This window comes from Schistocerca serialis, chromosome 8 (assembly GCF_023864345.2).
Source record: "Schistocerca serialis cubense isolate TAMUIC-IGC-003099 chromosome 8, iqSchSeri2.2, whole genome shotgun sequence".
NCBI lineage: Eukaryota > Metazoa > Arthropoda > Insecta > Orthoptera > Acrididae > Schistocerca > Schistocerca serialis.
The window spans coordinates 323,138,458-324,267,490 of NC_064645.1; the positions used below are offsets into that span (position 1 = coordinate 323,138,458).

The following is a 1,129,033-nucleotide window of genomic DNA, read 5'->3' on the forward strand; positions in this document are numbered from 1 at the left end:
GATCCGAGAAATTAGAGCAAATACGGAGACTTACAAGCAGTCGTTCTTCCCACGCACAATTCGTGAATGGAACAGGGAAGGGGGGATCAGATAGTGGTACAATAAGTACCCTCCGCCACACACCGTAAGGTGGCTCGCGGAGTATAGATGTAGATGTAGATGTATCACGCTCTGAGACAGGACGGTCAATGTCTTCACGGAAAAATGTTTACGGTTCCCTACGGAACCGCGATTGCACACAGTCGGGCACTCTTCATCCGGAGCAAATCGACAGGCTGGAGTATCTTTCACCAGGGCTGCAAAAATGTAGGAATCGCACGAGATCAGGACTGTATGAAGGATGTGTAAAGGCCTACCAGTGAAACTCCTGCAGCGTAGTCTGAACAAGCTTGGCTGGATGGAGGTAGAGCACGAACCCGGTCGGTGGGTACGGGAAGGAAATCGGCCACGCCCTTTCAAAGGAACCATCCTGGAATTCGCTTTAAGCAATTTAAGGATCCCACGCAAATGTAAATCTGGGTAATCGGACGAGGATTTGAACCGTTGTCCTTCCGTATAGGTGTCCGGTGTCTTATCACCGCCCCTCCTCGCTCGGCAGAACTGCCTGCCATGTGTTTCTCACGGAATCGCTGCACAACCAATTCAATCCTGACGGCAGCTGGAGTATTTATGCATGATGAACTGATAAAACGCTCCGGCTAGGGCAGCAGAAATATATCATACCAGTGATCTAATTTGATACTAGTGGGTATTACATTTATTTTTAATCTGCCAGGAAGTTTCATAACAGCGCACACTCCGCTGCAGAGTGAAAATCTCATTCTGGAAACATCCCCCAGGCTGTGGCTAAGCCACGTCTCCGCAATATCCTTTCTTCCAGGAGTGCCAGTTCTCTTAGGTTCGCAGGAGAGTTTCTGTGAAGTTTGGAAGGTAGGGGACGAGGTACTGGCAGGAGTAAAGCTGTGAGGACGGGGCGTGAGTCGTGCTTGGGTAGCTCAGATGGTAGAGAAAGGTCCCGAGTTCGACTCTCGGTCCGGCACACAGTTTTAATCTGCCAGGAAGTTTCAAAATTATTCTTTCTTTGCTACTGATTTCAGTCGCAGCTACAGTTTTCACAAGAGAAACATAAGCTGTATGTTAGATGACTTGTTTTCTTCCTTTGGAGATGGACGCTACTACCGGATCCGTGAACAATAACGAATAAATTTGTACAGCTGATAACAAACATGCAATTCATAAAAGCACAAGCTGTATCAAGTCACCTCATTAAAGTACATATTTAAATGCTGGGAACGCATCTCTGAAGGTCTTATTTCTGTACTGTTGCGTTGTATGAATCCAATGAACTGCTAAGATATAAAGAAAATGTAGTGCTACAGAAGAATGTTGGAAATTAGATAAGTAATTAATTTTTCCACATTTATGGAATTGTTTGAGATCTGCGAATGTATTTTTGAACATATCAAAATGAAGCAGTCAAAATTATTTCATAAAATTAAATGAGTAGCTTGAGTAACTAATGAGGAGCTACTGAGCGAATTGGGGTTGAAAAAAGAAATTTGTGGCACAAACTGTCTAAAAGAATGGAACGATTGATATGACAGAGCTGTGGCATTAAGGAACTGTCAGTTTTGTAAGGAAGATAAGTATGAGAGGTAAATGTCTTAGAGGAAAACAAAAACTCGAGGTGGATGTAGGTTGTGATAGTTACGCAGAAATGTAGAGACTTGTGCAGGATATAAGAACTGTATCAAACTAATCTTCTAACTGAAGACAACAACAACAACGTTTTCATAAAATCATTTTTAGGGGTGAGTCACTTTTTACAGTTTGGTACCTCAATCGATAAAAACCGTACCCTTATAGGATCACTATTTCATCCGTCTGTCTGTTCGTTAATACCCCTTTTTCTTAGGAATGATTAGAGGTAACAAGCTGAAACGTATGTCAGATGCTAAGGTCTACGGTGTCTTGGCAGTGTGAAAAATTTAAGGTTATAAGGCAATGGAGTCAAAAGATACGGCCATTCAAGTGACATATTTTGATACTCGCAAAATCTTTTACTGAATAATTAGCTCAGTTATCGTAATGATGTCAGTTATACAATGTTATTATTATACTATTATATGCCTCTTACAAGACATTGCTTTCAGACGCACATTTTACTTTACTACAATGTTTTGCAAGACAGCGTCATCTAGGCTTTGTTTTCCTTGTGGTACACTCATCGAATGCTCTTTGTTGATAGTAACCACATGGTGCCAACATTGAAATTAGTCTTGTTAACAACTTTTCCCTCTGAATTTACCGTCTGTATTACAGATCTTCTTATGGTTTTACTCTGTGATGTTAGGCTGTCATTGGGTTTACTTAGGCCTGAATGGCACTCGCATGTTAATTGTCAATAGTAGTGATTTTGAAGTTATAACCAAACTATCGTTATTTTGCATTCCGCAGTTTGCTATCGTTACATTTGTCATGCTACCGTGTCTTCTATGACAAACATGCATTTTTGATTCAACAGATGATATACGATGCTGATGTTTAGAAGTGCAATTATATTTCGAACTTTCCATCTGTGTATGCTACATATATTTTTTCTGTTTGTTTAGTCTCCCTGTGATGATGGCTGAAAAAACCAAAACCGGTGAAGACTAGATTTAAGTGTATATAGCTGATCGTAAAAAAGTGCTTTTCTTTAAATATCTTACAGCTGTAGCTAGTTACCTACACAAATTGATAATCCTTCATCAAAACTTAAAGATGAACTATCTAAATAAATGTGCTCTAGCATTTGCCTGGTAACTGAGTCCGATAACAGATTTTTGAAACTTCACTTTAAGCTAATCTTCACCTTTCTACGATGTGAGTGGCTGCCAGAAACAACACGTGGTTCGGATTCCACGTTAAACTGTAGTTTCACTTTACGCGATAGGATAGCTGCGGTAGATTAGGAACACGCAAGTCGGCAAAGTGGCGTCCAAAAGAAACGTACGAGGCCACTGAGCCCCACAAAATTATTATTATTTTCTGTATACATAACTAGCGAACCCGGCAGTGCTTTGCAGGTGCTAAATTTGTATGGGAGTTCGATATATATCCTAAGGTCCTCCCCCCTCCCCCTCCCTCTCTGCCCCTCCCCTTCTCTTTGTCTGCCTCCTCCTCCTCCCCCCTCTCTCTCTCGTGCATCACCTCCCTCTCCCATCTCTCCCTCCAACTCGCCCTCCCCCCTCTATGTTCATTTACTGCCCTCCCCTCTGTCCACTTAATCATCTATCTGACCCTGAGACTTGTTTACTGTTACTGCAAACAAAACCCTCATTCCGTGATGAAATCGCTAAAGGTGAATGAATAAATCAGTTGGGTTCAAAAAATGGTTCAAATGGCTCTCAGCACTATGGGACTTAACTGTTGACGTCATCAGTCCCCTAGAACTACTTAAACCTAACCAACCTAAGGACATCACACACATCCATGCCCAAGGCAGGATTCGAAGCTGCGACCGTAGCGGTTCCAAACTGTAGCGCCTAGAACCGCTCGGCCACTCCGGCCGGCAAATCAGTAGGGGTCTATGGTATACGGCGTATGAGAGAGGCCTCTCCGTCTGCTGAATCGATGAATATAGTAGCTTAGAAAGCAATATTTAATGTTGTTAATCCGCGAATGGGTGAAAAGTTTCGGACGACTCAAATTCTGTAATACTGTTCTAATCATAAGCCCATAATCCATAAATACACCTTTTCTGTTTTCTGTAAAGCTGACAACAAGGAAGAATACAAAACAGCACATTGTTGTGTTATCAGAAACAATTCGTCCAATTTGACTTTCTCTCGTAGCTAAAATTGACTGCAAGAAATAAAACGAAACGGCACATTTTCACAGCACTACACAACATTTTCTTTCTCGCTGTCGCGCTTAGGAAACCTGTATATTGTCCATGTAAAAAACATATAGGCGATGTCTGTCTGAATTACAGAACACAGCAATCAGTGACAACCCCACTGGTATTCTTGCAAGAATGATAAAAAACCAATGGAACTGCGAGTGACTGCTGTGTTATCCTTCCTCAAAATAATATGCAGTCGCTGCGTACAACGGTTAGGTATTGGAGTCGAAGTTGGTTGTATGAGTAGTTATAAGTGTATCACGTAAGAATGTATAGTAAAAGTGTCAACATAATTTCGAGTCATTTGGTAACATTTTCCATTTATATATTGAGTATGTGTTTATATAATACACAGATTTAAGCCCTATAGTCTATGTCTGCCCAAATGTTCATTATAGTATAATATAAAATTTGCAGTAAATTGGTCAAGAACGCCCCCAGATATTTTCCAACAATTTACCCCATTTTTATGGTACATAGATATTTATATACAATATATATTACAAAACATGTAGTCTATGTCTGCCCGAATGTTTATTAGACTTTTGTGTAAAAATTTGAGTGTGATTGAGCGGTTCTAGGCGCTTCAGTCTGAGACCGCGCGACCGCTACGATCGTAGGTTCGAATCCTGCCTCAGGCATGGATGTGTGTGATGTCCTTAGGTTAGTTAGGTTTAAGTAGTTCTACGTTCTATGGGACTGATGACCTTGGATGTTTAGTCCCATAGTGCTCAGAGCCATTTGAACCATTTGTAAAAATTTGAAATGAATCAGTGAGGAACATTTCGAGTTTTTTGCTAACCTTTGTTTCGCTTCATACACTATACATATTTATGTGCCATATATATTTAAAACTATAAAGCCTATGTCTGTCTGTACATTTATGAGTGATTGAGCAAAAATTTCAAGAAAATTGGTCACGAACTTTTCGAGATTCTTGCCAACAACGCTCCTCCTTTACATACACTATATATAAATATATTCCATATCTATTTATTAGTGTATCGTTAAATAATCTGGAGTAAATAAGTGAAGATTTTTTCAGACTTTTGTAACAACGTTAAACTGCAACTTGCCTTTATATAATAGTACAGACTAAGTTTGTACGGAAACGCCGGCCGGAGTTGCCGTGCGGTTCTAGGCACTACAGTCTGGAACCGAGCGATCGCTACGGTCGCAGGTTCGAATCCTGCCTCGGGCATGGCTGTGTGTGATGTCCTTAGGTCAGTTAGGTTTAATTAGTTCTAAGTTATAGGCGACTGTTGACCTCAGAAGTTAAGTCGCATAGTGCTCAGAGCCATTTGAACCATTTGTACGGAACCCTCAGAGTGCTACTTGCACTTGCCATGTTTTTATAATATTTGTTACCACGGTGCTACCCGGCAGCATGCTAATAAATGCTTGCAAAAGTGACTGAATCAAAAAATCATTTTATAAATTATGTAGTACAATCGCTGACCTCAGAAAATGCCATATAACATGCGACAGATTTAAGTGAAACAACGTACTGCAGCGAGCATGTGATCAGCAACGCGATGGACACAAAATGGCGACCAGCGGTAAGTTGGCCATAGTTTCCTCATACAGAGCGTTACGTTCTAGCGGCGTCACGGTGGCGGTTCTGTGCGCAGTGTGAGTGAGTGTGCGGGCACTGTGGAAGAGAAGCGCACGCCACGGCAGCAGAAGTAAGACTGCGCCCGCCCCCTGGCGCGCAGCGTGGCGTGACGGCGTTCCCGCGCCGGCCACTTCGCGGTTGGCCAGAGGCGCAGGGGGCGTGGCCGTGGCCGGCTGCTCAGCTGTTTGTTGTGGCGTCCGCTTCCTGGCCTGCATGGCAGCCGCCGAGGGGAATCCCCGCCCGGCGCCGATAGTAATCCCCCTCCCCCCAATAACGCTATACTTCACCCTTGGCTGCAGCCTGTCGCCCCTCCCTATTTTGCTTCCACTTTGAAACACCGCCATAAGCAAATATCCCCCTCCCCCCTCCCGCGTTTTGAATCATGATGCATAAAGACAGACTGCGACTACTACAGGGTGTTTCCAAAAGATCTATCCGAATATCTCCTGCGTATATGAACATAGACACGCGGGATAAATTTTAAGTTACCTAGTGTAAAGGAAGGTGCCCAAAAGCGAACCCTCATTTTGTTTCTGATTAAAAACAGAATTTTTATTATCATTATTATTTTGAACTTTTCCTCATTACAGAGGCTTATCTCCAACATAATAATTTACTAGGAAATTACAATACAAACAATAAACGTTCTTAGACTATATTTTCAAAATATTCCTTCAGGTGTTCCGCTCTAGTATGTCCTCTTCCTCTCCGCCTATTCTCCTCCTTGTGTACTGTACATTCTGGAGCCAGGTTGTCATAGGCCGTCCTCTTCTTCTTCTCCCCTCCGATTCCCACTCCAGTATCAATTTTGGTATTCCGGCTTCCTCCATTCGTCGTACATGCCCGTAACACTGTAATTTCTTCCGATCCATTACGTCATATTTTCTTTCTTTTATTTCCATTCTCCTTATTATTTCGGTGTTCCTTATCTTTTCTTTCCTGGAGATTCTTGCCGATCTTCCCCAGAAGTCCATCTCTAGAGCTTGTAATTCTTGATGTGCTTCATGTTAATTGTCCAGGTCTCCCTTCCATGCAGAACCACACTCTCTAATATGGATTTGTATATTAATTTTTTAGTTCTGCTCATTACATTCCTGCTCCATAAGACTGAGTTAAGCATCCCAATGACCCTCCGTCCGCTACTAATTCTTTTATTGATTTCTGACTCTGATTTTCCCTCGATTCCTAAGATGGATCCCAAATAACAGAAAGTGTTTATCTTTTTGATTTTCTTTCCTTCAATTTACAGCTCATCTGAATCATTAGTCAAGTGTTCTGTTTTTTGGTAATTAATCTTCAAACCCCAAGTTTTGTATGCTACTGTTAGTTGATTGCACATATAGTTAGCATCCTCCCCATCTTCTGCTACGACTACTTGATCATCAGCAAACAATAAATGATGTAGGTAAACTCCATCTCTTATTTCTAATCCCATACTGTTACATTTACGTGACCATGTTCTAAGGCTAATACCTATATAGATTTTAAATAATAATGGTGACATGGGACAGTCCTGTAAAAGGCCTTTGCTTGTTGTAAATTTCAGTGAAAGTTTGGTATCAACTTTCACTTGGCAAATGTTATCTTTATACATCTGTTGTATTATTTTATTCAAGGAAGGGTTTGTGTTTGCCATATGTAGTGCTCTCCAAAGTAATTTTCTTGGAACAATATCATACGCTTCCTCTAGATCTATGAAAATTAATCCTATATTTTTTTTATTTTTCCCTATGTTTCTCCAAAATCTGTCGTAATGTGAAAATATGGTCTACACATGGTCTCCCAGCCGTGAATGCACATTGTTCTTCTTGAGTTCTAAAATTTTTTTTCCAGTTTGTTTTTAATTACTTACGCAAAAATTCTCATTAATGTGTTTGTAATATAAATTCCTCGATAGTTTGAACAAATTTTGCGATCCCCTTTCTTAAATATTGTATTAATGTAACCTAGCTTCATTTCGTTGGGTATTGAATCTCCATGTATCATTTTGTTGAAGAGCTGTGTTATCAGTTTCACAATTTTGTCACCACCATATTTCAGACACTCCAGACTGATATTGCCTGGTCCCGGTGATTTACCATTCTTTCCTGTTCTCTACGCCTGAAGTACTTCACTTTCTAAAATCTGGAACTCATCATCTTCATGTCCTTTTTCTTCCACTGTTCCTTCTTCTAGATATTCTTCTCTGTCCTCATTTAATAATTTTTGGAAATACTCTTCCCATTCCTTTTGTGTTATCAGTTGGAGATTAGTTTTGCTTTTTGTATCCTGTCGAAGCCCTTTTAATACTGACCATGCTTCTTTTTCTCTCCCAAGTCCTAATTTGCTATTAACCTTGGCACATGTTCTTTCCCATGCTTCATTTTTTGTCATCCTTATTTTTTTCATTACTTCATTCTTCTTTTTCTTGTATATTGATCTTGTTTCTTCTGGTTTATCATTCAACCACTGAAGGAACGCATTTCGTTTTTCTCTAACGAGGACCTCTAGTTCCTCTGACCACCACTCAGCTGTACGGTTGTGGTTGCTATCTTTTTTACCCAACGCCTCTGTTGCTATGATTTTCAGATTAGTTTTTATATAGTCACATATTTCCTCTGTACTTCCTTCAAATGATTCAACCAGTTTCCTTTCCATCCTGGCCGCAAAGAGTGTTCTGATACCTTCATCTTGTAGGCTGTCAATATTAAAAGGTAAATTTTCATCTTTCCCAGTCCGGTTCGTTTTATTTATGTTACTTGTACCATTCCTTGCATTTTTCAATGGCCAGAAAGACTTCATTTTTACTAGATAGTGGTCTGATATAGTACAAAACAGAAAACAGTAAAAAATTAAGGCTCGAAGCAGGCAAGGGCGACTTCCGGAGCACCGCGGGCTTGATTCTCATACTCAAGCTCACGAGCCGCTTCTTCACGTGACGCGACAACACTGCACTTAGTGCATGAAGTCAGAACTACAACATCAGTGTCTGTAGAGTAACACACTTATACGAATGGCACTTCTTCCTCGACACGCCATGTCAACAAAGTATGTCTGAAAACAAAACAATCATTTTTTGTTCTTCAGACGTTTGCATTTATTTACGCGTCGATTTTCTTCCGCAGACCGGATTCAAATCAATCGCGGGCCGGGTCCGGCCCAGGGGCCATCGATTGCCCGATCGTGTTTTAAAGCATGTAAATAGGGCTTTGTTCTAAATAGAGCTTCGTGCCTTAAATGGTAGAGACGGATGACGTTGGTATCCGTCGGTATGTCCGACTGTTCAGATCCTTTTTCTCATGAACGGGTAGATTTATGTTACATACTAAAGTGTATGGTCCCTTGGCGAAGTAAAAATTTAACCTGCCTTGTCAATGCAATAACACGATAGACCATTTATGTCAGATAATTTGATACTCGCGAAGTCACTCACAAAAACGTATAGGGTACTAAATGGTTCAAATGGTTCTGAGCACTATGGCACTTAACTTCTGAGGTCATCAGTCCCCTAAAACTCAAAACTACTTAAACCTAACTAACCTAAGGACATCACACACATCCATGCCCGAGGCAGGATTCGAACCTGCGACCGTAGCGGTCGCGCGGATCCTGTCTGTAGCGCCTAGAACCGCTCGGTCACTCCGGCCGGCCGTATAGGGTACTCCCTCTTGACCTACAATCATGAAATTCGGTAAGAAGCAACTTTTTACAGTAAAAATTAAGAAAAAATCCGAAAATTATTAATCTGTAATTACATTACATGAAAAAATAATTTTTTGTCAAATTATCCGATTGTCTGTCTGTCTGTCCGTCTGTTGAGACCCCTTTTTATCAGGAGTGGGTAGACTTATAAAGTCTAAATTTATGTCACATACTAAAGTCTCTATTCTCTTGGTGATTTGGAAAATTTAAGCTTCTACGTCAATGCAATCAAAAGATGTAAACATTTATATCACATGTTTTGATACCTTGCCAGTATCAATAACAATAACAGGCAAAAATGGTCGAAATTCCCGATTCCAGGGATGGATGAGCTACCCATATAGATAAGTTTGCAGGGAACTGTTCGTTCGCGAGTCCTACTCGCATTTATCCAGATTTTTATGTACTTTACAATTCTATATAGTATTTATATTTTACTCTTACAGCATGTAATGAAAAATTATTATGAAAAAATTATTTTCAAAAACCTTAAACTTAGTGAGTCAGAAGAATGGTTACCAAAATCGAATTCCTTATGAAAATAATCAGAATAACGCTAAACAAACTTAGAAAAATGCATTAAACCAGACGAAACGATGCTCCTATAGGCTTTTTTCTGACAATTATGGGTTGTGGCATTTATGAAAAGGTGTAACCCACTTTTTTCAAGGAATTTCGTCTTTGAAATGGTGTTTAGTGTTATTGCTCTTTGCCAGTTCCACGGCAACTCATTAAGTGTAAATCCAAAGAAAGAACCCTCCATAGCAAGACAACACTAAACATCTCTTCTGTAAGATGTTTGCCCGAAATTTTATATGAACCTGTTTTTGTCTTTGCTTCTTCCTTAGGTTGTACGTCATATGGACAATTCCGTAAGTGTTGTCTGGCTTTCTTCCAATTCACCATCTTAACTACATCAATACCTTTAGTCAGTTTATGAAGACTCCACTTTCTTTGATCATCCTTCACCATTATCCTCTTGTAGTCTGCAAGAGAATTCCAAGACAATAACAGTGTGTACTAATAGAAGCAAACTTTGAACGTGAGAAAGAAAGCGGTCCGTTTCAGGCAGCTGAAGGGGGTGCAAGTTGTGGAGTAGACCTGCATTTTGTTAACAATAAATTTTCAACCAAACGCGCATTTGAAACGATTTGAACATCAACATCAACGTTAACCCCTCCTATCCAAGAACACATATAGGTTGAAAGGCTTACCTACCAATATCTAGGAGAAATATTGAAAAATTTAGCACAATGTAAAACCTTTTTCCACAGCCAAAACAAGCGAAAAAACAAGTGAAGCCGAATATCTGTGCATCCCGCTGCAGTGTGGATGAAGCCTTAGTCCCGCAACGTTCATGAGGATACAGACCCAAGAGACCTGGGATATGAATTTGGGGGGGGGGGGGAGGGGGAGGAGAGGAGAAGTCCAGCTTGGAGGACTTTCCTCTACCATAAAGCCTTCAACCATCCTACAGTATAAGGTTGTGTCTCTTGCATGCATATATACACAATCTTCGAGTACATTTTACAATTATGTTTAGGATCAAAGATTCTAACTAACCTTTAGCAAAAGTCCAAGGTGTGTGGACGCACGACAATAATCCAAATGGTTCAAATGGCTCTGAGCACTATGGGACTTAACTGCTGAGGTCAACAGTCCCCTAGGACTTAGAACTACTAGAAACCTAACTAACCTAAGGCCATCACACACATCCATGCCAGAGGCAGGATTCGAACCTGCGACCGTAGCGGTCGCGCGGTTGCAGACTGTAGCGCCCAGAACCGCTCGGCACCTCCGGCCGGCACAATAATCCAGACGACTGTCAAAAGTCGTCCCTTACCTTTGTGAGCAAGTCTGCTGTTGCTCTATAGTGTCGCAGTTCACCAAACGTAATTGGAAGAAGAGGCACATAGATCGAGTCTTTCACGAATCCACCCCAAGAAATGTTACATACCATCATATGAGGTGAACTTGGTGGTTAATGGTGCACTGCAATATCATTACACCCCTTAAATCCAATGCATCGCTAAACCAGATCATTGTTAAGAAATGTTCTTATATGCACATGTCAGTGCAGTGGGGTGCTGTCCAGGAATGAAATTTTTGGCATGTCCTCACAGCTGTGGGGAAAACCAAATATCCAAAGCCTTTCTTGTAAGCGAGCGAGCTAACAATAGCTAAATAGAGAGCTGCCAACGTCATTACGTCGGGCTTGTTTCGTCCAAACTACAGCTGAATGTACAAATGGGCGATGGCGGAGTACAAAATATGCTGTAATACTTGTCTCACTGAAACAAAAACACGAGACTTTTTTGCGAAAAATTCGATAGTGAATGTTTTTTAAATTATTTGGTCGTTGCTAGACTAATAACGTATCTCCATTGTGCTGTTTACATTTACAGGACAAGTAGTTCATATAGTGAATATAAAAACAATTTAAGCACCTATTTCTGATTTGAAGCTTGCTCAGCAGACGAATATCGCTGCACTAAGAAGAACAGAGACTACAAATGTAGGTGTTTAAGACTTGTTTTCCGTTTCAAACATTACACACACATTACAACAGATGAGATAAAATCGTAAGCAATCTTCAGTTCTGACGGTCAACAAGTGTTTTAAGACGTAACAAAAACTAACCACATAATGTTTTTGCAGAACGATTCCTGGATTCAACACGAATGCCTTTCATAGGTAGCTTTACGAGTAACAAGCCATTCTGAAATCCCATAACGCTAAATTATACTGTAATAGCGAAATTAGAGAATAAAATATAACAATACATCTGTTTCTACATCACAATAAACATTTATATCTTAATTAAGAGACTAAATCTATGGGGGTGGTTCGTTTGTGCGATTTGTTCAGTAATAACTCTTCAATTGGTGGCTTATCTACAGTGAAGAGAACTACAGCAACTAACAACCACCTATCAAAACAATGCGCAAACAATTTACCCACAACACCAGTCAGCGATAACAGCCAAACCTAGAGTAGATCGTGGTAAAACAGAGACTGAAACTTGACGTTACTGGCAGGGACTGGCGTATAAGGGCTTCATAATGCCTGGTGGTCGTATGCACGAAATTTTGAAGAACTGCAGTGCATCAAACAGTCAGGACATTGAAATATTTGGTGGCGCGATCCATATGTACGAGAACAAACTAACAATGTCAACTTAAACTCAGTCAGTAGAGTAAAGAAGCAAACAATTATCAAGTCAGGCGTCATTGTCAGAAGTCATCTAATAGATCTTTATTGTTTAAAAGAGATTCAAAACGCAGCACACTATCTACAAGAAGACCTGTTGGTCAAATTCCAGTGCGTTTTTTCAGTGGTTTTGTATCTCCTCCGTTTTCTGTAAATTCCCACTGATTTATTCTTCGTCCATTCCGTCGAAATACGAGCCGACGAAACACACTTTCGCTCCTGCTTGCACACCAGACAGCAGTCCGCCTCCGGTAGTTGAGTGGTCAGTGTGACAGAAAGTCAACTCTTAGGGCCCGGGTTCGATTCCCGACTGAGGCGGAGATTTTCTCCGCTCAGGGACTGGGTGTTGTGTTATTCTAATCATCATCATCATTTCATCCCCATCGACGCGCAAGTCGCCGAAGTGGCGTCAAATCTAAAGACTTACACCCGGCGAATGGTCTACCACACGGGAGGCCCTAGTCACACGGCCAGACAGCAGCACAACACGGTATTCTTTCTGTCTGCAGAATGAATGACAGATGGTCAAATATACACTGCACAAGTGGTATGTGTTTACTTCAAAATCTTATTGGTTTCATGACAAAGCTTTTTTATATAAACTTCGGAAAGACACTTCTCACAAGTTAAAATCTTATACACTCTAAGACAAAAAAAAAGATGCACCATGAAGAAATTATTCGAATGAGATGGAAATCGGGAGACGTGATGCACAAGTGCAGACAAATAAATGATTACAATTTCAGAACAATTGGATGACTTATTCAAGAGAAAGAGCTTTAAGAATTGAGCAGGTCAGTAAAGCGATGGTCCATATCTGGTCCTTATGGAAACAGTTGTCAGCTTGGCATTGACTGAGAGACTCGTTGGATGTCCTCCTGAGAGGTATTATGCCAAATTCTTTCAAATTGGCGCAATGGTTGGAGGGCCCTGCCCGTAAACTTTAGACTCAATTTGGGAGAGATCCGGCGGCCTTGCTGGCCAGGGTAGGGTTTGGCAAGCACGAAGACAATAAGTGTGCGGGCGGGCATTATCTTGCTGAAACGTAAGCCCAAGATTGCTTGCCATGAAGGGCAACAAAACGGCGCTTAGAATATCGCCGACGTACCGCTGTGCTGCAAGGGTGCCGTGGACGAGAACAAAGGGGTCCTGTTATGATATTATGAAAAGAAATGGCGCCCTACATCTTCACTACTGGTAGCCGGGCCATACGGCGGACGACAGTCATGTTGGCATCCCACGGCAGTCCGGGCGTCTCCAGACACATTTAAGACCTGTAATGTCATTGACTGAATTAGAACTGTCTTCACTGATGAGTCCTGCTTCGATCTGGGCCCCGATGACCAGTGGGGACATGTCTGGAAACGCCTCAGAGGGCCGCGGGTACAAGCCTGAATGTCGCCGGCTATATGGGCCGACAGCCAAGAGTGATGGTCAGGAGTACCATTTCATTTCATAACAGGACCCCTTCCGTTGTCATCCTCGGCACCCTTACAGTACGGCGATACGTCGACGACATTTTACGCCCCATTTTGTTACCTTCATGACAAGCCATCTTGGGCTTAGATTTCAAGAAGCTAATGCCCGCCCGCACATGGCGAGAGTTTCTAACGCTTGTATTCGTGGTTGCCAACTCGACCTTGACCAGCGAGATCGCCGGATATTTCCCCAGCTGAGAACGTTTGGAGCATTATGGGCAAGGCCCTCCAATCAGCTCGGAATCTTGACGACCTTGAAAGAGGTATGTGCTGCCTGCGATATGTAAGCTATAAGAGAATCTGAGACCAAAGAGCAGTGTTGACTGCAGTACGAACTGTTTAGTAGTAGCAGTAAGTTGTTGCTAGCGAGCAGTCGCCTGTCTGCGCTTGTCAGTCCTGTCTGGTGTATCGTGTTGGCTGGGCTGGTCGCGGTGCAGCGATGCCGGAGCCTGAGTATTATTGTTTAAGGTAAAAAAGCAGCCTCGCGCATATCTAGTAATATTATGTAAACTCAAATGTAAATCTTTTAAAAATGTCCTAATAATAATCTTTATCTAATTTCTAACAAGCATTCATTTCAATTTAAAGAATTTAATTTTTTTTTAATGCATGATCATTCCGATTGTTGAAAAACAAAAATCATTTGCTTCCTTTCATAAATAACAAATGTATAGGCCAGCATTGCACAGAGCTGTGCCGGAAAAGAGCTATTGTAAGAGCAGATAGTTGCCGACTTTATCGAGGTGAGAATTTTTGCTTTTTATTCAGAATGATCTTACAGGGCCATGACGCAGCACTGCTGTCGTCCAAATTTTACCAGGTTACTGAATTTATTTTTTATTACGAGGTTTAGGAATTTTTCTGTTTCGAGCTTATATTAAATGAGAAAAGAATTTTGTGGGTACATTAAGTGGGAACCAATTTTGTTCAGAGGTTACACAAAAAATAGAATCATATTATTATTATTATTAATTAAGTTTTTTTGTGAGGTTACACAAAAATTAGAATCATTAACCAAATAATATTTAAAATATTTCGTGTGGGGAGGTTACAACCTAATGTCCAGTTTTAGAGTATTTGGTACGATATCCCTGAGGAGGACACCCAACAAATCTGGTAATGAATGAAAACCAAGTAATTGCTTTCATATGGGCCAGAGGTGGACCAACGAGTTATTAACCTGCTCTCTTGAATAAATCATCCAATTTTTCTGAAAGAGTAATTATCTGTTTGTCTGTACATGTACATCGTATCTATCGATTTCCGTCCCATTCGGATAGTTTCTCCGCGGTTTGTCTTTTTTTTTGTATGCCTTAGTGTGTATTAGCCTTAAAGGACGAAAAACCTATAATACTTTCTCTCTGACCAAAATGCAAACTGTAATAAATCGCCAACCAGTATGGCCGAGTGGTTCTAGGCGCTTCAGTCTGGAACCGCGCGACCGCTACGGTCACAGGCTCGAATCCTGATTCGGACATGGATGTGTGTGATGTCTTCAGGCTAATTAGGTTCAAGTAGTTCTAAGTTCTAGGGGACTGATGACCTCAGATGTTAAGTCCCATAGTGCTCAGAGCCATTTGAACCTTTTTTTTTTTTTTTGTAATGAATCAATCTTTTGTGATAAGTCAGAGATCCAATTATACCTTGTACCTCATTCACTGTTTAAAGCCATCACTGTAATTTCGTTCTTCAACTTAAAAAATAACTGAGGCGCGGATAACCTCCTCCTAACGCCTTTCTTCTTCCGTCCTTCTTCATGTAAGAATCCGTTTCTTTGTTACCTATAATTTTAAGAAGAAAAATGATAATACTGTCATTCGTTTTCACTTTTATTTCATAGTAATCCATTATAAACGCTTTTACTTATTCTGTGTTCAGAATTTGGGTCTGTTCCAGTTTTTAATAACGTCTTATTGTTTCTTGACATAACACGTTTCGGAGGTATTTTCATCATAAAAAAATGGTTCAAATGGCTCTGAGCACTATGGAACTTAACATCTGAGGTCATCAGTCCCCTAGAACTTAGAACTACTTTAACTAACCTAAGGACATCACACACAACCATGCCCGAGGCAGGATTCGAACTGCGACCGTAGCGGTCGCGCAGTTCCAGACTGAAGCGCCTAGAACCGCTCGGCCACAACGGCCGGCTTTTCATCATCAAATGGCTGCATTGTATTTACAGAGCAAACTGTTGATCAGCTATTGAATGACACAGTGCCAGTGAATGTGTCCTTAGTTGCTTTGAAGATTCGCACATTTTCTTTTCGTGTAATACGAAATATTGAATTGAATAGAGTTGTCACTATCACTACGTAGCGTGTTTTTTTAATCAAAATCAAGAATGCATAGAATTAAATGTGCATGGATCGTCGTTCACACTTATAAAGTGAGTAACCTGATTTTACATTAACATGACGTGTTCTGCATGTACTGATAGCAAGCGAAGCCACTACGAACGCGTGATGTTAATGTACTATCGTGTTGCTCACTGTGTAAGAGAAAATGTTGATTCATTTTTAACTTTGTGCATTCGTGATCGTGATTGAAAAAAAAACGCGACATAGTGACACCGGTATGTTTACCTAATACAATATTTCGCACTACACGAAAAAATTGTAAATCTTATAGCAACAAGGATATCTTCGCTGGTACCGTGGCATTCAACAGCTGAACAACAGTTCGTCCTGATAATACAATGCGACTATCCGATGATGAAAAAAAAGGTTACAAACCTGAAAAGGTATCAAACAGTAAAATATGTTAAGGAAAAATGTTATCAGATTAATGACTGGTAGCTGCCTTTACAAGATATGTTCATAACAATGTTGTACGGGCTATACTGAGTTGCTAAAGTTCCCAGCAGCACGTATCTGATTGCGTTGATTTTCCGCTGTAACGCCTATTTATCAACAAAACCAAACACTGGAACAATACTCTAGAATTGGTCGCTCTAGCGTCTTATATGCGTTCTTTACAGATGCATTGTACTTTCCCAGAATGCATCGAACACATCCAAGTTTTTCATTTGCCTTAGGTGCTGCACAGTTTACGTGTTTGTCCTATTTAATGGCTCTGAGCACTATGGGACTTAACAGCTGAGGTCATCAGTCCCCTAGAACTTAGAACTACTTAAACCTAACTAACCTAAGGACATCACACACATCCATACCTGAGGCAGGATTCGAACCTGCGACCGTAGCGTTTGTCCCATTTAATATCGCGTATTAGTATTACCTCTAAATGTTTAATCAATGTGACGTGTGAAACATGTCTTCTCCTAGTATATAGAATATTTTTAACAGCCTGCTGTCGAGTCAGGAGGTCAGTGGGCGCCGAGGTTAGACAGGTGAGGTTGTGACGTTACAAAGTGTCGGAGGCCGGTGAGTGTTTCAGTCTCACGCCCGAAGGTGCCAGCAAAACAGCGGTATCTGTAACAACATTTTATTAACATGATTACTTCAATTAATTATTGTCATTAATTTTTATTTAACCATCTTGATCGCAAAGTGTTTTGAATAAGAGTACCAATTTCGGCTACGCAATAGAATCTACAACAGGAATAAGATAAGAAAGCATTACCGTCTACTACATTAAGAGGTTAAAAAACAAAGGAAAAATCATAACAAAGTATTAATTTTAGCTTGATTTCTGTATTTAAATTTTATTTTCGGAACATTCCATAAAATTGAGAATATTTTAACTTTACCTCCAAACAAATCTTCTTTTAATTATTTTGTAGAATTGTACGTTATGTATGCATCTGCGACCTCTAGGATTGCATTTGCATCCTATGTAAACTGGCTGACATTTTTGACTCGTGTTGCATCGGTGAGGAATACTACAAGCAACTACAAGCAACTTCCGCAGCTTGCGGCGTGTCAGGCACACCGCCTGATTGCGGTGCGGCGCGGGGTGCAATAGCGGGGCCCGGCGAGGCAGCCCGAAGACGCGCCCCTGTCAGCACAATGGCCTCAGCGCTCTCGGACACGGACGCGAGCTTAGCCTGTAGCAACAGCATCTTCCGGCCGGAAGGCTGAGCCCAGGGCTCCCTCAACACACACAGCGTACCGCTAGGAAGGCGTTACACGTACATCCTGGAAAGTGGCATTCTGGTGCTCAACCAGCACGCAGAAGGTGGCAGCTCGTAGTCAATGACTTTTGGTCCTTCACCAGAGGAAGACCCCGGCGTATACGCAGGGCTGGGTCCCTGCTTCACCTATTCTGACACGACGTTTTTACCCTGCGGGTTGCCGCTCCTCTCTCCCGCGGGCGCTCCTCCATAGGAGATAAACAATTATGAGCCCCCCCAGTACTTCCTGTGTTTGTTTTCGTTGCTGATTGTTAACATTCCGTTTACAGGCTCAACGCCAACAGGCGTCACAAGAGACCACCATACACAGGAAGCGTGCGCAGCAAATACAGTGGTGCTGCTGTCACGAACCATCTTACGTCCACGAATCCCGTGATCAAGTGTCCGCGGATATTCCTCCGCCTCGGCATGCTTAAGCCGTGGCGCACGCTCCAAAGGCCCGTTGCAGTCGCACCTTCGCTCCAGGTCACTCGAGCCGATTGCCAGTGCTGTCCCGTTCTATTGAAACACAGCCGATTCTGCACCACACCGCATCGCTCCGCTACGCCGCACAGAAGCCATCAGCACCCTCCCTGATGGCCAGTGCTACGGTGTAAATACGCAACAGTGATTACGTCACGACCTGCGTCACGGCCCAGATCACGACAAACTCTTGTCTTGCTACGTTGACGTTGATCAAGGACTATGATTGCTGTTACCATTCTCTTATGCGGAAATTTTACTTTTCGGCAGTGAGAATGCAATAAATATTGGCTGTCAAACCAACTGCAGAATCGTCAATCATTGCGTGCAGTGCAGACTGCCGTCCAACCTACGAACATAAAAGGTCCAGTACGCCCGCATCTTCTGTTTGTCACGGTTGTGACCCGTCAATAGCGCCATCATCGAGTGATGTCCACCCACAGCTGGGCTGCAGGCATGTAACTGAAGTCTCCAAATAGGCGGCTAGCAGCACATCACGGTTCGCCAGCAGTTTTAACCTGTAACTAGCGAAACTGTCATTTCGTCGGAACTGGGGATGCAGACCTTAAGACGAGACACTGACGATATGTCCGACACAGGTGTATTTAAAGCCAGAGATCACGTCATTGTGTACTCTCTACATCATACGGATAAACCTAATGTAAACAAATACAAACAAGATGATTGTCAGAAGCCGTACACTGGTGCTTTTACGCTCTTGAAATTAGGTCCTACTTATGTATTAAATATCTTATTACTAAGTTACGATAATCGAAACTTTAAGATATTCTAATGTGTTAACAGGCATCAACGCTTTCCTTAATCACGCTTTAGCTGTGTACTTTTGTTCCAAAAATCATGTACAGTCACAGTCTCTGTACTATTATACTCTGATCGTCGGGCTGTTAACGCGCAGCCGACCGGGTGGCCGAGCGGTTCTAGGCGCTATAGCCTGTAACCGCGCGACCGCTACGGTCGCACGGTCGCAGGTTCGAATCCTGCCTCGGGCATGGATGTTTGTGTTAGTTAGGTTTAAGTAGTTCTAAGTTCTAGGGGACTGATGACCTTAGAAGTTAAGTCCCATCGCGCAGAGCCATTTGAACCGTTCTTTTGTTAACGCGGAGTATGAAAATGGCTGAGTCTTCTTCCTGCTCCGTAGTGAACCTTGCATGTGGAACAACGTCAAAAAGTGCCGAGAAATGAGTTGTTCTTAATGTTTTTCATATATTTACAGAAAAAAAAATCGGCTTTGAAGTTTTCCGAGGGACTGTATTTGATTTAGTTGAGGTAAAATGCGCAATCAATATATAGCGGAATCGGTAGCGTTGTAGACAGGTGTAGTTCGTGAACAGCTGGTTGAAGTCTCGCCTTGCTCGTGATCTTTTTTCGTTCAATTTGAAATACCTATATCTCGAACTGTAAAATTCATCATCATTTTTCGTGAATAATGCACGTCTTCTTGTTTATAATTACATACTGCACGCGAAATTCCTGTTTTCATTTCAAATATAAATTCTTAATTATCGATATATTCTGAAAGATTGTTAATAAAGGTTGTTTAAGTTAAGAAAATAGAACAATTTAATTTTTCAGGACAAAAATGAAAAACCAAATACTCTTTTTTTGGACTATGTCCATTGTTTACCACAGATGTAGTGTCACACGAACTAGAGTGATGAGTGTCGTAGAAGCATGAAAAACAATCATTTTCAAAGCATGGAGCACACCATACAAATGCTGCCTTTTTACATTTGCCACCGCACCATTACAATGCGAACCGAACTGATCTGGAGCCAAGTTAAGAAGGGACCTGTCGCGAGAAATAAAACAATTGTTAAGCTGCCAGACGTACACAGAAATGGAAGTAAAGTCGTTTTCATTGGTCAGCTTTTAAAGAAACCTTTTGCATGTCTGGAAGTGAATTGTTTCGCACCAGTGTATCTACAAGATTCCAGGCTTGTTTTGTGTGTACGCTCCCCTAACAGTCCCATGGGTTAAAATCAGCTATGATTCTTGCCACGTTCAGGTCCATTACATTCCGTTAGGGACTTACGTCACCAGTGGGGCTAGCAACTTGCTTTGCAAATAATTTCGATGGGACCATTTGGGGAATATACACAAAAAAACAGGTTTGGAATCTAGTACATGAAACTATTCGCGTCCATAACGCGCAAAAGACTTCTTTAAAAACTAACCATTGAAAACGATTGTATTTCCATTTCTGTGTTCGTGATTGCAAACGTTTGTAGAAGACCCACTGTAATTGCTGTATGACGATTAGGACGCCAGGTACCGTAACACACAGACTACATTTAGCAAATAATAACAAATACGCCACAATCTAGAATCGAACCCTCGACCTGTTGCATGCTAACTCAAAACGCTATCCACTGCACCAACTGCATAGCATTACTGCTATCTGCTGTCAGTGTCGCACATGTGATTACAGTGTTGCCAGTATGCCAGTCTTGAACGTCCATTTACTATCAGAAATAAGCGCAGGACGAAATTTTCTGACCGGCAGTTTTGTATTGCTAGTGTGTGAGGAATCGCTTTGCAGAAGTCCGAGTGCCCGAGTTTTTCTCCATCCTGAGTATTTAGACAGACATTTATTTATTTCCATTTCTTTCACATGGCAATATTAGGGCCTTTAAGCCTTCTCTTACATCAAACCAAGCTACACATAGTTCGTCTGTACATAAGGAAATGACCGGTATAGAAATGAATTTGTGTGACTTAAGAAATGCCGGCTTTACTAACATTAAGCACGTTCCTCATTACAGTCTTCTCGAATTTGATTAGAGGCATCTAACAAAATAAGCAAGACGATAGTACAAAATGAATCAATCTGGAGAAGAAGCTGACTGTTCAGAGGAAGGAAGAAAGATAAAAGTTTAACGTCTCGTTGACATCGAGGTCATTATAGGCGTTGCATAAGCTCGGATTAGGAACGAACAGGGAACGAAACTGGCAGTTTCCTTTCGAAGGAACCATCCCGGTATATGCCCTAAGCGATTTAGGGAAATCTCGGAAAACCTAAATGCGGATGGCCGGATGGGAATTTGAACTGTCGTCCTTGCGTATGAGAGTCCAGTGTGTCGATTACTGCGCCACCTCGCTCGGTGGTAAGAGGAAGAGCAAAAAATTAATCAATAGTAGGCATAAAATTAGCAGATAAGGTGGAAACAGAAATGTGACAGATATTGGTGCCCTGTTCAACAGTGGAAGACTCTGCAGGAGAGACGCTCAGTAGCTCGGTACGGGCTTTTGTCAAAGTTTCGAGAACATACCTTCACCGAAGAGTCAAGCAGTATATTGCTCCCTCCTACGTATATCTCGCGAAGAGACCATGAGGATAAAATCAGAGAGATTAGAGCCCACACAGAGGCATACCGACAATCCTTCTTTCCACGAATAATACGAGAATGGAATAGAAGGGAGAACCGATAGAGGTACTCAAGGTACCCTCCGCCACACACCGTCAGGTGGCTTGCGGAGTATGGATGTAGATGTAGATGTAGATGAAAGAAAACAGCTTCTTTCACTACTGGCAATGACGGATCCATAAGTAATCATTTCAATAAAAATGAATTTGTAATATACCACGAAGTATGAAATAATTTATCATAGCCCCATACAGATTTCTAACTCCATGTCAACAGTCCTGAAAATGTGCGATTTGGAACTTTTTATAGCTATGAAAATGTTTGTAAGATTTAGTAAGATTTAAAATGAAAAACATGGGGCGTTTGCAATACGTAATTGTTGAATGAATAGTTCACCTCCTAATTGTTATCTACTGCATACTCGTACATCCCACATCTTTAATTTTAAGTCTTACAAGTAGTTCCATTGTATAATAATTCACAATCACAAATTTTCGGTACTATCTGTATACGATTCGCAATCTGTATGCTGCTATGAAAAGTTATTTCATACTTTTTAGTCCGATTTAAAAACGTAGTATATTACGTTACATTGCGAAGTTTAGTCTTGTGTTGGTGAATTTTTCAATAGATTTCAAAACATTTTGAAGAAATAACAACGGAGACATGTGGCAAATTTCAAGTTTATTTCAGTTTCTCTTCAACTGTTTACACCAATATATTGCTTCCTCCTGCGTATATCTCGTGAAAAGATCGTGAAAGTAAAAATTAGAGGGTTTCGAGCACACATGGAGGCTCCCCATCAACCGCCCTCTCCGCGAACCATTCGCGACTGCTGCAGGGAAAGGGGGAAATAGCAGTGGTACACAAGTACCCTCTGTCACACACCAGACACGAAAACGAGTTTATATTACATTGTCATCCCGTTCTGAGCTATGCGCAAAATTTGAAGTCTCTAGCTCACCAGGAAATTAGTTTAAAATCAATTGAAAAATTTGCGACGAACAGGTAGACAAGGAAGCGACGTAGTGAAAACGTAGTAAAATACGGAGTTGTACCAAATTGAACTATCGGTCCTTTTATAACTGGCTGGATAAGTCTGTTCAAATATCGTACGAACGCAGACTATACCACCTCCAATAGCATCATTCCTAGTAAAGCACTGCCGTGTACAAACTAATCGTAGATAGAGAAAAGCAGCTTTCGGAATTATAGACGAAGAGCCAGAGTCAACTAACTGCACAATAAATTTAAAACGAGAGCCAAAACACACCTCATTAATAATACATAGTTAAGGATTATTTAGAGAACACAAAGTAGGAACTGGAAAAAACTAACATAAATTAATAGTAAATAGCTTCATTATTATACAGTATACCGTCAAAACGCAGTGCATCTTATTGTAAAATCTTAAGCCCAAAATCTGTGACGGGTAATGTGCTAACCTCCTTCTATTTTTCTGAGTTCAAAATCTGAATCACATACGGAGTGACGATAATAGTTTTCCAGACAGACATGGGGAAACACGACGTAAGTAAGTGTATAGTGCAAGTAATATGTACAGTTTGCCGTCTTGCGTGTGTGTGTGTGTGTGTGTGTGTGTGTGTGTGTGTGTGTGTGTTTATCTGTAGTGCAAACATCAGGCACGACTGATGCAATATGAACATAAGTCCTTCGCCAGCTAAATATGTCTGCAACAGTGTACCTGTAAGAATGAATGAATTAAATTTTTGTTCTTCTCTTTTTTTAGTAGGATGAGATGTATAGTATCATGAAAATGGAGTGTGGATGAGTTAAATAACTAACTAACTGTGTGTAAGATACATTATAAACAAGCCTTCGGAATAAATAGACCAGTTTTCATGACAGAAAAAATTACTTGAGACGGATTTGTTGTAGATGAAAGAGCACGAAATTTTGTGTTGTTCGTCCACGTGAATGTGAAGGTATGTAAGAGATGTGACAGTCAAATTTGATATCTTTTTTAAGGGCTTTTTACCTCGGTCAGTGAGAACGGAATCCTGTTAGAGTCATTTCTCTGTCTGCCTGTCTGTTCTACTATTAAGGTCCCTTTTTCTTAGTCACGAGTAGAGATATCGTTGAAATTTGTCACATACTAAGGTACTCGATCCCTTGGCGGTGTAAAAATGTTTAACATATAAGCCAATGCAATCAAAAGATACTGCAATTTTTGTTACTTGCAAACTCATTCATCGAAATCTATAGGGCAATTCCTGTTGACCTAGAATCATGAAATTCGGCAAGAAGCAAGGTTTCACAGCACAAGTATAAAAAATTCAGAAAATGGTTGTTTTATAGTTATACCACATAAAAAACTTTTTTCTGCCATTCGTAATCTGTCAAAATTTTCTGGAACTATTGTAGGGATTTTGACTTAGTTCTCAGTAATGGGTAGAATGATTCACGAGGAACGTTTTTGTATTCAATTTATAAATACTTCGTGCTAATTGGCTGATCTAAGATGCAATGAAGTCCCATGCCGCTGTGAAAACGATGCAGGCATAAGGCAGCCCCACTGCCACGCTGACAGTCTATGCCTGCGATACGTACGGCATCAAAGTAGTAGTGGTAACTGATGCACGACTGTACTTCCACTGTATGGGATGACGTTCCGTTATCCCATAAAATATCCAATGACCATCTTCAGATTCTAAAACAATACAAAAGAAAATTTATGTTAAAACCTAAAAATAAGTGCAATATTTAACCACCCTTATTAGTAATATAACTGAATTTATGCGAAATACATATAGTTCATACCTAAAGGCGGCATACACTGAACACAGGTTCATGCGTTGACAAACTAGCTATGAAATGTAAAACAAATGTAACAAAATTTTTATGTCTATATAAGTCCGGTGTTTTACATTTCATAGCTAGTTTGACAACACATAAACCTGAGTTCAGTGTATGCCGTCTTTAGGTATGAACTATACGTATTTCGCAAAAAATCCAGTTAGATTACTAATAAGCGTGGTTAAATATTGCACTTATTTTTAGGCTTTAATATAAATTTTCTTTTGTATTGATTTAGAATCTGGAGATGGTCATTGAATGGCCGAAACCACTTATGACTGTGTCATAAACATGTGATTGCGTCTATAAATAAACAAGAAAAAAATTTACAAAAGAATCAATCACGCACTCCATAGACAAAATGTTTTTTTCCAAAATTTATTGGTATAATCGTTATCAATTCGCAGGTTATTTTTCGGTGGAAAATTACTTTCATATATGAAGAATCTCATTATTTTACCTATGATGACTTGAGAACACAGAGGCTGTTGGTCGAATTATCAGTAAGGAAGAAAACTGCAATCATCCATACTATTTTTGAAATAATTTATGTCTCCGTAAGTAGTTTTGGGCCCAGGGCCATCATCATTCTTCGCACAATTTCAAAATTTTATCCTGAAAATCTTTTACTTTGTGTTTTACGAATTGGAGGTCTGGTTCATTGACGTGTGTCATGAAGACTGAAGCTGCCCATCTTTACATATACCTTCCGTATCGCCGAAATAATTCCACAAATACGTAATTTGCGATAATAGACCTAATACCACAGAATAAATATTACACAATTATTGTAAGGTAAACCTGACATCAACCTGAAAGTTGTTTTGGACACCACAGTACTTTCCTAAGCCCCGTATTATTGGAAGAGGTACGCCTTTGCCATCGTCAGATCTTTGAACTGACTTGTCCACACAGATACAGGGAGACCTACTGTGTAACCTAGTCTCCAAACTGCGGTGTAATTCGGCATTTTTAAAATTAACGACCACTGCCAGAGGTGGAAGATGTGATAAGTGACAGTGAAGCCCATCATTCCCAGGGGGCGAGGTGGCCGTCTTAATGTCGCTTATCAATTTTTTAAATTAAAAGCTTTTAATGCCTAGACCGCAGTTTTCCTATCACAAATGGAGTTCGTTTTGACGTGTCTCGTCAGACTGCTGAGGGTGCAGCGTTCTCACATTATCCTTCAATATATACATATTTGATAAAGATGACTCTACGTTATAAGCTACGCAGGATTACTCTTGTGTAACGGAGGCTACGGAACAGCTGACAGATTTTGAAACCGTCACATGTACTGGTCTCACGATAATTCCTGTTATACTATTGAAAGGAATTAGATTTTTTCCAGCTTCTAATCATGCAACTGGACAATTTCGTATACGATCGTCAACCTGCAAAATTACCGTCTACAACCTGGCTTCCTCGCGGTGACGTTTCCAACTACGTACTGCTATTGTTTTGGTACTTACGACTGCATGTTGGTGCATGACTACAGCTAACGATGCTTTCCAACGCTTATTCACCAGCTTTTCATGTATTGAACGATCTGAAGATGGTCACATATAGCAACGGAAACTAGTTATCGAACTTTAATTACGACAGGAAAATTGCGTTCTAGGCATTAAAAGTTTTCACTTCTTAAATTTTTTTATTTAATGCGTAACACATACAAATTATAAGAAATATGCTAACCTAGGTTATAGCTTACATCGTCAGCCTAGCTTCGGGTAATATCATAACATACTTACCTTACGGTGCACAAGTTTAGTGTGCTAACACATTCAAAAATGATTCAAGTGGTTCTGAGCACTACGGGACTTAACATCTGAGATCATCAGTCCCCTAGAACTTAGAACTACTTAAACCTAACTAAGGACATCACACACACCCATGCCCGAGGCACGATTCGAAACTGCGATCGTAGCGGTCGCGTGGTTCCAGGCTCAAGCGCCTAGAACCACTCGGCCACAACGGCCGGCTCGCTAGCACATTCAACACAATATCACTGGTTGGTATTCTCATGTCTTTGCGTAATATATGTGTACAAGCATTAAAAATGGCAACTGACAGCAGAAAATCATAAGAAAAGCAATGATGGATATGTGTAATAAAGCAGTCTGTTACAAGAAATGTAAGCAGACCTTGTCAAGTAGTTTGGTAACATTTTGGTCATTTTCCTATACTTTTTGATTGGAGCGTGTTCCTATTTTTTCTCTTTTTTCGCCTTGTTAGTAAATTCCGTCACCTTTAAATTAGCTATATATTGCCCCTCTTCAGCTAACAAGGGGTTCACACGAACTTTCCCTCATTGATTTCATTCATGTTGACAGGGTATGTGGGGCGTGACTAGTACTTCAACATTAAACAGGAAGACTCAGCTCTCAAGTGCTTTCGATAAAATCGAAAATTTTAGCCGTGCTTATATACTTTGCTGGGCTGCTAACATGCAAAGAGTCCGTAGCCAAGTTAGGGTGTGACAACAATCTCGACTCCCGTGATTTTCGCCAATACACGGTGCACGCTCATTGGGAATGGCAGAGGCTTCCATGTTGTCGTGCTTTATTTGCAAGTATTTTGCAACTTGTCTTTAATCGTCAAGGTATTGGATAGTTTCCGTCGGTCCCCCCTTCCCCCCCCCCCCCCCCCCTGTTCTGAGGCCTTATCTCATTGTGTTCCTCCTAGAGACAAAATCTGCTTTTTTTTTAGTCCAGAACTTGTGTAAATTATATCTATGAAGTTATATTTTCACAAAAAATGAAAAATTGAATACACAAAAAATAAAAAAAGGCCAGTACCTTGCGATGAACCAGCAAAGTGACAGGCCTCGGGATTCAACCCCTGCGTATCTTGCCTCCACCCAGCCTCAAGCTATGTCCGTTCTTTCCTGTAATGTAACATAAAAAACTGAGTTGACAAGAACAGCGCCCTTGGTTTTAAGAAAAGGAAAGACATAAAAAAAGATTTGTGATTACTTGTCCACGAAATGAAAGGTCCCGCGTTCGAGGCATGCTCCGACACACAGTTTTAATTTGCTAGGAAGTTTATTTAATAATACCATTATTTTTTCTTTATCGTAAAACAGTTTTATAGCTTTCCTTTTTAAGGGACCGAATGCTGTCACTAACAGATAGGTTCGCTGAGTGCAGGCAGCGTGCATTATGTAATATGTATTGAAAAAAGTTATCCCGAGGTATCTTAACAACATGAGTATTAACTTTGTATGGTACTAGATTTTCGATAGCGTATCACTGACTAAGAATTCAGGAATACAAACTAGTAATACAAGGGCACTAATAATTGATGAACAAGCACATTTACTACAAGAGAAGGAAGGATACCCTAGAACCCCTCTGGAGAAAATAGAGACCGGCTGAATAATATGGTTAAATCACCAGCCTATCGCAGTAGAGATGTTTTTGATTCCGAAGCGGCTTAAAGATTAATTGAAAAAAAAACCTAGTAAGCGCTTAGTTCATAGGCGCGAGGATTGTGGATCGAATCTCACTGCCTTTTGTGATCTGTCGGCACCAATATTCTGTGACATGCCTCGGTACACGTGGTACGCCGCGAAACTGGGTTACCTCCAAGGACCCTGTATGAATGTGAACCTAGCTCGTTTTGCAATAGACACACTGAAAAAACCGTGCACATGCAAAAATTAGGCGTACATTATATTTGCTGTAAGGCACAATAATTGTTTTCTATGGTTCTCCCATATTTATCATCCTTATTTGTGCAATGTTATTATACTTTTCACAAATGTAGATAAAATAACATTAACAAAATAATTGTACTAACTTCATTGACAGTTCTCGTGTTTTCTTTATTCATTTCCAGTCTCTTTAACTAAAATCTTTTTCTATATTTTTCTGGATAAATATTAGCAAAACAATAAGCGAATGTTTAAATATTGCACGGCCATAATAAATCTGCTGTTAGCATTGCGTGGGAACGAAAAACACGCCTATTGATAGCGAGATTCGATCCAGAGACCTCGCGCTTCTGAAACTAAGCGCTTACCCGCTCGGTTGCGAATATCTTAAATACTAGCGGCCCTACAAAGTATATAAGCATGCCTACAATTTTCAGACACGACTTTCTGGAAAACGGTCAAGAGTTCCGCCTTTCTGTTTAAACCTGTTAAAGTTCTAGTAATGTAGTGCCCAAAGTATTAAATCAGTATGAATCAATTCGGTGGTGGGAATTTCGTACGTGAGAACATTTATAAAATGCAAAGTTAGGCGCTGGTAAATTGAAGATTTAAGCAAAATGTACCTGTCTTTCTTTTTTTTTTTACTGTAGTGTCTTCATAAAATAAAACGCCACATTTTGTTGAAATTACGAAAGATACGCAGTATGTGAGGAGAGTTCTTCGAGAAAGAGTGTTTTGGAGATGATGTGAGACGGGAGAGTGGGAGAAGTACCGTCATTCAAGTGGGAATGTAGTAACGTGGGAGGGGAGTGGGTGAACAGGAGCCCAAACATACTCATTTTCTCTTTCTTTTCCTTATTGTTATTTTATTCCCTTCGCCCCTTACGGACTGCGGCTGGGGTGTGATAAGCACAATTACCGGCTGTTCAGTGAAAAGACATGTGGTATACACAAAAACGAAAATAAAACAATAAATTAAAAGGCGAGATATTTATTCGTGATGTTAAAAATTGGCCATATGAATTTGATGAAGGTTTTATACAGAGCTGAAAGAAATTTTAGTTTCGTTGTCATTAATTTAAAGCAGGAATACTCAAAAGTAAAAAGAAAACAATAGGAACACTTTTAGAATACGATATAGAAAAATATGATCTTAAAAATGAAGCGCTACACTCTCGTTAAAAGTTGAAGAACCTGCTCTTGGAAAAACCGTCTCTTTGAGGAGATGCTAAGGTCAGACTTTCATTATTATTTTCGTTTTATGGTTCATTTCATTACCATTTCGTTGCTTTTTGGTATGCTGGTAAATGCATTTGAATGGATACATAACAACATCTTTGTTACATTGTTTTTAGCAGTATGACAGTTTATTGTGTGCGATATGGCTGAGAAGGCAGAGTTAACACATCTGTTTTCCTCGAGATTAATGGCATTTCCTGCTGCTTGCTATGAAAACGATGGGAGACACGCTGCGAGAGTGAATCGTTATTCCTAGATTTACCACTAGAGCTAATTTCTCTGTCATAGTCACACACTTTAATTGTAATATTTTAGAGAACAAAACTGACGCACATTGTATTGAAAGGCGGCAGCCACTCTTATCTATAATAACAGTGTAGCACTTTATACGTAAACGAAGTGTCTTACGTTACTCATTTCTTCCTTAGTGTAATTGACAAAATCTGGTTCGCTGCTTTTGTATACGCCGTTTCATGTAATTATGGTGCGATCGAACTTAGAGATAAAGTTGTTTAGAGTCAAGAATTCATTCTAATATTTTTTGATAAGAGAATAACGCATTGGTTAGTGGTTTTGAGTGCTCTGTTGCGATTGTGTGTAGACCTAAATGCGACAGTCGATTTTAAACAAGATTTTGACTTACCTAAACCAAACGCAAAAATCTGGAACAATTTTTTGTGTTTGTTAAAAGCGTAGATAAATGTTCACAGTTATGAATTGCATTTTTACTGGCAGAATTGTTTAAAATATACCCTTAACTGTTTTATTTTAATTCCTTTGCAATATTTCGCGCTTGGGCTAGCCTACTCCTGATGTCCTCCTTGCTCCCTCAGTCATACGTTAGATACTGTGATTAAAGATTGTCACTAAGACTCATCATCCAACAAATTCTGCTGTATAATTTCTTGCATGGAAAACAGCTTGCCATAATTCTCTTATGTTAACAGTAGCATAAGGCATTATGGTGAAGAATGACTGAGTAAATTATGGAAAGACGTGAAGCTGTGCTCATCCAGTGCTGACTGAGTCATTTCAGCTGTAGATTCACTGCTGTATTGCAAGCGCCGGCCTACTGACGAACGGGCAGTAAAAAAAAAAAAAAAAAAAAAAAAAGGTAAACTGAACACTGTTTTCGTCATTCTTGTACTGTCCATAAAACTATTCTCAAATCCTAGAACAACTCTCGGATTAAAATGCAGTAGGAGTGTGTATGTGCGTATGCTAAAACACGCACGAGAATGTTTATGGTGCAACATGAAAGTGTAAAACAATGGAACACTAGAAAAAAATTACTATTTCATTTTAAAGCGGATAGGCGCGCCGGTCCCGGTTTGAACGCGCCAGGTGGATTAGCGGCGGGGGCCGATGTGTCGGCCAGCCTGGACGTTGTTTTCGCGGTTTCCCTCATCCAAACAGGTAAACATCGGGTTAGAACCCCAGACTCCTTCAGATATAGGCTACACAAACATTTTGAATACTTTCTCACACTTGAACATGAGATTACTCTAGACCAGGAAAGGTCAGACTTTGTAAATCTACTTACTGTTTTCTCCAAATAAATGATTAATATGACCATGATGTACCATAAAACTAATCTTAGAGCTACATTTTGATACTGCATATTACTTGTTTTTCTTACTTATTTTGTGCATGAATTCTTACATATTTTAAGATTGATTGTGCATACACATTTACGCTATACAAATTAATGGAAAAAACTAAATACTTCCAAATTAATATTCTTATTGGCAAATAGAAATATGCCTTTCAAACAACAATCATAAAATAAATTTTTTATTTATCTAAATGAACGAAAAATTAATGTGATGTCTACTGTTCCAAACTCGATGTCACATAATTTATAGTAGGCACATACTTTGTAGCTTTTGTCAGAATACGAGATGAACTCGCGTCTTCTGACAAACGGTTTCTTAGCGAGACTTCAATGTTATTTATTTTAGGAAATAATGATTCACCGGCAACTATTTCCATGATAGCAAACGCCAGCTTGTTTAGACAGCTATACGTGCCTGGAATTGAATTCCATGTTTCCATAATTTTAATGTTGGAAATATTGCTCATACTGCCTGATACTCTTTCTAATTCGTTCACTTCCAGTTTTTTCCTTGTTTCGATAAATGTTTGTATCCATAAAGAACTACATTGGAAATAAGTCAGCTTCATTTCAGTTTCTTCAGTTTCCAACCAATCAAATTTATAGAAGTTCAGTTTATGCAGTAAAGTCACAGCAGGATACATAATAAATTTTAGTGTTACCGATAACTCTTTGAATTGAGAAAATGTCGATGAAAATCCTTCGATTGAAGAACGCATTACCATAAAAAAATCCTCAGTGATATTTTATTGGTCTGACCTTTCATGTAAATTCAAATAGATGGTAATTTTTTTTTAATTTGGGAAATATTTATAGTTTTTGGAAACAGTATTACTAAAAACTTGCAGTTTAGCTTCAAAAGTGCGAATAAGAACTTTCATAACAATAACTTTTTTGTTGGTGCCTACATGTTTTGCTTTCAAATCACTTAAATTCTGGTACGTATCCGCAAAAACCACCAATTTTGTAAACTACGCAACAGGCATTAACTCTGAATATTGCACAGATTTAGCCTCACTTTGTCAAAACAGCCTCATTTCTTCCAAACAATCCACAAACATTTGAAGTACGTTGTCATGGCTCAGCTAGCGGACGTTGTTACGCATCAGTAAAGCCATAGTTCACTGAATTTACTTCTCCTAACAACGCTTCGAACTTTCTTTTTATTAGAAGCTTGCGATTATAGAAATTTTTGTGATTATGACCATTATATTATAAAGGGAAGCGAAACCACCCTTTGCACAAAAAACTTGTTAACGCATGATACAGTGGAATTCAAGAATAAATATCCAATATGTGCTTGGAATAAACTTATAAAACTATTTTTTGAGGGCCCCTTCCCCCCATATTAGTTCTCGTCGACACAAATTCCGCTTAAATCTACTTCTTTTTCAGTAAGCGAATTTTTAACGGCCTTACAAATAAATGTTTGTGTCCTTAGTTGCTGCTGACAACGATACTATCGCAATCAATTCTTCTTTGGTGTCATTTACAACACATTAGCGAGCAAAGACAGCTCAATGGAATATAACACAGTGAAATATAAGAAAATAACTTGAAGTCATTTTTGTTGTCATTTTAAATTTTCTACCAGTTTTAGGATTCTTCCTTTCATTGTGTTTATACATAAGGAATAGCTCTGGGCCGGCTGGGATGGCCTTAGGTTCTAGCCGCTACAGTCTGGAACCGCGCGACCGCTACGGTAGCAGGTTCGAATCCTGCCTCGGGTATGGATGTGTGTGATGTCCATAGGTTATTTATGTTTAAGTAGTTCTAAGTTCTCGGGGACTGATGACCTTAGAAGTTAAGTCCCATTGTGCTCAAAGCAATTTGAACCATTTGAATATCTCTGATGCACTCAATTATTTTACCTTTATTTTCAAAATCTTCAAGAAGTGGTGGGACATGCTAACATGGCTTCCTTCAAATTCGCCTTCGCCAAAAGGTTCACTATGCTGGGCCAGGACATTTAAAGCTGACTAACTTGCGGCGCTGGTTGACTATCGTTGCTAACATATTTAATCATAGATGTCGACTGTCTAATCCAGTCTTTAATAGCGCATGCAATAAATTGCTTTTGTCCTGGTTCGCCTTTCTGACAAATTGACATCTCTTTTGTTTCATAGTGTCGTTTTGCAGACGATGTTTTACACACCTGTGTCCGTACACCGTACCTGCTTCCGCTAAAACTGGAAATACCGAGGCCTAAGTGAGAGAGCACAGGAGTTCTCTTATCAGTTCCTCTCTACAGCTAAAACTACAAGTTATGTGAATGTTTATTTGAGTTAGAGTATTACGTTGCACTTTAGAATAAAGTCTGACAGCTGGAATTTTCAAAAAGTTTTAACTATCACCTAGGAAAAATAAAGTTCCGTATTTAATTTTTTGTTTATTTGCAGATAAATTCGTGTAGTCCTAGTAGTACCTACACAATGAAATCCCCTCGTGACAGCACCGGGTTGAACGGCTGTAGATTGGGGTGACCAAACGTCCCGGGAAATCTAAGTTGTCTCCGCTTTTCATCATAACATAAGGTGTCCAGAAAAATTGTTTCGGGACGTTGAGAACTCCCGAAATTTAGTTTTTAAATATATTTTACGAAATTCTACAAGTTTTTAGAGATTTCGTTCGATTGAAAGGAATAAGAGATGATAAATTAATAAATTGTAGTTTATTTCTGTAACTTCCATAGTCCCACAGTAATCACAGTGTCATTGTTGATAAGTTGAAACAATACTTTATTTTGAGCAGCACTGTGGATGGAGAGCATTTTTATTGTTGTAAGAGTTCCAGGTGTTGCAATTCGAGAACACTGACGAAAACTGTCCGATTCTCGCGTCACTTGCCACCGTCATTGTCTGAACAATGCAGTTGTTTGTTTTGTTTTGTTTTAGGGTGCTAAAACAACTAAGGTCATACGCACTCATGTCAGAACCTTAGAACACTAACACGAGAAAGGAGTTAAAGGCGACTACACGTTCAGCCCGATCGACGGAAGGAAATACAGCTAAAAACAAGTACTTCCTCTTGGAGATAGGTTCACAATACATCGCAGACACTATGGAGGTCCTGAACTAAAGACTCGACGTCATTTGCCATATTGCTATTACAGATAAAAATAAAACGAGGTCAACAGCCGGCGCATCGTTCGCTAAAATGACCGATAACTCAGACTGCAAACACACAGCAGAATGGAAGTGGTAATAAAAAGGACATTTGGTGAGGAAATGGTGAACCACCAAAGGTTGATGACAATGAGCACAAAGTGGTGGAGGATCATCACTTAACAAATGGGGATACAAACATTGCCCAATACGCAACCTATGATCCTAGCGAAAGTCGACCAAGCATCTGGGAGAGATTTAACTCTCCGGAGCTTGTGCTTACGAAGGGAAGACCAGTGGTGATGCCAAAATGACACCAGCTGCTGACACTTGGTGACGTTACGTCCGCTGTATTGTACCAGTGGCTCCTCGTGTTTCTTGCCATTCAGTTGCAAAACGCAATGCCGAAACGTGCCTGCAAATTCAGTGGCAGTTATTGTACGAAGTGAAATTTTGCCGCGAGATGTCTACTTGATTACGAAGCAGAGCGCTTTTTACGTTACTATGTTACTGTTATCAGTGGTGGCGTGCGTTCTGACATAGTTGATTACATTAAGTTAAAGAAGGACATTAACAGATTTAGCGCACCGGGCTACTATAAAACTCTACAAAATTATTTTGTAAAACCACAAAAGTTAGAGCATCCGAACTTACACTAGCCTACTACACAGTAAAACATCGCCAAAACTTTAAATCTAATGATTGTACTCATAAGCTTAAAAGCGTTATGTTTGATGATTCTTCAATTGCAAAAATGTTTAGATCGGCAAGAAATAAAGTATGAAGCTTACTAAAAGGAGCATTGCTCCACAGAGTTTAAAGGAAAGCCTTGAGAACATCAAAAACTCTTCTTCCTACCGAATATCCACTGATGCCAGGAATCATAAAGCTGCTAAAATATTTCGAGATTAATGAATGCACTCAGTCCAAACTTTTGAAGATGAGTTCCCTACGTAAGGCGTAAGGAAACATATGAGAAATTTCAACATTTTGTTTGAATTCTATTGAAAAGTTTGATCTTGAAAACAATAAATATGCAGTCTTTTATGGAGACAAGGCAAATGAAAAGTATTTGCGAAACTCAAGACAAACATTGAAAGGACAGACTGCCCGGCACGTGTTTTACACAACTACGTGCAGACATCTGCTGATAGTTTGAGCTGTGACGTTGAAACTATAATTGTGAAGGTATTCTCGTACTTTTTTACATACACCGTTAGAAGAGAGAGACCTAAGTAGTTCTGCAATCGTATATGTTTGAATACATGAATGTAATATGTCACTCGAAAACCACTGGTTATCACTGATTCCAGTAGCCGAACGAGTCATGCAGCGATCTGAACCCTTAAAAACGTTTTTCCTAAACAAAGATAAAGGCCACAAAATTCTGGTTCTATTTTTCAGCAATCCTTTAAGTGAAGCCTACTTATGGATCATTAAGAGCCAGCTTGGCACTTGCCGGAGCGAAATAAAAGATGTTGAGGGGAGCACAAAATGCGTAATAGATGTAAAAGATGTCCGGAAAAATAGTCTTGAAACTGCTACTAAGAGAAAAGAGCAGCAGTTCATTTCTTTTAATGTTAAATCAGTTTTTAAAGGAGCAGAAGTAATACAATCAGCAGAAAATGACTTTGAAGAAGAAGTTGACAAATTTTGTGACGTTTGTACAGAATATCTGAGTAAGTGGAGCACCTCGGCATTTGTTTGGATGTTACTGAAGAGAGTACCATTATGGGGAAGCGTTGAAGAGGCAGTGTATTTGACGGGGAAGAAAATTAAAATAGAAGACACTATTCTCTTTGATCAGTTCGGGAGACCGACAAATTTCGGTGAAGAAATGCTTCATAAGTGGAGTGATGAAAACGAAGCACTATTTGAGTGTCATGAGAAGTGGGTGAGTTCTTTAAAAGTTGTGACCGTTTTCAGTAGTACTCTGACATAGCAGTAATTGCAAGATATTTTTTCGTAATAACAGCCCATTATGGCAACTCAAAAAGAAAATCTTACTTCGAGAATACCCAGTGAACTAATGAAAGGAACAGAATGGGGGTGAACCCTCTAGAAACAGTCCTATACACCTCGTACAGCTAAAAGATTGGCAGTGTAAATTTTATCACTATGTCTCAAAGAACAAAGACATGGTGAAGAAGGTGGAAGCAGTGAAAATTACCCATTTCTTCAAGGGAAATCAGCCCCAGCTACAAGTATTCAGCAATACGTAAATCTTACGTTTATTTTATTTTATTACAGATTTTATAACTATGATGTTTTGAAAAACCATAATAAATTTCCAGAATGAAATTTCTCATATGTGTCCTTACGCCTTGTATAGGGAAAGATCTTCAAAAGTTTGGACTGAATGCCTTCATTAATATCGAAAAGTAGAACAAGCAACTGAAATCTTTTATCAGCTCTATGATTGCTGGCATCAGTGGAAATTCCGTAGGAAGAAGACGTTTTGATGTTCTCAAGGCTTTCCTTTAAACTCGCGGGATCAGAGAAATTTTATAATATATAATGGTTCAAATGGCTCTGAGCACTATGGGACTTAACTTCTGAGGTCATCAATGCCCAAGAATTTAGAAGTACTTAAACCAAACTATTTTAAGGACATCACATACATCCATGCCCGAGGCAGGATTCGAACCTGCGACTGTAGCGGTCGCGCGGTCCCAGAGAGTAGCGCCTAGAACCGCTCGGCCACTCCGGCCGGGTATTAGATATATTGAATATCGTTAACTAAATATATACTGTGGAAATAAATTACGGTAAATTTGTTATTTCCTTTACTAATAGTAAATAGGCTATCAAAGGGTTGACAAAATATATTAACACAAAATTAAAAAATCCTGGATACATTTGGGAGGGAGGGGTTCCGTTGGGACCAAGCTGTCTGTGTCCCAAAATGATTTGGTCAACGAGCTCTACATCAGACACTCGAGTTCGTTTCGGCAGGAGTAGAAATGCTGCAGCTGTGTCAAGCCAAACCAGAGGGTTAAAGAGGTCATTTAGGTGCCTTCACACAGCTGCCACGCCCCCTCTGCTGCCAAAAATGAAATACCGCTCAATACTACACTTCGTGAACGGGCTACGTCAATTCGTTTTCCTCCTTCTAGTGGCGTGCTGCAGTGTTGTGCACGGGAATTTCAGTGTGTATGAAGACGAAGACATGTACGTGGAGCGAACGATAAACTGATGACATAACTTTATTTTCTCGAGGTGATAATTAAAACTACATGACTATATCGTACTTACGAATTTTCTCATATTTTAGAAAGGCATTTCAATTTTGTGCAAGTATCATGCCACTCCTCGGCGAGTGTGAAGAGCTGCTAACTCAGGGACCCTTTTAGAGCGTGGAAAAACGAAGAAGTTGGACAGGTAAAGCAAAACCTGTACGAGGGCGCATTCGTGATCAGCAGTTGTTATCTATCCTGTACCCGTTACCGTAATTAGCCGTAGAAGCAACTCGGCGACAAGCAAATTGCCCCTGGAGATGTACGCGATGTTGACCGAATTCTGTACCGGCTGACTGAGTAATGAAGGGGAGGTGGAGGGAGAATATGTGGTGGGAGGGTGAGGAGTGGGGCAGGGGAGAGGTTGGGGAGGGAGTATGCTCTTTCCTTCGCAAGTGCAGGTGCGCCGCCAGCTTGTCGCTCTCTTCCCGGCCGCAGGATGTAATTTGTCACAGCCAAGAAAATCTCACTGTCGTTATTTGTCTTCTCGCTTCAGCTGAATAATGAACGGCTTGCGCCAGCTGTAAACTATACTAGAAGGGAAGAAAGGAAATTACAGATTTAATGTCCAGTGTGTTAACTACTAAATCAACTTCACTCTTGACCTCAATTTACCGCAGTCCCCTTGAGCAGAGACATGCTTTCCGCGATTGTAATAGAGCACAGGTCACACATTACGAAAAAGGGCAGTACAACTGATGCTTATATACCGGTCATTTATGCGAGGCTGATTAGTAATTAAATTTAGCTACTCACAGAGGTCCAGTGCGAGAACTATACTTGTGTGGCAACGACGCTTGGTAGGTATTTTAATCCGGTAGTGCGGAACCGGTTTACCGGTCAGAAAAAGTTTAGTTCCCGTTTGGTCACCAGGTGCAAATCTGGCCCTGCGAATGCAAGAAAGACATGTAGAAATACAGAGTGTACATTGAGTACGGGAACACTTTCAATTATTTATCGCACAAGAAATAAATATTCTACAGATGTCATACATATTACATTTTGAAGAGAACCTCTGAAAGTTTATTATTATTATTTTTTTTTGTTGTTACAAACATTCTATATGCGAACCATGAGTGTCCCACCAGACGTCAATATGGTAATCGAATTCTTGCCATACCCACCCCAGCATGGATTCGTCGACTGTGGCAGACGCTTCCCCAGAGCTCTGCTACATCACGTGACAGAGACGGTACATACACCAGATCTTTAATGTGTCCCCACAGAAGAAAGCCACACGGAGTGAGATCTGGTGATCGGATAGGCCAACTCATGAAACAGCTGTCCCCTTCTGTAGCACGGCCGCCATGTTTGCGACTAGCGCTGACTATCGGCAAATTATCAAACTACGCTGTGGCGGTGTACATGAAAAAAAAAAAAAAAACTTTCAGTTTTTCACTTCAAAATGATATATGTATGATATCTGTACAATGTTTGGTTCTCGTGCAATAAATAATTGAAAGTGTTCCCGGATTTTATGTACACCCTGTACCTCCATACGTAATAGATTAGGAACGGGACGTGGGTAGAAAAGGCCAGACAAGTGGCAAAGGCATAATGCTGATTTTTTATTAGCTGCCACTTACACAGTTTGATGAGGTCCAGGTGCTATATCTGTGAAACGACGTGATCGACAGTTGCTCGCACCAGTTTCGGCGGAATTTGAGAAACGTGTCTCCGTACGGGGGTCTTCTGATCAGGTAACGACCGAACCTGGTAAACGCCTTCTTTTAGATATCCACAGAGCCAAAAGTCACATGGATTTAGATCAGGTGATTTTGCATCTGGAAAACCTCTGGAGATAACACGTTCATGGAAATCTGCATTAAGCAGATCTTTCACTGAGCGAGTGAAGTAGGTGTTGCACCATCTTGCATGAAAACAGTGGTTTCCATACAGTTATTCTGTTCCAAAACAAGAATCACATACTACAAGGAGGTCTCGATAACATACAGACGTCGCGGTACACCTGACGGACCCTCTGCCTCTGGATGTATTATCTTCAAAGAAGAACGGGCGGAGAATAAAGGTTATTGTGAATCCACACCACACAGCCAAATACGGCGAGTGCAGTGGTTCTTCGTGCTCAACAGCACTTGAACAGTACCCCAAATTCGGCAGTTGCATGTATTCAATGCGCCCTGCCCGGCCACAAACCGCAGAGGAGACTCGGAACTTTGCTGCGGATCATGAGGTTTAACTTACTGCACCGTCTGAATTTTGTAAGAGTACCTTTGCAATACTGACCGCAAAAATTTCCTTACTTTTGATAATGGGATGGACAATTCTCGTGACACTGCACGAGCGCTAGCGCTACCCAGGGCACGTGCTGCATGGTTAGTTACCTCGTCAACAACTTCCACTGGTATAAGATGCCTATGGGCCCTTGTCCACGAAAAGAATATCCGCTGGCTGCCAGTCCGGCAGATTCGCCGAGTTTGTAGTGACACATTGTTCCTTATGAGGGCTCTGAGTACTATGGGACCTAACAGCTATGGTCATCAGTCCCCTAGAACTTAGAACTACTTAAACCTAACTAACCTAAGGACAGCACACAACACCCAGTCATCACGAGGCAGAGAAAATCCCTGACCCCGCCGGGAATCGAACCCGGGAACCCGGGCGTGGTAAGCGAGAGTTCCTTATGAGGGTTCGTCCACGGGACGACACGGCAAAACGACCGGCCCGGCTGTCGGGTGCACCTCCGGTTGCCCACTGCAAAGCCGGCAGCCGGACGGTGAACTGGGTTCTCAGTTGGACATGTTGGAGCACGTCTGCGTGTCCACGAGCCGGCAGCTCGCCGGGTGCCGGGAGAGTTTAGTCGCGCCTGGAGCCGTCATATGTGCTACCTGTTGAGTTTCAAGATGAATGCTGAACTGAATACTGATTGTGAAGTTTTGATTGCGTTGGTGGAGGAACGACCAGTCCTGTGGGATAAGACAACCGAAAGATATAAGGATAGACGACTGACTTTGGAAGCGTGGAAGGATGTGTGTGCACAATTTAAAGAAGATTTCAAAACTCTTGGAGGTAAGGAAAGTAAGGATATAGGTATGTAGTTAAACTTCATCTCAAATTTATTGTTTCATTTTCATTAGACATCACATTCCTTCTCTCGGTACTATTGTTTGTTTCACTTAAAATATGAATACATTAGGCGAACTTATCTTGCCACGGAATTTTCTCATTTTCAGAAACAAAGTAATTAGTGAACTGATTTCTGCGCCGTTCACGTAAAAAATTTCTCTAACACTGCAACAATGCAACTCTATTCTCGATGGCCATACTGCTCACTCGCGTTATGGCTTCTCAGATGACAGTGTGGATGTCATGCGTAGTACGAACAGTGCACAGCGCCACATTTGCACCTGGTGGCCACAACTGGACTAATTTGTTTTCCAGCGTAAGTGTGGTCAGCATTAACGCACTACCATATCTAGCAAGTTTCGCTGCCGTATGATAGTTACAGCCCACACTGGACATGTGCTCACCCGGTGTACGACGCTGTTTCGCAGCATAGTCACCCAGTCTCTGTAAATAACGCTCGGAATGTTCTACCAGTCACTCAGTTCCTCGACTTCAGAGGACATGGAGTTATTCGAAAACCACTGTGTGACATAGTTGGAAGACTCACATCAGATGTTCTTTCAGCTTTCAGAAAAGCTTCCCGATCGGCGTCACCCACGTCTTGGATAAATTGTTGCCACCATTTCACTACGTCTGGAGACGCGACACAGCGTTTCCTCCACGCATCGCTAGTATTTCACGGTGGATCTGCGTGAAATTTAAACGTTCTGCCCACAGTAATCGTACCGTCCCCGTACAGCTTTGTAGCACATTTCCAGTTGCTGCCCCATTTAATTCCTATACTGTCGCTGCTTGAGGCAGCGCAGACGAAAAACTATTTACCATATGGATACCCATCGTCTCAGGAATGATTTACGCTTGTGCACTGCAGGATTTGCGTTTCTAACAGTGTCATGACTTGGCTTTAGGAGCCTTGACTGTTACAGCAATGTAGGTTTGAAACGCAAGCGTCAGTACGCATTACAGGTGCAGAAAGTCACCACGTTATAAAAACAAGAGCAATAGTACTGCTGTTCGCGAGTATCGACGCATTAAAGGAGTACGGATAGGTCCTCTTTCCGCACACGGGTTGAAGAAAGTGATGCGGAAGTTCGAATTAACTGGTGATTTGGGAACTGTGTACCCACCGAGATCACCAAATTTGAACGCGTGTGATTTCTGCCTGCAGGGTTACCAGAACAACGAGCTTTATCAACGGGACACTAATAACGTTGGAGGTTGAAGTTGAGCACAGTAAAGAGGGCAACTCTCATCCCACCTGTTTCGCGCTGCAGTACAGCAATCTCCAGTGCCGTTCCAGGCTGTCGTGGATGTAGATGGTCTTGACACTGAGCAACGTTTGTAACCTGGAACGCAAACATGGCATGCAATTAACAAGTGTTACACTCTCATGTGGAAATTAAAATGTGTTTCTTTCAATGGTTTATTCGTTATTTCTCTTCCGCATATCCTTACAAATGTTTGACAGAGTTCCGTTGTTCTACGATCACTCATTTTTCATGGAAGCCTGTCAAGAAGCGAGAGCTAATTATAACCCTCGTGCAAATTTGACCGATATCTGCAATGTCCGTCCACTGAAAAAGAACAGAGTCCCTTAATTCGCCAGACCACTGCCAAAATTTTTCGATTGTTAAAAACTGCATTCCTAGACGACATATCGTTTTGGTTATGGGGTAACACTGAGGATGTCTAAATACACCAGGAGCCAGAGCTTCACGCTCTTGTGAGCAATAGTTCGGCAGTTATTAGTTTTTTCTCGAAATTTGATTGAAACTGAGAGTGGCTCTAGAGCAAAAGCTGGTTAGTGCCGTTTTCTGACCAGAATAGTAGTTTTGAAGTTACTCGTGTTTGTTTCCGTCTTTGTTCGCACCACTATACTCGTAGTATCAGTTTTGGTTGACGGAATTGTGTAAGACAGTTCAAATGAGGAATCTGAGCCACGTCTGAGGTTCCCCAGACTGATAACTCAGGGTGCAGGAATTTTTGAAGTATATTGTCTAAGTCGTCAAAATAAAATATTGCCGTTTAAAAAAATTTTTGCGTTCACAGTTCTATAGATAGGAAGATACATTTTTGGACTAAGGAGAAGGCAAGTGATCTTCTTTTAAAGCAAAATTTAAGGAGTTGGCCGATGCCCGAATTTGGCAGCGGGAAGCGATACCTCATCACACGAATGCTTGACCATAACAAAGTCTGTGCGAGTGGCAAAATCAGTAAGCATTTGCATGCGCACCGCTCCCGTCATATGCACGGGAATTTGAGTATGAGAGTTGGTCGACAGCGAAGCTAAGTAAAAGCTAATCGATCGATTCTCTGATCCGCAGAGGATTACAGTGTTACAGACTTTATTTTCAGCCATGCTGAAATGTTGTAAAGAAATTGAAAATTTTACGGTCAGCTTCAGACTCTTTCTGGAGAGACCCACCGAATATTCCCTTAGATTAATTCAGTGGTGTGAACTATGCCAACGAACTTTTAACTTTCACAGGTGCGCTGGTCTTTGATTTTGAATAGTTACATCGAATCGGAACTTTAAATAATTTTGATTAGACATATTCAGGTGTGGAACTCAGAACATTTTCGAATGCAATCGAGGTAGAGATGGAAAGAGAGAGCTGACGAGCATATGGCCAGAGGGAAGTAGGAGGAAGGTATGGTCAGAGGGAGGGAGTGAAGAGAATGGACAAAGAGAGGGGGAGAAAGAGACGAAGAGGCAAACAGGGTGGGGAGGAGCAGACAGACAGAGGTGTGAGGATGAGGTGGACAGACAACACAGTGAGGAAAGGTGGACGGGGGGGAGGGGGGGGAGGGGTAGGCATGTTAAGTATATGTGTTTAACATATACATGGGAGAAGCCACAGAGAAATAGCTAATGTAACATAACAGTGATAATGACAATGATAACATGACTATAAATAGAAAAAAGACAGTTTTACATTAGAGACCAAATGTTCAATACAGTTTAATTAATCTATGCTTGGCTTTTGTCACTGTCGTTTAGTACTATTATACAAGGACCATTCAACAAAAAATGCAAACACATATTTGTCTCAAAGTTTTTCGTTCAGTTCTATGGCCTTATGCAACCTTAATGTGCGAGCTTTTATGATACCATGGTACCTCTCTACTGGTCTGCATCTCAGCTAAGTTCTTGCTGCATCAGTAACTTCCCCAACATTGCTGTAGTGCTTCCTGTGGAGTCCATCCTTCAGAGACCCAGAGAGATGGAAGTCAAAGGTATGAGATCCGTTGGGAGAGGAAGAACAGTTCACCAAAGTCTTGCAATTGTAAGGTGTCAAACAAAGAACGCACCTTACACCGAATTCCTGAAACAGTTCCAGTTAAATCGATATGTCACACGACATAGTCACGTGAAATTGTACGAATTTTATTGATATGCAGATCGAATAAACAAACCAGCATTTCATGAATGTAAACCACTAACACTCATACTTGTTGTTTTAATTTAATCGTATGGCTATGACACCCCAGTCGGGCAGACCGTTCGCCGGGTGACGGTCTTTCAATTTGACGCCACTTCGGCGACCTGCAGTCGATGAGGATGATAGGATGACGATGAGGACAGCACAACACCCAGTCCCTGGGCGGAGAAAATTCCCCGAGCCAGCCGGGAATCGAACCCGGGCACAGAGGATTGGCAATCCGTCACGCTGACCATTCAGCTACCGCGGGCGGACGTCTCACACTACTAATTGCATGCAAGTAAATTCCCAGACCCGAGCTATGACACGTAGTATGAAGGAGAATTTTACAACTGTATGCCCGTACCTCGTTCGGCTAAGAACTTCACAGCGGGACATCTAGCAGACACAATGAGACACTGGAGCACCTGTGTAGGCCGCCGGCAAAAGCGTTTCTTGTCCCTGCTTTTAACTATGACCCTTCAGATATCCTTTCTACAGGAATGTGGCCGAAGATGGCAGATAAATGTCCGAAGAAACCCAAATCGAAACACTGGTAACTGACGTGGGTTAAAACTCGCATGAAAGAGAAAGCTGTATACCTCAGTATTATATAAGAGAAGTTACACTCTGTCCTACGAAAGAAATGACGCCTTTGATAGGCTACAAAACTTCAGTGGGAGGAGTTATAAGAAGTACAAATGCTCTCAAATGGTTCAAATGGCTCTGAGCACTATGGGACAACATCTGTGGTCATCAGTCCCCTAGAACTTAGAACTACTTAAACCTAACTAACCTAAGGACATCACACACATCCATGCCCGAGGCCGAATTCGAACCTGCGACCGTAGCGGTCGCGTGGTTCCAGTCTGAAGCGCCTAGAACCGTACGGCCACACCGGCCGGCGTACAAATGCTCTGATGGACCAGAAAGAAAACACGTGGCCACCAGCTTTGATACAGGCAAATGTAGGAAAAAGAATTCGCTCCTTCTCTTGCAGCAAATCGTCGAGTGTTCGAGCAAGGTGACTCGCGCCATGCTGAGACAATTGCGAGAGTCATTATGTGAACAGTTGTTCACTGGCTCATCTTAACTCGTAAGGAGTTAACCTGCAAAGTTTCTTAGTATGGAGAATCGCACTGAGCACTGACAGTTAACGCTTGTGACTGATTTGACGGCAACGACATAAGTGCTATTCCAGCCTAATAACGTGTACCACGCCAATTAACGTAGTTAGGGAACAACTAGGAGTCTCGACGTCACCAAAGACATAGGAAATGTGTCAGACTGCGGTTTAACAGTCGAAAGAAATTTAGAATAGATTCTCAGGTTCACAGAACGCACCGACAGCCACCACTGTCGCCGCCGACGGAAGGTAAAAACGTGCACTCGTGCTATGCCAGCAAGTGATATTCAATTGACACTCAGAACTGCGGACATCTCTGTCTCTCCTTCATTTTTACATACAATCAACCATGACCTGTAGTTAAAAATATTCAAGATTGTTGGGCGTAATTGAAGCAGAAATGCGAGATATCCAATCTAACAAAAGGAAATGATCAGCCACCCATACACCTCTAAAGTTGGTGAAATGTTTTAATTGTGTACTTCTTTCGGATTGCTCTTTACTGACCCCCATCCACTAACTAGTTATTTTAATTATGTACTTTTTCTTAATTTATATCTTTGGCCCCAACTGTATTTAATTTGTTTGTTCTTTATCGACCCCCAGTCATGCTCATCAACCATCTTACTATTAAAGAACCTTAGAATAGTTAGGAATTTCGTTTCACAGTTGTGAACAACCCATATCAATATTTTACCATCCTGTACATATTATAATATGTCATGAAGTCACACGTAGATTAAAAATAAACCTTAATAACGAAAATCTAAGATTTACATTTATTGCTTACATTTAGTTACACCTGAACTCGTACACTAATTTCTGTTAGCGATGACGTTTCCATTACAGGGAGAGTAGTTCAAAATGGTTCAAATGGCTCTGATCACTATGGGACTTAACTGCTGTGGTCATTTGTCCCCTAGAACTTAGAACCACTTAAACCTAACTAACCTAAGGACATCACACACATCCATGCCCGAGGCAAGATTCGAACCTGCGACCGCAGCGGTCGCGCGGTTCCAGGCTGTAGCGCCTAGAACCGCTCGGCCACTACGGACGGCCGGAGTGTAGTGGAACCAACATTGAGATCATTGTCTGATTACATCACTGTCCATACTGCTGCATTTTTCTGAACTCTGCATGCGTGAGATGGCCTCTTCCTACCTTGCAGGCCATAGGTTCAACACCAGATCCCCTAAACACTCACAGAGCATTCCTGCGCAACTGTGTTAGAAAGATAGATCAGAACCAGTCTCACACACGTTAGACAATCTGCTCTCAGGTGCACAGACCTGTGGGTAGTCTTTTGTTACTGTGGATAAGCAGAAGTGCATTGACATTTTTATGGCCACAAACATGCTGTAATCCAGTTTTGAATTTTCTAAGAGTCTCACTATAATCTTTGGAGTTGAATGTCTCATCATATAGATGATACTACCAGATTGACGCCTTCAGCAGGCTATAGTCATGCCTTTCGAGGGTACTGATTTGAATTCTTCTTGGAAAGAGGTTGTGTGGTAGCTCTCCCATAGATTATCATTTTGTTTCAGATGGCAGTTAAGTAAATCATTTACTAGAAAACAGAGCAATGACTTTCAGATGGTGAAACGTCCCATTTGAACAATTGTACACGTGACTGGGCTTAAACTGACACACAATGTTTTTAGCGCAACGCAATCTGACTTTCAATAATCCCTACAAAAGAATGGCCCTGACTAACATTAACCTATAACTTTCACAAATCACTTACCTCACAAAAATCTTCGTTACTCGAACTACTGCAATATAGTGAGCGCCACTACTGCCAGCTAAATAAAAGATTCTAACTACTGAAGGCACTAACTACTGATAGGCATAGTTAGCAAATGAAACATTTTGATAGAGAAAAAATGATGTATTTACCTTAATAGTCATAATATATATAGCAGTTCATGACATCCAGTCTTACAAATTTCAAAACTCCGCCATCTCTCTCCCCACATCCACCACTGCTGGCGGCTCACCTCCAACTGCCGAACGCTATGCGCTGTTAAAATCCAGCTGCCCAACACTACAATGGCAGACAACAATGCAAACTAGCCACAGACTGCACGCAGCACAGCCAGTGATTTTCATACAGAGCGCAATGTGGCGTTACCAATAAGAAAACCTAAACAGCCTACTTACAATGGCAGTCACATACTTCATTTACAAGAAAACAACATAGTGATTTATTTCTTCATCAACATATACACTCTGCAAGTCAGTTCAAGATTCTTCGTATCAATTTTAGCAATTTCCTATCCTTTTGCATGAAGGCAATTTAGTGACTGAAAAGATACTATGAACCTTTCTGCCTGCCTTAATCTATTTTATCTTATTTTTATAATACGTATGAGCGGTATACAGGATGGGAAAAATAAATTCGCACCCAGGGAAGATGATGGGACTTGGGCGGGCTGTCTCAAAGGGCATCAAATATTTTCAGGGCGACTTTTATGTTGCCCATCCTGCAAGTTGATGGTAGCTCATAATGGTCACACGGTTCTTTAAATTTTCCCAAGTGTTTGTTGCAGCACTGTCGTCTTATTCTCAAAATTCACGAATATCTCTGTTAGACTTTTGAAAAAGCTGTTATGATTAGTAACGATCCTAGAAGTCAGCCTCCGAATTCGTTTGACCTTTGCTGTCATTCCTACATGATAAAGACTCCAAAAGCTAGAGCAGTACTAAAGAATTATTTGCACTTGCGTCTGGCATGCTCATTCCGTTACAGGTGTACTGACCTTTCACAGTTGTTTCATTCAATATTACTGTTGTTAATCACCCTTAATATTTAAACGATTTGACATACTGTAGAAGTTCTCTACTGATACTGTAATCGGATAGTGTCATGGTTTTTCTTTCTGTTATCGGAACATCAAGGGAAAATTTTGTCCGAGTCTTTGTGCATGTCCTTACGACCGCTCAAAGACGATACGTTGCAATAGACAGCAGAATTGTCATCAAACAGTCTGACAGTGACGCTGTCCCTATTTGATAAATGTTTCATGTACAGACTGTGTGACAAAATATGTGAAGCAGTCAAAGATATGGTTGGATACCAATGCAACTCCTTGCGCGAACTTACCATTAGTGGGTTTATACAGAGTTGCACTTCTCCATGACAGGTAGAACGGCCATCGGACTGCCCTACTATTGTTCATGTTTAGCGCTGTTTTCATGGCTGCTAGGGCATATAAGGGGCGTGAATAGCGTCAGATGGTGAGTGATCACTGAAGGGCACATAAATGGGGGGGGGGGGGGTACTTGTAATACAACGTTACCAGCACCTGACAGTTTGAAAGGGCCCCCATTGTGGATCTCCATTTGATCAGCTAATCGAATGGTGTAATATCCAGATCTGTGGGGCATGCAGGTGTGATAGAGGCCCAGTGTTGGACGGCATGGGAATATGAGGCTAGGCATTCTCATCATCAGTGCCCTAGTCGACCACATCTGATATCCATAAGGGAGGATCGGCGTCTTGTGCACCAAGCACATCATAACCCATTTACACCTGCACCTGCAATCCGAGATCACTTAGTGGACTCCTTGCATCATTCTGCATCATCTTGCAGTATTGGATGGAAACAGCAATAGCTGGGCTAGAGAATTACCATTCCATGCATTGGCTGCCATTAACACCTCAGTGCAAACGACTGCATTTGGGTTTGCTACGACAAGGAAGCATGAGCTGTTCATGAACCGCATCGCACTGAGTTCAGCAATGAATTGTAGTTCTGCACAACCTGGGATTACCATCGTCTGTGAGTGCTGTGATGACCTGGGGAGAGGTCCAATACTTCCAATTTCTGGAGAGGTACAACAACGATGTTACTCCAGCGTCACTGTGCGGGGATTCATTGGGTATGGTCACGGTTGGTGTTGACTGCGGGAACCCTGACGGTGTAACGGTACGTCATGGACGTCCTATATCCTCAAGTTGTCTCTCGTGTGACAGTGTCATGGTGCCTGTTATCAACAGGACAATGCTCGCCCATATATGGCACATGTTTCTATGAACTGTCTTTATGATACTATGGTACTCGTGTGGCCAGAAAAAACACCACATCAGTCCCTGAAAGAACGTCTGGGACCAGCTGGGACGTCAGCTCTGTCCCAGTGCCAGCATCCAGGATATCTGGGACCGGATTGACAGCTTCCTTCAGGGGCTGATACGACAACTTTATGACACTCTCCCCAACCGATTCAGTCTATGAATCCACGCCAGGGCGAGTGCAATGTCATGCTGATAAATAGGCTCATACTCTCACGTTTTTCGTAAATTTACCTCGATTTTGTAGACGCTCAAATACCGTCACATACCTTACAAGCCGTGAGGTTTCATTTCGTTCCCTCCTCACCTTCTAGGGGCTTCACCTTCCTTGTCAGGCCGCTTGTAACGAAAATTAGGGAAACTATTACGCTTCCTTCGGCATGCCCCCTATTACATGTATTTCTATTGAACATTTGCTTTCCGGTATAATGTTTTGGGTTTTAGTAGCAAAACATTCGTTAGTGAATATTAGTCGACTTTATTATACAAGATCGAAGGCCTTTTAATAACATACGTAGACATAATCTGCCTATTCACTCGCATCTACAGTTTGCAAAATATCATGTTTGAATAACCTAATTTGTGTATTCTCCTTACCTTTGAAGTAAGATTTATGCACAAACCAAAAACAAAATTAATTATTGTATCCAACGTTGGAAGTGCTCCGGGCCGCTGACAGAGCTCGATCGTCCAGCTCTGCCCGCGTTCCCAAAGTGAAAAGCACAGTTCACACAGCGAAACTGCAGCTCATTCTTCTCAGAATTACCTGACGAAAATTCGTAGTTTCCCGTTGTGATTTCACGTTGTCTCGCTTTTGCCACCCTCCTTTGTGACGGAACATAAAATCTCAAACTCATTGTGCAAGCCATAATAAAGTAGGCAGTGCCAGTGGTCGTTGTAACTTGACGTGTGTTAGTCACGGGGGACGCTAGTAAACGTGGCGACTCTCATTAGCGCTCGTTAACACCTCGCGGTGACACACACACACACACACAAACACACAACACACGTAGTTTACGTCCACTCACGTACACAGGTGTGAGTCACAAAAAAGGGCTATCTGCGATTGGTATCTCGTGACAGGTGTTCCACCAGCAAACGAGCTGGGCCATAGGCTTTGCCTTAGGGTGGCTCTTATAAGGCACTTTTTTTCAATTTTTCGTAGTTTTCCTTGGGCTACCCGCTAGTTTGGTTGCATCTAATATATAAAAAGGATTTTTTATTTATCCGTCTTCTACGAGTATCTATGCCATTCATCCAATTACAGTGAAACTTTGATGAGTTGTTGTCCACACGCCTACGAAGGTTTGTGCACTGTACGAATCATCTACCATGTGTAGAGATGAGGATGAAACAGGTTGAGATAGGAGCTTAACACATAAGCGTCCAGAGCAATTTCAGTCAAATGTTGCACACATATGGCTCATTAAGTGTATAATTACTTCTATACAAATATTGTGGGGATAACATACTTGACAAGTAAAACTACACTAAGTGATCAAAAGTATCCGGAAACTCACAAAAACATACTTTTTTCATATTAGGTGCACTGTGCTGGCACCTACTGCCAGGTACTCCAAATCAGCCATCTCAGTAGTCATTAGACATCGTGAGAGAGGAGAATGGGGCGCTCCGCGGAACTCACGGACTTCGAACGAGGTCAGGTGATTGGGTGTCACTTGTGTCATACGTTAGTAAGCGAGATTTCCACACTCCTAAACATCCCTAGCTCCACGGTTTTCAGTGTGATAGTAAAGTAGAAAAGTGAAGGGACACGTGTAGCACAAAAGCGTACAGGCCGACCTCGTCTGTTGACTGACAGAGACCGCCGACAGTTGAAGAGGGTCATAATGTGTAATAGGCAGACATCTATCCAGATCATCACACAGCAGTTCCAAGCAGCATCAGGATCCACTGAAAGTACTATGACAGTTTGGCGGGAGGTGAGAAAATTTGGATTTCATTGTCGAGCGGCTGGTCATAAGCCACATATCACGCCAGTAAATGCCAAACGATGCCTCGCTTGGTGTAAGGAGCGTAAACATTGGACGACTGAACAGCGGAAAAACGTTGTGTGGAGTGACGAATCACGATTCACAGTGTGGCGTTTCGATGACAGGGTGTGGGTATGGCGAATGCCCAGTGAACGTCATCTACCAGCGTGTGTAGTGCCAACAGTTAAATTCGGAGACAGTGGTGTTATGGTGTGGTCATGTTTTTCATGGAGGGGGCTTGCACCACTTGTTGTTTTACGTGGCACTATCACAGCACAGGCCTACACTGATGCTTTAAACACCTTCTTGCTTCCCACTGCTCGATTCTGGGATGGCGATTGCGTCTTTCAACATGATCGACCACCTGTCCATAATGCACGGCCTGTGGCGGAGTGGTTAGACGACAGTAGCATCCCTGTCTGGCCTGCACGCGTCCTGACCTCAATCCTATACAACACCTTTGGGATTGTTTGGAATGCAGACTTCGTGCCAGGCCTCACCGATCGACATCGATACCTCTCCCCAGTGCAGCACTCCGTTAATAATGGGCTGCCATTCCCCAGGAAACCTTGCAGCACCTGACTGGACGTATGCCTGCGAGACTGGAAGCTGTCATCACGGCTAAGGGTGGGCCAACACTGTATTGAATTCCAGCATTACTGATGGAGGGCGCCACGAACTTGTAAGTCATTTTCAGCCAGATATCCGGATACTTTTGATCACATAGTGTATTCGATAGCGACCGATATTCAGATCCGTAGGTTTGCGATTTCTAGACTTATTGGTGACTCCAGGGTGAAGTTTCACTCCTAGGTTTGGGGGTGGGGGGAGGAGGGGCTGCAAAGACAGTGACATAGCAGCATATCTATGTAATACATTTTGCTGACCAGAACCCAAACGTGCCTAGAGTTGAATGGTGATCACTTTTAACATCTGTTGTAGTCAGGATAGTACTGTATTTCCTTTCCTCTGCTGTGTTTCTTTGTGAACTGGGACTCTGTTCTTCGCGCCACTTTTATTTACCCCAACCTGTATAGGTAGGGTTCAGAGCCTGAGAATATCTTTCAGCACAATCGTAGCAATACCAATGCATTTTCTGTGTATGTACAAAGAGAGCAGGGGCACTTTATGACCACCACAAAAAAATTTAAGGAATACAGATTTTATTAATTGTCGTTGAGTTTCATTCACTTCACAGCTACATTTTAAAGATATATGCATGTGTAACAAGGGTACTGAATTTGAAAATATAAATATGACATTTGTAGCGAAGTCACTTTCACTACTAAAACTTAAATTTTTTGATTACATTTCACTGAAAAATCCAAAATAATTGTGGAGTCTGATATAAGAAATCTTTGAAAATATTAAATTTTTTTAAAAAAATTTTAAAGTATTAAGTACGTGACTAGATCACATTATTTTCAGAAGGTGCCTGCGAGGGTTAATCACAGCCTCTCTAATGTGTATCTTGCCTTCTGATTAGCTAGTATTGAGTGCATCAGATATTTGCTTCATTTTCGTATGTTGGTCGTATTACTCTAATGATTGATTGTCCTTTCACCGTTACTGCAATAAATTTCATAACGAGATATTCTTAAAAGTGAGTGGTACAATGTACTCTGCGTCGCAAGGCACGAGAATTTCTCTGGCGGTTGAGTACCTCTGACTTCTCGCCTATGCTGCACTCTGACGGCTACCAGTAGATGGCGCTGATTACTTACTTCTGTCTTTTGTTTCATCCATTTGGCTTCTTTCCTTGGTTTTTTATCAGTTTTATATTAATCTGTAAGCTCCGTAACCTTGTTATTGCGTATGTTATTATTTTCACTGGAAGTAACTACAAGAGCATATCAGAATCACATACTGTCATGTAACCATTTCATCTTAACAATTTTAAATTTAGCTTTATGTGTGTTTTAATTTATTACATTTTATGACTGTAATTACATATTCGCTTGGTAAGCCCACTGTAGACTTTACTTACTGTATTCTTCATTTTATTGCATTCTGTAGAATTTTATAATTGATGAATATGTGTATACGTACAGTACCGACGTCTAACATATTTTGGGCTACGGTGACACATTAGGGGTGGTAACGGCACTACTCCGCCGGCATTGTGGCCTAGTTTACACCATATTTTTAATATGTGCGACGATGCTAAGATCACTTTGAGAGGCTTCGCTATGATTGGACGTTTTAAAGCACATTTCCCTCGTCACGTTTAAAGCTCATATTTTTCACCTGTGTGGAAGTAATGTTTTTCATTGCGGCCTATTTTATTGTTTTAAGATGTAAACAGTACCCTTGTTTTACTTGGTTGCCCTATGTTTTGCTGCAGATCTGAAGATGGTCGTCGTTGACCGAAATCGGTTGTCTAAAGACCAAACTATTTGCTGATTATAGGCGGAAATAAAAGAATTTTATTCTATGATTTATCATAATTTATTGCATGACAGGAGTACAACTCTACAATGCTAAATGTATGATTGCAGGAGTTTCAAAGGACACATGCAGTGCGGTAATGGCCACACCTGGCCCAGCCGCCCGAGACGAATTATCTGGCTGCTCAACACAACATAACGTCGTTTAACTTGCTCGGAGCTCCAACATTCAATGCGTGCAAAATTCAGTAGGAACCAGCATTTTCCATTTTCTAAGATTAAGCGACTGCCAGAAAGCTAGCCAGGGATTGACCATTTATTTACTAACGGCATACAATCTCAGTTTGCAAAACTTCATTAAAATGTTTTTAATTTTGAATCGGTCACCTGGACAGGCGAAACAGCAACAATGTATTGGCAAGGTGACGCTTCCTCAATAAAATCCAAATGTGAGACACAATAGCGAGTAATTTAAACTCAGTCACATCGAACAGATCGACGTGTACGTGTATGGAGACAATCTCATGAACCCATGGATCCTGCTCATCAGCAGGGGACTCTTCAACGTTGTGGAGGCTCTCTAATGGTGTGGGGCGTTTACAGTTGGAGTGATATGCGACCCCTGACACGTCTAGATACGCCTCTGATAGGTGACACGTACCTAAGCATCCTGTCTGATCACCTATATCCATTCACGTCCGTTGTGCATTCCGAAGAACTTGGTCAATTCCAGCAAGACAATACGTAATCCCAAACGTCCAGAATTGCTACAGACCTCTTCTGAGTTTAAAAACATCCGCTGGCCATCAAAGTCCCCAGACATGAACATTATGGAGCATATCTGGGATGACTCGTAACGTGCTGTTCAGAAGAGACCTCCACCCCCTTCGTACTGATACGGATTTATGGAGAGCCCTGCAGGATTCGTGGTATCAGTTCCCTCCAACACTACTTCAGATATTGGTCGAGTCTACATCACGTCGTGTTGCTGGACTTCTGCGTCTCGCGGGGGACCTACACGATATTAGGCAGGTGTACCAATTTCTTTGGCTCTTCAGTGTATATGCCTATGAGAAACTGAAATGCAACATGTCACTCAATACGCACTTCATTCGCTGTAAATCGACATTTTCCCTGAAGACTGTGGGGCGTTTAGGAATGAACATGGTGAGAGCGTTCATTAACAGATCTCTGTAATGGAACATCGTTACCAAGGAAGGTTTAGTGTTTCCATGTTGGAAGATTTGTTTAGTGCTTCGATGTTGGAAGATTTCTGATGGACTTTGCAGAAAGATTCTCATCTTACCTGTAATCGCAAGGTGAAGAGAAAACGCGTATTGTAAACAAGGTAGATGTCAGAAGTGTAGGTTTAATTGAGATACATTGGCTGTTGCTTTTAATTTACTTAGTCTAAATCACTTTTATTTTTCCACATGATTTGTGAATACGTTAGACGTAAGATTTTGTATTGGTCATATATTTCAGTGATGTTGCGTAACAAATGTGTAGGAATCTATGGCCTATCTGATAAAAATGGTATGATATATGGATCTAGTACCCGTCACATTGCATAAATCCATTTAGATATCCTTGAATCACTAAAAATTTCGAATAGAATGTGAAAAATATATGTCAGCATTTCAATAAAACTAAAAACTTCAACACGCTGTATCTAAAACACTAGAGTCATTCTACAAAAACTGACTCGATATTTTTCATCAGTGCATTAAATTCTCCCCAAAACCACCGCCAAATGTTTGGTAAGTAAACGCGTTTCACAGTGCTACGGTTGTTAGACTATGGACCATTATAATATGTGAAGAACATAAAAGTGTCAATAACTTCCAAACCTTAGCTAATCTAGAGTTTTAATTATCGTTCAGAACTTCTTCGCAATCAAATCCATATGATTGTCTAGTGTAATCAGTAATTTGTTCTACCGACCAATGGTTTAGATTGGTAGTGCCGGCTTGAAATGTACTGTAATAAGATTAATGATCTTATACCTACATGCACCAGACGCAGGTACGCTTAAGGTTATCAATAGTTATACAACTCTCCAGGGTCATTTCTAGCCAACCACATACATTACACATGCGTGCTGCTAGAGAACTTCTGATTCCCAGCTTGGTTTTTCATGAAATAGCTCTAGGACAAGGTAAAAGTGTTCTGGCCAATGCCTTTGTGACGTCACTAGACGTGGCAATTTGAAGGGTCGCGAATAGAGCCGACGGTGCACCGGCTAGAGTGAGCGGCGCTACACTAGAGCCTTTCGAAGCCAATGTGGGAGGTCGCTGTGTACCACAGACGGAACGTCGAGTACCACTGGAAGAAAAACACTGGCGACTAGACGGTAGAGCGGTCATGGATGCATGTCCGAAAGAAAGTTGGATCGTACTTGTTAATAAGACAGGCACTGCTATTTCGTATTCATTCGCCAACACCAGACTCTCGACTCTCAATAAGTATATCCTTCATGGACGTGAATATACGTAACGTACGAGTGCAGGTTGTGACACATAGACATACGGAATTTCGGGTCTGGCCGTTATTCGTGCACGCATAAAACTAATCCTGTAAAATGGGAAATCCGGTTTAGATTCCCGTTCTGGCGCAAATTTTCGTCGTCGTTATCTAAGAATACAGGTGACGATGGTTCATACTCGCAATTGCGAATACATTTCCTGTACGTCCGGTGTGGCTACAGTAAAGCAATCTGTGAAGCGTTAACAGAAGTGTTAACACGGAGGGTTAGACTTGGGCATTGTATGAGGACCTCTTTTGTATGCAGTTCTCTCCAGGTTCCGGCGCATGTTGTAGGTCTGCCTGTCGTAATTTCTTTTCCATTGTTGTCAATTTATTGCCCTAGCCCCATATGGGCGGGGGCTGCGCTGTCAGTGGATGCAAGTCGCCGCTCTTCGGCCATGTTGTTGTTGTTGTGGTCTTCAGTCCTGAGACTGGTTTGATGCAGCTCTCCACGTTACTCTATCCTGTGCAAGCTTCTTCATCTCCCAGTACCTACTGCAGCCTACATACTAGTGAATCTGCTTAGTGTATTAATCTCTTGGTCTCCCTCTACGATTTTTACCCTCCACGCTGCCCTGCAGTACTAAACTGGTGATCCCTTGATGCCTCAGAACATGTCCTACCAACCGATCCCTTCTTCTAGTGAAGTTGTATCACAAACTCCTCTTCCCCCCAATTCTATTCAATACCTCCTCATTAGTTACGTAATCTACCCATCTAATCTTCAACATTCTTCTGTAGCACCACATTTCGAAAGCTTCTATTCTCTTCTTGTCTAAACTATTTATCGTCCACGTTTCACTCTCATACATGGCTACACTCCATACAAATACTTTCAGAAACGACTTCCTGACATTTAAATCTATACTCGATGTTAACAAATTTCTCTTCTTCAGAAATGCTTTCCTTGGCATTGCCAGTATACATTTTATATCCTCTCTACTTCGACCAACATCATTTATTTTGCTCCCCAAATAGCAAAACTCCTTTACTACTTTAAGTGTCTCATTTCCTAATCTAATTCCCTCAGCATCACCCGACTTAATTCGACTACATTCCATTATCCTCGTTTTGCTTTTGTTGATGTTCATCTTATATCCTCGTTTCAAGACACTGTCCATTCCATTCAACTGCTCTTCCAAGTACTTTGCTGTCTCTGACAGAATTACTATGTCATCGGCGAACCTCAAAGTTTTTATTTATTCTCCATGGATTTTAATACCTACTTCGAACTTTTCTTTTGTTTCCTTTACTGCTTGCTCAATATACAGATTGAATATCATCGGTGAGAGGCTACAACCCTGACTCACTCCCTTCCCAACTTCTGCTTCCCTTTCATGCTCCTCGACTCTTATAACTGCCACTTGCTTTCTGTACAAATTGTAAATAGCCTTTCACTCCCTGTATTTTACCACTGCCACCTTCAGAATTTGAAAGAGAGTATTCCAACATTGTCAAAAGCTTTCTCTAAGTCTACAAATGCTAGAAATGTAGGTTTGCCTTTCCTTAATCTTTCTTCTAAGATAAGTCTTAGGGTCAGTATTGCCTTAGGTGTTCCAACATTTCTATAGAATCCAAACTGATCTTCCCCGAGGTCGGCTTCTACCAGTTTTTCCATTCGTCTGTAAAGAATTCGAGTTAGTATTTTGCATCTGTGACTTATTAAACTGATAGTTCGGTAATTTTCACATCTGTCAACACCTGCTTTCTTTGGGAATGGAATTATTGTCTTCTTGAAGTCTGAGGGAACTTCGCCTGTCTCATACATCTTGCTCAAGAGATGGTAGACTTAGTTGCATAATTTAAAATATATGAAAGGTGTAGTCGTTGACTAAGTAAAAGATTGACACAAATGAAATGACAAGTGAATGTTTCACGAAAGTTAAATTACAGTTAACATTAGTTAAAAAGTAAAAAGCTAGTGTGTTGACTGATTAACATAGAGACATACATGAGTGAAATGACAAATGGATCTAGACCCCCAGGAAGAGGGGTATAATGGCACATAACAGTTAGGGTAGTGTGTATTAGAGTGATTGCATGGGTGGGTGATTGAAGGCGGAATGCGTGAGAGTGAAGAGGGATGGCACACAGGTCCAATGGTTAGGATGTGGGTGGAGAGGAGTGGAGAGGAAAGGAAGGGAGCCCTGCCTGGGGAGGTGGGGTGTATTCTGTTTAGATGTGGCAGGATGTGTATGTAAGGGCGGATTTCATGATCTGGTAAGGTAAGGGGATTAAAATTTCGTTGGTACAGGATGTGCACAGTGTGAAGATGTAGCGCTGGGTGAACGTCATGGTAGAGGTGCGACAGAGTATTAGGAGCAGTGAGGAGGGGGAAACTATGGGGTGGGTGGTGTCGAGTGTGCGGGTAATGTAGGATATTCGGAGGTGTTCAAGATGGAAGAGGAATTGGATGGGGTGGTCAAACACATTCGAAAAGCTAGAAGGAGTGCGTCGCGTTCGGGGATCTGTAGGGCGTGATAAAAGGAGGGAGGAGTGCATGCCCATGCCACATTTGCGTAGCAGAGGAGGGCCGGATCAGGGATTTATAGGTGTTGAGGGTTGTGGAAGGGTGCAATCCCCATCTTCCGCCGGCTAGTAGTTTCAGTAAGTTTAGTCTATCGTGCCTGTGGTACAGACAGTGCTGTATTTGCAGGAGATAGGAGCGAGCACCGTATAGTGGATGTATATGCAATTGCTCTGTGTGATTTTGACTACATCCACAATGCTGCTCAATATTTATGGGACTGATTTTGAGCAGAAGCTTCAAGTTGGATTGTAGATTTATGTAACGGTGATCAGTGAATTAAACTGGCTTTGTCTTACTATTGCGTACGTATCTGAGTAATAGACTGTTCGACATATATCAGGCATTGTGGTAATTGTGATTAATTAGCAGTGTATAATTGATTATGGCCTAGGGCTCTACTAATAGGTACTGAACTTCCTGTGTTGTCTATTGGCTAATTTTATCCGGTTGTATTCTTTCATTTGCATTTACTGTGGTAGTATAAATTTATTTTCTGTTTTTAATATTTGCATTATTACTGTCTCATGTTTTGTATAGTGGAATTCTGTCTGGATTACTTTTTTGTAAATTGTGCTAATTTATTATCTGACTTTAATATTTTTGATTATTATTGCTTTCGCTCTCTGAGTTTGCGCAGTGACTGAGTTTAAACTACTCGCTATAGTCTCTCGCATTTGGATTTTATTCAGGAAGCGTCACCTCCCCAGTACATTGTTGCTGTAATGGGATACCTCTTAATATCGTGTAAGCAACTCGACATAGCATGGACTCAACAGCCGTCCATATTTGCGGAAATGTCGCCGGTGCAGGATTTTGGGCGCAAACTGACACCTCGATTATATCTCGTAAATATTCGATGATATTCATGTCGGGCGATCTGGGTGGCCAAATCATTCTCTCGAACTGCCCAGAATGTTCTTCAAATCGGTCACGAACAATTGCGGCCAGGTGACATCGTGCATTGTCATCCATACAAAATCGATCGTTGTTTGGGAACATGAAGCCCATGAATTGCTGCGAGTAGCCGAAAATAACCATTTCCAGTCAATGATTGGTTCAGTTCTGCTAGAAGACCCACTCCACTCCATGCAAACGTAGCCCACTTTGTAATGTACATCGACCGTTTTAGCGAACGACGCGCGGGCTGTCGACCGTGTTTTATTTTTTATCCATCGTAGCAGTATCGTGAAAGACAGTTAGTTTTTAGTTCAGAAACTCCGTTTCTCTATGGCGTATTTGGTGGACCCTTCTCCACGTCCCTTTGTTTAGCTGTCGCAGGTTCGAATCCTGCCGCGGGCATGTGTGTGTGTGATGTCCTTAGTTAGGTTTAAGTAGTTCTAAGTTCTAGGGGACGGATGACCTCAGATGTTAAGTCCCATAGTGCTCAGAGCCATTTGAACCAGCTTCCGAGGATTGGGTTTAACGTCTCTTCGCTTTTAACTCCTTCTTTGTCTTCAGTTCTGCATTGCTGGCATGGGCGCGAATAACCCTAGTCATTTTTGCGCCCTACAACAAAACAAAACAAACCTACAGCTTCCACAGTGCTTTGTTGACAACTTGAGTCCACGGCTTCGTGGAGTCTGCGCCATACTCGAACCCTACTATCAGCTCTTACAAACTGAAATCGGGCCTCATCTGACCAGGCCACGGTTTTCCAGTCGTCTAGGGTCGAACCGATATCGTCAGGAATCCAGGAGAGGTAATGCAGACGATGTCGTGATGTTAGGGAAGGAACCCACGTCGGTCGTCTCCTGGTTCAAATGGCTCTGAGCACTATGGGACTTAACATCTGAGGTCATCAGTCCCCTAGAACTTAGAACTACTTAAACCTAACTAACCTAAGGACATCACACACACCCATGCCCGAGGCAGGATTCTAACCTGCGACCGTAGCAGCAACGCGGTTCCGGACTGAAGTGCCAAGAACCGCTCGGTCACAGCGGACGGCGGGTCGTCTCCTGCCATGGCCCATTAACATCGCATTTCGGCGCACTGTCCTTGCGGATACATTAGTCAATACGTCCCATATTGCTTTCTACGGTCATTTCCCACAGCCTACTAGTACTGACAGCTCTACGCAAAAGCCGTAGCTCTCGGTAGTTAAGCGGAAGCCGTCACCGCGTTGTCCGTGATGAAAGGTAATGCCTGAAATTTGGTATTCTCGCCACACTCTTGACACTGTGGATCTCGAAATATTGTATTCCCTGACGATGGAATGTCCCATGCGTCTACTGGCCATTAAAATTGCTACACCACGAAAATGACATGCTACAGACGCGAAATTTAACCGACAGGAAGAAGATGTTGTGTTATGCAAATTATTAGCTTTTCAGAGCATTCACACAAGGTTGGCGCCGGTGGCGACACCTACAACGTGCTGGCATGAGGAAAGTTTCCAACCGATTTCTCATACACTAACACCAGTTGACTGGCGTTACCTGGTGAAACGTTGTTGTGATGCCTCGTGTAAGAAGGAGAAATGCGTACCATCACGTTTCCGACTTTCATAAAGGTCGGATTGTAGCATATCGCGATTGTAGTTTCTCGTATCGCGACATTGCTACTCGCGTTGGTCGAGATCCAATGACTGTTAGCACAATATAGAATCGGTGGGTTCAGGCAGGTAATACGGAACGCCGCCCTGGAGCCCAACGGCCTCGAATCACTAGCAGTCGAGATGACAGGCATCTTATCCGCATGGCTGTAACGGATCGTGCAGTCACGTCTCGATCCCTGAGTCAACAGATGGGGACGTTTGCAAGATAACAACCACCTGCACGAACAGTTCGACGACGTTTGCAGCAGCATGGACTATCAGCTCGGAGACCATGGCTGCGGTTACCCTTGACGCTGCATACAGACAGGAGCGCCAGCGATGGTGTACTCAACGACAAACCTGGGTGCACTAATAACAAAACGTCACGTTTTCGGATGAATCCAGGTTCTGTTTACAGCATCATCATGGTCGCTTCCGTGTTTGGCGACATCGCGATGAACGCACATTGGAAGCGTGTATTTGTCATCGCCATACTGGCGTATCACCCGCCGTGATGGTATGGGGTGCCATTGGTTACATGTCTCGATCACCTCTTGTTCGCATTGATGGCACTTTGAACAGTGGACGTTACATTTCAGATGTGTTACGACCCGTGGCTCTACCCTTCATTCGATCCCTGCGAAACCCTACATTTCAGCAGGATAATGCACGACCGCATGTTGCAGGTCCTGTACGGGCCTTTCTGGATACAGAAAATGTTCAACTGCTGCCCTGGCCAGCACATTATCCAGATCTCTCAGCAATTGAAAACGTCTAGTCAATGGTGGCCGAACAACTGGCTCGTCACAATACGCCAGTCACCACTCTTGATGAACTGTGGTATCGTGTTGAAGCTGCATGGGCAGCTCTACCTGTACATGCCATCCAAGCTCTGTTTGACTCAATGCCCAGGCGTATCGAGGCCGTTATTACGGCCAGAGGTGGTTGTTCTGGGTACTGATTTCTCAGGATCTATGCACCCAAATTGCGTGAAAATGTAATCACATTTCAGTTCTAGTATAATATATTTGTCTAATGAATACCCGGTTATCATCTGCAATTCTTCTTGGTGTAGCAATTTTAATGGCCAGTAGTGTATCATTCGGCGTTCAATGTACAATGGTTGGAACTTAAATAGAGGCAACTATTTATTCGCAACCGATACAAAAGAGTTACATGTTTGTACCTGTTATTTGCGCCTGTTACTGTCCTTCAAAGTAGTCACCAGCGTTGTATAGAACCCGTTGCCAGCTATGTGGAAGGCGTAGTATACCGTTAGCAGTGCCTGTTTTGTTGATGGTGCGAACGGAGCGGTCTACTGCCTGTCGAATCTCTGGAACAGTTCTGAAGCGAATGCCACGAAGGGGTTCCTTCATCTTCGGAATCAAGTCAAAGTCACAGGGACTTAAGTCGTATTACTGTTCGTTTTTGGAGCACCAACGGTTACCAGCTTTGCGAAAGAACCGGCGACACTTTCTGCGCAACCCACCCATCATTTTGCACGACAATGCGCGGGTGCATACAGTGCAAGCTGTGGCTGCTCTGTTCGGTCGATGGAACTGGGAAGTACCGTACCATTCGCCGTACTCCCCGGACTTAACTCCTTGTGACTTTGATTTGATTCCGAATATGAAAGAACCACGTCGTGGCATTCGCTTCAGAACTGTTCCAGAGATTCGACAGGCAGTAGACAGCTCCATTTGCACCATCAGCAGAACAGGCTCTGCCAGCTGTATACTACGCCTTCGACATCGCTGGCAACGGGTTCTACACAACGCTGGTGACTACTTTGAACGACAATAACAGGTGCAAACATGTAACTCTTTTGCATCGGTTGTGAATAAGTAGTTGCCACTATTTAACTTCCAACCCTCGTATGTTAAATCCCGTCTTGTGGCCATGATAACGTCGGAAACCTTTGCACATCAATCACCTGAATACGATTGACATCTCCCCAACGCTTATACATCTTGTGCACGCGATACTACCTCTATCTGCATGATGTGCATCTCGCTATCCCGTGACTTTTGTCGGTAAATGATATGAAAAAAAAATCTGTTTGCAAAGAAATAAATCAGTATAAATAAGCCACTGTGTGGCAGATGTAGCATTCTAAGCTTACAGCCAAAATAGCTGTTCACCTGGATAACCTTTCTCAAATAATTTGTCTTTTCTTGAATGCGCATCGTTTGTTTCATTAATTATACTGTATTCTTATTACGTTTGGCGCCCGACTCTTCAGATGTGCGTTTCATGTGAGAAATGTTTTGTTAGTAATAACAGTATTTTAATTCAAGTATGATTAAAGAAATTAATGTAAGACACTATTTCCTTCATTACATGAGAGATGATCACTTCATGTTTTTAAAATTCTTGCTCATATAAAAAGCTGGGACCGCGTTGTTTAGTGGTTAAAAGGATCGTGCACCAGTCGCGCACTATCGATAAACGTTTTTTTGTTTATCACAAAGAATCTGCTTTCATACGAAACGATATTAGATTATGCACTGAGGTGACAAGAGTCAAGGGTCAGTGATATGCACATACAAGGTGTTTCATATGGTCGATATTCAGGAATGTGACAGTAATGATCATTCAGAACAAAAAAGTTAAATAAACATGGGCTCTGAAACGCGTACCTTAAGAGCTATGAGCAATTCTTGAACTTGAAGACTGTGAAACAAATCTCTTCTACTGCAAGCTCTTTGCTTTCCATATTTTGCGAAGTGGTAGTATGGACCAAAACAAGAAAAAAATGTCCAGTAAACATGTACTGTAAAATGCATACCTTAAGAGCTATGAGCACTTGTTCATCTTCGCTACTTCAAAACCCAACTCTTTTAATGAGTAAGTGCTCATAACATTTAAGGCATGCGTTTTGGAGCCCATGTTTATTTAATTTTTTGTTCTAAATGAACAAAAGCATCTTGCTTTTGAAAAGCATCTTGCTTTTGAACAACACAGGCACTGCAACATTGTACTTATAGATACGATAACTTTACGTACATTTAGTGTTCTTTACAGTCACCTCCTTTACAGATAAAATCTAAGGTTACTATAAATTATAGACGAGAAGATACGCTTCAGAACCCATGTAAAAATGTATTAATTTTTTTTTTAGAAATCTTTCTCAGTTACTTGACATGATGTCACAAACCGCAAGAATGTGTCTAATTTTTTTAATAGTATTTGTAAATTAGGAGAGTTTGATATGGAGGCCCTGTACTTACTATTCTTCCTGAAACGCCTCAGTATTATGTAGCCATGCGATTAGAGTTCCTATAGTACACCCTGCCACCTTTCTTACCCAAACACACAAGCGTAGGTGGCACACGTAGCTGCACCGAGCCCGTTTGCACCTGGAAGAGGATAAAGCAGTGCTGGAGTGGGAGTTATAGCGGTGCAGATGCAGCGGGAGGGCCGTACACCTGCTGCCTACACCTGCTATGGCGCGTGCCGGACAGGGCAGCTGCTGCGCTGGGCAGATGCGGGCAGCCGCCAGCTGCCACGCACGCACACCCACGTACAGGCGGACGCAGTGATTTGCCACGCGCTGTCAGCCAGCTTAGGCAGTTGCTCGTTTGTCATCGTCGCTGCTGGTTGGCAGCGTAGCAGACACTGCGACGATATACTCTGAATCGGTACATGAGCGAGCAATTAATGTGAAAGCCGGTCGAAAAGTAATGCCTCTTCATTTATTTTTATTTTCCCCACTATGACGTACTGCCGTAGTGTAGGACGCTGTCTTGCTGTCGACACGGTGTATTCGATTTCATTCCTAGATCTAGGATTGATTAACCGCAGCCTTTAACAGAAATGGTCCTCAACCCATTAGACCATCTCACTCTGGGAGGCAGTACTACAAACAGTGGAAAGATGCAATGCCCTAATTAGACTCAATTACCAACGACTTATATTTTCTGTGGTACCACGCACAGAGGACAGAAACTTTACAAACTTAATTGGCGCGAAAAGTGCGGATAAAGTGCCAGTAAAATTATAAATACACTACTGGCCATTAAAAATGCTACACCACGAACATGACATGCTACAGACGCGAAATTTAACCGACAGCAAGAAGATGCTGTGATATGCAAATGATTAGCTTTTCAGAGCAGTCACACAAGGTTGGCACCGGTGGCGACACCTACAACGTGCTGACATGAGGAAAGTTTCCAACCGATTTCTCATACACAAACAGCAGTTGACCGGCGTTGCTTGGTGAAACGTTGTTGTGATGCCTCGTGTAAGGAGGAGAAATGCGTACCATCACGTTTCCGACTTTGATAAAGGTCGGATTGTAGCCTATCGCGATTGCGGTTTATCGTATCGCGACATTGCTGCTCGCGTTGGTCGAGATCCAAAGACTGTTAGCAGAATATGGAATCGGTGGGTTTAGGAGGGTAATATGGAACGCCGTGCAGGATACTAACGGCCTCGTATCACTAGCAGTCGAGATGACAGGCATCTTATCTGCATGACTGTAACGGATCGTGCAGCCACGTATCGATCCCCGAGTCAACAGATGGGGACGATTGCAAAACAACAACCATCTGCACGAACAGTTCGACGACGTTTGCAGCAGCATGGACTATCAGCTCGGAGACCGTGGCTGCGGTTACCCTTGACGCTTCATCACAGACAGGAGCGCCTGCGATGGTGTACTCAACGACGAACCTTGGTGCACGAATGGCAAAACGTCATTTTTTCGGATGAATCCAGTTTCTGTTTACAGCATCATCATGGTCGCATCCGTGTTTGGCGACATCGCGGTGAACGGACATTGGAAGCGTGTATTCGTCATCGCCATACTGGCGTATCACCCAGCGTGATGGTATGGGGTGCCATTGGTTACACGTCTCGGTCACCTCTTGTTCGCATTGATGGCACTCTGAACAGTGGAGCGACGTTTCAGATGTGTTACGACCCGTGGTTCAACCCTTCATTCGATCCCTGGGAAACCCTACATTTCAGGAGGATAATGCACGACCGCATGTTGCAGGTCCTGTACGGGCCTTTTTGGATACAGTAAATGTTCGACTGCTGCCCTCGACAGCACGTTCTCCAGATCTCTCACCAATTGAAAACATCTGGTCAATGGTGGCCGAGCGACTGGCTCGTTACAATACGGCAGTCACTACTCTTGATGAACTGTGGTATCGTGTTGAAGCTGCATGAGCAGCTGTATCTGTACACGCCATCCAAGCTCTGTTTGACTCAATGCCCAGGCGTATCAAGGCCGTTATTACGGCCAGAGGTGGTTGTTCTGGGTACTGATTCTCAGGATCTGTGCACCCAAATTGCTTGAAAATGTAATCACATGTCAGTTCTAGAATAATATATTTGTCCAATGAATACCCGGTTATCATCTGCATTTCTTCTTGGTGTGGCAATTTTACTGGCCAGTAGTGTATCATAGCAAAACAGCAATACCCGAAATACCCTGTCGTTGGTGTGCAAGATCAGGACTCAGTAATGATCAAAGAAGGGAAACAATATGTACGTCATAACGAAGCGAGATGCCCAACAAATTGAACTAAGCTACACTGTTCACTTGTCAAAAGTCCGAATAACCACGTTTTATAGACACGCATGAAGAGAGTCAATGAGTTTCTCGAAGGTACCGACAAGGCTATGGAGCCATGCCGGCTACAGTGCTGTGGCCAGCTCTGCTAGGTCTCTCGGTTGAGGATCATTGGCGCGAACTGTCAGATCGAGGTGGACACACAGATTCTCTATTGGGCTTAAATCCGGGGAATCTGATGGCCAACGACTGTCTGACCAAAGAAGCATAAAACGCCAGTCATCTGAAAGGCCACCTATCGCCACTCAGTGGACGTCCAATTGTGGTGTTGCCAATGCCGGTGAACAGCTGTCAGCATGGGTGCATGGTCCAGGTACCTGCTGCAGGAGCCCATACGCAGCAACGTTCACTGAACGGTCGTTGAGGTGTCAATGCTGGTAGCCCCTTGGTTCATCTGGGCAGTCAATTCCTCAACAGTTCCACGTCGTTTCGCCCGCACACACCTTCGCAGCCGTCACCTATTGGCCTTGGTTGACCACAGTTGCCTCAATGCTGGTTCTGGATAGCGCCATTCTGCCATGCATGGTATACTGAAAGGGTCCTGTAGTTCCCTTTCATTATCATTTTATTTGCTTTCCAATGATACAGAACTCCCTATCATGCGTGAGTGAATGAACGTGGGTGTGTTTCATTTTGCTAGACAGTGGTTTTGGCTGCTGTAGAGAATCAGCGGTAGTCGTACAGAATGGCCAAACCTTGTAGTTCTCAGGTAGGCAAAGAGGTTTGCTCCCCTTGTGTAAAAGTTACCGGTGTTAGGTTGGTGGCGGAAGCCTCATCTCTGAGTTTTCCTGGTCACCGGATCGCGTAGGAGACGTTGGAGCGTGTGAGACGGTCAGTCTGCTTCCAGCTAGCCGAGGGTCTGCAGCCGAAGTCTCTTCGAAGAAGGGTGAGTTGATTTAACCGCGTGGTGCGTTGTCTCATAGCAAGGGGGGAGCGTTTAGCGTTTGGTCTCGCGTTTCATCTTATAAAGATTGATTTGCTAGGTGGCAGCAAGGAATGCAAGGCTTTTGCAGACTTTCAGTTTGATTCCTAATGCAGACGTGACTTTGATCCGTAAGAAGAACATAGCACAAATGTGTTGCATATGTTGATGCGCCCTCGGTTTCGGTGAATGTTTGTGCGCCTACAACTGCGTGAGTAGGCATTCTAATCTTTTATGAATCTTGGTAATTTTTGGTTCTTTGTGAATGTTCTTTGTCTCATCACTTTATGTCCTGTGGAAACCATCCACATGGGTTAACATTAGAGGTTAGCATTAGAGTTTGTTGGCCCTCTGCCATTATCCTTTATTCAAATGTGCCCTCTGTAAAATGTTAATTCTTCGCGACTGCGTGGTTTGATGTTACTAAAATTTGGACACGGTACGTAGAAATTGTGTCTCCACGAACCACGTGGGCACACGAGTCTGTTGTGAAACATATAGCGTTTCACAATCAATTGTGGCAACAGCAGTTCTATAGATGCATTACATCAATGTTTTAAGGAATAAATATTTTTGCCTCCAATTTTATCCAGTGTACCGATGTTACGTCTCCGTTACCTACGCCATTTACCTTGTAGTTTTCCTTGTTAGTCCATCCATAGAGTTTCCGTGTGCACAGGTCCAATAATTTGTGTCCCTTTTTTATTTAAGACAAATGCTTTGGAACAGATCTTGTTTTCAGGAATGTTGCTGCAAGCTTCACTTATGCGCAGTGTTCACGCACTCTTTACATTATTCAATATTTGATTCACGTGAATAATACCTGGATCATATTAATAATTACATCCCATTCTTTATCAGTGAGTTTACAATGAATCTTCTTTTGTGAGCTTTTCTTATGAATAAGTAATTTTGCGACTCAGCGCAACCTCTTATTTGTCGTGAGGCTAGAGTTGGTGGCGACCCAATCTGTTACATTGGCTTCAATGTCAGATAGCATCTTCTTATTCAAAGTGCGCGTTGCTCTTTTAGCCATCAGGATACATTCAAAGTGCGCTTCACTCTTCCCACAGATAGCGAATTTTTAATCACGCTACTTACAATACTTTAATCACAGCGAACAGTTTACAAACTTAACCGTTTCGGAAATGCTTTCACCCTTGGTCCGAAAGCCAATCATCATGGCCTTTTGGACGTCAGATAAAGCGCTCTGTTTCCACGTTGCAATAACTGCACTGTTTTCCGCGTCCCCTCCGGCAGGTTTTATATACCCTCCACTGGTAGTGAGGCCACCTGCCGTCTGTGAGTGGTTATTGCATGTTGACGTCCAACACAGGTGGTGATCACGTTAATCTGACCGCACCGTGTGACTGCACAGTTAAGACGCTTTGGCGAGGTTACCGGGCTTTGTGTTGAAGCTATACGCGAAACATTTGCGTTGTGGAGTTCCTTGAACATCTAAAGCCCCGTATACACTCGAGCGAATGGAAGCTAACACAGGCGGACACGCGTTCTCAGACAATTCGCCAGTGTTTACCACCATTAGCTTGTACCTCTGAACAATCATTTGCCGGCCGGTGTGTCGGAGCGGTTCTACACGCTTCAGTCTGGAACCGCGAGACCGCTACGGTCGCAGGTACGAATCCCGCCTCGGACATGGATGTGTGTGACGTCCTTAGGTTAGTTAGGTTTGAGTAGTTCTAAGTTCTAGGGGACTGATGACCTCAGATGTTAGGTCCCATAGTGCTCAGAGCCATTTGAACCATTTGAACAATCATTTACACTAGTTGGAGCGGATGAGAACACGAGATAACAAATATAGCCAATGAACGCTGCGTTATTGCTTTTTGCCCCTAATAATCGGCACACTGTATACGACACTATATAGTTTGAACAACACTGCAAGACTGATATTCAGAGAGTATTATTTTGCATGGCGAGCGCACTGTTTTTAACGAAGCAAGCAAACGGGCTTAGTAAAAGAAGAATTTAGATGCCTGAATTTCTACACAAACGTGAAATGCTTGTACCTACTGCACTTAACACTGAATAGCAGGGCCACCTGTTGTTAGCTTTATTCCAAAACTTTGCACGAATGTCGGTTGATGCTTTTCGCTGATTTCTCATTACAGTTGAGGAGCAAAATTAAAAGCATTTCACTAACAAGCGAAAAAATGCTCCTGTCGAAGCACAAAAACGAATATATTCCCCTTAAAAGGACTGTGAAAGAAAAGTGGGGAAACAGTTGCCTCATTCCCCATTCCGCCTTCCTCACCAAAAATTTTATCATAAGAACATATTGGCGCTCTTTTAACTCAGAACGCTCTAAATCCTTTTACCCAGTTTCTCTCTGTAGTTAAGCCTTCTCAGCGTCTCCCTTTCACTGCCACTGCCTATACATGTCTCTCTCCCATTGTCTACTTTTTCTCCCCTTGAGTTACGGTGTATCCCACTGCCTCTGTCTCCTCTCCCATTTAAACTGTTTCCTTCTGTCTTTTTTCCCTCTATCACTGTCTCCACCACACCTCAGCAACTCAAAAATTCAGGGGGTAGAACTTACGTTTTCCCCTGTATCCACGTCTTTAAAAATTCTATCCAAAAGGGGTACTCCCCTATACCTACGTGTTAAAGTTCGATAGTCTGGGAGGGTTTGGACCCTAGCCCTCCCCATGAAGCCTATATGGCCTCCACTCATCAGTGTTTTTCATTTCTGCAGTCGCCTCTCTCTTTTGCTCCCACTGTTATTACCTTCATCCATCTCCCTTTCTCCTTCACTGCCACCTTCTCTCTCCCACCATCTATTTATCCTCTCTCCTTCTCTGTCACTGTCACGGTCTGCTCTCTCTTCAACCGTCACGGTCCCTCTGCTACTCTCTTTCAGCACAAAGAGTGCGAATATCAAAAATCTTTGGTGAGGAAAGCGGAATGACGACTGGGGCAGATGGTTCCCGATTTTTGTGTCAGTCTTTAAAAGGGGAAAATATTTGCCCGTTTTGTGTCCTTGCAGGAGCACTTTCTCACTGGTTTTCATCATTTCCCTGACACAATGAGGGGTGTTGCTCGTATGGAACGAATTCTATAGGTTAGTAAAGCTTTTACAGTTTATTTATATTCTTCGACACATTTATATATTCTGACACAAATATAAACTTCAAATAAGTACGCATAATGATAGGTTAACACAAAATCGCTACATTTTTTTTGGATACTTTGCTCATCGATCGCAATTATTCATCCCCCGATTATGATTTGTATCTTATAAAAGTGTTATTAGAAATATTTTACTGAATTTAAATTCTTTTGAGATTTACATAATTTTTTACAGTCATTTTAATTTATTTTGAGAGATGTTAAGAACCTAGTCAGTTTTTTGTCACTGCAATTTCACTTTGAACATATTTGTATAGATGTGAATTGCCTATTATCCCGAGACAGTGAAAGTTTCATTGGTGAAAGAATACTGACTGAAAACATATGAGAGGTGTTCAATAAGTAATGGAATACATTTTTTTCAAAGCAGTTTGATTTTATTTAGGATTCCCCAGTACACATACTATTCCCTACTCCCTCTTTCAGCTACAAAATCGTATTTTTCAACATAATCTCCGTTGGATGCTACGGGCTTGTATGCCTGCATGGTACCACTCCACTGGTCGGCGTAGGAGCCAACGTCTTACTGGATTAATAACCCTCCCCCATCGTCCACATACTGCTTCCGCGGAGTGCACCCTTTCTTAGCCAAACAGATGGAAGTCAGAAGATGTGAGATCGGAGCTGTAGGTGAATAAACAACAACACTCCAATGAAGTCAATGAAGCTTTGTGAGCTTCTCTCTGATGCACAGACTTGTGGAAGGCCTTGCGTTGTCATGTAGGAGGAAAAGTTGGTTTGAATTTTTGTAGTGACGAACTCGCTGAAGACGTTTCTTCAGTTTCCTGTGCATAGCACAGTACACTTCAGAGTGTATTGTTGCACCATGAGGAGGACATCTAACAGAATAACCCCTTAAGAATCCCGGAAGACTGTCGCCATGACTTTAACGACTGAAGGTGCGACTTTGAACTTGTTCTTCGGAGGGGAGGAGGTGTGGCGCCACACCATGAATTGCCGTTTTGTTTCCGGTTCGAAGCTATGCCTGCACACCCACTGTCGTCGCGACTGCACAGATATCACGTCGCCGTTTGCTCCCCGGCAGCGGAGCTGATCTCAAAGGTTTGTGTATATATTGTCCCGGCTAAGAACAATTCCCTGCCGTGTGGTACGGGCATAAAACATCTCTGAATCACGTTGTGAATCTAGTCTTGTGAACTAGCAGTTGAAAATTGATCACGTTTTTCCAGAGATATTTCATACACTTTCTTCCACGACGGATCCAAAGACAGTTTTTTCTTTCTTTTTTGTTACTCTGGAGTAAGATATCAGTTGAGTTCTAGTCTATTTTTACTAATTTGTTTCCCTGAGTAATTTGATTTAGTTACTTTAGCAGTCTGTATGCATTCGTTGAATCCTATTAAATCTGCTTGTAAAAAGATTTATCAACTTCCATCAATAACCCTTGAATGTTCACAGATATTATTGTCTATGTACTAGCTGATTATGAATTTGGTAAACACTGGGAATGTCTCGTATATTTCTGTTTTATTGACTCAATTAAGTTCTTAAATTAATGAGAGATTATGGGGGATCAATGAAAGGAGAGTTGATACTAGTGTGTATTGTTTCGGTATGATAACAGTCAGTCAATACTACATTTCTTCGTGTACCTATTACCAAAGATAAATTATAAATATTTTTCAGGGCATTACAATGTATAAGCTTCTCAATTCTCACGACGCGATATTAATTATGGATTCGAATCCTTTCAGTGCCTCTTCAGCAAAAGTTTAGTCCTTAAACGGGCACTATTGTTCACTTCTCGTTTATTAGCGGAATCACCTTGACAACGAGCGGCAAATATACTAGTGTGATAAGGTCCAAACTATTTTCGGTCCCAATACTCTTTAATAATTCGCATACAGTGAATAAAGTTCTAATTCAACATAAAAGTTTCAGTATTGTCAATAAATCTCTTCACAATCGTAAACATACGATCGTAGCTTTTCGTTTAACACGGACAATCAACATTCACTCGAATAACAATGTTCATACACCCAGTCACCTCTAATTGACTCCGTCTCTGAACTTATCCCAAAATAATCTATTCTCCACCACTCCAATGTCTAATCCAGTTCTAAGAATGCAATTTAATTAGGCTTCTAATCCCAATATTCCGACTACCACGGAAGAACTGCGAACACACTCGCCACCGCTGAAAACAAAAACTCAAGACATCTAAAAATGCTGCGCATTGGTTTATTTATTACATTCAAAACAAAACTCAGCTCTGTTCTGTCTTCCTTGGATTACCTTTGTACTACTTTGCGTTACTCAATTTCAAATATTTACTCATTGTAAAATTTTAACTAACTATCACTTCGAAATACTACTACCGTTTTTTGCCTCTTAGGTCATGTCGTACTACAGAATTTAATCTAATACTCGTTTCTGTATAACCACTGTCTAAGAGCGGTTACAAAGCGAGCGGCAAAAAGTTGTCACGATCAAGCTCGAAACGCGCAAGTAATTCGCACAGAGTGTCCTTCGTTGCTCTCTATGATCTTCTGTTACGCGTTGAGAAACCTAGTGGGCACACACCATTGAGTGCCCCAACTGGTGGATAAGTGTGTCAGCACTACCAACAGAGATGTCCAGTTGAGCAGAGAGATGTTTCAATGTGATCCGTCGATCACCTCGAATGAGTGTGTCCGCACGTGTTGTGTGCGGCCGACCGCCACGCTGGTGATCGGACAGGTTTTCACGACCTTGTTGCGATGATGACAGACGCCTCGCCCAACGAGTCACCGTGCTTTTGTTCGCTGCAGGCGCCTATGAATATCTACGATGGTCTGGTTTTCCGCCGAAAGATACTTAATGACAGCTCTCTGCTTTATGCGGTTTTTTTGCGTAAGTACGGTAACTTTGAACCTCTGGATCTCGGATACGCTTAATGATATCGAAAAAAAATTCTTAAGTTCCCCGAGAATATCACCTTAAGAACATATGGCAAAAATTTCTATGATCTGCCATCCCATGAATAGAATTTATAGAAGTCGTAACCCGCAGAACTGATATGTTCCGTACCGGTACTCAAAAGTCATGGTTTTTCGGGTTTTTCTCAGGGATCGCCCGCGAACGAATGATGCTTTTATAAGTTGCCTAAGATCCACCCTAGCCTACACCTGATGGAAAAGAATCAACTGATTTTCTTCATTTGTCTGGGTTGGAGGAAGTGCGTAGTTAAATTTTGAAGTTGTAGGATAGCTACAGTATTCCCGTCCTTCCGATAGGTATATAAATAGTCGCTAGGACAGGGGGTAAACAAAGCACTTGCCCCCTTATCTCTGTGAGATATGTGTCTACTGCAGGAACCTTGTTTTTACTTAGGACACTGGTAATTACCAAGCATAAGCTCAACTCCATAAAAAGTAATTGCTAGACGGTACTGACTTTGCAAAAACTGCAAAGCATCCTCAAGTTACTACTCACTGATTTAACTGCCCACCAAACGTTTTATTTGACTGGTCTATATATGCACGAGCAAGAAGGTTGCTCACAAAGGGAATTCCTCACCTTAACGCCACCTTAACGAAAATATTATCGCCCTTTCCCGGAAATATAGCTCAAATCCAATTATGCCGGAAATTAGCCGAGTGTTTAAGGGGAGGTAATTCTATTGCTTGTCGCTTCATTAGAGAACATAGAAGAAAAATATTATGTTCTGAAACAAGTTAAATATTAAAATAATCTCAAATTTCCGTATGGCACAGTGATTCTTATGATATCTCACGCACTGATACATTGTAACCTGATGTGAGTGACATTTTTTTATGAACATAATTTGCAATCCAGGCGTCTTTTCCAGTACTTTGTTGCTCAGAAGACTGACTTAGTATTCGTCATTTGCAATTTTATTCTTTACTAGATAATCAAACAGAAAAATTGCACACGTGTCACCGATAAGACTGGGTATAGCCTTTGTACCAAAGGGAGCAAAATCTGCCCTTTGTGGTAAATGGCAGTCGGTTTCAGCCAACAGTTGTTATTATTCTTTGGTGTCTACAGCGAAACGATGGAGCCACAGTTCATTTAGAGTCATGAATCGTCGCATATTTTTTAACTGTTCAAAAAGTAACACACGCGTTATAAAATAAAACCAAGTTTACGTCTATTTATTTTAGTGATTAAACGTAAAAAAACTAAGCGGTTTTTGAAGGCAAGGTATTGCAATTTATCTATTGGGATGAAAGGCCCATGGCTGCATTGAAAGAAAGAGATGCCACATATTCACTAAATCAAGTCAACATCTGACGTAAGTTATAAGCAACGTGTACGAACAAAAGCAAAGTTTTCGTTAATATAAGCGCCACGTCAATACCCGTCCGAACACCTATCACCTTCCTTTCTATGCAGACTCAACTACAGTAAAAAAATGAAACTACTGCTTAACTAACTCTCAATTATCAACAAAATCTCAAGTTTTTCCACGAGCTGCGGTCAATACTTCCAGCGATGTTTCCCGAGTGGCTAACTTTTCACTTTTTACTACTTTAGAACACCCAGAATATATCTCCGCAACTTTTTCTTTCGTGCCTTAGTAGTAAAGTGACAGACTATGAATTCAGAGGTCTTGGGTTCGATCCCCCATCAGTGCTAAGATTTTTATCTCATATCTTGGACTTCTACTACTTCTGGAAATGTTTGTTGCGGTGAAAAATGACGATCGGCGCTGTGGTTCGGAATTCACGTTAAACTGTGCGTCTAGCTATCACTGACTGAGCGTGTCAGTTCAAAAGTCAGAGACAGCAAACACCATACCTTCTCCGATAGCGCCATGTCTAATAAAGCGATTTGATGTTTAAACCAACATTCGGGTTAGGTGCTTTACATTACTCAAATAAAAGCATGAAAATTTTACGCATCTGTATTATTACACTGTGTACTACTATCAACACCGCCGCTACACACACTGAAGCACTTATCCCAACTGTGAACCATTTTATGCAAGCCCTCTCCCAAACGCTCCCTGCCCTCCTTTCAAGGAGCAGCACTGACGCCTGAAAGGCAGGCAACCACGCGTACTCGAATGCATGCAAGAACGCCAGCCCCTCAACACCGTTAGCCGGCGAGAATAAGCGCCTTTAAAAGTTACGCGATCGATCACGCGTCGAACATTTTGCTCACACTCAACAAGCAGGCTGAAATGTACCTCATATGCGTAAATTAGAATGTTTTTCGTTACTTTCACAATAAAACACTCATATTTTACTATTTAAAATATTTATTTGCAGAACGAAACAGTAAATGCATGTGTATTGTTGGTAATAATCCTAGGACAATTAAAAGCGCGTCTTCTAAGACACTTATTATAAACTGAGAAAAACAAGTACTTCTTGTTATTTAACTTTCGTGACTTAATCTTCGTCATATATCTGAGCTTCACGTACATCACTCCACTTGTTGTCTGAAACTTATGTTTAGTTGACAAATCGTTTTATAATTTTCTCTAGAGGTTAAGACGGCCTTTGCATTGAACTCCTAAGTATAATTTGTGATTGAGTTAGCTGCAGGACCAGCGTTTTGAGGTACTGTCTCCTACTAATTATCAGATTTGTATTTTCTTTATACTGTATTTCGCTGTTTATGCCAGTATAATTTAAAATCGATAAATATAATCTCAGTGGCCACCTACAGGCGCCTAGAGCCACGGAATATTTTTTTTCCGACGATGCACTACACAGACAGCTCCATTTGTCCGATTACAGTACGTAATGATTTCCAATTTTGTGTGTTCCACAGCAGTTGGATCAATCTGGTCATTATCACAGAGTGTACTAATCATAAGTGCAACTTCGTTCTTTTTTTATTTGGAGATAGGAAAGCAGAAACTTGTTCACACGAAAACCAAATGTACTACTGGGTTTTGTTCCTATTTTACACTACTGGCCATTAAAATTGCTCCACCAAGAAGAAACGCAGATATAAACGGGTAGTCATTGGACACATATATTATACTAGAATTGATACGTGATTACATTTTTACGCAATTTGGGTGCTTGGATCCTGAGGTATCAGTACCCAGAACAACCACCTCTGGCCGTAATAACGGCCTTGATACGCCTGGGCATTGAGTCAAACAGAGCTTGGATGGTGTGTACAAGTACAGCTACCCATGCAGCTTCAACACGACACCACAGTTCATCAAGAGTAGTGGCTGGCGTATTGTAACGAGCCAGTTGCTCGGCCACCATTGACAAGGTATTTTTAATTGGTGAGAGGAGAATGTGCTGGCCAGGGCAGCAGTCGAACATTTTCTGTATCCAGAAAGGCCCGTACAGGACCTGCAACATGCGGTCGTGCATTATCCTGCTGAAATGTAGGGTTTCGCAGGGATGGAATGAAGGGTAGAGCCACGGGTCGTAACACATCTGAAATGTAACGTCCACTGTTCAAAGTGCCGTCATTGCGAACAAGAGGTGATCGAGACGTGTAACCAATGGCACCGCATACCATCACGCCGGGTGATACGCCAGTATGGCGATGACGAATACACGCTTCCAATGTGCGTTCACCGCCATGTCGCCAAACACGGCCATAATGATGCTGTAAACAGAACCTGGATTCATCCGAAAAAGCGACGTTTTGCCATTCGTGCACCCAGGTTCGTCGTTGAGTAAACCATCGCAGGCGCTCCTGTCTGTGATGAAGCGTCAAGGGTAACCCCAGCCAGGGTCTCCGAGCTGATAGTCCATGCTGTTGCAAACGTCGTCGAACTGTTCGTGCAGATGGTTGTTGTCTTGCAAACGTCCCCATCTGTTGACTCAGGGATCGAGACGTGCCTGCAAGATCCGTTACAGCCATGCGGATAAGATGCCTGTCATCTCGACTGCTAGTGATACTAGGCCGTTGGGATCCAGCACGGCGTTCCGTATTGCCCTCCTGAACCCACTGATTCCATATTCTGCTAACAGTCATTGGATATCGACCAACGCGAGCAGCAATGTCGCGATACGATAAACCGTAATCGCTATAGGCTACAATCCGACTTTTATCGAAGTCGGAAACGTGGTAGTACGCATTTCTGCTTCTTATAGGAGGCATCACAACAACGTTTCTCCAGGCAACGCCGGTCAACTGCTGTTTGTGTATCAGAAATCGGTTGGAAACTTTCCTCATGTCAGCAAGTTGTAGGTGTCACCACCGGCGCCAACCCTGTGTGACTGCTCTGAAAAGCTAATCATTTGCATATCACAGCATCTTCTTCCTGTCGGTTAAATTTCGCGTCTGTAGCACGTCATGTTCGTGGTGTAGCATTTTTAATGGCCAGTGGTGTAGTATCTAGGAACAACGAAGGGATTTGTTTTTTATTCTTCGTTAGACTAGCAACTTGAGTTCTTCATATAGCCAGCGCATTCGAGGTGAAACAATTATCAGCGGTTATATTTGCGTCTGTATGTATCTTTATCTTGCGATAAACGATTCACGACACAGATACAGCGTTATCTAATTTGTATGAGCCATGTGCCTGCTTGCACGAGTAAATTTCTCCATTACTTGTGTAAAAAGAATTTGAATCATGTAAAGCAACACCTTGATTCCATACGTGACCTGTATATCTGCAATGTACAAATGCAGTTTACAGCGACCTCGAAATGCTTCCAACATTTCATAGATTGTTACATTTTCTCCAACCTGATAATTGGATCGACACATTGTGACAAAAGAATCAAATATTTCACGAATCGGGGTCAGACTTAGACGTCTTTGAGTGGATCTGAATGTCATCAAACCACATATTTCTCATCAACTCATAACGGCTTTGACCCGCATTTCCTGCACATTCAAATGATACTTTTTTATATCAGCCAGGTATAAAATGCCTTAAACACTTTCACTTCTATAATATTAGTCTCCTTACAATCTCTCTCTCTCTCTCTCTCTCTCTCTCTCTCTCTCTCTCTCTCTCTCTCTCTCCCTCTCTCGAAAATCAATCCTTTATTTTTTTAATGTGAATACGCCTGTATGTAACTATGTCTGTCAGCATTTCTTCACTTACAAAAATAAGAAAACAGTCCTCAATATCTCTGGCATCTTTTGCCACAGCTTTTACCCCTTGTCTACTAATAACAATATTATGAGAAGCTGTTCTCCGTTGGAACGACCTAGACTGTAACTCCACTTCGTTTGTTAGTCTTTAACGAAGTAAAATAAGTTATCTCGAGCTTTGATGGGAGACATCTCACCTTCGTCTTCTTCTGATGACTGTTCACGGCATAGCGGTCGCTGTTTTCACTGTCAATGTCACTTTCAACGTTGTCGGCTCCAACAGATGCTACTAAAATGTCTTTTATGTCATCTTCTTCCAGCCACACACAAAGTATCTCTTCTTGTCTGTCCCTTTATAAAAATACAAAGCAATGTTAGTTTACTCATTTCATATATACTTAAAAACGAAACTTCCTCCGAACAGATGTTGGAAGACCCAACGGTAAGTGTCATCCTCAGCTTATAAGCGTCAGTAAATGCGGATATGGAGGGGCGTGAGATCAGCACACCACTCTTCCGGCCGTTGTCAGTTATCGTGACCAGAGCCGCTACTTCTCCATCAAGTAGCTCCACAGTTTGCCTCACAAGGTCTGAGTGCACCCCGCATGCCAACAGCGCTCGGCAGACCGGAAAGTTACCCATCCAACTGCTAGTGTAGTGCTTAACTTTGGTGTTCTGACGGGAACCGGTGTTACCACTGCAGCAAGGCTGTTGGCTCATACGCTGACGAGGCAAAGAAACTGGTACACCTGCCTGATATCGTGTAGGGCCCCGTGAGCACGCAGAAGTACCGCAACACGACGTGCCAGGACTCGACCAATGCCTGAAGTAGTGCTGGGGGGAATTCACACCATAAATCGTGCAGGGCTGTCCATAAATCCGTTACAGTACGAGGGGGTGGAGGTCTCTTCTGAATAGCACGTTGCAAGGCATCTAAGATATGCTCAGTCATGTTCATGTCTGGGGATATAGGTGGCCAGCGGAAATGTTTAAACCCAGGAGAGTGTTCCTGTAGCCAATCTGTAGCAATTCTGAACTTGTGGGGTGTCGCATTGTTCTGCTGGAATTTCCCACGTCCGTCGGAATGCACAATGGACATGAATGGATGACCGTGATCAGACAGGATGCTTACGTACATGTCACCTGTCAGAGACGTACTTAGACGTATCAGGGGACCTATATCACTCCAACTGCACACGCCCCACACCATTACAGAGCCTCTATTAGCTTGAAAAGTCCCCTGAGTACATGTAGGGTCCATGGATTCATGAGGTTATCTCCAAATCCGTACACGTCCATCTTCTCAATACAAATTGAAACGAGACTCGTCTGACAAGGGAAACTCCCCATCGCACCCCCCTCAGATTTAGTTATAAGTTGGAACAGTGGATAGGCCTTGAAAAACTGAACACAGATCAATCGAGAAAACAGGAAGAAGTTGTGTGGAACTATGAAAAAAATAAGCAAAATATACAAACTGAGTAGTCCACGCGCAACATAGGCAACATCAAGGACGGTGTGAGCTCAGGAGCGCCGTGGTCCCGTGGTTAGCGTGAGCAGCTCCGAAACGAGAGGTCCTTGGTTCAAGTCTTCCGTCGACTGAAAAGTTTAATTTTTTATTTTCAGACAATTATTATCTGTCCGTCAGTCCGTCCGTCCGTCCGACAATCGTTCGATCCCTTAAGGAATTTTCCGATTCCTTACAATTCGGAAAATATTCATTGACCTTGTTATTGAAGTCGTGATCTGTATTTGCTGGATTCATATTACCCACGGAATACATCTCACGTATTTAATGCACTCTCGTCCAAAGTAGCGAAGAGTCAACTGCCAGCCAGGGAGCCTCGTTAGCAGGAATACTCTCTCTTCCGTGCGCTGTAGTCGACTGACGTCGTGTGTTTCGATGTTTGTTAGGTGCAGCGTCCCCATACTACAGCGCAGTTACCTCGCATCGGACAGACGGGCGGACAGATAATAATTATCTGAAAATAAAAAATTAAACTTTTCACTCGACGAAAGACTTGAACCCAGGACATCTCGTTTCGCAGCTGCTCACGCTAACCACGGGACCATGGCGCTCCTGAGCTGATACTCTCCATGATGTTGCCCATCTTGCGCATGGACCACTCAGTTTGTGTATTTTCCTTATTTTTTTCATAGTTCCACACAACTTCTTCCTGTTGTCTCGATTGATCTATGTTCAGTTTTTCAAGGCATATCCACTGTTCCAATTTATAACTAAATCTGAGGGGGGTGCGATGGGGAGGTTCCCTTGTGAGCAGGCAACAAGTTTCCAGTCCCTTTTCGGTGTAGACGAGCCCAGGCGAGGCGTAAAGCTTTGTGACGTGCAGTCATCAAGGGTACACGAGTGGGCCTTCGGCTCCGAAAGCCCATATCGATTATGTTTCGTTGAATGGTTCGCACGCTGACACTTTTTGGCGGCCCAGCATTGAAATCTGCTGCAATTTGCGGAAGGGTTGCAATTCCGTCACGTTGAACGATTCTCTTCAGTCGTCGTTGGTCCCGTTCTTGCAGGATATTTTACCGGCCACAGCGACGTCGGAGATTTGATGTTTTGGCGGATTCCTGATACGCACGGTACACTCGTGAAATGGTCGTCCGGGAAAATCCCCACATCATCGCTACCTCAGAGATGCTGTGTCCCATCGCTCATGCGCCGCCTATAACACCACGTTCAAACTCACCTAAATCTTGATAACCTGCAATTGCAGCTGCAGTAACCGATTTAACAACTGCTACTGCGCCAGAAACTTGTTGTCTTATATAAGCGTTGCCGATCGTACAGTCGTATTCTGCCTATTTACATTATCTCTGTATTTGAATGCTCATGTCCATACCAGTTTCTTTGGTGCTTCAATGTATATGCTTTGCTATCGTAATTAATACAAAAACCCAATAAACCAAGAACAAAATGTATAAAATGACATTCTAAAAAATACGAATAGCGAAATATACATTTACGTCGAGACTCGCACCATGAGATAAATTCCACACTGCCATGATCAACCCAGCTGACCGACCTCAGCGAGCGATACCCTCGAACTCACACAACAACAGTTTCCTAGTCTGGGGACGAGTAAAAGAAAGCTGCTGAGTGAATTAGGACCCTGTAAGCTTTGTTGACAAAATGCCGAGTGTTTTAAAATTTCTGTGAGCTAAGTGCTCATACCTTGAGTTCTGGCGGGGTAAATGCTGCCATGCTGATTAACAACACTGTAATAATCTTGTAAGCCGTCTGTGGATGCCGGTGAATGCATAGTTATGTGTCCATCTCTAACGCATCAGCTGTCCAACACCCGATCGCCAGCAATGTTGCAGTGGTCACTGCACTGAATTTCTCAATGTGCCTTCTATTCCTGCCCCACTCGCTAGTGCTCCTTCAAATAGGTGCGGGAAAACGAGTGTCAGTATTTGTCAATAGTTTGTATTCTCTAAGTAAAGAGCATAATGTCACCCAGTCATTTAGGTATATCTTTTATAACACAAGGAACAAGAGCGTAGACCTTCCGTTAAATAACGTGACACCGACGCACAATAGAACTGACGACGAAAGCACTGCACGACTCCATCCTGTTGTTCCGAAGTGTTGGCAGTCGCCTGTCAAGCTGCACACTTAAAGCATTCTCGTTGCAACCTCTTTATTGCATGGCATTATACGGCAGTCTTGGCGAACTGCATGCGCACTATGTTACGAAAATTATGTGGACATCCCTATGTAATGCACTATTAACCAGTAGATATCACGATCAGCGAATCCGCCAGAATAAAAGAAGGCGGGGAGAAGTATGTTGTGAGTACAGATCTTGCAGGCTGAGAGGTTTCCTCTGAAACAGGACAGGCGACGGCATATGGCTGAACGGCGGCGTCAGCCACAGACAGCACCTGCAACCTGTTTGTCAGACTAAATGGGGAGGCCTTACGCGCCGTCCCCTGGGAAGTCTTTCGTTGCCTACTACGCCCTTGGGCGACCTCCCACTCGAACACAGGTGAGAGGTCAGCCGCAGAGCGAACAGTAACTGGGCTGGCCACCGGTGAGGACCGATCAGAGGACTTGGATGTGCTGGACGTCCGTTGGATCCCCACGACTTACCCACAACAGCGATGACCATCCACTGCAGTTTCAAGTTGTGTAACTGAAGCCATCACAGCCTGGAGATGCGAGCGAAGTGTGGGCTAACGACTAATGGCGCTGTACTGCGTTCAGCGATGAATCATGGTTCTGCACTACCCACGTGACCATCCTCAGCGAGTACAGCAGCGACCTGGGGAGAGGTCTCAATCTTCCAACATTTTGTAGAGTCGCAGCAATGTTACTCCTGGGGTCATGGTGTGGGGAGCCATCAGGTATGATGGCATTCGGTCTATTCTGGACTGGTAGTGATTGAGAGAACTCTAACAGCACTACAGCAATTTGGGTTTCGATTAGGCTTTCACTTGTTGTGCATCTTCATATTTTCGCGGCGTAAATACTGATGCATAAAATTTCGGGCGTGCAGCCGCATAAATTTGACTTCTTCTTCTTCTTGTAATATTTAGGCTGAATACCGTCCAGCCATCTTCAGAGTGAGCCGAGGTGGCTGACGCTACAGCATTTGCTCCCTCCTTTTAAAGCCGTGGACCGCGCCACTGCGCATGCGGCCACAGATACACAAGGCGCCAGAGACGTTAATCGGCGGGAAAGACGTATGGCATATCCATGGAAATAGATCCATGGCTGCGCAGTCGATCCACACGGCGATATCGATGTATCACTGCAAGCTGCACCGTCGCGAGATTTTATTACAGAAATTGCCCGATTCCAAGATTTGTCCAAGCTTAAGCCGCTGTCTCTATTAATTAAATTCGTCGCCATGCTCTTACAAGCTAATAAATCTGCAGTGGCCGAGCACCGTATTGACACTGGGCACTCTATGGTGAACGATAACGTCGAAATTTTAGCTTCGACTTTATCCTTCTGGGGCTCAATAGTGAAGCAAGCAATTGAAATTCACTTGGCTACTAATTTTATTAATAGAGATAGCGGCTTCAGCTTGGACGAATCTTGGAATCCGGCAATTTCTGTAATAAAATCACAAAGACGTCGTGACGGTGCAGCTTTCAGTGAAACATCGATATCACCGTGTGGATCGACTGCGCAGCCATAGATCTATTTCCATGCATATGCCGGTCGGGGTGGCCGAGCGGTTCTAGGCGCTACAGTCTGGAACCGCGCGACCGCTACGGTCGCAGGTTCGAATCCTGCCTCGGGCATGTATGTGTGTGATGTCCTTAGGTTAGTTAGGTTTAAGTAGTTCTAAGTTTTAGGGGACTGATGACCTCAGAAGTTAAGTCCCATAGTGCTCAGAGCCATTTGAACCATTTTCCATGCATATGCCATACGTCTTTGCCGCCGATTAACCTCTCTGGCTCCTAGTGTATCTGTGGCCGTATGCGCAGTGGTGCAGTCCACGGCTTTAAAAGGACGGAGCAAGTGCTGGAGCGTCTGTCACCTCGGCTCACTCTGAAGATGGCTGGACGGTATTTGGCCGAAATATTAGAAGAAGTCAAATTTATGCGGCTGCACGCCAGAAATTTTATGGATCAGGCTTTCACTTGTACGACAGCATATCCGGACACGGTCACTGACGGGGCATAATAAGAAACGTGATTCATTCAAGCAGACGCCACTGCATTGATCCATGATCCAATTTCAATGGTCTTGTGCCCACTGCAATCGTCGATGTCACTGGGTCAGTATGGGAAAACGAAGGGGTCATCCGTTGTGCAGCCCAACATGCGCCGAATACTGTGTTCCAAAACACTCATGCCTGCACCAGCAGGTTTTACAGAGCGTTCTTTGATGAGGCGTGGATATCTAACACCTTGACACCTAATCGTTGCACCGTCCTTCAATCACCTTTCATAGATGCTCTACATGAACAGCCGTTCAGCTTCGCTGTTTCCGAGATTCTCGTTCCCAGCCTCTAGGCCGTTGCAATCCACTCTCTGTAAGAGTCGCTTATATCACTGCGGTACCCCATTTGTGGCCCATACAGTGGCTAGCATTATATACGTCTCGTCACAGTTACACTCTCAACTTTCCTTACCGTACCACTCACCCGCAAAGCCACCAGGTGGCATTTAATTTCGCGGCCGGCAGTATATAAAAAACATAAACTAAACATTTCTCAACCTGACTCGGTATTTGCTGCAGAATTCATGCTACCAACACCGCGCTTCTGTCCCATCCCGTGGTCATTAAGAGAGTGCCCTGGTCGCTGCTAACAAGTTGTCAATTCGCTGTTTACATTATTGTTCCTTGTTTCTTCTCTGCAATATCTATCGTACAACTGTTATCAACTGGACACTCTCCACTTTCCTCTGACTTTTGCGTCTTCCTTAATCTCCTGCTAACTCCGTTCATGTTTAGTATCATCCAGCTTTCCAAGTCGTCTCTGTCTTCTTCTTCTTCTTTTCTTCACCATCGTCTTATGTTTCCTGCAACCTTCCCTTCGATGACTCTTTGTTGCGAATAATTTCTTCACAACAAATCTTTCAACCAATACGTTTTCCCCATTCTTATCATTTGCATTATTGTACTTTCCTCTCCTATTCTAAGAAGTACCTCTCCATTACTTATTTCCTCTGTCCATTTCACTTTAAGCGTTTGGCTCCATGACAACATTTTCACTTCTCCATCAGTAATGCATTAGGCCTTGCTCGTCCTGTTGCAGCTACTTCTGTCCCTTTCATCTTTTTTCTGGTCTTTCAATGCATCTTTGATCTTACGGAATATACTGCCATAAAAATAGTGGTAACCTTGACTCCTCCATTTACATTAAATGGAATATCTATTCTTGCCTATTTTCTTCTACATTTCCATTTGTATAAAATATTACTAATTCCTTCCTAATACATTCTTTCATAACCTAAGTTTGTGTGTTCTGCTATGTTTATGAGGAACTTCATTTCATTGGCCTATAATCTTATTTTACCTTTTTTTTCACCACTCAAGTTTTACATACACACAGTGCTATTATGACGGCCAAGGTGGCCGAGCGGTTGTAGGCGCTACAGTCTGGAACCGCGCGACCGCTACAGTCGCAGGTTCGAATCCTGCCTCGGGCATGGATGTGTGTGATGTCCTTAGGTTAGTTAGGTTTAAGTAGTTCTAAGTTCTAGGGGACTGATGACCTTAGAAAGTTAAGTCCCATAGTGCTCAGAGCCATTTCACAGCGCTATTATTACAGATACAACTTTATGATATTCACGCAGTCCTTAATTTATTTTGAGGAAATCTTCTAATGGTTTCGTATAGGTAAGTGAACCTCTTAGTTTTGTCTTTCTGATCTACATCAGCTCTTTACGTTAGCATGGTTCCTAAAAATTTAAATCTATTTGCTCTGTCATCTTGTATTCTGTTACTATTTTTCCCACATACAGCCTTGACTTTTGTTTTTTGAATTGATATTGTCATATTTTGTGCAGTTCATTGGCATCTCTCTCTAGTCCATCTTCACTGCCAGAAATTAAAACTTTAACATCTGGAAACAGCATCGTCATTATAAAGGCTGTATGCCGGCCGGAGTGGCCGAGCGGTTAAAGGCGCTACAGTCTGGAACCGCACGACCACTACGGTCGCAGGTTCGAATCCTGCCTCGGGCATGGAAGTGTGTGATGTCCTTAGGTTAGTTAGGTTTAAGTAGTTCTAAGTTCTAGGGGACTTATGACCACAGCAGTTGAGTCTCATAGTGCTCAGAGCCATAAAGGCTGTATAACAAAGGAGTTTACGACTTTGTAAGTTCATATTGGCTTATTCAGTTAACTTACAGGCATAACGAAATACATCAAGTTTTTTTATCTTGTACCTAAATAGGTGCAATTTGACATACATTGGTTATGCGGCACATATCCCATCTGAAGTAGACTTCTTGCCAAACTCGTCACAGCATACCAGGTGTGACTTGTTTAGTTGTGATTTAGATTCTAGCTCTGAGCTCTGGCAGAGAAAAGGTAAGGGTTAAACAAACACGGTATTCTTCATGAATCTCGAAAGGAAAAGGTCAAGAGGTGTCAGGTTCAGTAAGGAAGGGGCCTCGCAGTCGGCACACTTTGGATTACCGACTTACCTGGAAAGAAGACATTTAGGAAATCCAAGATGTTGGAGAGGTGATGTGGTGATGCGCCATCTTGCATAAACTGCACGCTGCGTTTTTGGTCACCACCATCATTCTGGGGTATTAATAAGTTATGCATGTCTCAGCATGCTCGGGACCAGTACAGCCATCCATCTTTGCTACAACTACCACTAACGCTTGGGGTGGAGTGATTCTGTACCAGCGTACCACGTGAGCCAAAACCTAATATATTTTACTTCAAGATGACACCAAGACTAAGTCTGTAAGTCATATGAATAATTTTGTACGAATTTTCAAAGTTATAAAATACTCTTTGATGCACACTTTATATTCTTGTTAACAATATTCGTGTGTGTAATGCTGTAGTTTTATTTATAATTAGCATATAATTTCGTCACTATACATATCTTAAAGAGCAGTGGCGAAAGACTGCTACCTTCTCGATCTCTTAAATAAGTATCCTCTGGTTTTTTTCTCGTTATTCATTATTATTTGTATTCTTGTATTATTATAGATCTTCTGAATTACCCATTTAAGACATATTGGTATGCCTCTTCTTCATATCTCCCACAATAACTATCTATTTACTTTGTCTTATTTATTACAATTAATGAAAAGCGTGTGCATTTCTCTATTGTACGGTATTCCTTGTGTGTCTCTGTAATTTGTTGTAGTATCAATGTACAGTCTGCAAAACTTCTTCCTTTCCTGAAATCATTTTGTTCCTCTGAGATAATGCAATGCATTTGGGCTTCAGACTTCTGGTTATTATTTTAGAACATATCTTATACAACCACATTTCGCAACTTCATTTTTGATTTACTCGCTGCCACATATACATTTGGCCAACTTCTTACTTAATTCTATCGGATCCTTTTTTGCTGTCAATAAAGCACTCTTCTTTTCCAAAGTTCTTCTAGCCATAGATATTCTGCTTCCGCCACACATGCATTTTCTGTAACCAGGCTTCCTAACTACCTAAAGATTTTATTTGTCCCAGGGCCTTTCCTTCCAATGATATTTTGATGGAAACTTCACGTTTTCTGATTCTCATCACACTACATTTGCCGTCATTCCATATTCTTTTCTCATTTTTAAGACACTCTTCCCCATAAGTCGTTTTTCCTCCTCCGATTCGACCAACATCGCTAGATCACTGCATACTTAGGTGTCTTTATCCTTTTCCTCCTATTATTACACTTATTACTTTTTCCACTTCTTTGTAATGCACCTGACTAATATTATATTTCGAGAATTCAAAACAGTCTTCTATAGTAAAAGCGTTTTTTTCCCAACTAAACGTCCATCATCAGATGCGTCTAGAAAAGAATGTACGAGATTTTCAATGAAAGTATCTCAGGTTATGTACGTAAATGCTGGTACTAATACTGTTGTATGCTATCGCAAAGCGCTCATTGGTAAGTTTTCACATCCTATTATGTCCATAAGGAAGAAATTTTGCGATGAAAGATTGTTTTGAAAAGAACAAATTTTAATCATTGGGTAGCTATATACTTTTGTGATGTTACAGTGTTGTGTAGCACGGGACCTCTTAATTGACTAACTTCAACAACATTACTCAAAAGTCAACCAGAAATTACTACTATAATATACTCGTAAACTGAAAGATCGACCATGGGATTCTCACACATAGTTCCTGAAACGTTTAGATTTCTCTGACGAACGAACACGATACATGGTTCACTAACAGATGGCACTAAATGTTATCTGGCTCCATTACATAATGTAGCGCGGTGTTAATCCGTCTATAATGAGCATGTTCTTGGCGGTGGACTCTCAAATCTCACGCAAGCAGAAGAAGAACGAGAAGAAAAAAACGTTAAGGTCATTCATTCGGATAGCAGTCGGCTTGTGGAAGCGCCAGCTGGTGCTAGAACGATAACGATCAGACCCCACAGCACCGGTGCCTTTTTTACCTCAGGAGAAGGTATGGGGGAGGAAAATTCTCGTAGCAGATGTGTGAGCCATGAATCCATTTGTGTACCGGCTCAACCTTAACTACGGCCGCGTACTGACGCTTTCCTATTTTTCGAAATTTGAGTTTACTGTTATCATTAAGAAATTTTCTTTCTTCTGTGTTGCAGATTAATGATGGGCTAGTGAGACTGTAAGTGACAATAATGAGGACTTTCCAACGATATCAGCACAAGTCAACGTAAAAACTTGATGTTCCCCCTCCCCCCCCCCAAAAAAAATGTGAAAAAAGACTCCATAATATTGTGAAAGATCTGAAGCATTTACACCCAACAGTTAATGACAACGAGTAGGACAAAGGTTCTTTCGATATATTTGGTATTAGTGTTGCCAACAAGTTAAAAAACGCTCTCACTTACAGCACAAGATACGAGGGCGTGCTGAAAAGTCATGTCTCCACATTTTTTATGTGAAAATCTTAAAGCTTTTTAAGTTGTTGATACCGTCATTGTACGAGGTGCATTCAAGTTCTAAGGCCTCCGATTTTTTTTCTCCGGACTGGAAAGAGATAGAAACATCCGCATTGTTTTAAAATGAGGTCGCGTTCATTGTCAATACGTCCCAGAGATGGCAGCACCGTATGGTCGATGGAATTTTACCGCCAGCGGCGAGAATGAGAACTGTTTTAAATACTTAAAATGGCGACGTTTTCCTTACTTGAACAGCGTGCAATCATTCGTTTTCTGAATTTGCGTGGTGTGAAACCAATTGAAATTCATCGACGGTTGAAGGAGACATGTGGTGATGGAGTTATGGATGTGTCGAAAGTGCGTTCGTGGGTGCGACAGTTTAATGTAGGCAGAACATCGTGTGACAACAAACCAAAACAACCTAGGGCTCGCACAAGCCGGTCTGACGACATGATCGAGAAAGTGGAGAGAATTGTTTTGGGGGATCGCCGAATGACTGTTGAACAGATCGCCTCCAGAGTTGGCATTTCTGTGGGTTCTGTGCACACAATCCTGCATGACGACATGAAAATGCGAAAAGTGTCATCCAGGTGGGTGCCACAAATGCTGACGGACGACCACATGGTTGCCCGTGTGGCATGTTGCCAAGCAATGTTGACGCACGACGACAGCATGAATGGGACTTTCTTTTCGTCGGTTGTGACACTGGATGAGACGTGGATGCCACTTTTCAATCCAGAAAAAAAGCGCCAGTCAGTTCAATGGAAGCACACAGATTCACCGCCACCAAAAAATTTTCGGGTAACCGCCAGTGCTGAAAAAATGATGGTGTCCATGTTCTGCGACAGCGAGGGCATAATCCTTACCCATTGCGTTCCAAAGGGCACTACGGTAACAGGTGCATCCTACGAAAATGTTTTGAAGAACAAATTCCTTCCTGCACTGCAACAAAAACGTCCGGGAAGGGCTGTGCGTGTGCTGTTTCACCAAGACAACGCACCCGCACATCGAGCTAACGTTACGCAACAGTTTCTTCGTGATAACAACTTTGAAGTGATTCCTCATGCTCCCTACTCACCTGACCTGGCTCCTAGTGACTTTTGGCTTTTTTCAACAATGAAAGACACTCTCCGTGGCCACACATTCACCAGCCGTGCTGCTATTGCCTCAGCGATTTTCCAGTGGTCAAAACAGAGTCCTAAAGAAGCCTTCGCCGCTGCCATGGAATCATGGCGTCAGCGTCGTGAAAAATGTGTGCGTCTGCAGGGCGATTACGTCGAGAAGTAACGCCAGTTTCATCGATTTTGGGTGAATAGTTAATTAGAAAAAATATCGGAGGCCTTAGAACTTGAATGCACCACGCAGAATGATTGACTTTTTTGACGGAGCCACATCATCACCTCTGTCTCCCGATTCATCACTGTTAAAGTGAAGTCCTCTAAGGATGAAAATCGGAAGGGGCCAAGGCGTGACTTATGGAGGATGACCGATGACAGTAAACCCAGGGCGTGGATTGTTGCAGATGTCGCAGCGTTCGTGTGTGGCCTGGAATTATCATGCTGAAGGAAAGGGTGCTCCTCGTGTGGACGAACTGGACGATCTCTTCTAATTGGCGAAACTCGCTTACAGCACGCTGTTTCCCACGCACCGTCTTAGTTGCGTTACACGACGCCGTGTAACACGCTACAGTTCGGCGTCCTGTAGCGGCAGAGGGCTGTAAATACACAGACATGAAGAATAAGTATGTTGAACGTTAATAACGTCTTTTAATTTAAAAAGTTTAAAACAAAAAATTCGTAGACATTACTTTTCAGCATGCCCTCGTACAATTCGGAATCTTATGACGGAAATGATCTTCAGTATTTTCGTGAAAAAAAAAGTATCGTTCACATTCAAGACTGGTCTTCGATACTTGTCATCGTTCATCAAGTAAACCCCTCCTATCACCGTACTGTGTATCTTCATCATCACCAATCCTTAGCCCTCAATACCAGTTTCCACCACAGTCAAGTACTTTCACAGTTATTCTTCCACTTTCCTACGCACACTTCGCACACTATGCCACGTATGCGCCATGCATTACCACAGTTAGACAATATTAAAAATGCATTCGGTTCTTCAGATTGTTCTGAAAAACTAGCCTCACTGACTTCTGCTCCTTTCAGTCAGCGTTTTTCATCTACGTACTTATTACAAATTACCCTTACAAATAATAAAATACTTTAAATGTTTACAACAAATGTCTACTTAAATGTAAGTACTTGTTTTAAGTTACTACCTAACCTGAAACTAAACCTCTAGGTGTCCGTAAATAGCATCCATACACCTAGGATGAACTTGCTTGTGCTGACTAGAGCACTGGGGAAATGGTGGAGTAAGCGGAAATCTGTTCCAGTTACACGAAAACCCAAGGCACATGGAAGTTAACTTTTCCTGGAATATCTATTCGCAAAACAATACCTTTTTTTAGAATTTATGGCGTCAAGTAAAGAATGAAGTTCCAGTCTCAGAAAAATCTGTATTCCTTGATATTTTCAGTTTGTAATTCTCTAATGTACTTCCGCGCCTGGTATCTTTTCCTAGTAGCCACGGTCTTGTGAATAATCGTTGACTATTACGGTGTGACGCCTCTAATTAGGGTGGTAAAAGTAATTACAGTGAAATACGATTTAAAAAATGGTTCAAATGGCTCTGAGCACTATAGAACTTAACTTCTGAGGTCATCAGTCCCCTAGAACTTAGAACTACTTAAACCTAACTAACCCAAGGACATCACACACATCCATGCCCGAGGCAGGATTCGAACCTGCGACCGTAGCGGTCGCACGGCTCCAGACTGTAGCGCCTAGAACCGCTCGGTCACCGCGGCCGGCAAATACGATAAACAACAAATATTTATCAGAATTAGTCTACTGAAACGTTACATTTCTGGTGACACATAAAGATTACACGAACTACTATATAAGGGAAAGACGCCATGTTATCTCCCTCTTATCGCTTGTCTTTTTGATCTTGTTGCTAAGCCCTTGTCTTGTGTTGCGCTCGTAGCTCTGTATGCCATTCGATGTATTGAACCTTGCTACCTGTTCATGTAGGTTGAATTACAGTTAAATAATAATTATCAGTGTGAATTTTAAATATATGTTCTTGCTTTGAAACGGAACCCTCTTCCTCTCCCTATCATTTACATAAATGTGGCAAGTGCTTTGTAGGGGTGGAAGCTCGTGTGGTGTTTTAGTTCCAGAATTAGGTTAAAATTAGTTTTCTTTCATTTCTTGCGCTCTGCATTCTGAACAACCTGCATTTTAAAGTTATTTACGAAGTCTGATTTTCAGTTAACACAGCATGGTTATTTTTGATTGTTGAAAATGTAATTTTACTTAAAGCCACTCTGGCAGAAGCTTTCATTAACTCTGGCTTGAGCCTAACGAAATAATTTATCAGAATTAAAAGAATTTTCAAAGTATTTCGAGTCAGAAAGAAAAATATTTAATATCCAATAACTCTTAAAATAATTGCCGAAATAATTTCTTAATCTTGCTAACGTCCTAGCGAAGGCATCGATGATGTCTTCTCAGATGGAACCAATGGCGTATTGAGGGGGCGAGGGGGGGGGGGCGTGTTCCAGAATTAATCCCCCCTCCTCCTCCCAAAATGTGAAATTGTAGACCAACGACGGTGGTCGACTTGAAATTCTTTCCTCAACAGCTAAATCTACTGGAGCAGTTGCCTCGAAACGCAATGGCAACTTTGCCTGCAACCGTTAGGTCTACCCTAATTTGTTTCTGTTTCTACATCTCTTGGCAACCCTACCAGTGGCAACGGCCGCGAATGAGGGTAGTTTCCCCATCCTTAAGAGAATCAAGACGCACCAAATAAATAAAACTAGCGAGACACGTCTGAATGGGCTCGCCATGATGGCAATTCATTGAGAAAAAAGGACTGATGTTCAAACTGTGATAAATGATATGGCAAAACAAAGAGACCGCCGTTTTCCTTCTGTTTATGTGCATTAAAGTATCAGACAAAAGCAGATTTTATACACTTCAGAGAATATTCTATTAGCAGCTTGATCACATTTTATTAAAATTATTCAGACTTCATAACTTTATAAAGTTTAATTTCATAATGTAATTCATAGCATCAATAAATCGTTTTCGTAAAGTCATTAGTGTTCTAATTAAACAAACGTAAACCAAAGATACACTTTATTTTCATAATTTTGAACATTAAATTAGTACAGATCATTAAAATTAACTTTCAGTTTGAGCTACTGAAAACTAAAAGTCTAAGCACACCTCCTCCCTCCCCCCCCCCCCCCCCCCAAAAAAATTATAAATACGCCACTGGACGGAGCCACGATGTTTTCTAGATCCAGAATAGCAGTTCTCAGGGAGATACCTTTAGCAATATAACTATCAGCCTTCTCTACGTTATATTCGAAATATTCAATCAAATTGTTACGAATGGCGTGAAATTAACAATAGATTTGAATTAAATGAATAATAAACTGACTTTAGAATTGGATGTACCACAACTGAACTGCTTGCAAATCTTGATTAACATTACGGAATGCAGTAATGAGTAAGAATTTCTACTTTGCCTAGGATCCGCACATTTTGAGAAGTTTTTGATAAAATTTCAATGGCACTACAGAAATGAAGCACTGATTTAATTTATGTTGCCAGGGCCTCGTGGGCCTTCGGGGTCATTAAGCAGAAAAAGACGCGGCTAAGACTGCCTGTGTGACAAATACGGTTTCTGATGTGCTGCCCCCGTACATGCAGTTACCTCGCTATTGAGGCAGAGGATCACGGGAGACAGAATGGTTAGGTTGAAGAACAACAAGATGAGACCGGATGTTCCTCCTTCCGGTCACTGTGGCCGGAGGAGGTACATCTAACTCGCTTCCGGATAGAGCACATTCCTCAGAAGCATGGATTCGTCCTCCAGTAGAAGGATTCACCAGTATGCAGTGTTTGTTGTATACAGGTATTTGTGCACTACATTTTAACAGGATTTGTTTCAGACCAAGCCACGAGGGCTGCAACTGATTTATAGGTGATCTGCCTTCTATTTTAGAAGATGATGATTCAAAATTAATGTCGTCCGTGTTTCGAGATTCAGTGTGATGTATGGTCTTCTCAATGCTATCTTGGGTAGGAGATTTTAATGTGTTTCCAGGTTGGTTGCTTCAACTTTTATCTAACGATTGCTCAAGAAGGCACAGTTCACTGTTCCACTGTTTGAGATGTTGTGTAGTTAGTCTGTCTGTTTTAACCGTAAACTACCTTCAGGTATACACTTTTTGGCAAAGAGCGATCAGATTGAAGCAAACTGATCAACTCTCCGCCATGATTTTGGAAGTCAAAACAAAGAGGCATGGCACATGATAGTTCGTAATGAAATTACGAAACGTAGCCTAAAATAATAAAGTCACATATTCACTTAAAGTTAAACACATGAAACTTCTTTCTGTGCTGGTGTATAACACAAATGAACAAAACGACAACGGATAAATCTTTTAAACAGTACGCACATGAAACGAGGTATATTAGTAGTTTTACTATTTTTCAGCGTGCATTTATACACTGCCCAAATTTCGAAAAGGAATTCGGCAACTGTATATCTTACAAGTTCGCACACGTACTATATCGCTTTTAAAACAACCACAGAATGACGAGTGAGTATAATGAGGAAGCCGCAACCGCTTTCGACTGGCGTTCGTCTGAAATTGGAAAACGATCCGTGACATCTCACGCTCGTCAATTTTGAGAGGATTCATCGTATTTTGTTGTTTCCGTATAACTTGCGCGTTATGACACTACGCTGTGTCAGGGCAACGGCGCATTGAAGATTTATCACAAACACATAACTCTAAGTACGATTTGCTAGAATTAAATGTCGGTTAAGGAGACATAACTGTAAAGGTCCTTAGAAGATTCTAAGACGAACGATAATAATTTTCGAAACTTTAATCGATCGCTGCGTTCATGTCGTTAAAGATATGCAGTAGGGGAGTTTAAGGCACCCTTTTTTTTTTTTTTTTTTTTTTTAATCTTCGCGTTAGTAACACAGTCTGGGACTTTCTTATTCATATAACGGAATTATACTCTACAATGTTCGATGTTATTATTTGCTCATAAGATTAAGTTCTATCAGGAATGAGTTTCTTCACTTTCGTTATTTCATTCGAATTAAAAAACAAAAGATGACGCTGCTGCGAGTGAAACAATATTCTTTCTTGTCACAAAAATTTGATCTTTCTTTCAGAATATTTCGCGATTTCAAAGTCTAGTCTAGTTGCTGCGACTGAAATGAGCAGCAATGATATTTGTCTTCTTGCATGTCACAAATACTTAGCTGTTTATCTCCGAATATGTTGCGATTTCCGAGAGAGACAATAGGAAGGAACCTAAGAGCACAGCTTTAGAGAAGAATGAAAAATTGGTAGAAGCTGATCTCGAAGAAGATCAGTTTGGATTCCGGAGAAATGCAAGAACACCCGAGGCAATACTGATCTTGTGACTGCTCATAGAAGATGGGTTAAGGAAAGGCAAAATTACTTTTACAGCATTTGTAGACGTAGAGAAAGCTTTCGACAGTGTTGACTGGGCTACTCTCTTTCATATTATGAAGCTGGCAGGGAGCGAAAGGCTATTTACGATTTGTACAGAAACCAGACGGCAGTTATAAGAGGGGCACGAAAGGGAAGAACTGGTTGAGAAGGGAGTGAGACATGGTTGTAGCCTATCCTCGATATTATTCACTCTATATATTGAGCAAGCAGTAAAGGAAACAAAAGAAAAATTTGGAGCAGGAATTAAAGTCCAGGGGTTATAAATAAAAACTTTGAGGTTTGCCGATGACATTGTAACTCTGTGAGAGACAGCAGAGGACCTGGAAGAGCAGCTGAACGGAACGGACAGTGTCTTGAAAGGAGGATATAAAATGAACATCAACAAAAGCAAAACAAGGATAATGGAATGTAGTTGAATTAAATCAAGTGATGATGAGGGAATTAGATTAGGCGGCGACAGACTTATAGCAATAGATGATTTTTACTGTTTGGGAAGCAAAATAACTGATGATGGTCGAAGTAGGGAGGATATAAAAAGTAGACTGGAAATGGCAAGAAAAGCGTTTCAGAAGAAGAGAAATTTGTTAACATCGAATACAGATTTAAGTGTCAGGAAGTTCCTTCTGAAAGTATTTGTATGGTGTGTAGGCATTTATGGAAGTGAAACATGGAAGATAAACAGTTTACACAAGAAGAGAATAAAAGCTTTCGAAATGTGGTGTTATAGAAGAATGCTGAAAATTATATGGGTAGATGACGTAACTAATAAGGAGGTACTGAATAAAATTGTGGAGAAGAAAACTTTGTGGCACAAACTGACTACAAGAAGGGATCGGTTCGCAGGACACATTCTGAGGCATCAAGGGATCAGCAATTTAGCACTGGAGGGAAGCGTGGGAGGTAAAAATCGTAGAGCGTGACCAAGAGATGAATACAGCAAGAAAGATTCGATGTAGGTTGCAGGAATTACCCGGAGACGAAAAGACTTGTAGAGAATACAGTAGCATGGAGAGCTGCATCAAACCAGTCGACTGGAGACCACAACGACAACAACAACAATAACAATAACAACAACCTCCACCATACTGTGTCACACGTTAATGCTAGTATTTAAAAATGTAATTATTAGTAACTCATGATATCAATATTAAACTCTTACGAAATAGTGATACTAGTAACGACATTTTAAATTTAATTCTGTTTCGTCACAGAAACACAATGGAACTCTATTCCTTTCATCTCTCAACGAGTTTCATTTTATCCATCAGGCGGTTGTTAGTTACAGCTTGGGAGCGACTGGTTAGGTGGTGGAGTCGCTTCCAGTGTGGTCAAACGAGTCTGAATGACGAAGAACGAAGCGACGGACTATCTTTCTGCGAAGAAACTGGTATCGTAATAGAGATGGGGAGACTGGACCAAAGTATCGCAATCGAGGGTATAGTGGAAAAGTGAAATCAGTCATGCATCAGTTTTCAACATCGTGCACATTTTGAAGATGGCAAAAGATCGCTCCCAACCCGTTGAGCTCCGTGACCACTCACAGCATTTACATACACACACACACACACACACACACACACACACAAAAATAGTACCAAAGCTAGCAGCAGAAACATGCATATTCACCAGCTCCGAGGAAGGTACAGACCCAACCATCATCAGGCAAGATGATTGCGAGTGTATTTTGGAGTTGCCGTGGTGTAGTCGTAAGAGTTATGCTTGTATACTTCCAAAATCTCCTGACGACATTACGGGAGGCTGTACCTACGAAGAGTCAGGGGAAATTGTCCGAGAGGTGTTTTTTCTCCACGACAATGCTCCAGTTCATTCTTCTTAGGACATATCTCACATGCTGCTTCTTTGGTCTATATAACTCTGCCTCATCCCCCGTATTCTACTGAAACAGAACCGAGTGACTTCTTTCTCTTTCCTCGGTAGAAGAGACGATTCCATAGGAGGCATTTCCAGAATGGCGGTAAGGTGCTTTTGAGATGAAACCTTTCCTGGACAGCCGAAAAGCACTCTTCTACAACCATAGTCGCCAACAAAGTATCCACCATTGGGAAAATTTTTTCGCGTTATCTGGAGAAGGACTAACATCATCACCATTTTTCACGGTCATAGCTCGATTTTTTTCAAGGAGATAACTAAAAATTTTTGACTAAACGTCGTATGTTCATCAATGCGACAGATTTCATTAGACAGCTTCTGAATAGTGATACGAATTAAAAACTGAAAAGGACACTTAAAAATCGACATTCCACGCCATTGTTTTGTCAGTTGGCAGTACTGTTACCAATTGTCTAAGTAATGCCCTACAGGCAGCAGCATACTACAGACAATCGAAACGCGGCCACAATATCACTTCAAAATGGCTGCCTCGCTTGTGACATGCACCAGGGGAGAACGGTATTAACTCTATTGAGATCCATGGCCGAACGAAGAGTCGGTAAAGTGATGAATGTCTATTACTACAGAAAGTGTATGAAAGGAGTAAAAAGCTCGGAAATGTGGTGAAGCTTGTGACAGACGCTCAGCACCCGGGTCAGGAACACCGCGTTGTGACACCAAAGTCCGCTGCAGAAGTTGAAGCTATTGTGTCAATAAACGGCCATGTGACGGTGGAAGAAATAATCGCAGATATGAACATTAGTAATGGCTAAGCACGCCACATCATTCATGAAGCCACGCAAAGTGTCTACAAGATGAGTGCCACGGGAGCTCACTCCATTATATTCTGCATCATCTGCCATCTCACCATACCTTGAACCGAGTATTACCACATGCTTGGACCACTCAAATAGGCGATGAGAGGAAAGAAATTACGTGCTGACAGAGATGTGCAACAGTGTTCCGCGAGTGGCTGCGCACAAGACCAAAAAAAATTTTAGAGGAATTCTTAAACTTCCTACATGCTGGACAAAGTGTGTTGGAAGTCTATGTAGAAAAATGATACACATGTGCCCCACTTTTGTTCAGTAATAAAAATTTAAAAAGTAAGGTTTGCATTTGACTCCCCCTAGTATGTCCTAAATTAAAAGAGGGGTCAGACAGTGAGATTCTGTACCAGAAAGTCAGATCTCAGAAGAACTATATGATGTTTCAGATCCTTAATCTGAGAAAACAAGGATGGAATACGTTTTAATGGAATACATCCAATACACGTCCATTTTGCTACGACAGTCTGATGGAAAAATCCACAACAAAGGATTTCTATGTCCCCGTAGCCCAGCATTGCTTCATCGCAGGGATATGTGGATACAAATCAGCTGCAAGGCATAAACATTTAGACAGGGTTCGTCGTTTAAAAAAAGTGTGACATCGGCACTTCTGTGTGACGGTATGAGTGAGCTCAGAGGGAAAACGTAGGACAAGCATACACCAGACTGCCTTTGTTTCCTTCGTAACATTAAGTAAGATGCCCCAGATAGGACACAACAACACCTACTCGGGACCTGACGGAACAGTTACAATACTGAAACAAACCCGTTAAGCAAATTTAGCAGGATTGCATATCGCTGACCACTCGTAATAAACTGGACCGATTCGGTCACTATGAATGATGACTCACAGCAAAGCCTCCCCTTAGTCCAGTATAAGTACCCCAACCAGCTAGCTCAGAGGTAGTCGACCAGCAAGTTGGATGGCATACATGTCATTCGCTCTCGATTCTCTGATTATTGTATTGTAACGTCTTGTGTGAGATTGTTCCAGTACTGTCACTCTGTGCCAGGCATACTCTCACTGCTTGGTGCAATGATAGCAGTTCTCAACTACAGGTAACTGACGCTGGAGTCCAGGACCGAAGTTGCCGCCGATGGGTAGTCCATGAGTCCATCAACACCACTCAAGATAGGCTGCTCTGATACTTAGGCTTCGTGCAGATTAGATGGCCTACCTAACAGGCTTGGCAGGGTCAGTGTACATCATGACATCAGACTTCACGGCACCCGACAACACGGTCCAGTTGATGGGAGAGCGCAGGCGGTGACCAGAAAGGGATACAGCACTCTTAGGGCAGCGTGTAAATCAACCATACACGCACCGCTTTCACGCCTCCTTTGGAGTGGATTTGCTGCACGGGAAGCGCCTACAATTCAATGTACAGGCAACCCGCCACACTAGGAGTTGCCGGCCTAAGCTTCGGCTGACGTAACGACCTCTGGCAGCCGTGAGTCTGCCACTGATGACGACAGATTCCACTACAGCCCACATAGCTACTGCCAGTTGCTGAGGCCAGAGCTACGAGATGTATACTGAACAATAAATTGAGTAATAACTAATATTGTTTCATTAGCATCAAACGACGTCTTTCATTCGACTACATTGCAATAAGTTGTACGACATACTACCTGTGGTGTGATGCCTCGATCAACCAAATTTACGCCAAGAGGATGACTGTTACTCGATATGTTGTGTATTACACTCCGGCAGATTTAAATGAACGACACCAGATGTTCTTTGCTTTGTTACTTTGTTGAAATGTTTGTGATTCGGTAATATTGATCAGATGTATGAAGATTTTCATCAAAATGCGTCATAAGCAAGAACCGCATGAGAATATTTCCACGAAAATGTTGTTTTATGTGTCCCATTTTCATCAATACTGACAAAAGAATCTGGAAGTTGAAATTTTGTGCTTCTAGGTAAGAATGTTATCAATGTAGCGGTAGAAACAGCATTTGTTGCACCTGCTGCTTCATACAATGGCTGATTGGAATCTCTCAATGAAATATTGTGTAAATTCTTCTCATCCTATCCTACACCAACAGTCACACGGTAGTAATTTTGAGCATCGTCACGATATTGTCAGTAGGTTGTCCCAGAAGGCAATTATTTGGAAATTTGTGGTAAGGTCTTATTGGACCATACTGCTAAAGTCATCGATCCCTAAGCTTACACATTATTTAATCTAACTTAGACTAACTTACGCTAAGGACGACACACACACCCATGCCCGGGGGAGGACTCGAACCTCCGAAGGGGAGAGCCGCGCGATCAATTATTTTAAGAAGTACAAACTCTAAAATAATGTAAATTCTGGAAAGGAATTCTGTCGTACGACACTCTTGTGGAGAACATCTCAACAGGAATTTAGTCAGATCTGTAATGTAAAAAAATTTCAGGTGCCTCATTTTGTGGAGATTATGGAGAAGAATTTTGATACGCCACATTTTGTGGAGAATATACGGCAGAATAATATCAGCATCGTTCACAAGAAACTTGATCCACGTAAGCAGTGATTTCACTGCATTTCATTCCAACTTCATGACCGAGCGGGGTGGCGCAGTGGTTAGACACTGGACTCGCATTCGAGAGGACGACGGTTCAATCCCGCGTCCGGCCATCCTGATTTAGGTTTTCCGTGATTTCCCTAAATCACTCCGGGCAAATGCCGGGATGGTTCCTCTGAAAGGGCACGGCCGACTTCCTTCCCCATCCTTCCCTAATCCGATGAGACCGATGACCACGCTGTCTGGTCTCCTTCCCCAAACCAACCAACCAACCATTCCAACTTCATGACTGTGAACACGTTATAGATCAAACATATTTTTCTTTATCGAGGCTAATGGCAATAACATAGTCACAAACGTCCCAGTAAAATGTCTCTCAATTGTATTTACAGAAGAATCACAAAGTTTAATGCATTTGTAGCTTGTAGTTTTAAGAAACAGGAAAGGACGCAAGGAAAAGTAGGGCTTAACGTACACTCGTTGATATCATTATAGATGAATCACAATCTCAGTCAGTCGTGTCCTTTCCAAAAGGAACCATGCCAGCAATCCCCCCAACCCACCAACCTAACTACCCAATGTGTCTTTTCTCACTCATGTAGCCCCATCTCCTTATTTATTAAATACCATCTCCTTATTTATTAAATATATTCCGGGGTATCACGCCTCAATCTGATGAAATTCTTGTTGAAACCCAACGATATCTTCAAGGGGATGAGGGTTGTAGGATTTTCGAAGATCCGATGCACGTTTGAAGAAACTACAACCACCCTTGTAGACGTCCTCCGCAGGTGTTGACGAAACGCCATGCCACCGCAGCATAACAGCCCGTATTATTTTAAAAAGGAGTGCCGTTTCCGGCCGTGAAGGTTTACAATTAGCCCCACCTTCTGTGCAGTTGCCACACAAACAGTTGTCTGTTCTGCACAGATGACAACTGTTCAACTGTGTGTGAATTCCTAAGTGACCAAACAGCTGAGGTCATCAGTCCCTAGACTTACACACTACTTAAACTAACTTAACGCTAAAGACAACACTCACACCCATGCCACAGATGATACAAATGGTTTGCAGAGTGACTGTTTATATATGGTTTACTTTTGTCTAGTTTAACTAATTTCATCTTCTGTGGATTATATTTGCGACACGTCAGTGTGATCTGGAACGCGTATGTAGGTTTATAAATATTATACATTTTCTCGAGAAAAACGAGGTTACATGCTAATCTTCTCCATAACTGTCTTTTTGCTTTTACCTTGATCTGCAATGAAATTTAATAAACGGTGTCCAAGACACACAGATATTATGTATGCCAAAATTCATCAGATTCGTCTATGGAGCAGGAGAAATTGTCACACAGAAGATACTTCAGTTTGTTTCTAAAATTATAATCTTTGCTTGCCAGCACCTTCAATCCACAGGGAAGGTGGAGAGGTATTCTTATGGTTCAGTGCTCTGTGCCTTTCTGTACGAGAGTACTGGTAGCGTGTAACATAGCGGTGTGTAATTTGACTACGCTACTGCAAGTGAAACAGCCTGCTGTAATTGAGTTTCGCGAAATCAAAGAGTACGTCCTCACATGGAGCGGCCTCTTCTTCAGTACATGTGAGTTCTGCGACGTTTGCAACAATCCGTCGCCTTGGATTCACTGTCACCGATCGTCCTCCAACAGACCCGACTTGGCTCCATCCCATTTTCCTCTGTTTCCAAAGCTTAGAAAACACCCCCTAGGATCTCACTTTGATAGTAGTGAAGCGGTGGAAACAGAGCTCAGATTGTGGCTCCATCACCAAAGTCGAACATCCTACGTGATGGCATCAACAAACTGGTGTCTAGTTGGGAGTAATGTGTTCGTCACCAGGGTGACAATGCCTAATATCGTGTAGGGCCTCAGTGAGTACGCAGAAATGCCGCAACACGACGTGCCGTGGACTCGACTAATGTCTGCATCCTGCAGGGCTGTCCATAAATTCTACGAGGTGGGTGGAGATCTCATCTGAATAGCACGGTGCAAGGCATTCCAGATATGCTGAATAATGTTCTCGTCTGGGGAGTTCGGTGGCCAGCGGAAGTGGTTCAGAAGAGTATCCCTGGAGCCAATCTGTAGCAATTCTGGCCGTGTGGGGTGTCGCATTGTCCTTCTGGAATTTCCCAAGTCCGTCGGAATGCACAATGTACGAGGGCAGTTCAATAAGTAATGCAACACATTTTTTTTCTCGGCCAATTTTGGTTGAAAAAACCGGAAATTTCTTGTGGAATATTTTCAAACATTCCCGCTTCGTCTCGTATAGTTTCATTGTCTTCCGACAGGTGGCAGCGCTGTACGGAGCTGTTAAAATGGCGTCTGTAACGGATGTGCGTTGCAAACAACGAGCAGTGATCGAGTTTCTTTTGGCGGAAAACCAGGGCATCTCAGATATTCATAGGCGCTTGCAGAATGTCTATGGTGATCTGGCAGTGGACAAAAGCACGGTGAGTCGTTGGGCAAAGCGTGTGTCATCATCGCCGCAAGGTCAAGCAAGACTGTCTGATCTCCCGCGTGCGGGCCGGCCGTGCACAGCTGTGACTCCTGCAATGGCGGAGCGTGCGAACACACTCGTTCGAGATGATCGACGGATCACCATCAAACAACTCAGTGCTCAACTTGACATATCTGTTAGTAGTGCTGTCACAATTGTTCACCAGTTGGGATATTCAAAGGTTTGTTCCCGCTGGGTCCCTCGTTGTTTAACCGAACACCATAAAGAGCAAAGGAGAACCATCTGTGCGGAATTGCTTGCTCGTCATGTGGCTGAGGGTGACAATTTCTTGTCAAAGATTGTTACAGGCGATGAAACATGGGTTCATCACTTCGAACCTGAAACACAACGGCAATCAATGGACTGGCGCCACACCCACTCCCCTACCAAGAAAAAGTTTAAAGCCATACCCTCAGCCGGTAAAGTCATGGTTACAGTCTTCTGGGACGCTGAAGGGGTTATTCTGTTCGATGTCCTTCCCCATGGTCAAACGATCAACTCTGAAGTGTATTGTGCTACTCTTCAGAAATTGAAGAAACGACTTCAGCGTGTTCGTAGGCACAAAAATCTGAACGAACTTCTCCTTCTTCATGACAACGCAAGACCTCACACAACTCTTCGCACCCGAGAGGAGCTCACAAAACTTCAGTGGACTGTTCTTCCTCATGCACCCTACAGCTCCGATCTCGCACCGTCGGATTTCCATATGTTTGGCCCAATGAAGGACGCAATCCGTGGGAGGCACTACGCGGATGATGAAGAAGTTATTAATGCAGTACGACGTTGGCTCCGACATCGACCAGTGGAATGGTACCGTGCAGGCATACAGGCCCTCATTTCAAGGTGGCGTAAGGCCGTAGCATTGAATGGAGATTACGTTGAAAAATAGTGTTGTGTAGCTAAAAGATTGGGGAATAACCTGGTGTATTTCAATGCTGAATAAAACAACCCCTGTTTCAGAAAAAAAAATTTGTTGCATTACTTATTGAACTGCCCTCGTACATGAATGGATGCAGGTAATCAGATAGGACGTGTCACCTGTACGAGTCGTATCTAGACGTATCAGGGGTCGCTTATCATACCAACGGCACACGCCCCATAACATTTCAGAGCCTCCACCACCTTGAGCAATCCTCTGCAGGGTCCATGGATTCATGAGGTTGTGTCCATATCCGTACACGACCATCCACTCGATACAATTTGAAACGTGGCTCGTCCGACCAGGCAACATGTTTCACCAACAACCCTATGTCGGTGTTGACGGGCCCAGGAGAGGTGTAAAGCTTTGTGACGTGCAGTTATCAAGGGTACACGAGTGGGCCTTCGGCTCCGAAAGCCCATATCGATTATGTTTCGTTGAATGGTTCGCACGCTGACACTTTTTGGCGGCCCAGCATTGAGATCTGCAGCAATTTGCGGAAGAGTTGCACTTCCGTCACGTTGGCGATTCTCTTCAGCCGTCGATGGTCCCGTTCTTGCGGGATATTTTTCCGGCCGAAGCGATGTCGAAGATTTGATGTTTTGCCGCATTCCTGATATTCACGGTACACTCGTGAAATGGTCGAACGGGAAAATCCCCATTTCATCGCTACCTCGGAGATGCTGTGTCCATCGCTCGTGCGCCGACTATAACACCACGTTCAAACCCACTTGAATCTTTATAACCTACCGTTGTAGCAGCAGTAACCGATCTAATAACTGCCCCAGACACTTGTCTTATATTAGGCGTTGCCGACCGCAGCGCCGTATTCTCTGTATTTGAATACGCATGCCTATGTCAGTTTCTTTGGCGCTTCAGTGTAAATATGTAATGAATGAAGAGATAGACTGTTACTTCTTTTATTTAAAAAGCTTTAAGAGTCTTCGCACAAAGCATTCGGTGGCATTACTGTTCAGCACGCTCTCATAGATCACTAGCTATTACCCGCAGCTCCGCTCGCATATCAGTAGTTTTGTTATGACTATTGCGAATACATAGAAAGAAGGATCCTTTATTGTATGATTATGTGATAGCGGAACAAACACTGGTAGCAGTTACTTCTGTAAAATATCTGGGAGTATGCGTGCGGAACGATTTGAAGTGGAATGATCATATAAAATTAATTGTTGGTAAGGCGGGTACCAGGTTGAGATTCATTGGGAGAGTGCTTAGAAAATGTAGTCCATCAACAGGTGGCTTACAAAACACTCGTTCGACCTATACTTGAGTATTGCTCATCAGTGTGGGATCCGTACCAGATCGGGTTGACGGAGGAAGTAGAGAAGATCCAAAGAAGAGCGGCGCGTTTCGTCACAGGGTTATTTGGTAACCGTGATAGCGTTACGGAGATGTTTAGAAAACTCAAGTGCCAGACTCTGCAAGAGAGGCGCTCTGCATCGCGGTGTAGCTTGCTCGCCAGGTTTCAAGAGAGTGCGATTCTGGATGAGGTATCGAATATATTTCTTCCCCCTACTTATACCTCCCGAGGAGATCTTGAATGTAAAATTAGAGAGATTCGAGCGCGCACGGAGGCTTTCAGACAGTCGTTCTTCCCGCGAACCATACGCGACTGGAACAGAAAAGGGAGGTAATGACAGTGGCACGTAAAGTGCCCTCCGCAACACACCGTTGGGTGGCTTGCGGAGTATAAATGTAGATGTAGATGTAGATGATGTGTAATAAGGTATTGTATGGGCAATAACATCAATTGTCTTCATATGTCAGCCAGTTGGGATAAGCATAGAACTGCATGTGCGCCCCTCCCCCCCGCCTCCCTCTAAATTCTATGCCCTCCTTACTGCCCTACGTAGAGGGGCGTGGGCTGGAGTGCACACCTATGCATCATGCTATTGAAGTTGCTACACTTTACACTCTGTGCACATTCTGCAAGAAATTTAATAATTTTTATCGTGGTTTATTTTCACTAATGTAAAAAAGATGTTTCCTTCCTGTAACCCCTCATTACATAGAGGTAGGGGTGTAAATGTGGAAACCCAATTTGTTTTTGCTGTATAAAGGAAATGTTTACTTCTCTTTCAGCTTCAAAAATTAGCCAAAACTAATTCATAATGTTTTATCAATGAATGTAATATTATGAAATACAAAAACTAAATACGTTAAAAACTAAAAAACATTTTCTGCTTGCACAACATCTCATTAATGTTTCAAGAAGTGCGGGTAATGTGGAAACGCCTTAAAATTGTGGGAAAGTGACTACTTCAAACGAAAACTATCAAAAAAAGGTTAGAAACTATTTTATTTTATGTTAAATAAAATTACACAAAAATGTTTTTAAACGCAACTGTAATAGAAAAATGCCTCATAAGCGAAATTCACTTGCAAAAATCGCATATGTAAGTACCTCCATTTCCGGCACACAAAGAGTGACTCCACTCCTCATACACTACACACTTAATCCACAATTTTCCACGAACGTCTTTGGAAAATGCGCCTCCACAAAAATACAAATGGCATCTTCTTCAGTAGGTTTTTCTTCCCCAACTGGGAGATCCAAATCTGACTCGCCTGAAGAAACAGTTGGTGCATTGGGCTCTTCATCTGAATCCTCAGATAACTTAAGCCGTTTTTTGCATGGTTTTCTCGGAGGAGCTTCACGTTTTTTTCTTGCTTTTGGCAAGTGCCTTTACCCTTCAGTAAGGAGTCTTCAAGGCGTGTTTTATAAGGCGAAGATGTCAAAACAGCTGATGAACCTGGATTACGACCTCTGTTGGAAACCATCCTCTTTAGACGATGGATTGGCATGATATCTTGAGGAGACACACACGTGTTTGATGAGGTATTTGACAATGATGTTGACCTTCTGCTTTCTCTTTGGCCATCTTCACTTCGGCTGTCAGTTGTCACAGGTCTGAATGCGTTCTGAGCGTCTTCTTGTCTGTGGTCATTACTTCCACCTGGAGATACTGGATTCTGGTAGGTTCCTCTCAGACTTCTGGCCTCATCTAAAGCCGACATGGCAGCTATAAAGTCGATTTCTGCAAAAACAGTCCTATCATATGGGAAAATTCCGGTCTCCAAAAATCCTTTTGCAGCAATAGAGCCAGTCTGGCACTTTAGGTAGGCTTTCCCAAACAACTCAGATATGTCATATTGTCCTAAGGGCTGGCTGCTGTGCCGCAACCATTGGTGAACATACTCAGCGTAACAGGTTTATAGAGTGCCCATAAAGGTCTTATGAAGTGGCTGAGTTTTATGAGAGGTATGAGGCGGGATGCTCACGATTGTAACATGGTTCTCCCTTGAACGTTCTATAACTTGAAGGTTTCTGGCACGACTGTTATGCGCATCAAGAATTAACTACACAGGAGATTCTTTTGAGGGATGTGCCTTAGAAATGAAGTGGTCAAACCACTCGGAGAAGAGCTCAGTTTGAATCCAGCCCGAAAGATGAGATTTACCAATTGCTCCAGTTGGTGCTCCTTTCAGTAGAGTATCAGTCAAGTTCTTCCTGGGAAGAATATCATTGGTGATATGAAAGTACGGCCAGCACTCATACAGCATATGACAGTCACCAGCGATCCTCGCTCTGCTGATGTGAGGGCACCTACTTGACGTTCACCTTTCAGTCCAATTACATGTGGTATTCTGCTCTGGACGACAGACACCCCAGTCTCGTCCACATTGTACACACGATCAGCACTATAGGAGTGTTTACTGTACTCAGCTTCCAAAATGTCATAAAACTTGTCTACAGCTTCTTTGTTGAACCCGTTTGCTCTCAAGAATGAGGTCCCCATAGGTTTGTGGATTGTCAGTTTATTTCTGTGTCGTCTAAGAAAATGTCAAACCAAGCTAAGTAAAAGGATGATTAATATTACTTCTTTCCTTGGAAGGAGAGACAGCATTGGTCGTATTTTTTTGTTTTATTAACCGCAAAATTCTATTTTCGGTCACTTAGTGACCATCTGCAGTGCTGTAATATATAATTTAAATTGGTAGGCACTGGTGTCAACAAGCTTACAGCGATCACATAAACTCTTTCCGCTAGCTGATATGCCATTCTCTTGACATGTAATCTGGTAAGGACATAGAAGCGATTATCCATTTCAATGAGATACTGTACCAACTGTTTCTCAATAGCATCAGGTAGTACAGGCTTACGTCCAGGTCTCAAAGAAACACATTCTTCAGATTTCATATCACTGTGTACAAACCTTTGAAGTGTCGTCTGAGGTACACTGAAAGCTTTTACTGCTCTTCTTAACCCCATCTGCTTTTCCCTTAAGGCCATTATAGCCTTAATCATGTTTTCAGCATCCCACTTCTTCTCAATAGCTCTTGGTTTCCGATCATTTAGCTTTCGTGGTATCTAGAAACCGACGCAAAACGTATTAGAAGTAATGTATTTAATGTTGGTATTGTGGGAACGTTTCGACAATGCCATCGTATGTATGCTTCCACATTACCTGCACAATGGTCATTTTAATTTTCGGTAGATTACATAGAGCAACTATCCATTTAAGGTTGACAAAGGACTGCTAAAACCTTCTATGCACCTCCCTTTATAAGCTATCAGACGTAAAGAAAGATAACTACAAAGTATGTAGGTAAATATAATACCACAACTTACCCCGAAAAAGGTTTAGAAAATGCGCGAACGTAAATTGCGTCACTGTCACGACGTCTGTTGCTCAACTGATTGCTAACCCTCTATCCTGACAAACAGGAATTATTGCAACAAATTCTGCCTGCCCCGCTAGAATGCATCACTCTGCAAGCCAGATACTAGACGTTTCCGTATTACCCACACGCTTCCACATTTACACCCCTACCTCTACCTGATCTTTTTTGAAACTAAAATTTGTTCGAACTGGCCATGAAGAATTCCAATTTTTCATATAAATCACGAATTCCCATTTTAAAGTCGAGAAAATTAAATAAAATAATAAGAAGGCCCAATGGAACAGAGTATTATATGCAAAGTAGCAAGCGGCTTGATTCAAAGACATTCTAACAAACGTCCCTTTTATTTCACAACTACTATATAAAACGAACGCACGCATTGTTAACGTCTTTGGCGTCTGGGAGTCTTTACTGTTTGGGACTTTCTAGCATCTAGGAGTCTTTGTGTTCGTGATTTTAGAATCTGAGTACTGAGTATTGGCGTCTCTTTAAGTTCATGCGCCACTGCTTGAAGTAGTTAATTTCATTGGAAGCTGGGCTAATTAAAAGTAAGCTGCTGTTCGTTTAATTTACTGTAAAAAGTACGAAAACTTACAGAACTGAGGTAACGCTAACATCCAGCGAACATCTCAGTCGATAAAAGATCGATATCATTAATTCCAATTTAAGAACTTTAGTTGTTACCGAAGCTACTATTCAAATATCGCGTCGCAACTTGACGTTCGATTATGGACCCTGTTCAGACATTTACTATCGAGCTAAAGTGTGACCATTCACAGCAGTGAATCATATTAAAAAAACTGTGTTACTAAAAACCGAGTTAAGAAAAAACTATAGTGTCCTACGATTTCGAAACAAGTATCACGAGAAGTGAGCCGTGTACTGGATTATCTCTGAACAATAATAATAATAACAGTTTATTCAACGTTAATATTAAAGGGAATAATTTTCAACAGACAAAACATCGTACTGTGTTAAATGAACCCTGTAACTTTTGAAGGAGTTAATTCGCGAATCGGTCGCCTGGTAACTATTAATAAAGATCTTTGGCCGCAGCCGCTAAACAACGCAGCTTTCCGACAGTAATAATTTGAATCTAAACTTTTTAACGAACGAATCTGACTCAAATTAGTGCAAAGAGAGGGTATAACCAACAAATTAACAGATAGTGCTGCATCGCCTCTCTTTCCCGTATCTAGATGAGGTGAAGAATACTGGCTGGTCATAGAAAAAGGACATTACAATTTCACTGATGGTGGAAGAGCCAATTGGCAGCAAAAGGGGGCGTCACATTCGCTATTCCACCCACTTACGGGTGGATTTGCTTTTTAGCCCTTGTTCTTAATCATGGACCATACCAAATGTCATCGGAACTGTTTCAGCGGTTTAGTCGTGGAAACGTAACAGACAGAGAGCTTTCGCACTTACATTATCATATTATGTTATACACAGTTCAATGAGAATATTGTGACCTGTCAAAAGCCTGAATAACAAACTTCTGAGCTGCGGACATGCAACATGAGAGTTATTAAGGTTCTTGGTGGTACCGACATGGTTGTGGAGCTTTGATGACACCCGTGCAGTGACCACTACACTAGGCTTCTTGCTTGAGAATCCATGGCGCGTACAGCCCGATGGAGGTGGTCCCACAGATTATCGACTGAGTTTGAATCTGGAGAGTTTGTTGAACAAGGTAGTAAGGTAAACTCATCCTGGTGCTGTTTCAACCATTGACGTACATTGTGAGTGACACGTTTCGTTGTCCTGCTGGTAGATGTCATCATGCCGAGGAAAAAACAAAATACATGTAGCAGTGGACATAGTCCCCAAGAAACTTCCATTGCTCCAGTGTGCCTTCCAGAATGACTACCGAGCGAGGTGGTGCAGTGGTTAGCACACTGGACTCGCATTCGGGAGGACGATGGTTCAATCCCGTCTCCGGCTATCCCGATTTAGGTTTTCCGTGATTTCCCTAAATCGTTTCAGGCAAATGCCGGGATGGTTCCTTTGAAAGGGCACGGCCGATTTCCTTCCCAATCCTTCCCTAATCCGAGCTTGCGCTCCGTCTCTAATGACCTCGTTGTCGACGGGACGTTAAACACTAACCACCACCACCACCACCAGAATGACTAGACTACTCAGAGAATGCCACGAAAACATTCCCCACACCATGATACTCCCTCTTCCGGCTTGGATTCTTACGGCAATTCCTGCAGAAATGTACACCCCAATGCCCAACTGTCCGATGGGACAAACAGGTGATTCATCTGAAATGCCACCTGTCGCCACTCAGTGTACGTCTAATTGTAGACTTTGCGGCAACTTGCAGCCTTTGTCACCCATGAACAGCAATCAGTGTTGGTGCGTGATCTACACGCCAGCCGCAGGAACTCATACACAGCAGCATTCGCTGACCGCTCATTGGGGAGACGCTGTTGGTGGCCCCTAGGTTCACCAGGATGGTATATCTCTCAACAGTTGCACGCCTGTTCGCTCGTACACATCTCCGCAACCGTCTTTCACCGTCATCACCAACGGTCCGTCGTGCACCACAGTTACCTTGGCGCCGGTTTTGGACAGCGCTATTTTGACATCCAAGGTACACTTTAACCGTGGCGGTACGCAAACAGTTTACAAACTTTGACAGTTTACAAACTTTGCTGTTACGTAAATCCTGCCATCCTTGACCCGAATGGCAGTGATCTTGTACTTTCTTTGTACGTCAGAGAAATCGCTCCGTTCTCGCATTACGACAACGACTGTATTGTTTCCTCCGTGCGCCGTTCACGTTTTATGACCTTCCAGTGCTAGTGCTGCCATCTACTGTCTCTGTGTGGCTATTGCACGTTGACGTCGAACGTAGCTGGCGTCACATTAACATGACTAGACTGTGTAGTGTGGAAGTATGGATTAAACATATCGAGGACTGTATAAGCAATGTACTCATTACGTTGAATCGTTTTATGTGCAACATATCAACCAGTCAAAGCATTTCCACAAATATCATAAAGTTCAAAAGTCAACGATAAAATACACTCCTGGAAATTGAAATAAGAACACCGTGAATTCATTGTCCCAGGAAGGGGAAACTTTATTGACACATTCCTGGGGTCAGATACATCACATGATCACACTGACAGAACCACAGGCACATAGACACAGGCAACAGAGCATGCACAATGTCGGCACTAGTACAGTGTATATCCACCTTTCACAGTAATGCAGGCTTTCTCCCATGGAGACGATCGTAGAGATGCTGGATGTAGTCCTGTGGAACGGCTTGCCATAACATTTCCACCTGGCGCCTCAGTTGGACCAGCGTTCGTGCTGGACGTGCAGACCGCGTGAGACGACGCTTCATCCAGTCCCAAACATGCTCAATGGGGGACAGATCCGGAGATCTTGCTGGCCAGGGTAGTTGACTTACACCTTCTAGAGCACGTTGGGTGGCACGGGATACATGCGGACGCGCATTGTCCTGTTGGAACAGCAAGTTCCCTTGCCGGTCTAGGAATGGTAGAACGATGGGTTCGATGACGGTTTGGATGTACCGTGCACTATTCAGTGTCCCCTCGACGATCACCAGTGGTGTACGGCCAGTGTAGGAGATCGCTCCCCACACCATGATGCCGGGTGTTGGCCCTGTGTGCCTCGGTCGTATGCAGTCCTGATTGTGGCGCTCACCTGCACGGCGCCATACACGCACACGACCATCATTGGCACCAAGGCAGAAGCGACTCTCATCGCTGAAGACGACACGTCTCCATTCGTCCCTCCATTCACGCCTGTCGCGACACCACTGGAGGCGGGCTGCACGATGTTGGGGCGTGAGCGGAAGACGGCCTAACGGTGTGCGGGACCGTAGCCCAGCTTCATGGAGACGGTTGCGAATGGTCCTCGCCGATACCCCAGGAGCAACAGTGTCCCTAATTTGCTGGGAAGTGGCGGTGCGGTCCCCTACGGCACTGCGTAGGATCCTACGGTCTTGGCGTGCATCCGTGCGTCGCTGCGGTCCGGTCCCAGGTCGACGGGCACGTGCACCTTCCGCCGACCACTGGTGACAACATCGATGTACTGTGGAGACCTCACGCCCCACGTGTTGAGCAATTCGGCGGTACGTCCACCCGGCCTCCCGCATGCCCACTATACGCCCTCGCTCAAAGTCCGTCAACTGCACATACGGTTCATGTCCACGCTGTCGCGGCATGCTACCAGTGTTAAAGACTGCGATGGAGCTCCGTATGCCACGGCAAACTGGCTGACACTGACGGCGGCGGTGCACAAATACAGCGCAGCTAGCGCCATTCGACGGCCAACACCGCGGTTCCTGGTGTGTCCGCTGTGCCGTGCGTGTGATCATTGCTTGTACAGCCCTCTCGCAGTGTGTGGAGCAAGTATGGTGGGTCTGACACACCGGTGTCAATGTGTTCTTTTTTCCATTTCCAGGAGTGTAGCTTTTTCAAAGACCAAATGTTTTTCCGTAATTCGCTTAATGTTCTGCAAATGAATTCAGTAAATATGTTGTATTATACACTTTCTAATGTAGCCTGTGTTCTTCCCCAGCGTTCAAGCTGTCTCCACACTAATATTCATCAGTATCGGTTCAGCGGTTTAGTGGTTAAAAGTTACAAAGACACTTTCTCATTTAGAAGATTAGCATAGATTGTCGTACAAGTAGTGTGACACTATTTTGGGTCAACTTCAGGTAACTGTTCATACAGTGTGTCTCAGGAAGAATGGTCAGGGAATTCGAATCAAAATAGTGAACATGGGCTCTGAAATGCATGCCTTATGAGATACGAGAACTTCTGCGCCTAGGTCTTGTGAAACAAATCTCTTCTACTGCATCCGTTGTGCTTTTAATATTTTGAGAGTGGTTAATGTGAGGGCGATACAGGGACATCTGGTAACACAATCTTGGTTCGTTGTAAGCCCACTTGGAGCGCTGCAAGTTTAACAGTCCATCATCTCGTTTTCTTATTGGGTGATTTATGTTTTGTTCAAAACAGAAGCTGGTTTCACTGCTATGTGTTCCTGATTACGGCTTCCTGTGTGTACTGCACACTTTGAATTGTATTGTTAATACGTTGCTGATATTCTGCTTGGTATTTTCTCGCATCCGTAATATTGAACAGAGATAGTCATTCTTTGTTTTTTGTTTCGTATCACATGGAAGCTGATTTCTTCGCATGATTTTCTGTGGACTTATGTATATTTGTTACTGCTTGCGAATCTGTGTGTTAATTGTTTGAACTAAATGGATTGTAAGTATTTTTTTTATTTCATTTTTAATTTATTTTATTTTGACTTGCATCTGTTTTCTGTACTATCTTGCATTTAACAGAAAACTCCATGTTAGGGTCGTTTGAAATAACTGAAATTTAACTTTATTATATCCTGTCACGAAAAGAGTATGTAATTCTGCTTTGACTGGTGTTGCTTCTTGCTACTGAGTGCCATGCATTTCCGAATGGTTTGCAAAGTATGGATGTAGATAAGTATGTTTTGTAGTCTTATTGACTGGAGCTCGAAATGCAACAGTAATTACGCTGATATGTTCGCACGTTATTAGCATGTACTACAAACAATACATTTTAACAGAAATCACTCTTCTAGAATCATTCTACCCGCCAGGGTAGCCGAGAGCGCTAACGCGCTGCTTCCTGGACTCGGGTAGGCGCGCCGGCCCCGGATCGAATCCGCCCGGCGGATTAACGACGAGGGCCGGTATGCCAGCCAGCCTGGATGTGGTTTTAAGGCGGTTTTCCACATCCCGCACAGGTGAATACCGGACTGGTCCCCACGTTCCGTCTCAGTAACACGACCGACAGACATTGGAACTCGTTCGCACTATTTCATAGGCTACACTAGACGCCGACAGCTGGGGTACAATACTTACATCCAGGGGGGTCCGGAGTGGCGGAAGGAAGAGCATCCGGCAACCCCCTCCAACTAACACTGCCAAATCCGTAATAACAAGGCCTACCTCGCGTTGGCGCGGGACAAGGCCCAAAGAAACAAGGAAAAAAAACTACTAGAATCATTTTCAGCAACAAAAATATCGAATGCTTCCTTCAAATGCGAGAAAGTGCGAAAAACGTATGCGAACAAAAATAACGTAGAATACGATAAATATATTTACAATGCATCTGAATCGAGCAGTTCACACAAGGGTACGTAATCAGTAACAAATAGACATGAGTCCACAGAGTAAAATGTTACGAAACCAGCTTCTGTTCTATTTGAAACAAAAACAAGTATGCAGTGGCGGATTTGCATGCAGGCCCACTGGGCACGGGCCTAGGGGCGGCACATTGAGGGGGGGCGGCATTTTTTGCTCTGTACTCATTTTAACCTTTTACGTTGTAAAATAACTGCGCTTACAAACGACAAAATTTGTAATATTGTTAAACAACTTGCTAGTTTCAATAAGCCTTAAGATTGAAATTCGACAATACAAGCTTGGAAATATACATAGTTTACTTGGTGACTGAATGGAAATTTAACATTGGGTTTCTGTCTGGGTCACCTTCAAGATTGTTCAGAATATTTTGAAGTAAGCTGTCAGGACGGCAATCTACTATACAATGTTTGGAACGTTATTATTCCGAGAATGTTGTCGGCTTCTACTTGGCCCTACCATATTTTCTCTGTGAAAATACCGAGACCCCTGAAAATCTGTGATAAACTAATCAGCCGTTTCTTAAATACTGTACACGTGTGGGCCTCAGCATGTAAAGCCCGACTCTACTTAAATATCTTGTAGAAATTACGGGGGAAGTATCAGTTAACCCTCTATTACTGTAATTAATGTCAAAACTCTGTGGTCTTCAATATCTGAGCTTTGATTTAATGACACACGTTTAACAAAACATGTTGATGCTGGGAATGTTTTACATTTTTAAACACATGTTTATACGAAAATAACATAAGCGGAATATCTAATAATGTGAGAATACACTTCACAACAGTTCAAAAATTTTATTTATTTACTTAGTTACTTTTTTGGTAAAAAAAGAATAAGAAACCCACTTTCCCTTGTCTCATTTATTGTGCTGCAGCCTGCACGATATCAAAGCTCCCACTCTGTGCAATCGAGCAGTACGTGGCATTCTACATCTACATCTACGTGATTACTCTGCTGTTCACAATTAAGGGCCTGGCAGAGGGGTCAATGAACCACCTTCAAGCTGTCAGTCTACCATTCCACTCTCAAACGGCACGGGGGAAAAACGAGCACTTAATTTTTTCTGTGCGAGCCCTGATTTCTCTTATTTTATCGTGATGATCATTTCTCCCTATGTAGGTGGGTGGCAACAGAATGTTTTCGCAATCGGAGGAGAAAGCTGGTGATGGAAATTTCATGAGAAGATCCCGTCGCATCGAAAAACGCCTTTATTTCAATTATTACCACTCCAATTCACGTATCATGTCCCCCTATTTCGCGATAATACAAAACGAGCTGCCCTTCTTTGTACTTTTTCGATGTCATCCGTCAGTCCCACCTGATGCGGATCCCACACCGCACAGCAATACTTCAGAGTATGGCGGACAAGCGTGGCGTAAGCAGTCTCTTTGGTAGACCTGTTGCACCTTCTAAGTGTTCTGCCAATGAATCGCAGTCTTTGGTTTGCTCTACCCACAATATTATCTATATGATCGTTCCAATTTAGTTTATTTGTAATTGTAATCCCTAAGTATTTAGTTGAATTTACAGCCCTCGGATTTGTGGGACTTACCGCGTAATCGAAATTCAGCTGATTTCTTTTAGTACTCATGTGAATAACTTCACACTTTTCCTTATTCAGGGTCAATTGCCACTTTTCGCACCATACAGATCTCTTATCTAAATCATTTTGCAAGTCGTTTTGTTCATCTGATGACTTTACAAGACGGTACATGACAGCATCATCTTCAATCTATCGAAGACGGCTACTCAGATTGTCTTGTATGTCGTTAATATAGATCAGGAACAATACAGGGCCTAAACACTCCCTTGGGGAACGCCGGATATTACTTCTGTCTTACTCGATGATTTTCCGTCTATTACTACGAATTGTGACCTTTCTGACAGGAAATCACGAATCCAGTCGCACAACTGAGGTGATATTCCGTAGGCACGGCGTTTGGTTAGAAGACGCTTGTGAGGAACGGTGTCGAAATCCTTCTGGAAATCTAAAAATATGGAATCAATTTGACATTCCCTGTCGATAGCACTTATTACTTCATGAGTATAAAGAGGTAGTTGTGTTTCACAAGAACGATATTTTCTGAAACCGAGCTGACTATGCGTCAATAAATCGTTTTCTTCGAGGTACTTCATAATGTTCGAATATAGTATATGTTCCAAAGTCCTACTGCAAATCGACGTTAGTGATATAGGCCTGTAATTCAGCGCATTACTCCTACTTCCATTTTTGGGTATTAGTGTGACTTGAACTATTTTCTAGTCTTTAGGTACGGATCTTTCTGTGAGCGAGTGGTTTTATATAATTGCTAATTATGGAGCTATTTTATCAGCATACTCTGAGAGGAACCTGACTGGTATACAATCTGGACCTCGAGGCCTTGCCTTTATTAAGTGATTTAAGGTGCTTCGTTACACCGAGGATATCTGTTTCTACGTTTCTCATCTTGGCAGTTGTTCCTGATTGGAATTCAGGAATACTTACTTCGTCTTCTTTGGTGAAGGAGTTTCGGAAAACAGTGTTTAATAACTCTGCTTTAGTGGCACAGTGACACTGTGACTTCACCGTTGTTATCGCACAATGAAGGTATTGATTGCGTGTTGCCACTGGTGTGCTTTATGTATGACCAGAATCTCTTTGGGTTTTCTGCCAGATTTCGAGACAGAATTTCGTTGTGGAAATTATTAAAATCATCTCGCATTGAAGTACGCGCCATATTTCGAACTTCTGTAAAACTATGCCAATCTTGGGGATTTTCCGTTCTTTTAAATTTGGCATGCTTTTTTCGTTGCTTCTGCAACTATGATCTGACCCGTTTTTTGTATGGTATTGATGGTACCATCACTTATTAATTTATGTGGTATATATCTGTCAATTGCTGTCGATACTGTCTCTTTAAAAACATTCCACAACTTTTCTACACTTACATGATCAGATCGGAAGGAGTAAAGACTGTCTCTTAAAAAGGCGTTAAGAGCATTTTTATCAGCTTTTTAAACAGATATACTTCGCGTTTCTTTTTGATGATTGTAGGTGTTACGGTATTCAGCCTAGAAGCAACTACCTTGTGGTCGCTAATCCCTGTATTTGTCACAATACTCACTATTTGTACAGGATTATTTGTTGCTAAAAGGTCAAGTATGCTTTCGCGACCATTTACGCTTCGAGTGGGCTCATGAACTAACTGTTGAAAATAATTTTCTGAGAAAGCATTCAGTACAATTTCGGACGACGTTTTATGCCTTCCGCCGGCTTTAAACGTATAATTTTTCCAGCATATCGAGGGTAGATTGAAGTCACCACCGACTATAATTGCATGAGCGGGGTGCTTATTTGAAATGAGACCCAAGTTTTCAATGAACTATATCTTCTTAGTCGGGGGTGGGGGGGGGGGGGGGGGGTGTCAGTAAAACCATCCAATTAATAGTTTAGTCCGATTGTCAGGTATAACCTCTACCCATACTATTTCACACGAACTATCTACTTCAATTTCGCTACAAGGCAGACTACCTCTGACAGCAATACTACTACCTTACTGTGTTTTACCTGCCCACTTTTAGACGGACGTCCCTTCTGTGGTTCCCTGAGACTCTCTAACCTAAAAAACCGCCCAGTCCCTTCCACACTGCACCCGCTAGCCGCCTCCTGTGTGTAGTGGACTCCTGACCTATTAAGCGGAACCTGGAAACCCACCACCCGATGGCGCAAGTCAAGGAATCTGCAGCCTTCACGGTCACAGAACCGCCTGAGCCTCTGATTCAGACCCTCCACTCGGCTCTGCACCGAAGGACCACAGTCGGTTCTATCGACGATGCTGCAGATGGTAAGCTTCCCTTAATCTCGGAAGCAAGACTGGCAGTCTTTATCATTTCCGCTAGCCACCCGAAACCATACAGAATCTGCTCCGATCCAAAGCTACACACGTCATTGGTACCAACATTAGCCACCACCTGCAGTTGGCTGCACCCTGTACTCTTCATGGCGTCTGGAAGCACCCTTTCCACATCCAGAATGACTCCCCCCTGGAATGCACACGAAGTGCACACTGGCTTCCTTCCCCTCTTTGGCAGCCATCACGCCCCTAAAGTTGGAGCTCCCAACTATCAGCAAAATCACCCTCTGTGAATGCCCAGACCTTGAGGGCTGAGAAGCTTCCTCTGGAACAGGGTGGACGACTGCATCCGGCTCAGATACACCGTCATCCACAGATAACGCCCGAAACCTATTCGTCAAACAAACCGAGAACGCCCTACGATCGGCCCCTTAGAAAGTTTTTCGCTGCCTGCCAGACTTTGAAATGATCTCCCACTCGTCCAGGAGTGAGGAGTCAACCTCAGTGTAAGCAGTACTCGTGGCTGCCACAGCAGTGGACCGATCGAAGGACACGTGGGACCTGCTCAACGTCCCTCGCATCCCCGCGTTCGATCTCCCACAGTGACGCCGCTTGGCAGTAGCCTCAAGCTGTGTGACGGAAGCCAAAGCAGCCTGGAGTTGTGAGGGAAGGGTTGCCGACTCAGCTCGTATCTGTACACAACAATCACAGTTCCTATCCATTACTGCAGTCGCTCCTGTTTGAAGCTCTTAAAAATATGCAACAAACGAACGATGTACTCGCCTTATTAGCAGTGGGAAATCGAAGTGATCTCTCACTGGCAGACTAACTGACATGAGCTGTTCTAACCAAACAAACAAAAGCCTGTACGATACGAGGGTCGATAGCAACGGCGGTACTGTACACTACACTGTTATTGAAATAAAAGGTTGTGCCTAGTAAGCACTCAAACACGCAAGAAATTACAAAAATAAACTAGTAACTACCCAGATAACTGAAAATAAGTCGCTCCTGTTTGAAGCTCGTAAAAATATGTAACAAGCAAATGGTGTACTCGCCTTATTAGTAGCAGGAACTAGCGGTGTGCTCTCGCTGACGGTCTAACCGACATTCATTGCAAATTTTATGTTAAACTTCTTAACTAAGCTTTTTTTCTTCGAGGAAAGGTTATTTTTATTTTATGTTGTAACGAAAGATTCATTCGCGTGTAGACATAACAGCAGTGTTCGCACAAATGACAACACACCTCATCAACTGCCAACAAGAGTACTTAAACTTTGTAGTCTGTCTTCTCTGCCACAGAAACCGCTAAAATGTTATAACTGGGATAAGAGTCGATCCAACACACCTTGCTGCAAGAAACTGCCAACATTATTTGCTTTTTAAATTAGAAAGACAGTTTCAAGAATATTCAGCGCACACTCCGCTGCAGAGTGAAAATTTCATTTTGTGAACATCCCCCATACTGTGGCAAAGCCACGTCTCCGCAATATCCTTTCTTCCAGGAGTGCTAGTTCTGCAAGTTTCGCAGGAAAGCTTCTGTGAAGTTTGGAAGGTAGGAGACGAGGTACTGGTAGAAGTGAAGCTGTGGGGACGGGGCGTGGGTCGTGCTTGGGTAGCTCAGATGGTAGAGCACTTGCCCGCGAAAGGCAAAGTTCCCGAGTTCGCGTCTCGGCCCGGCACACAGTTTTAATCTGCCAGGAGGTTTCATATTCAGAACATATTTGCATCCCAGCTAAAATTCCGGTGACGCGGGAAACAGAAGCCAAAAAAAGGGACTGTCCCGTTTTCTTTACGAGGCGAATTCCGGCCGGCAGGTGTGCTTCTAATATTCACTGACAACAGAGAAGCAGGCGATAATGAAATTAAATTATTCTGCATTGTCGTTCTTTCATATCACAGTTACGTCGAGTAATCCGAGTTGGTCAGTTCATCGCGCCGTGTTTAAAGGAAAAATCTTTGTGCTCCTGTGCCGTGTTTAAAGTAAAAAGCTTTGTGCTCATGTGCGGTGCAGTACGCTTGGAACTGATTACAGTCTTTCTTTCTTTCCTTTTACAATTTTTTTCTTTTGTTTTGACTGTTGGTTGACAATTTTGTAAGTGCCTTAATATGAATAACAGTGAAAAAATCAAACGTGCAAAATTAAGTGGGCGGCATTTCGGAAGTAATCGAAGGAAAGGCGAGAACGAGAAGCCAATGCTCTAAAAACACTTGGCAGAGTACACAAATTTTTTGCAAAAAATGTTGCTGGTTCGACTTAGAGTTCAAGTACTACGGGTGATATTTCTGGCACTGCAGCTGTTCTAAAAGAAGTAAATACAGACGAATCAAAATTTATAAATGAAGAAAAGCAAATTGTTCCTGATTTAGAGTTTCACGAAAAAGTAAGTGTCGAGTCAGACATTACAAAAAGAAATGACCTCGTTAGTGATGATCCTGCAGAATGGTGTGTCAATGAATCAGTCGCCATTCTGTTACAGCTTATCATTAATCAAAATTGTAACGGTGATTTATCTAATTCAAGAAGATCAATAGGCGATAAAATCATATATTTGAACAAAAATATATTTAACCGTAAACTTTTAAATGGTGAATCAACTTTGCGAGATCTTCTAGTATACTCCTGTAGCACCGGTGCTGTTTTGTAAATTGATCGGGGGTAAGGCAGCGATTGCTACTAATGGTACTGCAGATTGGAAAAATATATCTAATATTTTATCTCATGATGAGAATTCACTTAGACACAAAAATTCTGGGTTATCACTCTTAACTAGAAAAAAGTCACTTGGAACAACAGATAACCATTTCGAGTCATATGTTGAGACAGAAAAAATGTTTTGGCGCAGTGTGTTGAAAAGGGTGTTTGCAATAGTGAAGAAGCTAACGAGTCGTGGACTGCCCCCACGTGGACACGTTGAAAGATTCTATTCATTACATAATGGTCAATTTATGATGTCTCTTGAACTTACAGCTGAGTTTGATCCTTTTCTCGAGGAGTACATTGAACGATATGGAAATCCAGAGCTGGGACATACAAGGTATCTTTCTTCAACAATCTGTGATGAAATAATAGAGCTTCTTTCTGAACTAATAAAAGAACTATCATAAGTAAATAAAACAGGCCAAATATTTCTTTATAATAGTAGATTCTACTGCAGACATTTCACATATCGATCAATTACCTTTCATAGTAAGATATGTGAACGAGAATGGTGCACCTGTTGAACGTTTCCTTCTGTTTTTACCAAACCCGGGACACAAGTCCGTAAACTTAGCAGAGGACTTGCTAAAAGTCCAGTCTACAAATTCCATTGATATTACTGACTGTATAGGCAAGTCATATGACAACGCAAGCAATATGTCAGGAACCTACACTGGTTTGCAGGCACGCATTTAAGAACGAAATCCGAAAGCGCCTTATGTGCCTTGTGTGCAGCATATTCTTTGAATTTAGTCGGCACTAGTGCTGCAAGCTGTTGTCGGGAAGCATATTCATCTTTCAATTTATTGCAAAACCTTTATAATTTTGTTCTGCTTCTATACAGCGCTTGGATAAATTTCTTCTTTCATGAAACCAGGAAGCAAAGCGGTAAAAAGTTTATCAAAAACACGTTGGCCAGCAAGAGAGGAAGCGTGTTGTAAGTCTATGTGAAAACTGGGAGACGCGTTCAATGCCCTCACTCATATTGCCACTAATACGTTTGAAATACCACTTGTGCGAAATGAGGCTTCAGCTTTATTGAAGCAACTCAGCAGACTAGAAACAGTATTCATTATGACAGTTTGAAAGGACATACTCCAGAGATTTAATAGTGTAAAACTGAAATTGCAAAGTATAAATGCTGATACTAAAATAGTGCATGAATTATATGAATTAGTTGTAGGATTTACTGCATCTATTCGTGGCATGTTCTACTATTATGAAAATAAATTCATGGAGATTTTGACTGATATAGACTATGAATGCATCCATAAAAGATCACGAAAACGCAAACTTCATGATGACGAAGAAACACTCTGAAGAAGTTTCTCTGACTGAAAGGGAAAAATTTAGAGCCGAAACATTTCTCCCTTTTCTCGACAGCTTGTACGGCGAATTAGTGAGTGGGATGGTGGTGGTGGTGGTGGTGGTGTGTTGGGGCTTATGGGCGCTCAACATCGAGGTCATCAGCGCCCTGACACACATTAAAAGGAACGAATGTGGACAGACCTAAGAAAACTAAAGCACACACTCAAACAAAGCAGGAAAAGAAGGAAAATGCTACCTAAGAAAGTAAAACCCAAGGAAAGGGGAAACATAGCAACAAGAATGTCACAGGAAATTGTTATTGGCTGGCCACTTACATAAAATATGGGCGAGCTTGTCACACAGTGAGCAAATTAAAATCCTCTTCCTAAAATCTTTGTAAAAACATTTGACAGGGCACAGAACTTTAAAACTTTAGCCACATTCGTCCGAGTGTTGCCTAAAAGAGATGGCAGGTCCGCTGGCAAGTCAGCCGCGACCCGCTGGTCAGAAAATAAAACGCAATCCAATAAAACGTGGCACACAGTGACCTGGACGCCGCAAGCACCACACATTGGAGGGTCCTCTCGCCGGAGCAGGAAGCCATGCGTCATAGGGCTGTGGCCTATTCGAAGCCGAGTGAGGAGAACCTCGTCCCGTCGATGGGGCTGAAAGGAAGTACACCACACACGCGTTGTGGGCTTGACTATACGGAGCTTATTGTCAGTCACTTCCAGCCACTCATCCTCCCACCGACGCATGACCCGTGAGCTCAACAGCGAGGTGAGTGCGTGCAAGGGGATAGCACACTGAGATACTTGTGGGGCGAGACACGCCTCCTTGGCTGCGAGATCTGCCCTTTCATTCCCAGCAATGCCAACATGCCCCGGACCCCAGCAGAAAGCTACAACTTTCCCCAGTCGCTGTAGTCGGAGGAGGGCATCCTGGATGGTCGGGACAATTTTGTCTGCCGCATACAAACGTTGCAATGAGTGAAGGGCACTGAGTGAATCGGAACAGACAAGAAATTTAGGAGAGGAAGAATGTCTGATGTGCTTCAGTGCCCGCAAGATCGCAAACAATTCTGCATCAAAGACAGTAAAAGTCTGAGGCAGTCGGACCTTGAGGACACGATATGGAAAAATAACTGAGCAACCAAGAGAATCCCCTTGTTTCGACCCATCCGTAAAAACAGCTACATAGTCGTGGTGCTCAGATGAAATGGCAGAAAATGCTGCATTAAAAACGGTGGCAGGAGTGCAATCTCTCTTGTACTGCAATAAATCTAAAATCACTCCGGGCTTCTTCAGTAACCAGGGTGGCAGGCGGTTAAAACCTTGGATTTGGGGTTGTACAGACTCCACACCAAGGGACTCTAGTAAACGTTGCACACGGATCCCAAACGGCAACGTAGCCCGGGGACGGCGGGAAAAAAGGCGGTCCTGAGGTGGATGGGCAACAAGATGGTGAGCAGGCGATCTGGGAGCTGCAAGAAACTTACAAGCCTGGCGCACCAGCAGGAGCTGCCGCCGGATGGTAAGTGGCGGTTCGCCAGACTCAGCACAGAGACTGGGTACGGGACTGGCCGGATAAGCACCAGTGGCCAGTAGGATCCCAGCATGGTGAACAGCGTCAAGGATCCGCAAATAAGATGGCCTCGCTGACCCATATACTGTGCACCCATAGTCCAGCCGTGAACGCACAAAAGCTCCATAAAACTGTAGGAGACGCGCCCTGTCCGCGCCCCAAGACCTGTGGCTGAGGCACTTGAGGATGTTCAGTGCCTTCAGCGTTCTGGCTTTCAAGTGTGGCAGCCATGACAACCTGGAGTCAAAAATTAGGCCCAGAAACCGCACTGTGTCTCTAGAACGTAGGACAGTATCCCCCATATGCAAGGCAGGCAAAGTAAAAGGATGACGAGAACGATTAAAATGAACACAAACACACTTTTCGGCAGAAAACCGAAAACCCGTCTTTGCAGCCCACTCCTCTAACCGCCGCACTGTTAGCTGCAACTGACGGCTCAGGGTTGCAACACTGGAGGAGGTGCAGAAAACAGCAAAGTCGTCCACAAATAAGGAGCACTGTACTGGACTCCTCACTGTAGACGTTATACTGCTGATGGCTATGGCAAAGAGGGTAACGCTTAAAACACTGCCCTGGGGGACACCGTTCTCTTGCTCAAAGCGATCAGACAGTGTGTTACCAACGCGGGTCCGAAAAAACCGCTGAGACAGGAAAGACCGAATGAAAATGGGGAGGCGGCCACGAAAGACCCATTGATGCATTTGTGCAAGTTTACAGTGTCTCCAAGTAGTATCATATGCCTTACTGATATCAAAGAAGATACCGATACAGTGATGCTGACGGAGAAAAGCCTGGTGAATAGCCGCCTCTAGGAGGGTCAGGTTGTCGACCGTGGACCGAAATTTTCGGAATCCACACTGAAAGCGGCTAAGGAGCTGTCTGGTCTCTAACAGCCAGACCAGACGCCGGTTAACCATCCGTTCCAGGGCCTTTCCGACACAGCTTGTCAAAGCGATACTACGATAACTACCGGGACACGTGCGGTCCTTTCCTGGTTTGAGGAGAGGGATGAGAATTGCCTCCCTCCACGAGGTGGGGAACACTCCTGTCTGCCATATGAGATTAAAACATTCGAGGAGGATTTCCTTTGACGCCGCTGGCAGATGTCGAAGCATGGAGTACCGGATGCGGTCGTAACCTGGTGCAGTGTCAGAAGTCTCAGTAAGTGCCGATTCAAGTTCCCACATGGAGAAAGGGGAATTGTAGGCCTCAGAACTGTTCGACCGAAAGTCCAAGGTCGTTCGTTCGACAGTCGCACGGTAGCGACGAAACGCTGGATCCTGATTTGCAGTGGCAGTACTTTGTGCAAAATGCTCTGCCAGCGTCTGAGCAATGGCTCTGGGTGTCGTTTGGAGGCATCCCTGGTTCAGGACAGCAGCTATTGGTAAACGGCTATGTTTACCGGAAATCCTCCGGATGGCTTCCCATACTCTTGTGGAACAAGTGGAACGGTTGATGGAGTCCAGGAACTCCTGCCATGACCTTTTCTTGCTCTCTTTAATGACATGGCGTACCCTGGCTCTCGCGATTCGAAAGGCGGTAAGATTGACCGCTGTTGGGCAGCATTTAAATCGGCGAAGAGCCGCACGCCTGTCCCGGATGGCAGAACGGCACTCTTCCGTCCACCAAGGCACGAGGCGTCGCTTAGGAGGGCCAGAAGACTGTGATATGGACAGGTCAGCAGCATGATGGACCACAAGCGTGATGTGATCCACCCATTCCTGTACGTTATTGTGGCGGTCAAAGACAGCCAACCGAGTGAACAGTGGCCAGTTAGCCCTGCCAATCATCCACGATGGTGGCCGCGGCTCCAGCAATACACCATCCAGGAGATGAATGCGGATAGGGAAGTGATAGCTGGAATGAAGGTCGTCAATGACCTCCCAGTGAACAGAGTCGGTGAGGGTTGGACAGCAGAAAGATAGGTCAATGGCTGAGAATGACCCTGTAGCAGTAGAGAAATGAGTCGGAGTACCTGTGTTGAGGATGCACAACACTTGAGATGTTAGGAGGCTCTCCAAAATTCGACCTCGAGCGCAAAGAGAAGTGGAGCCCCACAGGACATGATGGGCATTGAAGTCTCCCAGGAGAAGAAATGGGCCGGGGAGTTGGTCGATAAGATCTGTGAGAGCGTCTAAGGCCATTGCATCCAGAGGGGGTAAATAAAGGGAGCAAACGGTAAGCCTCCGAGGTGAATGAATTTCAACTGCCACTGCTTGCAGGTCAGTATCCAGGGGGAGGGCAGAGGAGTGGTGGTCATTATTGACAAACACAGCGACTCCGCCTTTGGCCCTTTCTCCAGTCAGGTCATCTTTGCGATATGACGTATAGCCCCTTAGTACAGGAGCATCAGATGGTTTTAAATGCGTTTCCTGTAAACACAAGCACAGGGGGCGTGGCCGTGCTAGGAGGCTCAGTTCCTCCACATGTGCCCGGAATCCATTCATGTTCCACTGTATAATGGGAGCCATCTATCAGGGTGGGAGTACCTTCATTCTCACTTTCTGTTGGGGAGGAGAGCCCACAACAGGTGGAGGCTCAGTTTTGGGGCGAGATGATTGCCCCAGTCTGACATCAACCTCCATCGCCTCAGAAGAGGAGTCGAGAGAGACGTCAGAGAGAATGACATCCACATCAGGAGACTGTATAACTGCAGTCTCCTTTAGTGGGCGAGTCTTCACCTTTGTCTTTGGCTTCGATGTTCTGGCCTGAGGTGGCATTGGAGCCAAAACCTCAGAAGCAGTAGGGGGTGTAGCAGTGCTGGGCAGTGCACAAGACTGGACCCGGGAAGGGGCAGGAAGTTCCATGATGTCAGCTACCACGGCCTGGTCAGAAGGCCGGGGGGGGAGCAGCAGGCTTCACAGGAACGGCAGCAGCACACGTACATTGACAAGCGCAGGTGCTAGTGCTGACAGTAGCAACCACCGTTTGTGTAGCGGCATCGGTTTTCAAGACTGGTTGTTTGAGAACGGAAGAAAAGGAAGCAGCGAACGTGGGCGGCTGCATGGACTTGTAGATTTTCTTCGCCTCACCATACGGGATGCGTTTTGTAGTTTTTAGTTCCTGGATCTTCCGTTCCTCAAGGAAAAATCTGCATTCCCTACTCCACACAGGGTGATCCCCAGAGCAGTTGACACACTTGGGAGGAGAGGAGCAACCAACTCCCTCATGGGCGGCTTTACCACAATTCCCGCAAGTGGCTTCCCCTCTACAGCCGAGAGTAGTGTGTCCAAAGTGTTGGCATTTAAAACACCGCATGGGGTTGGGGTAATAAGGCCGTACACTGAGACGTAGGAAACCTGCCTTCACATGCTCTGGCAATTTGGTGGTGTTAAATGTAAGGATAAATGAGTCAGTCTTTATGAGAGCACCATCCACCCGTTTCATAATGTGTTGCACGTCGACAATTCCTTCCCGGGACCATTCAGCCTTCAGTTCGTCTTGGGGAATGTCAACGAGATCTCTGCAAGTCACAACACCCTTGCTGTAGTTCAGGGTGTTGTGAAATTCAGTCTCTGTCGCAAACTCCCCAAGAAATTGTGCCTTCTGAAGGTTCTGGACTTGCTGGAAGCTAGATGTTTCAACCAACAAGGTGCCATTTCGCAAGCGCTTTACAGATTTTAATGTGCCAGCAATACCTTCTAAGCCCTTCTGTATATAAAATGGCGAAACTTTTTCAAAACTCCCATTTTTTCTTTTAATTATGAAAAACACATTCTGCGAAGCAGCATGCGTTCTGTTACTACTACCTGAATCAGGAGGACTGGCTACACGAGCCCTCTTGTTGGATTGGGTGTTAGAACCCACCAGCGGTCCACCCTTTCCGCTGGCAGGAGAAGAATAAAAGTTCGAGGGTTCCATCTCGGTCCAACGAGCAGCTAGGGAAATAGAAGTCCACCTAGACAGAGCCCCGCGTGCCTAGGTAAGCCTTATACAACTGGGGCGACGCAGGTGCCCCAGAGGTTGCCCGCTTGCGACTGTTCCACCCCAACAGCCATGCATCTTATAGGCGCGCAGCACACCGTAAGATTGAGGGGTTTTTATAGAGGTTTACCTTCCTCGCAATCCAGGCGGTCAAGCCAAGATTACCATTCCCCGCAGCACACAACATTCCACCGCCGCGCCATGCGGTGGTCGCTGAAGCATGTCCGGGGGTTACGGTGACAGGAGACTGGCGGCGCTGACCAGTCCCCAGCTCAGGACCCCGGGGTCGCCAAGCCCGTACTCAGCAAATGAATGCTGAGCCCCTGGGGGCAGTGAGTAGGAAGGAAACTATAGAACACTGTTGGCCTCCTTCACAATTTTCAGTAACCTTAAGAACAGTTCACCTGACGATATTGCTGAAAGTGCAGCAAAACTCCAAACGTCATATGACACAGATTTAGAGCCTACCTTCCCTAGTGAATGTGTACATTTCACGGAACTTTTGAAATCTTCTGAGATTAGTGATATATCAGTCGAAATGAGTAAATTTTTACGAAAAGAGTGGTTACAGTCCGTGTTTCCGAATGTTGACATTGCTCTTAGAATATTTCTATATATGGCACTTACAAATTGTTCATCAGAACGCTCGTTTTTGGCTCTTAAAAGACTGGAATCGTACGTACGTTCTACGTTGTCTGGGGAGAGATTGAACGCCTTGACCATTCTTAACATCGAAGCCGACCTCCTAACTGATAACCGTCTGAACTATGAAGATACGATCAACGAGTTTTCTGTCGTCAAAGCCAGACGCAAACTTTGCAGACTGGTGAGTTTGTTTATTTGTTTATATTAGTTTTAAAAATTTAAGATTATAATGTGATTTTTATTATAATTTAAAGCACATTCATTGGATTTACAAACTACGTATTACCTGTTTATTTTACAATTGCCGATGGCAGAACGCGGAACTAAACCTCGTTTACGTGGAGACGTGACCGAAGGCGCCCGACAATACTAAACAATACCCGAATGACGCAGACTGCTCGGCGCTGCACATTCAAGTCATACTAATACTGTAGTATATTACAATTGATGCATATTCTTGGTGTCTGCTGAATTGTATAGTTATCGCGGAAATATACGATATCGGACAGTACGTTTCGATGAAAAAGTGTTAATAAATAACGTAGTTCAGTTCTGTCGATAAATATGTAAAAGCTTTGCTAATACCGTTAGAAAGAGCTATGGTGAGAGCAGTAGCTGCAGTACAAAACTGTTCAGCCCTTACATGGATTAAAGGTTTTGTATGCACTTACTTTGCAGTATCTATCTACGCAGACCCTAATGCTTTGCCCATTAACTATTAGATTATAAAACAAATCTGATTTTACGGCACCAGTCTTTAAAATTATGTAACAGCAAATCCAGTTCTCTGTTTGTTCGTCTGTATTTAGTTATAGTTCGTGCATCGAAATCTCTATTTCATTTTCATTTCTTACGCTTTCCTATAGATTCACGTATTGACAATGAACGTGTTTTTTATCTGCTACACATTCAAGTTATTAGATCGTAAAACGACAGTTTAATTTTAATTTTGAACGCATCTCTGTAAAAGAACGTATTAACTTCTAACGTATGACACGTTCGCCTCAATTTTTAGATCATAACACAGCTTTTCTATTTTCATTTTCAACGGTTTCGTGTAAAAGAACACATTAAAAGCGAATGAATAACAAAAATCCTTTGTCTCCTACAAGCTCTGCTGAATTTTTAGGCCATAAGAGAAAAGTTATTTTCCTTTGTTTCTGTTGCCTTTCGACAGAAGAATGTGTTAACACAATGCAGTTTTAAGTTTGTTTTATCCGCTGCCGAGCACAAAGTACAGTTCAGGAACCATATTACATTTTGATCGAACGCGACGAGACCGCTGCGCGTCCTTCAGAACAACGAATAGCAGAGTACGGAAACAGCTCACAGCGCTCCCACCCAAAACGGCAATTGTGATCAGATAATAGTTATTATTTAAGATATGTTTTTTTTTGGGGGGGGGGCATATAATATGGTATGCCTAGGGGCGCAAAATTTTTAAATCCGCCTTTGCAAGTATGGAATCATTTATCCCAACCAATACTAAGGACGGGAGCAGAAATTAATCAGAACACGAGCATCACATTTACAACGCAATTCAAAGAGCGTAATATAACAAGAAGGTCGTAATAAAGAACACAATACGATGAAACCAGCTTCTGTGTCCTGTAATGTCAGATGATTTTCAGGCTTTGACATAAGCTAAAGTCCAATTATGCCCGTTTCATAATGACCACAAAGTCAAAACTGTATTATTGTGATTTACAAAGAAATAATTTTACAGCCAAAAAGGCAATCGCAACGTCAGCTACAGAATTTTACATGACTGTGAAACCCAGTTAGGAGAACTTAGTTTTCGTTTGAAATATCTCGAATATATCACTCTGCAAGGTAACAGGAACGTTCCCAGATAGCGTATTTCCTTTTCCGTGTTCAGCAAGAGACAATAGTACCTTAAAATAAGCACAGGTTTGTTATGTTCATTCTCTCTCTTAACCCATATTCACTTCAAGGCGTGCGACTCCAATGTTGCAGGGATTTGAAATGCATATAGTTCTTCCAAACGCGTGAGTAAGACGATGAATAGAACACAGGCATGAAGTTCACACGCTTATTTCTCCGTCAGTCACGTTTGTTTTTCAACTTGTAGCGTTTGAGGTTATGTTTTCAGCGTGTGCTGTCGGCCAATAAGGAACTTCTGAAGGGCATCTTGCTTGCATTGTTGACAACTTTCAAACAGTAAAATATAATGAAGACGATAATAGTTACCTATGTCAAAATCGGCGGTCTTATCTTGTGAAGGTGATTACGACACAAAGTGTGGTTATTTCATGAAAAAATTTTAAGAGTCAGCTCAAAATAATTGGATTATGATGTGACGTTATTCGAATCAGTTACAATATGATTTTAGAAAAGTATGTAATTGTCATCTTTCCGAATGAAACTAAAACAAAGACAAAACGAAAGGCGCGACTAGAAACTTTAATTGTAAAGCAAATATAGAAAACAAGTTTTTAAAAGTAACTAAGTGTACCTTACAAAATTACCATTAATGAGGCGGGGATTGAATGTCCTAATATGGATTAAGTACAATGTACAATCATTCCCATCGACTCAAAGTCGCCCAGACACTGAGCCTGCTTTGTTGTTCTTAAGACGCTATAAACCAATCTGTTATATTTTGAAGGTCGCATGACATAGATGTAGCAGCTAAATATTATAATGAAATGGCTGTCATTGAGGAATGCGATGATAACGCTTACATTACGTTGTGCAAAGCGCAAAAAAATTCACTTGATCGTCAAGTTACATATTTTTATGGGACGCGAGGCTTCAGTTACGTTATCGACGTTTCAAAGCAAACGAAGATTGAGTTATCCAGCAGAAGAACAAACTGTGTTCGTTATAATAGCACTTATTATGCAAAGAGTGTTTAAACCTGATTTGTCTGATGAAATTGTGTTTATTGACACAATTGGAGCCTGTGATCAAACAAATTTCTCTTACATTTACATTTGCTACAGTGAAACTTGGTGCTTGGCTGTTGTTGTCATTTTGCACACTCTCCTGTCCTGTTCAGTTGTAGCGGGTGGTTATAATTAGAGTGCAGCTACTTAGGTAGGTCCAGTATGAGCTGTAATTATCCTATGGCAGCGAAACTTGGTAGATATTCTAATGCACTGAAGCGGAATCGATTTACGCTGGTAAAAAAGTTAGTTCCAATTTTGGCCACCAAGTGCAAATCTGGAGCTGTGAATGCAAGAAAGACTTAGCCTATGTCAATGTTTCCATATGTAATGGATTAGGAAAGGGATGTTGGCAGAAAAGGTCAAACGTGTGAGAAGGGCAAATGCTGATTTCATTATTAACCGCGGCCTCCCCAATTTGTACAACACGAGCATGAGAGTCGTCGACGAGATGCTGCTTCTGTAAAACGACGTGATCAGCAGTTGCTCGTAGCAGCTCTGGCGGAATCGAAGGAAGGTGTTCCTTACTGGGCTTCACATCAGGTGCAGACCAAACATATCCCAGGCAAACGCTTTCTTCTCAGGTTCTTTTGGGTCCAGGACGTCTGGAGACAACACTTTCGTGGAAGGTTCCATTAAGCAGATCATTAACTGGGGGAACGACATGAGGTGTTGCCCCATCTTGCATGAGGCAGTGGTTACGGCAAGGTTGCGCTCTTCCGAAGCAGGAATCACGTGCTGTACAAGGAGCTGTCGATAACGTGCATACGTCACACCACATCTGACAGGCCTCTATTCTGCACAAATCCCGTTCCTGGTCCATTACATATGGAAACATTTATGTGTGTCTTCTTGCACCTGATGGCCGACATTGTAACTACGAGTAATTATTTTCCAGCGTAAATCGGCCCTGCATCGACGCATTAGCGTACCTACCAAGTTTCGCTGGCATACGATAATTACAGCTCCGTGAGTAGCTGCACTTTAATATGTGCACTCGGTACATGCTCGAAAACAATTTCAACTTGACTGTTTCTGGTGAAGGCGTACTGGAAAACAAGTTTGACCTATCTCTTTTTTTTTTAAACATCTGCATAAGAATTTCGGCATTTCTAGTTTTGTGAAGAATGTAATAGGAAAAAAATTAAGCTTGCCTTAACTTATGGAAAATATGAATACGAATTTTGGTATGCTTCATGTTGTGGAGGACAAACTATAAGAATTTCAGCATGACTCAGATGAAATTTGATACACAGAAACAGTGGTTTCGCTGTATTTCATTCAAATCTCATGATAGTGACCATGCAATCGATCAACAATGTCTTACTTTGTCGAGGCTTAATCGTACTGAATGTGTTACAAACATTTCAGTGAAACGTCTCTCAATTTTACAATGCCTCATAAAAAAGTAAAGCAAACAGAAAAAGTGGTGGGATGTCAATGGAACCTGGTGCAGGCACACACGATCGGCGAGTATGTAAATAATATAGTTGAAATTTTCGGTGAGAGGTAGAACATTCACTGGAGTGCATTAGTGCTGGTTGTTTTGCTACCAGGCCTGATAGGATATACACTCATGCTCATAGATTAAGGATAATTGCAGTGGTGCCACACAACGTGGCACTACACAAAACTGGCGCTAATAGCATAGGCACATAGGGAACACACACGACACAGATCTGTAAGTCCACGGTATTGGTGATAAGTTGAGAAAACCGTCTCGAAACACATGTGCTACAAAATGTCACTGTTTCCTGCGCATGTACCCCGACATCAATATGGGATATGATCACCATGCACACGTACACAGGCCGCACAACGGGTTGGCATACTCTGCATCAAGTGGTCGAGTAGCTGCTGGGGTATAGCCTCCCATTCTTGCACCAGTGCCTGTCGGAGCTCCTGAAGTTTCGTAGGGGTTTGAAGAAGTGCAGCGATACATCGACCGAGAGCATCCCAGACGTGTTCGATGGGGTTTAGGTCTGGAGAACAGACAGGCCACTCCATTCGCCTGACATCTTCTGTTTTAAGGTACTCCTCCACGATTGCAGCTCGGTGGGGCCGTGCGTTATCATCCATCAAGAGGAAGGTGAGACCCACTGCACCCCTGTAAAGGCGGACATACTGGTGCAAAATGGCGTCCCGATACTCCTGACCTGTTACAGTTCCTCTGTCAAAGACATGCAGGGGTGTACGTGCACCAATCATAACCCCACCCCACACCATCAAACCACAACGTCCAAACAGGGCCCTTCCAAGGACATTAAAGGGCTGGTACCTGGTTCCTGGTTCACGGAAGATGAAAAACCGGCGAGAATCACTGTTCAGACTATACCTGGACTCGTCTGTGAACATAACCTGGTACCACTGTTCCAATGACCATATACTATGTTCTTGACACCAGGCTTTACAGGCTCTCCTGTGACCAGGGGTCAGTGGAATGCACCTTGCCGGTCTCTGGGCGAATAAACCATGTCTGTTCAGTCGTCTGTAGACTATGTGTCTGGAGACAACTGTTCCATTGGATGCGGTAAGGTCCCGAGCAAGGCTACCTGCAGTACTCTGTGGCCATCTGCGGGCACTGATGGTGAGATATCGGTCTTCTCGTGGTGCTGTACACTGCGGACGTCCCGTACTGTAGCGCCTGGACACTTGGACTTGTTGCCATAATCTTGAAACCACACTTTGTGGCACACGGACCCGTGCTACGACCTACTGTGTTTAACATGCCTCCAGTCGTTCTAGTATTCTACCCCTCATAACGTCATCAATATGTGTTCTTTGAGCCATTTTCAACACAGAGTCACCATTATCACGTCTGAAAACGTCTTCACACTTACTCGCCACAGCGTACTCTGACATGCACCAACACACCTCTGCTTATGTGGACTGCTGCCAGTGCCAACGTGAGACGACCGCAGGTCAAATGCACCGCATGGTCATACCCTGCAAACTACCTACCAGAGTGTTGTTTCACCATGTATCAGCATTATCCTTAATTTATGAGCAAGAGTGTAGATGAGTTGTTTACAGCGTCAACCGCTGATGAATTACTGTGCATGGCACGGAGATACTGTGTACTTGAGTGAGACAGCGTTATCAGCACATGATAGAGACTGAAGGGGACAGCATCGTGAGCCTCCATTTGGTTGACTGGCAGAACCGTGTAATATCCATATTTGTAGGATGCTCAGATGTGACAGTGACCAAACATTAGACGGCATGGGAACATGAGGACCGGCTTTGTGGTGAGCGCACTGCAAGACCTTCAGTACACACACCATCAGATTATTTGACTTGTCGCTCTAACGAAGTAGGCGAGTGTCAGCAATATGTCTTGTGGTCTTATCGTGGCGTGTTTATCTTCTGCCATTAGGTCAGACAATAGAAATGCCACTTAAATGCTTAGAGTAGCAGATTGACGGTGAAGAGAACTTGATTAATATTCACACACATTTACTAAAATAATAACAAGCATAAAAATTACTTAACTTGGTTCTGGATGCTATTTACTATTGACAATCTGAAGTTCCTTTGGTATTGGTACGTTAATCTTATTCTCACATATATCTCTGATACTTGATAAAAGTGTCTATACATTTATCTTCATGGCTATGTACAGGAATATGGTAATCTTATTGGGCGCAGACTGAAACTTGACTATAGACTGATACAGACAAATGTCTGTGCAGACTGTACAGACTGTTGCAGACAAATGCAGACTGACTAATCGGAGATCTGTACACTCGTTATAATACCTCGCACATTCATGTATCACTGCGCGAATGTGATCCGCGAGGAGAAAAGGTTCTACATTAGCAGCAATCTCATTGGCTGTGTTAAATATTAATACACGGATCGGCGGAAGCTGAATTTGGTCTGTCTCTATGGCAGCGCCATCTCATAGTCCGGAGACGGACGAGCGCTGCGCCTGCGCTGTTGTGCTTAGCGGGGCACGCTCTAGTGGGAAAGTTGTGTATGCGCTGACTACGCGGAACTATGTACACAATAGGCATACTCGTCGTTAAGGTTCCAGTCGACCATGTTGGATTACCAACAAGCGCAGTGTAACCACTTCACTTCTGTGCCAGCTGTCAGAGAACAACTAATGGACTCCCTTCAACATTCTGTATCATCCTGCACGATTCGCCAGAGGCTAGCAACATATGTTGCCATCCCAGGCGTATGTGTTATTAAACTACAACACCAACAGCTGCATTTTGAGTGATGCTGCCACTGGAAAACATGGACTGCTGATGAATGTCATCGCACTGTGCTCAGCGATGAATCACTGTTCTGCACCTGGATGACCACTGTCAGCGAGTATGGTGGTGACCTGGGCAGAGGGCCAATTCTTTCCATGTTCCGGAGAGTCAAAATGGTGTTACCATGGTGTGGGGAGCCATCTGCTGTGGCTTCACGACGCAGGTGGTAGCGACTGTGAGAACTCTGGCAGCACAGTGGTACATATAGGTATCTTTCATGCTCGTGTATTACCTTTCAGGGCAATATCATGGAGGCATTTTTCAAACAGGACAGTGCTTGTTGTTGCATGACATGTGTGCCTATGAACTTTCTGTGTGACGGTGAGCCATTACCATGGCCAAAAGAAATCCAAATCTGTCCTCTATGGAACTTCTGTGAGATCAGCTCAGACGTCAACACAGTCCCAGAGCCATTATCCAGGGCATCATGGACTAGTTCAACAGCTGTGGGCCAGCTAGCTTCAGGAGGGGATGCATAATATTTACGCCATTCTTCCCGACTGAATAACTGCAAGCATCCAGGTCAGAGGGGTTGCAACGTCATATGGTAAGTACATTCACAGTTCCAAGTTATTTGTAAATTTGTAATCACTGAAATAACCCACAGATCCTCTCAAACTGTAAAGTTTCATTTTGTTTCTTCCTCCCATTCTGCGTGCTTCACTTTTTTTTTTGTCTGGTAATGTATTCACAGAAGAAATAAGAATTCCAAATTTTTATCAGTTGTAGCCTGTAACTCGATGAAACAGAAGAGGAAGTAAGGAAAATTAGGGCATTATGTACAGTTGTCGAGATAGAATAAGAATAGGAAACCAAACTAGCCATGTCCTTTTCAAAGGAACATCCCAACATTCCCACAAACCCACTTTAACAAATGTAGTACATGGTTTGTGAAATGACAGATGGAGTATTTAGTGAACAGGCACTCTTGAATCCAGATTATGTCTTTGGTACTGCTATATCATAGCACAATGCTCAGATTTACTGACAACTGTTATATATTTCCACGACTTATTGCGGTTGCTTGAATCTGCTTTCATTTAGGGAAACTATCATTCTTTCATTAAATAACACTCACTCTCCGTACAGTAAAAACACAAGCTTTATTTAAACTTTGTGCATAATAACAAAAATAAATACATGTCCATTAGGAATAACAGACATGTGTTACATGTAAGAAAATCAACGTGAAAAACAAGTCTAATTACCAGCCCCTATTTAAAAAAAAGTAGCCAGAATAACTGCAATTAAAACGTAACAACATTGTCTTTAATACGTTAATTATATTTTCGAATGGCACACACTAGGTTTAATTACGTAAAACAGAATTAAGCTATTCACATTTACATCGGGAACTATGATAGACACAAGAAAAAGTTTCACTGATTGACTTCATCATTTAAATTACTATTTGGTTTTTGAGTAATGTCAGCAACTATCTGAACAGGACTTGCGGTAATAGGCGAAGGTGAAATGGGTGGCAGCGGCTCAGATTTGAAAGACAACATTCTCATTTCTTTCCGCAGAGCCTCCATTTCCAATTCTTGAGTTCTTAACACATCGTTTAATGCGTCACAGTCTTTTGAATATTTTGTTAACTTCGCCGCAGTTAATCCGCCCTGTAAGAGAGGTAAAAATACAGAAGATATGATTAGTATTTACTTAACTTCAAGTGGTGTCCACTGCTAAGACAAAACATATGACCATCTGCTTTTGATCATGTTGTTCAACATTCGCAATGTAACACAGTACCGATACTGCATGGCACGAATCCGACAGGTGCTTGGTAGATTTCCGGATGCATGTGGTGCCAGAAGTCCAAGCATTGGTTACAATTACCGTACATTACAATCACAGGATTGTGGGTTGGAAGGTGGTACCAGATAGTGTCCCGGATGAGCCCCACTGGGTTCAGGTCAGGCGATTTTGGTGGCCAAGACATCAACGTGAGTCCTCTGTCAAGCTCCACAAAACACGGTAACACCATTCTGGCCTTGTGACTCATACAATTATCCTGTTGGAAGAGGCCATCGCCGTTGGGAGAGACATCAAACATGAAGGGATGCTGCTGGTCCCTAACAAAGTTCAAATAGTTCAGTGAAGTCACGGTACTTTCCATTGCTACCATGGGCCGCGTGAAACCCCAGCTTCATGTCCTCCATTACGTAATACTGCCCCACCAGCCTGCGTCTGTAGCACGTTGCAAGTTTTGAGCAGTTGTTTATCTAGATGATGGCTTGACTGGACAAGATCAGCGACCTGGTGTAACAAGAAACGTGTTTCATCCAACCATCCAGCACGTTTTGATTGATTTATCGCCCAATCTCTATGATTTGATGCCCAGTGCAATGGTAATTGACGATTTCGTTGGATCAACATGGGAACCCGTAGCGGTTCTCTGCTGTGCGGCCCAATGTTCAATAATCTGCACTGGACGGTGTGCCCCACAACATCTGCACCTCCACCAGCATTGTAATCTGTCATTAGGTCTGCCGCAGATCGCCACCTATCGTGCTTAACAGAGCAACCAAGTCTCCAACCACCGTGGTGAGACATGGATGCCCAATGCCTTGCCGCAGTCTCGTAATTCCATCATCCTTCAACCACTTTCCATAGACGCTCACGACAGAAGCATGCAAACAGCCGATCAGCTTGGCCATTCAGAGATGTTCGTTCCCATGAGTGGGGCCATAAAAATCTCTGCTTTGTCAAAGTCACCAAATGGCGGCATTCAATCTCGTAGTGGGTAGTGGTAATATTGTTTTTGCTCATCCGTGTAAGTGTCATCATAGTGACTCACGAACCACTATTCACAAACTGAGATAAGGGACCTATTCCAAATAAATTCATCATAAATCTGCATATAATTTCCCTAAAATTAAACTGGAATTAACTTCAAGCACATTTTACATTTGCAAAACAATATATTACCTCCGGAATTTTATTGAAATTGTTATCCTGATAATGTACTGTAAAGTCCATAAATGCTGAATGGGCTACTACATATCTGCATTCCAGGCACCTTGGTGTCAGTACTGGCATAACAGAACTGCCTCACCGTCTATTTTATAAATTTTTCTCGCTAGACTGTGAATATGACAATGAGACTTTAACTGACCCCATCCCCCAACCCCATCGGCCAACTGCAGGCTTCCTTCCTATTGGCTGAGGCATTCAGTTTCCTTTTCCTTATTGGTATGCCTTATTAGCCAATGAGGACTACCCTTTCCTTTGTCGTTGATACACTGCATAACACAACTGGAGGATCACTTTTTCCAAACCTTGTAACTGTTCCTCACTCGATGTAAAAGTTTGAAATTTAGCTCAAAGGTGTCCAACTTTGCTCTGTAATGGTGCAAAAGCGTGGGCTTGGGGTCGGCGCTGTTTCAGACAGCAAGGTGTCGGCACATGCGAAAAAAAGAGGAAAAAGTGGCCAGATCTCAGAAGTTCGCGTGAGGTGTAACATGGATTACTAATGTCACAGTGGCACTAAATTTCACCACAGTTCTATCCAACGCAATCGTGGACCTGTTACACGACGGGAACGTCATCGCACCCTCTCTTACCAACCTTTCACTCCTTCTTTTGAAGCCCCTGCAATGGTCAGGACAGCGACGTCCAGTGCGGGAATTACGTGGTGTTCACACTGGTGGCCGAGGAAAACATTTCTGGCACTCCAATGCTCAGAATCGACACAAAAATACCTCAGCGGGTGACATAAAGGATGTCAATGAGACCACGCTATTCCTTGGGGCGTTGATTCCCACATATTTATGTAAAACGACAGTTCGCAGTGTGATGAACAACACAATGATGTTCTTGACAATCTTTGACACTGCCGCTGTCGATTTAACCCTTCTCTAGAGACATCGTGGGCCCGCAACACTACTGAACCTGATCATACCCTTTGGAGAGCAGTGCGACCAAAATGTTTGCTCCGGTCTCCGGTGCGGAACCACAAGGGACCGTTCAGTACCATACGGCGACATTTGAGCACGATGCAAATCCGGAAAATGTGATTATACTTTTTCAGCCCTCCTGTTTTGAGCATTCCTGAGGCATTATCATGGAGAGGTGTAACATAGACACCTACGTGACTAAAACAGCAAAGAGTCCCTCCAAGTCTCCCATTTTGACTACGCTCTCGTTGCCATCTGTTCACTTTTGTTGAGCCCTTTACAAATGTAGCAGTACAGAGAAAACCTATGTAAAAAATCCTACGCTCCTGCAGGCAGGCATGCTGTTGCTCTTGCAGCTGCTAGAAGACATGTGGTACTTGAAGAATGTGAAGGGGTTGCCCGTCACCAAGGGCCTAGGGCTCCATCACGGATTTTCTCTGTAGTGTACTGACCATATTTGGCCATAGATGCACGACGTTGGAAGTAAAGTGCAGCAGTGTCATCGCAAGTGTTACACTTTACGATATATAACACAATCATTGTACTGCTGCAAGGCGAGCTAGCTTGGCAGGATGTGGAAATAGTTGACACAGCAATACCCAAGTGGCCGATGCCATAAACCTTTCCACATCTGCGGCTGCTAAAATGTGAAAATACAGTTTTCATTCTGCATGTATGAAAGTTTTAAAGAGTGTAGATACCTCCTTCCCGCTTGTTTCCAAACTTAGTTCAACCTGTTCCCGTGAGTGGCGCCGTCACAGCATGTCTTCAAGATGGCTGCTACACTTGACGTTCGTCAGAAGCAACGTACTGTCATAGAATTCCTGTGCTGTGAAAACAAGACAGTGGAAACGTCCACAAGAGGTTGAAAAAGGTGTATGGAGATGCAGCTGTCGATCGCAGTACAGTTAGTCGGTGGGCAAGCAGGTTACGTGATGAAAGCGGACACGGCAATATTGAGGATTGTCCATGCAGTGGCAGGCCTCGTACTGCACACACTCCAGACAAAGTGCAGAGAGTTAACGAATTGGTGACTGATGACAGACGCATCACAGTGAACGAATTGTCACGCTACGTTGGGACAGGGGAAGGAAGTGTTTGCAGAATACCTAAAGTGTTGGTGTTAAAAAAGGTCTGTGCCAGGTGGGTTCCCAGGATGTTGACAGTGGCTCACAAAGAAACAAGAAAAACGTTAGGTAGCGAACTTTTGGAACAGTACGAGAATGGTGGAGATGAATTTCTTGGAAGAATTGTGACAGGTGATGAAACATGGCGCCATCATTTTTTACCAGAGATGAAGAGGCAATCAGTGGAGAGGCATCATGCAAATTCACCCAAGGAAAAAAAATTCAAAACCACAGCTTCTGCTGGAAAGGTTATGGCTACGGTGTTTTCCGATTCCGAAGGACTCTTGCTTGTGGACATCGTGCCAAGTGGAACCACCATAAATTCTGATGTATATGTGACAACACTGAAGAAACTTCAAGCTCGACTGAGTCGTGTTCGACCACATCGGCAAAAGCAGGATGTTTTGATGTTGCACAACAATGCACGGCCACCATGGAAGCAATCACAAAACTCGGATGGACACCACTGAAACACCCGCCTTACAGTCCTGACCTGACTCCATGTGACTATCATCTCTTTGGGAAACTGAAAGACTCTCTTCGTGGAACAAGGTTTGAAGATGATGACTCCCTTGTGCACGATGCCAAACAGTGACTCCAACAGGTTGGTCCAGAATTTGCCCGTGCGGGTATACAGGCGCTGGTTCCAAGATGGCGTACGGCAGTTGAGAGCGATGGAAATTACGTGGAGAAATGAAAATATTGTTCCTAAAGGATGTCTTCCCCCGTGAACCATGGACCTTGCCGTTGGTGGGGAGGCTTGCGTGCCTCAGCACTACAGATAGCCGTACTGTAGGTGCAACCACAACGGAGGGGTATCTGTTGAGAGGACAGACAAACGCGTGGTGCCTGAAGAGGGGCAGCAGCCTTTTCAGTAATTGCAGGGGCAACAGTCTGGATGATTGACTGATCTGGCCTTGTAACACTAACCAAATCGGCCTTGCTGTGCTGGTACTGCGAACGGCTGAAAGCAAGGGGAAACTACGGCCGTAATTTTTCCCGAAGGCATGCAGCTTTACTGTATCGTTAAATGATGATGGCGTCCTCTTGGGTAAAATATTCCAGAGGTAAAATAGTCCCCCATTCGGATCCCCGGGCGGGGACTACTCAAGAGGACGTCCTCATCAGGAGAAAGAAAACTGGCGTTCTACGGATTGGAGCATGGAATGTCAGATCCGTTAATCGGGCAGGTAGGTTAGAAAATTTAAAAAGGGAAATGGATAGGTTAAACTTAGGTATAGTGGGAATTCGTGAAGTTCGGTGCAGGAGGAACAAGACTTTCGGTCAGGCGAATACAGGATTATAAATACAGAATCAAATAGGAGTAATGCAGGAGTAGGTTTAATAATGAATAAAAAAATAGGAGTGCGGGTAAGCTACTATGAACAGCATAGTGAACGCAATATTGTGGCCAAGATAGACACGAAACCCACGCCTACTACAGTAGTACAAGTTTATATGCCAACTAGCTCTGCAGATGACGAAGAAATTGAAGAAATGTATGATGAAAGCAAAGAAATTATTCAGATAGTGAAGGGAGACGAAAATTTAATAGTCATGGGTGACTGGAATTCGGTAGTAGGAGAAGGGAGAGAAGGAAACATAGTAGGTGAATATGGATTGGGGCTAAGAAATGAAAGAGGAAACCGCCTGGTAGAATTTTGCAAAGAGCACAACTTAATCATAGCTAACACTTGGTTCAAGAATCATAAAAGATGATTGTATACATGGAAGAAGCCTGGAGATACTGACAGGTTTCAGATAGATTATATAATGGTAAGACGGAGATTTAGGAACCAGGTTTTAAATTGTAGGACATTTCCAGGGGCAGATGTGGACTCTGACCACAATCTGTTGGTTATGAACTGTAGACTAAAACTGAAGAAACTGCAAAAATGTAGGAACTCAAGGAGATGGGACCTGTATAAACTGAAAGAACCAGAGGTTGTACAGAGTTTCAGGGAGTGCATAAGGGAACAATGGACAAGAATGGGGGAAAGAAATACAGTAGAAGAAGAATGGGTAGCTTTGAGGGATGAAATAGTGAAGGCAGCAGAGGATCAAGTAGGTAAAAAGACGAGGACTAGTAGAAATCATTGGGTAACAGAAGAAATACTGAATTTAATTGATGAAAGGAGAAAATATAAAAATGCAATAAATGAAGCAGGCAAAAAGGAATACAAACGTCTCGAAAATGAAATCGACAGGAAGTGCAAAATGGCTAAGCAGGGATGGTTAGAGGACAAATGTAAGGATGTAGAGGCTTATCTCACTAGGGGTAAGATAGATACAGCCTACAGGAAAATTAAAGAGACCTTTGGAGAAAAGAGAACCACTTGTATGAATACCAAGAGCTCAGATGGAAACCCAGTTCTAAGCAAAGAAGGGTAAGCAGAATGGTGGAAGGAGTATATAGAGGGTCTATACAAGGGCGATGTACTTGAGGACAATATCATGGAAATGGAAGAGGATGTAGATGAAGATGAAATGGGAGATATGATACTGCGTGAAGAGTTTGACAGAGCACTGAAAGACCTGAGTTGAAACAAGGCCCTGGGAGTAGACAACATTCCATTAGAACTACTGACGGCCTTGGGAGAGCCAGTCCTGACAGAACTCTACCATCTGGTGAGCAAGATGTATGAGACAGACGAAATACCCTCAGACTTCAAGAAGAATATAATAATTCCAATCCCAAAGAAAGCAGGTGTTGACAGATGTGAAAATTACCGAACTATCAGTTTAATGAGTCACAGCGGCAAAATACTAACGCGAATTCTTTACAAACGAATGGAAAAACTGGTAGAAGCTGACCTCGGGGAAGATCAGTTTGGATTCCGTAGAAATATTGGAACACGTGAGGCAATACTGACCGTTCGACTTATCTTAGAAGAAAGATTGAGAAAAGGCAAACCTACGTTTCTAGCATTTGTAGACTTAGAGAAAGCTTTTGACAATGTTGACTGGAATACTCTTTCAAATTCTAAAGGTGGCAGGGGTAAAATACAGGGAGCGAAAGGCTATTTGCAATTTGTACAGAAACCAGATGGCAGTTATAAGAGTCGAGGGACATGAAAGGGATGCAGTGGTTGAGAAGGGAGTGAGACAGGGTTGTAGCCTGCCCCCGATGTTATTCAATCTGTATATTGAGCAACCAGTAAAGGAAACAAAAGAAAAATTTGGAGTAGGTATTAAAATCCAGGGAGAAGAAATAAAAACTTTGAGGTTCGCCGATGACATTGTAATTCTGTCAGAGACAGCAAAGGACCTGGAAGAGCAGTTGAACGGAATGGACAGTGTCTTGAAAGGAGGGTATAAGATGAACATCAACAAAAGCAAAACGAGGATAATGGAATGTAGTCGAATTAAGTCGGGTGATGCTGAGGGAATTAGATTAGGAAATGAGACACTTAAAGTAGTAAAGGAGTTTTGCTATTTGGGGAGCAAAATAACTGATGATGGTCGAAGTAGAGAGGATATAAAATGTAGACTGGCAATGGCAAGGAAAGCGTTTCTGAAGAAGATAAATTTGCTAACATCGAGTATAGATTTAAGTGTCAGGAAGTCATTTCTGAAAGTATTTGTATGGAGTATGGCCATGTATGGAAGTGAAACATGGACGATAAATAGTTTGGACAAGAAGAGAATAGAAGCTTTCGAAATGTGGTGCTACAGAAGAACGCTGAAGATTAGATGGGTAGATCACATAACTAATGAGGAGGTACTGAATAGGATTGGGGAGAAGAGAAGTTAGTGGCACAACTTGACTAGAAGAAGGGATCGGTTGGTAGGACATGTTCTGAGGCATCAAGGGATCACCCATTTAGTATTGGAGGGCAGCGTGGAGGGTAAAAGTCGTAGAGGTAGACCAAGAGATGAATACACTCAGCAGATTCAGAAGGATGTAGGTTGCAGTAGGTACGGGGAGATGAAGAAGCTTGCACAGGATAGAGTAGTATGGAGAGCAGCATCAAACCAGTCTCAGGACTGAAGACTACAACAACAACAACAACAACAACAAAGGATGTATCTACACACTGTAAAACATGTAAAATAAAAGGTGGATTTTTTAAAATATAGTGTGCATTTCTTTTGAAATATATGCTGTAACCAAACAAGCGCAGTTCGAAAGCGTATAAATAACCATGTATATTAAAATCACATATGTTAATATCCCAGCTCTATCACCATGTGACTGTGTCTCTTGGTCGCCGTCTGAAAAGCTGATGGTGGACCACTGTTAGCCTCTGTGTCAGGGCAGTCAGGCCTGAGACTGGACCAGGAGCTGGCGCCACAGCCCATTACGTCACCGGCTGCTGCCTCCTGGACAGTGCCGGGTCTGCGAGCCATGCCAGAATGCATGCAGTCACAGCTAGCTGAGGCTGCCTAGAGTTGTAGTCGCCGCTAGCGGAGGCAGTTGCGTCGCAGGCCACTGCCTGTCCAACACTGCACTCTGCCTGCAATGCAGGGTAACAACACATAGGAGGCTACAGAATGCTGCTACCAAGCTGCCACTTCCTGTACTGGGCTGTACTACCGCAATTAAGCATTTGGAATTAGAGGATGTTCAGTTGATGCTGCATGGCGTCCCAGCCCATCTCTACCTCTCGCCGCACTTCGTAGCCGCGTGGTCTTAAGCGCCTTGTCACGGTTCGCGCAGCTCCCCCGTGAGAGGTTCGAGCCCTCCCTCGGGCCTGGGTGTGTGTGTTGTCCTTAGCGTAAGATAGTTTAAGTTAGATTAAGTAGTGTGTAAGCTTAGGGACCGAAGACTAAGCAGTTTGGTCCCATAAGCTTTTACAACAAATCTCCAAAATTTTACCCTAACTCTCAACAACATCTCTGAACAGGTACCTTTTTAAGGTGCTCAACAAACGCGGGTGGGTGGCACTGTGGGTGTTGCCAAACTGTGGGATCTTAGAGGGATCCTTTGCCGTTTTATTCGCGCATGTGACCCTTCTGTAATCGCGCTACAGGGGTGCAATGATTTTTAAATGGGGTTGCTGACTCGCTACGTCCATAGTGAAGGTTGAATCGTCCCTCTGGTGTCAGTAGTGTCAAACGTTGTCAAGAATGTCGTTCTGTTGCTCACCGCATTGCGAACTGTCGTTTCCGACCGCGAAATGTGCGGGAATCAACGGTTTAAAGGAACGGGTAGTTCCTTTGACGCCCTTTCTGCCACCCCCCTGAGACATTTCGTGCGCATTCTGAGCGGCGGTCTGTCAGAAATGTGTGAGAACCAACCACCCCCCTCCCTCCAAGGGGAGGGGGTTTTACTGACGCCATTTATGCCACCCATTGATGCCTTTTCGTGTGTCAGAAATGTCTTTCTCGGTCACTCATAAGAAAACCACGTGATTTCAAAGCTGAGCCTCACTGTTCTGACCTCCATTATGGAGGCTTCAAAAGAAGGGGGGGATTTTTTTGGTAAGATGGGGCCCGATTGCTTCCCATCATGTGACACGTCCACGGTAGCGCTGGGCGGAACTGTGGGGAAATTTGATGACAATGTGAGATCATTAACCCACCATACATCTCACATGAACTTCTGAGCTGTGACCTTTTTTCGCATGCGTCGATACCTTGCTGTTTGAAGCGTCTCCGAGCCTGGGTGTGACGTCGCAGGGCGCCACGGTTTTGCACCATTATAGAGGAAGACTGAAGGCATCTTTGAGCCAAATTTCAAACTCCTACATCACACTGGGAAACAATTATTGGATTTGCAGAAGTGGTCCTGTAATTGTGTTGTGCAGTGTATTTATTACCCTTCTTGTCTAGCTTAAGATAACTTATGTTTTCCTTTTTTTTAAATATCTTTTCCTTAGTGCTATAACTTATTATCCTTATCGCTGTTATTACCGAATAAGCACAATTTATGAGACAAGTTGGCAACCCATGATGGTAGAACTGTGACGTCATATCGAACATGGGTACCTCCATGAAATGTGGTATGAACCTGCCCCTATAACGTTACAGCGGCCATAGCCCAGCGTAAAAACGGCGATAAATTTAAAAAAATTTAAGTAAGATAGCTTCCATGCTGCATAGTCTATTCATTTAGAAACGGTTCTGTGTCTCTCTATACATGTTTGTGGCGGTATTATGTTAAAAACATGCTACTGGCACACATACAGGATATCACCAGTGTTGTGCTATGTGTAAAATACATGAAATTCAAAATAATGTAAGACAATTTGCTTTTGAAACAATTATTGATATGTTATAACTTTTTAACGTTGCTCGACATGAAAGAGATACTTCATATTTACATAAAAATGTAGCCACGGCAAAGGAACTTGTGCTAACCATGGCAGAAAGTCACCAAATAACATTCACAAGACACGTGTCTATAACACTATCTAGACAAGATGCCTATCAGACATCTGGTCTTAAGGTCACAGAATGTAAACAGTCGTTGAAAAACACATAGCAGACATGTATTCAATTATAAAGACTAGACAAGTTGCCCTTCAGAGACTTGGAGGTCATAGAATCTAGGCAGTCATCACTGGTTGCTAGGTGTACCCCCACCCCCCGCCCCTTAAGGTCCATTCTCCAATTGGATGGCAAACTGGTAGGCTGTTCTCGAATGGGCTAGTCTCCTATTGATCAGGAACACAGAAGACTGTCATTCTATTGGCCATATGCATGGTATTTACTCCTGCCCACCAGGCAGATGGGTACAATCATCCTCCCACCCATCCCCTCACCCCCTCCTTGATTGTACGAGGTTTGGAGCTTTAATAGTGGCAGCTATATTCTTACAACTTACAGAAAATAGATACATATTTCAAAGTTTTACTGTCTTTCACAATAGTGACAAGTATTGCGTATAACTCGCTGGCAGCGATGTGAAGGTAGTAGGATACCGTTAGCAGTAACAGTTGTGTTGATAGACCGAGTGGAACAGTCTATTGCCCAATGAATCTCAATAAGAGTTCCGAAATAAATGCCATGAAGTGCTTTCTTCAATTTAGGAATCAAGTTGAAGTCGCAAGGATTTAAGTTGGGTAGTGTGGTGACTGGTACAGTATTTCTCAGCCCCATTGATCGAACATATTGCTCTCAACTTGTGCCATACCTGCCCGAGCATTGTTTGAAGTGTCGTCCTCCTGAATGTATGTCTAAGTGTAGTGACTGCGACGTGTATAGTGTAGCATCAGGTTTGTGTTATATGATGACAGAAGGAAAAGAGTAAAACCCAGTCCCAGAATACTGACTAATTCCCTCGAATAGCAGCAAGAAGGCCACCGAGATCAATGTCCCCATCCGACAGCGCCACAGGCTTCACTCCATGAGACACTGAGAAGGGGTTAGGAATTTAATCCAGGACACTGGCATAAAGTTAGTATGTCAGGAACTTTACGCCAAGACGTTTCCTTCCCTTGCTAGCAAAACACTTGGAGAGAAAATTTCTGCCACTGACAGGATTCGAACCAGCTACATTCAGAATCGCAGTGGCGTGCCTTAGCAACCTCAGCTACAAAGGTGGATACAATGCCAAGAAACGCTTCTTTATGTATAAAAGCTATTGCCATAAGTTGGAGAGTTTTCAGATCACTGCAAATCACTGGTAGCAGGGCTGGTTGGGCACAATTTTTCCACACACGCGACACATGATTTGGCAGCATCCCCTTTCCAGCCCCCCCCCCCCCCTTCATTCAGACATTAGTCGCATTTCCTTGGACATGTATTTATTTTACTCGTGTGATGAATACAACAATCCTCCTCCGTCGCTGTACGGTAGTGTTCACGCTTTTCACATGGTATATCTAGGTTCGATTACTGGTGATAATTGCCTTCAGATAAAAGTGTTTGCATCGAACTGTGAGCCACGCCATATTTATTAATTATTTATCTATAAACATTAGAATAAAATGTTGTATTTCTTACATATACATGATGAACCAGAATTAACAGTTAAATGACACATATGAAAGTATACGACAATAAAATAAAAAACATTCCACTAAACATTGGTCCGCAAACGAGCTGTATTCGAGATAACTGCAAATGTGTCTTACGTGTCGCCACTGACTTCAGTGCAACATGTTAAGTACAAAATGTTAGTTTCAATGCATTTGAAACGAAAACTTTTCAATTAAGCTCCCATCGAAGTGGGGTCAAACGTCACCCATAGCCTACTCTACTTTGCACAACGTTGAAGAATGTGGTAGATGCACAATGCACCAATGGACATTTTTTCTGCCGATACGAGACATCTAAATTACCAATGTGGTCCAAGATGGACAGGTAGAGCAGAGTACCTTGGCCTCCGAAGTCACTTGGCATCAGCCCTCATGGGTTTTTTTTCCGCCTGGGTTCATTTCTATAGTGCAGCCTACAGCACTGTCGTTGGTACAGTTGGAGAACTGGAGCAGCAAACTGGACAGTCTTGTCAAAATTTACGAGATGATCCAGGGGGGTGTGTCAAAGAATTCGTAACTCACTGCAGGGCCGAGGATGGCGTTGACTCCAAATGGCAAGACTACATATGAAACATCCTCCATTAACAGGTACTGGCACGGATACTAGATAACCTGTTGTAACTACGTTTTAGAGCGAAAACAAAATTGTTTACGGCAGTATGAAATTTTATTAGTGACTGGCGATTTAATTTAGAGTGATGTAATAATTATGAATGTCCTGAGGGATATTTTTAAGAGTAAGTTTTTAAGTGAAAAATGATTATTTGCGTCGCGATCGCCAGTTGAACTAACCACAGCAGACAACTAAGTAAGTTACGAAATAAGTTTCGTATGTTTCTTAAAAACAATGAGACGAAACGAAGAGGGATAAATGCATGCCGCGCGGGATTAGCCGAGCGGTCTGGGCGCTGCAGTCATGGACTGTGCGGCTGATCCCGGCAGACGTTCGAGTCCTCCCTCGGGCATGGGTGTGTGTGTTTGTCCTTAGGATAATTTAGGTTAAATAGTGTGTAAGCTTAGGGACTGATGACCTTATCAGTTAAGTCCCATAAGATTTCACACACATTGGAACATTTTTGATGAATGCATGTACATGTGTAGAATGGTTTTCAGTTGAAAATGCTCCCGTCTGCTCAGTACATTTTACTTATTCGTATTATGAAAGGGAGTGCTTAATATTCCTTCGAAACTCAAGTTCAAAACTGATGCAGTTCCAATTTCAAATCTACCATCCTCTGGTGTTGATTCAGGGCGTAGTACTGAGCCTAATAGTGACAGAAATATATGGGCACAAAAACGAAGCCATTGCAAAGATGCAGGTGATACTTTACAGGTAAACATACACTGAAGCACCAAAGAAGCTGGTATAGGCATGCTTATTCAAATCCAGAGATATGTAAACAGGCAGAATACGGCGCTGCGGTCGGCAACGCCTATATAAGTGTCTGGCGCACTTGTTAGATCGGTTACTGCTGCTACAATGATAGGTCAGCAAAATTTAAGTGAGTTTGAACGTGGTTATAGTCGGTGCACGAGCGATGGACACAGCATCTCAGAGGTAGCAATGAAGTGCGGATTTTCCCGTACGATCATTTCACGAGTGTACTATAAATATCTGAAATCCGGTAAAACATCAGATCTCAGACATCGCTGCGGCCGGAAAAACATCCTGCAGAACGGGACCAACGACGACTGAGAACTGTTCAACGTGACAAAGCGCAACCCTTCCCCAAATTGCAGCAGATTTCAATGCTGAGCCAATAAGAAGTGTCAACGTGCAAACCATTCAACGAAACATCATCGATACGGACTTTCGAAACCGAAGGCCCACTGGTGTACCCTTAATGACAGCACGAAACAAAGTTTTACGCTTCACCTGGGCCCGTCATCACCCACATTGACTGCTGATTACTGGAAACATGTTGCCTGGTCGGAAGATTCTCGTTTCAAATTATGTCGAGCGAATGGACGTTTAATGGTATGGAGACAACCTCATGAATCAATGGACACTGCACGTCAGCAGGGGCTTCTCAAGTTGGTGGAAGCTCTGTAATAGTGCGGGGCGTGTGCAGTTGAGTGATATGGGACTCCTGATGCGTACGCATACTGTCTGATCACCTGCATCCATTCACGTCCGTTGTGCATTCCGAAAGACTTGGGCAGTTTCAGCAGGACAATGCGATACTCCACAAGTCTAGCATTGCTACAGAGTGGCTCCAGGAACACTTCTCTGAGTTTAAACACTTTCGCTGGCCACCAAACTCCCCAGACATGAACATGGGATGCCTTATAATATGCTGTTCAGAAGAGATCTCCATCCCTTACGGATTTATGGACAGCCTTGCAGGATTCATCGTTTCAATTCCCCCCAGCACTACCAGACATTAGTCGAGACCATGCCGCGTCGTGTTCCGGCACTTCTGCGTGATCACGGGAGCCGTAGACGATGTTAGGCAGGTATACCAGTCAGTATCTTTGGTTCTTCGGTGTATTATCAACTAATGGAAAAGTTACTACTAGACAAAACATTAGCCGCGAAAATAAACACTGTTCTAAATGCGACAATGCATGCTTACACTAACCATTAGAAATTATGGAAACAGAAATAAAAGACTTTAGGTAAAAGAATGCAGATAGACTGCAGCGATACTAAGTTAAGGGCATGCCCACTGGGGTTAGCTCAGTGGGCCTGGCCAACACCCAGTAGGTTTATAGTAGCACTGGCACACCTGTAACGCTGCAGGTAGCATGTAGTTTCCTTGTAGATTAAGTAGCTTAGAACCACATAGCGGTAAGATTAGAGTAATAATAATAACAAAATTACCTGTAGTAGAATAGAAAGCTACATTTTCTTTGTATCATCATTAGGACCCACTAATGTAGTCAGGTAGTGGGTTAATATGTATAATGCAATGAATTGAATAAGGATTTTTTTAAAAAATGCAGATTTACAGGATCGTTTCTCTGTTGAAGTAGCGATGAGTTACACGAAATTGAAACTTGTTCAAAATGTGATTCAGAGCTCTTTTTCTGACTATCAGCAACAAGTAGTTATGAAAGGACGATGTACTAATTGGTCATCTGAAAATACTGCAAAGGTTGCGACGTTACGTTGTCTATCTTTTCTCAGAGACATACCGAAACATCCTCTTCCTAGCGAAGTCACTATTAACAAGACGACTCAGGGAATTTATCGTTCTGCCACATTTTATTGATTTAAGCCTTAGTGTTTTGAAAACTGAAAGTTATTAACAAAATTTGAAAAAGACATAGTTCGGACGCTACATTACCATTTAACCAACCATAGAAAAAAAAAATAGTATGACTAACATAAAGCTTAACAATACTAATACACTAAAATCTGCAAAATCTCGATTAAATTCCTACCTTCTTATGAGTTGTGTGCGGTGTGTGCCTATAAGCTGTAAGGCAGTATGGCGAGGCGCAAGGATCCACGGTGACGTCACAGCGCATAGTCCGCTGGTGCGTTATACCTAACGCGTATTCTACACTCATGCTCATAAATTAAGGATAATGCTGATACATAGTGCAACAACGCTCTGATGACCATGCGGTGCATTTGACCTGCAGTCGTCGCACGGTGGCGCCGGCAGCTGTCCACATACGCAGAGGTGTGTTGGTGCATGTCAGAGTACGGTGCAGCGTGTAAGTATGCAGACGTTTTCAGACGTGCTAATGGTGCCTGTGTGTTGAAAATGGCTCAAAGAATACATATTGATGACGTTATGAGGGGTAGAATACTAGGGCGACTGGAGGCTGGTCAAACACAGCAGGTCATAGGATGGGCCCTCTGTATGCCACAAAGTGTGACCTCAAGATTATGGCAACGATTTCAGCAGACAGGAGACGTGTCCAGGCGCTACAGTACGGGACGTCCACAGTGTACAACTCCACAAGAAGACCGATATCTCACCATCAGTGCCCGCTGACGGCCACGGAGTACTGCAGGTAACCTTGCTCGGGACCTTACTGTAGTCACTGGAACAGTTGTCTCCAGACACACAAGCCTACAGACGACTGAACAGACATGGTTTATTCGCCCGGAGACCTTCAAGGTGCATTCCACTGACCCCTGGTCACAGAAGAGCCCATAAAGCCTGGTGTCAAGAACACAGTACATGGTCGTTGGAACAGTGGTCCCAGGTTATGTTCACGGACGAGTCCAGGTATAGTCTGAACAGTGATTCTCGCCGGGTTTTCATCTGACGTGAACCAGGAACCAGATAACAACCCCTTAATGACCTTGAAAGGGACCTGTTTTGAGGTCGTGGTCTGATGGTGTGGGGTGGAATTATTATTGGTGCACGTGCTCCCCTGCATGTCTTTGACAAAGGAACTGTAACACGTCGGGTGTATTGGGACGTCATCTTGCATCAGAATGTCCACCTTTTCAGGGGTGCAGTGGGTCCCACTTTCCTCCTGATGGATGATAATGCAAAGCTCCACCGAGCTGCCATTGTGGAGGAGTACCTTTAAACAGAAGATATCAGGCGAATGGAGTGGCCTGCCTGTTCTCCAGACCTAAACCCCATCAGGCACATCTGCGACGCTCTCAGTTGACGTATCGCTGCACGTCTTCAAACCCCTAGGACACTTCAGGAGCTCCGACAGGCACTGGTGCAGGAATGGGAGGCTATACCCCAGCAGCTGCTAGACCACTTGATCCAGAGTATGCCAACCCATTGTGCTGCCTGTCAAGGTGTGCATGGTGATCATATCCCATATTGATGTCGGGGTACATGCGCAGGAAACAGTGGTGTTTGTAGCACAGGTGTTTAGGAACGGTTTTCTCAACTTATCACCAATACTGTGGACTTACATATCTGTGGTCGTGTGTGTTCCCTATGTGCCTATGCTTTTAGTGCCAGTTTTGTGTAGTTCTACGTTGTGTGGCACTACATTCTGCAATTATCCTTCATTTATGAGCATGAGTGTAGTATCAGTGGGTACTGGTGTGCAGTAAACTGTAACATGTGACTTGGTGAAGTGATATTGTATTCCTTGTGAACGTAGGCCATGGGTGAAATTTATTCCAAATTAGATGACAGATTAATCGAAAGATTTACATTACAAGTACATTTATATGAACTAGGACGATCTTTGATACTGAAGTCAGTGAGGGCTCGTGACCACTCACTGACTGTTATCTCGCAAATGGTTCGTTTGGGGATCCATATTTACTGGAATTTCTATGCTTCTGTTATCATATACTTTCAACCGTGTCAGTTTTCGGAACAAATTATGATACACACTGTATGCAAATTTTGCACAAAGCTGCTTGAGTCGCTTGGACCTTAAACAGTCGCCTACCTGCAGTATAAATGCTTTCGTTGATTATGGCAGTAGACCATTCCAAAAGTTTCAGTTGTTTCATGCCTACACTAACTGATAATTCACCAATGCTGATAAGCGTTTCAATAGCTGCATTTTATTTTCTATTCACTGCAACGAGAATTTCTACTTCGTTTCTCTCTCCACTTGCAAGGGCATTTTTGACCCGGGGTGTTCAAAAAGTCTCTCCGCAGTGCCGTATGATTGTTAGCCGCGCGTGCCGCCTGCCGCAGTGAATATACCGAAATGAAACTCGGTGAAATACAAGTTATTAATTTATTGAATATTCATTTTTACCTACAAATTTTCACATTAAACGTTGAAAGTGTCTCCCCCTGTTGTTGAATACACAATTGACATTTCTTCTATAACAGAAGCAGTGAAAGTGGATATTGCAGTTTTCAATTCATCGATGGATTTTGGACGGTTTTTATAGACAGTTGCTTTCGCTGCACCCCAGAAGAAAAGGTCAGGTGTTGTTATTTCAGGCGATCGTGGAGGCCAAAGTCCCTGTGGAATTACGCGATCACCAAAAACATCAGCAAGCAGTGACATTGAAACGCGAGCTGTATGCGCAGTTGCACGATCACGTTGAAAATAACCGTTCAGTATTTTACTTAACACAACTTCTCCTATTAATGGGTACAGAATATCACTGCAGTATCGTTGTGCGTTTATTGTTTCGTTGAAAAATATGGGACGCACAATCCGACGTCAAGAAATTGCAATCCAAACTCTTGTTTTCACAGAATGAAGTGGTTCCTCATGAATACACAATGGATTTGCAGTACTCCACACTGGATAATTTTTCGAGTTCATTTACCCGAATAAATGAAACCACGCCTCACAGCAAAAAACGTTTCATTAAGAATATCCCTTCCATTTTGTTGAACGAAATTTTTTGCCTCATTGACAATAATGCAGTCTCTTACCATGATCAATAGTTTAGACAAGAAGAGAATAGAAGCTTTCGAAATGTGGTGCTACAGAAGAATGCTGAAGATTAGATGGGTAGATCACATAACTAATGAGGTGGTGTTGAAGAGGATTGGGGAGAAGAGAAGTTTGTGGCACAACTTGACTAGAAGAAGGGATCGGTTGGTAGGACATGTTCTGAGGCGTCAAGGGATCACCCATTTAGTATTGGAGGGCAGCGTGGAGGGTAAAAATCGTAGAGGGAGACCAAGAGATGAATACACCAAGCAGATTCAGAAGGATGTAGGTTGCAGTAGGTACTGGGAGATGAAGAAGCTTGCACTGGATAGAGTAGCATGGAGAGCTGCATCAAACCAGTCTCAGGACTGAAGACCACAACAACAACAACACCCTGATCAATATTTTTCTGTTCTTGCACTATGGGAAAAGTTCTAATTTTTTCCTTAAAGCTATGTGGGCCGTTCCGACACTACATCGATTTCCCGGGCGAGTTTTCTTACTTAGTGTTCGGACTCATGGACATTTTATCGGAAATATCGAGAGTTTATCCTCAGACAAAACTCTAGGACGACCACTTCTCGGTGCATCTGTCACTGAACCCGTACTTCGAAATTTGTTAATCAAATCTCGCACAGTATCGCGATGTGGGAGCGTTGTCTCCGGGAAACCTGGATTAAGTATTTGACAAACTGAAACTATGTATTTACCGCCAGCTTTGAACACTTGTTCGACTAAAAACACACGTTCTTCAATGGTTAGCATTTTAACAGTGACAAAAACGAAACAAACGAACAGAGGAACTAAACTTAAACGTTCACGTCAACACGTAACGTCACACACTACTAACACTGGCTGAGATAAACGAAATAGTGGAATGTTGGGAGAGTCCACTTGAAGGGAAGTAACCCTATCAGTCGAACAACTATACGGCACGCGCGGCTAACAATCATACGGCACTGCATATAGACTTTCTGAACACCTCTCACATCTGCATTCCGCATGCCACATTACGATATGCGGCGGTGCATACTTTGTACGCACCATTATTCTCTCTATTTCCTGACCTACATGCAATTGATGCACGGGTAGAATAGCTGTCACTACCCAAAATTTCTCTGATTTTACTGTCATAGTCATTTCGTAAGATGCACATATAACAGAAAGTAATATGTTGCCCGACTCTTTACGCAACGTATTTTCTCGGAATTTCTACAGTAAATCGCGCTTTGATGCACAACGCCTCTCTTGTAGCGTCTGTCATGGAGCTTTCCAATCATCCCTGAATCGCTTGTGCACCAACAGAACGATCCTGTGGCGAAACTCGGTGCTCTTTGTTGGACCCTGTCTATCTCTTCTAATCATCCGACTTGGTAACACCTCATTAGGTGTGGTCGCTAACGCATGCCTGTGTGGTGGCGCTGATGTGGAGAAAAAAATGTTCAAATGTGTGTGAAATCTTATGGGACTTAACTGCTAAGGTCATCAGTCCCTAAGCTTACACATTACTTAACCGAAATTGTCCTAAGGACAAACACACAAACCCATGCCCGAGGGAGGATTCGAACCTCCGCCGGGACCAGCCGCACAGTCCATGACTGCAGCGCCCCAGACCGCTCGGCTAATCCCGCGCGGCTGATGTGGAGAAAAGCTGGTTCAAATCCTACTGGTGCAACACTCTCACCACCAGTATTTGGCTGGCAAAGGAGAGAGATGGTGTCGTAAAGTTCCAGATCTTTGTGCCAATCTCCTGGATTAAGCTCCAAAGCTCTCTGCAGTGTCTCATGAAGTCAGTGATTGTGACACTGTTGATGGCGATCTGACCATCAGCAGACCCTACGCTTTCGGAGCATTAGGCTGCGTGCCAACATAGGATGTCATCCTCTTGTTTCTGTCATCATTCATATAACACAAACATTGCACTACACTATACATACATCCACTACTCTCACCTACAATCTAAAAATACACATACCACACAAAACTCTTGTATTAGCAACGAGAAAGAACGTATCATAACCGCGGACGAAGAACATCCTTTCCGACAGGTGGGTGAAACCGCCCTGTGGGATATCCCAGCCAACAGTGCCACAGGACATTTAGACCTACATTATTTGTACATCATAACTGGTAAGGATTCCAGACCGGTGAGTAATACACAAGAATCGCTCGAACAAGTCTTTCGTAAGCCACCTTTTAGTGGATGAATTAATTTGCTCAATATCCATCCTATGAATCTCGTTCTAGCATCTGCTTTTCTTACAATTTGTTTCAAGTAGTCATTCCACTTTAGGCTACAAGTGGTACTCCTTGTTATTTTCTATAGTTACTGCTTCTAGTGATTTGTCACCAATAGTGTAACTGTACAGTAGTGGATTTCTTTTTTTGTACATGCGCAGTATGTTATATTTATTTACGTCTACGGTCAACTGCCAGAGCCTGCATCATTCATCAGTCCTCTGCAGGCCTTCCTACATTTCATCACAATCTTCTAACATTGCTATCTTCGTACAGACAATCACATCATCTGCAAACAACCTCACATATCTTCCGACGTAATCCACTAGATCATCAGATACAGGAGGGTTGGTAATATTGAGGGATATGACAGGAACACTCATTTGAAGCAAAAAACTTCCTATGGACATATATTCTATTCCTAATAGTTTCCGATATAGAACATATTTTTTCAGATTTGTTTTTGGGCTAGCAGCGCGCACGTGTGTCTTACCTACCCAGACTCTTTGACGTTTTATTCTAGTCCAACCAACCTCGATTTTTCAAACTTTTTTCTCGGTATGTCTTTCTGCCATAGGAATAAGAGTGGACAGTGAGGGTTAAGTGGTGGCCCTGCCCCAAGCGCTGATCTATCTCGGAAACTGTTCGGAACAGGGAATATGTCCATACGAAGTTTTTTGCTTCAAATGAGTGTTCTTGTCATATCCACGAATACTGATCATTCCTCCTAGGACAACCTGCGTACTGTAATCAGTAAAGGTCCTCTCACACTTCCTTAGGGTACTCCTGAAATTATTTTTCGATCTGTCGATTTTGTTCCATTAAGAACAAAGTGTAGGAAGTCTTGAACACAGTCACAAACCTGGTTCAATACTCGGTAATCTCGTATTTGGTTCACTAAACGATAGAACAAGCAGATGCCCATCTGAAGTCAAGGGACACGGCGTCAACCTTGGCGTTGATTTCTATGTCGCTCTGGAGAGGAGGAGGAGGGAAAAGCGATTGCAAATAATCTGTGATTAAAAAGAGGAGATTGCAGATAATCTGTGATTAAAAACAGGACAAAGTCTGCTTATGCAAAATCACATTTGTTTAAGTGACGGTCAACTGGTGTCCCTGCCTCAAGTGCTGATCCTGTAGGTGTCACTTGCATCGGTACCATCTGCGAACAGCCCACGGGGCTTCCGATGTTAACCATCAAATCATTTCTGCAAACAGTAAGGCTGCCACGATCCTTTTTTTGGAACACATCTGATAAGTTAGGCTTATTTCACAACTTGCTACTTCTCACTGTTCGCTAGTTGGCTAGTAAATATTCACTCTAGTTACATAACTGATCTGATATTCTGCAAGTTTACATTTTGAACATTAGGCGACACCACGACATAAATCTAGATGCCGCTATCTCGAGACCAGAGAGAGAGTTCTTTGCAGAATACAGGCTGACTACTATAGAGGAGATTTTTCAGTTTCCAAAAAGATCATAATATTCGGGGCACAAAATTATTTCACAAATCTGCAATAGATCGTCTTCTGTCTAGGCCTACAGCTACGCGAGTATGTTGGACGACTCTTCTTGACAATGACTGAATTTTTCAAAACACATATTTCTTTCAAATTACATCAAGGTATGAGGTTAGTGTCTTTTATCTCAACATATGAATTTTCACAAGTAAATTACTACTGCTATTACGATTTCAAATATATTTAAATTAAAACAATCATAGTTCTGAGTGCATATACACCTACCTGCTTCGTCTTTTGTTTATTTAAGAGTTTCCATAGTTTAGTTTTCTCTGCTTCCAACACGATCAGTAGATTTTTCTTTTCAGTATTCTGTTGAATAATTCGAGACAGAGCTTCCAGTCTCTCTTGCACTTCAGTCTGCAACAGTATTATAAATAATAATTAAGGACATGTCCAAGAGAACTAAATAAATATTGTAGATGAAGAAAATGATTGCGATATTTAAAGACGACAAACCTGCATTTTAAAAACTTTTCTGTCGTACTCTTGCCTTAATTTGTTCACAGAGGATCGCATCTCCGAAATATGCTTCTTAAGAATTGCTTCCGCTAAATGCTTTAAGTTCAGTTTCCGCCCAAATTTCTGTAGCATTGCTTCCCCTATCTCGATTTTTAGAGATTCAGCATCAAGCGCCATTTGCCGGCAGTCAGACGACATTCGCTTGTGATGTTCCTTATCCTTCCTGCAAAAAGGAAATAAACATTCACTCCTCCCTCCAAAAGGCACATTTTTCTCCTCCTCTCCGTCCGAACAGGCCTCGGAAGGACCATTGCACCGACCGACCGCCGTGTCATCCTCAGCTGATAGGCGTCACTGGATGCGGATATGGAGGGGCATGTGGTCAGCACGCCGCTCTCCCAGCAGTTGTCAGGTAACATGACTGAAGCCGCTACTTCTCATTCAAATAGCTCCTCAGTTGGCCTCACAAGGACTGAGCGAACCTCGTTTGCCAACAGCCCTCGCCAGACACGGACGGTCATCCATCCAAGGCCGACAGCGCTCAACTTCGGTGATCTGACGGGAGCCGATGTTACCACTGTGGCAAGGTCGTTAGCTAAAAGGCAGATTTTACTTAGAGGAAAGAAAGAACACTAGAAACAGATATCATAAAGTGTTCATAAATAATTCTTGCACCAGCAGAAGATCGGCTAATGTGTGCGGACTCAGATTCAAGGGGATCAGGGAATGAAAGGATGAAACTAAAATAAAACGTTACTGTGAAATAAAATTAAAAACACAGTAATAAAAAAGGCAGCCTACTCACAGCGCACATCTTTGTATATCTGTGCAAATAGAAGTCTGCTGCTGGGCAACATTCAGTACCATGTTTCTTCAGCTTGTGCATTGCAGTACGCTTAGATACCTTTTGGCATGCTGTCAGAAGGTGGTTGAGACATTGCTACTCGAGCCTGCCCCACTTTTGAGGTCATCTAGTGTGTTAGGAGAGTTCCTGTGACAAAGCACTGCAACATGTTCCAAGCATGCTCCATTGTACATGACACTAAAATATACTCTCTTTCAAATTCTAAAGGTGGCAGGGGTAAAATACAGGGAGCGAAAGGCTATTTACAATTTGTACAGAAACCAGATGGCAGTTATAAGAGTCGAGGGGCATGAAAGGGAAGCAGGGGTTGGGAAGGATGTGAGACAGGGTTGCAGCATCTCCCCAGTGTTATTCAATCTGTATATTGAGCAAGCAGTAAAGGAAACAAAAGAAAAGTTCGGAGTAGGTATTAAAATCCATGGAGAAGAAACAAAAACTTGGAGGTTCACCGATGACATTGTAATTCTGTCAGAGACAGCAAAGGACCTGGAAGAGCAGTTGAACGGAATGGACAGTGTCTTGAAAGGAGGGTATAAGATGAACATTAACAAAAGCAAAACGAGGATAATGGAATGTAGTCGAATTAAGTTGGGTGATGCTGAGGGAATTAGATTAGGAAATGAGACACTTAAAGTAGTAAAGGAGTTTTGCTATTTGGGGAGCAAAATAACTGATGATGTTCAAAGTAGAGACGATATAAAACGTAGACTGGCAATGGCAAGGAAAGCGTTTCTGAAGAAGAGAAATTTGTTAACATCGAGTGTAGATTTAAGTGTCAGGAAGTCGTTTCTGAAAGTATTTGTATGGAGTGTAGCCCTGTATGGAAGTGAAACATGGACAATAAATAGTTTGAACAGGAAGAGAATAGAAGCTTTCGAAATGTGGTGCTACAGAAGAATGCTGAAGATTAGATGGGTAGATCACATAACTAATGAGGAGGTGTTGAAGAGGATTGGGGAGAAGAGGAGTTTGTGGCACAACTTGACGAGAAGAAGGGACCGGTTGGTAGGACATGTTCTGAGGCATCAAGGGATCACAAATTTAGCATTGGAGGGCAGTGTGGAGGGTAAAAGTCGTAGAGGGAGACCAATAGATTAACACACTAAGCAGATTCAGAAGGATGTAGGTTGCAGTAGGCACTGGGAGATGAAGAAACATGCACAGGATAGGGTAGCATGGAGAGCTGCATTAAACCAGTCTCAGGACAGAAGACCGCAACAACAACAACTAAAATACGACTGCCACTCTTCCCTGGCCAACCTGGAGAAGTCCATCAGTACATGGCTGCCTTCAAGCTCCTCTAAGATATTCATCAGGTTTCAGGCAAATCCTGTACTCGACTGTGAAAAGAAACCAATGCACACATCTGGATCCCATTCCAGACTTTCCATTCCCCACCTTACTCAAGCACCACAGTACAGGTAGGGAGAGAGGGAGGGAAGAGTGCAAATTGATCAAGTGCAAATGGTTCTGTAATGTCTGCGCATCCAGTCACCTCCAGAAAGCAGCATACATTCTTCTCGGGGTACCTATGAACTAAAATTTGCAGTTATCAGTTATCAGCTCGTGTTAATGATGGTGAAATATTCTTATGTGGCATATCTTCAGTGTTTTGGGGCCTGTGATAGCAGCTGAAAATTCGAATGACGATGCTGTGCCACACACTAATTCAGTGGGTAGCTATCCATCCTGGCAACCCTTCTTGCTGCGAAATGGTGATGTGTTCACAGTATATGGTTGAAATACTGGGTTACTGAACAGTGAACAGAGGCCGCATTGTCTCATTCATGATTGGTGATGCAGCATGTTCTACTGAATTCGACTGACAATGAAAGCTGACTTTTACCGTCTCTACACAGGTGGAATTTGCTGTGGTCAAAATATTGTTCAGAAAGTGGCTTCCAATAATAAAAACATCGACTATGAAAGTACGAGGGTATGTTGAAAAGCAATGTCTCTGATTTAGTTGTGTGAGAACTCTTAAAGCTTTTTAAATAAAACGAAGTTTACTAACATTCTATGTCTTTGTTCTTCACGTCTGCATATTTATTTCTCTACACAGTCACCCTGGCGGTGAACACATTTCTCTCAACGAGACCAGTTTGTTGATACTGGGGTCTTTTAGCTGCTTACCTGGTGGGCTACAATCAAGGAAGATGAGTATTCACGGGCCTCACATAATATACTTAACATTAACAGCAACCGCTGAGTAAAAAAAAAGTTGGGACAGTAGGAATATACGCTGACCGAAAAAAGATCACAACACCAAACAGGAATTTACGACGCAAAAGACAGTTGGTAGGTGTGTTTGTACATCTGAAAGAGGATTTATATTTAGATTTCAAGCTAGTCACATAAAAGTGGTGCTAGTAGCTCCAATATGAGGATGCACATCAAGTTTGCCTTAAATACAGACTGTAACGGTCATGAGCATAATTAGCTCTGAGATTGGACCTGGCTGATGTCAAGAACTTAAGAATGCCTTTAAGGTGACAAAAATGCCATTATCAACATCTCACTGACTTTGACCAAAGTCATGTAGTGGAGCTACAAGAAGCTATATTTTCCTTCAGCGATATCGTGGAAAGACTTGGCAGCAATGTAGCCACTGTACATGGCTACTGAGAGCGTTGGTCACGAGCATGTACGGTCACAAGATGGCCATGCTCAGGACAACCACGACACTACCGAGACGGAAGATCATCATGTTTGGCATGTGGCTCTGCCATATCATATTGCATCTCCAGCAGCAATTTGAGCAGCAGTTGGCACCGCAGTGACATAACAAAATTTTACAAATCGGTTACTTCAAAAACAGCTCCAAGCCAGACACCCTGCAGCATGCAGTCCAATGACCCCAAAAAACCGCCATAAGCGACTTCAGTGGCACGTGAGCTCACTGGAGGGCAGTGTGGAGGTCTGTTGTGTTTTCTATTTATTTTATTTATTTCTTTTATTATCCATCTTTAGGCATTAAAAATGCAATTGATGTCGTCATTCGTGTACATATACAGTTTACATAACTAACAGAAATGGTGTAATATATTGTAGATCATTATTGTCTAATAAGATACAAAAATTTGTCCTTGATGCTGCACAAGGTATTTGCATTATATTTACATGTATAAGTTTAATCTAAGTGAAACTATATTAGTACCAGTACTTAAGATCATCTTTAGAGCACATTATAAACTCTTCTATTGTATAAAAAGCTTTTTCTCTTAGTCATTTCTTTGTGACACTTTTAAAGTCATTCAGTGACACATTATGTGCCTCTATTGGCAACATGTTAAATAGTTTTACTCCCATTTACCATCTTGAGTTTTCTTTAGTCTAGCAATTGGAATGTCAATTTGCTGTTTTATATGTGTGTCATGGTGATGGATATATTGTCGTAGTTTGTGACTATGTTGGTTTTCTTTTGTGTGTATCAGACAACTTAGTATGAAGAGGACTGCAACTGTTAGTATTTTTAGATTTTTGAAATATGGTCTACAAGACTCATTATTTCTGACTCCGTGGATGCATCTGACTGCCTTCTTTTGCCAAATGAAATCTTGTTTTGCTCCGGTGAGTTTCCCCACAACAAAGTGGCATATGTTAAATGGGTGTGGAAAAAGGCATAGTATGCTTTGAGTAATAACTTACCACTAACACATGACCTTAGTTTACCCAATAAAATATGTCACACGTGCTAACTTAGCGCAAATGTAATCAGTATGACTCTTCCATGTTAATTTTGAGTCAAGATGGATCCCAAGTAGTTTAGCTGAGACACAATCAATCTTATCACTCTTAACACACAAGCTAAAGAGAATATTTACAGTTTTATCATGATTTATATGCAAGTCGTTGAGTTGGAACCACTTGACGGCTGCTCTGAGATGAGCCTCACTTTCCTCGTTTAATTTTCGTAAATCTTTCCCTGCTGTAACAAAAGTTGTATCATCTGCATAGAGTGTGGATTTACATAACATGGTGCTGGGCAAGTTATTTACATATATTATAAAAAGTAAAGGTCCAAACACAGAGCCTTGTGGTACACCCTGCATGATATCCAAGACATTTGACCTCATATTGTTAAAATGCACTATTTGTTTTCTGTCACTCAGATAGGATCTGATCAGAGATTGTTCTGAGCCTCTAATACCATAGCAGTACAGTTTTTCTAGTTGTATCCTGTGACTGACAGAGTCAAATGCCTTGCTGAGGTCCACAAGAGTGGCATTAACTGATAATCCTGATTCAGATGATGACAATACATATGAAACAACATCTTCAACTGCTTTTACTGTTGACAGGCCGGACCTGAAGCCATACTGAGAGTTACTAAGAATATTATTCACAGACAGATGTTGACTGATTTGGAGCTGTATGCAATATTCCACTACTTTTGATATGATGGGTACAAGGGAGACTGGCTGGTAATTATTAGGACAAGACTTGTCACCTTTCTTGTGCAGTGGAGTAATGACTGCCATTTTTAAGGATGAAGGGAAACAGCCACTGACAAACATTCAGTTCGTAAGAGAAAAGAGTGGATGTGCTATTACATCTGCTATTTTTTCATTACAAAATTGGAGAGACCGTAAGTGTCTTATGATTCTGAGTAACTTAATTTTGCTATTGCAGTTTTAATATCTGTTACTTTTACTTTTTTCCATTTAAACACAGGAACCATATCCTCAAAATTTTGTAGACATGAATTTCTATTATTTGAGATATGGTTGTTGTCACATTTATGGATATGTTCATTTTCAGTACTGTTATTCATACTGGCAGCATTAATGAAGTAGGTGTTGAAATCATCTGGTGTGATACAAGCATCACATGAATTATTTTTGTTAACATCTTTATTTCTACCCAGATGAGTCTTGATAACAGTCCAGGCTGCTTTGCATTTATTTAGGGACTTATTAATATAATTATCATTTGACTTGCACTTGCTTTACCTAATTTCCGTCTTGTATTCGTTCCTCAAACTAATGTAGTTTGCTTTTTCGGCTTCACTATTTTTTGATTTGTCCTAGGAAATCATTAACAGAGTTCTGAGCCTTTGTAGGTCAGGTGTGAACCAGTTATGCACTGATGTGAGACCATGTTTCCTCATAGTTCCTTTATTTTTTCTTGTTACTTTAGGGCAGCAAGTTTTAAATGTATCTGACAATGCACTAATGAATAATGAAAATGCTTCCAGAATGAGATTTTCACTCTGCAGCGGAGTGTGCGCTGATATGAAACTTCCTGGCAGATTAAAACTGTGTGCCCGACCGAGACTCGAACTCGGGACCTTTGCCTTTCACGGGCAAGTGCTCTACCAACTGAGCTACCGAAGCACGACTCACGCCCGGTACTCACAGCTTTACTTCTGCCAGTATCTCGTCTCCTACCTTCCAAACTTTACAGAAGCTCTCCTGGTTCGCAGGAGAGCTTCTGTAAAGTTTGGAAGGTAGGAGACGAGATACTGGCAGAAGTAAAGCTGTGAGTACCGGGCGTGAGTCGTGCTTCGGTAGCTCAGTTGGTAGAGCACTTGCCCGCGAAAGGCAAAGGTCCCGAGTTCGAGTCTCGGTCGGGCACACAGTTTTAATCTGCCAGGAAGTTTCAATGAAAATGCTTTTTCAATATGATTACTTTCCAGCAGAATGTAATTCTAATTTGTTATCTTTATTTGCGATCTGTAGTTATCAATGTTCTCTTCATTCAAAAGCCTAATGTACTTAATTTTATTGGAGACAGATGTGGGCTCTTTTGTTATCAATTTTAACCAAATACCTTCATGGTCTGATAAAAAATGAGTATTGAATAGCCCTAGTTCATACCGATTTGACTCAACATTTGTGATTACATTATCAAGGCAGGCAGACTGTCTTGTTGGGTTTTCATTAATGCAGTGCAGGTCTTGTGAGCTTAGCATATTCAGAAGATTAAGTTGTTTAGGTGTGTTCTGCCTTATATCAATATTTATGTCACCAAAAATTAAAATCCTATATTTAGGCCACTTATTGAGGTGTAGTATCAGTTTCTGTAAGGCCTGTGCAAATACTTCAACATCATTATCAGGTGTGAAACAAATACTAACAAAGAGATAGAGCGGCTGGCCAGTACTTACCTCAGCTCAGTACAGCCAATAGATACACATAAAACAGAACCGAAAATTTACGTTCCTAGCTTTCGGAACAAATGTTCCTTCATCGGGGAGGAGAGAGGGGAAAGAAAGGGAAGAAGGGAAAGGAGATTCAGTTACTCACAACCCAGGTTATGAAGCAACAGGGAAAGGAAAATAGGGAGGGTAGCAAGGATGGAGGCATGGTTGTCAGAGGGAAGCCAAAGATATATAAGAATATCTTTTTCCCTCTGACAACCATGCCTCCATCCTTGCTACCCTCCCTATTTTCCTTTCCCTGTTGCTTCATAACCTGGGTTGTGAGTAACTGAAGAATATCTTTTTCCCTCTGACAACCATGCCTCCATCCTTGCTACCCTCCCTATTTTCCTTTCCCTGTTGCTTCATAACCTGGGTTGTGAGTAACTGAATCTCCTTTCCCTTCTTCCCTTTCTTTCCCCTCTCTCCTCCCCGATGAAGGAACATTTGTTCCGAAAGCTAGGAACGTAAATTTTCGGTTCTGTTTTATGTGTATCTATCGGCTGTACTGAGCTGAGGTAAGTACTGGCCAGCCCCTCTATCTCTTTGTTAGTATTTGTTTCACATCTTTATATGAGATTTTCCATTAATCATTATCAGGTGTGCGGTATACAGACACAATTATGAGTTTTAACATGGGCAGTAACATTGCTGCTATTTCCAATACATTTTCTATACAGTAATCATTAACACTAAGGGTGCTGTAATCCGAGTCTATACCACTACTAACATATACAGAGGCTCCCCCATAGTTGTGTGTTGGTGTACAATAACCTGTTATTAAATCAAAGCCTGGGGGTACATATAACTGCAGTTGGTCTTCACTTTGTTCATTGATACATAATATAATATTCTTGTTCATTCCTAACAAAAAACTCAGGTCATCAGTTTTGTTTCTTAATGACCTGTTATATATATATGTACAAATAATAATGAGTCATCCTCACAAAGGGGTAGTGCTGGATTCCTCTGTAGCAGTATATCAGTTTGTTCACTTTGCTTGTACATTCTTCTGTCACTTGTTGATTGTGTACTTACAACTCTGGCTAGTTTCTTGATCGTGTTGGATCCAGATGATGATGAGATGATTTGCCTGGTGCCATCCATAAAAAAAATCACTGCTCCTCTGTGGAACTTTTATCACTCTGTGCAAATACTTCAACATCATACAGTAGCTTGTTTGTTTTCACTCATGTCTTGCGTACTTGCTTTTCTCACTTTTACAGCTTGATTGCTTACATTCACTGGCTGAACACTTACATTTAAATCATCTGTTCTTTGAATGTTCTTATTCACTGACTGAGAACTTGCTTTTAACTGACCCACTTGACCTGGAAATGACAACATGACATTTATATGTGTAGATGATGTGCTGACAGTTCCTGGAGACTTTCTTCTTTGCTGGGAAGTGGACCGGATAATGATTTCACTTATGTTTATATTTGTAGTTGGTGCGCTGACAGGTTCTGGTGACTTTCTTCTCTGCTAAGAAGTGGACTGGATAACAGTGTCACTTCTGTTTATCATATGAACACCCTGTCCCAAAACTGGTGTCATCATATGACTGCAGTTTACTGAGGAGGTAGCTACCTTTGTCAATGTTGCCCTCCATGTGCACCTAGCAGAAGTAGCGATAGTTCTGCATACTTTCTGTTTTCCTTTTGCGTTGAGATGCATCCCATGTTTTGTGTAGTCTTCTCTATGTAGAAGTTGGTTCAAATCGATTACAGTGACGTTTGTACATGGAGATGCCAGGTCTATTATAATACAGTTAAGATTGTACAGCATATAGTTGTTTTCCGGCTTATCATATCTGTATGGGATTGTACACAGTAGCAGCTTAGTATGACGCATTCTTGAAATTAATCTTTGTACACTCGTTTTAAAAACTGCTGTGCTTCTGTTACTGTCATTAAAATCTCCAGTAACTACCACTAAGTCGTCCAAAGTGAAGCCCCTGGAGAGTTCGACTGCTTCCCTGACAATGATGAAAGCTTCTGATGAAAGCTGGCTCTGTCTCTGTGCCAGCGATGGCCGTGTGCTGATTAGAAGGAGGCCAGTTGAGGTCCTGCAACAACCTGTCTGTGTGCTAGACACACTGGACCTGTACCTGGAATTATGGTCTGGGGTGTGATGTGATACGACAGCAGGAGCACTCTTGTTGTTATTCCACACACCCTGAATGTTAATTTGTATGTCAGTCTGGTGATTCGACCTGTTATGCTTCCAGTCATGTACATCATACCACTGGGTGTTTTCCAACAGGATAACGCTCGCCCACATACCACTGTTGCAATCTAACATGCTGTACAGAGTGTCGTCATGTTGCCTTGGCCTGCTTGATCACCAATTCTGTGTCCAGTGACACCAATTCTGTGTCCAGTGAAGTGCATACGGGAGATCATCAGACAACAACTCCAGTGTCATCCACACCAGCATTAACCAATCCTGTATTGACCAACCAAGTGCAACAGACAAGGAACTAAACCACGCAAACTGACATCCAGTACCTGTACAACACAAAGCACACAGGTATGCATGCCGGCATGCAACATTCTGGCAGTTACACTGATCATTTCACATTTGCAATGACTTACCTCGTGCCTACATTAGCCTGTGATCTTGCAATGCTTATCACTTAAATATGTTACACAGAAAATGTATTCCTGAAATTTCATTATTCTACATCAATAATTTTTTCTTTATTATGATTTTTTCTGTCAGTTTGGTTAAAACATTTAAATAATTTAGAATTTGTTAATTTATTATGTTTTATTCCAAAAAGGCAAGCTGGAATTAATATGACATTTTATGTATAAAATTTCATTAAAAATGTTTATATAAGTAATTACAATTGTTAATATATATAAGTAATTACAATTGATGTGACATTTGACTTAGAATTTGGGAAACTAATGTATCAGTATCATTTTTGATCAAAGTGGTTGCAATTCTCAAAGTGTTCTCAAGGTGTTATCTGAGATTTTTGTTTCTATTTTTAGTCTTTATGTGGCTTACTCTTGACAATAACTGTTTACAAATGTATGTGCTTCCGAAAAAAGACATATAATGCATGATTATGCAGCAAGGGATGTTTATCTCTAGGGAAGTATGATTTGTAAAAGTCCAGGAAAGATACAGGATGAAATTTTTATTTTAGTTGGGTGTCAGACTGCAAAACTCCATCCATTCCACCTGAAAATATACTGGCAACATATCTATTTTTTTTTTTTTTTTTTTTTTTTTTTTTGTAAAAAGTGTCGAATAAATACAAATGTTCTGACTATTTTTCAAAAATCGTAAAATTTATTTACAATTCTTGCATCAGATCGGAAAGTATGGCTGCATATTTCATCCCATCTTTATGTTCCAGATTATTGTCACTTTACATAAACAAAATTCTAAGGATTTTTTTTAACTGATTATGAGGCAGATGCTGACTTCGTGGGCCCCACTGACACATGTTTTGGGCTGCATATGGCCTGCACTGCAGGTTGGACACCCCTGTCATAGATTATCTAACTTTGTTGACAGAACCACAACCTCACCTCTGCTTGCACTGTTCCATCCTCAAAGACATTCTTTAAGTTTTGGAAAAATGTGAAAATCAGATGTGACCAAGTAGGGATTGTAATGAGCATGATTGTTGATAGTGAATCCCAGGTGTTAGACTGTTGCAGCACTTGTGTGTGGTCTGGCACTGTCGTGCTGATGGAGAGGGTGCTCCATGTGTGGAGAAGTCTTCAAATTCATGGTTTCAGTTTTCTGTGTATCTCATAATGCACTGACCTAGTTATTTACACACTGCTGTGTTACATCCTAAAGATTGGAGCCCTTTAGCAGCAGAGTGTTGCAGCTTATACCAGCAAAGCAGGAAAGTCAACCGGGTAACATGCATTATACATAACACCTCCCCTATCTTGAGAAGAGAACACAAAGTTCAGAGACAGCACTTTTCAGCACACCCTCAAAATGCATGTGATGCAAAACACATGGTCAGTATATGGCAGTGTTGATAACAATAGGGTCCCAAGAGCAGAGAAAGGCTTCAGCAGTAACCATTTCACATGCATACATTATTTCTGCTGTTTCTTACAAGATTTGACAGTCTGTGTCACTCAGTGATATTTGAATATTATCTTGGCCTTCATAATTTATCAGTGTGTTCAGTCAATAACAGGCACAGTATTGTTCTAGTTGCATGCATGATGGGAGAGCGTGGATCACTTTCATACATAAAGCCAGCGTCCAGTGTTGTGTGTTCTGGATAACAGCAAAAGTCAGACATCAAAGGCTTGGATGTTGTCTACACCAGATGATGCTGTGATGTTTATGTTTAGTAAATACAGTATTCCTCAATTTCTTTTAATGAGGTAATTTTGACCTTCTTTTAATTAATGTTGAAAAGTGTTTTGGTGAGTCAATTGCTGTCTGTTCTTCAATGTGGCCACAGATTTCAAGTGTATCTCATAGTTTTAGTGAACTTATCTGTTTGCATATAGGACTCTGATGTTTTCCTCTTCATCCTGATTCCATTTCCTTATATAGGGCCAAAAAAGTTTACTACAAATTTTTTGCTCCTGTTACTGAATTTCTGAAGTATAGAGCACTCTTCAACAGTTATGGTCTCTGGTGCATATAGTGCTTCTGGTAGAAGACTTTATTGTAATGCCACAGATTCATATTGAGCAATGTTAGTTTTTTGTTATAGTGATGCCATGTAATTATGAATGCCTTTTGAAGTTTCATGGCTCTTCCTAGGTTTTAATTGCAAACCAGCTGTAATAGAAGTGTGATCTTCCCAAGCTATATGAAGGAGTATACCTATAAATTCATCCTGCATTCCATCTTTAGTACAACTTTCCTGATATTTTGATATAGATTTTCCACATAACAGCTTCTGTCATAAGATATCTGGAAGCCTGCTTTTGTTGCTATCTTGTATAGTTTTTCGAGGGCATATTTAGTTTCTGCTGTAGTCTTACTGATCCCTGCTAAATCATCATCAAAGGTAAAACATTTAACATTGATTTTGCATCCAGTTTTTGATGTTCATATCTTTGTTGTCTTTATCCCATTCTCTCATAACTTTGACGTGAACTAAGTTAAACAGTAGGGAAGAGAGACAGTCTCCTTTTCCAAAAGATTTTATTTCATTTTCTTTATGTGACAGTACCCAACCCCACCATGATAAGAGACAGTGATCAGTGTCTGTTACTGTTTGCAGCAGTCAGATTATGGCTGCATAGGATTTGTTACCACTAGTGGTTGAAAGTTTACAAGCATTTCATCACAAAATTCTCACATGCATGATGCTGAGGTTAAGAAAATGTGTCTCATCTGGTCTTGCAACTGCCTTTGGGCTCATGCGGCATCAGGCAGTGCTTCATTTTTTTTCATGATTGCATACAGTGGGAATACAGGTACGACCCCAGAGACACAAATAAACATGTGGCAGTGTGATATCCAACTGCACATGAGGTGTCTGTTCTGGAAATATGTACAAGAACAGACACTACACATGTTATGGTATAGATACACTATTCAATCAAAAGTATCCAGACACCTGGCTGAAAATGACTTAAAAGTTCGTGGTGATCTCCATCAGTGATTCTGGAATTCAATAGGGAATTGGCCCACCCTTAGTCTTGATGACAGCTTCCACTCTCAAGGGAATATGTTCAATCAGGTGCTGGAAGGTTTCCCGGCAGCCCATTCTTCATGCACTAAGGAGAGGTATCGATGTCGGTTGGTGAGACCTGGCACAAAGTCGGCATTCCAAAACATCCCAGCAGTGGTCTATAGGATTCAGGTCAGGACTCTGTGCAGAAAAGTCCATTACAGGGAAATTATTGTCATGTAACCACTTCACCACAGGCCGTGCATTATGAACAGGTGCTCGATCATGTTTAAAAAATACAGTCGCAATCCCCGGAGTGGGAAGCAAGAAGGTGCATAAAACATCAATGTAGGTCTGTGCTATGATAGTGCCATGCAAAACAACAAGGGGTACAAGCCCCTTCCATGAAAAACATGACCACACCATAACACCACTGCCTCCAAATTTTACTGTTGACACTACACATGCTGACAGATGACGTTCACCAGGCATTCACCATACCCACACCCTGCCATCAGATTGCCGTATTGTGTACCATGATTCGTCACTCCACACAACATTTTTCCACTGTTGGTCGTCCAATGTTTCCACTCCTTACACCAAGCAAGCCATCGTTTGGCATTTACCGGCATGATGAGTGGCTTATGAGCAGCCGTTCAACCATGAAATCCAAGTTTTCTCACCTCCTGCCTAACTACCATAGTACTTGCAGTGGATCCTCATGCAGTTTGGAATTCCCATGTGATAGTTTGGATAGATGTCTGCCTATTACACATTACGACCCTCTTCAACTGCCAGGGGGTCTCTGTCAGTCAACAGACGAGGTCGACCTGTACACTTCTGTGCTGTACATGTCCCTTCATGTTTCCACTTCACTATCACATCAGAAACAGATGACCTAGGGATGTTTAGGAGGATGGAAATCTCATGTACAGATGTATGATACAAGTGACACCCAGTCACCTGACCACATTTGAAGTCCATGACTTCCATGAAGTGCCCCATTCTGCTCTCTCAAGATGTCTAATGACTACTGAGGTCATTGATATGGAATATCTGGCAGTACATGGCAGCACAATGCACCTGATATGAAAAACTTATTTGATCACATAATGTACCTCTCAAAAAGCATATGACTATTTCGGTATGGATTCATGCCATTATTCATCCCCTCGTGGGAAACCAATGATGCTGTGAACAACAAAGAATATGACTTGGATTACATCAGTGGTGAGCAGCACCTTGGAACTTGAGTTGGATGGGAGGCATTTCCGAGTGTCCGCAGCAGTTAAGGAAACTGTCGTAGAGAAGCAGAGGTTCTGGGTTCGTTTCCTGGTCCGGTCACAAATTTTCAAGTGCAGCTTTTGAATTATTTTAACATCCAAAGGAGCTACATCACATAGACTTCCCTTTAGTTATTGGGCTATCCACTGACATATTTTATAATATACATTTTCTTCCACCTTCACTAATTTTGTATAATACTATTTAAAAACAATAAAAAATGTTTTGTATCAGCACAGTTTTACAGAACGTATTTTGACCAGAGTTCTTGCTCTAAGGCACTGTACTACCTTAAATTGATTAACTTTTGTAATATTAATCAAACATTAATTGGATGATTTGATGTTATGAAATGAACCAAACTATCGAAATTTGTTCACAAATACACAAACAAACAATATTTCCCTACATAAATAAGAAAGCTTCTGGTCCACTAACACTGCCCTATTTTAATATACAAATAATTTGAATACAATACCCAGTTGTTCCCTACAAAGTCTACTACCAGTAGCATATTACAGATTTGCTTCTCAAATACATGTTAGCAACATTGTCCAAAATTTCCTCTTTGGGAGTTAAAACATATAATTTTTATTGATCAGATAACATACCTTTACAAGCGAAACATAGATTGCAATATATGGTTTTGAAGATAATTTTATTTAGATGAAGTATTTCATACCCATGGTAGTATTTATTCATGATTTTAATTATTGTATATAATTGTATAATTATTTCCATCACAATCTTGTTTGAAAAACAGCATAAGTTTCTACTATTTGAGCACTTCTTTTTTATTAACATCAAGTGTGAGAACACAATATAACTGATTAACTGTAAATAATTAATTAATAAATTAACAACATTACAAATTACATCATCAGACACTACCAGCCAACTTGGATTCAGCACAAATAAACCAGAGTTCTACAACGTGTTGCCCTGCCTTTTGGTGAGGCAATTACTAAAAATAAAAATATACCTGCTGGTGAGCTAAGCTCATTTTCCTTGCATGTTAATATTAGTTAATTTTTTTGTTACAGACCAATAATACCAAAGTCCATAGAAAGAAAGGACACTAGCATTCATCTTATAAATCATCTGAAGGAATAGGCCCACAAATGTGTGTGGAGACTGCCAAATTTTTTGGGGTGATGACAAGAATCACACTTGTGTAGAAAAGATTTTGCAGTTGGACAAAAACAGTGTTCATAGAGAGATCTTTTGTACATGCACCATGAACAATGACTTTACTGCTCTACATTGATAGGTCTAAAAGATGAAATAAATCTCAATAATGCACTGCTTCAGATCTGCCATGAGATTTAAATTTTTCCCATTTTAATTCAACAGCCACCAGTTCTAGTTTCCAGGCAGTGCTTTATTGAAATCCAGCATCACTGTTGATAAAGACAGTCTGTTATACTACTGTGTATGGACTCCTTAATAACACAATCGCAGGACAGTGAGGATAAGGTTTTAGGTGTTTCCACAAAATATGTGATACCATTTATTTAGACAATGGTCCATTATTCCCAATCTGTCAGGTTGCCCTGGCATGATCCTGTGTCCCATATAGCAGCTTATCATTTTTGTTTGTCATGGTCAGAAACCTACATACCACAAAACTACTTACACAGAATCATATTTGCGGGCCAAAAGTTATCATTAACCCCACACAATGAGGTAGTGTCTTATGCTCCATGTATATAGAACATATTTGGTCTCAGATCCAACAGTCTGCAGGTGAGTAGCAACATTTAAGAGCAGTGTTCTGATAGAATATTATTCTGAAACACAAAAACATAATGTATTTCCATCAAAGGCAAATAAAGATACAGAGGCAACTACTACAATGGTCTTTCTGTATTTCAGCAGCATGTCTTCATGAATCAAAAGGATCCTCAAAACATAAACATTTAGTACATTTTTTATCCACTATTAAAACTGAGAGTTATATTAAGTTTTGTCCAAGGTACTCTTGGCTTTATGAAATGCAGAGTACACAAGTTTCATGCCAGTGTGGCAAGTCTTATATTGGGCAGACTTATCACAATGAACAAGAATGCTATGTTGGTCACTGTTACAAACAGACCTAGGACAAACTGACGAATCAGCAGTAGTGGAGCATTTTAATAAACATAGTCTTATATTGGGCAGACTTATCACAATGAACAAGAATGCTATGTTAGTCACTGTTACAAACAGACCTAGGACAAACTGACGAATCAGCAGTAGTGGAGCATTTTAATAAACATGCAGCATCATATGTTTTATTGAAACACTGAATTTTTGTGCTCAGCATCAACATTCTGCAATTGTGTTTCTAACACAGTCAGTCATATGCATCCATACGGCAAACAATCTCATCAACAATGATGTGGGATTTCCATTGAATACTGTCTGGATCCCAGTGATGTCTGCTGTTTACAAAAAAGAGGAGATTCAACAACTGATAACAGACACAACACAGGACATCACAGCAATTTAATTCAGCTTTTAACCATAGCAACATCAGGCAGCACAGTCATTGTGTATGGCACATGCTCGGAAGGCCTCTATTAAACAGAGTTCACAATGAGCACCATTTTCATCCATAGAGCTTTTCTGTGTATGCATGTTTCCTGCTCATGGACATGTTGCTGTGCAAATATTATTAGTCATGTCTTGCAGCTGTAACTACTGTAGCCACCTGACAATACCGGGTGACAGACACAAGAAATGTGTTTTGCACGAAAAAGTTGATTTATCAAAATGTATTTGCTACACTTTCATTATTTTTCAGTGTATCGCCCTACACACATCCACTATATGAACACAGATGATTGAATACAATGAAATTACATAAAATTATAATCACTGTATCACTGTAATAAATTCTACTGCTACGTTATAACATTAATGTATATTAAATTTGAACAGTTAATTAACAATCTGTGGATTTACTATGATGTGTGTTTACTTCTAATCACAAACAATCTTCATCATTCACACCAAATCCCTGCTGTGTTCAATAGGCCATTTCACAGCAGCAAAATCCAATGTGATGAGCACAGGTTTTGAGGTACAATATTGGGGGTGAGGTGGGGTGGGGGCAGCCAGGGGAGAGAGTGTGGCACTTAAAGTTACTTTGGTACATTCATTTGGAACTGCAACTTTACCACTGATAACTGTTAAAAGCCTTGCAGCAAGATTCACACAACCACATTACTTATCATAGAGCGAAAGTAAAATCATCAGACAATTTTACAGAATGATTAGTGTGTCTACGAGAGTATTTTAATTGAGTTGTCAAATAATTTATGGGTCTTTTCAGAAGAAAGTACAACTTTGGTGTTGCAGCAACCAAGATTAGTTGGTGTGGCACCAGAATAACCAGTAGAGAGAAAAACTTTTGCAGGTAGAAAAAGGTAACAATTTGCAAATCAGATTATGAGAATGTTTGGTAGGGCAATTATGTAGAGATGAAGAAACAATAGCAAAAGATGAAGGACAACATCAAACCAGTCCCAAAAACATGATAATGACAGGAAAGATGCACACACATAGCTCTAGTTGCTTTTGCTCAGTTTGAATCCTGTAATGTGCCAAGCACTAGTTGTCACACAAAATGGCTTTTGAATGAAGTCCTGAGATGAATGAAGTACTCAGGTGGGCATGGCAGCCATGCCTACAATAGAAGTAAAGGAGAAACACATATGTGCGCATGCTGCAGAAAAACTGGACTTGCTGCTGCAACCAGTCACCACTGACTGAGTGCAGTAGAGGGCCACACACAGCAGTGCCTGGCGCTAACACATAGATTCTGACTGACCACTTTATGATGAATAGATGACTATGACCCTGATACCCAACTGCATCATACCTGCTATTAACATAATGTACCCTTGCTTGATCTGTCACTAACAGCAAGCAATCTGCTACTGCTATTACTACCTATCCATATTTTTTTCTTTTCCATTGGTGCTTGCTAAGGAAGTTTTATCATTCTGTCCTTAAACCTGCTCTTCTTCAATGGTCCTGTGTTACTGGGTAATCGTAACCAATGCAGAAGTGACAGTAGATGTTTTGTGACGATCACCAAGCTAGTGTGATGTGGAGGGAGTCCACTCATACTTTGGAGGGAATCCACTCTTACTTTGTTTTACATACTTAGAATGTAGGTAATTTTAGGCCAGGGCTGGGTCTTTTCCATGGAAGGGGGCAGTGTAGTGTCGCTATCCAGTCTTGTAGTAAAAAGTGGTGAGACAACCACTGTGTAGTATTTTGTTAGCAGCCACAGGCTGGTAATGTGAATCAGAATAACATACATGTAAGGGGATTGCAAGGCAAAGCTAGCTACACTCTGAGGAAAACTGCACCATCTCTTACTTTGGGAGATTTGACTAGGTGCAGGTTTTAGTGAAATAAATGCACCTCTGAGTGATATAAATATGTCTAAATTTTGAGGAAGAAGCATTCTTGTCACTGAAGTGCAGCAACACCACTATAATGCCACAGCCACACTGTGGTGATACAACTGGTCACCACCAGCAGCAGCTATGATAACGAAAACATGCTGCACCTGTTGCTGCCAGCACTAAGTTTCTCACGGTACTTGGTGCCTCAGCACTGCCAACCTGTCATCTGCACTTGCAGCTGCCAGTACTGAGTTCCCTCCCTGGAGTTTAGTACCATAGCACCAGCTGCCATCTGACACCCGCAAGGGAGCATTGGGTTGAAACCCATGACAGCTGCCTCCACATACTGCCACAGTGGCTGCATGTAGAGCCAATGTGCTGTCACAGACGCCAATGCTGATGGAGCTGTAGCGCACCTCTCACATCACAACCATGGCCTACAGAAGCTACCAATCATCCATGGGCCTGCAGTCAGCATTGCGCAGCACCTATGCAGCATCCTCTCACCAGGGCGGAAGCCGACACCCATACAACAGCAGCAGCCAGAGTCAACAGTGTGTTGCGTGTCTTGCCACACAAAGCACATCCGCAGGTTGAATAAAAACCTTCTTTATTGTTAGTAATGTTCCCACTGAGCCCTCCAGCCTGTCACTACAAATACTAACCCCACACAGTGGAACTCTGCTCTTCAGAATAATAAATTTCAAGGCACAAGTGCAAACCTATGCCATTCCACACCAAGAGGACTTTCTTACAAAGCATGTCAGTGGTGATAATTTTTGTAAGATAGATTTTGTTGATGCTTATTTTCAGATACCACTGGATGAGGCCCCCAAAACTTACATGATGTGCAGACTTTTTGGGGAAAGGTGAATTATTATTCTCAATTTGTCCAACAAGTGGCCAACACTCAAACCAACTGTTGAAGAAGGATGTTCAGTACAGGTGGATGGCTGTCTGTAAGCACACTTCCACACAGATGAAGTGTCTGCTGTGCTCAGCATCTTGACTAATGTCACTTTCTCCATCACATTCCCTGGTTTTGGATACTGATGTTCCTCCGTGTGACATAGGTACGGTGCTGGTGCATAGGAATGATGACGGTACTAAGCAACCAATTGTCTATGCATCAAAGGCACTGATGCCCACTCAATAGAAGTACTCGCAGATCGAAAAAGAAGCTTTGGTGAATATCTATGCCATTAAGAAATTCCACGTTTACCTATTCAGGGCAAAGTTTATGCTCATTACCAATCACAAACTACTGGTAGCACTCTTATGGGCACACTCCCAGCTACCAGAGAGGATAGCACAACAGCTCCACCATTGGCATTTTTCCACAGCTCTTACATTTATACCATTAAATACAAGCCCACGTCACAACACTCAAATGCAGATGCGCTCTCTCTTTTACCCTCAGGACCCAACCTAGCATTTGACCAACAGGAAATCTCCTGTTTCCATCTTGACATGGAATGGCAGCACACTCTGGGTGGGTTTCCCATTACAGCTACTCACATCAATGCAGACACATGCGACCCTGTCTTATGGTGTGTCATACACTACATGCTCCATGGGTGGCCCAGTTATTTTTCGAAGTCCACCAATCCAGGGCTCTGGCCTTGGGCTCACCTCTCCCAACATTTGTCAGTTGTCTGCAATGTTCTGCTTGACACAGAGATGGATATTCCCCTTCCCATGATACTGTTGACCCTATGTCCTCATGTTTTGCAACACCTACATCCTGGGCATTGGGGTATCAGATGAATGTGCTCCCAAGGTGGCATACCTACTGGCCTGGACTGATGATGCACAGTTGTTCTGCTTGTATGTGGCACCACCATTTTCCTCCTACATTTTTCATTCCCTGCCCCTCCCCCCCCCCCCCCCCCCCCCCCCCCATTGTCCCTGGGACTGTATTCATCTTTGCTGGCCCCTTTCTGGGCTCTGTGTGGCTCATTGTCATGGGCGAATGTGATCAGCATGTTGACCACCACCACCACTGATGCCACCCTCAATGCAGTCATTCATATTTTTTCCATCAAAGGACTTCCTCTCACTATTGTACCAGACAATGGTATCTGACACACAGCAATTGCTTTTGAACCATTCTGCACTTCCAGTGGTATACAGTGGTATAAAGCACCTGTTTAGTCCGAAATTTCACAAATCCTCCAATGGCAGAGCGAAATGTATGGTGTGCACGTTTAAATAACAAACAATTGAAAACATAGAACTGACTACATCTGCCGCAGACAAGAAGAGGAATACCATGAAGAACATTGCTGCTAATGCCCTCGTCGACGGCCCCTGTGTATTTGTTGGATGTAGAATTAATTTTAGCATAGACCTTAATGATACATTCAGTCATGGTAATGGTTGGCTTGCTGTAGCTATTGTACAAATCTTTCTGACCACCTACAGAACCACCACTGTCCATGACCACAGCCTGCTAGAACTCCTCCGTGAAAACCACAGAATACATTGCAACATCAATTACAGTAGTGGGAACCCCAAAATTGGGGAAATGATGCTAGCAGCAGACACAATGCTGCTTTGCAGTGCCACTTGTACAAATGCTTCATTGCAGACCTTCATTCTCTTGGCTTGCATGCCAGGATGCATCTCCAGCTATTGCTGTGTCCTGGAGGTGGGCTTTACATTAAAGCATACACATCAAAACAAACATAATGGTTCAGTGGCAGCTCTTGGTGACATCTCAGGCAACATCAGATCCCGGCAGCTTCCTCTTCATAAAAGCAAATCTCGCATCTTTCATTTGTTGATTGATGAATCACGTGGCAGTGTCGGACAGCAACATGATATAGGTCAACAAGGTGGTGCCAGGTCATTGTATCCATGATGCGGTCTTGTGCAGAGTCGGAAGAGGCTATAGGACAGGACATTGGTCTCATGCAGCTATAGCAGTGGTAGCGGCTCCAGGTAGACTAGGGCAGGCTGCCCAGACTGAATGAACAAAGCACTCATCTGATACTTCACAGCATGCAGCCAGACAGCCCCCACGACAGTTTAACACATCTACTCATGGCTTAGTAATTTTTATGCAGCACCTGAAAGCCAAAAATGTTAAATTCAGCATTCCTTTTCTGACATTAGATTGTACACCCCCTTTTAGATGTAATCAGGATCAGAAAGTGGTGTGGGCTTGTAATTGATATCCAGTATGCAGGTGTATAAAAAGAAACCATATTGGTTTATTTGCTCATGGCAATTACATCGTAAATATCACTTCAGGGGTGAGAGAAGGTAAGTACAGTGGCATCACATCCATCTTGAAGAAGAAGGGACCTAATCCATTAAGTGTCTGCTCTACGCAGCTGATCAGAACAGAAGTGAAAGACATTACTCAGTAGCATGTCCAGGAGCCCTCAGCCTCACAAGTCACATGATCCTATGAAATGATTTGATTGGCAAGGTGGCTTTGCTGATGATGATTCTTTCTATTTTGGCGTGAACTGGTTGATTGTTGTCACATCAGCTAAAAGGAAACGAATGATAAAGACAGCCTCTTTGAAATATTTAAACAGTACACATTACTCGCATTTGGAGCCTGAGGGGCGCCTTATACACAAGTATTAATAAAGAGGAAGTAATTCTGGTGGAAGTGAACTACATTACAGAGTCCCAATATTCTCAAATTAAGTGACTGACCATTCGTCATTATATCAAAACAAATTAAAAAATGATGCCCATTAGAATTCACAGAGCTTGCTCAAATGCAAGTGTGCCATTACCAGTGGTACAAAGGACACATACGAAAGATCACTCACATACGAGTTAAAGTTTTATAAACAACACAACACAGTTAATCTCTGTCAGGAAGATGCAACTAATGCTCTTTGCCACTCACAACTTCTCACACCTCACCATGATAGATAGGAAAGCTGTAAAAAAACATTTTGATATGCCCCAAGTCAACAAATCCCACAAACTGCTAATCACGACAAAAAAGGTCATCGGTGACAGCAATACCACAACACTTGAGTAGTGCTTGCCAGTATGCTGCAATCAACCTATCTTCAAAAGCAGGGGTGACACATTGCACATGGCACAAGCCCTGCTCATTAACTACCAGCATCTAGACCTCAGCAGTTTGTCAGCAGCAGAAATATACAGTACTTCAATCACATTCTTATATTTTAGCAATATTTGGTCGAAAGCTTATATTGTGACAATCTTTATGTTGTGCCTATCTGTGACTCAGCATCTACACTATATGGTGAGTAGCAACTTTCATTTTCATAATATTGTTACATTCCATCCTGGATTTTCCACTGTTTGCACCAGCACAGCAGATGCAATAGCAAAGCTTACTGTGCAATCAAGGCAGAGCAACCCTGGGCACACATCCACACAGTTCAACCACTGAGCCACATCTGTCTAATAAAGGTATGTCACTACACTGCTCAAAATTGTTGGTGCCAGTGACATCAGGCAGCACAGTTTACTAAATGTTCACTCTCCTTGCAATTACATCATTCTCTGTGATTTATATACATGGAGACAAGTTCTAAACATTACTTGAAAATATGTGACAAATTCTTTATGTTCCGCCAAAATCATATGTAATAATATGAATTAATAGAGGGAAACATTCCACATGGGAAAAATATATCTAAAAACCAAGATGATGTGACTTACCAAACGAAAGCGCTGGCACGTCGATAGACACACAAACACAAACATACACACAAAATTCAAGCTTTCGCAACAAACTGTTGCCTCATCAGGAAAGAGGGAAGGAGAGGGAAAGACGAAAGGATGTGGGTTTTAAAGGAGAGGGTAAGGAGTCTTTCCATTCCCGGGAGCGGAAAGACTTATCTTAGGGGGAAAAAAGGACGGGTACACACTCGCACACGCACACACACATATCCATCCACACATATACAGACACAAGCAGACATATACAGAGGCAAAGAGTTTGGGCAGAGATGTCAGTCGAGGCGGAAGTGCAGAGGCAAAGATGTTGTTGAATGACAGGTGAGGTATGAGTGGCGGCAACTTGAAATTAGCGGAGATTGAGGCCTGGTGGATAACGGGAAGAGAGGATATATTGTAGAGCAAGTTCCCATCTCCGGAGTTCGGATAAGTTGGTGTTAGTGGGAAGTATCCAGATAACCCGGACGGTGTAACACTGTGCCAAGATGTGCTGGCCATGCACCAAGGCATGTTTAGCCACAGGGTGATCATCATTACCAACAAACACTGTCTGCCTGTGTCCATTCATGCGAATGGACAGTTTGTTGCTGGTCATTCCCACATAGAATGCATCACAGTGTAGGCAGGTCAGTTGGTAAATCACGTGGGTGCTTTCACACGTGGCTCTGCCTTTGATCGTGTACACCTTCTGGCTTACAGGACTGGAGTAGGTGGTGGTGGGAGGGTGCATGGGACAGGTTTTACGCCGGGGGCCGTTACAAGGGTAGGAGCCAGAGGGTAGGGAAGGTGGTTTGGGGATTTCATAGGGATGAACTAAGAAGTTACGAAGGTTAGGTGGACGGTGGAAAGACACTCTTGGTGGAGTGGGGAGGATTTCATGAAGGATGGACCTCATTTCAGGGCAGGATTTGAGGAAGTGGTATCCCTGCTGGAGGGCCACATTCAGAGTCTGATCCAGTCCCGGAAAGTATCCTGTCACAAGTGGGGCACTTTTGTGTTTCTTCTGTGGGAGGTTCTGGGTTTGAGAGGATGAGGAAGTGGCTCTGGTTATTTGCTTCTGTACCAGATCGGGAGGGTAGTTGCGGGATGCGAAAGCTGTTGTCAGGTTGTTGGTGTAATGGTGCAGGGATTCCGGACTGGAGCAGATTCGTTTGCCACGAAGACCTAGGCTGTAGGGAAGGGACCGTTTGATGTGGAATGGGTGGCAGCTGTCATAATGGAGGTACTGTTGCTTGTTGGTGGGTTTGATGTGGATGGACGTGTGAAACTGGCCATTGGAAAGGTGGAGGTCAACATCAAGGAAAGTGGCATGGGATTTGGAGTAGGACCAGATGAATCTGATGGAACCAAAGGAGTTGAGGTTGGAGAGGAAATTCTGGAGTTCTTCTTCACTGTGAGTCCAGATCATTAAGATGTCATCAATAAATCTGTACCAAACTTTGGGTTGGCAGGCTTGGGTAACCAAGAAGGCTTCCTCTAAGCGACCCATGAATAGGTTGGCGTACGAGGGGGCCATCCTGGTACCCATGGCTGTTCCCTTTAATTGTTGGTAAGTCTGGCCTTCAAAAGTGAAGAAGTTGTGGGTCAGGATGAAGCTGGCTAAGGTAATGAGGAAAGAGGTTTTAGGTAGGGTGGCAGGTGATCGGCGTGAAAGGAAGTGCTCCATCGCAGCGAGGCCCTGGACGTGCGGGATATTTGTGTATAAGGAAGTGGCATCAATGGTTACAAGGATGGTTTCCGGGGGTAACGGATTGGGTAAGGATTCCGGGCATTTGAGAAAGTGGTTGGTGTCTTTCATGAAGGATGGGAGACTGCATGTAATGGGTTGAAGGTGTTGATCTACGTAGGCAGAGATACGTTCTGTGGGGGCTTGGTAACCAGCTACAATGGGGCGGCCGGGATGATTGGGTTGGTTCAAATGGCTCTGAGCACTATGGGACTCAACTGCTGAGGTCATTAGTCCCCTAGAACTTAGAACTAGTTAAACCTAACTAACCTAAGGACATCACAAACATCCAAGCCCGAGGCAGGATTCGAACCTGCGGTCTTGCGGTTCCAGACTGCAGCGCCTTTAACCGCACGGCCACTTCGGCCGGCTGGATGATTGGGTTTGTGAATTTTAGGAAGAAGGTAGAAGGTAGGGGTGCGGGGTGTCGGTGGGTTCAGGAGGTTGATGGAGTCAGGTGAAAGGTTTTGTACGGGGCCTAAGGTTCTGAGGATTCCTTGAAGCTCCGCCTGGGCATCAGGAACGGGATTATCTTGGCAAACTTTGTATGTGGTGTTGTCTGAAAGCTGACGCAGTCCCTCAGCCACATACTCCCGACGATCAAGTACCACGGTCGTGGAACCCTTGTCCGCCGGAAGGATGACGATGGACCGGTCAGCCTTCAGATCACGGATAGCCTGGGATTCAGCAGTGGTGATGTTGGGAGTAGGATTAAGGTTTTTTAAGAAGGATTGAGAGGCAAGGCTGGAACTTAGAAATTCCTGGAAGGTTTGGAGAGGGTGATTTTGAGGAAGAGGAGGTGGGTCCCGCTGTGACGGAGGACGGAACTGTTCCAGGCAGGGTTCAACTTGGATAGTGTCTTGGGGAGTTGGATCATTAGGAGTAGGATTAGGATCATTTTTCTTCGTGGCAAAGTGATACTTCCAGCAGAGAGTACGAGTGTAGGACAGTAAATCTTTGACGAGGGCTGTTTGGTTGAATCTGGGAGTGGGGCTGAAGGTGAGGCCTTTGGATAGGACAGAGGTTTCGGATTGGTAGAGAGGTTTGGGACAGATTTATTGATGACATCTTCATGATCTGGACTCACAGTGAAGAAGAACTCCAGAATTTCCTCTCCAACCTCAACTCCTTTGGTTCCATCAGATTCACCTGGTCCTACTCCCAATCCCATGCCACTTTCCTTGATGTTGACCTCCCCCTTTCCAATGGCCAGCTTCACATGTCCATCCACATCAAACCCACCAACAAGCAACAGTACCTCCATTATGACAGCTGCCACCCATTCCACATCAAACGGTCCCTTCCCTACAGCCTAGGTCTTCATGGCAAACGAATCTGCTCCAGTCCGGAATCCCTGAACCATTACACCAACAACCTGACAACAGCTTTCGCATCCCGCAACTACCCTCCCGATCTGGTACAGAAGCAAATAACCAGAGCCACTTCCTCATCCTCTCAAACCCAGAACCTCCCACAGAAGAAACACAAAAGTGCCCCACTTGTGACAGGATACTTTCCGGGACTGGATCAGACTCTGAATGTGGCCCTCCAGCAGGGATACGACTTCCTCAAATCCTGCCCTGAAATGAGATCCTTCCTTCATGAAATCCTCCCCACTCCACCAAGAGTGTCTTTCCACCGTCCACCTAACCTTCGTAACCTCTTAGTTCATCTCTACGAAATCCCCAAACCACCTTCCCTACCCTCTGGCTCCTACCCTTGTAACGGCCCCCGGTATAAAACCTGTCCCATGCACCCTCCCACCACCACCTACTCCAGTCCTGTAACCCGGAAGGTGTACACGATCAAAGGCAGAGCCACGTGTGAAAGCACCCATGTGATTTACCAACTGACCTGCCTACACTGTGACGCATTCTATGTGGGAATGACGAGCAACAAACTGTCCATTCGCATGAATGGACACAGGCAGACAGTGTTTGTTGGTAATGAGGATCACCCTGTGGCTAAACATGCCTTGGTGCACGGCCAGCACAATTTAGCACAGTGTTACACCGTCCGGGTTATCTGGATACTTCCCACTAACACCAACCTATCCGAACTCCGGAGATGGGAACTTGCTCTACAATATATCCTCTCTTCCCGTTATCCACCAGGCCTCAATCTCCGCTAATTTCAAGTTGCCGCCACTCATACCTCACCTGTCATTCAACAACATCTTTGCCTCTGCACTTCCGCCTCGACTGACATCTCTGCCCAAACTCTTTGCCTCTGTATATGTCTGCTTGTGTCTGTATATGTGTGGATGGATATATGTGTGTGTGTGTGTGTGTGTGTGTGTGTGTGTGTGTGTGCGAGTGTATACCCATCCTTTTTTCCCCCTAAGGTATGTCTTTCCGCTCCTGGGATTGGAATGACTCCTTACCCTCTCCCTTAAAACCCACATCCTTTCGTCTTTCCCTCTCCTTCCCTCTTTCCTGATGAGGCAACAGTTTGTTGCGAAAGCTTGAATTTTGTGTGTATGTTTGTGTTTGTTTGTGTGTCCATCGACATAAAATAATATGTAAGATGGACTATTTTTCCTTTCACCTGGGTACACTGATGAACTCACCCAAAGGGGCCTAATGAATGGATGTCCTCAAGAATTGCATCTTAAATTTTTCCATCCTTTCTCTGTGTCCCTGTGCCTACTCCTAACCTTTCTAGGCCCTGCTGGCTTTGCCCACCATGCTGACCTGTGATATTGGGGGCCACTGTCCACACGCTGCCCCCAAAATGTGCTATCTGGTCTTCCCATGAACACGCCACCTCTGGTTCCGATAGCCTCACTTACTTAAATCTCTCCACTCTATATACTCTGGTTGTTATGCTGTTCCTGCCATTCTTATTGTAATAAAATTCTGCAGCATTTAACAGGTTTTCCAACTAATTGCATTTCTTTATCATTATCCTTTAATTGTTTAATTTGTTGATCATCAGCCTGAGAGTGAAGCAGAAAGGTTATGATCACCGGTTTGTGAGGTAACGGGTGAGCTGTGGTGCCCTGGAAATATTCTAAGTTCGGAGTTGGCATGGCCGCATGGGCTCTCGGCAAGCCGCAGCCCAGCAGCAAACACGTGGTGTCGAATGTTAGGCGGGGTCCAGGAACTGCGTGGCTGGGGATTTCATGGTGATGCTGTGTCGATGAAAGAGACTTGTATGCCAAGAGTGCCAAAGGTGGTGGACTTTGTGAAACCATCATGGCAGACATTTCACTGTTCATATAGAAATTAATAGTAGCCAAACGAATCATGATACCTCAAAAAGAAACATATACATTACCATTATTTGCACGATGATTTTGATGGTGTAATGTGATTTTTAATATCTTTATTAGTTTAAAGTTTAGTATCTGACAATAAATTATACAAATAACACCCAGCAACAAATTTCCAAAATCCAAATGGTTCATCCGATTTTGTCGATCGATGTGTGTTTAGAAAGCTATTAGTGTAAACCTAAATTTGTATAAATTACAGGCATTTAGCTTGAATACTACATGAGTTATTGGAGGTCTAAGTGGCCGATTACTATTGATCACACCAGGCCATAAGTACTCCACAGTGACACAAAAAAATGGTAGCAGCATGCTTATAAATATATTTAGTCATCTATGTTTTTGTCTATATCTGATATAAACTATTCATGAAGAAATTGGTTAAATATTTAGTGTGTTTCAGAAAGCACAGAGACATTGGGCTACTGGCCTACCTTTTGTTCTATTCCTTTGATATATGTTTGTTTAATTTGTTTATGTATCTAATAATGTGTGTTAGAGCGTGTTTATGGTCCAGCCGTAGGAATATTTATTTAATTTCAAGTTATTTAAATGTAAATCCAGTATTTTGAATGTGTTTCATCATGTTTGTGTGGGTGCGTAGGCTTGAAGATATGGCGCAAGCACTCTAGCCAATCACAGCCCTTGTGAATTGGGAGACTGGATGGAAGTGCAAGAAGAGTTCTGAGTACGGCACACGACACTGGAAGTGCTGGACGTGATGGTGTGATGGACGTACAGTTGCAGGAAAGACTTGGAGAGTGTGGAGCGGCTTGTGCGTGATTGCGGGAGATGGAAATACTTCGGAGTGCCTACTTGTGAACATGTGAGATTTCCATGCTTTCTGTGGAGAAGACATAGTATGCATTCAGAAGTGAATATCTCATGGGCTATGTTGTCATTCATAACTAATTACGTGAAGTAGGAATCTATTGTTTCCCTGTTATTCAATTTATATTTTATTTAACTGCTGGACCATCGAACCAATAAGTGTTTTGAAGAAATATACCGCATTCTGAAAAGTACTTCTACTATCATACCCATCATTTAAAGTCGTTAAAATAGTACGTTTAGAATTTATTTAATTGCAATCTTTCATTTATAGATGACTATGTTGCATTAAAAATTCACAATTGCCAAGTGATAGGAATCTTCCACCATTCAATTCATGTGTATATTCATGTTGTATACAGTAGACTCAGCAGTATTTGCCTTGTAATGTGGCAACTATATATCACAGCCACCAGACAACGAAACCAGCTAAAACTTTTAATATTTCAACTCTGAGTCAGTGGGTACGTAGTTGATGACCACCGCACTACCATCATCGCATTTTTTATTTGAAAGCCTGCAAGTTACAAGTTATATGTTACTGGTGTAGTGAACCAACTTTATTGCCACACTCATGCACTGTGCTCTCTGTAGGTACTGGTGATGGTGATTGACAAGTAACATGCCTGTACACTGATACATTTATTCGTCATAAAGAGATGCACTGCCACTTAACAATATTTTCTAGTAGTGAAAGTCTGCACAATAACTCTCCTTGAACAATGTTCCCAGAGGGTGTTCACTCAGCAGTGATTGAGCATGTTGTCAGATCCCATAACCACATGAACATAATGGACACATAAGCAAATGAAACTGATGATAGTCTTCCTGTCCCATGGGCCACCATTTACATTGCAGTCATGATGAAATGAGATGGATGAATGGACAGCACTGACTAAATAATCCTGTACGCATAGTGGGAAGCCCATGTTGAGCTAGACTCATGTGACCCACAGCCAGCAGAGACACCTTGAGAGATTTTTACACCATTCCATTGCTCAGTTCACGCTAGCCTCTGGTTTATGTCCTGCACACCCATGTGTATTGCATCTTGGCCTAAATTTGGTTAATGGTAAATCCATGGTCATTTCAGTGAATGCCAGGCACTGCTAACTTGTGCTGCCTTTAATTATGGCTCTGGCATTCATGCATATCTCAGATAGCTTCCACACAGATCACCCCCCCCCCCTCCCTCTCCCTTTCCCCATTGAGAGTAGAGCTCGGGAGCTCTGGGAGATGCCAGTGACCAACTTGCCACTAGCATATTTGGAGCCCATGTGCTTTGCAGTGACATCAGCATAAGTGAGATGGTACGGGCCAGTCCACAGTGATTGGGTGGCAGCCAGTAATGTCTGCACTTGGGTTGTGGGGTACACAGTGAACATTTCTGTGCCCTGCTGGCTCTTGACAGCAGAGGCTAGCTGTGCAGAGTCCACAGCCATAATCTCTGAGGACACCAACACTCAAGCAAAGTATGGTTGGCAGTTAATACACTCTAACAAGGGGAGGCCGACAATTGTGAAATTCAGATTCGATTCATACTGCGCGTAATAAAAGCTCATGGCCAGAGGTGTAATGTGGCAAAGCACCAAGATGCACTTCTCAGTCGTTGTCGAGAAAATCGACAGTTAAAAGAAACCGTTGTGGTGAAATACTCTCTACGATTAATAATTTTCTACAGCGTTGTGGCGCAGTGGTAAGCACTCGGGTTCATAATCTGATGGTCGCCGGATCGAATCTCGCACCATGCAACATTTTTTTTTATTATTTGTTTCTTGTAATTCAAAACAAAGACGATGTGACTTACCAAACGAAAGCGCTGGCAGGTCGATAGACAAACAAACACAAACATACACACAAAATTCAAGCTTTTGCAACCAATGGTTGCTTTATCAGGAAAGAGGGAAGGAGATGGAAAAAAGACGAAAGGATGTGGGTTTTAAGGGAGAGGGTAAGGAGTCATTCCAATCCCGGGAGCGGAAAGACTTACCTTAGGGGGAAAAAAGGACAGGTATACACTCGCACACACACCCATATCCAACTGCACATACACAGACACAAGCAGACATTTGTAAAGGCAAAGAGTTGTACTTCCGCCTCGACTGACATCTCTGCCGAAACTCTTTGCCTTTACAAATGTCTGCTTGTGTCTGTGTATATGCAGTTGGATATGGGTGTGTGTGCGAGTGTATACCTGTCCTTTTTTCCCCCTAAGGTAAGTGTCTTTCCGTTCCCAGGATTGGAATGACTCCTTACCCTCTCCCTTAAAACCCACTTCCTTTCGTCTTTCCTTCTCCTTCCCTCTTTCCTGATGAAGCAACCGTTGGTTGCGAAAGATTGAATTTTGTGTGTATGTTTGTGTTTGTTTGTGTGTCTATCGACCTGCCAGCGCTTTCGTTTGGTAAGTCACATCATCTTTGTTGAAAGTCGTTTGTCGTGGAAAAATAATACTTGAAATAAAACACAATATCACAAATAATATTCGAGTGGATACAATTTATTGAAAAGTTCAGTATACACTCGCACATAATTAACAATTAGTGACCAGAAGTAGCTGGAGTATCGCACGAACCATAGTGATAGTTATCACAGAAACATGGAAAGCAGAAAACAGCACGACATCAAGCACATCTGATAAACGATGCGTTTTTACTAGAACAATTGTGTTTTAAATTATCTGTTGGGAAACACACCTGATTGACATTCTGAAAAATTGTTCTATCGTTTGTCAGGTTTGATGCATACCACGCGTATCGTATCATATCGGCAAAAATCGGAGAAGACAATTGGTGGTGGACGGTGGATTGGATTTTTATACAGTCATCTCAGGAGTTGATGCCACAGTTTCGCTCGATTAAAAAAGCACAATTTTGACAGCACTTGATCAAATTTTTTACCTGCCGGTAAAAATATACGTCACACGGTTGGACGAGAGGACTGCACTTTGGAGGAATGGCTTTTATAGTGCACGTTGGTAACTTCTTATCGTCCTGGAACATCTCATCGTATAATGCCGGGTTCGTTTGCCCACCCCAAGAGTCAATCAGAAGAAGAAATTCTTTCTTTTGTACGTATGGTTGCAAAGCATTACGCAAGAAGTCCATGAGCAAACCCGTTGTTAGTTTACTGGATTTGGAGGATGTAAAAAACGTTGGTATACTTCTTGGTGTACTCGTCAACTGTCTTCTGTACTCTGGGTCTAAATGTACCTATGGACTCTTCGAGGCATACGAAAACAAGAGGCAAGACTCGTCCAGACATCGTGATTGAATATTGTGCCATGTACGAATGCGTCACTTTGTTCATGTCATGTCGGGTTACCAGGACAGCCTTTGACCATTTTTAGGCGAGAGTTCTGTTGAACATGGACTGGTACTGGCACCCTGACAAACAAAATGTAAAAATATCGTTTATATAAGAAATATACGAAATCTGTGTTGTCTATCATATTCTATCATCATGTCATATGACATTTGTGAACAGCTCTTTACGTACCTGTTTGATCAGTATTAATTATGAAGTTAGTTATCAACATTCACGTCTGGATCCGAAATGTGTCCGCTGCAGCCAAAATTTCGTCTTGGGTAGCCGTCTCTTTCCGGGAAACAAATTTTTTGATTTTCCGTTGCTGAATCCCACGCTTCTTTTTAAATTCAGTGACCCATGTTTTTGAAGCTTTGAAGTTGAAATCTGGGAACTGACTTGCAGCGCCCAAGGCCCACTGCTGCAGGTTTCTGGTAGTAACTTGCTGGAAGTTTTGTTGAGCTTCTACGAAGCGATCATGCACCCATGAATCAATGGTACAATATTTATCAAATTTGCTACTGCCACGTTTGATTTGCTCTTCCCACCTGGATAAATAGCCCATATTTGTCAAACGAGAGCACCCCTCTTTTTGTAGAGTTTTGAGACTCCAGCCTGGATGTTCTTTGGCCAGATTGACAGCTCTAATTTTGTAATCCAGAGAAATATAGTCGTATCCTTTTTTTTCTTCTCGTCCAGCTCGTATTCGTTGGCAATGGGACTCATTTCATTGTCTTCGTAGGCATTATTATCATCGATTTCATTAATGTCTATCAGTTCATCATCATGAACGAGGGTGTTTTCGGCGAGCATTTGCAGCATATTCTGGAACATTTCTTCCCCAATTACCATGGATTCTTCGTTGATTGATGATGACGGTTCTGCTGCGATGCGATTACTGTTACGAAGGAGGCTTTCAAAATACACCAATGCATCTTTCAATTCTTGTTTCGCCACTTCACTGTGTATAGAATCATCTTCGATCACATCACTTTCATGCGAAGGGCCCAGATCGCTCGCCAATTGTACCACCTCCATTTTTCCGTTTGTTTAACAGGGTGTACCAAAGCTCTCACGTATGCACTGATTTTCGACGATGTTATAAGTTGCGCTAGGGACCGCGCCTACCTTCTTTCGACATTAGCAGCCAACTACGCTGTTATGCGGCAGCTCGTTTCGGCCCATTCAGCATCTGTCCTTCAAGTGTAACGAGCGAGTAACGGAGTTTATATTTCATACCTGCCACAGCAAATTTGTGTTCGTGGGGTCTCTATTCTAATTCGAACGTTTGGCTTACACAATACGTATTTGATTCGGAATATTGTTTCTACATCTTTTGTTAACTATACGTGGTAAACATTATGGAGACAACTAATAACATTTGTGAAATACAACTTTGTTTGCGGAAAACATAATGATGTTCGAAGTCGCCAGTTTTTCCACGACCATCGACTTTCAACAACTTATTATATGCATAATTGTTGCAACTGATTGCCGGGAATTATATATGTGTGTGTGTATACATTTTAATTACAAAAAACAAATACTATAAAAAATGTTGCATGGCGCGAGATTCGATCCGACGACCTTCGGATTACAAACCCGAGTGCTTACCGCTGCGCCACGGCACTGTAGAAAAGTATTAATCGTAGAGAGTATTTCACTGCAACGGTTTCTTGTAACTGTCAATTTTCTTGACAATGGCTGAGAAGCGCATCTTGGTGCTTTGCCACATTACACCCCTGGCCATGAGCTTTTATTATTCGCAGTATGAATCGAATCTGAATTTCGCAATTAGCGGCCTCCCCTTGTAAGACAAAAAACGAAAGATACACCACAAAGGTATTATCTGAATTGGACAGAAATCAGTAAATGTGATGTACATATACAGACAAACAAATTATTGCAATTTCAGAAAAACTGGATGTTGGCAGTTGCAACTACACTCCTGGTTGTTGAGCTATATGGCGAGTGGCAATCAGGATGGTATCTTACCACTGTCCAAAGCATTTCCAGATACATTTTCACTGGTCATCAGGACTCATTTTGAAATTAGATTCATCCCTGAAAGCAAATCTATTCCTTCAATCAGATTCCAGGCTCAAGATGTGTCAGGAGATGCGCCAGACAGCAGTGGGATACCAACGCTACTGTCGCCCACCATACGGCCTGACGGTCCTGAGTGATGGTTTTGGTTGTCATTTCTTTTCATAGCAGGACCTGTTTGGTTGTCATCCAAGGCACCTTTACAGCACAGAGGTATGTCGTCGATATAACGAAACAAAGCATTCATGAGTTGCACAGTTAACACAAGATAATGAAATAAAGAGTTCACAAAGTAACATTTTTCACAGTTCAATGCCTTGATGCTCAAAACAATGAAAGCAAGAGAACTGCATGAAGCGTCTTAACTTGTATGAGCGTAGTGGTCCCAGAACTGCTACAGACAAGGCTGTGGCCCTGCACACAAAGTGCCGAGTTCAATGGCAATGCAAACACAGAAACTAACATGGCAGATGATCCAGCTTCAACGCCCAATGCAGTGGAGACACAGGGATGTGAAAACAGGTCCAGGGGCTGTGACAGACAAGCTGCATGTGAGAAAGGAGGTAATGACTGGAGCTTGACTAGAGGACATTTGATGACACAGCCTGCTGGGGACAGGGTCTCTGCAGGAAATGGCAGCTGTGGCAACTGCACTGAGAAATGCGTGAACACCTGAGCTGTAGTTACAGCCAGCATAAGTTAGTGGTACCCAGCATTCGCTGGTGTGCCCACAGATTTACCATTAGGCCAAACTTTGCCAATGGGAAATGCATATGGTTGTGCAGGAGACAAAATAGAGGCCAGCGCGAGTTGAGCAATGGAGCAGTGTAAACACATCTCCAGGAGGCTGATTTTGCTTGCCAGAAGCCACATGGATTGAGCATAAAACAAGAACCCCACAACACAAATGAGATTGTTTAGCTAGCACCAACCATTTGGCCTCATTTCTTCACAATTGTGACATGCATGCTGCCCCATGGGTTTAGAAGACAGTTTTCAGTTTCATTCATTCATGTGTCCATCATTTTCCTGCAGTTATGTGATCAAACAATTTGTTCGATCACTAAGGAATGTGTGCCCTCCAGGAACAGTGTTCAAGCAGAACTATTGTGCAGTGGCCATCAGTGCAGTCACACGATTGCGAGAGTACAGAGTTTTGCTGCTAGAAAATATTGTTAGGTGATAATGTACTCCTTTATGATAAGTAAATGTATCAGTGAGTGGGCATGTTCCTTGTCAATTACTGTCACCACAACCTACACCCTGAGCACACTGCATGGTTGTGCATCACTAACTTGTATGTGGTTGTCCTACACATTTCTGTTTTTCACTCACATCAACAAATTAAACAATTAAAAATAATAACTAAGAAACATACTTGGTTGTAAAACCTGTTAAATGGTGCAGGATTTTATTATAATAAGAATGGTAAAAACAGCATAACAATCAGAATACATAGAATGGAGATATTTAAGTTTTAACTAAGCAAGTCTACCAGAATTGACTCAGAGTTGGCTGGAGTACAGGAAAGCTGGGTAGCACATCCAGGGGGCAGAAGGATGTCCTCCTCAGGTAACTGTGCTTAACTTTAAATTTGGATTTTTTCTCTGTATCCCTGTGCCTGCTCCTACCCTTTTCAGGCCTTGCTGACTTTGCCTGCCATGCTGGCTTATGATACTGAGGGCCACCATTCGTGCCTTCCCCAAGAATGTGCATGCACCCTCCCTGCACTCCAGCCACCAAGTGCCAATTCTGAAAGGCTTGCTTAATTGAAACTTAAATATCCCCATTCTATATACTCTAATTTTCATGGTGTTTCTACTATTCTTATTGTAATTAAATCCTACATCATTTAGCAGATTTTCCAACTAAATATGTTTCTTAGTAATTATCCTTCAATTATTTAATTTATTGATTATAAGCTTCAGCATGCACATTGTTATGACAGTGCACTACCACACCTCATGGTCACTATACCAATGACAGGGTTCTTGGAAGATCTTATTACATCAAAATATAGCAGAAGTGACATAACAGCATCTAGAATCAAAATAATAGTGATACATTGGTAGGGCAAGACAGCCAGCCAGAGAAGATGCTGAATACTTCCAGCTGATCTTGCTCATTTCAGTGCAATACTTAGGAATTCTGCTGCTAGATGACACAAAATGGAAGACATTGAATACTACTGAAATCTTGGTTCTGAATAGCTAGAATGGTTTGGATTGCTATTCCATATGATGACAAGGATGTTAGACTGGAAATAATGAAGTTAAGGGGAATAATTATGGCAAAAGTGTTGCATTAGTCAGAAGACCAAATTGTTTTATATCTGACAACATTAATAAATGAATGTCTTCTGCAGGGACAGGTACATGGAATATTGTTACACCAGAGAGCCAAAATCTTACAGGCCAATTTACTTTGGAAATTCTCTACCTAAAATAAAGAGAAGCACCTATGCATCTGTCTGAGAAATTACAGACAGATATGTGGCATAAGTTCTGTACAGTATGATTTCAGAAATGGAAAATCCACCATGAATTCAGTGATCATGAATCATGCACTGCATATTGTTGACAACTCAAAAACAAATATACCATCATTGTAATGATTGATATAATTGAGGTATTTGATAATTTATTATCACCTGATTTGATGAAGATACTAAATAAAATGGACTCACACTAGTGTCCCCATTACACCCTCTGGTGATACTGCAAGACAGATGGACAAAAGATGAGGCTGGAAGGTGCCAGTGGGAATAAAGTGAAGAGTGTTGTCTAACAGATGCTCACAGGATTTTGTATGTGGCCCAGTTTTTGGATATTGGCAGAAACCCACGATGGAGCCAGCTACATGACAAAAGAAACACTGCAGTTCGGGCAATGTAAAAACTCCTTGACAACTTGTAGTACTGTTACCGGCTTTCAAGTGTGAAGCTATAACAGGTGCAGGCGAGAACAGAAGCCATCAACAGAGCTGTGGTAAGGTTGAGGTACTATCATAGAGATGTTTACAAAATTGTGTTACATTATTGGTTGAGGCAGGCCCATGAAGCTGCTGCAGCCAGCCCACTGCAAGTGACAGGGACCAACTTATGCTGATTCAACTACAGTGACTACCTTTGAGTGTAATAAAAGCATATTGCAATGGAATCCTCATCACCATTATATGCCATCAGATGAGTGTCTGTGCACATAAAGCCATAAAAGTAAAGGCAGCCAGGCCCTTTGGTAAGCACAACCACACATCACAGGTGCCCACAGGACTGCACCTAATTGAAAATAAAACATTAGAAAACTGAGACTTCTGCTGCTATGTATGAGAGTGTGCTGAAGTGATGTGTCCAAATTTTTTATTCCATTCTCAGTATCAGTTGAAGTATTGCATATCATGAATATTATTCAGCTGATTTTCATACTTTGCTGTCACAAGTTGCAACCCTCCACCAATAGAAGGCTCTGAACCATAGCATATAACAAGGCAGTGTGTAATTTAACTATATTGGTGTGTGAGAAACAGTATGATGTAATCAAATTTATAGCCACAGAAAACATTGTCCACATATGGCATACTCTCTCCTTCAGCATGAGAAGGCCAGACCACACATGGACACTGCAATGTCTGCAACAATCCGATGGCTTGGGTTTGTCATTGATCACCCTTATTACAATCCCAACCTGGCCCCATCTGATTCTCAGCTATTTCCGAAAATTAAAATATATCTTGGAGGACTTCACTTTATAGTGATAAGGCAGTTCAACCAGAGATGTGTTTGTGGCTCTGTCAATGAAGCTAAACATTCTACATGACATTATCAACAAATTCGTTTCTTGCTGGGAGAAATGTGCCCATCGCCAGGATGTCTACATTGAGAAATAAGTATGCAGACATGAAGAATGAAAATGTAGAATGTTGATAACATCTGCATCATTTAAAAACCTTTACGAGTTTTCAAATAAAAAGTTTGGAGGCATTACTTTTAGCATTCCTGTGTACATAAATTGCATATTGTCAAATTTATAGTCCTTACAGTTACCCTAAAAAAAACAATTTTCATAGATTTTTAGTTAATTGTTATTCTACAAAGTATATTAATTGATGATGGCCATTAGAAAGATCTTTTCACACCAAATTTCACCACATTAAAAATATTACTTATCTTTAGATACCACTGAAATATTGTTTCTGTTACATACCTGTGCCTTTCCTTTTGCTCAAGAGTCTCCATTCGTAGTTCTCCAACACGGTTATAGAGCTTTTTTAATGTTAAATTCAGGAATAGCAATTTATCATCAAGCTTTTGGAATGGAGCTCTCAAATCATTGAAATACTGCAACTGGTTTAGTCGAAGGATCACTGTAGCCTCCACTTCATTCAGTCTTCTTTGTTTCTCACGCTAATATTGACAGAAAAGCACATATGTAAAGCCTCTTTGTTAAGCGCCAATAGGAAACATAATTCTATATAAACAGGACTTAACATAATAATCACAGTACAACTTTTTCTAGTTGGCCTTGATCTTATTTACTTTCCAACATTAAACATTTCCTGAAATGTCTGAAATCATTGTTCCCTCTATGCTAGTTATCACTGAAGTGCATTGCTCTCCTTTAACATTTGTTATGTAAATAGCTTGCTGGCTTCTTATCATTTACTTCAGCAGTACTCTTCTGGTACAAAGCTATAAACTGATTTTTCTTCACTTTGTCTTCTGCAAGCAAAGGGATAAGAGATATGGCCTTGGGAAGCAGAACAGTTCCTTGCTATATCAAAATTTTCATGGATCATATTGAGAACACTTTCTTGAAAACAAGGGACTGGAGCCTAATTTGTTTCTCATAAACTGATACTTCCAATGTTTGTATGATTATTGAAGCTAAATTACAAAATTCCTTCAGGTAGGTTCTACTTACGTTTGTGTCAAATCTCTTGGGACTATTCCTCTGTACATCTTTGATCATCACATTGTATTTTGGAGAGTATTAGCCATTCTTAGATAACAGACTGCAGCTACCACTCTCTCGCATTACCAAAGCAGTTTGTGAACTGATTGTGAATACATCTAGGAATTCAATCAGTCTTGTCCTCCCTCTAGACATGTCATATTTCATTTCTGGTGGACCTCATAAAGCTGTATATCAGAAACTTGTGGTAGGTACAGTAAGCAAAAGCAAAGCTCCATGTTCTGGCCCAGATGGGCCACTCAAGACTGACCAAATGCCATGTCATTCTCTACTAATGGCATCATTCAGTATGGAGAGGCATGGGGTTCGCACACCACTCTCCTGTTCAGTGTGAGCTTTAATGATCTTGGAGCCACTACTTCTCACTCAAGCAGCTCCTCATTTGTCGGAGGCCAAGTGCACCCCACTCCAGTCCTCCTGCCAAGAAACAAGGAAAAATCCCTGGCAGTACCGGCAATCAGACCTAGGTCCTTTGCAAGGCAGTCAGCCTACTTAAAAGAGTATTGATCCATGTCTGGAAAGCAATTCAGAAGTGATTCTGCATGCCATGGATTCAACAGATACTTGGTAGGTTTCCAGAGATCAGATGCCTAGGCACAGGTCACACACTTCCTTTAATTTATGGGCAGTTGGCTTGTGGGCACAGAGCTGGCACCCGATAGCATCCCACTTGTGTTTCATTGGATCCAGATAAGCTGAATTTGATGGCTAGGATATCAAGGTGAGTTCACTATCATCCTCCTCAAACCTTTGCAACATGATTCTGGCCTTTTGACATGGACAGTAATCCTGCTGCATGATATCATCACTGTTGAGGAACACATCAAGCATAAAGGGTTACAGGCGGTCCCTAATAATGTTCACATAGTTCACATTTGTCATGGTGCCTTCAATTACTACCACAGGTCCTATGGAAGGCCAGGTAAATGTCCCCACAACATAATACTGCTCCCTTCAGCCTGTGTAAGTGGCGCGCTGCACATTTTGAGTAGCCATTCACCTGGATGGCAACTTATCTGGACATGACCATTGACCTGGTTTCACAATAAACTGGATTCATTTAACCAAGTAACATGATTCCATTGATCTGCAGTCCAATCTTGATTACCTTGAACCCACTGTAATCGTAATTGATGATGTTGTTGGATCACCATAGTAATGTGCAGGGGTCCTCTGTTGTGGAACACCATGTTCAACATTGACCACTGAACGGTGTGGTCCAATACACTGGTGCCTCCACCAGCACTGTACCCTGTCATCACATCTGCTGCAGATCACTGCCTGTCCTGCTTTACAGAGCAGGCAAGCCTCTGGCCCCCAGTTCTGTGATGAGATGTGGATGTCCGACTTCTTGTCACCTACTCATGCTTTCAGCATTCTTCAACAACTTTCCACAGGTGCTCATGACAGTAGCACACAAACAGCCAACTAGCTTCACATTTTCTGAGATGCTCACTCCCAGGCACTGGAATCTGGCTTTTGTCATAGTCGCTCGTACTTACCCTCAGTTGATAACTAGATACTGGGGAAATCCAGTATGACTCCAGCCAATGGGAGTATTAACAAGTTTATCAAAATCATATCCAGCAAGTAAATGAGAGATTCACAGGTCCTTAGCAGCAGTTTGCTGTTACATTAAGATGAGAATCATTATATAAGAAATGGTAGTCATAAGGGAATTATAATACAACATCTTCTGCTGAGGAAAATGTGGGGAGCTGCAACTGTCTGTACATAAGCAATGAGTTCTTATCAAGCAAAAATATGTGAATATCAAGCAAGTATTTCTTATAACTTTTTCTAGAAAACATATTGTGTTAACACAAATACTGCAGCATTTTTCTAACCCAGATAATTAGAGACTTTTCAGTGCTTCATAATGTAAACCATGAAATACTGCCATTTCTTTTGTTCAATCATAGTTGAAGAGTTTCTTCACAGATGGCTTACCACATATATGCAGACAATGACCCAGCTGTCATGGGATTATACCCATATTGTCTTGAGTAGTAGGTTGTCATTCTCATAATGATAGAAGGTATCAGCATCCATTGCAATAATTATTTCTTCCATACATTTAGCCCTACTAGAATTGGTAAAATAGGATATGTCTGTAAGTAACTGTATTGGAAATCATAGGTGCTACCACATGCCACATGGACTGGAGATTCAACCAAATGGAGTCTTTGGTTTCATAACTTGACAGTGATATGATGCTCATAGCTATTTTTGCACGACTGAGAGCACTTCCAGTGTGAGACTCTAGATGACGCCACAAGTATTGCTTCTGTCATGTCTTGTGGACAACTTCTCTGGCTGTGGTCTGTGAATAAAAGGGCCAGATTAGTAGTGTACAGCCAGTTCTGTATTTACCATTGCTGGATCTACACCTCCTTGTTACATCAATTATCTCATTATTACTGTATTTGTTCTCTCTTCAACTGCACTATAGCTGTTTGTTCCTAATGTTGCAAAACACTTACTTTTTGCTTTTTTACATTACAGTTATCATTTTCCATGGATCCCTTGGAGAGGAGTCTCTCATCTAATCTATCCTGCTGACACATGTCAAATTTGTCAGCTTGGTGTTGGCCCTTGCTCTACAGACTGGGTTTGCTTAGAGTATTCGTACATCAGATTTTTCTGTAGTCTATAATGACAGTGCTTGCATTGTTTGTGTCTCATTCACTCCTCTAGAGATTCTACTGTGCAACTGTAATAAGCTTGTGTTAGTACAAGAACAAAACTGGTGAAGAGACACACTTACTAAAGATGAAATTTGTGCCTGTTTCAGATGGTAAACTTAAAAGCCCAGACTGGATTCAACAATTATTGAACTCTTGAAACAGCAGCAGCAACTGATGATGCTGTTGTGCTGCACCATGCAGGATATGACAGGAATCACTAACAGATGACTCTCCATGATGCATAATGCCTCTCTTGTAGCATCTGCCACTGAAGTTTGTTGAGCATCACTGTAATGCCTTCATGCCGACTAAACAATCTCTTGAGAAAACATGCTACTCTTCAATGGATCAAACCCACTAATGGTCTCAAGTTGGCAAGCAATACCCAAGAACTGGTTGAACAAAGTGTTTTGTAAGCATTTCTTTCATGTATGAATTACATTTCCTGAAGGAACTCGAAACTTTATTTATGCTGATGATTGCGCTATCACTACTCAGGCTGACTGTTTGAGACTGTAGAAGATACGCTATCAAAATCTTTGGAAGAATTCACTGTTTACTATCATGGGAATTACTTGAAACCTAATCCTGCCAAGACTCAGACCTGCACTTTCCACCTGAAGAATAAATAGGCAAATATATCCTTAAATATATCCTGGGGAGGCATCATACTCAAACATAATCATACTCCCAGATATCTTGGAGTAACTCTGGATCGCACACTAACATATAAGAATCATTGCCTAAACACCAAACAGAAAGTGGCAGCCAGAAATAACATAGTGCAAAAATTGACAGGTACGTCATGGAGTGCTAATCCAAGCACCGCGCACTCAAAAAGCGAACTTGCTCTATGTTATTCCTCTGCTGAATATACATGTTTGGTATGGTACAAGTCCAGGAACATAGATGTGGCTCTAAATGAGTCTTGCTGGATTATCACAGGTTGCTTAAGACCTACTCCTGTGGACAAACTCCATTGCCTCGCTGGCATAGCTCCTCCTGAAATCAGACGTGAGGTAGCTGCGAGATACGAGAAAAGTCAGGCCACAATGAAGGAAGCCCATCCACTACATAGCCCGCACATCCTAGACTAAAATCAACAAAGAGCTTCTTGACAACTACTGTGGCTCTCATCGAGAATCCACATGCAGCAAGGATCTCGTGATGGTGGGAGAAATGTCAGTATATGGGAGAATGGATGGCTCCAAAGGAAGAACTTCCCCTGGACATTTGCAGAAGTGGTCAATATGGAAGTCTCTCAATAGATTACGATCAAACACAACAAGATGCACGACCAATCTGCAGACTTGGGGTTTCTCTGTGGACTCAGTTCTTTGCCAGTGTGATGTTAAGCAGACTAACAGTCATTTCCTTCAGTGTTCCTCATCATCAACCACCTGAACCATGCAAGTTGAGTCTATCTCTTGTTGTATGTTCATGGACATATCTGTTTGTGCAGTAATTACCAATGTTATTTTTGATGTGTATAACTGACTGGTAAATGTATTCACATCGAGCAGTTAAAATCCCCAGTGTTTTTAACAGGGGATTATATATATATTCTGTACTAAATAAAATAAATTTCCTTAAACTTCTTCCTATGAATGCCACTGTGGTACTGCTTTCCTACTATTTGGTTTATGCAGTCATTCAACTTAAGATCAGTCCTGATGGTTACTCCTAGATGTTTTACAGAAGCCTGTTAAAAACACTGGGGATTTTAACTGCTCCATGTGAATAGATTTATCAGGCAGTTGGTAATTACTGCACAAACAGCTCTGTCCATGACCATGCAAGAAGAGATAGACTCAATTTACATTTACCAAGAAAAAATAAACATAAAACTCAAAACAGCATTTTCTACCAAGGAATAAAACTGTCCAATAAATTACAAAACTAGATTAAAGAAATTGCAAAAATACACTTATTTAAAAAGGCAGCTAAAAAGTACCTCTTATGAAATACATTTTATATGTTGAGGAATTACTTAGATAAAACAGAGAAGGGTTTGATAAAAAATGTTATACAAATAAATAATAGTAATAATGATTATAAAACATATAACATTACTGCTCTTCTCGTTATACTGACATGCAATTTACCTGGTGATGACAAGGTTCATTTTTGTCACAAGGCAGCCATGTATAACACTACTGCGGTAGTAAATTTGCCAAATATGGTCTAAACTTGCAGTAAATGTTACCCTCTGAGAGGAATTTAAATGACTGAGTTTACCTAATGGAAAATTGGAATTGAACCTCAATTTTGAAAGAACAGCTGTAGGTAGATGACAGAAAGATACAATTTTGCAAGGAGTAACAGTAACTGATAACTGTTAAATGAAATAGTTATACGGTCGCCAGCCTAATAGGCATAATAATGTAAAAGCATTATTCATCAAGAATCTGTTTTTACTGCTTCAATGCGAACTTTCATTAAATACTGTTCTATGAAGTGCAATGAACACACCCAAATGGACAAATTACACATTGGGTAGCAGAAGTTGTCACTAGATTTGCGAATGAGCCCTTCTCTTGTTTACTTTAATCATTACTTCTGTCTTTAGCTAAAATTGCTTAAACCTGCCCTTCATTAACCACACAAGACCAGACAGCACATAATAATAGTCAATACAATTAATACAAGGGGGAGTCAAATGAAAACCTTAAATATTTTTCTAAATATTATTTATTGTGCAGAAGTGGTACAAAGCTGTATTCTGACTCATTTTCTTCCTCGCGGCCACTATCCATTAATTGTGCAAGTTTATTGTCAATTTCTACTTCATTTATACTTTAGACGATCTCATCCTCTGACCTATTTTTATTTATACTAGTCATTTCATTACTCTTCCTTTCCTTATCACCAATAACGGCAACTCGCTTGTCTTCCGTGGTGCCTTCATTTTCAACATTTCCCTCTTTAATATTTGCTGCACGTGTACTTTGCATGGCACTTCCTATTTTCACCTTCCCTCTATCTACAATTTCTGCCCCTACTTCTACTACTTCCCCCTTTATAATATCATAGGCTGTATAAATATTCTCAATTTTACTTATTTTGTTCTGCTCACCTTCGTCCTTTGATAACTTTTTCTTGCACAACAACTCTTTCTTATTATTGCCATTAATTGATACACTCAAATTTTGTTTGATTTCGGGGTCATTAACCACCGAAACTTGTCTACTGAAGTGTCTGATTCCATGCGCACTTCTGCTGCAGCTAAGTCGGCCGCACAATGGCGAGCTGCTTGCCTATCTGATTTCATTGTGCTCTGCCACTCAGAGCACGAGCACCTGCCTGTTAACTTTTTGCATCAGTGTGACTCATATGCGCTGCCATCTGTTATTCTACTCATGTCACCCAGCGACGTGTTCTTATAGTTGCCTCTATGTTTGCTTTCATTACATCGATAATTTCAGTATGATTTACTATGTTTGGGCCTCACATCATTGTCCATGCAGATCTGGCCCGTAATACACACAGGCACTAGTTTACTGCATCATTTCTGTTTTGATAATTTCTTGGCGTAAACACTCTGCCTCGGAATGCAACACTCCCACGTCCTCTACCTCTTCCTCACTGTACTACATTTACGTGATATCTCTCATTTTCATTTTGCTCACTTTGATCAGGGTTTTCTCTCATTCTATTACTATTGATCCAACGGTGGCCACGATTTCCCTTCCAATGGTCTTTGTCTTCGACCCTCTCTGAGAAAGCTGAGAAGCTTTTATGATTGCTTCCCATGTACCTCTTTGAATCTTCCAGTAGCTTTTTCCACAATTCTCATACAATTTCTGATTCTGTCCGTCTAGTTCTTAAATGAATCAGCTTTTGGTACCAGGTCTCACAGAATTCTTTCATTGAATGCCTACCTCTAACATCGTACATCCTGGAAATTATAAATTCATGCCACAGATAGTCTTGCTTCTTTTCCGGCCAATATTCTTCAACAAATTTCTGTTTAAATTCTTTATCCTATCCGTTTCTGAGTTGAGTCCCCAACTCTTTGCACCACCTGCTAAGGCACCAATCATTACATTAATCTTTTCCTGAGCTGTCAAGTATTCAGGAAAGTTCCTTTCGCAGTTCTTAGGAAATCAGGAGGATGCCATCCATTGTGTCTTTTCGCAGGGTCAAACCTTTCTTCACCCTCTAATAGTTTGCTACTAATCATTCTTTTGGTTACATGGGTGGGCATTTCCTTTATTTTTCTTTCCAAGTCACACACTTTGCCTAGGATTTGAGAAGTGTGGTGCTCGCACTTCTTTCCACATGAAGTTATTTGTTTACATAGTTGTTTTTCAGTTTCTATCACCAATTGTCTCACTTGAGCAAACTCGCTGTTGCATTAGATTAATATTTCGGATTTAAGACCAAATACCTTCTTGTCAACTTTGGTTATTATTAAAGGCTCTACTTGGTCTTGAAGCTTCATTATCTCAGTGTTAAATCTTTCACTAATGTCATTTATTTGCCCGTGCATAGTGGCAACATTACCATTGATAGTATCAACTTCAAATTTTAGGTCTTTAATTGTGTTACTCACAACTCCTACCCTTGAATTTACCTCTTCAATTTGTTTACTAAGTTTGTACCCTTGCATTTCAATTTGGCAACTCTGCATTTTTTCAAGTGATTTAATCTGACAGTTAATGTTACTACTGTGAGCCACAACCTGTCTTTCAATTTGGTTGTTTATTTTTTGACCTTGTGCTGAGATTTGAGCAGTCAACATTTTGAACAAGTCTGTCTTATCTAACGTTTTTTAGCTTTCCTTTCCTGATGCATTTTCGCGTTCAAATTTTTCCTCTCATGATTCACTTACTTCTTTTTTGACCTTTGGCAAATCAAACATATCCGTTGATTCATCAATACATCCACTATCTTTACTCACATCCTCCTCCCTACTTTGTTTTGTCTCTGATACGTTCATTATACTGATTTGTTCATTTACACATGCATGATATTCTGTGTAGTCTTGCTGGTGTCTTGTGGGGACATCTATTGTTAGATCTAGTGAACTACTGCCACCTAATGCATTCTGTGCTGCCCCGTTCCATTTGTCTTGACGTGTCTTCATCCTATTATCCATCTTTGATATTCTGTTGCATATTGGTATCTTTAGCTCTCTGTTCTAGGAAAATTTCTACCTACACTTTCTTCTAATATTCTGCAAATTCGTGTCGCTGGATGTTTCTTACTCATTTTACTTTTGTATTTTCTTCAATATTTCTGTTTTGTACCATCTCTCATAGTAAAACGAACATGGTACCAAATTATGACACTTATACCCCAACAGAACAAATAGCCTTGTCATGGGAAAAGCCAAATATAACACCACTGCTCCAATCATTATACTGACGTGCAATTTACCTAGTGACAACCAGGTTTATTTTTGTCACAAGGCAGCTATGTATAACACTACTAGAGTAGTAAATTTGCCACATATGGCCTAAACTTGCAGTAAATGTTACACTCTGAGAGGGATTTAGAAATTTGAGCGAGTTTACCTAATGAAAAATTGGAATTGAACCTCAATTTTGTAAGAATCGCTGTAGGTAGATGACAGAAAGAAATAATTTTGCAAAGAGTAACAGTAACTAGGTTACAGTACTGTTAAATAAAATAGTTATATGGTCACCAGCCTGATTAGGCATAATAATGTAAAACCATTATTCATCAAGAACCTGTTTTTACTACTTCAAAGCGAACTTTCATTAAATACAGTTCTAAGAAGTGCAATGAACACAACCAAATGGACAAATTACACAGTGGGTAGCAGTAGTTGTCACTTTAGTAGTTAAGTAGTCGCTAGATTTGTGAATGAGCCTTTCTCTTGTTTACTTTAATCTTTACTTCTATCTTTAACTAATATTGCTTAAACCTGCCCTTCACTGACCACACAAGACCAGGTAGCACATAATAATAGTCAAGTACAATTAATACATGGGTGAGTCAAATGAAAAGTTTAAACATTATTTATTGTGCAGAAGTGGTACAAAGCTGTATCACTTTTCAACATAATCTCTCCCATGCCCAATGCAAGTCCTCCAGCACTTACAAAGTGCATAAAGTCATTCAGAAAAAATTCTTTTGGTATTCCGCGCAACCATTCATGCACCGTGTGGCGTTCCTCTTCATCAGAATGGAACTTCTTTCCTCCCATTGCATCTTTGTGTGGTCCAAACATATGGAAATCACTTGAGGCAAGGCCTGGTGAGTATGGTGGATGAAGAAGACACTCAAAATGCAGGTCTGTGATTGTTGCAACCATTGTACAGGCAGTGTGGGGCATTGCATTGTCATGTTGCAAAAGGACACCTGTTGACAGCAGTCCACGTCACTTTGATTTGATTGCAGACCGCAGATGATTTTTCAGGAGATCTATGTATGATGCACTGGTGACAGTGGTCCCTCTAGGCACATAATGCTCCAAAATGATGCCTTTTTCATCCCAAAAGAGAGTCAGCATAACCTTCCCTGCTTTGTTGATGAGGAATGGTGCCATTCCTTGCTCACTCTCTTGGTTTCTGGTTGGTGGAAATGAACCCAGGTTTTGTCCCCAGTAATGATTTTTGCAAGGAATCCATCACCTTCTCGTTCAAAGTGCTGAAGAAGTTCTTCACAAGCACCAACAAGTCGTTCTCTCATTTCAGGCGTAGCTGCCATGGCCCCCATCTTGCAGACACTTTGTGAAACTGGAGCACATCATGCACAATGTGTTGTGGTGATCCATGACTAATATGTAAACATGCTGCAATGTCATTCAGTGTGACTCAGTGGTTTTCCTTCACTATGGCTTCAACTGCTGCAATGTTCTGTGGAGTCACAACTCTTTGTGCCTGACCTGGACGAGGAGCATCTTCCACTGAAGTCACACCATTTGCAAACTACCTACTCCATTCGTAGACTTGCTGTTGTGACAAACTTGTGTCACTGTACTGAACCTTCATTCATCGATGAATTTCAATAGGTTTCACACCTTCACTACGCGAAAACTGAATAACAGCACGCTGTTCTTTCCTGGTGCAAGTCACAAGTGTGGCAGCCATCTTTATAATGATACTGCGACGGTATCTGTGCATTTCCACTATGCTGCCACCTACAGGCCATTCTGCATGCTGTTTATAGCATGCTTACCAACTTACAGGATAATGGCACAAAATTTCAATTTGTTATTACAAATTTAAGGTTTTCATTTGACTCACCCTCATACAAACATTCACTATACAGAAGTGAATAGGACACACAGTATACCAACCTTCTATCTTTGTTTCTCAGTGATTACTTCAATAATAATCATTAGCTAGAAACCTACTAAGAAATGTGATCCCACAAACTAGCCATCTCATTGTAACAACAAAATTCTATACACTTCCAAATTTATGTATCATTAAGGTAGGATTGGATTACTCTTTCAATTTGAGATCATTAAGTTTGTACTATTTTAACACTCTTTACCCAAACAATAACCTCTACACAACAGAGAGAATTTCCAGTAAAATTTAACTTCAAACAACCTCTAGACAAAATTTTTATAGTACCACTTTGGAAACAAGTAAGTTTTGAAAATAATTTTAAATCAGTAAACATTAGTACTCTCTTTTCCAAGTAATACTTTTTCCTAAACTGATTTTTAAGTTTATTTTCTAGTTAAGTTTCAAAACATTCAAGCATGGACAGTCACTGTTATAACAAGTAATTCTTGCCCAGCAGATTAATTGTACTGGCATAAAACTTTGCCACACTTAAAAAAAAATGCACCATAGAATTGTTAATGCTTTTTATGCAAAGGACATTCTTGGATTTCATTACTTAACAGAGAGGGTCCTACTTGGAAAAGTGCACAGGATGGACACTTTGTTCAAATACATTTTTGAACATTAGGATTATATTTCCATAGAACCAAACACAACATTACTGGTTCACACATTAATACATTTCTGACTTTTTGTGAGTGTGATGAAGTGGTTGCACAATCAAGGTGGTGAGTAGGTGGCGGCTAGGTGGTCTTTCCATTGGCAGTAATAAGCTCTATTTACCTCTTCTTGGCATTGTAAATAATAATTTTAGACCTTTTTCCAAATCGAGAACACCATTTTACAGCCACATACTAAATCCAAGGCCATTCCATTCCACTTGTAATACTATAAGCCTCACTCAGCATCTGCACTGTTTGCTCGTCAGTTACTTGCTGTCGACTGCCTACTGTGCTCTCTCGTTTGGTGACCAGATGAGCACCACATCCACCTTTTCCTAGTGCATCAACTCGCTTCCATTGCAGAGGGGAACTACATTGGCTTTTTCTTTATATAATGTTTATTCCCTATATATGAACCAATTACAATGTAGTTACCAACAAACATATTTTTAAAAAATCTCATCATTTAAGCATATTAAGAAGGCAACACAATTAAACATAATTAAATGATACTCTCCTCCAAATAATACAAAGAACTTGACTTGCAAAGAGTAAACATGTCATAAAGCCTTTAAATTTCTTTAAAGTAGATCAAAGACATTACATATTAAAGAATATATGCTTTACATTACTCATAATAAATCAATACAAATTATTTACAGTATTAAACTGTGGTGTTACAAATACACAATATTCCGCGTAACACCTTCACTTTGTGTTTTTTCCCCTTCTTTTTTCCTTTCTAGGAATACTTACCCACAAACTATGCGTAGGACAATACTAACACCTCTTCCTGTTCCTGAGCTCAACATCTCACTCGTTATGGAGGGATGCTGACTGAGGATAGCAAACGGGAAGTTGCAGTACAGAAAATGTCCCAGAGATCATCAGTGTGTGTGTGTGTGTGTGTGTGTGTGTGTGTGTGTGTGTGTGTGTGTGTGTGTGTGTATATATATAGTGAGTGAGTGAAGTGTTACGAAACGATGTGTGATTGTATACCACGAGTAAATCTAATGATTTTGTCTAACTAGAAGTCTGTAAATACATGTGTATACTAATTAGCTTATTTTAAATTGGTCTAAACTTGTAAGTACCGGGTGATCAAAAAGTCAGTATAAATTTGAAAAATGAATAAATCACGGAATAATGTAGACAGAGAGGTACAAATTGACACACATACTTGGAATGACATGGGGTTTTATTAGAACTAAAAAAATACAAAAGTTCAAAAAATGTCCGACAGATGGCACTTCATCTGATCGGAACAGCAGTGCTAACAGACAAGCAACACTGCATGATTATAACTGCAGAAATCAATGTGAGACTTATGAAGAACATATCCATAGGAAAGTATGATGAAATCTGCTGTTAATGGGCTACGGCAGCAGATGATCGACGTGAGTGCCTTTGGTAACAGCATGACATTGCCTGCAGCACCTCTCTTGGGCTCATGACCATATCAGTTGGACCCTACTGACTAGAAAACTGTGGCCTAGTCAGATGAGTCCTGATTGCAATTGATAAGAGCTGATGGTTAGGTTTGAGTGTGGCATATACCCCACTAAGCCATGGACTCAAGTTGTCAACAATGCACTGTAAAAGCTGGTGGTACGTTCACATTGATGTGGGCTGTGATAATTATTATTAATATTGAATCCCATCAAACATTTGTGTCCTCACTTCATGCACAAAATCCTGCAACAGCAATACTTTCACCAATTTGTATGGCTGTACAGGCAGTATGGCTCAATACTTCTGCTTGGGGCTCCCAATGACTTATTGGGTCCATGCCATGTCACATTGCTGCACTACACTGGGAAAAAGAAGGTCTGATATGATATGAGGAGGTATCTCATGAATTTTGTCACCTCAGTGTACCTTCATGGTCAATTGCCAGTCCCTGCACCATCCCACTAAACCTCTGCAGATCTTCCTGCAGATCCCTACACTCTTCTTGTGTTGCTACCTTCTTACAGACAATCACATCATCTGTGAACAGACTTATGGAGCTCCTGACATCATCTACTAGATCATTTATATACATTGTAAACAGTAACAGTCCTATCACATTTCGCTGTGGTTCTCCTTAAATCATCTTCACATCTGTCGATTTTGTTCCTTTAAAACTGAGTTGTTGAGTTATAACTGCAAGGAAATCTTTAATCCAGTCACAAATCTGGTCAGATGCTTGGTAATGTCGTACTTTTCACAAAATGACAGTGAGGAACTGTATCAAATGCCTTCCTTAAGTAAGGAACATAGTACCAAACATGAATGCCAGTGTCTATAGGGCTGTAACGCCTGGGGATCACACTATGTTGGGTGGCAGTTGAGGACAAGTCAAGGTCAGGATACTGTAAACCACCACCCCAGGATGTGTGACATCCAGTGGGCATTAGTAAAACAACATCAAAGAACCAAACGTTTACTGTTCAGTAATAAAAAGATTATGTGATGGCACCCCAGGTAACCTGCAGCAGCAGGGCAGAGGCAACATTCACTTGGCTAGAATGTGCTGACTCCAGTGCACAGTCCATGTGGATGCTGCTGTGATGACAGTGGTGGTACAAGGCTTCTGAGGTGGCAAGACAACTCTGGATGCCACCAATGCTCCATCGGCCACTGACAGCCTTGCATGTAGAGTGTGGTGTTGTGCTGAGTCACAGTGTGGCCTGTGGACAGCGGTGACCCACAGATCTAAGGCACCGAATGGCCCACAGATCTAAGGCACCTAAGTCCTTCCCATCAGACACAGTATGGATGGTGGTGCTGTGTGACATATTGTTCCTTAGAAGCATGTAGACAGCTAGATGAGCAGCTGGTACCCTAATACAGGTCCCTCCTTCAGTATGATCGGCTACAGACTTAGACAATCTCCACCAAAAAATGGGAAATATTTACACAGGGTTGGTCTGTGCTTGTTATTCCACCATTCACTCCATTCACCCCAACTTGTAACATCACTGCGCAGCCTGAGCATAGGTAAATCAGGCAGTCCAAGTCATAGCTGCTCCTTCTTCCCACGTCCAAGTCATAGCTGCTCCTTCTTTCCACTGTGTCCATAATTTGGCACCCAAACTGCCATGCTTGGCTGTGGAGTGAGGTAACTAGCTTGTTGTGCACTCATAATACTTGCAATATCAGTAGACTCCCCTTTTCAAAATTCTGCCTGGCTGTTACAGCCGGACTTGCTTTGCCCTACTTTTTGGAACACCAAGGAGGTTTCCCTTGGTTGCAGCAGGTATATTATTTTATGGTGTATTTCTCCCCCTCCTTCAAAATATTTGCACTGGATTTTGCTCAAGATGTCTCTGGAAAATGTGTTTACATCCATATGCAATCCTAAAACATTATTTTCTCCTTTCAGTCCACTGAACTCGTATTCTCACAGAAACTTACTTCCTCAAAGCCTGACATATACACTCGTACCATCATTTTTCCACTACCATAAACAATTCACAAATCGCAAGGAACCTGCAACACAAATGGATTTTTTTAACAACAATGTTTTTAAGTGCTCAATGTGAATGATGAATGCTCAACATCACAAAAATGTGTTACAGGTATGCAGGAGAAAATTAACTTCAATGGTAAGTGCTTCATCAATGTAAAGAATTATAAAAGAGGTTGGTTCCTGATATGTTAAGAAGAGAGTTTTTAGTTCAAAGAAGTGACATAGGTCCAGCACAAACTATGTACCGTATAAAGATTCATGATACAAGAGAAGGAGGTAGTCCAACAGTGTATTACCTTGATGAAAGATGGGTCAATTAGAATCATTCCAGGAAGATTTGCTGGAAAATGAGTGATGGTACTGTGGCTTTACAGTTTTCTTAGGAATTGGTTCTTGGATAGTTATTCTGCATGCTGACTCTTCTTCTTGTTTTGTTCCTGAGTAAACTCGTATTTAAGAGTAAGAAAAACAGCAGTGATTACCATTCACAAATGATCGTGTCAGTTTCATGATGTGATTCACAATTCTAGTCATACCTTGTTTCACAGTCAGTCATTCCCAGTTATAATTCAACTGTTACAGAGAAAACACTAAGTATAAACACCAGAAAAGTGGATTTTTTCCCTAGCTTAAAAATAAAAATATAAAGCACAGTATACATCAGACTCATGGCGATCTCCTGCAGCTTGTTAATTTACACAAGTCACCTGACAGAACATACAAACTTGAATTTCTTGCACATGAATTGTGTCACACAGTTTTGCATTTACTCATGTCACTGTCAGTGTAGCCCTATTCAATTAATATGCACAAAGTATATGGCTATATGGGAGAAAAAAAATTCAAGATAACATTCACCACATCACTTGTGCATGAGGCAATACGCAACATCCCACCCGTAACATGGGCACAGTCTGTGCAGCATGCTAAAAAGCTTCAGAAAGAATAATTTGACAGTGAAGTGAGGATTAATAAAAGCTTTGAAACTATCATCACAAATTTACAATCAGATTGTTCGGAAACAGATTCAAATAGAAGTGACAGTGGTATTGCAGTGTAGACTTTGGAACAAAGTAACAAAATTTCTTAATTTTAAAGACTCATGGTTTAAAAAATGCGTTTGTCAGCATATCAATTGCATACATAACCTAGCCTTTTTGATTAGGACTATGTAGCCTTTGAATTAGGCAGACTATAACGTTCAACATATTGCCCAAGGAGAAGTTAAACTCCTCCCATCATGTTGTGTGCTCTAATAACATGGGAGAATGCTGCTGGATAAATTCATCAAATGTCTGATATTTCCACATGTAAACCACTGTCATTCTCAAAGCACGAACTGGAAGGCCCTAAAAATGCAGCAACTGTTACTTGTCAAGATATTGGTGGTTTTCAATATTATCGGTCATCATTCCCTGGAGTTATTTGCAGATGATGGTTAGTTGTTTGCTTTTTCTATGGATTATAAATGTGGTCTCTCACTGTAATGTCGAATAAGTTATTTTAGACTCATAATGCCCATTAACAGCGAAAAATATGACAACTTCCTGACCATTTTTATGATAGCCTTTTCATTGGTCTTTTCTACCACTAATTCTGTTTATACACAGTGATTACACTTAACTACAGTCAAACACATCAACACACACATCTTACATATATTTTTAAAAGTTCTATTGAGTAGAAGCAGTTGTCAAGCGAATATAATGACTATTGTTTGGCCTTGAAGTTGATTTTGTTGTGTATTAAGTTTTCATTTATAGTGCAGTTCAAATCACAATAAATGATAATTATTGCAAGCAGTTTCAATGATCTTGTCATTAGATAATTGTCATTTTGAGAAAAATTGTACTTTATGTCTTCACAAAGCTGTGTCAGCTGTTTGTGCTTCCCGATGCCATGCAGAGTAAATCTGTGGAGCAGTGGATGCTACGTCATCAAAGCATAAATTAATATTTCTCTCATGACGACTGATCAAAATTGGTTTTAACATTTACTACTCCCCTCATAGATTTGAATGTACAATATGATGTACTGAAGACAAATGAGCCTGACTGTTGTCCGCAGCACCGCAGTTCGGCAATGTGGACTTTGTTTGCTTGATCCCTGCTGCCAAGCATGCACAGTTCTCAATCCGTCCACTGCTCTACCTCTATACGCTTAAATGCCATCTTACATGATGTGAGATTTAAGTGATTATAGTTGCCTTTCTATTCCATAATCACTTATTCAGTATCTGCTATTTTGTCACCGTATGATGTTGAAATGAGAGACCATGTTATGATCTTCCATGGTATCGATAATTTGGAAGATTGAATTCAATAGTTCAGGTTTCTCTCTGTTTTCTTCTGTTTCTGTGCCAGTACGGTCATTCAATGACTGAACAGGTCATTTTCAACCACTTATCAATTTTACATGACACTAAAACTTCTCATGGTTTTTAGTCAGATCATTAAGCAAAGTTTTATTTCCACTGATTGAACATTTATCTCATTACTCTTCTTATTCTCATTTTCTTTTTGTTCTGCTTTTGTTTATCAGTGAGGTTTTGACTTCTCTTAAATCGGTGATGAAGCTTTCTTTGTTGACACAGCAGTTTTCTAACACGGCTATTGAACCACAAATTCAAACTTGCATTCACCAACAATGTGATTTATTGTTTGCAGAGCAGCTCCACATCACAACCTGGAGATGTTGCACAACCCATTTGTGCTTTAGATATCCACAGTTCCCTTGGCCTGTTCAGATGCAATTGATGGTTCTCCACTGGCATCCAGGGAGTGTGAAACCTGGAACTCACATGCAAGACTTTTCAACCAGATGACCGTTGAACACTGCCAATTCTTCCCACTGACTTCTCCTTACTTCATTGATGTTAAAGTCGGAGGCTTCAAGATATTGTGCAGTTCACCACGGTGGTTTTCTTGACTTCAGACGCTGATGTTCTGGTATTAATATATTGCTGTGTATGGGTAGCTGGGGGTTCTCCTGAATGTTTCTGCAGATCTTCAGGAGAGCATCTGATCTTCGTAGAGCTGGAGATTGGATGTTACTTAAAACTGGTAACCCCTTGCAGTTTGAGTGCATGTATGCAGCCTGTGAGAAGTCGCATTGTCTGGTTAAGTTGCACATCTATCTTTCCACAGTGAGCACTGTTCATCCAAGTTGGACAACAGTATTCAGCAACAGAATATGATAGTTTGCCAAAGCAGTTGATCTTAGGGTTTGAGCACAGCAACCCCAGGAGGTACCAGCAAGCTTCTGAATGATATTATTACAGGTATTCACTTTTGCGACCATGTTGGAGAGATGTTATCGGAAAGTTAGGGACCTATCGAGTTTTATTCCAAGGTTCTTCAGTGTGCTGCAGTACTGTAGGGTTTGTCCTCAGAGTTTAACTTCTGATTTACAGTCAGAGTGTCTGTTCTGTAGGTGGAATGCTGAAGTAATAGTTTTCTGATGGTTTAGGTGGAGCCACCATTTCCAGAAGTATGTGTCCAGGATTTCCATGTCGGCAGCTAATGTGCTTTCAGCACTGGTGAAACTGGAGCTCTGCGTTACCAAACAAATGTCATCAGTTGAAAAGGAGAGGGACCAATACAGATCCTTGAGGTAGTCCATCATTTAATTTGAAGACTCTGCTTCTGTCGTTACCAGAGTAAATCTGGAAAAGTCTGTTGCTTAGCATGTTGCTAAGCAGGTTTGTGAGTTTCCAACATTGAATCATGCTCACAAATTTTAAGAGAAGGCCTTCTCACCATACAGTGTCATAAGCAGCAGACAGATCCAAGAAAGCAGCTATGCTTACACATTCTTTCTCATACCCATTTTGAGCATGGGTTGTTAATGCAAACACATGGTCATTACAGCTTCTACGAGGCCTGAATCCAGCTGTCCTTAAACAATGCCCCTCTCCACATTTCAAGTTTAATCCCTAGTAGAAACCATGGACCTTGCCGTTGGTGGGGAGGCTTGCGTGCCTCAGCGATACAGATGGCCGTACTGTACGTGCAACCACAACGGAGGAGTATCTGTTGAGAGGCCAGACAAACGTATGGTTCCTGAAGAGCGACAGCAGCCTTTTCAGTAGTTGCAGGGGCAACAGTCTGGATGATTGACTGATCTGGTCTTGTAACACTAACCGAAACAGCCTTGCTATGCTGGTACTCCGAACACATGAAAGCAAGGGGAAACTACAGCCGTAATTTTTTCCCAAGGGCATGCAGCTCTACTGTATGATTAAATGATGATGGCGTCCTCTTGGGTAAAATATTCCGGAGGTAAAATAGTCCCCCATTTGGATCTCCAGGCAGGGATTACTCAGGAGGACGTCGTTATCAGGATAAAGAAAACTGGTGTTCTACGGATCGGAGCGTGGAATGTCAGATCCCTTAATCGGGCAGGTAGGTTAGAAAATTTAAAAAGGGAAATGGATAGGTTAAAGTTAGATATAGTGGGAATTAGAGAAGTTCGGTGGCAGGAGGAATGAGACTTTTGGTCAGGTGAATACAGGGTTATAAATACAAAATCAAATAGGGGTAATGCAGAAGTAGGTTTAATAATGAATAAAAAAAATAGGAGTACAGGTAAGCTACTACAAACAGCATAGTGAACGCATTATTGTGGCCAAGATAGACACGAAGCCCATGCCTACTACAGTAGTACAAGTTTATATGACAACTATCTCTGCAGATGAAGAAGGAATTGATGAAATGTATGATGAGATAAAAGAAATTATTTAGGTAGTGAAGGGAGACGAAAATTTAATAGTCATGGGTGACTGGAATTCGAGAGTAGGGGAAGGGAGAGAAGGAAACATAGTAGGTGAATATGGATTGGGGGTAAGAAATGAAAGACGAAGCCGTCTGGTAGAATTTTGCACAGAGCATAACTTAATCATAGCTAATACTTGGTTTAAGAAACATGAAAGAAGGTTGTATACATGGAAGAACCCTGGAGATTCTAAAAGGTATCGGATAGATTATATAATGGTAGGACAAAGCTTTAGGAACCAGGTTTTAAATTGTAAGACATTTCCAGGGGCAGATGTGGACGCTGACCACAATCTATTGGTTATGAACTGTAGATTAAAACTAAAGAAACTGCAAAAAGGTGGGAATTTAAGGAGATGGTACCTGGATAAACTGACAAAACCAGAGGTTGTACAGAGTTTCAGGGAGAGCATAAGGGAACAATTGACAGGAATGGGGGAAAGAAATACAGTAGAAGAATAATGGGTAGCATTGAGGGATGAAGTAGTGAAGGCAGCAGAGGATCAAGTAGGTAAAAGGACAAGGGCTAATAGAAATCATTGGGTAACAGAAGAAATAATGAATTTAATTGATGAAAGTACAAAATATAAAAATGCAGTAATGAAGCAGGCAAAAAGGAATACAAACGTCTCAAAAATGAGATCGTCAGGAAGTGCAAAATGGCTAGGCAGGGATGGCTAGAGGACAAATGTAAGGCTGTAGAGGCTTATCTCACTAGGGGTAAGATAGATACTGCCTACAGGAAAATTAAAGAGACCTTTGGAGAAAAGAGAACCACTTGTATGAACATTAAGAGCTCAGATGGAAACCCAGTTCTAAGCAAAGAAGGGAAAGCAGAAAGGTGGAAGGAGTATATAGAGGGTCTATACAAGGGCGATGTACTTGAGGACAATATTATGGAAATGGAAGAGGATGTAGATGAAGATGAAATAGGAGATACGATTCTGCATGAAGAGTTTGACAGAGCACTGAAAGACCTGAGCCGAAACAAGGCCACGGGAGTAGACAACATTCCATTAGAACTACTGACGGTCTTGGGAGAGCCATTCCTGACAAAACTCTACCATCTGGGAGCATGATATATGAGACAGCTGAAATACTGGACTATCAGTTTAATAAGTCATAGCTGCAAAATACTAACACGAATTATTTACAGACAAATGGAAAAACTGGTAGAAGCTGACCTTGGGAAGATCAGTTTGGATTCTGTAGAAATATTGGAACTCGTGAGGCAATACTGACCTTACGACTTATCTTAGAAGAAAGATTAAGGAAAGGCAAACCTACGTTTCTAGCATTTGTAGACTTAGAGAAATCTTTTGACAATGTTGATTGGAATATTCTCTTTCAAATTCTAAAGGTAGCAGGGGTAAAATACAATTTGTACAGAAACCAGATGGCAGTTATAAGAGTCGAGGGGCATGAAAGGGAAGCAGTGGATGGGAAGGGAGTGAGACAGGGTTGTAGCCTCTCCCCGATGTTATTCAATCTGTATATTGAGCAACCAGTAAAGGAAACAAAAGAAAAATTTGGAGTAGGTACTAAAATCCATGGAGAAGAAACAAAAACTTTGAGGTTCACCGATGACATTGTAATTTTGTCAGAGATAGCAAAGGACTTGGAAGAGCAGTCGAACGGAATGGACAGTATCTTGAAAGGAGGGTATAAGATGAACATCAACAAAAGCAAAACAAGGGTAATGGAATGTAGTCAAATTAAGTCGGGTGATGCTGAAGGAATTAGATTAGGAAATGAGACACTTGAAGTAGTAAAGGAGTTTTGCTATTTGGGGAGCAAAATAACTGACGATGGTCGAAGTAGAGAAGATATAAAATGTTGACTGGCAATGGCAAGGAAAGCGTTTCTGAAGAAGAGAAATTTGTTAACATCGAGTATAGATTTAACTGTCAGGAAGTCGTTTCTGAAAGTATTTGTATGGAGTGTACCCATGTATGGAAGTGAAACATGGACAATGAATAGTTTGAACAAGAAGAGAATAGAAGCTTTCAAGATGTGGTGCTACAGAAGAATGCTGAAGATTAGATGGGTAGATCACATAACTAATGAGGAGGTATTGAATAGAATTGGGGAGAAGAGGAGTTTGTGGCACAACTGGACAAGAGGAAGGGACCAGATGGTAGGACATGTTCTGAGGCATCAGGGGATCACAAATTTGGCATTGGAGGGCAGTGTGGAGGGTAAAAATCTTAGAGGGAGACTAAGAGATGAATACACTAAGCAGATTCAGAAGGATGTAGGTTGCAGTAAGTACTGGGAGATGAAGATGCTTGCACAGGATAGAGTAGCATGGAGAGCTGTATCAAACCAGTCTCAGGACTGAAGAGCACAACAACAACAACAGGTTGGGTTGGGTGATGATGAGTCAGAGAGTGAGTCAGTCAGTCATGACACTGCCTTTTATACACTCTGAGGCGATAAAAGTTGTGGGATAGTCATATGCACATATACAGATGGTATATCATGTACAGACAGTATAAAAACAAAAGTGCATTGGTGGAGCTGTCATTTGTACTCATGCAATTAATGTAAAAAGGTTTCCAATGTTATTATGGCCACACAATGAGAATTAACAGACTTTGAACATGGAATAGTAGTTGGAACTACACTCCTGGAAATGGAAAAAAGAACACATTGACACCGGTGTGTCAGACCCACCATACTTGCTCCGGACACTGCGAGAGGGCTGTACAAGCAATGATCACACGCACGGCACAGCGGACACACCAGGAACCGCGGTGTTGGTCGTCGAATGGCGCTAGCTGCGCAGCATTTGTGCACCGCCGCCGTCAGTGTCAGCCAGTTTGCCGTGGCATACGGAGCTCCATCGCAGTCTTTAACACTGGTAGCATGCCGCGGCAGCGTGGACGTGAACCGTATGTGCAGTTGACGGACTTTGAGCGAGGGCGTATAGTGGGCATGCGGGAGGCTGGGTGGACGTACCGCCGAATTGCTCAACACGTGGGGCGTGAGGTCTCCACAGTACATCGATGTTGTCGCCAGTGGTCGGCGGAAGGTGCACGTGCCCGTCGACCTGGGACCGGACCGCAGCAACGCACGGATGCACGCCAAGACCGTAGGATCCTACGCAGTGCCGTAGGGGACCGCACCGCCACTTCCCAGCAAATTAGGGACACTGTTGCTCCTGGGGTATCAGCGAGGACCATTCGCAACCGTCTCCATGAAGCTGGGCTACGGTCCCGCACACCATTAGGGCGTCTTCCGCTCACGCCCCAACATCGTGCAGCCCGCCTCCAGTGGTGTCGCGACAGGCGTGAATGGAGGGACGAATGGAGACGTGTCGTCTTCAGCGATAAGAGTCGCTTCTGCCTTGGTGCCAATGATGGTCGTATGCGTGTTTGGCGCCGTGCAGGTGAGCGCCACAATCAGGACTACATACGACCGAGGCACACAGGGCCAACACCCGGCATCGTGGTGTGGGGAGCGATCTCCTACACTGGCCGTACACCACTGGTGATCGTCGAGGGGACACTGAATAGTGCACGGTACATCCAAACCGTCATCGAACCCATCGTTGTACCATTCCTAGACCGGCAAGGGAACGTGCTGTTCCAACAGGACAATGCACGTCTGCATGTATCCCATGCCACCCAACGTGCTCTAGAAGGTGTAAGTCAACTACCCTGGCCAGCAAGATCTCCGGATCTGTCCCCCATTGAGCATGTTTGGGACTGGATGAAGCGTCGTCTCACGCGGTCTGCACGTCCAGCACGAATGCTGGTCCAACTGAGGCGCCAGGTGGAAATGGCATGGCAAGCCGTTCCACAGGACTACATCCAGCATCTCTACGATCGTCTCCATGGGAGAATAGCAGCCTGCATTGCTGCGAAAGGTGGATATACACTGTACTAGTGCCGACATTGTGCATGCTCTGTTGCCTGTGTCTATGTGCCTGTGGTTCTGTCAGTGTGATCATGTGATGTATCTGACCCCAGGAATGTGTCAATAAAGTTTCCCCTTCCTGGGACAATGAATTCACGGTGTTCTTATTTCAATTTCCAGGAGTGTAGATGCATGGGACATTTCATTTCAGAAATATTCACTGTGTCAAGAATACCAATTTCAGGCCAGACAACAGAGTGGTCAATAGCCTTCACTTAACGACCAAGAGCAGCAACTTCGCATAAATTTGTCAGTGGTAACAGACAAGCAACACTGCATGAAATAACCACAGAAATCAATGCAGAATATACGACAAATGTATCCGCTAGGACAGAGCAGCAAAATTGGACATTAATGGCCATGACAGCAGGTGAATGACACAAGTGGCTTTACTAAAATCATGATACTGCCTGCCATGCCTCTCCTGGACTTGTGAGCATATTGGTTGGACTCTGGACCATAGGGAAACCATGGCATGGTCAGACAAGACCTGATTTCAGTTGATAAGATCATATTAGGATGTATCCCCGGGTTTTTGTAAATTGTGTTTTATTCATATCATGATGTACATTTCCAATTCATTTGCTTTGCATACAGGACACATGTCAAAAATTTATAATACAGCTACAATGATTTTTACATTAATAAATAATAGCACAACAATAAATAATAACACTATAAGAATATTTATTGGAATATGTAACACATTGTATCCAGCTCAAATTTCCAGTTTGTCCTGCATGAATTCATCCACTGAGTAATAACACTTCAGTGTCAGTATCTCATATAGCTTTCTTTTAAGTGAACCTACATTCATCTGCATCAATTTGTTCCCCTTTAATTTATTACTTCTTGTGTGTCCATGTCAGTTACAGTTGATAATGTTTGCACTGCAAATGCAAAGTTGCTCAGTTTGTTTGCCAGGTATTCAATGTGTGCCTGCCAGCTCAAATTTTTATCTACATTTAAACCTAAGAATTTGACTGAGTCAACTTCTTCTATATGTTGGTTGTTGTCTTAAAGTGCTCACATTTTGACTGTTTGGTTTTGAACTGGACCATGTGAGTCTTTGATATGTTTAGATTCAACCCATTTAGCCGAAACCAAGTTTCTAAGGTATTGAGGGTACTGATCACAAATTTGGCAATTTTTTCCAAATCCTGATCTTCAACTAAGACAGATGTATCATCGGCGAACAAAATTGATGGGGAGCTGATATTTAATGGTAAATCATTAACGCAGAGGAGAAATAGGACTGGGCCTAATATGGAGCCTCGTGCGACACCCTGAGATTTTTATTTTTTTTTTTTTTTATTTTATTTTTTTTTTTTTTCCAGTCAGAAAAATAATATGCGTTATTTGAAGAGATGCTAACTCTTTGCTTTTTGTTGGATAAGCAGGATTTAAGTCATTGTAGGGTACTGCCACTAATGCCATACTTTTCAAGTTTGGAAACAAGCAATGCATGGTTTATAGAATCAAACGCCTTTGTGAGGTTGCAGAAAATACCTGCCACCTTATTCCTCTTGTCTAATGATGTACTTTTTTCTCAGTAAAACTATTTACTGCATCTATGGTGTTTTTCTCCCGCTGAAAACCAAATTGATTGTTTAGAATAACTGAATATTTTGCAATGAAGTTTTGGATTTGTGCAAAAGCAAGTTTTTCAAATATTTTAGATAGGACTGGGCGAATCAAGATAGGACAATAATTTCCCATGATCTCTCTTGATCCCTTCTTGAAGAGTGGTTTGACTTCAGGATATTTCAGTACCTCTAGGAAACAGCCATCTTCAAAACATTGATTTATTATTTGAGCTAGTGGGTTTGCAATTCTGTTGTGTACCACTTTAATAACTTTGGTGGATATTCCACCTCAACCCACAGATTTTTTGTTGCTTAATGTTAGAATAGCATTTTCTACATCCTCCACAGAAACTTTTAAGAATTTTGTAAAGTTTCCTGAGTTTTCACCTACGCCAAAGGGATTTACTTTGTTGTGATAATCTATTACATTTACATCAGACTTTGATATATTTATAAAGAATTCATTAAAGTACTCTGGTATTTGAATTGGATTTGCAATAGTATTTCCTTCAATGTCAGTTTTTGAAATTTCTTGGTTACAGGCTTTAACAACTAACTCAGATTTAATGGTTGACCATACACCCTTTGTCTTATTTGTATGATTTAAAATTAGCCTGTTATTTACGAGTTGTTTTGCTGGCCCGACAACTCTTTTAAATATGGTGTCATAGAGTCTAACATATTTAATGAAATCAGTATTTTTATTATATTTCAGTTCTCTGTGCAGTTGCCTTTTTCTTACACTGGAAATTTTTATGCCCTGGGTAATCCACTTGACTTTATTTGTTATTTTACTGCTGCAGAGTCTAGGTGGAAACGTTTCATCAAAGACACCAAGAAAACTATTTAGAAATTTCTCAAAGTTGTCGTCACTTGAGTTACAATGATCAAAAGGCCATGTTTTCTCTTTTAGCTTCTCACTATATGTTAGCAAGTTTTCATTGCTGAAGTTCCTGCTCATATGGGTTCTCATATGTGAAATGTTCCTGTCTGTCTGTGGCAGCTCAATGAACAATGCACAATGATCTGAAATACCTAGATCTAGACAAAATTTGTACACATCTACATATACATAATTAGTTAGAACATTGTCAATACATGTTGCTGATTGCCCATTGTCTCTGGTACATTAAAAGAAATTCAGTTTGAAATCATATTTCTTCACTAAGTCAGTGAATCTTGAAGTGTGGTTACTATCACACTTGATATCAATATTAAAATCAGCAGCTATGGCACTTTTTTTTTCTTTTTTTGTCTACAAAGGTCTTCTAGCATAATCTGAAGCTTACATGAGACTCACGCCCCTCATTCTGGAAACATCCCCCATCTCCGCAATATCCTTTCTTTCAGGAGAGCTAGTTCTGCAAGGTTCGCAGGAGAGCTTCTGTAAAGTTTGGAAGGTAGGAGATGAGGTACTGGCAGAAGTAAGGCTGTGAGGATGGGGCGTGAGTCATGCTTGGGTAGCTCAGTTGGTAGAGCACTTGCCCACAAAAGGCAAAGGTCCCGAGTTCAAGTCTCAGCCTGGCACACAGTTTTAATCTGCCAGGAAGTTTCAGTCTTCTGGCCGTTTGGATGAGGTTCTTTGTGTGGTTTACAATTGCTTCCTCGCTGTTGTTTCCAAGCGAATTTGTTCCCACATGGATAAAAACACCTTCTGGATTTCTGCTATGCTTATCTGCTGCATTCTCTCTTGAGTTTGAGACGTTGTTTATGTGTGTATGCAACTGACGTGTCCTGATTCCAGGCCAAATGTTGATTTCAGAATTTGGAACAACTATGTATTTCAACAATGAGTCATCTATAATAAAGAATTCACTTTCTGTCTCATTATAATGCTTCTCTCTGCCTTTGTTGTACATTATGCCGGTCCACTTATATTTGTTTGGTTCTTCCATATCTTCAGTTTCTTTTTCTTTTATAAAGGCAGCTGAAATTTTTCGTGGTTAGTCAGTTGTATCACTCCGCGTGTTTGCCAAAGTAGGTCCAACAAATACTGGAGTTTTCTCACATACACAACACTTTTCACGTTTCAATGCAAAATTTTCTGCTTTAGTAATGTCAGTCCCGCTTTCAGACGAATAATTTTGTCCTTAGAACTTAGTGCAGATGTTAATTGCACATTTTCGTCACCTATACAGTTGAGGCATGTCCACTGAATATCATCATTTACTAATTTCAGACACACATTTGTGCATTTCTCGTGTAACCAAAAGTTGCACTTAAAGCACCGAATTCTTTTGACTACATATTTTTTATACTCTCTGCACAAAGAACCATTTAATTTCAACTGATTTTTGAGCATTCTATCACCACACAATCCTATCAGTGCCTACATCGCCTCAGTGTATAGAGATTTATTATTAGTGGTTTCATGAGATCTGCCATGATTTCTTCTCCTGTGCCAATCTCATCATCTCATAGTACGAAGTGTCCTCAATCATTTGTTAAATTTATTCCAGTCTCCACATTAACCGATAATTTTTTTTCCTCAATGACTGCCTCTTGTGCCAGGGAAGTTATTCCCACATGTCTTCACAAATGTTTTGTCATCCTATCCCTTCTTCCAGTTATTGTTTTCCACTTGTGATGTCCCCTCATTTCTTGCCCTATCAGTCAACTTCATTTTCAGCAACTTCTGCAGTTCTACAGGTCTGGCACTTCAATTCCCTTCCCTTCCAGTTTTTCCACAGTCCATGAGTCACTTTCATACAATTTTGTAAACTCTCAAAAAGTTTTTTCTCAAATGAAAGCCTATGTTTGGTATTAGTAGACTTCTGCTGGTAATGAATACTTTCTTTGTCTCTGCTGGTCTGCTTCTTAACTCCTTATTTTCTTCCCCAAGTGTTATATTGTTCCCAAGGTAGCTCAATTCATTCACTTCATGTATGTTGGATGTTAACGTGTTTACTACTCTCATTTCTGCTACTGCTACCCTTGTTTTCCTCACTCTCAGTTGACACTCAATGCTCAACAGAGTGTTCATATCGTCAACAGATCCTGTAATTATTTCTGACTTTCACTGAGCAAATCTTATCATTGAATTGACAACATTTCACTCTGAATGCTAAACTCACTTGTGAAACTTCCTTTTATTTTCTTCATTGCTTCTTTGGCATACGGATTGAACAGCACAGGAAAAAGACTACACACCTTGATTTTGCATTCTTATTGCACCCTCTTAGTTCTTTAAGTATTTCTAAAACCTTGGACCACTTTACTTTATCGAATGATATATTTACCTTTCTGTATGCTAAACTGATTGTCCTCAACTTTCTTTCCTAGTTTTCTGTACATTATTCTAGCCAGCAACCTGAAAGCATTTATAATAGCTCATTTTCTATTCTCCCCCCCACCCCCCTTTCTTTTTATTTCTCTGTCTCCCACCTTTCCTATTCTTATTCCTCCCACCCCCCTCCCTCCCTCTCTCTCTCTCTCTCTCTCTCTCTCTCTCTCTCTCTCTCTCTTTCTCGTGCTGCTGCGTCATTCTCTTTCTTGTTGAGCTCACAAATGAAGCAAGGGAAAAGATAACTGCATATATGTTTCTGTACAATTCCTGAATTCTCTTTCTTATCTTTGTAAGCCTCACATGAAATGTATGTTGGTGGCAGTGAGATTGTTCTACAGTCTGTTGCAATGCCATTTCTCTTAACTTTCTCAATAGTGTTTCCCCAAAAAGCACTTCTTCTTACCTCTAGGGATTCCCATTTGAGCCCACGGAGCATTTTCATGATACTTGCATGTTGATAGAGCCAACAGGTAACAAATTTAGCTGCACACCATTGAATTACTTCAATGACTTCATTTACTCTGACATGGTGGGGAACCCAAACACTCAAGCAGCACTCAAGAATGGATCATACAATTCTCTGTATGCGGCTCCTTTATTGATATGCCGCACTTTACTAGTATTTGCCCCATAAATTGAAGTTGATATTTAACTTTCCTAAAACTGACCTTACATGCTTGTTCCATTTCATGTTGCTTTACAGAATTGTGCCTTGATATTTAATTCAAGTGACTGAGTCAGGCAGCACAAAACTATTACTATATTCAAACATTACAGTATTATTTGTACCTACCACATAGAGGAGGCACTGAGTTGCAGTCAGGCACAATGAAAGGACTACTAAACATTTCAGCTTTCAGCCTTTAGTCCTTTTCAGAAATAAGAAGCACACACATTCTCACAAGCACAACTAACACAAACATGCCATTGTCTCCAGACGCTATGGCTGACTACAGACTGCAACTGCATCTGACTTGAGTAGAAATCTCAGGTGAGTGGTGGGGCTAAGGAGGTGGCATGGGGCAGGGAGGGAGAATGGGAGACACAGGGAAGGTGTTATACTGCCTGTGAACCATAAAAGCAAGCAGGGACACGGTGGAAACAGGACAGGGGAGCTACATGCAGAGAGTCAAGATACTATGCTGCTTGGAGAGAGGGGGGGGGGGGAAGCTAGTGAGCAGAGAAGGCCAAGGGGAGAGGAAAGAAGTAGAGACTGGGGAAAAGACTAGTGGGCACATTCATAGAATGAAGCCACGCAAAATATTGGGGAGGGAGCAAGGTAGAGAATAAATAGGTGGATGACTGGGACTAGCAAAGGTTGAGGTTAGGGAAATTATGGGAATGAAGCATATATTATAGGGACGGTTCCCACTTGTGCAATTCAGAACAGTTTGTGTTGGGAGGAATGTTCCAGATAGTGCTGTCTGTGTAGCAGTCATTGAAGTAATGCAGCATGTTCAGCAACTAAGTATTCCAGCTGTGTCTTGGTCACAGTTTGGCAAAGACCATTCCTGTGAACAGACGACTTGTTAGTGTGGTGTGATGGATGCAGTAGTTTTTTTCACTGGGGGGACTGCAGTGGTGTGGGTGTTGGGAAAGTGGATCAGGCTCATCAGTGGTTATGTAGGATTTGCAGCAGAGATAGGAAGATAGTGGAACAGGAGGGGAAAATTGCTGCCCTTCAGGCTGAGCTAGATCAGGCTAGGGAAGATCTGGACAGGTTAAGAAGGGAGAAGGGCAAAGAGAGGTGGGAAGTGGCAACAGGTAGCAGAAGGAACAGGCCTAGAACTAAGTCTGACAGTTTTGTGGTGAATGTCAAAAATAAGTTTGACCTGTTGCTTCAGTTAGAAACTGATGAGCCTCAAGCAGAGGTAGGTGTAGACAGGACACAACAAACTTTCAATAGGAAATTGAAAAAGAATGTAGGAAAGTCATCGAAAAGGAAGAAAGTTTTGTTGTTAGGCAGTTCTCATGCCAGAGGTGTAGGCCAACTTCTGCAGGAGGAATTAGGACCAGAATACCAGGTCACAAATTTTTTCAAACCAAGTGCTAGTCTGGATCAGGTGACAGAGGATTTAGGTTCACTCTGTAAAGGATTTACCAGGGAAGACACCGTGGTTATTGTGGGAGGGCCAGGGAACAGCATCGACAGAGATCCTGGGTACAGTATAGAGTGTGACCTGGTAAAGATTGCGTCGGCATCGAGACACACCAATGTTGAATTTGTATCTGTCCTGAGACGCCATGACCGGCCTCATTTGAACTCTTCTGTTGGGAGAGTTAATTTGGAGTTGGAACGGCTGCTTGTGTCGGGTGCGGGGGCTCATATTGGTGTGGTTCCTGTTGATTATCTCAGTAGGTGGGACTATACCAGGCACGGCCTACATCTCAACAGGAAAGGGAAGGGGAAACTGGCTGGGGTAATAGCAGGAAATTTAAGGGGGGGTCGGCACTGCCATGAATGGTAAAATACCAGTGGTTACAGGTGTTGGAGCAGCACCTTTTTTAGGATAGGTAAGACAGAAAGATGTCAAGTTCTACGAGAGGTCAGGATTGAAACAAATCTTCAGTTTAGGAAAGAAATTCAACAGCACAATTCTAGCACATTGGATCACCAATCACAGCTATCAATTATAAATTTTCACCAATCACCAGAAATTTTATCTCCACCAAGTTGTATCTCAGTCCTAGGTAATTGCATTGATGAACTAAAGTCACCCAACCCAATTGACATAATCTGCCTCTCTGAACACCATGTGACCACTGGTACAGGAACTAGGCCTAAGCACAATGAGAAACTCAGACAGGAGAGTACTGCAAATGTTAGAATAAGGAAAGGTTCTCATAAAAGTATAATTAAAAATAATGTAAGTATATTTCATCAAAATATTGGGAGTTTAAAGAATAAAGTAGATGAGCTTCTGGTTTGTTTGGAAGATTTAGAAGCTGAGAATGAAATAGATATACTATGCCTGTCTGAGCATCACATTGTTACTGATATGGATAAGGTAAATGTAAGTGGTTATAAGCTCTCTGCACATGTAATGAGAGAAAATATGGAGAAAGGAGGAGTTGCCATATATGTCAAAAGTTATCATTGTGCAAAAAGTATAGAAACAAAAAAGTTTTGTGTAGAGAAACATATAGAAGCATGTGCCTGTGAGCTTAAATTAAATAAAGGCACATTTATAATTGTAACTGTATATAGGTCCCCATCAGGAAATTTTCATCTATTTCTGAAAAATTTGGACTCCTTGTTGTGCTATCTGTCAGACAGGGGGAAGCAAATTATTATTTGTGGGGACTTCAATGTAGATTCTCTGAAAGAGGGTAATAGGAAAAATGACCTTGAAGTATTACTCGGTTCTTTCAATTTGACACCCGTTATTGATTTTCCTACTCGGGTGGTAAAGGATAGCAGCTCACTGATAGATAACTTCTTTATAGACCAAGATAAGTTTAACCAGATAAATGCTCAGCCTGTTGAGAATGGTCTTTCTGATCATGGTGCACAGCTAGTTACAATATATGACATAGCTCCATTCAGCAATACTAAACAGTCCTCCAAAGTAGTACGTTCAGTCAACAATTTAACAATTGCAAATTTCAGGGAAAGCTTACAGCAGTTAGACTGGGATGAGGTGTACCGTGAACCTGATGCCAATTTAAAATATAATTTATTTCATGACATTTTTGTAAATGCATTTGAAAACTGCTTCCCCAAGAAAATAGTTAAATATACTCGTAAGAAACCTTGTAACAAACCATGGCTTACTAAGGGTATAAAAATATCTTGTAACCGGAAAAGGGAAATGTATCTGACAGCAAGAAAGAGTAGTGACCCAGAAACTATCAAAAATTATAAAAACTACTGTGTTATATTGAGAAAAGTTATTAAAAAATCCAGGAGTATGTGTATCATGTCTGAAATCAGCAACTCTGATAATAAAATTAAAACAATTTGGAATATTATTAAAAGAGAAACAGGTCAACCGAGAGCAGAGGAAGACAGTATTACCATCAAATTGAATGAAAACTTTACGAACAAAAAGTCAGAAGTTGAAAATATTTTTAATAATCATTTTCTAAATGTTGTGGATATAGTAGGATCCAGGTGTTCATTAGAAGATGCTAGGCTGTTAATGGAAGAGGCCATACCTATGCAATTTGATACAATTGAAATCTCACCCACTTCTCCCTCTGAAATTAGGAAAATAATAAACTTGCTTAAAAGCAAAAACTCACATGGAATTGATGGCATTTCCAGCAAAATACTAAAAGCTTGTTCTCAACAGATAAGTAAGATTCTCAGCCACCTGTGTAATAGCTCTCTGGAACAGGGCATTTTCCCTGATAGACTGAAATATGCTATTGTTATACCTTTGCATAAAAAGGGGGATAGATCTGATGCCAACAATTACCGTCCAATCTCCCTTCTAACAGCTTTATCCAAAATTTTTGAGAAAGTAATGTATTCAAGAGTAGCTTCACATATCTGTAAAAATGAAGTACTAACAAAATGTCAGTTTGGTTTCCAGAAAGGTTTTTCAACAGAAAATGCCATATATGCTTTCACCAGTCAAATTTTGAATGATCTGAATAACCGAACACCACCCATTGGGATTTTTTGTGATCTCTCAAAGGCTTTTGATTGTGTAAATCATGAAATTCTGCTAGAGAAGCTCAAGTATTGTGGCATGAGTGGGACAGTGCACAAATGGTTTAATTCGTACCTAACTGGAAGAGTGCAGAAAGTTGAAATAAGTAGTTCTCGTAACATGCAAAGATCAGCACATTCCTCAAACTGGGGAACTATCAAGAATGGGGTTCCACAAGGGTCAGTCTTGGGTCCTTTGTTGTTCTTATTATATATTAATGACTTGCCATTCTATATTCATGAAGAGGCAAAGTTAGTTCTCTTCGCTGATGATACAAGTATAGTAATCACACCTGAGAAACAAGAATTAACTGATGAAATTGTCAATACTGTCTTTCAGAAAATTACTAAGTGGTTCCTTGTAAACGGACTCTCACTGAATTTTGATAAGACACAGTACATACAGTTCCGTACAGTGAATGGTATGACGCCATTTATAAATATAGACCTTAATCAGAAGCATATAGCTAAGGTAGAATATTCCAAATTTCTAGGTATGTCCATTGATGAGAGATTAAATTGGAAGAAACACATTGATGATCTGCTGAAACGTTTGAGTTCAGCTACTTATGCAATAAGGGTCATTGCAAATTTTGGTGATAAACATCTTAGTAAATTAGCTTACTACGCCTATTTTCACTCATTGCTTTCATATGGCATCATATTTTGGGGTAATTCATCACTGAGGAATAAAGTATTTATTGCACAAAAGCGTGTAATCAGAATAATAGCTGGAGTCCACCCAAGATCATCCTGCAGACATTTATTTAAGGATCTAGGGATATTCACAGTAGCTTCTCAGTATATATACTCTCTTATGAAATTTGTTATTAACAACCAAACCCAATTCAAAAGTAATAGCAGTGTGCATAACTACAATACTAGGAGAAAGGACGATCTTCACTATTCAAGATTAAATCTAACTTTGGCACAGAAAGGGGTGAATTATACTGGCACTAAAGTCTTTGGTCACTTACCAAATAGTATCAAAAGTCTGACAGATAACCAACAAGTATTTAAGAAGAAATTAAAAGAATTTCTGAATGACAACTCCTTCTACTCCATAGAGGAATTTTTAGATATAAATTAAGAAAAAAAGAAAAAAAACAAAAATATTAAAAAAATAAAAAATAAAGAAAAACAAAAAAACACAAAAAATAAAGTTGTTATATTAACTTAAGTATGTTGTTAAATTAACTTAATTATGTCATGTATTGGAAAATTCGACTCGTTCCACATCATTACGAAATATCGTATTCATGATCCATGGAACTAGTATTAATCTAATCTAATCTAATCTAATCTAGTTGTCGTGCCCACATAGAAAGCACCACAGTAGTTGCAGCTTAGTTTGTAGAATACATGGCTGCCTTCACAGGCAGCTCTGCATTTGATGGGGTAGAAGGTGCAAATCTGGCACTGTACACTGTTTGTATAACAGTATGACATCCATGCTATTATATGACAAGCCATAACATGAGTGGACAGTATGGCTATTGACAAGAAAGTCTATGCACTGCTAGTGAAACTGTTTTATGTGAACGGAAGCAATTTAAGAGTTGCATTGAGACAGTATGACTGACTGTAAGGTTTGAGGAGAGGCCCAATGTCATTAAATGGTTTAAAGAAGAAGATAATGAAATCTGAAAACATGGGTCAGCTTGGTGCAGCACCTGGAAGAGGAAGGTGTCATATCCACTGGAAGTTATTGATGAAGTTGCTGTTGTTGTAACTGACCATGCACAGCATGCGTCCCAGATAATGGTAATGTTTGTGCAGTGTCATGAGAATTGTCCATTCTGCAGTCAACACTATGGAAAGTTTTGCAGTCTATTTTACACTGGTACATATACATGATACAGATGGTGTAGCAACTGAAACCTCATGACCCGCAGCAACATTCTGAATTTGTTCTTTGGTCTCTGGCATGGTTTGAAGTTGAAGACACGTGGCAGGACAAGGACAATATTCTATGGAGTGACAAGGATGAAGTGAATATAAAGAACTACCAAGTTTAGGCACTGTTGATCCACGTGTTGTACACGAAGAGCCAGTGCACTCACCATATGTGACTGTGTGGTGTGGATTCACAAGCACCTTTATTCACAGTCCATTCTTGTACAGTATGTGATTCCTCCTTTGGAAGAGCACAACTGTGTGGAAACCACTGTTTTCTGACAAGATGGAGCAACATCTCATGTTGCTCACTGAGTGAAAGATCTGCTTAATGCTGCCTTCCACAAATGTGTTAAGTTCTAGAGATTTTCTAGATGCATGGCCAGCAAGATCACCTGTTCTGAATCCATGTGGTTTTTTGCTCTGGGGATATCTAAAGAACATGTTTACCAGGGACACATTCAGTCTCTACCTGATCTGAAGGCCAGTTTACAGGAACACCTTGCTCATACTGAACCAGAACTGCTGTCATCAACTGTTGATCATATCATTTTATGGATGCAGCATCTCATCGACATCTGCGGTGCTCATATTGAACAAATTGTGTAAGTGACAGTTACTAATAAAATCAATATTATGCCTCTCTCACTTGTCTGACCTTTCCCCTTGTAGGAACTGAATGCTTTTTTAACACCAGGCATGAGGAGGAGGAAACCACCACAATAAGTAGAACCAAATGTTTAACTGTACGTATACACTCTAGTATAAATAAGAAACCAGGAACGAGTCAGTGTAAAAATCTTCAAAAAGAATGCTAATTTTGAAACTTTAGACAGAAATACCAGCATTTTCTTAATGCACTTGAACATAAATGGATTAGGTACAACCAATCATAATGGTAGAGTGAATAAAATTGATGAACTGCAGATTTTACTCTCAGAATACAAAAGTATTAAAATGATTTGTTTAAATGAACATTGGCTTACAAAAGATTGTGTCACAATTTTTGATACGCTAAACAGTTCCAGTGTAGCCTCAAGTTTCTGTAGAACAAATAGTACCCATGGAGGCTCATGCATACTTGTAAGTAACTCCTTAGAATACAAAGTGAAAGATGATTTCAGTTTTCTAAATGAAGAAGGTGTATTTGAAAGGTGCTCAGTTGCATTATAAAAACAAACTATTGTCATATCAATACACAGAATTCCAGGTGTAGCAGTAACAAAATTATTTTTACCAACGTCAATGGGTCTTTTACAGAAAGTCAGTAATGACTAAATGATAAGGGTTTTAATAGCCACTGATTTCAATACAAATTTATCAAATGAATTCAGTGACTCAATACAGTTTATGGACCTAATCCAAAAATTTGGGTTAAACTTCACGGAAAAAAAAGGAGTGGCAATACAAAAACCTGTCTCGATAATATTCTAACAAATTATAAATTTGATGATGCAAGGAATCTATGTGTAGATTTAAGACTTTCAGACCATTCCACATTGTTTATGGAAATGATTAATACAAATGAACAAAATACTAGAAAAACTTACAGCAAAAGACATTATACTGTTGAAAACTTAAAATTGTTCTGCTCTAAATTAGAAGAGATGGAGTGGCAAGTCCAAGATGAGATTCAAATCTCTATACATTTTAACATATTTTTTTAAATTTTTGTATGAATTTAATGAAATATTTCCACTTCCAGTGGGCTAGACAAAAGTGTCTAATAAGCTAAATTGGACCACTGCTGGAATAAAAATATTCAGTGAAAAAAAAGAGAACTGCACAAGGAACTGAAATACAACAAAAACTCTGTTTTCATCAACTATGCTAAACAGTATAAAAGCATATTTAAAAGGGTAGTGAAAGTAGCCAAAGAAATAGTTGGAAACAAATCAAAGGCAGTATGGTCCACCATAAAATCAGAACTGGGGATTAGAACTGACAGCAAAGATATTACCAAAATTAAGGTGGGGAGTAAAATAGTAACAAACGTGTTTCAAATGTCAGAGTCATTCAACACTTTTTTAACAAATGTATCTTAATCAGATGTAAATGTATATGTTTATGCAGAAAAAGTAAATTTAAGACACAAGGCAGAAGAATACTTTAACACATTTGAGAAAATTTCAGTTAAAGATGTAGAGAAAACTATATTACAGCTCATAAACATGACCTCATGTATCATGCGTGAGTGAATAAAGAAATCCACAAAACCAACACTGGAATAAAACAATTATATGCTACTTACAGAAAATGTGATGTAGTAGATATTAACAGACTGGTGAAAAATCTGCACACTGAACATGATGAGCATCTGAATTACCAGGGTAAAAAATTTCTCTGTCACGAGATAAGCAAAATTATAAATGAAATTCAAGAACACAACTGTCTAGTTTTAAAAGACAATATTTCTGGGGACACTTATGGACCTCCTTTTTTAGGCAATACAACGTTACAGGGGAAGGAAGGGTAGAAGCCATGTTAAGTGAAAACTGCAGCAAAGTAATCAATTCAGATAACTGTGTTGTTTTAGATCAATCAGTGAAAATAAATGAACATGCAAGACCTTGTGACATCAAAATACCTTTCTGTGCAGATAACAATGTTCTCCTTCTACATATAAATGTACAATCACTTTGTGGTCAAATCAATGAACTGCAGTCCTGGCTTGATAAAATTAACTGCAGTATATTGTGTATCAATGAACAGTGGATGAAAGAGTCTGAAATAGACTTGTGTGTTCCTCTGGGACATTTGCTAGTTACTAGCTATTGCAGAAGAAGCATTTCACATAGTGGAGTCTCAAACTACATTAAAAGCAAATTAGATTTAGATTATACAGTAGTAGACCTTAGCAAAATGTGCCTTGAAGGCATATTTGAAGTAGCTGGTATGGTAACACACACACAAAAAATTGTAATTGTGCCAGTGTATCAAACACAAAGATCTGATGAAATAATATTTACAGAAAAAATTAACACACTAATTTTCCAGTTGTCCAAATATAAACAACATAAAATTATAATTGCAGATGATACTAACATAGATATAAGGGCAAAGAAGAAAAATGTTATCTATATGGTTAATTCTTTGAAGTCTTTGAACTATTATTGTCTTAATGAAAAGCCCACCAGACAGAATGCATGTCTTGATAACGTAATTAGTAATGTATATAAAGATACTCTTGGATGTGACGTAACAGAAATAGGAATATCAGATCATGCAGGACTATGACTTCAAATAGAAAATTCAAAACTCAACACTAAAGAAAGACAAGTGACATATAGACTTCTAGGAGAATCCAATGTAAACAACATGATTAATGAGTTACAGAAAATTGATCAGTCTCATAAAATTAATAATAATAAGGCAACTGATGAATGCTTTACTATTTTCCTCACAGAAATTAAGCACATTGTAGAAAAGACGTGCCCCACTGTAACCAAAATTCAAGATCCTAATAATACACATAAGCAATGTCCTACCAACAAGTGGTACACTCCAATACTTAACAAACCTAGGATACTACTTCTAATTCTGAAGGATAAGTCTAATAAAAGTGATCAAGACAAGGCAAATTACATAAATAGAAAACTTTACAAATCAGAAATAAAAGGGGCTAAGTGCAATGCAAATGATAAATACATTTTGAATTCAAAAAAATAAATGTAAAGCAGCCTGGAATGTCATAAAACAGGAAATTAATAACATCAATAAAGAAAACAACATACCTGTAGACTGTGATACACTCAATGATTATTTTGTAAATAGTGCCACTACCACTCCACTTAGTAATTCTACCATAGATGTAGAAGCATTACTCATCCATACAAAACACACTAGTGAGAACTTTACTTGGACCCCTATCACCCCAAATGACATTTGCAAATCAATAAACAAACTAAGTAATTCCAAAACAGTAATGGACTCAGTAATTTCATCATAAATCATACAGCAAAGGAAATCAAAATGCCACTTTTCTCACTGTCAAACAGAGTACTAGATGAAGGAATTTTTACAGAATGTCTTAAGTGCACAGTTACACTACCTATGCATAAAAAAGGTGATAAAAACCTCCCAAACAACTACAGACCCATATCAATAGTACCAATCACATCCAAAATAATAGAAAATTGCATGCATATGCATCTATACAACTATTTTGGAAGCAAAAAACTATTAAATGAACAGCAATTCAGATTCAGGTCTCACCTATCAACTGTAAAAGCAATTGAAGCTTTGGTGAACAATGTATATGAAGCATATGACAAGAGGCTGCATATATCTGGAACACTTATTGATTTAAGCAAAGCATTTAATTCAGTGTCTCATGACATAATCATTAAAAAGTTAGAATACTATGGCATCGAAGATATACCACTCACCTTATTCAAATCTTATTTAAGCAATAGATCACAGCTTGTATATGCAAATAAAAAGAGATCAGCAATAATCCCTATAAAAAGAGGAATACCCCAAGACTCAGTTCTTGGCTATATTAACAATTTCTCAGATTATATACCATGTAAGAATATACTGTATGCTGATGATATAACACTAATAACCTCAGGTGACAATTTACAAACTGTGCTGGATAGCAACAGAGAAATAATGCAAATGACTAGTCACTGGTCTCAGGCCAGTCAACTGTGCATAAACAATATAAAAACAAAAGAAATAATTTTTAATCTAAAAGCTACAAAAAGTAAAAATAAAGCAGTGAAACTACTTGGATTGCACATAGACCAAAAACTCTCCTGGGAGGAACACACCAATCACCTGTGCAGCAAACTAGCCCATGTAATTTTTTTACTGTACAAATTGAGAAACAAACATCTGTTGCTCCACTCATATTTTGCTTTCTTCCAATCCCATCTGAGGTATGGAATTTTGCTCTGGGGTAATTCCTCAGGGGCTAAATGTATTTTCAGATGGCAAAAGAAGGCCATGAGATGCATATTAGGATTAGCACCCAGAGATTCCTGCAGAAACCACTTTAAATATCTCAGTGTAATGACAGTACCTAGCATGTACATATATAACTGTTTAATGTATGCTAAAGAAAATCTGGACAAATTCAGCACGAGATGTATAAAATTTTTCAATAAATTACCATACTCAGCTCGTACAGCCCCATTTAATAAATTCAAGAGTGTATTGCAAAATTGGTTAAAATGCAGCGCATTCTATACAATTGAAGAATTCCTAGGAAATACTCATTATAATATTAGCTTTTAATAAGTGATGAAGAAATGTTTTCAATTCCTAAATAAGCTAAATAATTCTGTGTATGTAAGTGTTTATTGTGCTTAACTGTACTCCATTGTAAGCTTTGACGAAGCCAATTGTATGAAAAATACTGAAAGTTAAATAAAAATATTCTATTCTAAAAAATTCTATTCTATTCTATTCTATTCTAAGAAACAAAAATGCTGCTGGGTGGGATATCTACCAAAGTAGTTAAAGCAGCTGCCAGGGTAATAGCTCACCATCTTTGCTGAATAATTAACAAATCACTTGAAGAAAGCCACTTTCCAGATGTCTTAAAGTATGTGGAGGTAAGACCTTTGTTTACAAAAGGCTCAAGAGAAGATATGGGGAACTGCCACCCAATCTCTATTCTCCCAATTTTTTTCAAAGATATTTGAAAAAGTGGTGGTAACACAAATTTAAAAAAATTATACAGAAATCAAACATAATTTCAGATAGTCAATATGACTTTCAAAAAGGCAAGGGTACAATAGAGGTCACTAATGAGTTAAAGGCTCAATTCTAGGTCCAAATCTGTTTTTGCTTTAGTTGCCCAATCTCCATGCTGAGGATTTGTTTCTTTTTTAGAATGTTGTGAATTTCCATGCCCATGTATTCTGCGGTTTGTGCTAACAGCTTTAATATATGAGCAGAAAGCATGAAATTCTCCTTGTTCCTAGTACTGTACTGAAGTTATTGTCTATGAATAACTTGGGGTTACCGTGTTCAAAAATGATCAATTCATAAATGTACAAACATGGAGCACTTAATATTTTTAAGTTTCGTAAGAGTGGGCAACAGGATACTCTCAGTTTTGCATTAGACATATATCTAAAAATTGATTTTTGTAATTTTAAAATTCTAGTCCCCAAAAAATAATGCTGTACCTTATAACTGATTTGAAGTAGCTGTGGTAAACTATTTTTCTTGTCTCCATGCTAGCTGAATATGACAGAATCTTCACTGCAAATGTTAGGCTGTTTAATTTACTTGCTAAATACTTTATGTTTGAAGACTAGGATAGATTTTGGTGAAAATGCATGTCTAAAAATTTTAACACAGTACGTGTCTTTCAATTCTTGGTTTATATGAGTAATGTGGAATTCTTTTACCTTAGTTTTACAGAAATGTTATTGTTCCTTAGAAGAATTTCTTAATGATAATATGACAATCTGAGCAAGAATGCAAGTGGCTGAAATGTTTTGTTAATTAAGCTTAGAAGTTTTATGTCTAATAAATGATTGCAATAATGATTCTCACTTTGTAAAGTAATACTGTTATTGGGCTACACACAGTCCATGTAAATTATAAATTAATAATTATTGTTTCTGTAATATACATAAATTTTAATTGCAGTATTGACGAGACCCCTGTATATTAAATCTTGTGATTTAACTCTGTACATTACGTGAGAATAAAAATTCTGATTCTCTTACATATGGAAACATTTCTGGACATGGTGCTTTCAATTATGGAATATATTTTTCTTATTGAACATGTGTTTTGTCAAGGTAATAAATACACAGATTTAGTTCAGGAGCCATTTGTCAACAAATTTGCAGAAATAGATGCACCTCAACATAATGCAGTTTGTTGACTTATTGAAAAATTTTAAGAGACAGGGTCAGATTCTGAACAAACTGGATAACCAACTAAACTAAGTGATTAGAAGTTGTTGGATGTTTCTGACTTTATGCAGTACAGCTCGACAAAACCATTGTGCAAGATATCACTAGAAACATAGAGTTGGCATGAAACCAAGCATGAAGCATTTAAGCAGACATTGAAAGTGTTCCTGTATAAAGTGACAGCAGTGCAAGAGTTGAAAGATGGGGATCATGAAAAGTATATCCACTACCAGAAATATTTCACATCTTTTATTGAGAGAAATTCTTAATAGCACCTTCTATGCAGATGAGGGCTGGTGCCAACTCCCATTGTCATGTTAAGACAAGTAAACACATTTATGGTCAATGGTGAGTCCTCATGCTGCATGATCAGAAAATTGGTGTTTGGGTAGCAATATTCCAGGCAGTGCTTTAATGGACCTTCATTTTTTGAAGAAATCGTGAGCAGTGAACATTATTGTTTAATGACCAATGATTTCATTGGCCAGCTAAAGGTAGATAAAATCAATTACTCATGGTTTCAGTTTTCTGTAAGAGTTTTTTGGGGAAACATGTTATCTCTTAAAACCTATGGCCCCCTCTCTCACCAGACCTTACTCTACTAGACTGTTTTCTGTGGGGAGCAGCAAAATCTGTAGTCTATCACAATTGCTCAAGCACATTGTGTGACTTAAAAACTGAAATAACTGCACATGTGAGACTCATACCACAATCAGATTTGCAGAAAGTGTTTTCCAATCAAATTACATGGTTTCAGATGTGTGAATAGCCAACAAAGGGCATCATTTTCAACATTTTGTAACTGCACAGCATCTTTTTGAACAGTGTATTTGCATCACATAGAAAATTCACATGCAAGAACTAAGAAATAATTTTAGCCAGTGCTACTGGCAAGTACTCACCTACAAGAGAAGATTTGTATAGTACTGATTATTGATGCATCAAAGTACACACACCAAAATCTCCCTTTGTCAACCACCAGGAAAGGACTAACTGTTCTGAAAGCTAGAATAGCATATATGCTTTTCGATGTGTTTAGTGGCAGTAGTATAAATTTAACCTCAAGAAATGTATTTTATTAACAGAAAATATGTCTCTTATAAAACCGATTATCATTTTATGTTTCAGCACAATCACATCCATTGTTAAAGTAATATATCCAAGAGCTCAGAATTCTTGTATTGTAGTCCACTGCCACCAGTCCATTAACCCTATCACCTTAAGACAGCTTCAAAATATTTCCTGCACAGACTTCAAAAGGTGCATTGGAAAATTTTATTCTTCATTTGATTCTTCAAATTATCTACATGTTTGTTGTCCTGTAATACTTGATCTAAAAAGCATTTTAGGTATTCATTTCCGAAAAGCTTGTTTTTCTTTTTTTCCATTTCAAGTTTGCTGACACTCAGCAAATAAGCGATCCATTTAGTGAAATGAAAGTGTGAAGTACAGCACCTACAAAAGCTGGGCCTTTGTTTCCTGGATGAACTTGTCCCAAACTAGAGAACTGTGGCTGTGTTTGAAGCATCAATGTACACTGTGCTGATTACTTTACAGACTCATCACATCACTGTGTTCTCTTGATGTTTATATATTTTTTACTGCCACATGTTAAAACTTTTCAGTGTACTCAGTTCATAAATTACATAACTAGTGATATTTGCCAGGATGAGCTGCACACTATAATTCAAGGTCTATGTCCTCAGCATGTTTAATTGTTTGTTACCACAAGACTTAAAAACTCAAAGAATGTAACAAAGATCTGCATCCCAGAATCAATGCCTTTAGTTAAACTACAGTAAAAATTGAATGATTGGATTTAATGTCTCATCAATAACAAGACAATATAGATGGTAAATGAAAGTCATGATTAGAGTCACAAACTGAAACATTTATCTAATCCCAATATAAATGACAGATGTATTCAATACAGTATTTATGTATGGGGACTGGTAAATGTGAACACTGAGAATTGTTACCGTTAGTAACCAATATACAACATAGAAGTAGATTTTGCACATTTTGCTATGATATGTTATGATCTCTGCCCCATCCCAGTAGTTGTACCTCACGTTCCCAATTCTGTGCAAGCCAAATAAAAAACAAGTGCTCCCAAATTTGACTACCAAAATGCTACTGCCCTCTCCCATTCAACAAAAGGGCAAGTCCCATTCCCACAATCACATACCAGAAAGCATAAATGTGCATGGGAACAGTCTTGCAGACTGTTGTTCCAGGTGGAATGGAAGGAAGGAAGGAACTACCATGAATCTCTGTGGAGACATAGTCTCCATGTGATGAGAACCTCAGAGAGACAGAGAGAGAGAGAGAGAGAGAGAGAGAGAACTGAGAAGCAAGAGCAGTTTTCTGAGCTGTTATGTGTGACTGTGTGCAAACTATCAATCATCTGCAGGTGAGTATAATGTTTCCTGATTTTGAATTTAAGGTGCATTGATTGTAAGTCAGCAGCTTATTAGTAAGATTCTATTCCTACCTGAAACTTCTCTAGCTCTATTTGGACTTCCTTCAACATGGCTTCATCGGCCTTCAGTTTCTTCTGACTAGACTCAGTCTCTTTCCTTAAGAGCTCAATCATCTTCTTTTCTTCTGCTACATCTTGCTCAATTGCATACCTACAATTTTTTATTTATTAATGAGGTATGAGTGAAAAGATTACAATAGACAAATTAGTAAATATGAATGGGCGTAATAGTGATAGATACAACTTTAGGAATACTAATAGAAATCACACTTTAATCATTGATATATATATGTCTATCTCAAGTTCTGAAATAGAATGGATTGTAAACCAAAAATAGTTTCACAAAATTAATAACTTTTGTTTATCACTCTCAACAGCAACGAAATCAGTATTGTAAAATCTTCATTAAGTGACTCTTTAGATAAAATAAATTACTCTTACAAATAATGCCAACATAATATTTTGTAAATAAATTTTTCAGTTATCTTTGGTAAATAAAGTTATCTTTCAAGAATAATTTTTATTTTCTCCTCATTTAAATGTAATAAAGTGTAGTATAGTTTCTAGTCGCTGCCTGGGTCTATTTGGGACACAGACCTCTCCATCACCTTCTGTCTTCCCACCATCTATCCCTCACCACCCTGATCCAGTATTCTCCTCTCTTCCATACATTGTCCTTTGCCCCTTTCAGCCACCATTCACATTGTCGTCTTTCTCTTGGTCTTTTTTTTCCTTCCCTTTCATCTTGTGTGTCTTTCTGAGTAGCTTCTTATCCTCCACTTGCTCCTCCACTTGCTTACCGTGTAGTACTTAAGATCAAAAGCTATGTTTAAATTATATAACACAATTGCCACTAAATAATTTTCATCACCAAAAATATTATCAAAAACTTAAGTTTAGGGATCCTTTTGGTCTTATCTTTCTTTGAACAAAGCTTTTTGACCAAATACTTTGACCGTCACAATGGAAAGAAAACAAACTGCTGTCAAACCACCAGGAATGGCAATCAGTGTGAGGAATGTAAGAATTATTTTCATGTGGGAAGTTAAAACATAACAAATATGAAGAATGATGCTCATAATTGTTACTACCACTACACATTACTGGAAAAAGGGGAGCTTATCTCGAAACTTCAAGCTGATTTGCTAGTAGCACAAGAAGTATTAGTAGCTTTGTGAGCTGCAGTTTTCAGAAGTAACGTCAGAGCTAGACCAGAAGACTGGATTACATTCAAGCTTTCCAAATCACTGAAAAGATCCAGGAGCCACTGCAAGTCTATTACCTTCTGTCTGGCTGACTACAATAGCTCAGTACTTTTGAGACTGAAGAAAAACACATTCAGACAATCCAAGAAGTTCAGTGTAACCTGATGTTGCAGTGCATAAGGTGGAAGCTCAGTGTGGGGGGGAAAAGTTGTAATGAGACTGAGAGGATCTTATTGCTGGGTATTGGCCACAGGAGGGGCATGTCAGACATGGCATATATTTTCCCAAACATTATATATTTTCCCAAACATTTGATTATCAGGTAACTAGCATATTTAAGTCACGTGCAGGGCTCAACAATGTCACCTCTGATATAGACTCTTTGGACTAGAATCTTGGTAAAGAAGAGCTTACAATAATACTCAGGACTGCAGCTAACAGCTTCAATCATAACATTAATGCAGAAGAAATATAGTTACAGTACAAATAGCTACTGGAGAAACAAATTACTACACCTTGTACAAAGACAGTAAAGGAAATGCAGTTAGTGTTTCCCAACAAAACATCAGAACAAAAGGTGGACTTCTCATATCCATAAAAGAAATGAAGGGACAGATGGAATATCAGCAGACTTGGTGTGCATATCACATCACACAAAAATAACTGAAAGTGAATAGACTCATCTTGAGGAATACAAGGTGATATTGTATTACTCTAAGTCCAATAAGTAGAGAAGGCAAGTGGATATCTACGTGAAAAATGAAGTCAAGCCCCAGGCTTGTAGCTTGAAGAGCATTACATTGAACAGGTTTTTGAATGCTGTGTCATAGTAGTGGATACACAAGTTTTGTAAAATTGACAGTTTACAAGCCTACAGCAGAGAGTATCTTCAGCATCATAAAACACCCATAAAAAGTTTTAATGAGGATATGCAGACTTCATTGGAGAATCATTGTTTGTGGAGAATTTAATGTTTTTCTCTCAGACAGAACTAAGGCTTGTAGCTTGAAGAGCATTACATTGAACAGGTTTTTGAATGCTGTGTCATAGTAGTGGACACACAAGTTTTGTAAAATTGACAGTTTACAAGCCTACAGCAGAGAGTATCTTCAGCATCATAAAACACCCATAAAAAGTTTTAATGAGGATATGCAGACTTCATTGGAGAATCATTGTTTGTGGAGAATTTAATGTTTTTCTCTCAGACAGAACTAATCAACAACGACTAGTGGATTATTGTCCACAGTGAAATTCTCTGTGACTGTTGAAGAATGTAGCACAATGGCCCATGACAATTAGTTTTGGATCCAACAATGTGTAGTCATTTAGCCATAAAAAACCAAACCCCAATGGTTTATCTGATCATGATGATCAAATGCTAACAATATCATACACTGACCAGTTAGGTACAGATCACATAAGAAAAATATTACATCATAATATCACAAACAGTGACTAGACCAGCGTTTAGAGAGAAACTACAAGAAGAACAATGGGGAAGACTATTTAACTCTTTCTGAAACATACTCCAACAGTATTTTTGAGTCTTAGTTTCTGAAAATGCTTCAATAAGATATTGTTATTCCAGCAGCCAGAGAACACTTCAAATTTTCTAATGCAAGTTTCCTAAGCAAGGTTTTGTCTTAGTCTTAGAACAACAATGACAGAAAGAATAAAAATAACACTTGAAGATTGTAAAGTTAATCAGTTACAAGGTTGGTTAATTTGTGTAACTAAAGATACACTCAAGATCAACTAAAACGAATAGAAAAGTTAGGAAATCCAAGCACAAGCATGAAAGCTAATACTGTACAATAAGTATCAAAAGACTGATTATATGTTAATATAAAGCAATAAAACTGCGGAGGTGCGAAATAAAGCACCCAAAGGAGATTATCAAGTTGTATTATAGGAAAAGTAGTTAGAGATAGTCTGTTTCACACACTGACCATTTGTTTCATACGTACTAGTTACACACTGTGTTGGCTGCTCTCTGAAGAAGGAACATTTCCAACTTTCTTTCAGCACAATGTTGCCCCATATTATTATGGGCTAGCTGTCAGAACACACCTGGATGTCCAGTTTCCCCAGAGATGGATAGGTCATGTAAGTCCAATGGAGTGACCATGACACTCCTTAGATATAAGTCCACTAAACTGCTATCTGTGGTAACTGTGTATGCACTCTAGTTTAGAAACATTGCACACACCAAGCAGCTGGTTGCTAATGCTTGTGCTTGCATTCCATCATGACAGGTGTTCGTTAAAGACCATGAGGAATGGGTCAAGCAGATAAAAACTACCTTACAACATGCTGGACGACACGTCAAACACATCCTGTAGCCTTTATGTGTTATCATCATTTGTCTTTTTTTGTACAAAAAGCAACAAAAATTGAGAAAGAATAAAGCTATGTTCAAATGAAAGCCATCATTGTTTTCCTCACATAATTCTCTGTCTGTTTGATATGTCACATGCCCCTTTTCGATTTGAGAATTATGAGCTGCACCCAAGATGGGACTTGTTTCAAGTTTGTTCCCTTATTATATCTAGGCTTCCACAGCCAGTGTCAAAATGATTAAAATTCTTCTGGGTGTTGTACCACATCATAGTATCAAATATAGAACACTATACAATGACATGATACTTCACTCAGAAGAATATTAATCATCTTTTTCCCTGATGCTGGCACATTTAATTGGAAATTACATCTGTAAGAGAAGGTGGTGCAATTTTAGTTCAGGATACACAGTGTCTTGCTATATGCTGGAATTTTTCAGAGAACCATTTGAGTTTCAGTTTCTTGGATTTTATCATTAGAGTCATTTTGTGATATGTATCTAGGAAGGAGTGCAAGTAATATGTTATTTGACCCTTCTTGGAATATGTACTATTACTATTTAAAAGTAAACCTATACTCAATGAACATTACTTCTCATTTAGCACTTGCCTATAGACTTGGATTATCTCCTTCATGATGCTCTTGATCTGCTTCTTCACCTTGAAATCAATTTCGACAGACTCTCCTGAACATTTTGTCAAATAGGGAGACAAGTTATCTGTTATATTAAGGTATATGCATAAAAAATTATAGGTCGAAATTGCGAAAATATCTTTACCGACAACTAGTTTCAGCTCATTGATGAGCCACCTTCAGATCAACATGAAATTATTATTTTGTTCAATGTGGCTTATACATGATGAACAAAATAGTAATTTCATATTGATCTGAAGATGGTTTATCAATGAGCTGAAATTTTATCAATAAAGATATTTTTATGATCCTGACCTAGAATTTTTAATCCACAACTCCTATCAAGTTTTGATTCTGACTGTTTCTGGTGATTAGTTGCCAATTGTATAGTCAAACAGTAATGTATTCTTCTTGCCAAATTACACTGATGAATTATTCTCTAGATGTTACCAGTAAACTGGTCAAGTGTATCAACATTTCAGAATAGCAAGTGTTTTACTCTACAACCTGCAAAAAAATATTGAGGTCCTGTACAATTTCAACATTTATATGTTCCAGTTTCCTATGTTTCATGTGCTGGAGTTGGGTGAGGTGGACCAACTGCATGCATTTGCAAGTGAGCATACTAGGCAGTGGAGGAAGTGGAGGTAAATGGGGTGGTGGTGTATTGAGTCCCATCACATTCATTTGACCTTGTCCATTGATGGCTTCTCATCCCAGGGAGGGCCGAATTCAAAGCAACTGTTGTGGTGTACAAGGTTTTCAAGCAGTCTTATTTAAATAATTGTACATACATACTGCTATGCATATCAAGTGGCTGTATGGGAAGGAACACCTACAAAAATTATTACCACACTAAATTGAAATCATGGGTACATAAAGTTGTAATCAGAAGAAAATGGTTGCTTACTTTTCCTGGACACTCTAATTAAGAAGAAAGTGAACAAAATAATTTGGCACTCAGTGCATCATAAGGAAAATATCCCAAGAAGATCCACATTGACCTCTACTTGTATGCCAAAAGCTACCATCATTAATCATAGGATCTCACTGTGCTTACCACTTTTGTGCAGCTAATCACAAACACAAACAAAACAAGCCCTCTGTTCTAGAAAGACAGAAGACAAAGCAGCAGCCTGGCATTTCTACCACATGTGATACCAGCCCATGCCAAAATTGCCAGGATACTGAGCAAGCCCTGTGTGGAGACGATTTTTCATCCTTCCTGCAAAACTAGTGAAATGCCAGTCTCTTTAAAAGAGCAGATGTAGCTACAAATAATCTGGCTTGTAAAACATTGTGTGGAGCTTGGAAGACTGTACATAGGTCAAACACAACACTACAGTTTGTGGTGATTCATGGAGTATGTGAGACATGTGCATCAAGAATACCCAGGAAAATTGGCACCAGTGAAGCACAGATTCAAAGAGTTCATACATTCATGTTTGCAGATATGAAGATGGTTTGTCACACCGGAGGACTCAGTCACCAATGAGGTAATATAAATGTATGTGTATGTGTATGTGTGTGTGTGTGTGTGTGTGTGTGTGTGTGTGTGTGTGTGTGAAGACCCAGTTTTTTAATTAATGTCGTGTGACTAGGGCCTCCCGTAAGGTAGGCCGTTCACCGGGTGCAAGTCTTTCGATTTGACGCCACGTCGGCGACCTGCACGTCTATGGGGATGAAATGATGATGATTAGGACAACACAACACCCAGTCCCTGAGTGGAGAAAATCTCTGCCCCAGCCGAGAATGGAACCTGGGCCCTTAGGATGGACATTCTGTCGCACTGACCACTCAGCTACCAGGGGCGGACTGAAGACCCAGTAAACCACAACAATGACTTCCAACTCACCTCTGCCTAGTATGAGATGACTGCACGAATCCAACTGCAATGCTCAAGAACACCAGCAAGGGGCAGAGCTGAAGAACTGCCACTGGACTCCTTCTCACCTCATATGCCAGTCTACACAACACTATCTGTCGGCTATAACCATGCGAATCACTGCTGAAGTACTGGTTATACTTTGTCTTATGCTGTCCTTTTAGTACATATTACAGTGTCAGGATGTCACTTTTGCCCCAGAATGGAATGTGTTGGGTGGTTGGATGCATTCAACCAGCGCCACGTTGCATGCAGTATCAGGAGGGTTCAGTTAATAACGAGATTGTTTATTTTGCAAGACTCTTGTACAGAGGTTGTTTACGGTGCCTAGGTGGCATGTGTTGTCATCGACGCAGTGGTTGCTACCACAGTGCCCCTGTGGCATGCTTGGCACACAACAGTGAATGTGTACACAAGGAAATGGTGCTGCCTCAGCAGAAGGACAAGGCTGGTATGGCAGCCATACTGATGTAAGGTAGGCACTTCAGGCAGCCCCTGCGGTTATATGCATTGGCCATGACTAGTAGGATCAGGGCGCATATGTCCTATGTTAAAACCAGGACCCTTAGAGTCATTTGGAATGCTGGTTGAAGTTAATATGGAGATCTCCCCTTGGTAGCAGAGTTTCTAGACCCACAACTGCTGGGTCTAGCAGCAGCTTCTAGACCAGTGGCTTGGTTGATGACGTTATAATGTATATTTGAAGCTGCTTGGCTCCTATGGGACTGTCAGTTCACATGGAGACTGTTATGACATCTGCTGGACTCAGGAGTCCTAGAACCATCTTAGTATGAATACAAGTGCTGCCAAGGGCTGAGATTTGAGTATGTATGAGGTGTAATCAAAAAGTAATGTGAATTTTTTTAATTTTGCAGGCTTTATACATTTGATTTTCAATTTTTTTATCTTGTTGGTACACATGTTCCTGATATATGCATTTTCAGCTGTTTTAAATACTTAGTTTATTGTTGACAGCAAAAAGTTCATGCACAGTTTTGATTGCTCAGGAAATTTTTACTATCAAAAAAGATGGAGCAAAGAATTTGCATTGAATTTTGTTTAAAAAATTGAATAAAGTGTAGCGCTGAATTCAAAATATTGACTGTGTCTTTTGGCAAATCTACTATGAGTAAAAAGAGTTTCTGTGTCGAATAAACATTTCAAAGAGCGTCAAGAAGACATTGAAGACAACAACTGCTCTGGATGCCCTACCATGTCAATTACTGATGGCAATGTGGAATTAGTAAAGGAAATGGTTCTGTAAAGTCACCAAATACCCATCAGTGAGATTGTTGATGATGTCAGTATATCCTGTGGCTCATGTCAAGCAAATTTTTTTAGATGTTTTGTGCATGAAACATTTAACAGTAAAGTTAGTTCCAAAATTGCTGAATTTCAACCAAAAATGATGTCGCTGAATGAAGTAAACAATGATTCAGAACTTCTGAAATAGGTTATAAAAGCTGATTAAACATAGGTATATGTACATGACATCAAAACCAAGCCCCATTCATCCCAAAGGCAACTGCCTGAAGAGCCAAGACCAAAAAAAGTTCGACAACTTCAATCACATGTAAAAGTTCTTCTCACTGTTTTCTTTGATTACAATGGGATAGCACATCATGAGTTCCTGTCTTGTGGTCATACGGTCTGCAAGGAATGTTACCTGGAAGTTATGTGGCATTTGTGTGAAGCAGTCCAAAGAAGACAGCCAGAATTGAGTAAAAGCCACTAGTGGAAATTGCATCACTATAATGCTCCCACTCAGACCTTAATGCCTGTTCATGATCTTTTTGGCAAAGAGAAAACCATTATATTGCCTTAGCAACTTTATATGCCAAATATGGCCCACTGTGACATCTAACTATCCTCAAAGCTGAAGAGAACCATGAAAGCACATCGTTTTGCACTGCTGAGGAGATAGAAACAGTATAACAAAAGGAGCTGAGCACCATAACGAAAAGTGAGTTCCAGAAGCGCTTCCAAGAGTGGAAGAAGTGCTGGCCCAAATGTATTATCTCTGAAGGAAATTGCTTTGAAAGGACAAAAGTGATTTTGATCAATAAATAAAGATTCTTGAAGAAAAACGAAAATTCCCATTACTTTTTAATCATACCTAGTAAAGTCACTCTTCCCACGTATGTTGTGACAGGTGTCTATTCCCCAGTTACGTAGGTGACAATTGAAGTGCAGTGTTGTGCTACAGCATGTGGAAATCTGTGCCATTGCTACAGCAGACTTGCTGTGTTACAGGGTGTTGTGCCAATATTATTTTAGCTCACGGCAGCAGGATTTGACGGCTCAGCTGTAGGCCTCTCAGTGGATTTTGAAGTCTGTACTGTGGTTACTTCTGTGAAACTCTTGACTCCATAGGAAGATTTGATCTTCTGAATGGTAGATTGTTGCTAAACCTTTGAATCACTTAAAATAATACATAGTATTATTGTATTTATATTCTATAACACACATTTACAAAACAAAACAAAAAAAAATACTGAACAAAAAAATTACAATAACTCAAAATTCAAAATTTTCAACAAGAGGTCCCTTTACACTTTCTGCCTCACATATAATATCTGAGCCAAAGCTTTCATCTTTTCAAATCATTTTTTGTGTCCATTTTCTAGGCAATGTTCAGCCATGACCAAGTTCTCAAGTTCCTTTTGTTTAATATGCCATGAGTACTCGGCACAATGCTCAGTAACAGAGAAACCAGTTTGACCTATGTAAATGCTACCACATTTACATGGGGCACCGTACATGCCAGGAACTCAAAGACTTCCATTAACCTTGTGTAACGTATCTCTTTTCTTGGAGGTGAGGCTGGAACACGGGCCTCAGTCCATGTCTCTTCAGCACACATCGTATTTTACTAGTAATTGCTCCACGGTGTGGAAGGAATGCAGCCAGCTTGGCCTCTTCTGTCTTTCACTGATCTTCCCTGAAAGCTTTTGCAATTTCTCCATTGCTGTAACAATTTTCTCTGAACACACACTTCAAATGCTGAAATTCAGACTCCAGGTGGTTGTCATCAGCAACAATCTTTGCCCTGTGTGCTAAGTTCTAACACAGTGAGCACTGCTTTGTTGTGTACAGGGTGGTGAAAACTATTGGCGTTCAGGTACTGGACAGTACACTTAGATTACCTGTACACTGAATGACCATCCCAGCCTTCTGCCTTCCACTCAGCTAAAATGTTCAAAACTGGAAGTTTGCTATTGCTCTCCAATTTGTCAATAAATTTAATCTTGAGATAAGGTGTCATCAGTGTACCATAGGAAGCAAAACAGATGCTACCTCACAGAGTTCTGAGCTTGCTCCTCAAAGTGCTCTATGAAAAAGTTTATGACAGCTGGAGACAGTGGAGACCCCATGGATGTACCATCCGTTATCTCATAATATTCATTCCAGTACAGGAAATACATTGATACTAAGTCATGGCAGAAGGTTTAACAATCTCAGGTAAAAACTGTTGGGCAAAAACATCCAGAGTGTATTGTACCAGAACCCCTTTTCTGATGTTGACATTGCGTCTAAATAATCAGAACACACTGCCAGCCCTAGTAGTCAGTGATTTTAACTCATAGTGATGATGGTGGAGACAACTATCGAAAGCTCAAGTGTCTTACTGAAAAGTCAAATGGCTTGTAAGCTGAAAAGATTTTATTGAAGCATGCCACAGTGAAAGTCTCAGATGGCACAAGTGTAACAACCACAATTGCGGGCCATTATTTGTATTTCCTTTCAGATTATGCTTTCCACTGTGCAGCGAATAACAACTATCACCATAGTACAGGTCAGTATTTTGTTTGGATTATTTATCTGCACAATCATGTGGGTATTAATTCTGTGATTCACCAAGAACACAGGGTGTAGCACTGGTCCAGAAAGGGAAAAATATATGTATATATTAAGCACCATGCCCCTCTGTCATGTGCAGAGTTAACATGTGAATGTGTGGAGTGGACATCTGTGATCATCTTAGGATCTACATCATTTACACACACATGCCATCCTGACATAGGTTTCATAGGTTTTCTGTGATTCCCCTAAATTGCTTCAGGCAAATGTCAGGATGGTTCCTTTGAAAGGGCATGGCTGATTTCCTTTCCCACCCTCCCCTAATCTGAGCTTGTGCACCATCTCTAATGACCTCATTGTCAACGGGACATTAAATAAATGGTGGCACAGAAAAATGGGAGCATTTCCACAATCCAATAAAACTAGAAGTTATGAAGGAAAGAAATTGCATTTGTATTAATTGAAACCTTACAACTTTGCCATTTATGAAACATTGATGGCATTTATCATTTTTTTTAAATTACATCCTTTAGATGGCATCCTACTGTATGATTATATTAATGAAATCTGCTGTTGAGGTTCCTCATTGATCACTGCAACATCTCATCTGGCCTCTGTGAATTGCATCCCAAATTCCCTGTTTCAACTCATCCAGGGTTCTTGGTTGAGTCATCTAGACTTTGTTCTTGAGGTAGCCCCACAAGAAAAAATCACAAACGGATAAATCTGGTGATCTAGTTGTCAAGCCAATGTTACTGAATCATGAGATCACATGGTTGCCAAACGATTGTCAAACATATGCCATTGATTGCCATGCAGTGCGTGATGTTACTCCATCCTGTTGGAACCAGGCTTTTTGAACATTTTGAAAGTTATTCAATGCAGGTGTAATGAAAGTTCATAACATTGCCATGTAACAATTGGCATTGACAGTTATTGTGTTTCCCCATTCATTTGCAAAAAATCTGGTCTGATAGTCCCATGTGATGAAACACCACACCATACTGTCACTTTACTAGCATGTAAAGGGTGCTCATGAACAACACTAGGATTTGTGTTTGCCCAGTACGGGATTTCTGTTTATTCAGATAACCTGTGAGATGAAAATGTGCCTCATCTGACATCCACAACTTGTTTAGAAATTCATCATCATTGTTTATTTTTGTCATCACTTGTTGACAGAGGCCTAATCATAACCAGCAATTGTTGTCCTTCAATTATTGCACCCTGTGTAGTTTGTACAGATGAAATTTTAAATCAAGATGAAAAATTCTGCAAATGCTCTCCCATGACATTCCAATCACTGCTGCTTGCTTACAAACTGAACGCTGTGGGTACTGTAAGACAGACTCGCGTACAACATCAATGTTCGCTGGAGAATGCAAACTTCTTGGCCATCCTGTTGTTTTCTTCTTGAGGGCAGATCCAGTCTCTTCAAAGTTATTAATCCAACATTTTATCACATGTTTAGACAGAGGGGCATCATCATGTCCTAAATTGTAAAAACATCAAAATTCCTTCTGCACTGCTAACAAACTATCATTGTTTTTATGAAACATTTTTATGGGTAACGCATGCTGTTGTCCATTCCACTGATCCATGATTACTGAAATGGTGGACTATTTACTCACTAACTATCATGAACCTGCAGCACTGCCACCTGCCCATGGCTGCCACTACTCATTTCAAACATTCCAGTTATTCTGTGTCACCCTGTCCTAATCTCCACCTCCCTCCTCCATTCACACACACACACACACACACACACACACACACACACACACACACACACACACACAAACAGTGTACAGCAATGGTCCAGGAGAGTACATTGTTTGCTTGTTTATTATATTACAAACTTTTAATTAAAAGCTTATTACTTATTTAGTTTTGCTTTTGCAGTTACATTCTTAAATTTCTTGCATGTTTGTGTAGCAAAGATTTCTGCTGTCTCTAATATGGATAGGGACTGTGAATGCTGTTTTCAGATGTGGGTCGAGTTGGTGACCCCTTACCCACAGCTCCAGGCAATACTGACTTTGGTCACACATCTTAGGCTGTTGCCAATGGACATCACTGTAGGGGGCCAAATGTGGCTATCCAACTGAATGTGGGTATCCAAGAAACATCCAGCACATCCACCAATTAGTCCACTACAGTGATTGGTCCAGTAATTATCCACATTGAGATTCACCCCTCACACATGATCGAGTAGGGGGTCATTTCAAGGTGCGGATGGCAGCAAAAGTTAATCTGTGGGACAGATTGAAAATCCTACCCAGTTCATCTGAAAAACTCGTTTAGGGAACTTTCTATGGCTGATAGAGCTCCTGAGCCAGATGCAGTTGCTTGCCCTGTTTCATAGGAACATATCAGTATGTGTAGAGGTTTCAACCAACAACCAGCATAAACAAATAATTGGTTCCATTTACCAGTCCTTCTGTCTCAGATGATATACTCACTGGAAGTTCAAGGAAAATTTGGATTTTGTTTTGTTTCAAACAGGTACTTAACTCATACTGTGGCAGCCGTGCTGCAAAAATGCATGAACAGACCAGAACCACACACGGCTGTCCCAAATTAGCTGTGTCAGAAATCTGTCGAAATCCATACCTGCCGACAGGCAAAATTTTGGCAACATGTGGCGCACACAGGCACACATCGGCAAAAAAGGCGACAACAGTGTGATCCGAGCTGCTGTACAGTACAGACATGTTTTTCGAGAGTCTGTAACCTCAATCCACAGACCACATGGGTTGAGCTTAACACAAGCTCCCCACAGACACGTAACGGAATTTGTTTGATGCTCTCTGTTCATTTCTACCTTCGTTTCATCACTTCCATTAAATACACCGTGCCCTGCAGTCATGAGAAAAAGTTTGTTTCATTCTGGACTTGTGTCCACTGTTCTCCTGTGCTCACACACTTGGACGACATGCTTGTCACTGAGGAGTGTACACCCTCCGAGGTCAGCATTAAAGTGGAACTGTTACACAAACACAATTATTACAATCACTGGTTAATGGTCATTGTGATTTGATTTCATTTTTGGTACTTGTTCATTTACTCGTTTGTCAGAATAAATACATTTTTGGCAAGTGTTAAAGATTACTTCAATCTATGTTTGGTATGTTGGTGAAAATACATATTTAAAGTCAGTGGTAGACCTAAAACATCATCTGAAATTCTGCTAAATGCCTTCACCAAAAATTATTATGAATAATTAGTTCAGGAGGCCACACAAAGCATAAACAGTTTCAATAACACTCTTGGCAACATGCTAGAGCTCACAGCAACAAACAACCCTTAGCAAACAGAGAGCATTGTGATGGATACAGGAATCAGTGATCACAAGGTCATTGTTGTGAGACTGGATACCATAACACACAAACCCACCAAATGCAAACACAAAATATATCTATTAAAAAAGCAAAAAAATGGCTTGTGGGTTCCTAAGAGATAGTCTCCATTCCTCATTCCTAAGAGATAGTCTCCATTCCTTCCAAACTAACTATGTAAGTGTAGGCCAGATGTGACTTGTGGGTTCATAAAAGGTAGTCTCCATTCCTTCCAACTAACTATGTAAGTGTAGACCAGATGTGGCTTAAATGCAAGGAAATAGTACTGATGACAACTGAGAGATTCATACCAAGTAAGATGATAGGAGATGGAACAGATCCCCAATGGTATACAGAAGTGGCCAGGACAATTTGCAGAAGCAACAAAAAAACATGCGAGATTTAAAAGAATGCAAAATCTCTGACTGGTAATGTTTTACAGAAGGTTAAAATTTAGCATGGACTTCAATGAAAGATGCTTTTTATAGATTCTTCAATTAAACTCTGTCCCAAAATCTGGCAAAAAATCCAAAGAGATTCTGGTTGTATGTGAAGTAAGCCAATGCCAATACACACTCCATACCTTCACTGTATGACAGCAATAATATTACTGAGGACAGTTCCACTACATCAGAGTTATTATTTGTGGTTTTCTGAAATTCTTTCATCAAAGAAAATGCCATAAAGTTCTAGAATTCAAGTCAGTAACAGTTGCCAAAATGAGTATCTTAGAAGTAGTTACCCTCAGCACAGCAAGGCAACTTAAGTAACTTAATAAAGGCAAGTCTTCTATCCCAGACTCTTTATCAATTTGGCTCTTTTTGGAGTACACTCACATATTAGCTCTATATTTAACAATCATATAGAACCACTTGTTCAATGAAAATTTATACTTAAGGACTGGAAAGTCACACAGGTCACATCAATAAGGAAGAAAGGAAATACAAGTAAGCCACTTCATGATAGACTGTTATCATTGACATCAATTTTCAGTAAGATTTTGGAACCTATGCTGTGTTTGAACATTGTGAAATATCTTAAAGAAAATTATCTATTGACACATAGCATGGATTCACAAAATATAATTCTTGTAAAAACAACAGGGGATTCCAAGTTCAATCCTTATTTCTAGATTTTGAGAAGGATTTTGACAGATGGTTCTTCACAAGCAGCTTCCAATCAAATTGCATGCCTATTGAGTAGCATCTCAGTTATTTGACTAGGTTTAAGATATCATGTCATAAAGGACACAATTTGTAGTAGTTGGTGTATTCTGTGAAACAGAAGTGAAATCTGGTGTTTCCCAAAGAAATATTATAGGCCCTTTGCTGTTTCTAAAGTATGTAAATGGTACAGGAGACAATGTGAATAGACCCCTTAGGTTGTTTGTAGATAATGCTGCCATTTACCACCCGGTGAGGTCATAAAAGGATTAATATGAATTACAAAAAGATTTAAACACAATACCTACAATGTAGGAAAAGACGAATTGCTACTTACTCAGTAAAGAGAGACACACCATTCACACACATAGGCAAGCAGACCTCATGTGCACATGACCTCCAACTCCAGCATTCTGGCCTGAGATGCTGGAGTTGGTGGTCATGTGTGCATGAAGTGTGCCTGCTCAAGTGTGTGAATTGTGTGTGTCTCTCTCAGTTGATGAAGGTGGTGGCTGAAAGCTGTATGTAAGTCTCTTTTAATTGTGCCTGTCTGCAAGTTAACATGTCCTCCTTATGGTAAGTAGCAAATCTGTCTTTTCCTACATTGCTGATATTCCTACCTGGAGTTTCCATTGTTAGACACAATATATGTATGCTGCAAAAAGTGGCAATTGACTCTAAACAATAAAAAGTATGGGATCCCCCACATTGTTGTTGTGGTCTTCAGTCCTGAGACTGGTTTGATGCAGCTCTCCATGCTACTCTATCCTGTGCAAGCTGCTTCATCTCCCAGTACCTACTGCAACCTACATCCTTCTGAATCTGCTTAGTGTATTCATCTCTCGGTCTCCCTCTACGATTTTTACCCTCCACGCTGCCCTCCAATACTAAATTGGTGATCCCTTGATGCCTCAGAACATGTCCTACCAACTGATCCCTTCTTCTGGTCAAGTTGTGCCACAAACTTCTCTTCTCCACAATCCTATTCAATACTTCCTCATTAGTTACGTGATTTACCCATCTAATCTTCAGCATTCTTCTGTAGCACCACATTTTGAAAGCTTCTATTCTCTTCTTGTCCAAACTATTTATCGTCCATGTTTCACTTCCATACATGGCTACACTCCATACAAATACTTTCAGAAACGACTTCCTGATACTTAAATCTATACTCGATGTTAACAAATTTCTCTTCTTCAGAAACGATTTCCTTGCCATTGTCAGTCTACATTTTATATCCTCTCTACTTTGACCAACATCAGTTATTTTGCTCCCCAAATAGCAAAACTCCTTTACTACTTTAAGTGTCTCATTTCCTAATCTAATTCCCTCAGCATCACCCGACTTAATTCGACAACATTCCATCCACATGAGTACTAAAAAGAAACAATTAAATTTTGGTTACACAATAAATAAAAAAATTTTAAGGTTGTTGCTTCAGCTCCATACCTAGGGATTATGGTTATGAACAACTTAAACTGGAACCATCATGTAGAAAATCTTGTTGGGAAGGAGAACCAGGGACTGTGTTTTATTGGTAGAACATGCAGGAGATTCACCAGATCTGCTAAAGAGACTGCCTACACCACACTTGTCCCTGTTCTGCTAAAGTATTGCTGCATTTTATGGGATCCTTACCAAATAGGACTGATGGAGGACATTGAAAAAGTTCAAGCAAGGGTAGCTTGTATTACCATAAACAGAGAAGAGAGCATCACAGATATGATGAGTGAGTTGGGGCGGTAATCATTAAAGCAAACATATTTTTCAGTAAGCGAGATGTTTTCACAAAATTCCAGTCATCAGCTTCCTCCTCTGAGTGCAAAAATGCCTACATGTGGAGAAATGTACATCATAACAAAATAAGGAAATAAGAGCTTGCATGGAAAGATCTAGGTTTTCGCTTTTCCGTCACACTGTTCAAGAGTGGAACGGTCACGGAAAGAAGACACTTAAAGAAGACCCTCTACAAAGCACTTGGATGAGAATTGCAGAGTAGTGATGTAGATGTAGAAGTCTTCATTCACAAGTCCAATCTGATATTTTATAAGCTCATATTTATCTACTAAGCAACAGTGTCGAACAGTATCACAAGTCCCCATGGAATATGGTATTAACTTGGGTGCAGCTATCTATTGCCTTCTGGGTCTCATGGATAGAGTGAGCTGCATAACACAATGAATAAATAAGTTTCACCATTTTTTCAATCAATGTTGTAAAGGAGATTTTCACTAATCAAAAATTTCTATAACATGTGAAATAATTTGTGTCAGCATTATAGGACTACAGTAATGTACATTTGACCAACAACTCTTCTAGATGACCAGAATGACCTGTGATATTACCAACATTTTGAGAGACATCACTGCTCCAGTAACCTGTGATAAAATATTGCTACATGGGAAGTTTCCTTTTTTTAAAAAAAAAAAAAAAGAAAAAGAAAAAAAAGAAAAAAAAGCAACACTTTTTGACTCCACAGGTCAAAGAGAGAAAATATACATGTTTTCTGATGATTTATGCCTTACATTTAAGTACAGAAAGTTCAGTTAAATTTGATATCCTACCTCTTTGCACGAAGCTGAAATGCCAGGTCATAATTATTTCTGTTACATCCTTCAGGACAAATTGTTTCATCAAGTTTTATAGGTCCTATTTCTCCTGATTCTATACTTCCGAGGTCTTCATCCTCATCTTCAGAGCTTTCTTCTGAAGTTGATGACTCTTCATCAGATTCTGTGAAATATTGGGTGTTTTCATTACTGGTATGGTTTTACATTAAAAAATAATATAATATAATATTATAATAATATAATATAATATATAAAATAATATATTAAAAAATAAAAAATAAGTATTGGACTACAATGTGCTTATTATGTAGTCTACTTATTATTTGTTGTACACACACACACACACACACACACACACACACACACACACACACACACACACCAGTGATGCAGTCTATTTCATTGTAAAATGATCGATATCTGATAAAGATACTTTATATTTTGGTACATATTTGACAGATAAAAAACACATTAAAGCATCATGACAGTATTTGATAAATTGCTCAGTTATACACTTATCACTGAAGAGTAATGCCTTCCAGTAATAACTAATGCAATAGCCTGACAAATATTGTCTTAAAATTTAGTTTAGTTCTGCTACAACTGTAAGCACTCATAGTTGCTATCTGTCGCTAAGAAAGAGCATCTCAGTTCATTAATTTATGTATGACTCATCCCACATATCCAAAATCGTGATCCCATTTTCACAGCGCTCAGGATCAAAATTATACACATGGCAGGGGACTTAAACTAATTACTTTCTGACAAGGAACTAATGGTTGAAAATAAATATTTATGTTTTTACTGGCATAAAAACTAACATCTTTTACCAAAATCTTAGATTCACAGCTATTGCTCAAATCTGCTCAATTTCATCTATCTGCGACTTGGAAACAATCAAAGCTGCATACCTTGGATATTTCCATTCACTCATAAAATACTTCACCATGTTCTCAGAAAACCAGTCCTGAGCAAATAAAGACTTCATTGCACAGAAGAGAGTCAAAGAACATTCAAACAGGTGCTGGAAGGTTTCTTGGGGAATGTCAGCTGATTCTTCATGGAGTGCTGCACTGAGGAGAGGTATCGATGTCAGTCAGCGAGGCCTGACATGAAGCTGGTGTTCCAAAACATCCCACAGGTGTTCTACAGGATTCAGGTCAGGACTCTGTGCAGGCCAGTCCATTAGAGGGATGTTATTGTCGTGTAACCACTCTGCCACAGGCCATCCACTATGTACACACTCTGCCAGACGATGTTCCCCGGGCATTCGTTACACTCACACCCTGCCGTCACATTGTGTACCATGATTGCCACCCCACACAATTTTTCCACTGTACAGTCATCCAATGTTTACACTCCTTACACCAAGTGAGGCATCATTTGGCATTTACTGGCTTGATGTGTGGCTTATGAGCAGCTGCTCGACCATGAAATCCAAGTTTTCTCACCTCCTGCCTAAGTGTTATACTACTTGCAGTGGATCCTGATGCAATTTGGAATTTGTGCGTGATGGTCTGGATAGATGTCTGCCTGTTTGCCTATTACACATTACAACCCTCTTCAACTGTCAGCGGTCTCTGTCAGTCAACAGAGGAGGTTGGCCTGTACGCTTTTGTACTGTACATGCCCCTTCATGTTTCCACTTCACTATCACATCAGAAACAATGCACCTAGGGATGTTTAGGAGTGTGGAAACTCACGTACAGACGTATGACACAAGTGACACACAATCACCTGACCACATTCAAAGTCCATGAGTTCTGCACACCCCCATTCTGATCTCTCACAATGTCTAACGACTATTAAGGTCGCTGATATGGAGTACCTGGCATTAGGTGGCGGCACAATGCACCTAATATGAAAAACTTATGTTTTGGGGGGTGTCCGGATACTTTTGATCTCATAGAATATTTGACCATAAAAGTGTTACATAAACATTGGATAAGCCACTAAACTTTTTCTGGTTAAAATCAATATAAGTAAGTCACAACATGTTCTCCTTATCTGACACACATCAATGAAGAACTATGGTACACTACAGTTACAGATACAATGAAGAGTGGGAACATAAGGCAAAAACTGCCTCACACAAATCTATTTGCATAAAATTTGAAATTAAAATGAATTTGTACTGTTGTTGTTGTGGTCTTCAGTCCTGAGACTGGTTTGATGCAGCTCTCCATGCTACTCTATCCTGTGCAAGATTCTTCATCTCCCAGTACCTACTGCAACCTACATCCTTCTGAATCTGCTTAGTGTATTCATCTCTTGGTCTCCCTCTACGATTTCTACCCTCCACGCTGCCCTCCAATACTAAATTGGTGATCCCTCGATGTCTCAGAACATGTCCTACCAACCGGTTCCTTCTTCTAGTCAAGTTGTGCCACAAGCTCCTCTTCTCCCCAATTCTATTCAATACCTCCTCATTAGTTATGTGATCTACCCATCCAATCTTCAGCATTCTTCTGTAGCACCACATTTCGAAAGCTTCTATTCTCTTCTTGTCCAAACTATTTATCGTCCATGTTTCACTTCCATACATGGCTACACTCCATACAAATACTTTCAGAAACGACTTCCTGACATTTAAATCTGTACTCGATGTTAACAAATTTCTCTTCTTCAGAAACGCTTTCCTTGCCACTGCCAATCTACATTTTATATCCTCTCTACTTCGACCATCATCAGTTATTTTGTTCCCCAAATAGCAAAACTCCTTTACTACTTTCAGTGTCTCATTTCCTAATCTAATTCCTTCAGCATCACCTGACTTAATTCGACTACATTCCATTATCCCTGTTTTGCTTTTGTTGATGTTCATTTTATACCCTACTTCCAAGTCCTTTGCTGTCTCTGACAGAATTACAATGTCATCGGTGAACCTCAAAGTTTTTATTTCTTCTCCATGGATTTTAATACCTACTCTGAACTTTTCTTTTGTTTCCTTTATTGCTTGTTCAATATACAGATTGAATAACATCGGGGATAGGCTACAACCCTGTCTCACTCCCTTCCCAACCACTGCTTCCCTTTCATACCCCTCGACTCTAATAACTGCCATCTGATTTCTGTACAAATTGTAAATAGCCTTTCGCTACCTGTATTTTACCCCTGCCACCTTCAGAATTAGAAAGAGAGTATTCCAATCAACATTGTCAAAAGCTTTCTCTAAGTCTACAAATGCTAGAAACGTAGGTTTGCCTTTCCTTAATCTTCCTTCTAAGATAAGTTGTAGGGTCAGTATTGCCTCACGTGTTCCAACATTTCTACGGAATCCAAACTGATCTTCCCCGAGGTCGGCTTCTATCAGTTTTTCCATTCATCTGTAAAGAATTTGCGTTAGTATTTTGCAGCTGTGACTTATTAAACTGATAGTTCGGTAATTTTCACATCTGTCAACACCTGCTTTTTTGGGATTGGAATTATTATATTCTTCTTGAAGTCTGTCTCATAAATCTTGCTCACCAGATGGTACAGTTTTGTCAGGACTGGCTCTCCCAAGGCCGTCAGTAGTTCTAATGGAATGTTGTCTACTCCGGGGGCCTTGTTTCGACTCAGGTCCTTCAGAGCTCTGTGAAACTCTTCACGCAGTATCATATCTCCCATTTCATCTTCATCTACATCCTCTTCCATTTCCATAATATTGTCCTCAAGTACATCGCCCTTGTATAGACCCTCTATATACTCCTTCCACCTTTCTGCTATCCCTTCTTTGTACTATATTTTTGTACTATATTTATGATATTCACCTGGTTATTTAGCATTTATGTAGGCAGTATAAAAATGCAATTTAAATCTAATAATATCATTGGCAAAAGAGAAAAGAACTGTCTTACTTCACTCAAATATTTCTGACAGATAATTCGTAACAGATACTGTAAACGTCAATCAACCATGCTCGTTGATGAACTATGGTTAGCCAACAGGACATAGGGAAAGGAACCTACCATAGACAACATGCATTTATAGGCTGCACACTCGTTATCAAATTTTCACATCCTATATGCTCCATTCAAAAGAACACACACTGATGTTAATTTATAATTCTAAACAATACTCTGCCTGGAGGCTGGATGAAGCTGCTTCAAAGTAGAAGTCTTTTTCTTCTCATCATCCATGCAGCCTCTTTCCACATGCTGCTCACTCATAGCACTTTTGACTGGATTTAGGTTCTTCTTTGTGGTTCACTATCTGCTAACTTGCTACAGAGCCTTGAGTGTCATCCTTACATCCTTTTGACAGACAAATAACAAGCATCTAAGGTTATTTGGTCCAACTATAAGCACTAGTCTGAGATATGTTCATATATCTTGCTTCCACCTAGCCTCTTTCTAATTGCATGCAGTTCTAAATTAGCATGTACATTACTCATGACGTCTGCCTTCTTCTTTAGCACTTAAACACCTTTCTACCACAAAGGGCCTCCCCGCCACATATTTTTCAGACTCCGCTTTACATAAGATTCACTATCTATTATCCTTCTCACCATGTATCAGTTAAACTATCTTGCAAAGTAAGTAACATAAATATGTCTGCAGTAAGTAATTCTACCCTATTTGTGGCCATTTAATTCAACTCAGTTTGAAATTTTATAAATTACAAACAGTACCTCTTCCAATGTCTGCTATAAACTATACTGAAATAGTATGCTTTATTGTACAGATAAGAAAATTTCATCTTCTGGAGTTGAATTTATTTGTAGACTTATTAACTAAATGGAATACGTTTTTAGCTTTGATTTACAAACTTAGTTATAGCTGTATGACTTAGGTTTCACGTTATAAGTGCATTTTCTGGTACATATCTGTTCCCAAAGATGAGAATCAAGCAAAGGTAAACATGTCAACTTTTGAAAATATTGATTCTTGTCTTATACTGTAAAATTTATCTCTGGTCACAATTTTGACAAAACTGCATATGGATTTACAATGTTTACTAGGACAGAATTACAATAACTATGACTAAAATGTAATGGAGTGGATCTACACATAGGAATGGAATTTTGGTACATGAAAGAAGGTTTTTTTCTGTGTAGGGGTTGCAGTATTGTCTAAGAGGAGCAAATAATAGAAATGAGTTTGTCCATTCAGTAATAAATGTAGGGATACACAAATCTGTTTCTTAATTTCTATAATTTCTAACTGAGTGAGCTTTCTTCCTTTTCCCCCTATATGTAGGACTTCTATATCTATGAAGCATTTGCAGTTTTCATTTATGCAATATTTGGCAAAGGACAAACCTGGCTTCTTTAACCGCCAACTTCTATGGTGTTCTATGAGCCTAGTGCAGATTGGCCTCCAAGTCTGTCCAATATAGCAACATTGACTGCAGATTATCTTATAAAACCCACTGCTAGTACTTTATCTTTTGAATTGAAGAGACATGACATCAGTGGTCTGGTATATTAACTTGCGCCCGCACTAGGTAAAGAACTTCATAAAATTTTTCAAATTGATGCCCCACTATGTGATTTAGAAGAACACCTCCTCCACAAAATTTTTGTGGAAGTGGGAAGTAATGAAAGGTGCCACAACCCTTCACCTTGGCTCTTTTCATTTCTTCTTCTTTAATTATGCGATTGGATGGGAGCTGAATTAGTTTAACAGAAGTCATGAGATCACAGCGATTGTAAGAGCTGAGTTCTTGTCTCTTCTTAACCTTCTGTAATCTAACATGGTACTGGGTATATCAATTTGTTTTCTGTGTAAGCTTCAGAATAGAGGATTGCTGTGCAGGTATATGAAAGTCACCATGTTGGTGAGAGGGGGCTGGGGGGGGGGGGGGGGGGGGGGGGGGGGTGAAAGGTACTTTGCCAAATGGTGAGCAGCTGGACAAGCTATCGTCTAGTTTATAGCATGGTCTGCAGAATGACCAAGATAAAAGCCTTTATTTCAGGAGACAGAACTCTGTCAGCAGAAACAATTATGCCATCAGTTGGTGTAACTTTTGAGGGGATTGGTCAATGGGTTTTGTTGATGAGAAGGGAGGAGCAAGCCGTCTTTTAGAGACAGAAAATATCAGATGTGGACATGTCGCACTCAGGAGACGCTGGGAAGAGTTGCGGCTGTGCTTTCAAGTAGCAAAGTCATCTGGAATCCAATATTTGAAAACCCAGCTGCTTGATCACAACACTGAACTTCCAACCAGAGAGCCATGGTGTCTCCAATCTGCTCACATTACATTTAAGATTATGGTAAGCATCACTTACAGCTCTGGCATATTAGGACAAACCAGAGATTTTATTTTAAATTCATGATAGGTTTTACTGTCACATATTTTTAGTGCTTCCTCAGAGCTTTGGGATTCTTAGGTTCTGTTTCAGACAAACAATCACTGTGATTGTCATAGTCAGGTTACAATCATTTCACAGTGTCATGTGCAAGATTATTAACCAACTCCACCTCACCTGGTAACTTTGACAACTCAGAGTTTTAGTTTGCAGCTCTCATCAGAAGGTACATCACAGCAAAGTTCATATTCACATAATTGTCTTACTGCTTTGTAATTCCAAATGTATTTTGTAATAAACCATAGAGTACACTTAACTTTGAGTTTATTATCACAATCAGTCCTTTCTGTGACAAATATTATGTCAATTCCTCCACCTTCAGATTCAGTGCTAGAGCCTAAATAACTGATATTGTTAATAAATCTGCTGGACACATTAAATTCAGCAATGAATCTCAGGATGGGCCTGATTCTTGATTAATGCAGATTCAGTTAAATTTCGCTTACACAAAAATGGTGTTTTTCAGTTGGAATCACAGTTCTCATTAAATGCCACTATACAAGTGGTTTCTGTAGCTGTTCCACGAGTTGCTGGAGCATGGCGTCTATGGGCCATTGAAAACCTTTTACCTCATCACCAATTATAGGTAAAGGATTCTGACAGGACTGGAAACAACTCAAGAACCAACAGAACAGTCAAGAGCATCAATAGTGAGTCGCTTGAGTAAACAGGTGAACAGCAACAAGAAAAGCACACGCAAGAGAGACAGCACTGCAGACTAACAAGTCCATTGAATAAATTAAGATCAAAAATAGAAGATGGAAAGAATCTACAGCTGGAACAATGATATGGTGGAAGGTCAGTGCCAGAGGGCAGTGAAATCATGACTGGCTGACAGCTGCTGCACTACTTGTCTAAAGGGTAACCATGAGCAATGGAAAATGGAAATGAGCGTTTGGCGTCATTGGCCGGGAGGCCCCTTACAGAACAGGTCCACCCACCTTAGTGCAGGTGTTATTACATTCAACGCCACATTAGGTGACCTGCATGCCAGATGCAGATGAAATGATGATGAAGACAACACAACACCCAGACCCTGAGCGGAGAAAATCTCCGACCCAGCCAGGAATCTAACCCGGGCCCATAGGGCGGCAATCCATCATGCTGACCACTCAGCTATTGGGGCGGACACCTTGAGCAATGATAGGTCAGCAGAGTGACTGTGGCTCCATATCAAGTGCTGCAGCAGTGACAGCATTGCTCACAGATTACAGCAGTGCAGTCTAGTGGCTGTCATTGAGGTCCAAGTCCATGCCTTCTGGTAGGTGTTACTGTGTCAGGATACCAGATTAAGGACTGGTCAATGGGATATAGATGTTGTGTATTTGTTGGAGTAAACAGAAAACTGAAATCCACTGAGGCAGATATTGCATCTGCATGCATAATTGTTTGGACAAGGCTAAATATCACTGGTAGGCATAAACTTATGACTCAATCTTCCTACTGACCACCAGACTCACACCAAGATAAAACCAAAAACTTGTGTTAAAATACAGTTCACTAATATGTTGGTTCACCAATCACACTGTGATTATTGAAAAACACTTTAATCATCCAAGAATTAACTAGAATAATTACAGTCCCATAAGTAGTGGGTGTGGCAAGTCGGGTGATGCTGCGGGAATTAGATTAGGAAATGTGACACTTGAAGTAGTAAAGGAGTTTTGCTATTTGGGAAGCAAAATAACTGATGATGGTCGAAGTAGAGAGGATATAAAATGTAGACTGGCAATGGCAAGGAAAGCGTTTCTGAAGAAGAGAAATTTGTTAACATCGAGTACAGATTTAAATGTCAGGAAGTTGTTTCTGAAAGTATTTGTATGGAGTGTAGCCATGTATGGAAGTGAAACATGGACGATAAATAGTTTGGACAAGAAGAGAATAGAAGCTTTCAAAATGTGGTGCTACAGAAGAATGCTGAAGATTAGGTGGGTAGATCATATAACTAATGAGGAGGTATTGAATAGAATTGGGGAGAAGAGGAGTTTGTGGCACAACTTAACTAGAAGAAGGGATCGGTTGGTAGGACATGTTCTGAGGCATCAAGGGATCACCAATTTAGTACTGGAGGGCAGCGTGGAGGGTAAAAATCATAGAGGGAGACCAGACCAAGAGAAGAATACACTAAGCAGATTCGGAAGGATGTAGGTTGCAGTAGGTACTGGGAGATGAAGAAGCTTGCACAGGATAGAGTAGCATGGAGAGCTGCATCAAACCAGTCTCAGGACTGAAGACCACAACAACAACAACAACAACTTGAAACATTTAGTTCTGGGCAGGAGTATGTGCAGGAACTGTCACTTAAACTTAGCAAAATAGTTGACTAGGCATCAGTGGCAAATACAGAAAAACCTCAAGGAGGGGGCGCGAAATATATCTTGAGCTACCTTTACTTTTATTGTAATAAAAAGTGATCAACTCACATGAAAAGTTTAAGAAAGTTATATTTAAACTGATTATACATACTGGTGAATTGGTTAATTACATCATCAACAGGACAATCAATGTCAGGGTGAGTATTCAACAGAGTTAAGCCATTAAGTCGATTCTCCTTCACTGTTGACCTCAGTCATGTCTTTGTATGCCGCAATGTTGAAAAATTTCTTTCCACTGTAACAGGAGATGCAGGCAGACAAGCAAATATTTTGTACAGCATGTGCAAAGTAAGACAGTAAGATCTATAACAGACAGACAACACTTGCATAACAGAATTATGATCATTACAGGTGTTTATGTTCGTTTGCTTGTATTGAAGAATCTCTCCCATTAGTCTCTTTTTAATCACAAAGAGCGATTCTTCTTCAAAGAACAGTAGTTCAGTTAAGCACTAATTCAATTTAAGTGCCAGATCATTACTGTCATGTTTCAGTAGTTGTGAGGGCATAAGTATGTTGAATTTTAAATGATAAATATTTTCTTCAGCAAAACATTCTCTCATACCAGTTGTAACATGGTCCAGTGTTGGAATAAAAACTGTTTTTTCCAATATGTCATAGTATCATCATTATGAATGCAGTTTTCCCTGTGTCTCTGTCTACCTGAAAGATGAGGAACACACATCTCCATGTCTAACTCTTCCATAACTGCCTTCACCTCCTCAACAATATGAGCAAAGTGGCTATCAGCATTAGCTCTCATGCCGCCGTACACCTTGAGTATCAAATCTAATTTTGCTTTTACCATCGTGACATCCGGCTAGGGTCTAGTAAGATTTTGCTGACTGGAAATGTTATGCTCATAATGTCAATCCATGTAAACACAGTGATGATAAACTCTCAAGGAAGGAAGGAAGATATTGGCTTTGGTAGCCGTTGTTCTACGCTTCCAACACAGAATTTCTTTGAGAACTTTGCAAACTGTTCTGAGATCAGCTGTGAATTGAATAATAGCATCATGGCGCTCAACCCATCTCATCTGATAATGTGACTACTCCATAACTCGATTCAGTCAAGTCGAAAGAAACAAACAAATACCATGCGGGCTGACTGGTGGGGGTGGCACGGGTGGCAATGCGGGCACTCCTTCAAGGTGGCGCATGCACCCCACATGTCCTCCATATGTATCTGCCACTCCTAGGCACTGGATAGATATGTACGTAGTAGATAGTTTCAGATCAGAGGGACCCTCCATGGTAAAAAAAACAATGCAAAGATACTTCAAAAGAAACAACAAGTGTTAAACAAAGTTTAGGACTATATAGTTGCTAAATGAAATACAGTCAAAAGTGTGATAAGTGAAGCTGTCAATGACTATTAGAGTAAAATCTTATTAGCAGTATCGTGTCTGCAACAGACACCGTGTAAATTCTGTAGCTGTGATACATATTATGTAAAGTTACAGCATCATCAGTGTGGTTTTAATTTCTTTCTTTGTTTCTTTCTTTGAGGGTTCCTGCATTGAAAAAGGAAAAAAAAAGAAAAACACTCATAATACTGTTACTTCAGTCAAACTTGTCTAGGTGAAAGAGAAGAAAAAATTGTGTTTGCTCAAGACAGAACCAGAAACTATTCAAAAACAAATTTATTGAATTCAGCATTTATGATTTTGCTTTGCTACCCTCAACTTCAATTCCTGTGTCACCCATGAGTATCTAGGCACTAACTTTAATGCCACTGAAAGCCTTTCCATATGACCAAAACTTATTTGGGTTCCGTGGGAGGTAATCCAATAAGATTTTATTATGTAAATTCAGGGTGGAAGGGGAGAAAGGAAAGGAATAGGGAAGGAAATAATGTTATCAGCTGCATCACGGTTTTATGCAGAATCAGCAGTGCTGAATGAAAGTGTGTCCCAGACCAGGACTCAAACCTGGGATCTCCTGCAAACTAGGCAATGCATTGATCACTGCACCATCTGGACACAGTGATTATCACAAATGTGTGGACTATCTTGGCTCACTCCCTGCTCCAGGCTGCCTCGAATCCCCACCTAGTGCCACCTGTCTACAGTCTCTGTCAGTGTCTTCCATGCTTGCTAATTTTAGAATCACACAAGACGTTGAACAAAAGCTACATACGCACAGAAGAGTGTGGATTCATTGCCCATCAAGGCAAATCAATTACAGGAATGCATGGTGAAACAACAGACACCATGCGAAATTCACAGCTGTGATACATACACTCCTGGAAATGGAAAAAAGAACACATTGACAACGGTGTGTCAGACCCACCATACTTGCTCCGGACACTGCGAGAGGGCTGTACAAGCAATGATCACACGCACGGCACAGCGGACACACCAGGAACCGCGGTGTTGGCCGTCGAATGGCGCTAGCTGTGCAGCATCTGTGCACCGCCGCCGTCAGTGTCAGCCAGTTTGCCGTGGCATACGGAGCTCCATCGCAGTCTTTAACACTGGTAGCATGCCGCGACAGCGTGGACGTGAACCGTATGTGCAGTTGACGGACTTTGAGCGAGGGCGTATAGTGGGCATGCGGGAGGCCGGGTGGACGTACCACCGAATTGCTCAACACATGGGGCGTGAGGTCTCCACAGTACATCGATGTTGTCGCCAGTGGTCGGCGGAAGGTGCACGTGCCCGTCGACCTGGGACCGGTCCGCAGCAACGCACGGATGCACGCCCTACGCAGTGCCGTAGGGGACCGCACCGCCACTTCCCAGAAAATTAGGGACACTGTTGCTCCTGGGGTATCGGCGAGGACCATTCCCAACTGTCTCCATGAAGCTGGGCTACGGTCCCGCACACCGTTAGGCCGTCTTCCGCTCACACCCCAACATCGTGCAGCCCGCCTCCAGTGGTGTCACGACAGGCGTGAATGGAGGGACGAATGGAGACGTGTCGTCTTCAGCGATGAGAGTCGCTTCTGCCTTGGTGCCATTGATGGTCGTATGCGTGTTTGGCACCGTGCAGGTGAGCGCCACAATCAGGACTGCATACGACCGAGGCACACAGGGCCAACACCCGGCATCATGGTGTGGGGAGCGATCTCCTACACTGGCTGTACACCACTGGTGATCGTCGAGGGGACACTGAATAGTGCACGGTACATCCAAACCGTCATCGAACCCATCGTTCTACCATTCCTAGACCGGCAAGGGAACTTGCTGTTCCAACAGGACAATGCACGTCCGCATGTATCCCGTGCCACCCAACGTGCTCTAGAAGGTGTAAGTCAACTACCCTGGCCAGCAAGATCTCCGGATCTGTCCCCCATTGAGCATGTTTGGGACTGGATGAAGCGTCGTCTCACGCGGTCTGCACGTCCAGCACGAATGCTGGTCCAACTGAGGCGCCAGGTGGAAATGGTATGGCAAGCCGTTCCACAGGACTACATCCAGCTTCTCTACGATCGTCTCCATGGGAGAATAGCAGCCTGCATTGCTGCGAAAGGTGGATATACACTGTACTAGTGCCGACATTGTGCATGCTCTGTTGCCTGTGTCTATGTGCCTGTGGTTCTGTCAGTGTGATCATGTGATGTATCTGACCCCAGGAATGTGTCAATAAAGTTTCCCTTTCCTGGGACAATGAATTCACGGTGTTCTTATTTCAATTTCCAGGAGTGTATTTTGTAAAACGATATCAGCTGCGTTGTGCCTTTATGCAGAATCAGTGGCACTAAGTGACAATGTATGCCAGACTGGGACCCAAACCCAGGATTTACTGCTTACTTACTTATTTTTGTAGTGGAAAGTTTTTCCCTTTCTATCACGTTTTACTCAGCTTCCTTGTACTAATGAACATGACAGGTAATAGTTGTTTAGCAGCAGGTATGGTCAGACTCTGAATGAGCACCTTTAGTTAGCTGGAATGTTTTCCATACGCAGCCTATATGCCAGTTCATCTCTCAGTGATGAAGCTAAAAAGTGGAATTTCTTGCCAAATTTTGATACCCTTAGTTATCATGCTTCATCACCCAATTTGGGATTTAATATATATTAAAATAAAAGTGGTTTTAGTATATTATTCGTTTGAAGATGTCATGGCTCCGATTACCCTCCCCTTGGATCTGCACATGCCTCTACATACCATCCCCAGTGAGACAGCAAAGACAAGATGAAACTACCATTACAGTGCACTCTGATGCATTTAAGCAGTCATTCATCCCACACTCCATATGCAGATAGTATGGGAAGACATCTAAATGCGTGGTATAACAAAGAGAGAGGAGAGAGGGTAGAAGTAATTCCCACAATTATCTGTATAAATAGATTAGCTCTAGTTGTAATTGGTTGTTAACACACTTTACAGAAGTAGTTTGAAGAGGTTGTTTCTGCCTGTTACCATACGACTTGATAAATTCCACATCAATGAAGGCTTTTTTTTTCAGGCTTATGTATGAATGAATGCCATGTTCTTCGTGATGAATGGAATGGATAAATGAATGTCATTTTCCACTTTGATCTTGAGGAAAATGTTTCTATTTACAACAAATGCAACAATTTTATGGTGGATAATTCAGTAAATAACTTACTATGATCATGCTATGTTCATACTGACAACTATATTAAAGCAGAGCATGGAGAACGTGCTAACTAATGGGTTATATGATAGCACATAACGTCAGCTACACAGACCAATTTTAAACTCATTCTTCTTTGTTCTTTAACCTGACACTAAATTCATGCAGTTTCACAAGTTTTAAAATGAGAAAGACTAGTGAAACAATCCTACACAAAAACATTGGCATTTCTTGTATCATAACTGTTACATGTAAATTGACAAGAGAAACAAGAAATGAAACATACACGCAATAACTCAGCTACTGATGTCAAGAATGCATCTAACTGAAATCCTCAAAGTTAGTACAATGCACACCAGGTAAGATTTGTAGAGCTAATCAGCATTTTTTAAACTTAATGATGATGTATTTAAAATAAAAACCCAAAATGCTTTATGATAGAGGAAATTGAATAACTCACCATCATCTTCTTTGACCTTTGGTGCTTTGTATTTCTTCTTGTATATCTTTCTAAGGAAATCTGCAAATGGTTCATCAACTAGTGCCTCATTGAGAGTGGACAATAATTGAGCCTCTTTTTCCATTAAGTTATCGATCTCCTTCTTCCGAAAATCAATATTTGTTTGTAGCTGTTGTATCTGGGGATATGATGAAGGTAATATATGAATTCCTTTCCAGCTTATGTATACTTTTCAGAAATAGAAATTATTTACAAAGTTACATTTATGTTTAGAATAATTAGAATTTTAGCTTCAATAGAGGATGGGGAAAGATACTTCTCAAAACTAATCTGCCACACACTAAAACCCTGCACAAAACTGAGATAATATTTACAAACAATTAATGTGTGATAACTTTAAACTGAATGTTTTTATCACCTTGGTATTGTGTCATATACCTCCTGAACAGCAAATCCTTACTTGCAAAGTAACACATAATTCACTGTAGCTCAATACTGTTAAGTAATATGGAAATCTAGGGTTATGTTTTTAATGTTACAGTCAAGACAATATTACACCACACTATTCCAAGGAGCAGTGACTGAGCAATGGAGAATTGGAGTATTCAACATTGTGTTGCCTCAGTGGGTAATTACTATGAAGTTAAATGTGTGATGTTGGTCGACATGGTTAGGTACTGTCTCACTGTCTCAGAACGCCATACAGGCCAGGGTGAAGCAGTCTGAAGACAATGGTGGTGCATGACGTGAAGCATGGAGCTCCGAGAGCAGTGTGCACACCTGAAAACTTGCAGAGAGTGAAAGAAGCTTTGAAAATATAGTTCTCACTCTCAGTGCATCAGTAGTTTCACATTTCAGGAGTGAGTCAAAGAAGTTAATGACGAATGCTTAAGGACATCACATTTCATCCTTACAAACTGAAAATTGCTCAGAAACTTACCCCAAGAGACAAGGAAGCATGAATTACAGTCTGCACTGCCATGTTTAATTTGCAGTGAACCCCTTGATTTCTTGAATAATTTGCTCATAACTGACAAAGCCCATATTCATCTCTCGGGTTTCGTCAACAGACAGAACAAACAGTACTGGTCTCCAGCATAACAAAAGAGCTACATAAAAAGCTGTTGCACTCTCCCAAGTTGACAGTTTGATTTGGATTCAGCGTTTTTGAGACTGTAGGCCCATGTTTTTTCAGAATGAATATGGAGAAACGTTGGCTGTTAATGCAAAATATTGTCACTATGTTACAAAACTTTGCTAAATTTTGCTAACAATTGCTTTACATTGAGCCAAAGGTGCTTTACCTCCAGCAAGATGGTGTATCCACGCTGTGTGAGACAGCATGGCCATTGTTAGTGGAATGTTCAGAAGTTATCTCTTATTTTGGAGACATTACTTGGCCTCCTCAGTTATCCAGTCTTACTGTACTAGATTTTTTTTCCTGTGAGGCTTTTGAAAGACCATGTGTTTTGGAGACATATCATGAACATTCAAGAACTCAGACAAGCCATTGCTGATGAAGCTACAATTATTGAAGGTGACCATGGGGGCAGATGTATGACAATTTCTTGAACCGCTTTACAACAATGCACTGATTGAAATGGAAGCCATACTTCTCAAACAATTTTCAAGAAATAGTCTTGTAAACTTTGGATAACAAATGACATATCTCAGTGTATTTATAGACTATTCCACTTTATCTTTCCTGTCTCATTTTCATAATCTCATCTGAAATATATCAGCCAGATCAATGCTGCCCTGTACAAACATTTGTTAACTGTGAGTGTGAATGAAAGAGCTTTGTCTCAGCCCATAGTTTTTTTATGATGTTAGATGTCTAGTGCAGAAGAGGGTCATTTAAAAAGAGATATATCATTCTGTCCTGCAAACTAATCCTGCATCACTGCTGATGTGTGTAATAAAGACCAGTCTTACAGTAAGCAGATTACCGCCATATATTATAGCTGTCACACTGATGAGAACAGGATTAATGACTATCAGGCAGAGCATTTCAAGTCTATAGAAATTCATCCCACACTGAAATAGATGCATGGCCCCTGGGAGAAGACTCATGGGTCTATTGGTGTTCAAATGAATGCCTTGCAGACTGTGCACTCAAACTGGACCATCATTTGCTGTAGCAAAAACTGATTTGTCAGAAAACATAAATTTCCTTCATTATTAATTAATATTGTTCTTGGGAAATATGAGCTAGTGTAGTAAACTTCCTTCTTGGAATTGCCTAAACAGCAACATGTCTGCTTTGTTGCCTGGCACACTAAACCCAGAGCCAAGTTATATCTCCTGACCCATCAATTATACTGAATTTAAAAATATATTTTGCAATGATGTGATAAAATTTCAGTGCCTTAGGTCACTGTTGTAAGTCTAGTTCACATATGTCTGAATTTAAAAATATATTTTGCAATGATGTGATAAAATTTCAGTGCCTTAGGTCAATGTTGTAAGTCTAGTTGACATGTGTGAATATGTGATATGGCAGTTTCCTGATACCATTCTGTAAATTGTTACACACTGTACTTATTAATCCCATAGCATGTCCCTGTCTTTGATGTGAATAAATTTCCTTTTTCCACAAAGTCAATAATGTTGTAATGGGTTGCCTGTTAACATTGTTGCATGGTGCATAATTGAGTGGATGGATCAAAGTGATGTAATGCAGATATCTGAACTTGAATCATGCACTTGGCTACCACAGAAGTAAAATAATGTGCTTACACATGTACATAGCTCACCACATTAGATCACCAGAAAATAGTCATCATAAAAAAGTCTAATATGGTACACTATTGTGGAAGAAAACCACTAACATATTATATTTCAGTTACAGTGAGGTGACCATACAAAAGTTACACACACGTGTGTCTCTGGATTTATCCAAACAAAGCTTCATCACAACAACAGCATTTTTGAAGACAGTAAGCTGACACATTCAGAACTACTGTGCAGTAACACTGACATCAATTTTTTGTAGAATCTGTGACATATTCTGAGCTCAAATATAATGAGGTATCCGTAACAAAGTGACTTTCCTCCATGCCAACAAGCATGGATTCCAAAAACATCATTGATGTGAAACTCGACTCACACTTCTTTCAAATGATGTACTTAAAGCTTTGGATCAAAGTAGTCAGGTAAATGCAGTATTCCTTGATTTATGAAAACATTTGATCCTATACGACATCTATATTTATTGTAAAAAATGTGATCATGTGGGATGTCAAGAAATATTTGTGACTCAATTGGTGATTTTTTAGTAGGGAGGAGAGGCACATTATGTTGGATGGAGAGTCAGCATCAGATGTACAATAGAAGTAATTTTGCGTATACCCCATAAAAGTGTGTTGGGACCCTTGATCTTCATGTTCTATATTAATGATCTTGTGGACAATATTAATAGTAACCTCACACTTTTTGCAGATGATGGATTTACCTGTAGTAAAGTACTGTATGAAAGAAGCTGCATACTTATTCAGTCTGATCTTGATAAGATTTTAAAGTGGTGCAAAGATTGGGACCTTGCTTTAAATGTTCAGAAGTGTAAAATTGTGCACTTCACAAAATGAAAAAATGTATTATACTATGATCTTTCTTTTTCTTTTTTTACATAGAGTCAACAAAGATGACTTTTGCAGATGTCAGTGTTGTTTTACATTGATATAAATTAACAAAACTGCAACATAGGCACACAAAAGAGAATATAAAGCCACAAAAGTAGGTATACAATTAAAATATTTCTCATTTCTAATAAAAACTGTAAGATCCTGTTTCTAGCTGAAAAGATACCAATGAGCCACAGCTGGAGATGGATAACTCCTACAAATATCTGTGTGTAGCACTTTGTATGGATATGAAATTGACCAGGCATGGACATATCAGATGGTAGACTTTGGTTTATTGGTAAAATAGTGGGAAAATGCAGTCACAAGAATGCCTGCAAATCACTCATGTGACCCAGTCTGAACTATTGCTCAAGTGTGTGGGACCCGTACCAAATAGACTAACAGAGGATGTTGAGTGTATAGAGAGAAGAACAGTATGAATGGTAATGGGTATGTTTGACCCATGGGAAAGTGTAACAGAGAAGCTGAAGAAACTCCACTGGCAGACTCTTGACATAAGCTATCTCAAGAAAGCCTACTTACAAGGTTTCAGGAAATGGCTTTAACTGATTATTCTGGGAATATGCTGCAAACCTCCTAACACCCAGAGGTATTCAAACAACCATCCTTCCCTCATTCAATACGTGAATAGAACAGAAAGAAACCCCAATAACTGGTACAGTGGAATGTATCCACTGCCATATACTTCACAGTGATTTGCAGAGTGCAAATGTAGGTGTAGATGTGTGGATCCATTCATGAACATTTTCTTTATTTTTTCATTGACAATTTTAAGTTTGTCCCATAGTAACTCTATTTCGTACATTATGAATGACACTACTGCCACTTTGAATATTGTCATCGCTGTGCTTTTTGATAGACTGGTTCGGAATATTGTGTTAGGTTTTGGTGGCTGCTGCTACTCTTTCCTGAATGCATATACCAAAAACTGTTCTTGGTGTCTATAATGTATTTCCCTACTATTTGCAGTGGTTCATTGTAGAGAGCTGTACTGTCTTTGGGTGATGTTTTTTCTCCCTTCCTGAATGTCATTTGAACTGCCTTCCTTTGGCTTATTTTTCAGTCATTTTCCTTTTCCTCAGTTTCCAGTCTTCATACTGCCTTCTGCATGTCCTCTCTCACTGTTAACCCTATCATCATGTCTTCTGTGTACATAATCATTTATGCTTGTGAATCTTCTGCTATTATGTTTGTCATATCTGCTGCACATATGCTGAGCAGCATTGGACTCATAGAGTCCCCTTAAAGAACTCCATTCATCTGTATAATTTTCACCGAGAGTTCAACACTGTCATTTATATGAATCAAATTTTGTTGAAGGCATGCCTTGATTGTTGTTATTAGTAGGTCTCACTCTCTGGTCATCCTTTTCAGTCTCACCATTAGTTTTTCTCTATTTACCGAATCAAAACATTATCCTGAGATCTACAAAGACTTCATAGTCCTTTCCCTTTTGGGGTCTCAGTGTGTCTTCTATCATGACTGTCAGTATTTTAACTGCCTGTACTGTGCTCCTGCCCCTCTTAAAGTGAAACTGGCATCACAAGATGTTTCCCTTGACTGTGCTGAGTAGTCTTTTGTTGAGTATTTGAGTAAATATTTTGAAAGATACCTTTTCTAGTGCCACTCCTCTTAACAAATCCAGAGATGTTCTGTCTCCTTTCCCTTTGTACAGGATCTTTAGTGTTGCTTTTCCCAGCTTCTAGTGATTTTTCCTGTCTGTAGGCACTCGTTCATCAGGTCTTTCCATATTTTCTCCATGCTGTCAATCGAATCTTTGAGGAGCTACATGTACATGTTGTCTGGACTAGTCACTTACTTGCTTCTTCCTTCATTTATTGCTTTTCTGATTTCAGTATTTGTTATTAATTAAAAGATATGTGTGGTTCCCATTGCTTCCATTTTATATGCATTGTCTTTTTTCTGTTTATTCAATATTTCTGAGAAATGTGTTTCCCATTTCTTCATGTGGATTTTCCCTGTGCATCCATCCTTAGTTTTCTTGCCTCCTTCTTCATTTATTCTGCTGTTTTCCTTTTAGTGGTAGATTTATATTTCCCTCTTTTTTCTTCATATGTAGGTAAATGTCTGTTGTCTGTGAAAACACAGTAATGCGACCATTTTATAATAGCTGCCTTCTACCTACTGTAAACTTAACTGAGATAGTGTAGTTTGTATGAGATTTAAACATATCATTTTGTTGTCAAGGCAGTGAAGTTCATATACAGCAAAAACTATCTATACTCACATTGTTACATCATTTGAAACTGGATGATAACATGAGAAGAAGCATGTATAACCCAGGGATCCTTACTTACATACATACTCTGCAAACCACTGTGGTGTGCATGGCAGCATCTGACATTTTTAGCTAGCTGGAAAATAGCAATAAACAGCAAAATACAGGGTGTCCCACTTTCAATATGCTGTAGAAGGAGAGTCAATGCTCAGAATGACATCATCTTTGAACAGCATTGATTGACGCAGGAGGAATCATCATGTAACAACAAAATTAATGAAAATTGACCAATTGATGGCACTGTACATGTCAGAATATACATACTAACAGACAAACGGCACATGGCTGTTCCTCAGTTTGCATCTGAGATGCCCAACATTACTGTCTCCATGAAGGATGGCACGCTGCTGCTAAAGATCTTTTACAAGAGGGGTGACTGTGAGCCAATAGCCCTGCAGAAGTTCTGGACACTCAAGAGTAAGAAGAAAGGCATTGGTCTGATGTCTACTAAAGATCTAGTGAAAATGATTACAAAATTTGAAAAGACTTTTTTTAAAGTGCTATGTGGTAGAAGTAGGAAAGCAGTTGATCTGACATCTGTTGAAGCTGTGGCCACGAGCACTGCATGAGAGGTTGAGCTGTGGTGTGTAACCATGCAGTGCACAGGTAACTGCCTGAACATTGGACATGCCTGCAACCACAGTGCATAAAAACCTATGAAACATCCTGCATTGCTATCTATACACAATCACACATGTTCAGGAGCTGTTTCCTGCTGAAAAAAAAAAGAGAAACTTTCACACTGGGCTTACTTGCTCACACGGAGGTGGACAACACATGGAACACTCTATGGACAGACGAATCCCATTTCCATCTCCACTGACATGTCAATATGCAAAACTGAAGAATACAAGCAATAAAAATCTCTACGCACATCAACCAGTACCACTTCATTGTGCAAAGGTGATTGTGGGATGCGGCGTGATGGCAGTATTTATCATATTGTTGTTGTTGTTGTTGTGGTCTTCAGTCCTGAGACTGGTTTGATGCAGCTCCCCATGCTACTCTATCCTGTGCAAACTGCTTCATCTCCCAGTACGTACTGCAGCCTACATCCTTCTGAATCTGCTTAGTGTATTCATCTCTTGGTCTCCCTCTACGATTTTTACCCTCCACACTGCCCTCCAATACTAAATTGGTGATCCCTTGATGCCTCAGAACATGTCCTACCAACTGATCCATTCTTCTAGTCAAGTTGTGCCACAAACTCCTCTTCTCCCCAATTCTATTCAATATCTCCTCATTAGTTATGTGATCTACCCATCTAATCTTCACCATTCTTCTGTAACACCACATTTCTAAAGCTTCTATTCTCTTCCTGTCAAAACTACTAATCGTCCATGTTTCACTTCCATACATGGCTACACTCCATACAAGTACTTTCAGAAACGACTTCCTGACACTTAAATCAATACTCGATGTAAACAAATTTCTCTTCTTCAGAAACGCTTTCCTTGCCATTGCCAGTCTACATTTTATATCCTCTCTACTTCGACCATCATCAGTTATTTTGTGCCCCAAATAGCAAAACGCCTTTACTACTTTAAGTGTCTCATTTCCTAATCTAATTCCCTCAGCATCACCTAAGTTAACTCGACCAAATTCCATTATCCTCATTTTGCTTTTGTTGATGTTCATCTTATATCCTCCTTTCAAGACACTGTATGTAATGTTCAACTGCTCTTCCAAGTCCTTTGCTGTCTCTGACAGAATTACAATGACATTGGTGAACCTTAAAGTTTTTATTTCTTCTCCATGGATTTTAATACCTACTCCAAATGTTTCTTTTGTTTCTTTTACTGCTTGCTCAATATACAGATTGAATAACATCGGGGAGAGGCTAGAACCCTGTCTCACTCCCTTCCCAACCACTGCTTCTCTTTCATGCCCCTCGGCTCTTATAATTGCCATCTGGTTTCTGTACAAATTGCAAATAGCCTTTCACTCCCTGTATTTTACCCCTGCCACCTTCACAATTTGAAAGAGAGTATTCCAGTCTACATTGTCAAAAGCTTTCTCTAAGTCTACAAATGCTAGAAACGTACGTTTGCCTTTTCTTAATCTAGCTTCTAAGATAAGCCTTAGGGTCAGTATTGTTTCACGTGTTCCAACATTTCTACGGAATCCAAACTGATCTTCCCCGAGGTTGGCTTCTACCAGTTTTTCCATTTGTCTGTAAAGAATCCACATTAGTATTTTGCAGCCGTGACTTATTAAACTGATAGTTCGGTAGTTTTCACATCTGTCAACACCTGCTTTCTTTGGGATTGGAATTATTATATTCTTCTGGAAGTCTGAGGGGATTTCACCTGTCTCATGCATCTTGCTCACCAGATGGTAGAGTTTTGTCAGGACTGGCACTCCCAAGGCCGTCAGTAGTTCCAATGGAATGTTGTCTACTCCCAGGGCCTTGTTTCGACTCAAGTCTTTCAGTGCGCTGTCAAACTCTTCACACAGTATCGTATCTCCCATTTCATCTTCATCTATATCCTATTCCATTTCCATAATACTGTCCTCAAGTACATCGCCCTTGTATAGACCCTCTATATACTCCTTCCACCTTTCTGCTTTCCCTTCTTTGGTTAGGACTGGGTTTCCATCTGAGCTCTTGATATTCATACAAGTGGTTCTCTTTTCTCCAAAGGTCTCTTTAATTTTCCTGTAGGCAGTACCTATCTTACCCCTAGTGAGATAAGCCTTTACATCCTTACATTTGTCCTCTAGCCATCCCTGCTTAGCCATTTTGCATTTCCTGTCGATCTCATTTTTAAGACATTTGTATTCCTTTTTGCTGCTTCATTTGCTGCATCTTTATATTTTCTCCTTTCATCAATTAAATTCAATATTTCTTCTGTTACCCAAGGATTTCTACTAGCCCTCATCTTTATACCTACTTGATCCTCTGCTCCCTTCACTACTTCATCCCTCAAAGCTATCCATTCTTCTTCTATATATTTATCTATATAAATTTATCATAGCTTTTTTTTTTCAAGGAGATGTGTCCTGAAAGTCCAGTTACCTGTCCTATTATGTAAACGCCATCATCATTCCAACCTTTCAACAGAATGGATGTACTGTGTCACATTCCTGCACATTTTCCCTACACCAACTTTTTTTTTTCTTTTGGCTTTGGTGTTGTCTGTCTTTGCAGTTGGGAAGTTAATGATAATATGGATTTAGTTAGCTTATTTGTCAACCTTTATAGTGGAGATGAGGGGGAGGAAATCTTCTTGGATAGGATGAGTATTTGGTTAGAACACGTTGGCAATTTTCATGGAATTGGCAGGATTGTTCTTAACATAATGTCAAATGCTTTCAATAATCACTAGGAAGGACTGCCACTTGGTTTGCTAACTACTGCCCACTTGACCTAAATAATAAATCATGAACATTTTGAAATAATACAGTGTCAGTCAGGGTCTACTTTCCCTGTGGTACAAGAGACAAGTACCAATCAGTAACTTGTTCCTGCTATCCACTGAAAGTCCTCTAACTTAGTGCTTAGAGAAAGAGATAGGCAGTCTCTGCTCAACGCTATTCCAACGAATACTGGAAACTGCTACTTAGCTTGCAGTGTCCATATGTGCACCAGAGTCTATCATCATCTTCTCATAGTTGAAGTGTCTATTGCTCCATCAGATGCTGCTGGGGAGCATCACTGCACTGTAACTGATTGGGCTACTTGCTGAATCTCTCTTCTTTGCTACTGCTGTTAGTCCATAGTCACTACTCTTTAATCTGCCACTCACTGATCTAATATTTTGTTTTTCATTGATTCTGCATGCACATGGCCCTCTGTGATATCTGGATAAAATCTTCTCAGGTTTCAAGCCACGCCATTTCCAATAATCCAATAAAATCCTCAAGCTTCTGGTGGCTAGCTCTGCCATTGTTGCCAGGAGTAAAACTACTGACTGCTGGGACCAGCACTATTTCCCACTTATATACCTATGATTACAGCCACTGGCATCAATCAGAGAGGGCTGAACTGATGCATGTATAGAAGGCGAGTTGGGCAGCTGATAGTAGATCTGGGGGGACCAAGTGATGTCAGATGGTGTGGGGGGCCCACGCCATTTTCTGAAACTGCCACTCCTGCCTTCCTACAAGCATTAAGCATCTGCTGTTGCTTCCTTTTGACATACAATGCCCACCCCAGGCCCTACTTAGTGTGTAGTCCTTGTCTCTGTTGAAGATGTTGCTGTTCGTTCTAATCTCCGCTGCCTCTTTTACAACTGAGTCCCAGTATGTTGACACATGAGCTGAGACTCATGTGTTCTCAAACTGTATTATTTGTCCATTTTTGACGCAATGCTCAGCTATGGCCAACTTGTCGAGCTCCCTTTGCTTAATATGTCTCTTGTGCTCAATACAATACTCTGAAACTGTGCAAATTGTCTGGCCTATATAATGCTGCTGCACTCACGTGGGACACCATACACACTGGACATGCAAAGAGCTACATCATCTTTAACTGGGTGCAACGTATTTTGTATCTTGGGGGCAGGCCAGAACACTGGTCTCAATACATGTCTCACTGAGCGAGGTGGCGCAGTGGTTAGACACTGGACTTGCATTCAGGAGGACGATGGTTCAATCCCGCGTCCAGCCATCCTGATTTAGGTTTTCCGTGATTTCCCTAAATCTCTTCAGGCAAATGCCGGGATGGTTCCTTTCAAAGGGCACGGCCGACTTCCTTCCCCGTCCTTCCCTAATCCGATGGGACCGATGACCTAGCTGTCTGGTCTCCTTCCCCAAACAACCAAACCAAACCATCAATACATGTCTCTGCACTAAACATCCTAACTTCCTGCTTTTTCCCCACAGTATGGCAGGAAAGCTGCCAGCTTTACTTCTTCTGCTGATTCACAAGGCAGCCTTCTTCATTGACACCTGAAAGTGTTTGCAATTTCTCTTCTGCTGTAGCCATTCTCCCTGAATACATGCCTCAAGAGCTGCAACCCAGACTGTATGTGGTTGTCATCAGAAAAAGCTTTGTCTCTGTGTATTAACAAGTTCAGGGCTGCTTTCTTGTGCACAGGATGGTGAAAACTACCAGTTTTCAAATATCGATCAGTGTGCGTCAGTTTCGTGTACACTAACTCATTTTGAATTAGCTCTAAATACTTGACAATTTGTACTGGATTTACAGTGTGAAGGGCAAGAAAACCCTTTTAATCATGAGTTATCACACTTACTAATTGCTCATATTCCCTACACACTTCATTAAACAAAACCTGTAATTGCAAAAGTTGTTCACTGATGGTCATGAATGTGGCTGTTCTCCTGAGACCATAGTCTGTGAGCCTCAAAGAATATGTTGTGGCAGAACTGCCAGAAAATATTAATATCTTTGCTTTTTGTACTTCTTTTTACTTACTTTGGTTGTTGACTAGTTGGTGTGAGACATTCGTCATGACTGTTACCGTGATTGTCGAAAACTATTTCTTTGTGTTTTGATTTATCTTGTGCCAATAAAAATATTGCATAGTGAAAGTAAATGGTGTTTTCTGTGTTATAAGTATAACATACGCCATACTGGTGTCCTCCGACATGCAGCATACGTCCTATTCGACAATGTGGCCGTTTACTTCGATATCTCCACATCGCTCACCTTCCGCTCCTTTCGGACTACAACATGATACTAATGGTGCCTCTACACTGTCTTTCCACAGTTTCCTACGCACAACACCACCAACAACTGGGATAAAATTGGAAGATAAGTACAATGCCGTGGAGTTTTCTCTGTCATCAACAATGCCGTTGTGGACTCTTTCAACATCGTCAGTGATGTCACCTGCTATGAAGTTTTTTTCTACGTTAGTCTATAACAAACCAATCATGAGTGCTGTGCCTAAATTTGTGACTCACAGTGCATCGTATGTGCAACCTCCTGTGACATGTAGTGTGCAACAGTGCCCCAACACTATGAACCTCACAGACTTTTTGAGCCCACAGATCACTTGGAGCTCCCCATATATTGCTGATAAATCGGTTTTGGACACATTCTCACTACAAAAACAGATGGGTACAAATTTCAGTGACAACAATTACTGGTTGGACAGTCATCCCGCCCTGATTGTTTCTGCAGCCCTGGCTGCGCCTGCCGCACTTCCCGTGCCAGCTGTGTTTAAACCAGCTGCCGCGAACACCACGAGTGACAGCTTCATAAACACTCCGCCACTCCCGTCCGCTGTGCTATAAAATCTGTTACATCCACAACACAAGAGTGAGAAAATTCCTAAATTAGCAAGGTTCACGATGGACAATCCGCATACGTGGTTTATTTTGGCAGAGACTATATTCACCGCCCTACACATTGATTCAGACAGTGCTAAATTTATTGCGCTTATTAATGCCCTAGAGGACCACGCTGAGTGAGTACAGGACTTAGTGCTCTTGGTGGCCCCCGCAAATCGTTACGCATTGGCAAAACAACAGATCTGCGAATGTCTAGCTAAGACTACGCAAGAGTGTTTTATACATACTGCGAGATGTACATCTCAAAGACTCGACTCCTTCACAACTGTGGCGATGTATCAGAGCAGTCTTCGATAGCAAAACTATGCCAGATGAAGCTTTACTTTCTTTCTGGGTTGCAAAGCTGCCGCAAGCTATCCAACTGCAGCTCCTATCACATGACCAGGAAGCTCTACAAGTGAAATTATTGCTGGCCGCCGCCGCATATAAGATAATCAACAGAAGAAAGTTATCTACGTGTGTCCCCCTCGATATTACACTTCCCCCGCATGGCAGAGGCCGATCTTTCCAAAACAACAGACAGAGTACACTGGCTGACCACCAGATTACGCACCGCCCTTCAACATCCCATACCACAGCTTCAAGTGACGTCCTTCACCCGGTAACAACACAGGATCAGCAAGTTTATCCTCTCTGCTGGTATCACTCCGTTTTCGGTAATACAGCCAGGAATTGCCGCTCACCCTGTGAAATGTGCCCAAACACGCACGGCGGGCCATTATAGGCGCACCGGTCTGCACTGTGACGTCCAGTCACCTAACAGATCACAGGCTAGTACTTCCGAATTATTCTCTCGGACATTTGTATATCCAGGATATAGCTTCTCAGAAATGGTTTTTAGTGGACACTGGTGCCGATGTGAGCATCATTCCACGTTCAATGGTCACTTCTATAATCAAGCAATAGCCTCACCAAATCAGAGCAGCCAACAATTCCTCATTAAAGGTTTATGGTGTAACGCAACTTCGCATTTACTTCAATGATACACATAATTATGAATGGACATTTTCGGTAGTAGAAATCAACGAGCCAGTATTAGGATTGGACTTCTTAACTGCTCATAACTTTTCTTTGGACTTAATTACACCTGCCCTCTGCTCAGTGGATTTTAAACAAAAATTTTCGGCGAGATTTTCCCCATCCATGCCGACAGAATGCAGCTCAAATACGTCCTGTCAACATGACAAAGAGACAGTTTCTATTCTATCTGAGGAGGTCAAAGCTGCCGTAGTGAACTTAGTTACGCAACGCCTTGAAATCGACCAATTGTCTGAAGACAATGCAAGGCTACTCCAACGTTGTGATGCCCTGACAGATGAATTGCGCGGGTTTAGAGAGGAGATCAAGATTAAAAGTAATAACACGCACGAAATTACACGGGACCTGCATACCACACAGCCACAGCAGCACCTGCCATGACCCGGACAGTGAAGGCGGCAACCCACCCAGCAACCCCCCACCATGCACTTCACCATCCGCCTTTCATCAAAACACAGAGGCGACAGCTGTTACAGGCGATGCTGCGCATGCACACGCAACAATTCCTTCGTGCAGTAACACCATAGTCAATGGAACCCCGCCGGCTGTTGCACAGCACAGCTCCGCAGACAACACTGCAGCTTTCACTGAACTACCGTTCAATGATAACGTGTCTCAGGTTAGTTCCCTTTCATACTTACCATGCACCGACGATAACGTCACTCCTTCCTGTGTCCCTCCACGTATTTCGGCCACACCTATTCACAAAATCAAGGCCATTACTACGGGTGTCTGCCACCGGCTTAACACATCTGAGGGACCGCCTGTCTGTTCTCGCCCCCAACGCCTCAATGCAAAAAAAACTTACCGCTGCCAAAGAATGTATTAATGAACTTTTACACTTGAGTATAGTCCACCCCTCAAACAGTGCGTGGTCTTCCCAAGTACATGTCGTGACCAAAAAGGACAATTCCTTTCGACTCTGTGGAGACTATAGGTGTTTGAACACCAGAACAATACTTGATAACTACCCTGTCCCACACCTCCACGACTTTTCACAATCCACGTTCGGTGCCAATTTTTTCGCTGTGTTAGACTGCAAAACGGCATACCATCAGATTCCGATGCACCCAGAAGATATCCCCAAAACCGCTATCATCACCCCATTTGGACTATATGAATATTTGTTTATGCCTTATGGATTGAAGAATGCCGCTCAGACCTGGCAAAGATTCATTGACACCATTCTACGTGGCCTTAATTTTTGCTATGCCTACCTAGATGACATTATTATTTTCTCCACAACTGCAGAGGAACACAAACAACACCTCCAACAGGTTTTTGATAGATTGGCACGACACGGAGTTGAGATTAATCATGACAAATCCCAACTGGAGAAGCCAGAGGTTATTTTCCTGGGACATTTGGTCAATAATGAGGGCATTCATCCCACCTCAGATAGAGTACAACAAATTCTTGACCTTCCCCTCCCTCAAACCTATAAAGAGTTACATAGATACCTCAGAATGGTAAATTTTTTTAGACTCCACATTCCACATGCAGCATCTCTTCAAGCCCCTCTCACTGAGGCCTTAAAGGGAAAGAATACCACAGGCGACAGACACATAGAATGGGATCAGATCATGCAGCGAGCCTTCGACTCGCTTAAGTACGCCTTGGTGAACGCTATTACCCTGTCTCACCCTCACCCTGATGCCTCCCTGACAATAACCACAGACGCTAGTGATAATGCCATTGGTGCAGTTTTGCAACAGACCCTACCAACAGGTACTACACCCCCGCATTTCTTTTCAAAAAAGCTCACCGAAACACAAAGGAAGTGGTCCGCATTTGATCGTGAACTTTACGCCATTTATGAGGCCGTAAAGTACTTTCATACAGATATTGAAGCCCGACTTGTGACAGTTTACACAGATCACAAGCCCCTTGTCGAGGCTCTCCGCAAACCAGCATTAGATGTACTACCCAGAAGGTTCCGCCATATGGATTTGGTATTACAATATGTTTCAGACTTTCAATATATCAGGGGTAATGACAATGTTGCAGCAGACTACCTGTCATGCCTGTCCTACCTGAAGGCAGCTATTGATCCTCACCGCTTAACACGAGCTCCAGCTATCCGACCCAGAGATACAGCACCTTCTCTCTGACTCTGATACTTCCTTACAAATTGCTCTACTTCCCTTCCCTAATGATGATTGCTCTTTGTATTGTGACATTAAAACAGGTCATCCTAGTCCCTAAAGCTCTTAGGAAAGACGTTTTCGACACAATCCACAATCTCGCTCACCCGAGCATTCGCGCGACTACGTGCCTCATTACAGAGAGATACATTTGGCCTAATGTAAAAAGAGATTGTAATCGGTGGGCGAGAGCATGCATACCTTGCCAGAGAGCCAAAATACACATTTAGGCAAATTTACTGTGCCCTCAGGTAGATTCTGTCATGTCCATTTGGACATTGTCGGTCCGTTACCGATATCTAACAATTTCCGTTACTTACTGACCATGATAGATCGTACCACATGTTGGGATGAGGCTATCCCCATCATGGACATTACGGCCGACACTGTAGCTAACGCTTTTGTCTGCCATTAGCTTTCTCGTTTTGGTTGCCCTACTTCACTTACCACAAACCACGGGAAACAATTTGAATCTAATCTGTTTAATCGCCTCTGTCCACTGTGCGGTGTCAACAAATTCAGAACTACAGCCTATCACCTGCAATCTAACAGCCTAATAGAATGATGGCACCGTACCCTGAAGGTCGCTCTCTTATGTCATTCTTCCTCTTGGACTGAGGCACTCCCCTGGGTCTTTTAGGTTTGAGGACGGTTTTCAAAGAAGACCTTAAAGCGTCAGTTGCTGATATGGTATACGGAGAAAACCTTGCACTTCCGGCGGATTTTCTTGATGATCCTACTCTACTTTCCGAGAATCAACTTCCCAAGTTGGTACGACAGGTTCGACAGCATATCACCAAGTTACGTTTTCCGCAACCTCGATCGCATGCTACCCCTCCGGTTTTATTCACCCACACCTCAGTTCTTGTAACTACGTGATGCTTAGAGAAGATGCCATGCATCCACCCCTTGCTCCACCCTACATTGGCCCATACCAGGTCCTGTCACGCTCTGAAAATACTTATACAATCCTCTTTAAGAACAAACCATCTGTCATGTCCATTGAGCGATTGAAACCAGCATGGTTCCTTAACGACACCAACATACACGATAATGAATTTGTTTTGCAAGAAACTTCAGAGGCCTGTCCTAACCCTTCTCCACAAGCTAATCAAACACTCTCTGCAAGTCAAGGCCCCCCTCTTCTGTACTTCATGCGTCCGAGTGCCAGCAGTAATGAACTAGTGTTTCAAGTAAACTTGAGTGACTATGATGTGGACTCTATAAAAATACAACTTGTGGACACTTTTCTTCTTTTATTTGAAATTCAAAACAATTCTGTGCTATCTGACAAGAAAGACATTAAGCTATTACAGTGCTTCAATGTGGCTCCTGGTACTTCACAAAATGACATTTCAGCCTATGTAGACTCCAATAATGTTTTATTTATAAGAGTAACCCCCTCCTCTCCTTCGTCTTCCCCGAATCCTCCTACCCCTATTGCCATCACCCGTGCTGGCCGCACCATACGGCCACTTCTCAGACTTCAAGATTACGTCATGCCTTAAAGGTCTATCTTCCCTTTATCACTTACTCCTCATCACTCCTCCTATGCGCTCCGCGCTCCGCGCTCCTCGCAGGGGGGAGGGGGGGGGGGGGGGGGGCGCCTCTGTGGCAGGACTGCCAGAAAATATTAATATCTTTGCTTTTTTGTACTTCGTTTTACTTACTTTGGTTGTTGACTAGTTGGTGTAAGACATTTGTCATGACTGTTACCATGATTGTTGAAAACTATTTCTTTGTGTTTCGATTCATCTTGTGCCAATAAAAATATTGCATAGTGAAAGTAAATGGTGTTTTCTGTGTTATAAATATAACACACGCCATAATGTAATAAACTGTTCTAAATTATTCATTCCATTTTTGAGCAATTGCTCATTGGTCATGACTGAATCTTAAGTTTTATTTAAATTTGACAATAAGGCTCTGGCTACAGTCACTTGTTCTTTGAACAATTTAAGAAACTGTTCTATCTCGACTCCATACTATCAATGTGTGTTTTGTAATAAGCAGCATCTGCCTTGTCCAAGGTTATGAATAAAATTTTACTAATATCCCCTACAGAATTAATAATTACTCTCTCTTGTCCCCTTACTGTTTTTGTTAACTGATTTATGAGAGATTTGGTCTCTTGCTATCATTCTACATTGTGCATAAACCCATTAACTAGGATATTAAATGCCACTTGGCTAATTTTTAGTTGCTCCAGTCTCTCTTTACATTAATGAATCATTTTTAATCCTACCTGTCGAACAGTGTGAAATTTGTCATCCAGTGCTCTCAAACTCACATAGGTCACCAATCTCCAATTCATACAGGTTACATCAACATTGCCTTTATGATGGTAGTGTATCCCTGGCCGTGTCTTTATCATGTGAATCTCCACAATACCATACATCTCTTCATACCTATGACAACTGTAGGTCCACCATCCACCAGAGATCTTCAGAATCCACATCACTACTGTTGACGGCATCATGATGGGTCTATAAGTGAAATGCTAATCTTACATTTCTAACTTCATTTTAGTAATAAGGTTTCAATCTATTACTGTGTACTTTCCATTCTTGTCTCCTGTTTGCCATGATTACTACATTAGGCTATTTGACTTCTATTATTTCATGTGAGCCTCTGAAGTGGGAATCCAACTTTTTTTATCTTCCATGTATTAGTGTCTCATCATACAGAAACACTCTGTCTTCTACCTGAAATATTCTCTTATGCTCAATCTTGTCATAATGAACCTTGTTTGCTTCTTTGGCCTCTTTTATCTCTAACTACTTGATGTGTTTCTTGCATCCTAGCTTTGAACTGATATACATAATTCTCATAATCATATCCTGTTTTGGCTGTCTCTTTTTTTTTAAATTCTGGGTAAATTGTTCTTTCAAACCTTAATCCAAAAGGGGCATATCCTGTGTTGTGATGTGGTGTAGTATTGAAAACAAAAATAACTATAGGGGCCCCATTTGTCCCAAATGGTATGACATTCAATTATAAAATGCTTCAAATACTTCACTAACAGCCAATGTGTCCTTTCCAATGTTCCATTCAGTTGTAGGTGGAAAGTGGCTGTCTGTATATTCTTTGTTCTCAATAATCTGTGTACTCTCCTGAAAATTTGACATAGAAAATTTGAACCTTGATCTGTCAACGCTACTGAAGGAATACCACACTTTAATACAATTTCTTCAATGAATTTTTCTGCTATTGTGTCTCTCTATCAAAACTGCTACAGTAAACTTGCTCATATCATCCTGAAAAGTTAAAATATATCTGTTGCAATCGGTGGTTACATCTAATGAATCAACTATTTCCATATAACATATATCAAACATTTTTTTGCTGTGTCCTTAATAATTAGTGGCATCTTCATCTTACTTTGAGTAATTTTTTTTTCATTGACATTTATCATATTTTCTAATGTATTCCTCGACACCCCCTTTCCTTCCCTTCCATGAACCATATCTCTTTAGACAACCAAAGGTTCTTTGAAGCTCTTGCTGCCCTCCCAATAGATTGTCATGTACTTCCTTTCTAATTCTGGCCTCTGTTCCTTCCTCAACTATTCTTCATTTAACTCAGTAATCTCAGTTATCCTTCTAATGGGCTCTCTGTTTCCCATGACCTGTGCCTCTTCATTACTTTGTTGCATTCTACTTAATGGCATTCAGTAATCCTGGCTTATATATAATCTCGTATGAATATTCTTCTAGTTTCAGTCTCCATTTTAAATGTGATGATGGGCATTTCACAGCAAAAATCCACATTAATGGCTTGTGGTCTGTTACTATTTTTAATTTCCTTTTATACATATATGGTGAAATTACTTTGTTGTTCATACTAATGCTAAACACTCCAGCTCAGTTGCTGAGTAGTTTTTCTCTGCTCTATTTAATGACCTGGAAGCATATGCTATTGGTAAGTCACTTCCAACTTTACCTTATGATAACATTGTGCCAAGTGCTGTTTCATTTGTGTCCATCTTAATAATGAAAGGTTTCTCAAAGTCAGGGTACTGTAGTATGGGGGGACTGAATAAGTTTGCTCTTAATCCATTGACTGCTTCCTGCTGTTCGTTTTCTTTTAGCAACTTATGTACAGAAGCTGCAGTTCTACTGAAATCTTTTACATATTTTTGATGGATCCTGCTAGACCTAGATATCCTTTCAATTCTTTCTTTGTCTTTAGCACTTCTCTATGTTCGACTTGTTTGACTGTACTCCTGTATCAGTTATCTTATATCTCAAAAATATCACTTCCTTCTGTAAAAATTCACACTTGTCTGGCTGCAACATCAGCCTATACACCCTTAGTCTGTCAAAAATCTCTCTTAATTTCTCACTATGTTCTCCTAAAGAACATCTGTAACAGGTAATATTGCCCGAACATTTTGTTCATTGTAAACCTGACAGTGCAATATTCATTAATTTCTGATATTTTTTTCCATGCCCTTTTCACATCCATAGACATCCTCTTGTACTTATAGTGCCGGCCGGGGTGGCCGTGCGGTTCTAGGCGCTACAGTCTGGAACCGCGCGACCACTACGGTCGCAGGTTCGAATCCTGCCTCAGGCATGGATGTGTGTGATGTCCTTAGGTTAGTTAGGTTTAAGTAGTTCTAAGTTCTAGGGGACTGATGACCACTATGGGTAGTGCTCAGAGCCATTTGAACCATTTGTACTCATAGTAAGCATTAAATGCTGTTTTCTCGCTGTCGTGGGGTTCCTTCAATATCTGATGATATCCACTGGCTAAATCCAACATGGAAAATTACTTAGCTTTCCCAACTGATCCAGATTATCAGTCACCAAACTATATTTTTGTTTTCCACTGGCATTGACTGTTTCGAGAATTTATAATAGTGGTGCATTCCATTGGCTTTGACTTTCTACACTAATATCATCCACTAACATTTTCTCTACATGTTCATATAATATCTCCTTCTGGAAACTTGGTATCTGATATAGTCTGATCCTGGCTTTGTGCTTGGGCAGTATCAGAAGTCTATGTTCTACTCTCTGTAAATGACAAATGGTCCCCTTTTAAATGAAGCACATCACCAATAGCTCAATTCATGGAATCAATACTAGAAATAGGAATAATCTTCACAAGGATTTAAAGTCACTTAGTCTTGTACAAAATGGTGTGCATTATACAGGAACACACATTTTCAACAACTTGCCAGCAGCCATAAAAAGTAGTTCTAAGTTCTAGGGGACTGATGACCTCAGAAGTTAAGTCCCATAGTGCTCAGAGCCATTTGAACCATTTGTACTCATAGTAAGCATAAACCAATGAAATTCAGTTTAAGAGAAGCCTAAAGGATTTATTGGTGGCCAACTCCTTCTACTCCACTGATGAATTTCTCAGTAGAACCAACTGATTTGTGTGTGTATATACAGGGTGTTACAAAAAGGTACGGCCAAACTTTCAGGAAACATTCCCCACACACAAATTAAGAAAAGATGTTATGCGGACATGTGTACGGAAACGCTTAATTTCCATCTTAGAGCTCATTTTAGTTTCGTCAGTATGTACTGTACTTCCTCGATTCACCGCCAGTTGGCCCAATTGAAGGAAGGTAATGTTGACTTCGGTGCTTGTGTCTACATGCGACTCATTGCTCTACAGTACTAGCATCAAGCACATCAGTAAGTAGCATCAACAGGTTAGTGTTCATCACGAACGTGGTTTTGCAGTCAGTGCAATGTTTACAAATGCGGAGTTGGCAGATGCCCATTTGATATATGGATTAGCACAGGGCAATAGCCGTGGCACAGTACGTTTGTATTGAGACAGATTTCCAGAACGAAGGTGTCCCGACAGGAAGACGTTTGAAGCAATTGATCGGCGTCTTAGGGAGCACGGAACATTCCAGCCTATGACTCGTGACTGGGGAAGACCTAGAATAACGAGGACACCTGCAATGGACGAGGCAATTCTTCATGCAGTTGACAATAACCCTAATGTCAGTGTCAGAGAAGTTGCTGCTGTACAAGGTAACGTTGACCATGTCACTGTATGGAGAGTGCTATGGGAAAACCAGTTGTTTCTGTACCATGTACAGCATGTGCAGGCACTATCAGCAGCTGATTGGCCTCCACGGGTACACTTCTGCGAATAGTTCATCCAACAATGTGTCAATCCTCATTTCAGTGCAAATGTTCTCTTTACGGATGAGGCTTCATTCCAACGTGATCAAATTGTAAATTTTCACAATCAACATGTGTGGGCTGACAAGAATCCGCACGCAGTTGTGCAATCACGTCATCAACACAGATTTTCTGTGAACGTTTGGGCAGGCATTGTTGGTGATGTCTTGATTGTGCCACATGTTCTTCCACCTAGGCTCAATGGAGCATGTTATCATGATTTCATACGGGATACTCTACCTGTGCTGCTAGAACATGTGCCTTTACAAGTACGACACAACATGTGGTTCATGCACGATGGAGCTCCTGCACATTTCAGTCGAAGTGTTCGTACGCTTCTCAACAACAGATTCGGTGACCGATGGATTGGGAGAGGTGGACCAATTCCATGGCCTCCACGCTCTCCTGACCTCAAGCCTCTTGATTTTCATTTATGGGGTCATTTGAAAGCTCTTGTCTACGCAACCCCGGTACCAAATGTAGAGAATCTTCATGCTCGTATTGTGGACGGCTGTGATACAATACGCCATTCTCCAGCCCTGCATCAGCGCATCAGGGATTCCATGCGACGGAGGGTGGATGCATGTATCCTCGCTAATGGAGGACATTTTGAACATTTCTTGTAACAAAGTGTTTGAAGTCATGCTGGTACGTTCTGTTGCTGTGTGTTTCCATTCCATGATTAATGTAATTTGAAGAGAAGTAATAAAATGAGCTCTAACATGGAAAGTAAGTGTTTCCGGACACATGTCCACATAACATATTTTCTTTCTTTGTGTGTGAGGAATGTTTCCTGAAAATCTGGCCATACCTTTTTGTAACACCCTGTATAAGTACAGTATAACTTCTGCACAATTTCAGTGCAGTATTGTGTTCATTGTAAATAAGTGTGTGTGTGTGTGTGTGTGTGTGTGTGTGTGTGTGAGTACAATCTAACTTCTGCACCAGTTCAGTGCAGTAATGTGTTCATTGTAAATAAGTATTTAGTAGTTGTATTACACGTTTATTACCCTTTAAATAAATAAATAACTTTTATTTTAAATTCAATGTATTAGTATTTGTACAATGATTCTTTCATATAGCGTTCATTAAAAAATGACAAACATGCCACTTGGGACCTGTGGAATGGTACATTATCTTATTTGTTTGTGTTGTAAATATTTGTCATGTATTGTTGCTTTTCTGACATGTTCTACATCCTGGAGGACCTCCTCACTACGGATCAATTGGAATGAAAGTAAATCTAATGTAATCTAATCTAACAAGATTCACAAACCTATTTTTCTACTTCATGTTTCTCTTCCTCATTCAAGTGCTCCATTTGTAAGAGACCACTGACCTGTGCTATATGATTCTTGTAATACATGCCTGTTCCAGTATTTCTCTTGCCCTTCTTACTGTTGCTTCATTGTATATGGGCACCATAATTACGCACACTGAATTTACATCACACTCCACCTCATTAGTGAACAACCATACTAATCATGAATTAACCTTGAGTACTTTGTAGTAGAGCTTCTGGAAAGTAAACACACTGAAGTAGTTCTTGTTTCAGCACTATTATCTCTTGACCTTCCAGAATCATTTCCTGTTGGATCCTCATGCTATTTTCTTCTTGGGGTCCTATCATTGCCATTGTTCATAACTTTTCCTTTCCTTTCACAGGTGTCATTCTAAATGACCCTCCTTACTGGACCTTTACTTTATTCTATTACCTCCCTTGGAACACCACTGTCCTAACTTCTTAACCCACTGTTCCCCCTCATGGAACTCATATAACTTACTCTCATCTTTCAGATCTCATTTTGAAGATTCCTTTTGTATCTTACAGTTTTGAGGTTGCCTTTATCCTGACAATGCCTCCTCTTCTGGTACTGTCAATAACAGAATTTCATACCTTGTCACTGTTGTTTGTCTCCAGTTACAAGCACAAATCAGAAAGACTTTGCCCTTACTTTTTACAAGCTGAAGAAAGATACTTACAGGAAATGACAAATATACATACTATTCTACATACCTTACACTATTTTTTTACATAGTCCCAACACTGATTCACACGTTTCTCACATCGCAGCACTAAATTTGAGATGTCGCTGCCACAGAATTCTGCCAGCTGACTATGGAACCAATGTCAGACTGCTGTTGGCTTCATCATTACTTGTGAATCACTGTCCTGCCAGAAACTTCTTCGGTGGTTCTAAAGCATGGCAATCACTATGGACGATGTCTGGACCATATGGTGCATGGTCCAGAATCTCCCAGTGAAATGCCTAGAGCTTTTTGACGGTTCTGATTGCCACATGTAGTCTTTCACTGTCATGGAGCAAAATCATGTAGTCCACATCAAGAACACCTCGGCGCAGGTGTGGAACAATAACTGTCAGCATTGGTGGTCACACCTTGTAGCATGAAATCCAGCAGGAGCAGTCCATGGCTACCCCAGAAAGCCATTAACATCATTTTGCCAACAAATGGCTCTGAATGGAATTTTTTTGTCACAGGTGAACCTGAATGTTTCCATGCCACACTCTGCTGCTTGGTTTCCAGCGTGAAATGCAGTATCAACATTTCATTGAGAGTAACAACGTGATCCAGGGAACCTTCACCCTCCTTTGAGTACCGTTCCAGATGATTCAGTGAAGATATTATTCACTTGCCTTTCATCATGTCATCCAACTGCTTAAGCTCTCACTGACATGAAACCTTCTGGTACCCTAAGAGCCCCTGAATGATGACATAAGCGCTCCCAAATGATATGCCAAGCTCCTGGGAAATGTTCATGATGTGCACATATCAATATGCTTTCACTATTGCATCCACATGGGAAATGTTGTCATCAGTCAGCGACGAATGCGGCCTCTCCAACTGCCCATTGTTATGTAAGACTTTACAGCCTTTGTTGAACTCGCAACACCACCACCCACCACCTCACAGTTCTCAAAGCAAGACAGTTTTCCACATATGTGGGCTGCATTTCCCTGCAGATCTCAATAGGTGTTCATCCTTTGCTCCATAGAAAATGAATCACACTTCATTGCTCTAATGCCGTGGACGTGTGAAGAACAATCACCATCTTTAACAACTGACTGCAAACGCCATGCAGCGGAGCTACCAGCAGCAGATAAGGCTGGCATGAAACAAGAAAGGTTGAATGCTGGGAACAGATATATTGACTTTGCATTTACAGCTGTAATTTGGCTAGAAAAAAATTAGAAGCAAAGATTTCTGATTTGCCCTTCTGTAAGCAATGATGACTCTTTGCTGTTGTAAGAATTTTCTACCCACCAGAGCATTATAGGGGACATCTGTTCCTTTCCTTAACATATGAGAAGTATACTTGACTAACACCTTTGCTATTGCTATTCTTAAATTCAGTTTTGCTGTACTCGGCGTATTCATTGTATCATGTGCTACCCCTTTTAACCTCTATACTTCTTGATGATTTACTGGTATTTTAGTGGTTGTTTTTCCTCCTTGAATAAACTTACATGTGCACCTGCATTTGTCAAAAATTTCGATTCTCTACTGAATTCCTTGCAATATGTAATCATTACATTGTTTTCTGCCTCGTAGCCTATTACTCTCCCCTTGGGCCATTTGACAGTGGCTACTGTGACTGCTGTCCATGCCACCTGTTTTGCTTTCTATTCTTTTCTTTGGAATCTTTCTGATTTATCTCTACAATGTGGTGCTGTATGCTCATATTTTGTACATCTATAACATTTGGGAGTTCAGTGGTCCATCTCCATGTGGCTCCGCCTTTGGCATTTTTCACGTGTAGTAATCCCGACACATTTTGCATCTGTATATCCTGGCTTGACACAATGATAACAACAATTTTGGAACTTCTGTGCTTTTTCTGTCCTGTTACATATCTGTACCCATCTTACATAGGTATAGTGAAGACAATGTTTGGCTACATGCCGCGTTTTACCACACATGTTATGTCTTACCTGTCTTGGCTGTTTCTTACTATTATTAAGCCAACTTATTCCCCTTGAAATCTGATTATTGTCTCTCATTAGTATAATCATGCTCTCTTCTTGTTGGACTACTTCAATGGCCTAACCTACAATTCGTGTTTTTGCATCAGCTGCACTCAATCACCTGTATTCTCTTCTTGGATAACCCTTGAATAAAACATAAATGGCCTAGTGCATAAGTTAATTCTACAGCACCTTTCGGTTGTTTCCTATCCATTACTCTTGTGACAGCAACAGTGAATAATTTGACAAGACATCTGCTGGAGAGGGATACGACTTTCTCAAATCCTGCCCTGAAATGAGATCCATCCTTCATGAAATCCTCCCCACTCCACCAAGAGTGTCTTTCCGCCGTCCACCTAACCCTCGTAACCTCTTAGTTCATCCCTATGAAATCCCCAAACCACCTTCCCTACCCTCTCGCTCCTACCCTTGTAACCGCCCCTGGTGTAAAACCTGTCCCATGCACCCTCCCACCACCACCTACTCCAGTCCTGTAACCCGGAAGGTGCACACGATCAAAGGCAGAGCCACGTGTGAAAGCACCCACGTGATTTACCAACTGACCTGCCTACACTGTGACGCATTCTATGTGGGAATGACCAGCAACAAACTGTCCATTCGCATGAATGGACACAGGCAGACAGCGTTTGTTGGTAATGAGGATCACCCTGTGGCTAAACATGCCTTGGTGCACGGCCAGCACATCTTGGCACAGTGTTACACCGTCCGGGTTATCTGGATACTTGCCACTGACACCAACCTGTCAGAACTCCGGAGATGGGAACTTGCCCTTCAGTATATCCTCTCTTCTTGTTATCCGCCAAGCCTCAACCTCCACTAATTTAAAGTTGCCGCCGCTCATACCTCACCTGTCTTTCAAGAACATCTTTGCCTCTGTACTTCCGCCTCGACTGACATCTCTGCCAAAACTCTTTGCCTTTACAAATGTCTGCTTGTGTCTGTGTATGTGCGGATGGATATGTGTGTGTGTGTGTGTGTGAGTGTATACCTGTCCTTTTTTCCCCCTAAGGTAAGTCTCTCCACTCCCGGGATTGAAATGACTCCTTACCCTCTCCCTTAAAACCCACATCCTTTCGTCTTTCCCTCTCCTTCCCTCTTTTCTGATGAAGCAACCGTTGGTTGCGAAAGCTTGAATTTTGTGTGTATGTTTGTGTTTGTTTGTGTGTGTATCGACCTGCCAGCGCTTTCGTTTGGTAAGTCACATCATCTTTGTTTTAAGATATATTTTTCCCACGTGGAATGTATCCCTCTATTTTTTTTTTTTTTTTTCAGATCACGGATAGCCTGGGCTTCAGCAGTGGTGATGTTGGGAGTAGGATTAAGGTTTTTTAAGAAGGATTGAGAGGCGAGGCTGGAAGTCAGAAATTCCTGGAAGGTTTGGAGAGCGATCTGAAGGCTGACTGATCCATCGTCACTCTTCTGGCGGACAAGGGTTCCACGACCGTGGTACCTGATCGTCGGGAGTATGTGGCTGAGGGACTGCGTCAGCTTTCAGACAACACCACATACAAAGTTTGCCAAGATAATCCCATTCCTGATGTCCAGGCGGAGCTTCAAGGAATCCTCAGAACCTTAGGCCCCCTACAAAACCTTTCACCTGACTCCATAAACCTCCTGACCCCACCGACACCCCGCACCCCTACCTTCTACCTTCTCCCTAAAATTCACAAACCCAATCATCCCGGCCGCCCCATTGTAGCTGGTTACCAAGCCCCCACAGAACGTATCTCTGCCTACGTAGATCAACACCTTCAACCCATTACATGCAGTCTCCCATCCTTCATCAAAGACACCAATCACTTTCTCGAACACCTGGAATTCTTACCCAATCTGTTACCCCCGGAAACCATCCTTGTAACCATTGATGCCACTTCCTAATACACAAATATTCCGCACGTCCAGGGCCTCGCTGCGATGGAGCACTTCCTTTCACGCCGATCACCTGCCACCCTACCTAAAACCTCTTTTCTCATTACCTTAGTCAGTTTCATCCTGATCCACAACTTCTTCACTTTTGAAGGCCAGACATACCAACAATTAAAGGGAGCAGCCATGGGTACTAGGATGGCCCCCTTGTAAGCCAACCTATTCATGGGTTGCTTAGAGGAAGCCTTCTTGGTTACCCAGGCCTGCCAACCCAAAGTTTGGTACAGATTTATTGATGACATCTGCATGATCTGGACTCACAATGAAGAAGAACTCCAGAATTTCCTCTCCAACCTCAACTCCTTTGGTACCATCAGATTCACCTGGTCCTACTCTAAATCCCATGCCACTTTCCTTGACGTTGACCTCCACCTGTCCAATGGCCAGCTTCACACGGCCGTCCACATCAAACCCACCAACAAGCAACAGTACCTCCATTATGACAGCTGCCACCCATTCCACATCAAACGGTCCCTTCCCTACAGTCTAGGTCTTCGTGGCACACAAATCTGCTCCAGTCCGAAATCCCTGAACCATTACACCAACAACCTGAAAACAGCTTTTGCATCCTGCAACTACCCTCCCAACCTGGTACAGATGCAAATAACCAGAGCCACTTCCTCACCCCCTCAAACCCAGAACCTCCCACAGAAGAACCACAAAAGTGCCCACTTGTGACAGGATACTTTCCGGGACTGGATCAGACTCTGAATGTGACTCTCCAGTAGGGATACGACTTCCTCAAATCCTGCCCTGAAATGAGATCCATCCTTCATGAAATCCTCCCCACTCCACCAAGAGTGTCTTTCCGCCGTCCACCTAACCTTCGTAATATCTTAGTTCATCCCTATGAAATCCTCAAACCACCTTCCCTACCCTCTGGCTCCTACCCTTGTAACCGCCCCCGGTGTAAAACCTGTCCCATGCACCCTCCCACCACCACCTACTCCAGTCCTGTAACCCAGAAGGTGTACACGATCAAAGGCAGAGCCACGTGTGAAAGCACCCACATGATTTACCAACTGACCTGCCTACACTGTGACGCATTCTATGTGGGAATGACCAGCAACAAACTGCCCATTCACATGAATGGACACAGGCAGACAGTGTTTGTTGGTAATGAGGATCACCCTGTGGCTAAACATGCCTTGGTGCACGGCCAGCACATCTTGGCACAGTGTTACACCGTCCGGGTTATCTGGATACTTGCCACTGACACCAACCTGTCAGAACTCCGGAGATGGGAACTTGCCCTTCAATATATCCTCTTTTCTCGTTATCCACCAGGCCTCAACCTCCGTTAATTTAAAGTTGCCGCCGCTCATACCTCATCTGTCTTTCAACAACATCTTTGCCTCTGTACTTCCGCCTCGACTGACATCTCTGCCCAAACTCCTTGCATTTGAATATGTCTGCTTGTGTCTGTATATGTGTGGATGGATATGTGTGTGTGTGCAAGTGTATACCTGTCCTTTTTTCCCCCTAAGGTAAGTCTTTCCGCTCCCGGGATTGGAATCCTTCCCTCTTTCCTGACGAAGCAGCCGTTGGTTGTGAAAGCTAGAATTTTGTGTGTATGTTTGTGTTTGTTTGTGTGTCTATCGACCTGCCAGCGCTTTTGTTTGGTAAGTCACATCATCATATATATACACTCCTGGAAATTGAAATAAGAACACCGTGAATTCATTGTCCCAGGAAGGGGAAACTTTATTGACACATTCCTGGGGTCAGATACATCACATGATCACACTGACAGAACCACAGGCACATAGACACAGGCAACAGAGCATGCACAATGTCGGCACTAGTACAGTGTATATCCACCTTTCGCAGCAATGCAGGCTGCTATTATCCCATGGAGACGTTCGTAGAGATGCTGGATGTAGTCCTGTGGAACGGCTTGCCATGCCATTTCCACCTGGCGCCTCAGTTGGACCAGCGTTCGTGCTGGACGTGCAGACCGCGTGAGACGACGCTTCATCCAGTCCCAAACATGCTCAATGGGGGACAGATCCGGAGATCTTGCTGGCCAGGGTAGTTGACTTACACCTTCTAGAGCACGTTGGGTGGCACGGGATACATGCGGACGTGCATTGTCCTGTTGGAACAGCAAGTTCCATTGCCGGTCTAGGAATGGTAGAACGATGGGTTCGATGACGGTTTGGATGTACCGTGCACTATTCAGTGTCCCCTCGACGATCACCAGTGGTGTACGGCCAGTGTAGGAGATCGCTCCCCACACCATGATGCCGGGTGTTGGCCCTGTGTGCCTCGGTCGTATGCAGTCCTGATTGTGGCGCTCACCTGCACGGCGCCAAACACGCATACGACCATCATTGGCACCAAGGCAGAAGCGACTCTCATCGCTGAAGACGACACGTCTCCATTCGTCCCTCCATTCACGCCTGTCGCGACACCACTGGAGGCGGGCTACACGATGTTGGGGCGTGAGCGGAAGACGACCTAACGGTGTGCGGGACCGTAGCCCAGCTTCATGGAGACGGTTGCGAATGGTCCTCGCCAATACCCCAGGAGCAACAGTGTCCCTAATTTGCTGGGAAGTGGCGGTGCGGTCCCCTACGGCACTGCGTAGGATCCTACGGTCTTGGCGTGCATCCGTGCGTCGCTGCGGTCCGGTCCCAGGTCGACGGGCACATGCACCTTCCGCCGACCACTGGCGACAACATCGATGTACTGTGGAGACCTCACACCCCACGTGTTGAGCAATTCGGCGGTACGTCCACCCGGCCTCCCGCATGCCCACTATACGCCCTCGCTCAAAGTCCGTCAACTGCACATACGGTTCACGTCCACGCTGTCGCGGCATGCTACCAGTGTTAAAGACTGCGATGGAGCTCCATATGCCACGGCAAACTGGCTGACACTGACGGCGGCGGTGCACAAACGCTGCGCAGCAACAAACTGTTGCCTCATCAGGAAAGAGGGAAGGAGAGGGAAAGACGAAAGGATGTGGGTTTTAAAGGAGAGGGTAAGGAGTCATTCCAATCCCAGGAGCAGAAAGACTTACCTTAGGGGGAAAAAAGGACAGGTATACACTCGCACACACACACATATCCATCCGCACATATACAGACACAGGCAGAAATATGTAAATGCAAAGAGTTTGGGCAGAGATGTCAGTCGAGGCGGAAGTACAGAGGCAAAGATGTTGTTGAATGACAGGTGAGGCACGAGCAACTTGAAATTAGCGGAGGTTGAGGCATGGTGGGTAATGGGAAGAGAGAATATATTGAAGGGCAAGTTCCCATCTCCGGAGTTCTATCTTCTTCCACAGACTGTCAACTGATGAAAAACCAGTACACTACCTTTGCCCTCCTGGACTTGATTCATGGTGCAATTACCACAGTGCCCAGTACCAAAACAGTTCATATAGCCATAAACATTCCATCCCAGCAGCAGTCTTGGATATCATAAAACCTATTTACAGAGACTTTACAGAGATCTGGCAAATCCTGAATTTCTGAAGAAGTGTCTGCAGGGTCAGACTCGAAATCCCAGTGAGTCGTTCAATAATCTCTGTTTTTGTTGGAATGAAGACACTAAAGTGGGGGGTCAGTGATGCTGTTATTGCTTTTAATGATGGCAACATTGGTAGGGTGAAAGTGCTGCAGCATATGGGAATTAATCTTGGAGCAAACTGCATCAGAGAACGTGAACGGATGGACAAGGTTCGTATTGATAAAGCAGAGTATGAAGCACAATTGGCCACTAAGGAGTCCAGAAAGAAGAAAAGCAGAAAAAACTTGGAAAAAGGTCAGGAAGATGATATACAGTATGGTGCAGGGTGAGTAACTAAAAATAAAAAATTAAGCATATATTAAATGAGTTACAGTCTTTTGAAACTTTAGAAGCCATTCCTGAAAATTTGCATTTTCTGTTGCATTTTTCCCTAAATCTCAGAAACCACTCTGAGTAAAGTATTCAAATTTTCAGGGAGTAATAACATACATATCCTGGGTCTATTGGACTGAAAGAAGAACATAATGTTATGTATAATTAAAATTATTTAGGATAACGTACAAAAAGTACACAAATTTTTACCGTGTAGTTAAAAAATTGTATTTCCAAAAGCAGTGACTGAAATGCAATTTTTGTAGTTCAGTAGACTCAGAACATACAGTTTAATGTCCTGTAAAAGTTTCATGTCAATGGCTACAGTGGTTCCTGAAATACAGGGAATCCAAGTCACTAAATTTAACATTTTTGGGATAGGGGGTTCCAACACCCTTAAGAGTATATCAAAAGGACAGGCAAATGAGAAATGGAGGTGGTGTATTTGTTGCAGTAGACAAAAAACTAAAATCCACCAAGGCAGAAATTTAAGCTGCATGTGAGATTGTTTGGCAGGACTCAGTATCATGGATGGGCAAAAAATGATAATTGGATCATTCTATTGGCCACCAGGATCGTCTCCTGATGTCACTGAAAACTTTACAGAAAGCTTCTGTTCACTTATAAATAAGTTCCCCAATCATACTGTGCTCATTATGGATACTTTAATCTCCAACAATTAATTGGGAAAATTACACTGTTGTTAGTGATGGGCATGATAAAGACATCCTGTGAAACTTTACTAATTGCCTTCCCTGAAAAGTATGTAGAAACGTAGAACAGATAGTTAGGAACCCCACTCATGATGGAAACATATTTGAACTAATGGCAACAAATACACCTGATGTCCTTGAGGATGTCCACACAGAAACTAGTATCAGTGACCCTGATGCTGTCGTGGCAACAAGGATAACCAAAGTACAAAGGACAACTAAAATAAGCAGAAAGATATATATGTTCAGTAAACTAGATAAAAAAATCAGTAGTGTCATATCTGAATAAGGAACTTGAAACTTTCAGCATAGGTCAGCAGCTTGCATAGGAACACTGGCTTGAGTTTAAAAGAATAATTGACCACGCACTAGACAGATGTGTACCCAGTAGGACAGTTTATAATGGAGGGAACCTCCATGATACGCAGTCACTGTAAATAAACTACAAAGGAAACAGTGATTATGGGATGATAGATGAAAAACAAAGTGCAGGGCTATTGATAGAGAAATGCTGAATGAAACAAGCGTGTTTGGTTGTCAAGAGAGCAATGCATGATTTCTTCAATGACTACTGTAGCAGAATATTGTCAAATGACATTTTACAAAATCCAAAGAAATTGTAGTCATATTTAAGGGCTGTTAGTGGCACCCCAAAGATAGTGTCCAGTCCCTAGTGAATGAGACAGGAACTGAAATTGAGGGTAGCACAGCAAAAGCTGATATGCTTAACTCCGTTTTCAAATTTTCCTTTACAAAGGAAAACCCAGGAGAACTGCGCAAATTTAATCCTCGTACCAACGAGAAGATGAATAAAATAAGTTTTAGTGTCAGTGGTGTAAAGAAACAGCTGAAATTTTTGAAACTGAACATAGCTCCAGGACCCAATGGAATCGCTGGGAGATTCTGTACTGTGTCTCAGTTAGCCCCTCTTCTAACTATAATCTTCATAGATCCTTGAACAAAAGCCTGTTCCCATTTCTTGAAAAAAGTCACAGGTCACACCCCTCTAAAAGAAAGGTAGTAGAAGTGATCCACGACACTACTGTCCAGTATCCCTGACACTGATTTGTTGTAGAATCTTAGAACATATTCTGAGCTCAGACATAATGAGGTATCTTGAACAGAATGACCTCCTCAATGCCAACCAGCATGGATTTCGAAAACATTGATCATATGAAACCCAACTCTCACTTTTCTCACATGACATACTGAAAGCTTTGCAGCAAAGCAACCAGGTAGATGCACTGTTTCTTGATTTACAAAAAAGCATTTGACTAGTACCGTACCTACTCTTAATGTCAAAAGTATAATCACATGAGGTATGTTGCAAAATTTGTGACTGAAGGAGGACTCTTTGGTGGGGAGGACACAGCATGTTATCTTGGATGAAGAGTCATTTTCAGATGTAGAAGTAACATTGGGTGTGCCACTGGGAAGTGTGTTGGAACCCTTGCTGTTCATGTTGTATGTTAATGACCTTACAGATAATATTAACTGCAAAATCAAGCTTTTTGCAGATGACGTAGTTATCTACAATAAAGAATATCTGAGAGAAGCCGCATAAATATTCAGTCAAAACTTGATAAGATTTCAACATGGTGGAGAGATTGGCAACTTTCTCTAAATGTTCAGAAGTGTAAAAATTTGTACCTTACAAAACAAAGAAAGTAGTTTACTATGACTATACTATCAATGAGTCACTGTTGGAATCAGCCAACTATACAAATACCCGACTGTGACAATTTGTAGGGATATGAAATGGAATGATCACATAGGTTCAGTCACGGGCAAAGCAGGTGGTAGACTTCAGTTTATTGGTAGAATATCGGAAAAGTGCAAACAGTCCACAAAAGAGATTGCTTACAAATCACTCGTGCGACCCATCCTAGAACTTCGGATAGGACTAACAGGCGATATTGAATATTTACAGAGAAGGACAGCATGAATGCTCACAGGTTTGTTCAGTCTGTGGGAATGTGTCACAGATATACTGAGAACTGAAGCCAGACTCTTGAAGATGACCATAAACTATTCTGAGAAAATCTATTAACAAAGTTTCAAAATCCTTCTTTAAATGATTAATCTAGGGATTTACTACAACCCCGTATGTACCACTCCCACAGGGATTGTGAGGATAAGATTAGAATAATTACTGCATGCATAGAGGCACTCAAAAAATTATTCTTACCACACTCCATACATGAATGGAACAGGAAGAAACCCTAATAACTAGTGCAATGGGACACACCCTTTGCCATACACCTCACAGTGATTTGCAGGGTATAGATGTAGATGTACACGTAGAAGTGCTTTCACTGCCACTCTGTCTGCTAACTGCTTTCAATAATCACTAGGAAGGACCTTTATCAGAGATGACTGCTTTCTCTGCCACTTGATTTGCAAACTTTGCCTAAATAGTAAATTATCAACACTTTAAAAAAATTCAGTATCAGTCAAGGATCACTTGCCCCAAAGCTCAAGAGGCAAGTACCAACCAATAACTTGTTGTTGCTATCAACTGAAATTTCTCTAACTTAGTTCTCTGAGACAGAGACAGACAGTTTTTGTTCAATGCTATTCCAATGAATAGTGAGAATTGCTACTTAGTTTGCAGTTGCTGTGTGACCACCAGAGTCTATCATTGTCTTCTCATAGCTGAGGTGTATTGACCCATCAGGTAGTGCTGGAGCATCACTGCACTCCAGCTGATAGGGTAACTTGCTGAACCTCTCCTCTCTTCTACTACTGTTACTCCTGCTGTCACTACTCTTTAATTAGCCCCTCTCTCAGCTCTTCTTTTGTTCTGCATTAATTTTGGGTGCACATGACCCTCTGCAATACCTGTTGGGAATATTCTCTTGGAAGCTTTCCTCGACATGTGATCACCTTAATGTTTGACTATCACTCTAAATAGTACTCATGGTTCTTTCATTATGTGTATTGTAAAGTTCCCTATCATTCTGTTGACCTAGACCCTCAGTGCTGAGTGACCTCTATGAAGCAGATTGTGTCAATCTGTTTTGAGATACATTATTTGCTCCAAATATCCTGTTTAACTGGCCTCTGTCACACATGTCGGCCATCTTGCATATGAAACCTGACTCACTTCTTATGTTATGATCTGACATGTAATTTAAATTATTAATGTTTTCTGATCTGCCATGAAATTAAAAGAATTATTTTCTATGGTCACGATGGTGGGTACGGTCATTTTTATGCGAGATGACACTCCTCCACACATTGCAGCCAGTGTAGCAGCTGCTGAAGAGGTATTTTGGAAGCACTAGAATTGTCAGCCATCATTTCTCAACAGCCTGGCCATCCAGATCATTTGATCTTAATCTAATTCACTTCTGGCTGTGGGGTCTCAGTACTCCAATTATGAAAGTAGCTGAACAGAAGACACATCTCCTCCCACCTTTATCTCCCTCTGCCTCTCTGTCTACCTCATCCTCCCACTCCTATCTGTCCACCTTCTCCCCATCTCTCTGTTCATCCTTTCCGGCCCTGATCTCTACATCCATTTCTTCCTGTCTTGTTCTCTCTGTCAGCTTCAACCTGTCTCCCTCACGATAACCTCCTCCTCACCCTCTATTCATTTCTTCTTGCTCCCCTCTCCCTCCCCACCTTCACCTGCTCCCTCGCCATTAATCTCCTCCTTCTTCCTATATACTGCCTCCTCCTGTCTTGAAAATTGTTTTTTTCCTCTAGATGTGTGGGCTGTCCTGCAAATTTGGTCAATAAGGCAGGCCAATATTAAGCCAACACAACATGCCTGTCTTGCAGGACAATCTACTTGTTGGGGGATTGAAAAGTGTTGTTGCTCTTGATGTGTAGGTTGTCCTGCAAAGCAGCTTGATAAGGCATTCTGATACGATTCCCACACAAAAGGTCTATGGTTCATGGCAGCGTAAATGCAGTGACTGAAAAATCTTTTTTTTTTTTTCTTGTCTCCACTCTTATGAGAGCTAGGAGGTCCTAACCCCCACGAAGCTGATATTTGTGTAGCGTACTGTACCAGATTTGGTTGACCATGTTTTATTCCTGAACACATTTCCCTCCTCCTCCTTCTTCCCACTATCTCTCTGTCCACCTCATCCTCCCACATCTGTCTATCAATCTTTTCCTTCCATCTCTCTGTTTCTCCATTTCTTCCCACTCATCTTTCTAAGATCATCTCCTCTGCCCCCTTCTTGTATTGATCTTTTTACAAAAGCACTTCTCTCAACTAACTGTTACCTGTCATTACCTATTATTATTTGCACAGACTCTTTTGAACCAAGAGTGCAACTGTCTTTGCTTCCTCAGCATTTTCTGAAACTTTACACATAATTCCTCTACACCCTTCATATTGGAACTACATTATATCAGTTAATTCTCTAAGTATGATGCTAACATTTGCTTATCTAGAAAACATATTCTCCTAGCCTTCTTGATAACTTTAGTAACCATCATTGCTATAATCTCAGGATCACTGACATTGCTATAATCTCATGATCACTGATGTAATCCCTGTATCTTTACTTACACCATCGATAATGTCAGGCCTGTTTGTAGCTACAATGTCTCAAATATTTCCACTGCATGTGGGCTGTTGTATAGTTTCTTGAGTCATTTTTGGAAAACATGTTCAGAAGTACTTTACAAGAATGTGTGTCTGTAGCCTCTGCATTCAATGTGTAGAAAACCCAGTCTACATTCAGTGTGTTACAGTCACCTTCAACTAATATTGCATGAGATGGGTATTTCCATGCTACTGACTGTACACTTTATTTGACTGTTCTAACACTGTCACAGCAGAATCAGTTGGCTGGTAAAAACATCCAATAATTATCTTGATTTCACATAGACCTTTTATACACATCCAGATAATTTCACTTTCAACTCGATAGAAGCAATATTTTTGTCACCTGTGACAATACTCCCTCTACTATGATTTTTAATCTGCCTTTTTGATATACATTCATTGAATCGCTAAATATCTCAGAGTTTTCTACTTCAGATTTCAGCCAGTTATCAGTTCCTACAATAATTTTAGTATGAGAAATTTCCTGCAGGGCATTCTGTACATGGAGTGATTTCACTATATGTGTATCAGCTGTTGAGTGTTCATCAGCATACCTCAAACTACTGCCTAGGCTAAAAAATCCCATATTCACTCTACAAGTACTTCTCTAGCCAAGTAGCTACTTCCTTTACGTAATGCACTCCTGACCCATCAAGGGGAGTGCTACAACTCTCCACCTCATACTGCAAGACCAGAAATCTGCAGCCAAGATTGTCACGGAATCAACAGTGCTTTCAGTTGCAATCCTCCATTTGGCTCCAAACCAAAGGACCCCAATCAACTCTTTGCCCATTTCCTTCTCCCCCTCTCTCTCTATCCATATTCTCCTGCCCCTCTCTCTGTCCATCTCCTCATATTCCCCTCTCTCTACCTATCTTCTCCTGCCCCCCTCTACCTGTCCACTCACTCCTCTATCCATCTCAACCTTTCATTACTCATGCCGATCCACACCTGTAACCCCCACAAAACAGGTCAATAAAGCAGGCTGATACTACCGCAACACAACAGACCAGTCATACAGTAAAACCTACACATCTTTGCATTGAAAACTGTTTCTTGCCTCTGACATCTAGGCTGCCCTGTGAAGCAGGTTGATAAGGCACGCTCATATATTGCCACACAAGACAGAAGCTGCACAACAGATTAAAATAACACATTCTTGGCATATCTGCATGCCTATTTGAGTTGTACAGTTATAAATTTCACAGTCTCGATACTCATGAAGTTTGCGATTGTGCGCCACATTTGGCGGGAAGCAATCCAGAGGTCTGGGAGGAGATCTGGGACATACTTACAGCTTACTTTGTATATGTACTAGCGTTTCTCCCACGGCTTTGCCTGTGTACATGTATGTCAAATGTTATGCTCACATCTCTCATCCCATCACCTCCTCTCCCCTCTCTGCCCACAAACTCCTTGCCTACCTGTCCGCTCATCTCCTCCTCCAACATCTCAGCTCATCTCCTCTTCCCTCCACTCTCTCTGGCAATCTCCTTCCCCCCTTCTGTCATCCTTCCCTACCCCTTTCTCTATGTACATCCCTTGATATTCCTTCTCTCCCTATCCATCTCCTTCTCCCCCCCCCCCCCTTTCTCCCTGTCAATCCCACCTGGCCCCTCCCTCTCTCCATCTCCAACCTTCCCTCAGGCAGAACCATCCACATGTGTAGCCCCTGCAAGAGACACCAACAAAGTTGGCTGGTACTACTACCACAAAATGCCTCTCATGCAGCACATCCTATATGCCAAGTGCTTGGGAAAATTTTTCCCATGATGTGTAGGCTGCCTTGCAAAGCAGGCCAATAAAGCAGGCTGATACTATTCCAATACGCCCACCTACTGTGCTGAGCACTCTACACACTGGGGGCTCGAAAACCATTTCTGGCTCCTGACATACAGACTGCACTGTAAAGTTGGTCAGTAAAGCAGGTTGATACTATTTCCATACAACACATCTGTTGCACGGGGCAGTCCATATGGCAGGGGATTAAAGACATGCACTTTTGTATCTCCATAACTATTATATAAATATTGTAGCAAGAGGCCTGCCCTCTCAGGACAGGCATCTGTGTTTCAAACTTGGTCCACTTCATTCCCAGACACACATATATATTCTATGATTTATGTATATTAAGACAAATGCTATCTTGGAACTATTTGATCTGACTCAAAGAACTAACATATGTGCATATAATAAGATGGTACAGAAACATGCTTAAGTTAAGATAGGGTAACTAATGGAGAGGTATTGAACTGATCATGCAGAAAAGAAATTTATGGCACAATTTGACTATACAAAGAGACTGATTGATAGGAAACATCCAGAGGAATCAAGAAATGGTCAGTTTGGTTGTGGAGGGGTAAAAATTGTGGAGAGAGACCAAGGCTTAATTGTAGTAAGAAGATTCAAGTGGATTTAGGTTCCAACAGTGATTCAGAGATGGAGATGCTTGTGCAGGATAGACTAGTGTGGAGAGCTGCATGAATCCAGTCTTTAGACTGAAGGCAATTACAACACATGATTGATACAATGAAATTAGAAAAGCTTGAATAAGAAATGTGCTTGTTTTCTTTTAAATGAAGTGCAATTTTTGTGAATGTTTTTCATGAAGTGAAGCAAGATGACTTTTGATCAAAAAGAGAATTCAAAAATGGTACCAAATCTATAAGAGGCGGTGGAAAAAAAAAAAAAGACAGACAGGAAAAAATGGTTGTACCCAGGCAAGCAGCTCCTTGTTTAGAGACTGTGTCTCTTCGTGTCCTGGCAAAATTTCTGCAGCATACTTGAAACAATCTTTGTAGCATGTGGATGTACAGCATGTTAGATTTGTTAAAACTATTATGGATATTCAATTTCTTTAGAGACAAGCAGCATGGAAGATCTGTGTCAGCTTGAGAAGGCTGATGATAGCGATATGAACTCTTCGACTACTTAAATGACCTTATTGTCACTGTCTTGAGCCTGGAACCATTATTTCCTAATCCATCTACTTGTACTGAGTGCCTTGACTTTGGGCCACTACAAAATGCTGAGTTATTAATGTGCTTAATATTTCTGGAGAGTTGATAGAGCTGACTCTAGTTGCTTGAGTTTCATCACTGTCAAGACTAACAAAATGCAGTAACAGTTTAAATTATTCATATAAATAATACCATTTCATCTGATTTTTTAACTTCTCTACATATTCATTACTGTAATAGCAAATCTACTATGATGGATAGTTGGGTCGGGGATTTTCTCTGCCCAGGGGCTGGATGTTTGTGTTGTCTTCATCATTACATCATCACTCAGGTAAGTGGCAAGACTGGACAGTGAAAAGATTGGGAATCTGTATGGGCACTGATAACCATTCAATTGAGTGCCCCACAAACCAAATATCACCATCATCAACAACTACTACTATGTTGGAATTTTGTTTTCATTAGGAATTACACGTTTATCAACAATTTTCTATGTGATTTTTCTATGGCTATTCTAATAAGTCATTTCAGGATCATTTCATTTATTCACTATTTCTTTCTTGCTACCTGATAATAACACGTTATTCTGCATGTTATCATCACTGTGTTAACTCAAGAAATAATTAAATGTGTTAATAGGTATACACAATTTTTGGATCAGTTGTCACGGGCTATTGTTTGACAGAGCACAAATATGCTGTTTTCTATGCAGTGTGTGAGGGATGTGACCCATCAAATATATAGTGGTGAAGACCACTTGTGATATCACTCAATGAACTTTGCACTCATTGTTATCTACAGAAATAACTTTCTCTCTCCATTCTTCCTGAATGAAACCTGTTTTATAGTGACATACATGATTTGTTCTATAGACTGTAGCAGAATGAGCATTACTTCACAGGAAAACCAACTTCTTGTGCATCACTCATGATGATTGGCTGCATCTGAGTTATCCAAGCAGGTTGTCTCACCTTGCAATGATTATTTGAAGAACACTGGTTGTGATGATTAATTTTTATAGTTCTAAGTAACTGTCAAAATAAATGCTGTATAATAGGTAGGTACAATCTTTCCTTTTTGTCTACTAGTGCAATAATTTATCTACAGGTATTCTTAAAAGCCAAGACATTTATGAGTCAGATAAGTAATTTGAAACACATTAAACTGCATTAAAACAAAAAAGTTTATATTTTTTTGCTGTAAATACAATTCCACATCAGGACTAGATGATTACTTATAGATTTTATGTCCAGTCTGTCAGTAGCATAATTCATCTAAAGAGAAAGTTGAAGACAACAGTAAGTTTTCCAATGTGGTCCATACACTACACATGTACTTCCCTCTCTCATTTCCTTAAGGGTTGCACACTGACATTTGCAAAGCTGCAAGTCTATTAGAAATTTGTTTTTATTTTTAAAATTATATTTTGTAAATATAAGTAGAGGTATGTTACCATTTCCATACTGCTAATTATTCCTAATTTTTCTTTGTATAGAAAGGCACAAAAAAGGATACAGAATCATGGTATGTTGCATTGGTTTTTGGCACACTTTATGTTTCAACTGAACTGAATACACGATATCATCACACTTTTGTTTTAGTCTTTCCTTATAAAATCATCTGCAAATTTAAGAATTCTCCTCATTAGAGTACTACCACCTTTTCTCCATTCCACTGCACAAGTGTCTGTAAATTCTCTTAACAGAAAGACATGAAACTCTATTATTTTGCTTCTGTACTTTTCCAGTATAACACACTCATCTCGCTGAGATAAGTAATGAACACCTCATGGATACAGCTGTACTGTACTCGAGTTTTAATCATCAAACTACAACAGTTTCATTTTTATCTGTCTTCCTGCTTCACACATTGACTGTCAGACAATGTATCAGTTGATATAAGCTAGATTTCTTCTGCATTTTTATATGTTGCACTCGTTCCTAAAAACATACCACATATGGTGATTCCACATATGTGAAGCCAGAACAACATGTTCAAGCTTGAATACCAATTTGTAGAAAAATCAATTTTGATTTAATGGAGTGCATTTTTAAAAAAGATAATACCCTTTCAGCTACAAGATACTTTAACCAAAGAACAGCTTTTAATGTGGATAAAATTCATTGTCAGATGCCTTAAAACTGTTTTGAATGAATGTTCTGCTCCAATACTGGCAAAGGTGAACCAAAGCAATCTCAAAAATACCACAAAGTACAGTTAGAAAAAATTTCATAAAAAAGTGGAGTGTTCAAATGAACATCTAACTTTTCACCTAAGCTAAAAATGACAAATATCAATACAACAATGAAGTTGGTTAAACTCTATATCTTTCCTCTTTAGCAACTGAATTCGCTTAGCCTTGCATGTTGACCTTGTTATATGAATTGAATCAGTTGGTTTCCTTTTATTATAAAAATTCTCAGACCTTATAATCAACACAGTTTGCATCTGATACATTTTTACATATTTTTTTTAATATTTTGTCCAAGCAAAAATATCTGTTTTCATGCAGCTTCAAAATTTCAGCTGTGAGTAAAACAAGATATGTCTCCGGGAAAAATTACAGCTGTAGTATCCCCCTGCTTTCAGCTGTTCGCAATACCAGCACAGCAAGGCCGTTTTGGTTAATGTTACAAGGACAGATCAGTCAATAATCCAGACTGTTGCCCCTGCAACTATTGAAAAGACTCCCAAACATTTAAAAAGCTCAAATGGAAGCTGTCTTGAAATGGCCTTGAAGGAGTTTCTTATGAATAAATCTTGTTATAGAATTAAGGAAATCCTTTCAGAGGAGTAGAATACTTTCATTAGTACAAATAGTGTTTACATATACCAGTAATCAAGCTACACAACTTTTTATCTTTATTACATTACTTGTAACTGTCCAGACAGTTATGAGAGGAAGTGTAAAATATTTACATAACCCACAGAAATCCTTATATTTTGTTTAAGGAGAATAAATAAATAAATAAATAAGAGAGGGTTGGTCTTTGTTTAATAGAACAGTTGAAATAATCTAATCCATGAAGGGAGAGGAAGAAGAAGATGATGAAGAAGAACTTCACTAATTGTTCCACCATCTAAGGACAATAAAATTTCCCTTTTATGAAAGTTCCCTGTGAGAAATTGTTTGCATTCCACTTAGTTGTAGTTAAGCATTAATTTGTTCTCAGAAAGTCATACTTATGTTTCTAGTTACTCTATTAGCTAGACCACTTACACTATCTTCAGTGTGTTTCACAATAACATTTGTATTCTCTGCAAAGGGAAAAATTTTGAATCATCTTTCTGGGAAAGAGCTGTAACAGAAAAAGATAAACGTTTGGAGGAATAGTTTTATATTCGTTCGTGATGTTGTCTGTACTGTAGATTTCTTGTGAAGTTTGTTCTTCAAGATTGGCTTTAAATATTTGCATATTAGTGGATTTATTGCTCTAAATCTTTTGTTTACAACTGTGAGATATGTTTTTTCCATGATTCTTTACTATTTGTGCATTGTGATATGGCAGTCCCACATACTTTTCTTGGACTATGTCCATAAGTTAAATAACAATCTGTGAAGACATTGTCCATGGCTGAGTTGCCATTTTCCTGAACTCTAGTTGGAAATTTTACCATCTACATCAGGTTCCAGGATTCAAGGAAATTTATTAATGTTCTTTTCGCTAGAGAGTAAGTAGTGCCTCTCTCTCATTCTGAAGTCTAAGTGACTTCCCCTTCCTTTCTAAGCTCCCCAACCTATTGCTGTCTCCTCCCCAAAGAAGAAAGTAATAATTCCAAATGATGTGATAGTGTCATGTACCTTTTAATGTGTTTATTTCCTGTGCTAAGTATTTTACTTCCTAATGGTTATTAATGGCCAACAATTCTGTCTTCTAATTCTATAGTTTTCTTGAAGACCTGGTTAGTAATACAATGATAACCATATGAAGCCAAATCCTGGAAAAACACAAGTTTTTTGCATCTCATCTAAGAAATCAGAAAGCTAAAAGAAAACTGAACATCACTTAGACAGAAGAACAACTTATCCATTGCAATACTCCCAATCACCTTGCAGTAATCTTGGAACATTCCCTTACATTTAATGCCCACAGTAAAGAGATAAAGATGAAAGTATCTGCACAGAAACATCATCCATAAACTTACAAGAACCACCTGGAATGCTCAACCAAAACTCCTTCAAACATCCACCCTTGTACTATGTTTCTCTGGAGTGGAATATTCTGCCCAATCTTGAAAAATTCTGTAAATGGCAAACAGTTGATATAACTTTAAATGAGACTGGACATGTTGTAACACACTGTCTACAAACAACTTCTGTTTGTAAACAGTATCAAATTATGGTGATAGCATCATCACATATTTGCAGTAAAACTGCTTCAGAAGTGAGGAAGAAAAAGAAAACTGATCCCTGACATCCCTCATTTGGGCAAGAGCCTCAATCACCAAGACTCACATCAAGAAAGAGTTTCATGCAGACAACTACAACAATTCTTTCATCACCTGGAAGTCAATCAATGGAATTTTGGTGAGGTTCTTTGATTGAGTCCTGATCCTACTATCTCTAGGATTTCTTCCTCTCCACAAAAATGGTGATGTTTCACTTTTTATCACAATGATAATGAAGAAATAATACTAAAATGGCAAAACAAAATAAAAGCCATGAGTGGCTGAAAATATCTAGAAGAGACCTCAACAATAAACATCTGCAAATACTCCAACTAAAGAGCGTGAGGTTTGAAGAGTTACTGAATGAATGGGGCAGAAATATGTTTGTGTATGTTAAGATGTCCATTGCAATCTGAAGACAATTGTGTAGTGCAAGGGATCTGAGAAAGACACAGACAACTGTATGCTAAAATGCCCACATAATCCACATCTACATCCATACCTGGGGATATGTATAATTATGTAACTACCGGTATCGGAGCAGTCACAAACAGTTTTAGAACCTGCAATGACAAATCCTATATGGACTTTACTATTAACCACAATGGCATACTCATAAAAGACCAACTGAAAATTGTAAATATTTTTAATGAATATTTTTCTTCCGTAGGGGAAGCCATAAATGACAAACATAAAAACATGCACTGCAGTTTTAAAGGTAATGCATGTGACCATAGTATATATCTAGCCCTCACAAACTGTACAGAAATAATGAACATCATTAGCTCTCTAAAACCCTCTAATTCAACTGGGAATGATGGCCAAAATATTAATGTTTTAAAAGCCTGTAGCCAAAATGTCTCTGTACCTCTGTCTGTAGCAGTAAACAGTATAACAGAATCAGGCACCTTTCCAGACAGACTAAAAATAGCACAGGTAACACCCATTTTTAGAAAAGGTGACAATAACAAAATAGAAAACTACAGACCAATCAATCTTTCCTGTCTATTCCAAACTAGTCAAGAAAGTTATATACAACACGATTATAAACTTTCTTAACAGACACAACCTGATTTTTGAAAATTAAAATGGATTCCTATAAGGTAAATCAACTAGCACTGCAGCTGCTCAACTAATTGGAGAGGTGTTAGGGGGTATCGAAAGCAATGTACATGCTGTGGGTGTATACCTAGACCTGGAAAAAGCCTTTGATTGTGTGAATTGCCAGGCTATGGAACATGGGCAATAGAGGTGCTGCTTATGACCTAATAAATTGTTATATCAGCAATAGAAAACAGTTTGTTCTGCTTAAAACAGAAAGTGGTGTCTAAAAATCAGAGATCACTTACATAAGATATGGCGTGCCCCAGGGCTCCGTGTTGGGTCCCCTTCTGTTCATGATCTATGTAACTGATATTAAATACTGTACTATAAATTCCAAAAATTGTTCTGTATGCCGATCATACATCCATTGTGTGTAAAAAGGAATCATGTAATGAACTAGAGGCCGAGTGTAATAATGTGACAAAAGAAATTGTTCTGTTTTTTAATGAAATCCAATTAAATGTAAGCACCAGTGAAACATGTTTGATGGAGTTTAACAAAAGTAGTTTGAATAATGAAATTAAATTATACATTGGCAACAAATTGGTAAAGAAGGAGTCTAGTGTAAAATTCCTTGGCCTAAAAATCCAAAGCAACCTGAAATGGGACACACATATTGACGGGAGTCAAAAAGTAGGCCTGTATTTGCAATCTGCAAGTTCTGTAATGACACTGTAGTCCTAAAGACTGCATACCATGCTCTTTTCTCCTCTCACTTGAACTACAGTTTTTAAATTTGGGGAGGCAACAACCAAAGCTAATTTAGATAAGCTACTCATTCTTCAAAAAAGGGGAGTGAGAATAATCTGTGGAGCAAAATATAGGGAGGGAATCTTGTCGTAACTTGTTTCCAAAAACAGAGGTGTTAACTATTATAAACACATATAGTCTAAAAGCCATATTGATTGTGAAAAGACTGCACCCAAACACTTATTCGGGTTTCCACTAGAACAATACTAGAAATAAAGATAGATTTTACATCGGCAGCCACAGAGCAACACTTTATGAAAAGGGGCCTCAGTGTGCAGGTATAAAATTAGCTAATGCACTGCCTAGTGCAGTCATGGCTCTTCCTACAATTAAACTGAAATATCAGCTTAAGAAATTTTTAGTAAAACACCCTTTCTACACATTAGAAGTGTACCATACTTATATGAAGAACAACAAATGCTTTGTGAAATTATGTAACTAGAAATCGGTAAACAATTTATTGTAATTTTGTGGTAAATTAATGATGTATTCAGAAGAATGTATCTTGTGTATTGTACAAATAACTGTAATCATTACTGCTTCTTCGTACATGAGCAGTGTGCCATTCGATGTTGAATAAAGCTATTATTATTATTATTATTATTACTCTTTTGATGTCCACACTAGTCAGAAAGTGAATGAAAATTATATTTATAGTATGAGTGAATCAGTTGTGTTATCATATGGTCCACTCTCATGTTAAAGTAGCCAATATTATGATAATAATATTATGTCAAATGATAAATTTGTTATCAGTTTTTGCATGGAATCATTCGTATTTTATAATGCACAAAGAGTGTGAAATATAATACTTTGAATTAAAAATATGTATTTTTTTCTTGGCCTACATGAAAGTTTCTCTCTTTTCTTAAATTATAAAATGAATAAAATCATCGCAGATGTTACTTTCACTACCCTACACAACAGTTTCTTTGAACCATCCATAAAATGGTAATGTGTACTACTCTGAAACTAAAAACTACATTCTACTTTAATGATCAAAATTAATTTAAAGTGTAATGATTTCTTACTACTTCCTTTATTTCATATCAGATGTCACCCATTGAGAAACAGTTTTAATTTTCATTAGGCTACTCACTTTATTTTGAGCTTCAATATTTTCTGCATGCTTTGCTGAAACCTTGTTTGAAAGGGCATCTTCTGTAGCTTCAAATTTTTTTATTATTATTAACTCATGGTGCAGAGTTAATACATGCAACTCCATCAATTTTGCATCAACTTCCACATTTATCTTTTCTTCTTGTAGTTTTCTGACAGATTCATCAAATTCATTTAAGGAATCATAAATGCCTTTAATTATTTGATCTTGCTCAAAGACCTTCCTGACAACAAAAAGAATATTTCATTTAAATAAACATAAATTACATCTTCTCTGTATTGTCTTGTATCCTTAAGATGTAGCACAAATTTGTAGTATCTGAAAATATATATAAATCATAACTGCTGTAACCATGTACATCATATCTGGTTATGCACTGTGGCACCAGGCCACTGGTGCGCTACACTCAAATACTCAGCCAACAGCATCTGTGCAGTCCAGCCACCAGAGGCCCCCTGTGACTTGTGCATAGGGCATGGAACCCGCCATGCTGTCCACCGGAGCTCTCCTCTACATAAGCACAGTGCAGCAGGTGCCCATCCTCAGATTGTGTTCTACTGCTTATTGTACTGTTTCTACATTGTTTACTTGAATGTAAATAAATAAACTTTTGTTCTTTGTGGTCATACTGTTATTTGTGTCTAGCATTATGACAATAACATTTTTGTGTCATTTTGGCACATTGCTCGAGATACATAAATTCCACAAAATAATGAACAAAATCTCAAATTATATCACAGTAGATGGATGGACACTCAGCATACATGCTGGTACTTGATTTGGCATCAAAGTGAAGTGAGTATAACCTTTCTGTGTACATATAGCATATTTTAAAGAGGAATGTGCCTGTCTCCTTACGAGTTGTAAGTGAGTATAAATTAGTCTCCCCAATGCCTCTGCTATCACATCAAGTTCATAAAATGCCGAGAAACCATTGATATGAGAGTGAAGAAGAGTGGCACACTCTAGTAAGGATATGGCTGTTATTCTGTAACTTTAATGAAGCTCATGGTCTGCAGTACTGTCCCTGTCACCATCATCAACTGTTTCAGGAAAGTTTAAACAACTTAAATCACTATTTTGTATTTATTCTTTGATTAGGCAGCTTTCCATCAAGTCCACATAATGATTATTAGAGTTGGGGGCCATGGAAGGAAGCAGTAGTTGAAGAGGGAGTGAGACAATGTTGTAGCATATTCCCAGTGTTATTCAATGTGTACATTGCTCGCAATAAAGGAAACCAAAGAAAAATTTGGAGAAGGATTTCCTGAAGCATTAGTGTAAGATTCAAGGAAATGCCCCCCCCGCCCCCCCTCTGCCCCCACAGAGATTGAACTATTAAAATCAATTGCCAAAGCGTAAGCATAAGCCATAGTTTGATGCGCTCTTAATAATGTGGAACTCACTTAACATTGTGTACAGAAAGCTGCTAGCATCTGAAGCTGACAGCAGTGATATTGTTTTGGTAAATGTAAAGGACAGGATAGTGAAATATCAACAATGTACAAAAGATAGATTGCCACTTGCCACAAAGATGACACATTAAGTTGCAGACACATATAATTACAAGACACCTACAAATAAGCTTTGAGCCACAGCATTTGTCAGAAAAAAGAGAGAAACACACACCATTCATTCACACAAACAATCACACCTACCCACACATGACCCCCAACTCTAGCAGCTTGGATCAGAATGCAAGGCCTTCACCACTGACAACCACTATCCCCCCAGACAAAGTCCACAAACAGATTTTTCATGCCATTTCCCCCCACACACCTAACCCTCTCACCCCCCCCCCCCCCCCCCAAAGAACCAGCCACAAAGGAGTGCCCTCTGTGTCACCCAATATCGCCCCACACTGGAACAATTTAATCACATCCTTCACCAGGGCTTTGATTACCTATCACCATGCCCTGAAATCAGTACCATCATTCCCAAGATCCTTTCCACCCCTCCTGAAGCGGTGTTCCATTGCCCACCAAGCCTCCCCAACATTCTAGTCCATCCCTATGCCACTCTCAATCTCAAACCCTTACCCCAAGGATCATGTCTCTGTGGAAGATACAGGTGCAAGACCTGCCCAATCCACCCACCCAGCACTTTCTATTCCAGTCCAGTCACAGGTGTATCATCCCCATCAGGTGTCAGGCCACCTGTGAAAGCAGCCATGTCATTTACCACTTCTGCTGCAATCATTTTACTGCTTTTTATATAAATATGACTATCAACCATCTGCCTTTTTTGGCACAACATGCAGCTAAACATAACGTGCTTGATTTCATTGGCTGCTTTGCTACCCGAGCCATCTTGATCCTTCCCTCCACCACCAGCTTTTCTGAACTGTGCTAATGGGAGTTATCCTTGCAACACATTCTCTACTCCCATAATTATCCTGCCCTCAACCTACAGTAACATACTATCCCCACACCCTCCACCCAACAGTTTCCACACACTCTGTCCTATCACCTCCTCCTCCCCTTTCTTGTCTCCCATCCTCTTTGTTTGTTACCATCTGCCAATGCATCCACCCATCTTTCCCCACTCCTCATCTTGTCACTCCGTTTTTCACACCTCACTGCTCCACAGCTTCCTGACACTGTGCTTCTCAGCATTCTAGTCCCCACACACTTTGCCAGACAGCACTCCTCTCTCCTCCCACCTAAAAAATTCTATCCTTTTCACTTCCTCCCTCCCCCCAGAGTGCTGCTTCCATGCCACATAATAGTTGCATCCTGGTCCAAGCTGGCGGAGTTAGTGGTCATGTGTGTATGAGGTGTGATTGCTTGTGTGAGTGAATGGTGTGTGTTTGTTTTTCTTTTTCTGTGACAAAGAGTTTATGTGTAAGCGTCTTTTAATTGTGCCTGTCTGCAACCTAATGTGTCATCTTTATAGTAAACAGCAATCTATCTTTTCCTACGTTGTTGATATTCCAACCTGGAGATTCAATTGCTTTACAGGCTAATAAGAGACAAGGGTAGTGTATTTGTCATAGCAGACACAAAAATTCTAATCTTTGACAAACAAACTGAAGCTGCATGCATGATTCTTTGGGCAAGATTCAGTATCACTAGCAGGTATAAACTTCTAACTTGTCTTTCTACTAGTCCCCCCCCCCTCCCCCCCCCCCCCCCCCCCAATGGAACCAAAAATTTAGAGAAAGCATCTGCTCGCAAGTACATGTTCACCAATCTCCTTATAGGAGGAGACTTAAATCATCTATCATTGGACTAGGATAATTACAATAAGTGTGTTCGTGTGACAAGACAACTGAGAAACAATAGCAAATGCATTCTCTGAAAACAACTCAAAACAGTTTTTTTGGAAACATACCAATGATTGAAATATTTGACTTCTTTGACAATGTTGTGGTTGATACTGGTATAAGTGGCAATGAGATGGTACAGGGCTATACAAATTCAAGTTGAATGCACTTGGCTGTCAACAGGGCAATGCATGAAGCCAGCAATGACTACTTCTCGAAACATCACCCACAAAACCCAAAGAAATTCTGGTCATGTTTAAATGTTATATTTTCATATCTTTCTTTTTAAAGGAAAATCTAGGGTTATTGTCCTAATTTAATTCTCCCAGTGCAAAAATGAGAGATACGGGTATTACTGGCTGTGGTGTTAGGAAATAGCTGAAATCACTAAATTTCAACAAAACACCAATGGCTAATGGAATATCTGTAAGTGCTAAACAGAAGTTGCTACTGAATTAACCCCACATTAATCAACAACAAAATATGCCTTGCAGTTGGAAGTAAGCACAATTAACAATCATTTACAAGAAGAGTTGTGGAAGTGGTCCACAAAACTACTGACCAATATTTTTGTTATCAATCTGTAATAGAATCTTGGAACAAATCTTTAGCTGAAATTTAATGAGGTATCTCCAACAGAAAGCCCCCATCCTTGCAAACTAGCATGGATTCCAAAAACACCGAACATGCAAAACCTCACGACCCCCTAAAACTTATGTATCGAGGTAGCCAGGTAGATGCAGCACTTCTTGACTTTCGTTAAGAGTTAGACTCTGTACCGCAGTGATGCAAAAATTAATGTAAGTACAGAGGCAAGAGTTACCAGTGAGATTTCTGACTGGGCAGAGGATTTCATGAATGGAAAGTCAACCACAGATATAGAAGTCATCTCAGGGAAGTGTGTTGAGATCCTTGCTGTAAATGTTGCATATTAATTACCTAGCAGATGATATTAATAGTAACATACATTTTTTTAGATGATGCAGTTATATACAATAAAAGACTATCTAAAAAAGCTGCACAAATATTCATTCAGGTCTTGGTAAGATTTCAGAATGGTACAAAGATTGGCAGCTTGTTTCACACAGTTAGAAATATAATATTGTGCACTTCACAAAATGAAAAAAAAGTACTGTCCTATAACTACAATATCTATAAATCACAACTGGAAACTTTCAACTTTTAAAAATATCTTGAAGTAACAGTTTATAGGGATATGAAATAACCTGCAAACCACTGTGAATTTCATGACAGGGGTATTTCTTCTATTACCATGTATTACAGTTCTTTGGATTCCATTTGTGTATGGTTTGAGGAAAGGACAACTCCTTAAATGCCTGTGTGCATGGTGCAATTAGTCCAATCTTCTCTTTGCAGTCTTTACAGGAACAATACATAGGAGCTGTAGTATATTCCTAGATTACTTGCTTAATTGTTGTTCTTGGAACTTTGAAAATAGTCTTTTATGGGATAGTTTGCATCTATCTTGAAGCATTTGCCAGTTCAGTTATTTCAGTCTTCCATGAGACATTTCTGTTGGTCAAACAACTAGTGGCCAGTCATGTTGCCCTATTTTGTAATCAGTTACTTCCATGTTCCATGGACAATTTGCAAAATAACTTGTAATGATGTGGAATGAATCATTTTACATAGAAATCACAAATGTATTTGTAAATATGGCTACATGCTAACCATTTATAAGCTACTTCAAAAATAAAATATAAATATGAGAGTTAATAATTCCTACCCACCACCATTTACACTTTATAATAATACAAATTCTTGTAGAGAACAGAAACAGTTATCAAAGAGAAACTTTTTCAGTTTGTTTTCAAATTCTACTTTGCTGTTTGTCAGACATTTTATATCTTGTAACTGGAAAAGGGAAATGTATCTGAAAGCAAGAAAGAGTAGTGACCCAGAAACTATCAAACATTATAAAAACTACTGCGCTATATTAAGAAAAGGTATTAAAAAATCCAGAAGTATGTGTATCATGTCTGAAATCAGCAACTCTGATAGTAAAATTAAAACTATTTGGAATATTATTAAAAGAGAAACAGGTCAACCAAGAGCACAGGAAGACAGTATTACCATCAAATTGAATGAAAACTTTACGAACAAAAAGCCAGAAGTTGAAAATATTTTTAATAATCATTTTCTAAATGTTGTGGATATAGTAGTATCCAGGTGTTCATTAGAAGATGCTAGGCTGTTAATGGAACAGGCCATACCTATGCAATTTGATACAATTGAAATCTCACCCACTTCGCCCTCTGAAATTAGGAAAATAATAAACTTGCTTAAAAGCAAAAACTCACATGGAATTGATGGCATTTCCAGCAAAATATTAAAAGCTTGTTCTCAACAGCCACCTGTGTAATAGCTCTCTGGAACAGGGTACTTTCCCTGATAGACTGAAATATGCTATTGTTATACCTTTGCATAAAAAAGGGGATAGATCTGATGTCAACAATTACCATCCAATCTCCCTTCTAACAGCTTTATCCAAAATTTTTGAGAAAGTAATGTATTCAAGAGTAGCTTCACATATCTGTAAAAATGAAGTACTAAAAAAATGTCAGTTTGGTTTCCACAAAGGTTTTTCAACAGAAAATGCCATATATGCTTTTACCAATCAAATTTTGAATGATCTGAATAACCGAACACCACCCATTGCGATTTTTTTGTGATCTCTCAAAGGCTTTTGATTGTGTAAATCATGAAATTCTGCTAAACAAGCTCAAGTATTGTGGCATGAGTGGGACAGTGCACAAATGGTTTAATTCGTACCTAACTGGAAGAGTGCAGAGAGTTGAAATAAGCAGTTCTCATAATATGCAAAGATCAGTACATTCCTCAAACTGGGGAACTATCAAGAATGGGGTTCCATAAGGGTCGGTCTTGGGTCCTTTGTTGTTCTTAATATATATTAATGACTTGCCATTCTATATTCATGAAGAGACAAAGTTAGTTCTCTTTGCTGATGATACAAGTATAGTAATCACACCTGACAAACAAGAATTAACTGATGAAATTGTCAATAATGTCTTTCAGAAAATTACTAAGTGGTTCCTTGTAAACAGACTCTCACTGAATTTTGATAAGACACAGTACATACAGTTCCGTACAGTAAATGGTATGATGCCATTAATAAATATAGACCTTAATCAGAAGCATATAGCTAAGGTAGAATATTCAAAATTTTTAGGTGTGTCCACTGATGAGAGATTAAATTGGAAGAAACACATTGATGATCTGCTGAAACGTTTGAGTTCAGCTACTCATGCAATAAGGGTCATTGCAAATTTTGGTGATAAACATCTTAGTAAATTAGCTCACTACACCTATTTTCACTCATTGCTTGCATATGGCATCATATTTTGGGGTAATTCATCACTGAGGAATAAAGTATTTATTGCACAAAGCGTGTAATCAGAATAATAGCTAGAGTCCACCCAAGATCATCCTGCAGACATTTATTTAAGGATCTAGGGATATTCACAGTAGCTTCTCAGTATATATACTCTCTTATGAAATTTGTTATTAACAACCAAACCCAATTCAAAAATAATAGCAGTGTGCATAACTACAATACTAGGAGAAAGGATGATCTTCACTATTCAAGATTAAATCCAACTTTGGCATAGAAAGGGGTGAATTATACTGCCACTAAAGTCTTTGGTCACTTACCAAATAGTATCAAAAGTCTGACAGATAACCAACAAGTATTTAAGAAGAAATTAAAAGAATTTCTGAATGGCAACTCCTTCTACTCCACAGAGGAATTTTTAGATATAAATTAAGGAAAAAAAAGAAAAAAAAACAAACAAACAAAAAAATTGTAAAAAAAATTTAAAAAATAAAAAAGTTGTTATATTAACTTAATTATGTTGTTAAATTAACTTAATTATGTCATGTAATGGAAAATTTGACTTGTTCCACATCATTACGAAATATCGTATTCATGATCCATGGAACTAATATTAATCTAATCTAATCTACTGGGTAAGTGATTAAAAAATTTTGCAGCATTGTGCACACCTTTCTGTGCTAAAGACAACCATGATGTGGAGTAATGCATATCTGCCTTGCATGTTGTAATTATGTAAATTATTGCTTCTTTTGAACTGCAATTGGTTATTTTCAACAAACTTTATGAGGGAGTAAAGATACCGTGAAGCATCAGTTAAAATGTCTCACTCCTTAAGCAGATGTCTACAAGATGATTGTGGGTGAGCACAAGATATTATTTCTATAGCACTTTTTTGAGCAATTAAGACTTTCTTTCTCAGAGATGAGTCACGCTAGAGCATTACTGTATATGACGTTACTGAATGAAAATATGCAAAATATGTCAACTAACTGATTCAGCCTGGAATCTCATTGACTGGAGTACAATTGTCTTCAGAAATCAGTCCCACTTCAATTTGACTCCTGATGACCATTGAAGATGTGTCTGGAGAAGCCCCTACGGAGCACTGGGATACCACCTTTCTGTTCCCTGTCCTACAGCAGAACAACCTCTTCGGTCATCATCCACAGCACCCTAACGGCAGAGCAGTACGTCGACGATATTCTACACCCCATTTAGTTGCCCTTCATGGCAATCCAACCTCAGTTTACATTTCAGCTACATAATGCACATGGCTAAAGTTTTTCCTGCTTATCTACGTGCTTGCCAAATCCTACCTCGCCTCACCAAATCTCTCCCCAGTTGAGAAACTTTGGAGCATTACAGGCAGGACCCTCCAGCCAGCTCGGTATTTTATGATCTAACATGCCAATTGAACAGAATAATTTATCAACTAGGCACAAACAAATAATGTATAACCATTTTAACAATTGTTAAGCACTCAATTCTCTGGAACCTTAGAGAAATTTTTATATATTTTTTCTTTATATTATTTTTTAAAAGCATTAATGACTGTATACCAATAATATTGTAATAATGAGAAGGTTTTATGTTGGATTTAGAAGCATCCAACCCACCTTACATTTCAAGGCGGTGGTTTACTCTGTACTGATAAGGAAATAAATAAATAATTGAACAGAATTTGGCATGATATCCCTTAGGAGGACGTCCAATAACTCTGTCAATCAATGTCTATCTGAATCAAGTACAACAGTGGATCTAACATTGAGCCTTGGGGAACTCAATGCATGATTTGAAAACTGCTGAAAATACCTGACAAAGGGAAGGCAACTGTGCCCAATGTGATACCATCTCATTTGAATGATTTATTTATAAGAAGGATGTGGAACAAGTCAGTTTAGAGCACATATAATGAATCATTTAAACATACAATGCCTACTGTAAGCTGCCTCCCCCCACCCCCTCCCATGCCATGCACCCCATGAACCATGGACCTTGCTGTTGGTGGAGAAGCTTTGCATACCTTAGAAATACAGATAACCGTACCATAGGTGCAACCACAATGAAGAATACCTGTTGAGTGTTTCCTGATGATGGGCAGCAGCCTTTTCAGTAGTTGTAGGGGCAATAGGCTGGATGATTGACTGATCTGGCCTTGTAATATCAATCAAAATGGCCTTGCTGTGCTGGTACTGTAAATGGCTGAAAGCAAAGGGAAACTACAGCAATCATTTTCCCTGAGGGCATGGAGCTCTACAGTATGCTTAAATGATGAAGGGTAAAATATTCCGGAGGTAAAATACTCCCCCATTTGGATCTCCAGGCAGAGACTACTCAGGAGAATGTCATTATCAGGAGAAACAAAACTGGCATTCTACGGATCGGTGCGTGGAATGTCAGATCCCTTAAGCAGGCAGGTAGATTAGAAAAATTAAAAAGGGAAATGAATATGTTAAAGCTAGATATAGTGGTAATTAGTGAAGTTCAGTGGCTGGACTTCTGGTCAGGTGAGTACAGAGCTATAAATACATAATAAAATAGGGGTAATGCAGGAGTTGGTTTAATAATGAATAACAAAACTGGAACACAGGCAAACTTCAATGAATAGCATAGTGAATGCATTATTGTATCCAAGTCAGCAATGAAGCCCATACCCCACCACAGTAGTACAAGTTTATACACCAACTACCTCTGGAGATGAGGAAGAGATTGAGGAAATCTGTGATGAGATAGAAGAAATTATCCAGATAGTTGAGGGAGATGAAAATTTAATAGTCATGAGGAACTGGGAATCTGATAGTAGAAAAAGGAAGAGAGGGAAAAGTAGTAGGTTAATATGGACTGGAGGAAAGTAATGAAAGAGGAAGCCATCTGGTAGAATTTTCCACAGAGCATAAATTAATCAAAGCTGAGACTTTAATTTTATCCATATTTTGCAGCTTCAAACGTGACTGTACTCAATACACTCGAGGTATGAATTAAAAAACGCCTTCAGTCACAATTTTTCGTGTTTTATTCAGTACACGATGCATTTCAGACCCTGTGTGTCCATCTTCAGGTGTAATTCATCTTAATGCATGATTTATTTGCTCTCTTGAATGAGATGAAACGCACATTCGCAAGGCTTGCGAATGTGCCTCTTGAATGAAGTGAGATGCTTAAAAACGATGGAAAAAAAAACTTATATTGTTACTAAAATGTTGAAAACACTTTTCTTGGATTATTTGGAAAACGCATTTCATCTCATTCAAGAGAACAAATAAATCATGTATTAAGATGAATTACACCTGAAGATGTAATGCATCATGTACTGAATAAAACTAACACTTGTTTTAAGAGTCATGAAAGAAGATTCTATACATGGAAGAGACTTGGAGACACAGGAGGGCTTTGGATTGATTATGTGTAATGGTAAGACAGAGATTTCAGAAACAGATTTTAAATTGTATGACATTTTCTGGGGCAGATGTGGACTCTGACCACAATTTACTAGTTATAAACTGAAGATTAAAACTGAAGAAACTGCAAAAAGGCAGGAATTTAAGGAGATGGAACCTGGTTAAACTGAAAGAACTGCTGGTTGTAGAGAGTTTCAGAGGGAGTGTTAGTGAATGACTGACAAGAACAGGGGAAAGGAATACCATAGAAGAAGAATGGGTACCTTTGAGAGATGAAACAATGAAGACAGCAGACGACCAAGTAGGTAAAAATATGAGATTTAGTAGAAATCCTTGAGTAATACAAGAGGTGTTGAATTTAATCAGTGAAAGGAGAAAATATAAAAATGCAGTAAATGACGTAGGTGAAAGGAAGTACAAATGTCTCAAAAATGAGATCGATAGGAAATGCAAAATGGCCAAGCATGAATGGCTAGAGGACAAATATAAGGACATAGAAGCATACTACACTAGTAACAAGATAGATGTTGCATACAGAAAAATTAAAGACACCTTTGGAGAAACAAGAACCACCTGTATGAATATCAAGAGTTCAGATGGAAAACCTGTCCTAAGCAAAGGAGGGAAAGCAGAACGGTGGAAGGAGTATATAGGGAGGTCTATACAAGGGAGATGTACTTCACAGCAACATTATGGAAACTGAAGAGGACGTAGATGAAGATGAGAAGGGAGATATATGATACTGCATGAAGAATTTCACAATGCACTATAAGACTTCAGTCGAAACAAGGCGCCTGGAGTAGACAACATTCCGTTAGAGCTACTGATAGCCTTTGGAGAGCCAGCCATTACAAAATTCTTCCATCTGGTGAGTAAGATGTATAAGACATGTGAAATACCCACAGACTTCAAGAAGAATATGGTAATTTTCATTACAAAGAAAGCAGGTGCTGACAGGTGTGAATATTGCCGAACTATCAGTTTTAATAAGTCATGGTTGCAAAAGACTAACACAGCAAGCTGATATGATTCCCACACAACACACATGTTCTGCACGGCAGTCTTTATGGTAGGAGCAAAGAAACACGTGTTTGCCTGCATGAACCCCACAGTGATGATACTCATGAAACTTGCTAATTCTGTGCTGAATTTGGCTGTAATCGACCCAGAGGTTCGGAAGGAAATGCCACACACACACACACACACACACACATATGCTGCTTCATATATAAAGGGTGTCGCTCCTAAGAGTCATCAGGTATATTCTACCTGGTGCTTCAGCAGAAATTTGCTATTTTATTTTGGCAATGTGCAGCTGGAGTCAGTTCAAACAAATGCTGCTCATCCTGTCTTTAATCCATCTCCCAGTGTTAACAGAAAGTGTCAGTTTGTTTCACGTTACAGACATAATGATTTGTAATGTAAAATTTAATGTTCCCATTGGGTAGTGTGCTCCCAAATTAGTCTAGTATGACATTCATTTTATCAATATCTATTAAAAGGAACATCAAAACACAATAAATAATTAACACTCCAGCAGCAACTTGTGTGGCACTCTGGCTCATGGTTACTGCTACTGCCAGTCAATTCTGGAGTACTGGTTATTCTTTAGGTTTTATTGTCCATGTTCATACATATCACTACAACAAATATTGCACTAGACTAATTTGGGGCACTCTATTGAACTGAAACATAAAATTCCACTTTAAAATGTAATTTTGTTTGTAATGGAAAACAAACCATTGCTTCACATCAACACTGCATGTCTCGTGAAGGACATGATAAGCAATATTTATTTAGGCTGACTTCAGCTACAAATTGCAAAAACAAAATTGAAACATATCTCTTGAAACACCAAAGAAAAACTGCCAGGCAACACTTAGGACAGATACCCAGTATATAGATTACCTTATAAATTACCTGGTAGGTAACGTTCTTACCTCTCCAATGCTATTCACGGATCACAAACTTATACACCTGGAGATCATGTCAGTAGAATACTGTCATGAAATGCAGGAAGACAGAAGATGATAAAGGCTCTAATAAATCATTGGTACCTCCAGCAACATCTATTTTTTTTATTACTTTGATTTATTTTTGTGCTTAGTCATCATATGATGACTTTTGTAAATGTCATATTGTTTAAAAATGTATAATACATATCATATTAGTGTAGAAATGTTTAATACTTAACTGATTTATCTACAAATGGTAATACATAATAGATATAGCTATGAGTTCTCTCAATGAATACACATATTTCCAGAATGAGATTTTCACCCTGCAGCGGAGTGTGCGCTGATATGAAACTTCCTGGCAGATTAAAACTGTGTGCCCATCCGACACTCGAACTCGGAACCTTTGCCTTTCGCGGGCAAGTGCTCTACCATCTGAGCTACCCAAGCACGACTCACGCCCGGTCCTCACAGCTTTACTTCTGCCAGTACTTTGTGAGTCGTGCTTGGGTAGCTCAGATGGTAGAGCACTTGCCTGCGAAAGGCAGAGGTCCCGAGTTCGAGTCTCGGTCGGGCACACAGTTTTAATCTGACAGGAAGTTTCATATCAGCGCACACTCCACTGCAGGGTGAAAATCTCATTCTGGAAACATCCCCCAGGCTGTGGCTAAGCCATGTCTCCACAATATCCTTTCTTTCAGGAGTGCTAGTTCTGCATGGTTCGCAGGAGAGCATCTGTAAAGTTTGGAAGGTAGGAGACGAGGTACTGGCAGAAGTAAAGCTGTGAGGCCCGGGCATGAGTCGTGCTTGGGTAGCTCAGATGGTAGAGCACTTGCCCGCGAAAGGCAAAGGTCCCGAGTTCGAGTCTCGGTCGGGCACACAGTTTTAATCTGCCAGGAAGGTTCATATCAGCGCACACTCTGCTGCAGGGTGAAAATCTCATTCTGGAAACATCCCCCAGGCTGTGGCTAAGCCATGTCTCCGCAATATCCTTTCTTTCAGGAGTGCTAGTTCTGCATGGTTCGCAGGAGAGCTTCTGTAAAGTTTGGAAGGTAGGAGACGAGGTACTGGCAGAAGTAAAGCTGTGAGGCCCGGGCGTGAGTCGTGCTTGGGTAGCTCAGATGGTAGAGCACTTGCCCGTGGAAGGCAAAGGTCCCGAGTTCAAGTCTCGGTCGGGCACACAGTTTTAATCTGCCAGGAAGTTTCAATACACATATTTATTTACAAGAAAAGATTTTAAGTTTGTTTCCAATGGACTCCCAGTATCTAATCTTATGGGTTTGGCAATTTGTTGTACTACAATGAGGCATTGATATATAGACCGTAGTCTCATACTTTTTGTTCTTTGTCTAAAATAACTGTGCTTATTACTTGTGTAGTGGTTCTCCACATCATAGCATTTTTGTGAGTTGCTCTGATGTCTTACAAAGAGTGTGATAGCTCTACATATACACAGCGAGTATACAGCAAGATATTTATTTTTGATAAGAGACTCATGATATGTCTCCCTATAACCCAGACCATGAGTTAACAAAACAGATCTCTCCTGTTTAGACTTGGTCTGCACCTAGACAGGAGGGGTAAACCTAGGTTGACAGAGCTTCTTGCAGATAACATATGAGGAACATGGTGAGATGTGGGGAATAGGGTACTATCACTCAAAACAAGAATTCTGTGGTTACTGACATCAGAGGGGCACTTTTTTTAGTTTAGACTCAGGGTTTAGGCACCATGTTTTGAAAGAAGTTAGAATAACAGAAGAGCCTGACAAAAAGGTTAGCTTATTTCATCAAAATATTTGAGGAAGGAGTAATAATGATTTGTTTTTGGAGAGGGTCCAACTTGAGCAAAACACAGTTTTACCTACCTCCTTTTTTACAGACATGTTTCACAGAGGTTCCAGCATTACCAGTGAGTTTTTATTTTCCTTCTATTAACAAGAAAAACACTCTTAACTACTTGTTCACATATAAATTTGAGTTTTTATGAGAGTACAGTATAACCCCGCTTTTACGTTCCCAGAATTAACATTTTCCCGCCGTTTATGACATTTATTATCGGTCCCGTGAAATTTCGTATGCCCACAATGTTAATTTGCAACTGATTTTACGTCAATATATTTATAATTTTCCTGCAATTTACGCATTACAAAAAAATGTTTGTGGAGAAAATATGATGCTGGCATAATGTTGACAGTTCAGAAGTGTTCACAAATATTAAATAGTTAAGTTTATTGACACCAAGGCACTCTATTCAGAGGATTTGAATGGATAAAAGAGTAAAAGTTGTAACAAATCGTGTCGTATCTCCCATCACTTCCAAGCTCTACATGGTGTTGAGGCTGATGGGAGTAATTAGATTCATTTGAAAGAAGAGATCATGACCACTCACAACGATTTCCAAACTGTATCTACTGTGCAAATGCAGTTTCGTGATTGTTGTGATCATTGTGACACCTTTTTTGAACCATATTTAGTGTGAGTCTTCAGTTTCTCGAAGTGTATTTGTTGCTCGAACAGTCCACGGGTATACTGCCGGTTATTAGTGTGCAATGGGCACAATATTTCGGCGATCAGACATGTCGCCATCGTCAGGTGCACTGACGAACTAAGCTCCTGAGGGCAGGCAGCCGATTTAAATCCCCTTCCCCCGTGGGCCGCTCACTCCAGCATCCGCACCCGCGTGTCGGCGGTCGCGAAGGCATGGGTGTCAGAGTCTGTCATAGCATCGATGTGCTCACTACGTCTGCCCTGGTCATCAGTTCGTACTTCTTGCTGAGAGTCTTCTTAATTACATTCAATGCCGGGTCCCAAGCCTTGCTGAGATTGTAGCTGCAATCTTGGTTGATAAGATCTTCCCTGGTGCGAATTTCGATAGCCTCCCTTATAATGCTGTCCCAATAATTAGAGGTCTGAGCCAGGATCTTGGTATGCTCATAATCCATCTCGTGTTTCTTGGAGAAACAGTGCTCTGCTACCGCCAACTTATTTGGATATTTCAGTCGTGTGTGCCTTTGATGTTCTCAGCAACGATCTTCGATGGTGCGTACTGTCTGTCCGATATAAGTCTTCCCACACTCACAGGGAATTTGACATATGAATGCCTTCCTCAAACTGAAGTAATCTTTCACATTTCCCAGTAATGCCCGTGTTTTATTGGGTGGGCAAAAGATGGTTTTAACTCGGTGTTTCTTTAATATACGGCTGATTTTCCCTGATAGTGCGCCTTTGTACAGAATAAAGGCAGTGGCTACATCTTCTTCCATGACTTCATCCGTCTCGACAAGTTGTGCTGTGGTGGTGGGACGGAGAGCATGTCTAATCTGCCATTCCGAGTACCCTTTTTTTTAGAACACGGTTTTTAGGTGTTCCAATTCCTGGGGCAGATTCTCTGTGTCTGAGATGCTGTGCACCCTGTGTACTAGTGTTTTAGTACTCCATTCCTCTGAGAAGGATGATGGCAGCATGCAGGTACAGGTCAGTGTGTGTTTTCTTCCTCTACACACCGTGGTTCAGGGTACCATCAGCTCTTCTCTTGGCCATGACGTCCAGGAATGGTAATCTTCCTTCTGCTTCAGTCTCCATAGTGAATCTGATGTTTGGATGTATGGATTTTAGGTGTGTAAGGAAACCCAGGAGCTTGTCCCTACCATGGGACCAGATGACGAACGTGTCATCAACATAATGGAAGAAACAAGTAGGTTTCCAATTGGATGACACCAAGGCTTCCTCCTCGAAGTACTCCGTGTACAAATTCATGACCACCGGCGAAAGTGGGATGCCCATTGCAACTCCCTCCATTTGCTCATAGTATTCCCCATTAAACAGAAAATGCGTTGCACTCAAGACATGCCTAAAGAGTTCAGTGGTCTTCTCATCAAATTTCTGCCCAATAAGCTCGACTGACTCTCGTAGAGGCACCCTGGTGAATGGTGAAACCACTTCGAAGCTCACTAGGATATCAGTGTATTTCAGTCTGAAGGTGTCGAGATGTTTCACGAAATCCACAGAATCACGGATATGAAGAGGGCATTTACCTACATAGGGGCTACATAATTCAGTCAGATATTTTGCCAGCAAGTACGTAGGTGCCCTAATGTTGTTGACAATCGGGCGCATAGGTATCCCCTCTTTGTGAACGTTAGGGAGTCCTTAAAGTTTTGGTGGTACAGGTCCTTGTGGTGACAATTTCTTGGCGTCCCCCTCTGGTAGATCCGTGTCCTTGAGTAGAGCAGTGGTCTTGTTCTCCACCTTCTTCATCGGGTCAGCGTTGATCTTCCTATAGGAGTCATCATCTAGAAGGCACTGCATCTTCTCGATGTAGTCCTTATGGGAAAGAACAACAGTGGCATTGCCTTTGTCAGCAGGTCAGATAACAATCTCAGAGCACTCTCTTAGGTCCTGAATGGCCAGCCTCTCTCTACTGGTAATGTTAGTCTTCGGAGGTTTAGTTCTGGTCAGAGCCCGGCAGGTTTCCCATCGCACTTATTCTGCTGCTTCAGGTGGTAATCGCGCTGCAACCTGTTCCACTGCACTGATAATGTCCGTGACCAGCGTGAACCTAGGGGTTGGAGCAAAGTTGAGTCCCTTCTCCAGAACCGAAACCACCTCATGAATCAGCTCCATGTCAGTGAGATTGATGATCGTCTTGAATGGTGCCTCCAGCGATGGTTTATCCATTCGGGAATCATTACTGTTGTCAGAAAGTCCTCAGGCCATTCACCACTGTCATATATTTTATTACATAATCTCAATATTTCTCTTATTCCATCTTAGTTCAAGAATTTTAATATTTCTTCCGGTATCGTATCTATACCTACCGCTTTGCCATTTTTCATTGCAGCTATGGCAGACTTTACTTCTTCCATTATGATGGTTGGGCCTTTCTCGCCATCACTTACACTGTTGTGTGATTCAAGTTCCAGAGTTTCTGGTTTGCTATTTGTGTCATATAGCTTCTTACTAAAAATTCCATAGTAGCATTTCCTGCTCTGTTTCGTTTCCATGTCATAGTCTTTACTCTGTTGTATAGTAGGTCGTATCTTCCCTTCCTGTCCAGTTCTTCAATTTCATCACATTCCTCTTTTAGCTATTTTTTCCTGGCCTGCTCTGTTTCTCTTTGCAGTTCATTATTTAACCTTCGGTATGTCTTTCTTGCATCTTCAGTGCTCTTGTTTTTCAATTTTCTTCTCTCCTCCATCTTGGAAATCATTTCTTGTGTGACCCATGGTTTTTTTTACCTTTTCCCTTTTACATATCCTATATTTTGCTGTCCTGGATTAATGATTCCTTCTTTCAGCATATTCCAGTACTCATTGGCATTATCAGGTCATTCTTTGTCTCGTAATGTGTTGAGAAACTCCTGTGACAGCATTTCTGTAATTTGTTCTTTGTTGGATCTTATCTTCTCTAGATCCCACTTCTTCACCATGGTGGCCTTCTTGAGTTTTTTCATTCTTAATTCTATTTCTGCCATAAGTAAGTTGTGGTCACTATTAATATCTGCACCTGGTAATGTGCGTTGATTCCATTCCTGTATCTCTCTTCTACCAGTATAAAATTGGTTTCTGTATTTATCCCCTGGTGATTTCCAAGTGTAGAGCCTCCTCTTGTGGTTCTTGAACCATGTGTTTGCCGCTATCAGCTGCCTTTCCCTGCAGAAGACAATTAGCCATTCACCTCTATCATTTCTCTTTCCAAGACCATGACTGACTATTATATTTCCCTCTTTCCCTTTTCCCACAATGGCCTTCCAGTCTCCCATTACTATTTTGCAGCATTTTTTATTTTTGTCCATTATTCTCTCGATTACGTTAGACGTTTCCTCTACAATCTGGTCATCATATTCTGAAGTCGGCATATACACCTGGACAATCAGTAAATCTTTTTGTGCTCCTTTCAGCCTTACACCAATAACCCGGTCATTTGCATAGTCTACATATTCCACACATTTAGCCAATTCTTTTGTCATAATCATTCCTACTCCATTCATTCCTTTTACTTCTCCTCCTGAGTAGTACAACACATATTCATCTGATTGCAACTCTCCATGTCCATTCCATCTTACCTCAGCAACTCCTACGAGGTCCATATGATTCTTTTCCATCTCTCTTTTAAGGTTTTCTAGTTTTCCTGCTTGTAGCAGAGTTCTAACATTCCAGGTACCAATTCTTGTTTTGATTTTTTGCCTCCTTTCAAGTTGTATACCCTGGAGACCCGAATGGGGGACTATTTTACCTCCGGACACTGATTTAACATGAGAGGAAGCCATTTTTGTGCGTAGACATAGTAGAACCATAGTTGATTATGTTTCCTTTGGTGAGGGTCAATACAAGAAAATAAATGTTTATCCAGTAACAAAGTCTCTCTCTGATTGTGACGCATGATTATTTAGGATAAATAACAGAGTACCTCACATTATGGATGCTCCTCAGTGGAAGTCAGTTCGAATAATTAATGACTCCAGCACTAAAGTTTTTAAGAATGGTTTCCTGGCAGGAAATTTGAATAGGACCAAATGCTAACAGAAAATGTAATCTATTCCATGATAAATTCATATCATTATTTGAAAACAGCTTTCTGCATAAGCTGATCAGACACAACATTAAACAGGCAAGTAAAAAACCATGGGTCTCTAGAGAGATTCAGGCATATTGTAAAAGGAAAAGGGGACTGTATCTGTTGGCAAGAACAAATACAGATCCTGCAATAATTGCAAACTACAAAAACTGCCCAAAATTAGTAAGAAAGGCCATCAAAAATCAAGGAAATTCACATAATGCCAAAAACAACAGACTTAAGGCTATATGAAATATAGTGAAACAAGGGACAAGACAACCAGCCATAGAACAGGATAACATCTCTACTGAATTGAATGGAAGAGCTATAAATGACGAGTCACAGGTAGCAAATACTTCTGATAACCATTTCTCAAATATAGCAAAAAATACAGGCATAAACAGTTGAAGAGCAGATTCGCAACAGTTTGTTGAAGAAGTAACACTCATGAAATTCAATCATATAAGTGTATCACAACTTCTCCTTCTGAAATTAAGAAAATTATTCATTCTCAAAAAAAAAAAAGGAAAAGAAAAAAAGAGAGAGGGAATGCTTATCTGCTTTTGATGTCATAAAAGTATTAAAGATTTGTTTCCACATGATAAGCCCTTTTTTATCTAAAATATGTAATTTATCACTAAATCAAGGCATTTTTCCAGAGAGACTGAAGTATACCACTGTTGACCCCTCTTTAAGAGAGGTGATATGAGAGATGTCAATAACTACCTACCTGTTTTACTGCTCACACCAGTTTTCAAAATTTTTGAGAAGGTGATGTATTCTAGAATAGTATCACACCTTAGCAACAATAATATCATCAACAACTCATAGTTTTTGTTTCAGGTGAGTTGCTGTACCGAGAATTCCATTTACATATTAACTCACCATATTTTACAAGTTTTAAATAATAAAACAACACCAACTGGTATTTTCTGTGACCTGTCTAAGACATAAACTGTGTTAATCAAATATTCTTCTAGATAAATTGAAGTTTTATGGGACTGATGGTACAGCCAACCAATGGACAATGCCATATTTATCTACAAGAAAGCAGAAGGTTGTACTTAGTAACTCAACCAATATAGTCTGGAGGTGTCATTGTGATGGGGGAGGAATCATGTATGGGGGCTCTCCCAAGATTCAGTCAGTTTTTCATACAACAAGCAGAAATAGTTCTTTTCGCAGGTGATCCTAGTATTATAATCAGTCTAAGCATACGTAAGGAAACAGAAGAAATGGTGAACAATGTTCTTAAATGAATCATTCATTGTCTAGTTTTTTGTGAATGGCCTCACACTCAATTTGGAAAAGACACAATATTTACAGGTCTGCATATACAGGGGTACTACACCAATGATAAAAGTAACACATGGTGAGGAAATAATAAATAGGTTGGAAAGAAACTTACTGGCAGATGAAAACTGGGTGCCAGACCGAGACTCGAAATCGGGACCTTTGCCTTTCATGGGCAAGTGCTCTACCGTCTGAGCTACCCAAGCATGACTCACGCCCCATCCTCACAGTTTCAATTCTGCCAGTACCTCATCTCCTACCTTCCAAACTTCACAGAAGCTCTCCTGCGTACCTTGCAGAACTAGCACTCCTGCAAGTTTGGAAGGTAGGAGATGAGGTACTGGCAGAATTGAAACTGTGAGTTGTGCTTGGGTAGCTCAGACAGTAGAGCACTTGCCCGCGAGGGGAAAAGGTCCCGAGTTCGAGTCTCAGTCTGCCACACAGTTCTAATCTCCCAGGAAGTTTCATATCAGCACACACTCCACTGCAAAGTGAAAATCTCATTCTGGAATAGGTTGGAAAGTTCAAAATTCTTGGGCGTCCATATTGATGACAATTTAAACTGGAAAAAGCACATTCTGGAACTCCTAAAACAACTTAGTTCAGCCACATTTGCACTTAGAGTCATCACAAACCTTTGAGAGAGAAATCAGAAAGTTGACATGTTTTGCACATTTTGAATCAATAATGTCACATGGGATAATGTTTTGGGGTAACTCATTTTTAAGATAGATTGCTCAAAAACATGCTGTAAGAGTAATATGTGGTACTCACCCATGATCGTCTTGCACGTATCTAGTTAAGGAGTTGGCCATTTGGCTACTGCTTCAGAGTATATTTATTCCCTCCTGAAGTTTGTTGTAAATAGTCCACTATATTTCAAAATGAACAATACTGTACATAATTACAATACCAGAAGAAAAAATGATATTCATTACTCCACAGAAAGGTTGTCTTTAACACAAAAAGGGGTGCAGAATGCTGCAGCAAAAACTTTTGATTACTTACCAGCAATATACAATGTCTAACAGACAGCAAAGTAAAATTTGAAATAAAACCAAAATAGTTTCTCCTTGATAACTCCTTCTATTCTGTAGAAGAATTCATATTACTGTAATGTGTAGTAGGTGGTGGGTAGAAATTAATAACTCATATCTGTAAATATTTTTGAAAATTAAGGAAGAAAAAAAAAAATCCAAAAACTTATAAATATTCAGCATGTAGCCATATTCACAAATTAATTTGTAATGTAATGTAAAATGACTCATACTATGGCATTATGATTTATCATGCATGACACAGAAAATTAGCATGGTTTTACCACTGGAGATTGCCATCCAAGACCAGTTGCGGAAACCTAAGAATTAACAATTTTCTTTGTAGATATATGAAATTCCACAATATTTCCTACACATTTGTGACATCTGTGGTATGAGTTGTCTGCTTTAAACTCCAGTAACTGTGATTTGGCATTATTGACTTTTAGCTCCTGATTATTACAACATCTAGTCCCTTCTGGTGTTCCATGTGTTAAAAAATGTGTTAAAACACGTGTTATATCCTCTTTGTTGTCACCATAATACACCAGAAAGGTGTCATCGGTGTATTGAAGTGATTATATCAGAATTAGGAAGATGTACAATATCATTTACATATTCAAGAAAATGATCCAAGTATTGACTCCTGTGGCACATCCTGTATTACTATTACAGTCATGGATTGAACGTCGATTTTTTTCACTGTATTTTTATAATTTGTATTGGTGTATTGCTTATGGCATTTTAGCTATGTAGACAGCAGTTCCCCCCCCCCCCCCCCCCCACCCTCCCCCACCCCCATTTGAACCATGGACCTTGCCATTGGTGGGGAGGCTTCCGTGCCTCAACGATACAGATAGCCGTACCATAGGTGCAACCACAACGGAGGGGTATCTGTTGAGAGGCCAGACAAACGTGTGGTTCCTGAAGAGGGGCAGCAACCTTTTCAGCAGTTGCAGGGGCAACAGTCTGGATGATTGACTGCTCTGGCCTTGTAACACTAACCAAAATGCCTTTGCTGTTCTGGTGCTGCGAACGGGTGAAAGCAAGGGGAAACTACAGCCGTAATTTTTCCCGAGGGCATGCAGCTTTACTGTATGATTAAATGATGATAGCGTCCTCTTGGGTAAAATATTCCGGAGGTAAAATAGTCCCCCATTCGGATCTCCAGGTGGGGACTACTCAAGAGGACGTTGTTATCAGGAGAAAGAAAACTTGCATTCTACGGATTGGAGTGTGGAATGTCAGATCCCTTAATCGGGCAGGTAGGTTAGAAAATTTAAAAAGGGAAATGGATAGGTTAAAGTTAGATATAGTGGGAATTAGTGAAGTTCGGTGGCAGGAGAAACAAGACTTCTGGTCAGGTGAATACAGGGTTATAAATACAAAATCAAATATGGGTAATGCAGGAGTAGGTTTAATAATGAATAAAAAAATAGGTGTACGGGTAAGCTACTACAAACAGCATAGTGAACGCATTCTTGTGGCCAAGATAGACACGAAGCCCATGCCTGCTACAGTAGTACAAGTTTATATGCCAACTATCTCTGCAGATGACCAAGAAATTGATGAAATGTATGATGAGACAAAAGAAATTACTCAGGTAGTGAAGAGAGACGAAAATTTGATAGTCATGGGTGACTGGAATTCGTCAGTAGGAAAAGGGAGAGAAGGAAACATAGTAGGTGAATATGGATTGGGGCTAAGAAATGAAAGAGGAAGCCACCTGGTAGAATTTTGCGCAGAGCATAACTTAATCATAGCTAATACTTGGCTTAAGAATCATGAAAGAAGGTTGTATACATGGAAGAACCCTGGAGATTCTAAAAGGTATCAGATAGATTATATAATGGTAAGACAGAGATTTAGGAACCAGGTTTTAAATTGTAAAACATTTCCAGGGACAGATGTGGACTCTGACCACAATCTATTGATTACGAACTGTAGATTAAAACTGAAGAAACTGCAAAAAGGTGGGAATTTAAGGAGATAGGACCTGGATAAACTGAAAGAACCAGAGATTGTACAGAGTTTCAGGGAGAGCATAAGGGAACAATTGACAGGATTGGGGGAAAGAAATACAGTAGAAGAAGAATGGGTAGCCTTGAGGGATGAAATAGTGAAGGCAGCAGAGGATCAACTAGGTAAAAATACGAGGGCTAGTATAAACCCTTGGCTAACACAAGAAATATTAAATTTAATTGATGAAAGGAGAAAATATAAAAATGCAGTAAATGAAGCAGCAAAAAGGAATACAAAGGTCTCAAAAATGAGATCGACAGGAAATGCAAAATGGCTAACCAGGGATGGCTAGAGGACAAATGTAAGGCTGTAGAGGCTTATCTCACTAGGGGTAAGATAGATACTGCCTACAGGAAAATTAAAGAGACCTTTGGAGAAAGGAGAACCACTTGCATGAATATCAAGAGCTTTGATGGAAACCCAGTTCCAAGCAAAGAAGGGAAAGCAGAAAGGTGGAAGGAGTATATAGAGGGCCTATACAAGGGTGATGTACTTGAGGACAATGTTATGGAAATGGAAGAGGATGTAGATGAAGATGAAATGGGATATATGATATTGCGTGAAGAGTTTGACAGAGCACTGAAAGACCTGAGTCGAAACAAGGCCCCTGGAGTAGACAACATTTCATTAGAACTACTGACAGCCTTGGGAGAGCCAGTCCTGACAAAACTCTACCATCTGGTGAGCAAGATGTATGAGACAGGCGAAATACCCTCAGACTTCAAGAAGAATATAATAATCCCAATCCCAAAGAAAGCAGGTGTTGAGAGATGTAAAAATTACTGAACTATCAGTTTAATAAGTCACAGCTGCAAAATACTAACACGAATTTTTTACAGACAAAAGGAAAAACTGATAGAAGCCGACCTCAGGGAAGATCAGTTTGGATTCCGTAGAAATGTTGGAACACGTGAGGCAATACTGACCCTACGACTTATCTTAGAAGAAAGATTAATTAAGGAAAGGCAAACCTACGTTTCTAGCATTTGTAGACTTAGAGAAAGCTTTTGACAATGTTGATTGGAAAACTCTCTTTCAAATTCTGAAGGTGGCAGGGGTAAAATACAGAGAGCAAAAGGCTATTTACAATTTGTACAGAAAGCAGATGGCAGTTATTAGAGTCGAGGGGTATGAAAGGGAAGCAGTGGTTGGGAAGGGAGTGAGACAGGGTTGTAGCCTATCCCCGACGTTATTCAATCTGTATATTGAGCAAGCAATAAAGGAAACAAAAGAAAAGTTCGGAGTAGGTATTAAAATCCATGGAGAAGAAATAAAAACTTTGAGATTTGCCGATGACATTGTAATTCTGTCAGAAACAGCAAAAGACTTGGAAGTAGGGTATAAAATGAACATCAACAAAAGCAAAACAAGGATAATGGAATGTAGTCGAATTAAGTCGGGTGATGCTGAGGGAAATAGATTAGGAAATGACATACTTAATGTAGTAAAGGAGTTTTGCTATTTGGGGAGCAAAATAACTGATGATGGTCGAAGTAGAGAGGATATAAAATGTAGACTGGCAATGGCAAGGAAAGCGTTTCTGAAGAAGAGAAATTTGTTAACATCGAGTATTAATGTAAGTGTCAGGAAGTCATTTCTGAAAGTATTTGTATGGAGTGTAGCCATGTATGGAAGTGAAACGTGGACAATAAATAGCTTAGACAAGAAGAGAATAGAAGCTTTCGAAATGTGGTGCTACAGAAGAATGCTGAAGATTAGATGGGTTGATCACATAACTAATGAGGAGGTATTGAACAGGATTGGGGAGAAGAGGAGCTTGTGGAACAACTTGACTAGAAGAAGGGATCGGTTGGTAGTACATGTTCTGAGACATCGAGGGATCACCAATTTAGTATTTGAGGGCAGCGTGGAGGGTAAAAATCGTAGAGGGAGACCAAGAGATGAATACACTAAGCAGATTCAGAAGGATGTAGGTTGCAGTAGGTACTGGGAGATGAAGAAGCTTGCACTGGATAGAGTAGCATGGAGAGCTGCATCAAACCAGTCTCAGGACTGAAGACCTCTACAACAACAGACAGCAGTTCAACTGGTATGTGTGTGATACTGCCTGCCCTCAGTTTCTGCAAGAGAAATGCATGGTTGACCAGATTGAAAGCCTTTGCTAGATGTAACAAAATGCCCACAGTGCTCTTTTCTTCATCTATATAGTTATAGCTGTTGTGCATGAATTGTGTGATAGCTGTTGTGATGTGATCTTTTTGAAATCCACGTTGTGTTTCTGCAAGATTATTTTATGTGAAATAAGGCACTCATATGTGCCAGCATCAAAGAGTCAAAAATGATCCTAAATCTAGGTAACAGTGATATTGGTCTGTTGTTTGTTGCTTCCTTCTTTGATCCTTTTTATGTATGCTCTTGCATTGCTCCTTTTCAGTGCATTGGTAAACATACCTCCTTTGACGATACAATGGATGAGACATGGAACTGGTTAAACCACCACATTTGAGCGTTTTTAAATTACTGTGCAGGAAAGACCATCCCAACCACTTGAGTGTTTGCTTTTTAACTGTAGAGTTATTTTGTTTATTCCTTGTTCTACTACGTCCTCAAATTCAAAGCCCTTATGTGTTGTGTAGTAGTGTACTGAGTTGTTGAGAGGATCTGTGTCTGGAATTATGGTGCCAATTGGGGAGATAAAATGCTTGCTAAGAATGTTACGAACAGATTTTTGATCTTGCATCTGTGGATCACGTGTGATATTTATTGCCTTCCAATACATGTTCATTCATGTTTTACAGCATTTATTAATGAGGTTCCAGCAGGCATGGATTTCATTTGCTGACTGTACCACAGATTCAGGGTGAGCTCATTTTCTAAAAATTAGCAGTTCTGATATGAAACTTTGCTTGGCATTTGCATATTTTTGTTTGAAAATGTGCAGCCCAGATGATATGTACACTATACAGAGGGTATGGATATTTTGTCTGAGCTTGATTAATCTAGCTGGTAATTTTAACTTAATTCTTTTTTCCCCTGATAGGGAATTGTTCTTATTTTAGTTGGTCAACAAGAGTCAGATTGCCTCAACAGAATAGAACTGAATTATTCCCGTTTATTATTTGATTCTTCTAACAAGTAGACTCTCTCCCAACTCTCCCTTGTTAGTGTATTTTTCTATGTGATTGTGTTTGTAGTGGTTAGGCTTCACTTCTGTTGAAATATTTTTGCATTTATGAAGGATCCACATTTAGGTAATCAATTTCCTGGCAATGACATCAGGAAGTGGAATTCTATAAATGTAATATAGTGTACTTATGTAGCAATATTGTCTAAGTACAGTACATATCAAACAGTCACTGGAACCTCTCGCAAGAATAAAATATCTAGGAACGTCTTTTCAGGGTGATTTATAATGGACTGAGCATCCAAATTTAGCCAAAGATAAGGCAGAGGGCCAGACTGCGATACAGAAAAAAATCATAAAGAAATGCTTTCCCTACACAGAACACCACTGCTGAAACATTTGTTTGACCAGTTCTTCCTCATTATTATTCAGCCTGTGACATATATCACATTTTGCTAATGGATGAGGAGGAGAAGTTTGAGGGAAGAACTGCACACATCATCACGAGTTTTTTTAGTCTGTACCAGAGCACCACAATAATGATCAAAAATTCTAATAAAAGAAGTTCAAGAGAAACCCACTGTCCACTGCAGAGTGCCTTACCCTCAAAATCTGAGAGCCTACATGCCAGTATACATCATCATAACCTATTACTTCTTAAAACATATATCATGTAATTAGCACAAAAAACATTAAAACATTTGAGGCAAATACAGCTCTTTGGGTGTGTGTATGCATGTGTGTGTGTGTGTGTGTGTGTGTGTGCAGTGGTGGCAGAGGGAACTGGTTGGTGGTGAAAGGGAGAGGAATGGGGGAAAGATACCAATGATCTCTCTCCCGACTCACCATCCATAAATGGAGACGCAATGGAGGGTAAAGGTTTCTGGCACAATTCACGACCCATTTTGTACCGCTTGACAGAAGACAGATGCACAAGGAAATGTAGATATAAATGCCACATTGAATGCTAACTTCTTATTACCTAATCAGGATACCAGTGCTAAGTGCATTGTGGTCTGGCTGCCACATCATGTTGAGTTACCAACACAGCACTTCTCTTTCTGAGCTCAGTATTTCTGATTGTTGGAAGTGATGAGTCCTGTTATTCTAGTAAACAGTGCAGATGCAAAAATTATTTGATTGCTTTTGTAACTTTCAAACTTTTCTGTAGATGAATTACTTTTTTAACTTTTGTTATTCTGTATATGAATTATTGCACAAATTGCTATTGCGACAAGAAATTATACCTTCTAGTAGTTTCTGACAGAAATTTGGCTATTTGTTAATCAACAGTGCCATCTTTGTTAGAATTATTATTTTCTTAACATAAGTATAATCAAGTAAATATCAGTGAAACTGATGGTAAACCAGGGATTATTACTTTACTGTAGAACTCCGAAAAACTGTCCTAATTAATGGTAAAATAGTCAAACACCGAATGTCTGGCTCATCTATTTGATACACTGGGATGGAGTGTAATTCTGTTCCTCAGTCCTGTCACAGAACTGAGTCGAAATGGAGTGTTAATTTATTTATTTTGGGTTTATTCCATCATTATGGAATATATTGCCCATGGTCATCTATTTTATAAAATTAACTACTCTCCAAACCTACTAGTAAAATACAGACAATAGTGCTTCTGCTCTTGCTAGCACACTACTTCTCCATCACAATATCTTCAGTGCTAGAGGCTTGCAGAAAGCTGGAATCCTTCTTGATTTTACATATTGACCAACTTCAGTTCTCCTTTCAAGACCAATCTATTTAAGCTTCTTCACACACTGAGTTCATCATTGTTAAATATGTACGTCACAATCATATCACAAATGTTTGGATACAAATATCTTGGACAAGAAGGATCATTTTTGACAATCAAAATGACCAAGAATGTAGGACACAATGACAATTTTAAAACTTCTTTTGTTCTTGCTTCTACGATGTTTATATTTTTATTATGAGCACCATTCTTCCATAACTGTAACACTCCTCCAAATTGCAACATCTAAGAACAACATAACTATAACACACTTCTAAGCCGCAACATCTAAGAGAAAGTGGACTTGCTAAACTTGTCGTCCCGTGTGTTTTCTCCTATGGGTTATCTAATTATTTATAACTAATTAAATGGCACTCAATGTATTTCTTGTAGCTACCCTAAGTACTTTTATAGTATTTAGGATCAAGAAATTCTGGTGTGAATTTCTCCTGTGTACTACGCAACCTTTTTTTGGTTTTTTTTAATTTTTTTTTTTTTTTTTTATTGGGTTCATGGAAATCTCCCAAGATTTAAACTCTTCTGAATGAGCAGTTCCCCATTTCATCACATCACCCTCCATGTAACTAAGTGCAAAATCTATTTCCTTAGAATTTTCCCACCTCTTTGATAATTATCTAGTGAACACTCATAAAAATTAGGTTAGATGTACTTCACTATTTGGTTAGTAAACTATTTTGATAAATTCATCCCATTCCCTAGCTGAAGTCCTTCTATTAAATCTCCGGAGAATCCATTATTATATTTAACATGCCTTTTGCTTGCTACTTCTTTTGTTTTTTCCAGTTCTGGCAGAATTTTTTAAATTCCTTTTCATTTTTAACTAAATGTTCTGCAGAATTAGGGGTACTTACAGTTTAGTCAATTCTCTAGAGTAGAGTAGAGTTTCATTGGTCCTGGTAATCATACAGTACACAAATAGTACATTCTGATGTAGGAAAAGTCAATGTATAACAAAATATAATGGTAAATATGTATTAATTTAATTATTTCTGCATTATTTATTTTATTTATGGATTTATTTAACCTGGCAAGATTAGGGCCATCAGGCCCTCTCTTACATCTAACCAGGCACTCTACTTATTTTACTTTCATATGTTTTATTAGGCATGTTAAACTACATCTAGAGTTTATATTCATAGATGATAAGTATTGCTATAATTAGACATTATGATACAGAGATTTTAGATAGGAGGGCTAGCAGCATGGGGTATGAGGGAGACTGATGGTGAAAGGAGGAGAAGAATAGGAACATTATGAAACATCATCAAGGAAATAAAGGAAAAGAAGATTGTGTGGCTAATGGAGATAGATGAAGAGGAAGAAGAGAAAGAAGCAAATAGACACTAGCTTTGCTATTTGACAGAGGGGAGGACTAGCCTCGTACATTAATTATTTGGAAAACATTATGAGGATGATAGTAGGAAATGCTTCAATTTCTTCTTAAAAGCAGCAGGGGATTGAATTTTGCACAAGGTAAGGGGCAGTTTGTTCCAGAGGCAGACAGCGACAACTGAGAAGGAGTTTGAAAAAGTTTTATTTTTGTGAGTGGGCACAGTTAGGAAACCAAATAATAGTGACCTTGTGTTTCAGTTATGATGGCATGAAAGGTGTCTAATCTCTGAAGCAAGGTACTGGGGTGCTTGCGCAATGAGGAGCCAGTGAAGTAGACATAGAGTGTGGTAGTCATGCAGTTTGTCTGGTCGCAGCCACCCTAGCTGGGAGTATGAAGCACTAACATGATCATACTGGCGAATGTTGCAGGTGTAATGCACACAGACATTCATGGTTAGTTCTAACCGCCTTTGTTTTCACAAGTCATGCATTGTTGAATTACGCCACAATAGTGGAAGTTTGGTAGAATGAGTGCCTGCATGAGCTGGCATTTCACGTCCTGTGGAAATATGTTCCAAAACTTTTTGAGAGCACAGAGACAAGTGGACATCTTGTGGCATACTGCGACCGTATTCTCTGCCCAGTTGAGATGCTCATCACACCCAAGTTCTTAACTGTTTTCTGATATGGTATTGTAATAACATCGAGCAGAATAGGTGGCAGCCATTAGCGGAAGTCTGAACTTATTTATTTCTGATGAGCTATTAAGATTACCTGTGTCTTTTTTGCATTTAGTTTTGCACATGTCACCACTGAAGACAGATCATCATTCATCTGAGCAATTCCAGTGTTTGTATCTTCAGGTCTGATGCTTAGGTAGAGCTGGATGTTATTGGCATAGAAATGATATTTACAGGAGGACAGAACCAATAAAATATCATTGACATATAAGGAAAACAAAAGTGATCCTAAGACTGATCCTTGTGGTGCTCCTGAGAAGACATGTTTCCTGGAAGACTTTTCATTTACACAGACAACACATTACTGTCTATCTTTTAAGTAGCTTTCAAACCATCTCATTGCACTATCTGAGAAATTAAGCTGTTGCATTTTTTCTGACCAATATGTCAAAGTTAACAGTGTCAAAAGCTTTGCTGAAGTCTAGTAGTGTCAATATTGTTGCCTTTTGACTGTCTATGGCATATTTCAGGTCATCAGTTACTTTAATTAGAGCAGTGTTTGTGCTGTGGTGTTTATGGAAACCAGATTGAAATTTATCATATAGGTTGCATTCATGCAGGTGTTCAGTGATTTGATCATGAACAATATATTCAAGTGCTTTGGAAACAGAGAGCAGTATGCTAATTGGTCAGTATTCATTAGGCAGTCGTGGGTTTTCAATCTTGGGGATGGGTCAAATTATGCTTCTTTTCCACGCAGTAGGGTATATTCCATTCACGAGGGAAAGATTAAATATGTCAGTTAAGACAGGTACTAAGATGTTGGCAACATTCTTAATCATTGTTATACTGATACTGTCATTGCCTACTGCATCAGAAGAGATTCTCATTATTGTGTTTTTTGCCGTATTTACTGTTACATGTTTTAGACGTAAAGTATCATGGTTAGTTATCCAGTTAGGGGATTCTTGTGGACGGTAATTATCAGCCATATGGGTATTCAGAGGTGCAGAGAAGTATTCACTTAATTCATTAGTTTAGACATGAAAAGCAGTTTCCAATTTTGCCTTTCCGACCCCCAAGCTACGGAGATTTGTCCATAGAGTCGTGGGCTTCAGATCACTACATACAAGGGAGCAAGCATGCCCGATTTTAGCATTGCAAATGCATTGTTTCACTCTGTTCTGTAGCTTTCTACATTCTTCGAAACGCTTATGTTTTGGATCTGCCTTGAAACGCCTGTGGGCAGAATCCCTATTATTCATAATTTGATGTAATTCAGTTGTCAGCCATGGAGCAGGAGATTTTCTTACACAGATTGTGCATACAGGCGCATGTTTGACGTAGAGGGCCGTGAGTTTATCAGGAAGTTCATTAATTTTGCCGTCGATTATAGGTTCTCTGATTATTTGATGCCATGAGATTTCTGAGCATTTGGCTGTTAGAGCGTCAAGATCAATACGTTTCATGTTCCTACAAGTTATGTAACACAATTTGATCTTTGGGGGCTGCACAGAGTAGGCCTGGAATATTACATCATGTGCTGAGAGGCCTGGGGCCAAGGTTTGACCAACATCTCTTAATTTGTCAGTCTGTTTTGTTGCAATTATGTCTAAGAGTATGACTGTGTCCTGCATGGTGTGTAGGTTGTAATAGAAGAATGTTCATAAGAATGTTCATGCTATTGCAACTAAACAATCTTCTTGGGTTTATTGTGGAGGGAGTGTCTCTTAGCAGGTCTACGTTCATGTCTCCCATTATGATGACATATTTTTATTGACACTGAAGTGAATGTAATTCTGACTGAAAGGAACCCATTGGGCTTATTTTTGGTGGCTTGTACATGACACCAGTCAAGCACTCCCAACTTTGTATATTTATTTCAGTAAACATGAATTCAGCCTCTTTTTCTTCATCAGGGTTTGACATACATAAGACTTTCGCTTTCAGATCTGTTCGTATATATGCTATGACCCCGACATCTCACTTTTTTTATCTGTCTGCCCTAGGAATGTGTACCCTGGGAGATGCAGAGGATACGTGTGGTTTTAACCACATTTCGGATAAGAGGATTATGTGGTAGTTTAGTTGGTTGAAGAGGAGGCTAAGTTCTTGGTAATGTGGTGATAACGACTTGATGTTGCAGTACGCTACTGAAAGCTCTGACACATTCCACTGAGCAGCCTGGAGTAGGGTAGTAGACTGGTTTGTCCCTTTGTTAGGCACTACCTGCCACGAGGGGCACTTGCCGCTGCTTCCGCGAAGTGACATTCCACAGGGGTGTCCAAAATTTTGCATCCCCTGTTTACAGCTCCGCGAGTGCAGAAAGAAAGGCAATAGCAAGAGATCTCCTCAGGTTGCAGGTGCAAGGAGAATATGACCAAAACAGTGACGACTGTGTGTCACCGTGTATCCTTTATCGTAAGAGATGAAATGTAATTAGTGTATTTGAAACAGCTTAGGGTGGAAAGAAGGAAAAGGGGAGTGATTTAAAAGGTCGATGCTGCCAGCAGAGAGTAGAAAGCGTAATAACTAATAGAGAATCATAGAAAGCTAGAATTAAATTGAAATTTACTAAAGTGATACTGATAGTGATTTTTGTTATGAACAATTTAAACCAAAGAGATGGGTAATTAATTAACTAACGGAGAGACTAATAACTGCAGTGGTACTATTACACAATGGAAGAGAATAAACTGCGCAAATAAAAATAGTATCAGCAGCAACTAAAATTAAGTAAATGTTAGAGCTACAGGTGCAAAAGAAATACAAAGTTAATAGAATTACAAAAACAATTAGTTGAAGGTATAAATATGGGGATAATTAAAAAGTTAATACAATTACAAGACAGTATATCTGAGTATAGGGGATGTTACAATTTGCAAATGGTGTTACGTTTGCACTTTTGGCCCGAGTAGTTTCACTTAATATTATTCAGTTCTGTCATGTTTGTAACTGTCTTCTTTCCAGCTGCTGTCTTCATGATTACTCTGTCATCCTGAGTCTGAAGACCAAAATGGGTATGGCACTGTTTAAAATCTTTAGCCATTCTCATGTCAGATCTTCCCTTGTTGTAAGCCCTGTCCTTGCTAATCTCTTCTGCTGGGTAAAGATATCTGCCTTTTTTCAGTATGAGAGAAATTTAACTATTATTGGATGAGTTTTGGTAGCATCTGGTAGTTTTCTTCCCGCCTGATGGCTCCTGTCAATGTCTGCCTTAGTCACTTCAACACCTAATTTTTCACATGCAGCCCGTTTAAGCAGTTTGTCTGCGTCTTCTTCCTTATTTTCTGTTACACCAGACAGTCATAGACTATTTCGCCTTTGGTACTGTTCTAGTTTGTCTGTTGTGCCAGATAGTTTTACTTCCAAATCTCATGCCTTTTTCTCATGCTCATACACAGATTTTTTAATGCTGTAATTTCAGCAGTATTGGCCTCAACACTTTCATGCAATTTGGCCAATACTGTTGCCGTTACTGTATCTGATATAGTGCCTGCTATCAGATCGAGATTGTTTTTACGGTGAAGTGCAGCGTTTACCTCAGAGCAGACCAGCTCCGCTATACTGGGACCACACCTTCTGCCAAGAGCAGGCCCGCCACAACTGTTGCTTCCCTGCTGCTGCATGCACTGCTGTTGAGTCTACTGTTTACCATTTTTCCAGCATAGATATTGGTGGAGCACAGAAATAATAGCACTGCTGCAAGGAACACAGTAGTTTATACAATTTCCACTGGCACTAGACAACACTACCTGCAAGAGCACCTTCGAATTCAACTAAATTTCACGAGCCAAACTTAACACATGTTACACTGCAGCTGCCGTCCTATTCATATATTCAAATGATCACTGAGTTACAATATACAGAGCAAATATTGTACAAAAATAAAGAGTAGATATTTTAAAGCAGAAAGAGCTTGTACTGTAATGGCAGATTAATATTTGTATTACAGCAACATTTACATGGGAAATCATTAAAGTTCTAGTAACATTTTATGATACATCACTAAGGGAAAGACACATATCATTAGTGAGCTTCCTGAAGGAACTCGTAGAGGCTATAGAAGCAGTGATGAGTCGAATATGCCTCAGCAGTTGGCTTGAAATTTGCCAGGTTATTTACTGATTTAATTTGTGGGGGAAGTTTATTATAAATAACTTTCCCATAATACAGGGTTCATTTTTTATTCAGGGTGGTGTTGGTGGCCTCTAAATGAACGTTTCATTTTTGCCTGGTGTTATAGCACTGGATATTTTCATTTTTATGGAAGAGAGTGGGAGAGTGGGATTTTCCATTGAATATTTTTTCAGAGACGCTGTTATCTCTTACACATATATACATGGAAATGGGAGGATTTCTAGCTTTTTAAAAAGTGGTCTACAGGTTTTGTTTCATTTTATACCTTCCATTATTCTTATAATTCTTTTTTGTAGTCTAAATAGCTTTTGGCCAAGAGAAGAATTACCCCAGAAAATAATTCCATATTTCCGTTGTGAGTACATACAGTCATAATAGACAGTTTTCAGAGAATCAATGAGGCAACAACCCTCTAATATTCTCATTAAGTAGCATGTAGTGCTTAATTTCTAACAAACTTTTCAATATGCATCCTCCATTTTAGATTTTCTTGGAGCCATACTCCCAAGAGCTTAATGTTGTCGACATACTGAAGGTCTTTGTCAGATAATTGAATATGAATAGTTTTCTCACCTTTTTTCACATTATAGAACGTTAGTGCTACTGTCCTACTTGCATTTATTACCAATTTGTTGTGACTTAACCAGTTTTCACTGTTGTTCAATGTCTCTGTTGGAGACTTCTGAAGCATTTCCATTTATTTTCCACCCACTAGCACACTTGTATCACCAGCAAACTGGATGATATTCTCACGGAATTTATTTAGGTCATTCACATATAACAGAAATAGAAGAGGTCCCATAACTGAACCTTGTTGCACTCCATATTTAATGGTTTCATAGTTTGAATAGTGGTGCGTGAGTTTGATGAAATTTTGATGTTGCACATCAACCACTGTTTTCGACTGCTTAGGTATGACTTTATCCAGTCGTTAGATGACCCTCTAATCCCCATGTTGTCAAGCTTAGGCAATAGTTTTGTGTGATCTATGATACCAGAAACCTTAGAGAGATCTAGACATATTCCAGTGACATTTTTGCCATTATCTAGTTTCTAAAGTACTTCACTTAATAGTTCAAAAATTGCTGTATCAGTTGATCGACCTTTCCTGAAACAATGTTGTGCTGTGGATAGTATTTTTTGCTCTTCCAAAAAATCTACTGCTCTTCTTAGAAAAAATTTTTCTATGAGTTTTGAGAATACATACCGGGCCTGCAGTTAGCCACCTCATCCTTTTTAACTCTTTTGAATAGTGATTTGAGCTTAGCTCTTTTTGGCATGATGGGAAAATTGCGGTTTGAAGGGAACTATTATAAAGGTGAGCTAATGGTTCAATAATGAGGTCTCCACATTTTTTATAAGGCTGTCTGGGATGCCACTTATTCCAGAGGAATGATTCACTTTTAAAGTTCTGACAGGACTTCTTTCTGGGTTTTTGGAAAGAGAAACAGTGAAGTAGGATTTATGTTGGTATTTACAGATGATACTGGGCAGTTTGCATTGCAAGGTTTGACTTCAGTGATTAAATGCTCACTTGTATTGCTAAAATAAGTATTGAACACATTTGCTATTTCTTTAGGACCATTAATTTCTTTGCCATTACAATTCAATTTAATCTTGGAATTTTGAGGAGAAACATTGTCAGTTTGCTGTTCCACTATACTCCATACAGCCTTAATTTTGTTATTCGAGTTATTTATATAACAGTCATTTGCCATTACTTTAGCTTCTTTGATCACTTTTCTAAGTATAATTTTATAATTCTTTAAATGTGCAAGGATTCATTGGATACCATCGAAGACTTGGAGGTCTCATATAATCTTTGTTTTTCAGAAAATGACTTTTTTATACCTGTTGTCAACCAGCAATTTTTGCTGTTGAGCCAACTACACTTAATTTTCTGATTTTTAACTGGAAATGACATGTTAAAATAATGTGTAAATATATCCATAAGTATGTTGAACTTCTCATCTGTGTTTTCGTATCTGTACATGTCAGTCCATGTCTCCTTCTTCAGTAAATTCCTCAAGTATTCAATGGTTGAAGGTTATTCCTATTTTTATTGTTTCTGTTTGTTTAGTTAAGTTCAGCATTGAAGATAGTTCAAGAATCTGTGCATAGTGGTCACTGAAACCTGTGTTGAAGTTTCTAGCTGCATATTAATGGCTTTCTTTGTTTATCAGTATAATATCAATAGTGGTGCTGGATACACTTGTAACTCTGGTAGGGGAATTTATAATTGGGAGCAGGTTGTATGTTGCACAAATAGCCATAAGGTCATCTCTATCTTTTGAAACTTTGAAGGTCATCTCTATCTTTTGAAACTTTGTTAAAGTCAATGTTTAAGTCTCCGCATATTATAACTGTTTTGTTTAGGTCCCTGATACTGTCAAGACTACCTTCATGTTGGTTAAAGAATATTTTTATGTTTGAGTTTGGACTTCTTTACAGGCAAATGATGATTGTTTTTATTGAGGTTACTTCTACAGTAAAAATTTCAAAATCACCTTCTTTTCCTAACTTTTCAAGAGATTTTAGGCAGCAATAGCTGATACTGTTTTTCACAAATATACATGTTCCTCCATCTGTAGATATTTTTCTACAGAAATGAGATGTCATAATATAACCCTGTATACTTATGACTGCTAACATCTCAGCAGCTAGCCAATGTTCACTAAAACACATTACAGATACTTATTTTAATTGATCTGACAGTAATACTTCTAGCTCTTTAATTTTATCTCACAATGACTGCACATTTTAATGGACAATTATACACTTGGGGTTTCTGCTTGGCATATCTGATTCATCACTTCCCTTGATTTCTTTCTGCATTCCTTTCGTTTTAATCTGAAGAACACTTCTGGGATGAACTATGGAGTTGCTGTCTTCATCTACGGCCAGTTCATCTTGTATCTTCTGCTTGACTGTGTCATATATTCATTCCTCCAAACTAGCAAAAGTAGGCTGGGGACTAAGGGAAACAATCGAATCCCTAGACTGCTCTAATATGTTCAACCTTATCTAGGTGTCTGAGGTTTGCTCACTAATATTATTAAACTCCCACTTCATAAATTCTTTCATTTGTTTCTAGTCATTATTTAATTCACAAAATTGCTCATTGATCTAATTTCATACTAAATCACATTCATTGTTCACCTCTGTATATAACTCCCTTTTTTAAGTATTTATAGCTGTCTACAATTCTGAATTATTGGTATTACTATTAGTTATCATATTGCTTTAATTATTTTTTAATTCATCACTAGAGGTTTTAAAATCATTTCTTAATTAATTTTTAATTCATTACTAGAGGTTTTTAAGTTGTTTCTTAATTCTTAGTTAATTCTTGCAGAACTCTTCTTCTTTAAATACTTTTAGTAAATTGCTCTCCACAATATGAGTAACCACAGGCATACAATAAATTCAACAATAAACTATGAAGAAGAACTAAATCATGAACTTGTACTACTAAAGAAATAAAATCACTCATCATTAAACAGCACAATGATGAGTTACGATCACACAACCACAATCAAAATAATAGAAAAACAAATAGTTTATCTCAGATACAGCTCATCAAAGCTGTGCTGAACTGATGGTGAGAAGGTAATGAATTGCTGATTCCATCTTGTCAGCTGACTCAAATGTATTGCTAAGTTGGAACAGCAGTGGATTGTGGTGAGGCAGCACATTAGGGTGTTGCCCTTGTGTCATACTGAAGCTGTGGTGACAGTCAGAGATGGTACAAACTGCTATCGTCGCTATTTCAACTCATAGATTGATCAAACTTCTTCCAAGTTGGAATCCACCATAGCCAAAAATAAATGTCAATTGGTTGACTACATACACTTTCCTCTCTTTATTCACAGGCAGTGCTTCTTTTAATAGTGCTTACACTGCAAATTACTGGTGGCTGTTGACACTCATTGTCAAAGACAATGGCATATTTCTCCAATTTCTTCTTGATAAATTTCTCAAAATAATTCTTTTTTTTTTTTTTTTTTTTTTTTTTTTTTTTTTTTTTTTTTTTCTTCCTAACACCATTATATTTGCGTCCATCACTAGGGCACAAAAATTAAGTGTAAATTTTTACTCAGTCCTGTTGAAGAACAGAGCCAAATTGGAGCGTTAATTTATTTATTTTGGGTTTATTCCATCTCACTATGTGATATATTCTCCGTGGTCACCTATCTCATAAAGTTAACTACTACCCAGACCCACAAGTTAAATCTGGACAATTGTGCTTCTGCTCTTGCTAGCAGATTTCTTCTCCTTTACAGAGTCCCCAGTGCTAGAGGCTGGAAGAAAGCTGAGTCCTTCTCAGTTTTACACATTGATCTGCAATATGTCTTCTTACAACAACAATATATTTAAGCTTCCTTATACAATGAGCTAATTGTTATCAGATATGTTTATTACAATTTATCACAAATCTTTGGATGCAAATATCTTGAACAACGAGAATATTTTTTGACAACCAAAATGACCAGCACCATTATAGATGTTGTGTATGCCTTTGTTCCATGGCCACAACATCCCCTTAAGCCATGGTGTCTAAGAACAAGCAAACAACAGCAGGTGGACATGCTGAACTCATCATCCTGTCTTGCAGATATGTTGCACCTATGTACCCCAAATTAACTGCATATGCAATGGAACTTTGATTTTACATTCTCCAATTTTACGTTGTTCTATGCCTTAAATTTGTGTCCCTTGAGAGGGGGGGAACGGATTTCGATGTGTTAGATACTGATGCTTTTCACCGTACTTCGCAGTTTTCAGTTTAAATCACCACTTTCATCAATTTTTCCTTTTTTCTGGGTGAGCACAAAGGAAAAAATCCCTCACAAATGTACGCTTTGAGATATCATTTGTTGTCGTAGTATATCAGAAAATAGCTCGATTACCTTGTACCCAGACACCAGTTTCAATTTTTCAACGAGTTTTTACTTGCTGTTACACATCTGTGATTTTTTAAGAACTGATGAAATTCATTAGCACAAATTATTACATAAACATTGTATTGTACATTTAATTTCCTTCACTTATATAGATTTTATACAATGTACGGTTGGAGGTTTTAATATCTTCCTTGTTCTGCATTTTCAACAATTTTGTGTTTTTTAAGTGTGGATTGCATGAAACTTAAAAAAATAGGAGTTTCACTTTTAATGAACTATTTCTCTGACAATATGCTATCCAAAACCTAACTGCTAATAAAAACATTAATTAAATGCCATGATCACCCTTCATCATTTAGAAGGACCGAGAGTGTGATCCATCATTTTCTTCAACGTGATGTGTTACGTCTCACAGGATAGCTCACTGTACTACACAATGTATACCCTCTTGATGTTCCCTTCACAGAAATATCTGAAGCTTCATTTATCTATTTATTCTGTTGAAAGTATTCTTTGTAACATCTGATGAAGAACAAATTTCTTGTAGTTGGTGGACACATTGGTGCCCACATAAGCCTTGCAGTGACAGCAACTTCACACTCCTTGAAGCTCATATTCTGCAATTCTGGCATTCAGTAGAGCCATACCAAGAAAATGTAATATTATGTGAAGCTATCATTTTAGTTTCATTTGCATTATCTGAGGTTAGTCACTTCTGAATAACTGGTAATTCACTGAGTAACTGATATAGCATGTCAAGAATCAAGCAACAACAGCACATAAAACTAAACTCCCACAAGAAACTACTTACAAACAACAGAGCACGTGAGAAGCATGAGTTATAACAGTAATTTCAAACCCAGACAAATGGGAAAAGTGTGGTACTGAACACCAAGCTCTGGAGATGGCCTCTAGAGGTCTTTAACTACTGATAAACATCAAGGTAAGCTACATAGTCAACCTAAAAATGTGATTTCATACAGAAATCCCCAGTAAACACAGGGTTAATAATCAGTAACGATCTTTTGATACATGTCAGTAGTATAGTGTTGTTTCTTTGTTGATGGTCCACAACACCTGCTGTTCTGCATTCATTTCTTAATGTAGTGACTCAGGAGAAGAATAAATCTGGTATCAGTTAAGTTCATACTTTGGGGCCATTCACCATGAGTCATTATTTCATGCAGTGCAATTAATCTCCATTTCACTATATGTGAGAGATGGTGATATGTGAAAGACAGGAGGTATCCATGCCATGGCTTATTTCATGGTGTTTTTGTAATCCAGAGCATTCTATTACATTGTATACATGTGATGGAGATTCATTTATCAATTATGATACACTTATGTATTTGTGTTCATTGTGACCCAAAGTTAGCCACTGATAAGCTAACAGAATGCTGGTAAATGTGTCATAGCCATACAGTGACAATTTATAATGAAGCAATCTGACCTTCTCATGGAATTAAATACTGTTTTCTATGGTCGACAGTGGGTTCAACAGCAGTGAGGAAAAAAAAATATGTATGTGGATCTCCCCTACACAATACAGCACTGTGTGTGTGTGTGTGTGTGTGTGTGTGTGTGTGTTTGAATGCTGACTGTGTCTGTCTTATTTATTCCATTACATGATTAGCAGACTACATTGCTTTGAAACCTCTAATGCTTAGAAGCTAATTAAAATCTCATCGTTTCACATTAATATATAAGAGTAAGCACCAATACTAAAACAACTAGCATTTTTTCAGCCTGAAAAAATTTCTGTTTGCAAATCAGTTTTATTACTGTTTGTTTGATTCAGTTTTTAAAATTTCATCGTTTCACGTTAATACATAAAAGTAAGCAGCAATACTAAAAAAACTAGCATTTTTCCAGCCCGAAAAATTTCTATGTTTCCAAATCAGTTTTATTACAGTTTGTTGATATTTAGTTTTATGATATAACTGGACTCGAAACACCCAAAAACTCAAAATTTTACCTGGATTCTCTGAAAGACTTGAATTCCTCTTCCACAGAAGTTGACTGTTTGTCATCATCCTGTAACTCTGTCACCTTTGCTATGTCATATTGTGTACTCATTGTGTAACAACGTGACATTAAATTTGCTAGAGATGAACTGCTAGATTCAGTTCTTGCAGCTTCATTATCTTCAGTTAACAGTATTTCAAAGGTGACATCTAGTACTTCGTTTGTAGTAGATGTTGCATTTACTTCATCAACAACTTGTGTTTCTTGGGGTACAGTATGGGTTTCAGACTCTCCTTCTTTCAACTGCCAAATCATGAAGAAATAATACTCTATAAGCATATGAATTTATGGACAGTGAAATTATTGTTCATATACTAAGCTATGTACCAGATATATTTTTGGTTCAAACAAATACTGCTCATCACATATTTTATTCATTGCCCTACATGAACGGAAAGCATCAGCTTGTTTTCTGTTGTAAACAAAATTATTTTTAAAGCAGAACTTTACATGCCCATTCAATAGAGCAGTCTGTATTACTCTAGCAGGGTATTTGGTTTATTGGTGTGTATAGCTAAGGACAGTAAACAAACACGAATAACTAATACTCCAACAACAACTAGTGTACTGCCCTGGCCCAAATGAGTCTAGCAGGATATTTGGCTGAGTGGTGTGTATGAATAGGAACAGCAAACAATGAAGAAAATCCAGTACTCCAGCAGTAACTAGCGTGCTGCACTGGCCCACCACGACTGCTGCCACCACGCAGCAGGACAATTAAGTCACTGCTGCATCACTGGTTATTCATCATGTTTTACTAGCACCCGCCCCGATAGCTGAATGGTCAGCATGACGGACTGCTGTCCTGAGGGGACCAGGTTCAATTCCCGGCTGGGTCAGAGATTTTTCTCCATTCAGGGACTGGGTGCTGTGTTGTCCTTATCATCATTTCATCCCCATGCAGCATGCAGGTTGCCCAATGTGGCGTCGAATGTAATAAGACCTGCACCAACGTGGCCGGTCCTGCCCCGTAAGGGGCCTCCTGGTCATTGATACAAACGCTCATTTCCAATTCCATGTTTTACTGGCCCTCTTAACATATGTAGTTAAACTGAATATCACACTAAACTAACTTCAGATTACTCTATCAAATGGGTAGATAAAATTCTGCGTTAAAAATAATTTTGTTTGTAACAGAAAAAGCTGATGCTTTCCATTGGCACTGCACATATCATGAAAGATGTAATGAGCAGCATTTGTACAGGCTGACTCCAGCTACACATTGCAAAAATGCAATTTCAAATATCTTCTGAAACACCAGAGAAAATGCATCTGGTTATTCTTAGGAGACAGACCCAGTATATACTTCTGGGGAGGAGAAGATGGTCACAGGGAGGGTGGAGGAAGAGATGGACAGAGTGCGGGGGTAGGAGATGGACAGAGAGTGTGAGGCGGAGATAAACAGGGGGCGTGGGGGAGGGGGGTTGGGAGATGGACAGAGATAGGGGAGATGAGGAGATGGATAGAGAGAGGGGGCAGGAGATGGACAGTGGGGATAAAGCCACGGGTAAAAGACTAGTGTTATATATAGTTTTGGGCATCATGACTACCAGTGTCGTATGTAGATTTAAAATTACATTATGGCTGAACATGAGACCAGATTGATAGCATCAAAAGAGAAGGAGAAGGACAGGAAGAAATAATTACTATAATGGGTAAATAAAAGAATTCAGGATTATCTGGAAACAATACTGAGGAGATGAGCACCCATTTCACCTTCAGAGAGATGCCAGGGAGCGAACATAGTTCCCATAGAATTATTGCACACTGTTAGAGGCTAGAGTTAATAATGAGCAAGAAATGTAAGAATGAAGATGAATATGGGAAGAAAACCATAAATTGTATCAACAGAAAAGGGAAAAGGAATGACAATTTTCTTAAATTAATATGTATCCCAATTTAATATAACTCATACATGGAAGTAAAAAGCTTTTTAACATAAAAATACTACAAAAGAAATGTTATGTGCCTAAAGAAAGAAATATATTAACAAAAAAGCAATGTACTTATCAGACCAATGATCTAGAAGAATAGATGACTATGAATGAGTGGAAATGCTTGGAGAAACAAGGGGAGCAATAACAAAAGTCCAAAGCTGAAGAATCTAGTCCAATGAATTGAGGTCATTTGATACATTGTTACAGTAGGAGTGTCAAGTATCAAGTTTTACCTAAGGTAAAGCATAAAGTGCAGGCATAATTGGTTGCAGAACTACACTGTATCTTCCACACAACTCTAATGTTTTTACTAAAGAGATCTTGACTTTACCAGTGTATAGACGGAATTGGATCATTAGACAGGCCAACTGCCTTTGCATCAAAACTCCTGAACAAAGTTCAGTGCAACTACTCATGTACTGAGAAGGAGGCTCTGCTATCATATATGGGGTGACCAGATTCTACCAATATCAAAATGGCTGAAAATTATACCTTGTGACACATCACAGGCCTCTCACCTCAATGTTCAACCCTTCCATGTCAGTCACTCCATGCATAGTGCAAAAGCCGTAGTGTTGGTCTGTGCTCCTTTACAATTACCAGTACAAAATTATTTGCAGGTCAATGGCTAAGCATTTGAACATAGATACTCTTTTCTCCTACTAGTTGGCATTGATTTGGTGATCAGCATCTGAGAGAACTCATGCTTCCACATTGATGCTTAAAACAATATATCACTTGACAGTTTTTCAACCGACCACCATCAGATTGCTCAGGCAAATGCTGCAGGCCACAGTCTCAATATTCCATAGCAACACCTCATCAACAGTTAGCTGCAGTCCATTAGACAGATTAGTGATCCAGTTGTATGCAAATATTTTGCGCTTTGGCACACCTTATCAGCCCAGCAGGGTGTTATCCTATTACTTACAATGATCAATCTCCGTGGTAGTGTCACATTTGCTTCAGAAGGGAATTCTTTGCCTTTTCCATCAAGGAAACTGGGGCATTGTATGCACCAAGCAGCTTGCCCAATTCCACTGCACATGGTTCTGCATGGACATCCAAATCAAACAATTGGATTCACAATGTCCAACATGTGCAGAACACCATGCTGCTCCACCAAAGAAACTTTTTGATTGGCCCAGGCCCAGAGCCCTTGATAGCATTTGCATATTGGCTTAGCTGGTCCCTACTGCAATTCTCGTTAGCTTGTTGTGGTAGATGCCTTTAGCAAGTTTCCATTTGTAGTGTCACCATCACCCTCACTGCAGCCACAGCCTGTGGCCCACCTCCACACTGCCACCTTCCAGTGGTACACCCTGAATCCTCCAGGTGCTATTGGGATTTACCAATGGAAGATGTTCCATTTCTGAGCATGGGTGTGCACCCTATGGCTGGTTTTCTGACTGATGTTTCTGGCCGTTCCCAAGACAGATGTCGGGGTGCAGACAGGGGCTCAGCAGCAGTTTCGGCTCTTGCCTCCTTACTGGCACCTGCACCCATGCCTACCCCCTCCCCCCCAATTGTTTCTGCCAGTACTAATATATGACAACAGATATGAGTTTTGAGTTTTGTGTGTGTGGACGGTGGGGACTATGGTGTCGTCTAATATTGGTAACATACCAGACATACATGCATAATGCATCCTGAGATTTGCAATAAACCATGTGACAGCCTCACCAATCCATGGCCATCTTGAAGCTACACATCCAGCTGTATGCACACGTAACTCTAGCATTGAGCTGACGTACAAAGACACTGCAATCAGGTCAGACCAATCGACTAGTGGTCTACAAGTGCAGTCAGTTGAAGTCTCAGCAGTTTATAATAGTTATCTGTGATTGTGCTCATTTTTAACAACTTTGTCAGTGAATGCACTCCCTTGCATCTGCTGTACAAAGAGTAAGTGAACACCTGTGTCCCTCAGATCAAGCATGCTTCTAATCATTTCTGCTTTCTGTCTAAGCACCCACTTATTCCTCAGCATCCTCCTCTAGCAGATCCAACACTATTATTACAGAGAATTTATGCAGTGATTTTAGAAACACTTCCTTCTCCTCATTCGAGGAATAAATCATATATTGTATATGGCAGTGCGATTATTTAGAAAATATTTCAAGACAGTAAATGTAGGGGAACAGCAGTATCCGTTAGATTTTTTCTACAAAATAAGTCACAATGTATGGAAATATGCTTCAGTATACAACATAAAACTGTGTTAACTGGTAAGATGCAGACCTCAAACTCTCTTTCAGGAAATTCTATATCTTCATGGATAGCTGGAACAGGTGGTGGGAATTTAATCATATCATCAGGAATTTCTGTATGTATGTTCTTAATATATTTGTGCAAATGCTTAATTCTGTTGATAAGCTCCACTTTGTTGTTCCTTAGTCCATACAATTTGTCATTGTAATCTTTCTTGATATAATAAAGCTGAAAATAAAATTTAAATTAGAGTGACTAGTAGAATATTAGTTACATTCTATTAATTGTACAAATATACATTACAAACTAAAAATAATGGCATTTGGCTAAAGAAAAATAAAATAAAACAAATACTATTTGTAAACAGGTGCAACAACAAGCAGCTGGTATCAAGTTTTTGAAGACCAAACTCACTTATAACTCAACCCTTCCTGGATTAGTCTCTACAGGGCTCAGCTCTTGCATCAAGGGTGCGGCTTTGATCATTTCCATCATATCAGATCAAGACTAGTAACATCTTTCCCAAATGTCCATAACAAAATGCCATCATTCAAAACCCCCACCAAATATGAACTAGATACAAAAACATCCCTAATCATGTTTCATTCTTCCCATTTCAAGTTCATGGAGGATCAGGTACTTTCAGCACATAAAATATTATACCAAAGGTAGAAGACTTCACTTGAGGCCATAGAAAATGAAGTTCTTCTTCAATTCAGATATACCTGTGTAATGAGATGCACAACCTGAATGATTATGACTGTAGGTTATATAGTTTTTGGAGTACACAGAGAGCTATAGGAAGGAAACAGAAAAGATATTGTCTTGAAGATGTCAATAGATATGGCAAGAGTATGCTCGGATAAGAGCGGAGGGCTGGATGTGGAGACACAATGGTGGGTGGGGGCGGGGAGGGAAGGGAGGGGAGATTTCTTAAATCAAACTAGCAGTTTTCAGATGTCAGTCAAACGTCACAGATATTTACTTATAGCAAGTGTGCCGAGAGCCATTTGTTATGAAATATCAGAACTACTCTGCAGTCCACAGTTATCTTCTTTGCAAATAAATGCCAGTGTATTTGTGTTTTATGAGCTTGCAGGGGTGCTGCACAAATGTGGCTGTGAGGATCATGCAATAGTCGCATGCAGTTCTTGAATCACAGTACGCCATATATTGCACAAAACAGTAATTTAGCCATTCTAGTTAAATCGATAGACTGGTATTCTCATTAACGAATTACTTTATTTTCAACAAAGTGGGAAAAGACAGACTGCTGCTTACCATAAAGAGACGCATCAAGTTGCAGATAGGCACAGTTAAAAGACACTTACATAAAGATTTCACCCACAGCCTTCATCAGTGAAAGAGAGAGTCATGCCATTCACACACAGAAGCAAGCACATCTCATGCACACATGACTGCCAACTCGAGCATCCTGGGCCATAAGGCAGCTATCCTGTGGGTGCAAGCAGTAGTCTGCAAGGGACAGGGAAGGGATAGTAGTGTATGGGTGGGGAGAGAGATGAATGCGGACTAGAGGAATGTGCGGAGACTAGACTGCCAGCAGGCACAGTGTCAGGAGGTAGTGGTGCAGGAAGGAAATCATTCAGCTTATTATATTCATATGAGAACAAACCAGCTGTCCACCAGCATGAACAGCCACTGCCAAACTGTGGTCAAGAGCAGAGTAGACCACTCTGTGGTACAACATACAGTTGAATATAACACATTTGATTTCAATGGCTGCTCCATTACCCAACCCATTTGGATACTTTCCTCCATCACCAGATTTTCTGAAGTGCGCAGTGAGAGTTGTCTTTACCACACATTCTCCGCTCCTGTCTATCCTGGTCTCAACCTATGGTAACATACTGTCCCAATACCTTCCACCCAACAGTTGCCGCCTCCTCTGTCCATCATCTCCTCCCATTCACATCTCTGACCCCGTTTATTTGCAGCCTTCTGCCAACACGTCTGCCTTTCATTTCCCACTCCTCTCCTTTTTTGCTCATTTTTTCCCACCTCTCTGCGGCACAACCTCCTGATGCTGCACCTGTAGCCAGTCTAGTCCTTGCACAGTCCACTGGGCAGTGTTTTTTCCCTCTTCCCACCCGTACACTACTACTCCTTCCCCTTCCCTGCCACCTACGGATTGCTGCTTGCATTCCACATGATAGTTGCATTCCAGCTTGAGATGCTGGAGTCCAGCCTGAGATGCCTGTGACTGGACTGAAGTAGGAGTCAGGGACAGTTCTTGCACCTGAGTCGACCACAAGGGAATGACCAATGAGGTACAGGATTGGTAGCTGGATCAGGGTAGAGATGGACAAGGATATTCTGTAGGTTGGATGGTCAGCGGACACTATTTCGGGTGGTAGAGCACATATCACATTGATAGACAGGGGATACCAAGGGAGGGGAGAAAAGGAGAGGAAGGCAGAGATGAAGAGGTAGACAGGGATGGGAGAGGGAAATGGGAGAAAGGGGGGAGGGACGGGGGCAAGAGAGACAGAGGGGAGATGCCATTCCTCACCCTTATCATAGGTAGATGCGCACAAACAGAAGCATTTTGTTCACCATCAGCATCATCCTCAAGAAAACTCAGGCTTATTCAATATTTTCCTCCCTGTCATTGTCAATGGACCCCAAAAACATTCATGCATAAAATCATATTCAAATTTCAGCCCACAGCATCAACACTGTCACTGCCCCTTCCTTGACATTATCTGTTTTACATATCGCAAGCCAGGGTATCCTGCAAGTGTCTGTCTAGGTCAGTGTGCATCAACAACTTCTGCTATCAGCACACTGCTAACTATCTTGCTGAAGCCCAGGGAAGCAAAGGGTGAGATGCAACATCACATGTTGCAACTGTACATTCATGGGTTGATGGTAGATTTCCAGGTGGACACAGGCACAGCCACTTCTCTGATTAATGAGGATACATACTGAAACATTGGATTCTCACAGCTGCAATCTCCTCAGTGCAAAGAGGTGACATACAGTGGCCAGTCAATTCCATATCAGGGACAGATTATGGTCCAAGGTAAGTATAAAAACATTACTTGGCAACTAACCTTACCCATAGTCAACTCTTGGGTAACACATAACATTTTTGGTTTATACAATTTTGCACCTACTGGTTTTCAAATTCAGGACTTGGTTAATTTGATTTCATCTGTGACCCCATTCACAGAACTTGATGTATTGTGTGCACAAATTAAGCAGGTGTTTGAACATGTATTACGTTGTGCAGCTGGGTTCCAGGCACACATTTGCTTAAAGTGATCAACAGTGTCTAAGTTTTTTAGAGCTCATCGGGGGGCTTTTATCATGCTTGAGCAAGGTAAAGCAGACCTAGGTAGGTTGCAAATGTGTATGTTCTATCTCTAGCATTGTCTAACTGCTGGGCTATGTCCATGGCCTTGTTTCAGATACCTAATGGATTTTAAGTTTACTGTTCAAGCTGAAGCAAATGTCAATTCATATCCACTTCATTGACAGGAGGAATTGTTGACTAAATTGGCTACAGGTCAATATTTTTTCAGAGAAAGGTCTTACTGATTTCTACTTTCAATTGCCTTTAGGTGAAGAGACAAAGCAGTTTTTAGTGCTTAATACACCATTTGGCATGTATCATTACAGCAGGTTGCCATTTAGAGTTGTAAGTGTTCCCGTGATATTTCAGAGGTACCTTGAGCACTCATACAAGGTATCCCCCCAGCTTTCTTAATTATTTAGACAATTTTTTTGTTACCAGAGCCACATGGGAGCAGCACCTGCACACTCTCCAGATGTTGTTTGACTGGCTCCAAGCCAACTGTCTGCACTGTCACCTTGACAACTCTAGCTTCTTCACGTTGATTATCAAGTACTTGCCTCATATGTAAAGTGAGATGGGGCCACCCAATGCAGGATCATGTGGCCACAACTGTTGAGTTACCAGCTCCTAAGAAACTCAAAGAACTACAGTTGTTCCTAAGCAAAGTAAATTATTATGCCAAGTTTATTCCAAATGTGACCTACATTTCCCATAAACTCAATAAATTGTGTAAAAGTGGTGTTAAATTTGTGTGTTGTGTGATCAGAGGTGTCAGAAGGCTTTCATGCAACTAAAAAAGTGCCTTTTGTTGGCCCCTTGTTCAGCTGCATTCCACCCTGGCAAGTGTTTCATGCTTGCCGCTGATGCACCAGATTGTGGCATTGATGTTGTGCTGTCCCAAAAATACACAGATGGCACCAAAGGCTCACTGCATTTGCATCTAAAACATGAGATGTGGCACAGAGAAATTATTCACAAATCAAGCAGGAAGTGCTGACTATCATGTATGGCATCCTAAAGTTCTATGTGTTCCTCTACAGTGCAAAGTTTCAGCTGTTTGCCAATTACAGGTCTGTTATTCCACTGCTCAGCACCCATTCAAAACTTCACAATACAGTGGCATAGTGGATGCAATATTAGGCATAAGTCAGTATTTGTTCTATGAGGTCCATTATCAGCCCACCATGCAGCACTCCAACATGGACATGCTTTCCCAGTTGCAGTGTGTCACAGATGCCAAATTGGATAGTCATGAGGAACTGTGTTTTGCTTTAGACACAAAACAATCAATTAGAGCAGATATGGCCCATGATCCACACCTGGGCAAGGTGTCGTCTGCTGTATGGCAGGGGACCAAAGCTGTTGTATGAGGACATTGACCCAGAATGGTGCACCTATTTTTCCTTATGGCACAGGCTTATCAAAATGGAAGGAGTCATTTTCCTGGTGAAGGAGTCATTTTCCTAGCTACAGATGATAAGTGTCAGGTGATAGTTCCTTCCATGCTCTGCCCTGTATACTGTGCAACACTTCCACACTGCACATTTGGGAATGTACAGAATGAAGGCAACAGCATGCCCGGGGTTCATGTCACCACTGAACACTATCTAGAACTGCACCTATGACCATTCAGCCCCAGTGCAGTGGTTCAACCCTTAGCCATGCCCCTGACCAGCCTTGCAAAGTGTATATGTCGATTTCTTGGATCCATTCCAGGTAGCAATGTGGCTGCTTGTTGTCAGTGCTCTCTCTAACTTTCCATATGTAGCATGTATAGCTACAACTACCAATGCAACAACTTAGCACTCTCTGTGCATCATACTTGTGATAGAGGGTGCCCCTTCCACCTAGTTCCCCACAATGGCCCTTAGTTCACAATATCAGCATTTCAGGATTTTTTGTCAGCATCCAATCCAGGAAACCAACAGGAGGGTCAGGACATTTAAAACAGAAATGTGCAAACTGCTAACAACAGCCAATTCCAGCAAAGCACTCATCAGTTTCCTGACCTCCAACTGGTCCAGTCCCATGAAGGGACATAGTCTGGTTGCAATTTTTCATGTGCATGGACCCCGAACCCTGCTCAATCTTCTGCACCCAACCTTGCAAGCCCACTGGCCATGCACACAAGTTCATCACCAAGTGGACACCCCTGTCTGTGCTTATACTTTCAGCCAGAACCTTGGCTAGGTCTAAGGCAGTGTCACCAACCACAGGTGGAGTCAGATGTCTGAGGCTAATGGTGGCCAGAAGAAGCTGGCCCTGTGCCGCAATTAGCTCCATCTGTAATGTGGCATACCACCACCCTATTTCCTGCCACTGCCAGCTAGCCATGCCATCTGTGATCGCCCCACACTCTGGCCAGCCCACCAGCCTGCCTCTTATTACAAAAACCTCTGCCCTCATGTTAGGTGTTGGCAAGAAATAAACCATGACTAGCATTGGGAGGCAATGCAAATTGAACCCTTTCCTCCCCCTAAACCACTTCCAGCTCCCACTTCCACCACTGGTGGCACACTTCCCCCACCATCAGTGAGTGAGGTGGATCGTTATTGGACTGTGCTGCCTACAGAGACCAATCCGTTCGTCCCAGCTCTGTCTCTTCCAATGCCCAGTCCACTGACGGCAATGCCAGCTGTGCCCCTGACTCTGTTGATCAGTGAAGACTCTCACAGATGGCATTTCCTCTCACCTCCACTGATCATAATAGGAACCCTCCACAGGCACCTTCTTGGGCTTTCCTACATTCCTCTCTTCCTTTCCTCATTAAAATTGCAACAGCTGGTTAACTTTCAGCCCTACATGCCAATTAAAGAAGGATTTAGTACCTGAGGGCGATATGATTTCTCCATCTAGCCTAAGTATCATTAGAAAGAACACATCAGGGCTCCAAATGACAGACACACCTCATGCCCACATGACACTCAGCCACCACAGCAAGCCATGAGGTTGGGTCACCCTGTGATGAGTATTTATCAATAAACTACAGCCTGGCAATTGTGGCCAGTCTCTCACTGTTCTTGGAAGTCCTACACACATGACACTGAATGGCAGAGTATTTTGACTTTGCCTGACTAACACTTTGTGATATGGACTTATCCCTGGATTGTAGTGTATGTTTCAACGATTGGGCAACACTCTGGACTTCTGTTGGTTCAAAATTCATGTTGTGATTGATGATCTCCACTGCCAGTCACCACCAGAATCCATTGCGTCTTTCTGCCGGTCTCCTTGTTGCCACCAGTGTGAGTCATCATAAACTGCATTTTTTACGTACAAAGAGTACGATAGGACACTTACCAGAATCTTTATTGACAGACAATATCCTCTCCAGCTCATCCATAAACAGATCTTCTGTGCATTTCCTCCTCTCACACCAGTAAATCTGTTAACCAACCAGCCACCAACCAGCACTCCCCTGGTCCCCCAATATAACCTTGGTCTTCAAAACCTCAACCACATCCTTCACCAGGGCTCTGATTACCTCTCATCATGCCCTGAGATGAGGGATATCCTACCCAAAATCCTACCTGCATCACTCAAAATTGTGTTCCACTGCCCATCCAACCAACAGAATACCCTTGTTCATCCTTACTCCAGTCCTTTACCTCGAGGGTCATTAATATGTGGTTGACGCAGGTGCAAGACATGTCCCATACAACCAGCCCCACCTCCCACTGCAGTCCAGTCACATCCATCTCATACCCAATGAAATACAGGCACACATACAAAAGCAACCAAGAAATTAAAAACTTAGGCTGGTATTACACTATCATATTTCTTTGACAAGAAAGATGATCAAATATCCATCAAATTTATTTGACAAAGATCTTTGACATGGTGCTAGAAACAGATATTTCACTGTTGTGATATTTTCCACTAAATTTAAAGATGTTGGACAACAACAACTTGTTATTAGGCACTGCAGCTGCTTGTACCACAATTTTATTGCATTGAGTGTGCATTTGGAAGAAAAGCGGTAGAAGAAAAGGAAACATACTTGGCTGAAGCCATGGGTATTACTTTGAGACAGTAAAAGCATCCAACAAAATTTGTTATGAGAGCTGCAAGTGGAGGATGTCAAGTTTTTACATAAATTACTTAGAATGAATGAGAGTGCATTAAAGTGTTTGCTCAGCAGAGTGGCTTCTCATACTACAAACGAGACTACTCACTTGAACAATGCTATATGTGCAGAAGACAGGCTCACTGTGACACTTATGATTTCTTGATACAGGAGAGAGCTACTCCAGTTTACAGTACAGCACTCGAATACCACAATGCACATTAACCAAAATAATTCCAGAAATGTCTGAAGCACTTATTAAAGTAGTTAAGGGGGAATATCCAAAGATAAATAAATGTTTGGTACACGATATGGGGAATAAGAACAATTTTTATTTTTGAATAATTTAATTAATAGAATTAGTGTTCCAATAACCACAAAATTAATAACAAGTACAAAAGAGATGAAGTGCTATTTAACTTCTGCCATCCAGAGTTCAAAAATATACAAAGTAGAATGGAAAGTTAAGATCTTCTTTTATTTTAGAGAGTGACCACCACCTCTATCCTGGCTTTCTGGAAAGCTGGCTGAATGTTTCCAGATGTAGAGGTGGATGGCTGTAACTGTGATTGTGGATATGAAGTCGCCCGCAGTATATTCCACCTGCCCATTGGGACACGATTAATTGCATGCATTGTGCCCTTTGCTGACCCCCTCCCCACTCCCTCCCAGTTGAAGCAAGGTTTATTATCAAGAGTTGAAGGAACACACCAACTAAATTTCTTTGACATAAATATTTGATGTATCAACTGTAACAAAGAAATAAGATAGTGTAATACTGGCCTTAAAAACTTCCAACAATGCAAATACAGGACAGATGTAACAATATTATGAAAAGGATAGTTGCTATTCACCATACAGCAGACATACCGAGTCACAGACAGGCACAGTGAAAAGACTGTCAGAAAGTGAGCTTTCAGCCAACAAGGATTTCATCGGACACAGTCAACACACACGCGCGCGCGCGCACGCACACACACACACACACACACACACACACACACACACACACACACACACACACATGCGTTTGCGTGAGTGTGTGTGTGGGTGGGTAGGTGTGTGTGTGTGTGAGAGAGAGAGAGTGTGTGTGTTGTCTATTTCTCCATAGGCCTCCTTTGCAGAAAGCTTACTTTTTGACGGTCTTTTTGTTGTCCCTATCTGTACTCAACATCTCCACTATATGATGAGTAGCAACTATCCTTTTCATAATAAACTTACAAACTTCTTTTATTACACTGCTGATTTTCAAATTTATAGTGTAAGCCAAAATTTATAGTGTAAGCCAGAGATACAAAGCTTCATAATTATACGAAGCTGGTTGTTTTCATTTTTCAAACTGACAATTTGAGGCTTTCTAATCAATTCAGAAACATCTGTCTTTATTTCACTGATTTTATATTCCATTCCCTGAAACATTGGTTACCACAGATCTAGTCTTCAGTGGAACCAAGCTTTTGTCTCTCCTCCCCCCCCCCCACCCCCCCCCCCCCCCTCCTCCTCTTGTGACTCAATATTAAGCAATCATTATGACTCTATATGTAGTTCACTGCATTTCATGTTTCTCATACTTTATTTATTGTAATTCCAAAGGGAAGTGGTAACACACAGTTTTTAAACTGATCTCCACTCTTTTTTTTTTTTTTTTTATTAAGAAAGGCGATTTATGTTTAGTCCATTTTATCTAAATCCAAGCAAAACTTTCTCCAGTTTGGTTTTCCCCAACTCTTGTTTATATTTCATAAGACTGACCTATGACAGTGAAATGCATGGCGGAGGATAGTATCTAGTATAGGGCCACATCTCAGGATTTCTTCCTGTTTCAACTATATATGAAGCACAGGAAGAATGTCTGATTAAACATCTCTGTGACTACTGCAGTTAATCTTGTCTTGACAGTCCCTAAGTGAGTGGTATGTAGAGGGATGAAAAATACCTCTAAATTTTCAGTGAACAGTGGTTTTTTAATTATGAAAGTTGGCTTTCACAGAATAATTGCTTTCAATATTTAGTTCATGTTTTCAACATCTCCATGACACTCTACTGTGGATCAAGCAAGCCTGAGTCCATTCATGCCACTCTTCCCTGTACATGTTCAGTATCCCAGTTAGTGCCATTTGCTATGGGTCTCACTGTAATACGACAACCCTTTTCGGAATCCTGTATCCTTTTCCAGTCTCATCCCCACTCTCTTGAAGAGGGCATATGTATAATATCAGTAATTTACAGCAGTTTAACCTGCTACTTTCATTTTTTATTTTCTGGTTATCTGGATTCGAATACACTTTTGCAGCAAATTAGTAATTTGCACTAATTTAAGCTATTGTATTGACATTGTTTACGTTGGGATCTCACCAATATGCAGAATGAAGGAAACATGTTGGAGTAAAAGCTGACATGCCATCACAATTTGTACATTATAAAAACTTCAGGCACATGGTAGGAATAATTCCACTATTGCAATTATGGAATAATTAATGATTAATGTTCCGATAATTCTGATCATCAAAATACAGCTACTTTTTACGTATTCAAGCTAAAACCTAATTGTATTCCTGACAGAAATATGACATGATAACTTTTTCAGTCAGAATTAAGCATACTTATGTTTTAATCCCCCCCCCCCCCCGCTCCCCCCCCCCCCCCCCCCCCCCATGAACCATGGACCTTGCCGTTGGTGGGGAGGCCTGCGTGCCTCAGCGATACAGATAGCCGTACCGTAGGTGCAACCACAACACAGGGATATCTGTTGAGAGGCCAGACAAACATGTGGTTCCTGAAGAGGGGCAGCAGCCTATTCAGTAGCTGCAAGGGCAACAGTCTGGATGATTGACTGATCTGGCCTTGTAACACTAATCAAAACAGCCTTGCTGTGCTGGTACTGCGAACGGCTGAAAGCAAGGGGAAACTACAGACGTAATTTTTCCTGAGGACATGCAGCTTTACTGTATGGTTAAATGATGATGGCATCCTGTTGGGTAAAATATTCTAGAGGTAAAATAGTCCCTCATTCGGATCTCCGGGCGGGGACTACTCAAGAGGATGTCGTTATCAGGAGAAAGAAAACTGGCGTTCTACGGATCGGAGCGTGGAATGTCAGATCCCTTAATCGGGCAGGTAGGTTAGAAAATTTAAAAAGGAAAATGGATAGGTTAAAGTTAGATATAGTGGTAATTACTGAAGTTCGGTGGCAGGAGAAACAAGACTTCTGGTCAGGTGACTACAGGGTTATAAACACAAAATCAAATAGGGGTAATGCAGGAGTAGGTTTAATAATGAATAGGAAAATAGGAAAGCGAGTAAGCTACTACAAACAGCATAGTGAACGCATTACTGTGGCAAAGGTAGATACGAAGCCCACGCCTACTACAATAGCACAAGTTTATATGCCAACTAGCTCTGCAGATGATGAAGAAATTGATGAAATGTATGATGAAATAAAAGAAATTATTCAGATAGTGAAGGGTGACGAAAATTTAATAGTCATGGGTGACTGGAATTCAGTAGTAGGAAAAGGGAGAGAAGGAAACGTAGTAGGTGAATATGGATTGGGGCTAAGAAATTAAAGAGGAAGCCGCCTGGTAGAATTTTGCACAGAGCACAACTTAATCATAGCTACCACTTGGTTCAAGAATCACAAAAAAAGGCGTATACATGGAAGAAGCCTGGAGATACTGACAGGTTTCAAATAGATTATATAATGTAAGACAGAGATTTAGGAACCAGGTTTTAAATTGTAAGACATTACCAGGGGCAGATGTGGACTCTAGCCACAATCTATTGGTTATGATCTGTAGATTAAAACTGAAGAAACTACAAAAAGGTGGGAATTTAAGGAGATGGGACCTGGATAAACTGACTAAACCAGAGGTTGTACAGAGTTTCAGGGAGAGCATAAGAGAACAATTGACAGGAATGGGGGAAAGAAATACAGTAGAAGAAGAATGGGTAGCTCTGAGGGATGAAGTAGTGAAGGCAGCAGACGATCAAGTAGGTAAAAAGATGAGGGCTAGTAGAAATCCTGGGGTAACAGAAGATATATTGAATTTAATTGATGAAAGGAGAAACTATAAAAATGCAGTAAATGAAGCAGGCAAAAAGGCATACAAAGGTCTCAAAAATGAGATCGACAGGAAGTGCAAAATGGCTAAGCAGGGATGGCTAGAGGACAAATGTAAGGATGTAGAGGCTTATCTCACTAGGGGTAAGATAGATACTGCCTACAGGAAAATTAAAGAGACCTTTGGAGAAAAGAGAACCACTTGTATGAACATCAAGAGCTCAGATGGAAACCCAGTTCTAAGCAAAGAAGGGAAAGCAGAAAAGTGGAAGGAGTATATAGAGGGTCTATACAAGGGCGATGTACTTGAGGACAATATTCTGGAAATGGAAGAGGATGTAGATGAAGATGAAATGGGAGATACGATACTGCGTGAAGAGTTTGACAGAGCACTCACAGACCTGAGTCGAAACAAGGCCCCCGAAGTGGACAACATTCCATTAGAACTACTGACGGCCTTGGGAGAGCCAGTCATGACAAAACTCTACCATCTGGTGAGCAAGATGTATGAGACAGGCGAAATACCCTCAGACTTCAAGAAGAATATAATAATTCCAATCCCAAAGAAAGCAGGTGTTGACAGCTGTGAAAATTACCAAACTATCAGTTTAATAAGTCACAGCTGCAAAATACTAACGCAAAAGTCTTTACAGATGAATGGAAAAACTAGTAGAAGCCAACCTCGGGAAAGATTAGTTTGGATTCCGTAGAAATGTTGGAACACGTGAAGCAATACTGACCCTAAGGCTTATCTTAGAAAGGAGAAAATATAAAAATGCAGTAAATGAAGCAGGCAAAAAGGAATACAAAGGTCTCAAAAGTGAGATCGACAGGAAGTGCAAAATGGCTAAGCAGGGATGGCTAGAGGACAAATGTTAGGATGTAGAGGCTTATCTCACTAGGGGTAAGATAGATACTGCCTACAGGAAAATTAAAGAGACCTTTGGAGAAAAGAGAACCACTTGTATGAACATCAAGAGCTCAGATGGAAACCCAGTTCTAAGCAAAGAAGGGAAAGCAGAAAGGTGGAAGGAGTATATAGAGGGTCTATACAAGGGCGATGTAGATTAAGGAAGGGCAAATCTACGTTTCTAGCATTTGTAGGCTTAGAGAAAGCTTTTGACAATGTTGAGTGGAAAACCCTCTTTCAAATTCTGAAGGTGGCAGGGGTAAAATACGGAGAGCGAAAGGCTATTTACAATTTGTACAGAAACCAGATGGCAGTTATAAGAGTCGAGGGACATGAAAGGGAAGCAGTGGTGGGGAAGGGAGTGAGACATGGTTGTAGTCTCTCCCCGACGTTATTCAAACTGTATATTGAGCAAGCAGTGAAGGAAACAAAAGAAAAATTTGGAGTAGGTATTAAAATCCATGGAGAAGAAATAAAAACTTTGAGGTTCGCCGATGACATTGTAATTCTGTCAGAGACAGCAAAGGACTTGGAAGAGCAGTTGAATGGAATGGACAGTGTCTTGAAAGGAGGATATAAGATGAACATCAACAAAAGCAAAACGATGATAATGGAATGTAGTCGAATTAAGTCAGGTGATGCTGAAGGAATTAGATTAGGAAATGAGACACTTGAAGTAGTAAAGGAGTTTTGCTATTTGGGGAGCAAAATAACTGATGATGGTCGAAGTAGAGAAGATATAAAATGTAGACTGGCAATGGCAAGGAAAGCGTTTCTGAAGAAGAGAAATTTGTCAACATCGAGTATTGATTTAAGTGTCAGGAAGTCGTTTCTGAAAGTATTTGTATGGAGTGTAGCCATGCTAATGAGGAAGTATTGAATAGGATTGGGGAGATCAGAAGTTTGTGGCACAACTTGATTAGAAGAAGGGATTGGTTGGTAGGACATGTTCTGAGGCATCAAGCGATCACCAATTTAGTATTGGAGGGCAGTGTGGATGGTAAAAATCATAGAGGGAGACCAAGAGATGAATACACTAAGCAGATTCAGAAGGATAATCATAGAGGGAGACCAAGAGATGAATACACTAAGCAGATTCAGAAGGATGTAGGTTGCGGTAGATACTGGGAGATGAAGAAGCTTGCACAGGATAGAGCAGCATGGAGAGCTGCATCAAACCAGTCTCAGGACTGAAGACCACAACAACAACAACATGTTTTAATTGGTGTTGGTTAATGGAAATGTAATTACAACTACACAGAAATGTAAAATTATTACTCATACAAAATTTAATTAACTGAACCAAGGCCTTTTGTTCAATAAAACTAATCCCTCTGTTCACCTGAAAATGATAGGGTGATTATCCTTTAAGTAAGAAACTTGAGTAAGAACATGAGACACACAAATTAATGAAATATATTGTTGCAATGATAAAACATGTAATTTGTAGTCTTAATAGAAACAGATTCTTTCCTGTTTTTGTACGAAATTATTCACTTTTAATTCATGTAAATTTCTATGCAATTTGGAAAGACAAATGTAAAAATTTTAACTGTATAAATCTAAAAATTTAATATGTAACAATTTCAGTAACTGTTTAAAATCATATAAATACAGGTGATTTGTACACCACCATAGGTCAGTCCAAAGTTAGTCTTACATCAGTTATGAGACAGTGTTAAGTCAATTTTACGCATGTAGTTTGCCACCAAACATCTAGCATGGGATATAAAACTCTTTGTGAACATGAATTCCTGGAGCTTATTTCTACCATTTCATGACCCCCATGTGGCGATTCAGTAACATCAAGGTGAACCTACAGCAGCATTATGAAGCAGCATCCCAGATTACACAAGATATGTATTATTTATTTGGTGGAGGGTGTCTGTAATATGATGTGGTATTCTGTTTTTCTTGTGCTAAGCAATGACAAACATCCAAAATTTCACCACGCAAAAACATTTTCGCCACATTATATTATAATGTGGTGAAAGGAGCTGGGATGTGTATAAAACTGCATTATATGCTAATGCTTATTAAGTAAATGGAAACAAGGACATATATGGAAAAAGTGGATGTGTGAGTCAATGGACCAACAGCCAGCAGCCAGCAGCTTGGATTGTCAGATGAGTACCAAAGCATTATTTATGTGACAGAGTTGTGAAACAGTGAACTGTTAGGAAGTGAAATTGCTTGCTTAAGTCAGGCAAAAATTATTGCATGTGACATACTTCGAAAATATTATAGGAAAGATTTTTTTAATTTTTTATTTTTTTTATTATTATTTTTTTAATCATCTCATCAAAGTTGTGCAAAAATCAGTTAAAATGAGTAGAAGCAATATATTTTTTGTATGTGACCAAGACGGAATCACAACAAGTTCGGGTCAGTGGCTGCATGAATCAACACCAAATCTAAATACTCAAAGGAAATTGGAAATTTGTGGTAATATCTTATGGGACCAAACTGCTGAGGTCAGCAGTCCCTAATCTTACACACTACTTAATCTAACTTAAACTAACTTATGCTAAGGACAACACACACACCCATGCCCAAGGGAGGACTAGAACCTCTGACAGAGGGAGCTGCGCAGACCATGACGAGGCACCACAGACGCATGGCTTCCCCTCTTGGCAATTACTCAAAGCCACGAGAACCCATCAAGTAGTTTAACTTTACCTTTCCATGGATTTCAACAATCAGAAAATTTGTTAGCTCAACTTTCAAGATTACTAGATAGTAAACTGTCCAAAATCAATTGTAGAAAAATAGACAATACTATCATAAAAATGGACCAGAAACTATAAGCAATTAGGGAAGATGTTAATAAGGCAAATAGACAAATAAAAAGTGTAAATGAAAGAGTAGAGAATGTAGTATCTGAAGTGGACTGTTTGAAGAAATTTGCTGTTACTGAATTACAGCTAGTTAAGAAACATGTTGACATAATTGAGAAATGAGTAAAAAGAACAGAAAACATCGTCATTGACAAACTCGACAGATGAAAATCAGAGTTGGATAACATACAAATTTATACTGAAACTGAAAATAATTTAATTGATGAGAAACTAAAATTTAGTTCCATATTGGTTACAGAGCAAATTTCTTCAGTAAACAGCAAAGTGGATTACGAATCAAATAATCTTCAGTCAACTCTAAAGTTGTAAATTTTTAGTTGTATATGTTTAGTATTATATATAGTGGAAATAACATGTTTCAAAACAATTGCTATAACGTTATTATGAAAATTTTTCTGGGTGATTTTAAACTACACCCTGTCGATTATTTGTGCCAGTGCAAGGACAGCTTTGCACCGGGCATGCCAGAACATATGAAAGTGAAATTTGCTAAACAATATTTAGATGGAGAGGCATTATATTGGGCTAACCAACATGCTAACCCAGAAATGACATTTTCAGAGTTTGAAAAATTATTTTTAAACAAATTTTGGTCAGAAAATATGCAGGTCGAAATAAAACCAGAATTTTTTAATGGGTGTAGATTTCATGAAGAGAGATGAGAATGCGAGAATTTTGTGAAAAGCAGCTTACAACATTAGCACACTTAGATAAACCACTTGACAATTAATCCAAACTGACATACTGAAGTGGGGTTTACCGTGGTTTTGAACCTTGTTTACGGACCAGATGACACTACTGAGGAATTTCTGAAGTACATAGTAGAACGTGCTTGGGAGAACAGTTTTCAGAATTGGGGGTCATCACAACACCACCAGAATAACAACAACAGGAACAATAGTAACAGATATGATGGTAATAGAAGTAATAATAATTTTGGTAACATCTGTCACAACCAGAGTAATAATAACAATAATAATAATAATAATAACAGAAAAGAGTAGGGTGGAGGTAATCAGAGGAGAAATGGTAACATATCTTAAGAAAATAATAATCAGGAAAACAGGTAAACACCTCACTGTGAGCCTGTCAGTTGGCGGTGAAGAACAGTTACAGAAATCAGGCTAGAAGTAGGAGAGGAAGGCGAAGTTCACGTCACAGGCACCACAATAGACACAATAATTACCAGATAAACAGAGTTGATTATGATAAGGCATTTTGGGACTTTATGCTGCTGAAAATGGGTGAAGATACTAGGAAAGTAGAAAATAACTTTAATCTTAGTACAGATGATTTGACTAACTTATTTGATGAGAACGGTGTGTTTAGCAATAGTAAAATTTATGATGATGATGATGATGAGTATGTTTAGTTAGCTTATTTTGTGATGATGAATTTTCAATATTGTCTGAAAAAGATGTGGAAGAAACAAGGATCATATACCTACATTGAATTATGTTTATATGCCCGTTGACAAAAGTTCTGCTACTTTTGATAGTGATCATGATGTGGAGACGTGTAGTTGAAGTTGAGATTTATGCAGGTGCAGATGATGTTGCTAATGAGTATTTTGAGGCTATTGTTGCTGATGCTGATGTTGTATTTTATGATGTATTAGATGGCATGGTTTATTTGGAAGTATTAGACAATGATATGAGTAACGAAATGATAGAATATGATGATTTGGAGTTGGAAAAACAGGTACATGAAAATCAGTTGATACTCATTGAGGTCAGTGAGATATTACATGATTGTTACAGTAAGGAGGATTGAGATAAGCTAATCAGTGATAAGATAATGAAAGTATTGGAAGAGAATGAGGAGTCTGAAGGAAAAGGTGATTATTGTGATAGTGTTAAGCGCACACACACTAGTTGTAAGCTACCTGTAAGTACTTTACAACCTAAGATAGGAAATGAAATTCAAGTAAATGCTGATTTAAAATGTAGGGATATTGAAGATGATTTATTGGCAGAAGAGGATGGAAGTAATAACCAGGTGGTTAGTGAAGACTTTTCTCAGTTAGTACTGGACAAACTTAACTCGGCAGACAATTTAAGTAGAGATGAAAAAAGTGATTTGGGAGGGATTCCTGTGGGAATATAATAGCGTTTACAGTGATAAGCCAGGCAGGGTGGAAGATTACATGTGTAAATTAAAACTGAGACCACATGAAACATTTTTCATTAAGTCACGTGGAGTACCTATTTGTAAGAGGAAGGTTGTTGAAAAGGAGTTGGAAAAATTGCAGAATTGGGGGATAATAGAAAGGACTAGCAGTCAGTACAACAATCCTATGGTTGTAGCAGAAAGATGATGGGGTTAGAATAGTACTTGACTATTGACATTTAAACAAATTTTCAGAAAAGGAAACTGACTACCCAGAATCAATGGAGTAATTGTTATACAAATTTCATAATGCAAATTATTTTACATGTTTGGATCTGACATCAGAATTTCATCAAATTACTTTAGAACCCAATTCTAGGCAATATACTGCATTTTTTATAATGGATAAAGTTTTCAATACTGTGTAGTACCTTTTAGATTAAACTTATCAGTTGCTGAATTTATCAGGGATTTGGATTTTGTTTTAGGAGGTGAGTTACTGTTAAAATTAATCATTTATGTGGATGACATTCTGGTAGTCAGTAAAACTCGGGATGAACATATGGAAATTCTAAAAACAATTGCAATAAAATTTATTTGGAGTGGGTAAGACATTAAAATTGGAAAAATGTAAATTTGGAGTAAAAGAGGTGAAATTTCTTGGGCACACTATTAATAAGGAAGGAATTCTGCCTGATGAAGACAAACTGTTGGCCATTGCAGATTTACACAAACCAAGGTGAAATGACTGAGTTTCCAACTTGTACAGAGTTAACTGCAGATGAGAGGGAAGAGGTGGTGAAGAAAAATATGGAGGCATCTCATAGTAAGAGGAAGAAGAAGCATGACAAAAATCTTGATGTTACACATTTTAAAGTAGGAGACCTCATGTTGCCTAAAAGATACGAAAAATCAAAAGCAATCAACAAAGAAACAATAAAATTCTTCGATATATACATAGGACCATTCAAGATCTTAGAGATACCACACCCAAATGCATTCAGGTTAATTTCAGATTAATTCATCCAAAGTCATGTAACCTATTTGGTTTAAGAAACATCACACAACTGAAGCCATATGTTTGAATATGATCAACCCTCTCTGTGTGTACTATGTGTCTGGCAAGCACAATGGTCCCAGGTAATGTAGTAGCTGCTTGAACACCTTTATATTTCTGTACTACATTCCTTATTTATATTTAGTTTCTTGTCACATGTTCAAAGCAATCCTGGGCATATGAAGTGCTTTCACTGATTTGAAAATAGCTTCTTATCTCATTTATACTGACAGGAGCTGACAACAATATGAATTTTGAAGAGAAGTATAGCCAACTGGATAATACACATGCTTTTGTCTACTTAACATAGTAGTTGGTCAGCAGGAACTATGGTATAATCTTGGTCACTTGTATAACATTTGGTATTATTTCACATCTCTATGGTTATACAATTCTTCAATTATATGTAAATCTGAAATACTACATACATGTATGATTGAATGTTCACTATTATAGAGTTCAGTGACAATCAACATAAATTACTTTGCATGCACTTAGCCTGCTATTTGAATTTTATACATGATACTTCAATGATATTATGTATTATTTACTTTATTTTATATCTAAAAACAAAGATGATGTAACTTACCAAATGAAAGTGCTGGCGTGTTGATAGACACAAAAAAAAACACAAGCATACACACAAAATTCAAGCTTTTGCAACCAACGGTTGCTTCATCAGGAAAGAGGGAAGGAGAGGGAAAGATGAAAGGATGTGGGTTTTAAGGGAGATGGTAAGGAGTCATTCCAATCCCGGGAGCGGAAAGACTTACCTTAGGGGGAAAAAAGGACAGGTATACACTCGCACACACACACACACATATCCATCCGCACGTACAAAGACACACGCAGACAAATGTCTGTGTGTGTGTGTGAGTGTATACCTGTCCTTTTTTCCCCCTAAGGTAAGTCTTTCTGCTCCCGGGATTGGAATGACTCCTTACGCTCTCCCATAAAACCCACATCCTTTCATCTTTCCCTCTCCTTCTCTCTTTCCTGATGAAGCAACCATTGGTTGCGAAAGCTTGAATTTTGTGTGTATGATTGTGTTTGTTTGTGTGTCTATCAACATGCCAGCGCTTTCATTTGGTAAGTTTTATCATCTTTGTTTTTAGATATATTTTTCCCACGTGGAATGTTTCCCTCTATTATATTCATATCATTACTTTATTTTACTTTATCTTGACCATAACAAATCCCATTCCCCTGCAGTAAATCTGGTGTTGTCTTTGAAAGCTTTTGATTAATATGATTTTGGAGTATTTTGCTCGCTATTGTCCAAGGGAGATGATAGAACACCAATTATCCATGGACTTTAAGCTATGTTTCAGTATGTCAAGTGCATTACTCATATCTGCATTATGATTTGTGCTTTTACCTATATTTGATTCTGTAGTTGTGTTCGTGTCATGTTTTCTATATTGGTTGGTAGCATTCATCATACATGTTCTTTGGTACTTTGATGCTCAACACTGTCATGGGGTATAATGATGCTCTTTTTAATCATTTATATTTTCTGCTTATGACCATCTGACCAACATGTTCCCATTACATAGAATTTCCTACATATAACTTATTACATATACAAAAAACAAAGATGATGTCACTTACCAAACGAAAGCATTGGCATGTTGATAGACACACAAACAAACACAAACACACACACAAAACTCAAGCTTTCGCAACCCAAGGTTGCTTCATCAGAAAAGAAGGAAGGAGAGGGAAAGATGAAAGGCTCCATCCACACATACCATTTTTTAATTTTTTAATATATTTTTCCCGTGTCGATTGTTTATATATATTACAGAGGGAAACATTCCACGTGAGAAAAATATATCTAAAAACAAAGACGATGTGACTTACCAAACGAAAGTGCTGGCATGTCGATAGACACACAAACAAACACAAACATGCACACAAAATTCAAGCTTTCACAACCAACAGTTGCTTCATCAGGAAAGAGGGAAGGAGAGGGAAAGACGAAAGGATGTGGGTTTTAAGGAAGAGGGTAAGGAGTCATTCCAATCCCGGGAGGGGAAAGACTTACCTTAGGGGGAAAAAAGGACAGGTATACACTCACACACACACAGACATTTGTCTGCTCCAGACTGAATGCTGAAAGGCATAATCAGTCTTAGATGATGATGATGATGATGATGATGTACATATGAATAAATTACTGATGATCTTGTGCTGATATAAATTTGAAATAAACTAAGAAAGAAGTTGGAACAATGTGATGTGCAGTGGAGTATGGTAAACCACTGCACTTTATACTGATATACAGTTTACTCACAGAGGTGAGAGACACTGAAGTTGCAATGACAAAGGGATTATTCTGAGATGCTTTTAATGTTGTTTACCAATGTACTTTCACATTTATCTGAGAACACTGTTATATATATGTGATCATTCTGACCATTAAATTAGGAAGATGATATATTTTCTTCTATCTGTTTGAAATTTTGACAACAAAATTGGTTTGATACAGCATCTATCTAATCTCTGAAAAAAAATAAAAACCAATCCCACTAACAATTTTTTTACAGATAAGACACATTTTTTTGGTTATAATATATAATCTATTGAACATAGTAATAAGAAATCTTATAAAACATTCAATGGAGTGCATCAAAAGGACACGAAGAGGATGAAACTGAAATTTTATACACTTGTATCTTTCTTATATTTCACCTTGTATATGAGAAAGTTGATTGACTACTACACTTTATACATAACATGCATTTTCACACACACTAATCGCCAAACTGTTTGTCTGTTTCACTAGGCATGATTATATTCCCTTCAGTTTAGCCAGAGATTTAGAAGACATTTGTCTCTCTGCGATAGTCAGACCTCTTCAGGGGGTATTGTAATACCGCAACCCTTTTTGGGAGCCTGTATCCTTTTACAGCCTCATCCCCACTCTCCCGCCGAGGGCATATGTGTAATATCAGTAATTTACATCAATTTAAATTGCTACTTTGATTTTGTCTTTTCTGGTTATCTGGATTCCAATACACTGAAGATTTTCTCTTGCAGCAAATTAGTAATTTGCACTAGCTTAAGCTATTGTTTTGACATTGTTTACATTGGGCCTCACCAATATGGAGAATGAAGGGAACATGTTGAAGTAAAAGCTGATGTGCCATCACAATTTGTACATTATACAAACTTCAGGCACATGGTAGGAATAATTCTGCTATTGTAATTATGGTGTAATTAATGATTAAAGTCCCAATATTTCTAGTCATCGAAAGGCAGCTATTTTTATGTATTCAAGCTAAAAACAAATTGTACCCCTAATGGAAATGCCATGTGGCTAAGGTCTCCCGTCGGGTAGACAGTTCACCTGGCGCATGTCGATGGGGATCAAATGATGATCATAAGAACAACACCACACCCAGTCCCTGAGCGGAGAAAATCTCTGACTCAACCAGGAATCAAACCTGGGCCGGTAGGTATGACACTCCGTCGCGCTGACAACTCAGCTATCAGTGGTGGACATATCTCTAATAGAAATATGAGATGATAACTTTTTTAGTTATATGGTAGAGCTTATGGTAGGCACAGATGGATATTTTTCTTGTCTTACAAAATTTCCTACCATAGATAAAATAAACTCAATGTAAAAACGTTGCACAAAGATAATTTGCTTCTAATGGGGACTATGTTGGGAAAAAGTGCATCTCTTACTTGACTAATGCAGATTTTCAGTGCCAGATATCAGCCTTCCATAACTATTTTAGATGATTTCTGAAATATGTACTATTTTTTTGAAAACAACATAAAGCATTAAATAGTCTTTCCCATACTGACATATCAACTGTTGTACATTTACTCTGAAATCCTTTATTTGAATGAAATGTGCCATTCTAGGAAGTTCAAATGGAGCATACCCGAAATTTGATTTGTGATTGTAGTCATCTATGACAAAGACTGCAGGCTCCATATGAATATAAAGATTTGTAAAATAACAACATATGACTAATGAACAAATACCTTTTCCCTGCATGAAAGTAGCTCATCATACTTTTTCACAGTAGTCACCCTCAAATGCTTTGGTACAATGTAATCAACAGCACTTTTTAATTTAAAATCGCCGATTGTTTGTTCAGCAATCTCAATAGCTGCAACGTCATCTGGATGATTCTGTGTAGGATCTGGTTTCTTCTTGTTATGTAGTATCCACTGTAGAGAAACAACATTTTTTTAAAAAAAAAAAGTTTCTTTAAATTTGTAATAGTTTTCACATATGTAACTGTGTGATAAGTATGCTTGTCCTCCAAGTTAGTACATGTAAAAGTCATTTTCAAAGAAAAAATATTGGCATCTGAATGATAAGTAGCAATATATGAACGATAAGTAGCAATATAGACATCCAATAAATATTAGATTGCTGAAACATACATTACAGTATCAGTGAATGAGTCAACTGAACATGAATCAAAAAACCTAATGAGATTGATTACACTTAAAGTAAAATAGTAAAAGCCTTTTCTGCTCAGTTGTGCTCAGTAGTGTCTATAATACATCATCTTGACAAGGTCTTTTTTCATATGGCAAATACACTACTGTTAGACTTTCTTCTAAGAATGGTACCTCGACTTCCAGACTAAAATGGTAGTGTATTTTCATAACTTAACTACCTACTATTTCATGGTGTGGACACTGGCACAATACACCAAGGACCAATAAAGTATTTATTCTGCAAAAATGGGCAATAAGAATATTAACATTGTAATGGAATATAAATAATGGTAGGAGTAATGGTGACAGGTGAAGTGTTGAGTGGTCACAGGCATATAAACATATGCTTTCAGATGAATCCTTCTTGAAAGCTTACAGAATACACATGCATCTGTGTGGCTACATTGCCCTGGATGACTTCACTGCACCAGCCCAGTTGAGCTGCAGTGTGTGCAGTGTCGCCAACCAGGACAATGTAATCATGCAGGTGTATTCATACATGTATACGTATTCTGTTAGTTCTGAAGAAGGACTTGTCAAAAAGGATAGCAATGTTTTCCATACCATTTATGCTTATACAAACCACTTGTTGCAATAGTAATATTTACTGTACTTATTTTATTATATAGAGTTGGTTGACAAATGCAGTTGAGAGGCTTTGAACCATCTACATACGTCAGCAGACATAAAAGTTAATGTCACATGTAGCAGGTAATAAAAGCCCACATTGAGTATACATGAAAATAATATCTATGCGACCTCTGTAAGCCAATATAATTTACAAGATGGAGTTCTTCATTATGAGTTAAACACTTTTTCTCATTGCTTAGATATTTTAACATATATGACTGACTCTAGCAAATTATAACTTAATTCATAGAGTAAGATTTTATGAGTAAGGACTAAATAGTGTGCCCACTTCTCTTTGATACCAAAATTACTTTCCATTGACAGTTGTGTTTTTGTTGATTCTATAGTGTGAGTCAGGAGGAAAGGTACACGCTTTAAGGGTACCTAGATTATTGACATGAGAAATGAAAACCCTGAGGAAGAATGTGTGTGAGAGTCTCAGAAGACCTTTACGGAAGAGTGGAAATGGGAATTTGATGGCATCATTACCCAGGATGAAAAATGGTGGTTTTTGTACAAATCTGAGGACAAAACCCAATCCATGCAGTGGTGTCATCCTAGTTCCCCTTGGAAGGAGAAACCAAGACTTTCACAAATAGCAGGCCTCCTTCTTCTGGGATCAGTGTGGTGTCATTTTCATCGAATTTTTGGAACCCGCCTCCACAACTAACCAGGACCATTACTGTTTATCACTGGACAAGCTGCGACGTGCGATCAAGACCAACAGAGCATGGCTTCAGGTTCAGCTCATCAGATTGCACAAAATAAGAAATTAGGAATGACTGTGCAAAACTTTTTGAATGCCCTTTCTACAATAAAATACCATAACAAGACCTTAGACGGTTACGCACAATACATATGAGTGAAGTGTCTACCAATGCTCAATATCATCAACAGGTGTTGCCTAGTGCACTGAAGCGTCAGGGGACTGCTCTTTGTTTTATACATGCCGACATGCATACATATCAGTTAGTGTAAACACAAGATCAGTCCCCTCTGATACTTCAGGGCATTACAGAGTACCTGCTGGTCCAAAGACGGCACAACAATCCAGCAGCATCCCCACGACAACACTGTAGATCATCAGTGCTGGCAAAACATGAAATATTTTGTCTGTCTAAGGTTACTTACTACAAACATAAAATACAGTTCTCTAGGTAAGGCCTCATTACATACAGGATCAGTACATGACTATAGATGCACTTCATTCCTTTGTCAGAGAATCTGACAGGTTGGTGAATTTTTAGCCTTTTGAGCAATGTTTTACTCACTAATAATCATTTTAGATTGGTTTTGTTACTAGTATTTGTTATAAACCATAGACACCAATGCCACATATTAATCCTATGGAATGCCTGACCATATTAAACTTAATTATGTGCATTATATTTGGTATACCTCCTTGGTTTTGAATTGATTATTGACATTACCTAGACACATGTATATTACATTTCTAGAAAGTAACATTAGTTAGACACTTTACTGATATACATACAGGGTGACAATTCTTGAAAAAAAATTACAATCCATGGCATGCATGCAATTTATTCAACATTTAAATGTCACTACAGATATTTGATTTAGATTATAACATGTTTGATATGCCTGCCATCATATGTGATGATGTAGCACAGACAAATAGTGAAATTCTACATGACCTGCTGAAGTTTCGGAACATCGATGTTGTCAATGACCTTCTGAATGGCTGTTTTCATTTCAGAAATGGTTTTGGAGTAATTGCTGTACACATGGTCTTTAATATAGCCCCACAAAAAGAAGTTGCATGTGCTTAGATCTGGAGAATATGGTGGCCAATCAAGGCCCATGCCAGTGGCCTCTGGATACCCCAGAACCATAATGTGGACCCCACAGTGCTCCTCCAGGACACCAAACACTCTCCTGCTTCGACAAGGTTGAGCTCTGTCTTGCATGAACCACATCTTGTCAAAATCAGGGTCACTTTGGATAATGGGGATGAAATCATCTTCCAAAACCTTCAAGTACCGTCCAGCAGTCATCGTGCAACCAAGGAATATCACACTGATTATTCCGTTACTGGACATTGCACACCACACAGTCACCCGTTGAGGGTAAAAGACTTCTTTATCATGAAATGCTGATTCTCAGTCCCCCAAATGCACCAATTTTGCTTATTGACAAACCCATCCAAGCAAAAGTGGACTTTATCACTAAACCAAGCCTTACTAATTCCCATCATGCCTCATGCAGTTTGAATGTTCTAACACAAACCGTTCAGAAGTTACAGCGATTTTATTTCATACTGTTCAATAACTGCCACCCTGCACATGTGTAACCTGTTTAAGGCCTTCAAACACAATTTTATTGTTTCCAAACTTTATTGTATTGCAGGCCTGATGATGCAGAACAGTGACAACAAAATTGATGACATTTGTGTACACAGGCATCAAGAGCACAGCAGTTGGTGAGACATAAATATTATTTATAAAGAGAAGTCTATAATTTTATCCCATTATGTAAGTGATGCACCCTACAAGAAGAGAGATGTGCCCACAACACATAGAATATGTCCTAATGTTAGGTTCTGAGTTGCTCCTCAAGAAAGCAACTGAAAGGTCATCCTGATATGATGAGAAATTGAACCACTTAATAATAATTCTTGGGTACAGTTTGAGTAGACAGGCTGACATAGTATGGGAACACAACCATAGGCACAGCCTGTATCTGTTACACTATTGATGTCTGGGTTCCAACTGGTGAGCAATGCACTCTGATGAACAGTGATCGCAGAACATCGATGTCGAACTCGCAAACTGGAAATGGAACTAGGACACTCAAGGACTGCCTGGCAAGCTGCTGGGTGGCATCTTATAAAACCAGCCAGCAGAGATGTTGTTCTTGTATTGCATGGCTCATGCAGGCAAGCTAGACCTGGCAATAGTGGTGGTAAGGTGTCCCCAGGCACCACAGCAACTGTTGCAGATGGGATGAGCTGTGACTGAGTTGTGCAGAACTTGAAGGGTGGTAACCTACGGCTCACTGCTTGTGGTTGGTGGCTGGATCATAAGGTGTCAGCCACAGATATTACATCCCTCTATCCCACACAGGAGATGGCAAAGTCCCCTTGCTGTGTAGTTGGCCACTATGTTGTATGCAGTGGCTGAGATGCAGCAACTAATATGACACCTAAGCAGCTCAAATTCATCTGCCAATGTATTCCCATTCTCTGCCATAAATACAGTGTGGGTGAACAAAACTGTCTTTAAAGAATTTGGGTCCCCCTCTCAGAGACAATGTTGAACAATATGGTGGAGCAACTGCAGAATTTTCAGAGTCTATGGAAGTCATCAAATTCTCTTTCTAAGCAGGTTGCAGGTTATGCTCATTGTGTTCATACTGATTTTTCCATATTACAGTATACTCAGACTTCAAAGACACACAAAAGATAAAGTTTTAAAACTGACACACATCTATTGTGTGTTACTTCCCCAAAAGACTGGAAGATTGAAGTGGGTCTGAAATTACAGCTTATTTCAGTTTTTGTTTATGCATATTACTTTATCTAAAATATGCATATTATATGAGTGATTAAGCAATTACAAAGCTCCAATGAGTTCTATTAATGCAACACACATATTTAATACTCTGTTAGAAACTATGTAGTAGTCATAGATTTATCACATTTTAAAAAGATCATGGTTTCTGCAGTCTGTTTATATTTATAAATTAATGTCTTTTTATGGTGTACATAGTATTTTTCAGAGTAAATCTAAATATACTTCATTATCTTTTACTTGTTGCCATTACTATGAAGTATTCATTGAATTTGGTACCCAACATTTTTATGATTTTATTGTTCAAGTTATCTTTTCTGACACAACTATTATCTGATGCAAATAATGGAAATAATAAAGCTAAAATTTTACCATATAGTTGAGGTACTGAAAGTCTACAGGTGTATAACACTTTTAAGAATAATGTCCTTACCTTATTTGAAAGCTGTTTTCCCTTGAAATTAAACCCAGTTTGACCACAGCCATGGATTACTCAGGTATTTTATATGTCAAAAAGGAAACTCTACCTAATAGTTAAAAACAGCTCTGATGTGCCCATTACAAGGTAGACTGTAAAACACTAAAGCTAGTAACACAGATGTCAAAATAAATGCATTGTAAGCAGAAGATCGTCACATCAGGTAATACAATAAAGATAATACAAGATATACATAATGAAAGAGGAGACTGGTAGATCAGATATGAATAGGAGCAAATAGCATTAAGAGTAAATGATACATTGGTGACAGTTGTGTGCAGTGTTGTGAAAATATTTAACAAGTATTTCTTATCTAAAACTTTTATCCACTGTGGTTTGTAACACTGGAATTGTGATGAATAATTCCTGAAATTGCATACTATAAATATCTACCATCTGATGATGACTCGCTAGGTGACTCGAAACCACTAATTGAAAATAAAAATTGAAGAATAAAACAAAAGGTGACTGGCTGCAGTGATTTCTGTAAACCTTCATTTCTTGTCTGTTACTGAAAACTTGGTGTTGTCAGGTTCAGTGTATACTGGATTGGAATATCTCAAACTAGACATCACACACAACTTGAGTAATATGAACACAACCCTCACTACACCAGTAGAAGTAATTTCCACCATAAACTCTTTATAATAAAAATTCTAATGGTTATGATAAAATGCAACAAAGTTAATTAAACTGTAAACTTCTGTGTTTAGTAAAATATCAAGCTATTTGTGTAACCAGTCATTCCCCACTGGAACGTTTCCTGTCTGGTTGACTTGCTGAAATGAAGCTTCTGTATAAGAAACAGACAAAGAAATACCAGGCAGAGCCAAGTTTTTCAGCCCTTGCTGTACACGCTGCCCTGCATGACATGCTTCTTGTGCGGGAATAGTGTCAGCATGCCTTATCGAACCGCTTTGAAGTGCAGCCTTAATGTCAGGGGCAAGAAACAGTTATCAAACCCAGACACAAACATTGCCCTATAAGACAGGTGTCTTGTGTTGGGAATAGTATGGGCATTCTTTATCGACATAATTTACAGGAGCCCCATGTGTGGATTGGCACTGCTGGAGGAAGGTTGAGGATGACAGAGGCAAGAAGGGACTGTGGGAGAGGCGGCAGGAGTGGATGGATAGGGGACAGGAGGGAGGGCAGGAGTAGATGGACAGAGAGAGGGAAAGGAGGAAATGGACACAGGGAAAGAGAGAGAAGCAGATGGAAGGGCATGATGGGCAGTGAGGGGTGAGGAGGAGACAGACCAAGAAGTGTGCACTTTATATGTGACATACAAGTATGCAGGTGAATTTGCAGGGAAAAGGCTAGTATATATAAAGCTTAATGTAAGTGTATATGTTTCAGAACTAGTCCCAGGCTCCTGGACTAAAGTGGACCAAATCTAATACACAAAATCCTAGCCCTGAGAAGACCAACATAGAGAAGGCTGTACTGTTCTAGCTCTAATAGTTACAGACAAACAGACACGCATGCCATTTAAGTCTCTGCCACACAGGCCGCCCAGCACAACAGGTCTTTTGTGCTGGATTATTTCAGCTTGATTTGCATGGTAGCCACACATCATGGGGAAAATTGGTTCGTTGGTTGGTTGGTTTGTGGAAGGAGACCAGACAGCGTGGTCATCGGTCTCATCGGATTAGGGAAGGATTGGGAAGGAAGTCGGCCGTGCCCTTTCAGAGGAACCATCCCGGCATTTGCCTGGAGTGATTTAGGGAAATCACGGAAAACCTAAATCAGGATGGCCGGACGCGGGAAAATTGGATTTCCAGGAAATTATCATATAGGCTGTGCTGCACAAGGGGCATATTGTGGGACATTACCAGTCAGCTTTATTGCCCTATTTGACAGAGGCTACACATGTGCATAGGCATGCCTTGGGGAAAGGTTGAAATAGATAGAGGAGGGAATGGAGAGAGAGTGCCAGGGGGTAGGGCAGGAGGGGAAGGATAGGCAGAGAGGGGGGAAAGGAAATGATGGGTAGGGAGAGACTGGGCCGGGAGAGGATGTAAAGACAGAAAGGGAGGGCAGGAGGTGACTGACAGAGAGAGGGGTGGAGAAGATGGACCAAAAGAGGGAGGGAAGAGGAGATAAGCTGAAAGGTGGAATTAGAAGATGGACAAACAAGGAGGCAATGAAGTAATGGGCAGAGTGGGGGTACAAGGACATGGACCAAGAGGAGTGCACATTATGTGACAGCCAGAGCGAGAGCACCAGCAGCAGCGAGTACTGTTTGTATAAAGCGTTTTTGTACTTATTTGCTGCGCTTAGCTTTTAAATAGTTTTTCTGGGAAAACCTAGCGTAGTTTTCGCGTCTCGTATTTCAGTGAGTGTTTCTTGATTATCAGAGTAGCTCATCAGAAGATTATCTTGGGAATTTGTCACCGTATAGAGTAGGGTAAACATAGTCATGTGTAGGGACCGTGGTTGTTGTGAGCGGACGCAAGGAGAATTGGCCACTCTTCGGGAGCAGGTGGAGGCTTTGTCTGTTGGGATCATCAAGCTCGAGGCGCAGGCGTCGGCTCGTAGTGGCGTTGGGGCAACTGTGGTGAGACCTATGCCTACTTCGGTGGCCTTGGAATCACATGGAACCCCTGATGTCGCTGCGTCTTCCGGCAGTGAGCATCTTACCGGTCAGCCATCACTCCAGGGTGAATGGCGGACAGTGGTGGGCTCGCGCGTGCCTGGCCGAAAGGCGAAGGTGGGATCTGGCTGCGTGGCAGCTGCCTTACCCCTTTCCAACAGGTACGGGGTGCTTCCTAGTGGTGATGACATCGTTTCCGAGCCACCACAGGATGCCTCGCCTGTTGGGCCAGTGGCCGATTCTCCGGCAAGGTCCCGACAGTCACAGAGGGCGGGCCTATTAGTTATAGGGAGCTCCAACGTTAGGCGGGTTATGGAGCCCCTCAGGAAAATAGCGGGTAGGTCGGGGAAGAATGCCAGTGTGCACTCGGTGTGCTTGCCGGGGGGTCTCGTCAGTAATGTGGAGGAGGCCCTTCCGGCAGCTATTGAACGCACTGGGTGTGACCAGCTGCAGATAGTAGCACATGTCGGAACGAATGACGCCTGCCGCTTGGGTTCTGAGGCCATCCTTGGTTCCTTCCGGCGGCTGGCTGATTTGGTGAAGACAACCAGCATCGCACGCGGAGTGCAAGCTGAGCTTAATATCTGCAGCATAGTGCCCAGAGTCGATCGCGGTCCTCTGGTTTGGAGCCGTGTGGAGGGTCTAAACCAGAGGCTCAGACGACTCTGCGACTATAATGGTTGCAAATTCATCGACCTCCGTTATTGGGTGGAGAACTGTAGGGCCCCCTAGACAGGTCAGGCGTGCACTACACACCAGAAGCAGCTACTAGGGTAGCAGAGTACGTGTGGCGTGCACACGGGGGTTTTTTAGGTTAGAGGGACCCCCCCTTGAGCGAAACGATAAAATACCTGACGGCTTACCAGAGAGGACATTATCATCGTTGATAAAGAACGTCCGTCCTCAGAGACCAAAAACAGGAAAAGTTAACGTAATATTGGTAAACTGCAGGAGTATCCAGGGCAAGGTTCCTGAATTAGTATCTCTTATTGAAGGAAATAGTGCGCATATAGTATTAGGAACGGAAAGTTGGTTAAAACCGGAAGTGAACAGTAACGAAATCCTAGACACAGAATGGAATATATACCGCAAGGATAGGATAAACGCCAATGGTGGAGGAGTATTTATAGCAGTAAAGAATTCAATAATATCCAGTGAAGTTATTAGCGAATGCGAATGTGAAATAATCTGGGTTAAGTTAAGTATCAAAGGTGGGTCAGATATGATAGTCGGATGCTTCTATAGACCACCTGCATCAGCAACCGTAGTAGTTGAGCGCCTCAGAGAGAACCTGCAGAACGTTGTGAAGAAGTTTCGTGATCATACTATTGTAACAGGGGGAGACTTCAATCTACCAGGTATAGAATGGGATAGTCACACAATCAGAACTGGAGCCAGGGACAGAGACTCTTGTGACATTATCCTGACTGCCTTGTCCGAGAATTACTTCGAGCAGATAGTTAGAGAACCAACTCGTGAAGCTAACGTTTTAGACCTCATAGCAACAAATAGACCGGAACTTTTCGACTCCGTGAATGTAGAAGAGGGTATCAGTGATCATAAGTCAGTGGTTGCATCAATGACTACAAGTGTAATAAGAAATGCCAAGAAAGGAAGGAAAATATATTTGCTTAACAAGAGTGATAGGGCACAAATCGCAGAATATCTGAGTGACCACCATCAAACGTTCATTTCTGAGGAAGAGGATGTGGAACAAAAATGGAAAAAATTCAGAAACATCGTCCAGTACGCCTTAGATAAGTTCGTACCGACTAAGGTCCAAAGCGAGGGGAAAGATCCACCGTGGTATAACAATCATGTACGAAAGGTACTACGGAAACAAAGAAAGCTTCATCATAGGTTTAAGAGTAGTCGAATCATAGCTGATAAGGAAAAGCTGAACGAAGCGAAAAAGAGCGTAAAGAGAGCAATGAGAGAAGCATTCAACGAATTCGAACATAAAACATTGGCAAACAACCTAAACAAGAACCCTAAAAAGTTTTGGTCATATGTAAAATCGGTAAGCGGATCTAAATCCCCTATTCAGTCACTCGTTGACCACGATGGCACCGAAACAGAGGACGACCGAAGAAAGGCAGAAATACTGAATTCAGTGTTCCGAAACTGTTTCACTGCGGAAAATCGTAACACGGTCCCTGACTTCAGCCGTCGCACGGACGCCAAAATGGAAAATATTGAAATAAACGATATCGGAATTGAAAGACAACTGCTATCACTTAGTAGCGGAAAAGCATCCGGACCAGACGAGATACCCTTAAGATTCTACAGTGATTATGCTAAAGAACTTGCCCCCTTTCTATCAGCAATTTATCGTAGATCGCTGGAAGAACGTAAAGTACCTAGCGACTGGAAGAAAGCGCAGGTCGTTCCCATTTTCAAGAAGGGTCATAAATCAGATGCGAATAATTATAGGCCTATTTCGCTTACGTCAATCTGTTGTAGAATAATGGAACATGTTTTGTGTTCTTGTATATGACGTTCTTAGATAATACAAATCTCCTTCATCATAACCAACATGGATTCCGCAAACAGAGATCATGTGAAACTCAGCTCGCCCTATTTGCCCAAGAAATTCACATTGCCGTAGACACTGGCGAGCAGATTGATGCCGTATTCCTGGACTTCAGGAAGGCATTTGATACGGTTCCGCACTTACGTTTAGTGAAAAAAATACGAGCTTACAGAATATCGGACCAGGTTTGTGATTGGATTCAGGATTTCCTAGAAGAAAGAACACAACATGTCATTCTTAACGGTTCAAAATCTGCAGATGTAGAGGTAATTTCGGGAGTACCGCAGGGAAGCGTGATAGGACCTTTATTGTTTACAATATACATAAATGACTTAGTTGACAACATCGGTAGCTCCGTGAGGCTATTTGCAGATGACACGGTTGTCTACAAGAAAGTAGCAACATCAGAAGACTCGTACGTACTCCAGGAGGACCTGCAGAGGATTAATGCATGGTGCGACAGCTGGCAGCTTTCCCTAAACGTAGATAAATGTAATATAATGCGCATACATAGGGGCAGAAATCCATTCCAGTACGATTATGCCATAGGTGGTAAATCATTGGAAGCGGTAACGACCGTAAAATACTTAGGAGTTACTATCCGGAGCGATCTGAAGTGGAATGATCACATAAAACAAATAGTGGGAAAAGCTGGCGCCAGGTTGAGATTCATAGGAAGAATTCTAAGAAAATGTGACTCATCGACGAAAGAAGTAGCTTACAAAACGCTTGTTCGTCCGATTCTTGAGTATTGCTCATCAGTATGGGACCCTTACCAGGTTGGATTAATAGAAGAGATAGACATGATCCAGCGAAAAGCAGCGCCATTCGTCATGGGGACATTTAGTCAGCGCGAGAGCGTTACGGAGATGCTGAACAAGCTCCAGTGGCGGACACTTCAAGAAAGGCGTTACGCAATACGGAGAGGTTTATTATCGAAATTACGAGAGAGCACATTCCGGGAAGAGATGGGCAACATATTACTACCGCCCACATATATCTCGCGTAATGATCACAACGAAAAGATCCGAGAAATTAGAGCAAATACGGAGACTTACAAGCAGTCGTTCTTCCCACGCACAATTCGTGAATGGAACAGGGAAGGGGGGATCAGATAGTGGTACAATAAGTACCCTCCGCCACACACCGTAAGGTGGCTCGCGGAGTATAGATGTAGATGTACATGTACATGTATACAGGGAAACTGTGGGGAACAGATTAGCCTCAATATATATGAAGTAACACATAAAGAGGACCAACATGGGGGGATTTATAATGCTCTACTTCCAACATTCATGAAGATACTGACAGGTGACATTATTTAATTCCCTGCCGTATAGGTTGTCCTGCATGACAGGTGTGTTGTGCGATGACACTATTGATCTGCTCTGCAGGTCAGCCTACCACCACCACCTAAAGAGAAGGCCACGGTGCACTCGGTGTGGCATCACCCAGAGCTGAGCAGGTTTGGTGAGCCACTCCACTGACAGAATCATGGCCCATGCCCTGCAATCTTTCTCAAGCAATTTCACAGAATCTATTCAGTACACAAACTTGAGTCTTATGCTACCTGTAGCTTTATATGTCATTTGTTAAGTCTCACAATTATTGTGATATTTCCTACATAAATGACAAATTCAAAAACATTGCAATGAAAAATAGGTGACATTATAATTTTGCATTTGGTACGTATTGTGACATACGTTTCTGTAAATGAAATTTAGACAAGATATTGACTTTTTCTTCAGGCTTGGGAAGAGGTATCTATCTGTTTCCAATCTCAAGAAAATGGATTTTAAGTATCATGTTTACTTCAGATGGCATGATCGCAGGAATGAAACATTCATAGTATCCCTCATATATTGTAAACTGTTTGAGATATCAAAACAAGATTTTGTTCAATGATAGCAAGCAAATTGGAGTGTTTTGCCATATGGTTAACATATGGAACTTTGTCTATGGCAATATAGTAGAAGCTACAATTTTCATTTTATTTATTTATGTTATTTTTAATCAGTACCATCATTTTTTAAAAGTCATAGACATGTAGTGGAAAGAGAATTTGCCTAGTATGAAGAACATGAAGTTTCTTCTCTTTTGTTTCTGTAAACTAACAAAATTAAAGTTACCAAAGGATTTTCTTTCTACACATCAGTTATCTTTGACATATACTGCAGATACTGAACCATATTTCTGTTCCTATGCCTGTACGGAGTAATGAAGTGAAACTTCATAAATCAAATATCTCTTTAGTAAAGTCTTTAGTAAAAGTGTCTTCAATGAATAGCTGGCAAGGTTTTGCAAGTCGTTAGTTTTTTTCATAGCCTCGGAGTTACAAAAGAGTTTTACTAAATCAGTTCTAGTCACAGCAAAAATCCAGAATTGTTCTATTGGAAATAACATATTTGATGCCTGGTCATCTGTGGTTAATAAGGTTATGAAAATAAGACATTCATTACTTTATGAACTGTTTGAGACAATCCATTTAGGTGAAAATAGATTACAAACATATATAATTTATCTTTAACACATCAAAAGATGATTAAAGTGAAGACGTTCACCCCTCGCCCTAATTGGTTGTCGAAATGAAAAGACAATGTCCTATTTGCTGTGAATTATTTCCATATTACTCAAATGAAGAACAGGAAGAAAATCACTTCATAACTTTCAGTCACATCTGTTCACTATTGAAAATATAATGGGTTACAAAATTCTACCAAAATTGCAACAGAATTAGTGTTTTATTTGTGTCTGACAAGTTAAGCTTTTCTTTTTTTAAAAAAAATGATTTCAGTTATGAGAAACAGCTTCATTTCTTTTGTTGAGATGTTTAATTTTGCTTATTTTGCCAAAACACAGTATAATTGGCATAAAATCACCTTGCAGTAGCTGCTGGAACCTATTGGTGAACAGAGAGGCCAACAGCTTATGGAAAATATATTGTGTTGATTTGCAGTGACATAAGAGAAGTAATTTCATGTTTTTCATATTATCAAATTCTCTTTTCACTAGCCGTTCATGACTCCAAAAATTATAGTACTGGTATTAAAAAATAAATAAAATAAAAACTGTAACATCTGCTACATCACCATATCCAAAAGTTCCGTAGGTTAACCATATGGCAAAACATTCTCCTCTTCGTGTGTTATCAAATAAAATATAACCTGTAGCTTCTGCTATATCATCATAGATAAAGTTCCATATGTTAACAATATGGCAAAACACTCTTCTCTTTGCATGCTATCCTTGGCCAAAATGTCATTTTGGTATCTCAAATGGTTTACGAGATATGAGAGATGTTATGAATATTTTATTCCCGTGTTAGTGCAATCAGAAGGGAACATGCAACTTAAAATCCATTTTCTTTATATTGGAGACAGATAGAAACCTTCTCCCAAGCCTAAAGAAAAATTCAATATCTTAGCTAAATTTCATTCACAGTGACAATTGGTCTAATATGGACCAAATGCAAAATTATGGTAATTCTGTAAAACTGTTTGAGAAAGACTGCAGGCCATTCGCATTGATTCTGTAAGTGCAGCAACTTGCCAAATTTGTCTTGATCAAGTGACGTCACCCCAATCATGCCATGGCCATCTCTTTAGGTGGTGGTGAGCCTACACATTATGCCCCTAATAATCACTTGAATATACACCCGCCATACATGGGTGTACTCTCCACTCCCCCCCACTCCAGCATATGAACATCAATTCCCTTCCTTCCACAGACAACAATGTGTCATTTCCAAAGTGGTGACCATCATTACATCATAGCAATTGTGCTACATGTACTGCAATTACACACCAGAAGTGTGACCCACATGCCCCTGTAGTCATCTACCATATTTACTCGAATCTAAGCCGCACTCAAATCTAAGCAGCACCTGAAAAATGACACACGAAATGAAGGAAAAAAATTTTCCCGAATCTAAGCTGCACCTGAAATTTGAGACTCGAAATTCAAGGGGAGAGAAAAGTTTTAGGCCGCACCTCCAAATCAACGAAGTTGGTCCATTGTGACATGAGACACAATTTAGGTTGAATGAATGATGATACAGCTACAGTAGTTTGGTTCAAGTCGTAAGCTTAGCAGTTAAGCTTTACCAGGTAGCCATTGCTATGCGTCATGCGCTCCATCCGTATTTATACGGGTACCCTTCGTTTTTCACGTGCTTCGTCTGGTTTGAATTGATTGCTTATTTTTCTTTGATCTTTTAAGTGCTGTTCTCTTTGTTATACGTGTTTACGGCACTCTAAGCTGTGTCATGCATTGTTTGTCGCATTCTGATAATGAGTGTTTACGACCTGTCCCGCTCGCGGCATGGCTAGCTTTTGCGCGCGCTACCACCGCTTACAAAAAAAAAAAAGAAAGGTGTTGTCTCATTAGCGAAACAATGGAAAGAGACTGCTATTTGTTGTTACTTACACTGCTGCTTTCTTTGATAATGATCAACAAGAACCAAATAATAGACTGCGAATGATAGAAGATGTTCTGAACGAGAGTTTAGCGAAAATTGTTCTCCGTTTGAAAATCTTTGTAGACGCCTCTTTAGTGCATTACATACTGCACAGAACTTAAGAGTCATCTTAGATTTAAAAATCTAGGGAATGTTCTTCATTTCTGACTGTATCACTATTAGGCATAAGAATAATATGAATATAAACATGACATGATATGTATATTCTTCCGCGTTTGCTGTTGTCTAACTCAAGTTTCGTAGTCTATTAGGCAGACAGGATTTAAATGAGATAGCAGCAAACATGAAAGAATACAAGGCAAAATGTTTATATTTGTATTATTCTTACAGTGAAGAGAATACTGCATGTGATTCACAATTCATAAAAGTTCCTATTAGCAACCTTCTCTTCTCACAGGTAGGAAAAAATTCAGAACGTAGAGTTGGCCATATTGACAAACATCCCAAACAGTCTTGCCAATCAGATTTTTGTAGTACATTGAAATGCTGCTACATTCGTAGATGAACAATGTGGAATTTGTAATGACTTCGTTGGATAATGTGTGAAAATGCAGTGGTCGAAACTCGGAGAAAAAAGCTCGTCCTCCACCTTTTTTTTTAATTTATTTACTGACGCAGAGGTTTTGGGGCCAGTATTTATCTTTGTGCCTGCAAAGCATGCCTGTGTAGCGCCGCATATATTCGACTGCAGAAGTTAGTTGTGGCGGCACCTACCAACATTTTTCAGGACTTCCGCTTAGTTTGCACTCGATTCTAAGTCGTAGACGGTTTTTTTGGATTACAAAAACCGGAGAAAAAGTGTGGCTTAGATTTGAGTAAATACGGTAATGTGAAATACCTAGATGTTTTCATTACCTGGCAAGGACGATGTAGTACACTGCTCAACATAGCTGAACAGCACTTACATGTCCAACAACAGACCTAAATGTCCTTCAGAACTTCTTTACTCAAAACACACACACACACACACACACACACACACACACACACACACACAATGTTGACAGAAGCAACACGCTAAGACTAAATCACATGCCTGTAAGTCAAATGTGGCCCTGTGCCAAATGCAAAACAAAAATGTTATTTGCACAGGAATGTCCTGAGGACATGGAATAATATCAAGCGCAGATACGATCAATTGCGGCAACACACAGAACACTGGAATCTGAAGATGACCATGCTGCATGAATTCAACAGCTAAAACACTATGTCTCACGAGACACCACTACAGTGTGAGACATCCCTCGAAAACATGAAACATTGTCAGACAGAGGCACATCCACACCTCTCCATGCTGACCTATCATTATGCACCTCACAAGACTTATGCAGATACTAGATGTTAGTGTGGGTGAAATGTCAGCATCATTTTCACTTTGCAGTGCAAATCTATTTTTTCTCAAAACACCTAGCATGTGTTTTAGAAATGGCATGGTTAAATGGAATTCCTTGGTCCACAACCAGTCACAGCGTTCCAGATGACATTGTTCACCACAACAATACCATGTACACAAATCAAAGTAGGTCCCATGTTCAAGATCCAGGGGCAGAAATGTCAATGGGTAGGGTCCATGTTGCCACCTGAAGGCAATGAACCCAAATACATACAACTGCATTTCTTAGGTAACAAGGTCCTTAAGGCAAAATGCAAATTCAACCACAGCAAACACCCCAAGATCATGATTACATTACAAAAAATGCTGCACATATGCATACACCACACACGCACGCACGCACACACACACACACACACACACACACACACACACACACACACACACACACACACACACACACAAACAGACGAATTGCACAAATTAAAACAGACGAATTGCACAAATTAAAACAGTCTTAGAACATATGCCACATGGTGAGAAAAAATTACTTATAGGATTCAATAAATGACCGTCAGTGGAGCACGACTGTCCTTTCAATCTGCCCCAATCACCTGAGACTGCAGTGATCAGAGATGGACAGAGGATGAGATGGGAATAGAGGTGGGAGGAAGAGATGGACAGGTAGGGAGGTGAGGAATTGATGGGTACAGAGGGTGGAGGGTACACATACATATAAAGCAGATTATCTGCACGTATTTCTGGGATCTCCACCCAAACTGCTGGAATGATTTCACTGAATTTTGGCACACAAACAGCAACCTTCCTGAGCACCAGTACATCGTACTACCTCAAATAGGAGTGGAAGTACAGGTCATAACATGTGTTTTCAGCCCCTCCAATATAGGGTGCCCTGCATGACAGACGTGTTACGTGGACACAGTACTGTCCTCCATTACCGATCTGCTTTGCAGGGCAGCCTACATGTCAGGTGGAAAAAAATAATAATAAAAACAAAAAAATGGAACGGTTTTCATACCACTGACATGTAGAGCTGTCTGGCACGAACGGTGTGTTGTGGCAGTATCAGCCTGCTTAATCAACTAGCTTTTCAGGGGCTTTATGTCCAGATGGTCTTAGATGGGGACAGTCTGAGATGGACAGAGAAGACTCAGTTATGGTAGGAGAACATAAATAGGGGGAGAGGGTGGCTGAGGAGGATGAACATGGAGAGTGGGGGCAGGAGTGGATGGAGATGGCAGTGAGAGTAGAAGGAAGAAGAGATGGAAAGGAAGAGAGGGAGGCGGAAATGGACAGAGAGAGAGATACAAAGAGGAAATTGACAGACAGATAGGGGAGGAGTACTGGATGGTCAAAGAAGGAAGGGAAGAGGAGATGGACAGAAGGAGAGGTGGCAGAAGAAGATTGACAGAAAGAGGGGTAGGAGAGGTTGGGCAGAGAGGTGGGTAGGAAGAGCTAGGCAGAGGGAGGTGGAGGAGGCCATGGACACAGTGGGAGAGGAGAAAATGGACAAAGAGTGGGGGAGAATGAGATGTGTGCAACATATGTGTTGAACACATACACAGGCGAAGCCATGGGGAAATGGCTAGTTATATATAAAGCAGAGTGTATGTATGTGTATGAACTCCTCCCAGGCCACTGGACCAAAGTCGGTAAAACTTGACACCAAAGCCCTTGCCCCAAGACGACAAACACAGGGGAGTTTATTACACACTACTCCTAATATATAGGTTGGAACTTAAATAGTGGCAACACTGCTGTGGAGACACTATGGAATGGAATCTACTATTGTCGCTGAAAGCACACACTGTTGACATACCTGCCTTACCTCTGAGCAATTGGACTCACCTGTCCCACGTCACCAGCGTGCGCACAATCGAGGGAAACACAGTCACTTGTGAGTGAGCCGTCTAACGTAACGGAGTCACTATGCTTTCGAAACAGGAACAACGGAGTTGGATCAAGACTGAAAGAACCAGAGGTCGTACAGCACGACAGTGTTATCAATGTCTTCAAGAGGCATGCAGGGAATCGGCATTGCCGTACAGAACAGGGGCACATAGGGGTAAAAGCCTTCAACAAAGCTCGGCAAACTGTGGCAGACATGCATCGGGCAGGTTGTCCTAGCATCTCTGAAGAAGAAGTGCATGCTGTTGCGACCAGCTTTATGAAAGAAGCGGTGACACTTTGTGCACAGCCCACACATCATTTTGCACAAAAATGCGAGGGCGCATACAGGACAAGCTGTGGCTGCTCTGTTCAGTCGATGGGACTGGGAAGTACTGTACCATCCATCATACTCCCTGGACTTAAGTATTTGTGACTTTGATTTCATTCTGAAGATGAAGAAACCACTTTGTGGCATTTGCTTCACAACTGTTCCAGAGATTTGACAGGCAGTAGACTGTTCCATTCGCATCATCAACAGAACAGGCTCTGCTAACGGTATACTACGCCTCCCACATCACTGGCAACGGGTTCTACACAAAACTGGTGACTACTTTGAAGGACAGTAACAGGTGCAAACATGTAACTCTTTTGTATCAGCTGTAAATAAATAGTTGCCACTATTTAAGTTCCAACCCTCATATTTATGGAGATACAGACATACACACTTTCTAAGCCCCTGCTGCATAGGCTGCCATACATGATAGGTGTTTTGTGTTGGAGTTGGAGTAGTGTCAGCCTGCTTTGCATTTCATATACAGGAGTCCCATTTGTCTTGCTCATCCAAAGTAACTTTTTTCTCAAGCATAAAATGAAAAATTGTTGCAACCAATGCTTTTTAATGTCATTGGATGATTCTAGCTGGGGTACACATTTTAGGAGTCCCCACAGATGTAGGAGGTTTGGAATCATGTACGAGGGTTGTTTTTTAAGTAAGGGCCGTTCGCACGTATAGTCCCGTAGTTCGCGCGGACGCCGCAACAAGCCACCGCGCCACTTGCCGGCATCCTTCCTGTTCACACTGATGCAAGTTGCAGCTCTGTAGCTGACGTGTACGCATCGCTGTGCTACTTTATAATGTTTACGATTATTGAATCGCCCACCGCATGAGAGATACGGTCAGTGATACGTTTTTTGACCGCGAGAAGCCTATCAGCTGCAGAAATTCATCGTCAGTTAACAGAAGTTTATGGCTTGAATGCAATGAGTGAAGGTAAAGTGTGTCAATAGGTTAGAGAGTTTAAAAATGACCGTCAAAACATCCATGACGAAGAACGCTCAGGCCGGCCCTCTGTGATCACTGATTATTTGGTGGCTGCAGTCGAAACAAAGATTCGTGAGGACAGAAGATTCACAATTTCCACTCTTTCTTTGGAATTTCCACAAGTTTCAAGATCGGTTTTGTACAAAATTGTGTCTGAAAACCTAAACTTTAAGAAACTGTGTTCTCGGTGGGTACCCAGACTCCTCACAGAGGACCACAAAGGGAAGAGATTTGCCACTTCATTGGACTTTGTGATTCGTTACGAGGAAGAAGGGGATGACATGTTGAGTCAAATTGTCACTGGAGATGAAACATGAGTATCCCATATCACTCCTGAAAGCAAGGGACAATCGATGGAATGGCGACACACAACCTCACCCGTCAAGGTCAAAGCCAAACAGATGCTGTCAAAGCGCAAGATTATGGCAACTGTGTTCTGGGACCAGTGTGGTGTTTTGTTAGTGGACTTTATGCCACAAGGAACGACAATCAACTCAGATGCCTACTGTGCAACTCTAAAGAAGCTCCGCAGAGCAATTCAAAACAAAAGACACGGCATGCTGACAAAAGGAGTTTTGCTCCTGCACGATAACGCTAGGCCTCACACCTCTCAAAAGACTTGGGATTTCATTGATTCTTTTGGCTGGGAAGTTTTGGACCATGCACCATACAGCCCCGACCTTGCTCCTAGCGATTTTCACCTTTTCCAGTACCTGAAACACCATCTTGGCGGGCAGCGCTTCAATGACGACGATGAAGTGAAAGCGGCCGTGAACTCTTGGCTGTCGGAGCAGGCAGCTGAATTCTTTGAAGAGGGAATTAAAAACTTAGTTGTACGGTATGACAAGTGCTTAAATAAACAAGGCAACTATGTAGAAAAATAGGTAAAGTGTGTAGAATCAGAAAATAAGTTTTTTTTAGAAAAGTATTTGTATCTTTTTTTAAAATAAAAATGGCCCTTGCTTAAAAAACAACCCTCGTACATTTTATTGAAGAATACACTTACCCTCTCCATGAGCTATTCAAAAATATATCACATTGTACCATTTTTGTCAACAAAACATAGTTGTACAAACAATAAAGGGTGCACATGTTGTGAAGAAACCCAGGTGTTTACTGCCTTCGTTGCATACATTATGTACCCAGTGTAGTGCTGTCGAAGAGGTGTGGGTATTGTTTATGATTTCTGACTCATGTAAACACAGCTACTTCCTCCACTTCCCCCTCCCCCTACATGCTTCAGTTGTTGTTGCTTTAGTATACAGTACACTGCATACCAGTGTGGTCATGAAACAGAGTAACTTAGTAACTGCATGGTGGTAGTACACATCGTAAATACAATTTTTGCTGTGTAAAGGTGTATGATGTACACACATGACAATAAGGCAGAAATGCTGCTGATCTATTGAAAAAGTATGATGACAGGACATAATTTATTAACTTGCATTTTTATGTTCAGTACTGTTAGAGAACGTCATGATTATTATGTTATTATGTCAATTTTGTACTGTACCTATCCGTACTGTAATTTGCTGCTGGTGGGTGAAACGCTGTTCAGTACAACTACTGTACAGCACACGATTCCCTGGCAAGCCATTGCCTTCTCGCTGGATGTTTGGTCATCTCATATCTCACCTACATGATACGGGAAGTTTAAATGCAAGATATCGAAATTGTTGTAGAAGACGAGCAGACGGGGCTGCTGAGGTCACTGTGCTCATTGCTGTAGCTGTGTATCCTCAAGTCAGCACATGATGAATTCACCACAAAGTTGGTGTCTCCAAAACAATGCACAACACATTCTGAAATGTCATAAACTCCATCATTACCACGTTCATTTACACCAAGAACTTCATGGAAATGACTTCAACAACAGGGTTCAGTTTCCTGAGTGGGCTCAGCAATCTGTTCAGACTAATCTTAATTCCTTCTCAGATGTTCTTTTTACTGAAGAGGCATCATTCTTCAACAAAGGAATTGTCAGTATGAGAAATATGTGTTATTGGTCCATCAAGAATCCACAGTGACTCTGACAGGTAGAGCATCAAAGTCTGTAGAACATTAATGTTTGGTGAGGAATTATTGGAGATGCCACCATTGGACCTTCCTTTCTAAATGGCAACCAAAATGGCAGACAATATGCCTGATTTTTAAGACACATTCTTCCTGTTCTCTTGGGCACTGTACCTCTGAATCATTGGATGGCCATGTGATTGATGACTACCAAAATGTTGGTGCAACACCAGAGGCCATGCAGCAATGATTATTGATGCTTCTACAGCCATCACACAGGAAGTAGTAGTATGATGTAGGACACCCTGTTCTACAAAAAAAACCTTTTTTTCTATTTCTGATAAAAAATATTGTGATCCTAGTTGTATTTTGAGTGCTGAACTGAAAACTATTTTTGGTTTTTTTGTGTCAGGGATAGTTTATGAGTAATCGCAATTTTATTTCTCTTTTCAGTTTCTGATATAGTGCAGCAAACGTGAGGTGAAATTCGACAAACAAATGCACATCTTTATGATGTTATAAGTTCATCACATTAATGGAGGGTGGTATCTAACATATAACACAGTAACCTTTGTGTATACACTTTCAAGCATTTATTTGACATGAGAAATTACAGAAAATTAACAAACAATGAGCCACTGCCTTGTAATGCACATCACTTTTTTCTCTTGTATTGTGAATCTTTCTTCTCTAGAATGATATTCCAGCAATAATCTGCTAACATAGAAGGTACCCACTTCCCTTCATAGCGCCTTTCTATGGTAGAAATGTCTTTATGGAATCTTTCCGCATGTTCATCCGATACGTCACTACAACTCTCTGTGAAGTAGTCCAGATGAGAGTCCATCATATGTACCTTCAAAGACATATTGCACCCCAAATCCTGATATGCTTTGATCATATCCTTCACCACTGCTTTGTAGTTAGTAGCTCTTCATCTTCCAAGGAAGTTTTCCGACACCATCTTGAAACAGTCCCATGCGGTTTCTTCTTTATCAGTTAAACATGCTTCAAAATTTGCGTCTTTCTGCAACTCCCTGATTTGTGGGCCCACAAATACACCTTCCTTTATTTTTGCAGCTGAAAGACGGGGGAATTTGGTAGCTAAATATGCAAACCCACAGCCTGTTGGATCCATGGCCTGCACGAATTGTTTCATAAGGCCAAGTTTGATGTGAAGCAGTGGAAGTAGTATATATTCAGGAGCTACCAGACTTTCACGTTGTACATTCTTTTTGCCAACTTTCCATCTTCGCCTAGGCCATTTCTTTTTCACGCAGTGAGAATTTCGGTCTCGACTATCCCACTCGCAAAGAAAACAGGCATAATTTGTGTAGTCTTGTTGCATTCCCAGTACCATAGCAATTACCTTGAAATCTGCACATACTTTCCATTCTCGATGAAGGCAGATCTGGGTAAACAATGTGCCTCTTCGACTTTTTGTTTGTAAAACCCTGAATTTTTGTTAGACAGAAATAACAATCAGTAACATGGTCCTTAGGCTCCCTCCACACCATGGGAGCAGCAAACAACGCCACATTCTCTTTACCTTTCCACCACTGAATTAGTTTGCAGTAACATGTAGCACAACAGAAATGTGGTGCCCATTCTTTATATTGGTCTCCTACCTCTACTCCAAAAAAATGTTTGTATGCTTTCTTTATGACTAAGAAATTTTCTTCCTGTTTCTGGCAAAAGTGAACTTCCCACAGATGTAGCATAAGTTGTCTGGCTTATATCGACATCCACGATGACGCGGCATTTCTGCAAATTTAAAAATACCACTTTGGTAATACACCTGTATTAAATTAATAGTAGGGAACTAGAGGAACGCTGATGTGTAAAGACAAGCAGTCATTTTACCTTCAGCACCAGGCTGAATCAGTTTACACACACGAACTAAAAAATTCAACCATGCTCGGAAATATGACAGACAGTTACTTGTCAGCCAAAACGCCCACTCGTTAAGACTGACAAAAATTGCGGCTAACACCACTGTTGTAAACTCGATGCACATGCCCCTAGGAGGCGTGAAGCTTTACTGCCGAGGCAGCGACCGGTTGTCACCGTTCGAGTTAATAAGATGTTTCAGGGGGTCTTAATGACATAGGTGTAGCGGGGGATAACCTAATGATGTCTGATTCTTCCCACCTGCTGTTGCACAAGAAATTATCACGTTCTATCACTACTGGATGCGGCAACATACCCGTATTTCTGTATAAGGTCTCTGTGTTTGCCATGAATTGTGAATATACATATATATACATATTACATAAAAAGTATCCCTGACAACGATATTTTGTTTACATATTTGAATTTCCCACTGTAAAATGGTCTAGAAGCACATACTTTAATATCAGAAATAGAACCCATGTCGAACAGTGACATCCTTCATCCACAGAGTGACCCTATGTATGAATCCCGATGTCACCATTTTGAGCATGTGACTTAAATGCTCTGTTTTTATGTAGTGGTAGTATCACAGTAAAAGTAATATGGTACTGTACAACAACAGGGTCCAATTAGTGTACAGTGCAGTACTGTTGCATTCAGTGTTCATTGGTAATTTGTAAAATGTTGAAAAATGCCTTGGAATGGTTAAGTGATTTAGTTAATGAACTGCAATGAAGTTATACTTCAATTATAGAAGTTTTGTATTATTTTTCATACTAATTTCTTGGATAAAATGGTACAGTGTGACTTTTAATAGTTCTTGGAGGGGGTGAGTGTATTCTTAAGTAAAATCTATATCATTCCATTCAAAAAATTTAGCCTCTACCCAGTATCTCCTACATCTGTGGGGATACATAAAATGTATACCTGTATACCCCAACAGGAACTACCCAATGATGTTAAAAACACTGGTTGAAACAATTTTTCATTTAACACAACAGGAAATATATACACTACTGGCCATTAAAATTGCTACACAATGAAGATGACGTGCTACAGATGCGAAATTTAACTGAAAGAAAGAAGATGCTGTGATACGCAAATGATTAGCTTTTCAGAGCATTCACACAAGGCTGGCGCTGGTTGGCGACACCTACAACATGCTGACATGAGGAAAGTTTCCAACCAATTTCTCATACACAAACAGCAGTTGATCGGCTTAGCCTGGTGAAACATTGTTGTGATGCCTCGTGTAAGGAGGAGAAATGCATACCATCACATTTCCAACTTTGATAAAAGTCAGATTGTAGCCTATTTCGATTGCAGTTTATTGTATCGCGACATTGCAGCTCACATTGGTCGAGATCCAATGACTGTTTGCAGAATACGGAATCGGTGGGCTCAAAAGGCTATTACAGAATGCCGTGCTAGATCCCAATGGCCTCATATCACCAGCAGTCAAGACGACAGACATCTTACCCGCATGGCTGTAACGGATCATGCAGCCACGTCTCGATCCCTTAGTCAACAGATGGGGACGTTTGCAAGACAACAATCATCTGCACGAACAGTTTGATGACGTTTGCAGCAGCTCGGAGACCATGGCTGCAGTTACCCTTGACGCTGCATCACAGAAAGGAGTGCCTGCGATGGTGTACTCAACAACGAACCTGGGTGCACGAATGGCAAAACGTCATTTTTTCGGATGAATCCAGGTTCTGTTTACAGCATCATGATGGTCGCATCCATGTTTGGCGACATGGCGGTGAACACACATTGGAAGCGTGTATTCACCATTGCCATACTGGCGTATCACCCGGCGTGATGGTATGAGGTGCCATTGGTTACACGTCTCGGTCACCTCTTGTTCGCATTCACGGCACTTTGAACAGTGGACGTTAGATTTCAGATGTGTTACGAACTGTGGCTCTACCCTTCATTCGATCCCTGCAAAACCCTACATTTCAGCAGGATAATGCATGACCGCATCTTGCAGATCCTGTACGGGCCTTTCTGGATACCAAAAATGTCCGACTGCTGCCATGGCCAGCGCATTCTCCAGATCTCTCTCCAATTGAAAACATTTGGTCAATGGTGGCCGAGCAACTGGCTCATCACAATACACCAGTCACTACTCTTGATGAACTGTGGTATAGTGTTGAAGCTGCATGGGCATCTGTACCTGTACGTGCCATCCAAGCTCTGTTTGACTCAATGCCCTGGTGTATCAAGGCCATTATTACGGCCAGAGGTGGTTGTTCTGGGTACTGATTTCTCAGGATCTATGCACCCAAATTGCGTGAAAATGCAATCACATGTCAATTCTAGTATAATATATTTGTCCAATGAATACCCGTTTATCATCTGCATTTATTCTTGGTGTAGCAATTTTAATAGCCAGTAGTGTATGCACTTGGCATATGGGCTGTGTTGCATGAAACTCATGTTGTGGGAGTAGTACCAGCCTCCTTTATTGGCCTCTTTTGCAGGGGCTACATGTGCAGATGGGTATATGTGGAGGAAGGCTGAGATGGACGAAGGAGGAGCTGGAGAGTGGGAGAGATGGAGCAGCAGGAATGGATAGGGAGGGAGGAGAATGAGATGGCAGAAAGTGGAATGAGGAGGAGTTGGACATACAGAGAGTGGAGGTGGATAAGTGTATAAAGAGGAAGGGACAGAGAAGATTGACAGAGAGAGGGATGAGGAGCAGACAGTCAGAGAGGGTGGTCGAGAAGATGGACACAAAAGGAGCAAGATGGGGTGATGCAGGAGGTATTTGGGAGGTGTAGAGCGGATGTGGGGAAGGAAGGGGGGATGGAGGAGACAGAAACAGAGAGGGGGAGAAGGCGGGCACAGAGGGGGAAGAGTATGAGAACAAATGGAGGTGAAAGGAAAGTATGGTTGGAGAAAAGGAGCGGAGGAGTCAAAGTGAGGGAGTAGGAGATGGAGCAACAGAGAGAGTAAGGAGGAGGAGATGGATGGACAGAGGTTTGGAGATGAGGTGACCAGAGAGAGGGAAAGGAATATGTGGGTACAGAAAGGAGAAGAAGGTATGTTCGCATATGCAAGTGAAGCTGCGGAAGAGAGGCAGGTGTGTGTGTGTGTGTGTGTGTGTGTGTGTGTGTGTGTGTGTGTGTATAACGCAGAGTGTATAAATGTCTGGGATCTCCTCAAAGACCTCTGCTTTGATTTCAACCAAATTTTATACATAAACAGTGCACTTCACAAGCATCAGTGCTATATTGTTTACAACTTCCTAGCTCCAACAAGAGTTGAGATATGAGAAAAATATTTTCAGTCAACCCCTGCCACATAGGCTGCCCTGCACAACAGGTATGTTGGAGTAGTAACAGCCTGTTGCATCAACCTGTTGTTCAGGGACCACATATTGGAATGGGCATGCCTGGGTGAATGTCGAGATGGATACAGGAGATAATGTACAGAGACTGAGCTGGAAGGGATGGACAGAGAGTGGTGGCAGGAGGGGATGAATAGTGAGAAAGGGGAGCAGGAGGGGTAGGAAGAGAGAGAGGAGAGCAGGGACAACATAAGAAGTCTGTTCAAAAACTTCCAGAACATTTGTGTTGGAGTGAAATGGGGTGGAATCCCTGCATGTGCCTGTGCTTAATGTGTAACTGCTGAAATTTCAATGTTGTGTAGCAGTTAGTTATTGTTCAGTCCTGTATTGAGTAGAATATTGTGTCACACAGTTTGCAAATTTTGAGATGGCAGAGTTTGATGAGCAACACGTCCACATTAAATTTTGCATGAAACAAAAAAACCTTTACAGAGACACCCACATATTGCAGGAAACCTACAGTGATGAGTGCTTAGGCAATATCTGGTGTCCAACCAGTTCGCATACTTTAAAAATGCCCAGATGGAAGTTAAAAATGACTCTCATTCAGGACTCCCTTCAACATTCACTGACAACGCTCGTGTCAGGAACGCCAATGAAATTGTGCATGCCAATCAAAGGTTGAGTGTCTGAGAGACTGCAGAAGAACATAACATTTCAGTTGCATCATGTCACAAAATCCTGACACAGCATCTTCGAATGCATTGTGTTGCCACCAAGTTTGTCCCACAGTTCAAGAGTCAAGACCAGAAAGACTTGCAATCTGTGAAGAGCTTTTGGAATGAGCTAATGAGACTGAGATGTTCCTTAAGAGAATCATAACTGGTGACGAGATATGAGTCTATGATTATCATGTTGAGACCAAGGTTTAGTGTTCCCAATGGGTTGGGAAAGGTTCTCCAAGACCAAAAAAAGCTCATCAGGTCAGGTCAAATGTCAAAGCCATGCTGACAGATTTGTTTTCACTTTGAAGGATTAGTTCATCATGAATTCATGCCACAGGGACAAACTGTTTATCGATGGTACTATCAGGACACATTGCAATGTGTAGGAGAAAATGTGATAAGGAAATAGTCTGAAATGTTCCAAGATAATTCACGGCTCTTGTATCATGATAATGCTCCTGCACAGTGTAATGTAACGGACCACTTAAACTACCAATACCACCGGCTGGCAAGGTGTGTGGTGCTGTCAATCAACTTGAAGGAGCAAGTGAACTTTAACTACATAAACATAAAGTGAAATATTATTATTTTGTTACAAAACTGTTAATATGAAGATAATAATGAGATATATTACCACAGAACTATACAGGGTGATTCAAAAAGAATACCACAACTTTAGGAATTTAAAACTCTGCAACGACAAAAGGCAGAGCTAAGCACTATCTGTCGGCGAATTAAGGGAGCTATAAAGTTTCATTTAGTTGTACATTTGTTCGCTTGAGGCGCTGTTGACTGGGCGTCAGCGTCAGCTGATGCTAAGATGGTGCTACTGTAAGTGGATTACAGTATCTGGAGACGTTAGAGAATTGGCTGTTCCCTCAGCTCGAACAAGAAGCACAACAATTCATATTTCAGCAGGATGGAGCGCCACCACATTGGCACTTATCTGTCCGTAACTACCTGAACGTCAACTACCCGAGGCGATGGATCGGCCGCCAGGCAGCCCGTGACAGAGCACTTCATCACTGGCCTCCAAGAAGCCCTGATCTTACCCCCTGCGATTTTTTCTTATGGGGGTATGTTAAGGATATGGTGTTTCGGCCACCTCTCCCAGCCACCATTGATGATTTGAAACGAGAAATAACAGCAGCTATCCAAACTGTTACGCCTGATATGCTACAGTGAGTGTGGAACGAGTTGGAGTATCGGGTTGATATTGCTCGAGTGTCTGGAGGGGGCCATATTGAACATCTCAGAACTTGTTTTTGAGTGAAAAAAAAACCCTTTTTAAATACTCTTTGTAATGATGTATAACAGAAGGTTATATTATGTTTCTTTCATTAAATACACATTTTTAAAGTTGTGGTATTCTTTTTGAATCACCCTGTATTATAAACACTTTTCATTTTTCATATATATATATATATATATATATATATATATATATATACGTGTGATGTGTAAAATATCGATATACAACCAAGGTTGGCAGTAGTGCACAGTTTGTAAGCTCAGTGAACAGGAGCCGGTTGCTGGTGGGGGTAGAGACAATGGGCAGTTGGTGTTGAGACGTCTTGTAATACGCATGCTTTGAGAAGATCAAGGATAGAGAGAACGAAATGATGTATTGTAAAAGCTGTTACATTGAAAATTATTGAATATTGTCATGATCAGCATTTATAAAATAAAAGTTGGAAGTTTAACTAGGTGTCAGTTCTTACGCAGCAAAATACACACCCTGGACCTCAAATTGATTTAAAAAACAGCGGATGGCGAGATTCATCACTGGACGACAAGCATGCAATAATGACCAATAAAGGTAATAAAGTTATATTACTCTAAATTCAAATTGTGATGTTCCCTATCTTTCTCCATGTCTTCAACCCTGTATGTACTCTGTTGTTAGAGTGAACAGCGTAACGGGGACTAGGGATTGACTAGGCACACCAGGGAGACTTTAAAAGGGAATTGTTATAAAATTCAAAATGGGTGGAAGAAAAACATTTGCAAGAAAATAGCCTATTGGCCCAGAAATTCTTTAAAGTAAGCGAAACTATCAAATCAGAAATGGAATTAATCAAAACCAATTTAGAAGAACTTGCTAATGATATTGAAGATAGGGTGGGGGACGTAGAAGATACGCTCAATAAAGTCAAACTCACAATCAAACGGGAAGCGGAAGAAACCGTGAAAGAGCTTGAAGTATTTGCAAATGAAAGAAAAATTAAAGAGGGGGAAATGATTACCAGAACTGACTTGCTTACGAAAAATTTCGATGGCAAAGTGTCAATGCTTGAAAACAAAGTTATGGAAAAAGTAAAGACTGTTGAGCATAATGTAGATTGTTGTAATACTGTGATTAAAGACAATGAGCATGAGGTAGCATGATTACAGAAACAGTTAACTGAGATTTGGGATAATTTAGCCACGAAATTGGTGGCAGCTTCATTTAACGGAGTTTGGCCAGGTGTTAACGTGCATAATTTTCCAGGAGATGGAAAATTACACCCAGTTGAATTTATCATGAATTGTCGTGGCAACTTTTCATTCGAAATGAGTGACACTGTAAAGATTAAATTCGTAAAAAATTTCCTTCATAGTGATGCTCTGACGTGGGCGAATTTGTCCATCACCTCTAATTTAACAAACAGTCAGTTTGAAAAAAGCTTTTTGAACAAATTTTTCTCAGAATCAGTTCAGGCTAAAATTAAAAGTGATTTCCTTAATGGACCTAACTATAAAGAATGTGATGGCACAATGAGGGAATTTTGTGAGAAACAGTTACGAAAATTGGCACATTTGGACAGACCTTTTGACGATTTAATGCAAATAGACACATTAAGATGAAAGTTACCAAACAGACTTCAATGGGACTTAGTTTATGGATCAAATGACTCTATGGAACAATTTTTGAATTATGTGGAAACATTAGATCGTGCGTTGGAGAGAAACAAAAGGTTTTAGTGGACACCACTATGAACAAAACCATGGGAGGGGGGGGGGGGGGGTGGAACCAACATTTTAGTAGTGGGAATAATCCAAGGAGAAACAGTGGTAATTATTGAAGGAATTATAATGGGAATCATCAAAATTAACAGCCAAATCAAAGTGAGAATTATCAGGGAAACCCCAATAGGCAAGAGAATGGGAACTGGAGACGAAAAGAGAACAGGGAAAGCAATAATTATAGCGGGAACAGGAATAGACAATGGGAAAATTCTGATAGAAGACAAGATGGGAATAGACCAGGCTGGTTAAACTAAGAGCCGTCCCGATGAGGGCCTTTCAGTTTAGGACGAACAGATTTAACTTTAGAAATCAGGCTATGAGAAACCAAAGTAGGCATAGACAGAATAATTACAGAAAAAGACAGATTATTAATACGAGAAGGACACCTGAAAATGTTAAGAGACCTTTTGATAAACAATTTTGGCAGCAAATAAGTGATAGGGGGGCAAGCAAAACAAATTGTAGACACATTAGTAATGATGATTCAGAAATCAGTGGAGATGTAATGAAGAATTTGTTCATGGAGGAAGAAAATGTTGTGAGAGGTGATGTGGGGGGGGGGGGGGGTGTTCCTATGTTAATAATACTAATGACAGCTATGATACAGAATTATTGCATTAATGTATTCTGATGAACTTGTAGTAAATGGTGATCTGAATAATGTGGAGACTTCTGTGAGTGGTAATGAGACTCAAATACTGAACAATAGAGCTGTAGAACTGATGGAAGAAGGGTGTGATATTAATGTGAGGGATAATATTGAAGTGGTTGATGTTAGGGAAGTTGAATCATGTGTTGAGGTACTGAAGGGTTCTGAAGAAGAGGCTGTTGATGATAGAAATGCTATGGAATATGGAAGCGAGGTAAAAGTTTTTGTTGTGCTTAAGGATGATGCAGATGTGGGTATTAAGGAGGAGGGTGTTAGTAATGAGAGTAATTGTTCAGTACAGGAGGATCAGGAAGCAGTCACGTTCGTCAATACATCATCAGTAATCAACAGGATACATGCTAAGAATGAGGAGGAGGTAATTATTAACATAGAGAAGAAGGAACAGAGACTTATTTGTAGGTTGTGGGATAAGCTTAATGAGGGTAATAAAGATAATATGTTTTGGAGGCAATTATTGGAAATTTGCAAGAAGGTTTATCCAGTTTGGTGGGAGCAAGCAAAAGTGGCTGTAATATGTAAAGAATTGCTAATGGAGAATGATATCAATAATGTGTCTAATTAAAAAGTAAAAAGTCAGATACTTTTATCTTTCAAAGTTGGAGATGTGATCTATGAGCAGGGTTGTCTTGTCATTCCGGAGCTGAGTGAAGGTATAATTTTGGGCATGGACTGGACAGTGAAAGTGGAGATGGGATTTGGCTGGGGAAGCAAAACTGTTATACTTGCTCATCCTACAGATAAAGATAAGAGGTGTAAAGTGAATTTCATTGAGAAGTGCAGCAATAATCATAATCCGATCAGGGGGGTAGATTATTCTGATGATGGGGGATATTTAGATTGTTTTGGACAACAGATTTCTGATGATGTGGATTATCAAAACTTAGTAGAAAACAAAATTGCAGAAGCAGGGAATTTAACCCACAAAAAGCAATCTGACCTTAAGGAACTTCTATGGGAATATTCCGATGTATTTAGTGACAGACCTGGCAGAGTAAGAGGTCATGAATGTAAACTTGTACTTAAGCCCCATGAACCCTTTTTCATGAAACCTTATGGTATTCCAATAAACAGGAGGAAAGCAGTAGGGAAAGAGTTGGAGAAGATGGAGACTTGGGGGGTTATTCAAAGATGCAATAGTGAATATAACAATCCGATTATAGCTATTGCCAAGAATAACAACAGTGTAAGACTTGTCCTTGATTCCAGATTTCTCAATAGATTATTATGTAGAGAAACTGATCATCCTGAAAACATTGATGAATTACTACACAAGTTTGAACACGTAAAATTTATGTCAAGTTTGGATTTGACCTCGGGATTTCATCAGATACCATTAGCAAGGGAATCTCAGAAATACACAGCATTCCTACATAATGGAAAATGTTACACATTTACTGTAGTACCTTTTGGACTTAAATGTTTCTGTTGCAGAGTTTATTAGAGCCTTGGATTATGTTTTGGGAAAAGAATTGTTGAGTAAACTAACTATATATGTGGATGACATTTTGGTTTCAGGAAAAAGTTGGGATGAACACATTGGGTTACTTAAGAGAATTTGTGAGGAATTTAGGAAAGGAGGCATGTCTCTCAAGCTATCAAAATGTAAATTTGGTGTAAAATAATTGAAATTTTTGGGGCACACTATATCAGAGAATGGAATAATGCCAGATGATGAGAAAATTGAAGCTATTGCAAAGTTTCCACCTCCTAGAAATAAGAAACAGCTGAAGTCATTCCTTGGAATGTGTGGATTTTATAGGAAGTTCTGTGCTACTCAGGATCTTAATGCACCATGTTTGGGGAATCTGCTTAAGAAAAATACCATATGGGATTGGGGCAAAGATTGTCAGACTGCTTTTGAAGAGATCAAACATCAATTGATAAATAGTAAAATCTTATTTAGGCCAGATTTTGAATTACCATTCTGTCTGATGACTGATACTAGCAACTATGGTTTGGGGGGCACATATTTTCCAAGTGAAGATAGAGAATGGGGGTAGAATCCCTCTTGCCAGAAGGACATTACAGAAACACGAGAAACAGTACACCATTACAGAAAAGGAACTGTTAGCTGTACATCGGGCCTTTTTGAAGTTTAAAAATTATTTAGTGGGTCATGAGGTAATAGTCTTTTCTGATCACAAAGCACTTTCTTATTTACAAGAATGTACGTTATACCATAGTAGAATCACAAGATGGGCACTCTTTCTTCAGCAGTTTAACTACACCATCAGATGCATAAAAGGTAAAGAAAACTGCATAGCAGACGCACTTTCCAGGCATCCTTTGGGAGTATCAACTGGTGACAATGGTGATGAAGAGTGTAATGAATTTAGAATCATGTATCTAAAAGGAATAAGTGAAGAGAAAGAGGTCATGAAAATTTGCAATGATATCTAACGATTTCAGAACCATGATTCAGAGTGGAAGTTGGTGAAAAGTTATATTGGAAAAAAGGGAAAGGAAAAAGTAGGGCAATATTACAAAGTTCATAGAGGAATACTATTTAGGAGAATGAAGGAAGATAGTGAGGTATGGAAATTGTGTTGGCCACATGAATTTGTTAACTTACTTGTAAAATATACCCGTGAGAGTTATGGTCATTGTGGAGCGCTCAAATGTATTCAGAAAATCCAGGAAAATGTTTACTTTTACAATATGGTGAGGACGGTCAGGAAAATCCTGTCTACTTGTGATCTGTGTCAGAGAGTTAAGGTGACCAATCAGACGAGTAGGGGTCAGATGCAAAATATAAATCCTAAACAGCAGCTTGACATTGTAGCAATTGACTTGTATGGAAGACTGCCAACTTCTAGATGAGGATTTATGTATGTCTTTGTAGTTGTGGACCTGTTTTCTAAATTTATTAGGTTATACCCATTGAGAAAAACTACTAGCAAGAATATTATTTCATGTTTTACCCAAGACTATTTTAAATGTGTGGGAGTATCCAAGGCAATTCTCAGTGACAATGGATCACAATTCACATCCAAAACTTGGGAATCATTAGTGTATAGAGAGGAAATTAACCATATTCTTATTTCAGCTTATCACCCTTCGAGCAACCTAGCAGGAAGATACATGCAGGAAATTGGGATATTATTTAGAACATACTGTCATATTGACCATAAGACCTGGATAGAACACATTAGCAAACTTGAAGATGTGATGAACAGCTTACAGCACAGTTCAACTGGGTTCTCCCATTATGAGATACTTTTTGACAAAAAGCCGCCAAATTTTATTAGTGAACTGGTTGAGTTTCCAACATGTACCAGTCTGACGAAACAGGAAAGAGAGGAAATAGTAAGGAGGAATATGAAAAAGCAAGGGGAAATTAGAAAAGCTAGACATGACAAGAGAGGAAGGATGAGCGAGTTTAAAGTTGGTGATCTAGTCCTTGTGAAAACAGTAGAGAAGTCAAAATCATTATGTGGGGAACTTAAGAAATTCTTTGACATATATATAGGACCTTTTGTAATATCTGAGAATCCTCATCCAAATGCCTTTAGATTGATCTATCCAGAATCTAGAAAACTTTTCGGTCTATGAAACATCACTGAGCTGAAACACTATAAAATTCCATGTTAATATTTACAGTGTCATATCTGTCAGAGCTTATGTTACAGTTTCTATCTGGAATTTTGCCAGTCAGTTTGCAATATTGTGTATATTTATGGTTTACAGAATGAATGTCTTATGCCCTTGTCTTACATAATGAATGCTAGCTTGGAAAATTTATTCATGTTCAATGCCTTTTCAAAATATCATTTTAGTTGTAACATAGATAATTATGTTAATATGCACTTATTTGGTTTCTGGAGGTCATTTACTGATCTATTCGCCCTTGTGCTATGTATCTGTGTTCGAGAGAAAGTTCATATGTTTACTGTGTAATCCAGAATTGTGTTGAATTTGCACGATTGCTTATGCTTATGAACTCTTAACCATTGTGTTGGTTAGTATTTCACAACTTTATCTTATGCAGTTAACTGTAGAATTTCGAAACACACTATTCAGCCATGTGGCATTATAACTGATCACTAGTCACATTTTTTTTGACAACATGTGCTCTGTGCACCTAGGTAGATATCTGGTCAGGTGTACATTTCTGAACCAGGGATATAAATATAATTTGCATGATAAACATACTTGAACTATGCTTTTAGACCACAAATATACATTATCTGAAATCAACCTATACTTAACAATAACTGTGAACTTATAAATATGAAAATACCAATCTTCTGCATACATATATAATGATCTGTAATAGTCTTACACATGATATTAGAGCAAGGTTGAAAAATTGTATTGCCTTTGAACAACATTTTGAAACAATTTTAATCCTGTAGTCACATGTTGTGAATAACTATGCTTTGTCAAGATTTTACATGCCATGATTAACATCCAGAACAGACGGAAACTGTAGCATATGAACATCATGTTCAGTTTATTCTTGTACAGTATGATGACACAATTCAAATACCTATTACTAGGTGAGAAACCGTAAGAAATATTCAGGCTGAGGTCGTAACGATGTAACTTTGCTGATGATACTTTATACAAAGACACTGGAAATGTGATACTTGCTGTATCAGTTGTCATTCTTGTGAAACAATTTTAATAGAGAGATCATTCTCTGGAACTGCCAAGAAGGTTGAGGAGAGAAGGTGTAGTAATGGAACTGCATGGTCAGCTCAGAGTAGTTGGACAGTGTATGATACTTGTGGCACAGGTGACTCATACACACTAAACACATTTTTTCACTTGTGAGGTGAAGTCTTGTTGTGACTTTTGTGCTGCGACATATTATGTGACTGTTGGAGGAAGTGACTGGTGTAATCTGCTCATCCTGCAAACTGTGTGACAGGAAGCATGAGGCTTTGGAAACTGCAGTATGTTTGTACGAACCAGTGTTCATTCACATTTATGGTGATGCTAAACCAGTATCGGTAAGTTGAGAACACTATGTGGTTCTCACAGAGACACATAGACGTTGTAGACATTGGTGCTGGCTGGACTATTGCTCACTATAGTATCTCAGGTTCTGTCAATAAGACATGGAACGGTTTATGGCTGTGTGCTGGTGGCAGAAAGGAGAAGACTCGATGGTTTATTTGGTTATTCTATACTTTTACTGTTTGTGGAGCATGGACCTTAAATGAAGAAGGATGCTACACACTGTACATAACTACACATTACAAGACATTACATATTACCTATGCCATAAGTTTAGGGATAGATTACCATTTCTATGCATTTTTAGGATTAGGGATGTATTTTCCATTTTGTTGTATATCATAGAAAACTGAACTGACCAAGCAATTACTATCCTCTGTTTTACACATATGAGAACACAATGACATGTTTGTGTGGATGGAGACTTGAACCTCCACAGAATTACTTATAACTACATTGAAAGAAACCAGCTAGTTTATACACATTATTTGATATGAGGGAAAGGTATGAGAGTTACAGGACAGAATGGATAAAGGCTGTAGGGTAATGTACAAGAAAGTACTATAAACACACAGGTTTGTAAAATATTGACAATAATATAGTTTATTTCCTTTCATTTTTGTACACTATATGATATCACATGATAGAATTAGATAATTCTGATGCACTCTTGTTGCTTGGAAAGCATTATTCTTTATGTTAGAGAGATGATATGTTAGGGAATTATATTTTGTCTGATTCACATTTAGTAAAAATTATTGAACTTTAAACACTAGTAGTCCATTACTGCAAACCAAATCAAGTTGCAACCTACACTATTATTTCTACATTTTGATGCAAGAGTTGGCTGGGTTAACAGGTTCCCATTGCACTGTCACCTCTGATGTGAATTATTATATAACTATGAAGATAATTTGCTACTACTGAAGATGACTAGGTTAACCTGCTCCCATTGCACTGTCACTTCAAGATCTATATTACTTGGTGAAACACTTGTTGATGTGAGAAGGATGATACACATATTAAGTTGATGTAAAGTCCATATTCTAAAATTATTGCATTTATATTTTATGTTTAATAATAACTGATAGGAATCTTTGCACATTTGTTTATGTAAATATGTAAGTCAAATTTGGTAATCGAACCAAGAATGATAGAGAACAAACACCCTGGGTGAGATACCATTATAAATATGTGGCATTAATTGATCATTATATAATTCCAGGATAATTACCAATGTACTAAGTCTGAAACCTGACAGATGAGGAGATAAATTCAATAGGAGAAGATTGGCAGGCACAAGAGGACACCCGAAGAAGATTATTAGTATTTGTGTAGTAGGGTCAGTGGTACGTTGCATTGCATGTCTGTCGAGATCTCATGCGAAATTCTTTCGCATGAAACCTCAAGGGGTGTGTGTAATGTAACGGACTACTGAAACTACCAATACCACTGGCTGGCGAGTTGTGCAGTGCCGTCAATCAACTTGAAGGAGCAAGTGAACTTTAACTACGTAAACATAAAGTGAAGTATTATTATTTTGTTACAAAACTGTTAATATGAAGATAATAATGAGATATATTACCACAGAACTATGTTATAAACACTTTTTATACACTTCTGGCCACCGTAAATGCAACACCAAGAAAGACAAGAGGTAGCACAACAAAATTTATTTTGTAGATAACATGTTGACCAAGTATCAAATGATTACGCTTACAGACGTCTGTGACATGTGGTTCCTGCCAGAATCAGTAGCCAGAGTAGCCGCCATTGTTGGAGATCACCGCTGCCACACGTCTCGGCATTGAGTCAAAGAGACGTTGGATGTGTTCCTGGGGTACAGCAGCCCAAGCAGCTTGCACACGTTGCCAAAGATCATCTGGTGTGGCAGCTGGGGATGTAATCTGGGTCACTCGTTGAGCAACCACGGACCACATGTTTTCTATCGGCGAAAGATCCGGAGAGCAAGCCGGCCAGGGAAGCAATTCAATCTGGTTATTGATGAAGAACTTTTGGACAATGCGTGCCACGTGTGGTCGCGCATTATCCTGTTGAAATATGGCTGTGGCCGAGCCCTGAAGGTAAGGAAGGACAACTGGCTCCAGCACCTCAGATATGTAGCGCCGGCTATTTAAAGTACCGGCAATGCGTACTAGAGGCGTGCGAGAGTAATATCCAATACCGCCCCATACCATAATACCCGGTGCAAGACCAGTGTGGCGGTGCATAATTCAGCTGTCCAGCATCCTCTCTCCACGGTGTCTCCACACTCGAATCCGACCATCGTGGTGCTGCAGACAGAAGCGTGCCTCGTCAGTAAAGACAACGTCATTCCATTCTGCCGTCCACATCCGTCTGTCATCACACCATTGGCGACGGAGACGTCTGTGGTTCTGCGTCAATGGTAGACGAAGCAATGGACGTCTTGCGGACAGACCACTCTGCTGTAAACGGCGTTGAATGGTACGCGCAGACACTGGATGATGCGTTACAGACACAATGTGCTGTGCTATGGTTCGGGATGTCATTGAGCGATCCGTCACCGCCATGCGCACAATTTGCCTATCAGCACGTGCAGTGGTGCAACGAGGTGAATGCGATCGACCACGTCGGTCCGTCGTACCCTCCTGCATTCAACGGTCACATATCCGCATTACAGTTGTTTGGTTTCGTCCAACACGACTAGCGATTTCTCTGTATGATAATCCACAATCTCGGTAAGCCACTATCCTTCCTCTGTCGAACTCGGATACTTGATCAAACGATGTTCGCTGTTGTCTACGAGGCATAACTGATCGTCTTGTGAAACAACCACAAGGTAAATACACGTGCCGAACGTACACTCGTCGATATCGCCAAGCCTTAAATGGCGCTATGAGGTGGCGCCACAGGCGCGCGTGATGTGCGTCTGCGCTGAAATTCTAATCAGTTGCATATCTCATTGCTGCAAACTCATTGTGTAAATTTCACTTGATTCGGATGCTTCCTTCAGGGTGTTGCATTTACGGTGGCCAGCAGTGTATATGTATAAGTGCGATGTGTAAAATATCGATATACAACCAAGGTTGGCAGTAGTGCACAGTTTGTAAGCTCAGTGAACAGGAGCTGGTTGTTGGCGGGTGTAGAGACAATGGGCAGTTGGTGTTGAGACGTCTTGTAATACGCATGCTTTGAGATGGTCAAGGATATAGAGAATGAAATGATGTATTGGAAAAGCTGTTACATTGAAAATTATTGAATATCGTCATGATCAGCATTTATAAAACAAAAGTTGGAAGTTTAACTAGGTGTCAGTTCTTACACAGCAAAATACACACCCTGGACCTCAAATTGATTTAACAAACAGCAGATGGCGAGATTCATCACTGGACGACGAGCGTGCAACAACGACCAATAAAGGTAAGAAAGTTATATTACTCTAAATTCAAATTGTGATGTTACCTATCTATCTCCATGTCTTCAACCCTGTATGTACTCTGTTGTTAGAGTGAACAGCATGACAGGGACTAGTGGTCGACTAGGCACACCAGGGAGACCACACAGGTTTAAAATGATAATTTGTAACTTAATATTCTATTAATGATAATAATTAATACACTCCTGGAAATGGAAAAAAGAACACATTGACACCGGTGTGTCAGACCCACCATACTTGCTCCGGACACTGCGAGAGGGCTGTACAAGCAATGATCACACGCACGGCACTGCGGACTTACCAGGAACCGCGGTGTTGGCCGTCGAATGGCGCTAGCTGCGCAGCATTTGTGCACCGCCGCCGTCAATGTCAGCCAGTTTGCCGTGGCATACGGAGCTCCATCGCAGTCTTTAACACTGGTAGCATGCCGCGACAGCGTGGACGTGAACCGTATGTGCAGATGACGGACTTTGAGCGAGAGCGTATAGTGGGCATGCGGGAGGCCGGGTGGACGTACCGCCGAATTGCTCAACACGTGGGGCATGAGGTCACCACAGTACATCGATGTTGTCGCCAGTGGTCGGTGGAAGGTGCACGTGCCCGTCGACCTGGGACCGGACCGCAGCGACGCACGGATGCACGCCAAGACCGTAGGATCCTATGCAGTGCCGTATGGGACCGCACCGCCACTTCCCAGCAAATTAGGGACACTGTTGCTCCTGGGGTATCGGCGAGGACCATTCGCAACCGTCTCCATGAAGCTGGGCTACGGTCCCGCACACCGTTAGGCCGTCTTCCGTTCACGCCCCAACATCGTGCAGCCTGCCTCCAGTGGTGTCGCGACAGGCGTGAATGGAGGGACGAATGGAGACGTGTCGTCTTCAGCGATGAGAGTTGCTTCTGCCTTGGTGCCAATGATGGTCGTATGCGTGTTTGGCGCCGTGCAGGTGAGCGCCACAATCAGGACTGCATACGACCGAGGCACACAGGGCCAACACCCGGCATCATGGTGTGGGGAGCGATCTCCTAGACTGGCCGTACACCACTGGTGATCGTCAAGGGGACACTGAATAGTGCACGGTACATCCAAACCATCATCGAACCCATCGTTCTACCATTCCTAGACCGGCAAGGGAACTTGCTGTTCCAACAGGACAATGCACGTCCGCATGTATCCCGTGCCACCCAACGTGCTCTAGAAGGTGTACGTCAACTACCCTGGCCAGCAAGATCTCCGGATCTGTCCCCCATTGAGCATGTTTGGGACTGGATGAAGCGTCGTCTCACGCGGTCTGCACGTCCAGCACGAACGCTGGTCCAACTGAGGCGCCAGGTGGAAATGGCATGGCAAGCCGTTCCACAGGACTACATCCAGCATCTCTACGATCGTCTCCATGGGAGAATAGCAGCATGCATTGCTGCGAAAGGTGGATATACACTGTACTAGTGCCGACATTGTGCATGCTCTGTTACCTGTGTCTATGTGCCTGTGGTTCTGTCAGTGTGATCATGTGATGTATCTGACCCCAGGAATGTGTCGATAAAGTTTCCCCTTCCTGGGACAATGAATTCACGGTGTTCTTATTTCAATTTCCAGGAGTGTATTTGTCCCCTGGAGAAAGAGTTGCATTACAGCAGTCATCCCTGTTGGTGAATGACTATTGCACAAAAAATGAAATCACTGTGCTACCTCATTCTCTGTATCTCCAGTCCTGGACCCTGCAGACATTTTTTTTTATTTCCAAAGTTGAAAACCCTGTCGAGAGGATGAAGATTTGCAATGATAGGTGAGATAAAAGAAAATTTGCAGACAGTGGTTCATGCGATCCATCAAGAGGTGTACCAAGACTGCTTCTGGAAGTGTAAACAGAATTGGGTGTGGTGTATCAATGGTGGAGGAGAGTATTTTAAAGGAGACAATGAACAATAGGAAAAATGTAAGTGTAGAAAAATTTTGTGGACAAAGTTCTGGATCTTTTGAACAGATCACATATATTGCTACTTGGGAAAAAGAGATGAACAGGGAGGAGGAGGAGGAGATTGATAGAGTGGAGGAGATGAAGATGGACAGAGATAGAGGGAGAGTAGATGAACAGAAAGAAGATGGGAGAGGAGCTGGGCAGAGGAAGGAGGAAATGGACAGAGCAAGGGTGAATGGTAAAGAGGAGAAGAACAAAGAGAGTGGGAGAGGTTGAACAGAGAAGGGAGTACAGGACAAACATAGAGAGAGGGAGGGGATGAAGTGGACATGGAGAGTGGGGAGGAGGAGATGGACAGAGAGAAGCAGGTATGTCATGTAGGTAGGACCAGCATGTCTTGGAGGGGCTGTATGTGTGGATGGGCATGTCTGAGCAGAGAGGAGGAGGACATGGAGAATGAGAAAACAGGCAGCATGAGGTGGGCAAAGAAAGGGGGTGGGAGTGATGGACAGTGAGAGGGGCAGAGGGTCATTAGAGAGAGAAGAGGAGATGGAAAAAGAGGCACAGGAAGGGGAAATGGAGCAACCAGATGGAAGGTATAGAAAGCAAATGGGCAGGTGGAAAAGAAAGAAGGAGGAGGAGAGGGACTGGGAACAGGAGATATGGAAAGAGACAGGGAGAGGAACATATGGTTGGAGAGGGAGGACGGTATGAGACAAACAGGGAGGGGAGGCAGATGTCAAGAGGCAGAGAGAGCAGGGAGAAGGAGATGGGGAGATAGAGAAGGGAGCATGAAGTGGACAGCGATGGTGGGAGGAAGAGGTGGGGGAGAGCAACAGGCTGAGGAAGAGATTGACAGGGAGAGAGGAAGGAGATGGAGAGACTGAGTACAGGCAGGAAGGGATGGACAGAAATAGTAGGGTAGGAAGGGATGGGCAGAGAAGGTGAGAAGAGGAGAAGGGAAGGAAGGTGGGGGGGGGGGGGGGGAGGATATGGGCAGAGATCTGGGGAGGAAGAGATGGGCGATGAGAGTAGGGGAGGAGCAGATAGGAAGAGATGAGGCACAGAGGAGATGTGTAGAGAGGACACGAGGAGGACATGGGCAGAGTAGGGAGGAGGGTGTAGAGGGAGGAATGGGGAAGGAGGAGATGGTCAGAGAGAGGGGAAAGAGAAAACAGACAGAGGGAAATTAGGGGATGAATAAATAGGTATGGGGAGTGGGGGGAAAAGGAGAATTATGCAATATGTCTCTAATACATATGTGGGTGAAGCAAGGGCAAAGGTTATCTGTCTATAAACAACACAGAGTGTATATATGTCCAGGATTTCCTAAAAATGTGTTTTTTCAGCCTCTGCCATACAGGCTGCCCTGTACGAGACGTGTGTTGTGTGAGAGTAGCATTGGTATTCTTTATTGACCTGTGTTGTTGGGCAGCATACATTTCAGGTGCTTCTAGCACCCAATGTGTAGGCTGCCCTGAATGACAGACATGTTGTGGGAGTAGTGTCAACTTGCTACGATGACCTGCTTTGCAGGGGCCCACACATGTGGATGGGCATGGCTGGGGAAAGCTGTTATGGATAGGTGGAGGATGGGGGGATGGACAGGGAGAGAGCGGACACAAAGCGATGGACAGAGAGAGGAGGCAGGAGGTGATGGACAGAGGGACAGAGTGAGGGGGAGGAGGAGGTGGATAGGGAGAGAGGAGAGAAGCAGATGGACAGAGAGAGTGTGAAGGAGGAGGACAAGGTGGACACAAGAGATGGAGGCTGAGAAGATGGACAGACAGAAGAGTGAGAAGTGGATGGACAGATAGTGGGGGTAAATATGGTCACAGAGAGTGGGAGGAGGATATTTACAGACAGAGGGAGGAGGAGGGGGAGATGCAAGTGGAGGTATAGTTCGGTTCTGGGCAAGTGGAAATGGATGAGGCAAGAAGGAGAGGTGAACAGAGAGACAGGAGAGAATATGGTCAGAGGAAGTGGGGAGGGAGATATATAGAGATAGTGGGAAGGAGGAAATAGACATATAGAGGTGATAGGATGAGGTGAACAGAGAGATGGAGAAAGAGGTGGACACAGAGAGATGGGAGAAGAACGTGTGTGTAATATATGTATTGAACAAATTTGTGGGTGAAGTTGCGGGAAAAAGGCTAGTAGTTAAATAATATCCAACCCTCTACTTTCAGTGTTCCTGTCTCCTACTCAATGTGTCCTCTATATGGTGAGTAACTACTTGTTATCACTGAGTAAAAATAATACATTGTCTCAGATATTTTGGAATCAGATTTAAAACTGTAAGGCATTTCCAGAGGCAGATGTCAACTCTGACCAAAATATTTGGTTATGAACTGTAGATTAAAACTGAGGATATTGCAAAAAGGAAGGAAATAAAGAAGATAGGACCTGGATAAGCTGAAAGAACCAGAGGCTGCTGAAAGTTTCAGAGGGAGAATTAGGCAATGACTGACTACAACAGAGGAAAGGACTGCAATAGAAAACAAACAGGTAGCTTTGAGAGGTGAAATTGTGAAGACAGGAAAGGATCAAATAAGTAAAAAGACAACACCTACTGGAAAAATAGAAAAGATATAGAATTTAATTACTGAAAGGAGAAAATAAAAAAAATACAACAAATGATGCAGGCAAAGCGAATACAACATTAATATACAAGTTTGTTAGTAAGTGCAAAATGGCTAGGCAGGAATGGTTAGAGAACAAATGTAGAGATACTGTCTATCACAAAATGAAAGAGACCTTTGGACAAAAGAACAGCAGCTGTATGAATATCAAGAACTCAGGTGAAAAACCAGTACTAAGCAAAGAAAGGGAAGCTGAAAGGTGGAAGGAGTATATAGATGGGCTATACAAGGAAAATTAACTTGAAGGCAATGTTATAGGAAGGGAAGAGGATGTAGATGAAGATGAGATAAGATATACAATACTATGAGAATAATTCAACAGAGCACTGAAAAACACAAGTCGAAACAAGGCCGCCAGAATAAATGCCATTCTGTCATACCTACTGATACCCTATGCAGAACCAGCCATGATAAAAGTATTCCACTTGGTGCGCTTCATGTATGAGACAGGCAAAATACACTCTGACTTCAGGAAGAATGTGAGAGTATTTGACACACCTACTCGGGAAACAAGCATGATGACTGTGTGCCAGAAGATGGCCTGTGGATGGTACTCTGTACCAAACAGGTAGCCAGTAGGTAAAATAAATAAATTACAACTGTAGACACAAACATATACTGTTTCACTACTGTATTGCTGGCTGTTCCATCAGCAATACATCAGAAATGTGTAAGAATGTAGCAATTCTAATTACAAAGAAAGCAGGTGCTAACTGGTGTGAATATTATTGAATTATCATTTTCATATGAGGCACACTCAATTAGTAATGCAACACTTTTTTTCTGAAAGCAGATTGGTTTTATTCAGCATCCCAATACACCATATTATTCTCCACTCTTTTGGCTATAAGGCCCTATTTTTCAACATAATCTCCATTCAGTCTGAAGGTTTGGGAGGACCTGAATGCCCACATGGTACCACTCTACTCGTTGACATTAGAGCCAACATCTTGCTGCATCAATAACATCCCAATCATCCATGTACTGCTTCCTATGGAGTGCATTCTTTTTTGGGCCAAACAGATGGAAACTGGAAGGTGCAAGATCCAGGTTGTAGGATGGTTGTAGTTTTGTGAGCTCCTCTTGGGTGTGCATACTTCTATGATGCCCTGCATTGTCATGGAGAAGGAGAAGTTCATTTGAATTTTTGTGGCAATGTACATGCTGAAGTTGTTTCTTCAATTTCCTAAAGGTAGCACAATACACTTCAGAGTTGACCATTCCACCATGAGGGAAGACATCAAACAGAATAAAACCTTCAGAGTCTCAAAAGACAATTGTCATGACAATACCCACTGAATATGCAGCTCTGAATGTTTTGTTTGGAGGAGAAGTGATGTGGCAGTGATCCATGGATTACCATTTTGTTTCCAGTTTGAAGTGATGAACCGATGTTTCCTCACCTGTGACAATGTTCAACAAAAAATTATCCCTGTCAGCCTTGTAATGTGTAAACAGTTCTGCAGAGATGGTCCTTTATTGCTGTTTATGGTGTTCTGTTAGGCAGTGAGAAACGGAGTGAACATGTGCCTTTGAGTATCCCAGCTGGTGGATGAGTTTGACAGTGCTATCAACAGAGGCATCCAGTTGTGTAGTGAGGTGTTTGATTGTGTTCTGTCGATCACCTCAAATGAGAATGTCTGCACATTTAAATATTCCAAGAGTCACAGCTGTCTGTGGGCTGGCTGGCACGTGGAAGACTGGACAGGTTTGTGCGATGTTGTAGCGATGGAGACAGATACCTCGCCCAACAACTCATCATGTTTTTGTTCACCGCTACATCTCTGTAGATGTTCTGCTAGTGCCTGTGAATATCTGTGAAGTTTTGTTTTTCTGCTATAACAAACTCAATGATAACTCTTTGCTTGGAACACACCTCCATTACAGACACCATTTTGAAGGCTATGCATAGTGCAGCCACCCATAAAAACTTCAGAAAACTATAGGTGCTGTAGCAGGAATATTCCAAAATGTCTCACAAGAAATCCCACATTTTTTTTAGCCAAAACTGGCTGAGGAAAACAAATTTGTTGCATTACTTATTTATTGCCCCTTGTAAGTCTTTGTTACAAAATACTAATATGAATTTTTACAGATGAATGGAAAAACTGGTAGAAGGTGTTCTCAGGGAAGATCAGTTTGGATTCCAGAGAAATGTAGGAACAAGCGAGGCAATACTGACCCTATGACTGCTCTTAGAAGCTAAGTTACGGAAAGGCAAAGCTATGTTTATAGTATTTGTAAACTTAGAGAGAGCTTTTGATAATGCAGCAGGGGTAAAATACAGGGAGTGAAAGGTTATATACAATTTGAGCAGAAACCAGATAGGAGTCATAAGAGATGGGGGGCATGAAAGGGAAGCAGTTTTTGAGAAGTGAGAGAAGTAGGCTGTTATGTATCTCCTTTTGTTACTCAATCTGAACAAGAGCGAGCAGTAAATCAAAACCAAAGAAAAATTTGGAATTAAAGTTCTGGGAAAAGAAATACAAAAATTTAGGTTTGTCAATGACATTGTAATTTTGTCAGAGACAGCAAAGGACTTGGAAGAATAGTTGAATGGATTAGACAGTGCCTTGAAAAGAGGTTATATGATGAACATGTAGTCAAATTAAATTAGGCAATGCTGGGAAATTAGTTTACAAAACACAGCTCTAAATTAATAGATGAGTTTTTCTATTTGAGCCGTAGAATAATGGATGATGGCCAAAGTAGAGAGGATATAAAATGTAAAGTGGCAAAAAAAAAAAAAAAAATCTGAAGAGGAAAATTTGTTAACATTGAATATAGAAGTCTTTTCTGAAGGTATTTGTTTGGAGTGTAGCCTTGTATGGAAGCGAAATGTGAATGATAAACAGTTCAGACAAGAAGAGAATAGAAGCTTTTGAAAAGTGATGTTATAGAAGAATGCTAAAGATCAGTTGGATGGATAATGTAGATAATGAGAAGGTACTGAACAGAATTGAGGAGAAAAGAAATTTATGGCCCAACTAGACTAAAAGAAGGGACTGATTGATAGGACACATTCTGAGGCATCAAGGGATCACTAATTTACGATTAGAAAGAAGTTTGGGGGCTAAAAATTGTAGTGGGAGACCAAGACATGAGTACAGTATGCAGGTTCAAAAGCATGTAGGTTGCTTTGGTTATTTGCAGATGAAGAGGCTTGCACAGGACAGAGTAGCATGTAGAGATGCATCAAATCAGCTTTTGGATTGATAATTACAACAGCAGCAGCGGCAGCAACAACAACAAAAACAACAACAATGTAAAAGGAAATGATACAAATTATGTCTCCCTGACAGAGAATAAGGGGTGTCAATAGGAAAGAGTTCTGTATTAAGCTATCAAACATCATCTAACTATAAACTAATCACATGTGGTTTCCCACAACTTCCCACCCCATTCCCTTACTTTTTCTTGTCTACTGCAATGACCTTTCATCAGCAACATGTAGAATAATGACTGTTCATTTCTGTAGCATTCTTTAAGCTACACCTGTTTCATGGATGGTGCTAAAGAACAGTCACATTGAGCCACAAATGTAGATCCAAAAGTTGTGGGATCCTGACTGCTTGTGAATTTTCCTGCCTTTCAAACACTTGCACTGATTTATATGAGTATGAAGAAGAAGAAGCATTAGAGTTATGAGACTGTACTGACAAGAGAGTTGGGCATTATTACACAGATCTTCCAATTGAATGTTGAAGAGCTTAGTAGTTCTAAGAGTCAGGTTCATTCAAAAATTTTAATACCATTCTTCAGGAAACATACACTGAAGATGAACAGCAACAGAAGTCCAGAGGCTTGATCAATGGCTAAGATCTATTTGGAACTATGTACCACTGACATTATGGACTTGCAACCTATGTGAGAGACAATATCAAAAATGCATCCCCTACCATTCTTTCAATGCTCACAAAAATTGGTCAACTAACAGTGGTAAACATAACTGATGAACATAGGGAAAATTTATCAAACTGGATGAAAGGAAACTATCTGCACCAGACCTTTGATGGAAAAGATAGAAATACCTCCAAATCTACCACCCACAACACAGGAAAAAACCCTGATCTGAGTTTTCCTACCAGCAATTGCAGTCAGATCCTGTCCCCATACATAAGAAGGTTAAGGACAGTTTCCCACATAGTCAACACTGCCCCATCCCTCTGAAAACTGAAATCTTCTTTCTTACCTGTTCCTTTCTGAGTCCCAGTCGGAACCTACTAAAAGCAAATTTAGAAATTTTTTTGCATAACATTGACCAAACTCTGCTGCTGATCCCTACAAAGTAATGTAACTACCACAGATTTATAAAGATAATGCCAGTAGCTGCAAAATTATATACTCCCTGGGGCTGTCACAAGTTTGTATCCTAGGATGGACTGATGAGATGGAAGTTATGTATCCGTGATTCTTCCATGATAACAATGATGAAATTGCTGATAAGCTACTATAAATCCATGATGCAACCCAAAGGAAAAAATTGGGAGAAACTACTGAGGCATTAAACTTCACCAAATCAAGCAGGAAGGCATGGAACCTCCTAAGGAAACTCAGAGGTGACAGTGCACCTGAGTGACAAATGCCAGATGTCTTTCCCAACCAGATTGCCTCACAAATCGTATCCTTATCAAGACCTCCAAGAGATGGGAAACATACTACATTCCTCAAGTGCCAACTGAAACTGTTCTGTCAGTTACATTAAGCTCCAAATAATGTTTTCCACTCCTTAATAACTGATGAAGTAAATATTGCTGTCAGTAAAATTAAAACAGGGAAGGACACAGAATGTGATGTTATCCTCCCTGAATTCCTAATGCACAGTGGCCAGAGGACTAGAAAATAGCTGAGCCAGTTCTCCTCACATTATGCAGAATGGTCAGGTGCCACCTAATTCCAAGAAAGATAAAATAATATCTTTGCTAAAGTCAGGCAACTGTCGATTTCCCTCTTAAGCAACACCTCTAAGTTGTTGGAGGAGCTCATTTCAAATTGCACACAATCAATACTGGAATAACACCTACCAGTGAAGTGAGCTGCCTTTCACCATAACAGAAGCTACTCAGTCTAACTAGTCACATCAAAGTAGTGCTCCAGCAAGGGTTGATGACGACAGCTGTCTTTGTAGATCTCACCGCTGTATATGGCACCATATGGAGAGTTGGTCTGCTATAAAAATCATACCACACCATCCATGCTAGAAACTCTTACACTTCCCCAATAACATGCTATGTGGCAGAACCTTCCATATAATGTAAGTAGAGTCAGAAAAATAAACAATAGCCTCCCTTAAGGATCTGTACTGGTGCCTGCATTTTTCAACCTCTGCATATCAGACATCCAAGAAACAAAATGACGTAAATTTCGTTATGCCGACCATTTGGCTATAGCTGTCCAAATTAAGTCAATGGAAAATGGTGACAGTCCTCATTCCCAAGATCTTAAACTTTTTGGAAAATTGTAAACTGGCTGGAGACTGATTGTCAGCACAAGCAAAATGGAAACAATGAGCTTTCATCCTAATAATGGTCAAGCTGCAAAATCTCCCAAATTATACTTAAACAGTTAAGTACTTCCCCGTAGTTAGTTTCCTGAGCACCTTGGTGTCACATTTGATCACACCCTATCCTGTAAGAAATACCTAGAAACAATAGCATTTAAGGTCAATACAAGCAACAAATCCTGCACAAATTGTATGTCAGCAGGTGAGGAGCATGTTTCCTCACTGAGAGGTTCTGCCCTATGTAATTTTGTTTTATGGTATGTCCTAAATGCTTGAGGATCAACTTACTATGGAACTATGCTATAAAAATACATGTACTTTAATCTAATAAACAAGACTGAAATCACTTCAGTCTTCAGATAATATCCTTCCACAGACCTCAATAGCAAAAACACACATACATATTATGACATAACTGTCCCAGAACAATAAAGCTACACAGGGGAGAGAGTGGGAGGGAGGAGGGTGCACATACACTGGTGAGCCAAAGCATTATGACCACCTACTTAAAAGTGTGTTGATCAGCCTCTGGAACGAAATTCAGCAGTAATTCTGCACGCCATGGATTCAACAAGTACTTGATAGGTTTTCAGAGGTTTGTGGCATCAGACGCCTACACACAGGCCACACACTTCCCATAATTTATGGGCAGTTGGATTGTGGGCATGGAGCTGGTGTCTGATAGCATCCCTCTTGGGTTTCATCAGATTCAGATATGCCAAATTTGATGGCCAAGAAATCAACATGAGTTCACTATCATGTTCCTCAAACCATCAACACAATTCTGGCCTTGTGACATGCACAGTTATCCTGCTGGAAGATGTCAGTACTGTTGGAGAAGACATCAAGCATAAGGGGTTCAGGCAGTCCCTAATAATGTTCACGTAGTCCACAGCTGTTGTGGTGTCTTCAGTTACTACCGCAGGGTCCATGGAAGCCCAGGTGAATGTCCCTCATGACATAACACTGCTACCACTGGCCTGTGTCTATGGCGTACTGCATATTTCAATCAGCCATTGGCGTGGATGACAGCATATCTGGACAAGACCATCAACCTGGTTTAACAATAAATGGAATTCATCTGACCGTGTGACATGATCCCATTGATCTGCAGTCCAGTCTCAGTGATCCCACACCCACTGTAATCATAAATGACTATGTTATTGTGTCAACATGAGAACACTTACAGGTTCCCTGCTGCAGAACACTGCGTGCCGAATGGAGCGCTCCAAAACACTTGTGTCTGTGCCATCACTGTACTCTGACATCAGATCTGTCACAGATCACTGCCTACCCCGCTTTAGAGAGTGGGCAAGCCTCTGATCCCTGAGTCATGTAATGAGGTATGGATGTCCAACTTTTTGTTGCCTGCTCATTGTTATACAGCATTCTTCAACCACTTTCCATAAATGCTCATGACGGTAGCCAGGGAACAGCCAACCTGGTTCTGAGATGCTTGCTCCCAGGCACTGGGCCACAACAATCTGCTGTTTGTCAAAGTCACTTAAGTCAGTGAATTTTTTCATTTCTGCCACTTATCGTTGCTACAATGGTTCCCCATTCATCTCTGTTCAGCTCATATACTTCTCTTACCACGTCACATGTCCTCAGTACCACCAGGCAGCATACAGCCTCATGGTTGGCAGAGGTCATAATGTTTTGGCTCATAAGTGTATTACATATTGTGTCTTTGTTATGAGGAAGGACATTCTCGAAAAGCTTAGCTATCATTTTCATTATTTGTTTTCCACACAGGACACTCCATTATCATATTGAGTTATTGTCTGAGAAGTTGGCCACTTTAATGTTACTACTTCTACTTGTTTCTTATTTAATAATGCTTGTAATCTACATCTACATGACTACTCTGCAACACAGAATTAAGTTGTTGGCAGAGGGTTCACTGTATCACCTTCAAACTGTTTCTCTACTGTTCCACTCTCAAACAGTGCATTGGAAAAACAAACACTTAACTCTTCCCATGCTATCTCTGATTTCTCTTATTTTAATATGACGATCATTTCTCCCTATGTAGGTGGGCGCCCTCAAAATAGTTTTGGACCCTGAAGACAAATATTGTTATTGAAATTACATGAGAAGATACTGTTTCAAAGAAAAATGCCTTTGTTTTAATGACTTCTACCCCCAATTTGCAATCATCTTTGTTTCAGTTTTTTAATGTTTTATTTTTGAACTCAGCAGACCCCACCCCCCTTTTTAATTTTTTAAAGAAACAACAGTTGGTATAATTTTACAATACTTCTTTTTTTAAAGGAAAATATAAGACAAAGGGCCATATCAATATCTTTAAGAAGGTGCCAAATTTTCCACCACTTCTCTGTTTTTCATTTATGATCTGAAACTAATTAGCATGTTTTACTGTTAACTTCTGACCACCATCTATCTTCTGTATCCATATACATACATAAATTAAAGTCCACCACTGTGGTTTTGTCTATGTGTTTGGACTAATCTCAGAAACTACTGTTTGAATTTTGATGCAGTTTTCAATAATAGATACTCTAATTCATGAAATTAGATGGGTAGATCACATAACTAATGAGGAGGTACTGAACAGAATTGGGGAGAAGAGGAGTTTGTGGCACAACTTGACTAGAAGAAGGGACCAGTTGGTAGGACATGTTCTGAGGCATCAAGGGACCACAAATTTAGCACTGGAGGGCAGCGTGGAGGGTAAAAATAGTAGAGGGAGACCAAGAGATGAATACACTAAGCAGATTCAGAAGAATGTAGGTTGCAGTAAGTATTGGGAGATGAAGAAGCTTGCACAGGATAGAGTAGCATGGAGAGCTGCATCAAACCAGTCTCATGACTGAAGACCACAACAACAACAACAACAACAACAATTCATGTGATAGTTTTGTGAGTATAATAAATATTTTGTGGAAACTGGCTAAATGATGATGCATTAAAGCCCCCTGCTGGTGTGAAAATGATATAACTTTCATCTACCAGTGTGTGGCGGAGCTCCCTGGAAATGCGTAAGGTGACCCGACAGCAGCACAAGGGTAGTGCAAGCTATTACTACTGGAAGGCTGGTGCAAGCTACTGCCAACATGCTAAATTACCTGTGATGCAGGAAGTATGGCATAGTAAGCTCACAACGGTTTTCTGCTTTATGTACAGGCTACTCTCAGGAGGTACTGTAGTGGTTTTGAAAAGATTTTCACCAACTGACAGACTGATTTAGGAGTAAGGTTTGTGGCACAGGAGGTAGATGTAAGGCTGCCTGATTCCGGTATCAGGCTGGCACAAGACTGCCACTAATGGGAACTTCCCAAATGACCTGTGATGAAGGACATATCAGGTGTTAAGCTGACAAGAACATATTTTTTTGGTGTAGAGTTAATGTTTAAGGGTAGTGAAGGGAAACACAGAAAAAGATCACAGAGAAAATGTAGTTCATTCTGGACTAGCACTGCATTTGGGTTACCAACAACTGACTGTAGTGCACACAAAACTTGCTCTGCAGTTGGGAAACCAGGCAGAATGGTACCTCATAGCTCTCATCATTGCTACAACATGTCATTTTGAACACCAATTAAATATGAAACAGATAACATTTGAGCCTCCTGAGAACTGTTCTGGAGTGCTCTGCTTAAACTGTTTTAAGTTATGTAAAAGTGATGACATTCAATCACCTAATATTGTTCTCTGAATTTTAATCATAACTCTCTGCAATGGCCTGTAAATAAAATTACTGCTGTGGCAGACAAGTCATCCAGCTGTCAACACTTAGTGTTAGCTACATAAAGCCAGGGTGGGTCATTAGTTTTCAAATAAACTATTTACTTTTACATCTAAATTACTGGAGGTAGTTGGAAACAAAAACGAATTATCAAAGTCTGTAACATGATGACGTTCACTCCTTTGCCATGGAAAATAAAGCTGGACATAAACTACTTTAGGTATCTTCAATCAGACAAAAAATCAACATTAAAGTCTTCACAAATACTGACTCTTCAGTTACACCAGTAATTCTGCATGAGCAGTCTTGCTCAAACTAAATGAACTGAACAAGCAGTCATCTGAAAATAACATAGGATCGGCATCTATAATGCAGAGAAGGAAGTGAGTGACAAAAACGTAGACTTCACAATACTATGTCTTCAGAGAGCCCACAACAAATTAGGACTTGAAGAAGTTTTTGCTGTGTCAGAGTTAAGCATATCTATCACTTTCTTTCAAATGACAAAATAAGTTTGAAACCACTGATTAATGGTATCTGTTATGCCATTGAATTCCAGCTCCTGAAGCAACGCCAAGTGACTTACCAAATGAGAACCTTTCGTAACATGAATGATAACGAATGGTATGAGCACAAGATATGGTTGCAAGTATAGGTACAATATATCTCAAAAATACTGTTTATTTACTTAAATGTTAGGTTTTTAATATCTTTCACTTAATAAGCAGTAACAGTATTTACATACTGTCCCCCATACAAACAAAAGTGTAGTCAGACTGTATAAGATGTAACCACTCAACAAATGGAGTTGACCAACTCAGAAAGAATAACTTTTTCCTTTCTAATTCCTCTTCTACTTCTTTTGTTGGTGGTTTGAAGTCATCCCTTGAGAAGTAAGTGAACTGATAAGAACAGAAACACACATGTACAGATATAAAGGATATATAATATAACATACACAGTGAACTGACTATTTGACGTTACTAGAGTCTGGCTTTCTTGTCTAACATCGGGAGGCTTGTCTCAGGGGGCACTCAGTTAACTTTTGTAACAGGATAAAGATAGTTCATTGTGGGATGGCCCATAATGCAAAATACCATGGATTTTATACAGCATCATTTTAGCTATATGTTAATGTGAATTACCTCATCTTGCCTTCTTTCAACTTTATTCTTCTGTTCATAATATTTCTGTACAAGCTTCTTCAGTCTTAGATTTTGTTTAAATTCTGGTGATTCAGTATTCAAGCCTTTTAGAATAGACAGAACAGAGAATTCTTTTCTCCTTTCTAATTCCTCTTCTACTTCTTTTGTTGGTGGTTTGAAGTCATCCCTTGAGAAGTAAGTGAACTGATAAGAACAGAAACACACATGTACAGATATAAAGGATATGCACCCAAAGTTATCCATATAATGGAAAAAAATTATTTACCAAATATCTACAAAAAGCCTTACAAATAAGCATGAGTGCCTGAGATGATAAAATCAGACCAGACCTTGTGTTACTGATCATGGGGAACATTTTATACAGCTATAAGGTCATGAGGAGGATCAATACTTTTAGGATTTTACACAATGAAAGAGGAGTCTCTACCTACTAATTGCCATGTGAGGAGGAACTTCAATGAGGTTGACAGGTGTATCAAGTTAATTTTGGCAAGCCAGTTCACATCTCAGGAGTTAGGCATACTCGCATTTGTCTTGATGCTGTGGAGGGGTGATACATATAGTGTGTAGAAGGAATTAGTACATGGATTCCTCCAATTATGTAATATAACATACACAGTGAACTGACTATTTGACATTACTAGAGTCTGGCTTTCTTGTCTAACATTGGGAGGCTTGTCTCAGGGGGCACTCAGTTAACTTTTGTAACAGGATAAAGATAGTTCATTGTGGGATGGCCCATAATGCAAAATACCATTAAGGAGTTAATTTGGTAATAAAGGGCAGTGTGAGGTAAAAGCTGTAGGGGGAAACTCAGGCTTCACTGCAGTAGGCTGGTTGAAATGGGTATAAGTTGCAATATTCATGCACAGATGTGAAGATACTTGCACAGGGTATACTAGCATGGAGAGCTGCATCAACTCTGTCTGTTGACTGAAGACCACACCAACCACCACACCAGTGCAATCAGGTAATGAGACTGGAGACCTTGCCTGTCAGAGTATAAAGCCATGGCTTAATGGGTTGCGTCCTATTCAGAGGCAAGTCATGGTGATTTCATCGCATCAGAATGATCAGTATGAGGTATATGATGTCAGATTTTTGGTTTCACTAACCATAGTTTGTTGTCCTTCACTGGCAGTCACTATACCTAACACAGCTGCATAGCTCTCAGGCCCCACAGCAAGATGATGAGACAACAGCCTCCTTGGCCACTTGTTCATTTCTCCAGACTTCAACATGTCCTGGTACCCAGCAGAATGATACATGCTTCACCTGTTGTTGAAGGAGCAGTTTGTTCTGTATTGTGTGTATAATTTTCTCTGCTATGAATATTTGTTGCAAAGCTTGTAGAGCACTAAGGGAATCATAGCGAATGAGAAACCTTTCACTCTCACTCTCACCTCTTCTACTCCACTGCCTTCTGGATTCCATACAGTTCTCCATTCTGTACAGTGTATTAATTACAAAGACACATCTTGAAGATATGGTCCAAGAAAAGACTCAAGAGCTGAGGGAGACACTGCTCTGAACAATCAGTCTATACTACATTAAAAGCATGATGCCTATCTAAAATGTTGTAAACCAAGGGCTGAAAATGTAAACTGGAAGAGTGTTTCTTCTTAAAATTTGTTAAATCTAAAACAGTTCTGGTCTCATAAGAAGTAAAGGTGGAGATCTGCTCTGATCTCAGCATACAGCTTCCAAATGAGCCATACTGTATTATTTATACAGAGTACTACTTAAGTTTCTACAAGTTGCTCTTATATACCTGGACTGAATTAGAGAGACTCAAATCATCAGTAAAGTAATGTCAAAATTCACCACCATATTGCCCATTTTTTCTTCTTTTTTTCAGTCCAAAATCTGTACTGCATTTCTAACACTGTGATTGTAGTGACATCTATGACCATCTAGCACATTGGACAGATTAATTACCATCACATACAGGATTTGTATTAGCACAGCATTGTACCTGGAATGACAAGTGAGTCATCCCAGTCTCCATTGTTATACAGGATTTCCGCCACTGCTGAACTGTCAGCCTGAATGAGGAAACTGCACAGTTTCAGTAATAAAGCAGAAGGTGCTTGTGAGTTTTAGCTGCAGAGTTGTCCCCAAATTCCTTACAAACAGATATGACTGTTCTCGGTTGCAGGAAAGTCACCTGAACAAGCATAAGTTGGGAAAGACACATTTTTTTAATCAGGTACAGTCACACACCGAGGATGAGATTGCCAGTTATCAGAAGCTTCAGTGCCACATAAGAACACAGTATACAGATAAAAAAGGGTTGCACTAAATATATTTACTTGGAGACTTTCACATGTGAAGCAGGTGCAAAGTACATCTTACGTAAGTGATTGCAAATTGAATTTATACTGAAACCTATTGTAGTGTTTAGAGAATTTCTGTGTAAATTTTTGAACCACTTGGCCTTCCACCATCTCAAACACACGATATTTTAGATGTGAGTGGGAGAAAGGAACCCTATCTAGAACATGTCATATGTCCGTGCAGGAGTGAAATCAGTCACGAGAAAAAGGTTGACGCGGCGGTTGAACAGCACCGACAAGTACTTGTCGGGTGATCCATGGAAGTCATAGTGAAAGCAAACGGAAGAACCAAGGAACTTCTGTGTTATTCTGAGCTGTTTGTAATTTGACTATTATTAGTGACAAAAGAACAATTGAGATTTGGAATTGTGAATAAACACTTCCTTTGGCTTGCTGGAGGCAAGACATATTTTATGATTAGTTTGTAATAGAGTTATGGTTGTTAAGCCAACTCTTTGCTAAATGTACATAAATCTGTTTCTAATGTGAAACAATACGAGTGACTTACAAGAATTTGAATACTTATATTGAAAGTGCGAAATGGTTATTGTGCATAGAGTCCAAATATGCTGATGGTGTTGCTGAAAGAGAACAGTTTTAAAAGATAAGGCCTATTAAAAAAAGTCATCACAAAGCCGCTGGAATGTAGTGACTAGTGTGAAAGGACTGAAGAAAACAGAAATTTTGAGATAAAAGAGAGAGAAAAAGCTATCAAGTGTTCCCATAGCAACTGAGCATAACAAGAAAAGAGAACCATTAAGAGAAACTGATGCCGGAGTATCCGAAGGAGAAAATTTGTAAAGGCAAATAAAGGAGAAGACGTAAGAAAGTCACAGCGTGAAAAAAAAGTCACAGCGTGAAAAACGGAAGAGAAGATCTCGATGTACTAGACTAAGACGAGATACGCCTAGAATGGTACGACTAAGATGATCTGGTGTGGGGAGTATAAAGCTCTCACACACATCACAGGGACGCAGACATGGAAACCAGCCTACATCTGATGCTGCCGGCACCAGCTGCTGTTCACCAGTGCTGACCTGCCATCACATCTGCTCACCTATACTGCGAGAATTCTATGCCGGGTGATCGCAAAACAGAACTTTAGTACCTTATCAAGAAGTGATATTTAATGAACTTTATTAATGTACTTATTATACTTAAAGTTAATTTTTAAATGTTCACAAGGACTAAAGCTTGTAAAATTATGGATCACGTTCAGGAAATTGAAGAGACATCAGAACCAGCCATAGCTATGAGAACTACTAAAGAAGGGCCTGACTGGTCTGAGTTAGTAAATCTAATCAAAACTCAAAATGCTGCTCTAAGAAAGGAACTAAATGCAACTCTATGTAAACAACTAAGCTTAGTACATTCTAGTTGAAATAGAAATGGAAATGCCCTGTGGCCTGGCCTCCCGTCGGGTAGACCATTCGCCTGGTGCAAGTTTTTTGAGTTGACGCCACTTCGGCAACTTGCGAGTGAATGGGGATGAAATGATGATGATAAGAACAACACAACACCCAGTCCCCGAGTGGAGAAAATCTCTGGCCCTGCCAGGAATCAAACCCAGGCCATTAGATATGACATTCCATCGCGCTCACCACTCAACTAACAGGGGCGGACACATTCTAGTTTAAATGCTCGGAATGAAGCTTTAGGATTGTTAAATGCCAAAGTCGACTCACAGCGCAAAGAATTAGGTAATCTATAGGAAGGCATGGATGCTTTAAAGACTGAATTTGACACCCTGAATAGTAAAGTAGAGGATTTAAAATTAGACTTAAAGAAAGAATTAACCAATTCCTCATGTTCACTGACTTTAGTAGTAAACAGAATGATAATTTCCAGGAGTTATCAAAAAAGTTAGAATTTGAAATTGAGGACAGATGAAATAATGTAGAATCAGAAATCAATGAAAAATTAAGGCCTTTTGAAAATGTGTGTAACATTAAATTTAATGCTGTAAAGCAGGGACTGAGTACTTTAAAAGAAAGTGTAGATAAGCAGAGCGAGTTAATGCATGTCATTCAGTCGCAAGTTACAGGTGTAAGAACACAAGTGGATAATGTAGAAAGAAGCTCTAAAGAGAAACATCAAACTCAGATATTGTAAATGTAAGTAGTTTGGAAGAACAAGTCCAGGAATTATAGAAAGAAAAGTTACTGAGAGAATAACACCCGGGAACATGTCACCTATGGCTTCTTCCGTACTTACTGATACCAGGAAGGGCATAGATGACCTGTGGAGAGAAGTCAAGCTTATCCAGGACAGAGTAGAAAAATGGGTAACGTCACCTAATGTTGTGTTAGTTAGTGAAGTGGTGACTGATTTACTGTGGGGATACTTTCAAAAGAAGTTTAAAGAGAAATGTGCACAGGAAAAGTTAATATCAGATCCCCCAGGGATGTTAACATTCTTAGTTAACGGCGGAGTGACGACCGTCGGATCCCGAGTTGTTTTCAGTGTTTCTTCCAAAATAGTTTTCCTGCACCGAATTCCTTTAAAATCTTATACTATTCTGTCATCTATTCCTAAAATCTTAAACTATCCTGTAATCCTATATCTTAGAAACCCAGATATGACAGTCAACTAAAAAACAATCCTAGAGAATCACAGGTAAAAAGTGATATTTAGATAAAGTTAACTGAATGGTATATTATGTTTGTAGAAAATATAGTATTGTGTGACTAGTTGAACAACTAATATACCGTAGTATATAGATTTTCTATTTTGTATAGAATATTTTATACCTTTTGTGAGATGTGATGTAGATGGGAGGGTTTATATCAGTTCTGAAAGGGGTGGGGTATTGTGGATAAAAGCATGATTTACAAGAACACATAAATCATGACTAATACAAAGCACACATCACACCTTTCAAACAACCCTCACAAACAAGTGTGCTTAATTCTTCATCACTTGCCGTTTCCATAGGGTTGCTAAGATTTCCTTCGGGGACCTCAAGGGTGAAAGTGAGAATGTCCGTTCTGAAGGAGATGATTTAACACCAAACCTCCTCCGGCATCTCACTCACATACTTGGGATGTAGGGATCCTGGGGAAGGGGGGTGGGAAGGTTTTCCTGTCTTTGGGGCTATCTTCTTTCTCTTCTTCAATCTTAGCAACCATTTATATTTATTTCCTTTCTTACTTCTCATTTGAAGACCTATCTATTTTTTTTCCTCTTTCCATATTCACATACTTCTATTGCAGAAGTCCTTCCTACTTTCCTTGGTTTCTCATAACCTACATCTTATCTTTCAATAAGAAGGCTGAAGAATCAGACTACATGAACACACATCCACATACATAAACAAAGAAATTTAAACACAAACATTAAAATCACAGATTACAAAACCTGTCACGATGTGACAACTGCCAGGTGTTGTAGGAGAAAAGATATGTGTACACAGTGGGTCTTTAAATATGTCTGCCTGTGGCTGTATATGTGTGGATGGATATGTGTGTGTGTGTGTATGTGTGTGTGTGTGTGTGTGTGTGTGTTTGTGTGTGTGTGTGTGTGTGTGTGTGCGAGTGTATACCTATCCTTTTTTCCCCCTAAGGTAAGTCTTTCCGCTCCCGGGATTGGAATGACTCTTTACCCTCTCCCTTAAAACCCACATCCTTTCATCTTTCCCTCTCCTTCCCTCTTTCCTGACGAAGCAACCATTGGTTGCGAAAGCTTGAAATTTTGTGTGTGTGTTTGTGTTTTTTTATTGTGTCTATCTACCAGCGCCTTCCCGTTTGGTAAGTCATGGAATCTTTGTTTTTAAAACATAAAATTATCATAAATATACATAAGTATATAAAAACCAAAAACTAGGATGATTCTACATCAAGTATACATAAGAAGGGGGCATGATCAAAGAAAAAGAATGCAAACAAGAGTGGATTTGATTGTGATACTCATTTAAGAAAAGTCAGTATAATAAATACTCTGATTAAGTGACGAATTGTAGGATAGCGGGACTCAAATAGCATAAGTAAGCATATTATCTACTGAATACTGTATATAGACATGGTATCTACTGGAAGTATAGAAGTTGATAAGTAGAGGAGGACTCTAGGGATTAGAGGAAGTATTAAGAAGTATATGAGAAGGGTAGAGTAGATTTGTAACTTTACCAGAAAATACTTAATTATAGTATACATAGGAACATATACTGGGGTAATGAAACCATGTGGCCTACTCAGACAGGATAAGAGGGGCGTATCCAGCATTGGCTAAGTTTATGGGACAGACGTACCTACCTGTGATCTGAAAAAATAGGAATGTTTTATAAAGGGGCGTACCTACCAGAATAGAAAGAGGAAGTGCTCTCATAAGGTCAATCCAAAAGCACAGTTTAGGTACTGATCCTAGGGAAAAGGGACAGTAGCACGACAAAAGTCACAAAATTTTGTAGGGATTATTCTGGAAAGTTTGAATTCTATGCACAACGAGCATTATTACATTTATATAAGTTCACAAATGTCAAAAGGAACACTTTCATTTTGCCCAGAGTTCCTCCAAACTACAACAGATAATGAAGCTAGTACATACTAAAGAAAAGGTAGTACAAAGGATAGAAATAATAGAATACTCAAGTGTCATGAACACCTGCAGTTTATGACTGGAAATAACGAAAGAATCCTCACAATTCTCAAATATTATAAAAGATGACTAAAAACATGGAAAAATGTTCAGGTCTTGATATCAAGGTGAAATAAGAACAGAATAAAGGAATGCTAAGCTAAAGATTCTTCTAGAGAAAAGAAAAGATTGTTGTTGAAGTTAAAGATGTATGTAGAAACATCTATAAGAAAGTATATTGTTATGATATGAAATGTTGTTGTGAGTGATGTTATTTACATAATGATTATGTATAAAATTTCACATGTCCGATCTGGGGAGGGGATATGTAGTTTTTCGAGAATTTCCGCATAAATTCTAGAACCACCCGGCCTTCCACCGTCTCGAACACATGATATTTTAGATGTGAGTAGGAGAAAGGAACCCTATCTACTGCACATCACCTGTCTGTGTGTGCAGGTTTGAAGTTTGTCGTACGAAGACAGTAGACACGGTGGTTGAACAACACTGAGAAGTACTTGTTGATCAGTCCATAGAAGTCGTAGTGAAAGCACATGGAAGAACCAAGGAACTTCTGTGTTATTCTGTGCTGTTTGTAATTGTGACTATTGTTAGTGACAAAAGAACAACTGAGATTCGGAATTGTGAAAAAACTTTTATCTTGGGCTTGCTGGAGGCAAGACATATTTTATGATTTGTTTATAATAGAGTTATAGTTGTTAAACCATCTCTTAGCTACTTAAATCTAGATCTAATGTGAGACAATATATGTGACTTCAAGAAGTCTGATGTTTACGTGCGAAGTGTGAATTTTGTTCTTTATGAAGCTCAAATATACCAATAGTTTCTGAAAAGTATTCTTCGAGTACCTAATTATTTTGCAAGTAGAGAGACAGTATTTAAGGTTCCTGTTTCTAGCATCATTCTTTGGAAAAGAAGTTTATAGAGATTCCAGAAGCTGGCTATCCAGTGAAGAAGATCGGCTGTGTACACCAAGTAAGTCGACTCGTATAAGGAGAAGTGGGAAGCTTGCACATACACTTCAAACACTCTTAGTCTTCAAAATGATAGACCATCATGCCATTGCCTCTACTTAGAACGCAACTTCACTAAGTTCCTTTCACTTACTGGCTGAAACTGTGAAGACTGTTCACATCACTTATGAGGTAGATGTACAGATATTGACTTATATTGTTGTTCCCTGGTCTGATCATGGGCTTTGGTTTGTAGCCACATGGTGGGATTAAACATAACGCCACATCAATTGTGAAATAATTCCAGGTGCAGATTTCTTGATCTGTGTTTCATGATCCTGAAGAGTTCACGTGTGCTCAGAATTCAGTAAGCCCCAACTTAGGAAGTAGAGTTCATGTCAAAAGGACATGGAGTTTCAAATGTTGCAGAAAATGCAGAGAAAATGGAGTGGAATGCTCCCAGCACTTGCATTAAATGAATTGGAATGCTGCCAGCAGTTAGTAAAAGTAGTAAGAAAAATTAATTCTGATCAGAAAGATAGGCTGGGGCCAAATGGTAACTAGTTGTTTTTATTGGTCTTCTGCATCATACATAAAAGTGGCTGAGTGTTGCTGAGAAAGAGAAATGTTACTGTAGATAATTTTTTCATGTTTCAGTTTCACCTTAACACACAGATTTAGCAGAGGTGGCAGAGACCAAGATTCTTATGATATAGTACTAATTTCCCTCCCAGAGTTATTTTCAGAAATTATTAAGACAACTCTTTCATTGTAGTAACATCAAAGATTATCTGATCACAACAAGGTCCAAGGTTGTCAATGAAATACTTTTATGAGATCATAATTTCGCAGGCTTAATAATCTGATTTTAAATTTTTCTTTTACGTCATTGGCACACATGTTCCTGATGTACTTTAGCATTTACCATTGTTCCAAATATTTAGTGTATTGATAATAGTCAAAAAGGTTGTATGTGCTTTTGAGTACTCACCAAATTTTTACTTGTGAAAAAGATGGACTAAAGCATTTGCATTAAATTTTACTTGAATGTTGACTATGGCTTTTGTCAAAGGTACTATGCGTAATAGAAGAGTTATGAGTCATATCAATGTTTGAAAGTGGATCAAAATGATCTTGAACATGATGACTGCCCTGTACGCCCTTGCACATCAGTTACTGATGACTGTGTGGAAGAAATAAAGAAAATGGTTATGTAGAATTGCCAAATCACCATCAATTGTTGATAATGCTGGAATATCCTTTGGCTCATGCCAATCAAGTTTTTGGGATGTTTTGGGCATGAAATGTGTAGCATCAAAGTTTGTTCTGAAATAGTTGAATTTAGAACAAAAATGACATCACTTAGGAATTGCTGAATGAAGTCGACAATGATCCATAATTTCTAAAGAAAGTTACAAGAGGTGCAAACATAGGTATACAGGTACTATGTTGAAATCAAGGTCCAGCTGTGCCAATGGAAACCACCTGAAGAGCCAAGACTGAAAAAAAGTCGACAAGTTCGATCACATATGAAGGTTCTTCTCACAGGTTTCTTCAATCACAATGGGACAGTGCATATGTGTTGCTATCTTATGGTTGTACAGTCAATAAGGAATACTACCTGGATTGCAAGAAGTAATCCAAATTAAATGACCAGAATTGTGGTAAAACCACTTGTTTCCACAATAATGCTCCCATCCACACCTCAGTGTTTATTCATAATCTTTTGACAAAAAAAATCTTTATGTTGTCACACATGGCCCCCTGTGACTTCTTTCTGTTCCTGAGGCTGAAGAGAACATTGTTTTGCCAGTACTGACAAAGTAAAAACAGAATTGCTGAAGGAACTGAATACTATAATGAAAAATGAGTTCCAGAAGTGCTTTCAAGATTGGAGAAAGTGCTGGTGCAACTGTATTATATCATAGGGGAATTACTTTCAAGGGGGCAAAGTTAACGAACACATAAAGATTCCTTAAGAAAAAAATTCCCATAACTTTCTGATCACACCTCATCTGTCCAAAAGAACAAACACCATTTTGTGGTCTGAACATGTCCAACGTGCCATAGGATTGTTAGTTCTGGGGTGTGGTGTGATGGGTACTGTAGTTTCTTTCATTGGGGCAAATGTAGTGGCGTGGGAAATGGGGACATAAATGAGGCTCACCAGTGGTATTGTAGGATCTGCAGTAGAGATAGGAAAATACTGGAACAGGAAGGGAAAATTCAAGCTTTTCAAGCTGACTTAGACAAGGCAAGGGAGTATCTGGACAGGTTAAAGAGGGAGAAGGGTGAACAGAGGTGGGAAGTGGCAACAGGTGATAGGGGGAACAGGCAAAGGAGAGCTTCAGACAGCTTTGCCATAAATCTTGAAAATAGATTTGACCTGTTGCCTCAGTCAGAATTGGATGAGCCTCATGTAGCTGAAGCTGTAGAAAGGGCACAACAAGCTTTCAAGGAATTGAAAAAGGTAGGGAAATTTGTAAAGAGAAAGATAGTTCTGTTGTTAGGTAGCTCCCATGGTAGAGGTATTGGCCAACTACTGCAGGAAAATCTAGGTCCAGAGTACCAAGTCACAAACTCTTTGAAGCCTAGTGCAGATCTGGGTCAGGTAACAGAGGATGTGGGTTCTATATGCAAGGATTTCACGAAGGAGGATGCTGCGGTTATAGTAGGTGGTCCAGGAAATAGCATTGATGGAGACTCTGAATATTCCATAGAGAGTGACCTGGTGAAGATAGCATCAGCAGTGAAGCATACAGGTGTAGGATTTGTGTCTGTGTTGAGACGCCATGATCGGGCTCATTTGAACTCTTCTATCGGGAGGGTGAACTTGGAGTTGGAGTGGCTGCTTAGGACGGATATAGGGTCCCATATTTGTTTGATTCCTGTGGATGCTATTGATAGGTAGGACTACACTAGGCATGGCCTTCACCTCAATAGAAAAGAGAAGGGAAAACTGTCTGGGTTGATTGCAGAAAACTTAAGGGGGGACACTGTCACAAGTAGTAAAATACCAGTGGTCACAGGTGTCAGAGGGATGCATTTTTTAGGATAGGGAAGGGGGAAAGAAAACGAGTTTTAAGAGAGATAGGCAGACACACTCAGTTTGAGAAAACAGATGAACAGGAATCAGATTTTAGCATACAGCCTCCATTTAAACATTGTTTAACAGAAAGTAATCAGAAACTGCCAGTTCATCTTCACCAAAGCAGTTATAATCCCTTTACTATGCAGTATCGGTTATCTTTATTACACCAGAACATTATGGGACTCAGAAATAAAGTTGATGAACTACTCATTTGTATTGATGAAATGAATTCATCCAACCAAATTGACATAATCTGCCTCTCTGAACATCAAGTGACCACTGGTATAGATATGTTAGACATTTCAGGCTTTAAGCTAGCTTCCTACTTCTGCAGAGTAGATATGGATGGAGGAGGAGTTGCCACATTTCTTAAAAACTGCCATAAATTCAAGAACATTGACATTAATACATTCTGTTTAGAACAGCATCTAGAAGCATGTGCAACAGAAATAGAGTACCGTAACAGATCCTATATAATAGTAACTGTTTACCAAGCACCTGCAGGAAATTATAATATATTTATAAATCATCTAAAAGCTCTTTTGGGTTATTTTACAGGAAGAAACAAAGAAATTTTGATTGCTGGTGACTTTCATACAGATTTTCTAATGCAGTCTACCTGAGAATGCAAGTTTGTACAGACATATATTCAGGACAGAATTTAACCTAAGCTTCGACAAGCCTCATACTGATACCTGTGTAACTTGTGACAGATTACAAATGAAAATTATACATGGTACACCTGATGAAAAAAAAGACAGCTGAAGTTGAAAAATAATTTCATCTCAGGAAGGCAGAAGCAGGAAAAGAGGCCAAAAGGAAATTCAAGGAATTAAAGGATGACAACCAGGTTGCAATATGCTTTGATCTTCGAAAGATGTTGCCGACACCACATGTGATGAACTTGAAAGCCTACTATATGTGACAGCTTTGGACATACAACCTCAATATTCACAACTTAATCAGTGGTACTGCCCACATGTTTATGCGGCATGAAGGACAAGCAAGTAGGGGTTGCCAGGAGACAGCACCTTGCCTGCTGAAGTATATTCAGAGTCTTCCTCATACTGTGAAGCACATTTCAGCCTTCAGTGACAACTTTGGAGATCAGAACAAGAGCCATCTAATAGTAAAATTTTGGTGTTATATTGTTATGAACACCCAAATTGAAACTGTTGATCACTATTTCTTGTTTCTGGACATTCATACAATGAAGCACTTGGGGGAAAGGAGGCTGATGATTTGATGGGAAGCCGTGGGGGTGTGAGACATGAATTTGGGAGGAAGAGATAGCAGATGTACGTGATAGGAATGCAATCCATGAACACCAGAGCCAGTGAGTTTTTGCAACGCATGATGATGATGACAGTGACAAGGAAGAGTGTATTTGGAGGTGGTGATAGACCAGAGGAAAGGGAGACTGTTTGGTAGAGGGAGTGGGCACAGTGGGCTAGCAGAGACTGACACCAGGAGGGTTTCAGGAACAAAAGGTGTGTGACAAGGCTAGCTCCCATCTATGTAATTCAGCAATGTTGGTGCTTGGATCTAAATGGCATCAGTTGTGAAGTATACATCATGCTGAGTTGCATTTTGTGCCACTAGGTGGTCAATTCTGTTCTTGACCACAGTTTGGTGGTGGGCATTTATTCTGGTTGACAGCTGGTTTTTGGTGATGCACAGAGATTGCAGCACAGTTGGTATATTAGATAGCTGCTTTCGAAGTTGGGCCTGCAACTGATGGTATAGGATAAGCCTGTGACAGGACTGCAGTGTGATGTGGTGGGTGGGTGGATCAAGCAGGTCTTGCATTTGGGTCTTCAACAAGTATGTGACTCCTGTGGTAAGGAATTGGTTGTGGGAGCGGCATAGGGAATGACCAGGATGTTGTGATGGTTAAGTGGGTGATGGAATACCACTTTACGAGGGGTGGGAAGGATTTAAGGTAGGATGTTCCTCATTTGTGGCCATGATGATACATCATCAAAGGTCTGGGCAAAGGATACGGCTCAGTTGCTCCAGTCCAGGGTGATAGTGGGTGACAAGGGATGCTGAGAAGATTAGGGGGGGTATGGTACAGGAGTTCTGCTTGTTGAGTAGGTTTGGATGGTAGTGCCTGTCTGTGAAGGTTCTTTGCAAATGTGACCTGATTTTTTAACACTGAAATAACATCTATCATCTCAGTCCATGGAGTTTCATTTCATTTTCTCCCCTTTAGGGAGCTTTACTTCTTTGTCAGACAGTCTTTATTTTCCCCTTCAGTCTTCATCGCTAATTTTGAAATATTCTTTCTTACTTTCTAAAACAGTTGACTATACTGATGTCCTGTCAAATCACTAATTACACTGATAAGAATTCAAAAGTTATGCAGGTCTTTAGAAACACCTAATTTACAAATGACCACATGTACAAATCTTCTGCTTACAGAATATGCAACTTTTCAGGGAAATTTAACAAAAGGTAATCATGAAGACACAGTGACTGAAAATGATATTACAACAAGACAGCCTGGTAACAAACCAAATATTTAGAAAAAAGTGTAGCAGGAAAAAGATATGAATATCAGTACATTAAACTCAAATAGAAAATGTTGATATAGAAAACTTGTCCAGTTACATAAGTACAGTAACTGTTTTATAGATACCTCTCACATTTTAAGCATGAAATTCACAATTCAAGAGAAACTGGAATATGAAATACCTGACTATACCATTAAGACTCTTCTGACAATGACCGAGAAGTATTTAAAATGAATGAAGTCCTGAAATACAAATTTAGAGCTCTTGGCATATATTGCTTATTTCCAATTTAGTGAAAGAATTTTTCCATATAGTTAAAAAAGCTCAAAGTAATACCATTATTAAATAGTAGCAACAGATAAAAAGTTTAAACCATGCTATTTGCCCTGACACTCCGTAAAGCATTTTACTCACTAACAAAGCAGCTAATCACTAAAATCTTAACATGACTACAAGCTACAGATTGGCAATCAAGTAGATCTTGTCCTCACTATAAGGTGTCCCTCTCATCCTGGATCTGAGTAAACTGACTTCCTATTTAATGTTCCCCACCCTACCACTTTCTCCTCTGTGATGAAGCAACTAGTAGTCCCAAAAGCTAGGATAGTGGTATCTCGTTTACTGTTGCATGTGTCTATCAGCAATATTACACATTTTGCCTCTTGATGGTTAGTACTGATGAGCATTACTATCTTTTGATACGATGAAAATACACACATCAAAAAAAGTTTTGCATCACCCTGGTTCCCAGAACTCCTTAAGATAGACATTGACTGTGGCTATTGTATCACGAACACAATCCCTTTGACTGTTCAGAGATGTCACTAACCCGCCCAAAGATGTAAACAACCATGCATGAGCAGTGCCTATTAGATGGAAGGGGACTGACAGCCGATCAGTTCCAGTCATTCCACCAGGAAGGAGGTACACGGCTTGTGTTATCTGTAGTTCAATCACACCTACACGGTCAGTACTGCAGTTCGATTGCATCCGCATCATTACTTTGTACCAGGAAGGGCTCTCAAAAAGGGATGTGTCCAGGCACCTCAGGGTGAACCATGATGTTGTTCAGACATGGAGGAGATACAGAGAGATAGGAACTGTTGATGACATGCCTCGCTCAGGCTGCCCAAGGGCTACTACTGCAATGGATGACCACTACCTACAGATTATGGCTCGGAGGAACCCTGACAGCAATGCCACCATGTTGAATAATGCTTTTTGTGCAGCCACAGGACATCGTGTTACAACTCAAACTGTGCGCAAAAGGCTTCATGATGCACAACTTCACTCCCAATATCCTTGGCGAGGTCCATCTTTACATCTACAACACCATGCAACATGGTACAGATGGGCCCAACATCATGCCAAATGGACCGCTCATAATTGGCACCAAGTTCTCTTCACTGATGAGTGTCGCATATGCCTTCAACCAGACAATTGTCGGAGACATGTTTGGAGGCAACTGGTCAGGCTGGAGGCCTTAGACACACTGTCCAGTGAGTGCAGCAAGGTGGAGGTTCCCTGCTGTTTTGGGGTTGCATTATGTGGGGCCAACGTTGGCCACTGGTAGTCATGGAAGACGCTGTAATGGCTGCACGATACGTGAATGCCATCCTCTGACCGATAGTGCAACCATATTGGCAGCATATTGGCGAGGCATTCGTCTTAATGGATGACAATTCATGCCCCTTAAGTGCACATCTTATGAATGACTTCCTTCAGGATAACGACATCACTCAACTAGAGTGGCCAGCTTGTTCTCCAGACACGAACCCTATCAAATATGCCTGGGATAGATTGAAAAGGGCTGTTTATGGACAACGTGGCCCACCAACCCCACTGAGAGATCTACACCGAATCGCTGCTGAGGAGTGGGTCAATCTGGACCAACAATGCCTTGATGAACTTGCGGATAGTATGCCAAGAGGAATACCAGCATGCATCAATGCAAGAGGACATGCTACTGGGTATTAGAGGTATCAGTGTGTACAGCAATCTGGAGCACCACTTCTTAGGTCTTGCTGTATGGTGGTACAACATGCAATGTGTGGTTTTCATGAGCAATAACAAGGGTGGAAATGATGTTTATGTTGATCTCTATTCCAATTTTCTGTACAAGTTATGGAATTCTCGGAAACCAAGGTGATGCAAAACTTTTTTTTATGTGTGTATATCTGTTTGTGCTTTGAGAGTAAATTAGGATAATACTGAAATATAACTGTAGAATACTTATGTTTATAATACTCTTATATTTTTCTGTATAACTTGACATTTGTAATACCATTTTGTGAGGACAAAGAAATGCTACTACTCATTGTGTCGCCTTGGCCCTGATGTCAACCAACTGTGCATATAATATTACATTATGAAATAATGTGTGTATAGCTTATGCAGTATGTGTCGTAATCAGTGCTGAGAAATGAATGAACAGTGCAGTGCTATTTTTTTACGTTACTAAATAACTTCTTTGAAAATAGTATTGTATACTGGGGTTAAACCAAGTGTGGTTACACTGTTTTCAACAGACTTTGCTTGTACTTGGAAAGATGGAGGCTCCAGTCTCTGTCTGGCCATCCTAATTTAGAGTTTCAGTGGTTAATTTTTATCTCTTTGTCTCTTTCCCTAACACTGCATCCTCAACTTTCTCCCTGTATTCTCCATTTTTTTCTTAATGTTCCTCCTACCAGTCACCTACCAAGTTACCATACATATCTATTTGTTCCTCTTCAGAACAATTTTTCTTACAACCTTCCTATTCTTTGCTCCCTAGTTCCACACCCCTTACATTTCCACACAATGCCCTTGAACAAATATTGCTACTTGCTCTAATCAGTTAGCAGCATCATAAGGAAACAGTGTCTGTGCACATGTCTTTGTTAGCTGCAAAGCTGTCAAAGTGGATATCAAATGAAAGCTGGGAAAGTTTTCACCTTTTCTGCGTGTCAGTCAATTACACAGAATCTGCCCTATCCTTAGATGTGTAGTCACATACTACAAGAGTAAATTCCATATGGATTACACACACACACACACACACACACACACACACACACACACACACACACACACACACACACACACACACACACACACACATGCAAACACAACTTAATGTCATATACTGAAGTACACATTGGGCCTTCTTAACTACATTCTATGAAGAGAAAAAATTAAATTAGTCTACAATTATCTCAATAGGCAAATTGAAACATCTGTGAACCGTCTCTTTTTATAATAAGTAATGTGAAAGACTAGTTAATGAGTTCAAACTCCATTTATTTTTTGGAAACACTTCTTGATTGTTTATTATTGTATGTACACTGTTGTGATTTATATTATTCACTTACCTCATTAATCTGCTCATTTCCTGAAGTTTTTCTCTGACAACTTCTTTTGCTGCTAAAAATAACTCATCTAGCTTCCTATGTCGAAATGTAGACGCCTTGTAAGTATTACTGAAATTATTAACAATTAATTAGAATGTGTTCATTTCTTTCATTATACACAGTTTATTGTAAAACCTCATTTAAATCAGTCCTCAACTAAAGAGTAATCTGCTTACCACTATATTTTCATAATAATCATCCTCTAATTATCTTCTGTCCAATCAATGCAGACTCTTTTAATATTTGTTATTACTTATATAATGATCATTATTGTTATAGAACCTTCAAATCATAGCACACAGATGGTTTCAAGTGATTAGCAAATAAGCTATCAGAACAGAGGCATTACCGTCTACCTTAATGTTCATTACCAGGTAAAGCCCTATTCTTTTCTCATGATCATTCTATTTCAATTGTAGAGCAGAGTTTAAAAATGAATCTATATCCAAACATTGGTTATGTTCTTCTGCAGACTTATCCAGCAGACAAAGAGTTGGTTAACACAAATTTGCATATTATTGAAATGACCAGCAAATTTGCATTCACTGTAGTCCTCTCCAGGGCAGTTCACTGCTGTAGACTAGTGAATGCCTTCCTTTATACATTGTCATTTTTGGTTATCTATAGAACTGGTGTGGTTGCAGCGATGTATACATTGGTGAAACCCAGGGACCCATTAGAACTCATGTTTCAGAACATGAATGTTACACATGACTGGGACAGAACAACAAGTCAGCTGTAGCAGAACACCACCAGGAATGTGAACCCCATCAATTTTCAAGAACCTCTCATGCCTGCTCGGCAGCCACTGAAATAATTAAATGCACAGGGAGGTTTGCTACAAGTTGGCTGAAAGCTCGTTTTGTGACAGTCTTTTTGTTGTTCCTATCTGCGACTCAGTATCTCTGCTACTTGGGGAGTAGCAAACTATTATTTTCGTAACATTGTTACATTCCATCCTGGATTTTCCATTGTTTGATTACTTATGCTGAGTGCTGTAGTTATCACTCCAATTATTGTTTGATATGACTGAAAATTTGTCAAAACAATGGAAAATCCAGGATGGACTGTAACAATATTATGAAAAGGAAAGTTCCTATTCACCATACAGTAGAGATGCTAAGTTGCAGATAGGCACAGCAAAAAGACTCGCACAATTAAAGCTTTTGGCCATTAAGGCCTTTGTCAACAACAGATATAGAAGAAACACACACACACACACACACACACACACACACACACACACAACTCACACACATGACTGCTGCCTCAGGAAACTGAAACCACATTTATTTGTAACAAAATCAACAATCTGACCAGTAATTTCCTTAGTTTGAGACATAAAAAAGGAATGGCAGGATTGTTACCAATAACTGCTGAAACAATTTGTTGCAGCATTTGCCACTTAATATATATCATTTCTACAGACCTTTGTGACATTTTAATCCAACAAATATTGAATGAATAGATCAAAATATACAAGGTAGTTTTCCACCTCTATGAAAAACCATGGCACAAAGTACAGAATGGAAATTTTAATATGCATCTTAACATTTGTCACATTCTACTGCATTATGTATAAGTACCTTCATGGTTTCAGCAGATGACTGCACAAAAACTAATGCATGCATTTTGTGTCCTGGAATTCACAAACTGTGGCTTAACTGTAACAGTTCAGTGACAGCTTTGTACCAAATACAAGTGAAATGCTCCAAAAGACAAAACAATTGATAAGTGATACAACACATTTCATGGGATTGGCTGCTTATGTGGTGCACAGAAAACAGGCTGACCAGGACTGTCAATAGAGAAAGTGGAGTGCATGCATGAATCATTCATCAGGAACCTAAAGAAATTAACGACATATGTGAGCAGGCAACTGTAGATACCACAATCAACTGTGTGGCACATTCCATGCAAATGTCTGCAAGTAAAACCACATCAGCTGCTGCTGTTACATTGGCTGACTGCTCAGAACAACAATAATCTTTTTGGCTTTTGCACTGACTTGCAGCAGCTACTGGAGGAATATGCTGTAGCCATGGGAGTGTCAGTTTGGGTGCCTGCGTGGTTGTGTGTGTTGATGTGAGTATTACTGCTGGGGAAAGAGTTAGCACTTGAAAGCTATTGTGAATACTGTTTTCTATTATGTGTGACTATGCTCCATGCATCGAACCCCTGTAAATAAATGATTGCCTTTCCCTTATTTTACATATTGCTCCATCAAGGAATTTCCATTATTGTTCAACTCTATGTCATTTCTTCCTATGGGATATGTCAAGAATGTGTGTTCCTGCCTCCACTGCCACATAATCTAGATGAATTACAGGGAAGAATAATTAATACAGTCGCCAATATTGACCATGAGTTGTTAGGACATGAATGGCCAAGTTTCACTATCACATTGACATTTTTCTTGTCACAAACCTTGCCCATATTAAGCACTTGAAATCTGAGTTAAGAACTTGCAGAGATGCTCTATACACTATACATGTCTGCTTTCAGTTTGGCTTGCAGTTTCTGCACATATGTCTTCTGAAACAATGGAGGTACTTATGAATAATCCTGTGTATGGAATTTGTATCTGAATCAGCCCTTCTTGACAACATACTGTGGATCCCTCAAATGAAACATAGGGCCCAGTAGTTGGAATGAAGGACAGGTCACACTCATTTACCAGAAGGGCAGCAGAAGTGACCTACAATACTTATATCCAGTGTCACTGACATATATCTACTGCAGAATTTCAGAACTTTTTCTGAGTTCAGAGGTAATGTGGTATTCTAATAAAATGTCAACCATCAGAGATTCTGTAACCATCAGTCATGCAAAATGCAAGTCACACTTTATCTCAAAAGACATACAAAAAGGCATCAAGGGAATCCGGTGCTTGCATTAGTTCTTAACTTCTGAAAAGTGTTTGACTCAGTACCACAAAAACTCTAATTAACGAAAGTACAATTGTATGGTGTATCAAATAAAATTTGTGATTGGATTGAAGATTTGTTGTTAGGGAGAACATACCATGCTGTCTTGGATGGAGAGTTACTGAAAGATGTAAAACTAATTTCAGAAGTTTCACCAGGAAGTGTGTTCGGTATCTTACTTCTCACGTTGTCTATTAATGACCTGGCCAGTCATACCTCAATCAAATTTCAAATTTGACTCAACGTCGGTGACTTGCTTGAAATGCTAAGAAATGTAGATCTGTGCACTTCGCAAAACACAAAAATGTACTATCCTTAGACTACAGTATCACTGGATCACAACTGAAATCAGTCAACTCATACAAAAACCTTGATGTAACAATTTGTGGAGGGTATGCAAGGAAATGATCACATAAACTCAAACAGTAGATAAAGCAGGTGGCAGACTTCTGTTCTTTGAGAGGATGCTATGAAAATGCAGTTGATCTAGAAAGGTTTTCGTTTACATAACACTCGTTTGCCATATCTTAGAATATTGTTCATGGGTGTGGGGCACATACAAGACAGGGCTAAAAAGGGATTCTGAGGTTACACAAAGAAGTACATCACAAATTGTCACATGTTTGTGTGAGCCATAGGAGTGTGTCACAGAAATATTAAAAAATCTTAAAATGGCAAATACTTAAAGATGTATGGTAACCGTATAACAAACAAGTGCTTATGAAGTTTCAAGAAAAAATATACGTGAGGAATCTGAGTGACCTGCCATTTCTTTTTAATCTTGCCCAGATTATGCTTCTCATCTCCCTGACAAACTAACTGTTAGTTCCAAAAGCTAGGGCAGAATGTCACTTTTAATTTTATTTCTATATGTGTCAAAATTTGAAACAATAAATTTCACCTCCTGAAGGTTAATATCCATTTTGTCTATTAGGAGTAAAAGTTTTCAAAATCATTTCTCTATGAGAGCCTCAATTAAATAATAAATATTCCTATCAAATTTCGTATTTCATGGCCACGGTTTAGCAATCACTGTTGACTACATAAATAATCTGATATGTGATTTATTCATATCATTACATACAATTTTCAAATAATTTGATTTGACGTACAGGAGACATGTCAAGGTTTACAAAAAGAAACTTTTTTCTCTTTTTTAAGAGAAACACAAAAGTTTACATTATATTTTACATTTCTAAGTTACAGCTACACAAGTACATAAAATAATACATGTAATACAATCCCTTTGTTCAGACTGTGAAGCTGTCCTCAATGAATTCTTCAACAGAATAATAACACTTTTCCACCAGAAGAGTAAAGAGCAATCTTGTCATTGAACCAAGCTCCATCATATATTTATTACTGCCTTTTATTTTTTTAACCCCGTATACTCTGGCATTTGGGCATAAAGTTTTAAATGATATGTTGGAAGTTTGAAATTATCTCTGTGGTGAGTGCTATAGTTGTGGTCAAAACGGAAAGCGTCTAGTGTATGTTGATTTTTATATAAGAACACCACTACCTCATATACATAAAGCAAGGGGATAGATAGCATTTTCAAATTTTTTAACAGTGGTCGACAGGATTCCTGCTTTTTTGCAACATACATGTTTCTAACTACTTTCTTTTGTAATACTAGAAGCCTAGTGACATTTGTTGAATTTCCCCAGAAGATTATGCCATAATGAATAAATGACTCAAAGGAGCAGTGATAAACTATCTTTCTGGTATCCATGTTTGTTGCACCTGACAAAATACACATTGCAAATGCCAAGTTGTTCAGTTTATTTGCTAAGTAATCTATGTGTACCTTCCAGTTTAAATTTTTATCAAGATTTAGGCCTAAGAACTTCAAGTGGTTTGCTTCTGTGATATCCTGATCATTGCCAGTTATCTTCATTTCAGTCCTTTCTACTGATTTAGCTTCAGACTGCATCATTTTGGTTTTAGTTACATTTAGTTTTAGTCTGTTTTGATGGAAACAAGATTTGAGTTTTTCTAAAGTATTTTTGGCTTTTTCTGGAATATTTTCAGATACCTCATTTTCAATTAGAACTGATGTATCTTCAGCAAATAAGACTGAATGAACATCAATAGCAAGCGGTAGGTCATTTACGTAAAAAAGAAACAGATAGCGACCCAGTATCGAACCTTGTTGGACTCCTTAGGGAACTGTTTTCCAGTCTGAGGAATAATTGGTTCCTTTTGAAGTTAAAATTACTCTTTGTTTCCTATCTGACAGGTAAGAGCTAAACCATTTTAAAGCAGTGTCCCTGATTCCATACATCTGTAATTTGTGCAGAAGTAATGCATGGTTCACTGAACTGAAAGCTTTAGTTAGATCACAGAATATTCCTGTAACCTTTCTACCCTTACCTAATGTGGAGCATATTTTTTGGATAAGCTCATTTATAGCATTTACAGTGCTTTTACCCTGTTGGAATCCACACAGGTTTTTGAAAATTATATCATTTACAGTAATAAATTTATTAATTTGTTTTGCTGCAACCTTTTCAAACACTTTAGAGAAGACCGGCAAAAGAGAGATAGGGCGGTAATTCCCCATATCTTCTGTCAATACTTCTTTGAACAGAGGTTTGATCTCAGCATATTTCAATACATTTGGAAAGCATCCCTGTTCAAAATATTGATTTATAATAAATGAGAGTGGTTGAGAAATAATATCGTACACACAACTGATTACAGATGTGGTTATTCCATCTCACCCATGTGAGGTTTTGTTTTTTAGACTTTAAACCCTTCTTACACACCCTTGGGGGTTGGATTTTGAAAAATCCTTTCTTACTAGATGCCTACCTCACACACAATGTTCCCTCCAAATTTTGTCAGTCAATGAGTTTCTCCTTTCCTTCCTTTTTGGAAAACTATACTTTGAAGGAATCATAAGAAAAAAGTGGATTTTAGTTTACATATGACTTATTGTGAAGCTGAGAAAAATTACATGCAGAGAGCAATAAAACAAAACAAAAAATGTTCCTTGTTAAATAAATAGGAATTCTATTTTTGTTTTACCATAACACTTCATTTCAGTGCTGAAAGTAAAGAAAGAATTAGTTTATACAATCATTCACATATAGTATGCAAACAATCAAACTGAAATACGTACTTCAAGGACAAAACAGTAATAATCTGAGAATCCAAGCTATTTAAGAAATAATCTTGAACTTTATGAAGGCCCAGAGTACTTTTCTCCACTATAAAATCTATTTTACGATGCATCATCTGAAAGTAGCTATCCAGCTCTGCTTCCATATCTTTTCTAATCCTTTTATCGATCTCAAATTCGTCATGTGGAATAACTTGAGATTCAGGAAGTTGCTGATTTCTGTGAAGGAAAACATAACATGGAAATGACACCATTCAAACTCCAATGATAATTAGTATATTTAGTATCTGTAGTGTAGTAGCTAACTAAATATTCTGCTTAGTTTTTTCTTTCCTTAATGTACTATTTTGTGCCACTGCTTCTAAGGTCTTTTCAATATGAAAAATCAACTGAAACTACCAAGGCATTTTGTATGAGGTACAGTGCATGACACTACAGTTTTATTGTAAATTCAGACTATTTCATTTAACCTGCCTCTCCCATGCACTTCGCAGTGGTTAGCAGAGTATGGATGTGGATGCAGGTGTAGGTCTAATATTAACAACAAAATTGCGTTACTGAATGCACCAGCAGACAAAGGCAGGAAAGTTCATTCATTTTGACAAGGTTGAGTTCTACACCATTGTAACATGGCTACCAATGTCAGACAAGTTTTGGCAACATGAGTCAGACAACGAGGGTCTTGACATTTGAAATGAAACTCAGGCATCTATGACAAATCTTGCACAAGTAGACACCAAAATTAGCCACACTCAGTCCTCCACACTGCTCAAAAATACTGCAGACCCACATCCAAACAGCTGAATCAATAAAAATGAAAACAACTGCAGTTATGTTTTAAAGTACATGTTTCTTGAAACAGATATTAAATTTAGAATACATTATGTACAATAAACATTATACAAACCACTATGGATTAAGGTACTTGTGAATTCAGTGTAGAACTGGAGCAAATTCTTCACTCATTAATACAAAGAAAAATCTTTACACATGCATTAAATTAAACTCTCAGTTTAAAACTGCAACATAAAAATGGCCAATAAAGATGAAACCTGATAACTGTAGCAAGATAGTTGTTGCTGATGTTACCTAGTTGATGGAAAAATAAAACTAAATACATATGCACATCATAAAATAAATATTGTACAAAGTTACATACCATCCCATGAATGGAATACAATAATTTCCCTGACCATTACAACATTGTGCTCTTCCTGAAAATGCAATCTCAAATTAGCTGGAAAGTTGCATTCTTGCTCATTCCTCAAGCATACAAATTTCAATTATAAATTCATTACCGCACACACTGCAGACATTCAGATTTACAATTACAATGCAGTCCTTTCAAAGTAGCAACATTGTGTTCTAATAAAAAGCAGTGATTCTTATTGGCTGGAATGAGTGCCCTATTACATCATGAACATAAGTCAATCAGCAGAATGTTGGAGTGCAGATGAACAGTGTTGAGTGGCAGACGGAACCTCATTTACTGTAATAGAGGACGTGGAATATCTTTGACAGAATCAAACTGAGCAGTGAGCATGTTTATCCAAGTGTTTATGAAGCTAACTTCTTTTATTTGGTCATTTTTGTAGTTATACATGCGTATTACAAAATTATGGAATTTAGGTGATACACCACATTAAAGGTCTTCCCAAAAAACATCATTTTTAGTATACTTTGTTGTGTTAAAGTGACTGAAAATATGGCATCAGTAAATAAAGATGCTGTAGCTCTTGGTATTGTTTAGTAGCTGATTATGGGAAGGGAATGTGATACACTATGTAAACTTTTTTTTAGAGAGAGCCTTGGCATCATAGTTCCAGTCAGGTAGCAACAGAAGAACTTAACATAAGATCAAAAATAATAAAAAGACTATAGGAAATAGTTAAAAATGTCAAGTTATATTTTTCTAGTATAGAGCATGATACTTTGGCTACATGTGTCCTGTACTGTTGTAGAGCAATAATAAGGTAATTTAGATATGGAATAAGTAGTGTGCACTCAATTTGGGAGTCTGCAGTAATGTTTTAAATGCCAAGTGTCTCTGAACCTGTAAGTTGCTTGAGAATTGCACTCTTACAATAGCTGACACCCCTCCTCCCACCCCATCAGATACGGAGCACACACACTGTCAGCTACTGGAATTGGAAAACTATTTGAGTTCTGCATGTCTGTTTATTTGGAACAGTTGATTATCACTGCCTTGTCTGCCTATCACATTATTTTAACCAACATGTGTTTTGTACAGTTATAGAACACTAATAAAGACAGTTTAGGTACAGGAATACTATTATGACACTGAGTTTGAGGGTCCATTGCGTCATGCATCAAGTGGGCTACAAATATCAAACCTTACTTGTCGCTAAGTGTGCAATACTCTGTAAATTAGATCAGTAGTAGATCAGTAAGTGAGCCATGTGTATTTTGTATTGTTATAAAATAATAATACAGACAATTTTTACTTGGAAATAACTATGTGATATTTAATTTGAGGGTACATTCTGCCTTGCAAAGCTCATTGACAAGAGCAGTACGAGAACAAGACTCTGAGGTACATACAGATTGGCCATTTTGTTTTAATGGCCAGTAAAGTAAGAGAGAGATTGGCCTGTTTCCAGTAAAATGGTATTGCTTAAGATGGAGTTGATAATTGTGATTGGGCTTAAAATGGAGTTGATAATTGTGATTGCACACTAAAATGCTGGGCCACGATTGGGAGATCCGAATATATGAGTATGTTGGCTTAGAAGCCCTGTTATTGGCCTGAATCAAAAAAACTGGCATGGCTTAGAAGAGGAGAGGTGTATGATGATGTCAGCCTGATGCCTCCGCTCTGCCTCTGCAGTGTAGGCAACCCCTGAGAGTTCTCTTGTGTGCTAGCCATGTGAATGGTATCCAGCCCGCCAATTGCTTTTCTTCTTACATGCAACAGGAATGTGGCACAGGTGAGATCATTCTGGCTGCAGGAATAGGGATTTGTGGGCAGTGCACATGACAGGGAGGTGTGGATTAGAAGTGGAGATAGCACAGAGGAAAAGGCAGATCATGGAAAAGAGTGGAGTACAAGTGAAGTTACTATCTTGCAGGGATAGTAGTGGGTGTGGGACAGTGGCTAATAGAGAATTAGGCCAATTCCTTAAATGGTGCCTGAGTCACGCAATCCCCCTGAATGGCCTAATTATAAAAATTCTCCTCTCTAAATGCCACCCCCTTCTTTCACAATGACCTACAAATTTTGCCAGTTCCTATCTCTCATGGATCAGATATTTGAGAATCAAATCCACATGATACAGGTCTTCCTGAACCTTGTCTGCTTCCTTTGCAAGATATTGTTACTGTGCAACCCCAGGAATTCTGAATGTTCAAAATTACAACATTAACTGTACTTTTGAATGAGATTTACACAAAAATGTTTAAGTTTTATAAGAACACAGTTTTTCACAGAAAGTTGTATCATTTTGGTTCACCATACCTTGCCTCTTCAATACTGTCTGGCAAATAGCTGATAAATTGTTTGTAAAGTACTGTTGTTGTTGTGGTCTTCAGTCCAGGGACTGGTTTGATACAGCTCTCCATGCTACTCTATCCTGTGCAAGCTTCTTCATCTCCCATCCTTCTGAATCTGTTTAGTGTATTCATCTTTTGATCTCCATCTACGATTTTTACCCTCCACGCTACCCTCCAATACTAAATTGGTGATCCCTTGATGCCTCAGAACATGCCCTACCAACCGATCCCTTTTTCTAGTCAAGTTGTGCCACAAATTTCTCTTCTCTCCAATTCTATTCAATACCTCCTCATTAGTTATGTGTAAAGTACTATTGCCTCTGTAATATGTGAGCTAGTACAGTGTGGTTAAAATAAAATTGGACTGGATAATACTTGAGGCTGAAACAAAATACATTGACTATGTTAATGAACAGAGCGTATGACAAATTGCCACTGTTGTGTTTATGATGTCAAATTATAATCATACATGTTGCTCTAAGGACAGTTTTATTTTGGATATTCTGTGGTAATTGTCTTGCCCCAATCTGGTGTCAAATTTCTCTTCAAAATAGTGTTCCCTTATAGCAAACTTAGTATATTATGCCAGTCTATGTGCTTGGTGAGAGTACCTCAGTATATAGTAGTTTGATTACGTACATCCTTGTAACTCATGTACACATTGCACACACCTGAACATATAAGTGTTATCTGAATCTCTTTCACAGATTAAAGTGAAAATACAAATACCATTTAGCTCTATTACAGACATTTTTTGTACAGCCTACTTAAATTAGAATGAATCTGTGTTTGTGGTGCTTAAATAACTGAAATAAGTTTTATATCTTCAGCAGTTATGCATTATATTAACTATTCAGTTCAGCCTGATTGAGGTGACACACTGATTACCATATTAAACTCGCATTTTGGAGGAAAATATTTCAAATCCACATCGAATCATCCTGATTTAGGTTTTCCATAATTTCCCTACTTCACTTGAGTCAAATGCCAGGATGGTTCCTCTGAAAGGGGATGGCTGATTTCCTACCCCATCTTTGAAACTGTCCAAGCTTGTGCTCTGTCTCTACTGACCCTGATGTTGACACGACAAACCCTAATCTTCCTTCAATCTTTGTTCATTTCAGGCCATTTGCTATCATCCAGGGTTTGGCTTGACATAATTGTATAAACAGTAGAACATAAAATGTATGGTCGTAGTACTTGTTTAGTGATATGTTTATAGTTGGGCCATCTAGTGAAATGTTGTGGGTAAAATAGCAGAAGGTGTCACTGTACTGGGAATTTTGGATATTGTGAAAGTCTCCATCCATACTAAAGAAGTCAAGAGGATGCACCTCATTACTCAGCATGACCTCAACATGATGAAGGATTTTTGCATCAATGATAATCAGTACTTGACACTGAAGTGCTGATGCACGTGTTGGTTCTGAGCACACATACCATAAGATTTAAGATTTGTAGGGCTACTGGAGAAACTTGCCGTGTAAAAATGAGTAACCTCTTATGGTGATGTAGAAATCGAGTTCTCATTAATCCAGAAAACAAATAATTTGCTTGTCTGTTTTGGTTCGTACCTTTATAGTATTACATATAGCTAACGACTTTAACTGAAACACTCACTTGAGTATTACAACATAATTCAACTTAATGTATTCTGTCAACTTTAATGGTTTTGTTACTTCCAATAAATAAAATATCTGTATCCTCTGAAGACCTGTACAACAGTAAATCTGTAAATGTTGTAGTACAGTGTTTGTTGTCATATGTACATCTCCATACTGCACTGCAATCATTACAATTGCATTTTTGCATATTCATTGTTCACTTGTGGCAAAAAATTGCACCAAACCTTGACGTAGTTTATTATATGCACACTTCTATACAAACAGGTATGTAGAAGATGCAGTGACTCTACAAGATACACCCACACAAGCAAAAACTGGTTTCACTCAGGTAAATAGACTTTGGCATTAAATTCATTGTAAGAAACTTGGCCATATCTTTTGATCATAACACATTTTTGAAAGCAACTTTCTTACTCATTCCAAAAACCAACAGACTTCCACCTTGCATAACCATCTATTTGTTGTTGTTGTTGTTGTTGTTGTTGTTGTTGTTGTGGTCTTCGGTCCTGAGACTGGTTTGATGCAGCTCTCCATGCTACTCTATCCTGTGCAAGCTTCTTCATCTCCCAGTACCTACTGCAACCTACATCCTTCTGAATCTGCTTAGTGTATTCATCTCTTGGTCTCCCTCTACGATTTTTACCCTCCACGCTGCCCTCCAATGGTTAATTTGTGATCCCCTGATGCCTCATTAGTTATGTGATCTACCCATATAATCTTCAGCATTCTTCTGTAGCACCACATTTCGAAAGCTTCTATTCTCTTCTTGTCCAAACTATTTATTGTCCACGTTTCACTTCCATACATGGCTACACTCCATACAAATACTTTCAGAAACGACTTCCTGACACTTAAATCTATACTCAATATTAACAAATTTCTCTTCTTCAGAAATACTTTCCTTGCCATTGCCAGTCTACATTTTATATCCTCACTACTTCAACCATCATCAGTTATTTTGCTCCCCAAATAACAAAACTCCTTTATTACTTTAAGTGTCTCATTTCCTAATCTAATTCCATCAGCATCACCCGACTTAATTTCACTACATTCCATTATGATCGTTTTGCTTTTGTTGATGTTCATCTTATATCCTCCTTTCAAGACACTGTCCAATCCGTTCAACTGCTCTTCCAAGTCCTTTGCTGTCTCTGGCAGAATTACAATGTCATCAGCAAACCTCAAAGTTTTTATTTCTTCTCCATGGATTTTAATACCTACTCCGAATTTTTCTTTTGTTTCCTTTATTGTTTGCTCAATATACTGATTGAATAACATCAGGAGAGGCTACAACCCTGTCTCGCTCCCTTCCCAACCACTGCTTCCCTTTCGTACCCCTCGACTCTTATAACTGCCATCTGGTTTCTGTACAAATTGTAAATAGCATTTTGCTCCCTGTATTTTACCCCTGCCACCTTTAGAATTCGAAAGAGAGTATTCCAGTCAACATTGTCAAAAGCTTTCTCTAAGTCTACAAATCTAGGCACGTAAGTTTGCCTTTCCTTAATCTTTCTTCTAAGATAAGTCGTAAGGTCAGTATTGCCTCACATGTTCCAACATTTGTACGGAATCCAAACTGATCTTCACTGAGGTCAGATTCTACCAGTTTTTCCATTCATCTGTAAAGAATTTGCGTTAGTATTTTGCACCTGTGAATTATTAAACTGATAGTTTGGTAATTTTCACATCTGTTAACACCTGCTTTCTTTGGGATTAGAATTATTACATTCTTCTTGAAGTCTGAGGGTATTTCGCCTGTCTCATACATCTTGCTCACCAGATGGTAGAGTTTTGTCAGGACTGGCTCTCCCAAGGCCATCAGTAGTTCTAATGGAATGTTGTCTACTCCCAGGGCCTTGTTTCAACTCAGGTCTTTCAGTGCTCTGTCAAACTCTTCACACAGTATCGTATCTCCCATTTCATCTTCATCCACATCCTCTTACATTTCTATAATATTGTCCTCAAGTACATCACCCTTGTATAGAACCTCTATATAATCCTTCCACCTTTCTGCTTTCCATTCTTTGCTTAGAACTGGGTTTCCATCTGAGCTCTTGATATTCATACAAGAGGCTCTCTTTTCTCCAAAGGTCTCTTTAATTTTCCTGTAGGCAGTATCTATCTTGCCCCTAGTGAGACAAGCCTCTACATCCTTACATTTGTCCTCTAGCCATCACTACTTAGCCATTTTGCACTTCCTGTCAATCTCATTTTTGAGACGTTTGTATTCCTTTTTGCCTGCTTCATTTACTGCATTTTTATATCTTCCCCTTTCATCAATTAAATTCAGTATTTCTTCTGTTACCAAGGGTTTCTACTAGCCCTCGTACCTGGTCCTCTGCTGCCTTCACTACTTCATTCCTCAGAGCTACCCATTCTTCTTCTACTGTATTTCTTTCCCCCATTCCTGTCAATTGTTCCCTTATGCTCTTCCTGAAACTCTGTACAACCTCTGGTTTAGTCAGTTTATCCAGGTCCCATCTCCTTAAATTCCCACCCTTTTGTAGTTTCTTCAGTTTTAATCTACAGTTCATGACCAATAGATTGTGGTCAGAGTCCACATCTGCACATGGAAATATCTTACAATTTAAAACCTGGTTCCTAAATCTCTGTCTTACCATTATATAATCTATCTGATACCTTCTAGTATCTCCAGTATTCTTCCATGTATACAACCTTCTTTCATGATTCTTGAACCAAGTGTTAGCTATGATTAAGTTATGCTCTGTGCAGAATTCTACCAGATGGCATCCTCTTTCATTTCTTATCCCCAATCCATATTCACCTACTATGTTTCCTTCTCTCCCTTTTCCTACTCTTGAATTCCAGTCACCCATGACTATTAAATTTTCGACTCCCTTCACCACCTGAATAATTTCTTTTACCTCATGATACATTTCATCAATTTCTTCATCATCTGCAGAGCTAGTTGGTATATAAACTTGTACTGCAGTAGTAGGCATGGGCTTCGTGTCTATCTTGGCCACAATAATGTGTCACTATGCTGTTTGTAGTAGCTTACCTGCACTCATATTTTTTTTAAATTATTAAACCTAATCCTGCATTACCCCTATTTGATTTTGTATTTATAACCCTGTATTCACCTGACCAAAAGTCTTGTTCCTCCTGCCACCGAACTTCACTAATTCCCACTATATCTAACTTAAACCAATCCATTTCCCTTTTTAAATTTTCTAACCTACCTGCCCGATTAAGGATCTGACACTCCACGCTCCGATCCGTAGAATGCCAGTTTTCTTTCTCCTGATAATGACGTACTCTTGAGTAGTCCCCGCCCAGAGATCCGAATGGGGGACTATTTTACCTCTGGAATATTTTACCCAACCGGATGCCATCATCATTTAACCATACAGTAAAGCTGCCTGCCCTTGGGAAAAATTATGGCTGTAGTTTCCCCTTGCTTTCAGCCATTCACAGTACCAGCACAGCAAGGCCGTTTTGGTTAGTGTTACAAGGCCAGATCAGTCAATCATACAGGGTGTTGCTCCTGCAACTACTGAAAAGGCTGCTGCCCCTCTTCAGGAACCACACATTTGTCTGGCCTCTCAACAGATACCCCTCCGTTGTGGTTGCACCAAAGGTACGGCCATCTGTATCGCTGAGGCACGCAAGTCTCCCGACCATCGGCAAGGTCCATGGTTCATTGGGGGGGAGGGGGGAGAAGGGGGGAGCGGACGACCATCCATTTCATCTTCTAAAATAAACACATTTGGTCATGATAACATACTGATCTCTAGAATAGCTCAAGATCAGGGCTGGGTGGAAATGTGACAATTAGGTTGCAAGTTTGCAAAGCCAACGAACATGGAAGTGAATAAAATTTGTGGTAGCAAATTCCTCTGTAGCTTAGTATGATGCTGTGCCACATTAAATGCACATTCCATTATAAAAAATAAAACTGCTGCAACGTAAACTGAAGAAGTCTATTATATAATATACAAGGTGAACCAAACCTCTGACAAATTTCAGACATTGTTCAGGGACACCTTCTGAGTATTCTGGTACAAGAGGTGCCAGCTGATTATAAAATAAATAGGGGTAATTGCGATTTATTCCGTTTGTTACCCCAGTCACTTCATTTCTGTGAAAATACTCTCATATCAATGAAAAGGCTATAATATGCAACTATTCTAATGTGAAAGGATCCGGTTTGTATAGGAAACTATATACAGATGTAAAAGTACTGTGATGAAGTCATCATCTCTGGAGGAACAGCTCAGTATAGCATCATAGTGTTGCTCTTTCATAGCATTCAGTGATCCCACACATGATGTCTACACTTCATCAGTAAATCAATCCCTAGTGCTATGTATCATTGTTAATGTACAACTAATATTGTTGGAAAAACAAACCTAAGTCATAATGGAGCAGTATAGAATGCAAGCTCAAGCTCAAGGGCCTAGACTAAAGTGGACATTACTGTTGCCAACGGCAAGTAATATGAGTAAATAGAACAACTGAACAACAAAAAACCAAAAAAAGACAGAGAGCGAATACCGTCATCTTTTGTACTGTTGTGCTCTACTTTCAGTGCAATACAGATACTAACTGGGGCATAAAAACCACATAAATGAATAAACCTGTATGAGTCACTGGAGACCATAAATATATTGCACCAAAATACTGAGAATGTATTACTGAAAATGTATTACTGAACAACCACTGAAAGTTCATCAGTGAAGTTCTGGTTATGTATATTAGTAATGGCAAAGTTGTGGAATACAGAGTTCTTATGTACACCAGACTGTAACAGTGGAGCATTTCACAGGTTTTGAAGAAAATGATCTTATATTCTGAAAAGTTGTGTAACTAAAGTGCTGGCACAGAAATGCAATGCAGTGTTCTTACCACAGATGAGACAATTAATTAAAGCATTTACATAGTTTTTGAAAATAGTTGTCTTACATTTTGAAATACTGATGTAAAACTAAAGGCACACAGGCAATTTAATTTTCTTAATAAGATAATATCATATGATTTACATTGCATTAATGAAACAATCGAAAATCCAGCATGGAATGTTACAATATTATGAAAGGAAAGTTGCCACTCACCATATAGTAGAGATGCTGAGTCACAGATAGGCACAACAAAAAGACTGCCACAAGTAAGCTTTCAGTCAGCAAAGCCTTCATCAAAAATAGATGACAGACATACACACACACACACACATATGTAAGCGCAACTCATACACACATGACTGCAGTCTCTGGCAAATGAAGCCACACTGCGAGCAGCAGCACCACTGCATGATGGAAGTGGCGACTGGGTGGAGGTAAGGAGGAGGCTGGGACAGGTAGGGGGAGGAATAATAGGATAGGGTGGGGGACAGTGTAGTGCTGTTGGGGAGTGTGCAGGGATGAGGTGGAGAGAAGGAGAAGGTAGGGCAGCTATGTGCAGTTGGAAGGTTAGAAGGAGGCCAGGGGGAGGTGCGGGGGGGGGGGGGGGGGGGGGGGGGAGTGGAAAAGGAGAGAAGTAAAGTAAAAACGTTATCCTTCCCACCCCTCAAACAGTGGTACTCCACTGTCTACCGAACCTACCGATTATACTTGTCCATCCCTACACAACTCCTGCTCCCAACCCCTAACCTAATGGCTCATATCCCAATAATAGACCTAGATGCAAGACCTGTCCCGTACATCCTCCCACCAACATTTACTCCCATCCAATTACAAACATTGCCTATCTCATTAATGGCAGGGCTACCTGTGAAACCAGTCATATGATCTACAAGCTAAGCTGCAAACAACTGTGCTGCGTTCTATGTTTGCATGACAACCACCAAGCTGTCTGTCTGCATGAATGACCACTGGCAAACTGTGGCCAAGAAATAAGTGGACCACCCTGTTGCAGAGCACGCTGTCCAACACAACATCCTTTTTTAATGGCTGCTTCACAGCTTGTGCCATATGGATCCTTCTCACAAACACCAGCTTTTCTGAATTGCGCAGGTGGGAACTTTTCCTTCAATATATACTACATTACCATAACCCTCTTGTCGTCAGTGTTTGTTAGTCATTGTACTCACCTGTCCAGTCTGTTCCCTGTCCCATTCTAGCACTACACAGCCCTCATTCTAACGTCGCACCCAGTCTTTTTACTTCTCTCCTTTTCCGCTACCCCACCACCTCCCCCCAGTGCTCCATCTAACCTCCCAACTGCACACAGCTGCCCTACTTTCTCTCCACCTCGCCCTGCGCACTCCCCAACAGCACTTCACTGTCCCCCACTCCATCCTACCACCCCAGCCTCCTCCTTACCCCCACCCAGTCGCCACTCCCATCATGCACTTGTTCTGCTGCTTGCAATGTGGCTTCAGTTGCCAGAGACTGCGGTCAAGTGTGCGTGAGATGCGTTTCCATGAGTGTGTGTATGTGTGTTGCTATTTTCGATGAAGGCCTTGCTAGCCGAAAGCTTATTTGTGACACTCTTTTTGTTGTGCCTATCTGCGACTCAACATCTCTGCCATATGGTGAGTGACAACTTTCCTTTCATAATATTGTCACATACTGCATTAATGATAATTCAAGCCCGCCTTGATAATGTTATCACCAGCGATCAGAAAAATCAGTATGAACTTGTTAGTTCAATATGTATTTTATTATCTGAACATAAAGGTCACTAGTGTGTGAGTGGATTAACACCCACTCTCGCTACCATTTTACACCTAGGTTTTGGCAACAGGCCAATCGGTAGCATATCCAAAGGTCTAGGTCTGGTCTGAAGGCAACAGTTTGGTTGTAAGAGCAAGTGGGCTCCACTACACAACTTTTGTCCAGAAGAGTATACATTTAAAACAAAAAACTAAAATGCCTGCTTCACAGTGCAATAAAATACAACTTCTGAATTACAAGAACACTGCCAATTACAGAACACATTTGAAAATGAGGAAATAGTATCATGTTCTTGAAAATTCTTCTTGAGGATTCATTTACATTATTTATCATTGCAACCTCCGAAATATTTCGTCCTGTTGCCCTAAGGTAGTAAAACAGAAATGTAGCAACTGCCAAGAAACATAATGCCACACCTGAGCACAGAGAGATCACAACTGACCTGCAAACACTTAGAATACTGATGATAATTTCTTACAAAAAACAGAGTATGTGAACTATGTACAGGTAAAATGAAAAGAATAGAAATCAGGTTGTCCAAATGCAAGTTGAATGATGAGTACATGAATAGCTCTCAAAACAATATAAAGCTGCACAAAATTTTATCAATATCCAAGTGGGTAGAAGTAAGAATAGCAAAAACACTCCCTCAGGAGATGCTATCTCTCCATATGGTTTCAATAGATTCTTCATTAATGCTTATGAGAAAAGAAAATAAAAAAACTAAATTTGACAACATCCAGAATACAAACAATTTTAATCTGAATCATTTGGAACTCATTGTTCATACATTTCATTGGAAGGACATTAATGTAAATTATTACAGAAGTAGCAAAGTTAGGTCACACAAAATCAGAGAACATTTATTGTCCCTCCAATTTTGCAATAAAAAACCTTATGGGTATAACAGCACACCCACTATGTTCACTGATTCATTAGATGTTTATTGGAGTCTATTATCCTTGATCCTTAAACAATGTAGTTGTTACACTTCCACTAAAAAAATTGTGACAAGACACTTTCTAATAATTAGTCCCCAATCTCTCTTGTATCCAACCTTTCAAAAGCACTAGAGTACTGCATACTGTTCCAGATCTGTGAACGTCTATCAACAAATAGCATTCTCAGTGAGACATAGGATGGTTTCAGGCATTGTCTGTCAATGGAGAAAGTATTTGAAGATATTTTTTCATTTGAACTAGACTCATTTCTGTCATGATTATCTATTAATGCCATGGTAGTGGATCTCAGGAAGGCTTCTGAATCGGTCAGCCATATGATGCTGATAAATAAAAACAAAACTCTCTTTCATAATCTCAACCCTGAGTGAGAGAAAACAAATACTACAGTTATACTATAGAAAAACGAATTCTCTGGATGTCATATGTCTTTGCTATTTATAATCTATGTAAGTGATCAGTCAAGTACTATGTTGTAAAAGTCTACGATACATGCATATGCCACCACATTTGCATCACCTGGGTAAGTCTTAGTAGCATTAAAGCATCAAAGTAAAAATCATCCCAGAGCAGCCAGCATACAGCTTAGAAACAATGATCTGATTTATAAAGAATGAATTGTATCTTAACCTTGAGACAACTCTAAGCATTCTCATTAGTTGACCTACTAAAGATGTGCTTCTCCTAAACTACTCAGGGTTCCACTTGACTCAAAGCGTCATGTGGAATATCTGTGATCGGACTTGGCATTTATTAAGTAAAGTTTGGCTTTGTGTTAGTGGCAATCTATTATACACTGCATATTATGCCTTTTTTTTCTACAAACACTTGACATATGGATTTCAGTTGTACGGCAATTCCTCTCAATTAAAAAAAATCTTAATGCCAGTAAAGGACAGTCAGATAAATTTTTGTAACTCATTAAAGAATCTTGTACGCCACATTTCAAAAAACTGAAAATACCAAGAGTTACATTCCTCTTTATTCTAAATTGTTTAATACATACAAAGGAAAACCAACAGTCTGTTCACCAACATGATAAACCAATAACACCAGATTGGCATCCCAATTGCATGACAAAAAGTTCCAGGCCAATTACAGATACCAGTATTTAACAAATGGCCAGCACAGGCATAAGGTGTGGTACGCAGTGTATTCAGACACACTAAATGAAACTGGCTTACACAAAAAAAAATTAAACAATAGATGAATTTAAAATGTGTCCTCAAAATGACTGTTTTAGCATTTATGTTTCATGTGTGTACATACTTACTGTTTGTCTGATGAATAAATTATATTTTGATAGTAATTTGTTTATTTATGTATCCAAGAACCATATCACAGTGATACAGGGTTTCTCATTATAATGCAAGGAAAATAAATAGCTCTAATATACATACACACAGAATATACAAGTAAGTTTTATGAGGATCAGACAGGTGGTTGACTGTGGCCTTGCTGAAGTGATCATTCCGCATTTGCCTATTTGCACCAAATATAAAATCTAACACAAAAAAAAGGACACATTGCAAGGAATAATCTAAATGAGATGGAAAAGGACACATTGCAAGGAATAATCTAAATGAGATGGAAATCATTACAGATACCAGTATTTAACAAATGGCCAGCACAGGCATAAGGTGTGGTACGCAGTGTATTCAGACACACTAAATGAAACTGGCTTACACAAAAAAAAATTAAACAATAGATGAATTTAAAATGTGTCCTCAAAATGACTGTTTTAGCATTTATGTTTCATGTGTGTACATACTTACTGTTTGTCTGATGAATAAATTATATTTTGATAGTAATTTGTTTATTTATGTATCCAAGAACCATATCACAGTGATACAGGGTTTCTCATTATAATGCAAGGAAAATAAATAGCTCTAATATACATACACACAGAATATACAAGTAAGTTTTATGAGGATCAGACAGGTGGTTGACTGTGGCCTTGCTGAAGTGATCATTCCGCATTTGCCTATTTGCACCAAATATAAAATCTAACACAAAAAAAAGGACACATTGCAAGGAATAATCTAAATGAGATGGAAAAGGACACATTGCAAGGAATAATCTAAATGAGATGGAAATCATTACAGATACCAGTATTTAACAAATGGCCAGCACAGGCATAAGGTGTGGTACGCAGTGTATTCAGACACACTAAATGAAACTGGCTTACACAAAAAAAAATTAAACAATAGATGAATTTAAAATGTGTCCTCAAAATGACTGTTTTAGCATTTATGTTTAATGTGTGTACATACTTACTGTTTGTCTGATGAATAAATTATATTTTGATAGTAATTTGTTTATTTATGTATCCAAGAACCATATCACAGTGATACAGGGTTTCTCATTATAATGCAAGGAAAATAAATAGCTCTAATATACATACACACAGAATATACAAGTAAGTTTTATGAGGATCAGACAGGTGGTTGACTGTGGCCTTGCTGAAGTGATCATTCCGCATTTGCCTATTTGCACCAAATATAAAATCTAACACAAAAAAAAGGACACATTGCAAGGAATAATCTAAATGAGATGGAAATCGCTAGATGTGATGTACACGTACAGACAAACAAATGACTACAGTTTCAGAAAAACTCAATTATTTATTCAAGAGAAAGAGCCCCACAAATTGTGCAAGTCAGTAATGCATTGGTCCACCTCTGGCCCTTATGCAAGCAGTTATTCCACTTTTCATTGATTGACAAAGTTGTTGGATGTCCTCCTGAGGTATACCATGCCAAGTTCTGCCCAATAGGCATGTTACACTGTTAAAATCCTGAGATAACTGGAGGACCCTGCCCATAATGCTCCAAATATGCTCAGTTGGGGATAGATCTGGCAACCATGCTGGCCAGGTAGGGTTTGGCAAGCATGAAGACAAGCAGTAGAAACTCTTGCCGTGTTCGTGCAGGAATTAACTTGCTGAAATGCCCAGGATCACTTGTCATGAATGTCAACAAAACAGGGAAGAGCATATCATACACATACCACTGTGCTGTAAGGGTATCACGGATGACAACCGAAGAAGTTCTGCTATGAAAAGAAATGACACACCTGATCATCACTCCCAGCTGTTGGGCCATATGGTAGGTGACAGGCAGGATGCTATCCCATCCCTGTCCATGGTGTCTCCAGACACATGTTTGGCCTGGAATCTCATTGACTGGAGTAGAATTGTCTTCAGTGATGGGTCCCTCTTCGAACTGAGCCCTGATGACAAGCAAGAGTGTGTCTGGGGATACCAAGGATAGCAGTGTGATACCAACCTGACCATCACCCACCACATGGCCCGATAGCAGGAGTGGTGATCAGGGGTACCATTTCTTTTCATAGTAGGACCCTTCAGTTTTCATCCACAGCACCATTACAGCACAGTGGAACATTGATGATATTCTATGCTCTATTTTGTTGCCCTTCGTGGCAAGCCATCCTGGGCTTACATTTCAGGAAGATAATACTTGCCTGTACATGGAGACAGTTTCTTTGTGCTTGTCAAACCCTACCTTGATCAGCAAGGTCGCCAGATCCTTCCCCAGTTGAGACTGTTTGGAGCATTATGGGCAAGGTCTTCTAACCATCTCAGGATTTTGACAGTCTAACACACCAACTGGACAGAATCTGACATGGTATACCTCAATAAGATACCCGACAACTCTGTCAATCAGTATGAAACTGAATAACTGTTTCCCTAAGGGCCAGAGGTGGACCAATGTTTTACTGACTTGCTCATTTTGTGCAGATTGTTCTCTTAAATAAATCATTCAATTTTTCTGAAATCATAGTCATTTGTTTGTCTGTACATGTACTGATTTCCAAGCCATTTAGATAATTCCCTCATGGTCAATATCTCTTCTTTTCTTTTCTTAGAGTGTATTATAAGATAAAACATAGTTCTGACTGGATTACTATGGATGCCTGCAGGTGACACCTGGATCACAAACATCTCATCTTACCATATCTTCCTCATAATAAATGTACATGTTTTTATCTGTATCGGTATTAGTTCACAAAATGAGGAGGCTCAACTAAACCTACTGATACTGGAAGTAAGCTTTGTCCCATGACATAATGATGTGGCATATAATGTAATAAAAAACTAAAAACTAAGCTCATCCTGCACAGGCCATGAAAGCCCAAAGGTACCGACTGGCCGCCATGTCATCCTCACCCCACAGGCGTCACTGGACGTGGATATGGAGGGGCATGTGGTCAGCACACCGCTCTCCTGGCTGTATGTCAGTTTCCGAGGCTGGAGCCGCTACTTCTCAATCAAGTAGCTCTTCAATTTGCCTCATAAGGTCTGAGTGCACCCCGCTTGCCAACAGTGCTGAGCAGACCAGATGGTCACCCATCCAAGTGCTAGCCCAGCCCGACAGCAGTTAACATCGGTGATCTGACGGGGACCGGTGTTACCACTGTGGCAAGGCCGTTGGCTATATTATGTAATACATGTGCAAATTGGATGAGAACAGAACAGTGACAGTACTTTTTTTGTTTCTATATTAAGTTTTAGTATGTTGGTTGTGGTGCCAGACTGATCTGCAGCATAGCCCAAAGTACATATTAGGTTGGTAGATGACAATTTGGTTGTAAGTTAATGAAGGCACAGAATGTGAATACACTATCTTAATTGTGGTCATCTGTAGCACACCCCAAGGCCTATGTTAGATTGAAATGTGATTCTTTGGTTGTTGGTTGGTGAAGTGGTATTGAAGGCTTCGGTTAGTTGCATTTATATTCTTGAAACTAAACTAAACTTTGTCCGAACAGGCCTTGGAAGGCCCAACAATACTGACCAGCAGCCGTGTCATCCTCAGTCCACAGGCATCACTGGATGGGGATATGGAGGGGCAAATGGTCAGCACACTGCTCTCCTGGCCGTATGTCAGTTTACGAGACCAGAGCCACTGCTTCTCTAATAAGTAATTTCTCAGTTTGCCTCACAAGGGCTGACTGCACCACTCACTCTTGGACAAAGGTGTGCCTTGATTTTGCATGACCATTTTTGGGGCACAGGGCTTATTGTAGTAGATGCTTTTAATAACTTTCCTTATACCTCCAGAATATATTTGTTTACCTCCTCAAAATAAATTCAAGCATTATCAAAAAAATTTTTTACAGTAAGGTTACCTACCACTTTGTTTACTGATAACAGTATCCAATTCACTTCTCAGGAATTAGAGACACACACAGGGAAATGGTACCACACATATTCAGCCAGCACCATTTCATCCACAATCCAATGGACTGGCAAACAGATTTGTGAGGTCCTTTATGATGCAAATGGCCAAGCTGTTTAGTAATTACAATCAATATTACATATTAACAGAGTTCTTATCCACATATAATACCACACGTAAGATGTTCAATTTTCAGTGAATAAGTTAAACTGTTGATCCCACAGGACCCTTCAGTTTATTGTCAAACTGACTGACCATCGTGACCTACCATATATCACTCAGATTCTCAATGTCTAGCTGCATGACCAAGTGTTTGCCTCCATATTTCAACAGAGAAAGCAACTGTGGATGCCAACACACACCAGCAAGCTGTTGGGTCATTCCATGTTTGAGACTGAATCAGCAGATGAGGCTAATGCCAGGAAACACTTGAATCAGTTACATCCAGGAGAGGGTCTTGCCTCAAATGATGGAAATGCTTCCATGTTCTCTTTTTCAGGAAATCTCAGATCGGGTCTCTTGCCTGGTCACCCACAGCACCTGCAGCCAGAATTTCTCATACATTACGACCTCATCTCCATGCACAGAAATAGGGTCTAGAGTTTCAACATTGTCCCACTGGAGGTTGATGTCATCGATCCCAAGGTAACTCCTCCCACCAACAAGCCTTCCAAGCATTAACTCAATGACACTGAGGTAGCTCCACCACCTCTCTCCTACGGGGAGAGGGATGCTGTACCCAAGTGGCACTGTGAGTGATCATTAGTGGATTTGTGTGCTCTACTATAATAGTCTTCATAAGAGTTAGAATTGTATTTACTACTGTGCTTGTAAGAAACAGGTAACTTCAGATCAATGCTGTCACCCTACAGTAGTTTACTACCTTGATAAACACAGATAACAACTTCTGCATTGCATCTACTACAGCCACTTATCAATGGAAGCAAGGACCAGAATTTCTCAAATAGTCAGAGTCACACGAAAAGTTGGTTACATGCCAGAACCAGTTGTGGCCATATCTACACAATAAGAGCCTATGTCATCTCCCCAACTATAGCAGCCAAAGGTGTAGTAACAACTGCTTCAGCATTATCACACCAGTATGATTTGTGCCCTCAACAACTACCAGTCCCAGACATGAGCAATATCTGGAATGCAATGGAGATGGCACACCTAAAGATATACACTAAGAACCCTCATCTTCAGCCCATCTACAGTGGTGGTACATAAGATGAACTGACAAGCCATTTACTCTGATGGGAATACATTTGATTATCTTCCACCCTCCTTGGTAATCCAAGTATACATCAGGGAACAATCAGACATATATGTCAATTATAGGTGAAGAGATCTTGTATCCCAGCCAGATCACAGGAAATCACCCAACATGGATGAAAGCCTGCAGTCCCTAGGTGACATTGCTATTACCTTATACATCATATGTGGATACATGCCACAGCACCAAGCCGCCAATGCATTACACTCAAACACTGAGTCAACAGCATCTGCATGGGCTGGCCACCAGAGGCTGCCCGTGAATTGTGTACATGGCACAGCACTCACTGTGCCATCTTACCAGTGCTCTCCTCTATAAAGGACAGTGCAGCAGGCACCCATCCTCAAATTGTGTACTACACTTATTAACCTGTTTCTGTTGTTTACTTGACTGTGGATAAATAAACTCTTGTTCTTTGTGGCTGCACTATTGTTGTGTCTAGCATTATGATGCAGTTGCTAACAAGTGTGGCATTCACTTCTGTGTGCTCATTCTGTTTGGTTTTTCCATCAATCCTCATGTCCATGTAGACAGTGCTCAAATCTATACTCAAGCAGCTGCAGGCTTTTACATTTACAGTCACTAACTTGTTGGCCACACTTGCTAGGCAGGCACCCATGCCATCAGCGCACCTACCACCCTTCCCCCCTTACTATGATGTAGCCGATGACTGGGCGGCTTATGAGAAGTGACTTCCTAACCTTTGGTATCACTGACGCACTTAAGTGTACGGCTTTCTTCCTTTCTTGAGTTTTCTCTTCAGATCCATCATTTGTCATGCCAGTTAAGCCTGCTCCAGGAACCTGTGACGCATTTATTCAACGGAATGTGTGCGTTGTTCTCAAAATATCACCATAAGATTCATACATGTCACTGTAGCACTTGTAGGGTTCTATTATTGTCATAATCACCCCACCAGTCCAACCAGTCTTGGACAGCCAAACTCCACAGCCTCAGTCACAAATGTCAGTTTGTTACCAATGCTCATCATGATTCCTATGCTTATTCTATGGTCTGTGACACCATCATTTAGTTGGTTCCTGACAAAGAGGTGTGCAAAGAAACCATCTTTGGTTGAAGTGTTGAATATTGCTCAGTCTGTTGAGGTGTCTCATGCTGCTGGTGATCAGATTGAGGCTGGAGATGACATCAATGCAATGGCTCCTGTTCCTGGTCATTGGGGGTCAGTTAGTCCTTGGGGGAGGACGACATGGCAGCCATAAGAAATGCAGCCTCTGTGCCACACTGGACAGTGACATGCCAAACAGCACCCACAGCAGTGGCAGCTCCCCCACCTAGCCTAAACTGTTTCATGCAAAATGACAGTGCCACAACCCCTAACCACTGTGTACAACAAGAGTAAGAAGAAAGGACATACAGTGTCTGTGTGTCATTCCCAGCACTCTCCTGCAGATATGAACATCGATGTTAATTGGTTATCTCCAGTGTTCATGAATAATAACAAATTGTTTATTGAAGTGTGACTGATGGACAAGAGTGCTCAGACTACAAGTGGACATAGGTGAAGCTGTGACACTGCTGAACTCCAAACTTACACAGACTTGTGATCTCCGGCTTTGCTTCAAGTTACTAAAGATTTGGTGAGTTGCAACAAACAGAATATCCCAATTTTGGGACAATTGATGGCTCCGGCTGAGTATAAATCTGTGGTTCACTCCTTGACTTTTCTGGTAGTGGATGAGGTGCCAACATCTTGTTCGGACTGGATGCTTTCAATGGTTTTGGTTTTTTCTTTACAGATGTGGTGACACCTACCCTTGGCCCCATTAAGATGAGTTTCTGGTCAAACTCACAAAGGGACAGTTTTTCTCTAAAACTGATTTACCTGAAGCTTATTTACTGATTCTATCAAATGAGGATCAGAAAAGATTCCCCGTCACTGACATGCCCTTTGGGTTCTACCAACATCAACACCTCACCATTTGGTGTGGCTAGCGCCACAATGATGTTTCAGCATTTTCTGGAACAACTGACAATGTCAGTTCCAGGATGCATCAACTATCTCAATGACATCATGACAGGTGCATTCCCAGAACAGCATTTACGCATCTTACATTCCTTGTTCATAGTCTTACATGCTGCAGGATTCAATTGCAACTTGGCCAAATCCCACTTTTTTCATGTACTTGGGGTTTGAGGTTCCTCCCGATGGTGTAAAGCCTTTACATCATCATGTCACCACTGTTGTGGGTCTGCCTCACCCTTCCAATGTCAAAGAACTCCACGTGCTTTTAGGGAACATTGCCTATTTTCACAAATTAATTCCAGATGCAGCCACATTAGCCATTCTCTCCATGAATTGCTCCACATGACGTTCCCTTTTGGTAAACACTGACCTATAAGCAGCAATTTATGCTTTCGAAATCTACATTACATTCTGCTCCTTGTTTGATACTTTCCATCCTAGCAACCCTATGTTCTTGACTACAGATGCTTTGGGACCATTCTTGCAAATTGCTATGAGGATGGTTCTGAATTCCAGTAGCTTACATGTCAAAAATGATCAACTTCACTCAACAGCACTACTCCCAAGGTAGCACTGGCCATTGCCTATGCCCTCAAAAAGTTTTGTGTATTATTGTATGGATCTAATTTCCACCTCAACACAGAGCAGAAACCCTTGGTTTTGTTGTTTAATCAATCTGCTTTGCTGCTCAACAAAGCAGCACATCGCCTCTAGCATTGGACCTTGTTTCTGTCTTGCTACAAATATCAAATACATATTTGGGCAACTGCCAATGCTGAAACACTATCCCCACATCCGATGGGTCCATATCCTACTTTCGATCAGGATGAGCTCCTTTGTTTTCACTTAGATATTCAGGGGCTAGTCGAAGGATTTCCTCATATGCACTCCTGGATCACAGTTACTGTTGGTGCTGATCAAATTTTGCATCAAGTTATTCACGTCATTCAGCATGGTTCACCAGACAGGCCTCTGGGCAGGGCTTCTGATCTTTTAAGTAACTATTATGCCCTTCATCACTGCCTTAGCAATGGATGGGCTGTAGCCCAGGGTTTTGATCTCGTCCGCACTATGGCAGGATGTGCTTCAGCTCCTACACCTGGAACACTGGGGAGTCTCTCATATCAAGACAATGACCTGTTGACATGTGTTTTGACCCAGCATTGATCGTGACATTGTTTATCTTGTCGCTATCTGCTCTCAGTATGCTACACAACAGTTAGCATCACAGGCAATGCTCTGCAGTGTCTGTAGGAGAGCATCCATGTTGATTTTGGGACCCCCTTTCAAAATTCTTACAGGTTATTGGTTGTTGATGCTTTCTTGAAATTTCCATACAGTTTCCACTGTACTTCCATGTCAGCCATGCCTGTGGTTCAGGGCCTCTCAAAAACTTTCTGCTGGAGCATTGCCTATATACTCTTGTGACGAATAATGGTCCACAGTTTGTCTCACAGACCTTTGTGATTTCTGCACCAACTGAGGCATTTCCTATGTGACTGCTCCTTCTTTTCACCCCCAATCTAATGGTGAGGCAGAACAGCTCTATCCTCCATCAGCACCTGTCTCTGCCTCATGGGGCATCCCTGCTTTGAGGGCAGACCCACCCTCCTTGTGGACGTCTGTGCTTCCTGCCTCTGCTCAGGGGGCCCGGTGCCCTGACACATGATACTGGCCCTTCCTGTGATGATTTCCTGTCACCTGTGCTTCCGCCACCACCTGGGCCAGTGCCACCAGGTCCCTTACCACCAATGTCATCAGCACCACCACTCAAATGGTTAGTGCAGTTCCACCATGTTGAGGACACAGATGTGAAGATGCTACCAATACCTTATTACTCATCCTCTCTTGGGGTACTCCACGGGGGATGGGGGATCACCGCATATGTCTGTGGCCATGTTACTTCTGTCCTACTTGACAACTTTGTACCAGAATCTGCTTCTACCATTATCATCACCTGCAGCACTCACTGCAAAGACCATGGCTGTGTCACCATCCGCCTCAAAGCCTAAATCAGATGAGTGCCCTTTCTCAAGGGCAGGAATGCTATAATCCTGTACATCAAAACTTGACATGTGCTGCAAAACAATACTGTTGGTGCACTACACTCGAATACTCCACCAATAAATCATTATGCAATGAAGACACAAGTGCAGATTAAATAAATTTCTATTTAGCATTGAACTTGTATAAGACTGGAGTCAAATGGGGCAAGACATTCAAAATTCTGAGAAAAATACAGTTAAAATATAGGGAGAGACAGATAACACACAATATGAACAAGAGTCAAGAGGGAATAATAAGAGTGGAAGACCACAAATGAAGGATTTGGATTAAAAAGGTGTAAGACAGTGCTGTAGTCTCTCCTCTTCTGTTCAACTTATACATCAAAGAAGCAATGATGGAAATAGAAGAAAGATTCAGGAGTGGAATTAAAATTCAAGGTGAAAGGATACTGATGATACAATTCACTGCTGACATTGCTATCCTCTGTGAATATGAAGAAGAATTACATGATCTGCTGAATGGAATGAGCAGTGTAATGAGCACAGACTATGGACTGAGAGAAAAGTGAAAAAAGACAAAAGTCATGAGAAACAGCAGAAATGAAAACTGTGAGAAACTTATCATGACTGACAGAGCAAGGAAGACATCAAAAGTAGTCTAGCACTGGCAAAAGGGGCATTCCTGGCCAAGAGAAGTCTACTAGTATCAAACATAGGCCTTAATTTGAGGAAGAAATTTCTGAGAATGTACGCTTGGAGCACAGCATTCTAAGGTAGTGAAACATGGACTATGGGAAATCCAGAACAGAAGAGAATCGAAGTATTTGAGATGTGGTGCTACAGACAAATGTTGAAAATTAGGTGGACTCATAATGTAAGGAATAAGGAGGTTCTTCACAGTATTGGAGAGGAAAGGAATATGTGGGAAACACTGACAAGAAGAACGGACGAGATGATAGGACACAGCAAATAATTCAGGACATAAGGTGCAGCTGAAACTTTGAGATCAAACCAGTCACGAGACGGACAAGCAAAAAAATAAATAAATAAACAAATAAAAATTGGAGTCTGTGTTTCTATGATGCTGATGGACTCTGGGCATTCCTTTGGTCCATCTGGTATTACTCTACGGTTTGGCAGTCACAGGTCCTACAGTTATGTTGCTTGTATTAATAATACAATACATACAATAATACATACATACATACAATAATACATAATTATTAATAATGTATTAATAATATGTTTTGTGTGTCTATTGGATGTCAGATGTGATATTTTGTGGCTAAAGTTACAAAAAAGGAAAATAAGTGGAAACATTGCAGAATGGGCTGCAAAACAAGGTGTCATTATGAAATCATGTACAAAGAACTGCTCCAATTAGCACTGTATCTATTATATATTTCTCTTTTAATCATTTATCTAAAAATAAAGATGATGTGACTTACCAAACGAAAGTGCTGGCATGTTGATAGATACACAAACAAACACAAACATACACACAAAATTCAAGCTTTCGCAACCAACGGTTGCTTCATCGGGAAAGAGGGAAGGAGAGGGAAAGAAGAAAGGATGTGGGTTTTAAGGGAGAGGGTAAGAAGTCATTCCAATCCCGGGAGCGGAAATACTTACCTTAGGGGGAAAAAAGGACAGGTATACACTCGCACACACACACATATCCATCCGCATATACACAGACACAAGCTGTGTCTGCTTGTGTCTGTGTATGTGCGGATGGATATGTGTGTGTGAGTGTGTGCGAGTGTATACCTGTCCTTTTTTCCCCCCTAAGGTAAGTATTTCCGCTCCCAGGATTGGAATGACTCCTTACCCTCTCCCTTAAAACCCACATCCTTTCGTCTTTCCCTCTCCTTCCCTCTTTCCTGATGAGGCAACAGTTTGTTGCGAAAGCTTGAATTTTGTGTGTATGTTTGTCTTTGTTTGTGTGTCTGTCGACCTGCCAGCACTTTCATTTGGTAAGTCACATCATCTTTGTTTTTAGATATATTATTCCTACGTGGAATGTTTCCCTCTATTATAACCATCTTTATTTTTAGATATATTTTTCCCACGTGGAATGTTTCCCTCTATTATATTCATATCTTTTAATCATTTGTTTGACCTGAATGAATGCAGCAGAATGAAATACACAAACTGAAACAGTTAATCCAAGATTTTGTTCAGTTTTTCATAAATAGTGATACATAGCACACCAGTGCAAATCAGTAGATACTTCTTAGGCAAATAAAGATTAATAATACGATAAGAAGAAAATATCAGAAATTATAACCTCTTCAGTAGTGACTCAAATGTTTGTTGGTAACTTTTGAGTAAATCCAAAACTCCTTGTTTTCTTTGATTTGCAACTTCCATTTTTCTGTCATACTCGGCTTGAAGTTTCGTTTCTTCAAGACTAGAGCATTCTTCACCAATTATGTCTTCCACTATGTCTTTTGGCTAAAAGAAAATTGCAACAATTCAATTATACTAGCAGCTGATTTACATATTCTCATAAAGAAGTACAGTCAAATAAATGCTATGAAGAACCAGTTACAAAATTTACCTCACAAATTTTCAGAACAGATTAATACCATCATAAAAATTTAGAATAAACTGGTCACAATATATTTCTTAACAGGCTTCATAATTTATACACATTCAATTATAATCATAAAAACATCAGAATCACATCCTTACAATATGAACCCAAATGCATTTGAAGCGGTCTTCTTTATTTGTTTACTGCAAAAAGGAGTAACTTCACTTTGAAGAATAAATGGAATAATTTATAAGATATGACCATAAACTAATACTAGGTGTAAGTTTGGGGTATACTAGATTTTTTAAAAAGCAAGAAACTATCTTAAACTGTGTTCTTATGATATGATATGTACATCAAAATCAGTGATAGCAGATCAGTAGTTTATTAGAGATTTGTTCTCAAGCTTAAGCAGAAGGCAAACAGGGTTTAGTTTCTCTGCGGCAGTATGGAAAATTATTTTCAAAAATATTTTGAGCAGGTACAAAATGAATTACATATGTGTGGCTTCAAATGGGTCCTATTTTGGATATGACCACTGCTAACTGAACATAGTTTGTCAGTACACAAATCTGAGAAATCAGCCTAATTTCTTTCATATAAGAAGTCAATGTGACATTTTCTGGTGTACAAAAAAGATTGTTTCCACAACATTTTTGTACATTCCTTTACACTGGGTTGTGCAGGAACTTCCACCATTTTTGCTCCCTTCCAATAAATTGCAAGAACATGTCTGTAGTAAACTATTCCTTCTTTGCTACTGATCTGACTCATTTTTACGAAACTTCTCACAGCATTACCATACAACTTGACATCGCAGAATTCATGAACTACAATAGCGCAACAGATAGTAAATTAGCAATTGAAGCAGTTTCACTCCTTTTGTACCTTGGAGGGATATCACAGCAAACTATGAGAAACTGTGTTAATTCTAAAACATGATCACAAAAAAAAATTAAATAAATGTGGGCATAAATAACAACAATAATTAACATAGCCTGAGTAATGTAATTTTCAGCAAAAATTGAGTAATGACTAGGATTCACCTCCTGTGGTATGACTAACAGTGAGCAAATGATCAGCAACAGCTCTACAATGGGAACTTAAAACCAAGAAACTGGATGGAGAAAATTGAAAAAGAAAACAAAGAATTGAAAGTATTAGAGAAGTAGAGGGACACATGGAATGAGCTGTGAGGGAAGAAATAAAAATAAAATAAAATAACAAGATTATAGACAATGATAGAGAGACTGAGAGAGAAGAATGTGAATACAAAACAGAAGGAAAGAAGGATGGCTGCAGTGTCCTAACTTTAAGGTCAACCTTAAGGCGAGATAGATGGTGTTTTTCTTCAGCTCCAGATGACAGACAGATATGGGTCTGATGTTTCCCCAGCATATTTCTACCTTGTAGAATTCTTGGGTGTCTGCCCAGGTCTCATCATAACTCCACCATCAAACCAGCCATGGCTAATCACAGTATAAAAACCAGCCATACATAGATAATGACAACACAAAAATACTTGAGCAATCTTCCTGCTTCTGGGATTGCTTGATTAGAGGTCACTGAAATTAGGGTTTCAGATGATCTAACCAACAGAGATAGCAGCCTACAACTGGGTCAGGCATGGAGCCCTGCACTGAAAAAAAAAAAAAAAAAAAAACCATTCAGTTAAGTCTGCACTCAACAGCATTAATGCGTACACTGGAGGCCATAGTTTGGAGCCAGGCACCACTCTCTCCACCACTATCATCATCCATGGTGGGGGGCTCCACAGACAGCAATAGGAGCAAAGTGCTGGATGGGGTAACAGCCGACATGCATATGACACCAACAAGAGCCAAGCACCAGTCATCAGGAAACACCAGAACATTGCAATGAGTCTGTTTATTGAACTGTCATGGAGGAATTACAATAGCATCCAGGTGGACATCTGAGAACTCTACATAGTTTTGAAGATCACACTTCAGACATGGATTCACGAAATATTGTAATAACCAGCACCAAATTGTTCAGTTTGTTTATCTCATGTCCATAAGTAGTATTACATTTTTCAATTTGCTATACCGTACTACCATCTGACACCTACCCAACAGACATAGAGTAGAATAAAACTACGCTTTCTATTGTTTCACATGTTTTAGACCTTCTTCAAATAATACAACCATGTCATCCTCCTGTACTGTGGATCAGAGTATGTTTACAGTAATTCCTTTCAACACAAATTCCATGCGCCTTCACTACTACGTAAATGTTATGTTTGCTGTTTAGTCCCATAGATGAGGACTACTGGGAGAATCTTCGTGCATCTAAACAGTTGTTCATTGAGGTAGAGAAATTTGGTACTCTGCCCGTCCTCAATGTTCCCATCTGCTGGAAAAGTGCTACATATCCTATTCTCAATTTATGCACAGAAACAACCCAAACAACTTTTATTTCCTTGTGCTTAGGTGTATCTCCTGGTATAGCTGTAGAATACGGAGAACATTAGTACAACAAGAAATAATTATATCCGATGCTAAAAACCTATCCAATGAACACGGCCAACTACAGAAATGTGATCAGGATCAGTGGGTAAAGTGATCAACAGATATGTCAATCTGCAAGGAGAGCAACATCAAACAATACGTCACCAGTGTACCTTTCGTCATTTTGCACCTCACTGGCAAGATAAGATAAAGCTTGACAGTAAAAGATATTATACCAGTTTGTTCCAATTGCAGGCACTTCCAAGGGCTGTCAAATGTGGCAACTAAATCAGAATAACTGCTATATACCAAACCTTAGAAATATGGACTGTTATTGGTACTCAAACTATGTAATTAAAGAAACATCATCTTATCTATATTACCTTTTTTAAATAAATATTTACAATCTGCAGTTTTCTCTGCTGCACTCAAAACTGCTAAAGTCTACATCTACATCTACATCAGTACTCAGCAAGCCACCATATGGTGCATGACAGAGGGTAACCTGTAGCACTACTAGTCATTTCCTTTCCTGTTCCACTCATAAATAGAATGATGAAAAAACGACTATCTATATGCCTCCGTATGAGCCCTAATTCCTCATTCTTATCTTCATGGTCCTTAAGCACAATATATGTTAGTGGCAGTACAATCGTTCAACAGTCAGCTTCAAATGTCGGTACCCCAAATTTACTCAACAGTGTTTCTCGGGAAAAAAAAAAAAAAAAAAAAAAAAAAAAAAAAAAAAAAAAAAAAAAAAAAAATCACCTTCCATTCAGGGATTCGCATTTGAGTTCCTGAAGCATCTCTCTAACACTTACATGTTGTTCAAACTTGCCGGTAACAAATCTAGCAGCCTGCCTCTGAATCACTTCGATGTCTTCCTACAGTCCGACCTGGCATGCGTTCCAAACACTTGAGCAGTACTCAAGAATAGGTCTCACTGGCATCCTACATGCGGTTTCCTTTACAGGTGTACCACTCATTCCTAAAATTCTCCCAATAAACTGCAGAACCATGAACCATGGACCTTGCCGTTGGTGGGGAGGCTTGCGTGCCTCAGCGATACAGATGGCCGTACCGTAGGTGCAACCACAACGGAGGAGTATCTGTTGAGAGGCCAGACAAATGGGTGGTTCCTGAAGAGAGCCAGCAGCCTTTCCAGTAGTTGCAGGGGCAACAGTCTGGATGATTGACTGATCTGGCCTTGTAACATTAACCAAAATGGCCTTGCTGTGCTGGTACTGCGAACGGCTGAAAGCAAGGGGAAACTACTGCCGTAATTTTTCCTGAGGACATGCAGCTTTACTGTATGATTAAATGATGATGGCGTCCTCTTGGGTAAAATATTCCGGAGGTAAAATAGTCCCCCATTTGGATCTCCGGGCGGGGACTACTCAAGAGGACGTCGTTATCAGGAGAAAGAAAACTGGCGTTCTACGGATCGGAGCGTGGAATGTCAGATCCCTTAATCGGGAAGGTAGGTTAGAAAATTTAAAAAGGGAAATGGATAGGTTAAAGTTAGATATAGTGGGAATTAGTGAAGTTCAGTGGCAGGAGGAACAAGACTTTTGGTCAGGTGAGTACAGGGTTATAAATACAAAATCAAATAGGGGTAAAGCAGGAGTAGATTTAATAATGAATAACAAAATTGGAGTGAGGGTTAGCTACTACAAACAGCATAGTGAACGCATTATTGTGGCCAAGATAGACACGAAGCCCATGCCTACTACAGTAGTACAAGTTTATATGCCAATTAGCTCTGCAGATGATGAAGAAATTGATGAAATGTATGACAAGTCAAAAGAAATTATTCACGTAGTGAAGGGAGACGAAAATTTAATAGTCATGGGTGACTGGAATTCGTCAGTAGGAAAAGGGAGAGAAGGAAACATAGTAGGTGAATATGGATTGGGGGGAAGGAATGAAAGAGGAAGCCGCCTTATAGAATTTTGCACAGAGCACAACTTAATCATAGCTAACACTTGGTTCAAGAATCATAAAAGAAGGTTGTATACCTGGAAGAATCGTGGAGATACTAAAAGGTATCAGATAGATTATATAATGGTAAGACAGAGATTTAGGAACCAGGTTTTAAATTGTAACACATTTCCAGGGGCAGATGTGGATTCTGACCACAATCTATTGGTTATGAACTGCAGATTGAAACTCAAGAAACTGCAAAAAAGTGGGAATCTAAGGAGATGGGACCTGGATAAACTGAAAGAACCAGAGGTTGTAGAGAGTTTTAGCTAGAGCATAAGGGAACAATTCACAGGAATGGGGGAAAGAAATACAGTAGAAGAAGAATGGGTAGCTCTGAGAGATGAAGTGGTGAAGGCAGCAGACGATCAAGTAGGTAAAAAGGTGAGTGCTAATAGAAGTCCTTGGGTAACAGAAGAAATATTGAATTTAATTGATGAAAGGAGAAAATATAAAAATGCAGTAAATGAAGCAGGCAAAAAGGAATACAAACGTCTCAAAAATAAGATCGACAGGAAGTGCAAAATGGCTAAGCAGGGATGGCTAGAGGACAAATGTAAGGATGTAGAGGCTTGTCTCACTAGGGGTAAGATAGATACTGCCTACAGGAAAATTAAAGAGACCTTTGGAGAGAAGAGAACCACTTGTATGAATATCAAGAGCACAGATGGCAACCCAGTTATAAGCAAAGAAGGGAAGGCAGAAAGGTGGAAGGAGTATATAGAGGGTTTATACAAGGGCGATGTACTTGAGGACAATATTATGGAAATGGAAGAGGATGTAGATGACGACAAAATGGGAGATAAGATACTGCGTGAAGAGTTTGACAGAGCACTGAAAGACCTGAGTCGAAACAAGGCCCCGGGAGTAGACAACATTCCATTAGAACTACTGATGGCCTTGGGAGAGCCAGTCATGACAAAACTCTACCATCTGGTGAGCAAGATGAATGAGACAGGCGAAATACCCTCAGACTTCAAGAAGAATGTAATAATTCCAATCCCAAAGAAAGCAGGTGTTGACAGATGTGAAAATTACCGAACTATCAGTTTAATAAGTCACAGCTGCAAAATACTAACGCGAATTCTTTACAGACGAATGGAAAAACTGGTAGAAGCGGACCTCGGGGAAGATCAGTTTGGATTCTGTAGAAATGTTGGAACACGTGAGGCAATACTGACCCTACGACTTATCTTAGAAAAAAGATTAAGAAAAGGCAAACCTACGTTTCTAGCATTTGTAGACTTAGAGAAAGCTTTTGACAATGTTAACTGGAATACTCTCTTTCAAATTCTGAAGGTGGCAGGTATAAAATACAGGGAGCGAAAGGCTATTTACAATTTGTACTGAAATCAGCTGGCAGTTATAAGAGTCGAGGGGTACGAAAGGGAAGCAGTGGTTGGGAAAGGAGTGAGACAGGGTTGTAGCCTCTCCTCGATGTTATTCAATCTGTATATTGAGCAAGCAGTAAAGGAAACAAAAGAAAAATTCGGAGTAGGTATTAAAATTCATGGAGAAGTAATAAAAACTTTGAGGTTCGCTGATGACATTGTAATTCTGTCAGAGACAGCAAAGGACTTGGAAGAGCAGTTGAATGGAATGGACAGTGTCTTGAAAGGAGGATATAAGATGAACATCAACAAAAGCAAAACGAGGATAATGGAATGTAGTCAAATTAAATCGGGTGATGCTGAGGGAATTAGATTAGGAAATGAGACACTTAAAGTAGTAAAGGAGTTTTGCTATTTAGGGAGTAAAATAATTGATGATGGTCGAAGTAGAGAGGATATAAAATGTAGACTGGCAATGGCAAGGAAATCGTTTCTGAAGAAGAGAAATTTGTTAACATCGAGTATAGATTTAAGTATCAGGAAGTCGTTTCTGAAAGTATTTGTATGGAGTGTAGCCATGTATGGAAGTGAAAAATGGACGATAACTAGTTTGGACAAGAAGAGAATAGAAGCTTTCAAAATGTGGTGCTACAGAAGAATGCTGAAGATAAGGTGGGTAGATCACGTAACTAATGAGGAGGTAGTGAACAGGATTGGGGAGAAGAGAAGTTTGTGGCACAACTTGACTAGAAGAAGGGATCGGTTGGTTGGACATGTTTTGAGGCATCAAGGGATCACAAATTTAGCATTGGAGGGCAGCATGGAGGGTAAAAATTGTAGAGGGAGACCAAGAGATGAATACACTAAGCAGATTCAGAAGGATGTAGATTGCAGTAGGTACTGGGAGATGAAGAAGCTTGCACAGGATAGAGTAGCATGGAGAGCTGCATCAAACCAGTCTCAGGACTGAGGACCACAACAACAACAAACTGCAGTCAACCATTCATCTTTCCTGCCACAGTTCTCTCATGCTCGTTCCATCTCATATCATTTTGCATCGTTATGCCCAGATATTTGAACAACTTGACTGTGTCAAGCAATACTGTATCCGAACATTACAGGTTTGATCTTCCTACTCACCAGCATTAACTTACACTTTTCCACATTTAGGGTTAGCTGCCATTAATCACACCAACTGGAAATTTTGTCTAAGTCATCTTGTATCTTCCTAGAGTCACTCTACTTTGACACCTTACTGTACACCATGGCAACATCAGCAAACAACTGCAGATTGCTGCCCAAACTGTCCACCAAATCACTTATGTACATAGAGAACACAGTCCCTGAGAGAACACACTTCACTGGGGCACTCCTGATGATATCTTGTCTCAGTGATGAGCACTCACCATGAAGGACAACAAACTGGGTTATATTATTTAAGAAGCATCAAGCCACTGACATATCTGTGAACTTATTATATATGCTTGTAACTTCATTAACAGCCTGCAGTAGGGTCACAATACCAAATGCTTTCTATAAATCTAAAAATATGCAATCTACCTGTTGCCCTTCATCAATAGTTCTCAGCATATCATGTGAGAAAAGGACAATTTGAGTTATGCATGAACAATGCTTTCTAAAACCATGCTGATTCACATACATAAACTTCTGTCTCAAGAATGTTTATTATATTTGAACTGAAAATATGTTCAAGGATTCCACAACAAATTAAAGTCAGGGGTATTGGTCTGTAATTTTGCAGAGCCATTCTTTCGCCCTTCTTATGTACTGGAGCCACCTGTGTCTTTTTCCAGTCACTTGGGACTTTGTGCTGAATGAGAGATTCATGACAAATGCAAGCTAGGTAAGGAGCCAATGCTGTAGGTTACTCCTTGTAAAATCGAACTCGGATTCCAATCAAACCCGGTGGTTTATTTACTTTCATTGGTTCTCTATGCCAGCAATTCTTATTACTATGTTGTCCGTATGGGAGTCTGTCCAATGGTCAAATGATGGTATGTTTGTACAATTTTCCAGTGAGAACAATTTCTGGAATGTGAAATTTAAAACTTCAGCTATCATTTTGCTATCTTCAACTGCCACATCACTTTGGTCAACAAGGGACTGAATGGAAGTCTTACACCCACTTAGTGGTTTAACATAAGGTCAGAATTTCCTCGGGTTCTATGCCAGGTCTTTTACTAGGGTATGACAGTGGTAGTTGTATGATTCACACATAAATCTTTTCACAGACGCCCGAATTTCTACTAACCTTTGTATGTCATCATTCGTGTGTTCCCTTTTGAACCGAAAGTGCAACAGCCTCTGCTTCCTCAGTGTCCTCTGAATTACGTTATTAAACATTGGTGTGACTATTCCATCCTTTATCCGCTTACTAGGCACATAACCTTCCAGACCACAACTTACAATCTGCTTAAGTTTGCCCATAATTCCTCTACATCCATCTTACTGAAACTAAGTGATGCCAATTCACTGTCTAAGTGAGATGCTAATAACTGCTTATTTGCTCTGTCTAATAGAAACACTCTCCTAGTCTTCTTCACGGCTGTATTAACTTTCCTGGTCATTGTTGCTATAATGACATCATGATCAGTAATCCCCACTTCTATACTGACATTGTCAGTAAGGTCCAGCCTATTTGTAGCTAAAAGGTCTATGATATTTCCATTGCATGTGTGCTGCTGAGCTAGCTGCTCAAGACAGTTTTCAGAAAACATGTTCAAAAGTATTTTGCATGACTTTCTGTCTGTACCCCCTGCAATGAATTCATAGACATCCATGTCTACACTTGGTAGGTTCAAGTCACCTCCAACTAGTATTGCATGACCTGGGTGCTTATGTGCTATTTCCCCTTGACTGTCTTTTAATGACTCTAGAAGTCACACCAATCTTCAAAAAAGGGATTTAAGCATCTGCCCCACAACTACCGGTCAGTTCCTACAGTTCTTTCTCCATGTCTTTTAGTCTCTTATGAACAATCAGCAAAAAAAAACTATTTCAAAAAGCATGATCTCCAAGTTAAAGTTAAAAACCAAATGCTAACTGCACATGAAAATAAAAATTTGGTATCTGTTGCATTTTGTGACCTCAGAAAGTTTTTGACTGTATACCCCATCTTACTTGCAAAATTGTAATTTTACTACACTCAGAACTTCTCTTTAGATGTGATCGAATCCAATTAGAAAAAAAGAGGCAGTTTGTCCCTGTTAAAATTAGATGTTCTCCACTGAAGGTAATTTGGACTGGTGAGCCACAGGGCTCAGTCCTCAATCCATTATTTTCCTTTGTTGCAATTAATGATCTAGGAGCTCATTCAATAATGTGCTTTACAGGTGGCATGACACTGATTAAGACACACCAAGCCAACACAGAACTGCATTAACAACTTCGGAAAAAATTGTAAGTAGATACCAAATTAAACTGGAGTAAAAATATTTGCTGTGCCTGCAAGCGAATACCTTAAGCATGTTGTGGGGCGGCGGTTAAGTTTGTAAAAACAAAATGAATTGCTGTATAAATGCTTGCATGTTGAATCAGTTTCTGGCTTTTAGAATGTTGTTAATGCTGTCTTTCGCCGTTCTCAACACTGGCTCTCTATTTACTTTTTAGCACCCAGAAAGTGATTTAACAAAACGTGGAGCCAGTAATTAGAGATACTAGTGCCCACTTCATTTGAGAATACCATTATAGCTGCAGCTTATAGCTCTGAGGAATTAGGAGATTGTCCGGGATTTCTAATCAAAAACGGTTTTCCAAAATAGTTGAGTATATTCTGAAATTCACTGATAAAAAACAGAAGTATCCCTACAACCTAACTAACAGAGCAGTTCAGAGCCTAATGCGCTGATGCAACTATAAATGTCCGAATTAAATGTTAAAAAGAATGCTCGCCATAATTTGATGAGAGTATTTCATCAAACGCCACGCTAAATAATTGGTAGAATGTCTGTCCCGCGATGGCACGTGAAAATACGACAATACGCAAACTGAAGCTAGATAATGAAAATCATCCCAGAATTAACACTTCACTTGAAATGTTTTCATGGTTCCGTGTATCTCTAGTAACTTAATACGGCACCCGAGGCTGTTTGTAGCAGTGATACCGATGCGACGCGACTCCCGACACAGATGGCGTGTCATTCAGCGTCTGGAGAGAACTGGGGCCTACCTCCTCGCGCAGCGTTCTTATATATAAAGCCGCGGTGCGGACGGCGAAGGGAACGCCAGATGAAATCGGCTCTCCCAACTAGCCGCTGGGCTAGTAACGCACCACTTCAAGTTACATAATAAATTATAGCTTCTTTTGCTGATAGCCGATGAAGCTCTTAATTTAAACGTGCATTCAGCACGCAGGGAAGTATTGATAATAAAATTTTGACGTGGCTAAGTTAAATATTTTGGGCGAGAGAATTAATTTAATTACACTGCACGCAGTAGATGAGCTCTGAACTGGCCCTTTTGAGATCCGCTATCGCTATAATTTTATAGGTATTAAAAAGAAACTTTACACATCTTCATAGTCATAGCGGACCTCCAACCTATTTAAATCTAAACATCCTAGCCTTATTTATTAGCCTACTTAATCTATCTTGCTTCCTTCAGTTTTGAGATGAAAACCAGAAAATCATGAATTTCCACTAAAATCTTAATTTGTGAAATCCAAAGTACTGTTTTTATTAAATCATTATGAAAGATGAATCTAAATATAAATTTTGAAGTCTCTAGCTCTTTTCTGTTGCGCCAATGATTTTTTTAGAAAAACGTCCAAATTTCGAAAATGGCTGAAGTTATCTAACTGATATTTAACACACATTAGTTTAGTATTATTCCTGACATGCTAGAAAAGTTTTAGGTCATTTGCTTGATTTTTAAGGTATTGCGCAACATTTATGACGTCAGAGCTAGTTACAGCAGACTGGCTGGCACGCAATGGAAACTGATGTGAATTTACTACAGCGTGAGTAGGCTGCTTCCCTACAATGTTATGTGAAAACTGACAGATGCAGTGACTAATGAGTCTTTCAAGACAGCATAGGTCAGTCTTTTCCCATCAGACATCTCCTGTGGCATACTGATATGGTGATCTTCCTGCTACATCCATGAAATAGTGAAAATCCTAAAATAGCAACCAGAATAATGACTTCACAAAATAATTTTTGAATATATAACTGGATAGATAGAAAAATGTGCAAATTTTTGGAGCCAGTAGCACCATCTCCTGGCAGAAGTATTGAAGGGGAATGAAGAAGGATGAAGTAAAAGTACTGGAGACATTTAGGAAATAGGAAGAGTTGTGGAAAATTTGCCCAGAACATTGGGTCAGGGAGTCTTACCAGACAGGATGAGAAGGAAAGATTGCTTTTAGGTGACTGCACTGGATGAGATTTCAAAACCTGAGAGCTTAAAGAAGGAAGATAGAGTAATAAGCAAGACAGAGGCTACTGACAAAATATCATGCAAGAGTTAACAATAGCACACAGCTAAGGGCATTATTCATAGTAAACAGGTGAGTTGGGGGGGGGGGGGGGGGGGGTGAGGAAAAATAGACAGGTCGGAAGATAAAGGATGTTGAAAACTAAAAATGAGCAAAGAAAGGAACACTTACTGTAAATAAATGCTGAGTCCACAGAAATTAAAATAAATTAAGGACATTTTGTAATGCCAGTTCCCCCCTTCATAGTTCTGAGAATCTGGTGTCAGGGGGGAGAATCCAAATGGCATATGTTGTGAAACAAGCACAGAGGTCACAACTCTCAAGTTGTAGAGCATGCTCTATCTATGCCCATTCATTCTAATTGGTAACTTAGTGGCAGTTGTACCAATGCAGAAAATCAGACAGTGTTTGTTGTATTTCAAAATGCACAGACAAGCATTAAAATAATGTTTTAAGTAATCTAAATTTCAAAAACACACACCGTTGCCCACTTTGAGGTCACAGTACCAGAACCTCGTTTTTAACAAATCAAGCACTGTCTTATACTATCCTGCCACTTTCCTGATTCGCTAATTCTCTGATCCCCTCATTTCTTAAGCTATCTGCCTTTATCACTCCAACACTATAACTCATGTATTTCATCTGACTAGCTTGTATTTTGCTTCTTTCTCTTCCTTTCATTATCTAGGTCTCCAATGCATATGTCATGATTGGAATGCAGTATGCCTGATATCCAACACTTTTGCTGTTTGAGGAATATCCTTACTCCACATCAGACTTCTAACACCGTTCTGGAATGTTTCTGATTGTCTCCCCCACTCATTTATTTCTCTTTTTCTTCCATTCCCCTTTATTAAACTTCCCAGATACTTGGAACTCTCCACCTTCATTAGTTGTTCCCCACCAACTGTTATTCCAGTTGTGACTAGTAGACAATCCCTCTACTTTCAAGAATGGAACCAACTAACAATGTATGGTGAGGATTTTGTGTTGTTACGTTATGAACTTAGAATATTCCCACACAGATACCATCTCAAGTTAAAGTTACAGGGTACTAGTTGCAGTTCGATAACATATTCTAACTATTTAAAATATTTGTTTATAAACAACATTTTGCTATCTGAGGTGCATATGCACAAATTTTTCAAATTTCCTCCTTGAGAGCAAGATATGTTTAGTTGATTGTGAGAGAGGCAGGAGTCTTTGAGGTTGATGCTGCAATAATTTAAAGTCTGTCCTTACACTTTGTTACTTGTAAAACTGCAGGCTAATTTGATTAGAAACTGCAGTCTTTTAAACTGGAATGACAGTTCAGAAGAGATCAGTGGCATTCTGGGGATAAATAGTGTCTGTCCTTTGTACTTTCCAGTCATAATTTTGGCTTCTGTTATGTTGTTCGATAATTGTTTGATGATCATTCCCAGTCCATCACATAGTTGTGGTGAGTTGAAATTTCTAAGTAGTGTGATTGGAGATCCAGTTTTAAGTTGAAGGCAGTGTCCTGGTACTTGTAAGGAGCCTACAAATTCTGTTCGGAAGTTCACACTTTCTTCAATGTTTACCATCATGTCAATTGATTTGTATAGACTCTCTTCACCGGGAATTTTCTTTTCAATGTTGAAGTTGATATCATCAACGATATTTCTTAAGTTGCCAAAATTGCCCCTTCAAATAGCCACTCCTGGGTGGTATAGTTGTGAACAGTGTTAGTATAAATTTGAACAGTGAGTTCATTTTCAGCAGTGACTATTTTTGTGTCGTCTCGTTGTCACTGTAGACTTGTACCATGGGAAGCAAGAAGTGGATGCTGTTGGTGGACGGAATCCGCTTTTCTGTGACACAACAGCATCCATTTATTAATAGGGTTCTTTATTAATATAAAAAAAGAGCTACTTAAATTAAGCTTCCATGTGCTGTGGTACAAGTCTTCCGTAGTAGTCCGCATTAGCCTCACTGCTGCTGAAGAACAAGTCCGCTGTGCACACTACTCTTGCCACTATGGGTTGCTTGACTCTGAGCTAGAGGCTGAGCTAAATGCAACTATGACTCTCATTGGGCTGCGACTGATGCCTCGACTCATTGGCTCACTCGATAACTGATTGTTACTGGGCCCTCCGGTCTGCGGTGGCCATCTAAATACTGGTGCTGAGAGGGCACTGGCAGGGTGTTTCTTGCAAGTCTGTCTTTGGCCTCTATCAATCTACTTGCAACCTCTTTGCTGCCCAGAGTGCTTATGCCAGCACAGCTGTGTTGCAGAGAGAACTGTTGAGTTTAATGAGACCAGTCAGTAGGATATGTGCCCTAAAGTTGTTGAGCAAAATGTGTGGTTGTTTCATCTTTGGATGGTTAAACTCTCATATTTTTTGATAGTCATTGTATTTGTATGTGTTGCCAGAGATTTTATTATTATTATTTTTTTTTTTTTAATCTCCTGGGGGTGTGAGTAGAGCTCCTCCCATGACTTCAGAGTTTCCTCACAAACCTTGTTATATTCTGTCCATGGATTCGAGTGATTTTTTTATGTACCATTGTGCATTCATCCCAGAAGACAATTTTAGCTTGCTTTAGAAGTTCACCCCATCTAGATCCTCTTGAGGTTTTACATACAGGGAATTGTTCCTTGGCTATATTCAGCAGTAGCTGGAGGGTGGAATGGGAAGTCTGTCCTCCTTCCATAAGTGTGGCTGCAATGCTGGATGATGCCAGTACAAATGTGATGTATTGATTAGAGTGTATTTCTGCCAGCAATAGATTTATTAGAAACATTTTCCCAGTGCAGCCTGGTGCAACCAAGTAAATAACTCCACCAGTGTTGTTGTCAATCCAGTCCACGATAACGTTGTAAATTTCCTTTTGATTGTCACTGAGGAGGGGTTCGTTGTGAGCAATGTATTGAAGTAGTTCATTTTTCCTTAGTAATTTTGTAGTTTAGTACACTGATAGCATCTTTTCATGGTGCTTGCATTCCAAGTTGTACTAAGGTGTGACTGTTTATTGCTAAACATTTATCTTCTAGGCGAATGAGTGTTTTGTTGAAGATGTTGTTGAATTCAATGGTGTATGTCATCATTCATATTCTCTTTAAGTGACCCAATTCTCTCATGTGTTCAGCTGAGGCTGAGAGCGAGGTTTATTGTAGTGTTAATTCCCAGTGGTTGTCAATAAACCTCGTTTGTTTTTGTCAGAAAATTGAGGCTGTTGTGTCATGTAGATGTATGGGGGTTTGCATGTATCTTACTTGTTCTTTGATTTCCACCCACAATGAGGCATGTGAATGTTATGAAGTGGTCAGATCATCTACATTTTCTTATGCAGGTCATGGCATCTTGAGTGTATTTGTGCATGTGCCTTGGACTTCCTATGTATCTTGAGGGTAAGATTACCATTGTTCCAATGTCATCAGTGTTTCCATCATTTACGATTGAATCTCAAAAGGTGGATGTATTCTTCCATTCATAGTTTCTTTTAATTCAGTCTTATTTAAAACATCCACTCCAGTTCTATTTTTGCATATGTAACTACCAGGAATTGTTGGAATAAACGGCAAGTGTTGACAATGTGATTGCATGTTTCATTGTCTCTTGATCATTAAGCAGTAAGCAAAGAACTCCTTGGAAGTGATCTTTTTGTTTGTTTCTACACATATTTCAGGTTTTTCAGGTTGGATTTGTTTCACATTAAGATGATATTTATGCTCTTGTACAGAAATATTAACAGATATTGGAGGGCATCATGTCAACGATGTGTCTCTGCAATGCCTTGTAGTCCTTCTCTTCTTTATTGTACAATTATGTCACGGCTTGTGTTTCCACTGTACCCTATTACGATCGTGACTTCTTCTATCTGACGTGATTTAAATCAACATTCGTATCCTCCATGTATCATATCTTTATAGTCATCAGAAACCATCCAGTCTAATGGTGTTTTGGATATCTGAATCAGATGATTACATTCATGTAAGATCCTCTGCACATCTTGGGCTACTTCTCATCTCAATCCACTGATATTTGTCCATCATTGATCAACTTCTGTTTCTTCATCTCCAATTAAATATATCTGCAGAAATTTATGCTCTTCATTGAGTAGTGGTAGTAACAATCCCATGTTGGGATAGGTTTGTCCCTGAATGTAAGGAACAGATACGATTTCACTTCTGTTAGTGTAGGTCAAAGTGATGCTGAAAGAAGTCAGTTAGCAGGCATTGTACACTTTAATATTTTGAAGAAAGGCTTTGATTCTGGAGATTTCCTGGTCATGTTGTTGTTGTTGTTGTTGTTGTGGTCCTCAGTCCCGAGACTGGTTTGATGCAGCTCTCCATGCTACTCTATCCTGTGCAAGCTTCTTCATCTCCCAGTACCTACTGCAACCTACATCCTTCTGAATCTGCTTAGTGTATTCATCTCTTGGTCTCCCTCTACGATTTTTACCTTCCATGCTGCCCTCCAATACTAAATTGGTGATCCCTTGATGCCTCAGAACATGTCCTATCAACCGATCCCTTCTTCTAGTCAAGTTGTGCCACAAACTTCTCTTCTCCCCAATCCTATTCAATATCTCCTCATTAGTTATGTGATCTAACCCTCTAATCTTCAGCATTCTTCTGTAGCACCACATTTTGAAAGCTTCTATTCTCTTCTTGTCAAAACTATTTATTGTCCATGTTTCACTTCCATACATGGCCATACTCCATACAAATACTTTCAGAAATGACTTCCTGACACTTAAATCTATATTCGATGTTAACAAATTTCTCTTCTTCAGAAACACTTTCCTTGCCATTGCCAGTCTACACTTTATATCGTCTCTACTTCGACCATCATCAGTTATTTTGCTCTCCAAGTAGCAAAACTCCTTTACTACTTTAAGTGTCTCATTTCCTAATCTAATTCCCTCAGCATCACCCGATTTAATTCGACTACATTCCATAATTCCTCGTTTTGCTTTTGTTGATGTTCATCTTATAACTTCCTTTCAAGACACTGTCTATTCCGTTCAACTGATCTTAAAAGTCCTTAGCTGTCTCTGACAGAATTACAATGTCATCAGCAAACCTCAAAGTTTTTATTACTTCTCCATGGATTTTAATACCTACTCCAAATTTTTCTTTTGTTTCCTTCACTGCTTGCTCAATATAAAGATTGAATAACTTCGGGGATAGGCTACAACCCTGTCTCACTCCCTTCCCAACCACTGCTTCCTTTCATGTCCCTCAACTCTTATATCTGCCATCTGGTTTCTGTATAAATTGTAAATAGCCTGTCGCTCCCTGTATTTTACCCCTGCCACCTTCAGAATTTGAAAGAGCGTATTCCAGTCAACATTGTCAAATGCTTTCTCTAAGTCTACAAATGCTAGAAACGTAGGTTTGCCTTTCCGTAATCTAACTTCTAAGATAAGACGTAGGGTCAGTATTGCCTCACGTGTTCCAATATTTCTACAGAATCCAAACTGATCTTCCCCGTGGTCAGCTTCTACCAGTTTTTCCATTCGTCTGTAGAGAATACGCGTTAGTATTTTGCAGCTGTGGCTTATTAAACCGATTGTTCGGTAATTTTCACATCTGTCAACACCTGCTTTCTTTGGGATTGAAATTATTATATTCTTCTTGAAGTCTGAGGGTATTTCGCCTGTCTCATACATCTTGCTCACCAGATGGTAGAGTTTCGTCAGGACTGGCTCTCCCAAGGCCGTCAGTAGTTCTATTGGAATGTTGTCTACTCCCAGGGCCTTGTTTCGGCTCAGATCTTTCAGTGCTCTGTTAAACTCTTCACGCAATATCATATCTCCAATTTCATCTTCATCTACATCCCCTTCCATTTCCATAGTATTGTCCTCAAGTACATCGCCCTTGTATAGACCCTCTATATACTCCTTCCACCTTTTTGCTTTCCCTTCTTTGCTTAGAACTGGGTTTCCATCTGAGCTCTTGATATTCATACAAGTGGTTCTCTTTTCTCCAAAGGTCTCTTTAATTTTCCTGTAGTCAGTATCTATCTTACTCTAGTGAGATAAGGCTCTACAACCTTACATTTGTCCTCCAGCCATCCCTGCTTAGCCATTTTGCACTTCCTGTCAATCTTATTTTTGAGACGTTTGTATTCCTTTTTGCCTGCTTCATTTAGTGCATTTTTATATTTTCTCCTTTCATCAATTAAATTCAATATTTCTTCTGTTACCCAAGGAGTTCTACTAGCCCTTGTCTTTTTATCTACTTGATCCTCTGCTGCCTTCAATACTTTATCCCTCAAAGCTACGCATTCTTCTTCTACTGCATTTCTTTCCCCCATTCCTGTCAATTGTTCCCTTATGCTCTCCCTGAAACTCTGTATAACCTCTGGTTCTTTCAGTTTATCCAGGTCCCATCTCCTTAAATTCCCACCTTTTTGTAGTTTCTTCAGTTTTAATCTACAGTTCATAACCAATAGACTGTGGTCAGAGTCCACATCTGTCCCTGGAAATGTCTTACAATTTAAAACCTGGTTCCTAAATCTCTGTCTTACCATTATATAATCTATCTGAAACCTGTCAGTATCTCCAGGGTTCTTCCATGTACACAACCTTCTGTCATGATTCTTGAATCAAGTGTTAGCTATGATTAAGTTGTGCTCTGTGCAAAATTCTATAAGGCGGCTTCCTCTTTCATTCCTTCCCCCCAATCCATATTCACCTACTACGTTTACTTCTCTCCCTTTTCCTACTATAGAATTCCAGTCACCCATCACTATTAAATTTTCATCTCCCTTCACTATCTGAATAATTTCTTTTATTTCATCATACATTTCTTCAATTTCTTCATCATCTGCAGAGCTAGTTGGCATATAAACTTGTACTACTGTAGTAGGCATGGGCTTCGTGTCTATCTTGGCCACAATAATGCGTTCACTATGCTGTTTGTAGTAGCTTACCCACACTCCTATTCTCCTATTCATTATTAAAGTTACTCCTGCATTACCCCGATTTGATTTTGTATTTATGATCCTGTATTCGCCTGACCAAAAGTCTTGTTCCTCCTGCCACTGAACTTCACTAATTCCCACTATATCTAACTTTAACCTATCCATTTCCCTTCTTAAATTTTCTAACCTACCTGCCCGATTAAGGGATCTGACATTCCACGCTCCGATCCGTAGAACGCCAGTTTTCTTTCTCCTGATAACGACGTCCTCTTGAGTAGTCCCCGCCCGGAGATCCAAATGGGGGATTATTTTACCTCCAGAATATTTTATCCAAGAGAACGCCATCATCATTTAACCATACAGTAAAGCTGCATGCCCTCAGGAAAAATTACGGCTGTAGTTTCCCCTTGCTTTCAGCTGTTCGCAGTACCAGCACAGCAAGGCCGTTTTGGTTAGTGTTACAAGGCCAGATCAGTCAATCATCCAGGCTTTTGCCCCTGTAACTACTGGAAAGGCTGCTGCCCGTCTTCAGCAACCACCCATTTGTCTGGCCTCTCAACAGATACCCCTCCATTGTGGTTGCACCTACAGTACAGCTGTATTGTTGAGGCACGCAAGCCTCCCCACCAACGGCAAGGTCCATGGTTCATTGGGGGGAGGGGGGGGGGAGGGGGGAGGGGGGGGGATGTGGGAGGGGGGGGGAGACTTATTACTGAATATTGATTGTTGAAAGCAGTTGCCTGGGTAGATGTAGGTTGGGAGGGGTAAAGAAGGACAGAAGAACACAGAAGAACAACAACACAAGGAGGACGTAGTGGATAATATGAGGCAAGTCTTTCAACAGATGACAAAATTTAAATAACTGTGGGTCAGGATGTGGTTAGACAGAAGGATTAGGAAAGATATGGTGGGTTTGGTATCAGGAGGATATTGGGAAAGGTAGCATTCCATAGTTGCAAGGCCATGAGCGCACCTTCTGAGCTACCCAAGCACGACTCATGGCCCGTCCTCACAGCTTCAATCCTGCCAGTACCTTATCTCCTACCTTCCAGTTTGGAAGGTAGGAGACGAGTTACTGGCAGAATTGAAGCTGTGAAGATTGGTCATGAGTCATGCTTTGGTAGCTCAGTTGGTAGAGCACTTGCCTGTGAAAGGCAAAGGTCCTGAGTTTGAGTCTCAGTCCGGCACACAGTTAATTTGTCAGGAAGTTTCAAATCAGTACGCTCTCCACTGCAGAGTGAAAATCTTATTCTGGAAACATCCCCTAGGCTGTGGCTAAGCCATGTCTCCACAATATCCTTTCTTCCTGGAGTGCTAGTTCTGCAAGGTTCGATGAAGTGTAGTCAATGGCTGCACAAGCATCAGACACATCGAAATAGAATCCTCTGCACCACTGCAGGAGCGGACTGATACATGCCCAGACACAAAGTCATACATACAATCACTTATATAATCAACAATAGTGGTTTCCAAACATCATTCGGCCATGCTAGAAGATAGACAGGCAAAGCCCTCTGGTGCATCTTTGTCAAAAAAATTCAGATAAAGCTAGTAAGTACTTTTGCTCTAGCAGAAGGAGAGGGGGGGAGGGATGGGGGGGGGGGGGGGGAGGAACTGAGGAAAAACCTCGCACCCATAATAGATGGTGTACCCTTCTGCACTTTTCCCTGGAATCTTTCCTTGAGAAGGCATAAGTATTTTTATGGTAAAGAAAGTATCTGAAACTACTCTGGATAGAGAGTTCCCCACTGAATGTGAAATGTAGTTTTAATTTGATATTTTACCCTGAAAACAGCCAAAGTGTTGATACCACAAAAGAACAAGATGTGACATGACCACAAGTTCCTGAGAGGATACCCAGAGTATTTTCCAAAGCAATTGATGAAAAGCATGATAAATAATGCTTATGACATAGAGTGTGAGGACTTCTCGTTACTGTTGCAGCTCAGAATATTTAATTCTTTAACTACCATTGCGAAGAAATGCAACAAATTTTATATTGCTGAAGCTATATCTTGCTCTTCTGAATGATCAATGATATCAAATACCAATGGAAATAAAGCTTTTATCCCATGTCTTTGGAGGATGAAATTCACCTGGTCAGAGGATCTATTAAGTAAATGAAAGGATTTACTTCCTATTCAGGCTAGTTTATATGTATGTCCTAACAGATACTTTCTATGGGAAGGCGATACAATCTGAATGATTTTGGGTGACAGTTCCACCCAATATAACATTTTATACGTGATGAAGGATCACTAGAAGTTTATCTATTACAGTAGCTAATAAAGATTAATTTGACGAAACAGTTACTAAAGAAACACTCTTGCTGTACTTGGTGCATCTGATACAGGCTATGAGAGATACACACTTACATATGTATATAAAGCTAAACGATTATTGTTGCTTGTGAACAGTTTTTTCAAAACTGAAATTGTTTCATACATAAGTCTCTCAATCTTCTGGTAAATACCAACAGTTATATGAGTAAACCCAGCATTGCTGAAATAGTTAATGCTTTCTTTATGTGAGTTATAGAATTACCAGAAAAAAATAAAGAAAAATACATAAGAAAAGATGCAATTGCTGTGCATCATAATCTCCTACTTAATTACATTATTATACTAGCTTAGCAGCCACTGCTTCACTCATGTAGCCTGCATGGCCTGCGACAATTTTCTTTTTTTTTTTTAATTTTTTATTATTTAATTGAATTTTTATGTTGTTCACTAATTACAACACCTTCTCAGATTTTCGTGCTAGGTAAGGCCATATAAGCATGGTCTCTTCCGAGCACACTTCTGCCCATAAAGTGGTCCTCGTAGCTTGATAGCTGGGATCCAAACTTTTGTTAAACATGCCTTTTGCATTCTTGTGACAATATTTCCATAGCAACTTTCATCCCCTAATAAATATTTCTTCATACATATTCAAGACATGAAATACCAGTTTTCTTAAATTTAGCTTTACTTTTTTAATGCACAAAGTGTTTCTCAATAATATTCATCGTCTGTTGCACTCCCTTGCGGGTTGAATTTCCAGAAACCCTGAAATATGATTTTTTTTTTTTTTTTTTTTTTTTTTTTTTTTTTTTTTTTTAATTTCTAAACGAGAAGTCAAATACCAGTTATCATAGATGTAGCCTTATACATCCTTAAGTAGGATAGGCATTAAGACTCATTGAATTCAATTACGAAGTCATGCACAGGCCAAGCAAGACACATGGAAATGTAGAAGCTTTGAGTAGAAAGGTAGTAAATGCTTGGCCATGCACTTGCTGAATGACTAGCTGTGCAGAATGCTGAGGGTGACTGCAAGCTTTCCAGGAAGCAACAGCAGTTCAGCATGAGTGATGGTCTTATGTGCAAGCTAACCAGGTAACAAGGTTTGGTCTGCAGGTAATGTTGCCGGCTAAGACAAAGGAGAAAGTCCTGAGAAAGGCGCATGATCACATTTTGTCTGGTCATGGATGGTGCAAGTCAATAAACCATAAGGTGGCTGTGAGATATAGATAGAAGGGAAGAAAGGGAGATGCAGATCAGTATGTCAGAAATTGTGTGCAGTGTGCACACTGTGCAGACTTGAGTTATAAATGAATACCATACCATTACAGAGACTGCCACAAGTGTCAAAGCCATTTCAAATGATTGAGGTAGATGTGTTAGGACCATTTAATGGGACTCTGTCAGGTAACTGTTTAGTGTTGAGAATAATAGATCACCTTTCTCACTATAGGGAAATGATTGTTATGCAGAACCAGCAAGCAGTTACAGTTGCACACGCAATGTTCAACAAGCTGGATACTGAGTGTTAAACAATATGCGTATGCTATGGAAGCTGATGACTGAGGTGATGGAATATGCAAAGCTTTCAAAGGACACTGTAAAACCACACTTGGGAATCATGCAAGCACAAGTGGATGTGTTTTATGTAAGTCACTATAACAAGGCTGTTAGAATCACTAGCACACACTGTATGGGTAATAGTGAGCTTATATAAAGTTATTTATCACACAATTCATGGATGGCCATGTACCATACTGTTCTCGCCAGAGCGAAAAGTTCAGGGGGAACTGCCACCAGAGCTGAGATTGATCACAGTGCTCAGTAGAGAAATTTATACATGTAAGGGCAGCTGGTGAATTGTTAATCTCAGAAGGAGACAGACATGTAATAATGACAGAGTGGAACTAGAACACTGTCAGAGAGAGCAGATTGCAATGTGCCTGGCCCAACTGCTTCAAACTGGTGAAAACACATGAGCAGTGCAGCTATTCTTCGGCAGAAAACATGGGAACAAGACTATCTGTCAGACATTGTGGTATCTAATTGATTTTTGCAGCTTACAGTGTTAACCGTATTTACTCAGGATATGATGTGGTAGTGGTGCTATGAACAAGCAAGGCTCACAAAGGCATGGGGAGTGAAGCTGAGCTGTAGTGGGTTGTTGATCAGTGGGACAGCAAGTGACATACGGCCAGCCCTCCATCTACCAGCCACAGTTGTGCAAACTGCAAAGTTGAACATCACACAGACCACACAGACACAGTTGTACCGGCCAGATCAACCACTAGAGGTACTTCCAATGTAGAATCAAACCATCCTTAACAGTACATTGAAACTACATCTGATACATTCCTTGAACCAATTAATAGAAACACAAGAGGGGCAGATTTCAGCAGAACAGTTGACACCACATATTAAGCTATTTAGGGAAGGGTAATGATAAGCAACTGTGACCTTGAGCATCACACTACATAGCACCATAGTGGCTCTGATTCTTCTATGCATAGCCTTTATCTAATTTAGATGGAAAGGCACATGTCAACCTGATCCACTTGTGGACATATTATGGTAGACAGGATCCCGAGGGCATGAAAGTGAGTGTATGTGGAATGTTGTAGTGTGAATGTTGATGATAAATGTATTTTCTACAGTTTAAGAGAATACGAAGATACAGAACAAGCCATGTGAGCATGGAGAGAGAATTGCCAATGGCATATGACTGGGAGGATATGAAAGTGTCCAGGTGCAATGTGTTGTAGGCTCCAAAGGAATTAATGAATCATTAAGGGGGTGGGGGGGGTGGGGGGGGGGGGGAGGGGGGTAGCAATAAGTAGCCTAGTAGTGTAAGAGGAAGTCAAGGAAGTAAGCTTTGTAAGTTAAATACGGTCTCTGAACCTTGCGCATTAAGCCCCCAGATACTGTTATAATGGAAATTTATCTGTAAATGTAATACATTGTTGTAGATTGGTCTAAAGTGGGAGCCTGCAAGCTGGGTCTTCCCATGGAGGGGGGATAGTGTAGTGTCTGTGGAAATATGTGTTTAAGTACTGCAGCAGCCACTGGTAGCTGGCAAACATGAGCTGTTGGCATTTAGATTACAGTAACAGAGCTGTTGAATTATTGCTAGGGGTACAGCTTGCTCAAAACTTGCCAACATGACAGTAGCGCACAGTTCTTGCAGGACAGGAAAAGGTTTTTCTCCATTGAGGGTTTCAGTATCGTTGTACACGTGACTAGAAGTGGTACAGTGGCAGAACAGGTGCACTGTTAACCTGTACAGATAGTTGTGATTTTTGTAAGTCACCATTGTGGTGCCTATTTTCTGCACTAAGCTTACTCCCAGATATTGAGCCACAGCACAGCAGGCCATCCCAGGCTCATGCTATCAGCAAGCCAAATTCCTGCCCAAGGGGCACCAGATTGCATCACACACACGGCAGCCATCTTCCACCATCATGCTGTAGACACCACTGCACTACACACCAGCGGCCCCTGGAATGCAGTCATTCATCACGGAGCTGGCTACTGCAGCTAAACACTCCACTGTCCATTGTCTGTGGGCGCAGATGACACAAGATGCTTATCGCATGACAGATGCAGTGGGGTTGTGTGCCATAGTCTGAGTACAAGCGTCAGAAAAGCTGGGAATGCATGTTGCAGTCACCTGCCTGGACACTGGCTGTCATCCCGCAAGTCACACGGTCTTCTACATGTGCTGTGGGAGTAAATATCACTACCCCATGCCCACAAAGTACAGATGTATGATTAAAATGAACTGCTAAAGTTGTCATCAATTTTCAGACAGAAAACTCCCAGGGTTGGTTGCAATATCTTTAATACAGTAATATCCTTAAAGTAAGCAGATTTCAACTTACTATTACTTCCTTATTTAACAATGGGCTAAAATTGTGACTTAGTTAAAGTTAATACAACTTTAAATGAATGAAACTTACAGCTCCCATTCGCATGATATATTTTATATCTGTGGCAACATCCATTGGAATTTCTAGATTGAAATTGTACATATATGTATTTCCATCACAGCCACAAGAAAACATGTATGAAAGATCATTACTGAAGCAGAGACGTGTGATAACTCCATTATCATTATCATGCATTGATAATAGCCAGTAATCTGTCATGTCACGATAGTTTGGTTTAACACGGTTAATGCGAATTTTTCCATCTTGCATGCCAAGTATGACATATTGGTTGTCAGGGCTGAAAAAAATGCAAGATTTCTTTTAGCTTTGTAATGAGATGTAAAAGTACTGAAATACGCTAATATTCCCCTTACTTATAACTTTTTGTCAGACGACCAAAGTGACCAAATTTCATAAATTATAAAAACTGCGAGCAGTAGAACTGACTTGTGATCAATAACACATAATCATCTTGGGATTGAAGCTCTTTTTACGTGTTTGCTTTAACGAAACATTTGTTTTTGGATGGGGTCCGCCTTGTCTACATTAAAGTGTATAAGTATAATGGAAGGAAACATTCCACGTGGGAAAAATTATATATAAAAACAAAGATGAGGTGACTTACCGAACAAAAGCGCTGGCAGGTCGATAGACACACAAACAAACACAAACATACACACAAAATTCAAGCTTTCGCAACAAACTGTTCCTGATGAGGCAACAGTTTGTTGCGAAAGCTTGAATTTTGTGTGTATGTTTGTGTTTGTTTGTGTGTCTATCGACCTGCCAGTGCTTTTGTTCGGTAAGTCACCTCATCTTTGTTTTTATATATAATTTAAAGTGTATAAGGTTGCAGATGACAAAATGTGAAAGAAAACAGTCACTGTAAAAATGTAATACATCAGGAAAACCACACCATGTGGTAAAAAGGTATGAATTCATAATTTTATGTGTTTCTCCAAAAATCTGTAATTATTATTTTAAAAACTAAGATTTACATGTACACAAAGAGTAAAGAACATTCTTTATCTTTAACTGCCATAAAATAAAAGCCAACTAATGATGCTGCAACTGCAATGAAACATGTTTTGGATGAAAAGCAAAATTGTGTTTTGCTAAAGGTGGGCCCCATCCAAAAAAGTATGTCTCAATAACACAATTAATTTGTCAATAAGTAGTCATCTCCATAAGCATTTTGAAACCTTTCTTAGACCACCACTGATACAGTTGTAAAAACTAATTTCAAGAATTTCTATGGTGTATCATGTTAGACTTCAGTTAAAATTATATTAACACACTTATTGGCGTAAGTATGGCACATGAAGTGCTTTCACTTTCGATTAATGAAAGTAATTTCAAGTGGTTTAACGATTTTGAAACATTTCTAGTAAATCCATCAAATATTGTTGATTTGTATGTATATAACAATGATAATAATCAATTATTGACAATATAATTAAATGGATCGATAAAAAAATCTACTCACCAAGTGGCAGCAGGAGAATACACACACAAAACAGTTAAACTTTTACAAGCTTTCAGAGCCAGTGGCTCCTTCTCCTACCAAAAGAGTTGAATGGGAAGGAAGAGGGGTGAAGAAAAAGGACTGGAGAGGTTTAGGGAAAGGGGTACAGTTAAGGAAAGTCACCCACAATCCTGGGTTGGGGAGACTTATTGGACGGGATGAGAAGGTGGAAAGTCTCTCCTTCTCATCCTGCCGGTAAGTTTCCCCTGACCCAGGAGTTTGGGTGACTTTTCTGAACTGTACCCCTTTCCTTAAATCTCTCCAGTCCTTTTCATTCACTCGTCTTCCTTCCCTTTCAACTCTTTTGCCAGAAGAAGGAGCCACTGGCTCTGAAAGCTCATAAAAGTTAAACCTCTTTGTGCGTGTGATCTCCTGCCACTACTATATATACAATGACTCATCTACACTTCAATCAAAATGAATTCATGATTTTCCATATTTAAGATAATTACATAACAAAAAAATGATGATACTCTTTTGAAACAAGGCTCATGCAAATTTCTACCAGTAAATATTACTGATGAATGATCTCATTCCTATTGTAACATTAGTATGCCCTGATCCACTTCTTTGTTTCCCATCTCTGCTGATAATTGCCAATATGCATCTCTCTGTTGGCAGCTGGGAAACCCTCACTGATTTCAATGATTTTTTGTAGTAAAGTACGTTACCTCACTTTCATGATTGTAAGTTTTCTGTCTGAGACACAGTGGAATCTACCACCAGTAAACTCTGTTCATTTTACTCCAAGACCTCTAGATCACCCAAATGCTTTCTCAAAATCTATGGATGTAAGACAATGCAGTAATTCATACCCATTACTCTATTCCATAATTTTGATCACAACTTGTAAATTGTCTGTTGTGCAATGTCCTTTTTTATAGCCAGTTTAGTTATTTAAAATACAGTGTTTTTTATCCAACAATAATTTTTATGAATATCTAGGAATAATATAAACAGAAGGTTGTTAGGTTTATAGCTTTTCATGTCATATCTCCATCTTTTTTGAAAACAGAACAACTATGACATTGTTCAACTTTTGGTGAGTTATCTTATTGCACAAACATTCTGTAAACAATTTTGTATTATTTTCTCAAATAATGGAAACTCCAGATAGGAATATGAACAATATCCTAAACTGCTGTATTACTTTCTTAAAATCATAACCATCTACATTAAAATTTCATCATCATCTTTCCTTTCTTCAGACTTCACATGGCTTAGTACTCATCAACTTGCATTACTTTCATAATGCCATTGGTTTCATTGTTAACCACACACTTTTCTTTTTATTTCTTGAACCACACAAACATTTAAGGAGATCTTACCACTCTGTAGTTTGTTTCTCTGCTATCTAGAATCTATATCTACGCATACATACATACTCCATAAATCACTGTGAAGTTCACGACAAAGGACAATCAGTGAGGTACCACATGTAAATATTCCTTCCAGTTACGTTTTAAGTGCAGGAGCAATGACTGTTTGAATTTCTCTGTGACTGTTGTAATTAGTCTGATCTTGTCTGTGAGGTCCCTAAGAGAGAGATATGTGGGGTGATGAAGAAAATTTCTAGATTTTTCACTCAATACTGGTTCTTGAAACTTTAAAAGTAATCTTATATGGAATAATTTGTGGCTATTTTCAAGCATTTGCTGATTCAAGTGCTTCAGAATTTCTATGATGGTCTTCCTTGAGTTGAACAAATCTGTAACCATTTGTGTCACTCTTCTCTGTGTATGTTCAATGTCTCCTGTTAATACTAATTGGTACGGGTCCCATAAACTTGAGACATATTCTAAGATATGATGCATAAGGGATTTGTAAGTAATTTCCTTTATAAACTGACTGCATTTTCTCAGTGTCCTGGCAATAAACTGAAATTACCAAGCCCCCACAGAACGTATCTGCGTACGTAGATCAACACCTTCAATCCATTACATGCAGTCTCCCATCCTTCATCAAAGACACCAACCACTTTCTCGAACAGCTAGAATCCTTACCCAATCTGTTACCCCCCGGAAACCATCCTTGTAACCATTGATGCCACTTCCCTAAACCGAGCGAGGTGGCGCGGTGGTTAGACACTGGACTCGGATTCGGGAGGACGACGGTTCAATCCCGCGACAGCCATCCTGATTTAGGTTTTCCATGATTTCCCTAAATCACTCCAGGCAAATGCCAGGATGGTTCCCCTGAAAGAGCACAACCAACTTCCTTCCCCATCCTTCCCTAATCCGATGAGACCGATAACCTCGCTGTCTGGTCTCTTTCCCCAAACAACCCAACCCAACTTTCCTATACACAAATATCCCACACATCCAGGGCCTCGCTGTGATGGAGCACTTCCTTTCACGCCGATCACCTGCCACCCTACCTAAAACCTCTTTCCTCATTACCTTAGCCAGCTTCATCCTAACTCACAACTTCTTCACTTTTGAAGGCCAGACATACCAACAATTAAAGGGAACAGCCATGGGTACCAGGATGGCTCCCTTGTACGCCAACCTATTTATCGGTCGCTTAGAGGAAGCCCTCTGGGTTACCCAGGCCTGCAAACCCAATGTTTGGTACAGATTTATTGATGACATCTTCATGATCTGGACTCACAGTGAAGAAGAACTCCAGAATTTCCTCTCCAGCCTCAACTCCTTTGGTTCCATCAGACTAACCTGGTCCTACTCCAAATCCCATGCCACTTTCCTCATCGTTGACCTCCATCTGTCCAATGGCCAACTTCACACATCCGTCCACATCAAACCCACCAACAAGCAACAGTACCTCCATTATGACAGTTGCCACCCATTCCATATCAAACGGTCCCTTCCCTACAGCTTAGGTCTTCGTGGCAAACGAATCTGCTCCAGTCCTGAATCCCTGAACCATTACACCAACAACCTGAAAACAGCTGTTGCATCCCGCAACTACCCTCCCGACCTGGTACAGAAGATAATAACCAGAGCCACTTCCTCATCCCCTCAAACCCAGAACCTCCCACAGAAGACCCCAAAAGTGCCCCACTTGTGACAGGATACTTTCTGGGACTGGATCAGACTCTTGAATGTGACTCTCCAGCAGGGATACGACTTCCTCAAATCCTGCCCTGAAATGAGATCCATCCTTAATGAAATCCTCCCCACTCCACCAAGAGTGTCTTTCCGCCGTCCATTTAACCTTCGTAACCTCTTGGTTTATCCCTATGAAATGCCCAAACCACCTTCCCTACCCTCTGGCTCCTACCCTTGTAACCGCCCCCGGTGTAAAACCTGTCCCATGCACCCTCCCACCACCACCTACTCCAGTCCTGTAACACGGAAGGTGTATACATGTATGATAGCACCCATGTGATTTACCAACTGACCTGCCTACACTGTGAACCCTTCTATGTGGGAATGACCAGCAACAAACTGTCCATTCGCATGAATGGTCACAGGCAGACAGTGTTTGTTGGTAATGAGTATCACCCTGTGGCTGAACATGCCTTGGTGCACGGCCAGCACATCTTGGCACAGTGTTACACCATCCGGGTTATCTGGATACTTCCCACTGACACCAACCTATCAGAACTCCGGAGATGGGAACTTGCCCTTCAATATATTCTCTCTTCCCATTACCCACCAGGCCTCAACCTCCGCTAATTTCAAGTCACCGCCCCTTGTGCATCACTTGTCACTCAACAACATCTTTGCCTCTGTACTTCCACCTCAACTGACATCTCTGCCCAAACTCTTTGCCTTTACATATGTCTGCCTGTGTCTGTATATGTGCCGATGGATGTGTGTGTGTGTTTGTGTGTGTGTGTGTGTGTGTGTGTGTGTGTGTGTGTGTGTGTGTGTGTGTGTGCGAGTGTATACCTGTCCTTTTTTCCCCCTAAGGTAAGTCTTTCCACTCCCAGGATTGGAATGACTCCTTACCCTTTCCCTTAAAACCCACATCCTTTCGTCTTTCCCTCTCCTTCCCTCTTTCCTGATGAAGCAACCGTTGGTTGCGAAAGCTTGAATTTTGTGTATATGTTTGTGTGTCTATCGACCTGCCAGTGGTTTCATTTGGTAAGTCACATCATCTTTGTTTTTATATATATTAACAAAGATGATGTGACTTACCAAATGAAAGTGCTGGCAGGTCGATAGACACACAAATAAACACAAACATTCACACAAAATTCAAGCTTTCGCAACCGACGGTTGCTTCGTCAGGAAAGAGGGAAGGAGAGGGAAAGACGAAAGGATGTGGGTTTTAAGGGAGAGGGTAAGGAGTCATTCCAATCCCGGGAGCGGAAAGACTTACCTTAGGTATATACATTTTGTCTGCTTGTGTCTGTGTATGTGGGGTTGGATATGGGTGTGTGTGCGAGTGTATACCTATCCTTTTTTCCCCCTAAGGTAAGTCGTCCCGCTCCCGGGTTTGGAATGACTCCTTACCCTCTCCCTTAAAACCCACATCCTTTCGTCTTTCCCTCTCCTTCCCTCTTTCCTGATGAAGCAACCGTTGGTTGCGAAACCTTGAATTTTGTGTGTCTGTTTGTGTTTGTTTGTGTGTCTATCGACCTCCCAGCGCTTTCGTTTGGTAAGTCACATCATCTTTGTTCTTTGTTTTTATATATATATATGACTTACCAAACCATCTTTGTTCTTTGTTTTTATATATATACAAAGATGGTGTGACTTACCAAACGAAAGTGCTGGCAGAAAGCAACTGGAGATCTGGTGTGAAAAAAGGAAAAAAGTGTTGGTTAAAGCTGGGCTTCTTCCTAAAATTCACAAACCCAATCATCCCGGCCGCCCCATTGTAGCTGGTTACCAAGCCCCCACAGAATGGATCAACACCTTCAACCCATCACATGCAGTCTCCCATCCTTCAGCAAAGACACCAACCACTTTCTCGAACGCTTGGAATCCTTACCCAATCTGTTACCCCCGGAAACCATCCTTGTAACCATTGATGCCACTTCCTTATACACAAATATTCCGCATGTCCAGGGCCTCGCTGCGATGGATCACTTCCTTTCATGCCGATCACCTGCCACCCTAACTAAAACCTCTTTCCTCATTACCTTAGCCAGCTTCATCCTGACCCACAACTTCTTCACTTTTGAAGGCCAGACATACCAACAATTAAAGGGAACAGCCATGGGTACCAGGATGGCCCCCTCGTACGCCAACCTATTCATGGGTCACTTAGAGGAAGCCTTCTTGGTTACCCAGGCCTACAAACCCAAAGTTTGGTACAGATTTATTGGTGACATCTTCATGATCTGGACTCACAGTGTAGACGAACTCCATAATTTCCTCTCCAACCTCAACTCCTTTGGTTCCATCAGATTCACCACGTCCTACTCCAAATCCCATGCCACTTTCCTTGACGTTAACCTCCATCTGTTCAATGGCCAGCTTCACACGTCCCTCCACATCAAACCCACCAACAAGCAACAGTACCTCCATTATGACAGCTGCCACCCATTCCACATCAAACAGTCCCTTCCCTACAGCCTGGGTCTTCGTGGCAAACGAAACTGCTCCAATCCGGAATCCCTGAACCATTACACCAACAACCTGAAAACAGCTTTCGCATCGTGCAACTACCCTCCCGACCTGGTACAGAAGCAAATAACCAGAGCCACTTCCTCATCCCCTCAAACCCAGAACCTCCCACAGAAGACCCCAAAAGTGCCCCACTTGTGACAGGATACTTTCTGGGACTGGATCAGACTCTGAATGTGGCTCTCCAGCAGGGATACGACTTCCTCAAATCCTGCCCTGAAATGAGATCCATCCTTCATGAAATCCTCCCCACTCCACCAAGAGTGTCTTTCCGCCATCCACCTAACCTTCGTAACATCTTAGTTCATCCCTATGAAATCCCCAAACTACCTTCCCTACCCTCTGGCTCCTACCCTTGTAACCGCCCCCAGTGTAAAACCTGTCCCATGCACCCTCCCACCACCACCTACTCCAGTCCTGTAACCCGGAAGGTGTACACGATCAAAGGCAGATTTTTTCTCTTTTCTATGGCATAACCCTCACATTAATTACCACAAAGGTCTGTTCCTCAGCATTGAATGTTCTGAGTTTAATTCTATTTCATCTCTATTTTTCAAGTACACTTTTGACAACCTTTCAAGCCATAGAGTTCTGCAAAATATTGTCCCTAACTAAAAAGTAAGTTTCTATGATCCATTTTAATGTCTACATAACCAAGCTTTGCATATCAAGATGTGGGCACCAAAGTAGCCTGAAATTACTATCTTAGTTCCCTTAGTCTACAATTCTCAATACTCATTGCTTCACCAGGAAACTGACATACCAGGAACTCAAAAGAACTCATGAAGTGTATTTGCTTCAATGGTTTGAGAACTTTCTCAGTTAGTAACTTTCACTTCCTGAATGTTATGTACCTTAAGACTGAGTGAACATTCTCTCCTCCATGAAAGTTCTTAGCATACTCATCTTCACATAAATGTGGTGAGTCTATTTTATGAGCTTGTAATCTACATTGATTACATATGTATTTGCCTTTAGGTGCAACATTATAGTGCTCAATCCTCTGCTATTTGTATAAGTCCACATGATTTGGCATGAGCAGTAACAACTCAAGACAAATATGAGGTCTGGCAAAGGACTGAGACTGCTCACACTGCCAAAGAATTACTTATCATGTGTATTAGTGTGTGATTCTTTTTGACCTCGTAGTGTGTCATTATGCTGTGACAAGTTCAACTTGCTTGATCAACTCAGTCACAGTTCACAAGCAGTTTGGTGCAGATGTGGTTATGTACTCTGACACAAACTAAAAATAACATATGGTGTATATTTCAGTATTCACTAAATATTTTCAATTTTTAGTGGCAGATTTCAAAGTAGGGCCCATTTGAGTCCATGAACAATTGCATGCATTCCTTTCAATGCTAAAACCATTTCTGCTTGTCATTTTCTATACAGTTGCAAGGACAGTCCTTCACATTCATCTTCTGATGGAGGACAAGAGCAAATCTGTAGTAAACTGTTTGGCCAGTGCCACTGAGCCACTGAGCAAGTTGAAATTTGCCACAACTTAACACAAACAGTGCACATTTAAAACCCAGTCTTGCACTAATATGCTATAATACATTAGTCATCATCAGCAAAACCAGAGCAATAGAAACTTAGTAATTGCAGCTGTAACTGCAATTTTTTGTTTAATTCCAAGAATGGTATGCATAGAAATGCTTCACAGTAAAAGTTATTTCAGGAACTAACCTGTACAAAAAATAGTTTATTTCAATATCATCTGCATCAGCTATCATAGTGGAACACACAGGATCTTCTTCACCAAATTTATATTCATACATATAGCCTGCATCATAACCTCCCATAGATAACCAAATTATATCTGGTGCAACATACACAGCAAACAGTACAGAGTTTGGTACTTCTGGGAAGTACAGAGGCTCTAATTTTTCTTCTGACTCTGAATCCTCTGTGAAAGTACATTTAAAGCAAGCATTATTCACTACAGATCTGGCTCACTCTGCAATTGACAGGTTAACACGATACTATGATCAAATTAATTCTCTTCAGTTATTTTCTGCTCATAGGATTACATTCATTCCATTACTTACAATCTTTGTTAATATGGAAGGCAGTTATTTATTGGACTCTTATGTGCTATAAGCATTTGCATAATTACTCATCATGTAAATGAATATTTACCAAAAAATGTTTCCTCATCAATATCTAGATGTGGGTTTTCCTCCCTCATCTTTCTTAGCTCTTCTCTTTTTTTCTCAAGCTTCTTTTCTTTCTTAGCTTCTATTTCTTTGATTTTAATCTCTCTTCGAATCATTGATTTCACAGACTTGAACTGTAAAACTCTTGATTCAACTCTCAATCTGAAAGTTTTCTTTGTGTAAAAGACAGGTCTTTCAGGTAATATCATTTCCATATAGTGCCCAGTGCTACAGCCAACCATTAAAGTTGAGGCCTGGATAAAAAAAACATCAAATAAGATCAGATTTCTGTTGATACAGATCAATAGTAACCAAATAAAATCAGTAAGTATTAATTCAGAGAAGGATAGATACACACAGACACAGTTTCTTCTTTAACATCATGAAATTAATTTTTTTGGTCACAAATAACTAAGCAAAGGAGTATGAGACAAGGATTATTAAGCACGGTAAAAAGATTCATGAAATAATGACAAATAAGACTATGTTTTGGACCTGCATAGCACAAATCATATTAAAAAAGCAAAACACGGCCAAAAACTGCAAACAGGGAATTATGTTGTGTTGTTACAACATTGCATCCATTTACCTAGGGTACTTTGTTAGAGAATGTCTTCCGACATGTACATCTTATAGTGAATGCTTCCCAGTAATATTTTCCTGATATTAAAACAAAATAAAAGAAACAAAAAAGGCAATGCCTGAGTTTTATAAAATTGTGTTAGTGTTGAATCCTCAAGTTTTTGTGGATTTGCACAATCTTCATTGTCCAGATATGACTGGCTGCTGGCCAGTGTAGACACAGATCAGCTCTGACTGGAGAGTTTACTGTACCCAGCATACAGTGTCTTCTCACCATAATTCCACCAGGCACTCAACACAGTGTTTGTGGTCAGTGATTATGGATTTGGATTTTCATATTACATACAACAATCAGACAATTTGTGTCATGACATCAGCACAGTTTGGCGAGGATTTTGTATAAATCTGTTATCTACAGGTGCAAGTTGCCTATTTTATTTATTAAGAAGCTGTAGCTATAGCCTAATTTCCCGTTTTGGTTAGCTGCAGGCAACTCGAAGATGTTCAACAAATGAAGTCGATTATAACACAATAAATGTTTAAATAATACAGCGGACATGGTTTTCAGTAAACATTACCATTAGTGTCAGCTGTGGTGCTCAACATGATCAAGATTATACAAGTAAGCTAGGGTGAATAGCTTTGGGGCTAATGGTTAGGCTTCTTTTGCTCTGAATTGTTACAAAGTTACAATGACTTTCCACTGTTGTTACAGGACACATACTTTTGTTAGTAACATGAGTCCATTCACTACCTAAGTCTACCACTAATTTGTAGAACGTGAATGTGGAACACCACATTGCTGGATGGATCTTGTCGTTAATACCTAGGGTATTAAGCAGTACAAGAAGTTATTTCTCTGCCGTATTCAAATTCAATCATGGGCATCTGCAAGAATGGACAAGAGGTGTTACTGCTGCCCCCCCCCCCCCCCACCGGCATGCCTATGATTTTGCTAAACTGCAGGTTTAGGTAATCCTGGCATAAAGTGGTTAACTACAATCTGAAATTATTTGAAAATCTTGTATGCTTGGCACTCTGTAGCTTGTATATATTAGTTAAAAGACATCTTGTAAACATCATGAGTTGTTTTCTATCTAGGAACACACGGGAACAATGGCAATAAAAGAGATACAATTCATTGGCTCATGGAGTGATGTCAACAAGAATACAATGAGAGTATTTCACACATCACAAACATGCTTAACAACTGATTTCCCAGAGGCCTGCACATGCCGTTATAAAGATGCTATCTGCTGTGGTGCCCAGGGTCACTAACTGGAACACACGATACTTATTTTGCATAAGTCATGGAAAGCAAAGGGCATATGGTCTGTGGCAGCCACTAGGTACCTCACCAGGCATCAGCAAGACATGTTGGCCACATTGCAAGACCATGCCTACAACCAGTCACAAGTTACTACAGGGCAGCACGTCTCTTCCTGGAGAACAATGACAATATTATGAAAAGGAAAGCTGCTACTCACCATAAACGGAGATGATGAGTTGCTTATAGGCACAACAAAATACTGTCAAACAAAGCTTTCAGCCATACAGACCTTCATCAGAAAAGACATTTTGTTGTGCCTATCTGTGACTCAGCATCTCTGCTATATATTGAGTAGTAACTTTCTTTTTCATAACATTGTCATAAAAAACAAAACAAAAAACAGGAATCATTGTGGACATTTATTGTCTATGAGAACCAGCCAACTCATGCACTGACTGCTTGCAGACTCTCAATTAAGCTCTCATCAACGTGCCATCAGTGACAACAACGTAATGTCAAGAAGTAGGCTTCTGTGTTGGAAAGCAGTTTTCTTCAAGTGCTGATCATTTCAGTGTTAATTCCAGCTCCAGGGAGTTAGCTGCAGCCAAATCCATAGAATTATATTTTTTTGGAACTGCAGAAGATGCAAAGTTAATTTGTAATAATAAATTGTGATGAACAGATTTTTAGTTTTCAGTAGGACAATTAAGAAGATATAGTACTCCTATTGCGGCTCTCCCTCTCAATTAAAAAAAATTTTTTAAAACCAACAGATTTTGCACTATCCATGCCAGGTGTTGCAGGTGCAATGTTGCACATGCACAGCAGACTAGTGATGGTAACAACCAAATGAAAAAAATTGATTATTTTGGTTGCTGGAAAACAATCCACTCATTCGGTTGTCATTTTAAGTATTGGTTGTATAATTTGTTCATTCTTTTGAGTGAAACTAGTCTCTGACAGCAACGGAATGAGAACAGTCATTCAGTTAGTCAGACAACTCATTTTGAGTGAAACCAATCTGTGGGAGCAACCAAATGAAAACAGTTGATTCATAAAGTATGAAAACATTCAACATCATTGTAGCTTTGAATATTGATGGAATTATTCAATCTTTCTTTTCAAGTGAAAACAGTCAGTAGCTTTTCCAACTGTTGAACTATGTGTTCATTCTTTCATCTGAAACTACTCTTTAGTAATTTAGGTGTCTCAGCTATCCAGGCATTCTTCTGAGTGAAACCAGCCAGCAGCACTTTCATTAGCTGAACTAAAGCAGTGCAACATTATATTGCCAGAAGGCAGCCCTACTCCCACAGGTAAGTGAAGAAATCTCTCAGTGGGTATGCCTAAGTTAAAATAAGCATTACATATGTTCATTTAATTATGTACTGATTGGAGAATTTTTTATTTTCATCATTTAAAACCAATTCGTATACTGTGCGGATTAAGTAGTTCCAGATGCTATTAATGTGAAACTAAGTAAGCTAATGTACCACAGGGGTAGGCTTGCCATCACTTTAATTGCCAGCCCCGGACAAAAACTTCAAAAACAGTGGATAACTGGGTCAAATCTGATTACCAAACACACACAGTCTGTACATGATAACTGTCCAATTGCCACACCAATGACACTTTTTCCAGCAGTGGAGGCAAAGTCACCCACAACAAATGCTGATAGTTCTGACCTGTTAGGTAATGTGGAAGGAACACTGGTCCCAAAATATGGTCGCCAATGATCCCGGCCCACTCATTCCAGTTGCACTGTGCTGATGATTGCTGTCACCGTACCATGGGGGTTCTGCACACTTTCAGATGACTTTTATGAAAGCTGATGATACCACTCTGTCTAAAGGTGGCCTCATCTGTGAATAGAATGGATGACACAAATCCTGGAATCATGGTTCCAAGGTGAAGAAACCAACAAAACTGCTCCCAATATGGAAAGTCTGTTGCTAGTAAGCCATGCACACTCTGTAAGTGGTAAGGGTGGTAACAACTGTCATAAAGAATGTTCCACATGGTCATATGGTTTGCCCTGTACTGGCAGGCCAACTGCCTGATACTGACTCAGCAATCACCTTCCACAGTGTTAATCACATTTTCCTCCAAGGCTGGTGTCTGAACATTTCAGGTATGTCCTTCACAATTTCCTGCTTCCTGGAAGGATCCTGTCTCAGGCAAATGGTAAAACACTGTTGCAAACACTGAACGCTGTGGTTGTTGTCAGCACCGATAGGTCTCCTGATACAACCTTGTCTCCCGCCACCCATTGTCATGTGCCTTATTGTACATAAACACCATGTCAGCAAGCTATTGATTCAAATACAGAAACATTGTGTACAATGCTGTATCACATCCACTACAAGGTGAGTGAGCAAGAGAAGTGAATTGTACACAAAATTACCAATTATTATGGCAGGAAAGAGCACTAGGGCATGTGTGAGGAACAGTACCACCCTCTAGGAGGAAACCATGCATACTGCAACTGTGGCTACATGGTACAACACGTGTTGGACCGCAGCCTCTGTAATAAAGTACCATTGAATAAATGGTCTCTAGCATGGAAACCATGCATTTCTGGACATAAGTTCATTAGATCTTTTTTTGTCCCATATCCTCTCATTGATCAATCCCTAGAATTTGTACCCAATGGAAAAATCAAATGACTTGGGTACCAATTATACATTAATTCTCTATTATTCAAAAACCAGTGTTGACCAAGAAAACATAGAATCCCATGGATATTTTAAATGTAATTGTAACCATTTCTATATGGTTACAGAAGAAGCAGGAGGAAGAGGAGGAGGAGGTGTTTAATGTTATGTCAATAACAGTCTCATTAGAAAAAAAGACAAGTTTAGATTAGGGAAGGATGGAGAAGCAAAGCAGCCATGCCCTTTCAAAGGAACCATCATGGCATTTGCCTTAAGCAATTTAGGGAAATCATAGAAAACCCAAATGAGGGTGGCTGGATGCAGGATTGAACCATCGTCCTCCCCAATGTGAGTTCAGTGTGATTGCAATAGGATCAAAGATCTGTCCTAACTCTCACAGTGCACAAATCATCATGCATATGTATTACAGCTGTCAAAATGTTAAAGTGGTGACATTTCCAGCTCAGATTGGACGCCACTGTCACAGGATGTAAACATGGAGCTTATGGATACGACAAAGAGTGTACATAAGGTGAAAAGGTAGAATCTAAAAATGGCTTTGACCCACCCCTAATTATGAGGTCATACACCAAGAGACAGAAGGAGCAAATTATAACAGAGATCAGATCACATTAGAAAAGAGTGAGGAAATCGAAAAAGATGAGATTATACGAGGGCGGTTCAGAAAGTAACCTCCGATTGGTCACAGTGCGGGTTGTGGGGGAGTAGCGACGCCATCTGTGCGTTCACGCACTCAACAGGTCAGTCGGCATCAAGCCGTGGTCGAGTGGACGTCGTACCTGTGCTAGTTTAGTTTTTGTGGCAGTTTGAAATGTGTGCTGCAATAGAAAACCCCGCCAAATGTGAAGTGCGTGCTGTCATAAGGTTTTTTACAGTCAAAGGATATTCTGCAGCAGCTATTCGTCGTGAGCTTTGTGCCGTGTACGGACCAAGAGTGATGAGTGAAGGAGTTGTCCGTGAATGGGTACGTTTATTTAAAAGTGGACGAGAAAACGTTCATGATGAAGAGAGGAGTGGTAGACCATCATTGGTGACTGACGAACTCGTTCAGACAGTTGATGCAAAAGTTCGTGAAAATCGACGTTTCTCAATGTCGGAGTTGTCTACTGGTTTTCCACAGATTTCTAAGACTCTCTTGTACGAGATAGTGACAGCAAGATTGGGTTACCGTAAGTTCTGTGCACGATGGGTGCCCAAAATTCTTACCGACCACCACAAAACTCAAAGAATGGCCTCTGCATTAGACTTTCTGTCACGTTATGAGGACGAAGGAGAACCATTGTTAAACAGAATCGTGACCGGTGATGAAACCTGGATTAAGTACGTGAACCCTGAGACAAAAGAACAATCAAAGATGTGGGCACATTCAAATTCGCCTACCAAACCAAGAAAAGCCTCGCAAGATTTTTCTGCCAGAAAACTGATGGCAACGGTGTTTTGGGATGCCAAAGGGGTGTTGTTGGTTGAATTCATGGAACGTGGTACGACCATTAATCAAGACGTGTACTGTGAAACAATAAAAAAGTTACGACGGGCTATATAGAACAAACGCCGTGGTATACTGGCTTCCGGTATCGTTTTTTTGCACGATAACGCCCGTCCTCACTCTGCTCGCAGAACAACGGCCCTTCTTGAGTCCTTCAAGTGGGACGTTATCAACCATCCACCTTACAGCCCAGACCTGGCGCCAAGTGATTATCACCTCTTCATGCATTTGAAGAAATGGCTCGGGTCGCAGCGGTTTGATGACGACGAAGAGCTCAAAGATGCGGTCACAGGCTGGCTCCAGGCACAAGCGGGTGATTTTTATGCAGAAGGAATTTCAAAGCTTGTGAAGAGATACGATAAGTGCCTCAATCGCTATGGAGACTATGTAGAAAAATAGTGCAAAGATGTAGTTGTAAGATGTATATATTAAAATATTTTTATTTAACTTGGTGTATTTTTTTAAATCAACCGGAGGTTACTTTCTGAACGGCCCTCGTAATTTTACCCCACCGGAATCACATCGCGGATAATATAAGTCATTTGTTTCGAAAACTTAGGCTAGTAATTGGCTTCAGGACAGAGAACACAACCTTCTTGCCTTTCAAGCCATAGAGTTCTGCAATATATTATCCCTAACTAAAAAGTAAGTTTCTATGATCCATTTTAATTAATGCAAAAAGCTCTGCTTCACATGTTGGTGTAACAACAGATAGAACTTCTCATGGTCATGTGACAGGCTATGCTGGTGTTACTCTTTCCCTCTTCATCTACGGCAATGTTTCCACTTCCATTTCCACTGTCTGATAAGGCAGCAGAAGATTGGGAAGTGTATAAGCACTGCCTACAGCAAAATTTCCATACCTTCCAAGTTGTGGATGCAGAGTTATATCGTACACTGTTTTTGTCAGATCTTCTTCATTGTCTTTTGACAATTTTTGCTAGTTGTTGTATTATCACTGAGCATGTGCGGTCTGGCCACAAGTGTTTAATTCTACCAATGCACAAAACAGACCATCAGTCTTATTGTGCCTGGGCCATGAGTCTCCATGGCCTTAGTAGCAAGTTCCATTTTGTCATGTCCAAGTCAAAAGAGTCATATGCAGACATCAAAGTTCATGGTGTTACAATCCTCTCCACTCTGGATACAAAAGACTGCTGGTGGGAACTCCAATCAGAAAACCATTCTCTCAATGAGATGTGATCCATTGCCCAGGTGTATGAGGTCTCACACTCTCGAGGACAACTTAGAGGCAATGCAAGCTGACCGGTCCAGTGGCTCCCATGCAGCATGAAGACAGCCTTCTAGCCACAGCTCCCTGTTGCCATTGAGTATGTCTTGTTACTCTCAACATGATAGGTCAGAGTGTCCCCAGCATTGGGCCATCTGTCATAAGCATCAGAAAAAAGGTCACATAATGGAAGTCTGCCACTCAACAGCATAGAACACAGCATCAGAGAACATGGATATGGATCCCCAGGAAGCATCATGATCAGGGCCGTTTCCCGATCAGGAGTGCAGTAAGCTTTTTTATCAATGTTTTGGTTCTTTCACTGCAAGTGTGACTGCTGGTGGACACCGGCGCAGCTGTTTCCCTGCTTAATGCCCGCATATATTCAGACCTCGGCTCTCCTCCGCTGTCACCAGTAAAAGGGCACCTGTGGGAATATGATAAACACCAGATCTGTTGGCTTGGCCAATTCACTGCTGACATTATCTATAGATCCGTAACTTGGCATACTACCTATAGTGTTCTTAATCAATCATTGGAATCTCTGTGCTCTAAATTGCAGGATATTTTTGTGGAAGGCCTAGGGTGCACCACAGACTTTAAAGTCCACGTAACCTTGAGGCAGTCAGCTCACCCTAGATTTTTTTGTGCTCAGCAAATCCCTATAGTTCTCTGCTCCAAAGCCAAGGTGGAGTTGGACCAGCTCTCATATCTTAGGGTCATGGTTCCCATTTTCTCTAGTGAATGGGACACACCCCCTTGTTATCATGAATCAACCCTCTGGTAAACTGTGACTTTGTAGTGATTTTGAAGTCACTATGAATTCACAGTCCATGGTCAACACACACCTGCTGCCAGATCTGACAGAGCTGTTCACATGCTTAACAGATCAATTTCTCTCCAAACTTGATCTTTTCAAAGCATATCACCAGTTACCCTTGGACAGGATTTCCAAATGTATCATGGTTCTTAATACACTTTTCAGGCAGTATCAATACCAAAAGTTTTTGTTTGGCATAGCAAGTGCCCCACAATTTTTCAACGTTACCTGAAACAACTCACGTCCACTAATCCACACTGTTTCAACTACCTGGATGACACTGTCATTACCAGACATACTACAAGCGACCACGTGCTCAATCTCTGGGCCCTTTCTGAAGAACATGGTTCTGCATTGCAATCTAGAGAAGTCTAATTTTTTCCAACCCTCTCCAACATCCTATAATAACTGGATGTTTAACCCCTAGTGAGCCTGTTCAAGGGCATTATGCATCTGCTGTCTCCCTTGTCGTTGCATGAATTGTAGGCTTTCTTCAGTGAAATACCTTATTAGCACCAATTCATTTCTGGGGTGATCACCATTACATGCCCTCTCTGCCTTCTTCATAACAAGGGTGCTTCCTTTTGTTTGTTCTCCAGCATACAACCAGGCCTTCCCCATGCTGAAGGACTGTCTCAGGTCAGCACCATGTCCAGCTACTTTTGATCCTAACAAACCACTGGCTTTGGCTACAGATGTCTTGCAGTATGGTGTGGGGTCAGGTCCCTGATAAGGTGGCCCACAGGTTGCAGTGGTGGGCCTCATAGCCCTCCAAATACCACTAAGACATTCATTTTTGCCCCACTGGGCACCATGTCGACCCGTACACCTTATCCAGTCAATTTGGACCCCAAGTTTGATTGGATTGAGGATTGGAAGGGATCACTGATGCCACAGCATCTAACCACATCCTCAAGCAGGTCCTCCACCTCACCCAGCAGGATTGGTTGTTTCATCTCCTGACTGTGCTTCCAAATCGCTTCATAACTACTTTGCCTTGCACCATTGTCTCTTGGTCTTAGATGGTGTCCAGCTCTTCTTCATGGACAACACACCTCCCAGGATGGTCATTCCCATGAGTTTGCAGTGTGAGCCTTACAGCTTTTGCATAAGGGTAACTTGGGCGTTTCCAGCACCAAAGGCTTGGCTTGCAAACATGTGTACTGGCCCAGCATTGAAAGGGAGCTGGAGCATTTGGTTTCTGTATGACCCCAGTTCGTTAGTCAACAGGCGGCGCCCAATGTATTATTTTCCCTGCTTCTCAGGGCTTCAATTTACCCATGGCCTCCAGCAACCGAGTCCTGCGAATGCATCCATTTCTGAATGTGTTTTGGCTGATTGCCACTGACATGTTTTTGTGTTTTCCATATTTACTTTTTTTTCCCTTTCCTCCTGTGGAAGGTCTCTCAGTTACTCTCATTCCTTGCAACAGACCTCTGTTCCTGTCCTGTCCCAGGAATTCTGTGATTTTTGTGTTGCTGTAAGACATTTGTCATGTTTGCTTCTCTCCCTGCCACTCTCAACCTAACAGGGAGGTTGAGCACATGTTTCGCACCTTTAAGAAACAGCCAAAAAAGTATCTGCAGGACCTACCTGCTGAGGAGGCATTACTGTTTCTTCTGATGTCCTACCAGATGACTCATACTGCAGCTCTGCAAAGCTTCTACACAAGTGCCAGCCATGGACACTGCTCCACCTCCTCCATCTGGGTTCTCACATGCCATAGTACGAGGGTAATCCCAAAAGTAAGATCTCCTATTTTTTTATAAGTACAGAACTTTGTTTGTGTGGCAGTTGGTCACACTGTTACGAAGAGTGCTTCATGCGCTGTGTGTAAACATGCGCATACCATGCTGAGACGTTCAGTCTTGTCTTGGCAGCCATTTGAGAATGGAGCTCCCATTGGATATTACTGCCAAGTGCAAATTGCGCACAGTTATTCGGTTTTTGAATGCAAAGGGCACTGCGCCGATTGAAATCCATCGCCAATTGACAGATGTGTATGGAGAGTTGTGCACGGATGTCAAAAATGTTCATAAGTGGTGTAAAGAGTCTGCAGCTGGTCGTAATGAAATTCACAACGAACAAAGGAGCAGGAGACCATCAATTTCTGAGGAGACAGTGCTGAAGGTTGAGCAAAGCAATGCATGTGTGAAGATCGGCGGATCACCCTGGATGATCTCTGCACGTTGGTTCCTGAGGTTTCCCGAAGCACCGCTCACAGAATTTTAACGGAAACATTGAATTACCGGAAAGTGTGTGCAAGATAGGTGCCATGCATGCTGACTGAGGACCACATGCAGCAAAGAGTTGATGCTTCCCGTGTATTTCTTCACTGCCTTGCAGCCGAACAGGACAACTTTCTGGACTCGGTTGTCACGGGTGACAAAACCTGGGCATACCACTTTACACCTGAGACCAAGGAACAATCACACCAGTGGCGGCACCCTTCTTTGCCAAAGCTGCGGAAATTCAAACAAACACAGTCTGCCAATAAAGTCATGACAACCATTTTTTGGGATCGGAAAAGGGCCTTGTTGGTCGACTTTATGCCCACTGGGAGCACAATTAACACTGACAGGTCTGTGAGACTCTGAAAGAACTCAAACGGGCAATTCAGAACCAAATAAGAGGAATGTTGAGCTAGGGCATACACATTCTCCATGACAATGGTCGCCCACACATCACTTGGCAAACTGTTGCTGTCCTGAAACAGTTTCAGTGGAACATAATCACCCACCTACCCTATAGTCCTGACTTGGCACCCAGTGACTATCACCTGTTCCCTAGGTTAAAAGAACATTTGGCCAGAAAGTGATTCAGTTCCGACAAGAAGGTGAAAGAAGAGGTTCATAACTTTCTGAACAGCATGGTGGCGAGCTGGTATGACATGGGCATACGAAAACTGCCACAGTGTCTACAAAAACGCATCGACATAAATGGTGATTATGTCGAAAAACAACTAAATGTTCAAGCTGTAAACTGATGTAAACCATTGTAGAAATAAACAGGTCTATGTACTTACAAAAAAAATAGACCTTGAAACTTCCTGGCAGATTAAAACTGTGTGCCGGACCGAGACTCGAACTCGGGACCTTTGCCTTTCGCGGGCAAGTGGTAGAGCACTCGCCAGCGAAAGGCAAAGGTCGCGAGTTCGAGCCTCGGTCTGGCACACAGTTTTAATCTGCCAGGAAGTTTCATATCAGTGCACACTCCGCTGCAGAGTGAAAATCTCATTCTGGAAAATAGACCTTACTTTTGGGATTACCCTCGTACTACACTGTACCATTCTTTACACCATGGACGGCAATCTTTGTGTGTGGTTTTGGTTGGTTCCCCTCCTGGTTACTGGTAACCATCATGCATCAGACCACCCACCATGTCTACACTCTACAGACAGGAGACCCGGAGGTCTGGTGACATCAAAATCAGCTCCAAGTCTGGGTGGGCACCAACCCACCCATCCTAGATGCACCACCACCTTCACCTATTTCCTAGTCACTGGGTGCCACCTATCCACCAGTACTCCAGCCTCAATTTCTGTCTATGTCACCACTGCCCAATACAACATCACAGACTCTGGTAGCAGTTCCAGTGCCCCTCCAGCTGGTAGACATGCACCTTGCCGGTTCGATGTCTCCTGCATGGCATCAAATGTGGTGGAGTTGCCTCCACCTTCCCCACCGCTACTGGACATCACCATGAGCTCAGCTTCAACTGGCCATCATTGGTCCTGTCATCCTATGCTCCCACAGGTGGCATGTTGGAATACTCCTCATGCTAGCCACTTTGGCCCATATTCCAACACTGATTGGGAGTTTCTCGCCTCTCTCACCTCCAAGGTCTCCACAGATGTGGATGCTATCTGCACAATGCAGCTGTACACTCCTTGCCTAGAAAACCAGCAGCACTCAGACCCAAGAGTGAGGTGGGTAGTGACCACATAAGATTCCACACCTGCAATCTGGACATGCAGACACTAGAGCAGGCGTCACGTATCTTGGCAGGTGGTAGGGGAGTTCTGCGCAGCCAGCAGTTAGTGGTGGGGGGAGCCAGCTGCCAGCCATGGCAGTGTAGCCACACTATGCTTTTCCGCCCCATTCGACTGTCAGCTACTGACTGCCGCGCATTGCAGCACGCGCACATGCAGGAAAAAGGATGAGCGCAGTAATACCTACCATATACATCCTTGTGAGAAAGGCGTTGTCATTGAATTGTCTGCCTTTAAAATATGGAGTTGTATAAAATGTGTAAAAAAAAAGCTATGAACATTGGCAAGAATAATAGACAGACTTGCATTGTTTATTGTGCCTGTCAATTAACACAAGAATACCGTGTTGAGTAACTGGGAAAACTGCTGCGCATTTATTTATCTTTCCTACTCTAACTCAGAAAATACAATCTCCTTGTGCTGCCTTGAAAAATAAAATTAGAAAAGTAGAAGAAACCTCTTGAAAAAATGTATACCTACTGATACTCAAACAATTTTTATAATACACATAAAATGTTTTGCAGTACATGTGAGTACTGAGAAAAATCGTGGCACATACAGGGGTATTTCTGTCTCCCTTTCAAACCCAGAGAATACATTCACCCTGTGATAGCTTACCATCTGTAGTCAAAATTATTTATTTGGATTGCAGGGGAAATATTCACACATGTGAAATTTTTACATACCAGTTTTTTTAAGTGACCTGAGCAAACGTCTGAGCAGTCTACATGCAGAGCATCTTTTTGGCACATAGCTGAAAGAATCATATTTCAGAAAATATAAAAAGAGCCTGTCATACATTAAAAATCATTATTATTAAAAGAACCAAAGGCACTTTCTGTTTCAAGACACCTCACTTAACAACAAATAATTTATAGTTGTTGATATTGTGTCTACTGTACACAGTTATTGTCTACATAATATAAAACAAGTTTCCACGTGCTGTTTGTTGGGACTAATTTTCGGGAAAGCAAGAACAATTACTTTTTCAGAAATGAAGACAGCAGTTTGACTAGCATAAACACAAACAAAATTTTACATATTTTGACGGATAATTCAGTAAGAAAATCAAAGAGTGTAATCACTGAAGACAAGCTTTAAACAAAGTCCACAACGAAATTGTGTAAGAAACTAAAATATTTTTATAATTACTTTACCAGCCAGGCAAACCTAGACTCAAGTTATATAATATAGGCTTATGATTTACAATATATGTTTAAATGCTTACTGCATCATTGCAGTACTGTCACAGGTATCCCAAAACATCATCTTCATCCTCACTGTCTGATAAAGACGAATCCGAATCGTGAAGATTAATTATGAAAGGCTCCATCACCGAGCCTCTGTCGATTTCCTTTTTAAAATCTTCTTCCTGGAGTGTTTCCGAATGTCTGATGCAGTTTGTCCATGTGGATATGCTCACGTTGTCCACTGCTTCATGTTGTGAGTCTTTCCACATCAGCAATTCAGAAGGTGCTGTTTCTTTCTGAGATATGGGCTTTAACTTGCACCCATACCAGCTCAATAGGATTGTAGTGGCACTGATATGGCAGTAACCTGATTACTCGGTGACCATGCTGTCTTGCCAGTTCATCTAACTCATAAATGCGGTATTTAGCCTTGTATGCATTTACGAGCATGAGTAACTCTGCCCTGGTCTGTGACGCTGACTGAGGAATTCCATTAGACGAGAACCATGAAATAATTTCATCCTTCCTGGTATTTGAAGTAGGAGCCTTATTCACCCGTACAGAGTGCACGCTTGCATCAGAATGATAGTCATCTGATTCCTTCGTCTTCCATGCTTTAAATATTAATTTACTCTCTGGTATGAAGCCTGTCTCTGCAGAACCAGCGTGAAGCACAATAAGGTGTCTCCCTTTTCCCACAGGAACCTTCAGGCCACCAACATCATCATTTATCTTCCAGCACATTGGTCTTGAATGGTTCTGGTGAACGTATGTTTCATCGAGATAATAAATACATGCTTTCCTGGGTTGTTTTATCTCATGTATTTCTCTCAAGAACACAATTCTTGCTGCTATAATGTCGCTTCTCTCTAAGAGCAATTTTCTTCCCGCCATTGCTCTTTCTGTATTTAAATCCCATTTCCCTTAATATTCTGAGCATGGTAGATTTGCTGCCGTTGAAACTTTCAGCTTCTTTCATGTAGGAACATAATTTATCTGCCGTAGGATATTCACCTTGGCTATACATGTCAAATATTTTGCGTCGTAACACATTCTTGCTGAAATCATCGAGCTCACTTACGAATTTCTTTCGATTTCGGCACTTACCAGGCGACTTAAAAATAGGTGATTCATTCTCTTCATTAGATGCTTTGGCTTCGCTGGTGATCCATTGTACAGTTCTCAAACCGATACCACATGCCTCAGCTGTTTGTTCTTGGCACTTGGCAAGACTGGGCGACACTTTTTTGTCAGCTGTGACTGCCGCTTCCAGCTCCCGTCTAAAGAACTGATACACACGAAATATTATTTCTCACGCCTCCCTATGTAATACTGGGTGAGATTTGCTGTTGCCACTCATATTACCACAATGCCTTGCAATAACTTCCGAAAAAGCATGGCACACAATGCTAAAACCAGCCATAAACTTGTTCTGCTTAAAACGATATTAAATCGGGCACTCACTATGGCTGACAGGCTCCTACTGTTCGGCAGGTCATGTGACTTCAATGCTACTGTGCATCCAGTCCTCACCCACCAAGTTACATGATGCCCATTCTAGCCCCAGCAGAGACCTCTATTCCTAGATGCATGTGCAGCCTCTCCATACTGAACTGTACCAGTTGACCGACAGCTTATAAAGTCGGGCCTGGCCAGCCTCACCCTCAGTCATATATTGACATTTGGCCTAAGTGTCTCGGATTAGTATTGCAGCCACCTCATGGCAAATGTTTTCCTGTACCAATATTCTTGAAATAATAAAGTGTTCTGTTTTTATTATCTGTGTGTTCTTGTAGTCAGAAAAACAACCTTAATGAACAGACAGAATTGTAAACTAAGATGTGCACACATAACTTTGAAAGTGTTTCAAAGTCTTTTAGCCAAATAGGTTCAGATGAGAGTGAGTAAATGTGACTAATTTGATGTAAGAAGTTTGGTTCAGCATTAGATACAGGTCTGAGTTAAAAAACTCAATGTATGGTAGACACAGACCTTGCATTACATCTAACTTATTCACTGTGTTGTTTGTTAAATAGAAATCAATTTTTATCTATTTGCATATAATCTACACTTACATGTCTTATACATTCTATACTTATACACTAATTGTCCAACCACAGATTTAATGTATATGTCAGTGCATGTCACAGATATACAGGGTATAACAAAAATGTAAAGCACAAATTGGAGGACACATTCCTCACACATAGACGAAGAAATTATGATATGTCAACATGGGTCTGGAAATGCTTTGTTTCCATCTTACAACTCATTTTCTCTGAGTCACTAATCATAGGAAACACGAATATCACAATCATCATGTATGGTAGGACATCAATCCTCACACAACTGTTGAAACAAGTCATCTACAAAGCTGATGTTTGGGCCCGCATTGTTGGTGACTGTTTGGTAGCATCTCACTTTCTTCCACCCAGGTTCAATGGACAAATTAATCATAATTTTGAAAAGAATGTTCTTCTTGATCTATTAACATCTGTGAATTTAGCTGTGCAACAAAATGTGTACTTCATACATGATGGAGCACCTCCTCATTTTAGCGTTAATGTCCATCGGCTTCTAAATAACACGAATGAATTAAGTTGTGAAAACTTCTACCTAACAAATGAAAATTCACTGCTGCAAAAACTTAGACACCATGAGTTCCTGACCTTCAAACAAGTAAGCCTAAACTGCAAGACTGGAAACAATTAAGTGCTGTAAAAGCAAGAAAGATATCAATCACGGCACATGACCTGAAGTTTTTTGATAAAAACAGGTACAGTATACTCTCAATAAGTGGTTGCACTGATGGCAGTAAATTTACAGAACTCGATAATGAATGTAGTAAATGCAATTTTTAAAGAAACATGGTGAAAAATACACAAATAAGATACAACACCAGATCCTCAGTAAAAAGTGTAGTTAACCTCTGGTAACTACCATAATGAAGTGTAATGAGCACAAAAACAAAAAAACATCATACAAGATGCTGACTTGGAAGGTAAAATGCTGTTTAGCAATGAGTTTGTAGTTTGTGTAAGTGGTGCGAATGATGTGAGAAGCAATGAAGCTGACATCAGCATTGAAGTTCTGAAGAATTTCCTTGTCGTTACTGTCCCACATTGGCACGATCTGACCTATAACTTGTACATAAACAAGGAAATAATAAAAACTAATATTAGAATTAAGGCAGTATCTTCAAACTATGGAAATATCCTACATATAGAAAAGTTGGATAGGGGCCAACACGCTAACCACAGATTGCACTTGAATTATGGAGGTACACGTTATTTGTGTGAAAAATAAAATCAAATAATAAAAGAAAGGATTGAACTGAAAATCCTTATAAATAAAAACAGTTCGTTCATAAGTGGAAGTAGTAGTAGTAGTAGTAGTAGTAGCTTTATTCATCCTAGATCTCTTTTTGCAAGGATATAGGACATGTCAAAGTATTTACAAATTTAGATCAATTTCAAATTAGCTAATTCGTATTACACATATATTTACAGACTTCTAGTTAGAGACAATCATTAGATATACTCCTGGTATAGAATACTTTTTTTACAAATAACTTATTAAATAATGTAATGCCACACTGTTCACTCATATCTCACTATTAGTCACTGCACACACTATACATACATTGTTTCATAACACTTCACTCACTACACACACACACACACACACACACACACACACTCGCGCGCTCACACACACACACACACACACACACACACACACACACACACACACCGGTGATCTCTGGGTCATTTTCCATACCGCAACTTCCCATTTGCAATGCTGAAAACCTGAGTCAGCATCTTCCCATAATGAGTGAGATGTTGAGCTCAGAAAGAGGAAGAGGTGTTAGTACTGTGCTATGCATAGCTTGGGGGTAAGTGTTTCTAGAAAGGAAAAAAGAAGGAAAAAACATAAAGTGAAGGTGTTATGGGGAATGTAAGATATTTTATAAAATCATTATTATTATTATTATTATTATTATTATTATTATTATTATTTACCTGCATAACATTTTTTTATGAAGCACTACTGTTTTAGCTAAGTAATCCTCCGATGTATAAAATGTATTGCATAACAGGTACTTTGCAGCTGTCTTTTTAAATAAGTGTATTTTTGCAATTTCTTTAATCTCTTTTGGTAATTTATTGTACAGTTTTATTCCTTGGTAGAAAATGCTGTTTTGAGTTTTATGTTTATTTTTTATTATTAAATATAAATTTAGTCTCTCTCTTGTAGCATGGTCATGGACAGAACTGTTTGTGCAGTAATTACCAATATTATTTTTGATGTGTACAACTGACTGGTAAATGTATTCACATGGAGCAGTTGAAATCCCCAGTGTTTTGAACAGATCTTTACAATGAGCTCAACTAGTATTTTTGGTTATTATTCTTATGGCTCTTTTCTGGAGTTTGAAAATTGTGTTCATATTTTGTGCATTTGTTCCCCAAAAAAGAATGCCATAGCTAAGAATTGAGTGTAAATATGAATAATATGTAACTAAAAGACACCACATGTTACACACTGATGATAGGATTCTAAGGACAAGGCTGTTTGCAAGTACCTTTGTGTGTTTACATCAGTTCAACTGAGATACAATATTCCTTCCCAGAAATTTTGCATTTGTTACACAGTCATTTTTTCTCTTCAAACTGAAATTCATGCCATTAATTTTTTTATGTTCAATGTCACTTTATTGCTTACTGACCAATCATAAACTTCCTTGAGAGTCTCAGGAGTTCTCTTGTTTTCTCAGTGACTATAATATTGCTGTCATCACCATGAGTAACACTACTGGGAAAGTCATTGATGTATATCAGAAACAGTATTGGTCCGAATATGCTACCTTGCAGAACCCCTATATTAATAAATTTTGGTTCTGATAAGTGTTTTACTAAATGTTTAGATCTATTTGAAGTATGTGTTATCTCTATTCTTTGTACCCTATCTGTTAGGTAAGATTGAAACCAGTCATTAGCTACCCATCTTATTCCTAATGCTTCTAATTTATTTAATAAAATTTTGTGGTTGACTGTATCAAAGGCCTTAGAAAGATCCAAAAATATGCCTGTGACACACTCATCTTTATCAAGAGCATCAAGTACAAATTTTGTGAATTGTACTATGGCTGACTCCATATTTTTGCCACTTCGTAAACCAAACTGTGATTTGCTTGAAAGATTGTATTTATTCAGATAAGTCATTAATCTGTCTTTCATAATTGCTTCTATTATTTTAGAGAATAGTCACAGCAGGGAAATGGGCCGGTAATTTTCTGTCATCTTCATTACCTTTCTTAAGCAAAGGTACAACTCTTGCCTGTTTTAACTGCTCTGGAAATGTCCCTGATGTGAATGATTCATTTATTATATTTGTTAAGAGGCCTTGTATAATCCCTATGCATTGTCTCAGTACACACAGTAGTACTTCATCTAAGCCTACTGACTTTTTTATTTTTTAGTTTTTGAACAGTTTTATTGACTTAATTTTCTGTCATTGGAAGTAACATCATTGTATTTAGTGCAGCATTGTTTACAGGTGTTATATTTGTTTGGGGCAATTTTTGCTGTATCTTCTCTGCAATACTTGAGAAATGCTTGTTTACATAGTTTGCTAAGTGTTCTCGAACATTTATTACCTTATCCCCCTCCCTTAGCAGTATGTTATTCTGCGTTTGTTTGCCTCTCACTGTTTCCTTTTTTATAACATCCCACACTGCTTTGCTTTTATTCTCTGCATTAGATATTATTTTGTCATTAAATGACTTTTTTGGATCAATCAGTAATTTCCTTTAGATATTTTTGTATCTATGGTAGAAATTTAAGAACTCTGGTTCATTGTGAATCTTTTTCATGGAATTGAGGTGTTTAAGTGTTTGGGAGGACTTCATAATACCTGCTGTTATCCATCTGTTTTTGTGTATGTTTATACAGACATCCATACTTCTGGAAATGCCTTTTCAAAGTTCAATTTAAACAATGTGGAGAATTTAGAGAATTTCACATTCACATTGGTTTCCTTATACACTTCATCCCAGCTTTGTTTTTCTAGTTCTTTTAAAAAATCTTTTACTTTGATTTCTGAGAGATGTTGTTTGTAGGTGTGTAGTTTAGGGAATGATTTGATGCCTGATTTTACTATTGTTATTTGACAGAGATGGTCTGACAGCCTGAGATCTTTTACAGCTACATCACATTTTTCCCTGTCCATATTTGTGGCCACATGGTCAATTACTGATAAAGTCATTGTAGTAACCCTTGCTGCACTACTGACCAATAGGGACATGCCAAAACTTTGAAGGATGTTTATGAAGGTGCTGCTGGATTCATTTATGATATTACTGTTGGTGTTAATGTCCCCACACAGAATTATGTTGACTTTTGTACTTGAGACGTTATCTACAACTTCCGTTAACTTATTGAAAAAAGTGTCCACACTACTACTGGGAGATCTATACAAATACAAAATGATTAATTTATTGGTGATATCAAGTCCTGTTAATTCAATAGCTGATATTTCAAAGTGTTTGTCTTCACTTACTGTATTGAGGTCATGTCTTGATTTGAACTTTGTTCCTTTTCTGATATAACTGCATGATCCTCCACCCCTTGAAGTAGTCCTGCAGTAAGAGATTGCCTTTTCATACAATGATAATATGACATGTTGGATTTCTGTGTCTCTACATCAGTGCTTAGTAATACAAACCACTGTGCAGTTCAAAGATTGGAGCTCAACTTCTAATAGTTGTATTTTTTTATTTTTTTTATTTTTTTATTGCATGTTTTGATGGAGGATTGTTATGCCTCTTAACTGCTCCATGTTACTCTTTCCAATAGTTTGTTTTTCTTTGTGAAATCTGGTATATGAGATATTTAAGGTGTTAAAATCTGTCTTGCTAGTGATTGTTTCAGTATTTTTTAAAGTGCTGGAGGTACTCTTTAGGCAGGGGAACCTATTGTCTGGATTTATCCTAAAAAAGATCTATTTTTCCTACCTATGACAACAGGTATAGAAACCATTTGTGGCCCGAGATCCATATTTTCATGAATCAGCTGTACTACTCTTCCCTTCCCAGTCCTGTTTAAGTGCAGGCCATGCCTAGTGAATCACCATCTGTTGATAGTCCCGACGGGCACAAGAGAAACATGAGCAAAGTTGGCTGTACTCAGAGCTATCCCTAACACCAAACTGATTCACCTCACATCTCCATCAAGGTGTGGTCGATCATGATGCCAGAACAGCTCAACAAAGTGTACGTTGGTGCCATGAGTCAGGGAAGCTATCTTGTCCAGGTCACCACCTATGTCATATGCCCCATCCCTGTCCAAACCGTTTCCCACCTCACCCACTATCACTACATGGTCCTCTTTTGTAAAATCCTTACATAAAGACCCTAGGTCCTCTATCACGTGACTTAGCCCTGCATTTGGATTGAAGATACTGGTGGCCTGGTATGCTGCCCCTAAACTTTCCTGTAACTTAGGGCCTACTCCTCACCCATGGCTACTATATAGCAGCAGCACTTTCTTCTTCCTAAGACTTTGTACATTCCTAGGCTTCTTGGCCTCAGTTGAAGTGTGTTGCACATTTCCTGCTCCTTGTTCAACCTGAGGCTCTTCTCCACTAAACTCTGGCAGTGGTAGATACCCGTTTTTGGTGTTGATGATAAAACTGTCATATCATGTTCTCTTTCTTCCTATCCTCCTACCAGCTGCCAGTTCCCAACCACCCTCCTCCCCCTATCTCCCTTGGTCCTTATGAGTTCCTTCCTTGGTTCCTTCAACTGTTCTTAAAGGGCACTTCTTAAAGGGCACAGATTTTCCTTTCCTGTTGCCCAATCAGAAACTCTTTTAGAGTAAACAGCCTTCATTATGCATATGTTAAGTCAAAGTACTTGACAACAAAATCATAAATGACAGTAAACTCAAAAAAATATCACAAAAGCCCAATATATTACCAACAAAACTGAATACATTGATGAATTTCTAAGTGATAGTAGTCCTTAGATTCATCTCATGAATGAACTAGGGTGCAAAACTGAAGAAATTTGTAGCATTAATTTAAGTAATTATAAACTGTCAGTGTGTATTGTAGGAAACAACATAAAGGTGGTGGTGTTGATATTTATGTCAAAAATAATGTCCAGTGTGAAAAAATGGACTGTGTAGATAAATTTGTATGTGAGATGGTTTCTGAAATGCTGCAACAAGAACAAAGCTCAGAAATAGCAGTTTAATAATACATATCCCCTAACAGTAATATGGAAGAATTCTTTTGTCACTTATAGGAACTTGTTGTGAATCTCTCATCTCATAAAAAACAGACTGTAATAGTAGGTGATGTGAACATTGACTCCTTCACTAATAGTACTAATTATCTTAAACAATGGAAAATCCAGGATGGAATTATATTAATTATCTTAGATATATTGACATGTTATACTCCTATAACTACACCCATGTGAATTCAAGAGCAACAAAAATAACATGTGACTCTCAACATGTATTTACCACGTTATTACAAACTTAAACAAGAAAGATCTTGTAGTTAGAACCATGAGAACCATATTTCAGATCATAGTGGATTACTCATAAAGCTCCATACATATTAAGAAATAGTATCTCATGGGGACCTACTTACCTATAAGAGAAAGCTAGACTATCATATATTAAAGGAGACCCCGGCACACAAAAACTAGAATCTGATAGGCCTATACAAAACAGAAGATATTAACGAAAAGTGGGATAAATTTTATACAACATTAACCCATTGTCTTAATCAAGCATGCCCAGTAATCAAAAAACTAAGAAAAACTGACACTTCTAAGAACCTTGAACTTCCCCCCATTGTGATAACATTGAAGGAAGATATTCTTTTTGTTGTTGTTGTTGTTCTTTTTAGAGACACCAAACTGCAGTTCTTCAAAAATAAATAGAAAGCATGTAGAAAAACCTACAGGGAAGCACTTAAGACATTAAAAAAATTGCTGAGTGGCACAAAGGAAGTATGTGAGAGATTCATAGATGAGTTTAGTAAGATGAGTAGGGAGGAAGTGATATACCCACCACAGGTGCTAAATCCCAGTAACATCAGTAATTCATTCTTCCTGGAGTGTGCTACAGAATTGGAAATCATGAAAACCATTCCAACTTAAAAGCAAATACATACATAAACTTGATGATAGAAACAAAGGAGCTTTTTAGACCTATCCAGGGCCTCTGACTCTGTAAATCATTCCATTCTTCTATATAAATCAGAAGTTCATGGAGTCAGAGAAGTGGCGTTAGATTTGTTAAGATCATACATCACTGAAAGAAGACAATGTGTTAAGCTGTATCATACAAATGGGGTACACACATAAACAGTAAAATCATCTTATAAAATTCTTAGCTGTGGAGTCCCTCAGAGAAGCATTATCAAACTTTTTTTGTTTATTGTGTACATCAATGACAATAATTTCACAAAATTCAAGCCTAGTAAATTATGCCAATGATACCTCCTTCATAAGCTGGGGATCTACAAAACAGGTAGCAGTGCAAAATAATACAGAGAACATTACCCCCATCACAGAATATCTCACCAAAATCAAATTGGCACTAAATAAGGGGAAGACAATCCTGTTGGAATTTTTACTACATTATAAATCAAGACAAGTGGATATTGAGCCAGAGTATTCCATTGAAGCAATTGATAAACATAAATTCCTGGGTATTTATTTATTTATTTTATTTATCCATCTGTTGACAATAAATATTGTAGTAGATGAACATCTTAAGTGGAAGGAGCACATCAGCTATACATGTAAAAAAATCTCCTGTAACACCTACCTGCTAAAACACCTTTCTAGCATATTAGTGCCACCTGTCTTTAGCCAAATCTGTTTTGGAATCACACTCTCTCACCTACAACATTGTATCAAGATTTGGGACGGGACACCAATGGTATACATGGATACGGCTTTCAGAGCCCAGAAAAGAGCATTTAGGATAATAGCTAATATTAGTAAACAACAGTCATGTAGAGAATACTTTATTACGTATAACATACTAACATTGTCTTCATTGAATGTTCCCAGGGCTATACTGTTTGGAAAAGAAAATACAGAACATAGTATAATCAATAGTGAAATAGTATAATCAATAGTGAAATCCATAATTATAATACCGTACAAGAAAAAGAGAGGATTGCCACATAAAATTTAGTAATAAAAGAGCAACAGATCATAGTCCATTTTCTGCTGGAAGACATTTTTATAGCAGACTGCCAAATAACATAAAAATGTTAAATGGAAACATATTTAAGACAAAATTAAAGCCACTGTTAATTGCTAAATGTTTGTACTCCATCAAGGATTTTTAATGATATTCTGCACAATTTATCTTTATTTATAAACTCTTATTAACATTCGTATGTTTATAAACAATATCCATGACTGTAAAAGTTATTATTGGCCCATAAACCACTTATTTTATTTTATTATTATTTTATTCAGTAATAGATGGATAGGTAGAGGTGAATCAATTACCCAGCCTCCATACTTCTAGACCTAAGCCAGCAGGACTTTTATTTGAGGGAACATTTGAAAGGTCTTGTGTATAGAACACCAGTACAAGAAGTCTCCATGCCCGTATTATGGAAGGCTGCAAAACCATACACAATACTCCAGGGACACATCAGAGCATCAAATATTCACTATGATGGCAGGTTTGATGCCCGTATCAATGCCCACAGAGACACAGAGAGCATACTGAACATCTACTGTTAGAAAAAGTTGCATATGGTGTGCTGGTGCATTCTGTTCATGTGTGTTCTCCTTGATTAGTGAGTTGAAAAAAATGAGCTGTAACATGGAAACAAAGCGTTTCAAGACCCATGTTCAAACAACATAATTTCTTTGTCTACATATGAGAAACATGTCCTGCAATTTGTGCTGAAAATTTTTTTTGCACCCTGTACAAAGATATGATCTCAGAAACAATAACAGATCAGTAATACAGACTCTTTGTACTAACGTTAGATCCAAATTTACATTCTATGATGGTAGTGTCCAATATGCCCCGGAAATGATGTTGTTTAACATTTAGCATACTTCTAAAAAATTGAAGTTATGCTGTATAAGGTATCCTTCTATGTGTCTTACAGTAACATACCTGTTGACATGTAAGCAATGCACAAAACTGACAATTATATCAGATGATAAAATTATAAACTTTTAATCCTCCAGTGAAAGGGTTGTGCAAAACTTTTACCTCATTATAAGCTATGCAGATGACACCTAAGTCTTGATGTATTGTAGGGAATATAAGGAACTATAATCTTTTGCTACTAGTGGTGTAAAGGAATTAATGAAAAACTTCAATGATCAGGGCCTCAATTAGAATGTCACAAATCTCAGTTATTGGTTTAAAACTGATTGTTCTCATCAGTCCAGTGTAAGTAATTTTGGCAACAAAAACGAGCAGCTGTAAATTTCTAGGTGCTTATGTTGAAGAAAACCTGCAATGGACAGATCACATTAATTTTGTATGTGGGCAAGTCCTTAGCCAGTTCGCCGAGATAGTTCTTACTCAAACTTTAAAAAATAGTTTACTATGGAACAATTTACACCTTTCATAAGTATGGGACTGGATTATGGGGTTGTCCACTTAGAAAGAACATTGCAATAGGACTTATACATAGGATAGACCATTGACAACCATGTCGTGAAGTATTTGTGCAGCACAAAAATTGTAGTCTTGGAAAATCTAGCCAGTCCTTTTATATTCACGGCATTACTGAGAGGGACACCCTAGCAATCATATCAGCACTTCAACCAAAAATATCTTGTGGCTGGGATGACATTTCACCTAAACTGCTAAAGGATGAATTAGTGAAACCCCTGACTCACTTGATAAATACCTCCCTCAGGAATGGAGTATTCCCTGACTTTTTCAAAATTACTGAAATTATACCAGTGCATAAAAAGGGATTAAAAACTGACACTAAAAACTACAGGCCAATATCATTAACCTCAGAACTGGACAAATTGTTAGAGAGAGTAATACTAAATCAAGTTGAATCATATTTCACCAAACACAATCTGTTAAACAACCTACAACATGGATTTAGAAAAGGGAGATCTACTACAACAGCAAAAGCATCTTTTATACCTGAAATATTAAATAAGCTGGACAAAAGTGACAAGGTAATAGGCACTTTTGTAGATATGAGTAAAGCCTTTGATACTGTGAATCATACCATTCTTCTGTGTAAGCTAGAAGAGTACGGGTTGAGAGTACTAGCCTTGAAACTACTTACCTCCTATTTGAGAGACAGGAAACAGTGTGTAAAGCTAACTTATCAAAATAATGAGCAGCTCCTAACAACCAAATCAAACTTCAGGACACTTCAATGTGGCGTGCCTCAAGGAAGCATATCTAGGGCCTTTTCTGTTCCTTGTATATGTAAATAACTTATTTGAACCCCAAAATTGCATGGTTGTAAGCTATGCCGATGACATATCCTTCATCAGCTGTGGCAGTGATATGCAGTCTGCAGCTAACAGTACCGAGATCAGTTTCAATACTCTGTCCGCATACCTTACAGCAAACAAGCTTCTTGTAAATAAAGACAAAACGGTAATAATGAAGTTCATCCACAGTTATAATGCTGATACTGAATTTACATCCCCATTGGGTCTTGCATATGCAAATTCACATAAATTTTAGGGCATCATTGTTGATGAACACTTATCATGGGAAGACCATGTGGATAATATTTGCAAGAAAATCAGTAGAAATGTGTATCTACTGAAATGGGTCTCAGCCTTCTTGGACCATGATACTTTAAGGCAAATATATTTTGGGTTAATTCATCCGCACCTTCAGTATGGTATTGAGATGTGGGGTGGGGCATCAGCAGTTCATATAGATAGACTTTTTAGATTACAAAAAAGGCAGTAAGAATGGTAGCCAAGGTAAAGAAGAGAGAGCCTTGTAGAGACATCTTTAGAAAATATAAAATTCTTACGGTGTACTCCGTGTATATACTGCAGACAGTCATGTTCGTGAAACAAAATACTGAATTTAATATGAGAAACAGTAATGTACACAACTATGATACATGGGGAAGGGAAAATTTTCATAGAATTGTGACCAATAAAAAGGCAACCGACCACAGCCCACACAGAATGGGAGCAATTTTCTACAATGTACTACCCTGTGAACTCAAGAAAGTAAATCTAAATATGCTAAAGAGTAGACTGAAGAAATTATTAATAGAGAAGTGTTGTTACTCTATAGAGGACTTTAAGTTGTAGTGCCATCTTGGAAAACAGTGTATATAGACATGTCTCCGGTCTATCAGTGGTATGAAAGAATGTAATTATACACTGTATTATGTGCACTGTACTATTATAAATATAAGCTAAATTGTATAACACTATAGAGGAATCTACTTTTAGAGCCCTTTTGAAAAATAATGTGTACAGACATGTGTCTGATGTCTGATCCATATGTTGTTATGAAAGAATGTAAATATTTTACTGTATATGTGTAATGTAATCTAAATTTTCCTGACAATGTCCGAAAACTTTTTGTTATATGGACAGAAAATAAATAAATAAATAAAATAAATAAATAAACAATATATTCTTCACATACATATAAATTACTAACATTGTTTTCTGAGTCAAGCAACGGAATTTATCATGTGCTGTGATGTACATCACCACAACATCAGAACAAGATATAAGTACTTTCAGAAGAGAACAAAATTAAAAATGACAGATAGGAGCCCATACATCAATGATTTGATTTAAATTAACGAAATACCACATTATTCAAGAACACTTGAGTGTATTGATTTTAACTATTAATTAAAATATTTTCACTTAAAAAATGATTAGATTTAAGATAATTGTCATTTATTGTTCTGTTTCAGTTACACACTTTTTTAATCACTCTGGATCATCTTCAGATCTAAGATATTGCATCAGCAACTCGCCTGTCAATTCAGAACAACATGTCAGAGTAGTGTAGTTCTGAGTAGACAAAACTGGTTGCTGATGCTATTACTTACCTCTAAATATGATCCAGAGTGATCAAAACATGTAACAAATTCAAAAAGTGTGCAATTGAGGCGTAACAATAAATGACAATTATCTTAAACATACACTCGTATACAGTTGCCGAATGCTATCAAGACCGTTATGTCAACTATAGTGAGATAAATGTTTATTTTCATTCAACTAATTCTAAGACATTGCTTATTATATGAATCAGCATATCTGCCATAAAGTAATTAATGTATAAAACAGATGCAAGATGCAACTATTGTAGTATGTCACAATTTTATAATTTTTGTTGTATTATTATATCTGATATTTGCAAAAGCTATCACTGTCCTGGTTCCATGCAAAGAAAATATAAATAAATCCATACATCTTACAAAAATTGATGTGTGTGTGTGTGTGTGTGTGTTTCACATCTCCTAAACCATTGAACTGATTTCAACCAGACGTGGTACACATATCCCTTACTGTCAGGCAATAATTGCTGTGGGAGTAAGAAGCATTTAAATATCACATCATAATTCAGCAGATATAATGTCATAAACAATGAGATGTGTGAAGAACATCTGAATCACACAGGATGCTTAATTCTGTGCTACTAAATGCATCCACAATAAATTTTATAGATGGTATCCACATATACTGCTAAGCACCTACAAAAGTGTATCACATAACACATATAGTTAAGGAAATATGACGTCATAAACACTGAGATCTTTATAAAAATTCTGCATTCTACATAATGTTTAAATCTATTACTTCTTTTCTTTCACTCTGTTCACAACAAATTTTGCATATAGTACCCACATGTCACTGAATGTACCAACAACATCATGTCATTGTATGACATATAGATCAGGAGACATGACGTCATCACTACCGAGATGCATGAAAACTGCCACATCATGCATGAAGTTTTAATAATTTATTCTTTACAACTATGACACTCCTATAGTCAAGTCAATTTAACGAATTCCTTGACACATGGCAGCACTTTTGATAGCTTTCAACTGCAAACTGAAAATGGTTGTAGGTGAAAACTACACAATTTCTAGAACTATGAAGACGTGTTGCCACAAAGATATTTACATAACTGCATTATAGACATGTGATCTAGTTGAGCCAAGTGTACAGAAATTGTCCAGGAGCATGTTTCTTAATTTGGATACCAGACTTACACATTTGTACATTATGCATATTTCTTCATACAAGTGTTTCATAATTTCAAAGGTGTTTTCACAAATACATGGTACAAAAATTTTTTGATACTTCTCAAAAAACACAGCCCCCCCCCCCCCCCCCCCCAAATACAAAATGCAACATTAACACCCAGGCAATCCCGGGTTTGTCAGCTAGTAAATAAATAAATTTGACAGCTGTAACACATACACAAAATAACCTGCACATTGTGAAGCAGGACAGATCTTAGATCCTACCACAATCACATAGATATGGTTATTGTTAGATTCTAAGTATTCACAGGTTTCTATGTTTCCTGAATCAACATCAATTTTGAAATCATAAAGAATTTAAAACTGTTGCCCACAACGTTTGGAATAGGGGCATAAAGGTCCACAAGGGGGGAAGGGGGGGGGGGCACTGGAATCTGGAGTACAGAGTTTTTATTCATTACATAATTCTCATACATTTCTTGTAAAAACAATTTACAATAATTCCACAAAACCTCTCATTAAACCTAGCTGATTGCAGTGAGGCAATACTATAACAATTACCATCTTCTCTTCAGAAAGTGCAATACCAGACGTTCAATTATGGAGCAAGATCTTCATTCATTTATGAGTCATTCACCCTCTCATAATAACAAGCATGCTGTTGTACTGCGGATCAAAGGAAAGCAGAGGAAAAGCCGCTCTTATTCGCTGTGCGAACGTCCTCTAAGACTTCTTCTAAGTATTGCTGTCAAGATGGCTGCAAAACGATTCCCCAACTTTAGCAGAATTAAATTCCTTGCCACAGTCTTCAACAATTACTAAACATAGTGCTTCCTGAAGCATTGTTTGATTACACAGAATGCCATGAGCAGCACCATGTGCACTGCACTTTGCCTCAGTGATTGCTTTTGTAGCAAATTTATCATGTTCATCACGAGGACACATACATTTCATAGTGTTGGAAGGAAGTGTAGGGAAGTGTAGCCTGCATAAGGAGTTAGTTTAGTATATAATGCTTGTTTAACAACAAGGGAACACTACAGCCAGCTCCATACATTCAGAGTCCAAATGAGGCTAATTCCAGGGACTTCAGTAGGCTAAAGCCAGAAACACTATCATTCACATTTTTAGGGCTGCAACAGCCTGATAGGAGTCAGCAACTGATGTTTTAAAAAGTAAAAAATTCTAAGAAAGGATTGGAATACAGTAATCAGTCTCAATCCCATTCTTTTTTTATTATTCTTGCAGATCCGGATTACAGCTATAAATCACCATCTTCAGAGTCCACTTGCTTAGCTGGCTGGTAACATGCTTGCCTCCCATGCACTGGGCCCAGATTTGATTCCCAGCTGGGTTGGAAATTTTCTCTGCTCGGGGACTGGGTATTGTGTTGTCCTCATCATCATTTCACCGTCATTGGCCACAAGTCACCCAATACGGTGCCGACTGAAACAAGACTTGCAGTTGATGGCCAAACCCGACTGGGACATCCTGTCCAACAATGCCATACGATCATTTCATTTTTACAATCTTCAACGCATTTGAGTGAGTTATAATACAACAAACTCCCAGTAGCACATGTCACCATAGGACTTTATTGGTGTAATAATATAAATAATTAAAAAAACAATGTGATTGCAATTTATCACTGTAATCCTATCCTTTCTTGTAATAATATACAGTTTCTGTGCACAACAGTTCTGTATGAAGTAACAAGTCATCAGCTGAACACATTTCTAAATAATTCGGATTTGTGGAAAGAAGGATTTTTGTAAAAACATTCTCTTCTGATACACATCTTTCGAGATTCTTGATTTGGCTTTGGGTGACAAAGTCCCTACAGGTAGCTACCAATACTGTGAGTTGTGCTCTATGGGTTTTGTCAAAATGCAATACTGATTAGGTTTACTCTGCAATTTTCTACATGAATGATTACCATTATTTTTATTGTTGAGACTACTTGCAAGATACACTTGATAATTTATAGCTCAGCAAAGATAGTATTCCTTAGCCATAAGTGGCTTAAAAACATTATAATACTGATAATTTATTATCTGAAGCAACAGTGTGGTATGATCTTTGGTCAATAAGAGCAACTGAAATTGTTGAAAAACATACAGCAATTTTTCTACTATGAAGAAGGCTGTATCAATTGCTCTTGATTTGACTGCTACCACATGCACAATTAAATGATCTTTCTGTACTCTAGGAAGAATGAAACTGTGGTTGTGTTCATCAGTGAGAGAAAACAGGCTATGTGAGTTGTACATGCTATATATGTTCACAGGTGAAAACTAACTGAAAAACCTGATTCTACTAACTTAATCATTAACCTTCAAGCAAGACTGTGTATAATATCACATTTTGTGTAGTTTCATATCACATGTTATTCACATCACTGTTAATCTTTCCTTCAACAGCAACTGTAAGGAAAACAGTTTTTTTTTTAAAGCAAAGTTTTAGATATGAGTGTATAAGCATTTTTAAAATTTGTTCTCTGCATTTTTACGTTCGAGGAAGATTAGTCACAGGCTTTTCATGACTGGCCATTTTTGTTTATAACCAACAGTATTCTCATTTATGATTTTTTCCTACTTCATAATTTTCACATTCAATATCAGTCTAACATTATTCATATATGAATAAAAGTATCTTTTCTAAATACTGCATGGTTTATTTTCTAACTCATTTATCATTTTTTTAATACCTTATGTGTCAGATTTAATCATGAAAGGCTATGATTTTAGATCATCAACTACAAATGTGTCTCATCCAACCATAGTCATTTTAATAATACATAAAAATTTACTTACAGCTTTCAACTGCAAAGAGCAAAAAGTTATTTGTCCTTGGAAGAGAAAATGCAGAGAAAAAATTTTAAGACTGCTTATACACTGTTATCTAAAACTCTGCTTACAAAGAAATGCATCCATTCACATACATTCAGTTTCCATTTACCTAGAAAAAATACAAAGTGGATAACTTTTGTTTCTCTGGGATTTCACAATAAACGTCAATTTCCTTGCCTCTGCCTCCTCCCCCTCCCAGAAAAATTTCTGTGGACACCCATGTATAGAGGTACATAATATAATTAATGTTTCTATTGTTATGCACTCAAAAGTTGTTATGTCAACAATTATGAAAAGGACAGATTGCTACTCACCATAAATATTACACATTTAGCTGCAGATAGGCACAACAAAAAGACTGTTACACACTGAGCTTTCGGCCGAAGTCTTCTTCAGAAAAGAGAGGAAACACACACACACATGCACACAAGCAGGCACACCTCATGCACACATAACAACAATCTCCAGTCACTCCGGACAATGTGCAAGTCCTGCAGTCTGCCCAGAGCAGCCAGAGATAATGGTCCTGCATAGATGAATGTGTGGTTGTGTTTTTGTTCCTTTCTGATGAATACTCTGGCCAAATACTCAGCGCATAACATATTTTTCATTGTGCCTGTCTGTATCTCACTGTTGCACCTGTATGGCGAGTAACAAACTATTCTTTTCATAATTGTTGATATTCTGACCTGGACTTTCCAATAGTTATGTTGTAGATGCAGATATGGACATAACTGTTTGTCTTTCAATCATTATCATAATTTCAATTGAAACAAATGATAGCTAACTGAACAGCATTATTGAAAATATTCAGCACATTAAAGAGCCTGGAAAGACAGTGTCTCCTGATATGAGGATCTAACAATGACAAAAATTCCTACTTTAAGACATTTTTAATGGCACAAGCAGAATACGTGGCAGAATTAAAATATGGGTTGCAAACGGGTGGTTACAAATTGCTGCACCACATACCCACATGTAATTCTTGAGCTGATGGTAACTGCAGTCTTATCAGGAATTGCGAATAACATAAAAACTAAGAAGATTTGACAGTGTATGAGTATGTCATCGGATTTTTTATTACAGATAGTGCTTCAGCAGAAACTTTGCCTGATCTCATCAAAGACATTTCAATCTGGCACACACTACCACTCAGAAAACTCAGAGGCCAGTGTTGCAATAGTACGTCAAATGTTTCTGACAAAGCCTCAGGGTTGCAATCACACATAGCAAAGAAGAGTGTTGAGCATTGGTTGTGCATTTTAATGATAATAATCCTAATCTTGTTATGTGGGATGGAAAATAAAAGTTTTACCAGTAAGAAAATTTTTTGAAATAATGAAAATTTTAATAAAATTTATATGGGACTCACCAATGAGCTGTGTGCCACTCAGGGAGCTGCAGATAGAAACTGAGAAAGGAACAGAAAAATCTTTACCTTCTCTATCAACCTACTTTCCAACAAGGTACATATTATAATGAAAATAATCAATTTTTAAAAATGTAATATAACTGTGTACGTAAAAAAATCTATTCCTCAAGCAGAGTCAGGAGAATACAAATACGAAGGCATTTAAATCTACAAGCTTTCAGAGTCAGTGGCTCCTTCTTCTGGCAGAAAGGTTGAAGGGGAAGGAAGAGGGGTGAAAGTACAGGATTGGTGATTTTTAGGAAATGGGTAGAGTTCAGAAAAGTTGCCCAGTACCCTAGGTCAGGGGAGACTTACGAGACATGTTGGGAAGGAAAAACTGATTCCAGAATGAGATTTTCACTCTGCAGAGGAGTGTGCGCTGATGTGAAACTTCCTGGCAGATTAAAACTGTGTACTGAACCAAGACTCGAACTCTGGACCTTTGCCTTTAGTGGACAAGTGCTCTACCAACTGAGCTACCCAAGCATGACTCACGCCCCGTCCTCACAGCTTTACTTCTGCCAGTACCTCATCTCCTACCTTAGGAACTTTACAGAAGCTCTCCTGCAAACCTTGCAGAAAGTTTGGAAGGTAGGAGATGAGGTACTGGCAGAAGTAAAGCTGTGAGGACGGGGCATGAGTCGTGCTTGGGTAGCTCAGTTGGTAGAGCACTTGCCTGCGAAAGGCAAAGGTCCCAAGTTCGAGTCTCGGTCTGGCACATAGTGTGAATTTGCCATGAAGTTTTGAAAAAACTGATTGTTGGGGGCTCCACCAGACGAGTTTTGAAAACCTGAGAGCTTAAAGGTGATAGATACAGTAATATGCATGACAGAGATTACTGCCAAAACTTCATTCAGACATTAATAAGAGAAGAAAGCTAAGTGCATTGTATGTGATAGACATTGGCAGGGTGAGAGGGGGTGGGTGGGGGTGAGGATAGACAGGTCAGAAATTAAAAGATATAGAAAACTAAAAGGGAGAGAAAAAAGGAATATATACTATGAAGAAATGCTGAGAGTGAAGAAATTAATGTAAATTAAGGCCAGTTGGGTGGCAAGAACCAGGACATGTAATGCCAGTTCCCACTTACGGAGTTCTGAGAAACTAGCGTCTGGGGGACAAATACAGATGGCTCAAGTGGTGAAGCAGGCACCAAGATCAAGACTGCCATATTGTAGAGCAAGCTCTGTAAAATAATATTGTGTGTTGCCAGTACCCCACCCCCCCCCCCTCTGCCCATGCCCATGCCCATTCATTCTAATTGATATGTTGGTGGTAGTCTGCTGATATAAATGACCAAACAGTGTTTATATAGCAGTCAGTATACAATATGCATCATTTCACAGGTGGCTCTCCCTTTGATAAATATGCTTAGCCAGTATGGGTATGGATAGAAGGATGTATGGGGCAAGACTTCCACTAGAAATGGTCATAAGTGTAGGGGCCACAGGGTAGAAAAATGAGTCTGGAAGAAGCATAGATGTTTTACATCAGCATAACTACCATCAAGTCTGTTAGAATGAAAGGGTGTAGCAGAGGGTGTATACTGACAACACACAATACCCTGTTGCAAAGCATGCTGTATAACGTGACAGTTGTGGACCTCAGTGCCACACATGTCATCTGGGTTCTTTCACAGACACCAGTTTCTCAGAACTCGGCAGGTGGGAACTGCTGTTAAAAAATGTCCATGGTTCTCACCACCCACTTGGCTTTAATTTATGTTAATTTCTTTGGTCTTGGCATTTCTTCACAGTAACTACGTCTTTCTTCACTCTCTTTTAGTTTTCTATATCTTTCTTTTCCTGATATGTTTATTTTTCACCATCCAACTCCCACCTCTATCACATACAATGCACATAGGTTTCCACTTTTATTAACTCATGCACAGTGTTTTAACGTAATCTCTGTCTTGCATATTACCTTATCTTCAATCTTCTAGCTCTCATGTTTTCAAATCTCATCCAGTGCAGTTCCCTGCAATCAGTCTTTCCTTCGCATCCTGTCCACTAAATCTCCCCTTACTCGCGATTGTTGGTAACTTTTCCAAACGCTCCTCATTTGCTAAACATCACCACTCCTTTCCTTCAACCCTCTTTCTTCCATTTCAACCCTTCTGCCACAAGGAGGAGCCACTGGCTTCGAAAGCTTGCTAATTTAAATACCTCTATATGCGTATTCTCCTGCTGCCACTTGGTGAGTAGATTCTGTATCTATTGAATATCTGTGCATATATAATGATTAACAATTTTATTGAACTGTGTTTGGTATTTTATGGTTATATTTATAAATAGTTTTATTATACAGATAGTGGTATGAGTAAAATCTCTGAAGGACAAACGGGCAATTTATAAGTAATTCATGTAGTTTCTGTGTAACCACTCTATTGAGAAGGGAATTGATTGAATGGTATCATCCAAAGCATCAGCAGTCTATGATTACTTGCAAAGATTTATGTTCTATTTTAATTAACAATGCTTACTGAAGTTTTTTGTCAAGTAGAAATTTTAAATATAGGTTTACAGACATCTAACCTATGTGTCATTAAATTTTTCGGAAAAAATAGAAGCAGTCACCAATGTTTTAAATGCTCCTCACAATTTTAAATTTGAGGAAATTTGTGCAAAAAGTTTTAACTACTTCTGAGCTTGACCTTGAAGCATCTAAACTTCTATGTAAGCACAAAACTCTAAAACATTTCGATACAGGTAATAATGAAAAAGGCAAAATCTAGCCTAAATGCCCCAAAAACTGTTCAGATAATCCTTTTTGAGGATTTACATCAAGTGATTGCTTTACTCAGGAGTTGATCTGATAATGAGTCCACAAAATGTTTTAAATTGTTGAAAAAATTTACTACTGGGCATCCTACAGACATGGATGACATAGTAAAATTTTACAAAAATGACCGCATTTTCATGGAGACATACTGATAAGCAATAGATATATGTTTTTGTAACTTTTGAAGACATGAAATGAGCAGGCAAAAAACTTGAAAGAAGTTATGGAGTTTTTAAAAACTATGACTGAACAAGGGGACTAATTCCAGGGTTTGTGTGGCTTTTTTGTTTACTTGCTATGGCCCTTAGACCACCGTATTCTAATGAATGACGTTTTTCATTTTTACGTCAATCCACATTTATTTAAGGTGAACAATGTAGTAAAATCAATTTAATCATATTGCAATTTTGCATGTTTACTGTGACATTACTGATACAACTAGATTTAGATGATATGTTAAATTCATTTACTTTGTGACACACAAAGTGAAACATAGTTTTTGTGTTGTATAGGCGACTTTTTGCTTTGAACAGCATTTAATTAAACAAATAACACTTTAAGAATCATTTTAAATTTAATTGTAATCTTTATCCCCAAAATGTCTACTTTTAGGAACTTTTGTTCTGTTTACTATTTGTAGGGTAAAGGTGGGGTAGGAATCCTTTATGGACAGTTACCCAACAAGATACAATATGAATTGCCATTCCTGTCTCTGGGTCAAACGTGTTCATAAAGCTCTGATGACTCATTCAGAGAAATGTGAACAATTGAAAGGTTTATTTCAAATTGTGATTTGTGAAGATACACTATGTGATCAAAAGTATCCGGACATCTGGCTGAAAATGACTTACAAGTTCGTGGCGCCCTCCATCGGTAATGCTGGAATTCAATATGGTGTTGGCCCACCCTTAGCCTTGATGACAGTTTCCACTCTCACAGGCATGTGTTCAATCAGGTGCTGGAAGCTTTGTTGGGGAATGGCAGCCCATTCTTGATGGAGTGCTGCACTGAGGAGAGGTATTGATGTCGGTCGGTGAGGACTGGCACAAAGTCAGCATTCCAAAACATCCCAAAGGTGTTCTATAGGATTCAGGTCAGGACTCTGTGCAGGCCAGTCCATTATATGGGTATTATTGTCGTGCAACCACTCTGCCAGAGGCCATGCATTATGAACAGGTGCTCGATCATGTTGAAAGATGAAACTGCCATTCCCGAATTGCTCTTCAACAGTGGGAAACAAGAAGGTGCTTAAAACATCAATGTAGGCCTGTGCTGTGATAGTGCCATGCAAAACAACAAGGGGTGCAAGCCCTGTCCATGGAAAACACGATCACACCATAACACCACCACCTCCAAATTTTACTGTTGCCGCTACACACAATGGCAGATGACGTTCACCGGGCATTCACCATACCCACACCCTGCCATCGGATTGCCACATTGTGTACCATGATTTTGTCACTCAACACAGCGTTTTACCACTGTTCAATCGTCCAATGTTTTCGCTCCTTACAGCAAGCAAGGCGTTGTTTGGCATTTACCGGCGTGATGTGTGGCTTATGAGCAGCCGCTCAACCATGAAATCCAAGTTTTCTCCTCTCCCGCCTAAGTGTCGTAGTACTTGCAGTGGATCATGATGCAGTTTGGAATTCCTGTGTGATTGTCTGGATAGATGTCTGCCGATTACACATTACAACCCTCTTCAACTGTCAGTGGTCTCTGTCAGTCAACAGACGAGGTCAGCCTGTATGCTTCTGTGCCGTACATGTCCCTTCACATTTCCGCTTCACAATCACATTGGAAACAGTGGACCTAGGGATGTTTAGGAGTGAGGAAATCTCGTGTACAGCCATATGACTCAAGTGACACCCACTCACCTGACCATGTTTGAAATCCATGAGTTCCGCGGAGCACCCCATTCTGCTCTCTCATGATGTCTAATGACTACTGAGGTCGCTGATATGGAACACCTGGCAGTAGGTGGCAGCACAATGCACTTAATATGGAAAACATATGTTTTTGAGTGTGTCCTGATACTTTTGATGACATAGTGTATAATGTGCAGAGGTGTGAGCTTGTGATGCATGTTACCACTGTTAAGGATCATAAAGTGTATGTACTATCCTGGTCTTTGTGAGACATAAACAGAATTGACACAGTCATCACCAAAACATACTTTGATACTAATAAGTGTGAAGTAATTTCAAATTCAAATTAACAGGATCATCCATCATTTGACTGTTAGGTTACAGCTCCAACCTATTTCAGAGAACAAGACATCAAAACATCTGGCTATACTGAGGAGCAACAGCAGCAGTTGTATGACTACATTAGTATCTTCACAAAATTATCTTCCTGTGTCAGTTCCTCCAATTGTATCTAAAATATTTGCAAATTTGCTGTTACCCAAATTTAGAGCTTTACTGCAAAATATTTCACTATCCTAAACAAACATTCTGATTTTTAATAAGGAAAAACACCAGGGATACAGTAAACAGTTTTGTTGAGAAAATAAGCACATCATTAGACATGAATAATGAAGCAAGAATCCTTTGTCACCTCACAAAGGCTTTTGATTTTGTAAACCATGCCTTGCTTATTTATAAGCTTGATAATAATGGAATTAGGGGCAGTGTCCTACAATGGCTTGAATCCTACTTATGGAACAGAAAACTAAATTATCATTGCTTGAGTGGGCCAAATTATTACAGTAAAACCCCACTTAAATGAACTTGGGTCAACTGAAACCCAGTTTATCTGCAATGCCTCTGAAGATAGCACTCCGACTTCAGGTCACAAGTGGCACATTGGGACCATCCGACTGCCGTGTCATCCTCAGCTGAGGATGTAGATAAGAGGGGCGTGTGGTCAGCACACCACACTCCCGGTCATTATGATAGTTTTCTTTGACTGGAGCCACTACTATTCGGTCGAGTAGCTCCTCAGTTAGCATCACGAAGTTGAGAGCGCCCCAAAAAATGGCAACAGCACAAGGCAGCCCAGATGGTCACCCATCCAAGTGCCAGCCACGACCAACAGTGCTTAATTTCAGTGATCTGACAGGAACCGACGTATCCACTCTGGCAAGGTCGTTGCCACCTTTAAATATAGCAAATAAATAAATAAAGTAACTCATTCTCCACTGAAATAAACTGAGGCAAGTGTATGCTGGGTTACAGAGTCACCAGTCTAAATGCCAACAATAGTGCATTGTAGTGATAATTTCTTTCTGTTGCATGTGTATTTTTGTGCCTTGGAGACAAAAGCAAAAGCATGTTGTAATTACTTACTTTTGCTGATAAATTAGTGCTTTCAATGAAGTTGAAAAAGGAAATTGATTGAAAACTGTTGCAGCTCATTAAGCAGTTGGTGTTTCTACCATCTGAGAGTGACTAGAGTCAAAACATAAACTTCTAGAGCAAGGTGTGAAAAAAACTCCTCAAGACTGAAAACACCTGACTGAAAAGGTAGGTGAAGCTCTTTATCTTCGACTCATCCACCAACAAGAAAAAGGCATGCCTCTGACTGGCCCAATATTGCAAGAAAAAGCTAAAATGAGTTGCCAGGTGAGGTAGGAAAACATATTTCTTCAAGCTCTGGTGTTTAGACAGGTTTATAAACAGATATGGCTTTTGGCAATGTACGACAAAAAAAGTTGTTCACTGACCCAAACACGGTTCATGGTTTCAAAACTGAGTTTGAAGATTATACCCCAGGCTACACAAAGGACCAATGAAATGAGAGTTAATCTCAAGATATTGTCTACAAAAACCTTAGCTTCCTCAAAGTAATGTTTGCTTAAGCACACAAAATGAAAAAAGAAAGGATAATTGCTGTTTTGGTTTCAGATGCTTATGGTACTCATACACTGCTCCCATTGTGTATCAGGATGTCAAAAAAAACTCAATCCTTAAAAATGCACGACCAGTTTTCTTATGGATCCCAAAATAGTTTGAGGATGTTTTGTGAACTGTTTGCCGAATGGTTTCATGATCACTTTGTACCAAAATCTGAAAGTTTTTAACTGCAAAGGTTTGCCTAAAAAGCCTTCTTATTAACTCACAATGGCACCTATGCAGTCTTGCGATTTAACTTGTGACGATATTATTGTGCGTTTTCTTCCCCAAGTGTTATCAGACTATTTCAGCCACTGAATACTGGTAAAAGTAATTCCCAGATGCAAAGACATGGATTTGTGTGAGGTGAATGAGTGTATTGTCATAGACAAATCGGAAGAAGTTACAGACTGAGAAATGGCGATGGAGTCAAATGCTGACGTGACCAAAGAGACTGAAACAGCAGTGGTGTAGCGAGGGGGGTGGAGGGGCAAAGGGGTCTATCATGACCCAGGTGCCACTTGCAGAGGGGCGTCAAAAAGTTCTTCAATACAAACAAGATTTTTCGGAAAGTATATTATTAGTAGAGTAAATGCTATATATTATATTCTGTATGTGTTTCTGTGGCAGATGGGGGTGGTGAGCAATAAAGTTTAATGTAATACCCCAGCCAGGTGCTAAGGATGTGGAGGAGGGAGGGGGAGTACCAGTAAAGTGTTGAGCCCCAGGTGCTAATAGGGGAGGAGCACCAATGGAGTTAGGTCCACTGAAAAGACAGCTATACAAGGCAATGGTACTGAAATGCTATTACTCATTGGACAAATACATGCAGACTGATGACCTCAGCAGTTAAGTCCCATAAGATTTCACACACACAAATACATGCAGGATGAACTGTTAATTTGAGTTAGATACATGTTATTACATATCCCACTACAACAGGGAAGGCACAGCACGGAAATCACTGATTTGGCTCAAACTTTGTGAATAGAAGCAGGCAGTTGGCCCTTAAAGTTCCTCTTCTGAGTGGGATATAGGAAAAGGTAATATGTTCTCCAAAGATTTTTGAGTAGGGTCTATAGTGGTATATAGCAACACGTCTCACTTTCCTTTTACTAGATCAATGAAAGATGTGCATGTGAAAAACATGACTTTAGTCAGTAGTGGTGGTAGGAGGATGTATGGAACAGGTCTGGCATCTAGGCCTATTACAGGGGTATGAGCCATGAGGTAAGGGATTTGGAGTAGGGGTTGTATAAGGATGGATAAGTATATTGTGTAGGTTCGGTGGACAGCAGAATACCACAGTAGGAGGGGAAGGAAGGATAGTGGGTAGGATATTTCTCATTTCAGGGCACAACAAGAGGTAATCAATCCCTGGCGAAGAATGTAATTCAATTGCTCCAGTCCCGGATGGTACTGAGTTACAAGAGGAATGGTCCTCTGTGGCCGGACTGTGGGACTTTTGGAGATGGTGGGAGACTGGAAAAATAAGGCACGGGAGATATGTTTTTGTACAAGGATGGGAGGATAATTACGATCAGTGAAGGCTTCAGTGAGACCCTCGGTATATTTAGAGAGGGACTGCTCGTCACTGCAGATGGGATGACCACCGGTGGCTAGGCTGTACGGAAGGGACTTCTTGGTATGAAACGGGTTGCAGCTGTCGAAGTGGAGGTATAGCTTGTGGTTAGTAGGTTTGATATGGACGGAGGTATCGATTTAGCCATCACTGAGGTGGAGGTCAACATCTAGGAAGGTGGCTTGATGGGTTGAGTAGGACCAGGTGAAGCAAATGGGGGAGAAGTTGTTGAAGTTCTGGAGGAATGTGAATAAGGTGTCCTCACCTTCAATCCAGATAGCACAGATGTCATCAATGAATCTGAACCAGGTGAGGGGTTTAGAATTCTGGGTTTTTACGAAGGATTCCTCTAGTGGTCCATGAATAGGTTGGCATAGGATAGTGCCATGCGGGTGCCCATAGCTGTACTGCGGATTTGTTTGTAGGTAATGCCTTCAAAGGAGAAGTAATTGTGGGTGAGGATACAGTTGGTCATGGAGACTAGGAAGGAGGTTGTTGGTTTGGAATCCATAGAATGCCTGGAAAGGTAGTGTTCAATAGCAGTAAGGCCATGGGCATTAGGAATGTTAGTGTACAGGGAGGTGGCATCAATAGTTGCCACTCCCATCATGTGCTGGTGCTGCTTCTCGCTGTGTAGTTTCAGCTCTCTGAGACTGGAAACGTGTGTGCAAGTTGCAGTTGCATGAGTGTGTGTGTGTGTGTGTGTGTGTGTGTGTGTGTGTGTGTGTGTGCGTGTGTGTGTATGTGTGTCTACTGCTGACAAAGGCCTTAATGGCCAAAAGCTGTGATTGTGTGAATCTTTTTGTTGTGCCTATCGTGACTCAGCATCTCCACTAAATTAATTTATGTGTTGCTTTAAGACAAGCCACACTGTCTCTAGTTGTGTAGGTTATTCCACTTGACATCTTTCATCTTAGAGGGGTTATCTATAGTGGCAGATGTTGCTATGAAGCATAGCAACATGTCTCACTTTCCTTTTATTAGACCAATGAAAGACATGCATGAGGAAAGAATGACTTTAATTAGTAGTAGTGTAAAGAGCAGCTACTATGCCCAGGTTTTTTGAAATTATGTGCAGATGTGAGAAAGAAAAAATGCAAGCACAGAGCAGAAAGTGATAACAGATGTGTAATTTGGACTGCCCAGTGAGGGATCATTTCCACTCTACAGTCATGTTTTGGGGCTGCTGTGGACTCCAAAGAAGAAAGGGGCCTACAACATTGGTCAAGTACTAAAGAAAAATAAATATTGTTAGACAGAATCAATGCTATGTTATCTCAAGTTAAGTATGAACTTATGGTTTTGGTCAAGCATGTATAAACATGTTATCTGAAAAGCTTTGTTAATTATCAGTTGTTGTGAGCTGAAAACTTACATGAATATAGAAGAATTACAGAAACCATGTTTCTTGAGATGCAGAAACTCTCTTATAGCCCTCACCCCTCTGCAGTCAGAAAACAAATCAGTGGTGAAATACATGGCACTGCATACCAGGAGAGAAAACAAGGCAGCAACCAAGAAATTAGGAAAAGAAAGTAGCTGATACTACACGGAATGAGGAAAGACTTGGCATCTTGCAATATATCAATCACTTAAAATCAGCTGACAAGAAAAACCACCTCAGGTTTGAGAGGTTATTTTTCAATAATTTTCAAGTCTGTGGCATGGGTCTAAGGTCAAGCACACTGTCTGGCAACTCACCAGTGCAGGTTCTGTTCTTGCTGCTACTGTTCAGTTTAGTTAAGATCACTTTAATTTAATTAGTTAATATATGTAAACAGTTAATTTACATAATTGGATGAAGTTCTGAATGAAAGAAAAATTTCCAAAAATTCTAACAGTTAACTACCAAACCACTTTTTATTTGTTATTAGATGGTACAGTAAATTGTTTAGGGTGATACTCATTACAGAACCTTCAAAGATAAATATGTTCACATCATACACATTGGACAAAAGCATTTTTGAGCAAGAACATTTTTTCAAAATATGTTTCAATGGAAGCCACACTTCATTCAAGTTTTTAAATGAGAAGGTAGCAGTAAGAATCCAACCTGAGGCGGTGAGTTGCCAGACTGTGTGTGTGAGCACTCTGCCGCACCACTAACTTGAAAATGATTGAAAGAAAATCCCTCACATTGCACTCAATAATCTTTACAGAGCAATTTACCTTTTTCTATGGCCCACTCAGGGAAGAGATTTTAGGAATTTGAAAGAAGCACATACTTGCTTCCACTCACACAGTTTGAGCCCTGTCATACACCCTTCCCTTGTAAGTTAATATGGCCATTCATAGAATCATTATTTTAGTGTTACATTATTTTTTGTGCAAAAAACATTGTAACTATAATGTACATTTTTGGCAAGACTCCTGTGTGTAAACCAAACTGATTGCAAACGTAAGTCATGAGATGAATACAGAACCGTTCACAATTCACAATTAATGTCGCAATTACTGTCTCATCCACTAACAGCACTGCTGATTGCAACTACAGGCTAAATGTCTTACTAAAAAGTTACCAAACCATATGTTTTTCCACTTTAACACTGGAGTTCTTCTCATCTCCCAAACCAGTTCATGATATATTTTTTTCTAGCCATCCTCACCCATCTCCAGCAAATATACCAAAGCTAACCTTAGAACTTGTCCTACCTGTGATCCCGATTCATCTTACAATCCATCCAAAACAACAAAATGAGTAACAATACAGTATGTAAAGTCTGTCCTTGAACAAATAGACACAGGTAACAAGGAGATAAAGATTAATGATTTAGCTTTCTGTAGATGGCAGTGAACTTGTAACAACAGTCATAACCAGTAACCACCCTCCTCTACCCTTGATTCTTTAAAGAATAAAGCTCCCATGTATGAAACAGCTTCATACATCCAGTTACTTTGCAAATGCATAAATGTGAAGCATGTAAGGGGGAAAAGTTTTTAAAAAGTTTTAAAATATGTTTAATGTTTATTGGAAACAGCTAAGTGCTCTCAATCATTTGGGTAATTCTTTTAAGCAAAAGGGAGCTTTTCACATAAAATCACACAATGATATAATTTTGCAGGTACATTCAGTGATACATGTGAATCCTGTCTGCAAAATGTGTTGTGAATAGAGTTAGTATTAAAGAAGTAATAAATTAAAATATCCTGGCTGGTGCCGAAGTTTTGAGTTATGAACAGCGAAAATTAAGTAACCTGTAAACTGTTTTCCTTCCCTCATTTTATGTGTGTGTGTTGCGGGGGAGTGGGGGAGGGTTGGTGCTAGTGCTAGCAAGAAAAAGTTTTGTTAAGGTTTGAAATTACGTGCAAAGTTTGTTGGAAGTTGTTAAGGGGGGTAGGACGACAAACAGGCTGACTTGGAGCAGGAGAGGCACCACAGGACATTTTAATTTCCACTGTCTATGCTTTTACAAATAAATTCATAAAACATAAAACTTTGTCAGCATGACCAGGAAGGATTCAAAATTCACACTCCTAGCAGTGGAACTTCGAAAATAATAACGAAATAATTTTTTTTACATGTGAAATTTCATCTTTTTTTCACTTATTAATGGCAGCATTTGTTGCTATAGGTACACTTTTCTTCATAAGTATGAGAGATCCTTCGATGAATTTTGCACAGCATACAAACCATACTTAAAGGTGTATGAAACTCTAGAATTTTCCAAATCTATTAAAAACTGTGGTAAAAATTGAGGTAAATAACTATAAAAATTTTTTTTTTTTTTTCTAATCATGAAGTTTAAAATATAACAGCTCATTCGTTTTTTCATAAATTAAATAAATTCTAGAGTTTCATACACCAGTAAGTATGGTATGTATGCTGTGCAAAATTCATCAAAGAATCTCTCTAACTTATGAAGAAAAGTGTACCTAAGCAACAAATGTTGCCATTAGTAAGTGAGAAAAATGATGTAATTTCACACGTAAAAAAATTTATTTTGTTATGTTTTCGAACTTCCACTGCAATGAGTGTGAATCCTGAATCCTTCCTGGTCATGCTGACAAAGTTTTATGAATTTATTTGTAAAAGTATAGACACTGGAAACTAAAATGTCCTGTGATGCCTCTCCTGCTCCAAGTTGGCCCGTTTGACGTCTTACCCCCCTTAAGTACTCTCATTCTCAAATACAAGATAAACAGAGTCTGAGTAATGTATGCACTGTTAGTTATGCTGGATCACGGTGTATATACAGTTTCTAACTGTAATACAGTCTTGTGTTAATGTGTTAAGCCTTTAACATAAGATTACTCCTCTTAATGAGTAGATAGTAAAGCATTTTAAATTTATAAATTATGTCAATAATTAAATGGAGTACTAAAAATTAAAGTTCTGTTGCCTCTGTAGCCTGCAATTGGGCCAATGTACCGGGTTAGCCTTTTAGTAACACAGGTGATAAAAACACATTAAAATATAGAGAGTCTAATGTCTATAAAATCATTCATTAAGTATTTTTCAGAGTTTTCTTTCCATTTCCTGTAACAATATGAGTATTTATAAGAATGGAGGAAGGAAATAAACAGTACTAAGATCTATTTTGAAAACATGTTTCTGCTACTGAGAGATTTGCTACTGAAAGAAATAGGATGAGTGATTTGCATGTTCAACTCCTAGTGCCTGCAGCTTTTTGTTGCATTGTGATAGACACTACATTATTATTTAATGGATTAAATTACCTCATTTTCTTTCCAACCTAAATATGAAACACCACCTGGTGTTGGTACAAAACCAATAGGATTTAAAGCCACAACATCTCTTCTACGCTGAATCTGATAGACAAACACAGTTGCATCTTCACTTCCTGTAACTATTAAATTTCCTTTCTTGTTGATAGTTATTTTTGTTATTGTTTTTGAGTGGGGCTTGGTTGTTTCAATTAGATTTACATATGCATCCTGATTCTCTCCACCATACATCTCATACTCTTGTGCAGATACAACAACAATACGTAAAACACCATCAGACATGCCAACAATAAGAATGCTTCCTGTTCTATCCAACTGGAAAAAATCAAACAAATATTTAATTTGTTATTGTATTTCACTTAGCAATAAATTAAAAACAAAACATGCTTAGTGAATAGCAGCAGACCTATAAACACATACAGCAACAACAGGTGTTCAGAAACTTTAGCAATCTGGAGTTCCTTCATGTTACAGAGGAAAGTTTTAAAGGAAGTAATATTGCTGACTTCTCTCCCAAAATGGACTGCTGTATCTGACAGATCCGCCAGAGTCACTTTTCTGCTCAGCCTTTGTCATGTTTCAATGTCTTCAACACCTAAATTTTATTTTTTTCTGTACAGAGGAATGACGTGGCATGCAAATAAGTGAATCTATCAGTTTTTTTATAGGTCTGACAATTTCCTACTCTTGGTGGATATTTTTCTACTTGTATGTGGTTTTGATTCCTTTTTGATTGTACTTTGAATTGAAATCAAATTTAAATTTGCAATCATGAAACATAAGCCTCCCATCCAACAGACACTACACAAGTCTTCCACCCGAGAGGTAGTTTATAAGATACCGATCCTTGATAGTTCCTGAACATTTTTTAAAACAACTTAAAATATTTATTATAACAGTCTCAGTTCCAAATAGTCACATTTGATCGCTAGTTTTGATCACAAGTAATGATCTAATAGTAAAATAACACGAAGCATTAATAAATGATTATTTCAAACATTATGGAAGTTATTGTTGTTATTCCAAGCTGGACTTCTCATTGTTTTATTTCTACAGATGACACAGGTTGAAAATATTTAAATTTTAAAACTGTACCTGAATATGTAGACAACATAATTGACAATATTTAAAATTTTAAAACTCTACCTGATCCATGATGAGTTGTGAAAAGTCAAAATTCTCCAAAAAGAGTAAAATAAAGGTGATAGCACACTAGTATGCTTGTAACAACATTCCATTGGAGACAGCATTTTATTAAACACACAATGCATCATATAGGCCCAACATGAGGAATAATGGGTAAGGAAGAGAAGAAGGTGGGAAGGGGAACTTTTTCTTGCACGGCGAATCTGGATGTTTCCATTCCATACTCTGTCATTTACTCTCCAGCTTGTAATGATGGATCCATGTTTCCTCGCCAGTAATGATCCAGTCTAAGAAGTTGTCCCCTTCGTTACCACAGTGTTCCCAACATTTTTTGTAGATGTCCAAGTGCATTTGTTTATGCAACTTTGTGAGTTGTTTTGGGACCCATCTTGCACAAACTTTATGAAACCCAAGTCTGTTGTGGATGATTTTGTAATCAGAACTGTGACTAATTTGCAGACAATAGTTAATCGTCTGTCTAAGAGAATCGTTTCACTTGAACACTCAATGGTTTCTTCATTTGTGGCAGTAAACGGTTGTCCAGCTCCTTCTTTGTGCGTAACACTTGTGCAACCATTTCTGAATTTTTCAATCCATTTGTAGACACACTGTTGCGGCAAAACACTGTTCCCGTACTGTACCAAAAGTCTTCGATGAGTTCTGGCCCCTGATACACCTTCCAACCATAAAAAATGGATCACTGAATGTTGCTCTTCTTTGGTGCAAATAGGCAGTGGAGCAGCCATGATTAACAGCACAGCAGGGATAACGAAACTAAACTAGCAACTTGAAAATGGCAAAGATATAACAACAAATACACAAAGCATGTGTCATCAATGTAAAATGACAGTACTACCAAACTAAACAAAAATATAACTGTTGTTGTTGTGATCTTCAGTCCTGAGACTGGTTTGATGCAGCTCTCCATGCTACTCTATCCTGTGCAAGCTTTTTCATCTCCCAGTACCTACTGCAACCTACATCCTTCTGAATCTGCTTTGTGTATTCATCTCTTGGTCTCCCTCTACGATTTTTACCTTCCACGCTGCCCTCCAATACTAAATTGGTGATCCCTTGATGCCTCAGAACATGTCCTACCAGCCGATCCCTTCTTCTGGTCAAGTTGTGCCACAAACTTCTCTTCTCCCCAATCCTATTCAATACTTCCTCATTAGTTATGTGATCTACCCACCTTATCTTCAGCATTCTTCTGTAGCACCACATTTCGAAAGCTTCTATTCTCTTCTTGTCCAAACTATTTATCGTCCATGTTTCACTTCCATACATGGCTACACTCCATACGAATACTTTCAGAAATGACTTCCTGACACTTAAATCAATACTGGATGTTAACAAATTTCTCTTCTTCAGAAACGCTTTCCTTGCCATTGCCAGCCTACATTTTATATCCTCTCTACTTCGACCATCATCAGTTATTTTGCTCCCCAAATAGCAAAACTCCTTTACTACTTTAAGTGCCTCATTTCCTAATCTAATTCCCTCAGCATCACCCGACTTAATTTGACTACATTCCATTATCCTTGTTTTGCTTTTGTTGATGTTCATCTTATATCCTCCTTTCAAGACACCGTCCATCCCGTTCAACTGCTCTTCCAAGTCCCCTGCCGTCTCTGACAGAATTACAATGTCATCGGCGAACCTCAAAGTTTTTATTTCTTCTCCATGAATTTTAATACCTACTCCGAATTTTTCTTTTGTTTCCTTTACTGCTTGCTCAATATACAGATTGAACAACATCGGGGAGAGGCTACAACCCTGTCTTACTCCCTTCCCAACCACTGCTTCCCTTTCATGTCCCTCGACTCTTATAACTGCCATCTGGTTTCTGTACAAATTGTAAATAGCCTTTCGCTCCCTGTATTTTACCCCTGCCACCTTTAGAATTTGAAAGAGAGTATTCCAGTCAACATTGTCAAAAGCTTTCTCTAAGTCTACAAATGCTAGAAACATAGGTTTGCCTTTCCTTTATCTTTCTTCTAAGATAAGTCGTAAGGTCAGTATTGCCTCACGTGTTCCAGTGTTTCTACGGAATCCAAACTGATCTTCCCCGAGGTTGGCTTCTACTAGTTTTTCCATTCGTCTGTAAAGAATATAACTAAATTACGCATAATAATTTACTTACCCTCATATATTGGAAAGACAGATTACAGGCCACAGGACGGGGAGTGTCTATTGCAGTTGATAGAAATATTGGTTCTATTGAGGTTGAAGTTGTGTGTGACAGTGAAGTTACCTGGTCACATATAACTGGTGAAGGTGAAACCAAGTTAATTGCTGAATTTTTAACTGGATACCAGATTCTGCTGACAGTTCTAGAGTCATTCAAAGAAGGTCTATGGTCAGTAGCACGTAAATATCCAGATCTGCATTTACTAGTTGGAGGCGACTATAACCTGCCGAGTACAGAATTGGAAGTCAATGAGTTCACTGCTGGGAGGAGTGAGGTACAGGCGAACAGTCATGTGAAGTACTTTTAACACATTTTCTGAAAACCATTTTGAGCAGCTTGTTCAGCAGGCCACAGGGTGCAATGCAAATATTTTGGACATTATAGCTACAAATAGACTGGACCTTATCAACAATGTTAGTGCAGAAACAGGAATTAGTGATCATAATGTCATTATAGAAACTGTGGTTATGAAATTTAATAAATCAGTTAGGAAGGGTAGGAGAGCATTTCTGCTAGAAAGAGCAAATAAGCAGTTGTTAGCCTCTCAATTAGACAGTGAACTGACATCACTTGGTTCCAGCAAAATGGATGTAAAGCAATTATGAGCAAAATTTTAGCAGATTGTAAATCATGGTCTGGAGAATTATATGTCTAATAAGTGGATTAGTACGGAAAAGACCCACCACTGTTTAATAATGAAATTCAGAAAGTACTGGGGAAGCAAAGACTGTTGCACTCTCGGTTCAAAAGATGATGCACAAATGATGACAAGCAAAGATTAGCAGAGATTCAGTGTCTGTGAAAAGATCTATGCACAAAGCATACAACTACTACCACTGTCATACCTTAGCAAAAGATCAAAATTCTGGTCCTACGGAAAATCACTAAGGCTTCCATGCAATCACTTATTGACCAATCTGGTATGGCAGTTGAAGACAGCAAAACGAAAGCCAAAGTTTTAAATTTTACATTCAAGAAATTGTTCTTGGAAGAGAATCACACAAACATACCGTCACTTGACCATCAAACTGAGTCCATTATGGACAACATAGTAATAAACATCCCCAGTGTAGAGAAACAACTGAAGGAGTTGAAAACAAATAAGTCACCAGGTACAGATGGAATCCCAGTTCAGTTTTTCAAGGAGTACTCTATGGCATGTCCCCTTATTAGCTGGCATTTATTGTGAATCTCTCACCTAGTGCACAGTCTCAAATGCATGGAAAAAGTGCAGATGACTTCTGTGTACAAGAAGGGTAAAGGAATGGACCTGCAAAATTACAGACCAATATCCCTAACATCGGTTTGCTCAGTTTGAATACATTAAATTTTCTTGAGACTGAGAAGCATGTTTTTAGAAAGCATCACTAGTGTGAAACTCAGCTTGCCCTTTTCTCACATCAGATACTGCCAAGTATGGCTGAAGGGCAACAGGCAAATTCCATACTTCTAGATTTCCAGGAAGCATTTGATGCAGTACCCCAATGCTGGCTGTTAAAGAAGGTACAAGCATATGGAATAGTTTGACAGATATATGAGTGGGCCAAAGACTTCTTAAGGTATAAAACCCAGTATGTTGTCCTCAATGGCGAATGTTCATGAGAGACAAAGGTACCATCAGGAGAGCTCCAGGGAAGTATGACAGGGCCACTATTATTCTCTACACTCATAAATGATTTGGTGGCAGGATGGACAGCAATCTGTGGTTGTTTGCTGATGATGCTGTGGTGTACGGAAAGATGCCAAACTTGAGTAAGTGTAGGAGAATACAAGATGACTTAGACAAAATTTCTAATAGGTGTGATGAATGGCAGCTAGCTCTAAACACAGAAAAATGTAAGTTAATATGGATTAATATGGAGGGGAAAAAAAGAAACATAACATTTGAATACAGCATTGGCAGTGTCCTGCTTCACACAGTCATATCTTTTAAATATCTGAGAGTAACATTGCAAAGAGATATTAAATGGAACAAGCATGTGAGGACTGTCATAGGAAAGGTGGCTGGTCGACTTTGGTTTAATGGGAGAGTTCTACGAAAGTGTGGTTCACCTGTAAAGGAGACCACATATAGGACACTAGTGTGACCTATTGTTAAGTACTGCTTGAGTGATTGGCATCAATACCAAGTTGGATTAAAGCAAGACTCTGAAGCAATTCAGAGGCAGGCTGGTAGATCTGTTAACGATAGGTTCAAACAATACGCAAGTGTTATGGAGATGCTTCAGACACTCAAATGGGAATCACTGGAGGGAAGGCGATGATTTCTTCGAGGAACACTATTGAGAAAATTTAGAGCACCAGCAATTGAAGCTGAATGCACAACAATTCTATTGCCTCTAACATACATTGTGTTTAAGGACCACAGAGATAAGATACGAGAAATTAGGGCTCAAATAGAGACATACAGGCAGTCATTTTTCCCTCACTCTATCTGTGAATGGTAGCTACAAATGGTACATGGAAGGAAACAACAAGTAGTGGTACAGGGTACCCTCCGCCATGCACAGTAGAGTGGCTTATGGAGTACGTATGTAGACGTAGATGTAGATATAGAGAATGGAGAGTAAAAGGACTGTGCAAAAAGAGTTCAGCCTGTCAAGTACAGTTTGAGCTTTGGTTGAATGATTGTGAAGGACCAGACTTGTTATGATGAGGAACTGGTGTAACTGGAAAATGTGAATGTTCTTGCATTAGGTTGCATGACAGCCTGAGATGCCAATTTTAATGGGAAGCCCATTAGATGGGATGTCATGTGCTAGATAGGATTTCAGAAACAGGATGTGTGATTGGAATTTTGCAAAGAGAAAGGAGATATTTTGGAATAGATGAAGGTAGAATAAACAGTAGTTCATGGTTGGATGGTCAGGAGACAAAAGAAGTGACTGAAAAATAGATTTTCATGAATATCTTTCTATCAAGTTGTTCAAATATAATTCATTTGAAAAAACAAATAAAAAATCTGCTGAAGAAAACACACATGAAAGTTAAGGAAACATGCATGCTTTCGAAGCCAGAGGCTCCTTCTTCTGGCAGAAGTGTCACAAGGGAAGGAAGTGGAATGAAGGGAAAGGATTGATGAGTTACTGAAAAATCAACCAGAACCCCAGGTCAGGGCAGACATATTGGACAAGATGAGAAGGAAAGAGCCACTGGCTTTGAGAGCTTGCACATTTCCTTAACTTTTCAAAAAATTGATTATTTTTATCAAGCTGACAGATCATGTACTTACTGTACTCTACAACTGCTGTTTTAAACCACTGTAAAACTGTAGTACATAAAGCTTCATTGGTTGCAAATTTCACTGTCTTTTTAAATTTCATTGCCTTTTTTACTAAGTAATATTATTCCTACAGTTTTAAACTTATTCTTTGTTAACCATTTTCAGTGTAATATCGTCTGATTTTGATCTATTAATGTAAAAGATTCTGCTTAAACACATTGAAGTGAATGGAATGTTGCCATTGTGGCATACATATAGCAAAAAGTTGGAATGAAGCAACACAGTCATATCATGTCATTCATGCAACATTTCATCGGCAATTTTCAAAACACGTAACATGAAAATGTCAACAGCATACTTACAGATAATGGGACCCATAACAGACAACTACCCGGAATTTCAAACTGTTTCCACAGAACTAGTTTCTTTCTTAAGTAGTTGTTCACAAACAGTCGGCCATCAGACCCCAGTGTAGCAATATATGGCCCAATAGGAGAAGTTGCCATATCAACAACAGCACCTGCATGAGAAAGGAAAATTTCTTGAGGTGCTTTACAGCCAACACGCTGCAGATCAATTCTCCAGATCCTGCCATTTGCATCCTGAAATTTCATGTATTATTTTCTGTATGTTAACTAGATAATGACACACATAAAAAAATAAGAATGAGTGAAAAAGGATAACAACAGCTATAATAAACTATTATTTGTTTATTGAAATGAACTAACAGTTTAATTTTACAACTAGAAGTACATTTTACATTATCATTGAACCACTCTTTAACTTTTAAAATATAATTCACACAGTTTGCACTAATATAAAATGCAATTTCATATAACAATGAAAACAATCAATAATTGACAAAATATTAATAAATTACAGGGCTATTACAAATGATTGAAGCGATTTCATAAATTCACTGTAGCTCCATTCATTGACATATGGTCACGACACACTACAGATACGTAGAAAAACTCATAAAGTTTTGTTCGGCTGAAGCTGCGCTTCAGGTTTCTGCCGCCAGAGCGCTCGAGAGCGCAGTGAGACAAAATGGCGACAGGAGCCGAGAAAGCGTATGTCGTGCTTGAAATGCACTCACATCAGTCAGTCATAACAGTGCAACGACACTTCAGGACGAAGTTCAACAAAGTTCCATCAACTGCTAACTCCATTTGGCGATTGTATGCGCAGTTTAAAGCTTCTGGATGCCTCTGTAATGGGAAATCAACGGGTCGGCCTGCAGTGAGCGAAGAAACGGTTGAACGCGTGTGGGCAAGTTTCACGCGTAGCCCGCGGAAGTCGACGAATAAAGCAAGCAGGGAGCTAAACGTACCACAGCCGACGGTTTGGAAAATCTTACGGAAAAGGCTAAAGCAGAAGCCTTACTGTTTACAATTGCTACAAGCCCCGACACCCGATGACAAAGTCAAACGCTTTGAATTTTCGGCGCGGTTGCAACATCTCATGGAAGAGGATGCGTTCAGTGCGAAACTTGTTTTCAGTGATGAAGCAACATTTTTTCTTAATGGTGAAGTGAACAGACACAATGTGCGAATCTGGGCGGTAGAGAATTCTCACGCATTCGTGCAGCAAATTCGCAATTCACCAAAAGTTAACTTGTTTTGTGCAATCCCACGGTTTAAAGTTTAGGGCCCCTTTCTCTTCTGCGAAAAAAACGTTGCAGGACACGTGTATCTGGACATGCTGGAAAATTGGCTCATGCCACAACTGGAGACCGACAGCACTGACTTCATCTTTCAACAGGATGGTGCTCCACCGCACTTCCATCATGATGTTCGGCATTTCTTAAACAGGAGATTGGAAAACCGATGGATCGGTCGTGGTGGAGATCATGATCAGCAATTCATGTCATGGCCTCCACACTCTCCCGACTTAACCCCATGCGATTTCTTTCTGTGGGGTTATGTGAAAGATTCAGTGTTTAAACCTCCTCCACCAAGAAACGTGCCAGAACTGCGAGCTCGCATCAACGATGCTTTCGAACTCATTGATGGGGACACGCTGTGCCGAGTGTGGGAGGAACTTGATTATCGGCTTGATGTCTGCCGAATCACTAAAGGGGCACATATCGAACATTTGTGAATGCCTAAAAAAACTTTTTGAGTTTTTGTATGTGTGTGCAAAGCATTGTGAAAATATCTCAAATAATAAAGTTATTGTAGAGCTGTGAAATCGCTTCAATCATTTTTAATAACCCTGTATTTAATTGGATAGACAAAAAAATCTGCTCACCAAACGGCAGCAGAACACACACATAAAAGATGGTTGTTAATTACTTAGGAAAAAAAGATGCTCATGTTCTTTAGCTTACCTAACATCATAATATCAAGCTTTCATTGGAGTGCCATGGTATAGTAGATAAGACAATGAACCCATTTTCAGGAGGAACAAGTTCCATATCATCTCAATTTAGGTTTTCAGTAGTTTCAATTAATCATGTGAAGAAAAAGTTTAGCAATGGTCAATTTGCTTCCTCTACCTTGGCCAACAGAGATAGTGATACACCCTTCAACCCCATCTTCTCTTGCCTTTTTCTAAAGTAGCAGTAAACCCCCTATCCATAATTCTTTAAGGAATTGAATCCCCATGTATAAAACAGCTTCAAACCTCTCATTTCTTTACAAATGAATTTATTTGTTAAGCACTTCATGTTAAGCATTTAAGTGAGAAAAATTTATAAAAGGTTTGAAATTATACTTAAAGTTTGTTGAAAGCTGCTAAGTGCTCTCATTCTAAAATACTGGTTGAATATAGTCTGGGTAACTTGCACCTCAAGACATATACAGACTTTCCAGATGGAATACATGTCTTACATTTTTTTCCAAATTTATTTGACTTCGGTACAATAGTCAAGACGTGGTTGCAGTTAATTACAGAAAGTTTACATGAATAGTTTCGGTGAAGCTCAGTTACCATTATCAAATGTAACAAGTATGAAATAACTCTGCTGTTACTTATGAGAACCTGAAATGTAAGTAACATCTAACCACGACATCCTTGTAATAGGAAACAGTACTGTGAATTTATCATGTTAAATTAAACTTCATTAAGCAGCAATGGCAAAGAAGCAACATCATTGCAATTGATCGCCCTGAAGCCTTTATCTCTACAGAACATTAAAATCTTAATGTCATATATGTTAGATTAGGATCAGCAATGTCCAACTACTTGCATAATGAACTGACAAGTGAAAGTGTTGCCTTATAAATCTTAGCAATTCTGCTATTATTCTGAAACATACATTGCTGAAGTATGAAGTGAAACCATTACCTAAAGTATTAGAATGCACCTTGATGACGTTAATGAAATAATAACACCTATGCATGAATACTTTTGTCTCCAAACCAATTGGTCTACTCTGAGAAAAAAATCTCCACATCCCAATTACTCCACATCTCAACGTCTTAAAGTTGAAAATGCATAGATTGTAATCTAGAACACAGCAATCAGTAGCGCTATGTCCAAGAAACAACTGGACAACACATATACAGCTGAGGTTAACACATTATTGATCAACACTGTAGACACAGCACTCACAGCACTCAATAGTGCTGCATCCAAGAAACAATTGTTTGAAACTTCCTGGCAGATTAAAACTGTGTGCCCGACCGAGACTCAAACTCGGGACCTTTGCCTTTCGTGGGCAAGTGCTCTACCAACTGAGCTACCGAAGCACGACTCACGCCCGGTACTCACAGCTTTACTACTCAAGAGGACATCGTTATCAGGAGAAAGAAAACTGGCGTTCTACGGATCGGAGCGTGGAATGTCAGATCCCTTAATCGGGCAGGTAGGTTAGAAAATTTAAAAAGGGAAATGGATAGGTTAAAGTTAGATATAGTGGGAATTTGTGAAGTTCGGTGGCAGGAGGAACAAGACTTTTGGTCAGGTGAATACAGGGTTATAAATACAAAATCAAATAGGGGTAATAAAAAGATAGGTGTGTGGGTAAGCTACCACAAACAGCATAATGAACACATTATTGTGGCTAAGATAAGACACGAAGCCCATGCCTACTACAGTAGTACAAGTTTATATGCCAACTAGCTCTGCACAGGATGAAGAAATTGATGAAATGTATGATGAGATAAAAGAAATTACTCAGGTAGTGAAACGAGATGAAAATTTAATAGTCATGGGTGACTGGAATTCGAGAGTAGGAAAAGGGAGAGAAGGAAACATAGTAGGAGAATATGGATTGGGGTTAAGAAATGAAAGAGGAAGCTGCCTGGTAGAATTTTGCACAGAGCATAACTTAATCATAGCTAACACTTGGTTCACGAATCATGAAAGAAGGTTGTATAAATGGAAGAATCCTGGAGATACTAGTAGGTATCAGATAGATTATATAATGGTAAGACAGAGATTTAGGAACCAGGTTTTAAACTGTAAGATATTTCCAGGGGCAGATGTGGACTCTGACCACAATCTATTGGTTATGAACTGTAGATTAAAACTGAAGAAACTGCAAAAAGGTGGGAATTTAAGGAGATGGGATCTGGATAAACTGAAAAAACTAGAGGTTGTACAGAGTTTCAGGGAGAGCATAAGGGAGCAATTGACAGGAATCAGTGAAATAAATACAGTAGAAGAAGAATGGGTAGCTCTGAGGGATGAAGTAGTGAAGGCAGCAGAGGATCAAGTAGGTAAAAAGACGAGGGCTAGTAGAAATACTTGCGTAACAGAAGAAATATTGAATTTAATTGATGAAAGGAGAAAATATAAAAATGAAGTAAATGAAACAGGCAAAAAAGAATACAAACATCTCAAAAATGAGATCAACAGGAAGTGCAAAATGGCTAAGCAGGGATGACTAGAGGACAAATGTAAGGATGTAGAGGCTTATCTCACTAGGGGCAAAATAGATTCTGCCTACAGGAAAATTAAACAGACCTTTGGAGAAAAGAGAGCCACTTGTATGAATATTAAGAGCTCAGATGGAAACCCAGTTCCAAGCAAAGAAGGGAAAGCAGAAAGGTGGAAGGAGTATATAGAGGGTCTATATAAGGGCGATGTACTTGAGGACAATATTACAGAAATGGAAGAGGATGTAGATGAAGATGAAATGGGAGATATGATACTGCGTGATGAGTTTGACAGAGCTCTGAAAGACCTAAGTCGAAACAAGGCCCCAGGAGTAGACAACATTCCATTAGAACTACTGACGGCCTTGGGAGAGCCAGTCCTGACAGAACTCTACCATCTGGTGTGCAAGATGTATGAGACAGGCGAAATACCCTCAGACTTCAAGAAGAATATAATAATTCAAATCCCAAAGAAAGCAGGTGTTGACAGATGTGAAAATTACCGAACTATCAGATTAATAAGTCACAGCTGCAAAATACTAACACGAATTCTTCACAGATGAATGGAAACACTGGTAGAAGCCGACCTCGGGGAAGACCAGTTTGGATTCTGTAGAAATGTTGGAACACATGAGGCACTACTGACCTTACGACTTTTCTTAGAAGAAAGACTAAGGAAAGGCAAACCCACGTTTCTAGCATTTGTAGACATGGAGAAAGCTTTTGACAATGTTGACTGGAATACTCTCTTCAACATTCTAAAGGTGGCAGGGGTAAAATACAGGGAGCAAAAGGCTATTTACAATTTGTACAGAAACCAGAAGGCAGTTATAAGAGTCGAGGGACATGAAAGGGAAGCAGTGGTTGGGAAGGGAGTGAGACAGGGTTGTAGCCTCTCCCCAATGATATTCAATCTGTATATTGAGCAAGCAGTAAAGGAAACAAAAGAAAAATTTGGTGCAGGTATTAAAACCCATGGAGAAGAAATAAAAACTTTGAGGTTTGCCGATGACATTGTAATTCTGTCAGAGACAGCAAAGGACTTGGAAGAACAGTTGAACGGAATGGACAGTGTCTTGAAAGGAGGATATAAGATGAACATCAACAAAAGCAAAACGAGGATAATGGAATGTAGTCGAATTAAGTCGGGTGATGCTGAGGGAATTAGATTAGGAAATGACACACTTAAAGTAGTAAAGGAGTTTTGCTATTAGGGGAACAAAATAACTGATGATGGTCAAAGTAGAGAGGATATAAAATGTAGACTAGATATAAAATGTAGCGTTTCTGAAGAAGAGAAATTTGTTAACATCGAGTATAGATTTAAGTGTCAGGAAGTCGTTTCTGAAAGTATTTGTATGGAGTGTAGCCATGTATGGAAGTGAAACATGGACGATAAATAGTTTGGACAAGAAGAGAATAGAAGCTTTCGAAATGTGGTGCTACAGAAGAATGCTGAAGATTAGATGGGTAGATCACATAACTAATGAGGAGGTATTGAATAGAATTGGGGAGAAGAGGAGTTTGTGGCACAACTTGACAAGAAGAAGGGACCGGTTGGTAGGACATGTTCTGAGGCATCAGGGGATCACAAATTTAGCATTGGAGGGCAGTGTGGAGGGTATAAATCGTAGAGGGAGACCAAGAGATGAATACACTAAGCAGATTCAGAAGGATGTAGGTTGTAGTAAGTACTGGGAGATGAAGAAGCTTGCACAGGATAGAGTAGCATGGAGAGCTGTATCAAACCAGTCTCAGGACTGAAGACCACAACAACAAAATGGCTTGACTACTGTACTGAAGTCAAATAAATTTTAGAAAACCTAGTCACACTTCTTAAAACAGGCATGTCTAATTACAAAACTTGTCTTACTGTTTTAAACCTTTAACACAAGATATTAATAAATAGATTATGAAAGCATTTTTAAATTCAGTCAATGATTGTACAAATAAATGAAAACAAAATTTTTGTTGCCCCTGGAAACTGTTAGATAAGCAACCTGCAACTGGGATCATGCACCAACTCGGTTGGGTATTTAGTAATATAGGTACTGCTACTCATCAAGCTCTTCATAATGCAGACTTGCTGATTTCTAGCACTGTGACCTGAAGCTTTTGCATTGCAAATAATCATTAACAAAGGTACTGAACTAGGCCTTCAGGTAGCATGCCAGGGGATAATAATTTAAGATTTCTCATAAATTTCAGTAGGTTCACATTTGGTTACTGAGAGTGAAGTGGAGGAGTAGTATAAAAACAAAATAAAAAACATAGGACATAGATTGTTATTCACTGGATAATACAGAGTGAGTCAAAAAGATGGACACAGTTTCAATTGGCTATATTTCCTCCACAATATTTTGCACTTGAAATCTGTCAAGTGTATCTGAAAGAAGATGTTGTAAAATTTTGAATAATACCACTACAGTATCAAGCACTGCACTGTCTAAAGTGTATATCATGTCAGTTATAACCAAGATGGCTACTATACAACACAAGATCTTTGCATTCGTGAGTTCAGTAAAAGAGAGTCTGCAACTGCAGTACAACTTGCAATTTGGTGTAAGGTTAACACTGAACCTCCAGCAAGGAAGAGCACTGATCATTGAGATAAATAATTTGATGAAACTGGTTCTCTGTGTAAAAGTAAAAGCCCAGGCCAACAAATGTATCAAAAGAGTGAGCTCTGAATGTAGCCCAATGAAATCTACCTGTAGTTTAAACTTGGACTACTGCAAACAGCTGTCTAGTGTGCATTGAGGTGCCAATTAGTGTACAAATGATACCATATACAACTGGTACAGGATCTTCACGAAAACAGTAAGATAAAGCACATAGAATTTTATGAGCATATGGTCTGAAACATGGAAGAAGATGAATTGTTTCTCCCTTGTGTAATAATTAGTGGTGAAACTATGTTTCACCTACATGAACATGTCAAGTTGCAGACAGGCGCAATTAAAAGATACATATTGCTTCTGGTCAGTCTTCATCACTAAAAGAAACACACACACACACACACACACACACACACACACACACACACACACACAAAAGCAAGCACACCTCACACATACATGACTGCCTAACCACCAACGCCAGCATCTCAGGCCAGAATGAGCCTTCTGACCCGAGATGCTGGAGTTGGCAGTCATGCGTGTGTGTGTGTGTGTGTGTGTGTGTGTGTGTGTGTGTGTGTGTGTGTGTGTGTGTGTGTGTGCGTGTGTGTGTGTGTGTGTCTGTGTAGGTGTGTGAATGGTGCATGTGTGCGTGTCTTTCTTACAGACAAAAGCTGTGTGCGAAAGCTATAAGGTGTCTTTTAATCGTCCCTGTCTGCAACTTGACGTGTCTTCTTTATGGTAAGTAGCAATCTGTCTTTCCTACATTGTTTAGATTCATACCTGGAGTTTCCTTTGTTTGATTTTCACATAAATGGAAAAATCCACATATAACAATGGAAAATGAGCAGTACAGTAACAAAGTTAATGTGTTTTGTGCCATATTGTTGATGAAGGTTTGTGGACCTTTCTTTTTTGATGACAATACTGTTACTGGAGCAATGTATCTCATAATCCTGCGTAACTGTCTTTTTCCTCAAATGAATGCAGACTCAGGCGATTACATTTTGCAACAGGATGATGCTCCATCCCATTGGTATCTGAAAGTTTGATGTTTCCTGAATGAATCTCTTCCTAAATGATGGATAGGTTGCATGTGGAATGAAGACCTGGAGCTTCACTTCTGGCTACCAGTGTCTCCTGATTTTTTTTTTTTTTTAGGGGTTAGTGAAAGATGCATATAATGTACCACCACTTTCCACAGTTCTCAATGACCTAAGAAAACGCATCACAGCTGTGGTTCATCATCGAGTGTGGCGTGAGTTCAGCGATGGTCGAGGTGTCATATGTGCAGGCAGAGCAAGACATATTGAACGTCTGTAAACTTCAATGTATGTATAATCAAATGCAATTTATAGAATTAAAATGCAACATATAGTTCAGGAAATATACCCACCTGAATCTGTGTCCTTTTTGACTCACCCTGTATATTTGTGCCTCAGTACAGATACTTGTCCTTCAAATATTCCAGTCATTTCACTGGGCCTTGTACTCAATTCTGTCAATGATATTTTCTAACCATTAGCTTCCATTATTTAAAAAATGCTGTTGGTGTGGGCAGAAATTGTTTTGACATATAGACAGATTGTTACCATTCATACTTGTTGTGCTTGTTTTATGTGGTTCAATAGAAGTTTGCCATTACACTGAGCCACAGAAAAGGGTAAAAGATCTACTTTTAAAGTTTTTCAAAGAACAATGAACAAAACACTATTTTTTGTACAGATTATTTTGTTATTCCTCTACTGCTTTGAAATTTATGCACTTTTATTTGTAATCAAACCAATTTCAGAAACAATTTTTCCACTCTAAAGTTGGTATCTGAAAAACATGGTTTTGGAAGAATTCAAAAGTTCCTTGTGGCGATAAAAATCATTGCCTAACATCTTTTTGTTTAATGCAAGGGAACAAAATTAAGTTTAATATTTTAATAACATAGTTCTTATTATAGGAAACAGCAATCTATAATTATTATAAATAAACTGGAAGCAGCCTTGATCACATAAATTTTTTAATGTAGTGACCAGTTTCGATCTTATTATAAGTTCATCTTCAGACCATAATTGTCTTTTAGAGGCAGTAGCACATGGCAACCCTCTTGCTTGTGGCTGGTGGTGTACGCAGTACTGAACTGGGTAGTTGTTGAGACAGATAGAGGCGGGGGTGAGCAGAGACAGGGGAGAGGGAAATGGACAGAGAGAGGGGACAAGGGGGAGATGTACGAGGCAGGCAGAAGGTGTGGAGTGATGGTGGGCAGGCGGAAAAGGAAGGGGTGAGGTGGAGATGGAAAGAGAGATGGGGAGGAGTATATGGTCAGAGAGAGAGGATGGAGAAAATGGACGTAGAGGAGATGACAAGACAGGGTAGTGTGGAGGAGGAGATAGATGCAGGTGAGGATGAGGTGAACTCACAGAGCAGGAAGGGTGGACACAGAGAGGGGGGGGGAGGTGTGTTCAATATATATGTTGAACGCTAATGTGAATGAAGCCGAGGGAAACAGCTAGCTGTATGTACAAATAATTGTACTCTCTGGTCAGGGAGGTAGTTTGCCTCAGCACATGCTAAATGTAACTTTTGAGTAAAGTATTACCAACTATGTTCAGAGACCATCCTTTACTCCTAGAGATGGCTGGCTGACTAGGTGAAGACAGATAATCTCACCCATAGAATAGTAGCAGAGCTATTGTTTTGCACTGTTGAACCCAGAACAGTGGTTCTCAGGTTTGGAGCAGATTGGAAGATCTAATCTAAAGGCTCATATGATTTTGAGACAGTATCCAATGCAAATTTCTCGGCCTCCGCTATCAGGTGGACAGCTGTAGGGTACACCTTAATAGGTCTGGCATGCACCACACACAAGAAGTATGTACTGGGGTAGTGGAGTACATGTGGGATGCACATGTGGGATTTGTAGGATAGAGAAATCCATCGACAGGTCCAATAAAATGCCTTCTGAATCCACACACACTAGCATTCTTTGTAGCAGTCTGGAGATATAAAATGTTAATTTAGTATCAATTAACTGCAATCTTTTGAAAGATACCGGAACTTATCTTGCTTATAAATGGTAATAATGCCCACATAGTTTTATGGACAGAAAGCTAGCTTACAGCAGATATTAATAGCAATGAATTTCTAAACTCCAACTGAAACATTTATCACAAAGGTATGTTGAACACTGGTGGTAAACACTTGTTTATAGCAACAAAAATATGATAATATCTAGTGAGGTTAGTACAGTCTCAGAATGCAAAATAATTTGAGTGAAGATAAGTGTTACCGTTGGATCAAACATGGTAATCAGATGCTTTTATGCACCCTCTGCATCAGTATCAGTCATGGTGGAACAGTTGCGAGGAAACATGAAGAATATTTTGCACAAATTTCATTTTCGTGTTTCACCAGCTATACCCTGGGAGACTCAAAGTCATTAGGACAGGTAGCAGGGCAGAGAATCATGTAGAACTGTTTTAAGTGCCTTATCAATAAATTACTTTGAGCAGTCAATCAGAGAACCAGCTCTTGAAATTAACATCTTAGATCAGCTGGTGGCAAACTGACCCGAATTTTCTGGTTCAGTTAGCAAAGAACAGGGAATCCGTGATCATAAGGCTGACACTGCATCACTGAATATGTCTGTAAGTAGGAATACAAAGAAAGGCAGGAAGATCTTTCAGTTTAGCAAGAGCAACAAGAGACATATTTCAGATTACCTTACTGGTCATCATGAAAATGTCATCTCCAGTATTGAGCATCAATGGACGAAATTAAAGAGCATTGTAAAACATGCTTTACACCAGTATATACCAAACAGACTAGTGAGGATGGAAAAGACCCACTGTGATTTGACAACTGTGTTAGGAACTTAACAGCAAATTTAAACATAGCCAAAGTCTCATAGACAAGCAAAAACTTGAGGATCAGAATTTCCAAATCAATGGGAAATAGCACAGGTAATTCCAACTTTTGAGAATGGTCATCTAACATACACACAAAACTATACACCTATATCTCTGATGTCAAACTGTTGCAGAATTTTGGAACATGTTTTATGATCACATATTATGACATTTCTGAAGATTGAAAATCCCCTCTGTGTGAGGCAACATGGGTTCTGAAAACAACTGTGAAACCCAGCTCACTCTGTTCGTCCACGAGACAAAGAAAGCAGTAGATATAGGTGCCTTGGTACGTACCATGTTCCTCAAGGCCTCATGGTCATCTAACGAACAACATACAAGCATATGGATTATCAGACCAACTGTGTGATTGGACTGAAGAGTTTCTAGCAAACAAAACATAGTATGTCATTTTGAACACAGAAAAGTCATCAGACATGAAAGTAACTTTGGACATGCCCGGGGGGAGTGTTAGAAGACAATTACTTTTCATAATATACAGAAATGACATAGCATAAAAAATCAGAAGTTTCATGAGGCTTTTGTAACTCATAATGCTAGAAAATCATAGGGAAATGCAGGAAGACATGCAGAGGATCAATGCTTGGTGCAGGGAATGGCAACTGACCCTAAACATAAAAAATGTAATGTATTGTGAATACACAGACAGAGATACCCCTTACTGCAATCATTAAAAAAATTGCAGGACAATCACTGGAAGCAAATACTTCCATAAAATATCTAGCAGTATGGGTATGAAGCGATTTGAAGTAGAACGACCACATAAAATTAATCACAAGTAAGGCAGATGCCACACTGAGATTCATTGGAAGAAGTCTCAGGAAATGCAGTCCATCAGCAAACAAAATAGCGTGCAAAACACTAGTTCCACTAATACAATGAATACTGCTTGTCAGTATGAGATCTGTACTGAGTACGGCAGCATATTTTGTTACAGGTTCATTCAGTAAGCATGAAAGCGTTACTGAGTGAGATGCTCATCCAACTCCAGTGGCAGATGTTATCACATTATGGTTTACTGTTAAAGTTTGAGAGTGTACGTTCCTAGAAGAGTCGACCAATATATTGCTTCCTCCTATGTATTTCTCACAAAAATACCACAAAGATAAATTATAAATTTAAAGAGATTCGAGACCACAAGGAGGCTTACTAGCAATTGTTCTTCCCACAAACCATATGCGACTGGAACAGGAAAAGCGGGAAGTGACAGTGGGACGCAATGTACCCTCTGCCATACAGTGTACGATGTTTTGTAGAGAATAGATATAGATTTAAATGTAGATTAGTTCTTGTTGGTGATCCTGTCCTCATAACTGGTACCTGATATTAGATTCTACAGGTCATAGTTTGATGGAAACACTGGGTGTCTTGGACATCGAGATTACTGTGGCTCCAATAAGGCTACACAGAGGTTGTCGCCTTAATGGCCTCAACCTGACTGCAGACAGTATGCTTCTATTATGATCCTCATTCTCAAGGTAGAAATGTACGTGCACGTTAAAGCATTAGTGACTCAGTACATTAAATATCAAGCTTTTTTGGAGAGGGGAGGGGGGAGGCAGAGGAGGGGAGAAAGAGAGAGAGAGAGAGAGAGAGAAGCTTGAATCTCATGAAGTGCCTAAGGTGATGCAACTGTGTTGTTAAACACAACAGGTGGGATGACATGATTTGTCTGACCAACATCTACTTTCATTTGGATGGTCTGCGAACAATGAAGACAATTACAGGAGATGGAATAAATTTCAGGTGGGAATTCAGAAAATATTTGGCATTAACCAGCAACAAGTCTGCAAACCTGAAGAACAGAGCGCAATGCTAGGGGAAGATAACACAGTTTTATATACAGAGTGAACCTAAATATGATGGAAGCTGCCAAAGCTTCATATCTCATAAAGTGCCTGCCAAGGGATGTCATCAAGTGCTCCTTTTGAAGGATGTCACCACCACAGAGGACATGATCAAGTGGTGCCAAAACATTGAGGCAATGCACAAGAGAAGAGCAGCTGCAAGATGTTTAACCAACTTCTGAATGTCATACCAATGGCATTATTCATGGAAGACCATAATAACATCACATTGCTAATATGGCAAACAGTAAGAGAAGAGGTACGAAGATTTACACCACCTATTATTGTCAAACTCAGATGACCAGAAGCAGCCAAGTTGAATCTCAAACCAAACCAGGGGGTAGCAAAGCTAATTTATTGGTACAAATGGCTCTAAGCACTACAGGACTTAACATCTGAGATCATCAGTCCCCTAGCTTAGAACTACTGAAACCTAACTAACCTAAGGACATCACACACATCCATGCCCGAGGCAGGATTCGAACCTGCGACCGTAGTAGCCGCGTGGTTCCAGACTGAAGCGCCTAGAACCGCTCGACCACAGCAGCTGGCACTAATTTATTAAGAGTTTCAGCAATGTCAACAAGACATGCAAAATTTGAGGAATGGACTCGAACACCACAGAATTATGTCACAATCGACAGACATTATCCAAGGCTCTTGATGACACAGATACAGCTGGATCCCTCACCAATTCAATTGCCAAACAGAAAAAATAACATTTGCAGAATGTAGGACAACATGACAGTATGTTTCCATTGGTTATGTAGTATGCCTACAATACTGTAACAAGAGATGGAGAGTGTTTGATGACCACTACACCATAAGATATAGAAAAACAGAGCAATTCTACACACATCAGCCAACTGATGCTAAAGACAACCAACTTGTGGGATGAAACCACTGCCAACAGTATATAACATTGCTCTTCAACACATGGATGCCATTCCCTGTCACTATACGGAGGTTTTGGCCATTCACAGAGAAACAGGTAAACAAAACAAGGTAACAAACTATAGAAATGAAACTGCCGCAGATAAAAATCCTACATGGACTTCAGCTGCAAAGATGTCAGTAAATTACATCAACATCACCAATGACGAGCAATCTGTCCAGGCACGTGTCAATCCTTGACCCATCCTAAAATATTCCTCAAGGGTGTGGGATCCATACCAAATAGTAGTAACTGGAAAGACTGAACATATACAGAGATCGGCAGCACAAATGATCACAGATTTGTTTGATCCGTGGGACAGTGACATGGAGATGCTGAAGAAACTGAACTGGCAGACTCTTGATGAGAGATGTATACTACTCCGGGAAAGCCTACTTACATAGTTGATGATAGATGTATACTGTCCTGGGAAAGCCTACTTACATAGTTTTATAAACTGGCTTTAAATGATGGCTATAGGAATATACTATAACCCCCTGTGTATCAGTCCCATATGGATCACAAGGACAAGACTGGGTTAATTACAGCATGCACATGAAGACATAGAAAGGTTTTTGTCACCAATTTCCATGAACAGCCACAACTCATTCCTAATGGTTAGCGTATAATGGTAACTAAACCAATCTAAGATGGTCAGATCGGTGCATTGATGGAGAATGATGCTATTGCTACTATTAGCAGCAGAGCAATCTACTTGCTAACCACCAGCCTCTGGACTCAATGAGAAATGTCCATTAGCGCTAACCACTCTACACAAATTTTCAGGCACATTCACGTCTTAAGTAAGGACAAGGCTTACCAGATGACCAGACACAAACAGCATATTAACACCACGAATCATACTCTATAGTCAGCAATATATAAAATGTCTCCAGCCAAACAACACACAATTCTGAAAGAAGTGGAGAAAATGTTGCAATGTTGCAAGACAGCAACATTCAGCTGTTAAAAAATCCAAGGTCTTTAGTTGTGTTTCCTGTCAAGACAAAAGATGGTACATGGTGTTTCTCTGGCAGTTACAGTGGCCAAACAAAATAAACAAAAAGGATATATGCCCATTGCCATAAACTGATTACACCTTGGACTATCTAAAGGGAGTGAAATATTTCTCCACTTAAGATATGCAAACTGGCAACTGGCACATGGAGGCTGATGAGGCTCAATGGGGAAAGGGTGCTTTCATAACACCTGATGGTCTCTAAGAGTTCAAATAACAATATTTGATGTGTCCAGTCTGCTTCAGTATCTTAAGTGTGTCTTTGCTATCTGGATGACACTGACTTCTTGAAGAGATTTTAAGAGTACATAAAATGTACTAAAGCATGTACACAATGCAAGTCTTAATTTAAATCTGAGAAAGTGCTTCTTTGGTGCCTAACAAGTAACAATCTTGTGGTACCTTGTTAACAGAAACATTGTCTGTCCTGATACAGAAAATGTAAGAGCCCTAACAGATTTTACAACTGCTTGCCACATTAAGGATGCGAAAGATTTCCTTTGAATGCGCTCCTTCTACAGATGCTTCTTAAATGATTTCAGTTGTAAAGCAAGATCACTAGAAGAACTGTTGCACAGGGACGCCAATGTTTCTTGAAGTGAGAAGTAAGAAAGACCCTTCTGTATCCTTAAGAGGCACTGTCATCTTCACCAATTGCGGCACATTTTGTCAAGAATACTGGGACAGATCCACACACTGATGCTTGGTTGGGATACCTGTTATAGGACAGGTGCAATTCTAGTGCAAATTCAGGATCTTGCTGAAAGAGTGATTGCATATACTTCCTGAGTAATCTCCAAGGCTGAGAAGAATTCTGTATGACAGAAGTAATGCCTTGCAATTGTTTGGACAACCAGTAAGTTCTGCCCTCATTTATTTGGTAGAGAATTCACTGTTGTAATAGACCATCATTCTTTATGTTGGTTGACAAGCCTGAAGGATTCACCAAAACATTCAAATAACTTTTCAGAATGCAGCAGCATGTCGTCAGTGACAACCACTAGTATTTTGACAGGTGTGTACCTATCATTTTCAAGGCAAAACTAGATATGACCGATACCAGATGTTACTGACAGTGAAAATTACTAAACAGCAGGTGAGATAGCATTAACTCTGTCCCACTGTTTTTTGACAAGAGGGTGGGCAGGATTCCAAGCAGAATTTAATCAAAAACCTCCATCTCTATTTACAAGATAACTTGCTAATTTAATCTCCCTATCCCAATAGTTGGAGGTTCACACCAGACACTTCATGTTGTTATATTCCATAGGATGACTGGTGCCAAGACAACGCTCTGCAATAGCTGATTTGTTCGGCTGTTGTAAGTGAGTGTGACGCTTATGCACACTACATTGGTCCTGACAGTCTGACCAATATACGACATGTCACAACTGCAAGGAATACAATAGACATCCATCTCACACAAACGCAGGAGTTTTCGATATCAGTTTTATCTCCTTTGTATAATAAAATGGAGTCGTCAACATATCTCCTGTAATATACAATTTTCTCAGTGATATTAGGATTTTCATCAAAGAATTTGTTTTCTAAGTGATTTACAAAAATGTCAGCCAGCGTCCCAGCTAAACTGTTCCCCATTGCCAGCCCGTCTTTCTGTTGATAAATTTTACCATTGAAAGTAAAGTAATTGAACGCAAGACTTGTTCCAACATTTCCACTAGTTCAATCACTTCCCCCAGTGCCAATTTACCATGAGTGAGGAGATTGTTCTTAATTATCTCAATCGTTTCTTTTACGGGAATGTTTGTGTACAGATTGGTGATATCCAATGAAGCTAGTGACGCATTCTGAGGTATAAGTACGTCTTTAATTTGCTCGGCAAATTTGTAGCTGTTGCTAATGTTGAAAGTCCGACGATATGTATATGCCGCCTTTAATCTGTTATTTAGCTCTTTATTTAATTTATAACTTGGGCTGCTGGTGTTATTAACGATTGGGCGAATCGATTTTTCAATTTTATGGAGCTTTATTTGTGACCGTAATTCGGGGATTCGCGGATTCATTACTTTCAGTTTAAACTTTTCCTCCTCTGTGAATAGAAACACACTGTTATCTATTTGTTTCCTTATTTCTGTTTGAAATTTCTTGGTTGGATCTTTCTTGACTTCTACTATTCCGATTTCCATAAAGAACTTTTCAGTTTTCTCTATATAGTCTGTATCATGTATTAAAACCATTGTGCCGCCCTTATCTGCCTTTGTGACGATAGCCTTACGTGATTCTAACTTCTTATTCAAGCCCTTAAGAGTTAGTTCATTTCTGTTCTTGTGAGCAGAGTGCATTTCATCTATAATCGACTCCTTTACTTTAATTGCCATGTTTGTCTGTTCGTATCTATTCATATTTGCGATATCACATGCAATTTTCACTTCTGCGACAGTCTTTTTTATTGTATTTGAGTTAACTGCGGGATTTAGGTTATATTGCAGCCCTTTATTTAAAAGGTTCTGCTCATCCTTTGTTAATTCTATCTCAGTTAAGTTCACAACCCTCTCACAAAAAGTATGCAACTTCTTATATGCCGTTTCGTTATCAATATTAAAATCTACACCTAGGTTAAAAAGCTTCTTCTGATGTCTGTTTAGAGTTAATTCTCGCTCCCTGTCAATTCTATTTTCAATCTCTCTGCTTACGTATGTGAACTGTAATGGAGATAAAATGTCACCTAAAATCAAGTGAAGATTAAAAGCTTCTCTATTTAACTCGTCTTTCATTTTATATGCTTCTCGAATTTGAATTTTAACCCATAATACTTTACTTTTACGCGGCGATGGACATCAGACGACTGAGCGGACCACGGCACAACACCAAAATGGCGGGAACCACGGAAGCAGACCGTAGAGGAAAACAAGTTCACACCAGCACCATAGATATATAAATCGCCCTATGCTTTTTAGATCGTATAAAAATGATAATTTTACTGTTTTTTAATCCTGACAAGTACAGATTTTAACTTTGCCATCTACATATTTTAATTAAATATTTTTAATATAAAAAAGATCTACTGAATACAGTATGTGCAAATGGAATGTAACAAATGTACCCGACGCCACCTGTCGGTAATAGTGTTATAATTAATATAAATGACGTGCACTCTGCCAACCAATTTTATGTGACGTAGCAACGTGAAAGTTGCTGGATTTGAACGGGTTACTCCTGTAACTGAAATATCAGGTACGTTCTGGTACATTTGATGTTGATTAGATAGGATGAAAAAGATTTGCTTCCGTGAAATAGTAAAATAGTATCATTATTTTTACAGATCTGATGATGGTCCTGAATGAACCGAAACCGGTCATATGAATAAAAAACTTGCAATCAAGACTGATTTTAAGTAACATTATAAAATCACTGATTGCTGTTATCCCATAAGACATTATGTCTGTTTTTGCAAACTTTCAGAGATTTAAGTTTTTAAACAAACAAACATGAGATTTTGGTTAACAACATGTCACTTTAATTAATATATAAAAAACAAGTGCATATTTAAATCCAACAGTGTGACAAAATTTACAAGAAATTAAGTGAAGAACTTTCAGATATTTACACTTTTGTACAAATGAACATTTACATTTTTGTTTATCTAGATTGTCTTCATAGGTCTGTGGATGATTGTTTTGACTACTGAAAATGATGATACAGTGTACTATGTACTTTATCTGATTTTGTTGATGATAAACAAATTTAGAAAGAACAAAACCATGATGACCTTCTGTGTTGTGATACAATGATATGCTTTACAGAAACCTTTTTTTTCCACAAATCCTATAATGAATTGTAAAACAAGTGCTCATATGTACCTGTGCAAACCAATATGTACTTTCTGGATCCTCAGGGAACTGCTTAACTATAAATATCAAATCTGATTTTCTCGGACCAGATCCAATTTCAAAAGAGTAATACGGTTTCATTTCTAGTTTGAATTCCTCCTCTGTAGGATCTGCTTTGTCAATGATCTCATAATACCATGTGTTTATAATGCCGTCTCTACCTGTTCAAATCATATATGTTGTTTTAATATATCAAATTCGTTACTCAATTTGCACGATAATGATAAAATTTCATTGGCTAAATACTATCATTCAATGAAATCATACATGTGAAAGTTAATTTAAAAAATGAATAATAAATAGCAAACACTTACCAACTGTCACCAACTCTTTCCCATCTAGAAACATTTGTGTTATTGGACCTTTATGACATTTATTATTTCCCATGCCAACTACTTCCAGTTTAATAAGACCTTCATTCCACAGCAACATATTTCCCCATTGACAACCAGAGATCACCTAAAGTCAGGGTGACATTGTCAACTGTGCACTCATGTTATCTCATTTTTTATTGTTACATATGCCAACAAAAAGCAATGGAATTGGCAAAAGGCATTTATCTGCTCCAGATTATAATGCAGCATAAATAATGAGTCTACAGATAAAAATTAAAACTGACAGGCAACAATATTATCAGTCCAAGTTGGGAAAAATATGGAGCAGAAGGGTCTAAAATATTGTATGCAAATCAACAAGTACATATGACTAACATCAAGCTCAATATCCATTCTTTGAGGGTTTCTTCCTATTTGTTTACATTCAGACTACCTTAGAATAATAGATAGAGACCAAACAAAGATATGAGCAAAATATATTTTTAAACCCTAATAGACAATTCAACCATTTTTTTATAAGTACCCAAGAAGTTGAAACATCAGATTTATTTACTTCAGTCCTATTTGTTTCTTTTTTCAAATGTTTGCAGTTAAATTGCTATAGATGAGTCTCTCTAAAAAAACACACAAATTCACATTTAAATGGCCACAAACAATGAACATGATTTCCACAACTTTACAATACATAATTATTTCATGTCTGCACTGCTTGCTAATCTAGTTTTCTTTGTACTTAATTTAGTCATTTAAAGCCACCAGATTCTGATTCCTCAGCTATCACATCCTCTCTTCTTTAAAAAAAATGGTAAAAGGTTTGCCTCTTGAAAAACGAGGAATATGGAGTTGGAGGCACTACTTGCAATTGCTTCTTTAGCTTTTGGTTTGTTAGCTTTTGATTCTTTAGCTATCTGAATAGAAGAAGGCAATTTGTTAAAATCAGACTGAAGAAATTCCAGGGAGTCTTTATATTACAAGTTTGGTATACCAAGGATAAAATACTGTGTCCCACAGGCTTTGTTCTTGGTCCTGTCCTTTGTAAATCAGACATTCATGATCTCCCCAAGCGTATACCTATGAACATATGCACATGACAGAAATATAACTGATAACTAGCTGCCAACACACACTCTCCAAGATGTAGTCAATGAAAACATTTGTCATACAAAATCCCGTCTTGTGGCAGGCAGATTACTAGTAAATATATTGGAACTGTATTGGAACTGTATGCATAAATTTTCAGCCAAGTCAGAATGTTAGCCTTTTATGCAGTAGGTGTGCTGGCAGAAACAGCAATGCCAATGAAAGGGTACCAATTTTCTTGGAATTCCTTTGAATAAAGCATTAAACTGAAAAGATCAATACTGGGATAATAACAGCATTGATACTTTGAAGCTTGCTAAGCCCTATTTAAGTCTGTTGTGATCTATGATCCGATTTTCATAAAATTTTTATGTCACAGAGAAAAGCAATGAGAACAATAGTAGTTAAGAAGAAAGCTGAGCACCATAAATCCAGATACAACAAAAAGACTGGCCTCAGTGGCCAATGACATTGGTCATGTATATGTGAGTTGTGCTTGCGGGAATGTGTGTGCATTGTCTACTTTAGAAGAAGGCCTTATAGCTGCAAGTCACGTGCTCAGTAATATTTTTGTTGTGCCTGTCTGCAATTCAACATCTCTGATTTGGTGATTAATAAGTTTTACAGTGCAGCCATTAGAATCCCTACACAAAAATCTAGATTGCCACCCTGATGATACTAGAAACAAAATGTAATTACAAATTAAAACACAGAACACAGAATACACAGAAATTATGTGGCAATGAAAATATAGTCAACTTCCATCATGAAAGGAGGTCAGTTTAATGTCCAATAAAAGAAAGATACAAACTGAAACAACTTCTACTCAATCACAATTCCTGCACAGTTCCTGAATTTTAGGAAACAGAATATTACTCTTCCCAAAATCTAACATTTTTCTTATTATGTGCTGCCAGTCCTGTTCCTAATCATAAAGCTGTAATATTTTCATATGGTGTACTTTCTTAATAAAACTGAAGGTTTAAGTAATATTTTTCTAGTAGTGTTTTGTGTATAGTATAAAACACAAATTTATATAATGTTGTATAATAACACACCTCATCACTGAAAAGGGCACGCTGACCTTACCACAATAACACAACATACAAAACATACATACATGTAGCAACTCATTTACTTAACTAAAAACAAGAATCACAAGAAAAGCTGTCTATGAGAGCTATACATTTCAGCAATATAAGTAAAAGGATAGACTGCTACTCACCATAAAGAAGCACACTGAGTTGCAGGTAGGCACAATGAAAAGACTATTACACATTTAGCTTTCAGCCAAAGCTTTCTTCAAAACAGAAAATACACATATCCAATCACACAAGCAAGCACACCTCACACACAAATGATAGCCATCTCCACAGCTCAGAACGAAATGCATCTATCATGTTGAACAAAAGCAGCATACTGGAGGCAGCAGGAAAGGGGGAGGGATAGCAGGATACAGGTGTGCAGAGAGAAGAGGTCTGCCTGGCGCAGCATTCAGGAACTAGATGGAGACCTGACAAAACTGCTAGGTGCAGTGACGAGAGGTTGTGGGATAGGGAGGGGGTCGGGAGCAGAATGTGAGAGCAGCTAGGAAGGGAAAAAACAGGCAGGTGCACTGGAAGAGTTTGGGACACAATGAGGGTGGGGAACATGAACAGGAAGGAGGTGATAGGACAGAGTGCATGATAACTGTTGGGTGGAGGGTGGGGGGACAGTAGGTTACCATAGGTTGAGGCCAGGATAGTATCAGGAGCAAAGAATGTGTTATAAGGATAACTCCTATCTGCACAGTTCAGAAAATCTGCTGATCAAGGGAGGATCCAGACAGCCATTGAAATCAAGCATGTTAGGTTCAGCTGCATGTTGTGCAATTGGGGGTGGGGGGTTACCTTGCTCTTGGCCACAGTTTGGCAGTTGCTGTTCATCCTGGTGGACAGCTAGTCGGTAGTCATAAGCTGTGCAAAGATTGCAGCAAAGTTGGTATATGATATGGCTGCCTTCACAGGTGGCTCAGCATCTGATGGGGTAGGATAAGTCTGTGATAGGGCTGGTATAGTGAATGCTCGGTGGATGGACTAACAAGTCTTACATCTGGGTCTTCCAAAGGGTGTGGCAAGGATTTGGGACTGGAAGCGGCATAGGGGTAGACTAGGATGTTGTGGAGGTTGGGTGGGTGACAGAACACCACTTTAAGAGGGGTGGGAAGTATCCTGAGTAGGATATGCCTCATTTCAGGGCATGATGATAGATTATCAAAGTCCTGACAAAGGTTGTGATTCAGTAGTTCCAATCTGGGGTAGTACAGGGTGATGAAGGGGGCATTCCTTTGTAGCTGGTTCTCGGGAGGGAGTGGGGAAATGGTGTGAGAGATCTGTTTGCAGACTAGGTCTGGAGGCAGTTCCTGTCTGTGAAGGCCTTGGTGAGGCCTTCAGCATACTGAGCAGGGGAGTTCACGTGACTGCAGATATGCTGTACCCAAGTGACCACATTGTATGAGAGGGATTTTTTGTTGTGGAAGGGATGACAGATGTAGAAATGCAGATACTGTTGGTGGTTGGTGGGTTTACTGTGGGCAGATGTGTAGTTGGAGCCATCAAAGAGGAGTAGGTCAATGTCCAGGAAGGGTGTATGCTAGGTTGAGGAAGACTAGGTGAAGTGGATGGGAGAGAAGGTATTAGGGTTGTAAAGCAATGAGGACACAGTGTCTTGGCCTGGATATTATCAATGAATGTGAATCAGACTACGGGTTTAGCATTTTGGAAGGCTAGGAAGGTTTCCTCTACATGGGCCAAAAACAGGATGGCACGGGAAAGTGCCATGCAGGTGCCCGTTGGCTATGCCAAGGATTTGTTTGTTTACCTTCCCTTCAAAGATGAAGTAGTTGTATGTTAGGATACAGTTAGTAAGGTGTATGAGGAATGAGGTAGTGGTTTTGGAGTCTGAAGGCCACTGGGGAAGATAGTTTTCAATAGCAGCAAGACCGTGGGCATGACAGATGTTGGTGTGTAGGGAAGTGGCATTAACAGTGATGAATAGGGATCCGGGAGGTACAGGACTGGGGATGGCTGAGAGTCAATGAAGGAAGTGGTTGTTATCTTTGATGTGGAGGGCTAGATATTGGGCAAGTGGTTGGAGGTTTTGCTCAATGAGTGCCAAAATTCTTTCAATAACCAGCTACAAGTTTGTGAATTTTGAGAAGCATGTATGAGGTGGGTGTGCAGGATGCTGTAGGGAAATGGATTCAGCAGAGTCAGGGAAGGGCCTAAGGCTTTAGTGTGGAATGGGATCACTCTGGCAGAGTTTATAGGCAAAGGAATCAGACGACAGGCAGAGGCTTCCAACCATGTAATGACTGTAATTCATGACAATAGTGGTGCAACCTTTCTCAGCATGTATGATGATTGAAGGCACGGGCGTGATCAGCTGCATGGCATCCTCCTATGCCAACCTGCTTATGGGTCATCTAGAAGAAAACTTCCTAGCCACTCAAAATGTCAATTCCCTCATCTGATTCAGGTTCATTGATAATATCTTCATGATCTGGACTCAGGGCCAAGATACCCTATCCTCATTCCATCACAACCTCAACACTGTCTCTCCCATCCATTTCACCTGATCCTCCTCAATCCAGTGTGCCACCTTCCTGGACACTGATCTCCTCCTCTCTGATTGCTCCATCTACATCTTTGTCTACATTAAACAGATCCACCAACAACAGTACCAGCATTGCGACATCTGTCATCCCTTACACACCAAAAAATCCCTCCCACACAGCCTGGCTACTTGGAATGGTTTACCTCCCGTAACATGAACTTCCCAGCCAGTATACTGAAGGCTTCATCAAGGCCTTCACAGACAAGCACAACTCTCACATCTAGTCCGCAAACCAATCTCCCATGCCATTTCCCCACACACCGCAAAGAACCAGCTACAATGGAGTACCCCCTTCACCACCCTGTATTACCCCAGACTGGAACTACTGAACAACACGCTTTGTCAGGACTTTGATTATCTATCATCATGTCCTGAAATGAGGGATACCCTACTCAGAGTCCTTCCTGCCCCTCTTAAAGTGGTGTTCTGTCACCCACCCAACCTGCACAACATCGTAATCCAGCCCCATGCTGCTCCTAATCCCAACTCCTTGTCACATCAATCCTAATCCTACGGAAGATCCAGATGTAAGACTTGTCCAATCCATTCACTGAACACTCTCTATACCAGCCCTGTCACAGGCTTATCCTAGCCCATCAGAGGCTGGGTCAGCTGTGAAGACATTCATGTCATATACCATTTCTGCTGCAATCTTTGCATAGCTTTTTGTACTGGTATGACTACCAACAAGCCATACACCAAGATGAACAACAAATACTAAATTGTCGCCAAGAGCAAAGCAATGCCCTATTGCACAACATGCAGCTGAACGTAACATGTTTCATTTCAATGACTGCTTCACAGTCGGGGCCATCTGTGTTCTACCCTCTACCACCTGTTTTTCTGGATTGCACAGATGGCAGTTATCCCTAAAACACATTTTCTGCTACTGAAATTATCCTGGCCTCAACCTATGGTAAACTACTGTCCTCAAACCCTCCACCTAACAGTTTCCGCTCCTCAGTCCTATCACCTTCTCCCTGTTCACATTCCCCACCCTCATTGTGTCCCATACACTGTTGTCAGTGCATCCTCCTGAATTTTTCCTTCCTTGCTCCTCTTATCCTCTTATATTCCTCCCCCCCCCCCCCCCCCTCCCCCCCGCAACCTCTCAACTCTGCAGCTGGCAGTCTTGTCAAGCCTCCATCTAGTCCCTGCTGCACACTCCGCCAGACAGCATTCTTCTCTTCCCTCTTCATGTACACACATATTCTTTTCCAGTAAAGGCAGTATAATTATTGAACTCGACCTCTGACTACAACCTGATTTACTCAGCCAGCTTTGAGGGGGGGGGGGGGGGGTATACAGTTTAATTAAAAAAATCACTACACAGGTGATAAGTGACAGTAAAAAAAAGACCAGTTGAGGACTGCCATTTGATATCCATGCTGGATAAAGGTCTCTTCTATACTCATCCATGCATGCAACTTTTACCTATAAAAATCTATGTTGCTCCGCACATCTACATCTAAATCTAAATCTACGTATATACTCTGCAAGTCACTGTGAAACGTGTAACATTGGGTACAGTTTATTGCACCGTGTAATAGGGTTCCATCTTATTCCATTCACAGATAGAGCACAGGAAGAGTGACTGCCATGTAGATGTCTCTGTGGAAGCTCTTCTTCACCTAATTTTATCTGTGTGACCTCTAAAAGTATGTTGGAAGAGAAAGAAAAGAGTATGAAACTGCACTTGAACCAGAGGGTTGGAGCAGTTGAAATGAGGAAGGTGAAGGACTGTTGGATTTTCGCCATAAGAATAGTTTGTTAGTTGGAGACTTCTGGTTCAAGAAAAATGAGCCACAAGATTACCAGGTACAGTAATAACTTTGGTAGAAATTTGGTAGCTGACTATACCATCCACGATAGTGAAATGAATAAGAATATCACAGATATCGCTGTAACACTCTCAGAGGCCTTAAATAGTGACCATTGACAACTAATAACTAATCTGAGAGGGGCTTAAGATAAGAAAGGGACAGGAAACCAGGGCCAAAATATTAAGCTATGGAAGCTGAAAGACGAAGGGAGCAGAGTAGAGTACCTCAGAATATTTATGGCAAATCTCGTAATGGTAGAATCAAAAATGGTGGAAGAAGAATGGGACTGAGTCCAGAGGAAATGTGACAGAAGCAGTAAGTGCGGGAACAACCAATAAAAAGAGAAGTAAAATGACACCATAATGGAATGAAGTAAGACATAGCACAGAAGAAGAAGCACCAGTAAAGAAAGACAGAGGAAAAAAGAGTGGTGACAGAAGGCAGATGAAGGTGGCTGGAAGAGTGGACTAGAATGATGGAGGAGGATAGCTAAGGTTCAAAAAAGATCCTATACTGGATGGTTAAATGTAAGAGGTGGAATGATATGACGGTCTATGTTCAAAAGGTAAATAAAAGTGGTCAAGAGGTAGAAAATAAGGAGGAATTGAAGAACATGTGAAGGGAGTATTTTGAAGAACTCTTGAATCCAAAAGAGACCTGGAAAAGGAGCAAGAAGAGGAACTGGGAACAGAAAAGGACTTAACATGGAGAGAAGTAGCAAATACGTTGAGATATATGAAGGCAAGAAAGACACCAAGTTTGGATGAGCTGAGTGTAGAGATGCTGAGAGCCTCTATCAATTGATAAAAAGTGCATGGGAAGAGATGAGGACTCCCAAACCCTGGAAAATGAAAATAACTGTCGCAGTTTTCAATAAATGTAATACGAGTGCAGAAACTACTTGGTAACTACATTGATGAGCCATTGTGGAAACATCTTTAGAAAGTTCTAGAAATATTAATTTGATCAAAACAGAAGGAAGGCTGGGAGAACAACAACATGGGTTTAGAGCAGGGTGGTCCAAATTAGTATAACCAACCCCAGGGATGGAGGGGTGGCTACAATATCACGATGGTAGATGGCACAAAGTTGAGGCAGGGAAGCAGGCCAGTGTAGGCCCAAGGAGATGCAACTGTCAAAACTAAAGCTTTATTTTCTACTTGTGAGTGCTGCACTGGTGAGGGATGGTGACCATACCCCCACTCCACAGGAAGAGGGCTGAATGACAAGTGAAATGTCAGTTAATGTCCAGCCACCTAGATGCAACATGCACATGAACAGCTTTACCGATACCTAAGCTCAGCGCATGGCACATGAACCCATTGTATGAATTGCATCTGGTGTCAGCATTGCACAAAGATGGTCAACAATTTGCTATTATTGCCAGCTCTGTCGTGAGTGAATGCCTCACGATGGCCATCAGTGGTAGCACAGAGGTGTGCCCGATACGTGACAGAAGATGGCTGCCATTCACAGGATAAGACCCACTGCCCCTTGGCCAGAATCCAGCTGCTGTTGGAGTGACCTCAGAAGATCCGGTGCACTGTGGCACTATCCACAGCATGAACTTAGCACTAAAACCTTATACAGTGATGGAGACCAAAATTAATGACTGCTGCTCGTGGCTCCATGTGGTCCCCTCATTTGGTGTACCACCCACATCGTGGTAGAGTGCTACTCTGGGCCATGAACAAAGCTGCTATGAACATAACAGCTATTTATACAAGATAGCAGCACACCTGTTACCCCAACACATTGCTTCTAGTCACATTCTTGACAACACTACTGAAATCCTCTGATGAGATAATCCCCTTGCCTGTTTTTTGCATTACCACAGAGCTGTCAGGTTTCACCAAGAAAGCCTGACCTGGCTCATGATAATTCAACAGCTCAGTTGCTATAGCAGAAATGAAAACATCCTACATTCGCCAGCTACTAGCAGCTGCTCCACATATTCTCACTGATTTGCTCATAAATGGTAGTAGCACTAGACTATCCCTCTCCACAGGAAGACTCAGCCCCTCAGGTCCCGTTTTATGACTGATTTACAGCAGCATATCACCACAGGATGTGTACGGGGACAAGAAAAAAAATTTCTGGATTTTTCCTGGAATTCCCAGTTAAAAATACACTTTCTCCAGGTGAAAATGCACGTTTTTCAGGTGAAAATGTGCTATACTCTGGGTGAAAGTACATTTTTTCAATGTTAAAAGTGACAATATGTTTTCATTCATATCTGTAAAACGTATCAAGTTTTTATGGACCGGTATAGAACTTCCCGGCATTCCCTGCAAAAAACAAAACACTTTGGAAGGATCTTCAATGTGTGGTAACAAGTACAGTGCATGTTTTCGTACCACAAAGTATAGATATGAATTCACCAAATACAGAAATATAGTTTCTGAACATAGAACGCCAAAAGCAGTAGCACTCTGAGTGGCCTGACAGTGAGCTATGAATTAAGAAAAATACGGTGTGATAATATGTATCCTTGCTTTGTGAAATATGACTACTAGATATTTTTCATTAAGAGAAGCTAAGCTTTATAAAACTTGTCATCAAAAATTTTTTGCTGTTTTTTCCAAAGATGTGGTGAAGGCAGGATCCTAAAAGCACCGCTTAATTTGCAGCAGCTGAATATTTCTGAGAAGCATAATTGTAAATTTCATTGCTGTACACTGAACATTTCATAGGTTACAAGGCTGAATACATGTTCTGTCAAGCAATTCAACTTTTCCATAGAAAAGACAATCACACGTGAAACTGGTTTTTCCCAGATTTCCCAATTGCCCCAGGGTGTATACACCTTGATCACATGTACAAACAAGTTCTCATAATAGGGGTGTCTGGCAGTCCGACCCCCATGATTCAGAGACCACATTTAATTTACAAACCTTACTTGGCAGATTCCCTCTTATGCTATTAAGCTGCTTATATCAGCTCACTTAACAAACCATTAGTTCATCACATCGTGCTTTTATACTTCTACATCCTGCCAGTCATGTGCCCTTGGCAATTCTGCTTGGAAATGTTCAAGGCTCGTTTCTTGACCTCACATCCTTTTAAAGTCTAGGAAATACATTTCTCATCAACATTCACTCAACAATATTCAACATTTACTCACTTTCATGCTCTAGGGTTCAAGTATACTGGAACCTGAGCTACTGGCAGATTGGGTTGATGTGCAGCTCTCCAGCTCAGATAAATGAAGGCTATGCACAGCTGATTTGGAGCCACTGAGGCACTATGTATTGCAATGCTGAAGTTCATGTCATTCGTCATTGCACTTTCCTAAACTGCTTAACATGCTACATCAACTGTTCTGTTGAAATCCACCCTTCCTGTGTGGCTATCAATTGGTTCAGGAAATGGAACAGGTATAGTTTTAATGAGTTGTTCAGGAAGGTTAGACTCTGCTTCAGCAATACAATCAGCGGTTTGTCTGACCAGTATGACTGTGACTGTCACACGCTCAACAGGGTAATTCCTGTAACCATTGCTGGTAGATGGAAGGTCGTCCCTGGCATGGCACATGCCTGCCTTTATTCCACAACCCACTGCCTTTCATTTCCTTTTGCCTTGCCGTCGAGCCTTCCGTGCTCATAGCAGCTTGTATAACTACCACATTACTGGACATGGAATAAATCGAGTGTAGCTTTGCTTGTTGGAAATAAGGTTTAGGTTTGACAGTGTCCCTTGGAAAATCTTGTCCATTTGTGATGCCTACAAATAGCTGCACTGATCATATGTTTATGCCAGTTTGATTCACCTGGACTGGACACACTGTGATCTTCTCCCTCCAACAATACTGCAGTTCCTGTTCTGTCTACACCATATGTCTGTACCCCTCCTCAGACGTCAACAACACACCAGCTGTTCTCACTTTTAAAAACTTCTCTGTGGCTGACCATTTCACTAGATAGGGATGAATTGTGGATGCTTCCTCTCCACCTGGAATCCAACCAGTATGTACAACTCTGCCTGGCCAGTCCTCACCTCTACTGAAGCCATACCATATTAAAAAGGTAAACTCTGTTTACTCGGTTCTGCTATCAGTCTCTGTTCCAAGGGCAGTTCCCCCTGCACTCTTGGCAACCCCCACAAGTATTGCTCTGTGATAGGACAGGACTCAGGCTGCTTATGTAATGTGTGATGGATAGCTTCCTGTAAGGCTGCCATTAATTCTCATGCACACCACACGCTGTCTGCTAACAACTGTATCAGCCTTGTCATAATGGCTCTTCCATCTAGTGTAGACACCTGTGTTTGCTTGATTCCTAGATCTCAATTCAAAGCATCCTCTGATGCCTTTGTGTATTCCATCTCCAAGCTTGTCAGCTTCCATAGCATATGCATACTGTTCAACATTCTGTTCTCTAAGCTTGCTATCTACATGGTCTGACACTCTAACACCGACTCACTAACCTCTGACTATTTCTTCACAGTCTCATTATCTCCTTCAACTCCTGATGTCACTGGTATCTGTTGTCCCAAACACAAGTCTTCAAAACTCTCCATCCTTGCCCCTTCTTGCCTTAACCATATCAAACAGCAATGGCATTTTTCTGCCATACTACCTCATATGGAGATAACCCTGTATTAGTGTGGACCTTTGAATTGTAAGATAACATGGCAATTGAGAGATATGTGTCCCAGGCATTTTGATGTGGATTCGTCCACCTGCTTAGGTGTGTGGTAGTGTACTCCCCTCCCATGCAAGTGGGCCTGGGTTCAATTCTGCCGGGTTGGAAATTTCCTCCACTCAGGGACTGGGTGTTGTGTTGTCCTCATCATCATTTCATCCTCATCACCACAAGTCGCCCAATGTGGCGTCGACTGAAATAAGACTTGCATTTGGCGGCCGAACTTCCCCGCATGGGGCCTTCCAGCCAATGATGCCATACACTCATTTCCATTTTTTGATGTGGTTTCAAATCGTAGCTTAATATCATTATGATTGTACAATCCACCTGTTCCATCTACCATCTGATTGTTGGCTGAGTGGACTAATTTTCAGTTTCTTCACATGCAACAAGCGGCACAATTCTTTTATCAAGTCTGACTAAAAATTTGTCCCTTGATCAGCAATCACTGTCTCTGACACCCAAAACTTATGTATCGGACTTGTTCATCATTGTTTCTGCAACTGTAACACTTGCTGGTTCGGCATGGCAATCATTTCTGCATGCGAATAAAAGTGATCTATTATCATTTCCAACAACTTCAACATTCTAGTACTCTCTGTAATGGTATTCATTTATGACTCAAGTCCACACCAATGCACAGTGCACATAATTTCTCATATATTGATCCACATGTCCCTTCCACCAATACCTCTCAGTCACCTTCATTTCATTGCTCTGCATCCTCCATGACCAGATAACACATGATCACGCACCTCCATCAGGACTTCTTCCTTCAACTTAGCCAGTACTACTATTCACAGCCCTAACCTAGTTACCTTCCACAAAAGATCATCACACATGCTGAACTCTGTTCCCACTCTGTAGAGATTGCAGTCACTGTCAGCATCCTGCACTGCTTGCCATTCAGTAATGCCATAACCCAGTACTGGACCCTCTGTTGTCCAATGGAGATGACACCACCAACTCTAACTCCAACTGCAGCCAACACCAGGGATGGAGGAATGCCTATGATGTCAAGATGGAAGGCAGAGGAGGGATGAGGCAGGCTCGCCAGCCAGTGAAGACCCTGAGAAATGCTGCTGTCAAAATTAATAGTTCAATTTCTTCTTGTATATAACTGCTGTCACTTGTGCTCTGTGTGACCCCATTGCATGAGTTGCACCACAAACATCTACCATCAGCATTGCACGAAGGAGGTTAGCAGTCTTGCTATGGTTGCCAGCTCTGTGGTGGATGATTGCATCCCAGGAGTCGATGGTGGGTAGCATAGAGGCCCACCCACCATGATGGTGCAAGACGGATGCCATGCAGTGGATGCAACCCACTGTCCCCTGGACAGGAGTCTGGCTGCTGATGGAATGAGCTGGAAGGCCCACTGTACTGTGGCACTAAGTTTGGAGGGCATACTTAGCACTGGAAGTTGGTACTACATCAGAGACTCAAATTTGTGACTGCTGCTGGTGGCTCCATATGGTCCCCTGGTGTTAGCTGTAGCCCCCACATCCTGGTAGACCATTGGGCTGTGAATGAAACTGCAATGAAAATAGCAGCAATCTGCTAATGTTCTGCAAAATTACATTTATTTGGTCACGAACCGGCTTTCAGATTCTCAGGTCACCTTCAGGCGATAAGTGAATGTCGTAAACAAAGAAAAACATGACGTAAGACTTAAACAGATATTATTTGTATAGAAGATGAAAAATTATGAAGTGTTTACAAAGGAAAATATTACAGCAATTACATTAACTAAAAAGGGTAAACAAAGTGTTTATATAGAGATATATATATCGAATGATGAGAAATAAAATGAATTTACAGTCTGAATATAGTATTTGTAATAAAACTTAATTTAACAGGGGGGAAAATGGAAACTGAATCCTATCATTTAATACTAGGCTGGCATTCTGTGTCATGTGTTTGTTGATTTCCATTATTTCCAGTAGGGTCATCATTCTGCTTTTTTTATGAAATGTAAAACTTCACATTCCATGTCATATGGATGGTATTCAGCTAAAAAATTATCAGCAAAGGTTGAATCTTTCTTCCTTAATCACCAGTTTCTCTCATGTTCACATAGCCTAATAGCCACAGCTCTCCATGACTGTCACAGCATGCAAAAGTGGTGCAATTTTATTCAGTTTCTTTTTTTGTAGAATAGTATCAACTGAGGCAGAGCTGTAGCCATTGGTGGAACTGATTTGTTGGATGGTTTGTAGTTCTGTTTTAAAGGCTGATTTGGATAATAAAACAGATATGAGGTGATGCACCACTGACTGGAAAGGTCCATGTTTGTGGCTGTAAGGATGCTGGGAGCTTGCACAGATTACTGTATCAGTAGCTATGTTTTTTTTCTGTAAATGCTAAAAAATGAAAATCTGCAAACAAGACACAGAATGACAGCCTAGCATTAAATGATCAGGCTCAATTTCCATTTTCCCCCTTGTTAAATTAAGTTTTATTTTGGATCATTTGTTATATTTATCTCCAAATAAAATTTTTGTTTTAGCTTTTTCGTTAATGTAATTACTGTAATATTTTCTATGTAAACACTTTGTCACTTTTGTATCTTCTGTACAAATAGTATCCATGTGAATTGCACATCATGTTTATCTCAATTTGCAACATTCAGTTGTCACCTGAATATATCCTGAGAAACCAAAAGTCAGTTTGTGGCCAAATAAATATAATTTTGCAGAAGACCTGGAAGTGTTTTCCTTTATAATATTGTTATCATGTTCTGCCAAGCACCAACAGAAAATTCAGTTAGTGTTAACAGCTTTCTGTACAAAATAGCAGCTAGTGTTACTTAAACATCAATAAACTATTGATTAATCAATAGTGTAGGTATCGGTAGTCTACTTTAATTATTGTCAGTCATATTCTTTATAATATGATGCCTCTTTAATTTGCATGTGAAAGTTGTCTGATCCAATTATCTCCATGGCATGTGGGTCGCAGATGTAAAGAAGGTAGCAAGGAGGTATTTAATCATCATCAAGTACGGCAGCACCTCAGCCAGTCTGTACTGTTTATACATGTTGTAAGTATGTTAGCCTCTGTGGGGGAGGGAATGAGAGAGAGAGAATTTTCTTGTTTGTCTACCAGTGCTGACAAGGATGTAAGGGTCTCATACCAATCAGCTGCTATGGTAAAAATTATATGCATAAATAATATGGATTCATGAATACACATTATACAGATGGTGATTTTCAAAAGTGGCCTTTTTTTTTTTTTTTTTTTTTTTTACTGGTTTGATGTGACCCACCACGAATTCCTCTCCTGTTTTAACCTCTTCATCTCAATGTAGCACTTGCAACCTATGTCCTCAATTATTTGCTGGATGTATTCCAATCTCTGTCTTCCTCTACAGTTTTTGCCCTTTAAAGCTCCCTCTAGTACCATTGTAGTCATTCACTCATATCTTAACAGATGTCCTATTATCCTGTCCCTTCTCTTTACCCGTGTTTTCCACATATTCCTTTCCTCTCCGATTCTGCGCAAAGCTTCCTCATTCCTTACCCTATCAGTCCACTTAATTTTCAACATTTGTCTGTAGCATCACATCGCAAATGCTTCAATTCTCTTCTGTTCCAGTTTTCCCATAGTCCATGTTTCACTAACATACAATGTTGTACACAATGTGATCAAAACCAGACACCCTGAAAAACATAAGTTTTTCATATTAGGTGCATTGTGTTGCCACCTACTGCCAGACCAGGTACTCCACATCAGTGACCTCAGTAGTCATTAGACATCGTGAGAGAGCAGAATGGGACGTTCCGCGAAATTCATGGACTTCAAACGTGGTCAGGTGATTGGGTGTCACTTGTGTCATACATCTGTACACAAGATTTCCACACTTCTAAACATTCCTAGGTCCACTGTTTCCGATGTGATAGTGTAGTGGAAACATGAAGGGACATGACAGCATAAAAGCTTACAGGCCGACCTCACCTGTTGTCTGACAGAAACTGCCGACAGCTGAAGAAGGTCGTAATTTGTAATAGGCAGACATCTATCCAGACCATCACACAGAAATTCCAAAATGCATCAGGATCCACTGCAAGAACTATGATGACAGTTAGGCAGGAGGTGAGAAAACTTGCATCTCATAGTCATGCAGCTCCTCATAATCCACACATCATGCCAGTAAGTGCCAAACAATGCCTTGCTTGGTGTAAGAGGAGCCTAAACATTGGATAATTGAACAGTGGAAAAATGTTAAGTGGAGTGACGAATCATGGCACACAATGTGAAGATCTGATGGCAGGGTGTAGGTATGGCGAATGCCTGGTGAACATCATCTGCCAGCATGTTTACAGCCAACAGTAAAATTCGGAGGCGGTGGTGTTATGGTGTGGTAGTGTTTTTCATGGAGGGGCTTGCACTCGTTGATGTTTTAAGCACCTTCTTGCTTCCCACTGTTGAAGAGCAACTCGGGGACGGCAATTGCATCTTTCAACACGACTGAGAACATGTTCAAAATGCATGGCCTGTGGTGGATTGGTTACATGACAATAACATCTCTGTATTGGACTGGCTTGCACTGAGTCCTGACCTTAATCCTATAGAATACCTTTGGGATGTTTTGGAACACTGACTTCGCCAAGCCTCACCAACCAACATCAATACCTCTCCTCAGTGCAGCACTCCGTGAAGAATGGGCTGCCATTCCCCAAAAAACCTTTCAGTACCTGATGAATGTGTGCCTGCAAGAGTGGAAGCTGTCATCAAGACTAAGGGTAGACCAAAACCATACTGAATTCCAGCATAATGGATGGAAGGCACCGGAAACTTGTAAGTTATTTTCAGCCAGGTGTCTGGATACTTTTGATCACATATTGTACATTCTCAGAAATTTGTTCCTCAAATTAAGGCCGATATTTGATATTACTAGACTTCTCTTGGGCAGGAATGCTCTTTTTGCCAATGCCAGTCTGCTTTCGATGTCCTCCTTGCACCATCCATCATTGGTTATTTTACTGCCTAGGTAGCAGAAATCTGTAACTTCATCTACGAGGTGGAATCCAAAATTTTCAGGACTGGTGCTGCCATCTCGAAAGTAGGAGTAGTAGATCTTTGCAACACTAGGTGGCAATAGCTGCATATCTGATGAGTCAGTGTGCAGAGAGGCATTCAGCTGGGAGGACATGTTGCATGTCCACAGTGATTTCCGTAATACTCTGTGTTTGGTGTGTGGCAATTTTACGATGGATCTGCAAACAGAACAGCGTGTGTGTATCAGATTCTATGTGAATCTCAGGAAAAGTGCTAGAGAGACCCTTACAATGATTCAACAAGTGTTTGGGGGACAGAGCATGAGCCGTACGCGTGTGTTTGAGTGGCATGCTCAGGGCCAGTCATACAGATGTCAAAGATAATGTTCACACTGGAAGGCCCGTTAGCTGCACAACGCCAGACGTTGTTGCCAAACTTCAACAACTGGTTTGTGCGAATCGACGTCAAACCATTCAAGATCTTGCAGATGAACTGGGTACTGGTTATGGGATATGTCAACGAATATTGATTGATGAATTGGGCATGCACCACGTCACCGAAAAATTTGTGCCAAGGATCTTGACTGCCGATCAGAAGGCACAGCATGTTGAAGTGTGCATGGACCTACATCAGACTGCATCTGATGATCCAACCTTCTTGTCACGCGTTATCACCAGCGACGAGAGCTGGATTTACCAAACAGTGAATTCCGTATACTAATGTGACGTTTTGCGACGTCTCCGTGAAAACGTGTGGTGACAATAACCTGAACTTTGGCACCAAGGGAACTGGCTGCTGCATCACAACAACACACCCTGTCACATATCCTTGCTCACTAGGACCTTTTTGGCAATAAACAACATGGCAATTGTAGCCCACCCACTGTACTCGCCAGATTTGGCACCTTGTGACTTCGCACTATTCCCAAAACTGAAAGGCCATCGGTTTGACACTCTAGAGAGGAATCAAGAAGCATCACTGGCAGTATAAACACCATCAAAAAACAGAAAACAGAACTTCCAGAAAAGGTCTGACTAGTGGCAGAAGCGCTGGGACTGGTGTGTACGTGCAGATGAGAACTACTTCGAGGGTGATGGTGACCATTAGTTCAAAGGTAAGGTTTTCAATAGATGGCAGCACCAGTCCCGAAAATGTTGGATAGAACCTCATACTTCGTGACCATCAATCCTGATGTTAAGTTTCTTGCTGTTCTCATTTCTACTTCTGCTTGTTACCTTTGTCTTTCTTCGATTTACTGTCAATCCATACTCTGCACTCATTAGACTGTTCATTCTGTTCAGCAGGTCATGCAATTCTTCTTAACTTTCACTTAGGATAGCAATATCATCAGTGAATCGTATCATTGATATCCTTTCACCTTGAATTTTAATTCCACTCCTGAACCTTTCTTTTATTTCCATCATTGCTTCCTCGATATACAGACTGAACAGTAGGGCTGAAAGGCTACATCCTTGTCTTACACCCTTTCTAATAAGAGCACTTCATTCTTGGTAATCCACTCTTATTATTCCCTCTTGGCTGTTGCACATATTGTGTATAACCCATCTCTCCCTATAGCTTACACCTATTTTTCTCAGAATTTCGGACATCTTGCACCATTTCACATTCTCGAAGGCTTTTTCCAGGTCAACAAATCCTATGAACATGTCTTGATTTTTCTTTAGTTTTGCTTCCATTATTAACCACAATGTCAGAATTGCCTCTCTTGTGCCTTAGCTTTCCAGAAGACAAACTGATCATCATCCAGTGCACCCTCAATTTTCTTTTCCATTCTTCTTTATATTATTCTTGTAAGCAACTTGGATGCATGAGCTGTTAAGCTGATTGTGTGGTAATTCTCACACTTGTCAGCTCTTGCTGTCTTCGGAATTGTGTGGATGATGCTTTTCCAAAAGTCAGATGGCATGTTGCCAGATCATACATTCTACACACCAATGTGAATAGTCGTTTTGTTGCCACTTCCCCCAATGATTTTAGAAATTTTGATGGAATGTTATCTATCCCTTCTGCCTTATTTGATTTTAAGTCCTCCAAAGTGCTTTTAAATTCTAATTCTAATACTAGATCCCCAATCTCTTCTAAATCGACTCCTGTTTCTTCTTCTACCGCATCAGACAAATCTTCCCCCTCATAGAGGTTTTCAATGTATTCTTTCCACCCACTTGCTCTCTTCTCTGCATTTAACAGTGGAATTCCCACTGCACTCTTAATGTTATCATCTTTGCTTTTAATGTCACGGAAGGTTGTTTTGACTTTCCTGTATGCTGAGTCTGTCCTTCCAACAATCATTTCTTTTTCAATGTCTTCACATTTTTCCTACAGCCATTTCATCTTAGCTTCCCTGCAGTTCCTATTTATTTCATTCCTCAGTGACTTGTATTTCTCTATTCCTGAGTTTCCCTGAACATTTTTGCACTTCCTCCTTTCATCAATCAATTGAAGTATTTCTTATGTTACCCATGGTTTCTTCACAGTTACCTTCTTTGTACCTATTTTTTCCTTCCCAACTTCTGTGACGACCCTTTTTAGAGACGTCCATTCCTCTTCAATTGTACTGAATACTGGGCTATTCCTTATTGCTGTATCTATAGCCTTAGAGAACTTCAACCGTACCTCATCATTCCTTAGTACTTTCATATCCCACTTCTTTGGATATTGATTCTTCATGACTAATGTCTTAACTTCGGGCTGCTCTTCATCACTACTATATTGTGATCTGAGTCTATGTCTTCTCATGGGTATGCCTTACGATCCAGTATCTGATTTCAGAATCTCTGTCTCACCATCTGAATCTTCCCGTATCACCCAGCCCTTTCGAAGTATACCTCCTCCTCTTGTGATTCTTGAAGAGAGTATTCGCTATTACTAGCTGAAACTTGTTACAGAACTCAATTAGTCTTTCTTCCCTCTCATTCCTTGTCCCAAGCCCATATTCTCCTTCAACCTTTTCTTCTACTCCTTACCCTACAACTGAATTCCAGTCTCCCATGACTATTAGATTTTCATATCCCTTTACACCTTTTACCTTTTCAGTATCCTCATACACTTTCTCTGTCTCATCTTCAGCTTGTGATGTAGGCATGTATACCTGAGCTATCATTGTCGGTGTTGGTCTACTGTCAATTCTGATAAGAACAACCCTATCAATGAACTGTTCACATAACACACTCTCTGCCCTACCTTCCCATTCATAACAAATCCTACTCCCATTATACCATTTTCTGCTGCTGATGATATTACCCTATACTCATCTGACCAGAAATACTTGTATTCTTTCCACTTCACTTCACTGACCCCTACTACGTCTAGATTGAGCCTTTGCATTTCCCTTTTCAGATTTTCCAGTTTCCCTTCTACATTCAAGGTTCTGACATTCCAAGCCCCGACTTGTAGAACGTTATCCTTCCCTTGATTATTTAATCTTTTTCTCATGGTAACCTCCCCTTTAGCAGTCCCCTCCCAGAGATCTGAATGGGGGAGTATTCTGGAATCTTTTGCCAATGAAGAGATCATCATGACACTTCTTCAATTACAGGCCACATGTCCTGTGGATACACATTACGTGTCTTTAATGCAGTGATTTCCATTGCCTTCTGCACCCTCATGCCATTGATCATTGCTGATTCTTCTGCCTTTAGGGGCAGTTTCCCACGTCTAGGACAAGAGAGTGCCCTGAACCTCTGTCTGCTCTGCCGCCCTCTTCGACACGGCCGTTGGCAGAGTGAGGTATGGCTTTTTATGCTGGAAGTCTTCAGCCTCCAATGCTGGTTATTAATCTAGATTTAAGCAGTGGCAGGATTCAAACCCGGCACTGAAGACATTTGATTATGAATCAAAGACATTACCCCTAGACCCTGGGTGCAAATTAGTGTTGTTGTTGTTGTGGTCTTCAGTCCTGAGACTGGTTTGATGCAGCTCTCCATGCTACTCTATCCTGTGCAAGCTTTTTCATCTCCCAGTACCTACTGCAACCTACATCCTTCTGAATCTGCTTAGTGTATTCATCTCTTGGTCTCCCTCTACGATTTTTACCCTCCACGCTCCCCTCCAATACTAAATTGGTGATCCCTTGATGCCTCAGAACATGTCCTACCAACCGATCCCTTCTTCTGGTCAAGTTGTGCCACAAACTTCTCTTCTCTCCAATCCTATTCAATACTTCCTCATTAGTTATGTGATCTACCCATCTAATCTTCAGCATTCTTCTGTAGCACCACATTTCGAAAGCTTCTATTCTCTTCTTGTCCAAACTATTTATCGTCCATGTTTCACTTCCATACATGGCTACACTCCATACGAATACTTTCAGAAATGACTTCCTGACACTTAAATCAATACTGGATGTTAACAAATTTCTCTTCTTCAGAAACGCTTTCCTTGCCATTGCCAGCCTACATTTTATATCCTCTCTACTTCGACCATCATCAGTTATTTTGCTCCCCAAATAGCAAAACTCCTTTACTACTTTAAGTGCCTCATTTCCTAATCTAATTCCCTCAGCATCACCTGACTTAATTCGACTACATTCCATTATCCTTGTTTTGCTTTTGTTGATGTTCATCTTATATCCTCCTTTCAAGACACTGTCCATTCCATTCAACTGCTCTTCCAAGTCCTTTGCTGTCTCTGACAGAATTACAATGTCATCGGCGAACCTCAAAGTTTTTATTTCTACTCCATGAATTTTAATACCTACTCCGAATTTTTCTTTTGTTTCCTTTACTGCTTGTTCAATATACAGATTGAACAACATCGGAGAGAGGCTACAACCCTGTCTTACTCCCTTCCCAACCACTGCTTCCCTTTCATGTCCCTCGACTCTTATAACTGCCATCTGGTTTCTGTACAAATTGTAAATAGCCTTTCGCTCCCTGTATTTTACCCCTGCCACCTTTAGAATTTGAAATAGAGTATTCCAGTCAACATTGTCAAAAGCTTTCTCTAAGTCTACAAATGCTAGAAACGTAGGTTTGCCTTTCCTTAATCTTTCTTCTAAGATAAGTCGTAAGGTCAGTATTGCCTCACGTGTTCCCGTGTTTCTACGGAATCCAAACTGATCTTCCCCAAGGTTGGCTTCTACTAGTTTTTCCATTCGTCTGTAAAGAATTTGTGTTAGTATTTTGCAGCTGTGACTTATTAAGCTGATAGTTCGGTAATTTTCACATCTGTCAACACCTGCTTTCTTTGGGATTGGAATTATTATATTCTTCTTGAAGTCTGTGGGTATTTCGCCTGTTTCATACATCTTGCTCACCAGATGGTAGAGTTTTGTCAGGACTGGCTCTCCCACGGCCGTCAGTAGTTCCAATGGAATATTGTCTACTCCGGGGGCCTTGTTTCGACTCAGGTCTTTCAGTGCTCTGTCAAACTCTTCACGCAGTATCATATCTCCCATTTCATCTTCATCTACATCCTCTTCCATTTCCATAATATTGTCCTCAAGTACATCGCCCTTGTATAGTCCCTCTATATACTCCTTCCACCTTTCTGCTTTCCCTTCTTTGCTTAGAACTGGATTTCCATCTGAGCTCTTGATATTCATACAAGTCGTTCTCTTATCTCCAAAGGTCTCTTTAATTTTCCTGTAGGCGGTATCTATCTTACCCCTAGTGAGATAGGCCTCTACATCCTTACATTTGTCCTCTAGCCATCCCTGCTTAGCCATTTTGCACCTCCTGTCGATCTCATTTTTGAGACATTTGTATTCCTTTTTGCCTGTTTCACTTACTGCATTTTTGTATTTTCTCCTTTCATCAATTAAATTCAATATTTCTTCTGTTACCCAAGGATTTCTACTAGCCCTCGTCTTTTTACCTACTTGATCCACTGCTGCCTTCACTACTTTATCCCTCAAAGTTACCCATTCTTCTTCTACTGTATTTATTTCCCCCATTCCTGTCAATTGCTCCCTTATGCTCTCCCTGAATCTCTGTACAACCTCTGGTTCTTTTAGTTTATCCAGGTCCCATCTCCTTAAATTCCCACCTTTTTGCAGTTTCTTCAGTTTTAATCTACAGGTCATAACCAATAGATTGTGGTCAGAGTCCACATCTGCCCCTGGAAATGTCTTACAATTTAAAACCTGGTTCCTAAATCTCTGTCTTACCATTATATAATCTATCTGATACCTTTTAGTATCTCCAGGGTTCTTCCATGTATACAACCTTCTTTCATGATTCTTAAACCAAGTGTTAGTTATGATTATGTTGTGCTCTGTGCAAAATTCTACAAGGCGGCTTCCTCTTTCATTTCTGTCCCCCAATCCATATTCACCTACTATGTTTCCTTCTCTCCCTTTTCCTACACTCGAATTCCAGTCACCCATGACTATTAAATTTTCGTCTCCCTTCACAATTTGAATAATTTCTTTTATTTCATCATACATTTCTTCAATTTCTTCGTCATCTGCAGAGCTAGTTGGCATATAAACTTGTACTACTGTAGTAGGTGTGGGCTTCGTATCTATCTTGGCCACAATAATGCGTTCACTATGCTGTTTGTAGTAGCTTACCCGCATTCATATTTTCCTATTCATTATTAAACCGACTCCTGCATTACCCCTATTTGATTTTGTGTTTATAACCCTGTAGTCACCTGACCAGAAGTCTTGTTCCTCCTGCCACCGAACTTCACTAATTCCCACTATATCTAACTTCAATTAGTGTTAGCTTACTTATTTATAGCAAGAAATGCAAATGTAAACAAGGCCGTTGTAATACAATGCAGTTAGTAGAGGAAATATCACATTTTAAAAGATTTGCTAAGCGCTTATGATTGGTTCATGTAACACATTTTAAAATAAATATGTTTATTATCACTATTAATTAAGCACACCCACTATTGTCCTTTTCTGTTTCTGAGTCTTTATTGTATTTACAGTTGTTTTCAATTGTACATTTTTATGTATAAAATGATTTGAAAACACAAAACACTGACCAATCCTGATGAACCTACATTACTTTCACTTATGTAGAAGCACACATCTCATGCATATGTTAGTTACCTGCATTGTGCTTGAATAGTGGAGTTCGTTCCCTCAAGGATGCAGCAGTCTCCACAAAAATGAATAAGGAAGAAAGACACAATTCCACAACCTGTGAAGTGTCATGTTTTTTATTTGTACAGCAGCTGGGTATAATCATTAAAACATACAGCTGTATTTACATGCTTTCACAGTATCACATTCATAAGTAATTCAGACAAAATGTGAATGTTCCTATGGATCTGAGATAAAACTAACCTCATCTTGCCAGGAATTGTCACTGAATGACCAGAAATGTTTTTTCAAAAGCTTCTAATCCTGTAGCTAGTTCTTAAGCTCTTGCCCACTAATGCTGCAACCCCTTGTTGAATCTTGTGTAACAGATGAAATACTTCACCTTATTTTTATTTATTTGATTTTTTTAAAGTTTGCAGCATTTAGCAACCTGATCAATAATTTTTTGAGTGCCACAAGGAAGAACACTGCTCCTAAAGCTTCTAGCTCTTTGGGGTATCATTGTACGTGACCACAATGTGCCAACAATGGCTTCTTTGTCACTCATTTTGTTATTAAATGCCACACATGAAAAGAATAATTCTTTGTCATGCAACTACAGTGCCACAACAGTCGAATAGTGGCACTGGCAGCAAGGAGAGAAAGAGCACAATTGTCACAAAGTGTTCCTAACAGTGCCAACATGTAACAATAAGTGCTCATTGGTAGTGAGTTATCAACTTTGACCGGCTTTCACACATTCCAATAGTCTCTGTTGGCCAAGGAAATCCCGCACTTCCAAGATTACTTTGTTGATGTGAGAGGTGCAAAAATAGAATTTGTTATGTTATAGTACTGAAAATTTATTGTAAAAGTCAATCATCATTGTGGAACTTTTTCAAGAAAGTACATGATAATAGTCAAGCAAAATTTGCATATATTGTAATGGAACCTTCTATTTTAAACAATAAAAAAATATTATACAGAATTATAAACAGTGATTCACTCACAATGTTCAGAAATAAATTACTGGAAGAACATGGGGAACACATTTGTCAGGTAGGTCATGTAGATGGATATTTTAACTCTTTCATGAACTTACTTCTATTGGAAGTTGATATTGTCTTCCTCTCAAACAAACACGGGAAAAATGGAACAGAGACAAGGATAACGTATGGATAACTCATGGAATCAACATACAGGGTGAGTCATGAACTATTGCCACTAAGAAGAACTCCAAAAATATGATAGCAGCTGAAAAGTTTGTGGGGAAAATGTTGCATGGGACAACGGGGGCCTTAATATGACGTTGCTTATTTGTTGCTAGGTGGTGTCGCATCAGAGATATAAAGGTCAACTTTGTTTTTTTAAATGGGATGCTATAGTTTGGTACTTATTTTTGGATAGCGGTTATTGAGACGAATCCAATGACGTGTAACAGTAAGATCTTTGAAGGTCAACAAATGTCAAAAAGGTGGCATGAACATCCATTACAGTGGGTGTTGGAAGTGATGACCATTGGTATCAATGCAGTGCTGCAATCTTCTTATCATGGGTTGAGTGATATTCCCTATCCCTTCAGCACTTATCAAAGCACATGCTCTGACAATTCTCTCTCTCGTATATCGTGCAAATAGTAAATATTCGTCAAATATGGCGTATCCATCTAACTTGCCATTGACATGTAAAAAGCACTCCATGGTTTTGCATTACAACACTAACAGGAATGGTAAGACTAGTATCATCAAATCAAGTGAATGTGAATTATGTATTCCTTCGGAGAACAAGTGGACATGCTTCTCATTTATGGAGAACACCAATGAAATTCAGTGACAGCTAGAGACTTATATGCCGAAAGATATCCTCAAGTTATTCACCCTGTACATCGTACATTTAAATATGTGTATGATAAATTGAGAGCAACTGGATCTCTAACACATCGGAAACATATCTGGCAAAGGAAAGTTACTAACGTGGAAACGGAAATTGGTACACTAGCCACTGTGGTTCGAGATCCTTGTGTTAGTCCATGTCAAATCGCAAGGGAATCTGGCATGAGCCAGAGTTGTGTTGTTTGTGTTCTGAATCACTATAAATATTATCCTTACCATATCAGTCTCCACCAAGAATTAACTGGCACGGATTGTAGGCGTCGCACTGAATTCTGCTGATGGGCTCAACTTCAGATTCAGAGGGATGACACATGTATTAATTTGATTTTATATAGTGACGAGGTTACATTCATGAACCATGGAAATATTAATTTGCATAACATGCATTATTGGGCAACTATTGTAGGGCAGAAATGGAGAAAGGAGGAGTTGCCACATTCATCAGGAACTATCATAAATTTAAGAACACTGACATTCATAAATATGTAAGCATGTGCAACAGAAGAAGAATTTCATAAAAAATCCTTCATAATATTTAGTGTATATCGAGAACCTGCAGGTAACTTTAATGTGTTCATAAACCACATTGAAGCTATACTGGCCCATTTAACAACCAAAAACAAAGAAACAGTGGTTACTGGTGAGTCCAATGTAGATTTCCTTAAAGACTCTCCTATAAGAACTTATTTGATTTAGTAACACTATCATTCAACTTAATTCCCACTGTAAAGTTCCCAACTAGGGTAGCCAATTGCTCACAAACAGCCACCGATAATATTTTTATAGAAAAGTCCAATGAACAGAATTATATTACACAACCAATAGCCTCTCAGATCATGACATGCAGTTCCTTCTGTTAAATGTTAATACTGAACAAGATACAAAATCTGTTAAATCTGAACTCAAGAGCGTAGTCAATAAGCCAAAAATTGATTATTTTAGGACACTTCTCAGAGACATTCGCTGGAGTGATGTTTACAGTGCTCATGGCATCAATGAAAAATAGAACACTTTTGCTAATAAAATGCTTACCTTATTTGAACACTGTTTTCCCCTAAAACTAACCAAGGTTAGAGCAAAGTCTACAAAGAAACCATGAATTACTCAAGGAATAGAGGTATCTTGTAAAACAAAATGAAAATTGTATCTGCCAATCTGAAACAATTCTGATGTTCATGCTATAGCACATAACAAGAAATACTGCGAAATATTAAAGACTGTAACTCATACATCAAAGCAAATATATTACAAAGAAAAGATAGTCCTATCAGATAACAAAATAACAACAATGTGGGATATAGTGAAGGAGGAGATGGGTAGAACCAGACATGAAGAGGGCAATAGCATTAAGAGTAAATGATACATTGGTGACAGATGTGTATAGTGTTGCAGAACTTTTTAACAAACATTTTATAGCTGTTACTGAAAAGATGGAGTTGTCAGGTTCTATAGATGCTGCCACGGCTCTCAGACCAGACATTTCAAGTAACTTCCATAATATGAATTTGACCCTCACTACCCCAACAGAAGTAATGCCCATCATAAGATATATAAAATCAAAAACATCTGGTGGGTATGATGAAATGTCAGCAAAATTAGTAAAAGAATGTGATTCTGAGTTAACTAACATATTAAGCTATCTGTGTAACCAGTCGTTTATCAGTGGAATATTTCCTGAATGATTGAAATATACTGAAGTTAAGCCACTGTTTAAGAAGGGAGATACAGACAAAGTGTCGGATTTCCATCCAATTTCACTTCTGCCAGCATTCTCAAAAATTTTAAGAAAGGTAATGTACAATCAGCTTTATAACCATCTTATCACAAATAACATACCGTCAAAGTCGCAGTTAGGATTTCTAAAGGGTTCTGACATTGGGAAGTCTATCTACACTTACAGTGAAAATGTACTTCATTCATTAGACAAAAAATTGCAGGCAATTGGTGTATTTTGTGATTTGTCAAAGGCATTTTACTGTGTAAATCACAATATCCTTTTAATTAGAATACCAATTAATCCATGATAATAAGATTGCAGCACTGCATTGATACCGATGGTCATCACTTAGAACACCCTCTGTAAATGACGTTCATGCCACCTTTTTGACCTTCGTTGACTTTCAAAGACCTTACTGTTACACATCATTGGATTCATCTCGATAGCCGCTATCAGAAAATAAGTACCAAACTATAGCATCCCATACAAAAAATTAAAAAAATGTTGACCATATCGCTGAAGCAGCCCCACCAAGCAACAAAAAAGCCCCTGTTGTTCCATGCAACTTTAGTCCCACGAACTTTTCAGCTCCTATCATACTTTCGGAGTTACTCTTGGTGGCAATAGTTAGTGACTCACCCTGTATATTTTGTTAAGAAGAGAGAGCTTTACGTGGTTCAGTTAACCAGCTATAGTCATGAGTTGAAACTTCATTACCATCAATATTGTAAAACCCTTCAACTCTTATTAAAAAAGCAAAAAGCATGCACTATGTGTGATCTCTAGCTTTCCCACTGAATCAACTGTTTGTATTGCTCTCGAGTTTTCATGCATATGCAGTTGTTCACTTAACATGATATTTTAACAGTGTTCTTTGTTGTCGTCTTCAGGTGGTACCTGTAGAATGAGGGTTTTGACTACACATCCCACTACTTCCCCACTACGCTGTCGCATACTTTGTTGGAAATGCAATTGCCAAATACTGGATGGGAGCTCTAGGTCCCTCAGTGCTTCTGCTACAATCGTGCATGAAAGTCACTACTCAGCTGACATTGTGGCAACAGTTAGCTGAGAGCTGTACTAGAAATGAAGATACTGGTCATTCATATTTCAATAGCCTCCTATGGAACACACTCCCAAAATGACGAGGTATGCCTCAAAACTCCTGTTTATTAATATTTCATTGAGTCCCCTGTTGTTTAGGATGTTTTACTCAAGTGCAAAGCAGATGGCACTATGGGACACAGTGTGTACAGGAAAGCCACCCACTCCAATTTGCAGCTCTGTACCTCCAGCAGCCACCATTCTTCACAGCAAAATAGGTGCGATCATTAAACTTGTCAACAGGGCCCATGCAATATCAGATGAAAACAACCTACCCTGAGAGCTCAAACACTTTTAAGTGCAGATTCAAGAAGAAAGAATATGGTGGCAGACAAATCTGATATGCTTTCAGGCACAACGTACGGGTCTAGCAAATAGAACATGATGACGATGATAAGACAATGGCATACCTGCCATAGGCTAACAAAGCACCGAACAAAATCTGCACAATCCTGGCTCAACATAATACTAAATGCATTTTCTGTCCAGTTCTGCAAACACATGCACTATTAGGTACAGTGAAAGATGACTTGGGGCTTCATAAAATGGGTGGCTACCATATACCATGCAAATGTAGTACGGCATACATCAGGCAAACTCTGTGAACATTTGAAGAAAGCTGCATGAAGCGCAGGAGACAGAAAAAACTTAAGCAGCTAACAAAATTTGCGGTCAATGACTTTCGCATGGCTACAGTGGACTCAATGATACATGAAGAAACAGGAGTGTTGAGATACACCTCTACATTTTGGGAATATGTGCTGTAGAAGGCTGCTGAAATATGAGTGGCCAATGGCCTGACCAACAGAGATAGTGGCTTCACTCATAGTAGAGCATGAGACCTAGCACTATGCCAATTAATGTCATGATGTTGGCAGAGTAGCAACTTCCACACCTGAAAGGAGCAGCAGGAGCACTGAGTGAACGAAGTTCACACCCAACATTTGGTTACCTCATCTCTGACATGGTTTTCAAGAAGGTGGTGGAGGAAGGGGTTGGGAGTAATAAGGCTATAAAGGAGGTGTGTTACAGTGAAGACCCTCATTACATAGGTATTACATGAAGATGACAGCAAGACACAATATCTAAATATCATGTTACATGAACAAACGGCACCTAGATGGACAACTGACGGCAATTCAAATAGATATGCACTGTGCTCAAAAAATAAAACACTCTATCAATAAAGCAAAGACAATCTGAAATATTATTAAACATGAAACAAACAGAAATAGTGATGTTTTAAATAAAACTGAGTCATTGAAATCATTGGCCAACAAATCAAATGAGTAGTTCTCATGGTGACAACAAAAACTGCATCCACTAATAAGCAATAAAATACAAATGCACTATATTTACCTTTTCAGATGCTGATGCACCAGTAAAGGTATTAGTTGCAAAAACATAACACAAAATGATTTTACAAAATTCATAAGATCATTAAAAAGAACAAATATTGTGTTGATTTGATATGACTATCCTTAAGTTTTCTTTATAGCCAGTCAATGACTCAGGGCATGTTACCAGAACACTTCAGCATTCTGTAGTAATACTTATTTATAAAACCAGAAATAAGAAAACACCTCTAAATACAGACTCACTTGATTTTCTCAAGATATTTCAAAAGCTTTTGAGTATGTGCCCTACGACAGAATACTGACTCATTTTCTTGAACATTACTTGTTAACTGCCTCTCAATAGGCCTTTATAAAAGATTCTCCACAAAGGAAGTCATTACATACTTCACAAATGAAGTCCTGACAGAGTTAAACAAGAAGAATTATTGTCTTGGCATGTTCTTTATTCTTGTCAAACTCTTTGACTCTGAGGAGAATAATACAATTCTTGACAAAATAAAATGTTATGACATTAATGACACTCCATTTGTATGAATGGAATGAAAGCTTCAAAACAAAAACCAAACAGTCACAATGGTTGAACAGGTCTACAACTGGTTCAAGGAAAAGACAGTAACTCTTCACTATTTCAAAAAGCATAAAGATCTTGCTAGCACCAGAAGTAAGTGTAAATGGTCATTCATTAAATATAACATTATGTGTAACATTCCTTGGTATCCTGTTGCATAAAAAATCTAAATGGAGTCAATACACAGATAAATGAGTCACAAGAAGCTCAGTTTAGCATATTTTGCTCTTAGCACTATCTCTGTGTGTTGACTCAAAGACAAGAGTGTTTGCTTCTTTTGTGTATTTTCAAATCATGTTGCCCTGGACTTATCTTCTCAGACACTGCACCTAGATTAAATAAAGTATCATTTCAATAGAACTGAGCAATAATAATATTGTGTTAAGTAGACAACTGTACATCTTGCTGAAGGTCTTTTTAAGAATATTGGGATTCTTATTGCTGATAGTAAAAATCAGTTTCATCTTAAGGTATTTCCACAATCACAATTCGAAACACAAAATCAATTTTCATGTAGACTTTGCATCTTTGGCTAGAAATCAAAGTAAGATTATGCAAGCTAGTGCAGAGTTATTCAAGAATTTCACATCTAGAATTAGTAAGAAGTACAGTATCCTTACCAATCAAAATAAAATTTAGAATATACCTTTTTATGCACTCCTGCAAATTATCTGATTTTCCAGATTCAAGGACATAAAAATCCTGTTATATACATGGTAAGTTACTGCATTCATGGTCAAGCTTCATGAGAAGTAGTAGTGCATTGTAAATATGTCTCTGTTTCTTAAGATGATGAGAAGAAGTCAAAATAATAAAAGAGTGCCATAAAATACTTTAGAATGCACAGAAAAGTAAGAGTAGCTTACTTTATCGAAATATTAGCGGACTGAGTAATAAGGTAGAAGAGGTTCTTGTCTAATTAGAAAATTTAGACAGCTCTAAAAATATAGCCTCCTGTGTCTATCTGAGCACCACATAACCACAGGGTTAGAAAAGTTACATATAAAAATTGCAGTCTAGCATATTACTGATGCAGAATTATTATGATAAAAGGGAGAGTTGTTACACATATTAAGAAAGAAAACAAGTTGAGCTACAGTTTCATCTTAATAATTAACTTTCAGCACAGCTGGTTGAAGACAGTAGGATCCTAACTGACAACGTTTTCTTGGATGAAACTCAAAGCAAGAAACTAACTGTTTACCCAGTAAAAAATGCTCTCTCTGATCATGATGCACAGTTGTTAGGATAAGGTGGCTTACAGTATGGACATTCCTTATTGGAAATAAGTTAGAATAATTAATAACTCCAGGGAACGTAGGATATATGCGGGCAGAGTTCCTGTAATTACCCTGGTCTCAACAAGAACGTAGGATATGGTTCAGGGAGAGTTCCTGTAACCCTCCTGGCCACAACCTTTGTTAGTTATTGTCCTACATTCACCTATCCCCTTCTCTGTTTACACTTCAGCACTACACAGCTATCTATTCCACATACGCACTCAGTCTTTTTACTTTTCTCCTTTTCCTCTGCCCCCCCCCCCCCTTTCACCCTCCCGTCTAACCTTTCAACTGTCCCAACTGCACCCAGCTGCCCTACCTCCCTTCCACCTCATCCCAGTATACTCTCACAAGCAGCATTTTACCATCCCCCACCCCCACTCTGCTATCCCTCCCCTCCTCACCTCAGCCTCCTTCTTATCCCACTACCCAGATTGCTTCTCCCATCACGTGCTGCTGCCCACAGTCTGGCCTTAGCAGCCTGTGGTCATGTGTGCATGAGTTGCATTTGTGTGAGTGCTTGTGTGTAAGTTGTCTAGTTCTGATGAAGACCTTTTTGGCCTGGGCAATAGTTTACTTGTTTGACAACTCTTTTTGTTAAGTCTATCTGTGACTCAGCATCTCCAATATGTGGTGAGTAGTAATCTAGCCTTTCCATAATACTGCATTATTCCATGCTGGATTTTCCAAAATTCAGTCATATGAATATATTACAAACTTCTCCTTTTGAAATTAAGAATATTTTATATCCTCTCAGAAATAAAGGTTTAGATGCCAGTAACTACTGACCTCTTTCAGTGCTGACATGTTCTCCAAAATTTTTGAGGTGATGTATTCTACAATAGTATCTCACTTGAGCTACAATATCTTCAGCAAATAACAGTTTGGATTTCAGAGGAGTTGCTCTACTGAGAGTGCAATTCACATGTTCACTCAACAAATTTTACAAGCATTAAATAATAAAAAAGTGCCAGTTGGAATTTCCTGTGACCTATCTAAAGCATTTGACAGTGTGAATCACAATATTCTCCTAGATAAATTAAAGTTTTATGGGACTGATGGTATAGCTAACCAATGAACAATGTCACATTTAACCAAAACAGGCACAGTTAAAAGACACTTACATATAGCTTTCGGCCACGGCATTCATCAGTTATCATTAATTGTGCCTGTCTGTAACTTAATGTGTCTTTATGGTAAGTAGCGATCTGTCTTTTCCTACATTGTTGATAGTCCTACCTGGAGTTTTCCAAAAATTCAGGAAGTTGTACTTAGTAATTCATCCAATTTACGGACAGTGTTCTGACTGGGAAAAAATAAAGATTCATGTATGGGGTTCCCCAGGGCTCAATCTTAGGTCCACCATTATTCCTCATATATGTAAATGTTCTTCCATCTAACATCCAACAAGCAGAATTTGTTCATTTTTCAGATGGCATTTGCATTGTAATCAATCCAAGCATACATTCAGAACAGAAGTAGTGCTAAACAATGTTCTTAAAAGCAACATTAGGTTTTCTGTGAATGGTCTCACCCTCAATTTTACAAAGAAACAATGTATTCTGTTCTGCACATATAGAGGTACTCCACCAATGATAAGTATAACATATGGGGTGGGAATAATGATATGGTGGTAACTTCAAAATTGTTTTTGAAACTCCTCAAACAACGTAGTTCAGTCACATTTGCACTTAGAATCGTTGCAAATCTTGGGAAGAGACAAATAGGTAAGTTGACATATTTGGCATATTTTCATTTAATAATGTCTTATGGTATAACGTTCTAGGATATGAAACTCATCTTTAAGGAAGTCTTCATTGCTCAAAAATGTGCTTTAAGAATAATATATGGCATGCAAGATCACCTTATAGACATCTTTTTAAGGAGCTGGACATCCTGACCACTGCTTTACAGTATATTTATTCCCTCATGAAGTTTGTTGTAAATAATATGCCACAGTTCCAAAGGAATAATGATGTATGTAATTACAATACCAGAAGGAACAGTGACATTCATTACTCCACATTGAGGTTGTCTTTAGCACAAAAAGGGCTGCGTGATGCTGCAACTAAAATTTTCGATAATTTACCTAGTGATATAATGTCTACAGATAGTACAGTAAAATTTCGAAACAAACTGAAAAAGTTTCTCCTTCATAATGCCTTCTACTCCATAGAAGAATTTTTACTACTGTATTGCGTAAAAAGGGGTGTGCACCAATTACTAACTCACTTTTTTCTGGGAAAAAGAGAAACAAAAATAAAAGAAAACCCAAAACTTATACATGTTACCATGTAGCCATATTTACAAATTAACTTGGGCTGTTAATGTGAAATGACTCATTTCACATCATTATGATTTATCGTGCAGATGATCTATGGAACATGAAACTAATCATTTTCTTTTAAAAATACCAATGCAATCAACTAAAATTAAGGTATCAATAGAAGATAAACAACAGATGTGTACTGGTGCCCTTTCTCTGACTGCTGTTGTTATAATATCACCAGGTCTGTATCACTGTATAGTCTGTTATTGGTTGTGAAATAGATTTTTACCTAAACTGTTATTTAATGCTTTCATTTCATGGTTGTAACTGCCCTGTGTCAAACAACGAAGCATTTAAAAGAACTCTAGCATTCTGGGCAGTGAAGACAACACAGCATTGCAGAAGCTACAAGACAGCCGCCATTACAAAGAAAATTTGAATTTTAATACTTTTCTTTACAGCAACAGTTTCTGTAGCTAGTATAACATTTCTATTTCATAGGAGCCTGCAGACCTGAAGGAGATTTTATTTACAGTGAAACAAGTAATGTACATTAAATGACTGAGTTTGCAGCTGGTCTATGAACCAAAAAAGACATAATAAGACTTGTTGTAAAGGAAAGGTGAGTACTGTGCACAGTTACAGATGCTTATCTTCATGAGATTATATTTTTCTTGGTCACTCTTTATAAAAGCATTATGACACGCAATTACAATAATTAGATGCAAGGCTTGATTCTTGATTATTAAAGTAGATGTGGCTAATAACCATTCTGTAATTTATGTTGCAAATGAAAGTGGTAGGCTCAGAACCCATGCAATATTTTACGAGCTAATTTCCAAACAATACTTGGATTTATTCATAGAAAACCATAAAAACATTTAATTACAAAAACAAAAATAATTTTCAAACTTGAGACACCACAAGAGAATTCTAATCAATCACAACTGTGTAAATATCTGTCACATGGGTGCTAGACTTGATCTGATTCATTAGTACTCTCTCTCTCTCTCTCTCTCTCTCTCTCTCTCTCTCTCTCTCTCAGTAATCACATTAGTACCTACTGCAAACACTACACATGGAAAATAGCTTTTTGAACAAGATACTGCCGCCAATGTCTACAGAATACACAACTGTACTTCATAAGCACTGATTTACTAGGTAATAAATGCTGCATGAAAAAAACAAGCTCACAAAAATTCTCAAAAATATTCTTTTCAGTCATGTAGTTATTGAATAGTGGTATGTGGGGAGATGGTGCACATTGATTAATAACTGCTTGAATAACTGGGAAAATTGATTCGAAAGAATAGTTGACATTTGAAGGTAATTTATGAATCTGTGCACAATCCTGGGTGAACTGATACCCATATCAACACACTCCAATATCAATACATTCAAGGTCAATATTCATAATTTCTGTTACGCACTGCTTCACATTAATTCCATTGTGTGTAGTCTTGACTGTGACAATGTCAATGCAGGATCATCCCCCCCCCCCCCCCCCCCCCCAAATTGTTCGCACAAATTACTCCCGTCTGTCCCGAACCTCTTGATGCAGGATCTCAGCGGCGAGTGAAATGATGAACAGATAGTGGTGGACTTCTTCAATGTATAAATAAATTTTTTTTATAATAACTTTTCTAAACACTTTTAATGTACTGTTGAAATACACATTTTTAACAATGCAGTATGGCGGATCCAAGCATACGCGTGAACGCTACCACTGATAGAAAAAAACAGGTGAAGATACAGGAATTAATAAATTGAGGAGCATATTTCATACTTTGTTTCATACAGACATTTAGTGATGTATCAAAACATTATTCTTGCCACAAAACAACTCGTTAATTTACCTTTGGTAGTGTCTATAACTCATTCAGTTTACGTATAGCTTATATACACACATCAAAAAAAGTTTTGAAATCACCCCAATTCCCAGAACTCCTGAAGATAGATGTTGACTGTGGATTTTGTATCACAGGCACAGTCCCTTTGACTGTTCAGAGGGGTCACTAAACCCGCCCAAAGATGTAAACAACCATGCATGTGCAGTGCCTATTAGACAGAGGTGGTCCAACATCCTATCAGTGCCAGTCATTCCGCCAGGAAGGAGGTACACAAGTCATGTTGTCTGTAGTTCAACCTTGCCTAGACGGTCGATACTGCGGTTCTGTAGTGTCTGCGTTGTTACTTTGTGCCAGGGAGGACTCTCAACATGGGAAGTGTCCAGGAGTCTCAGAGTGAACCAATGTAATGTTGTACGGACATGGAGGAGTGTAGAGACAGGAACTGTCGATGACATGCCATGCTTAGGTCGCCCAAGGGCTACTACTGCAGTGGATGACCGCTACCTACGGATTATGGCTCGGAGGAATCCTGACAGCAAAACCACTATGTTGAATAATGCATTTTGTGCAGCCACACGACATCGTGTTATGACTCAAACTGTGTGCAACAGGCTGCAGGATGTGCAACTTCACTCCTGATGTCCATGGCGAGGTCCATCTTTGCAAACACAACACCATGCAGTGCGTTACAGATGGGCCCAACAACATGTCAAATGGACTGCTCAGGATCGGCATCACGTTCTCTTCACTGATGAGTGTCGCATATGCCTTCAACCAGACAATCGTTGGAGTTGTGTTTGGAAACAACCGCTCAGGCTGAATGTCTTAGACACAATGTCCAGTGAGTGCAGCAAGGTGGAGAACCCCTACTGTTTTGGAGTGGCATTATGTGGGGCCGACGTATGCCACTGGTGGTCATGGAAGGCACCGTAACAGCTGTATGATACATGAATGCCATCCTCCGACTGATAGTGCAACCATATCGGCAGCATATTGGCGAAGCGTTCATCTTCATGGATGACAATGTGCACCCTATCATGCACATCTTGTGAATGACTTCCTTCACGATAATGACATCACTCAACTAGAGGGGCCAGCATGTTCTCCAGACATGAACCCTATTGAACATGCCTGGGATAGATCAAAAAGGGCTATTTTGGATTATGTAACCCACCAACCATTCTGAGGGATCTACACAAAATTGCCGTTGAGGAGTGGGACAATCTGGACCAACAATGCCTTGATGAACTTGTGGATAGTATGCAATGATGAATACAGGAATGCATCAATGCAAGAGGACATGCTACTGGGTATTAGAGGTACTGGTGTATACAGTAATCTGGACCACCACCTTGAAGGTCTCACTGTATGGTGGTACAACATGCAATGTGTGGTTTTCATGAGCAATAAAAAAGGACTGAAATGATGTTTATGTTGACCTCTATTCCAATTTTCTGTACAGGTTCTGGAGCTCTTGGAACCGAGGCGATTCAAAATTTTTTTTGATGTGTGTATATGACAAGATAAGAACAAAAAAATTACATGATTCAATACAATTGTCCCCCACTGTGCACTGACATCATATGGAGGTGACCAATGTCTGTGCTTATTTATCTTTTTGAAGGTTGATAATCCTGGCCGGAATGGGCATAGCCTTTATTTTCAGCCACTGGAGTTACGAATTCATATGGGCATGTCAGCTACTGTTAACGCACACATACATAGGTTTAATCTCCTAACAAATTGCTCGCTGTAATCACATAGTCCCTTTGTTGTCAGTCAGAATCTGCACAGTGTTTAGCTCGTGAAGCACGCACGCACAGTGCAACATCCGTTATTGTCCAAGTTCGCTCTCACATGTGCAATACAAGGCCAGTGTGCCCGTGTCGTGCATTTACAGTAGCTTTCACTGCACAAATTTATTAAGTTCGTGTTCAGCGGTGCGATCTTTTGTTAAATCTTTGATGCAGTGACAATTGGTTTCCATATGAGCAGCCCAAGGAATTTATTTCACCTCATCACTCTCACTTCTTCAAAACAGAGATCAGCTGTACATCCAACATCCATTGACAAGGTAAGTTGCTTTCCACCTTCATGTTGTTGTCGAGCACAGAAAATTCATGTTACATGAAGTATTGCCATTTTTGGTTTATCACGCGCACACCCACATATTGTTTTATCACACACACACACTTAACACTTTGCAGCCATGTTTTGTATGTTTTTGCATTTTGTTTTTGAGTGTCTGTCATAAAGTTGCATTACATAAAGTTCCTGTAGTGTCCTTTTCACATGCTGTACCCACAACATAGTAAAATACAAATACAATTACAAAATACACTCATCCTATTCATTTACTGCCATGCTATTATCGTTGCTCATATACATCACAGTCTGTAACCTATTCTCTCCCCTTTTTATACAAAGTGCCATTGCTTGTCATTTTGTTTTCATTTTTGTTACATTATTCGATTCCAATTATATGAGTATACATTTTACTCTCATTTGGTTATGCATTCTTCATATAACATTCGTAGAACAATAGATTCTGTTTTCATTTATGGCCTAAATTGATATACACTTCATTTCAATTTACAATGACTTCTTGTGGGAGCATATTTATCAATTCAAAAGAGTCGCAAATGTAAACAATAGTCGCTATAATAGATACTACGTGCCGCTCAGATAACTATGTGTGGCATCACCTCTCTAGCATTCTCTAGGAAGGATCTACACACTACAGGGTTGAGGAAATTCCGCAGAAAGGCATTTATTGTCTCAGTTACATCTCGTTAATAGAGTTAACTGTGATCTCGATAAAAAAGTAGTTTGTTGTTTATAGACACAATTCAAATCTGATGATAGCAATCATACCAAATACTTATTCAGTGTTTAAAAGTGCAGCTCAGTATTTACTTGTTATGTTCACTGCATAAAGGATAACCATTTCATGTGCTGAGGTTTACAGAGTTGTACCATCAATATGATATATTACATATAATGAGCATAAAACACTGTTTACGTAAGTAACACACATGCATAAAAATTTCAAAGTAATTCATGTGTAGTCGACACTCACAGTAGTTAGGTTTTGAACCCTTGATTATTTGGTAGTACTCAGCCCTAGTTCAGCATCGTGATATGTGATGTACTGCAACTGTTATCTTCTTCACATACTTCCATACTATCACATTGATATGTATCATAAACTTATAACGATATTTACTTGTGCTGCAATTCTTTGTTATGTTTTTATGGTATCTAACACTCTACAAGCTTTTATCTTTCTTCACTCTAAGACGTGTCAATGCATTATTCCCTGGAAGAAAAAACTTAATACTAACTTAAAACTAAATCTCCATAGAGAAGTATTTAACTGCTTGATGGTTACTAATACCTTTTTCATATATTCAACCATGTATTCATTCACTTCACTGTGCAGTCGTGCTATCACAAAACCTATTTAATGTCATGTGTGCAACTCTACTCACCTTATAAATCTGAGAGATAAAGCGTATTAGAGGTGTGGTGCGACCTCTTATTCAGTTTACCATTTATACTGTACTTGCTTGTTTACCTGCAGCAAGATTTTTCTTGACCATCAAGTACAATTAGTACATGTACTCATGTACTTTAAATACTCAAATGTGCAAATATTGTACTTATATAGATATAATGTATATAGTAGCATAGCTTAAACAAATATCTAGTAGTTTAACATCCCTTTCCTGTGTATATAATCCCTTAGCTTATCTTTGTGTGTGTGTGTGTGTGTGTGTGTGTGTGTGTGTGTGTGTGTGTGTGCGTGGTTGTTGTGTACGTAGTCGTAGTTGCAGTATAGATTCTCTCTTAATTTTCCATGTCCCTGTTTATTCAATAGGCTTTACTAATTCTAGTCCGGGCGGTAGCTCATAAAGTTTGTTTGTTTTGGGGGGCTCCAGCCCTTCCAGCTGTGCCTGTCTGTCGCTTGTGGTTTGTTCACTAGTTTGCTCTCCAATGTGCATGCACTGCATCACTCTGATATCACTTGCATCACGGTGTGTTGTGTATTGCATTGCACGTATTTCACAACTTCATTTATTTGTCTACAATTGGGCTAATTGCAAGGCAAAGCATTGGTATTTAGAGTATTGTGGTCTCTAGACACATAAAAGTAAAATTCTTCCTTGTTACCATCACTCATCTTATCGTTTACACATCGACATATAAGAAAAAACACAAATAAAAATTTTTCTTCACAACTAACAACATAAATTTTGGAGTGTGACTTTCCAGCAGCCTAAATCTAATATTATTACACATATATACAACTTTGAGGGTATACAGCCCTTCTTCAATATATAAATGTTCTCAAGCCTGTGTGGTTTTAGTATTATGTGTGGTCCAGTGTATAGTAGTTGCTACTTACGATTCAGTTTTCAAATTTTTGTAGATTTGGGATGTGTTCTAAGTAATACCTTTTGTCCTATACAAAGTTATGTTGTATATTTCAGCTTTCTGTCATAAATTCCTTTCCTGTATTTAGCTCAGGTTTCGAAGGTGATTACCACTTGTCGTATTTTATCCTCCAGTGATAATTCCAGTATTGGTATCTTGGGCAAAGGTGTCTCCCAGTCATCTACTTGTTTGCAATTTGACATCAGCTCATTTGGTGTAAATCCATTTAATGTATGGAGAAGGTTGTTAACAACTTGTAAGAAAGGCACAACATATTCAGTCAATTTGGTACATTTATGAAGTATATAGGCCCTCACAAACCTGTCGAATTCCTTTAACTTCCTTTTTATGGGGGAAGTTTTGGGATGAAATTTGGATACTAAAATGTGTTCGATTTGGTTGGAATCAACAAACTCTTTACATTTACACCCAACAAAATATGAGGCATTATCTGTTAACAGGACTTATAGTTTTCCTGCTCTTGCAAAATAATCCTCTTTGATTTGTCTTATAATTGAACTGGCTGTAATGTTCTGTACAGCATACAGTTTTACGTATTTGGTGCAAATACCATACAGACCTACTATAAACTTTACTCCCCCCCCCCCTCTATTTCTGTGATAGTGTCCAACCACATCCAATGACATCTATTATAGAGGTTTTTTAGCCACAATTGGATGTATTTCAATCTGTTTGGAGATGTTAGAATGTTTTGCTTTCTGGCAGACAATACACTTTCTTTCCACCCGTAGTACTCTTCATCTAAGGTTGGAGAAATAACCATATTTACCTATTTTGTCTGTGCATTATGAAGTGCCATAATGGCCCTAAGTATTGTGTGTGTATAAGATAAAATAATCCACATATTCCTCAGGCAAACATACGTGCCGTTGTACTTGTTTGGGATGGTTCCTATGGAACAGAACACCTTTGTGAATAGTGAAAAACCTTTTTAACTTTTCATCACCGTTTTGCAAAAGTTTTGCTCTTGTCTTACTGCAGCACATGTCTTCCTGCTGTAATTGCTGCATGTGTTTACACATGTGGACATAGTATGGTCGGAGTGTTTTGTCTTCCATCAACACAGTTCTTATTTGATCTTTCTGCTCTGCAAGAGTGTTAAATTCCTCTAACCTTGTGGTATTCCAGGAAGAGCATCAGCTATTATGTTTTGGTTTCATTTTATGTACACTATTTCAAAATTGAATTCTTGAAGATACATACACAACCTGGCTATCCGTCGGTGTTGCAATTTACAAGTTAACAAAGCGATATGGAATGATGGTTACAGTATGCTATCATGTGTTTACCTCTAAGGAAATATTCAAACTTTTTAAAGGACCAAATTACAGTCAAATCCTCCAACACTGTAACTGAATATGAACTTTCAGCTTTGGATAAGGTGCCGCTGGCAAAGCTAATTACTTTAGTTTTCCCTCTTCTTCTACCATCTGAAAAAGGCATGCACCCAGACCATGAGAAGACGTGTGGGTGCATAAACAAAAATCCCTCTTCATGTCTGGTTGAGATAAAATGTTAGCATTTAATAAAGCTTGCTTGATGTTCTCGAAATCGGTTTGACATTGTCTGTCCCATAACCAAGGTCTGTTTTTCCAGACAAGATAGACTAAAACATCACTGTCCATAAGTTGGTTAGGGACGAATTTCCTGAAAAATGAGTCTAGGCCTAAGTATGCCTTTAACTGCACCTTGTTTTGAGGAGCAGGAGAACTCCTAATGGCAGCAAGTTTTTTTAGGATCTGGTAGTATGCCATCCAAAGATATTATATGACCTAAAAATTTTACCTTTTCTTGTCTGAAATTATATTTCTTGAAATCTGCTGTTACTCCATGTTCGGAAAAGCGGCTCAATACTTGTTCAATTAATCTTAAGTGTTCTACCCAAGTGGGTGTGGTAATTAAAAGGTCGTTCATGTATACTGTTAACTTACTCAAAAGTTTGGGCCCTAGCAGTTTGTCCAGAGCAGACATAAATACACCTGCACTTACGTTCAGTCCAAACGATAATACTTGACATTTGAAGCTTTGTCTTGATTGTGACAACATCAATGCAGGATCACTCCTCCGCTGTTCATGCAAATTTCCTCTGTCCGCTCTGAATCTCTTGCTGCAGGATCTCGGGAGCAAGCAAATGATGAACACATAGAGGTGGACATCTTCAATGTAAAAATAAATTTTGCTTTCCTAATAACTTTTCATAATACTTTTAATGTACAGGTGAAATACATATTTTTAACAATGCTGGTATGATGGATCCAAGCATGTGTCCATACGCTTCCACTTACAGGTACAAGAATCAATAAATTGAAGAGCAAATTTCTTGTTTCATACAGATGTATCAAAATATTATCCTTGCCACAAAACAACTCATTAATTTATCTTTGCCAAACCCATTCAATTTACATACAGTTTACATATAAGAAAGGAAATGAACAAAAACAAATATGATTCAACACACAATACATGGAAATTAAGAGGAACAACTCTCTGCATGAAGACGCTACTGCAAAAATTCTCAGAAAGCACAAATTTAGTTTGGGATTTGCCATATAGTGCAGACTTTCTATGGTACTCATAAGTATTTGACATTAGCAATTTATCAAGTCACAAGAGTTTTGACACAACCTGTGAAAGATAATGTGGGAAAGGCAATGAGCTTCTAATTGAGAAGACAAAAGTTCTGGGATAGCCATATGCACATATACAAGTGGCGATAGTATCATAAGGTATAAAAGGGCAGAGCACTGATGGAGCAGCCATTTGTACTCAGGTGATTCAGGTGAAAAGGTTTCCAACATGATTATGGTCGAATAATGGGAATCAACAGACTTTGAACGTGGTATGGTAGTTGGAGCTAGACACATGGGACATTCCATTTTGGAAACTGTTAGGGAATTCAATATTCTGAGATTCACAGTGTCAAAAGTGTGTCAAGAATAACAAATTTCTGGCATTATCTCTCACCACAGACAACGCAGTGGCCAACAGCTTTCACTTAACAACTGAGAACAGCGGTGTTTGCATAGAGTTGTCAGTGCTAACAGACAAGCAACAATGGTTGAAATAACTGCAAAATTCAATGTGGAACCTATGACCAACATGTCCATTAGCACAATGCAGCAAAATTTGTTGTTAATGGGCTATGGCAGCAGCTGACCAACACGACATTGCCTGCAGTGCCTCTCCTGGACCAGTGACCATATCAGTTGGACACTTGATGACTGGAGAACCATTGCCTGGTTAGTTGAGTCACAATTTCAGTCGGTAATAATTGATGGTAGGGTTTCAGTGTGGCGCAGACCCTATGAAGATATGGACCCAAGTTGTCAATAAGGCACTGCGCAAGTTGGTGGTGGCTCCGTAATGGTGGGGGCTGTGTTTACATGGAAGGAACTGGATCCTCTGGTCCAACTGAACCATTTGGAAACCATTTGCAGCCGTTCATGGACTTCACATTTCTAAATAACAATGTCATCAGACCACAACTTTTGCAATTGGTTTGAAGATGATCATTCTGGACAATTCAAGCGAATGATTTGGCCACCCAGGTTGCCCAGGATGAATTCTGTCGAAAATATATGGGACATACTGAGAGGTCAGTTCATGCACAAACTCCTGCAGCAGCAACACTTTTGAAATTATGGACGGCTACAAAGGCAGGATGGCTTAATATTTCTGCAGGGGACTTCCAATGACTTCTTGAGTCCATCCCACATTGAATTGCTGCACTACACCTCACCAAAGGAGGTCCAACATATACTTAGCTGATTTAGTGAAACTTTTACACTAACATGCCACAGATCAACACACTATCATCAGTTTTTTCCCTTCAAATCTCTCCTGCAGCCTGCTGTCCAACCCTATAGTCGACATTTCAACAAAGGATCCACAAAGATAAAACACAAGCACACTGTACTCAGCCCATGAATTGTATATTAATAAACATCAAAATAAATCAAAGGCAATTTGGGGTGACATCAAATCTGAGTTGGGAGTAAAGAACAAGTGCCAAGAAATTGACCAAATAAAAATTAAAAATGGTATAATTATAGATCATTTTCAAATGTCAAACTGTTTCAATGATTTCTTCATAAATGTGGCAAAATCGGAAGTAGATACAGCCCACCAGCACAAGGTAGATGTCAACTTTGTAAATATAAAACAAAATTCAAGCCTTAAAACATGCAAAATAATTGTCCCAAAAGATGTAGAAAATGCTATAGTGTCTTTAAAAAACATGAAATCAGCTGGGTAGGATGAAATTCCAACCACTGTAGTCAAGGCTGTTTATAACATCATTTCTCAACCATTGGCTAAAATTATTAATCAGTCATTTGAGGAAGGATACTTCCCAGATGTGTTAAAATATGCTGAAGTAAGACCGTCGTTCAAGAAAGGTTCACCAGATGACATGGGAAATTACCACCCTATTTCCCTGCTGCCAGTTTTTGCTAAGGTGATAGAAAGGACTGTTGCAAAATATATTGAAAACTTTCTTACAGAAAACAATATTATAGTTAAAAATCAATTACAATTTCAAAAGGGGAAAAAATGCAATAAATGCTATCAGGGAATTCAGTGAAAAGACAAGCTCTGCTTTAGACAAGCGTAAAAAAGTCACAGGTATTTTCTGTGATTTGACCAAAACTTTTGACTCGGTCAATTACTTACCACTTCTAAACAAGCTAGAGAGGTATGGGATCATGGACAGAGCATTGCAATGGTTCAAATCTTATTTGTCAGAAAGAAAACAAAGAGTTATTCTATATTCAAATGGGAAAAAAATCATTCTTGGAAAGGAAAAAGATTAGTACAGAGGTCAAACAGGGCTCAATTTTAGGGTCTTATCTTTTTCTGCAGTACATATGTGATTTACATTTAAACATTTATGTTCACTCCATTTTATTCGCTGATGACACCTCAGTTTTAATTGAAAATGATGATTTAGAAAAATGCATGATACAATGGAAAATATAATGCGAAACCTAGAATTATGATTTCAGCAAAATGGATTAAAACTCAATGTCACAAAAACAAAAGTAGTGCAGTTCAGTGCTAAAACATCATCATCATCTTCCATAAAAATAGTGCACGGCAATCAGGAAATGACTGAAGCATGTCATGTAAAATTTCCAGGTCTAAATCTTGACAAAAATTTAAATTGGAAGCCACATGTAGACTTCTTTGCAAACAAACTAAATAGCCTAGCTTATGGACACCAGAAAGATAGTCTACCACAGCTACTTTGAGACTATAATTCGATGCGGAATAATTTTCTGGGGAAACTCTACGAACAGCCCTAGATTACTTACACTTCAAGAAAGAATAATAATAAATGTGTTTCGTCCAAAAAAGAACATCATGTCATCCATTATTTAAAGAATTAAAAATACTAACCATTCCTTCTCTGTACATCCATGAAATTTTTATTTTCATCTACAAAAATCAAAACTCACTTGACAATTTTCATTTCAACAACAATTACAGTACTCGTCACAGACACAGTTTCAAATTTCCCTCTCATAATTTGAAACTTTATCCTCAAACACCATAGCACATGGGATTAAAAATTTACAATAAATTAAATAACACAAATCTGTTAAATATGGAGTTTGACCCACAAAAAGGTTGTTATTTAATACACTAGTGGAAAATGTTATTATTCAATTGAAGAATTCATGTAGGACATTTTGGCAATTTGAAAAGAAAAGAAACAATAAAGATTACATATTGTATAATAAATTGTTAATATTATCGTATAAATTGTATTGCAAGCTGCAAAAGACCATAATGTTATATATGTTCTTGTCAAATTTTTCATGTGTAAAAATGCAGAAATGCTTGCTGAAAAATGTTAATTATTATAACCAAACAATGAAAAATCCAGTATGGAATGTAACAATACCAGAGAAGGAAAGTTGCTACTCACCATCTCATCATATAGCGGAGATGCTGAGTTGCGATAGGCACAATAAAAATATCCACACAATTAGAGCTTTCAGCCATTAATGGCTTTGTTAGCAGTAGACACACACACACACACACACACACACACACACACACACACACACACGTGCACGCGCACGCACACACACACACACACACACACACACACACACACACACACACACACTCATGCAAACGCAACTTCCACACACGTCTGCAGTCTCAGAGACTTATTATAATGTTATTTTTCCAAAGTAATTTGACATGTCTCCAGTACAAAAATCTTTGATTTGTAACTGTACATTACGTTATGAGAGGAACAAACTACATTCTACATTGTACGTTCCTCCAGGAGGCAGCAATCAACCAAGTGGAATGGACAGCAGTATCCACTAATACAAACCTGATTGAGACAGCTTGATATCAAGTTGAAACTTGTAGCATCATCACAGGAAACCTCCCTACACACTGTATGATCTCAATGGGGGTGGCCACCAAAGAGTGGGACAGAGTTCAGCATCAACTTCTCGAGCACTTTACGGGCAACATGCCAAGGTGAGAAGCTCATAAACTGCACAGTATTGAGTGCCACAGTACTGAATGTAACCCATCAGCAAATTTAGATTTCATATGTACAGGAAGAGGTGTACTTTTGAAGGGACTGCCTTTATTTTGGTTATTGTTTTATCTTTATTTACAGTAAAGTTACTTCTTTAGTTCATCACAGCTTAATCTATCCCTCCCTGTTCTCCTTTGATGTAACCCCAAACACACTGACAGACATGCAGGTGCTACAAAACTTTTCTGAGCCATTTGTTAGTTTTAATACATTTGTTTATAATAACATGTAACCTAAAGAAAACTGAATATACAGCTAGTAACAAGTTTGAAGCCTAATGGAAGCAGAGTCAACTTCCTCTAATGAAGAAAAAAATTAAAACTGTGAACATAGCAGAATTAAATCTGGTTATACTATGGTAGTGACACATTTACTAAACATCTAACTATACAAGATACACAAAGAGATTCCACGAAGCTTAAAATTACTACCAAAAAAGAGAAAAAAGTTTTTTTCTATCTGCAAAAAGGTAGGCAACTAAACAAAAATGAATACCAGAATATAGCACATTGTTCTTCAAGAGTTACATACCACCAACATAAAACATAAAGAGATGTCATGTGGCTATTATGAACATTTGTATGTTTGTGCCTCACCACATGCATGTCTCATACAAAAATGATTCAAAGGACAAATAAATTTATGCCCATAAGTACTCACCACAAACTGCATAATTTTTTACCTGCTCATCTGGCAGAGGATATTTATGCCCATAAGTACTCACCACAAACTGCATAATTTTTTACCTGCTCATCTGGCAGAGGATAAAATCCAATAATGTCAGAGATCTCTGTTTTGCCAAATCTTCCTAAAACACCCATTAACTTGAGGCCTGTGAAAGTCTTCGCCATTTTCCAAAATTTTATGTGACCAGCACCTAAAAATAATTGGAAGGTAATCAGAGAAATGTATTCAATGTTATTAAATTGATTGTCATCATTTCTAATTTATTTTAAAGAAGTAACAAAACAGTTATATATTACATTAGTAATGATATTCTGAATATATTTTAATAGCAATTTCATATTAGGCACTAACTCAATTGCATTGAGATATGTCAATAAATAAACAGAACATAAACCATCCAAAGACCAACTGACTGAAGAAACCCTGAACCATGTGACTTGTAGATACAGTACTATAATTCATCTGTTGTGCAAGATCATTGTCATCACTGATAAATTACAGGAGAAACAGGTTAACTTAAAGCAGATTAAGAATCAAATAGATTGTTTTCTTATGCATCTCTTGTCCTTCAAATGGAGTATTATTGGAAGATACAATGTTTCCACAAAATTAAAACTACTACATAAGTTACTTTTATTCAATCTTGTTCAATATCCTTCCTTGGGTTTCTAACAGTCTTCTCTCTTCTTTTTGCAGGAAACTGTAAACAAACATCCATTTCTGCTGTAACAATGTTCAAGATGCCACACATTATCACTATGCAAAATAACTACAGCAGTTTTGGTGAAGAAAATACTAACTGATGGATTCATATGGACTCCTTGAATCCCTATGTGTCTAAAATACTTTTTATATACATGCCACCCAAACACTTTATTGTGTTGCAATTAGTTTCAACAGTTTTACCATTGTCTGGTAAGACTAAAGCTTAAAATGTTATATACGACATTCCATTACTCAAGAACATGTTAACAATAAAGTTAATTCTGTGAAAGTAAGTGAGTCTTGGATATTGTATGATATCATCTAGCCCACAAACACAACCCTTACACATTAGGCCATGAAGTTATTTTCAGTGGCCAACAGTAGTATATTCTTTAAATGGCTGCTATGCTAGATACTATTTTTATGACTATTTTTTTTTTTTTTTACCCTCCGAAGAAATTTCCAGGAACCCAAATTTTATATTTGAGAGATTTGATTAGGTAACATGTTTTCCTGGCAAAGGTATAGATTTTTGGATACAGAAAAATTTGCGCTGAAAATAGTAACACAAAAAATTTTAATAATTACATGACAACATTTTTGAGTCATAATATCTTCTGAATGGCAAAGTTTACAATAATCCTAGATGTTCTTAATTTGAAAGACAACCAAGGCTTTCAAATGAGTTATGCCAATCCTAAAACAAACTATTATTACTGGTGTCAAATTTTTAAGTATATGTGGTTTTCCTGAACCTTACATTTGAATATTTCCTTAAAGAAAATGTTTCTTCAACAGATATATATTTATTTTCAGCCAGATGTAAATTATTCTCTGAAGATTAATATTTACAGCTCGAAGAATAATTTTGATATTTGTCTTGTATACAGTGTATGGATAATGTAGGAAAAAAAGTGAGAAAAAATAGTATTTATATTATGACTGTCTCAGGGGAAGTAGAGTTATTTCATCTGACTACGATCCACACAGTTTTTAATAATGTTTAATATTTCAACTATGTGACCAATCTGCAATATATCACCATATTAATTAGCTTTGCCTCAATAGGAAACATCTGTATTGAGTCTGACTTCTGTGTTACAAGTAGGACTCCTTTATAATATGATGCACATTGGCAGGACATAAAAATCCGATAAAGCTTTGGTAACATCATTCAGCATGTTTTGTGAAACTTCTGAAAAGCCAATTATACTTAGATTAGGGAAAATTTACCATGCTATGGGGTATGCATACACAGTTGACCAGCATGGCCTGCACACAGACTGAATGCATCTTGTGCAGTAAACTCACCAAATATCTATGTTTGTCTCAAAAACAGCTAAGATCACATCCCCTGTGGTGGCATTTAACATAAATAATGCTACTGCCGTCCGCCTGCTTAGCTGAATGGTAACATGCTTGCCTACCATGCAGCGGGCCCAGATTTGATTGCCAGTCAGATTGGAGATTTTCTCTGCTCGTGAACTGGGAGTTGTGTTGTTCTCATCATCATTTCAGCCTCATCACCTTGGATATCAAACACGACACTTTCTTGGCCACTCTTAAACTGTCTGGCCCAAGTAAACACTTGGTTCTGGGACAGCATAGCTTCCCCAAATTGTGCCTTCAAATGAATTAAAAACTCCAGAGATCCTACCCCTTTACAGGTAAAAAAACTTTATGATAATATGTTGTGCAATAGATGAAGAAACCTCGTGTTCAATCATGGTTGTAATGTGCCCAGAACAGAGGGCAGCATCAAATCTAGCTGGTTCTCCCTCCCTAACCCCCCACTCCACCATCCTGCTCAGAACTGCTTGTGTAATACACTAGTGCAATTACCATTCATATTCTTATCACCCTCATGTAACTTAAGGGCTTGTGACATTCCAGTATGGTAGATACTTTCCAGCATCCTTTGAAAGGAACCTTTGAAAAGCCCAAGCAGGAAGCAGCTCTTTGCTGAAGACCACTTGACTGCTTGAGAAGGAAATGACCAATGAAATGCCTGCATTTTGCTCCTGAAGTTGACTGTCAGTAAGCCCTGAATGTTATAACAGTTATTTATATAATTTATGAACCACTATCCCTGTAAACAACTCATTCATGTTGAAGTATTCCACATTATATAAAAGACATAACTTCCAATACAGCTGCATACACAAACAGGTAATGACAGTATTTCTAGATTTAGGAACTTATTGTTTTTTCTTAAGGGCAGATGTATTAAAGTCAGCAATTATGAGCACAATTTATTGGGCAACATACACCGACACGGTAGATGCACAGAGTTAATACACACACTTTTAAGTTTGGAGATGCACAAATAGAAGTGAGACAGCCAAAATCAGAGTCCACTCATAGCCCATGGTCAAAGCCAATCAACTGACAAGGAGAAGCTCAGCAAATTTTTGAAACTTCTAAACTCATTCCATTCAAATATTAAGTTCACCATGGAACTGGAAAAGAATGATCAGTTGCCATTTCTGGATGTACTTGTCAAAAGGTGTGCAGATGGGTTTTTTGGTCAAGTGGTGTATTTCAAACCTACACACTCTGATTTATACCTACAAGCCAGCACCAGTTACCACACAGTGCAGCAGAATGGAGTTCTTAAGACACTGGTCCACAGGGCATACATCTTGTCAGACTCAGATGTTTGGAAGGACAAACTGAGCATCTAGACCAGCGTTCCATAAAAATCAACACATAGTTTCAGAAGGCCATCCAACTAACCACACCGCCACATGTTCTAGAAGAAAACAAGCTGAAGCGAAGACTGGTGTACCTGACCTACACAGGATCTATTTCTACTGCAGTTTGTAGAATTCTCAGGACGCGTAACATCAGGTGTGTAAGCACTGTCTCAAATACAATCATTCCGTGAACTTTGATGAAACGAGGCTTCTGAAATAGAGCCTCAAATACTGGCTCAGTATTATATGAGACTCTATAGAGATAAAGGTCAGGATAAACCTCATGGATCATGACACTGGGTGCCAACTCAGTAGAGCCTGGGAGTCTACACTGTTCAAAAATGGCTCTGAGCACTATGGGACTTAACATCTGTGGTCATCAGTCCCCTAGAACTTAGAACTACTTAAACCTAACTAACCTAAGCACATCACACACATCCATGCCCGAGGCAGGATTCGAACCTGCGACCGTAGCAGTCGCGCGGTTCCGGACTGAGCGCTTAGAACCGCTAGACCACCGCAGCCGGCGGAGTCTACACTGTAGTTCCTGAAAATGTAATGGGGCAGCAACAGAACTTCACAGAGAGGAATTGTGAGTGTGGGCATCGGGAACGAACCCCAGACAGAGTGCTTTGTGCAATGGACCACGGATGCAACAGAGCAGGGCACTCTAGTGAAAACGGATCACAGAGAGAACACCCAGAACCCCACTGGACCAAAAACAGAATGCCAGTGCACACATGGGTACACTGGACTGCTGACAAAACAACAATGGTGAACCTGGCACACCAGATTGAGTAGGGAATGTCTAAGATCACTTTTGGTGGGAGCATAACACAAAGGATATACCTAGAACCACACCAGACCAAAAACAATATGTCAGCACATAGACAGATGCACCAATCTCAAGACATAACACCAACTGGGCAGAAGAGGGACTGCCTAAACATGCTTCTAGTGGGAGTGGACTGCAACCTGAAGCCTGGGACCAATTATGGAGAGGAAAGGCCGTAGTTGTAAATACTGCATCTGTTCCATTTGGCAAACAGTCTCAGGTAGCACTTGATGAAAATAATGAGTCATGTTTTAGAAATGTTGTGCATGTATAATGGGGATATCCAGTATGATACCTGATATCCGATACCACAAGGTTGCTGGGAAAGCCTAAAGAGTCACTTCGAGAGACTCTACAGATGGGAGATGTTCTGAAATATTAAGCTGGACAAGCTTTGAAAGAGGACAGGGAGGATGCTCGGTTCTCTCAGTTTCCTGCTGAGATGTTGCAAAGGAGATATATTACCAGACTTTCCCAGGATTAAGCTTAACGTCAACTCCAGAGAGGTGAACACAATATAAAATGCCAGGCAAGCATGGCACTTATGTGAGAAAGGATTCAAGATATGCACCCAGGCTAGATGTGGTAGCCAGTAAGCTTTTACACATTCACCTGTGTGGCAGCCTCCTTAGCACATGAAGCTAGGGACAAGGTAGACAGTGCCTCTTGATCTAGCAGAGCACACCAACAAGAATGCCTCAGCTTGCCAGTCCAGGAATGTGTGAGTAAGAAAGAACATCACATCTACATCTACATCTACATTTGTACTCTGCAAGCCACCCAACGGTGTGTGGCGGAGGGCACTTTACGTGCCACTGTCATTACCTCCCTTTCCTGTTCCACTCGCGTATGGTTCGCGGCAAGAACGAGTGCCGGAAAGCCTCCGTGCACACTCGAATCTCTATAATTTTACATTCGTGATCTCCTCGGGAAGTATAAGTAGAGGGAAGCAATATATTCGATACCTCATCCAGAAACGGACCCTCTCGAAAACTGGACAGCAAGCTACACCGCGATGCAGAGCGCCTCTCTTGAAGAGCCTCCCACTTGAGAGCCTTGCTAAACATTTCCATAACGCTATCACGCTTACCAAATAACCCTGTGACGAAACGCGCCGCTCTTCTTTGGATCTTTTTTATCTCCTCTGTCAACCCGACTTGGTACGGATCCCACACTGATGAGAAATACTCAAGTATAGGCCGAACGAGTGTTTTGTAAGCCACCTCCTTTGTTGATGGACTACATTTTCTAAGGACTCTCCCAATGAATCTCAACCTGGCACCCACCTTACCAACAATTAATTTTATATGATCATTTCACTTCAAATCATTCCGCACACATACTACAGAAGTAACTGCTACCAGTGTTTGCTTCGCTATCATATAATCATAAAATAAAGGAGCCTTCTTTCTATGTATTCGCAATACATTACATTTGTCTATGTTAAGGGTCAGTTGCCACTCCCTGCACCAAGTGCCTATCCGCTGCAGATCTTCCTGCATTTTGCTGCAATTTTTTAATGCTGCAACTTCTCTGTATACTACAGCATCATCTGCGAAAATCCGCATGGAACTTCCAACACTATCTACTAGGTCATTTATATATATTGTGAAAAGCAATGGTCCCATAACACTCCCCTGTGGTACGCCAGAAGTTACTTTAACGTCTGTAGACGTCTCTCCATTGGGAACAACATGCTGTGTTCTGTTTGCTAAAAACTCTTCAATCCAGCCACACAGCTGGTCTGATATTCTGTAGGCTCTTACTTTGTTTATCGGGCGACAGTGCGGAACTGTATCGAACGCCTTCCAGAAGTCAAGGAAAATGGCATCTACCTGTGAGCCTGTATCTAATATTTTCTGGGTCTCATGAACAAATAAAGCGAGTTGGGTCTCACATGATTGCTGTTTCTGGAATCCATGTTGATTCCTACAGAGTAGATTCTGGGTTTCCAGAAATGACATGATACGCGAGCAAAAAACATGCTCTAAAATTCTGCGACAGATCGATGTCAGAGATATAGGCCTATAGTTTTGCGCATCTGCTCGAGGACCCTTCTTGAAAACTGGGACTACCTGTGCTCTTTTCCAATCATTTGGAACCTCCTTCCGTTCCTCTAGAGACTTGCAGTACACGGCTGTTAGAGGGGGGGCAAGTTCTTTCGCGTACTCTGTGTAGAGTCGAAATGGTATCCCGTCAGGTCCAGTGGACTTTCCTCTGTTGAGTGATTTCAGTTGCTTTTCTATTCCCTGGACACTTATTTCGATGTAAGCCATAGTATTTCAGCTTTACGCTTGTCATCCTCTGTTTAATTGTTCGAGGTAGTTTTCGGATAGTGCACTCAGTATAATGTCACTCGATGTTCTGTCCCTACCACCCGTCCTAAACATCTGAGTGTCCCAGTCTATATCTGGTAAATTGAAATCTCCACCTAAGACTATAACATGCTGACGAAATTTATGTGAAATGTATTCCAGATTTTCTCTCAGTTAGTCTGCCACTAATGCTGCTGAGTCGGGAGGTCAGTAAAAGGAGCCAATTATTAACCTAGCTCGGTTGTTGAGTATAACCTCCACCCATAATAATTCACAGGAAGTATCCACTTCTATTTCACTACAGGATAAACTACTACTAACAGTGACAAACAAGCCACCACCGGTTGCATGCAGTCTATCCTTTCTAAACACCGTCTGTGCCTTTGTCAAAATTTCGGCATAATTTGTCACTGGCTTCAGCCAGCTTTCCGTACCAATAACGATTTCGGCTTCGGTGCTTTCTATCAGCGCTTGAAGTTCCAGTACTTTACTAACGCAGCTTCGACAGTTTACAATTACAATACCGATTGCTGTTTGGTTCCCGCATGTCCTGACTTTGCCCCACACCCTTTGATGCTGTTGACTTTTCTGTACTTGCCCGAGGCCATCTAACCTAAAAAATCACCCAGTCCAAGCCACACAGCCCCTGCTACCCGTGTAGCCGACTACTGGGTGTAGTGGACTCCTGACCTATCCAGCGGAACCCGAAACCCCTCCACCCTATGGCGCAAGTCGAGAAATCTGCAGCCCACAAGGTCGCAGAACAGTCTCAGCCTCTGATTCAGACCCTCCACTCGGCTCTGCCCACACGGTCGCAGAACCGTCTCAGCCTCTGATTCAGACCCTCCGCTCGGCTCTGTACCAAAGGTCCGCAGTCAGTCCTGTCGACGACGCTGCAGATGGTGAGCTCTGCTTTTATCCCGCTAGTGTGACTGGCAGTCTTCACCAAATCATATAGCCGCCGGAAGCCAGAGAGGATTTCCTCCAATCCATAGCGACGCACATCATTGGTGCCGACATGAGCGACCACCCGCAGATGGGTGCACCCTGTACCCTTCATGGCATCCGGAAGGACCCTTTCCACATCTGGAATGACTCCCCCCAGTATGCATACAGAGTGCACATTGGTTTTCTTCCCCTGCCTTGCAGCCAAATTCCTGAGGGGCCCATTACGCGCCTGACGTTGGAGCTCCCAACTACCAGTAAGCCCACCATCTGTGACTGCAGACTGAGGGGCAATCTCTGGAACAGGACAAGCAGCCATATCCGGCCGAAGATCAGTATCAGCCAGAGACAGAGCCTGGAACCGGTTCATCAGACAAACTAGAGAGGTCTTCCGTTCAGCCCTCCAGAATGTCTTTCGCCCCCTGCCACACCTCGAGATGACCTCCCACTCTACCACAGGTGAGGGGTCAACCTCAATGTGGGCAGTATCCCGGGCAGCCACAGCCGTAGTCCGATTGGGGGATGCATGGGACGAGCTGGCCGTCCCCGACAAACCCCCGTCCGGACCCCCACAGTGATGCCCATTGGCAACAGCCTCAAGCTGTGTGACCGAAGCCAACACTGCCTGAAGCTGGGAGCGAAGGGATGCCAACTCAGCGTGCATCCGATCACAGCAGTCGCAGTCCCTATCCAGATAGAGAACATTCACGCTGATTAACCTACGTGGCAAGCAGTTTCATGACGCCACACTGAAGATATTTGACAAGGACCTCAGTTTCACAACAACGCCTAGAAATGTGTCCATTTCAGGTTTCATCAGTGCAGTGGAGTAAGTAGCCAACACACTTTGACCAAATTCGGCAGCAGAAATTTGCCAGGAGATCTGCAGGGCACTCATCAATGCTAAGCTTCCAAAATTGGTATCTCAAGTGATAAGAGGCTTGCACTCCAGAGGCACTGGAAAGACAGAGCACCATGGTGTTGTCAGCACACAAAATGAACTCCAGTCATTTTGCAGTAAGCTGATTATAATTAGGAAACATAACAACTTCTGGAGGACCCTACTTACATACTTACAGACTTTTGGAATGTGACCCCACAGACAAAGTGGAAAAGATGTCTAGGGCTCCCTTTAAGGAAACAGATATGCCTGACTATGTCATCAAGCAACTACAATCAAATTGCCAGTCCCAACTAGACTACATGAGCTGCCAAAAGCACACAAAGAGGGCTTGACACATGTGCCTGACTGTTGGCAACATTAGTGCATCAATTTACCATAGTCAAGTACATGCAGAAACTGCTCTTGCCATATGTGGGGAAGTGCATTCACCAGATCCACAACTCTGGGGACTTCTCGCAATGTTTCAAGCAACTACTTATCACAGAATCTGATATAATGGTCAGTTTTGAGTGGTATCCCTGTTCACTATGGTGTCACTGAAAGACTCACTGGAAATGATTACAGAGATATTTGATGATGCTCTGTTGGACCTCTTCAGGCATATACTGACTAATTTTCTGTAAGAACCACACAGAAGGTGTAGCCCTGATTAGTCCGCTGCCTCCCGTTGTTGCCAATGTAGTCCAGCCAACAAGAGAAAATTAAGGGAAAAAACATACAGTCAGAAATGTTTGGACAGTGCTTCGATGGAGTGTCCTGACCAGTCGGGTGTGAGCGATGGAGTGGGGAGACATTTAATGGTCACTTTTCAACATTTTTCTCGAACAACTTGAAACCCACAGTTCCAACAAAATTGTTTCCCTGTACAAAATTAAACTACATTAAATTCCCTACACAAATGGTCTTATTCATTTTTCCCCTAGGACTAATATTTTCCATATTGCAGCAGTTGGAAAAATCACATATTATTAAAAATATTCTTCTAATAGTGTAAAATTAATGTTTATCTTTAAATGAAGTCGGTTAAAAGCAAATATTAAATGTGTGTACGACATCTAATTGCATTTGAGCTGTATCAAGGGATAAATTGTTTTCCGGGTGTGTAACTGGATGGAAGTTTTTGGAACAGAAGTGTGAAGGAAAGTAGGTCACTGGATTGTGGCCATGTACTTCCCTCTTTCATAGGTCTGCATAGGCTGAGCAGGCGATTTCTCATTCTTGTATATCCAACTACATCACAAGAAGCAACTTCAGAGTTTTTTGTGAAGTTATATGGATCCTCCACAGTGTGACTTATGAATCACTGGCAACATAATGCACAGACATGCCTGGGGAGTATTTATTTTGCACAAAATGCACACTACATGGAATGCAGATATGAGTTACTAATAACATTAAGATACACATATGGACAGAATGTACATAAATTTCTGCATACTATTCTACATTGCTAGAGGGGAAATTGATTCCTAGTCATCCTGTACGGCACCTGTAGTGTCATTCTTGGAAAGGTAACCTGCCCCAACATGAGCACTGCTCTTTTCAGTTTACAGACAGGCTACACCTCCCCTGCATTTCCTGTCCAATTCTCTTATGTGAGTAGACAAAATAACTTCATTCAGTTCATGTTTATATTGTGGAGTTATTTTCAGTTTATTAATGAGTAGTTATTTGCAGTTCTTAAGTGAGCTGTTACATAAAGGAGCTCAACAACTGGAGCTGTCAACTGTCTACCACACTGAAGAGCCCTTTTTCAAGTGTAAAATGCAGTCAATATGTATTCCACATTGTCAGTTTCATTGCCTACACTATCAGTCTATCAGTAACACAATTAATGGAGAGTGAAGTGCAGTAACTTACAGATCATTCATTAATTCACAAGTCACCATCAAGTGACTCAAACAGCATTACACAGCTGTACAACATGCTGTCAATGACAAGCCAGCAGCAAGGAGTCATATTTACCAACCTAATCTCTTTCCCTCTAACACTACAAAAGTCACCGACAACATCAACATCACACTAACAAATTAAACACACAGGAACATATTTTACATATACTAGCTCACTTAACAACTGCAAATAAGTAGACAAACTGAAAATAACTGCACCATATAAACACATGTTCAGTAATGTTATTTTGTCTATTCACATGACAGAACTGAACAGAAAATGCTGGGGAAGTATAGTCTGTCTGTAAACTGAGAATCAGGCTGTGCTCCCAGTGAAGGAAGTCATCTTTCCCAGAAGAACACTAAGCTGTCATACGGTATGACTAAGAATCAATTTCCTCTCTAGCAGTGTAGAACAGTGAGCAAAGACTTGCGTTTATTATTGTGGTTTTGCATGCTATCAATACCATACCAGGCAGTCCATTTTGAGAAGTTGGCATAACTCATGTAAATGTTCCACCAATCTGCAGCCAGCTCCAAAACACACCCTCTTAGCATGCACAGCTACTACCACTACAGAGTCAACTTAGGAAGATGCTGCACCAATGACAGCTGAGAATTTTTGGAACATTTTATCACTGCATTCAAAGACTTGTTAGTTACCTTCTTTTGTAAAAGACAAATCTGCCTGTCTCACGGAACTGTTGGACTGTAATTGGACTTGCTGAACTCAAGTTAAGTAAACCAGAGTTACGAACACATTACATGTGCTTCTCATTATTTTTTGCTGTCTCAGCATACACCTACTCCTTGGCATCCACCCCTGCCCTGACCAAACAACTGGCGACGAGACTGTTCCCACAAGTGTTCCAGTCTGGTTCAACTTCTCGCTATAAAACTACCTGGTGCAAATATTTTCTTGCAGAATTGTCGTTCTTCACCATCCTTGCCTTGCTTTGCATTTGTGTATTGCTTTTCAGAATACTTAACCCATTCTCATAACTTTTGCATGTATTGATCATGGCTAGTCCTCCACAAAAACTGTCAGTAACAAAGATTGTTCAGTTTCAGTCACAGCAGATGCAGCAGCTTATGGAAATGATGACAAGACTGCACACTTCTAGGCACATCACACCAAAGATAAGGACTGGCAACCATATTTCTTGCAACAGCCAGGGTGTACAGGCTTGCCTGCAAATGTTTCCCCACCACCCAGTCTGAGTGTGTTTCCAACGAAGAATGTATTGCTGCACTAGACAAATACCTACAATGAACAGAATAATATGGCAGTTGCACATTACAAATTCTTTCATTTGAGTAAACAACCTAAACACTCATGAGCAGTGGGCAGCAGACTTACAAGGGCTTACATGCCATTGCAAATTTAAGAGTAAGTGTGAAAATTATTATAGTTATGCAATGATAAGGGACACCATTACTCAATGTCAGATCCTTGAATACGCAGATTCTTAAGTATCCCGATCCTATCTTGCAACAGGTTTTGGAATTAGTGGAGAGTCAGGATTCATATGATAGATCAATGGTTGACTTCAATTCCACTCCTATTTGTGCCACACACAGTCGTAGTAAACAGGTTGCACCCATAATTATTGTGCCACAGAACACCAAGTGTCAGCAGTGAAGTAAACAGAATCAGTGTGCTCAGCAGCAGACTAGCAGTGTTAAACCTTTTCCTCAGGGTTTTCACTAACAAACAACTGGTTTGCCCGTCATGACACTATCTGTTATAATTGTAGTGAGCATGGTCACATCCAGTCTGTCTGTTTGCAAAAATGCAAGTCCAACAAGTGCTCTGCAATTTCTCAAAGGTCCCAGCTAAAAGATGTCAATGCAATTTTTTCCAAGTATAGTAGTGATTTTAGTGTTACATAGTACAAGTCAAGAGCAAGAGAGAAATAAATCACACAATTCTTCCATTCTACGTGAAGGAACTAGATTGTTTGTCACTTTGCCGGGATTGCCAATCACTAAAAACACATGCATCTGGGCACTGATGCATCAGTGACTTTATTGAACAAAAGCACCTAAGAACTATTAGGGAAGCTCAAGCAACAAAAGCAATAGGCAACTCTTTCTGGTTACAGTTGTTATATTAACTTAAGTATGTTGTTAAATTAACCTAATTATGTCATGTATTGGAAAATTCGACTCGTTCCACATCATTACGAAATATCGTATTCATGATCCATGGAGCTAGTATTAATCTAATCTAATCTAATCTAATCTGACATTCTCATGCTAGGCACATGTGGCTTACCTGCCACTTTTTGCAACTTTACGAAAACTATTTCATTCACAGTTTTGTGCTTACGTTACAGTGAAAATATTTGTGGCATGGACTCTTTTGACCTGTTTGTTTGCACATTCAAGATGCTCTCTGTGAACTCTTCTGTGCTTACAGAATGGATAGCTAAACTTAGTGGCGTTTTTCAAGGCAAAGTTAATAATTTTAAGGCTTTTATGGGTCACATTACAATGAAAGACAATGCGCAAGCACAGTTTTCTGTCACACAGCGCATCCCTCATGCTATCAGAGATCAGGCAGCACATGACCTCTTATCATGTCAAGAGAATGGTGTGATTTCCCCTGTAGCAACCAGTCACCTTTAGTACTGAAGAAACCTTCAGGCTAGTTATGCTTATGTGGAGATTTCAAGGCAACAGTAATTCCACAGACTGTGAGTGACTTTTTCCCTTGCATGGCCTGAAGATCTTGTGTACAAATTTGGTGCAGCACATTACTTCTTTTCCAAGACTGATCTTTGTGGTGCTTATTTGCAGCTTCCTTTGGATGAACAGTCACAAAAAGTTTTTGTGATCATCACCCACAAGGCATTATTTAAGTTTTTGAGATTGCTCTTTGGCAGTGAGTGCACACCTGCAATTTTTCAACGTTATTTGTCCACAGCTGACTGCCACAGTTCCTTCTTGTTCAAACTATTTGGATGACATAGTCATTTCAGAATGTTTTCCCAGCAAACATCTTGCCAATCTCAGGAAATTGTTTCACGTGCTCTCAGATGCTGGGTAAATTGTAATAAAGACAAGTACTCCTTCTTACAGACAAACTGAATATTTAGAAAATTTAATGAACAGTCAGGATATCCAACCTTTGCAGTCACACCAATCAGGACCTCCCAGCTCCCAGAAATGTCAGTAACTCCAAGCTGTGTTGGGTAAACTAGCCCATTACATTCAGTTGGTTCATACCATACATTGCAATGTTGTTGTTGTTGTGGTCTTCAGTCCTGAGACTGGTTTGATGCAGCTCTCCATGCTACTCTATCCTGTGCAAGCTTTTTCATCTCCCAGTACCTACTGCAACCTACATCCTTCTGAATCTGCTTAGTGTATTCATCTCTTGGCCTCCCTCTACGATTTTTACCCTCCACGCTGCCCTCCAATACTAAATTGGTGATCCCTTGATGCCTCAGAACATGTCCTACCAACCGATCCCTTCTTCTGGTCAAGTTGTGCCACAAACTTCTCTTCTCCCCAATCCTATTCAATACTTCCTCATTAGTTATGTGATCTACCCATCTAATCTTCAGCATTCTTCTGTAGCACCACATTTCGAAAGCTTCTATTCTCTTCTTGTCCAAACTATTTATCGTCCATGTTTCACTTCCATACATGGCTACACTCCATACGAATACTTTCAGAAATGACTTCCTGATACTTAAATCAATACTGGATGTTAACAAATTTCTCTTCTTCAGAAACGCTTTCCTTGCCATTGCCAGCCTACATTTTATATCCTCTCTACTTCGACCATCATCAGTTATTTTGCTCCCCAAATAGCAAAACTCCTTTACTACTTTAAGTGCCTCATTTCCTAATCTAATTCCCTCAGCATCACCCGACTTAATTAGACTACATTCCATTATCCTTGTTTTGCTTTTGTTGATGTTCATCTTATATCCTCCTTTCAAGACACTGTCCATTCCATTCAACTGCTCTTCCAAGTCCTTTGCTGTCTCTGACAGAATTACAATGTCATCGGCGAACCTCAAAGTTTTTATTTCTTCTCCATGAATTTTAATACCTACTCCGAATTTTTCTTTTGTTTCCTTTACTGCTTGCTCAATATACAGATTGAACAACATCGGGGAGAGGCTACAACCCTGTCTTACTCCCTTCCCAACCACTGCTTCCCTTTCATGTCCCTCGACTCTTATAACTACCATCTGGTTTCTGTACAAATTGTAAATAGCCTTTTGCTCCCTGTATTTTACCCCTGCCACCTTTAGAATTTGAAAGAGAGTATTCCAGTCAACATTGTCAAAAGCTTTCTCTAAGTCTACAAATGCTAGAAACGTAGGTTTGCCTTTCCTTAATCTTTCTTCTAAGATAAGTCGTAAGGTCAGTATTGCCTCACGTGTTCCAGTGTTTCTACGGAATCCAAACTGATCTTCCCCGAGGTTGGCTTCTACTAGTTTTTCCATTCGTCTGTAAAGAATTCGTGTTAGTATTTTGCAGCTGTGACTTATTAAGCTGATAGTTCGGTAATTTTCACATCTGTCAACACCTGCTTTCTTTGGGATTGGAATTATTATATTCTTCTTGAAGTCTGAGGGTATTTCGCCTGTTTCATACATCTTGCTCACCAGATGGTAGAGTTTTGTCAGGACTGGCTCTCCCACGGCCGTCAGTAGTTCCAATGGAATATTGTCTACTCCGGGGGCCTTGTTTCGACTCAGGTCTTTCAGTGCTCTGTCAAACTCTTCACGCAGTATCATATCTCCCATTTCATCTTCATCTACATCCTCTTCCATTTCCATAATATTGTCCTCAAGTACATCGCCCTTGTATAGACCCTCTATATACTCCTTCCACCTTTCTGCTTTCCCTTCTTTGCTTAGAACTGGGTTTCCATCCGAGCTCTTGATATTCATACAAGTCGTTCTCTTATCTCCAAGGGTCTCTTTAATTTTCCTGTAGGCGGTATCTATCTTACCCCTAGTGAGATAGGCCTCTACATCCTTACATTTGTCCTCTAGCCATCCCTGCTTAGCCATTTTGCACTTCCTGTCGATCTCATTTTTGAGACGTTTGTATTCCTTTTTGCCTGTTTCACTTACTGCATTTTTATATTTTCTCCTTTCATCAATTAAATTCAATATTTCTTCTGTTACCCAAGGATTTCTACTAGCCCTCGTCTTTTTACCTACTTGATCCTCTGCTGCCTTCACTACTTCATCCCTCAAAGCTACCCATTCTTCTTCTACTGTATTTATTTCCCCCATTCCTGTCAATTGCTCCCTTATGCTCTCCCTGAATCTCTGTACAACCTCTGGTTCTTTTAGTTTATCCAGGTCCCATCTCCTTAAATTCCCACCTTTTTGCAGTTTCTTCAGTTTTAATCTACAGGTCATAACCAATAGATTGTGGTCAGAGTCCACATCTGCCCCTGGAAATGTCTTACAATTTAAAACCTGGTTCCTAAATCTCTGTCTTACCATTATGTAATCTATCTGATACCTTTTAGTATCTCCAGGGTTCTTCCATGTATACAACCTTCTTTCATGATTCTTAAACCAAGTGTTGTTATGATTATGTTGTGCTCTGTGCAAAATTCGACCAGGCGGCTTCCTCTTTCATTTCTGTCCCCAAATCCATATTCACCTACTATGTTTCCTTCTCTCCCTTTTCCTACACTCGAATTCCAGTCACCCATGACTATTAAATTTTCGTCTCCCTTCACAATCTGAATAATTTCTTTTATTTCATCATACATTTCTTCAATTTCTTCGTCATCTGCAGAGCTAGTTGGCATATAAACTTGTACTACTGTAGTAGGCGTGGGCTTCGTATCTATCTTGGCCACAATAATGCGTTCACTATGCTGTTTGTAGTAGCTTACCCGCATTCCTATTTTCCTATTCATTATTAAACCTACTCCTGCATTACCCCTATTTGATTTTGTGTTTATAACCCTGTAGTCACCTGACCAGAAGTCTTGTTCCTCCTGCCACCGAACTTCACTAATTCCCACTATATCTAACTTCAACCTATCCATTTCCCTTTTTAAATTTTCTAACCTACCTGCCCGATTAAGGGATCTGACATTCCACGCTCCGATCCGTAGAACGCCAGTTTTCTTTCTCCTGATAACGACATCCTCTTGAGTAGTCCCCGCCCGGAGATCCGAATGGGGGACTATTTTACCTCCGGAATATTTTACCCAAGAGGACGCCATCATCATGTAATCATACAGTAAAGCTGCATGCCCTCGGGAAAAATTACGGCTGTAGTTTCCCCTTGCTTTCAGCCGTTCGCAGTACCAGCACAGCAAGGCCGTTTTGGTTATTGTTACAAGGCCAGATCAGTCAATCATCCAGACTGTTGCCCTTGCAACTACTGAAAAGGCTACTGCCCCTCTTCAGGAACCACACGTTTGTCTGGCCTCTCAACAGATACCCCTCCGTTGTGGTTGCACCTACGGTACGGTTATCTGTATCGCTGAGGCACGCAAGCCTCCCCACCAACGGCAAGGTCCATGGTTCATGGGGGGGGATACATTGCAATGACTTCAACAAAAGAATGTTCCATTGGAGAGGGCAGTAGTGTGCCAATCTGTGTTTTGGAAACCAAAAGATGCCTTACTGAGCGACTGTTGTTTGGTACACTTTGATCCCACCAAGCTACCCATGTCTTTTGTTCATGCGTCCTCTTACAGGACTGGCACTGCTCTCTCACATAGAGTTGGATCATTGGAGAGGCCAATTGCCTTCACTTACAAACTCCTCAACCAATGCACAGTGCAACTACTCACTGATTGAGAAGCAAGTTCTTGCATCATATGTGGGGTACTTAAATTGCACCAATATTTGTATGGCAGTACATTTTAGTTGGTTACAAATCATGAGCCTCTCACCTCATTGTTCAGCCCTTAAAAGCCAGTCCTACTGCACATGTCGCAAACGTTGTGGTGCTGGTCTCTGCTCCTTCTAAATTACCAGTACGAAATTGTGCGTGGGGCTATAGCTAAGTATTCAAATGCAGACACTCCTTCTCACCTACCAGTTGGCACTGATTCAGTGTTCAAGATCTCTGAGGAGTCTCATTATGACACTGATGATCAGGACAATGAAACACTTGATGGTTTTCCCAATGACCATCGATGAATTGCAACTGCTGTGGATCCCAGTCTTAAGATTCTATTGCAGTACTACCACTCTGTGTGGCCACACATTCAATTCAGAAAATTAGTGATCCGGTGGTTCACTGTTCTTTTGTGCTTCAACACGATGTATCAATTCAGCAAGAATTTATCATACTACACATAAACAATGATCAGTCTAGTGTGATTGTGCCATATTTGCTTTTGAAGGAAATTCTCCATCTTCTGATTCAGATACACTGAACGCACTAAGCAGCTTGTCCAATGCCACTGCATGGATACACAAATAGAACAATTGACTTTGCAATGTCCAGCTTGTGTGGAGCTGTGCTGCTCTGCCACACAAGTTATTTGATGGCCCATGCCCAGCACCCCTTGGCAGTGTCTGCATACTGACATTGCAGGTCCCTATTGGAATGCCCAATGGCTTATTGTGGTACACACCTTCAGTAAATTTCCATTTGTCGTCCCCATGTGATCCACAAATAGCTAGTACTATCAAGAGTCTAACGTTGATTTTTTGTATCAAACATCTGCAGAAGCACTGGTTTTGGACAATGGACTCCAGTTCACATTGCCAGAATTTCAGCAGTTTTGTGGTGCCAACACCATCAAGCATGTGATAGAAGCATCCTTCCATCCTCAATCTAAAGTTGAAGCAAAATGCTTTGTCGGAACTTCCCAGTGACACATGAACAAGTCAGGTGCTTCCCATATGCAGTACCAAGCTTTAGAGTCCTCTCATGAAACTGTTCCCACATACGCAACAGCAAATCACCAGTGAAACTTTTGCATTGGCACCATCAGGCACTGCTTCAGATGCCACACCCTCTTCAGTGGCTGGTCCATCCTCCACGGTGGTCTAAGTGTAATGTAAATGGTGATGTCTTTTTCAGAGTTTTTGGCAGACACTGACACTGGGGATGAAACATTATCACAAAAGTCTTAGACCATTCTTTGTGTGTTTTACAGGATCCCACAGGACTGCAGAAGAGCTACCCGAATCAGCTCCACTTTTGTAGGTTGCGTGATTCTGCCAGAGGATTTTCATTTACACATTTGGTGCCACAGCCTCAACCATCTTCACCTGCCTCAGGTCCTACATTGCAGGACAGGGAGCCAATGGATATCAATGCAGCACTGTTGCTTTCTCCGCAATTCCAGCAGCCCCAGCCACAAGCAGTGGGACCCCGTCACCCAGTGGCGTATCAATGGGAAACTGTGGACCCTTCAGTCACTGTTGCACCTCCACCAATGGAAGATTGGGTATGGGTGGCTGATGTTTCTTGCCACTGAAAGGCGAATATCAGGGTGTATGCATTGATTTAAGTTTTGGCTCTTCCCTCTCCAATGGCACCTGTTCCTGAACTTCCCTCCCCACAATTTTTTTCTGGAAGTACCAGTACACAATGACAGTGAGGAGTTGTGCACAGGAGAAATATGATACACTATTGATACCATGGCAGCAAGTCCATGTCCACAAGTTAGCAGTAACTCATGTGATTGCTCCATCCACAGTCAGCTCCAAGACACAACCTATGCAACATGCATGACTAATGCCACAATGGAGCCGACTTAAGAAGATGCAGCACCAAAGTCAGCCAATTCTGTTTGTAGCATTCTATCAGTATATCCAAAGCCTTATTAGTTATCCTCTGTTGTCATTGTCAATGACAAACCTGCCTGTCTCATGGAACAGTTGGACTATAATTGGACATGCTGGACCCAAGTTAAGTAAATCAGAGTTACCTACATATTACGTGTACTTCCCATTATTTTTGCACACTGTCTCAGCACCCTCGACATGCACCTCTCAACACCCTCAGCATACACCTCTCCAGCACCCTCAGCATGCACACCTGATTCTGTCCATATGCATTGCTTGTATTAGTATTATTAGTAATTCATATCTGTATTCTATGTAGTGTTAACACATTTTGTCAAAGATAAAAACTCCTTGGACATATCTGCACAATATGTCTCCAATGATTCATATGGCACACAATGCAGGTTCTGCATAACTTTGTGAAGTATCCTGTAGTTGCTTCTTGTGATGTAGTGGGGGAGATAGAGTGGGAAATCACATGCTCAGTATTCAGTTTATGGGCCTAGAAAGAATGAGGTGCACAAACACAATCCGGCGACTCACCCTCCCTCACGCTTCTATGCCACACACCTCCCCCCTCCAACATGTTCTTCTTCTTCTTCAACACTACAGTCCTTGGTGGGCTTTGCTCTTCTCAACAATCTTCCTCCATATCTCTCTGTTCTCAACTTTTCTTTTTCCATCCACGGATCTCCATCTAGGCAAGGTCAGCCAGCACATTCTCTATCCATCTAGCTCTTGGTCTGCCCTTCCTTCTAATGGAATACAGTCTGGCATTTATTATTCGTTTGGGCATCCTGTCTTCCATCATCCTCTCCACATGTTCTAACCAATGTATTCTTAGAGATTTGATAAATTTCACTGTACCTTTCCCTTGTATAAGCTCCTGTATTTAATGGTTGCATCTCACTCTCCAACTTTCTGCCTCTCTCGGAGGCCCGTTATTGTCTGCTTCTGTCACTGTCCATGTTTCTGAGCCATATGTGGTAACAGGTCGCACAAGGTAATAGTATACTCTCAATTTAGTTGTTTTCGTAATTAGAGAGTTCTTGGGTATCTTTAGGTTCGCATAATAGGCTTTGATTCCTGCTTTAATACATTTTCTCATACTATTATCATTAGTTAGGAGGACACCTAAATAATGGAAGCATCTAACAGCTTTGAAGCATTTATCAGAGATCTTCAGGTCCTGTGGTGTTCTTCTAGCTTCAGATTTGGACATAAGTATATATTTTGTCTTGCTTTCATTTACAGTAAATCCAATTCTTGTTCCTTCTGCTTCCATTTGTCCATATATTTCTGTAAGCGAAGTTACATCCCTTGCCATGATGGCAATATCATCTGCATATGCGCATATCTGGCTGGACTTCATCATTATTGTTCCTCTTTTATCTACTTTTTGTGTGATACTATGCAGTGCTAAGTTAAACAGGACTGCAAAGAGGCCATCACCTCGTTTCACTCCATCCTCAAACTGCCTGGTCACTTTTACTTTTCTTTTGTATCCTTCATTGTTAGCTCGATTAACCTTCTCAGTTTATCACAGATGCCCAATTCTTTCAGCCCTTTATACAATGCTGGTCTATTAATACTATTGAAAGCTTGTTTAAAGTCAAGTGGAGATCTATATCATATTCACAAAATTTTTCCATTATTTGTCTAACAGCAAACAACTGGTCAGATGTACCTCTGTTTGCTCGGAATCCACACTGGTATTCTCTGAGTATCTTTTTGGCACACTTGTTTATTTTTCATTCAGCACTCCAGAGAAAATCTTATATACTGTATTCACTGGGTTAGGCCTCTACAGTTTTCACAATTGACCTTTTCTCCTTTCTTATATACTGGGCATATTATTCCAGTATTCCACTCCTCTGGTGTGCTTTCATTTACCCATACGTTCTTTATTAGTTTAAATATTTCACATCTTAGAGTTTTCCACCCTGATTTTATTATTTCTGTCACATCCCAACTTCACCAGGTGAATGGTTATTTTTTTAGTTTATTTATCACTGTTTCCACTTCCAGCACTGTTGGATTTTGTACGTCATCCCTTTCAATTTCTCTTGCCTCTGTGTTCTCTTCCTGTTCCTGGGTACCTCTTCGGGCCTGATCTGAGTTTTCGTTGAGCATATCTTCAAAGTATTCTGCCCGCCTCTGCAATATTTCTTGTTCATCTCTTATTATCCCACTGTTTCTGTTTTTGCATGCATTTTGTTTGGGTTGAAAATTTTTTCTCATCTTTGCCATGGCATGATAGAATTTCTTCGATTCACTGTGTTCCTTTATTTCTTCTATCTCTTTAAACTTTGATTTCAGCCATTCTTTTTTCTTTTCCTTGCATATTCTTTGGGTATTGGATCTTAATTCTTTGTACACTTCTATGTTTCTTTTTGTTTCTCTCTGTATCATTCTCAGTCTTGCTGCATTTTTACATTCTATTACTAGCCTGCATTCATCATCAATCCGCACATTTCATGCATTTCTTCTCATTCCAATTATGTCTTATGCATACTCTTTCAGTGCTTTCTGGATCTTAGTCCATCTCTTTTGGATTCCCATTGTTTCCTCGCTGGGAGTCAGTGCATCTCTAACTTTTGCTTGGAACACTTTCACAACTTCTGGATCATTCAGTTTTCTGTGTCCCAGTATGTATTTTTCTCCATTCCAGGTTTAGGTGTTACAGATAAGTTTCTCTCTCACCACAGCTTTTACAGCATAGTGGTCTTAGTCACAGTTAGGGCCCCTGCAGCTCCTCACATCGATAACTGACGTGGCATGTCGTGCCTTTACAAACACATGGTCTATTTAATTGACTACTCCACTTACACTTGATTTCCATGTTCCGAGATGTATTCTTTTATGTGGGAAACATGTGCTCCTGACGATCATATTACTTCTAGCAGTAAACTGACATACCATTTCTCCATTCTCATTACTTTCCTCATGCAATGTGTATCTCCCAGATACTCTTCCATATTCGGTTCACCCAACCTGTGCATTAAAATCTCCCATAAGTAAGGACAGATCATACATTTGTACTTTACTGCATGCCCTTTCTAGATCTTCATAAAACTTTTCCTTTGTTTCTTCTTCTGATTCCTCTGTTGGTGCGTACACTATTGTTATTGTTATATTTCTGTATTTCCCTTTCACTCTCAGCCTGCTAAGTCTTTCATTTATGGGTTCAAATTCCAAAACACTTTTACCAACTTCCTTTGTTATTATGAATCCAGTTCCGACTTGTCCTGTTCTTCCATCTGATCCACCATACAGCAGAGAATACTGGGGCATATCTATCTGTCCTTGTCCTTGCCATCTTATTTCTTGCAGCACTACAATGTTGTACTTGAACTTCATGATCTCATCAGCTATTTCTTTCATTTTCCCTGGTTTCAACATCATTCGTACATTCCATGTTAATATGGCCAAATTTTTTGTCCTTTTTCTTTGCCATGGTCATGTTTCTTTGTATCTCATTCATCATCCGAAGCTCTTTTTGAGGTTCCACAATATGTCATTTTTACAGTGTGGGGTTATCGGTCCCATGCCCAACCCCCATCTTGGAGGACCTGGATTTCTTTAGGGTTTACTCCACTATGGAGGTCAGCTTCCCTATGCCTACACAGCACCCCCTGCCCTATGTTGCAAGACACACTTTGTCTGGCTCCTCAGTCACGACCAGTTCAGCTTGGGTGACCCTGCCAGTAGCTATGCTACTGCCAGAATAGCCCTCAACTTCACGCAAACCCTTCTGCCCGGCACTGAAGGTGCCAACAATAAGGCAGTGTCCCCTGGGAGGGCCCTCCAACATATTACACTCCCGGAATACTATTTATCCCTTAATACAGTTCTACAGCACTTAGATGTGGTACACACATTTAATATTTGTTTTAACCCTTTTCATTTAAGGATAACCAACAATATTTTTAATAATCTGAGATTTTTCCATCCCCTGCAATGTGGAAACTGTCAGGTCTAGAGAAAAAAATGAATAGGGCCTTTTCTGTAGAAAATTTAATGTAGTTTGATTTTGTATGGGGGAAACATTATCAGTAAAAGCCATGGTTTCAAGTTATTTAAGAAAAGCGTAAAAGAGTTACCTTCAAACCCTCCCCACTCCCTACTCACCCTGCAGTAAGAATTGTTAGTGTATTGCCAACTTGGCATGTCATACATTGGTCACACAACTAGGACAGTGGACAGCAGATGAAAAGAACTTCCAGATCACACCTGGGACACTGTTATAAGAGAGTCTATAGAGATAAAGGCCACAGAAAACCTCATGAAGCATGACACTGGGTATGAACTCAGTAGATCATGCACTGGACTTGCTGAAAACACAATGAGACAGCAGCAGTACTCTACAATAAAAGAAGAACTGAGAGTGTGGACATGGGGAACAAACCCCAGACTGAGCACTAGACATACCAGACCAAAGATGGAATGTCACTGGATGCGTCCAGCAGGAGTGAAGTGCAGAGAGAACACCTGTAACCCCTCCAGACCAAAAACAGAGCACCAATGCAAGGACACACCTGGACCAAAGATAAAAAAATGCCAGCACTCAGTTCGCTGCCCCGGACCAAAGAGGGAACATGAAAGGATGCTTCTGAACTGCAGATAGAACACATGGAACTGGCCATGGAGGAGGAAGGCTGTAGGACAACTCAAAGCTAATTTGACAGAAATTCTATACCAAAAGTTTCCACTTTCCAGATGGTAGCATGTTTAACATTTAATTTACTGCTTTATTTACGTTCAAGAAGTCACACATGGCACAATATAAAAGTATATGTCAAGGAGAATAGATTTTAATCTGCATTAAAACACATTTCTAGTGTAAAAAATTTTATTTTTATAGGAAGATCGTAAATCATGGTTTTGTAATTCACACTTTCTGACGAATTATAACAGGCATCATATCACTGAAATGCAATAGTTGTGTTAACATTTGGGATATTTAGGAAACTGCTACATTGCAGCCCTACAGCATTATATATATCCTTGTAAGTCTTTAATGTTGTTACAGCATATACACACACACACACACACACACACACACACACACACACACACACACACACACACACACAAAACAAGACAAAAAAAAAACACGATACTTTGTAGATTTTGTCTGGAAGTTTATTCTGTAATCTATGTGGATGTACATGTTCTTATTTGCCTTGATCTATGTAAAATGCTACCTAATATGGCTTGTCTGACGTTCACTGAGTACCTTCTGTTGACAATGCACACAACCATAAAGAAAATAGTTACTCTTTCATTCTCTTCTGAAGTTGGACCTAAGAAAGATGACTGTCATTGCTAGGATAGTGTGCTGCATATTGGCACTGAAGAAATTACATCTGATATGTATCATTTTAAGAAACTGAAAGTCTGTGATGATGCAATAATTAACCGGTACACACATATCTCATACTTTTTTTTAGAAAGTTATAACTGAATTCATGGTACAAAGATCCAGCCTTCACTATACTGATGTTTGCCTATTAGCTTTCATCTCAGAATCTTCAACCAGCATTTTTTGAATACTGTTTCTAACATCTCTCCAGAGCGAGTGGCTGATATTCTCAAAGATTCATCCTGCACTGCTGGTGGTGGACTTGAGTCAAGACCATGGCTGGTAGTTACATATGTAATGGTTATGTTAATGTCTGTAGTGAGTGTTTCTCTTGTAATAGTTGCTGTAATTCCTCCATTGTTACTTGCAGCACAGGAATCGAGAATCACATGTTTGGCCTCAGACAATGTGTGCATCAAAACAGCCAATTTCTCCACTTGTGGCAATCTGCAATATCATTTATGTTCGATGACCCTAGTACTGGTGAATCAACTAGGCATCCCAACACTGATGTTTCCCATGTACACAGTATGCAGTGTGCTTCCTACATTGTGAGTGGCTCCTTTAAGACCTTCATCAACCTAAGACACTCTAATTTTCTTGGTTATGTTCTGTATACACTTTACACTGTTATTTCTGCAGTATATGGTCAGAATTAAGAATGGCCGTATTTGACATTTCTTTTTCTTCTTCTTCTTTTGATACAATACTTTGCTGGGTGTAAGGTTTTATGACACTTGGTGGAGCACCACTGTTCCTCAGAATCCATTTATCAGTCAATCAATCAGCCATTTCTAACATTCCACATTCTTCCATAACACCATATTTATAAAGCTTTGTAATGACACATTCCGACACAGAGAGATACAATACTTTACTTTAAAGTCTGTGCCAAACATTAAATTGAGAGGAATGTAGACTATAATCTCTGTAATGTTCATATTGGATTCTCTTTTGTTTCATACTCCAAGAAGGAGTTAATACACTTTTGATTGTTACCTTGTAGGGGATGGACGTAAATTTTGGTGTGTGCTGAAAGGCAGCCATCTTGTTAGTATTTATGGTTTGTGTGACGAGCAGAGCAAGTCTTAGTGTCTTGTGAATAAAAAATAGTGAAAAGTATCTAAGTTTTACGAGAATTATTTAAAGCGACGTAGCATTGTATTCCTTTGTTTTCACCATCTTTCTAAAAGAAACTGATGCTGAATTAGGAAGATATACACGGTCAACAAAGAGAAGAACATCTAGGAGACTAATGAATTAATATTGTGGCAGAAGGACTAATTCTGCAACTAAGGTGAGGACTCTGGATAAATCAACAATGACGTAGAATTCAAAAATATTATTAATTGGAATTATAAATTATATTACAGGATAATTTCACACAGCACTGAATTTGGCTGCATTCAAGCCGGTCAATACAGTCCATAAAAAAGCCTTTCAAAAATTCTAACGTTAAAGTTCCATATCCATAATTTTTTCTCTTTCCAAAAAAATCAATAAATTTAATTTTATTATTTATTTCACCCCAGCTTCTACTCCTTTCCTGTGTCACTATTTATCATTCCCTTCTTGTGTGCACTATTTATCTGTGATGCTTCATTTCCATTAAAGCAAATAAAATTATTGATTTGTGTCCATAATGTGGTTTGGAACTGGTTACATTCATCCATCATTCATCTTCTACAGACACCACCGTGAAGAAAAACTTTTATATATTTGGAACAAATCAAAACATAGGTAAAAAGAAGCTAATTCTGCAAGAAGCTAATTCTAAACATTGAATCAAATAAGTATTACATTGTAAAATATTATGTAATAACTGTTAAATGACTGATCAGAGGCACAACGTGGATAGACATTATGATCACCTCATCATACACCATCATATCCATAATGTGGTAGTTGTCAAATAGTTAAGTTCATTCACTGCAGACATCATGTTACAAGATTACTCCTTTCCTCTTCCTATGTTTAGTATCTTCCTTATTACAATGTGATAGTGCACATTTCAGCTCAAAATATTGACCAAGATTTCAAAGACATGATACCCATTTTAACTCATAATTATAATGACAATACAACATCATTGTCTTTAACAATGATGACTGTATAGTCGTGTAAAATAAGTACATAAGAAAAACTGAAGTAAAACATAAAAATCTTGCATACTAAGAAATGAGGAACAGCTGCCAACTATAAAAACACTTGATAAGCTCTTTTCTGTTTGAATATGTTTCCATTACCAATTACAAGGATAATACAAGGTTTACTTTTGAATTGTAGATTTTCAAAGTAAATTTAACTGAATTATCTGAAACTGTTAGCACTCTTAGTCTTCACCATTCTACTACACGCTTCTTGTCCCATTTTATTGGTCTAGCTTTTACAGTATATGTTTTACTGAATTAAATAAAGTATACACCATTAGCTGACAAAAGTCATGGGATGTGTCATAATATCATGTTGGACCTCCTTTTCCCTGGTATAGTGTGGCAACTCGATGTGACACTGACTCAACAATTTGTTGGAGGTACCCTGCAGAAACATTGAGCCAAACTGCCTCCATAGACATCCATAACTACAAAACTGTTACCAGTGCAGGATTTTGTGCATGAACTGGTGTCTCAATTATGTCCCAAGAAGTTTGATGGGATCCATTGTGTGTAATCTGGGTGGTCAATTCATTCACTCAAATTGTCTAGAATGTTCTTCAAACCAATCGCGAACAGTTGAGGCCTAGTGACATGGTGCATTGTCATCCATAAAAATTCCATCATTGTTTGGGAACATGAAGCCCATGAATGGCTGTAAATTATCTCCAAGTAGCCAAACATAACCATTTCCAAGCATTGATCAGTTCACTTGGACCAGAGGACTCAGTACATTCCATGCAAAATCAGCTCACGCAATGCCTGATGAACAACTTGGGTCCCTGGCTTCATCGGGTCTGTGCCACACTCGAACCCTACTATCAGCTGAAATTGGGACTCAGCTGACCAGGTTACGATTTTCTGGTGGTCTAAGATCCAACCAATATGGTCACAAGCCCTGGAGAGGCACTGCAGGTGATTCGTGCTGTTAACATTGCCACTTGCGTCATTCATCTGCTGCCATAGTTCATTAATGGCATATTTCTCAGCTCTGTAATAACAGATACATTCGTCGTACATCCCACATTGATTCATGTGGTTATGTCATGCAGTGTTGCTTGTCTGTTAACACTGACAGCTCTACACAAACACAGCTGCTCTTGGTCAATAAGTGATGGCTTTCAGCCGCTGCATTGTCCGTGGTGAGAGGTAATGGCTGAAGTTTGGTATTCTCGGCACACTCTTGCCACTGTGGATCTTGGCTACTGAATACCCTAATGGTTTCTGAAACGGAATGTCCCAGGCGTCCACCACCAACTACAGTTCCATGTTCAAAGTCTGGTAATTCCCACCGTGCAGCCATCATCATGTCAGACACCTTCTCACACAAATCACCTGATTACAAATGATAGTTCTGCCAATGCACTGCCCTTTTATACCTTTGGTATGTGATACTACCACTATCTGTATATGTGCATATCGCTCTCCCATGACTTTTGTCATTTTACTGTATTGCTACATGTAGACATCTTGAGTTATAACTCTGTAAGATAGACATAAAATGATAAAAAATTAAGTGTTAACTAGTGACCTCCTGTTGTGAGACGTCCAGTCAGATATTGAGAAAACATAACATTTACAACATCTTGTACATAAGCTCTCTGTTGCCTTAAAATTCTTGACTTCCTCCAGTTCCAAACCGTTAAGAAATAGTCAGGTTCACCACCTTGCGAACAAAGATATTCACCATCTGGACTGAAAAAAAGGAGTTGTTTCAATGTATCATTAAACAGTATTTCAGAAGATGACAAAGAAAGAAGAGGCAACCCAAAGGCTTAAAATGTAATAATGATATTGCCAAGTAATTGGCAATTACAATGTACAATATTCTCAAAACTTTTAGATTACTTATGTAAACTGTAAAACAATTGATCAAAAATCATCACCTGCAAACGAAAAAATCATCACCTGCAAACGAACAAACTACAGCAGTGCAGTACTTGGCTGACTCATTTTCAATTAACTTTTGGGCATATACTTGATGGAGTGTTGCAATAATTATACTGATACAATGTTTTCTACAGCCAGACTTACAATAGACACTTCCTCCATCCATCACTTCCTCTTCCCTCTCTCTCTTGTTCACCTCCTCCCTCCTCTCTATCCATATCCTGCTTCCCCTCTCTACGTTCACTTCTTCTGCCCTCCCTGTCCACCGACTCTTCCCCCTGACTTCCCCCTGCAGTCTGACTTTGCCCCTTGTTAATTGGTGTTGCAAAGGAATCATTGATTGGAAATCGAAATCACTTAAAATGAATGGATGATTCAGTTGGGATCTTTGGTATGTGAGGCATGAGAGAGACCTCTCCAGCTGATGGGTCTGTGGATATAGTAGCTCCAATGACAGCATTTTGCACAGTTCTAATCTGCGAATGGATAGGATTACAAAGTTTTGGACAATTCAGATTCCATAGTAATATTCTAATCATAAGCCAATAAGCCATAAATACAACTTTCCTGTCAAAACTGACTGTGAAGAATAAAATGAAACAGAACACTGCTGTGTATGCTAATTTTGTTCAAAACTGCATATGAAAAGAAATATGGAAGAAACAATTTGTCTACTGTAGTGGTTTAAATGCCCTGATATTGTAGTTAATATTTGCTGTGAGAAAGAAAACTTTACCACACTTTTTCACAGTACAGCATATTACAGTATTTTTTGTCTTACAAGTGGTTTTAACAAAAAATCTGTTCTCTGATGTTTAAAAAACCATCTGAATGTTTATTAGTCTACTGTACAAAAATTTGAAGTTTATTGGTTAGGAGCTTTTCGAGATTTTCGGTAACACTATTAAACGATGCCTTGCCTTTACAGAGGGTGTACATAAAGTCCGGGAACACTTTCAATTATTTATTGCACAAGAACTAAACATTGTACAGATATCATACATGTGTCATTTTGAAGAGAAACCCTGAAAGCCTTTTTTCATGTATGCTGCCACAGCATAGTTTGGTAATTTGCCGATAGTCAGCACTATTCACAAACATGGCGAGTTCAGATCAATTTCTGAGAATTTTTGGAGTTCTCTGTCTAAAAGGAACATCAATCAGCGTCACTTACCCCTCGTGTCCACAGTATTTCCACCGGCATCCTGGCTCCCACTGCCAAGTTACCTGGTTTTTAGTACTGCATTAAAGGTCACACAGTGTGTCAGTAGTCCACTACAAAACAGCATAGGCATGATATGATGTCTTGTTCTACCATTTCCTCTTTTGATGGATCTCATCAATGTTCATCAAATAAAGCAATGCATTCTACTGAAAGATTTAACTCACCTGGAAATGGAAAAACCTGTCAAATTATTACTGACCCTTCAAGTGAATGAGTCTGAGGATCCTTTTCATAAGGATACCAGTGAGTCCTCTTCTATTATAAATAGTTGCATTAGGTTCCCCTCCACTACAACCATTTTGTATAAGAGTAACTGCATATAGTGGTTACGACATACAGATGAGTCGTTCTTACTACAGAAGTCACTTATAAAAATGTTTTGAGGAAACTTTCATTCTTAGTTGTTACTTACAGTAATGCGGAAACATATTTGGATTAGATGCATTCAAACAGCTTGGTATTTCCAATTCAGAAATGTGTGTTTGGTGTCCACAAAGATTCCATCCCATGTCACAGAAGAATTAACTGCATCATGTTCTGTTCTGTTCACTCCCGGCTTAGGTTTGAGCTACAGATGTAGCAGTAAAAGTTTATTTAAGACCAGAGTCTGGGCTTCACTTCCTGTAGATGTGCCCTTCCCACACATCCTATGTTACATACAGTAATGCAGAAACATATTTGGATTAGATGCATTCAAACAGCTTCGTATTTCCATTTCAGAAATGTGTGTTTGGTGTCCACAAAGATTCCATCCCACATCACAGAAGAATTAACTGCATCATATTCTGTTCTGTTCACTCCTGGCTCAGGTTTGAGCTACAGATGTAGCAGTAAAAGTTTATTTAAGACCAGAGTCTGGGCTTCACTTCCTGTAGATGTGCCCTTCCCACCCATCCTATGAAACGCAGCCAAATAAGAATTGGACAGATTGGAGGACCTCGATAAGATTACCCCAGCATCCTAAAGCCAACAGGCTTCTACACTCACAATACCAAATAACCAGAAGGCTCTCTCCAATTACCCAGCTATCTTACTCTGATTCCATGGCCGGAAGACCTGTTTTCCAAGCTGAAAAACAGTAACTATTAAACTAAGGTTGATTTGTCAGAAGCATACTTGCAGTTACCATACATCCAGAGTCTCATCACCTGTTAGTTAGTGTTTGCACTTCCTCCGGCTCTGGTCTCTACTAATATTACCAGCCACCCTTCGGTATTTCCAGTGCCCCAGCAGTATTCTAGCATTTTTTTTGGATCAACTGATACAAGACATTTCTTCTTGCTGCAATTATTTGGATGACATTATATTGACAGTGTATCCACCAGTGTGCACCTTTGAAACCTGCAGTCATTACTTCCCCAATTAACCAATGCCGGCCACAAAACATAACTTCCAAGAGTGCAAATTTTTTCAATACTCCATTGAATACCTTGGATTAATAATCAGCAAGTAGTGCATATTCCCACTAAGCAGCACATTCATGCCATAGAGAATATGCTAAGGCCCCAGAATCTCAAGGAGCTGCAATCCTTTATGGGAAAAATAGCTAGCTGCTAAGGCCATTTAATTTCCCATGTCACAGAAATATCCTGCCCACTCATTGCACTGCAGAAACAAGGGGTTACATTCAAGTGGTCTCCAGAGCTTTTGTCAAGTTTAAATGATCCCTCCAATCACAGCCATTCCTCATCTCGTTTTCACCAGGGCAGCCTCTTCGTCTTGCCACAGATCCCTCGCAACGCAACATGGTGTGGGTACAGTGCCATCCCAAAGGCAGCTGACGGCTATGAACAACCTAAGGTGTTTCCAAGACACTCGATGCTGCCCAAAGCAGCTACTCCCAGATTGAAAAAGAGCAGTTAGCTATCATTTATGCAGTTAAGAAATTTCATACTTATCTACACAGCTTCAAATTCCAGCTGCTGACAGACAACAAGCCATTAATTGTACTGTTTGGACTGAATTCTAGCCTTCCGGACAGGACAGCACAAAGGCTGTAATGGTCAGTGTTGTTCTTATCCGTACATACCTATGGCATATATGTTAGCCTAGAACCTGCCTCGCCAATACTGACACTTTGCCCAGTCTTCCAGCAAGCCCAGATCTTAACTTTGCCACACATGAAGTCATTATGTTTCAGTTAGATTCTTCATTGGCACTTAATGATTTTGCTCCCAATGCTGCACCGGTCATATCCCAGACAAGAGTGGACCCTACTCTGATTACAGTTACCAAATGGTTTAAATGAGGGTGGCATCAGTGTGTATCTACAATGGAACATAGTACGTTCAAAATGTTCTTCGCCTTACATAAGAATCTCTCCCTCCATGATGGTGTTCTCCTTCTACACACAGAAAACAAATGACCAAGGGTCTTTATGTCTTCGACTCTGTGCCCCACAGAACTTTTACTCCCACACAGGGGCTTATGCTGCATGAAATAAGTGGCATGCCATCACACATACTAGTTGGCCATCAACAAGGACATTGAGACCATAGTTCAGTTTTCCACTGCGTGTTCTCAGCAGCAAGCTGCACCAGCCCCCCTTTGAGCCCTTGGGAACACCTCCTCATTGAATTTTCTGGTCCTTGTGTCAGAGGTGGCTAGTTGTGGTGACTCACACTCTAAATTTCCATATATCGACCCCATGTGCCCCATGATAATGGAAAATTTGATGAAGGGCCTTTCACAAATCTTTACCACTGAGAGCCTCCTAAAGACCATTGTCTCCGACAATGGCTGCCAGTTTGCCTCCTCCCAGTTCTCCCATTTCTGTGAGAAACAAGAGATGTAACATCCTTAGGGCATCATTTCACATCAATCCAATGGGGAGACAGAATGGATGGTGTGGACCTCAAATGAGAACATAGGAGCCATGGAAAAATCCACCTCCATGGAAGACACCCTCACCTTATTCTTGGTGATCTATAGTGCCACTCCAACTCTGGGAAAAAGCCCAGCAATCTGCTCCATGAGGGGCAGACTTGGACCCTTCTTTCTCTACTCTTGCCACTGGATTCACATCTATCCCAGTCTCCATCCCATCATCCGTACCAGACCTGCACCTCGATGAGGATGCCATGCAATTTTCTCTGGAGGTGCCACCAGAACCAAATGTGCCCCAGATCATGGCTGGTGTGCCTATCTCGTCCACACAACCTGCAGCCCTGACCTCAACAGCCACAGATTCCTGTCCTCCATTGCCAATGCCAGATCCCCAGTAACCAGTTAGTCATACGGAATGAGCTCCAGCATCCTCAACTTACTCTGTTACAACACCAGCAGCCGCAGACCTGCCTTCCATGAGTGGCATGGACCATGCTATGTCTGCCCCCATTTGGCCTGAAGTCATCAAGATGCTGACTCTGCAGAATCCAGCCCCAGTAGCAGCGGCCCCCAGCCCAATCCCCAAGCATCCAGCACAAGTTAGGCCAATTCCATCAATATCACCAGTGCCATGGGAGGAGAGAGGATGTAACCAGATCTGACAGCTACATGAAGCTGTCACAGCAGTTGGAGATCAACCCTTACTTACAGGCCTCACCACCAATGGTGCTGCGATTTGCAAGCTGTCACCACGAGAGGCATTCTGAAAAGAAATCAAGCCCTCAGAGAATATGATGCATCACCTGATGGGATCTGTGACCTCCAGCTGGCCATAACCGTGTGCCCACAGCCCAGAGCATTCATTCTCTGAAGTGCTCGCTTATATGGAACTTTCATTTCATTTCATTTCACCTGCTGCAGTGAGTTGATTTGCTTTCAGCATGGACTATGAGTGGAGTCTGATTTTGGCTGTCTCACTTCTATTTGTGCAGCTCCAAACTTAAAAGTGTGTGTATTAACTCTGTGCATCTACCACGTCAGTGTATTTTGCCCAATAAATTGTGCTCATAATTGCTGACTTTAATACATCTCCCCTTAAGAAGAAACAATAAGTTCCTATACTGTCATTACCTGATTGTGTATGCACCTGTATTGGAAGCTATATCTTTTATATATTGTGGAATACTTCATCATGAATGAGTTGTTTACTTGGATAATGGTTCACAAACTATATAAATAACTGTCTCTCTGATGACAATAATAACAATAATACACAAAAAGTGGATGCACGTACCTGTAATTCAAGCATGTGTAGCTCCTATTTGTGCCACCTCTAAGTGCTGCAACTATATCCATTGTTGGCCACTCATATATTATGATGTCGGGGTTAATTCCTTTCTCACCAACAGCAAAATGTGGGTTACATGGGCTTTTCTGAAATAAATTACATTTTAGCAGAAATATAATAGGTAGAGTAATACACGGCATGTAAGTACATTCATATTTAACTGAATTAGAAACACTTAGGTAGCATAGAGCACCTTTATACATTAAAACAGTGATTCCTTGTTGCATTTATTACACGAGACATTGAAAGTGCTAAGAAGCCACCCTCGTTCAAGTCCACTAAACCACAACTCACAGGTAGTTGTCACTGCGTCTTCTATGGTACCAAATATATATATTATAGCAGTGATAATCCAAATATTTTGCTCAAGAGCCAATACTGACATTGTGCACTGGTACACTGGGTCACATATGTACTGATCTTATTACTAATTGGTATTATTAATTAGTAACCTACACAAATTAGTACATTATGAGCCCCCAACAGAACAGCCATAGTAATGCCATGATCAGTTGTTCGTCGGTCCTGAGTACTGATCGTTAAAAGTCAGCACCATTCAGAATACTGCATGTCAACTGTGCACCATTTCAGATTTCTGCCCCCCTCCTCCCTCAGTGAATGCAAAGCTGTGACACTGTGATTGCCTGACAAAGTGGTGCTGCTTTATCTGTGTGAGCGCACGATCAACTGATTAATAACAGTATTTATGCTTATATTTAAATGCACTGCTGAATATGAGACACCATCACAAAAGTTTGATAAATGATTTAAATTACAGTTTTCTCCTACTAACTGTGTTGTATTACAACAGCATTAATTAACTGAGTGTTCCTAGTTAAAAATAAATATCACAATTGAATACGCCTATCATCACGGTAATTTGAATTCCTGAATCCTTATCATTTCTGATCCAAATTTATACTGTAGTAGCTAATTGGTATAAGTAGTGCACATACTAAGTTCACAGCATTGGAAGACAAACAGTAAGACATTCCTCCTCTCATATCCCCTAACCCCACCGTGGCTACGCTACTTATCCCTCTGCCACTCTCTCTCCTCCCCTCTCCCCCTCCCCCTCCTTCCCCCAGAGGTAAGTGGCCAATTTTACTTAGCTCAAGGCTGAATTCGCCAAAGTTAATTCAAATGAGCCATATCTTAAAATATTATTGTCTCTGTAAATATTTTTGTTTATTACTTAACAGAAAAAATACAATCTTAATTCTTACTGTTAGATGCCATTTTTGAATTAGGCTGTTAGTCGCTAGATATATATTATTATAAAACAAGGGTGAGAACTGTGCAACATGAATAATTGATTTGGGCCACATGCAACCCACAAGCTGCAATTTGATGACCACTGCTTCATAAGAGTGAGACTAGGTGATGCATGGGAGGAGGTAACACAAAAGCACCTTTGTGCCCATGGAGTTCTCTATAAACCATTGAGGTACAATTTGGGAGCCAATGGATAAAATTAAAACCTTATGGTCAGTTGTGAAGGAAGTGTCTGGTCGGCAGCACAAGGTCGACAATATAAATTCAGTTCGCAGTAAAAATATTTATGTTACTCATAAATCAGATATATGTACAGTGTTTAACAATCATTTTCTGAGCATTGCTGGTGAATTAAATAAAAATTTAGTTTCTACAGGGAATCATATAACTCTCTCAGCACATGCCTTTCCGAGAGTGATGACCGAAATACTCCTCTGTGATACAGACAAGGGGTAGATTGAGTTAACAATAAAATCACTGAAGACTAAGGACTCACATGGGTATGATGGAGTGCCTAGTAGAATATTAAAGTACTGTGTGGCACATGTCAGCCCTGTATTTAGCCATATTTGTAATTTTTCCCTTTAGGAATGGTCAGTTTCCTGGATGATTAAAGTACTCAGTAGTAAAGCCGCTTTATAAAAAGGGAGAAAGGGATAATGTAGACAATTTTAGACCTATTTCTATGCCATCAGTGTTTGCTAATATTATTGAAAAGGCTGTGTATGTAAGGACAATTGATCATTTTATATCACATAATTTGCTACCAAATGTACAGTTCGGCTTTAGAAGTCATTTAACAACTGAAAATGCTATATTCTCTTTTCTCTGCGAGGCACTAGATGGGTTAAACAAAAAGTTTCGAAAGTTAGGCACATTTTTTGTTTTAACTAAGGCATTTGATGGTGTTGATCAGAAAATATTGCTCCTGAAGTTGGACCATTACAGAATATGGGGAGCAGCTCACAATTGGTTCACCTCTTACTTTAGCAACAGATAGCAAAGAGTCATTCCAGGGATCAGTGTTGGGGCCACTTCTGTTCCTTATTTATATAAATGATATGCCCTCTAGTATTACGGGTAACTCTAAAATATTTCTGTTTGCTGATGACACTAGCTTGGTAGTAAAGTATGTTGTGTGCAACATTGACTCTGTTTCAAATAGTGCAGTTCATGGCATAAGTTCATGGGCCTGTAGAAAATAAACTAACACTAAATCTCAGTAAGACTCAGTTTTTACAGTTTCTAACGCACAATTCAACAAAACCCAAGGTATTAATTTCACAGAATGGGCATATGTTTAGTGAAACTGAACAGTTCACATTTCTAGGTGTTCAGATAGATAGTAAACTGTAGTGGAAAGCCCACATTCAGGATCTTGTTCAAAGACTTAATGCTGCCATTTTTGCTATTCTAAAGGTATCTGAAGTAAGAGATTATTCGAAACAAAAATTAGTCTACTTTGCTTATTTTCTTTCAATTATGTTGTACAGTCTTATATTTTGAAGTAACTATACCCATTATAAAAGGATATTTTTGGCTCAGAAATGGGTGGTTTGGGCTATAATTGGTGTAAGTTCACGAGTCTCTTGTTGACCCCTGTTCACTAGTCTAGGTATTTTGACATTGACCTCTCTATATATATGTTCCTTACTGTCATTTCTTGTTAACAATATTAGCTTATTCCCAAGAATAAGCAGCTTTCACTCAGTTAATACTCAGCATAAATCAAACCCGTGTTTGGATAAGTAATCCAAGTGCTTTCAAATCGAAACTGAAGAGTTTCCTCATAGGTCACTCCTTCTATTCTGTTGAAGAGTTCCTTCAAAAATTAAGCTGATTCTTGTGGTATTGTTGATTGTGTTTACTTAAACTTATGGCTCGATTTTTTTGTGTTCATAAACATTTTATTTTTATCTGTTATTATCTTTAGATTGTAATTTCATGTACTGACATGTTCCATGAACTTGCAGATTTGCTCCTTAATTTGGTCCTACGGAACTTGATGTGTAAATAAATAAACAAATGGAAGGTTCATCATTTCACTGAAAGTACAAGTCACTTGCAGAGTGACACAAGCAAATGTAAGGATGCGCAACTAATCTGTAGTTCACCACTGAGGAACAACATCAGATGTATTAGTGGCCCTACTTCATCCCATATTACCATCCTACACACAATAATGCCTCAGTCGACAGCCTCAGCGACACCCTGTTAGTAAACAGGCTGTATTTCCTCATGCTGTATCAGTCTGTCCCCTGCAGCACATAGCAGGCACAGGTACAGGAGTGGAGTTGTGGTTTCTGCATGTGATAGCAAGCAAGTAGTGCTGTCATGCAACTGTTATCCAGGAAGGAACTGAGGTGTCATTTTCTACACTATAACCCCTGTCTGCTGTTACCATCAACACATGTTGCTCATGATAGTAAATTCTAGTTACTGCAGTTTCTCCTTAATGGAAACACACACATACCCTTGACACAACAGAAGCCATCACACATTTGGTTTTAATCGCAAGACTTAGTGGGGCAGATCTGTCCACATGTCTGAATGCAAGTAGAATCCTGGTGTACAAGTGTCAAGAGAGAAGTTCATGGACACATTCTTATCCTCCACAACTCCAATTCAGGAGCGCAACGTGCAAGATTCTGCATATAAATGGTGAAACCCATACACAAGTATGTGCATTGGTATGCGGACATTCATCCATTCTACAATATTGTGTGGAATTTGCACTGTGAATACATTAGTTGTGAAAACAAACTGAACATCTATTATTATTGCTGCTACAGCAGTTGGGACTGGAGCAGTTAACATGAACATAAACAAAAAAAGACATGGTACTGGGGTTACCAAGTGCAGGTACTGTTACAGCCAAACTTCTTTGAATAAAGAATTACAAGACAGTTACCCACATGACAATCAAAACTATGTAAGAATGGACAGTGAAACATCTGATATTATTATTGGGTACTGTCAAAGAGTACTTACATCAATTGTATCCTCACTGGCCTCTTCATTATCATCTTGGTCAGTACCATTTTCACCATCCTCACAGTTAACAAGATCTTTATCCAAATTCACAGAAACATTCATGTTAGAACAGCTTGCACTTGGCAGCTCTTGATCCATGGTAGATAAAAGCATATATATGAGGGTGTTCTTAGAAGTAATGCCTTGGAATTTTTTATTCTGTTCTCAATATCGACTGAGATATTACATGTTATGCATATTACTTGGTCGAACTTCTAACTTTACTGATGCAAGCTGCAACCCTCTGCCACTACAGGGCTCTGAACTGTAGGGTGTAACACGGCAGTGAGCAACATAATTATGTTGGTGTATGAGGAACAGCATGCTGTAACTGAGTTTCTAACTGCAGAAAAATTCATCCACACATGGAGCACCCTCTCCTTCAGCATGACAATACCAGACCACACACAAGTGGTGTGACATTTGTAACAATCCTATCATCTTCTATATAGTCCCAACTATGCCCCATCCAATTTTCATGGGTTTCCAAAACTTAAAATAGATCTTTGAGGAGATGAAGCAGTGCAAGCAGAGGTGAGCTTGTGGCTACATAAACAAAGTCAAACATTTTAGAATGAAGTATCAAACATGTCTCTCATTGTGAGAAATGTGTTCATCACCAGTGTGACTATGTTGGGAAATAAATAAGTAGGCATGGATAACAATGATGTAGAATGTTAATAAAATTTGTTTTATTTAAAAAAACTTTAAGAAGTTTTACGTAAGCAATTTGGAGGCATTACTTTTCAGCATGCCTTCATATATGAAATAGTCTAACTATCTGAATTTCCACAAGCACCGCTGCTCTCTGTTTATATTTGTAAAACTTTGTCACAAAGTCCTTTGTCCAGCAATGGGAACCTACTATGACCAATGTCATGTACTGTACATTACTGTAGACAACTGAGAAGAGTTTTTGGGAGATTGTACAACATCCTGCACAAGAAACCACATGCCATATGTTGACACATTCCTGTCACACACACTGAACATCTAAATGTGCCAGCAAGCAGGTACGAGGTGTATCTGACCAGCAGCTCATCTCCACACCTGTCTGTTTTATGAGGTTGTGTCCACATTGACATTCTTGCATGCCGAAATGCTCAGTATAAATCATGTGGTTAGGAGTGTCTGTATGAGACCTAATAATGGCATGTGAAAAGCCAAGTGGATGCATCACCTCAAAGATGGAATGCACAACTATCTCTAATTCAACTGTTTGCCAGTACTTAATCACAAGCACAAATGTCAGTCAGGGTATAATTTCGAGAGTTAATATATGATAGGTCAACATTTCACATAATTAATGAGGGCTTAACAGATATTTTCAAGTGATAACAAAGATAATTAACATAAGTTACCTCTATCGCAGCAGAAATTTTCATGGAGGCATTTGAGGAAACAGCCCTCCAGTCCGCACCATTACGTCCAAATTGTTGGCTTCGCTATGTCGATGATACTTTCGTCATCTGGCCCCACGGAGAAGAGGAGTTACAGAACTTCCAACAGCAAAGGAAAATTCAGTTTACAATGGAAACAGAGAAGAATGGGGTGCTGCCTTTTCTCGACGTGGAAGTTTATCGAAAACCTGATGGTAAACTTGGCCACAAAGTGTACAGGAAACCAACCAATACGGACAGGTACCTTCACGCCTCCTCCCACCATCACCCCACGCAGAAGAAGTCCGCCCTGCACACGCTAACGAAGAGAGCGTACAGGATAAGCGACGAAGAACATCTGAAGACAGAACTTGAACGCCTCAGGTCCATCTTCGGAACTAATGGCTATGGGAAGCAGATGATAGACAGCACCATGTCGACAAGGGAGAAGACTAATAGGGAAGAGGAGAAGGAGGCACAGAGCATTGCTGTGTTACCATATGTACAAGGGGTCACCGAACGTATTGGCAAAATTCTACGAAAAGCCGACATCAAACCAATTTTCCGAAGCAGAAACAAAATATCAGACATGCTCGGTTCTACCAAGGATGCAGTTGACAAACTACACACAGCTGGCGTTTATGAAATTGGTTGTGTGTGTGGATTAGTCTACATAGGTGAGACGGGACGTCCAGTTAGCGCAAGGCTCTCGGAACATGAAAGATATATCCGCCTGAAACAACACACTAAGTCAGCAGTGGCGGAACACCGAGACGAGTGCAGGAAACCAATATTTTTTCAAGAAGCCCGCGTCCTGGCGAAACAGCCTCTCACTTTCAAAAGAAAGATTAGAGAGGCGATAGAAATAGCCAAAAGACCCGCCAACATGAATAGAGAGGACGGGTATAAGCTTCCGAGGTCTTGGCTGCCTGCAATAGCAGGGCTACGGAGCGGCGGCAGAGCCGTGGCGGCCCATGCAGACACGCGGAGAGCCGCAGTAGTGGTCGCGAGCACACAAAGCAATGGCACGCTGCAGCCGGCTTCTGGACAGCATGGAAACAGTGTGACGTCACAGCCATCACCTGTTCGCAATTCGTCCGTCTCCTCCAATGGGGTGGATTAATATAAAGACCAATAGAAAACAGCTATTTCAGCCAATGACAGATAATAAAGGAAACACCAATAAAGCATACCTTTCACCCCTCCTCCTCCTCCTTTTACAGCCAATCAAGTAACGACACGGTTTTCTCGTGCAGCTATTTAAGGAACCAAGTGTGTTCATTTAGCAGTTAACGTAAGGCCCGGATGAAGGCTAGCTGCAACGCTGGCCGAAACGTTGGCGCATTTTAAAATTATGACGATGCGGTCTGATACCCTGAAGAATTTTATTGAAGAAGACAACGGCCGCGGAAGCCTACGCTTACATAAGTTACGTTAAACTATAGCTCACGAACACTGACTGACTAGTGGCTGTACTGTTAGACTAGTGGATGCAAACTAACTGAAAATTAAACAATGATACATGATTGTTTACGAGATCACTGCTAGTGACCGACTGACTTTGTACAAGATGCCTATTTATAGAAATACTAAACTACTCCACTTTAGATGTTGACATAAAAGATGCGAAACTTAAAAGGCACAAAGAAACAATAGACAGTGAAGTAAGTTCGTTCAACTAAGAGCTGTACAATTAGAAAATAGGAAAATTATTGGCAGGTGTACTGTTTCGTGTGAGACCCATTTAATGCCCACAGGGATTCCCAAAGTTCACCCAAAAGTTTTGTAAAACTGAAATCGTCTACTTTGAATAAAAGTAAGGGAAATCAGAGCTCATACAGAAAGATATAGGTGTTCATTCTTTCCGCACGCTATACGAGACTGGAATAATAGAGAATTGTGAAGGTGGTTCGATGAACCCTCTGCCAGGCACTTACATGTGATTTGCAGAGTATCCCTGTAGATGTAGATGTAGATTAACAAACTAACAAATTATCTTAATAAAACAGAAAAATCAATAGTACAAAATTGTGGCACTGATTTTTTGAAAAAAATTACACATCTTAATCTTTTAACATTCTGAAACATGTGAATTTTGAACACAAATAACTTTTGAAAAATAAGGTTTTTGGAAAAATAAAGTTTATCCATAATAACTAAATATACTATTTTCATTAGTAGCCTGAAAACTGTCCTGTGAATAACAAAGTTTTATGGCCTACAACATGAATAACAAATTAAGTTATCTTTCATAATATTGTGATTATTCCATCCTGGATTTCCCAGTGTTTGAAGTTAGCTATTTTGTGTCTCAGGATTGGTATTAAGATAAATAGGATGGTTCCACACAGCTCTGTTACACACTCCTCACCTCTCGGACAACCTACATTGTCATTTGTAAAAGCTTTTGGGCAACTGCAACATTCACAGTTAGGAACCATGGTGACACTTTGAAAAGGTGGGAAAGGTGACAAAATATTTTAAAAAAGTGATAAATGTTTTTTTTAAAAAAAGTGAGAAATTATTTAAATAAACAGATAAGACACAGATCAATTGTTTTCATTTTTGATACTCTCTTAAAGGGTCAGTCAAGACCATGATAAATTTCTCTATTATAAATTTCTGGATGGGGTGAAGCATACAAATATTGTTTGTCTTTTTGGCTTCATGCAGAAGTATGTGTGTGTTTGAGTTGGGCACCAGTAGGGCCGGTTTTTCCTTCATACAAATTTACTAACTGTTCATTGGTAATCTGATATTGGTAATTGTAATCTACAACCAAAATCTACATCACATTTTTACAACTAATGACATTGTACCCTTCAGCAAACAAAATATTTTTGGATTGCTGTTTCTTAAGAATCTTGAGCAAAAAATGAAGTAATTATACTAGATTTTCTCTTCTCAAGAGGTTTCTGAACTGATTCCACTTCCATTTCTTTCACTGTTTCTTCTGTTTTCATAGCTGTGCACCCTCATACATACCCCGGGCCTATTTTACTGTCTTTACATAATTTTCTCAGTTAGTCATCAGCTTGAGAAGAAAGTTCTTCTCATGCCTCTTTAGAGAGTTGGTGTTCTTTTTTCTTTTCTTCCAGAGCAGCTGTCTCATAGTCAACTGATTTTTTCATGTCATTGATCTTTTCAATCTCCTCTTTGATTTTGTTCCTGTTTTGCTTTTCTGCTACATCAAGTATTCTGTTCCTTTCATGTTCCTGCTCATAAGCAATATAACTTGCATGTGCTTGCTCACCATACCTAATGAGCTGCAAGTCTTGTCCGAAAGCATCACTCACTGTCAAACCACTGTTTAAATCTTTCAGTCATTCCTGCCTTGTCTCCTTCTGTGTGTGCTTCAAAATGGAATAACTCCTCTCTTTGTCCACATTTCCATGGGACAAAGTGAGAGCAGCCTTAACACGTTCTGAAACATCTGGATACTTTAACTCTATGGATCATGAGATTTTATTTGAAATGTGCTGCTCCCAGCAACTGTCAATACTTTTGTTATCTAACTCAGTCATCTCTTTCACTGGTCTAACAAGTAATACTGCCAGGCATCGAACAGCATCATTTTTGCAACCTTCAACATGTCACTGCAGGTTCTGCTCTTTATTCTTTCTTTGAGGTCCAAAAAGAGAACATTTTTCAATGGTGCAGGAAACAGATTATCCCATGTAAAGGGTTAATTGTGAAGAAATTCATAAATACTCTCACTTTTGTTCAAAGCAGAAACTTTCAAATTATGAGCCAAAAGGATTTGAAGTATATTTTCTTTTCCTGTGGACAACTTTTGATTCAAAGGTGTTTGGCTTTGAAAACATTGTGTGAATCTACTGAATAGCTCTGCAGATGAAATTAGGAAATGAAATTCTGTTTTCATTGGAGGTTTTTTAAAGTAGTATTCACAATGACACTGCAGGATGTGAATTGAGGAGTAGTAGAATTCTTTTTTAGATATATATGCTTAAGAAAGTAAAATCAAATACCACCCCACTTCCTAAATCCTGTTGGCTGACCTCCTAAAGCAAGTCACCCTGTGGTTGTTCACTTCAAAAACTAGATTCTAGTTCAACTGCACTTCACGAATACATCCACATTGTGAAATTGGTCTGACATTGAATGTGAGTATGTATTGTGTGTATATTACCAACATGTGAATTGACTGCTGCAAACTGAGCATTAGCAGTGCATTTTTAATAAGCCTGGCTTAAAAATGAACCTGTTAGCTCAAAACCAGTCGCCAACATAATGAAACACTAATGTTATGAAATTACAACATTAAATTTATGTTATCCAAGTTGCTGATCATCTCCTGACTTCATATTGTAAATGTGTAGAAAAGTTTATTTTCAAAACTAAACAGACTATCACAGCAGCAGTTTTTTTTACTGCAGCAAAAATAGAATCTGGAACAAACACAGAAGCAATTATAATAGAGGAAATTTTGACACTAATAACAATCAATGGAAACCCCAGGTTGGAATATCAACAATACTAGGAAACGGATAGATTGCTAATCATCATAAAGATGGCATGTTGAGTTGCAGGCAGGTGCAATGAACAGACTGTTACACATTTAGCTTTTGGTCAAAGACTTCTTCAGAACAGGAAACACATGCACATTCATCCACACAAGCAAGCACACCTCACACACAACCACGATCTCCAGCAGCTTGGACCAGAAGCCCGGTCCAAACTACCAGACATAGCAGCCCATGCATGTGAAGTGCACTTGCTTGTGTAAATGTGTGTGTGTGTGTGTGTGTGTGTGTTTTCTTTTCTTAAGAAGGCTTTGGCCGAAAGCTAAATGTGTAACAGTCTTTTTGTTGTGCCTGTCTGCAACTCAATGTGTCATCTTTACAGTGAGTAGCAATCTACCCATTTCCTACTATTGCTGACACTAATAACAGCTGTACAAAATATAAAAAGCAGTCAATAAAATCCAAAGTGAACAATCTATCTCTAATTTCAGAAGCCCCTCAGGTTAGATTTTATCTACTTTCATCACTGAAGCATTCCAAAATGTTAAATGAAGTAACATGAACACAGAAACTTGGAAACAAAAATAAATAAATTGTTTCCTTCCTAAAAGAGAAAAATAGGTTGAAAAATATGTCAAAAATTTAAACAGGTGACAACATCAAAAAAAGGTGACTAAAAGTGAGAAAGGGACTGACTCCTCACCATGGACATTATAGTGTCCACACAATAAACTTATCTCCAACTAACAACTTTATTATGTTTCTTGAAAATATCGAATATTTTATGAAAAAATTAAAATACAACTGTGCTTTATGAGTTAAACCTCCATAAAAATATACAATGAACTTACAGAAATGTTATTACGAGGTGCCCCTAGGAGTGTTAAAACCACTGCTATTCCTAATACCAGTATTTATAAATAAACTAATTCATTTACTAGTAGTAAGTGTAGACAACTCCCAACCATTTAATTAAATTATAAAATGAATCTAAAGCGAAGCAAAGAAGGTAACAGCAGAATCAGTAGGAAAATGGTTTGGTAACTGTTTGTTATGAAAGTTATGGGAAGAATGAAAGCGACTTTGAATTATATAAGAAAGAAAGAAGAAATTAGCAATGAGTTAGCAGGCAATATATTCAACCAAAATAATTAATTGCATCTGTTTCAGTGCTTCTCTCCTTTTCAAAGAATGAACTGGAAACTTTTTCCACATAGGAGCTTGTTGCTCAAAATGAATTCTTTGCAAGAATCAAACTGTATTTAATGACTGCAAACTTTTTTTTTCCATACCACAACTTGCTGATTTTTAACCATATAGTCATTTTTTTCATGCATTCCTTGTAAGTAACATTTATGTTTATATTTACTGGTATTCAAACCAATATTTATGATTACCTATGCTACTATGGTCATTATAGAGATCTTGGTTTTTGTCTGTATTTTTCAACATGTATACCAGTACCTGATATTGTCCATATGGCCCAAACTGGCTGATTGTGATACAGAAAATAGAGGACAAAAGAACTAAGAATGTTAAAATAAATATTCTGTAGCAGACACTTAGATGTATATAATTTATTTACACACAGTTAACAGATGCTAAAATAACAAAGAATTTGTAGAATAGCAGACTTCGCCACTGAGATGAATAAGATGACTGTCCTTAGGGAATTCTTTTAATATAGAACAAACAGTGAATGGACTTGGTAAGAGTCAAACACAACTAAAACAAATTGGTTATATTTTACCAAACAATAAATGAAATTGTACAGGATGTAACGAACCTAAAAAAACTTTAGGATTTCAGAGTATCATGGACCTACAAGGAGGTGGAGAAAAATACATATAAAGCTAAAAGGAACATCTGCCACAGACTCAGAAACAGATACTGTCACATGACTTTATGTTTGACCTCTGCTTAAGAAGCATTACTACTCAGGGCACATATTTGTTGAAAGCACCGATGATGGCTGTTAATCAGTTGAAATCGATTTGCAAAAGTAAATAAAGAAAACATGATTTTGCGATTGGTTGCTGCTTATTTGGTAATTTTACTGTCACATAAAATCTGGAATCAAAAACCACTGACAAACGTAGGATTTCATCAAGAACTAACACTTCACACTGCAATCATATTTACTTAGCACAAATGATGGTCTATGTGGGGTTAAACAACTGCCTCTGTGGAGAAAGTTCTCATTTATAGATACATAGTAAATAATAACATTCCATTAAAAATTAGGTCCCATAACCTTCGAGAAATTACAAATTTTAAATGATAAATAATCCCAGGAGGTGGGGATTGAACTGGTAACACAACCTTCACTCATCAGTGACTATAACTATACCCCACAGTGGACGACATACCACATACAGGATTGTTCCCCCTCCCTCAGAATTTACGATAGCTACCTGGATCTAGATCCAGTCTGTGGTCCTCCAGATGATGTGTGGATTGTTGGTTCTTACTGATGTGATTGCTCTTGTAAATGATATTTGATTCCGAATTCTACACAACATAATCCAAATACAAATGGTATAATCCTCCAAAGGTCAGCACTGTCATTGTGTGAATGGATATATGAGCACATCAGGCATTCAGCCATGTTTTTGAGAGAGGCTAGTCAGGATCCTAGTAAATGGCTAAAATGATTGGTTGTGTCATTAAGCACAAAATTCATAATAATTTAATGTATATTACTAGCATCTACTTCTACTTGGGCAGTATAGCCCAGCAATGGTTCAAAAACAGACAAACTTCAGGCAGAAATCAAGAAGTCATTTAGCCAAAGGACACAGAAGAACAGATCCCCACATCGTGAGGAGAAGACACAGTCACACAGATAAAATGTTTGAGGACTGTGTCAAACAGTGAACCTGAATTTGATGGAAGCTGACAAATTTTCACACCTATTAAAGAGTGGCACAGGGTCACCATCAAGCACTTATTTTGAAGGATGCCACCGCAACAGAGGATTTCATCAACTGGTGCCAGCACCCAAGGAGGCAACACAGCCAGCAAAATTATGTCAAAAGATGTTTGACAGACTTCCAGATGTCACACAATGGCAGTCGTGAAAGATAGTCTTGATCTTGCATCGCCAATACAGCAAATAGTAAGAGAAGAGAAAGGAGGATTTACGACTTCTGTTAATGTCAAACACATATAGCAGGAAGTTGAAGCAAATAATGTTGAATCAAGCCACAATGAAGTAGCACTCTTAAATTCAAAAGGAGGCCCATTGTTCATTGGCACTGATCATTAGAACACAGATCAACATGATGAATTGATTTGTTCCACAACCATTAGACAAAATCCAAGGTTCTCACTGACACAGACACAGTTGATTCCAATGCAACTTGAAAGCTGCACATAAGGCAGACATGTGGAGAACAGAGGACAGCATACTGATATGTTTCCACTGTGAACACACTGGACATGAAACACACTAGTGTAAAGAAAGCAGCAACTCTTACAATGCAAGGCAGCAAACAAAAGGGCAATTTTAAGGACATTAGGCAATTGTAGATTACCAGACATAACTTGCTGGGCATAGGCCATTGCCATACCCTGGACAAGATTGCTTCCAACACATCACAGTCGTTTGCTGTCATCACAAAGGCATTTCAACCAATCAGTCACCAAATCTGGTAAACTAAATGAAGAGACCATCTATGGAGCTAAGGTCATCACAGATGAAATTCCTTCATGGACAAGTTACCAAGATGTCAACACCACCATCGATGACCAAAATATCCAGACAACACATTATTCTAGGGCATTTTGTCTGTAATATTGAAAGTTTATCATCACCAGATGAAGAACACTATGTTCCCAGATTCAATGGCTGTTGTGCTGAAGACTGGAGCATACACCCAGTTGACAGGAACCCGTATTGAGAGAGTAATGATCAAAGAAAAATTGAGCCCTTAAAATTTGTCATTTTACAAGAATGAAGCCTTAAGCTAACTTTAGATGGGACTACATAATAAATAACAGACTGTGGAAAACTGGAGTTCCTGACTGATGAAGTTCTCCAATACGTTCGTGCAACAACCACTCAGGGTGACCGTCTACCATTAAAGACACACTTATCCCATCATCACCAACAACACAAGTTCTAGTCAATAGTCTGGCACTCAGTTCAATCATGAAGCTCTAGGTAAATGTGTCACTAACTGCTATGAACAGCCACAAATCACAACTATATGTATATAAAGACAGCAGAACAAATACAGGAAGGCCAAGGCCAGTGACATTGATGGAAAACCAGAATACACCACCAACACTGACTAAACACTGGAGAATTCTACCATCCTGTTGTCAACAGAGCCAAAGGCCTTGTTGCAGTGGTAACACCAGTTCCCGTCAGATCACCAACATTAAGCAATGTCGAGCTGGGCTAGTTCTTAGATGGGCGACGATCCGATCTGCCAAGCACTGTTGGCAAGCAGGTTGCACTCAGATCTCTTGTGAGGCAAATTGAGGAACTACTTGATTGAAAACTAGTGGCTCCGGTCTGGTAAACTGTCATATTGCCAGGAGATCCGTGTGCTCACCACATGCCCCTCCACATCCGCATCCCGTGACTCCTGTGGGCTGAGGATGATATAGCGGCCAGTCGATACCATTGGTCTGTTTGGACGGAGTTTGGCTTTTTTTTTTTTCTTTTATTATCATCATATCTAGAGAGATGAAGAACATAGATGTCCATTTTGCGATAACAATAGAAATGATGATGTAATGGCAGATCAGGTATACATCCAATTTGAAGTATGAAGGAATAATTTCTTAAAAAATGCTGCAATTATTATACTTTTCAAGATACAAAAATCGTAGACCTATCAGTTTCATCTCACTGAACTCATCATCAGACTTTCGAATTTCAATAAAGCTAAGGAACATGCAAGCTTTACAAGTGGATGCAGCACAATGCACCATTTATAAGTTGTGAACAACATTGTAGAATGGAGTAAAGAGTATGAATTACCATTTTGTCTGGTTTCATAGATTTAAGAATGCTTTGGAGTCTATTTCAACTAAGTCTGTAGCAACAGCTCTCAAGAAACAGGTCACCGAGGCAACCTTTAATACTGTATTGAAGTATACCAAATTAATGCTATGGCTTCCTTTAGACTTCGCCAAAATATCGAGAAATTCAGAGTTGAAAGAGGAGTCACGCAAGCACATTCCATATCATCAAAACAATTATTAGTAGTTCTACAGGAAGTTTTCAGGTCCTTTAGTAGGGAAAACAAAGAAATAGTGTTTGTTACTGGATCACATATAAGCCACGTATTGTTTTTTTACATCTGCATCTACTCTACGCCCTGAAAACTAATGAGAAGTGCACAACAGAGGGTATTTCCTATTTTCAGATGAAGCTGTACTGTTTGCTTCTTGTGTAAATTTTAACAATCAATTGAAGAACTTCATACAGGTGCTTGAAAATGGGCCTAAAAATATGTACACGGTTTATCAAAAAGAATCATCCAATTTTAAAAAAAATTATAACTATTATATTATTTGAGATATTTGCGTGAACAACATAGTGTTGTAAAGAGTAAACTCTCAAATTTTACATGGTTCCTGTTAGGTAGCAGCAGTGTGTGCCCACTTTGGTTCTACTAAAAATGGTGTCGGGACAACAGAAACCATTTTGCAGTGTGGGGCAGTAATAACTGTTCAGCATGACTTTAGTACTAGGTATGGTGTGGATTCTCCTACAACACAGAGCACTGGATGATGGTATCAACAACTGCATGAAACAGGTTGTTTGCGTAAATGCAAATAGCCATCCTCGAGTGTCTGACACAGATATTGAATGCATCCGCCATAGTTTCACAAGGAGTCTGCAGAAATCCGTTCACCGTGCAGCTCGACAGCTCAACATGCCTCTGATGTCCATCTGGCGTGTATTGCCTCAATGTTTAAACATGAAACCATACAAAATTCAGCTACTGCAAGTTCTCATGAAGGTAACCAACAACAATGTGTGGAGTTCCATAATTTCTTTCTTGGCAAGATGGAGGATGAGTTTTCTTCCATGCTTAGTGTTTAGTGACGAGGCAACATTCCATTTAAATTGAAAGGTGAGCCATCATAGTGTGGCAATATGTGGTATGGAACAACCACATGAAGTTGTAAAACATGAGAGGGCCTCTCCAAAATTTAATGTGTTTTGTGCAGTTTCACCAGAAAAGAAGTATGGTCCATTTTGCTTTGCCAAGAACACTGTTACAGGTAGCACAAATCTCGATATGCTTAAATACTTTCTTTCCCCACTGTTGGAAACTAATTCAAACAACTTCATTTAGCAACAGGATGGGGCACCACCATATTGGCATCTGGAAGTGTGGGAATTTTTAAATCAAAGGAATACTGAACGATTGACCGGTTGAGCTGCACCAAATGATTTAGCCTTACGTTGCTGGCCTCTAAGGTCAACAGACCTGACTGTATGTGATTTATTTCTTGTGGGGATTTATAAAAGACTCTGTTTATGCACCTCCATTACCACCAACAATGAATGAAGTCACGTAGCAACAGCTGTGGAAGCTGCAGCTCAAGACATGCTCGCTGCAGTGTGGGAACAATTTGAACACCACATTGACATATGCCATGCATCTCAAGGGGGCAGTATTGAACAAGTATGAAAAGGTGTGAAAAAAATATTTTTCAAGTTTCCCGTTCATCAAAAAACTAAATTCACTGTATATGTTTATTGGTTTCAGAAATATAGACATGCCAAATTGGATGATTATTTTTGATTAACTCTGAATTATAATAAGATTAAAATCATATATAATCAACATACTAAAATGAAAACAGTGAAAATTAACAATGAAGTCAGAACAACCGACAAGTTTTATGATTATGGTAGTTGAAAATAGTGACTGGACGGACAGAAAATGCAATAAAAAAAACAACTAAAAACAACTTGTAGCACTCTTAGTAAACTTAAACAGGTTTTAAAAATCGAGCATTTCATATATCTGAAGAGGAAAGTTTACAGTCAGTGTCTATTACCAGTTCCGAAGTACAGTTGTGAAACAAGAATAACTTTTAACGCAAATGAAAATGAAAATGGGGGGGAGGGGGCTGGGTGGTCTGGGACATATACAGAGGCTAACGGTTGATAGACAGAAAAAGGAAATTCTTTTCTGGATTAAACAAGATAAAAAAAAGACAGATCATGAGCTAATGGTGAGTAGGTAAATGGCATTAGAAAACATGCAGGAGCAACATGTGTATTCCCAAAAACAGTAATAAATCAAAAAATCTATAGAATTTTTTATCCAAGAATGGATGTCATGAATTACTGCTGATGACGATGAATGAAACTAGATTAACTACAGGTAATCATGTACAATTTTGTTAAAGAACTTAAAATGAATGACATCAACTCTGTCCCTACAAATTCTCTGTTTGCTAAAGCCATCTACATACAAAAGGAGAAGCACAATTATATAAATTCGCATGAATCAAAGACCATGCAGATTGATAAATTCTTAAAAAGCATAAATTCTTAAAAAGCAAAGGTCCCACATGTCCAACCCCAACTCTACTTTGATGGAAGACAGGCAACAGCATGAAGTAGGGGAATGCTTGAGATTGTGAAGTACAGTGGAGACCCCATGTTCCCTATCACTGCTACGACAGCTGTAGAGGCCACATGAACCTCAAAAAATATTGGCACTTACTGGTACAAGAACTAGAAAGTCTTAAGGTAATGTGCTTTGACTGTTACTGGGAAAGGAAGCCTGCTATGGTTTATATCATTTTCATAAGGGAAGGGACGAGGGATGTCACTGTCATAAATGCCTTAAGAGTCCTTAGATAGTGACCTCTGATTACTATTGATGAGTCTCAGGATCATGATAGAAGAAAGAAGGGGAACTCAAATACAAGAGAGAAAAATAAAAATATAGCCCCCTGCACACTTGGACATAGATGGTGGCCAGTAGTACTAGCCGGTACCAGCTATTACTAATTATCCCTCCTCTTCCCCGTATGCAGAGGTACTTCAGCCTCACCATCTAGTAGGCTACAGACAGCCACCAAACTCAAGCAGCTTTTAGTTTAGTGGATGCCAAAAGGCTAGTAACATTGTCACATGATTTTGTGGCAGACATACTGGTTGTGTCTTAAAAGATAATGGCCACTAGTTGAGTGGTACACACTGCTGAGAGTCTAACTACTATCGTGTGTATTATACTTCTTTTGTAAAATGTCTTCAACATCTGAAGAAGTGCAGTCAAAACTAGCTGCTAGTGTAAAATGGAGTGCAGACAATAAGGTATATTTTTAGAAACTTAGATAAACTATCAACTATTATGTAACACGAATCATTGTGATTATGCCACCGGGATAAAGAGGGAGAGCTCTTTTATGAAGTCAAAGAGTGACTTAGTGGGACTAGGGGTCACCATTCCCAACATGTTTTTTTGAGAGCCTGTATAAAGGTCATGTACAGTGGTGAACTCCTGAAAGTGAGTTCACTGAAGACAAGTGGAGCACGCACTGATATCTACGTACCAAAGCTACCACGGTTCACTGCAGCCAATAGTTTCTTGAGATATGTAGTCATCATGAGGAGGTAAACACTCAATTTCGTAAATTTAGTTTTTAATGGTGGTGTATGTCAAATCAAAACTGTGAGACCCGGGAAATCAGCTAATTCACTGACAGAAAAAAATCACAGCTCCACAAAATAATTAATGTAGAGTAACGAAATTTCAGGAACACATTTGTTTGGATAACATATTTAACACTGCAAGATCATATTTTAATGTAAGTGCATGATAAGCCATTAAAAATGTGAAATGCTGGTACATCGATGCCCACTGCAACTGCCAGAATAGTGAGTGCAAGTAGGCAAATATGCATGCAATGAGTTATACAGGTGCCAGATGTCAGTTTATGGGATGGAGTTCGATGCCTGTTGCACTTCATCGATCAGTACAAGGGCAGTTAATGTTATTTTTGGATGAAAGGTGATCGAGCAGGCCAAGATAACATGTTGCCACTCTGTAGAGCAAGTTGGGTCACAATAGCAGTATGTGGCTGAGAATTATCCTGTAGGAAAACACCACCTGGAACACTGTTCATGAATGGCAGTATAACAGATTAAATCATCAGATTGATGGACAAACTTGCACACAGGACACTTGGGATAATCATGAGAGTGCTCCTGGTGTCATACGAAATCACATCCCAGACCATAACTCCAGGTGGGTCCAGTGTGTCTATGATGCAGACAGGTCAATTGCAGGCCCTCACTGACCTCTTCCTAACCAACTTATGACTGTCTCTGGAACGGAGGTAGAACCAGCTTTCATCAGAAAACACGAAAGACCTCCATCAATGACCTCCTCCAATGAGCTTTCACTTGACATCGCTGAAGTCACAAATGGCAATGCTTTGGAGTCAATGGGATGCATGCTACACGGCGTCTGGTTCACAGCTGTCCTTGAAGTAATCACTTTGCAACACTGTGGTGCCAAATGCTGCTTAAATTGCTTCTTTAGATGCATTTCGATGTGCCAGTGCCATACACCGAACATGATTGTGTTCCCTCTCAGTAGTGTCATGTAGCCATCCAGAGCCCAGTCTTCTTGTGAACATACATTCTCGTGATTACTGCTGCCAGCAATCATGTACCGTTGCTACGTCCCCACCTAGTCTTTCTGCAGTATCGCAGAAGGAACATCCAGCTTCTGTAGCACTACACAAGACCTCATTCAAATTCAGTGAGGCATCTTTGTCACATTAAAGGCATTGCCTAAGCTGACTTACGTAAGGACAACCAGAATACACTTGCATCAGTGGCTCCCATATTGGTTCCCCTATCTGCGTATGGGAAACTTACAATCAGCACCTATCAATGCCAAAAGTACAATGCTGTAACCTCCTTTATAGTGGTAAAACTCAGAGCAATCCTATATGGTTTTATGACCACATGTTCACCACCAATAGTACCATCGCATAAAAGAATATTCCAATTTGTTTGAAATTTTTTTGTATTTCCACCCAGCCCTCCTATGTTTGTGGAACCTAGAAGAGAAATATTAGTTACAAACTAAAATTTGCACATGTGCACAAACACAACAACACAAACATCGAGTTAATTATTGGTAGTCTTTTAGTTTCAGGTTACACCAGCTACCAGAACTAAAGATGATGGGACAGATGACAAAATTGGTACATCTGATCATTTAAACTATTGACTTCGTACATAAAGTCATGGCCTCATCACAACCCCCACTTGTGCCTAATCTCCCAACACCAAATTAAAAAATATATATATGACATGTAAGGAAGTTAACAAAAGTCAAGAGTGTCATTGAGAAGTTACAGAAAATATCTGCGAGTCACCTGCCAGCTTCAAATAGACCTCAGTTCTATGAGGTTGACTTATTTGGGATATATGTCGCAGCTCAGTTGAAGGACTTTCCTTTGAAAAATAGGCTTACGTGCCAGAACTATATTCAATCAATGCTGAAAAATGAAACACTCAAATTGTTGTATAATATCATTGCCTGACAAACCATTTTTGTTCTATGTCCAATATTCAATAATAAATTAAACTAAACAAAAATTCACATATACACGTCAAAAAAAGTTTTGCATCACCCTGGTTCCCAGAACTCCTGAAGATAGATGTTGACTGTGGATACTGTATCCTGCAGTGGATGACCACTACTACTGATTATGGCTCAGAGGAACCCCGACAGCAACCACAACTTCACTCCCTACATCCATGGTGAGATCCATCTTTGCAACCATGACACCATGCAGAGCAGTGCAGATGGGCCCAACAACATGCTGAATAGACTGCTCAGGCTTGGCATCATGTTCTCTTCACTGATGAGTGCCACATATGCCTTCAACCAGACAATCATTGGAGACGTGTTTGGAGACAACTCAGCCAGGCTGAACGACTTAAGACACACAGTCCAGTGAGTGCAGCAAGGTGGAGGTTCCCTGCTGTTTTGGGGTGGCATTATGTGGGGCCAACGTACGCCATTGGTGGTCATGGACGGTGCTGTAATGGCTGTATGATATATGAATGTCATCCTCCGACCAATACTGCAATCATATCGGCAGCATATTGGCGAGGCATTCGTCTTCATGGACAACAAATCACGCCCCCATCGTGTACACCTTGTGAATGACATCCTTCAGGATAATGATATCGCTCAACTAGAGTGGCCAGCATGTTCTGTAGACATGAACCGTACCGAACATGCTTGGGATAGACTGAAAAGGGCTGTTTATGGACGACATGATCCACCAACCATTCTGAGGGATCCACGCCGAATCGCTGTTGTGGAGAGGGACAACCTGGACCAACAGTGCCTTGATGAACTTGTGGACAGTATGCCAATACGAATACAGGCACACATCAATGCAAGAGGACATGGTTCTGGGTATTAGAGGTACCGGTGTGTACAGCAATCTGGACAACCACCTCTGAAGGTCTCACTGTATGGTGATACAACATGCAATGTGTGGTTTTCATGAAAAATAAAGAGGGCAGAAATGATGTTTATGTTGATCTATATTCCAGTTTTCAGCGCAACGCCAGTCAGTACTGAACACCTTGGTACATAGGGCGCGTGTCATAAATGATGAATTACACCACCTAAGAGAGGTATTTCGGAAAAACGGGTACAGTGAAACACAGATTGGTAGGGCCTTTAAGAGGAGACAGGCTGACAAATTTCAGGAAGAGGAAGAAGAGAGTTAGAGGACGTTAACAAGAGACTCACCTTTCTTCCATATTTGGGGCCCATATCAGCCAAAATCGGGAGGCTACTGAGAAAATAAAACATAAATAACGTCTTCCGACCACTGCCAAAGACGAAAGAGCTGCTGGGCTCAGCTAAAGACCCACTCAAACTCAACACACCTGATATATACAGCATTGCCTGCGAATGTGGTGCACAGTACATTGGGCAAACGCAGCACTGCATCTCGAAAAGGTGCGAGGAACACACCAGGCATGTCTGACTTGGACAGACAGAGAAATCTGCTATAGCGGAACACAGCATCAAAGAAAACCACACCTTTGATTTCGAGAACACCACAGTGCTTTCCCGAGCCGGGAGCTATTGGGACAGCGTCATTAAAGAATCAATAGAAATACGGGTCCACGAGAATCTTGTGAACAGGGATGAAGGTTATCAACTGAGCGCGGCCTGGAATCCAGCATTAGTCGCAATACGCCAGGAACGCACCAAGAACCGATCAACTCACGAGACGTGACCGGAATGCTCTGACGGAGACACCAACAGCGCACACGCTTCCCCCTCCACCCCGCCCACCGGCTCCTCTGTATCCAGCCTCCCGCGGCCAGATGGTGGGGGGTATGCCGCAGGTATAAAGGGACCGGCATCCGCAAAGTCTCGGCACTTCACCAGAAGATGACGAGTGTGTCACTCGTCGAAACGTGGCAGTTTGAAGACACCACCACCCGGCTGGAAGCCCGAGAACTCTTCGCCAACCATATATCACTTACATTTTTTATAATAAGTTGGACCCATGTAAAGTTACAAAATTGATACATACCATTACTGTACAACTTCTTTCTGCAGTTAAAGTATGAATTACATGTTTTATTGCATAAGATATTTAGAGACTGAGTAGAAGCAGTTTTGCAGTATGCAGAATGTCATATATTTCTTAAAGATACAAAATGCAGTTCAGAAAGAGATTTATATTTCTGGGTAATCTATTGTACATTTCTGTTCCTGCATGATATACAATTTATCGGCACAATGTGGTGCTGTAATGACTAACATGTATGTCACTGTTTGACCTGGTTTTGTTTTGAGTAAGAAAGCTTTTTCTTCCTTGTGCCTTTTCTGATGTATAGCTACTTCCAATATATAAATACACGAATGGGTTCATGTTTTTAGATATTTAAAAAAATTTATATGGTTTTCTGTTGCTTGCACATTTCATTATTCTTGTAACTGCCTTTTGTTACCTGAAAACAGTTTTGGTCTGATGTGCATTTCCGCAGAAAATGATAGCATCCCTTGGTAATGAATGTCCATAAGAAAAATATACAGCTTTAACTGTTTCAGAGTTTGTGCTATTGCAAAGAATTATTACTAATGTCTAATTCTTAACTAATTTGTAATTCAAAGGCGTCATATGAAAACACCGTTTAAGATTTTCTTACATATGATAACTAAGAAATGCCATTTTGGTTACAGCACTAATGACTGTTTTGGTTATCCATACATATTATTGGTTGCGCAGCACTTTTATTTTGTTCTGTGTGGGCGTTTATACACTCCTGGAAATTGAAATAAGAACACCGTGAATTCATTGTCCCAGGAAGGGGAAACTTTATTGACACATTCCTGGGGTCAGATACATCACATGATCACACTGACAGAACCACAGGCACATAGACACAGGCAACAGAGCATGCACAATGTCGGCACTAGTACAGTGTATATCCACCTTTCGCAGCAATGCAGGCTGCTATTCTCCCATGGAGACGATCGTAGAGATGCTGGATGTAGTCCTGTGGAACGGCTTGCCATGCCATTTCCACCTGGCGCCTCAGTTGGACCAGCGTTCGTGCTGGACGTGCAGACCGCGTGAGAGGACGCTTCATCCAGTCCCAAACATGCTCAATGGGGGACAGATCCGGAGATCTTGCTGGCCAGGGTAGTTGACTTACACCTTCTAGAGCACGTTGGGTGGCACGGGATACATGCGGACGTGCATTGTCCTGTTGGAACAGCAAGTTCCCTTGCCGGTCTAGGAATGGTAGAACAATGGGTTCGATGACGGTTTGGATGTACCGTGCACTATTCAGTGTCCCCTCGACGATCACCAGTGGTGTACGGCCAGTGTAGGAGATCGCTCCCCACACCATGATGCTGGGTGTTGGCCCTGTGTGCCTCGGTCGTATGCAGTCCTGATTGTGGTGCTCACCTGCACGGCGCCAAACACGCATACGACCACCATTGGCACCAAGGCAGAAGCGACTCTCATCGCTGAAGACGACACGTCTCCATTCGTCCCTCCATTCACGCCTGTCGCGACACCACTGGAGGCGCGCTGCACGATGTTGGGGCGTGAGCGGAAGACGGCCTAACGGTGTGCGGGACCGTAGCCCAGCTTCATGGAGACGGTTGCGAATGGTCCTCGCCGATACCCCAGGAGCAACAGTTTCCCTAATTTGCTGGGAAGTGGCGGTGCGGTCCCCTACGGCACTGCGTAGGATCCTACGGTCTTGGCGTGCATCCGTGCGTCGCTGCGGTCCGGTCCCAGGTCGACGGGCACGTGCACCTTCCGCCGACCACTGGCGACAACATCGATGTACTGTGGAGACCTCACGCCCCACGTGTTGAGCAATTCGGCGGTATGTCCACCCGGCCTCCCGCATGCCCACTATACGCCCTCGCTCAAAGTCCGTCAACTTCACATACGGTTCACGTCCACGCTGTCGCGGTATGCTACCAGTGTTAAAGACTGCGATGGAGCTCCATATGCCACGGCAAACTGGCTGACACTGACGGCGGCGGTGCACAAATGCTGCGCAGCTAGCGCCATTCGACGGCCAACACCGCGGTTCCTGGTGTGTCCGCTGTGCCATGCGTGTGATCATTGCTTGTACAGCCCTCTCGCAGTGTCCGGAGCAAGTATGGTGGGTCTGACACACCGGTGTCAATGTGTTCTTTTTTCCATTTCCAGGAGTGTAGATACTATTTTCTGGGAATTTACTGTTAGTCTGTTTCTGGTAAACCACGTGGACATAGATCACATTGGACTTTACATATTAAATCACTCAAATGGTACACATTTTTGTCTTCGTGTGCTGACGAGCACCGTTTCCATACTAAACTATGCAATCCACCTCTGCAAACAGTAAATAGAACAGCTTGCTGCTTGATGAATATGGCATTATAGTGGTCAGCTGCATGAACTATGCCAAAGATCTCGTCATTAGCACACCAGAGCCATAAGCTGCAGCATCCCATTGTCAAACCAATAAATATGAAGAACAATAATGATAATTCCTGGATGAAGTAGTACATGAAATAAGAAACAGCATTCAAACTATCTTTTGAGCACTAGGTCTTTTTCTTGAAAAATTCACACATTCACACACAAACACACACACACACACACACACACTCTTCCATGGCCATGACAAGACTCAAGTCTTGGCATAGCCACAGAAGTGTGCGTTTGGGTGTTGGTATGGTTGTGCGTGTGTGAGTGTGTCTACTTTTGCAAGAAAAAGAGCTAGTGCTTGAAAGCAAGTGTTAATGCTGTTTTCTGTTACGTATTTCTGTGCTCTCCGGATCAATTGGCTATGGATGAGTGCTTGCCTATCAGTTATTTTACATACTGCAATAAATATGAAGAATATGTAGAAATAAATTTTATATAGTGTCAAACCAGAATAGCAGACTGACAGCAGATCAAATGTTCACATATATTTGTAGAGTTATCTAGAACTAACAATTGCCACCTACACCAGAAATCTTTCAGCAGGGTGTATCGATGCTTACTTTGGCACTGTTGTTGTTGTTGTGGTCTTCAGTCCTGAGACTGGTTTGATGCAGCTCTCCATGCTACTCTATCCTGTGCAAGGTTCTTCATCTCCCAGTACTTACTGCAACCTACATCCTTCTGAATCTGCTTAATGTATTCATCTCTTGGTCTCCCTATACAATTTTTACCCTCCACACTGCCCTCCAATGCTAAATTTGTGATCCCTTGATGCCCCAGAACATGCCCTACCAACAGGTCCCTTCTTCTTGTCAAGTTGTGCCACAAACTCCTCTTCCCCCCTATTCTACTCAATACCTCCTCATTAGTTACGTGACCTACCCATCTAATCTTAAGCATTCTTCTGTAGCACCACATTTTGAATGCTTCTATTCACTTCCTGTCCAAACTATTTATCGTCCATGTTTCACTTCCATACATGTCTACACTCCATACAAATACTTTCAGAAATGACTTCCTGCACTTAAATCTATACTCGATGTTAACAAATTCCTCTTCTTCAAAAACGTTTTCCTTGCCATTGCCAGTCTACATTTTATATCCTCTCTACTTCGACCATCATCAGTTATTTTGCTCCCCAAATAGCAAAACTCCTTTACTACTTTAAGTGTCTCATTTCCAAATCTAATTCCCTCAGCATCCCCCGACTTAATTCGACTACATTCCATTATCCTCGTTTTGCTTTTGTTGATGTTCATCTTATAACTTCCTTTCTAGACACTGTCCATTCCGTTCAACTGATCTTAAAAGTCCTTAGCTGTCTCAGACAGAATTACAATGTCATCGGTGAACCTCAAAGTTTTTATTTCTTCTCCATGGATTTTAATACCTACTCCGAATTTTTCTTTTGTTTCCTTTACTGCTTGCTCAATATACAGATCGAATAACATCGGGGATAGGCTACAACCCTGTCTCACTCCCTTCCCAACCACTGCTTCCCTTCCATGCCTCTCGACTCTTATAACTGCCATCTGGTTTCTGTACAAATTGTAAATAGACTTTTGCTCCCTGTATTTTACCCCTGCTACCTTTATAATTTGAAAGAGAGTATTCCAGTCAAGATTGTCAAAAGCTTTCTGTAAGTATACAAATGCTAGAAATGTAGGTTTGCCTTTCCTTAATCTTTCTTCTAAGATAAGGCGTAAAATCAGTATTGCCTCACGTGTTCCAACATTTCTATGTAATCCAAACTGATCTTCCCTGAGGTCGACTTCTACCAGTTTTTCCATTCGTCTATAAAGAATTCGTGTTAGTATTTTGCAGCTGTGACTTATTAAACTGATAGTTCGGTAATTTTCACATCTGTCAATACCTGCTTTCTTTGGGATTGGAATTATTATATTCTTCTTGAAGTCTGAGGGTATTTCGCCTGTCTCATACATCTTGCTCACCAGATGGTAAAGTTTTGTCAGGACTGGCTCTCCCAAGGCCGTCAGTAGTTCTAATGGAATGTTGTCTACTCCTGGGGGCTTGTTTCGACTCAGGTCTTTCAGTGCTCTATCAAACTCTTTATACAATATCATATCTCCCATTTCATCTTCATCTACATCCTCTTCCATTTCCATAATATTGTCCTCAAGAACATCGCCCCTGTATAGATCCTCTATATATTCCTTCCACCTTTCTGCTTTCCCTTCTTTGCTTAGAACTGGGTTTCCATCTGAGCTCTTGATATTCATACAAGTGGTTCTCTTTTCTCCAAAGGTCTCTTTAATTTTCCTGTAGGCAGCATCTATCTTACCCCTAGTGAGATAAGCCTCTACATCCTTACATTTGTCCTCTAGCCATCCCTGCTTAGCAGTTTTGCACTTCCTGTCGATCTCATTTTTGAGACGTTTGTATTCCTTTTTGCCAACTTCATTTACTGCATTTTTATATTTTCTCCTTTCATCAATTAAATTCAATACTTCTTCTGTTACCCAAGGATTTCTACCAGCCCTTGTCTTTTTACCTACTTGATCATCTGCTGCCTTCACTACTTCATCCTTCAGATCTACTCATTCTTCTTCTACTGTATTTCTTTCCCCCATTCCTGTCAATCGTTCCCTTATGCTCTCCCTGAAACTCTCTACAACCTCTGGTTTAGTCAGTTTAACAAGGTCCCATCTCCTTAAATTCCCACCTTTTTGTAGTTTCTTCAGTTTAATCTACAGTTCATAATCAATAGATTGTGGTTGGAGTCCACATCTGCCCCTGGAAATGTCCTACAATTTAAAACCTGGTTCCTAAATCTCTGCCTTACCATTATATAATCTATCTGATACCTTTTAGTATCTCCAGGGTTCTTCCATGTATATAACCTTCTTTCATGATTCTTGAACCAAGTGTTAGCTATGATTAAGTTGTGCTCTGTGCAAAATTCTACCAGACGGCTTCCTCTTTCATTTCTTAGCCCCAATCCATATTCACCTACTATGTTTCCTTCTCTCCCTTTTCCTACTCTCGAATTCCAGTCACCCATGACTATTAAATTTTCGTCTCCCTTCACTACCTGAATAATTTCTTTTATCTCATCAAACATTTCATGAACTTCTTCATCATCTGGAGAGCTAGTTGGCATATAAACTTGTACTATTGTAGTAGGCATGCGCTTGGCACACACGTTCATAAACTTACTCAATGCCAGAAGCTGCAGTAGACTTAAAGAAAATTTCAACATCATTACTTACTTAATTTTAAAAGTTAAATCCTAAATAAAAGTGAACCTTCTCTCTTGGTAGATTGCATTAATTAAGGGCCTACTCTGTAAAAGATATCATTGTCTGTGGACAGCTGGAATGTGTAACCTTTTTTGGTTTTATAAGGCTGTTGCAAACTTTCCTAAATGCTAACTGACAATGCTGCGTCTTGCATGTACAAACATTTTGTAAAGTCATGAGCTTCTTAGCATTGGTGTATTCAACAGTGAACCCTGGTCTGGCACATAACTTCTAGCACAGTGTGACTGGAGGATTGTGTTCATATCCAGCTGTTTTTGTAGCAGAAGCCAAAAGGCCACCCATCAGCCTCTTCAATAGGCTGGAAGCAGTGTCTGCAGTTGTGAATTAGCCAGAGTCAGTAACAGAAACCTCTCCTGCTTGCCATATTCACTCCTGAGCACTAAAAGAACTTCTGTCAGTTTTTACAATGAAGACTCTGGGAATTAATGTAAACAGGTGTTTATGAATCAACAGTTACATGAACCACAGCTTGCACTTACCAAATATCTCACAGATTTACCACATATGCAAATTGTACACACACCTTTTGATGTTTTACCACACTGTTTGTATTCGTTTTTGCCTGCTTCATTTACTGCATTTTTATATTTTCTCCTTTCATCAATTAAATTCAATATTTCTTCTGTTACCCAAGGATTTCTACTAGCCCTTGTCTTTTTACCTACTTGATCCTCTGCTGCCTTCACTACTTCATCCCTCAAAGCTACCCATTCTTCTTCTACTGTATTTATTTCCCCCATTCCTGTCAATTGCTCCCTTATGCTCTCCCTGAAACTCTGTACAATCTCTGCTTTTGTCAGTTTATCCAGGTCACATCTCCTTGAATTACCACCTTTTTATAGTTTCTTCAGTTTTAATCTACAGTTAATAACCAATAGATTGTGGTCAGAGTCCACATCTGCACCTGGAAATATATTACAATTTAAAACCTGTTCCCTAAATCTCTGTCTTACCATTACATAATCTATCTGATACCTTTTAGTATCGCCAGGGTTCTTCCATGTATACAACCTTCTTTTATGACTCTTGAACCAAGTGTTAGCTATGATTAAGTTGTGCTCTGTGCAAAATTCTACCAGACGGCCTCTTCTTTCATTTCTTAGCCCCAATCCATATTCACCTACTACGTTTCCTTCTCTCCATTTTCCTACTGACTAATTCCAGTCACCCATGACTATTAAATTTTCGTCTCCCTTCACTATCTGAATAATTTCTTTTATTTCATCATACATTTCTTCAATTTCTTCGTCATCTGCAGAGCTAGTCGGCATATTAACTTGTACTACTGTGATAGGTGTGGGCTTCTCATCTATCTTGGCCACAATAATGCGTTCACTATGCTGTTTGTAGTAGCTTACCCACATTCCTATTTTCCTATTCATTATTAAACCTACTCCTGCATTACCCCTATTTGATTTTGTGTTTATAACCCTGTAGTCACCTGACCAGAAGTCTTGTTCCTCCTGCCACCGAACTTCACTAATTCCCACTATATCTAACTTTAACCTATCCATTTCCCTTCTTAAATTTTCGATTAAGGGATCTGACATTCCACTCTCTGATCCGTAGAATGCCAGTTTTCTTTCTCCTGATAATGACATCCTCTTGAGTAGCCCCCGCCCGGAGATCCGAATGGGGGACTATTTTGCCTCCGGAATATTTTACCCAAGAGGACACCATCATCATTTAACCGTACAGTAAAGCTGCATGCCCTCGGGAAAAATTACGGCAGTAGTTTCCCCTTGCTTTAAGCCGTTCGCAGTACTAGCACACCAAGGACGTTTTGGTTAGTGTTACAAGGTCAGATCAGTCAGTCATCCAGACTGTTGCCATTGCAACTACTGGAAAGGCTGCTGCCCCTCTTCAGGAACCACATGTTTGTCTGGTCTCTCAACAGATACCCCTCCATTGTGGTTGCACCTACAGTATGACTATCTGTATCGCTGAGGCACGCAAGCCTCCCCACCAATGGCAAGGTCCATGGTTCATGAGGGGAAGTGCAAAATGGCTAAGCAGGGATGGCTAGAGGACAAATGTAAGGATGTAGAGGCTTATCTCACTAGGGGTAAGATAGATACTGCCTACAGGAAAATTAAAGAGACCTTTGGAGAAAAGAGAACCACTTGTATGAACATCAAGAGCTCAGATGGAAACCCAGTTCTAAGCAAAGAAGGGAAAGCAGAAAGGTGGAAGGAATATATAGAGGGTCTATACAGGGGCGATGTTCTTGAGGATAATATTATTGAAATGGAAGAGGATGTAGATGAAGATGAAATGGGAGATATGATACTGTGTGAAGAGATTGATAGAGCACTGAAAGACCTGAGTCGAAACAAGGCCCCGGGAGTAGACAAAATTCCATTAGAACTACTGACAGCCTTGGGAGAGCCAGTCCTGACAAAACTCTACCATCTGGTGAGCAAGATGTATGAGACAGGCGAAATACCCTCAGACTTCAAGAAGAATATAATAATTCCAATCCCAAAGAAAGCAGGTGTTGACAGATGTGAAAATTACCGAACTATCAGTTTAATAAGTCACAGCTGCAAAATACTAACACGAATTCTTTATAGACGAATGGAAAAACTGGTAGAAGTCGACCTCGGGGAAGATCAGTTTGGATTACGTAGAAATGTTGGAACACGTGAGGCAATACTGACTCTATGCCTTATCTTAGAAGAAAGATTAAGGAAAGGCAAACCTACATTTCTAGCATTTGTATACTTAGAGAAACCTTCTGACAATCTTGACTGGAATACTCTCTTTCAAATTACAAAGGTGGCAGGGGTAAAATACAGGGAGCAAAAGTCTATTTACAATTTGTACAGAAACCAGATGGCAGTTATAAGAGTCGAGAGGCATGGAAGGGAAGCAGTGGTTGGGAAGGGAGTGAGACAGGGTTGTAGCCTATCCCCGATGTTATTCGATCTGTATATTGAGCAAGCAGTAAAGGAAACAAAAGAAAAATTCGGAGTAGGTATTAAAATCCATGGAGAAGAAATAAAAACTTTGAGATTCGCCGATGACATTGTAATTCTGTCTGAGACAGCTAAGGACTTTTAAGATCAGTTGAACAGAATAGACAGTGTCTTGAAAGGAAGTTATAAGATGAACATCAACAAAAGCAAAACGAGGATAATGGAATGTAGTCGAATTAAGTCGGGTGATGCTGAGGGAATTAGATTAGGAAATGAGACACTTAAAGTAGTAAAGGAGTTTTGCTATTTGGGGAGCAAAATAACTGATGATGGTCGAAGTAGAGAGGATACAAAATGTAGACGGGCAATGGCAAGGAAAGCGTTTCTGAAGAAGAGAAATTTGTTAACATCGAGTATAGATTTAAGTATCAGGAAGTCGTTTCTGAAAGTATTTGTATGGAGTGTAGCCATGTATGGAAGTGAAACATGGACGATAAATAGTTTGGACAAGAAGAGAATAGAAGCTTTCGAAATGTGGTGCTACAGAAGAATGCTTAAGATTAGATGGGTAGATCACATAACTAATGAGGAAGTACTGAATAGGATTGGGGAGAAGAGAAGTTTGTGGCACAACTTGACTAGAAGAAGGGATCGGTTGGTATGACATGTTCTGAGGCATCAAGGGATCACCAATTTAGTATTGGAGGGCAGCGTGGAGGGTAAAAATCGTAGAGGGAGACCAAGAGATGAATACACTAAGCAGATTCAGAAGGATGTAGGTTGCAGTAGGTACTGGGAGATGAAGGAGCTTGCACATGATAGAATAGCATGGAGGGCTGCATCAAACCAGTCTCAGGACTGAAGACCACAACAACAACAACCACACTGTTAATTGATTTCAAATGTATTTCTGAACAAATTATCTTCAGAAGTACTGTATATGATTTGAAGATTTGTTAACTGCAAAACTGAGTGTATTACTGAGACGGTGAACCCTTGAATAATTGTTGAGAATCTCAGAAAATGTATGGTGTATAAATGGCAGGTTGCCTTATTATGGATAAATGCAAAGTAATGCACATGATTAGGCAGCAAATTCTGGTAGCTTTATAGCAGTATTAATCTGCATGTAGAATCAGTTACTATTAACACTTAATACATGCTCAAGTCTATAAAACTGGTTAAAAATGTTATTTTTAAAGATCGCTGACCAGTTTGTTTTTCATGACCCTTACAGAGAAATACATATTATAGAAGAGCTATTCTGATTTTTATAATCTTTTGACTGAAAACAATTTCACAATAACAAAGAAAGTACGATATTTCCTACAAAAAATAATATTGTTCCCAGTTCTTGTACAATTTCGTAGGTTATTGACTTTGATATGAAACAGTTTGAAGCATACTCCACATATCAACCAACTACATCTAGAAACATTAAACACATACTTCACAAGGGCTTTGACTACCTCTTATTGCACCACAAAATGAGGGATGTCAGGTACTAAATCCAATCCTTGTCAGAAAAAGTAGTATTCTTTGGCCCACCCAATTGCTCCAGTACTGTATGAGTGAATGATTCTGGCGCAAAACTTCTCCTAATCAACATCCCCAGCACCTCCTAGCAGAAATGAGTCAGTCATTTTCTATATCACTTACTGCATTGTCATTTCATTTACTCTTGACCAGAAACAGTGTCCCTCTCACAGAATTCTCAGTGGCCCAATTCAAATATTTGTTGTTGCCCTTTCTTTAAATTCTGCTTGTAATGTGTTCACTTATACTTCTTTCCTGATTACAAACAATTTAATGTATACTTTCTCCCCCTTTCCACATATCAAGTCCACCTCTGTACATACCCTCACTAAAAGGCATACTTCTCATTTCATTTTCTTTTATTCTGACTCCTATGTCCATCCTAGTCCCCTTTAATTGACCTAGTTTTGTATCCAGCCTTCCAAGAATTCAGTGTATAGCCTTGCCATTCTCATCTTTAAAGGATCCTGTACACGATCAAACAATCTGTCAAACTTTACTATGTTTGCCAAACATTTGACAGTGTATAGTGCTGTTCAATGTATCTCTCAAACACAGAGCATGTTCAATGTGCTTGAGAGAAATTCTGATTGCCAGAAAATTTTACAATGTGGTAGATGTTATATGTGCTGATGTTTCACTACATATGTTTAATGAAAAAGAGTTTTATTACAATTTATCTACTATATCCACAACTATGAAATCTATGATGAAGAATACAAACAAAAAATCAAAATAGTACAGTTGTCACAGTTTTCCTACCCATTTATTACACAGGAAGTGGTTAAAATGAAAATCTATATTATACGCACAATATGCAAGTGTACGTGGGAAAAAAAAAGTTCTCCAATTCTTCCACAGGCTGTATTATATGTTCCCACATTGTGGCATTTTAATGAACTGTCTTTCGTGGATCAAGCAGAAGAGAATAATTTTTCAATGTGAAGGCAAAGTACCTCTAAATAGGATATTAAAAGTTTCAGTGTCCATTTGAAGAAAGCTGATGTTACGTTCCGAGTGTAACAATTCCTTTAACAATTTTCATGTGAATATTTCTCTCTCCTTTTAAAACATTCTCTGGACAAGCGTCTTGGTTTTTTCTTCGTCTTCTTCTTTAAACACAGTGCCAGTGTCAATTTTGGGAATGCTTTATCTGTGTTAATAACCGTTCTTACCAGTGTCGAAATACAGCGTACACGAACAACATCTGATAAAAAAATGAGGTTAAATTGGATCGTGTACAGGCTTGTTTGAGACACCTGTCGATAGATAAGAGCAATAAGACTGATTGTGTAAGAGCCTAAAGATCACAAGTCAGCACTTTTTGTTGATGTATAACTTACTTCACTGCTTCTGTGCAATAAGTAAGGACCTTTTTTCAGAGTCAGAAAGACTGCAGAAAGTTACAAAAAAAATTTTTAACGGGAGTCAGCAGTTTGGATTCTAGGGCATTTACTGACAACAATATCTGCAGTATAGTTTTTGTGTGACTTTTACCATGAACAGAACTTGCATTCTATGACAATAAACTTACATAATTATGGTCACACAAGTTTACATTAGGTATTTCATTAATGAAACATGTGTATTAGATTAAGTCACACACCCATCAGTCTGACTTTCATTGAAAGAAATTCTGTTATGCTAAGTGAGCAACTTACACTGAAATTTATAATACCTTCATGTGAATCTAGTTAGACACAATTACCAAATTTAGGTATTGAAACTGTACTTACTGTTATATGCCCAATCCCGCCACCCTGTGAACTACGTCGAAACCACAGCAACTTTGCCTCAACATCATAAAAATGTAAAATATTTCCTGAGGCAAACAGTAGTGTTTTATAGTCAACAGCACATAAATTGAAGTACTTTTTACATTCATATCCAAATGAATGACTACAATTTTAGTTAAGGAAAAAAGGTTTGTTTAATGAAAAACAATATATTTAAAGAAAGGGTTCAGCACACACACGCACACACACACACACACACACACACACACACACACACACACATGGAGTTTCAATGAATCGCACAATCCGCAGCATTGTCCCTAGAGCTGATCATGGCCATTTGGTCCCAAGTCGAGTGGAAGGACTGGACCTGGGACTTCAGAAGTTCTGTGAAAAGCTAGGCTGTGACTTCCTGGACTTGCGCCATAGGGTTGAGAGCTGTACGGTCACCCTAAATGGGTCAGGTGTGCACTACACATCAAAGGCTGATACTCAGGTAGCTGACTATGTGTGAGGGGCACAAAGGAGTGTTTTATATTACACAACTCTACAACCGATCCAGATAACGATAGGTGTAAGAAATCCAGAATTGTCAATGTAAGATCGAAACAAATGTCTCCCATAAGTGAGAGTATTAAAATCCCAATGGTAAAGCACCAAAGCATTTTCAAGAAAGTCCAAGAGTCTGAAGCGCTCATGAAAAGCAATGGAGCTCACATAATACTAGGTACAGAAAGCTGGTTGAAATCTGAAATTGATAGCACTGAGACTCTTGTGGAAAATTTACATGAATACCGAAAGGATAGGCAAATGGAAAGTGGAGGTGATGTATTTGTCGCAGTAGACAAGAAACTCAAATTCATCAAAATAGAAGCAGAAGCTGCATGTGAGATTGTTTGTGCAAGACTCAGTATCAGGGGTGGGCATAAAATCATAACTGGATCCTTCTATCAGCCGGCAGACTCATCTCCTGACGTAATCAAAACTTTAGAGAAAACCTCAGTTCACTTGTATATAAATTCCCCAATCATACTGTAATCACTGGGGGAGATTTTAATCATGCAACAATTAAATTACTGTTTTGTTAGTGGTGAACATGATAAGACATAATGTGAAATATTACTAAACACCTTCTCTTAAAATTACCTACAACAGATAGTCAGGAACCCTATTCATGATGGAAATGTAAGGGGCATTCAAAAAGAAATGGGCTGGAGGCATGATTACAGAAACCAGTACCTGTATGTTAGAAGTATTAACCCTGGCTGTTGAGGCACTTGTCCCACTGTGACACAAGGCGGTGAATGGCTGTCTCACAAAATTCCCGGGGCTGCAATGTTAACCAGTACCACACATATAGCTGGACGCCATCGTCAGAGATGAATCATTTGCCCCTCAGAATCTTTTTAAGGGGACCAAATATGGTGTAATCAGAGGGAGAGAGATCTGGACTGTATGGAGAGTTGCTGTGAACCTCCCATTTGAATTTCTGCAGGAGTGCCATGACTGTGTTGGCCGTATGAGGCTTTGCATTGTCGTGGAGCAGAATGACCCCATGCGTGAGATTGCCTGGCCGTTTTGACTTGATCGCTTGGTGACGGCTGGTCAAGGTTTGCAAGTAATGCTGGGCAATCACTGTTGTCTCATGCTACAGGAAGTGAATCAGAAGGGGGCCATCTTGTTCAAAGAAGAACATCAGCATAACCATTTCTGCACTCATGTGGATGGCCTTGGCTTTTTTTGGTGGATACTTCCACTGGAAGCTTTGTTGTTTTGATTCTGGTTCGAAGTGATGACATCATGACTCACCTCCAGCCACCACTCATCCCAGGAACGAATTCCCTCCCCGAGCATAGCGCTGCAGGTGAGCAAGACAGTTGGCTGTTCGACATGTTTCCTGCACACTTTGCACATGTGCATTCGTTCCGTCATGATGGTGTGAACACTTACGACACTCAATCCAACCATGGCGGCTATGGCTTTCACTGACACTCAGCAGTCCTGGGTAATGAGTGCATCCACCAGCTGGATGATGTCATCAGTAATGCAGTGTGGTGGTCCAGACCGTGCATCATCGGCTAACAACACCCATCCTTCCCTGAAGTGCTTGTGCCATGCCTTGACCCTTCAACAGACATGCAGTGTTCGCTGTACACTTGTGACATTCATCAATGAATGACCATTCCTTCTACTCCTTCCACTGTCGGAAAACGAACAACACCTCTTTGCTCTTCTTTTGATGCCTCCCTGTCATGGTTTGCAATGCGACTGGCAGCGTTGGACGATTCATGCATGCTGCTGCTAGCTCTGTATAGTCACGTGAGGTGCACATGTGCCCTCTAGCGATAAGCTGCGAAATTCCACGCTCTGGTCGGAACCACACATCGTTAAACACACCACAATATTACCCTCCTGCCACCAGTTTGCACATTACAGACTCTGGATCATTCCTTTTTGAATGCCCCTCATATACTGGCTTTAATGGCAACAAACAGATCTGACCTCTTTCAGGATGTCCACGTCAAAACTGAAATCAGTGACAATGACGCAGCTGCGGCGACAACGATTACCAAAGTGGAAAGGACAACTGAAACATGCAGAATAATATATACATGTTCAGTAAACTAGATTTTAAAAAATCAGAAGTGCCATATCTCCACGAGGAACTTGAAACTTTCAGTGCAGGACAGAAGCACGTACAGAAACTATATTTCAAGATTAAAAGATTAGTTGGATATATACTGGATAGATATGTACCCAGTATAACAGTTCACAATGGGAGGGAACCTCCAGTGGGTACAGTAACTGTAGAGAAACTTCCACAGAAACAGATATTACTTCATAGTAGGTGTATTACGGAGTGTAGGGCTATAGACAGAGAGGCACCGAATGAAATGTGTTTGGCTGTCAAGAGAGCAATGTGTGATGCCTTCAGTGACTACTGTAGCAAAATACTTTCAAATGATATTTCACAGAGCTTAAAGAAATTCTGGTCATCTACATCTACATGACTACTCTGCAATTCACATTTAAGTGCTTCGCAGAGGGTTCATCGAACCACAATAATACTATCTATCTACCATTCCACTCCCGAACAGCGTGCCGGAAAAACGAACACCTAAACCTTTCTGTTTGAGCTCTGATTTCTCTTATTTTATTTTGATGATCATTCCTACCTATGTAGGTTGGGCTCAACAAAATATTTTCGCATTCGGAAGAGAAAGTTGGTGACTGAAATTTCGTAAATAGATCTCGCCGCAATGAGAAACGTCTTTGCTATAATGACTTCCATCCCAATTCGCATATCATATCTGCCACACTCTCTCCCCTATTAAGTGATAATACAAAACGAGCTGCCCTTTTTTGCACCCTTTCGATGTCCTCCGTCAATCCCACCTGGTAAGGATCCACACCGCGCAGCAATATTCTAACAGAGGATGAACGAGTGTAGTGTAAGCTGTCTCTTTAGTGGACTTGTTGCATCTTCTAAGTGTCCTGCCAATGAAACACAACCTTTGGATCGCCTTCCCCACAATATTATCTACGTGGTCTTTCCAACTGAAGTTGTTCGTAATTTTAACACCCAGGTACTTAGTTGAATTGACAGCCTTGAGAATTGTACTATTTATCGAGTAATCGAATTCCAATGGATTTCTTTTGGAACTCATGTGGATCACCTCACACTTTTCGTTATTTAGCGTCAACTGCCACCTGCCACACCATACAGCAAGCTTTTCTAAATCGCTTTGCAACTGATACTGGTCTTCGGATGAGCTTACTAGATGGTAAATTACAGCATCATCTGCGAACAACCTAAGAGAACTGCTTAGATTGACACCCAGGTCATTTATATAGATCAGGAACAGCAGAGGTCCCAGGACGCTTCCCTGGGGAACACGTGATATCACTTCAGTTTTACTCGATGATCTGCCGTCTATTACTACAAACTGCGACCTTCCTGACAGGAAATCACGAATCCAGTCGCACAACTGAGATGATACCCCATTGCTTGATTAGAAGTCACTTGTGAGGAACGGTGTCAAAAGCTTTCCGGAAATCTAGAAATACAGAATCAACTTGAGATCCCCTGTCGATAGCGGCCATTACTTCGTGCGAATAAAGAGCTAGCTGCGTTGCACAAGAACGACATTTTCTGAAACGATGCTGATTACGTATCAATAGATCGTTCCCTTCTAGGTGATTCATAATGTTTGTGTACAGTTTATGCTCCAAAACCATACTGCAAACAGATGTCAATGATATAGGTCTGTAGTTAGATGGATTACTCCTACTACCCTTCTTAAACACTGGTGCGACCTGCGCAATTTTCCAATCTGTAGGTACAGATCTATCGGTGAGCAAGCAGTTGTATATGATTGCTAAGTAGGGAGCTATTGTATCAGCATAATCTGAAAGGAACCTAATCGGTATACAATCTGGACCTGAAGACTTGCCCGTATCAAGCAATTTGAGTTGCTTCGCAACCCCTAAGGTATCTACTTCTAAGAAACTCATGCTAGCAGCTGTTAGTGTTTCAAATTCTGGAATATTCCATTCGTCTTCCCTGGTGAAGGAATTTCAGAAAACTGCGTTCAATAACTCCGCTTTAGCGGCACAGTCGTCAGTAACAGTACCATCGGCACTGCACAGCGAATGTATTGACTGCGTCTTGCCGCTTGTGTACTTTACATACGACCAGCATTTCTTCGGATTTTCTACCAAATTTTGAGACAATGTTTCGTTGTGGAACCTATTAAAGGCATCTCGCATTGAAGTCTGTGCCAAATATCGCACATCTGTCAATTTTAGCCAATCTTCGGGATTTCGCGTTCTTCTGAACTTCGCATGCTTTTTCCGTTGCCTCTGCAACAGCGTTCAGACCTGTTTTGTGTACCACGGGGAATCAGTTCCATCTCTTACCAATTTATGAGGTATGAATCTCTCAATTGCTGTTGCTACTGTATCTTTGAATTTGAGCCACATCTCGTCTACATTTGCATAGTCAGTTCGGAAGGAATGGAGATTGTCTCTTAGGAAGGCTTCTAGTGACACTTTATCCGCTTTTTTAAATAAAATTATTTTGCGTTTGTTTCTGGTGGATTTGGAAGAAACGGTATTGAGCCTAGCTACAACGACCTTGTGATCACTAATCCCTGTATCAGTCATGATGCTCTCTATCAGCTCTGGATTGTTTGTGGCTAAGACGTCAAGTGTGTTTTCGCAACCATTTACAATTCGCGTGGGTTCATGGACTAACTGCTCGAAATAATTTTCGAAGAAAGCATTTAGGCCAATCTCGGATGTTTTCTGCCTACCACCGGTTTTGAACAAGTATTTTTGCCAACATATCGAGGGAAGGTTGAAATCCCCACCAACTATAACCATATGAGCGGGGTATTTATTTGTTACGAGACTCAAATTTTCTCTGAACTGTTCAGCAACTATATCATCGGAGTCTGGAGGTCGGTAGAAGGAGCCAATTATTAACTTAGTTCGGCTGTTAAGTATAACCTCCACCCACACCAATTCGCACGGAGTATCTAATTCGACTTCACTACAACATAAACCACTACTGACAGACACAAACACTCCACCACCAATTCTGTCTAATCTATCTTTCCTGAACACCATTGGAAACTTCGTAAAAATCTCTGCAGAACTTATTTCAGGCTTTAGCCAGCTTTCTGTACCTATAACGATTCCAGCTTCTGTGCTTTCTATTAGCGCTTGAAGCTCAGGGACTTTCCCAGCACAACTACAACAATTTACAACTACAATTCCGACTGTTCCTTGATCCAAGCACGTCCTGTATTTGCCATGCACCCTTTGAGAATGCAGCCCACCCCGTACTTTCCCGAGGCCTTCTAACCTAAAAAACCGCCCAGTCCACGGCACACAGCCTCTGCTACCCATGTAGCTGCCAGCTGAGTGTAGTGAACTCCTGACCTATTCAGCGGAACCCGAAACCCCACCACCCTATGGAGCAAGTCAAGGAATCTGCAGCCAACACGGTCGCAAAACCGTCTCAGCCTCTGATTCAGACCCTCCACCCAGCTCTGCACCAAAGGTCCGCAGTCGGTTCTGTCAATGATGCTGCAGATGGTGAGCTCTGCCTTCATCTCATAAGCAAGACCGACAGCTATCACCAAATCAGATAGCCGCTGGAATCCAGAGAGAATTTCCTCAGATCCAAAGCGACACACGTCATTAGTGCCGACATGTGCCACCACCAGCAGCTGGCTGAACCCTGTGCTCTTCATGGCATCCGGAAGGGCCCTTTCCACATCAGGAATGACTCCACCCGGAATGCACATGGAGTGCACACTGGATTTCTTCCCCTCCTTAGCCTTATCCCTAAGGGGCCCCATTACGTGCCTAACATTGGAGCTCCCAACTACCAATAAGCCCACCCTCTGTGATTGCCCGGACCTTGAAGGCTGAGAATCATCCTCTGAAACAGGGCAGGCAGCTGCATCTGGCTCAGCCAGAGACAGTGCCTGACACCTGTTTGTCAGACGCACCGGGGAGGCTTTCTGATCAGCCTCCGGGAACGTCTTTCGCTGCCTGCCAAGCCTTGGAACGACCTCCCAATCAACCACAGTCGAGGGCTCAGCCCCACTGCGGGCAGCAACCGGGGCAACCACAGCGGCAGACCGATCTGGGGACAGATGGGACGAGGTTGACATCCCTGTGATACCCAAGTCTGGCTCCCCACAGTGGTGCCCATTGGCAACAGCCTCAAGCTGCACGACCGAAGTCAGCGCCGCTTGCAGCTGTGAGTGAAGGGATGCCAACTCAGCCCTCATCCGAACACAGCAATCACAGTCCCTATCCATTCTAATCGATGCTGAACAACAGTTACTGAAACACGAGTCCATGCCTAGATAACGCAAGGGAAACACGCAAAGAATGTATGAACTAACGTGTACAAATGCCTAACGATTGTGCTACAATCTGCCTGAATTTACAATCACAGTAGCTAAAACTCGAAATTACACCTCCTATACGAAACTCATACGCAATTTAAGTAAGAATCTACGAAGTATACACTAAAGCGCGATACTACAACTCTCAAATACACATGTAAAGAGTGCTGTTAGTGACACCAAAGTTCCATTTCCTAGAAAATGAGACAGGAACTGAAATTAAGGGTAGCAAAGAAAAAGTTGAAATGCTTAACTCCTTTTTCACATATTTCCTTATGAAGGAAAGCCCAGGAGAACTGTCCCAATTTAATCTTCGTACCACTGAAAATATGAATGGAATAAGTATTAGTGTCAGTGGTGTAGAGAAACAGATGATATCATTAAAACAGAACAAAGCTCCAAGGTCCGATGGAATCCCTGTTAGATTCTATACTGAATTTGCAGCTGAGTTAGTCTCTCTTCTAACTATAATCAATCATAGACCCATCAAACAAAAAACCATGCTCAGCTCTTGAAAAAGAAGCGGATGCCACACCCATCTATAAGATGGGCAGTAGAGTGATCCACAAAACTACCATCCGATATCACTGAAATCTATTTGTTGTAGAATCTTAGAACATATTTTGAGTTCAAAAATAATGAGGTATCTTGAACAGAATGACTTTCTCCAAAAAAATCAGTCATATGAAACCTAACTTGCACTTTTCTCACATGACATACTGAAAGCTTTGAATCAAGACAGTTAGGTACATGCAGCATTTCTCAATTTCCAAAAAGCATCTGACCCAAAATCACACCTACGCTTATCGTCAAAAGTATGATCATATCGAGTACCAAGTGAAATTTGTGACCAAATGGAGGACATTTTGGTAGGGAGGGAGCAGCATGTTATCTTGGATGGAGAGTCAACATCAGACATAGAAGTAACTTCAGGTGTGCCCCAGGGAAGTGTATTGGGACCCTTGCAGTTCATGTTATATACAATGATCTTGCAGACATTATTACTAGTAACCTCAGGCTTTTTGCAGATGACAGAGCTATTTCTAGTGCAATACTATCTGCAGAAAGATGCACAAATATTCAATTAGATACTGATAAAATCTCAAAGTGGTGCAAAAGATTTAAATTTACAGTTATCTATAATGAAGTGCTATCTGAAAGAAGCTTCATAAACATTCAGTCAGATGTTGATAAGATTTCACAATGGTGCAAAGACTGGCATTAAATGTTCATAAATGTAAAACTATGCACTTTCAAAATGAAAAAAACGTAGTATCCTATGCCTATAATATCAATGAGCCACTGTTTGAATCAGCCAGCTCATACAAATACCTAAGTGTAACACTCTGTAGGGATATGAAATGGAATGATCACATAGGTTCAGTCATGGGTAAAGCAGGTGGTAGACTCTGGTTTACTGGTAGCATAATGGGGAAGTGGAATCAGTCTACAAAGGAGATTGCTTATAAATCATTCATGTAATCGGTTCTAGAATATTGCTCAAGTGTGTGGGACCCGTACAAAATATGACTAACAGGGGATATTGAACTTGTATAGAGAAGGGAAGCGTGAATGGTCACATGGTCACATGTTTGTTTGGGAGAGAGTCACAGAAATACTGAAGGAACTGAAGTGGAAAACTCTTGAAGATACAAGTAAAGTATTCCGAGAAAGTCTATTAACAAAGTTTCAAGAACCAGCTTTAAGTGATGACTCTAGGAACATAATACAATCCCCTACATCATGCTCACATAGGAATCGTGACAATAACATCAGAATAATCAATGCATGCACAGAGGCATTCAAACAATCCTTCTTACCACATTCCATACCTGAATGGAATGAGAAGAAACCCTAATAACTGGTGCAAAGTGACATACCCTCTGGCATGCACCTCACAATGGTTTGCGGAGTGTAGATATAGATGTATATATCGTAAAACTTTAATGATGCTCAAAACCAGACACACAAAACTAATGGCATAATTCATATATTAGGCCTTATAGAAATAAGAAAAATACTCTCCTTTTCAGCACAGTAAAGCTATTTATCAAGAACATGAAACAGCAAAGTACAATGGAAAAATCACTTACTTAAGTATAAAATCAGGAAAGCAGAAAGGTGTAAGGAGTATACAAAGGATCTATACAAGGGCGATGTACTTGAGGACAATATTATGGAAATGGAAGAAGACGTAGATGAAGATGAAATGGAAGATATGATGCTGCCTGAAGAGTTTGACAGAGCACTGAGAGACCTAAGTCGAAACAAGGCCCCAGGAGGAGACAACATTCCATTAGAACTACTGATAGCCTTGGGAAGAGCCAGCCCTGACAAAACTCTACCATCTGGTGAGCAAGATGTATGAGACAGGCTCTTAGAAGATAGATTAAGGAAAGGCAAACCTATGTTTCTAGCATTTGTAGACTTAGAGCTAGCTTTTGACAATGTTGACTGGAATGCTCTCTCTCAAATTCTGAAGGTGGCAGGGGTCAAATACAGGGAGCAAAAGTCTATTTACAATGTGTACAGAAACCAGATGGCAGTTATAAGAGTCGAGGGGCATCAAAGGGAAGCAGTGGTTGAGAAGGAAGCGAGACAGGGTTGTAGCCTATCCCCAATGTTATTCAATCTGTATATTGAGCAAGCAGTAAAGGAAACACAAGAAAAATTCGAAGTACGAATTAAAATCCATGCAAAAGAAGTAAAAACTCTGAGGTTTGCTGATGAAATTGTAATTCTGTCAGAAACAGCAAAGGACCTGGAAGAGCAGTTGAACAGAATGGACAGTGAGTTGTAAGGAGACGAACATCAAGACAAGGATAATGGAATGTAGTCGAATTAAATTGGGTGATGCTTAGGGAATTAGATTAGGAAATGAAGACACTTAAAATAGTAGATGAGTTCTGCTATTTGGAGAGCAAAATAATTGATGATGGTCAAAGTAGAGAGGACATAAAATGTAGACTGGCAATGGCAAGGGAAGCATTTCTGAGGAAGAGAAATTTGTTAACATCGAGTATAGATTTAAGTGTAAGGAAATCATTTCTGAAAGTATCTGTATAGACTGTAGCCATGTATGGAAGTGAAACATGGGCAATAAATAGTTTAGACAAGAAAAGAATAGAAGCTTTCGAAGTGTGGTGCTACAGAAGAATGCTGAAGATTAGATGGATAGATCACATAACTAATGAGGAGGTACTGAGCAGAATAGGGAGAAGAGAAATTTATGGCACAACTTGACTAGATAGAGGGATCGGTTGGTAAGACATGTTCTGAGGCATCAAGGGATCACCAATTTAGTATTGGAGGGCAGTGTGGAGGGTAAAAATCGTAGAGGGAAAGCCAAGAGAGGAATACACTTAGCAGATACAGAAGGATGTAGGTTGAAGTAGGTACTGGGAGATGAAGAAGCTTGCACAGGATAGAGTAGCATGGAGAGCTGCATCAAACCATCTCTGGACTAAAGACGATGGCGACAACAACAACTTGTTAAGAGTGAAGGTGTGAAAAGTAAGAGTAAGCCAAGTGATGATTTATGTGTAACCTCGCAATTCCTGTCACTCAATCCAAAGTATAGTATTATCATATGCTATTTCTCAAGATCCAGTTGACACTACTCGCCCAAACTTAGCAGTGAAACAATCAGCTCTGTAAAATTTTAAAATCTGTAGACTTCATACTCTCTTGGTACTGATACACTGAAACCCAACACACACTTTTCTCAATGACGTCCTGAAAGCCATGGATCAAGGACATCAGGTATGTGCAGTATTTCCTGACTACCGAAAAGCATTTAACTGAGTACCACACTATATGTGGTATCATCATATAGGGTATCAAGTAAAATTTGTGACTGGATTGAGGATTTCTTGATAGAGAACATCTAGCTAGTCATCTTCGATGGAAAGTCATCAACAAATAGGGAAGTAACCTTTGGTGTGCCCCAGGGAAGTGTGTTGTGACCCTTACTGTTCATGTTGTATAGTAATGGTCTAGCAGAAAATATTAACAGTAGCCTCAGACTTTCTGCAGATGACAGAGCTATCTCTAATGCAATACTAACTGCAGAAAGATCATAATAATTCTGATACATTTATTCATAAATTTGAACTCACAGATTCCAAAAAGATGAAGCTATTTGAGGTGTGGGTGAGTCAAAAGTGCTCATTACTTTGAACAGTAGCTATCAGAAACTACTTCTGCATACTACATTAACAATTAATGACCATTAAACAGCTATATTTCATTTCTAGTTAAACAAACAACAACAAAATTAAATAAAAGCCACAAAAAAGCTATTTCTTCCTTATTTTTACACACAAACCTGTATTTATTTGCCACAGCTTGTTTAATATTTACGTGACTAAAAATTACAACTGTTGAAAAACAGTTGTTATCTACCTCCAAAATGTGTAAACTTACTTTGTCACACAAACCCCAGCAGGGTTCTAAGGTGGGCCACAATATGTTTATCAAATAGTCTTCTTTGCAGACTGCCTGCTTCTTCCCACATCTTACCGCTGAACCAATGCCTGTGCCTACTTTACCTGTGATACAATCTATGTGATCACTCCATTTCATCTCACTGGAACACTAAAAACTCTACTGAACAATTATAAACAGACACCACGAACATGGATTAACCAAATCCTCACAGTAGTATGTAATTATCAGAAACATTACTTTCACGGGCACTACTGTTCCAAGCTATGCCTTGAACAACATGATGCCCCAACCACAGGTGCAAGGCGAGCATCACACCCAGGCACCGGCTCCAGCAGGCATCATAGGCTCAAACCATCATTAAGCTGATTATTAATTTGTACTCAGTGCCACTATTTTTATTTTAATATAAACATTCACCATTGTTCTTTCAGACACACTGAAAATAGCATCACAAGCAAACCATGAATTAGGCAGATTTGGAGCTGAATCTGCATCAGGGAAACAATCAGTAATGCTAAATTAATAAGTTAGGAGGTTCAGTTCAAGGAAAAATTTTTAGCATCGATGCATCATGGGGGAAAATTATATATCAAGCTATAGATGAGCTGGTAACCGATTCAGAAATGTATTTCAGAATAAAATTTTCCTGTTACTTGCTGGACACCACAAAAACAAAAAGCCTGAACAATTTATCTCTGCTTAGTATAGATCAGGATATCCACACCAAAATTAAGGACATTCTAAAAAAAAGTACCAAAGCCCAGAATGTAGCTTTTCTGTAAAAATTTTGGTATTTTTAAACTGAGTACTAACTTTGTTTTAGCATTGCATTTATATAACAATGAAGTCCCTACAAAAGCTATATTGTAGAAATAAAAAAATTAATATTCCAATAAATATATACCAATGACACAACAATAATGGTGACACAACATAAACACTCACACATGGATAATTGCAACTGACAGGAAGACATTACACAATTCTTTGTTTCTTTTCATTGCCCTTTATCCAGCCAGTACTGGTGTGGAACGGTTTGATCCATCTCCAATCTCACGAAGAGCCCACCATACCCTTATACAGGCTATTACTACAATGTCACCACTCCCACGGGTATTTTAAAGCTACTGCCACCACACGCATTATTAAATCGAAATTGTCATCATACTTTTCTTTCTGTTAATGTTCCTCCTGGCATCCATTCTGGGCCCGGTTACTTGGAGCACTTTGGTCCATTACCTTCAGGCAGTAATTGGAGCAACCCCTCGCGACGGCTCTTTTATGCTTCCAGTTTCTGCTATTGAGATTATTAACGCTCGTAATACCTACACTGAGCCTATAGAAATTTCTGCTAGTCAATATGCCACCGCGTTGCTGTGTAAAATTTACACTACAAAGCTGAAAAAATTGCTTCACAAAATCCTCAATAATTACAGAAATGAAACTGATTGTTGGAGCCAGATGCCAAAATTGCTTTAAGTGAAATTACCATCGCCCCTTTAATGGCAAAAAAAACCGTGGCCCAAATAGCTCAGCTGACATTATCTCCAGTAAGCAATCCTTATTACTCAATTAAATAATTGGCTGCCTGTCACTATGATACTGCGAAATGCCACCTCATTTACATCCCATGCTGTCTTGTGACTATTTATGACACTTTCAACGCTATTCACGTCGTGGTAATTTAGTAAAAGTAACTATTTATGTAAAATTAACTGAGGCAATCACAAGAGTACAAACACATGGTTAAAAATTCTCTTCCGTGTATTAAACTCAAATAAGACAGATAGCAATCCATGGATTTGCAATACTTCTCAGTACTGTGCCTGAAAGCGGTATACATTATTCGTGTATTCCACGAAGCTTTTCCTTTACATATGGATTACGGATAGCAACCTAAATAGGATTTAGGATCTTCTTTCACGCAAATAAAAACGGCATCCGATGCTACTCGCTCGAAAACTTGGGGTAGCTCGCAAATTCTGCCGTTTTCTTTCAAGCATACCTTCACGTCTCTGGAAGACTTCGCCTGATTTTACATATAACTGGAAGATAAAGGGGAAAGAAGCGCTTAAAAACCTATGAAAGTTGCTATACTTGATCTATATGTAAAGTGGTGACTACATGCACTTCGTCCTAACTTGTCATTTCCCCAACATATGGACACGCAGCATCCCACACTACGTCTTCAAAGTCCATGTGGTAAAGTGAATTCTGTAATGAAATGTAATTCTCATGTGACTGTGTTGCGGCTAGTTTATTTCATTACGTAACTTTAATGGAACAAGCATTGAAATATCTTCAAAAATTGACTGTCTGATCCTTCTACAAATATGATAGACAGAAAAAGCTCAAGTTCATAAACTTCATTTCCCTTTTGTGTCACTGAGGGACTTCCCCTGCTTTCGCTTACTATCGATCATTTTTACGCAAGGACCTGCAGTCGCATTTTTTTTTAAGTTATTAGAATCCTACAACTTATTCCCCTCAAACATACGTTACGAAATAAATAAGATGCAATACACTCACATGAAAATTCCAATTCCTTAGAGAATTCAGTAACAAAAGTTAATTGTAAAAGTTGAAAAAATGTATTTTAAACGTATTTTAAATGTATTTTACCCACAATCAACTTCACACAGCCCGAGTTACAAGAGCGGCAACGCTGTGAAAATGACCTACAACCTATGCAATACGGTTTGTGAGCGTTTTGAACTAGATGTTTGTGAGATGTGCAATATCTGGTAAGCTATAGTAATGTACCTGTCATACCGATAACTAAGGTACCTCAAGTGTTTTCTTCTCCTATGGAGTCTGTCTCCTCTGAAGAAAGTACAGGATCTGTCATTACTCAACCACTTGGCTGCAAGTGGCGTTTCAGCTATAGATCTAGGTGTCCTGTAAAAGGAGAACAGGGACCAGGGAGGACTCAGGGTGCTATACCGATCCCCATAACCAACAAATTCGAAGTGCTGTCTTTCACTTCACCTGTTCTGGAGAAACCTGTTTTGTCCTCTGTTAACACTAGGCAGACGTGAAAGGGTAGGGGTCCACTAATCGTTGGTATTCAAACATATAGCCAATTACAGTAACACTTACAGAAATGGCAGTAAGGGACAGGTGAGGACACTAGGAGCACTCAGTTTGTATTCCTGTGGGCCTCGTTCAACATAATATTGGCAGCCATTGAGGGAACAGGGTGCAGCAAACTGCAAATTCTGGCGCACATTGGAACAAATGACGCCTGTCGCCTGGGATATGAGGTCACACATGGGTCATTCCAGCAACTGGTAGAGAAGCTTAGATCTAAGTCGAGTGAAAGGACTGAACCAGAGACTTCGAAGGTTCTGTGACAAGTTAAGCTGCGACTCACTAGACTTGCGCTGTAGGATTGAGAACTGTAGGTCCTATCACACTCATCAGGTGTGCACTACACATCAGAGGCTGGACTTGCGCTGTGTGTGGGATACACATGAAAGTTTTCTAGATTAGGCAACTCTCGATACAATCTAGAAAACGACAGCTGTAAGATACGCAGAAGTATTAGTGTAAGGTCGAAAGAAATGTCTTCCACAAGTGAGGGTATTAAAATCGTAGCAGATACCTGCTGAAGAATTTGCAACGAAGTGCCACAGTTCGAAGTGCTACTGAAAAGCGGTGAAATTCACATAGTACTAGGTACAGACAGTTGGTTCATAACTGAAACTGATAGCACTAACATTTTTTGATAAAATTTAAGTATATATCGAAAGAAAATCAAATCCACTTAGACAGAAACTGAAGCTGCATATGAGACTTTTTGGGCAAAACTCAGTATCAGGGGTGGGTATAAAATTATAATAATTGGGTCCTTCTATCGCCCACCAGTCTCATCTTCTTGTGTACCGAAAAATTTAGAGAAAACCTCACTTCGCTTGGGTGCAAATTCCCCAATCATAGTGTCATAATTGGCAGAGACTTTAATCATCCAACAGTGAATTGGGAAAACGTCAGTTTTGTTAGTTGTGGACATACATTTTTTGATAAAATTTAAGTATATATCGAAAGAAAATCAAATCCACTTAGACAGAAACAGAAGCTGCATATGAGACTTTTTGGGCAAAACTCAGTATCAGGGGTGGGTATAAAATTATAATAATTGGGTCCTTCTATCGCCCACCAGTCTCATCTTCTTGTGTACCGAAAAATTTAGAGAAAACCTCACTTCGCTTGGGTGCAAATTCCCCAATCATAGTGTCATAATTGGCAGAGACTTTAATCATCCAACAGTGAATTGGGAAAACGTCAGTTTTGTTAGTTGTGGACATGATAAGACATTCTGTGAAGCATTACTAAATACCTTCTCTGGAAACTACATAGAACAGATAATTTGGAACCCCACTCATGATGGAAATATATTGGATCTGAGGGCAACAAATAGACCTGACCTCTTTGAGGATGCGTGCACTGAAACTGGTATCAGAGATCATGACACAACTGTGACAAAAATAATTACCAAACAACAAAGGACAACTGAAACAAGCAAAAAGATACATATTTGTTCAGCAAATGAGATAAAAGATCACAAGTATCATATCTCCTTGAGGAACTCGAAACTTTCATCACAGGGTATTAGCATGCAGAGGAACTCTAGCTCAATTTTAAAAGAATAGTGGAGCATATGCTAGATAGATATTTAGCCAGAAGAACAGTTCATAATATAAGGGAACATCTATCAGAGTCACTGTAAGGAAACCTCTAAAGAAACAGAGATACTGTGTAATAAGTGTAAAACAAAGTGTAGGGCTATAGATAAAGAACTACTGAATGAAACTTATTTCGCTGTCAAGAGAGCAAAGTGTACCTTCAATGACTACCGTAGCAGAATACTTTCAAATGATCTTTCACAGACCCCAAATAAATTCTGGTCATATGTAAAGGCTATTACTGTCATCAAAGTTACAGTCCAGTCCATATGGAATGGAACAGGAACTGAAATTAAGGGCAGCAAAGCAAAAGCCGAAATGGTTAACTCTGTTTTCAAACTTTCCTTTGCATTTCCCCAGTTTAATCTTAGTAATACCGAAAAGATGAGTGAAATAAGTATGTGTTGGTAGTGTTGAGAAACAGCTGAAATCATTTAAAACTGAACCAAGCTCCAGAGCCTGATGGAATCTCTGTCAGATTCTATACAGAATTTACAGCTATGTTAGGCCCTCTTCTAAGTATAATCTATCACAGAACCCTCAAACAAAAAGTCGTGCCCAGATCTTAGAAAAAAACACAGGTCATACCTTCTAACAAGAAGGGTAGTAGAAGCGTCCCACAAAACGAACGTCCAGTATCCTTGACATTGATTTATTGTAGAAGCTTAGAACACATTCTCAGCTGAAACATAATGAGGTATCTTGAACGAAATGACCTCCTCCATGATATCCAGCATGGATTCCGAAAACATCGGTCATGTGAAATTCAACTCATACTTTTCTCACATGACATGCTGAAAACTTTGGATAAAGGCTGTAGGGTAGGTGCAGTATTTCTTGATTTGAGAAAAGCATTTCAATCAGTATCACACATATGCTATTGTCAAAACTACAATCATATGAGGCATTAAGTGAAACTTGTGACTGGCTTGAGGACATTTTGCCAGGGGTATTCAGCGTATTAAATTTGATGGAAAGTCATCATTAGATGTAGAAGTGACGCCAGGTACGCCCAAAGAAAGTGTGCTGGTACCCTTTTCGTTCATGCTGTAAATTAACGACTTCATGGTCAATTTTCATAGTGAACTCAGACTTTTGGAAATGATGCAGTTATCTATAATGACATACTATCTGAAAAAAGATGCACAAATATTCACCAGTGCTTGATAAGATTTCACATTGGTGTAAAGATTGGCAGCTTGTTTTAAATGTTCAGAAATGTAAAACTGTGCACTTCACAAAACGAGAAAATGTATTGCATTATTAAATATCTTGATGTAATATTTTGTGGGAATACGAAGAGGAATGATCACATAGGCTCTGTCACAAGTAAAGCAGATGGTACACTTCTGGTTATTGCTAGAATACTGGGGAAATGCAATCAGTCTAAAAATGAGATAGCTTACAAATTACTCGTCCAACCCATCCTAGAATATTGCTCAAGTGTGTGTCACCCATGTCAGATAGGACTAAAAGGGGATACTGAAAGTATACAGAGAAGGGTAGCACAAATAGACACAGGTTTGTTTGATCCACGAGAGACAGAGATAATGAAGGTACTGAATTCGAAGACTTTTGAAGATAGATGTAAACTATGCCAAGAAACTCTATTAATGAAGTTTCAAGAACCAGATGTCAACGATGACTCTAGGAATATAATACAACCCCCTACATATAGCTCATGTAAGGACTACGAGGACAAAATTAGCTGTGGCAAGACAGACGGATTCAGACACTCAGTCTTCCCACACTCTCCATACTTGAATGGAATGGGAACAAATCCTAATAACTGGTACAATGTGGCATACCCTCTGCCATGTAGTTCATGGTGATTTGCAGGGTATAAACAAAGCTGTAGAAATAGATAACGTATGCTCAATATTGAACAGCTGATAAAAAAATATTTTCCGAAAATTAAATCTGTAAATGGGCTGATGTAATCCTACAATGGGGCAACATTAACCCAGTTTGCAAAAAAAATTCAAAACTAAAATGAAGTATACACTATACACCAAAATGTACTAAAAATCCACCACTTTTACTGCAGAATTTTTTGTGATTTTGGATGGAAGAATGAAGGACGTCATAAATATTAATTTCGCAAAACCGAAAAAAGTGAGCTAAATTGGCCCAGTTTACAGTACTAAAATGACAGCTGTTTCATATTGTGCAACTTTTCAAACAATTCCTAATATATTGTATTTCCTTTTGCTTAATTCCATGTGAATATACAGACACTAGGAATAAACTTAGTTGAGTCATGTTTCCACTTCGAATCATTGCAAATCTTAGGGAGAAAGAAATCAGTGTGTTGACATATTTTGCATGTTTTTGTTCAATAATGTCGTGTAAAATTTGTTTTAAATGCTCTAGAATGTGCTGTAAGAATATTATGTGATGCTCACCCACAATCATCTAGTACACATTTGTTTAAGCAGTTACCATTCTGTCTACTGCTTCATAGTTTATATATCCCCTGGTGAAGCTTGTTGTAAATAATCCTCTGCAGTTCAAAAGTCTTCACAGTTAAATAGGGGGGCAAGAGCTTCTTTATTTATTGTGTTTCTGTGAGACAATTGAATTATCTTGGACATTGTTTAAAAACATGATAAGACCATCTTCTCTTAAAAATAAGTTCTCTTTTTCTCTACAATGGAGGTGTACATGGATTTTTCTGCCAGTAAATATTAGACCTAATACGTGTTATTCAATCATTTTATTCCACTCAAACAGTGGTAATGGCCCAGGAGTGTTATTAAGAAAAGTAGAAAAATGCATTAGTGCTAATAATCCGATTTCGAACTAGTTTGTGTGGCAAAGGCGAAATATTTGACGATACTGACTTGAATGTTTTTGCATGGAGCATTAGAAAACGTTTACTGATGCCAAGATGAGTTCATGCATCTCACAGAAAAGAATAAATGTTCTCTTAACAGCAGTAAGACCTTTCATGAAATATACAGAGATGGTTAAAAACACACATAGCATTGAGATTGTAACTGGAGTAAATTACAATGATCAAAAATACACGTAGCATTGAGGAACTAACTATTCACACAAAGTGATTCTAACAGATTCTGACTTATGGACTGTAAGTAAGCCTGCCAAGACTGAATGTGGTGAAAGTGCATCAGTTGCTGATAAAAAGACATACATAACACATAAAGATAAAATGCTAGTAAAAGTTGTACTTCCATGTGTGAAGAACAGCTAATGCATATATGAAATCTGAAAAATCCAAAATCCATACAACAAGAACTTCAAATACTGTATTGCCCAAAGGATAGCAAATTGCTCACAGTGCAACTATGACAGAAATTATATTCATTAAAAATCAAGCATTTTTTTCTATGGAAAATTATCTAAAAATGATAAACAAAACTGTAGTAGATCTATCAGACATCAGTGATGAAATTTAAGAAGCTGAGCTAGCAGTGACTATCACATGCGGGCTGTCTGTCAAATGGAATGTAATAGTTCCTGCTTTGTGCAATTTGGCTGATAAAGGTCAACACAGAGCGGTACTTTTGTTTCTTACAATTGTTAAAAGTTTGTCACATTGCCCTAAAAAGGGGAAATTTAAAAAAGAGCAAAAGAAATTAGGTTAGTATGAGTGTACCCTGTGGTACACTTATATTGAATAGTGGTAATTGGATAATGAATTCTACAGCATCACATCACAAAATTCCAAATAAAAATTATTTTTCAGCTGTCGATAAAAATATTTTAGAAGAAGTCGTAAACTTTGCTCATGGCAGAAAAATGAAAGTTGAAGTGAATAGCATAAAGCATAACAAGATTGAAAATAATTAAAAATGAGGATTTGGCTAAAGTTCTTGTAGTTAAAAACATACTACTTGGGCTTCATATCGACTCTGTAATCTTATCTGTGAATTAGCTCATTGAAAACGATATAGACGTTTACAGATCATTGTAGGCTTTCTCAGCCAGTGTCAAGACGTTTAAAATTTCTGTGGGTGTTGTACTGTTTCACTGTATAAAATATAAAATGGTATATGTTTTATGTTTTAAACAACTGCATAATACAACACCCGGTAAAATTTGAATTTTGTACTGTTTGACATGTGACAGTTACATGAAATCTACCATTCCATAATACCAGTAGTTATTTTGTAATTAAAGTGTGTTTGTTCACAAGTGATGGAGTATTCCTCCTGGGTGCTGATGGCCAGGAACCTGGATATCAGAGATATCAATAAAATTTTCAAAGTTGTTTGAGAGCAGGATCTTAGGAAAAGATCTTTAAAATTTCAGCTATTTTCTGTATTTAGCAGTCTTGGAATCCGTAGCTCGGTTTCGGTATGAAAAAAGGCAAAAAACGCTTTTTTGGTGGTTCTCTATGGGACTGACCATGAGCTAATAAAACCTCTTTGTCTTGGAAACGAAGATACTAAGAAAATTTTCAAGGTTGTTCGAGATCTGAATCTTAGGACCATATCATAAAGGTGTCAGTCATTTGCTGTGCATAACCATCTTGGAATCTGTGGTCGAATTTGGTACAAACAAATGGTAAAAAGCTATTTCTTTGGGGTTTTCCAAGGAACCACCAGTGAACTAATGGTGCTTCCATAAGCCTCTAAAGTCCATTATAGGCCACATCAAATGCAAAAAGAACCAACTGTTTTGCTCCATGGAGAAAGCATGCAATATTCATACCTGACCTCATGTTGTAGGATATTGGCACTAAGACAATCCTTCTGTTGGATATATAAATTGTGTGTAGCCCAAGGACTATCCAAAACACCTTTCCATCACTAATAGAACCCGAGGTATGAACCCCAAAAGAATGTGCCGCTTTTGGAAAATATTAAGTAGCGCATGCTGTTGCATGCGTACTGATTCACAAAATGGACGATTCAAATGGAAGAACAAACTGGTAAAACTTTAACAGAATCCGCACTGACAATGGTCTAGAATCCTGTTCACAAAAGTTGTCGCAGCTCTGTGAATTTGACAGAATTTGGTATGAAGTAACTGTAACACATACACTACAGTGATATGGTACACCTGAATGCCTCAGTAGAACATTAATGGATTGGTAACGTCTGCTAGGAAGTGTTGTGCTCAGCTCATGCACACTGCAACATATATAAGAAACTGTGTTACAAATAGCCTGAACATCGAGAAAACACAATATGAATTGTGTACAAGTATAAAGACAAGTATGTTATATTTACTTGGATACTCACTATATGGCCAGGGATATAGAATCTGAATGCCGGGAACAAATCAGGTTGTGAAATCTAGAAACTTAACATTCAAAGAATTTTTGAGCAGGATAATCTCAACTGAAAACAGAGAACAGAAAGAATTTATTGAATTGTACATTGAAGGAATATTACCATTTCCAAGTGCTCAAGATGAAATATATATTACCATTTCCAAGTGCTCAAGATGAAATATGAAGTGAAAGAGAGAAAATGAATTTTGTCGTTTCTCTGATCAGGTGGAAAATGAAGGTAATCACGAATTGTGGGATATTCTGCAACTTCATGAAATCGAGCCAAGTGTCATCCAATGTCACTTTAATCTGAAGAGAAGGCTTTTACTAAAACAGCACCAATAAATGTTGTGTATGGAAAAACAATGATGAACATTTATTGTACCAAGAAGCTGTCAATTTTGATGAGGCAATGAAATGGATAGTTGCAATTAAAGAACAAATTAACTTCTTGAAGAAATATGGTGTAGTTCCAGTAAAGGACAGATGGGAGTTTAAAAAGGATGGAACATTTTAAAGCCCATTTAATTTCAAAGGTTTTTAGTCCAGACGAAAATGAAATGATTGTAAGGCATTGTTGGCCAGATATCCCCATCAGTGCCACATTGGGCAACTTGCAGCCGATGATGAGGATGAAAAGGTGATGAGGACAACAAAATACCCAGTCCCCGAGCAGAGAAAATCTCCAACCTGGCCAGGTTCGAACCCAGGCTGAGTGCACGGGAGGCAAGCATAGTACCACCCAGCTAAGCAAGGAGACATTCAAGCAGAAGGCATAGACTATAACAAGATTTATGCTCCTGTTTCAAATCATAAAACAATACATCTACTGACAGCAGTCAGTGTTGAGAAAAATTGGCATATTGATCAGTGTTAAGTGAAGAGTGCATATCACTCACTACCTGTATAGCAAATTAAAGAAAAATGTTTATGAGTTCCAACCAGAAGGCACAAAAAAGATAGGTTTTCAAGTTAACAAGTCAACATATAGTGGCAGGTGCTGGAATGAACATTTAATCAAATCGCTAAAAAAGAGGGATTTGTTTGAAATAACATAGATCTATGTGTATAAAAATTAACTGCAAAGGAAGAGAACAAATTCTATCAGTATGTGTGGATGACATGATTACTTTACACACCATGAAGAGATGAGGCAAAAGTTGAAAAGTCTTCTAGAAATGTTAGGAGTGAAATTTGAAAAGAGGGAAGGTGGAACAGTTAGTATTTCTAAGATTGATTAAATTAATGGACTTCCATACTTGACATATGTGGGCTTCAAAATGTTAATGGAGCCAAGAACCCAAAGGAAACGAAATCAAATTTCCTTGATGAGAAGTATATGATGAAGTTAAAAATCTTCCATACTGTGCGGTTATTGGTGGAATACTTTATGTTTGACAGAGGGCACAACAACACAAAACTCTCTCAGTGCCCAAGTTGTCTCAATATTGTTGAAACTTTAGTATGAACTACCTGAGTGCATCAAAAGAGGTACTAAGATATGTTAAGGAAATAGCACATTACAAACACACATATTATCCCACTGTCAAATACTTGAAGCAATCAATGAGACTGATTGGACTACTTGTATGAACTATCACTAAACTGTTACTAGATATACGATAATACTGGTGGGATTTCTAATGTACTGGAAATGTATAAAAAGCTGCATTTGTGCTGAGCACAGTGGAAGCAGAGTATGTGTCAAAAACAGCCTGCACAAGAGAGGTGGTATTGATGAGAGTGTTACGAAAGAAACACGACCTGAAAGAAATGATTGAAGAATCAACGGCTGAGTGGTTTGATCACTTACCCCAAATTACAAAATATCTGCCAGATAACGAAGTTATATCCGAAAACAAACGTTGACAACATCTTCTGTTCCATAGGAGAAGTTCTAGTCTTATAATCTGTGAAAGGTAGTAATTAGGAATTACTAACTCAAATCTATATATTTTTTTCCACTTAGCCATATTTACATATGTACACATTATGTGAAATTAAAATGACTTGTTTCACCTCACCACAATTAGTCATACACATGGCCATGGAACATGAAACTAACTACCTACCTATCAAAATAGCTCAAGAGAAGTGCATTGTTTATCAAACAAGACATCTACATTTTACTTGTTAGACTGCAGCCAACCGGTGTGGCCAAGCGCTTCTAGGTGCTTCAGTCTAGAACCGTGCAACCACTGTGGTCGCATGTTCGAATCCTGCCTCAGGCATGGATTTGTGTGATGTCCTTAGGTTTAAGTAGTTCTAAATTCTAGGGGACTGATGACCTCAGATGTTAAGTCCCATAGCGCTCAGAGCCATTTGAACCATTTGTTAGACTGCAGAAACCGATAACCTTGAATTACACGACTACATAATAACATTACAAATCATATAATCGCAAATTGCCACTATTTTACATTTGTTGGAGTGGAAAACGCGTTTTCTTATCGTGTTATGTATGTGCATACCGTCATGATGTGACATGTGTGACAGCTGCACAGTGGTTTATTTTCGCGTAGCAGAATATCGTCATATATTAAAAAAGTATAGCAGAATATCGTCATATATAAAAAATGTGTAGCAGAATATCGTCACATATTAAAATGCCATACTTTATCGTTTAAATGGGAATAATATTACTGAACCGTTTTTTTGCACATATTGTAATCAAAGCATTATGCTTATATATGTGTATACAACACGGCTTGCCATACACATGACTTCTGCACAATGTTCAATTTTCGTGTTTCATAATTTTCGACACTTATTAATATTCCATTTCTGGTTGTTTAAATGGGAAGGTATCAGTATTTTATTCCTGTCCGTACTTTCTCTGAAGAAAATTGTTGAGACAGAGGTACCACAAAGATCAGTTCTTTGGCCATTCTTATTCGTAACTGCAATGAGTGACTTGCCACTCATTTTACCCATACTATGACATGCTATGCAGATAACACTACAATAATTACCTCCCATCAAGACCCATCAGTATTATTCCAAATGTCACTGGAATCACTAAATGCTGCAGTGAAGTGGTTCCCCTCCAATAATCTTGTGTTTAACCCAAATAAGGTCCATCATCATCTGCTAGGACTATCTAGCAACATAAAAAATAAGACAGTTAAACTTTTAGGATTTCCTATTGACTTCAAGTTGATCTGGGAAAAATACATGTCATATTTGCAAAAGAATATCAATTGTAACATACTTAATTGAGAGATGTAGTTTCTTCTGAAATCGAAGATTGAAATATTTTGCGCTGTTTTAGTCAAAACATTTCTCATGTGCTACTGCTATAGGAGTACCCTTCATATATAAGTGATGTACTGGAAATACAAAAAAAAAAAAAAAAAAAAAAACATCATAAGAGAATCCTGTAGGGCTGGAGATAGAGATCACTGTCGATCTCGGTTTAAAAAGTTGAGATGCTTAAAACTGTTATACCTGTGAATATATGTCTCATCACTATACAGCAAATTAAATGAATAAGGGCCTGTCAAATGTAAAAAAAAGCAAGTAAACTGTTTATTATATCAAAAGTAATCTCCATAACTGTTAATACATTTATCCCACTGTGAGACAAGATGATCAGTGCTGTCTTGTCTCGTAGTGTCATACGTTTATTAACAGCTCTAGTGATTACTTTCGAAATAATAAAGAGTTCACTTACTTTTTTCCACCTGTTCTGTTTTTATTTTTCTACTAGAACATCGAAAGGGGAAAAATGAAATATATATTCCAAGACAAAGACTGATAGAAGCATCCTACTTACCTAGCATTAGTTCCCTAAAAATATTTAACAAATTGCTACCTTCATCATGCACCAAATCTCGGAAATTATTTCATAGAACATCGTATAGCTGGTAATACATAACATAATTTTTAAATGTTCAGACCATGAGTACAGTAGAATACTACTAACCTGAACCCCACAAATCCGAAATTTCGGATATCTCGGAAATTATTCCATAGAATATCGTATAGCTGGTAACACATAATAGAATTTTTAAACGTACAGATCGTGAGTACAGTAGAATCCTACTAACCTGAACCCAACAAATCCAATATTCGGATACGGAATACAGAATGGAAGGAAAATAATTTAAAAACTTATTTTTAGTGTAAAGAATTTTTTATTGTATTCTAGCACTGAACAACTCATTGAAAAACTATTTATTGGAATGAAATGTGTATTGCACTGCAACTATAGTGCTGTGTCACATGTTTATGAGCTAGTACTGTGTTTTTCACGTACAGTAGCTTGTAAAATCAGTAATTGTCTTTTGCTACAGAGAACTGAACCTGCTTGATGATGTGATATTGTGCCATTATTGTGTAAACATGAAATTAGTTGGTGTGTACACAATGTGCCGACCTATGTAGCATAATGCCAACTCAAGGACATCTCCAGCGTCAGAATTTGGCGCAACATGTTTATGGGTGTCTTATCTTTCACTATCTTTGTCTTCAGGATAGTCATCAGGTTGATACTGAACTATACAGACAGTGGCTTCATCAGTGATTTCTTGATGACCAGTATCATCGAGTGATATCCATTCTTGAAGGCAGTTTTCCCCTGCATTCTCACACTACATGATTTCCTGGACAAGCTGAAAGATATCATTATTGTCTGATGCTGGAATGATTGGGTTTCTTCAAACATGAGACTTCGCCACAGTTTCTTCCACAATGTTTTTACTAAATACTCATTCTAATTCTCCCAATGCCTCATCTAGTCAGTAGATGATGTCCTTCATTGTTATGTTTTTCATTTTTTCTAAGATGGAACAGTCCTCTCCTTCAGTTACAAATCGTGGAAGCTTTTTTCTCTAATTCACTTTCCTTGTTCCATTGGTTGCAAGACAGGGGTTGCGTTTGATGGCAAAAGAATACACAATGTCACTACTGACTAGCTGCATTTCTGAAGGATGAGATGGTGCATTATCAATCAAAAGTGGAGCTCGAGACGGCAGTCCATTTTTTTTACTGAATCTTCGAACAAAGGCAAAAATTATTTTCTTGGACCACTCACCAAATAGCACACAAGTCATCCAAGCTCTACACTGATTTTTGTAATAAACAGGGAGAGAGGTCATATTCAGTTTTTAGGGCTCACAGTTTTGCAGACTTTCTAATTACCAACAATGGTTATTTGTTTGTTATCATGGAGTCGCTACAGGCTAAAACAGTAAGGTGTTCTTTTTTCATTTTAAAATCTGGTACAGTCGACTCTTAACCGAAGCAAGACTTTTTATAGTGAGTGCTTTGAAATTCAGTCCATTTTCGTCAGAGTTATATACTAGTTATGGCGAGTAACTTTCTGTCGATATCGAGTCTGTAAACATATCTGTTGTGGTACTATCAGCTGATAATTTTTCTCCACCTATTGTTAATTGCCTATCCTGTATCTTTCCTTTCAGCAGTCTAACCACCCATTGATGGTAGTAAATTCTGGATGATTGTCTTCCTGAGTAAACCACAAGAAAGTTGCTTCATCAATTTTATTATTCGATGACACAGTGGAGCTGTGGCGATGTTCCGACGATTTTTTCACTAATTGTGTTGCAGAAGCTTTCAGTCTTCCTGTGATTTTTTCCCAGTCCCTGATAGTGGGTATCCCATCATCATTCAGTTGTCACACTTCCACCATAGTAAAGCTGATAAAGCACTTCCAGTTTCTCTTTTGATGTACAGGAACAATGTTTCCATTTGTTTCGCTTTTTTCTGTACAGAATATCATCTGTTTTATATATATATATATATATATATATATATATATATATATATATATATATATATATATAGTATCAACTTAACTAACTATGCTGTTGTATTGTTGTAGAGTATTGTGCACGGTATTTGCAATATTGCCACTTCTTCACATCACTATGTTGCCACTTTCTCAGATAGCTATGCTATGCTGCTATGTGGTTGGTAATCCTATGCAATAGCTGTATTTCAATATGTACATTTTTTCATGTAATCCAAACTTTCCAAATCCAAACAGACAACACCCCAATTATTTCAGAACACTTGGGTGCTACTGTGTAATATGCTAAAATTCAAGTTACGTGATTATTCCACTGTATGCATGATGTTGTCATACTGAAGGCTCTGGCTTATCGTACTATACTACTAGCCATTAAAATTGCTACACCACGAAGATGACGTGCTACTGACGCGAAATTTAACTGACAGGAAGAAGATGCTGTGATATGCAAATAATTAGCTTTTCAGAGCATTCACACAAGGTTGGCGCCGGTGGCGACACCTACAACGTGCTGATATGAGGAAAGTTCCCAACCGATTTCTCATACAGAAACAGCAGTTCACTGGCGTTGCCTGGTGAAACGTTGTTGTGATGCCTCGTGTAAGGAGCAGAAATGCGTACCATCACGTTTCCGACTTTGATAAAGGTCCGATTGTAGCCTATCGCGATTGCGGTTTATCGTATCGCGACATTGCTGCTCCGTTGGGTCGAGATCCAACGACACTTAGCAGAATATGGAATCGGTGGGTTCAGGAGGGTAATACGGAACGCCGTGCTGGATCCCAACGGCCTCGTATCACTAGCAGTCGAGGTGACAGGCATCTTATCCGTATGGCTGTAACGGATCGTGCAGCCACGTCTCGATCCCTGAGTCAACAGATGGGGACGTTTGCAAGACAACAACCATCTGCACGAACAGTTCGATGACGTTTGCAGCAGCATGGACTATCAGCTAGGAGACCATGGCTGCGGTTACCCTTGACGCTGCATCACAGACAGGAGCGCCTGCGATGGTCTACTCAACGACGAACCTGGGTGCACGAATGGCAAAATGACATTTTTTCGGATGAATCCAGGTTCTTTTTACAGCATCATGATGTTCGGATCCGTGTTTGGCGACATGGTGATGAATGCACATTGGAAGCGTATATTCATCATAGTCAAACTGGCGTATCACCCAGCCTCATGGTATTGGGTGCCATTGGTTACACGTCTCAGTCACCTCTTGTTCGCATTGACGGCACATTGAACAGTGGACGTTACATTTCAGATGTGTTACGACCTGTGGCTCTACCCTTCATTTGATCCCTGTGAAACCCTACATTTCAGCAGGATAATGCACGACCTCATGTTGCAGGTCCTGTACAGGCCTTTCTGGATACAGAAAATGTTCGACAGCTGCCCTGGCCAGCACATTCCCCAGGTCTCTCACCAACTGAAAACGTCTGGTTAATGGTGGCCGAGCATCTGACTCGTCACAATACGCCAGTCACTACTCTTGATGAACTGTGGTATCATGTTGAAGCTGCATGGGCAGCTGAACCTGTACACGCCATCCAAGCTCTGTTTGACTCAATGCCAGGACGTATCAAGGCCGTTATTACGGCCACAGGTGGTTGTTCTGGGGACTGATTTCTCAGGTTCTATGTAGCCAAATTGTGTGAAAATTTAATTACACATCAATTCTAGTATAATATATTTGTCCAATGATTAGCCGTTTATTACCTGCATTTCTTCTTGGTGTAGCGATTTTAATGGCCAGTAGTGCATATACAAGACACTGAACTGTGATATTACCAAAAAAAATATTTTGTTCCATACATAAGATTATTTCAAAAACACAAAAATTTTGCTGAGCAAGGAAATAAATAACAGGAATATGACATTATTTTCGGTAAGTCTAAATATTCACATCTTAAAAACTATAACTATCACATTAATGCTGACAATTCAATTGGCAGCTATATTTAGCTTAAGTTTGGTACACTTTGAATAAAAACTTAATGAGGCAGACCACGACTAATATTGCTGAATAACAATATTATCAAAACGTTGATAGTCATAAAACTGAGAGGAAAACTTGAGAGTTGTTGACGTATTTTAGCCCTCCTTCTCTCATTTCTGTATCACACACCAGATAAATTAAATTTGAATTAAGCATTTTTTCATGCAAACTTTCATATCAAATTGTTTAATTAGCCATTAATGAGTGATTATGTAATTCAAGTACAGTGGAGTTTTGTTTATTTTCCATTTCATATTTCCTTTAACGTTTACAATTCACTGTGGTGCATGATGTTCTAGGAATTAGCATTCTGGGCGAAGGCCCTATTTTTTTTGTTGCACTCAAGTGAGGAAATAATGTATCACTAGAACTTCATGTGTGCACTGGATGGCAAGGGACATCAACAGCAGGCATATAGGCCTGGCGGAAAGTATCAGAAACGATGACCTTTCTGGCTGTGTCCAGTCATCTCACTTCAGGCACCTGCCCTTGGGATATAGATAAAGGGCAATGCAGTGCAGACAGTAATCAAATTGGGTTCCTAACTATGGGATGCCCAGTAGATTGGCACCAGGGGGCGCCACCTTGTCAAAAAAAGTTTAAGACTGAAGAATGCAGAACTTTCAATCAAGAAAGAATCATTCCCAGCTTTGTGGAATTAGGACACCACTTAAGGTTATATGTTCAATTTTTAGCTTGCATTCTTGTGTGGGAGGAAAAACGTAGCTATAGAGGTGGAAAAATTTGGGCATGTGTCTGTCTTTCGATAAGAGTGAGTCAGATTGGCCACGCTATGTTAGCTACACTGAAGGGCGATTAGAAATTGTTACAAAGGTTTTAATTGGGTATTGTGTCTGACATCTGCCCAGCTATTGGTTGTGAGGTAGACAATGATGGTTGTACTCTGTGACTGTTGATAGACATCGTTATCATTTTAGATCTCTCTGGATACAGGTTTCCACAGGTTAACAACTGTCCTGCAGAGTTCATCTGGCAGCACCAATGCTATTTAGATGTAGATGGCATTAGCAAGCTATTTCCATATGTTGCTTACTGATCACCTGAGGGTGCAGCTCACAGTGTCAGTACACTGTCTGCAATCACAGCCTAAGATCCAACCATGGTAAGAACGCTGTGCAGGGCAAATGATCGAATATAGGTTTCCGCATACTTTAGAAATAGGTTTACATACAAATTTAAGACATTTCTTTAAGTATTAAGTGTAGAATTTAAGTTGTTTTCATTACACATATATTTAGTAGTACCATATCTACTCGAGGAATTATAAGTTTAAAGTTCTATCTTTTATTTCCTTTCAAAACGCGTAAAGTACGTATCGCACATACACGATCTTAGGCCTAATTTTTCGGGTATACATGTTTAGATTTTTATCGTTAGTTTAACTTCATTACGTTACTATATTAATAATATACACATATATTAGTGTTCCACATAACTTAAGTGATCTGTAGTTAATAGAATATTATTGTTATTGCCTAGATAAATTTTGTAAAAAATATTCTAAACAACCATGAGCGAGAAGTGTTTGAGCTGCCGTAGGAAAGTCAGTTCTAGGGTTTTGTGCAGCTGTTGTGTCAGATGGTTACATTGGGGTGAATGTAGTGGCGTGGGAATCAGGGAAGTAGATGGGTCACTTCCATGGTATTGCAGATTATGTTCAAGGGAAAGGAAAATAGCGAAACAGGAAGGGAAGATTAGAGCCCTTCAGGCTGAACTGGATAGTGCTAGGGAGGAACTGATGAGGTTAAGGGGGGAGGAGGGTGAAGACAGGTGGGAAGTGGTAGCAAGGAACAGGGGCCACAGAAAGATAACAGTATCAGGCAGTTTCATCATTGGCACAAACAATATATTTGCCTTGCTACCTCAGTCAGTTAAGGAAGAGGATCAAGTAGATGTAAGTGTAGTCAGCACTCAACTTTCACTAGGAAACCAACTGTTGCGAAAAAAAGTAGAAAGTAGGAGGAAAGTTCTGTTGTTAGGTAGTAGCCATGGAAGATGTGTGGGTCAGATTTTGCAGGAAAAATTAGGTGACAGGTACCAGGTCACAAGTACTTCCAAGCCCAGTGCATGCCTTAGCCAAGTGGTAGCGGATGTAGGATCATTGTGCAAAGGTTTTACAAAGCAGGATCACGTTGTGGTAGTGGGGCGAGCGGGAAACAGTACTGATAGGGATCAGGGCTGCAATATTGAGTGTGACCAGGTAAAAATAGCTCTGCAACGACCCATACAAATGTTGGCTTTGTTCCTGCTTTCATGCAGTACGATTGGCCACAACGGAACAGCTCTGTCAGGAGGGTCAATATGGAGCTAGATCAGCTCCTTCGGGTGGCTATTTTTTGAAGCATAGGTTTGGTTCCTGTTGACAGTATTGGTAGGTGTGACTTCAGAAGACATGGCCTGCATCTCAATAGTAAAGGGAAGGGTAAACTGGCAGGGATGACAGCGAAATCTTTAAGGGGGGGGGGGCACTGAAACTCATGGGAGTACTTTTTTAGGCTAAGTTCAGTATCCGATCATCCTACATTGATTGAAATTAAGCTTAATGAAAAGTTCAGACAGGCAGGTACTAGTGATGTGAAAATATCTCAAGATTCTCCTGACAGTACAGTGAAAAATAATGTTAGTATGCCACAAGATTCACATAAAAACACAGTAAAAAATAATTTTAATATATTGCATCAAAATATCAAGGGATTAAAAAACAAAGTAGATGAGCTTCTTGTTTGTATAGAAGATTTAGAAACTGAGGATGGAATAGATGTAACATGCCTGTCTGAACATCATGTAGTCACAGGTATATAAATGGTAAAAAGTAAGTGGATATAAGCTTTCAGCACATGTAAGTAGAGATACTATGGAGAGAGGAGGAGTTGCCATATATGTTAAAATCAGTCATAGTGTGAAAAATTTGGAAACTAAAAAATTTTGCATAGAGCAACACATAGAGGCATGTGCATGTGAACTAAAACTAAATAAAGGCACTTTGATAGCTGTAACTATGTATAGGTCCCCATTCGGAAATTTTCAACTATTTTTGAATAACTTGGATTCTTTGTTGTGATATCTGTCAGACAAAGGAAAGGAAATTATTGTTTGTGGGGATTTCAATGTAGATTTTCTCAAAGAGTCAGATAGAAAGCTTGACCTTGGAGTATTGCTAGGTTCTTTCCATTTGACATCAGTTATTCATTTTCCTACTTGGGTGGTACAGGAAAGCAGCACACTGATAGATAACGTTTTCATAGACCAAAATAAATTCAATCAAATAAAAGCTTTTTCCTGTTAAGAATGGTCTGTCTGATCACGATGCACAGCTAGGTAAAGTATATGATATAGCTCTATACAGTAATGCAAAACAGCTCTCCAAAATAGTGCATTCCATTAACGATTTAACACTTCAAAATTTTAGGGATAGCTTGCAACAGTTAGACTGGAATGAGATGTACAGGGACCATGATGCTAATTTAAAATTTAACCTATTTCATGACACCCCTGAGAGTATATTTGAAAACCGTTTCCCTAAGAAAACAGTGAAATATAACTGTAAGAAACCACATAAATAGCCATGGCTTACTAAAGGGATAAAAATATCTTGTAAACAGAAAAGGGAACGGTATCGTATAGCTAGGAGGAGTAATGATCCCGAAACAATGAAACATTATAAAAACTACTGCACTGTATTAAGAAAAGTTACTAAAAGTGCAGAAGTATGTGCATTTTGTCTGAGATTAGAATATTTGATAATAAAATTAAAACAATTTGGTATATCTACATCTACATCTACATCCATACTCCGCAAGCCAACTGACGGTGTGTGGCGGAGGGTACCTTGAGTACCTCTATCGGTTCTCCCTTCTATTCCAGTCTCGTATTGTTCGTGGAAAGAAGGATTGTCGGTATGCCTCTGTGTGGGCTCTAATCTCTCTGATTTTATCCTCATGGTCTCTTCGCGAGATATACATATGAGGGAGCAATATACTGCTTGACTCTTCGGTGAAGGTATGTTCTCGAAACTTTGACAAAAACCCGTACCGAGCTACTGAGCGTCTCTCCTGCAGAGTCTTCCACTGGAGTTTATCTATCATCTCCGTAATGCTTTCGCGATTACTAAATGATCCTGTAACGAAGCGCGCTGCTCTCCATTGGATCTTCTCTATATCTTCTATCAATCCTATCTGGTGCGGATCCCACACTGCTGAGCAGTATTCAAGCAGTGGGTGAACAAGCGTACTGTAACCTACTTCCTTTGTTTTCGGATTGCATTTCCTTAGGATTCTTCCAATGAATCTCAGTCTGGCATCTGCTTTACCGACGATCAACATTATATGATCATTCCAATTTAAATCACTCCTAATGCGTACTCCCAGATAATTTATGGTATTAACTGTTTCCAGTTGCTGACCTGCTATTTTGTAGCTAAATGATAAAGCATCTATCTTTCTGTGTATTCGCAGCACATTACACTTGTCTACATTGAGCTTCAATTGCCATTCCTTGCACCATGCGTCAATTTGCTGCAGATCCTCCAGCATTTCAGTACAATTTTCCATTGTTACAACCTCTCGATACACCACAGCATCATCTGCAAAAAGCCTCAGTGAACTTCCGATGTCACCCACAAGGTCATTTATGTATATTGTAAGTACCAACGGTCCAACAACACTCCCCTGCGGCACACCTGAAATCACTCTTACTTCGGAAGACTTCTCTCCATTGAGAATGACATGCTGCGTCCTGTAATCTAGGAACTCCTCAATCCAATCACACAATTGGTCTGATAGTCCATATGCTCTTACTTTGTTCATTAAACGACTGTGGGGAACTGTATCGAACGCCTTGCGGAAGTCAAGAAACACGGCATCTTCCTGTGAACCCGCGTCTATGGCCCTCTGAGTCTCGTGGACGAATAGAGCGAGCTGGGTTTCACATGACCGTCTTTTTCTAAACCCATGCTGATTCCTACAGAGTAGATTTCTTGTCTCCAGAAAAGTCATTATACTCGAACACAATAAGTGTTCCAAAATTCTACAACTGATCGACGTTAGAGATATAGGTCTATAGTTCTGCACATCTGCTCGACGTCCCTTCTTGAAAGTGGGGATGACCTGTGCCCTTTTCCAATCCTTTGGAACGCTATGCTCTTCTAGAGACCTACGGTACACCGCTGCAAGAAGGGGGGCAAGTTCCTTCGCGTACTCTGTGTAAAATTGAACTGGTATCCCATCAGGTCCAGAGAGAGGCCTTTCCTCTTTTGAGCGATTTTAATTGTTTCTCTATCCCTCTGTCGTCTATTTCGATGTCTACCATTTTGTCATCTGTGCGACAATCTAGAGAAGGAACTACAGTGCAATCTTCCTCTGTGAAACAACTATGGAAAAAGACATTTAGTATTTCGGCCTTTAGTCTGTCATCCTCTGTTTCAGTACCATTTTGGTCACAGAGTGTCTGGACATTTCGTTTAGATCCACCTACCGCTTTGACATAAGACCAAAATTTCTTAGGATTTTCTGCCAAGTCAGTACATAGAACTTTACTTTCGAATTCATTGAACGCCTCTCGCATAGCCCTCCTCACACTACATTTCGCTTCGCGTAATTTTTGTTTGTCTGCAAGGCTTTGGCTATGTTTATGTTTGCTGTGAAGTTCCCTTTGCTTCCGCAGCAGTTTTCTAACTTGGTTGTTGTACCACGGTGGCTCTTTTCCATCTCTTACGATCTTGCTTGGCACATATTCATCTAACGCATTATGTACGACGGTTTTGAACTTTGTCCACTGATCCTCAACACTATCTGTACTTGAGACAAAACTTTTGTGTTGAGCCAACAGGTACTCTGAAATCTGCTTTTTGTCACTTTTTCTAAACAGAAAAATCTTCCTACCCTTTTTAATATTCCTATTTACGGCTGAAATCATCGATGCCGTAACCGCTTTATGATCGATGATTCCCTGTTCTGCGTTAACTTTTTCAAATAGTTCGGGTCTGTTTGTCACCAGAAGGTCTAATATGTTATCGCCACGAGTCGGTTCTCTGTTTAACTGCTCAAGGTAGTTTTCAGATAAAGCACTTAAAAAAAATTTCACAGGATTCTTTGTCCCTGCCACCCGTTATGAACGTCTGAGTCTCCCAGTCTATATCCGGCAAATTAAAATCTCCACCCAGAACTATAACATGGTGGGGAAATCTACTCGAAATATTTTCCAAATTATCCTTCAGGTGCTCAGCCACAACAGCTGCTGAGCCAGGGGGCCTATAGAGACATCCAATTACCATGTCTGAGCCTGCTTTAACCGTGACCTTCACCCAAATCATTTCACATTTCGGATCTCCGTCAATTTCCTTCGATACTATTGCACTTCTTATCGCTATAAACACGCCTCCCCCTTCACTGTCCAGCCTGTCTCTGCGGTATACATTCCAATCTGAGTTTAGGATTTCATTACTATTTACGTCTGGTTTCAGCCAACTTTCTGTCCCTAGTACTATATGAGCGTTGTGACCGTTTATTAATGAGATCAGTTCTGGGACCTTTCTGTAGACGCTCCTGCAGTTTACTATTAGCACATTAATATTGTTATTCCCTGTTGCATTTTGCCTACTCCTACCTTGCTGCGTCTCAGGAGGCGTCTTGTCGGGCATAGTGAGGGGCTTCTCTAACCTAAAAAACCCCCATGTGCACTCCACACGTACTCCGCTGCCCTTGTAGCCGCTTCCGGCGTGTAGTGCACGCCTGACCTATTCAGGGGGACCCTACATTTCTCCACCCGATAGCGGAGGTCGAGAAATTTGCACCCCAGATCTCCGCAGAATCGTCTGACCCTTTGGTTTAAGCCTTCCACTCGGCTCCAAACCAGAGGACCGCGATCGGTTCTGGGAACGATACTACAAATAGTTACCTCTGATTTCACCCCGCGAGCGAGGCTTTCCGCCTTCACCAATTCCGCCAACCACCTGTACGAACTGAGGATGACCTCTGAACCCAGACAGCAGGAGTCATTGGTGCCGACATGAGCAACAATTTGCAGTCGCCGCCGGTAGGGCCTCCTCCACATCTCGGATGAGACCCACCGGCAAGCAGACAGAGTGAACACTGGCCTTCTTCCCCGACCTTCCCGCTATTTCCCTAAGGGGCTCCATCACCCGCCTAACATTGGAGCTCCCAATAACTAATAAACCCCTCCCCTCGTGTGCCCCCCGTGTGAAAAGGGAAACAGGGCAACCAAGAGCACAGGAAGACTGTATTTCTATCAAATACAATGAAAAATTTGTAAACAAGAAGTCAGAAGTAGAAATCATTTTTTAAGTGTTCTAGAGAAAATAGGTTCCAGCTATTCATTAGAAAATAGAAGGCAGTATATGGAAGAGGCAGTACCTACACAATTTGATAAAATTGAAATTCAACCCACCTCTCCTACTGAAATTAGGAAAACAATAAATTCACTCAAAAGTAAAAGCTCACATGGAATTGATGGCATTTCCAACAGAGTACTAAAAGCTTGTTCCCAACAAATAAGTAGGATTCTCAGCCACATATGTAGAAGTTCAGTGAGACAGGGAGTTTTTCCAGACAGACTGAAATATGCTATTGTTAACCATTGCATAAAAAAGGGGATTGATCTGATGCTAACATCTACTGCCCAATCTCACTTCCAACAGCTTTATCCAAAATTCTTGAAAAAGTAATGTATTCAAGAGTATCATCACATATTTGTAAAAATGAAGTACTAACAAAATGTCAATTTGGTCTTCAAAAAAACTTTTTAACAGAAAATGCCGTACTTTCACTGATCAAATATTAAATGCAATTAATAACCGAACATCACCGATTGGGATATTTTGTGATCTCTCAAAGGCTTTTGATTGTGTGAATCTTGAAATTCTTCTAGATAAGCTTAAGTATTGTGGTATGAGTGGGAAAGTGCACAAATGGTTTACTTCATACTTAACTGGAAAAATACAAAAGGTTGAAATTAACATTACAGATAGTCTTCAAAAATCAGCAGAGTCCTCTAACTGGGGAGGTATCAAGAATGGTGTCCCACAGGGTTCAGTCTTGGCTCCCTTATTGTTCTTAATATATATTAATGACTTGCCACTCTATATTCATGAAGATGCAAGGTTAGTTCTTTTTGCTGATGATACAAGTATAGTAATTACACCCAAGAAGAAAGAATCAACTGAGTAAATTGCAAATAAAGTCTTTCAGAAAGTTATTCAGTGGTTCTCTGCAAATGAACTCTCACTACATTTTGAGAAAACACAGTTTATACAATTCTGTACAGTAAATGGCATAATACCATCGATAAATATAGACTATGAACAGAAGTCTGTTGCTAAGGTAGAATACTCAAAATTTTTGGGTGTGTGCATTGATGAGAAATTGAATTGTAAGAAACACAACGATGATCTGCTGACACGGTTAGGTTCAGCTACTTATGCTATTAGGATTATTGCAAATTTTGGTGATAAACATATCAGTAAATTAGCCTACTATGCCTATTTTACGTCACTGCTTTCATATAGTATCATATTTTGGGGCAATTCGTCATTAAGAGATAAAGTGTTCATTGCACAAAAGTGTGTAATCAGAATAAGAGCTGGAGCCCACCCAAGATCACCTTGCAGACATTTATTTAAGGAACTCAGGATATTCACAGTACCTTTGCAATACATATATTCACTTATGAAATTTGTCATTAATAACCCATCCCCCTTCAAAAATAACAGCAAAGTACATTTCTACAACACTAGAAGAAATCATGATATTCAATATTCTCTATTAAATCTCACTTTGGCACAGAAAGGGGTCAATTATGCTGCCACAAAAATCTTTGATCATTTGCCAAATAGTATTAAAAGTCTGACAGATAGCCAACCAACATTTAAAAGCAAATAAAAGAATTTCTGAATGACAACTCCTTCTACTCAATAGATGAAATATTAGATATGAACTAGTAACTGTAAAAAAATTATTAAATATTATGTGTAAAGAAAACTTATTACATTTCGTAATGATGTGGAATGTGTCACGTTATCATTACAAAATGTCGTATTCATGATCTATGGAACAAGGATTAATGTATGCATGTTTATATGTAGGTCTGGGAAGAGGTAAATGCGTTCAGAATAGATAACGTAGGGTTAAGTGACGAGTAATGTGTTTGTAGTAGAAGACACAATACGAATTTGTAGTAGTAAACTTTTACTTGTCTTCTCTTAACCTGCTTTGATTAGAAGAGTGCCATGGCGCACTTAGACTTAATGTAATTCCAGTCTTGCGTCAGGAATACGTTTGGGCATCTGTTCCTTCACTTGTAGTCTATCACAGTCTTGTCTCCTAACTTTAAATTAGATGTCAAGTTTTGCAGTTTTTTCTCCTTTGAGGGTTACCCAGAAAATAATGCAACGCATTTTTTTTCTCAGCCAAAAAGAATGCTACTAATGCGAAACGCTACATATGTATTATTTGATGTTTCCTGAGTGAGCGCGCCAAGTTTCCGTCGCTTCCGACAGATAGCGTAGCTGCAGGACAGTTTCAAAATGGCGTCTGCAGGTGATGTACGTTACAAGCAACGTGCTGTCATTGAATTTCTCTCCGCAGAAAACGAAACTGTGGGGAATATTCACAAACGCTTGTCAAATTCTGTAGAGCATTTTCTATCGACAGAAGAACAGTTAATCACTGAGCACAGATTGTGAGATCATCAGAAGGCGGTTCAGAGGAGCTCCACGATTTGCAGCGGTCGAGGAGACCATCCACAGCTGTCACACCTGACACACATGACCTAGTCCTCCCGACTTCCACTTGATTGGGCCATTAAAGGATGTCATTCTTGGAAGCAATTTTGAGGACGATGAGGAGGTGATTCACATAGTGAAGCACTGGCTCCGTCACTAGGATAAGGATTGGTACCGAGGTGTAGCCGTTGTTTCATGCTGGATGAAGGCCGTGGAACAGGATAGAGATTACGTGGAAAATTAAACCGTTTAGTTAAAAAGCCTTCTACCGTTTGTGTAGTTATTATTATGTTTAATAACGAATTGTTGAAGAAAAAATGAGGTCCACTACTTTCCGGGCAACCTTCGTATTTAAATTTACATTCGTAGATTTTTATTTTGTCTTGCGCTAAAGATCGTCCAAGAAAAAATTATTTTCAAGCATGTAATCCGATGGTGGCGACCCATATGGTTCAAATGGCTCTGATCACAATGGACTTAACATCTGAGGTCTTCAGTCCTCCTAGAACTTAGAACTACTTAAACCTAACTAACCTAAGGACATCACACACATCCATGCCTAAGGCAAGTTTCGAATCTACGACTGAAGCGGTCGCGCTGTTCCAGACTGAAGCGCCTAGAACCACTTGGCCACACTGGCCGACTGGCGATCCATATTTTGTACCTTTCTTAAACAACAAAAATTCATTTAATAGTTAACAAGATAGTAGAAGTTACTGAAATTAGGACGACCTATTAACCACAACTTAGCTTACAGCCACTACTGATTGCAGATTAAATTCTACAAGAGGCATTCATTAAGTAATGCATCTCATTTTTGTTTTCTGACAATGTGTTGGTTTTATTCAGGATTCCAGTAGAACATATTATTCCCAACTCTTTTGTCTATCAAACCCTATTTTTCAACATTAGCTCTGATCATTGCGACAGCCTTACACCACCTACCGGTAGGGGCCTTATAACTGCAGGTACCACTCTACTGGTCGATGTTGGAACCAATATCTTGCTGCATCAACTTGCCCATCATCTAGGTACTATTTCTCGTGGAGTGCGTCCTTCATTCATTATGCCACACAGAACGAAACTGGAAGGTGCAAGATCCAGGCTGCAGGATGGATGAAGAAGTCCCTCTCACGTACACAGACTTATGTGAGGTCTTGTGTTGCCATGAAGAAGGAAAAGTTCGTTTCCATTTTTGTGGTGACGAACACACTGAAGTTTTTTCTTCAGTTTCCTGTGGGTAGCACATCTGTGTGTTGCCAGCCAACACAGGGGAGATCAGACAGTTTGCGCGACCTTGCTGCAATGATGACAGACTCCATGCCTAACAACTCACCATGCTTTTGTCTACTTCCATGTATGTGTAGACATTCTCGAAGGGCTTATGAATGTTTGTGATTCTCTGGTTTTCTGACAAAAGAAACTCAATGACAGCACTTTGCTCGAAGTGCACGTACATTACAGACTCCTTTTTGAAAGCTATCATGTATTGTGCCATCACGTATTGGAACTTCATGAAACTTTAGGGTCTGAAGTGGGAATATTCTACGATGGCCCACAACAAATTGAGTATTTTTTCAACCAAAATCGACAGAGAGAAAGAATGTGTTGCATTACTTATTGAATGCCCCTCGTAATTACCATTTTAGTAGCGATTCCTATTGCACACAAATTTAATAAGCATAGCCGTTCATGGGAGCCCCGGCATCGTAGGATCCAGAATGTTAAGGATTATTAGGAAAGTAAAGTTACACACAAGTTCGAAAGGGCATACTGTATCAAAACGTGAAGCACATATTTGTGATATTTGCAGCAAAAAATTAGTTACTTTGCATTGAGGATTAATGCTCAAATCTGAAACTAATGTTGATACTAAGACCCAAAAATTGCCGAATGATAAGAACTTTAAGGCTACAGACTGTTAAATTATCTTACTCAATATGACCGTTTTCTTAACAACCAACTTTTTGGCATATTTTGCTTTATATCAGTATTTATACTGCACATCAGTATTTATACTGCATTTAGTGAGAACAATGAAATGTGAACATCTGTATTCTGTAAAAACAGGACATAAAGGAGAAACATATATGTTATTTCTGAATGTGCTTTTTCAGATTTTTATAGAGTAGATATGTTTTCTATGAAACTGATATGTTATCTTTCAGTCTTATATGAATGGTGAACATAATTGAGAATTCAGTGAAGAAAAGGCAATGTGGGAGCTTGTGAAAGATGCATTTTCTATGATTTTATTTGGCCCACTTGTAAAACTATAATTATTGTGTAAATATAAATAAATTCGCTGAAATGAAAGTACTTGTGAAATTTTATATATAACACTAAGATAATGGGTTTATCAGTTGTTAAAATTAGAACTCCATTTCAATTTCAACTTAGAATAACTGTGACTGTTAAATGTTGGTAGGGCTCAACTATTGTGTCAATGTCAACATACACAGAAGACTTAAAATAGAGAGAAGGGAACGGAATATAATACCTCAATAATTTTCTATCACACATAATGTGTTCCATAAGGATAACAGGGCTCAAGAAACAAATTTGTTGACAAATAGTTAAAGAGACAGGAAGGGCTGTGGAACATATAGCTGCTTACATGTGTACAACACAACAAATATCTCACTTGACCATCTAATCTGACTAATTGCCTGACCTTCCATTGTTTACAACACCTACCATTTGATAACTACAAAATTAACTGTAAGAAATCGATGACAACTAAAGCAGGGCAAAAAGCGAACATCTACATTCACTATGGGTTAAGATCCACGAAAGTAATGTAAAATTTTCATAAGAGATCAACTCAACTCACTGTATGTTATTTTGCTCATAACTTCAAGAACTGTCATAGTCATCCCAAGAAGTGGGTGGTTGCACACCTCCAGACAGAGACAACTTATTTATCCTGCAGTTGCTTGAAACAGCACCGAAGCAAATGCTGCAAAATTAGTTGAAGAGTTATTCAGAAGGGAAATCGAGAAGGAGTTTTGAGTATGCAGCAGAGTGTGCACTGAATTGAAAACTCTTGATAGATTAAAACTGTGTGCTGAACTGCAATCTTTGACTTTCATGGACAAGTGCTCTCGGACTGAGCTGTCTAAGTAGGATTCACAACCCACTTTCACAACTTCACTTGCTTGAGTGCTAGGCTCACAAGGTGTAGAAGAGAACCTCTTTGAAGCTTGGATATTACGAGAGAGGTACTTTTTCTTTGTTTGTTCAGGCTATGAGGAGCAAAACAGCTGAGGTCATAAGCACTCAATTCGTGACTTAAAATGAGATATTTCCTGGCGAAAGGGCCATGAAATTAGTTGACACATAGGTGCCTGAATGGCATCACTAGATGTCCAGTTAAAAAGTAACAAGCATAACAGAAAGATGAAATGATGAATTATAACAACCAGGTTACATTAAGTTTCTTGGACACCTGGTGTTCTTGGTCGAAAATCAAATCTCCTTCGCCATGTTGCTATGTGGAGTAAAGACTAAAACATGCTCTACAGCCCGTATTGTATCTGCTAAAACATGAGAGCTCAGACAACAGGCACCATTAAGGCAAAAGAGGTTAATGTATTCGCACTGAGCTAAAAAGTGGCACACCGTCAGTGGTTGGTTCAAGAGTAAAGTGTTCCAGGGTCTCCACTTAACAGGTCGCGATGGCTGAAAAGATAATGTTCTTTATGTAATCTAGTTAAAATTATTTCCTCATGACATGATGTATGAGAATAAATCTCATAAGCCTACAAAGGGTTTAATCTCATTGAGCTTATTCCCACAGAAAGACGACCAGTGCTCATGCCAAAGTGATCAAATGTTCCTATGTACAGCAATGCTGAGATCTTCTGAGAGGACAGATGTGCTAAAAGGTAAGGATAGTAGGGCTGCAGCCTTGCAACAACGTCATCAGCTTTAATCCCCAATATACCATCATCTCCAGGAGGAGATAGAAGGCATTAGTGCTTAACACTCCATCAACAATGTGTTCACACGAGATAGAGCAGAAGTTTGGATTATGGAAGGATAGAGAAGGATAACAGACGTGCCGGTTTAAAGGAACCATCCCAGCATTTGCCTTAAGTGATTAGGGAAATCACGGCAAACCTGAATCAGGATGACCAGACATGGGTTTGAACCACTATCCTCCCAAAAGTGAGTCTAGTGTGCAAACCCCTGTGCTACCCCTCTCAGTGACATCTCCAGGCACCAAAATGAATGACACATTTGTGCCAGTGAATGAAGGCAATCCTGGATCTGTTGCACTATAATATGGTATGTAGATATCACAAAGAGTCTGTGGCGAACACTGGGGGATCAGTGCATGCAACAGATTCAGAGATTGTGTGTTGCCAGATGTACAAGGTGCCCTGATAAATGGCAAATACATCAATAGTAAAAATCGAGCACTGATATAAAAAGCGACACCAAAAAACCTCTTTGCCAACAACTTAGGTATACAACAGACCACAGTCCTCCTTAGAACCATTAGTGTAAAAGAAAGTGCTCTCCCCAAACTGTGTACAAATCTCCAAAAATCTCGAGCAAATAATCAAAACCGAAACAAATGTTCTATGTAAGGAAAATAAGGGGCACAGATATCTGCATGGGGCTAAAGGGGGGAAAGATTCTCACCCCTTGGGAGCACAGGAGGAAACTTGAGTTGAAGCTTTCACAGCAGTAGTAGAAGTGGAAGAAGTAGTAGTTTTATTTAGCCATAGATCCCTTTTTCAGGGATGTTGGAAATGTCTTTGTACTACATTTTGAGAACAACAAAATTAAAGTAAATCACATAATAGCCGTTTACAGACTTACAGGATGGGAGAGATAGTCAGCTGTGGCCGTATGGTCGGTACCATCCTGGCATTTACATGAAATAAATTAGGGAAACCATGAAAACCATGGCTGAATACAAAGCTACTCTATTTAAAACAGTGCTATCTCATACGGCTTACCCCTAGTGTACAATATGTTTTACAAATAAGTTATTTAATAATGATAAAAGGCTGATGCTACACTTCGTTTCTCACTCCCAGTTACTACACACGCATTGTTTCATAATGCAGTACACACTACACACACTATCAGCTGATATCAGAAGTATATTGTGAACAGCAATTTCCCAATTGCTAGCCTGAAATATTCAGTCAGCGTTCCTCCATAATGAGTGTGATGTTGAGTACAGAAAGAGTATAGGGTGTTAGTATTATGCATTGCATAGTTCTGAGAGTAAATTTTCAATGGAAGGAAAAAAACAAGGAAAAATAAGGTATAAAAGTGTTTCATAGATCGTTAGATGTTTTATTGTAGTTATTATTATTTGTATTAAATGTTTTACAAAATCCCTACTCTTTGTTATCTAAGTAATCCTGCCATATATAGAATGTTTAGGTTTGCAAGTACTGTCAAATGCCTTTTTTAAATAATTTTGCTTAAATAATTTTTTAATCTCCTTTTGTTGTTTATTGGAACTGTTTTATTCCTTGGTAAAAAAAACTCTATTTTGAGTTTGTTGTTTTCCTTGGTAAAAGTCAGTCTAGATCCTGTTCCATGGTCATGGAGAGAGCTGTTTGTGCAGTAATTACCAACGTTATTTTCATGTGTACAACTGTTTGGTAAATATATTCACATGGTGCTGTAAAAATCCCCAGTGTTTTGAGAAAATATTTACAATGAGTTGAGTACAACATGAAAGCGAACATTGGAAGGCAACAAGGACTTACAACTTGCCCCACGTTGGTGGTCAATGGAGTTATCAAAAGATGAATCATTAGATGGGTGGTTTGACAGAGAGATTGAGAAGTGCATCTGCAGAAGAGATGACAGCGATTACTAGCCAGCTTCTGCACAGAGAATCATAACTGCACTGGTGGAGAATATACCTGTGGCCAAACGGTGTACATGGTGGTGAAGTGTGATCAGGCATCGTAAGATGGTTAGTCCCGCAGATGAATATATGATGCATCCACCATAATCAGCTCAATCACACTGAGGACTGATGCAGATGAAGGAGGACTGTCTGGTCTGCTGCCCATGACGTGTGGCTCAGGGCATTCCGGGAACAGACATTGCGAGGTGCCAAGCAGGATAAGCAGGAAGAACATAAATAAAACTGACAAACTGCAGTGGTGGATTTATGACTGGAAATGGAGGAAAGAAAGGTCCCTTGAACATGTGTCCAGAAAAGCATTGTTGCCACAGTAGATGATGCTACCGAATGACAGTCCCTCTGACCATATGCCATGTGTACCTTGTCTGTTGCAGTCTGTGGGACTGATGCAGTGTACTGTAAGCACCAGAATGGTCTGGTATTCTTGTCGGGAACGAGACAACATGGTGTCTGTGCACAGCCAAGCAGTTGGAAATGGTCGAGAGGTAACACAGCCATACCAAAACAAGTATCGTCACAGACACCAACCACATCACACAACATTTCAAGTCCTTTTTGGGTGTTTATGTGATCATGGGTCCTTTCAGATAGACGAACGTGCAGACAGGTGACAGACTGTGCATACACGAGATTTGGAGGACTGGATTCTACAGGATATCGAGACAAACCCTATTACAAGCTCTAGGCAAGTGGCTCACCAATGTAGTGTAAGCCAAAGTACGATTTTCTGTATCCTGTATGACAACCGCTACTATCACAATCACGTGCAATTCCATGGAGGTCAATTTGAACATCTGTTATGGTGTGGGTACGACGCAGCTCTGTACTGTGTTCGGGGATGATCTATTGTTTTAAACAGACGCAAAGGCTCCAAGATTGTCGATCATGTACAGAAGTTCGACATTTAGCACGGACTTCAATGCAAGATGCTTATAATAGTTTCCACAACAAAACTTCGTCTCGAAACCTAGCAGAAAATCCCAAGAGATTCTGGTCGTATGCGAAGTATACTAGCGACAAGACACAATTAATTCCTTCTCTGCGTGATAGAAATGGAGATACTATCGAAGAAAGTGCTGACAAAGCAGAGTTACTAAACACATCCTTCCGAAATGCCTTCATAAAAGAAGGCGAAGTAAACATTCCAGAATTCGAATAAAGAGTTACATGAGTAACGTAGAAGTAGATAGGCTCGAAGTAGTGAAGCAACCTAAACTACTTAATAAAAAGAAGTATTCTGGTCCAGATATTATACCAGTTAGGTTCCTTCCAGAGTATGCTGATGCAATAGCTCCATACTTAACAATCATATATAACTGTTCACTCGACGGAAGATCTGTACTCAAAGAGTGAAAAGTTGCACAGGTCACACAAATATTCAAGAAAGGTAGTAGTGGTAATCCACTAAATTAGAGGTCCATATCATTAACGTCGACATGCAGCAACATTTTGGAACATCTGTTGTGTTCAAACATCATAAATTACCTCGAAGAAAATGGTCTATTGACATACAGTCAACACGGATTTAGAAAACACCATTCTAGTGAAACACGACTAGTTCTTTACTCACATGAAGTGTTGAGTGATATTGACAAGGGATCTCAAATTGATTCCGTATTTCTGGATTTTTGGAAGGCTTTTGATGCTGTACCACACAAGCGGCCTGTAGTGAAATTGTGTGCTTATGGAATATCGTCTCAGTTATGTGACTACATTTGTGATTTCCTGCCAGAGAGTCACAGTTCGTAGTAATTGACAGAAAGTCATCGAGTAAAACATAAGTGATTTCTGGCGTTCCCCAAAGTAGTGTTATAGTTCCTTAGCTGTTCTGTATCTATGTAAACGATTTGGGAGACAATCTGAGCAGCTGTCTTAGGTTGTTTGCAGATGATTCTGTCGTTTATCGATTAGTAAAGTCACCAGAAGATCAAAACAAATTGCAAAACGATTTAGGAAAGATATCTGAAACGTGCGAAAATTGGCAATTGATACTAAATAACGGAAAGTGTTATGTCATCCATATGAGTGCTATAAGGAATACGTTAAACTTCGGTAACACGATAAATCAGTCAAATCTAAAGGCCATGAATTCGGCCAAATATCTAGGAATTACAATTATGAACAACGTAAACTGGAAGGAACACATAGAAAATGTTGTGGAGAAGGCTAATCAAAGACTGCTTTATTGGCAGGACACTTAGAAAATGTAACAGATCTACTAAGAGGACTGCCTACATTATAGTTGTCTGTCCTCTTTTAGAATACTGCTATGTGATGTGGGATCTATACCAGATAGGATTGACGGAGTACATCGAAAAAGTTCAAAGAAGGGAAGCACGTTTTGTATTACCACGAAATGGGGGGGGGGGGGGGGGAAGTGTCACTGAAGAGATACAGGGTTTGGGATGGACATCTTAATACAAGGGCGTTTTTCGTTGCAGAGGAATCTTCTCACGAAATTCCAATCACCAACATTCTCCTCCGAAAGCTAAAATATTTTGTTGATGCTGACCTACATAGGCAGAAACGACCACCATGATAAAATAAGGGAAATCAGAGCTCGCCCAGAAAGATATAGGTGTTCATTCCTTCCGCGCGCTATATGAGATTGGAATAATAGAGAATTGCGAAGGTGGTTCGATGAACCCTCTGCCAGGCACTTAAATGTGATTTGCAGAGTATCCATGTAGATGTAGATGTAGATATAGATGTAGATGTTGTTACATGCACACATCCTCATAGCACCTTTTTGGTTCCATTTCCATTCAGGAATCTGTCCCTGCAGTTTGCTAGTTTTATTAACGTTCAGCCTGTATATTAGAGGATCAACCGTTTACCCCATGAATTTCGTGGTTTTGACGAATTGTTGTTGAGATTTAAGGTCAGCAAGACGAATTTCTTCCACTGCCAGGAATTCGTACAGACGGTATTTACAGAGGGAAAGTGGAAGTCGTTGTCTGTACTCCTCGAGAAAAGATAGTAGGTACAGTGATGGAGGCGATTCTCGAGTAAACAGCTTCCACTTAGCATGCAGCTATGAGGTACACCTGAATAAAAGAAGTCCAATAAAGGTGTACCCAAGCCTATATTAAAACCCAGACTTTTAAAAATTCCCTAATAAAGTGAGTTACGTGGCCTTATTAGCACCATCTTACAATATGGCTACCGTCTAGTACTTCCACAGAGGGTTATCCATGGTATTGGTTGGGAAAGTGGAAGCATGGTCGACTTCAGAGTGATGCCTACAAAGTCACATTGGACGTTTTTTAGCAATTACTGTGACTTAAGCTACCGTACCAGCCCCCAGTGGTCATTCATTCTATCGCTCTGCAGACACTAACTGAGGATATTGACCTGTAGCTGCAAGGCGGGTGTTTGTCTGTACCAGGATTAGTTATAAGGATTACAAAGGCTTCACATCAATGTATAAGAAATGTGCTATCTTTCTAGGTACGATTGTGAGTATGGGAGAGAAAATGTTTGTCATCAGGAAATACTTGCTGTAATATCTGAATTAATGTAAATTTCATCATGTCCCAGGACAGAGGAATGTGACAATGAAAGGACATGCTCTACTGAAGCCTATAGTTGTGCTATTTCTGTATATGAAATGTCACTAGACTATGTCCATTTGACTGCAGAATGCGCTGGGGATTTCGTGGAGATGAGGAATTGGGGTTGTATGCTTGTTTTCTACGTGTAAGCGATATCCTGTGCTCCACCTCTCGCTGGGGAGGTATGAAGGTTTGAGAACTCTGCAGAGTGCTAGACCAAGATATTGGGGACAGAAACAGAATCCACTATAATATCGTTTACAACAGTCAGACCAGGTATTGGAATATAGGCTTTTTTGGCAGCAACACAACGATGTTGATCCCAAACAACAGAAAGGGGAGTAAAACAGTTTATAAAATTAGCAAACGAGATTCAGGAAGCTTTTTTGCTAAGTCTGAGAATTCTAAAACTCTCTGTATGCATCTGATTGTATCGAACACAGACTGTTCTCCATCGTAGGGTGGTGCACAAAGACATGGAAAGTACATCTCTGAATGAAAATCGCGTCCCGCCATTACTCTGTCACCCAATGGACCGGATATGAAACGTTCGGCTGCGGAGAGGATGACATTCGCAAGATATCCTGCAGCTGTGGAATTTTTGTTTTTCATTGGTCTCCAGTTACGAGTAAGATCCAGTCAGCTTTAGAAAGCTACTAAATCGTCTTACATATGAATTATGCGTAGTTTAGGAAGAGAATTACATACTAAAAATTGTCACTCGACTGTGTGTATGAGACGACAAATCACTCGAGATGGCGAGCAAGTTGTGTGCGAAGAAGGACATATACCGAGTCGACAATGAATGTATGGTACCTGAAAGAAAATATGGGTTCGCCTGTGTTGAAGGAAACGATATAAAGCTGGTTCAGAACATCTGCCAGGAGAACGCTGCTGCACAGGCTCTGGAAGTGCCTGACTTGGAATGGTAGGCACTGAAGTCATCAAGTAGCAAGAAAGATGTTGGGAACTGGGTGATAAGTTGTAACATGTCTGCCCAGGTAAGAACGAATGACAGAGATACATACAATCAGAAAGGATATATAATTCTGGGAAGAGCAATACGAACAGCAATAGCTTACATCTGGTTCAACAGAACGATCTGGCTATGGACATCGTCTCAGATGAACGTCATTACATCCCTATGAGCTGGAGTTTCCTCCTCAGGAAAAAGTCGTAACACTCTAAGGTGAAATATGAGATATTGAGGCAATGTTAAGGTTATATATTTCGTCTTTTGCAGGCATATGAAAGACTGAAGATTGTGAATGTAGTACCAGCTGTGGTTCTGCTCTATGTGAACCATCAAGCGTCTGGGCAGTAAGTCAATGGAAGTAATTTGATATGCAATGGGTCTCTACACAAATGTGAGGAGCATAGCTTTCAACAGTTTTTAAGCTGGTATGTAAGGTCAAACTTGATTAGCAGGGTCAGTAAAATTCTTCTGGGTCTGTGACTGTATTATTATTGTGGTCGAAAACCCAAAAGAATTTTATTGACTATCACATTTTATTGACTATCGCTGAAACCTACACTTACATTGATTGGCAGAGTCCCATTGCGTAGGAATTAGCATGCCCCTAAAGGGCATGCAAATTGTGTCCTTAGTTTATGATGAAAGGATTTATATTAAGGAGACTGCGTGTGACACTACTGAGGACCAAGGCCCAGCTGAAAGATTTGTTGTTTCCTTGTTTTCTTTCCATGTTAGTTTGTAAGGAAGAGATTTAGAGGACTGGTTTGGTGTGTTCATTGTGACTTAATCTCCCATGATTGTCGGCATCTCCGATGGAGAACTACTTAGTTCCTACACAAGAATATTAACCTGCCTTAGGTGACTTGTTCACACCTCAAGTCACACACTCTGAATTCCAGACAGAGGAACCAGCTGGAGTTGGGAAGGTACCAGTTCAAGTTAACACGCTTCACTGGGTACATATGTCGACCCACATGATGGGCATTGTACGTCACACAGTCACACTTTGCACATCGAACATGTGAGCTGGCCATCAGAAGCAGACAAAAAGGAAGAGAGCTGTAAAAAAATCAGATCTCAGACACAGAAGAGGAGGAAGGACGTAATAAATCAATAGACAAAGAATGAACAGAAGAACAGCATGGAAACAATGGGACAGACCTGTAGCTCAGAAAAAGGAGTAGTACTGGTAGAGCTGAGGCCCCACAATCGCCAAACACTTACTCACAAAAGAGTTAGATGAGAAAGGGAGGAGGAGATGTACTAGCGTAAAGAAACAGTGAAGGCGAGTCCTGAGTCATCCTTGGACAGCTCATTCGTAGAGAACTTGTCTACGAAAGGCAAAGGTCCTAGGTTTGAGTCCAAACCCGGCATACCGTTTAAATCTGCCAGGAAGTTTCAAGAGGAATCAAGTTATCAGTAAGAGAAACCAGTTACTGGGTCAAAATATGTGCAGATCACAAGCGTAACTAGAGCTAGTAGTTTTGAAGAAAAGGACGAATTAGCGAAGGACACAGCTCCCCAGTGACTATTGAAATCACACTGAACTTACCATATACTGAGGTACAGAAAATGTTGTCTGTCATCTCTTCTCACATCGAAGAAACCTCTGTAGTTTGTTCCAAATTTTCCAGGATGGGGTTAACGTTGCTCTTGGCCATCTTGTGCACTTGGTGTGGTGAGGATCAGGCTGAAGTAATGCTGTTGTCACTATTCACCTCATAATGTGCAACAACAAACAGATCTCACACTCTCACGGCTATTGCTCGCCCAGATTACCATATGCTAGCAGCTGATTGAGCATTTATTGGCTATCAGTGAAAAGTGGACTTTCTTGGCAGATTATGTTCTGAAGGTACATATCGAATCTTAGACAGGATCATACTGCTATGATGCTATTGATAGTATTCAGTTCATAATCAGCAAAAATTTTGGTCCAATGCTGCTAACCAATAGCAACTGTAAATTACTCAAAACTGTATCACTTAGACGTTTCCACTTACTTATGATTGCAGTATTTGAAGAAATATATCATTGGTTTTTATTATAGTGTTCAGTGGTGGATTCTGCTCAATGCCTAAGCTGTTTGAGTGCTCACAACATAAGATAGAAATGACAAGTAATAAAAAATTGGGGTGATGTGTTTTGAAACCTCATGTGCAGAAACTGTGCGATACAATGTCTTGTTTAGCCAAGAAGAAAATTAATTTTAACATCTCTTAAACATCAATATCATAAGCACAGACTGTGCATCAATCAAAATGGAGACTGGAAGTATCTTTATCTCGTCCTTCAGTGGCAAACACTTGTTTTGCGCCAGTAACACCTGTGAAATATGTGGGACACGAGAATTTCAGTACAATACAGTTTCGAAACGACACCATCAAGACTACCAGGATGAGCAAATGACTGAAAGAGAAACTATGTTTGTAGTTGCAAAAAGATTACAGAAAATATTTCGAAAACCTAAAATGACCCATCACATACAAGTGGCACACGAAAACTCACATTCTTCAACTCATATCTTGGAAAATCAATTAAGGGTATTGAGATGCGAATACAGTCAATGTTTTTGAAATATTATTATTCTAACTCTTGCGTGCAGTAATATAAGCATAAATTATGCATGCCATTGTTCGAGAATATTTTCACTTATATATAAAGTATTAGTTTAACCAAATTGCAAGCAAGAAAAGGTATTAGGCCACCTATATAAGAGCAATTAAAAATCAGCGAATTCTAAATTACTGCATCAGCATTGGGATCCTTTATCAAGTAATATCTCAAAAGATATTGAACGAATTGGACGATGTGGTTTTAGAATCGTAACGGATTGGAATTCGCCATGTAACAGAGACGTTTGGCTAACATAGATGGGAATCTTTGCTAAACAGAAGTCATCGTTCTTGAGAAATCTTGATGGGTAAATTTAAAGAATCGTTATTTGAGGAAGCTGCAATGGGTCTTCTGTGTTAAACCCTGCTTAGGGATGGTAAGAAGAGCATAAGATATATTATGGTATGTACTCAATTGGAGAATGGAAATTGTTCCTGTTGATATGAAGTAGCCTTCACAGTGCACTCTGTAGCACCTTGCTGAGTATTGCGTGTCCAGTGAGGATAAATATCACTTTGACAATAAATAATCATCTGTCAGACTGTATCAACTCAACTTGATCATTGGTATGATTCATGTTACATAATATTGTCAAAAATTAAACTGACTGGAGGATTGTGGTATCATCAGTAACATCATTTACCTAGCTATGCTTTGCAATATGTGACGCTTAGTAACTGAGACAAAGTGAGAAACATTTTGTCTATTAACGAGACAGGACCTCTTTATCTTCAAACGTTGCTATGACTTCCACTCTCAATGGTGATGAGATTAGAATGACAGAACTGGTGTAGAGACATGGCTAAATAAAGTGGTTACAGGTAAAAACCGATGAATTTTGTTTTATTGTACTATGGATACAGTTAAAGAACTGCCTCAGGATGAAAACAAAAATTAATAGAGACTTCACATTAATTTTAATGAACTGTGCATACCACGAAACACTGAATAATTTGTGGAACCACTAAATCAGACAAATTTTCTCATATGTTGTGTTTCTAGTTTGGCATCACTGTCAGTCAAAAAGACTTCAGAACACTAGTGTTTCTTGTCAGGCCACTGTCAACCTTACATTTCTAACAAGAACAATATTGTGTCTAGTAACATTGCAGGTATTACGTTATAAATGCTTTGTTATAAATGTCTGTTTGTGTCGAAATTACTAATGAGACATTACCTTTCCTATTGCGGGGGTGCATATAACTTATCAGAGCTGGAAAGCTGCAACACTTACATGAGAAGTATTCAGTAGCCTAGTTCAAACGACTGAAATTGAATAAAAATAATTTTAATGAGTCTACTCTACAATCCATCTACGTAATTTACATGTGAAACTGTGGAACTGTGCACAGTCGATGTTTGAAGTGTACCAACTCTAGACAACATAAACATCAGGCACATAGATAAGGGCATGCTGAAAACTAATACCTCCACATTTTTTATTTGAAAACTCTTTCTTTTTAAATAAAACAAACATTATTAACATTCTACATATTTGTAGCCCTCTGCTGCTGGAGGGCTGCAAATTATAACGTTTAACATGGCAGTGTGCAACATAACTTTGCCATTGCACATCACCAACCTGTGCATCCACTCATGGAACATCCTCTCCCTTAGCATGATAATGGCGACAACAGACGAGTATTGCTACAGCTGCAACAATTCAAGGTCTTCATTTCACTGTCACTGACTATCTTCCATGTAGTCTTGATTTGGCCCCAGCCGATTTTTATCTGTTTCCAAAACTTAAAGAACAACTTCCAGGACTTCACTTTCATAGTGATGAAGTGGTGGAAGCAGAAGTGAGGTTGTGGTTCTGTGAACAAACATTCTTCAGTGACGAACCAACAAACTGGTTTCTCATTGGGAAGCATATGTTTGTTGCCAGAGTGGCCATGCTGAGAAATAAATATGTTGGTACTTAGATGTAAAACATTAACAATCTTTCTTCTATTTAAAAAACTGTAAGAGTTTCCACAAAAAAATTCGGATGCAGTTCTTTTCAGCACAGCCTCACAAAATAGAAAAAGCTTGTACCCACTCTGTTTCAAATCAGACTGCCATTCAGCAAGTATGAAAAATGAATTTAAATTTTTAATGAAGATATATCTGCAGTGAAATAAGGAAAGAGGATGCTTGTGCCCAGTTAACGAAAATTAAAGCTACGAGAATCTTACAGTGCTGACGAGAGGAAGAGATGACCATGAAACTATTAAGTTCAATTGAAAAGCATTCAGAACTAAGATATGTGCCATTGGTGGATAGAACGGTAATTCACGCAAGCAGAAAATGGAAATCTCAGAATAGAAAAAGGTTCAACTTTACTGATGGTTTTCCATCAAAGAGTGGAAAACTACATGGTACATTTCATGTGCTTGAATTGATGGAACGTAAAGGTAAGTAAAGGTTATTGTATCTTCAATTCCATAAGAAAGCAACTAATGGTCCATTATATAAGGCGATGAGTTGGTTAGTGAGTAAATGAAAATCAGATACAATAAATTTCAAAATTTTATCAGAAACTGAGAGTCAGAGCTACAAGCTGTGACTGGTTTTCATCACAGTCTATTAGAGAACACAGTAATGTGTATAATTGCAGAAGGATTTGCTGGAAACTAATAACTATTTAGTATTCAAATTTCTTTAATTACCTTTTACAAGTTTTTGGATTTTCATACAAATTTACAAAAGATCAACATTCAGATATACACAGCGTTAGCTAAAGTGGGTCATAATTTTTGCTCTTAGTGCTCATCTCATTATGTGGCTACAAAAACCTCAACAGAATGAGTAAATATAAAATGGGGTTATGAGTTCATATTACAATTTTTCTTAATTTCCTTCAGAAGTGAACCAGTCTTCTCAAAATATAAGTACCACACATTTATCAAGATCAATTATCTCGGAAAAATCACCAAAATTTCATAAATTTTCCAAAAAAATTTCGTGAAATGAGGCTGAACTGAATATTAAAAACAAATAATATCTGATACTTCAAAGATTTTTTCAAAAAGGACTGAACAATATTCAAACAATGGAAAAGATATGGATATGTAATATATTATATAATTTTCCAAAAACTAAATCCTGATCATCGAAATCGCAAAAACTTTTACTATATAAATTAAGATAATTATCCTCATTTCAGTATTTTGAGGTGGTGTTCTTGGAAAAAAACTGTATCAAATATTCATATGATTTTAGATACTGCCCTGAAACAGGTTCCGTGAATACTGAAAAAAATCAAGCATTGAAATATTTTAACTTTATTCCAAAAATAGTGAAAAACAAGAAGAAATGTTAGGATTCATAAATAAACTTAGATATGTGTAAAAGATCAGGATATACCTTTTTACTTCATATGTTCATAAGTACAGGGTGATTCATGAAGATATTCAAATATTTTAATATGTTATTCTATAAGTATCACTAAAAAAGTCCATATAAACGTAAATCAGCAAGCGTCTAGTTATGGAGCTATGGTTAATAAAAGAGTTTGCCTGAAATTTAGCGACTTCGCTAATATGAAGTCATTCCAAAACTGTATGAGGTTAAAGTAAAGCACAATTTCCATTTATTTTGTTGTTATATGTCTGGTGAATCTAAGAAAATATGTCCCAGACGTGTATCTGCAGTAGTTTTCCAGAATATCCAGAGAAGCACAGATTATTATACAGTTAAATTTGAGTACTTTCCATTAAGAATGTAGAAACCTTTACATCATTGTTGGCAACCGTTAGTGAGTTGTTTCAGTCGTTTCCTAACATTGAAAGGAGTTAGTTTTCTATATTGTTCAGTGAAAGAACATAATAACAACAGTGTATTTAAGTGAAACCACATAGTAAATGTTGTTGTTTGTCGATTATTTATGAAATAGGGATGCCTTTCAAATTTACGACAAAGGAATATGCCAACATGGTGTTTATTTATGGCAAATGTGATGGTAATGCTACTGCTTTTTTCCCCAAAATTAAATTCTCTACAACTTCTGTTGAAAACTTTGGCAATTCTCTGGAATTTAAAAAAAAAAATTTGGCCAAGTAGTTAATAAATTAAAATTTTACAAAATTATGGATTTGCTTCTCTGGATGTTCTGTAAAACTACAGCAGATACACGTCTCAGACATGTTTTATTAGATTCACCAGATCAAAAACAACAAAATAAATGGAAATTGTGCTTTACTTTAACCTAGTACAGTTTTGTGATGGCTTAAAATTAGCAAAGTTGCTAAATTTCAGCCAAAATCTTTTATTAGCCGTAATTCCGTAACTATACATTTGTTTACCTATGTTTAAGCGAAATTGTTTATTCAGTTTTACTTGTACAATAACATGTTAACATATTTACATATCTTCGTGAATCCGCCTGTACAATAAGAAAAACATCAAATGGCATAAGCAGAAACATCGAAAAGAATTAAACCATTGTCAAAAATAACTTTTAAACATGAACAGTAACATATATATCTAACTTTTGAAGAAGATACCAGGAAATTTTATATTATTTTAGTTACACAACGATTTCATAGAGAAGAGGCAAGTGGTCAACTTTTGATCCAAAATAATTTAGTGGAAAATAAGTGTATTAGTACATCAAAAAATGAAAACCGATGCTTTTCTAAAGATACAAACACTGCATATGAGGAGTAAAATTCATGAAGTTTTCTTTCGGAAAATTTATTACATGTTATGAGTTTATCATACAGATTTTAATAGCTGATTCATGCATCAGTTTTACAATACCACAAATACTGTATTAATTAGAGATCATATACTTGGAATACAAAGTTTATTTGGCAAAGAAAATAAAGGAGATAATGGAAGGAAAGAGTGAAAACTGATTATGAAGTAGAATATTTGAATCTTCTAGAACTATACAAACTAAATAATAAAACCATATTTACTACTAAAAATTGTTTTTGAAAATGAATTTTCAGAATTTAGATGTAAATATTTAACAGCAACCCTTAACTGATTGGTTGTTTTTTCATCCAGATCACCTAGTAGACCTCATGTACAGACAGACAAGGACCATCGAACATTTTGGAGGATGGTTGTAATAAGTTGCATGAAAACAGTGGAAGAAACCACTCATTGGTTCCAAAGGGCTACCAACAGTCCACCTAGCAGAATAATTTTGTTAGGAAATTAAAGAGAATGGGGTTAAATGATCAAGCAGATCCATATAAGCCACAAATTTCTGTAGTCAGGGCTAAGTGACACTTGAGGTGATGTAAAACACTGGACAGTTAATAACACTTTGAACCCTCTAGCAATCCATTGGAAGGGTTTGGGTTTAGCAGATGTCTGGAGAGTATTACCTGCCATCATACCTAGTGCCAACAGTGTTAGTTGTGTTATGGTTTAGAGTATTTTTCGTTGTTAAGATCTGGTTAGCTTAAGAAAACGCTAAATACAGAAGGATATGAATACAGTTTACAACATTGTGTACTGCTTTTAGTAGGGGAACTAATCAGAGGTGATCACTGTACCAGCACAAGAATGACCCTGTCATAAAGAAACCTCTGTGAGGCAGTGGTTTGTGGACAACAACATTCCAAAATGGACTTCCCAGAGTCTCAACTAATAGAACACCTTTAGGATGTGTTAGAACATCAACTTTTCTCCAGAATCCAATGTCTGTCATCACAATCTTCTTTGGTTTTGGCACTTGAGGAAGAGTGAGCTGTCATTCCTCCACAGATATTAAGACACCCCCTTGATAGTGTGCCCAGCAGAGTTCAGGTTTTCATAAATATGAAAGATACTACACTGCATACTAATTTCCACTAGTAGGTGTGTGAGCACTTTATTGGGTAGTGTACAACAGAGTCACATTTCAATAACAAAACCCCAGTGTATCTACTTCATTTTCTAAAACTATTCTTTTATTATCATGTGGACTTAGAGTCCTGTTTTACTTCTGTCACATTTATTTAATGATTTTCCCATCTTTGTCTCATTGTGATATATTGTTATTTGTTACTGAACAAACTGCTCTTATAACATTCAAACATTAGTGCATTATTCCCAAGCAAATCACTTGAAAAAGTTTATGGCAGCGCCATCAGCGATTTAATTGAATGTTATTCATTGATCGTTCATAATAATTTCTTTCACTTTTTCCATTATTTCATCATTTGGCAATGTTTAACATTTCTAAAACTTTCCTGCACTTTATTCTGTACTGATAGCTACATATTATAGGAGATATAATACATATTATGTGATCTACTTTTACACAGAATAAATAATCACACATGCTACCAAAATATTTGTTACATGTTTTACAGCTGAAAACAAACTAAACTTGGACAGTCTAACACTGTACAAATTCTTTTCAGTTTTGTTTGCCAACACAACAACAAAAATATTGTGTGAATTAGACTAGTACAATACAGAAATTAGAAAAGTACCATTACTTTTTGAACAAATCATGTATATTCTTTCTTAGTTAGTTATACCATTTATCTGCTTCATGGCTGCATTCTAAACCCTTATCATCTCTTCATGCCAAATCGTATTTTCGCAAGCTTTCTCTACTATATTAGAACTGTTATCTCCTCTGACCATTCCTCTTGTTGGTGGCCAGGCCACCGTAATTATGCTCTTGAGCATGCATTTTAGCAAGAAAATGGTGAATTAAGCAATTTTCTAAACTCTTACTATGTTTCTCTGTATTCCAAAATTTATATAGCAAATAATTCAAAAATCTTATTAAGTATGAATACTTTAAGGATTATTAATCTCGAATAAAACTAAATTACCTGTTAACAGTTACTTATTCTCAGCATTTCATTGTGTTATTTCTTACATGCAACCATTTCATCTCCATGAATAAGCTTCAGTCTATTGAGTAAACGTCTAACATCGTACACACAAATAAATTTTTTCAGTTCGTTTCACAAAATATTTTTATTAATTCTGCACCTTCCATTTACACAATTAGATGTTGACGTGAATGTATTCACAACAGTTTCTTTTATCGTGTATTTTTATATTTCAGTTTTTCTAGATTCAATTTCATTTCGGTTTTTGTCTAAATATATTGCACTTGACACACAAATCACGTAATAACTGGTTATAGTTCGAAAGATCAAAGCATACATTTATGTCACACATACTAATATGTTTCCCTGTAAAAGTTTGATCAAAGTATCAGCATGAGATTTAGGAGACAAGGTACTGGCAGAAGTAAAGCTGTGAAGTATTGGGCGTGAGTCGTGCTTTGGTAGCTCAGTTGGTAGAGCACTTCCCCGCGAAAGGCAAAGGTCCCGAGTTCGAGTCTCGGTCGGGCACGCAGTTTTAATCTGCCAGGAAGTTTCAAAGTATCAGTACTTTGCGGAGTTACTCTGCCAATGGCTAATCCATTTCCACTGTATTATAGTTATATATTACCATTGTACCTAAAAATTCCAATTAATCTTAATCCAAACACCTCTTATTATGTTTTTCAACATTCATTGATACATATATTTATTTTTTACTTTTTATCCTATTTTCATCTGTTACCTGTCTATTTCTAATCTCTTCTTCATAGTTATACAGTCATCTCATATTTCTGGTTCACTTAATGTATTACCTTTTTGATTTATTGATTAGTCTAACAAGTACAATTTGTGCTTAGATTATCATGAGTCTTTAACATACGTTCACTTATTTATTCAATTGATTCTTTACTTTTATAGAAGAGGTACAGCTTTTTTATATTTATCATAGTCTAATTGAGATATTTCTTCAATGTATAAACGTTTCTTTTAATTTTTCTTTTCCTTCTTTAACAACCTGAGGACCAAATTTTGCTAGCATTCATTTAGGGAAAAAAATCATGATCACTATTTTTGAACTCTACATAAAGTTTTCATCTACGATTGACACCATTTACGATTAACAGTTAATTTTTACTACTACATATAAATTTTGAGAAATCGTTTATTTTAATTTGATATTTTCCATCTTAAGCGTTCCCTCTCAAGCCTACTGTAAAGAAACCAAATTCATTATTCCAAACTTCACTTTATAGTTCTTTAAATTCTTCAGACGTCATATCTCCACATACAAACTCATTATAAACATGATTTAAAATTGAATCTTGTAATTGAAAGATATACACAAACCTAAGTTCGTCGCTAACGAATTCTTTTGGAATCTTTTGACAAATTTGAACTACTCTTCCTTTATATCTTCATCTAATGATGTGGAGTCTAGCTAAGCCAGTGTTTCAAAACAGCAATCATTAAACAAAACCACTGAATCGTTTCAGATAGATCCAGATTTCCAGAATCTTCATTATTTTCAGTAAAACCGACAATTTTAGCGCCCATTTTTTTCAGCTGTGTTGTGCCTCTTCAAAAACTCTTGATATTTAGTTAGGACTATACTTTAAGTATAAATGTTGATTTAAATTATTGTTGTTCTAGGGTTGTATTTACTTTTCTGTTCTTTATCCATATGTCTGAATATCATTAACCATCACAAATTTAATTAGTTACGTTTTTCTTGTATAAATTAATAGACTAATTCTTCTGAATAATAAGAGCTCACTTCTAAAAAAGTTTGACTATTCTATTAAGAAATAAATGTAAATCACACAAAGCAACCTAACATCAGTATTCCCATAGATATACATCTAAATAGACTTGTTATTGATAGGAAAGTTTAATTATGTATGAATACAAAAGGCAGAATTTCAAGTGTTTTAGGACTTTATAATAACACTTTTGAAGGGAATGAAATTACCAGTGCTGATGGCGTTCCTAAAATTATTCCTCTTAAATTAATTAACATTAGTTTTTATTTGACAGATCATAAATCTACATTATACTGAGCCTCTCAAAATATTGATTTACTCCTAACATTCTTGCACTGTATTATTTTTTCTGCAAGAAACAGAGAAAAAACAAAATATTTAGCAAACAGGTACCAAATGTGGTTTTTTTTGTTTATTTACAACATTCACCATTAGAATATTTGTATTACTACATTTATGATGTATGTTTTGTGTGTGTGTGTGTGTGTGTGTGTGTGTGTGTGTGTGTGTGTGTGTGTGTGTGTGTGTGTGTGTGTGTATGTGTGTGTGTGTGTGTGTGTGTGTGTGTGTGTGTGTGTGTGTGTCTGTAGTGTAGTGTACTGTTCGTGTTGTATGCTGATGAGAGAAGGGAGGGGGTTAAATGCAGTACCAGCACAGAGCCTGCTCCTCATGAATAGGACCAAGGGGGCCACAAAAGCTTAACATCCCAATCGACAGAAGGATCACAATTAACAGTGACACATGCCCTCACTTCATGAGACACAGTGGCAAGGTTTGATATTTAATCGAGGACATCGACACAAAGTCTGGTGATCAGGAAATTCGTGCGTCATCTCTCCTCCCCTCCCTGGCCAAACACTGGCAGTGACAATTTTTTCCACTAACATGATTCGAACCATCTTACCTATACAGTGAGCGCCACTGCAACATCGTTTGCTAGCAACCTGGGCCATGGATAATTTGGATAAGGAGCCTCATATTAATAATATCCAACAAGTGTGTGGACAGGCTAGCAAAACAGGCTATGAATTTGCCAAAACGCATTCCCTAATTGTAATAAATACTATTGTTAAAAACCAGCCTTTTTAAAATGGGAAATCATGTGGGATTATTCTTAAGTTGTAGGAGACCAAAGATATTAAAACTACATGCAGATATTTCCAAATCTCCAGACTTAAATTCAGATAATTTCCAAGAATGATTGCCTATCGAAGTTGGAGGCCTCCAAACGATACATATCGAAGTTGCGATAGTAACTCGATTATGGAAGACTCATGGCGCGTGTTACGAGTATGTTTGAAGGTATCACTATACAGAACGACAAAAGAAAAGCGTTAGAGAAGCACTCGCAAATGGAAAGGGGACGACTTACCTTAGTCGTCGTCGGTGTTATCGTCTTGTCACAGTCCGCGTGATATGTGAGCTGCAGGGACAAATCCTTTTTTCGCATACCCAGGGTAAACTCTGCAAATATCGCGCAGGAATATCGGCAGAGTGTCGCATGCGTCGACTTTCCTCGGCAAACGCAAGTTGTGAAAGTATAGGTACTGGAATAAATACAGTTCGTCCCTCTGTCGTGGTCGTCCTTCTCTTTTTATGGTTGACTTGACAGACTTCCACAGGCGTTCTATGTTCTGGGTATGGACACTGGCGTCGTCTGAAGAGACAAACTCGTCAGAGTAGTTCACAAGTTCGTACTCGAGGCTTTCAGCTTTGAGACTGGTATGACTTAAACCCGTCTGTGATGACTTTTTGTCCAGGCAGTATGAAATGCTTTATAAGCCCCGCTAAAGTGACCTTGTCTCGCGACAATACCCTGATAACGAAACACTTGCGTGAACATTTCTATCCCACCAAAAACCCAAATATGATCTACTTCACTTTTAGAAGGTCGTCCTCTCTGATTCTTTCGTCTAGCAATGTGAAACTCGTCTACTTCCACTATTTTATTCGGTCCACCAATTGACACACTGTCATTTGTCACTATGATGTAGCACACTTCTCGGCAAAACCCGAAGTAATCACTGACGGTATTCGCCTATAGTTCAGTTTCTGATGCTGTGGCTTGCGGAGTATACTGTGGCTTGTTGAGTATAATCTCAAATCCAGCACGACACAAAAATTACGCTTGTCTGAATCGACAAATTAGAGGACTCGAACCACGTATTTTTCCTGATGCTGGTTCACTTTCCACAAAGTCCGCAATGAAATTTCAACGGAATCTCGGCAGAAGTCCATATTTCCTGCAAAAAAGTCAAACATTTGTCTACACTGCATATGCATGGAATTAGAGTTTTCCATGTGAGGCAATCCGCAGAAGAAACTTGAGAGCATACATTACACTCGCTATGAAGAGAAACTGTCACAAACAATTATGGCGGGAATGTAATGTACTCAAACTGTGGAAACAACGCAAAACTGATGCAAATGACGATCACAAGTAATTTATCATAACGTGCGCCACGAGACTTCCATAGTCGATTTAGTATCATAACTTCGATATGTATCGTTTGGATCCCTCCAACTTCGATAGGTAATCATTCTTGGAATTTACCCAAATTCATTTAATGGCAAACCACCACAAATAACATCACCAATAAGGACAAGGTTCAGCCATGGTTCATTGTCAGCTTCCTTGAATCAAATGAAGTTTAATGAGTTTTCGCCTTGTTAGTAAAATGAAACATCAGTTACGGATTTTAATAGCGTGTTTTTCTCCCTGGACTCAGTATGACAAGCACAAAAAGATATAATGATGAAGTACGTTCAACAGCTACCAACTGATATCAACTATTTGCTATACATGAACAAGACAAGAACGTGTAAAAGCCAGCTAAATTTTTACATTCAAATATTTACATATACTTTTACATTTTTACATGTTCATCAAATAAAAATGTAGTGTTAAGAAAAATTTGTACTGAGAAGTCTTGTAATCTGTTGAATATAACCAAATTTAACAAGAAAAGTTATGATATAAAACAATCAGAAATTCTGGTTAATAATGAACTATTGCCTAAATTTATGTGACTAACTCAGAGACAAAACACCACTTCCAGTTAAGACACTTTCGAACTAAAAATCGGCACTCTGTTAATTTTTCAGTCTAGCAAAGTGTGTCTTGGAATACCAATAATGAATTTTGGAAGTTCTTGAGATAAAGCATGTCTGGATACCTAGTCTCCTGTTTCTTTCCTATTCCTTCCCTGGAAGAGAAAAAATTGAATGAACAGGAGTACCTAACGTTCCATTTCTAACTTGTGAATATATAACTTCATCTATAACTTCTTTCGTGTGTTTCAATATGGAAAAGTGACTGCCTCAACACTTGGCAAATTATTCAGGTGACAGGAATCGTAATATCAATGATACAAAATTACCGGTTTGTAGCTATGGCCTATTTTAGCAAACGTCCAGTTTCGATTTGAACAAGATAAGCCATGTGGACATCTAGTAAACGAAGTAACTATCACAACATCACCCAAGTTACGTAAAAAAGAAAGGGACTGAGTGTAAATCAGAGGAAGGAAACGTGAGAAAGGTAGTAAAAGACACTTTTATAACAGTTGCTTCTATTTTACCTCGACGAAATCAGAATTAGACATATTGCGTTTAGTATACGTAACGTCTCAGAATAATTAAGTTTTCTAATTTTGCGTGCGAAAATAATATTGAAAGAAACGATATTCAGTGAGTAACCATTACACATAATATCAAAAGGATACTTGAACTCTACTATATTTTCAGGGACTGTGCTGTTTTCACTTAGATAGGGCGTAGAGATAAAATCTTCTGAGAGCAAAACCTCTTGAAGTTCCTCTTCGTCTTCCTCCTCTAGGCCATAACTACTCTCCTCCTCCAAATTTTCGCTCGAAAATGACTCCTCGCCATCTGTAGGTAGCTCTTCTATATCACTTTCAGTTGCATCCGACATTTCTGTATGAATATTCAGTGCAAACCTGTCGTATGAAGCAAAATGACAGTAACGCTTATAAACAGATGTTTATATTTCATTAACAGTTTCTTGTTTCAGTACAGAAATTTTATTGTCACCTAAATCGCAGATATATGTTTCTGTATTGCGAATTCACAACGGCGACCAGTAAATTGGCCTCAGAAATAGGACATGAAACGCTTTATCTGCACAACTGATTTAGAATTGTGTGAAACTATCTGAAACGTTTATTTCTAATTCTATAGCAAGTTTAGATGATGATATAATTCTTATTGAATTGTGCATCTATCTCACGCGCTAACTCCAAAGATAAACTGTGCGTTAGGGAAGATATGTAGTTGACTGGTGGGGGTGTACGATGACAGTATTTGTTAGAGATCCTTGTGGTATTGTATGTATTTTGATGACATATGTGGCTGTGCTTTATGCAGATTACGTAGTAGTAAGATGGATTATTCTACAGACTATGCAAAACAGGTAGATATTGTTATTCGTTCGCACTCTTGGTTTCGTACGCACGAGAAGCCATGAAACTGACGTTTCATTAATGTTTTGGTTAATATGTTCACGTTTGTATTTTCTAATAACACGCATGTTTCAGTCTTTGGGGACCATTCCATGTTGTACTCTTCAATACAATTGTTTTTCTGCTTGGGATGGCACATTTGAAAGCAGTTTGTTCGGACCCTGGCGTTGTGCCGTTACCTCAGAACAGAGTCGATTTTTCTGACATTCATTCAGGTATGTTATGCGCCATATACGTGAAGTGTAATATTAGTTTATGTAGCTACGACCTTGAACAAATCTGCTGTGATCGCCTGAATGTCCAGGGTCACAGAATTCACTACAGCGAGAGGATTGGACTGTGTGTACAAGATGTGAAACCTACCGACCACCAAGAGCGCATCACTGCCGAATTTGCAAACGTTGTATACGCAGAATGGACCATCATTGTCCATGGTGAGTGTTCTGCATTTTCAACATTGTTTTGTATCATTAATGTGAATTTGTGAACAACTTGGAGATTTGTAGGTAGGTAGACGTGCCCCCAAAGTTCAGGTGAAAACTGTTTTGATACGTTGTTGCGATCTTGGCCGTTACTTATTACTGGGCATGTATCGTAATAATTCAGTGTGTAAAACTTCCAGTGAGAGTTGCGAAGTACTAAATATTTTTGATATTTTTACACAGTATTTTCTCTTCAAATGTTTTGAGAATAAATACTTTATTAAATTATGCATCATTACCTCGTGAAATATTCTCGCTAGAGAACTGTGACAATGCTAGCCGCGTATAGGTGCTTCTTCTATTGCAAAGATATTTTGCTTTAAAACAATTTCTCCTTTTCCCTTAATTATAAATCGACGTGTATCATACTGCCACTGATGGAAATATACACGCCTGTTTAATGTACTTCCAAGATACAAAATGACAGACTTCGTTTTTTGTGTCCCAGCTCTCTCTTTTTACATCTACTTACGTACACTGCAAACCTCAGAGAAGTGTGTTGCAAATGTTATCCATTTCTTGTCATTCACATATGCAGTATGGGGAGAATGATTGCTTGGACACCTATGTATGTTTTGGAACTAGTACAATCTAGCCTTTGCAGTCTCTACAGTAGCAGGCTTTTGTATGTTAAAAGATTCGTCAGCCGAAGACTGGCTCGTGAAACTGTTTGTAGCTTTATGTGGAGTAGTTCCTATCCATTGTAAAACATCTAGCAGTTCTGGTTCATCGTCATTTCCCGGAGCCTTCTCCATGGTTTGTTAGCCATTTGGTATGGGTTCCATGTACTTGAGCAGTATTACATGATAGGTCACACAAGGGTTTTATACGCAGTCTGCTTCATAGACTGGTTATTTTCCCAGTATCCTACCAGAGAACCAGTTTACCCTCTGCTTCACCATTGAGTGAGCCTATGTGATCATTCTGCTTAATGTCTACACAAACTGGTATTTGTAAGAATTGACCAATTCCAGGAGTGACTCTTACATCTGACAGGAAGTTTATGCAGATTTCCCTCCCCCCCCTCACTGGTAGTATTTCATTATAGATATGTTCATCATTTTCAAAAAGTCTGAGGTTACTATTATAGTGTACTTCACATTGGAAGGTCTCTCTACAGAGAAGAGAGAGCGATAGGATTGGGCGGCGGTGTGCCTTCCTTGTATACTGTGACAAACTTCTGTTGCTGACTCTTAAGAGATGTTGCTGTGGATGACAATCAGTAAAATTGCAACACTACTGAAGTATGTGTACATCACAGTTTGGACATGACAGTTTTCTCTGTCTGGTGACAGACTGTATCTTATTGGTCATCTAGACTTACTAGAAGGGGATGCACAGAACATGTTGAAAGTGGGCCATCTTGTGATGTGAACTGGAACTTTCTGGAATGCCTGCTAATTCGTGTGAAGCATATTAAATTCTGTTTGAGATACATTATTATTGAGCTCATAGTGTATTGTAAGATTCTACAACAGACAATCTGTTATGTTAGATAAATGTAGTTGTTGACTTCTGCCATACATTATGTAGAAGAGTGTGACATGTTCAGTCTTCCAGCCACTGAGCATGGTTTTTGTTGGGTATCCTTGGATGTGGGATCCCAACAGTCTGCTTTGACCTGTGAAGTAGTTGCGCTGTGCTGCGATGTGTTGTGTAACATCATCGAGCATCACTGTTTTGGAGTGGAAGTGAAATGTTTTTGTAGAGAGAATGGTGCATGACGAGGTGGTGTGCTGTAGTAGTTTAATTATGTGGTGCGATGTGTCTGTGAGGTATGTTATTGTACCGTTTAGTGTGCTGCAGTCATAATTATGTGGAGTGTGTGAAATAACATAATGACACAATAGAATATATTCTGCAGAATGTTGTAATATAAAACAGGATATGCTGTAAAATTTAAACTGTACTCTTAGGTCCCTGTGTAAACACTGTGAAAGTGGATCAGTGTTCTTAATTAAATCATAGGCGAAGGTTGGTTGATCACTGATTAATATATCAAATGTGCGACTGTATTTACAACAGACATTGATCTACTTACCTACTCCCATGATTTAATTAAAGAACATTGATCCACTTTTGACGTTCATCGAAAACTTAATTTATCATAAGTTTCACCATTTTGTCCTATCAGTTTCATCATCATGTCATGTTCACTTCTCGTCTTTCACTGTGCATACAATTACCAACTGCAGCATGCAACAGAAAAACTGCCAACACCGTAAGTGCACTTATACCATAATGTTGAGCTGAGTGGGTGGATTGGATAGCCTACCAGTTTTTGTAGTTTACTGGTGTCCTGGTCTGAGTGTGCTGTATAGCTGAAATGGAGATTGGGATAACAGCTTTTATAGTTTGGGGGGGGGGGGGGGTTATTCTGGTCTTGGGTTGAGCTATACAGGTTAACTGGAGACTGGGATAACTTGATCTTATGGTGTGTTTTGTTGGGTTTGTTTTTTGGCATTTTCAAGTGTTTTGCAGTGTTGCGTCTTAAATCATCCTTTTGTTTTTATTATTGAATTTTTAGTTTGTTCCTGCCCAAAATCCCTTATTTCCCACAGTTCTCCCACTGATTTCGTTGGGTTTAGTTAATGTATTGATTTGCATGGTATTTGTATTTTTGTGTGTGTTATGATTGATGCCTGGGTTGCCATGTTTAATACATGTGGTAATGTCACTGGTCAAAGCAGATTGGTGGTATTGGAATCTCCGTTAATCCCTTTTTGTTAAAGGTATTTACAGAATGTTGTGGCTATGAAAGGAGTTAACTTGGGCACAAATTCTCTATCGAATATGACTGCAATTCCATTGCATCCTAAATGTTATCCAATTTCAGCAATTTTAGCTGTTTCTCAGTAACACTGACGCTAATATCTGCATCACTCATTTTTGCAGTGTTGGGAGATTTAAACTGTGACAGTAAAAAAATCTGCTTCATAAAATGAGAGCTTTGTTGCATTTAAGTCTGCCTATAGTACTTACTAGACAATGGCTTACACAGTTATACTGCCCTAGCCTTGCCCCTGTGACCCACCAGAACATTGATAGAAACCTCTACAATAGTGACCTTTTCTCAATTATATTATCCCTGCCACTGTTGAAAGTATGACACTGGGCTCTTAGGTGAGTCAACTGGCAAGTTTTAAACTCTGAAGCACAGCTAAACATTGACAAAGCAATCAGCCAGCCAATAAAACATGCTGCTGCTACTGTCATATGTGCTGCAGATGAAACAGTTACCTTCTCTTGGACATCCCCCAACAGAAGCCTGACCTTGCATGTCTAAAGAAGTAGCAGAGGCTAGTAGAGATCACAGTAGTGTGTTCCAATTCCATACCATCACACATCAGTGGACATTTTACTTTAAAAGACTTCAAAAGAAGGGATAGGAGGGGGTTGAAGGAGAACAAAAATTTTAACTGAAAAATGAAGAGAGGTTATCGGGAACAATTAGTCTCCTCTGTGAGGGAACACTTCTCATCCTCTCAGTCTGGACTAATCTCTGCCCTATCTGGCCATGGGAATCTCTAACATCTCTGCTAATGGAGAGAGGATGCCTCTGTCCAGCAATTATCATCTAATCTTTGGAATATTTGAATCAAGGCAGTCAGGTAGATGCTTTATTTCATGGAAAGTATTTGACACAGTACAGCATCTATGCTTAATGTCAAAGGTATGGGCATGTGAGGTATCAAACGACATTGAGGATTTTTTGGTAGGGAGAACATAGGAAATTATCTTGGATGGAGAGTCATTTTCCATATTTAGTTGGAAAGGGGGGGGGGGGGGGGGAGATTGATACAGCTTGACTAAAATAAGGTATAGGTTAGTAGGACATGCCTTTGAGGCATTAAAGAATTATCAGTTTGATAATGGAGAGAAGTGGGGGTCGGGGTTATGAATGGTAGGTGCAGACCAAGGCTTTGAATACAATTTGCTGGTTCAGGTGAGTGTAAGTTGCAATGCGAAGGTGGTCTGAAAAATTGTCCACCTTATAGTGAAAATGAGAATTTATTTTTCAAAGACATTTCGTTTTTATTCAGTTTCATTTCCTAACATTAGTGCAACTCATCCATCAATGTTCCAGAGATCTTGTTCCATATGTGTAGTGTTCCTGTGAAAGTGCTGCAAAATACTCATCTACAGCTGCAACTGCTTCTTAGTTGACTGGGGAGGAAGACTTTGTTTTAGGAAGAGATGGAGGTCGAAGGAACCAAATTTGGTGGAAAGGATGGATGTTCCAACACTTCATAGTGAAGATCTCACAATTTTTCCATTGCCGAGACATTTTTGTGGACAGATGCATTGTCTTAATGGAAGATGACTTCTGCAGTACAACTTTTTGTGAATTTTTGCTTCTACACCTGATGGGTTAGATTTATATTCCCCAATTTTTGTGACATTAATATTTTACTCCCTAGGTTAGAGTTGTCGCATTTTCCTTAAATCTACAGAAGAGGAGATTAGGTAACATTGAAGAGACACAGAATTAATTTGTGAATATGTAATTGGAGTATCTTATGAGTCTTTATAGAGTTTACTAAATGCAAATGGAAGTAATGTGCTAGTGCTTCTTTTAATAAGCAATTTCGAAATTTTTTTCCAAATTGGTCACTTGCGCATGAAACAGTTTTATCTTTGGCTGTAACAGGAATATAATTCCCAAAAAGTTGTTGAGGATTCAGGCTCCTCTCCCTGATGGGTGATGTTCCTGAAACTTATTGTCAACAAGTAAACTTCATTTTGTGAGATTAAAGAGCCAATTTTTTGGGACTATTGAACATAAGAGAATGAATTTGTAGCAGTTCATTTCTAGTTTCGAAAAGATCGAAAGAACAAGCAAACTATGAAGAGATTAAATTAAGAAAGGATACACCTTTGTCCGTAACAAGTTTGCAATGATGCTACACATTCTTAAACGAAGAATAAATTCATGAAAGACAAATGCTTGATATTGATCAGAGCAAACAGAAATGACAAGGAACCATCAAAAATCACATTTTTATTCATGGAGATGGTAAAGTGGTTCAGATTACATTAGATTAGATTTTCTTTCATTCCAGTTGATCCATAGTGAGGAGGTCCTCCAGGATGTAGAACATGTCAGAAAAACAATACATGACAAATATTTACAACTCAAACAAATAAGCTAATGTACCAGTCCACAGGTCCCAAGTGGAATGATTGTCATTTTTAATGAACACTATATGAAAGAATCATTTTACAAATACTAATGCACTGAATTAAAAATAAAAAGGTTTTTTTATTTATTTATAGGGTAATAAACGTGTAATGCATCTACTAAAATATTAACAATAAACACATTATTGCACTGAAATTGTGCAGAAGTTATATTGTACTTATATACACGAACAAATCAATTGGTTCTACTGAGAAATTCATCAATGGAGTAAGAGTTGGCCACCAATAAATCCTTTAGGCTTCTCTTAAACTGAATTTCATTGATTGTTAAGCTTTTTATGGCTGGTGGTAAGTTATTGAAAATGTGTATTCCTGAATAATGCACACCTTTTTGTACAAGACTAAGTGACTTTAAATCCTTGTGAAGATTATTCTTATTTCTAGTATTGATTCCATGAATTGAGCTGTTGGTTTGAAAAAGTGATATATTTTTAATGACTAATTTCATTAAAGAATAAATATCTTGGGAAGCAGTAGTTGGTATCTCTAGTTCCTTAAACAGGCTTCTGCAGGATGTTCTTGAGTTCACACCACATGGAACTCTTACTGCATGTTTTTGTGCCCAGAAAACTTTAGCTTGGTTTAATGAATTACCCCAAAAAATAATCCCATATGACATTATGGAATGAAAGTAAGCATAGTATGCCAGCTTTTTCATTTTTATATCCCCTATGTCTGACACAATTCGCATTGCAAATAGAGATTTGTTCAGACGCTTCAGGAGTTCTGTGGTGTGCTTTTCCCAGTTGAATTTATTATCTGCTTGTCATCATATGTTAGGCATATACTCGTGGGACACCCCTTACAAGTTCTGAACTGCATGTAGTGTGTTTTTCAAAGTTTAGTGACAAGGAATTGGCTAGGAACCAGCGATTAATGTCCACAAATATTTTATTAGCTGATCTTTCTATGACTACACTTGATTTGCTATTTATTGCAATGTTTGTATCATTGGCAAATGAAACAAACTTGGCATCTGGTAATGTTACTGATGAAAAGTCATTGATACACACAAGAAAAAGGGCCCTAAAATGGAACCTTGTGGGACCCCACATGTGATTCGTTCCCAGTTGGATGATGCCTGACGTGTCTCTTTCCTAATAACACCCTTTGTTTCCTGCCAGAGATATAAGATTTGAACCATTTTGCAGCATTTCCTGTTACACTATAATATTCTAATTTACTTAAAAGGATATTGTGATTTACACAGTCAAATGCCTTTGACAGATCACAAAATCATTCAGAAATATGCTAATACAGCATTGTTGACAAGTTGCTATAGGTAAGTAATTAGACAGAATAGTAGAGTTTTATAATATTCCATGTTATGAATTACTAATTTGAGAAGCTTTTATCTTGGTGGACATTAATTTGTAATGATGACAGTTACTACTTTGCAACAGAGAGGCATCTTGCCCAGCAAGCAGCATTTTACTGCTTTGAATTTTTATTCCTATCATCCTACATTCCCTAATGACCTTGACTATGAATCATTGAACCTTAACTTAAATTTTAAGGCAGATGGTGCTAAGTACTTGGTGTGAACCGTTTGTTGCAATGGAATAGCTTTCAGGTATAGAATGAATGTTGGGCGGCTGTTAAGTCTTTTATTACTATTGGAAAGAAAATAGGGCAGACATTTTGAGCTTTTATTCAGTGTATTTTGTGTGTGTGTGTGAGAGAGAGAGAGAGAGAGAGAGAGAGAGAGAGAGAGAGAGAGAGATCTATATCTTATCAATGAACATAATCTAATCCCACCAAATAGTGTTATGTACACCTCACAGATTTTATTCTGTAACCATTTTTGTCCTCAGGATAAATAATTGTGTTGGAGAGCAAAACCAGAAGTATTTCATCCAGTTCCTGGTTTACGTTGGTGCCCTAGCAGCGTATGCAATTATTCTTGTGATAGTTTCATGGGTAATGGATTGCCCAGAATGCAGTAATGAAGTGACAGTAAAGCAGAGTAGAATGTGAGTGTTGAAACATGATTTACATGAAGTTCATAGTTTCATTGGAAAATTTTAATATAACAATGGAATCATTTAATTCTGAAATTCCAAAACTATTTAGGAGAAATAAATATTCCATGCCACATCTTTAATTTAATGGTAGAATTTCTTTTAGCCATGTGGAACAATTCGTTTCCTGAACTGAGAGATTGTAATATTACCTTATTTGAAAAATATTTCTAATTGCAATGATTACCACCTGGAGTTCACCACTTATATTAGTAAATATCTTTTAAGGCCTTAAGGGTGGTAGGATGTCGAATGGGCCGATTTGGAGCAGGAGAGGCACCACAGGACATTTTAATTTCCACTGTGTACCCCCCTGCGGGTTCGGGGGTAAGAATAGGCCCGCGGTATTCCTGCCTGTCGTAAGAGGCGACTAAAAGGAGTCTCACATGTTTCGGCCTTATGTGATGGTCCCCTCTCGGGTTTGACCTCCATCTTTCTAAATTATTCCGAAGAGCGAGCCAATTGGGGAAGGGCGCCTTACATGGTGCACTGTATCCGTCGTGCAATTAGACCTTTAGCCGTCTTTCTCGTCGTTGCCATGGTGTCCCGCTCGTTTTCAATCTCTTGGGCGATTACCACGCTGCACTCTGCAGTGTTTCTTTTAACTGCGACGACGACCTTGGCCATTTTTGCACCTAAGATCCAGCACGGTAGCCAGTCCGTTGTGGTGGGGCCGCCATGTACCCTCTTGGTTGTAGCCCCCTGACAACACAGGGATCGCTCTACTGATGCCTGCGCCGTTAACTCCCCACGTATGCCAAGGAGTAGATGCCCATCGCCCTGGGGCATCGGGACTCCCGGCAATGGCCATCCTGCCAGGTGGCCTTTGCTGTGGCTGGGTGGCGCCCGTGGGGAGGGCCCTTGGTCGGAGTAGGTGTCATCAGGGCGGATGACCCGCAATGAAGCGTGGTACATCATCTGTCGCTGGCGGCCAGCCGTCAGCAGTCTCTAAGCGTTAGAGAGCCCATTTTAAAGGTAACGTTTATGACCCCAAATCGTTCCCCTCCCTCGCCACACCATGGGAGGAACGACAGGCATTGCGTGACACTGAGACGTATTCGCCCAGATATCTTGTCTGTACCAGAGCTGATGGGGAATCTTTTCTATCCGTGAAGCCTCAGTTCTTTGTAGAGCATTTAGAGGACAAGTTCGGTGAGGTGGAGGGCTTGTCCAAGATGCGGTCCGGATCGGTGTTGATAAAAACGGCATCCTCCGCCCAGTCGCGGGCCTTGCTCGCTTGTACTAAGCTGGGGGATGTCTCCATCACTATCACGCCCCATAAAAGTTTGAACATGGTTCAGGGCATTATCTTTCACAGGGATCTCCTTTTACAGTCCGACGACGAGCTGCGCGCCAACTTGGAGCGCCGAGGTGTCCATTTCGTCCGGCGCTTCCACGGGGGTCCGAGGGATCGTCAAGTTGCCACCGGTGCCTTCATCTTGGCCTTCGAGGGTGACACGTTACCTGAGAAGGTCAAGGTGATGGTGTACCGTTGTGATGTCAAGCCGTATATCCCTCCCCCGATGCGGTGCTTCAAGTGTTGGAAGTTCGGCCACGTGTCTTCACGCTGTGCTTCCGACCTCGTCTGTCGCGATTGCGGTCGACCTTCCCATCCTGATCATCCCTGTGCGCCGCCTCCAATCTATGTGAACTGTGGTGCGCACCATCTGCCTTGCTCGCCAGACTGTCCGATTCTGCAGAAGGAGCGGAAGATCATGGAAATAAAGACTCTCGACCGCCTGACGTACACTGAGGCGAAGCGGAAATATGATCGGCTTCATCCAGTGCGCATGACAGCTTCTTATGCCGCAACTGTCACTCCTTCTACAATTCCATCCGCTCCAGTCAGCTCTCAGAGTCGAAGTCCCACACCTGCCCCCTTGATGGTGGGGGGCACTAAACCTCCTGTTGCTCCTGCTCCATCTACTTCAGGAGCAACACCCCCCCAACCATCGGGGACATCAGTCCCCCCTTCCCAGCCGGAGAAGCGTAAGACTTCTTCGGCTACTCTCGTAAGGAAGGGGTCCCTTGGGGATCTCCCTTCGCACGTTCCGACCGGTTCCAAAGCCGACAGCCGCAAGTGGCTCAAACAACCGCCAGTCCCTGGTCGTCGGGACACACGGTCATCGTCTGTCCCTGAGACTGACCCAGTAACGCCCTCCCAGCCTGAACCGCCCAAGGCGCAGCGCGAGAAGCAGAAGAAGAAGAAGAAACTCCCCAAGGCTACCGACATTGCGGTGGCACCCATTCCACCGCTTCCTACAAGCTCTGCGTCTGAGGATGAGGTGGAGATTCTGGCGTCCGCTGAGGACATGGATCTCGCCAGTCCCTCGGATGCAATAGCTAGCTGTTGTCCAGGTGGTGACTCAGTAACAGCAGGGGCCCCGGAGGCGTAATCTGCCTCCCCAGTCCCTTCACGCCTATCCCATCCATGGCTAATAACATCCTCCAGTGGAACTGCAGCAGTTTCTTCCACCATCTAGCTGAGCTCCGCCACCTTATCAGCCGTCATCCTTTCCTTTGCATTGCTCTGCAGGAAACTTGGTTTCCAGCAATGCGAACCCCCGCCCTCCGTGGCTATCGGGGTTATTTTAAGAACCGGGCAGCTTATGCAAGGGTGTCTGGTGGCGTCTGCATATATGTCCTGAACTCTCTTCACAGCGAGTTTGTACCTCTACAAACAGCTTTAGAGGCTGTCGCTGTTCGGGTGTGGACGCCCCAGGCCATTACCGTCTGCAGTATTTACCTTCCACCTGATGGTGCTGTCACGCAGCATGTCCTGGCTGCTCTGATAGCCCAACTGCCGCCACCGTTTTTGCTGCTGGGCGATTTCAATGCCCACAACCCTCTATGGGGTGGGATTGTTTCCGATGACCGCGATCGGGCCGTGGAGCATGTGTTGGCTCAGCTCGACCTTAGCCTCTTGAACACCGGTGCACCCACGCATTTCAGTGTGGCCCATGGCTCGTTCTCGGCCATCGATCTCTCTATTTGCAGCCCTGGACTTGTCCCATCCCTCCACTGGAGAGTGCATCCTGACCTGTGTGGTAGTGACCATTTTCCCATCTATTTGTCACTGCCCCAGTGTCATTCTTCTGGGCGCCTGCCCCGATGGGCTCTCCACAGGGCTGACTGGCCAGCTTTTACTTCCGCTGCAACCATTGAGTCTCCCCCACAGGGTGATATTGACGAGGTGGTCCGTGCTTTAACCACGTCCATCATTTCAGCGGCCGAGGCTTCCATCCCCCGTTCTTCTGGCCTCCCTCGGAGGAAGGCTGTCCCCTGGTGGTCGCCGGAGATTGCTGAGGCTATTCGCGACCGTAGGCGGGCTCTCCAGCGTCATAGGCGGCACCCGTCTCTGGAGACCCTCATCGCCTTTAAGAGGCTCCGTGGCTTCGCCCGTCGTCTTATTGCACGGCATAAGCAGGACTGCTGGGAGAGGTACGTCTCATCCCTGGGCTCCCGTGTCTCCCCCTCGCTCGTGTGGTCCCGGATCCGGCGGATTTATGGCTCCCAGACCCCTACGGGTGTCCCTGGGATCTCCCTGGCCGGCGCTGTCTGCACGGACGCTGCCGCCATTGCTGAACACCTTGCTGCGCACTTCGCTAAGAGCTCTGCGACTGCAACTTATCCCCCCGCCTTTCGCTCTCTCAAGGAGCGAGCCGAGCGGACGCCGTTCTCATTCCACACGCGTCGTTCTGAAACATACAATGCACCTTTCAGCGAGAGGGAATTCCTCGCCGCCCTCGCCGATTGCCCTGATACAGCACCAGGCCCAGACTGCATCCACGCGCAGATGCTGAAGCATCTCTCCAGGGACTGCCCGAGACACATTCTCGCGATATTTAATCGCATTTGGAGCGAAGGCGTGTTCCCGTCGCAATGGCGGGAGGGTGTTATTGTCCCCATCTTGAAACCCGGTGCGGACCCACTGGCGGTGGACAGCTATCGTCCCATTACCCTCACCAACGTTTTGTGCAAATTGCTCGAACGTATGGTGGGGCGGCGTTTGTGTTGGGTCCTTGAGTCGCGCGGTCTCCTCGCTCCATCCCAGAGTGGCTTCCGTCGGGGCCGGTCTGCAGTGGACAATTTGGTGCGGCTGGAATCTGCTGTCCGTATGGCTTTTGCCCGACGTCAGCATCTTGTTGCTGTATTTTTCGATCTGCGGAAGGCGTATGACACCACATGGAGGCATCACATCCTCGCCACGTTGCATGGGTGGGGTCTTCGTGGTCGGCTCCCGGCTTTTCTTCAAAGCTTTTTATTGCGCCGCTCTTTCCGGGTGCAAGTCGGTGCCACCTCTAGTTCCTCTCATATACAGGAAAATGGGGTCCCGCAGGGCTCGGTGTTGAGCGTCTCCTTATTTTTAGTGGCCATTAATGGTTTGGCTGCAGCAGTGGGGTCGTCGGTGTCTCCTTCTTTGTATGCCGACGACTTCTGCATCTCATTTAGCTCCACGACTACGGGAGTCGCCGAACGCAGGCTGCAAGTCGCCGTTCGCAAGGCAGCATCATGGGCTCTGACTCATGGTTTTCAGTTCTCTGCTGCCAAGACTCGGGTTATGCACTTCTGCAGGCGTCGGACGGTCCACCCTCATCCTGAACTTTACCTCGACGGCCACCTGCTTGAAGTGGTGGACACTTGCCGCTTCTTGGGACTCGTGTTTGATGCCCGGCTCACATGGGTTCCTCATATTACTCAGCTGAAGCAAAAATGCTGGCGGCACCTCAACGCCCTCCGCTGCCTTAGCCACACGTCTTGGGGTGCGGATCGCTGCACGCTGCTGCGATTGTACAGAGCCCTTGTGCAGTCTCGGCTTGATTATGGGAGCCTGGCCTATGGGTCTGCATCACCCTCAGTGTTGAAGTTGTTAGACCCCATACACCACTGTGGGGTCCGGCTTGCAACTGGCGCTTTTCGTACGAGCCCCGTGGTTAGTCTACTGGTGGAGGCCGGGGTTCCCCCGCTGCGGATTCGCCGCCATCGACTGCTCGCCGACTATGCTGTCCACGTGCATTGCTCGCCAGGCCATCCCAATCGTCGCCTGCTTTTCCCTGCCATGGTCCTCCATCTGCCCGAACGGCGACCTAGGTCTGGGCTTTCCGTCGCTGTCCGCGTTCAGTCCCTGCTGTCGGAATTGGGTTCATTCCCTCTTCCGCCTCCCTTCCGGGTCCGTGCACCTACGCCTCCCTGGTGTTTGTCCCGGCCGTCCGTCCGTCTGGACTTGGCACAGGGACCCAAGGACTCGGTTCCGCCTGTGGCCCTCCGTCGCCGTTTTCTTGCTCTCCTCGCCTCATTTTCGGACTGTGAGACTGTCTACACTGATGGTTCCCTGGTTGATGGTCGCACTGCCTACTCTTTTGCTCATGCTGCCCATGTTGAGCAGCGCTCCTTGCCGGCTGGCTGCAGTATTTTTACTGCAGAGCTGGTGGCCATATTGCGCGCTCTTGAGCATATGCGTTTCTGCTCAGGTAGGTCCGTCGTGATCTGCAGTGACTCCCTGAGCAGCCTTCAGGCCATCGACCGCTGCTATCCCTCCTCTCCTCTGGTGTCCTCCATTCAGGAGACTGTTTCCGCCATTGTCCGTTCTGGTCGTTCGGTGGTCTTGGTTTGGACGCCCGGTCATGTTGGCATCCCAGGGAACGAACGTGTAGACAGGCTGGCCAAAGGGGCGATCGACGCCCCGGCTTTGGAGGTCGGCCTTACGGCTCGCGACCAGCAGATGGTGTTGCGCCGTAAGCTGATTGGGATGTGGGCTGCTGAGTGGCGTGGCATGACAGCCCCGAATAAACTGCGGGTTGTCAAGGGGACGACCGATGTGTGGCGTTCCTCCCTGCGGGCTTCTCGCAGGGACTCGGTAGTCCTGTGTCGGCTGCGCATCGGCCATACATACCTGACGCACGGCCATCTGTTGCGTCAGGAGGATCCCCCCTTGTGTCGGTGTGGGTCCCGGCTGACGGTCGGCCACATTTTGCTGGAGTGTCCACGACTGCGCACACTCCGGCAATCTTGTAATCTCCCGGGCACTTTGGCTTTGGTTTTATCCGACGATGCCTCCATGGCTGACAATGTTTTACATTTTATCCGTAGTAGTCGTTTTTATGGTTCGATTTAGGGAGGTCCTGCGCCTTTCCCTTTCTGTGTCTTTTGTCCTTGTGTCTGTTGCTGTTCTGGTGTGCCGTCAGATGGTTGACTCTTTCCCTTTTTTTCTCATGGTCAGTCAACCAGTCTCCGGCCATCCTCCTTTCTTCTGTTTCTTTCTGTCTGGTGTTCCTCTGTCCTGTTCTTGTCTGTAGTGTTTCTTGCTGCATTTGTGTTCTTTTAGCGCCTGGGGGGACGTCTCCTCCCCCTTTGGTTTTTATCCGCTCCGTAGATTTTCGGCTCGCCTGATTTTGGAATGGGGGACTGATGACCTTCGCTGTTTAGTCCCCCTTAAACATCCCAACAACCACCACCATCCACTGTGTATACTTTTAAAAGTAAATTCATAAAACTTCATCAGCATGACCAGGAAGGATTCAGGAAGTAGCAGCAGAAGTTCAAAAACATAACAAAATAATTTTTTTTACATGTGAAATTTCATCATTTTTTTTCACTTACTATTGGCAGCATTTGTTGCTACAGGTACACTTTTCTTCATAAGTAATAGAGACTGATCAATGAATTTTGTACAGCATATGAACCATACTTACAGGTGTCTGAAACTGTAGAACCTATTTAATTTATGAAAAAATGAATGAGCTGTTGCGTTTTAAACTTTTATGTTTAGGAAAAAATCAAATTTTTTAGTTAATTAGCTCAATTTTTACCACAGTTTTTAATAAATTTGGAAAATTCTAGAGTTTAATACACCTGTAAGTATGGTTTGTATGCTGTGCAAAATTCATCAAAGAATCTCTCTTACTTGTGAAGAAAAATGTACCTATAGCAGCAAATGCAGCCAACAGTAAGTGAAAAAAATCATGAAATTTCATATCTAAAAAAAAATTTATTTTGTTATGTTTTTGCACTTCCACTGCTATGAATGTCCTGAATCCTTCCTGGTCATGCTGACAAAGTTTTATGAATTTATTTGTAAAAGTATAGACAGTAGAAAATAAAATGTCCTGTGGTGCCTCTCCTGCTCCAAGTCGGCCCGTTTGACGTCCTACCCCCCTTAATTTAGCTTACATAAAATTAAGAAGTTATAATTACTCAGTGGCCATATGTAGAGTGCAATAAATGTAATATAAAGCATTTAATCTGTCCTTAGTATCCTGTTACACAGAAAATGCGTATTACATGTGTAATCACATTGCAAAGTACATTTACGTGATAACCAAATGCTTCTTTTTTCTTTTTTTAGGTCTCTCTAACTATTAAATGTTCATAAAACTTCTGTAAGTCCATACAAAAATAAATACAAAATGTTGGTTCTAGTACTTTTCAGTAAATTTCCTTCACTTCTGTGGTAGGTCACATTTTCAGCTGATTGATAAGACTTGATACTTTGGATTGGTAATATACATAAGTAGTTTCTAAATATTTATATTTTTGTGTTTATGGAAACCTTCCTATCACATGCTTCTGTTTGAGGAAGCCAAATGTCCTCGTGGGTGAAATATGACCAGGCTTTCACTGATGTACTGGTATTGACTTACTCATTTGATATAGGGCTTAGCAAATATGTGCCCTTTCTTTTCTGAACCATACTCACAGTACAGAAACTGACGGGTTAAGCAATACTTCATTCTAGTTTTCTAGTGGATTTTCCCATTGTTTCATTCTAGTTTTATAGTGTGTTTTCCCATTGTTTCGACTGGTATGACAATCTTTTTGTAAAAAGGGATATACCACATTCGAAACTCCGTTGTTCTACTTTGTTTTTGTTGCATAAATTTTAAATGGACCAAAATGGCTGGATTTGGGGATAAGTGACACATACTGATCTGGTCCCACATTCTTAAATTTTCTTTTCATGACACCGAAGTCGTGATCAGATGGCAGTTATGAGAGCCCTTTAATAGGGAAATAATGGCCGATTTTGTCAGATCTGTTACTGTCGGTCAAGAACAGTAACATTCTTATAACCATATGATCATGATTTTACCTTCTGCATGCATCACTGAACAAGTTGAGTTCTTTCATTTTGTTTTTGAGGACAAAGGCTTCAGTGTAATGATACAGAATGCACCTTTCATTAAGACCTCTCTTGCCTTGGCCTGCATGATAACAGTGAAACATATCTTCCTCTATTTTTATGTTTATTTTAAAATTAAAAACCCACTTTCCTCAAGGGTTCAGCATTTATTTGCCAAGTACAAGCTTGGAGACCCCTGGGGGTTCCTGAGCTGCGGGCTTGTGCTTCCAGTCCTGTCACCGTAACCTCTGGACATGCTTCAGCAACCACCATATGGTGTGGCGGTGGAATATTGTGTGTCTCAGGGAATGGGGTTCTTGGCTTGACAGTGTAGATTGCGAGGATGGTATAAACCTCTATAAAAAGCACTCAATCTCAAGGTATGCCGTGTGCTGATGATGTGCATGGCTGTTGCAGGGGAACAGTCACTAGCTGACAGCCTCTGAGGAACCTGCCACGCCTCAGTTCTATAAGGCTTCCTGTGGTATGGGGGGGGGGGGGGGGGGCTCTGTTTGAGTGGACCCTTATTTCCATAGCTGCTCATGGGTCCGAAATGGATCCTCCGAAATGTTCTTTCCCTTCTCCCAGCTGAAAGGGTAGGTCGCTGGTAGGTACCAACACCTAGTCGAATAAGAGGGCTCCTGTAGCCTGTCCTCCTGATTCAGGATTGAAATCTGAGTTTCAGGTCTAGTAACAGAACACGTGCTGACAGTCAGGATGTTTTTAACTGTCAAAAGGAAAGAGGTCCTCTTTGAGAAAGTATAGCCTTTCTGTATTCAGAAGGCATTGCTTTCAGTTTAAAATCTGTTAAGCAGTTGCGTAATGAGACACTGTTGGTGGAAACTGCTAGTTCCTAACAAGTTTAAGAGCCTACAAATGCACATTGCCTGAGGGAATATACCATCGAAACTGAGCTGCACACCACCTTGAATTACAGCAAAGGTGCTGTGACGTATGGGGATCTGGTGGACATTCCCAGGGAGGACGTGAAAGATGAGTGGGCTCTAGAAGCAATAGTTGACGTTCAAAATATCATGAAGAGAGTGGATGGCGATCTTGTGAAGTCAGACTCCTTTATTCTGATGGTTTCATAGCACAAAACTTTCGGGACATGTTTAAGCACGTTTCCTTCACCTAAGTGTGTGGCCTTATGTACCCAACCCAGTGCAGTGTTTCAAATGCCAGTGCTTTGGGCGTACTACTATTGGGTGTCATGGACAAGCTGCTTGTGGCAATTGTGGTGAGGCTGTGCATGAAGTGATGTGTGTGAATTGCTCTGGACTTCACCTTGTCTGGAGCCAGGACTGCAGTGTGTATCTGAAAGAACGGAAGGTACTAGAGCTTAAAACACCGCTGTTTCCTTTCAAGGAGGGTATGATTTAATACAGTTATGTGCTGCTCCCTAAATTCTCAGTGTTGAATCTTACCAAGTATTTTTTTATGATTGATGGTATCAGAACTTCTGATAAGTCTAGGAATGTGCTCAGGGTATGTTCCTACCTATCTAGGCCAATAGTGTTTCGTACTGAAAAGAAAAGTTTGCTGCTTCAAACACAAAAGGTGTAATGGACATCCACAGCTAACTTTCACATTGAGTAAAAAGAACCACTGCAGCACTATAATAATTAAAAAGCATGATCAGTTTTGTAACATTAGTTACATCTTCTGAAGTTCTGAACAGAAAGAAACACAGAAGTAACCCCAGAAAGTGACAATGTTAGATAAAAAGAACATCACATCATTCCCTAAAGTGCTGAATGCAAGTGACATTTTCCCCCAATTCCTATAATTTCCCTCCATTCTAAAAATAATATTACAGACTACGATAAACTAACGTAAAACTGGGAGGGGGGGGGGGGGGGGGGGGGGAGAATAGCTGGAAATAAAAAAGGATATGAATAAATAGTACAAATACAACACAATGAGGGAACACAAGAAAAAATTGGAGGAAAACTGTATCATTGGATCTCACAAATGGACTACAGGGCAGAGCAATGGCTGACTGCATATTAATGAGGAAACAAATGATGGGTCACTAGACAGGTGGTGCATATGTAGAAGAGCCAAGGGCAGACTCCATGTGAGAAAAATACTAGAAATTGTGTGCACACGAGAATACAAAGTAAAATACTAAGATAGAAAATATAAACTATAAATGGAATACTATTTGATTGCATAAATGATGCAATGTGGGAAACTGTTAAAGTTACATACTCTGAAAAAGCTTAAAGAGGAGGGACCTATAAAATATCAGACTGTAAAGACACAATGAGGGCGACAAAGGAGATGGCAATGCAAAAACTGGTAAACGGATCGGGTTGTTATTGAGATAATCAAAACTAGCTAAGGTCAATTTATGTGAGTACCATACCAGATGGGACAGACGAACATTTCAACCTCCTTATCAGTACCTCTCTACTAGAAGTACTAAGTGAAAATACGATGTTTAAAATGGTTATTTAAATATTCCACTTAGTGTCTCAATTAGGTAACCTGGTCAAACTCTGTCATTAATTATGATGTATATAAGAAAATCAGACTTAATATACCTGAACACCACCCTGTGATTTGGAGGAGGGAGACGAGCACAAGCATTCATGGGCATTAAAGTGTGTCTTACGTACTGATTAGGAAATAATTTACAACATTTTCGAAGTCCCTGAATTTGAAAAAAGATCTCTCACAAAAGTGACTGGCAACATTAGTTTCATTAAAATGTATTTAAGACAGTCATCCCCAGTTTTGTAAGACATCAGTTTAGCAAAAAGGCTTCTGTATCCAGTTCAGTTACATGATGTTTAGTTTGAGAAATGACATACAAGCACTGTATGAAAAAGAAAGTAATATTAATAAGAATTTGTGTCTCTCACCTGTACTTATTGCAGTTGTTAAGTCAAAACTGTTTATGTATCCAAGCATGTAGACATGTATCCACTACATCTAGGAAGAGGTTTGGATAGGGGACATTACATTAAGTAAACTTTTGGCTGGGTCTGAACATTATTACTGACTATGAATTTGTTTAGTGCAAAAGTATCAGACTTAATTACAATTTCTTTTAATCAGAAAGAAATGAGTTTAATTGATAAAGGTCATAACTACAATCCTCATAACAATCCTTAACAATAAGAGGCTGATTTGTTGGTTCCCATGCAGTATTTGCCCATGATATTCAATTGTTGACCACAGTTGAATGTAATGAAGTAGTGGTAAACACCAATAAAGTGACTGAGCATCACTTGGCTAAAATGAGTGGGTTTAAGATGATCTCATCTGTTCCTTCTGAAAATCGTATTATCACTAATATTTAAAAAAAAACTATATGATAGAGGCCCTCAAAGTGCACACCAATAAGCCAAAGGTGGCGGTAATTACCTACGAAGAAGACTATGTGGGTAAGGTTTATAAGTTCACTGTGGATAATCATAGAGAAAAATGAAAGTTTGACCTTGCATTTAAATACCTCATTCCTATTAACCATACCTTTGAAATCTTTGAAATTGTTCCCTAAACAGCAAGAAAGACACACTCTAGAGCCTCTGAATTCTCGTACCCACAAATTAAGGAGAGGTTTTAAGAGACACAAGTCTGATTATCCTATACAACCCATAATTAATGCCAAAGGTGGATCAGGGTACTATTTAAGGAACTCATTTCACTTAGTAATTCTAGTAGAAAGGAACTGATTAGGAGGTTGTTTGCCCCCATCTGGTACAGTGATAGTCGCGTTTGACATTGAGAATGCATTCTCGAGAATACCCTCTGACCATGTTGTTAGCATTGTTAAGGACAACCTCAAATAGTGCACTGGGAGGCTAGTAGATGGAACTGATGTTTTACAGCTTCTTGAGTTATCATTTTTAATCATTTTAGGTATGGAGCCAATTTCTCTTTCCAGAAACAAGGGATTGCCGTGTGTTTGCCCTTGTTGTACACATTGGCCAATATATTCTATTCTGAGATACTACATATTTACTGAGTTGACTTTTTTTTCAGAGAAAGTGGTACTGTTGTCATGGTTTGTTGTTTTCCTTTTGCATAAAGGACCCATTTCTGAATGTACTTATTTTCTTCACCTCCTTGATGACCTCAGTGAGCGTGCAGTTCAGCACTGTGCGTAGTACTAATAACACTTTGCTGTGTTTTGACCCTGCAGTCACACTGCAGGATAATTCTTCTACATTTGATATTTATTGGGAGCATGCCGTGGCAGATCTTAGTGATACATGGTTACTCCAGTCACCTTCTCTATTACAGACAGGCTGCTTTTCAGGCTATACTCTTGAGATTGCATAACACTCCACTGTTGGTGAAAGTATTCAACCGGTAATAACGCGTAATAAAATTTGTAAAATTTTTTAAATCATACTGCCGTGCCTTTGTACAGAATATCAATAGAATCACTCTTAAGAATCTTAAAGGTTATCTGATCCCACCCTCAGACTGGCAGGAGGGTGTAAGCACAGCAGTTCTATTAGGTAAGTGTACCACTAAGACAGTTTTAATAGAGTTAAATACCCTGGTAGGATTTCATGTCATGTTGACAAACAGCTTTTGCTCTCAAGATTATCTCGTTATATTTTGTTCCCTGGAATAATCTGAGGAGGTTAAGACATTGTGAAAAAATGAAGGGTGACCCTTCAACGGTAATGATGGCATATACAAGTATATCAGCCAGAGGGGTACAACATTTGAGGTCAGGTTTAGGAAACATCTGGCTTGAGCTCTAGCTCAACTTTGGGTACCCATTTTTCTGATATGGGTCAATCTGTTGCCAGAATTTCATCCAACCTTTCAGTGTTGAATATGGAGTGTAAGGGCAATGTCCTTTATGTTCTAGAAAAACTTATTTACCATGCTTTAAAGCAGTCTCCTAGTTATATTCAACACCCATAGTAAATTGATAATCAATCTTAGCTTATTTTGATTATTTCAGTGGATAACACAGTCCATTTGACAGTTTGTGCATTGCCTCCTCCATTGTCTTCTCTCCCCCCCCCCCTCCCCCCCTTTCCCACTGTCTTTGGTCCTTTCTACAGTTTGATATTTTTCAAAGAGTGTTAACATTTAAAATAGTTTCCCACATTATGTCAATTATGCCCGCAAATAGTATGTCTTTCATATTTTCTGTTGTAGTATTTGTCTTCGTAATCGTGTGTTCCCCTGATTCCTAGTATTTTTTCACACAATCTGCCCTTGGCTCCTCTGCATTTGCACCTGCTGCCTAGTGACCCATCAAATGTTTCTGCATTAGTTTTGTCATCTGTGGTGCTGTCCTGTACTCCACTCTTCAGATTCGATGGTATGGTTTTCTTCAGGTTTTTCCTTTTATGTGGGCTCTGGCTGTAGGCCCAGTTTCTGTGTTAGTTTATTGTTGACTGTGCTATGATTTTTGGAGTGAAATTGTAGGAATTGGCTGGGAAAAGTTTCATATTAATTGTAGTCCAATATCATGTTGTAATTGCAAGTATTGGTCATTGCCACATTTTAGTTTACTTATCTTCAGCTAATTTTGGCAATGACCTGAATTTTATTTTGATTTTTTTATTAAGTTTTGTCATTTCTTGGTATTATTTCTTGTTTTCTAAAAAGTTTCTCTAGAATTTTGAAGGTACACACAGTAGAGAAATAGGTCTAAAATTTGACATCTTCTCCTGGCTTCTTTTTTGTAGCTAATCTGTTATTATGTTTCTGGTTAATTATTAGAATTAAGGCACTCACGTTGTATCAGGTGCAAATGCAGTGGAGAGCAAATCTTTACGCTTTCTTGGTGGGTCTACTGCCAGATCACATTTGAGCTTTCTCCAGTTGTCCTCTCACTCCTGTTTATCGCAATTCCATTTACTAACTGCTGTTATATAATTCCATACCTGGTTGGTTCTATCCTGTTTATGGTAGCACACAATGTGCTTTTCATATCTGGCAATGATTTGCATGAGTGGAGAAAAAATCCCTGTGGCTCGGATATCACATTAAAGTAAGTGTTTCCCTATAGCTAGGTGAGTGAGTCATTTTTCAAACTGGATCTGCCTCCAGTAGGATTCACATCTAAAAAAGCACTGAAGTTCAAAGCAATCTTTAGTTTTATCAGTTACTTCACACTTACGTATTATTTTGAATCTTTCCTCTCAGTATCACTTCTCCAATGTGGAAAGAATCATTATTGAAATTTTATTCATTTGTTGATGTCAGTCAATAATTATTTACTAATATGTACATTCACTTTGTCCAGTGTTTCAAATAAAATAGCACAAACCTCTCGTGTTTTGGAAACAATGTGAATTTGCAGGAAAAAAACTCTGGTATAATCACTGAAATAGCATGAAACACATTTTGTTCTTAAACTTTCTTCTTTACAGTAAGCAATGCAGAATCATTATAATGAGAGTGCAATGCATAACTCCAGGTCTCAAATCACTTATTACATAGCAGTTCATGTGCACAGTTTCATCTTGTAGGTGAATGATATCCCTTTGGACCTCTCCATTACTCATTATATGGCTCTAAAGTCTGCCATCAGATCATGTTTTGTATATTCCATAGTATTTCCTCGATGCAACTGCCTTATTAAAATGTAGTGGGTAGTGGGCAGAAGGAACTTCTGAAATTGGATAATTTTGATGAAACCTGGTCCCTTTCATTACCTCACACGATCACCACCACTTACAGGTACAGTACACCAGCTTAAATGTTATTGTTAGCAATGATCAAAAGAGCGCAATCTCATAAAACTTCCTGCTTATCTTTCCCATCATTTGTTTTTGTTTCCCATACTCCCTCCTTACAAGTTCTTGACTCGGTAGCAGCTCTGCTTGTGTCCTAATAAGGGGGAGCATTGTCTTCTTACTTTTCTTAGATAGAAAGCTGGAATGTCACTTTAATAAATGTGTGAATTTGAAATGGGGCTATGTTGAAGAATAAAGTAGCACTTTTTAGAAAACTTTTCTACTATACCTGTGAGCAGCGTATTGTATGGTATTTTGGACAGTTTTGTGTTGAATTTACATTAAATATTAAATTAATGGAAACTGTTAAATGGAGAATGAAGAATGATTAGCGTTAAGCTGTAGCATATGATACTGCACCAAAAGGATATTTAACCTTCATCTTATTTGTGTTGTACATCTCCCTCTTTGCTGTGACACCTTTTATTTCTTTCATTTAGCAGTAATCATTTCCCACTTTTGTGTAAACCTTAGATGGGTGGTAGATTGACCCGTTATTTTATACTGAATATTTATTTAGCTGAAAGTTATGCAAAACCCATTCATTCATTCATTCATTCATTCATTCTGCTGCTGCTGCTGCTGCCTCTTGTCATTGGCACATGTAGTCTTCCATGTTGATTTACTATAATTTGTATTTTTCAGCTTACACTGTGTGATACTTGTGGTGGAAAGTGCCCTGTTTGGAATGTTTGTGTCTGCAATCTTGGTGGATCAGTTTCAAGCGATATTCAGTGATGAGACAGCAGTGGAACAGGTGCAGCAGCAGGGTCCATATAGACCCCATAAACACAAATGGGCACTTCTCACGGAAGTGTGCGGCCGCAGTCATCCTATCTTTTGGCTGCTGCCGTGTGCCAGTGTACCTAAACACTTGGAAGAGCCATTGCTCAACCACACTGTCTGAAATTGTGTGTACTGTGACGTGAAGTGTTTAAACTGGATATTTGTTATGTTGCTTTATAATTTAAATTTGCCGGGTGATTGCAGTGATAATCTCGAGCATATTTCATTAACTGGATGAATAATGTTGTAAAAGTGCTATTGTGAGTCATATGGCTGAGAGTATATTAAGATTTTAATTTGTTATTATCATTTGTGATGTGATCCAAATGGTTTTTTTAATTTCTTTGTATGTGAAGGAGTCAAGATAATCCTTTTTTATTTATTAATGTTGTTAATAAGTTACATTTATTTATTGTTTTATAGCACATTGTGATATAATGTTGCCTTGATGTGTAACTTGGAACAAGGTAACTAAAAGTTTCCAGGAGAGATGATCGGTTTGTGTGTATTATTAACGTGTCATGAATTCATGAGCTAAAACAGTGAACAGGAATTCTGTTACCTTTAACTAATTTATATCCTGTGTGTGTGTGTGTGTGTGTGTGTGTGTGTGTGTGTGTGTGTGTGTGTGTGTGTGTAAAAGGGGGGAGGGGGGGTGAGAGAGGATGAATCAATATGACACATATATTCATGGAACTACTTTAAATTTTCAACTGTCTGCATTGTACACAATATGTATTATGAAAGTTGAAGAAAAAGCAATTGTATGTTTGCTGTAACGTTATCTTTTATCTTCTGTTGTAGGTGCAAAATGTTCTCTTTTACTTCTTGATCATCCCATGAAAGTAGCATGAAAATTGAGGAGAAAAGTATTACTCTTGCTTAAGTATGTTGTTTAGTGATTTAAGTGTGACAATAATTCTGTAACACTGCAGGCTATGTTTTTTGTATGATAATGGTACTCTGTTGTTTTGTGCAAATCTTAATTGTATTTATTACCTTGATGCTTTACCAGAGCATGAGAGAATTTTTTTCCAGAAACTATGCATATTGCACAGAGCCATATCTTCTAATAGACACAGTTAGTCAGTCTAAATTCATATTGTTGTTGAAAATGACATAATTATTTCATCTTCCCCATTATTTTGTTCACTGCTCACTTATTTTATTGGAAGGCTGCCATACGTGTTTAATTTTGTACTGATATTCTATAGTCCTAAACAAACAAATAGAATTTTTGGCTTGCCATATTATGTATCTGAATTAGAGATGTAATGAAAAGTACATCTGTACATTTGTAATGTCTACTTTTTTGTAGTTGACTATTGCACTCTTCAGAGCAAAGATTTTAGTAGGAAAACAGCTATTTTGTGGACTCAACTAAGCCATAGTTAAAGACTTCCGTCATGTTTCAGAATACTGGTTTTAGGGCTTCTATTGTTTCTCTTAGCAATAAATAAAGAATTGTATGTTCATCAGCAGCTGAATAAGTGATGTGCTTTCAAACAAATACTTATAAAAAAGATATGAAATTCAATCAAAATGAAAAGTAACGTTCCCCATCTATCTTTTGCTTACTTTTCCATATGATGTGGTAAAACACTTGGGCAGGTTTTACGTCTGGTTAGCAATATCATTATCTTTGGTCTTTGTTTGGAATGAGGGACTTATTACCATATATTTTGGCACCTTAAACCCTGCTCAACCAATCCATCCCCAACCTGCTGCACTTTGTGTCTGGCCTATTTTTTCTGTTTCTCTGTCTTTCTCCTCCTGTCTTAAGTTTTTCTTTTATTGCATTTTATTCATTATAATTTTCACTGCCAAGGCATTTTGTTTTCAGACTTTTCAAGAGAATTCAGTTGTTTGGAAAAAACTTGATTATTCTTTTTTCTGTAAATGTTAAAATTCCATCACTGCAATTTAATGAGTCAAATTGTAGTAGTCCCAAAAGTTGTTAATTTATGTACTACCTTTTACAACACTTCTGTATTCATGGTAACTGAAAAGTAAGTCTGTTAATAGTCTATGAAAGGAGATTACTTATTTTCTATGTTATTTATCCTGCTTTTTAAATATGTATTAACCTTTGGTTGCAAAAGTTTGAATTTTGTGTATGTATGTTTGTGTTTGTTTGTGTGTCTATCGACCTGCCAGCACCTTCGTTAGATATATTAACCTAATGGCCTTGATGAAGAAATGTTAAAAGCTTCTTTATTCCCAATCTGGCCTCTTTATATCATACTGTCTCTAATCACCTTTGTAATCCTTCAGTACACTTCATTGACTCCTACATTCACTTTTCTTTAACACAGTGTGCAGCAGTTTATTCTGTAAAATGTCAAGTGCTTCCTTTGTAGGCCTAAAGTAAAGGGGAAACATACAGTACAACTACTGCGTAAAATGTGTGATATGCAATTTGAACGTAAAAGATTTGATTTATTTTTGTCATTCTTACTCCACAGTTTTCAGATGTGTATTGAATGATGGTATTCTTGTTCCAACACTGTAAAGTTATTAACAATGACATTTATTTAGAACAATCTGTTGTCCAGTTTTGATTGTAGAGCCATTTTTGCGTAGACTTGTAATGACTGTTCACCTGCAAGAACACGGGAAATGGCCAAAAGGGGCCAATAGCTACTATCAGTAATTTTACAGTCTTGTTGCAGCAGTATTGTCATTCAGTACAAAATTTATCGAGCTTATCTATTACATAATTTTGATTAGTTTATTTTCTATAAATCAGTGCTAGTGAATTCACTGCAGTGCTACAGATAGGATTTCCAAAGTGAACATGTGATGACAAAAGTTTTAATCAGTTATACGATTCTATATCTTTAAAGATATTTAGCATTATGTAATGGTGACTCACTTTATGCAAGGAACAGCCTCTATAACGAACTTTCTACATAAGTGTAACTGAAAACTTGTTCTCGGTGGATAGTAATGCTTTTCTGTTAAATTATAGCATATTCGTCATGTCAAAAGCTCCATTGTAATTTAATTTTTTTAGTTTTGATGTTAGAGCAAATTGAATGCATGTGTTAAAGGTTGCATAATTTTCAGTCACCATAAAGTACCTGTTTGTTCATTGTTGCTTAATAATATTGGCATGTACAAAGTTTTCAGCAGTTATTGATGTTAGCAGTTACCCTTAACTTTTATGTAACATATGTGAAACATTCCAGTATGACTTGGACTTGGATGTAGAAAAGTGAAATAATGTGGTTTACTGGATTATACTCAGGATATTAACTCATATTCTGCTAATGGCAGCCAGACATTAGTTTGAGAGCGATCCTGCTTTTTCACTGTAAAAACTTTTTGTCATTTTACAAATTGTGGAGAGAATAATGTATTTGTTAATGCAGATGCACAGCCTAAAGGTATTTTCCGAACATAAAACCCTGTATAATTGCTTTTGCTGTGTGCATTGTCATCTATACCTTAACATTTATTATATAAGAACATGAATATGAAACTAGAAATATTCAGATATGCATGTTCGATCACTGTTTACTTCAATTTTGGAGAGAATCAATTTTGATGTGTATAATATTATGTGCATGCTCGCCTTGTAGATTCTGATGTTTTATTGTTTGTATATGTGCAAAACAATTTGCTTTGTTCATAGCATTTCATATTTACCAGTTACTTTTTAAAAAAGAGTGCATGGGAAGTATGATATTAATTTATCATCAGTATTATGTACTGAAAACTCAGTTTTATACTTCATATTTATGTTATGAGACTGAAATGAGATATGCATATTTGGGCTTTATAAAAGGATGAATATTTGTATGATTGTTTCTCATTCTTTTTTTCCTTTGATGCAAATACAGTCTTTCATTTAATTAATTTCTTTCTCCTTGTAATGTTTTTGTTTTCTATGAGCCGCATGTGTTGATATGAAATTCTAAAGCACATGTTGATGAAGCGTTAATGAACAAAAGTAAAGAATCTGCACTGCAATTGCAATTTTCATGGAATACCAGTTTCTGTATAGGTTGGATTGGAGCTTGGTAGTACTTAACCACAACATAGGTAGCTAAAATTTTACTGACGTGTTCGGAATTAATCCTCTTGAAGACTGTACTTCTGAAAGGATGAAGGGTGTACATCTGAAGCGGTATGTTGACATTTGTCAGGAATTTACTTATTCAATATGGGACTCTCAGATGTGCTGCCAGATCATGTTTTGTGTATCCCAGAAAATTTCCTTGAAGAAACTGCTAGACATAGTCAGTTGGTGGCGGTTTGTTACTGCTACCAGTAGCAAATTCCTACTACCCACCAGCAGTTGTTGCCAGAAGGAAATATTGTGGGTATATAAAATGTATTCCTTCACAGATCCAGGAGCCAAATATTGAACACATATGCCAGAAAATCCTGAAAAAAGTCTCACTCTACTTTTTTATTGAGTATTCTTATTACAATCATTACAGGAATCAGTTCAGGGTAAGTCATGTAGCCGCTCACTGTGAAACCTAGTCCCCCCCCCCCCCCCCCCCCCCCCCAGTTTTCGAGCAAGTATGCGCATTTGTGTGTGTGTGTGTGTGTGTGTGTGTGTGTGTGTGTGTGTGTGTGTGTGTGTGTGTGTGTGTGCGTGCAGAGTAGTTACTTTTTGCCAAATTCGGTGTTACATTTTTTTGCCAAATTCTGTTAGATGTACCACAATATCCAAATTCCACTGTCTTGATGGCCTTGTCACTTGTTACATATAGATCTTCTGTGGTGCAAGGATCTGGCAGGTTTCTGCAGACTAGATGTTATGGGTCCTACAGGTCACCAAACACAGAACTTGTCTTCATTCATGAAGCCCCACTTCCTGAGGTTTATTTTGCATCTCAACATTCCCGTCGTCAGTCGGTTTAGTGCCTTCCATGTCACGTGGCTGATGAAATCTTGTGGCAGGCTCTTCTGTGAGAATCTGGTCAACCCTTTCAATTAATGAATTTCATCATAGCTCTGTTAGTCAAGGGGCATGAAAGGGAAGCAGCGGTTGGGAAGGGAGTGAGACAGGGTTGTAGCCTATCCCCGATGTTATTCGATCTGTATATTGAGCAAGCAGTAAAGGAAACAAAAGAAAAATTCAGAGTAGGTATTAAAATCCATGGAGAAGAAATAAAAACTTTGAGGTTCGCCGATGACATTGTAATTCTGTCTGAGACAGCTAAGGACTTTTAAGATCAGTTGAACGGAATGGACAGTGTCTTGAAAGGAAGTTATAAGATGAACATCAACAAAAGCAAAACGAGGATAACGGAATGTAGTCGAATTAAGTCGGGTGATGCTGAGGGAATTAGATTAGGAAATGAGACACTTAAAGTAGTAAAGGAGTTTTGCTATTTGGGAAGCAAAATAACTGATGATGGTCGAAGTAGAGAGGATATAAAATGTAGATTGGCAATGGCAAGGAAAGCGTTTTTGAAGAAGAGGAATTTGTTAACATCGAGTATAGATTTAAGTGCAGGAAGTCATTTCTGAAAGTATTTGTATGGCAAATAATGGAGAAGTGTTATGAGTGGAACAGGGAATTGTATCTATGCTTTATAGATCTAGAAAAGGCATATGACCGGGTTCCTAGGAGGAAGTTATTGTCTGTTCTACAAGATTATGGAATAGAAGGCAAACTTTTGCAAGCAATTAAAGGTCTTTACATGGATAGTCAGGCAGCACTTAGAGTTGATGGTAAATTGAGTACATGGTTCAGAGTAGTTTCAGGGGTAGGACAAGGCTGCAACCTGTCTCCACTGTTGTTCATATTATTTATGGATCATATGTTGAAAACAATAGACTGGCTGGGTGAGATTAAGATATGTAAACACAAAATAAGCAGTCTTGCATATGCGGATGACTTAGTTGTGATGGCAGATTCGATTGAAAGTTTGCAAAGTAATATTTCAGAGCTAGATCAGAAATGTAAGGACTATGGTATGAAGATTAGCATCTCCAAAACGAAAGTAATGTCAGTGGGAAAGAAATATAAACGGATTGAGTGCCAAATAGGAGGAACAAAGTTAGAACAGGTGGACGGTTTCAAGTACTTAGGATGCATATTCTTACAGGATGGCAACATAGTGAAAGAACTGGAAGCGAGGTGTAGCAAAGCTAATGCAGTGAGCGCTCAGCTACGATCTACTCTCTTCTACAAGAAGGAAGTCAGTACCAAGACTAAGTTATCTGTGCACTGTTCAATCTTTCGACCAACTTTGTTGTACGGGAGCGAAAGCTGGGTGGATTCAGGTTACCTTATCAACAAGGTTGAGGTTACGGATATGAAAGTAGCTAGGATGATTGCAGGTACTAGTAGATGGGAACAATGGCAGGAGGGTGTCCACAATGAGGAAATCAAAGAAAAACTGGGAATGAACTCTATAGATGTAGCAGTCAGGGCGAACAGGCTTAGATGGTGGGGTCATGTTACACGCATGGGAGAAGCAAGGTTACCCAAGAGACTCATGGATTCAGCAGTAGAGGGTAGGAGGAGTCGGGGCAGACCGAGGAGAAGGTACCTGGATTCGGTTAAGAATGATTTTGAAGTAATAGGTTTAACATCAGAAGAGGCACCAATGTTAGCACTGAATAGGGGATCATGGAGGAATTTTATAAGGGGGGCTATGCTCCAGACTGAACGCTGAAAGGCATAATCAGTCTTAAATGATGATGATGATGATGATGATGATTTCCTTAGGGTTCTTCCAATGAAAATCAGTCTGGCATCTGCTTTACCGACGATCAACTTCATATGATCATTCCATTTTAAATCACTCCTAATGCATACTCCCAGATAATTTATGGAATTAACTGCTTCCAGTTGCTGACCTGCTGTATTGTAGCTAAATAATAAGGAATCTTTCTTTCTATGTATTCGCAGCACATTACACTTGTCTACATTGAGATTCAATTGCCATTCCCTGAACCATGCGTCAATTCGCTGCAGATCCTCCTGCATTTCAGAACAATTTTTCATTGTTACAACCTCTCAATATACCACAGCATCATCCACAAAAAGCCTCAGTGAACTTCCAATGTCATCCACCAGGTCATTTATGTATATTGTGAATAGCAACGGTCCAACAACACTCCCCTGCGGCACACCTGAAATCACTCTTACTTCGGAAGACTTCTCTCCATTGAGAATGACATGCTGCGTTCTGTTATCTAGGAACTCTTCAATCCAATCACACAATTGGTCTGATAGTCCATATGCTCTTACTTTGTTCATCAAACGACTGTGGGGAACTGTATCGAATGCCTTGCAGAAGTCAAGAAACATGGCATCTACCTGAGAACCCGTGTCTATGGCCTTCTGAGTCTCGTGGATGAATAGAGCGAGCTGGGTTTCACATGATCGTCTTTTTCGAAACCCATGGTGATTCCTACAGAATAGATTTCTAGTCTCCAGAAAAGTCATTATACTCGAACATAATACGTGCTCCAAAATTCTACAACTGATAGACGTTAGAGATATAAGTCTACAGTTCTGCACCTCTGTTCGACGTTCCTTCTTGAAAACGGGGATGACCTGTGCCCTTTTCCAATCCTTTGGAACACTACGCTCTTCTAGAGACCTACAGTACACTGCTGCAAAAAGGGGGGCAAGTTCCTTCGCATACTCCGTGTAAAATCGAACTGGTATCCCATCAGGTCCAGCGGCCTTTCCTCTTTTGAGCGATTTTAATTGTTTCTCTATCCCTCTGTCATCTATTTCGATATCTACCATTTTGTCATCTGTGCGACAATCTAGAGAAGGAACTACAGTGCAGTCTTCATCTGTGAAACAGCTTTGGAAAAAGACATTTAGTATTTCGGCCTTTAGTCTGTCATCCTCTGTTCCAGTACCATTTTGGTCACAGAGTGTCTGGACATTTTGTTTTGATCCACCTACCGCTTTGACGTAAGACCAACATTTCTTAGGATTTTCTGCCAAGTCAATACATAGAACTTTACTTTCGAATTCATTGAATGCCTCTCGCATAGCACTCCTCACACTACATTTCGCTTCGCGTAATTTTTGTTTGTTTGCAAGGCTTTGGCTATGTTTATGTTTGCTGTGAAGTTCCCTTTGCTTCTGCAGCAGTTTTCTAACTCGGTTGTTGTACCACGGTGGCTCTTTTCCATCTCTTACGATCTTGCTTGGCACTACTCATCTAACACATATTGTACGATGGTTTTGAACTTTGTCCACTGATCCTCAGCACTATCTGTACTTGAACAAAACTTCTGTGTTGAGCCATCAGGTACTCTGAAATCTGCTTTTTGTCACTTTTGCTAAACAGAAAAATCTTCCTACCTTTTTTAATATTCGTATTTACGGCTGAAATCATCAATGCAGTAACCGCTTTATGATCCCTGATTCCCTGTTCTGCATTAACTGTTTCTAATAGTTCGGGTCTGTTTGTCACCAGAAGGTCTAATATGTTATTGCCACAAGTCGGTTGTCCGTTTAACTGCTCAAGGTAGTTTTCAGATAAAGCACTTAAAAAATTTCACTGGATTCTTTGTCCCTGCCACCTGTTATGAACGTTTGAGTCTCCCAGTCTATATCCGTCAAATTAAAATCTCCACGCAGAACTATAACATGATGGGGAAATCTATTCGAAATATTTTCCAAATTATCCTTCAGGCTAATTTTCTGTTGAAAGCAACCGTAGTCAGTGTTGAAACCTGGTAAAAGTAAAATTTTGTTACAACTGGATGGCTGATGTACACTTGTCTAAAATAAGCCAAAACATTTTGACCCCATGCCTAATAGTGTTTCAGCCACCTTTGGAACACAATACAGCAATAATTCTGCATGATAGGCATTCGAAAAGTCCACCGTAGGTTTCTGGAGGTATGTGGCACCAGATCTCTATGCACAAGGTGCACAGTTTCTTTAAATTACATGCCTGGAATTGGCACCTGATATTCCACGTGCATTCAGTTGGGTCAGGTAATGTGAGTTTGATGTACAAGACATCCCAAGTTGATTCTCATGCCCCTCAAACTTTTGTAGCAAGATCCTGGATTTGTGACATGGACAGTTACCCTGCTGGAAGATGGCATCTTAGTCACGGGTAACATAAAGCATGAAGGGATGCAAATGATCTGCAATAATGTTCATACTCCACAGCTGTTGTAGTACCTTAGACTGGTACATGTCCCAGAGACAGCCAACTGAATGCCCCACATAGTGTAATACTGCCCCCATTGACACAACACAGTTCAAGCAACTCTTTTGGCTGGATGATGATGTATCCAACACAATCATTGACTGATGTGACAGAAATATGATTAATCTAACTAAGGCACTAAGATGCCATGGTCTAATCTCAATGGTCCCATGCTCATTGCACGAGTACTTGATGATGTTTGATCAACATGATAACATGGAGAGGTCATCTGCTACAGAGCCCCATGTTCAACAGTATGCGCAGAATGGTGTGCCCCGAAACACTTGTGCACACTCTAGCATTGTACTGTCATGAGATCGGCCGCCTGTCACACTTAACACAGTGTGCAAGCATCTGATATCCATGACACATGGACACCCAACACCTTGTTACCTTCTTGTGGTTATATGGTCTTGCTCTGCTTGTATAGTGTCTGTACCACATCATGTGCCTACAGTTCTAGACAACATTGCATCTTGCAGTGGATACTGGTCATAATGCTGTGGCAGATCTGTGTATTAAGTGTTCCACATCTTTCTCCTCTGAGCTGAATATATAATGTTACTCTGCAGTTGGTTTCCTGCCATTCATGATAACCAAAACTATTTTCTTAGTTTTGTCATCATTCCCTGTAAAATTTGTAGCTACTGATGCTTTGTCTTACGATCTGATGCCCTCACAGGTTAGTTGTTTAAAGGCCCGAGTTCACTAACAACTGTGAATGCAGCAGTCAGACTATGGTATCTGAAAATTTGAGCATCAGCCAACAGCCTGTTGTGACCCTGAGTCAGAAGCAAGTGAGTCAAGATTGATGTGGAAGATATTTTAATAGTTTACCTTTTTTCTCATAAGAAACACAAAACAATAAGGAGGCTTAGGGTTGCAAAACGAGGATAATGGAATGTAGTCGAATTAAGTCGGGTGATGTTGAGGGTATTAGATTAGGAAATGAGACACTTAAAGTAGTATAGGAGTTTTGCTATTTGGGGAGCAAAATAACTGATGATGGTCGAAGTAGAGAGGATATAAAATGTAGACTGGCAATGGCAAGGAAAGCGTTTCTGAGGAAGAGAAATTTGTTAACATCGAGTATAGATTTAAGTGTCAGGAAGTCATTTCTGAAAGTATTTGTATGGAGTGTAGCCATGTATGGAAGTGAAACATGGACGATAAATAGTTTGGACAAGAAGAGAATAGAAGCTTTCGAAATGTGGTGTTACAGAAGAATGCTGAAGATTAGATGGGTAGATCACATAACTAATGAGGAGGTACTGAATAGGATTGGGGAGAAGAGGAGTTTGTGGCACAACTTGACCAGAAGAAGGGATCGGTTGGTAGGACATGTTCTGAGGCATCAAGGCATCACCAATTTAGTATTGGAGGGTAAAAATCGTAGGGGGAGACCAAGAGACGAATACACTAAGCAGATTCAGAAGGATGTAGGTTGCAGTAGGTACTGGGAGATGAAGAAGCTTGCACGGGATAGAGTAGCATGAAGAGCTGCATCAAACCAGTCTCAGGACTGAAGACCACAACAACAACAACAGGGTTGTTCCTCTATTTCTGGAGCGATGTTATTGCGTCTACCAGTGGAGCAGTTGTCATAAGGACAGAATCAAAGTACAATGCTTTCAAAAGCACTGTAGTGATCTCGCGTTGATATGTCCCTCAGAGCATTTCTTGTGGTACACTGGATTTTTTGAAAGGTGCAAGCAGGTGACCCGTGATTATAAGTGGAAGTGAGAGTAACTAATCTACTTGAAAAGAGATCTTGGATGCCATTACAGAGCATTTATTAGTGAACACTGTGAAACAGGTACAATTAGTCTAGAACAATACATCTAAAAAAAAATTTGTGAAATTTGAGAGCATGGTAAAACTGATTATTACATACAGAGAGACCCAGATTACATCCTGTCCCTGACTGAATTGGTTGTAAAACTTTGTAGCCATTTTTACGTAGCCAGTAGCTTAACAATATTCTTTTGTTGATGTTTTAACTGGTTTACTGCATAGTGCTTTTACCTTATTGAAGCTCTGATAACACATTGGCTCTCATCCTAGTATTTGCTGTGCCAGAAGTGGACTCTGGTAACACCAAAAAGTATGTGGTTTCCATATGTATAGATCGCCAAACAAGTCTTCCTCATGGCTCCGATGAAACAGTACTGCACCGTGTGACCTCTCCTGCGTGGGAAACAGCATCTTGCTCATTACTGTTGTATTCTGCAGTGCCACTTATGGGAGTGAAAAACTTGCCAGCTGCAGTGTCCAATAAAACGTAAAATTTAGAAAATAAGATTCTACTCAAAATAATAGGAAACTCATAAGCATTCAATGAATTCGAAAGAAAAGTTTTGCTAACAAATCTGAACAAACTCCATAAGAATGTTTGGTCTTCTGCAAAGTCAATAATTGGATCAAAATTGTCTATTCATTTACCTAGAGGTGGACAGAATTCTGGATCCGATCTTCTAAAATAGTTCATCAGGGAATACAGTTATACAGTTCCTACTTACAATCATTGCACGAACACAGAAATGGCAGATATAGAGATAAGTAATCACAGAATAAAAAATAAACAATTGCTGAAGGATGGGTAGGCATCTGATCCAGATGATACCTGTGAAATTCTAGAGATTATGCAAAGAAACTTTCTCCTCTTCTAGCAGTAATTTATCATATGTAATAGGAGCAACAGAAAGAACCAAGAGATTGGAAGAGAGAGGTCCATCCTGTTTTCAAGAAGGGTCATCATACAGCTGCACATAATTACATTTCTACAACACTGATGCCATTCTGTTGTAGAATTATGCTAACATGGTTTATGCTCACACACTGTGATGTTTTTGATGAATCGTAATCTCCTCTTACAGATCAACATGGAGTCCATAAACAGAGAGCTTGCAAAATTCATCTCACTCTGCATGTCCATGAAATCCAGAGAGCCATAGATAAAGGTGTCCTAGTAGATTCCTTGTTCCTTGACGCCCATAAAGTATGTGATACAGTTCTGAATTTCATTTAGAGGATGCAATACGGGGTTACTGAGTATAATACTAGATTTGTGATTGGATTCAGGACTACCTAACAGATATGTTGTTCTTAATGTGATGAAGTTGATGAATGTAAAGGTAATTTTGGGAATACCCCAAGGAAATGTTATAGGTCCCTTACTATTTACAGTATGCATAAATGATATAGTTGGGTCCTCAACAATGCTGTCATCTATTTGAAGGTTGCAATATACAGAAGACAATAAAAAATTAGAGAAAGACTGGTGGAGGACTGATGATCGGTGCAGCTGCTGACAGTTGAAAATAAATATATTGTATTTGTGCATAAATTGGTGAAGAGTCCATTTCTGTTGACTTTCACTACTGGTGATAAATTGCTCCGAACAGCAAGACCAGTTACAAACCTAGAAGTGACAGTCGGGAGCAACATAAAGTAGAAACGCTTATAACTACATGTAGGAAAAGCAGCTGCCAGGCTGAGGGTTGTTAGAAGAACCATAAGGAAATGTGCAGTGGTTGGACAAAATATGGAAACACCATCAGAATTGTCTAGTTGAACATAAATATTGATACTAGTCAAGTCTGCAGGTTGCACTATTGTATCTGACCGTGAATGGTGCCTGTATAGTGTCCTCAGTACGTTGCAGGTATCAGTTATGGTCAGAACAGTTGCGAGTGCATTAAGTCAAGCTTAATGAATTGGAATGTGGGAAATGATTCGTGCTCATATGGTGAGCACTTCCATAACCAAGATAGTAGTGTTTGATGTTTCAAGAGGCACCATAATGAAGATTTATACTGCATACAGGGAAAGCAGAAAATCATCCGCTAAGTCGCAACATGGACAGAAGTGTCCGTTGCGTGGTCTTGAGAGACAGTCATCGAAGAGGACTGCAGTGAAAAATAAGCGGATGGTGGATGCAGAAGTCCCTGCAGGACTTCGGAACTTAATGCCGCAGTCTTGAACCCTGTTGGCACCAAAATATGAATGGAGCTCCATAAGCAGGGAATTGTAGGGCAAGTTAGGATTCCAAAACAACTCATTAATGATGCAAACACCAATAATTGGAAAACGTGGTGCTAAAGGCATAAAATCTGCACTATAGAGCAATGGAAGAATGTCATTTGGTTAGATGAATTATGTTTCATGGTGTTTCCACCCTCTGAGTTTATGACCCAAGAGTGGAACTTGACGGCAGTTTGATGGAGATTTGGGTAGGCACATCATGGTATTCCATGAGACCCATGGTTGCTGTGCAAGATTATGATACTGCTAAGGATTATGTGACCATTTTGGCTGATCAGATCCCTCCCATGTTTGTTCCTCAGTGATGGTGAGGTGTTCCAGGCTGACTGGGCCCCTGTTCACATGGATCCCATTGTCTAAGACTGGCTTTGTGAGCCCAAGAATGAACTTCTGGCCATGACAGTCACCAGATCTCAATATTATTGAGCCATTTTGGTCTAAGTTTGACAGAAGGATGCATGATTGTTATCCATCTCCATCATTACCTGAACTTGCCACTGTTTTGCAGGAAGGGTGGTATAAGATTCCTTTGAAAACCTTACAAGGTCTGTATTTATCCATTATGAGATTACTGGAAGCTGTTGTGAATGCCAGTGGTTTTCCGACACCATATTAGGCAGGGTAGTGTGTTGTGTTTCTGGTGTTTCAATATTTTTGTCCATACCATGTAATTCATTCACAAAAGAAGTGGCTTATGAAAAACTTGTTAAGAACAGATCTTGAGTATTGTTCATCAGTCTGTGACACCTACCAGCCTGAATTAGTAGAAGGTGTAAAGAAGATCCAACACAGAGCACCATGTTTTTTCACGGGGTCATTTAGCAAAGTGTGAGAGCATTTCGGAAGTGCCCAACATATTCCCAGTGGCAGATGTTACACAAGTAGCACTGTGTATCGTGGAAAAATCCTATTGAAATTCAAAGCGTGTATGTTCTAAGTAGACTTGGGCAACATATTGCTTCCCACTAAATCCCTCTCAAAACAATGAAAATGAGAAAATCTAAACAATTAGAGGTAATAGAGAAGCATACTGACAGTTGTTCTACACTTGTGCTATTTGCAAATGTGATAGAGACTTGGGAGAAAGAGAGTGATAGTGTTATGGGAAGTACCTTCCAACATACACCATAAGTTGGCTTGCGGAGTGTAGATATAGAAGTAAATGCAACTGATTTCAGCTGACGCCTGCAAGTTTTAGAATTTTGAAACAGGATATGCCTTCTGTGGAGTTTTTATACTTCATGCCACTGCTTCACAGTATACATACATGCTAGCTTTCTTGTTCTCAAGATCAATGGCAAACACACACTTCCATGTTTATGAAAGAACTCAGAGGTAAATACATTCTGAAGGTGACTTGAGCTGGCTGCAACTGGTAACATGGGTCTAGTTTCGTGAGACGTTAAATTTCAAGATTATTATATTGTGATATTTCTCTTTAGTTGTGTTTTAAGTCCGTCAAGGCTTGAACTTTCATAATTAAGTTAACAATTGAATTCTGGACCCCTAAACAAGGACAATTACCAGAGAATGCTATAATTTGTAGTGCAAATTATTCTTCATAGCTTTATCAAAAACATGATCCACAGAGATGTGTTACAACATAATGAATGTGCCATTTATCAATGTAAAAGAGCCATCCAGTAACTTTGTGTCAACCTTCTGATGATAGTAACTCCTGTTTATCTGACAATAATCTGGAACAGTTTTGAGTCCCCTCAAGCCCACAAGGTTCTATTTAGTGTCCTCCGATAGATGAGCAGTGGTGATCTTACGCCGAAAATTGAGATGTAAATCCCCTATATCTCACTACTGACTGCTGCACACTCAGGCAGATCATAGAATAATTAACAATAAACACAACAAAATCCAGAATTCATTAAAAAATAAAGGCATCTTTACTTGATAAAGGGGTCATAAAGGAAGGAGCCATATAAGACAGATTCCTTTCAATGTGACACATGCATATTTACAGCATTTTCTTTAATAACATAAAACTGCTATTTAGTTTCAGCCATGAACAGGCAGGTCATTTCAGCAACATTGGCAATAAGTTCCTTTTCAGAAGTGAAAAAAGAAAATTCCTATCTTTCTTAAGGTATTGTGACCCCAGTAGCCATAAATGTTGCATTATACATTCAGTTCTTGTTATCTTCCTATATGTTAATTGTATCTAAATTATTGCCCTTCAGTCAGCTGAATATTTGCCAAAGACAGCACACAAAAACAAGACTACTGCATCTTCTTCTTCTTCCTCTTCCACTCGCTTCCCCACCCCCTTCTTCCTCCCTATCACATTTGCATCTTTAATTGACCCATTCTTCTGAAACTGTTTCTATTTACAACGGTGTATGTCTGTTCATATTCAACTTTCCAATTTATACAGGGTATTCACAGGTATTAATAACAAATTTTGGATTATAATGTTGGCCAAATGATTTCTTGTAGCTAAGGTTAGAGCTGAACATGAAGTGCCTAATCTAACATGAAAATGATAATGGAAAGTCCCAGATTTGCAAATAACTTAAGGAGTAAAGGCAACAACCCACCTCATAGTAGAGGTTTTACGTTTTGAAAAGATACATAAACACAGCTGAAAGCACTGTTACTTTCAGATGAGTCTTTATTCACAGCAATAGCATGTGGGTTGTGTTAGGTGGAATGGGTGAGGGTAGAAAGAAAGTAGGGAGAGGATGGGTGATAGCTGGGAATGAGACACAACAGATGCTTGGGATAGCAATGCAGCTCTAGTGAGCTCCTATTGGCCACAGGCAAAGAAAGTTGTGTGCACCCTATGATGATGCCAAGGAGTGGATTGGGAGGTGAGGATAGAAGAGGGGAAAGGAGGACTGCAGGGAAAAGATTGGGTTAGCAGAGATGCAAGGAGTAATATGAGACTGAAGGATGTGTTACATGGACTGTTCCCATCTACATAATTCAGAGAGTGGATGGTGTTGGGAGGAATTAGCCAGTTTGCAAGAGATGTGAAGCAGCCATTGAAATTGACCATGTCGAGCAATATTCAAGCATTAGTCTAATAAACACATCAGTCAGTAATAGGTTTGATAAAGGAAATAGAGGCAATATAAATGAGAGTAACATGTTTTGTTACAGGTTAATTTGGTAAGTGCGAAACACCCCAGAGGTGTCCTGCATCACAGTGTTGTATACTGTTAAAATTCTGAGAACATACATTCCCAGAAAAGTCAATCAGTATATTGCTTCCTCCTACATAGAGCTTAAAAAGTCAATCAGTATATTGATTCCTCCTACATAGAGCTTACAAAAGAGACTATGAAGAAAAATTTAAAGAAATTTGAGTTCACATAGAGGCTTACCAACAATCATTCTTCACACAGACCATTCGCCACTAGAACAGCATATGCAGAAAGTGGACTGGTACACAAATCACTCTCCGCAACACACTATATGGTGGCTCGCAGAGTACAGATGTACATTTAACTGTAGATCTGTGCAGAAGTCACAGCAGGGGTGGTTCATGACGTAACTGCTTTCACAGATGGCTGAGTCTCTGACAGGACAGGATAGGGTAGAATAGGAGTGTGGTGGGTCTGGAGTAGGATGTGTTGTGTTGGTGTATAAACAGGTCTTGTGCCTGGGTCTTCCACAAAGGTATGACAACTGTGGCAAATGGTTAGGAGCGAGTGTGGTGTGAGGATGGACTAAGATATTGCAAAGATGGGATGGGTGGTGTGATACTCTTTGAGAATGATGGCAAAGATTATATGTAGGATGTTCCTCATTTCCAGGAACATGATAAATAATTGAAGTCCTAGTGAAGAATGTAGTTCAGTTGCTCCAGTTCAGTTGCATCTGTTTACTAGGGTGGTCAGAGGATTAAGGGTGTGTGAGGAAATGGCACGGGAAATTGTCTGCCAATTTTGCCGGGGGATAATGCATGTCTGTGAAGGCCTTCAATATACTGGGCAAGGGAATATGCCATCTGTAGGTGGTCAAATTAGATAGTAATGATTTTTTCAAGTGTAAAGTATGGCAGATTTCAAAATGAAGGTAGTATTGATGGTCATGGGCTTGATATGGCCAGAGGTTGTGATGGAGCCTTCAGAGAGATGGAGGTTGACTTCTAGGATGGTGGTACAGTGGTCTGAGGAGCACCACGTGAAGTGGTTGCGAAATATGATGAGGGTGTCAAGGAATGAGGATGGGGTCCACATCACAAAGATATCATCAATGAAACTGAACCAGATAAGATGTTTGGAATTTTGAATGCCTAAGAAGGTTTCCTCAAATGGCCCACAAACGGAATGGTCAAGGGAATCATGACCGTGCAGTAGATTTCTTTGTATATCTTCCTATCAAAGGAGAACTAGTAATGTGTGAGTATGTAGATAGTTAGAGGTATAAGGAATGAGCTGGTGGATATGGAGTAAAAAAGACTTTTGGGAGAGGTAGTGTTCCACAGCAGCAATGCTAAGGGTGTGGGGGATGCAAGTTTATAGCAAGTTGGCTTCAACAGTAATGAGTAGGTATCTAGATGGTAATAGTTTGAGGATGGCTGAGAGTCAGTGAAGGGAGTGGTTTGTGTCTGTGCCTACTATTCGGTGAGTTGTTAACCGTTTATAATCTGATGAAATCTTGCTTAAGTGCACTACCTATCTCAAAACACATGGACAGCAGTTCTCTTCACAAGATGCGCAGTGTGTTAGATTTTGTACCACAATCAGAAACATTAAATGTAACAATGTCCAAATTTAATTTGACCTGTGAATTCATAGAAATAAGTAACTGTGGTGATGGACTTGACATTAATAACAGAATGTTTCTGCCAGCTACCAGTTCGCATACGATAGTTGTACAGTCATTGAAAGATACCTTAAATCTGATAGCACATAACTTCCATAACCTGAAGCAGCTCTTGGTTTTAGTACTAGGGAAGACTGCTAATCTGTTACCAATGTGGTCAACTTCTTGAATACTGGAAAGTCCTGACAATTTTTGTCTCCTTCAGTCATGTCTCAAAATATGTATTTATGACAGCTCTATCTAAAGCATACACTGTGAAAACCATCAAACTGCATCTCAATTTGCAGTCAGTGCCATTAGCAAGCAGGGAACTTGTTACCAGAGGAAAGTAATGACACGTTTTGCACCATTATTTCATCTCACAGTTCATGAAACTCTTGCTAGGCAGTGAAACTTGTGTTACCATATCCTGGTGCATCCTAGTGAGACATTTACAAACTTTGCATGCCCATATTACAATGAACAGAACTCCTAATGCCAAAAACAAAAATGTATCTGTAACATTGTTGGTGTAATCTTCACTCTCAAGACAGGTTTGATGCAGTCCTCCATGCTAGTTGCTAGTTTATCCTGTGCAAGCCTTTTCATCTCTGAATAATTACTACAACCTACATCCTTTTGAACCACCTAGATCTCCCTCTACAGTTTTTACCCCTCAACTTCCCTCCATTGCCAAATCAACTATTCCTGGAAACTTCAGGATGTCTCGTATTAACTGATCCCTTCTTGTAGTCAAGTTGTGCCATAAATTTCCTTTTTCCCTCATATGATTTAGTACTTCTCATTAATTATTTGATCTAACCATCTAATCTTCAGAATTCTTCTATTTCAAATGCTTCTATTCTCTTATTGTCTGAGATGCTTGTCTTCCTCATTGCACATCCATACATGACTACACTACAGATAAAGACAGTCAGAAAGACTTCCTAACACTTACGTTTATGTTATACTATCTGGTATAGCTTTGAATGGGTAGCATTAAGTATCTGTGGCCAGACGACTTGTGTGGTGTAACATACTTTGTATGGGGGTAACTAATTATATTTATGAATAAATTAAAGAGAACAACATTAAGTAATTGAATATCATCAATTTCATATCATTTATGTATTGTAAGCAATGCATGGCAGGAAAGTTTTCTGGAGGCATGCCTATTGAGAGTTCCTTACTGAATTGTCATTTGGAGTGACAACTGGTGGCAATGATGAGAGCACATCGTGATGTAAGTAATAAGTCTACAACCAATATAAATATTGGAGTGATAAGTATTAATGGTTTTTGGTATGATGTGGTCCACTCCATGCATGATCAGTCACCCTGCTGATACTTATGATGATTTTTATCTTACAGATATATTGCATATTTCTTTCTTGGAGTTATTTTCTATGGTGGGCCTGCTATGCAGAGCCACTAGACCATGACATGAGACTTCATCTTTTGCAGTGGGCAGATGCTGAAAGAGAGCTCCAATCTGTTCAAGCTACTAAAATGACAATCAGTTTTGGAATAACTCTTCCATATCATAATCAAAGTGTTTCGTTTACAATTGTGGGGATATAGACAGTTTATAACTTGTAGCTCACAACAGAGCATAACATGTACTGCTGTTCTGATATCACATTAGAAAATCACTGTTGCCCTCTGTCATCTTTAATGTTCTTGCATTGATGTTATCATCAACACCCTTTCCTCTGTGGCTTCCAAGTCACCTCCAAGCCATGGCACCAAAACATAAGTGGGCCTCCACAGCAGGTGGAGATGCATGCTCGCTCACTGTCACACCTTGTCAATGTTCTGAGCTGATTTCTTTTATACCAGTTCTATACTTATGGCAAACCAGAGTGCACACAGTGGGATGTTCCACACTTGACACCTATCTAAATGACATTTTTGTTTTCCGTGAACATCTTTCATCTGCCTAAATGGTAAATCGTTAGAAGTGGAACATGTTATTTCACAGAATCACTATGTTACACCAGAAAATTGAATGTGAATCAGGGCTGTGTGTGTGTGTGTAGATGTTAAGCTTATGTTACAGCTCTCCTATTGTGAAGATTTGTACACAGTGATGTGTTGTTGAGACACATTGCTGCAATTCTTGGTCATGAAGTCTTTATGGCAGACTTATTTTCTGTGTCACAAAAAATCATGTCCACAGGAAGCCAGGAAGCTGAAAGTTAAGCCATCTGCCTCACCGCTGAAAGAACATACTGTATGTAATTGAAGAAAAGTTGCTAAAGTAATTTTTCGGAAAAAGTTTTACTTGTAACATAAAAAATAAAACATCACATATTTTGGATTTTCTGTGCAATTGTTCTCAAATGATTGCAGGGAAACTACTGGTTAAAAATATTTGGTTATTTCAAATTGTAAGTCATACATCAAAAAATGGGAAATCCAGGATGGAATGTAACAATACCAGAGAAGGAAAGTTGCTTCTCATCATATAGCAGAGATTCTGAGTCGCGATAGGCACAGCAAAAAGATTCACACAATTATAGCTTTCGGCCATCAAGGCCTTTGTCAGCAGTAGACACACACACAAACACACACACACACACACACACACACACACACACACACACACACACACACACTCATGCAAACACAACTTGCACACACGTCTGCAGTCTCAGAGAACTGAAACCACACTGCGAGCAGCAGCACCAGTGCATAATGGGAGTGGTGACTGGGTGGGGGTAAGGAGGAGGCTGGGGCGGGGAGGGATAGTGTGGTGGTAGTGGTGGACAGTGAAATGTTGCAGTTTAGACAGAGGGCAGGAGACAAGGTGTGGAGGGGGAGGGGGTAAGTAGCGGAAAGGAGAGAAACAAAAAGAAAAAGCAATTAAAAGACTGGATGTGGTGGTGAAATGACGGCTGTGTAGTGCTGGAATGGGAACAGGGAGGGGTTTGGATGGGTGAGGACAGTAACTAATGAAGGTTGAGGCCAGAAGGGTTATGGGAAAATAGGATGTATAGCAGGGAAAGTTCCCAACTGCGCAATTCATAAAAGCTGGTGTTGGTGGGAAGGATCCATATGGCACAAGCTGTGAAGCAGTCATTGAGATGAGGGATATCATGTTTGGCAGTGTGTTCAGCAACAGGGTGGTCCACTTGTTTTTTGGCCACAGTTTGTCAGTGGCCATTCATGTGGACACACAGCTTGTTGGTTGTCACGCCTACATATAATACAGCACAGTGGTTGCAGCTTAGCTTGTAAATCACATGACTGGTTTCACAAGTAGCCCTGCCTTTGATGGGATAGCTGATGTTAGTGACCAGACTGGAGTAGGTGGTGGTAGGAGAATGTATGGGACAGGTCTTGCATCTAGGTCTATTACAGGGGTATGACCCATGAGGTAAGGGATTGGGAGCAGGAGTTGTGTAAGGATGGATGAGTATATTGTGTAGGTTCGATGGACGGCGGAATACCATGGTGGGAGGGGAGGGGAGGATAGTGGGCAGGACATTTCTCATTTCAGGGCACGACGAGAGGTAATTGAAACCCTGGCGGAGAGTGTAATTCAGTTGCTCCAGTCCCGGATGGTACCGAGTTACGAGGGGAATGCTCCTCTGTGGGACTTTGGGAGGTGGTGGGAGACTGGAAAGATAAGGCGCGGGAGATTTGTTTTTGTACAAGGATGGGAGGATAATTACAGTCAGTGAAGGCTTCAGTGAGACCCTCAGTATATTTTGAGAGGGACTGGTCATCACAGCAGATGTAATGACCACGGGTGGCTAGGCTGGGGATTGGGAGCAGGGGTTGTGTAAGGATGGATGAGTATATTGTGTAGGTTCGATGGATGGATGGATGGGAAGGATAGTGGGCAGGACATTTCTCATTTCAGGGCATGATGAGAGGTAATAGAAACCCTGGCGGAGAATGTAATTCAGTTGCTCTAGTCCTGGATGGTACTGAGTTATGAGGGGAATGCTCCTCTGTGGCCGGACTGAGGGACTGTGCGAGTGGTGGGAGACTGAAAAGATAAGACACGGGAGATTTGTTTTTGTACAAGGATGGGAGGATAATTACAGTTAGTGAAGGCTTCAGTGAGACCCTCAGTATATTTTCAGAGGGCCTGGTCATCACTGCAGATGCAAGGACCATGGGTGGCTAGGCTGTATGGAAGGAAGGAAGAAACTTCTTAGTATGGAATGGGTGACAGCTGTCGAAGTGGAGGTATTGCTGGTGGTTAGTAGGTTTGATGTGGATGGAGGTGTTGATGTAGCCATCTCTCAGGTGAAGGTCAACATCTAGGAAGGTGGCTTGTTGGGTTGGGTAGGACTAGGTGAAGCAAATGGGGGAGAAGTTGTTGAGGTTCTGCAGGAATGTGAATAAGGTGTCCTCACCTTCAATCCAGATAGCAAAGATGTCATCAATGAATCTGAACCAGGTGAGGCGTTTAGGATTCTGGGTTTTTAGGAAGGATTCCTCTAGATGGCCCATGAATAGGTTAGCATAGGATGGTGCCATGCAGGTGCTAATAGCTGTACCACGAATTTGCTTGCAGGTAATGCCTCAAAGGAGAAATCATTGTGGGTGAAGAGATTAGGAAGGAGGTTGTTGGTTTGGGATCCATAGGGTGTCTGGATAGGTAGTTTTTGATAGCAGTAAGGCCATGGGCATTAGGAATGTTAGTGTATAGGGAGGAGGCATCAATAGTGATGGGCAGGGCACCATGTGGTAAAGGGACAGGAACTGTGGAGAGTCGGTCGAGGAAATGGTTGGTATCTTTTATATAGGAGGATAGGTTCTGGGTAATAGGTTGAAGGTGTTGGTCTACAAGAGCAGAGAATCTCGCAGTGGGGGCACAGAAACCGGCCACAGTGGGACATCCTGGGTGGTTGGGTTTATGGACTTTAGGAAGCATGTAGAAGGCGGGAGTGCGGGGAGTGGTAGGGGTAAGTAGAGAGATGAACTCTGGGGAGAGGTTCTGGGATGGGTCTAAGGATTTTAATAGTGACTGGAGATCCTGCTGGATTACTGGACTGGGATCGCTGTGGCATGGTTTGTAGGTGGAAGTCCTTCTGCCACGTAATCCTTGAGGTTCAAAACAATGGTGGTGGAGCCTTTGTCTGCAGGTAGGATTATAAGGCCGGGATCAGTTTTTAGATGGTGGACTGTGGTTCTTTCTGCAGATGTAAAGTTAGTTTGCATGTTGAGGGATTTGGGGAACAATGGTGAGGCAAGGTTCAAGGTTAAGAAATTCTGGAAAGTTAACAGGGGTGGTTTGGAGGCAGTGGGGATGGATCACGGTTGGATGGAGGAGTGAACTGAGTTAGGCAAGGTTCAATATTGGTCTTTGGTTGAGTCTGATTGATTGGGCTGGTGGCAAAAAAGTGTTTCCACTGTAGGGACCGGGAGAAGGAGAGAAGGTCTTTAACTAGTCCTGCATGGTTGAATTTGGGAGTGAGGCAAAAGGTGAGGCCTTTGGAAAGGGCTGATATTTCTGTGGGATTAAGGTTTCTGGAGGAAAGGTTCATGGTCAAAAGCTATAATTGTGAGGATCTTTTTGTTGTGCTTACCACGACTCAGCATCTCCACTATATTGTGAGTAGCAACTTCCCTTCTCTGGTATTGTTGTAAGTCATACATCATAGCCTGATGATAAGGTGGTTATCTTTTCGTTATTGGTCATATTTATTACATTACTTTAAAGTTGAGTAACACACTGCTCATCATTCAAAAGATTTGCAGTGAATTAAGAGTGCGAATTTTGTTGCTAATCTGAGGGAAACAGATATTGGCAGTCTGAAATCGTCATCACATTTTGAAAAGCTGATCTCCACATCATTGAGGCATGAACACTTGGTTAAAAGGCAGAGTGGAAAAAAATCACCCAGCCAGGACTCGATCTCATAACCTTTTGGTTCCTAGTCACACACTCTACCCCTCCCCTCAGCTCCCCTCTTTTTTGCTTTTCTTTTTGTTTTTTGACATAATATGACAACCATTCCAGTACATCATTGATTCCTTCACTCAGGGTCCCCCCCCCCAGAGGTTAGCCAGCCCTCGGACTGAACACATTGAGCTACCGTGCCAGCACACCTAGACCACCACACCAGATGCAAATTAGATCCTGCTTGCTGCATTCAGCTCTGCTGCATTCAGCTCTGCTACTTTTATGAATTATGGCAGCTGTTCGCTAGGTGGCAGTGGCATTGTTTTCACCACTTAACTTTAATTCATTAAAGTTCAGACAGTTTGAGGGAATATTTTTAAATTGTATACATAACCTTCCTTGTGAATCTGTGCATCTATTAGTCAAAACTGGATCAAAATCCCTACAGCAGTTCCTGAGATTAGCCTGCATATACTGACAAACATGAGCAAGTGGCTTTATAAATAAGTTATAAAAAAGTAACCTTTGATTGTAAAAAAAAGGTAAATAACTTACAGAAATGTTTGAAACAGTCCTGAATGCAGTGCATCTTCAAGTTTTATTTACAAATGTTCACTGTGGGTTCCTTTTGTAGAATGACAAAGTCCCATTTGTAATCGGTTTTCTGTCAAATCCTATGACATGAGTCTTGATTTATGGCGGCAACTGCTTGTGTTATCAGCTATCATTACTTGTCAATGTTTCCTGGAAGTGGAGGAACAAACACTCTGTCTTCCATGTAACACTATACACAATAATCCATTAGTGTTAAATCAGGTCATTGATGAGGCCAGGATAGTGTTCCACCCTGTTCAATCCAAGTTGGCGCATTCCTACAGAGACATGCAACAACTTCACAATGATAATACAGAGTGCAGCAAGATGCTGGAAAATAAATTCTGTGCTCGTATCATGTAATTGAGGCATTAGAAAATATTCAAGCATGTCCAGGTATGATTAGCCAGTTACTGGTGACTTGGCAAAAAGAATGGACCATAAACTTTGCTACAGCTGACTCGGCATCCTATATGATACACAGCCAGCTCTGGTGAAACAATTGTACCAATTAATAACATTTTGTCTTTCAGATGGTGGCTTGTGATATTTAGTTCTGAATTGTTTGTGAATTGTAGTAGCGGATCTGGATTCATGAAACCATAAGCAGCACTGTGCATGTTCAGCACTGTTATATGACTTCATGATGACAGTTGGAATAATTTATTCATGCATGCCAGCTAATGGAAATGTCAGAAACTAACAGTGTTAGGTGGGAATAAAACTTGAAAATACACTGCATTCAGTGCTGTAGCAAACAGTTCTGTAAAATTATTTAGCTACAAAAATCTACTCACCATGTGGTGGCAGAACTCACACATAAAAGACTGTTGTGATTGGCAAGCTTTCAGGGCCAGCAGCTCATTCTTCAGGCAGAAGAATTTTATCAATAATTGATTGTTTTCATTGAAACATTTCATTAAGTTATTTATGCTTTTCACAATTAAAGGCTGTTAACAGTTTCATCTGTTTCAGAAATTCCTTCCTTGTTGTTTACAGTCTGCATTTAGCATTCACCTCGTTTGGCCACTGTCGGTTAATTTGCTCCCCAAATAACAAAACTCATCTACAACTTATGGTGTCGCACTTCTCTCATTTCCTAATTCAATTCCCTTAGCATCACCTTATTTAATTCAACTACATTCCATTACTGTTGTTTTGCTTTTATTTGTGTTCATCTTATAACCACTTTTTAAGACACTCTGCATTCTGTTCAACTGCTCCTCCAAGTGCTTTATAATCTCTGTGAGAATTACAATGTCATCGACAAACCTCATATTTTTTATTTCTTCTGCCTGAACTTAAATTCCCTTACCTAGGGTGACCAGACATCCGGATTAATCCAGACATGTCCTCCTTTTTACCTCTTTGTCTGGGGTCCAGGTGGATTTTTACAGTGTACGGCTTTTTTGCAAAGCTGAGTGTAATACAGTTAAATTTACAATTCGTCCTGTTCTATTGCTCTTTTCTTGAATGAATGTTTGAAATGGTTGCTCTGTATGTTTGAGGACTCCTCATGTTTTAGATGGATGTCACTTAAAAATGATTTTTGCTACAGTGATGTTGAGAAAAGTCTTGTGTATTTGCAGGAGAAACGTACTGCCTTTGAAATTGAAGATGCAAAATGTTTTGATCAGTTCTGCAATTTCAGGAAATTTCTAAAAAGGAATAATGATGATCCAGAATTTAGGACTTTATCTTGTAGTAAAAAATGGGCAAAGTCTTTTTGTGACAGTAAGTCGGTTGACTGTCACTCAGAGTTGCTGAAACTTGCTGAATACTTTTTCAGTATTTTGGGACATAATCCTAATGCGGAAAGAATATTTTCTCTAATTACCACACAATAGATGGATGAGAGGAATAGATTAAACCTTGAATCAGTGAAAGGTCTGTTAATGATCCAATATAATTTAAAAGAATTTTCATATATGTCATTTTACGATTATCTGTTAAGTAAGCCTAAACTTCTGCAAAAAATTGGTTCCTCCAAGAAGTATCAATAATTGTTAAGGAATGTATGTATGTTATGTCTATAAGTAATAAACTCATTTATTGAAATTGAACGTATGTTTGATGAGGAATACTGCAGATGAGGATACGACCTGTCAGCTTTGGACAACTCACATGAAAGTAGCCAATCAGGAGTGGTGTTTAGGCAGCCATCTTTGTTAAATCTTAAAACTACATGTAAATATAAAAACAGTTGATGCCACACTGTAACCACAATTAATGTTTTTAATTTAAAATAAAAAAATATTGTTCTAAGAATCACCACCTGACCATCAGTAACAGTTAACTACTAGTTTTACCGGTGATTCCAGGCAGTCACGTGACTTGTCCAAAGCTGACGGGTGGTATCCTCATCTGCAGTTGACCCGTTTGATGTGTCCTCTTTTTCTTCCTTTGTCCTCCTTTTTGAAGCTGTTTGTCCTCCTTTTTAAACAATTGCATCTGGTCACCGTATCCTTACCATACTTCTCCTTGGTTTCCTTACTGTTTGCTCAATGTACAGATTGAGTAACATTGGGGATAGGCTGCAATCTTGTTTCACTCCCTTTTCAACTTCTGCTTCCTTTGACTCCAACTGCAATCTGGTTTCTAGACAAGTCGTAAATCACCTTTATTTCTGTATTTTATCCCTACTATCCTCAAAATTTCAAAGAGTTTAGTCCAGTTACCTTTGTCAAAAGCTTTCTCTAAATTTAGAAATGCTATAAATGTATGTTTACCTTTCTTTGGCGTGTCTTCTAAGATAAGACATAAGGTCTGTACTATCTCTCATGTTCCTACATTTATCAGAACCCAAACTAATCTTCACTAAGGTCAGCTTGTACAAGTTTTTGCAAATTTTCTGTAAATAATTCATGTCAGCATTTTGCAACCATGAAATTAAACCAATGGTTCAATAGTATTCACACCTGTTGCAACCTGCCATCTTTTGGAATTGGAATTCTTATATTCTTCCTGAAGTGTGAGGGTATCTCTCATGTCTCATGATGTCGCACACCTGGTGGAACAGTTTAGTCATGGCTAGCTCTCTGAATGATTTCAGCAATTCTGAAGGAATTTCATCTATTCCAGGGCCCTTGTTTCTACCTGTGTCTTTCAATACTATGTCAAATTCATCTTGCAGTATCGTATCTCACATCTCATCTTCCTCTTCTCTTTCTATGATATTAATGTCAAGTTTGTGTCGTTTCTATAGACCCTCAATTTATTCTGTCTACCTTTCAGGTTTCCATTCTTTGCTTAATAGTGGCTTGATATCTGAGTGCTTGATAGTCATACAGCTGCTTCTCTTTTCTGCAAAGGTCTTCTTAATTTTCCTATAGGCAGCACTTATCTTTCCTCCAGTTGTGTGTGTTTCTACAGCCATTCCTGCATAGCCATTTTACATTTTCTGTCAATTTCATTTTTTAGATTTCTATATTTCCTTTCACCAGCTTCCTATGCTGCATTTTTTTATCTTATCATTTGGTTAATTAAATTCAATAGATCCTGTTTTATCCAAGGATTTCTACTAGGCCTTTTCTTTTTTAACTATGGGATCCTCTGCTATGTTCAGTATATCATCTCTCAAAGCTAGTCATTTGTCTTCTATTCTATCCCTTTGTGGGGCGGCGGGTGGAATTATTGTTATTAAATGTTTTGTATTTATTTATTTATTTATTGCTGTTGTTTGCCGTTCTCAACACTGGCTCTCTAACTACAATATTGGCAACCAGAAAGTGATTAGCAAAATGTGAAGCCTGTAATTAGAATTCCTAGTGCCCACTTCATCTGAGAAATACATTTATAGCTACAGCTTATAGCTCTGAGGAATTAGGAGATTGTCTGGGATTCATAATCAAAAACCATTTTCTCTCAAATGTTCACTATATTCTGAAAGTCACAGACCAAAAAGAATCCATACAATCCAACTACCAGAGCAGTTCAGAGTCTAATGCACTGATGCAACTATAGCTGTCTAAATTAAATGTTTAAGTGAATGCTCGCCATAATTTGATGATAATGTTCATTGAACACCATGCTAAATAATGGTAGAATGTCTGTCCCGCAGCGGCACGTGAAAATACGACATACGCAAACTGAAGATAGATCATTAAAGTCATCCCAGAATTAACACTTCACTCGAAAACGATTTCATGGTTACGCGTATCCCAAGTAACTTATTACGGCATCCGAGGCTGTTTATAGCAATGATACCGACACGACGCGACTCCCGGCACAGGTGGTGCACTAATCAGCATCTGGAGAGAACTGGGGCCTTTTTTTCTTGCGCAGCGTTCTTACATATAAAGCCGCGGTGCGGACAGCTAAGGGAACGCCTGATCAAATCCGCTCTCCCGACTAGCCGCTGGGCTAGTAATGCACCACTTTAAGTTATTGAATAAATCATTGCTTCCTTTGCTGATGGCCGATGAAACTCTTAATTTAAATGTGCAATCAGCACACAGATGAGTAATCATAATAAAAGTCTGACGTGACTAAGTCAAATATTTTGGGCGAGAGAATTAATTTAATTACACTACACGCAGTAGATGAGCTCTGAACTTGCCCTTTGGAGATACGCTATCGCTATAGTTTTATAGTTATTCAGTTGAAACTTCTCACATCTTTATGATTATAGCGGATCTCCCTTCTACTTAAATTTAAACATCCTAGCCTTATTTATTCGCCTACTTAATCTATCTTGCTTCCTTAATTTTTAAGGCAAAAACCAGAAAATCATGAATTTCAACCAAAATTTTAATTTGTGAGATCCAGAATACTGTTTCTACTAAATTATTATGAAAAAGGAATCTAAATATAAATTTTTAAGTTTCTAGCTCTTTTCTGTTGCGCCAATGATTTTTACAGAAAAACGTCCAAATTTCGAAAATGGTTAAAGTTATTGAACTAATATTCAACACATATTGATTTAGTATTACTCCTGACATGCTAGAAACGTTTCAGGTTATTTACTTGATTTTTAAAGTATTGCGCAACATTGATGACATCAGAGCTAGTTACAGCGGACTAGCCTGGCACACAATGGAAAGACTGATGTGAATTTTATAAGGCGTGAGTATGCTGCTTCCCTACACCTTCCTACTGTTTCAGTCCAGTGTATGCTAATGCTCCCTCTGAAACTTTCAATAACCCCTGGTTCTTTCAATTTACTGAGGTCTCTTCTCCTTAATTTTCTATCTTTTTGCAGTATCTTCAGTTTTACTCTGCAGTTCATAGCAAATAAATTACGGGCAGAGTCCACATCTGCCACTGGAAATGTCTTACAGATTAATATTTGGTCCCAAAATCTCTATTATACCACAATCTGAAACTTTCCAGTGTCCTCAGGTCTCTTCCATATGTATAATTATGTTTCTTAAACTAAATGTTAGTGGTGAACTAATTATGTTCTGTGAAAAATACAACCTGATGGCTTTTCCCTTTATTCCTTACCCCTAGCCATATTCTCCTTCTGCTTTTCCATCTCTTTCTGTTCCTGCTATTGAATTCTGGTCTATAACCTCCATTAAATTTTTTTCTTCCTTAAGTATTTGAATAATATCATTTTTGCTCGTCAAACATTCTTTCCTTATCTTTGTTATCTGCAGAGCTAGTTGGCTTACAAAATTGTTGTGTTGGATGTCAGATTTGTGTTTACATTGGCTGTGGTAATGTGTTCATGATGCTTTTCACAGCAACTTACCTGCATTCGTTATTAGGCCTATGCCTGTGTTACCCCTATCTGATATTGTGTTGATAACTCCGTACTAAGCTGACCAGAAGTCTTGTTCTTCCTGCCACTCCAAATCACTTATACGCACACTACCAAAACATTAATGGTAAATGTCAACTAGAGAGCAATAGAGATGCTAGCTGATCATTTAAATTCTGTTATACATTATTGAAAAATATATTTTAATATATCTTTTGGAATGATTTCAATTTGTCTAGTATCAACTAGGAAAATCACATATATTAGTGGTACTAAGCCTTGTAAAGTACAACCGAATGCATTATCAAGCACCTGCTTTGAACTTGCCTTTCTTAGAGTGCCACCAGAAAGACAGGGATTAGTAGTGACCATGATGGCATGATATGCACACAAAATCAACACACATTAATTTTCACTCATGCAACCTGATGGAGGTACAATTCTGTAAAATGTGTAAGCCTAAATAAAGTGACTGATTACAGATATTTGTGTATTTTAATTGAAAAATAGCGTTTAGAAAGGCATTACATGTGATACTTGCATTTCTGACAGAAAAGAGAGAGTAAGCTTGGAGGAAAAGACTAATTGTGCTTGAGTAATTTTAACTAAATATGTGATTAGTCTCTGAGTACCACACAATACTGAATAGTATATGACTCATCATCTGCCTTAGGTGTCATATGACTGCAATATAGAGGAACATGTCATCAGCACACTGTTCTACCAGCCAGACAACTTTCTGAACTACTCATTCATGTAGCTTTTCAATTGGCCTCTCAAGGTTGAGTGTATCCCACTAGCGTAAGTGCGCGTGCGCTGGTGTGTGTGTGGAGAGGTTATCAGCACCCAGAAAAATAACAAATGTTATTAAAATGTCATATAACAAAAGGAAGAGTAGATCTTACACAAAGACATGCACTCTGTCCAAACATCACTCATGGTCATCCACAAAATCAAGCAAACTCACATCCTTTAAGACAGCATAAAAACAGGCAGATAAAACACAAGTAATATAAGAGGAAAGCTTAAATAATTACATAGAGGAATGTAACCAACAGATCACTGAGAAAAATAAAACAGCAAAGAGCTTCCCCCCATCACCCCCCCCCCCCATCACCCCCCCCCCCACCCCCCCACCCCCCACCCCCACCCCCTTGCCAAGTAACAGATTGAAAGCTTTCCCCTAAAATTTTAGGGAACAAGTTGGGCATTCCACAAACTCTTGAAAGTTGTGACACGTTCGTTTGATTGTCAGTTAAAATAGAGGACTGATCTGTTGGCAAATGATCTGTTACTCTCTTGGTTGCATATAAAACACAGTTTCAAAAAAACCGTGATCTGTACTCCATGAGTTTGACACACTGGAGGATCTCTAGCTAGAGCATGAAGCCCTGCATAAGAGGACTCTTAAGTGAAGATGAGTGAGAAGGACCTCATCCTTTCAGCTTGACTGGAAGGAGGTACGCCATGACGAAGTTGTTGATTTCATCAGGTGCAGCTTATTGTCTGTCACTTCCAGCCACTCTTCTTCCCATCAATGCATGACTCACTTCCTCAACAGTGAGGAAAGCACATTGAATTGTCTGAGTATCTCAACACATCTCCTTGACAGCTACCTAAGCCATTTTGTTTCCCTTAATACCATGTGCCCTGCCACCCAGCAGAAAAACACCACCTTCCTCAGCCTTTGTAGATGGAGGAAGGCATCCTGAGCTATTTTATCTGTTGGATACAACCATTGTAGAGAGTTAAGGGCATGCAGGGAGTTGGAAAAGACAAGGAATTTAGCAGGCATAACACATCTCATCTGCACTGGTACTCGCAAGATTGCATAAAATTCCTCATCAGATACCATGAATCCCTGAGGCAAATGGTTCTTGAAGACACAATCAGGAGAAACAACAGAGCAATCAGTGGTGTCCCCCTGCTTTCACCCATCCATGAATGCAGCTATACAGTTGTGATGCTCTTTTAAAGTGTTGTAAAAAACATATTAAAAGTAATTCAGCAGCCTCTTCTGTACTGCATTAAATCTAAAATTACCTTGAGCCTCTGCAGTAATCAGGGTGCCACCCAGTTAAAACCCTGGATTTGGGTTTGTACCTACCCCACACCAAATGAATGCAGCACATGCTTCACATGATTCCCAAACAGCCTTGTTTCTCATGGACAGTTGGAGAAAAGGCAGATTATAGTTGGATAAGGAACAGTATGGCATGCCGGTGAATTGCGAGGAGTGAGGAAATTGTATGCTTGATGCATCATGAGGCACTGCCACCAGAGAGGAGGAGGAGGAAATTAGTGTTTAATGTCCTTTCAACAATGAGATCATTGAAGATGGAGCACAAGCAGATTGGCGAACGAAATCAGCTGTGCCCTTTCAAAGGAACCATGCCAGCATTTGCCTTAAGTGATTTAGTGAAATTACAAGTTGTCATCACGTGGAGAGTAGTCGTTCTCTCACCTCAACATACAGACTGGATACAAGTCTGGTCCTGTAGGCACCCATGGCCAGCCTGATCCCCTCTTGGTGGCTTGTGTCAATGATCTTCAGATAAGAAGGTCTTGCTGATCCACAGGCTGTGTACCCATAGTCTAACCATAATCACACAAAAGCTCTAAACTGGGGTAGATGTGCCCTTTTCGCTCCCAAGGCCTGTGGCACAGGCAGTTTATGATATTCATTGCCTTCTGGGTCCTTGTTTCCAGGTCCTTTAGCTATAGTAACCATGACAGTTTTAAATAAGAAATGTGACCTAGAATCCTCACCAAGTCTTTAAAATGTAGAATGGTGTCCCTCACATGCAAGTCATGTAAATTAAAAAGACAATTCGTACACACTTACATGCAGAAAATGTAAAACCCTTCTTTGCAGCCCAGTCCTCCACTCTCTTCACTCTAAGTTGTAACTTATGAGTTGCTGTTGCAGTGTTGGAGGAGGAACAGAAAACAGAAAAATCATCCACAAACAAAAAGCATTGCGAATGACTCCTTGAGATGTTATACTGTTAATGGCTATGGCAAAGAAGGTGACACTTAAAACTCTTTCCTGGGGAACACCAGTCTCCTGCTCAACATTGTCTGACACCACACCAGCAAGTTGGTACTAAAGATGTATTTTGATAAGAAGGAGTAAATGACTATGAGGAATTGTGCACAAAAGACCCACTGATAGAGCTGTTTAAGAATATTGTGCCTCCAAGTAGTGTCGCCTTATTGATGTCAAGGAATACCCCTATGCAAAGCTGTTTGTGTAGGAAAACCTGCTGGATGGTTGCCTGTAGCAGGTTCAAGCTGTTGACAGTAGATCATTATCTCCTGAATCCATACTTAGAGCAGTTAAGGAGCTGCCCTGATCGGAGGTCTTTCCTACATAGCTCAACAAGGTGACTATGCAATTATGACTAAGACACATTCAGTCCTTTTCTGGTTTGAGAAAAAGTACCAAAATTGACTATCTCAATGAGTTGGTAAATTGTCCTGTCTGCCATACTGAATTGAAACATCCTAAGAGTATTTCCTTTGATGCTGTTCGGAAGTTCATAACATCCTGTATTGAATTTGGTCATGACTGTGCACAGTGTGAAGAATGTCAGGCAGTGCTGAATCCAGCTCCAGCATGGAGAAAGGGCACTTGTATGACTTGTTACTGATGGATCTCCCTCTCTCCATGGTCAGATGGAAGTGTTGGAAAGCTGAAAGGATCCTGGATGGCAGTGGCTGTAGTCATTGGCAGTAGGTATTGCAAAAAGCTCTGCCATTGTTTGGGTGATATCTATAGTGATTGTCTGGAGACACCCTTTCTTCAGCACCACTGCCTTATGTAACTGGCTGCATAAATCAGAAATGCTCCTGATAGCTTCCCATAGAACAAGTGGAGCAACTGACGGAGTCCAGGAACACATGCTGTGAGCATTTCTTGCTCTTCTTGATTATGTGATGAGCTTTGGCTCGTGTTACATGAAAAGCTGGGAGATTTACTGCTGTTTGACAACACTTAAACTGTCACAGAACTGCACACCTGACACAGATTGCTGAGCAGCATGGCTCAGTCCATCAAGGTACAGGCTGTCATCTAGGATGACCTGAGTGCTTAGAGACAGGTAAGTCAGCAGCATGATGGCCCCCTTGTGTGATGCGGTCCATCCATTCCTACATGCTGCCTCAGTGTTCAAACACAGTTAGCTGGTAGAACAGTGTGCAATTAGATCTGCTTCCTTTCAAGGAGTGCTCTACCCAGTAGGTAGATCAAGCATATAACCACTAATTCTTACAATCAGAGTGCCTTTTTACTGTATATCCATACAACTGTTCCACATTGAAGTCAGCTGTTAGCAGCTGGTATATATCATAACATGACAGAAGAGACATAGCAAAATCATTGTGGAAGAGAGGATGGTCAAGGTGGCACACCACTGGACCAGCCAATCTTCTCTGCACTCGGTGAGTTGAGAACTGCCTGCTGAACAGCTGGGTGCTGGCTTATCTAGCCCCGGGCAGAAGGATATTTCGGGGACTATTTGCATACACGTGATCAGCAGGAAATAGTTTGTTAATCATCGTGCCTCCTTCCTCTTCTGTCAGTTGATGCCCTCTGTTGGACATTGGCTTCACCTAAGTGTTTGTTGTCAACTGTGTTACTTGCTTGTAAACACTCTTGCGACGGCCAGACTTCGCAGTGGAGTCAGCAATCTGCATCCCTGGTCTGTCTGCTGTGTTGCTGCAGCAGAAAGGACACCGTTACTTATGTGCCAGAAGCAAAGACCGTAAGTACATGAAGGCTTGCACTTCTTGCATGAAGTATACTTGCCCTGCACACACCAAGAAAGTAGAAGTTGCTTGTATTGTAAAGTGTTCTGAATGTGAAAATGAGTAACCCTCGTAACTGTGAAATTAATATAAATAAATGTAAAATCATTTTTTTATAATTTATTTAAACACTTTTCTAAGTAATTCATTTATAAAAACAAGTCCCAGAAACCCTTTCACAGTAATAATAATCAACATTTTTAACTTCTGGCCTACCAAAAATATGGAAATACTTAAGACATATGGTTTATCCTAGATAGAGAAAGTTTAATGGTAGTGAGGCCAGCTACTGACTCCTTCCATTGGCATTGGCCAGTGCAACATAGAGCATTGGTAAGAAACTGTTAAGAATAATTTTATTTCATCATCTGTTATTAATATTGCTTTCAGACAAGTTACTTTTGGCCATGAATGCTCTCACGCACATCATATTTGCTTTTTCAGAACAAAAAAAGCAGGAATGTTAATTTTTTATGCTTCATCAATAATGAGATGACTACACAGTGCACAATCTTAGGCTGGAAAAGGCAACATTCAGATATTTACATTAAATAATCATGCCAAACCAAAAAAAATTTAAATCGGGATGGCAGAAAGGGGATTTTATGTCATCTGACTAACACAGTTACAATGCATAATATTTTGTACAAATGGAGACAGAAAATAAATGTCAGAAGAACATTTTCCTTATACTTGTATTGGGTGTTCACTTCAACCACAACAATTTTCATTTGTTCAGTTTCCTAACAGATTAAAGCTGTGTGTCAGGCCCGGAGTGAAATGGAACCATTGCCTTTTGCAGACATCTGCTCTACTGGCTGAGCTGTCCAGTCATGAATCATGACCTACCCTCACAACTTTACTTCTCCCAGTACCTCTCTCTCCTTCTCTCCGAGCTTCACAAAAGATATCCTGCATATTTTGTGGGACTATCACTCCTCTCAGAAAGAATACTGTGGAGGATTGGCTCAGCCACAGCCTAGGGAGCCTGTTTCCAGAATGAATGTTCACTCTGCACCAGTGTGTGCACTGATTTGAATCTTTCTGGTAAATTAAAACTGTGTGCTGGACCAAAACTCAAACCAAGTACCTTTTCCTTTTGTGGTCAAATGCTGTACTGGCTGAGCTATGCAAGCACAACTTGTGCCCCAAGCCCATTGCCATCCTTCCACCACTTTCATCTCCTTCTTTCCAAACATCAGAGAAAAGAAAGGAAGAAGAAAGAGTAAGTTTAATGTCCCATTGACAGAAGGTCATCAGAGATGGAGCAGAAGCTGAGATTAGGGAAGGATGCCATTTAGAAAGGCACCATCTCGGCTTTTGCCTTAAGCAATTAAAGGAAATCACAGAAACCTAAATCTGGAGGGCCAGATGGGGGTTTGAATTGTAATCCCCCTGAATGCAAGTTTGATGTGCTAACCATTCCACCACCTCAAAACATCACAAAAGTTCAACTGCATACATTGAAGGCACTATCTTGAAAAACAGTATGCAATCATCTGTGATGTGTCTTGTTTTCATTTCATGACTGGTTGTCAAAGATGGAGCATTACTCATTACAGGAACTTGCAGCCTTTCATTTAATCTGTACTGCATTATAATGCAGTGTCTAAAAAGAGAAATTATGGTACAGAGAAAACTTTGCAATAGGTATGATATCAATTAATTTAAATTTGTCACTATGGATAGTACATACACGAAATTGTCAAGGAGAGGCAGCCAAGTTTCTTGACAAAGAATTGTTCACAAAATAGAATTTGAGGAGATTCGTCAATAAGCACCTGTCAGTTTGCACATTTCAAAGGGTAGCGTCAGGAGTACTGACATAGCAGCAATTACATCTGTAGCAAATGTAATGCGCTCAAGTGTGTGAAATTATTATTAACAAAGCTTATTATTTGGTAGGGTGTACTCAACCATTTGCTTCATATCTGCTGCTGCCACAGGCTCATGTTGTTGCCTGTAGCATGGTTTTTACACCATGAATAATAAATACAAACATTAAGTTTCAGAACCTTTATTCTAAGTCACTTCATAATTATACTGACATGCTTACAACACTGACGTACATCTTTCTTAAGCCATTACATACTTCTTGCATGGAATCTAATATGACACAGCTCCTTAATGCCCACATGGCCACCCCTTTATATATCAATCCGAACAATCTTCTGTATTGTTATAAAAGTTTTTTTTAAATAAAATTACAAATAAAACTGTTGCCTTAAAATTAATGACTTTTTCAACAGTTGCACTGGCACTTATAGAGCAAATACATTTATCAAATTTTAAGCATTTAACATTTCAGAAGTGTCAGAATACTCAAATATGAAATATTAACAATACTTTTACTATTTTTATAAAATTCAAAAGATACATGGATTGGAAAATGTTCCTACCAAAGTATATGTTTCCAAGTCTCCCATTGAATGTGGCAAAATACGTCTTTTATTTATTATTGACAAAATATCTAAAGAACTACCTATGTTTACACACTACTTATAACATTTTTGCTAATTACATTTTAATTTTTAATCAATCTTGATTCTCTCGGTTGGTTTTTTGTTTAAATACAACAGACTTTAATTATTGTTTTAACACAAATCCATCTCAGTTTCAAAGAAATAACTTTGACCAATGTACTCAATCATTTGTTCCAGATTTCACCTAATTATGTTAATCCTAAATATTCCTACCAATTACAGGACTTATATACTTCAATACAATTATAATTTAATCATTGTATCAATTTTGTAAGTATAGGTTTACCTATACCGCTACCTTTTGTTTACATCAGTGATTCCTGTTTATTTCGAATTGGATCGAAAAATATGTGTTTTAAATGGGTTTCAATGGATTGTTGTGTCTCACCAACCCCCAAAAGGATTTGTGCAACTAAAAGTTGAAAAAACCTTTTCTGGCAGATCCACATAATAATACTCATTTTACAATCAATTGGATGGATTGGTAATTTATGTATGATATGAGATCAGATTTCTGCTTAATCTCCAAAATGAAGTGTACACATACATCACAATGAACTCTAAACTATGTTTTCAATTAAATATGTAAGATTATCATAAATTACTTTCTATCAGTTTCAACTGGATCATACAAAATATTGATTAATAGCACAAAGAAAGAACAAGTTAATTAAGATTATCTGTAGCTTGTATTTCTTCATGAATAGGAGGTAAATCTATTTCAAACAAAAAAATTATTTAAGGGAAATTAGCTGAATTGGTCTTGTTTCTGAATAATTATGTCAGTCACTAGAGCCTCCAGGTTCTCCTGAGTGCAATGGAGACACTGGTGTATATAACTCTTTCTCAATGGTGTCAATGCATTGGTGAACAAGTGTTTGTATTGGATACTACAATACTCAAAATCCATATTAGATTGTACTTAGCAACCTCCTTTTGTAGGCAGGTGCACCAACTTCTTCTTAGTAACACACAGCATTAGGCCACAATATACCAAAGCGTTCAGTCTCCTCCATGTGTAATGAGGAGCACTGAACTGAAGCTCAATATGGTTCTCTGTTCATCAGAAGTTCTTCATTGCAAAACCTGGAATGTGTTGATGTTCCACTCTTTATGACCATCATATATCGTGTAATTGATTATTTTGAACAGAATTGTTAAATACAGCAAAATTCCAACTGATCATATTTAAACATTTCTTGTCTTAAATCTCATTTTGCAATTTTAACTTGTTCTTTGATAATATATCACAATAAATATAGTCTTATTAACTACATGAAGTAAAATTATAACTTTGGATTTCAAATTATATAACTAGTACAAAATTCTCAAGTGCTATTGCTCTAGTTTCTGCGTTTTACACTACTATTCACATATATTACTGGATAATCACACTTCTACATATTACCATCTGCGGCTGACTAAAAGACAATTCTCCACAGAGTCAACTTGGACTACATGTACAAATATTGATTAAGTCACAGTACACAGACTGTTTCAACATGTTTATAATATGGTACTACACTATATGATACAAAAAATTTCTTGAAATTCAGTTCTTCACCATTTTGAGTTCCAACACACAACAAAATGAAACATAAGTGAGTAATATATCAGTTATATCATAAATTATCTATACATGTGACACCTTTGAAACTATGGGTTTTACATCTATACACAATACATGTTTAAATCATCCTTATCAAAAACCACCAGTATATCAAGTTGAAAACTGTATACTTGCTCTTAGATTAGCAAAATAGTATCATCAATCATATCAAAGATTATCTATACATGTGACAGCTTTGAAACTATGGTTATACATCTATACATAATACATGTTTAAATCATCCTTCTCAAAAACCAGCAGTACATCAAATTGAAAACTGCATACTTGCTCTCAGATTAGCATAAGTATATATACATCTATACATAATGGCATCTTTGAAACTATGGTTATACATCTATACATAATACATGTTTAAATCATCCTTCTCAAAAACCACCAGTACATCAAGTTGAAAACTGTATACTTGCTCTTAGATTAGTGAAAGTGTATCATCAATTATATCAAAGATTATCTATACATGTGACATGTTTGAAACTATGGTTATTTAATAATGCAGAAATGCTGACTTGTTTCCTGGATCCTCCTACACAAAGGCTTTAGTCACAAAGACAAAACTGACATGGCAAATGAGAAGGGTCCCAGCAATAGAGACATATGCATGTGGACAGAGGGAAGGACAGTTTGGTACTCTGGTGAGAGGTAAGAAATTAAATTGAAGATTCGGAGTGTTGGAGCTGAAGAAGAAGAAAAGATGACAGACCTCAAAGACAGGAAACCCCCTACCCAGGACCCCCACTGTTCAGGAACTTCACTGTGGTGCCGGAGGGAGAAGTGTGTTAGACATTCCCTAAAGAACACACTTGCCACAGCTTCACCTCCCCAGTCCCCAAAAATTAACCCCAACACTCCCTAGAAGGATAAACAATAGCATTCTGCTAGGCAGAGTAATTGAAATATTTAACTTTGTATAGGTTAATACATGTATCCAATGTTAGATATAACCAGCTAACTTACAAACAGTTCCTCTGATATATGGTTCAGATCAAACATAATTAATACATACTGGATGGGGTAAAGCACCATATGCCACATGGTGAATCTATGAAAGTACCATAAATCCCCTAAATGTTAAATTTCACCACAAAATTACTGCAAAAATGTTTCTGAGAGGATTTTTCACCCCCATATTTTGCCTTGACTATATAGTGCACAGAATGTAGTCTCAACTATGTCAACTCCTCAAATCACTGTTTAACTCGTAATTCATGATGGATATAAGAATTCAAAAAAATGTTCAAATATTCAGTGATAACAGAGATGAGAATAAATTTCTTTCTATTAGTTATTTCACTTTCACTGGGTTAAAGTACTCACCATAGGGTTTGCTAAAGTATACCGTATTATCTTGACTGTGTAATGTAAGATGCATTTCAAATAAATTTCTGATGGTGCATCAAATATCAAAGAACAAATATCTTGATGCTAAATGGGTAATTAAGATTGTCTGTACAATTTTAGCTGTGTAATATTCCTAAATCCAAATAACCTTTTGGACTTCGGATATACAAGTCTGTATGCATTTGGATGTGGGTTTTCAACAATTTCAAATGGTCCTACATAAATATCAAAGAATTTTTTAATTTCATTACTTTAAGTTTTAGATTTGGTGTAAATTTTTGTCAAAACTAGATCTCCAACTTTGAATTTTGTGTTTTTTATGTGTTTGTCATGCCATCTCTTTCTTTTTTTTTGTAATAGTCATTCATGGTTCTTCTAACTTCTTCCTGTCTTTCAGCTACTGTTATGCTTTTGTACGCTGGAAACTCTATAAGTACTTCAATTAAGTAACGTGGCTTTTGATAAAACATGATCTTGTAAGTAGAGTATCCTGTGGTAGTATGTTGTAAGATATTCATAATATCTTCAAAATGATTGATATAATTTAACCATTTAACCAGTGAGTGTGATTCTTTTAACAGCAAGTTCTACATAATCTTCCAATTTCCCTCATATAACACTCAGTCTGGTTACATTTTGGTGAATAAGATGAAATTAGGACCTGTCTGATATATTCTTCTACAAATCCCTTCCAAAACCTTGAAGTAAACTGACTCCCATTGTTTGATAAAATTGCTTTTGGTATACCCACTTTAATAAAGTAGTCTTTCACAAATGTGGTTACTATTTTCTTGATAGTTGCTTTCTTTACAGGATAAAATTTTATATATTTTGAAAATAAATCTATAATAACAAAAATGTAATGAAACCCTCCTTTAGCTCTCAGAAGTATTCCCACTAAATCCAACTGTTTATGAGGTATCACATTTTGTAAAAGACTCTTGTTGGTTTTGTTACTAACTTTTGTTCTTTGACATCGATCACAACTGGTAAGTAAAATCCTAACCCTCCTAGACATGTTGTGAAAATATATACATTCTTGGATTTTTGAATACATTTTAATGCACCACAGTGTCCAAAACTTTCATGTGTATATTTTATTAAAGTATTGATGTGAGAATCTGGCCAGCAGACTTTCCATACATCACTGTCGGCATTGTGTTTATAAAACATAATTCCTTTGAAGACTTGTTTATTACATTTGTAGCTTTTCATGATTTTCCTTCCCTAAATAACTTTTAACAAGCTTCCAATGATCATCACCATTTTGGTATCTTCTCAATTGATTACAGATTTTCCTAATTTCATTTTCTTCTTTCACATCTTTAAAGTACTTAATTTTGAAATTCTTTCCTTGACTATCGTTTTCACAGTCATTTACATTTACCATTGGCGTTCTTGACAGAGCACCAGCAATTACATTTTCCTTTCCTTTTATGAAACGAACTGTGTATCTAGACTGCTGCAAGAACATTAACCACCTGTTAATTCTCTCATGATATAATTTAAATTCCTGTATGTAAGTTAATGCTTTATGATCTGTACAGACTTTGACTTCACGCCCAAACAAATTATTTTTAAATTTTTTGAATCCCAATACTATTGCCAAAAGTTCCTTTTCTGTAATCATATAATTTCTCTCATGTTTTGAAAGGTTCTACTTGCAAATGCTATAGAATTATGTTCTATTTCCCCATTGATTTGCTTTTCTTGGACCAAATGCACCCCAAAACCATAATCACAACTGTCAGTCATCAAGCAAAATGGTAATGATAAATCAGGTCTGTAAAGGCCTTTCTATCAACTCTTTCTTAATTTCCTCAAAAGCTAATTGACATTCATCAGACCAATCCCACACTGCATTTTTTATTAACAGGTTATGAAGTATTAACAATACTTTCACTATTTTTATAAAATGCAAAAGATACATGGGTCAGAAAATGTTCCTACCAATATATATGTTTCCAAGTCTCCCATTGAATGTGGCAAATATGTCTTTTATTTATTATTGACAAAATACCTAAAGAACTACCTATGTTTACACTCCACATATAACATTTTTGCTAATTACATTTTAATTTTCTAATAAATTTTGATTCTCTCAGTTGGTTTTTTGTTTAAATACAACAGACTTTAATTCAATTATTGTTTTAACACAAATCCATCTCAGTTCAAAGAAATGACTTTGACCAATGGCAAAGTACTCTACATTTAGCGAGCTGCCATAAAGCAACATTTGATTACCAGATGATTAACCACGATGCTTTTCAGTTGACTATTCACATTCAGATTCTTTATAAGTATTCATCATTTGTACATGCAATAGACTTCATCAGTACATTTACTTATTAATATTACAAAATACCTATTGACATTATTTACATTGTTATGTTTGATATTTCTAAAAATTCTTCTAAAGAATAAGATCAGTTTGCTAGCAAGAAGCTGTTCTGCAGTAAGAGCAGAGTAGTACTCATTCTTGTATTATAATCATGTCTCTGATTTGTTACACTTACAGTTGGTAGTTCAGTGAGTTTGTAACAATATGCAGCAAAAAGTGGTGATCAACACAACTGAAGGCCTTACTCCAATCACAGAAAGTTACCTGTGTGTGAGCATGGTCCTCAAATGCTGATAAAATGTCTTTAACTAATTGCTCTACAGCTACCTGACCATCAACCACATGGATTTTGCAGAACAGACAGGCAGACAAACAAACAGACAGACAGAGAGAGCCAAACATAATGACCATCTGCTTGAGCTGGCATGGCTGCGTTCCATCAGACTCAGATCAGGTGAACTTGGTGGCCAAGACATCAGTGTGAGCTCACTATCAAGCTCCTCAAACAGTGTAGCACATTTATGACCTTGTGACACAGACAGTTATCCTGCTGGAAGAAGCCACTGCAACTGGGGAAGATATCAACCATGAAGGGATTCTGGTGGTCCACAATAATGTTCACGTGATCCACAGCTGTCATTGTGCCTTTGATTACTACCATAGGTCCCATGAAAGCCGAGGTTAATGCCCACCATAGCATATTGCTGTCCCCACAGGATTATTTCCCTTGCACGGTGCTTGTTTTGAGAAGCTGTTGCCCGGATAATGACATAACCAGGCATGAATATCTACATCTAAGTCCATCCTCTGCAAACCACTGTGGAGTGTATGGCAGAGGGTATGTCCCAGTGTATTTATTAGGGTCTCTTCCCTTTCCATTCACATATGGAATGACTGTTCAAATGCCTCCATATATGCTGTAATTAATCTAATCTTGTCCTCATGATCCCCATGGGAGTGATATGCAGGAGATTGGAGCATATTCCTAGAGTCATCATCTAAAGCTGGTTCTTGAAACTTTATAAGTAGCTCTCATGGGATAGTTTACCTTCAGGAATCTGCCTGTTCAATTTCTTCAGCATCTCTGAGACACTCCCCCATGGGTCAGTCAATCATGCGACAGTAGTCAGAGGGATTTCCAGATGCTTATTAATGCCAACTAACTTAGCCTATGTTCTAGAACAGCATTCACAGTGGGACTGCATTGTGCTTGGTGCAATGTTATCAGTTGAGCTAAAAAAATTCTATTTCCCTGTAAAAACTGAAGCAAATACACAAAATGAGATTTCTATTAAAACAAGAGAAAACATGAGGTAAAAAGTATTAGTTTACCAAAACCTTTTGAGGTTAATTATAGTCACTAACAAACTTGAAAATAGAGTTAATTTATGAATAATGTACCTGAATGCAATGAGAAATGTGATTTATCCAAACATGTGATATGTTTCCATAGATCCATGGTCCAGTCTTGATGATCCTGTGCCCACTGCATATAATTCATGAGATCAATGATATCACTGAGTCAATATGGGAACATTCAGGGGTCATCAGCCATGGAGCCTCACGTTCAACAATGTTCACTGAACAATGTGCACTATTTTTCTGCACCAGCAATGTAATCTGTCATCGGGTATGCAACAAATCTCTGCTGTTGCTTCATAGAAGTGGCAAGTTTCTGACCTCCATGTTCTGTGATGAAGCATGGATGACGAAGACCTTGTCAGCTACTCATGATTTCACCATCCTTAAGTCATTTACTTCAATGGGTTTCCCCACTTACTTTTTCCTTTTTCATGTTGGTACTCCACTTACTATGGCTTAATTTTTTGATTGTCATTTTTGTTTTGGAGTCCAAGTTGAGAAGTTATACGTGAGATTACATAATTATATATAAAAACAAAGATGAGGTGACTTACCGAACAAAAGCGCTGGCAGGTCGATAGACACACAAACAAACACAAACACACACACAAAATTCAAGCTTTCGCAACAAACTGTTGCCTCATCAGGAAAGAGAGAAGGAGAGGGGAAGACGAAAGGAAGTGGGTTTTAAAGGAGAGGGTAAGGAGTCATTCCAATCCCGGGAGCGGAAAGACTTACCTTAGGGGGAAAAGAGGACAGGTATACACTCGCACACACACACATATCCATCCACACATACAGACACAAGCAGACATATTTAAAGACAAAGACTTTGGGCAGAGATGTCAGTCGAGGCAGAAGTGTAGAGGCAAAGAAGTTGTTGAAAGACAGGTGAGGTATGAGTGGCGGCAACTTGAAATTAGCGGAGATTGAGGCCTGGCGGATGACGAGAAGAGAGGATATACTGAAGGGCAAGTTCCCATCTCCGGAGTTCGGATAGGTTGGTGTTGGTGGGAAGTATCCAGATAACCCGGACGGTGTAACACTGTGCCAAGATGTGCTGGCCGTGCACCAAGGCATGTTTAGCCACAGGGTGATCCTCATTACCAACAAACACTGTCTGCCTGTGTCCATTCATGCGAATGGACAGTTTGTTGCTGGTCATTCCCACATAGAATGCGTCACAGTGTAGGCAGGTCAGTTGGTAAATCACGTGGGTGCTTTCACACGTGGCTCTGCCTTTGATCGTGTACACCTTCCGGGTTACAGGACTGGAGTAGGTGGTGGTGGGAGGGTGCATGGGACAGGTTTTGCATCGGGGGCGGTTACAAGGATAGGAGCCAGAGGGTAGGGAAGGTGGTTTGGGGATTTCATAGGGATGAACTAACAGGTTACGAAGGTTAGGTGGACGGCGGAAAGACACTCTTGGCGGAGTGGGGAGGATTTCATGAAGGATGGATCTCATTTCAGGGCAGGATTTGAGGAAGTCGTATCCCTGCTGGAGAGCCACATTCAGAGTCTGGTCCAGTCCCGGAAAGTATCCTGTCACAAGTGGGGCACTTTTGTGGTTCTTCTGTGGGGGATTCTGGGTTTGAGGGGACGAGGAAGTGGCTCTGGTTATTTGCTTCTGTATCAGGTCGGGAGGGTAGTTGCGGGATGCGAAAGCTGTTTTCAGGTTGTTGGTGTAATGATTCAGGGATTCCGGACTGGAGCAGATTCGTTTGCCACGAAGACCTAGGCTGTAGGGAAGGGACTGTTTGATGTGGAATGGGTGGCAGCTGTCATAATGGAGGTACTGTTGCTTGTTGGTGGGTTTGATGTGGACGGACGTGTGAAGTTGGCCATTGGACAGGTGGAGGTCAACGTCAAGGAAAGTGGGGGATTCTGGGTTTGAGGGGACGAGGAAGTGGCTCTGGTTATTTGCTTCTGTATCAGGTCGGGAGGGTAGTTGCGGGATGCGAAAGCTGTTTTCAGGTTGTTGGTGTAATGATTCAGGGATTCCGGACTGCACTGCGCGATTCAGCCTTGGCACAGCGCCAGAGCCTGGCCTTGCGCCAGAGTAGATGACGTCACCTCTCTCTGACGTAACATTGCTGTTCTCACTCTATGGCCCCCGGTTACTGCAGCGTACCTCCACGATCAGAATCTTGCAGATCAATGTATTGGTATTGTTCAAGAAATAAAACAAGATTATAATATTAAATTTTTTTATTAATTTCTGTAATAATGTGTTACATCACCAGTAATTTGAACTTTAGCACATCTTCCTGCACCTTTAATCCACACACTCACACTTTCTTGTTCACTAATTTTACGATGATTCCTTGTTCTAAAACTAAACGACTGGTTAGAAATAAAATATGACACACCCAAGTCTCTATTAAACACTTCTCCAACATGATAAGTGCGATAAGCTATAATGTCTCTTGCATTAAAAGCTTCCAAACCACTTACATTCTTCACTGCATTACCACATGCAGCCGCACGAGCAGCAGCACCAGACATATTGTGAGATATGACACTCACACTTTCTTGTTCACTAATTTTAGGATGATTCCTTGTTCTAAAACTAAACGACTGGTTAGGAAGATGTGCTAAAGTTCAAATTACTGGTGATGTAACACATTATTACAGAAATTAATAAAAAAATTTAATATTATAATCTTGTTTTATTTCTTGAACAATACCAATACATTGATCTGCAAGATTCTGATCGTGGAGGTACGCTGCAGTAACCGGGGGCCATAGAGTGAGAACAGCAATGTTACGTCAGAGAGAGGTGACGTCATCTACTCTGGCGCAAGGCCAGGCTCTGGCGCTGTGCCAAGGCTGAATCGCGCACGCGGGCGGTCTAGAGATCCTACCGCCCGCGTACGGGTTTCGCACCAGTCAGTGCTTGCCCAGCGCATGAGACTTATATGAGTAACTACAGTCTAAGACGGCGTCAGTCGCTGTTCTCACTCTATGGCCCCCGGTTACTGCAGCGTACCTCCACGATCAGAATCTTGCAGATCAATGTATTGGTATTGTTCAAGAAATAAAACAAGATTATAATATTAAATTTTTTTATTAATTTCTGTAATAATGTGTTACATCACCAGTAATTTGAACTTCAGCACATCTTCCTGCACCTTTAATCCACACACTCACACTTTCTTGTTCACTAATTTTACGATGATTCCTTGTTCTAAAACTAAACGACTGGTTAGAAATAAAATATGACACACCCAAGTCTCTATTAAACACTTCTCCAACATGATAAGTGTGATAAGCTATAATGTCTCTTGCATTAAAAGCTTCCAAACCACTTACATTCTTCACTGCATTACCAGGATGACGAACAACAGCAACAGTAATCCAACCATTACCACATTGATTGACATCTAATTGGTTAATTGCAAAATTAATAACACAACCACAAAACACTGTGTATAAGGCGTTAGAAGACTTGGAGATTACAGTTTCTAACAAAGGAGCACAGACTATTTTGCAAGGTCCATCTGTGTTTTGTGGTTGTGTTATTAATTTTGCAATTAACCAATTAGATGTCAATCAATGTGGTAATGGTTGGATTACTGTTGCTGTTGTTCGTTATCCTGGTAATGCAGTGAAGAATGTAAGTGGTTTGGAAGCTTTTAATGCAAGAGACATTATAGCTTATCACACTTATCATGTTGGAGAAGTGTTTAATAGAGACTTGGGTGTGTCATATTTTATTTCTAACCAGTCGTTTAGTTTTAGAACAAGGAATCATCGTAAAATTAGTGAACAAGAAAGTGTGAGTGTGTGGATTAAAGGTGCAGGAAGATGTGCTAAAGTTCAAATTACTGGTGATGTAACACATTATTACAGAAATTAATAAAAAAATTTAATATTATAATCTTGTTTTATTTCTTGAACAATACCAATACATTGATCTGCAAGATTCTGATCGTGGAGGTACGCTGCAGTAACCGGGGGCCATAGAGTGAGAACAGCAATGTTACGTCAGAGAGAGGTGACGTCATCTACTCTGGCGCAAGGCCAGGCTCTGGCGCTGTGCCAAGGCTGAATCGCGCACGCGGGCGGTCTAGAGATCCTACCGCCCGCGTACGGGTTTCGCACCAGTCAGTGCTTGCCCAGCGCATGAGACTTATATGAGTAACTACAGTCTAAGACGGCGTCAGTCGTCAATGCAGCCGCACGACCAGCAGCACCGGACATATTGTGAGATGCCTCGTTACAGGAGAAGATACAGATATTCTCGTCCTACTGTGTATAAGGCATTAGAAGACTTGGAGATTACAGTTTCTAACAAAGGAGCACAGACTATTTTGCAAGGTCCATCTGTGTTTTGTGGTTGTGTTATTAATTTTGCAATTAACCAATTAGATGTCAATCAATGTGGTAATGGTTGGATTACTGTTGCTGTTGTTCGTTATCCTGGTAATGCAGTGAAGAATGTAAGTGGTTTGGAAGCTTTTAATGCAAGAGACATTATAGCTTATCGCACTTATCATGTTGGAGAAGTGTTTAATAGAGACTTGGGTGTGTCATATTTTATTTCTAACCAGTCGTTTAGTTTAGAGCAGAAGTGGCATGCCACTTTCCTTGACGTTGACCTCCACCTGTCCAATGGCCAACTTCACACGTCCGTCCACATCAAACCCACCAACAAGCAACAGTACCTCCATTATGACAGCTGCCACCCATTCCACATCAAACGGTCCCTTCCCTACAGCCTAGGTCTTCGTGGCAAACGAATCTGCTCCAGTCCGGAATCCCTGAATCATTACACCAACAACCTGAAAACAGCTTTCGCATCCCGCAACTACCCTCCCGACCTGATACAGAAGCAAATAACCAGAGCCACTTCCTCGTCCCCTCAAACCCAGAATCCCCCACAGAAGAACCACAAAAGTGCCCCACTTGTGACAGGATACTTTCCGGGACTGGACCAGACTCTGAATGTGGCTCTCCAGCAGGGATACGACTTCCTCAAATCCTGCCCTGAAATGAGATCCATCCTTCATGAAATCCTCCCCACTCCGCCAAGAGTGTCTTTCCGCCGTCCACCTAACCTTCGTAACCTGTTAGTTCATCCCTATGAAATCCCCAAACCACCTTCCCTACCCTCTGGCTCCTATCCTTGTAACCGCCCCCGATGCAAAACCTGTCCCATGCACCCTCCCACCACCACCTACTCCAGTCCTGTAACCCGGAAGGTGTACACGATCAAAGGCAGAGCCACGTGTGAAAGCACCCACGTGATTTACCAACTGACCTGCCTACACTGTGACGCATTCTATGTGGGAATGACCAGCAACAAACTGTCCATTCGCATGAATGGACACAGGCAGACAGTGTTTGTTGGTAATGAGGATCACCCTGTGGCTAAACATGCCTTGGTGCACGGCCAGCACATCTTGGCACAGTGTTACACCGTCCGGGTTATCTGGATACTTCCCACCAACACCAACCTATCCGAACTCCGGAGATGGGAACTTGCCCTTCAGTATATCCTCTCTTCTCGTCATCCGCCAGGCCTCAATCTCCGCTAATTTCAAGTTGCCGCCACTCATACCTCACCTGTCTTTCAACAACTTCTTTGCCTCTACACTTCTGCCTCGACTGACATCTCTGCCCAAAGTCTTTGTCTTTAAATATGTCTGCTTGTGTCTGTATGTGTGGATGGATATGTGCGTGTGTGCGAGTGTATACCTGTCCTCTTTTCCCCCTAAGGTAAGTCTTTCCGCTCCCGGGATTGGAATGACTCCTTACCCTCTCCTTTAAAACCCACTTCCTTTCGTCTTCCCCTCTCCTTCCCTCTTTCCTGATGAGGCAACAGTTTGTTGCGAAAGCTTGAATTTTGTGTGTGTGTTTGTGTTTGTTTGTGTGTCTATCGACCTGCCAGCGCTTTTGTTCGGTAAGTCACCTCATCTTTGTTTTTATATATAATTTTTCCCACGTGGAATGTTTCCTTCCATTATATAGATTACATAATTAAATTTTTCAACTGTGACTGTGATTTCTTGGCCAATCCTAATGTGTCATTTAAGCATGCTACACATATTTACAAATGATGAGCATGCCAATATGATATTCCTGTATAGGCTTTATAATGGAAACAGAGCTCACACTAGTAGAGAATACAGAGATGATTTCATAATGACAGATTATAAGATTCAAGAGGACTTACTTGTGTTTTCACTAAACTGCATGAGACTAGTGCAGTACCCAACAATCATATTTCCTATGAATGTGCTAATGAACAGTGTTTGGATGAAGTAGAAGACATTATTCAGGTGGTAGAATGTGTTCCTTCAACAAGTACATGGGAAATTTGTACTTGTATCAGTGTTCCACATACCATAATATGGTGGTCATTATATATACACACAGTCTCTATCCTTACCATTTACAACACTTTTGAGAGGGAGATGAAGATTTTGATGTTGACTAACTGCAGATCACAAAGAAATCTCATTAATACAGTTTACTAATAAAGCCACTCTCACTTATGATGGGACCAGTAACACCTGTAATACACATCAGTCATCCAACAAACATCTGCATACCCTTGTGGAGACAAATTTACTAAATATGTGGTATTGTACAAGAGATGATCTGTTGATTGGGCTTGTTGTGGTACCACATTGTCTTATAGGATCCCATTATCTAGACTTTCTCGAAAGCAAGTTTCCAGCATTATAGGAGAAGGTGCTTTGGCTATGGATGGGTATGTTCTTCCTGGATCCCTACACATTTTAGTCAACACAACAGAAAAACCTAACTTTCTCTGCTAGGTGGAACAGCCTGCTCTAGTTTTTAAGCACAAATTTTCATAAGCAATTAAGCCTTCAGTTAATGTAATTAAGCAGTTTAACATTTGCTCCAAATTTCTGTAATCCAGACTAATTGCATCCAGGATTTAATGATTCAAAGGAACAGGTTCTGATTTGCATTCCGTAGCTGCTTCATCTTAAACATTGTTATCTTCTGCATCATCTCCTAGAAATTATCTCATCTATACCGAGAAACTGATATGTTGTAACATTATCATCAGTCAAAAAATGGTCTTGAAACCTGCTAGTCTAAGTCATCAGCATCATTGAAATAACATTTGCCCCCTTCTCATACCTACAAGAAAAAATAACCAGTCAGTTGGGTATTCTACAAAAACATTTCCCAAAAATTTCAAGTCTGATTAGTTTATCTCAAAAACTCCATCTTCCAGAACTGTTTTCAATGACTTGAGGTTTCACAGCATCCAGTGCATCTAAAATAAGTCAGTGCATCCATGAAAGATGAAGACTGAACAACATTAATGTGCTGTAGATACTGCTGAAAAAGGCACTTGTGATGAAAATGTTATTGCCCCTAAATAAATCCTTATACTATGGGCTGCAGTCAGCTGGTCATAATGGAAAGAGGGAAAGGTAGTTGAATAGGTTGCAGTGAAACATCTTTCATGTGGGCAACACAGTTGTCTGCAAGAAGAACAATCTTGTGGTTTTCTTTGATCATTTTGTGATCAGATGCTTTTAGTCCTGTAACAGATTGTACTTCTGTCATCCAATTGATGGAAACAATAAATGACAATATCTTTAGTTCCCAAGGCACAGGTGACATAACATGGCATAATGAACCTGATTTGGTCCTGAGGCTATCATTAGTACTACAGAGCAAATTTCATTTCACACATCAATAATGGTTGATTGTATGTTGACTCATTATTTGAGAAGCAGCTTATCTTTTGTCACCTCATGATTCTGAGGAATGTCAGGAACTCTGGAGGTATCTACAGGACTACTCTGCAATTCCCGGTTAAGTGCCTGGCACAGGATTCATGGAACCATCTTCAGACAATTTCTCTACTGTTCTACTGCAAACAGTGTATGGGAAAAATGAACACTTAATTCTTTCTGTATGAACTCTGATATCTCTTATTTTTTTATGGTCATTTCTTCCTTTGTAAAGTGGCAGCAGTATAATATTTTTACATTCAGAGAAGAAAGTTGGTGACTGAAATTTCATGGAAAGAGCTTTCTGCAATAAGAAAGGCATTTGTTTTAATGATTGCCGCACCAACATGCCTACCATATCCATGACACTCTCCCCTTCTTCGCAATAATACAAATCAAGCTGCCCTTATTTGGACTTCTTTGATATCCTCTGTCAATTCTATGTGATAAGGATCCCACACAACACAGCAATACTCTAGCAGAGGATGGACAAACATAGCGTAGGCAGTCTCTTCAGTAGGTTGTTGAATCTTCTAAGCATACTACCAATAAAAAATAGTCTTTGGTTTGCCTTTCCCATAACATTGTGGTCGTTCCAATTTAAGTTGTTCATAATTGCAATTCCTAGGTATTTAGTTGAATTGACAGCCTTTAGATTTGTGGTGTATCATGTAACTGAAACTTAATGGATTCCTTTTAATGCTCATGGGGATAACCTCACATTTTCCCTTATTTAGAGTCAACTGCCACATTTTGCACCATTCAGATATCATCTCTAAGTCATTTTGCAATTAGTTTTGATCTTATAATCACCTTATTGTTTGGTAAATGATGACATCATCTCCAAACAACCTAAGAGGGCTGCTCAGATTGTCTCCTAAATCATTTTTATAATATGATGTTGTGCTAACTCTTTACCATGATATCGAGTGATGGAGTAGTCTGATTGGGAACCAAGACTTTCTGTTATTTAATCTTGCTCACCTTTTATTTTAACACATTTGCTAACCTCTTCTGATCAAATTTATTTTCTCAAAGTGCTTCAGTTACTGCTGGTAGTTAAATGTTTAAGACCAACACCCAAAGAAATGTGAAGCTTCTCAATAACAATGTCTTGTATATTGTGCTCTTGTTTGTAATAACTGTGAGTTACAAAGCTGTTATATTATAAAAACACTAATAAGGACAAACCCCAAAACATTCTGTCTTAATTAACAGATTCTAACTGAGTGTATCAAAATAAAAAGATTTTCTCTGTCCCCATTAAATTATAGGTACTGCCACAGCTGCTCTTCCTCTACAGTGCACACCATATCTCCATGACAGGAACCAAAGGCAGAACAAACTTTTCAACCAACAGGTACCACAAACATGGTACAATGTTTATTGTCTTCCCAGCATGCACATACGCTGCATGCATCCATCTCATGATACATGTGCATGATCTCATGATACATTTGTGTGATCTCATCATACATGTGCGTAAATAAAACATGTACAAACAGTAGGTTATCTAATTCATTACAAAAATAAATTTTTATATTGGTGATCATCATGTGCCAGTCTGTAAAAATGCCTTTTCAACACGTCATCTCACCAAAGCGATATGTTACATTACATATTCCTGCCATTAGGCAAATGATGTCGTCACTACTGTGAAATGTTAATGAAGCACTAAATATTCAGAATTCAAAACTAGTTTTAACCTTCTCTCTACAAGCATTACTATCATTTGTTTCTTTAATGTACAAAGACAGTTATAATTGTATTTCATTTAAATTTATTAACTGTGGAATGCTTCATGATAAATTGTAAACCATTGCTCATAGATGTATTTTTCACTTTGATTAAATTTCTTGACATTTATACCAGGTAATCAGTCTCCTGTTATGGAGCTGGGACCTTAGATGACAAATATTTATTATTCATCTGCATCAATAAACAGTTTTCTCTTGTGATTTACTCATTACTAAGACCTACAGTCCAGCAGCCATTTAGTCAAATTGTCCATATTTCATCTAACGAAGTATTTATTCCAGAACCCTAGCTTTTCTAGCTATTCTTATAAAACTTTTAGCATCAATGGATGTGTGCTACACCTTGGGCAAAACACATTTTTAGCAAATTAAACTCACACTACTTGTTAAAAACAGTACATGAAACTACAGAGCTACACAGAGATAAGTCCTTGCATAGTTGTTACAGGTAGCACCACATTAATTGTTATAAGGCTATTTTCCTCATCAAACACCTTCAGCCTTCATAAACTGCCATCAAACCAGCAGATAACAGAATTTGACCAGTTAACAAGTATTTGTTGTCAGACATTCCGTAATCAGTTTCCTACATTTCCAAACCTGGAGAGCAGCATACAAAACTCTGATACTTGTCTCTTTATTATGTCATCTTTAAAGTACTTTATGTCATCTTTAAAGTAGCATCTTTAAAGTAGCATCTTTAAAGTAGCATATGGAACAGATTAACAGACTCAGGTAAATTCATCTACTTTGCAGAACCTCAAAACTAGTGGTACCAAATTACTTAATAGCCAGCAGGATACACCTCTTTTCACAGAAATATTATCTCTGTACAGAGTGTCCCCCAAATGTTGTGACAAACTTCTAGGGTTATAGAGAATGTCTTGAAAAACAAATCAAGGCTAGGAACCTGTGTCCAGAACCATCATCCAATGATGCTACAGAGTGCTATAAAGGCACTGGCATCCACCACTATGCCACCTCTTCAGCAGCAAGCATGACTCTACACTGATGAACTGTAGATGGAATTTCTCACAACATTGTTTGTTATTCAGTGATCACGACAGGGAAACACATGTCCAAAACTGTCATCCACAAGCAACAGAGCATCAGATTTATAGGAGACAAGGCCTGTCTATGCAGCAGCGAGCTCCATCTTCTCCACTGACAATTGTGGCACCATCACTGAATAACAAATAACATTGCAAGATATTCTGCTTACGGTCAGTAAGTCAGTGTACAAAGTCACATTTGCTGCCAAAGGGATGGCCTGCTGGCAGGCACTGGCACCTATAGCTTTGATACTTTGTAGCATCATTGGATTATGTTTCCAGACACGGGTTCCTATCCTCAATTTGTTTTTTGCTTTTGGTTTTTTTTTTTTTTAAATTCTGTCCTTTGTGCTGTATTCATCTTCATCCTCTGTACATACTTTTTACTGTAAATCTGAATGTCCTCATATTGTATATTTCAAAGAATTCCCCCCAATTACATGCTGCAACAGCAGTGGCAACTCATAGATATACATTCTGGGTGCTCACTAATTTTTAAATTCAGGTAAATATGAGAGAACGAAATTAATAGCATCTACTGTATAATAGTTATGCTCATCAACATATTCATACAACTTAAGCCACTACAGTAGTAGTAATAATAATAATAATAATATGCATTACTTGTCTGAAAAAAGGAAGAACTGTTTTGTGGAATTGGTTGCTTTGTACATAATTAAGTATAGTTTATGGCAAGAATGAAATAATGTTTTAAGCTTTCATTACTCTCTGTTTCACATTTTTGTGTAAGTGGGAGTTTTCGTGCTTTTTTTATCTTTTCAGACAAATGTACAAAATCCCTATTTCATGTATTAGTTAACGATTTAACTTCTGGGTTGAAAACAGGCATTCTTGCATTGCACCCACATATGCTTATTGTACACTCCATTGTTAAATGTTTGCCTGCAGTCACATTTATTTGATTTTTTCACTTTCTCAGACAATGAATCTGGTCTGAAATGCCATAGTTTCTTTGGAGCTAACTTTTTCTGCAATTTTCTTTTCTGTTAGCGCTTAATACAGGTTCAACATATTTCATGTTGACACTCCACAGGAAAGCCAATTCCTGCACAGTAGACAACCAATTCCAAATACAAACTGCCGTTTGCTGAAATGATTAAATTCAGGTAGTACCATCTACCAACAAGGTCACTTGACCAGAACACAAATGAGCTGCTGAGAGCCATAAAGGCCAAGAGCACACCATCTTCAGCCCCTCTTCCTTATTTAAGTGAATATCAAAGAAACCAGCGAGACAGCTTTCTGTGAATGATCAAGTACATGTACAGTGTGGGCCTACAGTACAGATAAACCATAAGATCAACAGATGTCAGAAGCATGGATAAATGCTACAGTCTCATAATCCCAGGTTTTTGTGTTGCCTTAATAGAAATCTCATTTTGTGTATCTGCTTCTATTTTTGTAGGAATTAGCAACTTTTTAGCTCAACAAATTTAAAGTTATTTGTTAACTGCCTTATAATACACTGCAACAGGCAAAATGCAGCCCTACTTTGAATGCTGTTCTCAAACACAGGATGAGTTGGTTGATGTTTATAAGCAGCTGTAAATCACCCTGACTACTATCAGATGAATGGCAGCTACTGCAAATCACTGTGTTGGAAGAGCTCTTTGAGTTGTATACCTGTGATATCTGTACCAGAGGTACCTCAGGTACCGTCCTCTCCTGTGAATCCTGCCTCCTCTGCAGGTGGAACAGGATCTGTCATTACCCATCCACTTGGCTGCGAGTGGCGTGTCAATGGTAGATCTAGATATCCTGTACAGGCTGGACGGGGACCAGGGAGGGCTCAGGGTGTTGTACCAATCTAACCAACACGTTTGAAGAACTGTCTTTCACTCTCATCAGCAGTTCAAACATACAGCAAATTATGGTAGCCCTTAGGGAAATGGCAGCAAAGGATGGGAAAGGACAATAGGTGCACTCAGTGTGTATGCCTGGCGTCCTCATGCAATATGTTGAAGAGGCTATTCTGGCAGCCATTGAGGGAACAGGGTGCAACCAATTGCAGATTGTGCTAAGCTCACAATCTACAGTATTCTCCCTAGAACTGATTGTGGCCCTTTGGTTCTCAATTGAGTGGAAAGACTGAACCAGAGACTTCGATGGTTCTGTGACAAGCTAGGCTGCAATTTTGTGGACTTGCACCTTAGGGTTGAGAACTGTAGGGTCGCCATAAATAGGTCAGTTGAGCACTACACATCAGAGGCTGCTACTCAGATAGCTGAATGTGTGGGATGAACACAAGGGCTTTTTAGATTAGGTGACTCTCAGTCCAATCCAGATAATGATACTGTAGGAAACCCAGAAGTATCAATGTAAGACTGGAAGAAATGGCTCCCACAGGAGAGAGTATTAAAATCCTGGTGGTAAACTGCCAAAGCATTTGCAGTGGAGTGCCAGAGTTTGAAGTGCACTTGAAAAGCAGTAAGGCTCACATAATACTAGTTACAGAAAATTGATTGAAACCTGAAATTGACAGAAGTCAGATTTTTGGGTAAATTTGAAGTGTATTTCGAAAGGATAGGAAAATGGAAATGGAAATAGCATATTTATTGCAGTGGGCAAGAAACTAAAATCCACTGAGACATAAACTGAAGCTGCATGTGAGACTGTTTGGGCAAGACTCAGTATCAGGGTTGGGCATAAAATGTTAATTGGATCCTTCTATCATCCAGCAGACTCATCTCCTGATGTAACTGAAAACATTTGAAAAAACATCAGTTCACTTATACTCAAGTTCCCCAATTATACTTTAATCACTGGTGATAACTTTAATCATCCAACAATTAATTGGGAAAATTACAGTTTTGTTACTGGTGGGCATGATAAGACATCCTGTCTTTACCAAATGTCTTCTCTGAAAACTACCTAGAACAGGTAGTAGGGCACCCCACTCATTATGGAAATATATTGGATCAAATGGCAACAAATAGACCTGACCTCTTTGAGGATGTCCACATTGAAACTGGTATCAGTGACCATGATGCGGAAGTGGCAACAGTGATTACCAAAATACAAAGGGCAACTAAAACAAGCAGAAAGATATATATGTTCAGTGAACTAGATAAAAAAATTAGTAGTGTCATATCTCATACCTCAATGAGAAACTTGAAACTTTCAGCACCGCTCAGCAGCATGTAAAGGAACTCTGGCCTAAGTTTAAAAGAATAGTTGGACACATACTGGATAGATGTGTACCCAGTAGAACAGTTCATAATGGGAGTGAATCTCCATGGTATATGGTCATTGTAAAGAAACTTCTAAAGAAACAGAGAATACTGCATAATAGATGTAAAACAAAGTGAAGGGCTACAGATAAGAGAGATGCTGAATGAAATGCATTTGGCTGCCAATGGATGATGCCTTCAGTGAGTACTGTAGCAGAATATTATCAAGTGATCTTCTGCAGAACCAAAAGAAATTCTGGTCATATGTAAAGGCTGCTAGTGGCACCAAATGAGGCAGGAACTGAAATTGAGAGTAGCAAACCAAAAGCTGAAATGGTTAACTCAATTTTAAAATGCTCTTTTACAAAGGAAAACCCAGGAGACTTGGTCCAATTTAATCCTCATACAACTGAAAAGATGAAGTATTGGTGTCAGTGGCGTTGAGGAACAGCTGAAATTGTTCAAATTGAACAAAGCTCCAGGGCCCAATGGAATCCCTGTCAAATTCTATACTGAATTTGTGGCTGAGTTTGCCCCTCTTCTAACTATAATCAATCATGCGACCATCAAACAAAAAACCGTGCCCAGTTCTCAGAAAAAGCCACAGGTTACACCTGTCTGCAAGAAGGATATTAGAAGTGATCCACAAAACTACCATCCAGTATCCTTGACACTGATTTGTTGTAGCATCTTAGAACATATTCTGAGCTCCGGCATAATGAGGTATCTTAAACAGAGTGACCTTCTCAGTGTCAACCAGCATGGACTTCAAAACCATTGATCATGTGAAAGGTAACACACATTTTTTTTCAAATTACACACCAAAAATTTTGGATCAAGGCTATCAGATAGATGTAGTATTTCTTGATTTCCAAAAAGCATTTGACACAGTATTGCACCTAAGCTTATTGTCAAAAGTACAATAATATGAGGTATCAAGTGAAATTTATTACTGGAGTGAGGGCTTTTTGGTAGGGAGGATGCAACATGTTATCTTGGATGAAGAGTCTCCATCACTTGTAGAAGTAACTTCGAGTGTGTCCCAGGGAAGTGTGTTGGGACCCTTGCTGTTCATGTTCTATATTAATGACCTTGACGACAATAGTAATAGTAAAATCAGGCTCTCTGCAGATGATGCCGTTATCTATAATGAAGAACTATCTGAAAGAAGATGCATGAATATTCAGTCAGGTCTAGATCAGATCTCACAGTGATGCAGAAATTGGCAACTTGCTTCAAATGTTCAGAAATGTAAAATTTTGCACTTCACAAAAAGAAAACATGTAGTATTCTTTGACTATAATGTCAATGAGACACTGTTGGAATTAGCCAACTCACGCAAATACCTGGGTGCAACATTTTGAAGGGATATGAAATTGAATGATTACATAGGTTCAGTTGAGGATAAAGCAGGTGATAGATTTAAGCTTGGTGATAGAGTACTGGGGAAACGCAATCAGTTTTCAAAGGAGACTGCTTACAAATCACTTGTGTGACCAATTCTAGAATATTGCTCAAGTGTGTAGGACCTGTACCAGATAGGCTTAGCAGGGGATATTGAACATACACAAAGAAGGACAGCATGAAGGTCATCAGTTTGTTTAATCAATGGGAGGGTGTCACAGAGGTGCTGAGGAACTGAAGTGAAAGACTCGTGAAGATAGGTGTAAACTATCCCAAGAAAGTCTATTAACAAAGTTTCAAGAACTGGCTGTAAATGATTACTTTAGGAATATACAATAACTCCTACATATTGTTCACATAGGGATGGTGAGATAAGATTAGAATAATTACTTCTTATACCTGAATAGAACAGGAAGAAACCCTAATAACTGGTACAATGGGATACATCTTCTGCCATGCATCTCACTGTTGTTTGCAGAGTATGGATGTAGACACAGATGTAGAAATTTTTGTAAACCCCAATCTATGAATAATAATTCTTTTTCTGTGTCTGTATAATTTAATTCATGTTTGTTAAGACTTCTGCTGGCAAAATTTAGTATATTACATTCTCACTTATTGAGCTCCCAATTCTGTTGCAGCAATGCACATCCAAATCCGTATTCTGATGCATCTGTTGCCAATTTAAAGGTCTGATGCATCCTAAGATGGCTCAGAATTTTGGCTTGCAATAAAGCATGTTTAATACTGTTAAATGTTTTCATTGCACATCATCCCAGATCCAATGGGATCATCGTTTCAAAAGTTATTTGTCATCCATAGATTGATCTTCTATAAAACACCTATAGAAGCTAGCTAACCACAGAAATGAACGAAAAGTTTTACATTTCATGGAACTGGACAGTCTTTCACTGTCTGAATTCATCCTGGGTTAGGCTGTAGGCCTTTTAATTCTACAATATGCCCTAAAACTTTAAATTCTTCTTTTCCAAAATGACATTTACTTAGATTACTGTTATCTCACTCCCTTGCAATCTTTTTAACATTTTAATGAGCAGGGTGCAATGTTCTGTCCATGTTTAGATACCAACAGTATATTGCCCACATACATGTTTATTTCCTGTATTACTTCATAAATGTCTTTTCTTATTACCTTCAAATAACATGCCCAATAACAAAGGCCAGTAGCAAAGTCACCAACAAAAACAAAAACTAGATAACAAAAGGTATTTTAGTCTCTAGAGACAAAATAAAAATATTGCACAGGATGTATAAAACCAGAAATTATGAAAAATTTAAAATTTATTACAGAAAATACAAAAATATACATTCCAGTGTACTGCATGCAGCCAAACAACAAGATGCAAAAACCTACATAAGTAGTGCTGACTATAAGGGCAAGGCTTGCTTGTCTATTATAATTGCTAATCGTATACCATGTTGTGCGCCCTAAAACACTAATCATCATCATCATCATCGTATACCATCAAACCCACAGGAACACAGCAAAATACAGTTTAGGATAAGCAAAAAGATGATAATAGAATAGAATAACACTGTCAATCTCTTCAATGGCCATTTTGCCACAGTAGGCCAAAAACTAAGAGAAAAGACAAACTGAAGACACAATAGCACAAGGAATACATATATTCATCCCATTCAAAAAACTATGGCTCTATTTCCAGTGACATAAGAAGAAACACTGTAGATAAAAAAAGTCTAACAGACAATATCATGTGGAACTGATGGAATATCATCCTCAAAAATTAAATATTGTATGCAGGAACTCAATAAACCACTTACACAGCTAATCAACAAGTCATTTTTGGAAGGATTTTTTCCAAGATAGCATTGATGAAACCAATAAATGAAAAGAGAAACGAATATCAACCAGAAAATTATAGACCCATAGCTCTTTTACCAGTCATATCAAAGATATTTGAAGGAGACTATGCTCAGAGGTTCATTGCATTTCTGATGAAATATGGGGTGATCAGTAAAAACCAGCTTGGCTTCCAGAAAGATAAATGTACTATAGATGCAATCATAGATCTAATTGAGAATGTCATAACCAACTTAGACAGTATTAATAAATGTGTAGGGGTACTTATGGATTTAACAAAAGCTTTTGACTGCGTGGACCATAAAACATTGGTAGAAATATTAGAGGCATACAGGATAAGAGGGATGGCAGGAAACTGGATCCTGTCATATCTAGAAAACAGGAACCAATACACAGAAACTAAAAAAACGACAGGAGAGAAAATAAGATCTACAACAAGAATTCTACATTTCTCTGTCCCAATAGGGATCCATAGTTGGCCCATTGCTCTTAATTTTATATACAAATCACATCCTAAATACTGTAAATTATGGAAATATAATTATTTATGCAAATGATGCAGCTCTACTGTTCAAAGAAAATCTGGAAATAAAAGCCAACTTGGAAATAAGTAATGTTATCCCAAGCTTTGCTCAAATAAATCTGTGTAACAACATTGCTAAAATCCTTTGTTTAAATTTCAGACTAAAAAACTAACACATTGAAGATATTAACATTTGTATAGCTGGGTACCTTGCAGAAAATTCCAAATACAGAAAAGTCCTTTGGCATAGTAATCGATGAAAATTTAAATTGGGCCAAGCACACAGAATACATAACTGGAAAGGTCAGCTCTAACCTATACATTCTCCACAAATTCAGCTTCCTAAAAGACATAAATATTATGAAAATTACATACTACTCAATAATTCATTCCATATTAAGCTATGACAAAATTTTGTGGGGAGGCACCTCCAAAACAAACCTAAATAGAGTATACAAAATGCAAAAAGAGCAATAAGAATAATAGCCAACCTTAAGTGGACAGATCATGTTGATCAGCATTCAGAGCACTCAAAATACTAATGCGACCAAGCATTTACCTTTATGAACCCTTATGCTGGACAAAATTCAAATATGTATCCAATACTCAAGACACCAAGTCCCAGTATAACCAGCAAAGCAAAACCCACATCTAACACCATGAATTCAAAACAAAGCCATCATATGCAAGTCCAAAAGCCCTTGAAAAACTTGAGAGAGATAAACAATTAAAATATTTTCAAAAAGTCTCTCAAAACATCTTTGATAGAAAACTGTTACTATAGTATAAATGATTTCACATGCATAGCAGAATAATACAAAATTGTCATACTAATAGTATGTACTTTATTATACTTTAATTAATTAATTAATTTGTTTATTTAAGACAATTGTTTAAGAAAATTCTCTGATTCTTATTTAATTTTGGTATTTTTAGTTATGATTTTCATGGTTTTATTTAGGTTTTAGCTTCAGTCTTTTAAAAGCTAAAGTCTTTGGTTTTAAATACCACAGGAGAGCTAGATATATGTCCCGCAGCATCAATCTCGCTGATACTCCTTGTTGGAACTGCTCCACCTGAAATCTCTGAAATGTTTATTTCGCTATGAAGATTGTTCGGCATAACTAGGTGTTATGTTGTATGATGCATATGGATTGATGTGTCCAACTTTTTTATCAACAAAAAGTTTATTGCTACTGAGATATTCTCTCGAAGAATATTGACCGTGAAAAGATGCAGGCTCGCACTATCATTCCACACTGTACCTCCGATTGATCTATGTCATGTGATATTTGAAGAATGTTTGTCAAATCTTTTATAAATTGGTAAATACACACCTTGAATGCATATTATTTCCTTGAATTTGTTTATTGTCCATTGACTAACTAAATATTCACAGTGGAGCTAAATAGCGTCACACAACAATAGCAAAATCTCTTCAACATAAAACACATCCAGTCTCTGTAATCGCTTCACACAGAGTCCTCAAATATACATCTTTGGTTACTTATTTCAGAGAGATGTGTCCGTATCATGGAACGTCCAATTCTCGCAGGTAGTTTATACTACTCTCGGCATTAATAATTCGCCGCACCTGAGTCAAAGTTTTTCACCATTTACGATCCATTACAATGCCCCTTTTTGGGCACGGATTTTGTTTATAAGACAATATGGGGCCAAAACTGTAACAAAATTAACCCTACTGTTTCCTACATGGCTGATGACAACCTTTGGTGCTTATGAACTTTGTGTAGCTTTCATAATCTCTCACTGCTTCTCATATGGTTAAATATTTTGACATTAGCCGTTTAAGTAACTCTGTAAATGGCTCATGTGGCCATGGACTTTCGATCAGAAGAGCCTTCCCATTTGAGCAAGGGTTCCTGAGGGAAACCTGGAACAACTCTAATTTAATCTTATGTTCCACCTAGTAATTTACAAAAATTAATTAAAAGTTCAAATACCAGATCTTGTCTTTTTATAGGGTGTTCTTGCATTGGTGTAGTTGGGTAAATGTGAAGATGTCTTGGTAGTGATGTCAGCTCGACGTCTGATGGAAGTTACATGACAGGTGTGTGTAGAGACGGAGAATGACCCTCTTGCTAGTGTGGGATGGTAGGGGTGGTCAGGAACAGGGTTGATCCTCAGGTAGGAGAATGGCTGGATCATACTCTCATAGGTCCATTCACAGGGCAGTGATGTGTGAACATGTAACATACCCCAGAACAAGTATCAAGACTAATCATTACTGATGGGAAAGCACTGTGAGAGAACGGGTTAGTACATATACTCTTCATTCTCATGCTACTGGTCTCAATTTAGTGATTCGGAAGACATAATATACATTTTATTACTCAATATTTGGGTAATCTTTTGCTGCAATTATCGATTCCTTTCTCCTTTATACATTTGTTTATTAATGTCAGAGTACCATGTCCACACTCATTGTCCTTAGTAAACTCTAGTGATAATTCTCTTTCATGACTTCACCTTTTTCTTCAAAGAAGCACAAAATTGTTTTAGAATTTGCTTATTAGCACACAGATAACCACTCTTGTGTCTCATCATCACTAGTTTCTTTTTATGGCACTGCACCAGCATGTGTTCATAATTTAGTTTGTACCTGGAAACGTACAACACTCCACATGAAGTTTGCTGCTGTTCAAGGAATCCATCAGTACTCCACACTTCTATCAGTCTGCAAAATTAGCTTTAACCTTTACAGAATATAATTATGAATTTATCTACTTCCTCTGAATCTACACAAATTCAGCCCAGTCGTTTCTATTTGCCATTTATCATACTTCAAATAATTATAATTCAATACCAAACAGCCTACAATGATCACATATATATCATCCCTCTCAATCTGGTCCAGCATTTACCTTCCAAATACTTTCGTTGGTAATCTATCTCAATAAAGTGTCATGAAACTCCATCCAGTGAATTGACTTTATTCTTTAAAATAATTAATCAGCTATATTGCTGACACACAAAATTCAAGTTTTCACAACCCATGGTTGCTTCATCAGGAAAGAGGGAAGGAGAGGGAAAGACAAAATGATGTGGGTTTTAAGGGAGAGGGTAAGGAGTCATTCCAATCCTGGGAGCGGAAAGACTTACCTTAGGGGGAAAAAAAGGACAGGTATACACTCGCACACACACATATCCATCCGCACATATACAGACACAGGTTTGGTAAGTTACAGCATCTTTATTTTTAGAATATATTTTTCCCATGTGGAATGTTTCCCTCAATTATATACATATACAGCTGTATATGTGCGGCTGGATATGTGTGTGTGTGCGAGTGTATACCTGTCCTTTTTTCCCCCTAAGGTAAGTCTTTCCACTCCTGGGATTGGGATGACTCCTTACCCTCTCCCTTAAAACCCATATCCTTTTGTCTTTCCCTCTCCTTCCCTCTTTTCTGATGAAGCGACCTTAGGTTGCGAAAGCTCGAAATTTGTGTGTGTGTTTGTGTGTTTTTTATTGTCTCTATCAACAAACCAATGCTTTCGTTTGGTAAGTTACAGCATCTTTGTTGTTATATATATATTTCCCTTGTGGAATGTTTCCCTCTATTATATATAACATTTGCATGAAAACTGAAACAGATATCCAATATAACTATATTTTTTACTGAAATAAAAGAAAAACATCATAATTACTTTTCCTTAAGAATATACAAAGTCATGTTGCTGAAAGAAAACATATATATTTACATAACCAATATAATTCATCTCTTATGGATCTCTGTTGACCCATCATAATCTTATCTGAAATTATGAAAAAATTACTTATATTATTATTAGAAAAATTATCTTCCTTTTCTTATATTTCTTCATTTCCTCAGGAAGGAAACTTTCTTAAATCGTGATGAGGATATAATCCCTTTATATTTCTGGTCTCAGGATGTCCTCAGACATATACTCCTGGATTAGGTATCCTAATCACTTCAAATGGTCCTTCGTACATCAATTGCCATTTTTTATTTGTCTTGTTTAGCAGCGATGCACGAGGATGTGTACATAACAATACTCTTTCGCCAATGACAAAGGATTGTCTGTGTGATATTCTTTTGTCAAAATCTACCTTCCTCTTTCCAGCACTTTTGGTCAGATTTATTAAAGCTGTTCTTATCTTATCTTGCCATTGGGTTTCTCCTTCTGATATCTTTGGAATCTTATCTATACATTCATTTCTTTCTCTTCTCTCAAACATTAGTTCAGTAGGTATAAAGTTTGTGGTCATATGAGGCAAATTGTCCATGATTTCCTCAAATGTACTGAGATATTCTATCCATCTTGTCTGCTTCGTATGGCAACACGTCTGCATAAATGTATTTAATTCATGAAAAGTTCTCTCAAACGGGTTTGTGCCTGGGTTATAAATGGATGTTAATATTTGTGTAATGTTGGCTCAAGCTAATGCATGCCTCCATCTGTATTCAGTGAAATTTGTAGCATTGTCAGATAACACTGTGTTCAGCTTTCCAAAGCACAGTTCAGAATTGGCACTGCTGTAGCAGTTTTAATTGGACAGAATTTGACATATTTTGTAAATATGTCCAAAAAGCTACAACATATTTACAGCCTCCAGTAATGGTTCACATACATCCACTCATAAAGTAGCTAGCAGCTTTTCTGGGATAATGGAATGTAACAGGCCTTTACTGCCTCTGTTATTTGGTTTTGTTTTCTGACATTTTACACATTTTCTCAGTACTCTCCATACTTTTCTACGTAAGTCTGGGAAGTAACAGTACAGTCTCAGTTTGTTTGCACATTTTTCAACATTAAAGTGTCCCCAAGTGTTGTGAGTATACATTATCAACTTCTTCACAAATTCCTCAGGTATACATACACACCAATTCTGACTCATATTACTCCGATGATGGAACAGTACATCATTCACTACCTTACAGTACTGGTTTATTTTACCTTCTTGTGGACCTTCTGATTTCTGTCGAATCTTCATCCATCTTGGATCACTTTCTTGGAGTCTTGTTATATCACCACATAACTCTAATTAGTATCTTCGGTTTACTTGATCTCACATCAATAATATTGGAAATTCATCTTCATTTTCATCCGAGATTATGCCTTCTTCTAATCTTTCTGGAAGATGGGATAACACATCTACTATTATATTCTTCTTCCTTTGTATATGCACAATACGAAATTGGTACTCTTGAAGAGCGAGCATCCATCTTCCTAATCTTGCATGTAATAGCTTACAAGTTTTTAAAAATCTAAGAGCTTGATGACCACAATACACAGTGGTTCTTGCTCCATATAAATAATAATTAAACTTTTTGAATGCCCACACTCTGCAAGAGCCTCTTGTTCTGTGGTAGTATATGATCTCTCGCAACTTGACAGTGTCCTACTAGCGAAAGCTATTGGGCAAAAGGTGGGCTTGCCATCTATTTTTCGAATTTGGAACAAACAAATGCCCAAACCAACAGATGAAGCATCTGCCATTAATCCAAATCCCAAGGACATATCAGGATGATAGAGAATCTTTGCATTAGGCAAAGCTTGCTTGATTGCTTCGAATTCTTGTTGACATGCCTCAGTACAATGCCAATGCACGTTCTTCCTTGATAAATTTAGTAATGACACAAAATTCATCAACCAATCCTCTATGAACTGATGAAAAAGCTATGCAAGACCTAAAAATCCTTTTAACTACCTTTTCATTCTAGGAACAGGAAAATTTTTATCGCATTTATCCTCTTTTCATCCGGTAAGATGCCTCTTGAATTTATTAAATGCGCTAAGAATTGTATTTTCTCCAGGCAGAAATGTGACTTTTGGAGATTAGCTGTTATTCCCCCACTATAAAATCTCTCTAATACTTATGTCAGTAGATTCATATGTTCTTCCCAGGTATTTGTAGCTATCAAGATGTCATCCACAATGTTAGTTGACTGCTTAGTTCAGGTCCCAGTGCTGCATCCAATGCAGATATTCAAACCAGATGGAAGACCCTTGAAATGATAACTTCTTCCAGCATATACAAATGCAGTATAATTTCTAGACTCTTCATCTAACTTGACCTGCCAGTATGAATCACGCAACTTGATTGTTGTAAAATACTTCACTCCATTGAACTTTTGGATCAACTCATCTATATTTTCTGGGTGGGTACATACTGGTACAATAATTGTGTTAATTACATGAGCATCAAGCACAAGACGTACCTTCCACCTGCCTTCAGCACAACAAGAAGCGGACTGCAGTAAGGACTGTTTGAAGGTACAAACAAAGTAAGAGCCTATGGAATATCAGACCAGCTGTGTTGCTGGACTGAAGAGTTTTTAGCAAACAGAACACAGCCTGTTGTTCTCAATGGAGGGACATCTACAGACGTTAAAGTAACCTCTGGCGTGGGGGAGTGTTATGGAACCGTTGCTTTTCACAATATATAAAAATGACCTAGTAGATAGTGTCGGAAGTTCCATGCGGCTTTTTGCGGATGATGCTGTAGTATACAGAGAAGTTGCAGCATTAGAAAATTGTAGTGAAATGCAGGAAGATCTGCAGCGGATAGGCACTTGGTGCAGGGAGTGTCAACTGACCCTTAAAATAGACAAATGTAATGTATTGCGAATACATAGAAAGAAGGATCCTTTATTGTATGATTATATGATAGTGGAACAAACACTGGTAGCAGTTATTTCTGTAAAATATTTGGGAGTATGCATGTGGAACGATTTGAAGTGGAATGATCATATAAAATTAATTATTGGTAAGGCGGGTACCAGGCTGAGATTCATTGGGAGAGTTCTTAGAAGATGTAGTCCATCAGTAAAGGAAGTGGCTTACAAAACACTCATTCGACCTACACTTGAGTATTGCTCATCAGTGTGGGATCCATACCAAATTGGGTTGACGGAGGAGATAGAGAAGATCCAAAGAAGAGCGGCGCGTTTCGTCACAGGGTTATTTGGTAAGCGTGATAGCGTTATGGAGATGTTTAGCAAACTCAAGTGGCAGACTCTGCAAGAGAGGTGCTCTGCATTGTGGTGTAGCTTGCTGTCCAGGTTTTGAGAGGGTGCATTTCTGGATGAGGTATCGAATATATTGCTTCCCCCTACTTATACCTCTCGAGGAGATCACGAATGTAAAATTAGAGAGATTCAAGCACGCATGGAGGCTTTCCGGCAGTCATTCTTCCCGCGAACCGTACGCGACTGGAACAGAAAAGGGAGGTAATGACAGTGGCACGTAAAGTGCCCTCCACCACACACCGTTGGGTGGCTTGCAGAGTATAAATGTAGATGTAGATGTAGAATTAGATTCCAATCTAACATCCTCTGTATTTCTTGGTCCACTGCATTGCGTTGTTTCCAAGGAATGGGATAGGAACTATGGCAGTATGTTCTGTGTGGATTGACATTCAAATGATATGTATAACCCTTAATGATACCAGTTTGTTCTTGAAACACTCTCATATACTTGCTTAATAGGGCAGACAATTGTGACCTATGATAATTCTTAAAGTGCTCTGGCTCACTCAACTTCTGTTTTATCTGCTCAGATATTTCTACTACATGGATGACTTTAATCAGACTTTTTTTGCATTGCCAGTGCTCTTTCATTATCAATTGCAACTTTGCTACTCTGCAGTATCTTCCACGTTTTCCTTCTTTCCTTACAGCAAATCTACCTGGGCTAGGGCTTCGTCAATTCAAAAATTTACTTTCCCAGTAGAGAAGTCTAATTTTGTGTCCTTGTCCTGGATAGTTTCTAATCCCAGAACACAGCTGACTATTAATTTAACCTCTACTAGGAACACGTATGTTATCACTGCATTTCCTAGATTCAATTTTATCATCATCTGCATCTTCACAGGTTGTGATCGTGTGCCAAATGCTCCTAGTATTTTACAATGTTGTGCAGGAAATGTTGGTAATGGGGTCTTCTTCATTATTTTATTAAATAAACTCATTGATATTGCATTTACTGATGCACCCATATCCAAAACTACTGTTACTGGAATATCCTCTATTTCAACTTTCATTGCGGAAATGGGTTACAATGAATATCCTCCATACATTTAGTTGTGTCAGCACAAAGCTCCTCTTCCTATTATTGTTTTGCCGATTAGTAGAATTCGAGTTCACATTATAACATGGATTGTGCCTTCTCTCGTGTTGATTCTGTCTGTTTTTCCTGTATCTGAAATTGTTTCCATTACTGCTACATGGATTACAGTGTTGGTCATAAGTATTTCAGTGCAGCGGAGCACGATTTTCATTTGTCTCCCGAATCAGCTGATTGCTCGCTCGGCCGCCGTAAGCATTATGTGACTGTGAGTATGCTCTGTGTCTGTCTGGCCTTGCCTTAATATCTTCTCGGATCAAATCAATGGAGACCAAGACTGACATGAATTCTTCTAAATTCTCCTCTGATGCGTGTATTAACTACTCTCTCATCTCAGCTGGAAGTTTCGCCTTCAATATCTCCAGAATATCCTTGTGCGTTATAGGTTCATCCCAGTATCTTGCTTTATTTAAATACTTCTCAAAGTATTGGCATGGACTTCCTGTTTTTACACAGAAAAGCTCCTGGTTAAAGACTTCTTTCCTCAATCGTTCTTGCACACCCCATGACCAATACTTAGGAAGAAACGGCTACTCAAACTCCTCATACGTTTCGCATGTATCCATCATATCCGTGGCCCGTAACGCACCATCACCTTGAATATATCTTGAAAGGTAACTGATCTTTTGCACTTCAGCCAAAGCCCTCGATAGTACTCTACAAAATCCTTGTATAAATACCACGGAGTTTATGGATTTTCAGTCAGGTGAGAACGTTTGAAACTGCCATGTTTCAACAATTTTTCCTCCATTAGCATTGCAGCATACACATTATTAGCTTGCGGATCTGCGAACATTCTGTTGTAATTTATATTTCGCTCCGACGAAGAATGTCCGTTACCATAACATCATTCATGGATTGAGCCCTGCGTTCGTTCTACTTCACACAGCTTGTTTCTACAGTCTTTTACTGCCCCTCGCATCTGTTCCATATCTCTGGACATATTTTCAAAAGAATTGACTATTTTCTCCATCCATTGTTTAAAATTCACCCCTAATTGTTCTTTTACCTCTTTACTGTCTTCTTTAATATTTTCTGCAGTTGGTAAGCTGTCAATAGGCAATTTGCTTACTGCTTCTTTTATACTTGCATCTACACATAGCATCACCTGGTTTTCCGTAGTGGGTGCCTATGTTTACTGAAATTCTCTTGTAGCAATTGATCACATCCAGAAGCTATGGTAGCCACAGTTTCTGTTAATTCCACTACAAAAGTTTCTACTTCCTCCTGCTTCAGTTTCATGTTTCACATTTCTTCAGTAATCCTTTTGATTTCCAAAGGAAACTGCTGCCTTTGTGCATCTCGGAACTCGGTTATCTCATTTGAAATTTGTTGTTGCTGGCTAACTAATGCCTGAATTGCAGCTGACATGCCTGTTTGCTTTTGACACAAGTCTGCTTGCTTTTGTGATACTGTTCATACCACCAATCACATATCAATTTGCTTCTGTGACATGTCTTCTTACTTTTGTGATACTGCTTGTACCACACCTGACATAGTCATTACTGATACTGACAAAAGTCTTAGTTGTTCTAAGATTTGAGCCATAGGATTTGTCTCCTGTTTAGACAAAGCTGCTATCTCCTATACACTCGTATTTTCACCAATTTCCTGAACATCTAACACTTTTTCTTTATCGATTTAAAATTGTGATCTAGTTTTGACCATAACAAAATTATAAAACTCAAAATACCTATATGTTTGTACACACTTAATTACACTATCTCATATAAAAAGTGCTCCTGAAAAGAATGCACCAAATAAATGTCTATGACTACTTCTGAAGAAAATACGGAAATGAAGTGAAAATATAGAACTATATTACACTATAAAGGTTGATATTATTCAGCTTAAAAGACCAGATTGAGTTGAGATTGCTGATAGTTGTGTGTGCTTGCCTTAACCAGCTTGCAGCGATATAAAGTTCTGTGGTGGGGATTGAAACTGCTCAGCTCACACGATGGGACTCCATATTGTACTTGAAACACACACACAATATGTGGATGCAACTGAACTCGGGCTCGTTCACTACCTATTTTTCACATGGCTTATCAGCAAAGGGGGTTGGTAGTAAATGGTTGCATTTGTGCCCCTACTATTGAGTCATATATTGGCTAGCTTTTGAACAGCAGTGAATTGAACTATACACATTCATATTGAAACTTATTTATTCAAAAGAAACACTTTAACTTTGTGGCCATGCATTTTTAAGTTCACAAATAAATCCAATCTGTACAAATAATAATTAGTGCAATTCGTACACTGTTTGTCCCGCACCTACACACTTTCACGTTGTTCCTTCAAATACACTAGCATCCATGCTTACACTCGCAGCACTTTATCACTCCCAACTTACCACCACAACGTTGGTCCCAATGACAAAAGACCCAATTTTCCCGCTCATATCCACAATCCTGAGTCGGGTCACGTGACACTACATTAGTCAAAACAATCCCTAAACATGGCCACAATTCGTTTAAATTTTTTTTTAATAAGATTTAAATACTTAAACCTAAATACTTTATATAATTTTACACTATTATTACCACAATTTTATAATTCGTTGCAATTAAAAGAAAACCGAACCTCTATGCAACAGAACTACAATGCCCATCAAAACACAAAACAAGTATTTTCCGGTCTATTTTGCCAAACATATTATCTCTGTTGCTGTGTTTTAAATTTAAATTACGAACTACTTGCAAGAGCTCCATATTATCCCCTGTTACCTCACATGGATTAATACATGAACAAAGATTCTGTAACTTACCAAACGAAAACAATTGGTACGTCGATAGAAACAATAACAAACACAAACATACACACAAATTTCAAGCTTTCGCAACCCACGGTTGCTTCATCAGGAAAGAGGAAGGAGAGGGAAAGACGAAAGGATGTGGGTTTTAAGGGAGAGGGTAAGGAGTCATTCCAATCCCGGGAGTGGAAAGACTTACCTTGGGGGGAAAAAGGGACAGGTATACACTCGTACACACACACATATCCATCCGCACATAACAGACACAAGCAGACATATATAAAGGCAAAGAGTTTGGGTAGAGATGTCAGTCGAGGCGGTAGTACAGAGGCAAAGATGTTATTGAATGGCAGGTGAGGTATGAGCAGTGGCAACTTGAAATTAGTGGAGGTTGAGGCCTGGTGGGTAACGGGAAGAGAGGATATATTGAAGGGCAAGTTCCCATCTCCAGAGTTCTGATAGGTTGGTGTCAGTGGGAAGTATCCAGATAACCCGGATGGTGTAACACTGTGCCAAGATGTGCTGGCCGTGCACCAAGGCATGTTTAGCCACAGGGCGATCCTCATTACCAACCAACACTGTCTGCCTGTGTCCGTTCATGTGAATGAACAGTTTGTTGCTGGTCATTCTCACATAGAAAGCTTCACAGAGTAGGCAGGTCAGTTGGTAAATCACGTGGGTGCTGTCACACGTGGCTCTGCCTTTGATCGTGTACACCTTCCGGGTTACAGGACTGTAGGTGGTGGTGGGAGGGTGCATGGGACAGGTTTTACCCTGGGGGCGGCTACAAGGGTAGGAGCCAGAGGGTAGGGAAGGTGGTTTGGGGATTTCATAGGGATGAACCAAGAGGTTACGAAGGTTAGGTGGACGGCGGAAAGACACTCTTGGTGGAGTGGGGAGGATTTCGTGAAGGATGGATCTCATTTCAGGGCAGGATTTGAGGAAGTCATATCCCTACTGGAGAGCCACATTCAAAACCAAGAACCTAAAAACAGCTTTCGCATCCCGCAACTACCCTCCTGACCTGGTACAGAAGCAAATAACCAGAGCCACTTCCTCAACCCCCAAACCCAGAACCTCCCACAGAAGAAACCCAAAAGTGCCCCACTTGTGACAGGATACTTTCTGGGATTGGATCAGACTCTGAATGTGGCTCTCCAGCTGGGATACGACTTCCTCAAATCCTGCCTGAAATGAGATCCATCCTTCACGAAATCCTCCCCACTCCACCAAGAGTGTCTTTCCGCAGTCCACCTAACCTTCGTAACCTCTTGGTTCATCCCTATGAAATCCCCAAACCACCTTCCCTACCCTCTGGCTCCTACCCTTGTAACTGCCCCCAGTGTAAAACCTGTCCCATGCACCCTCCCACCACCACCTACTCCAGTCCTGTAACCTGGAAGGTGTACACGATCAAAGGCAGAGCCACGTGTGACAGCTCCAACGTGATTTACCAACTGACCTGCCTACACTGTGAAGCTTTCTATGTGGGAAGGACCAGCAACAAACTGCCCATTCGCATGAACAGACAGTGTTTGTTGGTAATGAGGATCACCCTGTGGCTAAACATGCCTTGGTGCACGGCCAGCACATCTTGGCACAGTGTTATACTGTCCGGGTTATCTGGATACTTCCCACTGACACCAACCTATCAGAACTCTGGAGAAGGGAACTTGCCCTTCAATATATCCTCTCTTCCTGTTACCCACCAGGCCTCAACCTCCGCTAATTTCAAGTTGCCACCGCTCATACCTCACCTGTCATTCAATAACATCTTTGCCTCTGTACTTCCGCCTCGACTGACATCTCTACCCAAACTCTTTGCCTTTACATATGTCTGCTTGTGTCTGTTATGTGCAGATGGATATGTGTGTGTGTACGAGTGTATACCTGTCCCTTTTCCCCCCCAAGGTAAGTCTTTCCACTCCCGGGATTGGAATGACTCCTTACTCTCTGCCTTAAAACCCACATCCTTTCGTCTTTCCCTCTCCTTCCCTCTTTCCTGATAAAGCAACCGTTCGTTGCAAAAGCTTGAAATTTGTGTGTGTGTTTGTGTTTGTTAGTGTCTCTATCAACGTACCAACGCTTTTGTTTGGTAAGTTACAGAATCTTTGTTTTTAGATATATTTTTTCCACGTGGAATGTTTCCCTCTATTATATTCATATCATTAATTTGAACACAACAATTACGTTTGTTATTGTCACTGTTGCATTTCGAAATCATCTCTGTCATCTTACTTTCTCTTTTTGTTTCTGCAAGTAATTTCCTTTGTATTCACCTTCTCCTTTTTACCATAATCTACCATACAATTTTATCCTTCATATATATACTCAATAATACGTAATTTACTTCCAAACCACAACCAAAAATTTTTTTTTCTGCTTTCAACACTACCGCTGCTATAAAATACACTGTTCCCAGTTCACAAACAGTTCCTTTCACCTATTAAACAACCATTTCGGCTAGTTCTAACAACTTTCGCTATATTTCCATTTCCGTTTTTCCCACATCACCGATCATTTTATAGCCACTTCCCACAGGTTTTAACGTCATTATTTCTTTGTCAGACAATTGTTAGCCTCATTTTCATAATCTGCCACCACCAAGCCACTCCTGGGTTTTCTCGAATTTCTCCACCCTTTAACGCATTTTGGAGGCAGCACAACCATCTAGCCTTTGTGCACATTGTTGTTTACCAACCTAAGTTCACCACAGTATCAACATAGTTCAGCTTTAACCAACACTTTTTCAACTTTTTTCACACCAGCTCTCCAGTTGCTTAAAAGATGTCTGCTTGTGACTGTATGTGTGCGGATGGATATGTGTGTGTGTGCGAGTGCATGCCTGTCCCTTTTTCCCCCCAAGGTAAGTCTTTCCGCTCCCGAGATTGGAATGACTCCTTACCCTCTCCCTTAAAACCCACATCCTTTTGTCTTTCCCTCTTTCCTCACATCCTTTTGTCTTTCCCTCTTTCCTGATGAAGTGTCCGCCCTGGTAGCTGAGTGGTCAGCGTGACAGACTGTCAATCCTAAGGGCCCGAGTTCGATTCCCGGCTGGGTCGGAAATTTTCTCCGCTCAGGGACTGGGTGTTGTGTTGTCCTAATCATCATCATTTCATCCCCATCGACGCGCAGGTCGCCGAAGTGGTGTCAAATCGAAAGACCTGCACCAGGCGAACGGTCTACCCGACGGGAGGCCCTAGCCACACGACATTTCCATTTCTTTTCCTGATGAAGCAACCGTTGGCTGCGAAAGCTTGAATTTTGTGTGTATGTTTGTGTTTGTTTGTGTGTCTATCGACCTGCCAGCGCTTTCGTTTGGTAAGTCACATCATCTTTGTTTTTAGATATATTTTTCCCACGTGGAATGTGTGTGTGTGTATGTGTGTCTCTCTATCTCTATCTCTCTCTCTCTCTCTCTCTCTCTCTCTCTCTCTCTCTCTCTCTCTCTACATCTTAAATAAATAAATAAGTTAATTAATTAAAATATAATGAAATGGCAGCTGAGTACAGGACGGCCAACTATATATATATATATGTAAGATGTGTATGGATTGATGTGTCCACCTTTTATATCAATGAAAAGTTTATTGCTACTGAGATTTTCTCTGGAAGAATATTGACTGTGGAAAGATGTAAGCTTGCAGTATCATTCCACACTGCACCTCTGATTGATCTATGTCACGTGATATATAATAGAGGGAAACATTCCACGCGGGAAAAATATATTTAAAAACAAAGATGATGTGACTTACCATACGAAAGCGCTGGCAGGTCGATAGAAACACAAACAGACACTTAATACACCCAAAATTCAAGCTTTCGCAACAAACTGTTGCCTCTTCAGGAAAGAGGGAAGGAGAGGGAAAGACGAAAGGAAGTGGGTTTTAAGGGAGAGGGTAAGGAGTCATTCCAATCCCGGGAGCGGAAAGACTTACCTTAGGGGGAAAAAAGGACGGGTATACACTCGCACACACACACATATCCAGCCGCACATACACACACACACACACACACACACACACACACACACACACACACACACACACACACACATATATATATCTGTGTGTGTGTGTGTGTGTGTCTGCTTGTGTGTGTGTCTATATATATATATATATATATATATATATATATATATATATATATATATATATATATATATATATATATGTGTGTGTGTGTGTGTGTGTGTGTGTGTGTCTATATATATATATATATGTTTGTGTGTGTGTCTGCTTGTGTCTGTATATGTGTGGATGGATATGTGTGTGTGCGCACACGAGTGTATACCCGTCCTTTTTTCCCCCTAAGGAAAGTTTTTCCGCTCCCGGGATTGGAATTACTCCTTACCCTCTCCCTTAAAACCCACTTCCTTTCGTCTTTCCCTATCCTTCCCTCTTTCCTGACGAAGCAACCGTTTGTTGCAAAAGCTAGAATTTTGTGTGTATGTTTGTGTTTGTTTGTGTGTCTATCGACCTGCCAGCGCTTTCGTTCGGTAAGTCACATCATCTTTGTTTTTAGATATATTTTTCCCACGTGGAATGTTTCCCTCTATTATATTGATATCATTAATATGAACCCAACAATTACGTTTGTTATTGTCACTGTTGCATTTCGGAATCTTTTCTGTCGTCTTATTTTCTCTTTCTGTTTTTGCCAGTAGTTTCACTTTGTATTCACCTTCTCCTTTTTACCGTAATCTGCTATACAATTTTATCCCGCCTATATATACTCAATAATACGTAACCCACTTCCAAACCATAACCAAAAAAATTTTTTTGCCGCTTTCAACACTACCGCCGCTATAAAATCCACCATTTCTAGTTCACAAACAGTTCCTTTCACCATTTAAACAACCATTTCGGCTAGTTCTAATAACTTTCGCTTTATCTCCATTTCCGTTTTTCCCACATCACTGATAATTTTTAGCCGCTTCCCACAGGTTTTAACGTCATTATTTCTTCGTCAGACAATTGTTAGCCTCATTTTCATAATCTGCCACCACAAAACCATTCCTTTTAATATATTACACGCAGTTTTTTCGAAATTTTCTCGAATTTCTCCGTCCTCTAACGTGTTTTGGTGGCAACACAACTACCTAACCTTTGTGCACATCGTTGTCTACCAACCCAAGTCCAACATAGCCCAGCTGTAACCAACACCTTTTCGCCTTTTTTCACACCAGATCTCCAATTACTTTCCAGTCCACCTTTATCTCTCCCCATATATTTTTATTTTCATTTTCATTTCAGCCTCATGTTACACTTTCCACCTTCTAATACCATGTCACCCTCACAACACACCCACAACAACCCCATTAAGTTTTATTTACATTCCCTCCGCAAACATGCCTTCGCCCTAGCCAGATTACGCTCCCATATTCTATTTTCTCAGGCTTGTCTGACATTTGGCATTACCCCCAAAGGTCTCACACTTAAAGTTCCCATCTCTGGCTACAACCCTTCTTTCCATCAGTCCCTATACCAGTTCCAAACTGAACAATCCATTGCCCTCACCCACCTAATCCTTCACCTACACATCAACTCAGCCAATGAACACACCCGTCAACTCCTATCCTTAGTAAAAGTCCTTAATCTTTCCTCTCCCACATCCACACCGGCTGTTCAGAGGATCCTCCTACAGGCCAACCGTAAATTAGAACAGCATGCCACCCTCCACCTCAAAAAACTATCCAATCTCCTGGTTTCCCACCTCCAGAAAGGCAACTCACTCACCCTTCACAACCTTTCCAGCAAACCTCAACCTCCTCTCATTGCACACAAACCCAGTCTCTCCCATCTACTCAATCTCCCACTTCCAGCTCCACTCCCTCCAAAACCTCAAAATTCCGATCAACACAACCTGGAACCACAACACCCTAATTCAGTAGTTAACCTTTCCTCCAAACCTCTCTCCCAATCCGAAACCTCTGTCCTATCCAAAGGCCTCACCTTCAGCCCCACTCCCAGATTCAACCAAACAGCCCTCGTCAAAGATTTACTGTCCTACACTCGTACTCTCTGCTGGAAATATCACTTTGCCACGAAGAAAAATGATCCTAATCCTACTCCTAATGATCCAACTCCCCAAGACACCATCCAAATTGAACCCTGCCTGGAACAGTTCCGTCCTCCGTCGCAACGGGACCCACCTCCTCTTCCTCAAAATCACCCTCTCCAAACCTTCCAGGAATTTCTGACTTCCAGCCTTGCATCTCAATCCTTCTTAAAAAACCTTAATCCTACTCCCAACATCACCACTGCTAAAGCCCAGGCTATCCGTGATCTGAAGGCTGACCGATCCATCGTCATTCTTCCGGCGGACAAGGATTCCAAGACCGTGGTACTTGAGCGTCGGGAGTATGTGGCTGAGGGACTGCATCAGCTTTCAGACAACACCACATACAAAGTTTGCCAAGGTAATCCCATTCCCAATGTCCAGGCGGAGCTTCAAGGAATCCTCAGAACCTTAGGCCCCCTGCAAAACCTTTCACCTGACTCCATCAACCTCCTGACCCCACCGACACCCCGCATCCCTACCTTCTACCTTCTTCCTAAAATCCACAAACCCAATCATCCCGGCCGCCCCATTGTAGCTGGTTACCAAGCCCCCACAGAACGTATCTCTGCCTACGTAGATCAACACCTTCAACCCATTACATGCGCGGTCTCCCATCCTTCATCAAAGACACCAACCACTTTCTCGAACGCCTGGAATCCTTACCCAATCTGTTACCCCCGGAAACCATCCTTGTAACCATTGATGCCACTTCCATATACACAAATATTCCGCACGTCCAGGGCCTCACTGCGATTGAGCACTTCCTTTCACGCCAATCACCTGCCACCCTACCTAAAACCTCTATCCTCATTACCTTAGCCAGCTTCATCTTGACTCACAACTTCTTCACTTTCGAAGGTCAGACATACCAACAATTAAAGGGAACAGCCATGGGTACCAGGATGGCCCCCTCGTACACCAACCTATTTATGTGTCGCTTAGAGGAAGCCTTCTTGGTTACCCAGGCCTGCCAACCCAAAGTTTGGTACAGATATATTGATGACATCTTCATGATCTGGACTCACAGTGAAGAAGAACTCCAGAATTTCCTCTCCAACCTCAACTCCTTTGGTTCCATCAGATTCACCTGGTCCTACTCCAAATCCCATGCCACTTTCCTTGACGTTGACCTCCACCTGTCCAATGGCCAGCTTCACACGTCCGTCCACATCAAACCCACCAACAAGCAACAGTACCTGCATTATGACAGCTGCCACCCATTCCACATCAAACGGTCCCTTCCCTACAGCCTAGGTCTTCGTGGCAAACGAATCTGCTCCAGTTCGGGATCCCTGAACCATTACACCAACAACCTGACAACAGCTTTCGCATCCCGCAACTACCCTCCCGACCTGGTACAGAAGCAAATAACCAGAGCCACTTCCTCATCCCCTCAAACCCAGAATCCCCCACAGAAGAACCACAAAAGTGCCCCACTTGTGACAGGATACTTTCCGGGACTGGACCAGACTCTGAATGTGGCTCTCCAGCAGGGATACGACTTCCTGAAATCCTTCATGAAATCCTCCCCACTCCACCAAGAGTGTCTTTCCGCCGTCCACCTAACCTTTGTAACCTCTTGGTTCATCCCTATGAAATCCCCAAACCACCTTCCCTACCCTCTGGCTCCTACCCTTGTAGCCGCCCCCAGGGTAAAACCTGTCCCATGCACCCTCCCACCACCACCTACTCCAGTCCTGTAACCCAGAACCTTCTCGGTGTACACGATCAAAGGCAGAGCCACATGTGAAAGCACCCACGTGATTTACCAACTGACCTGCCTACACTGTGATGCATTCTATGTGGGAATGACCAGCAACAAACTGTCCATTCGCATGAATGGACACAGGCAGAGAGTGTTTGTTGGTAATGAGGATCACCCTGTGGCTAAACATGCCTTGGTGCACGGCCAGCACATCTTGGCACAGTGTTACACCGTCCGGGTTATCTGGATACTTCCCACCAACACCAACCTACCCGAACTCTGGAGATGGGAACTTGCTCTTCAATACATCCTCTCTTCCCGTTACCCACCAGGCCTCAATCTCTGCTAATTTCAAGTTGCCACCACTCATACCTCACCTGTCATTCAACATCATCTTTGCCTCTGCACTTCCGCCTCGACTGACATCTCTGCCCAAACTCTTTGTCTTCAAATATGTCTGCTTGTGTCTGTATATGTGTGGATGGATATGTGTGTGTGTATGTGTGTGCGAGTGTATACCCGTCCTTTTTTCCCCCTAAGGTAAGTCTTTCCACTCCCGGGATTGGAATGACTCCTTACCCTCTCTCTTAAAACCCACTTCCTTTCATCTTTCCCTCTCCTTCCCTCTTTCCTGACGAAGCAACCGTTTGTTGCGAAAGCTAGAATTTTGTGTGTATGTTTGTGTGTCTATTGACCTGCCAGCGCTTTCGTTCGGTAAGTCACATCATCTTTGTTTTTTTAAAATATATATCTATATATATATAATGGCCGTCCTGTACTCAGCTGCCATTTTATTATATTTTATTGTATTTTAGTTAATTAACTAATTTATTTATTTAAGAAATTTGTTTAAGAAAATTCTCTGCTTCTTATTTATTTTTGGTATTTTTTGTTATGATTTCCAATGGTTTTATTTAGGTTTTAGCTCCAGTCTTTTAAAAGCTAATGTCTTTGGTTTTAAATACCACATGAGAGCTAGATATATGTCCCGCAGCACCAATCTCGCTGATACTCCTCATTGGAACTGCTCCACCTGATCTCAAAATGTTTATTTCACTACGAAGATTGTTCAGCACAACTAGGTGCTGTGTTGTATGATGTGTATGGATTGATGTGTCCAACTTTTATATCAATGAAAAGTTTATTGCTACTGAGATTTTCTCTGGAAGAATATTGACTGTGGAAAGATGCAAGCTCGCAGTATCATTCCACACTGCACCTCTGATTGATCTATATCAAATTCGAAGACAAACATCGAAAACAATAAGACAAGAGAAACGCAAATACATAAACGATCAGCTAAACTCCATCGAAGAAGACTTCAGAAATTTCAACACACGGGATTTCTACAGGACGTTCGCCAACCAAGTCAAAGGATACTCACCACAGAACCTCTGCTTCAGAAAAGAAGACGGAAAACTGGCACTTACCAACAAAGAAAACTGTGAAGAGCTCGCGAAGTACTTTTCAAAATTATTAAATTGCCCGGAACCTAACTCAACCTTCGAACCCCGAGAACCGGCCAACGCACCGGAAGACTCACCATCACCAACAAAAGAAGAAATCCTCCACTGCATAAAGAAACTGAAAAACAACAAGGCAGCCGGTGAAGACGGAATAACGGCAGAACTGCTGAAGAACCTAGGACCAAACTCGCTAAACGAAATCACACAAATCATACAGAACACCCGGACAACCGAAATCATACCTGACGACTGGAAGACCGCACTCATTCACCCGCTACACAAGAAAGGTGACAGGACAGACACAAACAATTATAGAGGAATTTCCCTGCTACCGGTCATCTACAAAATTCTATCAACCTGCCTTCTCACCAGAACGCAAGGACAACTGGAACCCGCCATCTCGGAATACCAAGCGGGTTTCAGACCCAACAGAGCCTGCCCCGAACAAATCTTCAACCTGAAATCAATCATAAAATCCCACATGACAAGCCCCAAAAAAATCATCTGCACTTTCGTCGACTTCAAAAAGGCTTACGACTCGATCGACATAAAGTCCCTCATCCAAATCCTCAGAGAAAAAGGCCTAGACCAAAAGACCCGAAGACTAATCGAACAGACACTAACCAAGACAAAATCCAAAGTCAAATTCATGGGCGAAATCTCGGACCCCTTTGAAATCCACACTGGCCTAAGACAAGGAGATGGACTATCCCCGCTATTGTTCAACATCGTCCTGGACAAAGTAATGAGCGAATGGGAAGCTGAAGTCAGGAGACAAAACACCTGGGGACCAGTCACATTAGGAAGGAAAAGACTGGAAATCCCTTACCTAGCACTCGCAGACGACCTAGCGATACTGACCTATGACCCAACGTCAGCAAAAACACAGATCGAAATCCTGAAAGAATGCGCCGAGAAAGTCGGCCTACAAATCTCTTTTGAAAAAACGCAAGTCCTAACAAGAGAAGGCGACGACATCACAACCAAGTACAGCAAAATTAAAGGGGTCACACACTTCAGATACCTAGGCGAAATCATCGAACCGACCGGAACAGAGAAACTGGCTTACGAAGACAGACAACAGAAGACACGGAAATCACTAGGCATGGTACGAAACGTCTACAACAAACAATGCATTTCCAGAAACACCAAGATCAGACACTATAACACAGTGATCAAACCCGCCGTACTGTATGCCAGCGAAACACTAGCACTCAACAGGAAAATCAAAATTGAAGAAATCAAAAAAGAAGAACGCAAAATCATGAGGAAAATTTTAGGAGGAAGACCCACACCAGATGGCTACAGACTACAGAAGAACTCAACAGTAGAAGCATATTCGAACATCGAGAATGATATGAGAAAAAGGCGCCTTAAATTCTACGGACATTTAGATAGACTCCCTGAAACAAGACTCACCAAGAAAATTCTAGAACACATCAAGACACTTAAAGTCTCGACACCCTGGATGGAAGGAGTCCGAAAAGACCTACAAGCAATTGGCACCACAAACACCACAGACAGAAGCACCTTCCGAAAACACATAGACAATTGGGAAGTAAAGTCAGAAGCGCTAAAACATCGGACCAAACAAGAATGGTCTGAGGAGAGAAAAGAGGCCCTCTCCAAGAGAATGAAGGAGTACTGGAAGGACAAGAAGAACAAGCCTTCAAAGTCATAAGCTTAACGATTTCCTTTTAGGGAAAATTCGCCAACAACAAATAACAATAAATATAATGGCCATCCTGTACTCAGCTGCCATTTTATTATATTTTATTGTATTTTAATTAATTAACTAATTTATTTATTTAAGAAATTTGTTTAAGAAAATTCTCTGCTTCTTATTTATTTTTGGTATTTTTTGTTATGATTTCCAATGGTTTTATTTAGGTTTTAGCTCCAGTCTTTTAAAAGCCAATGTCTTTGGTTTTAAATACCACAGGAGAGCTAGATATATGTCCCGCAGCACCAATCTCGCTGATACTCCTCATTGGAACTGCTCCACCTGATCTCAAAATGTTTATTTCACTACGAAGATTGTTCAGCACAACTAGGTGCTGTGTTGTATGATGTGTATGGATTGATGTGTCCAACTTTTATATCAATGAAAAGTTTACTGCTACTGAGATTTTCTCTGGAAGAATATTGACTGTGGAAAGATGCAAGCTCGCAGTATCATTCCACACTGCACCTCCGATTGATCTATATCACGTGATATCTGAAGAATGTTTGGCGAATCTTTTATAAATTGGTAAATACACACCTTGAATGCATATTATTTTCTTGAATTTGTTTATTGTGCCATCGACTAGCTAAATATTCACAATGGAGCTTAATAGCATCATACAACAATAGCAAAATCTCTTCAACATAAAACACATCCAGTCTCTGTAATCGCTTCACACAGAGTAGTCAAATATACATCTTTGGTTACTTATTCCAGAGAGTTGCGTCTGTAGCACGGAATGTCCAATTATCGCAGGCAGTTTATACTACTCTTGGCATTAACAATTCGCCGCACCTGAGTCAAAGTTTTTCACCATTTACGATCCATTACAGTACAAAAAAATAGATGTAGACAAGTTTGTGATGTAAGAAATGTACTAAAGTAAGACAAATTGCAATGTAACAGTGTGTACAAAATACAATGTATCATACGAAACCGCAAAATATGTAAAATATACAGGTCTATTTTACATATTTTGTGATTTTGCAATTTGTCTTACTTTAGTACATTTCTTACATCTCAAACTTGTCTACATCTATTTTTTTTTGTGCATACTATTAAAATGCCAATTTTGGATTATTCTGCTATGCACGTGAAATCATTTAGTGGGTGTGTGAGAAACCCTGACAGTTTTTTTTCGTGTATATCACCACAGCGTAGTTTGGTAAGTCGCCAATAGTCAGCACTAGTCGCAAACATGGCGAGTTCTGATGCAGAGCGAGCTTTCTGTATGTTGGAGTTTGACAAAAACAAATGGGCTACAGCTGTTCAATGGATGTTTAGAACCACGTATGGTAAGAACCCACCAACAAGGAAGACCATTTACCACTGGCACAACAAATTCATTATGATGGGTTGCTTGTACCCAGCAAAGAGAAGCGGACGTCCCAGTGTGAGTGAAGTGAATGTGGAGCACGTACGAGAGACATTCATGAGGAGTCCAAAGAAACCTGTGCGTCACACATACCATGAACTCAAAATGGCTCCAATGACAGTGTGGAAAGTCCTGCAACAGATGGCATTGTTGGTTGCTTAATTTTTAGCAACAATGCTGCTTTTCACACTAATGGAAAAGTGAACAGGCATAACTGTCAAATCTGGGATAAAAAGCATCTACACAAATGCATTGAATCTGAGCGTGATTCCCCAAAGGTAAATGTTTTTTGTGACTTGTCACATCGAACACTGTACAGGCCATTCTTCTTTGCTGAGAGCACTGTCACTTGATATTCCTACTTGGACATGTTGCAGCCATGGCCGATGCCTCACATGCAATCGGACTCTCCATTCATCTTTCAGCAGGGTGGGGCTCCACCTCATTTTCATCGTGAAGTTTGTGGGTACCTGAACAGGGAGCTGCCCTATTGATGGATCTAACATGCTACAGAAGGGGACAGCTGTTTCATGAAATGGCTCCCCGATCACCAGATCACACTCCATGTGACTTTTTTCTGTGGGGACACATTAAAGGTCTGGTGTACGTACTGCCTCTACCACATGATGTAGCAGAGCTCCAGGAGAGAATATGGGAAGTGACTGCCACTGCCAACAATGTCATGCTGGGACGGGTACGACAAGAATTCGATTACCATATTGACATCTGCTGTGTCACTCGTGGTTCGCATATCGAATGTTTGTAAAAAAAACTTTAAGAGTTTCTATTCAAAATGCAATATGTATGACACCTGTACAATGTTTAGTTTTTGTACAATAAATAATTGAAAGAGTTTCTGGACTTTATGTACACCCTGTGTTAAAATCAAAAGGATGTACCCTGAACTGATAAAGACTTTCCATCAAACAAAAATACTGTACAAAATCTGGAAAACTTATGGAGGGGCACCTGCCAGTATTCACCTGTCAAATCCATCTAACTAAAAAACTTAGCTAGTTCAAACTTTTCCATACTAACAGGCCTATCTCTTTCCATCTCAATATGTTCATTTAAAGTCCTGGTAACTAAATCCAAATGAATACCCCCCCCCCCCTTTTTTCTTCTTTTACGGGTGCAAAAACAACTGAGATCATAAGTGCCCATATCATAACTTTAGAAAATCAAGAAAGAAAGCAAGTTAAAAGTGATTATGCATTAAGCCCAACCGACGGAAGGAAATAGAGCTAAAAACAAGGACTTCCCCTTGGAGAAATGTCCCCAAAATATGCCATAGAGGCAGCAAGGTTCCCGAACCAAAGATTAAGTATCCTTCACCATATTGCCACAATGGATAAAAAGAAAAACACAGTCGACACCCCACGTATCGTTTGCCAAAATGGCAGATAATTCAGACGACAAACATACACTGGAACATAAGTGGTTGAAAAAAGGGCATTAGGTCAGGTAATAGTGAACCATCAAAGATTGATGATGATGAGCACCAACTGGTGGGGCATCAGCATGTAACAAATGGTGATGGCTAAAATGACAGTGCCCAATATGTAAACTAGCTAAAATGATCTCCTCAGGATGAGAGGGCCAAGCTGAAATTGGTCAAGCCATTGGGAGAGGTTCAATTACCCAGAACTTTTCCCTGTGAAGAGAAGACCAGTGGTGATATCAAAATAACACAGTCTGCAGACAAAAAGCAACACAGAGATCATCCAAAGATCTAGCAGATGGAGGTAGGAGGACTGCAGCCTTGGCAGCAGTGCCAGCAGCCTATTTCCTGTCAGACCAACGTGACCAGGAATCCAAATAAACATCTTGGTGCCTTCCTCAACAGTGAACAAGTGGAGACTGTCTTGGAACTGTTGCACTAAGGAATGGACTGTGTACAACACACACAAGCTCTGAAGGGCACTGAGAGAACTGGAACATATGACACAATTAAAAAGCCTGTGTCACTGGATGTACTGGGTGATCTGGTAGAGGGCAAAGAGCTCTGCTGTAGAAATCGAGCAGTTTTCTGGAAGCCGATATCGAAAATGGTCAGTGCCAATGATGAAGGCACTCCTGACACACGGTCAGTCTTTGAGCCATTAGTGTACATGAATGTGCTATTGTTAAGTTGCGTGAGAAGGTCGAGAAACTTACAGTGATAGATTGAATTCAGAGTAGTGTTCTTTGGAAGCAAATGAAGTCTAAGATGAACATGGGCCCCCACACAAAGCCAAGGTAGTGAAGGGTTCACATCCATCAGGAACGTGGCAGGTAGTGTGAAATTAAGCTACCAGAGCAGTAGCTGAAAGCAAGGTAACAGAGAAGAAGGGCACACCCCATACTGGCCATCAAGGAAATCATCGAAAAAGAGGGCATATTACGTGTGGCCAGACATGGCAGACAAATGGCACGCTTATCTGCTGAAGAGGACTCATGCCAGTATGATAGTGGTAGTTCGGCAGCTACTACATAGAGACTCTCAACCGGACTAGTGTAAAAGGCGACAGTGGCCAAACATATTGCATGATGGGGGATTGTGTTAAGATGGTATAGGGTGGATGGATGTGCAGAGGAATAAACGAAACACCCATAGTCTAGTTTTGAATGGACAAGTGATTGGTACAAATGGAGGAGGGTGATCCAATCCACCCCCAGGAAGTTCCGCTTAGGACACATGGGACACTGAAGGACTGGGTACAGTGTGTGGCCAGGTAAGACACGTGGGAAGACCTAGAAGGTTTTCTATCAAGCATGAGCCTCGGGAATTTTGTAGTTTCAGTGAACAGAAAAGCAACAAGCCCAAGTTGTAAAGACAGTGGAAGAAACCCATTGCGCCATCAGAAATTTATACAAACAGTTTAGTTAGTGGGAAAGCAAAAGCCATTGTCAATGTTCCACAAGTAAAGATGATCAAGACATCACTGAAGACACCACTCAAGGAGAAAACTCTGTGGACAACTGCAACAGATTGCAAAGTCATCAGCAAAAAGGATGACTGGCAGGAGACAGTCCATAACAGGCTTAATGGCTATAGCAAAAAGGACGATTCTCATGACAGAACCTTGAGGCTTCCCATTCTCCTGGATAAAGGTGTCTAACAAGGCCAAACCCACATGTACCTTGAAAGCTGTGTCTTTTAAAAATTTCAATGTAGAGTATGGAAAATATCAGTCCTCCAGCAGGTGTCAAGGGCTTTCTCCAAATCATAAAACTCCATCACAGTCTGGTATTTCTGCAGGAAACCACAGATGACATGGGTTGACAAACTGATGAGATGGTCAACTGCATAATGGCGTGCTCGAAAACCACACTGTGCAGTGTTTAGTAGGTTATGAGACTCAAGTGACCATACCAGCTGGTTATGAATAATAGATTCCATCACCTTGCAAACACAGATGGTGAGGGAAATGGGGTGGTAGCTAGAAGGAAGGTGTTTGTCCTTACTGGGCTTAGGTATGGGTATGACAGTGGCTGCATGCCAGCCTCCAGGAAACGTGCCATCTGTCCCAAATGTGACTGTATGTACGAAGGAGAAAATGCGTGCCTGCAAGAGAAAGGTGTTGCAACATCTGAATGTGAACATTACCCGACACTGGGGCAGAAGAACTGGATGAAATGAAAGCATGCTCTAGGCTCACTCACAGTAAAAGAGGCATAGTAAAAGAGGCATTCACGATTCTGAGAGGAGAAGGATATCTCCTGAGCCTCTTCCACTCAGTTCCCAGGGAGAGGGGTGGGGTGATAGTGGATGTAGTTTGAAATATCCGCAAAATATCAGCCCAAGGCATTGGAGATAACAGTAGGGTCTGCTACTGTCAGGCCAGAAACTGGGGAATGGACCTGGGTCCCAGATAGCCATTATAGGATGAATAAGAACATGGAGACCACACCTCTGCATGCGAATTGCATTGTGGCATGCCTCAGTCCACCAGGTGACCTGAACACTGTGTGGTAAAGAAGAAGTGCGAGATACAGAACATTCTGTGGCATTAAGGATAACATTTATAAGGTGCCCTACCTAGTCATCACAACTGGGGAAATGTTATTCGTCAAAGGTCGCAAGAAAGGAGTAAAGCCACCAGTTGGCCTTAGAAAGCTACCAACTGGGTTTACACGTAGGTGGCATAGGAATCAGCAAATGGATAGCAAATGGGAAATGGTTTCTTGACTACATTTCAGAGAGAATGGACCACTCAAGATGACAGGCAAGCTGGCAGTGCACAATGAGAGGTTCAAATGGGAATAGGTGTGCATGAGTCTGAAAGTAACATGGGTGGGCCAAATGAGATTGAGTTGATTGAGAGGGTCAGCCAAGTGGGAACCTCTTGGACAGGTTCTTGAAGAGCCCTTAAGGGGATGGTGGGCATTAAAGTCTCTGAGCTGATCAATAAGCTGGAGTAAGCCAGCCCTGGAGACAATGAATGATGGAGAATGTAGACGTTACGGAGGGAAAAGGTGCAATGAGGAAGGAAAATGCAGACTGCAACAGCTTACAGCTGGATGTTCATTTTTTTATTTATTGATTTACATGTCTAGTTCCATGGGACCAAACTGAGGAGCAAATCTCCAAGGTCATTGAAGATGTCAGTATATGAAATTACAACATAAAAGCAATAACATATAAAATAAAATGTTTCTCAACACACAACAGTCAAGCCATAAGTTAAATAAGTAAACAGAATTGGCAATATAGTATGGGAATCAGCTTAATTTTTCAAGAAACTCCTTGACAGAAAAAAGGAATGACCCATGAGGAAACTCTTCAGTTTTGATTTAAAGTGCATGGATTACTGCTAAGATTTTTGAATTCTTGTGGTAACTTATTGAAAATGGATGCAGTTGTATACTGCACACCTTTCTGCACATGAGTTAAGGAAGTGCGGCCCAAATGCAGATTGGATTTTAACTGAGTGACAGCTGCTAATTCTTCAGAAGAAGCTGATATTGTTAACAAGAAATGACAGTAAAGAATATACATACTGTAGGCACCCCGGTGGTCCCGGTTGCCTACGGTGGACTGGAAACCAAGCGATGACCTCTCCAGTTGACAGGATGCTAGGAAATGACTGTGGATGCATCAGAAACGCCAAAGAAACATTACTAATTCATGACACCTTTATTGCTGTTGAGTACAATGTGGCCCATGTAACACAGGCTGGCTGAGCTTGGTGATATCAACGACCTTCCCCGAGTCCTCGCTGACTCGGAGCGATGACACCAGCTCCAGGCCACACCAGTCTTGCTAGCGCAGCGCCGCGTGCTGTGACATAGCAGTGGAATGCCCTTACTTCGGCCGTGAATGGCTGGCGACACCCTGCTGGCCGGCCGGCTCGGCAGCGGACAGCAGGCTGCTGCACATAGGAGGCTCCGGGTTGGTGTCCCAGCGCTGTCGGCACGAGAAGTGTTCTCGTAGTGCGGAGTGTACTCTGTCCCACCCCGTCTTCCCCCTACTCCTCCTGGTGGCTCGTCCACGGTGGACGGGCGGAACGGGCTGCAATCCCCCAGCATCATCGGCTCACCTGGTTGTGACAGTGAATGCGCAGGGCCTAGGCCCTTCACGATCTCGACGACGGCTCACTGATGTGGTCAGCATTGGCGGCGAGCGAGTCTGCCGCGATGTCTGCTAATCCTGGGTTGATGATGAACAGCGGCAGCAGAGAGGACCAGAGCTGGTACTGTCCCCTCACGTCTGCTGCTAGATGGGCCGCCCTTACTGCAACATCTCCTTAATAAAAATTAACATGTCGATCACCAAGCTGAGCGCTACGCAGCAACCCAGTACACATCTAACTGCAAGTCTAACTGTGAGTGCCTTGTTGCCATCAAAGTTGGCGTATTTAAAGGAAGCACGAGCGATATCCGATATCCTGACATCATGCTCGTTTGTAATGAATGCATTCGTTCCACTTATACTGCTGATTTATCTGTCATACTCGCCCCTTAGGTGTTCTTGTGACAGAGTTATGTGTTGTTACGGCAGACTTATGCGAAGTTATGAAATGCAGTAGAGCTGACGCTATACCTCTGTCTTACACTCTACGAAAGTCTTCAGCTAACACAAACCCGCGTGCTAAGCAATTCTCTCTCCCCTGTTGTGTGTAACCAGGCCACTGCCCCTGCGTGGCGACACATTCCGATACATGTGCAATCCTCTTACCTCTTGGCTAACCTATTGCCTCTGGCTCTCAGCATAGGCAACGAAACTTTGACAATATTCCATGTTTCCAACTTTTTACTATTCCGTGACACTACAATACTGAGAAGCCAATGTCAGAATACCCAGACTAGTGAGTGTACACCACTTATTGCCCCAACTGCCTGTTTCTGAGCCAGTAATATCCTTTGAGAATTCGAAGAATTACCCCAAAATAAAATACTGTATGACATAAATACTGTATGACATAGTAGGTGAATATGGATTGGGGGTAAGAAATGAAAGAGGAAGCTGTCTGGTAGAATTTTGGACAGAACACAACTTAATCATAGCTAACACTTGGTTCAAGAATCATGAAAATGGTTGTATACATGGAAGAACCCTGGAGATACTAAAAGGTATCAGATAGATTATATAATGGTAAGACAGAGATTTAGGAGCCAGGTTTTAAATTGTAAGACATTTCCAGGGGCAGATGTGGACTCTGACCACAATCTATTGGTTATGACCTGTAGATTAAAACTGAAGAAACTGCAAAAAGGTGGGAAATTAAGGAGATGGGACCTGGATAAACTGAAAGAACCAGAGGTTGTAGAGAGTTTGAGGGAGAGCATAAGGGAACAATTGACAGGAATGGGGGAAAGAAATACAGTAGAAGAAGAATGGGTAGCTCTGAGGGTTGAAGTAGTGAAGGCAGCAGAGGATCAAGTAGGTAAAAAGACAAGGGCTAGTAGAAATTCTTGGGTAACAGAAGAAATATTGAATTTAACTGATGAAATGAGAAAATATAAAAATGCAATAAATGAAGCAGGCAAAAAGGAATACAAACATCTCAAAAATGAGATCAACAGGAAGTGCAAAATGGCTAAGTAGGGATGGGTAGAGGACAAATGTAAGGATGTAGAGGGTTATCTCATTAGGGGTAAGATAGATACTGCCTACAGGAAAATTAAAGAGACCTTTGGAGAAAAGAGAACCACTTGTATGAATATCAAGAGCTCAGATGGAAACCCAGTTCTAAGCAAAGAAGGGAAAGCAGAAAGGTGGAAGGAGTATATAGAGGGTCTATACAAGGGCAATGTACTTGAGGACAACATTATGGAAATGGAAGAGGATGTAGATGAAGATGAAATGGGAGATATGATACTGTATGAAGAGTTTGACAGAGCACTCAAAGATCTGAGTCGAAACAAGGCCCCGGGAGTAGACAACATTCCATTAGAACTACTGACGGCCTTGGGAGAGCTAGTCATGACAAAACTCTACCATCTGGTGGGCAAGATGTATGAGATGGGTGAAATACCCTCAGACTTCAAGAAGAGTATAATAATTCCAATCCCAAAGAAGGCAGGTGTTGACAGATGTGAAAATTACTGAACTATCAGTTTAATAAGTAACAGCTGCAAAATACTAACGCAAATTCTTTACAGACGAATGGAGAAACTGGTAGAAGCCGACCTCGGGGAAGATCAGTTTGGATTCCGTAGAAATGTTGTAACACGTGAGGCAATACTGACCTTACGCCTTATCTTAGAAGAAAGATTAAGGAAAGGCAAACCTACGTTTCTAGCATTTGTAGACTTAGAGAAAGCTTTTGACAATGTTGACTGGAATACTCTCTTTCAAATTCTAAAGGTGGCAGGGATAAAATACAGGGAGCGAAAGGCTATCTACAATTTGTACAGAAACCAGATGGCGGTTATAAGAGCCGAGAGACATGAAAGGGAAGCAGTGGTTGGGAAGGGAGTGAAACAGGGCTGTAGCCTCTCCCTGATGTTATTCAGTTTGTATATTGAGCAAGCAGTAAAGGAAACAAAAGAAAAATTCGGAGTAGGTATTAAAATCTATGGAGAAGAAATAAAAACTTTGAGGTTTGCCGATGACATTGTAATTCTGTCAGAGCAGCAAAGGACTTGGAAGAGCAGTTGAATGGAATGGACAGTGTCTTGAATGGAGGATGTAAGGTGAACATCAACAAAAGCAAAACGAGGATAATGGAATGTAGTCGAATTAAGTCAGGTGATGCTGACGGAATTAGATTAGGAAATGAGACACTTAAAGTAGTAAAGGAGTTTTGCTATTTGGGGAGCAAAATAACTGATGATGGTCGAAGTAGAGAGGATATAAAATGTAGACTGGCAATTGCAAGGAAAGCGTTTCTGAAGAAGAGGAATTTGTTAACATCGAGTATAGATTTAAGTGTCAGGAAGTCGTTTCTGAAGGTATTTGTATGGAGTGTAGCCATGTATGGAAGTGAAACATGGATGATAAATAGTTTGGACAAGAAGAGAATAGAAGCTTTTGAAATGTGGTGCTACAGAAGAATGCTGAAGATTATATGGGTAGATCACGTAACTAATGAGGAGGTATTGAATAGAATAGGGGAGAAGAGGAGTTTGTGGCACAACTTGACAAGAAGAAGGGACCGATTGGTAGGGCATGTTCTGAGGCATCAAGGGATCACAAATTTAGCATTGGTGGGGCAGCGTGGAGGGTAAAAATCGTAAAGGGAGACCAAGATTGAATACACTAAGCAGATTCAGAAGGATGTAGGTTGCAGTAAGTACTGGGAGATGAAGAAGCTTGCACAGGATAGGGTAGCATGGAGAGCTGCATCAAACCAGTCTCAGGACTGAAGACCACAACAACAACATGACATAAATGAATGAAAATAAGCAAAGTAGACCAATTTTTGTGTCGAACGATCACTTACTTCAGACACTGTTCGAATAGTAAAAATGGCAGCATTGAGTTGTTGAAAAAGATCCTAAATGTGAGCTTTATACGACAGTTTACTGTCTATCTGAACAACTAGAAATATGAACTGCTCAGTTTCACTAATCATATGCCCATTCTGTGAAATTAAAATGTCGGGTTTTGTTGAATTGTGTGTTAGAAAGTGTAAAAACAGAGTTTTGAACTTATGTCATGAACTGCACTATTTGAAACAGAGCCAATGTTGCACACAACAGCCTTTACTACCAAGCTCATGTTATCAGCAAACAGAAATATTTTAGAATTGTCTGTAATACTAGAGGACATATCATTTATGTAAATGTGGAACAGGACTGGTCCCAACACTGATCCCAGGGGCACCCTCCATTTGACAGTGCCCCATCAGACTCCACATCACAGCCATACTCAACACTGAGAATAATGACCTTTTACTGTCTGTTGCTAAAATAAGAGGTGAACCAATTGTGAGCTACTCCCCTTATTCCGTAATGGTCCAACTTCCAGAGCAATATTTTGTGATCAACACGATCAAATGCCTTAGTTAAATCAAAAAATATGCCTATCATTTGAAACCTTTTGTTTAATCCGTCCAGTACTTCACAGAGAAAAGAGAATATAGCATTTCCAGTTGCTGAACCACTTCTAAAGCCGAACCGTACATTTGATAGCAAACTATGTGATATTAAATGATCAATTATCCTTACATACACAGCTGTTTCAATAACTTTAAAAAAGATTTATGACATAGAAATAGATCTAAAATTGTCTATGTTATCCCTTTCTCCCTTTTCATAAAGCAGCTTTGCTACTGAGTATTTTAACTGTTCAGGAAACTGATCATTTTTATAGGAAAAATTACAAATATGGCTAAGTACAGGGCTAACGTGTGCAGCACAGTAATTTAATGTCCTGCTAGGCATTCCATCATATCCGTGAGAGTCCTTAGTCAAGTATGATTTAATTATTGACTCAGTCTCCCCATTGTCAGTATCACGGAGGAGTATTTCAGACATCAAGCTTGGAAAGGCATTTTCCAAGAGAGTTATATGATTCGCTGTAGGAACTTAGTTTTCACTTAATTCACCAGCAACGTTCAGAAAATGATAGTGAAATACTGTACATATATCTGACTTGTCAGTAAGAGAAATATTTTTATTACGAACTGACTTCATATCATTGACCTTGCATTGCTGACCAGACATTTCCTTCACAACTAACCATACAGTTTTAATTTCATCCTGTGAATTACCTATTCTATTTGTGTACCACATACTCTTTGCCTTCCTAATAACATTTTTAAGCACCTTAAAATACTGTTTGTAATGGGCTGCTGTAACTTGATTGTGACTACTTATAATATTCTGATATAATTCCCGCTTTGTTCTACATGTCGCTATCCCACTAGTCAGCCACCAATGCTGCAGTTTACTTCTAGTACACTGTTTAGAACGTTCTAATGGAAACAAACTCTCAAAGAGCATGAGAAATGTGTTAAGGAAAGCATTATATTTGTCATCTATGTTATCGGCACTATAAACATCCTGCAACTCTTGTTCCTTAACAAGTTTTAAAAAACTAAACTCTCTATATTGCCATTGGATAAGTTTTCCTACATAGTCTGTCATTATACGTAACATTTGTTTGGGTACAAATGCCTTTTAGTGTTAAAATTTGTGCATCATGGTCTGAAAGACTATTACACCCTTTGCCCATCTAGAAATGGAGAATGAATAAAAATATTATCTATGGCTATGCTACTGTTCCTCTGTACCCTGGTTGGAAAAAACACAATCTGTATCAGATCATATGAGTGTAGGAGTTTTTCTTGCACAATCATATACAAAATTAATATTGAAGTCACCACACATATAACTAATTTTTGGTGCGTCCCATAAAGTGAACCAAGAACCCCATCTAGCTTGAGCATAAGTGTCCTGAAGTCAGAGTTAGGAGACCCATAAACAACAACTGTAAGTTTAGTTTTGCTAAATTCAACTGCCCCTGCACAACATTCAAATATCTGTTCAGTGCAGTGCTATGATACGTCTACAGACTCAATTGGAATACTGTTTTTATGTACTTGGTCATTTCCCCACTCCACAAGAGCTCCTTGAAAAACAGCCAGCTAATCTGTATCCTAATAAAGGAAGCCTCTGAACTGTCAAATTATTTAAGTGGCGCTCTGATATGTCAATAACGTCAGAGTCAACACCTATAAGCAGTTCACTAACTTTGTCTTTAATACCTCTTATATTTTGATGAAATATGCTAATTCCTTCTCTACTTGGATACCTGACCTCCTCTGAAGATGATTCCTTTGTTAGAAGGACTTCCTTTAAGCTGCTATACCTATCAGATGACTTCAATCTAAAAAAAGGTGCTGTTGTAACACAAACTACTACAGGAATTTTTCCATGAGTGATCTCACCACCACCCACTACACTGCCACCTATAAGATTTGTTGCCAGCCTTGCCTTCCCATACCTCTTGAGGTGCAGGTCATACCTAGTGAAACCCAGTCTATTGATAGACTCAACTGGCACCACTGCAATGTGAGCCATGCCCTCTGCCATCAGTGCCCTCTCCAGCCCAATGTTAACACACCTAACAGCAGCATTAAGATGAGGCTTATCACGATACTGAAACAGTTGCACAAAGTGCACAGTAGTGCCACTGGTTTAAGTAGCTATCTTTACCAGGTCACGACCTACATTATATTCCCTGCTCCACCCATGATCACTGCCTGATCCTCTTTCGTAAAATTTTTACATAACACCCCTATGTTGACAGTCACCTGAGTCAACCCTGCACTAGGCTTCACAACGCTGGTGACCTGGTACCCACTCCCCAACACTTACTGCAACTGCTGGCCTACACCTCTACCGTGCAGACTACCTAGCAGCAGAACCTTCTTCTTTCTGTTAGAATTTGCAAATGACTTAGGATTCCTACTTGCTGAGGACTGCTACATTTTTCCTACCCCTATAGTTACAAGTGGTTCCTCTCCACTCAACTCTGACAATTAGTCAAATCTATTGCACATGTGCAAAGTACAATTGTCTGAATAACTCCTCCTCCTAACTGCGTTTTTACCAACAGCCAGTTCCCATTCCCCAGCGCCCTTCACTCTCCTCAGCCTATCTAGTTCCTCCTTTGCATCTTGTAACTGCACCTGAAGGGCACAGATTTTATGCTCCTGCTCCTCTATCAACTTATTTCTGCAACAGATTTTGTGTTCCCAGGAGAGGATCTTGCTAGAAGGTCCACTGGCTTCCCCACTGAATTCCCCCAATGAAAATTCTTTGAACAAATCCCACACTGTAACCCACTACTCACAAACCTATGACAAAGCCCACATATCTCAATCATGGTAAAATTTTAACAGATACTGAAAAAACTAAACATCTATGTACCTAAGTTCAACTACCACAATAGAACTGTTTAAAGAATTAACAATAGTGGTCTCACAATTCTCTCACTACTAAGAAAGCAACAACTTTTCTAATAGTACTAAATCACAACTAATACCAATACCACCAAAACTTCACACAATTTCTTAGTTAAAACCAAAAATTCAAGTGGCCACTGGAACACTCAACAAAGTTAAAACAGTGAATGAAAATTTTACTGAAATATTTTACTAGAAACAATGAGAAATGTCAGCAGAAAACTACCACAGGAAATTTACTAAACTACTTCAACATGCAGACAACTCTAAAATACACAGTGAGCAAATGTTTCCAAAAGTCTATTATACCGTTATTTTGACACCAACAGCAAGAGATGCCATTGAAAACTAATAAATTTAATAACTGTGTAACAGTGCAAAAACAACTTTGTTAGAACCTAACTTAAGAACTGCTACAGCTGCAATTGCATGCCGCAAAATGTAAACACACTGCTAATATTGGGATGGATAATTGAAAACTACTAAATTTAATATTAGAAAACAGTGCACAAATAACTTTGACAATAACTGCTACAGCTGCGACTGCCCACCACAAAATATGAACACACTGCTGAGGCCTGAGACTTGGATAAACAACATAAGTGGACTCACGAATAACAGAACACTCGAATCAATAACACACAAAGAAAGACTGAGATGAATGAAAATCCACTACTAAGTTACTTTTATAGCAAATATTAACACAAATAAGCTTTCAAATGAATAACTGAAGACTAAGAGATAGAGGGGCTGGCCAGTACTGACCTCAGCTCAGTACAGCCGATAGATACACAAAAAACAGAACCGAAAATTAACGTTCCTAGCTTTCGGAATAAATGTTCCTTCGTCAGGGAGGAGAGAGGGGAAAGAAAGGGAAGAAGGGAAAGTAGATTCAGTTACTCATGACCCAGGTTATGAAGCAACAGGGAAAGGAAAACAGGGAGGGTAGCAAGGATGGAGGCATGGTTGTCAAGGGAAGCCAAGGATATTCTACTGTAAGTACTGTGCCAGCTTCTAACTGGCGGGTAGGGAAATTAAATAACTAAAGTTGAAATAGTAATCATAAGAAGGAATAAAACACGGAGGTAAGGACGAGAAAGAAAGAAATTGTGTTGGTAATGTTCAATACCAAAGGAGGACCACTAAATAAGAAAAATACGGAAAAAGTTGACCAGACCAAGCAAGAATGTCCAGATCAGGGGAAAACGTTATGATTACTATTTCAACTTTAGTTACTTAATTTCCCTACCCACCAGTTACCCACTATGTGCCCTAATCCTATACCACATTATTTACATTCATTCCGGAAACATGCATTCACGGTAGCCAAACTGCAATCCCACATACTTTTCCTCCGGTCCTGCTTAACCTTTGGAATTACCCCTAAAGGGCTTACCTTAAAAGTTCCCATCTCTGGGTGCAATTCCTCCTTCCACCAGTCTCTCCTGGACTTCCAGAACCTTCAATCCTTAGCCCTTACCCAACTTGTCCTGAATCTCTACACTACTTCATGTAACCACCACTCCCAACAGCTCCTATCTCTCATCAAAGTCCTCCACCTCTCAAACCCTTGCTTGGAGAACACGCTCAGGAACATCATCCTAGAAGCCAGCTGCAAACTTGAGTTCCATGCCACACACCACCTGAAAAAACTATCCACAGTGCTAGTGGAACACCTAAGAAGTGGGGTCTCTCTCCCTATCCCTCACAAACACCAACCACAACAGAACCTTCAACAAACCCCCCTCACAGGCAACAAACCTAGCCTAGCCACCCTACTCAATCTCCCCATCCCAGCACATACCCCACACAGACCAAATCTCAACTATAACCACAGTCAAATGCCACATATCACCAGTCCCAATTCAGTTCTAAACCTCTCATCCAGATCCCTCTCTCCTCCAGAGACATCTGTTCTATCAAAAGGCTTAACCTTTAGCCCCACGCCTAAATTCAACCACACTGCCCTGGTTAAAGATCTCCTCTCATTCACCCGGAACCTCAACTGGAAATATCACTTCACTACCCAAACACAGCCCCCAAATACTAGACCCAGTGTTGAGCCCTGTCTAGAAGAGTTCCGACCGCCTTCTCAAAGGGATCCTCCTCCCCTCCCACAAAACCATCCCTTGCAGACATTTCAGGAATTCCTCACATCCAGTGTTGCCTCCCAGTCCTTCTTGAAGAACATCCCGACAACCCCCAACATCACCCCAGCTGAATCCCATGCCATTAACGAGCTGAAAATAGACCGCTCTATTGTCATCCTCCCGGCGGATAAAGGCTCCACAACTGTCATACTTGACCGTGTGGAGTATGTGGCAGAAGGACTGCGTCAACTCTCCGACACCTCAACCTACAAAGCTGTTACCCAGGATCCCATTCCCTCCATCCAGACTGAGCTGCAGAAAATCCTAAAAATCCAAGGTCCCTTACAACGGCTTCCATAGACTTACTCACTCCACCTGAGCCACGTACCCCTACCTTCTACCTATTACCCAAAATCCACAAAGAGAACCATCCTGGCCGTCCCATTGTAGCAGGCTTCAAAGCCCCAACAGAATGTATCTCAGCTCTGGTAGACCAGCACCTCCAACCTATCACCCGCAGACTCCCATCCTACATCAAAGACACAAACCACTTCCTAGAACGCCTCAAATCCATTCCCACTCCTCTCCCACCTGAAACCTTTCTTGTCACCATAGATGCTACATCCCTTTTCACAAACATCCCAAATACTCATGGTCTCTCTGCCCTTGAGCACTACCTCTCCCAACGCCCACCCGAAGATCTTCCAAAAACCTCGTTCCTTATCACACTTACCAACTTCATCCTCACCCATAATTACTTTACTTTTGATGGCCAGACCTACAAACAAATCAGGGGAACGGCCATGGGAACCAGGATGGCTCCGTCCTATGCCAACCTCTTCATGGGCCGCATGGAGGAGGCTTTCCTGAAGACCCAACAGCTGCTTCCCCTGGCCTGGTATAGGTTTATAGATGACATCTTTGTAGTTTGGACTCATGGTGAAGGAACACTCCTTAATTTCCTCCATAACCTCAACTACTTTTCGAATCTGAATTTCACCTGATCCTTCTCCAAAACCCAAGCCACCTTCCTGGATGTTGACCTTCATCTCGTTGAAGCTCACATCCACACCTCTGTCCAAACCCACAAACAAACAACAGTACCTTCACTTTGATAGCTGCCATCCATTCCACATCAAACGCTCCCTTCCCTACAGCCTAGGTATTCGTGGCAAACGTATCTGCTCCAGTGACGAATCCCTCAACAATTACACCAATAACCTGACCAGTGCTTTCCTCTGCCGCAACTATCCTGCAGACCTTGTCCACAAACAGATCTCCCGAGCAATACATTCCTCCCCGTCCAACAACAATGTTCCTACCCCCAGACCACACAGAAGCATCACCCTTGTCACCCAATATTATCCTGGCCTCGAAAACATCAACAAATTACTCCGCCAGGGATATGACTTTCTCAAGTCAACCCCTGAAATGAGATCATCCCTTGACAAAATTCTCCCCACACCACCCAGAGTTGCCTTTCATTGCCCCCCTAACTTCCGTAACATCCTTGTTAAACCCTACAATATTCCCAGACTACCTTCTCTACCCAGCGGTTCCTACCCCTGTAACCGACCCCGCTGCAAAACCTGCCCCATGCATCCCCCCACAACCACCTACTCCAGCCCCGCTACTGGTAAAAAATACACAATTCAAGGCAGGGGTGTGAAACTACACACGTCATTTATCAATTGACATGCCTGCACTGCACAGCCATTTACACCGGTATGACAACAACTAAACTGGCTGAGCGCATGAACGGACACAGACGAACTGTCCGCCCAGGAGATGCCCAATACCCAGTAGCAGAGCATGCCCTCCAGCATAATTCTAGGGACCTAGGAACCTGCTACACCGTATGAGCCATTTGGCTTCTCCCACCCAACACCAGTCCCTCTGAACTGTGGAGATGGGAACTTGCACTCCAACACATCCTTTCATCCCGCCATCCCCCTGGACTGAAACTACGTTAAACCACCTCACTCCCATTTACTCTTCAGTCTTCTCCTCTTTCCCTTTCCTCTTTAGCCATCTTTTCATCCTACATAGTTGTGTTTATCTTTATACTATGTACCTCTTTACTTCTCTGTATGCATCCTCTTTGGTTTGAAGCTGGCACAGTACTTACAGTAGAATATCTTTGGCTTCCCTCTGACAACCATGCCTCCATCCTTGCTACCTTCCCTGTTTTCCTTTCCCTGTTGCTTCATAACCTGGGTTGGAAGTAACTGAATCTACTTTTCCTTCTTCTCTTTCTTTCCCCTCTCTCCTCCCTGGTGAAGGAACATTTGTTCCAAAAGCTAGAAACGTAAATTTTTGGTTCTATTTTTTGTGTATCTATCGGCTGTACTGAGCTGAGGTAAGTACTGGCCAGCCCCTCTATCTCTTTGTTAGTATTTGTTTCACATCTTTATATGAGATTTTGCATTAATCATTTAACTGAAGACTAAAACTTTTTAAAATATTGGCGAGCAATTTCAACAGCAGTCCAGCACACATGACGTCACAGCAAAGAGACTCAATGAGATGGTTTGTCTATGGACATCACACCGGTGAGCAGCGTAACTCTCCCATGAGATGGAATACCATACGTGGGTGGAATGTCAAACTGAACCGGAAGGAAATGCAAGAGGACAAAGCAATCATGAGGACACAATTTTTCTTATTGGAGGCAGAAAGCAACCAGTTGCTGTGATTCCAAGACCAGCTGTAATTCTGCCCTGTTGGATCTAATGCCACAAACATTCCATTGGAGAAGAGTCATAATAGGCCCTGGGGAGGAGTGAACAAATGAAAGTCAGTCACCTCAGTGGCTGCTGAATGCCAGCCTTTGAAAACTCACTGCTACAGGGCACAGAGCCTGGAGGATCCTGTTCCATGAAATCTACAGAGGCATTGCCTGGTTTGACCTGCAGATTACAGGGCAGAAAAACGGTAGGTGGTGTGCACCAGCAAAATGTAGTATATCACGTGGCAACAGTGTTTAAGAGGGTCTCTAAATTGGAGGAGGAGAAGTCAATTTGCCTTTGTTCAATTTCTTAGCGTCTTTACAGTTGGCAGACAAAGAGTCAGATGTTTGTTGGTAGGAGGGAAGTAAAAAGTCTTTGCAGGAGTATTCCTTTTGTTCTTTCTGGCTTGCCTGTTGTGTAACAGGTGATTTTGCCCCTGGGGGCGAAGATTTGGAGGCTTGCTGCACAGCTGTAGGAGAAGGAGATGGGTACACTTCCATGATACTGGGCAATTTCACAACAGCAGTACTGAATTGGAGTTCACAAGTCTGAGTAGCCATGTGCTTCAAGGAGAGAGGCATAGCAAGAATGATATTATAAGTGCTGAATGGTGAAATGCTTGGCTTTCAACTAACCAACAACTTGCGAATGATAGGGTAGGGTACTTTTTCCCTCACCCAGATCTCCTGGACAGCCCACTCAACAGGATGAGGCAACATGGTCGCCATTACAATTGAGAGAAGGAGGTGGGTAATCACCCTGAGAATCTCTGCCACAAGAAATATATTTGGCCGTGTTTTGACAGGACACATGAATGTGGTTATAAATTGACATTGGTAGAAATGTATCGGGTTTGGAATGTATGGTTGGACTGTGATTGACTTCATAGCCTGCCTTAATCTTCATTGGAAGCACTACTCAATCACATGTGAGGGAAAAAGAGTGTGTGTAGGCACTAAGTTTGCATTAATCTTTTTCAGTACCTGATGGACCACAGTGACACACTAATCAAAGGGATAATTTTACATTCCTCCCTCAGTCAGACCAGCAAGCAGGCCGAGTGTAAATAGCACCACATGAAGAATTCACCATGTGATTGGCCTTGACACAAACATGATAGCTGTGGAGGAGCAAAGCTGTAAGCAGTTGTTGGGCTTGAAAAACACAATTGGTCTCCAGAAGGAAAGTTCCATTATGTAAGCGAGAGCAGGATTTCACAGGATCTGCAATTGCATCAACACCTTTCTGAATAATAAACGCATTAACCATAGCAAAGGACTGATGTTCTTTGATACACGGTACAATGAGAAACTGAGGTGCAGGAGGGAGAGTCTTTGTATCTCCGATGGCATGCTTCTTCCAACTGTGTGTGTGTGTGTGTGTGTGTGTGTGTGTGTGTGTGTGTGTGTGGGAGGGGGGGGGGGGGGGGCTCACCCATCTTACCTGATTGTTCACACCTCAGGTCACACTTCCTGAAATCTTGACAGAGGGACCAATTGGCGTTTGGAAAGGTAACAGCTCAGGCAGTTGTAATATAATGTGGTGGAAATGTTTTTGTGGTGAAGTTTGGGATGTGTATCATTGCTTAACACAAGAAAAACAAATATACCACGTCTTATTACAGTTATCCTCCAAAAAAAAAAACGCCTCTTGTATAATCCAGGGCGCTTCTTCTTGATGCTCCCGTGGGTTCATCTTGATGTAATGGTTTGAATAAGTTTCAGTACTTCTTGTTGTTTACAGAGAATTTTATTTCACGTGCTAGATGATCGGCGGCAAACGTACGAAGTCTGACTACATGCTGTTGATACAAAATTCGGTCCAAGACTGACTTATGGTGGCATACAAATCACCTCTATTTATATGATTTTAAACAATCACTGTTATTGTTACATATTGCATTTTGCATATTTAACAATTTAAGTTTTTACATACATCTTTCCAAATTATATAGAAAATTACATGTAAAAACAGTGAATAATTTCATACAAAGACAGGAAAGAAACTGTTTCTATTTAGATTATAAATTACATGTTTTATCATTGCAACAATATATTTAGTTAATTTGTATATATTATTTTATTAACTTAAAGGAAAATTATCCTACCATTTACAGGTGAACAGAGCAATTAGTTTTATTGAATGGAAGGTGCAGATTCAATTAATTTTGTATGAGTAAAATTTTACATTTCTGTATGATCGTAATTACAGTTCTATTAACTAACACCAATTAGAACATGAGCATGTTTAATTCTGACTGAAAAATCATCATGTCATAATTCTGTTACGGTTCTGACCTAAAAAAAGAAAAAGACGTTTCTCGACAACTTGAAATATCAGAACTTTAAACTTTAATTACTCCATAACTACAATAGCAAATTTATTTCTACCACGTGCCAGTAGTTTGTATTGTCTGTAAATTATGATGGTACATTAGTTTTTAATCCAATGTGTTTCCTTCATTCTATATACTGGTGAGACACAAAGTTGACAATGTCAAAGCAACAGTTTAAATTGGTGTAAAATACTAATATTATATATATGCCCTCTTCAGGGGAGTGGAGATGAGATTGGAATAAGATACAGGATCCCAAAGGGATTGTGGTATTACACAGTCATCCCTCCCTTGGCCTGGTATGTACCAGGTGGTACATGCGAATCCTACCTGTCCACCCAGTTGTGGCAGTTACACATTACCCAGTCACCTACTAAGTGCCAAACATGTGAGAAGGCCTTTACAAGTGCGAAGGGAGATTGAAGAAAGAAAGAGAGATTTCAAATGCCAAAGCACAGGAAGGGGAGGAGATGGAGCATGAAGGAAGAAGGAAAAAGCAGACAACCCGAAATTTCAGGACGCATTCCCGAATATACCCAAGACGTCTTCCCCGTGGGAGATGAAAAAGAACAGCAAGAGGATAGACATGCAGCACAAAAAGAGAAGAGGTGCTGCAAAGGTTGGAGTCCCATGAAAGCCAAGCACAAACTCACCAAAGACTAGTGAGTTCCTAGGTGGACAAACACACCTCTTCGGCTTTCCCATTACTATTAGCACACTTAGACTACATTCTATAATACCCTTTTCAATCATTTCTGTACTACTGGTTCTACAGCTATGTGAAGACTCGAAACAAAAACGAGGCTCCTCGTCAACATCTTGTATATTGTATTCTTGTTTATAATACCTGTGACTTACAAAGCTGTTACATTATTCTGAACTTTGCAAAAACGTTGATAAGGACTAAGCCTAAAAACATTGTCTTAACAGATTCCAATTGAGTGTATCCATTTAATAAGTTTTCTCTTGACCCTGTGATGTTTCTTTGCGGCACACAGCATATCTCCATGCTAGGAATAAACTCGACGAATAAACTACTCGACTAGCAGCAACCACAAATGTGGTTTGATGTTTGTCCTCTCCCCACACTGCAGATATGCCATGTCCATCCAACTCATGATACATGTTTACAAATAAAACATACATCCAAATTGTCAGTTATCTAATTTATTATGAAAATAAACTCTTTATAGTGGCATTTGTTACATGTTGGTTTGAAAAATGCTTTTGCAACACCTCACTTCACAAATGATCTGTTGCAGTACTAAATTAGGAATGGCATAGGACCTATTAACATTCCTTTGGGGGAACACCAGATATTGCTTCTGTTTTACTTGATGTTTCCACTGATTACTACAAACTGTGGCCTTTGTGAGAGGAACTCATGAATCCAGTCACGTAACTCTGACAATACTCCATGAGCATGCAATTTGATAATAAGTCTCTTTTGAGGAATCGACATCAGTGATGTGTGTCTGTAATTCATCAGATTACTCTTATTTTCATTCTTGATTATAGGTGTGACCTGTGCAACTTTCCGGTCTTTAGGTACAGACGTTTCATCAAGCGAGTGGTTGTATACGATTACTAAGTATGGAGCTAACCTACTGTCACATTCTGAAAGAAACCCAACTTGTATACAATCTGGACCATAGGATTTGCCCTTATTAAGTGATTTAACCTGTTTTGCTACACTGAGGATATCTACTTCTAAATTAGGCATGTCAGCAGTTGCCTCGATTCAAATTCTGGAATATTTACTTTGCCTTCTTTGGTTTAGGAATGTTGGAAAACCATGTTTAGTAACTCTGATTTAGTGGCGCTGTCAACATTAACATTACCATTGCTATTGCACAGAGAAGGTATTGTCTCTTGCTGTTGGTGTACTTTATATACATTGTGGAAACTATTAAAAGCATCTTGCCATGCTAAGTTTTGAGCTTCAGTAAAACATTGTCCATCTTGAAGATTTAATTAAATATGGCAAGCTGTTTTTGTTGCTTCCATAACAGTGATCTGAATTGTTGTTTGTACCACAGGGGCTCAAAACCAACTTTTGTTAATTTAGTTGCCATAAATCTCTCAATTGCCACCAATACTGTTTCTTGAATCTGATGTGATGTCAAAAACAGTTCAGCCACTTGTTTATCATTATGTGCCATGGTAGAATGGCCAAATTTTTGATATTTGAAGCATCACACCAGTTTTGGGATATATGGTCAAACTTAAATGCAGATATAAGCAGATATATTATATCAGGTGGTACAGGTGTACCAAAGGTTAAAATAATTATTGCTGTTTTTCCCAACACCCCATATGCTTGTGACGTCCCAGTTTTTCTAGGCACAACTGATTAATAATATGCTTCCAGGCGTTCCGAGTTGTTGCTTCCATTTTCGGCACTAAAAAAAAATAAAAACAACTCAGGCGGAACATCCAGGAACACACTATTACCATTTACTCTAGCATACAGTTTTTTTCTCATTTCCGTGATGCTGAGGTTTTCCCCTTCTTGTCATTCTGTGCAATACATCTCCATCTCGGTGGGAACCTACCAACTCGCTAGTTAAAGGTGTTATAGATTTTAGCTAAAATAAAGTAGTCATCTAATTTCTTGCACCATAGGATCTAACACACTTTGTGTAACCAGATTGTCTCTACTAGTAAAATACTATTGCAAACAAGTTTTACAGCCTCCAGACATACAAGAATGTAGAAAGGGAAGATCTTTTCAAAGTTCCTCTCCTCCTCCTCCTCCATCTACAACTACATCTACATCCATACTCTGCAAACCACCACGAGGAACATGGCAGTGGGTACATCCCATTGAACCAGTTATTAGCGTTCCTTCTTGTTCCATTCACATATAAGAATGATTGATTGAATGCCTCTGTGTACGCAGTAATCATTCTAATCTTATCTCATGACCCCTATATGTGAGCGATATGTAGGGATTTTATATATTCCTACAGTAACCATTTAAAGCCGATTCTTGAAACTTTAGAACTGGTCACACGAGTGATTTGTAAGCAATCTCCTTTGTAGACTGATTGCACTACCCCAGTATTCAATCAGTCAACTGAAGTCTACCACCTACTTTACCCCCGACTGACCCTATGTGATCATTCAATTTCATATCCCTACAAAGTGTTACACCTAGGTATTTGTATGAGTTGGCCAATTCCAACAGTGTCTCATTGATATTATAGGATACTACATGTTTTTATTATGAGAAGTGCAAAATTTTACAATTCTGAACATTTGAAGCAAGATGCCAGTATTTGCACCATTTAGAAATAGTATCAAGATCTGACTGAATATTTATGCAGCTCCTTTCAATGTTGTTGTTGTTGTTGTTGTTGTTGTTGTGGTCTTCAGTCCAGAGACTCATCTGATGCAGCTCTCCTTGCTACTCTATATTGTACAAGCCTCATCATCTCTGATTAACAACTGCAACCTACATCCTTCTGAATCTACTAACTGTATTCATATCTTGGTCTTCCTCTATTACTTTTATCCTCCACGCTTCCCTCCAATACTACGAGGGTTGTTCAATATGTAATGCCCAACTTTTCCTTGTTCTTTTTTTAGGCAGAACATATTTATTGTTAAGAGTCAGAATTTGGTAACAATATACAACATGTCTTGTCCATGTAATATTTTTCTATGCAGTCTCCATCACACCATACGGCAGTGCTGTGGAAGAGTATGGATTCTCTGCTGTAAAAGCTCGTCCTATAGGTGTAGCCATGTTTACACTGCTTGACTCACACTCTCATCATCTTCTAAGTGTGTGCCCTGTAGAGAACCTTTAAGCTGCTCAAAGAGATGGAAGTCCGAGGATGCCAGGTCTGGACTGTAGGGTGGATGAGGCAATGAAGAGGGTGGGACAGGACGTTCCGAGCATGGCTGATCATGGAGTTCTGTTTCTGCATTTCCTGAGACACTAACTTTCTTTACCAATCACCCAACTGTACTCCTATAAACTGCAGCATTGCCATACACTGAACACAAATGTTTATGGATCTGCACCACAGTTTCTTTTTCTGCACACAAGAATTCAATAATAGCATGCTGCTTGTAACGTGAGTCATATGTAGACACCATTTTGACACTGTACTATGGCTCTGCCACCTGCCAGAATGGTTCAAACCTTCACCAGCACACAGAACAAACATCAAATATGAAGCACCGACAAGGTGCTGACTGTTCAAGCTTTACTGGCGGATGTGTTGTAAACAGTCTTCACAAGTTTGCCGCCGGATCACGTTGTGCAAATTCCACAATATTTCCTTGGAGCAACTGTCTGACATCTTCAGGTGGTTCAACCTTGCTGGTGGCTAAATACGACTGATGGTATCCGCACGTCGACGCCCCATACCTAGAATACACGTGGAAATCGTGCATGTGCAATGATTTGCAGATAGATGGTGCCATATTCAAACCCCTGAAAATCAGAGAGCGGCTCTCCTGTGCGTGCGCTGTTCACTGCATTTTTTTTTTTTTTTTTTTTTGGTAGGGTTTAAGGGCGCTCAACTGCTGAGGTCATTAGCGCCCAGTCACTGGTGTTAGAGCACAAGGAACCTGCTAAAACTCAAGGGGATGGGGGGACATCAAAAGGACCTGACAAAGATGCAGATGAAATAAGTAAAAAGGTTAAATGTCTTTGGTCAAGCCAGTTAAAGTTATAAAACGCAGAAGACGAGCAGCTGCTCGAGCGTCATCAGCTAAAACATCCGGTAAGGTAGATGGCAGGGACAGGACAACACGAAATTGACTAAAACGGGGACACGACAATAAAACATGGCGCACCGTTAATGCCTGACCACAAGGGCACTGCGGGGCTGGGTCACCAGAGAGCAGGTAGCGGTGGCTAAACCGGCAATGCCCAATCCGCAACCTGGTCAGAAGGACCTCCTCGCGCCGAGATGGTCAGGAGGAAGTTGTCCAAGCAGTTGGGAGCAGTTTTACTGCCTGGAGCTTGTTTCCTTGGAGGGATGACCAAGCATCCCACCACAAGGACACAAGCCTCTTACATACATCCCCACAAACGTCAGATGACGGGACACAATGGGAGGCTGGCCGAGGCTGGAGGACTGCAGCCTTGGCTGCAGCATCCGCAGCCTCATTCCCAGGCACTCCTACATGTCCGGGGACCCACAGAAAGCTGACAGAACCGCCATTGTCAGCGAAAGAATGGAGGGACTGCTGTATTCGTTGAATCAAGGGATGGACCGGATAGGGAGCCCCAAGGCTCTGAAGAGCACTGAGTGAGTCAGTGCAGAGTACATACGATGAATGGCGGTGGCGGCGGGCATACTGAATGGCCTGATGGAGAGCAAAAAGCTCGGCCGTAAAGCTGGAACATTGGTCAAGGAGCCGGTACTTAAAGGTGGCGGTCCCGACGACAAAGGCACAGCCGACACCATCGTCAGTTTTGGAGCCATCGGTGTAAATAAAGGTGTGACCAGCAAGTCGAGCACGAAGTTCGACAAACCGTGAGCAATACACTGCAGCCGGAGTACCCTCCTTCGGGAGTGAGCTGAGGTCGAGATAAATACGAACCGGAGCCTGGAGCCAAGGTGGTGTCGGGCTCTCACCCTCTCTGAAGGTGGTAGGGAGGGCAAAATCCAATTGTCGAAGCAGGCGACGGAAGCGGACTCCGGGGGGCAGCAGGGCAGACACATACAACCCGTACTGACGGTCGAGAGAATCGGCGAAGAAGGACTTGTAAGAGGGGTGTTCGGGCATAGACAACAGCCGGCAGGCATACCGACACAGCAGTATGTCGCGCCGGTAGGTCAATGGTAACTCGGCAGCTTCAGCGTAAAGACTCTCGACAGGACTAGTGTAGAAGGCTCCGGTCGCAAGACGTATCCCCCGATGGTGGATGGAGTTGAGCCGGCGTAAGAGGGACGGCCGAGCGGACGAGTAGACGAAGCTCCCATAATCCAGCTTCGATCGGACTATGGACCGATACAAGCGAAGCAGGACAGTGCGATCCGCTCCCCAAGATGAACCACTAAGAACTCTGAGGACATTAAGGGAACGTGTACAACGGGCCGCCAAATAAGAGACATGTGGAGACCAACACAGTTTCCGGTCCAACGTGAGCCCTAGAAACTTAGTTGTGTCCACGAATGGGAGAACAACGGGACCGAGATGTAAGGATGGCGGAAGGAACGCTTTATATCGCCAAAAGTTGATACAAACCGTCTTCTCTTCAGAGAACCGGAAGCCATTTGCCACGCTCCATGAGTAGAGGCTGTCTAGACAACGCTGGAGGCAGCGCTCCAGGAGGCATGTTCTCTGGGCACTGCAGTAGATCGCGAAGTCATCGACAAAGAGAGAGCCTGAGACATTAGGTGGAATGCAATCCATAATTGGATTGATCGCGATGGCAAAAAGGGCTACGCTCAAGACGGAGCCCTGAGGCACTCCGTTCTCCTGGAGGAAGACGTCGGACAATACGGAACCCACACGTACCCTAAACTTTCGATCCGTTAAAAAGGAATCAATAAAAAGGGGCAGACGACCGCGTAGGCCCCACTTGTGCATAGTGCGGAGGATACCTCCTCTCCAACAGGTATCATAAGCCTTCTCCAAGTCGAAGAACACGGCTACCGTTTGGCGCCTTCGCAAAAAGTTGTTCATGATGAATGTCGACAAGGTCACAAGGTGGTCAACAGCGGAGCGGCGGCGACGAAAGCCGCATTGGACATTAGTAAGTAGTCGTCGAGATTCAAGAATCCAAACTAACCGAGCATTAACCATGCGCTCCATCACCTTACAGACACAGCTTGTAAGAGAAATGGGGCGGTAACTAGAAGGAAGGTGTCTATCCTTCCCGGGTTTGGGTATAGGAACAACAACGGCGTCACGCCAACGCATGGGGACCTGACCTTCGGTCCAGACGCGATTGTAGGTACGAAGAAGGAAGCTTTTGCCCGCCGGAGAAAGGTGTGCCAGCATCTGAACGTGAATGGCATCTGGCCCCGGAGCAGAGGACCGGGACAGTGCAAGCGCACGTTCGAGTTCCCGCATAGTAAAGGGGGCATTGTAAGTTTCCAGATTCAGCGAGTGGAAGGAAGGTCGCCGAGCCTCGTCTGCCTCTTTCCTGGGAAGGAAGGCAGGATGGTAATGGGATGAGCTTGAAACCTCCGCGAAAAAGCGGCCAAAGGCGTTGGAGACAGCCACAGGATCAACAAGGACCTCATTACCTGAGGTCAGGCCAGGTACTGAGGAGTGGGCCTTAATGCCCGACAGCCGGCGCAGGCTACCCCAAACAACGGAAGAGGGAGTAAAACTGGTAAAGGAGCTCGTGAAAGAGGCCCAGCAAGCTTTTTTGCTGTCTTTGATGACTCTACGGCATTGCGCTCGGAGTCGTTTGTATTCAATACAATTCGCCAACGTAGGATGGCGGCGAAAGGTGCGTAAAGCACGTCGTCGAGCACGGATAGCGTCCCTACAAGCCTCGTTCCACCAGGGGACGGAAACGCGACGTGAAGAAGAAGTAGTACTTCACTGCATTTGCCAACAGTGCGGCCAGACGTTACACACCAACAGCCGCACTAGACCAATGCTACTAAGGGCCTGTTATTGAAGAATCTCTATTTTCATGACGTGATTTAATAGCAGCCAGTGCAGGGTTCCAGGCTGCACTCAGTTGAAATCCCGCATCCTTGTTGACGAGATTATCAGCTGTATGGATACATATTGCTTCCTTAATGATGCAATCCCAGAAAGATGATGCTGGGGATTAAACTTCCATCTTTTCATAAAGCATCCAATGTCCTGTATTCAGACAGTGTTCCGCAATTGCCAACTTTTCCTGTTGACAGAGGTATGTATGATGCTGATGTTCATCACAGCGTTCTTGTACTGTGCGGCATGCCTGGCCTATATACGCTGTCCCACATTGACAAGGAATCTTGTACACACAACATTTCCTCAGGCCAAGGGCATCCTTCACCAAACCCAACAGGTTTCTCAGTTTTGCAGATGGTTGAAAAACACACTTTATTCATACATTATGAGGGCTCTTCTGATTCTTGATGACATGGCACCAAAGTATGCCAAAAAGGCCAAAGTGGTGGGTGTCTTTGTATCTTCATTCTGCTTCATAGATTGAACTCGCCTGGGCCCGAATGCATTACGTATCTGTCTCTCAGAATAACTGTTTTGTCGAAACACTGTCTTCAAATAATGTATTTCACTCAACAGGCTTTCAGGATCAGGTACCACATCTGCTCTATGAGCTAACGTATGTAATGCACTACTGCATTGTGTAGGATGGCAGCAGCTTGTGGCCTGCAGATATAGATCTGTATGCACTGGCTTGCAGTAGACGCTGTGTCCAAAGGTTCCATCTGCTTTACCTTTTCTTGATGTTTTGGTACAAAGGAAAGTACCATTTTTTCCACTTCCATTGTGAAGTTTATCTTTGGATGGAGCAAATTCAGATGCTGAAGAAATGTAGGTAGAGTATCAAATCCATGTGCCCACACCACAAATGTATCATCCACATACCGCAGGAAACAAGAGGGTTTGAGAGTGGCTGACTGATGTGCTTTTTCTTCACAGTCCTCCATAAAATATTTGTCCACCACAGGAGACAGAGGGCTTCCCATGGCGAGACTGTCCACATGTTCAAAATATTGGTCATGAAATAAGAAGTATGTTGAGGTAAGCATGTGTTTAAATAATGCTACTATGTCCTCCTCAAACTTGTAGCTAATGAGCGCCAAAGAGTCCTGTAAGGGCATCTTAATAAGTTTCGATGTTGTGTCTTTATTTACAAAGAGATCCGATGACTGCAATCTAAGAGTTTTCAGGTGACCTATGAAATCTTCAGAATTTCAAATGTGATGGTCATACTTGCCTATGAGATGTCCCAAAAGAGAAGTCAGGTATTTGGCAACAAAATAAATAGGTGCACCTATGTTACTTGCAATGGGACAGAGAGGTACCCCATTCTTATGGATCTTGCCAAGAAAACATACTTTGTTTAATCTCATGGAGAAGACTTTGGACGATGCTGCAGTTTTGGTGCTAGAGAAGGGTCTGAATTTTGCACCTACACCAGAGACCATTCCCAACCAAGATGTGATTAGTGAAATAGAGCAAGCTGTTTTGAAACTTCCTAAGGATGCTGCCTGAGAGATTAGGCGTGATATGCCACACCTTGCTTCATCTAAGAGGTCCAACTTTAACATCACCTCAGCTGAAAGAAATGCTGTACGACAATTGAGAGAAGACCAAGACATCATCATCTTATCTGCTGACAAAGGAAATGCTACTGTGCTTCTCTCCCACACAGAATATAACAGCAAGATATACAAACTGCTCGCAAATATTGCATATAGTAAATTAAAAAGTGATCTGACGGGTAGGATCCGCAAAAAGACTGTGGAACTCATCAGGAAGAGATTGATTCCAGCGAAAGTCACTAAGGGTTTGCGTCAACAAGCTGCAGTTCCTCCTAGACTCTACAGCCTATCCAAGATTCATAAGAATGGGGAACAATCCGTCCCATTGTAAGTATCAACATAGGAGCACCTACTTATTTTGTTACCAAATACCTGAAATCACCATTGGGACCTCTCGTAGGCAAGTGCGACTATCACATCGGAAACTCTGAAGATTTCATAAGTCGCCTGAAAACTTTTATATTGAAATCATCGGATCTCTTAGTAAGTTTCTATGTTGTGTCTTTATATACAAAGGTGCCATTGCAGGACTCTTTGGAGCTCATTAGCAACAAGTTTGAGGAGGACATAGTAGCATTATTTAAACTCATGCTTACTTCAACATACTTCTTATTTCATGACCCAATATTTTTTGAACAAGTGGACAGTCTCACCATGGGAAGCCCTCTGTCTCCTGTGGTGGACAATTATTTTGTGGAGTACTTTGAAGAAAATGCACTACAGTCATTTGTGGTGTGGACACTTGGACTTGATACTCTACCTACATTTCTTCAGCATCTGAATTCACTCCATCCGAATATAAACTTCACAATGGGAGTGGAAAAAGATGGTATTTTACCTTTTCTTGAAGTTTTGGTACAAAGGAAAGCAGATGGAACCTTGGGACGCAGCGTCTCGCATACAGATCTGTATTTGCAGGCCACAAGCTGCCATCATCCTGCACAATATGTAAGTTCATATAGCAGATGTGGTATCTGATCCTGAAAGCCTGTCGAGTGTAATACGTTATTTGAAGACAGTGCTCAGACAAAATGGTTATTCTGAGAAACAGATATATAATGCCTTCAGGCCCAGGCGAGTTCAATCAATGGAGCAGAATGAAGATACGAATACACCCACCACTTTGGCCTTTTTGCTGTATTTAGGTGCCACACCGTCAAGAATCGGAGGAGCCCTTGACATATATGGAATTAAGTGTGTTTTTCAACCATCTGCAAAACAGGGAAACCTGTTGGGTTTGGTGAAGGATGGCCTTGGCCTGAGGAAATGTGGTGTGTAGAAGATTCCTTGTCAATGTGGGGCAGCGTATATAGCCCAGACATGCTGCACAGTACAAGAACTCTGCAATGAACATCAGCGTCATACACGCATTCGTCAATGGGAAAACTTGGCAATTGCGGAACACTGTCTGAATACAGGACATTGGATGCTTTATGAAAAGATGTAAGTTTTATCCCCGACATCATCTTTCTGGGATTGCGTCATTAAGGAAGCAATACATATCTGTACAGCTGATGACCCCATCAACAAGGATGCGGGATTTTAACTGAGCACAGCCTGGAACCCTGCATTGAATGCAAGATTCTTCAGTAACAGGCCCATCGTAATATCGGCCTAGTGCAGCCGTTGGTGAGTAACGTCTGGCCGTACTGTTGGAAAATGCAGCGTACAGCGCACGTGCAGGAGAGCCGCTCTCTGATTTTCAGCACAGGGATTTTGAATATGGCACCATCTATCTGCAAATTATTGCACATGAGTGACTTCCACGCCTGCGCATTCTTCGCACACTCATTCAAAAAACAGATTGTCGACGTGCGGATACCATCAGTCGTACGTAGACACAAACAAGGTTGAACCGCCTGAAAATGTCAGACAGTTGCTCCGAGGATATATTGTGGAATTTGCACAACGTGATCCAGCGGTAAACCCATGACGATTTTTTACACCAGCAAGGACGTTTGTCTTTGTACATTAATGGCCTTTTAAAGGAATGTGGGGCATTACTTATTAAACAACTGTCGTAAATTGGTGATCTCTCCTTTTAGTCAAGTTGTGCCACAAATTCCTCTTCTGCCCAATTCTGTTCAGTACCTCCTTATTAGTTACGTGAGCTACCCATCTAATTTTCAGCATTCTTCTGTAGCCCCACATTTCAAAAGCTTCTACTCTCATCTTGTATGAACTATTTATTGTCCCATGTTTCACTTCCATACATGGCTACTCTCCATACAAATACTTTCACAAAGGACTTCTTGACACTTTATACTCAATGCTAACAAATTTCTCTCCTTCACAATGCATTCCTTGCCACAGCCAGTCTACATTTTATATCACCTCTACTTTGTCCACCATCAGTTATTTTGCTTCCCAAATAGCAAAACCTATCTACTACTTTGAGTGCCTCATTTCCTAATTTAATTCCATCAGCATCATCTGATTTAATTTGACTACATTCCATTATCCTAGTTTTGTTCTTGTTGATGTTCATCTCATATCCTCATTTCCAGACACTCTTCCAGGTCCTTTGTTATCACTGACAGAACTACAAAGTCATTGGCAAATCTTGAAGTTTTTATTTCTTCTTCATGGATTTTAATTCCTACACCAAATTTTTGTTTTGTTTCCTTTACTGCTTGCTCAATATACAGAATGAATAACACTGGGTATACATTACAACCCTGTCTCACTCCCTTCTCAATCACTGCTTCCCTTTCACGCCCCTCGACTCTTATAACTGCCATCTGTTTCTTTACAAATTGTAAATAGCCTTTTACTCCCTGTACTTTACTCCTGCCGCCTTCAGGATTTGAAAGAGAGTATTCCAGTCAAAATTGTCAAAAGCTCTCTCTAAGTCTACAAATGCTAGAAACATAGATTTGCCTTTCCTTAACCTAGGTTCTAAGATAAGACGTAGGGTCAGTATTGCTTCACATTTCTATGGAATCCAAACTGATCTTCCCCGCAGTTGGCTTCTACCAGTTACTCCATTCGTCTATAAAGAATTTCTTGTTATTATTTTGCAACTGTGACTTATTAAACTGATAGTTCAGTAATTTTCACACCTGTCAACACTTGCTTTGGTATTGAATTATTACATTCTTCTTTAAGTCAGGGGGTATTTCACCTGTCTCAAACACCTTGCTCACCAGACGGAAGAGTTTTGTCATGGCTGACTCTCCCAAGACTATAAGTAGTTCTAATGGAATGTTGCCTACTCCCGGGGCCTTGTTTTGGCTTAGATCTTTCAGTGCTCTGTCAAACTCTTCACGCAGTATCATATCTTCCATTTCATTTTCATCTATGTCCTCACCCATTTCCCTCAAGTACAGCACCTTTGTATAGACCCTCTGTAGATTCCTCCTATCTTTCTGCTGTCCCTCCTTTGCTTAGGACTGGTTTTCCATCTGAGCTCTTGATATTCATACAGGTGGTGCTCTCTTCTCTGAAGGTACCTCTAATTTTCCTGCAGGCGGTATCTATCTTGCCCCCTTGTGATATATGCTTCTGAATCCTTACATTTGCTCTCCAGCCATCCCTGCTTAGCCATTTTGCACTTCCTGTCAATCTAATTTTTGAGACATTTGTGTTCCTTTTTGCCTGCTTAATTTATAGCATTCTTTCGACAGTACTTCATTACAGATAACTGCACCATCTGCATAAAGCCTGATTTTACTATTAATATTGTCTGCAAGTCCATCACTATAGAACACAAACAGCAAGGTACCAACACACTTCCCTGGGGCAAACCCGAAGTTACTTTTACATCTGATGAAAACTCTCCATTCGAGATAACATGTTACATCCTCCCTACCAAAAGGTCCCCAATCCAGTCACAAATTTCACTTGATACCTACTTTTGGCAATAAGCATAGGTGCAGCATTGAGTCAAATGCTTTTCAGAAATCAAGACACATTGCATCTACCTGACTTTGGATCAAAGCTTTCAGTATGTCATGAGAGAAAAGTGTGAGTAGGGTTTCACATGATCTATGTGCACATGCTGATTGACCTTGAGGAGGTCATTCTGTTCATGATACCTCAATACATTTGAGCTCAGAACATGTTATAAGATTCTACAACAAATTGATATCAAGGATATTGGACGATAGTTTTGTGGACTGCTTCTACTACCCCTATTGAGGAGGGTGTGACCTGAGCCTTTTTCCAAGAACTGGGCTTGCTTGTGGGATCTATGACAGATTATAGTTACAAGAGGTGGTAACTCAGGTGCAAATTCAGTATAGAATCCGACAGGATCCCATTATGGCCTGGAGCTTTGTTCATCTTGAATGATTTCAGCTGTTTCTCAACACAACTTGTGGTGTCACCGCCAGACACCACACTTGTTAGGTGGTAGCCTTTAAATCGGCCGTGGTCCGGTAGTATACGTCGGACCTGCGTGTCGCCACTATCAGTGATTGCAGACCGAGCGCCGCCACACGGCAGGTCTAGAGAGACTTCCTAGCACTCGCCCCAGTTGTACAGCCGACTTTGCTAGCGATGGTTCACTGACAAATTGCGCTCTCATTTGCCGAGACGATAGTTAGCATAGCCTTCAGCTAAGTCATTTGCTACAACCTAGCAAGGCGCCATTATCATTTGCTATTTATCTTGTGATGCATGTACCGTCAGACCGATGTTCACCAATTATGGATTAAAGTTAAGTATTCCAGCAGCTACGTACGTTATTGGCTATATTAATTACCTTGTCCAGTTCCAGACCTCACGCCAGCCTGCGTGAGCTTAAATGCGTGCCTTTCGGCTACCCGTCACTGTGGATTGGCTGCCTTGCCAGTCCACAACACAATTGACACTAATATTTATTTCATTTATCTTTCCAACAGTACAAGGATTAAATTGTGGCAATTCTCCTGAGTTTTTCTTTGTAAAGGAACATTTGAATATGGAGATAAGCATTTTAGCTTTTGCTTTGCTACTCTCAATTTCAGTTCCTGTCCCATTTGCTAGGGACTGGACACTAATTTAGGTGCCACTAACAGCCTTTACATACAACCAGAATGTCTTTGAGTTCTGTGAAAGATCACTTGACAGTATTCTGCTACGGTAGTCATTGAAGGCATGACGCATTGCTCTCTTGACAGTCAAATGTGTTTCATTCAGCCATTCAGCAAGTCTCTATCTATAGCCCTGCACTCTGTTTTACACATATTATGCAGTAATTTGTTTCTTCAGAGGTTTCTTTACGGTGACTGTACACCATAGTCGTTCCCTCCCATTATGAACTGTTCTGCTGGGTACATATCTATTCAGTGCACAGTCAACTATTCTTTTAAATTTGAGCCTGAGTTCCTCTATATTCTCCTGGCCTGTGCTGGAAGTTTAAATTCCTCATTGAAATATGACACTACTCCTCCTCGATTATGTATGTATGTATGGTGACAAACTTGTGCCCCATTTCTATCGTTTTGATACTTCTCAGGTGAGCTGACCATCTCTGCTCCTTTGATGGTTGGATGTAGGTGCTACCTGTCTGTCACTGTCCTATCATGAGTAATTTTGGTTATATTTGGTTTCCCTGGAATCTGACTTCAGTTAGGGAAATAAAGGTCAACTCAGGCAGTGTCCTGCTAACCTGTGAACATTTACAGGTTTGTGAAATATTTGACCACTTGACAGACATGTCACATGCACAACATGTTTTAACAATAATGGAAATTCCTGGGTGCAACAATACATAATACAAGGAAACGGCAACTGCTCATCTATAGCAGTTTGACGTTTGGAGCTCAGAAACATGTAACAAACACTATTCACACTAGCCATCTGGCTCTTGCTGTTTTTATGGTAAAAGTACACACATTCACTAACACAACCACAGACACCCAAAGACACACTCTTGTGGCAACGGCAGGATTTATTTTTGATTATCGATTACTGAAATCAGTTGCCTGGGCCGAAGAAATTGGGGACAGGGTAGCAAAGGACACAGGGAGGGGATAGCAGGAAAGAGGCAGGTCTTTTGACAGATGGATCAGTGGCTGCACAAGACGAAAGTACACAGGATAGAGCATTAAACAGATACAGAAATAAGGGGAGGGGGCACAGAAGTTGGAGATGAAGTGGGTGACAGAGAGAGGAGAGAGCAAGGGAGATGTTTGGGACACCTCCCACACTCTTCTTTTTACCTACTTCCCAAACACTTCTACTTTTACCTACTTACCAAACTTCATAAACCTAACCCCTTAGGTCTCCCTACTGGTTGTTCCATTGTGGCTGGCCAGAATGCTCCACCTGAATGAACATCTGCCTTTGTTGACTGACACCTAAAGAGTGTTGTCCATAACCTCCCATACTAAATTCAAGACAATGTTCACTTTCTTCACTGCCTCTCCACAGTTCCTATCCTGTTAACACCAGTTGGTCACTGTGCACGTGGTGTCCATATACACCAACCCTACCCCATACCCATGGTTTACAGTGAAGGAACACTACCTTTCACATCATCATCCTGATTCCAAACCCATCACCTCTTCCTAAACCTCCTAACCACACACTGCCCCACAAATATTTCAATTTCGAAGCCCAAATTTATAAACAAATCAATGGTACCATACTATGCCAACTTATTTATGGACCATCTGAAGGGATCCTTGCTATCCAATCAACACCTAAAACCCATTATCTGGTTCAGAGATACTGATAACATTTTTATGACCTGAAGTCATGGCAAAAACAACCTTTACTTTTCCCTCCATAACCTCAACAACTACTCCAAAACCCACTTCACTTGGCCCTTCTTAACTCGATGCGCCACCTTCCTAGATGCCAACCTCCACCTCTCAGGTGGCTCCATAGCTATGTCTGTTAACAGTGAGTGCATCAACCACCAGCAGTACCTTAACTTTGACAGCTGTTGCCCATTCCATTTCAGACAATCTCTTCCTTACAGCCTTGCCAGCTGCGACACCGCGCCTGCAGTGGAAAACAGGAATTGTCAAAATATACCAATAATCTTATCAGAGCCTTTATTAGCAGACAATAACCCACCCAGTTCATCCATAAACAGATCTCCCGTGCTGCCTACTCCTTTGACAAAAGTTACCCTGTTAGTCACCAGCAGCACTTTTCTGATCAGCCAGTATCAACCTTGCCTTGAAAAGCTTAACCATATCCTTCACCAGGGCTTCAACTACCTCTTGTTGAGGCTTGAGATGAATACCCTATACAAAATCCTCCCCAGATCACCCACAGTAGTGTTCTGCTGCCCACTCAGCTTATAGAATATCCTTATCCATCACTATTCCTATCCTGCAACCCATGGGTCATTCCCTTGTCATTGACCCAGGTACAAGACCTGTCCCACAGATCCACCCATCACCTTCTACTGCATTACATTCACAAGCATTTCATGCCTAATAAACAACAGCCATGTTACAATCAACTCCCTCTCTACTTTTCTATTCTTTTATCCCCCCCACTCCCTCCACCTCTCTTTCTCTTTTATGCTCTATCCTCTGTACTACACCATCTAGTTGTGCAGCCACTGAGACACCTATCAGAAGACCTTCTTTCCCGTAACCCCCTCCTTATGTCCTTTATACTCAGTGCTAAAGTTAATGCAAAAAATGCTTTGTCTGCATTGGTAGCCATTACCACCAGTGTCAAAATACTTCAGGACAGGTACAGCGTCTGCTTCAGAAGTGAGGTTAAATTGACAACCTTTTTTCGTATGTGTACAGGCTTGTCTGACAAATTTGTGGATAGAAAAGAACAAATTTAACAAACAAGTTTGATTGTGTATGGCACCCTTTATACATCTGGACTGTGGCAGGTCTCCACAGATTGTACTCTAGCAAATTTTTCGCCTCAACAACTATCCACTCCATCATCACGCAGTAAGCCAAGATCCTTTTCTCCGAAGCACAATGTTCTGTTGTCACACCTAACAATGGTTTCTGAAGAACGCTCAGAGTTTATCATAAAAGAGGGCCAACAGCACTGATCAGTCCCCAGCTTGTGAATCTTGGGTTCATCATGCTCTTTCCTAACCTTGCTGGTCGATCTTCCTAGGAGGAAAAAAACACTCAGTCCCTCCATCCTTAAAGTATGGGACAAAAGTTCGGCCTCTGCTGATGCCTCTCTGACTTGGGTGGCCTGACCATTTGCTACACTACCACTGTCATAGCCCTCAGCTTCACTGAGGCACACAAACCCTTCGCATGGCACTGAAGGTGGGTATCCCCTAACTTGGTTGAGATGAAGGGATAGTTCCTAATCTTTCAAGCTGATAGACCAGACACTGCCCTTAGGCCCCCTACATGTTAACCCAGGTACTTCTTGTTATTTTACTATAACAGTATAGAACTCTTGTTGACTGCCAGTCGTGCAACATTGCAACACTTCTAAATACTCTCACAGTTGTTGGGAATATTACCTAACTACTATATTTATTAAATACTATTACAGAATGTGAGAACTGTACACGAAAAAACTATTTCACTTTATGGTCAAGAACTGCAATCAAATCATGGCTTTATTTTTGTTGTGATGTTGTGTAGTACCATGGAAGAACATTAAGTGAAAGTTAGGTGATTCTATTTTTAGAATTTGTTTTCACTGTCTTTTACTGCTTTTGGAGAGAGTTTCTGAAAATGAAAGAATTCAGAATCAGAAAATCTACTTGGAGAGGAAAAAGGGTGTTCTTTGGATTTGTAAGCAGTCCCCTGGAAAAAACACAACTTCTTCAAACAGGTACAAATGAATTTTTGTTTTAAAACCTCCTACTCACCAATCTTTGATTACTTTTTGTTCTTTTGTGAGTGAAATGCTGCTAAAAATAAATTGATACTACACTTTTCTCACAATGTAAACAAACTGCTTCTTAAGAACAAGTGAGCGAGCTCACCTGCAAAATAAATGGGTCAGTAGGATACATTCCCATTTCATATAATGGCCTAATGCATACAGTATGCTCTCAACAACTGGAAAGTATATTATGACAGAAACACGAGGTCAAACTGAAATTTCACTATTTCATATTGCTGATTCATAAAGTGCAAGATGCTCAGCTCTCTCAGCCATGTTAATAAATGTGAGATCAGGGAGAAAATAATTATGAAATTTAAGCCCACAATAAACACTTATTTATAGGCAGTAGTGGCACTTCCTCTCTTATTAATAATCATATTGATACTAATGTGTGTCATCCATGGGATTTGATCATTGGTGTCAAGAACAGATACAATATTGAAACTGTGTTTTTACAGTCATTAATTTGGCATTCAAGTTGCTGTGTGTACATTTAAGTCACGAAAGTCATTTCAGAAGAGTAGTAGTCAAGACGTATAGTTAATGCAGGAGTAAAACAATACAGAAATTTTTATTAAAAATTTATTTTAATGTACATAGCAACTTAATACAAATTTTCTGTAGAACACACTTTGGAATACAGAAATATCCAAAATGCTTGTACAGCACGGGTGGTGCTCCAGTGACAAAATTTGTATGAAAATAAAAACGGTGCACAAAAGAACATCATACTTCAAGCCCCTTTAGCATACGATTAGCCAGCTGTGCTCATGGATACAATATATCATAGTGACCTGGTCGGTACAAAAGATGGACAGCTGGGCTGCAACCTTCTGGAAAATCATGAGCAATCACCTCCACTCCCTCTCCTCTGTCCATGCATCTTACACGAATACCTATGTCCAAAGCTGAGCTAAGGGCTATGATATGAATGTGGTCACTCTCCTTATACATAGGTTCCACTTCCTAAAAAATAATAAAAAATCATTTCTTCTATTGTACAGGTACAACATTTCCATGACATAAGTAAGGGGGAAAAAAATTCACAAATTTAAAGTCTGGACAAAACGATAAATAGATTTAATCATCTTACATACACATTTATGAAAACTTTGGACCATCTCTCACCTGTACAACAGTTCTTATTTGTCTAAGAATTGCGTTACATGAATTATGAAATTTGGCCTAACTTTTTGTAGGATAGGTTACTAAAGCAATTTTAATAAGAACAAAATTTTACACATAATGGATGTTATTAAAAAATCCTTGACGACGACATAAATACCTGTGGTACATATAATGAGGTGACAAAAGTCATGGGATACCTCCCAATACCTTATCCGACCTTTTGCCCAGCATTGTGCAGCAACTCAACATGGCATGGACTCAACAAGCTGTTGGAAGTCCCCTGCAAAAACACTGAGCCAAGCTGCCACTTACAGCTATTCATAATTGCGAAAGTGTTGCTGGTGCAGGATTTTGGAACTGACCTCTCAATTACATGCCATAACTGTTTGATGGGATTCATATAAGGTGTTCTGAGTGGCCAAGTCATTCACTTCGTTGGTCCAGAATGTTCTTTAAACCAATTGTGGCCTGGTTTGGAAACATGAAGTCCATGAATGGCAGCATCTCTGCTATATGGTGAGTAGCAACTATCCTTTTTGCAACATTGCTACAGTCCATCCTAGATTTTCTATTGTTAGAGTTGCTTGTCTGTTAGCACTGACAACTCTATGCAAAAGCCACTGATATCAATTATTAAGTTATGGTTGTCGGTCACTGTGTTGTCTGTGGTAAGAGGTAATCCCTGAAGTGTGGTATTCTCGGCACACTCTCGACACTGTGGATCTCGGAATATTGAATTCCCTAATAATTTTCAAAATGCATCTAGCTTTAACTACAATTCCTCATTCAAAGTCTGTTAATTCCCATCATGCAGCTCTTAATCACATTGGAAAACCATTTCACATGAATCACCCTAGTGCAAATGACATCTCCACCAATGCACTGACCTTTTATACCTCGAGTACACAATACTACCACCATCTGTAAATGTGCATACCACTATCCGATAGCTTCTGTCACCTCATTGTATTTTAAAGTGTGAATTTAGGTGCACAAATCCATCTTTATGATTATCAAATATAAATATTATTTCTTGTTGCACAGAGGCTTCACTCATCATTCCAGTCTCCATATATGCATCATAAATGTTTGAGACTTGGAAAGATCTCTGGAATCATATAGTTTCATTTGATGAAATCTGCTACACCTGGGTTTATACAGTCGAAGAGCCTCTGCAATGCTGTTCTAGTGCCTGGAAGGCACAGTGATTAGTGCATGTGCCTAGTGAGATATACACTCAGGTTTTCATCTAGGCCATAGTACAAATTTTCATTTGTCACTTTGGTCTGCATATATACAACTAACAGACAGTGTCAGATTCAATGAATGGAATTCCATTTTAAAATCTCTTAATAGCTATTTTTATCTTTTGCATGTATGGTTCCACAGCTACTGAGAACTTACTGAGGGAAGTTACTGTTCTGTGTAGGGTGTTTTAAATTTAGAAATACATACCTTATATCATGCTTCATTGGTATTAGCTAATTTGAACCCCCACAGTATTTTAAAGCAATGTGTAGTGAAACACATGACAAAATTTACAGTAGCTTCAAGAATGGAAAATAAAGTCAGAAATGTACAAAACTTTTTACACCCCTCCATCAGTGAAAAACTGTAGTCACATAACATATCTTACATACATTACTGTGGAGGAAGCACCATCACGTGCTATCCCTAATAATGGTTATTTATGAATGTGGTGGCAACAGGCATAACCAGCATACACATTAACAGTTAGTACAATTCACATAAAAAAGTAAAAATATGATTTATGTTTGGCATTACTGTCAAATGATGTTACAACTTACTTTAACAGATATGAATTTCATATGCAGAATGATGAAATCCAATTCTTTTGCGGGTCTTTATTGCTGTGCCAACATAACCCACATTATTATCCAGTAGTTCACATTTCAAATAAAACTGGACACGACATGGTCAATGTCTAAAAATCAAATGGCATACGTGTCAGCAAATATGACTCCACAACTGTGTCATCAGAGACATAGAAAAATAGCTTAAACAAAAGAAAAACATGCAAATTAGCATCTCTTAAAACAGTAGTACAACATGTAAGCCTTTATAAACATGTATTTATTTCCTTTGTTTCAGCTATCTGTCATATTCACTGACGTATTCCATTTGATTTTTCGATGTCAACGACGTCACATCTAGTTTTATTTGAAATGTGAACTAATGAATTTTAATGCGGTTTACGACGCTGGCACAGTGACAAAGACCTTCATGAGGGTTGGATTTTATCATTTTACGTACGGAGTTCACATCTGTGAAAGTAAATTGTAATGTCATTTGATAGTAATACCAAATATAATTCATATTTTTACTTTTTTATGTAAATCTTGCTAACTAGTGATGTATATGTAGATTGTGCCCATTACCACCACATTCATAAGTAATCTTTGTTAGGGTTAAGATTAGATGGTGCTTTCTTCACTATAATGTGTGGAAGGTAAGATAAGTGATTACAATTTTTCACTGTGACAGAGGTGCGAAGAAAGTTTATATATAGCTTTCTGACTATATTTTCTATTCTTGAAGCTGTTGTAAGTTTTGTCATTCGCTTCACTACCAGGTAGCTTGAAAATTATCTAACAGCGAAAAAGCCCAAAATAAAGTGTTTATTTCAAAAATAAAAATAGCCTATGGGAGACAATGACTTCCCTCAATAGAGCTATTGTCTATTGAAGGGCTTTTTAAAATACAAAAGAGGTGATATTTCAAAAATTTCTTACTGCCCCTCTTAATTATTAAACAAACATCTTGTAGACCAAAGTGCATACTGTACTATTATTCGCACGATCTATACTAATGGAGCCTATCTGGAGATCTAGAAGTTATGTAGGTTCTTTAAAGCATCTGCACATACAAATAAATATTCGCGCAGTCCCCATGCTGCAAAGATTTGTAGGGAGGCATGATTATCTGAGTAAGACTGTTGAAGGGACAACTATCATTTTTCTTACGTAACTCATTTGTGTTTTTCCACCGATCTCTGTGTCTGTCAGTCTTCTGAGCTGATGAAAGACATATGCAATTGAGTCATCTCAGTATTGTGTAAAGCTCTAACATGTGGAAGTCTCAAGCTTTCATTCTACTATCGAGCTACATCCTAATTTCCTTCTCCCAAAGTGATGGCGACTTGCATTTTGAAATTCAGCTCTTCCAAGAGGAAGTCAACTCTAAGACAGAAGACCACTGCAGCCACACTGGTACACCGGTACTGTTTTACATCGTCAGCAGAAAAGGTACATACCAAGTCGCACACCAAAACAAAAGGAGTTTACACTTAAGTATTGTTTCAGAATTGCACAATATTCTTAAAAAGCATGCATCTATACCTGCATGTGTTTCTGGGCATCCAATTCCTGGTACAGCTAGACGTGCATTAACAGTTACCGCACATTTGGTAAATCCAATTCTCTCTCTACCCAACCAGTATAAAGTATGACACTTTTGGTTGGGTTGATATTTGTTTGCTTGCTGATGGCCCATACAAATAACTGGAAGTGTTCTAATATCCTGCTACATTAGACTTACATGGTCAGTTTGGATTTAAGTATAGAAACTTGTGTTTTGCAAGCTACACTTTTAATGGCTGAGCCACCCAGGCACAACTCACAATCCAATCTCACAGTTTACTTCTTCCAGTAACCCCTCTCTACAGTACAGGAGAGCTGGTGGCATTCATCAACCTCTAGCCTAACGATATATGAGGATCAGTTAAATGAAAACCGAACACTCACCACAACAGGACCATGGAATGATTTCATTCAAAAGTAATCACCACACCATTAAGACATTTATCCCACTGCAAGACGAGACTACCAATTCCTGTATGGCTGCTGCCTGATCCACTACTGCACCCACTCTAGCACTTCCTCATCTGACAAACTGAGGTCCACGTATGTCTCTCCTCAAGTTGCCAAAGATGTAAAAATCACATAGTGATTCCAACAGCCCAATGGGAAATGGCAAAGCCAACACAGGAAACATCCCACATTTCCCCAACCAGAAATCCAAAATTGTTCACACAAGTTCCGGTAAGCTCATGATGGCCACCTCCTCTGAGTGCAATGGGCCCTTCGCTTATCGAGTTCCTCAATCGTGGAACCACAATTGGTGCACAGTGCTATGAAGACACTTTGCAGAAACTGCAATGTGTCAAAGTCATAATGCCCAGGAATGCTGTCAGAGAATCATCCTGTTGCATAATAATGCTCACCCCCACACTGCCAATCAGATGACAGCTACACTTCAGCGATTTTTACATCTTTGGCAACCTGAAAAGAGATGTGTGAAAATCCATTTCAGTCGGGCAAGGAAGAGTGGGTGCGGCTGTGGATCCATCAACAGCCAACCATGTTTAGCAAAACAGGAATTGATTGTTTTGTCTTCCAGTGGGATAAATATCTGAACGGTTCAGTGATTCTTTTTGAATGGAATCACTGGTCCTGTTGTGGCGGGTTTCGGTTTTCATTTGACTGTTCCCTACAGAAAAAACAGATGCAGACAAGAGACAGCAAAACATTTTCTATCAACATGATGCTCAAGATTGATTTCTACCATACACTGTCAGCTTCCATACCCTTTGTCTCACAAGCTCTAGTTTGTTCTATGAGCCATTTGACATTTACTGCTATATATAGCAATACACGTTACTAGAAAGTTAGACAATGGAAACTCTAGGTTGGAATATCAACAATATTAGGGAAAGAACAGATTGTTACATGCCACAACTCATCAGGACATCTTTAAAATTGCATAAATAATATCCATAGAATTCAAGTTATCTCCTGGAAATACTACTAGTCAAACTAGTTTAAACTGCACAAATAACACCAAAATCATTTCTGAAATACTGTCGAAGACTGTTACTGAAATTAGTCATGATCTTCAACAACAGCACAATTATCAAAGGCTTATCTAATGAAAACATGGAAAGCTAATTATTATGGCTGCTTATTATTTAATAGCAAGTTTTCTTTTTTAATCTACGAAATCCAGTAAATTTATATACTTTAAACTGAAGTGTGACTATGTTTTGAAATTCTGACAACACTTTACCCTTACACATCACATTTTATAAAAGAAAAAAAAAGGAAAAAAAAAAGTTCTCACCTGATGACAAAAATCAGCAATTGAACGATCTCCCTCTATAAAATGTTGGTAAAATTCTGAATCCTTCTGAAGCTGTCCAGAAGTTATTAGGCGGAGATACACTACAATATAATCTGAATAGCCTTGTTCATTAAATAGTTTATGTAAATCTTTCTGTGAAAATACATCACTGCCTTCTCCAACACGATCCAATACTTCCATGAACTGCAAGAAAGGAAATTTCATAGGTAATTTAACCAAAACTAAAGCTTATACTTCACATAAGAGTTCAAAATGTCTCCATAGCATCATGAGGCATCACACACAAACTCAAAATAATGAACAGCAAGTCAAAGAACAATTGTTTTCTCCCAAATGCTTGTCACAAATCATAGAACTCCAATTGGAACAAAAAGAAAATAACCAAAAGAAAATTCTTTGTAACACACAAACGCCACAAAAGTGTGAATAGTCTCCCATCATGCATGCAAACTCTCATTCAAAGTTCTATGAGTGTACTGAAACAGACAGAAGAAGATAACTTATTATCAGTATTTTATAACTGCAGGGGCTTTTCCACCTATCTTCCCACTATACACTATGTCTTTATATGCATGCAGTCTATCTACTGTTGAGTGTTAACCATTCGTTTGACTGGTGGCTCTTCAAACTGAGGAGAGACCAATTGCATCAGTGTTATCCCATCACGCAGGAGATCTCCAACTTTATTACTTTTACTAAAATTATTTCACCTGTTATTAACTGATACTATACTAAAGGGTGGTTTTGAAAAAAAAAAAAAAAAAAAAAGCCATAGTCATTTTTGGTCATGGTTGTCTGAAAACAATTTTGCTCATCGAGAACAATGTTCCAGGCTCAATACTTGCCAGAGTCACACCCAACGAATGTCGAAGAGGAACCTGCTGCATGCTCGCACCTGTCTTATATGACATGAAAGATGCTGAACACAGTGAGAACTGAGCAGTCATGATGCAGACACCTCCGGAAATATGGCTCAGCACTGATGATGAAATTTGCCAGTGTGGTGACCTACAGGATACATGCACAATCTGTGATCTTGCTACAGGTAACAATAAACAAACCTGTTATAAACTTGGGCACCCTTTATGTTTTCTGACTTACTCGTCCCTCTTAACTGATCCCTCTTAGGCTGTATAAACCACATGATTGGGTAATAATACGTAAGAGTTCAAAGATATATATATATATATATATATATATATATATATATATATATATATATATATATATATATAAAAAAACAAAGATGATGTGACTTACCAAATGAAAGTGCTGGCAGGTCGACAGACACACAAACAAACACAAACATACACACAAAATTCAAGCTTTCGCAACAAACTGTTGCCTCATCAGGAAAGAGGGAAGGAGAGGGAAAGACGAAAGGATGTGGGTTTTAAGGGAGAGGGTAAGGAGTCATTCCAATCCCGGGAGCGGAAAGACTTACCTTAGGGGGAAAAAAAGGACGGGTATACACTCGCGCGCGCACACACACACACACACACACACACACACACACACACACACACACACACACACACACACACACATCCACCCACACATATACAGACACAAGCAGACATATTTGAAGACAAAGAGTTTGGGCAGAGATGTCAGTCGAGGCAGAAGTGCAGAGGCAAAGATGATGTTAAATGACAGGTGAGGTATGAGTGGCGGCAACTTGAAATTAGCGGAGATTGAGGCCTGGTGGATAACGGGAAGAGAGGATATATTGAAGAGCAAGTTCCCATCTCCGGAGTTCGGATAGGTTGGTGTTAGTGGGAAGTATCCAGATAACCCGGACGGTGTAACACTGTGCCAAGATGTGCTGGCCGTGCACCAAGGCATGTTTAGCCACAGGGTGATCCTCATTACCAACAAACACTGTCTGCCTGTGTCCATTCATGTGAATGGACAGTTTGTTACTGGTCATTCCCACATAGAATGCGTCACAGTGTAGGCAGGTCAGTTGGTAGATCACGTGGGTGCTCTCACACGTGGCTCTGCCTTTGATCGTGTACACCTTCCGGGTTACAGGACTGGAGTAGGTGCTGGTGGGAGGGTGCATGGGACAGGTTTTACATCGGGGGCGGTTACAAGGATAGGAGCCAGAGGGCAGGGAGAGTGGTTTGGGGATTTCATAGGGATGAACTAACAGGTTACGAAGGTTAGGTGGACGGCGGAAAGACACTCTTGGTGGAGTGGGGAGGATTTCATGAAGGATGGATCTCATTTCAGGGCAGGATTTGAGGAAGTCGTATCCCTGCTGGAGAGCCACATTCAGAGTCTGGTCCAGTCCCGGAAAGTATCCTGTCACAAGTGGGGCACTTTTGTGGTTCTTCTGTGGGGGATTCTGGGTTCGAGGGGATGAGGAAGTGGCTCTGGTTATTTGCTTCTGTACCAGGTCGGGAGGGTAGTTGCGGGATGCGAAGGCTGTTGTCAGGTTGTTCGTGTAATGGTTCAGGGATTCCGGACTGGAGCAGATTCGTTTGCCACGAAGACCTAGGCTGTAGGGAAGGGACCGTTTGATGTGGAATGGGTGGCAGCTGTCATAATGGAGGTACTGTTGCTTGTTGGTGGGTTTGATGTGGACGGACGTGTGAAGCTGGCCATTGGACAGGTGGAGGTCAACGTCAAGGAAAGTGGCATGGGATTTGGAGTAGGGCAAGGTGAATCTGATGGAACCAAAGGAGTTGAGGTTGGAGAGGAAATTCTGAAGTTCTTCTTCACTGTGAGTCCAGATCATGAAGATGTCATCAATAAATCTTCGCCCTAGCCAGATTACGCTCCCATATGATTCAAGTCCAAAAAACAACTTGAATCATATGCGTTCAAGTCAAAACTATAGAACACGAAGACAGAGAGGAGTTAAAAAATGACTATATGTGAGTCCCAAGTGACATAAGAGAAGACAGCTAAAAACAGGCATGTGGAAAAAGGGCTAAAATAGACAGCATACAGAAACGGAGGTCCAAAACTAAAAATTAAATGGCCTTCACCATACTGCTTTGGCGGATAAAAAGTAAAACGCGGTTGACAGCCGTGCGTCATTAGCTGAAACAGCCGATTACTCGGACGGCAAACCCAAGCGGGAGAGCCGAGAGGAGGTCGTCCAAGTCACTGCAAGAGGCTTAATAAGCCGAAGCTTATTCCCGCGAAGGGAGGACCATTGGCAATGCAAAAGGAACACCACCTCCTGAAAGATGGCAACATAGAGATCATCGGTGGGAACATAGGAAGTCGTGGGCTGAGGTATGAGGACTGCACCCTTGGCAGCAGCATCAGCAGCCCCATTTCCTGGCAGACCGACATGACCAGGAACCCACAGAAACATCACACTGGCTCCACAAAGAGTGATCAAGTGACAGTTTTCCTGGACCCGCTGCACTAAGAGATGGGCAGTGTACAGCGCACACAACTCTGAAGGGCGCCGAGTGACTGAGCAGAGGACACAACTGAAAAGTCAATGTTGCCAAATGTACTCCATGGCCTGATACAGGGTGAAGGGCTTGGCTGTAAATACTGAGCAGTGTGCCGGAAGCCAATCAAAAGACACGAGTGCCAATGGCGAAGGCACACCCGACCCCACGGTCGATCGGAGAGCCATCTGTTGTAATGGCACTTTGACTACCCCGTCTCCGCCAATACAAAGATATAATTTACGATCGCGCATGCGGAAGAGCGCTGCGCCAGCGACCAATTTTTATAAATAATTTTTTTTTTTCTTTCACGTAGGTTTTGTTTTTAACAGCTAATTGATTACTCTCTCTCTTGTCTTGATACGAAAGACGTGTATTTCTCCGCGCTGTGTTGAATGCGCTTTTGGGTGGAAATTAAAATTATATTACAAAGCGAATCTGTGAATTGATCATGACAGTGACAACTTGAAGAAGTTTTCAACAGACGGAGAAAAGTGAAAGACGGGTTGTCCTACAAGGGAATTACGAGGACAGACATGAAGACTATATTGTAATTAGTATTGCGTTTCTAACAAGATTGTAAGGTAAATTTCCACTAGTTTCTGATGCTATTTCCGTACAGTCGTTTTTTGTAGTGTTCCCGACCCGGTCTGCCATGCACGGTCAAATTACAGCACTATCTCAATCAATAATACGAAGTCTGCCTTATCCATAACTGAAACCACCAAAATTAAAAACCCAATCAGATTTTCTATTTTATATTTTCACGGCAGAACCCCGAGTAAAGGAAACACTACAATTGGCGTCCTGGTGACAGGACTTACAATCTCCGGATTTGATACAAGTGCAATTATTATAACTTTTGGACATTTTGTCTAATTTTAATCACTTAATAGCATCAGAAAATGAATTTGGACTAAGTCTCATTCATTTAAATTTTAACGTTACGTGCATGAAATTTACAACAATATTGTTTTGCCTGTTATTAATTTGTGTTAATTTTCATTCTCATGCTGAGGAAATTAATTTGTTAAAAAAAAAAAAAAGAAAAGGAAAAGGACAACGTTCCATAAAATAACTTGCAGGGAGACGAAAGAAAAATTTTGGATTGAAAACTGTATATCTGACACTACATTTGCAACATAAGACTGAAGAACAAAAAAAAATTGGTGAGTACAGAAATTTATATTTTTTCCAGTTTCAAGCAGCCATCTGTACTTCCTTTATTCCGATCCATTTATTTCGAAATTATTTTTCCTAATTGTAGTTAAAATTGATTTACTATTATTGCAAATGATAAGTGAAGAGCATATTCAGTCATTTATTTGTGAGAGGGAAATTTCAGTACCAGTTTAATAATTCAATTTCTAATTAAAAATCATATAGAAATATCCATTTCCATAAAAGAAATTTCAGATTTCAACATATCATATTTTAAAATTTTTTTTTGCCATTGGAAAATTTTATTTGCAATTAATTACGAAAATCGCAAGATGGACGCTAGACGTGTAGAAATTGTTTCCGCGGACGAGCTTAGTGAAAGTAACACATAGCAAAACATGTCAGACAGTCAAATGAATATTGAACTTAATAGTGAGGATGTTCAAGACATAATTTTACCGAATCGATTAAGACAACAACCCCTATATTTAAACAGATATACAGGTGAATGGAGAGTGAGTACTATGCGACAAAACGCAACATTGACAACGTCAACTTCAGAACCAGACATCAATGAGAGACAAAAAAATGCCGAAACGAAGACACAGGACTCTGACATGCTCAAACAGATTCTGAAGTTACTTGGTGACCGAAACAGAAAATTTGACGCTTTAGACGACAATTTAAAACGTGACATTGGGAAATTTGACACTAAATTCGATGAACTGACACGGGACATAAAACAAAATTTTGAAAAACAATCGAGACAAATTGCCGACTTGACAGAAACCACCAGTAGTCTTGGAAGGAAATTTACTGACTTATCAGACAAGGTTATGAGACAAGAAAAGGTATTTATGGAATTCAGTGACGAGACAAAAACTGACTTACAACGATGTAATGAGAAATTGTTAACAGCAGTTTTTGAACAACAGAAAACCAGTACCCAAGTTGACGAATTATGACAGTCACACAATTCCGTAAAAACAAACCAAGAACACTTAGACCTGACGATTACAGACCTTTCAGACAGATTAAATGATGTAACATAGGAGCAGAAATCCTTACAGGAAAAGTTAGAAAAACTTGAAGAAAGAGCAGATGTAGCATCTTTAAAGAATGACAACTCTAGCAGAGAGCCTTGTACATGAATGCAAATTATGTGATGATTATTTAGATGAGAAGTTTGAGACAATGACACAGATCATTTTAGATAAGACAAAGGAACAAGTAAAGGGAGAAACAGATAATATTCAGAAAGAGGTACGTAAACTTAAAGAAAATGTAATACCAAGTTTGTCAGTGATACCAAAACCCATAACAGGCAACCAAAACACAAATGAGAATCCGAATAATGCTACACCCAGCACACAGCCGAAAATAGGATTACCAATGAGTGATACAAATCCCAATGAACCATTTTCAATGCTACCACAAGATCAAAATTATTATCAGACATCACCACATACTATACACAGTTTGACACAAAATGCAGGACCCATAATACCATCGGGAGTAGCTGATGAAACATTAGTACGACATGGATACTTTCAGACATTTTCATGTGATGAGAAAGACAAAGTGCATCCGATTGTTTTCATCCGCTCTTTTGACGGTATTTTCCTGAGACATCGGTTAGAAGCTGATAAAATTCGATATGTTACAAATTTGTTACATGGAAGAGCAGCTAAGTGGGGAGCAGCAATGAAAAAACAATGTTTAACATTTGAACAGTTTGAACAAGCATTTCTTGAGGAATTCTTATCGATCACAGAACAACAAAGTTTAAAACGAGAAGTATACAATCCAGAAATTTACAACCCGAAGAAAGAGACTTTACGTCAATACTTTGAACGCTACCTAGACAAAACATTATATTGGAAAAAACCAGCAGATTTACCAGACGTAATTAGAACACTTAAAAGCCACTTACCATTTCCTTACCGCGATAAATTAATAGGAGTATCCGAGGACAACATAAAGAATTTTTTCAGTTATGTTGATGAGATAGATGTTGTTAACAGAGATGAAATCAGGAATTTCAATCAATTGTATCTGATCCATCCAAGAAATTCGCGTATGCACAACAACAGAAATGACAGAGGCTATTGGAATCCGCCTCCGAAACCACAACAAAACATCTACATCTACATCTACATCTACATCTATACTCCGTGAGCCACCTTACGGTGTGTGGCGGAGGGTACTTATTGTACCACTATCTGATCCCCCCTTCCCTGTTCCATTCACGAATTGTGCGTGGAAAGAACGACTGCTTGTAAGTCTCCGTATTTGCTCTAATTTCTCGGATCTTTTCGTTGTGATCATTACGCGAGATATATGTGGGCGGTAGTAATATGTTGCCCATCTCTTCCCGGAATGTGCTCTCTCGTAATTTCGATAATAAACCTCTCCGTATTGCGTAACGCCTTTCTTGAAGTGTCCACCACTGGAGCTTGTTCAGCATCTCCGTAACGCTCTCGCGCTGACTAAATGTCCCCATGACGAATCGCGCTGCTTTTCGCTGGATCATGTCTATCTCTTCTATTAATCCAACCTGGTAAGGGTCCCATACTGATGAGCAATACTCAAGAATCGGACGAACAAGCGTTTTGTAAGCTACTTCTTTCGTCGATGAGTCACATTTTCTTAGAATTCTTCCTATGAATCTCAACCTGGCGCCTGCTTTTCCCACTATTTGTTTTATGTGATCATTCCACTTCAGATCGCTCCGGATAGTAACTCCTAAGTATTTTACGGTCGTTACCGCTTCCAATGATTTACCACCTATGGCATAATCGTACTGGAATGGATTTCTGCCCCTACGTATGCGCATTATATTACATTTATCTACGTTTAGGGAAAGCTGCCAGCTGTCGCACCATGCATTAATCCTCTGCAGGTCCTTCTGGAGTACGTACGAGTCTTCTGATGTTGCTACTTTCTTGTAGACAACCGTGTCATCTGCAAATAGCCTCACGGAGCTACCGATGTTGTCAACTAAGTCATTTATGTATATTGTAAACAATAAAGGTCCTATCACGCTTCCCTGCGGTACTCCCGAAATTACCTCTACATCTGCAGATTTTGAACCGTTAAGAATGACATGTTGTGTTCTTTCTTCTAGGAAATCCTGAATCCAATCACAAACCTGGTCCGATATTCCGTAAGCTCGTATTTTTTTCACTAAACGTAAGTGCGGAACCGTATCAAATGCCTTCCTGAAGTCCAGGAATACGGCATCAATCTGCTCGCCAGTGTCTACGGCACTGTGAATTTCTTGGGCAAATAGGGCGAGCTGAGTTTCACATGATCTCTGTTTGCGGAATCCATGTTGGTTATGATGAAGGAGATTTGTATTATCTAAGAACGTCATAATACGAGAATACAAAACATGTTCCATTATTCTACAACAGATTGACGTAAGCGAAATAGGCCTATAATTATTCGCATCTGATTTATGACCCTTCTTGAAAATGGGAACGACCTGCGCTTTCTTCCAGTCGCTAGGTACTTTACGTTCTTCCAGCGATCTACGATAAATTGCTGATAGAAAGGGGGCAAGTTCTTTAGCATAATCACTGTAGAATCTTAAGGGTATCTCGTCTGGTCCGGATGCTTTTCCACTACTAAGTGATAGCAGTTGTTTTTCAATTCCGATATCGTTTATTTCAATATTTTCCATTTTGGCGTCCGAGCGACGGCTGAAGTCAGGGACCGTGTTACGATTTTCCGCAGTGAAACAGTTTCGGAACACTGAATTCAGTATTTCTGCCTTTCTTCGGTCGTCCTCTGTTTCGGTGCCATCGTGGTCAACGAGTGACTGAATAGGGGATTTAGATCCGCTTACCGATTTTACATATGACCAAAACTTTTTAGGGTTCTTGTTTAGATTGTTTGCCAATGTTTTATGTTCGAATTCGTTGAATGCTTCTCTCATTGCTCTCTTTACGCTCTTTTTCGCTTCGTTCAGCTTTTCCTTATCAGCTATGATTCGACTACTCTTAAACCTATGATGAAGCTTTCTTTGTTTCCGTAGTACCTTTCGTACATGATTGTTATACCACGGTGGATCTTTCCCCTCGCTTTGGACCTTAGTCGGTACGAACTTATCTAAGGCGTACTGGACGATGTTTCTCAAGAAACAATTCGCACTACAATGGGACAAATCCATTCGATATTAGGAGAAACAACTCGCAGCTTTGGCAGGGAAACGGTAATTATTACTATAATGGTTATCCGAACAGTAATTACAATCAGAACAATAACAGTTATATTCAAAATAACAACAGAAGAAGGAACCGAAATCATAGAAATCAAAGAAGAGAGCATAACAGGTACCATCCAGGATATTTTCAGAGAAACAACATAAAACAACATCCAAACATGTATTGCAGGAATAACAGTAATGACAATACCAGTTACAGTCATGGGTGAAATAATGTATAGGGAAATCACAATGGACCACCGTCACAACACATGCAATACAGCAACCCTCAATTCCTACCTAACGGAACTCCCAATGCGACGCGAGTTAATGTCAACAACCAAACAGCTGATACTTGGGTGACATGCGGCAGAAATGTAAATATTATTGAGTTGGGCAATGACCCCAACCCGAAGCAACAACCGAATTTGCCAGAAAACGAACGACGACCGAGCTAAGCGCTCGAGTTACGGTCGATAGGGAGCAGAGCGCAACGGAACCAACGATTTGTTTTCTCCGATATGATGACAGTAAGAAAATAGAAAAAGAATTATATCAGGATGTAGATTTTAATAGTAAAATAAAGAAGATTATTCACGCTATAACACGAGTTATGATTGGTAGTTATGAAGTGGAAGTAATGTTAGATACAGGAGCAGCAGCAAGTGTCATTTCAATGTCTTTATATAATGAACTCAAACAAATAATGAACATACAAACATTGCCAGTACAGAATTGTCACATTATAAGTGCCACCAGTAACAAATCAAAGAACGTGAAATTTCAAGCTCTCATTAACTTCACATTTTCAAATATACCACTCAATTACAGTTTTCTGGTAGTAGATAAATTAGTTATGCATTGCATATTAGGAATTGACTTTTTGAATGAATATCAAGCAATCATAGATTTAGGAAAAGGGAAATGTCATTTAACCGTAAACCAACAACAACTGACAATAGAGTTAACACAGGGTAAAAACTTAAATAGTAAACAAGGTAAGTTTGAACAGTTACATTTTGTGTATCCACCAGCAACAAACATATGTGATTTAACTTTTAATGAAGCTGTATCTCAGGGAATTAAACCTAATGATTTATATGAGAAATGCTCAGAATCTGAATATCCGACGAAGGAACAACAACTTGAATTACTTGAAGTTTTGCAGCAATTTGCTGAGGTATTTGTGGAGAAACCTGGAATTATTAGAGGCTATACTTATGAGATCGAAATTTTTTTTTTTTTGTTTGTTTGTTTTGTTTGGCTTTAGGGGGCAAAACTGCTATGGTCATTAGCGCCCGGTCCATGACTTAGGAAACAATAAAAAACCGGAAATGGAAACCAGCAGCAATGGGAACGAAAGTCATAAAATTTGAGAAACTAAAAGCAGAAGGAAGGCTTAAAAATCCACTACAGAAAGAGGTTGGTTGTCCCCAAAAAAAGCTTCAAATGACTGACGTCATTTCACTGGCACTAATAAATTCGAGAACGCGATCGGCTGAGCGCGTGTCATCTGCTAAAATCGACAATATATCAGGCGATAGCTGTAGACGGGAGTGTAACGGATTAAAATAGGGGCACTCAATTAAAAGGTGTCTTACCGTCCACAGCTCAGAGCAGTGGGGACAGAGAGGGGGAGAATCGCCACTTAAAAGATGTCGATGGCTAAAAAGACAGTGCCCTATCCGAAGTCTAGTTAAAATTATCTCCTCCCGACGACGCGTTCGGGAGGAAGAGGTCCAAGCACAAGGAAGAGCTTTGATGTCCCGCAATTTATTATGGGGAAGTGTCGACCAATGCGCGTGCCATAAACGAACAACTCTGCGACATAAAACGCTCCGTAGATCGGTGAAGGGAATCGACTGAATAGCTGGCCGAGGAAGAGAGACTGCAGCCTTGGCCGCTATATCGGCCGCCTCATTCCCACAGATACCAGCGTGTCCCGGGAGCCAGAGGAACGCCACCGAGACGCCCCCCAGGTGGAGCAAGCGCAGACAGTCCTGAATCCGGTGGACCAGAGGGTGCACAGGGTAAAGAGCTTGGAGACTGAGGAGAGAGCTGAGAGAATCTGAGCAGATAACGTACTGTATCCGCTGATGGCGGCGGATGTAGTGGACAGCCTGGAGAACAGCGTAAAGCTCCGCAGTATAAACCGAACACTGGTCGGGAAGCCGAAAGTGATTTGGTGTGTCGCCAACAATATAGGCACTCCCTACACCTAACGATGTTTTCGAGCCGTCGGTGTAAATAAATGTGGCGTCCGTCATTTGTGCACATAGAGCAGCAAATACCCGACGATAAACAAGTGAAGGGGTACCATCCTTGGGAAATCGACAAAGGTCTCGGAGCAGGCAGATCCGGGGACGGAGCCAAGGCGGTGCTGTACCCCAAGTTGTCAAGAAGGTTTTAGGAAAGCGGAAGGAAAGAGAATGGAGCAGTTGACGGAAGCGGACTCCCGGTGGTAGTAGGGAGGAGGGGCGGCCTGCATGCCCTACATCAAAGGAGGCGTCGAAAAAAATGTCATGGGCTGGATTAGCAGGCATGGAAGACAGATGGCTAGCATAACGACTCAGAAGAACTGCTCGCCGATTGGACAGTGGAGGTTCAGCAGTCTCAGCATAAAGGCTTTCCACAGGGCTGGTGTAAAAAGCTCCAGACACTAAACGTAATCCACGATGGTGGATAGAGTCGAGACGCCGAAGAATAGACGGCCGAGCAGAGGAGTAGACTATGCTTCCATAGTCCAATTTCGAGCGCACTAAGGCGCGATAAAGGCGGAGAAGGACCACTCGGTCCGCTCCCCAGGAGGTACCATTCAAGACACGGAGGGTGTTGAGGGATCGCAGACAGCGAGCCGAAAGATAGGAAACGTGGGAGGACCAGCACAGTTTTCTGTCAAACATAAGACCCAAGAATTTAGCGACGTCTGAAAACGGAAGGTTGACAGGTCCTAGATGTAAGGAGGGTGGAAGAAACTCCTTTCGTCGCCAAAAATTTACACAAATGGTCTTACTGGGAGAAAAACGGAAGCCGGTTTCAATGCTCCAAGAGTGGAGGCGATCGAGACATCCTTGAAGACGTCGTTCAAGAAGGCTTGTCCGTTGAGAGCTGTAGTAGATCGCAAAATCGTCCACAAAGAGGGAGCCCGAGACATCAGGAAGGAGACAATCCATAATTGGATTTATGGCGATGGCAAAAAGTACAACACTCAGCACGGAGCCCTGGGGTACCCCATTTTGTTGGGAGAAAGTACGGGAGAGAGTAGTGTTCACCCGCACCCTAAATGTGCGCTCTGCCATAAATTCGCGAAGAAAAAGGGGCAGCCGGCCTCGAAAGCCCCAAGAGAACAGTGTGCGGAGGATGCCTGTCCTCCAACAGGTATCGTATGCTCTCTCCAGATCAAAAAATATTGCTACCGTTTGGCGTTTCCGGAGAAAATTGTTCATCATATAAGTGGAGAGAGCAACAAGATGGTCAACTGCAGAACGATGCTTTCTGAATCCGCATTGGGCAGGTGTTAAAAGACTGCGGGACTCCAGCCACCAAGCTAAACGGTAATTCACCATACGCTCCAAAACCTTACAGACACTACTCGTGAGAGAAATGGGGCGATAGCTAGAGTGGAGATGTTTGTCCTTTCCAGGTTTCGGAACGGGAACGACGATAGCTTCCCGCCATTGTCTGGGAAAAGTACTTTCGGTCCAAATTCGATTATAAAGGCGAAGGAGGAAACGCAGACTATGGATGGATAAATGCAGCAACATTTGGACATGGATACCATCCGGTCCTGGGGCAGAGGAGCGAGAAGAAGAGAGGGCATGTTGGAGTTCCCGCATGGAGAAAACAGTATTGTAGCTTTCGTGATTTTGAGAGGAGAAAGCAAGATGTCGCACTTCTGCTGCACGTTTCTTCGGGAGAAATGCTGGCGGGTAATTGGAAGAGCTCGAAATCTCAGCAAAGTGCTGACCCAATGAGTTAGAAATTGCGACGGGGTCCACTAAGGTATCATGCGCGACAGTGAGCCCAGAGACCGGGGAGAAACTAGGCGCGCCTGAGAACCGTCGAAGCCGACTCCAAACTTCCGAGGAGGGAGTGAAGGTGCTAAATGAGCTAATAAAGAGTTTCCAGCTTGCCTTCTTGCTATCGCGGATGACGCGACGGCATCGCGCACAGAGCTGCTTATAGTGGATACAGTTGGCCAAAGTAGGATGGTGACGGAAAATGGGAAGAGCACGTCGCCGCTCACGTATTGCGTCACGGCATGCCTCGTTCCACCAAGGAACTGGGGGGCGCCGGGGCAATTTGGAGGTGCGTGGTATTGAACGTTCCGCAGCTGTAAGAATAACGTCGGTAATATGTGTGACCTCATCGTCGACGCTGGGAAAGCGACGGTCATCGAATGTCGCTAGAGACGAAAAAAGTGTCCAATCGGCTTGGGCAAACTTCCAGCGTCGCGGGCGCATATATGGCAGTTGAGGCTGCAGTCTAAGGACACATGGAAAGTGGTCACTCGAGTGTGTATCATCAAGGGCGAACCATTTGAAGCGCCGAGCTAGCGGAACAGTACCGACGGCAAAATCCAAATGAGATAAATTTGTCGTGGAGGCAGACAAAAATGTGGGGACCCCAGTGTTGAGGCAAACTAGATCCGCTTGGTGGAAGACGTCTAGCAATAGGGAGCCACGTGGACAAGGATGTGGAGATCCCCAAAGCGGGTGGTGGGCATTGAAGTCCCCAACCAGCAAATAGGGGGGTGGAAGCTGACCAACAAGATGAAGGAGATCAGCTCGTGCCATTGGTGTGGACGATGGAATGTATACAGTACAAAGAGAGAACGTGTATCCAGAAAGAGAAAGACGGACGGCGACAGCTTGGAAGGAACTGTTTAAGGGGATTGGGTGATAATGTAGAGTATCATGGAGAAGAATCATGAGTCCTCCATGGGCTGGAGTGCCTTCAACAGAGGGGAGGTCATATCGGACGGACTGAAAATGAGGGAGAACAAAGCGGTCATGGGGACGCAGCTTTGTTTCCTGAAGACAGACGATGACCGGTGAGTAGGATCGTAAGAGGATCGACAATTCATCCCGATTGGCTCGAATGCCGCGGATATTCCAGTGGATAATGGACATAGGGTGAACAGAAAATTGAGGACTGTGACCAAGGTCGCTGTCAACTCAACGACTGCTCAGAGCTTGCGACCGACAGCATGGAATGGCATTCAGCCGAAGGCAGAAGATCCTGATCCATAGGTTGGTCAGGAGCAGCTCCTGCCACCAGCGATCGGCCGGTTGACCGGCCACCAGCAGTGCGCCTCGGCGACACAGAAGATGGCCGAGGGCGATTTCCGCCAGGTGGTGCTGTAAATGGGACACGCCTTGGCGGAGAAGGAGATGAACTGGGTTTCTTTGTAGCCTTCTTGGAAGTATGATGTTTAGATGAAGGAGGAACCGATGGTTGTGAAGTTGCGGTACGTAAAAACTCTTCACGAGTATGCTCTTTTTTCGAAGACTTCGTGTCTGACTTTTGGGCTCGAGATTTAGCAGAACCCGAAGAAGGGTGAGCCATAGAGTGGGCAGGCGAAAGTGGGGAGGTTGAACGGGTGATCTTTGTGCTGGCCGATCTGACGACCGTGGCACTAAAGGTGAGGTCGCAAGTCTGCGTGGCCGCCTCCTTTGTTGGCCGAGGAGAAGCAAGGACAGTGCTGTATTTTCCTGTCTGAGGCACAGTGGGCTGTCGACTGGTGAATAATTTTCGAGCAGCAAAGGTCGACACCTTTTCCTTCACTCTTATTTCCTGGATGAGCTTTTCGTCCTTAAAAACGGGGCAATCTCGAGAGGAAGCAGGGTGGTCACCCATACAGTTGATGCAGCGAGGGGATGGAGGTGGACAAGCACCCTCATGGGCATCCTTGCCACACGTAACACATTTGGCCGGATTGGAATAGGACTGGCTGGTGTGATTGAACCGCTGACATCGATAGCAACGCGTAGGGTTTGGGACGTAAGGGCGAATGGAAATTATCTCATAGCCCACTTTTATTTTCGATGGGAGTTGAACTTTGTCAAATGTCAAGAAGACAGTGCGGGTTGGAATGATGTTCGTGTCAACCCTTTTCATAACCCTATGAACAGCCGTTACGCCCTGGTCAGAAAGGTAGTGCTGAATTTCATCATCAGACAATCCATCGAGGGAGCGTGTATAAACGACTCCACACGAGGAATTTAAGGTACGATGCGGTTCCACCCGGACAGGGAAGGTGTGGAGCAGAGAAGTACGCAGCAATTTTTGTGCATGGAGGACACTGTTTGTTTCTAACAACAGGGTGTCATTCCGTAATCTGGAACAAGACTTTACAGGACCTGCAATTGCGTCGACACCTTTCTGAATAATTAAAGGGTTGACCGTGGAGAAGTCGTGACCTTCGTCAGACCGAGAAACAACAAGGAACTGTGGCAACGATGGAAGAACTGTCTGTGGCTGAGACTCAGTGAACTTACGTTTGTGAGCAGACATAGTGGAATGTGAGGAAACCATTGCGGAAGAATCCCCCATGATTACCGGCGTCTCCGATGGCGCGCTCCTCCCTTATGGGGGCCCTCACTGAGGGCACTCCCGCCTTTGGTGATTGTTCACACCTCAGGTCACATCTCCCGACAAACGGACGGAGGGACCAATCGGCACTTTTGGAAGGTATCAGCTCGGGTAATCACCCCTCCCTGGGCCTGGCCGTTACCAGGGGGTACGTACGTGTCCTACCTGTCTACCCGGGGTGGGGAATTACGCGTTACCCCGTCACCGGCTACGCATGGAAGTGCGTGGGTCGGCCTTCAGACACGCACAGGGAGGAAGAAAGAGACAGGGAAAGGAAAGAAGAGAGGTCTCAAACGCCGCAGCGGAGAAAAGGGTAAAGAGAAGAGGTAAAGAGAAGAGGTAAGGAAAAGAGAAGGACGAAGAAAGATGAAGACATACAAGCAAGGAAGGCGAAGAATGCGGTACATTTACAAGCGTCCGTCTCCGGACGTAGGCACAAACCATACTCCCAGAGGGGGAGAAAGGGAAGGAAAGAGCCAGAGGTGAGGGGGGGGGGGGGGGGGGGGAGGGGGGGGGGGCGAAGATGGGGGCCGGGGAAGGATGCGGAAAGGGAAGGTATGCAGCCCGGAAAGGAAGGAAGGCCACATTAGCTCGGGGTCCTGTGCTCGCTACGCACGTATCCACAAAAGAGTTGTGGATCCCCTGGGGGGTTATGAGATCGATGTTAAGCCACACAAAACATACTGTAGAACATATTATAATATTCCTTGGTCAAAGAAATCCGCAGTTTTGAAAGAGATTGAAAGAATGCAAGCTTGGGGTATCATTGAAAGGTCACATTCACCATATTGCAGTCCGATCCTAGCAGTTAATAAAGAGGATGGTAGGTAAGGTTAGTGCTGGACGCACGAGAAATTAACAAAGTCATAATTCCAATCAACACACGACCTATAAATTTGGAAGAACAACTTTTAAAATTTCATAATGTACAGTATTTAACCAATATCGACCTCCGCTCATCGTTTTGGCAGGTGAACCTCCATAAAAACAGCCGTAAATACACTGCATTTCTATGTGAGGGACGTAGTTATCAATTTTGTGTTCTACTCTTTGGTCTACGAGTGAGTGCTGGAGTATTTATTGAAGCCTTAGATGCTGTTCTTGGACCACAATTGCTATCGCAAATCACAGTTTATGTTGATGACATTGTCATTGCCACCACTACTTGGGAAGAACATGTTAATCTTTTGAAGCAACTTCTGACTAAATTTTCTGACGCAGGTGTCACTATCAATTTATCAAAGACGAAATTAGGCAGGAGAGAAATCAAATTACTTGGTCACATCATATCAACTGAAGGCATTTATCCAGACTCAAGAAAAATTGATGCAATTAAGAATTTTCCATCCCCACAGAATCGTAAACAACTCAAAGCCTTTCTTGGTCTATCTTCATTCTTCAGGAAATTTGTACCCTACCACCTTCTTAACAGTCCACATCTTCTATCTTTACTCAAAAGAAATAATATTTGGAAATGGACAGAGTTCTGTCAGACAGATTTTGAAGCAATTAAGAATGGTTTAATAAATGCACCATTGTTATGTCATCCTGACAAACTTTTGCCTAGTTACAGATGCAAGTTCCTATGGGCTCGGAGCACTTTTATTCCAAATTCATGTAGAAAATGAACAAACAGTCATCAAACCTATCAGTTTTGCTAGCCGCACGCTCACTGAATGCGAAAAGTCATATTCAGTGACCGAGCGCGAAACACTTGCCATAGTATGGGCATTTCGCAAGTTTCGCTACTTTCTATGGGGAAAACGTACTAAGTTTTATACTGATCATCAAGCTCTTTCTTTCCTGCTAAAATGCAAGTTATTACATTCACATCTTGCACGCTGGTGTGCATCACTACAAGAATATGATTTTGATATTATATACATAAAAGGAGAATCCAATATTATAGCTGATGCTCTATCTCGTTTGCCACAAGGCCTACAAGAGTTTTCAGATGTGACAGAACAAACATCAGATTTCAAAATTTTACTCATGTATGACGGTACATTTGCACCTTACTACAAAAACATGTGCAGGAAGTTAGCCATATTGCAGGACAATGATCCCATGTGGATCCAGATAAAGAATAAATTATGTGCAGGAACAGACCCACATCTTGAAAAATATTACACATTACACAAAGAAGAACTATTTCACCGACAAAACCCTGAATCACAGCATTGGTGTGCTTGCTTACCAGAAGCTCATGTTGATGATTTTATTTTATTTACACACAGAACTTGGGGACACTATGGCGTAACCAAATGTACAGATAAGATTATACAATATTGCTATTTTCCAAATTTAAGGCGATGAGTATTGAGGAATATTAGGAAATGCATCATATGTCAGAAAGCCAAATATTCTAATCGCACAAGCATGAATGAATTGCATCCAATCATACCTAAGAGGCCATTACAGCTAATTTCTTTAGATATTGCAGGACCCTATCCACAAGCACGTGGAGGAATGAAATACATCCTTGCTGTGTTAGATGTTTTCACGAAGTATTTAAAATTATATGCTTTACGTTCAGTTTCTACCACTGCTATTACCAGACGTCTATTAACAGATTATTTTGTAAGAATAGGAAAACCTGAAGTTATGATCACAGATAATGCAGCATATTTTACCAGTTTAAAATGAAGACTTTTATTGAAGAACAGAATGTTAAACATATTTTAATTTCAAGATTTCACGCGGCAGAAAACCCGGTAGATAGAACATTTCAAGAATTTGGACAGTTTATGAGAACACACACACCAGAGAAGCACACAAAATGGGTAGAATACCTAGCACCATTTGAACAAATAGTGAACAATTTAACTCACATTTCCACTGGATACACACCAACCAAATTAATTATGGATGAAACAGAAAGAAATGAATGGACAGGCCCTCTACCTAAATTTACAGCAACAACAAATCCTGTTAGTTTAGAAGAAAAGGTAAGACAAGCTTACACAACATTATGTGACAAAGCTAAGGAAAGAAAGCAGAAATATGACAGAGGTGTCAGGAAAACACAAACATTTCAAGTTGATGAGTCAGTTTTACTAAGAACACATCCTAAACCCACAAAACTGAAACATTTAAAAAGGAAATGGCAGGTCTTATACTTCGGACCATACCGAATTGCAAATATTCCACACCCTGGCTGTTATTCATTAGAATACCCATTAACGCATAAACCCAGAGGTCTACATCCACACAGACATTTGAAAAAAATACACACAGTAAAATGTTAGTTAATGAAAAAAAGATAATTAATATGATATACAGTTATGATGAGCCTACATTGAAGTTATACAGATAGGCTACTTGCAATCTAATGAATGCAGGTAAGTCTAAAAAGCAATGTGAACCATCCAATAGCTAATAAGATATTTGGTTATAGAGGCATATACACATTAGAGGAGGCATACACACATTAGAGGAGGCAGAGAACTGAACAGAATTATTTTCTTTAGGAGGTATGTGATAATAGTAACGTTGATATGAGTGATGTGAGTGACTGAATGAGATGAGTGAATGTAATTTTAGCTTAATAAGAGGATAAATAGTAATATGGAGAGAGGTAAATGGAATATAAGATGAGAAAAGGGTATTATTATTATTATTATTATTATTATTATTATTGTTGAAGTAAAAAGTAAGTGATGATGAATAAGAGGAAAATATATACATATATAATGCTGAGGAATAAGTACAGGGTTATTACAAATGATTGAAGCGATTGCACAGTTCTACAATAACTTTATTATTTGAGATATTTTCACAATGCTTTGCACACACATACAAAAACTCAAAAAGTTTTTTTAGGCATTCACAAATGTTCGCTATGTGCCCCTTTAGTGATTCGGCAGACATCAAGCCGATAATCAAGTTCCTCCCACACTCGGCGCAGCATGTCCCCATCAATGAGTTTGAAAGCATCGTTGATTCGAGCTCGCAGTTCTGGCACGTTTCTTGGTAGAGGAGGTTTAAACACTGAATCTTTCACATAACCCCACAGAAAGAAATCACATGGGGTTAAGTCGGGAGAGCGTGGAGGCCATGACATGAATTGTTGATCATGATCTCCACCACGACCGACCCATCGGTTTTCCAATCTCCTGTTTAAGAAATGCTTTTGCTTTAGCCTTTTCCGTAAGATTTTCCAAACCATCGGCTGTGGTACATTTAGCTCCCTGCTTGCTTTATTCGTCGACTTCTGCGGCCTACGCATGAAACTTGCCTGCACGCGTTCAACCGTTTCTTCGCTCACTGCAGGCCGAACTGTTGATTTCCCCTTACAGAGGCACCCAGAAGCTTTAAACTGCGCATACCATCGCCGAATGGAGTTAACAGTTGGCGGATCTTTGTTGAACTTCGTCCTGAAGTGTCGTTGCACTGTTATGATTGACTGATGTGAGTGCATTTCAAGCACGACATACGCTTTCTTGGCTCCTGTCGCCATTTTGTCTCACTGCGCTCTCGAGCGCTCTGGCGGCAGAAACCTGAAATGCGGCTTCAGCCGAACAAAACTTTATGAGTTTTTCTACGTATCTGTAGTGTGTCGTGACCATATGTCAATGAATGGAGCTACAGTGAATTTATGAAATCGCTTCAATCATTTGTAATAGCCCTGTATGTTATTTTGTGAAGAATGAATATTGGATAGGTGAGAATGTTATGAGTAATTGAGAATATGTTGAGAGGAAAGAAACTAGATTTGAACGCTATATCACGTGTACTCATGGTATACAGAATGAAAGAATATTATTTATTGAAAGATTGGTATGCCTGAGATAATAACTTATGTGATGTCTTACATATTCTTATAACTAAAGGTGAAATGTTCGCATTTAAAGTGAAAGTATAGATTTATGTGGAAAGAATTATTTACAGCAGCCACTGTTGAAAATATACCAGAAGATTTAAATCTATAACACTTTAATACTAATCTAATGGGAACTTGTAATGAAATTTTTGGAGTTATGTAGGCTTGACACTTCAGATTGGAAGAATTATTTAAGAGAACATATTTAGCAGTCATCGAATGGCATAATTAAAGCTCATCTACTGCACTGAACTAATGCACCATTAAATAGAAAGGAGAATAAGGAGAAAAAAAAACGTCAGTCCTCTGTTGCGGCTCACACTCTCATCCCTACTTCTTCTTCTTCTTCTTCTTCTTCTTTTTTTTTTTAAAAAAAATTATACATGTTGATGAAATATTTGATATTACATAATTTGTGATTATCTGACAGTATGGAGAGACATACACACATATTTATTTATGAATAGAATTTTACACATAGCATGGAATGCAGCAGCAATTATATAAGAAAATTTATTTATTTATTTATTAAGTAAAACATTTATTTATATTGCTTGATACTCATGAAAGGAAGGAGATGAACTACACAAACTTTATAGGAACATGATTGACTTGAACTATATATATATATATATATATATATATATATATATATATATATATATATATATATATATATATATATATATTCAAGCTTTCACAACAAACGGTTGCTTCATCAGGAAAGAGAGAAGGAGAGGGAAAGACAAAAGGATGTGGGTTTTAAGGGAGAGGGTAAGGAGTCATTCCAATCCCGGGAGCGGAAAGACTTACCTTAGGGGGAAAAAAGGACAGGTATACGCTCGCACACACACACATATCCATCCGCACATACACAGACACAAGCAGACATTTGTAAAGGCAAAGAGTTTGGGCAGAGATGTCAGTCGAGGCAGAAGTACAGAGGCAAAGATGTTGTTGAAAGACAGGTGAGGTACGAGCAGCGGCAAATTGAAATTAGAAATTAGCGGAGATTGAGGCCTGGCGGATAGCGAGAAGAGAGGATATACTGAAGGGCAAGTTCCCATCTCCGGAGTTCTGACAGGTTGGTGTCAGTGGGAAGTATCCAGATAACCCGGACGGTGTAACACTGTGCCAAGATGTGCTGGCCGTGCACCAAGGCATGTTTAGCCACACCTTCTACCTTCTTCCTAAAATTCACAAACCCAATCATCCCGACCGTCCCATTGTAGCTGGTGTCTGTGTATGTGTGGATGGATATGTGTGTGTGTGTGTGTGTGTGTGTGTGTGCGCGCGCGCGCGCGCGCGCGCGCGCGCGCGCGCGCGCGCGAGTGTATACCCGTCCTTTTTTTCCCCTAAGGTAAGTCCTTCCACTCCCGGGATTGAATTGACTCCTTACCCTCTCCCTTAAAACCCACATCCTTTCGTCTTTCCCTCTCCTTCCCTCTTTACTGATGAGGCAACAGTTTGTTGGGAAAGCTTGAATTTTGGGTGTATGTTTGTGTTTGTTTGTGTGTCTATCAATGTGCCAGCGCTTTCGTTTGGTAAGTCACATCATCTTTGTTTTTATATTTAAAAACAAAGATGATGTGACTTACCATACGAAAGCGCTGGCAGGTCGATAGAAACACAAACAGATACATACATACACACAAAATTCAAGCTTTCGCAACAAACTGTTGCCTCATCAGGAAAGAGGGAAGGAGAGGGAAAGACGAAAGGAAGTGGGTGTTAAGGAGAGGGTAAGGAGTCATTCCAATCCCGGGAGCGGAAAGACTTACCTTAGGGGGAAAAAAGGACGGGTATACACTCGCACACACACACATATCCCCCAGGAAGGGACATGCAGTAGCCACCAGAAAGATCGTGGGAGGCGCACATCGGCACGGCGCGTCATGGACAGTAGTTGCCGCAAGTAAAGTCCCGTCCACCAGAGGGCACGCGAGAATTCGGCCGCGACCTCTGCCGGCGGAACAACAATCACCCAGGCAGCACGGGCCGCACCCAGTCAGTTCACATCGGGCATGCCTATCAGACTGTTCCCGGTCTACACTATGTGAAGTGCGACGGAAACGTGAATCGTCTTACAACAGGACATGTAGGACATTGAGGAACCACATACAGCTGGCTGCCAGGTAAGACACATGGGAGGACCAAGCAAGTCTCCTACTGAGCATGAGCCCCAGGAATTTCACAGTTTCAATGAACGGAAGGGCAACTGGCCCAAGATATAAAGACTGTGGGAGAAACCAACTGCATCACGAGAAATTCAGACAGACGGTTTTGTCAGTGGCAAAGCAAAAGCCACTGTCAATGCTTCAGGAGTATAGACGATCAAGACATCGCTACAGATGCCACACAGTGAGACAGGTCTGTGGAGAACTGCAACAGATGGCAAAATTGACAACAAAAAGGGAACTAGAGATGCCCAGTGGGAGACAGGCCATTATATGACTAATGGCGATAGCAAAAAGGACGACGCTCAGGAAGGAACACTGAAGCACACTGTTTTCCCGGATAAAGGTGTCTGACAAGGCAGTACCCACACGCACTTTGAAAGCTGTCTTTTAAAAATCCCTGAAGGAAACGGGACAGGCGGCCACAGAAGCCTCATGTGTAAAGAGTGTGGAGGATATCAGCTCTCCAGCAGGTTCTGTAGGCCTTCTCTAAATCAAAAACCACAGCCACAATCTGGATTTTGCAGAAAACCATTCATGACATAGATGGACAAAGTAACGAGATGGTCAACTGCAGAATGCTGCACTTTAAATCCACATTGTGCATTCGTCAGTAAGTTGCAAGACTTGAGCCACCATACCAGCTGGGCATGAATCATATGTTCCATCACCTTGCTAACACAGCTGGTAAGAGGTGGGGTGGTAGCTAGAAGGAAGGTTTCTGTCCTTACTTGGCTTAGGCATGGGTATGACGGTGGCTTCAAGCCAGCGTCCGGGAAATGTGACCTCTGCCCAGATGCGGTTGTGTGTGTTAAGCAGAAAGAGTTTGACTGCAAGAGAAAGGTGCTGCAACATCTGAACGTGGACGGCGTCTGACCTTGGAGCGCAGGATTGGGATGAACTGAGGGCACGATCTAACTCCCTCATAGTAAAGGCGGCATTTTAGGCTGATGACTCAGGGAAGAGAAGTGTATCGCCCAAGCTTCCTCCGCTCGTTTCCGATAGAGGAAGGCAGGGTGACAGTGGGAAGAGCTCGAAATGTCTGCAAACTGGCGGCCCAAGGTTTTGGAGATAGGGTCCATGATGACATCGTCTGTTAGTGTCGGGCCAGAAATTGGGGAATGGATTGCGGTCCCAGAGAGCCGTCGGAGGTTTGGACCACATGACAGAGGAAGGAGTGGAACTGTTAAAAGAACTAGTGAACAGAATCCAGCAAACTCTTTTGCTATCCCAAAGAACACAACGACACTTTGCACGCATCTGTTTAAAATGAATGTTGTTTGCCATCATAGGAGGATGGTTAACAACGGAGAGAGCACATCTACATGCGCGAATTGCGTCGCAGCATGCCTCAGTCCACCAAGGGAGTGAGACATGACGTGGTATAGAGGAAATGAGAGTAATGGAACATTCTGCAGCAGTAAGGTTAATGTTTGTGAGATATTCCACTGGTCATCACAACTGGGGAATCTTGTTCTTCGAAGGTCGCCAGGGAGGAGTAAAGCTGCCAGTCAGCCTTAGTAAGCTGTCGTTTGGGTGTGCACACAGATGGAGTAGGAGTCAGCAAACGGATAGCACACAGGAAATGATCACTTGAGTAGGTGTCAGGAGAGAACGGACCACTCAAGACAACAGGCAAGCTGGGCAGTGCAGAAAAATAGGTCCAAATGGGAATAGGTGTGCGAGAAGCCAGAAAGGAAAATGGGTGCTCCAGTGGTAAGGCAGCAGACGTTAAGTTGGTTAAGAAGGTCAGCCAAGAGGACAACTCTCTGACAGGTCCTGGAAGAAGCCCAAAGGGGATGACGCACACTGAAATCTCCGAGTAGCAAAAATGGGGGAGGTAGTTGCCCAAGAAGCTGAAGGAAGTCTGTCCTGGTAATATCGAATGACGGAGGGACATAAATGGTACAGAGGGAAAAAGTCATGTGGGGTAGGAAAAGGCGAACAACAGCTTGAAGATGGGTAGTCAGGGAGATGGCGTGACTATGAATGTCATCCTGTATGAGCAGCATGATGCCCCCAAGAAATGGAATGCCGACCTCAGGCGGAAGGTCAAAATGAACCAGTAAGAAATGTGAAAGCTCAAAGAGGTCGTGGGGACACAATTTCATTTCCTGAAGGCAGAGTACTAGGGGACGCTGCAATGCTAAAAGCCGTAAATGTTCTTCGTGTGATCAAAGGCTGTGAAAGTTCCATTGGAGGAGAGTCACGATGAGGAAGAGATGGAGCGTCACCTCAGTGGCTACCGAGTGACAGCCTGTGAAGAGTCCCTACTACAGGGCACAGAAGCAGGATGATCCTGCTCCATGGGGTCCACAGAAGCATCAGCTTGCTTGGGTGGTCGGACTGTGGAGTCTAACACTGAAAAACGGTTGGGGTGCACACCGGCAACACCATCTAAGAGGATCTTAGAGTCGGCGAATGAGAAGACCTTTGCCTTTGGTGGACTTCTTTGAGCCTTTCCGGTTTGAGGAAGAGTCGGGTGGTTTTTGGTGGGAGGGATGGAGCAAGACTTCACAGGAGTACTACTCCTGTTCTTTCCGGCCTACCGGTTGTGTAGCGTAGCTATTGTTTTGCCCCTTGAGGCGAGAGTTTGACGGCTTGTTGGAGAGCTGGACGAGGGGATGGCGATGCTGCCTTGACACTGGGTGATTTCACAACCTCAGAGCAGCCATGTCTGCGTGGCCATGTCTGCGTGGCCATGTCCTTCGTGGAGCAAGGGGTAACAAGAACAGAACTATAGGCGCCAGGCAAAAGAACACGGGGTTTGCAACTAGTCAGTAACTTGAGAGTGACTGGGTAAGGCACTTTTTCCTTTACCTGGATCTCTTGGACAGCCCGCTCATCAAGATACACGGGACAATCCTGAGAGGAGGTGGCATGGCCACCATTACAGTTGATACAGTAGGGGGAAGGAGGCGGGCAATCACCCTCATGCAAATCCCCACCACAGATAGGTAGAATGGTTGGTTGGTTTAAAGGCAGGAGAAGGGACCAAACTACAAGGACATCAGTCCATTGTTCCTAATAAAACAATGCCACAAGTGTGAGAATAAAATGGACGAAACATATAACACAAAACGGAAAGAAAGGAAAAGCCACAAGAACGAAGGGAAGGCAATGAACATTAAAAGGAACAAATGAGGGCAAGAAAACAATAGAGAGCCGGTAGAAACAGAAGAGAGTAAAACATGAAAGCATATTACAGTGGCTAGCCAACCACGAAAATAAAAAGAAAAAGCCAGCAACTCTTAACACATTAAAACTCCCACCCTAACAGCACTAGGGTGGAGGATGCAGAGGGACAAAGCACATGTGCTAAAAACCTACATAGGAGTATAAAACCTCACAGATAAAATGTAAAAATAAAGCTGCTGTGGAGGCATTGTCGCCCAACACCAAAAGCATGGTGCTGGGAACGTTAAAAGTCTGCCGCAGAGCGGCTAAAAGTGGGCAGTCAGCAAGAGGTGGACGACTGTCATTTGGGAGCCACAGCGACACTGAGGTGGGCCTCGCGACGGTGTAGGTAACCACGCGTTAGTCACTTATGGCCAATGCGGAGCTGGCAGAGGACAACTGATTCCCTGCGAGACACCTGCATGGAAGACTTCCACACATTCATAGTCTCCTTAATGACATGCAGTTTGTTGTGCGTGATGTTATACCATTCCGTCTCCCAAAGCCAGAAAACCCTGCAGTTTAAGACAAAACGCAGGTCAGCTTTGGAGATGCCTATCTCCAGAAGTGATTTCCGCGTCGCCTGTTTGGCCAGCTTGTCGGCAAGTTCGTTGCCACGGATTCCTACGTGTCCTGGGGTTCACACAAACACCACGAAATGGCGGGACTGTTCCAGGACATAGATGGACTCCTGAATGGGCGCTACCAGAGGGTGGCGAGGGTAGCACTGGTCGATAGCTTGTAGGCTGCTCAATGGGTCAGTACACAGGAGAAATGACTCGGCAGGGCATGAGCGGATGTACTGAAGAGCACGAGATATGGCCACCACCTCTGCAGTGAAAACTCTGCAGCCAACTGGCAAGGAGTGTTGCTCAATATGTCCTCCATGAAAATATGCGAATCCTACATGACCATCAGCCACTGAGCCGTCGGTGTAAACCACTTCAGAGCCCCGAAATCCGTCAAGAATTGAGAGGAAGTGACAGCAGAGGGCAGCGGGGTTAACGGAGTCCTTAGGGCCATGCAAAAGGTCCAGACGAAGCTGTGGCCAAGGCGTACACCATGGATGCGTACGTGAATGGACCGTAAGTAGAGGTGGTAAAGGGAAGGACTCCAGTTCAGAGAGAAGGGACCACACGTGGACCACAATCGTTAGCCCTGATCTGGGCCACCGATGTGGGAGATTGACTGCCGTGGGTGGGAAAAGGAGACGGTAATTCGGATGCTCAGGGAAACTATGAATGTGTGCGGCATCACTGGCGAGCAGTTGCGCACGTCTGATCTGCAGTGGAGGGACACCAGCCTCTACCATTACACTGGTCACCGGACTCTTCCTAAAAGCTCCTGTCACTAATTGAACCCCACAGTGATGCACAGGGTCGAGTAAATGCAATGCTGAAGGCGCTGCTGAACCATAAACCACACTCCCATAGTCAATTCGGGATTGGACAAGGGCTCTGTTGAGCTTCAGCAGCGTACAATGATCTGCATCCCAATTGGTGTTGCTCAGACAACAAAGGGCATTGAGGTGCTGCCCAGCACTTCTGCTTAAGCTGACAAAGATGAGGGAGCCAAGTCAATCGAGCTTTGAAAACCAGTCCTAGGAATTGATATGTCTCCACCGCAGTGAGTGGATCGTCATTAAGGTGAAGTGCGGGTTCCAGATGAACGGTACGACGCCGACAGAAGTCCATGACACAAGACTTAGCAGCTGAAAACCAGAAGCCGTGGGCTAGAGCCCCTGACTGCACCTTCTGGATGGCTCCCTGGAGGTGCAGTACGAAATGCAGAAGTCATCTACATAGAGAGAGCGTGAGATGGATGGCCCTACAGCTGCTGCTGGACCGTTAAAGGCCACTAAAAATAGAGGGACACTCAATACTCCTGGATATGGATGGAACTATGGGTGTCACCAACTTGGACACGGAAAGTACAGAGCGACAGGAAGTTTTGGATAAAAATTGGGAGTGGTCCCCGGAGACCCCACTCATCAATGTGGCAAGGATATCGTCGCAAAGTCGTGTTGTATGCTTTACGTAAGTCAAAAAAGACGGCAATCAGGCGTTGCAGTGGTAGAGCGACCCTGGCGGAAGCTGCCCTGACATGGAGCCAGCAAGCCACGTGACTCCAGGACCCAACCCAACTGCTGACATAACATACATTCCAGCAGCTTACAAAGAACATTGGTGAGGCTGATGGGCCGATAGCTATACACATCAAGTGGGTTTTTACCAGGTTTGAGCATCGGAATGATGGTGCTCTCCTGCCATTGCGATGGAAAGATGCCAACATATCAGACCCAATTGAAGATGATGAGATGATGTTGCTTGTAGTCATATGAGAGATGTTTAATCATCTGGCTGTGGATGCAATCAGGCCCAGGAGCTTTTTTTTTAGTGCGCAAAACTGCTACGGTCATTAGCGCCCGGTCTGTGGCTTAGGGAAAGGTAAAAAATACCAAATTGGAAATCAGCAGCAATGGGAGCGAAACTCAAAAAGTGGGGAAACTAAAAAACAGAAGGAAAGCTTAGAAAACCACTATAGAAGGGGAGGCGGTTGTTTTCCCCAAAAAGAGCTTCAAATGACTGACATCATCTCACTGATACTAATAAACTCGAGGACGCGATCAGCTGAGCGCGTGTCATCAGCTAAAATGGAAGATTTATCAGGTGACAGCTGTAGAGGGGCGCATAATGGAGTAAAATACGGGCACTCAAGTAAAAGGTGTCTCACTGTAAACAGGTGAGAGCAATGGGAACAAAGCGGGGGAGGATCGCCTTTTAAAAGATGTCAATGGCTAAAAAGACAGTGCCCTATCCAGAGCCTAGTTAAAATTACCTCCTCCCGACGACGAGTTCAGGAGGAAGAGGTCCAAGCACAGGGAAGAGCTTTCACGTCCCTCAATTTATTATTGGGAAGCGTAGACCCATGAGTGTGCCATAAAAGAGCAACACAATGACATAAAACACTCTGTAGATTGGCAAAGGGAAATATGCAAACAGCAGGCTGAAGGAGAGAGACTACAGGCTTGCCCGCTATATCGGCCACCTCATTTCCACGTATACCAACATGTCCTGGGATCCAGAGGAATGCCACAAAGACGCCCCCCCCCCCCCCCAAAGTGGAGCAAGTGGAGACAGTCCTGAATCCGGTGGACCAGAGAGTGGACAGAGTAGAGAGCTTGGAGACTGAGGAGAGAGCTGAGCAAATCTGAGAATATAATATACTGTACCCGCTGATGTGATGGATGTATTGGACAGCTGGAGAACAACATAAAGCTCCACAGTAAAAACCGAACACTGGTCGGGAAGCGGAAATCTATTGGGGGTGTCGCCAACAATATAGGCACTCCCAACACCAAATGATGTTTTTGAGCCGTCAGTGGAAATAAATGTGGCATCCTTCATTTGTATGCATAGAGCAGCAAATGCCTGACGATAAACGGGAGAAGGGGTACCATCCTTAGGAAGCTGACAAAGGTCACGGAGCAGGCAGGTCCGGGGGTGGAGCCAAGGCAGTGCTGTAACCCTGGGTGTCAAAAAAGTTTTACGAAAGTGGAAGGAAAGAGAACATAGCAGTTGACGGAAGCAGACTCCTGGTGGTAGTAGAGAGGAAGGGCGGCCTGCATACCCTAAATCCAAGGAGGCTTGAAAAAAAAGGTCATGGGTCGGATTAGCAGGCATGGAAGACAGATGGCTAGCATAGCGACTCAGAAGGACAGCTCGCCGATCGGACAGCAGAGGGTCAGCAGTCTCAGCATAAAGGCATTCCACAGGGCTAATGTAAAAAGCTCCAGACACTAAACGCAATCCACGGTGGTGGAGAGAGTCGAGACGCCGAAGAATAGACGGCCAATCAGAGGAGTAAACTATTCTTCCATAGTCCAATTTAGAGCGCACTAAGGGGCGATAGAGGCGGAGAAGGACCACCCAATCCGCTCCTCAGGAGGTACCATTCAGAACATGGAGGGTGTTGAGGGATCGCAGACAGTGAGCAGAAAGATAGGAAACATGGGAGGACCAGCACAGTTTTCTGTCAAACACATGACCCAAGAATTTAATGACATCCATGAAGGGAAGGTTGACAGGGCCTAGATGGAGGGAAGGCAGAAGAAACTCCGTACGACGCCAAAAACTGACGTAAACGGTCTTACTGGGGAGAAAGCAGAAGCCAGTTTCGATGCTCCAAGAGTGGCAGTGATTGAGACATCCTTGAAGGCGTCGTTCAAGAAGGCTGGTCCGTTAAGAGCTGTAGTAGATCGCAGAATTGTCCACAAAGAGGGAGCCCGAGACATCGGGAAGGAGACAATCCATAATTGGATTTATGGCAGTGGCAAACAGTACAACACTTAGCATGGAGCCCTGGGGTACCCCGTTTTCTTAGGAGAAAGTACGGGAGAGAGTAGTGTTCACCCGCACTTTAAATGTGCGCTCTGCCATAAATTCACATATAAAAAGGGGCAGCCGACCTCGAAAGCCCCAAGAGAACAGTGTGCGGAGGATGCCTGTCCTCCAACAGGTATCGTACGCTCTCTCCAGATCAAAATATATTGCTACAGTTTGGCGTTTCCTGAGAAAATTGTTCATGATATAAGTGGATAGTGCAACAAAATGGTCAACTGCAGAACGATGCTTTCGGAAAATGCATTGGTCAAGTGTTAAAAGGCTTCAGGACTCAAGCCACCAGGCTAAACTGCAATTCACCATACACTCCAAAACTTTACAAACACTACTTGTGAGAGAAATGGGGCGACAGCTAGATGGGAGATGTTTGTCCTTTCCAGGTTTCGGAACAGGAACAACAATAGCTTCCCACCATCTTCTGGGAAAAGTACTGTTGGTCCAAATGCGATTATAAAGGTTAAGGAGGTAACGCAGACTATGGTATGATAAATGCAGCAACATTTGGATGTGGACACCATCTGGTCCTGGGGCGGAATGGCGAGAAGAAGAGAGTGCGTGGTGGAGTTCCCACATGGAGAAAACAGTATTACATAGATGTTTAATTATCTGGCTGTGGATGTGATCAGGCCCAGGAACAGTGTCAGGGCAATGTGCAAGGGCACTGAGGAGCTCCCACTCTGTAAATGGGGCGTTATAGGATTCACTGCAGCATGTAGTGAATGAGAGGATGTTCCTTTTGAGCCACCGTTTGAGTGTGCGAAAGGCTGGGGGGTAATTCTCCGACGCAGAGGCTTGAGCGAAGTGCTTGGCAATCGCGTTTGTGTCGGTACATACCTTACCGTTTATGGTAACACGGGGAATAGCTGTTGGGGCCTGGTACCCGAAAAGACGTTTGATCTTTGCCCAGACTTGGGAAGGTGACGTGTGGCACCCAATGGTGGAGACATCTCTCTCCCAACACTCCTTCTTCCATTGTTTGATAAGGTAGCGAACACGGGAACGGAGCCATTTAAAGGCTATGAGGTGCTCCAGGAGAGAGCGCTGCTTATGCCGCTTTAAAGCTCGCCGACGCTCCTTAATTGCTTCAGCGACTTCCGGCGACCACCAAGGGACTGCCTTATGCCTCGGGCACCCTAAAGAGCAAGAAATCACGTTTTCTGCCACAGAAACAATTGTGCTGGTCACCTGCTCAACCATCACATCGATGTTGCCATGTAAGGGAGATTCAGCGGTGACAGCAGACGTGAATTTCCCCAGTCCGCCTTGTTCAAAGCCCATCTGGGCAAGCATCCGTGTGCCTGACGCTGGGGCAGTGACAGGAAGATGGGGAAGTCATCACTACCACACAGGTTGTCATGTGCTCTCCAGTGGGTGGATGGGAGAAGTCCTGGGCTGCAAATTGATAAATCAATGGCTGAGTAACTACCATGAGTCACACTGAAATGTGTGGCGGCCCCAGTATTTAAGAGGCAGAGGTCGAATTGCAACAGTAAAGTTTCGACATCTCTGTCTCAGCCATTAAGCATGGTACCACCCCACAAGGGGTTATGGGCATTAAAATCTCCCAGAAGTAGGAAAGGTTTATTGAGTTGATCAATCAGCGCAGCTAATACATTCAGGAAGATGTACATTCTCGAGGAAGACATACATTGCAGCAGACAGTTATTTCCTGTGTCATCCTTGTTCTGACAGCCACAGCTTCAAGAGGGGTTTGAAGGGGCACAGACCGAGTTTAGGACATAAACTACACCAGACGCCGGCCGCGGTGGCCGTGTGGTTAGGGCGCTTCAGTCCGGAACCGCGTGACTGCTACGGTCGCAGGTTCGAATCCTGCCTCGGGCATGGATGTGGGTGATGTCCTTAGGTTAGTTAGGTTTAAGTAGTTCTAAGTTCTAGGGGACTGATGACCTCAGATGTTAAGTCCCAAAGTGCTCAGAGCCATTTGAACCATTTTTGAACTACACCAGACACTTGATTATAGTTGCTACGGTTCCTGTAATATCCCTTAAAGCCGTGGAGGGCAGGGGTCGGCATTACTGGGAACCACGTTTCCTGGAGGGCAATGCAGATAGCGGGTGTAAAGCTTAACAGATGCCGTAGCTCAGCCAGGAGGTGGAAAAAACCGCCGCAATTCCACTGGAGGATGACATCGTGAGACTGGGCTGCTGCCACCAATTTATTGCCTGAGCAGTCTATATCCATTGTGTCTGAGGGTCTAGCGAGATCTAGGTCCTCAGCGGACGCCACAATTCCACCCCATCCTCGGCCGCAGAACTTGTAGGTAGCGGTGGTGTGGGTGCCACCGCAATTTCCTTGGTCTTGGGGGTTTTCTTTTTGGATTTCTCTCACTGCTCCTTGGGTTCCCCTGGCTGGGAGGAATTCACTGGCTCAGTCTCCGGGACTGAGGATGAGCGTGAAGCCCTACGACCAGCTGCTTTTGAGCTCTTCAGCCACTGGCAGGTGTCGTCTTTCCCACTAGAAGAAACCTGAGAAGGAAGTGACTCAAGGGACCCCTTCCTAGTGAAAGAAGCCAAAGAAGACTTACGCTTCTCCAGCTTAGAAGTTGGGATGGATGTCCCTGATGGTTGGGGGGGGGGGGGGGGGGGGTCTGATTCCTAAGTAGGTGGTGCAGGAGCAACAGGGAGGGAAATGCCCCCCATCAAGGGGGCAGGTGTAGTCTTCTGGCTCTGAGAGGTGACCTGGGTTGGCGGAGCTGATGGTACCAGAACTGTTGTAGCAGCAGCATAAGATGATGTCATACGCACAGGATGCAGGCGTTCAAACTTTCTCTTAGCCTCAGTGTAAGTCAGTCTGTCCAGGGTCTTGTACTCCATGATTTTCCTTTCTTTCTGGAGAATCCTGCTGTTAGGCGAGCAAGGCGAATGGTGGTCTCTGCAGTTGACACAGATGGGAGGTGTGGCACATGGAGTATTGGGATGTGATGGGTGTCTGCAATCTCGGCATGTGACGCTGGAAGTACAGCGGGAAGACATATGGCTGGACTTACAGCGCTTAAAGGCACCACATCAGGGGAGGGATATAGGCCTTTACATCACACCGGTAGATCATCACCTTGACCTTCTCAGGCAATGTATCACCTTCAAAGGCCAAGATGAAGGCACCAGTGGCAACTTTATTATCCTTTGGACCCCGGTGGACACGCTGGACAAAATGTACACCTCGCCACTCTAAATTGGTGCAGAGCTCATCGTCTGACTGCAGAAGAAGGTCTCTGTGAAATATGATACCCTTGACCATGGGGTGCGATGGTTACAGAAACATCCCCCAGCTTGTCACAAGCGAGTAACTCCCGTGACTGGGTAGAGGATGCTGTTTTGATCAAGAATGACCCAGATCTCATTTTGGACAAGCCCTCCACCTCCCCGAACTTGTCCTCCAAATGCTCAACAAAAAAATCTGAGGCTTCGCCATGAAAGATTCCCCATCAGCTCTCGAACATACAAGGTTCTGGGGCCAATAAGATCCGCTGTGTTCTTTAGCCTGACGTTCCTCCCATGTTGTGGCCAGGAAGGGGAACAATTTGGGGTCATACTTCTGTGTGTTGAATTGAGCTCGTGATCACTTACAGACTGCTGGTGTTTCACCACCAGCAAGAGATGATGGACTACACTTCATCACGTGTCATCCGCCCTGATGCCACCCCACTCCGACCAGGGGCCCTCCCCACGGGCACCTCCCAGCTGCAGCAAAGGCCACCTGGCAGGATGGCCACTGCCGGGAGTCCCAATGCCCCAGGGGAATGGGCATCTACCTCTTGGCATACATGGGGAGTTAACAGCGCAGGCATCAAGCAGAGCAATCCCTGTGTGGTCAGGGGGCTACAACCAACAGGGTACATGGCAGCCCCACCACAACGGACTGGCTACCATGCTGGATATCAGGTGCAAAGAAGTCCATGGTCATCGTCAACACAGAAATCTACACTGCATAGTGCTTGGTGGAAAACGCACCCAGGTAGGTGTCCTCGCCCAAGAGATGGAGAATGGGCAGGACTGCAATGCGATGACGAGAATGTGGGCTAAAGATCTCAATGCACGATGGACACAATGCACCTTGTAAGGCGCCCTTCCCCAATTGGCTCGCTTTTCGGGAAAATTTTGAAGAATGGGGATCAAACTCTACAGGGGACCATCACATAAAGGCCAAAACGTGTGAAACTCCTTTTAGTCGCCTCATACGACAGGCAGGAATACCTCAGGCCTATTCTAACCCCCAGACCTGCAGGGGGGACCCCACCACTGGTTACACATTAGGCTGGGTGTCGCTAAGACGTTCTAGTGTGGTTGAATCAATGATACTGGAAGCACCGCATCAGGATCGGAAATGTACAGCGGGACTGTGATAATTTCCTAGCCTGCGTTGATCTTGGATGGAAGCATCACGCTATCAAAAGTGAGAAAAGGAATGCAGGTGGGCACTAAGGAGGAATCTACCTTTCTCATTTAGACAATGGATGGCAATGACACCCTGATTATAGAGGTAAGATTGGATTTTGGCCTCAATCAGAAAGTCTAGCAGCTTAGTGTAAATGACACCACAGGAAGAATTCGAAGTTCTATGGGCTTCGACATGAACAGGGTAGCCGTGGAGAAGAGCGAGGCAGCAAGCAATTGTTGTGCTTGAGATTCAGAAGCAGTCTCCAAAAGCAAAGTGCCATTCCATACACGAGAGCAGAATTTCACAGGGCCGGCAATTGCATCAACACCTTTCTCAATAATAAACGGATTTACTGTGGCGAAAGATTGACCATCTTTGGTATGTGATACCACGAGGAACCGTGGGTGCAACAGGGAAGGGTCTTTGAATCATTAGCCTCAATATGTTTACATTTTGTAGATTGATTGTGAAGATGATTGACTCATTGCGAGACAATCCCCCATGATTGCCAGCATCTCTGAAAGCGCGCATCTTCCAACTGGGTGACCCCTTCACAAGGGGCCACAACCGCCGTAGGTGATTGTTCACACCTCAGGTCACACCTCCCGAACACCTGACAGAGGGACCAATTGGCAATTTGGGAAGGCTGTAGCTCAGGCAAGCACCCCTCCCTGGGCCTGGCCTGTACTAGGGGCTGGGAATTGTGTGTTACCCAGTCACCTGTTAAGTATCAGATGCGTGAGCCGGCCTTCAGAGCACACAGGGAGGAAGTAGAAAAAGAGGAACCTAAAACGTCCAAGTAGAGGAACAAGAGGAGAAGGGAAACAAAGAAAGGAAAAGGGAACAATAATCAAAGGTGAGACTGTTCTTACAGACAATGCAGAACATTCCCAATAACACCCTAGACACTTTCCCCAAGGGAGGGGAAAAAGAATAGCAAGAGGGTAGACATGCAGTGTGGAAGGGAAAAATCCTGCAGAGACTGGGGCCCCGTGGTAGCCAAGCACGAACCCACCAAAGAGTGGCGAGACCCCAGGGAGGGAGGGAGGGAGGGAGGGAGGGAGGGAGGGAGGGGGGGAAGGAAGGAGGGGGGGGGGGAGAGATCACAAACATAAGTTTGGCATCAGTTAAATGACATTCCAAGGAGATTCTTCCAAAATTTCAGAATAAATTGTTTCCCCCTCATCCTCACAATAGGTGGGACCCTCTCATCCTTGGGACCCTATCCATCTCTCCTCTCTGAGTAAGGAACTATTAGTTCTCAAACCTAGGATAGTATACGTCCATTTGCAGTATTGTCCATTGGTGGTACTGACTTTTCTCCCAGAGGTAAGTCTGGCCATCATTTCTATCTCATATTATAGAACAACTGAGCAGTTATTTTGAAATTGCTCTCAAAGCATTGGTGTTTGATGAAATTGAACAACTCAAACAGTAACTAAATATTAGCTTATTGAGTACAGAATGGGTTTTAGGGAAGACCATTGAACTGATACTGGTTTAGTTTAGAACAAGTAATTGAAAAAGGTTGAGATTTTTACTAAGAAACTCACTAAGTAGTTATAATATACTTTACAAAAGCCTTTGACAGTGTTTTATTTTTAAAAAATTGAATACAATGAAGTATCTGATATCAGCAATGGACAGCATGCACGAAAACATATAATTCATGTCTAATCTAGGTGGAGAGGTAAGTGATCTGGGGGAATACAGTAGATGAAGTTCAGTAGCAATGAGGAGGATGGGCAGACGTGGTAGGATGCATGGACTTGGCCTGTGAGACATGAGCAGCAAAGCTGGTGGATGTGGCATATTTGCTAGACGGTGTCCAGACAGCAGTTTAGGATGACACGAGAATTACGGAGCAAAGGATGTGTTGCAGGGATAGCTCCCATCTATACAGTTCAGAAAAGCTTGTTCTAGAGGGAAAGCTCCAGATGGCAGGAGATGTGAAACAGCCAATGAATTCTTTGTCCCTAACAGTGTGTTGTGCTACTGGATGGTCAACATGGTTGTTGGACATAGTTTTCCGGTAGCCATTCATTCTGGTGGACAGTTGATGAGCAAGGAGAAGCCTGTGACAGGACTGCAGTAGAATGTGCTGGGTAAGTGAAGGCAGGTCTTTCACCCGAGTCTTCCACAGGGATATGACCATTGTGGCAAAAGGTTCAGAATGGGCGTGGCATAGGAATGGACTAGGATATCACGTAGGTTGAGTGGGCAATGGAAAACCACTTCAGGAGAGGGGGGTCTTGAGTTGGATGTTCCTCATTTCAGGACAGTATGAGAGATAATCAAAGCCCTTGGGAAGGATATGGTTCTGTTGCTCCAGTCCAGGGTGATGCTGGGTGAGGAGCAGGGTGTTATTCCATGGGTGATTCTTGAGGGGTGGTAAGATGATTAGGGTTGTATGAGGAAGTAGTGAGGAAATCTGTTTGTGGACTTGGGGTAGTGCCTACCTCTCATTTGTAGGATTTTTGTGTGTGAAAAGAGTGACAGCTGTCAAAATGCAGACAATGCTGATGGTTAGAGTGATTAGTATGGGCAGGTGTGTGGATAGAGCCATCAGGGGTGGAGGTCAACATCCAGGAAGGTGGCACACTGGGTTGAGAAGGACTGGGTGAAATAGATGGGAAAGAAATTTTCAAAGTTGTGGAGGGACGACAAGAGGGTGTCTCAGCCTTGAGTCCAGATCATGAAGATAATCAATGAAACTGAACCAGATAATGACCTTGGGAAGCTATTAAGGTTTCCTCTAGATGGCCCATAAACAGACTGGCATAAGAGGGTGCATGCAGGTGCCCATGACCATACCATGGATTTGTTTGTATACCCTCCATTCAAAGTAGAAGTAGTTTTGTGTTAGAAGCAAGTCAGTAAGGTGTAGGGGAATGAGGTAGTGGGTCTAGAGTCTGAGGGATGTTGGGAGATGCAGTATTCAATAACAGCAAGACCATGGAGCAAGAGCAGTGTTGGTAAAAAGGGAAGTTGCATTAACAGTGACAAGTTGGGGTTTTGGACGTCAAGGGATGGGGATAGTGAAGAGTCGGAGAAGGAAGCAGTTGGTATCTTTGACATGGGAAGCTATATTTTGGCAATGTGTTGGAGGTGTTGGACAGTAAGTGCCAAAATTCTTGTCAGTGGGGGCACAATAACCAGCAACAATGGGGCATCCAGAATTGTTGGGTGTGTGGATTTTGGTGTGCAGAGTGTCACGGGGAGATGAAGGAAATGGATTCAGGGAAGAGGTTCTGGGAACGGCCTAAGGCTTTAAGCACGAATTGGAGGTTATACTGGACTTCTGGGATGGGATCACTCTGGCATAGTTTATAGGTGGAGTAGTATGACAATTCGCAGATGTCACCTACCAAGTGGTCACTGAAATTCAAAATGACAGTGGTGGAACCTTTGTCTGCAGATAGTATATTGTGTGAGGATCTGTTTTGAGGCTGTGTAAGGACGCCCTTTCTTCCGCTGGAAGTTTGGTGTTCTTAGGAAGAGACTTGAGGAAGGATGGTGAGGCCAGGTTGGAGGTGAGGAATCCCTGAAAGGCGAATCAGGGAGAAAGGGGGGGGGGGGGGGGGAGGAGGGAGAGAGAGAGTCAGGATCATCGTTGGATGGTGATATGAACTGGGAAAGGCATGGTTCAGTGTTGGAATTAGGCTTGCTTTGATGGCAAAGAACTGTTCCCATTGCAGCAGAGATCAGGAAAAGGAGAACAGGTTTTTGTCAGGTCCAACATGATTAAATTTGGGTTTAGGGCGGAAGGTGAGGCCTTTGGGTAGGACAAACTTCTGTGGGGCTAAGGATTTTGTGGATAGGTTAACAACAGTGTTCCAGGATTGTTTTGGCTCTGGATTTAGTGGCATGTTGGAAGGAAATTTTAGGGAATGTTGCAAGTTGGGAAGGTCAGCTAGGCAGGGTCTGGGTATCAAGAAGGGTTAATAAGGTGGAACACTGTGGGTAGGATACAAGTAGGATAGTGGTGCCCCAAGATGGCAATACAATGTCAGCAGTTGGATAACTTATGGAAATGATGTCTGCAATGCTCATTGAGGTGCTAGAAAGCATGGGATTCAATTTCAGAGATGTGATGTATTTAGTAGCGATTGCACACTAGCATTATCTTGCACATGGAGCAGAGATGTTTCTGGGATGTCTGTGGCATGGAAATGTATTATTGAAGTACTAGGTATTCTAAATTGTTTATGGCGAATGCCAGGATGGACTGTACTGTAAGAGCATTGCTAACTGCCTGTCCATCCATTTCAACATAAGTCTGGAAATGCCTAAACATATAAATTATGTTGTTTTATTTCTTTTTCTTAAGCTTTAATATTATGACATTGTGACGAAGCAAGCTGAGATATTTCTACTCCCCCCTCTTGTTTTGCCATCTGCCTGCTTAAATTCATTTTTTCAGTTTGAACTAATTACCATTAACAAACGTGATTGTAATCTGTACTTTCATAAAAGAGAAAGGCTGGCCCTCAGTTTTAAAGAGTACAACACCAGATCTAATTTTGTGCTTATTTTATGTATATAATTGATTTTCTAATTTATTATGACTATGCCTAGTTAGTATCTTTTGTTATAGGGTGAAATCAGTGATCGTTTTGTAACAAATTCTATTGTTGACGTACAAACAAATATAAATTCTGTACTAATTATAAACATTTGGGGCAACAACTAATAGTGATCTTAAAGGATCTATCTGGCTCCATTCGAAAACGTGTTAGCAAAGCTATATATGTTAATTTCATGATTTAAACAAATAATTTGGCTTAAATCTTGTAGTAGAAGAAACTGTTAAAAAGAACCAATTTTTCGATGCATTCAATTGATTTAATTAGTTAAGTTTCAATTGCAATTTCTGTAAATTAAACATCGAACAATGTGTAATTTCATGGCCTATTATTGTGATGATATATAAGAGCCCGATTTTTGGTCACGAGACAGTCAGTAACTTGTGTTGGTTAGAACAGCCACAATGCTTCAACTTAACTGTGAAATAAGCGTTACACAAGTAGGCCGAGTGTTAAAACAATGACAGTGTCTGCTCCATATGTACCTTTCTATTCTTCAAGAACTGAAACTTTGTGGTTAGGTTTTTACTGCTCGTAGATGTTCAATGGTAAACTATTGTAGCAGTATGTGGAGGTTTGCCTGCAAACTATTAATGAGGCTTGTCGAAAGTTAAACAATAGTGCACTGGCCATATAACTGTGTATTATTCGGGGGTTGTAAACAGTGAAATTAAAGCACTGTGAAACGTAACTGTGCACCTGTCTGCTACATTATTTACAGTAGTCAGTGTCAGAATTACAAACCCCATATTTCAGCCAGCATAGCAACGCAGTACGTCGGCACAGAGGACAATCAGTGAAGAAATAAAGAAGGCAAACACTCACAACAAGTCTAATATCCTTGTAAAATTGATCTATAGAGGAATACCCCCACCCCCACCCCCACCCCCACCACCACCACCACCACCACCACCACCACCACCACCACCACCACCACCACATCAAGCATTGTACTTCATTGCGGCTGCAGCAGCAGCAGCAGCAGCGATCTATTACCTATTACATGTTGGTGTCTCTCTGAACTTTCCACATGAGCTTTGTGCAAGTAGGTCTCTTCCCATACAACAGTGTTTCTGTCTAATTATCCTATAAATAATTGAACTACAATCTATTAAACAACTGCTTCACGAAAAGTTTCACAGCCTTAGCTTATGTCGTATAAAGATAAGACCTTACAAGGAATTCTTGTTATACTGTCCACAATAATGTTCCACGATTCACTAGATATCTGTGGACCTCAGCATGCCATTACTACTGTCTGTATCTCACACCCCAGATTCACAAAAGGCAAACCCTGCATAATTAAAATAAGGGAGAGTACATAAGTGGTGTATTTACTATCTTTTGAAGTCCTGCCTTCACTTCTCCATGTTTTTCCAAGCATTCTTGTTTGCCTTATACTTACTTTTGCATTCAATCTGTGCATCAATTATTATTTATACATTTAAGATATTACTATTACTATGCTTATTTTATTTTATTTTTCTGCTGCTATCTCCCCCTACCTCATCATTTTCTCACTTCTGTTGTCCCTTTCTAAGTCTTATTTTTCCATATGCTCTGCATGGTTTAAGAATTTAACTCTTTTTGCTTATAACTTTCTAGCAGTTTATTGTCAGTATTTAGCAATTTCAATTTTGACTTGTTACTTTTGGGCTAATCCTGCACGTTGTGTGTTTTCACATAGTTCCATCTTCCTGGTTCTGGTCGAATTCCTGTTTCTTGTTTGACAGTGCAGGTTATGTATTAGATGCACTGCTACTCTAAGGACCACAGTTCTGCTACTCTTATTGTTATTTCAATTTCCCTTCCAGTGAATCTATACTTGTTTCTTACTGTTTTGATAAAAGAAGGCTTCTACAGTCTGCTGAGCAGTTACTTTCTTTCACTTCCATTTATAATGTTCTGCATCGGTTTAATCTTGTCTACTTCCTATGAGAAACTGCTGCCTAGCTGTGGCACCTGCACGTTTTTCACTAAATCCTAATGTGTTCAAATCTTGTCAGTAGTTATACTAATAATAATATAATAATGCTGATTATGAACTACCCAACTTCCATAGTACTACTAATCAAATTGCAGTAATGACATGGCGTACTGGCAAGAGATTCTTTATACACCAAACTTATAATAATCGTTGATATTTTCTTGAGAGTCTGATGATTTGACAGCAGCCTAGGCAAATGTAATGCCCTACATATTTAAAATCCTGTTTTATCTTTGAAATAATATTCCTGAAGCAGGCACCAAGTACAAGGTTATTTTCCCCTTTTTTTCCTGTCTTAGTATTACAGAGTATGTTTAGTTTGCCACTGTATTTCAGTTCAGAATCCAGTCACATCCAGTTCCAACAATATCTGTTGTGCTAAAATATGCAAGGAACCTTCTAGGCAACATACAATTGTGATTAATTCATTCCCAGGTATGTAAAGATGCGGGCAAGAGAACTCTGATTTAGTTTCCAAGTTTCCAACAGTGTTAAAGGGAGAGCACTTAAACTGGAAACTGATACTACAACATATTAACGAAGACAGTAAGCCATGTTTTAAAATACTGTATCAACCCCATCCTCCCCTCCCACCAAAAAATTATTGTGATCATTTTTAACCGTACAAATTCAATTTCTAAACATAATGGATTAGCAACTATTACAATCTCCTTTGATAAAACCAATTGTTTTACAATTAATGAACATTAAATTTCTTTCCTACCATTTCAGACCTACTTTGCCCCCCCCCCCCCCAAAAAAAAAAAAAAAAAAAAAAGACGACACACATTCATTACCAATGCCCATTTACTTTCAACTCATAAAATGCATCTCAAAGAACAATGTTTTGTGTCATATCTTCTTTGGAATACAATCTCAACTCTGTTGAAGTGTGAAAATGTACTGTTTTCACAATATTATGAAAAAGATAAGATTGCTACTCACCATACAGTGGACATGTAGAGTCACAGACAGGCACAACAAAGAAAGACTGCTAAACAAGCAAGCTTTCAGACAAAGGGTTTTCTTCTGAATTAGATGCGTGTGCACACAAACGCAACTCACACACACACACGACAACTGTCTCAATGCCGAGGCCAGTCGGAGACTGTGGTCATGTGTGTGCGAGTTGTGTTCGCATGAGTGTGTTTGTGTATGTTGTTTAATTTGGAAGAAGGCCTTCTGGCTGGAAAAACTTGCTTATACAGCAGTCTTTTTGTTGTGCCTGTCTGTGACTCAACCTCTCCACTATATGGCAGGTAGCTTTTCATAATATTGTCACTATTCCATTCAGAAATACTCTTGCAAGTTATCTTGTTTATTATAATACTAAAGAATATTGTGCCGATGCATTTTTTCCCCTTTACCATAGCTTAAAAAACAGTATCATTCTTACCACATATTATTCTACATTTTAATTTCTTCATAAACTTACTTACAGTATCATGAAAATCTTCAACTGTGAATTCTGGAAAACCCAGAGCAACTAAATTATCCTTGCTTTTGAGCGCCCAATCACGAAATCTGAAAATTAAAATACTTTTGTAACAGAATGCAAACAAAAAGGCACTGCTTCACAATTTGTAGCTACAAATATACATTGATACGTCGAGATGAAAAACTATCTTGACATGAAATTATTATTAATGACTAAATTTTGCTTTGCTTCTTGATTCTCCACTCCTAAATCTATGCAAGTCACAAGACTCTGGACAAAGAATACTATGTTTCCATCAACATCTGCAAACCCATGACGGTAAACAATACTGTAATACAACAGCAGACACAGTGCTATTGTTGACCTCATTCCACCTGTTGTGCACCATTTCCAGTATTCATAGAAAAATAATGTTTGATGCAATTCCATGTCTATCCTCATTAATTTTCAGAGAGAGATATTCAGGTACATTTGGCAGCTCAGCATGTTACTTTAACCTTGTGTTTTTTGTGCAAATGACTGATAAGAACATACATACTGTCCTACATATTTGGGTTAAACCCTCCTATGAATCATGGACCTTGCCAGAATGAGATGGCTTCAATGCCTCAACAATACATATAAGTCCACAACAGATGCAGCCCGATGGAGATTTATCTGTGGGGAGGCCACATAAACGTATGGTTCCTGAAGGGGCAGCAGCCTTTTCAGGATAATTAACTTTCCTGTCCCTTTGACTCTAACCAACATGGCCTCATTATGTTGGTACGGCAAAGAGGCAAAAGCAAATGAAACTACAGTCGTACTAACTCTCAATTACATGTAGCTCTACTGTTTGGTTTAATGATGGCGGCATGATGAGTAAAAGTTCCCAGATACAAAACAGTCCCTCTCTGGGACATGAGTTCTCAGAAGGATGGTGTCACTAATAATAATAATAATAATAATAATAATAATAATAATAATAATGCACTGTATGGGATGGAATGTGGGAGGTTAAACCCCCAGCACTAGAATAGCAGGAGAGGTCAAAAGACACCTCTCAACTTTTACCACAAAATAGAATTCAGTTTTTAACATCTTTCCTCCAAAATGTATGATTTTTCCTACTTTTTTCTACTTTTGCCAACAGCATACTGCACTTTGTTGAATTTTCACAATTTCTACATCTACATGGATACTCTGCAAATCACACTTAAGTGCATGGCAGATTGTTCATCGAACCACCTTCAAAATAATTCTATTATTCCAATCTCGAACAGTGCATGGAAAAAACGAACACCTATATATTTCCGTGTGTGCACTGACTTCCCTTGTTTCTCCCTATGTAGGCAGTCATCATCAAAATATTTTCACATTCAGAAGAGTAAGTTGATGATCGAAATTTCGTGAGAAGATTCCAATGCAATGGAAAACGTCTTTGTTTTAGTGATGTCCACCCCAAATCCTACATCATGTCTGTGACACTCTCCCTCTCACAAAATGTCCAGCTGTTCTTTAAACTGTCTCAATGTACTCCATTAATCCTATCTGGTAAGGATCTCAGACCACACAGCACTACTCCAAAGCAGGATGGACAAGTGCAGTGTACGCAGTCACTTTAGTATATCTGTTACATTCTCTAAGTGTTCTGCCAATGAAACACAGTCTTTGGTTTGTGTTCCCACATTTTCTCTGTGCTCTTTCCAATTTGAATTGTTCGTAATTGCCATTCCTAGGCTAATGGAATTAAATGTTGAGAGTGATTCCACGAAGTTCACGGAAATGTAATGAACTACTTCTAGAACAGTGAGAGGAGTCAACTGACACCTAGTATAACACCATTCTAAAATATTGCTATGCCCATAATTACAAAGGTACTTGCTTTGCATTTTGCTTTGGTCAGCAATCGCAGCCTCAAATGATGATTCTACAACTAAATCCAAACATTATTGGAGTTCTCACAATTAACATAACTTTTCAGTGGTATTTCGTAAGTTGTCACTGGTATTCGCCCCTTAAGTTAGTGTTTTTTGCCTGAAACAACAATTTTCAATTTAGCATGCCAGATTTTGTGTATTCTGGAGAACTCAGATACTGCATCAGAAAGTGAATTATCAGATTCAGATGGTGATTTCCTGTCAGAGACAGCCGATTATGAAAATAGCAAGACTGAGGAGGGGTTAGTATCATTAGATGTTTCCTCACCTCATTTCTTACCACCACAGACTCAGTAAAGTGGCACAACAGCAAAGATGACGGGTATACAAGGACTGGAACGGAGTGTCGCTAACACACTGTTGCCTGAGGAGCTGCTTTGAACATCCTGAAGGAGATAGAAGGGCCCACTGCATGTACCTCCATGAAGTGGATGACTCTGTCATTACTGCCTCCTGAATTCTTTTTGGCGAATCGATTTTGTGTATTATAAAAAGCACACAGAATCAAATGTTTCAGGGAACTGAGAGGCAATGATAGATATCATGTACACCAGAGGAGCTGTTTGAATTAGAATTGTTTCCTTGGATAACCTTTCTTGGGGAGCGTAATTTTACAATGGATAAAATGTTGAGAGTGATTCCACAAAATTATTACACTCCTCTGCTTCAATGAGAACACCTAAATTCAGTCCACCCAAACATTTGTTTCATGATGGAGATGGAAAAGGCTGGCTGCCTTCCCTTCCTTTACGTATTGGTCAAAAAGAAGGTTGATGGTACTTTGGGACATGTCACTTATAGAAAGCCTACTCACCCTACTTGTATCTACAGATCGATAGTTGTCACCATCTGGCTCAGCACGAAGGTCTACTTTGTACCTTGGTTCACATTGCTCACATCCTCTCAGGCAGTGAGAGTTTGTTAGATGAGATAGCCCATCTTGAGGTCATCTTTTTTCAGAATGATTATACTGAAAAGACAGAGTGACCAATTGTGCACCAAGTGGGAGATGATAATACTGAGATGGCATCAAAATTCTATGACCTTTTAGCTTTCAAAGGGAGTATTTCCAGCAGGATTGGTCATAGTTTGCAAAAATATAATGTGAAATGAATTTTTCAACCACCATCTAAAATTAGGGTCCTTTTAGGTTCCATAAAGAATGATTTTGGTTGGTGTTAGGTGGCTGTCTACTGTATTTGTTGGATTGGTGTGCTGTGCGTAAGGGTCACACACGTTTACAGCAGCCGAGCAAATCTGCTACTGCAGAACATTGTCTTGGCACCAGTCGTCCTATGGAATATAACAACAAGGAGATTCTAGCATGCATTTCCACTTAACTGGGATAATTTATTAAGGAAGTAGTTGAAATTAAATTATTAAGTGGCCTTATAAATAGAGATAGAGGTTTTGCTTAAATTCTGCATGGAGTCCTGCTTTCTCCCTTGTCAAACACAGAGGGACAGAATTAATGCTACCTCACCTCGGTTGTTAATTTTCACTATCAATAACTTCTGACATCAGTCATCTTTGGTTGTGTGGTTGTGCTAGCGTTTACAGTATGCTGTATGCCTTTTGTGTGTGTGTGTGTTATATCTTTCTGGTATTGTTCTGCAAACCGCAGTTTTAAATTCCCTTGCATAGCACTTACTTACTGCAGTTTTGCCTTGAAAATGAGAGGGTGTGGTCCTGTCAAAATATCTGCAGTTATAGACAGTGTCACACAGCTGCATTCCTGTAAACTATTTGTACATTGTACATGCCAGGAGAAACTCAGGTCTCAAATTTAAGTTTAAACTTGCCAGGAGTATCTTGATTATTTAAAACTGTACTATGCACCTATCTGTTCATCCTATGCATAAAAAAATACAAAATAAAATTTTAAAAAAAATGTCAGTGAGGCATTTAAAGGTAGTACCATAAAACTGTGGAGACTTTATGAAGATAGTGTTGTTTAAAATAGTGCTTTTTATCAACAGTGCCTGAAAATATGGCCCAATCATGAATCTGACGCAGGGTCAAAATTGGTACATGTCTCCTGGGGCATTCTAACTGCATCATTTACGTAGATGACACTGAACCCACCAAAAGTATATTTCTGATTCAGAACTCAACCAACCAACTTGTCTGTTAATTCTTTTCTCCAAATGCAAAGTGTCTAATTATTTAACTACTGTCCCCTTCACCTACAGCAGCACTCCAGTCACCCATTACAAAGAGGTTTAAATCATCCTTAGTACCACTAGCGACTTCATTCAGCTCACTGATAATTTTCCCTCACCGTCTTCATTCTGAGTGAAGGCACGCATTAAAGTTTACATTCTAAGCCACTGATTGTTTTGTGTTCTCCTGGTGTATTAGTTCTTCAAACAGTCCACAGGTGTACTGCTCGTATCCTTTCACTATCTGTACCGACTCTCTGCCTAGCACACCACCACTTGTTCTGCTCTGTTCTTTATTATGTTGTTGTGGTCTTCAGTCCTGAGACTGCCTTGATGCAGCTCTCCATGCTACTCTATCCTGTGCAAGCTTCTTCATCTCCCAGTACCTACTGCAACCTACACCCTTCTGAATCTGCTTAGTGTATTCATCTCTTGGTGTCCCTCTACGATTTTTACCCTCCACGCTGCCCTCCAATACTAAATGGGTGATCCCTTGATGCCTCAGAACATGTTGTACCAACCGATCCCTTCTTCTGGTCAAGTTGTGCCACAAACTTCTCTTCTCCCAATCCTATTCAATACCTCCTCATTAGTTATATGATCTACCCAACTAATCTTCAGCATTCTTCTGTAGCACCACATTTCTTGTCCAAACTAGTTATCGTCCATGTTTCACTTCCATACATGGCTATGTTCCATACAAATACTTTCAGAAACTACTTCCTGACACCTAAATCAATACTCGATGTTAACAAATTTCTCTTCTTCAGAATGCTTTCCCTGCCATTGCCAGTCTACATTTTATATCCTTTCTACTTCAACCATCACCAGTTATTTTGCTCCCCAAATAGCAAAACTCCTTTACTACTTTAAGTGTCATTACCTAATCTAATTCCATCAGCATCACCCGACTTAATTTCACTACATTCCATTACGATCGTTTTGCTTTTGTTGATGTTCATCTTATACCCTCCTTTCATGACACTGTCCTTTCCGTTCAACTGCTCTTCCAAGTCCTTTGCTGTCTCTGATAGAATTACAATGTCATCGGCGAACCTCAAAGTTTTTATTTCTTCTCCATGGATTTTAATACCTAATCCGAATTTCTCTTTTGTTTCCTTCACTGCTTGCCCAATACACAGATTGAATAACATCGGGGATAGGCTACAACCCTGTCTCACTCCCTTCCCAGCCACTGCTTCCCTTTCGTGCCCCTCGACTCTTATAACTGCCATCTGGTTTCTGTAAAAATTGTAAATAGCCTTTCGCTCCCTGTATTTTACCCCTGCCACCTTCAGAATTTGAAAGAGAGTATTCCAGTCAACATTGTCAAAAGCTTTCTCTAAGTCTACAAATGCTAGAAACGTAAGTTTGCCTTTCCTTAACCTAGCTTCTAAGATAAGTCGTAGGGTCAGTATTGCCTCACGTGTTCCAACATTTCTACGGAATCCAAACTGATCTTCCCCGAGGTCAGCTTCTACCAGTTTTTCCATTCGTCTGTAGAGAATACGAGTTAGTATTTTGCATCCATGACTTATTAGACTGATTGTTCGGTAATTATCACATCTGTCAGCAACTGCTTTCTTTGGGATCGGAATTATTATATTCTTCTTGAAGTCTGAGGGTATTTTGCCTGTCTCATACATCTTGCTCACCAGATGGTGGAGTTTTGTCATGACTGGCTCTCCCAAGGCTGTTAGTAGTTCTAATGGAATGTTGTCTACTCCCGGGGCCTTGTTTCGACTCAGGTCTTTCAGTGCTCTGTCAAACTCTTCACACAGTATCATATCTCCCATTTCATCTTCATCTGCATCCTCTTCCATTTCCATAATATTGTCCTCAAGTACATTGCCCTTGTATATGCCCTCTATATACTCCCTCCACCTTTCTGCTTCCCCTTCTTTGCTTAGAACTGGGTTTCCATCTGAGCTCTTGTTGATATTTATACAAGTGGTTCTCTTATCTCCAAAGGTCTCTTTAATTTTCCTGTAGGCAGTATCTATCTTACCCCTAGTGAGATAAGCCTCTACATCCTTACATTTGTCCTCTAGCCATCCCTGCTTACCCGTTTTGCACTGCCTGTCGATCTCATTTTTGAGACGTTTGTAGTCCTTTTTGCCTGCTTCATTTACTGCATTTTTATATTTTCTCCTTTCATCAATTAAATTCAATATTTCTTCTGTTACCCAAGGATTTCTACTAGCCCTCGTCTTTTTACCTACTTGATCCTCTGCTGCCTTCACTACTTCATCCCTCAGAGCTGCCCATTCTTCTTCTACTGTATTTCTTTCTCCCATTCCTGTCAATTGTTCCCTTATGCTCTCCCTGAAACTCTGTACAACCTCTGGTTCTTTCAGTTTATCTAGGTCCCATCTCCTTAAGTTCCCACCTTTTTGCAGTTTCTTCAGTTTTTATCTACAGTTCATAACCAACAGATTGTGATCAGAGTCCACATCTGCCCCTAGAAATGTCTTACAATTTAAAACCTGGTTCCTAAATCTCTGTCTTACCATTATGTAATCTATCTGATACCTGTCAGTATCTCCAGTCTTCTTCCATGTATACAACCTTCTTTCATGATTCTTGAACCAAGTGTTAGCTATGATTAAGTTGTGCTCTGTGCAAAATTCTATCCGGCGGCTTCCTCTTTCATTTCTTAGCCCCAATCTATATTCACCTACTACGTTTCCTTCTCTCCCTTTTCCTACTACCGAATTCCAGTCACCCATGACCATTAAATTTTCGTCTCCCTTCACTACCTGAATAATTTATTTTATTTCATCATACATTTCTTCAATTTCTTCGTCATCTGCAGAGCTAGTTGGCCTATAAACTTGTGCTACTGTAGTAGGCATGGGCTTTGTGTCTATCTTGGCCACAATAATGCGTTCACTATGGCTTTTGTTGTAGGTTACCCGCACTCCTATTTTTTTATTCATTATTAAACCGACTCCTGCATTACCCCTATTTGATTTTGTATTTATAACCCTGTATTCACCTGACCAGAAGTCTTGTTCCTGCTGCCACTGAACTTCACTAATTCCCACTATATCTAACTTTAATCTATCCATTTCCCTTTTTAAGTTTTCTAACCTACCTGCTCGATTAAGGGAGCTGACATTCTATGCTCCGATCCGTAGAACGCCAGTTTTCTTTCTCCTGATAACGACGTCTTCTTGAGTAGTCCCCGCCCGGAGATCCGAATGGGGGACTATTTTACCTACGGAATATTTTACCCAAGAGGACGTCGTCATCATTTAACCATACAGAAAGCTGCATGCCCTCGGGAAAAATTACGGCTGTAGTTTCCCCTTGCTTTCAGCCATTCGCAGTACCAGCACAGCAAGGCCGTTTTGGTTAGTGTTACAAGGCCAGATCAGTCAATCATCCAGATTGTTGCCCCAGCAACTACTGAAAAGGCTTCTGCCCCTCTTTAGGAACCACACGTTTGTCTGGCCTCTCAACAGATACCCCTCCGTTGTGATTGCATCTACGGTACGGCTATCTGCATCGCTGAGGCACACAAGCCTCCCCACCAACGGCAAGGTCCATGGTTCTTATATCCCAAATGAAATATTATACAATTCCTACTGCAGAAATCACTGTTATAAGGCAATTTCATTTCAGCTATTGTAATTACACCCATCGCAAACAGGCCATTTTTTCTTTAAAATTTTAACTTATTAAGAAGAGTGCATTTATTGTGGATTCCTATTGTTCTATACAAGGTTACTGAGATTTATTCGTCTCTCTATTGCCCCCCCCCCCCCCCCCACCACACACACACACACACACACACACACACACACACACACACTAAAATCAGAGAGGGTGGGTGAGGGAGACCGCTTATTACACAAAAATTTTCTGCATTTGTCATCGTACTTTAATGGGGAGTATCCATATGGGTTTCCGATTTATGAATTTATTCTTATGTTCTTCATTTTGTGCCATAAATCGATGTCCACCCATAGTTATAAGCAACATTCTCATCTCTAGGACAAAAAAAATGCTTCGAATTTCATCTATTTATCTGTCCTCTATAAAGTCATTAAAACATATCCCAGAACTGGAACTCTACTGGTGTTCCCTAGACTCTCAAATACATATAGAGATGCATAAGATTACAGTTGCTTATGTGGCACATCAGCTACCACTCTTCCACTAAGTAATAATAATATACAAATCTTTTGTATTTTGCTATAATTTCCTACTGTTGTCATCTTTGTGTATACAGTAGTGTTGGCTGAAGCAATCTTAAGAGTCTTATAAAAATTAGATGTATGTGCTGTGAATGAACGTTTTCTGGAGAACATTTGATCCTACTTCAGCTTTGGTAAGATCACTGCACTGCCTAATTGATTTTCAGTGCAGTCTCATGCAGAATTCAATAATCTAGAAGTATTTATTATTTTGAGTAAATGACAATAAACTTTATCAAAGGCTGTTCAACGTAAGCATAACTGACTAAAATGCTTTTGAATCTTGTGAAAAAACTTGAGGAGCCTGTCTCTGCACAATCACAGCCTGTGGATTCTGCAGTGCTCATGTATAAGAACTGTTATTTTGTATTTCATGTTTTAAAAAGGGATCATAATTACTCAACACGGAACTGTTTTAACTTCAAGTTGAACAAATATATTTCAAGGACGACGCAATACATGAAAGTCACATATCAAGTAAACAGAGTAAGACGCATGTCACTTTAACAGTCAAATCATCACTGAATCAGAGTCTGGCTGGCCGCTTAGGTGGCGCTGCTGCTACATGGCTGGCAGGCAGCGCCGCATGTAGAGGGCGCGCGTAACTGTGCGGCGGCACTTTGAAAGATCGGCGAGTCACAACACTTTTCCCCCCTTTGAAGTTTTTGCACAGGTCTTGATGGAGGTGGCCTGTAGATTGCTAACGTCCATAGGTGTTGATTGACTGGCCGTAAAGTCTCGATGAGGCTGCTTCCCGTGCGGACGGAAGTGTCCCCGATGATAACAGGTCAAGATGACAGGAGACGTAGGGGTCGAATCTGCTGGGGCCCTGTGCACCAATCTACCCGTTGCGGAAAGTCCGGTTGTTATAACAGGAGACATGGGTGATGTGTTCGCGTCCATAGGAGAAGGAGGTGAGTAGAGTTGCTCCGAGAGATGATGGTCATCTGGTTCCTGCATGGGCAAGTCTCCTGTTGGCGTCGGTTCTTGTGCTGGCACCGATATGGTGAGAGGACTTCGTTGTGAGTAATGAGAGATTCCAGGATCCCGAGCGTCAGGTAGAGCTGAAGGTGGTGTAGCGGCATCCAGAACATGCGTTGCCGGCACGCAAGGCCAAAGCTGGTGCGAATGACTCACTGCAACACCCATGTCCGTCTGGATTTCATACAGGCGTCGGCCACGGTGTCGTAAGATGCGGCCAGGACTCCATTTTGGCCGCCTGCCATATCCCCGTACCCATACAAGGTCGCCGGCAGTGAACCGACCAAGCGAAGGCACCCACGGCCGTGAGGTGAAAGGCCACAGAAGATGAAGTAGCGTGCGGGGCTGTCGGTCATGTAAGAGCTCAGCCGGGCTGCGGTCGCCCATGGGGGTGAAACGGTAAGAAGCCAGAAATTGGAGAAGCGCATCATCAGCAGCAGAAGAAGTCAGGAGTTTCCTCATCTGAGCCTTAAATGTGCGGACCAGTCATTCAGCCTCACCGTTTGACTGTGGCTGGAACGGAGGGGCCGTGACATGCAAGACGCCATGACTGACACAAAAATCAGCAAAATCGGAAGAGGCAAATTGTGGACCATTATCAGTAACAAGAGTAGAGGGAAGGCCTTCCAAAGAGAAAATGCGAGCTAGAGCATTGGTGGTTGCCGCGGTGGTAGGCGAAATGCAACGGACAATGAAAGGAAAATTAGAGTAGGCATCAATAACGAGAAGCCAATAAGTATCTAAAAAGGGTCCCACGAAGTCAGCATGAATATGCTCCCAGGGCTTCTCAGGCGAAGGCCACGGTGACAAAGATGACTTAGGGGTGGCAGCCTGTGACACACAAGGGCCGCAGGCAGCGACCATGTGTGTAATTTCAAAGTTGATGCCGGGCCAGTACACACGACGGCATGCCAGAGATTTTGTGCGAGAGACACCCCAGAGCCTTTGGTGAAGGAGGCGCAAGACCGAAGCACGCAAAGACGCAGGTACCACAACACGCGGCGAAGCATTTTTGGTGGAAAGGAGGATAACACCATCCCTAGCCGTGAGGCGGTAACGCAAAGTGAAGTAGTTCCGCAAAGGATCAGAAGTCTTAGCGTACAGACGATCTGGCCAAACCTTCTGAATACAGCATAAAACCCGGGAGAGGGTAGGGTCAGAACCCGTAACAGCCGCCAGCCGGTCCCCGGTGATGGGAAACCCGTCCACAACTCGCTGCTCGGCAACATCCAGGTGGAAACACACAAGTTCGTCCCTATCGAATGCCAGATCAGGACCCATGGGAAGGCGAGACAGTGCATCAGCATTCGCATGTTGAGCCATCGGCTGGAAATGAATCGCATAATTGAAATGAGACAGGTAAAGAGCCCAACGCTGGAGGCGGTGTGCAGCCTTGTCGGGAAGTGACGTTGATTGATGAAACAAGGAAACAAGTGGTTTGCGATCCGTAACAAGATGAAATTTGGATCCATAGAGAAAAACACCAAACTTATGAAGAGCATAAATAGTGGCCAAAGCTTGTTTTTCAATCTGAGAATACTTTCGTTGGGCATCCGTGAGTGTTTTGGAGGCATAAGCTATGGGTTGTTCAGAACCGTCAGAAAAACGGTGTGCAAGGACTGCACCGACCCCGTATTGAGAGGTGTCCGTGGCAAGAAAAAGATGTTGGCCAGGTCGATAAGTAGCCAAGCACGGGGCCTGTTTCAGCATAGTCTTCAATTTCTGGAAAGCTGCTTTGCATGACGCGGACCAGTGAAAAGGCACGTTTTTATGCAACAGGCGATGCAATGGCTGAGCCACCAAAGCAGCAGAGGGTAAAAACCTGTGATAGTATGCTATTTTCCCCAAGAAGGCCTGCAGTTCCTTAACAGATGTAGGGCGAGGAAGGGCATCGATCGCAGCGACAGTTTGCTGAAGCGGACGAATGCCATCCCGAGAGAGTTGAAACCCCAAGTACGTGATAGATGCCTGAAAAATTTTTGATTTCTGAAGATTACACTTAAGACCAGCAGTCTGTAAGACATGAAAAAGTGTGCGGAGATTCTGAAGATGTTCTTCAGTGGTGGAGCCAGTGACAACAATGTCGTCCATGTAATTGATACACCCAGGGACAGTGAGCAGTAATTGTTCCAAGAATCGCTGAAAGAGAGCAGGGGTGCTGGCAACCCTGAATGGCAATCGGTGTTGATAGAGGCTGAAAGGCGTGTTAAGGACCAGAAACTGCTGGGAGGCAGCATCGAGAGGAAGTTGATGATAAGTTCTGACAGATCAAGTTTAGAAAAATACTGGCCTCCAGCAAGTTTAGTGAACAATTCTGCAGGTCGAGGCATATGGTAAGTGTCGATAAGGCATTGAGCATTTACAATGGCTTTGAAATCGCCACAGAGACGAATATCACCATTTGGCTTAGAAACAACGACGACAGGAGAGGACCACTCACTGGATGTGACAGGAAGCAAGACCCCTGAAGCAGTGAGATGATCCAGCTCCCATCTGACCTGATCACGAAGGGCCACAGGAAAGGGTCGAGCCCAAAAAAACTTAGGCCGAGCAGTGGGTTTGAGCACGATATGAGCTTCTAGGTCCTTTGCACGGCCTAACCCAGGAGAAAAAAAGGTACGAAAATGTCGTCGACAAGAAATCCAATTGAGCATAAGGAAGAGCATCAGAGACGATATTGACAGAATCATCTATGGAGAACCCAAAATCGCAAAAGGCATTGAAACCAAAAAGATTCTCCGCATTACTATGGTCAACCACAAATATGGGAACAGTGCGAATGATCTCCCTCTACGATTTTTACCCTCCACGCTGCCCTCCAATGCTAAATTGGTGATCCCTTGATGCCTCAGAACATGTCATACCAACCGATCCCTTCTTCTAGTCAAGTTGTGCCACAAACTTCTCTTCTCCCCAATCCTATTCAATACCTCCTCATTAGTTATGTGATCTACCCATCTAATCTTCAGCATTCTTCTGTAGCACCACATTTTGAAAGCTTCTATTCTCTTCTTGTCCAAACTAGTTATCGTCCATGTTTCACTTCCATACATGGCTACACTCCATACAAATACTTTCAGAAACGACTTCCTGACACTTAAATCTATACTCTATGTTAACAAATTTCTCTTCTTCAGAAACGCATTCTTTGCCATTGCCAGTCTACATTTTATATCCTCTCTACTTCGACCATCATCAGTTATTTTGCTCCCCAAATAGCAAAACTCCTTTACTACTTTAAGTGTCTCATTTCCTAATCTAATTCCCTCAGCATCACCCGACTTAATTCAACTACATTCCATTATCCTTGTTTTGCTTTTGTTGATGTTCATCTTATACCCTCCTTTCAAGACACTGTCCATTCCGTTCAACTGCTCTTCCAAGTCCTTTGCTGTCACTGAAGAATTACAATGTCATCGGCAAACCTCAAAGTTTTTATCTCTTCTCCATGGATTTTAATACCTAATCCGAATTTTTCTTTTGCTTCCTTTACTGCTTGCTCAATATACAGATTGAATAACCTCGGGGAGAGGCTACAACCCTGTCTCACTCCCTTCCCAACCACTGCTTCACTTTCGTGCCCCTCGACTCTTATAACTGCCATCTGGTTTCTGTACAAATTGTAAATAGCCTTTCGCTCCCTGTATTTTACCCCTGCCACCTTCAGCATTTGAAAGAGAGTATTCCAGTCAACATTGTCAAAAGCTTTCTCTAAGCCTACAAATGCTAGAAACGTAGGTTTGCCTTTCCTTAATCTTTCTTCTAAGATAAGTCGTAAGGTCAGTATTGCCTCACACGTTCCAACATTTCTACGTAATCCAAACTGATCTTCCCCGAGGTCGGCTTCTACCAGTTTTTCCCATTCGCCTGTGAAGAATTCGCGTTAGTTTTTTGCAGCTGTGACTTATTAAACTGATAGTTTGGTAATTTTCACATCTGTCAACGCCTGCTTTCTTTGGGATTGGAATTAGTAAATTCTTCTTGAAGTCTGAGGGTATTTTGCCTGTCTCATACATCTTGCTCACCAGATGGTAGAGTTTTGTCACAACTAGCTCTCCCAAGGCCGTCAGTAGTTCTAATGGAATGTTGTCTACTCTCAGGGCTTTGTTTCAACTTAGGTCTTTCAGTGCTCTGTCAAACTCTTCACGCAGTATCATATCGCCCATTTCATCTTCATCTACATCCTCTTCCATTTCCATAACATTGTCCTCAAAAACTTTGCCCCTGTATAGACCCTCTATATACTCCTTCCACCTTTCTGCTTTTCCTTCTTTGCTTAGAGGGTTTCCATCTCAGCTCTTGATATTCATGCAAGTGGTTCTCTGTTGTCCAAAGGTCTCTTTAATTTTCCTGTAGGCAGTATCTATCTTACCCCTCATGAGATAAGCCTCTACATCCTTGCACTTGTCCTCTAGCCATCCCTGCTTAGCCATTTTGCACTTCCTCTCGATCTCATTTTTGAGATGTTTGTATTCCTTTTTGCCTGCTTCACTTGCTGCATTTTTATGTTTTCTCCTTTCATCAATTAAATTCAGTATCTCTTCTGTTACCCGAGGATTTCTACTAGCCCTCGTCTTTTTACCTACTTGATCCTCTGCTGCCTTCATTATTTCATTCCTCAAAGCTACCCATTCTTCTTCTACTGTATTTCTTTCCCCCATTCCTGTCAATTGTTCCCTTATGCTCTACCTGAAACTCTGTACAACCTCTGGTTCTTTCAGTTTATCCAGGTCCCATCTCCTTAAATTCCCACCTTTTTGCAGTTTCTTCAGTTTTAATCTACAGTTCATAACCAATAGATTGTGATCAGAGTCCACATCTGCCCCTGGGAATGTCTTACAACTTAAAACCTGGTTCCTAAACCTCTGTCTTACCATTATATAATCTATCTGATACCTTTCAGTATCTCCAGGGTTCTTCCATGTATACAACCTACTTTCATGATTCTTAAACCAAGTGTTAGCTATGATTAAGTTATGCTCTGCGCAAAATTCTACTAGGCGGCTTCCTCTTTCATTTCTTAGGCCCAATCCATATTCACCTACTATGTTTCCTTCTCTCCCTTCTCCTACTACCGAATTCCAGTCACCCATGACTATTAAATTTTCGTCTCCCTTCACTACCTGAATAATTTCTTTTATTTCATCATACATTTCTTCAATTTCTTCGTCATCTGCAGAGCTAGTTGGGATATAAACTTGTACTACTGTAGTAGGTGTGGGCTTCGTGTCTATCCCTACCACAACTGAAGATACGTCTGAGAATTGATGAGTGGCAGCAGAACCAGTACCCACCTGCATGCGAATTTCTCGACCAAGTATTTGGACAGAGAGGAATAACTTCCCTGAAAGGGAAGAAGTACAATTGACAGACAACACAGAATCAGTATCAGCGCCATGTTCATGAACATCATGTATGCGGTCAGATTTGCAAACGGATGACACATGACCCTTTTTTCTACATTTGTGACACAAGGCCCAATGTTGTGGACAATCCTCTCGTGAATGTTTCATAAAACACCGCGGACACGAAGGAAGTTGCCGGGGGTTTTGCTGCAGTTTCTTAGAGGTTTGTTTACTGTTAGACCGAGGCTGCGCTTGGGAGCGTACTGCGGCCACATCGGGCGACGGGGACACGCCACACATTTCGTCAACAGCACACAAAGGTTGTATTTCCCCGACATCTCCCCATACCTCTATTTGCGCTCCAGCAGCGCAAGAAATTTCAAAAGACTGAGCGATGGATAGGACTTCATCTAGAGTCGGATTTGCCAACTGAAGGGCATGTTGCCTAACTTCTTTGTCGGGCGCTGATCAGATAATAGCACCCCGTACCATGGAATCCGCGTAGGATTCTTTGTGAACTTCAGTAACAAATTGACACTTTCTACTGAGGCCGTGAAGTTCAGCAGCCCATGTGTGATAGAATTGATTCTGTTGTTTTTGACAACGATAAAAGGCAACACGAGAGGCTACCACATGCGTATGCTTTTGAAAATAGACAGAAGTGAGCACATTTCAGCAAAGGACAAAGACGCAGGATCTTTCAAAGGAGCCAATTGAGACAACAACTGATACATTTGAGGTGGAATCCATGAAAGGAACAGAGACTTACATGTTTGGTCGTCCGCGACATGAAATGCCAAGAAGTTCTCTCGAAGACGTTTTTCGTCATCAGACCAGCCTTCCGCCGTCTCGTCATAAGGAGGAAAAGGAGGTAGAGACGATGAGAGACGCCTCGCATTTGCTGCTGCGACGAAATCAAGAATCGCATTTGTGAGAATCGTTTGCTGTTCTAAGAGACCTTGCAATAGTTGCTCTAAAGTAGCCATGGAAATACGTGGGTCAACGATGAAAAAGAAAAATTCACTACCTCGTCGCCAATTGTTTGAACTTCAAGTTGAACAAATATATTTCAAGGACGACACAATACATGAAAGTCACAGATCAAGTAAACAGAGTAAGATGTGTGTCACTTTAACAGTTAAATCATCACTGAGTCCGAGTCTAGCGGCCGCTGAGGTGGCGATGCTGCTGCATGGCTGACAGACAGCGCCGCATGTGCACGCCGAGTGTGCTCCCTGCCGCCGTTGGATAAGCAGCTGCAGCAGCAAGTCGTATACTCCTAGCACACTCATTTGTTACATAGTTTAATTCTTAATTTCTTTGCGTGTTTTTGGTACTTGCATTGTTTAATTCATAAATTTCTGGCGTATTATAGTATTTGAGAGTTGTAGCATCGCGTTTTAGTACCTGGATAGTGTAAAATCGCGTAGTCTCCTTCCGCCGCCGAGCAGTGTGTCAGCAGTGCGCAAGTAGCAGCATTACTGCATTTACTAGGCAATCTTGTATTTTAATAACCGTTTAAATTTTGTGTCCATTTGTTTGCGCTCTCTGTAGATTAGTTCAGACATTCTTTGCACAACAGTTTTTAGCATGGATAGGGACTGCAACTGCTGTGTTTGGATGCAGGCTGAGTTGGCATCCCTTCGCTCTCAGCTTCAGGCAGTGTTGGCCTCGGTCACACAGCTTGAGGCTGTTGCCAATAGGCATCACTGTGGGGGTCCGGATGGGGGTTTGTCGGGGACGGCCAGCTCGTCCCACGCATCCCCCGATGGGACTACGACTGTGGTTGCCCGGGATACTGCCCGCATTGAGGCTGATCCCTCACCTGTGGTAGAGTGGGAGGTCGTCTCAAGGTGTGGCAGGGGGCGAAAGACATTCCGGAGGGCTGAACGGAAGGCCTCTCCAGTTTGTCTGACGAACCGGTTTCAGGCTCTGTCTCAGGCTGATACTGATCATCGGCCTGACATGGCTGCTTGTCCCGTTCCAGAGGTTGCCCCCCAGTCCGCAAGATCCGGGCGGTCGCAGAGGGTGGGCTTACTGGTAGTTGGGAGCTCCAACGTCAGGCGCGTAATGGGGCCCCTTAGGGAAATGGCAGCAAGAGAGGGGAAGAAAACCAATGTGCACTCCGTGTGCATACCGGGGGGAGTCATTCCAGATGTGGAAAGGGTCCTTCCGGATGCCATGAAGGGTACAGGGTGCACCCATCTGCAGGTGGTCACTCATGTCGGCACCAATGATGTGTGTCGCTATGGATCGGAAGAAATCCTCTCTGGCTTCCGGCGGCTATCTGATTTGGTGAAGACTGCCAGTCTCGCTAGCGGGATGAAAGCAGAGCTCACCATCTGCAGCACTGTCGACAGGACTGACTGCGGACCTTTGGTACAGAGCCGAGTGGAGGGTCTGAATCAGAGGCTGAGACAGTTCTGCGACCGTGTGGGCTGCAGGTTCCTCGACTTGCGCCATAGGGTGGTGGGGTTTCGGGTTCCGCTGGATAGGTCAGGAGTCCACTACACGCAACAAGCGGCTACACGGGTAGCAGGGGTTGTGTGGCGTGGGCTGGGCGGTTTTTTAGGTTAGATGGCCTTGGGCAAGTACAGAAAGGTCAACAGCCTCAACGGGTGCGGGGCAAAGTCAGGACATGCGGGGACCAAGCAGCAATCGGTAATGTAATTGTAAACTGTCGAAGCTGCGTTAAGTAAAGTATCGGAACTTCAAGCGCTGATACGAAGCACCAAAGCTGAAATCGTTATAGGTACAGAAAGCTGGCTGAAGCCAGAGATGAATTCTGCCGAAATTTTTACAAAGGTACAGACGGTGTTTAGAAAGGATAGATTGCATGCAACCGGTGGTGGAGTGTTCGTCGCTGTTAGTAGTAGTTTATCCTGTAGTGAAGTAGAAGTGGATAGTTCCTGTGAATTATTATGGGTAGAGGTTACACTCAACAACCGAGCTAGGTTAATAATTGGCTCCTTTTATCGACCTCCCGACTCAGGAGCATTAGTGGCAGAACAACTGAGAGAAAATTTGGAATACATTTCACATAAATTTTCTCAGCATGTTATAGTCTTAGGTGGAGATTTCAATTTACCAGATATAGACTGGGACACTCAGATGTTTAGGACGGGAGGTAGGGACAGAGCATCGATTGACATTATACTGAGTGCACTATACAAAAATTACCTCGAGCAATTAAACAGAGAACCGACTCGTGGAGATAACATCTTGGACCTACTGATAACAAACAGACCCGAACTTTTCGACTCTGTATGTGCAGAACAGGGAATCAGTGATCATAAGGCCGTTGCAGCATCCCTGAATATGGAAGTTAATAGGAATATAAAAAGAGGGAGGAAGGTTTATCTGTTTAGCAAGATTAATAGAAGGCAGATTTCAGACTACCTAAAAGATCAAAACACTGACAACATAGAGTGTTTATGGAAAAAGTTCAATGCAATCGTAAAATGCATTTTAGACAGGTACGTGCCGAGTAAAACTGTGAGGGACGGGAAAAACCCACCGTGGTACAACAACAAAGTTAGGAAACTACTGTAAAAGCAAAGAGAGCTTCACTCCAAGTTTAAACGCAGCCAAAACCTCTCAGACAAACAGAAGCTAAACGATGTCAAAGTTAGCGTAAGGAGGGCTATGCATGAAGCGTTCAGTGAATTCGAAAGTAAAATTCTATGTACTGACTTGACAGAAAATCCTAGGAAGTTCTGGTCTTACGTTAAATCAGTAAGTGGCTCGAAATAGCATATCCAGACACTTCGGGATGATGATGGCATTGAAACAGAGGATGACACACATAAAGCTGAAATACTAAACACCTTTTTCCAAAGTTGTTTCACAAAGGAAGACCGCACTGCAGTTCCTTCTCTAAATCCTCACACAAATGAAAGAATGGCTGACATCGAAATAAGTGTCCAAGGAATAAAAAAGCAACTGGAATCACTCAACAGAGGAAAGTCCACTGGACCTGACGGGATACCAATTTGATTCTACACAGAGTACGCGAAAGAACTTGCCCCCCCTTTTAACAGCCGTGTACCCCAAGTCTCTAGAGGAACGGAAGGTTCCAAATGATTGGAAAAGAGCACAGGTAGTCCCAGTCTTCAAGAAGGGTCGTCGAGCAGATGTGCTTAACTATAGACCTATATCTCTGACGCCGATCTGTTGTAGAATTTTAGAACATGTTTTTTGCTCGCGTATCATGTCGTTTTTGGAAACCCAGAATCTACTATGTAGGAATCAACATGGATTCCGGAAACAGCGATCATGTGAGACCCAACTCGCTTTATTTGTTCATGAGACCCAGAAAATATTAGATACAGGCTCACAGGTAGATGCTATTTTTCTTGACTTCCGGAAGGCGTTCGATACAGTTCCGCACTGTCGCCTGATAAACAAGTAAGAGCCTACGGAATATCAGACCAGCTGTGTGGCTGTATTGAAGAGTTTTAGCAAACAGAACACAGCATGTTGTTAGCAATGGAGAGACGTCTACAGACGTTAAAGTAACCTCTGGCGTGCCACAGGGAAGTGTTATGGGACCATTGCTTTTCACAATATATATAAATGACCTAGTAGATAGTGTTGGAAGTTCCATGCGGCTTTTCGCGGATGATGCTGTAGTATACAGAGAAGTTGCAGCATTAGAAAATTGTAACGAAATGCAGGAAGATCTGCAGCGGATAGGCACTTGGTGCAGGGAGTGGCAACTGACCCTTAGCATAGACAAATGTAATGTATTGCGAATGCATAGAAAGAAGGATCCTTTATTGTATGGTTATATGATAGCGGAACAAACACTGGTAGCAGTTACTTCTGTAAAATATCTGGGAGTATGCGTGCGGAACAATTTGAAGTGGAATGATCATATAAAATTAATTGTTGGTAAGGTGGGTACCAGGTTGAGATTCATTGGGAGAGTCCTTAGAAAATGTAGTCCATCAGCAAAGGAGGTGGCTTACAAAACACTCGTTCGACCTATACTTGAGTATTGCTCATCAGTTTGGGATCCGTACCAGATCGGGTTGACGGAGGAGATAGAGAAGATCCAAAGAAGAGCGGCGCGTTTCGTCGCAGGGTTATTTGGTAACCGTGATAGCGTTATGGAGATGTCAGAGTAGCTTGCTCGCCAGGTTTCGAGAGGGTGCGTTTCTGGATGAGGTATCGAATATGTTGCTTCCCCCTACTTATAACTCCCGAGGAGATCACAAATGTAAAATTCGAGAGATTAGAGCGCGCACGGAGGCTTTCAGACAGTCGTTCTTCCCACGAACCATACGCGAGTGGAACAGGAAAGGGAGGTAATGACAGTGGCACGTAAAGTGCCCTCCGCCACACACCGTTGGGTGGCTTGCGGAGTATGAATGTAGATGTAGATGTAGAGGATGCGTGTAACTGTGCAGCAGCACTTTGAAAGATTGGCGAGTAACAACAGGAACTTATCCCATTAAAAATTGGTTCTGTATACATACACAGTCCTGTAATTTTTTTAACTCCACATTTCATGCCTGTAAGATAATAAAAAGAGGCAATGATTTAACAAAGTTTTTCCTTTCATATATGTCTGAAGAAATAAATCTCAATTTCAGCTTACATTATTTTTCATTTCAGTACCTATCTAGTCATTAATTAACTGGATTGCTGCTTTGAGTCCTCAGTGCCGTGTGTTTATGCAATACAGCAAATTAATCGAATTACGAACAACTTGAACCGAAAGGAACACGCAAAAAATGTTGTAGGGAAGGCTAACCAAAGACTGCGTTTTATTGGCAGGACACTTAAAAAATGTAACAGACCTACTAAGGAGACTGCTTATACTACACTTTTCCGTCCTCTTTTAGAATACTGCTGCGCGGTGTGGGATCCTTACCAGATAGGACTGACGGAGTACATCAGAAAAGTTCAAAGAAAGGCAGCATGTTTTGTATTATTGCGAAATATGAGAGAGAGTGTCACAGAAATGACAGGATTTGGGCTGGAAATCACTAAAAGAAAGGCGTTTTTCGTTGCGACGGATTCTTCTCACGAAATTCCAATCACCAACTTTCTCCTCCGAATGCGAAAATATTTTATTGACACCGACCTACATAGGAAGGAACGATCACCACGATAAAATAAGGGAAATCAGAGCTCGTACGGGAAGATATAGGTGTTCATTCTTTCTGCTACGAGATTGGAATAATAGAGAATTGTGAAGGTGGTTCGATGAACCCTCTGCCAGGCACTTGAATGTGATTTGCAGAGTATCCATGTAGCTGTAGATGAAAGAAATGTATATTGTTTACTAATACAGATACAGGAGGAATAGTTTCAGGGATATGACAAGAATTATCATTTGAAACAAAAAAGACTAGTGAACATGGGCTCTGAAATGCATGCCTTAAGAGTTATGAACACATTTTCCATAGAAGAGATATGTTGCACAATAGTAAAGATGAATAAGTGCTCATAGCTGTTAAGGTATGCATTTTAGAACCTATGCTTACTGGACTTCTTTTTGCTTTGAATGATCATTCCTGTCATACACCTGAATACTGACCATTCCTACCGGGATACTCTGTGTATATCATTAAACATATTCCTACAAAGTTCCATTGTCAACTTCGCACAATATCTAAGGTATATTTTTGACACAGCTGTATATTTCCCAAACATATTAAGATTATTACCACTATTTTGATACAGTGAGCTATCCTCCTAAAGACAAACGTGTTTCCATTGATATCCTTACTCTGCAAACAACTGATGTGCGTGGCATAGCATCTTCCCATTGTACCTGCTTCTCCCCATTCCATTCACTTACAGAGTGCAGGAAGAATGGATGTTTAAACGCCTCTGTGTGTGCTGTTCAAATGGCTCTGAGCACTATGGGACTCAACTGCTGAGGTCATTAGTCCCCTAGAACTTAGAAATAGTTAAACCTAACTAACCTAAGGACATCACAAACATCCATGCCCGAGGCAGGATTCGAACCTGCGACCGTAGCGGTCTTGCGGTTCCAGACTGCAGCGCCTTTAACCGCACGGCCACTTCGGCCGGCTGTGTGTGCTGTAATTAGTCTAATCTTGTCATCTCAATTCCTATGGGAGCAATAAATAAGAAGACTGTAGTACATTCCAAGTCATTTAAAGCAGGTACTTTATTCACGATTTTTTTAAATAGGCTTTCTCCGGATAGTCTGTGTCTGTTATCAAGTTCATTCCAGTTCAGTTTCTCCAGGATCTCTGCGTATAGGTCAAACAAACTTGTGACCATTTAGGCTGCCCTTCTTTGTACGTTCAATTTCCTAGTCCTATCTGATGCAGTTGCCACATACTTAGGCAATATTCTAGGATGGATCACAGGAATGATATGTAAGAAACCAAAGTCTGTCATCTGCTTTACCAACAACAGGGATTATTCGACTTCTTCTTCTTCTTCTTCTTCTTCTTCTTCTTGTGGTTTTGTCCCACATTGGCACAAAATCGGCAAGGTTATTTATGGGTTTGGTATGGTTAGTTTAAAGGGCAATCTTGCTGGTGGTAAAGTGATCATTTTGACAGATTTTTCTGAGATCCATTCATTTGTCATTCAAGATAATGTCAGGGGATTTCATTGGGAGAAGAGCCAAGACACATCACACTCCTTTATGGTTCACTACATCAGGATTATTAGCCACTGCCTTGTTATGATATCACTACAGTTCATATGTTTATAATGAGGTTGATTAAATATTTGGGAATAACAATAGGAGAAAATCAGACACATTTACTACTTTAGTGACGAATTTGCAGCCCGTATTGTAACTGGAACAACAACTGAAAGACTGGTGGCTCATGCTAGTTTGAAAGAGGTCTTTAAATAAGCAAATATTGATGCATCTTGATCTGCTTAAGTTCTGCGATGACAATGTTTCAAGTATCATTCTTTTATGTTACACAGACAGAAATTTAACAAATTCAGTTTGATCAGGATGGAAGGTTTGCAAAGGCCACACAACAGCTGGCACAAGAGAAAAATCACCACTGGTTTATATAAGATCAGACTAAGCAATGTTTCCAATGACACTGCAGCAATCACAAAGTATTTAAAGCAGATGAAGAAACTACAACATTGGTCAGCTTTATGCCTCCCCATGGTCTCATTCATTCCTTCCCCTATACATCTACAAAAGATACTGGCTGGATTCTAGAGCATCACATATTTAAAATGATAAAAGCACCATCAACATCAGGAAAGCAATATATTTACTTAGAATGTTAACAAGACAGTATTAGCAGTTTATTCAATATTAAGCGCAGAAGAATTATTCTAGCCATACAGCGTGTTTAAAGTAAAACTTTCTGTATTTTGTTTTATTGCTGCCTACTGCTTGAATTTGATTTGTACACAACAACAATTACACTTTTATGAGCACAAAACCAGTTTTCATTACTTTTACTTTCCATTTACAGACTAATGGCACTTTCAAGCATGTAACTGTGTATGAAAAGTAATAACTTTTTAAGTGATGTTTTTCAGCCACAAGCAGGCATGGATCAAACATTAAACTACATAGCTTCTGAAGCTTAAAGACTTATCTCTAGATACAGCAAGATAAAAAAGGTTAAAGAACGCACAGTTGAGTTATGGGCCCCCAAAGCTACCCAAATTTGGCACCCAAAATGTACAATTCTTGGCCGAATCCGTGCATAAAATTATGATTTACGGCTGGTTAAAGATGAGGTCTCCAAGTCACAGAATGTATTGTCTGCCAATTTTGAAGTAGGCCTAGTACATATGTCAGCAGATGCATTTAAAAATTTAATCAGTAATGTACTCTAATTCACGATAAAAAGTTGTTAAAGTATACAAAATCAGGGGCTTCCAAGTTAAAAGTATCTTTAACAAAAGTTATACAATGTTGGCACTTGGTATGTTTACAGGTGATGTGAACTTGGGACCCCTATCTACGAGAGGCTGAAGAAAAGGAACCAAAGGAGATATCGAGCTAAAGCTTTGCACACATCTATTCAAGACACTGTTGAACCAACACAACAAATTTCATTCCATTCAGAAATAGTGAAGTGGGGACCACCTCTCAATCTGGTCCACTTCAGGTGGAATGACCCAGTTGCTACCAATGCATGAGAACAGTTCCGAGCATAGAAAACACTACTTAAAATGGAAAACTCTTCGAAAAAAATCACTGAAAGGACATGGTGTAGACAGCAACCTCCAACAAATGATTAACTGGGAAGCAACAAGGTAGAAAGCTGTACTACAAAGAATTCTGGACAAAACTTTATTCCTAAGGAGTAGTAGTTTAGTTTCCCAAGGGGAAAATACACAGATTGGTGATGTTGACAATGGAAGTTTTTTGGGAATATTGGAAAATACAATGAAGTAAATTGTGAAACCTCCAGCCAAAGTACAAGAAAACTGACTGATGAACAAGAGTACGATGGGTCAAGCCCACTATCATGGTAGTTGCATAATGAATTTATTTCTCTATGTGGTTAGAAACTATTGAAAGTCATTTTATATCAAAGAGAGTGTCTGTCATTTATGGAATTACATTTCCCAAAATGAGGTGAATGTACTCTTCTGTGGTATGCATTTCAAAATATACGGGAGGGGAACATAAGGTCATTCAAAGCTTGTGAACGAGTATCGAGTTTATGACTATTAGCTGTAAAACAGCTAAGGCCATAACTGATTAAATACTGTCCACATTAAAAACTCTTTGGAGTTCCACTCGTGGACTGTCGTGCTCAGAGCTATGTCAATAGCTCTGTCCACATTAGAAACTCTTGGGAGTTCCACTTGGTGGACTGCTGTGTTCAGAGCTATGACAATGGCTCCAGGATGCAAAGTTACTAGTGGTGTTCAGTCAATAATAGTTGGAAAAGAAAGTCTGCAATTTATTCTCCCTGTGGAGTACGCACTTTCAACAGAGTTTGTGTCAATACTGCTGAACTGAATTATTACGTGGTGAGATTTTTTTGAACCAGTGCTCTGCAATTACTTGTTTGAACAGTTCCATAACATAGGTGAAAGATCTTTTAGTAAACTGGGGAACTTTTTAAAAAAAAAAAAACTGATTACGAGTTGTCCACACTCAAGTTTTACAACGTAACTGAACAGTTCAGAAGTCTGTACTAAGGGGTCTTATTTTGTAGCCAGCATCTATGACTGACATAGACCCTAATTTTAGTTTTTTAAATTTAGTGCATTAAATATAGTTACTGTGGTCATTTTTAAGTAAAATTATTTTCTAAATAAAGTTTAGTTTGGACTTGCAAAAATGTTACGATTATTATCTGCTGTGTCTTCAGGTTCATAAGTTCTCAAAAGAATGTGGGAAAGAAATAACCATGTAATATTTATGTAGCATGCGACTGTAAAATAAGGTTATCCTGTGTCTGATCCTGGGCTCCAGGGCCCATACCTGAATGAGGGGGCCATGACAGCAAGGGTCCCAACAAAACTTCCCTGGGGCACACCGTAAGCTCCTCTTACATATGTTGTTGACTCTCCAACACTAGATGAAACACTGAATCGTCCCTACCAAAAAATAATCAATGCAGTCAAACTTTGTCTGATAACCCATACAATCACACTGTTGATGATAATTGTAGGTTTAGCACTGAGTGATTATTTCTTCCCCCCCCCCCCCCCCCCCGAAATTATTCGGCAATGCCTACTCAGTTGATGTGACAAGATTAAAAATGACCATGATCTAGTTAATTAGCTACTTACTGAGCACTTTTATCAAAATTACACTCAGTTCCAGACGACAGGTTTGTGCCCTTACCACATTTTTGAAACAGAAGATAATCAGACAGTCACAGGGAATATAATAAAGAACCTGATAATCAGAAGTGAGCAACAGTTATCATGACACAAAGAAGGCACCAAGTCCCACCATTTACCAGATGTTTTATACTGATAACTTATTTAAGTTAATTCTTTTCAAGAAGGCAGAAAGTGTTCATATCATCATCCAAGTAGAATGGTGTCCCATTACATTTATTAAATCCAAAAACTCTATACAGATTACACAATGAGTCCTAAGGTATATTTCATGGTTGGCATATGTACAAGTCATCAGAGAGAGAGAGAGAGAGGGGGGGGGGGGGGAGGGAACATACAGGTCAAATGAACAATTTTATACCACCTCATGGAAGGATGACATGTCCCTTCCCATGTAAAAACAGTTATCACAATTAACATACCAATGGAAAAATGGGTATGACATATAGTAACTGTGAAAAACTCCAATTACAAAAGTTTAACATTAATTTACCTGTATCTGTTAAATGATGCCACAGTGTGTTAACAGCTGGACAAAATGACTGCAAATACTTCTTTTAAATAAACAAAAGACCAGTGCAATCACCCTGCGGTAAATGCAATGCAGTTACATATAATTCATTGCTAATGACTAACTAATATATGGAGTGAAAATATTTCTCTTAAGTTACTCACTGTTCCGGTCAAATAAAACTATAATAGTGATGTTTGAAATTTTATATCACCTTTCATATTCCTCGCGGTTCCCGAGTAGACGTTCAAGATAGGCGTAACTAAAGGCACGAAAAAAGCAATTTCCGTCAGGTCGCGTTCGGCGAATACTCTTATATTTTTTAGCTAAATCCAGTACTTTTTGCCTATATATGTCGTCGGCCGAATATTCGCCTTCCAAAGAAGAAATACTTTGGATATCACCAACAAGAGGCGTTGTCTCTGAAATCTAAACAGAACATTTTCTTCTGAATGAAACTATCAAGTCACATCATCTTAACATGCAGAGTATAATTTGATGAGTTACTTCTTTTTCTATTCTTCTTTGTTGCTGCAAAATCAGCTCATCTTGGTTGGCACCTGCACAGTGGGAATACAGAAAATCCGCTATTTATCAGTATGTTTATAGTAATAAGGCAACTGGTCTTCAAACTGTTTGACAATACACAATACGCGAGAGTCTTTTGACAACCGACTAACAACTTACTTGGATCGAATTTATTATTATGCAAATCATTACCGTCCTCCATCGTACACTAATTAAAATAGTGAAACAATTACTCAGGCATAGTACGCTTCAACAAATCATCAGCATTCAATAATTCGCATCACCCCCCATAGAATCTTCCAGCGACACACATTTTCGTTTTCGACATAAGAGTTTTAAGCACAAAGAGCGCAGATTTGGTATCATGTTAAATAAGAAATGGAAGTTCTTGTATTTATTGTGGCACAAATTAATTGCATCTGGAGTTAATATGTCTTTAAAAATTGCAAAACGGTGTGTAGAGTACAGAGTAAATAATTTCCACACAAATTAAGAATATGTCATGCAATCGAAGATCTTTGGTTCGTATACACCATGTGTTGAGCACGTGGTGAAGTTGTCAAATATATTTGGGTATGTAGTGTGTGCTGCATTTTGTTGTGGATTGGTATCTAAACAACAATGGCAGATACTGGATTCAGGGATTGTTGTTCAACTAATTTGATACTGTTAATTGAAAATCTGTGTCCTGAAACAGCAAAAAGCGTTTTTACTGATTTTCTTCGCTATTCGAGATCATATTTGTGTTCGCAAAACGTTTTTAAGCCTAGTGACAGCTGTAAGAAACACCTGGGATTGTTAGCTACAGTCCTCAAAATCGCTCTTACAGAACCAAAGCGCGAAGAACATATTCATTTTTCGAATGACGACATTGAAGTTTTCCAGAGCATCATTACAAAATGCAATACTATACTCGAGACTGAAGAAGAAAACTTTGAATTAAAACCAGTTGTGATTGACGTGTTGTCATATTGCCTAGTTTTGCTACCAGATGACAAAATAATTGCCCATGTATACGAAATGTTGTTGTTTTGTGAAAATAAACTCTCTTTCTCTGCTAGTGAATCCGATTTTGGTGATATTTCTATGCCAGGAAATTTTTTGACAGCCTTGTACCTTTTAGAGGCCATTATTCAAATCTTGTATATTTTAGAGCAAAATTGTTTACCGAATAGGGAAAAGATGAAAGACAAATTTTTGAGTGATTTCAGTATCCACATGTTAGTTGTAAGACTTCTTACGAACTCTAGTTACGCTGTAGTAGTGCACATACTGAATTGCATAGTTCCAAAACTTCTGAAATTTGTTAACAGTGTCGACCTACTTAAGCAGGTGTGGACACAACTGTCCATAAAATACTGTTCAGCAGCATCTGTTGATTCTCATTTATCTGTCCCATTTCTGATACTGTGTTCACTGTCCAATATGTATTTGCCATGTTCAGAGTCTACTGATTCCTACTCACTCACTCAATACAGTGATTTTTGGAAACTTTGCCAGATAGGTTTAATGCATTCTGACTTATCGGTGAGGAAACAAGCTCTCTATTTAACTAAAAGAGCAGTAGATATAACTTTTCAAAGAGATAACTGCGATAGTGAGAATCTTCCAGAATCACTTGTGTGGAGAAGTTGTCGGATGAGGTCAGATTTTTTGAAACTGTGGCATGACTTGTTCTTGATATTGGAAACCTTGGAAGAAAAACAAGTTCACTTAATAAAACCAGTTCTACCCATGATTCAGAGATTGTCCACAGGTACGTCGGAGTGGCATAAGTCGTGGACTCTGTGCATATTTCAGAGATTACTGAAGCATGACAACAACACGGTTGTGAAGTGGGGTGTAACCCATTTCATTAATCTAAACTTGGTGTACTTCACTGCTTTGGGTGATATTTGCACCAATATGTTATTTGTTAATTTCATGGATGCAATAAATAACACTGCTTTGTACGCCACTAGAGATAGCACACTAAAACTATCTGATACAGTAGAAAGCTTGGTGACACTGTTTCATGCAATATGTCAATTGCATATTAAGAACTGTCGTTTATATTTTGGTAAGTTTATAGAAGAATTGACCAAAAGATCTTGGGGTCCAGTACCTATGTTTTATATAACAAAGGCACTAGCATCATCACCTATAACACCAGTATGGAGTGACACTCATTTGCTGTTGTGTGGAAAATTAGCCAGAAGTGCTATAGTAAATCAGAATGTATACATTCGTGCAGCTATTGAGTGTTCATTGCTTGAGTGTGCTATTAAATTTGCAGACCGAAAGCTTATCACAGTGAAAAGCGTTTGTCATTTTCTAAATAGTTTCAGTTCAAAATTATCACTGAAACGAGGTACTTTCATATGGAATGAAATTGTGAATTGGCTAAAGTCATTTATCACAAAATCTGATGCTCAAGATTTTGTCATAAAATTTGCATTCACGTTCGTGGACAATATGACTTTGAGTGAAGAACAACAAACGGATATTTCTGTTAAGGCATTTGGGAGGATGGTAGTTCTGCTTTTGGAGAGTGAATGTTTGACGTCAGCTGAAGTTAAGGGTAACTCTGGAGACATTGTGGCAGAAGTCTTTAGAAACACATGGAAAAGGCTTTGTAACATTGACAGTAATGGTGATGATTTGCAAGCTATCAGTATAAGTCTTTTAGCCACTATTTTGGAAGAATGTGTGAGTATAAAAGTTGATCCTAATGACAGTGTGAGAACAACACTCGCAGAAATATTTCAAGGTACTGTTCATGATATATTTTTACTCATTAGCAAGAAAATCACAAATTTGTTAGGGTTACAGGACATTCAAGTAGTAAATAATTATTTACTTGCATTGAAAGCTTTCTCTGAAGACCAGAATATTCTCCCACTCATAGAGCAGCATGTTTATCTGCTACATAATGCAGTGCTGCAAATTTATGAAAGTAAAGCTAAAATTGGATCAAGTTTGAACATATTTTTTGCTATGAAAGTTATTGAGTGGGTATCCAGTTGTCTCAGAAATCATATGTCTTGCTCCCACAATGATTCAAAAAATGAAATTATGTATAAACAGTGTTTGTTCATTGAAAGTCTAGTGCGTAGTGGTGAATTAGACATTCCTATATATAAAAGATTTGACGAAATAACTGAAGCCAGTAATCTACGACTTCGAGGCAAATTGGCATGTGAATACACTTCTGCTCTTTGGAGTACAGTGAGTTTGTGTACAGAAATTTCTCATCAAACAAATCTTTATGTCAGCCCATTTAAGTTTGTTGATAAATCATTGCTAGAAACAGCTATAAATGCTATCGAAACTGGTGGCAGGGGAGTGTGTATACCTGTGATGAACACTATGAGGATAATATTTCATTACTGGTATGACAAAGAAATATTGTGCGACATTGGCCGATTTCTGTCAATATGCTGGATGAACATATTTGAAATGAGGTGGACAGAATACTTCTGGGGCACAACAGAGGTATTTATGAAATTAACATTCCACCCATCATTTCTTCAGGAAAGAAGAATGCATCCTTATATACTGCAGGTACGTTCCATTAAATTTTAGAATTTTGTTTGTCATTTGACCATTTAACACAATAGTGTGGGACATGTAAATACATTATACAGATATTTACACATGTATATATGTTAACAACATGTACAGTCTACCTTTAAACTCTGTGAAAGGGATGCTGGAAATCTCTGAAGATTACTTCCAGCAACCTCCATGTAGAGTGTCAAGTTAGACTGTACACATAGGATATGGCTGTGAAAGCTGATGCTAAGGAATGATGGGGTTGGAGTTCAGGGACATCCTTAATTACTTCATAATAAGCATTAAAGGAGCCAATCAGAGTAGATCCCAGTGGCCAACCCAGACATTCAGACAATGCAGGGTTTAGTACCCATGAAGGCAGTAAACTTGATAGATCACTTTATGAATATGTAAGAATATTCTGATAAACTGTAAATAACGTGGGAGTAAACAGAAGTGTCAAGTTGTATACAGGCACATACAAAAGAGAAAGAAAACTTGCCAGCTTTCAGAATCATCCTTTGTCAAGTTGGTGTACTGAAGGTGATGGAGAGACATGGTTTGTGTTGGTGGGGTGGTTGACAGGTCAGAGGAAGGGGAAACAGTGGGGTGGAGTGTGTAGGAATAGTCAGTTAACAGAGGTTGAGGCCAGGAGGGTTGTCGGAGCGAAGAACATATGCGAGAATCACTCTGTTGTACTTAGTTCAGAGAAGCTGGTGGTAGAGGGAAGGATCCAGACAACCTGGGTTATCTAGCTGTTATTGAAATTGTGGTGCTGTGTTAATGTTGTGCCACTGAGCCGTCAATTTTGTTCTTGTGCACAGGTAGACAGTGGCATCGCAGAAGTGTACGATTCCATCTATCTCCTTTGACCCATAACATCATTAACATGGTGGAAATGGCTACTTTCAGCATATACAGAATGGCGACAATGATGTTACTACATACACATGCCAACAAATGTGAACAAAAATAAAAATGACACAATAACGTCTCACACCAAAAATAAAATTAAAGTGACAGGACAACTACAGAAAATTGGGGGTTTAGGGCAGGGAAAAGATAAATATACAATAATACAAAAACCCTCACCATCCCAAAACAAATAATATACAAAAATAATTTAAATTACAGCATTCTGCTACACCAACAAAAGCACAAGAATTGGACATTTCCCTTGACCTATATATCTCAACTATAGCTACCAAAAAAGTACAACCCCAGAAAGTGGAATCGGGCATTTCCCTTGGCATGTATAGCTCAATCGTAGCTATTGATACAAAAAAAAAAAAAAAAAACCGACACCTGCAACTTCGAAAAGTCGAACAAGAATTCCATCAACTCGGAGACCCAAATACATCAATTAAAACACAACCAACCCACCATAAATATAAAAACATCACAATTATTATAGAATAAAACCAAAATAAAAATTTCTTACCAACAAAAGCCTCCAGCAATACCACCTAGGCGGCCGGCTGTTGGGGCCAAATGGTTCTAGGTGCTTCAGTCTGGAACCGCGCTGCTGCTAGTCACAGGTTTGAATCCTGCCTTGGGCTTGGATGTGTGTGATGTCCTTGGGTTAGTTAGGTTTAAGGAGTTCTAAGTCTAGGGTGCTGATGACCTCAGATGTTATGCAGGCATGTACACGCGCTTGCGCGCACGCCACCACACACACACACACACACACACGCACACGCACACGCGCGCGTGTGCCGACAGTCCCACTTATACATATTTATACAGCAGTTACTTGCAAACCAAACAATGTGCAACAGGCAACAACTGTAGCTCTGAGTGCCATACTGCCTTTTCGCCAGTTTAACAAAAATGAATAGTAATAGCTCGAGTGGTTGCAACAGTATGAAGCGCACATCATTGCTCACTAAGTATCAGGTGCTGTGAAGCTACATTACATTTTGTCAACTGTAGGAAGTGCAGTTTTTCATCTCAATCAGAAATTGTTCCCTAACACCACTCTGAGTGAACTTTCCTATGATCATGTTGTAGGTCTAGGTTCTCTAACTAATTATCATGACTGACAAGTGAATGTGGTGGCAGCTAGGTACTAATTCTTTTGTTGCAAGAAAAGGTCAGAACAAACTTGTCGCAAGTGGGTAACATATTTGTAGGGTATGACGAGAAAATGCAAATTCAGATGTGCTTGTGGTGCTTTATATTCAGATGTTCTGCTGCATGACACGATCATGTACAGTGTTAATTGATGTCAAACTTAGAGAACAGATTTTGAAACAGTCAGATCCATCATTTCAGCACGTAGTGCATATTCTAGATCAGTATGATTCCAGTGCCATATTAGACAGTGAATTTGAGCAGCCGCCAATTTGTCCGGTTGAATCATCCCTTGCTCATGACCAGCCCAGTAGGCAACAACAGTATGTGCGCACCAAGCCATGTAAACAGTTCTCTAAACAGGCAAATGGAATTAAGTCATGCCCTCAGTGCTATTCATGGCACAAACACCAAGACTATCCGTCCAAACAAGCACAGTGTATGCTTGTGGCAAGAAAGGTCACATACAATCAGTATGTTTGCAACGGAACAAACATAGGAATTCTGCCCACTCACAAAAATCTAGTTGCAAGGCCCATGTAACCAATACTGTGTATTCCACACCTGCTCCAAGCATTAGCAAAACTCGCAAGCAAACAGTTTCTTCAGTGCCATGCCAGTCCAATACACTTTTCGTTCATTTGCATCGCTCGCATACGAGAACTGTGACGTTCACTGTGCTACAATCACGCAATTGTGAGAACATACTTGGCCTTGATTCATTTGATTCAGGACAATGTGTTGTCAGTGACTGCATTCAATGCCAAAGACAGTGTTGCTCAAAAAATTTCCTGAACTCTTCTTTGAAGGTTAAGCAAGGCTAGCAATTTTGTTGCCCATATTATTATGAAAGATACTGCTCAGCCAAAATTTTGCCAGGCCAGACCTATTCCTATTGCATTATGGGACAAAGTGGCTGCTGAACTTAAAGAATTGCAAGATAGAGGAGCTATTGCACCTGTACAAGCTAGTCAGTGGGCAAGTCCACTGGTTTTGCTTCCCAAACCTTCCAGTTGCAGTCGCATCTGTGTTGAATTTAAGTCTACAGTCAACCCACAAACTGTGAGTGATACTTATCCATTGCCATGCCCAGAGAATCACATGGACAGATTAGGTGCTGGACGCTACTTTTGAAAAATTGATTTGTGAGGCGCCTATCTTCAAATACCACTAGATGAACAATCTCAAACCATGTGTTTTGTGAACACTCATTTCGGCTTGTTTAAATATTTGTGTTTGCCTTTTGGCAGTGCTTCTGCACCCACTATTTTCCAATGGTATTTGGAACAGCTGACTGCTCAAGTACCAACCTGGTCAAACTATCTGGACAATATTGTCATAGCATGTCGTACATCTGAAGAACACATTGCAGATCTGCGTGCTTTTTTTTGTGTGTTATCTGTTGCAGGACTAGAGTGTAGTCGCACAGAGTGGCTGCGCGGTTTACGGAGGTTTGAGTCCTCCCTCAGGCACGTGTGTGTGTGTGTGTGTGTTGTTGTTGTTGTTAGCATCAGTTAGTTTAAGTAGTATGTAAGTCTAGGGGCTGATGACCTCAGCAGTTTGGTCCCTTTGTTAAACCTGAATTGCAGTATTTTGATCACGTCATAAACAGTCAAGGTGTACATCCTCTTCAGTCACATTCGTTAGCCATACAAGACCTGTCAGTTCCTCGGATTGTCACAGAGTTGCAGTCAGTTTTAGGGAAAATGAACTATTGTATTTGGTTCATACCAGACGCTGCACAAATAGTAGCACCATTGCATCACTTGTGTCACAAGAACGTTCCCTTTGTTTGGGCAGATGAGTGCCGAGAAGCTATGCTCAGTGATCGATGCTGGGTTCACTTTGATCTGACAAACCTGTTGTGTTCCAAGTTGACACTACTTCTTGCAGAATTGGTGCAGTGCTTTTGCAGAGAATTGATGATAAACACAGATCTATTGCTTTTGCATCAAAATTATTGTCCAAAACTCAGTGTAACTATTCACAAATACAGAAAGAGGCACTGGCTATTGTGTATGGTGTCACCAAATTCCACCACTATTCGTATGGCAGAAAATTCTGCTTAGTAATGGATCACAAGCCATTGCAGTCCTTGGTTCATCTGATGAAGCCGGTCCCTGTACGAGCCGCCCACAAATTGCAAAGATAGGGTTTGTTGTTGTCTTAATACCAGTATGAGATTGTGTATCATCTGACATCTCAACATGGTAGTTTGGACACACTTTCATCTTCCGATTAGCCCTCATACAGACTTTGACACTTCTGCTCCATCTTGTTGTCACATCGATACTCAGGATTCTGAATTTCTTCAATCTTTTCCTCTGAGCTATAGGAAAATTGCACAGGCCATATCAGCTGATTCCGATTTGAACATTTTGCTACACCACGTTCGCACATCTTGCCCTCGCTCATTGTATAGCATAAAGAACTCTGTAGTGCACCAATACTTTGTATGTCGGCATAGCCACACTACACAGCAAAGAGTGGTTCTTGTTCAGAAAGACAGTGGACAGTCACATGTGTTGATCCCTAAAGCTTTGCAAAAAGAAGTGTTGCAGTTACTTCATCGAGGACACTGGGGGATTGTTCGCATGAAGCAGTTAGTGCCTCGGCACTGTACTTGACACGGTATGGACACTCAAATAGAACAGATGATGTCACAGTGTCATGCATGTGTGGAAAATCAGTCCACTCTGCCACAAAATTTCTCTGCTTGGCCTAAGTTGGAATCATCATGGCAACATGTGAACATAGACTTTGTGGGATCTTTTTGGAACATTTGTTGATTAATTGAAGTAGACTCTTATAGCAAGTTTCCCTTCGCTGTGCGAGTGAACTCAAAAACATCACATAGCATAATTTAGGCATTGTCCTCTATTTTTTGACTTGAAGGTTTGCCTGATGTCATAGTGTCGGACAACAGTCCTCAGTTCACATCAAATGAAATTTGAAACATTCTGTGAATGCAATGGCATACAGTGCCTTACAAGTGCACCATTCCATCCACAGTCAAATGGCAAAATGGAACATTTTGTCAGAACCTTCAAGCAGCAAATGGCCAAACTTCACACCGCACACACCAAGGAACAAGCATTGCAACTGTTCCTCACCTCTGGTCGTTCGCATCCACAAGATGGACTATTGCCGACGGAATTGCTTCACGTTCACCGCTATTGGACACTGCTCCATCTGCTCTACCCTCCTCAGCATTTGGTGCCAACGGAAGGCTGCATGTATCGCTTTGCGCCGCATGATATTCTGTTTTACAGGGTTTTTGGTGGCAGCAGACGGTTGGTGCAAGCGAGATCCTTCATCGACTTGGCGCATACATTTATCTCATTTTAGGCCCAGATGGATTGCAGCACCGACATCACAATCAAATTTGCCACTGTCATGTGCACGGTGATCCTTTTGCATGTCTTCCTCCACTTTCATGGATCCCGAGGACAGCATGGCCACAGCGGCTGCCAGTGTGTGTCATCATCAGGGATGACCCCATGGAGATGGAGCATTTGCCTCCTCCACTTCCTCTTGTCCTACCGATGAAGCTTTACCCGCCCAAGCTGCAATGGCTGACACCTTCTACATCATGATATGGGCCTCAGGAGGCGGACGTGTACCCTTCTGGGTATTTTCTGGGGGATATTTCCGCCAGAACGAAGGCCGGATGGTGGGTTACGACCAGAGTCTCATTTCTTCTGCATCCACAGCTTCCAGTCCATCAAAGCGTCCACGCTCCTGCCTCACCTCCTGTTATTGTGCACCATATACTACTATGGTCCGTTGCTTTGGAGGAGGGGGCGAGGAATGTTACGGCGTAAAGTCAAGCGCCGGCACGCTAGGCAGGAATGATAGGAAAGGGAAGGCTGTGAGAAGAAGTCAGCCAATCACACGCTGACCAGACCTCCATCCGGGATGACAACACATTGGCAGCAACGCCTATGTGAAGACGACATAAGCACCGCGACCGACTGGTGACCGCCCAGTTCAATAGCAGCTTCAAGACTAGCGACTTTGATAGCGGCGGCAGTGCTAGTCACTTCGCTTGTATTCTGTATGTAGCACAGACTTGGAATTGTCTATGCTGAAGGAGATTGATTATTTCGTATGTCGCCCTTTGCTTGCAACACATCTGTGTAATTGCCAAAGTAAAGTATTATAATTTTCTTATTTCAGTAACACATTAATATGACTTGTTTTGGTTGTTTATCTAATGAACTGAGTATACAGGCTTCCTAGACACTACACATTGGATGATTTCTGCATGCAATCAGGCATTCACCATGTTTGCTCTCCTCTCTTTCAACCCCAGTCTAATGAGGAGGCCGAGCAAATGGTTTGCAGATGAAAAACTTGTCTGCATTATTTTCCCATCAAGGAGGCATTAATGTTATTCTGATGGCTTACTGGATGGCTTTCATTGGTCCCTGTTGTCCCGCAGAGCTTTTCCATGAGTGCCAGCCGTGGACACTGCTCCATGACCTTCATCCGGCTTCTTGCCCACTGTCATGTTACGCTGTACCACACTTCCTGCCAGGCAGAGTGGGCACATGGTTTTGGTTAGCAACCCCTGTTAGTTACCAGCAATCATTGTATGTCAGAATGGCCACCATGTGTACACTCTCCAGACAAAATCAGCTCCGAGCCTGAGTGGGCACCCACCCACCTGTTCCAGCCGCACCACCACCTTTGCTGGTGCCCCAGTCACTTTGTGCTGCCTATTCACAGGTGTTCCAGCCTCAGTCTCCACCTGTGTCAGTGCCACCCCATGAGACTATGACATCACAGCCTCCAACAGCAGCTCTGTTTCCCCTCCAGCCGTTGGACATGCCCCTTGCCGATTTGATGTCTCCTGGGTGACCACAGCCTGTGGCGGAGCCACCTCCACCTTCCTGTCTGCCACTGGACATTGATCCCAGCTTGGGCTGCCCATTGACAGTCCTGTCATCTCTTGCTCCTCTGGGGTGTCAGGGCACTCCTCGTACTGGCCACTTTCGCCCATATTCCAGTGTCACCACAACCAGGAATTGCTCTCCTCCCTTGCCTCTGAGGCCTCCTTGGATTTGAACAACATCTTTACATCCCAGGCATCCTCTTCTTGCCTGGGGAATCAGTGACACTCCGCCCCCCAAGAGGGGAGGCATGTAGTGAACCATGTAAGATTACACACTCACAATCTGGGTGTGCAGCTGTTCGGCACACCACAGAAATTGCAATATGCTAGCACCGGCAGAGGCCTTCAATCTCAGATGCACAAGCAGCCTCTCTGTAGTGCACTCTATGGCCAGCCGATGGCTTACAGAATCAGGCCTGGCTAGCCTCACTCTCAATCATACGTTGACAATCAGCCCATGTGTCTTGGAATAGTAGTGCAGTCACTCTGTGGCAAGTGCTTTCGTATACCTGTTTTCTTCAAGTAATAAAATGTTGTATTTATTGTTGTATGTGTGTACTTGTAGTCAGAACAAATGTAACTCTCAATAAAGAACTTGAAACATTGGGCTCTGGAAAGGAGCATGTAAATACTGTAGCTTAAGTTTGAAAATGTACTTGACCAAGCACTGGAGATATATATACCCATTAGAACAGTTCGTAATGGGTGGGTCTCCATGGCATAAAATCATTGTAAAGAAAATTCTAAAGAAACAGAGGTAAAAGGTGTAAAATAAAGTAAGCTTTAAACAGACAGATAGTGGATGAAGCACATTTTTTTTTTTTTCCTCTAGAGGGCAAATCTTGAAGCCATGAATTACTCTCTTAACATACTGTTGTTGAAAGATGTGTTAAAAATCCCAAAGAAAATCGCATGTGTAAAAGCCGTTAGTGGTACTGAAGTTAATGTCCAGACACCCGTGGATAACACAGGAACTGAAATTGTGGGTAATAAGCAAAAGCAGAAATACTGAACTTTGTTTTCAAATTTTCCTTCATAAAGGAAAATCCAGAAGTATTAGTGCCAGTGATGTTGAGAAAGAGCTGAAATTGCTATAACTGAACAAGGCTTCAATGCACGATGTAATCCTTATCAGATTCTACACAGAAATTTAGCTGAGGTAGCACCTCTTTTAATCAAAATATATTGTAGATGCCGTGAAGGAAACATTGTGCCCCGTAGATGGAAGAAAAAAAAAGAAGGGTAGCAGAAAATGACCCACAGGCTTACTATCCAATTCCCTTGGTAGCCATCTGATGCAGGATCTTAGAACATATTCTACTCTATACTCTACATCTATACTTTGTAAACTACTGTGAGGGTACTTCCCACTGTACCAGTTAGTAGTGTTTCTTCCTGTTCCATTTCCACACGGAACACAGAAAGAATGATTGTGTAAATACAGTAATTATTCTAATCTTATCCGTATGACACATGTGTCAATAATATGTAGGTGAGTGTAGTAAATTCCTAATCATAATTTAAAGCCGGTTCTTGAAACTTTGTTAATAGACTTTCTTAGAATAGTCTACGTCTATCTTCAAGAGTCTTCCAGTTGAGTTCCTGCCATTTGTGCTGCCTTTCTCTGTATACATTCGGCACCCCCCTTAGTCCTATTTGGTACTAGTTCCACACACTTGAGCAATATTCTAGAAGCAGTCACATAAGTGATTTGTAAGCATCTCCTTTATAGACTGATTGCACATCTCCAGTATTCTACCAATAAACCAGTTGTAGAATATTGCTCAAGTGTGTGGGACCCTTACCAAACAGGAATATTAAAGGTAGACAGAGAAGGGCAGCACAAATGGTTACAGGTCTGTTTAATCTGTGGAAGAGTGTCACAGAGATACTGAAGGACTTAAACTGGAAGAATCTTGAAGATAAGTGTAAACTATCCCAAGAAAGTTTCAAGAACTGTCTATAAATGATGTCTTTAGGAATATACAACAATCCCCTATGTATTGCTCTCATAGAGATTTTGAGGATAAGATCAGAATAATTACTGCTTGCACAGAGGCATTCAGTCATTCTTCCCATACTCCATACATGAATGAACAGGAAGAAACCCTAATACCTGGTAAAATGGGACGTACCCTCTGCCATGCACGTGAAAGTGGTTTGCAGAGCATAGATGCAGCATTCCACCTGCTTTATCCACAACTGAGCTTATGTGATCATTCCATTTCATATCCTTACAAAGCGTTACCACAGGTATTTCTTTCAGGTGGTACTTCATTAAAGATAACTGCATCATCTGCAAAAAATCTAAGGTTACTATTAATAATTCAGAGCTCAAACATAATGACGTATCGAGAACAGAATAACATCTTCCATGGCAACCAGAATGAATTCTGAAAATATCAGTCATGCAAAGTTCAATTTGTGCTTTTCTCACATGAAACACTGGTACTGGAAGCTGTGGGTCAAGGTTATCATGCAGATGCAGTATTGATTGAACTTCCAAAAAATAAGTTGACTCAGTAGCACACCTACTCTCATTATTGAAAATACAATCATTTGGGATATGAAGGAAAATTTATGACAGGACTGAGCATTTCTGGCTAGGAAGGATGCAGCATGTTATTTTGGATGGAGAATTAGTTAGTTGTATGTTCATGGATCATTTTGCATAACAGGTTGTCATAATGTCATCAGGATCCTGAAAATTAGGTGAATACCATATGGTAGCAGAATGTAAATTTTGCGGAGGTAATGATTTGGGTAACTTCCTTGCTGGTCTGTATGTTTTAGAAGGTTGGATCTGAATGGTCAAATTTTACTAGCAAATTTCTCATTATTGTTTAGGTAGTAATCCTTTTGGTTTAATCTGTCAACATTTTATTGGATCATGAAATCAAGTCTGCAGTTTTTACTGTAGTACTTTTCTTTAATTTTTCATGTGTGCACTTAAATATTTTTAAAATTGTATTTTTCAGTACGCGCAGCAGATAATGGAACTTGGAGAGTCTATGTCAGGTGTTTGTAGTCTTCTAATGCTTACTATACAGAATATCAATCAAGACCACAAACTTAATTTTGTTGATGTATTATCAGAAATCCTATTAGAAGCACTGCTTTATGGACCTTCACACAGGCGAGATCTGAGGTTAGAAATTTTATGTTTGAAATATGAGCTGTGCAAAATTCTTCTTTAAAGATTAACTTTTCGTTTCAAAAAAGGAGTATGCAGTAATTGAAACTTCATGTACAGTGTTCACAACAAAGCTAATTTTGGATATTGCACATCTCGCCATAAGTAGACAGTAGTTTCTTTACTCACAATCAGCTGTAAAGACTGTAGTGAAATGGTTGTTCTAAGCCAAAATAAATGAGTCAATATCTAGAAAGTTATTTGTGTCTTACTATTAAAATAAAACATGCAACGTTTTTGGAAGAAACTGTTTTATTTATTAACTACAGACTTACATATTCCTGACACTGTAACAGCGTGGGAGGCGATCTGCAATAATGTGGACTCTATTTTTATAAAGTAACTTTTTTTTTTAAGAAAATTGTAAAAAGTTTTATATAATATTGATAATTACACTATCAAAAATCAGGAGACGTAATTTAGTTTCTCATCTATACCTTATAGTAACAGACACGAAGCTAAAACTTTATTATATGCAAGAGCAACATTGATATTTAAAGGTGCAATTATCTATGGCGTGATTAAAACTAACACACAAAACATATAAATTATTTACCCACAACCACATGGAGAGAGCTTACACTTATTATAGTGTCCTGTGTTATTTTATTATCAAAAAGGAATGATGTTTATATGATTTTTTTATTACAATGTGTCACTCGATGTCTAGGTGATTTAAAAGTATCATTCATCAATTAGAAAAGACAGCCATCTAAATGTGATAGAAGAATGCTTCAGAATCCAGACTACAGACTTGTCATGTATAGTCCTACTCTAAGAATATCATGTTGTTGAGAAGTGTAGTAACCATTTCTTTCAGGTTATCATCACTGTGATAACATCTTCCTCACTATAGTAGGTAATAATTAGGATAAATCTGAACTGAGCAGTATAGCAAGTGGTTGAAGCCATTGTTACTACAGCTGCATTTTTGTAACAATGTGAAGGTTCAGAATGAGATTTTCACTCTGCAGCAGAGTGTGCGCTGATACAAAAATTCCTGGCAGATTAAAACTGTGTGCTGGACCGAGAGACGTGATACTGGCAGAAGTGAAGCTGTGAGGACGGGGCGTGAGACGTGCTTGGGTAGCTCAGATGGTAGAGCATTTGCCCGTGAAAGGCAAAGGTCCCGAGTTCGAGTCTCAGTCTGGTAGACAGTTTTAACCTGCCAGGAATTTTCCATGTGAGGGTTATTGTTGTCATGAAGGAACAATTCCAGAATTCAGTAAATGCCCTTGATTTGACCATGAAATTTCATTATTTGTGCTATGAATACTATTTATTAGATCATTGCCAAATTTTTTGAGTTGCCACGGTTTTCATTAGTTCTGGAGCACGCGCCTCTCTATGTAGAAATAGAAAATGTGTTAAATATTTATTGACGAAAGATATATTGTTATGTAAATCTTTATGGTGCTCAGTCACTGCAGCAACCAATGGACATGCGTGTGGTAAGTCATGAGCGTCGTATGACCATAAACATTTACACGACAATACGACATTGTCAAGAAATACACCATACATGTTTTCTATTTCTATGTAGGGAGGCATATGCTCTAGACCTAATTAAGATTGTGGCAATTCAAGATTAGATTAGATTAGGTTCACTTTTAGTTCCATAGACCCAAAAAGGTGACGATTTTCGTGGGTTGCAACATGTCAGAAAGAATGTCTTTTTATTCTAGAAAATTGTAAATATGTGAGGAAAAACATAAAAGAACATGAGCATAATATCAGGCAAAAAGACAAACTCCATGTTCAGTCAGTATGGACAACAGCTTATAAAACCTCCAGTACAAATAGCACAAGACAAATGTCCAATAGTCTGCCACATAAGATTAAAGTTATTTCTTCATTTTCTCTGTTTCACAAATCCCTAAAGAATTCTTAAACCATGTGAAGTACAACAGACATGAAGCAAGATTACGCAAAAATTGCTACTGCTGCTAAAGCAAGATCAAGTATAATTAATTTATTGTACTATTAAAATAAATGTTGAAGTTATATGGAGAGTGTGTGTGTGTGTGTGTGTGTGTGTGTGTGTGTGTGTGTGTGTGTCTATATGCACGCGTGTCACGCAAATGACATCCAACAATCTGTAGAGATTTACTGGATGAATAAATAAATAGAAAACACAATACTTACCACCCTCATCATTTGTCGGTGAATACATTACAGTAAACTGGAACTGCCAATGTTTACAGAATTAATACACTGTCAGAACAAAAAAGAGTTATGCACTTTTAATAAATTTATCATAAAGTGCTGTTCTGTGGCTGCTGATGTAAAATCTTTCTTTATTTCTAGTATTGTACTGGTGCAAATCCGAATAAGCGTGTGGGTGCAGTCTTTACACAAGCAATATGGCTTTTAGAACGTATGTGTTTATAACAGTTAACACCCCTGTTTTTGGAAACAAGTTGCGACAAGATTCCCTATATTTTGCTCCTCAGATTATTCTCATGCCTTTTTTTTTTAAGAAGGAGTAGCTTATCTAGATTAGCTTTGGTTGTTGACCCCCAAACTTCAAGTGAGAGGAGAAAAGAGCATGGTATGCAGTCTTTAGGACTATAGTGTCTTTACAGAACTTGCTAATTGTACTGATTGCATTTTTTTTTTTTTTTTTTTTTTTTTTTTTTTTTTTTTTTTTTTTTTTTTGACAACTTAGTTGCTAGGTAGCCAATATGTGTGTCCAATTTCAGGTTGCTTTGGATTGTTAGGCCAAGGAATTTTACACTAGACTTTCTTTACCAATTTGTTGCCAATGTATAATTTAATTAATTTCTTGTCGCATTATTACACTCAGCCTCTAGTTCATTACATGACTCCTTTTTACACACAATGGACGTGTCATCGGCATACAGAACAATTTTGGAATTTATAGTACCAGATTATAATATAGCTGATAATCTGGTTGATAATATTAATGACATGAATAATGTCTGTATGTGTTTGCAATGCGAATGATGTCAGATGTAGGAGGTATAAATATATAAAGTTGCATACTTTGCTTACTTTCATTACATTATACCATATGGAATCATATTCTGGAGTAACTCATCAAACCGAGCAAAAGTTTTTAAAGTGCAAAAGCATGTAATAAGACTCATTTGTGGTGCAACTTAGAGAACATCATGCGTAAACTTGTTCAAGAAACTGTGTATTGTAACCACAGCTTCTTAGTATATGTATTGTTTAGTGAAATTTGTTTCAAATTGGCTGTTTCCAGCCAATAGCTCAATACATAGTATCAATGCTAGGAATAAGAACACTCTACATAAAGACCTAAAATCACTTACCTTGGTCCAAAAAGGGGTCCAATATTCAGGAACACATTATTTTCAATAAATTGCCAGCAACCATTAAAAAGTTGGTTTCAGGTAAAACATGATTTAAACAGAGCCTGAAAGACTTTTTGATAGGCAACTCCTTGTACTCTATAGATGAATATCTTAACATGGACTGTTAGACCATCTTAAGTAAAAATGTCTGTCAGATTTCAGTTTTGACAGCACTTGGTCACAACAGTCAAGATTAGGTATTTTGTGTATGATAAATTTATTAAAAGTGCATAAATATTTTTCATTCTGACAGTGTATTAATTCTGTAAATATTAGCAGTTCCAATTTACTATAGTGTACTCACAGATGATCTGACAAATGACCAGGGAAGTGAATATTCTATTCAAATATTCTATTTTTTTATGTTATACTTTCTGTCATGTTCCACACCCACGAGAATCATCTCATTTTTGGGTCTATGGAACAAAAACTGAATCTAATTTAATGTAACTGATTTTTATGCCATGATGCCTGATGATGAGCACAAATGGCTCAAAACATATCACTAATATAAATTATAGTAGTTGCTTACTGTTGTTGTTGTTGTGGTCTTCAGTCCTGAGACTGGTTTGATGCAGCTCTCCATGCTACTCTATCCTGTGCAAGCTTCTTCATCTCCCAGTACCTACTGCAACCTACATCCTTCTGAATCTGCTTACTGTACAGTCACTTATATGTACCTTTTGTTGTTTCACTGGCATTCTACTGTCTCTATAAACATAACTTGCAATTTAATTCAATTGTGTAAGGGCATTGATGTCCACAATGACAGAAATGTGATTCTCTTAAATTGAAGTAAATAAGAGTGAGTAAACAATTCTCTTGATTGCGCTGCTTTAATTTATTGCAACGCCATTCACAAGGTCTGCGTAAGTCTTGGTCCATCACATCGATCCATGCTAAATTTCGTGATCCCACTTATTGTTAAATCTTCCTGTATTCTGTATTAACAAAGTAAAATTGAGGATAGAATAATGACAACATGATGAAAAGGATGGACTATTACTCACCATATAGTGGAGATGTTGAGTCTCAGATAGACATAATAAAAGGACTGCTAAAGAAGTAAGCTTTTGGCCAAAAAGCCTTCTTCCTAACAACACACACGCACACACACACGCACACACACACACACACACACACACACACACACACACACACACACACACACACACACTTGCACCTTCATGCGAACACAACTTGCATACACACACACAACCACAACCACTGTCTCTGGCTGTCATGGTGAGGGTCTTGTCTTGGCAGCCAGAGGGAGAGATCGTATGTGTGTGTGTGTGTGTGTGTGTGTGTGTGTGTGTGTGTGTGTTTGTTGAAGAAGGCTTTTTGGCCAAGAGCTTACTTGCTTAGCAGTCTTTTAGTATCTGCACTATATGGTGAGAGTGGCAATCTATCCTTTTCATTGTATTGTATTAACATTGTTTAAGATTAAAATAGCATTGTTCTATATATATTTAAGGGCAAAGTAAGTAGAAAGAGGACATGCATAAGTATGTATCCATCAATCCCAGCAAAACTGCAATCCCAATATTTTTAGAATAGGAATGGGACCGCAAAATTGTGATATGTGCCTTTACCAAAAAGTGTAAATATTCTTTCACACATAAAGTCTAGCTACATTTGAGACAGTGTACATGTACGTTAATGCAATATTTTGTTGTTTAGAATTATCAAGTTCAAATCTTTAGAGATTTGTTATTTCTTTACAGAGCAGAAAATGACACATGCACATATATAAGGTCATTGGAAGAAGACACAGTTTTAAATGGAATTAGAAGAAAGTAAGTATAATACTCAGTATACCGTTGTTGTATTCATGTGATGTTATTAATTTAAAACTCTTGTCTGTATAACAATTTTGTATTAGTTGTTAGTAAGAGGAATTCTTTTTACCCGTGTTACAATAAACAAAAAAAATCAATGTGGCTGCTATGGGAACCAGGACAACCTTATCCTATGCTGAACTTTCCATGGTCAGTTTGAAAGAAGCATTCCTCAAGATCGAGAAGCTGGGCATCCGGACCTTACGCAGATTTATCAATGTCAGTATTGTGGTCCAACCTCACAGTGAAGAAGACCTCCTTTGCTTTGTGCATCAGATTGACCTCTTTTCCCATTTCAAATTCACTTGATTATTTTCCAATTGCAAAGCCATCTTTCTTGATGTTTACCTCCATCTCACTGAAGCTCATATCCAAATGTCAGTCCACAGAAAACAAGGCAATAACTAACGGTACCTTCAATACAACTGTTGACATCCCTTTCACATGGAAAACTCCCTCCGTTATAGTTTAGGCATCTGTGGCAAATATATCTGTTTCAACATTACATCCCTCAGCCACTATACCAATACTCTCTCCCAGCTGTTCCTCTCCCACAACTACCACTCAGATCTTTATCCACAAACAAATCTGAGCACAAAATTGTCCTCATACTCTCTGGCTAATTCTGCTCCTACTTTCAGATAACAGTGTTTCTCAATCTTTTTGCTAAGTAGAGCCCTTTTTAATGAAATGCTTTATTGTGGGACCCTGTGGTTGCGTTTGTATTGTATGTTTTAATGCAACATTCTGTAAATGGATTGTGTGCAGCATAAAAATGACAAAGTTTGTAGACATTAGTCAATTTTTTTTTTTTAGGATCATTTGTTCAAAATTTTTCAAACTAGAAACCAAACTGTAAATTGCTGTAACAAAAATTCACACACATACATTCATACATACTTATTCAGTTACAGAGAAAAATGTGGCTCACCTCCCTGATGATAGATGACAAAATGATAAGGGCTGCTGTAGATGCAGGTGCACTTTGAGATGGACGGCAATTACAGTTTGAATGACCTGATACAGTCACACTTTGTGCCATCATTCGATCATTGTTGAATTGCCATCTGCAAAGTTGTTCTCTATTCCCTGATAATATAGTGTTATTTGTTACAGTGATGCTGAAAATTCAGAGTAGTAAGTGGAAGCAATGGTTAGCTCTTATACTTTTTTTAAATTTTTTAAAGGTATTAATTTTTATTGCTTTTTTAATATTACTTTTTTGAATGTTATTAAAAATGGATGTAAGTTTCACAGAACCCTTGAGTGATCTCCAAAGAACCCCAGCATTCTGCGGAACACAGTGTAAGAAATTCTGACTTAGAAGCAACCACCTTGTCACCCAGGCCTCTAATTTCCTAGTATGACACATGAAAATCCCAGACCATTATTATATTTACCAAAATATAAAATGTACTTTTTTTTACTTCGAAAATAGACCCAAAAACTGGATGTAGCAACAGTCATTATTACTGCTGTTCTGATGGGACAAAATTGCTGCCACATTTGATTTTTAAAAGAATAATGCTTCCTAAGGAACAATTGCCAAAAGAAGTATTTGTCCATGTACACAATAAAGGCTGGATGGATGGAGGAGGTATAGGTTGTGGATAGATAAAATTTGGTCGAAGGACTACTGAAGAAGCCTGCTCTGTTAGTATGGGATCAGTTTCATTCTCACATAACAGAAGACTTTAAAAATATTCTGAATGAATTGAAAACTCAGTTAGCTGTAATTCCAGGAGGGCTAACCATTTTACTTCAAACATGTATGTGTCAACAGACTGTTTAAGGGACTTACAAAAGGGGGGGGGGGGGGGTGGATGCAATATATAGATTTTGGAACTACACCATCGAGAAGGAGGAAGAGACCTAGCATTTTTCAAGTTTGTGAATGTGTCAAAACTTCAGGGGACTCTATAAAAACTGAAACAGTGGTTAAATTGTTTAATAAGTGTGGAATTTGTAATGCACTGGATGGTACAGAGGGTAATTTATTTTATAAGGATTTAGATTCTGACATAGTAGCTTCAAGTATTTCTTCCTTCAGCTCTGAGGATGAATTTTGTGGATCTGAGGATGAAAATTAAAAGAGGAGCACTTTTTCATATTTATACTGCGAAGTGCACATGTGTCGCACTTGTTTTGTATTAGATGTATTCAAGTGAGAAATTATTTCCCTAAAAAAAGTCTTAAAAATTGGGGTGCATCTTTTACAATGCAGTATCTTATACACTGTCGAATATGTATGTCTTCTCCCAAATTGCTAGCCCAGCAGTTGTTCTCGCTGTAAAATCTACCTTGTGCACCTGTGTATCACCACTCACTCTAGCCTCACCACTGGTAAATCCTACAATATAAAAGGCAGAGCAACATATGAAACACACATGTTGTTTATCAATGTATATCTGTTTGTTGCATGACATTTTATATAGGAGTACCATCAACCAAACTGACTGAGTGCGCAAGTGGATGTGGTAGAACATTATATCTTGAGAACACCCAGTACCCAGTTGCTGACCATGCTCTGCAGTATCTCTCAAGTGACACGAGTGCCTGCTACACCACACAGGCCATTTGGATTCTCACACCTGATTCAACCGTAGTTTCCCTGTGAACTTTCTCTCTCATCCCACCTCCCTCCTGGACTTAACCTCCAATAACACACAGTCCCCTCAATCCCTTTATTGTCATTATCATATATTTTGTTTGTTTATTCATTCAGTTATTTTCTCTGTTCCTTTCTTATGTTCATTCCCTCCCTACCCTCCACAACACCCCCCCCCCTTGCTCCCCTCTCCCTCCCTCCCTCTCTCTCTCTCTCTCTCTCTCTCTCTCTCTCTCTCTCTCTCTCTCTCCATCTCCATCTCCATCTCCATCTCTCTCTCTTCCTGTCTTCTCTTCAGGTTTTAATTCCACTGTTCATTTCACATCTCATTCCTTGTCCTCTATCCATATTTATTTCTTACTATGACCTTATGTTATCTTGGGGCTTATCAGTAAAATGTCTTTGACCTTCTATTCTGTTTGAAGCCACACTCCCTCATTGTATCCTTGTTCTCCCATCATCCATACAACAGGTGCCTCTCTCACTCATCCTGAGGCTTGGGTGACTTCCAACAAATGTAGCCCTCTTTCCTCCTTGACAAAGGAACTAATATTTCTTCACACAAGCAAGCACACCTCATAAACACATGACCACCAACTTGCGCAGCTTGGACCTGAATGCATATTGTGGTCCGAGTGGTGCGTTTCTCTTTCTTTTTCTAATAAAGACTGTGGCCGAAAGTGTATATTTGAGTGTCTTTTAATTGTGCCTGTCTGCAATCTAACTTGTCACCTTTACGGTAAGTAACAGTCTGCCTTTTCTTACACTGTTGGTATTCCTACCTGGAGTTTCCATTGTTCGAACTAATATTTCAGAAAGATATAATAAGTTTTTTCACTTTTACATTGCCTGTTGCTATTATACTGAAATTTTGCTTCTTGTAGCTAAGTAGTGGACAGCCATTTTCTCTCTTTGTAATTTTAACATTTGAAGAGACACTGACAACACAAGGTAAAGAAAACAAGCACGAGAGGATTACTTATGTACAGTGAAGAAAGGTAAATTAGAATCACACATCCTGTTGGTGGCATTGTGTCGAATCACAAACTCAGATTGGAAAAGAAGGGGACAGTGAAGCAACTATAACTTTTTCAAAGGAAAACTTATGGCTTTGCCTCAAGTGATTTAGGGAAACCATCCGAAACTTAAATCTAAATGGCCAAACTGGGATTTGTACCCCAGTTCTCGTGAATGCAAATCCATTGCTTTAAATAATACTAGAGGCTGAAAAACAGTAACCATGACTGCTCTGTGGCTTTCTCCTCCAGTCAGTGCTTCCTCCTTGTAATGAATGTCAGATTGTTCTCATATGATCACTGGCCTTCCATTCAGGATTTTCCATCAATGCATTAACTGGAAATATTCAACATTCACAGTAACTCATAGTGTACACAGCTAGCCATTAAAATTACAACACCAAGAAGGACAGAAAATAACAAAATTTTACTAATTGTGCCTATAGAGTGTAGCAGAAGGAATACATGAATAAATTTTTAAGTGATTGTGGGGGTGCACAGGATGCAAAATTTAACATACAGAGCTGCCATCTCTAGCAGTGACAATGACTGTAACTCTGTTGGGCGTTGAGTCGCACGAGGATCACAAAAATAAGAGAAATTAGGGCTCATACAGAGACATGTAGAATGCCGTTTTTTCCCTCACTCTATATATAAGTGAAACAGGAAAGGAAATGACTGGTAGTGGTACAATGTATCCTCCACCATGCACCATATGGTGGCTTGTGATGTATGTACGATGGTCATTTCTTAAACAATGCACACTAATTATTTTTACTTACATGTTTATTATTTTTTTTCAATATATCTATACAATCCTTCGATGTAGCCTCCCTGCTTCTTTATGACTGAATCCTAATATCTCAGAAGCCTATTATTCCATCCAGGACATCATTTCTGTTCATATGTCAAATGGTTGTGTAATGGTGGTAGAAAGCTCTTCCAGATAATGATGTCCACACATAGGTTTTTTCAACTTCGGGGACAATTCAAAGTCTGGTGGACTCATGTCTGGGATGAAGGGAGAATGTGGCAACATTTCCCATCCGTATTTGTGCAATTTTTGGGCTACAGTAGTGCTGATATGTGGGCAAACATTTTCGTGGAGAATGAGCGGCCCAACCTCAAGCAACTGAGGTCGATCGTTTGTCAGAACACGGAATATTGATGATGTGGGAATTCCCGTGGCTTCATAGAGTTCCTTCCTAGTCGCATTCCAATCTTCTTCAATAGCACCTGCCACACATTTCACACCTCGTTCATCTGTCTTGCTGCAATAAAGGCCATTTCCTGACTCAAGATATGTGTCACAGCTGTACAGTCCTGCATAGCCAAGAGAACAATATGTCCATCCTCCTAGCCATGGAGATCTGCATGATGTTGAGTATGGCCCTCCTGAAGCCATCAATTCCATATTCACATGACAGTCATAGGATCCTGACTGACACAAGCATCAGTATCACCAAACAATAAACCTCAGTCCCAAAAGGCCAAGATTCCTACTGCTGTAAAATTCCAACACATGCTGATAGATATTTCTCCGCCTTCGCACGAGACGTAAGATGATGCTCTCACAAAAACCAACTTTCAAATGTAATTTCTGAATGACAGTAACATATGGTTCGTGGCCTCTTTGTTGACTCAAATCTCCATAATTTTATCTTGATGGTCTTTTCGCAAGACATATGTCGGAGGAAGCAATATATTTGTTGACTCTCCTAATATTGTATGCTCTTTGAACTTTAACAGTAGACCTTAATGTGATGCAGACTGCCTCTCTTGCAGCATCTGCCACTGGAGTTGAGAGAGCATCTCTGTGATGCTTTTGTGCTTACTAAATGAACCTGTAATGAAACATGCTGCTCATCTATAGCTCTGTTCTATTTCCTCTGTCAGTCGTATCTGGTACATATCCCATACGGATGACAAGCAATACCCAAGTATATGCTACTTCCTTTGTTGGTGGATTGCATTTCCTGTGGATTCTTTCAGTGACTGTCAGACTGGCATCTGTTTTACTTGTGATTAATTTTACATGGTTGTTTCACTTCAGATCACTCCATATACAAACTCCTAAATATTTTATGGAAGTAACTGCTTCCAGTTATGGTTCTACAATGCTTTAACTATACAGTAAAGGGTCTTTCTGCCTATTTATTTGCAATACACTACATTTCTTTATGTTGAGGGTCAGTTGTCATTCCCTTCACAAAGCGTTGATTCTCTGCAGGTCTTCCTGCATTTCATTATAATTTTCTAGTGTTGTGACTTTTCTGTATACAACAGCATCCACAAAAAGCCTCATGGAACTTCTGACATTATCTGCTAGGCCAATTCTATATATTGTGAAAAGTAAAGGTCTTATAAAATGCCCCTGGGGCACTCCCAAAGTTACTTTTACATCAGTAGACTTCTCTCGATTCAGAATTACATGCTGTTTTCTGTTTTCTAGAAACTCTTCAATCTAGCCACACAGTTGATCTTATTTCCATATGCTCTTATTTTTTTCATTAGGCAGCAGTGCGGAACAGCCATCAAATGCCTTTCTGAAGCCATGGAATCCATCTGGACACTTATGTCTACTGCTTTCTGGGTCTCATGGATGAACAGAACAAGCTGAGTTTGTCATGATAGTTGTTTTCAGAACCCATGATGGTTCCTACAGAAATGTCATAATATCTACATCTACATCAATACTCCACAATCCAACTTACAGCTCATGGCAGAAGGTACCCCAAACCACTACCAGTCATTTCCTTTCCTGGTCCACTTGCAGATAAAATGAGGAAGCAATGACTGTCTATATGCCTCCACATGACCCCTAATTTCTTGTACCTTTTCTTCGTGGTCCTGATGCTCAGCGTATGTAGGAGGCCACAGAATCTTCCTGCAGTCAGCTTCCAGTACCAGTTGTCCAAATTTTTTTGGTAGTGTTCCTCGAAAACAATGTTGCCTTCCCTCCAGGGATTCCCATTTGAGTTCCCAAAGCATCTCCATAACACTTGCATGTTGTTCGAACCTACCAATAACAAATGTAGCAGCCTGCCTCCAAATTGCTTCAGTGTTTTTCTTTAATCCAACCTGGTACGGATCCCAAACACTGAAGCCATACACAAGAGAAGGTCACACTAATTTCCTGTATGGGGTCTCCTTTACAGCTGAACTACACTTTCCCAGAATTCTCCCAATAAACCAAAGTCAACCATTGTGTCAAGCAGGACACTACAAATACTGTATCCAAACATTATGGTTTTGTCTTTCCTGCTCATCAACCTTAACTTACATTTTTCTACATTTAGAACTAGCCGCCATTCATCACATCAACCAGAAATTTTATCTAAGTCATCCTGTGTCCTCCTACAGTCACTACAGTCAACTTCAACACCTTACTGTACACCACAGTATTATCAGAAAAATAACCGCAGATTGCTGCCCACACTGACCGCCAAATCATTTATGTATATAGAGAATAATAGTGGTCTTATCACACTTCCCTGGGGCACTCCTGATGAACCCTTGTCTCTGATGGACACTCGAGTATTCCATATGCTTGTACCTTCTTTAACAGCCTGCAATGAAACACCATGTCAAACACTTTCCTGTAATCTAGAAATATGGAATCTGCCTGTTACCCTTCATTAATAGTTTGCAGTAGATTGTGTGATAAATGGGCAAGCTGAGTTTCACATGGGCAATGCTTTCTAAAACCATGCTGATTGTATATTACATATTACATTCGAACTGAGACAATGTTCAAGGATTCTTCAACAAACATAGCTTAGGGATATCGGTCTACAATTTTGCAGGTCCATTCTTCTGCCCTTCTTACATACAGGAGTCACCTGCTCTGCTTTCCAGTCACTTAGGACTTTGTGCTGAGCAAGAGATTCATGATAAATGCCAAGCTAAGTAAGGGGCCAGTGCCATAGAGTACTAGTTGAAAAACCAAATTGGGATTCCGTTTAGACCTGGTGACATTTCTTTTCAACTCCTGCAGTTGTCTCTCTGCATCAGGGATTCTTATTACTATGTTGTCCATGTGGGAGTCTGTTCAGTGGTCAAACAACAATACATTTGTGATGTTTTCCTGTGTGAACAATTTCTTGAACATGAAATCTAAAACTTCAGTTTTCATTTTGCAGAGAAACCAAGAAAATTTCTGGCCCTATGTCGAATCGCTAATTGTGGCTAAGGCTTGCATCCAGTCACTTGTTGACCACTTCCATCCAGTCACTTGTTGACCAGTCTGGTGTCGCAGTTGGAGATAGCAAAATAAAAACCAAAGTTTTAAATTTCACGTTCAAGAATCTTGTTATTAAATCATGGTGGCTCTCTTCTGTACTTAATCCACTTACTAGGCACATAGTTCTCCAGAGTACCATTTACAATCTGCGTAAACTTCACCCATAATTCGTCTATGTCCATCTTACCAGTAAGATGTGATGTCAGTTTGCTGTCTAAGTGAGATGTTAACAACTGCTTATCTGCTGCTTCTAGCAGAAACATTCCTCTAGCCTTCTTAGCTGATCTATTAACTTTCATAACCATAGTTGCTATAATGACATCATGGTCACTAATACCTGTTTCTATACTGACATTGTCAATAAGATCCAGCCTGTTTGTAGCTACAAGGTCTAAGGTATTTCCACATGTGGGCTGCTGAAGTAGCACACAAGACAGTTTTCGGACAGCATGTTCAAAAGTTCTTCACAAAATTGTCTGTCAGTACCCCCTGCAGTGAATCCCATAGACATCCCAGTTGGTAGATCAAAGTCGCCTTTCAACTAGTAATGCATGATCTGGATATTTATGCCCTATTAACTGTATACATCCTTTGAAGGACTCTAGATCTGTCACAGCAGAGTCAGGTGGCCGGTAAAAACATCCACCATTTAAATTAGTTTCTCCTAGACCTATTATACATGACCAAGTGACTTCACTGTCACGCTCAACCTTGACCTCAATAGAAACAATGTTTTTGTCAACTACAATGAGCACTCCTCCTCCTAATGAGTGACCACAAAACATGTCCCAAAATACTGCAACAGACTGACATTAGAGATAGGCCTGGCCTGTAGTTTTGTAGACGGCGTGCTTTGTGTGGTTGCACTGAAATACTAATCATTTGCATATCCCAGCATGCATCAGACATCATGCCAGTTTGATATTCATTATATGCCCCCTTCGTTGCAATTTTTATGACAGGCAGTGAATATTAGCTTCACAACCTGATATTTGATTTTCAGGCCCTGCATCTCAGATGGTGAAGTTCGGGCCAGGGCATTACAAATCTTGCTTGATTTATGTTCAGTGAGACAAGATATCCCGATTCAAATAGTTGAAATGCTGCTGCAGAAAGACAAGTGTCAACTTCAGAAAGCCCGATATTTCTCTGACTCTCATCATCATCGCTTGAAGAATCGACTTATGCAGGTTTTGTTAGTTTTGGAACCTTACCTGTCATACGTAAGTAAAACCATATTACTATATCACTCTCCATGTTACATTTTAAAATAATTATATTTTCGTTCAATCCAGAAACTTGGAAAATTCATTTGCTGATGGCAGGAGGCAGATGATAGTTCTGAATATTGATCTACCGAAATCAGGTTTTCCTTCCTTCTCTTTTCTTCTCAGGCTACAAATATAGCATATGTGATCAGTGGTGTACCTCTTTTTTTCCCCCCAGCCATATTCACAGATTTTGCCTTATATGAATTAGACATACATCTTTCAGCAAAACCATTAAGCACATATGGAGACCAATGTTGTGGGAGAAGATGTGTTAGACAATCAGTGCTACATTGCTCTCCAAAAAGAAACAATTCAATAATATTGAAAATACAGTGGAACATCACATAGCAGACATGATTCATTCCAGAATATTGCTTATAGTGTGAAACACTCATTAAGCAAAGCAATTTATCCCATGTAAATTAATGTAAAATATGATAATGCATTCCATGAAGAAAAAGTGCAGTTTTATCTTAGTCATTCCATTTATTGAAAGAAAATTATACACACAGAATTATGTACATTATTATTCATGATACACTACTAATTCTTTTTGACTAGGAAGCTATTTATAGTCATTTGTTTCCGCTAATGCTTCAACACTTGGCGAAAATGCGACACAGCATTATCGTCAAATAATCATTCCATTTATTGAAAGAAAATTATACACACAGAATTATGTACATTATTATTCATGATACACTACTAATTCTTTTTGACTAGGAAGCTATTTATAGTCATTTGTTTCCGCTAATGCTTCAACACTTGGCGAAAATGCGACACAGCATTATCGTCAAATAAATTTGTAGTGCCCGTAGCCACTGCTGTATTTGGGTGGTGATTTTCAGTGTAGGATGCAACCAATTCCTCTGCCTTCAGCATTTCTTTTATTGTGCCAGAAGATTGCTGCTAAGCTGTTACCTTCCCCTCCTCCCCCATCCTCTTCCCACTTCCCCCTCCCCCTTACCCCCCTCCTCCTTCCCCTTATCCATATAAGGAGCAACCTTTCAACATTTTCCAGAATATGAAAGTGTTGTGTAGATACTCTTGTCACTCCTTTTGAAGCATGTAGCTCCTTAATCTTGCTCTTGTTTTTGAGGGTAGTGCAAATAGTTGATGTAAACCAGTTGTATGTGCGGGCTAAATCAGCAATGCTCACACCACATTCACATTTGTCAATGATTTTATGTTTCTTTTTTAAGATCATTTTCTTTCTCTTATGGCTGTCTTCCTGTGGCTTTATCTTTGGGGCATTTCTATGTAGGTTATCAAAATTTGCACACAAAAAAAAAAAGCACTACGTGAACACAAGTTTAGAAAAATGTGTGATCACAAGCTGCACTGAGGTGGTAGCAGAAAGAGCGCTAAACCTAGACTGCAGTATGTATTAAAGACATTGTTCATATGCCGCTGCCGACGATGAAAGGTGTTCATATTATTGAACATTTCCCCCACTGCATGCAATGGCTGACGACATCACACTAAATCATTGTCATTCGTTATGCAAAACATTGCTCTTTAAGTGATTAATTTTTTTATAATTTCTTGTGCTTGTTATGCGAATTGCACATTTTGGGAGGTGCTCATTAAGTGACGTTCCACTGTAAAAAATATGTACTAGATTTTATAGGTCCTTCCTCGTGGAAACAATTTCATTCTTTTAATTTTGAAAAAGATATATAGCTGGGAAGACACTAGTTCAGCTAAACCTTATAATAATAATAATAATAGTTTACAGAAAGTGTAAAATCTAATGGAAAAAGGAAAAATGTAGTCTCTCTGGAAAAGGGGAATGAATTTATTTTGTTTCTTTTTAGACTCCAAAAATTTCACACACAATTTGCAAATGTAATTTTCCTTTTCTCTGTTTCTGAAACAAATTCTTTCATGACATCCATAATATTAATTTCCCAGCCTTGGCTTGGTGAACGTGGAGGAGGAATAGATGGGTGAGTCTTGACCAAGTCTTGTTGATCCAAGGCAAGTTTTAAGTTGTCACAAGGTACTGAATGACCTTGGAGGATGCTGAGATACTGGAATTTTTATGATCAGATTGATCAGGCAAATAACTTTTGGGTCAGTTTTTTAACATTGCCACATTCAGCAAGAAGTTGTCATACAATACGAGATATAAGGTTGTACACCAGTTATAATGGTTCACAGCATTTAAGGTGTGCCTGAAGCCTGTCCATCTTATAAAGTCTGCTGTGTGTGCTCAGAGCAACTCTTCCAAACATCATGTAGATGTATTTGTTTTGAAGGACATAACACCTACATCTTCAAGATGGGGTAGGTGCTTAAGATTCCATTAGTTCAACCTTTGATCATTCTCATTCAGAAGGAGATCAAGAATTTCAAACACATCTTTGTTGAATCTTCATTCAGGAGCCAGTTCTTCAGGAACATACAATGTTTCTGCATGTTTCAGTCTTGCTGGCAATTTCCTTGCTTTGTGTGCTTGGTCTCTATGTACATAATTAATGATCTGACAGATAGGGTGAGCAGCAAAGTGCAACTGTTTGCAGATGACAGTGTAGTATAAGGGAAAAGGACACTGTATTATGTGGGATAGTATTATCGTTCAGCGATTGTATCACTGGACAGGATGATTTTGATAGAATTGGGGTGAAGAATGGCAGCTTGATCTAAATGTAGAAAAATGTCAGTTAATGTGGGTGAGTAGGAAAAACAATCCTGTAATGTTTCAATACAGTATTTACAGAAAGTGTAAAATCTAATGGAAAAAGGAAAAATGTAGTCTCTCTGGAAAAGGGGAATGAATTTATTTTGTTTCTTTTTAGACTCCAAAAATTTCACACACAATTTGCAAATGTAATTTTCCTTTTCTCTGTTTCTGAAACAAATTCTTTCATGACATCCATAATATTAATTTCCCAGCCTTGGCTTGGTGAACGTGGAGGAGGAATAGATGGGTGAGTCTTGACCAAGTCTTGTTGATCCAAGGCAAGTTTTAAGTTGTCACAAGGTACTGAATGACCTTGGAGGATGCTGAGATACTGGAATTTTTATGATCAGATTGATCAGGCAAATAACTTTTGGGTCAGTTTTTTAACATTGCCACATTCAGCAAGAAGTTGTCATACAATACGAGATATAAGGTTGTACACCAGTTATAATGGTTCACAGCATTTAAGGTGTGCCTGAAGCCTGTCCATCTTATAAAGTCTGCTGTGTGTGCTCAGAGCAACTCTTCCAAACATCATGTAGATGTATTTGTTTTGAAGGACATAACACCTACATCTTCAAGATGGGGTAGGTGCTTAAGATTCCATTAGTTCAACCTTTGATCATTCTCATTCAGAAGGAGATCAAGAATTTCAAACACATCTTTGTTGAATCTTCATTCAGGAGCCAGTTCTTCAGGAACATACAATGTTTCTGCATGTTTCAGTCTTGCTGGCAATTTCCTTGCTTTGTGTGCTTGGTCTCTATGTACATAATTAATGATCTGACAGATAGGGTGAGCAGCAAAGTGCAACTGTTTGCAGATGACAGTGTAGTATAAGGGAAAAGGACACTGTATTATGTGGGATAGTATTATCGTTCAGCGATTGTATCACTGGACAGGATGATTTTGATAGAATTGGGGTGAAGAATGGCAGCTTGATCTAAATGTAGAAAAATGTCAGTTAATGTGGGTGAGTAGGAAAAACAATCCTGTAATGTTTCAATACAGTATTAGTTGTTTAGTGCTTGACACAGTCACGTCAGTTAAATGTCTAGGCATAATGTTACAAAGTGAATGTGGCACAGAACAAGCACGTAAGGACGGTAATGCGGAAGGCGAATTGTTGACTTAAGTTTATTGGAAGAATTTTAGGGAAGTGTACCTCGTCTACAAAGGAGACCATGTATAGAATACTTATGCAATCCATTCTTGAGTACTGTTAGAGTTTTTGGGATCGCCACCAGGCCGGATTAAAGGAAAACTGAAAGAAAGCCCATGACAGCCAGTGGCTTTGTTGCCAGTGATACTAAGATACTGTGTGTTGTTACACTTTGTCAGTCACTGTAGTTGTAGATGTAGATATTTCAGTCTTCCAGATTTAGATTCTCTTGAAGAATTGATGTAGCTGTGCCATTGAAATAATGGGCACACTTAATTTCTAATGAGAATCTTAGAAGAATATCTGTAATCTTAGTTCCCAGCATTTGTCCCGTAGAGTGCAGTGGACTTTAACCCCAGATCAAGTTCTTTTACTTTGAGCATCTCAGCATCTCTGGCTTTCTCTTATAGCATATCTGATACCTCAACAGTCCTAAGTCTGCTTTGGGAACATCTGCTGAATTTTTCACTCTGGCTACATGAAAATTTGGAAGAGAGAGCCCATGTCCTTTCCCTTTATGTGATATTCAGTGTAATGGTGAACTGTTTCTCCCCTGCATTGATGGTTTTACCTAAAGGTATGAGATTTTCTCCCTGCAATTCTTATACTACAAAGTAATACAACCTCCAAATTTCACATTGTTTGAGTGATAAATAAAGCATTGCTAATTTATTTTCAAAATGTTAGCAAGTGTCATTTTGTGATGTCTCAATGTTAAAAGTGACAAAACTTTCAAACTTTTAGGTCATTGCACTCTGTCTAATTTATTTCCAGCAAGTACACTTCATCCCTGAAGTATAATCTCGAAGGTATGTAAAACACATGCTATGGCTTTGTATCAAACTCAAAACACTTTCCATCTACAAATTTATTTATTTTTTATTATTTTTTCCCTATTGGAATGTGAGCCACTTCTCATGTATTTGTTCGTGTAAATAACGCATAATAATTGTGTAGTATTTATCAGTTTTTGTTTTATCTATTACATGATAATCAGTAAGAAGAATCCCTTTTACCTTCTATGAAACCAGAATATGTAAAAGGTAAACGCCACTTAGGGTTAAACCTGAGGCCTGCTCTGACTGTCCGGCTACTGCCTGCTTGACAGTACGAAGAATGATCTATGACCGAGAGGCATGTGATCAATATGTCACCAATTCCTCCAGCTGTTATCGCCAGTAGATGAATCCTTTGGTGCTACTGCTTCTTTAATCCAGCTATACCTCTTTTGGCCTCACGAGGCTGAGTGGACCCAGTTACAGACCTTAGTACCTCAGAAAAAAAATCTGGTGAGGTATCAGGAATCAAACCTGGGTCCTTCTGCACTGAAAGCAGTGATTGCTAACCATTTGGCTATGTAGGCCAGAAGACAGTGGGCATAATCTTTCCGGGAGATACAGTCAACTTTGTACCTTTTTTTATGTAGGGTCACCGCCTCTGACCCTCTGGTTTGATTGCTGTTTCAGTTCTGGTGTGAAGTGGCAGTTACATGTGTCCCTATCTTCATACATTGTACCAACTACATGTTTCAGTACCATAGTGAGCATGAAGAAACTAAATCACACACTTTGCAGTAATTTGTAATATCTTCTGCCACGAAAACTTTTTACTGATTCTCAGTAATAGTGGCAAGTGCGTATTTGTTTATTTTCAAGTTTTATTAACATTCATTCATCAATACCCCCGTTTTCTGTTTTATTTTCTCTTTTTCTACTATTTTTCTGTTTTCTTCCAACAGTTCTTTCATAATTCTTTGTCCCCTTCATGCATTTTCTCCTTTATTTGTGCAATCTGTTTCCCCATTCGCTTACATTGCTGGTACGATAGTATGTGAATGATAATTTAAAGGGGATAATAACTATTAATTTGATATAGAACTGCAAGCATTATAATTTTATTGCATTTTTTCTGTTTCTTACGTATCTTGAGAATAAGATTTCCACTCCTCTCCCTCTCATTGCATTTACCCCATGTATATGAAAGCCTACTTTCCTCACCACTACATCCATCACATTTTAGAGCCAAATGTGCTTCTGAGCAATGTTAGATACACACTCAATCAAAAATGACTGGATTTAGTTTTGTCAAACTTTGAACAACTGAACTGGAGACTAGTCAGTGATACTAGTACTGTGCTGTTGTAAACTCTAGGCATGCTCCAGTGATCTTTCAGTTGAATGTTGAGCCTCTATATATAAAGGGAAGACACCTCAACCTCAGGCTGAGCTACAGGTTGTGGTTTTGAGAAATTGTTTATGTGAAATACTCATCAGTAAGCAACTTCTGGGTCACTTGCAACATGTTTCAATCAATTCCTATTTCCTATCTTTTCATACAGCTTCATTGAAGCTCCTTAATTCTGATAATAACACTCCCAGTGATTTGGATGAACAACCAGAGAGCATTAGCACATACACAATTTAATGTTTCCATATGTTGAGTCCTCTACATGAAAAAGTACAATCTTGATGCGGCACAGTCCGAGTCTAATCATAAATGAGAGGAAGATAAGTTTGAGAATTTCTTTCTATTCATCAGACAGTGACAGACTACTCGACATCACAACTCTCACTGTAGGTTTATTTGTGGAATACCCTATAGACCGTGACATGCACAGCATCCTACGTTTAGCAAAGACTTTGTCTTGTAAAAGAGTTCATGCCAGGAAGGGGGGATATAATTGTTACATCCCACTCCTGACACCAATTTGTAAAAGAGTACGTGGTTTGGGGGTGGGGAGAGAAACTTCTGACAGCAATGTTAATGTATAAAATGGCAGGGAAGGGGGAAGAAGGTTGTTAAATATGCCTTGTGGCGGCAGTGTTCAGGAGGTCGAGCGGTCAGGATCCAGGGCTGCTGTTAAATGACAAAACAGGAAATTAAGTACAATAAAGAGGATATATTTCAATATACAGAGTACAAAGGGTGTGCCTAGGGTCGGAAGTTAGCAGGTATAGGCCATTCTAGGAGGTTGAACAATGAATTAAAATGGGTAACGGAAGGGGAAGCGGTTCATGTTAACTGTCTCTTCCCCAAAAACAAAGGCAGCCCATTAAGTAAAAGAATAATATGATTCCAGTGAACATGTTGTTGCAGTTTCATTAGTTACGTTTCTTAACAGCTGCAAGAAATTGATGACATCACATAGCATTTGCAGAATTAAATCCTGAGAAATGAAATGGTGAAATGTGACTTTGAGTACTATACTCCATGTTTTCCATTGTTTTTACTCTTACCATAATCTGCCATTAACAATTGCTTATCCAAATAATGGGAAGCACTCACCAAATTAATCCTGCATATATAGGATGCTGATCTCAAACTTGCATCATGGCTATATGAGAGTCTGCACAAGGAGAATCATCAACCAAGTGTGCGTCATCAACAAGAATGGTTGCTGGTTACGATTCTATTTCGCCACCGCAAGCTAATTGATGACATGTGGCTAAAACTGAAAGAGGTGGGTTTATAAAAGAGTGTATGATATGAACATTGAACCATTGGAATTCTGTTTTGTTGGCTTAGAACTTGGCAAACAGTGTTTAGAACTGGGCTCCTGTACTGACAGTGCCCTTCAGACGAATAAGAAACATTAAATCATTTTTCTGTTTCTTCAGTTTTTCTTTTGAGTTTGGAAATTTTATTAAATCAGTTTTCCAAGTGCCTGGAAAATAAAAAAGAACAACAAAAGCAGATCAGTAAATGAATACAAAACAGTTAATCCACTCATCATAATTCAGTACTTTTGTATTGTTCACCTATAAAAAGTTGCAACAGTAATACAGAACATTTTATGGAAAAATTCTTATTACTATAATTATTGTAGTTAAGCATTACAGTGTATTGACTATGTACCAGTAGAAGCTAGGTAAGAGGTAAAAAAATGACATTTTGTGTGTCCCCCACAAATGAATAAAAGCATGTAAATGGTACAAATAATTAAGGAACTTTTTTAACTAATGTCAAATGCTTCTTTGTACTTAAAGTAACAGAAGAGAGTTGTAAAATGAAATTACAGATAGAGATAATTTTTATGTATTAGTTTTTGCATTAGTTTGACATAAACTAGGCAGGTCACTGCCATGGACAACATAGCTAGTGGAAATCAAAATCATTACTAAGTCAGTTGCTGAAAACGTATTAAATACAGTGTGCCCAATCATCTCACACTGAAGTCCAATATTTAGCCGCATGGGATTAGCCGAGCGGTCTAAGGCGCTGCGGTCATGGACTTTGCGGCTGGTCCCGGCAGAGGTTTGAGTCTTCCCGCGGGCATGGGTGTGTGTGTGTTTGTCCTTAGGATAATTTAGGTTAAGTAGTGTGTAAGCTTAGGGACTGATGACCTTAGCAGTCCCATAAGATTTCACACATTTTTGAAGTGCAATATTTGTGTTTAAAATGATCCTTGTCACATTTCCTCTTCAGTTCTAGAATAAAGTCATCTTCTTGTTATTCCATCTTAAGGGTCCCCAACAGTCGTTCCAAATTCTAATAATTGTGTCACCAGTTATGTATGTGCCAATATTTTCATTCAAATTCCTTTCTGTCTTTGTTTCATTGCAGGCTATTTTGGAAATAATTTATATTCATATTTTAAAAGTTGACTATACAATTTGCTGAAATGTAGCACATTTCTTCAACAGGCTTGTGAGAAGAGGACTGGTAGCCTGTGTTCTTTTACAGCTGTTGTGATGTTCCTGGCACAAATCCTTGATGATAAATTAGACAAAGAGAACTTTGTAGACAAGAGCATGAGTGAAATATTTCCCTTTTGCATGGGACAGCACTTCAGTGTTCGCCTGTATGCTCAAGTAAGTTCTTGCATCATCTACTTCTTTATTCAGTGAATTGCTGTTACAAATATACTCTAATGTCTGACCTGAAAACATTGTTTTAACTTTCGTATTATGAGACCATTTAGTGCAGATACTTTATTTGGAAGCCTGTGGGAGGGAAAAATTGTGTTTTTGAACGAGAACAAGTGTATTTGCTCCATCGGTTAATAGTTTAACATCAGTGGCTGACCACAAGAAAGGCATTATGCTGATCACTTTATTGAAGATTATTACAACAGTTCAAAGACGTGTGAAAATAATTAAAAAATCATCTGTGCAAAAGGCATGCCATACTCCATACAAAAAACACACACATTCGCATACACACATCTCACATAGATGATTGCTTCTCTGGTTTTTGTGGCCGGATTGCGGACTGCAGCTTTGTTGGATGGAACAGCAGTCTGAGGAGGAAAGAGGGAGGCATGGAGCAGGGAGGGGGAGGAATAGCAGGGTGGGGATGGGGGGAGTTGGTGTGCTGCTTGTGGGAGCATGTTGGAATGTGATGGGATATGGTGAGGACCAGAATAGGGCTGCTAGGTGCAGAATCAGGTGGCTGGGAAGGGAGGAAGGGGGGGGGGGGGGGGGGTAGATACCTGACCTCAACCATCGCTAATACCTGTCTTCCACCACCTGTTCCTTCCTTGTACCCACTCCAACTGATACATGCCTTTTATTCTGCTCCAGTGCACCCGCTAGTCCTTTCCCTTTCTCCACTTCTCTCTTTTTTCACTCCTTGCCCCCCCCCCCCCCCCCCCTCCCCTCCCGCCATCTTCTGACTCTGCATCTAGCAGCCCTATCGTGTCCCAACTGTGTCCCTGCACAGTCCCGCAATCCTTTCTCTTCCTGGCCCCATGCCTCCTTGTTGCATCCACCACCTACCACCCACCTTAGATTTATGTTCCTGTCAGACACAGATGCAGTTTGCGGACCAGTCACAGCAGCCGGAGGCAGTGGTCTTGTGTGTGTGTGGGGGAGGGGGAGGTTGGTTGGTTGGTGGGTGGGTGGGTGGGTGGGTGGGTGGGTGGGTGGGTGTGTGTGTGTGGGTGTGGGTGTTTGTTCTCTGTTTCCGATGAAGGCCTTTTGGCTGAGAGCCAGCACTTTTAGCAGTCTTTTCATTGTATCTGTTGGCAGCTCATTGCTTCCTCTCTATGGTGAGTAGCAGTCTATCCTTTTCATAATATTATTTTTATTCCAGTCTGGACTTTCCATTGACTGATGAAATGAGAAGATATAAAAATGCAGCAAATGAATCAACTGAAACTGGATAAGACATCTGAAAAATGAAATTGATAGAAGGTACAAAATGCAAAACATGAATAGAGGAGAAATGCAAAGCTTTAGGTGCCACCTGTAGGAAACCTAAAGAAACCTTTGGAGAAAAGAGAAGCAATTTAATGATCATAAAGAGCTCAGACGGGAAGTCAGCACTAATTGAAGAACAGAAGATCGAATGGTGGATGGAATGTCTGTTACCAAGAGATGCAGTAACAACTATTTGTTTATTAACCTATAACTGAACACAGTATAGTTTCTGGGCATGAAGGTCCACACTAGGTGATTACAACTGAAATATCAATCACTGACATTCCCTGGAACATGCTCACAATGACAAAGACCATGAAAGCCATAGTAGGTGCTGAGGAGGATTAATGACCTTGTCCTGCGATGCGGTGGCTGATGAGCGGTCAACCAAAGAGTGGAAGGGTACCGAGAATGAGAAATAACCCAGTCTCATGAGGCTGTGATCTTAGGAGCAGTCAGCATGCAATTGCAATGAAGCAGTGTCCTCAGTAGTGGCTGATGGAAGTCCAGGTAGTGTCGACCAATCAGTGTGGACCGTAGAGTGTAACTGACCGCTAAGTGGATGAGCAGTGACCTAAATATCCGTCAGCGGATAAATACTGGTAAGACGTAATACGGAAACATGACCTTGTGGTAGCGAATTGATGTCTGAGGCTGCAGCACTGTTTACCATGACACGCATGCTGCATATCTGGACGGCTTGTGTCACCTGTTGCTATGGCAGCTGCTGGTGGCTTAGAGGAAAACAACCCAGTGAATTATGTAGTCATCTTCTACTTACAAGCAATGTCCCAGAGTACAGTTGCTAGTAGCAGGAACCGTAACTGGTCCGCAGTATACATCAGTAAGTGTGTATCACATCCCTCCCCACCTTGAGACAGATTGTGCAGCCATCTCAGAAAGGGCGACACTCAATGGAGGAGGAAAAACTCATCCGCCAGAGCAGAGTTTCCCATCGATTCGAACGAAGCATTAGTACCTGCAGCCAGTTTTCAAACATACACCAGAGAATTTATAACCAAACAATTGTTGTTGACTGTAACACAACCTCACATACCACAGTTATTGAACATAACCAAAACACTAGACACACTGCAAATGAAAAGACTTACAGCAACCCATAAAAAAGTAGCAGCCTCTGAAGATGAATACAAGATACAAAGAAATATGACTGCTCAGCGTGGGGTTATAACTAGAATTAAATTTTCACTGTGCATCAGAGTGTATGCTGATATGAAAATTCCTGTCAGATTAAAACTGTGTGCCTGATAGGGCCTTGAACTCGGCAGCTTTGCCCTTCATGGGCAAGTGCTCTTCCAACTGAGCTACCCAAGCACAACTCACAATCCATTCTCACAGCTGCTGATTGAAGTCAGGCTATGAGGATGGGTTATGAGTAGTGCTTGGTTAGTTCACTCGGTAGAGCACTTGCCCGTGAAAGGCTGAGTCACCAAGTTTGAGTCTCGGTCCAGCACACAGTTTTAATGTACCAGGAGGTTTCATGTGCTCGAAACATCTGACATCTGTGACCCAAGTGCCCAAAACGGGAATAGAAAAAACACATAACAACCATTTACCGCATAACTCAGCGCAATTTGTGTGAATACACCAAACTGATCTGTTGTTGTGGTCTTCTGTCCTGAGACTGGTTTTTATGCAGCTCTCCATGCTACTCTATCCTGTGCAAGCTTCTTTATCTCCCAGTACCTATTGCAGCCTACATCCTTCTGAATCTGCTTAGTGTATTCATCTCTTGGTCTCCCTCTATGATTTTTACCCTCCATGCTGCCCTCCAGAACTAAATTGGTGATCCCTTGATGCCTCAGAACATGTCCTACCAACCGATCCCTTCTTTTAGTCAAGTTGTGCCACAAACTCCTCTTCTCCCCAATCCTATTCAATACCTCCTCATTAATTATGTGATCTACCCATCTAATCTTCAGCATTCTTCTGTAGCACCACATTTCGAAAGCTTCTATTCTCTTCTTGTCTAAACTATTTATCATCCATGTTTCACTTCCATACGTGGCCACACTCCATATAAATACTTTCAGAAACGACTTCCTGATGCTTAAATCAATACTCAATGTTAACAAATTTCTCTTCTTCAGAAACGCATTCTTTGCCATTGCCAGTCTACATTTTATATCCTCTCTACTTCGACCATCATCAGTTATTTTGCTCCCCAAATAGCAAAACTCCTTTACTACTTTAAGTGTCTCATTTCCTAATCTAATTCCCTCAGCATCACCCGACTTAATTCGACTACATTCCATTATCCTTGTTTTGCTTTTGTTGATGTTCATCTTATACCCTCCTTTCAAGACACTGTCCATTCCGTTCAACTGCTCTTCCAAGTCCTTTGCTGTGTCTGACAGAATTACAATGTCATCGGCAAACCTCAAAGTTTTTATTTCTTCTCCACGGATTTTAATACCTACTCCGAACTTTTTTTTTGTTTTCTTTACTGCTTGCTCAGTATACAGATTGAATAGCATCGGGGAGAGGCTACAACCCTGTCTCACTCCCTTCCCAACCGCTGCTTCCCTTTCATGCCCCTTGACTCTTATAACTGCTGTCTGGTTTCTGTACAAATTGTAAATAGCCTTTCGCTCCCTGTGTTTTACCCCTGCCACCTTCAGAATTTGAAAGAGAGTATTCCAGTCAACATTGTCAAAAGCTTTCTCTAAGTCTACAAATGCTAGAAACGTAGGTTTGCCTTTCCTGAATCTTTCTTCTAAGATAAGTCATAGGGTCAGTATTGCCTCATGTGTTCCAACATTTCTACGGAATCCAAACTGATCTTCCCTGAGGTCAGCTTCTACAAGTTTTTCCATTCGTCTGTGAAGAATTCGCGCCAGTATTTTGCAGCTGTGACTTATTAAACTGATAGTTCAGTAATTTTCACATCTGTCAACACCTGCTTTCTTTGGGATTGGAATTATTATATTCTTCTTGAAGTCTGAGGGAATTTCACCTGTCCCATACATCTTGCTCACCAGATGGTAGAGTTTTGTCAGGACTGACTCTCCCAAGGCTGTCAGTAGTTCTAATGGAATGTTGTCTACCCTGAGGCCTTGTTTCGACTTAGGTCTTTCAGTGCTCTGTCAAACTCTTCACGCAGTATCATATCTCCCATTTCATCTTCATCTACATCCTCTTCCATTTCCATAATATTGTCCTCAAGAACATCGCCCCTGTATAGACCCTCTATATATTCCTTCCAACTTTCTGCTTTCCCTTCTTTGCTTAGAACTGGGTTTCCATCTGAGCTCTTGATATGGGGAGAACAACAGTGGGAATGGGAACCTGAAGAAGGGGCGACTTGACAGGGTCAGCATAGAAATGGTAAACAAAAGACACTCGCAAATTTAACATGGTAGTACATTGTCAGAGGATCTAGAAGTTGACCCTAAGTTTGAGAATCGGAAATAACGCATTGCTAGTTACAGTAGAACCTGAGCTTACATAGAAGTGTGAAAATCACACTAAGTAACCAGTGAAAACAATGCAGGCTAACATCAATTAAGGTAACTGATATTGTAACAAACGCACAAAGGTACAGCCCAAACAACATAGAGAAAGAGAGAAAAAATGTTAAGAAATTGATTCAAGAAATCACGTCTACTTGTGATGCCAGCTTAACAATCAAAATGATACACAAGTTGAACTCAACTGCTAAGCCCTTCTCAAGTACACAGTTTGACATGCTCATTTTATGGTATAACAATACTTATCAGGTACACAGTTGGACACAGTAAGTATGAAGAAGCTGCTCCAATGTGATGAATTGTTACACACATGAACATCTATCTGTTTGAAAGCCCACATAAACAACTTAGAATAAATGGAGCGACAGTGCTCCAGCAAGATGCACTACTACACACGAGAGAAGCAGCATCATTGCCATTTTTTTCTGTCCGTTACCAAGAATTGCAATAAATGCACAATTAGCAATAACAACTGTTTGTTACTTAACCAAGAACAGAAAGCAATATAGTTCCTGGAGATAAAGATCCGTACTACCTGATACATGTGCGGGAGCAATCCCTGACGTTGCCTGGAACGTGCTTACAGTGACAAAGTCCATGGAAGCTATATAGAAATGAAATATTTGTAGGAGGTTAACATCAATGGGATGAGCTGAGAATTGCTCAGTTCTTGGAAAAAGGCACGGGTCACACCTGTCTACAAGAAGGGCAGTAGAAGTGATCCACAAAACTACCGTCCAATGTCCTTGACATCAATTTGTTGTAGAATCTTAGAACTTACTCTGAGCTCAAACATAAAGAGGTATCTTGAACAGAATGACCTCCTCAGTGCCAACCAACAGGGATTTTGAAAACATCGATCATGTGAAACCCAATTCACACTTTTCTCATATGACATACTGAATGCTGTGGATCAAGACAACCAGGTAGATGCAGTATTTCTTGATTTCTGAAAAGCATTTGACTTGTATTGTCGAAAGTATGATCATATGGGGTGTCAAATGAAATTTGTGACTGGACTGAGGACTTTTTGGTAGGGAGGACAGGGCATGTTATTTTGGGTGGAGAGTCATCATCAGATGTAGAAGTAACTTCGTGTGTGCCCCAGGGAACTGTGTTGGGACCCTTGCTGTTCATATTGTATATTAATGACCTTGAAGATAATATTAATAGTAAAATCAGGCTTTTTGCAGATGATGCAGTTATCTATAATGAATTGCTGTCTGAAAGAAGCTGCATAAGTATTCAGTCAGATCTTGATAAGATTTGAACACGGTGTAGAGATTGGTAAATTGCTGTGAATGTTCAGAAATGTAAAATTTTGCACATCACAAAATGAAAAAAATGTGGTTCCCTATGACTATAATATCAATGAGTCACCGATGCAATCAGCCAACTCATACAAATACCTGGGTGCAACACTTCATAGTGCTGTGAAATGGAATGACAGCATATGGTCAATCGTGGGTAAAGCAGCTAGTAGACTTCAGTTTATTGGTAGAATACTGGGGAAGAGCAATCTGTCTACAAAGGAGATTGCTTACAAATCACTCGTGCAAACAGTTCTAGAGTATTGCTCAAATGTGTGGGATCCATACCAAATAGGACTAACAGGGGATATATATAGAGAATGGCAGCACAAATGGTCACAGGTTTGTTTAATCCGTGGGTGTGTGTCACAGAGATACTGAAGGAACTGAAATGGAAGACTCTTGAAGATAGACGTAAACTATCCCAAGAAAGTCAATTAACAAAGTTTCAAGAACCAGCTTTAAATGATTACTCCGGGCTATTCTACAACACCCTATGTATCCCTCACATAGGTATCGTGAGGATAAATTAGAATAATTACTGAATTCACAGAGGCATTCAAATAATCATTCTTCCCATGCTTCATATATGAATGGAATAGGTAGAAACACTTGTAACTGGCAGAGTGGGATGTACTCTCTGCCATGCACCTCATGGTGGTTTGCAGAGTATAGATGTAGATGTAGAAGTTTCTACATTTGTTGAACAATGGTCAATGATTTTTTTTTTCTAAAGGTGAAAAACCAGCTAAAATCTATTCTTGTATGATTTTACATTGTAGTGTAAGTGGTATGAATAGTGAAAGTGGTGTGAATTGCAGAAATTTTTATAAATGGGTAGAACAATCCAAAAATGGTAAAACCTCAATGATTGACAAGAATTGTCTTGGTTGGCCAGTTGAAGTGTCAATTCCTTCACTTGAAACCTGCATGAACAACATTACTCATGAAGACCAACATGTCGCAATTGAACATGTAGCAAAAACAGTTGCAGTAAGTGTTGGCATAGTTCATAACATATCAGTGACAAGTTCAAGTACAGCAAAACGTGTAAGATGAATCCCAAAAGAGTTAATGTAACAATGCAAGAAAAGAAGACTCAGAGTATGTACAGATTTCAGAGAATGCTGTGTGAGGGAGGATTACTGCATTCAAAACTAGATTTTAATGTCTGTTGAAAATTGGGGTCACCATCTTGAACCCGTGTGCAAAAGGCAAAGCATGGAACGGAAGCACACCATATCACCAGTCTGAAAGAAATTCAGAAGGCAAGAATCATTGGGAAATGTCATGTTTGACCACCTTTTGGGATACCCAAGGTATTATCTTGTTTGATTATTTGGAAGATCAGCAGACAATAAACAGTGCCTACTAATCAGACATACTGCTGAACAAAACAAAGCCAGCAGTGAGGCAAATACTTTATGGATCTCAAAGAAAAGTTGTGATGTTGCTATATGACAATGTTTACCCTCATATGACCCAGCTGACCCAAATAAATAAATAAATAAATAAAAAATAAAAAAACAAAAAAAACCTTGGGAGATACTACCTCATCCTGCCTACAGTCTAGGTTTGGCCCTTTCACATTTTTGTTTGTTTGGTCCGCTCAAGGAGGCAAACAACAAGGAGGTTGTGTGAAAGTGTCTCAGACAATAAGACAAAGACTTCTTTGCATCAGGTGTAAAAAAATGCTTCATCATTGGTATAAGTGTATTAATATTCGTGGCAGTTTATATTGAGAAGAAGTAAAGTTTCACTTTGTAAAAACACACATTTTTTTTCTGCATCAATTCGGCTATTTAATTACCGAGTGCCCCTCGTAATATTATGTAAACATTTACCACCACTAATATGCTGCTGTATATATAAGTAGAACTATTGATTAATCTGTGAATATAAACATCTCTCAGTTAATAACTGTTTCAATTTGTCCGTAAAAAGATAGCTGTGAAGTCACTTTATATTATTTGGTAACCTACTACAGAACTTTTTATTTTATTTATTTATCATATGGCAATACAGACATATAAGAAACAAACAGAGAAATCACTAATATAACAAATGTTAATAATTGCAAACCAACATTACTAATATAACAAAGTTTACGGATTATAAACAGACATCAAGTCTATTAATATAATCTATCGACTCTGGAGTTGCGAGCAGGAAGTCGTCGGGGCTCCCATTATAGGCTCTTCTGGAACACTCTTCAACAATGTGGCTGATGGTCTGACTTTCTCTGCAGTCACACTGAGGGGATGGTATTTTACCCCATTTATACAGGGAGTAAGCACATCTGCCATGACGAGTTCTAATCCTATTTAGAATGGACCACGTTTTGCATGGTTGGTCAAAACCAGGTGGCTTTTGTGTGACACAAGGCATGTTATGACTTTGCCATGCGTTCCATTTTTCAGACCATACGTTTGTGATACTGAAACCTTGTACACAGTTCCTTGCTGTTTTTGTTGGCGGGTTCCTAGATCAAAGCCGATTAGTGTTTGCAGCCTCAATGTCTTGGTGGATTGGCAGGCTTCGATTTCCCATGATGTTTTTGTATTCACGTACAAGGGTGTCAGTACGTCGCAGGTGTGGCGGCGAGATGTGGCTTAATATTGGGAAGCCATTGCATTGGAGTGGGTTTAATTACTCCAGAAATCATCTTTAGAGTGTTATGGAACTGGACATCCACCTTTTTTACGTGTGGGCTGTTAAGACAAATTGGAGCACAGTATTCGGCAGCCAAGAATACAATTGCTAAAGCAGAGGTGCGGAGAGTGGAGGCCGTTGCTCCCCAAGTAGTACCACAGAGCTTTTGAATAATGTTGTTTCTTGTCTTTAATTTTTCGGCAGTCTTTGTTAGGTACTCTTTAAAAGATAGTGTTCTGTCCAGCGTCATGCCCAAGAACTTCGGAGTTTTATTATGCCTGAGAACGGTGTTTTCAAATCGAATGTTGAGTTCCTTTCCAGCGAGTTTGTTGTTGAGATGGAAGCAACTAACCTCTGTTTTGGAAGCATTTGGTTGAAGTCTCCACTTACGGAAATATTCACCCATTATCTTCAGGTCTTTTGTTAGGATATCCTCAGATGCTTCAATTGTGCTACATCTTGTAGCAAGGTCCCAATCGTCAGCATACCCAAACTTTCTTGATTGTGTTTCCGGCAGGTCTGCAATATAGAGTCTAAACAGCAGTGGTGCAAGCACTGATCCTTGTGGTAAGCCATTCTTTAGTTTTCTGATGGAGCTGTAGTCAGTGTCCATACTTATTTGGAACACCGTATCATTGAGCATGCTGTCTATTAAGTGTGCTATAGATTTGCAAGGAATTACTCAAAGAATTTTGTACATGATGCCTTCTCTCCACACAGTGTCGTAAGCTGCTGAGAGGTCAATAAAGGCGACTGATGTTTTCAATTTTCTCTGGAATCCCACCTCAATGTAAGTAGTGAGTGACAACACCTGGCCGAAAGCCTGCCTGTTCAACTGGGATCGACCTGAACAATTCTGGGCTAATTCTGTTACATATAAGCCTCTCTAGTAATTTGTAAATTACAGACAGCAGGGCAATTGGACTGTAGCTTTTTGGGTTGTCAGCTGGCTTCCCAGGCTTTAGAATAGCTATTACCTTAGATCGTTTGAGTTCTTGTGGGATATTGCCAGTTTGCATTGTGTTTGTGAAAAATTGAGCCAGCCATGCTTTTGTATACTTGCCACAGTTTATTATGAATTCAGGGTGAACGTTGTCGAAACCTGGTGCCTTTGTTGGTTTGACATCTTACAGAGCTTTTTCTATGTCTTCGCTAGAGTAAGGGCGAGAGTGTTCAGTTTCTGTGGCTTCATGTTTTAAGATTTTGAGTTCTCGCTTCACTTGGATTGTATGAGTTTTATCTTTTGGTGTTCTAGACGTGTTGACTAGATGTGCAGCTATGGCATTTGGCCTTACAGCTGCTTTTTGTCATTGTGCTAGTGGGCTGCTACCTAGTTTTCTCAGCAGTGACCATGCTTGCCTGCTAGATGTTTGGAAATTGAGGCTTTCTACAGTTTCCGTCCACTTTTGTCTTTTGGCCCAAGCTATGAAGCAGTTCATCCGCTATTTCCTGATCTCCGGATTCAAGGAAGCTCTGGTATAGTTCTTCGCTGGTTTGGGACCATCCAGGGATGTATTCTTTGCGGTACCCTCTTGGTATGTGCTTCTTGGCCGTGCTTATCATGGCACCAACAAATCTTTGGTAAATTTTGCTAGTAGGTGGTATCCATCCCAAACATTTGTCCAGATCTGTGGAGAACCCAATCCAATTGGCTTTTTTAAAATTCCATCGTGGGCGAGGAATGCAGGTAATTAGGGGAATTTGAGTTCCTACCTCTACTATGATTGGACGGTGTTGACTGTGCGGAAAGTCGGACAGAACTCTACACGAGGCCATGAGAGGTTGGTGTCTGTTGTTGCACGAGATGAAACACAGGTCAGGGTTGTATTCCTGTCTCCAAGCAGCTGATCTAAAAGTAAATCGATCCTTGGCATCGAATACATGGTATAAGTATTCGTCTTTGCCCATTTTGCTAGTGCTTCTCCATTTGCATCATTGTCTTTATACTTCCACTGTTCATGATCCCCAAAGTATGCAGCAGGATGTGGCTGAGTTTGAAGAATGTGGGCTGGCCAAGGTGTAGCAGGTGGCTTATAAATATTGGAGACAGAAATGCTTCCGATTTTTGTGACAACGTTATGAATGTCTTCGTTGATGGATGTAGAAATTAGGAAACCGTTTTCAATGTCTTGTTTGACATATGTGGCTACTCCATAAGACCTATGATAGGTCGCTCCCAACAGTTCATAGCCTGGTATTTTGCCCCTTTTATTTAGTTGTTGTACTGTATCACAATGAGTTTCCTGTATAGCAGCCAAGTCAATGTTGTCATTTTTTAATAGTTTTGATAGAAACTGGCACTTAGCATAGCTTATGCCTTCTATGTTTATGTGACATATTCGAACCACGGGTCTGAGTTTCCTGGTCAGAGGGACCTGAGAAGGGCCGTTTGGTCTGTCTGGTGACATAACTCTTACTGAAAGTGTCTTGTAGTCAGGAAATCCTCAGATTATCTGACTGACAGTATGTGCTAGTTCATTTAGCGTTACCCGGGGTGCGCGTGTAGTGTTACACTACGGACGCGAACTAGCTTTACACCCTGACTACAGAGCTGTCTTCCAGCTTCAAGTGGCCAGTTAGCTGTAGCTCATTTATTACTCAGTATTCTATTATAATCACACCTGTTTTGTGTATTGTAATTATGACTTCCTCTTTTCATTACGCTTATTTCATCATTCTATTTTACAAACATTATGGCATTAAGGACATACAATGAATACACAGTCAGTAAATTATAATTTATAAAGTATTCCATTCCCTACATTGAATAACCTGCATAAGCAAAAATGTTTTAGGAAGTAGTAGTATTAGTATTAGTAGTAGTAGTAGTAGTAGTAGTAGTAATAGTAATAGTAGAAGAAGAAGATGAAGAAGATGATTCCCAACAGGACTGGTCTTTGCTTGTGTTAGTAGTTATCCTAACTGCTCTCTTTAGAAGCTTGAATGTCCTACCCATATAGACTATAGGTGCCACACCACAAATTTCAAACCCATTTTGCAAATTCATGTGAATTAATCCGTAGTACACTCATTAAAGGACAGGAGGAGTTGTTACATTTGAGAGATGTTTTAGTAAGTAAATATTATTGGTTAAAAACAGTCTTGGTTGCAATTTTAGTTTTTTTTTTAATTTTTTTTATTTTTCAACTATGCTTTTCGCCTATTTAGGCATCTTCAGGTTGATCTACATAGAAAACAGAGACCAAATACATCTATTTAAGAGTCGCGATCGCGTTGTGCAGACTTGGATAACCTAAAAACATGTATAAACAGATCAAATACTGAAAGAGCAAGTACCAAATTAAGGTACAGGCCAACAATTTTCAGCTGTTTTTGCCAATCTTCTTTTTTACTGCTGCTGATTCAAATGCCATCTCCATGTCCAGCTCCTCAACCCAATCGATGTTTTCACACTGAATGTTATTTCCAACACAAATACCTACACCACCACCCTTGTATATCTTTCTACAGTATGCACTCACAATATACAAACTGTTCACATACTTTACTGAAGTGTCTTGTTGTTCTTTGTATACATTTGGTCACATGTATGGTTTGCACATCTGCCATTAGATGGTGTCAGTAGCACTCTCAGCTCTTTTGCTAGTGATACTGTTGCCTAGTGGGAAATGTGGATGATTCGTGTATTTACATTAGTTCAAATAAAGCTTTGTAATGTTGCACCAACACAACTTTAATTCGCTTACACATAAAGACAAATACAGACACACTGAAGGATATTGCAATAAGAACAAGAACATGAAATAGTGTGTTTCATAAATGTGCTGTTTAACAGTGAAATGTTCCTTAGTCACCGAAACATTAAGGTAGTTGAGGGCCTAGTGTGCCGACTTATATATCCTGTTTGCACATGGTGCAGCACCAGCTGTGCTGTCTGTGCCGAGTGAGATGGCTTCTTTAGGCCGGCTGGGCAGATGTATGCTGTTAAATTATGTATGCTCACTGTATAGTGTTACAACAATTACAGAAGTCATTTTTCTTTGGATCAAAATTATAGTCACTTAAACAAATTTACCACAGTTTATACTAGTACTTTGTAGGGAACTCTTTGTTATTCAGCAGTGTTTGACATCTTCTACTCATTTAACTCATCAAATACAGGTATCTACACTTATTTTCAGGAGCTGAATACTAATTTTTAATACACCCATCCAAAATTCTTCAATACTTTCTGTTTAGAGCAGTCAGTGTATTTATTGGTACTGTTTTACAGATTTTCAGTTCCATTTAAATCTGGGCTTTGTTATGGCCACTCCTATTCTTTATTTGTCCCTACATTTTTCTCTTTTGTGTTCCCGTCGGCATGCTTATTACCTAACCTGATCCTGAATATTGCTTCTTTCTCTATCCCATCATTGTCTTTCCAAACCTCCACCTGTCCCATTCATCCCTCTCACCACTCTACACTTTCTTCTGTTTTCTCACCATATATCCTATCAGATACCACTGCTCCTCTTACATGGGTTTACTTCTCACCGTTAAATATACAACTGGGAGAATACCATGAGGGATTTATGACAGTACATGTCCACCCCCTTAGCTGAGCGGTCAGCTAAGCTATCTGCCATGCAGTAGGTGTGGGTTCAGTTACCAGTTGGGTTCAAACCTGAGTTTAGCCAATCTGGTTTAGGTATTCTGTGATTTCCCTAAATCACTTCAGGCAAATGCCAGGATTGTCCCTTTGAAAGGGCACAGGTGTCTACTTTCCCAATCCTTCTCTAATCTAATGGGACAGATGACCTCGCTGTTTGATCCCCCCCCCCAAAAAAAATCAACCAGCCAACCAACCAACTGTCTGGGTTGGAGATTTTCTCCATGGGGACTGAGTGTTGTGTTACCATCATTTCATCATCATTGACATGTAACTCGCCCAATGTGACATCAACTGAAAAGACTTACAGCTTGGCGACCAAACTTCCCCAGGTGGGGCTCCTAGCCATGAATGGCACACCATCATTTCATTTCAGGACACATATGTTGAACCTGCCGTACTTAATTAAATAATTTATGAGTAAAGGGACAACTCACTAAATAGTAAATGTGTTCCGTCATCAACGGGCACACAAGCTAAATTGAAAACTCTCATGCTGGCAGAATTGTGTATTTAGCCGGTGTGTTTATGTAAACACACCGGCTAAATCCTCAGTTTTATATCTAGTTCCACCTCTTCTCTTGTGTAAAGTAGTTTCATTATAATGTTAAATATTGTGTTGCTTTATTTTAGTTTATTAGTACATTGTACATGTAATTGTTTTGTATTTGTGTCTGTATTTTGCTATTTATTTTCCTTAGCTTCATTGTACTGCTCTGTGCTATTTTTGACCTCAGTGACAGATCAGGTGTTAGTCACTAAAAAATCTTCATTACAGGTAGCATTAAAAAAGTTGTGGGATCTAAGTAGAAAGCATAATTTCTCAAAAGTATTGCAGAAATACCAAGTGATGCAGAGTTGTCTTGAAGTAAGTCTGTCTCAAGCTAATGCTGTCAAGAATGTGCATAAATTAGTGAATGATTTCTGGTTTGGGGTGTTCCATCCAGTTCAGCACTACACTTTTGAGGTAATAAGTATTTCCATTCTAATACGTAACTGGTCATTTAAATACTGATTTGTAGTACCAAGTCAGTGAATTGATGCTATGCTATTAGATTACAAAAAGAGAAAAAATTAAGAATACATTGAGAAGATTATCCACAGTTACCTAAAATGTAATTTGTAGAAACTAAATAAGCTGAGATAGCTTTTGGAGCAGTTCATATTGTAAATAAATGCCCGTCATATCTATATGTTTTGTCAAATGCAGATTTTTAGGTATATTTTTACAGGTTAATATTTACAAGTTAAAATGTACTTTTTTAAAACTAATGTATGAATATGACAAAATTCGAAAAATGTATGGAACCATTCTGTTCTAACATCATCTGAAGCTTTTCTTGATCCAGCCTTACAATACGGAAAATCGGGCAGTCTACAAAGAAGATTGTTTATAATGGACCTGTGTGGTTCATCCTAGAATACGGCTCTATTGTGGGTGACAGATACCATGCAGCAGATATTCATGATATCAAAAGGAGAGTAGCACAAATGATCACCCACAGAGGCGTTTAAGCACTCTTTCAACATTACAGATGTGAATGAAACAGAAAGAAACACTAACATGTGGTTCAGTGGTAGATAACCTCTGCCATGCACTCCACAGTGATTTGCAGATTATGGATGTAGATGAGATGGAGATGTGTTACTCTCCATATACAGCTTTTGCATAAAGACAGTCAGGGAATTTTTACCTATTAACTGTCCTTTGGCAGCAGTTGGAAGAAATTTTGTTTAAAGAACAATTGATACTACAAAATAGAGTCATTTGACAAGCTAAAACATTGTATTAAATCTGAGTTGGAAATAAAAACCAGGAGTTATCAAAAAGAATCATCCGACTTAAAAAAAATCATAATTATTATGTTATTTGAGATATGTGCGTGAACAACTTACTGTTGGAAAGAGCAGACACTCAAGTTTTACATGGTTCCCACTAGGTAGCAACTGTGTGCACCCACATCCGTTCTAGTAAAAATGGTGTCAGGACAACAGAAAGCGTTTTGTGTTCTAAGTTTTGTGCAGTGTGGCTCAGTAATAACTGTTCAGTGTGACTTTTGTACTAGGTATGGAATGAATACGCCTACAGCACAGAGCATTAGACAATGGCATGAACCGAGATGACAGGGTGTTTGTGTTGTCATCATCATTCATGCAGGTGGCGAGATTGGACTGAGCAAAGGTTGGAAATTTGTACAGGCACTGAGAAATGCGCAGTTGAGCACCCCCATGATCCAAACATCATCATCAATGGCATGAACAGATCCGAGAAACAGGTTGTTTGTGTAAAGGCAAATGGCGGCTGTCCCCGAGTGTCTGACACAGACGTCAAATGCATCCATCATAGTTTCACAAGAAGATCGCAGAAATCCATTCACCATGCAGCTCGACATGCCCCCCATGTCTGTCTGGCGTGTGTTGTCGACATGAAACCATACACAATTCAGCTACTGCAAACTCTTTGTGAAGGTGACAAATAACAACAAGTGGAGTTGTGTAATTTCGTGCTTGGAAAGATGGAGGAGGACAGTTTTCTTCCACACTAAGTGTTTAGTGACAAGGCAACATTCCATTTGAATGGAAAGATGAACTGTCATAATGTGAAAATATTGGATACGGAACAACCACATGAAGTTGTATAACGTGAGAGGGACTCTTCAAAATTTAATGTATTTTGTGCAATTTCACAGGAAAAGGTGCATGGTACATTTTTGTTTGCTGAGAATACTGTTAAAGGAAGCACATATTTTGATATGCTTGAGAACTTTCTTTTCCCACAGTTGGAGGCTGATTCAAATGACTTCCTTTACCAACAGGATGGAAATATGGGAATTTTTAAATCAAATAATTACTGAATAATGGATAGGCCCCAGTGGACCACATGAGTCAGTCTTACATTACTGGCCTCCAAGCTCATTGGACCTGACTGTATGTGATTATTTCTTGTGGGGGTTTATAAAAGACTTTGTTTGTGTGCCTCTGTTACCAACAACAATGAATGAACTGAGACATTGCATAACAGCGGCAGTGGAAGCTGCTAATCAAGACCTGCTCACAGCAGTGTGGGAACTACTTGAATACCGCATTGACATGTGCCGTGCATCTCAAGGGGGACCACATCGAACACATATGAAAAGGTATTAAAAAAAGCTTTTTGAGTTTCCAGTTCATCAAGAAACAAAATTCATTGTATATGTTTATTAATTTCAGAAATATAGATGTTCCAAATTAGATGATTCTTTTTGATACACTCTGTACAAGATCAATTGAAAAAAAAAATTGTGGTATAAGTTGGGTGCATAATGTGTGGCACTTTTTGTGGAAAGTGGAACTACTTGTGATCAACTGTAGTTGATAAAAATATTTAAAATTCCTTTCATCTCAACAACTAGTAAATTAAATTAAATTAAATTTTTATTAACACTGGCAAATATGATGAAGTTCAATAATATGGTGTTCCAGCACAGTTACGGCAACATATAGCTACAGGAAGCATAAATGAGTCCATCTACTATTAAGTTATTGAATGGGGAAGAGTCATAAGGGTATGGTGAAATAACAAGTTGGATTATGAATATCAGTGTGTCATATGTTAGTATTGTTCTCATTTGCCAGTGCAGTATGTCTTTGAGGTGGGGTTATCTTTCAGACAAATTGGAAATATTCATTAGCAAAACCATATTACAAAATAAGGGAACTGATAATGTAAACATCAATGAGAAATACAATTTATTCTTTCATGTGTGAGGGGCCACTTACATATCCAAGTAGCAAATTGAAAAAATGGACTTCTTCTTTGGTTTAAGAAAGTCATTATATTTTGTAAACCATTCCCTAATTTTACATCAGTGGGAACATTCTGGAATTTTGGGGGAAAAGCTAACCAACCTTTCGTACCTAACATACAGGAAACAGAATGTCTTAATTCAGAAAACAGAGACCAAATTTGAAACTAACTAAATTTCTATTTAGTCTGTGGCTGCACTGCGTTATCAAAAGACTCATACTCAAACCGTTTTGAATTTTCTTGGACCTTTGCAAAAATACTCAGTTCTTAAACTTTATTAACTATTGTAACAAATTTTCTTGAAATTAGTAGTCTTACTTACTGTAAGTTTTCTGGAGATTGTGCAGTAACGGCAAGTAATTTATGATTTTCTCATCTACATACTTGAGTCTCTGTGATGTCTCTGCTGTATAGGTGTGAACCCTGGGTTCCCACAAAGAGGAATAAAAGTGAAATATAGGCAGCTGAAATGAGATTTCTATTAACAGTGAAAGATTGCATACACCAAGACAGGATTAGGAATGAACAAATTACAGAAAAACTGAATGTTGCAGGGATAAACAAAACAACAGAAATACAGAAACAGGTGGAAAGAGCATGTGAGCAGAATACTAGAAGAAAGACCGATGAAACAGCTGCTGAGATTCAGGCCAAACGGAGGAAGGAATCCTGATAGACCCAAAATGAGATGGGATGAACAATAACCTTTGAAGAGGAATAGGCAGTTAGCCTGATCTCTTGAACTGAAGGAAAAGGAGATGGTGTTGGTGATGGTAATGAGTTACGTGAGCTGCCACATACGCAAAATTTACATGCCTCATGGTTAAGATGCAGTTTCAGTTACCATATTTTGAATAAATCCCAAAATAGAATGGGTGTACAAAATGTTGTCCTGGGTGATGTAGAAACAAAACTTATCATATAATTGAGGCTTTGGTGAGGTGTTCTGAATTTGTATTGGGTGAAGTGGGTGAGGGGAACAATGGGGAGGAGAGGGATTGATTGAGGATTAGGGGATGTAGGGTGGGACAAGAAAGGAACTGAATAGGAGTGTGTCACTCATAAGCCCACCTTACAAATACATCATAGGCAGTGGAAGTCAAGTCTCATACATGATGAAATAGAATGTGTGGGTTAAGGCTGTTGTTGCTGGGGGAAAACAGAGAAAGAATAGTATGGGTGTAGATCAGTAGACTGATTGATCAAACTGAAGTGAGGCAATGGAGAGCTGTTTTCAGTGATTGGGGGGGGGGGGGGGGGTAGTGTGGGAACAGTGATAGAGGAGGGAGTGGAATAGGGGCTATCAGAAATTGAGGCCATGGAACTGTGCAATTAAAAAGGGCAGTGTATGAATAATTCCCAACAGTGGAATTCAGAGTAGCTTGTATTGAGGGGGAGTTTGGATGGCATGACTTGTGAAGCACCCATTTTGTGCTCAATGGCATGTTTGCTTTTGCTTGGTCAAAGTTTGGCAATGGCAGTTCACTTCGGTAGATAGCTACTTAGTAATCATGCCCACATAAAATTGCAGTAGAGATGATTTATGTGATACGCCTGCTTTCAAAAATGTTCTTGCCTGTGACAGAATAGGACAGACCTATGACTGGACTCGAATAAGGTGTGCTAGATGCATGCATGGGGTAGGTCTTGAATCAGTGGTTTTCACCCGGATATAACACATAGTGCAAAATGTTGGGAGTAGATGTGGCTTAACAACAGACCAGAATATTACTAAATTTGGTGGATGGCAGAATACCACCTTGCAAGAGGGGGGAGGGAGGAGATACTGAAACTTACTGACATAGTGAACTGTGTACTGGATTGGGACCCAAACTCAGAACCTTGCTTTTCAAAGGGAATTTTCTTACTGGTTGAGATACCCAGGCATGACTCAGAATCCACCCTCTTAGCTTCACTTATACCAGTGCCCGTCTCCTGCTTTCCAAATTTTATAGGAGTTTTCCTGCATATCTTACTAGGCTAGTACTCATTGAAGAAAGGACATTTCAAAGAAATGACGTAGCCAGAGCCTAGAGAATTATTTTCAGAACAAATCTTTCACCTATAAAGGAATGTGCACTGTATTGAAATTTCTTGGCAAAGTAAAACTGTGTACCATACTGAGGCTCGAACCCAGAACCTTGCTTTTTGGAGACAAGCTATCCATTACTGTACAGTAGCCTTTCTTTCAGGAGTGCTGGTGCATTATTGTTACATTTATTATTATTATTATTATTATTTCTTTTCTTTCTCAGATGTTATGTCTGGTTAAAAATGGAAAGTGACGCGGATCTTGATCAAGCGTGACTTTCTTTTAACTGTTCGGTATATGTTACATTGCATTTAGGAACTTTCGGGTAATTGAACAAGTATCAATAATTACAGATTTCTGTAGTTGTATATATAAGTTTGGATGTAGCTGTATTGCGTTGATGTACTGGTGGATATTGTGTGGTATGACTCCTGTAGTTGATAGTATAATCAGTATAATGTCACTTTATCCTGATGCCACATGTCCTTGACTTCCTCAGCCAGATGGATGTATTTTTCAATTTTTTCTCCTGTTTTCTTCTGTATATTTGTTGTATTGGGTATGGATATTTCGATTAGTTGTGTTAATTTCTTCTTTTTATTGGTGAGTATGATGTCAGGTTTGTTATGTGGTGTTGTTTTATCTGTTATAATGGTTCTGTTCCAGTATAATTTGTATTCATCATTCTCCAGTACATTTTGTGGTGCATACTTGTACGTGGGAACGTGTTGTTTTATTAATTTATGTTGTATGGCAAGTTGTTGATGCATTATTTTTGCTACATTGTCATGTCTTCTGGGGTATTCTGAATTTGCTAGTATTGTACATCCGCTTGTGATGTGATCTACTGTTTCTATTTGTTGTTTACAAAGTCTGCATTTATCTGTTGTGGTATTGGGATCTTTAGTAATATGCTTGCTGTAGTATCTGGTGTTTATTGTTTGATCCTGTATTGCAATCATGAATCCTTCCGTCTCACTGTATATATTGCCTTTTCTTAGCCATGTGTTGGATGTGTCTTGATCTATGTGTGGCTGTGTTAGATGATACGGGTGCTTGCCATGTAGTGTTTTCTTTTTCCAATTTACTTTCTTCGTATCTGTTGATGTTATGTGATCTAAAGGGTTGTAGAGGTGATTATGAAATTGTAGTGGTGTAGCCGATGTATTTATATGAGTGATTGCTTTGTGTATTTTTCTAGTTTCTGCTCGTTCTATAAAGAATTTTCTTAAATTGTCTACCTGTCCATAATGTAGGTTTTTTATATCGATAAATCCCCTTCCTCCTTCCTTTCTGTTTAATGTGAATCTTTCTGTTGTTGAATGTATGTGATGTATTCTATATTTTTGGCATTGTGATCGTGTAAGTGTATTGAATGCTTCTAGGTCTGTGTTACTCCATTTCACTACTCCAAATGAGTAGGTCAGTATTGGTATAGCATAAGTATTTATAGCTTTTGTCTTGTTTCTTGCTGTCAGTTCTGTTTTCAGAATTTTTGTTAGTCTTTGTCTATATTTTCCTTTTAGTTCTTCTTTAATATTTGTATTATCTATTCCTATTTTTTGTCTTTTATAGGCATCTGTTTTTTCCATCGCTTCTATGCAGTTGCTGTGGTTATCCAATATGTAATCTTCTTGTTTAGTGTGTTTTCCCTTGACTATGCTATTTTTCTTACATTTGTCTATTCCAAAAGCCATATTTATACCATTGCTGAATACTTCTGTTATCTTTAGTAATTGGTTGAGTTGTTGATTTGTTGCTGCCAGTAGGTTTAGATCATCCATGTATAGAAAATGTGTGATTTTGTGTTGGTATGTTCCAGTAATATTGTATCCATAATTTGTATTATTTAGCATGTTGGATAGTGGGTTCAGAGCAAGGCAGAACCAGAAAGGACTTAATGAGTCTCCTTGGTATATTCCACAATTAATCTGCATTGGCTGTGATGTGATAGTATTTGAATTTGTTTGGATATTAAGTGTGGTTTTACAATTTTTCATTACTATGTTTAGGAACTGTATCAATTTAGGATCTACTTTGTATATTTCCAATATTTGTAGTAACCATGTGTGGGGTACACTATCAAAAGCTTTTTGGTAATCAATGTATGTGTAGTGTAGCGACCTTTGTTTAGTTTTAGCTTGGTATGTCATCTCTGCATCTATTATCAGTTGCTCTTTACATCCTCGTGCTCCTTTGCAACAGCCTTTTTGTTCTTCATTTATAATTTTGTTCTGTGTTGTACGTGTCATTAATTTCTGTGTAATGACTGAAGTTAATATTTTGTATATTGTTGGTAGGCATGTTATGGGGCGATATTTAGCTGGGTTTGCTGTGTCTGCTTGATCTTTAGGTTTCAGATAAGTTATTCCATGCGTGAGTGTATCAGGGACTGTGTATGGGTCTGCAATGTAATTGTTAAATAATGTAGTTAGATGTGAATGTGTTGAGGTGAACTTGTTTAGCCAGAAATTTGCTATTTTATCTCTTCCAGGGGCTCTCCAATTGTGAGTAGAATTAATTGCTTGGGTGACTTCATGTTGCAAAATTATCACTTCAGGCATTTGTGGTATCATCTTGTATGTGTCTGTTTCTGCTTGTATCCACCGTGCATGCCTGTTATGTTGTACCAGGTTTGACCATATGTTGCTCCAGAAGTGTTCCATGTCTGTTATGTTTGGTGGATTGTCTATTTTAATGTGTGTGTTATCTATTGTCTGATAAAATTTCTTTTGATTTGTGTTGAATGTTTGGTTTTGTTTCCTTCTATTTTCACTTTCTTTGTATCTTCTAAGTCGTTTGGCCAATGCTTGTAATTTCTGCTTCTTTTCATCTAACTGCTCTATCGCTTCTTGCTGTGAGATTTTACCTAACCTTTTTCGTTTTTTGTCTGATATTTCATTTCTTATAAATTGTGTTAGCTGTCCGATGTCTTTTCTCAGTTTTTCTATTCTGATCTGTAGTCTGTGTTGCCATGCTGGTTTTGTTGGTTTCTTCTGTGTGTTGGTTGGTTCTGATCTCTGCCTAGTGTGTATATTTAGTGTAGTGAGTGCTCCTACATAAACCAGTAGTTGTAACTCTTCCATAGTTGTATTTTCATTTATTTTGTTGTGTATCATTGTGTTGATAGTTGTTATTGTTGTTTCGACTTGTGGGTTATTTGGTGGTCTATGCAAGAATGGTCTAATGTCTGTATTTGTGTCTTTGTATTCTATATATGTCAGCTGAAATTTTTCTTCTATATCTAACGTGTGTCACTTCGTGTTCTATTTGTGCTTGTTCTGGTGGCTGTCTTAAGATTTCGTTTTGCTCTGATTGTTTAATTGATGCATTGTTCTTTGTTTGTTTGCTCTGTGATGTTTGAGTCCATTACTGTATTTTCTTCTTCTGATTGCACATTATTTTGTTCTAGTATTTGTTGTACTTGTTGTTTGATGTTTTCTAATTCTGACTGGGGTATACTGTTATTTCTGATTATTACACGGATCTGATCAGCTAGCTGTTGTTCTGTTAAAAATTTTAATTCTGGGTATCTGGTAATAAATGTTGTGTATACTTGTGATCTGTATCCAGTTGTGTTTGTTCCTAAGTTTGTTGCTTGGTAATAACAGAACATGAGGTGTCGGTTAACTTCATCTGACCATCTCATCCTCTGTCTTTGTTTTCCTTCTAGAGTGGTTGCAGGAAGCATATCCTGCAAAACACCTCTATTTGGATTCAAATCATTTTCCGTGTGGCTAGCAGTGTTGTTACCATTGTGGACGGGCATAGGGTTCAAGCGTCGTTCCCGACCATGACAGCGCTTGTCCGAGGCTTCATTAGTTCTGTCCTGAACCAACTAATCACACTAAAAGGGGGGTTATCCCTATTAGTGGTTTGTTCTTTTTGTCGCCTTTTACGACTGGCAGAACATACCGGAGGCTTATTCTTTTCCCGGGCCTTATTATTATTATTATTATTATTATTATTTCAATCATGTTCTGTAGATCCCAATAAGAAGGAGAATCTTCAGGGATGTTGAACGAGCCAAGAGAATTATATATTAACAAAAGTTAAGAACTTACCGGAACTTAATCTGTACACTGTAGTACCAATATGCTGCTTAAAAATATTCAGGGCATGTGGTATTCATCTGAAATGAATAAAAATCAGCTAACGCCAACAAACACAAATTCCAAGATGAAGTTCAATGAAATTTCAAAAGTTTTCACAATAAAAACCAGTTTTAGACAAGGTGGTGGATTGTCCCCACTGCTCTTCGGTGTAGCTGTCAGTTACATCACGAAGATTTGGCAAAAGGAAAACCCACCTAAAATCAAAATTGGAGCAGAACCGATAATAAGAACAAATTGCATGGTAATTGAAGATGATTTCTTGGCATGGAAGAAATTCCCATTCATGTGACCAATCTCCAAAAAGTCGCCTTAAAAATTTAATTACAAGTATCCTTTGAGAGAACTGAAATAATGCTCATAAAACCCTGTGCATAAATAAATCTTCATAAATAGTCAGACAGTTAACATAGTTCAGCAGTTTGAATATGTTGGAGAAATCATCAATCACAACTTACATGAAACAGAAACTTTTAATAAATAGAATGAACAAAATGAAGCAGCTCAGTTTTTAATCTGGTCAACATATAACACAAAATTGTCAGTAGACACTAAGATCCAGTACCATAAAACTGTAATTTTATGCTTATCAAAACAAAGCTGTTGAACTGGAAACTGACCAGCTGCTCAAAACTGAAAGAAGAATCACCAGAAGTTGCGTAAATAAAAAATACCAAATCAATACCAGACTGAAGGAGTCTGGAGAATCCTCCTCAATGAACTGTCTATTGAGAGATTGCCCCAGCCACCAGCACAATGAAGAAGAAAAGAATTTCTCATTTCTTGCACATTTTGTGACTGCAAGGAAACAGGATTTTACCACTTGTGATGAGAAATTTTAGAAAGAAGATAGGAGGACAGTGGATATGAGAAATTCAACAATATCTCAAAGCAGTTGGACTAAAAACCACAAATTTTCAACAGAAATCAGACACATAAAGGCTATAGAGATTTCAGATTAATTGAGAAATTTAAGATTGGAAAGAATAAAATGGTAGATGGCAGATTGCAAGAACCAACCACTGCATTAAAAAGAAGAAGAAGATAACTGAATATGTGAATACGGAACAACTGAAGTGATCCATAGCAGCCAATAAAGCTAATAATAATTCCTAATACTATTTGAGTTTATGCCAACCATAATGATGCAAGTAAATTAAAAAAAAAAGCCGCTACTTTGAAAGGAAAGTCCTCTTTTATGTTCACTTCAGCGTGTGCTCTGCTGGTTGCTTAATATTTACTTGAATAGTATAGAATTTTTCAAAAAAGATATTTATCTACATCTGTAACAATAAATGCCTGTGTACATTGCGTTGTTATTTGCCACTACCTCTTTCCATGTTGCCAACAGGCATTTTCAGACCTTGAATGTTGATTTTCAAATTTGTTTTGTATAGGAGCACCTCTGAATGTCTTTGTATGGCATACATAACTCTAATTTGAACTCCAGACCAGTTCAGTTGAAACTGATTTATATTAATAGTGACAAAAAAATTACATAGTAAATGTTCAGGAAGGAAGGAAGTCAGATTTCTAAGATCCTTAAAGAGACGTTTGCGTGATTGCATATTTTTCTCCTTTATATTATTCTTACCACTTGCTCCAGGTGAGTGAAAGCTTAATTTACTTTAGGTGCATTGTCATAGCAGAGAACACCAGAAGATAACAGAGAGTGAAACAATGCAAAATAAGTCAACCTGATCTTTAAGCCAACAGAGATACTTGTAGAACAAAGTTTGCTAAGCTCATTTATTTACACTGCTTGGGTATGCAATGATTAGCATTTCAGCACACCCACACAAAGGTAGAAGCTGTGACATGTATGTCCTGTATATAAGGATAGATTACACAGTGGGTTTCTCATTCAGAATGCACATTTGAATGTTGGTTGTTTTTGAGTCCAACAAGATAGGCAAAGGTGAATTCTGTAAAGTAAGAGAGAGGTACTGACCGAAGTGAAGCCATGAAGATGGATCATGAGTCACACTAATGTAGTCAGTTGTTAAGAGCAATAACCACGAATGGTTCGATTACCAGCCTTGACATAAAATATTAATCTGCCAAGAAGTTTCAAAATAGTGCACACACCACTGAAGAATAAAAGATTGGTTGTGGGAGGGTATTTCTCATTTCAGAGTGTGGCAGAGGATATGATTAATCTCTTCCAGTATATGGTGGTATTTTGTAATAACACGTGGGGAAGGGAGGGGGAGGGATGCTACTTTGCAGCTGGTTGGTAGGGTTTGCTTGAGTATTAGGAGTCTAAGAACTATATTCACATTTGTGAATATGGTGAAATTTCAGATGTGCTGTTTAGTGGTGAAAATGAAATTCCATGCATGCCCGAAGGAACAGGCACTGCTGCGATTGTCAGCTGTATTAAATATTCTCATTTTCATGAATAAATAGTGCAATTGGAGTTTCACCATATTCACAAATGCACATGTAATTCTTATACTTCATACTGTTCCATAGTAGGGCCCGTTCTTTCAGCCATTGCAGAGCACATCGAACCATCACAGGCACTGCAATATAGAATTAAGAGTATACGTGCCTAAGGCAAGTAACAGCTGTTTGTGTGATAAGTTGAAGGTGTAGTGTCCATCCGTGAAGGCCTTCAGGAATTTCGTCTCACTGCAGATGCACCATCCATAGATAGTGAGACTTATAGGAGAGTTATGAAGGTGAAGACACTGTTGATGGTTGATAAGTTTTATGTGGACAGAGGGTTTTATGGCCCCATGCAAAAGATAGAGGCCGACATTCAGAAAAGCGGCATGCCGAGCTGAAGAAGAGCAGGGGAAATTGAAAGGGTGAAAGTGTTAATGCTATGGAAGAATGTATCATCAGTTTACTTGAACCAAGTAAGACATTTATGGTATGGGGGAGGGGGGGGGGGTGTCTCCAAGATGAGCCAGGAAAAGTTGCCTTATGGAGTGCCATGTGGGTGCCTTTGGCCATGGCCATGACATGAATTTGTTTGTATATCATGTCTTGATGGAGGACTAATTGTTAGCAACAATATTGCTGGTCACGTGCACGCCACGAGATAGTAGGTTTGGAGTTGCAGGATGTTGGAAGATGTAGATTGTCAGGAAATTTCATGCCCATTCTGATTCTGCACCAGCACTACAGGGCCTTTTCAGGGAGAAGGGAATTAGTATCCCCACCAGGTAGATGCAGATGAGCCAGCATGGGTATCACAGCAGAATAGTGCAGAACCTATCGAGGAGGGTGTTCGCAAAGCATTGCATGAAAAGTGTCACTGACCCAAGTGTTGACCAGCCAGTGACAATAGGCCTGGCCTGGCAGTTCTTATGCGGTCACCAGTAACTTTGGACCTGACTTTCATCTTGCACCGTGGTTTGTGTTCTTAGTGTATTCTGTTGCTCATGCTGGTTGAATTGTTTGCTCTGTGCTCATCTCTATGCAGTGTTTGGTCTGTCTGCTTCTCCATGGATTGACTCACATGTCAAGTTTTGTTCTCTCTTCTCAGGTCCAACTCACCATCAGCTAGTACAGTAATATTTTGTGTCGACAGTGGATGCCTGTGCAGATAAAAAAATCCCAATTGAAACAATGGACTTATAGTAGCACAGCAAGAGACCAAACAGTTGTCACTCTTTTTGAAACTGAACACACAAACATCAATGGAAAATAAAAAGATACAAAATTGTATGAAGGAAAGCATATTTATTTCACTTAAGAAATTAAGAATGGAGAAATAAACAGTGGTAAAGTTGTAAAGCACCCAAAGCAAGCAAATCAAAATATTTCCATTTAAAATACCTAAACAATAATAAGGCTTATATTTGATCCACTGAGTGGTAGACAAGCACTCCGTTTATTACCTTCCCACCATCCCTAATCCATCCCTGTTGGGCACTTAGCTCGTCCTTGCTGACACTAACTCTCTATCGCACTGTACGCTAATATCTTTGAAGTCTATGGTCTTGCCCTGTAGGGCTGGTGCAGAACCAGAAAAGGCATGAAATTTCCTGACAGTCTGTCAACCACTGAAAGAGACAATAATGATGCACTGGCTCCAGAGCCAGCAGAGTGGTGGAAGATTGCAGAGGCTATAGTAATGGTTGGTCTGCTGACATGGGTGAGACGAGTCCTCATGCACTGCCAAGGGAAAGAAGGGCTCTGTTTTAAAGTCCATGGGTTCTGCATTGGTAGTTGCAAGAGCTGTCCCTGTGACATCCTATTCCTCAATTAGAAATAGGATGGCGGAAGGTGTGGTGAAGGCAGCAGCATGCTGCCGCAATTGGGGGCCTACCACCGGAACAAGACTGCAGGGAGATTGTGGTGCCAAGGGCCCTACAAGTCATGGACACAATTGATTGGAATGCTGGGTCAGTTGCTCCAAACCGACATCCACCACAAACAAATCCTGATCCTTGTTGCCCACCATAATACTCGGCAGCTATCCCTGCTGCCACCTGAAAGACTGGGGCCAAACTGTAGCCCCTTGAGAAGAATGCGGCACATTCTGTGATGGTCTGGGGAATGCAACTCAAGAGTACAACAGAACTGAAAGAAACCACGGTTCCAAAGAAACCACAGCTGGCAACCACGCAAAGTTTCCACTTGATTGCACTCGTTAACCACCATCACCTGGTATGTGGGAAGAAAACTAGGTAGCACATTGTTGCTGGCCAAGGCAGGTTAGGACATTTTCGCTTGGGATTTGAATGTTCACACAGTTCATTCCATCTCCAAGTTAGAGGTTGGATGAGACAGGGTGGTTGTCAGATACTGGGTACCCCTGCAAATGCGAAAATTTGCAAACTCCTCTGACATCAATTGCCGACTGTTATCGAAAATGAGGGCTCAGGAAGAGCTCTGAATAGTGGAAATGACCAACAACATGCAATTAGTTGCAGCTGATAGTTTGGCCGCAAATGGGAAATTTGGCAGTGCATTGATCAACAACGACAACAAAGTACTTCTCAAAAAAGGACCCGCAAAGTTGATGTGCATCCTGTCCGAAGTGTGGTCCAGGACTGGCCAAGGGGAAAACTGACACAACAGCACAGCATGGTTCTGTGCGCAGGCCATGCAGTACCATCCAAGATGTTCAATATTGTGATCAATCACCAGTCAGTAGACATGAAGTCACCCTAAAGCTTTTATAAGGGGCATACCCCCACACACAGCATTTGGAGTATTAGAGGAACTAATGCTGTGGGGATGACCACTCTACAGTTTTACTCCTCCATGGCCAGTGTGTGGACCCCCTGAACAACACTGAGCTGATCCTGGAGCAGAAAAAAACGTATCCCATACCAAATATGCTCCTGAAGGAACACACTCGGACCATCTCATATGTATTGCTGAGAAGAATTTCCAGAAAAGCAAGTCGGCAGCCGTGACTTACCATACCATCAAAGTAAAGTCCAGCAGAGTCTGTTGCAAATGTTGCAAGGTGTTGTGCAATGCCGAAACTGGAACCTCCTTTCAGTCGAACTCCAGTTCAACTCCCACTGGCAACCACAGTAGCACAACTGTATTAGCATGCTGAGCAGTGGACCTGTATCGAATGTTATAGCTATAATTACTGTGAACCACCAAGTTATCAGTTAGGATCAGTGGGCATAGATAGAAGGTGTATACTGGCAACATGCAATATCCTGTTGCAGATCATGCTCTACAACATGACAGTGTTGTTTCATCACGTGTGCTGTCTTCCCCCTGATGCCAGTTTTTCAGAACTATGCAGTTTATAACATGTCCTGGGTTCTTACCATCCACCTGACATTAATTTGTGTTAATTTTTTTGGTCTCATCATTTCTTTTCAGTAATATTCTCTTTTTTTTTCACTCTCTTTTCATTTTTTGTATAAGTAGATAGTAACCTTGAAGTATTGCACTATCAGTATTAGGCATGAACTGAATTTTTTCCAAAGAGCTTTCCAAAAATACAGCATACTAAATTACATAACATTAAGATTTTGTTAATTAGGCAGCAGACTCTCCTTGATCTGTTATGTGATTACTGGCCGTGGACTTCATTACATAGTGTTACACTATTTCTTCCCAGTCACAGATTTTATATGTTGTGGTAGATCCATCATTTAAAGCCAGTTCTTGAAACTTTGTAAGTAGGCTTTCTTGGTATAGTTTACATTTACCTTCAGTTGCCTGCTAGTTCAGTTTCTTCATCATGTCTGTGAATTCTCCCATGAATCAAACAAACATGTAACCATTTATGCTACCCTTCTTGTTGTGTGTTCAATATCCCCCATTAGACCTACTTGCTATGGGTCTCACACACTTGAGCAGTATTCTAGGGTGTGTTAGAAAGTAGTCTCCTTAGAGACGGATTGTATTTCCCAAGTATTCTACCAATAAACCAAAGTCTACCACCTGCTTTACCCACGATTGAGTGTATGTGATCATTCTATTTCATATCCACACGAAGTTTCATGCCCAGGCATTTGTATCAGTTTACTGATGCCAAATGTGATTCATTGATATTATAGTCAGGATACAATGTCTTTTTTTCATAATTTTTTCATTTTTTTTTTTTCATTTTGTGAAGTGCACAAGTTTACATCTTCTGCAAAAAGTTTGAGGTTACTATTAATATTGTCCACAAGGTCATTAATATACAACATTAACAGCATGGGTCCCAACACACTTCCCTGGGGCACACCCATTTTTACATCTGATGATGACTCTCCATGCAAGATAACATGCTGCATCCTCCCTATCAAAAAAATCCTCAATCGAGTCATAAATTTTGCTAGACTCTTCATAAGATCATACTTTTGGCAAGAAGTGTAGATGTTGTATTGATTCATATGCTGTTTGGAAATCAAGAAATACTGTGTCACCTGACTGCCTTGATCCAAAGCTTTCGGTATGTCATGTGAGAAAAGTGCAAGCTGAGTTTCGCTTTATTGATGAGCTCATAATATGTTCTAAGATTCTGCAACAAATCAGTGTCAAGGCTATTGGAGGGTAGTATTGTGGATCACTTGTACTGTCCTTCTTGTAAACAAGTGTGAGTTGTGCTTTCTTCCAATTGCTTTTTGTTCAAGGGTTGTATGATAGATTGTAATTAGAAGAGAGGCTAACTCAGTTGCAAATTCTGTATAGAATCTGAAAGGGATTCCATCAGGCCATGGAGCTTCGTTCAGTTTTAACGATATCTCATATTTCTCAACACCACTGACACTGATACTTATTTCACTCACCGTTTCAGTGGTATGAGGATTAAATTGTGGCAATTCACCTGAGTTTTCCTTTGTAAAGGAACATTTGAAAATAGAGTTAAGCATTTCAGCTTTTGCTTTGCTACCATCAAAGTCTGTTCTTGTCTCATTCATGAGTAACTGGACACTAAATTTGTTGCCACTAACAGCCTTTACATACAACCAAAATTTCTTTGAGTTTTGTGAAAGATCATTTGACAATATTCTGTTATGTTAGTTGTCCTCTCGACACCCAAACATGTTACATTTGGCGTTTCTCTGTCTATAACCCTACTTTTTGTTTTACACAAATTATGCAATACTCCCTGTTTCTTTACAGTGACTGCATACCATGGAGGGTCCCTCCCATCATGAACTGTTCTATAGGGTGCACATCTATCCAGTGCATGGTGAACTATTCTAGTAAACTTTAGCCATAGTTCCTCTATATGCTCATGCCCTACGCTAAAGGTTTCAAGTTTGTCATTGAGATACAACACTACTGATTTTTCATCTAATTTATTGATCATATGTAGACTATTCAAAAGAAGGAACAGATAGACACACAATTCCAATGTTCCTGGAAAGAGAAAAGTTCAAATTTTACACATTCAATGTGAGCACCATGTGTTACATGACAAGTATCAAAATGATGGCTCATTTCCTGCCACCGCAAAGCAGGTGGTCTCTCGTTATCGAATTCACAACTTCAGCAATGAAGTTTGTCTTCTGCTCCTCCTTTTCCAATCCAACGACTTGGAATGGTGTCATTCAGGTAATGTCGGTAGAGAATTTAAACTGTAATTTTCTCCAGTTGATTGTTGGTTGGTTAAAGTCTCTAACAATGATTACAATATGATTTGGGAACTTACATACAGGAATACTGTGATTCTCTCTAAAGTTTTTGGTTACATCTGGAGGTATGTCTGGTGGGTGATGGAAGGATTCCAATTACCGTTTTATGTCCACCTCTGATACTGAGTCTTGCCCAAACAGTCACACATGCAGCCTCAGTTTCTGTCTCAGTGAATTTGAGTTTCTTGTCTACTGTGACAAAAATACCACCTCCATTTCCCACTAGACTATCCTTTTGATAAACACTTAAATTTTTCACAAATATCTCACTGCTGTCAGTTTCAGGTTTCAACCACCTTTCTGTACTTAGAATTATGCAAACTCCACTACTTTTCAGGAACTTTTCAGACTCTTGCATTTTGTTGCAAGTGCTTCAGTAGTTAACTACTAGGATTTTAATACTCTTGTCTATGGGTTCATTCTTTTGAATCTTACACTTCTACTTCTGGGTCTTCTATAGCTGTCTTTATTTGGGCTGGATAGAGTTGCATAATCTAAAAAACTTTTGTGTGCACCCCACATAGAGTCAGCTACCTGGATAGTAGCCTCTGATGTGTTGTACACACTTGACGCTTGTAGGGGGACCCTACAGTTCTCAACCCTATGTTGCAAGTCCAGGAAGTCACAGCATAGTTTTTCACAGAACCATCAAAGTCTCTGGTTCAACTTCCACTTAAGTGAGAGCCATGATCAATTCTAGAGACGATTCTGTTAATTGTGAGCTTTGTTGAAACACTGTAAGCATAGCTGATCTTCTCAACCTTCTCTGCCAGTCACTGGAACGACCCAAGCATGATCTCAGAGGCCAGACTACAGGCATCATTCGTTTCAACGTGCGCCACAATCTGCAGTTAGTTGCACCAAGTTCTCTCTAAGGTTGCCTTAATAGCCTCTTCAACTTGTTGAGTGAGACCCTCAGACATACACAGTGAGTTCACCTGGTGTTCTGCCCTGTCCCTTGCTGCAATTTTCCTGATGGGTACCATTATTCACTGCACTTTTGAATTGTTGGCAATTAACAGACCCCCCCACCCTGTTGTGTTTGTTGTTAACAATTTTGTGACACTAAAAGTTCTTCTGTCGTAAATATATCTTTGAACTCATATTTACTCATTGTCTACTTCTAGTCCATATGTTAATTTCTGTGTAGTTAATATGTATGTGTTTGGACTGCTTTTATCAGATTTTTTTGTAGATTAAAATTAAAACAAAAAATCCAGTTATGTAAATGTCCAGCCTGCAGCTGTGTTTTCACAGCAGAAATGTACCTTATGTGTAAAACTACTGACATGTTTTACATCCTGAAGTGTTTTTGCAAGTATGATCCACAGGAAATACAAAAAAAGCTAACCAACATCTCGTACATATGTCTGTGCTGCAGTTTTGATAGTTGTTAGTGAGGAATGCTTATAACCCATTTTCAGTATTCATTTTAAGTTAATAGTTAACATTTGGTTCCAGACCATATTTTATGACCTCCCAAGGCTCTCTAGTATTTGCTCTGATGAGTGGATTGCAGTTGAGACCTTGAAAGAATGTGGTTTGGACTCTAACAATACAATACTACTGGAAAACGCTGACAAGTCACTGAAAAACTGTGAAAGCATCTCTAGTAATTCTGGACTTTCAGGTAAAAATAGTACCATATGTACTAACTATAGTTTATTTTAACAGATCTGTATGCACATTTTAATTTGATTTGATAGATTTTGTGCCCAGTACAAACAAAAATGAAGCAAAAAGTCTTTCTTGTCTAAGAACAATATTTGATGAAGTAATTTAGAATGAGGTATTGCTTTTCTTGAACTAGAAATCAGCATTTGCTGCGAATGTACGAATCATTTGTGATACCAGCAGATCTGCGAGAAATACGTCACAAAATAAATGTAGGTAAAATTACTGGCAACAGTTTTCTTTTGTGTTGATGGAACAAATAACAAAGAGACATAAACACTTTCCTAACAGTAGTAGTAAAATTGTGTGAATAAATAAAAAATATAATGTTGTGGGAGTAAATAATAATGCAGACAACTTCTTATTTAATTTAAAATGGTATATATGAAGAAAGAGGTCAGTCAGACAAAAATGTGGGAAACGGTGTCACACAGTGGAAAATTAAGCTATACAGGAAGCTGGACTTCAAAGATAACAGCTGTAACATGTAATTTGCGACAAGAAACAACCTGCTATTTATTTTATCGCAATCTGTTATTATTTGAATAACAGTTCACATTCATCAATGGAAGTTAGAAAGACAATCTTTTCCTTTTCATGTACATGTGTTTACTTTCATGGTGAAATTTCCATTAGTTTTTAATTTTATTCCTATTAATTTTTCTATGTTAAATTTTGCTTGAGTAATTTCAAATAGCTCTTTAACAAAAAAAATATGGTTTATGTCAGTTTAATAATAGTTAATTATTAATGCAGTTTGTAACAGCTGTTTCACTTTGTTAATGTGTACCTTGACTTGTTGCATATTCCTGAAGGTTTTCCTTCATATTGTGAACTATACAACACCAATAAATGACTGCCAAGTTCAAGTTTTTGCTGTTTGGAAAGAACTAAAGATTAAGGAATGACTAAAACATGCATTTGAGAAATAAGAATAAGAGAGGAAGAAATGTGGAAAGAGGTGGAAAAATTACATAGAGACAGCCCTACATCAGTACTGTTTCATAATGGCAGAAGGTATGCTAGACACACAAAGACACAAATACATTACTTTTCTGAAGATAAGTAAGTCAGTTGGAAAATTAAAAATCACGGATGACTCCATAAACAATATGGGAAGCGACAGGATATGGTATTGGTGATAAAAACAGTCTGTTAGTGAAAGAATGTTTCAGTTTTAAATTCAGAATTCATTGCCTATATTAATAAATGAAAAGTGAAAGGAAAAAACACACAGAAATCACATTTGAAACTGCAGTATTAAAATCGAGTAAAAACAGTCCAGATTGCAACAGGCTGGCAACCAGTTTTGGTCTACAGTTCAGACCACCTTCAGGCTGTAAATTATAAACCGAAACTGGTTGCCAGCGAAAATAAACATCTGTTGTGACTGAGACTGTCTTACAGAATTTTAATATTTTACACCGATCTCTGTTCACACTCCAATGGAAAGAATGCTTTCTAAAACTTCAACAAGTTTGACTTGTTTCCTAAAATGGTAGGGGAAGAACATCAACCAGTGTTTGAGCAAAGTTGGATGTGTCAGCCTCAAAGAGTGCTACTGGGAAAGGTAAGTGTAGAACACCAGGCCCCAAGCATTGTGAAATCCAGTACAGATTTACGTAGTTTACAAAGAACATAGGGACCTCATGTAAAAAAGAATTGTGAAAATGATCAGGTGCTTATAATTGGAAGACTAGGAAATTCTGTCGCTATCAACTTTAGCATGAGCTGGCCTGTGAGGAACAGCAGCAGAAACTGCACACACAAGCTTGGGTTTTATGGGTATTTGCAAGACTATGAGCAGCCCTGCATTAAAAAAGCTGTCGGCCATATAAACAAACAACTGAGTCGGTAGCAGAGCCTCATATCACTGCAGTACTGTTGCTGCAGTTCAAAAATGGGAAGATACTAACCGTGACCTGTTGTTGTTGTTGTTGTTGTTGTGGTCTCCAGTCCTGAGACTGGTTTGATGCAGCTCTCCATGCTACTCTATCCTGTGCAAGCTTCTTCATCTCCCAGTACCTACTGCAATCTACATCCTTCTGAATCTGCTTAGTGTATTCATCTCTTGGTCTCCCTCTACGATTTTTACCCTCCACGCTGCCCTCCAATACTAAATCGGTGGTCCCTTGATGCCTCAGAACATGTCCTACCAACCGATCCCTTCTTCTGGTCAAGTTGTGCCACAAACTTCTCTTCTCCCCAATCCTATTCAATACTTCCTCATTAGTTATGTGATCTACCCATCTAATCTTCAGCATTCTTCTATAGCACCACATTTTGAAAGCTTCTATTCTCTTCTTGTCCAAACTATTTATCGTCCATGTTTCACTTCCGTACATGGCTACAGTCCATACAAATACTTTCAGAAATGACTTCCTGACACTTAAATCTATACTCGATGTTAACAAATTTCTCTTCTTCAGAAACGCTTTCCTTGCCATTGCCAGTCTACATTTTATACCCTCTCTACATCGACCATCATCAGTTATTTTGTTCCCCAAATAGCAAAACTCCTTTACTACTTTAAGTGTCTCATTTCCTAATCTAATTCCCTCAGCATCACCCCACTTAATTCGACTACATTCCATTATCCTTGTTTTGCTTTTGTTGATGTTCATCTTATATCCTCCTTTCAAGACGCTACCCATTCCATTCAACTGCTCTTCCAAGTCCTTTGCTGTCTCTGACAGAATTACAATGTCATCGGCAAACCTCAAAGTTTTTATTTCTTCTCCATGGATTTTAATGCCTACTCCGAATTTTTCTTTTGTTTCCTTTACTGCTTGCTCAATATACAGATTGAATAACATTGGGGAGAGGCTACAACCCTGTCTTACTCCCTTCCCAACAACTGCTTCCCTTTCATGTCCCTCGACTCTTATAACTGCCATCTGGTTTCTGTACAAATTGTAAAATAGCCTTTCACTCCCTGTATTTTACCCATGCCACCTTCAGAATTTGAAAGAGAGTTGTTATAACGTCAAGTTTAACACATACATTTCAGAACGACACAACACATATAAGTCACAGAGTAAGTTGACAAGCAAGACATGTGTACACGTTAGCATACAAATGAGCACTGAGTCCCAGTCTAGCGGCCGCTGCTCGGCTGGCCGTTTAGGTGGCGCAGCTGCTGCATGGCTGGCAGACAGCACCGCACGTAGAGGATGCACGTAATTTCGCAGCGGCGCTTTGAATGATCGGCGAGTCACAACACTTTTCCCCCCTTTGAAATTGTTGCACTGGTCTTGATGGAGGTGTCCTGGAGATGGCTAATGTCCATAGGCGTTGTTTGACTCGCCGTAAAGTCTCGAGGAGGAGGCTTCCCGTACGGACGGAAGTGTCCCCGATGATAACAGGTCAAGATGACAGGAGACGTAGGGGTCGAATCTGCTGGGCCCCCATGCACCAATCTGCCCATTGCGGCAAGTCCAGTTGATATGACAGGAGACATGGGTGATGTGTCAGCGTCCGTTGGAGGAGGAGGCAAGTAGATTTGCTCTGACAGAGGATGGTCATCCGGTTCCTGCATGGGCACGTCTCCTGGTGGCGTCCATTCTTGTGCTGGCGTCGCGATGACTGTGAGAGAGCTGCGTTGTGAGTATTGAGAGATGCCAAGATCCCGAGCGTCAGGTAGAGCCAAAGGTGGTGTAGCGGCATTCGGAACAGGCGTTGCTGGCACACGAGGCCGAAGCTGGTCCGAATGACGCACTGCAACACCCGTGTTCGTCTGGATTTCATACAGGTGTCTGCCACAGTGTCTTAAGATGCGGCCTGTGCTCCATTTTGGCCGCCTGCCATATCCCAGTACCCAGACGAGGTCGTCGCCGGTGAACCAGCCAAGTGAAGGCCGCAGAAGATGAAGTAGCGTGCGGGGCTGTCGGCCATGTAAGAGCTCAGCCGGGCTGTGGTCGCCCATGTGGGTGAAACGTTAAGACGCCAGAAACTGGAGAAGCGCATCATCAGCAGCAGAAGAAGTCGAAGTTTCCGCATCTGAGCCTTAAAAGTGCGGACCAGTCGTTCAGCCTCACCGTTGGATTGTGGATGGAACGGCAGGGCCGTGACATCCATAACGCCGTGACAAGCACAAAAATCCGCAAATTCGGAAGAGGCAAATTGCGGACCATTATCAGTAACAAGAGTAGAGGGGAGGCCTTCCAAAGAAAAAATGCGGGCGAGAGCACTGGTGGTTGCTGCGGTGGTAGGCGACGTGCAACGGACAATGAAAGGAAAGTTAGAGTAGGCGTCAATTACGAGGAACCAATAAGTACCTAAAAAGGATCCCGCAAAGTCAGCATAAATGTGCTCCCAGGGCTTCTCAGGCGAAGGCCACAGTGACAAAGATAACTTCGGGGCAGCGGCCTGTGACGCACAAGGGCCGCAAGCAGCGACCATGTGTGCTATTTCAGAGTCGATGCCACGCCAGTACACGTGACGGAGCACCAGAGATTTTCTGTGAGACACACCCCAGTGCCCTTGGTGAAGGAGGCGCAAGACCGAAGCACGCAAAGACGCCGGTGCCACAACACGCGGCAAAGCATTGTCAGTGGAGAGGAGGATAACACCATCCCTAGCCATGAGGCGGTAGTGCAAAGCGTAGTAGTTCCGCAACGGATCAGAAGTCTTAGCGGACGGGCGATCTGGTCAACCCTTCTGAATACAGCGTAAAACCCGGGAGAGGGTAGGGTCAGAACCCGTAGCAGCCGCCAGCCTGTCCCCAGTGATAGAGAACCCATCCACAATCCGCTGCTCGGCAACATCCAGGTGGAAACATAAAAGTTCGTCCCTATCGAATGCCTGATCAGGACCCATGGGAAGGCGAGACAGAGCATCAGCATTTGCATGTTGAGCCGTTGGTCGGAAATTAATCTCATAATTGAAACGAGACAAGTAAAGAGCCCAACGCTGGAGGCGGTGTGCAGCCTTGTCGAGAAGTGACGTTGATGGATGAAACAAGGAAACAAGTGGTTTGTGATCCGTAACAAGATGAAATTTTGAGCCATAGAGAAAAACACCAACTTATGAAGAGCATAAATAATAGCCAAAGCTTCTTTCTCAATTTGAGAATACTTTTGTGGGGCATCTGTGAGCGTTTTGGAGGCATAAGCAATGGGTTGTTCCAAGGACTGCACCGATCCCGTATTGAGAGGCGTCTGTGGCAAGAACAAGATGTTGGCCAGGTCGATAAGTAGCCAGGCACGGGGCCTGTTTCAGCATAGTCTTCAATTTCTGGAAAGCCGCTTCGCATGACGTGGACCAGTGAAAAGGCACGTTTTTATGCAACAGGCGATGCAACGGCTGAGCCACCAAAGCCGCAGACGGTAAAAACTTGTGATAGTATGCTATTTTCCCCAAGAAGGCCTGCAGTTCCTTAACAGATGTAGGGCGAGGAAGGGCATCGATCGCAGCAACAGTGTGTTGAAGCGGACGAATACCATCCCGAGAGAGTTGAAACCCCAAGTACGTGATAGATGCCTGAAAAAATTGTGATTTCTGAAGATTACACCTAAGACCGGCAGTCTGTAAGACATGAAAAAGTGTGCGGAGATTTTGAAGATGTTCTTCAGTGGTGGAGCCAGTGACAATAATGTCGTCCATGTAATTGATACACCCAGGGACAGGGAGCAGTAATTGTTCCAAGAATCGCTGAAAGAGAGCAGGGGCGCTAGCAACTCCGAATGGCAAGCGTTGGTATTGATAGAGGCCGAAAGGCGTGTTAAGGATCAGAAACTGCCGGGAAGCAGCGTCGAGAGGAAGTTGATGATAAGCTTCTGACAGGTCAATTTCAGAAAAATACTGGCCTCCAGCAAGTTTAGTGAACAGTTCTTCTGGACGGGGCATAGGGTAAGTGTCGATGAGGCATTGAGCATTTACAGTGGCTTTGAAATCGCCACAGAGACGAATATCACCATTTGGCTTAGCAACGACGACGACAGGAGAGGACCACTCACTGGAAGTGACAGGAAGCAAGACCCCTGAAGTAGTGAGACGATCCAACTCCCGTTTTACCCGATCACGAAGGGCCACAGGAATGGGCCGAGCCCGAAAAAACTTAGGCCGAGCAGTGGGTTAGAGCGTGATATGAGCTTCAAAGTCATTTGCATGGCCTAACCCAGGAGAAAAAAGGGACGAAAATGTCGTTGACAAGGAATCCAGTTGAGCATAAGGAATAGCATCAGAGACAATATTGACAGAGTCATCTATGGAGAACCCAAAAACGCGAAAGGCATAGAAACCAAAAAGATTTTCTGCATTGCTCTGGTCGACCACAAATATGGGAACAGTGCGAATGACGGATTTGTAAGATACCTCAGCATTAATCTGTCCCAAAAGAGAAATCCTCTGTTTATTGTACGTCCGTAATTGCCGAGTGACAGGTGACAGGAGTGGAGAACCCAACTGAAGATACGTCTGAGAATTAATTATAGTGGCAGCAGAACCGGTATCCACTTGCATGCGAACATCTCGACCAAGGATTTGGATAGTGAGGAATAACTTCCCTGAAAGGGAAGAAGTGCAATTGACAGACAACACAGAAACAGAATCAGCGTCATGTTCATGAACATCATGTATGCGGTCGGATTTGCAAACGGAAGACACATGACCTTTCTTTTTGCAATTGTGACACACAGCCCAAGGTTGGGGACAATCCTCGCATGAATGTTTCGTAAAACACCGCGGACATGAAGGAAGTTGCCGGGGGTTTTGCTGCAGTTTCTTAGTGGGTTGTTTACGGCTAGGCCGAGGCTGCGTGTGGGAGCAGACTGCGGCCACATCGGCCGGCGGGGACGCGCCGCACTCGTTGTTAAGAGGTTGTATTTCCCCGACATCACCCCACGCCTCTGTTTGCGCCCCAGCAGCGCGAGAAATTTCAAAAGACTGCGCAATGGAGAGAACTTCATCTAGAGTCAGATTCGCCAACTGAAGGGCACGTTGCCGAACTTCTTTGTCGGGCGCCGACCGGATAATAGCATCCCGTACCATGGAATTGGCATAGGATTCTTTGTGAGCGTCAGTAACAAATTGACGCTTTCGACTGAGGCCGTGAAGTTCAGCAGCCCAAGCGCAATAGGATTGATGTGGCTGTTTTTGACAACGATAAAAGGCAACACGAGAGGCTATCACATGCGTTTGCTTTTGAAAATAGACAGACAGAAGTGAGCACATTTCAGCAAAGGACAAAGATGCAGGATCCTTCAAAGGAGCCAATTGCGACAACAACCGATACATTTGAGGTGAAATCCAAGAAAGGAACAGAGACTTACATAGTTGTTTGTCCGTGACATGAAATGCCAAGAAGTGCTGTCAAAGACGTTTTTCATAATGAGACCAGTCTTCCGCCGTCTTGTCGTAAGGAGGAAAAGGAGGTATAGCCAACGACAAGAAACGCCCCGCATTTGAGGCCGCGACGAAATTGCGAATCGCCGCTCTTAGAAGCGTTTGCTGTTCAAGGAGATTTTGCAATAGTTGCTCGACAGTAGCCATGGAACCCTGTGGGTCAACGGTGAAAAGGAAAAATCCACTACCTCTTCGCCAATTGTTATAACGTCAAGTTTAACACATATATTTCAGAACGACACAACACATATAAGTCACAGAGTAAGTTGACAAGCAAGACATGTGTACACGTTAGCATTCGAATGAGCAGATGAGAGTCCCAGTCTAGCGGCCGCTGCTCGGCTGGCCGCTTAGGTGGCGCAGCTGCTGCATGGCTGGCAGACAGCGCCACACATAGAGGACGCGCATAATTGCGCGGCGGCGCTTTGAATGATCGGCGAGTCACAACAAGAGTATTCCAGTCAACATTGTCAAAAGCTTTCTCTAAGTCTACTAGTGCTAGAAACGTAGGTTTGCCTTTCCTTAATCTTTCTTCTAATATAAGTCGTAAGGTCAGTATTGCCTCACGTGTTCCAGTATTTCTACGGAATCCAAACTGATCTTCCCCGAGGTCAGCTTCTACTAGTTTTCTATTCGTCTGTAAAGAATTTGTGTTAGTGTTTTGCAGCTGTGGCTTATTAAACTGACTGTTCGGTAATTTTCACATCTGTCAACACCTGCATTCTTTGGGATTGGAATTATTATATTCTTCTTGAAGTCTGAGGGTATTTCACCTGTTTCATACATCTTGCTCACCAGATGGTAGAGTGTTGTCAGGACTGGCTCTCCCAAGGCCGTCAGTAGTTCCAATGGAATGTTGTCTACTCCTGGGGCCTTGTTTCGACTCAGGTCTTTCAGTGCTCTGTCAAACTCTTCACGCAGTATCGTATCTCCCATTTCATCTTCACCTACATCCTCTTCCATTTCCATAATATTGTCCCCAAGTACATCGCCCTTGTATAGACTCTCTATATACTCCTTCCACCTTTCTGCTTTCCCTTCTTTGCTTAGAACTGGGTTTCCATCTGAGATCTTGATATTCATACGAGTGGTTCTCTTATCTCCAAAGGTCTCTTTAATTTTCCTGTGGGCAGTATCTATCTTACCCCTAGTGAGATAAGCCTCTACATCCTTACATTTGTCCTCTAGCCATCCCTGCTTAGCCGTTTTGCACTTCCGGTCGATCTCATTTTTGAGACGTTTGTATTCCTTTTTGCCTGCTTCATTTACTGCATTTTTATATTTTCTCCTTTCATCAATTAAATTCAATATTTCTTCTGTTACCCAAGGATTTCTACTAGCCCTCGTCTTTTTACCTACTTGATCGTCTGCTGCCTTCACTACTTCATCCCTCAGAGCTACCCATTCTTCTTCTACTGTATTTCTTTCCCCCATTCCTGTCAATTGTTCCCTTATGCTCTCCCTGAAACTCTGTACAACCTCTGGTTCTTTCAGTTTATCTAGGTCCCATCTCCTTAAGTTCCCACCTTTTTGCAGTTTCTTCAGTTTTAATCTACAGGTCATAACCAATAGATTGTGGTCAGAGTCCACATCTGCCCCTGGAAATGTCTTAAAATTTAAAACCTGGTTCCTAAATCTCTGTCTTACCATTATATAATCTATCTGATACCTTTTAGTATCTCCAGGGTTCTTCCATGTATACAACCTTCTTTCATGATTCTTGAACCAAGTGTTAGCTATGATTAAGTTATGCTCTGTGCAAAATTCTACCAGACGGCTTCCTCTTTCATTTCTGTCCCCCAATCCATATTCACCCACTATGTTTCCTTCTCTCCCTTTTCCTACTCTCGAATTCCAGTCACCCATGACTATTAAATTTTCGTCACCCTTCACTATCTGAATAATTTCTTTTATCTCATCATACATTTCTTCAATTTCTTCATCATCTGCAGAGCTAGTTGGCATATAAACTTGTACTACTGTAGTAGGTGTGGGCTACGTATCTATCTTGGCCACAATAATGCGTTCACTATGCTGTTTGTAGTAGCTTACCCGCATTCCTATTTTCCTATTCATTATTAAACCTACTCCTGCATTACCCCTATTTGATTTTGTGTTTATAACCCTGTAGTCACCTGACCAGAAGTCTTGTTCCTCCTGCCACCGCACTCCACTAATTCCCACTATATCTAACTTTAACCTATCCATTTCCCTTTTTAAATTTTCTAACCTACCTGCCCGATTAAGTGATCTGACATTCCACCCTCCGATCCGTAGAACGCCAGTTTTCTTTCTCCTGATAAAGACATCCTCTTGAGTAGTCCCCGCCCGGAGATCCGAATGGGGGACTATTTTACCTCCGGAATATTTTACCCAAGAGGACGCCATAATCATTTAATCATACCGTAAGGCTGCATGCCCTCGGGAAAAATTACGGCCGTAGTTTCCCCTTGCTTTCAGCCGTTCGCAGTACCAGCACAGCAAGGCCTTTTTGGTTATTGTTACAAGGCCAGATCAGTCAATCATCCAGACTGTTGCCCCAGCAACTACTGAAAAGGCTTCTGCCCCTCTTCAGGAACCACACGTTTGTCTGGCCTCTCAACAGATATCCCTCTGTTGTGATTGCACCTACGGTACGGCTATCTGCATCACTGAGGCACGCAAGCCTCCCCACCAACGGGAAGGTCCATGGTTCATGGGGGGAGGACCGTGACCTAGTTAACATAATAATTTTTTTCACTTACATAATAATGGCCTGTATGCCTGTATGTGAGGATATTGAAAGGGTAATGCAGTATGTAAAGGGGGACGAAAATCTAATAGTCATGGGCGACTGGAATGCAGTTGTAGGGGAAGGAGTAGAAGAAAAGGTTACAGGAGAATATTGGCTTGGGACAAGGAATGAAAGAGGAGAAAGACTAATTGAGTTCTGTAACAAGTTTCAGCTAGTAATAGTGAATACCCTGTTCAAGAATCACAAGAGGAGGAGGTATACTTGGAAAAGGCCAGGAGATACGGGAAGATTGCAATTAGATTACATCATGGTCAGACAGAGATTCCGAAATAAGATACTGGATTGTAAGGCGTATCCAGGAGCAGATATAGACTCAGATCACAATATAGTAGTGATGAAGAGTAGGCTGAAGTTCAAGACATTGGTCAGGAAGAATCAATACGCAAAGAAGTGGGGTACGGAAGTACTAAGGAATGACGAGATACGTTTGATGTTCTCTAACGCTGTAGGTACAGCAATAAGGAATAGCGCAGTAGGCAGTACAGTTGAAGAGGAATGGACATCTCTAAAAAGGGCCATCACAGAAGTTGGGAAGGAAAACATAGGTACAAAGAAGGTAGCTGCGAAGAAACCATGGGTAACAGAAGAAATACTTCAGTTGATTTATGAAAGGAGGAAGTACAAAAATGTTCCGGGAAAATCAGGAATACAGAAATACAAGTCGCTGAGGAATGAAATAAACAGGAAGTGCAGGGAAGCTAAGACGAAATGGCTGCAGGAAAAATGTGAAGACATAGAAAAAGATATGATTGTCGGAAGGACAGACTCAGCGTACAGGAAAGTCAAAACAACCTTTGGTGACATTAAAAGCAACAGTGGTAACATTAAGAGTGCAACGGGAATTCCACTGTTAAATGCAGAGGAGAGAGCAGATAGGTGGAAAGAATACATTGAAAGCCTCTATGAGGGTGAAGATTTGTCTGATGTGATAGAAGAAGAAACAGGAGTGGATTTAGAAGAGATAGAGGATCCAGTATTAGAATCAGAATTTAAAAGAGCTGTGGAGGACTTACGGTCAAATAAGGCAGAAGGGATAGATAACATTCCATCAGAATTTCTAAAATCATTGGGGGAAGTGGCAACAAAACGACTATTCACGTTGGTGTGTAGAATATATGAGTCTGGCGATATACCATCTGACTTTCGGAAAAGCGTCATCCACACAATTCCGAAGATGGCAAGAGCTGACAAGTGCGACAATTATCGCACAATCAGCTTAACAGCTCATGCATCGAAGCTGCTTACAAGAATGATATACAGAAGAATGGAAAAGAAAATTGAGAATGCGCTAGGTGACGATCAGTTTGGCTTTAGGAAAAGTAAAGGGACGAGAGAGGCAATTCTGACGTTACAGCTAATAATGGAAGCAAGGCTAAAGAAAAATCAAGACACTTTCATAGGATTTGTCGACCTGGAAAAAGCGTTCGACAATATAAAATGGTGCAAGCTGTTCGAGATGCTGAAAGAAGTAGGGGTAAGCTATAGGGAGAGACGGGTCATATACAATATGTACAACAACCAAGAGGGAATAATAAGAGTGGACGATCAAGAATGAAGTACTCGTATTAAGAAGGGTGTAAGACAAGGCTGTAGCCTTTCGCCCCTACTCTTCAATCTGTACATCGAGGAAGCAATGATGGAAATAAAAGAAAGGTTCAGGAGTGGAATTAAAATACAAGGTGAAAGGATGTCAATGATACGATTCGCTGATGACATTGTTATCCTGAGTGAAAGTGAAGAAGAATTAAATGATCTGCTGAACGGAATGAACAGTCTAATGAGTACACAATATGGTTTGAGAGTAAATCGGAGAAAGACAAAGGTAATGAGAAGTAGTAGAAATGAGAACAGCGAGAAACTTAACATCAGGATTGATGGTCACGAAGTCAATGAAGTTAAGGAATTCTGCTACGTAGGCAGTAAAATAACCAATGATGAACGGAGCAAGGAGGACATCAAAAGCAGACTCGCTATGGCAAAAAAGGCATTTCTGGCCAAGAGAAGTCTACTAATATCAAATACCGGCCTTAATTTGAGGAAGAAATTTCTGAGGATGTACGTCTGGAGTACAGCAGTGTATGGTAGTGAAACATGGACTGTGGGAAAACCGGAACAGAAGAGAATCGTAGCATTTGAGATGTGGTGCTATAGACGAATGTTGAAAATTAGGTGGACTGATAAGGTAAGGAATGAGGAGGTTCTACGCAGAATCGGAGAGGAAAGGAATATGTGGAAAACACTGATAAGGAGAAGGGACAGGATGATAGGACATCTGCTAAGACATGAGGGAATGACTTCCATGGTACTAGAGGGAGCTGTAGAGGGCAAAAACTGTAGAGGAAGACAGAGATTGGAATACGTTAAGCAAATAATTGAGGACGTAGGTTGCAAGTGCTACTCTGAGATGAAGAGGTTAGCACAGGAAAGGAATTCATGGCAGGCCGCATCAAACCAGTCAGTAGACTGATGACAAAAAAAATAATGGCCTTCCCATAAATGGGAGGAAGAAGGAAGGGAGGACATGTTTGTTCAGATTTTTGCAGGAAGGTAAAGTCCCAGAGTTCACGAGAATCAGTTTTTTTTTTTTTTTTTTTTTTTTTTTTTTTTTTTTTTTTTTTTTTTTTTTTTTTTTTTTTAAGTCGCGGTAAAGACAGGCAGTCTGGAAAGTAATCAGAACAGAACAGAACTACAAAATATGTAATAGTTTCTAGAACAGAAAAGTTACTCTGTTTCATCAGAACAGCTAGGTAATGGTTCTCATGTGTGTTTAAAAGATTTCCAGATTTATGAAACGTAGTGTTTTATTTCATACCCTTGTTATACTGAGAGATGACTGACTTATCACTGAGTGTGACACTGCTGCAAAACTCCATACATCACCATAAGCAAACCTCACACCACATTTAATAGACTACCAATCCGGCAATAATTCATGGATAAAAGGGTCTCACTTGACTCACAGCAGCCAATTCTGTATTTACCATTCAACACTACATTTGTTGTCACCCGGAACCAGTTTTCTGAGCTATGTCAATGTCTGCGTCTACATATATACTCCGCAAGCAGTTACAATAGAAGGTGAAGCTTTGACAGTGCCAGCCACACGTGCTGATGAAACATCAGAAAAATCATCAAAGAAACAATGGCCAAAGAACTCAAGACAGAAGCCAACTTGCAGTTTGTTAGTGTAAATAAAGTTGTGTAGTGCAAACCAAATTTGATGATTAGGTATTAAGTGACAGTTGTATAATTTAAGCAGCCATTTTATTAGTGAACTTGAACTTAATGATAGATTCAGAATTTTTAAAAAAGTTATGGCAGGAACAACAAGAAAAATTGAATGACAGCAAAGACATCAAGAGCACATGACAACATAGTAAGAATAGTTGGTGCACAATAAGCACAAAGTAGGAATTATTTGAACAGTAACAGAAGTAGCACCTGTCCAAGCAGGTCCTGTAGTGAGCACAGTCAATCAGACCACAATGGTTATGCAATTCCCTGTGGATTATGAGAAAAATGAGGACTGGCACTCCTATCAGTGTTGGTTTAGATTCCATTTCCATGCAAGTAATGTATTTGATTCTTATTTACAATGTAGCTACCTGTTGTCTTCTAGCACACAACTTTATGAAAATATGCTGCAGTTGGATAGATAAAACATTTACTCACTAACTTTATAAGTTGATTCAGAATACCTGTCCACCAGCAATATCTCGTATAAATATTGGTGTACCATTTTATCCAGACTTTCAGTATGCAAACATATGTAGTTGCATTCAGCTTGAAATGTGTGCAGCATTTTAAAAAGCATTTGTAGTTGTACTTAGCTTGAGTGGCTGACTTGAAAGGCCCTAGTTCAACATTATGCATTTTGTTTTGGTGGATATCAGACAAATCCTGGAAAACAGGAACATCTCCACCATTCCAGCAATCAGAAGTAAACAACATAGTCTCTGACCCTAACCAAAAAACAGTTTTTCGTGAGAAGCTAGTGCTGACTTTAACAATACAAAATACAAAAGTACAATTTCAGCTGGGCATTGGTGCCTCTGTCTGTTATTAGACTGCTGGATCACCAGTGTTCTAATGAAATAAAGCACAGACTTCTTATTTATTATGTACAAATCACTCTAACAAGGCAAGATTCAGGTATAAGAAAGTTAGGTAAAGATTAAAATTATTAGTTGCAGCAAATCCCTAGGCTTCCAGTATATTTGGTTTTGATGCCTTCTCTGTATTTGCATTCCAAATTTGTGATGCAGTTAACCTAGTTTGCAGACCTTGAAGTACTATGCTGTGATTACAGTTTCTCTTTATAACCAGATTTAAGTTTTACAGCTAACTTTAAAGATCACATCACAAGGAAATCATCCTCATTGCCACATATGTGTAAACCCACACCAATTCCATTTGCCCTACATGAAGGAATTAGACTGATCCCTTGAACACCAAGTATTTACACTTGTTTTATCAAATGAACCAGTGGTATCATTGGGTGTCACCCATAAGCACAATACATCATTATGACCCAGTGGTGACCTAAAATCTATGGTCAGTGATCAATCAGACATAAAAACTTATTCGATACTCCAACCAGTATAATGATCAAACTGTCTGGAAGGCAATATTTTTCAAAGACTGACTTGTCACATGCCTATCTGCAATTACTTCCCAATGAGGCAAAAATGGATATGGTTGTTTATACACCTTTCAGACTCTGTCAGCACAACATCATAATTTGTGAAATTGCTTGTATCCCTATTATATTTTCAGCACTATTTAAAATAATTTATAAATAACGTTATCACTGTGCAAATTATGTTAATGATGTCATTGTAACATCTTTGGCACAAGAAAATTCTATTAAAAATCAAGAAACTTTATTTTGCTCTCTCAAAAGTGCTAATCTCAAATATACTTTACGTAAAAGCCCTTAGTTCACAGTGGAGTTAAGCAAGAATGACCTGAGACATACTCAAAAACACATTGAAGCAGTCAGTAAACAGCATACTCCTAACAATCCTAAAGAATTATAATCATTTCTTGACAGGATCAATTACTATGCTAAGTTCTTACCATAAGTTCCTCATATTTCTTGTCCATTAAATCAACTAAGGTAAAAAGGTACCAATTTCTATGGTTTGAGGAACATTTTAAGGCATTCCATACACTAAATCAGCCACAAATTAGCTCCTTGTGTGTTGTTGTGATTTTCAGCCTAAAGTGTGGTTTGATGCAACTGTTAACATTAGTCTACCCTGTGCAAGACTCATCATCTCTGAATTGCTGCTGCAACCTGCTTACTTTAGACATGCCTTTCTCCCCTTTATAATTTTTACTCCTTCCATTACCAAATTGACTGTTCCTTGATGCTCCAGTGCGTGTCTTTATCAGTTGATCCCTTCTTTAAGTCAAGTTGTACAGTAAATTTATTTTCTACCCAATTCAGTTCAGTATCACTTCATTAGTTATCCAATTCACTCATCCAGTCTTCAACATTCTTCTGTCGCACAGCATTTCAAAAATGTCCATTCTTTTCTTGTCTGAACTGTTTATCATCCACATTTCCCTTCCATACAAGGGTACCATTCAGTTAAACATCCTCCAGAAAAGGCTTCCTAACATATTTCTGCTTTTCAGAAATGCCTTTCATGTTATTGCCAGTCTGCCGTATCTATCCTGTCTACTTCAGCTATCCTCAGTTATTTTGCTGCCCAAATAGCAGAACTCACCTGATTTATTAACTTTATTTTACATTCACGTTATTTACTTATTATATTAGTATTCAGCTTATAACATCTTTTCAAGACATTATCCATTCATGTTAATCTGATCATCCAGGTCCTTTGCCATCCCTGACAGAATTACAATGTTTATTTGATAGGTTACAAGCATGCTCAGCAGCCCTTCTTAACTACTGTCCCTTTCATGTCCTTTAATTCTTGTAACTGCAGTCTCTACTCATATCAGTATAAGAAAGTAATTGACAGCTAGTTGTTTACAAAAGAACCTTAGAATAAGCTTGGTCACTCCTTTTGTTTTGCTTGCTGTTGACATATCCTGCACTGACAAAAATTAGTTGTTGACATAATTGTTGTAATTCGTTTTTGTCATGTACTTTGTTTCTTTCAGAAGATTTTTTTTATAATACACAAAAGTAAGTCTGCATTTAATATCGGATGTGACAGGAAAATGATAATTCTATTGTGATCCCTTAACCCTCCGTTACACGCACCACGGACTGTGAGTCCGCAGTTTTATCTTTCCATCAACAATCACTTATAAATTTAAGATTTCCATTAGCGGCTTTTTCTACCTCCCCCTCCTTCCGTAACGAATTATTGGCAACAATTGAAGTTAGGCATTATTGCCAGAAGCAGCAGTCTTATGAGGTGCAGAGTGTCAGTCCATGCGTGTGCATTCGTGTTGTGCGGTTCTATCATCAGTTCTTTTACGATGTATTGCAGGTAAGGAGGTTTCTTCCTTTATAATATTACAAAACATAGACAGTTACATTTAGAAACTTTTTTATTTATTTATTATCCAAACTGTCATACAATTATGAGCCTTTTCATTGACCAACACCGATTAGTGAAATAAGTTATACACTTTTTTTTTTTTTTATAAGAACGGTGGATGATGATCAGGTTTTGCAGTGGTTGGATGAAGAGCTTGGTAATGAAAAATGTAGTGATCTGGAGTCAACATTCAAAAGTGATCACTATTCAGATAGTGAACAGTCGTTGGACGAAAGTGATTCTATCGAAAAATTTGACTTGTATTTTGGGAAAGACAGTATGCAATGGAGCCATCGACTTCTAATCCAAAACAGAAGAGTAAGAAGACCTCAACATAATATTGTCAAGCTTTTACCGGGAGTCATAGGCGAAGCAAAAAATACCAAGCGTCCAATTGATTGTTTACAACTTTTCTTCACAGATGACATTTCAGAAGAAATTGTTCACTGCACTAATATTTACATTGCTGCCATCCGTTCTAAATATTCCAGAGAAAGAGATGCTGCATACACTAACATTACAGAAATCAAAGCTCGTTTAGGACTCCTTTTCTTGGCGGGTGTGCTGCGAACATCACACACAAATTTACCAGGTCTCTGGGCTATAGAGTGGAGTGGAGTACTTCAGACTTTCAATGGGCATAAACCATTTTCGTTTCTTGCTGACATGTCTGAGATTTGATGAGGTCAGAAACAGAGCTCATTGGAAGGAAACAGACAAATTAGCTGCTGTCCAATTCTTGATGGATCAGTTCAGTGAAAACTGCAAGAAACATCATAGTTTATCAGAACTAGTTACAGTAGATGAAATGGTGGATGCATTCAGGGGCAGATGTGGATTTATACAATACATTCCATCAAAACCAGCAAAACATGGTATAAAAGTGTTTGCACTTACAGATGCAAGGATGTTCTCTACCAGCCATTTAGAAACATACTGTGGAAAGCAAGTGGATAGGCCTTATCTCTGTGATAACACACCTCATGCTATTGTCAAAAGAATTGTGAAATGCATATCCAAATCTGGCAGAAATGTAACATGTGATAATTGGTTCACATTAATTCCACTTGCGGCTGACTTGTTGGAAAATGACAAGCTGACAATGGTTGGAACAATTCGAAAAAATAAATGTGAAATTCCTCCATTTATGACAGTAGCAAAAGATCGTCCTGTGGAATCCGGCATTTTTGCATTTAGGAAGAATATGACACTGATTTCATATAAACCTAAGAAAGGTTGTTCTGGTACTGTCTACTTTACATGATGATGACAGTATTGACAGTGATTCGGAAAAGTGCAAGCCGGATATAATAACATTTTACAACGAGACTAAACCTGGTGTGGATAAAGTTGATGAGATGAAATGTACATACTCTGTGACAAGAATTACTAGAAGATGGCCATTTATAATTTTTTCCTCTCTTCTAAATATTGCTGGAATCAATGGATACATAATTTACAAGAGCAATTCGGATTCAACAATTCCCAGAAAAGACTATCTAGAAGTTCGTGCCAAAGAACTGTTGCATGATTATATGACAATGAAGGTCAATCATCTAAGTACACCGGAGAACATCAAGAATTGTATCAAGGAAATTTTGGGATTACCAACAGCTGAAGCTCTTCCTAGACCTCCAAAAACAACAGCTCGAGGAAGATGCAACTTCTGTGATAGGAAAGAAAACAGACCAACGAGATTTTCCTGCAATGTGTGCTATAAATTTGTATGCCTCGAACATGTCAGTGCATATCAGTGCAGTGAAAATGGCAACCACCACGAGTGATTTTCTCGAATTGACAGTGAGGCTGTAAACTGTAGTTTTCTGAAAAAGTTTCTGAACTAATTAACGTAAGATAAGTGTTGGTTAATATTCACTTGGAAAAACAGTGAAAAAACGGAGTGAACATAAATTTCAGCGAGTACAATAAATGTTCTTATTGGTTTACGGTTAAATTATGAGTTAAAATATTTTATGTACACTACTGATGCTGAAATACATTGTGTTTACGAAGTCATTGTTTTATTTATGTTATCCAGACTCGAATATATTATATTTGCCAACTGTAACGTCAGAATTGTTCATGAAAATGGTATAAAACGCAATGCGGACTCTCAGTCCACGCACATGTAGCGGAGGTAAAAAAATCGCGCAAGTAGTGGAGGGTTAATATTAATGGGTAACATATGAAAGAATTCAGTATTAGATTCCACAGCTGTTGCTGCCGTGACCGTGTTAGGTGTGCAGGTAACAGCGATCTGCCATCATCATCCCTTTCCATGTCCAGCTGTCAAACACTTTGTTATTCTGACCCTGTTATAATTTCTGTAATTCACCTTTGCATGTGGAATTTGCTATATTTTCTCCTTTTGTCAGTTAAATTCAGTACCTCATGTTGTCCAAAGATTTCTATTGGGCCTTGTCTGTTTTCCTATTCTATCTGCTGCTGCCTTTATAAGTTCATCTCTTAAAACTACCCATTCCTCTTCTTTTGTCTTTCTTTCCCATGTTCCAGTTAGCAATTGTCAATACTGCCTTATAAACCCTCAAAAACCTCTTTTTAATTTATCCAGATCCCGTCTTCTTAATTTCCCACTTTTTTGCAGTTTCTTCTGTTTTACTCTGCAGTTCACACTCTGATTATGGTCAGAGTCCACATCTGTTCATGAATAAATTTTCCAATTTAAAATCTAGTTTTGAAATTATGTTGTACTATTATTTAATCTGTCTCAAACCTCCAGCGACACAAGGTTTTCTCCACATATATACTGCCTTCTCTCAATATCCTTAAACCAAGCATTAGGGATTATTAAATTGTGCTCTATGCCAAATTCTATCAGGGGGATCCCATTTTCACTCCTTTCTGCCAGTCCATGTTGTTCTTGCCCCCACAGCTTGTGTCGTGGTCTAGAGTCTAGCGTAGCTGCCTCTTGATCACGGGGTCCCAGATTAGATTCCCAGCCGGGTTGTAGATTTTCTCTGCCTGGGGACTGAGTGTTTGTGTTGTCCTCATCATTTCATTATCATCATCATTTGTGACAGTGGCTAGATTAGCCTTTGTAAAAAAACTGAACTGTGTAAAAATTGGGACTTTGTACTGGTGCTGAGGACCACACAGTTGTGTTTATAACCGTGTACTCACCTGACCAAAAGTGCCAATATTCCTCCATAACACATCATTAATTCATACAGTGTATCTATTTGTCTTTCTAACAATATTAGAGGAGGAAAAGTTGCTACTCACCATATAGCGGAGATGCTGAGTCGCAGACAGACACAACAAAAAGTTTCTCACAGCTATAGCTTTCACCCATTAAGGCCTTAGTCAACAATAGACACACATACACACAAGTTACCTCTCATCATGCCCTAAAATGAGCAATGTCCTGACCACTATCCTTTACACCCCTCCTATAGTGGTATTCCACCGTCCACCGAACCTACACAACATACTCATCCATCCTTACACAACCCCTGCTCCCAATCCCTTACCTCATGACTCATACCCCTGTAATAGACCTAGATGCAAGACCTGTCCCATATACCCTCCTACCACCACCTACTCCCGTCCAATCACCGACATCACCTATCCCATCAAAGGCAGGGCTACCAGTGAAACCAGTCATGTGATTTACAAGCTGAGCTGCAACCATTGTGCTGCATTCTATGTAGGCATGATTACCAACAAGCTGTCTGTCTGCATGAATGGCCACCGACAAACTGTGGCCAAGAAACAAGTGGACCACCCTGTTGCTAAACACGTTGACTGCTTCACAACCTGTGGCAAATGGATCCTTCCCACCAACACCAGCTTTTATGAATTGTGCAGGTGAGAACTTTCTCTGCAATACATCCTGCATTCCCGTAACCCTCCTGGTGTCAACCTTCTTTAGTCTCTGTCCTCACCCATCCAACCACCCTCCCTGTTCCCATTCCAGCACTACACAGCCATCATTTCACCACCACACCCATTCTTTTTATTTCATTTTATTTCTTTTTATTTATTTCTCTCCTTTCCTTTACTCCCCCCCTACCTCTCTCCTCTCCTCCGTCTAAACTGCAGCACTTCACTGTCCACCAGCCCCACCATACTATCCCTCCCGCTCACTCCCCATCCCAGCCTCCTCCTTCCCCCCACCCAGTCAGCACTCCCATCATGCACTGGTGCTGCTGCTCGCAGTGTGGTTTCAGTTGCCTGAGACTGCAGTTGTGTGCGAGTTGCCTTTGCGTGAGTGTGTGTGCGCATGTGTGTCTGTGTGTCTATTGTTGACAAAGGCCTTAATGGCTGAAAGCTATAATTGTGTGAATCTTTTTTGTGCCTATCTGCCTTCTCTTTCTCTAATACTGTTACATTCCATCCTGGATTTTCCATTGTTTGATATTTGTCTTTTTAAATTCTCTAACTCGCCTCCTTGATTAAGACTCCCATGTGTAGAATACCAGGTTTGTTTTTTTCCTGATGACAGCACTGTCCTGACTAGTCCCCACCCAAGAGGATGGGATCATCATTGAACCATACAGTAGAGGTACATGTCCTTGGGAAATATAACAGCCATAGTTTCCTCTTGCTTTCAGCAGTTCACGGTGCCAACATAGCATGGACATATTGGTTAAGGTTTCCTAGCTACATCAAACAATTATCAAGACTGTTGTCCCTGCAACTACTGAAAATATTGGAAAGACTGCTGCCCTTCTTTCTGAAACATAAGTTATTCAGGCTTCTGCACAGATACTCCTTTGATATGTTTGCAACTTCAGAACAGCTGCTGTTTGTTTAGGTACACAAGACATCCAAAATGCTGCAAGGGTCATGGTTTCTTGTCTAGCAATATTTAATCCAAAGAAATGTTTGTTTCTATTGTCTGTTGTGACCCAGCACAGTGTCAGATCAGTTCCTTTGCACAAAAATAAGGATGGTTCAGAACAATTGCTATTGTGGTGTGCACATAAGAAGGCAGACGGTGGGGCAATGCACAGTGGCAAGGAGCAGTGTACCACACGACGCTGCAGCCAGTAGCATCTATCTGCACCTGATTGTAGCATGCACATTATGGTGCGTGTTGAACATTTAGTGTCGATTTTCGTGTTAGTTCAAGTTTGGTGGAGCAACTGAGCCAATATAGCGTTCATTATGGGTGACGTAAGGCATACATGACAGTTATTATGTTAAGAAGTGACGACAATATTTTTCTGAGCATATAAATTGTACTAAGGAGAGTTAGCAGCAAAAACTGTGGCTGATTATAGCACTCATCCCTGCATTGCCTGTTACCAGAGTAGACAACAGCTGGAGTATGAGGCATGGGCAGAGACCAAGGTAATACTAGTGATGCCACAAAATAGTCTCTCACTATGCAGAACACATTGCCCTGCTGCCCTCTTTTGTGCACCCCACTATGTTCTTGTGGTTTGATGCAGCACTCCAGGCTACTTTATCCTGTGCAAGCTCTAACGTTTTCGGACAACAAAAGACAGTGTGGAATTGAGTTGCAAGGCGCACATGTCTCTCAATTCAGTTAACTTACATGTTGTGTGTAGCCAATCCTCTTCTCTGGGTAATCAGCTACGTCGATCTCCCACAAGCTTCTTCACCAAAGACTATAGCTGGTTAAGAGAATTTATTAAAATACTTCTCTATCCTTGAAATAATTTTGGTAAGTATATAATACTTTTCTGTTCCATCACTAATTTATTTTCAACTTTCACAGATAATAACTTCTGCAAGCTAACTTATTCCTTACGTGTTAGACTCATTTACATATATTCAAATAGCATACATGTGTCTTGTTTCATTTATAGCCAAGACATGAAAAAATTTAAAAGTCTCTAGTCTCAAGCGAGTCCAATACATGAATTGTGCATAGCACTCTATATTCAACTGTTCAATAGTCTGTTTTACAGTCACCACAGACACTAACACATCAAAGAATATGACATAATTATTCATTGAGTTCTCCTCGCATCTTCTATGGTGTTGGCGGCAAACACTTGTCTTTGTCAGTGACTCGCCCCTCTTACAGTCTTCTAACAACAAACTTCCAACCTGCACATAGAAACAGGTGGATTGGTGGAAACGTTCTCACTCTCGCACACTCTTACCTAAAATATCGGGTGTTCGAGACGGTTGAAGACTGAGTGTTTCTAGAATTTACCCCAAAATTCTTGAGGCACTACATATCCCTCCCCTTAGCTTGAACACGCAATATTTTATACATATTCATTATGTACAATAATACTACACAAGATGACAATTCTTTATCTTTTAACAGTACCTCTCTTTTTTACTAACAACCATGCAAATTTTACCACAATTACAAAATGTAAACCTTTCAATCCATGTCGCGAGTTAGCTCTTTTCAATCTCCAAAAAAAAAAATCTTTGTTTTCTATTCCTCTTCCAATCATAAATTCCGGTGTACATAACCCATGAATACTCTACTGCTTTGTTCTTACTTCCCATACTATTCTCCCTAAGTATGTACTTATTCATTACTTATTGTAATCCGGAAGAACTCTGGGTGAAATAAAGTGTTCAGTTCTTCTGACACTTGTAAATCTAAAACGTAAAAATTCTAGTGCTGCATAGAATTCAAACTTACCAGACTCATCCCTTTAAACGTGTGACTTCTGTCACGATACTGCCCTTTTTCCTTTTAGGAACAGTACCTATATCTTACATGGGTTGATCGTAGTATCCTTTCTCCTTCCATTTCATTAGGTACCCCTTTCTTATTCCTCTCCTCCTATGGTACAGGTCAATCCCCTTCTTGGTGCCCCTGTCTGCGTAGTATAGGTCAGCATTTCAAAGGTCTGCCTATCCACCCTTTTTCTCATCCAATAAACATCTAGTGCGCCCTCCGTATCCTTCTTGAGTAGGCCTCCTGGTTCATTGCCCTACCCTACATCTTTATGGATACTATTCTTAAATATTCTCTGGTAAAATTACAAATCTACTTTACACTTCTATTCCACTTTCTAATACCTCATCTAATACCCTAGAGTCCTCTTTCACTCCTCTCTTTTACCATACAAACAGACATCATGCCCACACACAGTAGATGCTATGTCTACCTGTATTTACCAACTCCCAGTAGATAGTATGCCTTTTCTCAAAGGACTAGCATGGTATATGTAAATATATTTTTGATAGCCATAAAAAAATAGTGATGTAGAACCATCACATATCAACAATGTATTATGTGCATCGACTCAAAAGATTTACATATATCTTTATTCCCCAAATCCCTTGGTGGTTCTGACATCACTTCAGGTTTCTAATTCGTAATTCTCCTGTTTGTGTTTAAGTGTATCTTTGTGTCTATGTAGATGTGTGTTTGTGTGTCCTGATTCTTCGAACTACTTTTATGAAATAAGTTTAAGGTTATTGGAAACAACAGAAAATAAGGACTTCAGTGATAGAAGTATATGCATATGGAAAGAGAGAAAGATTGACCGGTACTAAAATAAGAAGTAAGACAGGAAAAAGTAGAACTGATTGTGAAGATTGAAGAAGAAAAAGAAGATAGCACCAAAGACAGGATAACCCTTCCCATCCCCCTTCCCCAGGATCCGTACTTTGCCGGTACTTGAATGAGAAGCCGGAGGAGGTATGATGTTAAACGTCTCCTACAGAATGGACATTCTCGCCTTCAACTTTGAAGCCCCTGAAGAAAAATCTTAGCAACACCTATGGAATGGCAAGTGGTGAAGAATCAGTTACACTTGTCTGCGAGGGTTGTCTGAAAAGGTGGGGTGTGTGATTAGTGTTAGTCATGCTTGTACTTACACTACCCACCCCTTCCGAAAGTAATACAAATCCTCCCTTTTACATTATATCTCACAAAGGGTAAAAATTATGTGTCATGTTATCACAATTATGTAATGATTCATTTAAAGATTCATTTTCTATTAATTTAATATTCATTGATTACTCTCAAAGAATAACTTAGGCAAAATTAAGGTGTAACTATACTCTGATGCTGGGATTCGAGACCACTGCTGACTAGAGCGAAGCGTGAAGACGACTTAAATACGTAAGACAACTTCTTCCGAACTCCACACTGATGCAGGGATTTGAGATCAACGCTTACTAGAGTGGTGCATGCAGGTGACTTAAATACTTCAACTTAAATAGTTATCGGGCACTAACAACCGAGTACTGAGAACACAGACTGTTCTGGATGTAATTGCAGATATATCAAATCATATCCAACTGTTTCTAAGGAGCAAATTATGAAAACAGTAATAGGTGCTTCAGTCCTGATTCGGTATAACAACAAAATTTGTCGTGTTGATTACATAGCATGGACCAGAAGTCCACGTAACACATTTGAGACCACGAATAGTGCTACAATCACTTATTGCTATTACTACAAGAAGCAGTATGGTCTTGATATCAATGACTTGCTTTGCTTGTCAGCCAAGTAAAGACAAGTATGCAGAAGCAATAGGATAATACGATAGTATAAGAATTCAAGAATATATTACAGAATAGTTAAAGATTTGAAGAGAATTCGGTGCAGGAAGAATAGTACAGAAGAAACACCGAAAACAACTAGGGATCCGACGGTTGTCACCCTGCGCATTAACACAGAACATTAATGTTCCTGTGAGATATACAACTTTATGTCTTTTACATTATATTTTCCTTTTTCTGATCCTGTTAGAGGATCCACTAAAATTAAGGCTTTGGGGTTGGTAAGATCCCTCATACTTTTGAAAAAATAAGTGGGTTTCTTTCTTCAGGGCAGAGCTCCGAAGATGCTGTTTACTAAGACTAGGTCATTAACGTTATACTTAGGTTCGACAGCCTTCTCATTATATTTACTCACTCGTTGTTGTGCTCTTTTAACTAAGTTTTTAGAAACTATTGATGATTAAGTTGGTAATCAACAGTAGGTTGTTCCAACCAAGTAAAATATTTAATAAGGAGTTCTCCCATAAAAGGTTTACCTATTACTTCCAAAGGTGTTAATCCAGTTGGCAAATGTGGTAATTCATTTAAAATAAGCTCAAAGCCTTTAACTTTCATTGCCCATGACGTATGTTTTTCATGACAGTATGTACGGCATAATTTCCCAACTTCCTTCATAACCCTTTCACACGTGTTAGAAGATGGATTATAGTTGGAGATTAATACCTGACAAATATCTTCCCACGCTAAGAATTCTTTGAAGTCATTACTGACAAATTGTGGTCCATTGGTCCGAAGAAGTCCACTGCTTTAAAATCGTTTAATTCCTTAGGAATGATTGGATACATTTTGTATCTAACATGAGAGTTATTCTCTTTTACTTTCTGACAGGTTTCACAAGTTCTAATTAAAGATGCTACCTTATGTCTCAAATTTTTAAAATAATAGAACTTGTTCATGTGGGCTGTACACTTTTTTATTCCGAATTGTCCATATCCTGTATGGACATACCACACAATTTCATCCTCCATCAACTTCGGGATGCATAAACTCCACTGTCGAGGTGTTATACTGTCTCTCCAAAGTAAATTTTGTCCTATAATTTTCCATTTCTCTGGTTGATTAGGAGGTAAAAATTTTCTATTACACATAGCATATATTTCTGTAAAGTAGGAATCATGATGGATAATGTCTGTCATTCTTTAAGCCATTTCTTGTACCCTAATGTGCAGATATTCTATTGTTATAAAATTAATCGCAAAAATTACGCCGGGCCCTTCTGTACGTTTTGGGTCTTTCATATATACAGGTAATCTAGACAAAGCATCAGGTACTATATTCTCAGAACCTTTTACATTAATCTACTATGTAATAAGAGACTACTCATTAAAAAAGATAGAGTTTGATGATCCGTATATACATGGATCTCTTAGCCCCATTACTAATGTTTGGAATTTTTGGATACTCCATACTACCGCTAATAGTTCTTTCTCTGTAGCCGTATAGTTTAATCCATGTTTGTTAGGCTTCAGCTAGCAAAAGCTATAGATCTGTGATTTTTACTTTCCAGACCCCATTCTCCTTGAAAAAGTTCCGCTGCTATACCATAGTCGGATGCATCTGTTGAAATTTTAAATGGCTCACCCATAACCGGATGGTGTAGTATAGGTGATTCTACCAGTGCTTTTTCCACATTTTCAAATGCATCATTAGCCTCTTGTTCCCAACTCCACAGTATTCCCTTCCGCAATAAACGCAAAAGTCTTGGGTCATTCAGCTCTTGACTTAGTATATATCGTCTGCAATATCTGGCCATTCCAATAAATCCCTTCAATTGTCTTATGTTTCTAGGGGATGGACACTCCTTAACTGCCTTTATATGTTCCGGATCGGGTTTAATTTCCTGTACTCCTACAATATGCCTAAAAACTTAAGCTCGTGCCTCGCAAAATGCGATTTAGATAATTTTACTGTAATATTCTTTTCTTTAAATTTTTTCGGGGTTTTCCTTAAGGTTTTACAATGTTCTTCCCTTGTAGCGGAGATTATAACGATATCATCCACATATATAATTAATTCTCTTAACAATTCCCTTCCTAACGCCTCGTCCAGCGCGCATATAAACACGGATACCGAGATATTGAGTCCAAATGGTAACACATTAAAATGATATGATTTCCCATCAAATAGAAACGCTGTATACGTAGCCGAATTTGCCAATACCCAGCAGTCAGGTCCATCGTGCTAAAATAATGTGCTTTCTCAAATTTGGACAGTAATTCATCGATGTTAATTGGTCTGTCTCATTCCGTCTCTATATGCATATTCAAAGTGTGTGCGTCCAGCACTAACCGCACACCTCCTGTAGCCTTTTTTACCACTACTAAATGGTTGTTCATAACACTCGTACTATGTTCTGTTATTTTATTTTCAATCATCTTATCTATTTCTTCCTTAATCGCTTCTTTCAGGCTTACCGGTATCAGATAGGGTCTACAAAAAAATGGAGTATTATCTTTGATCTTAACTTAACATACATAGTCACTAATACTACCCAGACTATCAGAAAATACCATTTCATATTCCAATAGAATTTTAGATAAATCCAATTTTTGGTAATTGGTTAACGTTGGGGATTCATTTACTTTGCTTGGTGTGATGCATGATTTACATTTTCAGTCTCTGGTGACAATTGTGCTGTCACTGTTAATGATAAATGCTGATTCTCAGTTATTTGTTTACCATTATAGGGTCCGTCTCAAACTTTACACAATATTTATCGTCGCCTATTCCAAAATAAAGAAAATTTCCCTCAAAATTCTATATGATGATAAATTTTGAAAGCCAGTCTATGCCGAACAACACATCTCTGTTGATATTTTCCACTACTAAAAGTGTCTGATGAAATGGGATATTCCCAATGACACAGTTCACCTGGGTCTCATGTTTCACAACTTTACTTTTGGTCCCAGTAATACCTACAATGTACACTCCTGTTACCGGTAATAGCAATGTTTAGTTCATAGTGTGTCAAAGAAACCATTAGAAATATGTGGCACTTCACTACCAGAATCAATAAATATGTTAACTTCAAACCCTTCTACCTTTCCAACTATAATTGGTTGTGGATTAACGGTAGTTAAGCTAGGTTCTTCTAGCAACAACAATTAGTTGGTCAGTACTTTATGTGTAAAGCTAACATATTTATTATAAGCTAGGCCTCCTAATGTATTTCTACGACCTGGTCCCTGGTCCTGGATCCAGATCGCATAATGTTTTCATCATTGTTTGTAATCACCGGCTGGTCACCAAATCGGGGTATTACATTTCCACTTTGCACTCTATTGATACTAGGTACAAATTCCTGTGATGATAGTGGGCCTATATTCAAAGGCGAATGTTTCTTTGATAACTTTCGTTACCACTATTCCGACTACATTGGTGTACTCTAGCTAGATTAGCTTAATGTTTCTTATAATTACTATTACTACTATTGTTATTTCTTCGGAAATTCTGACTTTCACTTTGATGTACGTTCTCATTCCTGTCTTTGTTTAGGACATCAAGTGCATCTACAAAGGATAACAATTCTTCTACAGCCTTCCACCGTCTACATAATATATTATTCCTAGCATAGATAGGTAATTGCCTTCTTAAGATCCTAAATAACCCTTCTTCCTCCATGGGTTTATCTAAGTACTTTGCCCGTGTGAAATGCCAGTCAAAATTCCTTCTTGTTGTTCCCCATGTACTGTAGCTTAAATTTTGGAAAGTGCCTGGATAGTCCTGAATTTGCTCCCCATTGTAAGTCTGTTATTGCCTCACTGGTTAATGCCATGTTAGAAGAAGTCACTTTTTTGTCTACCTTCTCCTGGATAAGTTTGAATTCTTTCCATAAACTATCTATGCCTTTCTTTGTATCATTAAGTTCCAAAGCTAAATCTGAAGAAATGTTGTTAGGGGTTACCCTCTTGGCCCCTTTTCTACTTGTTCCTCCAGATTGCTTATATTTAAGGTATCTGATGTTGCTAGTTTCTCTTTAAAATCCCTTTCCATGGTATTAACTCGAGTCTTGACACCTGCAATTTGTGATTGGACAAAAGGAATTAAATTATCTTGTTTCTCAATACTCTCCTTCAGGGTGTGCAACCTCTGATTTACAGCATCAAAGGTAACATTGCATACACTTTGAAATGATCTTAATCTTTTGGCAAGTTCCATTTCTAAATTGTTACGTTTATCTTCACTGTCAAATTCTAATTTTTTAGTTAAATCCCGAAGTTTCTCATTCTGTCTCTGATTAAATTCAGCAAATAGTTGTTTAACGTGAGTTTTCATAGAACTAGTAAGTTCGCTCTTTATATCTAACTTCAGATTTTCTACGTTATCATTTAAAGAGTCAAATTCATTCTTTAATAGAACTATATTCACTGCTTGACTGTTCAAGGTTTCACTCTGAGCATTTAGAATATACTAAACCTACTTCTCTCCATAGGGCTTCATTCTGAGCATTTAATTTTTCACTTAATTTTTCATCTAATCTAGCATTTAGTTGAGTATTTACCAAGTCTAACTTTAGACTTAGTCATTTGATTAAATTTGCTACTTCAGACCAGTCTGGCGTGTCCCTATTCATTGTCATGGCCATGGCTGGCTCTGAAGTTTGTTGCTGTTCTTGATCCATAATTTTATTGATCTTCGACCTAGTAATCGTGTAAAAGAAAATTCACCACTGAGCACAATAACTACACTAAAAGTTTATTATTCACTCATCCCCTCAACTTTTATCAAAACATTATTGTTTTTCGCTCACTCGGCATAGAGTTTTAGCTGTGTTGGTGAGCGAATGTGTAATCAGCACTGGAGAACAGCACTGGCACTGGCGGCGTCAGACGTTGGTTTCAGCATCTTCGTCAGCAAGCGGACGTAGAGTCAGCACCAGTGAGCAGCAGCTGGCGCAGTCGGCGTCGGTGCGATGTACGTGTGTGAAGACTGCTTACTCTCCACACCCGATCTTCTTAGTCGAAGAGTTGAGGTCTTCTCTCCAGTTTTCTTTGCTATTACTTTCCCACGTCTTTTATAGCATTGCACTCGCAACATTCTTCCATTTCTTTATTGGACTCAATACGATTTCTGGAAACAGTTCTCATATCTTGTTAGGCCTGGTTGCTATGGCAATGCCTAATATCTTCTTTCCATTTCTGTTTTTAAATCCCCGTTTTCTTCGGGCTCTGTCACTTAGATCGCCACATTCCATTGTTTTCAGATGACAAGAGACAGTGTGGTATTGGGTTGCAAGGCACACACGCCTCTCAATTCAGTTAACTTGTGTGTATCCGATCCTCTTCTCTGGGTAATCAGCTACATCGATCTCCCACAAGCTTCTTCTCCAAAGAGTATAGCTGGTTAAGGGAATTTATTAAAATACTTCTTTATCATTGAAATAATTTTGGTACTTGGTTGGTTGGTTTGGGGGATTAAAGGGACCAGACTGCCATGGTCATCGGTCCCTAATTTTGGTACTCCTATAATACTTTTCAGTTCCATCACTTTATATTTTCAACTTTCACAGATAATAACTTCTGCAAGTTAACTTATTCCTTATACGTTAAACTCATTTACACATATTCAAATAGCATACGTGTGTCTTTTTTTGTTTCATAACTAAGACATGAAATGATTTAAAAGTCTCTAGTCTCAAGCAAGTCCAATACATGAATGTGCATAGCACTCTACATTCAACTGTTCAATAGTCTTTTCTACTATCACCACAGACACTAACACATCAAAGAATACGACATAATTATTCGTTGAGTTCTCCTCATGTCTTCTGTGGCACAGGTGGCAAACACTTGTCGTCTTCAGTGACTTGCCCCTCTTACAATCTTCGAATAACGAACTTCCGACCTGCACATAGGAACAGGTGGATCGGTAGAAACGTACTCACTCTCCCACACTTACCTAAAATATCTGGTGTTCGAGATGGTGGAAGGCCGAGTGTTTCTAGAATTTACCCCGAAATTCTTGAGGCACTACAAAGCCTCTTCATCTCTGAGTAACTACTGCAACCTACATCCTTCTGAATCTGCTTACTATATTCATCTCTTGGTCTCCCTCTACGATTTTTACCCCCCCACTTTTCCCTTAAGAACTAAATTGGTGATCCCTTGATGCCCCAAAATATGTCCCACCAGCTGATCCCTTCTTCTAGTCAGGTTGTACCACAAATTTCTCTTCTCCCCAGTTCTATTCAGTACCTTCTCTTTAGTTACGTGATCTACCCATCTAATTTTCAGCATTCTTCTGTAACACCATATTTCAAAAGCTTCAATTCTGTTCTTATCTAAACTGTTTATCATCTATATTTCACTTCCATACATGGCTACACCCCACACAAATATTGTCAGAAAGGACTTCCTGACACTTAAATCTATACTCGATATTAACAGATTTCTCTTCTTCAGAAACATTTTTCCTGCCATTGTCAGTTTACATTTTGTATCCTTCTTAATTTGATCATCCTCAGTTATTTTGCTTCCCATATAGCAGAACTCATATACTACATTAAGCGTCTAATTTCCTACATAATTCCCTCAGCATCACCAGATTTAATTCGACTACATTCAGTAATCCTCATTTTGCTTTTGTTGATGTTTATTTTGTATCCTCTTTTCAAGACACTGCCGATTCCAGTCAACTGCTTTTCCAAGTCCTTTGCTATCTCCGACAGAATTACAATGTCATCGGCAAACACCCAGGTTGTTATTTCTTCTCCCTGCACTTCAATTGCTATTCCAAATTTTATTTCATTTCCTTCACTGCTTGCTCAGTATACAGATTGAACAACATTGGGGATAGGCTACAGCCCTGTCTCATTCCCTTCTCAACCACTGCTTCCCTTTCGTACCCCTCAACTCTTATAGCTGCCATCTGGTTTCTGTACAAATAATAAATAGCTTGTCAGTCACTGTATTTTAGCCATGCCACATTTAGAATTTGAAAGAGAGTATTCGGGTTAACATTGTCAAAAGGTTTCTCTAAGTTTACGAATGCTGTAAACATAGGTTTGCCTTTCCTTAACCTATCTGCTACGAGAAGTCGCAGGGTCAGTATTGCTTTGTGTGTTCCTGCATTCCTCCGGAATCCAAATTGGTCTTCCCTGAGGTCAGTTTCTACCAGTTTTTCCATTCATCTGTAATGGTTTCGTGTTATTATTTTGCAACTGTGACTTATTAAACTGATAGTTCAGTAATTTTCACACTTGTCAGCGTGTGCTTTTTTTTGGAATTGGGATTATTATATTCTTCTTGAAGTCTCAGGGTATTTCACCTGTCTCATACATCTTGCTCATCAGATAGAAGAGTTTTGTCATTGCTGGCTCTCTCAAGACTATCAGTAGCTCTAAAGGAGTGTTATCTACTTCCAGGGCCTTGTTTTGACTTAACGTCTTTCAGTGCTTTGTCAAATTCTTCACACAGTATCTTATCTCTCTTCTCATCTTCATCTACGTCCTCTACCATTTCCCTAATATTACCCTGAAGTACATCTCCCTTGTAAAGACCCTTTATATATTCCTTTTTACGTTTCTGCTTTCCCTTCTTTGTTTAGGACTGATTTCCTGTCTGAGTCCTTGATATTCATGCAGCTGGTTCTCTTCGCTTCATAGGTCTCTTTAATTTTCCTGTAGGCGGCATCTATCTTACCCTATTGATGTATGCTTTACATCCTTACATTTGTCCTCTGGTCATTCCTGCTTAGCCATTTTGCACTTTCTGTTGTCCTCATTTTTTAGATGTTTGTATTGCCTTTCACCTGCTTCATTTATTGCATTTTTATATTTACTCATTTCATCGATTAAATTTAACATCTCTTGTGTTACCCAAGGATTTTTACTAGCCCTCATCTTTTTACCTACTTGATCCTCTGCTGCCTTCACTATTTCATCTGTCAAAGCTACCCATTCTTCTGCTACTGTATTCTTTTTGCCTGTTCTTGTCAATCGTTGCCTAATGCTCCCTCTGAAACTCTCTACAAGCTATAGTTATTTCAGTTTATCCAGGTCCTATCTCCTTAAAATCCCATCTTTTTGCAGTTTCTTCGGTGTTAATCTGCTGTTCATAACTAATAAATTGTGGTCAGAGTCCACATCTGGCCCTGGAAATGTCTTACAATTTAAAACCTGATTCCAAAATCTCTGTCTTACCATTATATAATCAATCTGAAACCATGTTCCATGTATACAGCCTTCTTTCATGATTCTTAAACCAAGATGTGATTAAATTATGCTCTGTGCAAAATTCTGCGAGGCGGCTTCCTCTTTCATTCCTGTTCCCCAGTCAATATTCACCTACTACTTTTCCTCCTCTAACTTTTCCTGCTATTGAATTCCACTCCCCCATGACTATTAAATTTTTGTCTCGCTTATCTGCCTGAATAATTTCTTTATCTCACCATATATTTCCTCAATCTCCTCCTCATCTGCAGAGCTAGTTGGCATATAAACTTGTACTACTGTGGGGGGAGTGGGTTTCATGTCTATCTTGGCTACAATAATGTGTGCACTATGCTGGTTCATAGTAACTTATCCGCATTCCTATTTTTTAAATTCATTATTAAACCTACTCCTGCGTTACTCCTATTTGGTGTGGTCTCAGTTGCCTGAGACTGCAATCGTGTGTGTGAGTTGCATTTGCGTGAGTGTGTCCATTGTTGACAAATGCCTTAATGGCTAAAAGCTGTAATTGAGAGTCTTTTTGTTGTGCGTATCTGCCACTCAGCATCTCCGCTATATGGTGAGTAGCAACTATCCTTCTCATAATATTGTTACATTCCATCTTGGATTTTCCATTGTTTGACCTATTTCATTTTGTGTTTATAACCCTGTATTCACCTGACCAGAAGTCCTGTTCTTCCTGCCACCAAAATCACTAATTCCCACTATTTCCAACTTCAATCTATCCATTTCCCTTTTTAAATTTTCTAACCTACCTGCCCAATTAAGGTATCCAACATTCCACACTCCGATCTGTAGAATGCCAGTTTTGTTTCTCCTGCTAACGCCATCCTTCTGAGTTGTCCCTGCCCAAAGATCCGAATGGAGGACTATTTTATCTCTGGTATATTTTAATCGAGAGGATGCCATCGTCATTTAACCATACAGTAGAGCTGTATGCCCTCTGAAAAAATTACGAATGTAGTTTCCCCTTGCTTTCAGCCGTTCAAAGTACCAGCACAGCTAGGCCGTTTTGTTTGATGTTACAAGGCCAGATCAGTCAATCATCCAGACTGTTGCCCTTGCAGCTACTGAAAAGGCTGCTGTCCCTCTTCAGGAACCACAGGTTTGTCTGGTCTCTCAACAGATACCCCTCCGTTGTAGTTGCACGTATGGTACAGCTATCTGTATCGCTGAGGCATGCAGGCCTCCCCACCAACGGCAAGGTCCATGGTTCATGGGGATGGACATCCCACTATAGCATATGCAATGAAAACATTAATGCCAACTCAGATGAATTATTCCAAATTGAGAAACAGGCATCAGGCATAATCTGCAGCATCCGTAAAATAGGTTTTTCTTATAGTGGCCTGTACTCAGTCTGAAGATCAGTTTGAACACAACTTTACTATATTCAGAATCATCCTACTGGCTGTGGTATATCCGTACCTCCTTTCTGAAGTATAATAGGTTCTTATAAGGCACAGAACATCATGTCATAATGGACAACAAGCCTCTCATCACCTGGTTTGGCCCACTCGCCTTTCTGCTGCAAAAAAAGAGGCAATTGTTACATAGATGTGAGCTCCACCTGAACATTCTGTTCATTATCATCCTTCTGCACAGCACTCCAATGCCAATTCCTTACCATGCCCTCCAATGAGCCCAAAGGTTGAATTATGTACTAAAGAGGCACACTGCTTCCAGCTAGACCAAAGTTTACAGCAGGCACTTGATTGCTTCTCCCACAGCTCAAGTGTAATAGTTGTACCACAGCTGTTGAGCTCTAAATATTACCATAAACCACACTCTCGGCAAGTCTCATGAGCAGCACCTTTGGTAATGATTCAAAATAAAAAGGCCACATTGGCCACTACAGATCATTCTGTGTTTGCCATCAACTTCATGCGGACTCAGTTTTCTGGTATACTTTATGGACTCTGTTTATGGCTGGACTTCGCTTTGGATAATTTATATTAGTCCAGTATTCAATGTTTTGCTCCAGAACTGGACTTACTTGGAATGTTCCTGTACTAGATATTTATTTGGCTTATAATGACTGGTGTTCTATGCTTCATAGTGTATGTATTTATATACTCTAATCCCTAGCTATCACTGAAGAGCTAAAATAAAATTTTAATATAATTGGATAGATAAAAGAAATAACTCAGCAAGCATTGGCACGAGGGAACACGTATGAAGGCTAAAGAAATGTGCATGATTTCGGAGCCAGTGGCTCGTTCTTCTGGCAAAAGGATTGAAGAGGTAGGAAGAGGGATGAAGTAAAAGGACTGGTGAGGTTTAGGAAATGGGGGAGAGTTTGGAAAAGTCACCCAGAACCTTGAGTCGGGGAAGGCCTATTGGATGGTGCAGTTCCCAAATCAGTCTTTCCTCCTTGTTTTGTACAGTGAGTCTCCCCTGACCCAGGGTTCTGGGTGACTTTTCCAAACTCTCCCCATTTCCAAAACCTCATGATTCTTTTTCCTTCATCCTTCTTCCTTGTCCTTCAATCCTTCTGCCAAAAGAAGGAGCCACTGGCTCGAAAAACTTGCACACTTCTTTAACTTGCATGTATGTTTTTGAAAACTGATTATTTTCATTTAAATAAAGCTGTGTGGTACAAACACAAAACTGCGTCTTTAAAGCAATGTAATCACAGGGATACAGAAGCTTAATAAGTGGTTACAGACCAGCATCGCGTTCATGTGGGCGACTATGGGAAAAGGAAGAGTTGCATAAATGTTGATAACAGTGAAAAACATTGTAACAAGCCTAGAACTTAGAAACAAGTGATTGTGAGTTGTTACTGAGGAATACATCTGTTAATAATTTTAACAGTTTATAGATCCCCACTGGAAAACTTTCAGCTATTTATGAGAAATCCAGCTTCATTGTTGAACTAACAGTCAACCAAAAAGAAACTGTTAATGGTTTGTGGAGATTTCAATATAAATTTCTTCAAAGGTTATGACGGGGGCAGGGGAGGGGGGGGGGGGGGGGGGTGTAGAGTTGACAACATTATTCTTCAGTTACAATCTGATTCTAAAATTAATTTTTACGCCATTGTAAGTGCACAGTCTGACCAATGTGGACAGCTAGTGCAAATGAGCAATCTAGCCACTTAAGCTCTTAGATATGTCCAAACAGAATTGTAGATTGTAAATTATACCAGAACACATTTTTAGTGGGTAGTCTGTTATGATTGGAATAAAATTACGAATATGTGGAAATGGATGTTAATGTTAAATATATTTCATACTAAATTCTGGCCAATATTAAAAGTAGCCATCCAAAATGATTTGATGCCTCAGTGGTAGTGTTTCAGATTATAGCTCCAGAGGTATCGGTTTTTATCCCCAGTTAGTCGTATTATTTATATCAGTCATTTATCACTGGAAGTGGTTGTTAATGTGAAAAATGCACCATTTTTTACCTCCAGTAGGAGCATACACAATAAAGCACTGTGGTCTTCAAACCAATATTCAGGTTGATGGTAGCTTTACTTAACTTAAAAGACTGTGCACAAATTCCATTAAAAATTACACAATTTATACTGAAGGGATTCCAATATCTAGTAAACAGGAAAGAGAAATTTATATATTTGCCAGAGTAGTAATGATCCAGTATTCCTTGCATTCTACTAATGGTGCTGCAGTGTTGTTATTGCTGTTGTTGTTGTTGTCTTCAGTCTGAAGACTAGTTTGATGCTGTGCTCCACTCTGCTGTATCCTATGCATGCCTCTTCATCTCTGACTAACTGTTTCAACCCACATCCATTTGAACCTGCTTACTGTACTAATCTCTTGGTCTTCCTCTGCAATTTTTACAGCCATACACTTCTGTCCGGCACTAAATTTTCAGGTTTCTTGATGTCTGAGAATGAATCTTATCAATCAATCCCATCTCTTAGCCAAGTTACGCCACAAATTTCTTTTCTCCCCAATTCTATTAAGCACGTGCTCTTCTGCAGTCCACATTTCAGAAGTTTCTTGTCTATTCTTTTCTGAACTGTTTATTGTCCTCATTTCACTTCCATACAAGGCTACACTCCAGACACATAACTTCAGAAAAGACTTCCTAACACATAAATTTATATTCGTTGTCAACCAGTTACTGTTCTTCATAAACACTTTTATTGCCATTGCCATTTTACATTTTGTATTGTCTCTACTTCGGCCATAATATATCAGCATCATCTGCTTTAATTCAGCTACATTCCATTATCCTTTTTCTGCTTTTGTCAGTATTCATTTTATTTCCTGTGTTCAAGACATTCGATTCAGCTTCCCTTCTAACTCATTTGCTGTCTCTGACAGAATTACAATGTCATTGGCAAACTGCAAAGTTTTTATTTCTTCTCCCTGAACTTTAATTTACCTTTCCAAATTTCTCCTTGCTTTCCTTCATAGATTGTTCAATGTACAGATTGGGTAAAATTGGGGATAGGCTATAACCCTGTCTCACTCTCTTCTCAACCCCCTGCGTCCTTTTCATGCCTTTTGACTTGTATAACTGCCATCTGGTTTTTGTACTAGTTGTAAACAACCTTTCTATCCCTTTATTTTACCCTTGCTGCCTTCAGAAATTTAAAGCATATCTTTCACTCAGCACTGTCAGAAGTTTTCACCAAATCTACAAATGTTATAAACATAGATTTGGCTGTCCATAACCTATTTTCTAAGATAAGTTGTAGGACCAGTTTTTCCATTCTTCTGTAAATTATTCATGTCGGTATTTTGCAACCATTATTTATTAAACTGATAATTGGGTAACGTTCTTATCTGTCAGCATGTGCTTTATTTGTACGAGGGTGAGTCAAATGAAAACCTTAAATTTGTAATAATAAATCGAAATTTTGCGCCGTTATCCTGTAAGTGGGTAAGCATGCTGCAAACAGCATGCAGAATGGCCTGTAGGTGGCAGCATAGTGCAGATGCACACATACCGTCGCAGTATCAGTATAAAGATGGCCGCCCCACTTGCGACTTGCACCAGGGAAGAACAGCGTTCTATTATTCAGTTTTTGTGTAGTGAAAGTGTGAAACCTATTGAAATTCATTGAAGAATGAAGGTTCAGTACGGTGATGCATGTTTGTCACAGCAGCAAGTCTACGAATGGAGTAGACAGTTCACAAATGGTGTGACTTCAGTGGAAGATGCTCCTCGTCCAGGTCAGGCACAACGAGTTGTGACTCCACAGAACATTGCAGCAGTTGAAGCCATAGTGAAGGAAAACAGCCGAGTGACACTGAAGGACATTGCAGCATGTTTACTGATTAGTCGTGCGTCAGCACACCACATTGTGCATGATGTGCTTCAGTTTCACAAAGTGTCTGCAAGATGGGTGCCATGGCAGCTGACTCCTGAAATGAGAGAACATTGTGTTGATGCTTGTGAAGAACTTCTTCAGCACTTTGAACGAGAAGGTGATGGCTTCCTTGCAAGAATCGTTACTGGGGACGAAACCTGGGTTCACTTCCACCAACCGGAAATGAAGAGAGCAAGCAAGGAATGGCGCCATTCCTCATCATCAAAACCAAAGAAGTTTCAAACAGAACCATCAGCAGGGAAGGTTATACTGTCTCTCTTTTGGGGACAAAAATGGTGTCATTTTGGAGCATTACATGCCTAGAGGGACCACTGTTACCAGTGCATCATACACAAATCTCCTAAAAAAATCATCTGCGGCCTGCAATCAAATCAAAGTGACGTGGATTGCTGTCAGCAGGTGTCCTTTTGCAACATGACAATGCAAGGCCCCACACTGCCCATACAACAGTTGCAACAATCACAGACCTGCATTTTGAGTGTCTTCCTCATCCACCATACTCACCAGACCTTGCCCCAAGTGATTTCCATATGTTTGTACCACTCAAAGACGCAATGGGAGGAAAGAAGTTCCGTTCTAATGAAAAGGTATGCCATCCGGTGCATGAGTGGTTGCGCAGACTACCAAAAGAATTTTTTTCTAAAGGAATTTGTGCACTTTGTAAGCACTGGAGGACTTGCCTTGAGCATGGGGGAGATTATGTTGAAAAGTGATACAGCTCTGTACCACTTCTGCACGATAAATAAAATTTAAAAAAATATTTAAGGTTTTCATTAATGATATAAACAAAATAGAAAGAAACATTCCACATGGGAAAAATATATTAAAAACAGAGATTCCATGACTTACCAAACGGGAAAGCGCTGGTAGATAGGCACAATAAAAAACACACACACAAAATTTCGAACTTTCGCAACCCCCAGTTGCTTCGTCAGGAAAGAGGGAAGGAGAGGGAAAGATGAAAGGATGTGGGTTTTAAGGGAGAGGGTATGGAGTCATTCCAATCCCGGGAGCGGAAAGACTTACCTTAGGGGGAAAAAAGGACAGGTATACACTCGCACACACACACACACACACACATATACAGCCACAAGCAGACATATTTAATATTAAAAAGGGTAGATTGTTACTCACCAGATAGAGTAGACACTGAGTTGGTGGCAGGCACAATGAAATTAAATTTAAAATATAAATTTAGGCTTTCAGCCAAAAGGCCTTTTTCTGCATTAGAAACACACACACACACACACACACACACACACACACACACACACACACACACACACACACACACACACACACCACAAGCACAAGCCTCACAGGCCAGAGACGGTGGTCATGTGCATGTGACATATACTTGTGTGAATATGTGTGTGTGCGTGTGTGTTTTCTTATTCAGAAGAAGGCCTTTTGGCTGAAAACTTATACATATAGCAGTCTTGTGCCTGTCTGCGACTCAAGATTTCCTGTATATGTTGAGCAGCAATCTGTCTTTTTAATTTAACATAAATATAGTGTTGACCAAATTATTAAAACAGTTTTTACCATCAACAGTATTTGATAAATTAAAATTAGCTTATATTATTATATTAAAGAACTATGCATACTTTTTTGGATCAATGCCAAAACAATTTATAAGCTTAGTCATAGATTTGGATGATCATTTCTAGAGAACTGAATCCAAATGCTGAAGCCGCGTGAGTGGCTCTGTTTCTGCATTGCACACTTTTCATGGAGCTTGGTTTCACTCAGTCAGTGGTTCCCTCACTGACCTTCATATGGGTATGCACACACCAAGTGTGACCACACAGGCATGTGGCCCTACTATGCATATAAGGAAACACTGCACAAGATGTAGTGGAGAGTAAAGGAGGTGCATCATTCCTGGATAATGTGCGACTATGTAACTTTGTGCAAGCCGTCTCAATCCCACGAAACCCATGAGGCCATACACCCCGAACAAGTGACTATGTCATTAGGTGAGGGTGAGGTAGTGTCTTATTATCTTCCACCATTTCTACCAAGCTATTTGATGTCTGTTGACCATCATTCTTCTAGCCCACAACCAGCTAAAGACCATGCATATCGGCCACACACTCCAGTGCTCTAGCCATTTCTGTACTTCATACACAATTTATGACTTTGATATTCCCATGTATTTGTGTTTACTATGAAAATGTGAGTCTTATTCATTCAGTTACTTTACAGATGTGTTGTTACTAAATTACCAATTTTACAGATCAGCCTGAAGAAGACTGTGTCATCGAAGAAATGAATAATGTGCAGAAAAAAGTTATTCCTTGGAAGTATATGTTGCATGATGCAGATTCATTGAGTGTATTCTCAGAAACTATGCTCCAAGACAAAAAGGCTGTTGCCCAGGAGGGCCTAATAGTTATTGCATCTCTTATTGACCGTGCACCAAACTTGGGTGGGCTCTGCAGAACATGTGAAGTCTTTGGAGTTGCTCAGTATGTTATTGGTAATCTGAAATACCTGGAAGACAAGCAATTCCAAAATTTAAGTGTTTCAGCTGAGAGATGGCTAAATGTTATTGAAGTAAGTAGATTAATTTGTACAAAGTATCTAATTCAGATATGTAATATCTATGTACTGAAAAACTGTTACTCGTTCTGAGGTCTCACTAACTTTTCTCACATGATAAATTCTGAAAATTGAAATCTGAGTTCACAGTAGAATGTACCAAATCCAATTATTTATTATATAAAGACAGTCATCAGTTAACTCATCTGCAGCAAGTGTGCCTCAGGCAGTGTTTTAGTTAACTAACAACAAACAGCAGACCATAGACCTTGGCATGACGGGGTGGCTTGTATGCCTCAACAATACAAGTAGCCGTACCATAGGTGGAACCACAACAGAGAGGTATCTGTTGAGTGGCCAGACACAGATATGGTTCCTTAAGAGAGGCTGCAGCCTTTTCACTAGTTGCAGGTGCATCAGTCTGAATGATTGACTGATGTGGTCTTGCAACATATCAGTCAGCATAGCCTTGCTGTGCTGGTACTGGGAATGGCTGAAAGCAAAGGGAAACTACAGCTCCTGAGGGCATGCAGCTCTACTGTGTGGTTAAATGATGATGGTATCCTCGTAGTAAAATTTTCCGAAGATAAAATAGTCCCCCATTTGGATCTCTGGGTTGGGACTGTTTAGGAGGATGATGTCGTTGGGAAACAAAAGTAGCTGTCTATAGGTCAGAGTATGGAATGTTATATCCCTTAATTGAGCAGGTAGGCTAGAAAATTTAATAAGGGAGATGGATAGGTTGAAGTAAGTAAATGAGGTTAGTGAAGTTCAATGGTAGGATGAAGAGGACTTATGGTCAGTTGAGTAAAGGGTTGTAAATACAAAAACAGATAAGGGTAATGCAGGAGTACGCCTAATAATGAAGGGTAAGCCACTACTAGCAGCATAGTGAATGCATTATTGTAGCCAAGATAAACACAAAGCCAAGACACACTTTGTTTAAAATCATGAAAGAAGGTTCTACACGTGAAAGAGACCTGGAAACACTGGAAGGTTTCAGATTTATTCTATAATGGTAAGACAGAGATTTTGGGACCAGATTTTAAACTGTGGGGCATTTTCAGGGGCAGATGTGGACTCTGACCACAATTTATTGGTTATGAACTGTACATTAAAACTGAAGAAACTGCAAATAGGTAGAAGTTGAAAGGATCAGATGATATTGAGCGTTTCAGAGGAAGCTTTAGCCAATGATTGACTGAAATTGGAGTAAATAACACAGTGTGTAGCTTAGAGATGAAATAGTGAATGCAGCAGAGGACATAATAGGGAACAAGCCAGTGTCATGTCTGTGAATATCACAGGAGATGTTGAATTTAATTGATGAAAGGAGAAAATATAACAATGAAGCAGGTGAAAGAGAATACAAATGTCTAAAAACTGAGATTAACAGGAAATTCAAAATGGATAAGCAGGAATGGTTAGATGACAAATGTAAGGATACATAAGTTTATTTAATTAGAGGAAGCTAGATAGAGCCTATAGGAAAATTAAAGAGGTTTTTGGAGAAAAGAAAAGCAGCTGTATGAATATCGAGAGCTCAGGCAAAAAACGAGTACTGAGCAAGGAAGGAAATGATGAAAGGTGGAAGGAGTACATAGAGGGTCTGTACAAAGGAAATTATGTTGAAGACAGTATTATATAAAGGGAAGAGGATGTAAATGAAGATGGGATGGGAGATACTTTACTGTGAGAAGAAAGTGTCAGAGCACTGAAAAACCAAGTCAAACAAGACCCTGTAATAGACAACATTCTTTCAGAACTAGTGATGTCCTTGGGAGAGCCAGCCATGACAAAACTATTCCACCTGGTATGCAAGATGTATGAAACAGGCAAAATACCCTAAGACTTTAATAATTTGTATACCAAAGAAAGCAATTTCTAACAGGTGTGAATATTATCGAACTATCAGTTCAATAAATGGTGATCGCAAAATACTAATATGAATTATTTACAGAAGACTGGAAAAGTTGGTAGAAGCTGACCTCAGGGAAGATCAGTTTCGATTATGGAGAAATGTAGGTACACACACAGCAATACTTACGCTACGACTAATCTGAGAAGATAAGTTAAGGAAAGGTAAACCTAAATTTATAGCTTTTGTAGATGTAGAGAAAACTTTTGACAATGTCAATTGGGATATACTGTTTGAAATTGTGAAGGACGCAGGGGTAAAATACAGGGATCAAAAGGTTATTTACAACTTGTACAGAAACAACATGGCAATTAGAAGAGTTGAGTGGCATGAAAGGGAAGCAGTGGTTGAGAAAGGATTGATATAGCCTGTCACCAGTGTTGTTCAATTTGTAAATTGAAGTAGCAGTAAAGGAAACTAAAGAAAAATTTGGAGAAGGGATTAAAGTCCAGGGAGAAGAAATAAAAACTTTGGGGTTTGCCACTGACATTGTCATTCTATCAGATACAGCAAAGGACATGGAAAAGCAGTTGAACAGAATGGACAATGTCTTGAATGAACAATACAAGATGGACATAAAAAAATGCAAAACAAGGATAATAGAATGTAGTTGAGTTAAATCAGGTGATGCTTAGGGAATTAGATTAGAAAATGAGACACTGGAGGTAGTATATGAATGTTCCTATTTGGGCAGTAAACAACTGATGATGGTCAAAGCAGAGATGATGTAGACTGGCAATGGCAAGAGAAGTATTTGTATTGAAGAGAAATTTGTTGACATCAAATATAAATTTATGTATTAGGAAGCCTTTTTCTGAAGGCTTTTGTCTGGAGTACAGCCTTGATTGGATGTTAAATGTGGATGATAAACAGTTTAGACAAGAAGAGACTAGAAACTTTTGAGCTGTGGACTGCATAAGAATGCTGAAGATTAGATAGGTAGATCATGTAGCCAAAGCGAATGTGCTTAATAGAATTGGGGAGAAAAGAAATTTGTGGCGTAACTTAACTAAAGGAAGAGATCAGGTGGGTAGGACACATTCTGTGACATAAAGGGAGCATTGGAGGGAAATATGGAAATTAAAAACTGTTGAGGGAGACAAAGAGATGAATGCACAAAGCAGGTTCCAAAGGATGCATGTTGCAGTAGTTATTTGGAGATGAAGAGGCTTAAACAGGGTTGAGAAGCAGAGAGAGCTGCATCAAACCAGTCTTTGGACTGAAGACCACAACAACAAACAAGAATTCGATAACCATTTTGGATCTTCATAGAACTTGATCTGAAAATATAGAATTTATCTAACGTGACTAAAATTTTACCATTGAACATTATGTGAGTATATACTACAAGCTGACAAACCAGGCATTGTGATTTTTGTAAACATATCCAGGGCAGCATCTCTTCATAGCTCTGTTGATGGCAATTGTTTTCACCTATAGCTGTTTGCGCTTTGCAGTTGGAAGCTGTCAAAAGCACAGCAAGGTGTCAGGGATTTTCTTAAGTGGACTCAACTGTAGGAGTGTCTTAGTAGTAAAGGGGCATTTTATCTCTTGAAATGTATGTCATAGAATGATGTATTTGTCTAGGTGTATTCAGCAGCATATGTGGATACTATCTACAAAATGTGTCATTAATCATCAATAGAGGTAGTAGCAAAAAAAGTAATAAATTTAAAGGCCATGCAAAATGCGGCAGATTTTCGCAGATCTCAGTGCTTATGATGTCATATCTCCTTAACTACATGTGGTACTATGAAATAAATTTGAGGTGTATTTCGCTGCATATGTGGATACTGTGTGTGAAATTTACTGTGAATAGAGTTAGTAGCACAGAAGTAATGAATTTAAACATCATACATGATGTGGCAGTTTTTTGTGCATTTCAGTGTGTGCGAATGTTTGTTGTCAGTTTGTTCTGAGGAAGGACATTGCCTGAAAGCTTAATAATAGTTTCATTCTTCTTTCTGTGCTTGTTAATACCTTTGTTGTACGGTGAGCTGTTACCTTTAATCAAACAATTATTGTATTCTACACAGCACTCTCCAGTGTTTATCACTGACAACTTTCTTTAGTGACGTGAAAGATTTGATGATACCAGTCAGAGAATAAACATTACTTTATAATGTTTTACCTAGTAATAAAAGGCATACATGTCACTATCTGTTGCGACTATCACATCATCGTCACCATCAACAAGTGGCCACTTAGAATGCATATTGCATTACTAAAAAAAAGAAAAGTTCATGAGTTCATCAATATGACATTCTGCAGGTTGTTACTGGTGTATTCCCCCAGGTATGCATGGAGTGTTTATTTGCGTTAAGGGTGGAGAATTGCTGTCTATTTAAAACTTAATTTTATGTATTTAAAAAGAATGGAAAATAAAAGAAGAATGTGGTGGGCTTTGACTTTTATGATCTGCTTTGTCATTTTTCACGTGCTCCCTGTTGTTGCTGCAGGTTGATATTTTAAGACCTGTGTTCTCCCTGGTGAGAACTTTGATACACTTACTTTAGTGTTGCATGTTTGTTTGTTGCACTGTGTAATTTGGTTCATGAGTATGGTTCTTCACCTTATTGAAGTCAAACAACAAATATGGTACTCTTTCCCTTGAATATGTTTATGAATCTATGAAGCACATAAGCAGACATTAAAAGTAAGTGGTGTGTGTGTGTTTGGGGGGGGGGGGGGGGGGTTTGTACCTTACCAAGGAGTATGTGGACTTGAAAACCAGTATGCATTAGCACCAGTAAGTTAGTGAGAAATGACAAAACACTGAAAGAAAATCATAGTCACTATATAACTTTTTACAAGCTTAACCCTTTTACCACCACATTTTGTTATTTCACTAAGTACCACTGGGGTCATAAAGACCCCAATTAATTTACACAGGATATATTGTCTGTGTTTCATTTCCTTTAATGAACTGACATAAAAACACAATTACTGAATTGAAAACAGAAAAACTATGTGTATAAACACCTGTTATATTCATACTTTATCAGAAACATTCTTACATTTAATACTAAGAAACCCTTCACATAGGGAGTAGTGTCCACATTTTCCTCCCCCTTCCCCCTTTACACTTGTGCTGAAGAAGGAAAGAAACCTTGCTGTCAAACTTCTGTTTTTCTGTACTAGAGCTGTTTTCAGTCCAAGAACAAATTCTTTCCTTTTGAAGTGGTTTTCTTTCTTCCAGTCAGGATTTAAGTCCAGCCAAATTATGAAATTACTGAGGGCGCTAATATACAAAATATCATAAAAAATAACTGTGGCCCATCTTTTTGTCATACATTTTGCAGTGTAGGTATTGACTAATTTGCCCATTGTGTCTACACTTAGTTGCATTATAGTCTAGATGTCATTATTTCATCTGTGAAATACATGGTACTCTATACTGTCACCATCTTCCCCGTTTTTGGGGAATGAATGAAGCTGCAGTTCTTGCTCTTGCTACGACTTGTTCTGCACGCAGAAAAATCATTCATAAATAAGTCAAATGCTGACTCCACAGTATTTACGTTCCTTACACTATGCCGCAATGGACATAGACCAGTCTCCAAGATGTATCATGCTGACTTCTTAGCATTTTTTCCCCCACATTTATTTTCCATTTGTGGCTAAGAAATCAACAGGATTACTATCTCACACATTTACTTACATATTATTATTATTATTGTTGTTGTTGTTACTGCTGTTGTAAACGGGTAGATGAAATATGCTTACTTAAAAATATTCTGATTTGAGATCTTCAGAAATCAATCTCTCCATTGTCATTAGATGATATTTCACTTAATTCCTGTTCTTCATTCAGAACTGCTTGTATTTTAAACTACTGAAACATTTTCTACTCATAATGTAATTCTATGACACATTGAGTCAAAACACCAATGACTGAGGCAATACAAAGCAATGGCTGCTGAGGCAAGAAACACTAACAATGGGTACAAAAATAAGTTGGAAATATTATTTTCATATTTCATATTTTCAGACTCCAGTGGTGCTCAGTGCAAAAACCACAAATGAATTTTAATGAGTTGTAAATATAAAACTGAAAATAAAACATCATCGGATACAATTGACAAAGAGAAAGAAAGAAAGTCAAATATTTCAAAAATAACAATTTTAAAAACAAGGGAGATGTATATTTCAGATGTGCTTATGGGTCATATTGACCTCAACAGTATTATTAGGAAGATGAAGTTGCAGTAGATTGTAATTCTTCATCCCTAATCTGTTAATGAGAGATGGAATGAAAAAGAATTTTTTTCACATTTTCGGATTTTTATTTCATTGACGGATATATTTTCGTCATTTAGAGCTACCCTTACTTAATAAATATTCAAACACGCGCTGAGAATCTACTTAAACTGTTTATTACTTGGTATTACAGAAAAAGAAGCACAGTTGCTATAGGTAACTTGTGAACAAAAACAGTAACTAAGGAACAGAATAACACAAAAACTAAAGTTATAGCTCCAAGGAGTAGGCAAGAACGTTATTTAGTGCTCCAAGCGGCGGAGTTATTTAGTGCTCCAAGCAGCGGATTCGAACTTGGTGGTTTACACCATTCATTTGTTGCTGTGCAGTCACTGAATTAGCGACACAACTGTATCTACGGATGGCGCGAACGGAACTAACATGTCGAGACACAGCAGTCAACGTAAGAAGCGGTCGCTACAGGAGCCCTCTTGGTAAAAGCGGAGCGTGGTGCATCTTCTCTGAACCTGGCCGGAAAGTGGACATGTCATCCGAAGTGGGTGGTGCATGTAGGTTCTGCACCAAACTGTTGTGGCAGCGGTGCTGGAAGTTGAGGTGTTGCGTCTGTCAGGTGTTGATCTCTTGACCATAAGAAGGGTGATGCCTCCTTGAAAATGTAAGCTGGCTTCACTCGGCTAAGAGACACAGTGGCGTGTTTGTCATTTACTATGATGACCATTGTGTGTGTGCGCGCGCGCGACAAACTCCCCAGGTAGGCACAGAGTCTCGCCATAAACCAATTCAGCTGCCGAGGACTCTATATTGGTTTGTATGTGGCTCGTAGACCCAGTGCAGGACTATGGATAGTGCAGACATCCAAGATGTCCCATGGCACATTAGCGCAGCCTTCAGCGTTTGATGCCAACATTCAAGCATGCCATTGCTGGCCGGAATGATAACTTGTCGTTTCGTGATGGACATAGCCACCGAACTTCGCCAACTTTGTGAACTGCGTTGGCCTCTGTCGGTGGTGATCTCGACAGCCAGGTTGATGTGAAAGCAGTGGCTAGTGTTTCTGCGGTGATGTTGTCCTTAGGTCCTGCTTCAGGCCATCGCGTATATCTGTCAATCAATGTGAATATGAAACGCTGGCCATCCGATGGAGGAAGTGGTCCTACCACATCAAGATGAACATGGGTGAAGCGTGAGGAAGTGTCCAGGAACTCTCCTATTGCGGTATGAATGTGGCGAGTGATTTTGCAAAGTCGGGAATGCTAGCAAGTTCTCGTCCATTCGCAGCAGTTTCTTTCTATTCCTGGCCACACGAACCTTTGAGACACTAGCTTGAATGTCGATCAGACTCCTGGGTGGCAAAGATTATATAAGAACTCGAACACTGGCCTGAAAAATGCAACGGGAACAAAAGGGTGTGATCTGCCATGTGACACTTCACAGTACAATTTCATGTTCACACCAGGAATGTCGGCTTGCTGTAACTTGAGTTCTGCAGTGTTGTCAAGCCATATGGTGTGTAGCTTGGAATCTTCTTGTTGCGCCCTGGCAAGTGCCGTCATGTCCACAGGCTGTGAGACACTAACCACTCTAGAGAGGTAGTCGGCAACCACATTAGTGGATGTCCGTACTAAACTGGCTAATAAATTCCAGTTGGCTGTACTGCCATGGAGAACAAGTGTTGCTGTTTTTCTTGAAGGCATATGTTAAGGTTTGTGGTCAGTGTACATCACAAACTCTCGTGCTTCAACCTGTGGTCAAAAGTACTTGATTGCTTGTTATATGGCTGAAAGTTCCCAACCATATGTGCTCCATCTTTGTTGTGCAGGTGACAGCTTGTGCGATAAATAAGCCAGCGGCTGCCAGGCATCGTCCACCCATTGTTGGAGAGCTGCACCAATGGCTGACGCATCCACCCATAATGCCAGCGGGGCTTCGAGCTTGGGGTGTGCCAGCAGTGCTGCTTTGTGCTAGGCTCTTTTTGGTTGCTTCAAAAGCTGCATTTATCTCCTCGGTCCACTGTACTATAGGACTGCTCTTAAACTTGGGACCAGCCAGAGCTGCGTTCAACTGCGCCTGTTGTTCAGCAGTGCGTGGTAAACGACGGCTGTAAAAATTGAACATTCCTGAGTATCTGCATAGCTCTTTTATTGTAGATGGCTTGGGTAATTGCAATATGGCTTCAACCTTCTCAGTGAGTGGTAATATGCCTGATAAAGATATTCGATGACCCAGGAAATCGACTTAATGACCAAACACACATTTAGCTGTGTTTAACACCATGCTGTGCTTCTCGGAATGCTCAAAAACTTCTCTCAGGTGCTGGCAATGTTGCTCCTTGGATGGAGAATACACCAACACATCGTCCAGATAGGCAAAACAAAAGTTCAACCCACGCAGGACAGAATCAATGAACCTCTGCCAGGTTTGAGCAGCATTATGCAGGCCAAAGGTCATAAACTTGCTTTGATACAACCCAATTGGCATAATAATAGCGGTCTTTGGAATGCCTTCTGGCTAGTCTTTTAGTAGTGTCACTGGGTAATTGCCACAAAGTTGCCAGGCTCCTCCCTTTTTGGGTACTAAATACAGTGCAGATGACCATGGACTACTTGAGGGTCGGATGATACCTTCTCGTAACAGTGTGTCGAATTCTGCTTTAGCAATTGCAAGGCGTCCGTAGTTTTTATGTGGTGGACCGTATCGTGCAAAACTTGCTGCAACGTGCCTGGAGGCCTCATTAAGGTCAGGAACTCACGCAGCAGCAAGCGATACTCCTCGTCTGCAACCTGTATAACCTTGATGTTGTATGTTCTGGCATCACGATGGTACCCAGTGGTTTTAAGTTCAGTAACATTATCTATTAGGCGGGAATTCGCCACATCCGGATCTGGTAGCAGCTGATAGTGAGCTAATAAATTGGCATCGATTATTTCTTCGGCCACATCTGCTACAGTAAAGTACCATGTGAATTGATGGCAGAGCCCCAAATGTAATTCTTCAAGCCGCGTGCCATACGTCAAAATTGCTGAATTATTTGCGGCAGACAAGCTAAATGCAGTGGGTGGCCTGCAGCAGTGCAGTGACATTCAGTGCAGGATACTAATGTCGGATCCTGTGTCTCTTAAATACTTCCGGACTGATACCCTGTCAGTAATGAATAGGCGCCAGGATGTAGTTGAGCAGTTGGTGGTTCCTACATCCAACCACCATTTGCATTTGGGTAGGGGCAGGGGCTAGTGCACTTTTTAGCCTGCTCACCAAATCTTCTGTGGTACCAACAAGTGGTCGGACCAGCATCTACAGACTGAGTCAAGGAATGGCTCCTAGATCGTTTGCAGCTACGTCCTCTGTAGCAACTAGGATCTCCTTGTGACAACAGTGTGCCAATCTGTGTACTCAGTGCATCAACTTTGGCGGACAGAGCATCGTAATCTGCGCATGAAATGGGAAGGGCCGTGGATGCGCCACTACCCGACATTGTCACAGCACTAACCTGTTGGTCCAGAGTGATGGCATCTTGAATGCAGTCGGCCAGTTCTGCAACAGCATCCAGGGACATCTCTCTCTGCGATGCGATGCTCACCTTTACCTGCAGCAGCTGACGGCTGCTCCATAGCGTACACAGAAGATTGTCGGGCACTGTTCCAATGCCCACCTTTCTGCGTAGGTGATGCAGGTACTGAGACGGTTTTCTCTGATACGGTCTTCCTACAATACTGCAACTCTATGAATAAGCTCAGTCTTTAATCTTTCATTGGATTCATGCATTCTTGGTCAGTAGTGCTGCGATTATATCTTGAACTTCGGAAGCGTAGCGTTGCTGATTCACTATTAATGCAAACTTAGTCACATCTGCTGTAATTCCGGCATCAGCAAAGCTGGCCTCAACCTGAACGAACCATAGAACTGGATTATGTGGCCAAAATGGTGGGAGGCAAACAGCCGGTCTCGATACTGCAGACGATTCCATTCAATTTTGCTGCGGGACCGATTTTCTCAGTGCGAATCACGTCGGGGTCACCACTGATGGGTATTTTTTCATCATGTAGAGCTACCCGTACTTAATAAATATTCAAACATGCACTGAGAATATACTTGAATGGTTTATTATTACAGAAAAAGAAACACAGTTGCTATGGGTAACTTGTAAACAAAAACAGTAACCAAGGAACAGCATAAACATAAAAACAAAAGTTATAACTCCAAGGAGTAGGAAACAACATTATTCAGTGCTCCAAGCAGCAGATTCAAACTTGGTGGTTTACACCATTCATTTGTTGCCGTGCAGTCACTGAATTCGTGACACAACTGTATCTGTGGATGGCACTAACGTGTGCAGACACAGCAGTCGACGTGAGTAGCAGTCGCTATATCATTATAAAATTTGCAATTTTCCGAAAAAATGATATGTATATCACTTGTAAACTTACATGGAAGTATTTTATTTCATGTTTTAAAATATAATCTACACCAGTTGAAAATGTTAAAATCTTTATGTGCATTACTTCAAGATTCAATAAAATCGGTAATTTTTTATATAGAAGGTTGTGGATTGCTGTGTTATAAAGGTCAGGATCAGAAGAGGATGGGCACCAAGTTGAGGAAGTTGAAACAAATTTTGAGAGACAAGAAACCTTCTGTTGGTAAAACCATAAGAGTCAGACTGACTGACAAAATGATTGATGAACTACAGCAGTATTATGGGATGGCCATTAGAAATAATACTGAGGATTTGTTGAAAATGAAGCAGGCAGTATGAGCTACAGACTGTCACCTGATGAGAAACCAGTACACCACCTTTGCCCTATGGACCTGATTCATAGTGCAATTACCGCAATGCCCAGTACTCAAACAGTACAAAACATACAGCCATAAACATTCCATCCCAGCAGCAGTCATGGATATCATAAAACCTATTTACAGAGACCTGACAAATCCTGAGTTACCGAAGAAGTATCTGCATGGTCAGACTCAAAATCCCAATGAGTCATTCAATAATCTTATACGGACTTGCGTACCAAAAAATGTTTCTGTTGGAATGAAGACACTAAAGTGGGGAGTCAGTGATGCTGTTATTGCTTTTAATGATTGCAACATTGGGAGGGTGAAAGTGCTACAGCATAGGGGAATTAATCCTGGAACAAACTGCATCAGAGAATGGATGGACAAGGTTCACATTGATAAAGCAGAGTATGCAGCACAGTTGGCCTCTTTTCTTCTTTCTGGACTCCTTGGTTGGCCACTTAGGAGCCCAGAAAGAAAAAAAAACTTGGAAAAAGATCAAGAGGATGATATACAGTATGGCGTAGGGTGCTTCTGAGTGACTAAAAATAAAAAAGCTAAGCATATATTGAGTTACAGTCTTTTTTGAAACTTTAGAAGCCGTTCCTGAAAATTTACATTTTCTGTTGCATTTTTCCCTAAATGTCAGAAACCACTTCGACTAGAGTATTCACATTTTCAGGGAATAATAACATACATATCCTGAGTCCACTGAACTAAAAGAAGAACATAATGTTGTATTTAATTAAAATTATTTAGGATAACATACAAAAAAGTACACATAATTTTAACCATATAATTAAAAAATTGTATTTCCGAAGGCAGTGGCTGAAATGTAATAGACTCAGAACAAACAGTTTAATGTCAGTGGCTACAGTGGTTCCTGAATTACAGGGAAGCCAAGTCACTAAATTTAACATTGTCAGGATAGGACGTCCCAACTCCCCTTAACAGCAAATACTCCATAAATACCAGAAACAATGCCACAGAAAACAACCTCACTAATGTCACACAATTTTGATTAGGCTTAGTTTCTGTTCAGAATGAGCACCAGGTTATTAAGTAGTGACACATTTAACCTTTTAATAAAATGCATTTGCGATTTATTTATTTACATGTCAAAGTTCCATAGGACCAAATTGAGGAGCAAATCTCCAAGGTCATGGAACATGTCAGTACATGAAACTACAACATAAAAGTAATAACAGATAAAATAAAATGTTTATGAACCTGAAAAAAGTCAATCCATAAGTTTAAGTAAACACAATCAACAATACAACAAGAATCAGCTTAATTTTTCAAGGAACTCCTCCACAGAATAAAAGGAGTGACCCATGAGTAAGCTCTTCAGTTTCCATTTGAAAGCGTGTGGATTACTGCTAAGATTTTTGAATTGCAGTGGTAGTTTATTGAAAATTGATGCAGCAGTATACTGCACACCTTTCTGCAACAGAATTAAGTAAGTCTGATCCAGATGCAGGTTTGATTTCTGCCGAGTATTAACAGAGCAAAAGCTGCTTATTCTTGGGAATAAGCTAATATTATTAACAAGAAATGACAGTAAGGAAAATACATATTGAGAGGCCAGTGTCAAAGCACCCAAGCTTGTGAACAGGGGTCAACAAGAGGTTCGTGAACTTACACCACTTATTGCCCGAACCACCCATTTCCAAGCCAAAAATATCCTTTTAGAACGGGGAGAGTTAACCCAAAATGTAATACCATACGACATAAGCGAATGAAAATAAGCAAAGTAGATTAATTTTCGTGTTGAATGATCACTCACTTCAGGTACCGTTCGAATAATAAAAATGGCAGCATTACATCTTTGAACAAGATCCTGAATGTGGGCTTTCCACAACACTTTACTATCTATCTGAACACCTAGAAATTTGAACTGTTCAGTTTCACTAATCATATGCCCGTTCTGTAAAATTAAAACGTCAGGTTTTGTCGAATTGTGTGTTAGAAACTGTAAAAACTGAGTCTTACTGTGATTTAGCATTAGTTTATTTTCTACAAGCCAAGAACTTGTCATGAATTGCACTATTTGAAGCCGAGCCAGTGTTGCACACAACATCCTTTACTACCAAGCTAGTGTCATCAGCAAAAGAGAAATATTTTAGTGTTACCTGTAATACTAGAGGGCATATCACTTACATAAATAAGTTATAGGAGTGGCCCCAACACTGATCCCTGGGGCACTCCCCACTAGACCGTATTCCACTCAGACCCCACAACACAGCCATTCTCAACATTGTGAATAATAACCTTTTACTGTCTGTTGCTAAAGTAAGAAGTGAACCGATTGCGAGCTACTCCCCTTCTTCCGTAATGGTCCAACTTCTGGAGCAATATTTTGTGATCAACACAATCAAACGCCTTAGTTAAATCTAAAAATATGCTTAGCGTTTGAAACCTTTTGTTTAACCCATCCAGTAGCTCACAGGGAAAAGAGAATACAGCATTTTCAGTTGTTAAATGACTTCTAAAGCCGAACTGTACATGTGATAGCAAATTATGTGATATAAAATGATCAATTATCCTTACATACACAGCCTTTTCAATAATGTTAGCAAACACTGGTGGCATAGAAATAGGTCTAAAATTGTCTACATTATCCCATTCTTTCTTTTTATAAAGCAGCTTTACTACTGAGTACTTTAATCGTTCAGTAAACTGACCATCCTTAAAGGAAAAAATAACAAATATGGCTAAATACAGGGCTGACATGTGCAGCACAGTACTTCAATATTCTGCTAGGCACTCCATCATACCCATGAGAGTCCTTAGTCTTCAGTGGTTTAATTATTTACTCAATCTACCCCTTGTCTGTATCACAGAGTATTTCAGACATCAATCTCAGAAAGGCATTTGCCGAGCGAGTTATATGATTCCCTGTAGAAACCAAATGTTTATTTAATTCACCAGCAATGCTCAGAAAATGATTGTTAAATACTGTACATATATCTGATTTATGAGTAACATAAATATTTTTACAACAAACTGACTTTATATCGTTGACCTTTTGCTGCTGATCAGACACTTCCTTCACAACTTACCGTATGGTTTTAATTTTATCCTGTGAATTAGCTATTCTATTTGCATACCACATACTCTTTGCCTTCCTAATAACATTTTTAACATGTAGATTCCTGTGTTTACATGGTGCTCAAACATACATAATTCATCAGCTTCCTTCTGATCTAGATTACGTTAACAGATAAGGTCCATTGACTTTGTTCTTTTTAGTAAAAAAGGGTAGCTTCTTTCCACTTTTTCTGTAATAATTTGGTAATTCACAATTAGTATCTATTGCAGGATCACAAAATCACTTGAGGATGGCATAGAAGGCAGAAACTAATTGTGTACTTATAAATTATTACAGGCAAATTGGGGTACCTGCTACACAGAGAAGCTTTTTCCCTGACATTCTGGTGAATCACAGTATGCTTATTCATACAATTTCTTTGGCATGTGACATTTCAGTTTTATGGCTTTCTTTTAAAGTAGTGCTTTCACAATTTTTCACTGCATCTGCTTACTGTTTAAGTGTCCAATTTACCCCTGACAAAAGCAAAAAGTTTCTTCCTATGTCATGGCATTGTTTTGCGATGCATTATGAGATGCTCATTTAGATTCTCATCTGTTTGTATTGTAGTTGTGAGTCTTTCTCATGCTTAGGGCAAGTATAGCCTCTATTTCTAAGGTACAATATGTAGGCACTATATGTGAAGTGTCCACCCTTCACCTTTATGATGGCTTCAACTCTGCCTAGACACTTTCAATGAAGTTTTTGAATGTCTGTGTAGGAATGGCAGCCCATTCTTCTCAAGAGCCAAAACCAGAGAAGGTAGCATGTTGGATGCTGGGCTGTGGAGCAGTCAATGTTTCAATTCATCCCTATGGTATCCCATTGGATTAAGGTTGTGACCCTGGTCAGGCTAGTCCATTTCAGGAATGTTGTGCCCAAACCATTGCCTCACAGATGCTGCTGTACGACAGGATGCATTATCATCCTGATACAGTCATCATCTCTAGATTCCTCTACTGTACTCAGTATACAGCACTGTAAAATATGTTCATATCCTTCTACATTTATCACTTTTGTAACTGCTATAAGGTGACCACATTCCAAGTATGAATAACACCTGCATACTGTAACACCAGCTCCTCTGTACATTGCTGTTGTAATCACACCTGATGGCAGGTAATGTTCTCAAGGCATTCGCCAAACCCAAACGCTTCCATAGGATTGCACAGTGTATATATGAGTTGTCACTCCACAGTGTATGTATGATTCATCACCCCAAATCACTTGTTTCCAGTCATTCACTTTCTAGTGTCGTTGCTCTTTACACCAAATGAAGCGTCGCTTAGCATTACCTACAGAAAAATGTGGCTTTTGAGTAGCAGCTCACCATTGTTCCCCTTTATTTTTAACTCCCTACACATAGTCATTCTACTAGGTCGACTGCTTGTAGCACTTTGGAACTCAAGAGTGCTTTCTACCACTGATTTCATGTGATTTTACCACCACACTCAACAGTGCTCGAAGCTCCCTAAGTTTCTGAGGTCTGCCTTGAGCCTTGGTTTAGCTGTGGTTTTTTCTTCGCATCCCCATTTCACAATCAGATAACCAACAGTTTACTTGGGCAGTTTTAGAGGTGAAATGCTCCTGATGGATTTGTTACTACGATGAAATCTAATGTCTAGTCCACGTCAGAATCATTGAGCTCTCCTCACAGATCTATTCTGCTATAACTGTTTGTCTACTGACAACACATTATTCCCAGCCTCCTTTTAAACTGGCGAGTCTTCCTCTCATAACATCTAGTGGTCAGTTCTGAATTACGTAGAGGTGGCTGGATTGTGTACAATTGGAAGTTGTAATATGTTTGTCTTTTAATTTCACTACACTTTTGGTATTAGTTCTTTTCTGTGTGTGGTTTATCTAATCCAAAACAAATTGTTCAACACTTAAAATGGCTAACTGTGATTCACTTTAAGGGGAAAAGAATCAATAGAATGAAAAAAAATCCACATCATTTATCACTTTTCATATAAATGTATTGAGTATTTAACAATTTAAAAATAAATCCCATAATAAGAATTTTTTGGACTGCAGGATTCAGTGAATTTTTATGTCATCCGTTTTCATATATGCATACCTGTTTGGTTATTAAATTCTTGTCATCAAATATTTTGCTTTCTTCTGTGATTTAGGTTAAATCAGTTCTACTGCCACACTATTTGTTGGAGATGAAGAGACATGGTTATATTGTTATAGGAGCAGAGCAAACCTCCAATAGTGTCAAACTCAATGAGTTCAACTTTCCAAAGAAGTCTCTTGTGTTGTTGGGGTATGTGCAATATATGTCATCCATTTCCAATGTTTATATCAGTTATTTACATTCTTATTGGTTCACATTTTTTTCTCCTATTTAGCAATGAGAAAGAAGGCATTCCCGCTAATCTGCTCCCTATAATGGACACGTGTGTTGAAATTCCTCAACTGGGTGTGATCCGCTCACTTAATGTGCATGTTACAGGAGCCATGTTTATATGGGAGTATTCAAGACAGTGGAGTCTAAGATAACAGTGGTATGGGCCATTTCCCACTAATGAACATTGTACATAATATTGTAAATAAAAATTGTGCCTTCGTTTGTACTTGATGTTTCATTATAACTGCATATCTGAAGATAAGCCAGATGATCTGTGAAAATTATTTTTACATGATTCATTCTCCCAGAGATTCCATTCAATTCAGCATTGTTACCACTTATTAAAGGAACTTATTGTAAGAAACTGAACTACAGAAACATTGATTGTGTAATACATAAATATAATTACTAAGTTTTTAGTATTTCAGCACAGCAGGCAAGAATTGCTAACTTATTGTCACACAGTGTAAAACTTGTTTCAAACAACATATTTTTCATCAAAGATCTGATAAATAATAACATATAAATTCAGATTGTGTTCTATCAGGAAACCATTTCAGATATTACAGTAATTCTGCATTTTTTTTTAAGTTGAGTGTTACATAAACTGCCTGGAAATTACAAATAGTGATAACCTGGAAGTTAAAAGAAATGTTGGATTGTATGTTAGTTGCAGCACATTTGCATTAATTCAGTCTGGAGTATTATGAAATAGCTCGTACATAGAAGTGGGGAATTTGCAGTGAACTTGAGATGCATAAAATTGTCCCCCTCTAAGATATGGCAGTTTAAGACACAGAATTTCACCACACGTTCAAACATTTTTCACATAGTCAGTTCACTGCACAATACACTTTTCTTGATGCCACAGCAGAATTGAGCCTGGCAGTGCCTGCATTCATTATGTGTATAGCTCTATATTATAGCTCATACTGATTTAGTCAGATCTTGATAAGATTTCAAAGTAGTACAAAGATGGGCAATTTGCTCTGAATGCTCAGCACTGTAAAATTATGCATTTCACAAAAGGAAAAGAAAAAAAACCTTAGTATTTTGCAATTACAATATCAGTGGATCACGTCTGGAATCAATAACCCCATACAGATAACTGGCTGCAACAAATTTTAAAAATAATTGGTTGCAAAAAGTTTTAGGAATATTAAATTGAATGATCTCATAGCTTCTATTGTAGGTAAAGCAGGTTGGCTCATTGGTAGCTGTGGGTGAAGTTTAATTTTAGTTCTTGTTAAACCACTGAAAACAGCAATTTTTAAATTTTCATGTTTTGTTCACCACAGGCCAACAGTTTTCCTCAAATGAATTTATGGATACTGTTTAGTTAAATGGCGCCATGTTTTCACAACATTAGTTTATAATGATCTATCTGTTGTGATCTTCAGCCCAAAGACTGATTTTGATGCAACTCTCCACACTAGTTTATCCTGTGCAAGCCTCTTCATCTCCAAATAACTGCTACATTAATTTGAAAAGCTTACTGTACCCATCCTTTGGTCCCACTCAACAATAATTTCCTCTAATACTGGATTGACAGTTCCTTGATGCCTCAGAAAGTGTCTGCCAGAATTTGTCACCATTTCCATACCAGTTTCCTTTATGAACTGAGAAGCAGTGGCATACACCAAACTGAATAAGTTTTTGTACAAAAAAGGGAAAGAGAGAGTCATTTGACTGACAATTAAAAACTCCTCAAGGTCAACTGCTAATGATACAAGAAATTCAAATATTGGACAAAGGAATTTATCTTCTAAGCGATGTTTGAAAAAAAAAAAAAAATTAAATTTCTGTTTCCCGGATCTTTTTTGTACTTCATCAACATACTTTTTCAAATGTAGAGTAACTTCTAGTGCTCTCTTCATGACTTCAGCATTTCCAACCCTTCTTATAGAACAAAATTTGAGAGGAAACTGAAAACCCGATTATATTTGATAGGGAAAATACTTGATAAAGTACCAGATCACCCTATGAAATTCGTGAACATTCCAACCACTTTTATTGTGAGCAGTTTTCAAAGTTCCATTTACTATATGAAGAGAGCAACTGCCACAATAAAACATGTATTGTTGATTATCTTTGTCATTGATTAGAAATGCTTGCAAATCATGCAACATTTCAAGTTCACATTTGGCCCATCCATTGAAATTTGAATTATACTCTTAGGTGACAAATTCCAACCATTCAAATCCTCCACAAAATTTAACTGTAAATCAGAAGATGCGGCAAAATTCAAAAACAGATGTTAAGTATCTTATGGATAAAGATTGATTTTGTTCGTCCCAGAAACGAACCATCAAATCCATTTGTTCCAAATCCAACTTCCCTGACTTTGTTGGCTAGGAGATTCTGGAAATGAGGGCCAAGTCCATAAGTAATTATATATGAAAACTTACCCTTGTGAAACTGTATTTTTTTGGCAATCATACTGTCAGGGAACGTAATTGGAATATGTCTGTTGTGGTTCCAGAACTTCTTGCTGAAGAAGGAGACCACTTTATTCATAGCCCATATAATTTCAGATGTTACCACCTCATCAATAACTAAAAAATGTTTCAACGAGTTTATTTTGGAACTATCTTCAACTGAAGTTTTAGAATTTGCAGCAGGAGCAAGTTATGGTAACTCATTACTGCCATTCAAGTTCTGTTTAGAAGAAACTTGTGACTGTACTGGTACTGTTTTTACTACTAAGGAAAAGACAACTTGTTTTGCTGCCTTGACACTAACAAATGAACCATTGCTGAATGTCTCTCTCCTCTTTCATTTGTTTTTATACATGAAATGCCATTTGTACTAATGCCAAAGTCACATTTGCATAAAATGTTCAACAGATGCCCAACTACAATCTGCGAATAGTACTAATTTGGTGTGGGAAACGTTTTGGCTAGCAAGAAATCGATTTTACTCTGATCATCTTTAACACCTTTAATGAGATTAAAATTACAATAGTTTTGTATAAATTACTAAAACCTTTATAAGGAAATGCCTTTCCAAAAGGTGCGGACTAAAGAAAATTAAACAGAAGTTGGAGAGGACAGAATTGAAAAAACAGCTGGTTCAACTGATGGTCTTCCAGCAACACCTGAGATGACAGCATTGTTATGGGTGGAGCTACAATTTAACATGTCATTTCCACTAGGTGTGTACACCACATACAACTCAATGAAGCCACACTTCCAAATTTCTACATCCACATGTCACTCGGGGGTTGCAAACTTAAGTAGCAGAGGCTTTGCCAACATGGTCTGCCCAGATGGACACGTAAGTCACCTACGCATAACAAAAACTTTTAAGAATTCTGGTGAATATATTATATATGATTTTTTAGTAAGTGGACTGCTGGATACAACATTTTTGGAGGTAGCTCTGACTTGCGACTACCTTCTAGAACCGCACCCGACTGACGCACAAAACAACATTCATGACTATCTGTTCATTTTCATTACTTTCATGACCTACAGGCACCCTGTTAGTACTGGCTACCATCTGAACTCTTGCTATTCATACAGTTATTTCTCTTTTCTCCAAAGGTCTCTTTAATCTTCCTGTAAAGCAGTACATATCTTTACTGTAGTAAATTCAATGTGTTATCCAAAGATTTATACTACGCATTGTATTTTTACCCATGTGATCATCTGTTACCTTCATTATTTCATCTCTCAAAGCCAGCCATACATTCTTATACTGTATTTCCTTTCCCTGTTTCACTGAAATGTTGCCTAATACTCACTCTGAAACTCCCAATAATCTCGGGTTCTTACAACTTATGCAGCTCTCATATCCCTAATTTCCTACCTTTTTGCAATTTCTTAAATTTTGATCTACATTTCATAACTAATATATTGTGGCCAGATAGCACATCTGCCCATGGAAATGTCTTACAGTTTAAAATCAGTTTCAAAATTTCTGACTTACTGTTGTATGATCAATCTAAATCCCTCCAGTGTCTCCAGGTTGCTTCCATGTATGCCTTACATGATTCTTAAACAAAGTATTAGCAAGAATTAAATTATCCTCTGTGTAAATCTCCACCAAGTGGGTTCCCCTTTCATTTCTTTCCTTTAGTCCATATTCTACTACCGAGCGAGGTGGCGCAGTGGTTAGCACACTGGATTCGCATTCGGGAGGACGACAGTTCAATCCTGCGTGTGGCCATCCTGATTTAGGTTTTCCGTGATTTCCCTAAATCGCTTCAGGCAAATGTCAGGATGGTTCCTTTGGAAAGGGCATGGCTGAACACATTTACATTTTCCTCTCCTTTACTATCTGAATTAATTTTTTTTATCTCATCATAAATTCTTTTAATCTCTTCACCTGTGGAGCTAGTTGGCATATAAACTTTTACTATACTATGCTTCCCATCTTTTGCAATACTGATCATAGTTATTATGCTTCATAATTAATCAATCCCATAAAACGTAATTGGAATGACTTTACATTTCAAAATTTGGTTGTTAAGTGCTCTTAACACTACACGTTTGTGCATATGAAATATGATCATCATATCGAAATTGTTTTTAAAGATGAAAGCATCTAACTATTTGGTACCAACTGTCTGTTTCATGTCACAGACATTCCTACAGTTTATGAAATTACAACATGTTGTAGGTGAAGAATAGGTCCACAATTTGTCTTATTTCAAATAAATGGTTGTAGCTCAATCATAAGTTGCATTGCGAAGTATCATTTTTTATTTCTTGATGGTGACTTACAGCAGGGATGGTTTGAAAATGGACACAGGTGTCCGAAAATAGTTATCATCAAGAAATAAAAATTAGATACTTCTCAATGGAACTTACGATGGGAGCTCCAACCATTTATTTCAATTCCTACAGTGCCTGTCTTTTGGTTGTGTACACATTTCCTATAGATTCGTTTACCAAGGTATCCTTGTTTTCAGTTTGGAGTCATTCTTTATTTGTGGCCATAAAGTCTGTCAATCAAATTAAATTAAAGCAAATCTTTCTCATCACAAAATATGCCTCAGATGATCAAAGGTTGTGATTTATGAGACTTGTCAATTGTAACACTAGATA

The 1,129,033-nt window shown here is 40.3% G+C and overlaps 5 protein-coding genes and 2 non-coding genes across 11 annotated transcripts; 3 read left to right on the forward strand and 4 right to left on the reverse strand.

The window, feature by feature from the left end:
• Positions 1-111,182: 111,182 nt before the first annotated feature.
• Trnaa-cgc (transfer RNA alanine (anticodon CGC)) lies at positions 111,183-111,255 on the forward strand. Its single transcript has one exon. It is a non-coding gene; the product is annotated as a tRNA-Ala (tRNA).
• Positions 111,256-138,045: 26,790 nt separating this feature from the next.
• On the reverse strand, positions 138,046-190,390 carry LOC126416998 (uncharacterized). The gene is made up of 4 exons (XM_050084884.1): positions 190,200-190,390; positions 160,124-160,349; positions 159,890-160,024; positions 138,046-138,285 (listed from the first exon to the last, which is right to left on the reverse strand). Exons 1-4 carry the CDS (start codon positions 190,388-190,390, stop codon positions 138,046-138,048), a joined length of 792 nt encoding a protein of 263 aa, XP_049940841.1.
• Positions 166,254-166,328, reverse strand: Trnas-uga (transfer RNA serine (anticodon UGA)). The gene has a single exon. It is a non-coding gene; the product is annotated as a tRNA-Ser (tRNA).
• Positions 190,391-192,821: 2,431 nt separating the features above from the next.
• On the reverse strand, positions 192,822-775,502 carry LOC126416999 (cilia- and flagella-associated protein 44-like). Its single transcript, XM_050084886.1, has 26 exons — positions 775,294-775,502; positions 711,151-711,313; positions 676,467-676,606; positions 670,763-670,926; positions 642,731-642,861; positions 595,705-595,849; positions 595,361-595,551; positions 593,567-594,202; positions 576,739-576,978; positions 569,808-570,131; positions 524,167-524,437; positions 523,714-523,933; positions 514,984-515,251; positions 490,364-490,530; positions 464,875-465,093; positions 458,782-458,889; positions 441,922-442,108; positions 387,736-387,924; positions 365,382-365,579; positions 361,154-361,446; positions 320,334-320,577; positions 273,429-273,606; positions 259,749-259,917; positions 242,832-242,970; positions 198,500-198,699; positions 192,822-193,212 (listed from the first exon to the last, which is right to left on the reverse strand). The coding sequence occupies exons 1-26, from the start codon at positions 775,500-775,502 to the stop codon at positions 192,822-192,824; spliced, it is 5,784 nt and encodes a 1,927-aa protein (XP_049940843.1).
• Positions 775,503-775,854: 352 nt separating this feature from the next.
• Positions 775,855-799,690, forward strand: LOC126416508 (palmitoyltransferase ZDHHC3). The gene is made up of 5 exons (XM_050084249.1): positions 775,855-776,000; positions 776,125-776,264; positions 776,354-776,483; positions 783,548-783,706; positions 799,244-799,690. Exons 1-5 carry the CDS (start codon positions 775,882-775,884, stop codon positions 799,503-799,505), a joined length of 810 nt encoding a protein of 269 aa, XP_049940206.1. The 5' UTR covers positions 775,855-775,881; the 3' UTR covers positions 799,506-799,690.
• A 122,513-nt stretch (positions 799,691-922,203) lies between these two features.
• On the reverse strand, positions 922,204-997,094 carry LOC126416182 (ubiquitin thioesterase otubain-like). Its single transcript, XM_050083763.1, has 6 exons — positions 996,892-997,094; positions 996,712-996,764; positions 996,419-996,633; positions 970,304-970,388; positions 927,916-928,119; positions 922,204-922,614 (listed from the first exon to the last, which is right to left on the reverse strand). Exons 1-6 carry the CDS (start codon positions 996,932-996,934, stop codon positions 922,417-922,419), a joined length of 798 nt encoding a protein of 265 aa, XP_049939720.1. The 5' UTR covers positions 996,935-997,094; the 3' UTR covers positions 922,204-922,416.
• A 113-nt stretch (positions 997,095-997,207) lies between these two features.
• On the forward strand, positions 997,208-1,124,208 carry LOC126416179 (probable methyltransferase TARBP1). Of its 5 annotated transcripts, none has more exons than XM_050083758.1 (11): positions 997,246-997,305; positions 1,010,215-1,010,384; positions 1,015,498-1,015,569; positions 1,024,482-1,024,701; positions 1,031,905-1,032,057; positions 1,033,241-1,033,408; positions 1,047,581-1,047,769; positions 1,066,252-1,066,420; positions 1,107,316-1,107,635; positions 1,123,762-1,123,898; positions 1,123,984-1,124,208. In XM_050083758.1, the coding sequence occupies exons 2-11, from the start codon at positions 1,010,230-1,010,232 to the stop codon at positions 1,124,132-1,124,134; spliced, it is 1,734 nt and encodes a 577-aa protein (XP_049939715.1). In that variant the 5' UTR covers positions 997,246-997,305; positions 1,010,215-1,010,229; the 3' UTR covers positions 1,124,135-1,124,208. The 5 variants fall into 5 exon arrangements, with proteins under 5 accessions (XP_049939716.1, XP_049939715.1, XP_049939712.1 ...); XM_050083755.1 differs by lacking the exon at positions 997,246-997,305 and adding an exon at positions 997,313-1,000,275; XM_050083756.1 differs by lacking the exon at positions 997,246-997,305 and adding an exon at positions 997,313-1,000,275 and having other exon boundaries at positions 1,123,826-1,123,898.
• Positions 1,124,209-1,129,033: the final 4,825 nt, after the last annotated feature.

Bases quoted from the DNA above. Each gene is read 5' to 3' on its own strand.
- LOC126416998 (XM_050084884.1), bottom strand. From the start codon at position 190,390: ATGGCTGTGGACTCTGCACAGCTAGCCTCTGCTGTCAAGAGCCAGCAG. The intron at 160,350-190,199 runs GTTGGTCACTGG...TCCTTTTTGCAG, and splicing joins TCCAAATATGCTAGTGGCAA to GAAGGATAAGGAACATCACA. The intron at 138,286-159,889 runs GTAGGTGTATAT...CCTCTCTTACAG, and splicing joins ATAAACAAAAGACGAAGCAG to GGCGGATTAACTGCGGCGAA.
- LOC126416999 (XM_050084886.1), bottom strand. From the start codon at position 775,502: ATGTCGGATGCAACTGAAAGTGATATAGAAGAGCTACCTACAGATGGC. The intron at 576,979-593,566 runs GTAATGAATCCG...ATGAAATTTCAG, and splicing joins AGGAAAAGTTTAAACTGAAA to GATGCAAATGGCAGGATCTG. The intron at 365,580-387,735 runs GTATTTGTTCAT...TTTTATTTTCAG, and splicing joins TACTTTCATGCAGGGAAAAG to CTTTATTATATCAAGAAAGA.
- LOC126416508 (XM_050084249.1), top strand. From the start codon at position 775,882: ATGACAGTATTTGTTAGAGATCCTTGTGGTATTGTATGTATTTTGATG. The intron at 776,001-776,124 runs GTAGATATTGTT...CGCATGTTTCAG, and splicing joins CTACAGACTATGCAAAACAG to TCTTTGGGGACCATTCCATG. The intron at 783,707-799,243 runs GTGAGTGTTGAA...TGTATTTTTCAG, and splicing joins ACAGTAAAGCAGAGTAGAAT to CTTACACTGTGTGATACTTG.
- LOC126416182 (XM_050083763.1), bottom strand. From the start codon at position 996,934: ATGGAGGACGGTAATGATTTGCATAATAATAAATTCGATCCAA. The intron at 996,634-996,711 runs GTAACTCATCAA...TGTTCTGTTTAG, and splicing joins AAAGAAGAATAGAAAAAGAA to ATTTCAGAGACAACGCCTCT. The intron at 970,389-996,418 runs GTGATATAAAAT...TTTAATTTTCAG, and splicing joins AACCGCGAGGAATATGAAAG to ATTTCGTGATTGGGCGCTCA.
- LOC126416179 (XM_050083755.1), top strand. From the start codon at position 997,354: ATGGCAGATACTGGATTCAGGGATTGTTGTTCAACTAATTTGATACTG. The intron at 1,024,702-1,031,904 runs GTAAGTAAAACC...CTGCATATATAG, and splicing joins TGGAACCTTACCTGTCATAC to GATGCTGATCTCAAACTTGC. The intron at 1,032,058-1,033,240 runs GTGGGTTTATAA...TTTCTTCAACAG, and splicing joins TGTGGCTAAAACTGAAAGAG to GCTTGTGAGAAGAGGACTGG.